This window comes from Micropterus salmoides, unplaced genomic scaffold (assembly GCF_014851395.1).
Source record: "Micropterus salmoides isolate LMB-PRFRI ecotype aquatic unplaced genomic scaffold, ASM1485139v1 Ms_hic_scaffold_23, whole genome shotgun sequence".
Classification (NCBI taxonomy): Eukaryota; Metazoa; Chordata; class Actinopteri; order Centrarchiformes; family Centrarchidae; genus Micropterus; species Micropterus salmoides.
In genome coordinates, this window is record NW_024041484.1 from 20,234,958 (window position 1) to 21,203,553 (window position 968,596).

Below are 968,596 nucleotides of genomic sequence, written 5' to 3' on the forward strand. Positions count from 1 at the left end.
ATGTAATTAACCTAACACTTTCCCTAATATGCACCTTATTACAGTTCTTTTCTGTCACTATGGTACTATTTACACATGTATATTAGGGGTAGGAATCTCTGGGCACCTCACGATTCGATTCGATTACAATTAAGAGGGCTGCGATTCGATTATAAAACGATTATCGATGCATCTTGATGCATCATTTTTTCTATACAGGATCCCTGGATAATTACTAAGCATTTAATTTGCGCATTAAAATCCAAAAGAAACATCTCGTAATTAGCTTAAAATGACTAGTTTGCATCCCTAATTTACTTTGTTAACCTCATCTACATGGTCCGTTATTTCATTAACAACCAGTTGTCAGACTACTCTGAAAACTGAAATATAATTATCAGGATGTACAGTATGTATACAGGACAGAGCTGTACACCAGTTTAGTCTAAGCTTGTACTAGATGTTCTCAACCTTTGACTAGTAGTTAGTAGTTAGTAATGACATACAGCTGATAATTAATATTACTTGGTTACTTATTTAGCTAACGTTACATAAATAAATAAATATTTTTAGCGCCTTTCACGGGACCCAAGGAAGCTTTACACATAGTTACTGTGACAGAACAACAAAAAGTCATTCAGGATTGAATGCCTTGGTAAAGAGCTGGGTTTTTAGTAGATTTTTGAAAGTGCATCTAAGAATCGATTATTTCTCCCACCCCTAATGTATATGGTAATATTTCACCACTCTTAGAACAAAAAACACAGAATGTCATCAAAAAAGGACATCTGACATTGACTGAAAAACATCTAGAAAGACATGTTTCACATTGTTGAAGTTTTTCTTCTCTGTTGTTAAAATACCTTTTACTTTCACTGTGCTAACTGATCATCGCTGAAACATTGTCTTATCTTGGACTAAGTGATTATTACAATGACTTAGCTGAAAGAATCATTATGTTTAGGTGAATTAACAAATGTACTCATTGTATTTCACCAAAAACTTAGTGGTTGAATCATAGATCTTGTGGCGAAAGATGTTTATAAACCAAATAAGAGCAAAATCATTGTATTGAATGATTTACAGCTATGATCTGTTTAGATTCTTGTACTGAAATACTGCACCATACTATTTAGAATAGTACCATAGCGACAGAAAACAAAAATGTAAGTACACAGATGACACTGCCTTGGTGAGCCTCCTACATGACAGGGGAGGAGGAGCCCGGGCGTAAATCAAACCTTACGACTAGGGATGACCCCGAATGGTTGAATATTCAATACTTCGATGGGCGGAGCCTGATTCAACTGTCAATCTCACAGTTGAAGCTTCACAGCGATGTTTTGATACAAGGATCATACCATTTTGGCAAGATGAACTTCTTGGGATTATGTTTCCAATTTGAAATGCATCTACAGAAACAGAATGATGAAGAAGGCAATCAACATCAAATGACGGGGCATGGCGGTGCCTCTGGTCACCGCCATGCCCCGTCATTTGATTGTTGACATCTGACATTCACTATATTCAGATACTGTAAAATAGATCCAAGTTTTCATTTGTTCCACAGGCTATTATGTTTTAAACAGGTAATGCACTAGCATCTTATCTCCCATGCACTTGCGCGAGGTACAGTATGTGTACATGTAGGTCTAGTGGTGACTTTTTTTGGCGGCTGAATGCTATTGTGTATTGCACTGAGGTTTTTAGATCCAGATTTCAACAGCAGGTCAAAGTTTACTGGCAGAAGTCAATACTGCACAATACCGTAGTACACAGAGAAGGGATATGCACATTTGTATGGATACAGATATTTATGGAATATTCTTGTATGACTGACATGTATGTCAGACATACAAGAATATACTGCTTCTGGTCACGGCCAATGTTGATTGCCTTCTTCATCATTCTGTTCTTGCAGATGCATTTCAAAACTGGTAACATAATCTCAAGCAGTTTTCTGGTCAATGATACAAATTTTTTTAGATAACTGAAAGGATCATTTTGCATGTGATCAAAAATGAAAGAATGTTTAGAGTAGTGAGAGTTTCCAGAATATCAATTGATCAATTTTGATCAGCAAGCCATGTGCAAGTGGTAATTGTGCAAATTGTAGGTAAGTGCACTTAGTCTTTTGCACACGTGCCAAGTCACGTACAATTTGCTTGAAGGAATACTATAAATTCAAATCTGTTGTGAACAAGAAACTATTTGTTCACAGATTGTCAATCTTTTCATTCAAGTATTGAGCCACAGCAAAAGAGAAAAACTGTAAAAACAGGTCATGAATATATAGTTTCATTTCCAAAACGGCTCAGTAAAACAGCTGAACACAGGTTTTAGCAAAAGTTGCTCAAAGTAAACAATGTTTTTGCTGGGGGCTATTTTCAGCTGCAGATTTTGTGCTCATAGTGAGTATTTACAGCAGCATGTTCATTGTTAAAAAGGAACGCATCACCCAGTGCAACAACAGTGGAGCTCTGGCTCAGAGGAATGAGATATCTCAGGCTTTGGCAACTTGTTAGTACGATCAATTCATTGTCAGTTTTGGTCTTTTCATGGGATGTGTGGAAAAGAAAAATCTAACATTTATCACCAAATCACCAGATTTATCCTTTAAAATGAAGGTGCCACTGTAGATGTAAAAGGAAAGAACTTTGTATTTAAAAGTCTGTTTAAAATGTATTTTTCAATTTAATTTTAAAATTAAATCAATAATCAACAAATTTATGAGGCTTTAACAATTGTTCAGTTTATTTTAACAGTAAAAAGGCTATAATCATTGCCATGCCACACTCCAGACTCCCAACGTATGAGGTTGGAAACAGAAAAAAAAAAAGCTTAAATCAATCAACACCGACTCAGTTTGCCACTGTTAAATGCCTTGTGGTGTTTATCTGAGTGGAAAGATGATTTTCACATTATGTGTGTCCATCACAGCAGATACTGCACTTTGCACAGCAGGTGTTACGTAACACAGCACCTATCCACTCTTATGTAACCCCCATAGTGCATCTTAGCCTTGCCTTTTTTTTATTGTAATAACCGCCAAGCCAGTGTTGTGCCTCAATGTCTCCTTTCATAGCCTTGGGGGAAAAAAACAACGAAAAAAACCCTCTACCCAATGTCAATGCTGAAGAAGAAAAGTCCCCTTAACAGAAGCTTCATTCACAGTTCAGTTATGAGCGTGGGCGAGGGTTTAAGAATAGGTCATCCAGTGTTCATTCAGTGTAGACAGACAATGAAGCATGAGTAGCTCGATCCCAGGCTCTCCAGCCCTGTGTGTTTGGGTGTCTGTGCTGCTAATTTCTGTCAAATGTACCTCAAGATTCTAATAAAGTCGAAGAGGCCTTGTGACTTTATCGGGGATTATATGTTCCTGTCTCGTCTGCTCTCCTCTCATGAGATTTGTTCCCAGCTATTCAGGAAAGGAGCACATGGTGGCATCGAACAAATTAACAAGTTATTGTCACCTCTCTCTCTCTCTCTCTCTCTCTCTCTCTCTCTCTCTCTCGGGGATTATCTGAGCAAGTTGTTAATCTTCTGAAATGTTTGTTTGCAATGTGACATAATTGAAAAAAACTTCAGTCTGACTCATGATGTTCTTGTGTCTTCTTGCTTCTTCTATCCAGAGTTATATAAATTTGCCAGCTTAAAGCAACAATGTTTCACTAATTTGATCACATTTTAATTTGCATAATGTATGAGACGTGCACGTAACAAAAACAGTCAATTTAAATTATTTAACTCCCCTTAAAAAAACAGAACAATTAATGTGGGTTGATTTGAGGTGATCACGCCATTCATCTTAGCACGCCATCGCTTTATTCTCCAGAGGGTTTGTCGAACCTGACATGTACTTTCCACATCCCTGCAATATCTACAACCTGTGCTAGCCGCCATGGAGAGAGATTAGCGCTGCGGTTAGCTCTAAATTGTGTTTAATTATAGCTCTGTGAGAAGTGGTGGGAGTCTCTCCGGTCCAGCCCGGTATCTATCGAACATCCAGGTAACCATGACAACAGCTCAATCAAAAGACCAACACCACTGAATTGTTGATATCTGCACTGGTGTAATCTCTGGACAGAGGAGTGGTGATGATCAGACCCTGTGGTAAAAGTATGTGTCGCTTTAACAAAGGAGAAACACCTGCACTATCTGCTTACTACACACTATAAACAAATAATTCATGTTACACAGTGTTCAAACGCGGCTCTTGTTTTCTCAGGAGAAATATCTGGAGAGAATCAAGGGTGATAGAGTAGCGGGAGGTGATCTGAAAATTGAATTATCACTGTTGAGAAGTAAAAAAATTAATTAAATGCCATGAATTCTATAGTAACATGTTTTATTCCCATCTCCTGGTAGGAGAGAAAGCATCCAGTTATTAATTAGTTTATCTGAAAGAGAATATATTAGAAGCAAAGCACATTATTTTGTCTGGGATGGGAGGGAAGAAATTAACACAAATTAATACCTTCTCTCTTGTCCGCCAAAGTTTTAATTTGTCCACTGTTGATTAATTTTGATGGAAAATGTTGCGATGAAACAAGCTAAGGTGCATAAAGTCTTCATGTTCCTCTCTCTTTCAAAACTCAGGAAGCTGCGGTGAACACAAGGCTCTTTGTTTTGGACAATCAGTTTAAGTGAAAAACACTGCAAAGTTCAGCTAAGCCTCGCTGATACTATCCCTGCTGCAGTGCCTTTAATCAGAGAGATATGAGTGCAGACAGCACATTGATTATCATGATTAGTGTCTCAAGGTCAGATTTGCTATTTCAAACTGAACGTACAGTGAAAGGGAAAATGAGTCCGAAGTGAAAAGCAGGAGAAGATGGTGAAAAGCAGAGCAAGGCCGCAATATTTCCTGATGCATTCAGCATGTCCTTGCAATGCAATTTGATCCCAACACACGTGAGCAGAGAACATGGAATAGAAAAGCTAGTAAGCCATTAAGACACACAACACAGATATTGCATAGAATAAACAAACAAGGGTACTCAGCATTGCATTCCTGTTTATTATATATTATATCCTCTTAATCATAAGATGTTTTATATTTTGTTCGAGGTCCCTCTAGGAAAGAAGAAGAAAGAAGGAAGCTGCCTGTTTAAACACTGAGCAGATCTATATTTTGTTTCCACCCTTTGGAGTTTGAAAGAATGCATATTTAAAGCAGCCTATTAAGTAAGTCTGCAATCTATTAAGAGTCATGCAGTGAGTGTTTGTTACTGAAAAGATACTTGTTTTGGTAGTATTCCTTTAAACAACCCATATGCATCATATCAGAGACCACCTGACGTTACTGATTTCTTAAAGGAGTGACCCTATTTAACACGAGCAGCACCTTCCTTTCGTCATATATTTAAAATGGAGGCAAGCTGCATATAATTAATATGAAGTAAACAAACAAGAATACTGATTTTTGAGTAATTGGAAAGGCGGTACTGTTAACTTAAAAAAACGGACCACCTGTTTGAATGCCACAGCTTTTCTTGGATTCAGTTTTTCACAGTTCATCTTCTAGCTGAGAGAAGTAGATAACACCAAAAGGCACAAGATGGATGAGAGAAAAAGAACCTATCAGTGCCACATCTCCAGTCCAGCTACTTAATAACTGAATGTGAGAAAATGAACGACCATATTGTCAAATAGAGTCAGTGCTTTGGATCTGAAGCGCAGGGAAAGGGAAGATATATGTTCTTGGTACAAGAGAAAATAGTCTTCTATTGGATTTACAGGCCTCATGCAGGGGATACTGAACGTTCTATGATAAGTACTGCATTGCAGTAGATTCAACTACCCAACAGCATATAATATAAAGTAGTAAATTGAGCTCAACCTTAAACATCTACAGCAGTAAAATGCAACATACACATTGATACAGCAGTAACATTAATCCATAAATATCATAATAACATAATGGATAATGATTTTGCTTTTGATACTTAAAAGTACATTAGGCTGATGAACTTGCATTTACCTGAAGTAAGGTTTTGAAATCAGGACTTGTAGTGGAGCATTTTCACAGTGTGGTGTTGCTATTTTAATTTAAGCGAAGGATTTTTATACTTCTTCCACCACCGCCGTACACAGACCATTAACTCCTTTTGTAAAACAGCCTCCCAAAAGTGCCAATTCCCAAATCCCAATTTCGAGGACCTTGCCTTGTCCAGTAATGAGTATAATTGGAGCCATGCATCCAGACGGCCCTGGTGGCCCAGGCTCCACTGTTAATGTAAATTAATTGTGACTGTAGTGAGCAGCCTCTGGTTAAGGTAATGACTTCACCTAAGGGGTCCTGAATGGCAGCGAGGCAGAGGTAATTGTTCCGAACATCCCAGTGAGGTGCTCTCAGCATGATCAGTCACCGCATACCCGAGTGTCTCTGTGGAGAGAGTGTGTGTGCACGCCAGTGTGAAACGGAGATGAAGAGAGGGAAAGATTGACGCCTTCTGCATTCATACTGGGGTTCATTATGGAATGGAGCACTCTGAAGTTTGATCAGAATTTACAGCCCTGGTATAGCTGGCACCGTGTGAGGAAGTTTGTTATGTTTGACATTATGAGTTTGAGGGACAATGCCCATTGATCAAGTAAAAAACTGTAAAGGAACCTGAGTTAACTAAGAAGCCTTATTTCTTTTCTTCATTATTATATTGCTATATGTCACCAGTGTAGTGAGACACACAACAGGATGTGTAAAGGCTATTTCTTTTTCATGAATGTCCCTATTCAGGTGTTGAAAAGATACATTTAAATAAAATGAACATACATTAACATACTGTATAGATTATGCTGTATAAAGGAGACGTCATGTAAAAGACAATATAGTACACATGCACCGCTGGCAGAACATGCAGTTTTCAGTAAATGCCACCAGCCAGATGTTAACAAGACTGAGGGCCAACAGCCATGCTTGTTGCTTTCTCAGGCTGTACTTTGGCACAGTGGCACTGGCCAAATGCTAAAATAAATATGCTAACATGCTGATATTTAGCAGGTACAATGTTTACCATGGTCACCATCTTAGTTTAGATTGTTAGCATGCTAATATTTGCTAATAAACACAGTACAGCAGAGGCTGATGGGAATATCATTAGTTTAGACATTTTTTGGTCATAAACCAAAGTATTTGTCACACTGAAATTTTGACCTGATGATGGCACTAGAGGAAAAGTGACAAATTATTTCGAGGGGGAATACACACATGAATGTGTGTATTAAATTTAAATTTTTACAATCCATCCAATTGTTGTGGAAACATTTAATTCAAACCACATTGATTGAAATTTTCAGCATGCACAGGATAGTAAAAAAAAACACGCATAACACAGAGCACTTACGCAAAAGCATGTACCAGTACAACACATGACAGTTTGATCAATATTAATAAAACATATCTCTGACAGTCATTCCTCAGTTTAACTATTGAGCTATTTCATGTTAACGTAAATGCATGCAATTGAAAAAATAGCCCCATTGTTCCCTTAATGTTTTTTTAAATTTAATTTCACTAAATTCAGTCTTATTTCAGATATGTGGTCTGTAGAAGAAAAAGATAAGAGATACATCATTATCAAAGAAACGTATAAAAACATCACATGGAGTATAACAAATTGCTTTCTCCTATGCAAAGCTACATACTTTAATGTAAAAATGTCTTGTGGTTAATGAATGATCAAATGAAAAAGAAAAAGGATGTTGACTCCAAAGATTTACTGTTTCAGTTAAAATAATTTAATTGCATTCTGTGTTAGATAAAGTGTGTCTGGCACTGGCACAAAGTGTGAGAACAAAAGAGAGAGTCTTTACAGAGACCTGCTGTGACAAACGAGTCTATAGGCATTAATGTCCAAGGCGACATAGAGTGAATGTATCCAGGCTCACTGTCATTATTTATATAAAAGTATGCAAAGCAAAAAAGGCACATGTGGAGCTGATATACGGTGCAGAGGGAGCACAGTGGTGAATGATGTCTGACCATTGTGGATGTGGGTGCAGACCTGGCAATTAACCTTTAAATGGCCTAATTAAACCACAGAGCCATTAGGAAATCCGCGATTAAATCAGACCTGCTCCATGAGGGGAATGAAAGATGTCTTTTTAACAGGCTAAGTGCAAATCAGACGTTTTTCTGTAACAGGAGACGGTTAAATGTATCCTTTTCTCTTTTGAACTATAATTGGTGAATTTGTATGTTGATTCATTTACAGGACAACCTCACTGTGTGTGAAACCATAAAGACCACTATCCATCATACATGTTTTATTACAACAAGCCATGACACACAATGTGTGCGGCTATAACTGATATTTTTGTATTAAAATTGTAATCCTTAAAGCTAGGGTAGGTAACTTGGAGAAAATTGCAAGAGACAGCTAGATTTTGCTGAGTTGATGCAAATTTGCATGTGACCGTGTGTGTGTGCACTAATAATACCAATGCAAGGGCTTTATCAGTAGGCTATAGGCTGAATCACCATCATGATACCTCATTCGGCAATAGATAATGACTTAAAAAAACATTTATTTGAATGAAAATCTTCAAGATTATTACTTTAAACGTACAGTATGTATTGTTATGCTGCTAAGGGTCTTTCACATTGAAACCACAACAAAAGACGTAGTTTGATGAAATCTTAAAGTAGCATGGGATCGTGAGAGGTGTTGTCTTTGCCACCACTGCCTTCGATGCCTTCACTGCCTTCGCTTTGGTCAGCTTCTTCCGCCTAGGATTTCTTTAGTTTTAGTCGTTCAGGAGATTTTTACTGGGAGCTGAATTATGCGCAGAGTAAACTCTTAGTCTTGTTAACATCTGGCTGGTGGCATTTGTTGAAAGTTGCATTTTCTGCCATTGGTGCATGCTGTGCAACTTATTGTTATGCAGCTTTTTAACACCTGAACAGTTTGCATTTGTTGCTGTACACCCAGCAACCTTCACACCTGGCCGACAGACACAGCTAACAAATAGCTAGTGAACATAGTGGAACTTTTAGCAGCTAAAGAGACCTATATTTCCTACAGTAGTTGGTAGAGACCAAAAACAAAGCTAAATATTATAGATTGGACCTACATTCATCAGGTGGACAAAAACATGACTTCAAATAAATACAAATGTTGCTACATAGCTGCTGGATGTGTAAATAAGCAACTGTTTGCTAACAAATTTGTCCTGGTGATATCCTGTATCTCAATATTGTGTTCACAACTTGTTTCTTAGTTAATCATTATGTAAGCCATGATGTTGTGCTTGATTACATTTACTCATTTAGCTGACGCTTTAGTCCAAAGCGACTTACATGCCAGAGGTTGCATGCTTCTGGAGGGGTTGAGTGTCTTGCTCAGGGACACAATGGTAAATGGGTCACAGTGGGATTCCAACTAATTCATTTTTTTCCCTAATGTACATACATGTCACAACATACAGAAATGAATGGAAACCACTGGTGGGAAGGATAAGAAACACACATTATACTGTACAACATGCATTCAAAAAGTATACATTAACTGGGCGTAAAAGTTAAACTTTAACACTTACTTGTGTTTTTGTGTTTTGCTGAGCTTTATGAGAATGCTGATGAAGACTGTGAGATGTGAACTCAATGCAAAAAGCTTCAGTGCTCCTTTAAGTTGTGTCAAACGTCCATGCAACATACTATAACTAAATTATACTTTATAAAATGTACTGTACTAATCTGCATAGAATGTTATCTTGGCATTTACAAAGTACTGCCACTGTATTATCATTTTATCATTTGTCTTAACAATCAAAACCTTTTTTAGAGATGTTTGTGGAGTTGTCTTACCACCATATGTTTTATTTATTTTAGCTACAAGTACATCCTCCATTTGTGAACTGCATTATGAGACAATGGTATCAGTCAAACAGAACTCAAAACTAAATTTGAGTATAATTTTATCATTTTTCCTGTGTGAAAGCAGTACATACTCTAAACTTACTGAGACTTTAGATTTAAAATATGTCTACGGGGGGAGTCCAAGCTATTTATTTTCATTTTTATATTCCACTATTGCTTGAGACTCACTCCTTGAGTTTTTGTGGAGTTAAACAGCTCAGTGTCTTCAAAAAATATATTGAGCGTGGAGACACCTCTCTCTGGAGTGTGTCAACATAAGAAAATAATCCCTGTCATGTTGTTGAGTCTTTTAAATCTGCCAAATGGCACTCACAGCCAACAAATCCCAGTTTCAGCGGCTTCAAGTGTTGTGAGAATAATTAACACAAAACAGTCTTTTTAAGCGGGTGCTATGGGGGCAGCCAGGGTGTCATTAAACTGTTTAGTAACAAATTAATCCAGCCACACACCTCCGCCTTCGTGGTTGACACAGGGAGGCAAGTCAGGAAAAACTGAAAGCTGCTACAAACCAGAGCAATCATCACACTCAACAACAACTGATGGAAATTGTAAAAACAGCCACGAGAGCCGAGTTGACAAACATACCCAGCCCTTAAGAAGTAAACATTGCACGACGTAAGTGTGGTTTGGTGATTTTCTTTTCCACAATCAGTGTGCTTGACATTCACAGAGGACTGGCTCTCTTCCCCAAGTTGTGCTGATGCATTCAGATTTCTGATCTCACTGTCTCCAAAATAATCAATTACGGCTGTAATTTCTGTATTGTGCTGGCCTTGTTTTGTTTAAGGCAGCAGCGCAGCATGCTGGAAGCCACCCATGTTCCCGCTCATGAATGTTAATGATTAAATCATTCCTCACGTACAGCCTCCCTTAATGTCAGCCAATGTAACAGACTACAATTTTAAAACATGTCTGTCTCCACAAGGCTCCTCAGCTGTCCGCCTTCAACAACATCATAATGCTGAAGATGATATATAGCTTTCTTCTGAATTTGATGTATGTTAGTTTGTTAATGCCAAAGAACCTCCTGCTGATGTCACCTATAAGCCAAACAATATTTCTTCCTATATTTGCTCTGCTTGATATAACTTGGAGACATGCCACTGTGCTTGCTGTTTACCCTCTTGTGTAAGAATATATGAAACTGAACATTTTGTACCCTACGTTGAGATATGAACACATTCACACTGCCGTCTTGGTGGCCACTCCACTGACATTTACCATGGCATTTGACATTCCCAGACAAAAACACAACCTAAGTTTAGAAGAGAGATACAAGCTTTTCTTCAACAGTTATACCCACAAACTGCACACATTTCTTTACTGGCAGCATCACTGTGTGACATATTGTAAAAATAAGATTTGGTCTCTGTTGAGTTTAGCCTTGGATTTACACAATTAAACACAATCCACAATAAATTTTCACATCGTAACAACTTTACATTAAATACAAATTCATGTGTTTGGTATTCCTGTCTTCTTACACCACCACTCTTGTTTCCTAATCTCATTGTCTAGCCAGTTGTTTGCTGATGAGCAACAACAACGTGTGGAAATGTAATTTGCCAGAACTAACTCTTAGTAAGTGCAAAATCTGAGTAGCAATTTAAATTCCATGAACTGTATTGCCCTGACATGCAAAACAATATTGCCAAAGCTTAAATAAGACAGCTTACATATTCATACACACTAGTACAAGTATTTTACAAAGAGAGCAAAGAAGTAATGTCAGAAACCAATGCTAAATAATAAGAATATAAAGTCAGTGAAAGAGTCAAGATTGATCTCTGTGAACATCTGCACAAGATAATGTGGTCTCCTTGGGACTACTGATTTAACAAATGGTCCATGTATGTATCCAATCAATCATCTACTCATGGAAGTGTTTTAATTGTACATGGAAATTGGAGACATGAAAATAAATAAAGACTATAAAACTCTACTGAAGCCATCACAAACACAAAAGAGACACTCTCATTAAAGTATATGATTACTGTGGAATCATAAACATGATTGTCTGCCACATTATCTGCAAAGAAAATGTGGTGTTTGCATCTTATGAAAAAAACAACACATCCCTAAATATGTAATTTCAAATGCTTCTCCAGAAAGACACAAAAGTTTCTGATCTGACGCACTTCTTGACAGGACAACATCATTTTTCCTTAAAAAAATGCTCTAAATTAGCGTTTCAACAGTAAGGTTTGGTTTGGGCTATCAGCAGAAACGGTAAGTGAAAAGATGCTTGTCCAACAATTTGTTGATCCATTCAATCACCCGGACCTCCGCCCTCTGTGGACTTGGTGGCTGTTTAACGTCACACCTTCTTTGCTCTTGACATTCTTTCCAAACGTTAGAATTCCTACAGCCACAGAACCCTTGAACACAAACATGTCAGTGGGCATTTGCTGAAGCAATTAAAGGTGTCAATTCACAAACTTCTTGTGCGGTGGTCTTGCTAATGTCCTGGTGGATGCAGTGCTCTGCCTGAGGCCATACTAACCCGAAAGTTAAGCCAACCTGTGCTGACCTTTATTAGCGTCGCCAATAGCTAATTACTGGTTGGACTGGGATTAAAGCGGAAGTAGGTAGCGTTGGAGAAACTAGCAAGTGACAGCTGGATTATGAGAGTATCCAACCAAAAAATTCCAGCACCCTCCCTTCAGGCCCCCCTCCAACGCCACTTGGCAGAGTGCGCAGACATACGCAGGTAGGTAGGTAAGCAATGAAATGACTGGCTGTTATGATGGTCCTGCGACAGACATAGATACTGATCCCCCCCCCCCCCCCTTTTTTTTCTCAGAGCATTTGATTTATTGATTGCTATTGGGATGTAAAAAGAATTTCAACAAAAGTAACTGCTTGTGAAATACATTTCCATTACAGCTTTAAACTGAAATTGAATTAAATGAAAGTGTGTGTTTGCATCTATACAGTGACAAATCATCATCATATTGAGACCAAACCAAAAATATTTGATCCACATTAAGTTATCTAATTTGTTACGAAGATGCTGTTTAGTGATCAAAGTACTTGTACGAGCAATAAGTACTAGCATTATTTACATTACAGCATGTGGGCCTTTGCAAAAGTAACTAATTAGAGCAGGTTGTGTATAATAAAATATAAATGTTTAATAAATAAACAACTAAGTTTCTAGGTATTTTCTATTTACGACTAAGTCAGTATCCACAGATACCCCACTCCCCCCAAGAATCATCCTTCGCTGAGCAAAGCACCACTCTGTGTTTCTCCAGCTTTACTAATGCTCACTTTGTTCTTACTCGACATCATCTGAACATGTTTGGTCTGATGGGCTTCAGCACATAAAACTTTATTGTGGTTTTGTATCCTTATGTGGAGCCTGTGTTTTGCTGTGAGCCGTGTTGTCAAGAGTGTAGTACAAGAGAGGCTGGGGAGCGCGCACAGGGCTGAATCCGACCCCACATTAAAAGCAGCATAGTGGCTGATGCAAACAACGGAGAAAACAGGCGTGTGCTTCATTTCAAGTTCAATCAAGTGAGTTTTGAGCCCATTGACAATAAGGAAATGAAAATTTGATTAATTTCATAGAAAAACTTATATATAGTCCCTTTAAATTAGATTCCATTACATCGATAATCGAAAATCATTTCAGTTATCTTTAAGCAAAAATGGCAAACATTTGCTAGTTCAAGTTATTCAAACAACTGAATATGTTTGAGTAACTGGACATGTGTCACTATTTTCTGACGTTTTTAGTTAAGACTATTAATCAATTGTTCAACAAAATAATAGTTAGTTGCAGAACTAATATGAATGGCCCTTTAATGGGGAGTGTTGGGTATGTTGGAAACTGGGGTTCGCTCCTAAGTCACACTAATACGTCCTAAAATGAGAATAAACAAAAAACATTGTCCTTAGAAGTCACACCATAATTTATATTGACCAAAGTTGTTTTGACCAAATTGCAATTCAGACATTATTATGATGTAAATCAGTCCTTACAGAATGACTGCAAATTCACATAACTAAGAGGCACACTTGGTGTTCTAAATTTTTTGCGTCTTTCTTTGTGTTTGAGAGAAAATACCAACATGAGAGCACAGACTGTGTGGGCAGTGATTACTTTTGTGTTTAGAAGTTAGCATTCACATACTCACGCTGTAATCTTTAATCATCCGGTGCTCCCCCCTTTCAGCACTCTAATTAGTAACATTTACCATTTAAAATGCATTTTAAATAGGAGTGGATTTTCTAGCAGTACTCAAACGTCCTAGCTGACTGCGCTGCAGCACAAATTGTTGTTGCTGTTAATTTCTCTCCACAATGCTACTCTGGACATAAACAAGGACATTAACTCAGACACAAAGGCAAGCTCCCAGACAGTTTACTGACAATATGCACTGTTGTCTAGGAGACAGGCCCTTTTGGATTCACTTCCTACATCAGAAGATTTGAGATTGTAAATAAAACGCCATGGGAAATAAGACACTCTGGGGACAAGAGATGCATCATTTGTGTTGAATACCAAAGCCTGGTATGGATATTGAAATGATCCATGACTGCAAAATGCCACAGGTGGCTTCCAAGCAGATGTTTTAATTGTCCTTCTGAGTTCTAAAGAGCATTGTCCAGTTGAATGATTACATTACAGTTCAACTAGCCCAGACTGCCAAACTGCTGGCTGTATGTGGTTCATTTCAATTGCATGATATTTAATTGCATCTGCTTAGCCAACTCCAGTTCAGTATAGGAGTTGATTGTTTTGCCCCTCTGTTGCTTAATTCCCAATTCTGGAGGTCTGCCAAACAGCTTTCTGGTTTTGGCTTCATGGCTTAAGAGATTGTTGGGCACAGTGCTAAAAAATATGACACATTGTTCTTATGGGAAAGTGGGAAATATTTTTAACTAAGGATGTTAATTCTAATCAGAAACAAGCTTGAGGGGGCAGCACTGATGATTTGACTGTGTATGTACACAGCTGTGTATTCTAAATAATCTGGTATCTCAAACTACTGAGAAACAATGGTCTACATCCATGCTAGCAGCTTTGAGAGGCCAGAAAACCAAACTGTTACACAGATAAAAGTCTTGATGAAAATTCCAGCCAGAACTGAAACCATCATTAGTCGATTAATCGATTAATCGACTAATGATGGTTTCAGCTCTGGCTGGAAAAACCAAAAAGACTTATCATTTTATGTCATTTTCTGAGTAAAACTGCCAAACATTCAATACTACTCGAGACCGGTGTTGGTCTCGAGACCACTTTTTGATGGTTTCGGTCTTGTCTCGGACTTGACCGCATTTTTACTCCATCTTGTCTCGGTCTCGAACATTGAGGACTCCGGATTTTATTTCCAGACCAGTTAAGACCAGTCAAGACTATAACTTTGGGAATATCAAAAAATTGCTTTTGCATTGTCTGATTTATTTGTTGACATCCTAAATTTGAATGTAAAACGTATTGCTTCAAATGCAACCAATAATCCTAATTAAAAGTGTGTTGTTACTGTAATGACCATCCTCCATGCTTACCTCCCGAGGAGGTAAGCATGGAAAAGAAGCGTTGAATAAAGATGCTTTTGTTGATTTCAGCTCTTAGTGTTTGTATGTGGGTGTTTTAATGGGAATGTGGATCTTTCAAATCAATTTGAGAAGTACCTATGATCTTGTTCCACCTTTTTTTGCATCATGTGCAATTTTTTGTAATGTGGGGAACTGGTCTTGGCTCGGTCTCGCCCTCCCTCGGTCTTGGTCTTGACTTGGTCTCGGTTTGGGTGGTCTTGACTACAACTCTACTTCTAGCTTCACCAATGTGAACATCTTTAATTTTGGACTGTCATGACAATCCATCCAACAGTTGTTGCAATATTTCACTCTACATCACAAATGTCAACATCATGGCAGCGTTAGAGGACAAGAAACACAAAAACACACAAAAAAGTTTTTTAGCCTGTTGGGAACAAAAAAGTGTATACAAAATTAGTTGAATGTAACTTGTAGAGGTAGACATATTTCAGTGGACACGCAGACATTTTGACAATCCATCCAACAGCTGTCGAGTCGAGAAATACTATTAGCTATGGACCAAAGTGGTGGGCGGACCGACAGACTGCTACTTGAACATACATATGTACTGTATATCACTTTTTATGCTTGGAAATATTATGTGTACTTGTTGAACGTGCATTTTTTCCCCCTTTCACCAGGGTAACATGTCCAATGTTTCAAGGAAACATTTTTTGGAATACTGTAACAAAGCACAAAAACTAGTCGAATTTGTCATCACTCCTGTACAGGTGATAGGTCTTAATTACCACACAGCTCTGGTTCTATTGTAAAAAAGGTTTTTCCTTCCCTGTTCTGGTTCATTTCCTTTGTTGACATATTTCCTTCAGAACATGTACTATAGTAACCATGGTTCCAAAATTCAGAGTCATACTCTGTATCAATCACTCTTTCATTGCAGCTGTTGTTGTTCTCTCTTTTGCCACCGCAATTTCCAGTTTCCCTTGGCTACGGTTTTGTGCCCCCAACTGGCATGGAGCATAAGGTAAATAAAAGAAATACCCAGTGAAAATAGCCTGGATAAGGACTATGCGCCTGCAGTGGAGGTAAAAATAATTTCTTTGTTGTCTTGAACTTGAACTTTTTGACTTTCTGGCTTCCTTACTTTTTTATTGATTTTTTTTAATGCATTGGCAGTTTATATTATTTGGTCTTCTGTGGTTGAGAATAAAGTAAATATAATAGACGTTTTCCACAGATACATCAATGTATTTAGGATTTTTCTCTGTTAGTGATAATGTTGATAATGTAATTTTACTTAATAGTTAGCTGTAAGCAACAAGCTGTGAGTGATCACATAGTGTAAGTCTCAAGTGCGCCTAAAGGTAATAATTGCCTTAAAAAAACATGAATGATTTAACGGGGATAAATTATGATTTCCATGTCTCTGACATGTAATTACAACAGCTTTGCAACCTGTTCATTCCATTTTAAAATGTGAAATACTTGGCTGCAGCTTAAGGAAGAGGTTCCTTATAAGTTTGGGGCTACATTTCTGCAAAAGGAGTTGGGGATTTGGTCAGAATTAATGGTTTCCCTCAATGCAGAGAAGTACAGGCAGATACTTATCCATCATTCAGTACCATCATCTAATTGGCCCCACATTTATTCTGCAGCATGTCAACGACCCCAAATATACAGCGAAAATCATTAAGAACTATCTTCAGTGTAAAGAAGCACAAGGAGTCCTGGAAGTGATGGTATAGCCACTACAGAACCCTGATCTCAACATCACTGAGTCTTGGGATTATATGATGAGAGAGAAGCATTTGATTCTACAGTGGATAGAAAACGTCTACACACCCCTGTTAAAATGCCAGGTTCTTATGATGTAAAATAATGAGACAAAGATAAATCATGTCAGAACTTTTTCCACCTTTAATGTGACCTATAATGTGAACATTTCAATTGAAAAACAAATTGAAATCTTTGAGGGGGAAAAATGAAAAATAAAAACCCTCAAATAACCTGGTTGCATAAGTGTGCACACCCTTAGACTAATACTTTGTTGAAGAACCTTTTGATTTCATTACAGCAGTCAGTCTTTTTGGGTAGGAGTCTATTAGCATGGCACATCTTGACGTGGCAATATTTGCCCACTCTTCTTTGCAAAAGCGCTCCAAATCTGTCAGATTGCGAGGACATCGCCTGTGCACAGCCCTCTTCAGATGTTCAGTTGGATTCAGGTCTGGGCTCTGGCTGGGCCATTCCAAAACATTAATCTTCTTCTGGTGAAGCCATGCTTATGTGGATTTGGTTGTGTGCTTTGGGTCGTTGTCGTGCTGAAAGGTGAACTTCCTCTTCATCTTCCTAACCGACGCCTGAAGGTTTTGTGCCAAAACTGCCTGGTATTTGGAACGGTTCATAATTCCCTCCACCCTGACTAAGGCCCCGGAAGAATAACAGCCCCAAAGCATGATGCTGCCACCACCATGCTTCACTGTGGGTATGCTGTTCCTTGGGCGATGTGCAGTGTTGTTTTTGCACCAAATATACCTTTTTGGAATTATGGCCAAAAAGTTCTACCTTGGTTTCATCAGACCATAACACATTTTCCCACATGCTTTTGGGGGACTTGATCGTTTTTGCAAACTTCATCCGTGCTTGGATCTTTTTCTTTGTACGAAAAGACTTCTGTCTTGCTACCCTACCCCATAGCCCATTCATATGAAGAATATGGGAGATAGTTGTCACATGTACCACACAGCCAGTACTTGCCAGAAATTCCTGCAGTTCCTTTAATGTTGCTGTAGGCCTCTTGGAAGCCTCCCTGACCAGTTTTCTTTTCGTCTTTTCATCAATTTTGGAGGGACGTCCAGCTCTTGGTAAAGTCACAGCCATATTTTCTCCACTTGATGACTGTCTTCACTGTGTTCCGTGGTATATCTAATGCTTTGGAAATTCTTTTGTACCTGTCTCCTGACTTATGTCTTTCAACAATGAGAGCTCTCTGATGCTCTGAAAGCTCTCTGCGGACCATGGCTTTTGCTCAGAGATGCAAGAAAATCTCAGTAAAATCCTACTAGAACAGCTGAACTTTATTTGTGATTAATCAGTCACTTTAAATGATGGCAGGTGTGTAATGACTTCTAGTTAACCTGAGTTTGAATGTGATTGGTTAATACTGAACACAGCCACATCCCCAGTTATAAGAGGGTGTGCAACCAGGTTATTGTAAAGTTTTTATTTTTCATTTTTCCCACTCGAAGATTTCAGTTTGTTTTTCTATTGAATAGGTCACATTAAAGGTGGAAAAAGTTCTGACATGATTTATCTTTGTCTCATTATTTTACATCATAAGAACCTGGCATTTCAACAAGGGTGTGTAGACTTTTTCTATCCACTGTATATCCACAGGAGGACTGTGGGTAGTTCTCCAAGATGCTTGGGCCAACCTACCTGCAGAGATCCTTCAAAAACTATGTGCAAGTGTACCTGGAAGAATCAATGCTGCTTTGAAGGCAAAGGGTGGTTGTGCCATATATTAATTTAAGATTTTTCTTCTGTTCATTAACTTTGCATTTTGTTAATTGATAAATATAATCAATTAACATGTCTATTTTTGAAAGCATTCATACTTTACTACAGCATTTTTCCCACACTTGGCTAAAACTTTTACACAGTATTGTTTGTATAAAAATAAATCGTGATTGAGGACTTGTTAAGAGTTGGGTAGCTATAGTGTATGTACTAGACATAATAAAAATGAAGGTAGGTTGACTATTTACAGAAAGTATGAAAAATAAATATACATACAAATCTATAATATAGTATATGCATTACACACAAAGCAGCATTCACAAGTATTATCAGCAGAATGTACTTAGAATATCAAAAGTAAGAGTACTCAGTGTGCATAATGGTCCCTTCAGAGTGTTATAATAACATATTATTGGAATGATAAAATATTATGACTGAAGAATTAACACACAAGCAGCATTTTGATGTTACAACTGGTGGAGGTTAGGTAACTATGTCTGCTGAATAGATAAATAAATAAATGCAATGGAGTAAATAGAACAATATGTCCTTTATCTATCTTCTTCTACAACGAACACAGTGGACAAAGACCTGTTGGGGATTTGGAGGACTGGAGTCAGTCACCAGCATGAGTTGGACGAAAGGCAGACACAGGTCGCCAGTCCCTCACGGGGAACTCTGTGGTCGTTGTAAGAAAAAGTAATCCCGTTACTCCCACCAACTGAAAGCACTCACTAGCAAACTGGTGCGCATTGCTATTGGACGTAGCGAGGGTTGGACTCCAGCACCCCGTCGCCTGTTATTATAACACTGCGAGCGCGTCTGGCCACTCGCTCCTCGTTGCGCGCTGGATATGGATAAGGACGCAGCTGCTGTCTCCCGCGGACAGGCTGCACTCTGCGGCGCATAAAAAGGTGCCCAAATGAACCGCCACCCTCCTGGCTCCTCCGGCGTGCAATGGCTTAACAGGAGAGACATGAGTGTCCGGACGGAGGACAGCATAACCTTGTGCCAAAGGGCTCTCCAAATCATTACGGAACTCTGTCTCACGGGACACGTAGACCGGGAGAAATGTTCGGATATATTTCCCCTGGAGAGCACCATACCAGGTAAAGGACACGCAGGTAAATGGAATAAAGTCATTATGTTCTTTTCATAATCCCCTTAATTAATCACTTGTTTGTTCCCTTGAAAGAGATTCAGTAGTTGTAGAGGAGCCTTTGGAGAAACTAAGCATCAGCTCTCACGTGTTCAAACTTTATTACACCACTTAGTTGTATACATTTTTATCGTGTTGAACTGTTGTGAAAATGTTTCTCTACCTGTTACGCATCTTGCTGCAGCGCAGTCCAGACGGATGAAATAGCAACAGGTAGAAAATAGACTGAGGTGGCCCTTTGAATTAAGAAATTATTATCCAGCCTTTCCTCTCTGTCTTTATTTTCAGTTTTCACTTTGCAAACTGGGGAATTTATTCAGTGTCAGTTAGATTAACTCATTGTGTACAGGCTGGAATAAGCTTCCTTGCATATGATACACAGTCAAACTGCAAACTTTGCATTTAAATTTCAATAAGAACAGGAGATGTCAGGAGCAGGTGGGAGACCAAATGTTTTTGTCCACTTTAGTCAGAACATGTGATTCTCCTGATGCTGTGGCTCCTTCTTTGAGAATTTATATGACTTTATATTGTCCTGCTTTATCAAACAATATCAAAAAAAAAACTGCCCCCTCTTTCTTACAGCTTGCCTTTTCTCCCTTTTTCTCTTTCTCCCTTGCATGTTTGTCTGTCATATTTTGTCCCTGGCTTGCTTCTCCTTCCCTTTTTATGTGTCTCTGTCTTCCTCTATGGGTCTCTCCATGGTTACATGTAGACATCTCTATTAGTCTCCTTGCTGTGGTCGTGGGTTTTTGTGGCCTCGCCCTGTTGGTAGTCTCTCTCTTTGTCTTTTGGAAGCTGTGCTGGCCCATTTGGAGGAGCAAGGCTCTGTCAGCCCACACCGAAAATGGCCTCCATGTGGGTTTCCCAGAGGCGCCTCCTCCCAACTCCCCGCCGGTCACAGAGAGCAAAGCGGCGGAGGTGGAGAAGAAGTACCCTCTGGAAGTGAAGGTGAACGGACGGAGCACTGTCAAGCTCCTTGAGGCGGCCATGAAGATCAGTCAGACATCTCCGGACATACCCGCTGAGGTGCAAACAGCCCTTAGGGAGAAGCTCAGTCAGCAGGCTAAGATCCAGAGGCAGACCACTGAACCAACCTCCTCCTCCAGGTACCCTACATGAACTGACTGCAGTCACAACCCCTCCCTGTCTGCCCCTGCATTGAGGACACAATCATGATGACAAGCTATTTATACACATGTAGCTGGTGCTTACAATTACAGTACAATGGTAGCATTTTGAACCCACTTTAGTTTGTTCCCACCCATGCTACAAAACTGATGCCTACACAATGCAACAACTGTCCCAGGCAGTTCGTGACAGTGCAGCCACTGTCCTTGAGGTGGTTTGGCACATGTCATGTAGAGCATCAGAGACTAGTTGGTGACCTTGAAACGCTGTTGCGCATGTTGAATTGTGTGTCTCTTGCACTCTCTGACCAGACAAAAAACAGCCAGGGCTGCAGTATACCTCAATGCCTCAGTCAGAGCCCTATAATCTCTTGTATATATGAGTCAAGCTGCTATGGTAACGGCGGGAAGCGACCCCAGTAATTAAACAACCAGCTCTTGCTTCTCTTTGTATCCCTTCACTGTGTTTAAACTACGATGTCCATAATTAGCACTGCCGTGGGGAGCTGTCATTGTGGAAGGTTGGTTTCTGGTGAGACACACCAGGCAGCTGCTCTCAGTTTCTCATAGGAAGTCTTTATTGACAATTGCTTTTGGTTGTCGTTAGGCTCGTTAATTAAATTATATGGAGACCATGATCTTCATGAATTATACACCCACCAGGGATGCAGAAAGGCCAGGTTAAAGATTACAACGCCTACTGTCTCAATCTTTCCACCTACTCTTTTGACAGTGATATTCACTGATTATTTCCTTTTTGAATGTTCAAACACCTACATGCTTATTGCATACTGTTAGCTCAAGCCCAAAATCTGTTTTAGGGCCAAGCCTATCTTAAGAGGAATGCCCTAATGCCTTATTGCTTAATGACAGGACAACAACAAAGACATGGTAAATATGGTCCTGACATTTTCAACCAAAATCTGTCTCTGCAAAGTATTTTATCTCATTTATTGGCAAGTACTGACTGGTTAAAAGAATTATGTTTTTTATGAGGTGTTGGTATTTACCAACAGGCTGTGATTGGGCTGCAATTAACAATCATTTATTTATTATCAATGATCGCTTGGTGGATAAAGTGTCAAAAAGGCACTCCAAAACCCCAAAGTATTTAGTTTACTAAAATGTAAGACAAGGAAAAACATACAACTGTCACATTTGAGAAGCTGGAATGAGCAAATATTTAGCAAAAATAATATAATTTAATCCGATTATGAAAATAGTTTAAATAATGTATTAACTCATATACCTAACCATTTCAGCTCAAAATCATAGACAGCCATGAAATGTTGGCCCTGCCTTGAAAGTGAACAATGGGAACATGATGCCATGATTGGGGATTATTATTTCGGGGCAAGAATAAGTCCCAGTATTATTTTAGCTATCTAATAATCCATAAAATGAAGGAAAAAAAACACACAAGTAGTCTTTGATGAGCTCTTAATCTTATCAATCAGTCTTTCAATATTGTGATCTGATGACATCAATTTTTTGGAAAAATTAGAAAAAACGTGTTTGTAACTTTCTGAATTCTAGGAATGAGGAGAAGATGGGAGAAGATGTCACACTCAAGTTACCTCCAACTTCTTTGCTCATGTTCATGATAACATTATCACAAACTGAAAAAGAAAGATATCCAATTAGGGTTTTATCTCTGGTGTTAGTTGTGGATTTGGTGTAATCCCCAGTGGATTGTATGATATAGTTTAAAGTAGATTTAAAGGTTTAAAGAACTCAACAACACAACCTCAAAACAGGCAAATACTGTTCTCTGTCTGGTTGGTATTCATTGTGTTCTGGTTACCTTTTCCCTTAAGGTTTGCCCTGACAATCTGCAGCCTCTTATGTTATTTACAATACTTGAGTGTAGTATTTAATTTTCAAATGTGCTTCCTGTGCCATATGATTTATGCCATCGCTGTCAGATCACTGTGATTGTCTTGCTGTCAGAAGGGAGGAGGGCCAGTTGCTAGGTAACAAGATTGGCGAGTCAATCACGGCCGTGGTTTTCTCGAAAGATGTCAGCTTCACAGAAATTTGCAGCATTCAGGTAGTTTGTATAAAAATCTGAATGCTGCAGATGAGTTTTCATTTTCCAAAACCATGGTCACTAGTGACCAAAGTGAAGAAGATCTTTCAGTTTGGCCACTTGTGATTTTATTGTCTAGCACTACTTTCAGGGTAAAACCAGCTGCATTCAGAAAGATGTTAATGTCCTTAGGTTGTCTACTAAATAGGCAAATTTATATATATATTTATAGAGAGAGAGAGTGAATATTAATGCTTCTATGCTAGATTTTTTAGGTATTCTACAAGAATAATATGTCAAAACATGTTCCATGAACACCACATGATTATGCATCATGCCTTTCAGATATAGTTTTCCCCTGACAAACCATAAGCACCCATCATAACAAAGCCACTCATGCAAAACACTGACACTTAAGACATTTACCAGATGCCCTTTACCCTTTTCAACAGGCACAATTCATTCCGTCGCCACCTGCCTCGCCAAATGAATGTCACCAGCTTTGACTTCAGCATGGACACAGTGCCTCTCCGCCAGTCTTCTACAGTAAGCATTGGAAGAATAAAACCCGAACTCTACAAGCAGAAGTCTGTGGACTCAGAGGATGAGGCCAAAGAGCCAGTGGAGACTTGCGGAAAGCTCAGCTTCTCGCTGCGTTACGACTATGAGGAGCAAGCTTTGGTGGTGAGAATCCTCAAGGCCTTGGACCTGCCTGCTAAAGACTTCACAGGCACCTCCGACCCATATGTGAAGATCTACCTGCTACCGGAGAGGAAGAAGAAGTTCCAGACGCGAGTCCATCGCAAGAATCTGAACCCCACGTTTGACGAAACCTTCTGTTTCCCCGTGGCGTATGATGAGATTTGCAACCGCAAGCTGCACTTCAGCGTCTACGACTTTGACCGCTTCACCAGCCACGATATGATTGGCGAGGTGGTGGTGGACAACCTCTTTGAACTCTCTGATCTTTCCAGGGAGGCTGTGGTGTGGAAGGATATTCATGCAGCAACTACGGTGAGTTGGCGTTCAGACTAACACACTGCCAAAGACATATGCGGACATTGTTGCCATGTAAGAAATGCTGCACCAGACTTCTGTGTAATCACTGAGGAAAAACACATAGTTAATGGGAACTGTTTTTAGAAAGAGCTTCATCAACAGTGTTCCACAAAAGTGGCAGGTGGAACACATTGCATAATTCAAATGCTTTGGGAAATGCATTTCATCAGCCAAACACCCACACACATTTTCCAGGAAACTGCTGGGTATTCTATGGATGTAAATATAGCAACAAAATAAAATTATCCGATCAGAAGAAATATAACTTGTTTGTTTATGTCAGAAGCAATCTGTTCTTATAAACAGGGTATACAGTTATAGCGTGCTGTGGATAGCATATCCTTATATGAACTCTTTCTGGTAATTTAGCCACAGTTTACTCAAGAGCCTCTGCTTTATTTATGTATGTTTTCATTGTAACACTGAGCCATTGTCTTCAGGTTCACATTAGCTACTGTAGGCTGTATGATTAGCAACAGAAAAACTATATATTTAGACTGACTAGTGATGATTCTCTATTTTGTCAGTTATGCTTAATGTTTATTGGCTTTTTTTAATTAAGCTGTTCTTAAAACCACATTAGGAAGGTTTATTTGAGTATTTGTTAATCTGTTCATTTAAAAAAGGATAAAACATTATCATAAAGATTAACACAAACTCTTCAAACTTTTGGGGTTTCATGACCATCTTTAAGTATTGGCAAGAATCAAACAAAAGTGTTGTTTTGATTTGTTTGATTGTTGCCTTTAGTTTGCTTTTTGATCCAGCACCTGTAGTATTTTTCAACCAAATAATCAGTAATGCACTATAAATTGCTAGACCTATTCCACACTTCAATTAGTGTAACAGTGGGACTAAACTCTCCTATGGAATTTCAAGCCAACAACACAGAGCCATTAACTTTTAAAATGGGTAGGTAGAGTCCTTTAGGCCTAACTGCTGTAGAGGTTTGATTATACATTTGGCCAAAGGCTACTGTTGACAGAAATGTGGGGTAGAGGTCATCACCCACCACAGTCCATATACATGCGTAGGTTAATTGGCAACTCTAAATTGTCCTTACATGTGAATGTGTGTGTGAATGGTTGCTTGTCTATGTGTTAGCCCTGTGATGAACTGGCAATTTGTCCAGGGTGTACCCCTCCTCTCGGCCAAGGTCGGCAAGGGTTGATTCAACCCAAAAGTTTGAAAAGTTGAAAGATGGATGGATAGTCATCAGCGAAGGACGAGTAATTGATGTTACTAAGGAAGATCCACACCCAGGACAAAGATTTTGTAACATTGCAATACAAGGCTTTTCTTTCAAAATGTGGCACATGCATCTGTTTATCACTATGAAGCACTAAAATCTGCATCTAGATAATGCTGATCTGAATGAAGATACAAATTAGAATACAGATTGCAGAACACAAAACATTTTCTTTTATAATTTGGATACCAAATTTGGACAGGATTATTCAGCCGTAGTGGAGGAATGGACTCTCTAGGTACTCTCTAGTTGCTTACTGAGTTCAAGAACCATATAGAAGAGCTCTTTTTAGACATAAAGTACACTCAAAATGAGCAACAACGAACTGCTGCTTTTATGTGATGTATGCTAATCTACAGTACAGAAGAGCAGGCCAAAGAGCACAACTTAAGATATAGTACATCTATACTTTAGATACAGAGTTGAGTTAACTATGTAACTTTTTACTCAACAGAGTATTATTTAAGCCGTGCCTTGCTTGTGTAGTCTAGTATGAAGATTATATTTACCTCCTCTAACTGTAGGACATATATTAACCTGAAAACCTCCTCCTGTTTATACACCGGAGGGCAGCTTTAGCTACTTTGGGGAGGTGTTGGATGTATCATTCTTAAAATGTGTATGTGTGTGTGTAAGAGAGAGCTTTTATATGGCGTATCATTTCTAAAAGATTGTGGGAAAAAGAGGATAATTCCACTGCTGATTTGACTGGACAAAACTTTTTCAGGGATACATTTGTTTTGATACGTCATGTTTCATTTGCTGTTTAAACATAATTTCTTCTTTGCCCTCATCTGTGCATACCATGCAAGCTTATAAGCCTAAATTACTAGAATATAAATGTATAGTTACATCTTTTCATGACACCCTAGCTAATCTGCCATTGTGAACTTTCTTGATCTTTCTTTATAAACGTTTCCATCTGTATCATAAAACCTATGCACAACTAATGACCGTTATTATTATGACAATACAATCTTTAACATAACATAAAGTTGTGGACCAACCGACATTGCCATGCATAGAGCTTGCTGCTAGCGTGGCTAAAAAAATTACATAAATCACAACAACTATTAAGAAACTTGTGACTAAAAGCTGGCAGGTGAAAGAATATTGACAAAATAAGACTGACTAATAGTTAAGATTAGGTGCCTACACTGCATTGAAGGGGATACATATTGCAACAGCCTGCCATGCCATGTTAATAAAATCCTCAGCACCAGCTGACAAAATACAACTTCCTTTATTTACTGACCTGTTCTCTCCTTAGCTTTGGTATGTTGATTCACAGAGTGTGGTCAAAGCATGTAAAATGGAAGAAATGCATTCTGTTGTCTTTTTGTTTTGCCCTCCAGGAGAGCGTTGACTTAGGAGAGATCATGTACTCGTTGTGCTACCTCCCAACAGCAGGGAGAATGACCCTAACAGTCATCAAATGCAGAAACCTCAAAGCCATGGACATCACAGGCTCTTCAGGTAACCCGACAGCAAATAAGATATGGCTGGCTAACATGAAAAGCACAAGCTGAGCCATAAATCAAACTTGGCTGAAATGAAACAGCAGTTAGCCACTGAGAATGGAAATGGGGAGGAGACATGCTGTAGGGAGGCCAGTCAGAACAAATTATTTAAAGTATTACCCTCTGTCAGTATATGACAATTTGTGTCTTCGCTGTACATTGTTAGCTTTTGTTGATATCATCCCATTTACTATAATTCCATACATATGTACAAATGAACAAATTGTTAAATGACAGTAAACATGTCTTCCAGACCCTTATGTGAAGGTTTACCTGATATGTGATGGGCGGAGGTTAAAGAAGCGAAAAACAACCACCAAGAAAAGCACACTTAATCCAGCGTACAACGAGGCCATCATCTTCGATATTCCCCCGGAGAACGTGGAACAAGTCAGCCTGTCCATCATGGTGATGGATTATGATCGGTGAGTCAAGCAGTCACTTGATACTGTATATAAAGTACATGCTAACGTGCTAACTAAAGGTCAACAGAGTTCACAGACAAGGAGAACATTTAAGGATTTGCTTTTAGAAGGTGTTTAGGCTAAGTGAGCTCATTTACTGTAGTTAGTGAACTTCCATCTTATTTTTGATATATTTATGCAATCTAAGACTGGTGAAATATACATTTTCTGTTCAGTTTATCATGATTTTTGTGTGTTTTACTGCTAACAGGGTTGGACACAATGAGGTGATCGGTGTGTGTCGCACCGGGCCAGATGCTGAGGGTCTCGGACGGGATCACTGGAACGAAATGTTGGCTTACCCACGGAAGCCCATCACACACTGGCACGCTCTGGGAGAGGTACAAACACTTATTTTATCCCAGAGTCAGTATTCCCCTGTCTCAAAAAACTCATATTTACAGAACTTTCTAGAAGCTCCTGAATGTGACATGTGAGATGCTGTGCAATGCAGTGCAAGGCAAGAATTTTTGATACTAGCTTTGTCTAGTTGACCTTCTTCCATTTTCTTTAAGGAGCTTACATGATTTTTTAAATTTGGTTTTGGTAAAAAACAATAAAAATACAGCAATGTACATATATTTATTTTAAATATTAGAAAACACTAGAAAATCTAATGAAAAACATCAAATAATGAACATTTAAAATAATTTGCTGTGCAAACATTCTTTCAAGTTAACATTCAGTTTTTAAATATATCTTAACATTTTCAGCAGCTGTTTATCTCTGTACTTACTATTACTCTTCAACTTTTGTTACGGGGACATCTGGGCTATAAGGAATTTAGGCCAAGCAACTCTTTTGGAAACTTCTGGGTATTTTCTATGAAAATCACAAAAAAAACCCCAAAAAACATTCAAAAAGGCTTGAAGGGATATTTTGAGATTTTGGGAAGCTTATTAGCTGTCTTTCCAGAAGTCCAATGAGCAGATCGACATTCATTTCACCTATGTGCCTTCAATAAAGAGATAGAAAATGTGTGTTTGCGGGGGAAACAGCTAGCCTAGGTTGGTCAGGTGCTTTCCAACAACTCCAATACTGTCTTACTTATATTTTTAGAAAAAAGATGTTGGTTTAATGAGCAGTACCAAGTGCATCTCAGCATCTCAGAAGTCATGTCCTCATAGAGAAGTTGCTTTACAAACTGCAAAACCCAGCTGACCCTTGGATGTTTTGGTGTCTAGTCTTCTAGCTAAAAAGATGCCACGTATAAGACAGTTTTACAGTTGCTAGGCGTTTTTCTTTTTGACAGGCTAACTGTCTCCCCCCCTGTTAATGTAACTTCATATTTTACATGTTATCAATGTTTCTTCCTCTTTTGCCACTCCTACTTCCCATCTGACGAATAGGAAAATACAGGTGATTACTCATTTTCAGTGGTAAAACTACTTTATATGCTTTACTGTGATCACAGGCAAAAATCATGTCCTCTGTAGCTCTTGTCAAAAATGTCTATAATAAACACTCATTGCATAAGGAGATGGAATACAGTCAATGTTTATTATTCATATATCTATTCTTTAAACTTTAAACTTAACAGAATACATTACACACAAGAGTAACATTATAACAGGCAGGAAGCATCATAAATAATTTTACAATGACACTCCAGGCACAGCAAGAGAGGCAGCTAGGACAGGGCAGTTGTCCAGACCAATGGAAGAGCAGCAGGCTTTAACACCTGCTCACAATCTCAGTAGGGTAGTGTGCGAGGTTTAAAATGGAAGCTATAATTTGGCAATAGTATAAGTGTTTGAAATATATAGAGAAGAGGATTTTGCTGTAGGAGTGGTTTCACAGGTGTCTAACAATATTTTGATAGTTTTGTGAAGGTGAAAATAACACTTGGAGATCAATGGAGTCTTATCCTACTTTTATCTTTTTTCCCCCCACTGTGCAAAAAACTGTAATCCATTGTAATTGCCTTGAAAAAAGTAAACTTTTTACAGCCAAAGTTCAGTCCTACAGAGTGTGTGGGATTCATACTCAAAGGTTAGATTTTGTGTGCAGTATCTTCTAGACTGCACGCAAAATTTAAGACCACATCTTGTATCATGGCTACAAATCAAATGCCGTTACAGAGTTAAACATGTCTTTTTATGCCTTGGCAGCATTGTCAGCATTCAGTAAAATACACCATGCACACTTTGTCTCAATATAAGGACATTGTCAAGCTCCTAAATCAACTTCCCCTTCAGTTTATTTATTTATTTATCCAAAGAATCTTTCAGTGCACACTTAATAGATAAAGTAAAATCATTAACATACGCGCGGACACATATGAGCGCACACACTAAAGAAGAAAATGTCATCACTGCAAGTGAGATTTCAATAAAAGTTTACAACCGATATAGATGTGCAAATTCATGCTACAGAAAAGAAAAGGAAGTATATTACAAATCACTATAATAGTTTTAATAAACACTGTAGTTTTTTTTTGCCACATCTCCTGTGTGATGACCTGGCTTTGCTGCTTATTGTGACCTGACCCAGCTAGGCCAATACAACTATTTTGCCTATGATCACAGTAGATCCTGAGTACTAGAGTAATAAACTACTTAGCTACAACAAAAGGGTGACAAAGTCTCTATCATGTGTTTTGTGTCTTGTGATATTTTACCTTGCAGTGGCCCGGAAGAGCAGCAAGCTTTGAGAGTCAAGGTTCGTGTCCTTCACCCAAACCTCCACAGACACCTTGACGATCACAGGTAGAATCATAACACCACCTCTGTGAGAAACCAGACATTAGAGTTAGAGTTGCTGAGAAGTTATGTTGCCCATGAGTGTCTTGTGAGCATGTTGTATGAAAATTGGATTAATTCTTACACATTTTGTATATGTTTCTAGAAACAAGGTTGTGTGGAAATAGTTTTTCTTATTTCATTTGAACACTAGCTCTACTGAGCGGGCTATGCACAGCACTCACTGTCATTCAGTTCAAGAGTTTGTTTGTCATATTTTTCATCTGCTTTGAAATTCTCAGAAAGGCTATAGTTGCCAAACAGTTACACAGACCACATGAATGGTAAGCCTCACTGCAAGAAGTCCTCAGTGATAGCAGCTTTATCAACATTTTCAACACCTTTTCTGGCCCATAAGCTCTTTAGGGAGTTCACATTTTACTTTGAAATGGCACAAAGTTAAAGGGCTACACTGCTCGATGTCATCAACACATTTGCTTGATAAAAAACACACCAGTGAGTCTTGATCCAGGTTTTAAGTGAAGAATGCAGGTAATTGAGCATCTTCAAGGGCTGGGTAAATCTCTCTTAAAATTCATCAGTCACAACTGTCACAGATGTGTAAAATCGTTCATTAAGTAGCTGTTATCTGCAGATATTAGCAAAGTCAACATGACTCTCAGATCTAGAGAAACTGTAGCAGATACATGTAGCAAACATTATGTACAGTGAGATAAACAACAGTCAAATCAAAGAGAATGTGAAATTAATACAATAGATTTGTTTCCAAACACATGGCAAGACTTTAAATATAACAATTTCATATTTATTTTTGCACACACCCAAACAAATTCAGAACATAACTGAAAATAGAAGTAGTAGCTTACAGAAATCAGTTAGACTAATCCTCCTATTACTTCTATAACTGTATTAAATATAATTAAACTGTTGTTTACACTGCAAATGTCCCTCATGTTGAAACTAAAAGGTGAATAATGCTAATGAACGATGGCCATTGGTTGATATTATGGCTCCACGTTGTACTTTACAAATTGGTTGTCAAAAGACAAATGGATGATCTTTAGACTTTTCTTTAGATTATATCAATATATTAATTAACATCGTTGCTCTAAATATATGGGTCCACCCATAACTAGGAACAGCAGGCCTGTCAAGCTTTGTTTTTTTCCTTTTAACCCTCTCCAAAATCAAAATACAACACCTAAATGTAAGGAATTAATTAAAAAGTGTTTATCTGCTCTAACTTAAGCTGAAAATTTTAGCATGTCTGGCTATTTACTGCTTTAAGTAGCTGCCTAGCCCAGCCTTACATCCAAGGCCGGTAGCATTTTATGCTGCATTACATTGTGGGGTTACAGAGCAGAGTTGGAAATCAGCACCAGCCAAATGCTGGTAAAATAAGAAAGAGGCTGGTAGATTTCAGAAACAACACAATTATCACAATGATTGAGTTGCTTGTGAATTTATCAGTCAGTGGCTGGTAGATGTTCACATTTTAAAAATCATCCTGTATGTGCGCATCGAATGCTTTGTTGAAGACGGGGTCCTAAATGCTACTGTATCGGAGTTTCAGCTTTGTGCTACCATATTGGATCTGGAAAAGTTTACGTTTCACCAACTCCAGCCAAACTTGTTATCTGAGACAGCATTACATTCAACAAACACAGTAGTTAGTCCTCGTTCTAAAAGCCACTTCTCTAGTAAAGTTAGAAACATAAATCTAACTCTGTCTTACTTGACCAAGTACAGGTATGTAAACTAAACAGGGTCAGGTCTGAGCAGAACTTAGAGGATGCTTAATTGGTCAAACAACACAAAAATAGAGTAGAGTAATACTGATAGTAATTGAATCTCAATTCAACCAAACACCATTTCCTCATAAATTACAAATTCAGGGAACTGCAATCCAAGAAGTTATACACATGCTCAAACATTTGCAAATGTTATTTATATATATATATCTTCTTTTTTACATCAGTGGTTCTCAAAACGTGGTCTGGGGACCTCCGGGGGGTTCTTGTGCGGGCTCCAGAAGGTCCCCAGCAAAAAAAAGAGAATCATCTTTTTTCACTGTAATTCCATATAGTTACACAATGACAGAATGTATGACTATTTTGGTCATGGGTTTCAAACAACTTCTGTAATAAAACATCTAAAAGCCAAAATCCCATCATATGGGCGACCCTGGGACAAAATCTTATCAAATTGGTGTCCGTGGTCTAATTTGTGTGAGTTTAGGGGTCCTTGACGTGAAAAGTTTGAGAATCGCTATTTTACATTAAGCCATATGAAATTAAGTTCAATACATCTAACAGAGAACGTTGACTCAGCTTCTCATTACATGTAATAAGAAACTAATAAGAAACCAACATAGCAAATAGAAAAAGGCTATGTACTGTTATCTTACTTGCACATGCATATAATGCTTTTTCTCCCCTGCACTGCCCTTAATATTAAAAAGAAATATTTTTACTTGTAGCATGCCTCTCACCACTTTAAAAACATACATATTAAGGAATAGTGTTTCAAATTTTTAACTTTGTGTTTACATTTGTATATTCTCCATGGCAGTGTTTGTATATTCAAAAGTGAAGTTTGAGAAGTTGTCGTAAACATATGGAAAAATAGAGAAATCACAATGTATTTCTATTGTTTGTGATAATATGAACAGCTCAGACTTGTGATTGAGTAAAATTTATACACGTTCTGTAATAATTGTGAACAATTAGTCAAACTGGAGAACCCAGTGAAGCCAACTCTACATTATAAAGTTATTCCATGTTTAGGAGTTTAGAGCTTTGAACTGTAATTGTTTGCATATTGGTTGAATCTATATCGAGCAAGAACAACTGCAACTACTGTCATGATGTGTACAGTTTGTGATAACTTTTGTAACAATTTAAAGTAAATATTTGGAATATGATTTATTGTATCTGTTTCATATGTATTTTAACAAAATTAATAAAAAATGAAGAGTCACAGAAGGTCTCTCTTTGTCTGGGTATGAATATTTTCTTCAAATTGTTTTTGAAACACCATTTAATAACAACATGCACCACTGCTAAATTCTTATTCTCTTAACGGAGAGAAAGTCTAATTATGTTTCCCTTCTCTAACTTTCTAAGTTTTCTCAAAGAGGGTTTATTTCTTCGTTATTTTGATAAACTTAAACTGGATGTTGCATTGGGTTTTCTGTCCAAAGTTACAGGAATATCTACTAGTGCACCAGTCATTTTGTTACATGATAAAATTTGGATTATTTGATCAGTGTCACATCACATGGGCCTTCTGTGCATTAGCATTGCGTCATGTGACACTTGACACACACTGGACGTGTCATACCGACAGAAAACATCAGGCGGGATAGTTTTATCTGACAGGAAGAGATTTTTTTCTTTAAGTGATGCTTTTCAAACAGAGTTTATAATAACTTATTTAAATTACTTATTTAGCTGAGTTTAAGAGCATAAACTCTGGGAAATAGGACAGTGATGTGTCCCAGCGTGATCGCCTTTAGGCGATATTTGTGTCATCCAGCAAAAAAGTTGAATTCTAATTCAACTTTTGCACCAATGCACTCTATGGTCATCTGATGTTGGCCAGTCACATCTGGGGGGCCAGGTAGAATATGTTCTATCATGGATAGCGTGATCCTACTGAGATGGTTTGGAAGAGGAAGTTGCTGTTAGACTTCCTGGATCATGCATTTCATCTTCTCACTACAGAAAACTTAATTAAGAATTAAGATGGAGACATGTTGATGTTTGTTTGACATTTTTTTAAGTTGAGGGGTAAATGTATACGCATTCCAAAGCTATATTGCTCCCCTTCAAGTGCAAAATACAAAAGTTCCTGGTAAGCTATAAAAATTGGCCACAACAATAGCACACTCACAGTGTGATTGTAAGTAAGTAAAGGTTATTTAATGTAGCACCATTCACAGATCAGGTCACAAAGTGCTTTAAAACACAGGCTTTAAAAGTAAAGAAACAAAAACATAAGCAACAACACCAAGAAAACAGTAAAATAATCAGTCAATAAAACATAAGAAATAACGGACCTTAAAACACACAAGACTGCACAATTAAGACAACACACGGCGAGACAAAATCCAGTTTAAATAAAAGAGCCTTCAGCTGCTTTTTAAAGGCGTCAACAGAGACTGCAGAACATACAGTATGTCTAAAGGAAGAGCAGTCCACAGAGTGGGCACCACCACAGTCACCTTTTGTTTTTAGTCCAATGCAAGGATTAAGCCCTGGTCAGAGGACCTAAGTGACCTAGTGATGATATACGTGTGAAGCAGGTCGGAGATGTGCCCAGGTGCCTGACCATGCAGGGCTCTATAAGTGAAAACGAGATGTGTGGTTAGCTAAAGCTTACATCAGTACTGTTGCTGCGCCGGTTGTTTGTATTGAATAAACACAGATTACAATAACACTCCAGTGGTCAAAATAGTACAAACATTCAGTCTGAGTGATAATGTGTCACCCTGCTGAACTCTCCACACCTGTCTCCTCAAAAGTGGACAGAAGTCACACACACACACACACACACACACACACACACACACACACACACACACACACACACACACACACACACACACACACACACACACACTTTCAATCGATGGTTTAATGACTTGCTGTCACAGATACTAGGTTTCTCTTGTGATGGCTTGTTGTTTGAAGGGGCCTGTTGTTAGTGGCTTCTCAACATGCTGTCAAGACAATAATTAGAATAACTTTTCCCTTTCACTAGAGTGCAGAGCAAGAAGTGCTGTCTGCATTTAAAATGGCATAGCTGTTGACCAAAGCAACTTTCACTTGGGTGAACATTTCTTGTTAGCATTTTCCACATAGACAGAGCAATATGTCAATTCAAAGAGTGGGATAAAATATAACCTAACCGGTTCAGTAAAGTAGCCCTTGTCTACCTCCAAATACTTGTCATTTGTCTCTGAGGTGGGTTGACACCATGCTTCAACTGCTGCTTACTCAAGCTAGAGCAAATAAATAATGTTAGATAACGGCTCCATTGAGTGATGCATGGCCCTGAGTTTGTGAGATGCTTTTAAGACCTCCAAGACAAATAAGAGCTCATCAGATGGATGGTTCCCTCTTTCTCATCCTGCGTCCGTTTGATGGTGAAACATGAAGAGAATATTTTTATCTTTCGTGCAGCGTGACATGCAGCACAACTTCCTTTTGATCCATAATATTAAACAGACAAAAGGGAGACGCTGCATTAGTTTCCCTGGCAATGAAAGCTGCCCACTCGTTGAACGCTAAACCCATATTTAGACTGGGGTTGTATCTTCAGTTAGCAAGGGCTAATAACTCCACGTGGTGACGCATGTGATTATAGCTTTTTCATTTCCTGATGACAAAGCTAAAAGTGCTGGGTATTTAACACCACTCTTCTATGAAGACTAGAGTAAGCTGGCTTCTTGGCTAGCATAAACTATGCACCTGCATGATTAGTCTTTACTTGGGGGGGAATTATCCATACCAGTTTCAAGTCGTCAGCACAGCCGATTGCATTTAAAGATGAGAGCTTCCTTCAAATTCTACTCTTTGAAGACATATCTTGTTTTGACTAATGGCTAGGGCTGGACAATAAAACAATAACAATAATTATTGCGATATAAATTTTAATTGTGTTAATTTTAAAAGTGTTCAATAAATATTCAATAAAAATGTTTGATTTTATTCACTAGAATCATACATATTGAGATGTTTATTTTGTTGAGGAAAAGGAACTGAAAAAAAGCTTTTACTTAATTTTACTCATGCATATTAGTTGACAAAGATTTTATCATAATTGTTTCGAATGTTCTACCTCAGATTTGTGATGTGATCCACTGTTTGGCATCAAGTGTTGACCATAAAGAAGAGTTTAATCCACAATTAACCATCAGGTTTCTTCAACTTTCACTAAGAAGCAAAAATCAGCCTTTAAATTTAAAAGAAATAATGATTTGATACTTATCGTGATAATTATAAATATCGAAAGATATGAAACTTTTTATCATGATAACATTTTTGACTATGTCATCCTGTCCTACTTATGGCACCTTTTAAGACCTTTAATTAGCCATTACTAACTTATCAAAGAGCCTCAGTGATGCCAATATGATAAAACCTTAATCATTAAAAGTATTCAATACTCTGCATATTAACATTTGACCTTAAATATAAATTACAACCAAGTCGTGTTATCATACGCATCTGCCATAATGGATAATTACAAAAATCTCCCACAGTGACACTTCACAGCTGAAGATATCGGTGTGAACAGACAGGCCTGATTTTACTATAGCTCAAGATTTTCTGTCAGGGAGTTGAGGGTCAAAGATCATCTCATTAATGAGCAAAGTTGCGGGGCCTGCTTCTATTCTAAGAGCTATTAGAGTTGCAGGGGTAAATGGACAGACAGTTATGTAATGTCAACACCCATTGCAGCCTAACGGACTTTTTAATGCCCTTCTGTGTCTCAGTTGAAAAAATAAATGGCTCGCGGGCACGTGTTCATGCTTAGAGTACAAAGGGTAGGGCCTGAATATGTAAAATGTATGGTGTAAGAGATTCTAGTAAAGGTGTAAATTATGTAAGAGTGTAGTATTAGATATGATTGCATTGCAGACATGGAAAGCATGAATACATAGACAGACCGGCAGAGTATCTGAGGCTTGTCTACATCTCGACACTCATATTAACAGTCCTGTCCTGTCTTAGCATGGAGGCTGAATAATGCATACGAGCTGAGAGGTTCGGTTTTGCCTGGAGGGCGTTTAGTAGAGGGATCAAAGACAAAAACTGTTATTTGATCTTATTTGATCCCATTAGGTGCTGAAGGATGTTTAACTGTGGTTTAACTTTAATCAAGCAGCTACTTGAAGAATTCGAGGCTGGATGTTTCTCTAGCTCTGGTTGCATATTTGCCTTTTCCCTTTATGTCAAATTTTGATTAAAATTACCTTTACTCTTCAGAATAAAACACACAGCAAGCATCTTGCTAACTGTAAGTATAACCTGTTAAAGCATTTAAAATATCAAGAGAACCAAACTCAAAGTGTCTGAAGCTGCATCAAGTGTCAAGAGCAGTGGAACCAGCCATCACATACACTAGAGAGGAGATGAAAGGCTGCAAAGCTTTATGAAGCATTAGACAGAGATGACACAGAGGGGAAACGTATCGATGTAGGTGGCTAAAAATAGATGTTTTACCCCATGGCTAAGAGCACAGGAATGCTCTCTCATTACTCTTTCTCCTTCAATTGATTTGTCTTGACAGAAACATCCAACTCATGAAAACCCATGACGTGGATTCATATTTAGATGAGCAGTGGAACCTTTGAACCCAAATGTGTGAGTGTTTTAATTGTGGCATTCAGCACGCCAAATTTTTCTATTTCAAATTTTTTTTTAACGGAGAATAGATATTGAGAAGAGCTGCTGTTTCCAGAACACGTGTTTTCCCCCATTCTGTATTATGTATATTCTTTTATTGATATACTCAGATATACTAACCATACAAAAAAGGAACTCTACCAGATGTTAGTTACTTGTTATAGGCTGATGTTATGGCAACCAGCTTTAATTATTATATTAATTATTACTGAATGTTTTGCTCTTTTTAATTTAACTTTACAGACTATATTTTCTTAACAGTGTAATCTTTAGCTTCGGCCCACCATTAGGTGAGCACATAACTGAATTCTAAGATCAGTGATTAGATGTTTCTCATTGAAATGCACCATGGGAGTCGTAGTTATCTCTCTTCTAGTTTTTATGTACACAGACTTGTACCTTAGATTTTGTTTTCTAAATCAAAGAAACAGATATTTTCTAATACATTTTTTTGTACAGATGGAGAGTTTCCTATCTAAAATTGTCTCCATAGGGAAAGTATCCAAGAGAGGACAGGAGATGTCTGGGAAATTGTTCTCCTTAGCTTGGGTGATGGTTGAGTGATTACTCATGGCCATTTTGAATTCAATTACTCCCAAAAATATTTTATGTGCTACCACTGCCATTATATTCTCCATGGACAGTGTGTCAGCCAATATTCAGCTTTCTATACTTTGCTGCTACTGCTACCACAGTTGGGAGGGTCAAATAATGAAATATACCCCAGAGACTTTACTATTACTTCACTCTTGAGGAGGGAACACATGTTTTTGGCTAATCTGACCTTTAAAATCCAAGACCCAGATAAGCTAGTTTTGAGATTTTGCAATATTTGTTACAACACACAATATTTGTTGGACAAATCACCTGTACGACACCAAAAGCTATGTTCAAATACACAAGACAGCATTTCTGTCATAACACAGAGATGTCACTCTTTTATAAGAAAATGAATCCCAGTGAGCATTCTCACACTGCCAGAGATAAAGCGTAAAGCTTTATCTTAAAGACTTTCTCTCCTGTGAGATCATCCCCGTCTGCTTCTGACTGCTTTTGACTCCAACTTGTATTAAGCCCCGTTTCAAAATTAGTCTGAGAATGGTAATTAAGACACTGTGAGCGCCACTGCCATGGGATACACGAGGCTTCACTGTGGCTCCAACAGGTGTGAGCAGCGGTACTATTATCAGTGCCGCCACAGTAGTGGGAAGACGTGGTAATAACAGGTTGGGAATAGAAGGCCACTCCAGCTGCTCTGCTGATTTACATGGTGCGCAGAGGTGGAGGAGTCAGCATGAATCACCCGAGAGACGGAGGGGACACGGCGGAGGATGTGAGCTTGAATCTAAATGCAGCCGTTTATCAGCTCACGCTCATTCCGTCACAGGTAAGGCTCATCCAACAGTGCGGCGATTTATAACCGGAATGTCCAAATGAAACAGGTGGGCCGGGACATACAGGGTAACATTAGCCAGCAGAACACATGGATACAGATGTCAGATCTCTTCCACTGACTACACCGGCATAAACAATTAGTGCATACAGACAAACAAACACAGAAATAAAACACTGCAGACACATTCCCTCACTCACAATGCCCCACAATCTAGAATCATAATATTGAAAACAGACATTATTACACCAAGTTTGTCTCTCTGTGAGGCTTCATTTTTCACTGTAAAGCTAAACGCAATGCAATGAATTCTGATCCATCCTGTGGGAATTAGGGCTGCAACTAACGATTATTTTCATTGCTGATCAATCCATTGATTATTTTCTTGATTAATTGATTAGTTGTTTGGCCTATAAAATGTCTATCAGTATTTCCCAAAGCTCAATATGATATCCTCAAATGTCTTGTTTTGTCCACAACCCAAAGATATTCAGTTTACTGTCATTCTCTTATCAAAGTAGTTGGCAATTAATTTAATAGTTATCGATCAATCGATTAATCATTGCAGCTCTTGTGGGAAACATAATAACACCACATTTCACTGCAAAGCATCCAGTAGTTTTCAAGACATTTTACTTTGGCCAAAGTGGCGACAACCAACCAATCAACCAACAGACATTTGTTATCAATAGAGCCATGCTGCTAGCAAAACTTAAGGGATGAGAGATGAACACACTGAATAATCACTGGAGTTGGAAATAAACATTATATTTACACAAGTCCAATCTATCAAAACACTCCAAAGTCCCAGGCTCGAGTCAAATGATCTCATCAACTGAACAGTTAACTCAGGAGACTTAAGTTGAGTTAATTCAAACATTTTCAAACATTCAGTTTTACTTTAAAACCACATCTTGCACACATTTATTAGCTGTCATGTCCCGACACTACTAACTTCTTCCTGATGTTTTAAAGTGCAAACAAATCTTGAGAAAGCCCAACGTGCCTTTGTCAAATTAAACCGTCACAAACATGTCTGCACTGGAAAAAGTGCTCAGTCAAAGCTACCATTTAGTTTTAGTTTTTTTCTTGACAAGAGTTGCTTGTCCATTCATTGGTCTGATGTTGACTATTTGACAGCTCCATATAAATTGTGGCATAGTGTTGATTTTAACACAAAATCAGCCCCAGAGCTCTTGTGAATATGTCACATCATGAACTCCACAGCATTGCCCTGTCAATGTCGGACGCCTGTGCTAACAGCGGCATGCAGATGCGTGATGTCAGTATTGTATTTGAGTTGCTGTTCCATGAATGAACAGCCTGAGCTCCTACACTCAAGTGGTTAGTCATAGTTTTGTCCTGCGTCCTTACAATGTGTTTGTGGGCACCGCCGCCAGGAAGGTGTTAGGTAACTGCATGGGTTTATATTTATAGTGTTTCCCCACGATATATGACGAAACAAGAACGGCACACACAGTGGAAATGACTCAGGCCCTGTGTATTCTACAGCAGCCTACAGTCCAGTAGATCTGCATTACAACGCAGTCTAGTCTAGCAAAACACTAAAAAGCAGGAGAGTAAATTGTGTGTGAACAATGAAACCTGCATGTCATCTTTAAGCTCCAGGTGCAAAACTAAGTGTATTATGGTCAGTCAAAAACACCCACCAAAGGAAGAGTTTTTATCTGAAGGCCTTAGCTGCATAGACTAAAACCCTGGAGCCATTACATTACAAATTTAAATACAGCTTGTTCATTTTGAATTTTTTTGGTCTGCAATGACTTATTATGGTTGCTGTTTTTCAGGTTTATGTGTTAATATATGTTATTATTTATAAACAACATGTGGTGTTCTGTTAAATTTTTTATAACTGCTGCAAGACGAGTTTCTCTTGAGGACAATAAAGTGAAGTTTTGGTGAATATTTCTAATTAAGCAGCAGCAGCAGATCACAGCACAGACAGCATCTTCACATTAAGGCACTTGATAGCTGAGCCTCCACTTAAGAGGGTCTGGTTAAGTATCACAGTAGTTAAAGATCTTCTGTTACAATTCTCATCTAGACTGTATAATAGACATTCAAGCATAGACAGACACTAAGGCTATGTACTCATGAAGTAACTCTCAAAGGGCTGCAATGAGGTGCTGATAGGATGCATGGTGACATCAAATCTTTATACGGCCAGAGGGATCGGGGCTTGAAAACTTGCAGGATGCTGAGAAGGTGCGGAGATTAATGCCCTGTCGGATAGGCTAAATCTTTTTTATACCTCTGGACGCTACCAAATCCCACCTCAATTTGGAGGAGGTTGGAGATAAGCCCAAACGGCACTGTCTCCAGGGCAGGCTAATTTATCCACAGGCTAAAGTCATCCAGAGAGCTGGAGTACAAGCATTCCTCTAAGCTGGTTTCCCCTCTGGCATTCTGTGTGTGTTTATAATAGGACAACAAATCGAAGTCTGCTTGCCATAAAGAAACCATCTACCAGAAAGGTTAAAAAAAAAAAAAAAAAAAATAAAAACAGCCTCAAGTTTTATTGTTTTTATATTCTTACTTAACCTGTGAACTCACTCCTTATTTAATGATGTGCTGCGCAGAAAAAAAATCACCTCTTGGGTTAAATCATGATTATCACTTGAGTACCCAATTCTCTACGACATTAATAACATAACATGCACTACATTAACTACTTGACTACTTGAGTGATTAATGTGCCAATTTAAGTCTAGCCAGTGGTCGAATTCACACCCTAAAGAAAAACACCAAACTATAAAAATACTTTAGTATACTTACAATACTAAACTTCCCTTGGCTTTATTGTTGTTATTATTGTTCCATTAACATGTAAGCAGCATTTCGACAATGTAGCTGATGGAAGGAGCTAATTAACTAGCTACTGTATATACTATTGGGTAATTTTAATTCAGGGCTGACGCAGATGATCCTGAAAGTAATCCATAGTTTAATCAGAAATTTGAAATATTCTCTGATTTTAGCTTAACTGTTTCATTTCATTGTATACTAAATCTTTTTGGGTTTTGCACTAACATTTGTCACCTTGAATGTGAATGTTTGCTGACATTTTATAGACTAAACAATCCATTCACAGAATAATCTAGACACTACACGGAAATGAAAATATTCATTAGTTGCTTTAAAGTCGGGGGCAATTTATTTCAGAAGCATTTGTATTGATTTTCTCTTTACATCCTGACAGCAATCAATAAATCAAATGCTCTGAATTTTTTTTTTTGTTAAAATTCAGGTATTGCACAGCCAGTCATATCATTTGGTCAGGATGGGAGTGCATTGGAAACCTGAAGGGAAAGTGTGGGATTTCTTTGGTTGGAAACTTTCAAAATCTAGTTTCTCTAATGTTGTCCAACCCAGCTTTAAAAATGGGCTGTATTTTATAATCTCATAATATATCTTTTATGTAAAATAATAATCTGCTACGTATTTACAGTAACAACAACAGTCAACAGTCAGGTAAATATAGTAGTGAAAGAGTATGATATTAAGTGTAAAGTAGCATTAAATACAAATTACCTCAGAATCATAGTCAAATAATACCTCTCTTCATTGGAAGACTTTTATGTCTTAATTTGTAGTTTAGGTCCCAGAAAAACAGACTTATCTGTTTACACTCTACTGTCTTTGTGGACCGACAAGATTGACATAGCTATTTCAAAATAACTACCCACTGCCTGTCTGAGTTTAAGACATAAAAGCTGGGATAATTTGACAAGCTATTGTTGTTACTTTTTTTTTTTTTTTACCAATTTCATCATATCATAAAGCAGATAATTGTCTTTGCTGTCATTCAATGTAAAAGGTTCTTTGCACTAAAACAAATCAGAAATGTTTAAAGCCTGATAAAAATGGAACACACTGAAGCACACAAGAGATTGCTGTATCATGAAGCAGATGGAATGAGTCTGAAAATGTGCTTACCAACAGGCATAATCTAATTTAATTCTCATTAAAGAAAATCGTAAATAATTAATAGGAACCTTGAGCGACTACATCACACAGGCTCATGACAGTCATTATACTGGATACTGTGGCGTTAAATACACACTAAGGCACGCAGACATGTGGGGAATTTAGACATTATGACAGAATCAAGAAGGCCATCACATTTTTATTGTATTGTTTTGTTCCTCAATGGCTACATTTACATGCAGGCAGTCGGCTGGACCAGCTGTTGTTTATTATCTGGGATGTATTCTTACCTGCTATGTATTCATATATTTACATGAACTGTTTTTGTAATTATGTCTCCATTGGGTGAGGATCAACTAATTAAACCACAGATTAAAAAAGAGCTAAAAGAAACCTTAAAGGAGTGTTCCTTCCTCGGTTATTTCTTCTGGAATAAAAAGAATCCACTTTTAGATTGAGAACATGAAAAGCAAAAGCAGCGAGATGTCATATTTCCATGCTTTAGCCACTTGTTGAACAGTACACTGAATAGTAGAATAAACTAGGCCTATTAACTTGCTGTCCATGAACTTTGGCAGGTTATCCGAACAAACGTATCAAACCTTTTTAAGCCTAACAATTCATAAAACACACTTTTTTTTATTGGGAATTGTTGAAGGAATTATTATAAACAATATGAAAGCCGTATAAATTGGGTGTTTTGGCCACTTGGGAGCAGAAAAACAGCCTGAAAAACACAGACTCAAACATAATATCCCTTTATAAAGTTTCTTATAAAGTAGCATTTATTTTCTACTCATCCCATTATTGCATGTTACTAACACAACTTCTCCCCTTTCTGGTAGTCTTGTGCTTTCCCGTCCCTCTCCTCTCTCCTCCTATCACTTCCTGCAGGTGTTTCTGGCTCTGGAGCTGTGGAGTCTGGATCTGTGGCTGCGGGTCACCTGCTGCCCCCGTGTTCCTGCTCGACACCCTCTGCTGCAACAACTATTGTTACTAGTCCTATTGTTATTATAATCATTAACATTACGATTGTTATCATTAACACTACTTTAAATATCTGTACCATTTTTCATTCAGTCTATAGAAACCTCACCTTTACTGTCTGTACCTCTGTGTGTGTATATTGTGTAGGCTGCCTCCCTCCCCTCTCTCTCCTTCCATCCCTCTCTTTTTCTTTCTGTTCCTCTCTCTCTCTCCCTCCCCTTCACCCCCAACCGGTCGAGGCAGATGGCCGCCCACCCTGAGCCATGGTTCTGCTCGAGGTTTCTACCTCTTAAAAGGAAGTTTTTCCTTGCCTCTGTCGCCTATAGTGCTTGCTCTTGGTGGGAACTGTTGGGCTTCTGTAAATAGCATCACAGAGTACGGTCTAGACCTGCTCTTTTATGAAAAGCGCTGTGAGATAACTGTTGTTGTGATTTGGCGCTATATAAATAAAATTGAATTGAATCGAATTGAATTTGGATTATTCTTTTTTTGGCCTCCTGAAGAATGTAAATCCAATTTGATTTCTACTTTAAGCTCTATTTTGCACCAACTGCTGAGAGAAATATCTGGCTCTTTGGCTGCTAGATTTTAACCATTAGCTATTTGCTAAAAATTATCTGTCTGTTGTTTGATGCTGGTAGGTAAAGTACAGCAGTGTTTGTTTTTAATAATTAATTTAGTCCTATGCTGCAAATGCAGTTGGTTCTGTGGAATTTGGGGGCCATAAAACCGAAAGAATGAACTCCAAGAGGCTTGGGTGACAATTCTCAGTGGCATTGTCATTATAAGCAACCCCCTTTCAAAATTATAATTTGATTGTTGGAGCATGCAGTCATGATTTCTGACATAAAAATGTACAAATTTCTAAAATCACAGTATGGGATGTTACAGAAATTGTCAAATAAATAAATGCGGAAATACTATTTTAGCTATTTTTCCATTTGTCTGTTTTTACTGCAGCAAAGAGTGTGTGCGCACTATTGCCACATGGAGGTAACAGTAATACTCATAAACTGTATATACTACAGAGTATACTGCAGCCAAAGTCATGTAAATATACAACATATATGCTGTGTGTTTCAATCCTCAAATGACTTATGGCTAAATGGGAAAACAACAGTGTTGTCTGCTCGAATTGCCAATAGTATCACATCATGACCAAATATAAGAAGTGAACCAGATAAAAAGTTCCTGGTCAGAATTGAAATTGTGACACAGGAACTGTCAGTCATTCAGTGCTTCCATAATCCTCTAGTCTCTGCTGGGTACTAATGAGCAGACAACGCCCCCCTGTTGAGCCTGCAGCTGCTGTTGGTGATGTACACACACGCACACACACACACACGCACACACCCCATTTGATAAATGTGGACATGTTTTAATTCCATGTGCCTCACCATAAAGTACACGCTCTCTATCAGACCAGGGATCCATCACAACAGAGAAATAACAGGTATGAATAATCTGAATCACCACCTAGTAACCGCTTGTTATAAAATGAACTTCGGCTGCATAGTTTTGAGAACATCTTGTTCCCTGGTGCAACATTGGTCGTCGAATGATGCACCGGTATGTGCGTCAAGTCAGGTATTTTTCACATCATCACATCATCATCAGTACAGAGCCCGACACCTTTAAACTGAAGTGACGGGATGTATGTGCGAGTGGGCGTGTTGAGGCAGGACTGGGGTATAAGAACCTGGTCGTATAGACGACCTCTCCCAGTCTCCTTGGTAACCTGGTGGCATACAGCTGTGTCTGGAAGGCTTTAATGGCTTGTCAAACCCATGAGAGAAAAACAGCGGTAAGGCATCGACAGTCCAAACCTGAGTGACAATCAAAAGCCGCAGGGGAGAGAAATGTCCCTGTACCTTGGTCTGATATATGTTTCACTGCAGTTCACAGTTTGTAAAGAGGGTGTTTTCCCTGCTGTGCACTGAAGAAGTCTGTCTGAACACATTTAACGGGATAACTGGCATGCATCGACAAGGACACGAAGTCTGTACTCACTCTATTTTGGCTAACATTTGGATTTTTGGAAAAAGAGTAATTTCAGGATATAAAGACTTTCCAGTTAGTTTCTAATTAAATATAACCACATAACTAGTGTTTAGAACTTTTCTTCCTGAGTTAATTGTTTAATTAATTTGAAATGTCATATTGCATGCATATAACATTTAGTTTATATTATATTAGTTTATTTCCAGAACTGTGTGTATTAAAAGCTGTTTGCTACAAACTGGTGATCTAACGCCACCTAGTGGAAATAATATTTCAATACTGTACACTTTGACATTCATTTGACCTAAAGTAGGATGATATATTCCTACAATGGACAAAAAACCAATTGGAGGCTGATGTAAATGATACTATGTGTAGCAATTCAGATCACTGTAGTGTGGTTTTAAACTTTTCATTTATCAAATGGGATTAAATCCAAATATAAACTGTTTTTTAAAAATATTTCTATGACATTTTTGCATTCATAAAATTTGGGTTTATAATTTATATATCAATATATAATAAGTTTAATTGCTGTTTTATAAACTCAAATGTAGAGAAAACCTAACAAAGAAATTGTGATAGAACTGCTGAGGATGTGAACACACATTTAAATCAAAAGTTCTGATTTTAATGTTTATTAGATAAACAAAATCCTTGAAAGTTGTGTTTACTGGCATTTCTTGTGACCTATCATTTGTTACAGAGTGAATAGAAACATTATCTTGCCTACCAGTGGTAAATCTGTTTCTGCAGACAAGTGTATAAATAGCCTTTCAGACTTTCTAATTTAGTTTATATGTGACTCTGGTCAACATCTGTCAAAATCAGCAAGATTTGTCTTAATCCTTTATTGCAAAAGGATGAGAATTTATCTATTTATTTATTTTTAAATCTGTACATTAAGATTTTTAAAGAACTGGCTCTTGTTGATTGCAGTCAAATACCTTTAAGACATCTAACACCCCTCCATAAAGCTTCTTCCACTCTGCAGACGCTTAGGGTCGTGGGCTTAACCTCTCAGTCAACAGTTGGGTCTTTTTGCTAAAAACACTGCAGGCCTACATTGCTAGTCCTGAACCTCTGAGACTAAAATAGCTCCTAAAAAAGTCAGCTGTGTAACACCTGTTAGATCTTAACACGACTCCACCCACCCCAAAAGTTAACCGTTCTGCTTTGGGAGTCCCTTTTAAAAAAAACAAAAAACATTGACATGTTTTAAGAGTATTTAAGATCATTTCACAATTATGAAAATAATGTCACTTGACTCTAAAAGATCAATTTACTGGAAACAAATGAAATGTTGTCACCTTATTTGAAGACTTTTAAACCCTTGATCACAAATTTCTGAATATCTTAGGGGGAAAAAAGGTTGTGGGCAAGTAAAACAAACCCTTAACAACTGTACAGGTGAAAATACTGTTGGTATGCAAAGATAAAACAACCACAAAACATACTCTAGTGTAGTAGTAAAATGAACACCACCACACATTCAATCAGGTTTAATGAAGGCTTCAACCACAGCTTGTGAACAGATGAACTAGTGAACACCAGCATCACAAAGTTAGAACAGATATTTATACATCATTCAGGATGTTATGGCTTGATTAACTTTATTTACGTCAGTCCCCCCAAATACGTTCCTACTCAAATCCACACACAATCCCTGGGATAGCTTTTATGATACAAGATGGAAGTATGAGCCAAATAGTCAAGAAACAACTTGGCTGTCCAGATGCAAGTGGCCCTTACTTCCATGAGCCAGACTTGCCCTTGGCCCCGCGGGAGGTCTTAGATGCTTTGGAGCCCCTCTGGTGGTCGCTGACTCGGTTCCGGAGCACGTAGATGTCGTACTTCTGCCTCTTGAGCTTTTCAGCCAGCTCAAACTTCTCGGCGTGCAACTGGTGAAGCCACTGCCAGAGGTCCTGCACCTTCTCTGCCAGCTTCTCCTGGTTCAGGTGGTCGATGTTGAGCGGCTTCCGGCGTTCCATCAGGGCCTTCTTCTTCTCCTCTCTTGCTGTCAGCTTCTTCCCCTTCTTCTGGTCCACCTTCTGCAGGTAGCCGCCAAAGGACTTGTTGGTGAATATCTTCTTCTTCTTTGCCTCCTCCTCAGCACGCAGTTTAGCGGCCTCTTCCTCGCGCCTCGCCCTCTCCTCAGCCAGACGGGCTTGGCGTTCACGATCCTGCTCGGTGCGGACTCTCTGTTGTTCCGCTCTGTCAGCTCGACGGCGTTCAATGCGGTTCCGCAGTGCAACCAGCTCTTCCTCCTCTTTCTGGCGAGTGGAGAAATGTGACTCGATCAAGGTCTGGAGGTCGTTGAAATCCTTTTCTAGTCTTTTACGGTGCAGGTCATCAAAATCCACCTTCTCACCATCGGGGAGCTTTGGAGGAGCAATATTTGGCACATAAGTTGTCTTAGGACGCTTCTTGGACTCCCCCTCATGCTCATTCTCTTCTGCATGCTCTTCTTTCTTCTCTGCTTCGTTATCACTCTGCTCCTCTTCCTCTTCTTCAACTTCTTCTTCTTCCTCCTGCTCGTACTCCTCCACAATTTCCTCAGTGTCTGACATGGTGGTACCTCAGAGGCTTTCTAGGGAAGAGAAACACCAAGACCAGCTGGTGTCTTGCAAACAAGTGATGACCAGAGTCTCGGGCGTGCAGCTTGCGAGTTTTTAAGGACTCGCCTTTACCATGTGACTGTTGGCTGAACAAAATCTCCTGAGTGTAGGTCAGCAGCAGGGCAGATTTTGAGACAGATGGAATAGTCTATTTTCTCCTCATCAAGTCTTGTCAGCCCCCCCCCCCACTTATCCCCAATAGACCCCCCTGCTCTCTACCCTGACCCTTCAGAGCTCCTCATTCCTTTGTAAGGACAAGATGAGAGACTATTTCAGATACACAACAGATGCACACACATACTTGTGCTTTCCAGTCCCACAAAGCAACACAAAGTGTCCTCCAGAACAAATAACATCCATACTTTTAAAAGCCTACTGAGTCTCTGGCACTGACAAGAAACAGATATGTGGAAGCAGAAATATGGAGGATAAATAGGGAAGAATGTACCACAGCTCATCCAGTCTATGGATATTTCACAGCATCAGCAATATGGGGAACTCGCTATTCCATCATGATAGTTTTAAAAGCCACAAAGCGGGTGGTGTTTAAGAACTTCCATTAACAAAGCACACTGCAATCTCTTAAGTAAGTCAGAGGCTGTGAGGATTTTAATGACGGGAAGCTGTCATATCTTATGACCTGTAGCAGTAATAAACTAATAACTGTGCTGTTTTAGAGTTAACTTGAACTTCTATCTATCTCATTATTATTATAGCAGTTGGTGTATTTTAAATATTAATATTTGCATACCAACTGTTATTTCTAAAAAGACAAGCAACCCTAAGCACCACAAGAGACCTCTAATAAGAACAACAATTCGTTAGATGAGCTTTACTGCCCCGGCCTTGTCTCTACTTTGGAATGTAATTAAAACATTCTTGCTATGGGAGGCTTTCTACTTTCAGCGCTGAGTGGATTAAAGTGCAATTGCTCCCATGCTGCAACATTTAAATGATGATGTCAAGAATTTATGTTTCCATGTTTCCATTTCCTTGAGTTATCAGTGGAAAAGGACTAACACAGTTTTTAGAAGATGAGATAACTGACAGGGAGAGACAGGTGCTCTGTTGCGTCTGAAAATCCCAATTGCATGCGCCTCTGTAGGATAAAGATGACGTTATTCTGCTGTACGTGTGTGGCAGACAACACATTATCTTAAAATTCAGTATTATGAATCTTCTAGCCCCCTGAGTAAGTGAAGAAAGGCTAAGTGAAGAAAGGCTAATAATGGCCTTAAAGGAAGGACCAAAAATCAAATCCTAATGGCTATGAGAATGCCCCGTGCCTGTGTCACCCAGGGTGGACTAAGCGCCACTAAAACATGCCTGCGCACAACATGAGGACAGCAGGTGTTTCCAATATAATGAAGGCACTTTTGGTTGCTGGTGGCAAGGGACAACTGTGTCTATCAGCAAAGAAAGGCAAGACATGAGGAGGGCTATAAATAGCCACACCCTCTGCTGTTTAACACAATTCAAAATGAAGAAATAGAGTAATACAGTAAAATCCCTGTATGTTTAAACTCAATGTAACTGTTCTGAAATCAGACTGAAAACAAAAAGAATGAAGAAGTTGATGAAGAAGGTGACATCCTCAAAGGACATTTTCATAATTTCATTTAATATAAATAATGACCCAGCATCCAGAATAAAGCAGTTATTTGTCATGTGCAAACCAGTGCTTCTCCCCATACTGAGTCAGTAAGTTAAATCTTTAAACAGGAAATGTCTGTGCAGTTCATGGAATGAAGCAGGCATCCATTGGCAGGCAACCCTGGGTGCACAGTGACCTCTCCTGGTCAAAGTGTTGCAGTACAGTTAAGTGAGTCCAGTCTTCCTCTCCCGTTGGGGTTAAAAGGATTCTTTACAGTAAATATTTACATTTACATTTACTCATTTGGCAGAAGCTTTTATCCAAGCGACTTACATTTGAGTAACATTTAAATAAGTAATAATTTAAATATTTTATCTCACCATTCCTGCCTGATTGGACATTAGTTGTCCATGCTGATTAAGGCAACAGATTTATAGACTGGCATGCCAAATTTAGTTTGCATCTGTTTTGTTATAGACACTGTCACAAAAATATTTCAAGTCTTATAACCTTACACGACTGACTTCTCATTTACAAGTGAATGGTTATATCCTGAGGGTCTTTGTTGTATATTTGGTTTGATAAAGGGCCCATCACTACTTCAAATGCTTTACTGATACAGTATATTTAAATATGCATAAACTAAAAATACAGATAAAAAGGACTATATGTTACTTACCCATCACAACGCATGCAACCTAACATTTGAGTACAGAAGCCAGGAGTGAATTTGCAGCAATGTCCTTAACATCTTTTTCCAGAGTTATCTGTGTGCTCCCAAAAGAAAACCATTAATTTAGACAGCTGGATTACTTCATTGTTATTGTTTTGACTATAACCCTTGTGTTGGCTTTCTTTGATCGATGTTTGAGGTTCCACAGACTGTTGTATGATCAACCAATATGCAGAAAAGTACGGAAGTGGTAACCCTTTCCTTTTGCACAAACTGAGCTTGCACATTTGGTGAAGGTAACAAAATACAGAAAATAAAAAAATATTTTATGTTCTATATATTACATGGGCTATAAGTTGCCTGTTAATTAGGTACATCTAGTAACAACTAATGCAGTCTAATGCAAAAGTCCTGCAATAACCCCTGCCTGCGTGAAGGTTATACTGTTGTAGAGAGGTGTTGATTCAACTTTATGGAGGCTGTGGTGCTGCTGAGCTGTATTGCAGCATACAAAGTTGCTGTTTCTTTTATTTACCCTAGCCTTATTGATATCCTGTAAATGTAGTGGACAAAATAATAGAAACAACTGTCAGTCCAATACAATTCAACAGCACCAAGAACCACAGCCCCCAAAATGACCGTAAAGTTGAATCAACACCTCTCTACAACAGTTCTAGCAAAAACTGAATATGAAGGAAGGATGTACTGCATGACTGTTGTCTTAGTTAGCATTAGTTTTGTTGAAGAGGTTGAAGAGGGCCCAGGGTAACACTATCCTGGACCCCAAACAAAACATTATGCTAGACCTAACGTTAAGCTAACACAAGTCAAGCTAACTCTTTATTAGTTGTTATCTTAGCTGCAGTGTGTTTATATGTTACTAACTTATATATTATTTAGTTATAGCTGGCCAGCTAATTATTGTAAGGTTATCATTCATGTCATCTTAGCCTCAGTGTTACCAATGTAAACCAGCATTTTACAATAAGTATTCTATAAGTAAGTTAGTCAAATTGAAAATCCTTACATGCTATCTTGTGTTAGCTTACAAGTTTAGCTTCAACACACAGCAGAAAGAGGATGGAAACGGACAGAAACACATATGTCGCGAGTAACTTCAGACATTTACCTTCAAAATTCACGAAATCGGAGGTAAATGGTCCGGTGGGCGGGACTGGATATCAAACACCGCCTTCCAGTGACAGCAGGTGGTCACATGCATCCTTGACACCGCCCAGCTAACACCTCCCATGTTATGAAAGAAGCAGAGCGGTGATAAGAGCAGACGTGTCCTCCAGCTGCAAGGCTCTGAAACTGGTAAAATAATCTGTTTAACTAACTAATGTTTTATAAAGCATGGTTTATGCTGTGTCTTAGGTTGTATGTAGCTGCGCACAGTGGTCTGATTCTTAAGTAGCCTTTGCTTTACAAAACATAGCCTACATAACATGTCATGTAACCAGACGGGGGGAGCGGTTTGTTTGAGCCTGTGGGGAAGGTGAGCTAACCCTTGTTTCTGGCAACCATAGACAAAATTGGTTATATGAATACACATTTTTGAAGAGTTAATCTTTTTACTCACCCTGTGGTGGAGAGAGGTCCATGGAATAAGTGATAAGCACATTTAAGATCAAAAAACTGTTTTTTGAGTTCAAAGTGATTTTTTTTTTTATGTCCTGATTCTTGCTTCTGAACAATTACAGAGAGGTTTGAAAAAATCTTACACATGTGTCTGTGCTTTAGGAAGTTACAATATAAGGCTATACTGTTAGCATGTCATTACCCTTAAACTGCTAGATGACACAATTTCGTTACAATGGCAGGGATGACAGCTATTTTACTGTGATTTTACATTGCATTTTTAATCATCAGCGAAATCATGTGACATTGTGCATTTTAGTCCAGAAACCATCATGTCATGCTTCTATAAATAGAAGACAGACAGGCTTCAACTCTTGTGGATTTGGACAGAGTAGTGGGAGAGGTACAAAAATGGTCCAGTCATCAGGTGGCATGGGACATGACGTTTAACAGGATGGCTTTAAAGCGATACATTGATATGAAACTAGGAGACATAGCTGCAATGTTTCACTACTAAATGCAATTAAATGTTGGGAACTGGCATTTGAGTTTGCATGATAAAATGCCATTGATGTCACCGACCCTGATGTAGCCAAGAGTCCACTTTTTTGGAAAGCCATATTTTGAAAACAGTTTATTTTAGATCTAAATTGATTATTACCAAGGATGCACCACATCCTAAAACATATGTACATATTTGAATTGGAGACATTACTGTCATGTCCTCGCTTTAAAGTCACATCAAGTAAAAACTTTCTCAACTCACCCCGCTCTCCCCTAAGCATGTAAAATCACGTGCAAGCCAGCAGTCAGTTTGTTGCAGCCTCTGAAAACTGAGGACAACCTTTATTCATACTTTTTGATTCACATGCATGCATTGGTGGTATGTAACTAAGTACATACTCAAGTACTGTACTTTAGTACAAATTTGAGGCACTTATACTTATGCTGAGTATTTCTTTTTTATGCAACTTACATCTACCTCACTACACAGGCAAATATTGTACTCTGACAGCTTTAGTTACTAGTTAATTTTCAGATTGCAATTGTATATTCTTAGTTTGTATACTCTTAGTTAGTGATAGCTAATTGGATGGCCCATTAATCGGCGATAATTGGCATCAGCCAATAACTGCACTGGAGAGGCCATTGTATCATCCTAAATGACAGCAGCGCTAATCTAAAACCATTACTGGCAAGTGTTAAATATTATACTGTATAGAATAATGCAGTTGAATTATGTGACTTCTGACAAACTGTCGTCCACTCTTCCTCAACACCAGTCATGTTCTGAAATCTACAATATAAGCCAATGTATTTTCTAATTATCTATTACATTAATTAATTCAAACTTACTGGCTAAGATGACCATGTATTATATGCGATTGTACTCAAATTGTACAAATATCGGCATTGGCCATTAAAAAAAATCATATCGCTTGAACACTACTTACTGTTAAGTGAAAACAATATACAGTTGCAGGAAAAAGTATGTGAACCCTTTGGAATTAACTAGATTTCTGCACAAATTGGTCATAAAATGTGATCTGATCTTCAGCTAAGTCACAACAATAAACAAACAAACACAGTCTGCTTAAGCTAATACCACACAAACAATGTTTTGATGTTTTTATTGAACATACCATATAAATATTCAAAGTGCAGGGTGGAAAAAATATGTTAACCTCTAGGCTAATGACTTCTCCAAAAGATGATAGGAGTCAGTCAACCTGGAATCCAATCAATGATGCGAGATTGGAGGTGTTGGTTAGAGCTGCCCTGGCCTCTAAAGAACACACTGCTGTAATGAGTCCTGATGTAATTTTTAACCCAGTTTTAAAAATGAAATATTTGGTCGCATTGTTTAACTATATATATATCTAAGATCAATCAGTGACACTTGTGCCAAGAGTGCCACCTTCCAAGTTCACTGTATTTATACATGTTGTTGGTTCTCTTTGCAAATCCACTTCAGTTGTCAACAATGCTTCGTGTCACCGCTGCCTCCCTGTGTACCTACTGCCGGAGGATGAGCCTCCACCTCCCTTCCTCTGCTGCCACAGTGACTTCTCGCAACAAAAGACCGGAGAACCAGCACACAGTGGACTCCCTCTATGAACTATCGGTGGACATCCGAAAGGTACGCAAGTTCAAAGGCTGGGTTCTGTCTGAGAGCTCTGCGTATGTGTCTGAAACTGCTGACCTGTTGAGGGACATGGGTGCAGACACATCTGTAATCACCCGCATCCTGGAAACTCACCCTGAAGCTGTCCTGTGTCGGCCGGAGGACGTGGCCGCCCAGCGGGACCTTTGGGTGTCTGTGTGCCCCAACAAGCGTGAATTGATGAGCATCATTGAGAAGTTCCCGGCTTCTTTCTTTACATTAACTCATTATAGCAATCAGCGGGCCAACATCCTGTACCTCCGGAGTCTTCGCCTCAGCAAGAGGATCATCGGGAAGCTGATGGCCAGCGCCCCGCAAAGCTTCAGCCGACCTGTGGAGAAGAACCAGGAGGTCATCCATACTCTGAGGGAGACCTATCTGGACCTGGGCGGAGATGAGGGCAACCTGCGCATCTGGCTGCAGAAGCTCCTCAGCCAGAACCCGCACATCCTGCTGCGGCCAGCTGAAGCCTGGAGGGACAGTCTGGGCTTCCTGAGGGAGCAGGGCTTCACCACAGAGGAGCTCCTCAGCCTGGTCTCAAGCCTCAAAGCCTCCATTGCAGAGCTGCAGCCAGAGGCCATGAAGCAGGCCCTGTCCTACATCGAAGGGGCTCTCGTCTGCTCCAAGGACGAACTCAAGCAAATAGTGATCCGCTGCCCGGCCATTTTGTACTACTCTTTGCCCATCCTGGCTGGGCGGTTCCAAGGATTGATGGATGTTGGCGTAAGCATGGAGCAGGTGAAGGAATCTCCAAATGTCCTGGAGCTCACCACGCAAATCGTGCTTTATCGCATCCAGAAGCTGGCCTCCTATGGGTATGATGTGCCCTCTGGCAGCCTGGAAGTTATTGTGGGAACTAAGAAGGACTTTGAAATGAGTTATGGCAAGCTGCACCTCAGGCAGCAACGTCCGCTCTTCAACCCTGTAGCTCCCCTCAGATCTGCTGAGGACTGAATGTCAGAATTTGTTGATATCAATTTCAATTCAATTTTATTTATATAGCGCCAAATCACAACAACAGTTATCTCATAGCGCTTTAGAGCAGGTCTAGACCGTTCTCTGTAATATTATTTACAGAAACCCAACAATTCCCACCAAGAGAAAGCAGTGGGCGACAGAGGCAAGGAAAAACTTCCTTTAAGAGGCAGAAACCTCAAGCAGAACCATGGCTCAGGGTGGGCGGCCAGCTGCCATGACCGGTTGGGGGGATAGGGTGAGAGAGAGAAATGCTGCTGATATGGGATGGTGTATGGGAAAAGGTTTGATGCATGTTGTTTGATGCTGATTTTGAAAGGGGGTTCACAAATTCACCTTTGTGCAAGCTGCATGAAGAAGGGATGAAGTTTCAAATACCAAACGTCCAGCGATACAGTACTGCTAAGAACAACTTTATTATGAAACTAAAATGTTTCGACCTGTGGCCTTCATCTCGGTCTTTTGACTTGAGGCCTCCTGTGAAAATAAGACACTGACTGTTTTGAAATCTTAAGTACTAAATTTAAATGACAAATATATCAAGGGATAAACTGACAAATATTGAAGTAGTGATGCATGGGAATTAACAAAATGATTATGGTAACTTAACATGTCAGATGAGGAATAAATGACTGATCTAAATTTGTACGGTATTTGATGTTTCTAAAGTGCCATAAAGCTTCTTTTCTTCACAGTGACTGTCTTGATGTGTAGTGGGATTCATACTATATGATTTTCAGAAGTTACATTTAAGTGTTTAGAGTGAAAGCAGAGCATCAATCATTGGACGATTTCTCCAAAATTTAAATATACTACAATTTGACCTTTTTCAGCACTTTAGTTTCAAAGAATAGACTGAAACAAATGGTTTATTTATCCCGGTTTTAATTAAACAAGCAAATTGAGAAGAAACAAGAATCAAGTGAAGCACTTCTCTCCAGTGGTACATTTATTGGGGATTACAGGGGGACACCATGATATGAAGACTCTGTATTCCTGCCACCTTTTCTGAATAACCATTGACAAGGGCAATAACTTGATAATTAACTTTATACCGATTTTCCCTCTACAGTGGTACAGAAAAAAAGTCTAGTACTGAGATGACAAAGGAAATGATCAATACACTTCTGCTGATAGATACATGGGATTGCTAAAAAGGGAGAACATTGGGAAGTTGAGAGAACATGAGAACAAGCTGTATTAGAACAGATAAGAGTTTTCTCACCATTTTTGGAATCGACAGTATATAAATGCTCTTGTTTTTTTACAGAAAATTTTCCAAAAAAAAAGATCCATCCACAATGGTTTTGCATATCAAAAATATATCAATGGGTCTATGGCTACACAAAGAGAGAAAACACATACAATATCCAAATATGTACAAGTTGTATGTGAGCTGCGATTAGCAAATTCATTATATACACAAGGACTTTTGTCCCAGCAATATTAACCCAAACACAAGCACAGTGTTCACAGCCTCTCCAGTGATGTCAGCACTGGCTGGGTCGTGCAGTCCACATGATAATATACAGTCCCAAACTTGTGAATGTGTTATATAATGGGTTCGTAGGCTCCTCCTGAAGGTGTGTTCATGCAACATTGTAGTGCTGTAATAAAAACAAAAGTCTTAGCGTCCATTTTGCGTTTGGCTGCGTACACGGTAGGACTGAAGTCTGCAGACACTCCTGTAAGCAGAAAGAAAGAACACATAAGACACTGACAATGACAAATATGTCTAATAAATGCAGCTTCAACAATTAACTTGTCACTCTTGATAAATAAACTTGACCGAAGAAGATATATTGACTTTTATGGCACATTTAGGAATAATTTGAAGAATTTAAAGATATACCCCAAAGAGAGACCCTTAAATGATTATGTGCAACTTAAAAGATAGGTCTGGTTTTAGTAAATGTATGTCTAGTTTCAATTAAGTTTCCAGCTAACCTTTCTAGTGGGTGCTCTGTCTTTGGACTTTAGAGCCTCTGCTGTTGCCAGAGTCCTCACTGTGGCGTTTGCCACTGGTCTGAGGAGTGCAGTGGTGTTCAGGTCCTACAAAATAAAACAAAAGCACTGTTTAGAAAGCTGCCCTGAAAAAAAGTTTTACCATCTCTGTCACAATAAACAGACATAGTTTAGGATAAATGAACTTAGACTATAAAGCATGGTTGATACATGCTGATGCCATGGAAGACTCAGAGGAATCTGATTTATTAATTAAATTATTAAAATCCACCCTTTTTGGTATAAAAGCATACCAGTCTCACCTTTCTGAATGGCAGGGCCAGGAATCTGCTGTGTGCCTTGACCGTAACACATCACACTGGCACTGGTGCCTGCATACCCTGGAATTCAAGGAATATTCAAGGATTAGCAGAGAAGTTATCAGGGACTCATGGGTGCTACAACATAAGGGTGACAAGTATAAGAAAACACGTGGTATAAAGTGAGCGCAAGGCATTGTATTCAGACGAACGAGATGGATTTATTAAACGTGTAGTAACTGAGGGTACTCACCTTGCTGGTGTGTGCTGATGCTGGTTTGTTGATCACCTTGCAAGTACATCATGACACCGCTTTGCCAGTCTCCCTGCGAGTGACCTGGCATCTGATAGCCTGTAAAAACAAAACAAGCAAAATAGATTGACTTTATGGACACAACTTCACTGCCAGAGACTAGAGAGGAAGTTATGAAGAAGCCAGAACTTCTGCAGGTATTATGCCACCTACCGGATAGAGTAGAAGCATTGTGTGCAGACTCAACAGGGAACCCCGTCTCGCCATTACCGTTACCAGTGTTGGACGGAACTGTGGCCAGAAGGCCTAAGGACACAAACAACAGAGAGTCACCAGCCGTCAATAACTTCACATCGCTGCAAATCACTGCTAGTTAAACATTTTGAATCAGTTGGTTTTTGTGTTGATTTTTTTAAACCACTTTTAAGGCTCTTGTTAGTCTGGTTGATGTTAAATAACAGATATTTAACTCCACTTTAGCTAGACTGTAGCCCAAGGTCCTCAAGCAGGTTTTTGTTAGTCATTTCTTTCTTTTTTGTTTTAAAAAAAAGATAATATTGAAAAGCTGATAGTTTAGAGGAAGACAAAATACCGGGACGAAGGTTATGTGGTATGCGTCGTAACCATTTGGGTACCAGGACGCCCCCTACTGGTCATTTTCAAGTTTAAATTAAAAATGAGAGGTGACTACTTCTTTATATTCTGAACACCAAAACCTGCCTGAGGAGTTAAAGCTGGTTAAACCTACACTTTTTGTTTAACTCACCTTCTTAAAACTCACAAAAATATGAATTTATATTTACAGGAGATCCTCGTTGATCTGACAACTCTGCTTCATATTAATATTAAAGATGTTTGTGAAAAATCTGCATCTAGTGCAGCATCCTTACCGAGGCCTCTGTAACAGGAGAGCTGCTGGTAGATCTGTTTCATTCGCTCAATGTTGAGACGGCTGGCCTCTGCATGGTGCACCATGGGCTTGGGGAAATGTACTCCAATAATACATTTGGCTGCCTTCTGCACACTCTCTGGGGCATTCCAGGGATCATAAATATATTTGGCTGGAAACCCTCTCAGAATGGGCAGGTAGCGCCTGAGTAAAGAGATGAAGAGGTTTAGTGAGCATGATTACAACAAGCAAAAAGATGTCAAGATCTAGTAATACTGATTTATCAGCATGTCTGAGTCAACCACCTCTCACAATAACCATTTTAATTGTTCAATTATATTACTTAGTTTGTTTGGAAGCTTTTCCACTCTCACAAAAAGATTCAGACTTCAGTTTAAAATATTAGTATCAATTAATATCTCTTTTCAACTGAGCCACAATTGCAGCATCACATCATATCATATAAAAAGGATCCCACCTATACTGCAGATTAAACAGGGAATAAATATAGGATTCAGCAGATGTCCGCATACCGTATGTAATCTCCATTGGGGTCTGTGCGTCGGCCGAAACCCACAGGGCAGTAGCAGTGGAAGAACTGCTGGAAGAAAGAGCTGCAGGAGAGCCACATCCAGCTGCCTGCATTCACACTCCAGTCTGCATCCAGCAGCAGCTCCTCAAACACCTGTAGACACAAACAAGCCTCATGTTAGTTGAGCATGTTCAATGCAGAGAAAAGTATTTTCTGGTTACATGAGGACTTCAAATCTGGAATAAATTTAAACAATACTTAAAAAAAAAACACATGTAAACACTTGGTCTACCTTCATGCCCTCCTCCCAGCCAATCCACAGGTCTCCTCTCGTCAGGAAACAGGCCACGGCGTGTCTAGCCAGGTGGTGGATCCATCCCTCCTGCCTCAGCTGGGTCATGATGGCATCGATCCAGGGGAAGCCGGTACGGCCCTCCGCCCATTTGGCCAGCGCCTCAGGGTTGCGGTCCCAGGGGATCTGAACGCAGATTGGGTTGCTCTCCATCTTGTCGAAGCAGGGGTTGTTGGTGGCTGCCGTGTAGAAGAACTCGCGCCACAGCAGCTGACCGTAGAGTGAGAGGGGAGGGGAGCTGTTCTTCTTCACCTGATGGGGTTGGAGAAGTGGCAGGACATGTTATTGTCTCGGGAAATCATTATTATACATTACTGTATATTATTATAGTATTCCTTGTCAAATTCAGATAAGAGGAAAAAATTAGGATGACATCTAGGAATGTAAACTAAATTAAGATTAACTCATTGGCAGATCAAAATATTTATCATTCATGTAATCACAATCTGCCAGAAACTGTGCAAAAGGTTTTACTGTGTAGGCTGACAGTGTTTTCTCAGTCAACAGTATTTGAAATGGTTCCTTTCTACACAGAAAAGCAAATTCAGTTACACAACTACTACACCTTTTCAGGCAAAACCATTAAACTTACTACTAATACTACTACTATTACTTCGCAATAAGAGAAAACAGACAGGAAGACATATTCCTCAATAATACTTTATATTTCTTGGCTGTAAACACTTGCACTGGAGTCCGAATATACAACATCACACCTCAAGAGGGAGCCAGAGCAACAAAGCAAGACAGCTGTGGGTAATTCAACTCCTTACAGAATAAATTGGGAACAATTAGGCGATAGTAATGACAACAGGTTCAATCTACACACGCTGTTAGAAGAAGTTAACCTGACTAAAATGACAGTGTGCAGAAAGACGCAAGACACTTCCAAAATAATTGTAGCATTGTCATGTTCATACATCACCTTCTGATAAGCTCATTTCAGTCACTGTATTGGCACAAATATAACAAAACCCTGATTGACCCTTTCCTTGCAGCTTTTTGAAGATAAGAAACTCTTCAATGTTTGTAGTCCAAGGAGAAGATTGGATGCCTTTTCTCTCACAAAAAGTATTAAGTGTAAAATCTCACATTTGTGTTGCACATTTTCAGTTACAGCTGATTCTTCGTCCTCTTTTTCAGTGAGTATGTGACCGAAAAACAAACGTGTGGAAGGGCTCAGAATAATCAACTGTAGCAGTTAGAGTTGATATTTACTCCCTCTATTTAAAAAGAATATCTGCTGAATATGTATTTTATCTAGCTTGATTTACAGGGGGAAAAAAGCATTATCTTATATTCGGGCCAATGCGGTATACCAGAACTGTTCTTTCTATGTTCCAAGATGTTGATGACTCACCTTCCTGTAGAGGTCGGTGAGTTTGAAGTAGAAGAGGCGACAGGAAAGGCAGCCAAAGCGCAGGTATGGACTGAGGCCTGTCGGGCTGGCGAGCAGTGAGTTGGCGTTCATTCTGGGACGCTCAAAGTTGGCCACCCACGCCTGATGGCAACACAGGATCAGACATGAAATGATAGCATGGTGTTTCACTATGTTTCTAACAAGGTTGTCAGCCTTACATGATTATGTTCAACTGCTTTTGATGGTTTTCAGTGGCTCATATAGTTCAGAAGCTCAAAAGCTTGAGAAGAAGAACTACAAACTCAGGGATTTTTACATTTTTAATTAATTCCTCATCAGGCTCTGATCTGATTTTACTGACCTTCCTCTCCAAATGCCTCTCAAGTCGTGTGAGGGCTTCTGTCTCTCCCCCCGGCCACACAGCTGACGACAGACCTTCAGTATCAAAACCTGCAGGGATCACATTAAAAGAACACATTAAAATTCAATGTTGAATTTCAGTCTGGAACATGTGCGAACACTGGTTGGTACTGATGTGGACATAAAAAAGCTTCCTGGTTCTGTCTGGCCTCACTCACCCAGCTCCTCCAGGGAGGGAACGCCAAACTTGTCATCGTGGTCCTCGGACAGTGGCGTAGAGCATTTCCCCATGACTTCCGCCGTGATGGACTCCACAGGCATCTCCACTGAATCCATACGACTGATGAGGGTCTGGAACCGTTTGTAGGTAAGAGGGGACTGACCGCCATTCAGCTCTATGATCCTGCAGGAGTGAAATGAGCACAGGAAGAGTCAAACGCCAAACAGACAAACAGAGTGCAATATTCATGCCCAAAAAATAATCTATGATTGTTTGTTTTACAGATGGCTTTAAAGCAGTTGTGGTGATATGAACTCACTTGTCCAGGTCATAGAGTGTGTGGGAGATGCGGACTGTCACCTCCACTCCAGCCTCACAGGCCAGTTTTTTAATAGCTGCATCTCGCTCTTTCCCAAAAGGCTCAGAGTCGTACTCATAAGACAAACGAGAAATATTCCACTCCTGGAGAACAGGGGATTTAAAATGAAAAAAAGTGAGCTACAGAACAGAATAAACACGGTTTGCACAACATGTTTAAAATACCCTTTAGCTTTATGGTTAAATCAGATTACCGTGTTACCTTGAAAAGTCTGGGAAAGACATCAGTGGGTTGGCCTCGTATCACAAACAGTCGAGAGTTGAGCTTGCGGAGGCTAGAGTCCAAGTCCTCAAGACTCTGCAGTAAGAACCTGGAGGACGACAGGAATAAAGAAAGAGTGGGTAAAACACGGACAGTAATAAACATATATTAAAAACATTTCACAAACTCTCGTGATGTTGAAGCTGGAAAAAGGAGAATCGTGCGAGGTTGCTCTGGGTTTGACAAGACAAGCTGAAGCAGCGTTTTCTATTCTATCTGCTCTTTCTGCTACATTGAGCAGCGAGGTATAGCTAAATCTGTTACGACCTACTGCAATCATCTTTTTTTTTTCTAAAATAAAATTTAACTGCGTTCACAACAAGGCACTGACACACAGGAAGAACTTTAGAGATTTAAAGTAAGTGACCTAATTAAACAAATTCTTTTTTTCTTCTTCAATGGAGTCGACAGAAGGGGAAATAGACAAATGCTTGTTCTGGTTACAGAACAATAGAAGTCATCAGCATAGTAAGAGAATAGTAACCAGAATAAGGATGCAGGTGATTATGCAGTCTATGTTCTTGTATTCAAATACAGTACTTTTTAAATTAAAGTTAATGACATAACATGTAGCTTTAGTTTCCTTTTATTCACGGATTCACAAGTGTGAATATAAGGAGAGAGAGATATAATTTTATGACTGATGAGTAACAACATATATCAGAGGTAGACCCCACTAAATCTACAAGCATTGTGTGCACCCCTGTTTATGACAACTCACAGTACAGTGAGACATGTTATAATAAATATCCTGTCAGCGGGATGAAAATGTGCTCTGAATCTGAACAGAGCAGTGTGTGAGTCAGCAGAAATATCTGACCAAGCTAAAGTCGGTAATCAGGAGAGGCGGCAGGACAAATGGCCACCTTAATGGCAGTGCAGGAGCCCATTCCTGGAAAATGTGTCACTGTTGGTTAGATAATAATGCCACAGGCAGAATAAAGTGGGAGCTAGACATTCTGGACAACTATAGAAAAAAAGATTAAATTAAAGCAACTGCTGAGCAACACTGTTTTGTAACACTGCATGACTGGCATTTGTTCACCAGAACAGTCCATCAATGACTCCTTATACAGCCTGCTAGGTGTAGGTTAAAACAACCTGTTTTACCTGTTTATTTAAGAATAGAGCGGGCAGTATGGATAGAGCAAGATGTTATGGTATGCACACGTAGCAAAATTATACTGGCATCACATGTAGGTGAAGAGCTACGGGAAACCAGAATTGATGAAAAGAATAATGCTTGTACACCAACGACACATATTTAATTAAATGGACAACATTTCGATCTTTGGTGGGTCAACGGTGGGTTGACTGGGATGATGCCTACTGATGTGTTATATGACAACCAGAGATATTACAGAGAAAGCTACCTCAGTTAAAAAAGTATGGCAATATTTGTACCAGCAGAAAAACATCAGGGTATATATAATTAAATTGCCCAATCATTGTCAAGCCTATTAATGGCCTTAAATTTAGATAACTACATAAATTTAGATAACTAGTGTGGACGGGGCCAACTGAGGAGTAGTCAATCCGTTTCCTGTTTACACCGGCACGCACATGCCCAGTGTAAGTGAATGGTCATGTGATCCGCGTTTTCAGTCGTTTTAATGTGGACAGAGATCAATTCTAATACGAAGCTAAAATGCTGGTGTGGATTGAGATCGTATTCGTTTTACTTCTCCGTTTCTAAACTAAAACGTAGTAGTGTGGACGGGGCCTCAGACAGTTTAGGATTTAGGATTTGGTACAGCTCAAACTCAGTGCCGAAACAATCAAAGTCGACAGAAAATCAATAGGCAACTATTTTCATGATTGATTTCTTCATTTAGTCGTTTTTTTAAGCAAATTGCTATTGTCTCAAATATGAATATTTGCTTATGTTCTTAGCCTGTTATGATACTAAACTAAACAATAAAGCTATTTAAGACGTCACTTTAGGCTCTGGAAAACTGGTTGACAGTTTTTGCTTAAACAATGTGTCAAATAATTGAGAACATGATTGGCATGGCAGGTGATTTGATGATGGAAATAATTGTTTTTCTCAGTCCTACTTAACTTTGAAATGATGCAATGGATTCAATACATGCCAATCACTTTGCGTTACTCGATTTCTGTATTAAATGTGCTTCTAATTTGCACAAAATTCTAATGTTGTTATGTTGTCTATTGTGTGGACTAATTTAAATTTAAGCTGCTGTTGTCTTTGCTTAAAGCCTGCAAATGTCCCATTATATAATTCTGAATCATATCTTTTAAATGAGTTTTCTCACTTCATATGACAATTGTTTCTAATGGCAAATAACCTGACACAAGCAGTGCAACAAAGTGAAACTAAATGATTATCCTTGAGGGCACCCATTGTCCTCCTGAAACCGCCCAATTAAACCTCTCCTTGGCATGAATAAAGAAGTATGACCAGGTTAATGTGTTAAGGCAATGGAAAAGTACACCGTATTTCTCACAAACACTCTACCTCTTCAAACAGAATTGGTATTCATTTAAAAATAAAAAAAAATAAAAAAGACAGGCCTTGAACTCAACCTTAAGGCTGAATCATGTAGACAGTAGATGAGTCAACCGACCTGCATCCACATGGGTTTAATCATCAGTGAGCACAAACCAAACATACTGACCCAACAGAAACATTTTCTTACTTTTATTATATGATCTGCACTGTGCTTCTGTTTTTATCTTTCCAAAAATAAGAAGTACTGACGGTAAACATTATTGTGCGCACACACAAACACACCCCCACAGGTCCGTCGAGTCAGAGCGGCAGTAATATGGTGTTTCCCGTGCTGTTGCTATAGGTACTAAAGTTAGTAGGTGGAAGCTTCCTGCATCATCGTATGAAAGCCAGGTGGGTGCTGTGAAAACTTTTCACTGATGGTGAAGCCAAAACGCCTAACTCTCACTCTGCTATTCATTACCAGATTGTAAACATTACAGTTAATAAATTATATGACATTTTTGTTAAGCCAGTGTTTTATGAAACAGCAATGGCCATAATTGTGCAGCTGTATATTCACTTCAGTGGAGTCTGTGACGCTTTTTAAGAGGCTGGATGGTTGTTGTTCAAAGCTTAAAACCCTCCATCATTTATTAAGAGACTCAGTCAAACAATGCTTGTTTTTACACAGCAAATGTGGAGACTGATTAATTATTATTTAAATTCAGATTATATTATTCATTTTGTAGGCCTTGGGTGTAGGTCCACATTCAAAAGCAAATCATGTGGACAAAATTATAAATAAATAGCCTGCAACTTGATTACAGACCATGTGGGTTGGGGATTTCCTTCAGACCATTAAGAATTTCATAAAATAATATCACAATATGATCATGTCAACATAATACAATTACACTGTTTATAAGTTGTGCTGCATTGTCAACCAGCCCTTTTCCAAAATACTTCAGCTGCAGCTGTTTCTCATTATTTTTCCATGCCGTCCTCTGAGATGTCACTCTTACGTCCCTCCTTAGTAAAAACATTCTTTCATGGTGTAACTCCACGCTAATTATATCCACATGAACGTTTTCACTTGAAGTAAAGGACTTCCATGATCACGGGACACCCTGCACAACCCTGTGGACTAGCTTAAACAGTTTCATGCATACAGTGTTAACACAGATATCAGATGGAAGCAGCTTGGTAGGGATTAGTGCTCAGTTTTTGCGCTGCTAATCAGAGATAGTTAGGGTCTCTTGCAGAAGCGGTACAGCAGAAGTAGGTCAAAAAGACAAGAAGGGTGGAAGACTAACTACTAACACAATGACCTACTTGCACCACGCGTGGAGATGCTGGGAGGTAAGGAAAGTTATTTGATTATGTAACCTGGCATTGACATGCCTCATTCACTGAGGATTACTCCCCTATATCTCAAGAAGTGGGCTGCTAACCTCTTCACAAGCAATTCATATGATACACACGGAAATATTTTCATGTTCCCAAGTCTAACTGGGGCACATTATTACTCAGCTCTGACTCTAATATGTCATGTTTGCAACAGTCAGTCATTCACTCAGTTCCCAGTTTACTTACTAATGCACAAAGATGCAATAAATCCGACTATCATGAAGGTTATGATACTCATATTTTGTTGAAACTGTATTGCATAATACTGACAGGAGGTGTTTCTATTATTTAGTCCACCCCATTTACATCAGTGAAGGTAGGTTAAATATCAGAAAGCTGTCTGTATTATGCAACTGAGTGTATGTTAATGCTGGGGCAGACATTTACAATCAATTAAACTCATTACCGGTATTTATAACAACTGTTACCTCGACTCTCAAAAGAGAGATTTTGATCCTGTAAATGTTTTCTTCTCTGTGCAATCCTACTATTTATAGATATGAAGGGTTTAATTTCATGCACATGTACGATATGTGCCTAAAAAACAAAATAAAGGGAATGAACCAGGTCATACTGAGCGATCTGCATGTGAGCTCTGCGTCACACCAGGCTGCTTTTACATAACCGTGGTAGCATAACATGGACGCTCCATAACAGTCACGCCTTTGCTGCTGCTGCTGCCCTACTCTTCCAGTGATGGGATGGGACCGCAATGCAAACCAGAGCGCACAGCAGGAGAGGAAACAAAAACATCCAGCGAGACACCCACTGCACTGTGAACCTCGGGGAGCCCTTTCATTCAGCAGCTGCATGTGTGGACTGTTAGCTGCCTGCAGGCTACGGCACACATTTGTGGGGTTGTAATGAATAAATGTGTAGATCACAGACCAAGCTGGGTAAATAAAAAGACGCAGACTGTTTGTTTTGACAGGGGAAAAGTTTCCACATAATACTGCACAAGACTGCCTGCTGGATACAGGTCAAGTTCAGATAATGTGTGTCATTTGAGAAAAGCCACTCCTGACGTGTTCAATGCACAGTGTCATTTCATTTTCAACATTCAAACTCTCTTTCTGGGCCTCTGTCCAAACAGTTCGGACTAAACAAACAGACAACCTTCCCTTACTTGGAAAGAACACAAAGAGATTAAAACAAAGCTTGTTGTTTCATTAATCTCAGCTCTGGCAAATGTGGAAGACTAATTAAGTCCCGAGACTACAACATTTCCCTATTTCTATCTATTTTCAAGCATATTATTCACTTAGAATATTGGAAAGATCAATCTCTGCCAAGTCTCTAACCCCTGTTGAAAAGGCAACTAATGATCTGAATGTCATTTACACTGCCACTGCAATATATTAAGTTTTGGAACTGTTGTCATCTTATTGACACTGATATCAATAATTGTGATTGTAAAATTGTGTCTGGTGTATCATCAGTCATAATAAACTGGACAGTTTAATAATATTATCTGATTTAATGTAGAACTTGCTGTCCTTTTTTCCATAGATAAAAGTTCACTTCTAACTATTTGTTACAACAAACATAGCATACAGTGTGGCGGCCAACATCTCAAGGATACACCTGCTGTAAACAAAGATGCAAGAGTAAACTTTTGGGACAATGCTGAGCCAAATCTTTCTGTTGCATGATATCTATATTTGACATGACATATTTAAGTCACTGCAGACACATCAAACCAATGCAGTCTGTTGGTACCAATGATTAGTAATACTTCTGCATTAAAGAGTCAAGTAAAATGGACATTATCACCAAGGGGTTAGGGCTGAAACCAACAATTATTTTCATTGTCAATTAATATGTTGATTGCTTTCTTGAATAGTCGACTAATCGCTTTGTCCAAAATGTCAAAGATATTCATGTTGCAATCATATGAGAATCCTCACACTTGAGAAGTTGAAAGCAGCTTGAAAAGTCACTGAAATGATGAATTGATTACCAATAGTTACACATCAGTTATCTTTCAACTGGCTAATCATGTCAGCTTTAAATCTCATGTCAGCAAAACAATAACTAAATGCAGCATTGGATGTGAAATGTTTACTTGTACAACATGTGGGTACCAGGGGCTAAGCATCCAGATGTGTCTGCACCACAGTGAGCAGCCCTGATCTCCCAGTGCCCCTACAGTAAGTAAGATGTTCGGCGGTTGCTTCACTCACCTCCACCTGTTGATCCCAACGTTGGAAGACCCCGCGAACCAGGGGTCGAGGATGTAGACGCAGCGGACAGTATCCGCTCCCTGCAGAGATTCCTTGAGCGACGGGTTGTCGTGGAGCCGCAAGCCCTTCCTGAACCAGTGGATCGTATTAATGACCATTACTCAACTGGACGAGTCCTTTTTGTCGCCTTTTAATAATAACAAGTCTTTTTGTGCTCACTCCACTCCACTGGTATCCCGATTCACTGACAGTGTTTTAAAAAAAAATGATATCCAAGAAAAATAAAAAGGCGTGTGGGAATCCAGATGTATGCAGTAAATTGCGTGTATGCTATGTTAGCATACAAATCGTTGTTTTCAGTAATGCAGTCCAACTTTGCAATTAACCTTGCTCTAAAAGAACCTTTTCCATAATGTCGAGGAATTTAGAAATCGTTGGTTGCTGAACCATTTGGGCACGAGACAGCGCGCGCGCGCTCTCCGGCAATGTGACAGCCAACAACACGTCGGGCTTTAGGACCTGCTTCTGTGACGGGCAACAGCGTGGCTCGTTGTATAACTTGTTTTTTCTGAATAGTGAATAATGCGTGTACAAATATACATGTAACCTACTAAAACACTTTGCTGGACCCGCACTCTAAAGCCATTATTTAATTATAACTGAATCTGAATAACTGGCCTGTAATTTCAGGCAATAACGACCACAAGACACGGTGGCAAGCCCGGCTGATCCCAGCCGTGAATAACGAGAAAGCTGGTTATGTAAATACAGTTTATGACTGCGATATTGTCAAATTCGTCGTCCTAGTGAAACCTAGAGAAATACTTAGCTGTTGTAAATCGGTCTCGGTTCCGTATGACTCGTCTCTCCTACTGCTGAACATTTGTTTTGAGTGAATATTCAGAAAAATGTTCTCAACGTCTGCGAATAACCGCTCAAGCTCGTCACCGCACCCACTGTCGTGACGCCGCCCACACGGTGACGAGCACAGCCTTGAGCTCTCCGATTGGTCCAAAACGCCAAGTGCGTTTCTCGGCGTGGTCACGTTTCTGCAGCGTGCTTTCTCTGACCTAAATAGGATGAGCTAACGTGTACGGCTGTGGTAATGCTACTGAATTGTGACCTCTTACGGTACCACCTCAGCATGTTTGTAGGCTAATTTACGAAGTTCTGCCAAAATATATATCTAAGCAATTCGGCGAGGTTAGACAGTGAACACAACTTTTTTTTTTTTTTGGGTTTAACAATAAGTTGATGATAAAAACACGAGCCGTTAAATCGTTGCATTTAGTACGTGCACATAGATGACACACTCGTGTAAAGCAATGAGGCTAAAAAGACAAAAAGTACATCTCCCTCCGCTTACATAGCTTGTTTACCTTAAAAGAACCCGGATAAGCACATGAAGACCGGCATGAGCGCGCGTCACTGTGCGTGCGTGTGTTTGTGTATATGTTTGTGAGAAAGAGAGAGAAAGTCATTGTAGTGCTGGTAGTATTATTAGTCAGTCTTATAAATAAGTTGTGCAGTTTATTAAATGTAAAAACGTAACAAATAGTTTTGCATGAAGCTGCAGCGTACCTTGATTTGAAGCCAACTACAGAGTATGTTCAGGGCAACTGCACTGTGATGAAAGTGAATATTATAGCCTATATTTGCAGTTTGCCACATCTCACGCTTGAATCGAGACTAACACTTTTATTTATTATTTTCGGAATTATTCATTCAAATATTGCACTACATTAACTGCACTGTAATTGAAATATTGAAGTATTAGTCTCATTTGTCTTCTTAATGCCATTTTGTATCTCATGTAAAGCACTTACTGTTAAAAGGTGCTACACAGACAAACTTTCCTTGCCTTGTAGTTAGAGCCAAGATGTTATAAAAGTAATACAACCAACCTTACTTTACCTATCTATTTGTGAGTATGTTCTCTAAGTTGCATGCATACAGTCTAAATTACAGTTTTATACATTATTACTAATGTATAATAATTATGTAATTATTACATGTTGTAGCATGTACCACACCACCTTATTTTCTCTATATTTGGTCTTCTTTAATGTCTAAATTAGAAATGCGTCACAGTTTTGTCTTACATAAAATGGTCTGTAATAATTACGCAAGACATAAAATGCAGCCTTGGACTGTGGAAGTAGTACCGTGTTTTGGCCACTGAGTGGAAGCATAACGTCATGCTACCAACTATTTGTAAGCACGATAATAACATCCATACATGATAATAAGCAGTTGTTATAGGATGGATGCTGTACCTTTTTCCTTTTTTTTGTCTTTTACATTTTAAGGGACAATATTTCCACAGAATAATGGTACTACGGTAATATTATTGAAATTATTATTATTATTGTATGGTATTATACCAAAACAGATACCAATATATAATAATACACTCAATAAAAGTCATAGTTTGAAGTACAGTAACCTAATTACAAAGTACAAAGTACAAACCATTAAAAAAAGAAAAATGCTATATATATATGGTAATTGGTAATTAAATCATATATATGATTTATATATATATATATATATATATGATTTAATTACCTAATTAAAAAACGTGACATTGTACAGGATGACTAATGAAACGTGTTTATGTGATACACTCATTCTGCTGGCAAAACACTAACAATCTATCATCTTGCTGGTAAAATCATGACCATTTTGGTGTTACCAGGCAACCAACGCTTAATACGTGAGGACAAGCTTTGGAGGACCACAGTGCATGTAGAGAAGCAGCTGACAACTGCCCACCTCCACCGCTCTCACCTTAGTTAGTCAGCAAGATGTGCTGCATTGCATCAAGAGCTCGTGGCAGACTGCTGGAGATGAACAGGGGTTAATGCTGACATCTGCTTACATAAAAAACCAAACAACTCTTTATGTATACTTTATAAAAGTTCTTTATGCAACATGCATTATCATTTAATCTAAAATGAAATGAATCATTCATTTTCTCTATGGGGTTCATGTAGATATTCTTATCACAGGTTTCCCTCTCATCAGCTATCAGAATCTCCCTTATGTTGACAAAAATCTTCCCAAACTGGTTCTTCTTATTACAAAAATTTTTGTGGTTCTATCTCTTGGCATAAATACGTAATGATATTGTTATGGCTATTATTTGTCAGCTAAACAATGATCAGTGTCAAGATACTGGCATGATTTGTTTTACACTGTTCCCAGTCAATCACTCTGTGAGAGTGGGTGTATCATCATTTCTCAAACATTCCAAAGTAATAAGTTTTTCAGTTCTGGCATTGGGCAGTGCAGTGTCATGCTAAGAAAATATGAAAGGGCCTCTGGCCTGGCAGGCAGTGTGGACAGATGGTTGGTCCAGCTCAGATGTACAAGGAGAAGCCCCAGCAGAATGGATGAATCATCATTCTACCAACTGTTCCTCTCAGCATGTCTTCAGAATTCAATTCACTCGCTTTTTGTTTTCATGGCCTGATAAAAATGTTGTGTTATGGAGAAAATCCCTCAACAACATGATGAAATGATGCAACACCTTGAAGCAGGGCTGCAGGTTTGTATTACCAGCGGATGTGGAAAGAGTCTCTGATCTCGAAAAGCTTGGAGCGATGTGCTATGACCAGTAAAATATTTATATTAAGGATCTGGCATTAAAGCTCATGGTGTTCCTCAAGAAAGCTACTTTTGCTGCAGACTCACTTTCACCTCTTACTTAAAATGATCACTGACGGTGGACAGCACGCCACAAAAACCAACAGATCTTCACAGCAGAATGCAGAACTGTGTTTTCCATCTGTTTGCCATTAAGAAAAACAAAATGTTTCGCAACATATGTTCACTCAAAAATTTTGTATTTTATCCAGATTCCAAATATAATTAGATTTAAGTCAAACAGGAGATTATTATCCTCTCACATGCATTCTCTTCGACAGTGTGCTTTTCATGTGTAAAATAAAAAAGGTTGGATATATTGTTTTTATGCTGCCCCTCTCTGTTGTCATGTCCACAAATTTTCCCACACTAAGAGAGCATTCACATTTCCAGCATGTGTTTTCTCAGTGGGAACCCAGCTACACGACACTGCAGCTACACGACTAAATAACAGATTGGTTGGCACAGAAGCCTACGTGTCTGTCTCTTGATTCTGCAGTTATGTTTCACCAGCACCAGGTAGCCTCTGCTGAAAGGTAGCAGGTAGGTTGCTCTGTGTCAGTCAAAGCTGATGGAGAGGCGGATTGGCTCGTTTCAGGCCCTCGGGGCTCCAGGCTCCACCTCTCCATCAGACTCCAGCCTGTGCTGCGCTTGTTGCAGTGAGCGCGGAGGGTTTGTGCGCTCTCAGGTTACGCGTATGAAGTTGTGGACAAGAGGATATCGAAGACATCCAGCCACTTAGATAAGGAGGAAAGTAGAGGCTCACTTCTCTCGTTTCACTCTTTAAACTGGGAAATACAATTAAGTCCTCGTGCAGGGGCTGCGGAAAAGCAAGAAAACGACTTTGTGGCATTTAACTGAGAGACCAAGCATACCCAACAGTATGCGGTGCAGTTATGGCAGGCAAGGGTAAGACAGTCGTGAGGACGCTGGAGGATTTAACGCTTGATTCTGGTTATGGTGGAGCCGCGGACTCGGTCAGGTCGTCCAGCGTGTCGCTGTGTTGCTCCGACACGCATCAGTCCGTCTCACATGGGGCCAACTGCTGGCATCTGACGGAATCCATGCACAGCAGACAAAACAGTTTGGACACAGTCAACACCGTCCTGGCGGAGGACACGGAGATACTGGAGTGCTCGGGTCAGTGCGCCAAGCTGCCCGAGCTGGAGGACGTGCCATGGAGCCTCGGCGAGGTGGAGGGCGCATTGAGGAAAGACGAGGAGCTGATGGTGGGCAACCCGCCACCGGAGGTCTTGGCGCGGCTCTCGGCTCTCATCAGCCGCGCACTGGTCAGGGTGGCACGGGAGGCGCAGCGGCTCAGCCTGCGCTACGCAAAGTGCACCAAGTACGAGCTTCAGAGCGCCATCAAAGTGGTGCTTTCATGGACCATCTCCGTCAACTGCATCACGGCGGCTCTCAGCGCCCTGTCCCTCTACAATATGAGCACCGGGGACAAGTTCAGCCGAGGCAAGTCGGAGCGCTGCGGGCTGGTCTTCTCCGTGGGGAAGTTCTTCAGGTGGATGGTGGATAGTCGGGTGGCCCTCAGGATCCACGAACACGCTGCCATATACCTCACTGCTTGCATGGAGAGTCTGTTCAGAGAGGTGTTCAGCCGCGTCCTTCGCAGCGCGCTGGTGGAGAGGGACAACGGGATCCCCAAGTTTACGCTGGAGTCACTGGAGCAAGCCATCAACAACGACTCGGAGATCTGGGGTCTGCTGCAGCCCTACCAGCACCTAATTTGTGGCAAGAATTCAAGTGGTAAGAAACGTTAAAAAGAAAAATCTTGAGATGCCAATCAGTGATTATTTGCTGAAATATGATCTGCTGATTGGGCACTCTTTTGTCACCTTGGTGATCCATGCTTTTGGGGGTGGGGGGTTTACTCACTCATCATCCACTGTAAAATCCACCATATAAGCCAAATGATATTCAGATTCCCCCTGAAACAAGTGTCACTTAATTCAAATGGATGTCCACCTGTCCCCAGAAATATCTAGAAACCAGTGGCTGTATCTTTACACAAGGCAGAATAGTGACTCAACTCTCTTGATTAAGGAAAACTGAAACAAGCCCAAATATATACCTACATTTCAAGTTTTATTCATTTCAGTTGAGGACAAGATGATTTTAAATCATATTTTTCACAGTGCACAAGGTGATAATCTGCTTAGTGTAGCCCTGTTGGAAAAGTAATATGACTATAAACGGTGTAATTATGCTGGGGAATAAACACTGCTTATCTAGCTGGTGTAATTGTACTCCCAAACAAAAGGACTCGACAGTTTCTTGAATATTTATTACCCTCAGCTTAAAACGCAAGGCCCACCTCTGAAGCAGGAACTGTCTTGGTTATCAAAGCCCTGCAGCTACTACAGTCAGAATAGGTATTTATGGTTGAAAAAGATCAAATAAGTGGCAACTTCTATTTCTTTGAAGCTTTTGTGTTCTCAGACTTTGAGACAATGATCTTAATGTTAATGATTGTTTATGATAGAGTGCATGTGTATGTGTATAGATGATATGAGAGTCGTGATTTTGCAGGAACAGGATTTGTGTTTATATTGTGTGCTGGGCTGGCCTTGTTGGTAACGCTATTACTGTCTCACTCCAGAAGGTGTAAGCTGTCAGTGTGGGCTGGCCCTCTCATCTAAAGCCCTGAATGAGTTGGCTGAAACTATAAAGCAGAAGGGACTTGAAATGTTATTCTTTAACTAAGAGCCAAACTGGGCTCATAATCATATTCTCCTCTTTTGCTAATTGTTGCAGCGTGATTGTTTTCTTTCAGCACTTACTAGACAACTTAATAGAGGTGAAAAACAAAGATGCTTGGTTTGACTGAGCGAGGAATTGTGCAACATGTCTTGTGGATAAGCCATTCTTCTATAATGGCACCAGAAAAGATTGTTCCAGTAGCTGCTTGAAGAAAAATTGATCTGAAATAGCACCTATAGGTTCCCAAGTTATGTGGCGTGACTTGAAATTCAATGTTATGAACCAGGTTTTCTCACAAAACAGGTTCTTTTCTATAATGCAGACCCTTTAGCCTCTGTCATGCAACCCAAACAGTACTAACTATCATTGATTGTTAACGCTTCTCAAATGGGAATATTATGGGAGTTTTGACTGTTGGTTGTACAAAAACAAAAAAAGATTTTAATTTGAGCTTGAAAATGTCACCTTGAATAACTGGTAGATGAATCAGTAATGAAAATCATTAGTTGCGGCCCTAAAGAAATGACAGTTAAGTAACATAGAAGACGAAGGACGGCTGCAACTAACGGTTAGATAATTTCCCCAATTCATTGAATAATCGCTTGGACAATAAAATGTAAAAAACAGTGGGGAAAAAAGAGATCCCAGTTTCCCAGAGCAGAAGACATCTTTAAATGTCTTTATTTGTCTGACCAACAGCTCAAATAAACACAAACCCAGTAAAAAGAAGCACATTCTCACACGAACCAGAAAATGTTTGTCATTTTTGCTTGAAAAATACTTGACACGTTGAATTGATTTTCAAAATCGTTATTTCATTTTCTGTCGGTTGACTAATTGATTTATTGATTCAGTGTCGCAGCTCCAAACTGGATGTGGGACATTTCTTCTCACCCTTTAATCCCCTCCATTCATCTTGTAATACCTCCTCATTTGACATTGATATTTGGCCGGGAAGATGCTGCACACGACTGCTTTGTCTTGAAATTGCATTTGAGAAGCAGGTACTTCTCTGCAGACAGGATGCAGAGCCAAGCATGCATCCCCCTCCACTCCTACCCGTGGAACGCATCATTTCCTGATGGTGCAGAGGAGGCTACAATTTGCACGCTCACAGCACAGCATGATGTCATGCCATGGTAGGCATGGCAAAATGTGAGGCAAAAATGTGAGCATATCAAACATTTTAAGAAGGTTTATGTTGTCTGTTTGGTTTTATGACAGCCCTAATCACACTTAAAGAACAATAACTCATTAAAATGTCACATTTCAAATAGAATTGTCAGACCTGCGGCTAAATAATTAACCATCCTTAATCGCATATTAATTAAACTTTCACTCATACAAATGAAATTTCTCATTTTCTCTATTAAGTTTTGAGCCTTTTGCAAACAAAGCTGATAGAAATGAGACTATGTTTAGTAGAAATGAGACTATGTTTAGTCAGGGTAGCCTTTCCGGTGAGAAACATGGTCTCTTGTTTAAAAATTTCACCTGGGGAACAAAAGCAGTGACTAAATCCATGTTGTTTTGCACTCCCACTGACCATACGTGACAGCCTGATTAATGAGCAGAGCTAAATGGAGGCTTTTCTTCACTTCTTTTTTTCCCAGTGGTACATGCTGCTGTTGAACCTTTAAAATCGGATAATTTTTAGTTGTTCAAAAAGTATATACTGTATATGAAAGCTTTTCAGAGTGTGCATATTCGAATAGGTGTGTCTTCCTTTGTCTCACAGACAGTTCGAAAGCCAAAGACATTCAATTCACTTACTGTCACATTCTATGAGCCAGGAGGTGACGCAGTTATATGAAACAGTAAAAAGAAGCAAATTGTCACATTTGAGAGGCAACAACCAGAAAATGTTTGTGTTTTTGGCTTGGAAAATACCTGAAACCGTGATTTGATTTTCAAAACAGTTGGTTTCATTTTCTGCTGGTTGACTCATTGATTTATCAACTAATTTTTGTATTTTTGAGACATTTCTTCTCACCCTTTAATCCCCTCATCCATCTTCAGTGGTACACGCCGATGTTGAACCTTTACATTTGGATTATTTTTAGTTGTTCTAACATTTAGCATTATAGAAAAAAGACTGGGTGTGTACTGTGTATGAAAGCTTTTCAGAGTGTGCTGTGTCAAAGAAGTGTTTCATGTCTGTTGATGTGCTTACTAAGAACCTTACAAACACTAAATCCGATACTAGTAACACCTATAATATGGTTAACTGTCCACAGGTGGAGGGATAGGCAGTTCAGTATGGGCAGATATGTTTCGGTCGACAAGTCCTCCTAATGAAATAACAAAATCGTTGTTTGTCATTGCCTTTATGACTCATGAGTGTTTTTTTAATGTGGTGTCTATCTGCAGGATGGCATTGTTTATCAGTGTCCTCCAATATGACCCAAATTATTATTATGGAAACGTGTTGTCTGATTTGCCTCCTCTATGGTTAAGCTTCGGTTAGGTTTAGGCGACTAACTAAGTTAAAGGTTTTGCAGCACTAGCCTAGAACAATGCCAACTTATGCAAGTCTTCTGCAATGAATTAACCTGAACTTATTTGAACTTATGTTTCTAATTTAACTTTGACTAAAACCAACCAAACTGTTGTTATCTTAGCCCCACCTTAACCTTAACTGTTAACATATGTGTGTGGGAAAAGGCACCACCATAGGGCCCAATACAACAATCACTGTAGTTAGGCATATAAATCCTATGCATAAAGTACAAGTGAAATGTAAGTGATTAGTCAGTGTATCTGACTTTATAGACAGGCTTATTGATTAAAATAGAAATGTATCTGTTCCCTCAGATGCACGTGAAACAGAAAACATGGCTAATAGGCCTTAAAAAACATGCCTGCTGTGCAACTATTGTTTTCTTTGTAAGCCCGCACACTAGTGGCATCTTTGATTTACGTCATTACAAATGGACGTGCAAGTCATCAGGACACGCCACTGTCCCTATTTCCAAAAATGACATAGGTCAACTCTTCAGAAAAGCAGCAGTTTTATCATATTTGTTTCTTGGGTCAACACAACTGGCTATCGACTATTTCTTCTGTCTCTATGGTATCCAGTGTACGCTACGTGGGGACAATTGTAGCGTGCCAAATGATAAGACGCTGATGTGTGTTGCACCTAACCATAAAAGCAACAATAACGTACAAATCAGTTTGCCTAAATTCTGGTGAAATATTGTATTTAAAATATTGAAAGTGGAAATCTCCTAACGTATAATTCTCAACAAGCATTCACCATGTATGACTCTCTCTTGTCAGTCACGTCAAACATCCTAATGACAAGTGACGTCAGAAACAAGCAGCATGGTCATCAACTTCCAAACCTGCCGGGGCGGCTTTTAAATTTGGAATCCCGCATGACTTGATTGTATCTGATTATGTCTGTCATTTGCCGTGACCTTCCCCAAGGAACTGATCCAACCTCCGCAGGACAGATGACACAACATAATGGAATTGCATAGCCTGCTATAGTCAGTCTATTAAATTAGCAGTGGGGTGTCTGCTCTCCCTCCTTCTTCACTCTCTGTCTTTCACACCATATTTTATTGTGCTTTCTGCTCGAGGGCGGGCTCGATGTTTGCATATTTATTTTCCACTGTGGTTTTTAATAAGCTCAACTCATAACCACATGATTCTGGCAAAGCCTTTTGTTGTCCATTCTGTTATTATTTTCGTCCTTCCCCTCCTTTGGGGTGGACTCGCAGATGAGATGACAGATTGCTGTCGTTCTGGTGGAGATGCGAGCACCCGGGCAGGCAAGCTGGTTGTGATAGATTTTTATGCCATGGTAATTTCATAAGACCAAAGGCTGCACCCACTCCCCTCCACCCTGCTTCATTTTCAGTGATCAGTGATTGTGAAGTTATGTGAAGTTGTTTTCAAGGCCAAGATGTATTTTATGAGCTGCATCCGTTGCTAGTTTTCCTCCATGTTAGTGACTTTTGAAAATATTGACTTTCATTTCATATGCTTCCTTGTGATTCTACTGGTAGAGATTCCAAAAACACCTATAACTCTGCTCTGGGCAAGTGGGACCAGCTCGAAATACTGTGGTTTTATTACTTAATGTCATTGAACTGTGGATCCCCTTCCATTTTCAGAAACTAGGTGAAAACACTGGGTCAGAGTGAGATAATGAGAGGAGTGTGAGGGTGGTGAATGCTTAATGTTGTGAAGGAGTAAAGTATGGGAAGAGAAACCAGGCTGGAGTGTCAGCTGGAGGAGGTGGTGGTGAGAGGGCATTGGCGCAGGTCCCTCAGAGATATAATTATGCAGCTCTCTTTAATTAACACTTGTGCTTATCTGGTAGTCATTAAGATTAGGAATTAGCAATGGGAAACACCAGGGAGCTGGAGAGAAGAAAGATGATAATTCTTCTCATTCATTTTTATTACCCGTTTTGCAGGTCCACGTCGGCATGTTTGATCTGATCGGTCTGTGTGGCTGAGATAAAATGGCTTTCTAGACATTCAGACCTGTGGACTTTCTTTGCCATGGTTCCTTACTGAACAAAGAAACTTGTTACGTCACTTGTTACTATGTTGAGGATCATGTAGACCCTCAACATAGATGCCTGCATGACTGATCCATACAGTCCATGGACTGATCTGGAAATGGCATTTGCCGTATTGGCTGACATACAGTACATTTGGCTGTTGTCAAAAAAAAAACAGAAATTATGCATTATATCCAGACTGATATTGTCTGGAAGAATGAAAATATTTTTTTGGCCAACAAATATTGACAAGAATACATTATAGACACAAAATACAAAAAGTAATTAATATACAGATATCCACTAATGACCTATGCTAATGACCAGTCGGCTAGCTAGCTTGCTAGCATGAAAGAATAACCATCAGAAAACGGTATTTGACCCAACATCTACTCAGAAGGAAGACAAGATGTTGAGGCAACTAATGAAATAGGTGCGAAACAAGAGCAACGTGTGAGGAAAACCAGCCAAGCTAACACCCGGTACCTTCAGCAAGCTATTTTAATGGAGATTAAAGTGGAAAAAACGTTTTTCTTAACCACTAACATTGTTCATGTCTGCTGTGCTGTAATGAACAGCTCCAGTTTCTGTCTCTCATGTATTGTGTTAGCAATATGTTGTATGTTTGCTGTATCAGTTTTTCTAAAAGATAAATCCCAGATTTTCCAAAATCCTCAAAGACTTGTGACCGTTTGGATCACAAATATAATTTCAGCTGCACAGTAATAAGTAATAAGAAAATGTAACCAATTCCCCCAAACTGTGATTGTTTCCTGTGTGTTTGCTAATTTTGAACTGTAGATTAAGAAGATGCCAGTAGAGACATATTGCTAATTCATTTTTTAGAGCATTAGAAAAAAAGTAGCATGTTATGGTAAATAACATTAAAATGGATTATACAACATTTTAAGTTCTGTGCTGTACAAATCTATAGAGGTGATATATCATTTCTTGCTAACATCTCTGTTGCACAGTCAAACTGGGCATTTACATTACTGTTGTATTATCAATATTGTGGCTGTTGTGTTGGATAGCTGGCATAACATTGGGTATACACAGGCTGCATTTTCTTTTTTTGTGTTGGTTCTCTGGTAGCAATGTAAGAAAGTACCAGGGTGTCACATATGTGCAGTATTTTCATCTCTCTCTTCTTTTTTTTTTTTTTACCATTTCCATTCCTTTTTATTTTTCACACTCTGATCATGGCCTTTTGAAAGACGTTCTGGCGCTGTTATCTATCAGCTCCATCTGTTGACCCTTGACTCCATGCTATTGGTGTGAAGTGAAGTCTATACAACAGGTGGCGGTTTGGTATTGGAGTTGTGCCGTGTGTGATGGGTTCAGACTACACTCACACCTCATTGAGTGAGGAAGGAAGCAGTGGAAACAATGCTACGCGCCTAATTGTACAGTCCAAGATTAGAAAATACACAACTGATGCCACAGTGAGATTAGATGACACACATCCTAAAAGTCTGGAGATTCACCCGACTCCTTTGATGTCGACACAATTTGTGCGACAGCGGCTGTCAGAACATACTGTGTTATTTGATGTTATCTGTCACCAGTACACAAACTCAATTCAACAGTTATATCCTTTAGGGACTCATGAAGCAAGACCAGTTATGATGCTATGTCTGCTTTAATTTCAATTTAAATAATTGGGGGGGGGGGGGTTGCACTAAATTTCTTTAAAAAAGAGTTTTGCATCTGTTAAGAGAGCCACACTAATGCCAGAGGATGATGTTAACAGTCTCACAAGATGCCTCAAAGGGTCAAAAAAAATATATTTTCTAACCCCAGATGGTGCTTGGCCATGCAGAAAGTTGATTTCAGATCACAGAAGGCATTTTCCCCTGCATCTGCTGCACATCAAGTGTTGTAGAAGTAAAGTAATCAGGGTTGAACTTATTACTAACTTTTAAATTATTTGGTTGTTGCTTTTCATCCCTGCTGTGTTGCAGTACCGGTCATCAGTGGACTAGGAGGCTAATCTATCTATGTTTGAATGTTCCATTGAAAACTGTTCACAGGTCTTTGGATTATCCAGAGTCACAGGACAATTTTTTTAAATGCCATTTATAAATGCCTTTAACATCACAACTTCACCCACATTCAGGTAGGGTCATCATAAACCTCGACACACAAAACCTAAACTCTGTGTCTAGATGGAAGTAGACCAAAGTCCTAAGTCAAACGGCTTCCAGTTCAGCACATGAGAAAACAAAGTGATTTTAAATCAAGTGAGATATATTCTGCTGCTTAGGTGTTGTATCACATAGTCTGCAATGCAGTTTGCATTTGCGGTGAAAACCACATTGTACCTTGTCAGCTATACTGTATGTTTTGTTGGGTGACTCTATTTTTCCGACCATCACACCATACACTCTTGGGGCCTGTGGTTGTTCTGTGAACGCTTTGATCACACCTTAAGCACAAACACTTTTTTTAAGCTCTGTAGCTCACGAGACACTTCTTTGCATTTCAGAAAACAAACCTATGATCTTTATTGCACCAGATAAAAACAGAGATTTTTAGAAATCATCATCTAATGTCAAGACCTCTGAGACAACACTACCATGACTTTGAATTTGAAACTCAGATGATATGAGTCAAATTATTTACCGGTTGTGAAATGTTTGGTTTACTGAAATACTGATTCTCATACTCCTTCTTGGACAGGGAATGAGGATGTAGGTCTAAAAAAGTCACATCCTCTGACACTCATTTATTGAGTCAGAGATTGTTTTTGTATTGTAGGGACTTTTCATGATTGCCTTTTTTCCTCTCTTGGTTTGGTTTGGCGAGTACACAGGCGGTGTCACTTCAAACTGTTAGTGTTGCTCTGTGGTTATATTTCTCAAAGAGGGTAAATTCTAGGTAAAATCAAGATACATTTAGCATTACGAACGCTTCATGTGGGCACAAGAAAAATAAAACGGACTACTGACTGATTGCCCTCTTGAGTTTAATGTTTCATTAAATAAACAGAAAACAAATATGCAATGTTGAATGCAATCATATCACTTCAACAATAAATTGAAGTGATTTGGTTTGGTTACTCATTACTATACGGCCCTTGTGCTATCAAATTATGCAGCGGGGTAGATAACTTACATTGTTCCAGCGCTGTGTGGGTTGTTTTTAAAAGCAGCATGCATCAATCAGAACTCCTCCCTATGCTTATTATTCTCCCACTGCTATTATTTCACGCATTACTACAGACTCCTGGTGTTTAAGTTGTTTATGTGACGAAAAATACATTTCAATCAGAAACAAGCTACATCCAATTTATGAATGCATATTCTTCTCACTATATATGTGGTTGTTGACACCCGCCTCTCTGCTGACTGTACTTCAAAATGAATGAAAGTGACAGATGCTTATCTCTCCACTGACTTCTTTCCTCCAGACTATTTTTCAGCTTATCCCTCCTCTCACTTCCCTTCCAAGTCAAACTGAAATTTGACAGTTCCTGTGTGTACATTTTTGTGTGAGGAAATAAACACTAGAATGAAAGTGTGGCTTTTGTGCATATTTTTCAGTTTTTCAGCTTCAGGCCTGTGTTTCCTTCTGGGGGCCCTCGTGAAGATACAAGCTGTCAAAATCTTCATAACCTTGTATAGCCTACGAACATTAATTAAAAAACATATTTTCCCCTAATCACTTGTTCCCTTGTTTTACTTAGGCTAACCAGCTGAATAGTCTAACTTGCTAACGTTTGCACTGATTCCCACTACCCGCTGTTCTATATTATCCAAAAGAGGTTCAATGAGGGTTCATCAGTTTTTTCACTTTCAACAAACCGGCATAGCGTTAGTTAGCGATTTAAGCCGCTGTTCACAAATTCAACATTTGGAATTCCCATTGGGAAAGTGGAAACTCCGAGGCAAAGTCCTTAGCCATCTTGGCAATGCCTCCGGGCACATTTCAGACTAACAAGACCAGGCTCCTATCTGAATTAATGGGGAGAGAGCCAGTTTTACTGGTCACTGCCCTAAAATAAGGTTTAAAAAGCATTTTTCCCGACCGGTTATACTTCTACTACACGTATCATTGCTACCATGCGTGCGCAGTAGCTATACCCATAGAGTTATATTGAGGATGTGATTGAGTGGCGTGTCTCCTCTTTAAAACGTCTCTGTCGGAGGCTATAGGCCTAGTGTACTGACTAGCTAACTGGTTAGCCTTGGTTGCTAATGTGAGCTCTTTTTCCTCTAGATGTTATGTTAAATTCATGTTATTTCAACACCTGCTGAGCAATCTCTGCTCTGGACATTCACACTGTTGTGTTTGCCAAGCATTATACAAAGAAGGGAGACTAGCTAACCAGGCTAATGACCAGACTGTAAAAACAGGTAGCCCTAAAACTCTGTATCTTACACAGTGATTCAAATCACAACACGGAGTAAGTAATGTATGGATGTGTTACTAATAGACGGAGTAACTATGGAGTGCTCAAATCGCAGACTAACAACAAAAAGCGGCTAACAACATTGGTCTATCAGCTGATTAACTGGCTAAAGTGATATTATGAACAATTTTACTGTTCCGACATTGGCAGTCAGAACCAAAAACTCAAGCCCCTGGAGAAAGCTAATCTAACTAATGTCACTGCATAAAATAAGTTGAATATTTGCCTTTTGGTAATTACGGTACTGGTTCTTAACAAAAATTAATTTTAATTTCAGTAGACCCTTTTCTGTATACACATTCCAGCACCTATTTTTCTTCTGAACATTAGGGGTAAGACGAAGCATAGCAGCCACACTCTCCTTGCCCTCCCTCTCCAGCCTCTATCTTCCCCTGCTGTCCTTTCATTCTGCAAACTGACACTCATTCTTCTCCCCAGCAGACCTTGTTTCCTGTAAATTTCCTGAGAACTTCCTACAGAAACAGGAAAAATTTTATGACTCTCTCTTTTACCCTGTGTTCAAAGTCTTTCATGTTTTTGCTTGTGGTGGCTCAGGGTGTCTTCGCTCGACCTCAGCTTGTTTGTGTTGACGCCTTCCTGTATGGCTGGGTCACATTTTTGTTCAATGTGAACACTGACAGTTAGCTAATGTCTGCCAGCAGCCTCAGTAAGCACAGATTACTACAAACTATAACATGATTACTTGGCTTTCACTAGCCTGTCCCTCATGTTCTAGCAGGAATGCTTAAAGGCTTTGCTAGAATCAACAAGAACAGTTCTTATTTAGACTGGATCCAGTGCAGAGAAGAACTGCACTTTTCCTTTGACATGTTTCATTTTAATTCTCACATTGACATCTGACAGAAAACCAATCCAACCAAAGGGCAATAACCCTTTTTTTAAATTCTAATTTAAGTGTTGAGGAGCTGCAATAACTTGGTTTTAAGGGATCAAAAAGAGATTAGGAGTAAAATGTTAGCATTTCTACCAGTTTGATTTCATATTTCAGGTGATTTCATAATAATAATAAAAAAACAGCTCACATATGTTGTCTTTAAGCTGGTGGCCAGTGTTGGTGGATCTCCTTCACACAGTTTCATCCTTAGGCTTACTAGGAACATTTGCCTGAACTGAATTGTGTAATGCTTGTGTAATACTTGCACTCTAAATAGAGTATACAGTGAGTCTCTTCTTCAAGCCGACAGAATGAACGCAGTGATTCCAGCTGTTTGAATAAATGGGATTGTACACCGTTCCAATTTAAGTATTATTTTTTTTACTGTTTACCGATCTCTTTGAAATCAACTTAAGTACCTGTTGGCTGAACTCAGTCAAATGGTACTTATGATATCTGGTTAACGTGGGATCCACATGTCCAGGAAATCCCTGTAGCCTGAAATGTCACATTCAAGAGCAACTGTGCGGTATTATGATGTCACTTGTGGAATCAGTAAAACAGGTCTACACAGGAACAAACAAGTCTACAGGCTGTCAAAGGGAAACTGAAATTTGGACACCAGTGTATATATATATATATATTTTTGACCTTTATTGATTCAGGGAGCTTCACTGAGAGTAACCTCATTTGCAGGAAGGAAGGCCCTGATCACATTCACACTGTTACACATTCACACCTGGAAGCTGCCCAGTACAACCGCAGCCTGGTCTGCCTTGCTCAAGGGCACCTCAGTGGTGGGAAATGAGGGAGGGCAATCACTGCTTTTTTTCCACTTCTCTAACCTTTGGGCCACCGTTGCCCATAACTGGTGTTGATCAGACTGTACTGTTTGTGTTTTAATTGTGTAATTGTTTGTTTTTAATTTATATACTCAAGACTCCCTTGAAAGCAGTGGCTTAAATTAAATTAAACTGAAACAAACAGCATTCAACTGCATCTCGCTGTCTTCATTCAAGTCCATTTGCTGAGTGAAGACTGTGAAGATTTAAAGGTCAGTGTTAGTAAGTGGAAATTTGAGCTTAGTTTATTTTGTTACATATAAATATCTGCGGTTTTGACTGTTATAAGCAACATTTTCCAAAATGTTTGACATTGTTTATAAGGCTGGGCTAAATATTATTGTCTTCCTGTGGAATTGTAATAGGACAACATGATTATATTGTGTTATTGTTCTACAAAAGTATGTTTAATTTAAAAACTACAAAGTAATTGTTATTAAAAAGTAACAATTGTTTTTATTATGGTATATTATTGATATTATTAAAATTGACATAAAAAGACGTATCTCTCTGCTCAAATTTAATTGTTTAAATGATAGAATTGATTGATAATAATAAAAACAATTGATGGATTACTTGATCGTGAAAATAATCATACAGAAAGGTTCTTTTCATGTTTTGATTGCATCTGTTGGTCATGGAATCTAACAAGAGGGGGGAGAGTAAAGGGACAATATGTTGCACAGGTCAGTAAAGTGGACACAGATAAATTGAGCCTCCTACCCTGCATGTCCGTGTCCTCATGTTCACTGGGTTTCAGCGTGGTGTGTTACACCTCGACAGGATAGACAGCTACTACTGCATGCCATTACAGCATTTAATTAATGAGGGGTGAGTGCGGGATCAGTTTCTGGCTGTTCCCAGGTGGTGATGGGAAATTAGGCTCCCTGCTCTGGGGAGGACCATCTGGTGCCACAGTGACACAAAATAGGCCAATGATAGGGATACCGAGCATTCTGGGTAATGGAGTTTAGGGGAATACCGTTTGTGATTAAGACCCACACTTCTACTAAACTTGGACTCGAACACATGCTCCCCTCCCCGTTTCTCTCCTTTGTTTGTGGACTCTGCAATTTAATCCTGACTTGACAAGTGCAAACGCCAACTCACACAGCACACAATAACAAAGGGAACACCATTTTTTTGTGTCGTTTTAAAGCACACAGTTACATAAGCTGTTTTCTCAATGACTGCTCATTGAGAAACAGCGACAGTGACATAGTCCCGCTACAGTATTCCTGACATTCGGAGTAGTTCCGAACTTGACTCATGTGAAGATGTAGCAATTTTATTCACTGCTATTGTGTAGGCAGGAGCACTTCCTCCCACTGACATAAAGCATTTCATAACGATTACAAGGCAGACCTTGAAAAGAAAGCTACAAGTAGAACTTCTGCTCTGTGCAATCAGTGCATGGTTCGTGCACTCACCAGCACCCTTTGGTGACTTTTCTTCTCAAACCTTTGCCAGTTTCTTATGCTCAGGATATTTAATTAGACATTTGCCCTCTCAGCCTGATCTCTTGTCCTCTCCACTACCTGATGTTTTCTTTCTTAATTAGGGCAGCTTTATTGTGTTTTAAAGGGAGAAAATGACATGTTGCAGCTGTAAAGCTACATAATAAGAAGAAACGTGGGAGAGTGGTTTGAACTACCATGGGTCTCTGTTTTCTTAGAATGTGAAGGTAGTGACAGCTGCATACAGCTAAAAATCAACGTGCGAAACGTGAGAAAACACTAATGCCAATGTTTGAATAGCGTTACTGACCTGCTAACACTTAACATATTGTGCTAACATGTTTGTATAGAGCTCTGGAGGGGATAAATGGATCATTTTGCTGTTTAGATTATTGAAGTCCTAATGTACTGTATTGTGTATAAAGAAAGAATGAGAACTTATGAGGGAAAGAAAGAGGATTATGCAATCAGTCGACAGCAGAAAATGCAAGAAGTGCCACTACTAATACTCAGCTCCAAGGAGTCCAACATAGCGTTTTTTAGTGGTTAAAAATGAAGCTCAACGATTGATTGAACAGAATATTAATTTGTGCGTGAAAAAAAGATTTTCCCACTTATCCTTCAGTTTGTTGCCAAGCTTGGTTCCTCTGTTTACATAGCTCCCTAATACATGTGTGTGCTTGTACGTTTACCACAATATTGCATAACAACAAATTATGATGACCCTCTGTGGTTTCTTTTATGTATTCATTTTACTCTGCTATGCCACCTGTCTGGTTGAACCTGCTTTGCATCATCCTATGGCCCTTAGGCTGACGTGACAGACAAGTAGAGGCACAACAGGGTACAGACATCAGAGCTCCTGTTACCAAACCCCGATTCACTGCCAGTATCCAGCTTACTGTGAGCATGCAGATCGACACACAAACAGGTGTCCAGACACACACAGGCGTTTGTGCGTGTTAGGATTACTGCACCTGTGGGAGTGTTTGGTGACTACAGCCTCACTGCTACATGAATATTTAAACTCTTTTCTGAGCCTTGTATCAGTCTTAATCAAACTCTAAAATGGAGTCCTAACTCAAACTAACTCCTTAAAGGAATGACGGTGGGCCAAATTCCCTCAGTGTGAAAGCCTCAAACACCATGTGGTTCCCACTAAAGCAGCAAAGCACATATGTTTTTCTATACTTGTGAGGACCCTCATTCACATAATGCATTTCCCAGCCCTTAACTCCAAAGGTTCTGTGTTAAAAGGTTATGGCTTATTCAAGGAGCCCACTCACGTAGATACAGAGATATGTGGAGACCGCAAGTACTTTCCCCCCTTCTCCCTTCTGTTTCTGATTCCAGCTGAAGACAACATGAAGCGAGTTGGAAAAGTAATCCTCTCCTTCCTTCAGCTCACTGTGATCCTTGCTGTCTACTGTATAACAGTGAATGAAACAACATAAATACAGCCACTGCATGGATTATTCATATTCTGTAATGAGATGAGGGAGACCTATCAACTTGCGAAATCTGATGCTGAGCTATAAATGTAAATCTACACCCTAGGTATCTACGCCGGGACTCCACTCTCCCCTTTGCGTCAATCCATCCATCCATTGTCAACCGCTTATCCTGCGTACAGGGTCGCGGGCTTGCGTCAATCACAAATCCAATTTAACCATAACCTAATTCTAACCATAACATTAAAACTAAGAAATAAGAGTCCTTTGAATTAGTGTGAATTAACACAAAATTCAAATGACATTCTACTCTTGAACGCTTTAAATCACTGTTAAAAACACATCTTTCTTTCAGTTAAGAAAGTTATCAACCTAGACGATTTTAATATCATTATATATAATTTATTCTATGATATACTGTGTTTTCTAATGTTTTATTGATGTACTTTCACCTTGCAGTAACTGTATTGTTGTATTATATACAAGCTGACCCGCCCTAAATTGTAAAGTTGACATTAACAATATTGATAAGTATAGGCCTACCCACGTTGCAAACCCACACAGGTATTTTCACTTCAAAGCTAAGATGGGAAATGTGTGATGTCACCACACACTCATAAGTAATAGGAAGGATAAAAGTTTAAGTTTGCCTGCCCTTACAAGTGCAACAAAACTAAGGAGATGTTTATCAAGAACAGTTTGCACATGCCTACCCATTCCTCAGAAGAGGTCTTATCAGGCAACATAACTGAAAATACCGGTGTGGGTGGACTATGTGTGTGTTAGGCTTTAATGTGTTAGGGATTTAATCAAATTTAAAAGATCATTATCAAAAATATTTCATAGTGATATAAATTTCATCAACCTCTAAAGTCCAGTATCAGGTGAAATGCTTAAACTGGTCCTCACAAAGACAGAAGTACAAGAACACACAAGTTATGAGTGCCAATGAACAATGCATTGTCACTCACCTGTTGCGCTCCTGCTACTGAACCCAACAGTAACAAAGAAAGCTTGTGTAACTTACCGGTCTATTTTTTTTTTTTTACTATTTTTCACAAAGCAGTCTCTTTACATTATCATCATTTCATAATGATGAAATAATAATGAATTTCATGTTAATGTAACCACAGAGAGAAAAACAGCCATCATTAAGTGCCGAGATAGGTATTCATACATATCCTGCAATGCCAAGTTTATTCACCCAAGAACCCAATTCACCTATGCTAATGCACACCTACACAAGGCAGCTGCATGATACCATTCCTGCTCATTCAAAGTAGATAATCCTCAGGCTTCATGGCAACGGATTTTTCCCACACTCCTAAAACATGCACTCAATTGCATCAGTACCCACAGTCCATCAGAATGTCCCAGAGGCTGCCTGGTACCATCATCAAAATACAGTTTGTTTTTCGGCTTGTTTTTGCCCATGAATGCATCATCTGGGGGGGTGGCAGCATCTCCCTCGCTGACCTGCATTTTGCTCTGTAAAAACCCGGATTAAATGTATGAGTCAGACTGAGTCAGTATGAGTATGCATAAAATGCACACTGAACTACAAAATATCTGGGACATTTTCTGTCTTTATTCATTTGTCCATTCGTTATTTCTTCAGTCTTTAGAGCAGAAACAGAAATTTGTGAAAAATCACATGATCGCCCCACAAATCTCTCATCTTGTTTCGTCTAAAACCCCCCTAAAATTATTTTTACAGTGATGTAAAACACACAATTTGAGACACTTTTGGTGTGTGATATTTAGTATTTTTCAATAAATGAATCCACTATTGGTTTCAGCAAGATAAATCCCTAATATTGAGTTGAAGCCCACTGTTGCACAATCTAGATCTTCTTCCTTCCAATCTTTAAAAACTCTTTGATTCAGTACATCAGTGTGCTTAGTACTTTGCCTGGAACCTTAATGTTATCATACCAGTTGTCTTGTAGCTAATAATGTTGCAAACCATGTTGCAGTGCTTTTTTGTGTAATATTCCAGATATCAGTTGACTTCCATTCATTTCCATCTATTTATCTATAAAAGCTCACCTAAAGCCACATTAATTGATTTTTTTGGGCACTTGGTGGCAGGGAAACAAGCTGTAAATACAACAATGACTTTTCTTCTTCTGATATTTATATTCTGATATTTATTACCATACAAACTTGACATGCTGAAGCAAACACATTTCTGTTTGCACATCCAGCCAACACTGAGGAACATTAGCTTTCATTTAGAGTCATATTTCTGTAAGTGATGAATCTATGTCCGATGCTCACTCCCCTTACAGGTCTGTTTTTTATCTCCACTAAACTGAGAGAAATATCTGCCTCTCCATTATGGAGAAGCTAACTAGTTATCACTAACTTTGTCTGTTTGCTGTTAGGCTAAAGTTAGCATACAGTGGATTTATCAGGCCCTTTCTGCTGAAAACCACTGCCTGCTGCTGGAAACTGGTGAGAGTGAACCAAAACATTAAAGTTGCAGTCCATAGCACAGAAACAATGAGCTGAAGATGCTGAATGGCCCCTACAGCTGAGGGGAACTACACAGTCAGGTGATAATCCTCTGTGTGTTCACAACACATGGCACCTGTCACATTTGACCCAATATTATCGTAAAAAATGTTGATTAGTGCTGCGTTAAAGCTATAAAATCCAAACATATAGCCTGGCCATGTTCTTGGATTCAGTTCAGTTTGATTCAGTCTTGTTCTGTTCACTGAAAACGTGCAAATTTAAAAAACAAAACCACCATGAATACGGTCAGGCAAAGATGTAACTAACTTAGGGTGTCCTTTTTCTTTCTGGGTCTCTCTCTGCCTCTCTGCTGGAATTTTGAGGGCTGTGAAATTGTCCAGGAAATATCAATCATGCCTTCATTTTCCACCCCACCCTCTACCCCTGCCTGTGGTCGGCTTGCAGGAGTTTTCACCTTGGCAGTTCTTATGCTGCTATCATTTTGAGTGCCTTCTCCACTGCATAAATCCCTGCATCCTCATGGGGGAAGAGAGTGAGGCTGATAGAGTGCACTGATATAAGTTCTCTTCAGGAAGGATTGGACTCATCCATGTTTTAGTGCAACAGGGTTGATATATTTACGTGTTTAGAAACCTCATTCCAGAGGTTAGACAGTGTTACAGGGGAGAGATATGTGGCAGATAACAGAGATCTTCCCTGCTGGGAGATGGATTGGATGCCAGAAATGTATTTTTTTTAAGCCCACAAAGGGAACTACAACATTGAAAAGTACGTCAGACTTTAAATATGGTAATAAATGAATATGTGTATTTATAAATAAATATACATTGTAAAAATAAACACACATTAAAAAAACATAACATAACATAAACAAAATATTCAAATAACAAATAATAAAAACTGAAAAATAAATGGAAAAAAAATGAATGATGAAATATTGAAATATGTCATCATAAATTTAAAAAGTAAACACTAAAAGTAAACATTTAAAATAAAACAAAAAATAAAAATAACAATGAACTAATAAAATGTTATGAAAATGTTATTATGCTATATAATAAAATAAAACAAAGAAAAAATAATGAATACTGTCAATAAACATGAAAGAAAGAAATATGGAGATAATGAAGAAAAAAGACGATAAATAATAATAAACAAAAGGTCGGATTATAAATATTCAAATAAATCAATCAATCATATAATATATATATATAATAAAACAATAAAAACATAAATCGGGAATTAAGACAGTAATGATAATATATGACACAATAAAACAGCATATAGTAAATACAAATAATAAACAAGATGAACACAATTACACTGTATTTAAAAAATGCATTCTGTAATATATAAAATAAAGTTAAAAAAAAACTATAAAAATGGATACTAAAAATATAAAATAAAATAACTATTAAAATAAATAAATAAATGGATTCATAAAACTGCCTGTTTGCTTTCCCCCACCTCACAACAGAATAAGAGCGTGCTTTCCATCTCTTACAGTGTCATTACTGCAGAGACAAGATGACCAGCCCTAAATAATTCCAGTGTTTATAGCGAGCTGTCAGAAAGGTGACACAGCAGACAGATAATTTGATCCGACAGACAAAATAATATGCAGAAGAGGGTTTGCTATGTGATGGATGGAGGAAAATGCTCCCTGTAGGCTTGCTGCTTATTTTCAAGCTTGGAAATAAATATGCTGTGTGTCCTCTCACATCACTGCAACTTATAAAACTTTTATGTTTGTCATCGTTTTGCTTGTGTGTATGTGTATGAGGGATCTTTAGCATGACAATAAGTCTACAGGACCAGATGTACTCACTCCAATTTCTGCCTTCATTGTCAGACTATCCCAAGTGCCAGCCGCTCTTTGTTGCTGTTATTGTTTGTGTTCATCTGTGCATGAGCCTTTACGCCGTACAGATACTGCTCTGTCAGACATTTTGCGGCTGACACCATTAATCACTGAAGTATACACACAGATACACAAACAGTCTGATGCGCATTCATTCAACGAGTCCGCCAGGGGAAATAAATATGTTTTCCTCCTTGGAGAAAATGACTCTCAGGCAGTCGCTCAGAAATCAGCTCTGATCACCTTTCTTATGAAAACCAAATGTGAAGAATCAAGCTATAGCGTCTGAAATGTTCTGCTGTCAGTGGAGAAATCTGTGGAGCAGGATTAATTGGATTGAAACATTCAAAGAGGAAAAGGTTTCTGTTGCAAAAATGAAGACTTTCCCCCAAAGACTTATCAGATGCATAAACACTCCTTTTGATGCTGAAAAGAGTTTTATGTGTTGGTATGAGTGTTTGAAATTGAGTGTTGGATTAATATAGGCATTTAACTTTTGTTTGAGACAGCAGAGGCTTATACTTGATGTGCTTGTTGTGTGTTTGTACTGCTTTAGTTGTATATTGACTGCAGGTTTGTGTTTGGGTGTCAGGCAACGATGTCAAACATTTGCTGTTTGTAGTTTCTGGGGATGGCAGATTTTCTCTGTTTTAAATCACCATAAATTGAATATTAATAGTGTTTTTGACCATTTGTCGGAACCATGAAGCAATTTCAAGATGTCACATGGGCCCTAGAAAGTTGTGATGACATTTTATAGACACAATTTTTAAGATTTTTTTTTTTGTCAGTGGTGGAAGAAATAACAAAAAAGTAGCAATAACACACTATAGAAATAATTCATAACAGATAATAATATATCAAAATATATATATATATATATATAATATATATTTTTTATATATATAATAATATAATATAATATAATATAATATAATACAATATATTATATATATAAAATATCAAAATAAATTAAGTACTCAATCAGTATTATAGATGCAAAACTTTAATGTAGTAGGTAGAGATGATGCTTTGAACTGTTTCATATGCTGTTTATAGCAATGCTTAATATTTTATAAAACGATTATATGTTTTGTGTGTACATTTTCAGGCTGAAAATACACATACCAAAAAATTTTACTTCCTTCGGAATTGCCAGTTGCAGACGCAGGAAAAGCAAAAGAGTTTTGGACTCACAACACAAGACGTTAGAAGGAGCTGATACAATTGGGAGTTTTTTTCAAACCGAAAACCAGGCTTACATGTTGTGGTGGTAGGCAAGAGGCCAAAAACTGGCTATACTCCACAAAGTGAGAAAGAAAAATCCAAAACGAGGACAGAGAACACACGGGTAACAAACAGAGACACTTGACATAAACGATGACGCCGCAACAACAGACAGCGGGGAATATGTACACAAGGAGGGGGGGGGACAAAAGCAGGTGGGACATATTAGGTAATCAGGACAACATGATACAGAGTACTAGACCAACACCAGAGGCAGACAATTACCAAACTAAAATAGGAAACTCACTGATAGTGGATACTGGTCTTCAGTAGTTCAGTGGGGACAAAGACATTAGGCAAAATATACTGTCGTCAACCTACAGTACAGTATGAAGGCCTATACTTTTGTCAAAGGATGAACAGGTTATCAAATCTATCTTTTGTTCTCCATGAAGTTTGTTGTCTTGGATCTCAGAAGCACCTGATTCAGCTGCTGGAAGATTTTGTCAGCTGATTTTTAAGATGCATGTGCCCTTCATTGTCTGTGTGGTTGCGGAATGACATGACAAACATACATAATCCCAGCTACCAGGATGACACAACATCTTATGATTTATTTCCACTGTGGCCCTTCACCACATGGTAGTCACTGGTATGGCCTGTCATGTGTATTGTGGGTGTGGAGAAGGATGTTTGCTGAGTGGTTTAAGGGCCAGATAGCTGCTGGGAATTTCTGAAAATCACTGAACCCTTGTAGAGAGGTCATCGAGAGTTATGTAACTTAATATACAGATCAGTAAAACTTTTCAGTGGAACTTTGCGTTACTGGGTTTATACTATCCCTGTGGCTGAATTTGATTATGCAACATATTTGTGAGACGTAAATGCAGGCATACAGCGTTATTTGCCGGGATGCACCAATTCAACTTTTTTTTGTTCCTGATGTTGATTTTAAAACCTTAACTCAGGGTATTAGTTGATACTGAGTATTGATCCAACACCAGTGCTCTTTATTTCTATGTTAAAATATTAAAAATTTATGGTGAATTGCTTTTCATAATGCATTCTGGATTTATAAATTGGTAACTTAAAGGCTAAGTGAAGAACTAGACTTTTAGTTTTTTTGTAGGGATGGGGATGACTATAATTTACAAAATTAACATCATTCTGTATTGGAGAAGACTTGAAACTAGCAATTCAGACAGAAAACTCATTAGGTAATAAATCAAGTGAGAAGTAGGGTAATTTTGTCATTGACATCAATGCAATCAGGCTTATATGTAACCAGTGGAGTTGCCCCCTGCCGCCAGTTAGAAAGAATGCAGGTTTTTATAGGTTTTTATTTTTTATTGGCTGGACACTTTTGGTTTCGAGTGAAACGTCTTTTCCTCAACTACTGAACAGATTCCAATGAAATTTGCTACAGAAATTAACATCCATCACAGGACAAATTGCAATAACTGTAGTGATCTCATAGAGGTTCTTCTAGCCTAACATCACATCAAAATTAGAATTTTTCAAATACTTGGATTTATGCCCAATTGATTAGTACTAAAGACTTTAAAAAGGTTTAATTTGTTTGTTGTTTAGTACTAATTAGCAAATATTATCGCCACTAGCATGGCTGTAGACTTTTAGCCTTGTAGATATTGTGTATAGTAATTTCTCTTGCTACAGTACATGTCTGTATCCACTTAGTATATATGATGATGTACTGTATGTATAAGTCACATGACTGCTTAACAGCACAACAATGAAGCTGAAAAATATTTATGGATCAGTCACATCTGGCCGATATCTGATGCTTTTGACAAGTCAAGATTGACACCTGTATAGATCTGCTGTAATAGATAAGAGCCCCTCAAATTATGTGAAAGTTTGTACTGTACATGTATTTTTCATGTTTTTCCTGTGTTCATGTGGATTTTATCTAGGCACTGTAGTTTCCTCCCACAGTCGAAAGACATGCTGGTGAACTAAAGGCTCAAAACTGCAAGTAGTTTTAAATGGGAATGTGTTCATATCTGTGTTTGCCCTGTAATTGACTGGCAACCGGTCAAGGATGTTTCCCTTACTTTTTATCCAGTGCATTGTGGGAATAAGCTCCTCTTGCGATCCAGTTGAGCAATAGTAGATGAATACACGGGATGTGTTCAAACTACAAATTATCCAATATACTTTTAATGGTGAAGCAGTTCTTACAAATAGCCTCCAGATTGTACTTACAGAAGATCTGCTCTGGAGGAGGGAAAGACTGCATCTCTCCACATCTCTAATTTGCTTTTCAGTCCCTCTTTAGAAATCTAAAGTCTCCAGTACAATTACGCCCAACGGTGGAAAACCTCTACCTAATGCACAAATTGACAGCATCAAAAAATAATAACCTCTCTGTCAAGTGAGCTAATTTGTTACTGTGTGTGCGATGATCTTCAAGTGTTATCCTGCGTTCAGCGTTGTAGAGAACAGTAATTGGAACCTGACTAATAAGGAAAGACTGTTCTGAGGCCTAGTTAAGCAGTATGTGGGACAGCATGAACATGGACATTTCAGTGTATTCAAGTGTCAGTTTAGGGAGCTTACAAACCAGCCATTTATGTATAATTGGAAGAACTATGACAGAATACGACAGAAAGAGAGAGATTTGTTTCACTCATTTAGATTATATATTATAATTAATTTATATTCCGTTTGGCCAACCCCACACTGGGCTGATTAATTAGTTTGTGAAGAAAGCAATACTGCATTGATTGAAGTTGTATGTGTTGCTGTATGACAAACTTGTAAGCAAACCCATCTAGTAGACACAAAACAAGACGACAAAGTCGTGTGGCAAATGAAGTCTGATATTCACTCGTTTTAGCTGTGTTTTAGGTCTCTACCAGCTCCTGAGGGAAATATGTGGCTGTTTAGCTGCTAAATTTTCCACTATATCCACCACGTAGTTGCTAATTGTGTCTTTCTACTGTCTGCTGCTGAGCAGGTAACTGCTGTGCCTGAAAACGATGCTGATAAGAGCGGTGAGAGTGAATCAAAACAATAAAGTTGCAGGCCAGATTAAAAAACAATGAACTAAAGAATTCTGTAAAGCTCAGCAGAGCTGAGAAGAACTGATAATTCTCGGTTGGTTTGACAGTCAGTTGTCAATTGTTGACATATAATATTGATTACAGCTACTTTAATGTCAACAAATTCCATGAAAAGACCAAAACCAACAACTTATCAGTTCATCTTTCAAAACTTACCCAAACCTGTCTGTGGTACTCAACCACAAGCTCATTGGTTCCTACTGAAGATGCTTCTTCATGGCAATGGCTCAAAACTAAAACAATGTGGCACTGTAGTTTTTAGCATTACTAAAAAACAGGAGTGAATAAAACATTTCTTGGGGCTTATATTCAGATATTCAATACACATTTGGTACTCTAGTGAATTTTTACAGCAGCAGGATGGTGTATGTAGGATTGACTCAAAATAAACTACAGTATGTGAGTGTCCATGTAAATGAAGGAACATGTCACCCAGTGCAACAGTATGGCTCATTGACCATTGTTAGTAATCGTTTTTTGAACAACAATGGATGAACAAGATACTTAGACTTCTGCTACATGGAGATGGAGAGTGCTTGTTAATAGTATCAATTAGTTGTTGATTTTGATCTTTTAGGGTGTGTTGACAATAGAAAAATATCACCAGAAGTATCCTTTAAGTGCACATTTGTGTGCACCTAACAGTCAATTGTACCTATTCCAGCCCCTGATTAGCAGCTTTTGTGTTATAATTCTAACACTGAACCTCTGGCTTTTATAGATTCAGGGTGATTATGCAGACCTTCAGTCAGGATAGATTATCATCATGCAGCTGTCATCTCCCGTTCCAGCACATATACCTCTTTAGCCATATTTGTTTTCTTTAGCACCATTCAAATCTTTTTAATTCCCCTTTCACCAACCAAATATTATTTAGAGACAATTTACCCTGGCAACACATGTGCAGATATAACATTTCATAAAAACAAGTATCATCTTAATATCTTCCACAGAGCAGCTGGACCCTGAAAAAAGGAACACATTTCAGTATTTTTTGATTGTGCCATGGGCCTACACAGGAGGATTTGGAAACAATAACAGTGTTGAGTAGCACTGACTTTGCTGTCATACACCCACTAAGTCAATCTCATCAAACCCACATGTCGTATCTGCAGATGAACAAGCTTGCTGCTGTTGCTATGCTCCTGCTGTTTTGTTGCATCTCCAGCATTGTGTTGTGTCTCGAGTCAGACAGCACTTGTCAAAGGTTTGTAAAAGCAACCTTGGCTTTAACCACAATTATTTTATACCTACTCATACTTGTCTGTGAGTACATAAGCACATGGTTGTATAGTGCAGTATATGATATAAGAAATAATACATCCATCCATCCATTCCTCCATAAGTTTCCTGCTTTTGATTTGGGTCCTTGTTCCGGTAGAAAACTAAGCAGAGTAGATTCCAAAACACCCATCTTCTTCACCTTCTCCTGAAGTATCTTGATGCCTGATGGGATATATAATCCCATCAGGGATCAGGAATGTTTTCGGTCTGCCCCAGTTTGTCCTGCCAGTTTGATGTGCCCAGAAAATCTCCAGCAGGGAGGCATCAAGTGGCATAGTAATTAGATGACCGATGCACCTCAGCTGGCATCTTTCGATGTGAAAGAAACAGCAGCTCTAGAAACCCTGATAAGGAAACTCCCTTTGTAAACTTTTCGTTTTGACTTTATACCCACAGTTTGTGTAGGTGAGGGTTGGAACATAAATCGATTATCTAATAAAAAGCATTGCCTGTCTGGGTGTTTGTAGTTTTTTGATACTGAAGTTTCTGTATCAATAGCAGTGCCCCTATATATCTTGTTTAATGTTGTACAAACATTAGCATCCATACAGGATACTTTGTCAAAATTGTTTAAAATAAGCAAAGGTATGTTACAAAGTAAAGAAAGACGTAGAAAATACTCATGGGTAAAACAAACTGCCATCTGACGTGTGTCAGACAAAATACCTACTTCCACTGTTTTCTATGTAAGCTAGCACACAGTGAAAAACATTAGGGATGGTTAATGGGTGTGAACGTGGTATATGCAACTGTTTTATTTCCCAGCATCGATCATTTGTTAACTTTTCCCCAAAACAGTTTTACTACATTCACTTTGTGGATTGGTACATCCCACCTACCTTACCGTGACCCTGTGTCTTATGGTTGTCAGCTGATATGTGTCAAATCATGTGGTGATACAATCACGTGACAAATCCGTCAAAGCATTTAAGGCCTGACTTCTTCATTTTGGTCAAGTCTGAAAAAGAATTGAGCTTTGATAGCCCTGAATGTGTCAATATTGCATAAACAAACTAGTTCATATGGCTTGTCGTCTGACCATGACTGGAGGAAAAGGTGTTTCTAGCTGTTCTTTACGGCCATGCTTGTAGTCGGGGTGAAAAGCCAGTCATCATAGACATAATGGCCCGTTAAAATATGTAGGAATAGTGTGCACGGACAAAAAGTGACTGAAATAACTGTGTGAAAATGAATGTTTTTTTGGAAAGTTGCTGAAAATTGCTGGATGCAGCCCCCCCCCCCCCCCCCAAATTCCGAACTGGGAAGGGTTTTGGGGGAGGGGGATTTAAATGCTGTTAGACCACCTGACAAATGCTTCTATTATAATAATAATAATAATAATAAATTTTATTTATAATGCACTTTACATTTCAGGGAAATCTCAAAGTGCTATTGAAGCATGCTGGTGCCTTTAGACGTCCAGATTAGTGTCTAAATGTCATCTAAATTCATCTACATTAACCCAGTGAGTTATTTTTACGTTTCCACATAATGTGGTTTTTCTATATTTTCTACAACTGTTGGGGTTAGACGAGGAAGGACGTGTGGTCAAGAAGGGAACATTCTGGAAAAAAGTTGTCCTCAAACATGAAGAATAAAAATACTAGACGTAAATTGCAAATAGTCTATAACTTGAGGTTTGTGCCCTTTTTTACCCTTTTGCAAATATTTTTTTTCCTGCATGATTATGAGGTTAAGTAACTGTACTGTATGTCTGTTGTACAGCTGAAAATCTGCTTGCAGACAGTAATTTAATGCACTGATGCATGATTCCCCTCAATGCCTATTTGGGCCATAGACAAGCTAGAGCCATCTAAAGTGCCCCAAATGACCACTGTCGCCTGCTGTGCCCGTGCGTGTTTGGAAGGCTTGTGATTCAGCCACAGATGGGGTCATGACATCAGCTGAGTGTAAACGGACCAGTAGACAGCGAGGACCCGCATTAGATGACGCAGCCTCAGCGGATCTTCCTAACCTCATCTGTGGGCTCAAGATATGTTGGCTAGCAGGATGGGAGGTGAAAGAAGGCCAGACTAGTTCAGCCTGTTGGTTATGCAGAGTGGGCTTCTAAGTAGGCCAGCTCATGCCTGGGAGCAGCCATGCCAAATGAACTTCCTTGGTCGCTGTGTGAGGCGGCGTTTTGGAGGAGCCTCCAGGGAGCCGGGGTTATCAAGGCAATGTGAAGCACTGGATATGCAGCAGAAAGGAAAATCGGTTGGTTTGGTCCACCAACAGTCCTGTTTGCAGTGCATAAAGCGTCATATTTTGTCTAGGCCTGCAACAGATTTTTAGAAAAAATTTTGATCAACTGTTCACCAATACCGTTTGCCAGTTCACTAAGGTCAGATCAATTGTGTTATAATATATATTGAGGTTAGCAACAAAGAAATACTTCTGCGAATAACTTCCACGTCTTGATTACACGTGGGCTAAGATATCGCAGATAGGACAGGATCCTCAGGAGTCTAGATGCTAGAGGTGGTGGAGTGAAGCCGGCAGATAATTGATAGAAACTCTCACTGGTTACGGTGGTGACGGGGAAGTGATGGTTTACACAATAGTAGGTCTGAGAGAACTGCAGTAATATTTAAAGAGCATCATCCAAGAAATGATAGGCACAAGGCACGCTGGACAGAAAGATCATTGGTCAGATAGGGTGAGGGTGGGATTGTGAATGTAGGGACTTGGACTATGTGGGAAAGCAGATGTGACAGAAGCCACTTTCATACAGAGATCCCACAAAAAAACACGAAAAGAATATCCATCAATATGCCGCAGTCTCTCATTCATACTAAACCAAAATTTGTGGCATAATCCTGCAACAATGTGTGCTTTCACATAGTGTTCTGGCTTTCCGAAATCAGTGGTGTAAAAAAATTATTGTTACGTGTAATAACATTGTTCCGTCTCTATTACCAGCATTTTGGCATAATACTCCTGGAGAATGACACAGTGTGAAAGCGGCTGGAGGAGATTCAAATTGAAAGAAATAGGAGAAAGTCACCCATAGAGGAATAAAGGCAAAACTTTAGAGAAAATATCTTCTTTATTTAACTTTCGCCACAGTTTTATAAAATAATAATAAGTGCACAAGTGCACAAAGGAAGTTCCAGTTGGTGTTTTACCTGAACAACAAAACCTAAATGAATTCTCTGATTTGAGAAGCTGGAAAGTGTCATTTTTATTTGTTAAATTATTCAAAACAATTTTTTGCCTTTTCTTTTGTGCTGGGCAGATAGTATACAGTAGCTTATTTGCTAAAAACAGCTGCTGTAGCAGATAACAATGCTATGTGAGCTGTGAGACTGAACCAAAACAGTAAAGTTGTGGGCTGGAAAATCAGAACAATGAGCTCAAAGACGTTATAAAGCGCTGAGGGAAACTTTAGAGTCAAGTACAAGTAGTCATGTGACTATTATATTATAATTTTACTTGAGTAATCCTCCTTCAGGGCACACACAAAGCAACCTTTATTTACAGTACCTAACCTTTGCAACTATTAGTACTTTAAAATGTTTTAAGAAAATATTCTTCTAAGCCAGCAAACTGAAGAGAAATTTCCATTTCAAGAGAAGCCAACACATTTATTGTTACATTTGTAAAGTAAAGCAGAATGCTTTAAACCCTCACAGGCATACAGTCCTTTAAAAAGGAGAATCTAATTTTGATATTTCCATATTCTTACAGACACTACTGAACTATTGAATTTTAAATGCAGGCGTTCTATCAGTGGATTATTCCCTTTCAGACATCTTTCACATAAATAAAGCATTGGTGTACATTTTTCACTGCCACTCACAGCAGGACCTTTCCTCCACACTTATTTAACTGTCAAAATCCACCAGGAGAGTCTTTTAACAGTTTCCATGATGAAATAGCAATTCCTGTTAAACAGTCAGGGAATTCCACGCTGCCAGATAAAGCTCTTTTAATGAACGTTTCATCATCTCTTGTGAAACTCAGGGCTTTCCTGCAGCCTGTGGGGACACTCTAAGACTCTCAGGGCATTCATGTATTCACACATAGGCAGACTGCAGACGTATACATTGTACATGCTGATCTGTAGTGGATCTGTAGGAGAATGGGAAGTGAAGAGGTAATGAGATCAGGGAGAAATGGGGGGGGGGGGGTGCAATAATTGCACTGACTGAAGGGGGAAAGAATACAGGAAGACATAGTAGAAGTGAGAAGAGGAAGAAGAAGTGGACGAGTGGAAGAGGGGGCGGTAAAACCCGAGTGGCAGGGGCCCGTTCCCGCTGAGCAGGTCGGGGTAATCAGAGCAGGGAAATGAGCCGAGTCCACGCAGTCCTCGCCAACCGCCCTGGAGCGACCGATGACAAGCCTGATGGATGGCAGCGCACAGTGAGCACACTCCTCTGGGAGCGAGGGAGGAGAAGGGAGGCGAGGGGAGAACTGTGAAGAAGGAAAGCAGGGAGCTGCAGGTGGTCGGAGAGGTAGCAAGATACCAGGACATACAGCGAAGACTAAGGATAAAAGAGGAGGTGATCAAAGTGAAAATATGTTTATTAATGACCACCTATAGCAAATGGTTACTCCAGATACACAAGTGACATATTTCAGTTCACGTTACTCAAATATTTCTTGGAGACAGAGTTGCTCTTTAGGTAGAGACAATCCATTTGGTTGAGTTGAGCCTCTATAGCCTGGTTACAGACCTCTGAATCTCCACAACCAAGCCAATCAGACGGGATTACAAATGGGGACACATATTTCATATTGGCACAGAAAAATTCATATTACTGTGCCAGAGCCAGGAAAATGTACAGAACAATGGCAACAAGTTTGGATGAGATGAGACTGACACAGCTTTGTTTGTTGTTATAGGTGGACTTACAGAAATATTGACGGTTTGATTGATGCTCCACACAACCACTACTGCTGCTGTTGAATGAAAATGGCAGTCAATATGTCAGTCACACATGTATTGACCTACATAATTATTTTAACCCAAACCATGATCTTTTCCTTAAATTAACCAAGTAGTTTTGTTGCCTAAACCTAACCAAGTATTTTTGGGCCTAAACCTCAACAAATTGCAATGCTTCACGACTTTAGTAACATGCTGTTTCAAAATTGCGATGTTTCGATACGCGGTCGTTTTATTTTGAAAGTCTAACCGGACGTTGCATATTTATTGTTGCTAACTTCACCGGACGTTGCATATTTGTTTTTACTAACTTGACCGCGGAGCCTTAAACGTCTAAAAATGATGCTAAAGGGGTACCCAAAGGGCCTTGACCAAGCGTCAATATGTGACGAGTCGGGAGTGAGAATGTTTTGCGAAGACATGTTTGCATGTCTAAAACTCAAACCTGCCTCAGTCTATCATCCTGGGACTTTCAGGGGCTCCAAAGGCTTTCCAACTAAATAAAGGATGGCCTAACTTTACCATAATCCAGTTCACTAGAAATGTTCCTACTTAAAAATGTGTTGACTGTGTCTTTGTCACTACTTCTCTCCCCCACGCACAGTTACATAATAAGCAACCATTAAGTAATCAACAGAAAACATCTTCACATATGACTATAACTATATATAACTCCTGTGCACATGTTTTCTTCTGCTTGAGCTCAGTGATGTTTAAAAAATGTCTGATGCCTTCTGCTCTTAACTTAAACCAACACTGATCTATTGTACTGCACCTCCATAAACTGAACTCTGTCCTGCTGCCAAAAAGCAGTTTGTCCAACTACCTGGAAAATAGTCACACTAAACCCACCTTGTCTTTTTTACTCTTACATATGTCCCCATATAGCACCCGGACTCACACTGTGTGAAACATAATGTAAGAGAAGACAGACTAAATCAGGGAATCTGAGCCCGCGTTTTCAATTGGCTTGACTGTGTCCCTGCCTGAAGTGCACCTTGTGGGCCCATTGCTGGGAGATCAGCAGCCAATAGAAATAAACAAGGCAGTAAACACTAACAGCCGGGGGGATGGCCAGTAGGGAGAGCTTATTTTTCACTCTTCATGAGAGGTCTGCCAAATCAAAATATGTCCAACTCCCCACCAATTCACACCAATCACTTCACTTGAGTGGGTAAAGGGATGGCTGACAGATAAGGTTATTTAAAATTATATAAATGTCTTCAACATAACTTAAAGAAAGTTTTTTTTACCAACACTGTTGCGTGGCAACAATAATAAAATATCTATCCATCTATGTAACAATATGCCAATCTTATTACCAAAATCAACAAAAGCATTGATGTTACAAGCATTTGAGAGACAATGTCAATTAACAGAAAATAAAGACACACCAGAAGGCAGACAGCAGAACATGTGTGTGTGTGTTAGCATGTGTGTGGGAAACCAGTGACATTAAATGCATACTGGGTGCAAAGTGTGTGTAGACTCATTAGAGAGTGTGATGCAGATTGCAGATGGAGAGATGGTGCAAACGGTGTCATACTGTAGTCAGGACTACAGGGCTGCAGTTGCCGGTCTCATCTGAAAATGCATGGCGGACGTGCATCGACAGGCCCCGCTCGGCGATGTCAAAGACAACATGTCAGGGCTGATGAAAAGTGACTGATGAGCATATCAGTGTCCAATTTAAACCCAGCGCATAATAGACGCTGATGAATAAAGCTATCAAAAGTTTCAGCAGGAGTCGGCCGATAGGGAGAGGTGCATTAGCTCATGTCACATATCTAATAAAGAAAATGGTATCTGACAAAGGAAACTTGACATGATGCTTTGTCTCTTGGCAGACTGACAATGTGGTGAATCTCTCTCTCTCTCTCTCTCTCCACAAAATAAGATTCTCTCCTTCAGATATTTTATTATTAATGGCACAGATTGATAGCTTTAATTGTTGATTCACCACAAAAATCTTCGTCTTGTCAAGTCACCTTTCTCAATTATTGAGCCTTAAAAGCTTTCGAGGACCTGCTTTCAAGATTCAAGAATTTTCTAGACTCAATTCAATTCAATTCAAATTAGCTTTATTGGCATGAATGTGTAACAACAATATTGTCAAAGCATCATACAAACTACATCAATCAACCCGATACATTTCATTAAACAAATAATTAAAGCGTAAAGTAATCAAAGCGTATGTGTGTTTGTGTTAAAAAGTATATTAAAAATTAAAATAAATAAATAAAACTGAGACTCATTATCACTCATTAAGAGATAGAGACACTAATTTTTTTCAGTAGAAAACTCTTGAAATACGTTGACTTCTAAAGAGGTTAGAAAACCTTACTGCAAGTTAGGATTATTTTCATTAAAATGTTTAGACTTAATAGAACAGAGGCTACAGGCTTGCTAAAAGCTGCATAGTGGTGCTTTCAGCTAAATGCTAACGTCAGCAACATAGCCACAATGACAATGCTAACAAGCAGATTTTTAGCAGGTATAATGTTTACTATTTTCACCATCTTAGATTAGCATGTTAGCATCCTAAGACTTAATAATTAGCTAAGGATGGTGGTACTACAGGAAAATAAATTCCTTTACCAAATTCATCCATTAATAATTGTTGAGATATTAACCAACAGACCAACAGACATTACTTTGCCACGCGATAGGCATGAGGGGTTAAAAATGATATAATCTTCTCAGACTGAGAGGCCAATTTATGCAGTTCATGTTACCACACTATATATAACATACAGACACATAAAGTGAAGGGAACCATGTGAGAGTTCACTCTTAGTATTTTCTTTCCACCATCACAACATCTCCATCTTCTGTGTTCCTAAGCTGGCATGACAATGAGAGAAAGTGTGTGTGTGTTTGTGTATCCCTGTGTGTCACTTTTTAAAAGTTAGGTCTTGAATTATAGAGAGACGAGGCTGCTTTCCTTCAGGGAATGCACCAGAAATAGTTTGTGGAAATGCTAAAACTCCTGGGTACCTAGTTAGAAATAAGGACTGTTTTAAGTAACCTATCAGAGAGATTCAAGTATTGCATGCAAGACTGGCCAGTTTGGTGCTTTAGGCCAGACAGCCACTTAGGGTTTAATTTTTTTATTATGGCCAAATTACTGTACTTTCTTTGTTCAACTTAATGTTTGCTAACACTCTGTCAAGTAGTTTACATGAAATTTTTTGAATACCGGTTGTCAAATCCTGATTTTGATCACATTTGGTGTATTCCAACGAAGGTTAAAATCAAGGGCAACTGGACTTGGTTGGTCTTCAACCAAGTCCAGTTGCCCTTGATTTTAACCTTCGTTGGATAACTATGACCTGGATGACTGAGAATCTTCATAGACATTTGGTGTATTATTTTTTACATGGGAAATGATTGTTTACATGGAACATAAGTATAAGTATAATCTCTTTATGATTTGTATGCAGTGTTGAAAGTGAACCATTCATGTTAGCAAGCAGTTTCCATTAATGATACATCAGCAATAGCAGCTTAGTAGATCGATCCTTGAAACTGACAAATGTTGAAAAATATAACAGCGCATCAATAAATATTGTTAGTCAGTCAGCTAACTTTGTAGTCTAAAACCATAGGCGGAAATCATGGGGGGGGGGACAGGGGGGACATGTCCCCCCTTTCTGAGGGGTGTTACCCCCTTAAAAACCATCAAATAATATAATGATATATACTTAAAACAATTGTGTAAATAGTAAAACAATACAAACGCAAACAGGGCAATAACATAACATAATGTAACATTTTGCGTCCCCCCTTCCCTCACAGCGGTTTGGTCCACAGCCTGATTTTCCTCTCACAGGAGTCCGGTGGCAGAAAACCAGTTGAATCCTTAAGTAGTTGTGGAGCTCCAGTAATTTTAAGCAGGCTGGCAGGGCTGTTTTATGCACTTTAAACATTGGATGAACTGATTATTTTGTCTTTAATACAGATGATGCTGAGTAATTAATAAATTAATCATGACAAAAAGTTATGATAACTGATTATTTTTCTATGAGCCCACTCTGTTATTAAAACATTACCTAGCTTATTTGGTAGTTGTTTAACAGGTTATTGGACTGGAACTCATCTTCTACAGTTAGAGATGCGCAGATTGATCAGCTGGGGGCTGAAATTGGCCGTTTATTTTTGCTCTGACCAGTGACCGGGGCCGAGCAGTGTCAAATATCCAAATTTCTGCCGGTCGCATTGAACGTTACAAACAGGCTGGGCTGCGCCGTGTTTCACAAGTGTGCACAGACAGTAACCTCATGTCACAGCCACACACTGGCTAAAACATGTCTTAGGTGAGTGGACGTTATTCACGAGAGTGAATATTTAACGGTGGATATTTAAAGCAGGGAGCAGGTGAACAGTGAACACAGCTGTTGGTGATGATGTCATTCATAAGGTGGTCTCTATCGGTAATTAACAAGCCTCCTCCACACGCGGCTCATCTGCTGCTGTGAAAACGGAATCTCGGGTGAAAAACCAAACGCGAGTTCTTTTAAATATAGCAATATAGCAATCAGAGAGAGACAGACAGGTGTAGGTGTGTGCTTCTGTGTCTGACAGTAAAAGCAAGGTGAGCAGATTACTGTAGTTTGTGATTAAACACAAAAATAAATTGGAGAATTAAGTAGAATTAAACTGGTGTGCAATTTATTTTCAGCTCCTTCCAGTGAAAATGTTATTTTATAATCAGTGTTTCATTATGACCATACAATTGAATGGACCCCAGTGAGAACAGCTAACATTTATACTGGTGCTGATGGGGATCCTAATAAAAATAGATTTTTCCATTAAATAGTTACACAAATGTTTGTGTATGCTGTCAGTTATAGATCTTAGAAAGAAATAAAATCTAAATTAGAATCGGCAGGTCAGACCTTTTAAAAAACAGTAACTGTAATCAGCCAGGAAAAATGTGATCTGTGCATCTCTTACTACAGCGATAAACCTGTGTGTGAACCGATATACTGTAGATCCACCGTTGTGTTGGGTTTTACACATTATGATATTAAGTGGCAGAGCAGTTGGCTTGCTTCTGTTAAATATCTAATATATATATATATATAAGTATGTAAGAGACATCCTCTATTCCAGAAGAAACCTAAATTACTATGTAGCCTAGAGGACGCAAGTTATTTAGGATAATATAACCACGTGGTGAACCTATGAACTCAAGTCACACTTAAACAAATTACTTTGTGTTGTTGGCCAGAATAATAGTAGTAAGACTTCTCTTTGTGTACACGTATCCTATACAAGTACAATTTTGGCTGTATTATTTGTGTCCCCTCAAAAATTTCTCTTGTGAAATTTTATGTTTATTGTCCCCCCCTACTGTTAGATGAAATTTACGCCCATGTCTAAAACGCTTTAGCTACTTACAGAGTGCATACAGGGATGCTACAGCAGTATGCAGTACAGAATATGGATGATTAATAATACATGCACTGGCTGATGTAGTTTCATGACAGATGTTAGCGTTAGCTAGCTAGCTGAAAAGGCTAGTGCTCAGTCTAGTTTAACTAAAAGTGCTTTCAGTTTAGCTAACTAGCCATACAGTCCTAACAGGGAAATTGGAAATGTGGTGAGGAACAGGAAACTTTTCTTGGAGAAAATGGGGAATAGATAAATTATTAAATGTTTGCCAAGACCCCAAACATTGTGACATAAAGATGTTGACAATAAGATGTTTGTTTAATAGAGAAATAGAATAAATTAGCTTTTAATTTATTTTATCAAGTAATTCAAGATTAAAAGAAAACTGTAAGCTTTACATATATCATTTTTACACTCCATTTTATTAAGTAATTATGTTATTTGTTGATGTATTTAGGACTTGCCTGGTCAGAATTGGAACTCCATAGTTGTGCAGTGTGAGCAGTGTGTTTAATTAAATGAACACATTGGAAGTTGGAGTTTGTGTGACAGACTTTTAAAGGTACATTGGAAATTAATTATGTGGCTTAAACAGCCCTGCATGCATGCCTAGAGCTACATGGTATGGATGGCAATAAATTATTAGTTTGAGACACACTACCGTGTAGTAAAAGTGAAGAGGCTGACTAGCTGGTGAGAGCAACACCAACCTTCTCAAACAGCAACCTTCCAAACCAGCAGTTAGAGTAAGATTTCCTTTCTGCAGGATAAATGTGCAAACATTTATCACAGCTATCGCCACCAGCCTCATAGTCCAGACCCATGTGCTTTAGAGAGCCTTATGAATAAATGAGCGGAGCAAAGCGACCCTGCCTGACACTTCTAATTGACCAGAACACTGACCAAGGCCAGTTCTTGAGATGATGTTGCCTCTTTGTTCTGTGATAGTCACACCTGATTAGGCATGCATGTGGTCTTTACTGTGAATGGCAAGCACAGCCCTTAGCTGACTCACTCTGAGCCGATCTTGACATTTGCGTTTGTTAAACAAAATCACCAAGTGGTTTTGGAATAACATGAATGACATATTTATTTGGGTAGGTCACAGAGAGGCGGATCTTTTTAAAAAAAAATATTGCTCCAGTTTATCTAAAACAAAATCACGCTGGCAGAATGTAAATGTAAACAGGTGAGTTAAAACTACATTGAAAGCATGAACATGGATTGCATAAATTATGAAAATAATACCAAGGCACCAGTGTCACCCATGAGGATTATTATTATGTACCTGGCATGTAACTCTAGTACAGGATGCCCCTAAAGGTGCCTGAAGTGGTACAGATGGTATTTTGTATGCGGCATGCAGAAAACTCTGCTTCCAGCTGCATCTACCCTCTATCAAACATGAGACCAACCCCATCTGGAAGACTGTGCCACTGCAAGTACAATATGACGTGTGTGTGTGTGTGTGTGTGTGTGTGTGTGTGTGTCTTTGTTAAATGTGCAGGATCTCTTTTTGCTAATGTACTTTCTGATCCTTTTTCTTACCACAAAATCCAACTTTCACTTTTACTTTCCCTGTTCCTGTTACTAACCCTCTTCATCACATGAAACCTTTTGCTTTAGCGGTTCCCAACGTTCCATCACACTGACATAAATCAGTGCCTAATGAGGCTATCTGTATGCTAGATGTGTCATCTACGAGATTTACTACAGAGAGCAATGACACCATGGCATCTTCAGCATAGCTTGGTGCAACACTTAAACACTTTAAGATATAACAAGCAAATGAAAGGTCATTTATAAGGCTGTTTTTTTTGGCTGAGAATAGTTCCTCAAGCTTGTGATTAGACCACTCAACCATGCTCCTTTAGAAGCTTCACTGACTGATTTGCAGCCTTCAGGTGGGTTAGATTTATATTAATGTTGCTCAAATCAGCCATCGCATTCACTCATCCAGGTGTAGCAGGAGCAGTGGTGTCTGTCTAGAGAAAAAAGCAGCAACTTGTTGAAGTAGGTCATTTAAGATATTTTGATCCTTAGGTGTTGGGGTTTCTTTGCATTTTTGTGTGGTGAGTTGTCTTTAAGAGAAAGAAATGGAGAGGCCATAGTGCAAAAACAAAACATAAAACCGCCCAACTATTAGAATGATTTAAGGACTGTACACAGGATCCGAAAGTACTTTGTCATCTGTACCATGCTGAATAGTGCAGACATGATTAGTGGGGGAAAAAACTGCTTGATAACGATTTTGATATGTAATTTATCAAGAACAGATGGTAAACCTTTGCTGGCTCTAGTTACTAAAATGTAAGGATTTGCTGTCATTAACACTGAACTTTTGTTGAAATGGTTAGCCTAGTTAATTAATTTGAGTAGTCATTTGGCAGAAAAACAATTGACAATCTATAAATCATTTTCAGACAGCAAGACTAAAAGTCTACAGCCCTGCTAGCTGCTCGGTGAGGCTGTAGGCTACTTAAGACACGGTGGTGCTTTTGGCTAAATGCTAATGCCAGCCATAACCAGCCATACATTGTTTACCATGATCTTTATCTTAGTTTAGTATGTTAGCAAGCTAACATTTGCTAATTAGCACCAGAGGCATTTTATAGAGGAGACATGTCACCTACAAAGGGAAGACCGTAATGCCCGTAAAGGGCAGTGGTTCCACTGATGTTTATGAAGTAGAGAAAAGAAATCTTATTTTGAGGCAAAGTAATCAAACTTTTTCAGCGATCAAATTTTACTGGTTATTGTATACATGTATTTTTGGGCCTGGTGACCAGTGAAAGTGCAGTTATGGCTCTCTCCCCATTCATTTAGATAGAGGAGTTGTCTTGTTAGTCTGAATAAACTGCCCGGAGGCTTTGCCAAGATGACTGCCGAGTGGCCAGACTTGCCTCTAAGGACTTTGTTAGCGCTAACTAAAAAGTACAGCTGAATGTCATTAGTATTGAAGGTATTGTGGACATAAACCAAAGTATTGACCTAATTAAATTTTTGAGGTGATGTTGGATAAGTTATTACAAATTATCCTGAGGGGGCATGAAGGTGTGCATAAAATTCAATGGCAGTCTTTCCAATAGTTGTCGAGACATTTTAGTCCAACCAACCAACCTACCAACTAACGAACTAAATGAAGCTCAGCATAACTTCAAACAGGAAGACTGTCCGATGTGTCACTCATTCACAACTCTCTCTCTTCCTCTCTCTCATTCTCTCCCTGCCCCTAACTGCTGACCACGGGCATTCTCACATAGTTTTCTAATCAGGCTTCACCACGATCAGCTCAGCCAACCATAAAGTCACTATCAGACTTCAAATCTGTTCTCTCCTCTGCTGACAGCTGTCATTTCAGTACAAATCGCTGCGGCCCTCCTCCACCCCATTCACCTTTTACGACCAGATCCAGGCCCAGTTCAGCTCAGCAGAAGCCTTTCCCTCTTCTCATCCAGATCCCCAGCATTTTCTCCGCCTCCAACAGTGTCTTGACTCCACTGGTGTGTGTGTCTGGTGGGAGGAGTTCTATGCCTCTGCAGCTTCACCCCCTTTAAAATACCATGTCATTACGATGGGGTCCAATTGCCAAATGACTTTCCACATTCCCACTCAACATATCACTTTTGTTAGAAACAATAAATTATTGTTGTTCACTCAGTCAAGTCTCTCCTGATTGAAATTAGAGGTAAGAGGGACTCCACTATTATGCCTGAAAATTAATCAATTAGCGTAATTATGGGGCATGAATATATTTTTCAATAAGTCTGCAGTCTTGTACACTCCTTGTCATTTCCAGATCCATAAGCCTTAAACAGAAGCCGTGGGCCAGATTATATCTTCCATCCTCCCCCTTGTGCTTTCCACTCCCCCTTGCCTTCTCCACACAAACTGTAAGCCGTACAGAGGCCTTTGTACCTTCGGGACTGACATAGTCGTGTAGGAACGCTGCCAAGCTGGTACAGTAAGATAGGCACACAACACTGTGCTTCTCCCCACAGATAAGCCCACTGAAAGAAAGCAGAAAGGAAGCACGCTAGCAGTTGAGTCTAGCATACTACAGAGGTCAGTGGCTCGATTATCTACCCTCTCTGAGGCCTTCCATTGTTGCTGAAGGCCCATCTTATCTCCCGGCACTAGATCTCTGACACAAATGAATAATCACACCCCTTATCGCCACGTGGACTCAATCCATCCCAGGGATACAGCTCTTCGTGGGAACACAGAGAGCAGTCTTTTATCTCTAGTGGTCGAGTATGAATGTGTGTATATGCGTGCATCAGTGTGTAAATGTGTGTAGAAAAGTATACTGAGGAGAAAAAGGGCTTTCAGGGGGTTAGGGAGAATGATGAGCAAGTGGTGGACATTTGTTAAGGTAATGGTAATGGACCTTGGTGCCTGAGCAGTGCCCCACTGTAATTTCCCTGCCGGTCTTTTATTGACTGTCTGTCATTGTGCTCTGCAGCCGTAAAGGACCCCATATGTCATACATCTAGTTGTACAGGACTTGGCATACTGGACCTCGGCCCAATTGAGTCATCTGCATTCACTTAAGCAGCCTTAGATGTTTGCCGGCTGTGCAGAAGCTAAATTATTTCACACATATTGCTCAAACTTTTAACTCCACTGGATTCTCTGTATTTCTGATTGTTGTAGTTGTATGTTATCACACATTGCATTGTGAAAATGCACCAGAGGCCATGATGGGACACCGCCACCTCATTATTCCAGCACAAATGTCTGCTCCAACTTCCTATTTGCTGGACTGCTTCAACAAGGCGCATAAAAAAAAGAGGAAATAATTGTGTTTACTTCCACAATTGTTCCACTTCAACGATACAAGAAACATAACATGAAAGAGAAAGGAAAATGATGAATGCTGATAGTGGAGAGTCCCAATCATTCACAACAACAAGGCAGTCGGCAATCAGTAGAGTTTCTGATTAGGTGAGTCATTTTAACAATGCAAATGATAGCTTTTACCAAATAGAAAACTTGTGGTTCAAAAGTCAACAAGAAATATTTCTCAGGTGGTTAACATGCCTCTTTTTTGTACTTGATAACAAGAAATGCCTTTATGTGGAGTTTGTTGGTCCTCCAACAGAGGACATCCTTGCTTAAGTGGCCTTTTAGGAATTCTCCTTCTAATGACCTTGACCAAAGCACTGACTTCAAAACTGCTGTTAGTCTCTGGATGCTGCGCTGAGGCTCACAAGCTATTGATCAGGACATCAGAGGGGTGTGCTACAAAGCAAGATTAATTGGTTATGTTGAGTCTAAAGCCAGAGTTTTCAATGTCCCAAAGGTGGCTCTCTTTTTAAGCTGGCTAGATCATAGTGATCACCATTATGCTGCACACCAAACCACCTCAGGAGAAGGTTATGTTCAGGATTTAAATGGGCTGTAAAAAGCGCCTGAAAATATAAAATAAATAAAATATTCTTTATGAGCAATATAGATTATGCAAATCTAGATGTTGAGCCGTAGGTCTACATTAGTAATGCCACTGAACGAGGCCGTTACAGTAGCACAAACTATATGCGTTGCGTTGCAATTGGAATTCAGTTTGTGATGCAGAAAATACAGTATATACTTATCCTTTAATGCTTGGTCCCGATTTGCTGCCGAGTCCATTTTACACTGCTGGTACCTTAGCTAATATAACACATATTAGAAAATGGATTAATCTATTAGTATTTATCACAGAGAATATTCATTCAATAAAACTTGTTTCACTTTGATTTGGCTAAAAACTCAAGTAATTACCAGGTATCCTTCATTATGGGACAGTGTCTGACCTAAATGCACTTGAGTATCACTTTTCAAATATATGAAGTTTATACCCTCCAAATGTGCAGTTGTCACATGGTCAGTTAAATCTATTAATTTACCAGTTTTCTGCCAGCATTCCTCTCTTGCCTCTTCGTATTGGAAAACCTGCCAAAGAACACATGATTCAAGATTCATAAAAAAAGCTTCACTCTCTTATCGTGTCTGTGCACCAGATTTTTGTTCTGCAACACCGTGGAACCAGCTATCCTTGAAAACATATAATCCTGCAGGCACCAATTCAAACAGATCTACATCACATTTATTCTGCAACTTACATAACTGACTCATTTGTGTCAAACTAAATGAATTATAAAATATCAGACAACACTTTAGGAACAAAACAACGCCTCCAAAGTAGATACTGCAAGATTTTAAATCCAACTTTTCTTCTACAGAATACAGAAACAAATATTATAGATCTGTTAAAAGAGCTCCTTGATGGAAAACTCTGGAGATTGTGGGTCCTTGGTTGGCTTTTAACCCTTCTGCAAAAGTCCACTATCTTAATATTGCCACTCAAAAGGAAAGAAAAAAGGCTTTTGCTCTTTGCCTAATAAAAACAAGGAGAGCACTTAAAAGATGAAAGAAAACTACAGAGGGAGGAGAAGATAGTAATTAGAAAGTAAGGCAAAGGGAGAAACAGGTGTATTGACGAATCGAGCGACATGTGAGGGGAAAGTGCCCTATTGAATGAGCCTGCTAAGGTGCAGAATGGATTCGGCCATAATGAAACTATTACCCTCACAAAGGACCAGGGATGAAGAAACAAAGCAATTACGTTGAAAGAGAAAGGTCAATTTTACCACATATCTGCAGTTAGTCTGACAACCTCTTAATGACAGTCTTTTTTTTTACTCTTTGAAGATGCTTTTTGTGAAAAAAAGCCCCATCATGTAATGAAATGTTGGTAGAATTATTGAGTTTCTTATTCAAAAGCTAAATCAACATGTTGTCAGCAGGGTGACTGTTGTAAACACAGGGTTTTGTCACTCAGCTGTCTCATCACACATTCCCTGTGTGCTTTGTGTTGGCAGCAGACAGTTTGCAACTCCTGATGGCTTTTTAATTAAGGCTAGGCTTATTAAGCCACAGTGTTTTTAAACTGATTTTAGTGTGTAGAAGTAAACTAACATTTAAAGAGACTGACACTTCTGATCTTCTCTTGGCTCTTCAGTTGACACTCTTGAATCAGTTGGCACTAAAACAGCAAGACACAAACATTTAAACACATAATATCTGTTGCATATATATTAAAGTCAACTATGACATACAGGTGTAAAAATGACCTGCTCACATATTTAATGAAACCCTATGTTGGTTGCCATTTTGAAGTCTCCGTTTTTTAAATTACTTTTACTTTGATAAAGTATATCACACATGACAAAGGTGATACATCTCGACTTGCAACCTTTGTCATCAGAAACTCAAACGTTGAGTCAGAGCTAATCTAATGGTGCTCTTTAAAGATCAATAGGCCGTGACCTTAAATGTGCAGGACGGGTACAAGCCTTCAGCCAGGAAGTCACTGCTCAACCACAAAACATACACAATCTTAGCTGACCAAGCAAACTATAGACATCGAGCCATAAACACTGAGCCCTGTGGAACAATTTCCTCTTGTACATGTGTGGCGGTTTTACATATGAGCAGCTCTCAGAATCTGTTTTGTCTCATGCTTTCAGAGCAGCGAGTGATCACATGCAGCTACAGTAACCCCTTTAACCCCCCGTGCTTTGGTTGCCAAGTTGCTGTTAATGGTGTTTAATAACAGCGTGTGTGTCTCAAATCACGCAGTGGGCAACAGTGTGACCTGAGGGGCATCTACTGCAGGGGTTTGTTGTTTGTCCACTTTACAGCAGGTTTGTTCAGAGTTGTAGGGGCGAATCAGTGGCAGCTGTGGTGGAAAAATCTAACTAATGTCGAGTAGGAATGATTGATAGCAAATGCAGTGTTTCTGAATAGATGGCGTTAGTCATGTTACAGTCATTTGTTTGTTTATGTCAACATTACAGTCACTGTTACATATAACAATATAACATCTATGCTATATATATATATATATATATATATACACACACACATTAACATGCACCAACATTTTTGCCTACACAGAACATTTCTTAGCTTATTTGTTGGTAAGTGTATTGTTTTACATAGAACATACATCTGTTGTTTGTTTCGGTCAGTAAACCAGCAAACAGACATTTTTGATCAGACATATATTTACACACAAGTAAGCACAATTAGTGCTCAACTGGAGAAAAAGAATAATAAATAAACTTAATATTGACAAAATGTACTTTTACAGTTCAGCCTACTCAGAGTTAACTCGGGGTTATCAGGCAAACTTAGGGTTGACAAACTCTGCCTGCCTACACTGGAGTTAAACGGATGTTGGTTAGTTGAGTCCGTGTTAACCCCGCTTTAACTTAATTGGAGTTGGTGCGCATCCACATAAAAGGGGCGTGTTCAATAAATAGAGTAGTAAAAATATGCGTGTATGTAAATTAATAGGGGGACGATCTAGATGAATGCAGAGGGTACAGAGTTGGGTAGCCTTTAGGCAAGTTTCCAATTTAGCTTTCTAACATCTAATAGAAGTACAACTCTTGTCTACAGTGTTTCAACTGAGTTGTGGTTTTCTAGTTACATAACACTGTAGACTTGTACAAAGACCTCTCCTAAAAGTCAAAGCAGGATAAACACATTGATGAAGGTATTCTGCCATCAGTATTGGGAAGAACCAATATACTGTACAAAAAGGTATTATGTAAATATAAATTCTGTACATTTATAAAGACATCTCTTTCTTGAAAGTCATTTGCCGTGAGTTTGTTTATTGGTCTGCAGCACATTTAATTGTGTTGCCATGGGGACCACACCAGTGCTAAGATTCAGGGCAATTATGGGAACACTACCTTCATTACTCGAAGTTTGGGAGTATAGCCATAGTTGGTTGGGATTGTGAGGATATGACATTTATTTCATTTTAAAAGGGGGACTGAGTGAAGCCTCAATCTGATGGTATCATATGTGCATTGTGAATTGCTGTTGTGTTTTAAATGGTATTATAAAAGAAGAATTTTAATCTGATTATGGTTTATGGAGAGCACAGCGGTGTCTTGGCTTCGCAAAATGCCACAGAACACACATTTATGACTCCAAGAGGATAAAACTTAGCTGCTACTCTTTGTCTCCCCGTCCCCTTTTCATACCATTCTCCGTGGATTCCCTTCAAATTTATGGTCTGTTATGGCTCCTTAATTTGAGTCACAGCCAGCCCTCCTGGCCACAGCGCAGTGCCTGTGGAGGAGGCCATTACAGCTCTGCTCTGGGTTTAGAGATGACCCGGGTCACGGATGACATCAGAAAGTCTAATTCTCCTTGCCAGAGTCTTCGACACCGCAACGAGGTGGCAGAGCTGGCAGTGTGCCTTCTGCTGCCGTCATTTTCATCTCATTTTCTGAGTTACTGCTTTCAAATAAAAAAAATGTTTGGCCTGGAACATTGCACATAAAAACTTTCCCAGTAGCAATTAGAGATACAGAACTAAATGAAAACACCACTGAGAAAAATAATTGTTCTAAACAGACTTGCTTTCAACTGTCAAGGGCTGGCTGAGTGAAGCGGCAGGAATTGAGGACCTGTGGACCCAATTGCAGACAATTGCAAGTTCAAAATAAAGTTTATTCAAATAAACTAAACAGGCTTACTTGGAAGGGAAACTAATAATAACCAGGAAGAAACAGAATAATATAAACAACTGATCCATAAGAAGACAGATCACAAATATACCAATAAACTACCACAAACAGGGAAAACAGTCTGAACTAAATTAAACAGAACACAGAGCAGACATGGCCAAAATAATACAGAAGTACACAGACCAGGAGTAACAAAAACATGAACTAAAGCACAGAACTAAGAACTAAGGCACTGGACTAAGAACTGAGGCAACTAAAATGCAGGACTAAGACCTAAGATAAGAGACAAGACATAAATAACTAAGGACAAGGAATGAGAGAAACAGAGGCAAATACAAAGACACATGAAACAATGGCAAAAACCAGAAACACACAGGGAAAATATACAACTCAAACATAATCCAAAATCTAAACTCATAACAGCAACAGCAGTTAACTGACTGCAATAAAGCATTTAACAATATGTTTGAATGCCTGGTTTCCTCATTGCTGTCCTAAATTGAATTGTAATTTATCTTCGGTCATCATCTGTCACTCAGCTTCGGGGAATAGACTGTCACAAGACACACTGGGACAGGTTTAATCCCTGTGGTCAAATTGGGGATTTAAACTCACCAGAACCTCATAACATCCCCTGTGTGTTTCACTGCACACACACACATTTCCGTACTGCTATTCTTGTGAGGACCTCGTTGAAAAAAATATTTTTAATGCTCTATCCTTGACCTTATCCATCACAACCAGATGCCTAACACCAACATTTATCCTACCCATAACCTGGGTATATTTCTAAGCTTAAGGGAAAAGTTTGGGAAATAATTTAATCGCTTACTTGCCAAGAGTTAGATGAGAAGATGGTCGACATCTGTACGGTAAATATGCTACAGCCTGCAGCAGGTTAGCATAGCTATTTCCTGGCCGGGTGCAGGGACTTCAGTGAAGTCACTCACCCCTCGTGAATTGCAAATAGGCGTTTTCACAATTCAGTTTTTGTGATGATTAAACAAACATGATATAACGTGTTAAATAGTGAGCTTTACAGGTGCTATGCGCATCTGTTTCCCCTGTTTTCAGTCTATATGCTAGGCTAAGCAACTGCTGGCTTTATCTTTATTTTTATCTTACAAATGAATGTTATGAGCATACCTGTCAACCCCCCTATTTTTACTGGGATTCCCCCGTATTTTACTGTTCTGTCCCACTGTTAACCTGTTTAAATATTTTCCTGTAAATATCCCTTATTTGCAGCCTTTCTAAAAAAAAACAAAAAAAACAACCCAACACTGTTCATATTTGAAATGTTCAATTCAATCCCCTCCGGTAAAGCAGGTGGGAGTTTGTAGAACCTTAACTGTAACAGTGATGGAAAGTCAAAGGCAGCAGCCAATAAAATAATAATAATAAGAAAAGTAGCACGAGGGGTCCAGGATGGATGATCTATGGAGCATTTCACTTGAATATGCCTATAAAAATAGATACGTGTGAATCGGTAAAATGGCTAAAAAATTGTTTTTGAATCCCAATGTTGACAGGTATGGCTATGAGAGGGGTATTGATCTTTTTATCTAACTCTCAACAATAAAGCAAATCACCATATTTCCCAAAAGGCTGAATTAACCCTTTACAAAAATGATTCTCTCTGTCTAGGTTAAACAAAACTGTTCTCACAAAGACCACACACTCACGCACTAACCCATCCCCTCCCCTACACACAGCCCTACTCATCACTCAACATTACATCATGCAATTAAACTTGAACATAGGAACTTTGGCTGGGCTTATTTCCAAACACAGTGTAACTCAAAATTGATTTCCCCTCAACACAACCTCACACTGGCATAAAAACAGCCCTGTAGATTTTGCGATTAATGTGGCAGAACGGATACTACCGGTGCCACAGCACACTTGTTACAGACAACGGTAGAGCACACGCCCTACCACACAAGATCAGTCATCATAATTAAATGAGTCACAGAAGTGATGAATTATGGGTAATTAAGAGACTACTGCAGCCTGTTCGGAGAACACTTAGTATTAAGTCTCTATTTATGAACAGTTTATGAATATTAATTGTTTTGTTCATGAATCACAGGTATCTAGGTGAAGGACTCATTAAGTGAAAGTAATTTCTTAGAGGCACAGCTGCTCTGGAGGAAAAAATTACTAATTGGTTGAGTTAAATGGGTTAAAGCTTAATGGACAGAACCAGAGAAGCACAGCTTGAAACTTTACGTTGAAATTCATATCGGCCTGAGACAATATCAGGTCTATTTGTAGTCTGAATGCCAAAACTCACTCTTTGTCTGTCTCCCATACAAACACAGTGGCACAGATACTGGCACACTGTCCAGGTAGCCCGCTCTCATTACCAGAGTGTCAAATAGCTACACTTTGTCACTTACATAAGTAGCGTTACTGAAACCAAACCACAATCTTTTCCTAAACCTAACCAAGTAGTTTTGTTGCCTAAACCTTACCAAACTGTGAAGTTTCACAACATTAACCACTATTATTAATTTTAAAGTCTAACCGGACGTTGCACATTTATTCTTATTATTCCAACTTGACCACAGAGCCTTACACATATAAAAACAAAGGTAAAGGTAAAAGTGTTAAAAAGCGACCCCAAGGGGTCTTGACAAAGTGTCCGTATGTGACACCCTGGGTTGAGAATGGGTTGGTCCAGGTCGAGTCTGTTCTGGGTCATGCTTGTAAGTGATCAGCCTCTCCATTGTGATGACGTAACTAGTGTACCCTCTGTAGATATTAAGACATAAACAGTAAAAATGGAGCTCTCATTAAGCTTAAGCCAGCCATCACATGTCAGATACAAGCTTGTTAAACCTCTGACTACTAATAAAGAACAACCTCAAACACTCTCCATCAATAATCCAGCAGGCCATCGCAGAACACAAACTTCTCATTGACAAAAAACAATACAAACAATCTAATATTTTAATGTTAGGTCCAAACCAGCACCAGGAATGCATATTGACAGGTTTTCTATTATCTTGGCCATCCCATTTATATCAGTGAGGGTGAGCTAAATAATGGAAACACCTCTCTGTAACATCGCCACAAACTACTACATAATAATCTATATTTGGATTAGAACTTTTCAAGGTATCCTGTGGAGATTTTAAACCATTTTTGATGAGTGTAAGATTTGCACAACGGTGCACATGGGTGACACAATACACATCCCTGCCAACAGTTTCACTGTATGTCACACACTGACAATTGGTTGCAGTGACACATCGACACACATGGTAATGCACTAGCAAAAGAGAGAAGAGATGACTGCCAGATCACTGTAAATGATGCAGGTTTGAAACACACAATGTGTTTTGGTTAGAAATGTGTAAAAACTGCTGTCAAGATACATCTAACTAGTTAAATTCCTATTTATATTTGATTTTGCTCCAATTTAGTGCCTTCAAATACACGTTACTTTTTCTTAACGCATTACCCCAGCGCTTTAGTTGATGCCCATTCCTTCCATATCACTATATGAATTTTTCTTGGCGAGATCCTTGCTCAGATACATACAGCTGTATTGTAATGAAGTGAGACAACACTTACTGATACAAACAGTACAAGGACAAAGGATCTCACAGCCCATATAATGCAGGAGTAGACAGTGGAAGACGCCCACCGGGGATGGCTCCCTGGCCAGTTCTCACTTATTAGGATGGCTGGCTGAGCATGCAGACACCCTGAGGGAAGAGGATGTTGAGATGGTGGGTGGTGCCGGGTGGAACGAGCCACTTCAGTATGCCTCAGGATGTTTTTTGTTGAGGTGAGATGGGTCAGGGCTGATGTATTGTTTGAACTTCCTTGCTTCAGCTTTGTACAGCCTTGTTGGAGGTCAGCTGGCAACTGACCTTTTGGAAGAAGTTAAAAGGGAAAACAATAAAGCTAAGATTGATGATGTAAGTATGCTTTTGAGTTAGACTAAGGATTAATAGGAGATTAGCGTCTTTTGTTGTTGCTTCCTTGTTAGTATTTCAGTGTAGATTTAAAATCTTTGGAGGTGGAGGTCACTAGGTATTTGAACAGCTGGATTGTCAGCATTTTGTTTCTTGCCTATTAGTGCCCTCAGTCTTCTCAACCTCTCTCGTCTTCTCAATTTTTTTTCCAGTTGCTTCTATATTAACCTATGGGTTTTATCCATGTCCAATAACCCATATTTTTATCCATGCTAGCAGCAGGGCTCTATGGATGGCAAAATCTATTTGTCAGATGATTAGTCCACCACTTACAGACTAAAATATCTCAACATCTACAAGATAGATTGCCATGAAATTTTGGACAGACATTCGTGGTACCCAGCGGATGCATCCTTAACTTTGGTGAACTTCTGACTTCTTCTGTGGCACCACAAGCCGGTCAAACTTTTCACTTATCCACTACAAGTACATCTACAAGTTGGATTGGTACAATATTTTGTACAGACATTCATGGTTTCCAGTAGATGTTTTCTAATAACTTTTATGATTCAGCAACTTTTCATCTAACTTCACTATCAGGTCAAAATTTTAATTGTTCTGTCACTAAATCGCTAATTTGGTTTATCACTAAATACCTGCCAAACTAATGACATCGGCCTCAGCTGTACTTTGTGTGCTAAATTAGCAAATGTTAGCATGCTAATATGCTAAAATGTTGACGTTAGCATTTAGCTTCACAGAGCCACTACCATGGCTGGAGAATCTTGTTCCTCTTGTAGTAGGGTTTTTGGGGGTGAACATATTTTTGTGCTCTAAATCCTCTCTCCTCTCTTAGGCTGTTGTCATTACCCCCAGGTTTTATGATTGTTTGTCTTTCTACATTATTTCTCTCCTCTCTGTCACTGTCTTACCCTTCAGCGCTGATTTAATTGTACCACCTGCAAGTGATCTGTGCATTACTTTGAATGAAGGAAGGACAATATATTTTCTCTTGATCTGCATTAAGGTGAAGGGAGGCATTGTTTACTGGGTGGTGTAATGAAACTATTGAGACAGTAGAGAAATTTATCTAACAAGTCAGTTACTATGGCACCACTGCAGTGTAAGTGTTACATTTTTGGTGTAAATGCTGCAGTGAGGCTAAATTGTAATGCAGAGTCGATAAACAGGCAATGGCATGTCCGGATTAAATAATGACATGTTGGTAATCAACCCCTCCCTGCAGACTTGTGTGTGGACTGTATTGTTGACCAAACAATAATCAATGTCCCATGTGAGTGAGTGTGACATTACTACCTTTGGGCAACTGGCAACGATTGCACGTGTCCACTGCAACAACACAGAGCCGGTGGGCTTCTGTGCTGAACACTGAGACATCAGTGCATTAGATCAGATATATGGAGATAGAAAGTGAACCTGCAGGTGGTAGTGTGAAGAGAAAATGGAAGGTGGTGTGACTTGTACAACTCACGTGCTGAGGTGAGGTACAAATCAGAAAAAAACTTTATTAATGAATAACTAGTAGTCATGAGTAGTAGTGACAAGTTATGTAAAGAGATTATTAGATTATATGTTAATGAGACACCACCTAATCCACTTTTTAAAGTTATGGGTCAATCTGTTTGTTTCCCAATTAACACAAACACAAACCCACTAACCATTCATAACATTCTTATCAGTAACTATTTTTGTGTGCCTTCAAGTAAAGTGGTCCATCAGTTGATACTTATAAATGCAAGAATCTCCCTTTCTACAGTCCTATTAAATCAAACTGCCTGTCTACTCTCTACAAAACTCATAACTCGCTGCTTAATGCTACTGTTACACTACCATTTCCATGTAATGATCAATAAACAGACAATAATAAATAAAACCTAAAAATAGATAAACTAATAAACAGATAAAGGGGATATTAAAAGCATCTCCTGAAAATGTTTGTAACGACTGGGGACCTTTTCCTCTCAAGTAAAGTAAAGCATCATCCTGCCCAAATGTCAAATAGCTGCCAAGTTTTTTGTTTTGTTTTTTACAGAAAACACAAATAATTCAAAAATTGTCACAACAAAAACTTTACCTTTATATGAGGGTGCCCAGGTGGCTTGGAGGTTATGGCACTGGTCCTGACCTCGAGCTAGTACAGCCGGCATAAGGCCCATGAACTGCAACATCCCTGGTTGAATCAGCTTGTTGTCAAATCCATGCCATGAAGAATTTAGGCTGTTCTTGGAAAGATACCATAGGTGTAATTTATACAGGGGACACTGTGGACATGTCCCCAGTGTCACACTGTGTGTTTGTTTGCTCTGATTAGTTTAGTTCTCTGCTGGTTTTGTTATTTTGTCAGTTTTGTATCTGTCATTTAGTCTCTTGTGTTTTGGTGTTCAGTCCTGTCTTGTGTACAGTCAGCCCAGCGTTAGTTTATTTGCTGTTGCCTGTCTTGTTGATCTGTGCTTGCCTTAGTTCCTGTCTCATTCTGTAATTGTCTGGTGTTCTCTTTAATCCTAGTTTCAATCCTGCATTGCCCCGTTATGTTGTGTTCTACTCCCTGCCTCTGTGTTCTAGTTCTATGTTCTCGTTTAGGTTTTGTTTGTTATGATCCCTGTGTTATAGTTGGTCGTTGTTTGTCTGTTTACATGGGTTTTTGTTATTGTCTGGGTTTAGATTCTTGTCTGGTAGTTTGTAACATGTGTTCTGTCTGTGCCCTGCGATGGACTGGACCTGTACCCTGGACAGGTCGCCCAATGTAAGCAGGGATAGGCTCCAGCCCCCCCTGTACGCAGGATAAGCGGTTGATCATGGATGGATGGATGGATGGTGTTCTGTCTCTTCCCCCAGTAATCCCTCTGCCAGCCTGTCTCGTTGGTCCTGATCCCTCTCACCTGTGTTGCTCCTGCCTGCTCGTTAGTCCCTGGTGTTAAATGTTTGCTGTTTCTGTTCAGTCTTTGTAGGGTCACTGTCATGTGTAGTGTGATGTGTGTAATGCCTGTTGTTGGAACTACCTGTTCAATCATTTTGGATTTACCGGTCTCTGCAACCTGTAAGCTTTAGTACTTGTTTTGTTTGGATTAAATCCCTGAACTTGACGTCGACTCTGTAGTGTCTTGCGTTTGGGCTCTCTCCTGTTTGCACTCATCTGAATCCTGACAAACACCACTTTTTTAAATAGCTGATTTTGTCCCCTTCACTTTTTGAAAGCATTTGTTAAAACTGTTTTGATAACCAACCTTGAGAAAGGTTTATATGCACAAAAAGAAAACATGCAATGAAAAAATAAATGTGCAATGCCAAAAAAAGTACCTTAAATGTAACTTATTGAATTATATTTCTATATTTTGAATTGCCACCTGATTTTTGTGTTTCTCTTTAAAGTCAAAGTCATAAATAGACATTTCCGCCATAAATTAGAGCAAAATTCTCCTATTGATCCTTAGTCTAACTCAAAAGCATTCTCTAGAATGCATGAAATAAAGTTTTAATACTCCTAGTATCTTTTTGTGACCCCAATATTGTGCATTGTCACATCTTTAGTTAAGTGTATCATCACACCCCTATACTGTCCCCACCGCTTTTCAACACAAAGTGACACCCTTGAAAGATACACTTTATTGGAAAGGTGCACCTGATAAAGTGGCCACTGAGTGTGTATTGTGGTGAGCTACAGGTCCATTACTCACAATTATTCATGATGACATGTCTGTTTACACGGTATCTATAGCAGTCTGTTCTCAAGTAAGTTTTCTACTGTATGTTGAGTTACTCAAGAACTACTTAGTTCCTAATTTGTAGCGTACTTGTTAGTTGATAACAGAGTATTTTCTGTATGTAATTGTTACTAAAAACAGTAAAAGTAACAGTTTCTGCCACTGAAGTTTCAATTTTCATACTTGTTTGGGTTCTGTGCAGTCTCTGTTATCTAACTTGACGGTCGACTGGGTCACACTCAGTCAGAACTCAGTGGAGTGTAAGACCAGTTCAAAAGACAGGGCTGCTCAGGATCCTGCATCCATGATGTCACAGACAGCCTCATGCTGAGGCAGCAGCCCTTTATCTCTGGTGAACTCCAGCTAACAAGCTCAATTTCAGTAGCCACAGCTACAGTTGAATGGCCTCAGGTTTGGTGTGCCTGTTGTGCTCACAGTAGTTAGCTGCAGTGGGAATGAATGTGAATGTTTTAACCTTACAGGGATTTATATTTTATCACAGTAGTAAGTAAGTGGGATGAAGGAAGGGATTCATTTAAAAAAATATATATTTTCCAGTAATAACATGTTCAGACCAGATATGTTGAGTGTTTTAAAAGGTAAATTCAAGTAAATTATAAAAACCCATTTCTCTGGCATTGCAAGTTAAATCTCAGGGGATGTAAACTGATTAACAGGATAGGACAGCAGAAAAAAATATAATTCGTCTAAATAGAAATAGTTTTAAGGCAACTAACAATTATTTTTAGTATCAATTCATCTGTTAAGTTTTTTTGATGAATCAATTGTCTATTTAGGCTATAAAACATAAGAAAATAGTGTAAAATTGCCCATCACAATTTCACAAACCTCAAGGAGAGGTATCATCATTATTTTATTCCAATCTATTTATAGTAAGGCAGTCTGAAATACAAAAATATTAATTTACTAGGAACAAAAGCAGCACATCCTCACATTTAAGAAGCTACAACCCGTACATGTTTGGCATTTGTGGAAAATGAATTACTAAAGTATGAAAATATCATTAAAATATTTGGCCAACTTTCTGTCAATCAAGTATCAAACTAATTATGTCAGCATTAAAAGGGTCAAAAGCCACAAATGTTGAGAACCGTTGCTAGCATTTACTGTAAAGCTGATGATACACGGGGCAACTTTTTGAGCAGTGTTGCTGGGCAATCTTGCTAGTGGCAAGTCCGACTATGTTTTGAACGGATAGCGGCGGTGCGGGGTGGGTGGCGGAGTGGTGGGGGAAGGGGATTACGGTAGTAATCTTTATTCTTTACCACTGACAGTAACGTTGCCCTACACGATTTCTCCGAAAGTTGCTCTGTGTATCATCAGCTTAACTGTGCAGATAGTTTTAGATTAATTTTTACGTTTGTAATATCCAGAGATTTGTGCAGCCACCCCGTTATAGTGGAGGGGAGTGAAATTTAATTTGTGGTGTTCGCAGAAATAGAAAAATCCTTAAAAGAATTTAACAGCAGCATCTCTTTCCTTTCTGAAAAATCAATAGAACATGTTGACAGCAGTTTTCATATATGGCTTTATATTTCTCTTAAGTAGGTACTTCAGATGAAAAAAACATGAAAGCAGATGGAGATGAGTTATCAAAAACGAGGGCTGTAAGTGTAACAAAGAAATCCCATTGAACCTCATTGTATTGTATATATCTCAAACAATGGACAAGTAAAACCAAAACTATCTGCAACTACAAAGCTTTTAGTAGTTTGACAACAACAAAAAAAACCTAACTCAAGGTCCTCTTACCAGATTTTTCTAGAGCTTTCAATCACATTTCATAGTGGTCCTCAGTTGTCATGGAGATAGCTTTGTTGTATGAGACTCAGGATTTTTGTAATTTTGTGAACTGACCCTTTAACAGGCATTCTTATCAGAGAGAGTGTAAAAACCTACAGTGACAGAGAGAAATGCAGAGTAAACATCTCCTCTCTCTGTCACCACTGCTGATCAGCATAAATCTAATGTATTGCGAACTCTGGACTCTCCGTGGATATGTCCTCGTCATATTAATGCCCCGACTCAAAGAGAAAGCTCCTGGCTTTGTTACCGTTCCAGAAAGTGCTCGACTGAAGAGTGGAGGTTGTCTGAAGGTATTTATACAGTTGGGGGAAAAACTGCCAAATGCACTCATCAGCAGCTAGTATAAATCATTTTGTCAGCTTGTAGGGTTTGGTAAGGTCAGGCTGTCGTTCCTTTGGTCTTGAAAAAAATAGACACAACTGCACGCAGAAAGCCCCAGGGGATACACAGACAGTACCTACAGTACAGAGGAGGTTTCTCTGGCAGTCATTCTGGTGCTTATCTCACTCGGTGGGGCAGCAGATTCACAGGAGCCCTGGTTTTTAATCAAGGGATGACATATACAGCTTTGTATTTGGTTTCACAGTTGCAGTTTATCAGAAATTACAGTCATGTTGTGATTATTTTTGGTCGCAGCATAGCGAGGAGGGAAATATTTGGAGATAGATAAAGGATCCCTGGTCAGACTCATGCTCTGGGTGTTGCAATTACAGGATAAGCATCCAAAAGAAAGAAATGGTGCGTAAATGTGACGTCAGCGGCTAGCCAGACTGTCTTCACCAGGATGATACATCAGAAATAAGCACCAAAAGTATTAATTGTTCTTCTGACAAAACCTCACCTCAAGGTCAATTTAGTAGCTCTCCTGTAAGAAAAATGGAAATTTGAAATGCTGCAAGTCAAACTGCATCTGCTCATGTGATCAAAAGCTCCAGTACTGCTTCTAAATTGACCTTGAGGTGAGATTGTTTCAACACCTGCTGTTTCCAAGGTCAAGAATAAACCGTGAGATGTTTGTATTTATTGATCTGTTCTGTGGACAGAAACAGTTTAAGTGGAGTTCGTGAGCAACATAAGAAAGCAAGTGTTTTTATTTATTGATTTATTATATTATTTTGTCACTCCACTAAAAGCTTCACCTAACACACAGTGAAACTCACGTTGTGGCAAGTGCAGACAGTAACATAACAGTGATTTATTGATAGAATAGCTTACAAGCACGTACAGGTAGGATGACAGGTAAAGAGGTTTAGGTTAGGGTGACAGAAGCAAGGCAAGACAGCAACATAGTAACTACGACAAAGGGACAAAGGAAGTGGACCGGTATGTCTAGAGAGTGGCTAATGTGGGAATGAGGTACAAGTGAGGAAAATGAGATGATTTCAGGGCAGTGGGAGTGGGAGTGGCAGGATCTGGAATGACAGGGGAAAAGTTTGAGCGCATCTGGTAGACCGGTACAGAATAGCACTAAAGGGGCCTGGGAAAGCTGAGATGTGGCTTAAGAGAGGGACAGAGAGGTGGACCGTGTGACATAAACTTGAGACCTTGATCGATCTTGGAAGATGAAGTTCACAGCATAAAGACAACAGAAGGTTTGCGTAATTTGAACGTAGAGGAGTCTACAGGCTCGCTAGCAGCTCTGTGAAACTGACATCACAGTGGTGCCTGAAGCTAAATGCTAATGTCAGGATGCTAAAATGCTCACAGTGACAATGCTAACATGCTGATGTTTAGCAGGTAGTGTATTAGCATGCAAACATTAGCTAATTAGCATTAACACATAGACTAAGTAATAGAATAATTTAAATGTTGACTTGATGAAGGCACTAGAGGAAAAGTTAAGGGATCACCCTGAAGGGAATGTGAATATCTGTAAAAACCTTTATGGCAATAGTTATCAACTTATTTAACTAAGAAATATCAACCTCATGGTGGCGGTAGACGGAAAAAATCAAGATAATACCAGGGATTAATTTAAAGGCATTTTCAAAGATTTAATTGTAGACTACAGCCTTATTACTTTCTCTATCTCTTAAACTAGTTTTGTAGCAAAAAATGAGAACACTTCTAAACAGCCACATAAGTTCTGATTATTGTATTATGATATTGCTTTTGTTCACTAGGAACAAAATAGTGAAGGCCAAATGTGGAAGCATGTCAAAATTCTAGCGGGATCATTTTTAATACATTTAATATTCAATTATTTCCTTTTACTTTCCTTTTTTATCTTATCATATGTCAATTTAAATATTTCACTCCAGTTTCACTGACTCAGCACAGAATACCTCGATGGAAAAGTCTCACATCACTCAGCAAATCGTACTTTTGAACTTATGGCACTCAAACATTACTAACCCAAGACCTGTGCAGAAATGTTCTTCTTGGGTATTCAAGGGTATTCTCTACTGCAAACCGTCTGAAAGCATCAAAGCAGCTAAAATATCTGTAATTTTTGTCATTCCTATTTCTCTTTGGTTCAGTTTCTATTATACGGGAGAAAGAGCAGACTTTTTTACACCTCATTGATTCAACTGAAATGGGGAAATCTCTCAAGCAGACGTAACCTTCTATCTCCTAACTCCACGTGTCGACAGGTTTTAACAAACTTAACACTATCCCTGGCCATGTCTTGCTTCAGCTGACCTCCTAAGCTGCACTTTCTACAAGCAAATCTTTGACCTTCGGCTGATTTATTAAGGTGCTTCCTCAGTGTTTCCATTTGTACTTAGTATTCATGTCTCCTCTCAGGCCTGTCTCCTTGGGTACTTTCTGCATCCGTGGGGAGTCGAGTAAATGTCATTTTTTTCTGGGAGATAATTGGACGCAGGAACATAGCGGGAGGGATTTTCTACGTGCTTCTCTCTGACAGTCTGACATCCAGGTTAACGTCTGTTCACATCGACACTGCTGCACCAGGAAATTCTGGGCCTGACACGGATGATCTGACACATCTGTGGAGTTTTTTTTCCCACCTAATTCCTAAGCAATGTGCTCTCCTTACCCTTTTCAGTCAAATTACTCATCAAAATTCAAGGCTGATGAATATTGCAGAGGTGAACGGATAAACATCTCTTTGGGAGTTTTGTCTGAGGTAAAAGCTCCCCTTACGGTCAAACATTTGACATCAGTGTAGCTCTTAAAATGTGACTAGATGGAACAAGTTTGATTTTTAGGTTTGATGTTGAAGCTCTATTCATTATGGATCCAAAGTAGGTTAAAATCCAGGGCAACTGGACTTGGTTGAAGATACTTGAAGTCGTTTCGCCTCTTGGATACACCTTGGATAACTGAAATGTTATGACATGTCTGATGACTAAAATTCTTCAGACTATTAATTAATGTATTTATGGTAAGTCCTAAACCCTAAAGGGAGAATATTTGCATCCTGGAAAATCCTCATACAATACACTGGTTGAAATACCATTTTCTGACATTTTATAGACCAAACAATAGAGAAAATAATCGTTATGAATCATTTTGTAAGAGAGGTAAAATGATTGTTTGGGATATTAAGCAGTCTGTTTATCTGTGTTGATGGGCTCTGATTTATGACCTCTTGCTTAACCACATGAAGTAATTGTGTAACTATGTGGCCCTTTTGAAACCGTTCAGTTCCTTAATGTAACTCTGAAAGCACTAAATTTGTTATTGTCAGACCTATTTAAAAGCTAACACATGAAAAATTGGCATACCACCTATGTAGCCATGCTGTGATGTGGTGACTTCAAAGTTTAAGTACTGTTTTATGGGCTGTTATTTTAGCCTTTACTTTTATTCCACAGAATAATGATTTTACTCCAAAGGTGTTAGTACGAAGGGTGTTAATGAACCTCGTCGGTGTGTCTTTGTCTGTAGCACTTATAGCACTTCTTCTGTACTCCCCCGCATCATCTGACCATTTGATTGACAGGCAGGTTTCCTTTTATTTCAGTGGGTGGTGAGTTATATAAGGTGGAGCATTGATGGAGGGATGATTTCTCTGTGCAACTTCTTCCCATGCAGCCCTCCATGTAGCCTGGACATCTAAAGGCTGCAAGTAATCCATTTTAGCCACAGGCCAACGCATTACATAGTGAATATCAAGCTGCTTAAATCAACTGTAATTTTCATGACAGTGATTTGCCTTATTTTGCCTTGTTTAAAAACACTGGAATTTCCTAAAACAAGTGAAACACACCAAATAAACATTATTATACTCTGGACTGACAAATAATTTCAGGATATGAACCGTAATTAATTGTTGAGGGCTATTTCTTGTTGTGCACAATGTCATCCATTCTGAGTTGTATATATTATTGCCAGAATTTTGCTTTTAGCAACAAGGTCGGAGTACATCCCAGAAATGAAGTGGTGGATATTTTATAGGCTTATTCCAGTATTATGTAGACTGTTCATTAAATTTTTAAATTAGACTACTTCTATGTCAACAAAGTAAGTGTGGCAGTGTGGAGACTAGGCTGGATTAATAAAGTAGTAAGCCACGGGGCAAAACGTGAGTTGTGGTTCCAATTTAGTTTTACTTAAATAGATTAGCTGGAATATTTTGTATTGAAACTAAATTCTGACTCTCACTACAAGACAGCAGACAGCAGTAGCCTTAATGTGAAACACTGTATGTTTTTAAAGTCACAGAATCTTCCTCTTACAAATGAGATGCTCAATTTGTAATCATTAATACACACCCTTCAGTACATGCTGAATTTGCAGCTACAGTTGTAGTTGGTCTGGTATGACAAGTAGTTTGTTATAGCTAATGTTAACTAATGTTAGCAAACTTAAGATATTGCTGTGTAGTTGACATTACAGAGTTGTTTTTCTGATTTGTGTGTCATTTGACATGCATCATTTTACAACCGTAGCACACTCGCTGCAAGATAAATATTTCAGTTGTTTTATTGCAAACTGGAGAGAAATGGAAAGAAATTAGCCCAGGATGAAGATAATTTGAGTAAACTCCATCCATATGCTTAGGAAGAAGTAAGATGTGTTTAAAATCTCCAGACAAAAGTGCACGTTGATTGAACATTACAAAAAATACAGTTTCCAAGGTCATGGACGCACAATAATGTTGTCATTAAAGCAACTGACTGCTAAGAATCTTGGGAAATGTAGTTTTGTAGCAAAAAAAAGTTCAATGTGTCCTTTTGCTGTAATTACCACTCGTGGCCTCAGTGGCCGCTGTAAAGTTACATGTTCTTTCTTTAAGGCTCTGCAGTATATATTATTAGGAGATTTAAAAAGCAAGATAATAGATTTAACAGCTAAATAAATAAAATAAATAAAAAAGTTAAAGTTTTTATTTTTGCAGTCTGGCCAAAATTTCCAAGGTGGGGATGATGAACTTGGACACATGACCTCAGTATTCAGCATCCATCCACTAAGTGTCCATAGGAACTTAAGAGAAAACCCAATTTGTGCAGCACTAAAATGGATTGTTAGAAATGTCATTACTGTCATTACAATACTCATGGAATTCTCCTCCATGCAAGCCAGTCTTTAAAAATCATTACTACTGAAATTAGAAAATTGGAATAATTCATTGACATGGTTCGGGCATTTCTTTGTTCCGATTATGCACAGTAATAGCTTCCTCAGGGGGCCTTAAATAGACAACCAAGGCATATATCAGCCCCTAATGCTTATGGTATTATTGAATAGATAATTACCTCCAGGCAGTTTATGTGCCATCCACCGGAACAATCACTGAGCAAATTTAGCTGAATGCTTTAAAGTGATAGACCCTTAAAATATAAGTTGATGCCTAAGCTAGCGTTTATGTTGATGTCAGTGATTACCAGAAAGTTGATGGCATGGTTGATTGAATTACGCAATGATCCTACCATGTGTGTTTGTATTCTGGATTTAATAGTGTAATCCTAGCTAACATAATTATCTTTCTCCTTCTCTCCATGCTACTGGACCTGACCTCCCGGGCTGTCCACTACAGGTAAGCCTCTCTGTGTTGCACTAACATTGGGTTGAGTGTTTTCTCTCACTTTACTTGCAGTGTAATGGTTCAGGCCACTTGCCAAGCATGAAAACAATTTACCGCAGACTAACAAGTTGTGAAATTGGAATCTGTACATTTACCAACTGTATTACAGCCAGTAGATGTGCTGGCTTCATTTTATAGTTGAAGTTGGCAGCATAAAAAGCATTTGTTATTTTGCTGGTATGCTGTGTAACAGATTAGAGGAAGAAGAGAGAAAATCCTTTTCTCTTGACTCCTCTAAACAGTTCAGAGTGTGTGACATCTCATTACTGGGCTGTAGCTGATTATTCCTTGTATCTTGTTTTGTTCTTTTAACAGTTTAGAAGGTGTGATATCTCATTACCAGGCTGTTTTTTTTTGTCGCTAGTTGGCCGTTGTTTTTGAACTCTCAGGTGGTTTGTTATTTCAAATTCATGCTTCAGTGAAGCGCTTGCACTTTATTTCCTGCTTTAAATTGTTGCAGCTGCATCCGTTCAAACTTACACATATCCCTCCTCTTCATTATCATCTGTATCAAAATGTGTCTCACATTTGTCAAAGTTTGTCTTTCATCATCCATCTTGATACCTTGCCTGTTGAGCTCTCCCATAGATCAGATTAATAACTGAATACCTAGTTTGCTGAATATGTCCATTTAAGTCAGCTGCATTCTGTACACGACTTGTTCTTATCAAAAACCTGGACCACCTGTGCTTTACAGCAAGTCACATAGATTCTAAACTGTCCTGCAATCTGGAGAGCACATTTCAAGAAAATTATGTAGGATGGAGTTAGTTGTGAACAGCTGGCTGTGCATTTTAGTTTGGACTTGTCAAACCATTAAGTGCCCAGGGTGCTGTGAGGTCAGCTTTGATGCAAATTAGTTATTTCTGTTTTAATATTACTGTTACTGTGATGCTCTTTGGTGTTTTTCTTAAAGTCAAGCCAAGGAGCGTTTATACTTACTGGGGTCACAGTTTATGTGAAAAACAAAGCATTATTCCCAACAATATCCAGATGCTGCCATACCAGAGTGTAAGCTTAGCTTAATGTTAGCACCTTTGTCCTGCTTTTCATTGGAGAGGTTTATGCTCCAGCCAAAGTTGTTATCTGAGATTGGCCAAAGACACTGGTTTGTCCTCATCCTAAAAGCCATTTCTCTTGCAAAGTCTAAAGTGAAAAAAAGGCTATTATGATTGAATGAAGACTTTATACATTGTTATGATATAAGGACAAACTGCAATGCTGTTTCTTTATTTCTTCTTCATTGACCATGGTGATCAGCCTCAGCCTCAGTTTTTCAGCATGACATGCTGCTATCACGTGCATATTTGAGACCCCTTTCTAGATTTCTTCTTAGTTAGAAAAATTAAAACAGTCAGCTGGAGACAGAGTTTTCAACCAACTCATGAATGGTAGCCTGGTTAAATAAATCAACTAGCAGTAGTCATCAGTTAGTGGTTAGTTATTAGAAGACTGCTTTTGTCTAGCTCCATTTCAAATCAAGGAGTCATTGTTGGAGTGATAAATCTTCTAAATCTAAACTGCTTTATGTGCTGTGTGAGTGCTTGACAGGCGTAGCAACAGTAACTGAGGGGGTGTTGCTATCGTTACCCAGAGAATCTTTTGGTCAGTGAACAGCAGGTCAAATCAAAAATGCAAAACTATGAAATTTGCCATATATATATATATATATATACACACACACAACACTGAGTAACAATGAATCAACATCAACTTTGGATTTTCACTGAGAAGTTCATCAAGGGAGATTTCTCTGGAAACACACAAACACAACACATGGTCGTCCTTATAGTTAATAACACAATACATAATTATTCACAGGAAATCACAGACGTGTAAAATAAAGCTCATATTGAACAAACCGAAGCATATACACTGCTGCGCGTTAATCATGGTGTCGTAGTATTCGTTACAAACATTTGTTTTTGGGCTTTGTCAGTTGCGTGTCCCCAGTCAGGATTCCCATTAGCTGTTTTGGATGCTGCTGTTACAGAGTGTTTCATGTACTTGCTTTAATGTGTCTTCCAGGAGGGATTTGAGGCTTTGATCCTGCAGCAACACTGTGCTCTGGCCACCATTTGAAATTATTGCCTGCAGAGCTCTAAATGCAGGCAAAAATTGGCTTTGGCAAGAAAATAAAATGGGATCACTGGCTGGTTGGGTGGTTATTTACTTTGGAATTACTGCCAGGCTGAAATCACTGTGTTTCCTGTGCTCTGACCAGCTGAGATTATGTTGGAACAATAATATGACCCTTCTATGACTCCCTTAAAGATTATGAGGATGTAAGGAAATTAAAACCAATGCAATGTCCACAACACAAAAGTCTTCAGCAGAACAAACAACATACTGAGGATTTTTTTGTTTCCATGAGATGCAAGATGCAGATTAATGGCCAGTAAAAAAATATGTTTGGATGGTAAATTTCTCAGGTTACCTGCTGCTGGCAGATGGGTCAGAAAGTAAATTTTAGTTCTGGCTCCGGCTGTCAGGCATCATGCCCTGTAGCAGGCGTCTAAGCATCAGATGGCTGAAATTAGCATGGTGAATGCAGCAGGGCTATTCATCTTAGCAAGAGGCTCTCTATCAGTGTAATTACCTCTCTGCCAATGTTTGCTTTGCTCATAGATCAAAAGGAAAAGGCGCTTCCCCTTAATATTTGCTGTCATGTTCGTGTTTCTTTAACTTAAATTTCAGTCTCACACATGTTGTGTTGCTTGTTAGAGGATGTAGAAACTATCGCATTATGCAAACTTTTGCGCTTATGGCAAAAACATATATCTGAATAGACGTCTTTTCAAATGTTTCTGACAGTAAACAGGACAGCCACCTCACCAGTCAGTCAGATACTGGAGTGGTTTGCAATGTTTGTTAATGAATAAACCTCACAGTGAATAACATTTGAGTTCAGAACGCCCGTCCACTTTTTTGATTAAGGATTAAAGATTAATGACGAAGAGTAAAAATCATTCACCACAATTTTCTCTAACTGAGTAAAGTGCAGTTTCCAGGCAAACTGCAGTTAATATCATCACACAGTATGTAAACACTGTGCATACACAGTATATTGGATGTTTATCATGTTGTTCTAGGTGCTGTGCAGCTTGGAATAGGGACTATATAAGGAGAAGCCAAAAAGTCTGTTCTCTATACATTGACATATACAGTAGCTGTAGGAGGTGATAAATCATACTTCTACTTGCTGTAGACAGTATAGCTTGTGCTACCATAAATAACCCAATAATTGCACACTGTTCGCCTCCACACACCACCTTAGGTTTCATTACGGTGGACTGATGACACCTAAAGAATTCATCTTCAGTTAAATTGGCACCTGATGAAAGCTAAATAAATGATTGCGTTTGTGAAATACCTCTGTAGTGCAACACTTTTTTTTTTTTTTAAGAAATATCTTCTTTGTAAGAAACAAAGATCCTTTGGCTTGTTCTTGCATGGTGCATAAGGTGTTCCTGCTAACACATTTATTGCAGGTGTTATTGGTATTTCTACCAGTGACCATGGCCAGCTGGAGAAATGGTTGAAATGCTGCAGCTCAGTATATTACAGTACAAGTGATTTATCATTCATCCCCAGGGGAACAGAAAAAGGGTTTCCCCTGATGTGAAACGGCATTAGAGGATTGAGTTTAGTTCCGCTCACTCTTCCCACCACAATTTTTATTTATTCTGAATTCTTCTCTAATCACGTTCAAATAGAACCTCTTGATTTCACTGGTGCAGCAGGGTGCCTTTCTTCTGCCGCTTTTTCTCACTATAGGTTGTTTACGTCTCATGGCAGAACCCTGTTAGTATTCATGCGGCGGCTGCCCTCTGATTTCTGCATTTGTCATTTAAAGGATATAATTAGCTAATGGAGCGTGTCTGACTCGGGTCAGTTAGTCTGAGGCAGACTTCTAGTCGAAAGATTCAACCAGGCCCTCAATTCCATTTACCCTGAATATGATTTAACTCGATGGATGTTGGCTGCTGTTGCTTTTGCTTTTAAAGAGCCCTTGAATAAATGAATACCAGAGCACACAGAGGAGCAACTGCTATAAATGATACAATGAAGATGTTGAGACCAAATACATTTATTCAGCTGAATGTTCTGTGCTCTTTATCAACATTTCTGCACATTTTTAAGGCAAATATGTAAACTAAATCCTCATGGACATTCAGCGTGCTGTTTTAATCACTAATTGCTGCAGAGCTTGTTGATTATTTTGACATTCCCCACCTGTTGACCTGAATTTCTCAACACCTCAGGAGTTACCTGTGTTTCCTTGTGGTGCAGCTCTACACATTATAATGCTCTGTGCTTGTAAACAAAGTTACATAACATGTCAGGCCGCAACAGAGGGAGCCAAAATTCTGCAGAGCCTTTCAGAAGCAGCTCTGAAGCTTGCTCGGTGAATAATTCAGAGCTGCTACCATGAAGATGCATAAGCCGCTGCCCTTGTGTTACGTGTTTGCTGTCATGTTTCTTTGTGAAGGACAAGGGTACGCTGGCCACCAGGGGTTCACGGAGAGATCCCCCATGTCACAGTTACACAGGCTTTTTGGCTTTGCAGCAAGCAGCCTTAATCAGTTGGATATTGTTGGATGGCTGCCTTTTTAAGGGTCAGTGGTCAAAGTCGTGGAGTTCCACTGAAAGATGCAAGAAATGGATAAAAAGTTGAGACAGATGTATATAAAGAGTCTCTTTGGCTGTTGCAGGTCTGTGAGTGAATTATGCACACATTTAAGGGAATTTAGGGTTTAAAGTTGAAATCCTTGAGAGTTCAGTCCTGGTTGATTTGGTGACACCTGTGGTTATAGTGGTAACAGCAAGCAGTCTTTGAGCAGCTACTTTGTCAGAAATGCAACAGAAGAGCAGTGTTTACAGTACACTTCATCTTTGGCTGCTGCTCATTGTTCCATTAATCCCTTGCAAACATTAAAAATGATCCGCTAATAAAAAAATAACGTTTGTCGGTTGTCTTGTTTTATAGATGCATTGTAATTCATTACAATTCATGTGAGTGCCGAAGCCTTTTCCTAGAATTTGTTTTCCATATTATAAGAAAAATCGGCATTCACTACAACACTTACAAAAAAATACACCTCCCATGAAATTTTAACCCGCGCAGTTACATCAGTGTGCTTTGGCTTTGTTCATATCCATAAAATTCACCAGCGCTTTCTTCTGTAACATCTGCTGTCTGAAAACCTCCACACTGTTTGCTCCTTTCTTTCTGTCTGTTCAATCACAAACACTATACTCGTCAATAGACTCGCCTCTTGTTTCTAGATGTCACATTTAACTTGCGATAGTCTAGTGCCCTTCGGGAGATGGTGTTTGTTAAAGGCTACCAAAAACAGAAATATTGAATAAACAATGATATTTTGAGACATAGAGTGAATTTTGAATGAGGTTTTCTTTTGGAACCAAACTCTGTTTCGGTGTCACTTTGGCTACGTATACAGCTCTGACATGGTGTTAGGAGAGCGGGCAGTAAACAGTGAACCTGTAATCAATTAGGTCAAATTACAAGCAGTAATATGCACTGCATTACGCTGTTGTCCCCTGAATCCGTGGTACATGTAAAGGCAATTTGAATCAAGCATGGGAATGGCAGATTCCACCACAATAATAACTATTTCAATGTAGTAAATACATTGAATGGCTATTACTGAAAATAAGCCTGACATATAGTATCAACTACAGGGTGAAAATCATAAGCATTATAACTTATATTCTCAGCATGTTAGTTGACTTGAAGCACTCAGGAAGAAGCCACTCTCTTCCCAGAATGCCCCTATGTCCTCACTGTTCCTCCCTGCACTGGGCCAGGCTGTCAGCCTTCCTCACATCAGCTTGGTTAGGCAGGCCGAGCTGAGAGGTCACGGCTGGACAATCTACTGTCTACATGTCTCGCTGGGACTCTTCCTCCCTCTCATAACTGCCAGGGGAAAAGATTAAAGGTGTGTTTGTGTGTGTGTGTGTGTGTTATTGCATACAGTAAGTGCTCATGTGTTGAGGAAACAGGCTGATATCTAAACATCACCTCTTTAACCTGTGAGTATTACTTCAAAATCATATTTCTTCTCAGAAATGACAAAAATATCTTCCACTGAGGTGAAGTCTGTCACTTCTTTCTAGATGTAAAGCTTACTGACATGTCTCTAGAGTTTTTCTCAGTGAAGTGTCATTTTCTCAGTAGTAGTGCAGTGATGTGTCTCTGGGCCATAACTACCAGTGAGGATGCAGAGGTCATGTCCTCTGCAATTTTTTTTTGTCACGTCCACTTCAGTTTTTTACACATAGCTAGGATTTAGCTTGCTTCTTGGAGAGGAGAATTTTACATTGAGAGCCAGTATAGTAACACTCTAACATCATCACAAACAGTTCAGTTTTGGTATGCTCTGATGTTTACAGTCTTATTGGTGTAAGACATCATTTACAATATTCATTCTACATATCAGAGTGCAATTTAAATACGCGTGTCTGTATTAGCACCCAGTAACAAAACCGGTAGTGCTGCAAGCTTAGAGACGTGTATTTTTGGGGAAAGTGCCTTGGCTACTGTTCAGTGTGGCAAGTTTAAATAGTAGCCAAATGGATACAGAGCAGAGGAGCAACCACGGTTATATAAAACTGAATGATTTCCGTTTTTCTCGGTTTCCTCAAAGGTCGGCACTGACAAGAAGATTTGCAAATCGGAGATTGCATCCATTTTTTTTTTTTCCTTGATGCAAATCTGGTAAGCTGGTGTCGTTGATGCCCCAAACCACTTGCCAACCACCAAAAATGCAAGGAGACGACTAACGTTGTTGCATCAAAACAGTTTAGCTAAGTACCTAACAACTAACCAATAACTAACCAACAACTAACTAACATTAATCAGTCCCTCCAGGATTTTGTGATGTCGCGATTGAAACTTTTCCACAAATTTGACCTATCATCGCTGTTTCCCGCAAAATCTTGTCAGCTTGTCAGTTCCTTGTTTACAAGTCGCAGCAGACATGTGATACCAATGTCTTACATTTGCTGACAAAAAAAAAAAAAACAGACTGTGAAAAACAGGAACCAGATCTTCTTGACTACAGCAGGGTAAACTGTTTTGCAAAATGTGCTGTATTGTGGTCGAACATAAAAGGAAATCCTGGAGGGACTGTTTAAAGATTCAACTATAATTCTAAAGTTAAAACAATTATCACAATAATGGCCTGCGAAATGAATGTCCATGTTGTATTATTTTGGAACAATTTGGTGTTTTCAGCCACGTCCCTCATAATGATCCATTGACTTTTAGTCTTTGTTTCAAAGTTTTTACTGTGTTCTACTCGAGTCCATTCAATGAGCTGACCTAATAATTAAATGCTATGTGGCTTTACAAGATCTCCATGACACTGTCTAGTTTTGAGTGTTTTTGCCCTAGTTTCAGGTCAAGTGAAGCCTTTAGGGAGTCAAGTCTAAAGTTAGTCAAGTGTCATAGCAGCCAAATCTGTCTGAATCAAGTCTGAAATCATCATTTTGTCACATCTCATGTTTACAGCTCCGATGGTTACTTTCCTGTCCTTATTCCTGTCCTGTCCTGTTTTTGAAAAAAAGTCAGTTTTTGAAACAAGAACGATTATCTCTTTTATTACGTCAGGAGAACAAGGAAGAACTTTTAAAGCCAGATATGAGACAGAATTACTTCTGAAAAAAAAGTTTTCAACAAATACTTCTAGCCACTTGGCAATAGATGAAGAAACAAATCTAATGTGCCGGTTAGTGCATTGATTCTTCCACTTTGATTTACGCTCATAGCTGCTCATAGTATATTATCCACTATGAGGTGTATATCAAGACTTTTTTTTTGTGCCTTAACAAGACCTCTTCCTCCGATGACATAAGCCTTCTATTTTATCTCTAACTTGTCTAATCTCTTAATTATCCTCTGTTGCTAAGGCAGCTTTTTTCTTTTTACTCTTCAGACAAGTGATCCAACAGATAAGGCAGCTGAGGGATAAAAGATCGATTGGAGTGAAGCGCTGCTGCAGGGGCTGAATTAGAATTTGTCGCAGTCCCCCCCTCACTTTCACTTCACAGCAGCTCATCTGCCACAGACACGCACACATAGCAGCGAGACAGACACTCACATTGAGAGGGAATTAAAAGAAAAAACAGAGAAACAATCAAATGCAAGAAGAAAAAGCTAATTTCTTTTACTCCCTCTCTGTGTGCGTTAGCAGTGAAGTGAGTGCTCGATATAATTGATATGTTTCTTTAGAGGGGCGAGGAATCATTCTGTATTTCTGTAGCAGTAAATTAGACAGCTGCAGCGCGTCCAGTAGAGGTATTAATCAGGAATCGCCACCCCTGTTGGCTTCACTGAGTGAGGATTGACTCTCCTGGAGGGGATCAATTGAATCAGCTGTGACTCACAAGGTCTCACATTGCAGTGATCAGGGAGTCATCGTAGCTTGACTTGTGGATTTAGAGAGGGAGCAGGAACAACTCCTTGGAGGGAAGCTGTGGGGATAACCAAGAGAATTGGGGCTTTGCAAAGAGATATGAATTTTCTCTGAAGATTTTCAGTCCCCCGGATTTGGAAAAATGCTCAGTTAAGCTCTCATATTGATCTGAAAAGGAGAGGAGAAGGACAATGGCAATGACAGTGAAGCAATCACAGAACTATTCAGTATGCTACTAGACACTTTTTACCTGACCTTCTGGATTATCTGCAGCTTTGAAGCACTTGAAACTATTTAATTAACCTCATGTACAGCACTGTATAGGTTATTGGTGGGTCTGGGTGGATTCAACACACCACATCCCAGTTACATAGTTTGTGTCTTACCAGATTTCAGCACAACGTTGCAGAGGAAGGTGTTGTTTTCGTTGCAACAGTTTTTTGGGCCTAAAATTCAACTAGATTATCCTCAAATTCACTGCGTTTTACTGAGTGCACTCTTCTAGTTGTATTATGTATTGCTAAAGCATAATGGTACAGATTACGCGTTATTATTTCAACCTATCAGAATGTTCATATTGATTGTAAACATAAACATAAATCACTGCCAGTCATTTGGTATAATTATTATTATTATTATATTAGACTTTTATGATTCAGTTCACAACCGTGACCTCTACATCCTCACTTTTTGTTGCGCTATGTGACATGATACTTCCAACATTGTCACCTAATTGAATCAGTTTTTTTGTAAATAAATTAAGTAGAAACATAATTATTCACTATCACCTTGCCTTCCAGTCGGCAATTAACCTAAGCTCGACCAAGCGGCAGTGACTGCATTTCGCCTGATAATCAGGACTGAAAAATAATCTCAACAGCCGCTGCTGTGATGAGTGAGGCAGGAGGGCTGATTATTGATCTTGTGCGGGTTGTGATGGCAAAAATCATTCAGCCCATCCAGCCAGAGTGGACACTGCCCGGAGGAAAACATGCATCGATCTCACTGTACCAACACAACTCTGTTTTCAGATGCATAATCTCTAAATCACAGCTTCTGACACAGAATACCTTTTGGTTTTCTCTGTTTTAATATATGTTGTCTACAGAATTATCTAAATGTTTTAACAGATTTATTACGTTTTATCAAGAGACAAGTAAGTGGGATAATTTCAAAGCTATGCATAGAACTGATGGACACAACACTTAAATGAGCATTAGTCTAATTCAATTACTCCATCAACGCTGTCGTTTTCACCGTGAGCCCTGGTGTAGGCTGTAATTTGAGTCTAACTGTGCAGGCCTCTAACAAAAACATCTCAGTTTTTGATCAGTGGTGCAATTACAACACAAAATAAAAAGCCAAACAGGCTCCCTGCTTTCTGTTTTAATTACTGAGAACCTTTGGAACCATTTTGGCTGGAGACCCAAAGATGCAAGAATAATTCATCATGTTTTGCTGAACGTAGCTCAAACGCATACACACAAAAGGTTTCTATATACTAACTTTAGTATGTAGAGTAGCAGAATTTCCCCTGCATTAAGTAAGTGGGTCTCCCTGTCTCTTAGAGCTGCAGAGCCACTTGAAACAATATAATTAGCATTGCTTTCAGTTGAGAGTTCTAGTGTCTTGCAGTGCTGAGAGGCTTTTCTACCATTTTTTTGTCTCTTAACACTTTAGAGAATGCAATGTGTTTCTCAAACATCTCCTTTAAGTCATTTTAGTTGGTAGTTGAGTCATTTAAGTTGTACTTTTTCATAACAAGTGAACAATCTGTCAGTGCAGTAAGAATAGTTCAGTATTTTTTTTTCATTTATCTTACTGAATTAAAAAATAGCATTTTTATTAACATGTGGCGAACATCTACTGCGAACAGCTCCTTCTTATCATGTAAGCGGTCCCTGTTTCACGGTACGGACACTCATTTCTAGAAAATCCTTAAAACACGTTGATTTTTTAAATGGAAAAAAGGTTGAGCAGATTTCCACAGTTTTTCCTTCACACTATCTAGATATACATATAAATCCATTCATATCGAGTTACTTTGGTCTGTAATTGCATCTTTGCAGCTGCATTTTCTTAAAAAAAAAAAAAGGTTTTTAAGGACTCCATTACATTTAGAAATGACTTGATAACATGAAGATTTTTTTCCAGGGAGCATCACCTCAGCCCACGTGATCACCTAACTGAGCAGCTGCCGATGTAAAAGCCTGATCTTTATAATCATGCCCTGCCCTGGCGTTAGTGGCTCCTGTGAGCCAGAGTTATGGTCCAGGTTTATGGGGGTATCCCTGCACCTTCGCCAAGCCCCCAGATCCCTCCACTCCTCTCTCCTCCTGTATGCCTTAGATCAGCCTGCATCTTTATGAGCTGTCTTTGCCCTGTCTACCTCCCTTAATCTCACAGCAGCTATTAACAGGGGCAACTCTGGCTCCAGCCTTGCATGGCAACACTGCTGTCTAATCCTGCTGCTGTTTGGAGGGATGAGGCTGACTGCTGACGCACCGCCCAGGGAGAGGGAGGGAGAGTTGCTGTGTCTTCTGAAAAGGAAGATTTTTCTTTTTTTTTTGTCCCTCCTTTTGTTCTTTAATGAAAAACAAACTCTGGACGTGCACTTAGTTACTGTGCCATCCAGACATGAACCTCAAACCCCTTCTTCTGAATATCTGTATTATGGAATATAAGCCCAAAGTAAAGCAAAACATTCCACTTATTTAAATGTTCTTCTTTGCTGTTTTAAATGCAGGACATATGATAACGGCGGTCTGTACAAACTGTATCCTCTGCATTTTTGTTGCCTTTGGCTGCAAGTCTCTGCAGAAGAAACTTAATCTATGCCTTCAAATGTCAAAACAATTACAGCCCACATAAGTGAATTTTTGGTTGAATTTGGAGCTCTCTATGCATCTGGTCAGTATGTGCATGTATTGCATAGCGAGATGTGAAAAGCTCCTCTAATCGGATTATTATACAAAAGCTCGCTGGTGGAAACAGAGCTCGGTAATTAGCAGGATTTTTGCAGAATTCAATGGTCTATTAAATATCCTTGTCAGTCTGTCTGTTGTATCTATGTGTGCCATCCAGAGATAGTAAGCAAATGGTACAAGATGGTTGGTTAGAGGGCCAAAAAGTGTATTTCATTTGTTTTAGGGCTGCAACTTTCAATGTTGATCAATCTGTCTGTTACTTTTTTTCTTCTTCGATTGTGTCAATTCAAGATTCAGAAGAGTTTTATTATCATAGTCTCTGTCAGCGAAAGTGCAATTTCTCAGAGCTCAGTGTACTTCTACTAAAGAAAACACATGCTTTGTGCACAAAACACAAACAAATGAAGAAAATATCTTTACAGCATCTGTGCAGCATAACAAAATACACTGCGAATGTAGAAAACGCAACCAAATACATAATAAAAATACAGGCAGCACAAGTAAACACAGAAACACTACAAGTAGCACATAAAAGTTTCCTGGGGACACAAAAAACTGATGAGGCACAAGTTGTTGCCATTGTTGCATGTAAATAATTTACACTTGTATAGCAGAATACAAGCTGTATAGCTAATATCTGCAATAATATCTGAATCATGCAGTCACATTGTTAAAACTGAAATAAATCTCAGTGGTTAGCTCATTTTCCAACATCACTAGTGGTTAGTTGTCTTCAGTGTGTATTTGGCTGTGCTGTTTGTGTTGTGTGCTTTGTCTTTTGTTATTCTACATGTGTGTTGCTCAACTTGCCCTAATGCTGCACTTGTATTGTTGAATTGGCGAAGACGTTTTGTTCTCTTGCTCTTTTGTTGTCCATTTGTTTTCTGAGGCTGCAGTGAGTTGACCTCTCAGGGACACCGTAGTTGAGTCATCCAAATATAAATATAGCAGTGGAGGAGAACTAAATTTAGACTTTAAAACTGAAAAAGAAAGCTATTATGAAAAAAGAAATATTATAATAATAATAAAAAAAATATATATATATATATATAATATGACAGATATTAATATGTATATTTAAAACCTTCAGCAGATAAAGAGTGAAATATAATATGGTTCTGCTTACTTTCTATAGTGCTTTCTGGTCAGCAGAATGTTCATCAAGGTGACGTGATGTCTTCAGATGACTTGTTTTGTCCGACCAGCAGTCAAAAAGTCAAAGATATTAAATTTACAAAGATATAAATAAGAGAAAAACAGCAAGAGAAGCTGGAACTGGCTAATCTTTGGTAGCTTTGCTTAAAATAAGAGCTTAAGTGATCAGACACTTATTAAAATTAAAATTATTTAATTTCCAATTGGCTTGTCAAATAATTAAGTAGTTGTTTCACCACTAATTGATTTAACAAGTTTAATTAGAGCATGTTGATCAGCAAGATTTGTTTGTGACATTTAATATATTCCTTTACTGTGTGTCTCTTGATGCCAGTACGTGGCCCCTGGGCAATACTAAAGGACCAATTTTAATCAGTGGGCTCCACAGAACAAAACACGACGTGTTAAATTACTCTCTCCTGAAAAATTTTAAATCACCATGATGTCACTGCGAGGCACCGAGGTACAGGCCTGTCTCCTTTTCTTCCCGTGAGTGTAGCACAGATACCGCACTCTTTCTTATGCGTTTGTTATCATACTTTGTTATTCTGCACCTGTCACCCCAACTGTTAATTATTCATTGTTAATAACCACCTGCATGGGCTTAATTTTGGCCTTGACATTTCATTAGCTAATATCAGACACCTTCATTAGTTTTCTGGAATCACAATTCAGGTTGGTATTAAGTTGGATGACATTACCTTTCACACTGATATTTATCTGATGAACCTTGTAAATTGTAAATCATGTCATATTTCACCCGCTGGAAGTGTAATTTCAGGTACAGGTTTTATTGCTTAGTAGATATTTAGTCTCTGTAGTGTGATTTTCTGTTTTTATAGCATGAATGATAGAGTCTGAGGTGATTTTATGCCTGTGGACTGTTCCTCATCTGGACCCCAGATGATATGGAGGTGCCTTGGGGAGGAGAGAGGGAGAAGAAAGAGACAATGACAAAATCAGAGTAAAGAGGAGAAGCTGCATCTCCCAGTTGATCTTTTGCACTCAATTTAACTCCAACTTTTCGGGTGTTTGACCCTTTGGTCGCGTTATGCAACATCTGACGAGAGGATTAGCATCTCTGTATCAGAAAACCATTGGCGTCTTGTTGCAAAACTAAAAACAAAATCTCAGTCTTCACTATTAGTGACAACAGCTATGAATCATCAGTGTTCTGGCTTAATTGATTTCCTTCTTGTGTAAGAAGAGAAATCCTTTGCCTCTGAAGAGTTCTCTTTGGCGTTTTCCCTGTCCTTTTATGACCTTTTAAGTTATGGTGAACACAACCAGCAGGCACGGAGCAACATTACTGTTTCATTCATTTGGAGATGTGTTTCTGGCCATTTGATAAATTTAAGTAAAATATTCATTCCTTCATTTTAGCTCTTTTATTTCCCCCTTAGGAGTTAATGGTAAATATCTGACTCTTTAGCTGCGAAATGCTCCTCTTTGTTCACCAGCTAGTAGCTAACTTTTCTGTAGTTTGGTGTTGGGCGGGAAGTGCAGTGTGAGTCTTTCGTGCTTTCTCTTTGTTTGCTGTATCTGGAAACAACACTTATGGGAGCTTATAATCCATTATTGCAGTTTTACCTTTTCATTTAAAAAGTCATGTTTAGTTGTATGTTTTTATTGGAACTATATCTACCTATTGAGTCCCTTGTGTTTTCTACTCAATTGACACTTCATGCATCTTTGGCAAATCACAGACCTATGAATCCAAGTGCAAATACAACCAAGAAGCATTCGAAACAGCCCAGTCCCTCCGAAGTTAGCTTGAGATAAATTATAGCCACATGTATGCCTAACCTAGCAAAACCTCTAATCTTAACTCCTCCGAAGTGTAACTACTGACCCTTTTGCCAGAGTGTCTGACATTTAATGACTTTCTTAACTCCCAATTCCAACACTTTCTACAAGATCAAGGTTTGGGAAGGCTTATGGTTTAGGTAATAGAAATGCCAACAATAACTGCAGGTCTGTGACCAAGCATGAACTGCGGTGTCCTGCATGAAAACCTGACATGCTACACACTAATAATCGTCCAATATGGAGGTAATTCCTAGGATAGGACTCGCGTTCTGTGCTCTTCCTCCTGTGATAATAGCTACTGATGACACTGTAATTAGCCTTCATTCTCCATGTCACGTTAAAGTAACAAGAATATTTTTAAACACTTGCTGCCATACAAAAACATGCTGCTGTAGTGTTTATCTTGTCTTGATCAGCGCAACTACTTAATGATCTGTGTGGGTGAGCGATCACTGGACTGGAGTAGTCCGTATCTAGATTTGCATATAGTGCGACAATTTGTGATCTGGCTAACAGAAATGCATACAGTATGTGGCTAAAAGTGTGTTACATCATAACTGGACTTCATCAGGAAACTTTTGGTGCAGTCTGCTATGCAAGCAGTTTCAACTCATATTAAACTATTCTGTGCCTCACATTTTACATCCAGTGCCAAACTTCAGTGCCAATGTAGAAAGTAGTCTGCTGTAGCAAGGTATGGTGGTGGATTGGCGTGTCATTCATGGAGGAAATTGAAGTCACAGACATGCAATTAACCTGCCATTATGGTATTACTAACCATAACCACAATCTTTCCCCAACTCTTCCCTAATCAAGTGTTTTAGTTGCCTAACCCTAACCATACCTAAACATTTCTTTGCCACAACCTCAATCTTTCCCTAAACCTAACCATACCAACATTGCTATGTCCAGATATTATAGAAAGACAGAATTGTTAAAACATTGCCGCTTCACTTAAAAACTGCTGTCATTAAATCTAATCCACGGTTTTGCAGTCCAATATCAACATCCTTGCCTGGCAGTATTGTTATGGTGTTGCAAGTTTAAACAGGGCCTTTGATAACGCCGATCACCTTAATTTACTTGACAGAACTGTGTGCCCGAGAGGATTTCCCTTTTGTCAGAGCTGGGGTTAGATTTTTTTTTGCCAAACAGGCCAAAACGTAGGCACAGTCCTTACAAGTGAGTTGAGTCTAACTGAGGTCCTTTGTAGAGGCTAGTCAGTCTCTCTTCATGTCCTCTGTGCAGTATGTAGCTGTAAATATCAACCATTCCAGCTGAGCAAACGTCGTCATTGGTGTGAGTATCAGATCAATCTGCTCCTTCACGAGTCCCACGGAGCTTCTGCTACAGCGAAGCCGATCTCTGAGTGCTTGAAACAAGGTTGTGAAGGAAGCGTGCCTCTGATTAAAGTAAGCTTCCCCTGAGTTGTGACCCAGCCTAACCGTGGCAGCACTCCAGATCTGTTGATGAAGACGCTTCAGTGAGGCTGGCAGTCTCTCTCTCTCTCTCTCTCTCTCTCTCTCTCTCTCTCTCTCTGTCTCTGTCTCTCTCTCTGTCTCTCTCTCTCTCTCTCTCTGTCTCTGTCTCTGTCTCTGTCTCTCTCTCTGTGGGCCGACATGGGGGTTTTCTGTGTGAAGCGTAGCTTCTCTATAAACATTTTCCCCATCAAGTGCTGGCCTCTAATTCACCTGGCAGCTCACTCAGCGTTATATAAGACAACCCAGTGTTTTTACTGTAAAAGTGAACGCCGTAACCCAGCGGCTCATATGAATCAGGCAGCAAAAAGGATCGGCAGAACTTGTAAGTGGCTTAAAATGACTAATATTGAAGGAGCTCAATCCATCAATTATCTGTTAAACTCAAAAATACATCTCATATATAAATATTATATATCATATATATATTATATATCAGTGTTTGCACAAGAAGCCAGACTACATTTGACTTTGCTTGAATGAGAAACAAACCCAGAAAATATTTCTTTTAATTGGCAAATGAATTAATACATGATTCCAAATGGTCCTTGTCCTGTAATGTAATAACACGCATCAGTACCTGCCAAATAATTTGCGCAGACTCATTTAGATTTGGCATTGGGGGACCATACTCAATTTTAAGATGAGAAGTTTAGAAATTCCCCAGTGCAGTTTAAAAACTTTAATCATGGTCCAAGGTTAGAATCCTGCCATGCTTTTAATTTATTTCCCCATGCTAAGAGCAGTTTATGGTCTCTGTGGCCTCTAACCTGTAACTTTAGAGGATATTTTGGAACGTATGGTATGTTACAGGATCTGGCTCTGTCGCTTAGCATTAGCTTGTTAGGCAAAAGAAGAACAATCAGAGCTGATTAGAGGAAGTCACTGTTGGAGAAAACCCAGAAACATGATGTAATGTATGATGTAGATGTTGTTAGTAAGTGATAATACATGATGTTGTGACATGTGAAAATAACAGGCAAGGTGAAGGTAAAGGATGTTGCAATGTCAAATAGTTCATCTACTGTTGCTACAGTTGCCTTAAGTAGTGCACTGATGTATATCAGTAATCAAACTATTGACTAGAGCTATGAGATGACCTGCAAGCCAATCAGAGATGACTATTTTCAGTGACTTTTTATCAAACGTGAGCTATTAAATTCTTCTTATTTTCAGGCGTGACACTAGCAGCTTTATCTTGTTTTTCCCGACTTCCAGTGATTTAATTTCTCACCTGCAGTGATGTACAAATGTGCTTCAGGGTGTGGTCACTGGTGCAACAGAGCATACTTCTGACCACACAAGGAGTCAGGTGAGAGGTTAAACAGGTTGGTGTTGATTTACTCTTTAATGTAGTAATGTAACATGCTTTAACGTTTGACAAAGACCTATACATGAGATATATAATGTACAAGTATATGTACATGTATAAGTAAAGGTGCAAAGATCAACTGATTTGTATCAGAAAACCAACACATGAAAAGATAAGCAGCTAGATAAATCCAGACATACAGAGCCAAACCAGATTCTAGGTGAATTTGTCTGTAATTGATAAGGCTGTCAGAAACCATAAATAGGTGACTGACAAAACAATCCCACCTCAAGGTCCATTTATTAGCTGTTCTGTAGATTTTGATCATATTTCGATTGGTTGTCAGGATTGTAAATGTTAAAATTTCATTTTTTCACTTAAAGCACTTAAAGTGTAATAGTGAGGTTTCTTTTTTCACATGGCTACTGCCAGTCTAAATTAATCAACTTTCATTCATGAATGAACATGTAAAAGTATTAAATTGTATTAAAGCTGAATCAATGTCAAATTGCAGCTGAATTGTATTAAATTGAATCATCCTTAAATTGTAGTCTATTATAATGTTACTCAATGTATCTATCAGTTTTCCATTATATTGTGGTTCTAAGCAAGTGCTCAAGTTACTGTGGTTTAGTAATTATGATGTACTACAATTGTATACTTTATACTTTGTACATTCTGTCTTTTTACTCCACTACATTTAATTGACAGCTAGTTACTAGTAGTTACATTGCACATTCAAGTGATTAAAATCATTATAAACAAAACATATGATCTGCTTCCAATTATGATGCACCATAAAAGATCGAACTAACCAGTATTGTATAAAGTAAACATTTTGTAGTACATTTTGCTGATATTTCTTGTGTACATTTACTAGTTCATTTCTGAATGCATGTAAAGCCTCCAAGTCTTTCTTCCACCACTGTGTATTGAATCATTTGAACGGGATAGATGAACATTCCCAGCATATTTTTTTATAGATCATCCCAGAGTATATCCTATTTCCAGGCTGTTGACCTGCATTTGACCTCACTGCTTTTCAGTATACATTCCTAGCTATCGTAATGTTCACCAGATGTATACCATGTGTTGTCCACATTTTATGTATTTACAGTGGCTCTTGGAAAACCACAGTGCATTTGCTGTATCAGCGTGCCAGCTGTGTGTGGATATGATGTTGCCATTTTCATCTGCTCTTATCTGTTTGGACAAGAGGGGTGCTCAGATCAGAGGTGAGAGATAACAAAGACCTTCTAAGGAAGAGATCCAGTCTGTGATCAGACACTGTTTTGGCAAGCTGAACACACTGTTATGGAGCAGTGGGATTGGCAACAGCTTGCTCCAGCTGCTTCATGCTTGAGTCCAGCCAGTTTTATTACGTGAACGTTTAAAGGTTTAGTACAGAGTCGTGCAGATTTAGATCAAAATCTCTGCTGGTCATTAGGAAACTCCTTTTTATATTTGGAAATAAAGTTGATCGCCTGGTTTGGCTCTGTAAAGAACTCATGTGTGTCTGTGCTGTTACACTAGAGCGAAAGCTCAGCTCTCAGTACAGCTTCTACCTGAATCTCTGTGGTTTGGAGTTTAGTTTCATTCCTGCGTTCCTGTTTGTACTTCCAGATATCACCCTTATTTTACGGTCTACTGATCAGTCATATTGGATCTGTGTTGAGTTTCTGTTGGTGCAAGCTTTGCACTGGCGAACTGGCAGGATGCTTCTTTTATGGCCTTTCCTCTAGTGGTGTGTAATGAGCATTATAGCCTCACAGCGCCACTAGCTTGGTTATAGTTGTTCACTTTGTTTAATTTCTGTTGGCATTAAAACAGTCAAATATGAAGATACTGAACAGAAACTACTCTGCACATACTCTACACAAAATTTTTGCAGCTTGGATAGATACAGCAGTCTTTATTGTCCTTGGAGGGATATGTGTTTTCAACCCCTGCCCATGGAAAATACATACAAGGTGTATCTGGACTTATGGTCATATTTACACATTATTTCCCCAGATATACGTTCATACACAAACATATATATTACACAGATCTATACATAGTGTTATTTTGGGCTGCTATAGCATAAGGAACAAAATTCTGGTTTGAGGCGTTGATGGGAACAATTTGTTTCATGGCTCTGCCAATTTTTCTGTCCTTCAGGAAAGAATCAAGTTTCATCATTAGTGAATATATTTTTTTAAGCATGTGGTGCAGGAATTCATTCTAGTTTGACATGCTCTGAAATGCTTGCTCTTTATTTGAACTTAGATATAATAACATTTCTTTCAAAAGAACCTGTCAGAGGTGCACTCCTGATGTGTTCATTATTCCTCTGGAAGGTTTCTGCCACGATGAGGCCAGAATGATTATATTTCACATCACCTGTGCTTACTGATACACTCCACAAAGCCTTTTTCACTTACATTCACTCACTTGTATTAATACAGACTATTTATAAATTGGGCCTGAGGCTTCAAAATCACAGGAGCAATGATGAAAAGTGTAGAAAATATATATCATTCTTCAGATCACGCCAGCTCAGAATGAGTATTTTTAAGTTCAGCTGGCTCCATACCTGACAGCATGAAGATTTTTTTCACTTTATGCCCGTCCTCTTCTGACTAAGGAGAGAAGCTATTTAATTACTCTGGCCAATTGAATTAAGTACATGCTAATCTGGATTGATTTTGAATTTAACCTTAATCAATCTCAGCAGGTGAATGACACCAGAGTGAAATCTTGAAGGTCTCTATTTGTTCAATTCCAATTTGTCTGACTATCGTATAACATCAATATATCAGATTTTCTAATAACTGAGGAAAGATGCATCTCACCTCTGCACTGTGGCATTTTCAATGTGAAATGTGTAAAAAAAATTTAACTTCTCAAATGCAGATGAATGATACAGCTAGCTTTTTTGGGGTTTTGTTTTCTATATTTCTGGCAATGTAGAAATGGACAGGAAATACGTACAGATATAGAAAAGCCTCAGAGACATGAGTTGAAGAAACTATTTTGATTATCAATAAATTGCTCAAGTGATTCAAACCAAAAAATGCCAAACGTTCTCTATTTTGCTGCCTCTCTTAGTACATTTTTAGACTTTTGGGCAGACAAAACAAGCAATAGTGAGGTGCATTTTTCACTATTTCCTGACATATTATCGACCAAACATGCCCCTAAACTGATTAATTCTGAGAATTAATCAAGCTGACATTTCTGCTCAGCTATGGGGGGACCGCACTCTTGTTCTTTGTTGCCCTCAGATCAGATCACTGGGCATGCAGCAATGCTGCTAAAAGATTGATAGGCAGATCTATATGATATTCAGGCCTATCAATCGACTTTGACCTACATTACTTGCCACTATGCACGCACACAGTTTTCATGAGGTACCAACAATTCAGGTGCACTCACTTTTGGTTTACCTCCAAATAAAGTGGTTTAGGTGATTTCCAGATTACAGTACTTTGGTGAGTACAGTTTTTTCAAAAGCGATAGAAATGATGGCCAAAACTAAAATCACACCCAAGTATTAGAGCAAATCATTAATCTTTCTCACTTTACTAAAATAAATTATCCCAGATGCTATTTACTTTGTTTACAAAGCTATAAGCAATCAAATCAGAAAGCTGGGTTCAGAAACAGAAGGCTTGCAAAGGCAAAATTTAGCAAGAAAATTACTGTTTGAATAAGTAAAACAGATATCAGGTAGTGTTCATGAAAGCAATGAGCCTCACACCTGTTTTATCTAATAGTACCTGCAAGATAAATACAAAGAGCCCGAGAAAATGAGAAAATGTCCTTGTAAGAGTTACAATGAAGACACAATGGGTTCTCTCTTGATTCTTAAAGAATGCACGCACACCTCAAGGGTCTTTCATTCATTAGGACTTAGACTGCCATAAACCAGCATGACAACAAATTGGATTAGCACAGAATTTAGAGAATAAAAACGCATTCTGTGGAAAACTGATCAGGATGAAATGAGATGCTTGAAAGAGCCCAAGTATCAACACGAAGCCCTGCTGCCGCTTTTCTTTCATCTTCTTAATTCACAGCCTGGAGGGATAGATCTGTATCCCCAAAAAATAATATGCTCTCCTGATTGTTTGATATCTCTACTGTGGACAGATTTACAAGACACACTGTGGTGTGCACTTGTGGATAGGTTCACAGAAAAACACCTTTGTCACTGTAAATGCTGTAGAAAATAGCTGGAACACAGCCAGGGGCTTCTTCTTCTCCTCCAGACTGATTAATGGCCGCCTCTGAAAACACCGCGCCCCCTGTTAGTTTTTTTTTACCTGTTAGTTTTTTTTTACACCAAAATACAATGACCAGGAATATTTGGGGGATTTGTTCTATTTGGGCCAGCTGTGGTACATTTCTAGCTGCTCTCTCGCTCCAGTGTGTGTTTTTGCAGAGAGAGTGGGTGTTATGTAAAGCCTCCACCCATTCAGGGTATGTAGGGGCAGATCAGTAATAGCAGTGGATTTAGGACAGGAGTGTAAGATGCAGGCTAAGATACTTCTGGAGCAAAGATGTAAAACCTTCAAAGTGAAATATTTATACTCAGTACTCCAGGAAAGATAATGGTCTCACACCATTTGTTTTAATTTCCAGCCAAGTAGCAATGTGTGTACAGCATCATTTAAAACAGCCCTGAGTGGAGATTTGAGACATCTACACTGTAGATGAAAGCAGCCTGTACTTTAACTTCCGGGAAGTTTGTGTCACATCTGAAACACGGCAGGGCCATGTCGTGCAGCAGGTAGAGGTGTAATACTTCAACACCATATGCAAATTACCATAGGTCTTATTTGGTCACATTCAAGAAAATAGAGAATTTGTTTTGTGTACAGAGATCGAGAGAATTGGAGCCTCATTAAAGGAGGTACCTTTCTGCAGCCTTCCCCGGCAATTCTGGGGAATTGACTGTGTGTTTTTGTGAATAATGAGGTGAGACACTGGCAGTAAATTCATCTCGTGAGCAGCCTACAGCTACTTTAATGGAGCTTTTTGTTTCTCACGGAGGCTCTCTGACCTCAATAAGACAAACTGCCTAAAAGTAAGAAGGGTCTGTGTTTCTTTGAGTGAGCAAGTGAGTGAGAAGGAGTTTGTTTACAAGCGTATCTAAAACATTGAACTTACATTATTTATTTATTTATGAATTTATTTATATTTAACCACACTTCCATTCAATCCATGTACATCTGCAGCTAATGATTATTGTGGATATATGTCCATTACAATTTCCAAAAGCACAAAGTGACATCCACAAATTGCTTTATTGTTCAACCCACTTTCTAAAACCCAAAGATACTGAATTTATGATGATATTGAACAGAGAAAACTCTTCCACAAATATTCCAATTCTTGAATTTACTATAACATAAGACAAAGAAAAGGCATAATCCTTAGTTAGAGCTGCACATTTACACACAGAATAATATGAAAAAATAAACATACATTATGTTCCTGCAGATTTTGTTTCCAATCCCCCCCTCCCCCCTCGACTACCTCCTTTTCCCTCTACAAAAGCCACATTGGCTTTTAGGCTGTATATTTATGGATCCTCTATGTATATCCTATGCTAACACAGTGGGTGAGGTCAGGCGCGAGACAGCAGAGCAGCCAGGGAGCCTTCCTGTCCATTGCTGAGGCTGGAGGTTTGACTGGTGCCATTCGCATTCTCCAAAGTGCTCTGGGTGGAGAAAAAAAGGGCAAAAGAATGGCCGAGCCCTGAGAGGAGAGCTGCTGTATGGACGACTGGTTCTCTAGCTGACCCAGCTCCCTAATTGTATGATGTTACATAAGCTGGACTCCCCCAGTGCACTTGAAGATAAACAGTGAGTGTGCATACAAGGATGCACTGTCCTTTAGTGTATATATGATGTACTGTAGAGTTTTAAGGCCAATATGGAGGTTTCAGTCAAAGATTGAAGAACAACTCTGGAAATGGTGTATTTTTCCACACCAATTGATGAATAAACAAAGAAACTAACAAGACAAAAGCTTCACAAGTACAAGAGTTGAGCCTGATTGCATCTCACTTTTAATTGGTAGCAGTGGTTTCCTCAGTGGACAGTGGATGTTGTCTTTGCCAGCAGCATTATGCTGCATTCTTCTTTTCAGTATTTCAGAGGATTTTGTAGATATATTTACAATAAATACTTAAGTAGCACTGCTCTATAGTTTTAATGTTATTTCTGAATTCAGTTTATTAGTTTCACTGGGATCTGCCAGCTTGCAGCTACACTAAGCTTACAGTGCTTCCCTTCCTTTCTGTTTCACGTAATAAAAAGATATCAGGAGAGTCATCACAAGGCTAATTTTAGTATATGGTAGTGTGTTGTGGGCTGGAAAGTGCCTGGTGATAGCATAAACCAGTTTGAGAAGTCTGAAAAGAAGTTTGTTCAACTTAAAAATGTGGATTCCAATTACGATTAATTAATGGTGTCTTGGCTTTTGTTTATATTCACATGTGCACATTACCCTAATATACTGCCCAGATCCATACTACATTCTAATTCTAAGCAGGTTTTGAGTCTGCAGTGTGTTGGAAAAGTGACAAAATGAAGGATACATGAACCAGACAGCATGCACACTAAATGTGGTTGATGTCTATATTCTTCCTAGGTGCAATGCCCAAAGGAAATGAAGCAGCTGGTAGAAAAATTAAGCAAAATGTACACAGTGGTGAGAGATCTCCAGAAATACTGTAGAAAACAAACAAACAAAAAAAGTATTTTTATTCTTAATCTTGCAAACACAGATTTTTTTGCCAGTTGTGGTCCCTGGCAACAATCTGTGAGCACAACAAGGTGTTAAAAACAAGGTCACCATAATACAGCTAAAGACAAGACATCATACAACACTGATCTAATGATCAACGCTGATCTGTTTCTGTAAGGCAGTGCAAGCATTATAAAGTAGATATAAATTTACATATTAGCAGCATCGTAAGTATTTAATAGTAGCAGTAGTAAGAAAAGTATGTAATAGTGAGGAAGTGTCGTAACATTCATCTCGAATGGACAGTGATAGATAAGCCTTTGTGTAGGAGGGGCTAACACATTCAGCAGATACGGCGCAACATTTGGATTTATGCAAAGTTGTGTTTCTGTGCATCTGATAAATATAAGTCTAATATTTAGTCTTATTTTAGTTCATTTACAGTAGTCATATGATCCATTGTTAATATAAAAATATGAATTATAACCACTTTAAGAAAGATATTTTGCTTTGTCTTTGTGAAGTTGAATTGGTAGCAACACATCAATCTGGACACATCTCACGCATATGGTACCATTTCCAATTATCATGAAGTGGTAAAACATAGATTGTTTTCTATACTCACTGCTAAAACAATAGAATATATTACACAAATAATGCAACGCACATCATGTGGTTTTAAAGTTTTGAATAATTGAGATACAGCAAAAAAATATACAGCTTGTCCCGTTGTCATAGTAATAATGCCATCATCTGTTTTTAAACCCCTGGCTGTAGATCTGCCTCGTCTTTTTTCCTGCAAAGAGAATTCAAACAATGACAACCATGAGCAGGAAATGACAATTTCGTATTTTCTCCAAATATCCACTGCTGTTATTTCTTTATTATTTACCCTCGAATTGGCAGTCTTTGAAAATAGAAAAGCCTTGAAAAGTTTTGGCAAAGCTGCCGCCATAGTGCAGGTGTGTGTGTGATGGGGGTAAGAGGCTTTTTCGGCTTTGTGCCTTTGTGACTAAATACTCTTTTTGAAGGGATCTGAGGGATGGTGATAGAGCCTCATAGGTGTTGAATTATTCCCTCAGCTTATTACTTGCATGGTCCAAAATTACCAAACTGAGAAAATGTACCAGCCAAAAAACTGCATCATGCAGTATTTGACTAAAATAATTACCGCTACACAGTACCACAGGGCAATATTTAACAGTAACTACACACACACATCCTGCTAGCTCCCTCCATCCCGGCATTTTTAAAAGATGAAGCAGAGGACAACCACTGTACTCGAGGAAGCTTGAGTTTACAACACCGCCCATGCAGCATCTTGCACAACTTACACAAGTAATTTTCGCTCGCTGTAAAATCAGGTAACCGATCGCTTTGATATGTGAAATTATTGTCACAGAAGGCTGGCATGTGTTTAAACAAATCCTGGCTCTGGTCCACCATATGGAGAACAGGCAGTGGGGGAACCACTTCACAGAAAGAAAATAAACTTAATTTTCCTGGTTATAAAGGAAGCAGTGAGAATCCCAAAAAAAGAGACAGTGATCAGGAAAAAGTTTCCCACTTAACCTTTCCTTTTTTTTTTTTTACCAAATGAAGTATGGATTTTAAACCTGAACAGAAACACTCAGTAAATAACAACAAAGGTGAAGTTCCTGCTCAAGCAGTAAAGTCCTTTTGGAGAAAGCAAAGCCTTGGAAATGAAGGATATTCTGGCACTCCAGTGAACAGGAGATTATCCCCAATTGTTCCTTTCAGCTCGCCTAAGCTGTCCTGATTTACTTTCAAATCAAATCATTCATTTTCCAGCCTCATCGGCACGCACCTATAGCACGAAAAGTATCAGAGCAGCAGTCTTGGTTTATCAAGTTGCAGCATTAACGGCCGATTGTACAGGCTGACTCGAGCCCTGCCTTTTAGCCTGGAGTCTTTAGTAATAGAAAGCACAAAGCTCTGCCAGGCTCATTTATTAGAGCTGTACTTCTTGTGGAATTATAGTGAATGAAATAGGTCATCAATTTTCATGCTTGGTAACTCTTTTCATCTCACGGCCACCAAAAGGGGGTGAAAAAAACAATAATGGAAAGCTGTACAGTGCTACAGAGGTGGCTGCCAAAGGGCACCTTTATTAATGACAAAGAAAAAAAATAAACTGCTACCTTGATGAGCTTGAATGATGGACAGAGGCCTCCCCCGAGCCTCGTCAAATCTCAGTGCTCGATGGGAAAAATTGTGAACAAATCTACCCACACTTCTCCTCAAACAGTCCACACCGCAGATTAAAGAGGCAACAGCAGGATTGTTTTACCCATGTCTGCTAAATGTCAGCCTTTGTCTGTGAAAAAATCCGATGGAGTGTTACCCTTTCCGACATTCATATATTTGCAACTTTATATTTACACATCCAAGGAGAATGCATTTCAATTTATATGGATTTATATGATCAATTTATTTATAATTCTACTAATTTAGGAAATGTGCCCAACTTATAAGAGAAATGCATTTGCTAAATTTAACACTCACAAGATAACTTTCATCAAACCTCCAAAATAAATGAGTAAATAAATGAACACATATCAAAATATAGTTGTGGTATACTGACATATACCACTGCTATATAATCACATTATTTTCCAAAAACCGAACACAAGAAACTATTACATGGCCAAGCAATATGACTAGGAACAGCAACAGGAAAGAGTAATCTACATAACATGCACACAACACACCATAATCATGGGCAAAGAAGAACTTTAGCCAGGAGAATTGCAACCAAAAGTAACCAACCTGGTTGTAAACCTGTGAATCACTGCCCACATATCTATAGGTCTGGTGTTGTGCTTATTGATTTAATGTAAAAACAACTATCCAATCAGAGCTTTGTCAGAGGTATTAAGAATAAGTATGTAACTTGTCTGAAGAAAATTCTCTATGTCCATGAAAATTAGCAGCCAAAGAAAATTAAGGCTAGCATGGATGACCTAGGCTCTCGGTTGTTGTAAGTCGACCTATAGAAATAACAAATCAATGCATTTGTTCAACTTTAAAAAAAGAGTTAACTGCTCCTAGCCACTAACACACAGTTTCCTTGTCAAATGAAAATAGTGTTGGATGATGTATGCATACACTACTCACTTCTGCAAACATGTCGGTGTGTTGTTTATACGCTCTGATAATCCTAATCCAACACATCTTTGAATCCATGTAGCATCCATGTTGATTCCTCATTCCGATTTAAGAGCACATGAACACACACTGAAGTCAGAAGAACGACTTCAGAACTCGGGAAATGGGATCATCCGAGCAGCATGTGAATGCACCGTGAGCCACTGGTTGCAATTCGCAACCCTCACCACTAGATGCCACTAAAACTTACACACTGAACCTTTAAGTACCTCCTGATCTACATTTAAATGAATAGTTTGAGTTTTTGGGAACTGCATAATCACTTAGTAATTAGCTTAGTACAAAGACTGGAAACAGCTAGATTGGCTCTCTCTGTCTTTTATTGCTAGAGGGGGATTTTGTAGCCTTTGGACAGGCTAGCAGTTTGCCACTGCTTATTTGCCACTGCGTCTTATTTGGTGAATATTTGTCAACTGAACAAATCTGTACAAATAGTTTTCTTTACTTTTAGTACCCTTCATCATGACTTTCATAAGAAACAAACCCCTGAGAGTAATCAGGAGAAGAACAGTGAGAGATGTTAATTGGTTGATTATGCTGTACCTGCTTCTGCAAAAAAAAAAATATATTAATAGCATTCACTACTTACAAATTTAGTGATTGAGTATGGTCATTATTTTAAAATCTTAATAATTAATGGGAATGGATTGCCAATCACACGCACACTCATACCTGAGATGAATGTATCTAATGGAGACAAGACATATTATAACAGCTACCTTTTCATGTATGTGCTAATCAAGCTGGGTAATACAGGAGGTGTTACAATCTCCCTGCTTTATTTGAAAAGAACTATGAAATCAATCTTTGGGCCCAGTGGCTGGCGGCATGTCATGTTTGAATATCATGTTCAGAGCAATTGAAACCTATTTCATTTTAAGAAAGCCTTCAGAGACAGCGGGAGATCCATTTGCCTGTGAAAATTATCACGGTGAGGGTTCTGTTTAAACATGAGTGAGCCCCTTGACAGCAGGAAAGATAATACAAGAGGACTTATAATCACAACAGAATACAATAGCAGTGTTGTGGGGTTGAAATCTCCCTCTAGAGGTATCATATTAGATCTAATAAATTGCTGCATGTATCATTTGCCAGGGTTTTTATTGAGAGCAGCTCCATTCGCCATTGTTTTGTTGGATTGGTAACTCCCCACTGAGATCCTCTGTGATTTCAGGTCATTCAGTTAACTACATGTGTCAGTTAGACAATAACAGCTAACTTTCTGCACTCAGGTGATGAAAATGCACTGTTCACTCTGACTTTTATGAGTTGCTCTACACGTTGTGCTTCCTCCCATGGCATGTGAAGTAGAGCCCTACACATATACTTTATTTTAGCTTATCAGGGATATATTGATATCACTGCATTTTTGGCCGAGGCATGCCAAAGATGCGATACGGTGTCGAACAGAAACCCATGTCTCCATTACATAATGTAGTTAGCCCACCAGCGGGCGCTAACTACTTTTTAAGTGTACGTTTCAAATGTGTATTTGTCACATACACACATACATGTAGAGAAATTCATCCTCTGCATTTAACCCATCCCTGAAGGGAGCAGTGGGCAGCCACTGTACAGTGTCCGTGGACCAAATCCAGATTGAAATGCAGTGCCAGGTCAAACAGCTCTTACTGGAGAACCTACCTAACATGTTTTTGATGGTGGGGGAAACAGGAGCACCCGGAGGAAACCCACACAGACACAGGGAGAACATGCAGGCTAGGATACATGTCAGAGGTCGCATTCCTCAGGAGCGACTCCGGGTTACGTTGGTGGATGTGTCACAGTGGAGAGTTGAACCCGGATCTCTCACACCAAAGGCATGTGTCTTGTCCACTGCTCCATCACCACCCCAAAATGTCCCTCAGTAAGTTAATTAAAACATTTTTGGTCACTTGGGGGCAGGGGAAATATGCTGTAAGTTTATACTGCAATCAAGTTAGCAAACAGTTGCTAATTTAAAGATCCAGCTGATACAGAGCAACATTGAAAGCAACATTAGTATTCATGTGGAGTTTTATTTATGGCCACCCGGCGAATTAAGTCCAATGATCACTGTCTTTTTAGCTCTGTTTTTGGTCTCCACCAAGTCCTGAGGGAAATGTCTGCTCTTTAGCTGCTAAATGCTCCACTTTGTTCACCAGCTGGGTGCTGTTTCTTTCTGTCTAGTGTTTGGTGCTTAGCTGACAGGTGTTTATATTATTTTGTCCTCCTCGTTAATATCAATGAATGTAGACTAACAGTATAAAGCAGTACAGTTCAACAGCACCACAGACTACATCCTCCAAAATGACTGAATCAGCACCTATCTAAAACAGTTTCAACAAAAATGGAACATTTTAACCTCCATGAATGGATGATCTATAGAAGGACTGTTATATTAGACTGCATTACGTTTAGCTAGGTGTACCTAAGAAACAACAAAAGTGTATATCAGAAAAATCTCAATATTAAGATTATCATATTGATTTTAACCACATAACTCAGACCTATATAACCCAGAGTTTTCCATCAGCATGGTTCCTGTTTGCGTTTCATTTATATCTCCTGTTTGAAGAAAAACAACTTGACACACTTCTTCTCTCCCTCTTGGCAACACAGTAGGTGTGGGTAGTGAAGTGGTCCCCACGTTGGGCCACGATGCTTCACTGCACTTCTGCAGAGCCAGGTAACTAGGCAACAGCCCTGCCGGTTGACGGAGGTGGGTTTGCAGAGGATGCTGCGGGGAGACTGTGACTTTTGAGATCCTCCTATTGCGTCACTCATAATATAAGATGCTTGCCGAGTGAGCCGACGAGGGACTATGGCTTGAGGGCAGGGTCAAAAAGTCAAATTTAATTATTTATTTAAGTTGCAGAAATCTACTGTGAGACTGAGGATTGTCATTTCTTGGTTGTCCCATACTCCCACCTGGACTCCCACAGAGTCGGGCTGCCTCCCATATGGTGTGGGACACGGTTGAAAAAGAACTGTGCTGAGGGAGTTTCTGCTTAGAACTGGGTCACAAAGATTGCTGGCTTGTGATCAGGGACTATAAATCCACCTAAACTCACTTTTACCTGCCTATATTCAACTTTTTTATGTTTTGATTAATGATGTAAATTCACAAGATTAAGAAGCATTAAAATAACATTATTTAAAATGCAGTTATTGTTTTTTAACGGCATAAATCAATGCTTTTTTGAATAAATAATTGATTTTCCTTTCCACTGGGGATTATTTACCATATGATGATTGCAGAGTAGGCGTAGTGTACTCACCTTTATATTTACCCTTGCTGTGTGTTGTTTTCCCTCAGTCATGCTGTCAGGGTGGGACCATCCATCTGTTTTGTTTACTTGTTTGTTTGTTTGTTAGTTTTAATGAAACTTGAGGGAATGATTCATATCGCCTCAACGTTGTAGCATTTACTGATTAGCTTAAGGGGGGCCGTCACAACTATAGGTCAGAGTTATGAATTTTAATAAGCAGCCATGTCGCCCCCACATACTTGAATAAGTGGAAAACATATCCAGCTGCCCTTACTCTGCAGATTTGCCTCCTGGATCATCAATGTACTGTACGTCATGTTGAGTTTTTCACCATTTCGCCAAAGGCAGTTGAAGCTTTTTTATTTATGTTGTGGCTGACCCACAGTGGGGCTACATCATGCGTAGGCGGGGTGACAGGTTTACTTTTTATTTTTGCTTCACAGTTGCCTCTTTGGAGCTCCGGTTGTGTGTTCCCACATCTTGTTTGTGTTTCAAAAGGTGTGTGCTCAGAGCTCCTGGAATTGTCTGCATGTTTAATTCATGCAGGAGTTTATGTATAAACCAGACTGTCTTCGTCAGGTTGACTCTTCCTCTTCCTCTGGCTGCCTGGAGCTGAAGCCATGGCAGGAAATGTGACCAGGCAGGTCAGTTTGATCTGAGACTGGCCTCCAACCAACCAGCTTGTGAGGATTATAAGTAGGCCTACCTGTCAATCACAGGTGTCAGTCATGAGGGTCGACCTGCTGTCTCCTCTGACTGAAAAATAGAGAGTTCATGACATATTTGTGCAGCTTCCAAGTATGAGTTCTGCACTAACAAACAAATGTTGCACTTTTGTGGCCTCAAGTGGTACTGAGAGAGAGGCGTTTGATTTTTCTTTTTGAAGTCTGAAAGACTTCATGTAAGGTGAAAAACAGTGTTGAGTCCAGGTTTTTCCAGGAGATTTGTGCCAGTGATTATAACAGGTGCTAGAATAAGATTTGGACAAACTGAGAATCGTTATGGAATTTGATGTAGAGCAGATTTTAATTTTGGCTGATATATTTGAAAAAGATTATTTGCAACAAAATTATTTATTTTGGAACTTTAACCCTTTCAGTTTCTTTTCTTTCTTTTTTTTTTTTAACCTAATTTGTTTTCTTTAACATGTTTAATATGTATGCTATTCCACTGGTGAATTTTAAGCCTTTGGCGCTTTAAGGTACATTTTGTTTTCTTCCGATCTTTTATGTAGCATCATAACCAACAAATAACTGAAGTACAGAAACCAACATTTACTCAATGTTACTTTTACTCAAAACTGACTCCAGTTAAACTATACCAATAACCTTTCTGACTTTATAGGGGTCAAAGGTCAACACCTTAAATGTAAATAGTTTCAAAAGGCATTATTCCCAATAAATAACAATCAATTTACAGTAGTAATAGTGGCACTTTCAAACCAGTTTAGTCTGGGGAAAAAAACTATTATTTGGTTATTAAAATAGTTGCTGGTGAACTTTCTGTCAGTTGATGAACTGATTGATTTTAACAACAACCGTAACAACAGGTTACAGCCAAGCATGACAGCTGATTTTGCTCTGAAGGATTATTGATATGTCGACTGACAATGGTTAACGTATGAGCCTAGACAGAATTTCAGTATCTCTGTAGAGGACACATTACTAAATACATGCAAATATTACACTGAAATTATATTAGCACCTGTTTTGTCCATCTGTCTTTGTTCATACAGAAATTCTCCTTCATAGAAAATGAACAGAAACAGAAACTAAACCCACAGACAGATGATGACAAATGAAGTCACAGTGCCCTTTTCTGATTGTTTTCTCTTTGTCAATTTAGAGATTCTACGGTTGACAGCCGACGCACCTGCTACTGTGCAGTCACGATCTGCCATTTCTGCACAGTAATTGTCTCATTCTGCAGTAATGCCAGTGAGCTAATCTGGGCTGATAGCAGCAGGACACTGACACAGAAGGAAGCTTCGGCAGGAGGGGAGATGAGGAATTTGTGTCCTGCGGAGATTTATGACCTCTCCTTTTATTTGTTTAACTTGTGGCATGATTTCATAAGAACATGAGTTCTTTCAAAGCAGTGAGGCTCTTTCTTACCTGACACCTCCATTAAAAGGTGACAGCGGAGGTCAAAGGTGACAAATACGCTTTTTTTTTTGGGCTGTAAAGGCGCAGCTGACAGAATGCCCTGTCACCCACAATCCCCTTGGGCGGCACAGCAGTGACAGTAAGTGGCAGAATGAGATGGTGCCCTGATGTGATGCCTGCTGGAGCTCTGACCCAGGTTTTTGGGTGGCCCCTGGCCTGTCCACAAGTCAGCACCACACGTCACCATCGGCTGTCAACAAAGAGCTTGACTGGCGAGTCCTTGAGCCGAATCTTACTGCAGAGTTATAATGCTGCCATGTGGGCTGCAGACGAGCATCTTCGTGAACGTGTTGTAGCAGTGATCTTAAACCTTTTCAGCTTGGAAACAAAACAGTATCTATTTGCAGCCCCTCTCATCACAGCCTGAACATGTCTACTTGTATTTTTGTTTTCAATTTGATTTATTTGTATTACCTTAAGAGGTGAAATATTTTTATGCATTTGGACATTTTGTCACAAACCATGATATGGTTAGCCATTTGTGTCACCACAATACAAGGCCAGTTCAAGCTACATTGATAATCTAATTGATTTTTGCCACATGGGGGCAGCAACACGAGCTGTAAAAACATTAGCAAATGGTTGCATATTTACACACCAAGCAGTCATGGAGCAATATTAACATTAATTTGGAGTTTGAAGTCCTATAGTTACTCTTCTGCTAGGTCTGTTTGGGTCTATAAGCGAAATATCTGGGTCTTCGCCTGATGAAAGCTTGACTGTGTTTATTAGCCACTTGCTAACTGTGTCTGCCTGCTGTTTGGTGCTGTGCAGATAGTGTACAGTGGGTTTATAGAACTTTTTGCTGAAAACAACTACCTCTCTGGGCTGGAAACAAGGCGAAGATTGAGGGCCCAAAAACCAAAATAAAAGCTAAAAGAAGCCAAAATGCTTCACTGAGCTGAGAAGGACAGCAAGTTTCGGTGATTTGGGCTACAAGCTATTACAAATAGCAAAGGGACTGATCATTTGATCATTTGTTAATATGAAAAAAGATGCGTGCAGCTTCAAAGTATGCAGACAGTGAGCCTTAAAGCTACACCTATTAGAATAATAATGTATTTTTAAGTAAAACAATGGTCAGTGGTGATTTTTTTTAATTTGCAAGAAACTGTTGGTTGATATCTTTAATAGCAACCTAATAGTTTCTCTAGCAACAGCTCTACTGAGAATCAGACTTCCAGGAGTCTTATTAGCCTGCAGGTGAGAGCAGACAGGCAGCGAGTCGGTGACCATGTAACTCCACTCCTCCTGTCATGTACATGAAGAGCCGATCCCCCGGCTTCAAGGCTTTGTCAGAGTCAGACACTAAGCTCCTCATCTCTCCTTTTTCTGCCACCCATCAAGGATTTATCTCCTTTATAACAGACCGCGAGCGGCATGTCTGCGCTGCAAAGTCACGCAAGGGCAGCTGTCAGCGGAGTAACAGGGAGCTAGTACTGGTATTTCAAAGTACAATATTCATGCTAAATCATCATCCTCTCTGCCTACCATGCTAATCTGACATGTGATACACACAAGAGGGGGTATTTTTTTATTTTACAAAAAAAAGACCTCCCTGATTGTCCCCCCCTTCCCCTCACCCCCTGCTAATTCACCTCCAAGGAGAGGTTGGAAGGGGATAGACCAGACACACTCCAGCCTTCCTGAGGTATAATTACACCACCAAAGCTAAACCTCTGTGGCAGCCAGTTACTCGGTGTGTCTAGTATCACTTGTTTCTCACTCTTAAAGGGTTTGGAGGACAAAGGGGTACAGGTAGTATCAGGAAGTACTACCTGAGGAGTGATAGGACTCACTTGTTGCTCTGCTTCTGTGTTTAAAATATCTACCTTTAACTTGCTGAAATTCAACCTCACATCAGTAAATTAGCATGTTGCTGCTCTCTTGCCAGTTATGCTGTGGAGTTATCGCCCTTAGCCAATTTTATATTTGCTTATGTGAACATCAGGAGTCTAAAAGATCCTTCCTTGAAAATAATGCACAAAATTAAAAAGCAAAATTGCATTCATTCTATTTCAAAATATTTAATTTATTATTCCTATATCTGCACATAGAAACTAAAGCATAATTAACATTTTATGCCTATATTAAGCAGCCCAACACACTTTCTTAAGGAGAGAGAACAGTGAAGGTGGATGATAAGGACTACAAAGCACCTTGATACAGGAGATAACTGGGTCCTTCAACCCACATGATGTTAGCTTTAAGCCAGAGTTGTAGACTTGACACATGGACAGACTTAAGAAATTTTGTTAGACTTTAGCCAAAAACTGAGCACTTGAGACTTGACTTGGTTATCTGAACATATAATTAAACTAATAAAAAATAATGAGTTGTAAGGACTTGGTCTCAGCAGTGTAAATAAACTCAGCTTTAAAGGAAAAATATGTAAGAGAATTGAAAGACTTTTGGACTTATGAGTTGATTTTGACTTGGGCTAAAAACAAGCACTTGGTTAAGGTTAGGAATTGTGGTTCTTGGTTAAATATGTATTGTTGACTTGAAGCACAAGATGTAGACTTTTCATTTATAGGGTATGACATATAGCAAAGGTCCCTGGCCAGAATCAAACTAGGGACGTTGCGGTTATGCGCTAAGCATTGCAGCCACTTGGCCACCAGGATGCTCTCTTTTTTTTATATTTAGCATGCCATAATCTGTATCTAACCTCATCCAAGTGTTCATGTTGCCTGAACATAATAACATCTGGGACAGAGGATGCAAACCCCAGTCTCCCTCAACCATCCACCACAACCTCCTTCATATGACTTCAGCACAGTATAAGAATATCAAATGTCTTGGAGTGGATAGAATGTCGCCAGTGAAGCAATTACATTTCCTCCAAAATGTTTTAGGCAAAGGCCATTAGTTGCATATAAACTGTTTTTAGAGGAGACAAACTTGAATCAAAAGCTAAATTAGTTAGATTATCATGAGCTGTGATAACCACTATGGTTGAAAAGAAAAACAAAAGAACATCATGAACGGAAACTCAAACTTCATGAACAGAAATTCTAAAAAAAAAGAAAATATCACATCATTGATCATCGCCTTGAAGACACACTACAACAATAAGCACTTAGCAACAAATGTACAGGAATATATTGACAAAGAAACATTGCACATTCTGACAAACAGTGTAATATGAAAGTCCGACAAATTGACAAGCCCTCCAAAGCAGCAATATACAACACAACTGGTGTGGGGACTCGAGGCTCCAGTTGAGAATAATTGAACATAATTGAACCAGGAAAATGGAGCACTGTGACTGTCTAAAACTTTTAGCAATATCATTGTGTTCCTCACTGAGGGAAGTAGGGCGTAATAATATGACCACACCTGAGTCCCTGAAGACACATCAGCAATAACATTGTAATGGGGTAGAGGGTGCGTCTGTGGTTTTGATGATTTGTTACTGGAGACACACTCAAAACCTAAAGACAGGGACGTTTCCCTTTTTGCAGAGAGTACATACACAGCATCATATATATCCTCAAAAATGAATTTAAATAAATTGAATTTTCAAGATGGCGCCGCAGATGGCAGCCTCTGTATTACGTGTCTTCAGAAGTGGGAACAGAGTCCTGTATAACCAGGCCAGGAACACTCTGACTAAGGAGATCAAAGCTGCAAAGAGGAGCTACACCGGGAAAGCTAAATAACACCTTGGCAGCCAACGATCCTGCGTCAGTGTGGAGAGGCCTGTGGACACTCACTAACAACAGGAGACCATCCCGCAACACTGCTGGTACTCAACAACTAGCAGACGAGCTGAATGGGATTTATTGTAGGTTTGGAAAGCCCACAGTCATACCTCTCCCCTACTTCAATACCATCTTCAAACAGTCACCCCCCCCCTCCCCGATCCCTCACCTGCACTCAAGATCTGTGAAGAGGACATGAGTCACCTCTTCCAAAGGCAGAAGATCAGGAAGGCTCCTGGCCCCGATGGTGTGTGTCTATCCTGTGCGGACCAGCTGACCCCCATCTTCACACAGATCTTCAACAGATCACTGGAGCTGTGTGAAGTTCCCTCCTGCTTCAAACGCTCCACAATCATCCCGGTCCCCAAAAAAACCTCCATCTCTGAACTAAATGACTACAGACCTGACATCTGTAGTTATGAAGTCCTTTGAAAGACTGGTGTTGGCCCACCTGAAGGACATTACAGGCCCCTTGTTGGACCCCCTGCAGTTTACCTACAGGGCTAACAGGTCAGCGGATGATGCAGTCAACTTGGGACTGCATTACATCACATATGCAAGGATACTGTTTGTGAACTTCTGCCCGGCGTTCAACACCATCATCCCGGACATCCTCAGCACCAAACTCACCCAGCTCATTGTGCCAGCCTCCACCTGTCAGTGGATCACAAACTTGATCTGACAGGAGTCTGCAGGTGAGGCTGGGGAACATCACATCCAGCACCCGGACTATTAGCACTGGTGCCCCCCAAGGGTGTGTGCTCTCCCCCTGCTCTTCTCCCTGTACACCAACGACTGCACCTCAGGAGACCCATCTGTCAAACTCCTTAAGTTCGCTGATGACACAACGGTCATCGGCCTCATCCGGGACGGTGATGAGTCAGACGGGAGGTTGATGGGAGCTGGCTCTCTGGTGCAGCCACAACAACTTGGAGCTTAACACGCTCAAAACTGTGGAGATGATCGTGGACTTCAGGAGGAGCCCCCCCATTCTGCCCCCCATCACCATACTCACCAGCCCTGTGTCTGCTGTGGAATCCTTTAGGTTTCTGGGATCCACTATTTCACATTGAAGTGGGAGCACAACACCGACACCTTTATTAAGAAGGCTCAGCAGAGGATATATTTCCTGCTCCAGCTCAGGAAGCTCAACCTACCTAAGGACCTGCTGATCCACATTTACACAGCTATCATCCAGTCTGTCCTCTGCACGTCCATCACTGTCTGGTTTGGATCAGACTACAACGGACAGTCAGGACTGCAGAAAAGATCATCGGTGCCAACCTGCCCTCCACTGAGGACAGACCAGAATCAGGAAACTGGCAGGAAACATCACTGCAGATCCCTCTCACCCCGGACACAATAATTCCAGCTTCTCCCCTCTGGTAGGCGCTTCAGAGCTCTGTACGCCAAAACAGGAACAATTCCTGTGCGATAACCCAGTAACTCTGCCTCTGATCAACCACCTGTTTACTGGCCATCACCATAATCTATTTCAGTGCTGTTCATACTGTTATATTGTCATATTGTAGATACCAAATCCACCTACCTCAAGTCATTATTCCTGCACAAAATACCTATACTTATTTATTCCAGCATCCTTTGCACTATGCTTCACTGTGTACATGTATGCATGTATATGTACCTGTATATCACATCCACCTCCGACATGTACATGTAACTGGCTGCCCCCGAGAACGTACTGCACGGTCCTGACTTGAACCGGCGACCTAGGGTACGGGAGGCGGACATGCTGACGAGGAGGCTAAAACACAAGGGCACTAGCGTCAGTTGCCAGTGCGTCTCTTAAGGTGTCGGGGAGTGAGGTTTACTCACTGCACAGCCTCGCTGGCTTCCGTCACATACATATTCCTGTATCCTTTGCACTCTACACTAAAGTCTGTGTCTGATTTTACTTTTATTATTGTGATTTTGGATTTTTGTATGAGTAAGCACATTGTGATACAATCCTGAGTCAAATTCCTCGTATGTGTACACATACCTGGCAATAAAGCTGATACTGATAATGTGGGTAAAAGATTTTAACTCTTTCTTTTTGAAATTTGAATTTCTTCAGACTTTTCTTTAATCAAATGACATTATGTTGATAATTACTGTCTGTGATCCTGATTTCACACTGGGAAACTATCTGGTGCAACTATTGGAGACAAGTGTAATTGTCTTTTTCCATTAGCAGTTTTAGTGAAAAGGTGTGATGTTGGTCGGTCAAAACTAAAATCTCATCAACTATTAAATGGATTACCATGAAATATTGAACATATATGGTCTCCAGAAAATTACTCCAATTGACTTTGGTGATCCCCTGACCTTCCTTTTAGTTCCAAAATTCAGTCAAACACCAAACCTGCAAAACTAGTGACATTCCCATCAGCGTCAGCTGCACGTTGTGTTTAGGGCTAATTAGCGAGTGTTAACATGCTAACTAAGATGGTGAACATGGTAACTATTATACCCGCTAACATCAGCATGTTAGCTTTGTCATTATGGGTATGTTAGCATGCTGACGATAGTGTTTGGCTTAAAGCACCGCTGTTCCTACGTACAGCTTCACAGAGCAGCTAGCATGGCAGGACAGAAGACAAGACATTGTGAAGGCGAGACATTGTGAAATTCAGTTTAATTCAGTAAAGATTTTGACATTTCAACAACACAAGATATAAACAGGCTCTGTTTGAGGCTTAATTTGCAACTCAAGCACTGATTTGACTGTTGTGTTTCTAGTTTCATGTAGATTTTTTTTTTAAATACTCATCACTTAAGACTTGTCTTGTGTTGCACTTGCAAAGTTTTTGGATGGAAAACCAGTAAAAGCTCGTGCATGACGGTACTACTACTGAGGTTCTGGTCATCTTTTCAAAACGTTATAACCGTTTGAAGTGATTCATTGAATTTCTCAATTTTAAAAGTCTAGTATTTTTTTTTGTGGCATTTGTCCCCCCTTTCTTGTAGTACAGCCCTGACATGAGCTTTCAAATAGACATCTGCCTCATTAGATGTCATTTAGTTCTGGTTTTGCACTCATCAGACATGGATGAGTTTGTGATATCACCCTGAATCTCATATAAATTACTTGCGTTGCCAGTTGCAAGGCACAGCTGACACAGAAAGGTAAAATATATATATCTTTCTAAGAGCAAATGTAGCTTCTTTAACAGCAGCAGTTTGTATTTTTGTATTATTTCATCTTCTACACTCATTTTCAATTTAGATGCAAAAATGAGATGTTATTGAGCATGCTTTTATTTCGTTCTCTGATTAATAAATCAGTCCACTGAAACTGATTGGTTTGCCGTGCAGACAGAGTAAAAACCTAAATATAATTAATAAAGTCTACATTTAATTATTTATCAGATGGAGCAGACTGATTGTCTTCAAGATAAGTCATGGAAAAGTTCACTTTCTTTAATACATTTAGTGTGCATTTCATTTATATAATGGATTTTTTAAAAAGCCAATCCATCCCTTGTTAAAACAAAAATGTCTTGTTGGTGTGCACCAGTGAATCCATGTATCCGTACATGTATACGTGTGTGTGTGACCGACATGATCAGACCTGCTGTCAGCCGTGACTTTTCCTCAGGCGTCGGTGTCTCTTCGTGGTATACAGCAGTTTGAATCGTTGTCACTGAGACAGTAATTGCAGTAAATGCAGCCAGCTCATATTCATGCACTGAGGCATGCTTTGTCACGTCCCTCTAACATCCCACAAAAAATGCAACACTTCCCATCTCTTTTCGGTCCAAATTTAATGAATATTTACTATTTGAACTGCTTCCTTCTTTAAATTGTTTGTTTTTCAAGGCTCACATTTGTATTTGCCGTTGCAATAAAGTTGGTTGACTGTTGTTTCTCTCTCTATATGTCATTCATAGTTCATCTCTTGTAGGTTTAGGTGTTTAGAAAAGCACAGATAAATAATACAATTAAAGACAGCTGAATTCCATTTAGCTGCTTCAGTTTCGGGGTCCTGGTATATTGTGCATGCAGGGCTCACTGTCACACTTACCAAATAGAGTATAGTTGGGGTGTTTTTAGGATCCAGCCCAGAAGTCTCTTTACATTTTCACCTGATAATTGCAGCCTTAAACAAACGTTCTGGTTTTCATTTTCTGCACCAATTTAGTGGCAGGTTACGATTCAAAATATAAAAATATAACGAAATATAATGCAGTAAGGCTCTCAGGCATTCTGTATTGCTTTCAGATATGTATTCTCCTGTAGATCAACTTTTCTCATTTAATATCATCCCTGCTGAGTCTACACACAGTCACGATTGAAAACTACCAGCTATTTTCCCCTATTTCCAGGAAAAACGCATAAATAATACCCAAAATGAATCAGGAATAACTCAACCATTTTTTTTTAACCATTCTGGTCTCTTTTGACAGGTCAGAAGCTAAGGAATATGAATCAACTGTAAATGAACCTATTTATCTTGCTATTAAAGAGTAAATGGAAATGCAGTAAAGGACAATATGATATTTTCATTTTCATCCTCCCCTGGTATAAAATGTGTATTTTAATAGCAATATCACCATCAAAAACATCATCAAACTCATTATAATGCAATAGAATATCTTCTAATACACCTGTAATACAACTGTAACTGTAAATTTGATTAAAAGAATCTAACATACAACAGTTATTGCCCAATTTTTTTATCATGCGAATGTCCATGTTTTGGCCATAGTGTTTACATGTTCACTAGTATTGGAAGTTTTCTTCAAAAGACTATTTCTGTCCATACAACCACATTCCAAATATCATAAAGCTTCCAAAACGTTGAAATATTGATAAAAACAGTGAATATTGATCAGCATTCCTATGACCGAAAGCACTCCTATGCTTTACAGGCCCATAACCAAAATCCTACAGGGCTGGTAGTGGACTCTATCTCTATGTCTTGAGCAGACAAATCGTTTTGGTATATTGGATGTTTGTGTAGCCAGTAGATGACGATAAAGACTGTCTGTTGGAAAGCAACACTTCCTCTCCTGCAGTTTTAGGCGAACCAAAACTCAGTTTTTTTATATTTCACAATATCCAAAATGGCGGCCAGAATTATTTTTGTCAAAGCAGAGAAAACAGCAAAAGTAAATCAGCGGTTTTAACTATATATGTATATTGGTGTGTTTGTTATTGTCATCCACCTAATAGGTCTGTGAGTTTAGTGATTTGAGTGATATGTGTTATACAGCTGATCAGAGCTGGGGCTGAGCTTTCTTTAGAGTTTGTCGGACTGCGGTGTAGGATGAGATGAGAGATATCTAGAAGGCAATAACTGCAGCCATGTACAGTGATTACAGAGCGATTTATGTTGTGATTTAAGCTCATTTAGATGCCTAGTGTTTGATGTGTGTTTGGTATGGATAAAAATGGTTGGTTTGAAATTATAGATGAGCATTCTAGCTTCACGAAGGTGTGTGGCATGCATAGGGTGATGGACATGAATTTCACTTGTGCATTTTTCGTGAAAATCGATCTACCTACCCTGTACAGGGCAGGTCAGGGCTTAATAGGTTTTAAGTAACATTTTTAAATGTGTTTAATAGCTCCTGTGTTTTAGCAAGTTTTCTACTCATGTTCAAAACTTTTTGCATATTCAGAATCTCTCCTACATATCTATGTTCACTGTCAAGATAAATTCTTAATATTATTAGTCGCAATCTAATGAGAATAAAGTCATAATATTTTTACAAAATCTACCTGCCCAATACTTTGCTGTGCATTAGCCTACATTATTGCTCTGCTCATATGATAGCATCTTCTTTTGACCGTCTGGAAGACACAAAACCATTTGGGACTTTACTGGATGAGACAAAGAGGTGGAAACCCAGAACTAACTGAAAACACTTCCGGTCAGGCATAAATCTCACCACAAATCCACACAAATGTTAACTTCAGCACCTCCAATAAAGCGCAGCTCACAGCTGCTTCAGTGGGAATCATCCTGGATCAGAGAGATAGTCCCAAACGGAGTAAAGGTGTCCATAGGCAGACAACAGAGACACAGAGCGCCAGGTGTGTCATGTTATTCTCTCGCTAATTTGCAACTGACTGTTAAAACATTGTGCAGCAAATACACTGAGTAGACAATGACGGACAATAGTATTAACACAAAATATTGCTAGGGACAATTCAGTAGTTGCTGACATTTCTAATGCTTTCTCTCTCTCTTCTTCACACTCAAAATGTAGGCATGCTGAGTAACGTTCATCTACTGCTTTGACAGAGGACAGAAAGGGCTTTGATGCATGATGAGATAAATAGATCCAGGGCTATCTTTTATTATTCTTATTTATTTATTTATTTATGTTTTTGAGATCGGGGCTTTTCAAAAAAGGCCTAACGATGCAACTATTATTAATGTTAGTAATAACACCTGTGCTGAAAGAGGCCTGTTGTTTAGTCTATTATATGTCAGAAAATAGTGAAAATGACCCATCACAAGCTCTCAGAATCCTAAGGTGACATCTGCAAATTGTTTGTTTTGTCCAGTAAACAAAAAAAAAATCAATTTACAAAGAAAGAAACAGAGAAAAACAGAACATTCTCATATTTGAGAATCTGGAAACAGCAAATATATATGGCTCATGATTTATTGGTGTGGTAATGGAAACTCAGTTGCCTCTCCTGTAAAGGATTGATAACCAAATGGTATTAATATCAATTATTCTGTATATCATGAAGTTGGAATTTTTCCACCTTTTCACATTTTACATTATAGAAGTTAGTCCGCACAAGTTGTAAACAACCCCCAAATTTGATCATAGGCTACTATTTGGAAGAAGAACCAAAGATATAGGCCTACCATCATTCCATCCATCCATCCATCGTCAACCGCTTATCCTGCGTACAGGGTCGCGGGGGGCTGGAGCCAATCCCAGCGTACATAGGGCGAAAGGCAGGGTACACCCCTGGCCTACCATCATTATAAATGTTTATTAGATTTTTCAGCGTGACTTCCTCTTTAATTGTGACCTAACATACTTATTGTACAGTAGTAGTTAATTAAAGAAAACTCTGTTCGAGTTGACCTTTGCAAGAGCTGAAGTGGTTTAGTTAATATGGATAAACTAGGCATTTGTGTAAAACGTGTGTGAGAATCTGACTGCTTTATTGAACACTTTGTCTAGTGATACTGCTTTCTGCCCAGAGCTCAGAAGCTAAGTTAGTGTGTGAATTAATAATGAATAGGAATCATTGCCAAAAGTCTAAAAATAAGACCCATTTTTTAAAATCAGAATTTGCTTTGATAAAAGAACATTATTTTCATCTCCTGGTAACATTAACAATGACATGGTATATGAAAAGTATTTGTTTTGTCATCCTTTCAAAGTGTTGTCCTAAATATTTCAAGGTATGACAGCACTAAGTCTATAATTTTTGTGGGTGTGATGCATTTAAGAAGAGAACAATAGATGCCTTTTTGGAGTAATGAGCTTAACACTGTTTGCTGTGCTGTTTTGGTTATTCACTGCTCATTTGCACATAATATCAGATGCTGAAGCTACACACCCACAACAAACACCAGAGGGGCATATGGGTAAACAAACTACCAAGCTCAAAAAATGCGCATTCCTCGCCCCTGTCAGCTCTCGTGTGTTCCCGGCTCGCTGTACGTGGTGTGTGGACATATGGTGACCATCTGGGCAGGCCCAGGGATGTCAGAACATTGTGACTTGGTGATATTCGGAGGGCCACAGGTCGCGTTAACCCCCTCAGCGGCGATGGAGGGAAGAGAGGACAGACGGTTGACTGTTAACACGAGCTAACGCCAGAGCAGTCGGCCTGGGAATGGCAACGTGAGAAGAGCTGCAGCCTGGCTGACACACAGAAACCCTCTTTGTCACACACACACATACAGAGATGCATCGTCATACACACACTTCCACGAACTATTACATGTTGCACTTCCACTTCCTAGAAGCATCCGGGTTTTATCAGATAGATGTCAGCAGCTTAAAATTATTGTTAAAATAAAAGTGCGGGGGTTTCACATTCCTATCATACGTTGTTTTACATCCACCTGGGAGTGATTGATTATAAGAGCAGCGTCTTTCCACTGAAACGGTACATCATTGTCTCTCAACTTGCAGAACTTGTTAGAGGTAAAGCCACTATATGTTTGCCTGTGTTTCTTCAGAAAACTGGTTGTATAAGCCATCTCAAATTAACCCTACAAGGCACAACTAACCCTTTGCTCACCTCCACCTAATTTAGTTACTGTTTCTACCCATAGTTTACAGTTTACAATGATAACGGTGGGAGATTTACATTTTTTAAAACAATGGGAATTTAACTTCACACACAAAACTAAACGAAAGCAGGTTCTCATTTCTAGCCAATGGCCATCAATTTTGTCACCTAAAATAATGAGTGTTGCTAGCTAAGTAGCTAACTAAGGCTAACCAAACCCATGAGTAAAGTGAAAACCGATTTCCCTCTGACCCGTTTTGAAACAAGAAACATGTAAAAGGGTCTTAAATAACTCTTTGATGCTAAAAGATTGAAGCTAAAGCTAGCATATCCCAGGCAATAAATTTCCTCACCAGCTAATGATTCGTTAAGAAGGCATGGAAATAATAAGCAGCAAGTATTATAAATAAAAATGTAAATTGCAATATTAGTTATCATAGAGATTAGATTTCTGTATTAGTGTTTGTATTTTTCAACCAGTATAGAGTACAATATATAAGGATGGAGATTATATGTTTGAGAAATGTGACGCTATCTCTGGTAACAGGTAGCTGGAGCGTAACCCTCCCCTAACCAAATGAAAAGTAGGATGTAACTGACAGTGGATTTGTCCGTTTATAACCAGGGTTTTTCTAATGTGTCCTGAAACTACACAAAACAATGCTACTGTAGGTAGTGAACTAGTTAGCCATATATGCTAACATTCGCAACACAAACTGCTTTTTTTGCCATCTTCCCAACCTTAACAAAATGCTAAGTGTCGGAATGTTTCAGGAACTAACCCTAATCTGAAGGTCTCAAGGAAGATTTTCCGGGAAGCAGCTAGAGATGATTGAGGGCAGTATTATCTATGATTGACAAGTCGTTACCATGACAACCTGTCAATCTGGCTAGAGTAACTCTAACCCACGGCACTGTGTAATTTAACCAGCGCCGTTGAAAAAGCTTATTAGGAGTTGGCTGTTCACTTTCTCTGGTGAGTACATTTAGTTTTAAGCCTGTTGTGCACTAGACAAAGTTGTCAGCCCTGTTAAAATGACCGTTAATACGAATTACAGATGCACCTAGCTAAGCAAGCTAGCTAGCTCCACACACGGCTGTTAGCTCCACCGTCTCGTCCAAATATGGTCACGTCCGTTGCCGCTGGTTGCAAAAAATCAACATGGTGGCGCCCTATCGGCCAAACTCGAGGCTTCAAAACGGCAGTCACAAACCAACGGGTGATGTCACGATGACTACGTCCACTTCTTATATACAGTCTCTGTACACATATAGCTTGGTAAACCTGTAGCTGGGAGCTTAGTCGGGAAACAGCACTTTATTAAGAATATGCAAAGGACTGCATTGGTGAGGGTGTAATACTTTAGGTAACCGGGAGATGAGGACATTGATCCAGGACGGCTGGTGTGAGTCATAGGATTTTAAAACTCTGGAAATTATTTTGTTCTCTGTCGACCTCTAGGAAAAAAGTAGAATCAGCCATTTTCTTTGCAAAGCATTAAAACTTCCAACACAGTGCATTGCTGAATGACATGTCTCCCAGACGATTCTTTGTGTTTTGTTTTGCCGGAGCTGGTCACTTTCCTTCAGGCCAGGAAGAGCGGATAAGTCCTCAAAAAGGCGATCACTGTGAAGCTGAAAGATAAAAACATGACTTCCTGACTTTCTGTCTCTTTCCTGTGTTCACAGCTTCCCCTTTACAATCGCCACACATCAATCACGGTTATTCTTTCCCATTTTTTTCTATTGCTGTACAAGTCTGCTTCTCTCTGCATCCTTCAGGTTCATTGTAGTTTGTCGCCATTGTTCTTTCACAGTCTTTTGATCATCTCTGTCGCGCCCTCGCTCTTTCATTGTGGGATCAGAGCTGTGGTGCACTGCTGGGACGTGTGAAATCATTGGAGGCTGGCCGCTGGGCTTCATCTAGTCACAGCTGTGTAACCTCAGCCACTTCCCAACCTTCCACGACTGGCTGCGATGCCCTGCAGCCCAGTGACCTGTGAGCACGCTGCGTGGTCACATCAGCCATGTCGGCAACCTTAACATCAAGACTAAGTCACATCGCCCCCAAATATAGAGCTGCCAGTCCAAATCTGCATGAATTATTTTGACTTGCGTCATGGCTATTGTCTCTGCTCAAAGTGGATTTTCATGTCTTGCTTTTTAAAATATCACCAAAGGAGAACTGATTGCTCTAGTTAATAGATAAAAAAGTATGTTTTTACTGCCCTGTAGCACAAAGTGACCTGTGGGTCATTTGTATTCACTGCAACCTTTATTATGCTTTTATAATTGAGCAGTTTTTCTGTTGTAATAATTTCTTTTGGGTATAAAAGCAAATTTAAATTGTTATTCTGTTATTCTGGATTCCATTTTGCAGCAGCTCTTTTCATAAAATGGGTGAAAAGATGTAAGTGGAAATTATATTTGATGTAGTTACTCTTTTTGAAAATTTTTAAATGTTAGCTGCGAGGGCTTCAAAAAGCCACAAAATAACGAGATTCTAATTATGTCACGACAACCAACCATCGGAGTGCCACACAACCAACAAAAAAACAGAAATAGCCATAAAAGTGAATATTTTAAATATTAAAATAAATATTGTATTTGTAGGGATTTCATCCTATAAATTAGCTGTTGTCAAACAAAGAATATAATAAAATTTAAATTTTGTTTAGTGTTTTATTTTAACATGTCTCTGTTCAGGTAGTGCTGATGTAATGATTTTTTACATCAACAGGGAAATGGATTAAAGGCCTGCACATCTACACAGGTGTTTTCAATCCTCTGGTTGATTAGACCTCTAGAGAAGAAGAGAAGAGCTCTAATCAGGCACAAGTGAGAACACCTGTGTGGGTGGACTGTTGCTGCTTTTCTGTATGTGAGTAATTGTACTTACAAGTTTCCGGCACGTACTGTAAATAGCATTTACATCAACATCCGAGCCGCAATTACTGGAATATTTCTGGCTTGGTGGTTGATAATGCCCAACATCAGCCAAAATCTGTGCTCAAGGTAATTGGAGTTGTCTGATGACGTAGAAACTTCTCAAGTTTTAAACTTAGAATTCTTTAGCATCACTATCCGTCCCATATGATGTGAACGTGGCATATGGGCGTGTAAGGGCTTTAGCTCTTAGATTTGGGACTACTTATACCAGCTACCTACAGACAAAAGTGCAACCAGATGTGGGTCCTATCTGAACCCAGACAAATTCAGCTCTTTTTCAGTGATTCCCAACCTTTTCATCATATCCGTTTATCAGCTTGTTGTTTGTTTGAATTCATTTCAACACATACTTTACACACAGACACAAAAAGCTGCTCCGGGGATGATTATACTTTTTTTTTCACTTCTCTGTGTCTGTTTTCCTTTCTCTACTCAGCCTTGACAAGCTAACATCACACGAGAAATTACATGTACATGACCATCACTGTGAGGGAGCGGTGGTCTTGTAAGACCTCTCACAGGCAGCAAAGGTTAAATTGTTGTGCTGTTTAAGGCTACAAAATAAGTAAGAAAACATCATTGTAATTACGTCTTTAATAAAAGTCCACTTATCAGCTTTTTCTGGAGCTTTAAATCGCACTATTGTCTTTTAAACAAACAAAGAAGTGTGATGTAGTTAAAGAGTCTTGGGGGGGAAACAAGTGGAAAATTACTTAGTAAGGTCCACTAAATCCAGTAAGTGGATTTTCCCCCCTACTGGTTCCAAGGTCAAGGTCATTACGTCAATATTTTATATGATAAATTACTTCTAATCAGCCAGGTAGCTCATTCCTGTTTACTTTATTACATATGTAATTTCCAGTCTTCTGTAGCTTAAGGGATGTGAGAGGTGGGTTGAAACACTCCCAGAGGCTTTTGTGGGAGGGTGGACAACTTTGACAGATGTTTTCCTTATTCCTACAGATTTAACAGAAGTCATTAATTGCGTAATATCCTTTGAAAGCTTCCCTCCTCTCTGTTGCGTTAAGAGTCGTGTTGTGGCACCTGGAGCCAGAAGAGGTTTAGGCTCTTAATGGAGGGTACTTTGATATGGCCACATGGGAGATTCAAGCCCAAGACCTTTGTTTGGGGGACAACCTCAGTAGTCAGAGGCTGGTCTGTGTCTTTCTGCTGCCTAACAGTGCTTTAACTCTCAATCGAATGGCATTTTGGACGAATTAACCAATCAATAATGCTCCGTTTTGAGGGGAGTTTTGTTTGAGCTACACTGAGTGATGCAGTGTGAAAACATCCTGCTGAATACAGAGAACAGATCAGGTGTTGTACGGTAGCAGCATCCTAATGCGAGGTTGTTACCCTTCCCACAAGGCAGAGGATCCAAATGTCAACGTCGCCCCTTGCCAAATTAGAGACGTGTTCTATTTGGGTACACATTGCAGCACGGGAGGGGCTGAGGGGCTGAATGATATCAATCCACCTCTTCACACCTAGTATAGTGTGGAGCAAGCTCTTTGTGAAAATACCCAAACTAGGTGAAAAACAGGGCCAAAGGTGAATTCCTGCAGGGAAAACTCAGAGGAAAGAGTCTCCCCGATGCTATTAAAAAGGTGTAAATTTGTGATCTCTTGCTACCTTGAAGCTGGCCATTAAATCAGTGTATGTGCTACATATAACTGAAATGTAATATACCTCTCTTGGGACTAGGAGTAACTGAGATGTTGATGACGTCATTACAGTACATAAAACACCCAACGCCATTAGCTTATCTTGGAATGATTTTCACAGTGTCTGATTTGATAACATACAGGATCCTTCACCCCCCATGGGAACCTTACTTATTGAGATGCTGCCTTAAAGCACCTGAACTGTCCTCTGTATTCAGCAGGATGTTTGTACACCGCATTAGTCTGTGCAATGAAAATAGAAATCCCCTCAAAACACAACATTATCAATCTGGTAATTGGTGAGAGTGGACGCACTGTGAGGAAGCCCTGATGAGAGGCAGCAAAATTAGCGTAGTTAGACATTGAGCCCCTCCTACTTGAAAAACAGTGAGAACATCACACACAAACTTCTCACATGAAATAACAAAAACTGCCCTAGCTTTGTGTATTCTTGTACAGTAGCACCCTGTACCTCTCAATAGGAGGCTAAATAAGTTTTCAGGGCCTTTAAAATGTAAATGTAGCCTGCACTATAGGCAACGGTGTAATCCAGAGTAGATTTGAAGTGAGCATCATGTTTCTTTTGTTTCATTTTCATCCTTGCAGATGTTATTTTTCTTCCTCGAGCAAACAAGCTTGAATACAAACGGTAACATCCTGTAGCTGATGGTCATATGTAGAGGGACAGGTCGCTGAGTAAACCTGCAAAGATGCACAGAAAGGTCTGTTTAAAAAACATGGCAATTAGGTCACTTGGTTTTGGCTTTATGCATATTGTTGCCAGGGATGCACCGATTCATGTTCTCTCCCAGTTCCTGTACCTCACCTCAGGGTATCTGCCAGAGCACCAATCAGATACCAGTGGTCTCTTCCTAAAAGCGGCATACCCTCACAATGTGGGAACTCATTGGAATTATGTTTATGTAAGGTAACATTAGGTAAACTGACTCAAGAGGCCAACTGTGATTGAATGAATATAGCTGAAATTTATAGAAAACACTGACAAAGAAACTATTTAATATGGACGAGTCACATCATGGTTGATTATTTGGTCAGTATTGGCATAATTAACTGGATCAGGCCACAGTTAGGGATGAGTGCATCTCAAATAGTTAATTATGGGCATATTTTGATATAAACATGTTTCACCTAAAGTCTGACATTGTGTTCATGTTAGTTGTTTTTTTGTTTGGTAGAGGTGATACTGATAGTTGCGGCATGTTTGTCATGTTGATGAGTGATTTAAGAGGTTTTATTTCTGTTGCAGGAAGACGATGGTAGAAACGTGAGTCAGAGTTGGAGAATGGAATTTGTTGTGTACAACTGCTAGTAAGACTTTATTTCCTAACAAACTCCCCTCTGATTCCAAGGAAGGACCCAGGTTTAAAAATACCCAAATTCCCTTTTAAGGAGAATTCATTGTTGGATATTAAAGTTTCATGTAACCAATATTGCTCCTAGATGATCAATAGTGTCACAGTAGTGAGTGAGAGAAAAATAATTGAAATTGGAAAGATTTTTTTGGTTTAAAAAGTCTCTTTTACTTTATTTATTTTTTGTATTTGTGAGTAATAACTACATCACTGCGTAAAGGGATTTTGTGTGTTTGCTTTATCATTTTCAGACCACTTAATGCTGACCCTCTTTGACACCACTGTTTTTCTTCTCCTCGTCCCCGCTCGTTACACATGGGCTGATATTTGTGTTGCGTCTGATTGCATTACACTGCCTCCCTGTCTTTTCGCCCCCGGTGATTGGGATGAGTCACACGGCTCCATTGAGAACACAGACTAAACATCACGCCATCTAAACCGGGGGAATGCAGACCACTCATTTTGAATATATAATATCTGAATAATACAAGCAACAGACTGACTGACAAGACAGTGGTGTCATTCAAGGCACAAAGAAGGTTGTGTGCTGATTTGATATGACCCCCTTATTCAAGATGGAGACTGTAAATATAGTAAGTCATCTGGCGTGTCACTTGCAATCCATCTGGCTTGGCATGATAAAGGTGCCCAAATGATGAAGGATTAGGCTCCTCATAATGTTAAGGCTAGATTAAACAACAAAACAACAACCTGCAAAGACTGACATACCAAGTTTCATGTTGTTGTATTTTTGCAGAATACTAAGTGTAAGTTGTGATACAGAGCATAAAGATCACATTGAATACCAAAGCGTCGGTTCACTTTACTTAAAGATGTTGCTGATGCACTGCTTGGTTGCTGTGGATTAGGCACAGGACCAGAAATTTGATTGGAAGGCCATCTGGTGCAACACCTTTCGCCCTGAAAAAAATATGTCTCTCGTGATTGGTATTTGCTGTAGCAATTTATGTACTTTACGGCTACAAGTGAGGCAAATTAATATTTGGGGTTTGAAAGTTTAGAGATCAAAGTCATCGAGGGAGCTTCAGTACTATACGCCATATGCCAGTTGGTGTTAGGGTGCACTCATTTGCAAAGTTCATCATTTTCAGAGCAGCTTACAAGTCAGGTTATACAGATTTCATGTATTCACAGCCAGTGTACAAGTACATTTGCTCAAGTACTGTACTTAAGTACAATTTTGAGTTTCTTTTTTATGTTGCACTCTACTTCTACTCCCCTACATTTCAGAGGAAAATGTTTAATATTGTATGTATTATATTTAAACAACTGTCCCAGAAAGATTGAGAAAATACCAAAAAGTAAATACAGATTTTTGTACCAGATCCTTGGTTTTCTTCCTTCCTGCACCATTGATCATCATAAAGACCTCTTTGAAGGGAGCTGAACCCTACAATGGGAAAACTAGAAGGGCTGTCCCTGACTGAGGATTTACATGCGGGGGTAACACACGGTAGCTCCGCTTTAATCCTGACAAGCTTAGTCACTGTAACATTTCGAGCTAAACTGAGTCTTATTATTGACCCTTTTCTCTCTGCTCGCCTGCCATTCACTCGTTTCGTGCAGAGTTTTGCATGCATGCCGTGCGGCTGACAGCTGAATCCACATCGCGGTTCCTCGCAGGTTTATTTCAAGTAACGTTACTATTTAAAAACAATGTAATATTCTTTGTCTGGTTCATCAGTGGCGATAAATGATCCCAACATCCCGCGATTTGCGGACTACTTTGCACAACAATGGTGAAGTTAAGGCGCCGTCTTCCACTACACACTCACACACACATACATGCGCACTGATGCCCCCTACCTTAAGGGTTAGGGTTACAATTCTGGATTTATTCACACACTTTTTTTCTTTTTGAAATGTTTTTATTTACAGCATTATACGTTGAAATGTATATTGTAATAGTCAGTATATCAACTTATTGGGAGAAAACTGATAGTTCTATGTAAAATCAGACGTTGACGACTGTGAGATTGACAGTCGAATCAGGCTTCGGCCCATCGAAGCATCAAATCAGCCCTACATAACAGTATATATTTTAGTTAAAACTATCTTGAGCAGCTACAACTGTAAAATGGTGCTCATACATCGGTATTAACAATTGGTGATAGTTTTTAGTTAGAAGTAGTGCATTTATTCAAGCACTTAAAAGTACAGTTTTGAGGTACATTTTATGCTACTTTTTAGAGGTAAATGTTGTAGGCTACTTTTTACTCCACTGCATTTATCAAACCGTTTGTTACTCTGCATATTGTCTATTAAACTTCACTATAAGTTATTATTAATTGTAACTGATCAATCTAAGGCATCTGTACATAGTTATAGCCTAATAACATGATGCTTGTTAAGCCACCACTAACAATAAAAAATAATAATGTTACATTATGAATGGGGAGAGTTCACAGCCTTTACATTTAGGATGGGATATGAAATTCACACTTTGTTCTAGTGATATTCTGATATTTGTGAGAAATATCAGAATATATTGGGAACAAAAAAACAGTTTCATATTTATTTCATTTTCAATTGTAGAATTTGATCAGAAAAGGTTTGCAAACATGCAGTCAGAATCAGAGTAGGCAGAGCAAAGTTTTTATATTAGTGAGAAGCAGTGACTGAGCAAACCCTGTAAAATCATTCCAAGTAAACTCATCTGCATGTGTTTCCATTACTTGGCCGGATACATTCATTTGTTGTGATTTATTTATGAGGATGTGAGGGGCCCATCTTGTTCATTCAAGTACTAATGAACGGATGGAGAAATGTTCTGGTCAGTGAGCAGCAACTGAAGATTAAACAGGACTACAATTATAAAGCCACGCTGGTGGCCCCATGAGGCTGAAATGTTTAATGCACAAAACAAAACAAAAAAACAAAACTGGTGAAAAATTTTAGAATGTATTTTCTTGTGTTCATGTCATATTGTACAAACTGTACAAGCGGCCAAGTTTAGAAAACCATTTACGCCAACGTCATAGTTGTATCTCTGATTCAGAGCAGGTGCGACACATCCCACTTGGCAAAAAGGAAAGTTCAGTCAGCCAAATCACATGGAATGGATTATTATGTGAATTATGTGTAAAATACGCAGAGCTTGCTGGTTGTCTAGATTCTGACCTCCCCTCAACACCAAGTTGAGCACAGCAGGGAATGGGGATTGACGGTAAAATGTCCGCCCAAGGTGAACATAGACTAAGAGTCAGCAGGTGGATGCTGGGGTGGAGGTGGGATGTTTGAAAGCAGTGTGTGTCAGCATAGCTTTCAGGTGAGCAGTGTGGCAGAAGGCATGACAGCAAAAGAGTGATCAGAGAACTGAATGTCCTGAGGTGGACACAGACTGCAAGAGGTGGAGCCATGGAGCCAGAGTGGGTTCCTGTTTTCTGGCAAAGGTTTCACTCTATTCTGCTTATCGACAGTTGGTGTCGCATGGTGGTAATGTGCAAAGGATCTCAGCTAATGGGCTAGCAAACATGGATGCAAAATTCTGAAGACTCAACGTCATCTTTGCACATCCATTCATTCCACAGGATACGCACAATGTATTTGATTTAAAAAAAACATTATGCCATGTGCGTGCAGTGATAAACTCAGATGGCTGCCTCCACTAGCTCACAGGTTTTACTTTTAAAGTCTCAACAAACGGCTGCAACGGCAGCATCGGGGTAATTACATCTGAATAAAATTCCCAAGTAACAAGTGATAGTTACATATAAAAATTGTTGGTTTTGCTTTTCTACAACTAGTTAATTTAAGCTTAATTTCTATTTATCTAGTGTGACGATAAAAGCAGTTGGGCTGAGCATTTGGAATAATATGTGAACAGGTTGAGAGTTAATGTTATCATGTCATAAACTGAGGTATTTGACCAGTGGAAGTTTTGATGTGTTAATGAAGTGTTTTAAGAATTCCAGTCTGTATGTAGTTATGTTTTGGGCGATCGGGGTAGTCTTTGTTGCATCCCTCCTCTGATGTACAGTAGACTTAAGTCAAATATCATGCTGCTTAAACGTTTTGAATGTGAGGCAGCAGATTTATGTATAGCTTTGATCTTCAATGAGCTCTGTTTTACCCTTTTAGGTGCAAGAATGCAGGGACTTCCATTAAGAGCTGCTCTCACACTGAGTGAGACAGATAATAGTATTACTCTCTCAGACCCTTTGTGTGTTGCCTGTCTGCAGAGCTAACAGGCAGACACCAAGCGCTGAAAGCCAGTGATAGAAACATTTATAAGGGCAATGTTAGAATATGGCAACCCACCAAACTTCATGCTATTATCATCATGTGTAGACTGGAGTTTTACATATGCACACATAACTTGGATACAGAGCTGGTGAAGACTGAAATAAGTAACCGTTGGTTAGAATAATTTGCTTAAATGTCCTTTATCTTGTATGTGTAATTTGTGACCAGGACATTCTCGATCATGGAAGGCTAACTATACTTTTATCTAGATAGCTACAGTATGTGCGAGTATTGGAGTATTTGAGTATTTTTGTGTTTTTTGTGGTTTATGGATTAGATTGTTTGGCCTTAATAGCTTCCTCTTTCACTTATCTTACACCCTATCATACTCTAATGCAAGACAAACAAAATATATTATTCACTTATTATTTATTTATCAAAACTAATGAAATTATTTATGGCTCCAGTTTTGTTCTGTTATAAAGCCCCTGAAGTCTTAAAACATTGTTTTTTATCTTGCGGCAATAAGATATTATCTTGTGGGTGCAAATAATGACCTTGTCCACACAAGAAAAGGCAGTTATTTTCAAGTGTGCACAAGTTTAATGTTTCTATAAAATAACCCATTAACTTTCAGGTAACCACACATCCACCCAAGTGATTTTCCATGAACTGTCTGTACAGACAAAACACACCAAAAGGTTTTTAAAGGGAGGCTATGTAAGTTCTGCTGAACTGCAATCTTTGGGGGCCACAAGTGGCAGTTAAAGGATAATGACACATTGAATTTGCCTTCATTTACCAAGATTTTTATTAGTCAGTTGCTTTGAAAACATCTTAATCAACATCATCAGGAGCACAAGCAGAGAAGAGCAAGAGTCAGCAAATTTACACATTAACTTAAATAGCATCTACCTAAGGTTTGCTGACATTAACTGCCCAGTGATGTGTCAGTTGCGACAAGTTGGCTCCTTTAAGTGAACGATGGGAGCCTGGCTGAGAGCCGAAGTCTGTGTCCTGATTTAGCTCAGCTAATTTTTCACTTTTATGTTAATTTTCTTGTTGCATTTTATTCATCTGCATTAAAACTGTATTTTGTAAACCTATGCATCTTCCATGACTATAGAGTTTAAATCTGCTAAGCTTATGTTATGTTAAAATATACAAAGCAGATGATTCCTGCTCAGTCCAATGCTGTAGCGGTTGAGAGGCATGAACTGCATTGTATGACATTGAAAATAAAACTTTATATGAATTCCCTCCATTTTGAGGTGGCTCTTGTTTGCACGAAATAAGTAACTTCTGTGTACAACAGAATATTTCCTTCACACAAGTTGAAAAAACATCACCTTTTGGGATGGATTATTCAGTGAGTGTAAAATATGTACAGCTTGTTGGGCGTCTAGACTCTGCCCTTGTCACCCCACCAGGTTCACCAACATCAAGTTCAGCACAGCAAGGAGTGGGGAGGGACGATAATAACTCCCTTGCAAAGAGAACGTAAGAGATTGCATGCAGCCACCAAATATTATTTGTTCTGTCACAGGTGAAACATTTCATTGTTCTTTATCTTCATGCTTTGAAACTTCACCAAACCTGTTTTCCTATTTTTGCTTTCTTGACAATTTCGTTAACAAATCATGCAAAACACATTTGCACTCAACTGTTTTAATCCTCCTTTAACATGTAAATAGGTTTTCACGTTAGTTTTACCATATGGCAAAGCCTGATAAAGTGTATATATGATTGTGAGCTGGTTCAGTTGCTGACGTCAATGAGCCACGTGGTTCATTATTCTTTATCAGAGAGTTTAAAGCTGCTGATCAACTTGGGAGCCACAAAGCTTAGACTATATTTAAAACATTAGTCAACTAATTAGACATTCATACCTTTGGCATAAATGCACAATATGACAAAAATGCCTCAAAGCAGTATCCCTGCTCTTTCTTTTACTGCTGTGGGCTTCTACCAACAGCTGGGTCATGGATCTACAGCTGACATTCGCAGTTAGCCAGTTGGGTCGGCCGTTTAATCATTTTGGCCATTTCACTGCTAATGTGGTCTGAGTCCCAAGTACATTCATTCATTATTGATGAGAGAATAAATGTCTCTCTGGTATACTAAATGCAGCAATTACCCAACTGAATCATTCCCCAGTGATGAGATGCTTTTTGTTATATTGCTGGTCAGCCATGTGGATGGGGCTCTAAGGCTCAAAACTCTCAGAGGCGCTGAGTTTTCTTATGTATGTGCTTTCCTTACAGTAAAAAGAAAAGCTGCTTTTTCTAGCTCAGGCAATCACTACGCTGTTAGGCAGAAGTCTCCTGTTGCCATGGCAACTACATGTTAATATTCCACCAGAGTTTTCTCACTGACAAGGGGAGAGCGCCACTTTATCGCTACAGAAAATCGATTGGACATTCCTGCAGAAAATAAGAGACCTGAGCCATGTGGTAAGGGCGAGAACGGTGCTGCAATACCGGCACATGTTGGAGCTGATGGTTCGTAGCTTTCAAAGTGACCTAATTGACCTTGACTTGTCATTTAGAGTAGCAGAGGCCTCGTACACGTGGCTTCAATTCAACAAGTCATGCCGTCATCATCGTGATACTTTAGTTCGTATTGGGCAGTCATTTTCTTAAAAGTGTTTTTTTTTTTCTTTTGTGGCGATTCCCCTCAAAGGTTGGGCATTAGGGAATTGAGCTTTCTTTGCTCTTGAGTGGTAAAGCCATTCAGAAGGGATTGGCTGTCTGTCATATAAAAGGATGGCATTGATCAGGAATACCATTATGCCCTGGGGCTTGATTTTAGACAGTCCACATAATCCGGTCTCCCATTTCTCTTCTGAAAAGACCTTTTTTAAATGGTGCTTTTCTCATGCAAGAGACAGGAAAGTCTTTATAATGGGCTGTTAATTACACACACACACAGACATGCATATACTGTCATAATTAATACCCAAGAGACATCTGTAGAGCTGAAACAATTAGTTGATTAATCGATCAATAGAAAATTCATGATGAATTAAAATTAATTGGTAACCATTTTTGCCTAAGGCTGGTTCCAGCTTCTAAATTATGAGGATTTCCTTCTTTTCTTTGTCTCACATGACAGTAAAATGGAATATCTTTGGATTGTGGATTGTTGGTTAGACAATTAAGTCATTTTAAAGACTTTGTAACTATTTTCTGACATTTTGAAAACTGGAGAAAATAATCTGCATATAAATTGATGATAAAAATTAGCAGATGAGTTGCAGCCCTACACATATGCACAAGTAATATCAGTGACCTTGATCTTTTACAAAACAAGAGAAAATGTAAAAAGATTACATAATATAAGCTAAGTGTGAGCATTTTGGCTTCAAACTTCAGTAAAGTCAGCAGCACAGGTGCAGGGAGGCATGATGCATGTCTCTGGCTCAGTGAGAAAACCTAACAAGGATAACAAGACAGTGAATTTAAGTAATGCACAAGTATAGAAATCTTTTTCACCTCATGTTTCTGGTGTAGAAATAGATCAAATTCAAAATGTCAAGGTATGCCATTAAACCGGCAGTGTTTTCCTCAAAGCGCTGTCCAAAACACATTGTGCTGTCACCCATCTGCAACACTTCTGAAGTCTCTTTGGTGCCTCTTGCACTTCAGATTAATCTCTCTCTGTGGTATGGTGAATCTGGAAAAGACTTTAGATTAAGTGCTGTCAGACTATTAGCTGATTGTCTTGTTTTCATTTCAGCTGAGGGATCACATGCTTCTCTGTCATGCTTCTTCTCTGAAGTCTTTTCAAAAACCCCTGGATAGTGTTAAAGCTTTCCCGTCTCTAAAGCTTTGAGTCTGAAAACATGCTAACTGTTTTCTTGAGTTCCTGGAAAATTGATTCTCAGAAGATACTAGGCTATCAGCTTATGTATTGATAGAAAGGACAAATCAGGCAGGTCATGCTTACATTCACCTCCATCAAGGTTCAGTAAACACTGTGTAATGATTTGTTTGAAGGTTTGCAGCCTTCAGTCCTCTGAACTCATCTGACAGACCTTCTCACAGCGGGACTGCTGGATTTGTTCTGAAATTGTAGAGCAGATTGTTTTGAGATTTCAGCTTGCCTTGTGCCTTGTGGAAAGGGCAACAATGTGTGTGTGTATGTATGTACAGGATTGGCTCCAGCCCCCCGCGACCCTGTATGCAGGATAAGCGGTTGACGATGGCTGGATGGCTGGATGGATGCTATAATTTTTATTAGCTTTTAAAAGAAGCTGCCTCGATTGTGGACTCTCCAGTTGTCTGTTCCCTCAAACTTCATACTGGTCAGTGGTGCAAACTTGTGGGTCAGAATTTACTTCCCCCTTACAAAAACCACTAATCGCCGCAATTCCATTGAAATGGATTGATTTAGCTACTGAATCTTGCCTTTTTAGACATGTTGTAAAACACTTCTTACACAAAGACTCCAACCCACTGTGAGATGCGTTAGATGCCACATAAAAGTGAATTTTTGACAAGTTTTGGGTCATTTTGATCAATCAAATTGGCTACTATTGATTGATTGGATTGGCTACTATATAGATATACATACACATATACTGTACATTTCTGGACATTTGCCATTTGCAACAAGCAACCAACTCTGACTAATTTCAAAACTTACCAGGATCTCGCATTGCTTTATTTCCCTGTGAACTGAACCCTACACTGTCTTTGTCGTTACAATTTACCCTTAATAGCTTTAGAAATAGTAAGACTTAAAAGTAAACTTAAAAGCCATATTTCTGTTGTATCTTCTCGGACCAATTTCAGCTCATCACAATCATGTAAACGTCAAAAACCTGGTTGAGAAGTTGCTTAACATTGCAGCTTTAAAGCTGGTTAATATCAAAGAGTAGCATCTTTGTACCACAGTTTCCAGCTGTGACAATTATGTTCATTTTCAGGTTCAAAATCCTATTTAGATGTTGTACCAGAACAGGTTTACATGGTTTAATTTTCAAAAAACACATATTTTTTGTCATACTGCACATTGCTGCAGCTCCTCTTTTCACCCTGTGTTGAAAGCTTTGTTTTAGCTATGGAGTGATACATCTAGTCTCTAAATGATCTTTTTTGGGAGTTGCACATGCGCAGTTCCTAGTTAAGGACTACTAAGGGTGGGTCAGCGAAAGCCGGTAATAGCCAATCAGGAGAAGGGCGGGTCAGTGAGGAGCCGGTTAACGGCTTCGGTTCAGCTGTGCATGTTGCCGACCAGCTTGGCAACATAGACTGGAGCAAGAGTTTCTGAGTGGTGAGTTATTAATCTGTAACAAAAGTTTCTTTCATCCTTAAAGTTTTAACTGAGCTCTACATCACAGTAACAACTGTATGTCCATTGACTGCCTGGAGGGTAGCTAGTGTTTGGAAGGGAGAGGAGCTGTGTGCTGCAGCTCAGTGCTTTTCCGCCGGTATTTTTGAGGGCGTGTCAGACTAGCCTTGGAGAGCGTTATATGAGGTGCGTTTAGCTTTCATCAGTGTGCCGTCACAGGGATGAAAAGGAAGCGGCTGGACTACAAACGAGCTGTTTTCATGCAGTTCAGAGCAATGCTTTCTGTGGGAGATGGGAACTCTCTTTGGGCTGGACTTTGGGCTTTTTCACTTTGTAAACCTATTACATGCACAAAAAAGGTATATAACTCAATAAAGGAGGCCAAAATTATTTTCCAAATCTTTTTCTCAAATGATATATTAGCAAACTGCACATTATTCGCAGCAGCCGTTGTGGGTATATGCCTGTACAGCTCAATATTCTCTACATTATTTATGGCAACTTTCATGATGAGTATTCCTGCAGAGATGACTCAGGGGGAGTTTGTACAGCACTTGGAGCTTTAAAGTAGTCTTGTCCCTGTGACCCAGTCTCCATCTTCATCTGCCCGACAACAATAGAGATGAAGGGAGCCCCTGAATAGAAAATACAGGTCATATCTGTTTATCTGGCATTAGACTGTTTCTCAAGTATTTCTCAAGTATACATATATATACCGCTGAGCTCATCCAATTGCCTCGGAGGTCAGACAGATGTGGTTGAAGTGACACAGAAATAGGAGGTTATAAAACACGCCCGTAACGAGTCTCATGTTGCTTGTCATTTTATAATCAGAGGTTTGTGTCAGCATCCCCTCCTCTCTCCATCCCCGACTCTTCTTTTTTCATAGTCTCCGGCTCCGCAGGGCCAGACTGAATTCTTACTCACCTCTGATGTTTATTACACAAACAGCACCTTGGATCAAATATTTTTTTTCTTTCCAGAGAAGCCAAGTGTTAGTGAGAGATAACATGTAGAGGAAGTGGGAGGTTGGGAAAGAGAGCTGCAGACTTGTTTATTTGTCTTGATCTGACGGGATGAATAATTCAGCAAAGGTCTTGCTGGCACACCAGGATTATATTAAAAGAATAGTTAGGGAAGTGGGAAAAAACGTGGAAAAATTTTGGGGATATGAATTTGGGCCAACGGTGAAGATAGGAGGTCTTGATTATGGAGAGCACTGTGAATCATTCAACCCTCCCCTAAAAGATACGAAAAATAAAAACTTTAAAAACACACGTGCTTAATCTCCAACAGGAAGCCTTAAATGCCAATGTGGTTTTGGTGATTAGAGGAGATTTCTCTGCTTCACTCTGGGACAGGAGGTGGAGAAGGACTGACAACTTCCTTTTTAAGGAATTCACGCTTTTCTATTTGCCACCAGGCATTCTGAAGTCTTCTTTCACAATTTTTACTTTACTAACTTTTCTGGGCTTTGCTTTTCCCTCGACATTTGCAGCACTGAGCAAGCATATTGCACTAGGGCAACATGGATATGTTGTTTGCTTTGCAGTTTCACAGTTTTCTTCCATCATGATCCCTGACCTTTTGTTTAGAAAAACATACATTAGACCCAATAATGTGGTTTGCTAACACTTTTTACCATCAGTATTACCTTTACACAGTAGCAATAAAATATTTCTTGTAAATCTCAACTTAAACATTAATGTAATCAAATCAAATATTAAACAAAAGCTTTTTGCCACTGCCAGGGCATTACCTTTTATCTAGCTTGTTAAAACAAGTTACCACCAGAGTCCAGAGCCACAATCATAACATCATAACAGGCACCCTCTGAGCAACAGGTTATCATATATAAATCTGTTTACTTGTTTTTTTTCTGAACAGGTATTAGCAGAAACATTTTTCTTTTGTCAGGGAGCAACTTAAACAATCTATGTTCAGAAGCAAGTGTCCCTGTTAGAGTGAGGTGAAGTGGTCGCCTCATACACATGCTGCCATAGTTAAATTGTCTGGAACTTCTTGTACGCGACACGCAGCACAAATCATTGGAAGAGAGACTGATCCTCACTGTTTGTGAGTTTCCAGAATCTATTACTGTTTACTAAATAGGACATCAACAGGAGGGAATTCACATGGCAGAGCAACTAGATGAAGGCCTATCAGGTAAAGTTATATATAATTTTAACTTAAGTTAATAGGCTACAGCTGTGTAACGCACAGCCGTTGCCATGGTTACTCTCCATAGAGCGCCTGCCATTTACTCGCGGAGCACTGTCTCCTGTCTGATCAACGGAGCGGCAGAGCAACCACGTTGTGATTTTAAGAACGTTCCTAAGACCGCCATCTTACCCAATACTAATCAGCATGCAGTGTGTAGCTATGCCACTTGATCACTCGTCTTACTTTTGTTTATCTACTTCTCCCACACGCTTGCAGGCTGATCAACATCACCACCCTGTCACCTGTGGTTTGACTGTATGTGTATTCAGAGCCAGTGAGCAACAAACTATCTAAATAATAATAATAAAAACTGCATTAACGTGCGATAAAATAATTGTTGGCATTAATTAATTAACGCGTTAAGGCCCCCCTCCCTGAAAGCCTACTTGCTTCTGATTGGCCAACTTCCCCAAGCACATAAGAGGGGTGGGGCTTAGCTGGACCACGCTAAATCAAGGCCTGTTATGCAAGACTAGCCCTCACTGATTACTGTACAGGAACGCAACTTTATTCTCAGGTTTTACTGAAACTGGATCAGATTTGGAAAATATTGAGTAGTTCTACCTTCGATGTTCTCCGGCTGCTCTGCTTCCACTTAACACATACTTAAGATCCAGTATACTTGAAACAAACTAGTTTGCACCTGTCATCCACTACCTTTAAAGCCTTCCTGTTCTCTCTCCAAATAACTCTGTCTTTTGTCTCGGTCTCTCCTGGCAGGCCTTCCTTGTGTTGCACTTGGTTATACATACAAAAAGTGATTAAAATAATGGGTAAAAAAAGAACAAAGGAGAGCTTGAGAGCCTTCTTTCTCACCTCAGTTCACCTATAGCAAATCACTGCATGAAGTGGGCGCCATTGTCTGTTCTGGAAAGTTACAAAAAAATTTTGATGGTCATCAATGTTTCCCCAAGGAAATAGATTGGTGGAAGTTAGCCAACACAGACATGCACACACACATACACAAGAGGCACAGGAGTGCAGACATTGAGAGTTATTTGGAAAGATGCGCTTAGTGCCCATATTGGTTTTTTTATTCCCATATTTCATACAGAATTTGACATGGATCTGTGTTTCTGTATCAATGTCACTGAATCTCTTAATCTTTGCACCCCCACTTTCTTTTCTCTGATTAATAATTACTGTTAAATGAATGGACGATGTTGTCAGTCAATCAATCAATCAATCAATTACATGCTGAGCTGAATCAGACAGATCCTGTAGTTATTCAATGATGATTTATACTATCCCCTCAATCATTAAATAAATGTCTCTTGCTGTGTGATGTAGCACCACAGCTCATTTTTCCTGACTCTTATTAAGCCTAATATTATGTTTCAGGCGAGGCAGAGCGCCTTTTCTATAAAACGCTGCAACTCCTGTCAACAACTTTGTTTGAAGCATACCCTTAAAGAGGTGGTATTATGGTTTCTGGCTTTTTCCCTCTCCTTTATTGAGTTATATATCTTTTTTGTGCATGTACTAGGTTTGCAAAGTGAAAAAGCCCAAGGTCCACCCCAAAGGGAGTTCCCATCTCCCACAGAAAACTCTGCTCTGAATGCCTGAAAACAGCTCGTTTGTAGTCCAGCATTTACTTCCCTTTTTTTGTGACGTCACAATGAAAATACGTGTCATTTTTTACCGGCCTTTCGCTGACCTGCCCTTCTCTGCTTCTGATTGGCTAGTAGTACTTAACTAGGAACTGCGCATGTGCAACTCCCAACAAAGATCCTTTAGAGACTAGATGTATCACTCCGTAGCTAAAACGAAGCCTTCGATACAGGGTGAAAAGAGGAGCTGCAGCAATGTGCAGTATGACAAAATATGGTGTTTTTTGAAAATTAAACCATGTAAACCTGTTCTGGTACAACATCTAAATAGGATTTTGAACCTGAAAATTAGCATAATACCACCTCTTTAACTCCACTTGACCTTTGACAACTTAACCTTAAAAATAAAGTTAAACCAAATCCTAATTTAAAACCTAATCCAAAACCTGCGTAAAACGACTAACCTAACTGCTTAAAGAGGTGACCTGCTGGCAAAAAAGCCTCAATTTAGAAAATCACAATCAAATTTGGTGATTTGCAGGTCAAAATATGTGTGGATGTCAAGGAACTGTTAACTGAGCTAAATGTGGGTGAATGTTCTTTGTTTTCTTTGTTTTCTTTTTTTAGTTTTTTTTTTTTTAGATCTCTTCGTTACGTATAACCATTTCAAGAGCATTTAATTCATATATTTCAGTGTGAAGTAGCTCCAAACTACACCTTAAACTATAGTAATTTAAAGGCTTTGAAAGGGTTTGATGTCTGTCTATAAAACTGTTGGTTTTCACCTTCCTGCAAACAATCAAATCATTGCTTAAAGGAGAATATTTCATCTCTCTGTAATATAGACATGCTACCAATAACCTACATTTTTGTTTCAATATCTCTGGAGGAATTCCCTTTTGAGACACACCCTCATACCAGCTGTTCCATCAGCAGTCAACAGTAATAGAAAAGGCTGTTCTAATCATTATTTAGAGGCTCCAAATAAAGCTAACCTCCCCAGAAAGGCTGTGGGAAGAAGAGGGAGTGGGTCTCTGACTGGGGAATACTGGAATTCTTGGGCAGGACACTGTGGGAAGAGGACATGGTGGGAGGGATCTGGAGCTGGAGAAATCACTGCCTTCCTTTCCATGGAGGGAAAACTCCTACAGAATGAGACTCCTGCGCCTTCTGCACTGAGTCCACTGCTTGGGTCTTTTGTCTTATGTGCTGGCATCACACACAGACAAATTGACTGAGTTCCTCCATGTTTGTAATTACTGTTTGCTGAGAAACGACATATTCCCCTGCGCAGTGTCATTAGGATTAGCACTCTGCAGGGTGTTGCTTTCCATTTTCCTGTAGCAAAAAACTCAGTATCCCATCTGTCACAAACCATTCTGTGCAGCTAAACAAAGCCTGGCTGCAGTAACAGCACCTAAATGGATTAATCCCCTCGAGCCAGCATTATCTGCTGCACCTATTTGCAGGGGGAACACACGTGTGTTCACAACAAGATGCAAAAGAAAAATACACATCCCAACACTGCTGAAAGTCATGCTTTGAATTTACAGCTTTGAAGTAACAAATGTGGCTCACAGCCTAATTGGCTCAATTAGAGTTCCAGCTATGAACTACAAGTCGGGTGTAAAGTCAAAAGGAGAGTAAAATCAAACAAAAGGGCTCAGAATTCACTATGGAGAATCCTGAGTCATGTATTTCAGTCATGTAACTTTAATGTTAAAAGAAACCTTTGTGTGAAAGAACTGCTACAGAAATAAATCAGCATCCCATTCATTAAAATGTTCAGTCTAGAGTGCAAGGAGGTTCGAAAGCGTGGGCAACTGGCCTTGGTTAAAGATTCTTCAACTCATCCAAGAGGCTTCTTCAGTTCTGACTAACTGGCAGGGAGTCCCAGGTATTTTACCTTTTTGGGGTTATCAAGGTGATGGATACCCCTTGGTGCGTTGTACTCCTGGCTGTTGTAATGACAGTTGTTATGGTTGTTAGGGTCACCTTGAGGTCAAGACTGAAGGACCGTCGTTGGCATTGTCACAAGAGGCCAAATGTGAACGTTCAATCTTCAGGGAAGGGATAAAAGGGCAGAATTGTAAGTGGTTTTGAAGACCTCTTCCCCAGTTGAGAGATGGTTTCTCCCTATGTCCCTATAGGACAGATAGTTGAAAGAGGATGAGATTTAAAACGTCTTCAAGAATCTTCAAGTTGTTAGAGTCCACTTGTCCTTGATTTTAACTTTCCTTGCAAATCTATGCCCGGAATGGCTGAGCATCTTGTAAGACATAGTTCAGTCTATAATATTACTATAATAATACCAGCTGTGATGCTTTCACCAAAAAAATCTGATGTGCAGTACAGTAGGCTATGCTGTTAACCTGCAACTTTGTCTCCACGTTTAATCATCTAAACAAATGTTTGCTCTCTTGCCACTGTGTGTGAAATGAATGTGGTTTTTTCTCATCCAGCGTAGCAACTCTGTTTTGAATATTTAACTGAAAGCGCTGATTTGTGTGTATGTGTTCCCCTCTTGTAGATGTTTTTTTTTTTATTGCAGTTTGCATTCCCCTGTTATTTCACATAGTTGGTGATTCATATGACATCAGCAAAAAGCGAGAAGCTTAAATGTGCTGCGGATGAAAACTTTTGGTAATTTTCACCCAAAGAAGATACATAAATCTTTCCAGGTTTTGATCTTTTGCCCCTGCTCTCTGTGCTGCCTGCAGGTGTGCTGAGCCTGCCAGAGAGTTTGAACCTGCACCGGGACCAGCAACGCTCGGGGAGAGGCAGTGAGTGTCAGGGATACACCCAGGCCGAGCTCCGCACGCTGGAACAGTCACTGCTTGCAACCCGGGTGGGCAGCATCGCAGAACTGAGTGAGTTTTACAACAGTTTACAAAACACAATATGAGTTTTAGAGAATTTTACCGAAGTTGGAAAGAAACCAAACTAACACAAAAGGTATAATTTATCACTCCTTAGGCAAACATTGAGGGGAAAAAAGGGATGTTTGCAGGTGTCCTCATTTTAGCATTTTTATTTTAGTGAATAAAGCGTGGTGTACTGGAAAGTGGAGTGTTTGCTGGCCACAAGCATCATCATACAAAACAACTATTAGATAAGATTTGTGGAGTAGAAAAACATTTAGGAATGCTAATGCTAATAATTGCTCCCTCTGACATTTAATGTATGCAAACAAAGCATATTACCATTTGGGAGTCACAAATGATGAGATTTACTTAATAGTGAGGCATATTTTTTAGCTCCACATTGAATATTAAAACTTTTTTGTATTGTAGTTTATAGTAACTGTAGTTACACTCATACTTTGCATATAAGGAGATGTGCATTTTATTTTAATTTAAACTATTCAATATCTAGCGGCACAGTAAATTGTTCCCTGGAAACAGGTTTTGACTGACATGCTTTTTTAGTAATGATCAAATATCAACCACTATCATTTAATGTAGCCTAAAACCTGAGATAAAACCTTCCTCCATCCATACAAGGAGCTGCCAACATAACAACTAGCATAGCAGAACTCTATTAAAAATTTTGTCTGTCTTCCCTGCTGAAGAATCTATAAGTGATTGTGAGTCCTATTAAACTTTCAACACCATTAAAAGTAGTAAGATTTAAAGGTATGAAATACTGACCTAAAATATTAGCAACTTCAGGCTATAGTTATTAGCTCTGAGACACTAATGTGTGATGAACACCAGTAAGTATAAAACCTCTTGGTTTAGCGTAAAGTATATTATAAATGTAGTAGTAATTGTTATGCACATTAAAACTGAGCTGCTGGAGGACTTATTTCCATAACTATTTGCCAAAAAGCCCCATTAATGTGAAGGAAATGCACACTCCCTATCCCTGTAGGCTGTCATGGTGGTCTTAGTTCAACCCACTGCTTTTCTACTGTCCCCTCACCCCTCTTCTCATCCATCTCACCTCCTCCCTCACCAATATGACACACTGCAGCCAGGAACTGTTCTATTACAGCTGTTCTAACACCTGTTTATGAGTCCCACCCGGGGACCTTTAAATCCAAGGTCACCGCCACATGGGCTTTTAACCTCAGCTTGAAAGGAAGGGCCTAACTCCACCCTCGTCCTCTCCACAGTCACATGTTAGATCATTCTGTTCCCCACAAATATCTGCTTTATCTGTGGCTGCATGTTTGTGTCTGTGCACATTTTTATGTGGATGAATGTTTGTAGCTCTTTACAAACCAGCCATTCACTATGGATGATTGATTAAAGTAAGAATTTGTAGTCTTTTCATGTAAAAATCTTTCTTTGTCACAGTAGTGATTCAGCATCCTGTCTTTACCATCTCACAGTTTCAAGGTATAAACCAGAAAAACCTTGTCTGTCTGTTCGTTGGGTTTATATCAAAGTTTGGCTGTACAGCGTGAGTCTGCAATGACTGAACTAAACAAGGCTAGGTTTTGTTTAAGTATTATTTTAATGACTTTCAGCTTTATGAGATTTAGATTGTGAAAGCATCTTGTCACATTAGCTCTACAGACTTCTGTTGTCCAAACTAATGATTCTGAGATAGCTGTAATTGACAGGTTTCTGTTTTTTTTACATATGAATTGAAAAGCGCCAGCTCAGTCATGCATCATCCACATCCACAATCAATATCTGTTTTTGTCTCACCAAACAGTACATTGTGTGGTTTTCAGTAAAAAGGCAGATAGAAAACAAAATGGAACTCATTTTCTAAATTAGTGAAACAGCAAATCCACTTTTCTTCTTCCAGAGTGACAAACCCTCCAGTTTCAGCAGTAATTTGTAAGATATGTGATTTCTGCTGGGTACATAAGAATCTTTGCTTTCCAGTCCATATATCACCAGCCAATGCTCTTAGTAACTTACTTATCCTGAACAAACAAATGTTGAGCTTTTAGCTCTACCTGCTAATTTACCAAGAACCTCAAAAGTTTTTATGAAATTCCTTCATTCGTCATTATTGATATTTATACTAATCTACATAGTTCAGCTTACTTGATTAAATTTTAAACCGGTAAACACAAGGAGTAGAATAGGAATTTCTAAAATGAATTATTTTAGTTTTTAAGTTGACAGTCATTACACATCTCCATTTTTACAGCAGATTCAGAAAGCATTTGTTTTTCTTCAGATGGTGATAGTAAAACAATGTCATCTGCAAACAAAAGAATACGTATAATTTCCCTTCCACACATTATCCCACAATTTGAAGCTTTAATTTCTTTGGTCAAATCAGTTAGAGAAATTGCAAACAATGTGAGGGACAAAGCATGACCTTGTTTAGGTTGAGAACCAGTTTGTGTAATACTCATTTAATCTTAAACACACTATGGGATCACTGCACAGGTTGACAAATAACTGTTAAAGTTAAAATAAAAAACTGATATTGTGAAACTGATTTCAACCATATTGCTCAGGCTTATTTTATTATTTATTTATTATTTATTATATGTATATGATATTTTTAATGGTGACGAAAGGTAGCATCAGCCTCTTTATATGGTAAAGGATACATATTTGGATGTGGCTGGTACTATGCGGCAAAAATAAGTAAGCATCTCTGTTTGGCAGATGCAGTGGTAACCACAGTTTATAAGCGTCATTAGCATCCAAAGCCTGACATTCTGTTCACGTACTTGGATCAGGCAGCAGAAAAACCAGCACTGGCTGTTTGATTCCTGTTCAATGTGCCGTGTGTTTGATTCCCTCAGCCGTGGTCCCTCAGCTGGGCTTCCTGCTGCCAGATGTTGACATGTGGCTTGTAATACAGTTGATGCCAACTGCTTGCAGTCATTTAGAGGATTTCAGTGGATTCTGTGGCATGATTTCCTCCTCATGTTGTGTTATGTGAACAGATTGATCTAGTGTACGAATCACTGAATAACACTAGTGTGAATCTACTTATCAAATGTATGATGATGGTATTGATGGTGCTACTTTTAGCATGTTCTGCCATCTGGTTTTGCTAGCAACTTAAAGAAACAGATTTGCTGGAACTTTTGCATTTCATTTCATACCCTTTTTTTCCCTCCTACAACTTAGTTTGTTTTATCAAAAGCAGGTGCAAAACACTGAAAGAGCAGTTTGCCTGTCATCAAAAGTCCATCTTGTGTGTAATCAGCCTCTCCAATTTATGCATGGATTTAAAGGATTAAGTCTGGTGAAAGTCTATATTTTCAAAAGACCAAAACTAACTAACTGTTCTTGACATTAAGAAAAATATTGAGTAACCCCAGCCACGTACTTTAAGAGAAGGGTCCTCAAAAACGGGAGCAGATATGTGTTATTGTGTGCATTTTCCTGGATTTGGAATAGTGTATTTTTGTAAGGTACGTTGGCTGAGCATACATGCTCTTTCACAGCAACACCCGGTTAACAGTTACAGTGAAATATTAGAAATAAAACAACAAGATCAAGTCATTTATAGAACAGAACAACAGATTTAAGTTTTGCTTCATTTTTAGGTGATTTTGTGATTATTTTTACTGCTGCTGTAACAGTAGTCTTTTTCTGAAACATCTGAAACTAGCCACTGGAGAGGGTGATGCATTCTGTTTTATGTAGAAATGTGTCCTCCCCTTAGTACAAATAGTGGAAAAACACCATGGGGGTCTGAAAAAAAATATAATGAACATGTGTTTTCAAAATAAATTTCAATGGCTCCCAACAAAGTCTGAGTATGCCACAAAAAGCACCACAGGAGAGCCATGCTGAATTATTTTAACACATTGTCCTGACCATTTTCTGGCACCAAAGTGATCTGCTAATGCACTGTGGTGATTTCACTCTTAAAAAGACATGTGCGCATTAGGCTGTAACTACCTTAGGGTTTTATGGGGACAGGTACATTCTCCACCAGTTTTCCTTGTCTGTGCAAATAATTTCTTTTCAACTTCATCACATGCTCAATTTGCACCTCTAAAAACATTTTTCCACCAAAAAGTTGCCAAAATTTGTTGCTTCATCTGTCACAAAATTTTGAAGAAGACTTGAAACTAGCAAGTGAAACCATAAAGTCAGGAAAGTGTTTACTGAGGGAATAAATCAAGTGAGACCTCAGTCATTTTGGCATGGACTCCAATGCAATCGGACTTCTTTTTGCAACCAGTGGAGTTGCCCCGGTGGTGCAGTGGTTAGCACTATTGCCTCACAGCAAGAAGGTTGTGTGTTCAATCCTCGGTTGCCCTGGCCTTTCTGTGTGGAGTTCCGTGTTCGCGTGGGTTCTCTCCGGGTGCTCTGGCTTCCTCCCACCATCCAAATGCTAGGTTAATTGGTGTCTCCAAAATTGTCCTTAGGCGTGAGTGTGAGCGGTTGTCTGTCTATGTGTGGCCCTGCGATAGACTGGTGACCTGTCCAGGGTGTACCCTGCCTTTTGCCCAATGTAAGCTGGGATTTGCTCCAGCCCTACGCGACCCTGTACACAGGATAAGTGGTTGACAGTGGATGGATGGAGTTGCCCCCTGCTGGCTAAAGAATGCATGTTTAAGGTACTTCCTCATTGAATGCCACAGGCGCTAAATGCACATACACTGATCACGTCACGGTGGCTACGTCCACTTCTTTTAGACAGTCTATGTATATAATGCAGAGAAGAGGCTGATAGTGTCATCTCAGCGGTAGCCTGGTTGATTTATGGTAATTACACTAATGTTCATAACAAGAAATAACATGATAATGATAGGTTAATATATAAATGCCACACACAACCTCTAATATCACAGCAGAGACCTGGAACTAATCGGTGACAGGAAGCAGGTGTTTCATGGTCAAACGCTGTGTCCCCACATCAAGCATTTCAAATCTGCTTGGTATCAACACATTTTAATTGTTTAAATTGAAATCAGTTTTAAGCTGTTCTCAACTCAATTTCTGAACAATAAAACAAGATCACTTGAAAGTAAAGCGGCCATACAGGCTGAGGGCAATTTCACACCCAGCTTGTTTGGTAATTAAATGATAATAGAATAGGCTGTTAAAGAGCAACATTCATCATTACATCTATAATTTCATTCCGTTGAGGTGGAAAAATAAGCCTTATTTCTGAGGTTACCATTATCTCGCGGCTCATCTAATTTGCTCATATTTCATGTCTTTGTCCGAGTGAGGAGAGCAGATCGCCAATGACAGATTTGGGCAGTTGATATTCTGGGTGTTTGCACTTTTCCTCATTTCTCATGGCAGTCTGCCATGAAGCATAACTTTCTTTCTCAGTTTTCCGTCACGTGCCACATTGTGTGTGCTGTGTAGGATCTATAGGCGCTGAACTGACATATTGTGACCAGGTGTGACAGAGAAAAGCCGTTCATCTGTCGGCACAGCGGCCGCCCCAAGGGTCAGAGAGCAGCCACTAGGCAAATAAACGGTGTAATGTAATACAGTGCAGGCCTCTAACAATGGGGCCCTCCATTCCTAAAGCTGGGTGTGCCTCTACCACAGAGGATGGCAAATATTTCAAGAATGAGCTTTGTTAATGTTATAATCCCCCAAAATCGTTTTAATTTATGTTTTTTTTACTGTTCAAAGTAGATTTCATTGTTGGATTCGGATTACCTTTACCCGCACGAGGGATTCACAGGAAATGATGCCGCATGTATCCAGTGCTGCTGTTTTCAATTTTATCTCATCAATATACGCTTCTCTATATCCCTGTATAGATCCAACATTTCCTACTGCTGCTGCTTCATATTTAACTGGCAAAAAACAGGGTGGCTTTTATTATGAAGCCGTCGCTGGAAACACAATGTATTTGTCACTGCAGTTAGTGTCAAGTAGGTTTTCATAACACATAACATAACCTAGTAAGTGAAAATAAAAAATTAAAGGTAAATGTAAATAGATGCAGGAAAATGTACAATACAAATCTGACAAAATATTAAAAAGAACAAGTACACAGTGAAAAACAATTGTCAGCGCAGTAAACAATTGGGAGCAAGCCCTATTAAATTTGTTTTTTAGTTTTTGCCACTGTCTACTTTGCTTTTGTACCTATAAACAAGACGAGGAGAATTTGACTTTTATTTTCCTGCTTCTGCTTCTCATTTACAAAACAAGAATGATCTTTCTGACAATGTAGCTGCTCAAGGAGTGTTTGCTGTTGTATTACACTGCACTTGTTGTTATCATGGTAACTACAGTTATATCACCATATCAACCAGGACCAGGAAAATCTATAGGTTTGCAACTTTAAGCTACAATCAGTTAATTTGTCTAATTTTCATTTGACACCTAAATACATAATTGTCACTTTTTAGGATAATATTTTGATGTTTATTACAGACTGTGTGCTTTAAACATTCGGGCATCACTCGCTCTGTATTTTCCTGTGTTGACAATAGCCAGCTTGAAAAATGAGTCACTGTGTATTCTACTGTGCATAGGCAGAGAAGGAAAGTGCTTATTCTTCAGGGCTGAGTGGGTTTTGCCAATTGAGGAATCCCTCTCCCCCCTGCAAAGCTGCAGGAGCTGTGCGCTGGTTTGAAAGGGTACAGAAAATTGCGCAGCGATGGGATGTTTTTTCTCTTTTTCCAGGAAATGATTGCTTATTGAATACCATTCTAACTATGATTTTGCCTGAGTGCACGTGAGTGTGCTCTTTTTTTTTTGTGGCCACATGCTTCATATTTCTAGCAGTAAAAAAGCATTATTTTACCATTCCTATTCTTTTTTTAAAAACCTACATTTCAACAAGATTTCATTAATGTCACCCATTCTTAAAGCTGTGACTCATACCACATCATCTCTGCTCCATTATCCCACACACTTTGTGTATATGGGATAATGGGATAGCATCACACACACACACACACACACACATGGACCGAGGAGATTCACAGGGAGGTGTTACATTTCATCTCAAGACCATCCGTGCTATTCTCATTTTTCATTATATTAGAGTTTAAATACTTCTCCTACTTCGCCATGCATCATCTTTCCTAATCTCATACAGTCTGACCCACTTCTCAGCACAGGTGAGGGAAAGAAAAAGGGAGAAAAATGAGTCAGTCAGACTTATTTACTCTAAGCTGATAAAATCTCATAATAAACTTCATCAAGTCAGTAAACAGGGTGATGCAATTTGAGCTATAATGTTGAATTTCTTTTCGTTTTTTTTCTCATTTGACTACTTCAGCTCCTGATGAAAATGACCCCCTCATGTCTTTTTCAGTGTCTCTCTAATGAACATGTCAAAGAAGAACAGTATCTGGATGTGCCGGGAAAGGTTCTTGCTGTCATTTTGTCCTCTTCACTTGACTTCTCTGTCCTCTCAGATGTCTGCAGTGCCATTCACTTCTTCATGTCTGTCCATCTTAGAGACACTGTAGTTTAAAAATAAATACATAAATTGATGCCTTGGCTTTGAAGATGAGGCCGGCACATTCAGTCTCTGGAACAGGGTGCGGCCATTTTCCTTATCTGTCTCCCAGCACCTTTAGGAGGACAGTGAAGGCATGCTGACACAAACAACCCTCTTCACAATCATCCACACACACACACACACCTCTTCATCTCTCACAAAACACACATGCTAGAAAATCTTGTAGGTTGTTGCTGCATGCTGCAGTATAATTACGTGAGGCTGGCTTCATTATTGTATAATGGTTTAATGTCCCTCGATACCTGCCACAGGATCCCACTCGCTCAGAGCAGCTCGGTGCTGCAAAGATTACAATATTGATTAAAGTGCTGATTGAGGAATAACTCCAGTATTTTTCAAAAGGAAGATGTAAGACCACATTTTCTAGGCTTAATCCCTCAGACACTGGAGACTTTCTCAGTTTGCGTTCTTCTGTGAGTGACATTTAAGAGCTGAAGCTTCATAATCACAGTTTTGTTTTTTTCAAGGTCAAAAGACATCTAGGTAAAGCAGGCTAAAAAAACAGCTTTAGGCTTATATGATACAAATAACAGTTTCAACTATGACTATATTTCAACTACTTACAACAAGGTGCTTCCAACTACTTTCAGTGCCATTAAAACAACACTTACATGTAGCATTACTTGAGAGTAAAATAATTGAAAGACAGAAGGCAGATTAACATTTGAAATTAAGTGTTAATAGAGAATGCTAACTTCATATGCATATAAATGCGTATGCATTGCTTTGGTCATTTGCTAGGTTAACCTATTCAGCACTAGCTATTACAAACTCATGCTGTGCAGCCAAGCTTTGTTCAAACCCTCAAAACGTTTTTTTTTATATTATAGATGAGATTCTGAAATTTCCAAGACACCCAAACGTGTACGAGTATATAGGTTTTAGAGAAATATGTAAATTATGCACATTTATTAATAGTTCATTAATGTATAAACATGTAGCTAAAGAGCTGGAACAAGCCAATACAGAATTAAATGTATATGATAATGTTGGACAGTGTACAATAAGATGATTTTACAAACCTATAGGGTAAATGGAACAGAAGTTAGTTTTTATAGATGTCATTCTGTATAACCATACAGCATTTGAATGTGTAGTTATGCCTCACACTGAAAAATAGTACAAATAAATACAGCTATGTCCACAGAAAATCTGACTTTCCAACCTAATTCAGCACATTTGTAGCTATGCTAGCTGTATGGCTGTAGGGACTGCAGTGTTGGTCTGATCTGTTGGTCAGTCCACTACATTTTGACATGAAGCTTACTATAAGAGCTAAATGGGGAAGGTGTAAAGGTGTGATCAGCAAAGCACATTTTCACCTTGCTTTACTTATGCTTTTTTTAACGAAGGAGAGACAAACCTTCGCTTAAAGAAGGATCCATCACGACCAAACAACTGACCAATTTGAAACCGTATGATGCTTTTTCTTGTCATGTTCTTGAGAGGTTTGTTCCATAAGGACACAAACATTAACTGAGGACTCTTGAGTTTAATAACCGCCAACTTGCTGTTATTAAGTAGGGATTACTTTGAGTCATTTGATCATGCCATTGCTATGTTGTCATACAGCAAGTGTTGGATTCTAATTAGAGTCTGTTGAATGTATTACATTTCCAATAAGGCGGATGCACCGGCACGCGTAAGAGTTCAAGTGTGCAGCACCTCTTCGGAGAGGTACAATACCCACAGGCAGAAGGTCTTCATTAATAATTATTACCCAGCAGCCTTGACTACTTGTGGCTTTAGTGGCTGAGGGACAGGCCAAAGTTATCCGTGTTTAACATCCACTTTACACTGAATTCCTTCTGCAGCAGGACATTACACCGTGCCTTTAAAGCAGTGCTGTAGATTCACTAATTGACTGTTTTGGATGGAGCCCATGAGGCTAATGGAAGTTTTGAGGTAATAAGGCGGTGAATTGAACAGGCTGCTCTTAGTTCCCACCTAACTGTTTCCAGAAAAAAAAAGACAGGACAGCTGTTTGGAGACAAATACAGGCAACTGTTTGCATCAGTGCTTTGATGAAAGGGGACTTCACAAAAGGGAGTAATGCTGTTGGTATTTTGACTGAACTGCCATCAAGACTATATTATTCTCTGGCTTCATACACAGCCAGTTTATCATTGACTCATCATTCATTTAGTGTGAGAAGACACCTCTGAAGACACCTCATCTTCTGTGATTATGGCTTTTTATTAAGTCCTTACAAACTGGTGCATTATTACAAGGTTACTGTAAGACTTAAATGAGATATTTTAAAGATTGATGGAGGCAGTTTGAATGAGTACGTAAACAGTATATACAGAACGAGAAAGTTCGGGTACGATTTTATTTTAGAGACAGTAATTCCTAGCATGTATAGGCTATAAAAGATGTTTTGTTCCTGAAATTTCTCCAGGATATCATTTTGATCGTGTTTTGACCGGCCATGATAATGGTGCCAATTATTTTTCAATTTAGAAAAGGATACACAATGACCAAGGACAAGAGTGGGTGAAGGAAGTGACTTCAGTTTGGTTTTTAAAAGGTCAGAATAATAAATATCGCTGGAAAATAATGTATTTAAGACGTAAATTTAGAATACTTTTCTTCCCCTGCCAGAAAACAACTTTCCCTTATCTCTCACCTGTCTTTATGCTCGATGCTGCAAATACTTTACCTTCACTATTAACTTTGTAACACATGTATGCAAAAGAATGTACAAGGGATTCTTAAAAGTGGTAAACTTGTTTTTTACCAAGCGAACAAGATGGCTCGAGGGAGGGTAATGTCTGTCTTCCTGTTGGCTGGCCACCACTTTGGTCCAGACTGATATATCTCGACAACTATTTAATGGATTGCCATGAAATTTGTTGCAGATATTCATGGTGCCTCGAGGATAAATGCTAGAGACTTTGGTGATCTACTGACTTTTCCTCTAGCACTGACAGTAGGTTGATTTTAGATAAATGTCTTGCATGCCTGTGAACCCTACTGTTCTATCCTGGTGTCATCCTGTTAAAATATTTTCTTGTAAATCTCCCGTATGGGAAGAGGAGGAAGAAGAAGAAGAAGAGGGAATCAGGTTGGATGATGCATTGCTCTACAGCGCTATGCTCTACTGAGTATTTCACTTGCATATTGCCTTAAAAATAGATACGTATGAACTGATTTCCGATATTCGAGTTGAGACTGCACCCTTATTATTTACCTTATTTTTAAATCCCAAAGTTGACAGGTATGGTCTTGATGAATCTGAGTAACTTTGGTCATCCGCTAACTTTTCTTCTAGCGCCACCATCAAATTTGTCCAAACTTGGTTTCACTAACAAAGACCACGCCTACGAACGTAGAAGGTTAACAATGGTTTATTGCTTGAAATGGAGCCGAGATAGGGAAAGAACGGATCGAATGCCCGAAGGGGGAGCTGAGTGATGTAGTGATGGGGGAGAGGGTCAAGGAATGAGGGGTAGGGGTCGAGGTGTGATGGATGAAGGGTTGAGGGGAAGACAGGTGGGAGATGAAGGGGAGGAGTCGGATCTGCCCGACGGATGCGTGAGTGAAGAGCAGACCGGTGTCTACTGGCAAGAAGGTGTGCGGGAACCGGTGGAGTCGAGACTCGGGGTGGGGGAGCCGTCTCTTAGTCTGCGGACGTGCGGAAACCCCCCGGTTCCTGTATGCAGACAAAGACAGGGAAGGGAGCAGAGGGGGAGAGAGAGAAAATAAAGGGATTTGGGTGGGAGGGATGAGAAAGCTGAGACGAAGGGAGTTGAACGGAGAAGGTGTGCTTAAGTACTAGGTGTGCAGAAATTGGATGAGTTTGCGGTGTGACCTTAGTTCCCAAATCTAGTTTATAAAACTTCACTTATGACCAGACACTTGCAAAACCAGTGACATTACCATTATCAGATGTTTGCATGCTAAGGTTGTAAACATGATAAAATCATACCTGCTAAAAATCAGTATGTTAGCATTGTTGTTGTGAACATGCTAGCATGGTGATGTCAGAATTTAGTTCCAAGCACCACTGTGCCTAAGTTTAGCCTCACAAAGTTACTAGCATGGCTCTAGACTCTTAGTCTTCTTAAATGTAAATATTCTACTGTAAAATTGTATTGTGTTTTTATCAACGCTTATTTACTTTGCATACAGACTTTTCCCAACATTATATGAGCTGTTGCTGCCATGCAGTTTACACAAGTACACAGAGTTGTCTTTTGATTTAATTTGTAGTATTTATGTAAACAACAGGGCTAGTAATTTTCCAGCCAGACTATCATTTTAAAGCATATTTAAAAAAGGGAACAAAAATAAGCCCTCAACTGAAATACGAATAGTGCAGTACTATTTAAGTACATTTGATGCAGTGGATAATCAAGACCACACATAGGAACATTATTTATTATAGACTGCTGCAGTCTGCTCTAGTGCTTCTGGAGAGCTTCACAGAAGAGCCATTAAAGTCCCTAAAAGAGCCATTAGACGAACTAAAGTGGCATCCATTTAGTCCCCTCCTGTGAGTTGCAGGAAAGATGATGACAATAGAACAGCAGAGTTAGTTTGTGCAATCTCCTGCTCCATTTTCCACAGACTAGAAATATCTGGAAAAGCTAAAGCAAGATGATGAGACAAAATGAAGCTACGGCTCAGAAACCTCTTTAGACTGAGAGAAGTCGTTATCAAGAAGGGTCTCGTATTATTTTCCCCGGTTTCATAATAGCTGTTAATGAACAGACCTATTCTAGGGATCCCTGGGACTTTTGCAAATGAGCCATTGCAGATTTCTTCGGTCGGTGCACTGAGCTTTTCTGGTGTTGTTTCATTGCTTTTGCTCACAATCATCAGTCCAGAAATGGATGGTTGGTAAGGCCAGAAGGAAGGAATCATGATGTTTTCTGCCGCACTGGTACTATTAGACATGATATAGAAACATGAGACAAGTCCTTTATTTTCCTAAACAGGGATTTCATAATATTTTGCAGTGTATCATGGGACTTTCATTCCACATATTTAGTTAGAAATTTCCTCCTGGGAGGACTGGGGGTGAAAGAACTACCCTGGACGTTTGACCCTGGCTGGTCCAGATACTGTCCAAGAAGAAGAGAGAAATCCAGCCCATAGATCTGAACTTTTTAAAATGTATTGTGTGTAAAATGTGTTATATAATATTTAAATGAATTATTCTGTACCCCACTGTTGAAGGATCCTTGGGTAAAACAGATGGCAACTGCGTTCTCATATAAGCACCTGCCTCCAGAAATAGTGTTTTGTGTTGTGGCTCATTAGAAACTGTTTTAGTTTTAATTAGTTTACCAATAAAGTTACAGTATGTTCATGACACCTAAATGTTAAAGGAACATTGAAACATTTTTGGCAGACGAACAACAAAAAATTATGAGTCTGTGGAAGTAGCGACTAAATACTTATTGACGCATGCCAACAACTGACTGCACGATCATTTATGAATTAGAAAGAATGGGTTGATGGAGCCGAACTTGCTGTCAGAAATGTGGAGGAATACAGGGCAGGGTTACCTACAAGTCTGAGACATGGTCAAAGTTGCCAAGCAGACCCTATTCTGTGCCTTGTTTTGTTTTCAGGTCCCAAAAAAACAAAATGATTAAAGAGAGGCAAAAGAAAGTTCTGTAGAGCTGCAGAGATTCATGCTAACTCTCTATCACTATGACTGACCTATTTCACATCTTGTCATTAGATTCAGTGTTAAATTTAGTGATTAATGGAGTTTGAGTTATTTGAGTGTTGACTGTCAAATGGTAACCCGGATTTAAAGGTATTTGGTGATATTTTCCACATTTTCTTCCCCACTCTGTGCCAAATAGTTCCTTTCATTATATGTCATCTTTGCTGTTTTTATACTTACAGCTTTGGTCATTCATGTGAGCATACCATGTTAAGTATTGTATAATAAATTCAGCATTCAGGCAGTACGCTGGCTGGAAACATCACTAGTGCTGCACTGATGTCTGGTGCTTCAAATCATTGTGTTGCATTTGTAGCAAGGCACTTTGTTCTCTTTAGGTTTTTTTCAGCCTCACCTTTGCAAACGGTGGTCTGCTGCTTTTCCGTGTTGCTGGGAATTATTCTGAACGCAAACAGTGTTCTATATTACTATGAGTATATAAAACGATAAAATCCAAGATGGACCAATGGTCCCCTCGTGACAAACCCTCCCTCATTTTCCCTCCATGGAGCCTGTTTGCCAATAGAAAGGACTAATAAAACACATTTGGATATATTTTACCCTTTTGTTTCATTCCTGTTTGGCTCATTGCTGGCTCTCAGGTGGACTGGCCCAGCAGGTAAACTCCCAGTACTCCAGATGGTCACTCGGCCTCTGACTGCTTCCTAGCCATGTTACTACACAAGTGTGAATTTGGATTATTAAACCACCAAACTGAAGAGCTGAATCTTAAAAGCAGCTACTGTACTGGATCCGGCAATGGATTCGCTGTCTATTCAAACACAGTTATCAATGGCATTCCTTCACATATCTGATTATTATATTAAATGTGTCGACTGGTGATTAATTTCCACTTGCGCAGCGCTGGTAAAAGTATCTGCTAGTTCTGTGTTGATGATGACATGTCCTGTAATTGACTATGATTAATAGTTGCCATGGAATTGCTAATGTGCCCCAAAGGCAGAGCTCTGAGTCGGTCGTATTACAAAGTGATGATTAAATGTCCTCAGTTCATCCCCTGGGGAGCATTAGGCTATAACAGTGTGTCAGAGGACAGAGGAGGAATCTTCCATCTCAGACATCCATTAGGGAACACAACAGTTGTCTCGCCATGATAATCTTGGGTCCCATTTGATATGAAGTTGGCTCACCTCACTTTGTCTGCTTGAATTACAGGATTGTTTTCTGACTATTATTTCAGTCAGTTATCTGGCATGGAAATTGATGTGATCTTAAACAGAAATGTTTCACACAAAGACTGGTGCAAACTTTCCACAATTATGGACAGTGTTGGACAACTTGAATCTAAATATGTTAAATTAAAAAATGAAACATTCCAGGCTCAAAGTGGAGATACATCCTTATTAATTTAAAGTGGGAAACGATGAATCAAATCACTATGTGTAATCTTAAAGGTGTCACTTGTCGTGATAAACCACCAGAGAATTATCACCTGCCTCTAAAGCCCACAACTTTACTTTTATGGTTACCGCTCTCATAGTGTCTCTTTCTGCCGCAGCAGGCAGCTGTTTTCAGCCAAAAGCTTAAAAAATTCAGTGTACACTACCTGCTCAGCAGCAAACAGCAGACAGGCACAGTTAGCGCCTAGCTGGGGAACATAGAAGAACATTTAGCAGCTAAAGAGCTATATATTGTCCTCAGCAGTTGGTGGAAACAAAAAAACACAGCTAACAGAGAGTTAATATTTTACTATATTAACCATATCTGAGTTGAGAGAATTTACCCCTCACTCCTTTGTTTCTTGTGTTCCATGTGGACAGTATAAAATTATGTAAAATTCAAAAGATTATGTCCAGATACACAAACATGATGCAACATTTAAATATTCTGTTCCCAAGTTGTATGCATTGAGTTTGTTGAAAGATAAAATTATACCAAAATGCTGCCATGCATCTCATCCATCCCATTATCCTTTAAAAAAATTGATCATATGATGGATACAGGCTTTCTCCTTCCCAGAAGGGCTTCCATGCTGAGTAGCTACAGGAGATGAATCTCCTAAATTTGCAACCCATAACTATCTGAACTCCTTTTAGTAATTTCCACTGCTTCCTCCCTAATTCTGCAGCACACTGATGAAGAGAAAGTTGTCAAAAACCAATGAATCTTGCAAAAATACAAAACATAAAGAATAAAACTGCATCAATTTGTTAGAGATAAGTTATTAATAAATGAGTGAAGGAGTAAAACTAGTAGTTGCAAATAAGGATCTTACACCACCTCCACCCCAATCAATCACTGACAGTATGATAGATATATGCTGTAGACTGAGGAAGCATAATTTACTAATGGCACACTACAGTACATGACTTCTGGGTGTTAAAGTCTTCAGAATAATTCAAACTTGTGATATCAATGTAAATAATTTCCTCACTTAGCATGCAGGGCCCATTTAACTCTGCTAATGTGCGCAACCATATTCACATTAACATGGGATATGTCGATGTATTTATTAGTAGAATCCAACAGAAACACAACAGCCCTGGCAACTATTTAAAATATGTGATGAGAAAATAAAACCATATATAACAACTAAAATACAAAGCATATTATTGGACTGATAATAAGTTGAGTTTTATGTTTATATTATATTGCAATAAAAACTTATAATTACTCTCTGTCAAAATAAACTCACAAGTACAATCAATCAAACCACATTCTTCTTGTTATGAGAACATAATTGCATTGGGCTTTATTGTACCTGTTGAAGAGAAGTACATATCAACAAGTACATGCCGAGTATAAAGTACAAACAGAGAAACCTTAACCTGGCCTCAAATACTGACATGTAGAAAAGAAACACAACCATTAAAGCTTTCTGAGGTATGTTTTTGTGGAGTCATAGGTGAAAAGATCTGATCTTCTAATGATTTGTTAGGTGTAATTCGAGTTCACTGGTTGTAATGTTGTAGAGAAATATAATTACAGATTTTGTGACAGAATTTCAAGTGTCTATCTCATTATAGCAGGGAGTTTTTGCTCTGTGCTGTTTCACCATTTTTTTTCTTCTGGGAATTTTGAACAAAGTTTTGTAATGAGTCCTTCCAAGAGGGAAGGACTTGGCTGGAAGAAAGGAAGACAGTAAGCTGTCCCCTGTGATTAATTCAAATGAGATGAAGCATGAACCCCATAGGAGTGTTGCTTAGATAATTACAGCAAAGGAGACGAGAGCAAACGTTATCCTGCTGACAAAACCAAAGTCACAAGAACAATTAATGAAGGTAAAGAAAGCCTGATGATCAGCCCCGGCACGGCCCTGAGCTCAGAGGGCGAGCGGCATTTTTCAGCATTTGCATGGTGGCTGCTTCTAATATTTGTTGTGGTAGAAAGCTGGATGTGGTGTATTATTTATGGACGTGGTGTGGTTATAAAGTTCTCTTTTTACTGCAAGTTCTGCAATCCCTGAGGGAGTGTTGTTAGTTGTTAGTGGTTCTCTGTTGTCTGTTTTATGGTTTGCTTATATTGTTTCCCACTGAGCAGGGAGGGGGTTTGTAATGTAAATGCATGTTTCAGTCCTTTTTGCTTTGTCCCCTTAATATTTATTAATGCCTAACTTCTTCTCTTAATATTCAGGCCAGTAGCACACTGAGTAGCATAGGGACTTCCTGAGTACTTGGAGTGGAAAGGTTTTCTATGCTGAATGAATCCACCAGATTAGTGTTTCAAGCTAAATGCTACTGAGTACCAAACATGCGTAGCAAACAGAGTCTGCAAGCTGCACAGTGTAGCACAGTCAAGGAGCCATTTCTCATATCACATTTGTGCCTGTAGTTTCTGTAGCGCAGCAAGTAATGATTGTTGCATTTAATGATTAATGTGTTCATTTTTATTTTTTTTTAATAGTGAAAATGATTTTCCCAGAGCTCAACATGACATCTTCAGTTGGTTATTGTGTCTGATCAGCAGTTTGTAGCCCAAAGGTATTCAATTATCAGTTATATTCAACAGAGAAAATCATTGGCATTTTTAGTTGCTAAATGACTTAGGAAATTAATCAATTTAGCACTACTGTACCTGCAGTTATGAAAAGTAATGTACTTTTCATAGTCTTCCACAACAAAACTTGTAGTTTGTAACTGCCCTCCAGAATGACACATGCACGTCGTATCTGTGCTGATGCCCCCATCTTCAGGACAGTACAGTTGGTATTTCCTGGGCGGCTGTGGCTCAGGAGGTAGAGCGGGTTGGTCGTTAATCGGAAGGTCGGCGGCTCAATCCCTGGCTCCCCCTGGTTGCGTGTCGAAGTGTCCTTGGGCTATTCTGCCAGTGTATGAGTGAGTGTGAATGTTAGTTTCCGTTTGAGCACTTAGGCTCAGTGTATGAATGCGTGTGACTGGTGAATGCAGATGTAGTGTAAAAGCGCTTTGAGTGGTCGAAAAGACTAGAAAGGCGCTATACAAATACGGAGCATTTACATCCTTTCCAAAACCATCACAAATCACCGTTTCAAAAATAATATTTAAGGTTAAGAAATATTCCTGGCTAAAGGTTTGACAAATTTACAGCCCCTAAAACATTGTCTGCAAATGTAAACTATTAAATATTTGTAACTAAAAATGCAACAATCAAAGTTTTGAAGCAAACATCCTTTCCGTATTATTTGTTAACACTCAAAAGCTCAGCTAATCTGCTTCATCAAGATTGCGTGGTTGTTGTTTAATCTCATTTGATATGATTAGTGACTTTAAATCAGTGAGAAGGGCTCATAATTTAATTATTAATAATTTTTGTAGTAAACTGATTTTGGAAATAGGTTTTTAGGATCTTAAAACTGACCAAACATCACCCCAATGTCAACCAAAGTCAGTGACAACTGCAGCTGTGGCTGTAGGTCACATCCTCCTCAGCCAGAGAGTAGGTCTCGTTGTGGTTTCTTTGCTCTGCACTTAGCACCTTCAGGAGCTGCCTTTGCTGCATCTGACTAGGTGACCATCCCTAATCACGTTTGTCTAACATGTCATACTTGGAGATTGGGAGCTTTACCCTGCCACACATCTTCAATTCAACACAGTCATGGAAATAGGTCATGATTTATCTTGTTTTCTTTAATTATTGATGTATTTAATTCTTTCTAGAAAACTGTCTATGAGCCGTAGTGCAAACTGTGCTGTGAGCAGCGCGCTCTGTTTACATCTGACTGCCTGTGTCAGGGGCCTTTAGTCTGACAGATGGAGAACCTTGGGCGCAGATTCACCGTGTCATTCTGTCTAAGGAATGAGGTTTCAAGACAGGCCAACTTTCCTCAGACGGGGTATTTTTGGAACAAACAATCAAAGAAGATCAGAGAGAGAATGTGTGTGCTGTGATGTGTTTACTGTTGCACTGCTTTCTCAGAGGTTCAGACTTTCACACATCTTGTTTTATTCACGTCACTCATTTATCCAGAGAGAGTGCATGAACTCACAAGATTCAGGCAGTGGTGATTTCTGTCTAAAGTGTCCATGTTCTTCTATAAGCATGAAAGCTCCAGCATTCTAATAAACCGAGTAAAAATTTAGATCAATGGGGATATTAATTTTCAGCCTCACACTGCAGTATTTTCACTCTCAGAGCAACATCGTTATTCTTAAATGCTTCGCTAATGACCTAATCGATAAGCTGCTGTGAAGTTGTCAAAATCCTAAATCAGAGAATTATGAGTCAGCACTGAAAATCTGCCTCTGAATAACACAGGCACTGAATTTCAGACGTTGAAATTCATTACTCTACTGGTTTTCAAAACTATTAGAATTGTAAAATTTCTTTTGACTTTCATTTGTTCTCTGCTCCTGCTACGTACAGACAGAGCTTGAAATAGGTTCATACTAAAAGCAATGCACCACATTCATCATGAAAGATACCAGAAAGTTAGATTTACTTCATCTCTGTGGCTGGTGTAATTTTTACAGAAAACTGTTGAGTTATGAGGTCGTTTGAGTCCTCGGGACCTTGGGAAACATATTACATGATTTTCTCATTCATAAATAAACTGAAGTTAGGCTTTACTCAACAACTATGTGTTAAAACTGTAGGAAAATGTTTGCGTTATGGCTTCTCAAATGCACACAATTTTTTTGGTCATTTCAGAGGACATTACATTAATTCTCTGGGGACTTACCTGTAACTAGTACTACTTGCATAATCCTTAATTCAAATCTTCATTGTAAACCAACTGTGTGTGGAAAGATGTTTGTTCTACAATATGACAGGTAATTCCACCTTATTGCAGTTTGGATTCATATTCATATGTTAACATTTTACATGAAAAAAGGCAAGTAGCATCATGCATGGATGACACTGACGCAAATGTATACTGTACGTTGTAGTAAGTCCACATAAAGAAATAACTTGTTTCCTTATTTGTTACATGAGAAGAGTGATACCATTCTCATATCTATCCATTAAATATGAAGGCAGCAGGAGATGGTTTGCTTAGCTAATCATAAAGACTGCAATGGGGGAAACAGCTAGCCTGGCTCTGTTCATAGGTAACAAAATATGTCACTAATTAACAATTTTTGTCTTGTTTGTCATAAAAACAACAGTTCACCATTTTACAAGGGATTATGTGCTGCTGTAGCGGCCAAGTTTCCAGTGTTTGTGCTAAGCTAACTGACAGATATGACAGTGGTATTGATCCTCTCATCTAACTGTCTCCCTGTAAGGTAATAAGCATATTTCCCAAAATGTTAAGCTATTCCTTTTTTTTAAATTTTATTTTAATTTTATTGCTCCTATCAAATGCAGCTGCAGCTTCCGTGTCAAATGAAAATTACTTCAGCACCATGAGCACCTCACTCACTATTGACTGGTTTATTTACAACCGGTCTGATTTTCTGACTGCTCATTTTTGGTCACGCGATATAGAAACAATGGTAAAAAAAATCTGAATTATCCTTTAATAGAATTACAATATTATGTCTGTCCTATCCAAGCCTACAATAACATTTCTAATGGCAGGAAGTTCACTAGGTTTAAAAATGCTCTCCTGATTCATTTGACATTTTGCACACACACTGACAGAGATATTGTAGTTTCCTGATGATGGTCATGTAAGAAAACTGGGAGGGGGAAAAAGAGAAAAATAAGAGCTAAAGATAAAATGAGGATAGAATAAGAGCACAGACTCCTAGGGGATTTACTGAGAGGCACGATGTGCGTAAGATTTAATTTCAAGGCAGCAATTTCCCACTCAGCAAGGACTGTGTGGGCATATGTGTATGAATAAATGTACGGTGAATCAGAGGGTGTGCAAAAGGGGGAGCTTGCTCTGCTTCACCACAGAAGTGCTGCAAGTACTCACATGTTGAAAGAGTTGTGCAGAAAATTAATGTGTGCACTGAGAGTAATGTGTAGGACTTTGTTATAATGACTAGATCTCAGTGTTGGACACAATAGTATAATTTTATCTTTAATGAGTATCTTTATGACATTATGTTGGTAAAATACATGCACTTTTCTCGTGTCGAAATATATCCTCCAGGTGATTTGGTATCCCGGGCAATGCACCACCTCCAGCCACTGCACATCAAGAACCCCAGCAATGGGACTCCAGTCCACCAGAAGACCACCACCACAGTCCACTGGGAGCCTGAGGCCCTCTATACCCTGTGTTACTTCATGCACTGCCCACAGATGGAATGGGAAAACCCCAACGTTGAGCCCTCCAAAGTCACCTTACAGACTGAGAGGTGAGGCTAACAGTAACCCTGGAAATTATTTAATCCAAATCTAGGACCAGTTTGCCTAAATATTTTATCATATTAGCTTTTTTTTTTGGACCAAGAAGCAGTATCTAAGGGTGCTTTCACACCTGTAGTTCGGTTCATTTGGTCCAGACCAAGTTAGGTTCTGGTCCAGTTCGTGTTCACACTGCAGTTTTACAAATGAACCAAGAGAAGTAACCATGGCGTTACACAGACTTACAGGTAACTTGTTGATTGGACAGTTTTGGCGATTGTAATCCTGAATCATCAGGACCCACATGGGGAAATCAATCTCCACTGACTGACAGACGTTTATGCAGCACTCTAATACTTCTGATCTGTATCGCAAAGAGCTCTCAAAGTAATAATTTATTATAAGCATGATTAGTAATTTTAGACCACAGATCGACCACATAGTCTATTAAGAATAACGTAAAAACAGGACATGTACAGTAATAATTCGGGTCTTATTAGCCTATAGTATACTGTGGTATTGCTGTCACAAAAGTTTAATGAACTTAATGAACTGACAGGGTAAAGGGAATAATACTTGCCCTTCTTCAAGCATACCGAGACCACCTCTTCAAGGAGGTCTCGGTATGCTTGTTTGGTCCGCTTTTGGTGCGCACCTGAGTATGATTTCTGCATTCACACCTGCCCAAACAAACCGCACCAAAGGGGAAAATGAATTCTAGTGCGATTCAACCACCTAAATGAGGTAGTCCCAAGTTGGTTATGGTTAAACTGTGGTGAATCTTTGTGCAGTGAATGTCATCCATACTGTCATTGGATGAAAATTATTTTCTTTGCATCGAATGCACCTTTGGTGGCATTCTTGAATTTTTAACAAAAAAACAAGCAAAACAAAAAACAGGAGGGACAATACATTTTGTCTTAGCAGAGAAGCAATACATGTAGCGCTTATTTGTACATTTTTCTGGCCAATGCAGATTATTTTGTTCCCTTCAGTTTCATTATGTCCCAAAAACAAAAAAAAACAAATGGGCAGGACATTATTTCTCAGTAATGGGGGTAAACAGCTGCACCATGAGGAACGCATCACACTTATGTAGTAAAGATCGGAAATATAACAACTGTTAGAGCAGACTAGTTGGGTTAAGGTCACGGGGGATGATAAAACTCCCAACAAACCAATCTAGTGTGGAAACAGGATAGAATTTGACCAGTTTGAGAATTTTATTGCAGGTATTTATCACAGAGCTGCTCAGAAAAACCTCAGTAGAAATAAAAACTTTGTGCCAATCCAGTTGTTGGATCTTTCAAAGAACACAACTCCCAAATGACCTGCCCACACAGAGACATAAACTCATGATGTGTTGCTTTATGTTAATTCAAAGTCCAGTCTAAATGTCCAAGTTTATCAACAGAAAGTCACTTTCAAACAGACAACAAGGTGAAAATGAGAGGTAAATTCACACGTTCTATGATACCCAACTTTAGAGTATGAAATTTCACTTCAGCACTTGACAGACAACTGGCAAATATGTAAACAAAGGCATTTACAGTATGCCTGGCTACCATTATTAACATAGCTTTTTTATTGGTCTAGTTCGAGCGATTTACATGATACGGTACCAGTAACTGTGACCACCTAAACACAAACCTGTGTTTTACCAGTTGTCAAGGATCACCTGAACTCTTTTAATCAACTTACTCGCACACAATGCATTAGGTATACCAAGGATCAGTTTAGAAATACAAAAGCATCATTTTAAATGGCATAGGCCTTGGCAGACATTCTGGAAATGCAGACAGTCTCAAAATTTAATTCAGTGTCTCAAAGAGCCAAAAAATGATCAATTTTGACAAGAACTCCTGTCCTGCAACACTATGATATGTGGTCCTGTACCTCCACTCATCAAGCTTTAAATCAAACGGTAAGATGATTTTTATCTCTGAGAAATGTTTGCGTAAGTTAAAATCCAATCTCCCAAAATGTCCATTGCCCACATTTCTGGCACACTGTGCACAGTGTAAAAGCACTGTATTCAGTGGGCACAAACTCTCTGTCTGACACATATATCCTTTCAACAACATTGCCTCTGTCAGTTAATAGCTGAGAGTTAGAATAATTTAAAAATGTAAAAGTTAATACAGTCATTCCTACTTTCTTGCACGAGTTTTTCACCCCACAAGCGATCTTGTAAGATGCTGCGTGGGCTGGTCAGTGCTGACACTTCCCTAGGCATCGAGCAGATTGATGGGAACCAGGGGGACTTCACTTGGATGGACAGATATTCCAACATTTTCCCTCCACTCTGAGGAGATGAAACTCCATCCTGACGACACTGGGGAGCAAAAGGAACGTCAGGCGGAGTGACATGTCAGCAGGCTATCGACTCCCCAGAGAGAAAATTCTCTATTTAGCATTCTACGGAAAAGGTTGAAGACAAGTGGAAAGGGCCTGAAAAACACAGCGGGATGAGAGGGAGGCAGAATATGATTAAATGAGATAAAATCAGCTTTTAGGATTGTTTTGTGAAGATAAGTCTCTGTAAGGTGAAAAACTATTGAAGGGAAGTAAATTACTGAAATTACTTTTACACCTGAGCTGACATCAAATTTGCCTTAGAAGAAGAAACCTGGGTTATTACTCCATTTTTTAGAGTTCATGAAGAATCTAAAGGAGTTTAAAATAGTAACAGAGCTGCAATACATTATGGTATATATCCAGTATTTTAGTCAAGACGTTTATTCCTAAGGAGGAAATTTTACACTTGCAACTCTGGGTGGTGGTTGTCGCTACGGGCCGCTTTTTGGATCGATGGATTACATTACACTCTGTGTTTTTAGTCCACACTGGGCCTCTCTCTTTTTAAAACCTAGAATGGTATGTATGTTTTTCGGGAAGCAGACATCGGTTAGAGTACAAGCTCTGAGAAAATGGAGGAGGTCTGAATTGTGTCATTAGTCGGCCTACTGCTAAACAGCAGTGAAGACTTCACTTTACAAAAAAAACAAACCTGCCAGAGTTCAAATTCCTGACAGGCTGTAGGTGTAAAGAGAAGGATAGCTTTGGCTGTGGAATGAGAAAATGATGCACACAAAATGTAGACTAGTCAAACACAGTGCATCAATATCTAAAAGCTGCTGCCTTGATTAAAAATGTGCTTACAGCAAATTTACAGAAGGACCAGGCAGCTGCATACATGGTAAACAACAGTCCCAAATGATTTCTCTCATCTGGGTACGTGGTTCTGTTTGAAATCATTTTTTGAGAAATTATGGTTGCCAGAGGGTCATGAGAGACAAAAGCTCTACAGAAACCTTCACTGATGGATTCATAATATGATTTAACTGACTATAACATGAAATTAGCCCAGTTAATTCAGTGTTCTAAGGTTTTATAATGTGCATCTGAGGCTGCTTCATGGTTTTAAAAGCCTTAAAACACTTTTATTAACATCCATATTTCTAACTCTCCCATAATTAATGTTTCTTGTAGAATAAGTACGTTTGTTGTTAAAAGTATTCTGAATAGTCATGAAAATGGTATAGTCATGAAGTACAATAAATGGGGAAACATCAAGCTTAATATCTGCTTAATGAGAACCTTATGAAAAGTTTGCGCTATCTACCAATGACCTGCTTTAAGGGCACTGCAAAGATGAGCTATATTCCATTGCTGTTCTGTTTGTCATTAGTTCGCTAATGTAGCGTAAAGAAAGGGACAGTTTTTAAGTGCCTTTATGAGGATAATTATTATGAATGAGTAGGATTTACTGAAGACACACTGACAGTGTATAAACTTCATGGAAATGATTTCAACCTACAAACTTTTTTGTACATACATTTACTCATTTAGCTGACACTTTTATCCAAAGCAACTTACAATTGCTATACATGTCAGAGGCCGCACGCCTCTGCAGCAACTAGGGGTTAAGTGTCTTGCTCAGGGACACATTGGTGGATGGGTCACAGTGGGGAACTGAACTCGGGTCTCTCACACCAAAGGCATGTGTCTTATCCACTGATCCATCACCACCCCATTTTTCTCATTTCTGTTTTGTGATATAGAATATCTTTTATCGTGAACTGTAGCCAAATGCAACCAGAATACAGCTGATGAGACAAATATGGTAATAAATGTTAGATGGATAATCCTTTTCACTTTTAAAAATACACAGTAGGTTAATCGTGCCCAACTTATCTGGCATCGTCCCTTATCTCACAAAAGCACTTAGGTTTGATTGTTATTTTGTAGCTGCTGTAAAACAGTCGCCTTGGACTTACAGTGGGTAGGAAAAGTCTACACACCCCTGTTAAAATGCCGGGTTGTTCAATCATGTCAGAACTTTTTCCACCTTTAATGTAACCTATAATGTGAACAATTCAATAGAAAAACAAACTGAAATCTTTGAGGAGGTTGCATATGTGTGCACACCCTCTTATAACTGGGGATGTGGCTGTGTTCAGAATTAACCAATCACATTCAAACTCAGGTTAACTAGAAGTCATTACACACCTGCCATCATTTAACGTGACTCTGATTAATCACAAATAAAGTTCAGCTGTCCTAGTAGGATTTTCCTGATATTTTCTTAGTTGCATCTCTGACCAAAAAAAAAGGTCCGCAGAGAGCAAAGCATCAGAGAGATCTCATTGTTGAAAGACATAAGTCAGGAGACAGGTACAAAAGAATTTCCAAAGCATATACCACGGAACACAGTGAAGACAGTCATCAAGTGGAGAAAATATGGCACAACTGTGACTTTACCAAGAACTGGGCGTCCATCCAAAATTGATGAAAAGACGAAAAAAAAACTGGTCAGGGAGGCTTCAAGAGGCCTACAGCAACATTAAAGGAACTGCAGGAATTTCTGGCAAGTACTGGCTGTGTGGTACATGTGACAACTATCTCCCGTATTCTTCATATGAATGGGCTATGGGGTAGGGTGGTAAGACAGAAGTCTTTTCTTAAAGAAAAACATCCAAGCACGGCTGAAGTTTGCAAAAATGATCAAGTCCCCCAAAAGCATGTGGGAAAATGTGTTATGGTCTGATGAAACCAAGGTAGAACTTTTTGGCCATAATTCCAAAAAGTATATTTGGTGCAAAAACAACACTGCACATCACCCAAGGAACAGCATACCCACAGTGAAGCATGGTGGTGGCAGCATCATGCTTTGGGGCTGTTTTCTTCAGCTGGAACCGGGGCCTTAGTCAGGGTGGAGGGAATTATGAACCGTTCCAAATACCAGGCAGTTTTGGCACAAAACCTTCAGGCGTCGGTTAGGAAGATGAAGAGGAAGTTCACCTTTCAGCACGACAACGACCCAAAGCACACAACCAAATCCACATAAGCATGGCTTCACCAGAAGAAGATTAATGTTTTGGAATGGCCCAGCCAGAGCCCAGAGCCTGAATCCAACTGAACATCCGAAGAGGGCTGTGCACAGGCGATGTCCTCGCAATCTGACAGATTTGGAGCGCTTTTGCAAAGAAGAGTGGGCAAATATTGCCACGTCAAGATGTGCCATGCTAATAGACTCCTACCCAAAAAGACTGACTGCTGTAATGAAATCAAAAGGTGCTTCAACAAAGTATTAGTCTAAGGGTGTGCACACTTATGCAACCAGGTTATTTGAGGGTTTTTATTTTTCATTTTTCCCCCCTCAAAGATTTAAACTTGTTTTTCAATTGAATTGTTCACATTCTAGGTCACATTAAAGGTGGAAAAAGTTCTGACATGATTTATCTTTGTCTCATTATTTTACATCATAAGAACCTGGCATTTTAACAGGGGTGTGTAGACGTTTTCTATCCACTGTATAAGTATACTTGACTTATATTTCCCCCAGAGTTAATTTTGGCAGTTACTCTGGGAAAATTTTCCTCAAAAGGAATAGATTCATAGGCCCTTTCTCTTATTAAAACATGAAAGCTTGTCAAAGAATACGTTTACCATTACCGTTGCTTTCAGTGTACCTCTATTTTTTACCATGGATATACCATCTAAAAAAACTGCAAGATTTTAGCTGCTAAACAGAGTGGTGATCACCTGCTCTCACTAATTAGCTATTCACTAAACCCCTTTTCCAAACAATTATTCAATCATAGCTTATCAACTAGGCAAGGCAGGTGGCTAACTTTGGATTTATCACTATCCACCACATTTTAATAGCTAGGTAGCTACTGTTACAGCAGTCAATAACATTTGTCATTTTCAAAAATGAGGTTCATGAACTGAAAAAGAAAAGGCTGTCCTTCTCTTCCTCTGTTGGAAATCAACCCATTTTTTCAAACATTACAGTGATTTTCAAGTGGCAACCTGCCACCATTATCATAAACTGCATTAGCAAATGTGTCGTTCAAGTGCTGACTCAGTACATGACAAAATAAGATAAACAGCTTGTTCCACTCGTGAACTGATGTAAAGGAGTTAAATATCTGAAATGACTGACCTGAATTTTGCTGTTGTTGCACTGTGGATAAAAGATAAACTGCAGACAGAAAAACATAAGAGTGTGTATATGAGGAGGATAGATTAAGTGATTTACAGGCTATGAGACTATCTACACACACACACAGGGTGGTCCAGGAAATAAATGATGAAATATGAACATGTCAGCCAGGCAAGACCCATTACTGATTTTGAAAAAAGAAGGTAATATCAGCATTTAAGGAGGTTGTAGCTTCTAGATCTCTTTCTGTTCCGGAGTTTTAAAGTATGAATATTGTAGCTACCTTTTCAGTAATCTATAAGGGCATCTTTAATTAGAAATTGTTTGGCTATCAGTGTTGGACCAGGGTCTTTATTAAGTGATTTTATTTGAAAAGTGAGTAGAGCACACAGAGCATTAGGAATCCCCGGCAATGTGTTTTAAAGGATAAGGTGAAGTTAGAAAAATACATTTTGATATAGAAAGGTCACATTATTCAGGAAATTATATATTTTGATATGGTCTGTAACATTCTGTGTTTTTGCTATCTACATTTTTAAATGTAACTATTCATGTGAATCATTTATTTACAATTTCTCTTTTAAATTACATGATGCAGATATAGTACACTTTTGTTCATGTTATATAATGATGCTACGTTATTTATGCCATAGCGTAAGTTTAGTAAGTTAAAGCCCCTGAACACTTGGCAAGTATTTCTCCATAAAAATAAATTAATGGTGACAATCAAAGTAAAAAACACATCTTAAGGTGATACTTCAAGAGTTTAACACACAAAGACTTCATCTAGACTGTGTGGGTGTGGTTTGATTAGATTTGATTGACAGTGACCAAACAACCCACTTACTCATCAGATTCTGATGCACATGTTGCTAAAATCTGATACATAGTAGTATATCACCTTTTTCGCAACAAAGCACCACCCACTTCAAACCAACAAGACGCACAGAGAAATTAATTTGACACCATGACAATGATTATTTTAAAATATGATACAGTATTTGTATGTAAATCTATGACTGATTTTAGTATTTAATGTAGCCTATTTTAAATTTGAATTTATATTAATTGCATGAGTTGACCTGCCGAGGGACCGCACTTTGAAATTAGCAAGTGGCTAAATTTCTAATCCTTATGTGAGATTAATGTTGTTTTTATATGGTCCCTGTGGTATACTTTTATTATCACATACACATTCACGTAGCAAAATTCATTCTCTGCATTTAACCCATCCCTCAAGGGAGCCGTGGGCAACCACTGTGCAGCGCCCTTGGACCAACTCCAGATCTGAGCCAGTGTCACTGGTCATTGGCATTGACAGGAGAATCTAACATGTTTTTGATGGTGAGGGAAACCGGAACACCCGGAAGAAACCCACGCAGACACAGGGAGAACATGCAAACTCTACACAGAAAGGCCGGGACAACTGTGGTTTGAACCCGAAACCTTCTTGCTGTGAGGCAAACTAAACTATAACAAAAAGAAACTGAAATTTCTCAGGTGAAATGAACAAAACTGTTCTAACTATAGTGGAAAACCGTGTTTCATGTAGGATTCCGCCAGTCTTGCCAAGAAACTGAGAAAGGAAATAAGTTTTCACAGCCTTGAAGTTAGTTTACTTTTCATTTTTGAAAACCCTTTGTGCATCCTATTATTTGCTCGTGGAAAATTCCATTTTACATGCCATTCCTTGAAATTTAACCTAATCTGATTTGATTTGAACATTTGATGTGAGCAAACAGACCTTTGTTTTCCCCTGCAGGCCATTTCTGGTACTACCACCGCTGATGGAGTGGATCCGGGTGGCAGTCGCCCACACTGAGCATCGACGAAGCTTTTCTGTGGACAGCGATGATGTGAGGCAGGCCGCCAGGCTGCTGCTCCCCGGTGTGGACTGTGAACCTCGACAAATAAAGTAAGGATACAATGCTCATAACAAAGTTTTACTGCAACAAGCAAGCTGCGAATAAAACATAAAAGTTAAACCTCAGTGAGCGAAGCAGACCCACTGTTAAGTATGGCAAGTCATTTTGCCTAGTGAGCATATCACCCAGCAGGAGTCCTTCTTGTTCTGAAAGTGTTAATCATCCTAAACTGCCCACAGTAGAAATCTCTGACAATACAAAAGATCCTGCTATATGCACATTATGGACCAAAGTCTCAGTAACTTTTAAATGGATTGCCATAAAATTGGCTACACAAGTGAAACTCGAAAAATTAACATATTGTGCAAAAGTTCATTTATTTCAGTAATTCAACTTAAAAGGTGAAACTAATATATTACATAGACTCATTACATGCAAAGTGAGATATTTCAAAGCCTTTATTTGATATAATTTCGATGATTATGGCTTACAGCTTATGAAAACCCCAAATTCAAAATCTCAGAAAATTAGAATATTGTGAAAAGGTTCAGTATTGTAGGCTCAAAGTGTCATACTCTAATCAGCTAATTAATCCAAAACACCTTCAAAGGGTTCCTGAGCCTTTAATTGGTCTCTCAGTCTGGTTCAGTGGAATTCACAATCATGGGGAAGACTGCTGACCTGACAGTTGTGCAGAAAACCATCATTGACACCCTCCACAAGGAGGGAAAGCCTCAAAAGGTAATTGCAAAAGAAGTTGGATGTTCTCAAAGTGCTGTATCAAGGCACATTAATAGAAAGTTAAGTGGAAGGGAAAAGTGTGGAAGAAAAAGGTGCACAAGCAGCAGGGATGACCGTAACCTGGACAGGATTATCAGGAGAAGGCCATTCAAATGTGTGTGTGGGAGCTTCGCAAGGAGTGGACTGAGGCTGGAGTTACTGCATCAAGAGCCACCACACACAGACGGGTCCTGGACATGGGCTTCAAATGTCGTATTCCTCTTGTCAAACAACAAACAACGTCAGAAGCGTCTTACCTGGGCTAAAGAAAAAAAGAACTGGTCTGTTTCTCAGTGGTCCAAAGTCCTCTTTTTTGATGAGAGCAAATTTTGCATCTCGTTTGGAAACCAAGGTCCCAGAGTCTGGAGGAAGAATGGAGAGGCACACAATCCAAGATGCTTGAAGTCCAGTGTGAAGTTTCCACAGTCTGTGTTGGTTTGAGGAGCCATGTCATCTGCTGGTGTTGGTCCACTGTGCTTTATTAAGTCCAGAGTCGGCGCAGCCGTCTACCAGGACATTTTATGCTTCCTTCAGCTGATGAGCTTTATGGAGATGCTGACTTCCTTTTCCAGCAGGACACCCACAAAACACACCTGCCCACACCAAAACCTGGTTCAATGACCATGGAATTACTGTGCTTGATTGGCCAGCAAACTGGCCTGACCTGAACCCCGTAGAGAATCTATGGGGCATTGCCAAGAGAAAGATGAAAGACATGAGACCGAACAAGAAGAGCTGAAGGCCGCTATTGAAGCATCCTGGTCTTCCATAACGCCTCAGCAGTGCCACAGGCTGATGGCATCCATGCCACGCCGCATTGAGGCAGTAATTCATGCAAAAGGGGCCCAAACCAAGTACTGAGTACATATGCATGATTATACTTTTCAGAGGGCTGACATTTCTGTATTTGAAATCCTTTTTTTTTATTGATTTCATGTAATATTCTAATTTTCTGAGATTTTGATTTTGGGGTTTTCATAAGCTGTACGCAATAATCATCGAAATTATATCAAAGGCTTGAAATATCTCACTTTGCATGTAATAAGTCTATATATTAGTTTCACCTTTTAAGTTGAATTACTGAAATAAATTAACTTTTGCACGATATGCTAATTTTTAGAGTTTCACCTGTATTTATGCCCCCCTCAGGATGAATTTTAATAACGTTAACGTGATCCCTTAACCTTTCGTCTAGTGCCATCATAAGGTCCAATACTTTGACTATTGAACAAATACCTGAATTCCCATCAGCCTGAGCTGTACTTTGTGTTTATTGTTAATTAGCTCATGTAAACACGCTAAAACAGAGCTGATAGATGATGGCTGTAGACTCAACTAACATGAAGTGTGTTGTTGTCCCTCTTTTAATGGATAGCAGTAACCAATGTCATAGTTTTGTGACTTGGGGATAAATCTTCTTGCTGTTTATTTGTCCCTCAATTACAGTCTCCCCTGTTTACCCCCGCTCCCCCTTTCTGATACACACAACAGCAGTTATGTGGCCTTGCACAACATTTGTCACATGGCAGCTCAGTCAATGATTTTGTGTTGGTGTCAGTGGGTTAAGAGTCTTATCACATTTCAAATATGCGCAGAGAAACACTGAAAGGTGTGAATGGCCAATTAACTTCTCCTTACCTACAGTATCTCAGATATAATTGTCATGTAGCATTGAGCAAACATCATGAAAAGTCGCTCTGTGACCCAGTGGAAGCATCAGCTGTGATAGCTGCTCGCAGCTTGGATTAAGAGACTTTACAGGAGACATGAATGAGTAATAATGAGTCACAGCAAAATCCTTACCTGGAGAAAAGCTACTTTAGGAAATGAAGGAAGTAGATAACCAGAAGCAAACAAAGAAAAAATATACTGAGAAATGCAAACATTAGAGAATTGACTTTGAATGCAAACAGCTCAATACTTGAAATAAACTCATAAAGTTGCATTTAATTATATAATACCAAGAGTTTAAGTTGTGAAAAGCAGAATCATTTTCTATTTCCATCAGAGGTGTTTATCCACCGATCTCAAAATCCATTTCTGATATAAGCTCCCACTTAATCACAGTAATGGATCTGATGATTCCATCTGCAGAGCGGAGGATTGTTTCTGTGCAACCAGAAAGCTGGATGCAGCCTCCACAGAGGCCAAGTTCCTGCAGGATCTGGGCTTCAGGATGCTCAACTGCGGACGGACGGACCTGGTCAAGCAGGCCGTGAACCTGCTAGGACCCGATGGCATTAACAGCATGAGCGAACAGGTCCGGCACTTAACACACACTCCTACATGTATATACTACATTAACATCACACACCCACATAGGAATAGTGGAGAGAGAAACACAATGAATTGTGAATCTCTAACAAGTATTACCTGGCAATCCATCCCAGTTCACACACACAGGCTGGGCACAGGCTGCTCCCTATGAGTCATGCTATGTGCTAAATTCTTATACATGGTACAAAATTCACATTATATACAAGAAAATGTTAATTTCTTTGTGTCTGTGTATAAGGATGTTTATACAAGTATGCACGGATATGAGCAGCATCAGAATATTTGCTGTAATATGTTGTACTGCGTACGGTTGTGCATGCGACAATATACTTGATTTGAAATCCAAACACAGATATGAATATAGATATTTTTGTGAAATAAACAGAGACTGATAGTATTATACCACTACTGTCTATCCAAAAAATGATGAAGAAATTATCTATTTGTATCTGATACTGTAACACTTTTTCTGGCCAGAGCTTTAGGTCGATATCTCAGCCTTACTGCATCCAAGCGTTAATGTCATTTGGGATTTTCTACCTTCCCCAGTCAATGGAAAAACTGGCTATTCCTTGTGCTGCTAAGTGGAAGCTAATAGTGCAATCTGATTTTCTGTGGTCAGAAAGCTGTGTCTGGTTAAGTTCAATTAAGAAACTCTTGGCAGGTTTCTACTCAGATGCTCTAGATTTGTTTGCGGTTTGATTCATACTATATTCAGTTAGATGCAGATTTTAGTATTTACAGGCTATCAGTACAACAAATTGTACTGACTGACACTTTTCCTCCTCACTCCTATAAATGACAAGCCGTGGTGACATACAGGCTTTTATTCACTTGTAAACCCAGCTAAATGCTGCAAAGGACCAGACAGCGTTACAGGAGCAATAAAGTAAAAGCTGCTGTCTGTCATCACGGCCGAGAGGCATTTGAACTCATCATGATGATCATCATGGTCCACCGTCTATCGCTCTTTAGCTGTCTGCAGATTAAGTAGATCGGTGTTCAGGAAATATTTAAGAGAGAATCACCACAAAGGGATGTCAGTCTTCAACATAAAGTGCTTTGGTGTGTTATGAGTGAGTCGTAAAAGGCCTTTGTTGAACATAATGGCCCGGATCAGAGATATGATTGAGGTTTTATGGAAGCTCGTCCAAAACTCTGATGAAAATGTCCTTTGTTTTTTAGTGTAGATTTTTAGGCTCATAAATGGGAAGAACTTGCCACTTGGTTTACAGTAAAGTTCTTTTGTCTCTTTGCAGTAACACTAAGATGCAGCCCCCCTACCACAACCACCAGTCGCTCAGAGCTAAATGTGTGTGGGTGTGTCAGGCTCAAGAGTGCTCTGTGCATATGGTGGCATGTGGAGAAATAAGATGTTATGTTAGGAGTTTCACAGCCCACCTATGCTGTCACTCTCGTCGGAAAGACAGTTATTTTGAGGCGGCTATCATTATGTCTGGAAAATCAGAACTTGCATGCAACTGCTAGAAATGTCTCTGATTGATGAGGAGGAAATTGCATCTGAGTTGTATATGTTATGTATGAATATGGAATGTATTGTAGTGCAATCTTTAGTCATGGGGCTGATTAGTAACCCCCAGTGAACTCACAACATGCACATATGGCACTTCAGATGTACCTTATTTGAAAATAGTGATTTAAAGAACATAATGGGGGAAAAAAAGACTAGATTATTAATTTTTCTGGTATCCTATAAAACTAATGAGCGCAGCTGATGGTGAGCTCCTTACAGAACTGCTAATGGTCTCTTAAGGGCTTTGCCTATAGCACTAGTAGTATTTATAAGGATAAGGAAACAGGAGCCCTTGGAGAACATGCAAACCCTAGACAGAAATGTCCCAGTTGTTAGATTTGAACCCAGGACCTACTTGCTCTCAGGCTATAGTGCTAACCACTAAATGTTTCTGTGATTCTGTGATTGGTCATAAATATCATAACATCTCGCTCATGAGACTAGGGCATATTTCATCCCTTGCTTTTTTTGGCACAGTGGGGGAAGAAGCACTCAGATCCTTAACTTAGCTTAACTAAAAAGATCAATGACACCACTTAAAAATACAGCATTACAAGCAATAGTCCCGCATTTGGATTATTTTATTTTATGTATTAACATGTAAGTAGCATTTTTATTAGCAGTGGTCAAGCTATTGCTAATGCTAGCTACTTTATTTGATGTTTTACTTAGTATTTATTTACCAAACTAAACATCTAGTACCTTTATAACAATTCTTCCTATTTTATAGGATGATCATCGGTAAGCTTACTTGTAAAAAGTGCAGTATTTGTCTCTTAAATCTAGTGGAGTAGTGTACAGTAAATTAAAATGGTAATACACAAGTACAAAAATGGGCAGAACTGAGACGTGGCACAACTGTACTGTTAAAATTGCCGAACAGCTACTGAATAAAGGTTGTTTTTTTTGGGTGCCACTTGTGACTGACTGAAAACGATCTCATAAAGGAAATATAGTCCATCACCTTTCCTTTCTACTAAATTACTTTGTAGATATGAATAATCCTGTCTGATCCCTTTAATGGTCCTCCTTTCGTCCCTCCCACAGGGAATGACCCCACTCATGTACGCCTGCGTCCGCGGTGATGAGGCCATGGTCCAGATGCTGCTCGACGCCGGAGCCGACATCAACAGCGAGGTCAGTGTTCACGGGACACCATCAGCCTGTCAAAATGTCACATTGATTCCACATTTTTGTTTTTGTCCAAAATGTTGATTTACATTTTGTTATGTGTCTCAGTGAAAACGATGAACCCACTTTGTGTTGCTCTTCCACCCCCCCCTCCCTCCTCTGTCTTCACTGTCAAACCTGCTGCTGTCGGCATGCTCTCTGTTCTCCTGGCAGCTTATTACATGAAGTGCACTGATAAGCAATAAAGGAGGATTTGCACATTTGCACTGTAATAATGATAGTTTGTCTCTACACGGATACAGAATAATAATAATCCACTGAAAGTAGGCAGTTACTTCATCACATTTCACACTGCACACATTCAGCAGCAGTTTGTGTTCTACCACATCAATAATGCATTAGTGTTGTACAGGTGTGTGCACTTAGTGTAACTCGCTACCACAGACTGCATGAAGTATGAACTTCATTGCACTTATTTACTGTGTTGAACTAAGAGCGTTAAAAGTAACCATGAAGCCCTATTGTTATAAATCCTGTTTTTGTCTCCGCAGTGTGTCCTCTGTCCTCCGTTTAGGTGCTTTAATCTCAATTGGCAATAAGAATATTCAAGAATAGAAATGCATCGTAGACTGTCCTTCACCATGTTGACCCATCATTGTTGATTGTTGTGATTGCTTCATTGGTTTAGTGCCTGTATTTAGTGTAGGTGTGTTGACTCAAAAGCAAAGCACTACCTGTATAAATGATCTAGGAGTTCCGTTTGATTGATAAATGTTATTATTTCATGTATTTCTAATGGACTCTAGCCATGCAGATTATGCACAGAGGTTTTAAACAGGTCCCAATAGGAATCTGAAGAGTCAGACAAGATGATTAAATATATATATATATATTTTCATATTTTCCTTTTGATTTTTCTTGTGACATGAACGTTACTTTTACCTCTTCAGACTTCAAAATAAACAGCCTGAGAAGCAAAAATACTTATTTTGGTGAACTCAAAACTCATTTGAAAACTCATTTGAGTTCACTGGATTAATGTGCAAAGCAAGGGGTTAACAGCAGTCCCCTCGCACATATATATGGTGTAGGTTCTAATTTATAGTTCAACATCACATTTCACTTATAGCACTACTGCAGCACTGTTGCGTAGTACATTATCTTTAATTATATTCCCCACGCTAATTGTGTTTACATTCTTGAATTTACCTTTACTGAAAAGAAGAAGATTACGGAGTCTTTTACTAAACATGCTTCATGTTGTGTTCCGTCTGAACAATCTCCAGCTGCATCAGAAACTTGTAGGAGAAAACACAAGCTGACCAATCACAGGCCTTTTGGTCTTAATGTTGTATCCCCATAGCCAGTGATGTGTAGTTACACTTTTGATGGTTCACATCAGCTACCGCTCCGTAGCTACACTGTAACCCCTTAACACTCCTGGCTGGATTCAGCCATAACCTGTGAAGAGTGGTCACGAGACATCTCTGCAGGTTGGAAATCTGCTGACCTAGATAATCCCCAGACTTTACTGTCAACAGGCTTTCTTCTTCTGGCAAATACTGTCCACAGCAAGGTCTGTGGGTTGTGACACATCACCAAAAATTAATTTCCACTCACCTCAACTGTATTGCGGTGGCGACAGAACAATCTTTTTGATTGTAACTTGGGTGAAAAGAGCCTTTAAGTAAAGTAAAAGCAGATGCTGTTGCACATCAGTGATTGAGCATATCACTACTTAAAAAGTTTTGTCAAAATATGACTCTAGAGCCATGATAGGTATTGCAGTCAGTGATGCCCTCTGTTTCTGCTGAAACTGCCTTATATTACAAAGTGATTAATAATTCATCACTGTGAACACAAAAACACTAACAGTCCCACTGTTGTTTAGCGTCAGAGCTCAAATGAAATGTGACATTACATTAAATGTCTGTTTGGAAGAGGCCTCCTCTAGGCGACATTTAGAAATAATTTCTATAATTTACTCTGTGAAAAGGCCACTTTTGAAACCACAGAACAACACTGGGCTGTATGGCTGTTTAATTTTACTCTGCTTTGTTCATGAGTCAGTGCCACCGTCTTGACTGTGTTTGTAGTCTTTGCCAATGTTGTGTTTTCTCTCTGGTTTCATTCCCCTTTGAAATGAAACACTATTTAAAGATGGAGCCAGGCGTATAGTACAAAGTGTGGTCAGAGAGCCATGCCAAGGCAGATACATACTCTTAACTTGTCTCATGTTTAGAGTGAGGCCTGAGATGACAGGTAGAAGTCAAGCTGCTCAAGATTTTTCTGTGAAACTCAAGAGGAAAATCTCCCTCTGCCATCCTGCCCTCCTTTGCTTACACTTCTCCTCCTGCATACTGCTTCTCGCTCCCCCCTTCCCCCTATCTCCCGCCCTGAGCTGTGAATGTTAATGGCTGTATATCTCTCTCCCTGAACTTCACCTATGACTTCCCAGGTGCCAAGCACAGTAAACAAGCACCCCTCAGTTTATCCTGAAACGCGCCAGGGGACGCCACTCACTTTCGCCGTGTTACACGGACACGTCCCTGTCGTGCAGGTAGTGACGTTTATGACCTGTAACCATTAACCTGTGGCCCTTGCCCTAACCTTTGCACCCAATGATGATGATTATTATTATGGTGCATCATAATAATGCCATATGTCGTTTTTATTTCTCCTTCTTGATCCTATCTGTGCAGTAATGATCTCAGTTATGTGGAGAGGACTTGGTCCATATAAACCCTCCAGATTATTTTTGTTTTTAATAATGTATGCTCTTAAAGGTGTGTAGATGACCCAGCACCCTGCTTTTCACCACAACTGAATCTAAGGATTGGACCTACAGCAGCAGGGAGAAACTTCCAGAGGCAAACTAAACAGAGCAGAGCTCAGCCAGCCTGGTACACAGCCTCGGGGATGCCAGATTTCAGTGTTTTGTTCAGTTCTGTTAATTTTTTATATATAATGCATTCTATTGCAGTAGTTATTGTATGAGCTGACACTGGCTGAAAGCCTGATGAACAGCGTCGCCCTCAGGATTTTTTTCAATTATTAATCTGCACCACCGCAATCAGAGTTTTTTTCGGGGGGGGGGGAATAGAAAAAGAAACCATCTTGATTCTTCCTTTCTCAGCTCAGGCAAGTCATCATCAACAATAAGCCCTGCAGACAGAACCTAATGAGGAAGTGTAGCAAGGAGTGTGTTCAGTGGCCAGGGCTAGGCCAACCTCTAAATGAGGTGGTTAAGGTTTCCAACAGTTGAGGCTTTTCCTCTTGCCAAGCCTGAGTGTAACACACTATTCTCCCGCCTGGTTTGTTTTCCCCTTCCCCCCTCCCTCCCTCTCTATCCACCTCCCTCCATCCCCGCCACAGTTGTTGCTGGATAATAGAGCGAATGTGGAGGGCGCCCTGCAGGATGGGACGGAGAACTACACAGAGACCCCACTTCAGCTGGCCTCCGCTGCAGGTAATCCCACACAAGCATGAAGGATTTGGATACCTCTTCATATTCAGATTCCAGACGTGCATTTTTGACCCAAGTATTCTTATTCTCGATACAGCGTATATGGGATTAGTCATTACATGCTTGAGTCTAAGCTCACCAGAAGGCATTCTCACTCTGCTATAATCATCTAATTAATTTATCACTTTCAATTACTATCTGAGATTCAAGAATGCAGTGAATTTTAAACGCTGCTTCTCACGATTGTGCTGCTGTATAGATGTGCAGCCACGTATGAGCAACCCTGCAGCAGGTTCTATTATTCAATTAAAATGGCCTTTAAAACTGACTGGAATTATCTGTCAAAGCAGAACCAAATTTGCATTTAAAGCAGTGCTTCTCAGTCTCAAGGGTGGACCACTGCAGGGGGATATGGATGACCAGGGGAAAAACAAGAGTTTGCTGATGTTATCTGAGCTGACTTGAATCATTCATCTTAAGTGAATGAATTCAACTTGGCTTCTTTTTTATTTGTTGTGCCCCCAGTAGTGTTAATAATTGATAAGAATTCAATCTGTTTAAATATGTGAGCTTTAATGATTATTTGACATTTTGGGAAGAGTGTTCGCGTCCTTGTCGAGAGTTGAATGAGAAGACTGAGACAACTCTTTATTTGTCTGTTAAATTTGAAACTACAACTAGCAGCTGGTTTGCTTAGTTTAGCGTAAAGACTGGATATATTTAGCCTGGCTTTGTTCAAAGCTAACAAAATCTGCCTACCAGCACGTGTAAAGCTCACTAATTAACAAATCTTGAACTGTTGTTTTTAATATACACACACTAAAGAAGTCTTGTCATCATCAGAGGTTGCAAGGAAGTCACTGCACCAAGACAAGAACTCCCACAAATGGTTGTTTTTACACTTTTAAAACAAACAAGATACAATGTGTCAATTTATTTGCATTTTCTCATTTAGCTGAAGCTTTTATCTAAAGCAAATTACAGTGGCACTTTATGCCAGAGGTCTCACACCTTTAAAGCAACTAGAGGTTAAGCGTCTTGCTCAGGGACACATTGTTGAATGTGTCACAGTGGGAATCGAAACCCAGGCCTCCCAGACAAAGGCTTATCACTGCGCCATCACCATCCCACATAATTAGTGAGCTTAAGAGGTGCTGGTTGGCAGATTTTGTTACCTTTGAACAAAGCCAGGCTAGCTGTTTCCCTCTGTTTCCAGTCTTTATGCTAAGCTAAGTTAACTGGCTGCTAGCTCACATAGAACTGACAGACATGAAAGTGGTATTGATCTTCTCAACTAAGTCTCAGCAAGAAAACTAATATGCATATTTCTCAAAATGTCAAACTGTTGCCTTAAACATGAATTGGAGTTAATTCAAACATAACAAGTTGACATACAATAGTGAATTTTCATGTTTCAGTGAGTGACCTTAGGAATGTGTAGGCAGCCGCGTTGCCATGGTAACGAGTGATTAAAACACACAGCCATGGATAATGAACACTATTAACATCCTACTCATTAAATAATAAATAATGTAGATGAAATAAAGACTACAATCCCAGAGCTAATTTTGGTAATTAACAGCAGAGTTGCAGACTTTCCAAGTACAGAATACTTTTATGCAGGTTCAGGCTCATTCCCTGTTTTACTTTACTGTCACATTAACTTCACTAGGATGTAAAAGCTTGAATAAGCAATGCGAGTATCCAGAAATTCTGGTTACATTCCAATCGGTTTTAAATGAGCAGTGTTTTTGACTGTATTAGCGGAGATCAGTATTGAAGTGCTTAAATCACTTTAAAACTGGTACCTGCAGAAGTTTCTGTTCTAATGTTTGAGTGCATCAGGGATTAGTTATGACTTGTTTTGCACTCAGCAGAGCAGATCTAACTGCTGTAGTCACTCGGTTTAATTTAAAGCTTCCACATGGAATTCAGTGAATGTGAAAATGTATTTTGATGGGTTATGTTTTGTTGTTGTACACCTGAACAGCCACATAAAGAACCACTTAAAGAGCATCTCATCACCTCAGAAAGTAGAAATTTTTAGTACCAACATCAGTGGTGGAAGAACAATACCACACTGTAGAAATATTCTGTTACAAGAAATGTAAAAGTCCTGAATTCAAAATTGTACTTAAGTAAATGTACATTACTGGACTGGAACATAATTTTTTTATGATGCTCAAGGTATTTAAATTCCCCTTCATCTTGATTCTTGTACCCTATGCATATTTAATTAAAGGAAGAAATGTTTTTAAATTTACATCAAATGGCAAAAAATCATTTAAAATACTTCATTGCAAGTAAAAGTTCTTTAATCAAAATGTTACTGAGTAAAAGTACAGTAGTCAACAAATCATCAAAAAGTATCAAAAGTACTCTATGCAGAATCATACTGAGCTAACTAATGGCAGCCACAGTTAGCAGTAGTTACCAGTTACTTTTGGCAACAAGTAAAGCCATCTGTTCATCAAGAAACTAACTTTCCTTCACGACCGAAAAAGCACTTTCTGCAAGAATTAATGAACAACTCTACAAAAACTTGACCAGAGTGGTCAAATAACAAAGACAGACTGAGTAGGTGGTTGGGCGCATCCCTGTACTTCGTGGGCTAGCTGCGCCTGAAGCAGATCATGAGCATATCAGGACAAAAAGTAGAGGTAGAAAAATACATTGGATACCTAGCATTCAGATGAGTCTGAAGCCTGAGCTTTCTGCTCACAGGGATTACTTTTACATTAGTTTAACTTTTTTAAACTTTGGCCACATTTCATGTGATCATCCGACAATGTAATATTATATGTCATTAAAATAAGGGAAACCATAAAAGGTGCCCTTTAAGTTAAATTCCACCACAAATCAACATAAGTGGTTGCTAAGTATTTACCACCTAGCTCTGTTTAAGTTTATTCATGTTTCATGTGTCATCCTGGTTAGGTAACTTTGAGTTGGTGAGTTTGCTATTGGAAAGAGGGGCCGACCCGATGATCGGGACCATGTGTCGAAACGGCATCTCCTCGGCCCCGCTGGGAGACATGAACTCATACACCTTGGCAGCAGCACATGGCCACAGGTAATACAGGCAATCACACACACACACACAAACACACACACAGGGACACATACACAAGTGCCGGCCAGCAGAGATCCATTACCACAGTATTGATCCATTTACACACTTTGCCCTGGTCCGTCTGCCTCTCACAAAATCCTGCATTATATGAGAAGCAGATATCTTGGTTTCGCTGTCAGACAGCATGTGACGATAAGCACTGCAGTCTATTCAGCACCACTTATGGCTTCAGTTTGACACCATTTCCCTGCAGCTGAGTAAGATAAAGCCATTTAACATTCAGGGCAGTGAGAGCTGTCAGGAAGTAGAGTGGAGTGGCAAGCCAACAACACAATGCAGCATTATTAAGATAATCAATTGTAGTATGATGATCTTGCTGCAGTGTGTCGTGAGCAGGCTCAAACTGCATTAGGATTGGTTATGAGATGGCAGGGTGTAAAAGTTCTCTATTCCTTCAACAGGCGCTGGATAACAATTATCTGTACAAAAGGACTTTCTCTTTTATTCTACACGGACAAATAACTTTTTAACCACAGGAAATTCTTCATATCAAAGGAAGATAGCTTGTTGTTGAAACATATAGTTGAAGCATTATCATGAATAAAAGGGAAAGTGGCAGCGGTGTGTATATATAAATATTATTACACATTACACATTTTTTATTTACTTTTAAACCTTTACAGAAATGTGTAAAAATGTGATGTGGATGTTATTAAAATTTTTTGCAAAATACACTTGTTTTGTAGTCTTAGCAAGATGAGAATTGATATCTGTTTTATTGTGTTGTTAGTAGGGAGATTAACTCAAGACAGGATTAGCCGAGGTTAGCATAAATCATGAAGCGGGAGTGTGTCAACAAAAAATGCTCCAGACTTCTTTTTTGTACAAAGTGTATGCTGTTAGCTTGTAAGCTAGCCACCAATATTTACAAAAATGTTTAAGAGTTAGAGAAGTGTACAAAACAAGCAGCTTTACATTGAGGAAAGGACTTCTGAAATACTAATCGCCTCCAACTTTGTGGCAAGAGTTTGGGGAAGACCCTATCCTTTTTCAACATGACAATGCCCCTGTGCACTAAGCCATGTCCATTAACGTTTTTTATTAGAATTTGGTGTAGAGGAACATGACACAACCCCATCCAGCACCTTTGGGATGAACTAAAACACAGACTGCAAGCCAGACCTTATCACCCAAAGTCACTGATGCTCTTGTGGCTGAATTGGAGCAAATCTCTGCAGCTAGGCATGAAAATCTGTTGGGAAGACTACAACCAGAAAAGGGCTGTGATAGCGGCAGATTAACGTCCTTGAAGTAGATGTTCAACAATAATATAAAGGTTTAATCTTTGTGTGTCTGCATATTTTGGGCCATGTAGTGTAGATCCATGGACACAGCTGGAGAAAATTCTGTGGTAATATGCTCAATCATTGATATACACTCAAACCCAAGGGACTGATAGTGGTGACCAAACGACAGTGAGCCTCCCACTGACTTGATCCAACAATCTCAAAAAAGGATATGATGTTATATTGGTCTAAACGAGCCCCACCTTATTGAAGCAGCTGGCGCAGTGATGCGTCCTCAGGCTGTGATCACACGGTTTACATGACGTGTTGAAGTCCATTCTTCTGAAATGAGGGGAACTGTTGTTGCTGCATCATTCTTATGCCGAAAAAGTGTGTTGCAATGTTGCGGGCAGTACTGATGAATCTGCAGACTAAAAAGCATGTTATTTTGTAACAACACATACTATCTTTTCTGTTTAGAGGAGATAATCAGTTCCAGCTGAACATATTTTGGCTCCACAGACCAGTGGTAGAGGTTCACAGTACGCTTATTTTGAGTGTCATTAGAGCTAGAGAGCTGGGTGAGCTTAATGTGAAGTTAACACAGTACGTGTATGCCTAATTTAGAATCATTGCCCAGTCTGTGATCATCAACCTCACAAGTTTCCTTCCTGCTATTTGACCCCAGGCCAGGCTAGGTGTTTTGTAGTTTTCTCATCCCCTCCCCACATCTTCATTCCTTTTTTTCCCTTTTACCCTGGCCTTAAAATATTCTGTCATTGTATCTTATCACTCTGCTTTCCTTTAATCTCTGTTTGTGTTTTATCTCCTTTCCTCTAGGAATGTATTTCGAAAGCTTCTGGCCCAGTCGGAGAAGGAGAAGGGGGATGTGTTGTCCCTGGAGGAGATCCTAGCCGAGGGTTCGGATCCCGGGGAGAAGAGGTTGGCACTGCAGGCCAACGGCGGAGGGACCCTGCGAACAGGAAAGGCCAAACTGAGGGCCCTGAGAGAGGCCATGTACCATAGCGCAGAGCACGGCCATGTGGACATCACCATAGACATCCGCAGCTTAGGTCAGATTTACTAATACATGCTTCACTGGCACACATGCCTCGCTCTCTGGTGCCTCCAGCTGTCCTGGAGATGTGCTGATGCTGTGCCTGTCCTGTCCCGTCTTGTGCTGTCCTGTACACACTCACAGCAATCACCACTTCTCATCCAACCATGAAACAGTCGCACAAGTAGGACTTTTTATAGCAGAGGTGATAATAGCTTGGGTCAAAGGTGTGAACATGATGATGAAACAGTGTCCTCAAGCAGTGCTCATTCTGTAGATGTGGCAATCAGCTTTCACCCCAACATTGTCCAGTTCATTGGACATAAGACCTAATGTGTTTGTTGATTAGGATTTGATTAGGATTAATTGACTAATTTATTTCAGTTGACAGAACAATCTCACCCCTCTCACATCTCTTAAGTGCCATTTAGTAGCTACCCTGGACCTTTTGGTCATATCACACAGTCCTCAGTTATCTTGTAATTACTTGCTAATGTAAAATTTTTGTTTGCCATTTTGAGAAATACTCTTATTCGCTTTTTTGACAAGAGTTAGATGCCAGCAGCTGGTTAGCTTACTAAGCATAAAAACTGGAAACAGGGGAATCAGCTAGCCAGGGTCTGTCCAAAGGTAACAAAATCTGTCTACCAGCACCTTTTAAAGCTCACAGATTTACATGTTATATCCTGTTTGTTTAATCTTTACAAACAACAAAGTGTTAAAACAACAGACTTTGTGCATCGGTCTTCTCATCTAACTCTCAACAAGAAAGCGAATAAGCTCATTTCCCAAAATGTTGAACTTCTTGTCCCTGTCTTTGAAGCAGTAGTTGACCCCTAACCAGTTTCACTAAGAGTAAGATTATGTGAAACAGTCAAAAGCTCTGGAACAGCTACTAAATAGACCGTATGGTAAGACTGTTTATTTCTACTGTTTCTAAGGTCAATAATGATCTTTCAGTCCCATCCACTTGCTCAAGTTCCCAAAGCCCAAGATGACATATTTAAATTGTTTGTTTTGTCTAGACAAATCAGAAAATCAGCTAACCTTTGGCATTCTGCTTGATAAACGACTTCAACGATTAATCACCTATCGAAATTGGTTAATTTCCTACTCCATAAATCAACTAATCCTTTCAGCAGTGCTGTTGATACACAAAGCATCCACTGTCATGTCATGAGATTCATATTAATTTCACATACACATCATTCAGTGCCCATCATATTGTTGCAGATCATTACAGCCATTTTTTTACGGGACATTCTTTGATTATACCCAAGTGCTTTCTTTATATTCCAGCCGAGTCCGAGTCTCTGACTTTTCACTAATCCAACACTCACCATGCAATCGCCCTTCAACTCATGCTAACACCATAAAGTGATGGAAACATGGTCGGTTCTGTCGCCCTTGAAACTGCTCTGAGTCAGATTGGCTATGCTGTGCGTAAGTGTGTATTCACTGTTCATGTGGCGTTATTCCCAGGCGTTCCCTGGACGCTGCACACCTGGTTCGAGTCCCTGCGCACCTGCTTCATCCAGCACCGCCGGCCGCTGATCCAGGGCCTGCTCAAAGACTTCAGTTGCATCCAGGAAGAGGAGTACACAGAGGAGCTCATCACACACGGCCTGCCTCTCATGTTCCAGATCCTCCGAGCCAGCAAGGTCACCGGGGCTTTCTTTCATGTGCATGTAAACGTAATGCTTGTTAAAGAAACATCAGACAAAATAAGGCTGGTTGGCTGGTAATACAAACTGTCCTGTGCTTGTATGCAAGTGTGACATTAACACTCATATTTGCATAAATTAAGTTGCACTCCAAACCATATTATCATACATTTGCATATCATTTTGTCCTGGGTAGCTCATGGAGACCAAAAACTCTAATCTGTGTAAAGTTTCTTTCCTCATTGGTGTTGGTGTCTGTTTGCAGAATGAGGTAATAAGCCAGCAGCTGTCAGTCATTTTCACGCAGTGCTATGGGCCCTTCCCCATCCCTAAGCTGACAGAGATCAAGAAGAAACAGACCTCCCGCTTAGGTAAGAGAGCGAGTTAAAAATAGTGACTGTTCCTCAATATTTTCAGCATTAAATGAATCTGCATGACGAGGCAAGTGACAGAAGGGTTAGAGTTAAAGCTGAGAGATTCTTGTTTTTTGAGGTGAATTTGTCTCCAACTTTGAGTTAACCAATCTGTGTTTAATACTATAAAATTAGCTCCTTTTTCCTTAGATTTTCAGTTCATGAAGTCTCTGTAAATGCCACTATTTCTTGTCAGACTTTTCAGAAAATATTAAAGCATTTATGGGCTGATGGTAATTTAAATTGCTTTGAAATTGAATTTTGTGTCTCAGAATGTCAAAAAGACAAATACCCTCCATCCATCCATCGTCAACCCCTTATCCTACGTACAGGGTTGCGGGGAAAGGCAAATACATACTGATCAAAATGTCACAGCTTATTGCTTTGAACTCATCATGTAACAACAAATCAAATAGTATTATGGTACTCTGTTTGCAAAATCATACAACAATTTTCTTTTTGAGAAGTCATTTGATAAGTGTTAAATGTATTTTAATGACAAAACATTGCTTGTAGGATAAACTATCAACAGGATCATTAAATCAAAATACTCAGGAAGTATATGAAAATTATTGGGGAAGGAAGGGAGTCAGTAATTATCTGCACGTCTCTACAAGTCTTAAAAAGCATTCAGTTAAATTTCTTCAACAAAAAAAAGTCTCAAATTTAATTTACAAAAGTCTTTTTTTGCCTGCTGTAGGCAGTGATGTTAGTTATGAAATGTTTTCGTATGTGATTGCAGGCTGTTGGGAGACTGAAAGTGTCACTGCTACCTACAGAAAGCCCGTCATCTCATAACAAAGATTTAAATGAAAGTCAATTTTAATTGGTAAATTATCACCAGAATCAGTAAAAATGAATGTTACATATGGTAAAAGCACTGAAAAAAATGTGATGTACAATAAAACATACTGGTTTTCATCATACTTTCAGTCGGTATGATTGTGAAACAGATATTAAACTGGCATTCTATGTGGTAATTAAAAGGACTTATAAAGTCTTATCTGGGGCTGCAGCTAACGATGATTTTAGTATTCGAAGCTTCGATAGATTATTTCAACGATTCATCGATGCGTCGTTTAAGAAATAGTTTGCTTGGCGGGGGATTAACACACGCAGATAGCAGGGATTGTCTGAGCTACAGAGAGAGCTGGAGGTGAGTTAAAAGGTGCAGCTCCCCGACACCCAGTTAACTCATGACTGTGAGGTTACAACTCACGGCCAAAAAGGAGAACAACAAATGCACGTGTAAACATTAACAGCTGAGGTCTGCGGCTTACTTTGGCTAGCCTTCAACTCAACAATCAATCGTGATTTCAGTTAAATGTTAAAGTTGCTGTTAATGTTTCCTGGTCTGTGGTCCACTGCTTTCTGATCAGGCGCCGTCGTGCTGTTGCCGGGGCGATATAAGTTTCGTTTTACAGTGGACGGACGGTAACATTACAGAGTTGTTTTCTTAGCTTGAAATAATCCCATACTTTAGACACTTTCTTCTTTCTCCCTCGCTATTTTCTCTCTTCCTCCACTTTGCGAACAGCACCATTATAATCACGTCGTGTTTACAGCGTAAGCGCGATGTGCGACAGTAATAAATGTCCGTGCGAAACACTGTGGTGTATAGTTAAATGGATTAAAGGAAGCATCAACGCAAAGAATGTGTGTCGATGCATTTTATTAATTGATTTTATTGATTTAATCGATGAATCATTTCAGCCCTAGTCTTATCTAGAGCAGAAACCCTGGTTCTGCTGAAGGCTGACTTTTTTTCATGACTGTATTGCAGTTTTTTCAAGTCAAGAGGAAGGTCCACATAAAATATTACCAATTTTGTGCTTTTAAAAGAAATGAAACATAAGTTCCAAAACCCCCTCCCCACACCAATAATTTTCAAACACTCCCTAACCAGGATTATTCCGCAAATTTTTTCCAGTCTTTTTTAAATCCTAATGCTCCATTAGGGGCCCTGGAGACCTCCGTCTCCTCTCTATTTTACAGCTCAAAAAAACACCATGACACATCATCATTTTACCTAATTTTATGGGAATGGCTTTTGAATCAGATTTTAAGATGATGACTTTCAGAAGTCTGCTAATTACTTTTGTTTTGTGGTCTCAGAGCAGTAAAAGTTGGTTAATTACAGTGGATTTTCATATGCACCATCCCTCCCAAAAGTCTATTTGGATTTCTATTGTTGCAGTTGTATAACAGTTCTGTCTGTCTTCTTGGCAAACAAAAATATATGTTCATGCATAGCCCATATAAAATAAAACATTAAATATTTACTTATTTGGTGCAGTACCTGTTACTCATATCTGTATCACCTTCATCAAAGTCCAGTTTGCTGCAAAGGGAAAGGTTACCACTTCAGAATGTAGCGACACATGTGGTTTTGAAAAGGAAGGAGGGAAAAACTAAAATTTAATGGGAAAAATATGTTTTTTCTTTTAATTTCTTATCATTTTTCACACATTAAAGCAGTGGGGTCTGTGGGACTATAATTATCTCTGACATTTTATCCTCAAGGTTAATTTTACATATTTGACTTTGAAAATTTATCACGATGATGTTTTGCAAGCGGATATTTGTATTCACATGTCTGTAATGATGTGATTTATCAGTCTGATCTGGTATTAAAAGCTCCTTTGAAGTTGGGAAAGTCACAGACATTTCCACATTTCCATTTGTTTCTTATAATTAGAGCAGGAGGAGGCACTGATGCATAAACTGACTGTGCTGCAGCACCACCTAGTGTTTTTTCAACAATATGTGTAGAATAAAATGACAAGTAGTTTTTTATTTTGTATTTGAAGAGAATTAATGCTTTAAAAACCTTTGGTTTAGTGTATCCTTAAACATTCTGATCAATTAATTACTTGTCAGATATCAAATTAAATTGCCTGCCTTTCAGAGTACTAATGAAATTGGAATTGTTGTATTTTGATAATGCTTCACTGATAGCTGAATGATGAATTGCCCTCTGGGTAATTAATGACCATATTAGTGTAATCTTTTACCATTTGCTGTTTTGCATTCATAGTACAGGAGACTTGAGTAATGAGACATCATTTGGCTGTTTTTATTGGATCTTATAATCTTCTTTTTCTCAGATCCCCACTTCCTTAACAACAAGGATATGTCCGATGTTACTTTCCTGGTGGAGGGGAAACCGTTTTATGCACATAAAGTTTTGCTGTTTACAGCTTCACCCAGGTAAAGTTTTTTATATATATATTTGTTTGTTCTTTTTTCCTATACAGCTATAGTAAACATAATAAACAAAATTTCTTCTGTTTCATCCAGGTTCAAGTCACTACTCCAGAACCGACCTGCAGCAGAGAACACCTGCATTGAGATCAGCCATGTCAAGTACAATATTTTCCATGTAAGATATTTATTGCATCATCATTTGCTCTCCAGTAATAACACAAAACCTCATTATGTTGTTGTTTTTTAAAAAAAAATGCAAAGTCAGTTAGAGCTGCAACAAATTTGGGGAGCTCAACCGATGCAATCATTTTTTGTTTTAAAAACTTGTAACGATATTAGTACTTTATAAAAATACAAATACAAATATAAAGAAAACGTTAACAAAATTGATAACAATCCTTCAAATGTGTATAGATTGAACCCTCTACTGTTCTGTGTTCCAGTTGGTCATGCAGTATCTGTACTGTGGAGGCACTGAGTCTTTGCACATACGCAACACTGAAGTTATGGAGGTAAAAGAGACTTAAGCAAAGCCTGCTGAGCGACAGCGGAAGTATTAGCATTTCTAATCCCAAGTCCTGTGCCTCATTCTGTGTGGCTGTACTGTTCCCCGCAGCTCCTGTCTGCCTCCAAATTCTTCCAACTAGAGGCCCTTCAGAGACACTGTGAGATCATCTGCTCCAAGAACATTACGACGGAAACCTGTGTGGACCTGTACAAACACGCCAAGGTGAGATGTTGGAGAACATTTATTAGTCAAGTTGTAATAAAATGTCCCTGTTTAAATGCCAAAAATGGAAAAACAAATGTTAATGTAATTAATTCTTATGAAAGATGCAAACATAACAGAAATATAATAATTATACTGCCTATTAAATGTATTTTTATTTAAAGCTGCTCTATTCTATATTTTTATATTTAGAATGGATCAAATGAATACAAGTATGTGAAAGGGCTTATCACCGACTTTTCCTTAGCTCCACAGAGCTGATTGAAGTCATTGTTTTGGATTTATGGCCCACAGTTTTATTGTTTTGGATCACCCTAAGCCCTCTCATCATAGTGTTTAGTTGCAACTGTACACTATCAGCCCATCACCAAAAGACAGACAGAAAAAAAAAAGGAAGTCCTCTTGACCTTAGTCTTATTTCCAGGTGAAACTGCAAAAAAAGTCAGAAGAAAAAAATTACATAAAAGCAGCAGGGAAGTGTGTACTGACAAAATGTGACAATGAATTCACTTAATAAGATGACAAAAATAATGTAAAAATTATCATTAGCGACACTAGCAGTATGGCTCTTGGTTGGTCTGTCCAATGCTTTGGTCCAGAAATATCTTAAAAACTACATAGATGGATGGATCATCTGGTGCAATCAACAGGTCAAAATTTCAGTTTGTCCAATAATTTGGTTTATGACTAAATCATTGCCAAACTAATGACATTCCAACCAGCCCCGGTTGTACTTTGCGTTTAGTGCTAAGTATTAGCATGCTCACACGCTAAACCAAGAGAATTATTATGGTAAACATTGTGCCTGCTAAACATCAGCATGTTAGCATTGTCTTTGTGAGCATGCTGATGTTAGCATTTAGGTGTGCCACCAGTCTCACCAAGCTGCTAGCATGGCTCTAGACTCTAGTCTCTAGTCTTGTTTTGTCTTGAAAATGGTCAAATTGTAATGTTTGGATGAAAATGTTTTTATTTTCCGAAGAGGGATTAATAAAGGATCTCTTCTAAATGTATATATCAAAAAAGACACCGTGGCACACAACAGTGCCAGTAGTCTTTTCACTAAAAGCAACACAACACTGCACCAATTTTGACCAGGAATGCATAACTTCTCAACTAACAAAAAATTATACCATCAAAATAATTCTAAAAATTCTAATGCTGATGTTGTCATCACCCTTCAGATAAGTTTAAACTCTGCCATTTTCTCTCTATCATCTTTTTTTCAATGTAGTTCCTTGGTGCCACGGAGCTTACGGCTTTCATCGAGGGCTATTTCCTGAAGAACATGGTGCTGCTAATTGAACTCGACAGCTTCAAGCAGCTGTTGTACGAACCTCCTCCCGCCGAGAGCCCCATGTCCAGCTTGTCCAGCCCCGGCATCTGCACCGACATCCTCCTCGACCTGGAGAACACTCTGGCCACACGCATCCGCTCCATCCACCTCTCCACCTCCAAGGGCTCTGTGGTGTGACATTGTCCACTCCGAAGCCCTCCGATCCAGGCACAGCATTCATGTAACACCACTTTTAACGACCAGTGCCATGCTACACAGCCCCATCCACCTGCCCTGGCCCCACTGCCGAGGATGGGCTGTCGGATGTTTTTATGTCAGGGATTCCCTTTAATTCTGCCTGTTGCAGCCCCCTCGAAAAGTTAATGTTGGCATACATGACAAAATCAGAGAGAACTTTCTCGCCTTGTCAGAAGCTTGAACTCTGGTGTCCCAATGGCTCCCACTGATCACTTCACACCCCTACATTAAGAAAAAATAAACAGAACTGACCCTGCAGTATCACTTAGACCTAATCGTGATTTTGAAACTTATTGTATTTCATATAGGATACATGCATGAAATACATTCTGTACGCCTTTTTCGCTTAAAAGGGTAGAGTAGAATTTTAACTCAATAAAAGCAGCTTTCTCATCATCTCTGATATGAGACTTTGGTTTACAAACAACATCAATTTATGGAAGTGGATGCCATTGCAGTATAAAGTTTGACACCAAACGCCAAAATATAATCCAACTTTACAACCAATAAAGTGACTAGTAGCAATGCCACGAGACAGACTATAGGTGGACTTGTTTGAACTTATTTACATTTCATTCTGTCACTTCTATGTTGGATACGTTTCACTGTGTTATATCTACTCTGTGCAGAGGCCAAACTGATCACACGAACTTCCACCGTGGCTGACACTGCAACACTGATTAAACTGAAGACGGCCCATGGGCAGTGAAATCTATGCTGACGTATGCTTGAAACATGGATGTCCAACTGGGAAATTAACTTGTGATAACTCCACGAACACTGTCGACTTTTTTGCATGACACCTACTCAACTGAGCTGCCCTGATATTGCTTTTTATGCAGAGCTTACTTCACGAACCACTTTCGCAAAAGGGGAAGTAAGGGAAAACGCTGCTTATTAACTTTCCATCCACTGCAAAACAGACTGAGTGCGATAGGATTGAAGATGGATTTCGATTGGCAGGGACTTTCTCTTTAAAGCTATTTAAAGCAAAGTGTAAATATGTCCTTAAAGTCATTGTGCTGGTCGTTTCTTTCCTTTCTTTTTTGTAAACTGCTGTACAGTATCCTCCTACACTCGCTTGGCTGATAACACCAGTCTCATTGAATGTGCTCCCTGAACAGTTTATTCCTGCTGTATGTGTCTGTTTATGCAAAAGTTGCATGTTTAATCTGTTTGAATCCTCCATTCCGCTTTAGGTGTGCTTTCTGTGTAGATCGGTAGGGCTGAGTAGGGTGTTGATTGTTCCAATCAAAGTACGTTCCCGTCATTTATTTTGCTATTTCTGATAAATTCCGAATGATCATGAGATGCATTTTAAAGTCACTTTCTGTTTTTGGCTTTACCTCAGCTGAATTTCTCAATAACGTAATTTCTGTGAAGGTGTGTCAACAGAGTTTATTAGAGACACAACAATGTGAATTGTGACTTACAAAGTCAACCACCTCTGAGTGGACATGCTAAAACAGCGGATATATCACAAAAAATGTTTTACAGTTGGTTGAGGTGAAAAAGTTGTTTGATAACAATCAATAAAAACAGACTTGGGCACATGACTTAAACGTCTACTCAAGCTTCCACCAAGCAAACAAAAAGGGCAGCAGATGAAAAAATCAGATCTGTGTGTACCATGAGGAGACTTTCCTCAAATCAATACACAAAACAAACAAATGCCATGTTTTCTAAATTTTGAGGTTGAAGCTAAAGTTTGCGGTGCTCAAAACACAATCTGCAGTTTGAATTAATCATTTTTAACTTCTGGGTCAATTTTGGATGAATTGGGCAACAATGGTAGGTGTTTGTTCACAAATTTAATCATGAATAAAGTTGAAATAGATTGAACTGGTGGCCATAACATAAATGTTTAGGATCGTGCTAGTGTCTTGAAGAGTCCTGTGTTTCTATGTTAAGTAACACTGAAGTAATACTGCTGTTTGAAGAAAATTTTGAAATGGGAATAGAGAAAGGAAAAACAGCAGCTCCTGCCTCTTTGCAGCTTCGTGGCCCTTCATCAGTCATCAAATTCACAACGTGAAACCGTATAAAAAGTATTGTTTGTGACATTCAATCAGGTATCGATGTGGTAATTGTCTCAGGTGTTTTGAGATTTGGTTCAGGGGTTTTCATTGGTTGTTTCAGTGTGTCTTTAGATATAAGATGTGTAGTTTCGTACTGTGAATTTAACACCTGACGAAGGTCCGTGACCAAAATGTTGTGTCTCTTGTAAACTCCGTGCAGAAACCTTTATCCCTTTGTTACACAAGATCACATTTTCCTACACACCTGTCCACCAGGTGTGCATTAGACAATACAATACTCTTAAAATGCTCAACCAGTCACCCATTATTCAACAGCAGCCCTGAGGTGTAAGCCCAGTTGTTGAAATGATGCACATTCACTCAAAAAGGGTAAAAACTTAAAGCAGTTCAACAATATTTGAATAAAACCCAGTTTAGTCGACCACGGCCCCTCTGACTCAGATACATCTTAATTTAGGAGGAAATCACAGAACCTACGGTATATTTTATGAATGTAACAATGCAACACAGGTTGAATATCTATAAAATGTGCAATGTTGTCCAGCAACAAACCAAAAAAAGACGCTTCCTTCTGTTTCCAATGGCTTACAATGCAAATGTCTCTAAAGTGTCCTCATACTTTGTGATGTTGTGCCGACATTAATCTGACTACCTTCAGAAAAGGAGACAAATGTTAACGACTTAAAATATTGTAGCACACTCCAAATTACTTAAATATTTGTTTTGGGCCAAACATTTTTAGAAAAGCATATAGGCATATAAAAGTTGGTTTTAAGTTCTGTAAATAGTTACAGAAAATGAAATATAGATATTATCCTACAACTTTATTTTCTTACCTACATACATAGCACTATATATTTTATTTTACATTCCACAGCTATTTTGTTTTACAAAAGTAAAAAAGATTATATAAAAAGATGCTTTAAAGTTTTGAAATTAAGCAATATTTCCATAAAACTGTAGTACAATGAATAATATGCCACAGGATATGGAGCTACAGTATAAATGTGAATTGAGAGACAAACATAACATAGACAAATGAGTGACTGAAAAGCCTGAATATACTATTTATGTTTATATTTTTGTGACATCGCATGGTGTATTTTCCTTTAAATGTATTTTACTCATTTTAAAAGAATATTTTAAACTTACAGGCTACCAGTCTGTTGACTTTATCCTGCTAGCTTTAATGAAGCGGATCATTTATTTAGACTAACTCTGGTTTAAATAAGTTATCTTAAAAACACATTTGCCTTCATACTGAATCACTATACATGCCCACATTTGAATTGAAACTTGCTATTTAAAAGGTAAAATGTCTTAAAGATGCAAACCATTGTCTCCACAGAGGTAAAAAGGTTCATAATGATGTCAAGCACTTTTTGTGCCAGTGTTACTGTAGCGTCACACACACACATACACACTCAAAAGCATTAGTATTTTAACAGTGAGCTTAAGTTTAAGTCTTATTGTTAGCCAAAGCAGCTGAATATGGCTTTAGAAGAAGAGAAAAAACAAAAGACCTCCTCTGGTTTTTTATTAGTCCAAATATTACGCCATTAGCACAAGACTAACTTCAGCTCGCCGCTGTACTGGCGCTTTTGATTCAAAACTGGGTCAAAGTCATAGAATAAATGTTGGTTCGCATGGCTCTTCTTGTTTAATGTTGTTAAGAATGTGCTTTGTACACCAGCTGTGTCTAACAAGACTCTCCCCTTAATTTGTCTGAGCATTTATTTGCCTGCGTATTTGTTCCTGGTAATAAACAACATTTCCCCTAGACGCAGTGGAAACATGCATGGGATATTCATTCGATTTCAAATCCACAGGGGGGATGAACTTTTGCTATAATTTTTTCCTTTGATGAGAACATGTACAATGTACAAAATTTATATATATATATATATATATATGAAATATAAATTATACATGGTGTGAGAAGCAGGGGTGTGGTGGAGTATAACAACAAAAAGGAATGTTACACTCGTGCTACAGTTTCTGTCGTTCCATGACATGCTTTTGTGGACAGCTAATAAACGACCAGAGTTTAAACCATAAAAAGGTAGTTTTTTGCTTTATTTCTGACATGGTTTTAGCCACGCTAGTGAAGCGTCTCTACTGATGGTAATGTCTTGTCTGTCAGTTGGTTGGCCACTTTGGTCCAGAATGAAATATAACAAATGTTAGATGATGAATTGCCATGTTGTTTTTTTTACAGATATTAATGGTGCCCTGAGGATGAAACCTACAACCTTTATCAATCAAACTTTATTTGTACAGCACCTTAGTGAGACAGTACAAATGTAAACATGTTTCAAGTTTTCTGTTTTATTGTAAAAGCAGTTAATGCTAATGCCAACAGCCGGTGGCAGCTGATGGCTCCCTAACATATAATCCTAGACATAAAAGCACGGACACTGGTGGTGTGTAAAATAAATAAAAGCACTTAAGACATTCATTCAAGAATGATTTGTCTTCTAATGGCTAACACTTCTGGAATGGGTTGAAAATGCCCAATATTTGTAGTGATGTATGAGGAATTCAAAGATTTAACCATTAGCCTACACTGTAAACCCGAATAAGTTCAGAATACTCAAAATATTTGTGGAAACTGATTACCTCAAACCTTTTAAGTAGTGGTAATAATATTTTGAGTCAAACTTAACTTAAATATAATATAGATTATATAATATAAAAAACTTTAATACTAATACTAAATTACATTGATTCACTGATGCTTATATAAATTAAATTCCACTAATTCTTTACTCAACAAATGTAATTGTGCACAACTCTGAGGGAAATCTACTCAAAAAAATGTATTGTGCTAGACTCAAATACTAATGGAAACTGATTCAACACAATTATTACTAGTAAACTTAAAATTTACAAAATGACCGTTTTCAGATACTAGTCCTCAAAATAAAATATTGTATGTATAAAAAATACAAATACAACTCAATTTTTACAGTTCAAGTTCTCTTTATTAGTATCAAAACCTTAAACATCTTCTGTCATTTCTACATTTAACAAAATAAGGTACATCTTGCATAAAGCTGAATAGACTAAGTAATTGACTGCTTGATCAGATAATTAACCAGCAACAATTTTGATAATCAATTTGTTTTCTTTCTTTTTTTGCAATAATGTTGAACATTTTCTATTTCAAGATTCTTAATGAGATTTCTTGGTGTTAAGTCATAATAACTTCTCATCTCATGAGCTTAATAAAATTTCCTTTTACTACTTTACTGTGTTTTGTGGAAAAAGCTAATATGCATAATTTTATTCCATCAGCAGCACTTTTACTTAAATATTATTAAAGGGAGCTGCAAATTTGGAGTGTTATGGAATCATAAGCAAATAAAGACAGCTAATAAAGATTGTTTAAAATAGGAAGTTCCACACTATGCAAATTTTTAAATCAGGTAGACGAGGTAATTGAACAAAATCAGGGTTTTTTGCACATTTCCATCCATCCATCCATCGTCAACCACTTATCCTGCGTACAGGGTCGCGGGGGGCTGGAGCCAATCCCAGCTGACATCAGGCGAAAGGCGGGGTACACTGCAGTCACAAAATTACTGTTTACTGTTTGTAAATAAATGTATTCAAATTAGGGTTGAGTGATGTCTACAAAATTGGCATTGGACGATGTCAACAATGAAACACTGGGATGGACGATGACATTGATAAGCTACGTAATAAACAAGCTGGCATGTGGTGCACCTGCTGACTTGAAAAATGCATCACCGGTGGGGGGGTGTTGGTGACTTTATAAAACATAACCTACTGCTGATGGATAAACTCAGTGGAGCAGACAGGGAGACTGAGAGAGGCAGGGAAAGCCGGTGTGTTTGCAGTGGGAGACCAGAGGTAAAGGTGTGTGTGAGTGAGTGCAGGGAGAAGTCGAGGCAAGCGCAAAGCAGGTACATTTACAAATAATAATAAAAATAATGTTGGGGATTAGAACATGCTTTCACAGGGCGGTATAAATTAAAAAATTAAGATTTTTGTGTGGGGGATTGTGGGTCCTCCCCCAAGAAAATTATTTTTTCCAATAAAGAAATATGCAATTTCACATAATTTTGGAACATCGTTATTACCACATCTGTGAATAATAAGTAGGAAAATCTAGAGCAGATTTGGAATAAATTACACCCCAAAAGCTAAACTTGCTAAATAAGTCTACTGGGGTTGAATTCTAACCATTAGATCTGGGAAAATTTATTTGGTTAGTTTTGATGCTCTCCACAATGATTTTACATTCAGTGCACAGCACCAAGCAGTGTTGAGCCTCTCCCCCTTATAATGGCAGGAAAACACTGTTAACATGACCTCAGAATTAAGAGTGCTCCGATCGATCGGTCACCGATCGTAATCGAAGAAGAGCCGATCAGATGATGCACTACTCTTCAGACAAATTTTCAACGGCAGCTAAAATGGTTACACAACGCCATCTGAGCAGTTTTCAAAGCTAGCTACCACCAAAGTCCTTTAAAGACAGGAAGCGACTGATGCGCCCAGTTAATCATTTACAATGAGAGTTGAGCAGCAATCAGACAAGTGGAGAAACAAGCAGGAGCGATCACAATAAACATGACAACAGAAGAGATTTGGAAGCCAGTGCTGTAGGGCTGGACCCAAATATTCGACTATTCTTTCATTAGGTTGGTATTCAGTTTTCAATTTTTGGATGTGGAGATTCGCAAAAGCACCTATAGTTCTGTCCCGCACAACACTGCACACACACCAGCTTGCACCGCCCTTTTCAGTTTCTTTCTTGCTTTATCATACAGGGACAGACACATACAGGCTGCTATCTGCTTTCGACTTTCATTGTCAGCCGTATGTTTCACTGCCCAAAAAACGCAGCTCGTGTTTTGAACTTTTTCACCCACGTTTCTGTGGTAATAACTGCAGGTGAGCTGCTTGTGGAGAAGGCCTATAGTATATCTGTCTCTGTTTGTGTCTCTGCAACTGTCAGTAGACCGTATGGCGACCAATCATGGATGGAGTTGGTCTCTTGGATGGATAGAAAAATAAAAAGTCATGCTCAGCTCATCTGAGCGAAATTGAGGATTTTCTGTCTTGTGTTATGTGTTCAGGGCAGCCCAAGAATTTCAAAAATAAGCTTGTAAATGACTTTTAAAGTGATCATGTACTGGAAAACTGATGTCTGATTAGCAAGCCAGCAATTGACGCAGAAATATGCAAATTGATAACATAGCCTACCTTGCGGTGTTTCCCCTAGGATGGAGTTGTGGCAGAGGAGGTGAAGCAAAATCTTTTCCTGAATATAAAACCCTAAGACAACATGTCTCAGCAATTGCTTTTGTGTCCATCAGTTTGTACAGGACAGAGCTGCAAGCTACGTCAGTTTAGTCTAAGTTTGTACCTGATGTTCTGAACACTGAACAAGTAGGCAGTAATAAAATACAGCTTCCAGTTACTTCCTAGTATAACAAACAATATAAAGATTTCCCATTAGCCTAGTCAACAAGAACATCATCAAATGCTGATTTTTATGATTTATCTGACTCACCAATTTCAGAGCTGCTGTCACAAGTCAGGTGATTATGGGCAAGATAAAATTCCTTCGGTAGCACTCTCTAGAGTCCATAATGGACACACAATATATGAACACCAACTTTTGATTAGTTTACAAAATAAAGGTCATGTAAACACTTCTCACAAACATGTGATATGGGCAGAGTTTCTTGTTGTGATAAACGTATTTAGTCTTTGTTACCAGTTTATTTGGTACATCTAGCTACATTTAATGCAGTCTAATCCAACAATCCTGCAATAAATCCTCCCTTCATAAAAATGATAATGTTCAGTTTTTGTTGATCGTTTTGGATCACATGATATTTTGTCTATCCCATTTATATCAGTGAGGCCATGCTAAATAAAAGAGACTCAGCTGTTTATAACGCAATACAGTTCACCCAACCACAAACTACATCTGCCAAAATGAACAAATAATAATATTAAATTTAAATAAAAACTGAACATTCCTCACCAACTTTCATCACAGTGGAAAAATATTCCTTTACAAATACATATTACAGCCACCTCAGATGAGGCAACTTGTGTCTGCAGTTGAAGGGCTGAGGGATTTATTAGGTTCATCGCTGATAAAATGAAACATTCAGCCATGCATCAACACCATTTCAGGATACATCTTACCGAAATGTCTTTGAAGCTCCAGGAAACTCAGCACTGAGGTTCACTTGAGAGGACAGCTCTATTAAAACAGATTACAACAGATATAAGTTAAATATAAACATATTAAATACTTATCATACAAACATAATAATTACACAGTTCCAACTGATCTGACTTGAAAATCTCCCAACTGCAGGGGTTTTCATATCATATTTAACCTATATTACTGAAACTATAGGCTCTATATTGTTACACATTGTGAATGTTTTTATTCTTTGAGGAATCGTACATCTCACTACAAACACTGCATTCAAAAACAGCTTGTTAACTTATATGAAGGCAGAGCTTGACTGTCTCCACAGTAACGTTATAGGACTAAAGTAACGTTAACCAGTAAGTTACAGCAGTTCAGTGCGAAGTGAACATCAACATTACCTCATTGTGTTAGCCAGCTAACTTCAAGCAACATTAGCCTTTCTGTTAACATTACTGCGCCTGAAAACAGAACTTTTTCACTTATTAGACCAAAGCGCATGTAAAAACACAGCAGCCCCAAGTGCGACTGTCTGGAAAGGTATCAGACACAGTTGCTAACGTTAGCATAACAGGAATGCGGCAAACTGACTCCACATAAGTTAGTGCCTCCGATCATCTCAGTGTAGGATTATAAAATAAAGTCACAGAACAGAAAAAAAAACACTAGTTAGTTATTAATTAACAGTTTTTCAATTAACATTGTGCAACATGGGTTTCCTGTTTGGTGGGCGTGTCAGAGGTGTTACCCAATCAGCTGCAACACATTTGTAAACACAGCTACATTTACATTTATTCATTTAGCTGACGCGTTCATCCAAAGCGACTTACAATTGCTATACATCTCAGAGGTCGCACCCCTCTGGAGCAACTAGGGGTTAAGTGTCTTGCTCAGAGACACAATAGTGGATCACAGAAGCAGTGTTGTAAAATAACTTGATATTGATGTTCACCATAAACTCCAGCTGGCTGGTTTTATCTTTAAACAGCATTCCGAATGGCTAACGTGATCGAGTTGATGGCTAGCTTAAATGTGCCATGAAATTGACAAGTAATGTTACTGAACGTTACTTGTTAATGTCAAACTAGACCATGTTGGAAAGAGGTAACGTTAATATTGTCATTGTGGAAGAGTAATTTTGTTGTATTATTTGTTATCTTCCATATATCAGTTAAAATGTCAGAGTCCACATGTGAGGAGTTGGTTAATGTTAATCAAGCTAACTTTAGTGTAACGGAGTTACATTAGCTTTATGTAATGTTAAGTTAAAGAAACATTGCTGTATGTGTTGGTCTTGACAAACTGTTGTTTCTTTTAGGGATGGTTAGTAAATGAGCCCCAGGGCTAAATTATTAAAGATTGTATTGTTGGTATTGATAAGCTGCAACGTTACTGGTTCTTTTATCTTCGCTTCTTACACCAAGCAAAGTCAGCAGACCTTAGTACTGAATGGGCGGTGGGGCCAGTGAAGTGAACCAGGTGGAGTGTATTCCACTTATATAATAAATACATTTAGTCATTTAACTCGTGCTTTTATCCAAAGCGACTTACAATTGCTATATATATATTAAAGGTGGCACGCCTCTGGAGCAACTAGGAGTTAAGTGTCTTGCTCAGGGACACATTGATGGATCTGTCACATGGAAATCGAACGTAGGTCTCTCACACCAAAGGCGTGTGTCTTATCCACTGCTACACAACCAGTAAGTCTGCTCATTACTGTATGTAGACTTATTTAGCAAGTTTAGCTTTTGGGTGTAGTTTATTCAAAATCCTACTCTGCTAGTTGTTCACAGATGTGGTAATAACAATGTTCCAAAATCATGTGGAATGGCATATTACTTTATTGGAAAATGTTTTACATTTTACACCCTTCAAAAGCATGTTTTAATCCCCACGGACATTATTTTTGTTATTTCTAAATGTGCCTGCTTTGCACCTGCCTCGAATTCTCCTTGCACTCACACACACCTTTACCTCAGGTCTCCTACTGCCACTGCACTGCTCCCCTGAGTTTCTCCATAGGCAGTAGGTTATGTTTTATAAAGTCGCAGAAAAGACACAGAACTCGTAATTTTTCTGGCTCCGTAATTTTCACCCTTGATCCTTTTTCACTGTAGCAGGTGCACCGCATGCCAGCTTGTTAATTACATGAAACATGAAGGCGTGTCAGGAGGACGACGTCCGGCTGCTCTGCTACCTCGTCCCCTCCATCTACACCGACACACACAGATCCAGATCTGAATGTTTCTATCTCGGTTCAGGTCCCAGAGGAGACACTGCGGAGCGGTGAGCGGCTCAACATGATCGTAGCTGTCATTGACTCCACACACATAACAAAAACACCTCTGCAAAACCTTTAGTCTGGTTCTGCTGGTTCTGATCCAGATTGTGTTCAGTAAGCAGGACTCTGTGTTGCAGCTGCAGGAGCTGATGTGTCACATGTTGATGGGGACCCTGGTGATGTTCAGGAAGGACTGTGCTCAACATCCTCAGTGAGAGGCTCTCAGAGGACACCTGTCCTCGTGTCGTCTTCTTCTTCATGCTTCTTGTGTCCACAGTTTAGTCTCTGAACTGGGAGACCTTGAGCAGTACAGCACCTGACAGCTGTTCCTGGCTCAAAGCATCCTCCTGGAGACTATCATCCTAATCCTGCAGCACCTTAAATATAAAGGTGAGTGGTGTCCAGGAAAGGGTCCCTGTCCTCCAGTCTGATCAGTCCTCTGACTCCTTTGTCTTTGTGTTCTCAGAACACCCGAAGGCCTTGTCCTGTCTGCTACTGTTCTCAGTCTTCGCTGTACCAGCAGTAAACTGGCTCAGCTCACCTTGGAACAGATCCTGGAGCTCATGGACAACCTGAAGCTGAGCCTGAGCAACACCAAGAACAGCTGGCAGTACACACAAGGCTTATTGATCGTTTCAGGAGGTATTGATAGCTGATTGATTGTCTGCGCCAGTCTTCACTCAGACCCCAATCCTTCAGCCTCTGCAGCACGTTCAGGCCAGCTGTGATGGGGTCCACAAGATGAGGCACGCACTCACACACGCTGATGGGTGACATCACTGCAGAGGCTAATATCACTTCCTACTCCTGTAGGAGTACGAATGCTCCCAGACCAAGCCTCCCAAGTCCTGCCATAAGGCTCCGGCCTCCTCGCCTCGCTCCCGAAAAAGCGGCTCTGCCCACCAACAAGGAGGAGAGCGCCTCCAGCAGGGCCACGGTACGAAGCCCCACCTCCACCTGCTCCTCTGTGTGTGGACAACCTGCAATCTGCGTCTCATTCTTTAATTGGTCTGTTTCAAAACCACAATGGATTTTTAACATACTTTTACTGCCAGAATATTTTCCTCCTGAGATTCACCATCACTTTCTGTCACTCAGACAATCAAACACAGATTAAAGGAGCTGCTCTGATAACAGCACCTGTCAGGTAGACGTCCTGCAGGGTTTCCGCGGGGTCTTAAAGTCAGCATTATAAAACTTTCTCAGAAGTTGAAAGAAACATGTGGAACAAAATAGGGGACAATACAGGCTACAGCAACACAGAAATAACAGACAACAACTTAGTTTAGAATAACTTTATTATTTTACAAGGACACTGCAGCATCCCTTGAATAAAAATGTGACAATCTGGCCACAGCCCAGCACCAGGGTGTTTTATTGATCCCTTTACTTCTACCAAGCAAATGGCTCAAGGTACTAAAAGTCATGACAGCTCCCTCACAAAGCCAGTGGACCGTCTGTAGTCTGCCTGATGAAGAAATACAAGGTCATAAAACGTCTGGAGGAGAGTTTGGCTGTGTTGCCTGTATGCGGGGGGGGATTCCTTTTTTCCTGTCTCCACAGGAATACACTGCACCAAAGAAACTGGCACCATTTCTTCATGAAGGGAGCCAGTGTGTGTGTGTTTGTGTGTGTGTGTGTGTGTGAATAAATAAATTAGGTTGACAGGTAGGACATTTAAAATTGTCTTGTGACTTTTTATACATAATAAATTAATATTTTTAGGCAATTTTGCTAATAGTCAGGATGTACAGATTGTAACAGGCTGTGCCAACATGACATTACCATATACCACACCACATATTGTGTTGCTAATGCATATTAAGTCTGCTCTTTCCATGGTAACTTAAGAGGCATTTCTTCCAGTAATTAATTGCATTAAGGAAACCTGTAATGCTGAGAAAAACATTTTCCCTTTTAACAAAACAGGTAATGGCAGGTCAAGAGTCCACTGATTTTATTCACAATGCATTTTTATCTCAAGTTGCATTGTCCTTGAGGCAACATTTTAAAAGTGAAAAAATGAAATATTTGAAAATGGTTACATGGCACACTAATTTATTATCTAGGTTAGTATATGACAGAACTGTAACAATGAGCTTATTCGATTAATCAAATGAAAGGAATTTAAACCGCAACAAGACCTTTTTAGGCAAAATTGACAAAAATCACTTGTTCCAGCGCCACAAATTCGGAATATTGTATTTTCTTTACTGGTCTGTGATATTAAACAAAATATCTTTGGGTTTTGGACCATCAGTCGTACAATCTGAATATGTCAGCTGGACTACGGAAACATGAGAGGCATTTTTATTATTTATTATTTAAGCTTTTAATCAAGAAAATAGCAGATTAGTAAATAGTGCGCATAATTGTTAGTTGTAGCCCTAATGTATAATATCTACATGTATTTAATTTATAGTCTATCACAACTGACAATAATCATAGATAGTTAATTTTCCCCTCCTTAAAAGGAATATCGTCATAAATCAACGCGAAAATAACTTCAACAGGCAGTCTACAATAACATAATCAATAACTTATCAATGTGATTAAAGAGTTTAAATTACTTATTTATCTTTACGTTTAACAAATGGAAATAATTTGCCACTAAAAATGCGACGTCTTAAAATTTAAATGTTTGGGCCCCATTTCCACCAAATGGCCTCTAGGGGTCAGTACTGATCATAGCAGCGCGACATTCCCGAGGCGAAGAAGAAGAACATGTTTCCCTGGCAGAGTCTCACAAAGTTGGTCAAGTTATTGCACAGTGCCGTTTTCTTGGCTTAAGATAACACATTATATATCTTAGCAGGTCGTATGAGTAGACATGGACCTGTAATAGAACGCAGCTACTGAATGAAACCAGTGAAAGGTATATAGACTACGCCTGCGCACTCACAGCAGAATATCGAGCCGCCCTTCCTCCCCGCCAACTTGCACCGCAGGGTCGGGCGGACGTCGACTCACAACAACCCCGAGTAGATTTGCTCACATAATTGAATATTTTTCGACATAAAATGGAGAGCCCACATCGCATCGACAACGGTAAGCCAAAGACAACTCAAACGTGTATGTCCCATCGAGAGTTATTAGGTTTTCTTTTGGATTGTGTGCGCCCGATTTTGAACATGGCGTACCCCGCTCTGAGATGGCGGTGGCTTTGTGCTACCGCGCTAACGTTAGCAGGCTGATGTGTGCGATAGCTATCGGAAGGAGCTTCACGTCAGCTAAGCTAGTTATTAGCTAGGTATGCTAGTTAATCCATAATTATATCTTATCGTAACAGAAATCATTTAACGTAACTAACTGTCGACCTAGCATTAACGTTAGTTAGCAACTGAAAATGAGCTCTGCAACGGATGACAGATGCTGCCTTCGTGGGCTTTAACTAAAGCTGCATAACGTTAACGTTAGCTACTAGTGGCTAAAAACAAAAATAAAACGGGAAACACAGCCAAGTCATTTTCTTAAATGAAATGCCAAAATGTATTGTCATATTAAAAAAAGTGTATCGCCCTTACCATTTCTGCAACTTGGGCATGTTAGCATAGAAAGTCACGACTACCGCAGCCATATTTATTACTCTGTTGGGGTGCTCAGCTGCGGTGAGTCGAAATTACGACACAGTTGCCAGGCCTTGAAGGCAACCAGGGACAGCTTTCAGGAGGTGGGAGGGTAAGATGGTGTGCCAGGGTAGCTGACCCGGGGCCACAGACCCACCAGGGACCCCAAAGGCCCGAGGTTCACATTCAGGAAGCTATTCTAGTATAATTGATAAAACAACTGCGAAATAATATTAAATAATTAGCAAACATTAAATTGTGGGTCGATGTTGTCACTTATTGATATATTTTGTTATTATATAGTGTACTAAACTCCTATTTGATATTATATGTTGTACTATTTTATGTCACCACATCTCACTTTATACTATATTGTATATTCCATACAATATTATTCTATGTTATGATAATATCTTGAACTGTTTTACATTATATCCTATAATACATTTCTATTTTAATACAGACAAACACCAAGTATCATATATTAGTCAGCTGTACACTATATATTCCAGACTTGTTAACTTTGCTGCAAATAGTCACATCCCTGTCACTTTTGCTTTTTAATCTTGTCTTTAATTGGTCTTGTAAACTTTCTATTTTTTTCGTTTTAGTCTTATTTTAGTTTTAGGTAGCAATTTGTATGTGTACTGTACTTGATTGACCCTGAATAAGGGCCAAAACAAAGGTTTATTTGCCGATTTGGAATTCCGTTAACTTGCTGATTCGTTTCATGAGTTCTTTGCTCAGTAAACTGTTAGTAAATACATACTTTTCCAAACCTAAGTTGATGTATTCAAATCACTTCTTCTGTTCAGTCAGAAGTCCAAAAGCAAAAGATATTTAAATTGTCATCACAAACTTTTTACTTGAATAAAATGATTAATTGATTACCAAAATAACTGATTAATATTCTGTCAATCGGCAAATTTATTCATTGAGTCCTACTGCTCATTTCCCACCAAGTGGATTAATCTGGCCATGAAAGACCTGTATCTTGTTGTATTTACAGTTATTTACTCTGCTAGACAAAGAAATGTATTTTAGCAACACCTGTGTGGTGACTTGTATGTGTTATTTGACGGCTAATATAAACATTGATTGACAATTTACATCTTGACATTGTAAAATATATTCCAGAGTTGCCTCTTCTGCTGCCGTCTCTTCGCCTCTTCATACCTCCTCTGCGCCTGGTTTCTGCAGCCATGTGGCAGGTCGTCCAGAGGGGGAATGTGCAGGACTATGGGCTGGTGGAGGAGTTCATCAGCACAGTTTCAGAAATTGTACCAGAACTTTTGAATGCAGATCAGAAAGCCCAACTCCTTTTGGGACTGAGAGCACGGGTAAGACTGCAAAGTAGTTTGATGGTTTTTATAAGGACATGCAGTGTGTAAAACTGCCATTTGGTTTTGCTTCTTGTAGACGTAAAAACATATTATTGTGTAGTCCCCTTGACTCACTTGGTAATGGTTATAAACATGCCAACATCACTTAAAAATTTACAGCATCTAAATAATAGAAGCTAAATTATTGCCTGGCAGATAGTAAAGGTGCAGTTGATGAGTTTAATATTTCTTTTACCTGCAAGGCACTGTATGTCTCATCTGTAAAGAGTTATTAATGTCATTTTACAATGCTGAGTCTTGTTAGTCTATTAGTTGAATAACATGTCCAGGTGTTGTACTGTCAGTTGCATTTACCCTGATGTGAAACCATTTGTTACAGGTGGTTCTTGAATTGTGTCGGGCCGAGCAGATAATTGACACAGAATCCATCGAGATGCACCTGGAGCGGATCAAGGCCCTTGTGTCCACTTGGGCAGCACAGGTTGGCTTCTTTTAAATGTAATTTGTTTTCCATCAAGTTATATATTTTTTTCTGCCTCATCTACATCCGTGGATATTTTTGTTCTAGCCATGTTTTGCAGAGGTTGAGTTTCCAGAATCAAACTTTGTGGATCAAGTTGAATTGCTGTTGAAAGACGCTGAAGAGAAGGAAAAGTTTTTCCAGGTTTGTTTTTTGTGTCTTTCAGTTTGTGTTATCAATCATGTCATTTATAGTCAATCTTGACTTCAACAGGATATTATGGAGATATTATGGATACTATGCAGTTTGTGTAGGGTATTTAAGCATTAATCTGTAAATGGTGATTATTTGTTTCAGGATGTTTTTCCTGTGGATTTTGGGCCTGACTATGACAGCGCTCTGCAGGTGCTAATGCTGGATTTCCTGTCCAGACTGGAGAAGTTTCTTCCAGTACCAGACATTCAGCAGGTACTGGAACCAGAGTGGAAAACTAAACCTTAGTGATCAGCAAAGTCATCTTTCTTTTAGCAGCCTGATCGACTTTAGGTATAAAAAGGAACCTGATGGTAGGCTGGAAGAATAACAGTGCACCTCACCAACATCAAAGGTTAATGAAATTAATTGAAACACTCCGCCTCAGGGTCATAATTCAGTCAAACCCAAAACTATTTTTAGATTCAGTGTGAATTACACTTCCAGAGGACGTCTATTGCAAATAAACATCTATAAATCAGCTTTTAGAAAAAAGACGCTTTATTTCTATGGAATTTGCCTGGGAATTATCAGATTTTTAAGTTTGTATATCTGTCTGTACATCCATGGATACAATGCAGACAGGAACTGCTAATGGCTTATTCAGCATACTTTTAATGCTGCAATTTTAACATTACTAAAGCTCAGAATGTCCCATCAACAAGGTTCTTATATTCCTGGAACATTAATTATCTTAACAGATATTTGTCATGTGTGTTTGTTTGTTCTTTTTGCATAAAAACAGTAAACATGTTAAGTACAACCAGATGGCAGTTCATACATCTGAAATTTACAATATGTGGAATGCCTGTCATGTAGTGATGCTGTTAAAAGCCCATAAATAAAGAGAGAAAAAAAACAAGCTAAAATGCCCAGGGTTCAGAGTTTGATGAGTGTGTGTCTTCAGCTCAATTTTCATGATCTTATTTTACTGTATATCTCTTCCCTAGACTGCGTCCATGCTCAGTGCTGTCCCATCCGCCCTGGAGGAGTGTGTGCACTCTGTTCCTGACCCACAGCACCTGAAAACTGTGCTCCTATACCACACGACACTTGGACATTTTGATTTATCTGGTGAGTCACACCTGTGCTGCATGCACACTATTATAACTTACTTTATTTTATTGAAACTCATTTAGGTTATCTCTTTTGCAGAAGAGATCTGAGTACATCAGGAAAAAAACAGAAATAAAACACACAGCAAAACACAACCATTCACAGATGATGAACAGTATTTACTGAGGCGGTTTTAGAGAAACACATAAGCCAAATAACTCTCCAAGCAGTCAATGCACATGAAGTTGTTACAGTGATGTAGAGACAAAGCTCAGTTAAAACTTTATGGATGAAAGATACTTTTGTTACAGATTAATAACTCACCACTCTGAAACTCTTGCTCCAGTCCATATTGCCAACCTGGTCGGCAACATGTAGCCTACAGCTGAATCAAAGCTGTTTACCGTCTTTTTGCTGACCCGCCCTTCTCTGCTTCTGATTGGCTAGTAGTCCTTAACTAGGAACTGCGCATGTGCAACTCCCAACAAAGTTCATTTATAGACGAGATGAATCACTCCGTAGCTAAAACGAAGCCTTCAACACACAGGCTGAAAAGAGGAGCTGCAGCAATGTGCAGTATGACAAAAAATATGGTGTTTTTGAAAAGTAAACCTGTTCTGGTGCAACCCCTAAATAAGATTTTGAACCTGAAAATTAGCATAATACCACCTCTTTAATTTTACTGAATGTAAAAATGTCACCACAAAGTAGGGTAGGCGTTCTTGCTCTGCATGAACAGAAGGCTGAAACGTGAGAGGACAGACTGTCCGTACGTGGATTCATGAAATTTTGCGGGCGAGGAAACACCTCGGCGAGTAGGAACATCGTTTCATTCAAGTGTGGTGTTTGGACTGTGATTGGACCGCTGGGTAAAAAACGTTTTTACCAGCTTTGGTGGACACGGATATACTTATAATTGTGTTCGTTGTTCGTATATGATATTAAAAGTGACACTGCTACCCAACCAGATTGAACAACCTCAACTTCAATGTCACTGTGTGCAGGGATGAAGGTTGAATTATGGATTCTTGAGAATAAAACACAAGTTTTGGGTTATGCAGAAAACGGAGTTTCTGGTTAGTGTTACAGTGTGAATATGTGCATCAACTGTTTTTAATTTAGTTTATATTTGCTTACCATAACGCTTATGGAATTCTTATTTTCCCCACAGATGATACTCAGACCATTCCTTCTTCCTTTGGGAATTGCATCCTTTCCTCGCTGTCCCTCCCTCAGCTGGAGAAGGTTGTAATTGACACAGAACAAATACAGTTACAACCTCCATCAGAGCCAATGCAAGGTTGTGTGACTGTCCAGGTGGAGGGTGAAACTGTGACACTTTTGGACTACATACAGATCGAACAGCCATCAAGTTTGGTTGAGCCTGATTATCCAGAAGAAAATGAAGTAAACGAGGAAGGAATGGCTGGAGACGAAACAAATGAGGATGCCAGTGACACCCTAAAGCCAGCAGCTTTTCAACCACTGAAACAAAGCAAAAGGCTCCAGTTAAAGAGGAAAGCTTTAAAAGAAAAGAAAGATTCGGCAGCTAAGAGGCAAAGAAAAAAATACCCCAATAATAAGACATGTCCTGTGTGTAATAAGATTTTCCTGCGAGCTGCAGCCATGAGACGACACTTGGAAACTCATTCTGCCAATCGGGATTTGAAATACAAGTGCGCCAACTGTGACAAACGATTCAGGGACCATTATGACATGAACCGACACAACATGCGCGTTCATGAAAAGGACGAGATGGTTAACAGCTCTAAAGAAGAGGACTCGGGAGATCCCAGCACTTCTGAGATGTCTGAAAACAAAAATTGCACTCTTTGTGGGAAGTATTTTGCCCGTCAAGTTGACATGGAGCGACACATGAAGTCCCACTCAGAGGACCGCCCATACAACTGTTCCTTCTGTGAGAAGAAATTTAAGAACCCTTACGTTTTAAAGAGACACCAGAAAGAGATTTGTAAGAGCAGAGAGCTGAAAGGGCCGAAGAGGAGAGAGACACAGCACTCAGATCCACAGCCACCGTCAGAGAGGTCGACAGAGGGCAAAGTCTGTCCCATCTGTAGCAGGATCCTACCGTGCACTGCGGACATCGCGAAGCATTTACGATCTCACACAGAAGAGCGTCCTTTCATTTGCATCACCTGTGAGAAAGGCTTCAAGTACAAGGACACATTGAAGAAGCACCAGATTATTCATGGTCACGAGGGGATCAGAGAGGAAGAGAGCAAGACGGTGGAACAGATTTTGGCTGAAGCTGACACTTGTAGTGATACAGGTAATAAAAGACAAACTAACCCGGATGCACCTGCAGACACGTCTGAGGAGTTGCCAACTGCACCTGTGAAAAAAGTAAATAAAAAAGGCCTTAAAGTATGCCCTGTCTGTTCTAGGGCTTTCGACAGTATCAAAACACTGAACAGGCACATACAATGTCACACAGAGGACCGGCCTTATCATTGCATCCACTGCAAGAAGCGTTTTAAACACATGCATGGGCTGAAAAGACACCAGATTTATGCCATTTGCCATAAGAAAATCGCCCGATTCTCATGGAAAAAGGAGCCAAGAGCAGGGCCCAGCCAAAGCGAAGTAGCCAGCGCTGACCCCCAACCTCTCAAAATACCTGTGTGGTGTTCAAACTGTGGAAAACACTTTGAATATCCGTCAGCTCTGAAGGAGCACCAAGAAAACGTTTGCAAAATGGAAGTGAGTGAAATCATGAAATGTGATGACTGTGGGAAAGAATTTAAGAGCATGACCATGCTCAAGGTGCACCAGAGGATTCACGATCCGCTCTACTGCAAAGAGTGCGGGAAGATACTCGCCAACGAGCCTGCTTTCGAGAGGCACAAACTCATGCACAGGCCGATGCAGTGCACGATGTGTGAAAAGAATTTTACTTTACTGAGGCGCTTGAGGGAACACTACGAGAAGCAGCACGACTTCACCGGACCGTATCCTTGCGCTCAGTGCGACAAAACCTTCATGCAGCTGTCCTACCTCGCAATTCACCAGAGAATCCACAAAGGAGAGTTTCCTTACATTTGCAACATGTGCCCAGAGAAGTTCAGGTCTTCCAACTGTCTGACGGTTCATCAGAGGAAACACACCGGGGAGAAACCCTTCCTGTGCTGGCAATGTGGAAAGTGTTACCGCTCGGCCTCGGAGCTCACGGTGCACATGGGAACCCACTCCGAGGAGAGACCCTGGGCCTGCACACAGTGCGACATGGCGTACCGCACAAAGCTGCAGCTGACGAACCACGTCGAACAAATCCACATTGGCGTCAGGTATCCCTGCAACAGCTGTGGGAAGCAGTTCATGAAGGAGACGTCCCTGAAGAGGCATGAGCTCATCCACACAGGTGAGAGGCCGCACCAGTGCACAGTGTGTGGTAAGACCTTCCTGACCGCCAACGAGCTCCGGCTCCACAACAGGTATCACACCGGGGAGCGCCCGTACAAGTGTGAAGAGTGTGGGAAAGCCTTCATTCAGTCGGGATATTTGAAGTCGCACATGCGCATCCACACAGGAGAGAAGCCATTTAAATGTGACATATGTGATAAAGGCTTCCGGTTGTCTTATCACATGAAGAAACACCGGCGGACTCACACTGGGAAGGCAAAGAGCTACATATGTGAAGAGTGTGGGTTAGCATTCCTCCATAAAAAGTCCCTTTGGGAACACTCGCTCAGTCACGATGTGAAAATCGAACAGTCATTCACCAATGAAGTTAGAATAGAATTTCAGTAGAAAGCATTGTATGTTCATGCAGGTTGTTTAAGTTCTGAGCTGGAAACACTCTTAATTTGTTCCTTATTTCTTATTTTGACCAATTTTTAATGTGGTGCTCTTTTCCCCCCATGTTGCTTTACTGTGTTGATTCACATGTACAATAAAGCATAATGATGATGTGTAAGGATGATGTATATGTTGAAAGACAATGAATCATTTATGCTTACAAAGCTTAAGAAATAAATCTATCTTGATGGTAATACATACTCCCTTTATTTTTATTTAAAGAAATAGTGCTGAAAAGGTTTGCCAGCGTATCGATTAGTGAAGTGACAGAAAATAGAAAAGAAATTGACAGCACTTTTAATGATAAATATATATTTTTTTAATTTTAAAATGTGAAGATTTGTTGCATCCCTTTTATATTTATTTAAATAGATTATCTTTAGAGTTTTGGACATGTTGGTTGGAAAAATACATTTTAGATGAGACCTTTGACTATTCTATTACTAATAGAATATTAGCTATAATAATTGATAGATAAATCCATAATAACATCATTTTAGCCGTAGTAAAACAAAACAAGTAAAATCGATATGGTCACTGAGTAAAGAAATGCTCTTTATATACATGGAAATTAAAACAAAACTGAAAATAACACTGATTCAGAGGTGAATTTGACACTTTCCTTCATTTTTACTCTTTCACTTAGAATCTTACAATGAAACATTAAAGATATGTGAATATGCAAATACTGTTCATTTCAAAAGTTTACCTATTAAACACAAGATGTCTCCTGCAGAGTACATTCTCTTCTATGTGCACCGGAGGATTTACGTTTCCACATCACACTTCTCTGTGTTGCATGAGTGGCCTCCACAGTAGTTGGGATATCATATAATCAACTTGTGCGTATTTGTGTTAAAGATTTCAGGTGAGCACAGAGAAACTTTCCCCCTTTAGCAGATGAATGTGAAAACAGCTGAGTTAAGTAACAACAAGAAAAACACATTTTTGCCCATAAATGTAATCTTTTGTTGCGACCTTACAAATTCATGTGCTGTGTTTAATTTATCCACCAGAGTGGGTCTAGTAATGCGCTCCAGTGTTTAGTTGGTAGTCTTCATCCAGAAGATGGCAGTATAGCAGTGATAATGAGCAGCAGGGCTCAGCAGCTGTACTTCAGGGTTAGGGAGAGTTGTCAGTATTGCCCCCTGCTGCCTCCGCTTGTGTTGGAGGTTCTTGACCCTGCAAGCCTCCTAAAACATAAATAACTGTGTCCATTTTTCATTTGCATTCCATATCTCGTTTCTCAGTATAGCACGCATAAAGACGTGTGTTTACAATGTAATTTGCTGGGAAGCTTGTTTTGTTTATGGAGCTTTTAACTTTATGCAGCATAAATGTCCCAATGATTGTTTATACAGGCTTACTGACTGCAAATCAATATTTATCCTTTGCTCTTCCTCACAAGCTGTGTCACCTGACTGTTTACTCAGCCTGAGTGACAGTTTAAACCACAGCAACAGCAGCTAGAGCAGCAGCTCTGCCCAATTTCAGAGAAACCGTTCTCATCTCTCAGAAAAATCAAAGGCCGACTGAGTCAGAGCCTCTCCAGAGTGTTGGGAGCAGATCACTTTTTAACCCAAAGCATATTGATTTATATGGAGCTGTAATTGCTTCAGTGTGTCCTGGATTATTCCCCCCGTAATTGAGGCCTGGCAGAGGTCTCTTTCCTAGACATAGCCTCCCCCGTGCCAGGTGGTGGGCAGAAGGGAGCACCGCACCCACTCCCCAGCCAGCCAGAGAGAGCCAGGGAGCAGTGGCCCTTACCCCCCAAAACCACTCCTCGTTGTGGGACAAGTAAACAGCACAAACAGTACACTTTCCTACATGATTTCAGATATCTCGCACAGGCCCTCATCCAGCCCTAATTGCAAAATGAAGCTGCACATTATGAGTAAAGCTGGATGGAACGGACAGTTTGCTGGGATATCGCTGACACTAAAAAGTCCTGATTTTGCATTTTTTGTGGGGATATTTGGCTCTCATCTGCAGTTTGTCTCTGTAGGATTAGTTGTGTTTACTGAAACCACATAGTAAGGCTGTAATTACCGTATATGCTATTGTTCAAGTATAGTTTCAAGTAGTATTGTGTTTATGTTTCTGACTCAGTGGAATATTCCTGGATTTTTTAATAGACAGAATGCTTGCACGCTCAAACAGGTTTTGAGATTACCGTGGTGTCACAAATACAGGGAGTAGACATGGGGTCGCCTTTAAAAACACAGCTACTAGGACATACAGTATGTCTTTGCAGTATCTGCCATGTGTTGCACCTGCAGTTGTTGGTCCCAACCTGAATCTGAGGGGTATCAAGATGCTTCTTTCTTTTGAAATACTGGAAACTTTAACCACCTTTAACCAATTAATTTCTTAGAACTCAAGGTCAAAACAGTCAAAATGTATTAATATAGCACCAAACCACCGCCGTTGACGAAAGTGCTGACATGAACAGGATTAAAATACCAGGTAAACAAAGACAAAAGTAAAACTTATAAAGGCCATGAACTTGTTAAGATGGGTCGCAAACAGACAGTGGTTTGTTTTAAGGGATCACAAGCCAAAAAGTTTGGGGATTACTGCTTTAAAGCTCCGCCAACCAATATTTTTATAATAATAATTCAAAGGACTATTCTAATGTGAAAGAGGTCGCTCATAGTAATGAACCAACAGAGAACAAACACACAATTCTGCAGCAAAGAGACAATTGTTTTGTCTCTTCTAGCTCATTTGTTTTTTTGGCACACTTACTGTAGGGTTCTTTCTATTCACTCATCACCTTCGTTTCCAGCTGCAGCAGGCAACGTTTTCTCACCAAAAAAGCTCTGATAAACCCAGGTACACTGCCTGCCCATCACTGGTGAACACAGCACAGCAAGATATTTTTCTTGGGAGTTGGTGGAGACCAAAAACAGAGCTAAGAATGAATATTGGACTTACATTCAATAGTCCAGAAGTTTTAAAACTCATCTTTCAAAGTAACTGGTTAAACTTGCAATAAGTGGTTTTGGCCTCTTACCACCGTGGAACAAATATTATCGCCTTATAAGTTGATATGGTGAACTTGTTAGCAACAGTTGCTTATTAACACATCTAGCAGTAACATTAGCATTGATTTGGAGTCGTGTTTCTGCCCACTTGGTTAGTGTAAGTCCATTATTCCCTTTTAGCTCATGCGGGCCAACTCCTGGGTGAAATTTCTGGCTCTTTACCTGCTGAATGCTCCACTTTGTTGACCAGTTAGTTGCTAACTGTGTGGTTTGGTGCAAAGCAAGTAGTATACAGCTTTTTATATACAGTCTGTGGTTTATCTGAGCCTTTTAGCTAAAAACAGTTGCTTGTCTGGAGCTAATTCTCTGTGGATTTGTCACTACGAGCAGCACCTTTTATATCACACATCACGTCATTTGATCCATTGTTTTGAAATAAAAACATTGAATAGTGCAGCATTACCTGATAATTTGAATCTGCATTCAATTAAATTAAAATTCCCTTTTTGGTCCACCTCACCATTGTATGTTCCTTATACAGAACAAGGCACAATCACATTAGCTTAATAGACTGGTAACAGAGAAACACAGTAAATAACAACCAGTGCCTCTGCAGTTTGGAGTCCACATTGGGAATGTGGCTCTATTGTTCTCAGTAATATGCATGGTTGCAGCCTCCAAGTTTAGTTTTCTAAGAAACTGATGTGAGAGCACACAATATGATGAAAATCTTGGAACTTCCAGCATGTTCAGCGTTTATAAACAGTTAAACTGTCCCGGACATATTTTTAAAAAAGTAGTTTTTGATCATCAACAGGCACCACGGAATTTCCTGTCCTTTTTTGCCAAAATACTGTGACCCCTGCGAGTTACTACGGAAACATAGCATATTAAAAACAAGCGCCCCATTTCTTGCTTTTGCTCCATGACGCACCTTTATTTCTTCCATATGAACAGTGTATGGCACAGCAGAGGGCTTAGATAACAATATCTGCTCTGAATGCATCGACAACAGTGCCACACACAAACTCGTGTGGTGTTCACCCGCACCACACCCTTTCAAACCACAAATCTTGGGAAAGTAACACACACAAAAAAATCACAAATTACCCCTACAATCACTTGCAATAGATACCCTACTTTCATTGTTTTTGCAAAGCTTTTTTTGTTTTAGTCAATTGATAAAAAAGGAAATATAACACAGAACCCACTGAGCTGGAAAAACACTCAGACTAATCAAGAGAATAGAGAAGGATTGCTCTCCTAATCAAGTGTGTGTACGTACGTGCATGAGCTTGCATGTGTGTGTGTGTGTGTGTCCTCAAGTGAACCTGTGTGTGTGCCCAGACATATCCCCAGCCTCACACATTCCCTCCCATCTTGGGTTCCAGCCCTGCAATCCCCACACACACAGCCCTCCATCCTCCCTCGGCACCGTGGTGTTCACGCAGGTTTTACAAAACCAAACGCTTTATCTCGTTTTTCATCCACTCTAATTCTTCCTCCGTCCGCTCACTTTCATCCTCTCGCATTCATTTGCATTCTGCACCGCTGTCTGTATCTGTGTATCCCTCTGACTCTGACTTTTGTTTGGCCGTATAGACCAGACGGGATGCTGTTAACGCTGCAAAAGGTGTCTGTCTTTGCATACTGCTTTTGGGCAATAAATTGTGGAAATGCATGGTAAATAAGTGAAGAAAAAGTGTGATTTTAAAATTCACTCCTGATCAAAATGCCTTGATGGACATTTTTTGCAGTGAACACATTCTCCTTCTTACACTAGAGGGGAGTGAAAATAAGCCTTTCCCTGGTCAATGAGTTCACTGGGGTGGACGTCTCCTTAGACAAGGCTGCGGGGGGGGGGGGGGGGGGGGGAAAAGAGACTCGGAGAAAGGGAGGGTGAGAGAGAAACCTGGCACCAAGACAGGTCAGAGCACTGGGCATTAGAGACGGCGAACAAGGGAAGGTCAGCCCCCCCCTTTTTTTGTCTTCCTACTACCGCATCAGCATAGTACAGCATAAGCCATCATCAATACTGCCAGACCACAGCTACAGTGAGATAACAGCACAGTATGTGATGAAGCATTTACATGCTAGATTGTGTGTGTGTGTGTGTGTGTGTGGTGGGTGGGTGTTATCTCAAGAGGCAGTGAAAGATGAGATAATTTACATCTAAGATCAGCTACTGACAGGGAGGCTTATGGGCATCATTGACCGACCACGTCCCTGATCTGATGCTAACAAGGTCATCCTCTGGTCTGAAAGCAGCTTTGTCAGAGGAGCATCATCATCATATTCCACAGTGTATCAGCAGCTTCTGACAGTGGCGCAGTCCACCGGGGGAGGCAAACGGAGACACTGCTGGGTGTACATCTTGTCTCCAAGCAGCAGCCCTGAGGGGAAGATAAATCACATTGAGGTCACAGGCCTGCATGTGGTCAGGTCTGCAATAAGGAGCTGAACTTTTGATTGCAGATATGCAATTTAATCCACCAACTGTCCATAAATTAATCATTTACTCTATCAAATGTCAAAAATAAGTTTAAAAAACACAACAGTCTGAAACAATACAATTTTTGGCATTTTTGCCTAAAAAAACTATGAATCTATTACCAGAATGGTTGCCAATTCATTTGTCAATCGACTAATTGTTTTAACTCTAATGTAAAGCTACAAGATATATAAAGACAGATCGATATCACGTCTTCCAGTATTTATGGCTTTTATCTCTTTCAAATGAAGCAAGGCCTACTATAAAGTTTCGTCATAGGTTTAATGGGACTATGACCTGTGAGAAGTTCACACAGGATATTTCTCTTTGTTCTGGAATTATTAAATCAGTGAGTCTTCATTCGAATCATTATGACACAACAATCCAGGATTTCACAACAAAAATGTTAAGTTCAACATATTCTGATAAAAAAATCAACTTCATTTCAGCAATGTTTTTTTCTTCTTTTCAAATGTGTGACCCCTCACATTTACCTTGTGACCCCTTCAGGAGCCCCAACCCACATGTTGGAAACCACTCATTTAAGTTTGGATGAGAGTTGTAGCCTCTGCGCCATGAGAGTGGTCCAGTGCTGTCTATGTAATGTGGGGAAATGTGATCGTGCATGTATTTTGACCCACTTTACCTCAACAACCATGCTGCGTGTCTTCAGCATCCGACGTTGCTTTGTGATGCGCTTGAGCACGCTGGCCAAGCATGCTGGGATATGTGCTGGTGTCCTGTTTTATGATTGGGCCACTGCACTGATCTCATGTTTAGTGACTGGATCAGTGCTGATATCCCGTCACGGCTGAAAACAACAGCCTCTTTGAAGCTGTGGTATATCGTTGCTCTGTGACACAGTGGAAACACTGGGACCCTTACTTTAAGATGAGGGGTGGATGGCTCGGGTGTCATCAGGTGTTTGTCAGTGCAGTAGCATCCAGCTCTGTAATTTTCTCCAAGGAGGCAACTGAAATCTGAAATAGGCTACGTCAAATATTAATGGTCTTCTTCATAAATTCCCGTGTGTTTTCTGTTTTTTCACATTCTTTCACATCAGTCACTCAGTTCATAAAAGAATCAGATATAATCTGCAGACAAACCTTAATGTACTGACTCAATTTCAACTCAGAAATTAGAGTAAGTTACTTATTTCTGACAAGAATTTCCAGTGACAAAGTCACATAATTTTAATTATGTATTCAAGTTAGTAGCACACTGGTGACATAGAGGAAGAAGAAACTGTTTTTAATGATTTATTTTAGCGTGAACCAAATCAGACTTTGGATAGAAGGGCTGTTGTATTATGCGGTGCCAAATTACGCACAGCAACCAACAGTCATGTCATAACCTTCAGCTTGTCTTTAACTTCTCCATCGTGAGCTTTCAGGGCATAAAATAGCGTGCTGTGTAAGTGTGAGCTGCTGCTGGTGGGGCAGCACCGCTTTTTCTAGCTTGATCTGAACTACTAACCAAGAGAGATCAAAATTCAATCCCGTTCTGAGAAAAAAAGAGAAATGACGTTATTTGAATATGTGCCCAAAATCCTTAATGAATAACTTAGGACGAGTAGGAGGCAAATGCTGCCCCAGCTGTTTCCTGTTGAAAATGTCTGTGTAATGTAGATAAATGTGAGGGATTTTCTCTCTAAATCCGTCTCCTGTTCGCTAAATCTCACTTCTCCAAAACGAGCCTGCGCAATGGAACAAAGTCGGAATATTGAGATGTGACATTGCCCGCATCTCATCCTCTTTCTCCCCGTTTTTAATGACTTCAAACAAGTTCATTTTCGCTGGGCTTTGTCTTGCGGAGACCCGTGGGGATGTCTAGCGCTCTCTCCTTTCAGTGGCATTTATGTGATGTCTTCAAGGTAACTTACCTGATTTCCTTTGACACTATAGATTATCACATTCACTTGCTCACAATTTGCACAGAGCATCCTTACCATGTGTAAATTAAGACAATACAAAATAGACAATATATTTCACTGCTTTTAAATGCATGAAAGATGTGGATTTATTCTGATTTGTATGCTTTTTATGCATTTAGTGAGCAACTGTCCTGCATTTCTTGGTGGGGTTTTTTCAACAGATAACAAGAGATTGTCCCACTTCAGTTTGAATTGACTTTTTTCTTTAGGAAATCTTGACATGAATCGTGCACGAGTTTCACTGCTCTGGTGAATGGGTTTTCATCTTCAGCGCTTCTGTGCGCCCTGTGCTCTTTTTCACCAGAAAGTCCTAATGCAGCTCTGCAACTTGTAATTACTGCTGAGTCTGCACTATTAAGTGCTAAATATCTAACCTGAGGCAGCGGGGTTGAGAAAGGAGAGCTTAACAAGGGACCGTGCGGCTGGAGTTGTGATGTAGATGGATGGTGTCCTGTGTTTATTCTTTTTATTATGTATATTTGGCCCACTCAGCTTCCTCGACCGGGTTTGGCGGGAGAGCCGTTTTCCATCTCACAGTTTGGATCGGAAAGATCCCTGGCGCTTTTTCTGTTTGTGAATTTTGAAGCACTTTTAGTTTAGTTGTGTGCGTAAAAATGCACTGACTGCTGTTGTTTGGCACAGGGGAAATGCCGAAGCTTCGGTACCGAACGGATAATAATGACATATTTTTAAATGGAATTGTATAGGCTAATATGGTTTGTTATGAACTAATGAGAACATATACGGGGGCTGAGTAGTGAGATGATAAGGAGAAACGTGTGTTCTCAATTTGGACGCGCTCTGCTCGGTTGCACACAGGCGCTCCGGAGCATCAGAACTGGTCAGCCTCCTGTTTGACTCTGGCACCAAGTGGAAGTTTGGATTTAATAAATTTTCCTCCACATCTCCAAAACCCCGTAAAGTTACCATCTGTGGCCACGGCCACTTTTATTTCTTTTTTTAAATTTCCTTTTTAGCAGAGCAAAAGCCTGTAAGTCAGGGGAACAAGCCTTCAGCTCACTGTTCAAATCTTATGTGGGAAAATGTTTAGAGGTGCCACTACTGATGCACCACTGAGCAAGGCACTGAGCCACCAACTGTCAGAGCTCTGCTGCTCAATAGCCAGCAGTGTAAGAGAGCAATGACTTTAAGTGATTTTCTTTGTTCATATTAGTGCTTAAATGAAAATCTCACTGATTATGCCCTGTCTTTAAACAGCAGTAAAATGTTAAATCTCTCTCTCTCTCACTGTGCTGCAGAGTGCGATGTGCTGTATCTCCTGTAGCCACACCCTCTCACTACTGCTGTGCGTCCTCACCCTGACTCCGACGGCAACAGGGGCGGGACCAGAGACCCTGTGCGGGGCGGAGCTGGTCGACACGCTGCAGTTTGTGTGTGGAGATAGAGGCTTTTATTTCAGTAAGTGCACCTTTTTATTTATTCATAAAGGTTGGCTGTATCTGTCCCAGAGCTCTCTACCTCCAGTGAGCTCATAAATAAAAAAGCAGCCAGTTTGACATCTTGTCTTGACTTTCTTCCTTCATTCATTCTTCTTCCACTGTTACATCTTCTCTTTAGGTTCACAATCACCCCTGCTCATATGTTTTAATGCTAAACTGTCACTGGGACAGGAGTCCTGATTCTGAACAAGCAAACCTAAGTGAAATATGGAATAATGATAAGTCACTATATTGCTGGTGGCAAATAGCAGCTTTGCCCATGGGCAAAGGTCTGTAAGTGGAATTTGGCTGACTATCTCTAAGAAAGAGGAGGGGTAGAAACTAAATGTTGCAGTGAAGTTTTTTAATTTTTCCACCAGAGAATGGGAAAGCGACCCAAAGAAAACCCTCCACCAACAATCCAGGATTTAAATCTCCAATTTTTCCATTAAGGGTACAACCCAGCCCAGAACAGCACGGGATATATGGAGCTACCGAGGTTAGGTGCAATGTTCCACCAGCAGCCAGTGTTTCTCAGGACATGTATCCTGATCTCTCTGTCAGAGATGGCTGTACGTTTGTAGTATAACGTACAGCCATTAGGTTATACACTACAGAGCTGAAGTGTATAACCTAATTATTCAAATTTCTTTGGCTGATTTCCATCAATTAAGTCAATTTGCTCTGAATGTCCTGGAAGAGCTTCGTATCGCTCCAAAAGTTGTTTTTTTTAATATAATAATTGATTGTCCCTCTGACTTCTGTGCAGATCTGACATAACAAGCCATTATTAATGGTTTGGTTTGGTCCCAAAGTTATGAAAGATTTTCCACATGTGGTAGACCTTGTCAGCTGCCAATTTCAAAATGAAAGGAAGAAGAGGATATAAGATTTCTGTGGGAAATCAGCAGCATCTATAATGCATTTGCAGTTGTTCTCTTTTCCAGTAATTGATTGCTTTTACCTTAACCTGAACCTGGAGTGGTTTGGAGATACACCTCCAGAACTTGGTGACTGAAGATTAGGGGCCAGGAGGGGGCCAGCCTTTGAATCCCAGCCTGAGTACAGCAGGCAAATAGCGTAGTAGTGGCCAGTGTATTAAGGCAACTCTAAAGCCATTAAAAGACAAAAATAGATAAGTAAATTTGATTGCTAAGATAACAACACATTAGTCTACAGCCACGTGTTTTACACAGCTGTACTTTGAGCCAAATGCTAACCCTCACAAAGCTAACATACTGATGTTCCAAAGGTAAACACCAAGTACAGCTGAGGCTGACGGGAATGTAATCAGTTTTGCATATATTTAGTCATAAACCAAAGTGCAAACTGACATGTGATACTTTGACCTGACGATGGTGCTACAGAAAAATTTAAGGGCTCATGGAAATTAGTTATCAAGCCATTTCACACAAAATCTTATAATGGCGCCAGAAAAAAGGTCAGTACAATTAATCCTCTGGAGACCATGACTGTCTGTACAAAATTTCATGGTAATTTTTGTTGAAATATTTCTGTCTGAACTAAAGTGACAGCGCTGCATATTTTGTTCAAAACTGTCGCCTCGTGGTGCTCTTGATTTTTGGCCATCTTCGTGTGATTGGCTCGTCAGTCCAATCCTTCCATGTGCTACGTCACCACCTTTCTTGGTGTATCTATCTATCTATCTGTGCTGCAAAGATTTCGGGGATATTTGAACTGCCCTCCTCACTTCACATCTACATTACAATACTTCTGAAAGTCCCAAAATCCTTTTTTTTTTGTTGCATGAACTGACAGGCTTTTTTCCTGCTTCAACAAAATCAGTGACCTATCATGCTGGGTCGAAATGTATGCTGTCAATGACGCCTATGCCTCAGGTACCTGCTACAGCCTTTAGCACCTGGTCATGGTACCAACAAAGCATCCTATACAAGAGAGCTGAAGATGTGCTCCAACATTGTACTCTTAATTAAAGCACATGTGATATGATGATGATGGCTCGGTGCATGACAAGCTTTGGCATGGTTAACGGTAGAAAAGACTGGGGCTGCGGTTAATAAAACAACAAAAATAATTGCAGGTCTGTAATGGGACACAAACCCTGATTTCCTGCATGGCAGTCGAAACATGCTACACACAGATCCACAACCCAACATCCATGCTACATGTGGCTCGCTACATAAAGCACACACTACTTCCTGTATATTGTCATTGGCTGTAAAGTAAATTGTGAGGTCTACAATTGTCTAATATGAACGTAATTCCTAGGGATACTGGGCAGGACAGACAGACTTCTTAGGTCCATTGCATCCATGCACCCATCTTGCCCATGCATGAGAATTAGGTTCAGATCACATGATTTAAGTCCAATGTCGACTGTTAGTACCAATGAAGAAAGTAGTATTTCGTACACATAGCTAGAAAGAAAGTAAGGTGACTGTGAATGTGTTACCAGAGTACATGTTCAGTCAGACTCTAATCATAGTCCAACTCTTAACCCTAGCCCCTAACCCCTTCCAAACCTTAATCAAGTGTTTCAGTTGCCAGAGATTTACCATACCACACATTATTGTTGTTGCAATGCATATACATTGTAGAAAAAAGGTGGCATACAACCTTCCAAAATGTCACAGCACGTATTCTGAAGTTTTTTGCAGAATCATCCGATAAAAACATTCTGTCTGGCAGTAGTGTCACCATGCACCTTGCTGCTGCTCCCCACCATCCCCCTGCCACATCCCTCCACCTCTGCGTGCAGCTTATCCAGGACCAGTCAACATCATTCTCTGCATTGGGCCCTGCATCAGTGTTTGCCAGAGAGTTGTTGGAGAGCCACCAAGCTGCTGCAAAGCTGCGAGTCTTGTTCGTCCAGATGCTGCTGGCAACACCGTCATGCTGTGAAGTGGTCATGACAGCCTTCTCGATTGCCAGTTTTCTGCCAGTTAAGACATTTTGGTCTTTGGATTCCCTCTGCTGCTGCATTTCACTTGTATAAATGACCGTGTTCCTTTCATTTAGGCTGAGAGACTGTGGAAGAGCATGTACTACATGGTCAAAGCCAACTTCATAGTAAATCATGCATCACATTTAGCGTTAATGTGATGCAAGGATTAAATCTTGAATATCAACAAGACTTGGACTTTGGCATTCCCTTCTTAGATGGTGATTGCTATAAAATTTTGGTTAATATTTTCCTTCAAAGTTACCTCACTTTAAATCCCATCTTAATAATTCATCTCAGTTTGAAAGTTTGTAAAATGGTCCCAAGAAGTGCCTGCATGCGGTAGCTTAAAGCTGATGAAATGTTTGAGATTTTGACAACGTTGTAGGGTGTCTAGAGATTGTATGACGTGAGAATGTGACAAAGTGTTGGCTACTGATAGCGGGGGTTTGCTACAGTTTTGTAAATGGTTCTCACAGGCTATAGAAGTATAGCCCTACTGTCCATATTCATCTCATGAGAAAGTGTTGAATGGAGGCCAATGTAACTCATGAATCCTCATGCAGGATACACTTCTTAAGCAGGAACAGACCTTTTTGTGGTACAGGGAATGTATTTGTCTTTCCCGCATAACCTTACACTGTGCAGTCACTGAACTGCACAGCGTCCATCTATCAATGCCACATTTTCCTGTGTTGAAAAAGAGGTGTATTTTACAAACACTCCATCCTTTTTCTGAAAAGACGATGAGGTTTGAGCAGCAGGGTGCTGTGCCTTGGAAAATATGCTGCTCCCTGTCTTCCCCTGTTTCTCTCGCTCTCTCATATTCTTGCTCTCATTGCTTTTTCTTCTCCTTTCTCTCGGTCGCCAAATGTACCTGTGGCTGTTTGTGTAAAATATCTGGAGAATCCATTCGGGTTCCGCAGTCTATAGGACCCGGCAGCATAACAGCTTGGCCAAAGAGGCGCGCTCCTTTCCCTGAACTCTTCCCCTCCAGTCTGGTCGTGTTGAACTTGGCAGTCGTCTGATTGATAATGTGTCCAGAAACAGTGTTGCAACGACAGTGGGCTTTCTGTGCAGAGAGTGCTTTTGCCAATCCACCTTATGCATGTCACCAGTAAAGTAGCACACTTGCATTTTAAGACTACAAATTTCCTACCCTGACAGAAATCCTAAATACTAGTTGGTGGAAAGTAATGAAACAAACTGTGGTTTATGAAACAGAAAAAAATCCACAACCGTAGTCAGTTTTTCCAATTATTAGCCTGACCTAGAAATCCTCAGTTGTCTTTGTAATGCTTTAGCAGGCAGGACCGTGGGGTGATTTCACTGCAATGTTCATTCCATGAATCAGATCTGTTATGGGAGTTTTTTGGCTAAAGTGTAAGTGCTAAGTGGCTCCCTGATCTAAGTCACTTCATATTTTATCAGTTCATGCTAAAATATTCACACTTATTCTAGAGTGAGTGTGAGATATATAATCTTACTGCTGACTCCTGTGAAATGCGCAAACTCTCCTGAATTACGACAAGATGGAATCATCCATAATTGTTGGTACACGAAGTTCTAATAAAAAAGAGCAGCCAAATAGGAAACGTGGTAATTTGTTTTAGCTGTTATGCCTTGTATTAATGGCATGTGGAATGAAGGTGGAAAGGAGTGGGAAACTTGCTTTTAGCAGCCATCGATGAGACTTCCTCTTCAGTGTTTGTCAATTTTATTCAAAGCTATTGGAGCTGGCAAGAGAGGTAGAATGTGCAAACAGCACGTCACATGCATGCACGCACACATGCACACACTCAAACACACACATTGCTTGGCCTTGTCCCTCAGCAGCAGGGGATTATGTGGATTACAGGATGATCAGGACACCCCCGCTCCCCTCCCTCCCTAGTTTTATACTGGACCTGAACACACAGCGGAAGGCACTGATATCTGAAGAAAGACCTCCTGTGTCCTCTCCATCACTGAGAAAAGGTGTCGTTTTCCCATTAAGACCTGAACTATAAATCTCTGACCCTTCTGTGAATTACAGCTCAGCGGAACAAAGAGGCATCTCATGAAAAGGACAGGCAGGCGTCATCCAGATTTAGATTTGTACATTAGCTGAAGTTGAGACATGAGGGATTTGAGGACACTCAGGGACTAAACAGTGCTTTACCTTTGAAACCCTTCATCAGTTTAATCCAATCACATAATGTAGGACCTCTATGAAGAGGATGTATCTTGTTGCATTAGTGCAGAGGTCACAAAGATTCATAGTTGATATCCTGGACCTTTCTGGCACTCTTTCTTCTTCATCTTAGGTAGTCTCATAAATTGTCTTTCATTTCTTATTCCAGTTGTAATATCAAAGAATCTCACACACTATTGAACACTTGTGTTCACTTCATTAACCAACATTTCAACTGAATTAGACAACCTTGTCTAACCCTCTTTGTTAATAAGATATCTTCTTATAGATACCTACTGGACACCAAAGAATCTCACACACTATTCATCACTTGTAATTAACCTCAGACCTTTGCACTTGTCAATCTTTGTCAAAATTGTTAGCCATTTGCATTGTAGCCTACACAAGAAAAGGATGGACTTCACTTAAAAATGTGAGCATTGTATCACCAAGAAAAATAGATCATGCAAGGGGGCAACCCTGTCTAACTCCCCTTGAGGCTAGAATTCATCATTTATAATTATACTTGAGATTTCCTTATACATAACTTAACCACATTTATTAAATGACTACTAAAATATAGAACGTCATACATTTGTTAACACTTTCCTACATCTCCAAATCAGCCTCAAGAATTAGCCCTGGCATCTTGACTTTTGTATATAATGAAATCATTTCTAAATGATGTCTCGTACAGTTGCCCAACAAATCTACCCTCAATAAATCGATTGATATATATTGATAATGCAGCTGGATAAGAGTCTAGTGTGACAGCGCAGTAATGCGAAGAACACGTAACTCATGCCATAAAGTCTTTGTGGTATCAATGATAAAGAGATAGTTTCCAGTACTTTAGCAGCTCTTATAGTCCTTGCCCAGCCGTAAACTGCCTGACACTTTGCAGGAAGAGCGGTGCACAGGCTCCAAGAATCCACTGGTTTTTATTGACCATGAACAAGCTGTAAAACTCAGATGCTTTCTGTACCACTCTGGAATTGGGGAATCTAGCCATTTATCTCCGGTGCCAATCCTCAGAGGAATTAACACTATGTGTGCTGAGGTTGTCAAACACCAAACGAACACCAAAAAGATGTTAGATGACATCAGATGAAACACTTCATCTAAACTCAATTTAACAAGTGGAAGACAGTCGGTTCTACTGCATAGTTCTCTGTTAAGAAGGATGCTGGCAGATTGACATGTAATGTAAATCATTTAAGGGAATACTCCACTCCAAAGGACTATTTAGAGCATCAAGCACTTGACAGGTGGTTCTGAAAAGTTTGTAGCCTGCTCATTCGTGGAGGGCGGTGGCTGCACTCCGCTTGGATTCACTGCAGATACAATTTATGCCAAAGGCGACTAAGAGTCACGGAAAAAAAAAAATATACCAGAACATATCAAAGCATCCATAGAAATGCCTCAAACCCCTTCTGCGGCATAAGTCTGTGTGCAGACAGCACTGTGTGAATAAAACACAGCCCTCTCATTCATTTCAATGCGACCTCTGTGAGAGCTCTGGCAAGAAAAATGCAAGGTCATCCAGCAAAAAGATTTTACTTGGCTCAACGTTTGCCACAATACAATATGACATCATCCAGCAAGGTGCTGCATTGGTTCGTGAAATACATGCACGTGCACATTCTTGGTAGATTAATTATGTAACGTGAATGGGGCAGTTCTATCTTGCAATTATTGCGACAATACAATGATTGTCGATAAAGTTGTAAAATGCCTTTTCCATAGTATTAAAAAGTTCTGTGTAGTGGTTTGGCTTCTGATAATCCTTTAAATTCATGGTCATTGTACTCTGGCATTCCTGGAGTGTATTTCATCATATCATTGGTATCCAAAGCAACACCCCCCTACAATGCAGGTCCTCAAACTAGCATTGCACTTCTATAACATTGTGTGCCTCAAGACTCAAGTGACTTCACTTCCCACCTATTAATCTATGGGTTCCGTATCTAACAATGTAAATAATCACTTCACCAGTAAATCTCTGATGATGGTACTTCTGGTGGAGCATCATAACTTTTAAGTAGTGAATTTAACTATGATGGGGAGAAACTATAAGTGTTTGAAACTAAAGTGGATTATGCTGTAGGAGAGCTTTGAAAAGTTTTTATGGATATTTTGACACGTTAATGTCCTTTGCAAAGGAGCATGCTATGAATTTTCCCGAACTACCTTTTAATCCTACAAGTGGTAGAGTATTTAATACTCAAAAGATATTTTTTCGGTGGAGTATTGCTTTAAATTAACTTTTACTGGCCCAACTAGAACCACTATGTGTGGTCCAACCCCTCCCCATCACCACCAGGTCTCTACTTCGTCATGATGGCTGAAACACGGACACACACTTTCTAATCTGACCTTCATTAACATGCATGATCCCTGCATCCTCCACCTAGAGAGCATTTCAAATAGCAGAGGGCCCGTAAGGCAAGAAGCACTGGCAGAAAAGGTTGTTTACCCATATTTGTTTAACAACAGTCACAGAAAACAACTCGTTGTTTATGAGGGATTACAGCAGTTATCCATGGAATTGAAGCATTTAAACCTTGCAAAGCTTTTAGACCTGATTATTATATGCATGTTTTTCCCCAACCTGCCCAAGCTGATTATCCTACATGTTACAACTGGTGCCAGCTGATTTTTCTCTCCCTTCCAGCTGTTTGTGCAGCAGGGATGCAAGCTATTTTCAGAATAATAGCGGATGTTAATTTGTAAGGCTTTATTGGGAGGGATTGAAAAACAAGCCAGGCAACGAGGCACAGCCCCTCTTTTGGCTTTCAGCAGCCATTACATAATCGCCAGCCAAACTCTAGTCATATTTCTCTCTTTTTAAATTTCTTGACATCAGGTGTTAATATAGCAGCCAAGGCCGGTCCCACCGCTACACACCACAGGGGAGAAATAGCAAAGGTTGTTTGTTCAGATGACTGAAAGGACTGAAAATTACACTGTGGAATACCTGGCTATGAAAGGTGTAACTGCCAAGAAATCAGCATCAGAAAAGTATAAACATGAAAATGACAAAAAGCTAAATCAATATTTTTTATCATCAACATATTTAATTTAAACAAGTCTACTTTGGCAGTTTGAGATCTGGATAAATCCAGTTCTTCTGTTCCCTAAATAATGCAGGTGCGCAGTGTATTTTTAGCATCATTCTACCTGATGTGCAACATGAAAGCCTCCCTATTGTCCCCCCTTTTCCTGCCTGTCACTCACACCTCCATTATTTTCCACTCTGCTTTGCGTCTGGGGGTCCAAGGAGAAAGATGCTTCTGTTTCTGAATGAAAGCTGCTCTCTGTCCAAAACAACATTGTCAGGACAAGGCAGACAGAGAGCAGAAGTTAATGCACTTTGTCAGCAATGGCAGGCTTCTGAGCCAAGAGCTATTAACTCTGAGAGGGAAAGGCATTTCCTCCTTGTAAATGCCATATTAAATTATTATTATTTTATTTGGTAACAGGGAAAAGCCCATCAGGGCTATATTGCTGAAGGTGAGCAGGGAATTGTAAATGGAGAGTCAGAGTTTTTTTTTTTCTAAAGTCCACCAAAAGAAGGTGGGTTTGGGGGGTAAAGGAATTGAAAATGGAAGTGAGTGTTGGCATCATATTAACTTGATTGAGTGTCACACCTTTAGATAATGTCTTCCTCATTATGTAAGTGTTAAAAATAGACTACAACACAATTTGCACCTCACCTCGACTGGCCTTGAATTTAGGGCTGTTTCTTGATATGCACCATGCCACCGTCTTCAACATCCATGTTCTACCAGAAAGACTCCAGGGTGCTCAGGCCAAATGAAAATGTGAATGAACAGTGGGGCATAGCCAACAGAGGTGCGGTCTCAAAGCCTGCCTGGCTGTTTCTACAGGTTGATCATACCCAGAGGGCTTGTGGTTTGGCCTCCCTGGATGGGACTCTGTGTAAAAGATCCCTGGACCAAAATGGCTGACATGGCTGATATTCTCAACATTTGGGTGACTGCAGCCCCCTTTTTACAGGGAAGCAGCTGCCAAAAAGGGTCCGTAGTGTGCAATGTGATACTCTGTAAATTTTACACGGAAGAGATCCATGTCATTAAGGCTGTTCATATATCTAAGGAATCAGACCTATGACCTGGCTATTATCACTGCTTTATTACAAGCGCAGTGTCTCCCCAGTTGAGCTTAATTCTACTAACAGTTCTGTCTGTTCGCTAATCTCGTTTCCCCTGAGACACTGCTCACAATCATGAGGGATTTATCAAATGAAATTATTTAGAGGATTCAGATTTCTAGCTAGCTATCGTCAATTTTGTTGGCTGAAAGGACAACTGCTGTTAGCAGATTTTATCCACTGTAGATTGTTAATATAACAGCAGTGTCCCAAGTTGATTAAAAGCGTTGTCTCTGGCTGACTTTTTTGTGTTTACATACATGATATCGTGCTAAAAGACTAAGGCTAAAGCTGCATTTTCCGAGCACAAATTCTTCATGCATACCAGTTTATGATATATGTATATGGCATGGAAATTATGAAAAAGCATTGCTCTTAGCTGCTTAGTTGAAACCAAGAGATTCAGCACCAATGATCAGCTATGCAGTTTTCTAACTCCTCCTGCTGTTCTGCTCAAACAGGTAAACCAACAGGCTATGGCCCCAATGCACGGCGATCACGTGGCATTGTGGACGAGTGCTGCTTCCAAAGCTGTGAGCTGCGGCGCCTGGAGATGTACTGTGCACCTGCCAAGACTAGCAAGCCTGCTCGCTCTGTGCGTGCACAGCGCCACACAGACATGCCGAGAGCACCTAAGGTTAGTACTGCAGGGCACAAAGTGGACAAGGGCACAGAGCGTAGGACAGCACAGCAGCCAGACAAGACAAAAAACAAGAAGGTGAGCACAGCACGAAACAGATACACTCTTAAAAAAAAATCAGGAAATATGGAAGAAAATAAGAGAATAGGGTTAGTGTTTTGGTGGTTTCTGTCAGAGCATGCACACATAATACCCTGAGAAATTATTGACATTTTGGGATATATGTTTAATTGTTTTCTCAAGTTAGAAGATAAGATTGATACCACTTCCATATCTGTTTGTTCAGTATGAAATCACAGCAAGCAGATGGTTAGCATAGCTTAGCATAAAGACTGGAAACAGCTAGCCTAGATCTGCTCACGGATCCAACCAAGAAGTAGTCATTCTAATTTTAATCATTTGGACGTTTGAACACAATAGTTAGATAGATAAAACATTATAATTAGTGAGCATTAGAGGTGCTGGCAGACAGTCAGACTAGCTAAAGCTCACTAATTAATGAAATGAAATGATTTGTGGCATTACGAGACTATTTCTTGGCCGGACATTCTCTGACCAGGGCTAGCTATTTCCCCGTTTCCAGTCTTTAAGCTAAGCTATCCAGCTACTGGCTGTAGTTACATATTTAGTGTAAAGACGAGAGTGGTCTCAAACTTCTCATCTCATTAAGCGCATTTTGCAAAATGTCGTACTGTTACTTCAAGTCAGTAGGTTCAAGTTTGCTAGCATTTAAATATAGCATGATAAATGAATCCATCCAATTTAAGTGTCTTTAATTTTCCTCCCACAGAGACCTTTATCTGGACATAGTCATTCATCCTTCAAGGTATGCACACCAGAGGATACTTTTCATCTAATTCTGTTGTTATTTTTTATGATCATTTAAATCCCTATAAATCATACAAATCCCCACTCTGACATTCTCAAGAGTTTCAAAAGCAGAACAACCTTTATTTTGAAATGAGAGAGATTCATGTAAACTTCTGAAATCTTAATCTTTTGGCCAAAGAAAGAAAGCATGAGTTGCCAACCTGCAGGAGAGTGTGATCCTTTTAAAATTTGACCGTGTGCTTTTTACCCTTCTCTCAAAAAAGAAAACCATTAGCAAGAGAAGGAACTAAGTGGTTTTTGTGGTAGACCCAGTGGCACTCCTGCTCCCCAGGCAGAATCTCCACTCTGCTACTGTACATTATGTGCTGAAATTCTGGCGTCTCACCATAACAGACTGACACATGCAAAGACTGGAGATGAAGCACACATATCACGTTTAGAGTATCTACGTGTGCAGTGGCTTCCACATCACTCATCTGTTAATTCATTTGTGGATTGTGGTGCACTGCAAATGGTGGTATTATATGTATTGTATGAATCTTCTTGTTTCTCTCTTGGAGTCAACCTGAAATATGAGTTCTCCTCACTTTTTGTGTCAGGAAATTTGAACTATTTGATATCGCAGCTGTTATTCATATGTTTCCCTTTTTCAAAAGAGGATTTTTGGGCAGCTTCAGGCCAAGCAAACCGCCCACCTGTGGGTGGGCGGTTTGCTTGGCCTACGAAAGTTAATTCAAGATGTGTTTTCAACTTTTTCAATAAGCCTACATAATGTTGATCATGAACCATGATTTAAATATCTGTCCCTTTACTACATTTAACATTTAGGTGAACCCATCATGCTGTTAAGTTTGTATTTAACTTGGACTTGGCAAGCTAGGCTAACTAGCTTCAACCTAGCTTATTAACTCTAGCAATTACAAGACATTACCCATTATATTAGATTCATTAGACTGACGAGTTTGTCCTGAAGTGACTTACAATAATTGCAGTAAGCACCATTAGTGATTTAAAACATCTGTTTCTTTACAACATTTAACATTTGGGAGTTAGGAGCTTAGCTTGCTAACGTTAGCATTGATTTGCATTAGATGTTAACTTTTCTGTCATATTATTACACCTACTGAGCACTATCTGTGCTGGAAATTAAATAAATTTCGCAGTATAGGAGTCGCTCTATCTGAGGTCCGACACTTTCATTGCTGCGCTCCATTCAAACGCTGTTCCTGGGGCACTTACAATATTTACAGTCGCTACCCAGAAAGGTTGAAAGAATTTATTCTCTACCTAAAACAAATCCAGAAAATGTAAGCTGTCTATTATTTCTAATGTAATCTAATGTAATGAATTTAATGTTATAAAGCCCTACTGTTTTTAATGATTGTAATAGTGAATAGAGACCTACCCAGCTTTACAGCAACAGTGTTGATCCTCAATATCGTTGTCCTCTTTCTCAGTAGTGAGGTGGTTCACTTTTACTTTGTGATGGTAGGCTTTAGCTTCTGTCTTTATTTTTTTCACGTCAGTGTGAGTCAGTTTGACAGCCTGAATACAACCTTTATTTGTATAATGCAACTGCTGAACTATCTGCTTCTTTCTGAGTTCGCTTTTTCCAAAAATTTGACAATATTACTCCAGGGAGTGCAGTAATAGACAGTGGCTGCGTCCGACAGGTCCGACAGTTTGTCAGACTTAGCAATAGTAAATAAGGGGGCTTGGCTTAGTGAAGGGTCAATTATGATTTTTACCAAACAATAATATAGCTATTGAAATTTCTTGGCAAACATGCATTTTTATTTCAGTTTGACTTAAAAGACAGTAATTATCTCTGTGACCAAATTTTTTTTCAACATCCAAAGAACAGCTGTTTTTCAAAGCTTGTTTACTTTATGCTGTATCTCTGCCACATGTCTAAAATGTGTTTCTCTTTTGTTGCAGGAAGTGCATCAGAAAAATTCCAGTCGAGGCAACACGGGGGGCAGAAATTACAGAATGTAGGGAAGGAGTGAATGGACAAATGCCCTGCGACTTGGGAAGAGAGAAGGGAGTGGCCTTACCTGGTACCCCTGTGGAATGGTTCACTGTAAAACAAAACAAAGAGAAAGCTAACAGTGGTCTGAAAAGCTCTTCAAAATGATTGAAACCTGAGAGCTAAGTGTTGTTTAAGGGTTTGATGAGGGATCTTGTGATTATTTTATACACTGCACCATTCCATATCAGGAGGAATTCTTTGTTAATGCAATGTAACAGACTAGTTTAGCTGCTGAGACACGAACAAGAGCTTATTATACCTCCATGTGTGAGCTGCAGCATCCCCTGGCTCCAGGAAATCTGGGCTTCAGCCAATCAGAGAGCGGCAGGCTGTGTTTGAGAATGAGTGGTCCATCCTGTCCCTTGAACTTTGGGGAAGTAAATCCTTTTACTCTAAGAGAGTGGATTCATTCGCTCCTTTAGTAAGACAGGATACTTTGACATCAGTCACATATAACAGTTACTACCCCGGTTAATTATCTTACCTTCAGAGTTTGTTTTTATGCACCATGCATTACGGAGGATTATTTTTAAAAAACGAGGTCATTATCAGACTTTAACATTGTTGTAGTTATTTTACCTTGAGCCCAAATCAAATCCCTACTTCTCATTGACTGAAGCAGTGTTCTGCTAAGTGGAGTCCCTTGAAGGTTTGAGTCCAATCCAAATCCCTCCTAAGCCTCAGGAAGTGTTGAGAATCTGAGGACTGAGTCTCCAATCCAAACACTTCTATAACAACAGATCAAGCATCATTAGAGGGGATTTTAAGGAACAGTTGGTTCTGCAAAAACAAGATTTTGTCTGTTTTCAAAAACAGAGAAACAAATTAACCAGAAGCTAAATTGAATTAAAGTTTTTTTTGGTCAGTCAGTGCATGGCGCTTGTTTGATTGTCAGAAATGGGTCATTCAGTGGATTCAAAGTGCATTTGGCTCAAGTCGGTGGCGACAATCTGGCAAAATGTTTGTTGTCTGCATCCTTTTCACATGTCACCACCATGGCCAAATCTAATTTTTGCAAGTCAACAAGCACTCTAAGACACCCACCAGAATCCACGAGATTAAAATCTTTTTCTTGTCCTCTTGAAGAACAATGTGTTCCCAAATCAGTCAACACAGAAGTTTAAAGCAAAATACGGAAAGACTTTAACAATAGGCATGTAGATGGGAAGTTTAATGATTAATCAATCTTGGCCTGTTATATTTTGTTAGTTTAGGGAGGCCGAGAACTGCTTTAACTTTAGTTGTCGCTTGGACTGCATTACCTGCTATCATGGCGAGAGTAGAACAAAACTCCACTGCATCTGTTGCAAAGTCCACTGAAGAAACATGCAGATTACATGATTTGGTAAATATTGCAAACCAAAGTGACAAGTCCTCCTGGAGATGTGAGATACGGCACACGTATAACAGTACACAAACACACATACAAAGCACCCACAGTGTAAATGAGAGTTGTGTAACTGTGAGCAAGGTTCAAGCACACACAAACACACATGTTTCATAAAAAGCCAGTTCTGAGAAGTCCTTGCATGAGGACTGACAGTCATGGCTGTTTGTCCAAGCCTCCTTGTGGATTTACAGTCATTTTTTCTCACAAACCACCCAAGACATCTCATCTCTGGCTCTGCCTCCTCTGCCTGTGTATAATCAAACAGTACTCCCATATATGTTAACCTATGCATTACTATCATTCATTGTACATGATGGTTTCATATAACAAAACTGTATTAAGAATCCTATCCACTGTATAATGGTGCTATTTTGTAGTTTGTTACTTGCAAGAGATGGCTAAGACGGACAGATGGCAGGGCTTACATTGAAGGTCTTCCCTTTTGCACAGCCTTGTGGCCACCATTTTAATAGTGTTTTTATTTGTAAGCTGTTTCAATAAGGTAGTAGTGTAAGCGAGCAAATGTATCTGTGTGAAATCTGTGAATGCATGGAGATAAAAAAAGAAAATGAAAATACCATGTTGTGGTCCCAAGAAGGCAAAATGCTATTTTTTCTACTGTTTTTGAATTATTTTCTCAATATAGATCCCTTATGCCAAATAACTTGACAAAAGTACTGTGAACTGTGATTCTTCCAATTGTATTGAGATTGTTGAAATTCATGGTGTGCTTTTGTCTGTCCTGAGATGTGTGTACATGCACTTCACTGGAAGCCAAGGTACTGATTATTGAAAACACTTAACGCGAGGCTATGTAACTTTTGCTGAACAGCGCCCACTGTGGCTACAAGTGATAATTACAGGATAATAGTATTAAATTTGCCTTCATTTTCAAATATTCTCTTGACTCAGATGCTTGAGAGGCACTGTTGTGTTTATCTGTGACATGCTAAAATGTAGTGTAACAGGAGCACAAGTAGAGAAGAGCTGGTGTCCATTTATGCTTCCTATCAAGATGTGCTACTTAGTGGTTCTGTGCATGCACATGACCCTCAAGCGTGGTCTGTTTCCACGCAAATAAATCTGTGCAACCTTCCTGTTGGGCATGTCATCAAGACTGTGGCTGATCGTGAGCAATATCTAAAAAAAACATGGAGTGTGTAGTGGTGCAATATAAAATGATTCTGTAATGGGAGCATTATTTGATAGGGGATATTAGTAGTCAAAGTACGCTACGCCTAAAATCTTAAATTATGATGTTATAATTATCATATATAATATAAGAATACTGTGAGAGTTATACCTTTATAGGATTGGAAATGGGAACACATAAGGTAGCATTTTTTGATGGGGCAGTGAGAATCGATAGAATCTGCTATGGATAGCATATATCGTCAGAACACCGTATGAGCAAATATAAGCCTACTTATTAATGTCACACAGCGTCTAGCTTAAAATAATAGTTCAGAATTTTGGGAAATTCACTTTCTTGTTGAGAATTTAATAAGATCAATTCAACTTTCGTTTCATTCTGGTAAATATTCAGCCAGCAGCTTAGCTTAGCACAAAAAGTGGAAATTACCTAGCCTGGCTCTGTCCAAAGTTAACAAAATCCACCTACCAGCACATCTACAGTACATAAATGAACAAAAGAAATGACCCCATAAAATCCCAGTGTGTCATTTTTACACTCAGTTTGTTTTACAGATTAAACAAAAGAGATTTGTGTGTTAATATATGAGCTTTAGTGGTGCTGGTAGGTTTACTTCCCCCCTTTCAGATAGAGCCCAGCTAGCTAGCTGTTTCCCCCTGTTTCCAGTCTTTATGCTAGGCTATACTCTCTGATCTGGTTGTAGCTTGTAACTATTTAGTGTCCAGATATGGGAGCATTATCAATATTCTGAATCTTGCAAGAATGCAAATAAGCATACATTCAATAAATGCCGAACTGTTGCTTGAAGTTTGCTTACGTTAGCTAACATTAGCCTGTTGCAGGTCATACCAGACCAAATAAGGTTGTAGTGGCAAACTACTTAACTTTTTATTTGTAAGAAGAAAAATGTTATATCCTTCGAAAGTTACAGAGTCTCATTTAAAGAATAAGCCAGGAGTTTAATTTATTTTGACTAAACATTTGTTAGCAGCTCTCTGAATTAAAATTTATTTTCACAGATTAATTTAAAAGTGTGTTTTTATCTGTAACGATCAAGGTTTTAAAATGGGAATTTGCACATGTACTTTGGTGTCTATAGCTTACAAATTCTCATATCAGTTGACCTGGCGGCTGAAATGAAAAAGAAGTTGGTTGAAGAACAACTCTGGTCCTCCCAGATCTTCAGATATACAGTACAAACCAAAGACTTTATAATGAGAAAAATGCTCACTCAGCACTATTATGTCATTAAATATCAGTTGATGCCATCATTATCTGAACTGCACTGCAGCTACAATACACCCTTCACACACTGTGTCTGGTACCTGAAATACAGCTTGTGTAATAGACAGCAAAGTGAGCCAGTATATAGGGTTTATTTGGAGCAGCGATGAAGAAGGCTACAGCAACCAACTTAAAATCATCTGACTACAAGTCAATTAAACATCTGTTTGTCACTTGTGTGAAATAATAGATAAAACTGAAAATGTGGGAGTTAGTGAGACATTCACGACTATGTGAAGTGTTTAATGAGAAAGCTCACTGATGAAGCTCACTGTCCCAAGAAACTGTTTGATTACAGCGCTGTTATTTATGGTGCTCGATTGCCTTCTGTAGAAAAAAAAATACTGACAAATTGTTCACCATTCCTGCTGAATAAACCACTTCTCAACATCACAGAAATGGCTGGAGAATTTCTTCATGCAGCATGCACATACACTCCTGTAAAATTACTCCCTCTATTACCCAACATCACGCTGGCAAACTCTATAGGTCTGTTATGAGTTACCCTGTGGATTCAGACACATATACAGCTGATAATTACAAAGTAGAGGTTTGTCTCTCTTAAACATGAGCAAATCTTTAATATTTCGGCTATAGATGAAGTCGTAACTGAAGCTGAGGCATTGTGGATCGTGCAGTATGAAACTGAGCATACTGTGTTTGCTGAATGACAAAATGATACTTCCTAAGAGGTGGTGGGGTCTGCCAAAGCAAACAGAGCAGGGCGTGGTGCTCCCTGAGGCCAGAGCTGCATGTTCAGCTCTTTGGAGGATGCTCGCAGTGACAGCGCCAAGCTCTCACTCACTCACTGTCAGCACTTTTTATATGGATGTATGTGGCACAACAATCAAGCTCAAATAAATTGGCTCTCTGGCCGGTGCTCGGCAGACGGCAGAGATCAAAATGTGGAGCAGCAGGGAGGTTGGCGAGGTCCCGATCATTCCAGCCATCCTGGATGTTATTTCATCCTTCTCTTTGACTAATACAGAATCAATTATCTCACCCTAATGGTCCAATTGTAGGCTGCAAGCTTGCAAGATTTAGAGTTCAAATAAATCAGAGAGAAATTGTGTGCAGGGAGGCCTGGGCAGTGACCAAGCCATAACAAATAAGCCAATTATGAAAGTGAAGACGGATGTACAGTATCCAGTTGTAATTATTATAATATATAAACGTCAGGATGTCTTCAAAATGCTCTGTTTATCCTCTTATATGTGCTAATTTTGGATTACATGGTGACTCAAGGAGTGCAACACAAACATGTTTTTATATAACCTCAAGAACCAGGATGGTTCTGGAAAGAACACTATCCGTTCTCATTGATCTGCATGCACTCAGGATCCAGTGCATCTAAGGACACAGATGTTGGACGTAGACCTGAAACACAATCTCTCCACACTCTTCAACTCCTCATCTTAAGCACACGATTGTCTTTTGAATGACCTTGTGGTCTGTTTTACTACACTCACCAATTTTACTACTTATTCTACTGGTTGTTTTACAGGAAAAGTGGTTGTAAGGCTTCATCAGTCTTTAACCATTCATTTTTCCCAATAGGACACACAGGATTTCTCTTTGCAGGGTTTTGCTCCTACTGTCGTCAACTCAGCATTTGTTGTCTCTAATCCCAAATATCCTCATATCCTGAAGCTAGCATCCATTCTTGGCTAGTGATGAGCTGATCATGACAAATTTACAAGTAGCCTTGTGTCACATTTTATTGTTACCACGAGCCAAGGCCTGATGTAAAAGGAAATAGAGACACAAGAGTCCAGCAAGTGCACTGTGAACTAGACGGGAATATGTTAGCTGTTAGATTAAAACGTGTTAAAAAAAAAAAGAGAGAAAAAAAAGTGTCTAAACCATTGGAGGAGATTCTCCCTCTTTCTCAATTTCAGTCGACAGTGGAAATTCACTGAGGCTTGATTATAGCAGGAGAGAGTGTTGGCTCAGCTGTGTGCTTTAAGAACCCATGATGTCAGAGCCTTATTTTCCTTGGAGAGACTCTCATCAGCTGCATTGTTCCAGGAAACCATGGTCTGTTCTCTGGGCAACAAAAAAAATCCTGCCCAAAATGCGGTCCCTGCTTCTTGCACCCGCATCCCTGTTGAATGCAGCGCGCCGGCCTCTGGCACAACTCAAGTCTCTGCAGCACAAACACATAGATATCAAACATCAGGCATGGAGCATCAGTGCATCACATTTCCCTGGAACCGGAGCTGCTTCCTCTCTGTTGCAACAGTGGTTGTTTTTTCTCTCCTTATATTTTCTATTAGAAGACGAGTGTCAGTGATGAAAGGCAGTGTGTTAATACAGGACAGGGAAATAATGTGTTGGTCCCTGGAGGATTATAAAACCGTGCTGCTACTGATGTCATAGGGCCGAGATTTCTGAAGTCTCTATGCACAAATCTGTAGGAGGTTTCATTGAAATACAGCACTGGCAACTGACAGGTGATGGAAGCAGACAGAGCTTATGAAAAAAACTACTCATTAAGTTTAAAATGTAAACCATACACAAGGCCAGATAAAATCTGGACATAATTATGGCTGCTTACAAACAGGACTAACTGTAAATCAGAGACAGCACAGTCAAAAGTTGAATAAAGTAGTTGAATAAACTTTACTGGCATGAAGATTTGACAAGCTGTGTTGTGGAAACAAAAAGATTTAGTAAATAATGTTCATGGATACCCACCGAATCACATCTGGTCCTCATAAGATTATTTGACTCTTGGCTCTATTGCTAATGTTCTTTGTTAGAGAATTATGGTAATGATTTCTTAGAAGTTCAGACCAGGGGGGAAAAAATCACAGTTACCAGATAAAAGACCTTCACCACAGCTAAGAGTTCATCAAATCTTCTCAGTAAGTGCCCAGAAGCCAAGTGGACTTGCATTGATTTGCAGTGTGTCTACTGTCCATATCAGTACATTAATACAGCCTATATCATCAGAAATATGGGAAAAGGGAGGGAGAGATTATCAGAAAGAGAGAAAGAGCGAGAAAGGTTACAACAACAGAGCATGAAGCTCTCAAGTTCAGTTGTGCTTCTGCTGGAACGGCCGTGCCCCTGTGGACAAGTTCAGTCCTTCAGTAGAAGTCCTCGCCCTCCAACAATAATACTTACAAAATAAAGGCTGACCGCTCCAAGTAAAATCATTTCAGCTGAGTTCAATAGCTATTATTCATGTCCTGGTACTCCATCCTCTGTGCTACGGCTCCTGTGATGTTAATAAGGTAAGCCTTTTGAGTTAAGAAGAAGCCTGCGAGTAGCTATGTCAACATGAAGGTCCTTTGGTTTTTGCTTGCCTCCGCCTTTTATCATCAGCTGATGATTGCCACCTTGGTTCAGGTGCCTGTTGATCAAATGCTCCCAAGGCTTGATCGCAGAGCTGTGGCATATCACATTCTCCTTTAAATTAGTATGGAAATGGACATTTTGGGAAATGAGGCTGTACTTCCTTTTGTGTGCTTTCAGCTAAATGCTAAGCAGGTGTAATGTTACCACGTTCACCATCTTAGTTTAGCATGCTAGTTGCTGATTATCACTAAACACAGCTGAGACAAAATTTGTTTTGTAGGTTTTTGTCATACAGGAAGCCTGACCTGATGATGACCCGAGGGGGACATGAATGTGTCAGATAGCAATCCATCCAAAAGTTGTTGAGAAATTTTACTCAAAACTACGAATGTCAACCTTGTGGTGGCACAAGAGGATAAGTCAAGGGTTCACCAAAGTAAGTAGGATTCATCCTCTGGGGACCATACATTTCTGCATAAAATTTGAAGGCAATCCATAGTTGTTGAGACATTTTACTCATGACCACCCTTCAGACCAACATTGCCATTCCAAGAACCATGCCACTAGCATGTAGTGAGACATGGCTTTACAAGGGTTAGGTGCTTCTGTTCTGAATTCCCATATTCCAGCCTCGTATGACTGTTTCTTGGCTGGGTGCAGTGACGTCCTTAAGTCTCCACTGACAAGACTCCAGGAAGTTACAAACGAGATATACAATGTTAATTAGTGAACTTAAGAGTTCCTGGTAAGCAGATTTCTTTTGTCTACAGAGTCAGGCTAGCTTTTTCCAGTCTTTATGCTGAGCTCAGCAAATCATCTCATGGCTTTGACTTCTTTTTCAGTGCACAAACGTGGAAGTGGTATTGATCGTCTCATCTAACTCTAAGCAAGAAAGTGAATGTATTTCCCAAAATGTCGAACTATTCCTTTACAATTCCTCATCATAATTTTCTGTTATGGCCTGTTGTCGTGTCAGTTTGGTCGTTTTCATTCTCGTTACAGACCCTTGTGGATGGTCCATCACAGGATTTTTCTCAGCCATGTGCAGACACTGATGCCATTCAGAGAAAATGACTCACTGTGACCACTCAGTGGTCATCTTTGATGCAGCTCATTCAGTCAAAGTATCTCTCTCTGTCCTCTCACCTGCTGGGCCCATTTCATGCATGTGGATTTTAGTAAAAGATCCACGATTAATTCCTTCCCTTTGACCTTCTGTGAGCCTTCTTGCCTCTTGGTGGAAATTACAGCCCTACATGTTTCACCTCTTTATCCATTAGAAATCATCACAGCTCTAAACACACAAAATAGAGCTATTTACTTTTTCTTTATGAAGGAACACCTATTAATGGAATTACAGCAGTGACCTTTAAACTTCCTGTAACCTTTGGCCTTTTTAGATGAATGCACATCCTCGGGAGACATCACACTTTTTACATGTAACAATTTTAAGGTGTAAGCAAAATGACCTCTCTCTGAATATATAAGGCAGCTGAGAGCCCAGGTAGAACAGTCGATACGTGATAGAAGATCAGTCAACGACTGTAGAACTAACTATTGAGATACCATGATGTCTGTCTGCTCTGTCCTGTATACTCTAGTGCTGTTCTCTGAGCTGAGCAGCCATTTGGTAACCGTAGCCATGCCTGCAACCAAAGTAGAAGATGGCATAACAGAGCAAGATGGTCTGGGTTTGTTCCTGGGGGACGAACCCATGACGGAGCCTGCTGTGGTTCCCCCCGTGTACAGACGAAACCGTGTGCTGGACAACAACGTGAATGATGAAGATGGAAGCCCTAAAATGATCATCGTCTCAGTAAGTGTCACACTGCAGTTGTTGATGACTTTTCAAAGTTTGAAGCTGTTTAAAGGGGTTCTAACAACTTTAGTAGTGTTCAACAATAACTAATGTCATTAATAAAAAAAATGTTTGGGTTGCCAGGTGGTGACAAATCCCTTCAGCTCTTCAGTTCTTCAGGTATAATTTTCACAACCTGGTATCCAAATGTTTTTTTCTTATTAATGGCTTATAACAGATTTATAAAGCATTACAAAATAATTAATTAACCATTATATTGCCATCAGTTGCAATTTCTAAAGCCTGTAGGGCACCTTATTAGAAAGTGGTACCATTCACCCAAATGACATAAAAACATATTTTCTTACAAACCTCTAGTTTAGCCATGCAGATTCTTATATAGGGGGCAACAGCAGTGTGTCTTTCCAGAACTACTGTCCTAGTCACTTTGAATAATCTACATATTTCAGTTTCCATGTGCACAAAGCCAGCTCCATAAAGAAATGGTTTTCCCAGTTTGGTGTGAAGGAACTTGACTGGTTTGCACAAAGCCCTGTCCTCAACCCTATCGAACACCTTTGGGATAAGCTGGAACAGACATTGAGAGCCAGGCCCTCTCGTCCAACATTGGTGTCTGACTGTGAACAGTTTTTATTTAAATTACTTTTTACAAAAGAAATAGTCCCTGCGGCTGTGAAAACAGTTAGCAGAATGTTCAGTATATTGCCCAGAGTACCCAGGTCACTTGTCTCTGGATGGAAAAGTTTCTGTTGAATTATTTAATGCTGTAAGCAAATTAATCCAAGATTGCCAGTTATTTGAATTATTCTTAGTTAATTCATCCCAAATAAATGTATCAGGCTAGTCTCTATTTAGAGTTACTGAACTCTGCCAATGACAGTCATGCATCATAACTATACACTGAATGAGATTTCCTTCAATAAATAACCACAGGTAACGACAGTTCAACAACAACAAAGAGCACATTATCTCCACCCTGTCTGAACATTTGACCCCTTTCAAGTGGTCACCGTCCTCGTGTCTACTGCTAAGTCAATAATGCATACACATCTATGAAAATCTTTTATGGCACTGTTGGAAAACCAGGAAATACTATTAGCTGAAAAGGTCAAATGATCACAAGCCTATAAAGATTTATTGGAATCACAGTGGGAAGAATGATGATATATCTGTGGGCCCTCAAACGTTTGGCTGAGATGTATAAAGAGTTTATCTGGCGGCTGTGTCCTGTGTGTGTCATGAACATAGTGGTTATCTCTGCGGTAATGGGGAACAGGCAGCCATGATGGAGAGAACAAAGCAATCTGGGTGAACTGGAGCAGTGGAAGAAAACAGGCCACTGTGATGTAGTAAAAACGGGGAGACATATTTCTTCCATTTGGGGTTCATGTGGCTTGGATCAGCTGGTAAAGACAGATCCAACACCTGTGCTGCAACTGAAAAGATAATCTTTGAAAGCTGTTGCACATTTGCTGCAACTTAAAAGATTCCAGAGTTTAGATACTGTGAACGTGTGTGGTCTTATGGTGTCACATCTAATCACTGATCAATACTGTGTTACAGGACATGAGGCTGAAAGGACACAGTATTCGTGGGCTGGACCCGGCCTTCACTCGGAGCCTTCCTCTGCTCACAGACAGGAGCTTGAACCGCACTCCCGCTGAGCACAGTTTCAAAATTGCTCGTAGAAACACTGACCTGGACAGTAAGTATCTGCAACCACATGTTTTTGTATTGATTTTTAAAAAAAGTTGAAGCTTTCAGTTTTGATTTTCTCAAGTATGTATCAACCAGTAATATTCATTCGGATATCATACGTGACCATGTCAAATATCCTAATGTTCATATTTTCTAATGCAAGTATTCTTTCCTTCTAGTGCTGCGGTGTATGATAGGAAGAGTGTACCGACCCTGCTGGGAAGTATAAATGTTTCCCAATGCTGCAAGCACCCCCTCCCTTGAATGTGCTGTAAAAATGGTTTCCATATATGTGTTACACTGAAATGCATTTTCTTGTAGAAGATGACTGCACAAAAAAAATAAAAACATAAGAGTTTTATTAAAAAGGAAAAGTCTGCGTCATATTTACAGAGTTGATTTCATTTTGGAATTTTACAGGTTAAATAGACAATACTATACAAATAGCGATTAAATACATTACAACCCAAAGTAGGGCATGTTGGCTGTGCACTGGCCAAATCCAGATTCACAATATTCTGCTAGCAAATTGATCAAAATGCCACATACAAATATGGATCTGTACGCTAAACATGAAGCTGTCATCTGTCAGCTAGCTTAGCTTAGCATAGAAACTGGAATTGGAGGAAACTGTTTTCCTGGCTCTGTCCAAAGTTGTAAAATCAACGTGCCAGCACCTCTAAATTGTCCTAATTAAATTGTTAAATCTTATTTAGCAGAGCCAGGCTAGCTGTTTCCCTCTGCTTTATGCTAAAATAAGCTAATCGCCTGCTAGCTCTTCATATTTCGTATTCAGACATGAGTCATGACATCAATCTTCTCATCAAACTCAGCAGAAATGAAAGTTTCTCAAAAATTATTCCTTCAATCAGTTAATTAAATTAACAGTCAACAGATGAACATAGACTGAAAAATAATTAATTGCAGTGTTAAGTGGATCATTCACATGCTACACAAGATTTGTCAGTGATAAACAACTGACCACCACCACCCAGCTGCCTTGTATGAACACAGTTTGAAAGTCTATCTACTGTACCATCACAGTAAGTATCTGGTCAAAACCAGGACGAACAATTATCAGACTCTAAAGAAGCTGGTTAGCTTTCCCTGCCCAGCTATCAGCTTCTTCTTACTCGAAGCCTTGCTGGTGTTCTTCTGCATTTTGACAGAGACACTAGTGGGCCGTTTCTTCTGTGGAGGCTCATTCTCTGATCCTCCAGGTTGGTCAGAATCCACCTGCTTTCTCTTGTTGCCTTTGCTCTGCATCTGAATGCCAGGTTTCTGTCGATTGCCTGGGCCTGCACTTCTGTTTTGGGCATTTCCACTTCTTTGCCCGAAAGCAGTCCCCCGCTGCACACCGCTCTGCTCCTTATTTCGACATTCAGAGGTGGGCTTGGCTGGAAAGATTAAAACAAAGCAAAAGCAAGTGTGACAACCTGGCAGGCGGAAAAAAAGGAAAATGTTGTGACGAAAATGCTGACGTTAGCTGCTGGTCGAAGCAGGCTGTGTGTTTATTCTAAGAAGTTGAAATTTAACATTTGTCATGTAACCTGATGGAGGCGAGCCTGAATTCCCACAGAACAAAAGACAGAGGGGGGAAATGGGCAAAACTCTGTGTGAGTGTGTGTGTGGTTTTTTGTTTTTACTACAGATGTGGGTGTGAGCAAGTTTTATAGGATGGGGATTCATTTAACGGCTGATGGTAAGTACCAGTCCCAAGGCTGGGGCTGGGAAGGGTTCAAGGCTGGAGCTGAGAAGGTGTGCCTGGGCCTCAGTCCAGCTGTGTGGCGTAAGAGGAAACGGATCTATCCCAGCAGAAGGAGAAAGCTGCACTGCTTGTGTTGACATTTTGAGCTTTTCTACACATGCAGTGGAATACATCTGTAGGATTTGATAAAATGTAGTTTAAATCTGTACCTGTGGTCGTCACCTCCACCCCAGAGCTGCACTCTTTATCCACAGCATGAATGGTTTTGGGTGCTGGGTGCACACAGGTAGGGACCTGGCTGGTGCTGGGGAACTCCAGCACACGGTTAAGTGGCAGTTCGTCATCCTTGTATGTGCAGGCAAACTGGGATCGAATTACATCTTTGGCCTGGAATAAATAGAAATAAATTACTTTTATCCAGTTGATGGTATGGAGACATGGCTGATGAACAGTATCATTGACTAGGGGCAGGTGGCCCAGGTTTCCGGCTATCAAAGTTTACTTTCTGGTTTTTACTTTGGTGTTTGGAACAAAAATAAACCCTCGCTCACACTCAAATTTCAAGAAGTGCTTTCCCACTCCTGCACATTTTCAACTGCTCAAGAAGGGAGCATGAAATGCACAGCCACGTTAGCTGCTCGGTGAGGCTGTACTTCATCACAGCAGTGCGTTGACCTAAATGCTAATCCTAGTAAGGCAACATGCTCACAATGACAATGTTAATATGGTGTTGCGTAACAGGTACAATGTTTACCATGATCACCTTATTTTAATGTTACCATGCTAACATTTAAATTAATGATAACTTTACAGCACTAGTTTTGCAGGTATTTGATCATAAACCAAAATATTGGACACACAATTTTGACCCGATAATTGTATCCGATGAAATGTAAAGGGATCGTTAACAATCCTCATCCTGAGGGGGGCAAGAATGTGTGTTCTAAATTTCATGGATATCTATCCAATTGTTGTCGAGACATTTAAATTAAAATCACAAATGTCAATCTTATGTGTGAGAGGAAAAGTCAGGGGATAACCAAAGCCATTTGGACAGGTCACCTGGGAATCACGACTGTCAGTATAAAACTATGTGCCAATCCATCCGGTAGACGTTGAGATATTTCACTGGATAAATGAAAACTGACCTGCTGGTGGCACTACATGAAAAGTCAGGGGATCACCAAATTCATGAGGATTCCTCCTCTAGGGACCATGAATATCTGTACCAAAGTGGCAATCCATCCAATAGTTGTTCAAGAATTTCAATGGCGACACGGTTGTGTATCAGTATTGATAACTAAGGGCCAGCAGCCAAGATTCCTAGCTTTCAAAATATATTTTCTGGCTTTCATCATGGTGTTTTGTAACACAAAAACCTTCACTCTTTCAAATTTCAAGAATAAGTGCTCACAAGAAGAGAGGTGGTGATTTCCTCCTCATTGAAAAAGGTTAACCAATCGTACATTAGCCCAACGTTACACCACTATAAAAACAGGAGAAACTATTCAATCCTATCACAATTACATGTCTAAGATAGTAGAGCAGCACCTTATTAAAATGCCCTTTCGAACAGCCTAGTAAGTTATAACAAAGTGAATGATACTGAAGACTGCAATCCTGGCCCTGGGGCACACATACCCACAGCTTTTTCATCCACTGTTTGATCTACGCTTGCTTGGGATTATCACAAGCCAAGGATTTCACCCTTCAGGCCAGTGGGCCACAGGAGGGAGGAGAAATCTGAGGGAAAAATACAGCGGGCAAAGCTGGGTGGGTCCGTAAAGCACAAAGGGATCAAAGTCTGTGTGCTTTTCAAAAGAACTTCTTAAAGAGCACCTAAAACAACAGTAACTAAGAATGAGGCACACTCCAATAATGGAGCTAAAAATGTATGCTGCCCTGGTTGCATGCTAATAAAACCTATTTGAAACGCCCCTGAAACAATGGGAGGGGATGGAAGAGTGAACATTGCCAAACTATGACTGACGGAAAACATCTAATCCAATTACAACAGGTGGGAGCCCAATGTGGCACCGTGTGGTCAGACGGCCCTCATTCCTCTGAAGATGGCTGTCCTGAAATAACCTGTGCACACCGCCTGACACAACGCTGGAGACACCTGACCAAGACATTCCTGATAGTACTCCAAAAAGCAGGTGCGAGCAATTTATGCAGCTTTCGACATGTATGCTCACAAAAAGTGATAAAAGTCAGAACAGGTGCACTGTGAGTATTATCACCATCAGAGACTGATACAATCATTCTCTGTCTGTGTGTGTATATATATACACACACACACACACACACACACACACAGTAGTATTATGTTGTTATCAAATGCATCTTTTCACAAACATCATTACTGAGAACTCAATTAAGAGCAACACTAAATTGGTATAATGTTTTTTTTTTTTTATGTTTGGATCATCTGGGGCACTAAGATTTGGAAACATCCCAAAAACAGAAACTAAATCTGTCCATCTCTGTGTGTGCCAGTTGACGTCAGTGCATGATGAAACTGCTGGAGAAGTCTGGGATAAAGTCATTCAGCAGACAACAGGAAACAATAACCTTTCAAGTTTCCCTTGCTAGTGGAATTACGCGACTGATATGGCATCTTCAAAGTGAAATTGATGCAGAAAGCTTCCGCTCACCGAGTTCAGGAAGCGGTGAGCTACCCAGGGACCATTACAGCACACTCAAACAGGAAAGCGGCCAGATTGTGGGGAGCTAAAACGACATCTGCTAGTGCAATCAAATAAAGGAGCCATTTCACAAAATGTGTTTAGCATACATGTTCAAAAGGAGTTCACACAGCAGAGCTACTTCATGTTAGATCAGTCCTACCCTAAAGTCTAAAGCTGGTCTTGTCAGTGTTTTTTGGGTGACTCAGCAATTGCGATGCGTAAAAGTTGCAGTACCATACTGTAAAAATACTGTTAAAGGGAAAAGTCCTGCATTCAAAGTCTGACTCCAATTAACGTACCATCAGCAAAATTTATAATGGTATCATGAATAAAAGTACTCATCAGGGTGCAGAATGGCCCCTTTCAAAATTATATTTTAAATATTATGTAGCTGGAAATACATGACCAATACTGGTGTTTGAAGCTAGTTTTAATATTTGGGAGTTAAAAAAAATAAACCCTGATAATGATATATCGGCCATTTTTTAACATAATTAAATCTTGATGTGAATCCCTTAAAAAGAGTATTCCACTGAATCATTTTTGCACTCCTATAACAATGTGGGAGTCACGATGGACAGTTTAAAAAAAGATATCTCCTTTTTAAGTCCACACATTTGTCTTCCTTGTTGAAAACTGTCGTCCACATTACCCACCACGCAACTCGACCTTTGACAGATTGGTTGGAGATTCGGGTGTGTTATGCTAGTAGCAGCTAATGTAGCCTTGAGCCTCTAGCCTGCACCAGAGATGAGGAGGGGGCTACAGAGGTCTGGTGAGCTCACTTCTTTCCGACTCCACACCCCCAGATTTTCTTAATTTTCAAACTTGTAGTTTTCAGCCCCAGCCGACTCAAGTGACATCACTTGAGGACATCTCAAGTGACTACTCAGCTCCCTCTGGAGACACAAAAGGCTTTACACAACTTGTTTCACATGTTCAGTAGAACTCCCCAAGAAATGTGTGAAAATCAGTGAGTGAGTTTCCATTTAAAATGATTTTTTACCAAGATATATACTGAGTGGGATATTTTACAGCGGAAATAATCAACTAGTCAGCACTATCTGGTGGACAAACTATGTAATGGCAACAATGTTTCTAAATCATCATAAATCATAACTGAGTGTTAAATCAAGAGTCTGATGAAATAATTGTCTTTGTTCTACAGATTCAATTGAAAAAACAAAAAGCACACAAACAGAAAAGTCTTGTTGGTAACAAAAACTATATAATCATAATGTGACTCTTTCACACTGACGCCAGAAAACATTACTGTAAAAAAATAAAACAGCTGAGCTCACATCCAGGAAAGAAGAGGTATTGATATCAGATATACAGTACGTTATATTGTGCACTGTAAGCAAATGGACCTGAGCCCTGACAATAGGATAAGTTATCAGGATTGGTTAATGGTTTGAATCTCCCACGAGTAAGTCGTTTTATGCTATGGATTTAAACAGCACCCTCAAACCAACACTAAGAGCTGAAACACAGCTGTGCAAACGGGAACGGTGAAAGTCAGTTAAGATGTGAGCTTCAGCTAAGAAAATAAATAATATAATACCAGGCAGAAATTACAGGATGTAAAGACATTATTTTCAATGTTTGTACATCTGATTCAATTTGAAGTAACTGATGGTTTGGATTTGGGGCTCTTGGATGAAGGGGCCCACGTTACCTTGGGTTTGAGCAGGTCTAGCCGGCTCTGGACTCGGTTCCTTAGAGGTTCTGGAGAACATCCAGTAGGCACTTCAGGGGATCTGAGGGGTGAGCCACAATGAGAAGCAAAGACAAGAAGTTTATAAATTAAGAGAAGCTAGAAGGTTACATCGTCACACTAACCAAGAAACTGATCCACTGTTTCTTAAACAATCTGGTCTCTCTTTATCGCAGCTTTACACAACATGTAAAAGATGTTTTCACTAAGGTCAGAATGAGGTGATGCGCTTTTGCACCAAATTGGATATCAGCCATTCAATGTCATCCACCTCAGACGTTATGTAGGTTCCCCCCTGACCACAGCCAGTGGCTATTCTTTTTTTATTATTATTTTTATTTCAGATGTTTGACCAGAGAGATTGTTCCAGTGTGGTGTGGGAGGTTTTTCCTCCATATGGTTTTACTGGAGAGTTGTAGAGTCTCATGTTGGTCTAGTTGTTGTTTCAGGGGCTTTCCCACTCTGAATCTGTGGTAATGAAAAGGGTCAAATTTAATTCAAAGCTCTGTGAGATTACTTTTTCATCGTAAAATATTAACATTTAATTAACCAATGTTGTACTTGACGCCTGAAGGATGTAATAAAGCATCTACATTTAAGAATTGACTGTTCCAGTACACTGGTGCTACAGTATGGTGCGTTACAGAAAGTGTTTTTTATTTCGTCTATAATGAAAGGCGTGGTAAAAACAAGATTACTATTGCTCTGTATGTATTTCTGGAGCTAGGTTAGCTTCATGCAGAACAAGCTTGGTTATTGTCTGTTTTACAGATTTAGATCTTCTGTCCAAGTTACGGCTGTTTGGCTACAACTAACAATTGATTAACTCTGGGTTAATCTGTTGGCTATTTTGCATGATTCAAAAATTACATTGTTTAGCCTGTACAACATAAAGGCTCGTCAATTGTAAAAAAAAAAATTTAAAAAAATGAAATGATACCAATAAAAATAAATATTGATGACTAATGAATCAAAATTAAAAAGCATTGACATATTTTCTGTTGACTGATTAATCTGATAATTTCAGCACTTCTCTACAGCCATTCAAGCGGCTCTGTGAGGCTGTACTTTGGCTCAGAGGTACTTTGAGCTAAATGCTAACGCTAGCATGGCAAAATGCTTACAATGACAATTCAAACATGCTGATATTTCACAGGTATAATGTTTACCACGTTCACCATCTTTGTTTAGCAAGTCTAACTAACATTTTCTGTCAGTAGGATATATCATCTAAAGGATCATGAATATCTGGACCAAATTTCATGGCAATCCATCCAATAGTGGACGGACCAACAGACCGGCATTGCCATCTCTAGAGTCACTGCTAGCACGGCTATAAGTCTGCACAAGATTAATATAATATAATCTTTATATAACATATGCTCTCTATTAGAAATAGAACAGTTATTTCAGTTCAATCCAAGTTTGAAGTGCATGACAATTTGTGCCAACCTGAACATCATGAGGATGCAGGTCCCCTCGGCTCCACTGAGGATGGGCTGGTCCTCACACAGCAGGTCTGCCTTGTTCTGACACAGAGGAGTAAGAGCTTCTTCATCCAGAAGAGCCATCAGCACCTTCACAGTGTCCCGACCTCCATACGCAGTGGCATGATTGACTGCGTAGGCCTTTGGCTGGAGAGGTACAGCAACACAATTACAATCAGGGCACAGTCATTCAGTGTGTGAATGTATGGATTTCAGGAGAGAAACAAAAGCCAAAACTGTAGCAGACTGGCTGGAGAGCAGAGGCTGTACATTACCCTGGCAGGGCTTATCCCCGTTGCGCTTCCATTAGCAGACTGTTTCTGGATCTGGTGTAGCTGGCAGATCCTGTCCTTCAGTTCCTTTGTTGTCTCTTCAGCTGCAGCGTAGACTGCATCTCCACTGCTGCGTCCCTTCACCAGTACTGCCCTGATGGCAGTCACCAGCCTGGCTCCACATACACTGAGAATCAAACAGTGACAGTCACAGTGGCATCTGCTGAGAGAGATGTATTGTGCACAGTTGGCGAAAACAAAAAAAACCAAAAAAACCCCAAAGATACCTGCATTTATTTTGGAAAGCAAAGTCTCTTTCTCTTTCTCTTCTGCAGAACACATACAGGTTTTCATCTGGATGGAATTAATAGTGTTCAAGAGTTCAGCCAATATTTGCCAACATGAATAACTCTCTCCTAAAACTAAAAACCCAGAAAAGCCACGGCCTTCGTCTGTATGTCTTCAAAAGATATACTGTAGCTTCACTTTCAATTAATTGGACACTGACTTTAAGGGCTCAGAGTAATTGTTTCGGTGTTAACATCCAGTTGAGCTTTATTTCACAGTAGTGCAGTTTTGCCAATGTTAACAGTTATGAAGCAGAAAATATGCTCCAAATCCCTTTAAGTCACCCTGGGCACTGTCACTGCTCTCACTGATGGACTATGAGCAGAGAAACTCTACAGAGATTTTCCTCTTTATAGTTTTGGGGGATTTTCATCCATGCTCGCACACCGTCGGTGCAGCATGTCCAAAAATCATAGCAACATATCACTTCTGTAGGTTTCTTACCGTCAAGTGTGCTAAAGCATGCTAGAAAAGATCGCAGTAAGGTGGAGAGGCGGTGGTCCAACCCTGACCCAGTGCTGATGTGAGCGAACGGGGCTCGGTAACAGAATCATTTGGGAAAACAGATGTTAAGTGAACAAGGGGCCCTGAACTCTCCATAGAAGGTGTTTGTATGAGGAAATACAGTACTCCACAGAGAGCGTAAAGGCACTGCCTGTTGAAAGACACGTGTTGGCTGAGTTCAGTGTCTCATCAGACGTGGAGTGCTCTCATCATATTGAATGAACTGAGAACCCTCAGAAGAGCAGCGTGAGTCGAATCCACTACTACACAAACATCACATAACATGTGTAATGTATTGGCTCGGCTGAGTGAAGGAAAGGTTGCTACTGGGACTGCTACAAAGGGTGCCTTCAACAGCTTCAGCTCAAAAGCTCCAACCTCACATGATTGAGCGGCTTAAATCTAAATTTCTGATAACCACTTTTGTTGTGGTGCCAAATGCTTTGACATCAAAAATAATCTGTAATGGTATGGAGAAGGATCTGTGGAGCTCGAGGTTTGATGATAATTCATCAAAGTAAGAGCTCCAAACAGGGAACAAGCTATTTAACAAAGACAGGCTTTGATGTAGCAAAGATGAACATGCTTTAGCAATCCAAATGTTATCATGAGAAGCTTAGATGGGAGTCATTACAGGGATTTGAAAGAAATAACGAGCTGCAGTGGGACAGGTGGATTTTATGATCGCAGGTGTGATTTCAGTGCACAGGTGTCTGGCAGGCCAATACACCCGGCTGGAAATATTCCTACCAGGATCCCCCCACCCCTACCCACACACAGCTGAGCTCAGTTCCGCTTTCATAATCCAATTCAGGAGAATTTAATTGGCTACACCAGAGAGGAAACAGAATTTAACCTGAACTTGAATTGCAGGAATAAGCAAAGCAATTCAAAGAAAATCCCACTCCGTCATAAATCATGAGCTTCACTGCATTTGACCTCCGTCACTGCCAGATACTGAAGTGGACTCAACTTTTCTTGGAATCTGTGTATTCCCTTAATCAGCTCAGCATGATTTCTCTGGGAATGGAATATATTTTTACGAGTATTAGACTTCAACAAAGTAAATACAGCATTTTGTAATGATGCATTATTTGAAATCAAAAGTTGTTTGTTCTGGCATGTTTAGGATAAGCTCCTACAAATAAGAGATTTATCCCTGATTAAGGAATGTAGTTACTATGGAAAACAAGTTGCTCTAACCATTTCATGGCTTGAGGTTTGTTAAAAAATTAAAAAAAAAAAAACCTACAGTGCCCAACTGTTATTAAATTATGTAGCCTTAAAAAGCAAAAAATTAAAAATAAATAAAAATAAAAGACACTACATATTCATGACCACGGAGACTCCAGGAAGTCACTGTGCCAGGCCAAGAATTAATCTGGCACATAAACTGAAAAGCAATGAATTGTCATTTTAACACTTTTTAGACAGGGATTAAATCAAACAAGATATAATGCGTTAGTTTAGTGAAGTTAGAGGTGCCGGTTGGTGGACAGAGCCAGGCTAGCCGTTTCCCCGTTTCCAGTCTTTATGCTAAGATAAGCTAACTGGCTGCTGGCTGCAGCTTTATATTTAAATGACAGACATGAGAGTGGAATCTAGTGATGGGCAAAGCGAGGCTTTGTGAAACATTGAACTGTTTGAAGCAATTGTACCTGAATTATATCGAGGCTTCGAAACACTCGAATACCCGTCTCCACGGTGATATCTACTGGTCACTTTTGATATTGACACATCTTGATAGGGGTTTTATTGAAACAATGACCAGCGTTTACAATTCTAAACGTCTATCAGTACGTGGCCAACAGGATTTCAGAGAAACCACCATACAACAAACACACAAACGCTTTCAGATTGTCAGAGACAGCAGATGGGGATTGCAATAAAAGTGTGTTTAAATAAAACACATCTGTGTGTAGTCAGTCATTTAGTTGACGCTTTTATCCAAAGCGACTTACAATTGCTATATGAAAGGCCATCAGAGGTCGCGCGCCTCTGGAGTAACTAGGGGTTAAGTGTCTTGTTCAGGGACACCAAAGGAATGCATCTTATCCACTACACCGCTGCCACACTGTAATCGTATTTTAGTATTATAGTTGAAGTTCGTAAGTAGAGAATATAATAAAGTATACAAGTGAATCTAAGAATATAATAAATTATAATACATATGGATATCTACAGTATTATACAGTAGCTTATTAACAGAGGTGTAATAATAGGAGGAAAGATATAGGCCCTAGTGTAATAATAATAAATAACCATCATTATTATTCATTCAGTTATTTATATCAAAAACCCATAACTGAGTAAAGTTGAAGATTTTTTTTACAAGAATGATAAATTAAAAGTGGAACAATGTCTCATATTTGTTATAAGTCAAGAATTTTATTTATTTATCAAGAAATATTATGCTGTTTTGGGGCAGAGTCATTAGTTTTCCTGTTCATAAATGGCATGCCAAGCATTGGAAAATATTTGTTCACATGGAACACTTGTTTCTGGCATACATGTGTATTTTTTTGCCATTATATACAGGTGCGGATACACAGCACCTGCCAATAAATCAAAGGATCATGTGTCCTTGGAACAAAAGCATCTGTCAAATATATTTTACCTCTACAGTGGCATTAGCAGTTGCACTGTGAATGATGCGTGTCCCCACGCCAGGGATCGGGGCCTCTTACGTGGATTCTCCATTCTAATTTACACTATCCATTATCTATCTTTATAGGCTACACACCTAGCCTGTCTAATGCTATTTGTCTCTATCACCATCTCTATCACTAGGCTATAGGCCTATATGCCACTAAATGTATCCAAGCTATCACTATTAACATGTTAGGCCTACTATTATCTGTCCCAAATCGCTGTGAAATCAGTGAAATCACCACTGCCAATCCCTCTAGGCCTATATGTTGCTATCTCTCAAAATATTTCTTCTCTTTTTTTGCTTGACATTTAAGCCTTCTGGGACTTAGAGGCAAGCAGATGAGTGGTGATTTGCTCCAAACACTGAAGCGTAGAAGCGGCAGGTGTGCCACTTGTCGAAAAAGGGGTGAAGTGCACCGAAGCCTCAGGTCATGTGACATTGACGTTTTGAACCACGCTTTGGAGCAGTGATTTGAAACGTCTGCGCTTCGGGATCTCGACAGTGTCGACACGTCAGTATCAAGCGTCCCATCCCTAGTGGAATCAATCTCATCTACCCTTCGCCAGAAAGCATTATTTTCCTTTTTGTGTTTGTTACTACTACCACCCTGTAATTTCCAGGAAAGGTTAAATTCAATTGCAACTGGACTTGGTTGAAGATACTTAAAGACATTTTGCCACAGTTCTGAATTGATGAAGCCCCTCGGAATGGGAAGTATCTTTAACCAAGTCCAGCGGCCCTTGATTTTAACCTTCCTTGGATAACAATGACATGGATGACTGAGAAAAACATTTGCATTGCAATTCTGTCACCACTTTCACAACTTCAATTCAAATTTGATTTATATTCAAAAGCTGAACTGGAATTCATCAAGAATTTACAGTTTCAGTCCTGAAAGCAGCACATCCCAGCCTCCCATTTACAGTCCATTCTGTCACAGGGAGGGAGGCATTAAGTCAAAAGCAACAGCAAGACAGGGAGCAAGTGGAAGCTTGGATTAAGCTGCATTGTGTACCTTGGGTCAGGAGTCTCCCCGAGTATTTCTTCCAGGTTGTCTAGAAACTGGACAAAGTCCGACAGGCCTTTGACATGTTTCCTCAGTGGGTCAGACTCAGCTGGAGCGTAGCCCTTCCCTCCGAGCTGGATGGCCCTCACAAAAGATGTCACAGCCTGCAAAAGCATGAAAGAGATTCAAATGTTGCACCAAAGAGGATTACTCCAATTTTAAATGTCATAGTTGATGATTTTCTAGTGATGTAAAGTTTGAAAACATCCTCGCGAAAGCCTAGGCACAAGACAAGTATGTGGATGTTTCTTACCAAGAACAGAGAAGTGTTGTTGTTATGTGCAGCGTGCTTTATGTCGGTAAATGCCTGTCGTCCAAGAGTGCGACTAGGGACGTCAAGGGTTAGCGCCAAGGCCATGTCATTCTTGGCGTTCACAAGCAAATTCAGATAGGAGCAGAAAACCCTTCTGACTGCCATTTTCACCTATTGATAATAAATAGATTAGCATTTTTGGTTAGAAAACATCTGGAAAAAACATCAGTTAATCAAATATAATTCTGTTGGAGAGTTAGATTTATACCACTTTCATGTCTGTCGGGTAAACATGAAGCTACAGCTGGTTAGCTTAGCTTACCACAAAGACTGGAAACTCAAACAGCTAGCATGGCTCTATCTAAGGTAAGGAAATCAAAGGCCTCCAAAGCCAACAGAAAATAAAAAATAAAACCTTGTTTAACCTGTACAAAAACCATGTTCTACACTTCCATTTTTGTATAGATTAAACAATCGAGATCAAACATGATAATTAGTGAGCTTTAGAGAAATTTGAAGGGAGGATTTTGTCCCTATATAACAGATTTTCAGTTTTGTGCTACGCTAAGCAACTGACAGACATGATACATTGCTACTACTATTAGTAGTAGTAATCCAGGTTGTGTTTATGAACTACCAAAAAGGGACAGTAGCTTTATTGCCGGAGTAAAACCACTAAAAACAGTAGCTAACAGCCCGTATTAACCTCCAATAATGACATCACTCTAGCTGGTAGTGCAGCAGCAAGCTCCTCCACTAAAAAAACACTCATAAATTCAGCAGGGACAGAGAAGAGTAGAGAAAAGAGACACAGCCGCACATTGTGTTGTTTTACACATCTGCCTAGTAACTGCATTCACATTGCGCTCTTAAAACTAAGTGATATATGACATAGTGTTCCTGTCAATAACAGCAGGATGGATTCCAGACGAGTACACTGAAGACTGGGAAAGTAAATGCATGGATTATTGCCAACGGGAGAAAAAGCATTTCATTTTCCTGAAAAACATTTTTTATGAGGGTAGAGGGCAAAGTGGAAAGAGGGGTTTCTTAAAGTCATTTATAAAATAAGTTGCACCTTTTTATTAGTGTATGAAAGCAGGACTGGGCCTACCTGTGAGCTGCAGGGCTTGCTTTTACAAGACGGCGTTGACGGGACAGAGGAGTCTGGCAACTCTGAGACCTCCGTGTTGCCTGATAAGAACTCAAACAGCTGGATCTTGGTGAAAGAATAAATAAAGTATTTAGAGAGATAAATCGATTGATCTTTAACTCAGTAGCCAATCTGATCATCCACAATCAACATCATCACTCTGATGTCAACCAGCTCCTGCTCACCGGGCTCACAGGGTCCTCTTGGTCCGAGTCCACTAGTCTCAGCTGTTTGTACATGGAGAGGATATCAACCAGGTCCACAGTGTTGGAGCGTTTCAGGAAGGATTCGTATGCCTCCAGGATGAGATCATAGTTCTCCAAGCGTGCAAAGTTGGGGGGTGGCAGGTGAAGTTTGTCTAACAGTAAGTGTTTCCAGGCCATCAGGACATCACTCAGAGCCACTTTGAACTCTCCGCCATGCTGTCACAGGAAGAGAAAAAACAGTGAAAGCACCAGCCATAATTACTGACAGCCTGGAACCAATCAGTTCAAAAGCAGAAAGACCTTCTCCTGCAGTCCAAAAGTGGGCCATGAGCGGTCTCAGCCGGAAATCTGTGGTAATGTCATCAGTTATAGACGTGATGACAGTCACCCTGATGGTTCAATAGAATTATGTCGTGATGATGATGTGAATTTGGCTCGCACAGCTTCGTTTTTGGGCCGCTGGATGACTTACAGCAAGAACACAGGGAATATTGACAATGTTACATTCCTCTTTTACTGAAAGTATATTAACCTTTTCTTTTATTTGTTGGTTTACATCCCCTTGTGGGGGGCGTGTGGAGGAGGACAAGAACAGATTGCAAGGAGTGGTTAGCTTCAGCACTAATGATCAGCAAAATAGAGATCCCTCGCACAGCTTTATACTGAATAAGTCCCCGAAAAGGTATTTAAGATTACCAATAGCCAAAGTACAAGAAGTGGTTGGTTTACCTTGCGTATAGATTTATGCACTTTTTGACACAAGGTGTTGGGTATTGTTGGCAGTTATGGGTTTGCCACTGCCATTGACCCATGTGTATTTCAGCAATTTTCCTTACATCAACATATTGGTATTTCAAGTTAGTCATCAGTATTCCATTAGTTTAATTTTATTTGGGTGAATAAGTTATTTGTGTTTGGAAGCTTTCTGCCACAAATTGCTCTTGGATGAATAAAGTATTTTGAATGGAATCGAATTAGAGAGAGACTGTTTTAATTAAAAGGAATGAACTGTTACCTGCTTATTAACTTCAGCCATGGCCAGCTGCAGCACCATCAGCATGCCATCAGCTCCATGTATGGTGGTCCTCTCAGATTGTAAAACCGTGTGGCACTCTCTCCTGAAGCGATTAACCATCACCTTTAGACGGTCTCCTAAAGCCTCCATTTTCACCTGAAACAGCAGCAAAATTAAAATACGCTCTCAAAACATATAAACATGTGGTTCGTTGGCCTCGGTGGCACAATAGTACAGAGATGGCTTAACCTTCTATTTGCAATGTGTTGATGTCAGCTCATACAAGATTCAGAAACATAACTAAGAGTATCCTATGTTTATGGTTAGAGTATATCACAATGTTAATTTAATGACGCAAACCTCTAATATTGTAGTAGCGCGTGCAGATAGCCTCCGAGAACACTGAAGCAGCTGTTTCAAATTTTAAATTGCCGATGACGTTACTGCATCCTGACCTATCAGCTTCTGGTAGACATGAATGGGAGATGTTCAACAAAAAGTATTTATCTTCTACACTCATTTTTGTTATAGTTTCGTGGCAGAATACTACAAAATGTTGTTTATCACAAACTAAACTTTGCTGCTCAACGTTATACCAATATATCGCGACGGAGTTTAGATGTTTTTCCATTTACGTTGCGCGAAATCCCCCATGACGTTTGTACTCAATGGTATATTCCAAGCCGAAACCGGAACAAGCATGAAGACTTGTCAAACGCGCGCACCATTTGATTCAAGGGATCTATTAAAAATAAAGTGGTTAAGTATTTCAGTACTGTATTCTGAATCGGAATAGACTCCCATAACCAAGAGGTAATTATTAAGTTATCAGTCGGAGCGTTAAATTGTAAAAACAGGCAATATAAACTTTTGTTTGGCTAATTTCTAGCTAGCTGTGCACTTAGATCTGAGCCAGATAGCAGTCACGTTTTAGCTCTTTGCCAGGTGACACATTACCTTTATGTGTTACGATAGATACATGAACACAGGAGCTGTGGGTGCATCATAACGTTAGCTAGCGAGTCAGTAAGTCATATGCAGAATTCGGCATTTGTAGTTTAATTACATCTTTACTGGTTCATTGTGGGAATAACGTTATTAGTCTAACCTCTAATGTAGCCCCAGCTAGGTTTAAGTTCCACATATCTCAAATAAACACTGCTTTGTGTGTTTTATGTTTGCCGAGTTGAAGGATGACCTATATAGTTTGAGAAAAATATCCACATTATGCCCTACTATGCAAGCGTCTGTGCCTTGTAGTATACATAAAATAATCACATATTTGAACAATGTTTGGTCTGACGTCCTCTCCAAGCTGCCTGACAAACCTCTCTAGTGCATACATTAAGTGTGTCTGGTTTAACGGTGCTATTCACAGGTTGAGGAACAATTATTTATTAGTAGTTAGTTATAGTCATTAAACTGAAGAAGAGCAGTCAGCATTATGCCAAATTGTCTCTTGATAATGTATCATAATTGAGTTTTTTGTTTACTAGATAAAATCACTTTGCATTCTCACGTTTTTATTTCACTATAGATTAAGTACACCTGCTTAAGCTAGGAGTGAGGGGATATACATACAATCATATATCATGGATCTGCAATTCTATGTTCTGATATTGATATATTGCAGCATAGAAAATGAGAGGAACTGTTGATGGATAAAATAGCAGGAATGGCTGTATTTGGCTAATCCCGCTAATTAATGAAGGCACTTAACCACATTAATGCAAAAACCAATGGCCTAATAGAGATATTAAAGAATGGCTCCCTTGGTATGATAGTATGCTATATTCATCAAATTTATATTATCTCATGATATTTTGGCCTACCTTAGCTCAGGTTAATGCCTTTAGCAGATGTTGCTCTTTTCATAGTTATAAACGTAAATTTTTGGATGATCACACCGAACATTAGACAAACGGTTCTCTGTCGTCTTTCATTCTACAGTGAAAGCTCTGATCTGAAACCAGCTTTACCAGGACACACAGCATGCAGGACGACTCGAGCCGCACTCCCAGTTACACTGTGGCATGTGAGGACTATGTTCATGTGGTTGAATTCAGTCCTTTCAGCTCTGGGACCCCTGCCTCACTCCTGGCCTACGGTGGAAACCAGTATGTGGTAGTGGGCACCTGCCTATTCCAGGTTAGAGATGCAGCTTCACACAACCTGGTTTACCTACATTAATGCGTGGTATATTTCTTTCTGAACACATACATGTTCCCACAGGAGGAGGATATGGAGATTGAGGGAGTTGAATTCAATGTTCTTCGAGCTTTCCATCATGAATTGCGGGTTGATGCTCTTGCCTGGAGCCCTGAGTCCCGACTGGACAGGATACCCGCTATCAGGTACTACTACTTTGTTTACGGCACCTTTCGGTCTGGTGATATTAAGACTCCATCAAGTTGCAGTATCTGTCTGTGTCTTGACTTGAGTAGATTGTGGAGTATCTTGCTGCATAAATTGTAAACTGGGGCTGTGCAGAATATTGTTTCCACTTGAAATTGTTGCATTGTAACTTATGCAAATTACACCCAATATGTTAACAATCATGTCACTGCTTGATAGAAAATAAACACTATCAAAGGTCGTTCATGACTAATCTTAAACAAAGTTTAGTTCATGGTGAATGGCCGAACACATACTGATACTCAGTGGACAGATTAATTTAGCACACAATGAGGAAAGGTAGTTAAGATGTGCACTGTGTAGGTTTTTGTATCTGACTTTAAAATGAGTAAAGAGAAATAAGCACACCACCAAAATGAAGAATGCTTGTTCGGAAAAATATTTGTTTGTTTAAATGTTGTTCAGCCTTATAAACTGATTCCCGTAGAACTGTCACAAATTCTTAATATAATGATAATGCTGGTGCTTTAGCGTGATTTCTGTGATTAATATAAATCACGTATGCTCTGGCCATATGCAGTGACACAATCTCTAAGGGATTATTTTTGAGCTCACAACAGAGTGCCTCCTCAGAAGCCAGAGTTTCCCACTAGTTAGCGCAGGAGCTGATCTGTGGTGCCATTAGTGCAAAACTGCTGTTTGAACTATTGGTTGAAAAAAGGGTATAAATATATAAGGCACTTGAGATTTGGCATCTGAACACCAGCTTTTTTAATGTCGGAGTCAGACGCTGTTTCACAAGATTAATGTGTAATTAAAATTTTCAACAACATCGACCCTCCTTTTTAACTCCCAAATCTCAGTTGTTCCCAACAACATATATGGCCAAGAGATATAAAGTTTCCTTACTGCAGTTTACTTGTTAAATGGTAGATAGATTTTTTGTACTTTGACCCTGACACTGAATACTAAATGCTAAACGCTGAATAGAATCATTGTCCCTACGCCCTGTTGTTTGTTGTTGTCCATCAGTGTTTAGGTGTTGTTGGTGTTTATGTATTATCCTGGCTGACCAGTTCCCCTCTAAGGGACAGTAAAAAAACTTTGAGCCACCTTTTTAATCTTTCAGCACTTTACCATTACCACACAAGACTTGTTGACCCTTGAATAAAACAGAGGCGATTGAATGTTCATTGTGATCGGTTACCTGTTACTTTATAATCATTTAATTTGGGAGATGCTTTTATCCAATGCCACTACCCTTTTTTTCCAGACACTTACGTCAGTTGTGGGTTCAGTGTTATGTTTGATGGACATGTCTCTCTACCAGCTAAGCTGTCCTTCATTATGTGAAGTGTGCTGACATATTTTCTAAGTCATGAATCAGTTTAAGGAATGACCTTTTTTAGCATATCTGGCTGTTTTTATTTTAAGATTTTATGGATATAGATGTTTATGGTGAGACATCTACAGTCATGTAAGAGGTTATCAGACCATTGTAATCGGATTAGGAGACCATACTTTACTCCCACATCAGAAACCTGACAAACACAACAGGATAATCATTCACAAACATCCCTCTGTGACAACAAGAGGCAGTTGTAGAGAAAGCACAGCAGCCACCCTGTGTGAAAGTAGTCATAACCGCATCTCACTGTCACACTGCAGCTGCCAGGATGTGAGCAAAGTTATTTCAGGTGGCCTTGGACAAGAAGGAAGTAGCCTAACTGTAGATTGTTAGAAAGCAAGAGTTTCCTCCTAATTGGAGTGCTGGATGGGAAGGTTCCGTGGTCCCGCCGGAGGTGTTTAAGCTTTCTGTAATTGAAAAGGAAAGGCAGCGGTAATTCTTGGCCTTCTGTGGTTTACTCCACAGGGCCCTCGAGCCAGCCCTGTGACGTGCGCACATGTTATTGCGCTGATGACTACCCACTCGGGTTCCATCCCTCCCTTCGATCTGCACATAGCCATGCCTTCCAGGAAAAGTACAACGTTCTCACGGGCTTGCCTCAAGAAGGGGCCCAGAGAGAGCGAGAGAGATGAGGGGAGGAGAGGGGGCTGCAGCACTGCCACCATCCGCCACAGCCTGTAACGGGAAGATTGGAAGATTACCAGAAGACTAGTCGCCCCCACACATAACAAGTGTTTCACCAAATACACAGGTTTTTGAGTTTTTTACAATCAGAAAGACATGTCATATCGAACAACTGAGTGAAGTTGTTTTTCAGTGTTGGTATTTCATGCCTTTTATTAGGGAGTTGACAGGAACTGGGGGGGAAACAACCATGGGGAATGAACAAAGGTCTCCAGTTGGACTCACGGTCAGTGCTTTTAAACTTCTAGCCCCCCAGGATACCTCCAGGTATGATTAGAGTTATATCACTTGACAAACCACAAATCCTGTGTGCAGGAAACGACAGGGCTCAATATCCAACAGTAAATCATATACCTTGCTAATTTTATGCTGCAATTTTCACAGAAAAGTTGAAGAAACTGATTTAAAATTCCAGTTTTGAGTACGGTAGCTGCTTGTGAAGATGCACACCCTAGAAGTGCAATCTACCGGTCTGATTCCACCAAGGCACCGTTGTTGAATGCCATACCCTTGTTTCTCTGTTTTTTTTTCCTGTCTACCCTATACTATCAGCTGTCCAATGAAAAATGCCAAAATTAAAGAGACCACACAAAAAGGCAATTGTTATAGAAAATGAAAAACCAAATGGAGTAGATTTGCTCAGCATGCAATTGAAAAATCAAGCTATCAAGGAGTGAAGAAGAGCTGAAGGTTTTTAACTTAATCTTCACTGGAAGGACACACGGAGGATCACGCTGCCCAGTGCTGTCCCACCCCCAACTGTGCAAGTGTCAAGAACCCTCACCGATGGCGCAAGTCTAACTGTTTGCCCTGTTTCCAGTCTTTATGCTAAGCTAAGCTAACTGGCTCCAGACATGAGAGTGGCAGCAATATTCTCACCTAAGGCTGATGATACACGGGGCAACTTTTTGAGCAATGTTGCTGGGCAATCTTGCTGGTGGCAAGTCTAACTATGTTTTAAACGGATAGTGGTGGTGCGGGGAGGGTAGCGGAGTGATGGGGGAAGGGGATTACGGTAGTAATCTTTACTCATTACCATTGACGGCAACATTGCCCAGCACCATTGCTCTAAAAGTTGCTCTGTGTATCATCAGCTTTACTCTACAAGACTGTGAAGAAGCCTCTTTCCCTACATATTTTCCTTTTAAATATTGCAATGTGTGTAGCATAAAAATAAAATATTGTAAAAAGTATTAAGCAGAAGGACCACACTTTAAGATCTTCACTTTACCCAAGTTCTCCTGTTTCACACAAAAACTGTATGAACTTTGTGTTTTCAGGTGTCTGCTGAAGTCTCTCATTGGTGTCTTGTGCTCAAACAATGCTCTACAACAACAGTGCTGAAATTCAGTGGTGCTTCTCTTTTAATAGTGACTTCTATTGTTTTAAGCAAGATTATTGGAGATCAGTCAAGAAAATGACTTGCCTTTGAAGGTGAACGTGTTCCATGCTTCACTCCAAAGTACAACTCTAATTTGTAGGGTTAGAAGCCCTATTCTAATATAATCTAATCTACTGTAGCAGTAATACCCCGAAGCATGTTAAGGGTGTTTGTAGTGACATCATGCCAAATCCATCTGTGCCTGCGACTGCAAATGTGTGAACTGCTGTCTGTTTATTCTGGTGATATGTGTGTGTTTTTCTTGTCATAAGTGAGTTAGTGTAATTGTGTGAATAATTGCAGGCACTGGTGTATACTACGACTGATTAGAAAGAAAGTCCTCTGCCTGGCTCTGCACAGGTTTTTGAACAGAGACATGCGTAAATGGCGTGAGGAATCTTGTTTTTCTCCGTGTTTATCTTAGCTTGCAATTAGAATCTCCCTGGCAGCGTTTCTCCTGATCACTGTCCAAGTTTCTACCACACACACTGACACTCTTCATCAAGAGGTGTCAGTCTAGGCGGCTGCAGGCGTGTATGTAGAAAGAGATGTTGTCTGTCATTGGGTCTGTACTGCCCGACTCTGTTTTGATGTTCTCTCCTTGTTTATTTTATACTCTCTCCTTCTTTTCCTCTTTCTCTCTTTGCAGATTTTGCACCGCTGCACCTGACAGAAAGCTACGCCTGCTTACTTCTGATCTGCAGGATAGGCATGAAGTCAAGGTAGTGCAACATCTGGAGCCCATTGTCCAGAATTGAGCCTGTCAGTTGGCATCAAACTTTCTTTACTTAGCACTGACGTTTGATACTCAGTGATACAGGAAATGTAACTGTACGTAGAAAGCAGAGCTGCAGCCAGTGTAGTGATCCCAAGTTTGCTACAAGACCCTCAGTTAGCAGTTTATTGATCAGATGATTGCTTGGTTTGTTTACTTACTGTTTTTCTGTATTGTTGCCTAGGTAATGGACGGCCACACTAGCTACATTAACCATTTGGTGTTCGAGCCCACGGAGGGGAAACAAATTGCTTCCGTCAGTGATGACCACACTTGCAGGTCCAAACCATTTTATTTCCATATGTGTGTGTGTGTGTGTGTGTGTGTGTGTTCCCAGCTTCTGATTTTCAGTTCTGTTCTCTGTTAATGGTGCAGAAAGTCCTGACAGTATTTCCACAGTGAAACATGATGCTAAGCACAACATGCTCCGGTGTGACTGTGCGTAAGCACAGAGCTGCTTTGTAGCTTTTCTAGCTAATTGGTTAAATATGGAAATCCAATTAGCTGTAGAAAGATTTTCCTCTCTAAGGGGGACCTATAACAAGTTCCCCAAATTTTCCTTTTCAATTAATGCTAGATGAGGGAAATAGTGTGTCAGTAGCCAAGGTCACCTCAGGGCCAAACCCCTCTACATCAGCAGGCTTGTTCTCCTGCACCATGCAAACCTGTATTCCAGTACTGGGCCCTGTTCTTATATTGTAATGTACAGTAAGTGGAAAAATTCTTTAAATTCATTTTGATACTTTTAGTTTCCTGCAGGTGAATATCAAGGCTGCTACTAATAATTATTTTCATTATTTCATTATCGATGAATTAGTCAATTCATAATTCAATAGAGGAAAATAGTGGAAAATATGCATCACAGTTTGTGGTGATGTCTTCAAATGGCTTCTTCTGTCCAACCAATGGTCCACTTTTTAAAAAAAAGCCACAAACAAAACACATAATTTAATTCAAAATCATTCTTTCTTAGCCCATGTAGCCTAATCATTAACAACGGTAACATCCACTGAAAACAGCTTCCACTTGAAGTCTTCGGCCTTCAAGTGAGAAGAGTCAACTGTACTATGAGGAATTTATAGTGTTGGTTTAATATCCAGCCTTAGAAAACGGTACATACTGTATATGTTGAGGTTAATCCGAAAGCAATGTCAATTCTGCCTCTCTTCATTGCTTATCTTAAGTCTGACAACTGGTTAATTTGTCATAATAAAACACTTCGACAGTCACAGGCTGTCCTGCCACATCTGGCCGTCTGACATTGCACCGAGTAGAAGGATCTCCCCCACCTCCATCCACTCTCCTCTTCCCCTGTCTCCACTGACCGGCCAGAGAAAACAGGAGTGCGCTCCATCTGCTGAAAGATTTAAATTCTGTCATGTTGAGAAAATATGGGACGCGAGAGGAAGACAGAGGCGGAACAAGGGATAGATCAAGTTAACAGGAGAGTACCTTCCATTCAGCCCACACAAACTGAGCCTTGATATGAGAGGAGGAAACTGGGAAATGTATGCCTGCATGTATAGGCTCATGACCTCTCCATCACTCTGTTAGGTTTGGCAGCAGTGCCTCTACTATAAGTTTGCTTAGCTTTGTCATCACTGTCCCCCTGCAGTTGTGGGAACTCTGCTGTTGCCAACATGCAACCTGATGCTGCAGCATCTCGGCAGGGAACCAGACTCCACTCCCTCAGGGGAGTTTACATTTGGTTCATGTAGTCTAAACAACTCATGGTATCAGTGTAGATGTGTGTGTGTGGGGAAATGTGCCACCTAGAGATCACAGGGGCACACTGCAGTATCCTGAAGGGGATTTGGGTCGACCGAGTTCGCAGATGAACTCAGGCTAAAGCACACCTGCTGCTGCTACATTATGTATATGGTTTAAAGCATTTGTTCTGTTCTCAGTGATAATCCGTTTGCTTTTCTCGACCCCTTATGTTGTGTAACTGCTTGGTATCTCATTCATGCTTTCAACATATCTTTTGTCCAAACCTTTTTTTTGACTGACAGCACCTCTTTTACCCCTTCATCAACACCACATCATGTTCTAAATGTGCTCTTTTGAATAGATTATAAATTGGATGCTATTCAACACTTAGTTATTTTATATTTTATATTTTTTCATACAATGTATGTGATAAATGCTTTGGTTTCTGTGGCAGAAGCTGAACGTTTCAGTCATTTATTATCCATTACTTTTATTTAGTTTTCCATTAGTTATAGCTAGAATTAACTATTTCAACCATTAGCCATTACTTTTAGCTGTCAATTATTGCTGTTAAACCATTACTGTTAGCTGTTTAGCCATGTACTTAAAGTGATCTACTTCAACCACTATCCATTACTTTTAGCTAACTATTTAAACTTCTCTGCCTGCTTGATAACTAGCTTTCACATACTCAGTCCCAACATGTGGTCCTAATGAGTTACAATGTGGTATGTACTGTGCAGTTAGCCTTCCTTAGCTAGTAGCTTACTGGTCATTGTAAATATACACAATCTTTCCTCATTCTAGAGCTGAACGATATACTAAAAAAATAATATTGTTATTATTTCAACAGATATTGAGACTGCAATATGAGTGAGTGGGAATGGACATTTTTGCATTTCATTTTCACTGGAACTATATTTTGTAGGCTGGGGCATTTCTGTACCACAACAATGCTTCATTTATAATGGTATGTTGTGACCCATTTGACCTTTTTATCAAAAAATTGCCATATTGCAACTTTGATAATATTTTGATTAATTGTGAGGCCTACCACACACCATATCCCGTGGCAACTATAGAGCCCAATTAACATGGCAAATGGTTTCAATAACTCTTTCAGCAATAAAAGTGTGATATTTTTATAAAGCAGATAATGTCAGTCTGTTCAAATCAAATCAAAGCAGTCCTGTTGTGCACTTCAACCAGGGTGACCCTTACGAGGCACTGTGATGGGATTATATTATTTGACTGTTCTAGTTCTCTCCCTCCAGAGTCATCTTCGCTTATTTACTCTGCTCTATACAATGAATCAGATCACACAACGCTAACGGCATTTCCCGTTTCCCCAACTTATGGGAAACAAGCGGTAACTTCCTGGCCACGCTGTTTTCTCACTTAGAAAACACAATACAGGACTTTAGATGTCCTTTTCAACCCTATTGTACATGGATGTGAAGTGTTATTGCTTGATGTAGTGTTATGCAATTACACTGTTTTATCAGAGGCGGTCACACGTGTTTTCGTGTCTCATGTCTTTCACCTCGTTTGGCAAAGGTTATGTTTTTTTGGGGAGCCGGTGCTCTCCATTTGAAGGGCAGAGTGGTTGACCACAGTTTGGCCGTTGGTGGTGTAGCGTGCAATTGAGCTCTGCTTGGCTAGTGGTCTGAAAGAATAGGGTTTAGTCGTTGTTTTCCTGGTGTGGTCTGGGTTGTTATTTTTTTTTTTGGGTCTTCTCAGCCTCACTCATGCTCCACGGTGGAGGCTCTGGCTGAGTCTGCACATGGGCAAAGGAAAGAAACCCAAAGTTTCGACAGGGCTCTATCCTGCTGCAGGGGAGATGAGGCAGGAAAAGTTGAGTGTTTACTGAGGTCTTCATCTGAGACGGGGCATATCCTCCCCTACACCGCACCACTGAGGACATCAATCTCTCCAACAACACACTTGACATTTAGATGGTCTTTGGAGGTACTTTTTGGGCTTTATTAGATGATGTCTTCTGCATGACCTCATCAGTCAGCGCCTTTGCATGCTTCATAAGCGTTTGTTTTATATTCCCAGAAACACTTGCAGCCGCCCACCCCAGCACCCCTATGCCCCCATCCCCACCTTTTCTTCAAGTTCAGGAATCGTTCAGATGTGGTTAACCATAGATCCAGGTCTCAGGACCCACAGTTCTCCATCCAAGTGATCCATTACATCCGTGTTAGTCAGCTGCTTTTGCTATCATAGGTCTAACTTAGCTTTAGAATCGACTGTTATTTAAATAAATGTATAATAATCCGTAATCGTTTGTTTGCAAGACCCCTCTGTTTTGATTTGCATGAAGTAGGATGCTGTTCAACTTCTATCCGCTGCTCTTCCTCTGCTGCCCTCTCTGTACTCCACAGAAAATGAATGGCAGTGGGCCGCCCACAGCGAAACATTTGCTGTAATGTGAGTGGAGCGTAACCCCGACTCAGGCGTGCGTGCGTGCGTGCGTGCGTGCGTGCGTGCGTGCGTCCTGCTATCATAGCTCAATGTAATGTGATGCTGGCGTTTTCCCTGAAAGAGGAGTCCACCATAAGTCTGTCTGTCTTCACAGCTCAGAGCCAAGATCTGAGAAAAGGGCCCTTTTTTTCCTGGAAAAGCATGAAGACAGTGTACATCACTTGCGCACAACCAGCAGGAGTTAGATAAATTAGGAGCAAACATGAACTTGGATTAAAACATGTCGTCTATCTATCCGCCATAAAAGCCTGATAGTCATGTGTCTTGGACAGAGCCACAAATGTATGGAAAAGTTCAACTTGAATTCTGTCAAAAAAGCATCAGAAGTAGAAACAACTAAATGTCTTTTTTAAGAATATTTTGGCATACGGTAATGAGGAAACTTATGCTCTTATATCCCTAAGGGCCCAAGGCTGTATGTGTTACGTTTAGGCCATCTGGAAAAAGAAAGATGTTGTTTTGTTTTAGATTAAGCACCACAAAGAAGGTGAATTATTTCAGAAATTCTGATACTGTTGTTTGGAACGGCTTTAAAACCCCATCTTTGTTGTATTTAAGAAGTGGATTTTAAGGCCAAGAGTGGTTCACATATCAAGTTGAATCAATCCGTAACATTACTGATGAGAACTGTATGAGTACTACAGTTTGTACTCTATGGGTTTTTGCAAAGAATTCTCACAATACTTTCAGATTATTTAGATTAGAGATTAGATTTAGATTATTATGATAAAATAGTTACACTTACAGACTTGTGTTTCGCAAATATTATCTCAGTACTTATCCACTAAAAGCAAACCAGGTCATACAAGGTATCGTTCTGTCTCGTCAATTTTATTTTATTGGTGTTCATTTTAATATGCATCCTAATATATCTTGCCCTTAAAAAACAGGGTGTGGGACTTGGATGGAAATGAGAGCACTACACTAAGACTTCGCTCTCCTGGCATCAGTGTGTGCTGGCACCCGGAGGAAGCCTTTAAGGTAGGTGGGGCCTGTTTCAGATGCATGCTGAGGTCAAACTCTTGAGTGAGTTGTTTAATTGCAACTACATACTGTATTACAATCACATAGTCAGGTGAACATTAAAATATTACTTGAAGTTAGGTGTCTGAGTTTGTCTAAAGCCAAGTGGCTATTAGATGACAGGACAGGTGATTTGGCTGGATTTTTGAAACTGGTCATTTCGGAGCTTGTTAACTCATCTTTTATTGGAAGGTTGGAACACTTTATTTAATTGCCCTCCCATGCTCCTGACCTCATTCAGGCATCCTTATTGCTATCCAGCAAACTTGATGATAATTGATGAGTGGTCAGATGATCCCAATTAAGATTCTACCCAACCATAAAATGGATATTAGGCTGTGAAGTATCCTGAATGAAGCATTAAATGCTTGTCCTAAAGGCAGGAGGAAACAAACTAGTCTGACCACGACTGAAGGCAAAAGTAGTCATAGCTGTTCCAAATAGCTACACTCAAAGGAGTGAAAAGCCTTTTGCCATATAGAGAAGGGCACTTTAAATCGTTTAAATGTAGATAAAGGGGTCATTTGCTTCTTGAAGGCAGTTTTTTTTTTTTTTTTTTAAGAGCTTGAGAGAGATCAAGCCCTGCACACCTGGCCAAGGACGTGATTATCTGTTTCGTAAAGTTACAGATATTGTCGGACACAGTCCCCACAATTCTGATGTTGAGAGTGTGTAGGGGGAAGGGGTTTCATATGTTGTTCAACCATCTTGAGATGAAGTATGCTGACGCCTTAAGCGTTAGCCAGTTTGATGGAGTGCAACCTGTCCAAGATGTTTCCCTTTCTCTACCACTGCATGCTGGGACAAACCTGTATGACACTGAATGAGAGTTGGTGGGTATTAAAAATAGATGGATGAACTGTAAGATAAATGTAAATAGATTGTGGCAACCTAAACTGCAAACGTCGATTTAACTGACTCATCTGTCCTCTCTAGTTAATGGTGGCAGAGAAGAAGGGAACAATTCGCTTCTATGACCTGGTGACCCAGCAGGCCATTCTGTCGCTGGACTGTGGTCAGTCACCACTCATGTCAGCTGACTGGTGCCTCACAAACACCATCAAAGTCGGTGCTGTGGCGGGCAACGACTGGCTCATCTGGGACATAACTCGCTCCAGGTGAAAGGGGGAGTGTGGGTAATAAACTATTGATGTTGCATGATATACTGATTTGAAGGCACACAATAGTGTGGGACGTGTCTAAAATTTTTCTTTATTCTTTGCAGTTACCCACAGGAAAAAAGACCAGCCCACATAGATAAAGCACGGTTATTCAAGTAAGAAAATATTTTTAACTGTTGAAAGGCTTCTTGTTTTCACACATTTTCACCAAGAAACGTATAGTTTCTAACAGATTTTCACCTGGATTATGTCCTATTGCACCCAAACAGTACAGTACATTTTTTATTTAGTTTAATTGCATGATGACATTTAAAGAGATGTAATTTTTCTCCTCAGGTGGTCTCGAGCCAATGAAAACCTCTTTGCCACCACTGGATGTCCAGGAAAGATCTGTAGTCAGTTACTCATCCACCATCTTGGCCACCCACAGGTTAGTGAGATGCTTTTCATAGTCCAGATAATTTACTTTTGAACTTTCCCTACAGCTCCAGTCTCATATCACATTCTGATTCCGTTACAGCCGGTGGTGATCGGATCGGCCACAGTGGGATCAGGCCTCAGCTGGCACCGGACACTCCCGCTCTGTGTGATTGGCGGCGACAGAAAACTTTGCTTTTGGATGACTGAAATGTAGACATCTGTGCACCCCTTTCCATGGTGGATAACAATGTGCTGTTTCTATTCTAGTAATTGTTCAATAAAATATTTTTCTGAGTATCTGTCTGAGTTTATGTGCAATTTGAAGGAAATAGTCCGCGTGCTTGAGCTTTGTTCTTTTATTTTTGACTACCCGTCAGATCAGCTACAGATAAACAGTGGGCTTGTCAGGTATTTCTGAAGAGCTCATTTTTCTTTTCTCTTAAGAGTAAGTTACATCAGCGGCCTGTTACGTCCTGCCAAGCTGTAGTTCAAAGGAATGCGAGGATTCAGTGCCAACTCTTCACTTAACCAGTCAACATGATCATCATACCACAGGTGTTCTCTCTGACTGGCTTTCAATTTTCCTACAATCAATGACAGACTCGGAGTCATGTTAATAATATATTTTTGTATGGGCTGTTCCACCTGCTGTGGTGGGCTGAAAATCCACAGGATGAGTTAAAAGCTAGGAGTTCTGGCTGTGCTCCAGCTGTTGGACAAACCCTGCAGGTGTAGCGGTTGTAAGTGTAATCATAAGAAAAGCTTTGGGAAGCATCGGAGTCTGGGGCCATTTCAGGTAGTCTCCAACTCCATGACATTTAAACCAAGCGACCCATGGGGACGCAGGGAGAGGAAGAGATGTGCATCACCTTACCATGGCAAATAATTATCATTGCTCCACAGACCAAACACGGGAGACAAGGGATCATTTGGCAGAAACTTCTAATGCCCCCCGGTAAAACAAGGAGTCATTGTACTGTCACAGGAATGCCATGTGTGAGAAAAAGCCATCTCCATTTTCAAAGCAGTCATACTCGTGCTAAGCTGCAGAGAGCACTTATTTAATTAAATTGATCATGAATCATTCTAGGTGACAGCTGATAACTTGGTTCTATAGATGTGTTTAATCTTCAAGGGGGCAGCATTGGATAAATATGCATCATATTGAAGCGTCTAACAGCCATTTATTGTGCTTTATCAATGTGTCTAGGTTGTATTGTACAGCGATGCCTCTGCACAACAGAGCGTGGAGATCTCCACTCTTTTAAACCAGTTCGTCAACCTTGTATATTTCTTGGACAGGACACGTTAACCGCCATCCACAAAGCATAACATGCTACTGCTCTCCTGGTCCACGCTTTTGTTTGAATAAGTCCAATGTGGTCTCCGCTCTCTACATTTGCTGTGCAAGTGGTGCTGGAGCAGCTGCACATAACACGAGAGATGTCAATGCCTGATGCAAGAAGCTGCCATTTTCATCTGTGCACACTGATCGTTTTCCAAAGAGTATAAAAGCTCCCCTTAGAGGGGAGCTCAGACACTTTCCTCTGAAACATGAGTCATGAATCTCAGTGGCTTTACAAATCCCAGTGACTCAAGGACACCATCTGATGGCTGATGAGTAGAATAGCATCAAGATTTAATTCCATCTTGCTGATTTCTAGAACATATGATCCATCTTGGACATCTTACAAACTCCCCTCTTTCCTGGAAGCACCTCTTCAGGCGTCACTGCCCAGGGCCCTCCGTGTTACCTTTGATGTAACCTGAATGAAGCTATTATGTCTCACAAACAGTTTCTCTTGTGGTGTGTGGACTAATAACAAACTGTGAAATGGATGAAAGAGAGATCAGACAGCCTTAAAATCCTCACCAACTTTCTCCTAATCTCCCCCTCAGATAACTCTTCTGCAGCCGTGCCAATTCTAAGCCCTGGGCTCAACAAGAAGGAGAGCAAATAAAAATAATGAGGAACATGATATGAAGGGAAACAAAGAAAGAGATTAGAGCTCTTTGAGGCCGGTGTTTGATTTAATCTCACGGCTGGTTTGTTGTGTAATGCTTTTTCCAGAATGAAGTGATTATGTTGATCTCAATGAGAAGAAAAGATTCCGTCAAAAAAGCATGAGTGGAGCTTGTTGTCATCTAAATTGTTGCTGCCACAAAGTTTGTGACAACTGCACTGTGAATTTGTAAGTTTTACTTTCTAATATGGCGGAAGTTGTAACCAATGGTTAATGAATCATTTACTAATGCTTAATAATTCAGTTAAAAGTCATTAAAAAATCATCCAACAGTGTGCCAGAACTTCTGAACCAAAATCCATTCCAACAAATTATTAACATTTAACTACAGGCTTGCTGGACTTTTGTAAGCACCTTTTATTTAATTTTTTTTGATTATTGATTTATTTATATTTATAGTTGCAGATGACTTACTTAAACATGTGGCCTGTTATTAATGACCATGATCATTGATAATCATTTATAACTGCAGACTTGATGGCTAATTAGAAAGTGAGAAACCCTTGAGCATTTATTCATAATTGTGGTTTATTGAAGGAGTGAACTGCGAGGGACTGGCGACCTGTCCAGGGTGTACCCCGCCTTTCGCCCAATGTAAGCTAGGATTGGCTCCAGCCCCCCCGCGACCCTGTAAGCAGGATAAGCGGTTGATGATGGATGGATGAAGGAGTGAAGACTGTAAGCTGGGGGAACAGCTAGCCTGCCAACACTTCTTACTTAGCTATTCTTCTATGTACCCTGTGGGACATGAGGCTACATTGAGCTCCTTCCATCATACCTTATCCACAGCCAGCTAGCTGGCTTGTCTTTCCCAGGGGCTACAGCAGGTCATTTGGGCTTTCCAGGTTTTCTTTTGCCTGGAGGAGTCCATCTCAGCACAACCTCTGGAATGTGATGTCCCAGCCATCGCAGTCACTTCTGCCTTATTTACCAGTGATGATGATCTTGCTTTTGGTTTTTCTGTACAGTTCAAACAATGTCTTGTCAGGGCAGAATATGCCACATAGCCTTCTCAGGCATCAAATGCCTCAATCCTTTTCATATTGCGTCAGTCTCCAGCCAGCATTCAGAACCGTATAATAGGGTGGACATGGCCTTAATCTTATATAGACCTTTGTTTTTGGCCTGTGTAGCTTGGACATCTAGATGCTGCGGCACTGGGAAAACTTTCCTACTTTGCCTTTCCCCAATCTTGCCATGATCATTTTGCCCTGATGTCCACCTTGTACCGCAATTGTTCAACCTGAAATGTTGCCAGCTGTTGTTTGTAAAGAAATTGTTCCACCTAACTATCTATAAGCAATCTTTTATACCTAGTGCAATAAATGTAATGAACAAACTGCATTAATTGGCAGGCCTGCTCACAGAAATGACTGGGCCCCTGAAAAGTTCCAGTAAATGGGCCCTCCGCAAATCGTTTTTACTCATCTCAACACATGCTGTGCTCTCTCTCTACCTCTTACATAAACACATACATGGCGTGTTGCATGCGGTGCACTTTTGATGTTTTGACGTTGTACAACAAACATTACTCATGAGAGATGTACGGCACCGATGTGACATGATGTTTGTATATATATGTTTATATAGTGATGTTTTTATAGGTCTGGTGAGAACAAAGACGGTTTTTCCAGCCTTGGCAGGACAATAAAGTGGTATTCTAGTCTATTCTAACTCACAAACTCTGTTTTTTTGCACAAGAGGTCGTGTTTATCAGCAGTGTTGGTAAGCAGATTTTTTCACTTGGGTTCAGGCTAGCTGTTTCTGTTCCTTATTCCAGCTCTGTACTTGTAATGCACAGACAGGAGATTGGTATGCCTCTTCTCACCCATTTCCAAGAATGTTGAACTGTAGGTTTGATGGCTTATGACTGACCTATAAGGCATTGGTAAAGTATTTGTTAACTATTAACAAAGCAGTTAGTTCTTTATCAGGCTTTGAATCACCAGATTCACTTACATCTTGTGGAGTATCTTTATTTTTGAGTTCTCAGGCCTGAGGACAAAGTGAACCTCCTGACCCTGTTTCCAGCCCGGAGGCAGCAACTAAGCCAGCGTAGGGATGAGATGGCCCTGACATCAATAAAGGAAACACTTATGGTTGGAGTCAGGATGATACAGCGTTTGGGATTTGTGGTGAGAACGCGAGACACAAGAATCTAGCTGGATCCCTTACAGGTTGCCCTGTTGCCGTGGCAACATGCTTTAGTTTGGCGCTCAGCAGATTCGGACCCTGCCGGTGGTTTCATGGAGATTTGTGGATTTGAGAGCGCTGGATGTAGAATGAGATACAAGAAATTATAAAGTGTTTGACTTGCTGGTAGAGAGTGTGTCCATGCATGTGTGTGTGTGTCCCTGCACACTTGTCATGCAGTAGATCACTCTTTCCCTCCACTTGCTTTATCCCTCCCTTTCTCCCTCTCTCTTTACGCACATTTCTTTCTACTCCACAAACTAGGGAGGCCGGAGCAGGGCTTGATTTACTGTAGAGTGGAATTATGGGAAGGAAAAGCTTCCCAACACAAGGGGGCCGATGGGACGGTTTGCCAGCCACCGTGTTGTTGGTGGTGGTGCTTTTATGAGTCCTGCAGATGGAGATGATTTGTCTTTCTCAAGGGAAAGGCTTTGACGTGCGCAGCTCTGATATGCATTGTCGCCTGCGTGGAGATCAAAACGCTGGATTTCCGTCAAAAAGCCCCGAAGGCCAAATTCTCCAGTCGCACACAGAAAGAGAAATAAAGAGAGAAGAGCATCTGTCAGCACTGCAGCCCTGCGGACCGTGCTGTGGTTGACTGTGAGGTCCCGGTGACCTGGCCCTGCTGATGTGCTGGGCCTCACTGCTTGCTGGCTCTGGCCTTGACCAGCTGAGGGAACATGATACTTAAATCATTCATAATTAGCTCCTTCCCTTTGCTTAATAACACATGAAGATAAATGGGTTTCAAGAATTTTCCAAATGGAAATAGTTGGTTTGGAATTAAAGCTAGAACATGGCCTACAAGCCCTTTATTGTAGTGGTTCATCCTCTCTCTCTTATTACTACAGCTGGCAAACACTGGACTTCTCTTCGGAGCACCTCTTCTGAGATCTTTTCTGTCTCTCTGGAATATAAAACACTGACATCATGAAAATAAACATTTATTTTGTTTTTACATAATACATAATTGACACAAACAAATGACCCTGTGGAACCTCGCAAACCTGACTACAGTAGAATTTTGTGTTGTTCACAATGTTTACACATGCCAGATGTCCATCCTTTTGCTTGCACGTTTTTCTGTCTGTGTGACTTTCTTATCTCTGCAGGAAATCTGCCCCTGGTCTTAAGATGAGCTGAGCTTCTCCAAGGCGCTGTGAAGGGTCTTCAGGTCTTCTCTCATCTGACCTAGAGCGTTTTGGATCTTGCTGGGCTGATCTAGAGCCTCTACGCTGCAAGTGAAGGGGTCGTAGCGAACTGCAAAGGGACGCTTGATAGCTGCAGAGTATCTCCTGTGGATGTGAATTAAGTATGAGGATTAATAGATGCTTATATACATACAAATAATAGGAAAAAAACAACATAAATTGCCTGAGTGAGGTGTTCCTTGGCACAGACTCTACAAGACATCATCTGCATCCATTACGAGTCATTAAAGGAACCCTGTGGAGTTTATGAGTAGTGGTTCGATGGAGCAATGTTTTGTAACAAATAGGTCCCTGAATACACCCAAGAGCAAGTCCTATCAGTGGTTTCACACTATTCCACTGACCTACAGGTGGCAGCCATGCACCAAGAAATGCAGCCATGCACCACTAAAGGCAAAGAAGAAGGAGACTACTAGCATGTAAACGTGGGTGTAAACAATGCAGGTTTCAAAATGTTTAGAAAGATGAACTTTACAAATGTTTTCACAAATTAGACATCAAGGATACAAACACTGAGAGTGAGTGTAACTTTTATAATAAAACTCCATAGGATAGTTTGTAATTAATGTTCTTCCTTTCAATTTGTTGGCTTCAATAATTCCAAGGGGATATTGCACAAAATAAATCTCTAAAACTAACCAGTTAAAGACACTCATGGAAGTTGGTGTGAGAAACATATAAAAGGCCATTAGTAAACAATAAAGTCTAAGAATAAACTAGAATATGACTACTATGTACTGAATATACACGATACACTTCTAACTTTGTCATTGTAGTATAAAAATAAAAGTATTCAGTCTGACTGATGGAGAATAACAAAAGACGTGCTCCAACACCTGATGCAGCTCGAGCTGAATGAAGACATTGAGATTTTTGCTTGTTCCTAAATGGTCAAGAATAAAGTTCCATGCTGATGAAGAATATTACATTATATAAGTATAACAGCGTTTTAGAAGATTTCAGGTCAGAACACTAAAACTATTGACTGTAATTATGTTTAGCATTAGGATGAATTAATCAGCAGTTAAGGTTATGGCCATGCTATAATATAAAAGTTATTATCTGTAGAGATGTTTTGAAATTGTATGTTGAGTGGAAAAATCCAATTAAAACACATTTTACTTTATTTTAAGGGTATAAAAGTTGTTTGCGGAACTGCTTTAATGTAACATCTTATGTTCTAACTTGATGGATTAAGTTCTATTGGTTACAAGGTTTTCACCCAACAGCAATAATGTTCTCATCATAAAGTAATAAATGAATACCTCAACTTAATCTTTGCATCCTCAAAGCTCTCAGACACAAAGTAAACAGGCTGGTAGGTTTGGTCCTGGTACGGCTGCACTGCGGTCTCCTCTGGGATAAATGGCTTGTACTCCGGCTCATTAGACAGAGCGTACTGGAAGGACAGGTTGAAAACTGTCAATGCACCAAGCAAAAATTATGCAGCCAAGTATTTGTGCTTGAACTTAGAGACACACTCACAACAAGCTCTCCGTAAGATGACAGGAGTCCTGCGCCGTAAGCTTTCACCGTTCCGTTTTGCTTACAGAGGCCAAACTCCACAGTAAACCAATATAACTTTAAAGGGAAAACACAAAGAATAAGGTACATAAAGATAGTTTCTGGAAGAGAACATGGTTAAACATTATGGGCAGACATCTACTTAAGCCACTAGATGGCACCAAAGAGCCATTAAATGCACAAAGTGCAGAGAGCAGAGAGTAACCCTCAGATATTTAAAGCTACATATTCAACTTTTTGATATGAAATTGTGTAATTTCACTGTTCTGGTGATGTTTTTACCTTAAGGACTGGCAATACAAAGGTATGTATATATTAATAAGGTACCTTTTAAAATACTTAATAAAAACCTACCGTAGACAGTTTCTCAATGTCTTCATCTGAAGCTCCGAGCGAGGAAAGTCCAATCTCCTGAAGTTGTTCAAATGAAGTATTAAAGGTAGTACAACTAGATTATGCTCAAATCAAAGAACAGTACAGTACAGTACAGTTACCTGTGAAAACTGGGCAAATTCTGTATCTGCCAGCATGGGAATATGGCCGAGTAGTTCATGACAGCAGTCTCTGTTGGAGCACATTGAACTCAGTCAAAGGCAGCTGAATGCAAACATACATAAAGAAATAAGTTAGGTCTCAAAAAACAAAACAATGACTCACGGCTCAGGGGAGTGCATGGGCGCAGAGGAGTGACGGATGTACTGTGTGCACTGAAACACCCTGAAGGCCAAACTGTTGAGAAAGTCTCTGGCTGACAGCAGGCCGGCTACTGGCCGCAACTGGAAACCAGTTTTCTCTGAAACATGCAGAGAGGAGAAAAACACTGTCAAACACACTGTGATTGAGCTCGAAGGAAGTAGAGCCAATAAGACAGCAGTGGAAAATACATTTACGCAAAAACCATACTAATTTTGAGGTACTTGTATTTACTAGAAATTTCCATTTAATGCTTTATAAATTCTACACCACTGCATTGCACAGGGATATATTGTACTTTTTACTTTACTTATTAAAATACCTGAAAGCTCTGGGATTAGATTTTGGATTTTTTGGATTAGAATTTATCAACACATAATAATTGTATAAAATACCACATTGTTAAAGATTAGCTTGTGGCCTCTTACAAACAAGCAGTAAAAGCATCATGTTTCCACTGAAGAGAGATTTCCACTTTAAGCTTCTCAGGTGGTTTCATTAAAATACCTGTTCAATTAATTAAAAGAGCTAATGTTTCACAAAAATCTATGTAAATATGTGTAACAACACTTTGTTTTTTTCTTCCATTAACCATCTCAGATTTTCTTGTGACCCTTTGGACCCCTAGGTTTGGAACCATCTCCATTTAGAAAGGCAGATGCTTCTTTTGTTTAAATTTGTTCTATTGCGGTAATTTTTCGGGATGTCAGACACCTCTAATTTATTATCTCTGTCTCCTTTTTTGATGAACTAATTTGCCTTTGACTACTATTCAATCTTCCATCTTTTGAAACCAAAAATACTTTCTGAATTCTACTTTTCTGGAAACATTCCTTGATTTGACCTTTTCACTTTTATATTTTAAAGATCAATTTCTCTTGTAATTCTACCTTTGTTTATCTCTTTTAGAGCTTATGGAACAGCAGAAACATTCCTTTATTCTACTTTTTCAATCTCACTTATTTTTTGAAGACCAAAACGTCTTAGAATTCTAATCTATAAATCTTTGTCACCTTTCAGGAAGGCAGAAACCTCTCTGAGCTGAGGGATGCGGTCCTCTCCATAGCCACATTCTTTCTCCAGCTGCTGCAGACCGTCCAGGAACTGCCTGCAGGCCAGACTCGGGTAAATAGTCCGCAGTTGCCGGTAAACCTCCCTCCTTTTAACACAACATCATCACATCATTGCACTTTAATCATCCGTCACCGTGCATCTGCCTTAATACCTGTGCAGTTCATTCTCACCATGTGGACACTTCTTCTGCTGTGTACTCCACGGTGGGCAACGGGTCCCCTCTGTGACAAAGAAAATGAATTCATGAGCAAATATTTGAATTATACTCTATGCTTAATGAAGATAGATGGACTTTTTAAAATATCTTACTCACTGTCTGTAACTGAAGGCAAGCTCAGAGATGAAAACCCGTCTTTTTCTGTATTCTGGATCGCTGTATCCCTGCAGGAGAATATGTTAAATGACCATAAATGGGCTGATAAATGTGATTCTTGTGTGACATTTTGCAGTGGATGTGTAAACACTTACTGGATGGTCCTGGTCCATGTCCGGATCATATTTGGTTATTAACATGTTGCATCTGTCGAGGTCTTTTATCTGTCGGGGAAACCAGGGAACTGTGATGGTGACGGGAATACAATGTAATTAGTGCTTTTGTGATTGCTTGCATGTTATTATCATATTGTAAAAACAAAACAAAAGGAGCATCGACTGATTTAATAAGGCCTTTAACATCACATGCGATGTCCTTATATGAGCACGCCTCCCAAGAAATGTTAACGAAGAAACAAGTATTAAGTGTAATAATAAAATCAGGTAGTTGCCTTTTTCCTCTGGTATGGAGCGAACATCGTCAGCCACTCTCTTCAGTGAGTTGATGAAAACGTCCAGGTCAGAGCTGTGAACTTCACACTTCATGAAGAACTCCAGCTCTGCTGTGCTGTTCTTTGACTTCCTCCCCGGTCGACTTTCAATGTGGAGAAGTTTTGCTTCAAATGTCTATGAGGGCAAAAGACAAAAGAGCAAAAGATGTCTAAAAATACAAACAGAAAGGCAGAAGAAAATCTTCATTCTTTCTATAATGATTAGAAGCTTTTGCTTCCTAAAATGGCCTCATTATGCTGAAGACATTTACATATTTTGTATTCATTTCTCGAACATCTTGTCACTTATCAGACAGGAGTTTGTATTTTGGGAAGTTAATGCCTCAGGTGATTAGGGACTTTTTTGCCAATTTCTTAAGACAAAATCTGTAAGTCAAAAACAAAAGATTGGAATCTTAAATTGATCCACAGATCTTTTAATACAAGGACTAACACTACACAAACCAAAAAACTAATCTAAAATACAAGATTGGAGCCACATATTCATGGAAAGGACTTAAACTCTATTTTATTAATATTATTAATGTTGTTTTTGCTGTTTTATCGGTGGTTGGTTTAGCCTATTTGCAGAGGTGAAAAGTAACAAAGTACATTTACTCTAGTACTGTGCCTAAGTAAAATCAATTTTGAAGTACTATTTAGAAAATAATAATTTTGCCTCTGAGATGTGTGTTGTGGAGTAGAAGTACAGGGAATTTGTAAAGTACAGTGGTAGAGTAAATGTACTTTTCACCACTGAATAATTGTTTGTTGCAGCCCTACATCCACCAAAGAGAACAGAAAAAGCCACTTAAACATGACAGGATCATACATTTACTTTATTTTACTAATACTTCTGGACTCTTATAACGCGTTATTTTAAAGTGTTTTATTAGTACTTTGGATCTATCACTGCGTATTTGAGGCTTACCTCGAATATTTTCCCAGTTTTGAAGAATCCCGCGTTTTTCTCATTGCTGAGAGTGAACAGGACATTCAGAGTGACCCTGCCGTCCTTCTCCTCAAACACAAAGCTGTCTCCGTACCTGGAGGGCCCCGGGGAGCTCGCGGAGCCGCTGCTGCGCTCCCTGCGAGCATCCTCGATCAGACTCTGCTTCCTCCCGCTGAACGGCGCCGTCTGCACCACCGTCTCTGTCTTCATGTCTCTGCTGGAGGCTTCACAGTGGGGCCGGAGCCAGCAGTATGTGTGCCTCCATCACCTCCGCGGTCAGGTTTAAATACCCTGTCATTTGAGGGCATTATGGAGATGAGTTGCGCAATTACGGCACGTGCCTTCGGCATTTTAGGCCTGTTTTGCGTCATGAGCTACATTATGGGACAAAAAAGTGGAAGAAAATTGCCCACTCAAAAAAAAGCACTAGGGATCATAGATGCATTCAACCAAAATAGGGCATTATGGGTTACATAAATGTTAGCTATTCTTGTTTATAGAGGAGGGGGAAAGAGTTTATTTGCACTGGTGGACGTTAAAAGCACTGATGCATATTATAGGGACTTTTTAGTTTGTTTTTATTAAAATGAATATAAAAAATCATATCATCATATCAAAATACAACACTGGTAATATTAAAGCTCTTTCAATACAATGACTGACAACGATTTAATGTTTTCTCTAACACTTTAGTTAGTCCTCCATTTATGTAAAATAAATGGTCTAAAACATGTAGTTGTTAGCAGCTGTAAGCTTTATTCATTTATTTGGCAGCCACTATAACTGGTATATAAACAGATAATGAATGAAAATATAACGCAGTTGTAAAATATGTCTTAACTGGAGAAGTCACCAAAATTGCATATTAATAAGGACTTATGTCCTCCTTATGTTACATTATAATGTGTTTATTAAATGTAATGGGAGGCTTATAAATGCTAAATAAGAGTCCTTAAATGTGAAAGTGTTATCATGTTTTCTGATGCTGTTTATTGTTTATTTGGCTTCCTTTCCAATACCAATAGGAAAAAGATTAATTAATTTTAACTTTGAATAGTAAAATATGTGAGATGTAACTACCATTCCAGGAACAAATAATTGCCATAAAGAGAAAAGAGAAATATTTATTAGTTTTTTCAGCCAAGCAAAATAAAAGCGAGTGACAAAAATTATCTCTCAACATGCTTTTGTTTCATATTACATTTAAATGCATAGGGGAAAAAATCTGATTATTTCAGCTATTTTGCATCATTTGATGTTTACATATTGGGTTTTAAAATTGATCAAAGTCACTAAAAAGATGATGATTGACAAAACCCTCTTATTTTGAAAAACATGTCTCTTAATAACATTTATACTGTAATAATATATATTTTTCTGTTACAGACACATTCCTTATAATCCTACATAAAACAGGCTACACTTTATTCACTTAACTAAAATACTAATTGGATTACAGTATTGCATATTTGTTTTAATACAATTTGCCAGCATGCCAAGCAGAATGGCAAGTTAACTGTTTCATTGAATAAATGAAGAGATTCTCAGGGTGCTTCAGCTCAGATTACGTGTGCCGTTACTTCAATTTCCGCAGGGCTTCGCACAGTTTCCCCATTTCACCTGAAAAGAGAGAACAATTTTGAGTTAATAAGACATTTTTTATGAATCAGTGTCGCCTAAAACTACTCTTGTATCAGTTAGTCTTTTCTCCTTTTTATATTTAAATTAGGAACACCTCACAAAACATTCATACGGCACAAAATTATACATATATATTTTTTAGGCATTTCTACATTTTTTTTCTTTTTTCTTAATTTGATCAATTTAAGATCTCTAAAAATTACTCAAAATAATCTTTGTATTGTTTGATTGTGGAGGCACTCTGCCTTGCCGAAATAAAGCATCACTCCGCTAATGTCTGAAGACGTTATTACACCTTGATGATGTATAATATCAGGCCTTTTCGAGGAGATTGTTTTCAGATTTGCTGCTGTGCATGCCTGTTTTGATTTCTTTCTTGTGTTACTTAGGTCTCCTTGCCATGGATACATTTGTACAAGAGATTAGGGGAAGTGCTATTTTTGTTTTTTTGTTTATGTTTTGTCTGCAGTTTATTCAGTCCTCCTGCCCTGTGAAGAAACCGTTTTAAAAAATCTATAATATACTTACAATATTCCAATAATTTTAATGTTGTTGTGTGTGCTAGCGTGCATAGCTGATGCCATTGCTTGGTTAGAACCCATAACCATATGAAACTGATGATGATGAGTCAAAAATGGACATTGCTTCATTTTAAGAGGGAACCACTGCTTTAAATAATAAATAAAACCAATTTAACTAAAGAAAGGGAGATTGCAGTCTACACTCAAAACTGACTGAAAATAAAATAATGACATACTGCTGATGCTGTCAGCCAGGTTCCTGAGCTGCTGGGTACTGTCCAGCACTTCAATACTTTGGGTGTAAGGATTGTAGCGCACTGTAAAAGGCCTGGGGATTGTGCCTGCAAATGTCCTGTATGGGCAGAGAGAGTATAATGGTAAATGGTGTGTAACCTTAACTTACAGTATATATATACTGGGAAGTTTCAGACTGGTCTTACCTCACTTTGTCTTTCGCATCCTCAAAGCTCTCAGCCACATAGTAAACAGGCTGGTACTCTGTGATTGGGTATTTCTGGAGGCTGGTCTTGTCGGGGTCGAAGGGCAGGATTTTGGGCTCGTCTGTCAAGCAGTACTGAAGGAAAACAGAGTTTAAAAGAAAGGATATTTTTAATTTAATATTTTTTCTTACTGTGTGGAATTCAGTCTCTCAATGAGTGTCTCTGTTCACGTCACGGCCATTAGAAACAGGAAGCCAGCATGATTCAGGGCTCTGCTTTTCTGTTGATGTGACCTGGCAGAGTGCACATCCTCTGCTGATAGCCGCTTATGTAACTTGTGACCTCGATAGCAAGCCGTCCATCCTTTCTCTGCTCCCACTTACCCACTTCACCAACTGTCTCCCCCAGTGACACATTAAACCTGGGTTGGAGTGGACCACTAACCCACTGTCTGCACCTCTGCTGTTGTGCAACAGGGTGAATGTGTCATAACAACAGACGGGGGGTCAGCAGGAGGTAGGCAAACGAAAAAAGCAAACTATTAAGTGGCTGTGGCGGGGGTCCATGTTTACTGAAAGCGATGTACAGACTGCGTTCTTGGAGCCTATGTCTCAAAACACATGTGTTCCCCTTACCTGCAGCTCTCCAAATGATGAAAGCAAGCCAGCTCCGAAAGCTTTGATCTCTGAGCCCTGCTTGCACAGGCCAAACTCCACAGTGAACCAGTACACCTGAAGGCACACGTAAAGTTCATTAAAATATGATCTATACATTATGCCCAGGCAGATTGATCTAGAGGAGGTCATCAGGCTTCTTTGAAATCCACAAACCCCAGAGATCTTTGACACGGCTGAAAGAGGTCAGTTTATCTAAATCACAAATGAACCAAACATATTTTCTTATTTACATTTTGTGCTATCTAGACATGCAGCTCGTTTTTCATTTCGAGTTTGCTCAGGTTTTGTAAGATTTTCGCTGCCACTCCAAAAACAATGGAGGCAAATTAATACTGTGTACAATAAATACACACATAGGCATGTGCATATATACACACTTACTGTCTGTTTTATCTTGCTTCTATCCTGAATCTGTTAGATGCATTTGTTTTTTAGTGGTTTTAACCTAAATTAAGAAGCCTAACCAGCTGGAATCCCTATATAGATTATATCTGTTGCATTGCTTAATCTTGTGTAACATTGTTACCTATATTGTCCCCTGTTAAGTAAAATACATTAAATGATAAAATAGATTTTCCCCTTGAACAAAGTTTCAAAGCGACCTCAATGGCCTAATTTGTATGTATCTGGGGGTCCTTGACATGAAAGTGTTTAAAGCACCTGTTGTGAAGCCGTCTCTTGCTGATTAGTTCATTTAATCTCATGTACACAGTACTCACAGTAGCAAGCTTCTCAATGTACTCATCAGGGGCGCCAAGGGAGGCAAGACCAATTTCCTATACAGAATAAAATCAAAGCACATAGAAAATGTACAGAAAGTTACAGAATTACAAATGTTACATGGTTTTGAACACTTCATTGATCCTCTGTGGGAAAGTAAGTATTACAGCTGTACAAAAAAAACACAGAAGGACAAGACACATATAAGTACAAATTATATGTTAATTTAAATATAAATAAATTTAAAGTTATAAAGCTGTATACTGTATATACAAAAGACAATGAATGTGCAAACCAGTAAATATATATGAGATGCATTATAAGTACTGAATGTTTAGTATGTAAACAATATATAATTATAATACTATCTATTCAGTTTTGTATTATTGTCATTTTGTTACTTCTGATCTGACGAGATACTTAATTACCTGTGAGAATTGGGCAAAGCTAGGGTCAGCAAACAGAGGAACGTGTCCCAGAAGCTCATGGCAGATATCCCTGCATTAGAAATAAAAATGAATATTCAACATCACACAAATTATGTATTTTTCCTTCTTTTATGAATTGAGCTGAGACACTCACGGCTCAGGTGTGTACGTGGGCTTGGAGCTGTGGCGAATGTACTGCGTGGAATGAAAGACTCGGAAGGCGAGTCCAGCCAGGAAGTCCCGGGATGAGAGCAGGCCGGCGACCGGGCGAAGCCGGAAGCCTGTGCATGCTGCAGGAAAGGGACGGAGAGATGAAAGAGGTGAGAGTTTTTGTTTTTGGTTGTGTTGAATAAGAGCAGTTAGTGAGGGGGAGAGAGGGAAGGATTAATAGGAAGTAGGGCATTTGAACAGGTACTGCCCTCCAGATTCACACCACAGGGTTTCTAACTTGAAATGAATGAGTTGTTTCATGCTGTATGATGCTAGAACTGGAGTCAGAAGGAAAGCTGTAATTATGAGAAAAAAGTCATAATAATTGGAGAATTTTGTTAAATTATTTTTACTCTGTTTGAATAAATGTATTAGAGCACTCTGCTTTTATACTTCATGTCCAATAAATGATGAGATTGATGAGAAATCTCACCGACTAGCTTTCACTGTATAAGCTAGCTGTCTTGCTTTATGTTAGCTGTCTACGTCTGTGGCAGAGCGTGTATGCGTGTAATGAGTAAAGGCGGTTTGTCCTGTTAGTGCCACTTTGTAGTTACTGCAAATTTTTAATTTAAATTTACTTACCTTATTTTTGTAATTAACATCTTTACATAGAAATGGTTTTAGTATCCAATATTTGTGCATTTGACTCATAACAGTTCAAAATAGCACTGTAGCAGCAGGACAGAGGGTCAGTGACCTTCTACGGGGAGAGCAGTGATTGGTGGTTATGTAGGGACTGAACCCTTCTATAGAATTTGACCTCTAACCCTTTGTATTGTTACCTCAGAATAGTACTGTACCCTTCTATGGGTTTGACCTTTTATTTTGCAGACTCAAACCTCTCTATGGTACCTAACAGATACCTAAACATATCCTATATAAGCTTTGTTTGATGTACAGAGAGACAGAGTGGCCATCGGGCTGGGTCACTCTCCAAGCTGCTGCAGAGCTTGTAATTGATGCTGAACTCCTTGATTTAATAAACTTTTATGATCAAGAACAGTGTCAAGCGGGTTTCCTCTCAACACATCATCGCAGCATTATTTTTCAGACACCACATGGTACAAGGCATTCATTTTGTATAAGGTAAAAAGGACGGCAAACAGTCAGATTCCACTCCAAATGCGCCATTACAGCATTTTGACTTTGTTGGTTGTAATAGAATCAAATAATCATCATATACAAATAAAATGAGTCTTTAATATAGCCATATGTTAGAGAGACGTGGCAGCACTCTGGTTAAAATGTCTGCATTATAGCTTTAACCTTAACCTTTAAGTGACAAAATAGATGAAGATGCATCTGTAGGACCTCAAGGTCAATAACAAGTTAGGACTTACACTGCAGGAAGCGGGAGACGTCTTCCAGCTGTGGGATGTTGTCCTGCCTGTAGCCACAGTATTTTTCCAGCAGTGGGAAGACCCGGTTGTGTTCGCGGCAGGCGTGAGTCGGGTACAGAGTCTTCAGCTCCTTGAACACCTTGCCCCATGTGGCCCTTTCCTCCTCTGTGTACTCAACTCGAGGGATGGCTTGGCCACTGGGACAACAACATGAGGTTATCTATCAGTTAGGGCTGTTTTGTATGTACAGTATTTTAGTATAAAGGCCATACGTCGGACAAGCAAACTTCAGCTAAAAATGCTGTCCTATACCATTGGTCCATGCTATATGCTTGTCCCTGTAGAAATTAACATTAAATAAACAAACATCCATTAAATTCTGTTTATATAGTAGTGCATAAACAGTACATGCATGAACAAGGACATTGTGTACATAAGCCAAACTACATTGCTTCATACACATATATACCAGTGTTTGCCTAAGATTTTTATATTTATGATGGTGTAAATGTTCCTCTAGTAGTATTATTTCATCCTGGGGCAGTAAAGTCCATTGAAAACTAGGAAGATGAAATAATTAAAGCCCCTTTGTGTATGGAACAATTCTGATGTTGGTGACTCCCAGTATCAAACAGTATATTGCACCAATGTGCACTCTGACCTTTCTTCAAACAAAAACTTTATCTTTTAAAACAATTTACAATGCACTTTAATGACTGGGGTAATGATTGGAAGTGTCTCCCTATTTTTAGTTCCAAATTCATAAGGACCTTCTAAGAATTTACAATTATAATCCTTAATAATGCTGTAAACATTATGATTTTCTAAACATACTGCTGATATCTTCCAATGAGCCTGTTTAAATTGTTGGTTGATTCTTTATTGTTAGTTTTCTCCAAATTTCCAGTATATTGCACAGCTATTTAAATGTGAGCCACCACAGTGGGCATTTCATTGGGTTTGGTGCTCTTTGTAGTGCCTTTGAATAATAGTTTTTAATTATACATGCAAAGACCAAGGCCCTTTAAATGCACCATAGACTGCCTTTAATTTGTACCTATTTGATTATGATTATTTTCAAGGCAAAGCAGAGAAATGAATAAACCACAATAACCACTCAGATATAAAAGTATGCCATTCTTAACTTCTTTCCAGACTTGAAAAACACACAAAATAAGATTTTTAAGAGTAGTTACTGTCTATAGTTGTAGGCGATATCAGCAAACTCCTTCCTGCGGGCTCTGTACACTGGATCTGTGAAGCCCTGAACACACACACACAATGGACAGCCATGTTAGATCTCATGATCGCAACCTGGCCACTCACAGCTAAATCAAAGAGTGGAAATCCTCTGCTAAGTCTAAACCCTGTGGCCTTCGTCAGCATTATGCACTCCGTCTCTAATAAGAGCAGGCAAATACATATTCAAATGAAGCCTTTGTAGAGTGTTTTTTCAGCTTATGATGAATACATTTTGCTTTAATGGCGGTGGCAAAAGGGAGCAATTATCTATAATTATAGGGGCTCAATTAAAGCAATGACATCAATTTGTGTGTCTAGATAGTTTCCATTAGAATGGACAGCAGAGTGCAGCCTGTCATCTCCACAGCCCCGTCTTTCATAAGGCATGTGGGCGCATATTCACTCAAATTCACACACACACACACACACACACACACACACGCAGCGGCACGATGTGGCACAGAGACAGTGATGGATGAGTCAGTCTTTACCGGATGATCAGAATCCAGCTCGGAGCCATAACTGAGGATCTGGTTGGCAAAGCGGTCCAAGTCCTGGATGTCATTAGGGAACCATGGCACTGGAGAATAATGACAGTTATTAAACATTCATAATTGATGTTTTTATTCAGCATGTTTTTATTTTGATCAAATCAATTAAGCATTCATTCTGCAAACACTGAGCTTTAAAAAAAAAAAAAAAAAAAGCAGTCTTGTCACTTTATGTCTGAGCCCCTTTATACTGTATTATGTAAAGCTAAAGTCAATTAGTTAAACAAAAGAAAGTTTACATTTTGATAAATACGTTAAAATTAAATTAAAAATAACTGGTATTGATGTTGGCCTATACACGTTTTTGTCAGTGCCATGCCATTTTGACACTCAGCAGAACAGTATTTGAGGGTCATCTGCTTATTCATATGGATTTATGACACTCAAAAACACTGTGGCCCAAACATTAATCTACATTTGTGCAGTGTGGTCCAGCCTGAGGCCCCGGGAAGACAAGAGGATCCTGCCAGCCTCCTCTATAAACAGGCAGTCTCCAAAACAGGCCATAAATATCCCCTCATCCAGTTGACCCTGACCAGCAGACCCCAGAGTCTACATCGAGGTCAAAGGAGGATCCATGGTGGCCCTGTCTGTCTCTGCCTGCCGTGACCTTGGCATGTTCTCCTTCCCTGTGTTAGTCTGGGACCAGGACACAGAGTTCCTCTGTTCCTGTCAAGCCTGTTGGTCCTCAGTAGCTAAACTAATGTCATTCTGGAAACGACTAATAAAGGGGTCTAGATGTGGGCGATGGGCCATCAGTCTTATCGGAGGCGCTGGTTGTCCATTACCCAGTCTGGCTGGACGGTCATGAAGCACCACCCAACATCCAACACTGTGCTCAGTTGATAAATGGACCATTTAAGCTGTACTGAGCTATATTTTAATAGATTCTTTTAGCACCGCTAGCTGTGTGGCTGTAGGGATGGCAATGTTGGTTTGGCCCAGACTGAAATATCTTAGCAACTGTTGGAGTGACTGCCATTCAATTTTGCATAGACATTCAAGTCTACTGACTTTGTGATCCTTCTGTTAGAGCCAGCATGAGGTTGACATATCTGGTATTGAAATGCCTCAACAACTATTTGATGGATTGCCATGAAACAGATGTCCATGGTTTCCCACAGGATGAACCATAAGGACTTTCCCCTGATTGTTCCTATAGCACCACCAGCAGGTCAAAGGTTTCCTCCCACCATCCAAAGACATGCAGGCTAGGTTAATTGGTGTCTTTAAAAATTGTCCTTAGGTGTGAATGTGAGTGTGAGTGGTTGTTTGTCTATGTGTGGCCCTGCGATGGACTGGTGACCTGTCCAGGGTGTACCCCGCCTTTTGCTCGATGTAAGCTGGGATTGGCTCCAGCCCCCCGCGACCCTGTACACAGGATAAGCGGTTACCAATGGATGGATGGACATTCATGAATCTCCAGAGGATGAACCCTATTGAATTTGGTGAGTCCCTAACTTTTCCTTTACAACCTCTGACTGATAGTTTTGTTTTTTTCACTAAAATATCTTGACAAATATTGTACGATTTGCCGTGAAATTTGGAAAACGCATTCATGTTCCCCTCGTGACGAACTGTAATACCTTAATAGGAATCCCCTGACTTCCCATCTAGCGTCGTCACCATCAATTCTAATGTCCAATATTTAAAAAATAATAAATGAAAAAGCAGCAAAACCAGTGACATTCCTATCAGCTTCCGCTGTACTTCTTACTTGGTGTTAAGCAAATGTTAGCATTATAAAATACTATATAAGATGGACAACAAACAATACCTGCTGAACATCAGCATGTTCCCATTGTCATTGTAATCAACTTCACATACCAACATTAGCCAACATTAGCACCACTGTGCCTAAGTACTGAGCCACACGCATGGCTGTATATTCTTTGACTTAAAATATGAATTACTAATGTTAGGGGTATCACAATTGATAAAGCTATGACCAAGTCTATGGATCTAACAGTTTTACTTGATCTTTGCTCATCATTACACTGAAACAAACTTTGAGATCCCATTTGGGATTATTTTATCCTTAGTTGTATTACAGAGAGACAAGCATTCAACAAAATGTTGTTTTTTTTTGATTTGCAAACAAACATGTTCAGAGATATTTTTATCATGTTTAGGATTTATGCTTATCTTGTTTGGTGTACATCCTCTCACTAACCTGTGTCCTTCTCTTTGCTTCGTGATAGCTCATGCACATGTCCACTGATTTGTGTACGCAGGGCGTCAATGACCTCGTCCAGGGCCTGGGAGCAGGTGGAGTCCACACTGATGAAGAACTCATAATGGTCTTTATTAATCTGCGACGGACGGGATTCGATGTGCGTCAGGTTGATTCCCTTATCCTGTGGTTCACAGAAACAAAACGAAAGAAGAGACGAGGGTGAGACCTGAGTTGATATTTGTTTGAGTTTCAAAGAGCTTGTGTGTTAAGTTTGTTAGACTCCACATACTGTATAATTTATATAATTTGTTGCAAAAGGTTCACCATAAAAACAAAGTGGAATCTCTTTGCTGCAACAAGCTGCAGCACAGCCTGCATTTCACCACCAGAGGGCGTTGTGTTACTAAATTGAGGGCCGTTTATCAGATTTTGTCTCCCCAATGACCTCAGAACAAAGCTGCCTTGAACTTTATTTCTGCAAACTGACACTGAGCCAGACAGAGTGGATTCACATAGTGAAGGGATTCAGGACATATTGTGGTGGTTTGGTGCAAATATGCCTGCATTTCTTGTTTTGCAACATAAACATCCAAAGTCATTTTTAATGTCCAATGACATGCTCTGGCTCGTGCTAGAGAGCACAACTATCTCTAAATGGTAATTACCATCAAAAATGTGTATTTGTTTACGTAACTTTGGGGAGGGAGAGGGTGTGTATTACTCTCTGTCTACTATAGGCTAAGTAAAGAGGAGGTGGTGAGCAGCAGGGCCTCTTATTTTCTCCCATCTGGATCCTATTCTACATAGCTTTAGCTAATAGCTTTAGGCTTTTTTTTTTTAACGCTTTAGGCTTTTTTTTTAAGGGCCATGTGGCCCTGCATCCCCCAGGAGCAACCAAAGAGTCCAGATCGGCATTCTAAAGAAAAGGTGGCTCGCTTTTTGTGATGTGTGGTCTGTTCACTGTCTATGCTTTCTAAGCATATCAAAGGGAAAAAATGTTTTCCAATTTAAATTCTTAATTATTCCCTTGAATGACTGTAATTATTTGTTTTTTTATGATATATAAAACCATTTGATTTCCCTTTTAAATCTATGCCAGTTACAAAGGAGGACATCTAGTCTAGATACAAATAATAAGACAAGCCAGAGATGCTTAACTATATATGGAATATACCCCGTAATATTTTGTACATTCATTACATTTAGCAACAATGAACAGAAGGGTGAAGCTTTAGCATTACAACATTTAAATTCAAATAAGTTTCTAAAGTGTGGTATGTTTAATATTAGATGATTTAACCATAAATGTGTCTGAAAAAAGCTCAAAAGGCTCAATGATATTGAATTGTTTCTGTTCGCAAAGAGAAATGCAAGCTTAACGTAGCCAACCCTAAATCCTAAACCCAGCTGGATGCAGGGGTCATTTAGTCAGATTTCTGTACCCCTCTGAGCCGTCCCTCCACTGTAAGGCGGCTGTCATTAACCCTTCTGTCTGTATCGTCACATGATAACCACACACACGTCACATGTGCTTGAGTCCCAGGCGGATAAACAGTGTGGCAGTTTTCTATGAACTATGGAGATTTTGAAGACATTCACAAGATGAAAATGAACATGTGATAGACTCTACGACTAAACATAAGCACATGGTTCTGCTAAGCAGTAATTTTTTATTTGTGAGAAAACAGAAATGAGAAAGAATTGCAGTGAGGTCTCTTCAAAGTTGTGTTTTTAGAGGAATTACCATATTTTATATCGCGGTCGCATATGTTACTGGGGAGAGAGGGGGTGTGTTCCTGGTTTAGGGATCTAGGGATGGTTTTGGCCTGTTTTATAGAAAGGCTGGAAAGAAGAGGACAAGAAGGGGTGGAGGGAGGTGGAGCAGGGGGAGGATCTGGAAAATGCAAGCTCATAGGTTCAAAAAGGATCGTAATGTTTACTGCTGCATTTGGAGAGCAGCATTTGGCACAATGTCAACCCGTCCTCATCTCCACCCCCCCACACATGGTTGAGGAGGAAAAAAATGCATTCCAAACATGTTTTTCTTTCTTCTAAAGCATCTTTTCTCTTTGGATGTTTTGCATGTTGTAACTATTTTTCGTGCAAAATGTTCTGGAAACATTCCCTATGCAAGAAGAGCAAACTCAAACCTTAAACCTTGATGACATGCATGTTGATGAATAAACAATGGAGGTGCTTTCAATCAGTGTTTACTTGCGTTCACACAGTCACGTACACACCACACAGGCCTTTTTGATCAATAAGTGAGAATAAAAAACAGCACACACATTGATACGCTGACTTTCTTTTGGTTTTTCAGATCTTTAACTCAAATTAGCAATACCGCTTTGTAAAAAAGATCCTGGATTCACTTAATTAAAGTACAAAGGTATTATCAGAAAAATGTACTGGAGTATCTGAAGTAGAAGTTCTTGTTCCTATCAGTGTGTTATTAGCAAAGCTTGTGAAAACATTTTTATAGTGTCTTCTATGGGTATGGAGGGAGCTTTTCAAATTTTACAAACAAATAACCTTTGTTATGCCATAGTGATGTCATCAGGGTAATCGTGGCTTGGACTCGAGCCTTACATCTTTTAACAGAAAGCCTGCAAGGCATGGCGTTTGAAAGACGTGGGCTTTTAGGAAGCAAGGTGGGTCTAATGAAAGACACTATTGAGTTGCAAACTGGGAAACATAGGATCCAGCATCATACTAGGGACTAACACTCAGAATCTTTGATTCTGATCATTCTTGTTTTAATCTGTTTCTTGTGAGTCTCACAACTTTATAATTTAGTGAAACACTAAACTGCTGCAGTGCCCTTTTAATATTGTAGTCAGTTATATTTGACAAAATTTTAATATACTGTTTAGTTTGATCTGTAGCTATGTATCACTTTACAAGCTGATCATATATTTTGTATGTGAAATCCACATCTGCAAAGTAACTAATAAATGTTGTGAAGTAAACAAGTAAATATTTTCAACTATTACAAATGTAGCGGAGTACAACTTTAAAGTAAAAAGTACAGTACTAAAATTAATGTACTTTCCACCTCTGTAAATAACAAGTGTAGGGTCAGTTATTCAATTTTCAAGAAGTCCAATGTTTGACTCTGTCATTATTCTATAAATCCTGGAGAAGCTGGGCTGATGGATCAAAGAGCCACCTGTCATATTTGCACACAACTGATACACAAATGTCTGAGATAAGCTCAGTTTATTTAGTTTCCTTCTTTATTTGGTCAAAAAAGGCCATGAACATGAAAACTATACCAAAAAAACTACAGATAATTATATACATAACCTACTTTCCTCTGCCCCAAAACTGTAAGACTTAAATGTTGTAATTACTTCTTGTAGAAATACTGGATCTTGTAATACTGTGATATATTGTTATGTATTAAGGATTTAAAGAAATGTCCTGTTCATGTAGCTTGTTTTCTTTAATGTTAATCAGTAACTTTAGTTTCATCATCAAGTTATCATGTCCATCTGTTTGGATCAGACATTTGCTGTTTGACATTTAGGGAGATACACTTATTTGCTTTCTTGCCAAGAGTTAGATGAGAAGATTTATACCACTCCCATATCTGTCTGTTCAAAATTATGCTGGGGCCAGCAGTTGGTTAGCTTTAAGTTAGCATAAATACTGGAAAGAGCCAACTTGGCTCTGTCCCAACAGACACGATAAAACAAACAAGATATGATGTATTGGTCAGTGAACTTTAGAGGTGCTTGAAGGTGTATATTTTTCCTTTGGACAGAGCCAGGCTAGCTGTTTCCCCCTGTTTCCAGTCTTTATGTTAAGCTAATCTACCCAGCTGCTGGCTGTAGATTTATACTGAACAGACATATATGAGAGTGGAATCCATCTTCTTAAGTAATTCTCAGCAAGTGAACTGAATAAGTGCATTTGTGTGTTCCCGTGACTCAAATGCATTTCAGAATTGTCATTTAAAACAATAGAGATCATTTTTTGAGGTTAGCTATTTAGTCAATCTTAGCCACATCAAGAACACTTCAAAAATGTGTTTTAACCACACCATGAAGTGGTTAGCACAAGTAGACTTAAACACCCCAGTGGTATGTTAACATTTCTGCATCCTCTGGCTGGTGTAACTGCAGGAGAAACTTGTAAGTTTGCTCTCTGCCTCCCGAACAAACGCAGTTAGGACCGTATCACCTGTGGCCAATTCAGACCACGTTTCCTTGTGACTTCTTTATTACCTCGCAACCTCGTACATTTGCTCCTAATCAAGAGTGAAGTGAAGTGTCAGGATGGAAATTTACCTCAAAGAGCCGCAGGCCCTTGGCTAAAGCGCCAACCTCCTCTTTCAGGGAGAAGATGCAGGAGATAACTTCTGACTTCTTGTTGGTCTCCTCCTCCAGGTACATGGATCCCCTTCTCTTCATCTAAGAAGGAGACATTTTAGGAAACAGCACGGGGCTGAAATGTGGAGTCGTGTTTTCTTCTCTGTGTATTAGCCTTTTTTATTACACATAAGCAGACTCTCAGGGGCAGCTAATACTACTGTTACCGCAGGGGTCATTAAATCTGGTAGCTGAGTGGGCATGGAAGTCTACTTATTTCTAACAAAGCTTTCAAAACACCACAGTTCCACTTTTTTAGTCAAGAGGATATGTAAATCTCAGATGTTTTAATCCTTATATTGCTGTTTGATTTGGGTTTGGGCCTCATTCTGTGTCTGTGTTTAAGGATATATGTAAGAGAGATTGCATGAAATCTAGTTGAAAGCTTTGACATTCCACATTAAAGGCATCTGATCTTAAAGCTTAGAAGCCTTCACACCTTTAACCTTTTGACTCAGGCCTTTGCAGTAGCAGTGCTGTCATGACCTCTCGCTACACACATGAGGGGATTGTTATCAAACGAGTGAAAGAACATGAACATGCTGAACATTTCCACTGCAGGTCTGTCACAGCGGTACAGAATGACAAACAGAAATTCCTGCACAGTCCAGATATGTATTAACATTTCAGCCAGTATGGAGCACCCTCAAAGAGAGATTACTTGGGAGAATCGATGAGTTTAAATTAAACATTTTGTTAAAGATTATCATGGCTGCTTTGAACCAGAAGGCTCAGTGATTCATTTCTATAATAATTCTTTAGCAGATTATTCGTCTCGACTATAAAATATCCATCGTGTAGGCTACCAATGATCATTTCCTAGAACCCAAGGTGACATCTAATCAATAACCCAAAGCACAAAGATGTTTAATTTATCTTTGACCTAAGACAAAGAAAGGCAGGAAATCCTCATATTTGAGAAGCTGGACCCTGGTAATGTTTGGCATTTTTGTTTTTATAACCATAACTTAAAAGTATTTCTTATATCCAGGCCTCCCCATTACCTTACATAGGTAGGCTCTAATTGAGTGAGAATTAAGTTTTGTTTTTGCAAGGCCTTGTCATATTTTTTAGGAGTATTATGACAGCACACATACATTTTTTTCAGTAACATCAGCTGTTTTCGTTTGCCCTCTATTCACTGAGACTACTTTGCATTCTGCTGCTTTGTCTGCTGTAGAACCTGGACTATTCCAGCTAGGACACTGCTGCTGCATTAAAAACAGACAGATTTGAATCACTTGTTTCAGCTTGCTTTTATGCTTAAAATAACAATATCATCACAATATAACACAAACAAGTTGATGAATTTACTCCTAGAAATAAAAAACTGGTGACAAAGTCAAATACAAATGACTTATTTATATCAAAACAAGCCTATTGTCAGAAATAAGATTTACCCCTGTGCCTTGGTCGTCTCTGTCTGCCTCTGGCCTGAAACTTCCGTTGACTTTCTTGTATGCTGCGTCCATCCTCTCGGTCTTCAGGTGAACAACCTGTGTGTGTTGATGCTAAACTGCGAGCTTTGGTAGAATCTGTATGAGCAGCCCCAGTCTATAAAAGCCCTCAGTTTCAACGGCGGACCACGTGACACCACACCTCCTTCTGCATCGGTATGTCACGGGACGGTTGTTGTGAAACACAATTATGCATCTGGTTCTTGTTGTCCACCGCTGGGTTGTGGTTTCCCCCCTGTGGGCTATGTAATGCGGGCTCTCAGCTGAAACTTTTTTACTGTCACCGCTGCCAAGATGTCTATTCGTGTTTCTGCAGACTCTCTGACCTGGCAACAGGTAATAGTCACCTAAAACCGTAAAACGCACTTCTCTTTCGTTTAATCATTCGTTAATGAGCGTAAATAAAGGCCTATTTATTATTTATTGTGATAAATAAACTAGCAGGAATACTAACGTGAAAAAATAGCAGAAGGAATCCGACCGATTTAAATGTCCTCATTGGAAGCGCCGACACACTGACCACATGGCAGGTGCTATAGTTTTCATGAGGTGCACTCCATGATAATTAACTAGCCTATTTATCAGAGCTAATTTACAATGAAATTGTCCTTAACTATATTTTCATGCAAACCTACAATAACTGCTGAGTAAATCACCAACCTATAACAGATCCTGTTTATTGACACACAAAACAAGAAGGTGTAGAATGACAAAAAGTTAAACTTAACACTAATAATCTATATAATGATAATATTATTTTTTTTATTATTGGCGACCTGTCCAGGGTGTACCCCGCCTTTCGCCAGATGTCAGCTGGGATTGGCTCCAGCCCCCCGCGACCCTGTACGCAGGACAAGAGGTTGACGATGGATGGATGGATTATTATTATTATATGTATTATACATTGTTATACATGGTAGGCCTATACACTATTCATATTTATACTGTGCAATTATCCTTAAAATAGCCTATCTATCAGTTATACATTTTTAATCATATATACTTTTATATAAACTGTATATCAGACTTTATTCATTATGTCTGAAGTGCCAGCTGCTTGGGCCATTACAGGTGTGTACTATGTGTTCACATTTCTGCCTGAGAAGGTTCTGGAAACTGCAGGAGTGAGCTTTAGACCTCTGGACTGTGAATTTACTAGTTGGCACCACAAGGTGTAGCCAAACTCCACTATGGTCAAGGTGGTTGCAGAGTTTTTCCTCCCGTTTCTCATCTTTTCCAGGTTCCTTGATGCATTAGCTTGGTTTTCTTGGGTTGCCTGTGTACCATACACTTTCGAATGGTGAGATCAAAATTGATATTTGCATGTTTTCTTCAATTTTATTGGTTTTGTTGTAACAGTTCATCTTGGAGGAAAAAGGTTTTAATGGATATTTGAAATAGTGGTTGTTACAAGATTCACAGTCAGTAACAATTCAGCTTTCAGTTGGGGCATCCAGAGTCAACCAATTAAAGACTGGTGGAGGTGGGGTGTTCTAATTGCATCATATTTCATAGCAAAGAACACAATTTACCCAAACAAAATTATTCAATGTATGTTAAAACATTTAGATTGAAAGCTCAGCATCATTTCATTTCCTACATTAGGAGAAGCCTGGATGACCAGCAGAGAGAAAACAGGTCCAATTGCAACCACCTACTAACCAACTAAACCACCTGTCTCTGCCCTCTTGAAGTAAAACAAGAAGGTTCCTGCCAACGATCGTGAGTCCTGACAGTTCTTTGTTTTACAGGTAACGATGCTCCTTCAGCTGGTTTATGGGACAGAAATACATTAACCATATCAACATATTACAGTGAGCGTCCAGTGTTTCCAGTGCAGTAAAATCAGTAATAAATATTCCAAATTGGCATAAATACTAACATGAAGAAACTGCAAAAAAAAGTTTCTGAGTACATTTTTAACAGACAAGTGTAACAACTTGCCGATCGTATGACAGCCATGGTAGTGGGAGATGTCCACTGCACACCTGACTCCTCCTTGTTACTCATTGTGGCATAGTGCAGGATTTCATTATCAAAATTACTGTAAAAAGCCCACTAAACCCATACATACATAACTGTATTGTGAGGAAGCCAACATATTTGTTTCGTTTTCAATACTGGCCAGCTCCGATAGTCTTTCTTGTGCCATGGTGCTTCTCAGATATGTTTTTAATTAGGTTCTGTTTTGACCATGGACACGGAAAGTAGGGGCGCAGCAGCACCCCATAAAACCAGGCATTATGAAATTCATCAATTGAAAAAAGTGTGAGAGGGAGAAGGGGGAGGAAGGGAACAAGAGGAAGGGAGGCAGAGGGAGGGAGAGAGGGAATGTGTTAATATGGACAGAAGTGCTGACATTATATAAAACCTTTGTTTGGTCATGAATCCTAATGTTACTCTGCAGATCTGTGGTTTATCAGTGAAGTGTATAAACAACACTGCAGACAGGAGTCTCTGTTGACAGTGACAGGCAAATAGATAGATCCACATTTTATACACTCGACTCCTCTATGAAACGTCTGAATCCTCACTGCACTGCATTATTATAAACTGTGATGAACTGGTCGTGGGTCACATCTGTCTCTCGCCCAGGCACTGTCTCTCCCTCTTCATCTCACTGCAGTTCTCATGCATTGGTTCCTGTTGTTGACTGTGGCTGCATTGACAGGATGGTGTTGTGAAAGGGTGCTGTCTGCTGATGTGTAAAACCTTCTCAAATTGTTGTTTATAATTATTAGATCTCAGTTATCCTGGCCTATCAAATTACTACAGAAAACTTGAATATTGCACACCTTTTAGAATGCCGTCCTTATATAGAGTGACCTGTCAGCACCCAACTGTGACTTCCAGCGTCTCTGGTTTAGAGAAGGGTGCTTGCAATAGTGACAGGTAGAATTGGAAATAGTTTAATATCTGTAGCTGCATCAGGCACATTTGTAAATATAGAATAGTGCTTTATGAATACAGGGATTGCAGGACCTGTTTGGACTGCTTGTGTTAAACAAATAAAATGTAAAAGTACACCATCACTGCATTGAAAAACAAAGGCCAAACTATAACAACCAGAAATTTGGAGACATAAAATGTTTTATTTCATCCATATTAATATTGAAGCCATGTTAAAAACTCAAGAACAAATTTCAGTGTGCTCCCACTATCATACCTCACACTGAGGAGTTCCACAGGTGCCACATGAGGGCAGCGTAGGTCTGGTAATGCTGAGAGTACGCCACCAGTCCAGCACACAGAGTAGCACATTTAAAACTGTTGTGCCATTTTAGGATGGAAAACCCCAATGGTAAATTATAAACTTAACTTTTAAAGTTTAGTATATGCCCACCTGAGATACTCAAATGATTTACATAGGGGCGGCGCAGTAGCTGAATAGTTAAAGCACATATATAACTGCAACTTGATTCCGTTACAGCTAAGGACATTTGTTGCATGGCATACCTCTCTCTCTCTCCCAGTGTTTCCTGTCTGCCTCCTCACAATCAACAAGGCGAAAATGCCATGTTGCTGCACTGTAAAACCAAAAATCACAGTAAACATGGTGACGCTGTGAGATCATTCAGTATAGAAAGTTATTTAAATAGACAAACATACAAAAGTCATGTAGGAGTCAGGAAGATGAACATGTTTTGTTTTATGTGGTTTGTTTTACTTCTGGCATCCTTTTAGATGTTGTTTGGTATTTATTATGTGCTTATGTCATGTCACATCATTTATTTCTTCTGTGTGAAAGCTGTTTAGTTCCATTATAACTTGAGTTAACAATTGAAGCTGCAGTAATTCATATTTTGGGTCAAATGACTATATGCGTCGCTTGTAGTGATAAACCCACAGAGAATTATCGCCAACTCTGCATTTCCCTTTAGCTCTACAAACCATTTTAACATCATTCAACTCACTGGGGTGGTGATGGCGCATAGATAAGATGCTTCCCCTTTGGTGTGGGAGACCCTGGTTTGATTCCCACTGCGAGACATCCACCATTGTGTTCCTGAGCAATACACTTAATCCTTAGTTGCTCCAGAGGTGTGTGACCTCTGTCATGTATAGCAATTGTAAGTCGCTTTGGATAAAAGCTAAATGTAATTATTTTGGTTTTATAGCATCAAACAGGCACTGTCTGCTACTTGCCCAGCAACAAACAACAGACAGAAAAAGTTAGCAACAAGCTAGGTGGACACAAACACAACTCCAAATGTTGCTCCATGTCTGCTGGATGTGTAAATAGGTTATTTGTTTGCTAACATGCTCACTATATTTACTTTATGAGGTAATAATATGTCGGTCTTATCTTTACAGCTCGTTTCTCTGCCCCAAGTTGCCAAAATATCAATAAAACTGCTTTATTCTGAATCATATATTTTGCACTGCCTGCTAGCCTTGGTAGCCTACTTGAAATGCACACAAACGAACTGTAGCAGCCACTTTTCTGAGGACTCATAATGGGCCACTGTATGTGTTGTCTGCTTGTCTCCACTGGTCAGTCATCTGCAGATGGGGCGTGATGTCACATAAAACTCCCAAAGTTCCTCAGTGTCCTCTTCAAATTGTACAGTGGATGGAGGGCACCCCACTGTGTCATTTGCTGTCATTAATGGTGATGGAGACAATTGGTCATTTATCACAAGAAGTGGTGCAGTGTGCGTCTACAATGGCCTTCTCCATAGGGCCTCAGTCTTATTCACACACTCAAGATCCATTCTCACACGAGTGATTAGCCAGATGCAAGTCAGTTTTACTGTCTGATGGGTCCAGACCACCAGGAATGAGCTCAATGTTTCAGCTGTCCTCTCTTTAAAAAAATCATTTTTGTTTTATCATGATTATGCAACTCTGTTTTTTTTCATAATTATTGTTGTGAAAAAGTGCAGTCGAGGAAAAACAAGAGGAGTAGCAGGGGTGCTTAGAGATGATAATCTTTTATAGAGTTGTGAGGATCCTAATTGTGCTTCCATGAGATGTCGTTGATTAATGGACTAGTTGACAGACATCCTGTGAATGTTGTCCACATGTGGACTGTCCACAGGGGAGCTGAAGAATCCACTCCAGCCTACAGCAGCATTGTGGAGGCTCTTTTCTGAGAGTTGGAGAGCAAGGGAGCGAGGGGGAGGAGGGGTGTGGGGTGGGAGAATGAAACTTTGAGGCTGTCGGCAGCGCTGTTGTAAAGGGGAGTGAATGAGAGCGGAGGCCATGCAGCCAGCCACATGGGCCGTTCTCACTCGGGATAATGGAGGCCTTTCTGTGGTTCTTAACCCCCTTGTCGCATGCTGGGAACGGGCAGCCGTCCGACCACCGCTCACAACAGACACGCTCAGACACGCTCACCCGCTGGATAATTGAATTTTACACCCAGGAAAGTCACCCCCTTCCCTTGCCGGGTCCCCTGCTACACGTGGCCCTGACAGGAACTCTCCCAGGATCAGCATCTCATCCAGGGAAAGAGTCTGAGTTAGTGTTTGTGTAAGAAAGAGGGAAATGGTGCTACAGTGTGAAGGAGGCACCTGTTTTGAGCTATATTAGCTGCCACTCCACCATTCTGGTCCAAACTAAAACCTCTCAACAACTGTTGGATGGATAGATGTACAGACATTCATGGTCCCCAGAGGATGTACCTTAATGACTATTTCTTTTGCACTACCATGAGTTTGACATTTGTGGTTTTGAGTGAAACGTGATCCCTTAGCTTTTCATCTAATATCATCACCAAAATGTTCATTATCAATTAAATGTATGACTACATACTTGCTAACGAGTGACATTCCCATAAACCTCTACTGTACTTTGTGTTTACTGTGCCTGTACCACTGAGCAGCTAGCATGTTTTTAGATTTAGTCTCGGTTGTGGACTGGAATAACAAACACACTCGGGACTTCCTGCTGATATTGACTTGCAGCTTTATTGCATTTTACTTGGCTCCCCCCTCTTCTCCTTTTCTTTTTCTTCTTCTGATTTGTGAAGGGTGTAGATTTAATGAGGGAAATCAATTAGGGATATGGGCTGGATGTGTCCCTCAGGGAAGGAGAACATGTGCATAATACTTGTGCACTGAGTGTTTGCTTCTGACCATTTAAACATATAACAATCTTGGGTTTATCAATGACTTGGATTCTCTGATTTGATATAAACATTAACTGCGAGCTATAAAGGCTTTTATTGGGCTTGACAGCTGTTTTATCACCTTCACAGAATGTGCAACAGATAACACAGAGGCATAGTGTTACCTGCAGGTGGACACTGTTTTGTAGTGGCTCTTTGGTTTATCTACACATGTGGTAAAGATGGAGATTAGACTGACTTTGTTTTAAGGCAGTGATTTGAGATATGATAGTTGTTGTGAGTTGTGATAGTCAGGGGGTGTGTTAATGATGTGAGAAGAGTGATCCATGCCCTCCCTCTTTACCCTCAGGCTGATGATCTTGTCGGCAGCGGGATGTGGGTCACCGCTCTCACCAGCTCCCTGACCAAACACAAAAGGTGTTTCCTCCCTGCAGCCGTGGTCACTTTCACCTGTCAGTCAGACTTTTTCTGTGTCACCCAGCGTCTGTGGAGGGCGGCTCCAGGTGAATTTCCCAATGTGGCTAACAGCTCCTCCTGAATGGTTTTCTTTTCCCCATGCCAGATTCTAAGGTATGAGCAAAATCCTGCATTTAACGTAGTTTACCACCAAACCTTCCAAGCCCAGTCATATTCACTGAGAGCAAACTTGAACAATGAATGTCTAATGATAGACTGGCTGTAGGTTTCCACCTTATCGCCTTAGAACAAGAACATTATTTCCACTAGGGATGGGGGACATGTACCCCTCACTTTTTAAAATCCTATTTTGTCTCACTAGCTTTTGCAGTTTCATCTTGATTGTCTTCAGTCATCTGTGATATAAGCTTTGTTAGCATTGGTGGAGGTTGTTGGGAGAAGTATGCTTCCTGAGAGGAACATCTGCAGACACTATTTAGGGCTGTAAATATATTAAAAGCAACTTCTAGGAAAACAAAATATTGGAAAATAATATCAGAAGCCCTGCTTGAATAGACATTCAATTATTAATGCTGGAATAAGGGGGAAAATGTGTTGCTCAAGGGAATTTAAGCAGCATTCATTAAAGTACTGGAGCACAACAATAAGTAACCTCCACTGCCCAGACATTATCACATCATTACTGAATTAAAACAGTTAAAATGATCAATCCTGAACTATTTAATCTAAATCATGTGTTATGTGTGAATCTGTACTGAGTGTTGTTGTTCAGTGGTGCTGCTGGTGGACTCAGTCATCAGGTGTATCTCAACTCCTACGTGTTTGCCTTTTAAGCTGTCCTCAGGTCTGTGTTTACCCAGTCGCCTGGAACTGGCAGAACACACGGTGTAACGTAGTTGGAGGAGCATTAATGAAAACTCTGTGATTGACCGACATTCATACTGCTTGTCATACAATACCTGATGGTCTGCATGACTGCCTACACCAAACACAGTCACTCAGTCACTCTGCAGCAGCTAATCACATTCAAGTCTGACATGCAATTTCCTCAGTGTAGATGTGTGCTTTTTGTGATGCAGTTCACCTTCATTGTCGGTGCCACACTTATTCTCGTGTATGAATTTCACAAAGATGTACAATATTCCTTTTTACATTACTGAAATTAGCGGTGGAAGTATTGCTATCCATTGCTAAGTATTGCTTAGTATCACCCATAATAAGTCTTGTTTTGGGTATCCATACTATTTGGAAAGCCATTCAATGGTAATGTAAATGCAGCCAGAAAAGTAGCCTATTTATGATGCATTCAGCTCATAAATCACAACACATTGCTCATCCCTACATTGAATAATGTAAATAATTCTTGCCCTGGTAAGTTCTTGGTATCGGAACAAAATCAAATTTTGTGGTATTTTGTGGTGAAATAAAAAATATTAAAACAATCCTAGCTTGTTTGCCAGGACTGCCAAAACCTCATTTAACCTGCACTTCAACCACACATAAAAAAGAGTGAAAACAAAACATAAAAATCATTTTTGAATTATAATGCATCTATGTGAAGAGAACAAACTGTTTTGCCAGTGGCAGAAAATGTGAAGTGCAATAACAAAACAGATAAGCTAAGAACAACAAAATGAAAGGAATAAAGGACAAACAATATTCTAGACACAAAGACATAAGAATAATTGATAAGATTTCTCTTAAGTATAAAGCACAATTTATGAAATACCAATCAAAGCACTGTAAAGTTAACCAATTTGTACAATGTTCTTTTCTCCAGCAGGGAATCCCCAGCAATTTATTATTGAACTTCAAAAGAGTTTGGGACTCACAACAGACAGATTTAAAAGGAATGATCTATATATCTGGGCAACTCCAAAAGACACCGTTCCTCCATATCCCATAATACAACTTGGTAGCATGTATAATTAGACCCCTCACCTAATTCTTCTACAGCCTTCTTCTTTTAAACCCCAACCCTCCATTTTGTAATGCAGACTCTGTTAAAAATCCTAACTCTTTAGCACAAGCCACCATTACCACCATTGTACTCTTTGGAAATTTGCTTCCAGAGACACAGCAGTTATAAAATAACTGTGAAATAATGTAAAATCAATCCAGGAACTTCAGGACAGTTTTCACTGGAACCACTTCCTATCAAAGAAATAGTCTCTTTAAAAAGGCCAGTGAGGTCTGTGAATTATCCAGAGTAACGGGGACGCTGTGAGAATAGACAGATTTGCAGTTGAGTGTCATTAATTGTCATTTTTCAAGTGAGCACCAAAGATGCATTTTCATTCAGAGGCAGAAATCTCAGAGACGGGTAACTTAACCAAACATCTGCATGGCTAGATACCACTAGAGATCAGTGGGAAAAGGTGTGTTTTGGGGTAAAATTACCCTTTAAATGACTTTTTCAGCTTTACTGCCAGTTTTTATTTTGGCTCCAATTGTATCATAAATTCGAAATTCCTTCGACACAAAAACCTGTTCAACAAGTGGCCTCTGCCGGAGAAAACCAAATGTGGGTGCTGTGTGTCTACAGTACATGTAGTATATGTAACTCCTGCTTTAACACTCTCCACCAGCAGAGGATGACATTCTCCCGGTAACCTCTCTCCCATCACTCCCCCCTCCCCTCCTCCAGTCAACCTCCTCTATGTCCCCAATGACGGCCCCTCCCATCAAAGCCATAACCTCTCCTAATCCCCCCCACCCCTTGTTGCCCTGGAGACGGCTCAGACGAGCAGGTGATGCATTGACAGGGAGCAGATGGTTCCCTGTGGAGGTAAGCATGGCTGAACAATGCTTCCATATTCATCGTGAAGTCTCTCTTACTCTCGCTATCTCCCTCCTTCAACTGCGTGTACACACATAACTTCAAAGTTGAATGAATCATGCTTTCACTGACACACGCACACACGCAGATATTTGTTCACGCTGCTTTCTCAGGATTGCTGATTGAAACCTCCAACATTGTGATGGGTCTGTCAACACAGCACAGAGCACAGAGTTTGTGCAGACTGAGCAAGGTGATAATGTTGTGACAGGTTATTAGACAGGACTTGTGATAAATAGAAGCACCTCCATTCAGAAGAAGTTAGTGTACAGTACCTCGGAGGGGGCACAAGAAAAGTAAAGACAAACAATAGGAGTTCCTTGCCTCAGCCTCCCTGCGCTTGTCTGCTGCAGGTGTTTTCAGGCTTTTCGCCGCAGTAACTCACTCCTCTAAAGAAGCTCCTTCTTTAGCCCCTGTCTCCCCTGGAGATAAAGTACAGACACCCCACTCTCCCTGTCTCTTTCTTTCAGCTAACTCCTGAATAATCCAGCAACAATACAGGGCTCTGAGGCGGTGTGCAGCGATTTGCCGGAGGCCTGACTTGTTTTGGGGTGCAGCAGGGGCGGTGGAATGGCATTATGGAGATCAGCCTAATGCATGTAAAACACTGCATCCATTTTTTTTTTGGAACTAGTGTAGTGGTAAAGAAAAAGTGTGCGGCACAATAGAGCGCTACGCTTAACCCACCACACCTGGAGCACACAACAGGGGGTGAGAGTGGCAGCCCACCTCCCCCTCTGCCTCACCCATCATCACCAGCGCAACAGCACCTATCAATACAAGCTGTAAGGAGTTTGGTTGGGCTTCGGGAGGAGGGGGCTGCCTGTATTCACTGCCTGACTATGATAAAGACGCACAGTGAGGAGCCATTCAAGAGCCCTGTGTCCATAATGGAGTCACTAATAGGTGCCTATTCAGCAAGAAAAGTGTTTTCTGGAGGAGGAAAAAAAGTTTGGGGGAAGCAACAATCACTTTGTCTGCTGCCTTGTGTATGTAAAATTTATGCAGCGCTCCAGCCCTCCACCCTTTTCCAACTCTTTTTTGCTGTCTTTTCCCCCTTTCTTTAAAGAGCGTCACTGTTGAATAGACGACATGCATAGTTTGGAGTCTTCCTTTCATCCTTACTTGAAAATAAATTGAATGGTCTGTTCCTCGAGTGAGTCCAGTCCAGCAGCACAGATCTCTGAACAGGAAAACCCACTCTATGCTTCTTTTTCACTTCCTTCTCTTCATAAAACTGGTATGACCATATTCACAGGTGGCCAGTTTTTACTTAAAGTATCTTTTCTGACTTCCATCAAACATGAACAAAATAATGCATACACTGGTGCTTTATGTATCTCTGTCAGTATTCGTCATTTACATTTAAGTACTGGGAGCAGTAAGCAGATGTGAGGAAACTCTGGTTAGAATTAATGAGCTGACATATATTAAGTGTCACACAGAGGTATATTACATTGTAGTTATATTTTACGTGCATACTGTACATAGAGGTAAAACGCAACTCATCCGGCTCAACTCATCAAAATGTACTTAGTGTTTAAGTTTCCATGTTAGTTTTTTAGTATAGTTCAACCACAACAATTCACTTGCCCTGGAGTGAAGCAAATTAGTCACATAAAAAGAAAATTGCTTATTGAGTTAAGTACACTAATTCATTCATGACACTTTATGATGCTACTCTTAAAGGTCAAAACAACAAAAAAAGTTTGAAAGGCTGCATGTCCCAACCTTTTTGTCACAAAGCATGGAAAATATTTAGAATGTATAGCTCCTAGATTTAAATCTTTGCAAAACACATCTAAACCTTTTGATCAATTGACACTAAAATCTTTCAGAAGAATGGAAAGGAATGTGAAGAAGATCAAACCCTTCTTCACAAATACTTCGAACCGCCATTCATTTTGCTGATGGTTAACTGTGAAGGCTGTGTGAGGATTCGTCACCTGGAAGTTAAACTGTTGTATCTTCAGACTTTCCAGTCATTATAAAATGTACTTAAAGCCCCTGAATGTGAATGTGGTTTCCAAAAGGTATTTCTCTATAACTCTAAATATTCATGACCAAATAAGCAACAGGTTGAAGTTCAGGGCTTCATCAGGACTGTGTAGGCATGGTCTGATCAGACTGACAGTGCTGGCGACATAAGCCATCTACCTGTCAAAAGATTTTAATCCAAATTGTGGAAGTATCTGACTTCGCCCTTTTCCAACACCTTTTCTGCCCACTTCAAACTAGTGAGCATAGCACAGAGAATCTCTTTTGTGATATAACCAAAATTCTCATAACTTCTGACCCAAGAAGTCACAAGAAGTGGACTAAAAGAAGTTTCAGAGCTTTTACATCTTTACATACAGTACATCTTTGATATTAAATTAATATATGTGCATAGTAAAAACAACTCATGCAGGGTACCACAGAGACCAAAATCTGATACCTCATGAGTCAGGGTGATTTAATGAATGAATGATCTTGTTTCTAGTAAATCCAAAGTAAGATAAGGTTGGACTTGTGAGCAGAGTTTTCTGAAATTACAACTTGAGGATAATTTTAGCTGCAATAAAATGTGTTTGTCATGTTTTAACTTGAATGAAAATAAGCTCTCACACCAATCTAGTCAGTGTTTGTCATATAATAACAATTTGAATGTAGAGCGATTTGGAATACATTACATCTCTTGCTGCTGTTCAGGCCTGAAGGCTGCCATTGCTTTGGTTCTAGCAACTATTTTTGCTGCTGACTCCCCCCCTTGGTCCCGAGGCACCAGGGAAGCAGACCTTGTGGGTGAGCTGACTAATCTTGAAATGCTGGAACCATATTGAAAGAGAGGGCTTGAACTGAGAAATACTGGGACCATATTGTGTTGCGTGTCAAAGGGCTTAGCTGACAGATTGATGAGATGAGGAAATAACGGAGCTAACCGGGGGGCAAGAGGAGTTAGCAAAGGGGGGATCCCAGCATGGCATGGTAACCAGGGCTTGGAGTCAGAGCAGGACTCCCCGCAGGCCTGCCGGGCAGAGCCGGCGCAGGTCAACGCTCTTTGAATCCGAGTCCTGCAGTCGACAAAGGGCAGCATGCAGTGGGCAGGGCTGCTTTCCTTAGAACTGCTTGAAAGCTCTTGTAATTGTATTTTTATGTGTTTTGTGAGAGGCTTTGTCAGCTTGTGTGTGCTGATGTATGTGTTTATTTGTGTGTGTGTGTGAGAGAGAGAGAGAGAGAGAGGGAGAGAGTGCATTTGCAAATATGTGACATCCAAGAAAATTTTATAACGGTGTTTTAGTCTTACAGAGCAAAAATGTTGAAAAATAACAACATTTTCATTTCATCTTAAAAACACACACAATTCACTGTAAATGAGCCACTGTAAGCTAAGTGTCTTAGTTTCAATGGTTTTATGTTGTATTATCAACAGTGATAGCTGAAGCGGTAAACAAAGGATTTTATTTGATGTTTTTCAGTCAGAAGTCAGAAAGGACTGAAGATTAAAGCAGCTAAAATCAATGGTTTTATATTAACAATGGATCACATGACCACTTGTATGTGAGAGGGTGGCCCGAAGTGACAATCTCAATTACAATTACAGTATCTTTCAGATCATCATTTTGGTTTTCCAGCCCAAGTTTAATTTTTTCGGATGTAGCAAGAAGCTGTTTTCTGTCAAAAATCTCTTAATCTTATCTCTACTGTATACTACCCACTCAGCACCAAATAGCAGACTAAGTTAGCGACTAGCTAGTCTAGCTAGAGCAGAGCTAAAAGAGAGTGAGTGTTGGACTGGATATTCATGAGTTGGACAGACACAACTCCAAATATATGCTAATGTTGCTCTGTATCTGCTGGGCGTGCAACTGTCTGCTTGAAATTTTTGTGTTTGCAGCTTGTTTCTTCTGTCCCAAAAACTTGTTATTGCACGTTAACATTTCAAACTGAAGAAAATGCTCATTGATCAACTGCTGTCCCTCAGCCAGATGTTAAAAGCATGCATTGAAACAAGGATGTACTGACTATCCAAACTTTCTCTTCATAAATAAAAGCATTCACATCCGTGCCACAAACCTACTGCGATTTCCAACCTTACTTCCCCTCACACAATGCATTTTCTGGCAGTGTCTTAGCAACTGGCATTGTGGCATCTGGATTACCCAAAAAGCACTGCTGAGCCCCCATAGGGTCGAACAGAGGGATACCTAAGAGTGCTTTAGGAAGGGAGATGTAAAGGAAAGGTTGATCTTGATCTCAGATGGTCCCAAGAAGCTTTAGTACATGCCACAAGTTGTGCTATTATGGTCAGAGGATTTTCAAGTTTCTTCTTTTTTATTCCTTTGTCAGTTTTAAAGAAATTAAACAAAGCATTTTTCTGTTTGCAGCTTCAACAGATTCTGCAGTGGGCAAATATCTTTAAGTTTAAAAGGTTTCTATTTTCCCAGCTGAAGTAGAACATGGGTTGTGAATGTTTGGTCTGGTCACCATGGAAAACACTGACTACTCCTCACTTGTCCACAGCCCTTGTTAATATTACACCAAGAGCTAATTTGCTAGGGTTTTGCTGCACTATAAATCTAAAGATGGAGAACCTCAAACTCAAGTCACACTCTAGATAATAAGCTCTGATTGGAGATACAGATAAAGGGCTGTTCAGAACACATACACAGCAGCACATACACACTCTACTGAGCTCTGATTTGTGGAATTGATAGGGTCCATTGTTTCCACAGAGCTTTCCACTATATGCCCTGTAATGTAATTATGGCCAGGAGATTTATGCAGCTCTATAGCAGCCCAGAACCTGATCCATGTTGTGTCTGGAGTCAGGCTGAAAAGCTGTCCAGCTGGTCCTGATTTCTGTTCTGGCCTCTGTCACTGTGTGGGGCTACAGTGCTGTTCACTTCTTAATTGATAGCTTTGGTTTGTTGTAGGCCTTGTTTTTGTGTTGCATGTGGAAGGGACACAGAGTTTAAGTTTATTATTTCCCTGCTGCAAATTTGTAGCAAACTGTGAAAGAAATATTGTCTTGAGAAAAAAAAACGAGATTTTTTGCTTGCAAAGGAAATGGATGTGCATGAGAGAGTTGCGCCAGTTGAGCAGAATGGTAATTATTAACAGCCATAAGCTATTTACACATTTTTTAGTCTCCCACAGAGAGGGACTGTGCAATTCCTCTACCCTTAAATCACGCAGCTACAGAGCGTGAAAGTATGTTATTGAACTTTTTCTTGTCACTTCAGGACTTCAGGTTTAAATGTTCACACTTACAAGAAGAGGAGTAAACTGAAGGACTAGAGCTCATTGGACATGTCTGCTGTCGAGAGAAGAGGCGCTCCAGAGCCCCACTGGGAAAACAGACCTTCCAGAAATCAGGATTTGAAGCGTCATCAGAAGCTTCTGGCTTGGCCCAGGCATCCCGTCAGCACGAGCACCTGGCTGCCTGACGGCTCCCGCTCTGCACACCACACGCACAGGGTGAGTCTATCCATGCCCACCCAGCTATTCCTAAATCCACAGCTGATCGGCCTGCTGCCGCCACCGCCTACAACGCCAATATCCCAAATGAAAGACACGTCAAACGCTGTTGAATATGCCCCATGTAGAGAACAAGAGAGAGAAGATCCATAAGACCCGGAGCATCTGTCCACCTCTCTGACACTAATGAATGTTAAGTAGGTTAGCTGCTGGTGTGCCACTGTCCCACAGGTCATTGTGACTGGTGGTGGCAGCGGGACTGTGCTTTTGTCAGGGTGCGCCAACCCCCTGTGAGACATCTAAAATGGCTGGCCTGCTTACTCCTGCACACAATTCCAGCACCAATAGTTGCCATATTGATCCCCCTTGCTTGCAGATTAAAGCATAAAAGGACCTCTGTCCTGCCAGTGGGGGTCCCCACCGACTCCCAGAGCTCATTTCAGGGTCACAGAGTCCTTGCAACCCCCTGACCTGGACCCCAACCTGAACACACACAAACACCGGTATGAGGCAGGACAGAACCCTTTCCAGGGATGAACCCCATTAAACAGGATTGGTCGGATGCTCACATTCACGGCTCATTATAGCTGACCCCGGGCTTTCTCTCTCTCAATCTGGGTGCTCTCCTATTCTGTCGCTCCCTCTAACCTGGCCAAAGCCATGCTGAGGTGGTCACCCTCTCCTTTTGTTTGCCATTGATAGCTTGGCCGTTTGCTTGATTGTTTTCTGAACTGGATCTCCTCATCAGCTGTGTTGCACTACATTGTCGAGTTCCTGTGGTGTGCTTTTAAAGTTTTGTCTGCGCTATAGAAACTGTTTAGCTCTTTTGTTTCAAAGTTTGTTGGTTTATAGACAAATCCAGCAGCTGATTTGTGTGTTGCAATCTGAAGCACCGCTCCATTACTGCTGCGGCAGACCTGAACACATTGACACTGTGAGTGAAGCAGATGTGTTTGGGTTATCATGGTTAGCAGTTGCAGAAAGATGAAGGTAGTGTGGAATTAATGGCAAAACTATGATTTATATCATAACACATAGTAAAAGTAGATATTCTTTCAAGAGTACTAAGCTAGCAAGAGAAATCCATGTTGGTCCTTTATCTGCAAGCCGTTCAAAATACAAAAGATTTAAAGCAACTATAATAAACTTAAAACATTTTTATGGTAATATGTATCAAATGACATTGTAAAAACACTGTGAAAGGGATGGTTTGTACTGATGAACCTACAGTGAATCGCCAGATTCTCTCTGCTTTATGGTGCTTTATAGCGTTTTTGTTTTTCCGGGATGTAAATGTACGGTTTTGTATCACTCTCATAGCTATTTTTCACCAGCTGCAGGCTGCTGTTTTTTTCGACAAAGCTCTGATAGACCCGATCTCTGGTTTACATAGCTGTTGAACACAGTGGAGCATTTAGCAGCTAAAGAGCCAAATATTTCCCTCAGTAGTTGATAGAGACCAAAAACAGAGCTAAAAAAAGAGTGAAAATGTACAAACATATGTCAAGTTGTCAGAAAAAAGACTTGAAAGGAATGCAAATGTTGCGACAAAATTTTATTATTGCAGGTTTTAAACACTTTCATGGGGTAGGGCTTATGGATTTTGGCTTCCATTTTCAAAGTTGTAGTTGTTAATAGCACTAAATATTAAAGACGTCTAGCCATCTCTTAAAACTGAAGATTAATCTTATTTTAATAGCATTTGATGACTATATTTTAACATTTAAGTGCTTTAAAAGTAAAATCCTACTGTGTGCATACTGTGTTATACACAGGTTTACAAGTGAGGTACCACTGCAGTAATGGCAGCTTGTTTATTCCTGCATACGACCCGAATTTGTCAATATAATACCGTATGCGTGTTAGTCTGTCCTTGATGCTGACCTCACCAGGATGCAGCTCTGATCTGTGGATCTCTGTTCAATGCCTGCTCCCTTAATTAAACGTTGATTAAATGGCTATTAATGTGCCCTGACTCACAGACAGGGTGTAATCAGGTGAAACGGAATTAATAAAACATCCAGTGCAGTGCTCAGGAGAAGGAAGGGCTCCCCTGAGAAAGACAAACAGATGGCGGCAGGAATCACTAGAGAGAGGAGAAAGCAGAGTGGGAGAGGGGATAAAGCAAAGACCAGCCACCACTTTGGTGATTAGCTCTAAATTGGTAATTTGATCTAGCCCTTTCCACCTACTCATTATTGATAAGACTGACCATATTTGAGCATATTTCCCCCTACTGGCTCAGACCGGCACCACAGCACTTCCTGTCTACTTGTGTTTTGCCAGCCCACGCCGTTTTGTGCTCAATGGATCTGACAGGAAGTACCTTGAGGTGGAGTTTGTGTGGGAAAGCTATCGACACATGCACAGTGGAAATCCCATCTGCTAGGAATCTCCCTAATCTCATCATCTGAATTGGACAAGGAAAAGAGGAGCAGCAATCACTTTAGACAAACCCTATATGGGATTATGTGTTGTATTTGTGTGTCAAATGATGACATCAAAGACAGAAAGAGGCCATTTTTGTTTGAGCTAATAGAATATTAGCTTTGTTTTTGGCATTGGTTAACAAATTAATGTCATTTGGATTCTTATAGGAAATTTTGTTCTTTATTGTCATCAAATTAATAGATTAATCATACCATAGCTATTGATATTGAGTTCCAGCTTAGCAGCTATACTGGAACTTATGATCTTCATTAGCAGGTGGAGTTTGCCCAGTTGTCATGGATCTGTAGAAATATAAGAAATTTCATTGGAAAATGCTCCCACAAGGAAAGTGTGCTTAGAAAATTGTTTAATTTAAATGTACTAAATTAAACTGCAATTGTGCAAACTCCATCTACTGATGACGATTGTGTGATACGATCAAATACTAAATGGACTTCATGGTGATACTGTTTTGTCAAATAGCTAGTTTCATAATCTATTTGCAGGCCTGCCCCATTAGTTACAGTTGCGTCTGTCAGGCTTTCCATTCTCACAGGGCGGCCACAGTTTATAATAATAACTTGAAAACCCCACCGTTTTTTAAAAACAAATTTCTAACTTGCGACTGGTACATTTTGTCAGATGTGGCTAGCTAGCTAAGTTATAGTTAGCTCCATGAGTTGGTTGAAAATGCTGTCTGCGGCTGACTTGTTGATATTTCCAATCTACTCGCTTTAAAATGAGTGCACTTAATGGCTACATACATGCTTTTGTGCTTAAGACTGAAAGCTGTCCCAGGCAAAAAAGAATCAGAATATTCACCAGTAAATGATTCCTTTAAAGGACATACAAAGAAAAAGCATTTCTTCTTGCTGGGCTAGTTATTCCTATTATAGTATATATATAATTGTATACTATTATTAGTAAACTAAGGAAAAATGGGCAAAAACCCTTACATGGGCAAAAAGTACCTTACATTGTTGAACAAGCAAGCAAGAGGTTAGATTTTTTGCTTTATTGTTCATATTTTGAATTAAATTTCAGTAACTGTTTCCATGTAGCAAGAGAAGGACAGGATGACAACTAATGCTATTGGGTTTGGTTGGGTTTGCCTGACTGTAAACTTCCCCAAATCTGATAGAGCAAAACAGAGCCACTATCGTTAACTATAGTGCCTAAACTGTGATAGCATCAAGTACCAGGTTCCACACAGTAGAGAAATACTATACAGTGGATGTACTATCATGAACAAGTTTTTATCTTTATGTACCCTGTAACACCCCAAAACATAGATAATAATATTCTCCTGGTCTTGGAAGTAATTCTGAATCATGTAGGTAGTAAGCAAATTATCCGGATATGCTAACGTTTACAACTTATGATAGCACCGCTTCAACTTATGGAGAAACCCAAAGGGGTTAGTGAACAGTCAATTGGTCATATTTTTGGTATAGAGTTGCAGTTCCTATAAGTTATAACATAATAGTTTCAAAGCGTTGGTTAAGAATTCAGAAACCTAATGTTTTTCTCTCTCTTGACCCATAGAACCGCTTCTATAGTCTTATCTATTTTCAACTGGTTTTCATAGACACATGAAATTAATTAATTAATTAATTAATTAATTTTTTCTTACACATTTCCTTATTCATTTGAATTGCCTCTTTCCGTTTGCTTATTTTCTGTTTCAGTTCACATAATTTCTCCACATTGTTCATCACAGTCCAACCCCCAGCCACTTCATCCTTGTGTCTCAAAATTTACTTGATTTCACATTCACCATATAATTAGTAACAAGAAGGTCACTGGGCCACAATTCACTGGTTCCCCTTCAGCAAATTATTTGGCTGCAATTAAGGCTTCAGTTAAGGATGGAGGGCTTGCGAGGTATTTCTGGCATAATGTACATAATCGTACGTGATGTGCTTTGTTAAATACAACAGGTATGGTCTAAATGATGCCAATAGACAAAGACGATGAGATGGCCAGACCTACGCTGCCCTCTAGCCTCCCTTAGTGGCACTGAATGGGTCTGACTTGAGAGTCTGGCTGAATCTGGCAAAGAGCTCCACACCAATGCACTCCAAAGGAAAGTGCAACACACACATGTATGAACACATCAGCCTCCATTGTCCTACCACCCTGCAAGCCCCTCTTGCCCCCTGTCACCCACTCTGACTGGGGTTACAGCCCATGAATGAAGGGTGAGTCCTGGGAGGATCTGCTCTCTTGCTCCCTGGAGTGGATCGACTCTGAAGCTGACTCTGTGCTTCTGGGAGCTGCCAGGAGCTGCAAAGAGAGATGGATGAGCTGCTCTGCTGACTGCTGGGCATTGGCTGGTGATGTGGCTGCAGTGATTGATGAGTTAACATAGTGCCCTCCTGCTCCATGGGTCACCGTTACCATAAAACCACCATACTCTTCCTGAGGACGCTACATGTTAAAGAGAAAGGGGAAAGAGATAAGGAACAGACGTTTTGTAAACTGAGCAGATGTTGGAAAGTGGCTGCGTGGGAGACCAGACTCCATCATTGAGCCTTTTGCTGTAGTAGCTCAAACCACTGGAAGTGTTTCACAGCAGCTCAATAATCAAGACAGAGGGGTTATTAATGCACTGGTGGGGGGTTAAATGTCTCTGGAGAGCCCTCTCACTGTTAGATCTATATTTGTTTTGCCAGGCTTCAGTCATTGTTCTCAGCCTGGGGTCCCACGTAGCAGGAGATTGAGCTACTGAAAGCAGTTAATCTCTCAACTCTTTTGATTGATCAATCTCAATCTGGCTCTGATAAATCTGTTTTTAAATTTGAACACGTACGTGTTCCCTCTTTTTTTTAATAGTTTTTATATTTATATGGCTTCTTTTCTCTCTCTCCTTTCTTTGCAGAGACCCATGTATGTGTCTTTTGTCAGCAAAGCCATCTTGTGGGATAGAGGACTCTGCCACTACACCGTGAGTGCTTTATAGTATGTGAAGTTCATACCGGTGTTCAAAGTTGGATTTAGCAAACCCTTGTAACTGCTCAAACTTCTCATAAATTGCTAATATATCCTGAAAAAATCATAATTTGATAAAATGATAATTGATCATTAGCATAATTGATCATTAGCATGAACACCGTCAATTCTTGCCCCCATCCTGTTCTCTTTATATATGTTGCCGTTAGGGGCTAATAGACAAGCACAACCTGTTATTTCATTGTTATGCAGATGACCTGCACATTTATCCGCCTATGAAACCTAATGACAGTGTTGCACTAAACTGCCTGCTTAATGGCATAAATGCTATTAAGTTGTGGCTCTCGGAACTTTCTTAATCTGAATGAAGATAAAACTGAGTGTATTGTCTTCAGTACTAAATGCATGTCAAACAATCCAGCTTTAAGTCTGGGAGTTTTGACTTCATGCGCCAAGCAAACTGTCAAACATTTGGGTGTGATATTCCATTGCAGCTTGAAATTTGACAAGCAGATTAGCAATGTTGTCAGAACGAGCTTCTTCCAAATTCGTCTCCTGGCTAAAGTAAAGACTTTTCTTAATAGGCACAATCTAGAGAAGGCGTATTTGTCTGAGCTTTTAACTTTGGGTGGGCAAAATCGGCTGTTGCGGTCTTTGGATCAACGGTCCCCCCTGACGTTCGCACTGTAATGGATTTTGTTCATTTTAAATCAAAACTTAAAACTTATTCTGCGATGGATTGGTAAAGTGCTATATAAATAAATGTTGATTGATTGATATTATACAGTAACTCCTGAACTGTAGGTTTTATTTTATATTATTTAGATTTTAGTGGCTTTCAGTAACATATTTAAACTCCAGGTATTTAAAATAAAATTTTCCAGTCTCTGTACATGCACATGTATGACAGGTCTGGGCCAATCGTGCCGTATAAGAACAAATCAGTGATTCTTGCTGGAGGTGCATCGATTCTCATTTTGTGGATCGATATATTCAACGTTTGAGAGCTGTTGTAGGAGGCTCTTGGGGCAGCGGCAGTGGCTCAAGGGATAGAGCGGGCAAGCGTACAACCGAAAGTTGGCAGTTTGATCCCTGGTTCCTCCAGTCTGCATGTTGAAGTGGACCCCAAAGTGTCATAAGTGTATGAATGTTATTTCTGTTCTGATGTGCAGTTGGCATCTAAGCTTTTGGCGTATGAATCTGTGTGAACGGGGGACTTTGACATAGCTTAAAAGCTCTTTGAGTGGTTGCAATAAAAATACAGATTTACTATTTGTAGGGTGGTAACCTATTCTTCTTTTCATTATTGATATGTCTGTTAGATACTTTTACAATTCACGATTAGAAATTTCAGACAATAGTTAAAAATGCCCATCACAGTTTCTAGGAGTCCAAGGTGAGGTGATGAAAGTGTAGTCGACCAACAGTCCAAAACCCAAAGACATTCAATTTATAATAAAAAACAACAGAGATAAAGCAGCAGTCCTGAAACCAACTTAAAATGACAGTTACTGATGGGATACTGAAATTTCATATATAAGTTCAAAATCAGTAAAGCTTTTAAAAAATATAACCAAATCCCACTATTTGTGCCTCGCCTCTAACAAGTACAAAGAAACACACACTCTTCTTTCTCTCCTCCAACACTCAAAAGTCTCCACCTCTCCCCTTTGCTGAAAAGAGTCTGTGAGTGGATGTGCCACAATTAACAGTGGGGTTTCCATGGGGACAGCAGAGTTGTGTGGGCTGGCTTCCTGTCTTGGCCTCTGGTTAAACAAACAAGTAAAGTCGACAGACAAAGACGCTCGCTGGTCCTTACAGCCTCATTTACATCCTCAACTGCCTTCAGCACTTCTGCATTCAGCAAGTTTATCAGGCCTGGCATCACCCTCTGCCGTTCTCTATCTCGCCACTGCTCCTGCTATATCTTATAAATCACAAGGGTATTGTGATGGTAAAAAGTGCTCCTGTCATACAGCAACACAACTTTTACAACAAGCGTATCCCTGTCTAAACAGACACACAGTTGTTGACCTAGCAGTCTGCTTTATATAGGCGTCAGAGCTCCGGTACTGTCACCCGGGACACGAGCTGCAATGAGACAGTCCAGGTCAGAATGCACAGGTGCCCAAACAAGACGACAGAGCTGCAGAGTTCAATATATGTGTGTAAGTTCAACCCAGGTTTTTATGGTTTCAGTAGCCGACTTGTAGTTTTCTTCAATAGTGAGCGAAAAGAGAAAAGCCTAATCACGGCCCACACTTTCTAGTCACACTTTTGCACAGGTTTAAGTGTGGTCTTGTTTTTAAATCATGTATTGTAGTCAGTGGTGAAAAGTAACACAGCACATTTAATGATACAAATTTAAGGTTCTTTTTTGCCTATTTATACTTCCACTATATTTTATTGACAGCTTTAGACACATGCAAATATTCTCCTTTGAATAATAATTTGTATCTGATATTGTTTTCCCACTAAGAAGTTCAATTACAAGATTATAAATTCTTAAAATTACATCTACTCCTTCTCCCTCATTAAAAAAAATCCAGAATCTATGAATGTTGACACAATATGCCTACATCACTGTAAAGTTTATTCTCAGTGTATGTGCACTGGAGGTTTAAATTTTCCACACAGTTGGAGTTATGTAAATTGCATACTGGACCATGACTGGCTTTCAAACTAGTTGTGATGTTATGTCATCATGCTCATACACCACATTTTAATGTCAGATTTAAGAGAAACTTTCCCTCTTTAGCAGATGAATGTGAAAACAGCCATCTGGTGTCAAACTATGCACATACATCATTCTGCACAACGAACCTCAGACATCCGAGTGAAGTAACAACAAGCAATACTCATGTTTTGAGTGGAGGGGAAAATATACAAACAGCTTATGAAATATAATTATTTTTTATAGATCCAAAACATACAGTGGGGAGAACAAGTATTTGATACACTGCTGATTTTGCAGGTTTTCCTACTTACAAAGCATGTCTATAATTTTTATCATAGGTACACTTCAACTGTGAGAGACGGAATCTAAAACAAAAATCCAGAAAATCACATTGTATGATTTTTAAATAATTAATTTGCATTTTATTGTATGACATAAGTATTTGATCACCTACCAACCAGTAAGAATTCCGGCTCTCACAGACCTGTTAGTTCTTCTTTAAGAAGCCCTCCTGTTCTCCACGCATTACCTGTATTAACTGCACCTGTTTGAACTCGTTACCTGTATAAAAGACACCTGTCCACACACTCAATCAAACAGACTCCAACCTCCACAATGGCCAAGACCAGAGAGCTGTGTAAGGACATCAGGGATAAAATCGTAGACCTGCACAAGGTTGGGATGGGCTACAGGACAGTAGGCAAGCAGCTTGGTGAGAAGGCAACAACTGTTGATGCAATTGGAAAAATGGAAGAAGTTCAAGATGACGGTCCATGTCCCTTTTTTCTGGGCCTCCATGCAAGATCTCACTTCGTGGGGCATCAATGATCATGACGAAGGTGAGAGATCAGCCCAGAACTACACGGCAGGACCTGGTCAATGACCTGAAGAGAACTGGGACCATAGTCTCAAAGAAAACTATTAGTAACACACTACGCCATCATGGATTAAAATCCTGCAGCTCACGCAAGGTCCCCCTGCTCAAGCCAGCGCATGTCTGAAGCCAGACCCGTCTGAAGTTTGCCAATAACCATCTGGATGATCCAGAGGAGGAATGGGAGAAGGTCATGTGGTCTGATGAGACAAAAATAGAGCTTTATGGTCTAAACTCCACTCGCCGTGTTTGGAGGAAGAAGAAGGGATGAGTACAACCCCAAGCACACCATCCCAAACGTGAAGCATGGAGGTTGAAACATCATTCTTTGGGGAAGCTGTTCTGCAATGGGGACAGGACGACTGCACCGTATTGAGGGGAGGACAGATGGGGCCATGTATCGCGAGATCTTGGCCCACAACCTCCTTCCCTCAGTAAGAGCATTGAAGATGCGTCGAGGCTGTGTCTTCCAGCATGACAACGGTCTGAAACACACAGCCAGGGCAACTAAGGAGTGGCTCCGTAAGAAGCATCTCAAGGTCCTGGACTGGTCTAGCCAGTCTCCAGACCTGAACCCAATAGAAAATCTTTGAAGGGAGCTGAAAGTCTGTATTGCCCAGCGACAGCCCCGAAACCTGAAGGATCTGGAGAAGGTCTGTATGAAGGAGTAGTCCAAAATCCCTGCTGCAGTGTGTGTGCAAACCTGGTCAAGAACTACAGCATGATCTCTGTAATTGCAAACAAAGGTTTCTCTACCAAATATTAATTTCAAATATTTATGTCATGCAATAAAATGCAAATTAAAACTGTTTCCATTCACAACAGTATGGTATGAAAATCAAGTAACAAACACTTACCTGAGTCGTGTAATCCAACACAATAAACATTTAAGGCAAAGAATGATTTGAAAATTCTGCAATGCGTTACCTCACAATAGTGTAATTATGACAAAAACAGAGGAATGGATAACACAACTCAAGCAAGTTCCTCCATAATGTATGGGAATTAATGACCAATGGCTGCCTTGGGTGATACAAAATATGTTAAAAATTTAGATTATTGTCTGTGGTGGGAAGTATAAGTGATTTGTAGTGAGCTAAAACATGCACCACCACCGGCATAGTCCTTTAAAAGAGTACTCCACCGATTTAGCATTGCGCTTCTACGTTATTGTCGGACTCAAGATGGACAGTTTTAATATATAAAAATGGATGCAAGAGAACAGGAGGTATCACCTTTTTTATTTTATGTGTTCTTCTTCCTTGTCAAAACCTGGCAAATACATTCCCCAAAGTGCAACTCGACTTCTGACATTTCAGTCAGACATTCAGGTGTGTTATGCTAGTAGCTGCTAAATGTAGCCTCTCGCCTCAAGCAGAGATAAGGGCTACAGAGGTCTCACTTCTTCTACACACACACACACAGATTTTTTTTAATTGTCAACTTGTAGTCTTCAGCCCCAACCTGACACTGACTCAAGTGACATTACCCCAACACCTGTAAACAGATTTTGATGTGTTAAATCAGCTAAATAAAGTGTTTGAATACTTCTTCCACCACTGCATGTTGCTGTATTCGTAGGCCTGTCATCCTGTGCTTTGCTGTCTTACGTTGTTTCAGGATGTTGAAGCTTTAGAGGAAAGAGTTGCCTGGCCCTCTGGTGTTGTGAGGGCCTTTAAAGGGGGGTCATTGTCTAACCATTGAAAGTAGAAAGTTGCTCTGAATGCTAAGCTGTATCTGAGCCTGGCTTCTGACACGAGCTGATAATCAGATTTACTCCCCTGAATCCGCCGGACTCCACAATGCGCCCCACTGTCGTCGTCCCCCGCTTCGCCTCTTGCCAGCCCCCTCGCCAGCATCCCGACCCTTCATCCACCCTCCCTCCTCCCCCGCAGCAAAGCTAATTACACCCCGCAGAAACACAAATCTCCATGATTTAAAAAGTCACTCTTTTTCAGGGGTTTAACCTTGTTAGGGCCTAAGCCTGGCTTTCTTGTGCATCAGCTCTGTGAAGAATTCTCTGTTCCGGCAGACACTGGGACATAGACACACTTCTGTCTTTGCTCGTAGTCGTCCGCCTGTCAGAGGGTTCACTCAGAGGCAGTGTAATTAAGTATGTGTGTGTTCATGTGTGTCTGTATCACTGCTTATGTATGCTTGTGTGTATGTGTGTGTTTAGAGGTGAGGGGGGGTGAAGGAGCACACGCAAGTCTGTCCTCTGCAGGCCATCTGGGACTCTGACTAACTTCCTACATTCATCGAGCAGCACTACTTGTACATCTCAATCAGGGAGCTGTTGACCACAAACAGGCCCGTAATGACATTAACCAGTTCTGGCTGTGTGAGGACAGCGTGTGGGTTGCCTGACGCCAGGAGGTCAGCCTGTTTCCTGGGGGCCTGCAGGGGCCCGAAGGAGCCCACACGAGTGTTATGGGTCTGCAGTATTACCTACTGTCTCTGAAGGAAATGCCTTCCTCTGTGACATGCTACATTAATGTTAATCCCTTTTCCAGTAATGATTAGAGTACCAGAGTCATTTGAATGGTAATTTTGACTAATTGTACTTTTTTGACTTAAATATTTGATTAAAGCTGAAGGATCAATAAACAGTAAACAACTCTCTACATTTTATCCATCTTTAGTATTCAGTTTTTAATGTCTGGAAAGAGGCGCAAAGATCTGAATTTGTGAATTCTAACAAAAAAGAACCTATATAGAAAGTTTATTCATTATGGCCATTATTAGCTTCCATACACAAACCTTTTCTTTTGATTCAAATATTTCCATTATTTTGAGTTTTTAAGCAGAAGATAATTATGCTTGTCAAACAAATAAGAAAAGATAAATAGACATCAGGTTTCTCTGATCATTCCAAGAAGTGCACAAGTGAGATTAAGAACTTTATTTGTAGGTAAAACCGAACATGAGAACACCTGAAATGTCAGTAATTATTCCTGATAGCAATGAAAAACTGTGCTTGCACAACTACGGTAAGTAAGAAAGTTAAAGTTGAACCTGGAAGTCTGGCATTAAATGTATATGGATTTCTGCAGTCGACAGATGGGTGATTTTGTTTGGCAAACCGAGTGGGTGTGTTTACAACTTGCGTTCCTTTCTCGCTCAAATCATCACAACATCACAAATGGGTCCACTAGACGCTGTTAGGAAGCTTTCAGTCAAATCACACAATCTTCATCAGCAGATGGAGTTTGCCATTTCACAGACTTGCTCATGTAGAACTTAAAATCTTAAGACCCCAGTTGTAATAAACTAAATTATCCTTTAATAAGAATATTTTTCTGATATCACTATATTTCACCATATGGAAAGTGACGTGTCATATAATCAAATTGATGATGAACTATGAGCTTCACACCTGGAAAATAAAAACCTGTATAACTTATTTTTTTTATTTACAAGACACATTTCTGTTGTCTCAGTATGACCACGGCATTGTGATACTGCTCAGCTGAGAGTCAATTAAATATTATTGAATTAGGGCCAACTTATTGATCTAGATGTGTGAAGATAAGCAAGACCAAGGAAGTTCATTTGTATATTATCTTTCAAACACAGAGGCAATTCAAAGTGCTTGACATAAGGCAAGAAATTTATTATAATGACAGGTACAAACACAATAAAATAGGAAAACAGATAGATTGAAACAGATTACAATTTAAAAAATAAAACTAAATGAAATACAGATGGTAAAAAATGCAGGAAAGCAATCATCAATATCTGTGGGTTATTAAAGAAAAAGCTAATAATAAGTAATATTTTGAGTATAAATTGCTCTTCACGGGGGGATTTTGCACTGAAAACTCACCAGTGTGACTATAAGTAACATCAGTGTTTGTAAAGGGCACACAGCTTTGTCCTGTACTCCATGTATGATTGTGTTTGCATGTATGCATTAAAAGAGCTTCTGTGTGACCTGTGTTAAACATTTCTTGCCCAGACCTGTTCTGCAGAAGGGCACAGGTTTGACGACACCAGCCGAGTCTATCCTCACAAAGCCCTCCTCAGCCTTTTGACGGGCCGGAGTGACAGGTAATGAGGAGGCCATAGGGGAGGAAGAGGAGCGAGCAGGAGAAAGGCCCCCATCACCGGCTCTTGTTCTGCTTTTTCTACCTCACTTCTCCCTCTTTAAATCACAAGAATGCAAATCTTTAAAGCCTCCAGATCTGAGAGAAGGGAATCAGTGGAGATGGTGCAGGGATTTAAAAGCTGATCCTCCCTGTGTGAGTCACAGACAGTGACCCCACCTTCTCCACTACTCCACTACCACACCCCACCCCCTTTCTCTGTCTGTCTGAAGGTCTCCTGGTTCATCATTGTATTCAGACAGATGTTATATCTGTGCACATTCTGTTTGTTTTTATTGTGTGTTAAAAGGGTGAGGAGCTGAACTTTGTTTTACATGAAGCTTAAATCCAAGTCAAATAAAGCCCTGCGTCTGTGTGTTATTTAGTACAGTTGTTTGCTTTCTAAAGGCCATTGAATGAGTCACTGGCACCACGGCTGTACGCTGGGCTGGTTTTCACTGGTTCGCGTGCTGCAGGCAGCCGTCGCTCCCTCCACATTTCCAATATTGACCATCCTGCCTGCTTTTATCTCTTGTGTCCCGACAGTGTACTCTAAAGAGTTTTATCACCCTTGAGATAATTGAGATTCTGCTTCCTTTCTGCCTCCCTTTTAAGAAGGAGGAAGGTTGCGGGTGTAAGAAGAGAAAGTTGGAGTTGTGCAGAGGTAGAGAGGTGTGATCCCTACCACAAGGGGGCAGCAGTGATACCGTTCATCATTTGAATTCTCCTCCACATTTCTCATTCATTCATCCTTTTGTGGAAGCATGGGACACATGTTTCCCAGACTTTTCTTTTGTATATTGATTGAAACATAGGATATATTTACTTAGAACAGAAATAAATAAAAGCAAGTTACTTTTTCTGTCTTTATTTACTTTTTTTTTAAAAAGTTCTAAAAATACAATCAATTTTATTCTTTATCAAAGTTTTCAATGTCAAAACATTTTAAATAGCTGAGTTCCCCAACTTTATTTTGCACAATATTAGTTTTTGGATTTATTGATATCTTCTTTGTTGTAATTTGTTAAAAAATATTTATTTTATATCACATTGAAATATACCTGTTATATGTGTTTTTCATTATTTATTGATTTTCTAATGATTCATGCAGCTTGGTCATTATATTTTACTTTTTTGTTTTAATTAGTTTTTATATTTATTGATTTTTTTTACTTGTTTAGTCATTTATTGTATATTTATTTCATTTTAATAAGAGAATTATTTTTGCTTATGTTTTTATAATTTTTGTTTTTCACATTGTATTTGTTTTAAGTCATTTAAAAGGATTAAGGGTATTTGATATAAAAACATAATGTAAATAATTTATTTCTCCAACTTTATTTTGCACTGAGAGTTTTGCTCTTTTTCTTCTCTTCCAGGCCCACGATCACCCAAATCATCGTCCCTTATTGTGTCCACGGTTCTTGTCTCACATGAAAGCTCGTCCTGAGGACCTCAGGCCTCCTTGTTTCTTGAGCTCCAAGTCCGGACCACAGCCTCCATCTCAGCGAAAGACACCGAACACCCACACTCTTGCAGTACCAAAGACACAAACTCTGGAGGGTGAGGTTTATCAACAAAACACCTGGTGCTTTCACACCATCACAGCCACAACGGGAGGAGGTCACGGATCCTTTGACTCCACATCTCTGCTCATTAACAATTTTTTCTCGCCTTTTATTCCTCTCCTGGAGGAGTGAAGGTAGAGGCCACCAGGCTCGTCGTTAGCTCTTAATCTCTCTCTGTGGTTGTGTTTGGTTAAGTGTAAATCTCCTCTCTGGCGAGGAAGTGCCTACAGCGCCGCCCTCCTGGAAAGGCCCGGGGCTAGGAGACCTGCCGCTCCTTTCAGAGCCCAGCCTCTGATGTGAAGGCATTTTTCCCAGCACACACCTCAGCTCCACAGCAGGGCACTGCTTTCACCATGTTCGTCTGTGTGTGTGTGTGTGTGTGTGTGTGTGTATGACTGTGTGTGTATAACAGAGGAGGGGGAATTTCTCAGCACCGGGGTCTAATACTAATTATTCTACCATATGGTGGTCGGCTCCCTCACAATCGCCCTTAACCCTGCTCCCTGAAGAAACGTGCTGCACCCTATGCTGTGGCTTTGCGCTCTGACACATGTCATTCATATGCACATCAGCACACACACACACACATATGCACCAATTCATGTACACTGTGTGTGTGTGTGTGTGTGTGTGTGTGTGTGTGTGTGTGTGTGTGTGTGTGTGTGTCTGTAACAGATGGCAATTGCAAGGCATTGTAAGAGGAGGCAGTGCAGAAATGTGCTCTCCAATGCGTTTTCTTTATCCCCTGTGCTGACTCCTCTCGGCGGCAGACCCCCAGGAAACAAGAGCAGATTGTCTGACACCGTCCACCCCACCCCCCACCCCACCTCTTTCACACGCACACACACACACACACACACACACACACACCCTCTCAGTGGTCAACAAAAAAATTGGAGGACAGAGAAAGGAAGGGGTGTGCAAAGGCAAATGGGGAAGAATGGACAAGACGAAAGGGAAATGGGCGGCGCTGGATGGAGTTGATGTTTGTGGAAGATGAAAGGAAATGTTCAGGAGAAAGAAGAGTTGAACAGGGGAGATAATTAGTGTGGTAGGAAGAGAGAAGGATGTATAAAGCAGGGCTATAAGTGCTTTAGAGTTTAGAGCTGTGAGCTACGCACTCTCTGTAGTGCCTAAATGATTAATCAAGCTCCAAATTCACTTGTTTGCATGTGAATATCTTATCTAATATATATATATATATATATATATATATATATATATCTAATATAATATGCTCTGACAAAAAAACACATTTAAATTGGTTGCTTGGGAAATGATTATGGCCAATTTTTACTATTTCTTACACTTTAGACACTAAAAAAATTAACAAATAACTAAAAAATAACAAAATTCATTCAACAATGAAAATAATAATTTGCAGCAGCGCTTTCTGAGTGACTATTAGAAATCCAATGACCAGTTTTGCCAGATTTCACCCAATTACATTGAGGTTTGTCATTCATCCAACTCAAAAATATATCTCTCATATAAAATATGTCTTCTGTTTTATTAGTATAACTAGGCAACCAGGTCTTGTAGATGTTTAAAGGCTTCACTTAGATGAACAGCTAAAAGGATGAATATGACCTAACATTTTGTTGGGGAAAACCACCCGAATGTTGCAACACGTAAACTACAAAAGCTGTTAATTTTTTACCCGCCCAGTCAAATAAAAAATAATAACCCAGCCTAGTATCATTGGCATCAATGCCAGTGACATTCCTCAAGCACTTGTGTTTTTAGGACACCTGTAACTGCATGATATTCTGCCATCTCCAGTTTATAAGAACGATGCACAGATGCAAGCTCCCCTGCCCTCAGGTCAGATTACTATTGCGAATATTGAGTTTGGAAGGCAGCTGCTCCAGCGGGGCGATTTCTCGCTGCCTTTGTTAGCAGGCCGACCCACCCAGCAGGTAAACAAATGTTTGCAAAGCGAGAAGGAGAATGTGACATGCAGACTTTGGGGAGTTTAAAAAAATTATCTACACCAAGTTGTACTTTGAAAATCTTAAAAAGTGGCTTTTATAAGGCTTAGGGGTCAAACACCAAAATCTGTTCTTGGATAATTTAGCTAAAACCAATAGTTAAAGTCAGTTTTGGAGAAGCACTTTAAATGAAATACTGTGGATCTTTAAGGAAATGTTTTGTCTTTGTCTTTCTTAAAGGTTACTTCCATCTCAATCCAGACAGAAGAAGAAACGGAGTGCAGAATGAGCGTTTAATCACAGGAAGGCGCTCTGCCATTGTTGTGCCCTGTCTTCCACTCCCTGCTACTCCACCATCATCCACCATTGATCCAACACCTCCCCACCAACACGCCCTTCACCCCAACTCTGGTGGACACCAAAGCAAACCGAACAATGTGCCAGCATCTCCCTCCAGCCTTCATCCTACTCCAGAGGAGACGGATGAAGTTCAGGAGAGGGAGCCACAGCAGTCAATCACAGAGTCCAACTGGAAGCTGCGTCACAGCCCTGCTGGACCAGAGCGCTCACCGACGCCGGCCTCCACAATCTCACACGGGTCTCTCTCAGATTTAAGTCGTCCACCTTCCAGCATGTTCAGCCGCAGCACTGACCTCGCCAGTGGCAGGAGCAGTGTCCTGTCTGGTAACACCTCTGCTAAACTTCTACTATAACAGTGGAATTAGTATTAGCTGAATCCTACTTCATGTAAGGGTTAAAACTAATGATTATTGTTTTTTTTTGATTGATTGTCCAATATAAAATGTCAATAAGCAGTGAAATAGTTACATCATTGTTTATTTAATGATATAAAATATTAATGACATGAAATCAGAGAGAGAAACCTTCACATTTGAGAAGCGAGGACCACAGAATTTTGCCATTATTGCTTGAGAAATGGTGAAGTTATTCAGCAAGTCAGATGGATGCATAGGGAGAACATTCTTCACACTTTGTAAATCAAGATGTTGATTTATTAATTGTGATTGAATTGTAGTAACATGAGCTTAATCCTCCTTTATTTTTCAGACAATAATATGTAGATATTTAGCTGTGTCCACTTAACAATGCAACTCATTACTTTAACAGCAGAGTTAACTCCTCCCATGGGCACCTGTAAGTGGAGGCTGGTGTATAAACAGATAATGAATGACATAAGTATAGTAATACACAGCTGTAATAATATAAGAGAAGATCTTTATAGGTTTTAATTAGTAAAAAACACTTAAAATGTCCTTACAGCTGAATACAACTATATTATAGTGTGTTATAAACAATCAGAGTTCAAGTTTGGGCATTATTATGTAATTATTTATTTATTAGGAGCCTCAGCTAATGTACTTCATCAGGTAGGTGTGGTTTGATCATATTTAATTGACAGTGACATCTCCCTGGCAACATAAGCAAACAAGCATCCAATAGTCATCGAAATATGTGACATCACCTTTTCGCAGCACCGCCCTGCCCAGTTCAAACCAGTGAGAACGGCATTAAGAGCATTTTTTGTGTGTTTTAACCGGTATGGTTCTAACTGTGAAAGATAAGGAGGTTTTCATTCATAATAAGAGTCTAATTTAGATAATAACATTTCAGGAACTTTAACATTAGGGTAATTTCTATCTGATTTTACATGAGTTTCATAATCGTAACTGTGGGTTTGACAATTTAAAATTACATTCTTAAAGAAGTTCCTTGGAGAAGGTGGAGGATTCTGTGTTAAATGAAGCTACTAACTTTGTCATTTTGCAGCAGATATCCTGGATTCAGACCCAGAAGGTTTCTCGCGGCTCCAGCCTTGTCCAGTGTTGCAGTCACCTTTGCCTTCTTACCCTCCTGCAGAATCCAACCCTCGCCAATCATCCACGAAAGCTATGACCACCCCGCCACTCTACAAACTATTATTTGCCCAAACCAAATCCATCTCACCTCGCCCAACGCCAAGTGTCCTTTATCAGTCCGATAAACCTCTGAGCAGGTGTGAAAGCGCAAAAACAACAGATAACCTTCACCAAGATGCATCTGTAGATCCTGGTCTCAACCCATCCTTGGACTCTGATCATGCCCTCATTACCCTGGCTTTCCCCTCTACTACTTGGTCTTCCTGCCCAAGCCCACAGTGGACCACTCCCTGCTCAGGGTCAGGACTAAAGCTGACCCCTTCTTCATCAGTGACTCGGCTGGAGTCTCATCATTGGCCTGTCCTGCCTCCTATCTCCCCTGACAGAGGTGAGAAATTAGCTCTGCCGGCCACATATGGACCGTTCACAGCCTCCTCCCTGCCCGGCGCTATGCTCCTGCCCACTTTCTTAGGAGCCTGATTGTCCTAAACATGGCTGGACATTCATCCATAGACAAAGGGACTGGGCTAGACACAGAGAATTCAAAGCCTGCTTCCATAGTGAGGCGTTATGATGCTCCTGCCCCCATCAACACATTGTGAAACCATTGCTGTCAGCCTGTTTTCCACCCACCTCCTCCCACCCCATAATAAATAACGCAGAAAGCTTTTCTTTTTCCTCTAAATCAGCAGTAGAAAGGAGAGCTTTTGATGAAAAGCTGGTACCGTTTGATTCCCTGTTCAAAGGCATGAGGCCCCAACAATGGAAGTCGGGGTGCCTACCTCGTGTGCTGTGCCTCTCAGCCTCGGGTCCCCCGTGCCTTCACTATTCTCTGGGCTCTGAGAGGGAGACGTGTAGCCGATGGTCATAAATCCACACTGACCACCGCTCGCTGACGGCAGAACACTGAGGAGGGCCGCCACAATAGAATACCTCTGCAGCTTTCCTGCGGATGCTAATTTACCGTTCCCAATGGGGATAAAGGACGGGGCCACTGACATCTGACTCCTCCAGGAACGTTATGAAAGAAAGCAAACAATGTGAAAATTGTGTAGGGATTTTCTCTTTTCTATCAGAGACATCTACTGTTCTCTGTGTGGTGCTGTACTGCAGGGGGGTGCTATGCTGTATTGGAGCACGCTGTTCTCTTCAGGGCAGACACAGAGCGAGTGTCACTGGTTCATTTATTTCACTGCAGATGGAGGCAATTCAAGCTCAATGTGGCCTCGATGTGGCAGCACGTAAAGCTTAAAGGATAAATCTTATTTATTAAATTTTGGATCTTTTTTATCTTTTCATTTGGCTATGATAATGATGATATGTTGTGAGGTCTGGGAACGTCAGCCATTGGTTTGTGAACTACCGTTTTGAAGCCTCAAGCTTGGTGTTTTGGCCGTCGCCACCTTGTTTGTTTTGGAACCAGAAGTGACCATATTTTGACTAGAGGGTGGAGCTGGGGAGGGATTCGCACTGTTACTCTTAACTGGTTTGCCAAGGTAGCCATGCCCTAAAGCATACCTTGCTTTATTGTCTAATTTACTCTAAATGGGACCGTTATTTACAAAATGAGAAGACTTGAAAGTAGTTTAAGACCATAAACTCATTAGGAGGTAATAAATCATGTGAGAAGTAGGGTCATTTTCTCATAGACTTCTACACAGTCTGATATCTTTTTGCAACCAGTGGAGTCGCCCCCTGCTGGCCATTAGAAAGAATATAGAATATAGGTTGAAGACACTTATGTGTTGGTTTCAAATTTCAGACCCGCTGGTTGAAGCGCACATTTCTGGTAGTAAACAGCTGTGCTGTGTTCTTGCTTCTAATAAGCCTTCAAATTTTTAGATCTATTACTCAAACTAACCTTTCTGGATTGTAGTTCAAGTCACACCTGTGCCTGATGTGACATGACCCGTCTATCTTATTACTTACATGCCCATATGTACATTGGAGCAGTTTTTAGTTGCTGTAACTTCTTAGAGCAATTTCAGTGAAAGTAATGGAAGACAAAATCCGCAGTCCAAAAGTCATACATGTCGTGCATAGATTCATTTAAAGCTTAAGCTTGAGTTAATGTGATTCTTTTGAGTTAGACAAATCAAGCTGGGGATTTTCCATTGTTATAGTTTTTTTAGTACCAAATTCTTGCTTTGTGTCACTATTTTGTCACTCCAGCTCAGCCACTGTCCATGAATGCAAATTGAGGTTATTTCATATGAAAAGATGCCCGATTGATTTATAGGACGCCTCATAATATAGCTTAAAAAGAATTAGAGGTAATTTTTAAACAGAAGGAGGAATGAAGATGTTATCCCCCATCACTTACACATGAAAATCACTTTAGGAAAGGATTTTTTTGGTGCAACCCTTCTAAGACAGACTTTGTTTGTTTCTTTCCCAGTTGCACTAAGCTTCAAATATCTTGCTGCGTTCCCAGACTTCAACAACTAACTTGATTAGGACAATTTTATTAATTCTGCTAAGAATGATGGCTGAAATGTAAAAATCTGTTGTTATAAACTGGAAGAGGTTTTTCACAGACAAGAAGAGTACTTAAGTAAGTAAAGTGACAAAAATTGGAGCGCAGCAAATCAGGTAATCTTAAAACCTTGTGTGGTATACAAATTGTACATGGCTGCAGAGGCCTATGGGAATCTCCTCATTCTGCTTGGCCCTTTTTGACACTCAGCATGTTTTTTCAGATCCCCTACAATCCATACTGACCTTGAGCTGACCTGTTTTGAGCAACATCTCCAGAGTGTTACTGTCCTTAACAATGAACCGGAGCACTGGCCTGGCCTGGCCTCTCCACTCGGGGCCTTTTAGCCCGGCACTGTGACCAGGAAAAGAGGCCATAGGCACACAGAGAAGGCCTTGTCTGCCTCTAACTCTGTCACATCAAACTCAGTGACCCTACACAGCCACCCTTAACCTCCCCGAAAAACTCACCCTGACTCAGTATGGCCCTCGTCTGCTGAGAATGACAGCTGATTTGACAGCAGCAATATGCTTTGAAGTGTCAAGTCAAGTCCTTCAATTGTCTCTCTGAGTTGAGCGCCGAGCTGCTCAAGTGCACAATAGTGCTTTGGTGTGTGCGTGTCGTTGTTCACATACTTGACTGTGTGAGGGTGGCTTCATGTGTACATTTATACTTGTCCATGTGGGCAGACACGAAGGAGCTGAGTTTGCCTTTTCCTTTTAGAACCTCTGTATATATATTATCCTTTTGTCCGAGCCAAGCTGTTCTGCATTTCTAATGTGAGAAAAGCCTCGACAAGCCTCTTTCAGGACAACGACACACCGGTGAAACAGTTTCTCTCACTAATCCTCTCATTTCAAAACCAGCCAGAGTGAAACAGTTTTGTTTTGATGGTTTGAGAGGAGATAAGTAATTAGTCATTATCTTGACAGTTTTTACCATTCCTTTGAGTGCGTTCTTTGATAATTAGAGCTTAAGGGCAGAGTTTTTTGCCCTGGGTTTATTGAAAGTGAGATAAGACTACTTTTGCCCCAAAGTCTGACTGTAACGCTGTGCTCAGACCATCATACCATGCCTGAGGGGCTTCAATCATGGAGGTCCTGGGTTTGTGTTGGGAGTTGTCCACTTGTCAGAGTGTAAACCTGGAAGGGCCAGGCTTTACCTAAACCCACAACAACATCCAGCTGAGATTTATAGTCTGATTGCTGCATCAGAAAATGTCCTCCTAGAGCTTTTCCTTTTGCGGTCTGTGGTATTATTTATTGATTCACTTCTAGATATCAATACAATCTACATCCCTGAGATTAACTGAAATCACAAGTGGATGTATTTGCAATTTGATGCCTCTTATATATAGTGACAAAATTATGATAATTTTTAAATGACATTTATTGTTTATATTGTGGTTTTCCAATTTTTTACTTCAAATAGAAACATTTTGAATTTCATGTGATTGATAGAAAACTGCTTGTTTCACACACAAAGCAAAAAAACAATGACTGCATAAGGTTATTGTACACATTGTTGTTTGAAATAAGCAAAGCCATCTAGTTTTCTCTTGAAGCATTGACATTTGGGAGGAAAAAGGTTTTTTTCACTATTTTGCTCAGAGTAACATGAGAAGATTGCTACTCTTATATCTGAGAGTCATAAATCTTTTCATCTAACTTTTCAGAAAGACAGCAAAGCGAATTTCTCAAAAATTTTGAACTATTTCTTTAACAGATGTTTGGGCTATTACTAAAATCTGATTTTGAGCCTTTTTTTATTGTCGACTCAAAACAAGATCACTTACCTTGAAACAAGTAAATCTAATTATCCCAGTAAGAAAATAAACAATTTAATCATCCTAAAAGATGATAATATGACTTCCCTGAATTACCCCTTGTTTAGTGTGCTCATTTAGTTCTCACTGTTATTTTATTATTCATCCACCTCTTTGCTGTTTCCTATTATTTCCTAATGAAACAACCCACTTGTATCATTAAAGTTACATCTAATCCCCATCATCATTGTGTTAATCATCAAAACATAATACACCCACTCTGCTGTTACAGGACGCTGTGGCACAGCAGCATCACACTACTCGGAGCTCAGCTGCAGTCAGTCTCATGTGTTTGATGAACTGGAGGCCATCGCCCCTCGGTCATCTTCCTGTCTGTCCATGGGCCAGCCATCAGACTCATCAGGTTGTCCTTCACCCGATACAGGTACACACTCCCAACCAAATAGTCTGCATCTAAGAAAAAGTATTCATTAATCTTTTATTTTTAGCCATGCTAGCATCGTGGCTCTAGGGATGCCAATTTTGGTTTGTCTGTCTTGGTTGGTCCATCAGTCCAGCACTTTGTTCCAGACTAAAATATCTAGGACTTTGGTGACTTTTCCAATAGCGCCAACAGCAAGTTCACTTTTATAGTTTTGAGTGAAATATCTAAAACTATTTGAAGGATTGCCATGAAGTTTGGTCCAGACGTTCATGTTCCCTTCAGGATGAGCTGTAACCGTGTCTTTGACGACCCTTTGACGACCCTCTAAAATTTCATCATCATGTCAAAATTCTGTCCAATTGGTTTGTATCCAAATACCTGAAAAAACATTAAGGCTTTGTTAGTAGTGTAGTTTAGTCTTACTTTACAGACGTTAGCATGCTAACATGCTACACTATGATGGCGAACATGGTAAACAGTGTTAAACATCAGCATGTTGTCACTGAGAGCATGTTAGCATACTAAAATTAGCATTCAGCCATTTATAGCATGGCTGTAGAATCTTTTACATTATTTTTGTTTTGTCCATAAAATGTGAGAAAATATGAATAAGTCCCACAATTTGAAAAAGCCCAAGAGAGAACCAGCAATTGTTTGGCATTTTGCCTGATGAATGACATGCATGATTAATCGATTATCAAAACTGTTGATGTTTTGTCCAGCTAATTGGGGAATTGTTTTAGCACTAAACTTGAATTTTTATAAGATTAACATCATAAATGTGTTCTTGATGTTGTTTAAATATATATCATATATTTGGCTTGAGCACATTGTTTGGAAAGTTAGCTAGTGATTTTTTTTTGTATAGCTCCTCTTTTACTATATAAAAGCAAAACAAATACACAATTATGTGATTGAATGTCATAAAAGCCAACAATGTGTTGTACTTGTTTCCATCTCTGTGTTTGTCCCAGTAATGTCTCAATTAGACATGCTCTCCTTCCTCTGTGACTCCTGTCTTGTTACAGACAGGGATGGGCTTATCTGAGCGCATACTGTGTCAGGTCTTTGTATCAGCCCATGTTGGCCAACAAAAGCAGAGTAAATGTGATGTGTGTCTGTGTCTGTGTGTCTGTGTGTGTGTGTGTGTGTGTGTTAGATAGCATGTGTAAGTGTGTGTGTGTCCTGGAGGTGGTTCAGTGAGCCGCTGAGAGAGACATTAGCCAATGAAGACTTCCTCCACCTCCCTCATAGCCTGCTAATCCCTGACAAGGTGTTTAACCTGCTCGCTTGACCCAGACCTCCATCTGACCCCGGCGACCTTTGCCCCGTGGATGTGGAAGGATCAGGGCGGCCACTGTCATGGTAACCACAGCGTGATAAAATCAACCCAAGGCTCAAACCAAATGTGAGCTAATGCTCCAGACTGATTTTTATCAGAGACTGACATGAAGCCCAATTTACATCTGTATAGAAGGTGGCTGATTTAAGGCTTCACTGAGCAGGATTTTTATTGAAAGATAAAGAAAGCTTATCGGGCTGAATCACAAAGTGGCAGAAGTGAGAAGGATATTTCATCTGCAAATACAAGTGGGGACCCAGGTCCTGTTTCTGCTTTTAAAAAGTGTAAATATTTATTCACAGAGCAAAAATGAATAACAGGGTGGCAAAAACAAAGTATGCAGGCGACACATGTTTTTTGTGCAATTAGCTTCCATTTGTCTCTCAGAACATTTCCTCCTCATTAGCTGACATAAGGCAGATTTGTTTAATTGCTCAGCTAACCAATTAAGCTGAGCAAATAAACCAAATCTGAAACAAAGAATAAACATATAAATGGCGAATCATTTACAGCCAGTCTTGGATACAAATTTCAACACAAAGACTGATTATATTACAGCATGAGAGATAAATAATTTCTCAGCCTGTAAGACCTGGTTCTTAGTAATCGGAAGGAAAGTGTTTAAAAAGAGTCCCTTAAATGTTCATTTGACTTGAAAGATATCCATTTGACTTTTGACAGTTTCATTAGAAGGACTTGTAACTTGTATTTGCTCTTAAAGACATAAGACCTGACCTGAATTTTTTTTAACAACTGATCTGGTGCACATGAGCATCCTGTGTGAAGTTTACTGATGTCGCCCTGCATGAACATTAATTTAAGATTTTTAAAACAGTTACCTATTTCTCAAACTTCATCATGCCAAAGTATAAAATGTTTGAATTCGAAGTGTCCGTGCTCCTCTGTCTGTCTGACCCCGAGTGGGTGGTAACCAGTGTGTCCAACACCATCACAAGATGAGTCATTTGTTATCTGCCACTATGTTTGCTAAGTGTCTTTCAATCTTGTGGCTACTTTTGGCTAATTATGGTCTAATACCCGGCCTAACTGAAAGTGTGTCCCGCCACATTATGTTACACCCACAATTATCCCAGGGATTTCCTCTCAACGACTCCTTAATTTATCAGCTAAGGCAACAGTTCCTTTTTCTCACCTGAGGGATCACTTTACCAAGCATCAGCACACCTACAGACATGTGTGATTTCTCAACTGAAAACACTTCAGGAGTATGTGTGTGTGTGTGTGTGTGTGTGTGTGTGTGTGTGTGTGTGTGTGTGTGTGTGTGTGGAGCGGACTGGACAGATTGCTTAATGCAATTAAGGCAAACTGAAAACTTTCTGTCTGTGGCAGCTATTTGAATGTAAAGGGGGTGTGGAAATTTCCCACAGCTTTTTGCCATGTTGTTGTGAAAGAGTGTGTGTGTGTGTGTGTGTGTGTGTAGTGGGGTACCTGCAGCAGAGCGTGTTTTGTGAAATCCCCTTGGAGAGGAATAGCAGCTCCACACCCAGCCAGCGTGGGCCGGAGATTTGCATTGGCACCGAGCCACACTGTCACTGATCCGCTTTTAATTGGGTGTGACGATGAGAACTTTGGAGCCTCAAGTGGGGCAGTGAGTTGCTCTTGGGTGGGGGGGGGTTGAAGTTGTGTGGAGAAAAGGCACTGTATTTTACAGTAATTTCATAATCTGGTTCACCAAGTCATTAAAACTAAAGCTAATGTTTCTGGATATGGGCTTTTGATTCTCTGATTATATGAAGGATATTTTACAGTATGTTCTAATCATCTATAACGTGTTATACACTGTAAAGATGTTTATTTGTTTCAATTAAAATAATTTTCTTGGGTGTGTATTTAAATTTATATTTTCTGTTCTCCTTTTTAACCATGCTGGTGGCATGTCTCTAGGTATGGCAATGTTGGTTTGTCATTCGTTCAGACGTGTTATGTGTTGTAATGATTGAGCAGGTTGAGAACCCAAACGCAGGACACCAGAGCTGAGCAGGCATAGTCCAATGATTTATTAACGAAAGGAGAGCACACTTACAAACTGTGGCTAAGTCCAAATAGAATCCAAAGTATGTGGAGAAAACAGAGGTCCAAAAAAACAAAGGTGAGGTTCTGTGGGAACACGAGGCAGGAACAAACTCAGGTAACAGATCAACACAGGATATACGCAACAATGAACCAACAAAGACTGACCAGAACACAGGCATTGAAATACTCAATGAGCAGGGTGGGAACACGAAACAGGTGAATGACATGAGCAGCTAGTTAGGCACAGCAGACACACAGTGAAACGAGACAGAGTGAAACAGCAAAGTAACCAGGCAGTAAACTAACTAAACTAACACAAGCAGACAGATCCATAAACAAAAGTACAGAAAAAAAGGCAGTGGTAACAAACTAATAATCGAGACAAAAATACACTAAACTAACAACGGGAGCAAAGCTAGACAAGAACACCAGGCACAGAAGATTACAAAATAAAAGAGGAAGTACAATACACGAGAACACACAAGGACAGATCTACCAAAGTAAAACACAAACATGGAAAGACTGCAAAATCAGAGCCAAACAGGAGACAGGACTACATGGAGACACAAGACTAAGTACACAGACCGGGGAAAACACTAAACTTGAACTAAAATACAGGACTAAGAACTAAGATAAGAGACAAGACAGATACTAAGAAAACTTAAACATGCGAATGAACAAAAAACTAAACTTAGCTACAAAACCCAAAACATGAAGCTTATAGAAACAACAGAACCCAAAACCAAACCCATGAGACCAGATACTAAGTAAACCTGAACATGTTAATGAATAAAATAATAAACAAGGCCACACAGAGAAACACAGAACCTAAAACAGGAAAGACATGAACACAGAACCACACTCCTAACAGATCGGGCCACTTCTTTTGTCCGTATTAAAATATCTCATCAATGTTTAAATGGATTGCCGTGAAATCTTCTACAGACATTCATGGTGCCCAGAGGATGAATCCTACTGACTTTGGTGATCCCATGACTTTTCCTCTTGCGCTGCCATGAGGTTGACACTTGTGGCTTTGAGTAAAATATCTCAACAACTATTGGATGGATTGACACAAACTTTGGTACACACATTCATAACATAATAACTTTGGTGATCTCTGAACTTTTTTTATCTAGTTCCATCATCAGGTCAAAATCCATCCAATAGATTCGGAGGGAGCTGAGCCAGAAGGCAAAACTTTCCATTTTTTTTTTTTTTTTTTTTTTTTTTAAACCTGTCCTGCCCAGCAGCCTGGTATAGAGTATAATGACCTGGATACCATATTGTGCCAGACAGATTTTACTTTAACAAGAGAGTATTAAAATACTCCTTTGTCTGTTTTATTATTTATTTAATTATGTATTGATTTGTCACCGGGCCGGACAGGGGGGCAGACACGGGGATGGGGGGGCACAAACAGACAGCACAGAGAAAGGACAACACCTGCAAGAGAAGGGGGAAAGGGGGATGGAGGGTGGGGACAACAGGGAAAAGCTGTGGGAAACACCAATTGCAGAAAGCAACGAAACCTGCAAGAGAACAGAGAGGGGGGCTTGGGGAGGAGAAAAACAACAACAAACAAAAAAACAATAAAAATAATAATATAATAGTAAAAGAAAACCAGCCGAACAGCAGCAATAAACAGCTGACATATTAATGACATATTAAGACAACTAAGAGAACAATGAAAACAAGAAACAGTCACACACACTAAATAAGCAACACAACACAGCCACGAGAGCTGGAATAATAATTAATTTAAATAAGTAACTGAAAGAAAGGCATCAGGAATAATTCTACCAGGGACAACCTAAGTTTGTTTGTGTCTGTGTGGGTGAATGTGTCTGTATGTGTGTGTATGTACATGTGTGTGCGCATAAGCCTGTTAAAGAATGTAGTTGTTAGAGAGAGTGGGACGCCACGACTGTAACAGGCAGGCAAGAACCCCAGTAGCCAATAGGGGTGGAAGAAAGAAAAAGAATAAATCAAATCAAAAAAAAACAAAGACTCCCAGATGCACCGCGATGCAAACGCAGAAGACCCCGACCCAAATGCCAGTTGACAACGTAATGCCGACGGAACGCAAAAGAGGAAGAGCAGCGCCCGGACCGACCGCGGCGCAGACACAACATAGACCAGTGGCCTCCCCCATCCAGCACCCCACCGCCGCGCAGCAAACAACCACAATGCCCAAATGCCACGCAGTCATCAACACCAATGCACAAGTGACGAGCCCAACGCGCACACTGCGCGAGCACGGCGACACCCATGCCCAGCAGCCCCCCGCGAATCCCGCGTGCGAGGTCGGGCAAATGAGAGAGAGCAAACGGAACAACACGACAGCGAAAGCCAGCGGAGAGAGACACCAGCAGCAAGTCCCAGCCCGGCAGCAAACGCGCCGCACAGGTCACCGTGCACCCGCCAATAAAAGTCCACCGTCCCCCCAACCGCCGGAAAAAACTAAGGCCGCCGGCGCCAGCCGACATCCCCCATGCCCAGCGCGCCCCCCGGCCGCCATGCAACACCAGCCAAACCAGCAACGAGGCAAAATCAACTAGCTCAGCTGCATGCCACCAACAACCCACCCATCCATCAAGGGCCGAGAACTCCAGGCACAAACCCAGAACAAACCGGAGCACAGCCCTGCCCCGCACCCACACTGCACATCCCGAAAACTAACTATATACCTCAGTATCCAGAGGGGTCCAACAACTGGCCGACAGAGAAATGGGCAAGCACGGATCCGAGGCCAACGAAGCAAAACAGGAACGCAAACAGGTCCCTCCAAGCCAATGAGGAGATGCCTCCCCGGACTCCAACGCACAAACTAAACGCCCAGCAGCCATCCAGAGACCCTGCCCAGGGAAAAAGTATAATACATCAAGATGCATCGATAATCGCCCCACAATCCCACCGCAGACCCCCACCCCCAGAAGCCAGGACACCCTGCGACCCCCCAAAGCGCAAAGGACCCCAGACCGCATGTCCAGGGGGAAGCTGTACCCCGCCCCAAGGAAGAACAGCAGAAAGCCGTGCCGGGAAGCTCGCTACCGCCAGGGAGCGATAACGCGGGAGAACCAGGCCAACGGTCCCCCAGCCCAGCCAGAGGCATCCCTCCCTACAGTGCAGCCAGTGACAGCAGCCCCCGAGGCCGATCTCATCCCCGGACAGGGGCCCAGCCCCCCCAGTCAAGCACCCCAAGGAGGAGCACCAAAACCTACCCCGACAGCACCGGTCATGCGCCCCAGAGACTCCCGAATGCCCCCACCGTGAGAGAGCTGGCAGGGGGAAGCAGCGGGAGCCTCACCTCTGCCGAAGAGGGCCCAGGCGAGGAGAGGAGACAACGGGCCCCCAGGCCCAGGGACACACCACCCGCCCAGAAATGAGCAAAGGCCACAAGCCCGAGTCCGCAGAACCCTAGGCCAAGGGCGGGCCCCCACGCCAGGGGAGCCCCGACCCCCCCCAGCCCACCCCAGATCAGGCAAGGCCGCCACCAACCCCACAGCACCCCCAACGCCCGGGGCTCCAGGGGTAGGACACGAGGCCAATGAGAATCTCTCCCACTCCTTCAACCCCTCTGCCTGCCTCTGTAAATGTATTGTTTTGTGTTGGATGCATGTCATGGATTGTGAAGTGTTGTATGGTGGAGTGAAGATAAGGTGTGTGGTAACTAAGGTGCAACTAAAATTGGAGTAGTTGTGACACAGGCACCCCACAACTGTCAGGTAGTGGAGCCTCCCATCGTGCCCCTCCCACCCCCCAAGCCCTCTGTGTCTAATGTGTAATTAAAATTGAGGGGCAGGCAGTGAGGGAGGAAGAAGTGCGAGGCCGCAATAAAGCAGCCCCACCCCCCAAACGCCCTGCAGGCTGCCCGTCCCCCAGGATCCTAAGGGTGTATGTTGTGAGACATGACCAAAGGGGGAAAGGTGAAGGAGGTCATAGGGAGGCTAGAAGACCAGATTCCTGACTGGCCCCATCATTTATTCAGTCCCGTCCCCCACCCCCCTAAGCAGGAGGACGCCAGGTCCCTCCAGCCCAGGGCTTATAGCAAGAGCCCCTCTAGCACCGGTAGCACCCCAGAGTCAGTGACAACCCCGCCCATCCCCAGGACGGCCCAGGGGGGCCCAGCCCCCCCAGCGCGCAGACCCGCCCCAGACCCAGAGGCTCCAAAGCCCCGTGCCCCAGACCCCCACACACTCCAGAGGCAGGTCAGTGCAGCCCCAACCCAAAGTCCAACAATCCCCCGTCCTCGCCGGGGCCCCTCCGGCAGCCCCACTGCTAACCCCTCACCTCACCGCTCCCCCACAATCAGCAGTACTCCGAGCACCACCAGCCCCCAAGGGAGCAGGTCCGGGGCAGCAAGGACCCCACCCAAGGACAGAACGCCCAACAGCCCAGATCCGAAGGTCGGCCCACACCCAGGAGGCAATGCCACTCAGGCCAGGTCAGGCCAGAAGACCCCCACCCCCGCTCCCTTCCCTCCCTAGCAGCGAAGCATCCCACACAAACCCCCACCGTCCCCAAAGAAAAGAGACAGCAATCACCCCGCGACAGCAGCAACAGCCCCTCGCCCTAGGGAGTCAGCAGATGCAAATAGCCCCTAGGACTCAACACGACCACACTCCAGAGGGCCGCGACGCGACTGCAAGCAACCATCGACACACCCCAAAGCACAATCCCTCCATACACAGGATCCCGGCACAACCACCAAGCATCCAGTCCGGGCACTAAAATCCAGAGGAGACACCCCCCAACCAGCTCAAAAAGGACCAGCCCGCACCCCCAACCCACCCCGTCAACCCCTTCTTCCCGGTCCCCCACCCCTCCAACAACCAGTCGCCAGACCCCTCAGAGAACCGAAATGCAATTATCAGGATGCACAGCATGCACACAGGACAGAGCCGCACACCAGCCCAGTCCCGGCCCGCACCCGATGCCCCCAACCCCCGACAAGCACGCAAGCCAATAATGACCTACAGATGAGCCAATCAACACTACCCCGCTACCAATCTAACTAGCGGCACACAACAGCCAAGTAATGCGCTGCGCAGGAGAGATGCCAGCCGGCGCAAACCGCCCCCATCCCCCCCGCAGCCAGAGAGACCACAGACCCCACCCACGGCTACACCGTGACCCACGCCGCACGTTCACCACCAGACCGAAACCCACCACAAGCATCCCCCCCCACCAACCTCCACCGCCATGCCCGCCGCCCGCCCCCTCCCCCCAACCCGGACCCACACACAGGACACACAGGGAGGCAGCCAAGCACCGAGTGCCACCACATCCGCACAGCGCGCGAGTCAAAATCACCACCCGCGCACCGATACCAACAACCTCGCGACACCTAAGCAGAGTGGCTACCCACCCCGCAGCAGCGGCACGCCGAATACAGGGCAAACACCGGTCCCCCCGTCAAGCCCGCGCCCTAGGCAACCCGAGCGCCGCACCACCGCCCCCCCCCCCCCCCCGCCAACACCATGCCATCAACCAACATTTAAAATTAGAAAAAGTCCCCCACGCCCGCACCGCAATGCATCTAAGAATCAACCCACCCCCAGACACACCTACCAGCCGTACGGGACCCTGACCAGCAAGGCAGTACACACCCACCCCCATTAAGTGATAAAGTTGATCAAGGGGGACCAGAGAGATTGGAATTGTGTCAATTTGTTTTTTTTTACAGCAGACATTTTCTCCATGCTAATGTGATCTATAAGGTGATTCCGATATTGGGTGATACTTATATTCTTTTTGGCCTTCCAGTTCATGAGGATAGTTTTCTTGGCGATGCATAAGGCAGTGAGAAGCATGTATGATGTGTCAACCTCTATACTAATGTCACTTAGGTCCCCCAGCACGCAGAGTGATGGGGAAACTGGGACGGGGTAACTTAGCCATATCGATAGGTCTTCACATATCTTCTGCCAGAACTTTTGAACAGGTGTACATTGCCACATAGCATGCATGTAACTATCAGATATGTTACCTGAGCAGTTCCGGCAGATGTTTGACTGCATAAGACCCATTCTGAACATCCTTTGTCCAGTATAGTGTGTTCTATGGAGAGTTTTATACTGTATAAGTTGTAGATTGGGATTTGTAGTCATTCTAAAGGTATTTAAACATATCTGCATCCAAAAGTTTTGGTCTGGACTAATGGATAGATCTGTTTCCCATTTTAAGAATGGGAGAGAGATTGAACTATCTGTTTTTAACAGTAACATGTATACTTTTGATAACAGTTTTGGAGGCGAGAGTTTAAGAAAGTCTGTTATCATTGGAGGTAAATCTAAGTCCATTATTTTATCCTTAAATCTAGCCTGAATTATGGATTTAAACTGTTGAAATTCCAGAAATCTATTATGGCTAATTCCATATTGTGCCACTAGATCCTGGAATGGAATAAAGTTACTGCCTTGCATTACATGCTCTAGATGTCTTATCCCTTTGTCATACCACAGTGGGGAATTTAGTGTTTTCTTAACTTTCCATTTTTGAGTCGAACCCTCACCTATATGAGCTGTGGGTAGTGACCAAAAGAATGAGGTCATGGATATAAGCAAACGTAAATGAGTTTCCTCCGTAGGGTATCTGGGTTCAGACATCACGAGGAAGCTTGGAGTAGAGTTGCTGCTACTTCCTGTCGAAAGGAGCCAGTCAAGGGGTTCGGGCATCTGATTGGGATGCCCCCTCAGCGCTATCCCTCTAAGGTTTTAAGGGCACGGCCAACTTGCAGGAGACTCCTGGGTAGACCCAGAACATGCTGGATATATTATATATCTCTCTGGCTTGCTGCACCTCAAGATCCGCCAGGAGTAGCTTGAAAACATGGCTAGAGAGAGGGATGTTCCGAGCCCAAATAAGTGGCAGAAAATGGATGGATTATTTTTATGTCAGTGATGTAAAAGCAAACCTGTTTCACAGTGCCACAGCGCCGCAGGTTGTTTTCCTAATATTTCAGACTTTGTTGTTTCCCCCTGCAGAGCTGACTCCCGGCCTGGCAGCACTGACAGTGGGCTGTGACTCAGGGAATCTGGGCTCCCTGTCCCGGGTCCAGCTGCTCCTCCTTGACCGACTGGAGCCCGAAACCCTGCCGAGTCCCTTCGGACAGGAAGAGGAGTTCTTATCGGAGCAGGACTGGTCCGATCTGAAGATGCGCTATGATCCAGGATTGACTTCACCAGGTATAGAGCTTCATGAGAAAGATGCATGAACATATTTAAGGGAATAGATATGAAAGAAACACACACACTCATGATAAACCCAATGCACCCAAAACACAGTGAAACAAAATAACAATTTTAAAAGTGTCTTAAAAGTCTTAAAAAAACTCAACTCAAGTTCCACTAGCTTTTTTAAAAGAGCTTCCAACCTGAAAGCCTGAAGTTGAAAGCTCTGGGAAACAAGAAATATTTGTTTGTCATACTAAACACATTTCATATGGCAAAATTCCCATTCCACATTTAACAACTGTAATGATAAAATGTCTCTATGCAGAATCTATATCCATTTCTCAGTAAGACAAGGTCAGTTTGAATATTTAAAATATCATGGGAGGAAGTAAAGTTTATGGGAGTTTGAGGGAATGCCAGGATTAAATATAATCCAACAAAAATGTCCAGATCCATTAATACAAGTAACTTCTTGTCAGGTAGAAACTGAGTCAAAAGAGGAAGTTCACACTCAAAAGACAAAGTCTGAGTCAGCAACAAGTTTCCTTTCTAACTGCTGAAATGTGTTTATTCAGTCAACAACTATCTAACTGTGATTCATTTGTGATCATGTTAAATTCCCTGGACTTGATTTGATTAAAAAAATAATTGATTTTTTTACGAGTATATTCAAAGTCCATTGTGACTGACAAGCAACCTCAGTTTACTGTAAACCTCATGCTGTGACAGTTTGAAGGATATCGTTTGATAAGCAAAAACCGTCACTTTAATAATAGGGAGCTGTCAGACAGGTGTGTCCTTGTGTGTGTGTGAGGAGAAACACACATGACCAGACGGGGAAAAACATGACACTGTAGGTGTGTTTTCTCAGACCATGGCCGGCCTTGAGAGTAAGCGATGCCTTTATGGCATCAAGCGGCTTTTCTTTAACGAGCTGTGATACCGCCTCTCATCTGCTCCCAGGCATGCCGCTGCGAGGTATTAACTGCTTTTCCCCGAAGGTGTGGCAGCTCAGAGGAAAGGTTTATAGGGATATGAGAATAATAAAGATCAAACCGCTAGAGTGGATCATTAACCGGGAAAGTCCGACTAAGATAGCCCGAGACACTTAGAACCAAGCACTGCATACATAACAATGGATAAGAAACTGTGGAGACTGTGTGCAGAAAAGCAATTTAGTCTAGCGCCTGTTATTTATGATCTGATAACACTTTGGAGAGTGAGAAAACACTAGTTAAAGGTTCAGTTCAACCAAATTACAATTGAATATCTCTCTCTTAACATGCAGATTGTTTTGGGTTTATTTGTCTCAGTGAAATGTAGACAGCCACACTTAACACTGAGTTAATGCTTGTAATGAAGCAATTCGTGGGACATTTCGTCCAGACAAAAGTGTTTATACTGTAGCTTTTCCAAACAGCCACATTCGAAGGCAGTGTGAACAGCCAACCATCCTAGGGAGGGGAGAGAGGCGATAATTGTTCAATTCCATTAGTATGAAAAGTGACAGATGTAGTTGTGTGAGGAATTAAAAAGAGAGCTTGAGAGAGAAGTTCAAATCCTGCATGCTGTCTCACTTTTGCACAGCTGGCCAATTGCTGCGAGAAATCAACATTCCGACGCACGATTGTTGGTTCAGATGGTTAGAAAATTTGTTGGTCAGGGGGGGTTTCAGATGCTGTTCCGACAAGTTGAGGCATTGAGTTCACCTTTTTTAGCTTTGACTTGCAAATATTTATGGTTGGCCAATAGAAACAGTGATGTATCTGTTGTGTTTGCAAATGGAGGTTTTCTTTTCTAGTGATCTGCCGTGAACGTTTCACATCACATTCAGTAGAGGCCAGTTTTGCGTCTGAAACACCTCCTCTCGATCGCAATCGCTTTTTTCATCTGTTACTTTTTAATGTACAAACACGGGTGACACTATGAACACCTTTGAGATAGAATTGTCTAGACGTGTTGTTTGATTGAACTACAGCTTTCTGCTCTGTGAACAGATGTAATTTTACAAGCCTTTAGACATGGGACGAAGGAACTAATGCGTTTCAAGAATACTAATGAAGAATACGATATACTGAAGCTATAGCTATAAAAGAAATAGTGTCCATGAAAACTGCTGCTGGTGCTGGTAAATAGTTAATATGTGTATGTGTATATATATATATAATATATTAGGCAACGCCATTTAATTTCCATTAAACCTCCATTGTATTGGAATGGCTGCAGATATCTCAAAACCTGGACAAATAAAACCAAATCTATCTGCATGGCTGGATGTGTCACCAGAGGTAAGTGAGAAAATGTGTTTTCTCGCAACGCAGATGAACTGGGTCTTTACCAACAAAAGAGAAATATGACAACCATGGTGGTTTTGTTTTTGGTCTTCATGAATCTGTGCCACCAATGTTTACAATAAAAGAAAATCTGTCTGAGTTTGCTGGAAGCTTGTCTTTACTCTCTCTGTGCCTCCTGAACAATGTTTGCACCTGGCACACTTCTATAGACAGGTGCTCCTCTAGGGGTTTTGTTGCTCCATTTTTTTTGCCAGTATTTGCTCAGAGATTAAGAGCCATAATTGGGACTAATACACTACATTACTCATATCTGTGCACATGCACTCAAGTATAAAAGACAAGTGCATGTAAGTGTGCGCCAGAGGATAACACTTATGTACACATGCACACGCCTGCCTGCCTACACCACAACTGCAAACACACAATTGCTTCCTCTCCTTTAACTTGACGCTGTCTCCTTTGTGGTTTTGTCAGGTGTTTTGAGGCCCCTCACAGCTGGTAGCGACTCTGAAAGGTGTGACTCTGCAGGGAAAGTCCAGGAAAACATATCGGTGAGTGCCGGTGTCCCTTGTGAAATTGCTTTTCACTCTCTACCCCCCTCCTCCATTCATCTATCAGATTTTCTCCAAAAGCAGGACTGTGCCTTGTTGTGAGCTAACACTAGACCTTCAAGCATCAACTCCTATCAGCCATTAACCCCAAACCTGGCACACAAAGTCTCCCTCCCACACAAAGACAAAGACCTTTTACAAACTTGAACTGGCATGCATTTATAACTGTTATTCCAGTAAGACAAGCCAAATTGTTGTTGATAATTGAGACACAATATAACAGAGGACACGCGGCGTGCAGCAGGTGTGTGGTTAATCAGTCACGGGCTGCAGGAGGGGGAGGCCTGACCGTACAGGAGCAGGCAGGCTTTTTACACCAGCTCATTGCCTTGTTGCAGGGGGGCCACGCTCAGCTGAACGGCCGACACGGTGGGATTCTTTCAGAGGATGCACCATTACTAGGATCAGACAGGGGTTGAGGGGTGAGGGGTCGGGGGGGTAAACAGGGCTTGTGCATGCTGGGCTGCAGTGGAATGGACGCAGGTGCTCCACGTGGTCTACGATTAATCTCTCCTTTATGACGGATGAGAGAGAGCCCCTGAAAAGCATGAATGAGACTCATAAGCCCCCTGCAATTATGCCGAACCACAATGACGAGCTGAAGTGCTCAAAGCAGGATTCATACGACCATTTGCATAATGCACCTCACTGATCCAAGTATCTACACACTGGAATATTTATGAAGAAGAGAAACCAATAAACCAGAGGTATGTTTTGAGTTGGGAAGTGGGAGAAGCTGCTGGTTCTGTGTTAGAAAATGTGTTATGAAAATAAACAGGACTTTTGCTTCTATAACTCTAAACACCCAAAATATGTTTTGACTTTGCAACTAATGGCAAACCAACTTTCTTGAACAGTTGGTAAAGGTTTATTCTGTCTTCTGTTTCCTTGAAGGATCCATCTGAAGGAGGTTCTGGGTCACCGTCTTCATGGATCATAGACCTGACTCCATCATACAACATGTTCAGATCTGCAGATTCTCCCTTCAAGTCCAGTCACGGTACTATATGCCTTAATCTACCCAGAAGATAATAATTTTTCTTGATCTATGTGTGCTGCTAAGACATATCACCTCTCTGTTAAAACTGGCACTCTCTCTTAAGAGCCTATAACAACAATACTTAATCAATACAAGAGCCTGTCTTCCCCATTAGCGTCTGATCCGGTAAAAGCCCACTCAGTCCCTGTCAGCTCTGCTTTACTAGGAGCCATTGTCTCCTCACTGTCAGCGCTGTGTTTAGCGTTCCCTTGCCTCCGGTACACTTAAGCCCGCTAATCCTTGCCAGGGCCAGCTGGCTCGAAGTATCACCTTCACCTGTGTGGTCGGCTTGTGTACATTCATGAATGATGGTTCAGAGGCAGCGCTTACTGTACGGACCACAAACACTGGAAAGCTGGCAGGGCAAGGCAGGAAAAAGGTCAGGGGTACTGTCACCACATGGAAATGGAGAGTCACCCTTGAGCTACTAGCTGGCTCTTTTTCCTCCCATCTTCTTTTGAACACATCTGTCAGACTGTGATCATGCTCTGTTGTTTTCCCCCTGGTGACTCGTCCACTATCTGTCATTTTTTACGACACTAATGGTCCATGGAGTGCTGTATTCCTAGAGGATGTTACAAATGCATCCATGATATCGGAGATTGATGTGTCTGATGGCCAAGCTGCAACTAACCGTTTAGACCAAAGGCACAGTAATAAAATGTCCTTCTCACCTACAATGACTTGACCTTTCAGAACAGCTATAAACACATTTACACTTCATATTTCCCAGTTTGTTTGAAGCACACTGAACCCTTTAGATCTTAAAAATCAAGGTCAAACCTTTGAGCTCAGACAAGGTCATTCAGATGTTGCAAATACACTTTTGAAGACACTTGAAGCCATCCTGCAGTGTCATGGCATGTCTATTTTGATGGTAAACAATAATTGCATTGCCAACTGATAAAGCCTTGTAGAATGGTACATCTTGCTATTGACTGGTATAAGGGGTGATTGCATCATTGCATCAAAGAAAAATATTTGGTGAGTTCCGCTAATTTTACATGTCAAAACTAATTTACTATGGGAATAATTACGTATCCCGGGAAAGCAGTTATACTTCTTTTTTCGGTGGTTTGGAAGGGGTTTTCTAAAGTCTGAAAAATAACCCCTTATTATGTCATTATCTATGCTTGGGTTTGTATGTTTTTATCTCTACTTTGCAAAATGTTGACTCTACTGTACAATATGTTGCTCAATTTCCTCTGTGTTTCTAACAGGGAAGAGTGACCTTTGAATGATTTAAGAACTTTTTTTTTATAGAGAATGATTAATTTATAAGCTTGTTAAATGTATACAATGTGCATCCATTGTCATAGCATACAATGACTGAAATTCCCTTCTGCTTTAAAATGCAGCTTTTTAAGTCGTTACACATTTTAAAATGAGGCTTTTAACCATCCTATAAGAATTAAACAAACTCCACTCATGAAAAAGAGATGTCACCCAGAGGATCTTGGTGATGGCTTGTGTGCTTAGAACTTTTAGAGGCCAAAGGCATGGTCGCTCTCTGGGCGAGGAGAAGGTGGAGAAGGGCCCCCCCCCTTCCTCCTGGTCATCAGCAGGGCATGGAGAGGTCACGCCTGAGGTCACACAGTCTCTAAAAGATGCCCAGTGTGTGGCATGTCTTTGTGTGGATAGGTGAGATTCGGTTACCCTGGAGGCGCGAGCAGTTCAACCTTTGAATAGGGATCCCAAGTAAAGGAGGGAATAACCCCATTATGACTCAATGTATATGAGACAGTTGAGAAAATAGGCTTGTAACACCATCTGCATAATGACCAAATGCTAATTTGCTTTTAGATTTAGGGTAGATAGATTGAGAAAATATATATTATATATTTACTTACGTCGAAATTATTTGTGAGAAATTCAATTGATCATTTAAGTTGTTAATGAAGCAAAAATGCCAAAACTTTGCTTTTCGTTATGTAATTGTAAATTTAAAGTAGGTAGCTGTGTTCACAAAAAAAGCTCTGATAGACCTGTTTTACACTTCCTTCCCAGCACCAAACTGCAGAAAAAGTTAGCAACTACTATGTGAACAAAATGTAGGATTTAGCAGCTTTAGTACTCCTGCATCCGTAAAGTAGAGGGACTCAAGAAACAGACAGGTTAACTAACTGTATCCTACATTTCCCAATGCAACTGAATGTTGTCATTAATTAAAATAATTTTCTCAAACTTTGGAAAGCTTCTCCAGAGCTGCAGAAGACAAATACAATTCACAGGCATAATAGTACACCTGTGACAAGTAACCGTCATGTGTGTAAAATCAGTGAAATAGCTCTTTTATTAATAAAGCTATTACTAATATTTTTTAATTTAATGATAAGCTATTTTACTGATGCCTGTTCTATATCACTGAATTGCCCACTTGTCTCTGGATCAACCGACAATGATTGAGAATTTCTGAGATTAAACCGAAGCCAGAAATCAGCTGCGAAAAGATGCTCCTGCTCCCCAGTGAGGCTCATGATAAGACCTTTGTCCATGTTTCCTCATCAGGAATTCATAGGTAGAATAATCCCTCCCCTTATAATTGTTTCATGACTGTTTCCCTGCTGCCCCGGTCACTCTGCGCTCGCTCCAGTGTTTAGCATTCAGCTGCTACTATAGATGTTAGCAACCAAATGAATGTAGCGATGTGCAGGGGCCACAAAGAGCACTAATCTGAAATGACCCTGGTGGATTGCCCCGGAAAGCTGAGGAAGCCATAGGGACAGATTAGGCTCCAGAAAGACAGAGATGATGCAAGCAGAGATTAGTTGTATACTAAGCAAGGATCGTTTCCCCCCCAGAGGACCACACACTGTCAGTGTAGCCATGTCACCATTGTCTCTAACCCACTGCCACTGTGGACTCATTGGCTATTGTCTCTAAAATCCTCCAGCGTTTCCCCAAAATCCTGGACTCAAGCCCTTTGATTGGCACTTGTCAGGGCTGATAGAGAGGGTGACGTGTTGGGAAAAGGCTTCGATAAAGGAGCCCTGAAAGGAAAATCCCCTCCCCATGAATAATAAATTGGCGAGGATTTTCCTTTTTACTCCACCCTGCTCCTATTCTGCCATTCTTTGAGGAGATAGAGGAGTGAAGGCTCTGGGTGGCATCAATGAATAGCCTCGGCACGCTGATTGTCCCGCTGATTGTACCGCTGATGTTCATCCCTTTCTCAAACACGCAAAGAAAGAGATACAAGTCCAACCTTCTTGCCTCTGCCTGGCGTGCTGGATGGTAAAGGGCAGGCAGTATGTGTTGGCGAGAGTCGGCTGAAGGGGTGTGTGTGTTTATTGTCTTCAGTGGCCTTTTACGAAATCAGCGAGGGGATTTGACTCGGCCGCTCGCAGCCAAATCCAGCTATCTGCTGTGTTCAGATGCTGTGGTTGGTATGGTAACCTGCTCTGTGTGTTTTAGATGGGCTCTTGTTTCCAGCTTTAACTGACCGGTAATCACTGCTATGCATTCATGGATTAGGACACGTTGGAGGTTAGGATAGGAGGGTTTCAAAAGGAGGAAACTGGTTTCATCCTGCTTTAAAGATTGCACATTACAGAAACTCTCTGGACTTTATAACCACTGTTGAAATAATTGGTCAGTTAACCAGTTAGTTGACCATTGTTAGGGTCATTGGATCAAGGGAAAAAAAGCCAAATTTTGATGCAACCACCTTCTGACCAATTCTTTTTGATCTGACAAAACAAGAAATTTGGTCTCAGGGCCACACTACTTTCTAAAGAATACTGAGCGCATTTAAACTATATTCAGATGTTTTATAGATTATACAGTTAATCAAATAAAATCATGTATGTTGCGTTTAAAGAAAAAGTTTTGGATTTTTGAAAACTATTATCTTCACATCATATTCATCATGATGTCACTGTAGATATTCCAGACATTTGGTTTATGTTGCATATGAAAAAGCATAAGAAATTAATGAATTGTGCGTCCTAAAGATAAATAAATTTCTCATCCTGTCATCTGTTTTGGTGACATTGAGACTTGAGCAGGACACAGAGGCTGATGTGAGCGTGTGATTGTGTGCAGTGTGGTGGAAGACGGCCTGTCAAATGAGACATGGCTCCATCAATCTGGACTGCTGACCTCTGCATGCTCGCTGGCGGCATAAATGAATCCACGCCACCATGTTTGGAAGGCTTGATGAATTTTCTGCCTGTCAGCTACTAGGCTGGTCAAGTTTTCTCCTCCTAATGAATAGAACCATCTCCAAACGTATCACATTTGAATTATCGTTCATGCGCTAACACAAGTACCTCTTGGGTTTGCAAAAGTAGCACGAAGAAAAGAGTCCAAAACTCTAATGGAAGCTGTTGCAAAAGACAATCAGAGCCCTCCTTAAGCTCAAGTCTGCATTGATGGCACTCTTTGTCTCTGCTCTGCAACACCAAGAAGTGTATTCTGTGGACTTTTTTCAGAGATAATGGGACTTTTAATTGGCTGGTTAGTGACAAAATGCATGGCTCTTTAAGTTTCAGGGAGAGCGTCCGTTCCTTAGTGACACTCTGAAAGGACTGACGGGAGATGTGACTGTGGCATTTAGGAGAACAATGTGATGAGAATTACTGTTTATTAATGGAACAGAACAAGGTTTTAGTGCTTTTTAACAAGTGGCTACTTCCACGTAAACGACCATGAATACAGATGTGTTTTTTCTTGTTTAGGACTGTGGTAATTACTTTAAAAAGTTAACCACTGTACTTACTTAGTGATAAATACATTTCAGACAGAGCAGAAGACTACTTGATGAAGACTCCGTTGATTTTTCTTTACATATTTTACGTTGTATCTCTATGCTCCAGATTCCAGCACAGATGAAGGGGGCCCCATCGAGGAGGAGTCCAATTATCCAGAGTGGAAAGACCAAGATGAGTCCTCAGCTGGAGGAAGGGGGACTGAAAGTCTTGATAGGAAAGCAAAGGTGCTGAACATGCTTTCCAAACTGCAGGACGACACACCTCATCATCCAAACAGCAACAAAGGTCGCTCCAACTTTGAGGAATGTGAGTTTATTATCAATGAAAGTTAGATTAGATTAGAAAAACCTCATGCCACCCGTCGACCCTATTTTGCTGTTATTTTCCATCATATACCATTACCAAAAATGTTATCATTTGCCCTGTTGTAGAGCTATAGTTTGAATGGTTTCACAGCTGGTCTCATATTGAGCTCACTCTGTAATGAGACATATACAGTATATTTACCTTTTGATGTCTTCATGTCCTGATAACTTATCCATGCCCTCTAATGCAGAGCAAGGAGAAAGGTTTTATTAAAATTCTTTATTTAGTAGAGGAAATACAACAGAAGAAGGTTCCATCACACAGTGAAATCTTCAGTATTTACCTGCTGTGGCCAGCCAACCAAGAGGAAACATGGAAACTAGTTTTAGCACTGTGGCAGCACCAAATGTCATATATAAATTAAAAGAGGAAGAGTATGGACAATGTTCATCTTCGAACTTTTTGCGTTCGAGGCAAAACGAACAATCTAAAGCAGAAAGGAAATTTAGTTTTTATAAATTTACAATCTAGAAGCTAATATGTTGTCAACATAAATAGTCAAGCAAGTTAATATGTTGACATGTATGTAATAAATTATACATACCACTGTGTAGAAACTCTTAACTTCCCAAGGTCAGAACACGTCAAGAACAGAATCTTCAAATGATTTCAGTAAAATGAATCAAGCAAAATAACTCAATACCAGTATAAAAAGTTAGACATTGAATTAACTATATTTGAGTAAGCAATCATAAATAGCAAAGGAATAACATAAAAAAATAAAATTCTAATTAGCAAAGTCTCTAAACAGTTGAAGTGTCCTCAGACTGATGGTCCTGAAAGCAACTGAACTCTGCAGGTAATTCAGCGTTATGCCTGAAAATCACAAACCTACGTGGACAGAAAATAATCTTGTTCTAGTTTATTCAACTTTTTGTTTTAATTCTCTGCATTCTGGACTCTTTGACAACAATTCATGCAAGTAGTTACAACAACAAACAAAAAACTTTTGACCTTAGTAGTGACCTCCTGTTTTGTAATTTGCATATGTCGCTTCTAGCCCAGTCTTACACCCCTATACCCAGATCTTGCTGCACTCCAGATGACAGTTAGCCCATAAAATCTAAATATATGAAACCTCTGCATTAGGCTGGTTGTACTTTCTACCCACACTGATTAATATCACTTTTCTTTCACCTCCAGTCCTGCAGCCATGGGTGTTTCACTTGCTATATAGCCCAAATTTAAATAATATTGTAATAGTGGTCATAAATTCAGCCTCAGTCCCCACATAGGTACAGAGCGATAAATTAATTAGTTGAAAAATAAATATTTTGGAGGCTTTGGCTCATTAAGACTCATTTGGAGACAGTCCACAAGTCAAACAGGATGCTCTGTAGTGAAGCAGCTGATGAGATTTTGTTATTATGAGATTTTAAATTAATCAAAATATTAAATAGATATAGGAAAACAGTGTGCTGGGTGAAAATGCTCAATGTTATACATAACTGTTAAAAATTGAGGCTCAGCAATGTTTGAAGGCTAAATCTATCTATGCCTGCCGACACTCTTCTTTGCCTCCTGCTCACACAATATACCCATGCGGGAAAACAGATGCATTTATCAACACTCCTCTTGAGTAAAACATTCTCCCCAATTACGGCACTTGATTTTTAGAGTTGGCTTTTTTTGGACAGGAGTTTAGCCAGGAGTTCTCCAGTTTCCCTCAAGTGCCTAATTTCTGGCATCCCAGCCTTTGTAAGAGTGCTGGTGCGGGCAAGTCCGACAATAAGCTTCCACACCTAGGTCAAGGCTGAGAGCCTGGCCCTCTGCAGAGGTCAATCAGGTCACAGTTCTTCCGTGAGTGCTGGTACCCATGAATGGGACTGATTGGACAGGTTTGTTCAGACGGTAATCAAGCAGGATGAAAAACCCTGCAGCTGCTTCACTATTCTGCAGCAAAGCTGTTACTGACGGAAAGCTTTTGTCCTGTTACAGGAGTGTGGGCTTTTGTTTATGTGTATGTGTTATTGTACTTTTCATGTCTCCTTTTAATTCATGTAAAAAAAAAAAGTTTTACATACATTACATATTTTTAGTCTTTTCTTCCTTAAGGCATGTTTGTCAGGCTACAGCTTTTGTTTGGAGTTGGAGGAATAATTTACATTAAGGGCAGGATCAGAGGAATTGCCATTGTTTTCCACTTTTACAAAGTTTCACCAAAAATTTGAGTGATTTTTAAAAGGAACAAATTGGTTTTAATTGATTTTATGTCCCCACAGTCGGTGGGTTTTCTGCACCAAGAAAACATACACAAGTGTACAAGAAAAAGAAAAGTACAGTAAACCAGCTGTGGTGTCATCCCAGACTGAAATATTTCACCGACTATTGGATGGATTGCTATAAATGGTTCAGATAACCCTGAGGTCTAAACTTTAATTTGTGTAATACTTACTGGTTAATGACCACATACCTGCAAAGCTAATTCCATTTCCGTCAGCTTCAGTATTACTTTGTGTTAAGTACTAATTAGCAAATGTTAACATGCCAACATGCTAATGTAACTGGACCCAAGTTGTACTGCACGGTCCTGATTCGAACCGGCACCCTCGGGTACAGGAGGCGAACGCGCTAACGAGAAAGCTAACATCCACGGGCACTAGCATCAGTTGTTAGTGCGTCTCTCGCTGGCTTCCGTTACATTAAGGCCTAGTCCACACGGACACAGGTATTTTTATGCCAGGTATTTTATCCTCCTTCGTTTTAAAAACAAAATCTCTGTCTTCATGAAAACACAAAAACACGCTGTCAAGAGCATGCCAAACCACCAGGCAGCGATATGGTAAAGCCGCGTTGGCGAACCGGACCCTAATAAAATTGTAAGCAAAGCAGGCATCTGACATCAAACACAGCAGATAACAGCACATACTCTGACGTCGCAAGGCAAAAACTACAGTTTCACTGTCTACACGACAACACTGCAACCTGCGTTTCTTAAAATCCTCACCCTGGCAGGGTCTTTCAAAAATGTTCGGTTTCAGTGACCTGATACTGCGTCTCCGTGTGGACGAACAGGCAAACCGCAAAATGAAAATACCCGTGTTCGTGTAGACAGGGCCTAAGTTAGCACAGTGAACGAGGTGAATATTACACCTGCTTAACATCAGCATGTTAGCATTGTCTTTGCGAGCATGTTAGCATGGTGACGAAAACTAGAAGCACTGCTGATTTATCAGAAGATCATTTTACCTATTGAACATACTTTAAATCATTATATGCATTTATATGGTATAAATGAACTTTTCATAGTAAGTACAGTGGCACAATTATCACAAGAACAATTGTTGAAATACTACCAAGTACTGGCTGAAATGAACAGTTCGTGTTTTGTTTCTCATTAGGCCTACTGAGATTAACATCAACTTTGACAAGTTTTGTCTTTCATACATAATCAGATACCATATATAAATATATAATATAATAACTATGAAGATACATTTTTCCATATCACACAGATCTTGTGTTTATAAATAACAAACTTTGCTATTAAGGTTAATAATTAATTACGTTGAGGTTAAAGTTAGGTTTAAAGGACATAAAGTTCCTCATGACAAAAATATGATGATTGTCACTGTGTATACTGACCGCGCTTTCTGTTCATGGGTGTTCTGGTACAATCCATCATTTTTCACGCCTGAATATTCGCCCGGGCCATTTTGGGGTTGTGCGTGTGTCCTTGCACATACACACGTGTGTTTTGTGTGCACACAAAAGGGTTTGTATCTGTGTGTGTGTGTGTGTGTGTGATAGAGAAAATGCTATCTCTTGTCCAGATACTTGTAACTGTGGCTCCTCATTAGGCTCTGAAAAGGCCTAACTGGTCATAATTGTCCCTTTTCAGTCCAACACTGACAACTTGCCAAAGGATTCTCAAAACAGACCCCCCCCCCCCCCCCACACACACACACACACATACATATAACTTCCTGTTCTCTGCCACCTTCCATCCATTCAACTCTGTGGCCCACCAGGCTGTCATCAGTCAGCGGTCGCATGCCATGTGGCTCTTTTTTGGAGTTAACAGTCGTGCTATAGAGGAGTAAGATCACAGAGAATATGTACATAAGCACAAAGAGCATATGTAATCGTGTTCCCCATACGACAAGAGTTGTGTCAAACCTGCTCCAGTTGTAGATGTATGTGTTTCCCTGTCCCGCTAATAACTTTTAGTGGCATATCGGTACTTTTTGTGAGCAAAAACTTTGAAAGTGAAATTTTAAAAACCATGAGATAAAAAAATAACTGACTTTACAGAAAAAATATTGACTACAATATCTACACTTGTCATGGCACAATTGTGAAAATCCGTCACAGCATATCTGAAATAAAAGGACTTTTTTTTTTTATTGTACAGATTTGTTCTAGGAAAACATTGATATACATTTGAAAATGGTGAACATATTTTTAACTTCACCATGAGTTTAAAGTTGCCATGATCAGTAGAAATATATATTAAAAATGTATGTTAAAGGGGTCTATTGGTGACAATTATCATCTGATTCTACAGTTTCCCTCAGCTTTACTAAACTTTTTAGCGTCTTTCAACTCCATTTTTTGCTTTTCCCCCTCATAACTTAACTGTTTTTGGTTCACTCTCACTGCTCTCATAGCCACTGTTTTCAGCAACAAACATAGTGGAGCATTTAGCAGCTAAATAATCAGATTTTGTTGTTTTGTTGTTTCCTTCAGGGGTTGGTGGTGACCAAAAACAGAGCTAAAAGAGAGAAAGTGAATATTGGACTTACATTCACCAGGTGGCCAGAAACACAACCACAAATGCAAAATGTTAACGTTGCTCCATTTTTGGTGTGTGCGTGTAAAAAAGCAACAAGTTCAAGTATTAACTTAAAAGGTGATGTTAGGTGTTGTGTTCACAACTTGTTTCTGCTGCCCCCATGAGGCCAAAAACTTAGTTATTGCAGGTTTACCAAAAAATCATTTAGACAATGCTGTAATAATTTTTGAGATTAATTAATGTTACTCAGTGGTTGCTTTTACGTGTGAGAAAAAGATACCTTCAGTACAATACCTGCAATACCCTCTGAAAAATTGGATTAAGGAATACGATATTTATTGAAGCAAGAAATCTATATATGCTTTTTTCTGGGCTTTAAAGGCCATTATTGCCCCATGAACCCATTATTTGTGTCCTTGGTGAACGGCCCAGTATGAACAGACTCTTAAGTGCATGGGTAACAGAGTGACACTGATGTCAAGTAGCTGTGGTCTCCTTTGTGTTGCCACAGAGCAGCAGCTAGCGCCTGTTAACTAGCGTCAGTGTGGTGTGAGGGACTCTTTTTGGTCAGTGTTGATATGGAACACCTGGCGGCCTTGAAGCCACCTTCGCTGTGCCTATATTTGTGTCTTCTACCTGTGGGCGGGGATCAGGCCTAATTGTTGTTTTCAAACAGTGAATGCACCAAAATAAATAAATAAAACCGACCGAATGAACAAGAAAGACTGGTCGCTTAAAGGGTTGATGAAGAGAGGTTTTGGCAATAGTGTGTGTGTGTGTGTGTGTGCGTGTGCAAGAGGATGTTCCTAGTGCATGTTCGGGTACAGTGCCTTTATGTAACCCTTGTTTGTTCAGCCTTTGGTTTGGAATACCTCTGTGTATTTACCATCAGTCCAGAATGACTGGGCAAACAAACAGCTCGCCTATTGATGAGCAGCAGCGTGAAATATGCCCGCTGTATTTACGAGAGAGAAAAAAGGAAGGGGTAGAGGGAGAGAAAGCAAAGTAAATCTGTCAAAGAGTCTATTATACGGTGTCCAAACAGAGTTCGCCCTCCACAATGGCCTTATTAATGGCACAATGTCAAGGAGTGGCAGGGCAATAATAGCAGATGATTTTGCTTTGTGAGTTATCTCTGGAGATCTGGTATTGCAATACAACAGATGATTTGGACTCTGAGGGCATATCGGTGTGGTTCTGTGGCAGGAGCTGATTGGGCGTAAGCGTGTGTGTATGTGAGTGTGTGTGTGTGTGCGGAAAGCATAAGTTGTGGTTTGTGGTGAGGCTGATGGCGTGCAGCCAGAGACAGGAGTGTGGCTGCTACGTGTGTCTTTGTTTGTTTTCCTACCAGAGCTCTAACCCCCTTCCACACACACAAACACATACACACGTCTCAGTCTTTTTTGGAGAAAGTGAGGGGGAGGAGTCGTGTGTTCATCGAACAACAACAGCCTGCAGGAGAATGCTGCCAAATACTGTCACCCTGTTTTACATTGTAGTACCCACTCCAGAGAGACCGGCACACGTTGCCAAATTCTGCTCTGAAAAGAATATTTTTAACAACGCCAAGGCACTCTGAATATTGATGTACCAGACCACAGTATTTCTAAAATTGTGGGCCTGCTGTGTAAGATTAGGGAGAGATCAAGGTTATGGTTAAAAGAAACCAACGCTGACTATTTGTAGTGGTGTGGCCTCTGGTGCTAAAGTTCAACACATTGAATTTTACGTCTTTGCTTCTGAGAGAGGACAGTCATTACTTGTATGACTACAAAAGTTTTACTTGTCTGGAAAACGTAAAAATGGATTATTGTAATTGCTTGAACAAACTTTTTATTATTATTATAGGTGTTATTTCCGCTGGCAAGGACAGTCTTGTTTTTTCATGCACTTGCATTACAACTCATCATAGAATTAACCATAATGGGTATAAAATAAAGTGACACATCAGACGACAGGTGTGCCTATGAAAATCATTTAACCCCCTTGGAATATAGAATTAATGGAGTTTTTTTGTGTCACACAATTGAACAAAGTCGAAGTATCCTGTTGTGGCATTTAAAGCTAAAACTAGTGTACATGCTATGGGTTCTACATTTAGTATAACACTAGTATAATAGTGTATAATCTTTACATTTAGAGGCTCAAATAAAATGGCCAAAAGTACATGTAGTGCACAAAGTCAGTGGTCAGCGGTTTGCAAAATGATTAATGGGACAGGTTTAAAAAAGCACATCTTTTGCAGACTTTTCTCCAATCTTTGCCATATTCTTGTGAAAAATACTTTTAAGTCAGACCTCTGAAATAAAACAAACTGAGAAGCAAAACTTTCTCTTTTGTTGAACTGCTCAGCTCATGAACATATGCAACCTGTGCTGATTTGTCACAAGAAGACATTCCTTCATTTTAACGGTTAACAGGCCAAAAAGCCAGTGTCTTCACCAGAAAAACCTTTTTTAAACACTCAACTCAACCTATCTTTACGCTTTCATGACAAGCGACCTCTTGTAGTTGCGAGAGTCGTAACTTTCTGTTTCTGATGAGCAGTTGCCATCAGTATATGAATGTGTGTGAATGGGGTGAATGTGACATGCAGTGTAAAGACTAGACAGGTGCTATACAAATACAATCCATTCATTCCTGGGAATGTGCAGTTAGTATGCAGATTTACTGTTAGAAACAGGGACTAGGGTTACATCTCCTTTAAACTATATAGGCTCTGTTAAATCTGCATGACATATACTACATACTACTATATTACCATCAAATAGCATCTTGTAGATAGTTAGATGGAAAATGAACTTCACCACTTCATAAATTAACAATCACAAGTAGTCTTTTAATTTCTATGATTTTTTACTTAAAGAGAAGTGCAAGACTACAATAGCTCAAAGCACATTTCTCCATGTATGCATGTTGGCTGTCGACTGCTTTATCAGAAAAACTTCTCAGGTCTCTTCTACTGCACCTCCTGCTGGTCTACTGCAGGTCGGTGTTTTTCCTGTAACACTTTGATCAGATAAGATTTCAGTCTTTACCTTTGGTTTGGAGCCTGTTCAAAATGTCCAACAATAGCTCATTCTATACTATTGTGAAATGATACGCTTGGCCTGGTTTACAGGTCGGCTTTGGCGCTCAGACCTCTCACCTCCTTATCTTACAGCACCACACTTGATATTTTATGGCTTTGTCTCATTGCATTGAGGCAGTAGATTTAGAGGATCATCACATATTTAAACCCAAAGCATCCCATCAACCCATTTCTCATAGACTGGCTGCAGTTAATGATCGGTTTAGACTCTGTTTATCTGTGTGTGTGTGTGTGTGTGTGTGAATTTGCTCTAAATTCGCGCTCTTAATCACATATTTTAGGGCTGTGTATGTGGGGCATGTTGCACTCTTAAATTGTCCTGCCATTAAAAAGGGGTCACCTCCTCTCCACTGCTGAATGTAATCTTTGTTAAAGGAATTATGAGACACTTTCTACAGTGAGATGATGAGCAGAAACAAAAGTCTGGGATTAAGCGGGAAAGAGAGCAACAAACAAGTGAACTCGTTAAAAGCACAATAGACCCCTGTGTGTGTGTGCGTGTGTGTGTGTGTGGGTGTGGGTGTGTGTGTGCGTGTGTGTGTGTGTGTGGGTGTGTGTGTGTGTGTATGGTGTGTGCGTGTGTGTGCACTATAAATTGCATCCTATCTTTGACACTGATTATCTTGAATTATTTTAAATTAAAGCACCAATCTGGTCAGTCGAGCTGGGCATGATTTAACCTTTTTCGATTCTACTTGCAATACAGGAATATTAACATGTTTTTCTACAAAACTCTTCAAGTGAAATGATGTTTAAACATAAACAGCCGTACAAGAATTATACCAAAATTAAATACGGCCTAAATTTGCAAAATTATTTGACTTGCAGTCAAACTGAAACTTTAACTTTTAAATAAATCTAAACTACAATGTTATTGCAGCTCCTGTGCTTCAACACAAGATAAAACCATTTTGGGATATTTCTGTGGGAACAGCATCTGAGCTGGGAGATGCAACAGCATTGCTAGGAGACATGCTGTTAACTTCTATTAGTCTTGCCCAGCTTATTGATACAAAATGTAACTCATATAGCTGCTTATGTACCATTAGTAGTTTAAGACCTCTGTCCTAGGACTCATCGTGCTGTTAAGTTTGTATCTACTTGGAAAGTAGATGCTTGCAGACAAGTCAAACCAGCTAACATTAGCATAAATTACCACTAGATGTTTTTTTACATTCATGTTATTTCAACACCTGCTGCATGGGGAACACTAAATGAACTAATATTACCACAGACAAAAAAATAATATTAAATGTATCTAAAATAGCAAAATTTGATTCAAATAAAGAACTATCAGATCAAGAAGATAGGTTACCAAGACTGAGAATCTGACTGGACATTTGATGCAAGTTTTTGATATTTCAGGCAGTAACATAAAAACATGGAGGTCACAGAGGGAAATATAAATCATACACAGATGAGTAACAATAGTTGTCAGACAAGCAGTCAGCAGTGTTTTTCATCTGTCAGCTGCAGACATTGAAAATGACGTCCAAGTGTGTGTTAAATGAATTGTGACCCACGGCTGTTTGCAGCCTGCAGACTGGTGCACGAGCAGTGACTCTGCAAGAGAAAAGGAACAAAACAGAAAAACAAACGCCAGTGAAAGAGTGAACCTCCCTGCTCATCATCATCATGGCCCCATTCTTCGTCTCTCAATTGCAACTGAATCGCCTCGGTCTCATTACAGATTATGGCCTCAGCAGAGTGACTCTCCCCTTTCTCTTGCCTTTCTCCACACAGTCCCTCTCTTGATTAACATTTTCTGCTAGGCTTCACACCAAAGGCACAACCTGTGCGCTTTAAAGGCAGGGTGAAAAAAAAGCCATCAAGCGCTGGAGTGGAATCAGATAAGGCTATCAGGCAGGAGGCTTTACTGCCTTTGCTTTGTCCCGCTCCCCCACCCGCCTTCGCTTCCTCCCTCAATCTCTCACTCCACTGCACCTTTTGTCCGGCTGATTCCCTGACAGAGTGCTCCCCTCAGCCAGGGACCCCGACCTCCTCCAGCACCACTGCTCTGCAGGGCCACAGTGTGTGTGTGTGTGTGTGTGTGTGTGTGTGTGTGTGTGTGTGTGTGTGTGTGTGTGTGTGTGTGTGTGTGTGTGTGTGTGTGTGTGTGTTTGTGTGTGTTCTTGTAGCAGTGTGAACCAGAACAGGCAAGGGTGTGGTCAGGACTGATGTTGAGGTTGAACTTTCTTAAACTCTGCTTCATTCATAGAATTGCATTATGTATTCAGCATTTTCGACAAAATTTTAGTTTTATCATATATATGTATATATGTATATATGTATATATGTATGTATGTATGTATATATATATATATATATATATATATACACATTTGTGATTTGTTTTGTGATTGTTTTCCAGTACACTGATTTGAGATCCCGCCAAACCCCCTTTACAATAAACCACAAAATAACAATTAATAAAACCAACTAAATTGAGCATAACTTTGAGAAAGCATTAGCATCAGAATCAGTTTATCTCAATGTACAGTTCTCAGAACAATTCTCAGGAAGACAGAATTAGGCATAAGCTTACATACAAGGTTCAAGTTAGTGAAAAAATATGTGGATATATAAATATACATAGAAAAGCAACAATGACCCATACATACAATGTCTATACAAGTTAAGTGTTTCTTGACTTCAAAAACAAAGAATTTAATAATCACTACAGTGGGTGACAAACAAAGAATGGGGAACGTTTCAAAACTCAGAGGTAATGGAATACCGTATGAAATGTAGTGGGGTAGAAGTACAAAATGCACCAAATGGAAACACTGTAAGTAAGTAAAATACCTCAAACTTGTACTTAAGAACTGTACTAGCAAATGCCCCGGGCCTTGTTTATGAGTTGAGCTGCGCCGGGATGAAACCGTTCTTGTGGTGTTTTGGTCTTGAATGAAATGTAGTGGATTAGATGTATAAAATGGAAGTATCTTAAAATTGAATTTAAACATAGTGTGTGAGTCCACCTGTGGGAAAAAGATGGACTTTCCACACACACACAGACCTGAATGGTTGTGGCCAGTCAGTGGAGAGTATAATAAACCACCATGGGTAATTAGAAAAAATATATATTCATATATGTGTTGCTGGACCACAGGTCAACTGCTAACTCTCCTCCAGATGGTCAGAGAACCTCAACCTCAGCCTGCCTCGTTGTGAAAAAGAGAAGGTGGATCCATTCACTCTCTCACACAAGTTGCCATTTCCCTTGAGCAGACTGACCAGTGCACTGATCCAGCCACCATGTGAACGTGTGTTGGTGTCTTTTGAAGAGAGTGGATTTTTAAATCCCCGCCTGGTCCCATGCAGGCTGAGCAGCGGCTCCATGTGTGACTCCAGACTCTCATCCTGCAGCCCCTTCTCATCACAGATATTTGCAAACAGATGCGTGAAGCCAGCCCACAGGTTTTTTGATCAATCAAGCTTTAACAAGTCAAGTTGACTAGATGCGAATGTAACATTTTGCATGTGAAAGGACGAGGCCACTGAAGGCCTGGTTTTGATTAGGCCTAAGCTGATAAATGGCAGATTCAAACAGCCCCCCTGCCATTGCGGAGAAACCCCAGAGGTCCAAGGGTTTAAGTCCAGACTGATATCAACTCGTTGCTCCTCTTTCTTCTCCAAACCAATGAATAGATCCATTATTCAGTAGACTCATTCTCATCTCCTAAATTGAAGTGGCAGCAGCTTAAAAGCCCCATTTTCTACCCCCATTTTCCAAGTCATTCTCCCTCCCAAATTTGCCTACTGAAATATTCATGGTTGTGCTTAGTCTCAGTTCGTCCCCGACATGTAATCATCGTTTTAATATTGGAGACTTTTACGTTGATCATTGGATTTGAGTAAAAGCAATAAGGTCCTGTTTTTATCAAAAGTGTTTTGAGAGGAGTCTTTGAGGATTGTGAACATAAAAAGTCGTGGGGAAAAAAACAATTTTACTTATGGATATATTTTACAGATATGTTTATGAGTTGTTTCTGTGCAAAAGTCTCAAATTTAAAAAGGCACAAACTTGAGCTAAGGTGTTATTAGATGGACAGAACTGCAACTATTTTTTTTTTTAATATATTTTTAAAAAACAATAAAAACTGCAAGTTCTCACATTTGCGAAAGAATTTGGGGCATTTATGCAAAAAAAAGGAAAGACTTAATGGTAAATCAGTTATCAAATTTTTGATTTTCTGTTGATCAACTTATTGATTAATTGTTTCAGCTCTGATTAGATGTCAGAATTGGTCTCTTTCCTTTTTATCACTTTGACCAATCCAAGTGTATTTCCAGTTTCTCACTCAGTCACTATTCATGCTGTTATTATTTTCCACAAGATATGCGCTCACAGTAAATACCTTTTTTCTAATAAAGTAGCATATCGAGGTTTATTTCAAGGTCTTGGCTGCTGTGTCTCCAGCATCTATTCAGCAGCCAAGTGCCACTCTGCCCCCCACACACAATCAAGGCCAACTGGACTCCCTGTGAACCACTCGCCCTGTATTGTCCAGCCTCCATGACCCTAGTGCGACCAGAGGAGAGAAATATTGCTCTAATCCACTCTGCACACACACATGCTCCCAGACAGAAGCCTAATGTTGTTACTCAAGCAGGAAATCACTGATATATGTGGTATAAAATGTAATACACAGAACAAATAACCATCTTTTAGAATGACATTTTTGTTCTCATGCAGTCAGGAAGTCCAGTTAATATGCATTCTACCAGCTCTAAAGGTTTGTCTTTGTCTTCTTCTTTTCTCTTTGCAGTCGACTTTTTGGCAAAGTATTGCATTTTCAGTCAGGCGAAGCTGGCTGAGTACAAAAGAGCTTTTGAAGCAGTAAGTGAAAAGGCATTTAAACCTTTTATATTTGAGATCTTCTCTTTCACTCACTGTAATATGTTGCACTCCCAATTAAGAGTAAGGTGATTTTTTTTACTCTCTTCTCTAGTCAGAAAATAGTAAAAAGAAATTTCCATCACAGTTTTGCAGAATTCATGACATTTAAATGAGTTTTTTTGTTCGACCAACAATCCAGACAAAAGGTTTCTCAATTTACTATCATAGAAGACAAAAAAATATTTACGTTTAAGAAACTGGAGAAGCAAGTGTTTTAAAATTGTTTAATTGTTGCCGAATCATTTTCTGTCAATCAACTAATTGGCTAATCGACTAATCGTTTGATCTAAATCTGTGGTACTCACCCGGGGGACAATTTAAGGGCATTATAAAAGGAAAAACATATTGCCACTAGCATTTCCTGGTGCTTTCAACTGTATCTCATGGTCTTTGGATCTTGAATTAAGATTTCTTTCCTTTTTTAAACTACTCTTTCTAAGGTCAATAATGAACTTTCACTTTCAATATTGTATTAATTTTTGTCTACGTTTATACTATGGACTCTTTTGCCTCTTAACTCTTGAAAATATTTCAAATGACGCAATGTCCATGTCTACCTGTGACACGATATTGACTTGTTTTAAAGAATCATAAGCCAAAAAGTTTGGGAACGGATGATGATGATCATGATGTTGATGATGATGATGATGAAGATAATAATGATGATGGTGGTCTTTCTTCACAGGAGGACAGTGATGGTGACGGCTACATCTCTTGCCTTCAGGTTCTACTTGCTCTTAAAAACATCATCCCTCCAGAGCTGCTGTCTGAGGAAGAGGAGATCTATGTCTACAGGGTCGGCTTTTACTGTATCTGTACACATGCAAATACAAATACACAACCATTCACGTACACACACACACACACACACACACACACACACACACTGCTCACAAAATAGTCCAATCAGAGCCTCCAATTCACCCAATCATCATTAAAAGTAATGATTACAATAATGAAAAATGGTCTCTACCAAGTATCATGGAAAACGTTTTCGAAGCTTTTACAAGTCATTTACCACAAAGATATGTCTGAATAATACTTTTTAAAGGAAGCAAGTCTCAATTTGATGTTGAGCTAAACCTACTAAACTCACTGCTCGTACAAATCAGGGGAGGGGAGGGATCAATTTACTCAGAGGAAGCTTCCTGAATGGTACAAAACGTTGCCCAAATGAATACATGTTGGCCAAAACAAAAATTTACCGGCTAGTCAATAACATGAGGCTGCATTGCAGTACCTCGAGCTAAATGCTAACATCAGCATGCTAACATCCTCACAATGGCAATGTTTAGTAGGTATAATGTTTACCATCTGAGTTTACTGTGTTAGCATGCTAACAAAAGCACTAAACACAAAGTTGGGAATGTCATTAGTTTTGCAGGTTTTCTGACATAAAATTTTCACCTGATCACCTAAAACCAAAGTGGTGGACTGACCAACAGATTGGATGTAAAACCAATCTGGCAACGCTGCTGTCACATCAACAGGGTTGATCATCTAATCTTTTGGTTTTTTGTTTTAGATCCTGGAGATGGTGGACTTCAGAGTGACAGATGGGCTCGTAGACCTGAGGCTCTTTGCAGTGATCGCTAGCCTTGCACAGAAAGTAGCCACCATGGAGTAAGTGAGCTGGGAAGAGGAGTCCCTGACCTGCCATAAATAAGACTGAGAGTGAAGAGTGTGTACGCAAGTTTGTTCCGGTGATTTTGTCGTCGTGTGTGGGGCTCTCTTTGATCCTCTTCTCTGTCTGTCGTGAAACATTTTATGTGACTTTAGAAGTCAAAGTTATGTGTTTGGACGTGATAACCGCATATTAAGTTATTTATTGAACAGAAATGCTAAACATTCTCTGCTTTCAGCATCTCACCTTGAGCTTTTATAATGGCTTTTCTTATTTTTATAGGTATCTTAAACAAGAAACATTTAAGAAAAATCTAACTTGAAGAAAATAAAGCTTTTAAGACGCAAATACAGGCAAAAATGATAAGAAAGAGATTTTTGCAGTTAAGACATCACCTTAGGCTCCGGGTACTTCTGATGGACATTTTCTGCTATCTTCTAACATTTTAAAGACTAACAATCATTCGATAATGAGAATATTCATTAGCTACAGCTCACATAAATAGTACCATATCTCCAAATATGCATACAGTTAAACAAGAGTTAAAAATGACCACCATGTAGCAGCTGATTGAAAACTCACATTCACATCTGAGAAAGTGGAATCATAATATATTTGATATTTTTGTTTAAATAAACTTAAATATTTAATCTCTTATCAAAATTGTTGCTGATTAATTTTGCATCTGCATCTCACTTTGTTTTTTGTTTTTTTAGCTACTATTTTCATGGTCAAGAATGAATTTTTACCCTCCAAATTAGATTAATTTGCTTACAGTTCATATTGTTTTATAATAGAGATAAAAACATAGATTGAACTAGGAATGCAAAAATTAGTCCATTAATCGGTTTGTCGAACAATAGAAGAATTTTTAAGCAAAAATGCCCAAAATGTGTTGGTCCGAAATTCTCAAATGTGAGGATTTATGCTCTTTTCCACCATACATGTTGGTCAAACAAAACAAGATGTTTGAGGGTGTTTACTTGGGCCGTGGGAAATTATAATAGGCATCGATGAAACGATAAAATAATCTGCACATTAATCGATAATGAAAATAATATTTAGTTACCGCCGCTTTTTAAACCCTGGGCAGACAGAAAGCGTTGCTCTGATTTGAACTCGGCCTTAGCGTCGTTGTGTCTCTACATTATGCCCCATGTGCTGCAGATTCCCACACACGTCGCTTTTTTCCTGCCCTGGGGTGTATAGCTTCCTACAGACAGGAGTGTATGGAGCCAAGCCTACTTTGGAGGTCTCCGAGGGTCAAGGCCTGCTCCCAAGGCCCTCACCCCGGTGTGAGAGCTCCTTCTCAGCGAGGACAGGGCCAGGGTCACGGGTCCTCTGATTTATGGCCAACCCTTTGTGTTGTGTATTAGAGGAGGCCTGTAGACTGACTGTCCCACTGGCACAGAGGGACCAGGGTGTCTGCTCTGTATAGAGGCAATTATAGTAATGATAATGAATGACTATATTAAACCTCTTTTCACAAAAATCCTTGTTGCAATTTAAATAATAAGAAGAAAAGATCGGTGCTCATAATGCCAGCTCCTAAACAAGGAGAAAACAATAGCATCCTTCTGTCATTTCATCCCAACTGAACTAAATTGATCCTCTTACCTGTCTCAGTTAATCCTGTTGTCTCTAATCCTATTTTAGAAATGAGCTGCAACAGTAGTTACACAATCAGCCTTTCTGATCATGTAGGCTTTGAAATCTGAGGAGGTGTGCTTTCAACACTTTTATATATATTTATTTTTCTTCTTTAAATTTAACTCGCACTAATTGCACCCTTCTCCCCTTCACTCTCCTCTTTTCTTTTCAACTTTAACTGTCCGTCCCTCTCTTCTCTCTAATCTCTCTGGCTCTCTTGTTGCCTACCTCTCACCCTCTGTGCCGTGCTGTTTTGGCCCTTGACTCAACCCATCTGTCCCTGTGTAGCATTGTGCTCCCAAACAAGTCCACCTCACACAGCGCCACATTCCCTCAGGGCAAGTCACATGATCTGCCAAGAAGAACATTGCCATACAGGATTCCCAAAAGGCATCAGTGGAGCCGTCTCAGTCATTGTTATTGTCACTCTCATCCCTTGTTGCTTGTGTTGGATTTGTGAGCATGCATGCGTACACTGAGAGTTACTGTAAGTCTCCTCCGTTCCCGGAAATTCATTGGACTAAATGAGCCACAGCAAGCAAAGGAGCGCTAATGTTGGAGATAAGATGAGACAGCAGCTCCCCACCACATAAGCTGTCAGACAATAAGAGTCCCTCCTCCTCCAGAAAGTTACCCAGTCAACACAGCGTCACCGCAGCCCGCTCAAAAACATCCCAAAACAAGTCTCAATTCTGTCAAATCAAACTAGGTCAGAATATGTTTGCATCCCTTCACCCCCCGCCTCACTGTATACCGGCTCCCCAATGAAGAGACCGCCAAAATTATTGGGCATTACGTAAGCGAGAAGTCTGCTGTGTTAGCCAGCAGGGGTGCCAGAGGAGGGCCGACAAAAGAAAATGGGTTAGGCTGCTATTATCCTCCCTGCAGTCCATCACCAGTCCCCTAGCCCCTCGTTTACGCTAGCCATTATCACGCCAGTGTCCTTAGCGCACCAGCATTTGGACTCTTTTACTGCAAACCAAGTGCAATTAATGATCATTAGCTGCCCTGTCTTGCTTCATCCCCATCAAGCCCCTGCTTGCACCATGGTTTGAGGACAAGGGCCAATCATAGAACTGGGAGCACTCAGGCATGCAGTGCACTCGTTGGCCTAGCGCTTGGCCATTCTTTGCTCTAACAGGCCATTGAGCGCATGGCGAGGAGGGGCTCATTAACACTGGGCGCTCGTTAGAGAAGGGACGACCGTCGCTGTGCCACACTCTGGACTGGACTGGCCTGTCCGAACACAATCGGCCGTGTCTCCCTCTAATTATCCGTGTGGACCTAGATTTTGTTGTTCTGCGAGTGGTCACATTGCACCAGAGTGTGCCCTGGGCACTTATTCCCCCTCCCTAAAACTCTACACAAACCCCGCTCACCCTGCTCCAGCTCTCCCACACACACCCACACACCCACTGTCCCCAAACCAGAGCAGTTTTATCCGTTACTGTGGTGGGATGTCCACGTGTGCCCATGCATTGTTTGGCAGCCAGGCCACTGTGAGCAACCACAATGGGCTCAGAACACTTTACCATCACATCTCTGCAAACACAACATCGCACGAGACAGACCCGCCAAAAATCACCCGCCACCCGCAAATAGATTGTTCTGAATTCGTCTGCGGTAGTAACCAAAGGATCTACCTACTCTCTTGTTTTTGGACAGATTTTACATTGATATGACTATTTTTATTGTGATTCACAACAACTGTGTTTGGACAAACGTAGGCCTTATTAACGGTGCACTGATTTGACACTAGAAGATCATTTTACTTCGTGTCGTGTTTAGTACTACTACTGTGAAACAGTTGTGTAATGTCCTCTGTGGCTCTGGAGAAAGCTTTGTCATCAGGGTTATCTTGCTTTTGGCTTGGAGACACCAGATCTATAACAGAAATCCTGCATTGCAAAATCAGGGTGTGTGCATTCACCAGGCAGGGGGGTGTATTGAAAGACGCTATTGAGTTGTATTATGGGAAGTGTAGGATCCAGCTTGTACTGGAGACTAAGAGTCAGTCTATCTACAGAAATAAAAATCAGAAAGAATAGACACTATTGAGTTCTTTAATGCAATATAATAGTGTCGCCCTCAGTTTGTAAAGCAGATTTTCTGTTATAAATCTGGCCTTGACCTCTGCTGCCCATTCTTGATTAAATCTCTCTCTTGCAAATCCCACAACTTGATATGAAATTGCATTATTAAATCAATGCAGTATTTATTTGAATACTAGGCTCAGTTGTACTTTTGCAAAGGTAATTTTCTCCCATTAATATGATCATTTTGCTGCTTACTTCCAGTGACTTTATGCGATCACTAATCAGTGACATGGATTTCCGCTCGTTGGAAGTGAGGCTCTTCAAAGCAAAGGTAGCGTCAAGGTTTGGCTTGACCAGATTTTATTGGCTAATATGTGCAGTAAAGAATTTTCCACCACATGTTTATACTCTGTTTTCACAAGGTGCGCTTGATTATCTCCATGCAACATCACTCTCACATTAGTCACATTCATGCCACAAACACCACCTCCGCCTCTCTTTCATGGCTCCGCCTTCATAATTATAATGAAATAAATACTGGTAAACACTTTAAAGAGCAATTCCAAAGCATGCTTTGTAAAGCTAGCTTCTTTTTTTCACGAGACACTCAGCCCTCATGCATAGAAATGAGGGAAGCAAGCTAGAGGGAGAAAGAGAGGGGTGCTTTTCCCTTTTCATAGATTAGCATGGGCCTAATCTCATTAAAGTGCCCAGCAGTGAACTTGCCGTCCACTCCGCCCAGCCCTCTAATCAGCCTGAGACACACGGCTCATCTCACATGGACCGGGACTGGCCTACCAGCTGGACGCTCACAAGCAGGCCCGGCCCTCATTCATACAAGGAAGTACTGAGAAACTGAAAGGCAAGAGGAACATGAAAGCATGTGGCCATGGGTGTGGAAACTGAGCCCCTGGCCAGGTAGGGGAGGCTTTGTAATTATAGAGCTGTTAGGGATAGGGTTGTTAACAGGAGAGGTTGGTGGGGGAATTGGCTAATTGCCAGAAGGATTAACCCCCCCCCCCCCCAACAATTATTACCTTGACTGCATTAACCGTGCAAACAGGTGCACTCAAAAAGACTAGAAACAGGTTGAGGTAATCTGAGGCAACGTTGAGGGGCACACACAATAACACACTCATTCTCACATATCAGCATGCATTCACACACTCACAACTGTGCTCAGAGTCCAACACCAGTTTTCCATGTTTTCTAATTTTATTTATTATTATGACTCATGTAGCAACTATTCCTGTTCCTCCTGGAGGAGCAGCGAGGAGAAGCTGGAGCGCAGCAGGGCTTCATCAGCGCAGAGCAGCTGCTTCTGGAGCTGAAAGCCGGGGGAATCCTTCTGGAGCAGGAGGCGGCCATCAGACTGGAGCTGCAACACATTCCCCCCCTGGACCTGCTGGACTTCCTGGCATACCTGCCCCTGTTCATGCTTATTCACAAGTCGGTCATCTCCAACCCTCTTGATGACTCCAGCAACCTCTGACCTCAGTCACCGCTCTGTCTGCCCGGTGTGGCTCAGGTTTCAGCATTACTGCCACTACAATTATCAGTCCTGTAGTCTTGTGTGAAACAGTGACAGTCGTAAAACAGGAAAGTTTAGATTAAAGGAAGTGAAGTCAGCACTGTAGTCATTTTTCACCCTTGAGAAAAGTTAGTAATCTCTCATTATCAAAATTTAGCCTTTGTTTTTTTTTTACCATTTGCAACTCATTCCAATGTGATCGCCACAATCAGCACACACTTAAAGGGGCGAAGTAATGCCGCATTCACATCATATTGTTTAAATCATAATTATGGGCAGCCAAGTGGGAAGCAGAATAGTAAAGATAACGTTATTACAACTCATAATTTGAAGTCAGAGATATTGAGAATTTCTGACAACGACGATCTCCTACTTGTGATGAAAATAACTAATATTAAGACTAATACAATTGATTCAGCTAATATAAAGGAGCTACACACTGTTTTTATCTGGCTTTGCTTGGTGATGAACCAGTACAAATACACAACAAAAGAAGCTAATTTAGGCTTTTTTATCTGGTGCAACTACAAGGTTAGCAATGGGGCTAACCATTTTGGAATAATATAATAATACTCCTAGGCCGAAATAAATATATTTTTCCTGTTCTTCTCATTCTGCTGACATTGCAGTATGAATCTGCATGACTCGCTGATCTGCACTGTTGCCATCTTGGAGGGCAAGGTGGATGTTCCAGGTACTAACATAACCTATTTCTCACAAAATAATATAGTCAGCTTGTGACATATAGCGTTACCTTTGGAAATAGTGCTATGTCATTACTGTAGTTAGTTAGCCAGGCATGCTAACATTAGCGGTGTACCTTAGAACAGACAAAAACAAAGTTCAATACTTTCCTTGCACTTTTGCTCTTGTGTTAAGCCTGATGTGGCTAGTAACCACTGCCAAGCTAGGATTTGCATTCAAATGCACCACCAAATATTGATTGTATTAAATAATATTAGCCTTGAAAGCCTTGAAAAAAATTATTATTTTATCTACAAAGATGACTTTTATGTCCAGATAAAGAGACGGCCATGGGCAGCACTATGGCCCCAAATTATTTCCCTTCATATAATCTCTTCCTTTCAAACTGAGATTTATGAAACATACAGATTACTTGTTGTGCTCTAGTTTAGGACTTCATTTCACTCTTAGTAATGACTTCTGTAGAATCCTTGATATTTTGATCATTAATAGGATAATTAAGCGATATGTAGAGAAACCCATACAAGACAAGGCAATATTAAATGGGCCTCTATGGTTTCTGTCATTTACATTTCTTAGAGCTGTAAAGTGCTGTCTATGGTCCTGAAATGTTCAGCTGCTGTAGATGGAGATCATTTATTTTACTTGTACTGCAGTTTGAAAAAGCTTTTAATTCACCACACAACTATCATATTGGTTGCATTAGATAAAAACTCTCAAACTCATTCTACACACTTTCTCCAGCACGTTGCTTCGGGGCGGGGTTCATGTAAACTTCTGATGCAGCAACTGCTTGTTGTTCTGGAGCATAAAAACAATTTTTAAGCAAAGGTAGTGGCTCAGATTGTTGTCATCTTCTATCCAACTTAATCAACACTGATTAATGATATTCAATAAGATATTCAACTAATATAGTTTGAGCCATTGTTTTGCCTCAGCTTTGCCAATTAGATATGGCCACGCTCTCCTGCGGTTCATACACGCTTGACAGACCGCCATAGAGGCAAACGTAATGAGCTCTGACAGGCAGCAAACCAGGATTGTTAGATCATGGACGTCTTGTAAGAAGCATATGTCATCATGTAAAACCTCCAAAAAGGCTAGAGACTGTCCTTCTACAACCTAATGTTTAATGCTGTTAAAAATACTCTTCAGATATAAATTTTCACTTCTGCCGTTGAAAAGAACACTTTGAATTTACTTTGATGTCAAATAAAGATTAATATAGTACTTGTCTTCAGTATCCTCCTCTTCTTCCTCAGCTTCAGTGTCTTACCTATTTTACTGGGACCTTTTAAGAACCTGAACAGACAATTTGTTTGTGTTAAAATCTGCCGCTATAAAAGTTTAAGAAGTGATTTGTCTCTGTAATTCCTTGAGGATGACTTACCTGATGTTTTTTTTACAGATTACAAATGACTGTAGCAGCTCTGAAAAGGTTTAACTCTCCAAAGTCTTGAACATTATCCAAATTGTTTTGTTTTGGGTCCTGAGAACAAACTATGTAGTCTATTTATTTGAACAATTTCTTCACTGCTACAAAATGTTGTAGCTGTAATTGGATTGCAAATTGAATTGCTGTGTTGCTGTGGGAAGCAAAGATAACAGTTACAGTTTGTACTCTGAAGTGTCTTGAACACTGATCGGGAGGAAGAATCCCCTCCATAAAGTCTCTCCTGGGCTGCCCCAAAACCAGCAGCCTCAGTTTAGACTATAATTCCTGTTCAAAGTGTGTCAGCAACATCAGGCTTTCCTGCACAATTGGAGTAAAAATGTTTCTACATGTTGTATAGGCATCTGGATGCAAACATAAATCTATCTTGATGTATTTTTAACAACAAAACAGATGAATGTTGTAGAGTATGTTTTTATCACATGTATGCATTACCTTTAGTCAAATACTAAAGTGTTTACATGTCAAACTGACTCACATGTGACGTCTTTTTTTTTTTTTTAACTTTCACTCCCATAGGTTTTGAGAACAGTTTGAACAATAGCAAACTTTGATTAATAAGACTTTTCGAACCCATCATACTAAAACATAATAATAAACTTTTGTCAAATCAGACATGACATTTGTGAACACGTCTCAGACTCAAACACCCTGTAATGATGTGTGTTGCCGTATTATTATATGACTGAGGAGATAATAACGATGAAAATAAAATAAATATTACATCTACTATTTTTTTCTTACTTCTTTCTTGTGAGTAACAGTAAAGTTGCAGCCTGGTTCATTTTTACCTCTTCACCCATCTCGTGGCCCCCTGGTGGCCCATGGACCCAACTTTGAAGCAACTGATGTGGCGCAAATTGACCTTCAACACACCACGCGGTTTTGCAGCTTGTTTCTCTTTGTGAATCAAATATTTAATTCTTTCTGTTAAATCTGAGTCAAATGTGTGCGTTTTTTCTGTGAGTTATTAGTTACTATTGCGGAAGAAAGACTTAAAAAACAAGAGCAGCCAAAGTTGCTTCGCTTCAGACGCGCACACGTTTTTTTTTTCCATCCCAGGTGGTGATTGTTGTGTGTTCAGCGGCATGCTGCTGTCAGGAGGCACACGCCATCAGCCAATTCAGCTCTGTGTCCCCACTCGACCACCCTACAAACCCCATTCACTCATTAAACCAGACACGCGCCAGGCTGCAGCCTCTGCTCTACCTGTCAAACTTAGTTTTGCAGAAACACAAGCTCTACCTCAAAATCTATTGGTGGTCGCCAAAGTGTAATCACCCACTAAAATTCCGTTCCATCTGCTCATTTAAATGACAACTGTCATAAAGTTTCACTTGATTTGGGAAATTTGGATGAAAAATACTTTTATCTGAAAAACTGGAACATTATAGATGGTGATGGTGAAACTTGCATTTTTTGTGCAAGAAACAGCTAACGCGCCGTTTAAAGCTGCATCAGTCTCTATTCAAGACTCACAGTCCAAACTATGGCAGGGAGTTTTAACTTAACAGAAAGAATAAATTAGTTTTCTTAAAATGATCAGTATGTTTGTTGTTTTCTTTAAGAATTATTTCTTAAGAGAAGTAAACATCAGTGCTTGTGTGTTCCAGCTGTTGGTTTAGTAGGACATTTTAATTGTGCTGGCTTTGAAATAAACAGAGAAGGCTTCAATTTTAAGCACTTGTGACACTAGTTTTACTTTTTGGCTTGCGCAAAATGGATTAAAATCCTGTTGCAGATGCTGTCCAATATTACAAGAGATTGGAAAGAGTTGGACATCACTGACTTGGCTGAGGGGTCTGTGACTGAAGGCGTTAATTAGCCGCTACGTTCTGAATTTTGAATGAGTATATCGTGTGTAAAATGTGCATAAAAGAGGGGTTTCTTTTTTCCTTTTTGTCCCCATGGTGCAGTAGCACTCTTATTATTTTCTATGCCCATCATTCCCTCTCGCTTTCCCCTCCAATTTGCTAAAACCACATGTTGGAAACCGAACCACAAGTTCCTTCCCTCCTCTAAATACACCCAGGAAATAAGACATGGAAAATAATTCAGTAGCAAATCATTTTATTCTTGAACTAGAGTGTAGAAAATATGGTTATAAGACTTCTCTTTTTCGACATCTGTTTATGTGAAGACAATATAGAGCTGGCAGTATAAAGAGACAATGCATGGCCATTGCGCTCTGTTTGGACAATAGCTGCATAAGTTTTGATCATTGTGAACTTCATGACAATGCAATAACATGGTTTGCTATTAAATAAGACACATTGGTGCTAGAATACAACGTCGGAGTGTCAAACTCCTTCTGGAAACCTCATGAACAGAAGAGCCAGAGAGTAATAGACTACACGTCTACATAGGCAGGAGGTATAGAAGCAACTTCGCAATATATAGACAAAATATATACAAAAGGATGTGTACAAAACATCTATAAATCTCTTACATACAAAAATATCATAATATATTTCAAAAAACGTTTGATATAGAATTTCATAGAATAATCCGCGACTTGGAAGCATGTTCGGAATTAAAACGTCTGAGACCTGTTAACCTAAGGGTTGGTGTTCTGTGATTGGATTTAGCATAGTTGAAGAGCGACGTATTAAATAATGATTTTTTTTATGTGCTGCTGAAGAGCATGAATTCACTTAAGTTTTTTTGTTTGTTTATCATGGGCAAATGCACAGAAGGTTGGATTCCCACGCTGTCAGGAGACCTGTCTTCCTTTAATCCTTTGGCGCCGATCTGTGGCCTGATTTTCCCCAAGTTTTAGGACGTTAAGGCCGTGTCTGTCTGTCGGTCTGGGAGGACCGGGCGTTAAGAACGCAGGACCTAAAGGCGATGCAGTGCGTCTTGTTCTTGTGGACACTCGGCCTCCTCAGGGACCATCCCAAGCGCACTTCCACAGTAAATTGAGTTGATCCATATTTCTGTGAAAAGAGGGGAAAGAAAGGTTAAGCCACTGTTGAGGATGTTTCTCATGAATGCTTATCTATAATCGTGTCTGAAATTAACTTGGATATCACACTAAGTGTTCTTACCTCGTATAGATGCTCAGAACCAGTTGGTGAAGTCTAGCAGTTCCTGCTCTTCTGGACTGAGGGGATCGTAGGAGCCCTCGTCGGATGAGTAGGAGGACACCGGTGAACCTGCCATGGAGTTCATGTCAGCGGAGTATCCCTGTGACATGGTGGGCGACAGGACGCCGGACTGAAACGCAGCGCTCACTGCATCGTGTTCGTCCAGTAGCTGCTGCAGGGCGCGGATGTATTCCACGGCTGAGCGCAGCGTCTCCACTTTGCTCATCTTCTTGTTGGCGGCGCCGTTGGGGACGTGCTCCCGCAGAGTGGCGAAGCCGTTGTTGACCAGTTTCACACGGTTGCGCTCCCTCTCGTTTCTCCGGGCAACTGCGTGGGGCTGCTGCTGCGGAAGACTGTAGCCGAAACCCGCGAAATTCAGCCTCCGCTTGCACCGCAGCAGCTCCGGAGAGGAGGAGCGCTGCCTCTTGGGCTGCTTGGATTCCGACTTCCCGCTGCTCTGGCTGCTGCCGCTGGGGCTCAGCTGGATGCTCTGCGCCGCCGCGGAGGAAAAGAAACAAGCGGGTTGCATCAGCTGCTGTTGGCTGATGTTAATTTCCATCTTGGCTGTGAGGTTCATTCCCAGTAAGAAACACAAATATATAGAATAACCAAGTCTTAAGGCGGTGCGTCCCGCTCGTGCCGTTCACGTGGTGTGGCCGCTTGACGCGCACTTGTTTCAGTGTGTGCAGTCCGCAGGGCTGCTGCCTGGCGCGCTCCTCAAAGCTGTTCTGAGTCCTCGAGGAAAGACGCCACTGCTTTTCAATACGTTTGGATGGGGGACTGACCACGCCCTCTGGTCGCGTGGATTCACCTTGAGCTCCTGCCCTGGTGCCGGTACGTTGCGCGCGCCGGACGCGTGCCGCTTGAAACACTAAACAAACAGTCACTGGTGAGTTTTTTTCTTTCTATCTCTCTGTGAAGGGTGTCAGTTAGGTGTATGGCAGAGATGAAAGTTTCCAACACGGAGGAGTCCCACAGGACAAGATTTCTACGCACATTATGAACCGTAAAACAGCACTTAAGGGTTTTATTCAAAACCAAACACACTGCTTATTTTTCATAGGCTAAGTGTAGAAAAACAGGTGCTTTTGCAACGTTTGTTAGGTTATTAGCTAATTTGTCGTTATTTTGGAAAGCAAATATCTAGAAAAACGCTCACATTTTGTCAATTTAGGGACCTTTTCACAAAATTTGACGAAGTGTCAGCATATTAGATGTCAGAGATGGAAGATGTCTCATTTCAACAGGTGACATAATGACAGTCACACTCACAGGGTATATTTTCAAATCGACTCTAGTTATTAAAATAAAAAAAGAGGAAAGTGTTTCCATAGTTCGTGTTTTGAAAAGCAGATAAGGAATTGTTTTGTTTAGTAGCCTATATGAATAATTCCGAATAAGAAATAAAATATTATAATTCCTTCATCTTTTGACTTTTCTTCACAGCTCTGGACCAGACTGTGGTGCTGAAAGACAGCTCACCTCGCTGCGAACCATCCAGATTTTACAACATCCATAACTCATGCTGGAGTTCATCTGAGAGCTCTGCGTCTAAATCAGTTGCTCGCTGGCGTTTCAACACAACACGGTCTAGTTTTATTGTTAACATTACAGACGCGTCTGAATGCCGCTCATTTGAGGGACCATTGTGCATCAGAGGCCGAATTTTCCACTTTGATTAGAGCAAATCATCAGCCTCGCACAGGCGGAACGGATGGCGCAAATCTGCGGAGGGGCCCTAAGAAGCTGTTTGGAGCAGGCTTTGTGTATGATTTGATACACCCGGTATGATTACAGTAGCGTGGACGCGGTGAGTTCTGTCGATTACTGTCGCTTTGAAAAGTGCAGAATAAAACACGTCTTTCAGCAAGGAACAAAACCAAGACCAAACTGTAACACTCTCTCTGATTTTGTGTGTGTGTTTGCGCGTGCATGTGCAATAAGAATGGAATCAGAATTGGGATTGTTTTCCGTTATTCGTAATTTTTAAGCTTTTTGTGCATGAAGTTCTTCAGTATCCGTGTTCGGGTATCTTTCCATGCGTGCACACAATACTCTGTGTGTGTGTGTGTGTGTGTGCGTGTGTGCAGATAACCTCTTACCACCCCCCACCCCCTTTCTCTGTTTCTTTATTTCTGTGCGCGCTCTGAAGAGGGGATTGTAATAAATTGTGCAATTTTTCTGCGTTGGCAGTGTGCATTCAAAATCAAGCTTGCTTTGAGGGACCTCCATCCAGCCCCCCTCTGAACCCCGCCCCCACCACCATTACTTTCTTTTATTTCCCTCCCCCTTATTCTCTCTCTCTCTCTCCCTTTTTTAGGCCCAGCAAGAGAGTTTAGAAAAGAAGCGTGGGTTCTATTCAGCCTCCCCCTGCACCCCTCAGCCATCGCAAGGCTTTCTGAAACCTATCCATGCCCTGTCAGTGTGCTTCCAGAGTCCAATTAGCGCTTTGTGAGGACTTTCTCTCTCTCTCTGCTGCTGCTGGTCTTCCAGAGGCTGGGAGGGCGCTCATTTTTCTTGAGGGGCTTTCCAGTCATAGCCGAGTGTAATAATTAATATGACATCTGGGCGCCCGAGTTCCCCTTTTAACCACTTTCTGTATTTTTCTCTTCTCTTTTCTTTAAGGAGTTCGCTGTGCGGAGACAATAAAACAAAAACACATTCACACATATCAGACATACAGTCTTTGTCTGTGATGTGAGGTATAATCTAATTTGTTTGTCATTAAAAACTGTTTTTCTGACAACGTTTTGTTTTCTTTGAGCAGGTGCAATGGATCTATGTTTAAAGACGAATGTTTTCTTTCTTTGAAAGCAGTTTTTCATCTTACAAACAAAGTATAGCAAAAACTTAATTTCATGAAAACTGTAGCAAATGTTAATAACACTGGGTTGTAGCATATTTTGTATTTAAAACTTTAGATTTTCTAAAAATGATGCACATACTTGTTCTTGATGTGAACATTTCAGTACACATGGACAAATTATATGGGTTCATAAATTTATAAGGGGAGACGTTCAGAGGCTTAGTGCAAAGTGCATTCTAGGTACAGGCTAGTCTCTAAACAATACAGGGACAAGAAGTAGGCCCTAATGTATTATAAAAGTTACTACTAACTTTTTATAAGTTTGTTTTTTACACTATTCATACAGAAGGGCAAACATAATGCATGTTTATAACCTACAACTGACACATAAATGCAAGTGAAGAAGAGAATAATAAAAGTGAGAAGAAATTAATGGGGGGAGGAAAAGAGAGGAGAAAACAAAATAAAACATAAAATCCACACACCCCGTTACAGTGAGCCTTATGACAGTTTTTAAAATAACTATTCCTGTAATGGACTCCAGCCCCTGTGATATTTGTGAAAACACCTCCTCCTTCTTGCCTGTGTTGTTTTCTGCCCGACAAGAAAAGTTGTAATTGAACAGCGCCCTCTAGAGGAGATAAGTGGCACTTAACACTGAAACTGCAATACCAAACATAAAAAAAATATGCAAAGAGTTAAAGGTTAAATGACACATAAGAAAGAAAGCAAAACAAATAAATAAAACAAATATATTCAGCAGTTCAGACAATGTTCTTGTACAGTTTACATATAGTATCATAAACCTAGCCTTTGAGTTTGGAGTGATTAAAGGTTTTAATGTATAGTACATTGTCAATGTGAAATTAGGATACATATAGCAGTTATAAGGGAACATAAAGTTTTAAATAATATATTTGACAGTATCTTTAAAAATGCATATTTATGCTTTAAGGACAGCTGTTGGGTTGTGTCTCCCTAAGACACAGAAATTATTATATTGTATTAATTTCTTATTTTTTGCATATAGTGTTTTGTTGGATAATTTCATGAAAACACATCTAGAGAGGTTTCAAACTTTTCCATCAATGTTATCCAACAAAACACTATATGCAAAAAATAAGAAAGATGTGTTAGTAATCAAGTTTCTTGAAGACAAGATCCTTTTTCCCACTGGATGTTTGAGAAAAACCTTCCCCAGTAATTGATGAGGTTACATATGGTGACCATGTTGAACTGAGATAATATAATAATTACTTTTAACCATACATTTAGACATGGCTTCAGGCAAAACACTAGCAATACAACTACCTATCTTCAGCACTTTACATAATGTTAATGCTTTTACTCAAGTCATTTTTGTCATGTAGGTCTAAAAATGTATTATCTTGTATTTTACTTTGCTTGCAGTACTTGTTTAGAATTAGAAGGAGCTTTATTGCCAAGTAGTGTTTTACACATAAGAGGAAAGGCACTATACTGGTGATATTTGCCACTAATTTTATTTTTATATACTTCTATAACTTTTGTAATGTACTTATTTATTATAATGTATTTTTTCTCTTGCAGTAGGCCTTGCTACTTATTGAAACGCTGTACTAACGATATTGGGCTTAATTATTTACAACCGGCTCAGGGACTACGGATGAAAATTAGCTATTTAGTTAACTCCCTTTCATTTATATAGAAGTGTAATCTAACTGTTGATTAATGTGCACCGTTTCTGGTAAATAAATAAAATAAATAAACGCAGGAATAGAAGAAGCGTGTAGGGTTTGCAACATAGACAATTTGGTCTCTACTGCGCTTCCGTACTTTCCATGGTCACGTGATTTTGTTTACTAGGAAGAAGTGCGTGTATTAACCGAGTTAGCAACTGTACAGTTATTTAGCCACAAAACATATGAATACATAGGCTTTAAAACAAACAACAAAGAGGCATTTAAAAAACAGTTACTTAGTAATGATGTGATTTTATGTCGCGATGTTGGGAGAGGATATCGTTCATTTTAAGCCATTAGCCTATGAGAGCTAATCTTAGCTAGTAATATACTTATCAACTCATGACTGATCTTAACTCTAACTAATGATAAGAGCAGCTGCCCAACCATTAAGGTAGCTCAGCTTGGAATATAGTTAGCTAACTATGCGGTCCTTGAACTACGTTCAACGTGTTAGCTTGGATTTTACAGGAACTCTGTTTCCTCACGCTATCTGTCTGGGAGATGCAGACAACGACTCGGTAATGAAGCTAAGTTCACTTTATTCATTTAAAGGTCAATCTGTGAGCACTTCCGAGGAAGATGTGAGGCCATAGATGTGCTCGATGTTTTATTCTGAGTGCATGAGGGTTTTTTTTCTTGGCATTGTTTCTGTCTTCTTGCCAACACACCTGAATACAACATTGGGATGTGCATACACCAGAGATACCATAAGATAAGTTAGTCAAATAAAGCATGTAAAAGCAAAATATCATGACCTAAACTTTACCTGGCAAACCCATGTTAATAGTCTTTGCTCCAGACTCCAGCAGAGATTATGCTTCCTGAGATGGTTGGACGGTGTGAACCAGAAACTAATGCTTATGTTCTATCAGGCAGTATTGGAAAGTCTAATAAAATACGGTATACAAGCACGGTATTGGAATCTACATGTACTGTCTAAATCTAAACTGGCTCAACTCACAAAGACTGCCATAATGGGTTGGGAAGAACACAGATTCCTCCAAAGAAAAAAGTCAGTTTTAAAAGGAGGACAGAGAGTCTTAGACGATTCATCCCATGTCACTCTGAGGACGAGCTTTTACCATCAGGCAGATGGAGAGTCCTCAAATGTAGACGATCAATCATTTTAAAAACTCATTTGTGCCGTTTTCTAACAGCCTTCTTAATAAAAGTAATTTACAAACCCAAAGTTAATCCTTAAGCAATATACTGCTACCTTCCCGTGCAATGAAAATACGGTGACATGTACAATGTTGGCAACTGGGTAAAAAGTCTTTTAGAAGTCTGTTTGTTTGTAGATTGTAAATTATTTATTGTTTGTATTGTATGCAGCATCGCTGAGGCCAAAACGATTTCCCCCACGTATCGTACACCATGATAAAAATCACAGAATCTGTGAGAGTGGTTAAATAGTGGTGGTTGGACACACACAAAAACAACCTTTCTTTCATACAAAGTAAATGTCTCTTTTCTCTGCAGCTGAACGAGCTGATTGTGGGGGACACCAATGGAAAGCTGCTTGTGTACAAGAACGATGACTCCAAACCCTGGATCACCAGAACCTGTGTGGGCATGGTCAGTGCAGAAAACTGTGGAAAACATCATGAGTGCATTTGTTCCTCTTGCTCATGTACTGTGTCTTTGTTTGCCAGCTGACCTGTGTTGCAGTTGGAGACGTCTGCAACAAAGGAAAGGTAAGTTATGAAATGACAAATGATCATCAGCAGCTTCTCGTTAATAGTTTGGTGGTGATTTCCCAATGTTGTGTGTTTGACAGAACTTTGTTGTAGCTGTTGGTGCAGAGGGATGGTTTCACCTTTTTGACCTGACAGCCGCCACTTCAAGTAAAGCAGATTCATCCAGTCAGCATGAATTCATGTCCTCTGACGACCAGAAGCCCCTCTTCACCCAACATATTCCTGCCAACACCAAAGTCATCATTATTAGTGATATTGGTAAATCCTGGCTTTATTTGTTATATACAGAATTATACAGGCACCTTGTCTATTTTACTTTTGAATTTGAGTGAGTGTGTGTGTGTGTGTGTGTGTGTGTGTGTGTGTGTGTGTGTGTGTGTGTGTGTGTGTGTCTTCACTGTAGATGGTGATGGCCGCAGCGAGCTGGTGGTGGGCTACACAGACCGAGTGGTGCGAGCGTTCCGCTGGGAGGAGCCGTCTGACAGTTCAGACCTGGGATCTGGACAGCTGGTTCTGCTGAAGAAATGGCTTCTGGAGGGGCAGGTACACTTCAAAATGTTTTTTGTTTGTTACAAACCGGATAACAGCAGTAGTCTACTTTAATTATTATCTTAACATTTGCTAACTGAAAATGTGAGGGCTTCATAGAGTTTGGTTTTATACTTGTGCACTCAGTAAATATGGTACAGTCAAAGCAATTAATGATGTTATGTTCTTATCATGCTTTTATTCTATCTTAATTTTATTTTTATTTTAGATTTATGTTGTCTAAATAAAGAATTCTGTAATTGAAATTGAAGAGTTTGATCTCATGTAATGCAGTGGAACACAGTTATTTGCTTTGATCTAGAACCAAAACAATTCGTTTATGATAAATTGATTAGTCGATCCCAAAATTTTATCAGCCGCAAATTTTTTCTATTCATTGTCAAAAATTCGATCAAGCAATTAAAACCAAACATTTGCTTTTCTGAGCTTTATATGATTGTAAATTCAATATTTTATATTGATGATCAGACAAAATATTCAATTTGAAAATGTCACCCTGGACTTTGTGAACTTGTGATGGGCATTTTTCACTATTGATGACACTTTAAAGACTAAACTATTAATCAGTTAATCTAAAATAGTCCACAAATTAATTGATATTGAAATTATTAATTGCACCCCTACTTTAAACATAATTTATTATTTTATAAATAAATACATGTACCATATAATCTTATATATCAATATAGGAACATGTACGTAATATTGTTTTCTCACATTGCACATATTCTTCATACTCTGGACACATTCTCTAGTCAATATTTTGCACATTCCTTTTTCTTAATTTTAAACACTGTACAGCACTTTTCATTTTAAAACAGATATTTTACATGCTTTTATTTATAAATTTCTATACTATATTGATGATTGTTGCCCAGCCCTACAAGAAAGTTACAAATGCTCCGTATTTGTATTGCGACCACACAAAGCGCTTTTACACTACGTCGCATTCACCTTTCACACAAATTCATACACTGGTGGAACAGCCACCAGGGGCAATTTAGGGTTGAGTATCTTGACACTTCCACATGCAGCCTGGAGGAGCTGGGGATTGAACCGCTGATCTTTCAATTAACAGTCAACCCACTCTAACTTCTAAGCCACAGCCGCCCCTGTGTTAGGAATATTTCTAGTGTAACGCAGAGATATAAAGGCTTCCCGTGCCCTGACATGTAAGCTTATTATCTGATTAATCAAAACCCCAGTGTTTAATGATGATGCCTGTGGTGCAGGTGGACAGTCTGTCAGTGAATCCGGGTCCAGAGGGTTTACCAGAGCTGATGGTGTCTCAGCCTGGCTGTGGCTACGCTATCCTCCTCTGTTCCTGGACACAGCAGGACTCCACCGGCTCTGGAGAAGAGGCCCCCGCCACCCCTGGGAGGTAGACATTGGTACAAACAAAAGTTATATTATAGACTTGTAGACATAAGAAACTGTGATTGGAAATATGCTTTGATTTCTTCGCTCACAGTGAGGGACCTTGCAGAGATGTAGTTCCTCATGTGACCACTGGGCGGATACACAACAAAAATGTTTCCACTCATCTAATTGGCAGCATAAGCAAAGGTATGACATACTAAGCCTTGTACCAATTAGTAATGTGTATTTTTCTTGAACCATTGGTTTATCCATAAGATCCAAAAGATTTTGGTTCATAAATGTTTACAGAGGATGTCTTTTTTTCAATAGGCTCAAAAGAGGAATCATCTAAATGTGGGCTGTTCGCTCTCTGTACTTTAGATGGTAAGTCATGAATTTTAAACACATTATTTTTTGGAAAAAAGATAAGTATATTTAGGGTACTTTTATACGTTCCTGTTTAAGGAATGAAATAATAGTAATATTGGTGCATTTGCCCGTTTAGTTTGGTTCGTTTGGTCTGATTTGAAAACTGTTAATTGATCTCTGGTGCAGACTAAACAATCAGGCAGCGATGGCCTGAAAAGGAGAGTCAGGCGTTCTTTGTTTGTGGTGTGAAAGCAAAACAAGCCAACAGATGTAATTTTAGCATGAATTCAAAAGCTAAACTACTTCCATCTGCTGATTGATTGTCAGCTGTTAAGAAATTGATTTCCTGATCCACATAAGTGTGATGTATGACCTATATTGATACAGCATCATTGTGTAACCCTGGTAACATGTGAGTGCTGGGATTTTCTCTGATCAATCAGAAAGTGAAACCACCCTAAATAACATAACACACAGCACTGTGCTGCATAATTTGCTGTCAGGTCTCCCAAATTTGTTGTAGTGCTGATGATGTCATCAAAACTGTCCAATTCATGTTTACTCCTCTTGTAAAAAGCCAGCAGGAACACAAAGTGGACCAGAACTAAACACAACAATGTGTAATTTGTTTTGTTCATCTGGATCAGATGTGAAAGCATCTATTCAGTCAACATGAGGTATTTGCATAGCAATGCCCACTTGCTGTATTTGGAGTAGTAGTAATACCATAAGGACCAGAAGTGGAGTGGAAAAGACTTTTGAAGGCATACTGCCAATGTAGAGGATCCTCCTGGCAGCAGCAGATAACTGGCAAACAGCTCTCAGAGCAGCTGGAGAGTCCATCAATATTTAAAGAAGAGAGGATCCAGTGGGATTATCACTGAAGGCTTCCGGCTGCCAACATTTTACTCTGCATAGATAAAAGCAACTACATTATACCCAAGAAACATTTAGAGAAACTATTACTGGCTGTATTTCACTTCTGTTCATCACTTCAGGGATTGTTTGTCTGATAGACTCCACAGTGTGGAAGCATATTTGATTTTCTCACTTTGTTGGCAAGAAGATGTTTACAGTTTATACTGAACCAGGGTTGAATTCATGCTGTGCCCTTTTGTTGGAACATTTTGCCATTTTGCTTTTTTATAATAGATTTCTACTTTTCATTGTCGCTGTTTTCCTTTTCATAAAAAGTCAGCCACACACAGACACAAAAATGTGTCAAAGGAGCCATGAAAAGCAAACCTTTCAGAATTTGTGTTTGCCAGAAAGAACTTTTTAAGAGTTTTTCTTGTGATTTATTGATGTATTCTTTACACTAGCGGTATCATAAAAAACACGTTGAACAGAATAGTATTATTTGCCTTCAAATGTTGCAGGTACCCTGAAACTGATGGACAGCTCAGAGCAGTTGTTGTGGTCCGTCCAGGTGGATCATCAGCTCTTTGCGCTGCAGAAGCTCGACGTTACTGTGAGTTTGTGTGTATTTATGTAGGGCTATATTAATGCTTATTTACATTTTTCATTAAACCTTTGTGCATTTTCTCGTTCTGTTGGGCCTTAGCAACAAAAAGCAAGTATGAACAAGGAGAAAATAGAAAAATGAAGATGATGTATTTAATAGGACTAACTATTAGTAAAAATACACTCACAAATAAACACACACGTACAAAATAGGGGGAAGAGTTAACAGATAACCAGGCAGTGAAAGAGCCCCATGTAAACAAATATTGATCAGGCTTGTTCAATAGTCACCCTCTCATTAGCAGCCAAATGATCCATTGTTGTAGTCCATTCTTCATAAATTAGTGGCTTTTGTAAAAGCCAACTTAAAGTCACACAGTTTTTTTTAGTTGCATAGTTTTCTACATTAAAGTGAAATAAAATACTTTATTTTGAAATGCACACTTTTTATGCTTTTCATAGAGAAGACCCATGACTAAAACACACACTAAAAGATACATTTTGCCTTCAAAATAAACATTTGATGGCTGATGGATGCTTGTTTTGTGTATTTTCTATAAACTTCTGCTGATTTGTATTGTAATTTAGTATTTCCTCTACTCTTCAATCTAGATACGCCCTCTGGGGAGAGGTTGCACCACATAGTGATTCCACAACTGTTACTTAAATTTAGCTTTGTTGTATCATTGTTACCAGGATCAGCACCATCACCCCCTATTTATATTAGTAGTGGCTATACTTTTGTTAAAAACTAAAAAATGTCAGAAAAATCATACTAATAAAATAATGTCACAAATATACAACAGAAAGCTTTGTATTATATCACAATATTCAGCTTTTGTTAAAGGGATAGTTCAGGTTTTTTGAAGTGGGACTTTATCAGTAAGTTATGTCACTATTTAACGCGGCTGCTGCTACAACTTTGCTTCTCGAAACTGGGGTTGTGCTGGCCGGCATCTACTGTGGGTAGGTAACCTATGCAATGCTGTCTTGACCATTAACAGACGTCTCAATCTATTGGTAGAGCATGTTTTATTTATAGAAGTCATCAGACTCTCTGACACTAGAATACATCGTAAAATATAATTTACCTTTGGTGGGGAAAAGACACCATAAACATGCCAAAAGTGATTTATTTTCCTGATTTAGTTTTTTTGAAAACCAGTGTAACATTCTTCAACCAAGTGACAGAGTTGTCTCAATCAGATTTTGTTGGGTACAACCACTTTTTCAACAAGACATCACAACACAAACATTAAAGTGTTGGTCGATTAGTCGTCTACATATCATCTATAAAATTCACAGAGACATAACATCTTCAAATTGTTGGATTTGTCCAACCATAAAGATATTTAATATTTATCTTGAATGAAACAGATAAAAGCTGCTCCATATCAATGTGTCCAGCAACAAGTACAGAGGTTCTGTTTTTGTTTTGAATGTGTGTTTGCTTCCAGGGAGATGGCAGAGAGGAGGTGGTAGCGTGCGCCTGGGATGGTCAAACCTACATCATTGACCACAATCGGACAGTAGTGCGTTTCCAGTTTGATGAGAATGTCAACGCCTTCTGTGCGGGTGAGCGACCTCATGCTTGACCCCAAATGATCTAATATATCAGGTCAGATTTTCTCCTATATGCTTGCCTCTTTTACGTTGGAGCAGAGGTTCCCAACCTTTTGTGCACCATGGATCATATTTCTATTGACAATGACAATACGAGATCGCTGTCAGTTAAGGTTCAGGTGTGAATCTGTTTATTTATTTATTTATTTATCACACAAATAAGCTTCTATAAGAGAGAAAATGATAGAGAGAGAAAGACAAAAGAAAATAGATCCCACGAGAGTGAGTGGACGAGCATAAAACCAAAACTAGAAGCATAAAGCTGGATCTATAATTGATATTTTTAATATAATGTATCAATATATATATATATATATATATGTCAAAACAATGTGACACAAGCCAGGTTTCCACCCAAATGTAGGACAGATTTTAACCGAATTTTCAAATAATTGGCAAAACAGTGTGAATTTAATGCACTTTTTCCATCAGCCACTGTTATACAAATATTAGGAGTTGGTTCATCAGTGAAAAAGCTCTAAAACCCCTCTGTACTCTACCTGTTCAGCACCAAACAGCAGACAGATACACTTAGCGACTAGCTAGTGAATATAGTGGAGCATTTAGCAGCTAAAGAGACAGATATTTCCATCAGAGGAATTGTGGGAGACCAAAAAGCTGAAAGAGAGTGAAGGTGGACAGAAACACGACTCCAAATGAATGATAATTTTGCTACGTTAGACATGTAAAGAAGTAACAAGTAACTTTGTTTGCTCTGGACAGCATTTCATAAAAGTTACTTATTAAAACACTACTGTAGTGTACTCACACAGATTTCCTGTACTGCTGCTACTATCATGTGCACTGATGACCTAATTTAATTAAAAATTAATATGTTGTCGTAATGGGAACGTTAGAGAGTGAGGAAAAATGAATTAAATGAATATGAGGCACCAAGTTCAAGGGGACTTCTGCAAAATAAAACAGCCTAGAGCAGCCTCTATTACATCAGTTATATCATTTTTATCATTGACTCATTGAGGCCTGGTACCTTTCAGTGGCTCTTGGTTGGGAACCTTTGCTTTGGATGCTGAGAGTAAATCCATGGCTAGAATTTCTCATTACACCAGTAGGTGGCAACATTGAGCTTTAGGGTCACGCAGTCTTTGCTACTCCTACTACTTTCTCTGTCCTTTCAAATCTTTCTGCAGAGAACAAGCTACAGTTTATTTGAGGGAGCTAATATGACATGTATAGTAGTAAGTAGATTAGAGAAAGAGACTTTGTCTGAGCTGCCTGATGCCATTGGGGTTTCTTTGCACCTACCGAGTGTGTGTTTGTGTCATCACCACCCAACCAGTCTACCCTTTGCTTGCTCTGTGTGATCATTTAGGCAGATTAGATTGGTTTCTCTGTTTGTGTGGACGCTAGCTGTGCTACAGAGACACATAATAGTAACCAGGCAGCAGAGGACTGCTGATGTGTTCATTGGGATTCACATAACCCAGTAAAACACAGCAGTGTCAACCACATATTGGGCAAAAACTGCCTGTAAAATATGAATGTTGATTGTTATTTCTGTTTTGTCTGTGCGGTTGCAGGTCAGTATACATGTAAGGAGGGTAAGAACAGCCCCTGTCTGGTGTATGTAAGCTTCAGTCACAAAATATATGTCTACTGGAAGGTGGAGCTGGAGCGCATGGAGTCCACTAACATGTTACGGGTCCTGGAGGAGAAACCCATGTTTAAGAGCCACCTGAAGGTGCTGGGAGTCGGTAGGTACACCAACAACACAGAGCTAGTAATTCGGAAGCTGATTAAATTCAGATTAGAGCATCCTCAGTCAAATTCAAACTGACATCTCCCCTGTTTGTTGTTGTAATTGGACAAGAAACCAACTGTGACTATTTGCAGTCAACTTGTTTGCCATCCAGCTATAACACTCAGACTCTGACCTGAATACTAAGTAGGAGGAAAGAGTGAAATGATCCCCACATGGCAGATTTTACAGCATGCAGGGAAGTTTAATGGGCCTCGTGCAAGAACAACTCTTTGGTTTATGACCAAATACCTGAAAAACAAGCCTCAGCTGCACTTTGTGTTTAGTGCTAATTATTAATGTTAGCATGCTAACACGTTAAACTAAGATAGAGAACATGTTAACCATTATACCGGCTGAACATCACCCTCTTAACAGTGTCATCGTGAGCATGTTAGCATGCTGATATTGGCATTTTGCTCAAAGCGCTGCTGTAGCACAGCCATTACAAAGCGGCTAGTATGGCTGACTGTCGTTTTAGCATCTAACCGCATGTCAAACCTTTCTGTCTTTATTTCTGTTAAAGTACAGCGCTGCTCTGTTGACACATCATTAGCATCTGATATTTTCGAATTGTTTCGGGTCCCCTAACACTACTGACTCTGCTAAATATTTTATGTTTGTGTTTTTGTCTGCTGATTTGTAACAGCCAGACTTGTAAATGAAACTTGATTCATATCAGTTGTTCTCCACCTTTTTCTGTCAGCCCCCCTTCCGAAGCCAAAAAAAGTTCACCCCCCACCCCGTTTGTAAAAGTGGATTTAATTTTAATCAGTCAATAACAATAGAGGCGACTGAAATAAACAAGATTCAGGTTAGCCTTGCTAGCATCAGGGCACTTCTGTTTGTCACCACATGGATCATATTCATGCATCTTTAGGCTCTAATCTGGGGGGGGGCGCCCAGTTTGAGATCCACTGCTTTATATAGCAATTTAGGTGCATCAATTATGCTAATGATCACATCTTAAGAACTAACACCTCATCAAGTGGAAACAATCCATTTACAACAAGTCTGTGCGGAGCTTTAAGATAAAATCCAAATTTGGAGGGCTTCAACTTAATAAACAAAGCACAGTACATATCTACACATCTGTTTCTAAATCCAAATGTATATAAATCCATAGCTTTTCTGTCAACTGGGCTAAAAAGACTTAAGTATTTTTTTAGAAAGGCTGTAATCCATAAGCACACTGACCACAGATACTGCATTCTGATTTTTGTCTCTTTAAAATTGTGTCTCCGCTGCCCAGGGTCTTACCAAACACAGTCCTCCTGACAAACACAATGTTTAACTAAGCCAATAGCTGGGTTAATCATTGTGAATGCGCAAACATGGTTATTTATTTCCTATTAATTTCCTTTTGTTCGAACATTAATCTCGCCTCTGTCCTTGTGCATTTTCAGCTCCACTGCGTGTCATATATAAAATGTTTTTACAGGAGAGGATGAATCTGATTAAATTACAAATTAGTCCGTGCTATTAAGTCTGCATGGATGAGCTAGTCAACCTCTTCATGTCAGAAAAGCTCTGTGAAATGAGTGGAAACCTATTAAAAAAGATGATAACGCACAAACACATGATTAGCAGGACTTGCTGGAGCATTGTGATTGCACATGAAAATGCAGGTTCCAGCTGATTTTTCTGGAGCCTGGTGGTGGAGTTAGCGTAGCGTCCTGCTGCCTGTGTTAATAATTCAACCTCTAGGCCTGTTGTGTTTCTTTTGAATGTGATTTTGCAGGCTTGTTACCTAACCCAGTGTGGAAAATGTCTGATGTAGCAGCCTAGGAACGAGGAAATAGAGAGAAGGAGAGCAGGTTTGCAGGGAAAAAAAGAGAGAGGGACACACTGAGGAAAAATAAGTGTGAAAATGTGTCTGATATAAAGTGTGGAGGAGGGGGTATTTGGCTTTTTAAGTCAACTGTTTTTGTCCGCATGAGAGCACACATGTCAAATATCTGTCTCTTGCAACTAAAGTGCCTTCAAAAATTGCTTTAGGTGAATTTAATTTCAGATGCAGCAATTGTGGCAAACTCTAAAAGTTAAAAAGGAAGTGGAAAAAATGAAAGCGGTAATAGCTGCCTCGCCCTGACCTCCGAGAAATGTCAGCAGCAGCTCTCAGGCTCTTCCCTGCTGTTCACTCACCTTAAAACCGCCCTTTAGCTAAAGGGTGATTACAAAAAATCTGTCAGTTCTCCATCACAACATGGGAAGGTTTCGTAATATAGATAGTTCCTCCTACGTTTTTAATTTGTGACTGAGGAGTTTGATCATAAGCTAGATTGTTCATTAGAGAAGAAGAAGTTGTAGCGTCGGACAGTGCAAGGTAAGGAGTATTTTTGTTACACCAGATGTTAAAAGAGAAGCACGTGTAGAAATTGGCAGTGGTAGCAGAAGTATTTGTATTTATTATTTAGGTCAAAGTAGTAACATCACAATGTAAAAAATACCCTGCTACAAGTAAAAGTATTGCGTTAAAAGTGTTACTTAAGTTAAAGTACTATCAGCAAAACGTACTTAAAGTCTAAAAAGTTAAAGTCTATAAAATTAGTGAAGTACAGGTTCAGAGGACACAAAAAGTCACTTGGGGTTGAAAGTAGCATCTGTCTTCCGGTTGCCCTCATATTAACAACATATATTTGGGTCATGCTAAACATTTTGTAAAAGCTGGCTTGGGAATTTATGGCTGAAAATGTGTATTGCACCAGTAGTCTGCAAAACAAAGAAAGGAACTACTTTTTGCCTTTTATATTAAGTATCTGAAATGCTTTAGGTTGCTACACACTAGAAACAAAGTGGAAATTCATGAATAAGGGAAATAGGGAGAACATTTTTCTTTACATTTAATCATTTGATATGCGTGTGTGAGCTTTAAACACCCGTTGTAAGTGGACTATTGTCAGTGTTTTAGTAACGAGACAAGGAGTCTTCAGCCATGCTAGCAGCTTTATGAAGCTGTATGTAGGCACAGCTGTGAGCTAAATGCTAACATGCTCATAGTGACAATGCTAATATGCTGATGCTAAGCATTCACTATGTTCACCATCTTCAATTAGCTTGTTAGCATGCTAACCTCAGTTAGTACAGCTGATGGGAATCTGTTAGTTTTGCAGGTGGTAAGTACTCAGGGGATCACCGGAAGTATCAGGATTTATCTTGAGTATACAAAATTTCCAGGCAGTCCATCCGGTAGTTGTTGAAATATTTCAGTCTAGATCAACATTTCTATCCCTAGAGTTGCTAGCATGACTGTAAAGAAAAATGTAAGAAGAACATTTGTAAGTGTACTTGTATTTGAATATAGTTTGACTTCCTACCAAAGAAGAAGTTTAAACTGTTAATAAAGTCCTTCTAATGTTCATCTGCTCACACACTGAGTCTCATGTTAATGATCATTGCCACATTTGTGTTTTCCCTCCACAGACACTGAAGACCCAGCAGCAGTGAGAGCACTGGTTGCAAATGTTCTCTACAAGGATTCACAGACTTAGACATCAACACATTGCTGTCTCTGTTTTTCCCCTGACTGTAAATACTTTGTTAATAAACACTGCATGTCTGTCTCATGTGCCGTCGATCTTATTTGTGTTCCCCGCAGATAGACGTGTCAGGTTTGTGCATAGCTGCCTGTAATGTAAGCACTGCCTCTATATTCTGCCCGCCCAGATTGCTTTTCACGAGACTGAGAGAGGATGAAAGCATGAGGCACAATGCAGGAGAAATGCTATACTGTTTAACCTGCTGTTTTCACCTGTGAGTGTGTGAATTTGTGAGTGAGTCAGTGCTGACAAGCTGATGACAAAGGGCTCTGTGGTCAAACATAGTGAGTGCCTTTGTCCTTTTTGTCCCCTTTAGTGTTTTATGTTATCTAGTGTATCATCTCAAAGACAAAGTGCTGCAGATATTACATAATACAACATTTGTTACTTAATGAGATATTACATGGCAGCAAGACGGCTGTGTTGTTTTTCAGATGAGCAGCGGTGCCATAGGTGTCATTTACACTGGGGACCTGGGGACATGTCCCCACCACATTTAGAAATGGCTGATTTTGTTCCCATCACTGTATGAAAACAATTGTTAAAAATCTTCTGAAAAATAGCTTGCACCAAGAAATGTTAACTAACAAATGAAAATGCTTTGAGAAAGGTTTATTTGCACAATAAGAGAACATGCAATGCAATTTAAATATAGGAGAAACAAATTCATTGTCCAAAAAGTAACTTAAGCTAAAAAAAACAAGCTGCTGTTTACTGCATTATATTCTGTTATATTTTTATATTTATGAATTGTCACATGCCAGCTTAATTTTTGTTAAAGTTTCCCTTTATATAAATAAAGACATTGCCACTGTAAAATGGAGCAGAAAATGTCTCCAGAATGCAGGAAATTAAGTGTTTAATGCAAAATTTTTCTGGGGGAGGATCTCCAGACCCCCAGTTCAAATATTTTATCATTTCCTATTACTTCAAAATAGTGTTAAAAATCTTTTTGTCTTGTTATCATGCATCATCACGCCCCTAATATGAGCCCTTATGTCTCCACCACTTTTGACTACACACTTGAGCGGAGCACCTGCAGGGCGGGACGGTTGGAAGTATTGGGGATACTCACCCACTGTTCCCAACGGGAGGATCCTATAACCACCTATGTACACTGCCTCTCGTTTTCTCATGCAGTATAAATGAGCTGTGTGTGTGTTTGTGTCTGTGTAAGCGAGGGTGTTTGTCTGCCTAAGGGTAAATGCAGGCTCAGGTGTCCTGGTAGGACACAGCCTCTCATCTCTCCTGTGTTTCTGCCCTTTAGAGACGTGCCAGGGGCAAGTTTTGCCTATAGGGCCCTGTCCCTCCTCTCAGAGGTGCACTAATCAAGTTGTTTGGTTGTGTGTTGATTGCCATCACTTGATTTTGTCAGACTTAAAGTGAAGTCCTCCTAATCACAATTGAAGTAAGAAAGTATTTTATGTGTACTTTAAGCTACTTGGAGGTGTAGTTTTGTAGCATTAAGGCCTTTTTATGGACTGTTGACCATACACCCATATATAATTGGTGTGTGTGTACTGGTGTATTTGAATGTTATTCCAAAACCATGGGCACTGATCTATTACTGTAACAGCCTCCCTTCTTCTGGTTTCAGTCTTTCCACCAGGGATTTGCTCCCACAAGCGCGTTAGCTACAATAAGCCAAATAAACCAACCTGAATCAGTTATACCTTAACACCATGTGCCACGATTAAGAGTAGATGAAAACTAGTAATAAAAAGTCCAAATGTATAAAAGTGTGGGATAAATGGTTGGAAGCTCTGGCTTCTGCAGTGGTAGGAGCATGAATGCAAATATGAACAAACCTACTGGAGGAAAAGAATACACCAAGCCTTAACATAGACAATTCCAAGATCACAAGAATATTATTATTGTTATATTATTCTAACAACATCCAGTTTAAAATAAATTTAAACAGACTACAGCAGAATTGATTAGTCGATTGACAGACAAATAACAGATTTTTCGATCATTCTGCTGTCACAGCTTCTCAGATAGGAGAATTTGCTGCTTTTCTCTGTGTTTGTATCATTGCAAACTTTGTATTTTTGAGTTTTGGACTACTGGTCGGACAAACTATGGCACTTTGAGCTTTAGGAAATTGTGATCTGCATTTTTTTCCTGACATTTTATAGACAAAACAGATGATTAATGGAGAAAATAGAGAGCAGAATAATCCATGATGAAAATAATTGTTAGTTGCAGCCCTAAAACAGACACATTGTGTTGTTGATAAAGGGGTACTTGAACTTATCTGATGCTGTGGGAATGCATTAGGCAGACAAAGAACATTGGGAAGCACTGGTCTAAAATATCATTGTATGCTGCAGTATTAGGAACTAATTGATTAAGTAGAACCAAGAGGCCCAGCATAAAGCATGAAAAGCAGTCCCTGAAAAAAAGTAAACGAAAGTGGTGCACTGGGGTGTTCACATACTTTTGGCCATATGTTATATTGATTTATTATGATAATATGTTTGAGTGTGTTTATGTCAAGTAGTCATTTACATTGCTGGATGGTTAACCTTGTTATGTTCTGTTGAATCAGAAAATCAACACATCCACTGTTCAGCTGGAGTTTGTCCTGGTGGTGGAACATTCCTGTGCAGCAACATCAGACTGATTTGTGTTTATGACCATTAATGGTCAAGCAGGACAAGACACTACATTGTGTTGTTGTTCTTATGGATCATGTTATACATGGATTTACAGTCTGTTAGTGTGGACCTGGTTGTGTATCAGTCACCCTCCTGTCTCCTAATTCTATTCTAAGAAAATGTCAGCCGGTTAGTGTGCAAAGTCCTCCCGGGTTTTCTGTGATGAATCCTGTGTGACTATGACTTTTGCAGGAAGGGTGTACATAAAACACATCTCAGACATCTGACCCTGGGACACACAGCGGTAATGGCTTTTTTGTGATCTTACTTACTGAGCTGTGTGGATTTGTATGTGTATGGACAATTTTAGCCACAACATTTCTTTTATTGACTATAACCAAAGCCCAAATTGCCCTTTTTTAGCAGCGTTAGTGCCATCTGGAAGTTGGCCAACAGGGGATATTGCCTCTAGAGATCTCGTTGTCACACAGTGTGGATACATGTAGCAGTCACTGCTCCCGCTTATACAGCTCAAGTTCTTGAGCTAATGTCAAAAGCTAAGGCCTCGACCAGTAAACAGGATCCAATGCCGACTGCCTTGGTCAAGGCATGTCTTCCAACTCTGGGTCCCACACTGGTCAACATCATCAACACCTCGCTGTTTTCTGGGGGGTCCCCACCAGCTTTAAAACTGCGGCGGTGATCCCTACACTCAAAAAACCTGGCCTGGACCCAGATGATCCAAACCACTACCGCCCAATCTCTAACCTACCTTTTACATGCAAATTATTGGAAAGACCTGTGGCTGCCCAACTCAACCATCATATGCTGCATCACAACCTCTACGAGCCATTTCAATCTGGCTTTAGGACACATCGTAGCACAGAAACTGCCCTCATCAAAATCACAAATGACCTTCTCATGGCAGCTGACTGGCCATGTCAGCATCTTAATTCTTCTCGACCTTTCTGCAGCCTTCGATACAGTCTCCCACTCCATTCTTCTCACTCGCCTCTCCGAACTCATTGGCCTCACTGGTACTGTGTATTCTTGGTTTCAATCCTATCTCACCAACAGGCAACAATACATCACCCTTAAGGGCACTTGCTCTGAATTGGCGCCAGTCTCACATGGAGTGCCTCAAGGATCGGTGCTTGGCCCGCTACTATTCAATATCTACATGCTACCCCTTGGGATGATCATCCGGAAACATGGGCTCTTCTTCCACTGCTACGCTGATGACACCCAGCTCTACATCAGCACTAAGTCATGTACTCCCCTTCCACCAGTGCCGCTTATCAACTGCCTGAAGGACATCAAGAACTGGATGGACAGTAACCTCCTCTAACTCAATAAAGACAAAACAGAACTCATGGTGTTTGCCCCACAGTCACTTCTCAAAAAGGTTGGTGACATCACATTGGATGTGGATGGCTGCTCAATCTCTGCATCCCCTCAAGTACGCAACCTGGGCGTCATCATGGACACCACCCTCTCCTTCCAACAGCACATCAAAAACACTACTAAAACTGCCTTTTACCATCTTAAGAACATCTCCAGACTCCGACAGTGGCTTACCAACTCTGTAGCTGAGACCCTCATCCACTCCTTCATTACCTCCCGACTTGACTATTGCAACGGTATCCTGTTCGGTCTGCCCAGCAAGGCTACTGACAGACTCCAGTATGTCCAGAACTCCGCGGCTAGGATGCTCACTCACATCACTCCCATCCTGAAGAAGCTGCACTGGCTGCCAATTAAGTCCCGGATCAAATATAAAATCCTCCTACTGACATACAAATTTCTCCATGGACTTGCACCTCAGTACCTCACAGATCTACTCCATCCCTACACTCCATCCCCCCCCCCCCCCCACTCTTTTTTTGTTTGTTAAGCGTCCTTGGGTTTGTGAAAGGCGCTATATAAATCAAAGTTATTATTATTTTATTATAAAGGTTATCATGGTACCCAAACTTAACTTAGGAAGAAAAATCGCACACAACTCTATTACCTTGGTTTTTATTCTTGAGTCATGGGTTTTTGGGATAATTTTAAAGATTTCCAAAACAACTGAAATCTTTGCCTTTTAAAGCTACACATGGGATGTAACTTTGAGAGGCAACAAAGGGAGGTTTTCTGGATTTAAAGTTTTAACTCATTGTCACCAGCAGGACTATATTTCACTTGAGGTTAAATAATCCTTTTTTTATATATAGGTTGTTACTCTCCGACATCACAAAAGAATTCAGATACAGAAAATATTATATTCAAAAGACTGTGAACCAGTTTACCTTCAGATTTTTATGGTCTTAACGCACCAAGTAAACAACATTTTTAATCTATTTTTTAATTGTAAATAAAACATTTCTATCTAGGCTATCCAGTAAATATCATATAAATAGGACTGAATAGGGAATATAATAAGAACTTAAAGCCAAGCTAGCAGCTCCTTGAGGCTGTACTTGCACTTGAACTAAATGCAAATGTCAGCATGCTAACATGCTCACAATGCTAATGTGGATGTTTGGCAGGTATAATCTTCACCATGTTCACCATCTCTTAGTGTGTTAGCATGTTAAAATCTGGCAATTAGCTCAAAACACAAAATACTGAGGCTGATGAGAATGTTATTAGTTTAGGTATTAATATTTGGTCATAAACCAAAGTATTGAACAAATTAAAAATTGGACCTAATGATGGCACTAGATACACTTTAAGAGATCACCAAAGTTGTTCAATTTAACCTGAGGAGGTCATGAATATGTGGACCAAATTTCATGGCAGTCTATCCGATAGTTCACTCACAACCATATATATGTCTCCTTCATGGTGGCACTAAAGGAAAAGTCAACAGATCACCAAAGTCAGTGGGATTCATCATCTTGCGATCATGAATGTCTGAACAAATTTTTATATCAATTCATTTGATTGTTGAAACATTTGTCTCATTGTGTCAGTATGACTGAAATTGCTAGCATGGCTGAAGTTACTGTCTAAGATCAGTGTCTAACATTAAAGGTACGGCTTTGTTTATGGAAGCCACAAGCCAAAAAAAAGTTGTGACTTCAACATATACCATGGCTTTGATGTTTATTAAAGACCACTGCCATGAGACATTTTGCTGAGTAATAAACCCATCACGAGGAGTCAAGTCTATAGAACCTGACAGCATGCAACCACACTCCCCTTGGGGCTTCTCTGTACATGCTCTTCAATAAGTGGATGCTGCAGTCTTGCTTGTTATCAGATAAATATTATATAAACACTTTTGCAGCTTCACATTTTCTCATCTGACACATTTAAGGAATGTGTGAATAAAAAATAAATTCAAGACATTAAGTTTAGTCTTTATGAAAAAACCTTTAATAAACTGAATAGAGACAGAATTATCATGCTTTCATCCAGCTTTAAAGGGTCTTTATAAACTTATTTTCCAAAGACTTGTAAGCTTAATCTGCAAAAAGAAATGCCCGAAATGAAGAAAATCTCCTTGGTGAAGTGAACATGAGCTGACAGCCCACCCCCGCTCTTAAAGCACACAATCTGTTCTACTACTACTAAAAGTTTATTTGTTCTAAATGCTGCAGCTAGGATATTGACAAAAAACAGCAATTTGATCATATATCTGTATAACTGTCCTGGCCACTCTTCACTGGCTACCAGTGCAAGCTAGAGCTAATTTTAAGGTCCTAATTTTAACATATAAGGTTTTGCATGGACACCATACAATCCCATATACACCAGCACTCCCTCTTCACTCTCTCAATGCTGATCTCCTGGTAATTCCTTCTGATAACAAAGAAATAAGTTGGTTTCGGAGCATTTGCCCACCGCGCTTCTTATCTTCGGTGCGACCTGTCACTCAAAGAAGCACTATCGGTAGAGATTTTTTAAGACCGAAGTCTTACCTCTATTCACTCCGTTACAGCCCACCCTAAACTCATTCAGGTCCATCACCTTTGAAAAAAAAAACATGAACGTATCATCTTCTATCTTGAATTTTTGTCCTTTATATTTCCTTTTTCTAATCCTTATTTTTCACGCTAGTCTTGCATTTTGCTACACATATTACTTGTATTTGTGACATAGACTTGAATCCTTGAATTTGTTGGTCCCGTGTGTCTAAATGAGAGGAAAATAAGCACTGAAGCCCCATTGCAAAACATTGAACAGCTGTAATCATTGCCTGCCATTTATGTAACCCTGTACCCATTTATGTAACTTAGTTATAATCCTCATCAATCAAAATACTTTTTGACCCATTGTCTCGTCCATATAGCTGAATATGCTGAATATGATTTCAGAGAAATATATGCAGCTATTATGTTTGATTGTACAACCCATGTTGAACCAGCCTACGATGGCGAGTGATTCACTCACCCACAGAAACGCTATTCATTTACATGTCTTGTACACCTTGAATACAATGTTGATGAATCACAAATTGCAGGGATGTGTCTTTTTGCTTCAATGAGGATAATTATGCCCAGGCTTTAAAAGAACATAATTCAGAGTTTCGAGCTAAAGCTCATCTTCAGACTTTAAGACGCTGCAGGAGGAGAAATGACAAGAACACATGGGAGTCTTAATGCAGTTCAATGCAACAAATCTTGCTGTAGCCTTGTAATGCACATAATGTTCAGCTTGTATTTAGGAGCCGAAAATGTGACTACCTTAATACTTCAATTAATAGGTCAGGCTTTTATTTGCTTCATTCCCTGCACTCACTCTGCCTACATTTGGGACAGGCCTTTAATTCCTTTTTCACAAAACTGCTCAGCAAAGATGTGAAATAGTCAACTATCATTGTGTTTATTCCAGCCAGAATGAATATTACTTTTAAATAATTAGGCTGTCGGATAACATATCAATTACAAATCATTGATTTGATCTAGTGTTGAGAGACAGTCCAGCTAGGCCAACCTCAAGCACAGAGAGAGAGACCAACAGTGTTATGAGTTGTAGTTTTTTCCCTGTGAGTTTGAGTTTTTGCCATTGTTTTATATGTCTATCTATTTGCCTGTTTCTCTAGTTCCTTGTCCTTAGTAGTTTATGTCTTGTCTTTTATCTTAGCTCTTGGTCCTGTGTTTTAGTTCTTTGTCTTTGTTCCCAGTCTTGTGCTTTGGTTATGTTTTTAGTATTTACTTCTTGTTCCTCGTCTGCATTATTTTAGTTTAGTCTGCTCTGTATTCTGTGTCTTAGCTCCTTTTTCTGTGTCTCGGTTCATGTCTTATGTCTTCGTGTTTTTGGTTCTGTCCTATGTCCAGTATCAGTTATTAGTCTGTTGTGTTTTGGGTTTCACTCATGTCCGTCTCTGTCGGTCACCTGTGTCTGTCTTCTTGGTGTTTTAGTTCCCTGTTCAGCGTTTTACTTAGCTTCAGTCTGTGTTAGTTTTGTGGGGATATGTCTGCTTGTGCCTTTATTAGTTTATACTTATTCCACTGATCTGTTATGTGTTCAGTAATCTGTCATGTCTGTTCCCACCAGTATCCCTCTGCCTGGCTGTCTCTGTTCTCCCCTCTGCTCTCTCTCTGCCTCGTTAGCCTCATGTCTGTCACCTGTGTTGCTCCCGCCCTGCTCGTGTATATATATATATAAAACCTGGTGTCAAGTCTTTGTCGCGTGTAGACGCTCAGTCATAGAGTCCAAAACCTGATTTTGGACTCTGTTGATCAGCCACTCTGCCTGTGCTTGCCTTTAGTTTGTATTAAACCCCTTTGAACTGTACCTCCCCTGCCTTGAGTCCTGCAGTTGGGTCCTCCAACCTGCCAACCTGCCTCTCCACACCACAACTCCTGACAAACAGACCATATAAATTTGAATGATTAATACTTTGGTGCTCACTGTTGCCATAAATTGAACTGGATGATTTCTTGTGGAGAATATATCTAATGATGTGTAGCATGTCCATATTGACAGAAGTCAATTTATTTAGAAATTTATATATGTGCGATCTAAGCAGCTTAGAATTAGCTTAAGAGGGCAACCCAATGGGTTTTCAGAAATTTTATACATCCAAAAAACTTATACAAAAACCAGACCATGGCTTCTAATTGAGACCTGTGATTATTTGTCAAAATGTGGCGCCACACCAGGGGCCTCATTTGTAAACGGTGCGTACGTCCGAAACAGGGCTGGAAACGTGCGTATGCCACAAACAAACACCCGATTGTTTGATTTTCCCTGAAGTGCGCAGAAAAAAACATAATTTAAGATAATTTACAGCGCACACAAACAGAACCAGATTTAGGATAATAAACACAAACGGACATCTGTTTCTGCAAAAGAACGCCTCAAATATGTTGAACAGTTTAATCAGGAATCATTAATAGGGTACTTGCATGCAGTGCAATTCATTCTAATAAATAGGGTGAACAGGAGGACAAATTACATTTAAATTGATGCCGTTTTCAACGCGTCAGTCGAGCAATTACGAGTGCACAGTTCCAGATAGGCCTGTTGTTGTCACTTGTTTGTTGCCTTATCGAGCCAAACGCTGTGCACCAGCGTGTGGATGTGATGAGCTGCTTGTGAAAGCACATTATGGAAAATATAACACTATTGTTAAATAATAATAAAAGTAAATCTTTCAGCTTATGTCATTTAGCCTACAACAAGTCATATTTCTTTTAACTCATCAGCAGCCCCTTCCTATTCTTCTTCTTCCTTCTTTTCCTCTTCTTCTGGTCTGTTTTTCTCGTTCCTCTTCCTCCTCCTTCTCTTCCTCATCTTCCTCTTCCTCTTCTTCCTCCTCTTCCTCTTCTGGTCTGTTTTTCTCTTCCTCTTCTTTCTCTATTTCCTCCTGTTCTTCTTCTGGTCCATTTTTCTCTTCCTCCTCTTCCTCCCCTTCTTCCTCCTCTTCTTCCTTTTCCTGTTTTTCCTCCTTTTCTTCCTCTTTCTCTTCTTCCTCCTCCTCTTCCTCTTGCTCCTCTTCTTCCTCTTCCAATAGAATCTAATATTGTTTGAAATGTGTCTATGTCTCATAAAACCTGACTGTGTCTCATCAATATTCAAATCCAGAGTCCCCTTAAGTCTCTTTGCTAATAACAAAGCCAGAATCTTATAAACATTATTAAGGAGAGAGATTGGGTGCCAATTATCAATTAACAAAGTGTCTTTCTTGGGCTTGGGAATAAGCGTTATTAAACTTTGAGTCATAGTGGGAGAGAGAGCATTTTTTTCAATACTTTCTATGAAGACCAAAAGCTAAAAAGGAGTTAGTTGTTCAGCAAATAACTTTTCTGAAGTAATGCCATCAATTTCAGGAGATTTGGTGTTTTTCAAGTGCCTAATAGACTCAGCAACTTCTTCAATGCAAATAGGTTCATCACATAGCATAGAGTCTGCCTTACTGGTCATTTTAACAGTCTTCAGCGAGTCAAAGAAAAGCTCTGTGGATTCCTGTGAAAAATGCGACCCATAAAGTGATCTATAGAAATTACTACAGTATGGAGCAATGACTTTTGGATCATCCACGACCACACCATCAATGAGTAGTTTATGAATAGTGTTGTTAACATAATTAGATTTTTCAAGCCTGAAAAAGAGATCTAATGAAGGCACCCTCTGCTTTTAATCCATACATTTCATTTGTTTTGCAATGCAGACAGTTTTAGTTGTTCCTCCTCAGAGAGACATTCGGGAAATCTTTGAGAAAGAGATGCTATACTGACTACAACATCTTCTTTATCAGCTCTTCTGGCTTTAGCAACAGTACTACAATGTTTCCTAAGATATTTGGCAACTTCAAACTTAAAAAGCTCCCAGTATTTACAATAAGATCTTTCAATACAAGATTTTCCCCAATAATGAGTTCCCTGACCTTACACTGAACTATTATGCTATTTAATAAGGAGCTGTTCAGCTTCCATTAAGAGGCTCTGCCAATATTCGAATCAGCTGACAACCTGATATTAATGCAAATTGCTATATGGTCAGTAAGTGAAGTAGGTACAATACTTGCAGTGATGCAGTCTTGATCTGCAGAGTTTGATATAAGCCAAATATCTATTCTAGACCATCTGGAACCTGTTTTGTTGCTCCATGTGTATGACCTGTTAGATGGGAACTTGAACTAAGACCGAATTTGTCCATAAACTGCAATAATTTAGCGTTTAAGTTGTTCGGCTCACCAGGGGGCCATCTATCAAGAGCATCTATTGTAATAGAGACTCCTGAAAAAAGCAACAATCTGTTCGATATTGTTTAGAAAACAAGAATAAGGCCTTTCGTTTCACATTGTTTCTCAACCCCCTAGCATTAAGAGAAATAACAGATAAAGACAAAACAACAGAGATGAAAGTCAATCAGATACCACTCAGGTGCAGTGAACGAAGCTGCAGAGAACAATGAGCTGCTAAAACTCACAGTGAAAGCCAGAACCTATAACAATAGGGTTGGTCATAGAGCTGCCAGTAAAATGCTGTACTGACGCCAGAGGATGTGTTAGGGAGTTCAGAGTATGAAAATATTATATACAAGAAAAAATATTAACAAGGTATACAGGCTTAGCCAGATCCATTTAAAGTAAAGAAAATAAACACAAAATGAAAACCTGCATAAAGGAGGAAAAGCGTCTTCAGATTGTGTCTCAAGGAGAAATCAATACCAACAAAAAGTGTTCTCCTTCTCGCCCTTTGTGTAATGTTACAAAACAAAAATGGTGAATCCCCGAGAAAGTCAGTAAAGCAAAGAATTAAAATAATGCAAAGTCACCAGTGCTCAGTCCCACAACAAAAAAAGCCTGTCCATTAAGGTAAACACAAAGTATTATGGGGGAAGAATAATTTCAGACCCACTGATGAACCCTCGTCCCCCAACGAAGTAAGCCGTTTTACCTTCCTCTCGTACCTTTTTGATCGCTGGCCATAGGTTACTTCTCAACTCTGCCACGGAGCGGAGGCCATGGCTTTGGAGGAGCGCGTTACCTTTTGCAGCTTTCCAGACAGCATCCCTGTATACTCTAGTGGAAAATGGGATGACAATTCCTCTGGGCTTCGGGTCAGTTTGTCCTGTTTTTTGTGATTCCATCGATGTGCAACATCAATGGAATCTGGTAGCACTGCCTGACAGATGCGGATAACCTCCTGCCACACATTTTCGCCATCCTTTTCGGGCACTCCATCAAGTTTCAAGTTCCATCTTCTCATGTAGCCTACTGCTCCAGCTCTGTAAGCCGTCTTCGGTCTACAGTCGGTGGGGGGGGGTGATGGCGCAATGGATAAGACACATGCCTTTGGTGTGAGAGACCCGGGTTCAGTCCCCCAATGTGACCCATCCACCATTGTGTCCCTGAGCAAGACACTTAACCCCTAGTTGCTCCAGAGGCGTGTGACCTCTGACATATATAGCAATCGTAAGTCGCTTTGGATAAAAGCGTCAGCTAAATGAATAAATGTAATGTAATGTTTTCTCTTCCAGTTTTCCCACATTATTTTCAATGGTGGCCACTTTCCCTTTGACATCTCTGATTTCAGCACATGTAAATTCCACCGTCTTTTTCAAGCCTTCTATCATTAAGGTGTTTGCACTCACCATTTTCTCAATAGCATCAGACCGGCAGTTAATGAGCGCAGAAAGTGTGGCCACGACGTCTGAGTCCATGGTTGGTTTTTGGGGGGCTGGAGGTTTGCTTGGAGTTACTGGCAACGAGGGAAATTCCTCAACATCAGACATGGAAAAAGCAACTGAATCCACAAGTCCAACACTCGCGTAGTCGTGACAGTTGTCAATAAGTACGTTAGTAACGTTGTCTCGGCTAGCTGTAGCACGGTTAATGCTGGTCTGATCTTTTCTCTTTTTATCGCAACCACCCAACAACATGTCGATATTGCAGCCACCCACTCCTTAAACTGGTCAGCAAGGTGAAAAGGAAGGACAGTGAAGTGCCTGGCTTAAAAAGGCTATTTCACAAACTCTCTTTAAAAGTTGGTGCACAGCTCAAAAAGCGCGTTAGTTCAAGCCGCCATCTTGGCTCCTCCTCTTTTCTTCCTCTTCTTCTCGTCAGATTTTCTCCTTCCTCTTCCTCCTTTCTCTTCCACTTCCTCTTCTTCCACCTCTCCACCTCTTCCTCCACTTTCTCTTCCTCCTCTTCTTCCCCTTCCTCCGCTTCCACTTCTTCCTCCTCTTCTTCCTCTTCCTCCTTCTTCCACTTCCTCCCCTTCTTCCTCTTCTTCTGGACAGAAGTTCTCTTCTTCCTCTTTCTCATCCTCTTCCTCTTTTCCTCCTCTTCTTCCTCTTCCTCTTCATTCCTCTTCCTCCCCTCTTCTTCCTCTTCTTCCTCCTCTTCCTCTTCTTCTGGTCCAATTTTGTCTTTCTCTTCCTCCGCTTCCACTTCTTCCTCCTCTTCCCCTCTTCCTTCCACTTCCTCCCCTTCTTCCTCTTCTTCCTCTATCTCCTCCTCTTCCTATTTTTCCTCCTTTTCTTCCTCTGTCTCTTCTTCCTCTTCCTCATCTTCTTCCTCTTCCTTTTTTCCCTTTTCTTCCTCTTTCTCCTTCCTTTTCCTCCTCTTCTTCCTCTTTTCCTCCTTTTCTTCCTCTTCTTCTTCCTCTATTTCTTCTACCTCCTCTTTTTCCTCCTCCTCAATTTCTTCTACCTCCTCTTCTTCCTTTTCTTCTTCTTCTGGTCCGAATTTCTCTTCTTCTTCTTCCTCTTCTCTACATTAAGTACTTTATACTTTTACTTCACTACATTTCCAAGGGAAATATTGACTATTTTACTATACATTTACATGAGAGCTATAGTTACAAGTGACATAGATTTTACATTAAAAATGTTAGAAATAGTTTAAGGTTGAACAATTGGTTTCTGACATTTTCAGCTTGTGAACTTGCAAAAAGGAGATTTCCCCTCTAGTCTTGGTCTCTTTAATTTCAACAATTACTCGAAATTAAACGGTAAAATACAAAATACATAAAATACATCATTGGTCTTAAACTTTTGGTAATCTGATGCCCATATCAACAGGACGGCATTGTCATTTTAAAAGTACAATCACTTTACACTTTTACGGTCAAGGTTTGGTTAGGTTTAGATTTTGGGGTTTGTTTAGAAAACATCTTGATTACTACTTTATAAAGGTTAGGGGACCTTTGCTGTCATGGTTACAGTAGTAAACAAGTCGTCAGGATTAGGGAACAGTTGTGGATATGGGTATATCCATGTTGACTGTGAACAGTGGTCTTGTCAAGTAAATTTTATTTATATAGCCCAATATCACAAATTGGCCTCAAGGGGCTTTACAATCTATACAGTATATGACCCCCTCTGTCCTCAGAACCTTTCTTTGAATAAGGAAAACCTCCCTCCACCAAAAACATCTTACCGAGTTAATCTAGTTAACATCATATTACTTGCTTCCAATGGACAAGAGTCATAATAACTCATTTTTGGGCATTTGCTGAAATGACTACTGCTGTTTATCTTGGGAGAAACTTTCAACCCCATTAATCATCTCACAGCCCATCAGATTTATGTTGTGGAAGGAGCTTACCCCTAGGTTGGGAAACCACTGGACTTCATGATCTAAAATAGTTCAAACTAGCTACTTTTTTTTAAAGGCATGATTTCTGCTTGCAATGTAGTATTTTTTACATTTTTGCATTGGTATATTCTTCCACCCCTGGTGTCGAGACAGATTCTTTGTGATCATATTTTAGGCCGTATTTAGCAATGTTTCTGCAGTGAAATACGTCACATTGCGCCGCTTAACTCATCTTAACTCAACTTAATTTCTCTACACCACTCCTGCCAGTTTACATGAGCATCCCTTTCTTCAGCTTTTGCCCAGTGCCCATGCTCGGACCTGGTGGCACAGTAGGATGTGGCAGCTGAACCCCCAGCCTCCAAATGGGAGGAGGGGGCTTGGCACTATTTCTGTCACGTTCCATCAACAACTACAAGCCTCTGAGGGAACTGACACCACTGATAAACAGCACCCAATTTCATCTGCGTCAGGCTTAATTCTGCTGCGTTTCATCATCCCCTCATGCTCTGTAGGGGATAGCTGCAGAATGAACAGCACAACTGGCAGTTTTAATAGCCAGTGGTTTTATCTCAGCAGATTTCAGTCTGACTGGCTGCTTGATTATAAAGAGTGTTTGGTCATTATATAATACATGTTCTGGATGCAGTTAAAAATCCTAACCAGTGATTTGATCAGTGGAACAGTACGCCTCAAATGTGACTGACTAATGCTTCTTTTTAACTCGCTTTGACATAAAGTATGAAAGGAAGTCCATGCACAGCTGAACAGAAACATAATGTTTTAATTAATCCCACATCATTTTTATACATATGGGTTTTTTTTTTTGTAAAGTCTTTTCTAAGATGCAGTACAGAATCAATTTTGACACAGGGTTTTTGATACAGCAAGAAAAATAAGAATATTTCTCCCACAGAAAGGAGTTGTTGGTTGCTAAGGATGTAGTTGAACTTACGAATAGCATTTGCTATGCTTTTGTGGAAGTTCCTGCCATCTACTGTCTGTTAAAATGTACTTAACTTTTACTTTGTACCATAGCGGCCAACAGTTCACAAACTTTACCTGTCCAACACTTCAGGATGTGACAGAATGCACTTCTAAAACTAATGTCTGAATTCCCCGTCAGCAACTGTACTTTGAAATTAATGTTAACATAGCCAGCATGTAAACTCCAACACAATATGATTGTAGCAGTCTTCTTCTGCCCATATTCCCTACAGTCTAAAATTATAGACTTGCATGTTAATTTCTATGTGAATCTTTCCAGACGAGAGCTTAAATGTTTTCATTGTCTTGTTTCAAACCCTCTATGGAGGATCTCCCACTCACTGGCACTGTGTTACATAACAGCTTCACCATAGAGGACCTGGTCTGATCAATATTCCCCTAGCACTATACCTACCTCACGCTCTGGCGTGAAGGCTTGTGGGTCGTTCCCACTGAGTTAATCAAGCCTGCAGGGCTGCACTGTGTGTGTGTGCAAGGCTTCACCAGATGGAGGAAGTGATGCAAAGAGGGAGAAGATGCTATTGATGGAGATGAAGGCCAAAGAGAGGTGACAAGCAAAGTAAATAAAAAGGCTGTGATGAGGGTCGGGCTGGAGGAGTGGGCTAAGCTTATATCAAAGGTCTGTGACAAAGGCAAAGTCCTTCTGCCCACAGTAGCCTTCCACAGGCTCTAATCATGTAAAGCAGAGCATAAATCCAAAAAGTACACTGCATTATATGCATGCTAACAGCATAGCATTACAAAGTTGGTTGGTCATTCAGTCCGCCACTTTGTTTCAGACTGATATATTTTAACAAATATTGGGTGGAAATTAATTACACACATTTATGCCCTCAGAATGGGGTGTAGACTTTGGTGATCCTGTAATTTTCAACTTGCACCAGCACCAGGTCAAATTGTTTAATTTTCACACTCTCTGTATTGTTGTTTATGAACAAATTCTTGCAAAACTAATGACATTCCCATCAGTCTCAGCTCAACTTTGTGTTGATTGTGCCAATTAAGGTGGCGAATATGATAAATATTATACATGCTTAACTTCAAAATGTTATTGTGAGCAAATGTGTATTAATCTATTAATTAAGCACTTTGTAACTTGTTTTTGAAAAGTGCTCTACAAATAAGGATTATTATTATTATTATTATTATTATCTGCTACTGAAAATAGTCCCCAAACATTCACTATTTACTCCTGTTTGCAAAAACTCTACAGTGTCCAGCTGTTTTTAGAAATTACTGAGCCTTTAAAATGAAAAAAGAAATTTTTTGAGCAGTTTTCAAAGATTTACGACAGCTTGGGGTTGTGCTACAGATGGGATAGTGAATTCATTAAACACTGAGATGTGGTCTAATGTTTTGTTGACAGAAAAATATACAACAAAACTTGAAAAGATAGCTAAGGATGCTACTGCTTTATCTGTTTATTCATGACTCTGCAATTACTGTCGGCACAGAGATGAGAATACAATAACTATAACTCATGTAAGGTTTAGTTGTTTTATTGTGAGGGCATTTCCACATTCTACTCCTACACCTGACCTTGTGCACCAATAATTATCCATAAATACAATTACATGGGTGGGTAAACACGCAGGCAATGTACTGCAAGTCTGCCTGTGTAACCTCAGAGAATTAATTCCTCATGGATACTGAAAGCCTGGGGAGATCACCATGTTGCTGTGTGTGCTTGTTAGTCCTCCGGGTGGAGATTTATATTAGTCATCCCCTTCTGCAGTAACAATGTGCCTCCTCTACTGCAATCTCTAGTCAAGATCTGCTCTATAAATGAGAATAGCCTCTTCATGCATACTGTAAGGGAGGATGAGACATGTTGCTTTATGCATCACCTCTGCTGGACACATAAAACCAACCATTTAACTACTGCCTAAAGCTCAACTTAAAGATGAAAAAGACAACACATACCCTTTTTCTTCTTCTGTTTCATAACCGGTGAAGTGTCTGTGGTTTTGAGACAACCCTTCTTGCTATGCATTTGTCTAAAGGCACCATTACAAAGAGGAATAGTACAACCACAGTGTGTTTTCTCTGAGAACACTTGACTAACGTACTTTCCAAGCAAAGGAGTTACCTGCTGTGTTAACAGGATGTGGTGTGCAAAGTGACTAAAAACAAGGGAGGGGGCGTATTGAGGGGGATCTTCTCTAACAAGGCTTGTTGTAATTTCGTGTTCCTGTAATGTTGTTTTCCCCGTGTTCCCTGGCTTACCGGTGCTGGGAGCTGTCACACAGAGCCCAACAGAAAATAGCATCGCCTGACAGCTCTGACAAGATGAATGTGGATTGCTGTTTTGTGAGGCAACAGCCGTGTCAAAACAGAAATGAAATACCCCCAAAAATAATGAGGACGTCTACTGTTGTGACCGACTTTGTTAGACATTTCCTTAGCTGTACACCTTCAGGATTTAGCATCTGGTCTCATTAGTTTTGCAGTGTAATATTGTTTTTGTGAGCTTGTCACAGATGCTACAGCACATGGGTAGACTTTTGCTTTAAATCACAAAAATGAGGACTTTTCACGTTTGGACCTGGTAAATTCCCAGAACAAGACAGCAACAGACAGATATGCCTCTCCCAATATCACAGAGGCCAAGGAGAAGTCTTCAAATTACTTGGTTTGTCCAACTAACAACTAAGAACAAAATATTCCATTTAAAATTATATGAAATGGAGAAAAACAGCAAATAATCGCATTTGAGAAGTTGGTACCATGCAAATATTTGGCATTGTTTGATAAATTGGTTAAACATTATACAATTATACAATATACTTTAATACAGAAGTAATTATAAAAATGTTAAACACAAATAAATTATATGACTATAACTATATTCAATGATCAATGGAGCAGTGCTGAGGATGAATTTGAGTTTAAGAGTGTGATAGCATTGGGGGGGGGGGCTGCTGAAACTTCTATATCTCTTCCCAGAAGGCAGCAGGGTGAACAAGCTGTGGCTGGGTGGGTGCTGTCCTTTAGTATATTTTGGGCTCTGCATAAGGACCTCTACTCACGGATATCACTGATGTTTGGGCGATGGGTAGCAATGATCTCCTGAGCAGTTTTAATCATCCGCTGCAGAGCCCTCCGGCTGAAAACTTGGATTTGCCCCACAGGGCTACCAGACTTGAGACTTACTCTGACAGACTTGGGTTGTCTTCTATCTGTGTCACAGAAGAAGGGCAATGATGCAAGATGGGAACCGTAAATGGTCAGAGGGGTCAATTGCCAAAACCCTGTGGTGCTGTGGGAACATCTACTTTTTCTGTTCTGACATGACAAGGTTCTTTATATAGCAGGATGTACCAGTGAGGGGCACATATAAGGGTGTTTTGCAAGTACAGACCATGGGAATAGATGCAAGGTCCAATAAAACTGGCTGTCTCCTAATGGATCCCTCCCACAACCTGTCTGGTGAATCACATTTTTCAGACAGATGGAGATTAGAAATTTTAAAACGGCTGCTCTTTCACTTAATGTTTCCAAATAGGCCCATCACTCCCCTGTGCTGTGTCAGTTAATATTAAAATTATGAACACAAACAGGGCTAGCCAGAATACATACTTTATTAGGCAGAGAAAATACTGTTCAGAAGAGGAGAAACACTAAAAATAAATTTCTGTCATACATCGATTACTCTCGTACAGCGTAGGAAGGTCACTAGGTACATCAAGGAAAAACAAACCAGTCCTCCACAAAGAGGTTAGATGGATACTGTAGCACAGTCAAAAGCACGGCACGGCTCAGGTGTTTATTAAAGCAGAGCATGAGCTGAGGCAGTTCTTGATTCTCCACACCCTTTAAAACACTGGGAGATGAGAGAGGCAGGTGTCACTGTAGTGGGGAGTTGTTTCCTTTTCTCTTGTGACAGGCAAGTCAGCAAAAATGAGGCGTCAAAGTGAATAACATCAGCCAAAAATGGTGGTAAATACACAAAGTTCAAAGAACCGTCCTCTGAATAAAGAGAAAGATGAGCTTTAAGAGGGGCCTTGGCACAGAACGCAGCCTCAGCCGAGTAATGAGAATCTCCTCAAAGAGGCAGAGAGGGAAGGCAGCTGGGGTCAGCTTTTGGCAGCTTGTTGTGACCGGAGCTCGGTGGACCGGTTTGGGGAAGATCCTATTCCACTTTTTTCCCATGTGAAACAAAAGCCAAAACAAGGCAGAAAAACCTTGCTCAGACTCCTAACTCACACACAGGCACGCATAAACACACACATACAGCCCCTTCAGACGTTCAGCGTGACACAATCAGACTAGTACACAAACATGCAGACTTATACAAAGGCAGAACTTTACAAAGTCATGCAGATGGAATGTTTTTATATTTCTGTATCTGAGTCTGACTCATATGTTTTGCTGGCTGGCCTGAAGTCTATTTTTATTAGAAGGGGTTTAGAGAGAACTACTGTAATTTAGTTTAGGCATTCGTGATAGACTGGAAATGTGCTCCTGGAAAACGTTTGTCTTCTGATGGGGAAATAAAGAGCTAAGGGGCTTTACAAAGCTGAATATAAGTACATCAGAAATTGGCATTTTCCTCAGATGTCTTTCAAAAATCCAGATGAGAATCCATCTTTATCTCTTAAGGAGGTAGCCTGACCCCAACCTAATTAAACAACACTTCAAAAAACTTCAAGGCTTCTCAAAATTTCCTTTTAACACACTGGAAAGGGCATCCTGAGTAGGCTACCGAAACTTTTTAGATGAGTCCTGTTCATTTTTAAAGGACTAGTTTAACATTTTGGTAAATACACTTTTTCACACAACTGTTGGATAAATGTAAGGCTACAGCCAGCAGATGTTAGTGAAACAGCTTACTTCCAGAGTTGACAAAATCCACCTAAAACCAACTCTAAAGCTTACTCATGAAAACTAGTTAGCAAGCGAGCAGATGCATCAAAACAGTTGTTGCCATAAATTTCAAATGGTTGAAATATAAAGCTAAATGCAAAACATTTGCTATATAATGCTAAATGTAATGGTGAGACACTTGAAATAGTTAGCTAAAAGTAATGTATAAATGGTTGAAATTGCTAAAATTTATGGATAAACTGTTGAAATGGTAAGCTAAAAGTAACGGCTAAATAGAAGGGAAATACTAATTTATATGTCAGATAAATTGTTAAATATTTAAAGCTAAAAGTCATGTATAAATGGTTGAAATGTGCAGTTTCTGCACTCCAAGTGGTAGCAAATGCGAACTCGACTAAACTGACCTCAACATTAGTCCAGTTGTAAAAAAACTTTAAAACTTTAAAATCACTTCAAATGGGGGGTTGTGTGCTAGACTATTTCTCAGCCAGGTGTAGACTTCACCATAACACCACAACTTGATTGTTCGTACACATTAAACAGAGGTGGAGTATGTTAATTAGTGAGCTATAGAGGTGCTCGAAGGTGGACTTTGTTACCTTTTACACAGAGCCAGGTTAGCTGTTTTCCTCTGTTTCCAGTCTTTATGCTAAGTTAAGCTAACCAGCTTGAGGTGGTATCTTCTCATATGTGTCCCACAATATAGAACTATTCCTTTAACACTGTCTAAACTGAAACACTAAGGTTTAAAGTAATTCACAGCCAAATCACAAAATATTCCACTAAAGTTCACTTTGAATGAGTATAATAGTTTTTCCCTTTTAGAGAGCATCAGTGTATCCAAGCTGCTCAACAGAGCAATTGGTTTGAATATACATTATAATCATAAAGAATTATTAGACTCAGAGATTGGATTGGCTTTTAAGTGGCTTTCATCCGCTCTGTAAACTAGACTAATTTAATATAAGAGATAATCATGGTGAATGTCATAATTCTACAAACACAATGATGTAAACTCAAGAACGACGGTGGCGAATGCTCATCCATGTTCTGGCAGTGTGTGATCGAACGGTCCAGACACAAACAGCATCGCGCCACTTTGCTGCAACCAGTCGAGATTTGAGGAAAGTGGTCGCTGAGTCGGGCTCACAGGTTCTCGTTGGTGTCGTGTTGGCACTTGCTGTCTGTCAAAGGGTTCAGGAAAGGCAGCTCCTCGCCGCAGCCCTGCAGCTTTAGGACCCGACTGCTCAGGTCCAGGCAGCACTTTGAGAGGACACACACAGTGAAGCATAATTATTAGAACCGTATCAGGGGTTCTCAACATGGGGGTCAGGACTACCGATAGGGGTCACAAGACAAATCTGAGGGTCAGTGGTTTTATTCTGCAATGCAAAAAAAACTTATTTTCTTTTTTTTCAGGCTTTTCTATAATTATTCATTTATTCTTGTGAAATACTAGATAGTTTTACCCCATTCAGGCCTGTTAAATGACTCTTAATTTAACGATCTGAGAATCACTCAGTTAATAACCTGCTTTGTTTGAAGGTTGTGAACCTCTGCACTACATGATCGGATTAGTATAGAGAGCCTAAGTCACTGACTTACACTTCTGGCTCATGGGACCTTATTTCAGAAAAAATATGTAGGGTAGTCAATGGCGAGAGACTTATCTTTTTATCCCGTAAGAATTGAGCCCTGAATTACACATATGATGTTGGTCAATTTAAAATGTAATTTTTCAAGTCAAGAAAGTCGCAGTTTGTTGTAAAACAGTAAAGTTACATGTCGTATATCTCAACAGTTTTACATCAAACTACGACCTTCTTGACTTTAAAATGTATCTTTTAAATGGACAAACATCATATGTGTAATTCAGGGCACAATTCAAACGGGATCAAAATATTTGTTGTCTCCTGCCATTGAATACCGTATAATATTTTTCCGATCTGATTCAGATTGAAGCATCATCCCCATGTCTGCATAGACATTACATCAGCATGCATCAAATTAGAACTTTCATTTTGAAGTAATTTGATGATCATTTGGTCAATAAAGTGAGAAGAAAAAAATGCCCATCACAATTTCCTAAAGCCAAAGGCGATGCCTTTAAATCGCTTGTCTTGCCTGAGTACTAGTCCAAACACCTCAATTTTTTCATTTACTAAAACATAAGGCAAAAAAGAGCAGCAAATCTTCACATGTGAGCAGCAAAACTAGGAAATGTTGGCATTTTACTTCAAAATAAACAAAAACTAATCACATACCATCAGAATCACCCAAAAATTCTTCTGGCTCCATTTAGAGGGGCTTAACATGACGATGATGATTTAGTAACTCTGATTAGTCCTTCAGTAGAAAGCAGGCATAAGTTGCTTTTGCAGTCATTTCAATAAACAAAAACAAAAACAATAAAACCTTTAATAGTTTACGGCATTGATTTTAATTAATTCCTATATTGTTAAAGGTTGGCAGAGAAGTACAGGATTGAGCTTGGAGGGAAATGTTCATCTTGCATTACAAAGTCCTTAAAGGCTAATTTACAAAATTAAAGCTTGCGTTCCTTTTATGCCCTCAAGTCCCACTCTAATTCGATTTAGAGATATTAACCAGATGCTGCACATGTAATACTTACATAAGAGAGAAATTAAAAAAGAGATTGCCAAAGAGCCTTTTTATGGAGTTTAAATTGCATTTTCAAATTCAAAATCCCTGCACACAACATGTCCTCAGTTCGTTCTTATGTGGGTTTTACCTGCACAGTGGGCATCTAACAGATAGCTGTGCCACTAAACTAACACCACCCAGCCTTTCTCCCAGATAACGCCACATCCAGGACATAACTGTTTAAGAATGTGGGCTTGTGCCTCCATCTATCCCCCTTAAATGTAAATTGTTCTTCTTCGTCATCTTCTTCTTCTCCCCGTTTGCCTGTTTAAAGCCTTGTGACTATTTCAGGCAGTTGGTTCTTTAAGAAACACACACAGAAAAAGACACATGATAAGGCACAGCAAATATTAGCAAAGCAAATAAGGGCCTTACTTTAAGTTCCAACAGAGTCTGAAGACCCAGGCACAGCTCAAACGCCTCATCCTCTGAAAGTGAATGAAGAAAGATAAGGGGAGAGGGGTAGAAAAGAAAGAAGCTGAATTTTATAACTGCTCCAGTTCCCCTTCAGCAACACCCTCGTCTGAACACCCACACATTAGCCTTAATCCAGATTAAATCATCAACACAACTAAATTATTAATTTTTGTGTTAATGAGTGCTGATAAAGCGTATGTACTTGTGAAGGTGCGTATGAGTTTTGTATCGGCAAAGTGAGTGTTTTGGAGACGGGTGAGAATTTAATATCTGTGAAAGAGTCCGGCGCTAAGCCTAGGGACTGCAGAACATAAATAATTGTGTGTAGTCTTGTTCTTTTATCTTTATGAGGACCAAATGTTCTTTGAAACAAGGAGAATATCAGGATAAATCTTCAAAGTGAGGGCTTTTTTGACCAAATGAGGACACAATAATATTTATTTTATTTTATGGTTTGCGGCTCGGATCTTATTGAGACAAGATGTGACTTTGAAGAAATAGTTTGGTGTTTTTTTGAAATACATTAATTCACTTTCTGGCCGAGAGTTAGATACCACTCTCACGTCTGTACAGTAAATATGAAGCTATAGCCAACAGTCGTTTAGTTTAGTTTAGCATCAAGACTAGAAACGGGGAAACGGCTAGCCTGGCTCTGCACAAACATGATATAATCTACCTGTCAGCACCTCTAAATCTCACTAATTAACACTTTATATCTGGTTTGTTTAATCCGTAAATAAAACAGTGTATGTGTTAATTAGTGAGCTTTAGAGGTGCTGGTAGGCTGATTTTGTTTTTTAAATTTGTTTCCCCCTGCTCCCAGTTTTTCTGCTACGCTAACGTTCTCCAGGCTGTGGATTCATGTTTCATACGTGAGAGTGATATTGATCTTCTCATCCAACACTCACCAAGAAAGCAAATAAGCATATTTTACCAGAATGTATATAATTATTTCTTTAATATACATTTTCAATGATGGAACAAATAAATATTTTTGAACAATTTATGTTCATCTTATGGATGTGCCGATATCACGTTTTGTGGCCAAAAATATCGTGGTGAACAGTATTATAACAATATTCATCAAACTGAAATACTACAGTTAGAGCTGAAATATAGTTAAATGACTTTATACCATAGTTGCCTTGGATTTTTATCAAACCTAACAAACCATGAACTGGAGCTAACTGGAACTAACATCAAATACACTAAAAACACAATAAACAAAAGCAAGGTACTACTTTTGATGTTGCATAATGTCTTTTAAGATTATTTGCATCCATTTATGTTTTTATTCTGATATATTTTGGAAGCTAATGGTTAAAATCATGTGTGAAAGACTGGAGACAGAAAAGAACATAACAGTGATGGACTGAGGATCCTTTCTCCTTCACTTAATACACAATGCCCATTTCAGCAGGACTACTAGCTAAGCAAGTCTTGGCCAGAGTAGCTGAGTAGTCCTGCTGTGGCTGCTCTTCCTCTGTTTCACCAGTACAAAGGCGCTTTCTTGTAGCTATTCAAAATAAAACTACTATTGACGGCAGGTTGTGGTCAGCGATAGTCACTGAAATGATGATGTTTCACCATGGTATATAGTAACCGGCACATCTCCTAGAGCCTATTCATGAAAGTGTTTACGCTTGCTGTTCTAAACATCCATGAAGGGCTTTCTCTGAAAATATGCTCACCTGCACAGGAAGTGATATTTCTTACAAAACCAGAAAAAAACTGAAGAACAGACTGATTGGTCAGTTGAATGCAAGTGTTGTTAAAAGGAAACAACCGTCTCTCGAATTCCCTTCCAGAGATGGATAGTGATGCAGAGGGACACAGATCATGCAGATATACTTTTGTGTATTATCTGCAGCTGATGTTGTTTATCTTTGAACCAGTGCATATTAATGACCTCTTATCGACAAAATCTGTCATAAGAATCTGATCAAACAAGATAAATCACTCTATGTCCCTCAGTAAACATTGTCTCCAATGTATCCAGTACTTGGATTTTCTGTTTATGAAGTTTGCTTCCTTATTCGTCTGCTCAGTCACTGAGATAATTACTGTTCATGATAATTATCTTCCCAGTTTTTCCCTCAAAAGAAGGTACCTGGCAATCTTATCACAGCAGATCTAAGAGTGCATTCAATATTTTTGTGTTGTATTGGCAATCTAAAGAGGAAAATAAACACAAAAAAACATTTATTTGCCTGACAATAATGTTTAATTATATATTTTACTTATTCTGTCGACCTAGATGTCCTTTTATTTAATGGTTATTTCTGCCTGGGTGCTTTAGAATGTACTGTCTGAATGTTAAGTACAGAGACAAGCACATGTCCAATTCAAAATCACTTTTAACAGAATCTCTTACATAGCAGGTGAACTTGTATTTTTCCATTAGAGTTGCAGCAGCCTTTACACATATGACCGATGTGTTTTGACAACTGGAAAATCACCAGCACCATTTATGGTTTTGAGTGAAATATAAACTGTTGGAATATGATCTACATGTTGTTATCTACCCAATATCTTTCCTTTTGTCTGTGTTTTGGTTCATTTTGTAAAGAGAAAACAGGAAGAGTTTAACTCTTAATTAAAGAGGTATTAATGAAACACCAAAGTATGGTTTACATTGTTTTATCATGTTTGTCATTTGCAAGTCTCTTCATCATTTCAAATGTTGAACTCAGGATGCAGTTTAATAACTTTGGTAATCCCTTTACTTTCCAATCTGTCAAAATTTGGATTTGTTCAATACTTAGGTTTGCAACAAAAAACCAGCCATACAAATATCAGTCCCATCAGCCTCAGATGTAGTTTATGTTTGGTGCCTATCAGCTAATGTTGGTGAACATGTTAACACCTGCTAAACTACTGCATGTTCACATTGTCATTGTGAGCATAAAGCATGCTGATATTAACACATAACACAGCCTAACAGAGCCACTAGCATGGCTGTAAACTCATTAAGCAAAGATTCAAATCATTCAATTAGATTTACTTTATTTACCTGGAATCAGCACTGTTATAACACAACTTAATATTCTTACCTTTGACATAGGCTGAACACTGGACTGTCTGTCTGCCCAGCTGCAGCTGCAAACCTGTCACTGAGCTGCTCGCACCACATGGTGAACTGTCCTGACTGGGCACGAGCCTAATAATGCACACACACACACACAAAACAATATCTTCAGTAGTTCAAATACCAAAAACCTTTTGGAACGTGTCATTTTATACAGTAGCTATCTTGCAGAAATAGAAACTTTTTTTATTAAAATGTCAATCAAAAGTAAACAGTAAACTGATTTTAGCAGCTTTTAATTTAAACAAAATGTCACATCCTCTTCACTGGCATTTTAATATATTTTCTTCAAAATGATGTCAGGCCTTTAAGGATCTGGAAAAACTTGCCTTAAGTGTATAGATTGTCAATATTAAATGTCTCCTTAAGGCAAATTGTTTTTCAGCCAATTGTTTTAATGTTGAATTATTTGTCTTCTATTCCTAACCTGCTTTCTTTAGACATTTTTTATGGTAACTTCTATCAGTGTTCGGTATTTGCTTTTGATTTGATTGCCAAAGGACTTTGTAAACTGCTTTGAAAGCTTTAACCATGGCAGGTGATATATGTGTTGTAAGTGTTTGCAGTTTAGAGTGGGGTGTTTCTTACCCCAGCCTCTGACAGCAGGAGGTGGAGATGTGGTTATGTTGGCTGCCGGTGCTGATGGATGCCTTGACTTCAGTCTCGCAGCACTGAAGGGGAAGACAGAGGGGGGATTTTGGTGTCACAGTGTGATTTTCCACTTCAGTCTAGCACCACAGCTCACGTGGAAAGAGCCAGTCACAACAGCACATGAACACAACTCTGGGGAGCCTTTGAAAATTACTGATCTCTTTTCTTTTGAACAAATCCATTTGGCTGCCACATGCTTGTGAAACTGCAAAAACTGTAAAATAAAGTAATAAAGTAAACCAACAGGGGCATTCTGTTTACCATTACAGATCACATGAGTCTGTTTTTTGAATTATTAACTGATCTGTTATGTTCATATTGCTGACTCAATGCTGATTCTTTAGTTTGTTGAGTGACCTTTGATTTTTCAGACTTAATGATCTCAAAAGCATATAGAGCATAAAATATTAACCAAGTGAATCACACTTACATTTAACTCATTAGTCAGCCAAACAACTCCATACTGAAAATCATCTATGACAAGTCACGTGATTAATTATACAAACTCAAAACTCACTGTATTGCAGGTTTAATAATTATTATTATTATCTTTAAAGTGGCTATTAGCAATATTTTGAATATGAGAATTAAGTTGCTTGTACTGAAAATATCTGCATCTTCCCCTCAGCTCTACGGAGCTTTGTAACATCTTTCAGCTCACTGTTTTGGTTTTCTGGCCGCCAACATTACTGTTTTAGTTCATCTTACCGCTCTGAGTCGTTTTAAGCAGATTGCAATAAAGCAAACAGCAGACAGAATTAGCAACTAGATAGTTAGCAGCTATATGGTGAACATGTGGAGCATTTAAGCAGTTAAAGAGCCAGATATTTCCCTCTAAAAGAGAGAGAATATTGGACTTTTATTCATCAGCTGGGCACAAACATGACTCCAAATGAATGCTATAATGTTGCATATAACATATATATAGTATATGTAAATAGGCACCTGTGTGCTAACAAGTATGTCATATGAGCTTGTTTCTGCCGCCACAAAGTAAGTTTTTTTTTGCAGGTTTAAAGTGACAGTTTTGGGAAATATATCATTCACTCTTTATTGCCAAGAGTGAGATGAGAAGATTGATACTAACTCTCATGTCTGTCTGTCAAATATAAAGCCAGGAGCCAGTTAGTTTAGCTTAGCTTAGCTTGAATGAAAATGACTGGAAGGGGGCTATCCTGGTTCTGTTCAAGTTCAAAAATACACATCTAAAGCTCACTTATTAGCCCTTTATATATTGTTTGTTTAAGCTGTACAAAAACTGAAGTCTAAAATCGGCCTTCAACCTTATTAACCCTTTGTTACAGTCTTTATGCTAAGCTAACCACCTCCTGGCTGTACCGCATAATTTAACACACTTGCGCTAAGTCACGGCCAAAAAAAGCTAATGAGTGTATTTCCTAAATGACTGGTTCTTTAATCTTTCACGTTTTCTTTTTCCATAATTCAAGCTAAAGGGTTGTACAGTAGTAATGCAAACAGACAGCTCGTCCTAATTTCCACTGACATTTCTCTTCTTCTGCATCTCACAGTCTCTCACTTGCCTTCAGGGCACTTCATGTCAAATAAACACATTTCATGGGAAGCAGAAAAGTCTATACTGTAGCAGACTGTAATGGTTAATGGGAACTGTAATCTGTCATGGCCTTTTTATATTCAGGTTCCTCATACTTGATGTCATGCAACCTGTAAACAAGTAGGAACACATTTGTGGGGGAACATTTAAGTTATGGTAATGAAGAATGTTTTCAGAACATATGGCAGCTCTGCATGCCTGTGAGATAAGCAGTATGCTGGCACCACCCCCACACTGTTTACTGTGTATCACGCCATGTATAAATTAGATGTTTTTTACATTACTCTATAGTCTTGTTTTTTTTTTCTTTCAGAAGAAATTACAGTTCAGTTCACTCCAGTTTGTAATTGTATTTATTATATGGAACAAGGTTAAAGTCCTTACAGGCAGAGCTGTCAAAATACTAGACCTTGACAAGCTACGAATACTAAGCAAGCTAATACTGCCTGAGTGGATTTTTGAAACTGCAATCATTTTAAACACTCAAAATGGAGTCATCAGTCATTTTAGAAGGAGCATACTTTCATAAATTGAATAAATTAAAGTGCAAAGCTATTGGAAATCAGTTCTGATGAAAAGTAACCCCTGATTCAAACCACAATACCAGAATAGCCAAATACATGTTATATATAACATCTACTGGGGTTTTTACTGTCCAGCACACATCCTGGTTCCCGTGAACATGTCTTTATATCTTTTGGAGACGGTCTTCTCCATCATAAACCAGTACCTTATCCACTTGACCCGAGGATATTTCCCCCTTTAGAAATAAATATGTTCAGTTTCCATGAGCCTTGTTTTGATTCCCCCCTCTCTGCACAGACTGAGCTGAGCCGCCTTTGTCCTCACAGGCACACTGACTTATCAGCAGGCCCACAAACCTGCTCTTTTGTCTCCATCCCGGCGTTGCAGAAATCCCTTTCTCTCTCTCTCTCTCTCTCTCTCTCTCTCTCCCTGAAGTATAAAAATAGCTGCAGAATGAGTAACTGAGGAATGCTTTGCATTTAATAAGTTGATGATAAAACTGAGCAAAAAAACAATGAGTAATAGGGGAAAGCGCTGAATCTACCAGAAAAGTCCCAAGTGGTCTACTAATTTTAAATACACTCACGTATGCAGAAGCTGTGCTACATACCATATACACCACAGGGAATAGCAGCTGGATCACTGTATTGATTTCTTTCAAATAATAATAATAAAAAATGTGTTCGTCCTTGGTGTGATATATGGTGGCAATTCTCTCTAGTCAGAATCCAAAATGCCAAAAAATCATCTCTTTAGCTCCTGGTCGTTTAAGTATTTAATATTTGTCCTTGATTAAATTTAATAGATCAACAGATTGCTCATTTTGTCTGATCAACAGTCCAACCTCAAAATGTATTTAATGCATTATATAAAATTGACAGTTTTAAAATCTATCTATTGTATCAGAACAAGTTAACAAAGTAGAAACGCTTTATACTATTATTATTATTATTATTAGTGGTAAGACTAAAACTCATATGTGTGAGGGAAAGAACCTGCCCTTTCAACCTGTTTTGTAAAGTCGTTATTCTGTAATGAGTTGAAACACAGATAAATCCGCACACCAAATAGCCTTCAGAAGTCTGAGGAAGAGCCTTGTGCTCAAAGCATCACTAGCTTAATTAATCCTTTCAACTTCCAACTATTTGGTGTGCTGATTTATCTGTTTCAACTCTGCTAGATATGTTTTTTATCCAACATCAGTCACAACCCAGGGGTCGTTTCAAATGCTACAAGGCTTTACCCTGAAATATAGATAGACTGTTGACTAGCTTCAGTCACAGTTTGGTTGGGTTTAGCTTTATTTATTTAAGGGACACTTCCCTGATTTTACACATGCCGATTGGTTTACTTGTCACAAAGGCTACTACTCAGTAAAGCAGTTGTATACAAGTTGCATTCTGTGGCTCTGATGACAACCCTGATGACATAATCTAGGTCATGATGTCTTCATGGTGATGTCAGATCGGGTTTGTGTCTTGAAGTTTTTATTAGAAAGTGAGTGTGTGTTACAGACTTGGGAGGTGGAGTTTGAAAGATGTGGGGTTGACCCAAACTAGGGACTAGGAGCCAGTATATCTCTGCATACATTTTGACCTTTTTTAAATCTGTTTCTTGTGTTCTCAAATAAAATGCTTGAATGTCCCTTATCTCAATGTTTATCCTAAATACAAAGTATTTTAGATTTTATTGATAGCTAGTAGAGGGCTGACAGGAAATGAGGGGCAAGTGGTGTCAGCTTGCTCATGCACCAATTCCTTTGCTCACTAGTGCACAATGTCCACAATCACTGATGTGTGCATGTTGCTGTGCTGTCATCTTTATGGGTGCCCTAATTCACACTGCAGATAAGTCTACAGCGAGCAACCGAAAGCATACATACAACAGCATACATCTTGATGCATTTTGTATTTTCTGGTGAATCCCCACAGTGACATCCATTTAGCCTACAGCAATATCAATATCTTGTTAACATATGAGTTGGAGAAAATAATATTGTACAATGTGACCACCAGCTGATAAGTACTATTCGCCACAGATTTAAGCCTCAGTAACATAATAGCTGAGGTTTGCAGACATAAATTAAAATAAAAAAAGGTTTGTGAGGCTGCCACTGCATCGATGCTCAGTCAAGTGAGCCTAAATGAGCAGTCATCCTCAAGGGGGCTGCAAGAGCCAATGTGGGATACAAGTGGGCAATACTGGGTCACCTGTTACTTAATAGGTTTCAGCACTGTACAAATTTTAATGCCAATTTATTCTTATTGTTTTTCCTGTTTTTGTCCTGCAGCACACACTGTTTGTCTATTTCAAGCCCTTGTACACTTTTTACCCCCTGTAACCTACATTTAATCCATTCTGGATCCACGTGCACCTGTTAACCAGGTTGGACTTTCAGTCACCATGACTCAGTTATCTGTTGTTCTCATTCAACCAGACAGCCACTTTGGTACTGCCAAGCTTTTGATATGTTGAAAAAGGAAAATAAATGAGGAGTGGGCTTTAAGTGATGAGTCATTCGACTAGAATGATGCTGTCTTTGTATCCTGTCTTGTTTTCAGTTTTTATACAATAGTAAAAAGTGTCAAAGCATTGAATGTAAGCTGGGAAAGACAGGCATTGTACAATTTACACAGTGCAGTGGGCTACCTTGCATTGAACAACCAGAGCTGTGAGGAGGGTGGAGCTCTCCGTGCCCTCAGTCTTCTCAGCTGTCGGTCTGGCTCCAGCTTCGCTGCTGTCGTCCTCTTCATCTGACCGTAGGCTTCTCTCGCTTTCCTCCAGAGACTCCCTCTCCTCTGTGGAGTCATCGGCTGTGCTCTCGCTTCTCTCCTCGGCGTCAGCAGGTCCATCCTTGGTGTCGGCCAGCGGGGAGCGAACCCTGGAGCTCAGATCTCGGGCCTCGCCTCGGAGCCGCGTGATGTTTCCCTCCAGCAGGCGCCGCTGGACAATGCTGTGAGGTTGCTAGAGAGGGAGACATTAGAGAAATGGATGTCAGATTGCAGGTTTTCTTAGAAACAGGTAGATGGAATGGAAGATAAGTTCAGCTCTGATGTACAATTTTACACCAAAAAACGTTTGGACTGGTGGTCGGACAAATTCAAAATTAATTTGAAGACGTCACTTTGGAGTCTGAGATACTTTCTTTATGTTTTATGGACCAGACGATTAACAGATTAATTGATAAAATTATCAACAGATTAATTGATAATGCAAATAATCATTAGTTGCAGCCCTATACATATGTTCAACTAGACAATTCTTGAATACTATTACGTAATACCAAATTTCAGTCTTTACAGAGTGAAAAATCTCACTGACACTGAATAAAAAATAAGATATGTAGGTTGTTGTGTTAAAGAACATGTCAGCAAATCTCTTGTGGCTCCAGATTTTCTGCACATTCAGGTAACATTATAATTTGCTCCCACAACAGTAATGAAGAAGCTTATTTATGCATATTGAAGTTTAGGTTTAGTTTTAGGTGATCAGTTTAGGTTAAGTTATTTAGTAGAATTAATCAAACAAGCGTCCATCAACGTTTGCTGGAGGATGAGTGAGATTGACTTGTGTAGCTGAGAGATGTTATGTTTAGCTATTGTTTGTGGTTTTGGCATTAGGTTTGCTCAAGTTGCAAGTTGTAATTGTCAGAATATTACCAAAAATTATTTTTAGAGGAGTCACACAGAAACCAATTTTTGATCCAAAAGTTAGCACACTGCAGCAAGTATTTAAGCCAGCGTAGCATTGGCTGTGGCATTTCAGCAACCCCCCTCACCCACCGCCCACATACACACACAAACACACACATACAGACATTTAAATTGCTAACTTTAGCTTCAGTGGGGAAAAAATGCTTTCCAAACTACCTGAAGTGAAGGTCACATTATCATGTCATGAAAGCCAATTTAAGGCATATGTCAACGCTTTCAGGTCATGACAGTCAGCAGACATAAAAGGATTTTTGCTATGGTTTTCTTTTTTGCTCCACAAGCCTGGTGGACATGTTTTTTGCTTCCACACATCCACATTTGGAGCCAAAAGGCAAAAGCAGTTGCACCCCCTGTAGAGTTAAATTCACAAAGCACTTATAAAATACAATGTTTTGACAAAGTGTTCACGTCACTCCGAGGGTACAACATTTATGTTACAATTTTGCTGTATATATTTAATACTTGTGTGTTGATCTTGATTAATGGCACATTTCCACAGTTTCAAAACAACACGTGGCCAGTGACTGGCTGTTCTTTATGGATCGTATAAAAAGTAAATTATATTTAAGCTGCCTGTTCCTCTGTAATCTCATTGCTCGTTCACCAGCTCAGAGTCTGGGTAGAGACTTTCAGACAGCACGCTTTGAAAAGAGCAGGTCACCCAACACCAGCAGAGTCACTGCATTAATAAAACACAATGCATTTGCCTTCCTTTCAAGGTTTTTTGAACAGTAAAATCACCAGGATCTTTACGGCAGGTATCATGAAAAAACTTTACCTATAAACATATAAGAAAAGAATTACACTTCACAATTCAAAAAAAAGGCAGATATCAACTATTTAAATATATTATACTCTTTTCTATCTCCAAGCACATTAAAGCAGGTTGAACGATGTTTGGTTTTGTTACATCTGGGTTACTGCCTTCATGATATGGTTAAATGAAGCAAAACAGCATCTGCATAAGCTTCAGATAGTCAAGAATAGAGTAGTGCTCGGTCCTGAACTGTTTATTTAGATGGTAAGAGAAAGTCTGCTAGCTGAAGGGGGAGGAGAGACTGGTTTGTAATCTTTTGGGATATTATGTGTTATACTTAAAACACCCAAATGATCTTTCCTCAGGATAATCTTTGTTAGGCACTGTTACAACTACGCAAGGAACAATGAATAAGACAGCTCTTTCGAAACCCAGATCTAATGCTTTAAGTGGCTATAATGAGTATTTTTATATTGGAACAATGGATAACTACTTGTATATAAAAGGAGTCGCTCAGGATGAACACAGAGAATTTTTACCCAACTACGCAGATCACCACAGCTCTACAGAGCTTTTTTTAACATCTTTCAGCTCAATGTTTTGGTTTTCTGACCTTCAACTGTTTTATTTCACTCTCATCACTCATTAACATAGTTTCCAGTTCTTTTCAGTAAAAAGAGAACTCCCGAAAAGCATCTGTACACTTCCTGCCCAGCATCAAATGTCATACAAAGTTAGCAACTAGCTTGTGAACATAGGAGCATTTAGCAGCTAAAGAGCCAAATATTTCTCCCACGAGTCAGTGTGGAGACCAAAATAGAGCTAAAAGACAGTGAATATTGGACTTACATTCATGAAGTGGAGACAAACACAACTTCAAATGAAAGCTAATGTTGTTTTGTATCGGCTGCATGTGTAAATAAGCATGTTTGCGATGATAAGTTATTGCAGGGTTAAAGAAAACTGATAGCATGGCCATTCAGTGGATTTACACTTCTTTATCGACTTCGAACCTCTAGTGGCCATAAAAAAGGAAGTCGGGTCAGTTAGTTTTTGTTATTTTAAGTTACATACATAAGTTAGGTTACATAAGTTAAGTTACGTCACGTGACTTCCTTTGACCTATAACTATTTTAACCCAAACCCCAATCTTTTCCTAAACCTAACCAAGTAGTTCTGGCGCTTAAACCTAACCGTCATCACTTCACAACGTTAACCGCATGTTTACATTACATTACATTTACATTTACTCACTTGGCAGACTCTTCAAAGCGACTTACATTTGAGGTACAACATACAAGCATCGACAGAGCATCAATACAGCACGAGATCTACAAGTGACAATACATACTAGTAAGAGCATCAGTAAATACTAGTACGAGCTAATGTAGTAGTGTAGCATCAATGGGGTAAAATCCTAGGGAAAGAAGTAAGAGTTAACAAAATAGTGCTATAAATGCAAGAGAATTGTCAGGAGACAGAAGAGCACAGGAAGTGCATGTTAGAGGTTAGAGGTGTTATAAGAGAAAGTGTTCTCCGAAGAGATGAGTTTTGAAGAGCTTTTTGAGAGGGACACCCCTGCTCTGAGGGCGTGTGGTAGCTTGTTCCACCATTGTGGTGTTACAAATGAGAACAGCCAGGACTGTTTATTGTTAGCATATAGACAAAGGTCCGGTACATCTGTCGCTGGTACTTTCCAATGGTCATTTATGTAGTTTTGGGAGTATATTGGCAAACAATCTATTTTGCCATTTAGGTATAAGGACATGTTGGATATGCACACATTATGGGCCATGTTGTAGGAGATTCCTCTCTTCTTAGAGCATGACACCATGGAGGCTAAAGGGAGATATTTCTGAGAGCTCTGTGAAAAAGACTGGATGTGTAATTTGTTTTTTCGATGACACATCCTGTGTGATAGCGTGGTGTGCTGTCACAAAGGCAATGGTCGATCACAAATGCCGACCCTTTTTTGTCTGTGAGGGAACTCCATCCAGCAGCTGTGTGGCTGTGGCTTTTTTCCCACATTTCTGGTCATTATTTGATGTTCTGCTCTGATTAATGTGTGCACAGTAATGCCCCATTCTGCGCTTAAAGTATCCCTGACCAGAATTTGAATGAAGACGAGGATGATTTCATGGGCTGGCGAGCATCAAGGTGAAAGAGAAATATGCAAAGAAAAAAATAAATAAGAAAGGGTATCAGGGCCCAGCAGACTTGCTTTATAACCCTGAGATGTCTGTAATAATGTCATCTCATGCCTGGCCATGTCTGTGTGTCCGTGGCCTCTCTCCACGCGATCAGTCATTATTTTTCAGTGCCACAGTGTCAGACATCCATCTGTGGATCTGCAGCTCAATCCAGCACCTCAACAGATCATCAAGGAGTCATTTTTGGCTGCCTGTCAGGTTAAAGAGCATTGATTTACCTTAGAAATCAATGATGTAAAAAAAACATTTGGTTTCTGCAGTAGATTTCTAGCTATTCCTAGGCCTCTTTCTGTCAATCCACTAGGCTTCCTGCCCAAAACAGCAACAATTCAAACGACTAATCATCACCCGTGACACTGAGTTCGATTGAGCCCATTCGATCCTCTCCGAGCTCCAGCTGTTTCTGAGCAGTGCTTAGCTGGCTTTTAACCAGGCTGAAGATGGCCTCTCCTCATTTTACATCTCTCTTCTCCTCTTTACATCCTTTCCTTTTTCCTGTTTCTCCTCCACTATTCTACCCTTCATTCTTTTCCTTTCCTTTTCTTACCTTTCCTTTCTTTCCTCTCATTCCCATTTTTCATCTTCACCTTGCTTCCTTTGATTTTCTTTCCTTTTCCTATTTTTCTTCGCCTTTTCTCTTTTACTTCTGTTACCCTCTAATTGCTTGCTTTCCTTCCTTTCCTTTGCTTTCTTTTCCTTATTTCTCATCTGTTCTCTTCCCCTCGTATCGTTTCCTCATTTATTTTATTTTCCTCCTCTATTGTTTCCTTCCATTATGTCCCATTCTCTTCCCTTTCCATTTTCTCATTTCTCCTCTCCACCTTCCACTGCCTTCCTTTTTATTTATTTTCTTTCCATACATTTCCTTCCCTCACCTGTAAATAGAGATAACTTTCCCCACATCATTTATCATCTCTTCTTTCCTCTTCTTATGTCTTTCCTTGCGGCCAGTAGAAATCAAGACCCTACTTCTGCCTTCCTTTGATTAAACCAACCCAAACCCTGAGCCTTAAATAAGAGTATTCCTAATCCTAAATGAAATCTTCTCCTCTCTGCTGGAGCTCTCCTAAAATAGGAGCTCTCACACTGAGCACCCTGACATCGTAACTAATCAAATTCAATCAGGAGCTCCAGACTGACTTTTTTTTTTATTGTTGTTCTCTTGACATCGGCTTCTTTCTCTGGCCTGCCCTTTTTTCAAACATTATTATGCAGATCAGTTGACCTCTTTCCCACCTGGGCACTCACTGGCTAAATCACACATTTAATAACAGTAATTGTCCTCTTTTGCAAATTAAGAAAACAAGCTTGTTAAGAGGGATGCAAACAGATCAAGGTATATACGCATCTGCTAGCTTGTAAATCAGCAAAAACGTGGAAAAATATTATTTTAATGAAATTGCTTGTCAAGTCTGGTGGCATGGAAGAAGAAAGGAGAGGGAAGTTAAATAGTGGGTTTTTTTTGAGAGAGATGTTTTTTCTCCTCTGCACTCTCATGCGACTGCAGGGAAGAAAAGATTGAATCTGATAGACAACGAACACAATGTAATTTCAGCCATTTTTTGTCATTGTGCCTCACCCTGTGTTCTCTGATGGTTGGCGCCTGATTTTGCTGAGCCCTGACTGCTATGGGGTCAGCTCGCAAGCAAATTGTGTTAGCAATGTCAAGCAGGCGACGTTCATTGTTGCCACATGTTCCCCGGTACTGTTTTGCAGTTCAAGTGTGAATTGGCAATCTTGCACTTTACAGGGTGCACTTGATCTATGTCAGTTTTTTAATATAGTGCAGAGGTTTTAAACTGTGAGGTGGGAGAGTTGAAGGGAGACACTTGAGCCAAACCTACTGTGTAAGGTAAATCCTCAGCAACAAAAACTCTATATATATCATTATCTCTGATTTCCATCACGAAATGTCTATAAATCTGCTTAGAAATCATAGAACTTATGATCACATTTTTAGGTTTTCCTCAGTATCAAAGTAAATCAGTGATAGTTGTCTGTCCACCTATGGTTGCATTGCAACAAACCTTTAATGATGCCACTTTGCCAAAATATTAACATATATAGGCTAAAATGGGCCCAAGCTGTAGGCCACAGCACTGAATCCATCAAAATATTAAAATTTCTGTTTACATCCCCCAAAGCATCATGTGGATGGCAGTTCCAAACTTAGGTGATGATGGCCCCCGAAAATTGAAAAATAAATCCATTAAACTTTTTCCATGTCGCACTATAAATTTTTTATTTTTTTTTACATTCCCAATTGAGAGGCACCATGGTGTCGGACTTCTAAAGTACACTTGCTGCAAACGAAACTGTGTTAAGAGTCTCTTAACACTTGTGAGACAAGTGTTTCCCTCATGACACAAATTTCTCACCTCTTCCTCGCATAACTGCTTGTCAACAGGCTCAGAATTTGTGAATTGGCATCAATCATATCACCTCCTCATGGATTTCCAGCCATGAAATCTAATGAAGACAGCAGGCAGCATTGTCCCATAAAGAGTTTATCTATTATACACAATGGAACCTGCTGTTACGTTTCATTTGACAGTGAATTGTTTTATTGTTGAGGCAGCTGAGGTGAAATTGGCATTGCTGACATGTAATCTGTTTGTTCATTTTTCACAGCTTGCAGAGTGATTTTAAATTAATCACTCCTGATTATAAGATGTGTCATAGATACTTTAAGTGGCAACTAAATAAAGTTTCTCCATCATTTATTATGCTTAACAGAGAATGAATGGCATTGATTTACTACTCAGGCCATCTGTCGTCCTTCTCCTTGCTTCTTCTTCTTTTATGTATGAAGCTCAGGATTAATCAAAGTCTGTAATGTAAAATGTAATATTTCTTTTTGCTATTGTGCAATAGTTTACTTATATCAAGTGAATAAGCACCAGGGCTCAGAAGGTTAAGGCTATATAAAACTACATTTGTGACTTGTTTTTTAAGGTTTACATCGGGTAGCCGAGTTATCACTGCCGCTAGGGAGCTAATCTTCTCCTAGCATTGCAGGATGTGGCTGTTTATATTACAGACCACACGTGCTGGGTTTTACGATACTGTTTTATGAGTTCAGTTCTTAATGTTTCTATCAATACATTTAAGGAGGAATTGATAGTATTGTTGTGTTTTTACTACAGTGGCATTGAGATATGTCCTCTTCATTCTCAGCTGTAATGCAGGGATTGTAAAGTAACTTGTGAAACAGGGATCCATAAATTCGGTTTTCAAAATCTGATTAATTGTGTTGATGAATATTTATGAAGGGTGTTCCAAGTCTAGATTTAGTTTTGCTTATTGTTTTTACATTTGAGTATTCTGCATTGACTACATTTATATCAGAGTTATGAGTTTTACAAATTTTCCAAGAACAGTTGTGTTCTGCTCTCTTTCATTGGTACATTCTTCAAGGACAAGTCATGCTTTGCAGGTCTTAGCGTCATGTCAAGCTCGCAAGATAGACAGGGTCGGAAAGTATTAAGAGACTTACTTACATTACTCCAGAAGTCACAACCAGGATACTAGTGTGCATGTAAACCAGTGGTGGAAAGTAACCAAGTACATTCACTCACAAGTACTATTCTTTGACGTACTTCAAGCTGCTTTATACTTCTACTCCACTACAGTTCAGAGGGAAATGTTCTTTTTACTCCACTACATTTATTTTACAGCTTCAGTTACTTGTTTCATCATTTGATATCAATAAATATAACAATAAATGCTAATTTTTGCTCCTGAGTGAAAGTTGAAGAAACCAGACAATTAATTTTGGTTTTAAACTTTTCTTTATGGTCAGAACAAGCAAAAACTTGATGCCAAACAGTGGATCTAATGAGGTAGAACAAAACAAGTGATACACTACAAAGTAGTAACATATGTATAAGCATGGTAATTATAATTAGATCCAAATCAACCGGCTATAGTAATAATCAGATAATAGTAAATAAAGCATATGTAACGGTAGCATTGCAATGACACTAGCCATTCTGCTGTCTAATAAGTATTTTTATTTGCTAATGCTTTAATTTTTTTACTTAAGTAAAATTTTGAATGCAAGACTTGAGTATTTTTACAGTGTGTTGTTACAATGTATACTTAGTAAAACATCTGAGTACTTCTTCCACCACTGATATAAACACATCCAATGTCTGGTTTGGCAAAGTGGGAAATATTTTTGTCTTGTGCACTCCTTTGTGTCTTTTCATACGTGGTCTGTTGCTGATTTTGCTGATGTGAGTCCTGTGGTGACCCCTGAACACTAACCAGTCTAAACCAGACCTCTGCCAGTGAGAAAGAAAGACAACTGACACCAGCACTGCTCTTCCTCCTCCTCTCTGTCTCTTATTCGCAGTTTCTTTTTTCTCTGTATTTATCCCTCTGTGAGTCACATTAGAGGCTAATTGCCACATGGACTAATTATCTGACTTGCAACAGGCTCCTATCTCTCATCCAGCCAGTCACGTGAGCTTTCTAATGCCCTCTTTCTCATTCTGATGGAGGTCTCCAGCGGCTGACTTCCTGTCGCACAGACCAGGAGGCTCCGGCAGCTTTGCATCTGCTGCCTGTCTGCCCCTGCACTTCCTCTTCATTCTTATCTTACATCTGTCTTTTTTCTCTCTCTCCCATTCTTTTCCACATCGCTTCTGTCTCTTAAATTAATCCTAAAATCCTGCATGAATTTTCATCCAAAAGTCAGACGTGGGCACCAATAGGTTATGTAAAACATAACCTTTAGCCTAACACCGAGCCTGTCTAAAAGTAGAAAATATCCAACTAGACTGCCGAGACTAACTTAGCAGGAAAGCGCATCAGTTGCAATCCTATCTACGATGTAAATTTTGAACTATTCCTTTAATGTAAGGCAGTAATGTAGCTAGTTTGACTTTCTAGATGTAGAAAATTTAGATTTTTAGAAAAATAACTTAAATCCTCCTAATGACTAGAGCTAAAACGTAGGTGGTGATGGTGCATAGATAAGATGCTTGCCTTTGGTGTGGGAGACCCGGGTTCGATTCCCACTGTTCGACATCCCCCTATTGTGTCCCTGAGCAAAACACTTAACCCCTCATTGCTCCAGGCATGCGACCTCTGACATGTATAGCAATTGTAAGTTGCTTTGGACAAAAGCGTCAGCTAAATGAATAAATGTAATGTCGATCGATTAGTCGATCAACTGAAAATGAATTAACAATTACTTTGATTATCACTGAATTGGTAATTTATCAAGCAAAAATGCCAAACATTTGCTGTTTCCAGCTGTATGTCCAGCCTAAATGATTAGTCAGTCATCAAAAATGAACAGACATGAAAAATAGTCATTAGCTGCAGACCTAATTGCCCATCTTTCCAGCTTTTGTAAATTACCATTATTGTCTGATTTTCCGTTTTTGCTTCCACTAATGCATTGCCAGGAATGTCAAACTTTTGCTTTCAGTTATAATAATTAAAAACACCCAGACTGCATTTGAAGCCACTTTGGAGGCTGAGGTGTCACTTGTCACACCAGGCCATACCCAACAAATGAACAAAGTATTCTTCTCTTGCTTCCTGTCTCTGTCTCAGTGTTGTGCCTTCATGTCCTCCTCTGTTGTTGGGGTTGTTCTGTCGTTTTTGTTTTTGTCTGGTATTTTTAGCCTCCTGTCTTCCTACACTGCACTGAGGGACCAGCTGAGGGAGAGTGTTGCCGCCCATCCACAGCTCCAGATGACACAGAGAGACAGGTTCACACTAGCCTCTCTCCACCCACCTAATTGTTTCACTAATAATAAAGCCTGCTTTTGAATCGATTTTACGCTGTTTATTTTGGATGGACCAGTCGCAGGAAGGGGCAAACTCCCGTGAGCCCGGCAATCACATTGAGTGACATTGTAGTGTTTGCTCTTCACTTTGAAGTGCTACTTTGCCTACTGTGGAAAATCACAAACAATTGAGTCTAGAGAGTAAATCAGGATGCATATGAATATAAAATCTGTTCCAGCATGAGATGTATTGTACACCATCTGCTTGTGCAAATTCTGGTCTGACGAAAGCACAACACCTCTCTACACTGGTTTATCTACATTTTTTAAATGTCTTTTAAATGGCTAACATTGCTTTTTTGGACATAATGTTTAGTGAATCAGGACATAAGTAGTATATGTTGCACACAGCAAAGGCCCTGCTCACTTTTTGTCCATCTATGCCTCAATTCTGCATTCAAGCCCAGTTCTGTTGCTTTTGATCATCCTCAGAAGTACCTGGAGACTCAAATCTCTCGATTAGACAGGCTTTCACTCACACGCACACACACAGGTTTCAGCCTCGCTTATCTGTTAGAGAGGGACATGAGCAAACGGACAGCTAAGCTGCAGGGAGAAGAAGAGGAAGGCTTTGCAGCAGCAGGTTAGGTGTGTGCAGCAAAAATACACCAATATGAGATTTTTAGGGACACAATTTTTATGTTGAAAGCTTCCCACAAGCATTTTGTGTCTGACCTTTACATTTTCACGATTTTTAAAACCATATATGGTCACAAAATTGGATAGACCACTTGTTTTACGTGAATTTTAGCTTAATTATGACAGAAAAGCCTTTTCAAAAACAGTGACACTAAAAACGTAAGTATAAAAATAGCTAATGTGACATATTTATAATGGAATAGGTCAACATTTTGGGAAAAATACTTCACTTTTTTGCGGAGACCACTGCTATACTATAGTGGAGTTTGGTATGGTGTTTAGCATAAAATATAAATACTGACTTAAAAGTACCTCAGAATTGTACTTGAGTGCAAATGTAAATGTAGGCTACTTAGTTACTCCACCACCAGCCAATAACTATCTGCATGACCAGATCCCACTAGAGGTAAGTGAAATGTTTGTGGGGTTTGTTTTGTTGTTGTATTTGGAGTTTTTTGTTATTTGGGTGAACTGACCCTTTAAAGACAGCAATAAGCTTGACATTTGTTTAAGAGACGGCTGCAAAAGTGATGACCTAAATGCTTTGCAAAAGGATTTGTAACCTGACAAGACTTACATTCTGGGAAAACAATTCATACTTTTTATATCTTATCTAAAAAATGAAAAGAATATAAAACAAATAATTGAAACGTCAATACAGAAATTATGGTATTGCCCTTTAAAATGTCTGATTGGTGTTAGTTTGCTGCATATACAAACCTTGCTGCTTTCAATTCATCTTTCCACTCCTTTATTTTGAAGTAGCGTTGGAGGTAAAATGGTTTGAGTGTGTACAGTAGAAAACGGTGAGATTAAACATTGGTTACACAATAACTTGGTCCATGCTGAGCTCAGGTGTTCATGTTAGCGGGCTCAGATGTTTTCAACCCAAACACACACATACACTCTCTCCCTCTCTCTCGCCTGTGTACTCTTCTTATATTTTACATCTATGTATCTACTCAAAGCCCTTCCTTGTGTTACATAAACCAGCCCTACTAAACCGAACATCCTCCTTGGCCCCTATCTCCAGCCGTCTTTTCTCTTCCCCTCCATCGCTCTTGCGTTTGAGCTGTGGGTTTTGCCCTTTTCATGCTCACTGCTCCCCTTCCTCCGCAGCACAACATGGCTGGAGTGATGCTGCTGCTGAGAGTGAGAGGACCTCAGGCTAAAGAGCAGCAAAACAAATTCACTCTTACATAACAAGCTCTGCTGCTGAATTACACAGTGGACAGGACAGGCCAGCTAGCAGACATTAAGAGGAAAAAAGGCGAGGTTACAGCTAAAATGTCAGTGTGTGGCATAAAAGCTTAAGAATCTAAACTGATTCACCATTTTTACTGATTTTAAGTAAGAGCAGTGTGTATCCGCAGACCTCTGATTTGTATGCTGATAGGAATAATTCGACATTTTGAGAAATCTGCTTTTTCAGGCCCCTGCAGGAGATGTTGATACCACTCTCATCACTGTGGAGGTGGAGCCAGGAGACGATTAGCTTAGCTTAGCATAGACTGGAAGCACGTGGAAATTGCTAGCTACAGAACCAACAAAACATAAGTGGAAAAGATATGTGGTGTAACTATTTATTAACAGTTTGTTAATCTGCTCAGCATTTTTGTGCAGCTTCAACCCATTGGTGACGACAGAATCAAGGAAGTTACTGCTCCCAGCTGGTGTTTTCTATGATATAATTACAGTATGCAACCACAAATTGCCATTTTTACATTTCTCTTCATGTCCATATTAAACAATCAAGATATGACATGTCAATGAGTGAGCTTTAGAGGTGGTTGGTTGGCTGATTTTGTTAGTGAGGGACAGGGCCAGGCTAGCTGTTTTCCCCTGTTTTCAGTCTTTCTGCTAAGCTATGCTAACCGACTGCTGGCTGTAGCTTGAGCCATAAATGAGAGTGGAACTCTTGGCAAGAAAGTGAGTAAGTGTATTTCACAAATTGCTGATCTATTCCTTTAATTAATGGCGGGAGCGTAGATAGGGATGCAACTCACAAACTTGATCATCCTCCATTCCAAAGTGATATTTTCAAAAAGCAGCAAATCTTCACATTTAAGAAGGCAGAACCAAATATGTGGATTTTCTGCTTGATAAAATATTAAATTGATCATCAAAATTGTTCTCAAATGATTCAATGTTAATAATTATTTTTGGGTAACTGCAATGATTCATGGAGGTAAAATATTTATGGAATTGAAGCATGAAGTCTAGATTGAATAATGAATCATAGAGATTTTCCAGAAAAGGGAAATGATCATGTATTGTCAAAGATCAGTGTTCTGACATTTAAGGTATGACATTCTGTTTAAAATGAACACAAGCCAAAAAGAAAATAGTAATTCTTCAGGAGTCTTGTAATGGAAAAACTTGTAGTCAGACAGCCTACAGACAAAAGATTTAATCTGAGAGCCATATCCATATTTTGTCTGTGAGAAACACATCATGCTTTCTTATAAAATAGTCTGTCGATGTCTATTCAGAGTCTGAATGATGTAGCTGGCTGTCTGCAGAGAAGAGATACAGGCATAGCAGAGGACTGCTGGCAATTTTCCTCCCATTCCCAAAGCTATTCTGACATCGAAAATCACTTGTTACAGATGCCATGCAAATCGTGCTCCCCATGGCCACATCTGCACCACAGATTGGGTTTTAGATAACTACTGACTTGAGCTTCATTCTGTCTTCATTCGAGGACAAGATAATTGGTATTATGATAAGAGGGTTTTCAGGCCCCTGCAGGAGATGTTGAATCACTAGCTGCCAGTGGCTGAGTTGTACATTGTGCTTCTTAAATCAAATAGAGTGAGGAATCTTATCTTGATTCATCCAATTTTCTCATTTTATCTCAATACAAATGTATAGTGTGCGGTCTCTGTTGCCTAAGAAACTCTGGCTGCCATTACAGGAATAAGAAGAACCCAGTTAGTGTCTCTGTAAAGTGGATAAAAATCTATGAATTGTCAGGAAAAAATTCCCAAGATAGTAACTTGTGTGAAATGCATAAAGTATTCTGTTGTGCGTAAATATTATCCTGTGAGAACAACATTTAAGAATTTTATCATTTAGGATGCTAAACTACAACAGCTGCGGAGTTTAGTAACGCTAATTATTGTTAAACAAAACTTTGATTGCAAAGATATTCAATTTACAGTGATATAAAAGAGAAAAATATGGCTACTCATTTGATAAACTTTAACCAGTGAATGTTTGGTATTTTTTCAAGATAACTTGCTTCACAAAAACATTGTTAATTTTCATTTGATCGACTGATAATTAAACAGCAAGCAGTTTCAACCCTATCATTGTTGTTGATGTTCCCCACACATCCTTATACAGAAACAACAAAATAAGTCAATAGTTGATGTCTCCAAAACGACCTATATGAGGGTTTTCTGTACCCCATTGCAGCACTATGAGGTTGTAGGCTTAACTGGTCGACATGCATACAACCACAGTTTAGGCACACACCCCTGTGATGGTTAGGGTAAGGGGCTTTATTTTGCACATGGGAACCGAACTTCGGTCTCCTGGTTAAAAGGTCACCTAATTAACTAACCATCTACTCTATAAGGTCATCTAATAAACTAATCATCCACCCTTTCCACAACCTCCAAAATAGGATGTTTCAGGTTATTTATATCGTATACCTGGTGCAATTCATCACAGGCCACCAGAGATTGTTTTAAGCCCTTCAATTATCAACCAATGTTGTCGTTTTCTGGGTGAGGACGGGCTGTGAGTTACGAGATAGTCAATGGGATGATCAATGTAGTAATTGACTGAGGGCTTACAGCCATGCTACCACAAAGTTTACAATGTTCATTATCTTAGTTAGCATGTTAGCATGCTAACATTTGCTAATCAGCACTAAACACAAAGTACAGCTGAGGCTTTTGGGAGTGCAAATACCTTTGCTGGTTTTGGACAAGTTGAAATTATGACCTGATATTGGTGCTATTATTATAATTCATCCTGAAGGGACGATGAATGTCCAAATCAAATATTATGGCAATCCATCCATTATTTGTTGAGACTTCCATTGAGACTCAATGTCAACCTGGAGGTCGAACTGAATGAAAAATCAGGTGATCAGCAAAGTCTTGCGGTTTTAAATTGAATTTTATCCCAGGAACAGGGTTGAGAAGAGAGAGAAAATAATCATTAGATTACAAAAAAATGTGAATCAGTCAAAAAAGAGAAGGGGGTGGATGTTTTTCTAGCAGCAAATGTTGGTATTAAAATCTGGCAGACATGAACGCATCACAGAGTGATATTTGCAGAGCACAGAGCACTGCAAGTGCTGCTTCCAAGTGCCAAAGTGATTGTGTTGAGGTTCTTGGAGAGCGCTGGGGACTCTGGTAAGCTGCCATCAAACCAGAAATGTGTCACAGGAGTAATAAATTCTTCAGATTATTACAGGGAGTTCCTCCAGAGTCTATAATAGTGTCGATTTAGGAGACTCCTGGAGGAAGACGAAGTGATGAGGTCTCGCTTTATATGTAGGACTGTCTTTCATTCTATGTCAACCTTAAAATGTGTGTGTGTTTCTGAATACATAAAGACATCTTTTGGGAGCCCTGCACACAGTGCACACTGCAACAGGCTTTGACTTGGCATTTCCTCTTCTGCATGCAGAGTGCAAGACTTTGAATCTTTCATGACCATTGCTATGATGAATTTCCTTTTCAATGCTGCACTTTATCACATACAGTACATACAGTAGTGCAATGGTGCTTTAGAGAAATCGAGGTTTTTCGCATGTATTAGTAGTCAAATAGGTCTTTATGCATGAAATTGACATTAAATTGTCAACTGACAAAAAGGTGCAGTTAAATAATTAATCGTTTAATTAATTTTTCAGCAAAAATTATTGAAAAAAAGAAAGTTGCAGTTTCTGTTTTCTATCATATTTTTGGTTTTGGACTGTTTTCAGACTAAAATATTAACCCTTAAATTAAGCAGATAATCAGCAGATTCTTAGATACTAAACAAAAATTGGGCGAATATCTACACTTCAGATCTTGGCTCACAAAGTCGCAATGAGGTGATAAAGAGGACACATCAAGGTCTGTAGTTCTTGGGGAGAACTACATGTGTTAACAAATTAAAGCTTTTAGTGGCTGATAAATGTCCTCAAGTGATGTCACTTGAGTCAGCATCGATTGGTGCTTAAGACTACAAGTTTGAAAATGAAACAAAATCGGGGGTTATGGAGTTATAAGTGAGCGTACCAGACATCTGTTGCCCGCTGCTCATCTCTGCTTGAAGCTAGCAGCTCGAGGCTACATTAGCCGCTACTAGCACAACACACTTTAATTGCCAACTAAACAGTGTGCAGGCAGGTTGCATTGTGGATAATGTAGGCGACAGGTTTTGACAAGGAAGAAGAATACGTGCAATAAAAAAGATATTTCTGATTCTGCTGCATCGATTTAATTTATCTTTTTTTAACAGTCCATCATGAGGAGTGCAAAGCTAAATCTGTGAGTTACCCTTTTAAATATGACTTTACAACCTACTATTTCTCTCAAATGTTGTGCTACTGGATACTGTACAATTTTGACACAGACTTCCACTCAAACTCAACCTTTAACAATTGCTAAGCACCTGGCAACAGACATAACAGCTTCTCCAATCACCTAAATCATGAAGTAATTGTCTCAAGCGCTCATAAAGATTATCTAAAAGTCCACTCACCAAGTCTTTGGATGTGCCCAGTCTCTTCAGCCCATCCAGGGGCAGGAGGTCAGCTGAGTCCTTGTGTGTGAACTGGGTGGCCTGCTTCAGGCGCCTCTGCTGGTGCAGGATGGCTTTATCCCTGATGGCTAGCTCACCTTTCTTCGACTCACTCATGGTCTTGGACTACAAAGCAGTCTTTTCTGGTGCTGTGCACAGAAGCAAAAGACTATAACCTCACAGCAGCAGCAGTGGGAGCTGTCTGCAGACAGCAAGAGACAGAGTGGATGTCCGTGTGCAGAGAGGAAGAGAAACCCCAAAATGCAGCTTTTTAAGGATGTTTAGGTCCACAATAAACCTGCAAATGTTGCCTCTTCCACCCTGTTCTGCCCTCTGAAATGCTTCTGTCCTTCCCTCTGCTTGCTTTGCTCTCTCTCTCTCTCTCTCTCTCTCTCTCTCTCTCTCTCTCTGTGTGTGTGTGTGTGTTTGTAGTCCTTGGCAAGTATCTGTCTCAGCAGCTTTAGGAGCTATTGTGCTGTCCTGGGTGCTCCTCGGATGAAAACATGCCTCTTCCTCACAATGTCAAGATCTGCTCTGTCTCTTACTGAGGCTGTGTGTGACTGAGAGTGTGTTTCCCCTCCCCTCGGTGTCGTTTGTCCTTGGATCTCTCTCTCTCTCTCTCTCTCTCTCTCTCTCTCTTTGAACCCTCCTCTTTCCGTCACACCTCTGACTACAGAGCACATTTTCTCACCCGAGGAAACCGAAAGAAATAATCTTCACACTGTATATCAAACACATGCACTAGTCAGCTTGGACAGATTCTGTACACCAGCCCTATTCGATTAGCGGCCCGCGGGCCACATCCGGCCCCGAAGCAACCTCCGTGTGGCCAGCCAACATATATAGGCTAATCTGAGATATACAACAAAAGTAAACTACATGTATAGTGTATGGAAGTAGCTAAAGAGTGAGCTATGTCTCCCCTCCTCTGTCTCTGCAGTGCGCCTGCACTCCACACACAGGCGCACACGGAGTGAGTTTAGTCAGCCAGCTGATCAGTGAACATTACCGACGTTGACGATAACAACGCTCCTTAAGTAGGCTATGTGGTGCAATAAAACCTTGGTGAGTAAAAAGCCAATAGCCTACTTTACCAGCACACCTGTTTAATAAGGATAAACACGCAAAACACAATGTTTTAATCTGCTCAGTCTCTCATCCATTGCAGCTGTGTTTTACAGGCACAGCGCTATTTCGCTAATAGCTTATTGTCAAAAACAAGCAAAAGTGAAAGCTGTCTTTAGTAGCCTAACTGTTTAGCTTAGTTTGCCAGTACCTTGAAATATGGCACATTATATACTCAACTGCTGGAGACAGACCAGCCCTCATCTCTACCAGCAGCAGCAGAAAGGAGGACAGGAGGGACTGAGTTGTTCATTCTTTCTAAACTCCACTCAGTATTTCATGTCAGAAATAGGCTATGATTTATGACATTTTAGATTTGTTCCTAGTGAGATATTAGTGACTTTGCTGTTGTAAATCCTGTTGCTGCTCTAGAAACAACATTTAGGTATGATAATAAAAACATATTTAAATATATTTTTCAAAGGCAGTTATTTATTTATAAATAGGACTGATCTATAAAGAACTTGACCAATAGTACCAATACAAGTGTGTCAGTAAAATCCTAATGATACCCATCCCAACTGGTAAAAAATGTCCGGCCCATCTCCATGTCCTGGTTTTAAAATCTGGCAAAATTGAATTTGTAATTGAATAGCCCTGCTGTACACCATCTAGTCTTAAAACTGACGTTGCAACAGACACACACAGGCTGTCACTCTGGATTTTATTTCTAATTCTGCAGTATTAGTCCCTTGAGCAATATTAGGCCTCAGCGGCTTCCATTGTGTTGGAGGTGTGAGATGGATCACTGCGATCTAACCACACAGAGGATCAATCTGGACCACTGATGTCAACAATTGATCTCCTCTGCCTCCCCTGTGGCAGCCGCCGTGAATTAAAGAACTCATTTTCTAGCAGGCATCCATCTCTCCACACCAACAAAAGCTAAAAATATCACATCCATCTGCGTTCATGACCTCTAGATGACACATAGTGGTGATGATTCAGCCTACAGGTGTGAAAGGTTCATGATGTGTTAATTTTCCTATCTTTCATAGCATTTATATAGTTTTTTTTTTTTTTCAGAAAATGCATGTTAGTATCAAAACAAAGCACTAAAATGGAAGTTTCTTTGAGAATATATGCTGTTTATTTAAAGGAGGGAGTCCTTGTGAATTTGAAGTAGATAACAGTGTATTGCTGCTGAGATATTTCATGTTTACAAAGCACTTGCTGCCCCCTGCTGGTCACTTTCTTTTCTGTTGGACTTTTGTTTTGGTCCAGAGATGCATCAGTATTCAAATTATCTCAAACATGTTGGATTCACATGGCATTTTATAGCCACAGAGGGACACATGCAGCGCTGGAGGTCTGAAGTCAGTCAGAGATTGTCATCATTGAATCAGAGGCGTGATTTCACAGCAGACATGGCCGTGTGTCAGCCACACCTGGAGAGATGTAGAGATGATGTAATCTTGTGGCAATATTATCAAAATACCTGAAAGAGAAATATATTGGAGCATTTCATTATTTTGGTCACATGAGGGGTGGTATTAATTGGACTCAATATATTTTAATCAGCCGTTGTGGAAGATAACTAGGTAAAGTAAGTCAAGTAAATTTACCCAAGAATTTACTGAAGCACAATTTAGAAGTACATGTACTTCACGTTTCCATTTTATGATTCTATACATATTTCTAGTCCACCACATTTCAGAGAGAAATATTTCTCTTTTCACTCGACCCGGACAGGTAAAGTTACTTGTTACTTTTTAAATTAAGATTAAGATTAAGATTTTACACTAAAAAACAAACATATACAATTAAACCAGTGGCTGGTCTAGTTTGGGCCCATTGTCACGTCTCATTATGTCTATGAGTTGCTGAGGGGATCTTTTTCCTCAAAACATTTAAATAACTGTTCAACTGAAATTATCCAATATTTTAAATTTAAAAGACTAAAGGAAAGGTCCACAATATAAGTAGGAGGATTGAAGACTTTCTGTTTTTCCTGTTTTATATTACTGTAAATGCTAAAATCTCAGGGTTTTGGACTGTTGGTCACTTAAAAGGCACAATTTTAATACGTTTTCATGGGCTCTGGGACATTGTGATGGACATTTTGTACCATTTCTTTTTGTACACATTTTGTAGTCCTTTATTATTTTTTTGTTTTTACTATTTGATTCCATTCGACAATGGACAAAATCAAAAAAGTAACTGATTATATTATATTGACAAATGTTAGTTGCACTGTGGATAATAGTGGTGACAGTAAAACCTATTATATCACCAATAAAACTGAAGTAAATTAGGTTTCATTTGTGCTGCTCACAATTAGCCATGTTAATTGTTTTTAGAAACAATGTCCCAGTTACTCTGAATAAACCATAGACCTCACTGTGAACAGTTGTAATTGGAACTACTTTCTTCTTCTGAAGGTCTCTCAAGGCAGCGACGTCAGAGATGGATATCTAAAAACCTTGGCAAATTAAATGTCTTGCACACCCACACGGGTTTCACATCTTACTCTGGCTGATTACAACTCTGCTCATGATGAAGTTGGGTGGAGCCATGCAGGAATAGGCCTTTCAGATATTGTAGATATATTTTGACAAGTCACAGTAAAGACTCAGTGAGAGATGTCAATCAAACACAGTCTGTACACACCTACACAGCAGTGACAGGAGGAATAATTAGTCAAATTAAGTAAAAACACCTGTGTGGATGAATCATGGCTGTGTAAAGGCTTTAAACCACAACTATCTGCATGGCAAGACGCCACAGGAGGTAAGGTATATAAAGATACGAAACGATATATAAAAAAACATTTTAATGTTTTCGTCTTCACACACCTTCAATACAAAGCAACACAACTGTAGGAAAATTAGGGAGTTAAAAAATATAATGAGCTAATAAAGAACTTAAGAGTTTAGCAACTGTTTGGTGGTTACAGGAAATGTATTAATGTTTTATAGTTTATATTATTTTTTACTTTCCAATTTTAATTATTTAACTAACAATGTTATTTATTTATGTACTCACTTATGTATTTGACCCGTCTGACAACCTCTTACTACATTTTTGACTGATTATTCCACAAATGGGTAAATGCTTTGGGACTTGCCCGTACACACAGAGGAAACTTTGAAACCATCGCAACCTACAGAGTTTAGCCTCCTCAACCTCTACTACAGGATCATAGGACAACTGCACAACCCAGTAAAATCAAGAGCAGAGGTTACAATCCAGAGCATTATATCAACTCCTACAGGGGGTATCCTTATTTGGAGATTCAGCATGGCTCCCCGGGGGACTGGAGATTGGTTGGGTCCTTTGTGCCAAGGTTTCCTGGGAAGGAGCAGAGTGATCTACAGAGGCAGGACTTACTCCAGGGTCATGTACTGTCACATGGGACAATTAGAAGGAAGATACTGTGGGAAGATGTCGCATCACAAATAATACATGTTGTGAACAGCCCGGTCTCTCGGTTGATTTGGAAATTTTGAATAAAATGAGAAACAAACCTCAGAGACACAAGCAGAATATGGCAAAATAACACAATATAAGCCGGTTAATTAAAAGGACAAACAGCTGAACAGACCCCTGAACTTCGTCTTTATTATCATTACATAAGTAATGCAGAGAGAATCTGAAATTCACCAAATCAAACATTGTAAGTGCTGCATTTACCCAAAACTTCACGGGTTTCATAAATACATTTTGCCCAGAGGCTCACTTTTCATGTCTGCACACCCTCAATACGTAATAAAGGAACTATCTTAAGGAAAACAAAATCTGCCTAGCAGAGAGAAAATGAAACACAGCAGTTTTGGTCAGTTGCTGGAAATGTAACAAAGTCTTGCATTTTGTGCTTTTTTTTTTCTTTTTTTTTTCTTTGTATCAAGTTCCTATTAACTGAGGTTGCAGAAGGCACATGTGCATCGTTTCATGGAATTGCGCTTTAAGCTTTGCTTAGTGTATCTCTGAAAAATAAGACCGTGCAAGTGTTCATAAACAACACATTAAGCTCCCTCTGAGCCACTTCTCATCCCACACAATAACTTTCAAGGAACCTCTATTTCCCATAAAACTGGCAGTGTAAAACCAAAGCCATCTTTCATGATTATCTGCTATGTACAGTACATAAAAACAAGAAATGTGTTTTGTTTCTGAGATACTTCAAGGTTTGTAGTGAGTTATGGATAAACATGTATGCCAATGCCATATTTGGAGTGTAAACATCAGGAATAATGTGGCCCACAGATTTAGAAGCATGCTGTTATATAGCCCCAGTTTGTGCCACTCATGTATTAACCAGTAGTAACCATCCATTTCTGTGGGGGGGGAATACCCGACGATGTTTGGGGAAAAACCCAGAAGGTTGTCAGATAACGGCTGCTCTGAAGACTTCCAGAATCCTAAGAGTCTTTTAATAATATGGATGGAAAATATTATGTCTGCTACACAATAAAATACCTTTTTAATCTGTTATCCCAAGTTATTTCTCAAAGAAACAGATTGTTACCAATGTGACTTGATTATAACGTCCATGTTAATACATGAGGCACAAACCAGGGCTAGCTGCTATGATGCTGTTGATCTACAGGCCATGGTGCTTCATCACTGTCATACATCATTGTAGCTTTTGTATTTGCATCCACAGCAGTATGTACAATGTAGTGCTTTTTTTTCTGTTGTTGAGGCACAAAGGTCACGAGGCGATCAACCTGGCAACCAGATAGTTCCCGCTAATGCCACAAAGCTCCATTCTGTGCAAGAAAAAGCAAGCCACACATTGGCCTATATTAATGCTGCATGTGTTATCTGTTAGTGTTCACTGAACTCTTTCACATCAGCCCGCTCAATCACAGCATATTGGGGAGGTAAAGCGAACAGAGCAGCATGTTCTGGCCAAGAGCCGGGAAGCGTCTGAAAGCCTCCCAGGCGTCAGAGAAGATGTTGTACTTGAGAAAGACGCGATGCTCCAGGCTGGTGGGCAGGCTGACGTCCCGGCTCATGATGTAGATGCCGTCGTTGTGCAGCGTGCACGTCAGGTTCAGGCCCGACTTAGACGTGTTCTCCTTCAGCTGGATCCACTCCCCTGTGGTGACGTTGTAGGACTGCACCGTCAGCACATCCTCTGTCTGGCTGGGACGGCGCTGCCGCCGGCCCGCCTCCAGCTCATGTGTGTATCCTCCCACCAGGTAGATGGTGTCCTCCACCGAGAGCATCTGCTGCTTGCGGATGTGCGCCGAACAGGACCGAAATACTGTCCAGGTGTCAGACGTGGGGCAGTAGCATAGGACATTTGTATTCCTGTCTGTCAGAGACAAAAACATGTTAAACTTAAAGTCTGAAATAACTAATTTCTTTCTCACTAAAATGTGGAAGCACCAAGGGTGTAAGTGTGGATTCAGAAGTGGGGGTGCACAATGAAATCACGGGTTCTTTAAACAAAAAACATTTCCTGGATGTATATACGTAATTTATACCGGAATAACCTCAGCAAAGTGCTCAGTGTCCTGGGAATGACCAGAGGTATGAAAAACCCAAAGTGCCACTGAGGCGGCAGAAAGATCCTCCAAGATGGCTGTGGATCAAACAAAGTGAGCTGTGGAGTTTAACTACACAACCCTGGTGGGGTCAACTGGGTGAGGGTAACTGATGTTGAAAGATCCGAAACACACGTTACACCCGGGTTGTATGCTTCAAGAAATATATAAAATACCAAACTTATGATGACAAAACATGTATAAATGATAAATAAGTTGCTTCATTAGTACTTTTCTAACCCTACGTAAAGGGATAATCTGGTAATGTCTAAAAATAACTAGACATATGTTTTGTTGAGTTGGTATTTACATTATCCCAAATTTTTCCATTAATCATGCAGAAATTATATACTGTGGGTTTAAAATTGCATCTGGGGCACAAAACCCTCCCACCACCCTTCACTTACTGCTATTAATATGGATTACTGTGATCACAAATAAACTGTACCACTGGGGGGTTTGATAAGATGAATAAGACTGGAACATCCTGTGCACCCGCCAATGCCACGGCCAGTATAATTGAAATTATATAACAAATAATACACAACAGAGTGTCCAGATTAAAATAACAGAGACAGAGGCAAACTCCTCAATGCACAGCAGTCATGGTGGTAATTTCTATGGTATAAACTGACACAGCTTTGATCTAACACTAAAAAATGCAGAGTTTATAGGATTATAAGAGGGAGAGTGTCCCTCCCATCAACAGATCGGCACTATCACACAGCCTCTATGTGCTACTGAAATAAATGGAAAAGACTTCTTTAAGATAGTCAAGCTATTTCCAAAATGTTTCTTTGTTCCCTGTATACTGTGTAAGCTATGTAAACTGGAGAGCAGCCCGTGCACAAGTCGTTCACAATATGGAAATAAACTGGTGGCATTTTAATTCATATGACAATAAATACCTTGAGTTATACCAACCTCTTGCAGTGTATCCACCCATGACGTAGATTTTCCCCTGGCATTCACAGGCAGAGAACTCAGCCAGCGGGTCGGGCATCGAGGACACGCAGGTCCACCAGTCCTGTTCTGGACTGTAACACTCCACGGTGCCCAGACACTGGCCTCCTACGGCGTACAGCTTCCCTTGTACCGCCAGCAGCTTGAAGTTGGACCTGATGGAGAGGACATAGTAAGTGAAACATGACAACAGTTCTTGATATTTAAGAGGAAATGTGTAGATGTGGTTTTACCTCTTCTGGTTGAGCGGAGCCACCTGGTTCCACTCGTTCCTACAGGGGTTAGCAGTGCACCGCAGAGATCTCCTGACTCGTCATCCTGTATCCGCCAACTATGAACAGGTAGTTATCGAGGACAGCCGAGCCATATCCTCTGACATTGATCATATCTGGAGGCAAGTTATTTGCGAGCGGTTTCCAGCGCTGCTCCTCCTCTCCGTACCTCAGCATGGACCAGGGTTCATCCTGATCTGGCATGTCCAGGGACAGACAAGTGAAGTCTCCGATGGCTACCAGGGTGGCGGTGCCTTTCATGCGCATCTCCTTGACCTGGTCTCTGTCAGCTGAGGGGAGGCTGCTGAACTCTGGCCTCCTCAGCATGGGGTGATAGTAGCAGCTCATGAATTTGAGGCAGGAATGACGCAGATCATGAGTCCCGTAAACTTCAGAGAGGCTGTACAGCTCCACGCAGTTTTCCAGGCGGATCTCAGAAGTGAGGAGCTTAAGGATGGAGGTAACCTGTAAGAAGGAGGCGGTCTCAATCAGGTCCTCCAGAGTCTCGTTGACAACCTGGACCTTGGAGGTGTTGATGAACTCCAGGACCAGCTCCAGGCCGGGGACACTGAGCCCCTGCAGCTGCACAGAGTCCTCCGTGGACTCCCTCATCCCAGAGCTGTACAGTGCACGGAAATAGTCGCTCTTCTCTATCAGCTTCTTTTTATTCACCTCGTAAATTTTGTCATCCATGACGATGGCAATAATCTGGTCAGATGACATGGTGAAGGTAGCGCACTGGTGTCTTTTTTCTCTCTCAGGCTGAGCTTTGTTTTTGCTTGCCCTTTAGTCAGCCTCCTCAGCGAGACAGCGTTTACATTTCACCGGCGAGGGAGCTCTGTGGCCGGTCTATATATGGTAATGTTCGGCCCATAGATCGCCATGGAGCAACTTTCGTTAGCCGTGGAAGCTAACCAGGTAGTTACATAGACAGGAGCTGCAGCATAAACAAGCCAAAAGAACATTTTCCTCGGATTAGCATTCCTCGACAGTCTGATGAAAAGTATCTAAAATCGTTCATTAAATTGTGTAGTTTATTTCTGACAGTGACAGTAACCTTTTCCATTGCATTTAAAAGCCTTTTTGCGGGACGATGCCGAGCTGTCAGATTTTAACTGTTTTGATTCTGTAACTCAACGTCATTTCCGAGTTTTATACTTCTTCTTCGTGGTGATCAAATGTTTGTAGAGCTGTTGTCTGCTTCTGCCGCCTACAGGTTAATCTTCACAACAACAAAAAAATAAGACAAAAGAAAAAGCAAAAGCAAATATGAAAACACAAAATAAAATTAAATAATCTATTAAACTACCATTTAAAAAAAGTCTAGTTAACATAAGTTATTTAAAAATATTGGCTACATTACAGACTTACTGACCATAAGTATATTAACTTATCGTGCAATGTGTAATATCTTATACAAATTGAACATACAATTAAATATATTCACACTCATCTCAGTTCTTTTTATTTTAATTAAAAAATGTTTTACAGCTGTTTTTTTGGTTCGTTTTTTACTATACTACTGACACAAGGCCAAAAAGACCCAAAAAGAAACAGGACAGAGAACACATGTAGAAAACAACAACAGAAAAAGAAAAAAATAATTAAAACATTAAATTAATCAATTTCCCCGCAGAAATGTGTCTTATAAACGCTGTTTTCTTTGCAAAGATTAACAACATAATGTTTTGTTTTGGCCAAAGCATGAGACTCTTGACAGTCAGGCAGCTGGAGAAGTCCACTGGTCCACTGGTTTTTTGATGGCTCAGAAACAGGAAATCCTCTTATCCTCTCAAATATTCACAACATTCAGATATTCAGTGGGTGGGATGTAGAAGCTTATATCGTTGTTTAAAAATATATCTGAAGGTGTAATTATACCTACTGTGATGCACAAAAATCATCCTTTTTTAACCTAACTGCATTGTCTTGCATGTGACCTCTTACTATTTTAGTGTTACTCTCAAGCTCATATCTTCAGTGCAGAGTTATAATAAGCTCTGCAGCCAGCAGGCCTGTCGTCGATCTCCAGCCGTCAATCAAGATAACGTGGGTTATCACACTCGTGGCGTCACTGTCTGAGTGAAGGTTTAGCTGAGAGAGATGTAAAACTACAAATTTTTAAACCGACTGAGACAGGCGGTAGTGCCTTCAAAATAAAAGCATACAACTGGAGATTAAATAGTGATTGCAAAAATATTGTATGTTGAAGAAGTTTTTATCATCTGAAACTTGTAATTTTATGATGCCTCTTTTAATTTAATTTCACGTTTCAATCAGAGAAATTGTGATGAAAATGTGACGTGCTAAGATTTTACTCAACAATTCCCTGGTGTCGGTGTGTAGATATATAATGAAACATAAAGGAGAAGTTGACCCACTTTTATCAATAACATATAGCTTTTATTTTCCACTTTTTTAGAGTCACTTTAGGGTCTTTTAACGCAGGTTCTGGGAGAAATACTAGGGCAAACAATATATTCTTAGTTTATGTACTATAAATGTGATTATTTATGTAGATGCAGATTAAATTGAGCTTTAAGCTACATCTGGTACAATACATCAATACAATACATCAATTAGCGATTATTTTCATTATTAATTATGATCAGGATTATTCCCTTGTTTGATCAATTAATTGATGGATCTTTAATTCATTTCCCAGAGCCCATGGTGTTATTCAAATTACTTGTATTATCTGCCCAACAGTCAGCCAAAGAAAAGCATCAAAATTAAAAAAAAAAGTTAAGCTGGGATCAGCAAATGTTTGCTTTTTTTATTTGAAACAATAAATTCATTATCAAAATAGTTGCCCATGAAGTTTTGGTCGGTCAATTATTTGATTAATCAGCTAATTCTTTCAGAAATTACCTGTAACCTGTTCAATATATTAGTTGTGAGCAACACAAAACATTAAAATTCTTAGTGTAATCATAAATTAAGAGGACTGAGAAGAGTGCAGCCTAACACCTTTACTTAAACAATAATTACACCTGCCAATGCCAGCAGAATACAAAATAAAGATGCCCACAGTCGGAAATTATCATAAAATATAAGATAATAATAGGAATAAAGTCTGTATTCTATGCCAGGGCAATATAAATTTGAAATCCGGGACCGGAAGTGTTGTCTTTACACTACCTGTCTTGACAGTGGTTGTGTGTAGAGGGTGAGTGAGAGACAGGCGGGCAGGAGACATCAATGACAGGGACACCACCACACAAACACTCACCGCTCGGCCTGTTTCATGTTTCTGACTATAGGAAGTGGTGTGTGATCCGAGCTGAGGATGCGGGAGCAGGTGTGGGCCTCCTGGTTTCTCCGCTGCCTTTTACTCATAATCACCGCTCACACATCATCCGTGTCCGCAGACAGAGACCTGCGGCCGTGCGATGAGGTGAGTACGCTTTAGGCTACTATTATTATTTTTATTAGCCTACTATCCTGAACCACGTGGATTGTAGCCTAAATGTTGCTTTTTGAAGATACCAAAATCACTGTCTTAATAGTTCGTTTTTTAAATCATTATTTTCATCTAGAAATTACATTTATCTCCTATTTTAATGCGGTAAGTTAATCAAATCAAGAAAATGGCCATGCATGCAGAATTTAACAACCAGATTAGATTTAAAAAGCGTGTAATAATGCACAATAATAATAAAAAACACTATTAGCCTACTACTAGATTATATTGGCTCAACACACGGTCCTCTGCACTCGGCTGATCGGCTTAAAATACGGTTCATGTTGACCATAAACACGCTACAAACGAGATGACGCTGTGTGCTGGCCTCCATCCCTCCTCTGAACAGCCTCCTGCCGGCCAGCCTGGCCAGGATTACCCGCGGAGGAGGAGAGGGAACCGGGCAGTGCTGTCAGGGTTTTTGTTATCCTACCAGAGCAATTTTAGCTTATCTTATCACCTATGTTAAAACAAAACAAGGTACAATGTTGTTTATTTGTCATTATTGGTAGGTAGGTACATTTATTGTCACAATATAACAGGTTATTTAATAAAATTGTGTTTTGTAACTCCCCTCTGCTAGGCTACATAGCAGATAATATACATTAATCCAGAAGCAATAATTAAAATGGTAAACCGAAATAAACAATATTCAATGATCAGTGGAGCAGTGCTGAGGATGAATTAGAGTTTAATAGTCTGACAGCTTGGGGGTAAAAGCTGCTCAGCAGTCTGGTGGTGTGGCAGCAGAAACTATTTCTCTTCCCAGAAGGCAGCAGGGTGAACAGGCTGTGGCTGTGGTGGGTGCTGTCCTTTAGTATCCTTTGGGCTCTGCGTAGGCACCTCACCGATATCACTAATGCTCGGGAGAGGGGTACCAATGATGTTCTGTGCAGTTTTAATCACCCGCTGCAGAGCCCTCCGGTCCTGCACATCCCATTTACACATCATTATACAGCACAAGGCTGCATAACGAAACTCAATTTGTTGTTCTTTCATGCTACACAAACAACATATTATTAAGTGAAGGCCTATATTAAAAGATGATAACATATAAAATAAAATAAAACAATATATAGAGTTATTTATACAGACACGTATACACCCTGAACATTCCACAGTGCAGTTTTTGAATTCGCATCTGGGTTGAATGTAAACAGCAGCAACCAGATGATAATATGAAAGTTTCATCTTCACAATAAACAGTCTAAAATTTGGGAAACAGAGTCCATCTTGACTGCATTTCAGCACCAAGCATCATCAATGTAAAACACAGAGTCCACTTCCTTTAATCTTGCCAGAGTCTTGCAATGATAGCTCGGAACATGGACCACCTGCCGAGTGCATGATCCGGGATGTTAATGGGGTAGGTCTCTGTAACGATGTGTTCAGATGTCTCTGAATTCCATTGTCTGATCAATATTTTGTCCAGACCGGCTCTTTAGGAGCAGAATTAAGTCCAAGCTGGGCCAGCATGGCTCCTCTCTCGGCTCTCTTTCCTCTCCTCTGAGCTATGACAGCAAAACACAAACAAACCTCAACTGTTTTGTCAAATTTGAAATTAACATCCACATTTTACTGCAATTTATGTAAAAAGTAGGAGGAAGAAACTATCTTGCCGAAAGTTACAGGCTATAGTTGCCTATAAATAATTAATTATATTATTATAAATAATAAGTTATAACAGGAGGTTGGCTTAGCCCTCAGGTTGGATAGATTGATTACAGATGAACACATGAGCGGACAGACAAGGTGAGACAGTCTCCACCTGTCTCGAAATGTTCCATATTTGGGAAAAATTTGCAGGCTATGTTAACTGGTGACTCTAAATTGTCCTTAGGTGAGTGTGAGTGGTTTTTTGTATAGGGGTGGTCCTGCGATGGACTGGCGACCTGTACAGGGTGTACCCCGCCTTTTGCCTGATGTCGACTGGGATTGGTTCCAGTCCCCCCGCGGCCCTGTACACATTCAGTTTAAGATTCAATTACGGGAAGTAACTACCAAACAAACAAAATACAGTTTAGCATCTAATCAGATAGCAAAAGTGCATATAGAGATATATAAAAATAAATAAATGTACATAATGAACAAAAGACCAGTGCAGTAGTGACAGTAAGACGGGTGTAACTGTGATATATAGCCTACAAAATGAATAATATAGAAAATGTAATGACTAGAGACCAATTACTAGTATGTACAGTAGAATGGTTATGTTCTACACAGTTAAACAATAAGCCGTTATGTTACATGCACAGTGTAAAAGACACTAGATAAATGTGGTCAAAGTTTTCTACCTGTACAGTGAGGGTGTAAATGCAGGTTCAGTATCTGTAAGGATTAATGTCCATCTTTCCTGTTGTGTACACAAATCCTGAAATCTCCAGTCCTACGATCTCCTGACAGGCTTCTCATGGCGCTGAATTTTATCCCCCCGCCCTTTTCTTCTCATCAGTCTCCATGACAACCACCGTGAGTCACCCGGGAGAGCAGTGAAACACATCAGCCCGTGTCCTTTTTTATCAGTCTCACCTTTTGTCAACATATTAGCGCAGCCCTCTTTTGTTTGACCGTTTAAACAGGAAGAGACAACAGGTGAATTGTAGTGCAGGCTGCCGTGCTACACGCTAACGATGTGGTCGGCCTCTCGCTCCCACGTAAAGCCACAATTTAGCGCGGAAGCAGCATGAATGGCCAGTTTTTGTTGTTGCAGAGAGGTGATTAGCCATTTAAAAGACACAATACACAAAGCTTTTAGTTGGGAATGGTTTCTTCACTCTGTGATAAACCTCTTAGTTAGGGCTATGGTACTTTTATGATTTCTTATAAATCTTATAATCATTGATTATCTTGTTGTTTTATCATTGTTTGTTTAATTCACTTTGCTGTATCTGAGTGCCATCTCATGTGTTTTTTTACTTTTTTATATCCAACTCTGCAAATTTTGTATGTGTCTCTGCATTTTGTAAAATGTTGTTTTATACTTAATCTAATCCTGACTTGACTTGACTTGACACAAATACACAGACATCACACCCTGCATCTGCAAAATCTCTCTGTCTGATTAATTTCCCTGTACACACATCACAAGTCATTTCTGCGGTTGTTCCTGTTAAATTAGCTGGTATTACTTAGATTGTTGCTTGTTAGATGTCAGTGTTTTGCTGCAGCCAGCTGCCTGTGCGCTCTGCTATCTTGTCTGCCCAGTTGAACAGCAGGTTCGGGGGAGGAGATGGACACTGTGGACTCAAAGGAAGTTACATTAAAAGCATAAAAACAAGCCCTAATTACGGGTCATTCTGCCTTAATTCAGCAATAATTTTTAAATTGCATGAAATAGAAAACAGACATTGAATATCAATATTTAATCTGCTTGTCCTAAATACCACTATTGTCTAAAATATAATAATAAATAGCAATAATAATTTCTCACTGTTTCCTGTCTTTATGCTAGGCTAAGCTAGCCGGCAGCTGGAAGTAGCATCATATTTAAAGTGCAGATATGTGATTGGTATCAATCTTCTCATCTAACTCTCAGCGAGATAGCAAATGAAATCATTTTCCGAAATGTTGATCTATTTATTATTAAATAATAAATTGTATTTAGTGAGCATTTTACTCAGAATTATAACACATCTTTGCGCATCTGAGTGTGTGACAGATGCGTCAGAGGACTGCAAAACGTGAATAAAAGTGAAAAACTGCTGCACATTTTCTTATTTACCACTGGTTTATGTGATATTTATTTAAGACAATGTTTTGGTCTAAATGATATAACTGATGAAGGTTGTATGTATGTATTTATGACCAAAATATTGTATTAAATAAATAGGAAATAAACAAGCTGTAAGCGAAACAGTGTGCTTTTCACTTTTATTCAAGTGAGGATTTTTCAAAAATGAATTGCTTTGAATAAAAATGCAATAAAACCAAAGTAAAAAAAAAAAATTAGATGATTTGATATTAAAATATAACAGACAAACAGAAATAAAAAACAAGCAAACATGTTCAAAGGCAGTTGGGGCGGGGAGGCATAAAATATGTGTAAACCAGAAAGTCTATAATCTGCCACGCATTTGCTTTATTTGTTTGTTTTTTAAACTCAGCACTGAACACACTCTTAGTTGTCGTCTCTGGATGAGGACATGAGGCTTTTAACATTAATTGTGCATGCATGGCAGGTTTCTTGAAAACACTAATAATAAGTTGTTTTGGATAAAATGGTCTTCTAAATGAAAGTTCAATCATTTCAAATGATGAGCATAATGTCACAAGCAGCAGCCCTTGGAAAGAAGCGACTGTACAGATGACCTGCTGTCATGCTCTTAATGGACCATTAGTGTTCCAGCGGTTGGTTGCCACAGTGATCAGGGTCAGCCACGACTTTTGGCCTGGAAGCCATCCCACCCCTCAAATGTTCCCTTTTGTATGACAAGCTCTTGTTTTCTTATGAAATCCGCTTCATGCTTGCAGAAAGTCACGTGTCCAGTGCTGAAAAAAAGTTGGAGTCACTATGAGGGTGTTGTTTTGTCTGCACATATGTCTGTATTTGTAGTAGGTGAAGGTTTGATAAACAGTAATAATTATGGATATAAAGACTAAAGAGTCTACAGCTTTGTTAACAGCTCTGTGAGGCTGTACTTTACTAATATAAGCATGCTAACATGCCATTGGGCTGCTGCCAACTTTTCAGTTTAATTTGAAGTGAGAGTCGGTATGAGTGAAGTGCATTTTATGAGTCGGCCTTCTGTGACATCACCCACCGCAGGGGTCAGGGTCATCACTCCTCACACCCGAGGAATTTTGTTTAAAAAGTTAAAATTCACAATTTTTAAGCATTTATAGGTGAAAGGCCAATTCCATAATAATGATCAATGATTATGGAATTTTGTTGTGGAGTTGGGGGGAAGGGGGCATTGAAAAATTGGACTCTCAGGGGATTTTTGCATTAGATTTGCAGGTCAATTTGCAGGTCAATTTACAAATCTGATCATGGCACTAGATGAAAGGTCAGGGGATTACAACAGTTATTATAATTCATCCTGAAGAAACATGAATGTTTGTGCCAAATTTCACGGCAGTCCATCCAATAGTTGATGAGACATTTCACTCAAAACTACAAATGTTGACCTCATGGTGGTACTAGAAGAAGATTACAGGCATTATAAAAAATCATTGGACTTTATCCTGTGGGGACTATGAATATCTGTACAAACTTTAATGCTAATTCATCAAATAGTTGCTGAGATATTTCTGTCTGGACCCCAGTGGTGGACCCACCAACTGATTGTGGCTAAAAACACACAAATGTGGATGGTGTATTGATCTTTGTATGTATCTGTATGTCTGTTCTGCAGACAGACTACTACTACCAGTACACAGAGTGTGACAGCACAGGGTCACGATGGAGGGTTGCCATCCCTCTCAATCCAGGCTCCTGCTCAGATCTTCCACCTCCGACCAGAGGAACAGACTGTTGTAAGTACTGCCAGTGTGTGCGTGCGTGTGTTTGTGTTTTCATAGCTGTGTGTGTATTGACATGTCAATATGACCCTCCTTGTCCTCAGCTTTCTCCTGTCCAGCTGGGATGTTTCTAGAGATGACCACACAGCAGTGCACACCCTGTGCGGCCGGCTCCTATTCGCTGGGCAGTGGCCTCCGTTTTGACCAATGGGACGCCATCCCTGCAGGTTTCACCAGTGTGGCCAGCTTCATGGACCCCGGCCCAAATGGGGAGGACATTCAGGCCTGTAACAGGTGACACAGACACTCACAAACACTACCAATCCCACAGGTTAGACACATACACATAGAGTTAAGTAAATACTGAATGTATTAAATTGAGTATACAACTAAAAATACAGTTTTTGCTGTTTTGGTTTGTTTTTGAGTATGTTGTTGTGCTTTGCTGCAGCTCAACATGGTCGCCACAGGGTGTGTATCTGGAGTCGAATCGCGATGAGTGCACAGTGTCTTTGGTTTACGCCGTCCATCTGGAGAAACAGGGCTCCGTCTCCTTCACCTACCAGTACCCTGACAACAACATTTTCTTTGAGTTTTATGTAAGCATAACTAACTAACTGCTTCCTACAATATAATATATTCTGATATATTAATTTGCCAAAATATTACATTACTATTAGCTTCATCTAGTGTTCCTTCTTAGTTCATAAATACATTTTTTTCCCCTTTTACGACACAGAAATCATCCTGGATTTTCCTTAACAGTCAATGTAATCAGCATAAATCTGCTTTATTATACTGCCCAGGCTAAGTTATTTAATTTAGTTTGGGTTTTAGGATGCATTGATTGTCTAAATGCTATTTCAGAAGCTTTTTATCTTAAAAGAAAAAATAAATTAAATAAATAATTAATAACTTTGGGAAGTATGCTGATACCACTCTTCATGTCTGTAAGCTAACTATGAAGCTACAGTCAGTTAGTATAAAGAAACAAAAGGAAACAGCCTGTGTTTTATTTTTAATGGAGGTTAAGTAAGAGTAAAGAGCAGCAGCTGTTCTTTAGAAAACAGTTTTGTGTGGATAATAGATTCCATGTCAACATATGTTCAGGTCCAGAACGAGCAGTGTCAGGAAATGGCCCAGACTGATGACCAGAAGTGGATTAAAGTCACTAAAAATGGAGAATGGGACACACACACAGTGAGTATCTGATTCAGCTTGTGTCAGCAGGGACATTATTGTGCTTTGTTTTATTCTTATTTTTTTATTTGTGCATTCTTCACCTTGTTCTTTTTTGTTTTTAGGTGAATCTGAAGTCAGGTACGAACATCCTGTATTGGAGAACAACTGGTATCCTGGTGGGAGGAGGAAAGATGGTCAAACCTGTGCTGCTCAAGAACATCCAAATAGAGGGTAAAGCAGAACTCAAGCACACAACAAAGCATTTATGAACTTACTGTTTTTACATTTGTGATGCATGTAATAATTGGAGGGCCGCGTGTTGTGCTGCATGTCAACACAGGTGTAGCCTACACATCAGAGTGTTTTCCATGCCGGCCCGGCTGGTTCAGTTCAGACCCCGGCTCCTCATCCTGTCAGCCCTGTCCCAGCAACACCTTCTCCATAAAGGACGCGTCCTCCTGTACACGCTGCCCTGAACACCACTACTCACGTATGTACACATACAACAGCATGCAACTACAGTATGTGTCATTAAACCCTCAAACTAGTTGTCACAAGAAGTGCACTCTTATGAGCTGTGATTCTGTTCTTGGCTAAATTACATCCAGTGAGAAATTATAAAGAAAATTATGGAATTACCTAGTGACTAGGTAACTTAATAAAGCTTGTGTGATTTGGTCTTTGTAAGGCCAATATCATGCTAACATTTGAAAGTAAGAAATATCACAAAAAGACTCACTTATCACATTTTATATAAGCTATCAAATTTGCTTATTAAAGGTTTGTGAGAAATATATGTATCATGGGAGGTTGTTTAATAATTGAATAATGGTGTTTACTATGAAATTATTACATTAAGTAAAGGTCAAGGTTCAGATTTATTGTCATTATACAGTACAGGATTGCACATTGAAATACAGATGTAGTTCCCCCCGATGCTACACCCACTGAAAATGTAGAGTCAAATATTGAAATATTTTAAATTAGAATATATTTAATCAATAAAATAGAACAAAGAATATAAAAGTAACCTTAAAGGAAGAATTAAAAAATAATAACTAAATTATATTTACAACTGTAACACGTAAATATAACATGATAGGAAAAGTAGTACAGTAAATTTAACTGGAAATGAACTCATTGTAAATGAGTAAAAACTAATAACGAATGAATTAAAAGATAACACCTTTACATTCTGAAATTTGTATGTGCATATCTGCCAACACATACATGATGATACCCATACATCTACATGATGTAGTGTAAAAGCGCTTTGAGTGGTCGAAAAGACTAGAAAGGCGCTATACAAGTACGGAGCATTACATCTTTGATAAGTTCATTGTTCTGCTGGTATTGCTGTATGAAATGTTAAAGTTGAGAAAAAATCAAAAAGAGTTGTGAAGCTTCATTTTCTTCTGTAGAGTAAAAGGCTAGTAAATGGGATTTACCCTGCATCACACTCTGGTTGCGCATGTTTTCTATGCATCCCTGTGAGCCGGATCATCACGTCTCCTTCTCCTCTGTTTTCGGCTCCTCTCTCAGATGAGGGATGGGCTGAATGTAAGGCGAGGCCGCCATGCTCAGAGAAGGATTACTTCCAGATCCACACAGCCTGCGACAGCGAAGGAAAGGTCAGCAGCATCCACACATTTCACATTTCACATACATCCTGACCTTTTTACTATGCAAGGACAGACACACGTACTTACAAGTTTAGGTAAACCTACAAAGACAATTTAACAGAGCGTTTTAAGTTTGTATTTCGTAAGTTGTGAAATATTAGGTGACAATTAATAGTTTTTAGTTTGAATTTCTATGTTAATATACCCAATTAATGCAAAATAATCCAAATGAAATTAGGCAATTTGGAACATTGACTACATAAATACAAGACAACCACTAACACCCATGATTGGTTTTATATTTAATACATGATCAGCATGAAAATTCCTGTTTATCTTTCATTTGGTCTAATAGTTTTAATAAAATAATATATAATAAATTATGTTGTTTTAATTTATCCTTTACCGACTTCTTATTCTTACAGCACGACAAAGCTGCCTTTTTTACTACATTACATTTAAATTTATTATAAACAGACATTTTGTCGTCTCTCTCAGGGCATTGTGTTAGAAACAAGACAAGTCACACAATATGATGAGAAAGAAAATGATGAATAGCTTAGTAAGCGGTTGGCACGCCATCTGATCCTAAATACATTTTCTTGGCACTAATCCATGACCTTGGCCTGTTTTAATTTACATCTCTGAGTGTGCTGAGTAAGAGTGATGATTGTTAAAGAACAGAAAAGAAACACATCCCTCTATTATTGATGGTGTGGTTTGCTTTTGAATCTTTGAAGCTTTATTGTCCATTTTTATGTGTCTCAATCTCTATTACTCCAGGTACTGTACATTTATTTTTTTCCCCCTCTATTAGAGTAAAACACTTACAGACCACTCTCCACCCCTGATCATAAGCTCTATGGCTTTTTCGTTACAGACGCAAGTGTTATATCGTTGGGTGGAGCCAAAAATCTGTGTGGAGAACGTCACAGGGGCCGTGGAGCTGCCTGCAACTGGGCAGAGAGAGCCATGCCCTCCGTGCAACCCCGGCTACTACAACAGCATTGACTCCACCTGTTTACCCTGCCCACCTGGAACCCACTCAGACGGCACCTACGGTAAACCTGCACGCACCTGTCCACACCTGGCATGTATTGGTACCAAGCCTTAATCTGTATTTATATAGGGAAAGTCAACCAAACAGTCTGTACCATTGCTTCATGCTCACACAGTTCTACACATTCACATATAGGAGACGGATGCCTCAATATCAGTTTTTTTAATTATTTATATATATAAATATATATATATAGCAAATACTGTATGTACTGTATCAATTGAATTAATAGTAGTAATAAAGCCTTTCCATCTGGGCACATGATCTGCGCTGTCTGAATGAAATTTGTTTAAAAGAGGCGACCCTTTTTTAATGCACTCCTGAATGGATGGTGCTTGTACAAACATAATGTTTTACCAAAGAGAAAAATGTCATTGTTGTATCTAAATTAAGCTTTTCTGGGTGTGGGTGTGTGTGTGTCTGTACCAGAGTGCACTGAGTGCCCTGCAGGTACAGAGCCAGTGTTAGGTTACCAGTATAAATGGTGGAATGTGTTGCCTTCCAATATGAAGACTTCCTGTTTCAACGTGGGCAACTCCAAATGTGACGACATGAATGGTGAGCACAACAACACCTGTATTACTGAGTAACGACGGAAATATTCTCTCCTCACAAAATAATTTACAGTCCAATTAGCATCAAATTTGTGAAATATGACAGACTTTATTGTCCCCAACGAAGAACATTGTGTCTATCCATACAGTATATCCACCTGGAGAAACACATTTAAAAACCTCCATGTATATCCATACATACTGTGTACATGCATACAATATACCTACCTGACCCTGACGTGTTTCTTGGTCAGTGGAGGGTGTAACAGTGCTGAAAGCTGGAGGTACTTATCCAGTGCCAAAATGTTCTGTATTTGAGCATTTTAGGGGACAGGATATATACTGCAGATATAAGGGATCTACAGATTAAACATGATTTACTGCACCTATGCATTTTAAAGCTATGTTTTTCATCTATTGTTTATTATGTCTATACTCAATTGTCTTGTTCTAACTAACTACCCACTATCTACTCTACGTGCTAATTAATAACAACTAATTACCTTATCTACATTATAAGTAACTAATTACTTACCTTCTATCTAAGTTCTAACTAACAAACTATTAACAACTAACTAACTCTAAACTACATATTAATTATCTATTAACTTAAACTAACTACTAAATTACTTATTTACTACTAACTACCTTATGACTGTTAACTGGTATCTTCTAACTAACTATGTAATTGACTACCTATTAATTACCTACTTATTCCTACTAACTAACAACGCCCAACTGAGTAAGTAATGTCTAATTACTAATTATCTAAAATGTACTCACCATGTGGTCAAAGTTAATTATTGCCCTTGGAAATAGGAATATTTTCTGGAGCTTTCAATCATATCACACCTTCATCAGTAAATGGATTTTACCCACTCAAGGAAACGTAGATACTCAAATGTTCTTGTTGTCTGAGACATTTAAGGACCTCTCAAACCTCTAAACCACCACACCACCAAACCTCCATCTGGTGATGAAGATGTGATATGACTGAAAGCTCCAGAACAGCAAATAAATGTACAATAGATTAGTGGTGACATTGTTTTGCTCAATACTATATAAATGATGCTGAAATCTCCACTGACAGTAAAAGCAGTAAAAGCACTTGTTGCCCGATCCATCCGCTTCCATCCAAGCCAATTCTGGATATTGTAATAAAATAACATGCACTGATCTGTAATCCAGAATTAATGAGGTGTAATGTGAGTGCATCATGTCTGTTGTTCATCAGGCTGGGAGGTTGCAGGGGACCACATTCGCAGTGGAGCAGGTAGTTCAGACAATGACTATCTCATCCTCAGCCTGCATGTGCCTGGCTTCAAGTAAGTAGCTGTGTAGGGACATGTGGTTGTTTTCTGTGTGAGATTTTGGTGTATCTATCCAAGTTTGGTCACCACAGAAGGATTAAATAAAGCGATCTTATCATCTCGTCTTGAAAGATTCAGATAATAAACATATTTTTTGTGAACGAGATGTTTGTAGGATCAAGTTAAAACTAAATCTCTGCCCATGTTTGTGTTTTTGTGGCAGGGTCCCAGCCTCACTTTCAGGGATGACCGGTAGTGAGTTTGGCCAGATAAGCTTTGTGTTTGAGACCATCTGCTCTGCTGATTGTGAGCTCTACTTCATGATGGTGTGTGCTTGTTTGTGTGTGTTAATGTAACAGAAGGTAGTAAAAATGTGACTAACTTTACCAGCAAGCCAGAACAGTTACTTGTCTCACTGTGGTGCCACTTATTACCGTATTCTGCATATTACTGGTCAGTAATCAAACACATATTTTCCCATCTAACTGTTTTACTGTGACGCCCTCTTCAGGATGTGAACAGAAAGAGCACCACAGTGGTGGAGTCCTGGGAAGGCAGTAAGGGGAAACAGTCGTACTCGCACAGCATGACCAGGAACGCCTCTGTCACGTATACATGGGCTTTCCAGAGGACTAACCATGCTCTGGACGTAAGTAACATACAAAGTACCTTATTCCCCATTATTCAATGCCTGTGCACATCATTCTCAGTATTAATATGTCCTGAGCATCACATACTTTCTCATGTGTACAAAATAGTATCTTGTGCGCACAAGATAGCTTCTTATGTCACAATCGAAAATGAGTACAGAAATTTAAAATAAAATGCACAAATGCACCAAAAATACATAAAAAATTGTAGGCATAAATAAATTAAATAAACAAACAGAAATGAATACACTTATAAAAGTTAATTCATAAATAAAATTATAAATGACAATAAATAAGGTAATTAATACAAATGTGAATAAATAAAGAATCAAATTAAAAGAGGTATACCAATTTATGTATCATTGTATAATTTAATTAAGGCATACATATTAAATGTATTTTGTGCATTTAATAGGATGTTTATTTATTTATTGAGCTTTTGAAGAATGAATGTGGCAAATCATCACTAGCATTACTACTAGTTCGAGGAAGTGAAAAATGTGTCAATAAATTCACTTTCAGTAAATATCAAGAATATTTATACCTTAACGTATGTGTCTCTGCTTGCCCTGTATGTGTTTGTAGATGCGTCGTTATGTCAGTGACATGGTGAAGCTGTACTCCATCAGCGTGACTAACGTCCTGGATGGGGTGGCATCAGCATGTCGGGCCTGCGCTCTGGTACCCCAGAACTCCCAGCGGGCCAGCTCCTCCTGTGTTCCCTGCCCTGCTGGTTTTTACATCGACAGAGACACCAACCGGTGCCAGGAGTGCCCGCCCAACACACACCTGGCAGGGCGCCACACCTACGGCCAGGACGCGTGTGTCGCCTGTGGTCCTGGAAGTGTAAGCAATAAGGTAGAGTAACCTCCTCTGGCTTAGGACAGGGTATCATTTGATTTTTTGATACTAGTACTAATATGATACACGAGGTTTGGTACCGATACCAAAACACTACCACAGTGCTATAATATAAATGTTTTTTTTACTAAATAGAGCCACACAAAAAAAATGCCTCCCAAAATAAAGTCTAAAATTAGCAACATTTTAATTTAAATCAGGAAGTATTTGATCCAAGTATAAGTAAGCAAATTACGAATCTGATGTTTTGGTTGATACCAAAAAGGATTGATGTTTGATACCCAGTCCTACTCTGGGTTTTTATCAATAAGTGGTGATCTTTAAGCTACAGTTTCTCAACCTTGAGTCCTCGAGGGGCCACAAAAGACTACTTATGTCAATATATTAGCTTTGTTTCTTTCTTTCTTTTTGTATTGAAATTTCTGTATGAACCATTTGGAGCTTTCTCCATGCCCCTTTGCTCAGGGTATAAATATTTTGGGATTAAAATGTGGTATCAGGGGCCAGATAAGGTTTATAAAAATCCGGTTTGAAGTGCTAATCCTCTGTAGTGTTTAGACAATTATTACAGAGGACATGAAAGATGTTTCTAGGAACAAAAAACGCTGTTAACTGAGAACCCCCACTGCAACACATCCACCAATGTGTCCCTGAGCAAGACACTTAACCTCTAGTTGCTCCAGAGGTGTTTATTTAATACATTCTTGCTCTAAATATGTGATATTGCAAATCAATAATTTAACAACTACATAACATTTATTATTGTATTTATCATTAATTATAATATAGTTGTACATAGTCCATCTAATATGTTACATGTTGAGAGTTCATGTATTTGCTTTTCTTTCAGGAACACTCTCGGTGCTACAGCGACTGCTTCTTCTCCCACACAGAGAACAACCGTACGCTGACCTTTGACCTCAGCCCCCTGAGTGATGTGGCCTCGATGACCATCGGGCCGAGTTTCACCTCTAAAGGCACAAAGTACCTTCACCTGTTCAACATTAGCCTGTGTGGACACGAGGTAATTCACACATACCTGAAGTCGTCATGTATTAGTTACTGTGTCAGTACAGTTTTATGGATCTGTTAGTATCCTTTTTGGTATCACTCTCATTCTTTATAAAAAAAAATATCCTTCAGATCTTGTGCTAATTTTAAACTCCTTTAACTGGTGATTTTAATTTTAGTTTGTGTACTCATTGTTAGGTGTATTGTATGAAAGCAACACTAAATTTTAAACCCCTAAACCATTAAACGTATGGTGAACGAGGGGTGATTTTTAATGTTGGATGTATTATTTATCTTGGTTATATTATATTTTGAATGGAAATGAGTTTTGAGCCTCTTGTATGTTGATTTATTTACATTTTTCTCAGCATTAACTAACTTTCCTTCAATAGCTCTTTACAAACATTGTGTATTGTTATTGTATTTCCACCAGACAATACAAGCTGTTTTAAATTTACACATCTTGTTTTGAAGATTTATCCACAATGTGAAAATTAATCACATTTTTTCACATGTAGGTATGTTAAAAAAGCTGCAGGTAAACATCAAGCGTAACCATACCAACTGAGAGATAATTATTATGCTGTTGTACGTGTCTTGCTAAAGGGGAAGAGAGCTGCTATCTGTACAGATAACGTCACCGACGTGTCCAGCGTGGACGACCAAAGCGACATGGCTCAGTTTGTCAACTCAGTCGACAGCTTCATCTGTCAATCAACCATCATCCCAGCAGATGGGCGGGGCTTCAGGATGGCCATTTCCTCACAGTCCATCAGCCTTGCAGACACTTTCATCGGTGTGACTCGGGTTAAATGGCAGTATGTAGCTCTCTGATCATTAGCTGGTAATGTTGGCTTTGATATCTTTGATGTCTCTTTTCAGGAGCAACAGTAGATACCGTCCTGGATGGCGTGAACGCTAAACCAGATCTTTTTCCTGAAAATTCAAAGGATGTACCAGACATCAACTTTTTCTACAGGTACAGTGTGACAGACAGAGGCAGAGCGTGTGTTGTAATGTTTTGGTTGTCTTAACTGTGTCCTTGTTTTCTTTCAGGTCAACGCAGGCAACGGCCTCATGTGATCAGGGTCGCAGCTCAGTCATCACTGTTCGCTGTAACCCCGAGAAGTCTGAACGAGGAGAACTCTCTGTGCCCAGGTAGGTGATAATGTGCTCTGAGTTTTAATTTCTACCAAAAATGTTGTTTTATTTTTTTACAAACATGTACTGTAAGAGTTGCTTTGTTTAGTGTGAACATGACACTAATTATATAATAAAAATGAAAATATAACTGGGTTTCGCACCTATACAGGCTTGGACCTTAACCCTAAGTACAATATAATGTGACAAAGAATGTTTGATATTAAAATGCATTGTATGAAAGAGGAAAATACTATATGCCATACCAGAAACATAAGAAAATAGATTATGTAAGAAAATGTGTTATCTGTGTGTGTTTGTGCAGCTCGTGTCCTGCAGGAACATGTGATGGATGTACGTTTCACTTCCTGTGGGAGAGCGCCAGTGCCTGTCCGCGCTGCGCCGAGGACGACTACCACCAGATAGAGGGAGCGTGCAAAAGAGGCATCCAGGTAACACACACACATCACATCTCTGATGCTGTCTGAAAATAAAAGTCTATGGAATTTCAAGTCTTTGTCAAATCTCCATGCTCATTTATATTATTAAAGCACAATGTGTAAACCATCCAGGAACTCACTTTGGCTAAATAGCAAATATATAATTACAGTATATAAATTATTTAAGGAATAGCCTGAACAGATTTGATAAGGGTTTTGATAAAGGATTATGGTTTCTGGTTCTGGTTCAATGTGCAGATAGATTCAGATTCAATAAACAGCCATCAAACCCTCAGGTTAGACTATTATTATAACTCCCTCTGATGAAATCACAACAAAAGCCCTGTGTGTGCTTCATGAAAGCACTCTAAAGATTTAATTTAATAATCAAAACTGCATGATTGAAATGAGACTAAACTGCATAAGAATTATTATTTATTTCAAGTAAATTGTTGTTTCATTGAGCAAAACTAGATGAAATTAGTAAATCACATTCATGAAGGCCCTGTGCCGAAATGTGGTTAGTCAGCTTGTGTTAATAAGTTGTATTTTCATATTTAAAACTAAATTAAGAGTGATATTTGTCAGGACTAAAACTAATCTGATGCCAAATTAACACTGAATCTTAATCCTAAACCCAAATGGTACTTTAATCTTGTAAGATCTTCCTAGTGCTTCCCCTTCAGACCTACAAACCTCAGAAATAAAACATAATACACACGCTTGATTTATGAAACCAAATCTCTGCTTGAAATTCTCCATCTGTCCCACTCGACTCTCTCCAGGAAACTCTGTATGTGTGGAACGAGCCAAAGTTGTGCACCAAAGGTGTATCGTTGCCTCCTAGAAGCTCCTCTCCGTGCGAGGCCATCGCTCTGTGGCTGAAGGTCGGGGTCGGTGGCGGAGCCTTCGTGGCCGTGCTGCTCATCTCTCTCACCTGCTATTTCTGGAAGAAAAACAAGAGGTTAGAGGCACCCGCCAATCAGACACTACCACCAATCTCAGCCAAGGCCAACATACTCATTAAGATCACCTTGAATTGTTATTTAAAGGAAGAGATGTCAGCTGCTGTTTGTCACTTACAGACTTTTTCAAGAAGCACACACTTTTTATTCACAAGTACAATATCAGGAACATTGTCCCGTTTGTACTTTATTTGTTGTTTTTTACTTTAGTCATATAATCTTGGGCTTTTGATTGTGACCTTTAAGAAGCAAAGTCTATTTATAGTTATTTCTTCTCAAAATGTTTTTTCTCCTTAGATTGTGTCACTTGAAGGCATTTCAGAGCTCTGAATAAGTGAAAGTTTTTCACAAATCATGAAACAGTGGAAAGAAGTGAGAAGTGAGATTTAAAACAATAATTTTTTCTTCATTATCCCCTTAATTTTTGTGTAACGCCTCAGATTTATCTTTATGTCTGGTAGAATCACTATGATCATAAAACATCAGCTAACAGCTTTTCCAGTTAAAACACTGTTGCCTTCAAACACCTACACGCTGGATGATGCGTATGCCAAATAATATGTTGTCTCACGATGACTGTGTGTCTGTGGTCAGGCTGGAGTACAAGTACTCTCGTCTGGTGATGTCTGCCAACAAGGAGTGTGAGCTGCCAGCAGCAGACAGCTGTGCCCTGGCTGAAGGGGAGGAACCTGACGACGATGTGGTTTACACCAAGAAACCCTCCCTGCTGGGGAAACTCCGAGCCATCGCTAACAAGGTATGTTTTTGACTGCATGCGTCTTTTCCAATAATGCTGTCCTTCACTTCACGTCTTCACTTTCACTCAAATTCACCCAGATTTTAGCCAATTCAGTTGTCATCCTCCTTTCCTTTCTTATGTTTTAACAAGTCACCAAGTCTCAGAGCTTAAAGCTGTTGGTTTTTGTAGTGATACTGATCTAGGAAGAAAAAGACATGTTGTTGCAGTGGTATCAAAAAAAATAAAACTTAATCGTAGAAAATGCATGAAACAAGTTTATTGGAAACATAAAACACATTTTTTCAAATTTCATCCATTTGGTTGGGAGGTGTGGCTTAAAGTCAGCGGATCATCACAGTTTTTACAAATTAACCTGAAGGGGACTCCATCCAGCGGTAATTGAGACATTTCACTTTACACCAGAAATGTGAACCGCATTTTGGCGCTAAACGAAAAGTCAGGAGATCACCAAAGTCATTAGGATTTATCCCCTGGGCACCATAAATGTTTATGATATTTCACGCCAATCCATTCAATAGTTGTTGCAATATTTCAGTCTGGACCAAAGTGGTGGACTCACAGACCAACTATTGGGTGGAAAACCAACCAACCTGGCAACACTTCTTTAGTGGCACAACTTTAAACATTCAAGTTTTGTAGTGTAGTAATAGATTTGTTAAATAATATCTCTAATATCTGTGTTTTTCAGCATCAGGATGGGGAGAGGAGCGAGTCTGTTCAGCTAAACTCCTCCCAGTCTGATCGATGGGTCCTGGGTTAAAGAGACACAAGAGAGAGAGAGAGAGAGAGAGAGAAGAATTAAAAAATCGGAGGAACAGTCAGTCAGTGCCATGTCACTGCCCTCCTACTTATGTGTCCTTTGACCCCCTCCCTTCATTGTGGGGAGTCAACAATAAAGACCCATGTTTTCACTGGAAGCGGTTGCCACTCGCTAGCAAAAACTGGACAATGGCTTTTCCTTCTCAACCCTAGAAAACACAGGAAACACACTCCTGCTTTAATGCCATGGAGGCTCCAGGGCAGCAGCTGAAATAGAAACATGCTTTTAATGTTTTTTTGTATGTTTTGTATATTTATTTGTTTTGGGTTTCATTTTGTTCAGAGTCATGTATTTATATCAATGTTATAATTATGAACCTTTATTAAAGTCCAATTTGACTTTGGGATTTGTGTGTTGATGTTTATATACAGTATAAGTCATGTGTGACAGGTACGGCATGTTGACATGTCACAGTAGGAAAAGGTATGAAAAATAACCTGTTAACCGGATTTCAATGCCCTCCGTCATTGCCAGTTAAGCATATTGGTGAAAATCGGCTATAACCATATACATTTGAGGGATTTGTGCTGGATTTTTTTCTTCTGCTAAATATTGTACTATTCACTCCACTATTATTATATGGCAGCATAAGTTACTAGTTACATTAAAATACATTCTTACATAAAAAACATAGGAAGAAAGTATAAAATAGTGTGCTTTGTTATAAATTAAACCACCCAACAGTTTATACAAGTAGAGCTGAAATGATCATCAATTAATTGACTGACAGAAAATTAATTGGAAACTATTTTGATTATCGTTTCTCATTTTTAATGCAAAAACATTTCATGGTTCCAGCTTCCCAAATGACAGGATTTGCTGAATATTTTTTATTTATTTTTAACAAGTTTGAGGTTTGGACTGTTAGGTGGACAAAACAACCATCGTGAAGGTGTCACTTTGGGATCTGGGTAATTGTGACCATTCTCACTATTTAGATTTTTTTACAAATCAAAGAATCAATTGATTAATAGAGAAAAAAACTGCAAGTCAATCCATAATCAAAATAATAAGTAGTTGTAGTCCAACAAATAGTTTAAAATTAGCTCCTTGAGGTGGAGCTCAATTTTAAAATGCAGGACTTTTACTTGTAATGGAGTATTTCTACAGTGTTGTATTGACTTAAGGATCTGAATATTTCCTCCACCACTGACCTTAGTTCATATTGTACTTCAGTGGCGCAAATTCACTAACAAATTTGTAATTAATTAAACAACTAAAACCAACTAAAATGCATGTGAGCCTAAGGCTATTGGGCCCCCAGAGTCTGGGGATCTGACCTTTGTAATAGGGGTCTATTGGAATTCTGTATGCTTTATTACATACTTTCTATTGATGGTTTCCAAAAAAGGGCATTTCACTAGTAGGAAAACATTACATTTTTAAAATCTATTTCTTGTATTACTACTCAAAGGGTGTACTTGTACATGAATGGCGCCCATGTCTGAATAAAAAGTATTTCGAGACTGAGGTGGGAAAATATGTTTTCTTGGAGGTTTTAACATAGTTGTTAACGTTAGGTTAAAAAAATAAGTTTGCTGTTAGTACAAATTGGAAATGGCCCATTTCGTTGGATGACACTTCTGTACCAAGGACTATTTGTGCTGCAGTACCACAGTTGGCCACTAGGTAAAAATCAGTTGTAGATTAACGTGGATGTGTCATTATAAATTCTTGTTAATCAGCCAGAATAGACAAAAATGTGGCCTATTTTTATGGGTCATATTGACACACAGCCCGGGTCGTTGCCCGGTGGTCCCCTCTCTCCAGCGCCGAGGGTCACGCCTCCTCTCCGGCTCCGTCCTCCGCTGAGCTCCGCCCTTTCTAAAGAAACCCCCTCCTGCTCCTCTTCTTCTCCAGCCATCGACGACAGTTCAAAGCCGACTTCACTGCACAATTAACACCCGACGGATTTATGTCTTCATATCAGGTGATGCTCTGAGGGAAAGCAGCAGAAAGTTGGCATGTGAAAGTTTCCGCGGCTGAAACTCGAGACGTTAGGAAGATGGACTCCAGGTCATAGCCGACGGTAGGAAACTATCCCTCTGTTTTCCTTTCCTCCTCTCGTTTCCTCGGCATGGACATGAAAACAGTCACGACCTGAGCCGCTGTGGAGTGATTTAGTTGCCTGTACGCAAACATCAACTTGTTTTGTTATTGAAAGTGTATCACTAACGCATTTATCGACGACGCTGCTTATTTTGTCCTTTTCCAACGCAAAACTTTTGTTAAAACCGCAAACTGAAGTTCAGTCCAGTGACGTCACGTCGAGACAAAGAAAGCCTGTCTGATAATAAAATAAAGTTATCTGCACTATATTTATAATCTATAGTATATAGTTTAAATTTACAAAATAATGCAACACCTAGACTAGTCTAGACTATATGCAGTGGGGGAACTAATTACTATAAAGTATTTTATAATATAAAGTATTTACTGTAAATTTGAGGTACTTTACTTGAGTATTTCCATTTTATGCAACTTTACTTCTACTTCACTAAATTCAGTGTAAACCATGGATTTCCAAATTTAGTGATTGTGATTTTTTTTCTGTAAACTGAAGGATGAAGTTACTATTTGATATTTCCTATTATTTAAATTATCCTAGTACTAAAGTTACATAAACTATGTAAAACTCCCCGGAGATCAGCTGAATAATGCATCTTCACAAAGCTGAAAACAGGGCTGTTGGAGAGATGTGGTTCTCACAGGGCACTAATAGTAAAACACTGCCAGGGACCATTTACTGCACAAGGACTACTTTTACTTTTGATACTCCAAGTACATTTAGATAATAATACTTTCATACTTAAGTAAGGTTGTGAAAGCAAGCCTTTTTATTTGAAGTGGAGTATTTTCACAATGTGGAATTAGTACTTTTACTTTGGTAAAGAATCGGAATACTTCTTCCACCATAGATCTAGGGGCATGAAAAAGGCAGCTATGCACATGACTATAATCCCACATACAACAGCTGGATTTCACAGAGTATTTTAAGAAATGTGTTGAGCATTTTGTGTTTCTTAACTTATCATCATTGAAAATATTGTTTTACTTCTGAATGTATGTATATTGTATTGTTTTTTGTATTATTGTCTCTTGGGTATTATTGTCTTTACACTTGTTAAAGCACTTTGTAACTTGTTTTTGAAAAGTGCTCTACAAATAAGGATTATTATTATTATTATATACTTTAATGATTTTTTTACTTAAATAAACAAAAAGCCTTCTGTTGTTTAGGTAAATTCTTATTTTAAATACCTCCCTGTGAATTATGGCACATTTCAATCCTGTGTTTTTATTCTTTTGTTAGTTAATTTTTTTATTTCTGTGTCATGCCAAACATCTGGCCCATCCCCCATAAGATAAAACACTGCTATTTTACAAAACACCATCTTCTGCGAATACACTGACAACAAGAAAGAACAAATGCTTTCAAATAACATGTTTATGTAGAAACATTCTAAACAGTTAATTTAGATAAAGTATCCAAAGTAAAAAAATATAAATATATATTATATAAAAAAATATATTTAAAAAAATAAACTTAGAAATAGACTAGAGGATGCAGTTACTCTGTTTTAATAATTGTAAAATAAATGTGTTTGCGTGTATGTGTTGGATAAAACAAGCTCTGGAGAATAATGACTGACATGGTTATCTATTTTTCAACTAAACAATTAATCACTAAATCAAAAAAAAAACAATCATTAGATTAATTTCTGACTAAAAAATAACCTCACTTCTGCGTTTACCAACATAACTGTCAGAATCAAGAAACTTAAAATTAGATTGTGCAGTGCGTGGCTGCTTACATTTAAAGCATGTTCTGCACATTTGTGGGTAATATCACTTCCCAGTCCTGTTTTGCATGATCATGGTGAATAAAAGTTGAGTTTTGTTTTTTAGGCCTAAAGCACCACTTTCAGAGATAGTCTGTGTACAATATACAGTACAGTTAAAATGTTTTTCACTTGTGTGTCACAGGTACACCACTAGAGCTCCTCCGTTCCCCTGCTAGTTGAAGTGGTAAGTTTGATCTCCTTCTTGCTGAGATGTGGTTTTCAGCATGACTCTCCAGGGAGAACAAAAATGTTTACTGTTAGTGTGATGTAACAGGAAACAAAAAGATTAGTGAACTGGTGTTTTGTTTGTGGTCATGGTGACACAAACAACCTGAAATAAATGAAAGATGTTGCAAAAGCAGCATTCATTTATGCCTTTTCACTTTCACAAAAAAAACTAACTTCTAGCCAGTTATTGTGACATGATTTTATATCATAACAGTTCATATTTGTAGCCTTCAATGTAGCTTTCATTAATTGTTTTATCTCTGCACAATGCTGATGTTTGACTAAAGACAAAAATAGACTCAGAATCAGCTTTATTGGCCAAGTATGTGTGCACATAAAAGGAATTTGACTTGGTTTTAATGTTGCACACAGTGTTGGGAAAAGAACAATTTATAGGAAGATAGAAAAAGGTATATAGCTAAAAACAAAGGTCACCAAAGCCAAAGGTAAAAATAAACAAACAACTTATATGTACATACAAATCCTTGTATAAATGAATATAAAAAGCAACAATGACCAACAACATCCAAAGTCAAGTGTTTCTGTAAATTGTAAACCAATAAAAATAGTGCAAATTAATAAATATTGACATGAATACAAGAAGTGGTTATGTACAGTATATGCATGTATACATGTCTGTATATACAGCGTATACAGTATATCTCATGTTGTTCATGAGTGGGAGAGGAGTTTTTTGTGTACATAGAGGAACTACTAGAAAGACTTGTCGTTACTCAGCAAACTCCTCTCTCCAACTCTTACTCACATGTTCAGCAAAAGATTTTACTTAATTTTTCTTGTGCATTTTTGTTGAAAAGAGATTTTATCATAATTGTTTTGAATGTTCTACTTCAGATTTGTGAAGTGATTCACTGTTTGGCATCCACTGTTATGGAGTGTCATATTCTGACCATAAAGAAAAGTTTAAAACCAGTATTAACCATTTTGTTTCTTCAACTTTTACTCAGGAGCAAAAATCAGCCTTTACACCTGAAAGAAATAATGATTTGACCTTTTATTGTGATAATTATTATTATCAAACAATGTGAAATTTATTATCATGACAACATTTTTGGCTGTATCACCCAGCCCCTAGATTTAAAAATACAGAAATTACCCTTTAAACATATGGCCAGTGTAAGAGACCTTTCATTAAACTTGAATGTCTTTTCATGTTTTCTCTTTAAATCGTTTTCTTGCAGTGTCTGTCGATTCAATCATGGCTCGTGGTTGCATCTGCTGCGTTAAATACATGCTCTTCCTCTTCAACCTGATCTTCTGGGTAATTATTCCACACACACTGAGTGAGAAAATGTTCTTTAGCTGTGACCGTAAATCTGCAGGAAGATCAGCAAACGCATTAAAGGGTTTCGTTATCAATTAATCAGCAGGAAGTTTCTAAGTTTCCTGTTTGTGTTTCAGCTGGGTGGGTGTGGATTGCTGGGCGTCGGCGTGTGGCTGTCGGTGTCTCAGGGCAGCTTTGCCACCCTGTCGCCCTCCTTCCCGTCGATCTCCGCCGCCAACCTCATCATCACCCTCGGCAGCGTCATCATGGTGACTGGTTTCCTGGGTTGCCTTGGAGCCATCAAAGAGAACAAGTGCCTGCTGCTGAGTGTGAGTATACTACCCATCATCCATCACTGTTTTTATTTTATCAGTTTTAGTTTGAGTATTCTTTAGTCATGTTGTGTTGGAATTTTTAATGTTTGAGCAGCGTGACTTAGGAGGAGTGTGACATTTAAACATTGCAACATTATATTGTGAAACTTTGCTACAGGTATTATTGTACTGGTAATAAGACAAAAGTCAAGATCCACTGCCAAACTTCATGTTTAATTTTCGCAATTTACTTCTAAATGCTCAGATGAAGTATAATTTTAACCAGGGAGCTCATATTTACAATGTTTTGCATCGACACAAATTTGAGTTTAGTGTATCATGCATGTTCGCTCTCATGTTGAAGCTTTATCTGACACTTTTCTTCTTTGTCCAACGATTTTCTTCAGTTTTTCATTGTTCTGTTGATCATCCTCTTGGCCGAACTTATCCTCCTCATCCTGTTCTTTGTCTACACTGACAAGGTAAGACTCGCTTATTAATGGTCCTCTCCTGCTGTGAGTGTGTGCCTATATATCCCATAATCCACCTCTTTACCCCTGTTTGCCCAGGTGAGTGAAAATGCCAGACAGGACCTGAAAGAAGGGTTGGTGCTATACAACACAGATAACAACGCCGGGCTGAGGGATGCATGGAACACCATACAGGGAGAGGTATATTACACATGAAAGGAAAGTCCCTTTAAAGGCTTGAAAAAGTACAGAGAAATATGGATGTAAAATTTAATTTAATTTAAGATAGCAAAACAAGTCCTCTGCTTGTTTTATATGTATATATTTTAAAGTTATTTCTTGCCATTTCATTTTATAATCCAACTTTAACTTTATTATCACCCTGTAATGCATTTTATAACCTCAGAGTTAAATTGTGTTTGTTATGCAGTTATATAAATTACTGTTTTCCTTCTTTCCTGCCCGTGCACTAGTGGCAATGTTGTGGAGTCAACAACCACAATGACTGGTACACTGCCCTGCATGACAACATGGTTCCTGACCGCTGCTGCCAGCAGTTTTACCAGGGCTGTGGACGCAACGCCTCCAATACGTTCTGGACGCGGGTCAGTTTGTGTGGTTATAAAGTCTTAAAATTGGTATTAAAGTTCTACTCTGTTTAGTTCTATTAACTCTAAAGGAATAGCTCAGCATTTTGGGAAATATGATTATTTGCTTTCTGTTGATACCACTATCCTGTTTGTATGCTGTATATGAAGCTACAGTCAGCAGGAGATTATCTGATTAGCTTAGCCTTGCATAAAACAAAGACTGGAAGTGGGGGGAAACAGGTAGACTCACTGACTGTCGGCCTACTAGCACCTCTAAGTGACCTTTATGGGTGCCTATAGGGGGATTTTTTCCCCCTATAGACAGACCCAGGGTAGCTCTATCCAGCCTTTATGCTGAGCTAAACAGGCTGCTGGCTGTAGATTAAAACTTACTCTATGGACACGAGTGGTATTGATTTTCTCATCCAACTCTCACCAAGAGAGCCAATAAGCTAAGATTTCCAAAATGTGAAATGGTTCCTTTTGAACAAGGAGCTTGAATTATTTGTAACTGCCCTTTAGACCAACAGAAGTCTTTGTCACTGCAAGACAAAGACTACTGATGGTTTAAAGAGTGGGAATATATCACCAGAGGTGAGGGTGCAGTTATTGTTTGTTTTTTATTGGTGAAGTTTGTGTCAGAACCAACATCTTTTCACCTGGTGTGCATTTACGACAGTCAGTGTCTGTGAAACTAAAAAGACACCACAAGATTAAAAAACAAACAAGTCATGAAACATCAGTGTGAGTCTGTGTTTTGTTATTTGGTGTTAAACAAGACCTTAAGTCTATGCGGATTTCAAATGGTTAGACTAAACATAAGCAGAAAAATGTAGTTTTGTAAACTCTATAGTGAAACAATGAAAGCAAGAGTTGAATACCTTCTGATATTCAGTACTTTTTTCTCCCTTCCTAATTACGGTGTTTTCAGGGCTGCTATGATAAGGTAGAGGAGTGGCTGGATGACAACAAACATCTTCTGGGAACCATCGCCATGTGTGTGCTGGTCATACAGGTAAGCTACTCTTTATGTAGCACTTACACAAAGTCTTAAACAGCACTAGTTCATTTGTTTTTAATATGGGTTTATTGTCGTTTTCCCAGCTCCTTGGTATGGCTTTCTCAATGACGCTTTACCAACAGATCCACCGAGCAGGGAAGAAGTATGAAGCCTGATGGGATTAACGGGGTCATACTGTCAAAATTGGTTACATAAAATATCAGTCGGCCATATGTGTTACCCCTCACCTTTTGTTTATAGTAAAAATAAGCCAGTTATTGTGTTACACTGCAGTCTTTTATCTCACATTTTCATCTATCCACCATTTATTGTTGTGAATAGCAATTGAACTAGTTTTCCTTTGTTTTGCTTTTTAAAATCACATTATAATTTGTGATGAGGATTGGCCTCTGGTAATCAGAGCAGAGAGAAAAAATTGAGAATAGTTTTGTTTGGTTGTTGAAAGCAATAATTATCAAAAATATAATGTATGGATCCATTTAGATTTTTATTAAAAGCATTGTGTACTAACATGTTCAATAAAAGCACTCTTTATAAAAGTTAGAATAATTTGTGGTAGTGTTTTGATTCAGGTGTTGTGATAATTACTGACTCGTGACTTTTGTTTTCTTCCACTCTTCATTTTTGGTATCTGCCTTCTCTCTGATTGTCAAACCCCAGCTCTTTGATTATACAGATAAAAACAGGGTGAGCATCTGGTCATTTCAAATGTCAACAAGGGTAAATCAATTAACTCTTTGATCACTTGAGGTGCAAATATTTTACCTGTGTCTTAGGTAATAATGAAATTCCTCTGCTTGCTGAAGTCATAGAATAACTGATAACTTAAAATGCTTTTTACTGACAGAACGTGTGTGTGCTCTACATTACAGAAACAGATACATGAATAGAGAGACAGGTTTTAATCAACAGTTAACATGTTTCCAATGGGTTAAATATAAACAGCCAGCTGCCATTTAGCTTAGCATAAATACTGGAATTGGTGAAACCAGCGCAGACTCCAGGACTTAGACAGCACAGCTACTGCTTTCCTGACACAGTATTCCTTTAAAATCACAGCTGAATATATGTCGTTATCTGATCAGTATTATTAATAGTACCTTTACTTATCTGAATCAGTCAGCAGATTATTTTCTGATTATAAATCCATGGTTCTGTCATTATCAAAGACGACGTTGCCTTTGATGACAACATAACGGATTAGCTCCTGATGTCCTCCCAGCTGATAGATCAGATGCTCCCATCTACACAAAAAAAACAGAGGATCAGTTTTACACACATACAAAAACAGTAAATACTTAACGTGTGCCATACTAGTTTGTAAGAATAAAACCTCTATACAAGCTGATGCTGTTGTAATGACAACAAAAAGCATACTAAGTTCTAATTAATACATTAATATAAATAGTTAAACTTCTTTTTAAACTTTATTTTAGTTAGAAGTAAAGGTTAAATCAGTTGATTTAGCGTTACTTATATAAGGTGAAATTTGCATATAGCATTTTGTGATCTTATCAAACATCTTATTCACTCTTACTATTATCACTAAGACTATGTTCTTACTCAACCTGTATGCTAAAGTAATGGATACAAAAATCCTGCAAATGCCCAATTAGTATACAAAGCTAGAGTTTTGTACAGGATGCCGGCAGCAGTGTAATAATAAATGAACTTTGGGGTTTCACAGACTGTCTTAGATACATGGCTCTTAATAGATAAGGCTCTGCTAGATCTGCTGTTCTCTTGATTTATTAGATCTAATTAATGATTAGTGATGTTCACTTTAGTCTGAGGTATTTGAGGCATAAAATTCTAGCTTGAATTCTGGCATGAGGGACAATATTTCGCTCAGAGGTATGAAAACAAAAAATAAATTTCTAAAATACCAAATAATAATGACACTGTCACCATATTAGCTATAACCTTTCATGAAAGAGGATCCTTGTTGGTTGACTTGTTTGTATCTCTGGCAGTAAAGCCAGATTTGATATACCTTCTGATTCTTTTTACCATGAACCGACAACATGCATTGCAGCAAACCTGAAAACAGCTGGGGTTTTTTTTTTTTTTTTTTAAGAGATGATGACTTAAAGAATATGATGCATTGCTATAGATTAAACTACTCAACAGTATATAGTTGCCATTTTCCTGCAGAATAAGTACTTTTACTTTTGATACTTTTAGTAAACTTAGCCAATAATACTATCATACAATATACTTTTACTTAAGGTTTTGAATGCAGCACTGGGTTGCACCAGCCATGTGTAAGTTCTGTCCTAAGTAACACTAGAGACTTATTAGTAAATACTAGTAAGTTTGAAACTATATCCGCTACTAAAATTGCTTGCAGCAAGGTTACTTGGGGCAGAACCTAACTAGTGTCAACATAAAGTTGTAACTAAGGCAAGTGGCCAATCAACGATCACTGTTCTCTTGTCATGGTTACCATGCCCATTAGTTTTCTGGCAGGCCTTTGCCACTTGGTATCGTAGCTCACTGTAGAGTGAGCTAGATCAATATTGAAATATATCAATAAATAAGGTATCTACTGGATTACTGTGGTGCAAAACGGCATGCAATTTATGAAAAATGATGATGTGGGCCAGAAAAACAGATGTTTTACTATTAGTGAGTATAATTCTGTGGCATATTATGATTTACACCTACCCTGGGGCATGAGTACGTATTTGCTTGTTACTTAGAGTTTTGTTGTAACTTATCTCTGTGGTGCAACTGCTTTTTAGTAATGCATAATTTTTATTTTAGTAATGCATAAATCACAACAAACTAATTTACATTTTAACTAGTTTGAATTTACAAAGAGATTGTGCAACAGGCTGCAGTAGTTTGACTTGTAGTGGAATATTTTCACAGTGTGGTTAGTACTTTTACTTAAGCAAAGGATCTGAATACTTCTTCCACCATTGCACATGGGACAAAAAATAAATTATTTTCTGTGGATGTCAATCGTGACTACTTTTTCTGTCCTGATTTACCGTGTGGTGTTGAGGATCAGCAGGTCTCCATGTTTGTTGACCTCCAGGGAACCATGTGTGTGGGAGCACCGAAGGGCGTAGGCTGCATTGATGGTGGCTGCAGCCAAAGCCTCCGACATGGACATCCTCATATTGACACAGGCCAGGTGCATGACTATCGGCTGAGGAAGACAGAGAGGACAGCACAAATATAAAGAGGATAGAAAGTATGAGTTGTTACCATCATGCACCACTCCTCTGCTTTTCACCCTTCCACCTCACACCTGTCCTGTTGCACTCACCATGGAGCAGCAGTAGGCATTGGGGTTGAAATCACTGCCGAGGGCAACAATAACTCCAGCTTCCAACATGTCTCTGGCCCGAGGCTGGGGCAGCCTGAACACACACAGATTATCAGACAGTGGGAAACTTGACTTGCAGTCAGGGCACAAGATAAAACATACAAGGATCAGAATAAACACCACAATTACACAAAAGATGCACACACAGAAATAAAATGTACCAAGTACATACAATACACTATAAATAGGCCTACATTAAAAACATTGTTAAACAATGGTGGAGGAAGTATTCACTTAAGTAAATTGACTTGAACAAAAGTGCTAATACCACACTGTGAAAATACTCCATTACAAATAAAAGTCCTACATTTTAAATCTTAAGAAAAGTACATAATTTTAATCAGGAAAATATACTTGGTTTTTAAAAAAAAGTATTATGTACTTTTGCAGAAAAATGTCACGTGATATTATATCATTAAATTTCTATTATGATACATAATTAATGTAAAAGCATTGTAGTTAGTTGGAACTAATTTTATACTATTTTGTATCAGACTGCAACAAATGATTATTTCATTTTTTTCAATTAACTGATTGTTTAGTTTGAAAAAAAAATAGTGAGAATCACAATTTCCCAGAGCCCAAAATTGTTTAAAAATAAATGAAGATTATTAAAATAATCAAAAGGGTAAACAGCAAATACACCCTTTTGGCAAGCTGGAACCATGAAATGTTTTTTATCAATTATCAAACTAGTTGTGTGGTGTAATCTGTAATAAGACATGGGAAACGTATCTACATTCAACACGTGGCAGGTTTACCTAACATGTGCTCTTCTTCATACACAGGATATACTTGCATTCCCAGCACAGACTGGACACTTCGGCACAACCAAGTTTCCAAAATAATAAACTCAAATGTTTAATAGCCAAAGTTGCCAAATCCTTTTGTCAATTGACTTGTTTAATTGATAGCTCCAGCTCTACTTTTGTAACTAACTAACTGTTTGGTGTTTTAATTTATAACAAAGCATCATATTTTATATGCTCTATGGGTTTTGCTAAAAATGTATTTGTAAAGTATCCTAACTAGTAACTTAAGCTTTATAATTGTAGTGGAGTAGCAGTAAAAGTACACAAGTAAAGTACATCTACCTCAGACGTTTACCTAAGTAGGTCAGTACTTGAGTAAATGTACACAATACCGTAGAATATACGCTGTGGTTGGCAGAAGGACTGCAGCAGTTCTTGCTGCTGCCATGGCAGCGATCCCCTCGTCTGTGACCTCCTCCAGGTGACTGATGGCTAAGGCTCCGAGCTCTGCACCCAGCTGACACACACATACTCACTGAGGTTAATTGTTGGTAATGTAGGCACAACATTTTGACAATGAAGAAGAATGTGTGGAATAAATAAAAATAAAAACTGGTTTTGCTTCATCAATTTAACTGTTTTAAGGTTAAAATGTAGTTTCCAGTTTTTGTCAAAACTGTTTTAAAGAGATGTTTATGCTAATATAAGGTCATTTTGGAGGCTGTAGCTGGTCTAAATAAAAAAAAAAAAATTTGTCTACCCTCACTGATATAAATAGGGTGGACAAAATATTAGAAACAGAATACATCAGAGACAGATATTTTTAAGCTCGTGTCCCCCAAGTGGCCAAAAACACAATAAATACAGCTTCAGGGGTAAGTGATACCTGAGCAGAGTTCATAGGATGAAGCTCATCTCCGTGGAAGTTGATGTTGAGGCCCATGTCTTTGCCAGCCTGCAGGATGGAGCGAGTAGAGTTGAGGTCAAACACTCCCTGCTCACAGAACACGTCTATGTTGTCGACTCTGAGAGTCCCAGCAGACATCTGTTCTTTCAGCCGTGGCAGCTGAACCTGCAGGATGTCCTCTGTGGCTTCTGCAACTGTCTTCCCCCTGAATAAAAAGGATGGTAAAGATCTATTTTTCAAGATGTGATGTGAAATTAGAGAAGTTTGAGGATGGTCCTTACTTGGGCACTGCATGGGCTCCACAGTAGGTTGAGGAGATGTTGATGGGCAAGCTCTGTCTGGCCTGCTCGATCACTTCCAGCATCTTCAGCTCAGTCTGCAGTTCCAGGCCATATCCGCTCTTACACTCCACCAGGGTAGTACCAGCCCGCTGCATCCGGACCAACCGGCTGCAGAGGGAGGCCAGCAGCTCAAAAGACCTCGCGGCTCGAGTGTGCTCCACCGTGAAGTGGATCCCTCCACCGGCCCGGTGGACGTCCATGTAGGTGGCACCTGCCAGCTGCAAGATTACCATGCATTTCATTGAAATCTTAGCTGCAGTTGTGAAGCTAAGGTTTAAAAAATGGTGAAAACACGATTTACCTTCATTGCAAATTCATGCACCCTGTCTCCAGCCCAGACTGGATGGGTGTGGGCGTCAACCAACCCTGAAACAACACGTTTCTTGAAATGCTAATCACTGGTATTTTGTGATTGTATTGACAGTCCATGTAGGCTGCTGTTGAGCAGATGTGCAAAAAACATAAACCACAGGTGATACTCACCGGGCAGGACACACATTCCTGTAGCATCAATTACTTTGTTAAATGACTCTTCTGAATACTGTGCTCTGATGAGTTCAGCAGGTCCCACAGCCTTAATCAGCCCATCGCTGTTGTCGCAAAGAAATTAGTTACTTTCATGTCAACATTCACTTGGAAGTCCAGCTTAGACTAATGAAAGCTGAGCCTGAGATGTTCTAAAATGGCCACCGTACAGACAAACCTTTGTCACAACATGGAATTTCATCTAGAACCACCATCATGCCAAACTTTACATTTGTTGCCCCACTAGTGGTAAGTAAATATGATATATATCTTATTAATAAAGAGAATAATTTTTGAAAAATACTGTAGAAATCTGAGGTAATTTACTAAAGTATTTCTATTTTATGCAACTTAAAACCTCCACTCCACTACTTCTCAGAGGCTAATATTGTACTTTTTACTTTTCTACATTTGTCTGACAGCTTCAGATTTTTAATATATTCGTTTTTTTATACCCTTCCTGTCCAGTCTAAACCATGTATCTCTCTGTATTTGGTGGTTTTAAATTTTTCCTGCTAAACTGAAAGATTAAGTGTTCCTTCATGGGATTTGAGAATTATTACTTCTTAATAATAAAAAAAATCACTGGTTGAAAAACCATTAGCTGCAAAATGCATTGCCACAAAACTTGCCATATTTAAGTTGCCTTAAATCTCTCGATCAGTAAAATGCAACAAAATCATCAGATATAATAGTGAAACACTGACAGCAAACATTTAACTGCACAATTAGTACTTTTACTTTTCATTCTTCTGCTAATACTTACTTTTACTAAAGATTTTGAATGCAGGACTTTACTTGAAGTGGAGTATTTTCACAATGTGGTAGAACTTTTAACTAAGTAAAATGATTTAAGTACTTTTTCAACCGCTGCAAATATTTAAAACAAGTATTTAAGGTAATTAATTTAATATTAAATGTAAATGCCCAACTGCTTAGGAAATTGTGCCATTAATAAAATCAATACCAATGTCAAGTTTTCATCCATCCAGTTATTTGTGTCAGGTGTGTAATGAGTCACTACAACCTGTAGGGGCCACCATTGTGCATTGTTTCACATGACTCCTGTACTGCAGTAAATACAATCCTTTAGCATGCACAATATATACATAAAACCTTCACAACCTTCAGATCAAGCTTTGCAGATATTGCTTGTGCAGCTACATAGGTGAGAACTAGTTATCTGCGCAACATTTCTTCAACAACAAAGTTATTTGGCCTGGTAACTACCAGTAACCTCACTGTTCAAATCATGCTTCTCTCATAGTATAAAGTACTCCCAGGTCTCTCTCTTAAATTGTGGTTTAGAAAACTTACCTCCCGATCACTACACTGCCATTTTCAATAACACAAAGATTTTGCATCCCATGTTTGGTCAAGTACTTCTCTCCATTGTTGCAGATCAGAACCAACTGTTTGGCATTCTTCACCAATAGGCTGTAATTACTAGACATTTTGATTCATCCAAGGCAGAGACACTTACTTCAGACTGACTGGCTTTAAGCTAGTTTGGGAACAGGCAAATATTTGTCAAGGAGAGCAGAGTTTAAAGTGCACACAGAGGGGAGGTGCTTCTGCCACAGACATCAGAGATCTCTGTAGTTGCAGTGTTAAGTAATAATTAAAGAGAAATATGTTTGTTTTGTTAGATATCACATGCATAAACCACAACAATCAGGTTTTAAGAAAGGGTATATTCATTTATTGTGTCTGTATCACAACGTCACAACATAAAATTGGCCTCACATACAGTAAAAAAAAAAAAACAATTGAAAGAAATTGGAAAAAAAAAAGAAAAACAATTGAAAAATAACCACAAACCCAATCGTTCATTTGTTTCACATGGTGAAAACACATCGACTCAACTACGAGGTACAAATCACACTCAGACAAAACAGGCGGAATCTTCTTCACCAACATCACTCCCTCATTTCTCCGTCCTCCTCTTCTTCTTCTACACCTCTGATGTACAAAACATTATTGCACCTGTGTGTATGAAATAAACCTGTTAGCACACAGTACTGTTGCAACTGGCAGCAGGGAAAAAGAACAACGGGTAGATCATGTAGTGCTCCCCTGCCACTGTCATCTTTGAAAAGTGCCATGCTAACTATTAATACAAGTTAAACTAGGCAGTTGGAATCTTAAAGCCATAAAAACAACTCTGCATTGTTGTTTAGCAAATAAAACTGCTCAGATTTTAATCAGATTCTGCTTTCCTGAGCCAGATTTCATTGCTGCTACATATCTAAACTTATTTGTGTGATGCTTTCCTGGCAAAGTCCCTTGATCTTATTTTAGATAACCTTTTTCAACTAAATGTACACCAAAGTAATTCAATAAGAAGCCTCTACTGAACTTGTTATGGAAAAAAGAGGAAATTACATTTTAGGTTTACAACATACCTGATAAGCACTTCACCAAGATGACCTGCCAATGCTCCATCCACATACTCTTCTGTGTTTGCCAGCTGTCAGGAAAAGATGTGAATATAAAAAAGGTCAAGACACTACCCATAATGATGACATCCCATTTGGCATTAATGTTGTCCCAAAACAATGATGGTGGACAGTGACCTAAGTGGCACAGCTTGGGATATTAAAATCCCAATAAATTCTAAAAAGAGAAAAACTATCTGCAAACTATAGATTGATTAAATCAGTCTGCCGATCAATCAGGCTGACACTGATCATCTCAAATGCCAGATTTGTTGACACATGAATTAGGGCTGGGCGATTTTACAATATTAGATCTTGGACGATTAAAAGGTCTCCACGACCAGCCTTTTCAGAGTTTCTATAAGTTTAGTTCTGTGGCTCATACACGCAGTTGACAGCTCCTCTGGCAACATGGCAAGTCAGCTGCCTCACTGCCTGCGTCCGCCGCTGTCTACAAAGGCAACACTGTAACTGTTGGGCATCATGAAGTTAACATTAAAGTCCCCCGGCTGCTCTGCCTCAACTCTGAGAGATTTCTGGACGTTGCTGAAGAACAGAAAGTGTTACTTGTAGCTAAAGTAACGGCTAACCGCAGCTAACTAGCTGCTGCTATCTAATTAGCTCAGTTAGCCTAGTGGTCATAACTGACTCGGCTCAGACTGGGAGCTCAGAGCCCCTGGAGAGCGTTTTGAGTTTAATGTTACAACTCTACTCAATTACTGGAGGTTTTTAGGCCAGGATAACGTCAGTGAGCGGCACCGGATTGGACAACAGAACCATAGAAGAGCAAGCGGGCAACTAAACACCACTCGCAGCAGACTCCCAGTGAACAGGGCATGAACGGGACCGAACACAGAGACCAACAAGGAATACAGTACGGAAGTGGTTTACAGAGTTTCTTGATTTAACAGATACATTTACTTTTTGATAACATTAAACCAAGAGGCAAACCCGGCAAGAAAACCACCTCGGTGCTGTATTCCCTGTTGTCAAACTGGCCTCTGCTGGGTCCGGCCGTAGTATTCACTCATTGAGAGCTGAACCACTCTGCACAGAGTCTGCATGACGGGGTGGAGGGGGTGTCAAGTCTCTCCCCGTCTTTGTGTTTTTAAACTTGCAGAAGCAAACAGCACCTTCTTTCATGGGGAAATAAATTGAAAAAATGTATATTAAAGTCTTTAAAATGTAAGAACAAAATGATTCAGTTCTTTGTTGCTATATTGTATACGATTAATAAAGCTGTGTTATTTTTCTCTTTTAAACCAATAACTTGCAAAACAGTCTTAAAAACCAACATGAAAATTAATCGTCATAAGATCGTGATCCTGTCTGAAATAAATCGTGAGATAATATTTTTGCCATATCGCCCACCCCTAATATGAATCTGATATATCATTCTAAATGACTGCTGATCTAATCTAAAACCATCGCACGCAAGCGTTAAATATTGTTACACTGTAGAGAATAATGTAGTTGAATAGCGTCACTTCCGACAAACTTTACCCCATTCTCCTTTAAATGTCACGTTTTGAAATCTACAGCATAACCCAATGTATTTTTCTACTTCATTAATTAATAAAATGTTCATCTAAAACAGGCTAAATTAAACATGTATATTAGTTTGTACTCTGCATGGAATTTGCCAGTTTCCCTGCTCTCTAAATATCAGCATCTGCGATTTAAAAACAAAAACAAACATATTGGTCTACCAGTACTATCCGCAGTACTTATACTGGCAGAACAAGAGATTCTGGCAACTGCAAGATGAACATATAGTGACGTCACCAGTACACTGACACACACCATAAAAGTATGTTATTAAACATGTATATGAAATAAACAGATATGTGCACTGCTTTTGTTTGATTTACCAGTGGATCAACAATGGCACAATTTCCATAAAAATTGTTCTCACCTGCATATTCATGTACCCATCCACAGACACCAGGTAGCCCTTATACTCCATACCCCACTTCAGTTTCACCATCACTGGCTTTCCTGTGAGGCCGTTCAGGAATGGCTTTGGGTTCAGAGGTAAACTCTATGGAGAAATTTTTTTTTATTGTTATACACACTTTAGTTTGCTTGATTCAGATAACTATACATATATATTGGGACAGCATTTGCCAAAAGCATCCAGGTTATTACATATTGTTTCACAAAACGCTGAATAACAAAACTCGTGCCAAAATCAGTTTTAAAAATCTGAGAAATAATTAGCATTTCACCAAGAGCTGGGCAATAAAACAATAATGATAATTATAGCGATATAATTTTCCTCAATAACAAATGTTCAATAAATGTTTGACTTAATTCACGAATGAATCAGAACTTAATTTTTATTTTAAAAGACCTAATTTTACTCATGCATATTTGTTAAAAAAATGGTTTTGAATGTTCTACCTCAGATTTGTTGAGTGATCCACTGTTTGGCATCAAGTGCTTGTCACGTTCTGACCATAAACTAAAGTTTAAAACCTCAACTAACCATCTGGTTTCCTAAATTTTCACTCAGGAGAACAAATCTGCTTTTAAACTTGAAAGAAAAAATGATTTGACATTTATCAATATCGAATTACATGAACTTTTTCATCAGGATAACATTTTTGTCCATATCGCGCAGCCATAATTTCACCAACATAGGTCTAATGAAAACATGTTAAGTTATCTAGAGACCTTTTCTGATGTGTTATTCTTTGGTAGAAAATGAACATATAAGCAGCTGTTTTCAGATGTATAATTGTAAACAGGATCACGTTAGGAAACTAATTTAAAGTTAACATTTACATGGTTTGCCTTTGTGTTTTGATGTAAAGTGAACAGCAGCTGCTGGTGTAGCCTGGGTCGTAACGTTTAGAAAAACTAAACAAAATATGTTATTTGAAATATACATTTATTTATGCAACATTTTCCTCAAAAAGGAAGTGCGGGTTTCCAAACAGCAAGACAATTAGGCTGCATATCCCAGGCAACCAAACAACGTCTTTATGGGTAGAAATTTAAAGCTAGTTGTTTGTTTGGAGCACGTTTAACAAAGTAGAAATCGTGCTGTTGGAAGACTTTAAAATGGAGTTTGGTGTGTCTTTCTCTTCATAGAAATTGGGCCAAACACAAACAAAAGGCTGCACAATTTTGCTATAATGAAAGACTACAATAAAGCCGCCGTCTTATACTTTGAGTAAAGTATTACTGCATATTGCACTGCCTGAGTGTGTAACCTAAATGTGAGGGATTCATTCATTCACTTGAATTCATGAATGAGAAGCTAACGGAGCTAATGCTAACTAGCGAAAAGGCAACTATCTTTGCGCGAAGATAACGACAAACAAACCCGCAAAACATCTAATGAGTTAATAGTAAACATTTGTAAGATGTACTCACCATTTCTGTTCTACTACTTAATGTCTAGGAATGAATAAATTTGAGATCTTTTCGTCACAATAACGTTTGTCCCTCGCAAACCAGAACACGCTTTACCGCCGAGCAGGAAGTGCAACGTTTTGACCTCCGAGGAGTCTTCATGTTTTTACTTACCGCCCCCTGGTGGTGTGAGGTTTACACTGCTGCGTCAAGTCATTTACTTAGCAATGTAAATGTGTTTTGCTTAAAAATACTCCATTACAAGTAAAAGTCATGCATTTAAAATATGACTTAAATAAAAGTACGTAAGTATAATCAGGAAAATATACTCAAAATATTAAAAGTATTCATGTAGAAACTACTGTATATTACTGTATATCATTAAATTATCGTTAGACCTACTCATGTATTATTGGCGCTATATATACATATATACCAAACCTTCAAATTCTTAAAACAATTACTTACAAATATTAAAATAATTTAAAGGAATAGCATCAAATCCTCACATTTGGGTAGCTGGAACCATGAAGTGTTCAGGCATTTTTGCATGAAAAATGAGTTTAACTTATTGGTGACTCAACTAATAATTTCAGTTCTACTTTTATAAACTGTAAACAGATTTTTATTTATGACAAATCCTCATATTTTATAGGCACGTCACATGTTTTTTTATGCAATTACGTATTTGTAAAGTTAAGCTGCAGTCTTGGGGCGACATTATCTCTGTCTTAGGACTTGGCTTAGAAACCGGTGGGTTGCCGGATCGAGTCTAGCGCGACCAATGCCGAAGGCGTCACCTGAGCAAGGCCCTGAATCCCGAGCTGCTCCCCGTGCGCCGTACGATGGCAGCCCAATGCTCCTACATAGGATGGGTTATATGCAGAGAACAAATATCCCCCTCCCCTTTTTTTATTTATTTATTTTTTTTTTATACAAAGTCATCATTCAGTCTTTTCTCTGCACGTCCATCACTGTCTGCTTTGGATCTGCCACCAAAAAGGACGGAATCAGACTACAACGGACAGTCAGGACTGAGTAGGAGATCATTGGTGCCAACCTGCCCTCCAATCAGGACTTACACATTTTCAGAGTCAGGAAACTGACGGGAAACATCACTGCAGATCCATCTCACCCCGGACACAACCTGTTCAGCTTCTCCCCTCTGGTGGGCGCTACAGAGCACTGTACGCCAGACAGAGGAAAAGTTTCTTCCCACAAGCCATCACTGTGATGAACAGCTGACTTCTGATTCCTGTACATTAACCCAGTAACTCTGTCTCTAGTTCGTCACCTGTTTTCTGGTTACTACTTATTATTCATCATTCTGTATTTCAGTGCTTTTTATACTGTTCATAGGCCTACTGTTGTATTGTCATTAATGATATACTGTATATATCATATCCACCTACTTCAAGTACATAACACCTGCACATAATAGTTATTTATTCCAGTATCATTTGCACTATGCTCCTGACCTGGGTTTAGTTTGCTGAGTTAATTCAACACAGACTTCGTACAATTAATGTTGCATTTATGAGCAAACCTTTATGAAACACCTGTCATCTTTAAAAGCTTGGAGTATTTGTTGCATATTTGTCTCCCTAAACCTCTTCATAACTATAATTCTCCTTCATCAGTGTCTTGATTATAGCTTTCAAGCAAAATATTCAGCCTCAAGTAATGCAAACACACAGACACACACTATTAATGCCAAAAGGAGATTTAACTCCGTGAGGTGATAAACAACAATAGTAATAGAAAGTTATTTAAGTTTTATTGTTTTTGTTCATCATGGACTTAATGTTAAACGTAAAATTATTGATGTTGATGAACTTCAAAATTAGTGATGTTTAAATAAAACTAACACCATCTTCCTCTTCTCCCTCTTCTCACCTCTGACCCTAAAACCTAAAAATATTTCGTTTCTGTCAAATAAGAAAAGCAGCAAATCCTCTCAATGAAAATGTGTTAATGATAATTTTTCTGTCCTTTTCTTAATAAATTAATTGACTAATCATTTCATTTCCAGATATAACAACTTCTCAGAAGTTAGTTTAAAGGGATCTTAAATAACTTCATGATGTGTATTATTCCTTTTTTCATCATAAATTGCTCTTTGATCGGAGATCTATTGTAGATGAAGAGACCCACCACAGTTCGTTCTTTAATAATAATAATATTCAAAGAACGTTCTTTAAACATTTGTCTTACAATTACAGTAGTGTTAGGTGCCAAGCAAATTAAATCACAACATTGTTTTTGCAACAACTGCTCTGTAAAATATTTCACTTTAACACGAACAAAGACTTATCCAGTAATTGAAAACTCTGACTTGTTTAAGAGCAGAAAGTGAAATGACTGTCATATCTAGGTCGTTCTTGGCTCTCTGTCTGGACAGCTATTTCTCTCCAGGCACAAACAGTCTAAAGATTTCACTCATTTTTCTGCACTGAAGCGTTCAGCTGTTACTAAAGCGTCTAACAAGTTCAAACCTGATACTTTGAATTAAACCAGAATCTGACTTCCTACAGTAAAGGGCTTGGTTCTGTCAGAAAATTCCTCTGAAATTGTACTGGAGCTTTCTTTGCATGTTTTAAATACTCATGTCCTTCATCATTTAGCCTTTTTAGCCCCATTTTTCTTCCCTCTCCTTTTGAGTTGCACTCCGTGTAATTAACCAATCCATCAGTCAGTCACCATGTCACTTATGACATGATAACAATGAGTGTGTGGGTGATGTTGAGAGCAGAGGAAGGGCCACGGGAGGGGGGACAGAGTTGGCAATGATGCCAAACCCAAAGAGAAGAAAAATTACCACAGAGATGCCATATTACCACAGAGAGACACAAAAAAACAATCCATAAAGAGAGTCAAAATGATGGCATAAAGATGAGAAATTACCACAAAGTGACACACAACGACCTCAAAGTGACAAAAAAATTACCACAAGGAGATGCAAAACAACATAAAGAGACTCAAAACAACTACAAAGACATAAAAAATGATAACAAAGAGATGCAAAACAACCACAAAGAGATGTAAAATGACCACAAAGAGACACAAATAACCACAAAGAGATGATAAATGACCACAAAGAGACACAAAACAACAACAAAGAGATAAAAAATGACCACAAAGAGACACAAAACAGCAACAAAGAGATGAAAATTGACCACAAAGAGACATAAAACGACTACAATGAGATGTAAAATGATCACAAAGAGACACAAAACAACAACAAAGAGATTTAAAATGACCACAAAGAGACACAAATAACCACAAAGAGATGAAAATTTACCATTAAGAGACATAACACGACTACAATGAGATGTAAAATGACCACAAAGAGACACAAAACAACAACAAAGAGATGTAAAATGATCACAAAGACGACTACAAAGAGACTCAAACACAAAGAGAGAGAAAACATTAACAGACAATCTACAAAAAGACTCAAAAGGAGAGGGTGTAGGTGTCTTCTGTACAGGGGCCCATTGCCTCATAAACTGTCCATTGCTATAGACTATTTGGAATTACAAATAGCTGCAATTTGTTGATTTTTTTGGAATAAAAAATGTAACGATTAATACGTTATAGTTTATTATTGAAGAAGCAGGGCTTTAAATTTTACAAACTTGCACACCAATTCTAAAGTTTCTCAACACACTCCTGGTTGAGAAGGGAGATAGACAGCTTGTGCAGCTCTGTATGAGCCTAAATGATCAACTCCTACGATTCGTTGGTATCATCATTTAGAGGAAGTCGGCTTTGATGAAGAGGCCAGTCGGATCATTCCGGTCTGATGCCAAACAGCCCTTTGAAGTCTGCAGACAGCTGAGAGACTAAAGTTAACACCTAATGGGCCTGTGGAGTGGACGAGCGATGTCAGCCTTACAGTTGGTCCACCACTCATCATCAGGCCACAGATTGTGAACACTGTGGTTCATGAAATACCTGCACATTCCCATTTTTCTTTAAAATAGCAATGTTAGCATACTAACATGCTGCACTAATATGGTGATGGTAAAAATTAAACCTGCTTAAAATAATAGTTTGACATTTTGAGAAACTCAGATTCTCATTCTTTGCCAAGATAAGAAGACTCAAACTCATGTACGTACACCATACGAAGCTGCAGCTAACAGGTGGATACATCAGTTAAGCATAAAGACTGGGTTTACAAGTGTTTCTGTGAGAAAGATCAGATTTTCTTCTTCATAAAAAGAGTAGGACTATTTAACCAGACAGAACAAAGTGAACAGGTGAGATAGTTTCGTTTGGCTCAGTGCTTATTGGACACGGGTCAGATGCCCAGAAAGCAGGTCATGGTCCGATTACACAGCAGACAGAGAAGCTAAAGCCATGCTGTGTTCAGTGGAGCTTAACCCAAATGGACCAGAGCGGAAAGAACAGTTTTCCAACATCGGTTTCCTGCAAATGCTTCTGTTTCTTTTTGGTGTTTGTACCCTTACTGAGCACAGGGGGGCACTCTGCAGCCTGCACAATGTGCATGCAGACTGGGACAAAAGTATCAAATAATGATAATAAGTTATGGTAGTTTAATGCGTTTTCTTAAAACATAAAATTGCTCCTCCATTTTTCATATATGAATGCCTTTCTCCTGCCCTTCTCTTCTTTTTATGGGCTATTAAGCAGCCATTGTTGGGAGCAGACAGCCATGTGGAACGCAGAACTGGAATTTAAAAAGCTAGCAATTTATTGGCTTGCATATTTCACTGGTTTTGTATGGACACCAACATTGTTGTCAACAAAGGCCGCAGCCAGGTTCAGCCAAGCAACCAATCCGTGTAATTTGAAGTACGTCAGCAGCTCATCCAACATCACCTTGTGCGAGCGCTTTCTTCATCCAAAGCCAATTAGTCAGAAATGTGGATATGAGCACTCATTTATGGCCCATATCAGCTTTTCATCAGACTCCACGTGGTCTGTACAGGGGGTCTTTGTCATGTCTTGAACCCCTGGTGTCAAGAGGGTGGAAAGTAATTAAGTACATTGACTTAAGTACAGCTTTGAGGTAACTGTACTTCACTTGAGTATTTGCCCTCTCCACTACTTTATACTACTCCACTACACCTCAAAGGGAAATACTGTACTTTTTACTCCACTACATTTATTACATGACTTCACTCACTTTGGAGATCCAGATTAATACAAAATATAATCAACCAATAAATGATGATGTAATATTATAGATTAAGATAAAATCTAACTGATGGGTGGAATAGGGGGAGTAAACATGCAAAAGTATTAGCAAAATACAGTAAAGTACCGAATGTTAAAGTACTCATTTTGCAGGATGGGCCTTATTGCATTATGATGATTGATGCATTAATGTGTACATAACTTTAATATTGCAGCTTGTAAAGTGGGGCAACATTTAATTTATTTATATACATTCTGGAAATATAATGGGTAGCTTATTAATTTCCCCCTGGGATCAATAAAGTCTATTATATAATTGATATGATCATATCATTTATTTGTTGATTACATTTTGTATTATTAATTCAAATCTGCAAAGTCACTAGTAACTAAAGTTATCAAATAAATGTGGTGGAGTAAAAAGTACAATATTTGCCTCACATACTCAAATAAAGTACTTTACAGTATTAGTTCCACCACTGGCTGTGAGCCGCATCCATTGGCAGCTCTGCGCAAACTGGAATGTTCCTTTAAGTCCGGGGGGAGCGGAGGAGAGGCGGAGCTGCTGCTGTCACTACACAAGCTCTCCGTCTCCATGCGCTCCTTAGAAATAGATCTGCGGGGCAGAGCGGGCAGCAGGCGCACACTGTGGGGAAATGAAACACGCTGCAGGTCCCGCAGCAGCAGACGAGCTGGGCAGACCCGTGCACTCCTTCTTCTCCACTCCTCTGCTCTCTCAGCGGGACATCACACACCGTCCGGGATCATGCTGTTTCTTCATGAGTTATTATCGCCTTATTGGATCGCAGCTGAGTGAAAGAGAAAGCCCACACCGGATTTGAACCTACGCACTTGTCTGCCACCGTGGATGAGATTTTTTTTGCATACTTGATGTGTGCTTAACTGCAGCGGATTTTCGGGTTCAGTTTTCTCCCCGTCTTCTCTCATATTTTGGATTATTCCTGCCAAAAAGAGATATGTTGATTTTATTTGTGATCAGTCTGGCCGTGTTGTCAGATGCAGGTTAGTGTTTTGTTGTTGTTTTGTTGTTGTTTTGTTTTTTACAGCAAACATCCTATTGTCAGAGTTATTGTCACTGGTGCAACAATGTGCTGTTACCCCTCAGGGAGAAGTGCAGCAATGCAGAACTCGCCTGAATTTTTAGGCAATTTAATCTCTGTCAGGAAGAGTTTCTACTTTGCATTTCAGTCATGTAAATCCAGATATATTAATAGTTTAGAGTTTATTCAAAATCATAAATTAAATGATTAAACTCCAGTTTCCACAGTATCTTCTAAGAGACACAGATCAATAAGGGCAATATCTGAGCCTCATTGTTGTACACTGCTACAGATTTTGATGGAAGTTTGGTATTACAAACATAAGAGTTGTGATATATCTTTGCATTCCAAATTAGGTTTATATAGTTCCTGTAAAATTAAATACAGTTTAACATAATTTACTCTTTCAGTTATTAGTTTACATCCTATTAATTAGCAAAATGGGAGAATTATAACAATGGATTATTCAGTTTAAAGGTTTTAGTCTTTCTCCCATGACCTCCCCACCTACAGACAGTTATGTAATTCAGCATGAACTCCGGTCTAACAAAAAACCTGCTTCCAGAAAAGGTTCCTCAGTGCAAAAGTTCATTAAATGAGGCTGTGAGATTTAATATAAGTCCATCCTTGAGGTTTTTGACATAGAAAAACAAAGAGAGCACCAGGTTTTAGATAATAAATCCACGTTGGAAGATGACACTGTGGCCCTCGGGGGGTTTGCAAAGCGTCTGGAAGGCGTCTGAATGCTGCTCATCCCCTCAGAGCTGCCAAACTTTATCTGTGTTAGAGTCCACGCTGGCTGCAGTCTGCGGCAGGCAGGTGCACAATGCCTCCATTATCCCTTTTGCATAACATTTCCGATCTAGGTAAATCACTTGACTTGTGTACACTCACACACACACACACACACACACACACACACACAGTGAGTCACTCTGCGCCTGTTCACTCTCACATAATGTTACTATTAGATTCAAGTGTGTCTGTTCACTGATCACCAACATCTCCACAATCTCCAAAGCTGCTTAAAAAGTAGTATCACATTTCTAACTTAAAAGTGGGGCATTGAATGCTGACTAACAAGATATTGTTGTTGTTTATTATGGTCAGTTATTAGACGTAGGTCACAAAATTATTGTGTTAGATGGAAAGAGTTTTCTTGTGTGTTTTTCTACTGTCATTTTTGATTATGTATGTCCTTTCAATAAAAATTAAATACAGTTTTTAGCTTGTCCTCTTAATGTCTGGACTACTGGGGTTAAAAGGTCAATTCTCACATGACTAGTGGTATCTAGCCAAGCAGATTTGTTTAGATTTTCAGATATCTTTCTCACTGGCTTCTTCCATTCCACCAAATAAATAGTCCCGGTGAATCTTCCCAGTGTGTTGTATGTATTGTCCATGTTGATCATTTTATTGCTATTTGATGCCACAGTGCTGTGTTAAAGTTCTTTCACCTCCATTGTTTTGAAGTGAAGGCAGAAATCACAGAATGTAGACAAATAGTATTATGGCTAAATACCACTAGTGGTTGTGGTGATTTGGGTGAACTGACCCTTTAAGCTGCAGTATAGTGAGTGCCACACCTTGCCATATCCACCGAACACCCACGCTTTCATTTTTTTTTACTTGTTTTCTCTAGAAAGCTGTTATGTCACCTCAGCCCATGTTTGCCAAGTGCGTGTAAACTCTTTTTTTTCTCCCTCCAGGTCTGCCGGTGGAGGTGTTTCGTGCTGGTGTGGCCCCTCGCTGTGAGAGCCGGGCCTGCAACCCTCGCATGGGTAACTTAGCTCTGGGTCGTCGGGTCCTGACGCAGACCGTCTGTGGCAACAACGGCACTGAGCTGTACTGCTCCTACTCCGACCCCAATGCCAACCTGGCCTGCAGCACCGCCAAGTGTGCCAAATGCAACGCTGGCCTGCCTCTCCTGTCCCACCTGGCCGGGGCCATGTCTGACTCTTCTTTCCGTCACCCCAACACCTGGTGGCAGTCTGCTGAGGGGGTGGAGTCTGAAACAGTGCAGCTGGACCTGGAGGCGGAGTTCTACTTCACACATCTCATCATAGTGTTTCGCTCGCCGAGGCCTGCTGCCATGACCCTGGAGCGGTCGCAGGACTTTGGGAGAACGTGGAAGATGCTGCAGTACTACGCCAGCAACTGCAGCACCACCTTCGGGCTGGAGGAGGGAAAGGCAGGTGTAGATGCAGGCCGGGATGGACCCATCTGCACCTCCAAATACTCCGGGGCTTATCCCTGCGACCGTGGAGAGGTGAGGAGGGAGCTGTATGTCTCTTACCTTCACATCAGACATAAAAATTTGTCTTAAGTCAACTTAAAGCTGCACTAATGAATATTTTTGTAATCACACTGGATCTGATGACTACATGTGAAAGTTGTGGCTCATAGCAACAAACATACAGATCATTATATCCTGACTCAGATCCCCTTAGCTCTTTACACTCATTGTTTTGGTTCATTCTCAGCATCATTTCCAGCAGCATGAGGCAATTGTTTTCTGCAGAAAAGCCTATTGTACACTACCTGTACAGCACCACACAGCAGACAGAATAGTTAGCAATTGGCTGTGGAACATAGTGGAGCATTTAGAGCCAGATATTTCATTCAGGAGTTGGTGGAGACCAAAATAAAGCTAAAAGGAGAGTGGATATTGAACTTACACAGTGCAGCACATTAGGAGAGCAGCTGTTCTCAGTCCTCTGTCTGTCTATGCAGGATGCGTTCAGGCACAGTATTGAGTGTAGGTCAGAGAATTTCAACAAATATAACTAAAAATGATTCTGAAGTAAATTGCCACGCCAGATTTAAGGATTGTAACTCATATATTCTGGAGTCAAAGAGTAGGAAGAAGTAGCAAATGAAAGCAATGTGTAATGTAAAATATAAACTACATATTAAGTAATAATAACTTATAATTAAGTATAAGTTTAAAGAGTTTCAGTGTCAAGTATGCACAGTCAAATCATCATCGTCGTCTTTTTCTTTAACCAAAACACAGATTACCTTGCCTTTTCTCTCCACAATTCATGGCTACCTGCCAGAAGTGCTGTGGATGATCAGATTTGTATCAAGCCTTGGTTGAATTCCCACCATTTCTCTTAATCAAAACACCCTTAGAAAGCAGATTAACGCAGGTGCAAAGGTGGATATACACCTGCAGTGAGACGCTGGAGGGAGTGACAGAGAGTTTCCTGCTCAGTATGCAGCCTTTTCTTCCTCTATGAATTAATTGTTCATGATGTCATATCATGCACACCCTATATGACAGATAAACCATGTTATAGGCAGACGCTCATGCTTTTCTAATCAAATGATCTGAAGTACACCCTTTCTATCATTACCCTCCCTACTGGAACAAATTCAGGTCTTTCTGCAGTAAGTCACACAACGTGCAAGAGTCACAGAGCAGGGCGCAGCCAGGTGGGGGAAGCTCTGTGAGTGTGTATGGGCATGAGTGAGTGTTTAATAGGCGTACTTTGACTGTAGCACGAGAGGGCTTCCTGAAGTCTATTGATGTTTAATTGAAGCAGTGTGTGTCGGCCGCTGCTCTGCAGATGTGTATGGAGGCGCATGCCAAGCGTGGTGCTGCTCTGGACTCCCTGCAGTGCTCTCTGTATGCTCTGTATGTTCACGCCCTCTTTGACGGGCTCTCCATGCTACAACTCCTTCAAATATTCCTCACATCTGTTATGTTCTTATTCTGCAGCTGTATCATAAATTCTTCTCTATGTATTACCTCTGTGTTTATTTGTATGGTTTTGTGTTTGCATGTGCATTTATGGATGAGAAAGACCCCAAGGACTTTGCCTTTGGTGCATTTATTCTATGATTTTTTCCCCACCTTTTGTGCAAGAAGGTGTGAAAACTTCTCTTTCTTTATTTCTCTCTTTTGACTCTGTGCTTCACATATTGGTGTACGCACGTCTCAGCCACCTGTGCTAGGAGCATGACCTTTGCCTTCTGACCCCTAAACTGCTCACCCAGAGGTTAAAAGAGGTCAGGTAGCACAGACCAGCAGCTGCTGCTGCTCAGCTGTTTGCATTGTAGTCAATTGCCTGTGCAGGGTGTTTATAACAGAGCCTAGTTTGCAGTATGTATGATTCTGTGTTTCGGTGCTATAGTATCTCACTTCCTGTGTTTCATGAGCAAATATGAAAAGTGTCTATAAGCATGGATGTTCACCTGCTTATGTATGAATTTCCTCCGACTAGCATTTATTCAGGACACCTGTAATTTACTTTCAAGGTATATTAATTTATTATTGACCCTGGAAATAGCAATTTGACCACTTACTGGATATGTTTCTGCCTTCATCAGCAGATGAAGTTTTCTCAGCTGTCATGGAGACTATGGAAATTAACCCGTAATTGTTAAACTATAAATTGTTAATAGAAAATCTTTCAGAAAAAGGTTTTTGGAGTCGTACTGTAGCTGGGAGCGATTACAGGGAGCAGGTATTCTCAGCTTTCTGCACGTCTTCTTTGTCCCGCAAACATGAAAGCATGTCCTCTATAATACTGAAAGCTTTTCATATTCACCTGTAGTGTGGTTAAAAAGTGGTGTGTGTGTGTGTGTGTGTGTGTGTTTTATGGTTCAGGTTACATTAGCTTAAGGTTAGGCATGTAGTTGTGATGGTTAAGGTTAGGGTAAGGGGGTAGGGAATGCATTATGTCAGTGGGATGTCCCCACAGGGATAGTGGAACAAACGTGTTTGTGTGTGTGTTTGTGGAGTATGCAGGACTCCTTGTCTTATTTATCAGGTCAGCCAGGCTGGAAGAATGTGAGTGTTTGTTGTAGAGAGTGACCTCCTTAGGGAAGAGAGTGAGGCAGGCAAGCCTACACACACACACACACACACACACACACACACACACACACACACACACACACACACACCTTCTTTATCTTTTCCACAGTTCCTCGAACACACACACACACACACACACACACACACACACACACACACACTTGTCCGTGGCCTTTCAGATAAACACACATACAGTTGGCTCTCCGTCTGTCTGCTGGAAAGGAAGTGCCGTTGCTTTGATGGATGTTGGTACTGTTGGCTAGACACCCTCCCCCTCCCCCCTCTGTTTCACTCTCTGTCTTTCTCCTTCCATCAATGCCCATTGTGCCTGTTTACCAGATTACAGTCCACAGTGCTTTGATGGAATTACGCCTGTTAAAGCCAGACTTACTTTATTTTTCAGCCTGAAGTGGACACATGCTCCTCAGTGAACCCAATGCCTGAGGACTCAGACAAAATTAAAATGTGGCTCATTTGGCCGGAAATGTGTTAAATGTTTTTGATGGCAGGTAAATCACCAACATGCTTTCGAGTTTATATCCCCATTTTGTTTTCAACCTAATGTTTTCATTCTAGTTTTCAGCCAAGACTCTAATTCCACATAAGACACACAGCAGTTGTTGAGGATATTTCTTAAGGGGCTTTGTTGATGTAACAAGGAAAGGTCTTGCCCCCCCATTACATAGACACAGAAGAGAAATTTCAATAGCAGTGACAGTGAAAGTTTAAACGAGCAGATGTGTTTCATTCTGCATTTGTGAATTCAATCACAGTTAAAGGTTCCCTGTGAAGTTTTCTTGTAAAATAAAAAGTAAGGATAAATGTTTATACTCAGTGTTGCTTACCAAAACACATGTGTGTAACCTTGAGGTCCAACAAACCCAATGAATGCATGTCCTTTCTCATTAAACATTTTCAGTGTATTTTGAAACCTGCGTGTTACTACCAACTGTACAGCAGTGACAGAGTGTGAAATTGTAGGAATGTGTGTCGCATGTTTGTTCACGTACGTGTGCTAGTAGAGTTTGAGGTACAACGAAAACATTGCTCCATAGCACCTCTAGTGGTCAAAAAGGCCACAGGGTAACTTTAAAGAGCAATTCACACAGAAAACGTTTTTGACGCCTATCACTCACTGAACAGACAGACTCTTAATTTTAAAAAATGCGACAATTCACATCGACTCAGAGACCCATGCAAAAGAATCACCTCTCCATGGTTTCTTGTTTCACTATTAACTAGGCGGGAAATAAAATCAATAAATCAACAAAGAAAGGAAATTCTGTTTTCTTCCTGTATACTCTTCCTGGAGTCCACTTGACAGTAACTTTCAGTAATCCTGGTGGAGAGAGTTTGGAGTCTGTGTGGATTGAACAGGCTGGATGCTTCAGGCACCACTCTCCTGTTGTTTTTTATGTGGATTCCCAATGTGATTTTTACAAAGGAGCAGATTTTCACAGTGATTTAATGTCCCCATGCATCCCAAAGTTATGTTTTCTGCTGCAAGAGGACACATTATATTAGATTACACTAAGTAAATAAAGTAGTCCTTTAAATATGTTTTAAAAGCAATAAACAGTTAAACAGCAGAGTGATGGAGCTAATTGCTTTTGTTATATTATTCATTCTTTAAAATTTAAAATTCATAGTTAAACTTTTTTAAATGTTTTGGTCCCCTAAAATTCATTAAGGGCTCTCGGGGTGTTCCCAGACTCAGATTAATATAGACATGAGTCTCATCGGCGTATTTGCAAACACTAATATTTTGTGTCTACATTCAAAGAAAAACTATGAAGCACAATTGTTTAATGAAAGCTCCAATATGGTCTTTTATGGATTTTTTTGTTGTGTAAAGGAATGCATGGAGCTCATGTTAGTGTGCATGCCTATGTGGATGTGTGTGTATTTTAGTGTTGCTGTGGTGTCACTGGGCTGTCGCGGGCCTTTTGTCTGACCCTGAGTTATGTGAAGCCGCATCTCCATCCCCGTCTTTGTCTGGCCCTGCTGTCCGTGCTCTCCCGTGGACCGGCGCCCCTCATCCTATTTGTCGTGTTCTCTTAATTGTGGACCACAATGCCGTGACCCCGTGACCTTTTCCAACAACGGGGAAATTAATAGTGCACCTCCCATCACACTCTCGGCTAGTCATCCAGCCAATGAGGGAGCCGCATGGGGGCTTTGCTTGTATCTCAACCAAAGCTTCAACCAAAGAAAACACTCACACACAAAAACACACACACAACTCATCCAATGATATCAATGGCAGCCAGTGACAACAACACACACTTTGTTAAGAGACACACTACAAATACACACATGGCTTTCTCACAAGAGTTGGGAAAGACACCAACTTTTTCACCCTGACATCAGCAGCTGTGTTGGTTGATTGCGGCAGCGGTCACCATGGCAGCCTATAAAGGGATCTTCATCTGGAAGGATGTCCAGGGACCAGAAAGAGAGGAGGAGGGAGAAAGGTTGGGTGCACTCATTTAAGGACACCCATCACTCTCATGGTCATGTGAGGACGTAGTCAATGACACTGAGGTGAAAGGTCAAAGTTTAGCACCCGAATGATACTACAACAAACCCCCATTAACATGACAGATGTAGTGACATTTGTAGCATCAAGGAACCTAATTGTGCCACTGAATGCACCCGTCTAATCCTACTGAATTATGAAGTGGGCTGCAAGGGACAACAGTGTCCCATTTTCTCATTTGTGCTATTAAGAGTTATATTATTCTTTTCTGTAATTAAAGGCAAAAAGCAAAAGTTTAAGCCCAACAAAACAACTCCACCATCTGAAGGGAGAACTAAGCAAGTATGAGTTTTTAGTGTACAAGATCCTCAAAAACTGCATCTAACACTCACCCCCATTATCAGAAGTATCAGAAGCTACAAAAAGTAAAAAAAAAAAAAGGATAACGAAGTTCTTGAACTGCCCCCTTCATTTACCCAACAGTCTTGTCCTTTTGGTGAATGTGAAAACAACATTTCATGATCACGTAAACCAAGATGTCATGGGCAATTAAATAGGCTATGTGAAATGTTATTTTTGGTTATCAAAATCATACAGATGGAATAAGTGAAAACATGTCGGAACTTTTTTGAAGCATTAACATTTTTTTTGTCTAGAAACATCTCCTGAGAATTGGTTGAGTTTGGCAGCTTGAATGTGGACCAGGTGACTTGCCACCTCAAATCACACAGTTAATAATTGATTTAAACTAGCGTTGTTCTGCAACTACACTGCCAATTTCTTACTTGAAAATGATCAATAAAAAAATTTGCTGGATAATTTAGTTTGAAAATGAGAAGAAAACAGTCCTGACGAAACAAGTAGCATGTTCCTCCAATCAGGTGTTGCAGTGAGGTCTTTCTTTGTTAGGCTAATTGAATTGTGATGTGATTTCTAGTCAGAGTCCAATTGAGTTCCTGTTGTGTCTTTTCCTGCCTGGAAAATATTTAGTCCATTCAACACATTAGGAACTTTTGCCCATAAAAATCAGAAGGTAAAACAACTTCCATAATTGATTAATTATAAAATGTGACAGAAGATCTCTTTCTCTGCCTAACAGGTGATCTACCGTACCCTCCCAAAGTGGGAGTCTCTGGATCCTTTCGGGGCAGAGGGCCAGCAGCAGCTGAGGGTGACCAACATCCGAATCCGACTGCTGAAGTGGCAGCCGTGTCCCTGCCAGGCAAAAGACCTCGCCTCCGCACACAAAGCTTTTCCCACCCGACACTTTGCCATCTATGACCTGATAGTGAAGGGAAGCTGCTTCTGTAACGGGCACGCTGAGCAGTGTGTCCCTGCTCCGGGGTACCAGCCCATCAGAGACCGGACCAACCATGTGGTAAGAGTGGAGCACTGAGTGAGTTATTATGTTCTTCATTATGTGTGTTAGATTGCATTTGTTCCCCTATACAAAATCTTACTATAAGATCTGGAAATTATACTTTAAAATGTCTTGAACTTACATGAAAGTTCATTCTTGACCTTGGACATATGGCTTGATAGCAACACTTTTTATTTACTAAATAGTGCACTGTATTTACAGTCTATACAGGCCACTGTATGGACTGTCTGAAGGGTGAAATGTATGCATTATGTGTACTTCAAACATTCCCACAATGGAACGAAAAAATTAGGGCTGTATTCTATGTACTGTTCACTGCTTTCTGCTAACAATCTCACAATGTGTTGTAGAGTTAAAGGATTTTCTGAACCAAGGTGCAAGACTTAACAGAGTTAGCCACAGTTTAACACAGTTTAGTGTGTTAGGCAGGCAATACAGGAGGAAATAACACAGACTGGTGTGTACACAGGCCATAGCATGAGCACCACATAGGCAAACTGAAAGATCAGGCGAGGAGCCGAGTGAAGAGCCGGGATGGATATACTGCAGAGTCATGATTGGTGGATGAGTCACAGGCGTGCAGGTGATTAGCAGCAGGAGCAGGAATGGTGTGCCACGCCCAGACACACACACAGAGACAAGAAACCAAGGGAGAGGAGAATAGTTGAAGACAGCAGGAAGGAGAGAGAGGCACAGCCGGATCATGACACAGTGCAATTTACTTTATAGATGCAGTCATAGGACACCACACCTGTTGGTGTTCATGCAAAATGATAATATAAGGGTCCAAAATCTCAATTTACTGCTAACTATTGAGTAAACTGTTTACTGTCTATAATATAGGAGTAGTGAATGACTTTACGAGAGAGTGATTGCGAACACAGTCTGAATCTTATTTGACCTTTTTGTCTTCTTTGTCTTTCATGGCTTGCATGCACAGCAAATTTACATTATCGCCCTCTGCAGCCATCAGAAATATCTGTCGTATCATCCACTTGTTTGTGCAGGTACATGAGTACGGGCACTAGTAGAGCATGAGATGCAAACAAATTGGAAACCCGCTTGTTAAAACATCGCAGCTTTCTTTTTTTTAACCTTCTTTTTAAAAGTTACATTTGTAAAAAAAAAAAAAAAAAAAAAGCTATTGAAAACTGTCATAACTTGAGGTCAGTTGAAAGCTCTGAATGAACTAAATGGATCTTAAATTAAGATTTATTATATACTACACTATATACTCTTTACCAGTAATTACATTTCCAATGCAAATATGCTTGTTCCTTGATGTTGTAATAGGAAATCAAGATTATATGCCTTGATATTTCAAACTAAATTAATTGTTCACTTTGTGTTGGCACTCGTCTTAGTAACAAATTAGGTGTCGCCTTTCTCTCTCCTGCTTCCTCTGTTCTTCTGGGTCTGTCTGGTCAGATAAAAAACTGCCTTTCCGCTGATAACAAACCCAAGAGATGTAGATATTGATTCAACTGAGGATTAATGATAGTGTGATGTGATATTGTGTTTTTCCTGGACGGCAACCATAAGTGTTTCAGAGCCGGGCTCCATCTCCACAAACAGAAAACGCTGGATGACTTTGAAGCCGAGCTGCAGCTCTACTGCAATCAGTGCAGGAAAAAGAGAGTCAACAAGGAGTGTCCTTTACTGAACTTAAAGTATATAAGCAGACAGACAGATGTAAATATACAGCAGTAAAGCCACACTAATAATGGATTTTAAGGCTGATAAGTATGAATAAATATTTAACAGCTCAGAAAAATCTGATAACAGTATCAGATTTTTCAGCCAGTACTCGTTTTTCTATATAAACACCTAACAACACTAACATTTCTGATATGGATCTCTTAAAGCAACTCAGACTAAGATATGCACTGAATTTTTTTTAACCATTTTACAGTTGAAAGATATACATATATATATATATGTGTGTGTGTGTGTGTGTGTGTGTGTGTGTGTGTGTGTATGTATGTATATATATATATATAATGTGTGTGCTCAGAACTTAAAATTGCATTCTGATAAGCTGCTGAAGAAAACTCATATTTTATCTTGATATAAAAATGAGGAAATGTTTGATATTATACAAGATAAATGAACAAGATGATTCATGTGTTTTTTCTTTGCGATATAGGCAAATTTGTAATGAAGCTGCATATTTATTGGACGCAGTCTTTAAATCTTTTAATCTGACTATTTTCATGCCAAGAAATTCCAAGTAGCTCAAAGTGTTTTCACCAGGATTTCCTTCTTTTGAGGTTAGAAAATCCTCTGAAACAGTAAAAACTCTCCTCTGCACGCCAGGATTATAATAATAGATCATGTGAATGCTTACTTGTGTGGAGTATGACACCAAGTGACTGAATTTCATTTTCCCTCACAAATATTAGTCCAACTGCAACCAAGACCAAAACCAAGAGAGTTTGAACAGTAAATCCTTCTTAACCATCCTCACAACATTACCTCAGATCATCGGACCGTCATTCTGCTGTGTGCCATGCGGGAGCGTTCTGTAAACACACAGAAGTTATATAAGTGCCTTTTTCAGCCTATCAGCAGTTTGTTTTGTGTCTCTGTTACGACCCAGCGAGCCATCGTTTCTGGCAAAACCCAAACAATCAGAGCAGCACAGATGGGAAATGAGGGTAGAGATTTTCACTCAAGGAAGGGAAGGGTGTGTGCTGCGTGGACGAAGTCTTCAGATCCTTTACTTAAGTAGAAGTACTTCTAACACACTGTGAAAATACTCCACTATAAAAGTCATGCATTCAGTTAATTAAACAATAATATGTGAGTATTATCAGCAAAGTATCAAAAGTAAAAGTACTCCTTCTGCTGTAAACTGTTCCCTGTCAATGCTTTACTCTCATATCTGGTGTTTCTGGATTAATATTACTGCTGCATTAAAGTGTATGTTGCTGTGTATGTTTACTGCTGTAGATGTTTAAGATTGAGATCATTTTAGCTACTTCATGTACTGTTGGGTAGTTTAATCTACAGCAATGCATCATATTTTATAAGATCATCAAATGTTTGTAGCGTTACTGTCCTGTGAGAACCACGTAGCACTAAAAAGTCAACTTTTCATGAGAAAAACAGCCAGTTTTCAGCTTTGTTTATTTCTATCTGCTGAATATACACAGTGCAACATTATATTATTTTCTGTTCATGTACTCTATGTACTGTATGTCTTATTTGTTTGGTGTGCTGCTCTAATGCAGCATTCAAACCAAACGCGAATCTAACGCTCTCCTCGCGGGGGTTTTATCGCTGGACAACTGCCAAGTGTTCACACACAACACTCACTTTGCTTTTGGTCTGAAAGCACGTTATGTGTGTGCAGGGCCGGCCCTGACAGTGTTGGAGCCCTGGGCAAGATTTGAAATCGGCACCCCTCCTCCCACCATGACAAAATCCTACCGGGGTTTACCACCAGGGTTGTCGTCATAATTTCTCAATCCTCGGGAAATGTTTAAAAAGTTCAGCAGCCAAACTCACAATTTTAGTATTATAGCCAAGTCAATAATCATGGTCCATAATGAAGAAGTGTGATTAACCTCCACATCATAGCCTAAATTGGGAGACTGGTTGTGATGTTACTCCCTTTAGACCGTTTGACAAACGCTGTTTGGGACTGCATGTGAAACCAAAACCAACCGAAAACACTTCTGATCAGGCAGAAATCTCACCACAAATCCACACACGTTAACATCAGCAGCTCTGATAAAGTGCAGCTCACAGTCCCAAACAGAGCAAGACTGCGTTTCAGTTTTATGATGTTTATATTGCAAAACTCCAGTTATGTTACTGTCTGGACTCACAGCGCGAGGTGCACATGATTAAAATCGCCGGTGTCGCATCATCTGGGCGGAGTTGATTTGCACTGAATCGAGGCAACCGCCTACGCCACGGGCCGGTCCTGAGTGTGTGTGCATGCAGTAATCAGCAGTGAAAGTGGTCCTGATATGTCAAGTCATTACCGCCCAGACCAGTTTGTTTGTTGTTGATGTTTTTTTTGTGCTCCTGCCCGCCTCCCCCTAGATGGGGGGTTTTGCGATGGGGGGTTTTGCGGTTCAGGGTGATTACACTGTCTGCTGGTTAGCCACAAAGCCAACACACATAAACACCCACACATTTACACACACACAAACAACCATGGACAGCTACTGGAGCATTGGCAGCAATTAGTCTAGTCTAGTGTTTCTTTCTCTGCCTCTCTTTCCGTCTTTCTGTGCCGCCCTTACTATCTTTCTTTTCATTTCTTTCACTTTCATCTTCCTCATGTATTTGCCTCATTTGTCTTGCACATTCTCAGTCTATACTAGGCGCAAAACAGATATGTAATGTGTTATGTGGCTCTGGAGGAAACTTTATAGTCTGAGAAGCATTGATCTAGACAGTTTAAAAAAATATTTGTCTCTCGTGAGTGTAGAACTAAATGACTGATTAAATCTGTACATTATTAGTCACAGGAGTGACGTAAAAGATGTGGTATTGTATATCGTTCTGGCTATAAAAACAACACAATTGTCCCTTTTTTAGTATAAAAGTAATGATATTAAAGATACCAACATGATCTGTTAGCTATCAGCAGCTTCCAGAAATATTTCTGTCAGCACACAGCATCACATACCTATGGTGGCCCTGAGAGCTCAACGCACTACAGCTTAAGAAAACACATGCAAGTAGACAAAACACAAGCAAATTAAGAAAACATCTTCACCAAGCTCTCAGGTGACCCTGAGTACATATCTGTCCAGCTCTGCTCTGTCCTCTGTGTGGCTTGTGTGAGTTTACATGATTGCATGTTTGCAGCGCTCAGTGTGTGCATGTGTTAATTGTCTCGTATCACGGTATGGTAAACATGTGCAATGGGTTGAAATACCAGCAGTCTGAGCCCAAGCCAGCTGCTGCTGCAGCTGCTACCTCTGCTGCTGGGCTTCTCCCCTTGTTCTCCTTCCTCCCTGTCCATTTCTTCTTTTTTCATGTCCATCATGTCCTCCACTCCTGGCTTTTCCATTAATTACTTCTTCCTTATTTTCATTTTGCCGAAATGTGCCATTAGGTCTCCTGCTTCCTATTTTCTAGCCTCTCATTTATGCAATTGCTCCCCCTATTAGTGTGATTTAAACTGGTGTAAAAATCAGTCATGTGTGAGTGTGTTCACCTCTACATTGCAGGGCTGATCTGGGGTCAGTTCAGAGAACATGTTGGTTCTGACTCTAGTCTATAGCATGTGAATGTGTTTAACTCTAAACTCAGTACAGTGTGTTTGTGTGTGAATCAGCGCCATCACACACCGTGGGAAACAAAGAATTGGTGTGTGTTTTTGTGCATTTGCAGATTTTTCTGTCTGTGTCAGTGTGTGTCTACCTCCGTAATCATTGTATAATCGCCGGTGTGTGTGTGTGTGTGTGTCCTAGATTACAGTTGCATGGTGTAACGCAAACAAATAAAGAGCTTCCTCAGATGCCTTGCCCCCCCCCCCCCCTCAATCATTATCCAGCATGCATGACATTCCAGCTCACAGGAATGACAAGGAGATTGTTATTGTGCTCTCAGTGCTGCATACTTGTACTCTCCTCATACATACACACACACATACAGGCCTTTCAGACCAGAGGCCCATTCTTCTTTCCAGTGATGAAGCCAAACAATCAATCTCCATTCACTATTTTCGGACGAGAGAGTATGAGAGAGATGCAGGGAGAGGAAATGTAGAAGAAGAGGAGAAAGAGGGAGAGTTATAAAAAAGGAAACAGAGAAGAAGAAATGTCCTCAGGCTTATCCTCACATGGGAAACTTTCCTCTCCATCTCCTCTTTTGTTCCTCCCATCCTTCAATCTCTACCGCTATAATTTTTGTTGTGACTAATGAGCTCTCTCTCTCTCGCTCTCTCTCTCTCTCCTACAGGTCCATGGGAAGTGTGTGTGCAGACACAACACTGCAGGTGATCACTGCGAGCTCTGTGCTCCTCTCTACAATGACCGACCGTGGCAGCCCGCTGACGGACTGACGGGCGCTCCACATGAATGTCGGAGTGAGTCGAAGAAACACTATCGCACCTTTTCCCCTACAGGAACAAAAAATTGATGTAATGTGTAGCCATCGTCTCTCATCCCACTTTCTTAGAGTACTTCCTAGAGTTTAATTTTGGTACTGCTAGAACAGGTAAACAGTAACCACTAATTACTACTGCTTATGCATGTTGAATAAAGCATGATATAGCCGTGAGGATTTGGCATAAACGACAAAATAAAACGACAGTAATGGTCCACAACTGGCTGTTGAACTTGTATTTAAGTATCAAGTTCCCAAAAAAGCAAGACATTCAAGTTATAGAAACTTACTTGTAACAGACTTTTGACATTGATGTAGAGCTGTAACACCAAGTTTCTTAGTAAAGGAATTCACAAAAAAGGCATCCTTCATGGAGGACAGCAGCTACTGTATAAGCATCTTGGATATTGGAACAGTGAATTCCAATAGAAACCCAGAGACACAGCAAAAATGTGTTGAAAAGCCTCAAAATGTCTAGCTTTTTGGAGCTATGAAGAGGCAGTTGTGTGGTGTGAAAATAATACAGTTTGTGTAATGTGAAGAAAGTGTGAGAAATGGCAAACTTACAGGCAGTGACTGTTTGTCACTGTTTGTCCATCTTTAATGGAACATTTCTTTAATGCAGAATCGGATCAAAATGCCCAATAAAGTACCTTCAGATTTAGTGCTGCCCATAGACAATTCACAGATAAATAGTAACCAATCAAAAGGCCAATACCAGCCCTATATTTTAGTCTAAAGCAACAGTGACTGACAGTTCATCCGTTTGTCCATGTTGCTGATGCTCTGATTTCCTCCCTCTCACACCAGAGTGTAAGTGTAATGGACATGCTCAGAGCTGCCATTTTGATTGGACGGCGTGGCGTGAGTCCGGCCAGCGCAGCGGAGGCGTGTGTGACTGTCTGCACAACACGGAAGGACGTCAATGTCAGAAATGCAAAGCCGGCTTTCACAGAGACCCCCAGCGACCGCAAACCGCCCCCGACTCCTGCAAACGTAAGAGATGCATAGCAATTACATTTTACTAAACCTGTTGCTCATTTCAGTGAACAACCTGGATTTTAAGTTGATAGTACAGGAGCAGTGGATATGGTTTCTTATCAGCGTAATTTGGTTTTAATGAGTCAAAAAACGCGCAGTGATGGTCAGAAATAGGTCATTGTTGTTCATTCATTGTTGTTGTTTAACCCTGTTGTTATTACCGAGTCTACATTTACATGTTGGGTAAGGTCAGAGCTGGAATCCGTGAATTCACAAGCTCCATAGCTTTGGAGTCATTCTTTTTATTGATATGAACAGTTAGGTCTCCATTCAAGATAAATCTATCATATCTAGTGATGCCAAGTGATATCAGCAATGGTTATCTGATAATTCTGCTTTGAGCTCAAGAGCAAGATATTCAAATGATGTAAACACACCCAGTCAATGTCATTACACACCAACTGTGTAGAGAGAATGGCTGCAATCCCTGCTCCTCTCCTGTTTTGTCTGACTGATAAAAATTTGAGTTTGGAGGACAAGCCTCTGTCCGTGTTGTGACACGTGCTGTTTAGCAGGGTCTCAACTCAGCGGCATGGGGTCTCTGATAGACACCTGAATGATGATGTCTGTGGTTATTGCAGCTTAACAGTTCATCGAGCTTCAGCATAGCAGCTTTAACAAACCTTGATTGGTGAGTGTGTTGCCTGTGTGTGCTGTCCTTGTCCTTGGAGCTTATCCATGCATTCTTGTTTTGGCATGGCATCCCAAGAGCATGACATAGATTGGCACAGAGTTGTCTGCAACCGGTGATGCTTGGGTGAATCCCATCAGGGTTAAGTCAGTCTTTACAATTCCAGTGCTCTCTTAAATAATTTCTTACTGGATTTGTCTTTGTGGCGGACAATGTCAGACCAAGTCCTGGCTGGAGTTGATGTTCTCGGGTCTAGCGACGGTGCTGTGCCAGTAAGAAGCATCATTAGGTAAGGCTGGTTTGAGAGCCTCCGTAGCTAATCCAGGGGCATTAGGTCACATCCAAGGAAGTGGGACAGTCACGTCTGTGACCGGATGCTCTGCATTTGATGTGATCTGGTGTATAAAAGTCAGCCCGTTAGCTGATTGTGGCTCAGCATATTGTTCAGTGACTGCTACAGAGTCAGTGTATTGCTGACATAATATAATACAAATGTAGTCTTAATTTTGAGTAATTGTAGGTACCGCTATGTCAAACATGGTATTCATGGTACTTATACAGAGGTACAACATTTAATTAATAATCCTTAGTGGTGTCAAGAAACAAAACAAAAATTAGTCAAATCTGACCAAAAGAAGGGGATCCATATCTAATATTTTTTTAAACTGACCACATCATAAATCTTCAGAGAGTTGTTGCATGATTTAGTCCTGTCAAAGGAATTTCACTCTAAATATTAGATGAAGGGATGTTTCCATACTCTATGTTTTGACATGGTAAATCCATAACCGTGTCGTGTAGAACACACTGTAAAATGTCATAAAGCGTAATTAATCATACCAGTGTTGACTAAATGTTGCTGGTGCGAATCATAGCATTAACCTCATACACACCACACTGGCACAGCGCTCTCGTTCTCTCAAGGAATGCAGAGGACTGGGATCACAAGCTGGGACGTGCTGGATATCACTTACTTCTGATGGGCACCTGGGACCTGGCTCTGTGTGTATGAGACGGCTGACGGCCCACGCACTATCGAAGGTTGACATCGTAGTTAATCATCAGATGGTGGCATTCCTACGTCTTGACTCAAAGCTCGACACACAACCTTTGTTTGTCCATCTCTGCTTGATTTGCCATTTTTCAAATGGGACTCAGAGCAGGAGGAGCTTCATGTAATCATTGGTTGTAGTTGTGCATGTGTGGGTCCTCTGTGTGCATGTGTGTGTGAGGGTGGGTGGGTTAGGCGGCGTGCTGTCCTCCTGTGATGGGAAAAGTCTTCAGTAAACAAACGATAGTCATCCATAAACACACAGCAGTGGCTACATTCTCCCTCTGATTATCTGTCAGATTTGACCCAGTGAGCTCAGACCTGCAGGTATTCTGGACTCACACATGATTACTAGAATGTGTGTGTGTTTATGTAGACACACAGTGAACTTAAAACAACTGTTAATTTGCACCAGACCATTCAAAAATTATTTGGGGGGGGGGGGGGGTTGTATATCAGCCCAGTGGTGTCACAGTTGGGATATCGCATGTTTTGCTTAATTCCGTTTTATACCAAGAGATCCATTATAACCACAATACAAAAAAATCCTTATTTTAACTCTTTAACTCCCTCAACTCACCCCACCAACCCCATACAACACTACAAACAAACAGTGGAGTAATAAACAGTAGAGAATATACAAACATCAAACCATTAGCACAGAGATGCTAGCATAACTATAGGGTGCATCAAAGGGTTAAGCTATGTTCACACTACAGGCCTCAATGCTCAATTTCAATTTATTGCCCAGATCTGTTTTTTTTTGATTAATTATTCACATTGTTTTTCAAATGTGACCCATATCAGACTTGAGTGTAAGCTGGCCACGGCCTGAAAATGACCCGCTGTCGTACGGAAGTAAACATTGAGGCTACAGACATTTATGGTTTTATATTAATGTTGATTTCCAAGGGAATTCATGAGCAAATGTGATGACAAGGAGAGAGTCCACCTCAATCGCTGCTGTCCTCCATGTTTGCATTCACCACGGAACTGTGCTGATCGCTCTAGAGTGACATCAGGGTCGTATGAATTGTGATCTGACCGTCTAGACTGAGGTCATATTTCAAAAAATCCAAGCTATATTTGATTTGGACCACATATGAAAGTGTCCCAAATCCAAACTGGGAAAGATCAGATTCCATGTGACTTGTTTACGCTGTTATAAAACAAATCTGATCTGAGTCACATATATGCAAAAAAGTGTTATTTGGGTCACTTTGGCCTGCAGTCCGAACACAGCCTAAGTCTAAGTTTTTACCCATACATCTTTAACTTGTCACAATCATACAGCATGAATGTCAACCTCTTATGACAGTGCCAGCATAAATAATTTTCTCTTAGTTTGAGCCTTGCCATTCTGCTTGGAGTCCATTAGCATCAATCTTATCAGGGCCTGATAGCTGATGAATTGCATTAGGACTTATTTTAGCAAAGGTATGCCAACATGATACAACCTTATCCCATTGTTGTTCTTCAGTAATTCCCCCTATGTCTTCTCCACATTTGCAATTTAAGACCATAAAGTTTAGGTGTGTTGTCTGATAAGGTCATAGAAATTACAAAAAGAAACCCAGACATGTTATAGTGATTGGATTTCAATGATTGATTTGGGTGTTGAATTTTTTTGCACCTGAAAGGGCTAAAGATCCTCACTGACAGCAGATTGATAGAAAAAAAAGGAGTGATGGCATGCTTGGAGAACCCCTCAGACAAAGGTAGAGGTTGTGAAATCCCGCTGCAGCCCGCTCACTGACAATGGAGGAATTTCCCTCCATCGTGAGGAACATTTTTTTCATACCAAGTTCCGAGAGGCCCTGGAAAGAAAAGAACTCCTGTCAAGCTCGTACACACCAAAACACTTTAGCGGAGGGGAAAGTTACAGTGTTTGTATATATACAATGTGTGTGTGTCTTGTGTCTTGTCATGTCTCAGCACTCGTGAAGTTTTCACTGTCAGCTCCTGCAGTTGACCGCTATCTTAGACACACACACACATACACACACACACACACACACACACACACACCTCTATTTGCACACAGGAGTCCTTGTGTAGTGACCTCTTCAAATGCTCATAAATTCTCACGCAGATATGTAAACACACACGCTCACCAAATGCATCATGTTTTGGCTTTATAGAACAGAGGTGGTGCTGTGATCTTAGTTAATTAGTAACCTGTCGGGGCTGCTCTCTAAACAACAGTGTGGACAAGGCCTGATGCGCACACACACACACACACACACACGCTCAAAGCTTCTGAGTCCGTATATTAAATCTTGTCTTGTAATGGTTGGCATTACATTTCTGGTATACGTCTATAAAGTCTATAAATGTGATATCTTTTATGATTTTATTGATATAGCACCGTTCGGACTTGATATGGTTTATCTTATCTTTGTTTTCCCGGGTGATTCATCTGATAGATCACCTGGTTTGGAGCTCAGGGAGGTTGATGTCACATCGTTTTTATGGACTGAAAGATGTGCATAATCTGTAATCCGAGAAGTCAAATGTGGGAAATGTGCCATTACTGTTTCTGCTTTTTACTGTGGAAATTCTGAGAAAAATATCATTTTCACATAACCCAGTGCAAGTACAAACCTACCTTCCAGCCACCCTTCTCTTATGATTCTTCTTTCTGGCACAGCACCCGCACTAGACCTAGAACATCAACTCCAGCCTGGACTTTGTCTGACATTGTCCGCTGCAAAGACAAGTCCTATAATTTCCGTGCTGTAAACTCTTTAAGTTTTAAAATGGCCCCAAATACTTGAATCAGCAATAATCGATATTTTTATAATAACTATGTATTAAATGACAAAGTGAGCGGGGTCGCTTGTAATGTTTATTACGTAGCTTTATAATGGGTTTCAGCTTATTCTTTAGCTGTCCGGCCCACCTTACTGTTTTTGTTCAACCTCACTGCTATAGTTTTTCGGCCGTGGCAGGCTGCAGTTTTTAGCAGAAAAACTCTAAAAACCTGCTACCTGCTTAGCACCAAACCACAGACAGACACAGTTAGACACTGGTTAGCTGGTGAACATACTGCAGCATTTAGCAGACATTTCCCCCAGGAGTTGGTTGAGACCAAAAACAGCTAAAAAAAATTTGCAAGTGACCGAAAACATAATAGTCAAAAAGTTAATTTAATGTTGCTCCAAACAATCACGTTTATATTGTATGGCAGTGACTAAAAAATACTTTTCTGTCAATCCACTAATTGACTTTTTCAACACTACTGTTACACTCTGTCTGAAGATGAAGGACCACATGATGATTACTCTATTACATTTGCAAAGTTGTATTGCATTTAATCATCAATCCGTTTGTAAAACATCAAATTAGGCTTGAAAGTATTTATGTAGAAACTTCTTTGTGGTAACACTTTAAATATAAGGAATGTTTTAATAATATAATGTTGTGTCATTCCTGACCTTTTTGCATCCGAGCTGCCATGTACATGTGAGGTAAAGACACTTTTAATTGCACATGTTTAATTGTGTGACATTACTGTGTGGGTATGTCGATAGCCTAAGAGGGCTCTCAATAGTCCACAAAGTGCCCAGAAAGATGGAAATTTGAACATCTACAATTACATGATAACTGGACACCTTGCCTAATACAATCGAAACTACTAAATGGACCGTGATTGTTTTGTCAGCTACTGTTTCCAAGGTCAAGAATTAATTTTCAGTCTCAGTCTTAGAAGTGTTTTTTAAGAGCGCGCAATCTTGTAAATTACTTTATAGTCGACTGTATGAGCAGTCATGTGAATTTAACATCATATCATGAGCTTTGAGGAAACACAAACTCCCAAACTACTACTGCAAACTCTGTAATCTGTAGTTAAACGCAGCATAAATATTTCTTAAAAATAGGTGAGCGTGCAGGCAGATAGGACTCTGGGTGTACAGTAAGTAGTTAGTCATTCACTGCCAGTCAAGCTTCAAGCATCATTAAACAGCAGAGAAATGGCTCCCAACAACGCCCCCTCTTTGTTTCTCTCTCCTCGTCTTCTGCCTCTCCTTTACTAGCCCCCCCTCCCTGTCTGCCCCTGAGATAGGGACAGATTTATGGGGGAGGCCTGACACCACTAGAAAGACAGCAGACAGTAGTTTTCTCAGACTACCAGTGGAAATGTGTGGGTGTGTGCATGTGTGTGTGTCTGTGTGTGCAAGTATATTGTTTTTGGAGGTTGTTTAAAGAACACCCTATCAGCACACAATTAAAGGGGACAAGAGGGAGGGAGAAAGCTTGAGAGTGTATGTATGTGATAAGAAAAAGAGAGAGGCCTTTATAGTTCAAGCTCCTGCAACAATACCAGACAGACAAATAGAACAACTGATAAATGATGAAATACTTGGTAATAAATAAGAATTTGCATGTCAGCAATCTGTCAGCTTAAATGACCTTTAGACTCAGTGCTCTTGATTTAAAAAAAAAACATTTTAATGTTTTCTTGGATATATTTTTAGTTTTTCTGATCTATTCAGTTTAACTTTTTTTGAAGAAAAAAAAAATATATATATATATGAATGGTGTGCAGAAGAGGAATCCTACTGACTTTGGTGATCCTCTGACTTTTCATTTAACACAAAGCACAAGTCAAAAAGTATCTTTGTTTAGGGTGTTAGCATGCCGACATTTGCTATTTTCCCCCCACTTACCAATCTTTGTTGGCAAAGGACTTGCAACATGTAACAATAACAAGAACAAAACAAAAACAAAACACAAAACACAAAAATTTCAACAAAAACGTTTGGTTTTGGTTAAAAACGTTTTGGAAATACATTCACATTTTTCAAACATTCTTGTTAATGGATTTTTTGGTAGCTTTGTTTTCAGATATTTTCATTTTGAGCCTTGTCTTGTCCATAAAGAAACAAACCAGATATTTCCAGTAGAATTCTCTCCATATCCATGAATTGGTGGATTTATGTTGTATCTTTCGACATTTGCTAAATGGCACTAAATACAAAGTACAGCTGAGTCTGATGAAAATGTCATTAGTTTGCAGGTATTTGGTCATAAACCAGGATAAAGCACTGGAAAAACCTCATGTCAACCTTATGGTAGAACTGGAGGAAAAGTCAGAGGATCACCAAAGTCTTTATTGTGAATATTGTTGAGATATTTCAGTCTGGACCAAAGTCTTGGACTGGGTTACTGACAGTGCCATCCCCACTTTCTTTCTCATGGGTGCTGTGGCTTTTAATTGAAATATTTAAGCATTCAGAGTCAAGCAACTTATCATCAACATATCAGTGAAATGAAATGTGATATAGCACTTTGGTAGAACCACAGAATAACATCACCTCTGTTTGACTCCAGTGCTGTTGTTGATGCTGTTGTATCTCAAAATTAAAACCACATTTTTGGGGGGGGTGTTGCGGTGAGACAGTGGTTTCAAACACACAATATTTAACCACACAGTCCCTGGTTTGATTCAGACCGGAAAGACCTTTATGTCACCCGTCTGTCTGTCTGTGTATTTCCTATTTAACTCTATGTTAAAATAAAAATCAGCCAGAAAGCCTTCAGACCACATCTGGGCTTCCTGTAACAAAAAGGTTGTTGCTGCTTGCCTGAACTGTATCATTCTCCCTCTTGGCCGTTTCTGTGCCTTCTTTCTTTTCTTCAGCTTTACAGAAGAGGTTTGAAAGTATCTCTGAATCACCATTTTCCCCAAAACTTATGCTAACTATATATCAATGTCAAAATGCATCATGCAAAACCTTCAATTTCTAAACTCACTCTCTTCTCTCCCAGCGTGCAGCTGTCACCCCTTGGGCTCTATGCCCTTCCACTTGGCTGGCGGCTCACTCTGCGACCCCTCCAACGGGAACTGCATCTGTAAACCTGGAGTAGGTGGAGCCCACTGTGACAGGTGCATGGTGGGATACTGGGGCTTCCATGAATATGGCTGCCGTCCATGTGATTGTGCAGGAGACTGTGATCCGTTTACTGGAGACTGTATGTTTGGGTGAGTAAAAAAAAACATCCAACAATTCCAATACCCATCCATTTAACATTTGTTTAAGATAGATTACCATTTATATTCCTATGTATTCTGCTAATGTTGTAATGTGTTTGTGCAGCTCTGATCTGGATCTGTACAACGTAGAGGTAAACTCCAGCGAGCCAGTCAGGATCTTCAGAGCAGACGAACTCTTCTCTGCTCTCCACTACTCAGGTGAGACTGTGTGTGTGTGTGTGTGTGTGTGTGTGTGTGTGTGTGTGTGTGTGTGTGTGTGTGTGTGTGTGTGTGTGTGTGGCGTATTAAGAGTTTCCAAGTGTCCTTTCTCCTAGACCCCCCACCACCACCATGTAACTGCAGCTTTCATAGGCACATTCCTCACTGGACACACACACACACACACACACACACACACGCACGTGCTTGCATTCTTAGGACGCCATTCACAGTATCTTAGACCACACACGTACACGTACACACACACATAAACACACAATGTCAATCATGTTACAAATATGAATCTGTGTCTGTCTCCTGCAGAGAAGTGTGAGTGCAAAGAGCAAGCCCTGACCAACAGTAAACTCTTCTGCACCATGAATTATGCATACGGTAAGAATTTCCTGGAAAGTAAAAAATCAAGCAAGTTTTTTGAGTTGCTAAGTGCATTCCTCATTTTCTCATTGTGTACTCTATGACAATTAAAAGATAACTTATTACATCCTGGGTCTTAGAGGTCTTTATGGGTCCAAAATTGTTGTCCTGATTTGAGACAATTCTTCTTCTCATGCTGAAAACAGTGAAATAGCTCATCTGGTAGTTTGCAGTTGCTAAAGAAGAAAGCAGTGTCCTCAGTTTGAAACTTGTGGGGGAAATGTTGTGTGTTGTAGCACCTTTCTTAAAATCAAAAGCACATAAACTCTCACACAAACATGTACACCGAAGGTCTCATTACATCTCGTCTCTCTACCTGACTCTTAGTACTGAAGGTGAAAGTTCTGTCCGCCCACGATAAGGGCTCCCACGCTGAGGTGGAGGTCAAAGTTCAAAAGGTGCTCAGTCAGGACACCAAGGTGAAGATACAGCGGGGTCGGGTTACTCTTTACCCCGAGTCCTGGACTGCACGGGGCTGCACCTGCCCCATCCTCAACCCAGGTCTGACAAACACAAACACTCTCCTATGATTGTCTCATTCCGAAAGGGAGGTTTCGAAAGATACCGAATGTTTTGGATTAAAACGGGTGATGTTTTCCTTTAATAACACATAAATATATTACAACTTCCCTCTGAAACCCAGAATAATCATAATAATTAAGGATAAGCATGCATATGTGTTAAAAATTAGATCACACAATTTAATCAGCTACATTTATGCATTAAAGATAAATGTAATGTTGGGGCAGCAGGAAATATATTGAGAAACAGACTAAAGCTCTGTTGGCTTTGGTCTTTTCAATAAAAAATATATAGAATATCAGCACCTTTACTGATAATGTACAACAAGGTCTTCTGATATAAAATGAAGTACAAGCCAGAAACAAAACATGAACATTTTTATACAATTACACAAAAATATGCTAGCTTTTGTTTAAAGGTAATAATGCAATACATCTTAAATGTTTTGAGAAGCAGTAAATACAGCTTCTGTGGAAAGTGGAAATTGTGTCCCTGACCTTTGACGTCATTCTTCAGGGGTGGAGTACGTTGTGGCCGGCCACTCGGACCGTAAGCAGGGTCGCCTCCTGGTCAACATGAAGAGCTTTGTCAAGCCCTGGAAAGCCAGCTTGGCGCGCAAAGTCCTCACGCTACTCAAGAAAGACTGCAACTGGTAGAACGACCATTTAAACACTGGAGGACAGACGACACATGGACAGACGGGACTTTTTAAAAAAATACAAAACAACACCTTGGATTTGTGTCTTCCTGTCGCTCAGATGTGGAATATTGAATCGCACAGGTCTGGGAGCAGGTTCTGTGGGGCCGAACTGATGTGACTGAAACCCCTTTTTTTTTTGAGGTGGTAGACTGCATGAGCTAAAAGCACACAGGACTTAATTTTATTAAGACATATCTGTCTCGCACATTCCTATGTAGGATTTCTTTTGCAAGAAATTGAGGAATTCAGCGCCAAGGCCAAGTGCTTTCTATTTTGAGTGATGCCCCATGGACCCATAGACGTACATTAAAACATGCACGCACTAAAGAAAACTGAATCTCTTCCTCTCTGCAGCACTTTAGCCTAAGATGGACTGAGGGAATATGGACACACAAAGAGAGGAAGATGTAACACCCACACACTAAATGATCCCCAGACATACATTGTGGATGTAGTGTATGTGTGTGTGTGTGTGTGTGTACGTGTATGTGTGTGTGTGTGTTGCTGACATAATGTGCAAAGCACCCAGAGTGACGCTGAACAAGCCATACAAGCCACTACAGGTGGTTAAATCTTAGCCAGTCCAGGTGTGCCTGTGTTGAAATCAGAGTGAATGGGTTTTACCCCGAACGTGAATGTATTTACCTGTTTTGCAAATGTGTGCGCGCATGTGAGAGAGAAAGTGGTTGAATGCAGAGGTATGTTACGAGCACAGTCCAGATTCAGTCCAGCTCTTAAGCTTTTCTGTAGGTTTGTGTACATTTTCAAAAACAACCGTTCCAATGTTTATGATACTGCGTTATGTATGTTGATTCATCTCATTTTACACTCCACTGCTAAATTCAGAAACATGTTGTTATTCCTTCCTTTGTGCTCTTGTACAGTATTATTTGTATATATCTATATAAATATTATTGTTCATCTCCGTTTAATTGTTTTTGAATATGGTAATATTAAAGGATAATTCCAGCTTATAACAACTTTGGCCTTATTTTCACAGTTTTGGCCATTATATATATCGGTGTAATAATGCTGAGATCTGGTAACAAAGAAACATTGCTTTAAGAAAGTCCAGTGTGGCAAGAAACACAGGTGGTTAGACGATCAGACAGTTTAGCACAGCCAAAATGTCTGTAATAATTGGTGGTGATGGCGCATAGATAAGATGCTTGCCTTTGGTGTGGGAGACCTGGGTTTGATTCCCACTGTGAGACATCCACCATTGTGTCCCTGAGCAAGACACTTAACCCCTAGTTGCTCCAGAGGCGTGCGACGTCTGACATGTATAGCAATTGTAAAGATAAAAGCGTCAGCTAAATGAATAAACGTAAATGTAATAATTCCTCACTGGACCGGAAAACTGTGAGTGCACAAATATGCTGAACCAGGAAGTCAGTCCATACATTGTGATAAAAAACTCTCAAAGGGCCGCTATGAGCTGAAAGTTGAGGGCCACGTGAGCAACAGAGAGTTGTGAAGTTGTTAATAGGATGTTTTTCAGTAGCTTTTCTGGCTTGTCTACCTGTTCTGTTGAAGAAGTAAAGAAGCACATAACCCAGTTATCTTAGAAAATTACTACACCTTAATCAACAGCTTCTTATCCAACCTGTCCTTTATTTATCCTTTCAGGCAAGCGGCAACCTCGCGGGCTGAAAAACTAAGCGAAGTACCAATAACTGCAGTTCATCGAATGGCCACTTGAGACTGGCTCCAAAAGCATGTCAATCACTATTGACCTCCATGTTAAAATGCCCGAACTTACAGCAGAAATAAACAGCCTGGTACAAAAAAAAATCTCTATAGCTAATTTCCCCCTTAATGACAACTGTACGAGGGTTTATTTTAATATAACTCACCATTTTGAATTAAATTAAGGCTTCAAGTTATGCATAATTAAGGTTGGGCCACTTCGAGTGGCAGGTGGGTGCTGTCACATGTGGCTAGCCACAGCAGTTCGGCCCAACGCTCCACCTCTTTACCCATTTTTGGATTAGCTGGGAGTTAGGTGAGTCAGGCACTGCCAAGATGACTCTTCCAAAACCTATAGGTGACGTCCAGGAGACTACGTTTATTTTTTATACAGTCTATGGCCTGAAGTAGTTTTGACAAATTGTGATTTGAACAAAGCAAAACATTCAAATGTAAAAATTGTTCATTTGAGAGTGACAAACTAAAGCAAGCCAACTGTCCTGCAAAATATGGCATTAAATCCATTACAAATATTCATGCAAACATACCTTCAAGTTGATTCAATTTTGAAACCCATATTTAAGAATCTCTTCGGGGCGGCTGTGGCTCAAGTGGGTCCCATCTCCTCCAGTCTACACATCGAAGTATCCTTGGGCAAGAATACTGAACCCTGGGTTGCAGCTCCAGCCACTGGGGTAATTAACAATAAGGTAGTGAGTACGACATTACAAAGCCAAAAGATGCAATGGCCAAAACTACAAGAATTAGACCCAAGTTGTAATAAACCAAACGTATCCTTCAACAGGTCGCAGCAATCTCTCTTTGTCATTGTAACCTTGTTGCCCAGCAGAACTATTCAGTTGATGTATCTGCCCAGGCCTTGAAATACTTCATATAAATTGGACAAAAATATCCTTATCACCCTGCTCTCTTTCTCACACACACACACCTCCTGTTCCTCTCTCCGTGTCCCTTCAGATTAAGTCATCCATCACTCTCATTCCCAAAACACTCTCCCCTACATTCACACAGCGCCACAGAATGTAGACCATAACAGAGAGGCCGGGGCGAGCACACACACTCTGTTTGGGTTTAGGCGCCGTGCGTGTTTTCCACCACCTCCTCGCCCAGTAGCTGTGACGTGGTTGGCTGAGAGGTGTGGACACATTCCTGGCGCGTCGAGCAGCGCTCCGCGGCAGGCCGGGTTAAAGGTCACTCACCTGTCTGCCGGCCTCGCCTCCACATCGAGAGGTGAGCGGGAGTGGATGTTTTTTTTCACAGCTGTGGCCGGATAGCCTCCTGTACCCACGTTTCCTCACTCATGGCCCATTCACAGATTTGTGGCAGGGAGGTCACAGCTCCTCCGAGCTTCTGCCAAGCTGTCCAGACTGCAGGGGAAGGGGTGAACGAGTGCATACGGGAAGAGGAATGTGCCTGGAAGGAATGCCAGTGGTGGAAAGTAACTAAGTACTCAACTACTGTACATGAGATACTTGTACTTTACTTGAGTATTTCCATTTTATGCTACTTTATACTTCTACACAGCCCCGTTTCTGAGGACAACATTTTACTGGTTACTTCACAAATAAAGATTTTACATTTATAGCTCATAAAATACAATGCATTGTTAAAATCAATCCAGTGGTTCCCAACCTTTTTGGCTTGGGGCCCCCTCACAAAAAACCCCCGTCTAGTTGGGGTCTCTTGTCACATTTCAGATGTCTATAGCCAATGCAGTAGTATTAGTTTGAGGAAGGTCACAGTCTCCTCATCGCTCCACACAGACCTGATGTTTTCGTGTCATTAGTGGACGTCAAAGTCACGTGCTTCATGTACATCTTGGTTGATTCACTGAATCTGTTTCCATTGTACTTTATGACATTTTCTTCTCAGCAATATGCCAACTTTGTCACCTCAACCAAGGTGTTTTTGCAATATTTCGATATTGGAAATTAGCATAAAAAGAGGTGGATGGAAACACACTTTATCTGAGTTTTTGAGCTTTTGAGGGCCAAAGAGGTTAAATTTTCCAATATTATATAAAAAGCAAAAATCAGAGAAAAGTTTTTAACAAAAAGAAAACTACTTTTTGTATCAGAACTTTTCTTTTCTCTCCCGTTAATCATCTCATGACATTTCAGGGAGCCTGACCCCTACATTGGGAACCACTGGATTAACTGTATGTTCAAACTAAATAGCTCCACCTCAACCAGCTACAGTAAAATGCTGCCCAGTATTAATCTAATAATGTCATATATCATAATATGTCAGAGGGGAATTTTTACTTTTGATTACATTTTTCTTATCTTAAATGTGCGACTTTTACTTGTAACTGACAAATTTTTCATCATAATATTGGTACTTTTACTCAAGTAAAGTACCTGAGTACTTGTTCCAGTACTGCTCAGACCTTCAGGTTAGTCGTGGGGAGGAGGTGTTTTATGTGGTGGGAACTGGCCTTGAAGTGTAGACGCAACAGGGAGCCACAAAATCATGAACTGCTGCGGCTGAACCATGGACCTCCACTCTCTGTCTCTTTCTCTCTCTCTCTTTCTCACTGTGTCTCTTGCTCGCTCGCTCACTCATTGTCTGCAGATTGAGTGGCCATTCTCAGCTCAGTGATGGAGATGTCCTGTGGGGGGTTGCATGGTGTGGGAAACTAGTTGATGAATGAGTGTTTGGCATGCTTGCACAGATGCATAGTTTGCTCCAGTATAGTTTATGTGTGTGTGTGTGTGTGTGTGTTATTGTAGTAATGGCGAATGCATGCATGTGTGTGTATAGGAGTGTGTGTGTGTGTGTGTGCCTGTATGAACACAATGCCCTGCTTGTGTTGGTATAGAATGGAGTTATGGCCTTTGTCCTGTCAGCATTCTTGTGTTGCTATTGGCCTCGGAGTGCATGGCAGCTCCCGCAGGCTCGGGGACAATAACCACCCCCACCTTTCCCTCCTCTCGCTGGGAGTCACAATACCCCTCTTCGGCAGCACCCATCACCCTGAGACAGACGCCCCAAAACTGGCCTGCTATGGGTGTCACACAGTTACCAGCACCCAGAGATATCCTGAGGAGGGCAGGAAGAAGGAAAATAAAGGCAGAAAATATAGAAAGAGGGGATTTCTCCTCATAAATATGGTCAGAGGAAGTGTGTTCTGGATATGTGAGTCATGTGTTCAGTATTATCTCATCAGCTGTGATTCACTTACAGAGGAAATGAGAAGATTATGGCTGTCCACAGAACCCATCCATGCTCTTTGGTTTTTACTTAATTGCACACAAAGACACACACATGCATGCACACATGCATCAGGAATGTTTGTCTACCTGAAGAGCATTGGAGCAAGCCAGAACAGGGAGGGCGATGTTGACATAGCAGAGCGATTGAGACGCTACTGCTGATTATTATACAGCCATGCAAACAAGGACCTGATGTCATCAAGTCATTATGAACAAACCCACGCATCAACTTGACAACAGACAGTTTGGGAGAACAGTCACTCATGACAAGTTGGGACACTCTTTTAAAAAACAGATTAAACATCAGAAGCTGACGAGTAGCCAACATTAACATTCAGCCTCATCTACCAGAGCAGGCAGGCTGCAAATCTCAGAGCAGAAATTACAGGAGATGTGTTTGTTTACAGGCTGTAAAGCATTTCCCCTGGTCTCACCGGGCACCTGTGTTTTCACCCGCCACAAAACCAACACCGTATCCAGCTGCGTTAACACCACCATGAAACCACCGGAATGGATTCCTTTCACTGAAATTATCAACCACCTTTCAATGAAAACAGGTTGCAAAGGTGCATGTTTCTCTCTGTGTGTTTATGAATTTCTACTCTTGTGAGGTCCAGGTGACAAACCCTTTCAATGCAGCTGCAACTCTGTTGGTCCTCACTTTTGCAGAACAGTTAGGACTTTGAGTTTGTGGTTTAGATACGGTATGTAGCCTACTGATTTATTTAGGTGTTAGAATCTATTTATTTTACTTCACCATCCAAGCAAACAGTCCTATCTTTCTAACCACCACCAACCACTGTTGATGCCTCTATTTGCCTTGTTCAGTCATGCAAGTCAGTTTTTCATTCAAAACAAAACATTATTATTGCTGCCCTAAACATAACCTTGGGTGCCAGTAGAAACAGCTACAACATCAGGTGTTTGGTCCAGCAAATTTTAAAGGAATAGTTTGGTATTTTGGGAATTGTACTTGTTTGTTTTCTTGCTGAGCAGTAGATAAGACAGTCATCACCATTCACATTAAATCTGAAGCCACAGCCTGCTGCAGTTTAGCTTAGCTTAGCACAAAGACTGGAAACAGGGGGAAACAGCTAGCCTGGCTCTGTTCAAAGATAAACATTATGTCTTTAATCCCTACAAAAGCATTATGTTGGCTATTTTCTGTCAGGGCAAAGTGACTTCCTGGAGTGTCAGCTGCCTCACAGTGACGTCAAGACTCTATAGGGTTTGTCTCTATACAATTAGACTGAACAGGAAAACAGTTTAAAGGTGCTCTGAGGAGTTTTCTAACAAATTAACAAAAGGGTTGTTTACTTTCAGTGTCTCACCGTAACATACTGTGTGTAACCTGAAGGTCTAACAAACATAATTAACACATTTACTCCCTATTACACATTTCCAATTCAGATTTTTTTCAAAGATTTTAAATTATGATTTGTTTATTTCCTTGTTTATTTGTTAGCAGTCATCTTCTTCCTTGCTTTTTCTTTGCATATTACAGCCACCAACTGTTGATCAGTAGAATAGTGTAAAAATCGTGTATCAAACCGCCCATGTCCTTGTTCGCTTGCAAGATACAAACACAACACTGTCCCACTCATAAAACCAGTGCTCCATATGGTGGTCAGAAACGATATGAGGTACCTTTAATTATATGTAAATGTCGGCCTTTAAAGCTGCAGATTTTTGACCACTAGGGGCTGAGAAAACTTTACGTTACAGCTGTCAGTAAATAATACCTACTCACACACACAGACACAGAACAACATTATCATCCCCTATGAGTAATATGTCTGACCACCTGATGAATGTAACTCCAATAATCACTGGCATCTCAGTTTCAATCGCCACCAACTCGGGGAAAATATGTGGCACTTTAGCTTCTAACAAATGTTATCTGTTTACTGTTTTTGTGCTGGGCAGCTGGGTTTTATCAGCTTGCGTGATAAAAGCAAGGCTTCATGTGAAAACTGACACTGAACCAGTAGTTACCAGCATTACAGTGGAAATGCCATAAAACCAAAACAATAAAAGAAGCACCAAAGCAAGGTTGAGCTGCAGCACTGAGGGATATAAATCACTGTTGTTGTTTTTTTATTCAGAGTTAAACTACAAAGTGTTGATTAATGCAGCTTTAAAGATAGAAGTATGTGAATCAACATAAGGTACTCAGAAGTACAGTAACAGAAAAATGTGTGTGTTTATGAGAGAGAGAGAGTGCATATGAAAAGAGGACAGGGAGGGAGAGAGGGAGGCAGAGTTAGCATGTGTGGACATGAAGGCGGTAAAGGCCCGGGGATACAGAGGGAGAAAAACATTAGAGGTGATCCACAGGCATTGCATGGCACATCAACACATACCTCTTTCTCTAAGTCACTCACAAACGCCCCTTAATCTCTCTCACACAAACCTCTGGTCCACTGACATACACACTTGCATAAAAACACACAACGATTACCACACTCCCCCCCTGTTCGGTGGGGGTTTAAGAAGGCTTGTATGGATCAGTTCCCCACTAATCAGTACATGAGAGGGATTCTTCACATGCGTGTGTTGAGATTAAAAGTCCTCCTTCAGGCACAATTTCCTGAATGAAAATCAACTCCTTCCTTTATTCTTTCATAGAGATATTTACCTACTATGAAATTACTGTAATATTTATACAGGAATTTACAATGTGTTATAGTAACATCACTTTATAAACTCTCCCATAAGCTCCGCTGTTTCTGCTCCTGTATATACTGACACAATGTTCTATATATATGTATATAGTAATTATGTGTTCCCTTTTTTTGTTCCAGGTTTGGTCTTGGGACTTTGAGACTTTACCAGTAGCCGATAAAGTGTTGTTGTCTTATAAAAACGGCTGTCTTACACTGATAGGATCTACATAGTGAGTACCACCAGCCCCCATTAACCAGCATGAGGTGCTGCACCTGCATCTCACAGCAGCACACAAGACTTTAAACTACCTCCTAAAAGTACAACTGCAGGGCCAGAGGGCAATAGACACACTTGTTATCCATGAAAAAGAAAGGCATTCTCAGGGTTAAAGGCAATGGCATTCACATATTTTGCTTAAGCAAAACTACCCACCAGTAAAAGAAATACTCCAAGTAATAGTCCTATATTGACATTGTGTAAGTATTATCCACAGAATGTGGACGCCTGTCCAAAGTTATTTGTATTATGCGGAATGGCCCCTTTCACATTGTTTGGTAATTGGATATGTTATGTTAATGGGTTCTTAATGATGCATTACTAGGTACTGCAAGGAAGATGTTAATGTTGTAAATGTTGTTTTCTGCAACTTTAAACATCTATTTGATGGTAAATATTGTACTTCTAGATTGTCCTCCAGATTTGAAAGCTGGAGTTACATTGCAGAATAAAGATTTTTCAAACAAAACATATGATCAACATATAAGATAGGAGTCATTTCTATACATGAGACTAGCAAAAAAGATATAAAATTATTATAAAATTATTATTAAGATCCACCTTGATCAAACCGACATTGTTTTTTTCAGGTTAAATGCTGGTTTGGTAGTATTTGAATGTAAATGGTTCAACACTTCCCTCTAGTGGAATAAAATTACACTACTTCTGTTTCACTATCAAAGCTGAGATTTTGTCTAGTCCCTCTTTGGCTTATTTTTATAAGAAGTGACACAGCACATAATAAACAACAAGTAACAGTACTACTTGTAAGCCCACTAAAGAACCACAAATTACAGGAATACTAAGCACACACGAAAAACCAAATTAAAATATAATAAACCTAACATTTAACATTATTTAACATTAACTAAATAAATACCAAATGACACCAAACACACTAGAATTGCAGTATAATACGACTTTGAGTACATATATATATAGTTTAAACAGAAAATAAGGGAACATTTTCACGCTCACTATCATCAACCACAACAACAACAACAACGTCACGTAACGAGGACGCGCTCGAGCCAACACCACGCGACAGGGACTGACAAGATGGCGAACACTTTAGAAACAGAGGAGTTTCTGCCGTGAAGGAGAGGCTCGGTATGTTAAATTTATTTTTCTCACAGAGTCATTCATAATAAATTTTTAACAGTGTAGCTGACGGTGCGTTTGTTCTTGTCTAAACACACGCAGAAGGTCTGTTTTAAAGCGGAGCCTGCCGCTTGGAGCTGACCCCCAAGCTAACGCATGAACTTGTTGGGATTATCGTAGTTAGCCTAATGCTAGCTAGCATGCTAGGCTAATACTAGCAGGACAGCTAGGGCTCCTTAATCTCTTGAATAAATACAAAACGGTAACGTGAGAGCTGGTACAGGTGTCGCTTGTTTGTGTATATCCTACTGGTATTTAAGGCTATTTTAGATAATGTTTCTGTAATGTTTTTGTAGAGGTTTTAATTTCCCTTGTGTGTGATTTCAGTATGTTGTAATAGCTGTATCAATTACAGGCTAGCTGTAGCTTAGCTAACCTTAGCTGTAGAGGTAACGTTATTTAAAAGTTAAGCTGTTTCGACCACCCTTATCATGCGACTCGTGTTGCCATTATGTCGCACAGTTTGTTGAAAGGGCAGACAAGCGGATAGTGTTTTTATTGTGACTTGTTCAGCCTGTTTTAACGCAAGGTTGCGGGGTGTTCAGCCTCTTTAAGAACCACGCAGTCACAAGGACAAACCAGGCAAAGCGCGCTAATTTACTGATAAAACTAAAGCGACAACTGACCCAGAGTCTAAGCACTATTTGCAATCAGACGCCACTTATTTTCTTCACATTATATCAATTGCTTTATACTAAAGCTCTGTTACTACTGTAGCTCTGTAATTTGCAATGTGGATATTCCTCATATATATATAACTTCATGTTGGTTGTCAACTCAACAGGTGACAATAAGATTTTATTTAAATCACAGTGACTGCAGACACTCATGGCAACACAATCTGATCAATAAAAACGCCCACTCCCTCAGTATAACTGGTAAACAAACGCCTACTTTGACCAAAAGGCTTAGAGCTTGTTTTGCTTTTATAATAGCGGGTAATGGAATGAAGGGATAATACAGCATCTCTCCTGCATCCAAGTCTTTCCACCACTTTCACTCGCTCTTACCTAAGCCATTTCCTGGCAGTCAGTTTTCTTTCTTTGGTTCCCACTCTTTCATTTCCCCAGCAAAAAATAGTCCTGTACCCAGACAAAGGTTGCACCCGTTTGCAATCCCACTCCCTTTTTTGTTGGATAATCTTACTTCTTTGACCTCAGCAGGAGGGGTTTGAAAGGGCTCAGCCCACTCAAGGATCCCCAGTTTCTCGGCTGAGGTACACCAGCCCCCAAAGATTTGAAAAGAAGCCAGAAGAGGTTGAGTGGAGAGTGATTGTTGGGTTTGGGTTGAGTTTAGTTGTTCTTCAGTATTGTATAAACCCATAGTTCGATCAGTGTTTTTGAACAACTCTTCAGTTAGAAGATTTAAAAAAAAACAAGACAGGATTTCATCAAGAAGCAACCCTTGAACTTCCCACTGCGTATTAGCGGGAGAGAAGTTTTGATAATGAAAATATATTAATATCCCTGTGAAGCCACTGGCTACTGTCACTGTGCTTAAGTTGCTCTCTCTGGAAAAGCTTTTTGATGGTTTCACATCCAAGTTCACTGTTAACTTAACACTTCTGTTTTTTAGTGGATGTGCCTGGCAACACTCAGTGCAGTCATGTTTATATCATCCAGTTATTTTACTGTTTGCGCATGTTAGAGCTGGGAAATGTTAAATCCTGCGTGTCACCTGGCTGTTTGCCACTGTTTACTGTGTATAGCTGTGGCCTCATAAAACAGTCATTGGAGGTTAGATGTAATTACTTTGAGATATTGTTTTTATTGATGTGTTTCCAGGAAAAGAACAGGATGTCATTATGATATATAGAAATACACCACATATTTTTTTATATTTGGCCTGTAAGGGTAGCAGGTGAATAAGAACACAACATTTTTAATTATGTATAACTTTTATTAACGCACCGTCCATTTCCACCTGCTTTCTAATTCCACCTATTCATCTCTACTAACCAGGTCTGTTGTCTTTCCCCTCTAGACACCACCATGCCCTGGCAGGGTCCCATTTCTCAGCTCACCATGGTGATATGAAGCCAGTGTGAATTGTTGACACACACACACACAGACTCGCACACAGACGGTCAGTTATTGACTGACACAGCCAGCCATCTCGGCAGGCAGGCGTGTGTAATGGACAGGTGTAAGCATGTGGGGCGGCTGCGGCTGGCCCCAGACCACTCCATCCTCAATCCCCAGAAGTGGCACTGCGTGGACTGCAACACCACAGAGTCCATGTGGGCCTGCCTGGGCTGTGCTCATGTGGCATGCGGGCGTTACATCGAGGAACATGCTCTGCAGCACTTCCAGCAGCAGCACCACCCGTTGGCTATGGAGGTTAATGAACTTTACGTTTTTTGTTACTTGTGTGACGACTATGTCCTGAATGATAACGCCACAGGAGACTTAAAGCTGCTTCGTAGTACACTCAGCGCCATTCAGAGCCAGCGCTATGAGGTTACCACCCGCAGTGGGCGCACCCTCCGCTCTGCTAGCGTTGCCCCGGACTCTGTCATGCCATCCGGTGCACGCGAGCTGCAGCTAAGGGACGAGGATAGGATGTTTACTGCACTCTGGCACCGCCGCAGGGCACTTATGGGACGTGTCTTCCGCTTCTGGTTTGGACTGACTGAATGCGGAAGGAAGAGGGAGGAAGAAGAGAGAAAGAAAGAGGAGGAGGAAGAGCAGAAAAGGGAGGCAAGGGAGAGGAGGCGGGCTCTAAAGAGGCAGCTAAAGGAGGAGCTGGAGAATGCCCCTCTCAGGAAGAGTCGCCGGTTACGTTGGAAGAGCCAAAGAGTTGCAGATGTGGCGGTCACAACACCATCGCGGAGGACACGCAACAAGACTAAAACCCCTGTGCCGCCGTCTCTTACCCGCAGGCCAAGGACTCGTAGCCCTGACGCTGCTGTCCCCAAGAAATCTGGACGGACGAAAAAGGTCCAACCAACTCCCAAACCCCAAAGCCGTTCTTCTACCACCAAATCTAAACCCAAAACGTCCTCAGCGACCCCCCGTTCTTCACAAACACCTGCTTGTCGCAAGCAGAGTAATAAACAGGGTGGCTCACCCTTCAAACGGCGTCCCACAGTCACTCCTGGGGTAACGGGCCTGAGGAATTTAGGAAACACCTGTTATATGAACTCCATCCTACAGGTGCTGAGCCACCTGCATGTCTTCAGGGAGTGCTTTCTGCGCCTGGATCTGACCCAGGCACTGGAGCTTCTGGCATCTGCCGTCCATGGCCAACTGGCTGGAAAGGCCTCGTCCCAGTTCCCCCTGACCCAAAGGAAGGTATTTCAGGCCAGCTCAGGCTCTGGGGCGGGGCTGAGCGGCGGAGCCTCACGGACTCGCAGCATGGAACTAATACAACCCAAAGAGCCCAGCTCAAAACACATATCTCTCTGCCACGAGCTGCACACCTTGTTCCAGGTTATGTGGTCTGGCAAGTGGGCGCTGGTATCGCCTTTTGCCATGCTTCACTCGGTGTGGCAGCTGATCCCGGCGTTCAGGGGATACGCTCAGCAGGATGCTCAGGAGTTCCTGTGTGAGCTGCTGGACAAAGTGCAGCACGAACTGGAGAGCACTGGCAAGCACACAACCACTGCAGGAGTCCCACAGAAACGACTCATCAAGCAGGTGCTTAGTGTGGTCAACACCATCTTTCATGGCCAGCTCCTCAGCCAGGTACGACACAAACACACCTACAACCACCTTTACTTAAATCTGTAACTAACTCAGCGGTGGTCATAAGCTTCATCTGATTCACTGATCATGATGCCTGCTCACATGCACCCACTCAGATCCGCCTACACACTGATAATTCAACAGCTAAATCGTCTCTGACCGAACTGGATCACTAATTCATAATTAATTCAGATCAAATTGGTCTGATGGATTCATGTTTCACTTTAAATGCTGAAGTGGAGGTTAAGCTTCCAGCATGACATGAGTCTAAATGTTTATTTTTCTGTTCAATTCAAAACTTATACCATGACACAGTAATGAACTTTGGTATGACCCTGATTAGTCGGTTAATCAATTAGTGGATCGCCAGAAAAATAAACACCCAATATTTTGATAAACTGTTTCAGTGACTTTTTTCAATGAAAGATTGTTCATAAAAATGCTATAAAATGTCCGGTTTCATGTTCTCTAGTGTTAGGACTCTTTGTCATACATCACATTAAACCGAAAACTTTTTGGTTTTGGATTGTTGGTTGGACAAAACAAGAAATTTTAAGAAATCACCTTGAGCTTTGGTTTAGTTGCGATGGCTATTTTTTTATTTTCAAGGACTCATAATGCAAAGAAATGTTTTGTGCAGCCCTGATCCTGATTAATACAGCTTTCTGGCTGTTATTGTAGTGTTAACATCATTAATAACTCTAATTAATTGCACCTGTGCTCACTGAGTTGCAAATTAGGTGCTGTTTTTTCATATATTCACCATAATTGCCTAACCAATAAACACAAAAAGGCACACTTTGTTTTGTCTGACGTCTCAGCTTCAGTTGGGGCATCTCACACTGAAAGTGTGACGTCTAATGAATAGTGTGAAGTAAAAGGACTAATTTCTTAATGTAAAAATACTGCTTTGTTACTTGAGTGTGAGAGCTGGTTTAGAACTGACAGAGATATGAACAACTGATAACAATATTTTTATATATTTAACCCCATCCACAAACACAAGATCATTTCAGCAACTGATGGAAGAGAGACGTAGGGAGTGTAGAGAGTTAGTATGAGGACAAGAGATTAGCGTCTACTTGTGGAGGCTGAGCACACACTGTGACACCTGCTCCTGCTGAATAGAGGACTGTGTGTCTGTAAAGGGTTTTGGGGGTATCTTGGCCCAGTGGCTATTAACTACAGCACTCAATAGGGACAGGATAAAGAAACATAAAAAAAAACACACTGTTACAAGTAGGGTTAGAAGATTATATGTATAATATACTTATACCACTACATCCATCATGTCTTTATTTTCTCTTGCTCCCGTGTACAGGTGACGTGTCTGGCCTGCGACCATCGCTCCAACACTGTGGAGCCTTTCTGGGATCTGTCTCTGGAGTTCCCTGAGCGGTATCACAGTAATAGCAGAGAGTCGGCAGCTCAGGCTTCGTGCCATTTGACAGAAATGCTGGCCAAGTTCACAGAGACTGAAGCACTGGAGGGAAACATCTACGCCTGTGACCACTGTAACTGTGAGTTAAACAACATCAACACACACACACTTAAGATTTATAATTGCGATTCGATGATAATGGCACAAATGGTACTATGAGTCTATTTGCTTAATTATCAAGGAATGTGCGAAATATTGACATTTTGAAATGTGTATTTCTCAACTTGAACTCAAGTTAAACAATAAACAATATTTATAACAATAACAAGTAAAACGGAACAAGGCGAGCGTGCTCTACGGAGGAGGCGGCTAGAAGGAGCACATATTGGCATCCCTGGCACCGGCTCAATGTACATCTGTCTGTATCCACAACCTGGAGGAGGAACCGTACATGAGTGTATTAAATAAAGAGTATAATATTTAGTTAATAGTATCCTGTTAGTGTACAATAATATATTAAATACTACATTTATTAGAATTTCAAATAATTGTATACTTTTTACCACGTGAGTATTAAAATCAGTTATAGCACGTCAGCTCTGTGAAAAGTTGAACATGCTAATGTTAAATGTCCTGGGAGCCAAACCTCCTTATCTTGTCCCTGTTTTCTTCTGTCTTACGGCTTCAACAGTTGAAGCACCGGCATTTACCCTGGTGTTCCGGTGGCAAGTCCGACTATGTTTTGAATGATTAGCGGCGGGGCGCGGAGGGGGGTTACGGTGGGTTGTTGTCTTAAAAGTTACTCGCACACTACTCATAAAACAATTTTCTCATTGCACTTAGGCTTATCTGTTTTTAGAGGCACATGCGAAAGCCCCGTGTGGGCAGAGATAATGAGCAGACTGCAACGCACACACAGAAGAGAGCATCACATACACTTTCACTGTTTGATTAAATCGCACATGACGACATCGCGATTGCAGTTAGATTAATTGTGCAGCCCTAGTTACACAGAGGACTTGTTAGACTCAGCGCAGATACAAACTGTGCAGTAATGTTGTCTAAAATGTCTGAAAACTGGTAACTATTTTAGATTGTGATATAAAATTAATTTCAAGCCCTGTTAACATGGTTTGTTTGTCATTAAACAAAATGCCCCATCCTAGCTAGAATACATACCAATGACAACAAGAAAAGTTTGTGGATAAAATTGTTGAAAAAAAGTTTGAAATTTGTCCAAAATTAGAATTTACTGCTTTGGAAGTCATAAAATGGTGAGTAAAATCAGGTGATATTTAGAGATGTCCTGAGTCATTCTGGGCACATTTTAAAGAGGTGGTATTATGTTCATTTTCAGTATCAAAATCCTATTTAGATGTTGTACCAGAACAGGTTTACATGGTTTAATTTTCAAAAAACACCATATTTTGTGTCATACTGCACATTGCTGCAGCTCCTCTTTTCACCCTGTGTTGAAGGGTTGAAGGCTTAGTTTTTAGCTATGGAGTGATACATCTTGTCTGTAAATGATCTTTGTTGGGAGTTGTACATGCGCAGTTCCTAGTTAAGGACTACTAGCCAATCAGAAGCAGAGAAGGGCGAGTCAGCGAAAAGACGGTAAACGGCTTCGATTCAGCTGTAGGCTACATGTTGCCGACCAGGTTGGCAGTTTGGACTGGAGCAAGAGTTTCAGAGTGGTGAGTTATTAATACAAAGTATTTTTCAACCATAAAGTTTTAACTGAGCTCTGTCTCTACATCACAGTAACAACTTCATGTCCACTGACTGCCTGGAGGGTAGCTAGTGTTTGGAAGGGAGAGGAGAAGTGTGCTGCAGCTCACTGTTTTTCCACCGGTGTATTTGAGGGCGTGTCGAACTAGCCGCTCAGCGAGCATTATGACACGTATTTTCATTGTGATGTCACAAGAAAGGGAAGTACATGCTGGACTACAAACGAGCTGTTTTCAGGCAGTTCAGAGCAGAGTTTTCTGTGGGAGATGGGAACTCCTTTTGGGGTGGACCTTGGGCTTTTTCACTTTGCAAACCTAATACATGCACAAAAAAGGTATATAACTCAATAAAGAAAAGGGAAAAAGCCAAAAAGCACCATACCACCTCTTTAATACCGGCTAAAATAAACCCAAACAAAGTCATATACGTCTGTTACTTTACTTACCAACATTCAGGTAAAGATAAGTATCAGATGTTGTAATATCTTCATGTAAAAGGGACTCTTTGCGGTTCTAGGCAGCTTGCAAAGCCGTTGATCACGAGAATGCAGCAAAGCTGAGGCGACACTCAATGGAGGAACGTTTTTATTGAGTGTCTCTCCTCTTGTTTGCAGCTGCTCGACGAAGGACCTCCTCCAAACCAGTCCTCCTGACCGAAGCACAAAAACAGCTGATGGTCCACAAACTGCCTCAGGTCCTGCGGCTTCACCTAAAACGCTTCAGGTATGATGATGATGATACACCAGAGTCAGTCAATCTCTGTAGCGCTTGTCAGGTATCAGAACGTCTGGTACCAAAAATAGTACCATGTTGCTTTTAGTAGCTGAAAGATGATTTTTTTTTCAGTTGAAAAAGTGCAGTGTAAGGGGAAAGACAGATTATTATTGTTACATAAATAGAAAATGTTTCTAATGAAAGACTCCTGTGAAATGGTGCCAACAGTTACTTGTTTGCTCTCTTAAAGGTAAAACACAAAACATCTCCCATTGGCTCTGAAAGTTCTCTAAGGTCACCTAAAGAATCTGCTTTTAGTCCATGAAAAATTATCAATGTGTGGAGTTGTTTTAATTTGAACACAATGATGATGCAGATGGTTTTATGATTCTTACTAGTAGCTTGATTGACTGACTAGCTTTCTGTCTTGCGATTGGTCCTCAGGTGGTCTGGGCGAAACCACCGGGAGAAGATCGGAGTCCACGTGAGCTTCGACCAGCTTCTTGACATGGAGCCCTACTGCCAAGAGCCCTCACCCAAAGTTGTGCCATGCTCCAGTCCCAGCAGCCCCAGCTCTGCAGGCTCACCGCGCCCCAAGCACTTCCTCTACGACCTCTCTGCTGTGGTGATGCATCATGGGAAGGGCTTCGGTTCTGGCCACTACACCTCCTACTGCTATAACACAGAAGGAGGTGAGTTAAGAGCACAGCGGGATTTAACTGAAAAGATAGATGGTTTGAGCCTAATTAATTAATATTCTCACAACTTGAAAATGATCTTGGTGAATTCATCCTGGAAGACATTATGTGTCTAAGATACTCAGTGTACATGTAAAAAGTAAAAAGTAACACAGCAGCATGTAAAATGTAAATGCTCCGTACTTGTATAGCGCCGTCTAGTCTTTTCGACCACTCAAAGCGCTTTTACACTACATCTGCATTCACCAGTCATACACATTCATACACTGGCGGAACAGCGGCCAGGGGCAAATCGGGGTTCAGTATCTTGCCCAAGGACACTTCGACACGCAACCAGGGGGAGCCAAGGATCAAACCGCCAACCTTCCGATTAACGGCCAACCCGCTCTACCTCCTGAGCCACAGCCGCCCCAGACACAACGTTGATCTTCTCTATTTCTCATTACAGCTTTTAGCCTTTTATACTGTCTTTTTGTTTTTGTGTTGTACTTTCCTGACAGTAGAACATATTTCAGCAGTGTTTTGCAAGTTAATTTTAGCATTCACACGCACTTTTCCGCAGGAAATACAATTTTCTAGACAAAACAAGACATTTTAGGACGTCATCTTGGGTTCTGGGACACAATGATAAACATTTTTCACAATTTTCTGACATTTTATAGACCAAACAATGAATGGATTAGTCGAAAAGAAAATAATCAACAGATTAAACGACAATAAAAATAATCCCTAGTTGCAGACCTAGTTTTTACTGGGAGCCTCTTGACTCCTAGGAGTCTCTTTCTCTCTCTCTTTATCTATCTCTATCTTTATGTCTATCTCTGTCTCTCCTCTCTATCACTAGGTCTCTCTCTCTCTGTCTCTGTCTCTGTCTCTGTGCACTCAAGAATTACAACAAAACCATATTTACTGCTTGGCTCATTGCACCAACCTTAACAATACTCCAGCTTCTTAATAATTTAAACCAGGTTCAAATTCAGAACCAGGTTTCCAGGACATCCCTGACCAGAACTTGAGTACTTTGCTTTTCACTTGTACCTGGAGTACTCTGATAGAAATCAGGATACTGTGGCATGTAAACACCATATCCATGTTTCTGAACAGTGGCTGAGATGGGGAGAAATCAAGACACAACTGCACTCAGATCATTAGAAACCTGGATACTGTCAGTCATTGATACAGGGAGACATATAACCAGATTTATAAACAGCATACTCAAAACCAGGAGACTCGTTTACATGTATCTGCATTCATTATACAACACAGTCAGTGTCTGTAAAAATAATCGCAATAAGATATTTTCTCAGACTTGTTCAGCCTAATCATTTGGTTCATTCATATTGACTTGTAGTTGCTTCTTTCTGTGCTGCCTTCATGTTAAATAGTTTCTCCTTGTTTTTTCCCCGCAGGCTTCTGGGTTCACTGTAATGACTCTAAGATGAATGTGTGTTCGGTGGAGGAGGTCTGCCGTGCTCAGGCCTACATCCTCTTCTACACACAGCGAGTAACTCAGGACAAAGACCGGCCACTATAGGACCACAATCCCCTGAACAACCTCCTCCTCAGCTGCAGCCTGACCACTCAGTAAGAAGATATCCGCACAGCCCCACCTATCACTCTTTCTCTCTCTCTTTGGGAGGATGGGTCTTTTAGTCTATTTTTCTAAATAAGAAAAAAAAAAAAAAAAAAGAGAGGAAGGACTCCTTTTTAAAACCTGGTTCTGCTTTGTGAACTTCTTGTATATGGTGTTTATATGTAGGTATTTTTTAAAAGAATGGGATTTGTGTACAGTTGTATTTTATAAAGAAAAAGAGTATCAGCCAAGATGTGTCTCCGTAGCAGCCAACAGACTTGCCCAGGCCAGGACACGACTACAACTGTCCTCTACAGGTGTATTCAAGGTGTCTGCCGACCTGCGTGTGGTGGCGTGTTGATTGTAAATGCTGTAAATCAACTGAAATGTTTCTCAGTCACTTTAGATAGTCGTCACAGAACTGGATGTAGGCTTTTACAATGTCATTCACTCACTAGAACTGGCCTCCCTGTGTTCTAGGCAGGTAAAGTGTTGATTTTAACGAAGACGGCCACTTAACTGTGAGAAATGCGCACATTTTCCTGCAGAACAGGTTGTGACCTCTGTTTTTAACTCTGTGTTGGTTCTTCGCTAAAGATCTGTACACAAAGCAGAGCAGGAAGTTTATTTTTCACTCTGAAGTCTGTCAGGAAAAATTGGCAGACCTCGAGCCAAAGCCTTGGGGGGGAGGGTATGGAAAAACCTCTCAGTATTTCCCCTTTCACTTAGTTTTTGTTGGTTTTTTGGCTAAATGCTGCCACCTCTTTACTCCAGAATGTCATTGTGTTCAGAGCGTGAACCATCCCAACCATTCGTATTAAGTGTACTATAAAAGTGCCCTTTTTAGCAACATGGACTCTGCACAGCTGCAGTTCCACCCAGACCAGCATTTAGATTACGAATGTATTTTTATATACAATCCTCTTCAGAGGTTTTAGAAAAGAGGCCATTGACTGTTTTTTAAAGTTTTTATACAACCGCTGATTGTTCAACCAACACCAGCATTTACGACAGATTTCACTGTTATCCCACCATTAAGTAGGTATGTGTACATACTGTGTTTAATTTATCATCTGTTCAATACAATATCCCGATTTAACAGGGTTTCTGCAGTGTATACAGATTGTAATATTTATCTCCATACTGGAGAAAATTGTAAAAAAAAAGGTATTCTCCACCTCAGTCGTGTTCCCACCATCAGACGGGAATTCAAAGCACACTTCATTTTGTTTGACACGTTGGCATTTTGGTTACTACTTTGTGTGTGTACATTTTTTAAAGTTATACTATGCAAATTGTTACCTCAATTTTTTCTAGAGAAAATTACCTCAATAAATGAGAATATTTTTTCATTTTTCTACAAAAGATGCCAGTGTCTTGCTTTTTTTATGTAGCTCAAAATCACTAACTTATCAAAGCAAAAACTATTAGTTTCACTTTACAGTTCAGATAAAGTAGCTACACTTTATTTCAGCAAACAATTTGACCACATTCATATTTGAGAAGCTGGAACAAGCCAATCTTTTGCCTTTATTGCTTAAAAATAATTTGACATTTTGGAAACTTTTTATTTGCTTTCTTGTCGTCACTCATTTGCCAGTTGTACCTCCATATACTGTTGATTACATTCCTTCTATTGTGATCAGAGACATCTGAAGACGACAAGCCACAAAGAGCAAATTCATTTTAATCATCTTTTTTTTTTCCTTACAAAAAAATTTTCAGGGAGTTCAAAATGAAAGCATTGTAATTGGGAACAAAGGGGCGGCAACCATTTCAAAGATATTTTACAAAATATCAAAGAAAAGACGACAGGAGGGCCAGAGTGCAGAGTTCCCTCCTGTAGCGATAGAAGCTAAACATACATCTGCATATGCACGGTGTCTGTAGCAAGATGGCGTTTTGTACTACGACACCCCGAGCTTTAAATGTTAGGAATTGTCTGTTTGCAGAGATTTCTGGCCATGCACTGGCCTAACCACTTCTTAAACCCATCAGTAGCATTTGTGCTTAATTTAACTCGAGCACTAAAGCACTGGAGGCTCAGAGTGAAGCCGTAGAAACTTTGAAAATGAAAAGGCAGGTGTAAGGGAGATTCCCACGCTCGCGGTCTCTGAATACCGAGGGTGCATTAGATTCAGAGGCAGCTTAAATAAATGTTTGACAGTTACCTTTAATGGTTTTGTAAAATTAGGTCCACATGACAGTGAAGGAAACTACAATACTTCCTCCAACAGAAACGTGTTGACTTGTTTACAATTTATTTAGCTGTGGGTGATGATAGAAAACTCAGAAAGCCAGTCCTCCTTCCTTGCAAGGTGAGAGTGGTGCATCGTGGGTAGAATACAGTAGCATTTGGCATCCTTCAAAGCTCCTCTGAGATGACCATGTCTTGTTTTAGAAGCTCTGTGTTGTTTCTCTGAAGGAGGAGTTGTTGGAGGTGCTGTGTGGTGGTGACGGGTGGGGCGGTGGTGCTGAAGGGTGGGGTTGGGGTGTCAGTAGTCGTCTCCCCGGCTCACCACCTCCTTGCAGGTGGGCCTGAGAAGGATGGTGTGCTCGAACTGAGCAGTGTAGCAGCCCTTGGTGTCGCACAGGGGAGGGTAGGGGTCCACGATGCCCAGGTCACACAGGTTCTTCAGGGCCATCAGGTACTTGCTCTCGCCGAGACGGTCCAGCCAGCGCCGGCAGAACGCCAACGTGCCGAAGTTCTCGTTCACTACGTTCAGCAGGTGCTTCGCTCTGGGCAACCTGTTGAGGAAAGAGGGAAGAAAAGATCGGTTATTTTACCAGAGCGACAGACTCCCAGACCACAATTTAAATATTCAGTGTTCAGCTACATCATGGAAGTGAATGATGAAGTGTCAACCCTTAGAACTGATGCTGCGTTCAAGACTGCTCGGAACTGGGAAATTGGGAAAAAAAGTATATCATCCGATTTCCGACCACAAAGCCTTCCAGGTGCATGAATGGTGCATGACGCCGAACATGAAGTCATTGTCAAGTCTTGTAGGCTATAATCCTAATGTTTTGGTATTTTTAACATTAACTGTAAAACTCTTGTGCAGAGAAAACAACTTTCAGAGATTCTTTACTGTAACCAGCTACCTAATAACATTGGCAACATATTTCTACAACAATTTACATGCAGAACAGGTTTTACTATATGATAGTATGTATTTCTACTTGTGAAGTCAGGGTATAATAAATATATATAAATATTTTGAGTTCACAAATATTTGGAGGTCTGAGTTGCCTGGAACGCAGCATTAGGGTGGGCCATGACATGTCAAAAACATCTTGAGACTGCAGGAGTCAGATAAACTGCAGCAGGTACACGTATAATGCAACTAATCAAGAATTAAATTACAATTTAAGGGACTGTCACGACTCATAGCAACCTTATTAATTTGGAATTGAACCACATGGTATGATTTTTACTCCCTTTATTGACCTACAATAACCACGGTAACAGGCAATTGTGCTTAAAAGTGCTTATTCCCTCCACTTCTGTAGTTTTCTTGTTTCCATTGAGGATGAATGTTTTAAGATAAGACTTTATGTGCAGCAGTTGCAGTACAAAGTAAGAAAGCGTGAAAATATAAACACATATCTGAAATACACACACCGCCAAAAAAACAAACAAGGTGAACAGTAAAGTTGCTTCTTGGTGAGTTGTATATGGATATATATTAAAAGTGGCATATAGCTATGCATACACCAGATGAAATCTCAAGAACAGGTATATTTGGTTAATTCAAAATGTTCAATGATTATGTACATGATATTGTACATGATGTCCCATTAATTCAGATAAAAATTTAGAGTTCTGAGGCAAGAGATAAAAAAGCTTTTTAAAATATGATTTATAAATTATGTCTAGTAAGGAGATAAGTCCATGAATGCAAAACAAATTGCTACAGATAATGGATAATGAAAAAGGGCCTTGATCAATCTTCAGTAGTTGTATCAAACTGGTAAATAACTGGATGAACACTATACTAACGTAAGATAATAGGTTCATGCTTTGTGAGTGGATTCAGGCTGTGAACACATCACAAAGGCAGACAAGCTCTTACCTGATGGGTACGTGGCCGACGTCAAAGTTTTTCATGTAGTGAGAACACTCCATGTCATCGTGGACCACACCTTTACCTGTGCTGCCGAATGTCTCGATGGCATAAACCTCTCCCTCCTGCAGCATGAAAACACACAATCAGTAACTTCTGATACTGGAAAAGCCTTTTAGGCCTTACACTCATAGCTTCAGAGTTCATGAATGTGTTTGAAAACACAAGAATCTGAGCCATTATAATTAAAACATATATAGTATTTTAGAAAAGCCACCATTACTCAGAATGGTCATAATTAACTCGCCTCCATTTTCGTTGCTTCTCCTCCTTTAACGATGGGCACAGTCTTGCCAGCGTGTATCCTGTACTGGCCGATTGAATGACCGTTCAGGTTTCGGATTGGCTTCACTGGAACAGAAGAAACAAGTTTCAGAAATAAACAGGCGACAAGACAAATATATTAGTACATGTGTGAATGGCATGTAAAACAACAGTACTTTTGTGATTGTACAGGTTATTATATATACACACATTTCACGCCTTTAACAGGGCAATATTTTGAGACACTACAGTCGATAATCGATTAATCTGACGATCATTTTCCCACCCAAAAACATTCAGTTTACTGTCATATAGGAGCAAATAAACCAGAAAATATTCACATTTGAGAAGCTGAAATCAGAGAACATAGGCATTTTTTCTCAGAAAAATTACTCGGAACGATTAACTGATTGTTAAAATAGTTGTTATTTAATTTAATAGTTGACAACTAATCAATTAATCGACTAATTGCAGCTATATTGTAAAATAAAGTTTTTGAAACTAAGATCAACTTAAACAAAAATTTTCAAAAGCATTTTCTTCTCATTTCCTGTCATGGCTCTGTCTCTAATAAAAAAAATGCAGAAAAAACATTGTTATTGCTGTATTTGCAGTAGGGATGTCCCAAAGACTGATATCGAGGCCAATCAAGGCATATTTGAATAGACTGGTACTGGCTAAGAATCAAATTTCGATCCTCTCTTTGCTCTGTCTCACCTCAGCCTGCTAGTGTTGCAGCGCTGCTCTCGTTAATCGACAGCAGGGATCTACAGTGCAGCATTTCACTACACAGGCGTGAAAATATAGCGAGAATGTGAAAAATGATTGACTTCACAGGTGGCTGCTCTGACACCCTGGTTGGCAAAGTACCCAGAGTCACTAAGCGCCAATAGTAACTAATATGTAATCTCTCTCTCTCTCTCATAACATTTGCATAGAACAGTGTACAAACTAATTTTTAGCCGGCACTGACTGTAACTTTCACCAGTTACAATGACAAACGTTGCCAGCGGCAGGTCATCTGAGTTGTAAATAAGTAACTTGATGGCAGGACAAAATTAAACTTGGCTGTTGTGGTTAACACTGTATTATTACGTGATTATGCACGAGGTAAAAGAAGCATCACTCTTTTACTCTCTCGCTATACAGCCGCAAGAGTTCTAAGAAATCCAACAGAATGAGCCGTCTTCTCTCTAGCAGATATCGTCAGACCACTTTCAGGAGTTGCATCTTCAAGTTAATCTATCCTTTATATGATATCAGTAATTTATAAACTTTACAGTTTTGCATTCTTCAGTATTTGGATCAAGTATTTAATCCACATTTAGGAAAATCTAAGTATCAGATCAAACTCGGCATCGGGAATATTAAAGACTCGTGTTAGAAGAACCTACCTTGGTATGTTTTGCCATCGAGCTCGACCTCGTAGGACTCCATCACTTCTTGGATCGCCTCTCCAACGTCACACAGACGCACATCGATGCCGGCATTCTGCAACAAACAAAACAGGAAAACGTGAGCTTCAGGCAGCGTGCAGATAAAACACATCAGAGTGAGGGGTGTTGGTGCCAAGTCGTACTTTTATTCCTGTATTGGTGGCGTCTCTCACAGCCTCCAGCAGCTTGTCATACTTTGGATTAAACGTGACAGTGAAGGCACAGTCAATGATTCGCCCTGCAAACAGACACCAAGCAGAACATCTGTCAGTTGATGCATGTCAAGCAGATTTTGTTTTTGAGGTTATGTTGAAACTGTTTCGCTTCTTGTCAAACCTCCAGGGACAGAATATCAGCAAAGAAGATGAACATGTTAGGTTATGGCTTAATTTTAAGCAGCATATTTTCTAAAGTTGACAAAACATCAACATTTGAGATCATTTTCATGTGGAAATAATGGATAAAATTAGAAGACTGATGACACAAAACTTAGAAAAACCATGTTCCTCACAAATAAAATAGGCTACAAAAATATTATACCACTGTGTAACCACTGTTCTGTGCATGTAAATGATGTGCGAGTTTCTGTCATACGCTCATATTGTACATCTTGTGCACAGATCTCTCTTGATTTCATCTCACTGAGAAATCTTGTTTTAACTAAAAGGACGAAATAAACGAAATAAACACAGAGTAAGCAGCCTAAAGTTTGTAACAGCAGAATTGCCCGTACCTCTGATTTTGCATGTTCCACACACTTTACTATAAACGACACGACATTACAGCTAACCATCCTGCAAATCATTATCCTGGGTATTGGATTTCTAAACATATTTTTCCTTTCAGGCAGCCATTTGTTTCCGTTTCCATTCTCAAACAGTGTGATGAATTACCTTTCTGTGACAAGTCTCAAGAGTCTCACAATTGGATTTTCATTTCATACACGTAATGAATGTAAACCATTAGCTGCCGGAAATGTAAATCCTTTCTGGCAGCTACTCCGTCTACTCATTATAGAAATGGAGCGGGCCTTGAATGCATCCTCTTTTTCAGAATCAGCACAAAACGCACTTGAAGCAGCACTTTATTTCTTCGGTACCGTTGATGTGCGTGCCGAAGTCAATCTTGCAGACGTCGTCGTACTGCAGGACGGTGGTGTCTCCGGCGTTGGGAGTGTAGTGGGCAGCACAATGGTTCAGGGAGCAGCCGGTGGGGAAGGCGAGGCCGGCGTTCAGCCTGTTCTCCTTTATCAGCTTACGAGAACAGTCCTCCAATCGCTCACTGAAGGTAGTGAAGTAGATTTAAAAAACTGCCACGTACACATAAAGGTAATTCTGATGAAGAGAATCGCAGCGATAAAGGCAGCCTCACCAGATTTCAATCATGGTCATGCCAGGTTTCAAGAAGCTGCGGACGTGCTGGCGGACCTGTCTGTGGGCCTCGGCCGCCTGCCTGAAGTCATTCCACACCTCCTCGTTGGCTTTATCCAGCACTCGCTTCTCCTCATTGGTTGTACGCCACGCTGCACTGCGACTGGGAGAAGAACACAACAACAACACACAACATTATTACGGGCCTCGAGGCAAGAGCGCTGCTTTTTGTGAGGTGCAGCCAAAGATACATTCAATGGGTCGATAATCCTGGACAGTCAGAGGTGAAAGTAAACGTAACTGGTTTTACAACATAACAACAGCAACGTCCCTCCTGACTCATCGTTGGGCCAAAATCACCTGATCTCACACTTGCCAAACCTGTGACCTCAAGAATAGGGAGGATTTAAAAACCAAAGCAGGCAAACATTTAGTTTCCTGCCTTCTGGTGGCTTTTAAGGAATGAAAATATCAAAATAATAGGAGAACAACTGTATTGATGGGAATTTCAGGAAAGAGAAAAACAACATAAAATGTTCCATGTGGGAAACTAGCTGCCCAAATAACAGTAGAGGTGACGGTGTGAGTGCTTACCCATCTTGCACGGTGGGGTATTCACACTCCTGTCCGATGGGGAATACTCCATTTGGGTATAACTCACAGATGGGCACAGACGGGGGATCAGTCTGAGATTTCGCTAGAAGGAAAAAAGGAAACACCCCATCAGACTGACTCTGAGTTTCAATTCAGGACACCAGACACGACACAGTGAAGCTTCAGGTAGAGACAGTCGTTGCTCTTTTTGACTGTGAGATTATAAAACAGGATTATTTTTCACAGCACTGCAGCATGAAGTCGAGCCTTTACTCCAAACATATTTTTTTGCAGTGCTAACAAATTAAAATGTGGTCAACTTACGTCCCTTCTTCTTCTTTTTCTTCTTCTTCTTTTTCCCTGCCGAGTTTTCTCCATCATCTCCATCTGTGCGGGTGAAGATACTGTTGTCACACCGACGACCAAGTGTGATGTTTACATGTGGTGTGTTTTAGCCCAGATAAGGGTGTGTGTTATCAGGGTGTTAAAGACGCTCACCTTCCTCGCCATCCTCTTCTTTTTCTTTGTCTTCTATCGCCTGCTTCTCCAGCTGTTTGGTCACCTCGGCCACTACATCAGCCTCCGCCTCAGTGCCTGCAGCGGGCACAAGCATCATCAGCAACAAGAACACATACACAGTCTGATAAGCAACCAACTAGCAGCAGGCACAAAGTGCTGCATCAGCACAGGCAGCAGAAAGGAGAGGGCGAAACAAAAGTGGTATAACAAGAAATACAAATTCTTATATTGGCAGAACATTCACACATGAACCAATTTCTACTCAGGAGGCAGATCCAATTTTCTCACGATTACAAAACCTAAACTTGAGATATCTACCAACACTGAGTACAATTCCTGAATTTAAGATCTTTATACGGCACTGCATAGAAAATCAGTTGCATCATTTAAAAAGACAAAAACATAAACCAGCAGCCTGTTGAGACTTAAACAAATGTTACGAAGAAACAGAATTGAAAGGATAATTTGGGTATTTGAAAACCTGGGCCCTGCTTTCACATATTTTGGTGTTGACTAGTAGGTAAAAAATGTTTTGGAATCGGTGCAGCAGATGGCTTCAGCCGGCAGCCACAAACCGTCCATAAAAAAGTGCTTCTTTGTGACACTAACCAGCTCAGACTGTGCAACTCTCACAGGATTTAAGAGGGAGAATTGTCCTTGAACGAGACCTCTGTTTCTTGTTAAAACCAAAGGGTGTCACTCGTAGGCATCCTTTCCATGATGTTGACACATGCTGAGCCTGGCGGTGGCAAAAAAGAAGCACTTTTTGTGGACGTAATTTTGACAGACACCATTGCTCCAAAGGAATAAGTCTACTGCACAGATCAGTCGATGGCTTTTGGTGTCATTTCGGCACCAAAATATGTATTCCAGGTTTAAAATACAGACATTATCTGTTACAGTGGCTCCGTCATCATCATGATCACCAGATCCACTTAATTAATTCACTGGATCCGTCCAGATATCGATCCAGAAGATTGGATCGGGACATCGCTTTTAAAAATGTGAAACTGTGTCAAAAATTCTCAGCAGTAACATAATTTATACATCATTTGTAGTTAATAAGGAAAAAAACTTAAGGAAAATTATAGGTTTATATGATTTGTTGGTTGTTTTTTTTATTGTGTCCCAAAAACAAACAACCCAAATCATGCCTGTATTCACTTCAGCAATGTTTTAATGACAGTTCACACAATTCTGCAAATAATTCAGCCCAAACACTACGTCTCTCTCAGGTTTTTCTTAAAGGACATGTAAGAACAACTAAGTAGCCAAGTAACTTTTCAATGTAATCCAAACACATTAGATGAACAGGACACAGTTAATTTAAAAGATGTGGTGTATGGGGATATAAGCGACCATATGTTCATGATGTTTATATTCTGTTGAGTTATTAAAGAAATCACCCTCAGGGTCATCTTTCCTTACATAATAACTCTCGCAAACGGGAATTACGAAACAGGAAAACTTGGCTGAGGCTCAGCGCAGTCAGCAATGAAATCAGTTACCAAAAGGAGCAGATTATTGTGATTCTTCTCTTTCACCTGTATTAACTGTCACTGGTCCTGCATGTGTCTGTTACTTAAGCCCGGCGTGTTTCATAAGGCCTGACAGGCGCCCCAGCAACACCATCCCTGCTGCCCTCAACCCGCATGGCTAATAAGGATCAGCGTCAAGTTGGACGGGTTTCAACACCCACCTTCCGGCATAACTTTCAAAATAAACATTCCATTTAGGACCAAGCGCTACCTTGACACTGACAATCTAACCTGCATTATTTACATTATTCTAAAGTGGTGCTCTAGTGTCATGCCAGACAAAATATGTCCAAATGAGTTTGCCATATAAAACATTTCTGATCAACAAAAGGTGATACGTTTCTTTCTAAATGATAAACAGATTTAATCCTGCCAACCATTTTATTCTTTTGTAATGACAATAACACATGTAGGCTGCTGTTTTTGTAAACGCCATGAGAAACACAATTTTTTGCATGTCTTTAATTAACTACTTTACTAATACTATGAAGCTCCAATTTCATATATATATATATATATATATATATTAAAACTCCTTGTGTGTTTCGTTACTGAAATCAGAGACTCCATTCTCACAATTTCCTCCTCAAACATCAAGAAGGATGATATAACAATAAATAACTTTACTTATATTTTCGTGCTAAAATTAAATCTTACTGGTCTTTGTTGTACTTTCTATTACTCAAAATTTTCATAAATAATAATAAAATAATTTATTTTAAATTTTGTACCCGACTTAACTACTTGAGTATTTTAGAATTTGTCAAATTAAATAAGATGTAAATTTATTATTGTATCGTTAATAAAAGTGGACACTTTTATTTTGAAGTCACCTTCCCGTGGCTTCCGGTTGCTAACTGGCTAACTTGCTTCAGCTTTAATAAGTAACGTTAGCTCTGCTAGCCTGTTAGCAACAAGCTGATCGGTCCAGCCTCACCTGTCGTTGCGGACTTGTTCTTCTTCTTCTTTTTCTTCTTCTTTTTCGCGGTCTCCTCCACAGGATCTGCGTCTTCTCTGTCGTCTGCCTCCCCGTTCAGCTCCCCGTCGGGAACTGGTTTCTGGTCCACTACCTGCTCCGCAACGACGTCCGCCATGATCGCAGGCGCTGCTGGAAAAGGAAGCGCGAGGGACTGTGGGAGTGCTGTGTGTGATGCTGCGTTCACGGACACTCGGTGTTTTTACAAATGTTATCAATTCGTGTTTCTGGTTTCAAGGTGTCATTTACACTGCGGACCACTTTCAGAAATGGCTGATTTTGTCCCCAGCACTTTTTGAAATCATTTGTTAAAAATGTTGTGAAATATTGAATCAAGAAATGTTAAATAGCAAATGAAGATTATTTGAGAAAAGTGTCCTTTTATATAAACATTTCCACCATAAATCAGTGCAGAAAATGTCTCCAGAACGCAGGAAATTAAGTGTTTAATCCTCAAAATCTTTTTGCCTCGTTCTCGTGAACCCAATATTGTGCATCGTCACGTCTCATGAGCTAAGTGTTTCATCACACCCCTAATCTGAGCCCTTATGACCCCACTACTTTGCAACACAAAGTGACATCCTTGATACTAGTACTTGTATTAATTACCACAAAGTAGTTGCATCCCAGTGATTGTGGAGCCTTCCCTGCATTATGTATTTACAGTATTTTGTATTTTATTTTGATACATACATTTGATATATATACATATATATATTTGATAGATACATTTTACTGTATCTTTGCCCATCTCGGGTTATATTTTACTATTTGTTTAACAATGTATTGTTAAAATAGTGTTAATTAAATGTATGCTTTATTATACAGTATGAGTATGTGCCACAGTTTGTGTTTTCTTCTTCATTCTGCGCTACACATGAACAAAGTACTGTTTATTTTAAAATAAAACAACAGCTTATGAGAGTCTATTTTTAGTACAGGTGTATTATATGTTTTAAATGCCACCAAAAGCATTCATAACTGGACTTTTAAACATGTCCATCCGAAATCGGATCTTAAAGGGAGCACCTGAAGGCAACACAAAGTAAAACATGTGGAATCAGCTTAAGCGGAGCTTGTGCACTGAGCAGTGAGCCTAGTGAGGAAATAACCTGTGGAGAGGTAGAAATAAACTGATAGACTGCAACAATATGATGATGTAAATAATAATACCAGAAGTTAGGTTAAATAAAATAAAATGATTGGATTAAATCTGTGATCTGTAAGCAAATAAATAATAGAAACACAATTTTTATATCTAAATAGACCATAACATTATATATGGTTATTTACATAAAGTCAATTTATACACAGAAATGTCACCATGACATTGCCACAACCACCTGTGGCAGTCACACATCTGACCACTAGATGGCAAAGCTACAGCAGTAAACAGCCTAAAGAAACGTCACTAATTCAGTTGTGTGCTGCTTTATATTTAGAAGCATGTATGCCACTAGATGCACATTTAATTGTCTTCACAGAAAAGACAATTTCAGTATGGGTGGCTTTAGTGAGAGTCAAATCCTATGATGCGTTTAATGCCAAACTAAAATGTCAGAGCTCAAGTTACTGAAATATGGCGTTTCCCTTCTTTAATGTATTAAAATCCCACGACAGGGGCAGTTGTATATCAAGTCGTCAGTCCACTTCATCAGGTCTTTGTGTGAGTCTCCACAAGCAGGAGTGGCTTTAAAGGGGAGCACCAGCTGTTGTGGGTGAGACAAATGGAAAATCCCACAAAACATATCAAGTAACTCACCAAACCTGTTCAACCCCCCCCTCCCCCGCCGCAACTCTGTGAGAGCCTCTGAAACTGAGCCTCAGAAAAAACTTCAGGATACAACGAACACTTCCAGAATAGTATTTTATTTCACGTTGGAAAATGCAGGAAGAGGGGGGTAGACCTCACCCCAGAGAGAGAGAGAGGGCGCAGGAGGGGTCAGGACAAGGCCGACATGGTGACAAGACTGGGAAGATGGAGGAAGGGTGGTGGGGGGGACACACATGAGGGCTGTCAGACTCATATAGCAACGTCATATGAAACATATTTATAGATTGCCCTCACATGAGAGAAAATCAACCTTTTTTTAGTACTATACCCGTACAGGTATTAGATTTTAAACCTCACAGCAACACAGTTCTTTGAATCCATAAAGTGTCTTTAACAAGTTCCACTGAGTGTGCCCCTGTAAACACAGAAAAATGGGACTATTTCATCATGAGTCGTTCTTAGATACAAATATGTCACTCCCAATAGGATTGTGCACGTGTGGTCAGCTATGTGTTCGCTTTACCGCTAGCCCTCCATTGTGTCCAGTCAGACAGCAGAGATGGATCAGACAAAAATAAAGCACTGATAGTAAAAATAGCATTTCACTTCCTCTTCTCGCAGAGCTCCCTCGCTCTGTGTGGGTTTCTTTATATCTGTCTGCTTATAAGAATGAATGTCAGCTGGGTTCAGCCTTTTGCTTCAGGGGTGTTCAGATACAGTTGTGGAAGTAAGAAGTACATCAAGTACTGTACTGTATTACACTTTTTTAGCTCCTTAAGTCCTGAAAAAAAAAGTTTGTTTGTTAAATAAACACTCTGAAATGGGCCCTTATTCATAACTTCTACTACATTTTGCTTGCAGTATTGAGGCTCAGTTGAATATTGGATGCAGAACTTTTCATTGAAACACAGTATATATATATATATATATATATATATATATATATATATATATATATATATATATATATATATATATATATATATATATATATATATATATATATATATATATATATAAATAATGTAGTAAAGCTACTACTTTACTTAAGTAAATGATCTGAATACTTCTTCCACCACTCTAACACTTCCAAACATGGGTATCAGTCAATACCGAGTACTGATCCGACATCAATGTAAAATTAATAAGGTGTATTCCTCACTGTGAGAAAGAGACTGGGAATCATTTTATTTGTAAGGCAACATCAAGCGTGAACAAGCGTCAAATGCCTCCAAACTGCTGACCCCTTGTTTTTAGCTCCCTCCATGCTGTTAGCTCAGGTTTACCGACACTGGTGGTGCATCAACGTAAGTGAACCGAATAGATCGGCTCCCTTGTCGCGGTTACCTGATCCAGATATTTGACTCCGTATCGGGCCGATATCAGATTTCAGTATCGGATCGGGAGCTGTTTGTGCAACTCCGGTTTCCCTCCAGCCTCTCTCTGTTTCATTAAGTCCTGGGATAAACTTGAATTTGTCGGCAGGGCTATCTTTGCTTTCTGTCTGAACACAAAGAAGTACCGCTGTATCTCAGAAAAATGCTCTCAACTGTTCGTCTCCTCCAGCCCAACAGTTCCTGACAGTAACTCAGATTGGAGTGCTTTGATTACAGGGTCTCAGGAGAAAACGTACATGGTTTTTATGTATTGGAGCCAATCACGTGTTTCTTTAATGACTGTGAGCAATATACACTATGTGGATGAACCAAGTAAAGTGTAGACATTCTGGCCTTCTGACCTTAACACTGTCAGGTCATGTTGTGTTTTAGTGGTTCTGGTACCTGAGTTTTAACAGCAAAAGAGCAGTAAGAATTGTGGGTAATGTAACATGGACGGACGGGTAATAAAGAGTGGCGTAAATTTGAAATACCTCAACACCAGAAACAGTTAAGATGTAACACAGACCACAGCAATAAAAGCCATCCAGACAATCAGACATAAATACAGTCTCTGCTCAATGCTTGGTTAAAGCAGCGAGGTTTAATATCAGTCCTTCTTAGGGGTTCGTCTGTCGCTTTCCTCTTCATCCTCCTCCTCCTCCTCCTCATCTCCGAACGTCTGCTCCTCCATGTTGATGAGCGATTGCGAGCGCGCCGCCACCTGAGCGGCGAGGGCGGAGCTGAAGCTCAGAGCCTCTGAGCCGTGAATCTCCGTCAGTCTGTCCATCACGGAGACAGCAGGGATTTTAGGCACCAGGAAGCAGTCCAGACCGTTCTGGTTCTCTGCCTCCTCCAGGACACCGTCGTATTGGTGCAGCTCCGACGCTCCTCCTCCTCCTCTCGTACACGCTGAAGTTCCTCCCAACTCTCCTTCCTTTGCCTCCAAGCCACAGCTGAACTCCATCACCGGTTCTGTGGAGGGTTCAGGCCTCACCCTGTCGTCTCTTCCTTCCCCTTCATTTCCTGCAGGGCACTCTGAAAGGTGGTTTCCTTCCTCTTTGCCAGCTTCTACCGATCCCAGAGAAGTCGGCTTTGTGGCAGGATCTGAACTCTCACTGTGTGCTAAAGGCGTCACAGCAGCTGCAAGAAAGAAGAAGAAATGTTTCATGTAGGGTTGAACTGATCCACTGATTTCCAACCTTGTATTACAAATCTGATATTATTTGATTAATAGTATACAGATTCATCGACAGGCTGTTTTCAGTTTGAGTTAATTCTATAATATGTCAGAAAATAGTGATGAGTAACCACAGTGACATCAACTGGACTTCACTAGTAGCGAAGTAGGTGGGTACATTTATTGTCACAGTATAACAGGTTATATAATGAAATTGAGCTTTGTAACTCCCTTCTGCTACATAGCAGACAATGTACATTAATACAGAAGCAATTTATAAAAATGGAAAACAGAAATAAACCGTATTCAATGATCAGTGGAGCAGTGCTGAGGATGAATTTGAGTTTAAGAGTCTGACGGCTTGGGGGTAAAAGCTGCTCTGCAGTCTGGTGGTGTGGCAGCAGCAGAAACCTCTATCTCTCTTCCCAGAAGGCAGCAGGGCGAACACCTCACCAATATCACTAATGCTCGGGAGATGGGTACCAATAATCTTCTGAGCATTTTTAATCACTTGCTGCAGAGCCCTTCGGTCCTGGGCCGTGCACATCCCATGCCAGGTTGTGACGTTTCCAGTCAGGATGCTTTCTATTGCTCCTCTGTAAAAGCTGACAAGAACTTGGTGTGGGAATTTGGCCTTTTTAAGTTTCCTCAAGAAATGCAGCTGTTTCTGGTCTTTCTTCACCAGCGTGGAGATGGGACCATGTCAGGTTCTCTGTGATACTGATTCCCAGGAACCTGAAACTGTTCACCTGCTCCACTGATGTAGTGTGAGCCTTTATCTCCTTTTTCCTGAAATCAACGATCAGCTTAGTTTTGCTGACGTTCAGCAGTAGGTGCTGAAACACGTAATCAATTGATTGTCAATAATTATTATTGAGTGATAATTTGTACTTTATCAAGAAAAAACAAAAACAAATATTTTCTGGTTCCAGTTTCTCAAATGTGAAGATTTACTGCTCTTTTCTTCTTATTATTATGGTAAATTGAACATTTTTGCATTTGGGACTGTTTGTCAGACGAAAACAAGTCGTGATAATGATAATTCCATTAATGAAAAAAATATGTTGACATATTAATCGTTAGATGCAGCCTACTACCCACAATTAGAGGAAAGTCAAGAGTAACCAAACACTGGATTACAGCGCTCAAAACTTTATTGGCCTAAAGCAGGAAATGCTGCTGCTTGCCATGGTCCAGTGAGAAACTCTATACTTACTTCCCTTCATTGAATTTTTCATCCTACACCTGGCCTAAATATAGAAAAGGAAATGCATGTAACTACCCTTTATTATTACCATAATCTTCATGAATGGTAAATGACGACATGGTCTAAAGTAGAGCTAAAAACAGAAAATGAATCGACAACCATTTTGTTAATCAGGTAATTTCTGTAGAGGATCTGCTGCTTCTCTGTTTTGTATCACTGAAATCTAAATATCTTTGGGTTTTAGACAGTTGGTCAGACAAAACAGGCCATTTGGAGATGTCATTTTTGGGCTCTGGGAAATTTTAATAATTGGCATCATTGAAAGGAAAAACCCAGTAGTGTTGTTGAGATGAATTTTTTTAAATTCATACTTCGTTTTGGTGAGTTTGCTTTGATGTTACGTTTGCCTCATTTCAAATATATTAACAATAGCAACACAATCCCAAAAAGTCAACCTCTAATGTCCTCATGTTTAAATTATCACAGGAGAGAGTGCAGACCTTGGTCGTTGAAGAGCAGCTGCTTCCTCTTCATCCTCTCCCCCTCTGATGCACGGAAACCCAGCACAGATTTGAGCTCTGACAGGACACGGCGGGACTCCTCCCTCTCCCGGCGCTGCCTCTCCCGTTCCTCCAGTGACAACATGTCGGACCAAGACCCTCTGCCTTCACCGTCAGAGTCTGAGTCGGACACGTAGGCCTCCCACTCCTGGATCAAGTGAAAGAGATTGACAACAGAGAAACAGATCAGGACGACACACGGGGTGGAGAATGACTGAGACAAGTTGTTTAGTTTCAGTTTTAGAGGCCATACTAATTTTGGTGTAAATATAAATAAATATACAGTAGGTGTTAATATAGGCACAATGCAAGTTATCAGGTGGAAGGTGGACACTTACCAGCTCTTCTGGCACAGGGTCTCTGTCCAGGATCAACGGGTAGGATGGAGGAGGAGCAGGAACCTCGGGTAGAGGGGGGCCACACTGCTCTAGACACTCAGCATTTCCTGCAGAGATGATGTGGACTGTCGTTATTGCAACAAAAAACAGATTACCTCAACAACTTTGTACTGAAGCTCTGTCACTGTGTGACAGCTGTTTCTGTTTACATTGTGAAGAAGCGACTTCCCCCATGACAGGCAATTGTCTTGAGTCATGGTGAAGAAAGGAGTAAGTCTGCGCTAAATGTAGGGCCTGTGTGCATATGGAAACCAATATGTACTATAATACACTAAAGGAGCTGGTAGGTGTAAATTATCTCACGACTGTTGTTTTCTCGTGATCTCGATAACCACCCAGCTGAATACAGGGGATCGACAGGTGCGTTTCTGTCATGTCAATTTACTAAATCTGCATTTAGCTCAGTTGGTAGAGCGCAGGACTTGCATCCCAAGGATTGCAGGTTTGACTCCCGCTCTCGGCGAAGTGTTTTTTTTTTTTTTTTAATTCTTCTTTTGTGTGTTTTTTAATCATTCTCAAGTTGTTATTCAGGGGAATCCAATCACACATTTCCCGACGGCTATTTCAAAGGTTCTGAAATAGCCGTCAGGAAATGTGTAGTTAAATGGATTCCCCTGAATGAGAAGCGGATGAATTTCCTCTGCCTGGGAATGATGGGGAAATGAAAAGTCCATAGGTTGCTGAATGTGGACCAATCGCCGGGATGTGCACACTCCAGCACGTGATTAATTGTGAGCATGTGAATGTCATCTTCATAACTTTGTTGAAGAGGAATTTGAATGATTTTTTTTTTTTTTTAAGTTGGTCTTCTAAGTCAGTACTTATTATAAGTACATTACTCAATGAGCGAATCAGTGACAATACAACCACCTTGAAATTACCATTAAGAAAAGTTCTTTCCAAACTACTGTTTTGTTAAGATTTTACTCTGAGAAGAACAAAAATAGCACTCAGGGTATTAAATTCTATTATTCAGTGTATATAATATCAGTAGGTTGTGTGTGTGTGCGTGTTTGTGTTAGCTCACCTGGGCAGGCGTTGGCCCGTCTCAGCATGCGCTCCACCTGGGTGATGGTGTCCTCCCAGCAGCCGGTGCTGGCCTGCATGTGAGGATGCAGCTGGTGCAGTCGGTCACTGAGGTCCTGGTAGCCTTCAAACGTCAACTCTGTCGGTTCCTTGGACACCATCAGTTTCTCCAAGTCGTCCTCTAGGATGATCATCCTAATCAGAAACAGGAGGAAGAGGAGGAATGTTGACATGTATATATTCAGGTTACTTGAAAATTTGAAATGGGAGAAATCTTCCTGATTTCCGAGTGAATAGTTTGAAAATTCCTATTTGCCCTTTCAATGATATTATGTGTTATTTGTGACTCATGCTGTTTGTATGCATGTAATTCTTTTACTTTATTTTCATATTGACAAACAAATATCTCAACACAACAAGGTCCACTAGGTAGCTTTGTCCGTATTTCCCGTATTTAATATTGCATAAATTCCATGTTTTGGGTGTAACGCAGTACTATTACTACTCTACTGGTGGAATGACCCGGTTTCCCCACACTCATCGTATGGGTGCGTTTGTCTCACTCGCTAAGCAGGGCTTTGAGGTGCAGCTGCAGGCTTCGGATGGAGGTGTGCAAGGTGTTGAGGTCTCGGCACTTCTCCCTGGCTCTCACTGTCCTGTCAGAGCCCGTCGTCCTCAGCTGTGACTCAAAGTGCCGGTGGAAGTCATAGCTGCGCTGCACTTCGCCAAGGCAGCTGCCCAGAGCGTGGTGGAGGGGCTCGGTCACTGCTGCGATGGACCGGTGCAGAGGGGGAGGGGAGGTGTCTCCTTTGGGTCCGCCCTCTTCTGGCTCTTCTATTCTTCTGGGTGACAGGAGAAGAGCCAGTCGACGGAAACATTCAGAGCTTTGTCCCACCCACAGCTGGAACAGCATCTACAGGAGCAAAAAATACCAGTACCATTCCTTTTAGCTGTCAATTGTTGCTTGTTTCAGTACCTGATAAACTCGAAGTTCAGATGCTCCTAAACAGTAGGCTATATGACAAAAGTGTCTACAAGTTACTGAGCTTACAGTTGGACAGAGGAGAAGAGGATTAAGTTTAAGCTTCTTCACTTTCTCGTCAAGTGTTAGATGAAAAGATCATTACCGTTCTCATGTCTTTATGGTAAATATGAGGCTACCGCCAGCAGCTGGAGGCAGTTAGTTTAGCTTTGCTTCAAGACTGGAAACAGGTAAAGAAAAACATTTGTAGCTCACTATATATATATATATATATATATATATATATATATATATATATATATATATATATATATATATATATATATATATATATATATATATATATATATATATATATATATATATATATATATATATATATATATATATATATATATATATATATTTTGTTTGTTTTTTTTAATTGGTACAAAAACTGAAGAGTAAAAACGATGCATTGTGGTTTTATGAGGAGTTATTTGCAGGATAATTTCTCTATCGAAGTCTCAACTAGTAGCTTGGCAACCTAACCATGATGACAAGACTTTGTAAGGATTAAATAAACGAGATAGAACACCTTAATTAGTGAGCTTTAGAGTTGGATCTTCTCATCCAATTAAGCAAATAAACAACAAATTAGCAGATTTTCCAAAATGTCAAACTATTACTTTATGATACTGTTCTTCATGAAGAAGAAAGCGATGCACTTTTTTACAGCAACATTCATGGGCGGAGTTAAAAAAGGGCATGTAGGCACTGTGACGTCACCCGTTGGTTTGTGGACTACTGTTTGAAGTCTTGAGTGTGGCATTTTGGCAGCCGCCATCTTGTTTTTTTTGGAACCAGAAGTGACCATATTGGGTAAAGAGCTGGTCAGGAATACGACTGTTCGTCATGATAGGGACTTGTTTTGCTCAAAATAGGACCGTAATTTACAAAATGAACATCATGGTTTCTCATTGACTTCTACACAATCTGACTTCTTTCTGCAACCAGTGGAGTCACCCCCTACTGGCCATTAGAAGCAACGCAGATTTAAGGCATATCAGCATTGGCTTCGCTTTTCAGGAGCTTGATGCTCATAAGATGTTTGGAGTATCACTTTTCAATCTTCTATGAAGCAATAATAAACAATTTAGACTAACTGAACATTAATAATATTGTGGATTGTACATGTCCTATATTGGTAGTGTTTATATTTTCTTCTCTTTCCACTCCTGTTGTAGTGTCCACCCATTACCAGCAGCCCCTGGTTTACCTTCTGGCCTTACCTTCAGTGCAGGCAGGCTGTAGTCATCTGTCAACTCCTGAGCCTGCTCGTCACCCAGGTGCTCAATGCCCAGGCCGAGCCCCAGCTCCTTCAGAGGCACCGCAGACACATAGTTGGTCACATTATCGATCTCAGAGTTCAGAGGAAACGTAGGGGGAGGGGGTTAAGGACACATCACACTTCTGTAACAACAATGCAATGTGCACCTTTTTTGTCTCATAAAAAGATTACGTCACATAAATCTATGTTTATGGAGGGCCATAAATAAAGCGTTTATTCCTATCGTCAACAACTGAATGACATCAGTTGGGGAAATAAGGTATCTATGCACTCTGCTTTAAACTAATATCCCTAAATCCAGGCTAGTTACAACCTGTGTCACTACAAAAGAGGTGAAACCAACATGAAGACACACTTATTTGAATTATTAAGTCTTTCTCTCCAGGGAAAGGATATGCCTTGAGCATGTGACAGGTGGCTCTGCGTGAGGCTCTGAAAGCCGTGCGGAGCGACCGGTACAGGGCCTTCCTCAGTCCGATCAGCTGCTGACCTCGTGGCATCGCCCCTGGCCCCGCCCTGCTAAAGGAGCCGGCCGCACTCACCCTGTCGAGCAAACTTGACAAGTGAAATGTGATACAACTGTGGAGACGTCCCAAAGAAGCAGGGGGGCACACACAACACTGAACATCACATGACTAAAGATCACACCAGCAAACTGAGACAAGTCAGACATGGACACTACACAGAAGTGTTAGAAACACAAGGCAGCTGTGACGAACAAGACAATGTGGCATGCTATTAAAAGGAATAGTTTGACATTTTGGGGGATATGCTCATTCCTTACTGAGAGTTACATGACAAGATTGATAGCACTCTCATATTTGTGTGGTAATCATGAAACTGTAGGTTTGCTTAGCTTAGCACAAAGACTGGAAACAGGTAGCCCATCTCTGTCCAAAGGTAACAAAGTCCACCTACCAGCACATCTACAGATCAATAATTAACACCTCTCATTTGTTTAATGTGTACAAGAACCAAAGTGCAAAAAGGAAGTGCTGGAAGGAGGAGAATTATTTTTTCCGTTGGACAGAGCCAGGCTAACTGTTCCCCTCTGCTTCCAGCTTTTATGCTGAGCAATGCGGACCAGCTGCTGCATATTTACCATACAGAGATTGGAGTGTTTATCAATCTTACATCTAACTCAGCGTATTTCCCAAAATGTTAAACTATTCCTTTAACTTACTTGGTGATTGATGTATAATGGTGCTTTTTCTATATACAATGCTAAAGATAGAGACAAACAGTGGTCTAAAGAAAACATAAATAATAAAACATATACAGACACACTACCCGAGAAGGTCAGTTAACTAACATGCTGAGCATTGAGTGAATTAACTGAGCAGGCTTGAACTAAGCAGTGACAGTTGGGGACATGACAGGAGATGTACATTAGGATTATGTGATTGGGTGAGATGTACTATGTAGTTAGACATAAGTCAAGCACACTTACAGGGTGAACCCTCTGGAGATGACCTCTGTCTCCTGCACCAGGCGCAGGGCTTTGCGAGACAGTCCGGTCAGGGTCTTGCTGTTGTGGACCAGAGTCTGGAGCTGCGTGGTCCGAGCGTGTACGGCCCTCTGCATGCGACCCTGTCTCCACAGCATGACCCCCCTCAGCCCAAACCAGCCCAGCAGCACCAGGCCCCACGGGGCTACAGCCAGCGACCACAGGCCCTCCGATGCGGAGCAAAGACTCAGTAGCACTGCAGCCAGGCCAACCAGCCCCGCCATGTCCCTGAGTGAAGGGAACAGGAGGAAGATTTGATTAGTGCAACCTTTACATTTTCATTTGACAGTTTAGATTCCTGTACGGACAGGATAAAAGGGACAATCCATCAGTTTTACATGTCAAAATTAAAGTACTGTTCAGGGAAAACAGGCATATCTAATCTTCTGTGGCTCTAGAGGAGCTCTACAGTTCGAGAAATATACTAGTGTGAAAGTAAAGCATTAAGTTACTTCAGTTTGGGGTTGGGCACTACAAAATTGTAATAGAAAGCGTGGGTTATAAATTGTTTAAGACGTTTTTAAGACGTGGGCGTTTACGGGAGTTGGTCTAAAGTAATAGTGTCTTTACACGATGTTGACAGAACAGGAAAACCTGGCGTTGTTCCAACATGGGAGCTTTCACATTCCAAAACCGGTTACCCCAACTGCTAACCTCCTTATTGCAGTTTTTTAACAAATCAAACCAGATATAATTATGTACAGCCAATACTCTAATAGTTTTAATATTGGATTTTAATTTGACGCAAGTACCAGTGATGGTGGCTTTGCAGCTGATTTGACCATTGTCTTTTCAAAGGTCTATCGAAAGGTTCAATAGTGCAATACTAATTTGCTGGAGTATTCATTTGAAATTTTATAAAGTTTTTTCTATTGTATGATCATACGGCCTCGTTGTAACATCCGTTCCAAAACATCTCCAACCCACAAAGCTGTGCACACATTTTGTTTTGTCAAACACTGATATTTTTTGTTTTCCCTTTGTCTCTTTTTGCAGGTCTTTGAATCTAAGCAGAAGTTTTTTTTAAATCAGAGCTCACATGAATAAATAAAGTCAAAAATCTTTATATAAATGGGATGGACTAGACCTCACAATATAACACAATGCAATACTTTCTCTACAATATATATTTTTTTTCTTTTAGAAACTTTTCCTTCCAGAAAAAGTATTGAGTCAAATCTGAGGCCATAGTTTCAGTTTGTGCTGCTGTTGTACTGGAATGCATTTTTTTTTGCCCATCCTGTGCATTTCTTTCCTATCGATGTACCACATAGACGGCCTGGCAATGAGGCTTGGTCTGGGCAGGGTGCTCGCTCGGCTGGATGAGCCAGACGGCGACGAACCGAGGGTGAGCACACTCGGGTCTAACAGCTCGATCAGCTCGACATCCTCCTGCAGCAGCACGTCCTGGTCCAGAATGCACCTCACCGAGTATTGGCCGAACACACAGTCCTACAAGAAAAGAGAAACGTGAAATAAAGTAGAATAGAAGAGAAGCCGTATTGTAATAAAACAGAGTGAAGTTGCTAGTTTCAGTGCCAGCATTCCTTTCTGTTTCCCCATTCTACCTACCAGCTGCTGCCCCAGCTTACGAGATGCAGCCGCCTGGTGAATCGGACTCCATCGCCACAAGGCTTTCACCAGTCTCCACAAGCGTCCTCCCTGCAAATCACACACAGGGAAAAGGTAAAAAGTCTGTCAATTAAGTAACGGCTACATTCCAGCAGGTCTTACCGTTATTTTATGCCCTGATGCAGGCCCAGTGGATCAGTAAAAGGTGAAATATATACCAGATTAAAATACTAAATGATACACCTGCAAGTCTTTCTGTCACTTTGGTGTGTCTCATCAAAGCGTGGGTGGGTTTATTTCCTGGGGATCACGCATCCAATAAATAACAACTGTGTGCGCACCCACGAACATTCACACTAGTAGTCCAAAGGCGTATCCCAGGAGACAAACTCTTTCAGGCAACAACAATAAGTGCAATGTGTGTTTGTAATAGCCTTCTCCAAGGTCTTATACACAGCTCTGCTTTGGCAAAAAACACACACACACACACACACACACACACACACACACCTGCTTTAATTTGTTGAATTCAACAAACATTTTGCATAAATGTTATAGCACGTTCAGTAGTGCATTCAGCATCGATGAAACTCAAACTTACATCCTTTTAAAATACATGGTTGCCAGAAAGGAATGATTGTTTTAGTTCCAGAAAAAGAAGCATTTTGTACATCTGTCATTGGAGATGCTACACAGAAAGACACACACACACACACACACACACACACACACACACTTCAGTTTAATGTCTGGCTTCCTATGAGTATCTGCATTCCCAGCACCTCTGTAAACAGTCTGAGGCATCCAATCACAACCAGAGTAACTTGGTGCCTCACATTATAAAGTGCGATGACATTTCGATGCATAACAAACCTCGAGCTGTTCGCGATGCTGCAAGTTTTCTCACAAAGGCTAAGAGCCGAAAACAAAATCCAAAACCGAGTACTGCCTAATCATGAATAGGATCTACTATTTACTAATCAGCTTAGAGTGTTTCGTGGCGTCAGTGAAATGCTTTGCCTAAAAATGGGACTCATTTTGATAGATGTTTGTACATTGAGGATTTTGGCTTCAGTGATGACACACACATCCAGTCGTTTTCTGTTAAAGTAAAAAAACAACTGAGAATCCTGTAGAAAACAGCTTCATAACATCCTGTGAAGTGTGTGTTTATGCTCCAGTTCGCAGCAGATACATGGGGTTATTGATTCAGACTGGGCAGTCGGCAAACTGACCCTGTTCTGGAGGGGCAAAGCACAAGGGCCTTTAGTCTAAAGGCCACAGTAGTATTGATTACTGACTGGAGACTGGACATTCCAATAACACTGCTCATCAGCCTCAAAAGTAGGCCACAATCTGTTAAGTCTCCTCTGATCATGTAAACCATGTACAGATTAACTCACATATGCACATACACTCACTACTAATATCCTGGCACAGTCAGTCCCTGCTCATCAGTATTCTCCTGCTGTCACACAGGGAATGCTCCAGCTTCCAGACGCTGGACTGATTGATACTATGCAAGAGAATGGACACACACAAGCTTTGGCTTTCTTGCTTAGAGTTAGACAAGAAGATTGATACCACCCTCATATCTGTCCATTCAGTATAAAGAATTTATCAAAATCGCAATATTGCCTAGTACTTAAAATCGGTGCAATATTTGCTAAAGGTAAAATGTGTGTAAAAATACCATTTTAAATTAACTATTGCAGCACTGCAGAGATGTCCTGGCGTACATATCATGTTCTACAGACTTAAGAAAACATCTTTGTCTGGTAAAGATCTCCGCAAAAACCATACCATATCATTTAAATGTGTTTTTCAATGAAACTGAGAATAATTATACAATAATGATCATTCCCTCCAATAAACGCAAATCATATCACAATTGCAATATCTGTCAAAATAATCGCAATAAGATATTTTTTCAAAAGCGTTCAGCTCTAGTATAAAACTAAAGCCAGGAGATAGTTTAGCTTAACACAAAGACTGGGAACAGAGGGAAACAGCTAGCCTGGTAACAAAGCTCACTAAGCTCACATGTCCAAACAAACACCTAAGTGTAAAAACAAAAAGATGTGGGTTTTACATAAGAGTTAAATGTCTGATTATTGATTAACTGTTCTTTTTAAGCAAAAAAGGGTTTGATTCCAGATTCTCAAATGTGAGAATTTGTTTATATTATCTGGTTTATGTAATTGTGAACTGAGTATCTTTGGGTTTTGGTCAGACAAAACAAGCAATAGGAACCCTTTGCAAAATTGTCACTTTTAATAGACTCCAAGTAACCGATTAATCAAGAATGAAAATAATAATTAGTTGCAGCCCTAACAGCAAGTATCCTGTGCACAGAGATTAGGAGTGAGGGGATTGGAGCAGTTGAGAAATGGTACTGTGCACCAGTTTACATGCTGGTTTAGAGCAGATTAACTGACAATGAAAATTATTGTTAGTAGCTGCTCTATACTGGTTACAAAATCAACCTAAAACAAATTTTATGTTCACACAGTATGGTTGAAGGAGCAACAGTGTAACTTATTTCACTGTCCCCAATAACATTTGTGGAAAGGGTTTGAACCAGCAGCCTTTGCGATCAACATCCCACTTGTATACATTTTGGGCTAATCCTGCCTCTTTATTTTAGTCTGGCTTTTTACTGGTAATGTAAAGAAAGACAAACTCAAGACAAACTGGTCCGTCTACGTAAACAAGGTGTTTTGCCTCGACTCCGACTTTATCTGAGCTCCAGGAAACTGGTCAACGAGAGACAACATCGGGCTTTCCTGTCTCATCCAAATCCCTTATCCTCCTTGACTCCTTAGAACAACAGAGTGCCAGAGAGGAAGCATGACACGTACGGAAAGTTCCTGAACTAAGCAAACACAACACCATTTCCCGTCGCAAAAGGAGGGGGGTGAACGTGGAGAAGCCATGTCATGTGATCCGGCGCTTCCCAGGACACATACTCGTCTGTATGAATCACAGGTCGACTCAAACTACAGTCATCAACGATCACATTAATTCTGCAATTAAAGGACCCTGTGAATTTTGAATCGCTTTTGCATTAAAGAGCGTGCAGGTCCATTAAAAAAAAGGCATACAGACGTGAATATTAGTAAAAAAAATAAAAAACACACACACAGTTTGCAAGAGGATGCTCACAGAGGCAAATATAACGTTAGAGGGAAAGCAGAGTGTGGTCAAGGTAATAGCATTTGGGCTATCTCTTCTAAAAATCAGACCAGCAGCAGGAGAGAGATGCAGAAAAACAAATCTGGTGAGTGTGGTTACAGAGTAAAGAACATGCAACGCAAAATACCTGCATCTGTGTGTAGGAAGCCCTTGTTGCCATGTCTTGCCTGACTGAAGTGAAGCACATAAACAAGCGCACGTAATGCTCTGTGGGTGATTGGGCGCCAATATGTGTCACTGTTTGGAGTCAATAGTCAAATTAATTACTTTCTGTCTGAGTGCACAAGTCAAACATTAACAAACACACGTGCGCGCACACACACACACACACAGCCTAAGGGGAGGCAGGGAGACAGGCGGTTTGAATAGAGATGGGAGTTGATGGGGGTTAGTTAAAGCTCCTCTTAGTCAGTTAGTTGACTTACTTTGACCTGATGGGGTCTTGATTAATTTAGGGCTGCAACTAACACTTATTTTCCATGATCAATTAATCTGCAGACCCTTTTCTCTGTAAATTGTTTGGTCAATACAAAGTCAGAGAATAGTAAAGAAAATGTGCATCACATTTCCCAGAGTCCCTGTTGACATCATCAAATGCCTTGTTTTGTCTGACCAATTGTTCAAAAGCAAAGGATATTCAATTTACAATAGTATAACAGAGAAAACCAGCAAATGTTCCCACTACAGAAGCTGTAACCAGAGGATTGTTGCTATAATAAATGGCTTAAATGATTAACAGATTCTTTTAGGAAATGTATTAATAAACTAATCATTGCCGTTCCAGATTAATCAATCCACAGAAAATGTTTTCAGAATTTGACTACCTGCAAAAATGCCCTTATTCACAGGTTCCACCATCATAAAACTGTACATCTGTACATCAAGTCTTCCACGAGAGTAAACTGAATTTTTGGGATTTTGGAATGTTGGTCGGACAAAAGAAGCTATTTAAAAATGTCCCATTAGGCTCTGGGAAATTGTGATGGGCCAACTTTTTCACTATTTTCTGACATTTTATTGGCCAAACAATTAGTCTTATTATTTCATTTTTTTAAACAGTCATTTTAAGATCTATTTTTATAGTGACTGCGGTATGTATCATCTGTCCAGGGACAACAGAAGTAAGAAGTAACCTTTTGGCACATTTACACTCATCTTCATGCATGTGCACTGGCCCTATTAAAACCAATACATAAATAATAACAGCTATTGGTCATTGGTCAAAATGAGAACCATGGCTCCAGAAAATAACAGGTGCATCTCTAGAATCATAACCAATTTACAAATGTCTAGTTGGTCGATCTAAAAACGTTAGTCTTTTATAAGCATGTGATTTTAAGATAAGATCCAACTGGTTATTGTTTTATTGCTGTTTTAACCATTTCATGAATGGGCAGATGACGATGCTTTGATATAGACCAGGTTTTATGTTTATGTATGCCAGTAATGAAATACACTATTTTATGTTATGTATTTTATTATGTTTTTTTTAATTATGTTCAAGTCTGTGTGTGTTCTGCGTTTCACCTGGCGGCAAGACAAATTCCCCCCTGGGGACTAAAGTTGAGATACAATGGGTAAGATTGACAAGAATAGTGATGATTCAATCAAATCAACTAGTTGATTAGTTGCAGAAAGGAAATAATTTGGAGAGGATAGTTGTAAATGAGGGGACAGACATCTGTGATATTTCTGTCAAGGATGGGAGAAACTCACTGTTTTCTGTGTATCTTCGTCAGGAGAGGTGAGGTCTCCCTCTTGACCGCCATATTCCTCCTCCTGTGATGCAGTTGGACATGCCTCAAAGTCTGTGTGCCCTAGATCGTGCAGGTACTGGAAAAGAGGGGAGTTCTGCAAATAGAAAGCGAGACAGTCAAACACATTGAGCAATAGTTGAGGATTGATGGATGAGAATGGTGGGGGGGTGGAGAGCGAGAGATAGATAAAATAGTGCCAAATGAGTGGAGAGAAGGAGAAAGGAAGAAAATGTAGTGATTAGGTCATCATTCTGATGTAGATTGAGCTGACACTCCTCCTAAATTTTGCCCAAATGTTTCCCAGTGTGAATCCAAAAGGTGTCCTCACTCTGATAAGCTTCACTGATTCATCGCGCCAATCTACTTTCCCTCAGGATTCATCAGCTGAAGTTGAGACTCCACCCTCACCCACAGGCCCCATCTCTCCTGCATGCAGCTTACTTTCTGTTCAGGGAGGAATGATGTAAAGCCTAAGTGCCTTCACATGTGAATCTGTAAATCAACATGCAGACGCCAGGACTGTCTTTCCAGCCTCTCCATGCACCCAATATTTCTGTTAAGTCTTCTCTCCTGCATGAATACTGGATTAAATGCAAGCCCAATTCATCATGTAGTAATCGTAGCTTCTCATTCAGGGATAAACACATGGCGATGTTGTTTCTTATCCTGAACAAAGAAAGCTCACCACTAAATCAGAGAAATTAAAAAAAAGCAGAGAGGAGGAAAAGCATCCCGTGTTTAAATTTGTCCAAAAAATTGGCCTGACCCAGTTCTCACCCAGCTGCTGATCCTCTGTTGCTTGGAAAACATGACTCTTACAAGCATCTCTACTGTGTTTTGGTGCCTCTGGTGCACACGAGCATCTCATCTTAATGTATTTTACTATCATAACAAACTGACAGCAGTCAAACAATTAAACACTACTCACATGCATTGTTACACGAAGTCGCAGCACATGTTGTCACCATCCAGATGAAGCTACGTGTGAGTCTGTGGAGGGTTTTTTTTTTTGCAGAACCGACGCATTGGATCTGGTCATCCACACCCCACCTCTTGACTGTACCAGTCTAGCAATGATGAAACACCAACAACAATGCGCACACTAGCCCAGCTCAGCCCTTCTCATGACCACCAAAGCTCCTTGGCAGAAACACAGTTAGCAGCCGGCCAAATATGTGGATTTGTTTTGGATTGTATACGCATTGCAACAGAGCAAGCGGCTGCTTATGTGGAGCTAGGCAGCTAACGCCACACATTAGCTACCGAAGCTAGCTGTCGTCAATGAATCGGGGACCCAACGTCTATATTTACCTCAGAGCTCGCGAGGTATGACAAAGCATCACTTACAAGTTTCGATAACAAACAGCGGCGGGAATATATACAAACCTCAAATACCACATCTTCATCAAACTCCTCAGTCATTGCTCTCCGCCATCTATACACAGCCCGTTATGCATTCTGAAGTTGTAGGCGACAGTAGTCAAGAACAGCCGCTGAGAAGTTAGTAGTTAGCCGGTTGCTAAAACTACGCATAAAACTGCAATTCCCATAATGCTCGTTTTTCAACCGCTGCTTCCTCGCGAGCAACAAACAACCGCCTGCGCCTGTTAGAGCGCCCCAAGTGGCCGCGAGAGGAAGCGTCCCAACCGTTTGGAACGCTAGGAAAGGTAAAGTTAGAGGAAAATATCCACTACATCACCGGAAATCGGCTTCAAAATAAAAACTATACGTTTTATTACAATGCGCTGTCAACATAAAACACTGCATAAACAGCAGCAATTACATCTTAATTTACTGGAAATATCCATGCCAATAAACATTTATGCTCACTTCTGTGTTTTTACTTCATATTCCAACAACAACCAGATCCTCTCCAACAGTAGTTTTATTGTTAAGTGGATAACCGGAAGTTAATTGTTTCGTTGTATTCTACATGACAATGTTGGGAAAAGCACCGTGGCTAAAAACTTCGGGAAAAATGGAAAAAGTAACAGGCGTAAAGAGTTTATCCGTGCATCCGCTGGCGAGATAAGGAACAGCGACTATGGATCTGTATTTTTTCTCCCTGATGTGGTTTTCAATCTGACTATGGTGTCGAAGGAGGAAAAAGCGCAGATTTTCTCGCAATTCCATTGAAAGTATATTTACCCATGGAGAAAGGAGCAAGTCGGGAGTCATGAGCACAGGTTTGTTTCGTGGGGGAGCTAACTTAACTTAGCAAAATCTTGCTGTGCAAGCGTTTATTGTGGTTAGGTAAAACTAAAATCTAATTTTAGTTTAGTCGCAGAAACTGAGAAACTTGGCAATTTTTATGTTATAACGGACGGTTGCATCCACTCTATTTTTACTCAGCCACAGTTAATTACAGCTTTTCTTAATAACAGCTTTCAAAAAGATATAAAAGAGGATAGGCTTCAATTTGAATGCTTTCTAAAAACGCAGTCATAACTCACAATCACACATTTTCCCTTTCTGTTTGATATTACAGCTACTGTTGCAGCTGGAGGGGGTTAAATCCTTTGTCCTAAAACATCTGTCCTGCTGTTGATGCAACAAGTCGGACTCGATAATGCGCTGCAAAGTTAACATCTCATGTAAAACAGTTAACATTTGCTTGTATGAAGAGCGGTGCCCTCGGGCAAATCGTGTCACCAAATAGGATATGTGCCAAAGAGTTTTTGTGATGTTTTTTTTCCACGACATGAGCAGTTTTAGTCGAGATAACGTTACCTGGCGTTGGCTTTTACAGCGAAAACGCAAGGCCAGATTTCCGCTGAAAAATCTGTCGGTTTAATTTTGTGTCGGTTATTCGTAGGCTCGTAAGTCCGAGGACATAGTTTATTAACTTTGATGGCATCGTTAGCATGTACTGGCAAATTCGGCTTATAGATACACCACCAACTAACAGTCGGATACAGTTTATTGATTCCACCCTGCTCATCACCGCCATCCATGGTGGATTTTGATATACATTTGGGTGAACCCATAGAACCACTTCTTAAAGTTGTACTTTTCTAATAGAAGTTGTATGCCGAATTGAAAAGTGGCTCTCAATAATTAGTAAACAAACGTTTATTACTATCCCACCACTTAGGTATTTTTCCTTTGTAGGCACAGTGTCTTTATACTTCGTGATTTTCGAGCTGAGTTTGGTTTGGAGCGAGGCTCCGTCTGCAAAGGGAGCGTGTATTAGGAGGCAGAGCGGTTTTTGGTCGTTGGCCTTTTCGGAAACATCCGATGACTCCACTTCTCGTGGTGTCGGCCAGCCAAGAGTTTCAGCCAGTAGAGCGGAAAAATGGCCTACAATTTAAATTCACAGCTTTTTATTAGCGGAGACACTGTATTTTTTAATTATTTAACCAGTTTCATCCCATTGAGAATCACATTGCCTCTTCAACTACAAAAAATAGTATTTATTTATTTATTTTAAACAGACCAAAAAGAGTAATTTAAGCTATGACTTTTAGAAATACAAGAACACAAACTGTCAGAAGCAGACAGTTTGAGCAGGAAGAAACAATTATGTCAATACATGATTTCAATAGGAGGACACAACAGAAATATACCAATTATTCTATATATATATATATAATATTGGTTTCTGCTGGTGTCATTTATACAAAACCTCTCTCAAAGAACAGAGTACAAGTTTAACTGTGAATCTGAACTGAAAAATCCTGTTTTATTTTTACTGCCACAAGTGAGTTCCCTTCAGTACTCGTTTATCAGATAATTGGTTTAAAATACATCAAAATAGCTGAGCAGATGTGACAAGAGTTTCATAAATTTGTTAAATTTTGATCCCTCCAACCCTCAGTTCTTCTCCCACTGACCCTAAGAGTGACCTCTTGACCTTAGCCTTAACCACACCTTGCAGCTGTCAGTGCTTATATTCCAGTTAGGTGTGGATGATGCAAGCTTGATGATGTGCCGTTCTGTTGTTGCATGATTCATTAAAAAAGGAAGTGTGATTGAAGGATTTTTGACTTTTCTGTAAATCTCCTCCCTCTTCTTTTACGTGCAGGTGTGAAGAAGCCTCCATTAGCTCCCAAACCTAAACTCCCTGCTACCACCAAACCCTCTCCCCCGCCCATCGCCCCCAAACCAGGTCTTCTTTCCCACTCTTCGGTCATCTCCCAACCTTCCCCTGCTACTCTAAAGAGGACAAAACCGGTTGTTGCCCCCAAACCATGCATTCCCAAATCCACAGCTTCACCTCCCCCTGTTTCACCCCCGCCACCCAGACCCAGTGAACTTATCCTATCTCCGGAACAACAGGAGGCTTTAGGTGATAGCCTCTCTCTTCTCAACTCCAAAAATGGGATTTTATCAGAAACTAACAAATGTGAATCATATTACATCATTCCCACCTGCTCCTGTGGGCTTGAGGACTGTTCACAGTGCCAGCGTCTGGAAAACGGAAGTACAACGGGGATTGAGAGCGATTTGCACAAAGAGCTGTTGCAGAATGGGATTTCTACGGCAGAAAACCGGGAGGAGGGAGTAGTTGTAAAGAAGGGTGAAGGTGGAGGGATGAGCAAAAAGCCCAGGGATAAACCTCAAAGACAGAGACACCTGGATAGGATATCCCTAAACAAAGAGCCACAGAGGACAGAGGAGCAGAAGGAAAAAGCTTCAGAGACTATAAAGCATCAGGAAAGTACTGCTGCTGAGCCTGATGTTTCAAAAGCTGATGTACAGACGGAGGCTCAAAAGATAGATGTAACAGACTCTCAGTCAGCCTGTGATGTTGCAGGCAGCATCATTGTCCCCTCAAGTATCACTCCTCATGAGTCTTCTGCAGAATCCTTTCAGGTAGAATACAGAGAGCCTATCAGAAATGCTTTTCCTACCAGGTTACTCCCTGATCTGCAGGTCCCTGCAGCCCCCAGTAAGCCTCTCCCTGTCCCTCACCCACGTAAATTTAAAAAGCCAGCCCTGGTGAGGCAGGATGGCGTGGAGGGCAGCACCCAGGATCATGGGGCAGAGGATCAAAAACAGGGGCTTGAGGGGAAACTGAGTCTAGCTGGTCTGTCTCTCAGTTCAGAGGGCGAGGAGCTCAAACAGGACACATGTGATGACACTTTAGCCCAAAAAGACTTGGAAGGTTTGGGAGAGGATGAGAGCGACGCACCTGTCCCCCCTCCTCGACAGACCTCCCTCTCACCTCGCCTTCACAGAACAGTCCACGTGCCCTCTTCTCTGAACAAAAACACCTCCCACTCTTTAGTCCTGCTCTCACATGCTGACTCATTGAGCCACAAAAATGAGGGCGAGCAGCACCGGGTGGAGGAGGACGAAGAGGACGGGTACGGCGACTTTGAGCGCTACCCGATCACTCACAGCCTCCCCAAACAGATCAAACTTGGCTGTCATCCTCCTCTAGCAAACGCAAGGAAAGCCTTTTCTGCCGAGGATCAGCAGTCACCGAGGGCGCCGCCCAGAAAACCTCAGAGACACAGCCTGCCAGCACCCCCTCCACCCTCCATCTGCCCTCCTGCACCTCCACATGCTAACACCCCCATGAGGGAGCTGCCTGCGCCGCCTCAGGAGAAAACGGCCTGGCGCTTCACCCGACCTTGTGTGACCTTCTTCAACCGGCAGATACCCACCAGGAGCAGCATGCCGCCAAAGAGCCGAGCTCCGGCTCTGGGGGGCAAGCAGAGGGCGCAGTCCTTCTCTGCAGCTGACCTGGCAACCCGAGCCGACTCTCACAAAAGGAGCCTCTCTTTCCGGAAGCTGCTGGAGCTCAGGCTGTCTGTCAAGATGCTGCCAAAGCTGCTGGCAAAGGGAGGTCAGTCCCTGGACTGTACCAGCGTGGAGTCAAATAGGGCGGAAAAAAGCCTGGAGCGGCCCAAAAGCTGCATAGGGGAGGCTGATATTTGCGGAGATGGTGGAGAGGAATCAGTAGAGTATGAAAACGTTCCTCTGTATGAGGAGATTCCCGAGTACATGAACCTGCCATTTCACAGTGCGAGGCTGGGCTGGCCACATGACCCTGATACTGCTGATTCAGACATCTATGAGGTGCAGGACCCCTATCACAAATACCAGGACCTTGAGTACGAGAGGTACGGTATTTTACATATTTACAAGTTTGTGAACATCTGGTGCAACTTAATTTGTCAATTTCTTTTTATTGTTTGGGGCGTTTTATGCATTTATTAGAAAGATTACAGTAGAGAGATGATAAGAATTTAGGTAAGAGAGAGAGACGGAGAATGACACACAACAAAGGTCTATGAAATATCATTTCTGAATGCCTTAAAACACATAAAAGTAGCAAATTGTTGAATTTAAATCTTAAACAGCAGATGTTTTGCATTTGTAAACCATTAATCTATTATCAAAATTGTTGTTTAATTTTTTAGCATCCAACTAATAGTTTCAACCCTTATTTTTGTCTCTATTCAACTTTCTATAATCATGTTTCTAAGGTGATCCAGCAGCAACACCTGAGTCAGAATAATCTCTCAGTATAACAGAAAATAAGGAAAACATGTCTGTTTAGCAGCCATTATTAACTTCAAATAAATAGACTTTTATACTGTGAACAATAGCTTCTTGTGTTTCTGAGGAAAACAAGCCTGAAAGTTGATGCAGGTCCGATACAGATCTGCTGTACACTTGCTGCTTCTCTGTGACCCTAAGATCCAGTGTGGGAACCGCTGTGTGCGACAGGTTGCACAGGTGACGTTAGTGGTTTGTATTTACACCAGTGTGAAAGTCAGCCTTTGAGCCAGGGGCACTGAATTTGAATAGAGCATTTATGTGCAGCAGGTCGGCCTCTTTTCCTGTGGGTTATTTTCAGTGGCCAGAGCAGGAAATGTCTGAGAATCGCAGAAACACCACGCAGCTCTCTAGAACAGGGAAAATAAACCTCGAGCAACCACCAGCCTCCTCCTCAGTGTGCCCGCCCTCGCACTGTGTTTAGCCTCTTCCTAACCTCATCACTCCATTTTCCTTCTCTGTGTCTCTGTGAGAAGAAAGTTTTGTTCTAATCGTTAATTTAACAAATAAATCACATTTTTACATCACATCTACGTAAAAGTAGCAGTTTGCAGAGGGCACGAGAAAACATAAAATAATACACACACACACTCAAAGGACATTGATAAGAATAAACTGCATACATAAATTACAATATCTTATTAAAGATAAAAGACACGATTTATTGTGGGAAGAGCAACGACAACCACATAAAGAAATGTATTACTACAAAACCTCCTCCAGCAATGAACTGGTTTCTGACTTGCTTTTTCATGACATTGTATATCCAGTTGTTTCTTGGCTCAAACCACTGTTCACCAAAGTTCATGGAAATGTTTTAAATTAATCTTTTAGTTATATTTTTTCCCAAAATACTCCAATGCAAGTCAAAGTATTTGGCAAAAGAATCACATTTTTAGTTAGTGAAGATAAAACATCAGGGCAACTAATAATTATTTTCATTATCAATGAATTTGTCACTTTTTTTAATTAACAGGATTAATCGTCCAAGGTAACACCTTCAAATATCTAAAATATATTCAGTTTACAATAATATAAAACAGAATAGCAGGGAATCCTCACATTTAAAACAGCATTCATTGTTGTTTTTTTTTGGCCGCAGAACAAGCTTTCAACACAACATTTGATATTTTATCACCTTTTTAAAGTTGTTATGGCGTTTGTGTCAGCAAGTAGTTGCTTATTTACGCATCCGGCAGACACGTAGCAACATTAGCATTCATTTGGAGTTGTGTTTGTGTACGCCTGATGAATATAAGTCCAATATTCATTCTCTTTCGGCTCAGTTTTTGGTCTCCACCAACAAATATCTTAAATGCTAGGTTCACCAGCTTGTTGCTAACTTTCTCTGTTCACCCTTGAGTGCTGGGCAGGTAGCGTATAGTGGGCTTAACATAGCATTTTCGCAGAAGACGGCTGCCTGCTTCTTCTGACAACAAGGAGTACTGTGAGACTGGACCAAAACAGTTAAGTAGCCATCTAAAACCAAAACAATGAGCTGAAGAGTAGAGTTAAAAGTAACTGCAGTGATAATTCTCTGTGGGTTCGTCGCTACAACTCATTTTAATTAAATAGTATTGACTAGCGCAGCTCTTAAGAAGCTAAAACTTGAGAATCTGGATTTTTGCTCGACAAATGTCTTAAACAATTGAGAAAATTTCACTCCGTCACCTTGTCACATTGATGCTATTAAGATCCCGTTGAGTCACTCTGTTCTTGATAAGAGGCCCAGACTGTTCCCATGATAGACCATGGCTCTACAAGTGATGAAGCCAAGGCCACGTTAGGTGATGAGGAGCTACACAAATGTGAAATCAGCCCTTTAAAGCAATTAAGATGTACCCAGCTTCTTAATTCTGTCTGGTATGCAGAGTGGTTAGCAGGGTGTTTGTGTGTTTGAGAGGAGAAGGAGGAACCAAGTGATTCTGTAGTGTTTCCCAGGCATCTGAGCCTGTTAAGTTTATGTAAGTAGCCTCAGGCTGTAAACAAGTGGCGCTCTGTGCCTGACCCAGTGTGTTGGAATACTCGACTATAGAGAAAGCATACGGGAGAAAGAAGCTGAGGAAGAGTGAGTGTGTGTGTGTTGCAATTTAGGTAAAAGAAACAAGGAAGTGGAGAGAGTGGGCTATTGCTGATGAGAGTGAAAGGAAATGTGAGAATTTTTGGAGTCCCCCGGGTCTTTCCTATCTAATATTTATTCTGAGCCATCACCCTTTTTGCCAGCGTGCAACATCTACAGGGCTCTGCACAGAGAAACAGCAGGACAGGGCTTTAGAGGCGAAATCAAAACACATTAATTCCTCCTCATCTGAAGTCTTTGAAATCCGACAGCTTAATTCTACAGAACAGACGATGAGAGCTGGATCAAAACATTAGTGACACTCAAACACATGTTGCTGCTTGTACTAACCTGCCAGACAACACTTTTTGTGTATAGAGCCGAGTCAGCATGTCGTCTTGCTGCCAGCCGCAGGGTTGATAAAGATGCAGCTCGTAGAAATACAGGTTTTAATATAGTGGGTATAGGCCTACCTAAAACATAATAATAATTAGGACTGGGCCACAGTAAGTGAACGCATCACCATTCAAATACACTTAAGTAGATTAAGTGAACACATCTAGGCTCAAATGCACCTCAATACATACAATAGTAACAGATTTTCTTTACCCTTTTAATCAAATTTGTAGGGCTAAGTTTATTGAAGCACTACTGTGTAGTAGGCTTGCAACTAACGATTGTTTTCATAGTCGAATAATCTGTTGATTATTTTCTCCATTAATCAATTAGTTGTTTGTGGAAAGTGTTGATCAGTGTTTTGCTCAAGAGGACATCCTGAAATGTCTTGTCTGTTTTGTCCACAACCCAAACATATTCTGTTTAATGTAATAGATGAGAAAAGAAACCAGAAAATAATCACAAATAAAAGATGTAATGAGAGAATTCTAACTTTTTGTATTAAAAATTCATTTAATAGATTTGATTAATGACTAACCATTGCAGCTCTGTGTATTACTATACTAATGCTGAGCGATCTTTTCTATCTCACGCCAGGGATTTTTAAATTCTACTCAACCAGTGTTGGTATTTTCTTCAAACCTCAAAAATGAGGACGTTGAAATTATCTTAGATAGATGTTGTCACAGTGTAATCAATATTTTCCATTGAACACAATCTCTGAATGAGTGTCCTATGAGTCTTATACTGACGTATGCTTCTTCCGAGTAAAGATATTATCAAGTCCCCCTCTTGCACAAAACCTACACTTTAATCTTTATTTATCCAGGGAGGGTGTTTCTGAACACACAATGACACACGCACACCTACCCAGCCCAAAGTTCAGTTCTTTTAATCTTTCTTTACCTCTCACACAGTTTGTTGTGTTAAATGTGTGCCGTCTGTGTTTCTGTGTTTTGGCGAGCAGTGGCTGGCTGAGCCAGGACGTCCACTCCGAGGAGGAGGAGATCCACAGTTCAGACGAAGAGGACAACAGCTCCACCTCCAGCAAGGAGCACCTAGACAAAACTGTAAGGATTCATTAAATAGATATCAAAACCAGTAAAAATGTATTTTGTTTCTATACCACCCTTGACTGTAGTTAACCACCAGTGGAGTTAATTATAACAAACATCTGGTTAGACATCCTTGTGATTTCTCCTTGTTTTTTAGAAATTAAAATTTTATGTCAACTTTATTCTTTCAAAACTGGCCTGTCAGTTAAACAAACATCTTATTATGGCTAAAATAAATGAAAAACACACTTATATTTAATAAATGAATCATATTAGGGCTGCAACTTATTGTTGTTGGTTATTGTTATTAACTACTCTGACAATTATTGTTACTATTATTGTTATGAAACATTTTAGAGCCCAAGGTGACATCTTCAAATTGTCTTTGTCTGACCAACAGATAAAATATTAAAGTTGCAATCAGAAAATTTATTATTTTGATAGTTAATTAACTGCCTGAGTGACTCAACCAAAAATGGCAAACCGTTTTCTGGCACCCACTTCTTCTTACATATTTAACTTAAAGTTAAAAGTTAAATTATTACAGTGATCAAAATGTCAGACTGTACACCCCAAAAAACGATTTCCTCTAGCCCCTTTTTAGCCATGAAAATTGTATAAAATGTCACACATAGATCTTTGTTATGGAATTTTTCCATGTTGCCTTTTCTGAATAGAGCTGCAGTTTTTGCATGTTTTGCAAGTCTGTTGTGTTTGCTTGGGAATGAATTGTTGTATAAAGCCAGTAGTAGAATGTACTTTACTGGAGTATTTCCATTTTATACCACTTTATACTATAATATATTGTACTTTTTACTCCACTACATTACATTACACAGCTCTAGTTACTTTGCAAATTAAGAATTTACAAAACAAACCTATGATAAGCATTTAAAGTACAATGCACTGTTATAGATTAAACTACCAAGTATATAACAGTATGTGAAGGTAGTTAAAAAGCTCCAACCTCAACAGTAAATGCTAATTACACACCAATGCATCCATAACAAAAGTCTAATGATGTGAAAAGTATTAGTGAGACACTGACATATTCCATTTTACTGCATTAAGTACATTAGCAGTATTTCTACATTGTAGTAATGCAACTTTTACTTACACAAAGGCTCTGAGCACTTGCTCTACCTCCGTTCATAGCAGTGTTATAAACTTGTATGTGCATTCCTTAATGCACATAGTTCCCCCTCGTTTAGGCTTGTGCAAACTTGCACTTGTCTTTGAGCTCTAAGTAACCAATGTGCGATGTTTCCCTTCTCAAATTGTTTAATTATAATGGTTTTTTTGAGTCATTAAGAAGTAAGACTCCACAGTATTTCACAAGAAAAAGCAAAGATTTTTAAAGACCTTTTTTAAGCAACAGAAATGTTTTGACCTCTCCAGTTTATTTTGCAACCACAACTCCATGTTGTCTTAATGTGGCTGTGTTTATTCACACTTTAGACATGGGGAAAACGCTACAGAAATGTTACTAGGTCCTATGTAAGAGGAATGCCAGAGCCACATTTACATAAAAATGCCACTTTGCTCTTTTCAGACATGATGGCAACACATAAAATTGCATTTACAGATTACAATGGAAGTAACGGTCACTGCAGCCTCTGGAGATTGTGTGCACGTTTGCTGCCAAGTGTGTTTGTTGCCTGTCACAGCTTTCCATAAGTGTGTGTTGAAAGGGGGGATGGTGAGCAAACACAGAAGGGTTACAGGTTCAGAAATAGCTCTCTCAATAACTGAAAGAGGTTTATTTTTTTCTTTCTTCGTCCTGTGTGACCCTCTCCATGATACTGTCAGCGCCTGTGTCCGATGCCCCTCAAAGCTCCAGGGTATCACAAACACAGGCTCCGATAGGACCAGTAGGACATTTCAGTCAAGCTGGGGGGCCAAGGCCGCCGTCCAAATTAAGTCATTGAGAGACCGCCCCATTACCATTCAACAACTCACACCATCAGAAAGACACAGGGAGAGGAGAGGGAGAGGGAGAAGGGGAAGGTCGGTGCTCCACTTTCAGGCCTGATTGAGCTGTTGTTTGTAAGGATGTAAACTCAGTCCTGATGGTTTTACAGAGTGAAACAGGATCATGGTGATTTGCAGTGAGCCTGTGAGTGAACAGTGATGTGTTTTGGTAAGTCACTCGCTGTTAGCATTTCTGTGGCGTTGCTTAACTGTTTGTGTTTCTCCTCCTTCAAGCAAGAGGACGAGATGAAGAGGAAGAAGGTGGTGCACATCGCCCAGGAGATTATGAGCTCAGAGAAAGTGTGAGTGGTTTTATAATGAACCAGGAAAATCTGTGATAAAAACCTCAAATGTGCTTATTTTTTTATGGTTGTATTTCTGCTCTTTTATCAGATTTGTTGATGTCCTGAAGCTTCTTCACATAGTAAGTGTCCTATTTATTCAAAGACTTATAATAAAAGAACACTTTTAGTGCCTAGCATAATAAATCGCACTGTATGTTTTGTTACCCACACTGACGCTGTGATCGTTTTGAATGGGGATCAAAGCTTTTCCCAGGGATGGACGTGAATTAATGAGGTCTTGGCTGGTGTTGTCTTTGCACAAGTGCAGAGTTGAACAATGCAGCTATTTCACAGCTGAGGCTTTTAAAAGTTGCTGTGTTGGAGGTTTCCTGGGGACGGCAGTGGGCAGGTAAACGCACAGCCTTGAGTAGGAAGGCGGTGCTTTGATCTGTACCGTTACAGCTGACACTGTCATGCAAGAAAAAGAGCATGAGTTGACTTAAAAAGAGATATTATTAGCTTGTCTTCAGTTGGTTTGGCTCTGAGGTGAGTTTAGATGCCAAAAAGTTTGTTTTTCTGACTTTATTTATTTAATTTCACATTGAAATGGTCAACACAATACCTGAACAGGAACAGGGTCTCTCAATAACATATGTTGTGGGTTACATCTTATAGGCACACATATTTAGGCAAGGATTTCCAGTATTTGAAATCTTTAATGAATTATTTAATCAATGCGTACAGTTTATTTCATTGACAGTTGCACTCTATTTGTCCTTTGTTTTGCTGTCATTTCTGGGTGATGGCTTCTTGCTGGCAGCCATAAATATTTTAAATAGAGATTATTCCTTTGCTATGTGTTTCTTTGGAATTTTTCCATGGTTATTGTAACAAAGAGCTATGTCACATATTTTCATTATCTCTTCATTAATCTACTGGAAGTACAAGAAAATTAAAGGACAAGCCCAGAAAATATGAAAATAGTAAGCCATGGTCAAGAAGTATTTTAAAAAAGGACTGTTACTGCACTGAAAAGATATATTTTATAGATTTAGATAAAGATTAGCACATTTTTAAACATTTGAAAGGCACACGTCTGCAATATGTGATTTGCTCAACTATTTAGTTTCAAAGAAATATGCTAAAATGCGGTATTGTCGCTCATCATGTTGCATGCTTCTCTGTTTTGAATGAAGGCGAGACTAACAGGAACCATGTGACTGGATGGCTGTTAACATGACATGAGCAAAATCAGGCGGGTCTTGTGACTTAAAATGCCCCTGCTCTGTGTCCATGTGCTCTTGTTGAAAATGTTTTTGAGCAGACACGAGGTCCAGAACATTTACTCAGCACCTAGATAGCCATGTCAACGTTTTGATGTGTTATACAAATGCCAGAAGTGTTTACACATATCAGAGGATTTTTGGCGTATTTTGTTGTTGTTGTTGTTGTTTTGGTCTGTAACAGTTGACAGGACAGCTCTGCCTTTGTTTGTTTATATGCCAAGGACAGACTCTTTAGTGGGTCTGTCCTGAGCGGAATCCCAGGTGAGAGGGTTCAGACAACCCACACCGAGGGTTAAGGGTGCACCTGTCTGCTGGCCTCAGACGTGGCTTTAGTGAAACCACCACAGGGTTAGTAGAAAACGTCGTCCTGTGGTTGACGGGGGAGGGCGCGGCGCGGCGCTCTGTCCAAGAAAAGAGGTCAGATCGCATTCTTCTCTCTCCGCGGACGGACTGGCGGCGCAGCAGCTGCTTCCTCAGGCCGCAGAGACGAGCTCCACACACTCACACACACACACACACACATACCTTAGATAATCCTCTGTGTGTGTGAGTGTAGTATGTGTGGTGTGTGTGCAGGTGGGTGCGTGGGTTGGTAACTGTGTGTGCATACTTGAGGCATATTGTCCGGCCGATGTGTTTACATTTGTTTGTCCCTTTTTGCAGTTGGTTTATTTGAAGCCAGCGTTCATGTGTGTTTTGTGAATATTAAGACGGCGGTTTGTCAGTTTACCTGAAGGACTGGATAAGACTGAACGTAGGCACTTTTTGTTTTTCCCTGTTATCATAAGTGATAGTTTTATAAGCCGTGATTATAGTGCATATATCTCCATTTTCTTTGGCATTTGTTAAGCTTTTTGTTTTAAGCTTTCTGTTTTGGGTTAGTTGTGTATCTGTTTCTGCTCTGTTCAAATGAGGCTGCAGGGATTTGCACAAGTTGTGGGAACAAGAGAATTAGCAATTACTTTGCTTTGTTAAGTTGATGATCAGAAAAGTTCAGCATGACATGACAAAACAACAGCAAAAATGTAAGAGGATGTAATTAGATATATGCTTATAGTAGAATTTATGATCTGCTTGTAAATAAAATATTACTCACTGCACCAATAGATGCCCTTTGCAGGTAGGCTGAACATCATATAAAATTAAATCAATTAAAAAGACGCTACTGATAGGTGTTATTTTGAGTGACATGTTATTGCTTAATGAACTTGTGTGTGCGTGTGTGAGAAAGCAAGAGCTCATGTTAATCAGGACATTGGGATCCTGCGTGGCCTCCCTGCTTCCTTCCAGGTGGATGTGTGTGTTGGCATGCTGGACAAGTGTCAAGAGTGCTGACACTGCGTGTCTGTGTGTGTGTGTGTGTGTGTTATAAAATATGTGCAGAGGTGTTGGGGGGTAGGGGGGCAGTTTATGAGGTGATAATCACGTGTTCCTGTTCAGCTGCAATACAATATGTTGTCATATGTCACCCCACCCTGTACAGCTGTGTGTGTGTGTAATACTACTAGCGTTAACCCTCCGTGTCTTCTTCAGGACTTTCGGGATGCTGTTGCCAAGGCAACCCGTCAGAATGGGAAGCCGGTGGTGGATGAGCGGATCCTCAGCCAGATCCTGTATTACCTGCCACAACTCTACCAGCTCAATAGAGATCTGCTGAGGGAGCTGGAGGATAGAGTGGCACACTGGTAAACACACACACACACACTTTTTATTATTGTAATAAGTACTAGGGTAACCCGGCAACCTCCACTGGTTACCCACGGCCTCCTGAATCAAATTCAAGTTATTAATGCTTGCACACACAGAGTGATCTGTGTGCACCCATCTACCTAAAGTCCATTATACAAGCATACGTTCCTTCTCGGCCACTGTGCTCCTCCAACAAACGCCGCCTGGCTCTGCCATCCCTTCCCACAAAGCAATCTCAGTCCCGGCTGTTCTCATCTGTAACTCCACGATGGTGGAACGAGCTCCCACATGCCGTCAGAGCGCGGGCGCCCCGCTCTAACTTCAAGAAGCTCCTGAAAACTCATCTCTTCAGAGAACACTTTCTCTAACTCCTAACCTTGCACTTCCTGTGCTCTTCTTCTTCTGTCTCCTTACAATTCTCTTATATTGTTTGCACTATTTTCTTAACTCTTACTTATTCCCTTAGGTATATATGTACATAATATGCACTAACTCTTACTTTACTGATGCGTGTATGTGGTTCTTCAAATGTAAGCTGCTTTGGATAAAAGTGTCTGCCAAATTAGTAAATGTAAAAAAAAAAAAAAGATATATATATATATATATATATAGTACAAGCATTAAAAAGTTCATATTATTAGATTTGTTCACTCTTATTAACTTTCTTAGTGTCACTTCTGTTTGGTAGATAATTGTGGCCTAAGTTTTGCAACTACAGTTACCATAATGCTCTGGGGGATTTTGCTATTGATTCAGTGAGTCATGACCTTCTTTATACAGTCTATGGTCATTTTTTTAGCTTATATTTGTTTACATTTTGGCATCATTACAATTATGCTGAATTAGCTTTTAGCAGTTCCTGTTTGCACTGTACCCATGGATGTACAAACTGCTATCACTGAATTACTTTAATCCAGAAGAAAAACTAAAAACATGATGAGCCAGGTTCTGCAGTTTTAAGTATCATGAGTTTTGAGTTCTGACTCCAAGAATAGTGTTGTAGTACTCGAGAACAGTCTTGGTCTTAAGACCACTTTTTGATGGTCTTAGTCTCATCTCGGTCTCGACCGCCTTTGTACTCGGTCTTGTCTCGGACATTGAGGACTCGGGATTTTATTTCAAGACCGTAACTTTGGGAATATCAATAAATTGCTTTTGCATTGTCTGATTTGTTAACATCCTAACTTTGATTGGAAGTAAAACAAATTGCTACAAATGCAACCAATAACCCTAATTAACGACTGTCACTCCTCCCTGCGATGCTTACGTTGATTTCAGCTCTTAGTGTTTGTATGTCGGTGTTTTAATGGGAATGTGGATCTTTCAGATCAATTTGAGAAGTACCTACGAGCTCGTTCCACATTTTATTGCGTGCCATGCAATGCAGGGAACTGGTCTTGGTCTTGACTCGGTTTCGCCCACCCTTGGTCTTGGTCTCGACTGCTCTCAGCCCCTAAAAGTCTTGGTCTTGGCTTGGTCTCGATAAACTCTGGTCTTGGTCTTGGCTTGGTCTCGGTTTCGGCGGTCTTGACTACAACACTATCCAAGAACGAGTACAACTTTTAATGTAAATTAGGGCAATCGGGTGCCAAGCGTTTTAAAGTACCTTAATTGCCTCCATGAGCTGTGTGTCACAGATTCTGCCGCAGCTCCAACTGCTGACCGTATTGATAAACAGCCAATAACCAACTTCCTGTTGTTTTTATAACGCCGGTCTGCACCTGTCCCTTTCAGATCACACAGTATGTTTGCCTCACTTCTCTCTCTCTCTCTCTCTCACTCTGCAACTCTCCCACACACACACCCCCGAGGAGGCACACCTCACAGTTTGAATACCCCCTTTCTAAGCTAGTTTAAACAAATGAGAATGTTAAAGTTATCATCCAAGCTGTCTGTTAGTCAGATGTTAGTAGAGCTGCTACCTGGTTCAACATTGCCTTACTGTAATTGCTGTGATTGTGCAGTTTTACAGTGCAATTAACAATTTAAATGGACAGTTTGAGTGCATCCACTGTTATTTTATCCTTCCCAAGGATTATTCTTTGTGTTTAACTGGAGGTTTGTTTACAACCTCTCAGAGCTGCAACTTTACTGGACTTAACAATATTACTGAATCCCTAGATCTTTGTTGTTGAGTATGTGTGTAAAATGTTATCATAAACACTAAGTAATAGTAATTTATTCTTCTTTGTCACTATTTTTACTTGCGCTAATCCCCAACTGGAGTTATTTCTTAGATTTATTTGTTTTCTTATATTTCTTTTAATCTACTACTGCAATACTGAATGACTTGTTTGTGTCTGTCTGGCTATAGGAGCGATCACCAGAGGCTGTCGGACATCTTTGTCCAGAAGGGTCCTTACCTAAAGATGTACTCCACCTACATCCGCCAGTTTGACAACAACGTGGCTCTGTTGGACGAACAGTGCAGGAAAAACACAGCGTTCGCCACTGTTGTCAAAGAGTTTGAGGTAGAGCTTTTGTGTTTTCTTTTACAGAGTGTGTTTTTATTGAGCATCATGTGTTTTCTGACAGTGAAAGTTGTTATAATTCTATTGTTTGTTAATTAGGGGTCCAGCTAATAATTATTTTCACAATTGAATGGTCATAAAAAACTTCTTTTTTTTTAAAGCTGTAACCAAAAAAGTTTGATTTACGGGTATATCTAAATGAATCTTTGTCTAGTTTTAACTGGAACTTTTGTCATTTTCTGCCAAAAAACTTTAAAGACTAAATCATATCCGTGTCTGTTGAACTATCTGCAGCTTCAATCTAAAATCGTTGCTATCAGTCGCAGCCATCAAGCAGTTGATTGGAAGCTTCAGTGTCTATTTGGATTTCTGAGGGTTTTCAGCAGCATATGAAAACAACTTTGTGTTTGTTTTGTCTCAGATGAGTCCAAGATGTGCCAGTCTGGCTCTAAAACACTACCTGCTGAAACCAGTGCAGAGAATCCCTCAGTACCAGCTGCTGCTCACAGGTACACACACCCTGACACACATCCACTCCCTGTGCTGGTCTGTTCTACAAACATCTGCGTACTAAAAATGATTGAATCATGGTGCTCTTTTATTGACAGTATGTGAATCAAACTTGGATTGAAGTCAGGTCTTTCTGCTCTGGCTTCCTTCTGGTTTTGGTACTATACCAGCACCTAGAGGACAGTAACAGGAACCTGTTTGACATGAGGAACACATTCTACAGATCAGATTATTATAAAAAACCATATGAAGGAAAAGGAGAAGCTGTCTGCACACTGAAAATTAGGAAACTTTTCTTATATCATCAAATCAATCAATAGGTGCGTTCGAGATGACTGCGGCTGACTTTTGCTGACTTCATAGTCTAACGTGAGCTGCAAGCGACCGCAGGGGCAGGGAATAAAAACGGCACCGTCAAGTCGGACGCATTCTACCTGCGTGAGCTTACTGTGAGCTGACCCGGCGCCTGCAGCCGCCTTGCTCCCCCGAGGTTTTAAATGGTGACATGTTGCAGTGCCGCCGAAAGTCGGAAACAATCTCTAACCAGCATGCCTTATTATAAGCCCAGCATCCATCATGTTAAGGCAGCGCAGCGCAGCGCCAAACGCACCTAATGTGTTTTCATGTGTCTCCCCCTGGTGGCTGGAACAAATATTAATTAGTTTTTTATCATGCATATTTTGCCCAATCAACACCTTTTTTTTCTGGTAGGAAATGTTTATTAGATATAGGACAGTATGTGTTTTCTCTGTAAGTTGCAAATCGATAGGCATCATGTGATGTCTTAATTGTAGGTAGAGTTGTCATTTTTTATGTATATATAACCTGTTTTTTTTTGTTCACATGGAAGTTTGCCTTATAGGTCACGTGCTCCATCTCCTTTTCCTTTGAGGCTGTTGTTTGTCCCGTAGTGCCGGTGCAAACAACTCACCTAAACTGAAACCTCTTTGCTCTTTTCTAGATTATCTGAAGAACCTCCCAGAGGACTCTGAGGATTATAAAGACACACAAGGTTAGACAAAGGACAATAATCACTATTAGTATCTACCAAGACGATCCCTTGTGATGTAGAAACACTAATGTTTATGTTTGTAATGTTTGCCATCCATGCAGCTGCCCTCAGCATAGTTAAGGAAGTGGCCAACCATGCCAATGATATTATGAAACAAGGGGTAAGACTTTATTCAATTACAAAGCTTTAAGGTTTGTGTACTTCAGCCTTGTGTTTCTCCTCACCTCTCAGATCTTGTTGTGTTTCAGGATAACTTTCAGAAGCTGATGCAGATTCAGTACAGTCTCAACGGTCACCATGAGATCGTTCAGCCGGGCAGGGTAAGTCACAAAAGCGTTGCCAAGTTTTGTAAATTCTCTCAGAGGACAGCCAGATACCAGTGTTACTGATTTTTTTCAATAACTTTCTTTTAGGGTTGTGAGAGAAGAAAGTAACATTCAAATTTTGATTTTTTTTCTCAATAGAAACATTTCACATTTAAAAGTATTTAAAAATAATACAAAGACAACCACATTTGAATATCTTATTAAAACGATACATACAAACTGAGTACAAAGATCCCATAACTGTTGATAATACTCTACAGTCATCTACCACCAAAATCCTAATCTACCTGCTATCATTGTGTCCTCTGGCCCACTAGTCAGAAGACGTTAAATTCGTTCCCTTCCGGTTGGAGCTGTGTTTTATTTTTGTTTGTTGCACGTTTACACATGTTTATGCGTCACCCAACATGACAAACTTATTCCCCTCATCACTGTCTCCTGAGCTTCTGTTTTGTGTCTTAGTTGTGACTATTTTAAACTTCCTACATGTCATAAAAGCCACTGGACTCCACATACTGTATGTTAAATGCACCCCATTTAGAGCAAACATGTCTGTATTCGCAGGTGTTTCTGAAGGAGGGCACTCTGATGAAGCTGTCCCGGAAAGTCATGCAGCCTCGGATGTTCTTTCTGGTGAGCAATAAATGGAAAATTTTCTATGACTAAATCCAGCTTACTTTATGCTTTTACATTTTTCTTTCCTCTCACAATGGAGTTAATTTAATCTACAGAAGAAGTTCTATGTTTACATTGTCCTGTGCCTCCATAAATCTTTTTTCTGACGTTGTATTGTTTCTGTGTTTCTTCAGTTCAATGATGCACTCATGTACACAACTCCGGTCCAGTCCGGCCAGTATAAACTCAACAGTGTCCTCTCTCTGGCCGGGATGAAGGTTAGACACACTGCTGCTTTTTGAATCCCAGTCTTATAAATGTACTAGTGTTCAGTCTACACTGAAATATCGGCTATAGTGAATTATTGATGCATCGAGGCTGAGTTTCAGCATTGCTCATACATTTTCAATGGTACACAATCTCTGGGGGTAATCTGTTATTTCTGGATTTCCAGGTGAGTAAACCCAGCCAGGAGGCCTATCAGAACGAGCTGAACATTGAAAGTGTCGAACGCTCTTTCATCTTGTCTGCCAGGTCAGCACTCAGTCTTAACAACTGTCATACAAATATATCATCCAAACATGATAAACATTTATATATTTAATCGTCTGAGTTCGCTGTACCTGAGAGTTCTTGTTTATTTTATGGTTGCAGCTCAGCTACAGAGAGAGACGAGTGGCTGGAGGCCATCGCCAAGGCCATAGACGACTACACTAAGAAGAAAATAACATTCATATCGAGTCGAAGTCAGGAGGAGGTAAAACTGTAAATCTGTGTGGGTGTCTGTTGAGAGTTTTTGAGAATAATTTCACCCTGAACGTGTCCATGTTAACGCTCAGTCTCTCTGGACTCAGGCGGAGTGTGTCGTTGACAGCGGGGCCCCGTTAGGTTCAAAGGCTCCCATCTGGATTCCAGACCTGAGGGCCACCATGTGCATGATCTGTACCTGCGAGTTCACCCTCACCTGGAGGAGGCATCACTGTCGCGCCTGTGGGAAGGTCTGTAACACTCTGACTGCCCCTACTCTTACAACACAACATTTAATGAAGCCCTTTCTCATCGCAGTTACATGTGTATCTGATAGGTGGTGTGTCAGGCATGCTCTGCCAATAAGTACTACCTGGAGTACTTGAAGAACCAGCCAGCACGTGTCTGTGATCACTGCTTTGCTAAGCTGCAGGAGAATAGTAAGTACACAGGGATTTCAGATAGTCTGGAAATTCAGCAGCACAAAATCAGATTCAAAGTCTGATGATATTAAATATTTAAAAACAATAAATGAATTGATTCTACTAATATGTATTGTGTGCGTGTATCCAAAGCCTGATATATCTTATTCCTCTGCCATATAGTTCCATTATAGTCCAAAAACTATTTAAAAACATCAGTGAGTCACACATGTTGCCACATTGCCATAAACACACTGTTTATTTTGTCTCACATACACCATCCTGTTGCCCCAAATATTAAACAAGAACACCAAAGAAACTTATTTCCTCTTGTTTGACTAATGTCTCATAAAAAATACAGTGTATAAACATATTTGTAGCATTTTTGAAGATAAAACTAAATATTTGGAACCCCTTTTTTAAAAAGATTTACATCTACAGTCAGAACTGATTCGTTTGGGGCCACAGAGGAAAAGTATCACATTGTTGGTTTTGGTCTTCTCATGGGATTTGTTGACAATATTGACATTAACAGAAATACAGAATATTGTCAGACTTGTCATTTAACATGCGATAGATTATTTAATTGTGGTAGAACCATGTGGTTTTGCTGTTTTTAATGATTTTTCTTTTTGTGTTTTTTAGGTGACCGCTGTGCTTCCACATCAGTTTCTCCTATCAAATCTGGAGCTTTCTCCTTCACTAGAAAACAGAAAAAGATTCCTGCTGCACTAAAAGAGGCAAGAAACATACATTCACACTCATGTACTAAATTAGCTTTTTGGTGTTCAACTTTTTTTGCTGTATCTGGCATGTAGCGAGTATGTGAAGTGACCTCTTTTTCTGCTTGCTGTTTTTCCAGGTTTCCGCCAACACTGAGAACTCCTCCATGAGCGGCTACTTAAACAGGTCAAAAGGCAACAAGAAGCAGTGGAAGAGGCTGTGGTTTGTCATTAAGAATAAAGTCCTGTACACCTACGCTGCCAGTGAGGTACCCAGACTGTGTGATTTATTTTTTTTTTTTTTTTACTAAACTCTGTGTTGTTTTTGTACCTTTTTTGGTTGAGTAATTATTTCTCCCCTCCAGGACGTTGCAGCGCTGGAGAGTCAGCCCTTGCTCGGTTTTTTCCTGAGGGAGGAGAAGAACGGGCCGGCTCAGAAGCTGCAGTTTAAGCTGTATCACAAAAATACCCTGTTTTATATCTTTAAAGCCGACGACATCCCCACTGCACAGAGGTAACTAAATTTAAATAGCCTTAAAGGTGCAGTCCTTAAGATTTCAGGCCTGGTTGATTTGGTGGTTTACTACTGCAGCAAACTTGAGCAGCTGCCTTGTCAGAAATGCAGCAGAAGAGCAGCTAGTGTATGTGTTAATAATGCAGCCAAGGTGTGAAGCCTCTAGTTTCATTACTTGCTGCAATTTAAAACTGATCCAAATGTCCCAAAAAAATAAATATATATAATTTGGGCGAATTATTCTGATAGTAAGATGGGCTGCATAGGTGGGTTCTAGTGATGTTATATCCACGCATTTACTCATGAGGTACAGCAGCAAATGTCATTGATTATTTTAATCCCCCAACACTCCGACAGGATCGGTCAGGATGAACTGACAGCAGCCTCTGTGATCAGGGAAAGTAATTTGTTAAAGCACAAACACATAGCCTATAGAAATCTATTTACACATGATCCATAAGGGGAGCTACCGTCTTGTTAAGTAGAACTGAGCTCTCCCATAGTTTGCACACTGCTTACATTCTCAACCATCAGATTCCCGCAACAGAAAATAGCGTTTCTCTTTTACTCATGTTTTGTTTTTCTGCTGCCGAAATGTTTCTTGGTGTTGGAGAATTATAGAAAAAACAAAACACCCCTTAATTTTGGGTTAAAATGCATTGTAATGCGCGTTACTGAGATTTTAACGGATCTAATATTACTGTTTTTTTTAAAGTAATTCATTATATTAGCAAAAAAGCAATACATTACTTTAATTGCGTTACTTTTGTAACGTGTTATTCCCAACACTGATGACAGTAATGCTGAATTACATGCTGCATTGTTTCCTGTGAATCGTTCGTGCACTTTAGTTTGAATCCAAAACAAGAATGGCAGACTCCGCCACTGACGATGAAAACTACTATATAAAGATAATAACTTAACATAAAAACATTAAATTACAACCATAAATTATATTAAAAAAATGGGGTCTGATTTCATGACAATCTTAAGGATTATACCTTTAAATTATTTTGAAGTATTTTAATGTGTTTGTCCAAATGAAAATGTTAATTTCCTGTTTTGTATTTTTGTCTTTAGATGGATCGAAGCCTTCCAAGAGGCAATGATTCTTGAACAGTAATTTGGTTTCACAGCAGTGAAGTCATATCACAGCCCCGGAGCCAGTTGATAGACAACTTACGACCCCTGATTGATCTCAGGTCAAGGGTCACCAGCTCAGGAAGGACTCCGGATGGACTGTTTACTCTAAACAGAAACCCACTACAGAGCGCCACATACTGTATGTTCCCCCTCAAAGAAATGGATTCTGTTTCTCTAAACATAGTTTCTACCAACAGCTACTGATGCTCAGCAGTGCTGGTTGAGGTTACCGTTAACAGTTTGTTGCAGCTGTGGGTCAAAGGTCAAGTCCAGAAGCATGTGTGTGGAAGTGAGACAGAACAGTTGTCAGTAACATTTAAAGCCCTCGGAAATCCTAGGAAGTCTGGAAATTATTTTGAACTGCAAACGGATGAAGTTATTACTTTTTGTGCGAAACAAAATATACAAACCTGTCTGTCTTCATTCAGCATGTTGATATTGGCGACACTCAGAAATTCTAAACCTACTGTGTCATTTTGTTTAAAAGAGATGTAAGCGACATTCCCTGCCCGCTAAATGTCTCACTAGTGCACCAGCATCTCAGACCAAAACAAATAGGCGCTACTGCCCACCAGACTCCATTGAGAAAAATCATCATGAAACACACTTCATTCAAACTCAACAGGAACAACATAAAATTCACCCAAGCTGTCTTTGGGAGGCTTTCCACTGTTCCACCAATCACCAACTCTGGTTTGGTCAAAGTAAACCCTTAATTCACCGAAATGTTCTGGCTCTACGCCTCAGCTGGCAGCCGGGAAACGGGCTGCAAAAGCTGCAGAGAACAAATGCGCCTGCCAAAGTACGTCCACTGAAAGTGTTTGTTTTTTCCCAGTGACAGCCTCAGATTATTATTCTAAGTGCCTGACAACATTATGTGAAGGATCCTGACAGAGATGGACTTTTGTTAACAGTAAGATCCTTTATTTTGCTCTCACTAGCCCCCAGACTCCATTGGGGGGGGTTGTTGTAACATTAAAGCTACTTCATTAAAGCTGAACAGAAACCGTAAAACTCAACAAAACCGTCTTGGTTAGTGTTTCCACTGTTCCAACCATCACCAACTCTGGTTTGATCGAAATAAACCGTTAATTCAAAGAATTAGATCAGAAAAGAAACAACCGTTGTATCGCTCTCCTGAGAGCCAACAGTTTTACCGAGAAGGACTCACGTGCGCACGTGACCGGATCAGCGACCGAAACAAAGAACAGGGAAGCTCGGATGACAACAGACATTATCCTCTGCTTAGGACCCCATTACTCCACTATATCTTTACATAGCAAATAGTAGTTTGCTGCTATATTAATGTTCAGAAATGGCAACGGCAAAATCTAAAGATAGAATTTAAAATGTCTGTTTAAGAGTTTAATGATTAACAAGGTGGGATTTTACTGTGAAAATCCGGCTTCTATAATGAAAGAGGAAGTTCTGCTCTTTAGTTTGATCTCTCTGGTTAAGAGATTGTTCTCTTTTTATTTTTAAATTCAACACACAAAACATTTAAAACGTGGGTTAAAAACATCCTGGAGAAAACTGGAAATGTCATGAAAATTGTAGATAGTTTTCATACAATTTTTTTTAAATGTATTTTTGCCTGTTTAGCCACATTAGATATGGTTAATGGATAAAACTGTGTATATGGACATGAAAGAGCAACATTGACCTTTTTTTTATATCAAAGCCAAGAGCTTATATTTATAAAATAGGAAGATTTATTGTTTGAAAAGCACAGGCTGCCAGATATGTGGGGAGTCAGGGTTTGTTAGGAAATATGGTTCCATTAAAACAATTGTTCTTTTAAATTTAAAAGAAAACTGCTTACAGAAAATGGGATTTTTTTTATGAGCAAATACTGTGGGAAGTATATTTCTAAGGAAATGCTCAAAAGGAAGAAAAGATTTTTAATTTACATGCTTGTTTTTGTAGACATTGTGCCTTATGTCTCCTGTTTTGAGATAAATTGCAATAATATAGGTGCTCTATTTGAAATTTTTCACTAAATCAGGACAAATTTAAGCATCCAGTTTGCATGACTACTCACTTTCTAGCCAGGGTACTCTGGGTTTGTAGCTTTAAAAACAGTAGTTTTTTCAGGTCTGTGTCTTCTTGATGAGTTGCCATATGTTGCACTACCCCATTAGGGCAATTGAGTTGATTTCACAGATGGAGAAACCCAAATCCTACTTTTTTTTTTAGTGAAGGATTAAAACGGTAATACTGTCATTATAGCTCTTTCGCTGCTGCCGTCATACAATTTCATGTATGCCTCGTTCAGTTTGGGGCTAGCGAGGTTTAATATAAATCTGCAGCAGCCTGGTATGAAAATGCCAGTCAGGAGCACCCAAGCATGCATTTCTTCATGATTGTACATTAACAGTGACCATTTGTAAACATTCACTCTATCAGAGTTAGAGTCTCCTATAAACAATGATTCTAAACTGTCAGGCAACAGTTTTTAATAAAATATATATAAATATACATCTTGTCCTCCTGTATTAATTTCTTGTTGTGTTGCTTCAAAGGATTAAAAACTACTACTTAATTGCACAGTGCAGACAGATGTTTGTGGGCGGCAGTAGTCCAACTGTCTGTCATGTGTATCTAACGTCTGGGTCTCTCTCTGAGCCGGCGATCAAAGGACTCGTTTGACAGATAAGGCATTTTTAATGAATTTTACTGGTTTTATGCTCTATTTCCCCTCCATCTCCCTGAGCTGTGACACTGGACCGTGTTAGATCCACCCTCTTGGACGTAGCTCGTTGACAGACTGTCCTTTAATTAAAAGGCAAGAGTTCATGTCTGTGTCAGGAAACGTCGGCTCTGCTGCTCAAGTGTCCTCCAACAACCCGCTGAATACTCCACATTGCAAGTTTACCTTTTGATTGTCCACTTTCAATACTACTTCAATGTTAATATGTTTGTGAGGATTTAAAATGTTAATAAAACTTACCAGGCTTTGTAGTTAACGAGGCTGCTGCTCGTAATTTAACAGCTTTTAATGTCCAAGTAAGAATTATGTTGGAATTGATTGTAATTTTTCACCTTTTCTGCATCTTAAATCTATGAGATGATATTCTAATGCAGACAAATACACATACAACATGCACACAATTAGATTTCCAAGTGTTTATTGACAAATTCACAGCATAGAAAGAAATAACGGTGGATCTATACCATCAAGCAGCTGTACTGGAACTCATGACTTACAGCCTGCTGTAAGTTTACGTGCTGACACCCCTGGTGGTTTATGAATTTAACAGCAAAAGGCAACAACTTATAAACATAACAATGACCATCTTTAACAAACAGGTTGCTCCGCCTATTTGTGCATGTGGTTCTAGCAAGGTGGAGTAATTCTATGAACTGTCACAGTTGTTGTCTTTGGTTAACAGTAATATTTGAGATAGAAATACTTCAGATTTAAGGGTTGTATTTGTCACTTCCAGTCTTACATGTACAATATGAAGTGAAATGCGTAGTAGCATGCCCCATCCTCAAATATGTAAATAACATAAAACGATTAAAGTTATACTATCATTACTGTATATTATCTGTTGTAGTAGAAGGGAGTTACAAACCTGTTGTAATGTGACCATTAAACCTACCTTGTACCCTGTACCTTGTAATACAAAATACAAATCAACTAAAAAATTATGAAATAGCATTACAGGTTAAACTGTAACGGCTAAAGTTATTGAAGTGAAACATAATGAGTACCTTTGGTACTTAAAATATATTTTTGAATGCAGGACTTTTTTACATGTGACACTGTAGTATTGCTACTTTTAATTAAGTGAAAGATCTGAATACTTCCACCACTGAACACCAGTAAACATTGGTGGTATTATTATAGATAGATAGATAGATAGATATGAGTGATATGAGTGATGGGATTTACAAGTACTACTGCTGTAACCGTGCACATTTGCATCTACATGTGGAACTAAAGTATCACAGCCTGGTGTGTTTTACACGGACCTATTTTTAACGCAGAACAGTCCGTCTCATTAATTCTTCCGTCTCAAGATGGCGGAGTATGCCAACATCGTCCGAAGGGCTTTGGGACAAATAGGAGGTCACGGTGGAGTCCGAGGTTTTCTTCTTCAGTTATTCAGGTCAGTTTGAGACGATAGTTTTAATAAGAAGAAAGAAAGAAGAAAGGACCTCCGTTGAAGGTTGTGAGAGCTTCATAAAGATGTTTTTAGTCACAGCTAAGTTAGCATGTTGACAGCTAACTTCAGCACAAATCTGGATTTACTACCAACAGTAAATAACGTGTAAAACAGCTTTATGACAATAGTGTGACACGTTTGATGCAGAAACAGTTATGTTGCTAGTGTATTGGGTTAATGCTGCGCCAAACTCCATTCAAAAATCTCAGAGTTTAAGTTCAGCAGCACCAGTTCTCTCGATTTAACCCTGCTGAAGATCATGACTGAAGAAACCCTAAAAACGTGAGGAACCACTGATAAATTCGGCTCAGGGTTTAGTCACCAAGCAGTGTTTATTTGAGTAATACACCAGCTTCTATAATTGGTTCACAAGGTGCATTTTCGCAAAGGCAAATGTTAGAATAAACTACGTTTTTGAGCACAGACCTGAGTGTGCAGGCTCGTCTCCTGTCCCTCAATGCTGAAGTGGAATATATGTTGTTTTGGGACAGTCAACCTGACTATCATCGTTTAATTGACAGGGTGAATGATGTGAAGACAGGATCCCTGGTTGGTGTGGATAAATATGGAAACAAATACTTTGAGGACAACAAGCACTACTTCTTTGGTGAGTTTCCCCAAATGTGTACAAGCAGGATATTTGCCCTAAAAATACTATTGTTTTCAGGAGGAGTTTGCAAAGGTTGTTAAGATTTGGGTGCAGTCTGAACCTGCTTCCGAGTGACACATCTGTGATTTGTTAAATAAACTGTGTCTCAAATGTTTTCAGGACGTCACCGCTGGGTGATCTACACCACGGAGATGAACGGAAAGAACACCCTGTGGGAGGTGGACGGCAGTATGGTTCCAGCTGAATGGTACAACCTTCAATTTGTTAGATAATTAATACTAATAAGGATAACGACCACTTGGGCTAAAACGCCATGTTTTCTTGGCAGATAATTGGCATGTCAAGTTTAGATCCTAGTAGTCCAAAAAAGGAGGAGGGCATTATGACTGGCTAATGGTCTTAGACACAGAGCATATAACTTCAGTGTAATCAAAGACAAAGATCAGCATGAATAAAAAGAAAGCATAAGCTTGAAAGCCACTGTTATTTAAGCCAGCTACCTTCTTCTTCTTCTTCTTCACTCCTTCAGGCATCGCTGGCTGCACTGTATGACAGACGACCCCCCCACCACACACCCACCAGAGCCCAAGAAGTTCCTGGCTGAGATCCACCAGTTCAACGTGAGTGGCACCTCCCAGCAGTACGTGCCCTATTCCACCACCCGCAAGAAGATCCACGAGTGGGTTCCACCCAAAGCCGGAGCTCAGTGAACTGCATCTTTGTAAATTATGGTATCCTGCCGCTGTATCCAACATGTCCTGAATAAAATCTCTATAAAGACATTTATGATGGGAGTGGCAGTCCTTACATGAAACACAGGAGAATTGATTTGTGGTGGTTTAAGCTCCAGTATCTGATATGAGTATCTGCTGCAAAGCCTCTGCAACTCCACTGAATCCCCTGCTGGATCAGTCATCAAAGTTTCATGCTATGCAGGGAAACTTTGTTTATACCTTCTTCATTTTGAATTCTAGTGGAGATCCCAAAGTTTAAAAGATACCAAATATATCTGATTGAATTTAGGGAAATGTGTCCAAAATAATTCACAAGACCTCTAGAATATTTCCATTTGATGGCAAAACTTCATAAAAGCTGGGAGCTGACTGCAATATATATATGATGCTGTCAGGAAAGCTTTCCCCAACCTTAAAGCTACTCAAAGCATGGTGCACAGTAAAGGATTTTCAAATCTTTATCTGATTTGAAAAATGTGGGATACCACATATATTTTTAATATTTTAATCTAAAGAACACACACACCAGATGCTTCAGTCCAGACGCACTTGGCCGCACACGTTTATACTAAATAGTTTCAGGGTGGTGGTTCCGAGGACTTGGGATATCAAATGTGAGAGGGAACTGAAGTGGGGGCTGGATTTTAAGAGGTTACGTGTTTTCAATGCAATTGCACCACTCCGAATTTGAAAGGCAATACGTCAATGTTAAAATTCAAAGTAAAACCTTTTTGTGGATGGACTTCCCAAATAGATTAATGTGAAATTCTGAATGTGTTGTGGGATTTTATGGGTACAGGTATTTATAGTTTGACCTGATATTTTGAAATCAAAAACTTCTATTTTTGCTCTTAAGAAGCATTCATCAATTTTTAATGTCAACAAATTTGCAATTAAGTTGTTTCTGTTTGTTGTGTTTATTATTCACCCTGAAAAAACTTGGAACACTAATTAATTTCCTGGAAGTATCTGCCTTTCACTTAACTTTTCTTTTTTACCTTCATAAAACACCCTGACGAAGCTAGTGTGTAGAAATATCAGCTACACACAGGCTGACATTTGGTCCGTTGTTACTTGAGCACCTAGTTGGCTATAGAGCCACAGTTAACGATTATTTCCATCACTGATTAACACAAAATATGTGGTTTTGTCTAAAAAATGTGACAAAATAGTGAGAAATGCCCATTATAGTTTACCAGATCCCTAAACAGCATCTTTAGATTCCTTGTTTTGTCCAAACAGCAGTCCAAAACCCAGAGATATTTAATTTAGCATTATTTATGATAAATCCTCACATTCAAGAAGCTGAAATCAGGGAATGTTTGACCTATTTGCTTGCATATGACTGAAATGATTCATCGATTATCAAAAAAGTTGGCTACTATTCAATAAGTAGACTAATCACTTAGTTGGCGAGTGACTTCAAATTGTATTCTTGTAAGCCTGGAAATTTCACACTATTTAGAGCATCACTTAAAATACATGTAATCAAGGAGACTGCGTCAATGCTACTTTATCAGTGTACAGGTCTTACTATGAAATGAAATGTTAACAAGCAGCCGCAGAGATTGAGCCCAGTGTTTCGTGTCACAGTGAGCTTACAGCACGGTGTCTCTGTTGCATGATAATCACTGTGGGATTACGCTGAGCCGAGGGAAAGTTGCAACATGCAGTATTTCACGCTGAGGTGCGCTGAGAGTTTGTGAAAGTGACTTGACATACAACACATACTGATGGTGACTCAGTACCAGAGTCCCCGTGAGACTCCAGCCAGAACAAGAGGTTTGTGTGCTTCATTTCTACTTTTTTAATATTATAGGTGGATGTTTGTGCATTTTTCACCTGTAATTCATGTTAAAGTACACTGAGCTAAAACTAATGCAGTCTAATACAATAATCCTGCAGTTTTACTGCAACAACTTTATGAAGGTTATAATTTTTAGAGTTAGAAGTGATTCAACTGTATCTTCATGTTGGATGATGGAGTTAAATAATGTTGCATCATACTGAGAGGTGTTTCTAATATTTTGTCCAACCTGTTAATGTCAGTGAGGGTGGAGTACATAATAGTTTAACATACACATCACACTAGAAACACCTCTCTGTATAACCCAATATAATTAAACTAAATCCTCCAAAAGTTGAATCAGCACCTCTCTGTTACAAAAACTGAACAATATTACCTTCATGAAGGGAGAACTTATTGCAGGAAGTCTGTGTTGGTTTTACATGTCTGAACCAAATAAATTGGTAATGGGGTGTATTTTCATATTCATAGATTTTGTTTTGTTTCAGCGAGGGAGAAGAAGTAGTTAGATGTTATTAAAAGAATGTTTTAAATGTCTTAAACATGGATAAAGATCCAGTTATTCCTGTTAATATATATAGCAGTTCTATGGTCCAGACTGAAAAAGCTAAATAACCATTGGATTTATTGCCATGAAATTTTGTACAAACATGAATGTCCTCCTCAGTATGAACTGTGATAACTTTGGTGATCCCCAGGCTTTTCATCTAGAACCATCAACAGGAAAAACTTTGAATTAAATTTATTTTATCCAGTACTTTGGATTATGACTGAGTGCCTGTAAAACAAATAACATTCCCATCAGTTGCACTTTGTGTTTACTGCTAAATATCAAATGACCATATGCCAAACTAAAGCGGTGTACATGGTGAAGATTAGTAGTGTCTTTGTATGTAGCCTATGCATGGTAATGTTAGCATTTAGCTAGCTCAAAGCACCTAGTTTAGCTACAGAGATCCATTAACATACCTGTACAGCCTATTTGTCTTACTTTTTTGTGTCTTTCTGTGCATAAAATATAAAAATTTGAATGTGTTTTTGTGTCCTATTGTTTGTGTAGGTCTATGATGAATTAAAGTGTGATTTAAAGGAATGTTTGTAGTGTTGTCATGATGTTAAAATGATATTACATGTATGTTTCGGTTGTTGAAACTTTAACTAATTGTCTTGTGGTTTCAGGAATCTGGAGCTGTTAAATGAGGAGGTTCACTGTTTCATCACTTTTTCCTCGAGTGGATAACTTGGAGGAGGAAGAGGAAAAAGAAGAAAGTCAGCTCCATGTAAGCTTCAGCACACACCATATCTGTAATAGGGTTTCATGGCCAAAAGGGGGCATTGTTCCTTTTGAAATTACCCTGTGAGTCAGTCCTGTCACCCCGACTGTATCACTGCAAGATCAGTGAAAGAGAATGAAAAGGGCTTTTGGCATCCGCCTGAGTCAGCATTTCATGGAACAACAGTCCTCTCCCGTCTTTATTTAGAAACCAGAAGAGTCTTTGCTTGGAGAATGGACACAGCATATCATCCAAAATCCTTGAAATTAATCAAGAATAATTAGCTGGTAGTGCTTTTGAACCACGAGTGGCATGTAATGTGCTCTGCAATCCAAATTTTACATGTGATTTCAATGAATGGTTCTGTTTTGTCTGCATCTCACATTAGCTCACTCTCCGATTCATCCTCTGCAAATGGAGCAGATAATCTCCCTCAGACTTTATAATTGCTGATGCAGCAGTATGCTGAAGTGGCAGCTGCTAGTGATGCCAGCAGAAAGAGACTAAAGAGGGGCGTCTTGATACACATCATGTCTGGCCCTCTCTCCTCCTCCATCGTCCCTCCTGCCAACTGTCATATCTCTTCTCCTCCTCCTCTTCTGCAGTTCTCCATCTCTTCTCTTTAACATCAATGTCTTCTGCTTCCTTTTCTACCCTCTCTGTCCTCTCCTATTGCATCATTCATGCCAGACTTCCTCCCATGCATGAATTTGACTCCTAGACCAGAGTGTGAAATCCCTAGTGAGTATTTCAAGGCTTCCCGATTTATCTCTAATTCTCCAAATGTTAGCTGTGCTTAAATGAGTCAGAGTCGTCGCCCTGGGTCTTTTATTTTTTTAGGCCTTCGCTGAGTGTTTTGCTGTAAAAATACCAGCGTCCCAGTTCTGTTCACTTCCCATGTGTGTTTCTGCGCACAAGAGGGAAAAACTCTGAACTAGATGGAGGAAAAGTGAAGATAAAGTTTAGAAGGTTTTTTTGTGCCAGGTGCTGTTGTAATTCCCAGAGTTGACCTGTCCATGTGTGACCAGTGATGCCATGTTCCTTGTATTTTCTGTAGATGCCGCACTATTAATCTCTGCTTATAAACACTATCCAGTTCGAATCTTTTTATCATAATTTTTACCTTTTCAGGGCAGACATTTTGTCACTTTGCATGTCTTTTCTTTCTTTGTGTTATTATCAACAAATCACATGAAAAGAACATCACCATATTATTGCCTTAAGCAGACATTTGTTTCTTTATTTATTGACATTTCAGAATTATCCACAGACATTCATATGATCCCCAGAGGATGAGTTTCAATAACTTTGGTTATTCTCTGTCTTTTCCTCTAGTCCAGTTCTTTGTCTTATGATCAAATACCTGCAAAAAAAAATGACAATACCATCAGTGTTTGTTGTACTTTACTGTACGTTTAGTGCTAATTAACAAATGTTAGCATGTAATGCAAGCTAGAATACTCACATCAGGCTGTGGTGAAACAGAAAACATCAGAATGCATGTATTGTTAGTTTTGGGCTCAGTGGAATTGTTGATAAAATAATGTTCGTTATCCTTTAGGCAGTGGTGGAGGAAGTATTCAGATCCTTTACTTAAGTAACAAATAATAATACAACACTGTAAAAATACTCATGTCACATGTAAGCTAAGTATAATCAGTAAATTGTAAAATAAAGTACATGGTGCTGAATTGGCACCTGTGACTCTTAAACTATTATATATTATTATATCATTAGATTATTATTACTTATGCATTAATAAAAGCAGGATTTTATTGTTGGTTGAGGTGGAGCGGATATAGGACTGCAACTATAAATGATTATTTTCTCGAGTAATTGATTGAAAATAGTGACATTTTCACATTGTTTGTTTTGTCCAACCAACAGGCCAAACCTCAAAATTATTAAAGATAAATGGAAATTATTCAAATAATTAAAAAGAAAAGGAGCAAATCCTCAAATGTGAGAAGATGGAACCATGAAACGTTTATCAAATCAGTTGCTAATAATCTTCTGTAAATCAAGTAGTCAATTTACTAGTAATTAATCCTTTGAATTAATAACAAAGCAGCATGTTTTATCAGCTCGTCATATGTTTTGTATACACATGTCGGATTATAAAAATGGCATGAAAAGAAAACAGTAAAGTAAAGTACAAGTACCTCAAATTTGTACTTGAGTAAATGTACTTAGTTACTTTCCACCTCTGCTTTTAGGTTGGCTGGATGACAAGAAACAACAGTGACCCTGCCTTTGAGAATCAGTGGGAGTGGGTGCAGAGTCCAGCCTCGGTCATATAAACACACAAACACACACACACACACCACATACATACACACACACACACACACACACACACACACACACACACACACACACACACACACACACACAGGCTGTTATCTGGCTCTGCAGATTAGAAGTGCTGTCAAAGTCTGTCCTGTAAAGTGCGTTCACCCCTGAGGGAGCAAATCTGGCTGGTGATTCCTGCACTAGCTCAATGTTCCCACACTCATTCACTGCCTTAAATCTCTCCCCTTCCTCCCTCCTCTCCCTCCCCCTCTATCAGTGTCCGTCTCCGGCTCTCCGTCCGCTGTCTGCTCCCTTCTGATGGGTAGTGGAGGTTGTTGTTGCTGTGGCAAAGCGTGTCCAGGCTGATAGGGATCAAAAAATTTCCGTCTCGGGCTGCATCATGCCTTTTAAGGTGGTCTTTTCCCAACTGGGCTGACATGTTTGAGAACAGTACAGAACACTGCAGCTTTGGAACGCACCTCAGGACCCGGGCAACGTAGTGCAGGTTTGGATCTGAGTGTGTGGAGGTGCGCAGGGAGACGTTGGTTTGAATCTGATTGCTGCCAACACAGGAAGCAAAAGATTTCACAATAAGAGGGTTGCACACACACACGACCAGCTAGACAGACACACACTCCTCCTCCCTCCGAGGGTAGTCCTTAAACTTCAAAAACGCAGACAGAGCTTTCTGATGCTGGTGCAGGGGGTCCTTTGAAGCTGCTGTGGCATGCGCTTTGACCTCAGGCTGTGAGGAAGAGGAGACATGAGGAAGAACTACAGTGCTACTCCACTCATCTATGTGACAGAGGTAGCGTTTGCATTTGTTACGACTCTAAATCTCCTTGTTTTTGAGTTGTTGGTTCATTCTTCCTCTCTTGCTGTTCACCTCTCCAGCATGAATGAAAACGGGTCAATTGAAGTCAATCACATGTATTAGCAGTGCATTATTATTAACTCGACATTTACGTGGATCACACGAGGAGCTCTGAATGTGATACAAAAAGTTAATTTATGACTGGTTTACCACTGAAATGTTTTCATAGCTTTTCATGGAACTGCCTAAGGCTTGGCATTCTAGGTTGTATATAGATGGCTCTGATTAGATAATAGGTTTCAAAGGCAGGACTATAAAGTAAGAAGTTGCTCTTACATATTTTTGTTCATTACATCTGTGTTATTTAATGAGTTATTTTGTGTTTTGCAACCAGAAATATTCAAGGAAGTTGGTTTTTAACAGTTGACAGTTGAGTCAGGCAAGTTTCACCACGTCTCTTTCTCTGTAAGCGTCTGTGTGAACATGTGATTGGCTGCTTGAGTAACATCTCAGGAATGTGTATAGCAAGCCATAGATCATGCACATATTTTAACTTCCAGAGTATGTTTTCATTTGTCTCTTTCTTTCTCGCTTGCTCTTAGAAAAACACCCCTGAAGTTTCTCCTTTCTGGCTCTTGAGTGCTCAAGCAGGAGGTCATGTTTATGTTCCTCCTGTCTTAACCTGTCCAATCACAATCTCAGCCGTGCCACCAGAATGTCTGGTTGTTGTTCTCTGTGGCTAAAAGAGAAGCATCTCTGGGCCAGTCTCTAAATGGTCGCTGTGTTTTGGGCTGCTCCTGCTGTGCTGACAGTGTGTGTTTTTGTGTGTGCATGCATTATGTGCCTCAGTCTGCCAGTTTATGCACAACAAAATGCCATAAAAACAATGTTATGTAAGCCATCCAGTATAATGGGGCTCTTCCTGTCAAGCCAAAAGCCTTCCTCAGTCCACAAACAAGAAAATAGTAGAAGAAAGAAACAGCAGGAGGTTTCTTTTTTATCACTCCCCTGTTTGCATTCACCCTCTCAACTCTGCAGAAAAGTTCTGCAACAAGTCTATAATCAGCCTTGATCAGTGTTTTCACAGCTTCTGCACCCCTGATATATTGTCACATCCTCTGTGGAAAGTAGATCTACTGTCTTAGAAATGTAGATGCCCTCAAACTGTTTACCATGGTAACCATCTCAGACACATTCAAGACCTTGGTCTAAGCTCGGCTTTTATTTCCCTGTTCTCTCTCATTAAGCTGTGTGTGTTTATCCCATAACAGAGGAAATATCTCAGAGGACATCTCTGTGTAATGTGTCAACAACACAATTCTCTGGCTAATAAAGCTCATTGTGTGTGTGTGTGTGTGTGTGTGTGTGTCTTTTATACTCTTACGTGTACTACACTTAAGTACTGTACAAACAACAAATGATGCAACATAAGAACATTTTGCAGGTTCTCGCTACCACAAAGGGTTTAGTTTAGGAAAGGACTAAAACAGGATATGATGATATATAAAGTGAGATGAAACTAATGAGTCAACTGTCACAGTCTTAACCATACTGTTTATACTGTGCTAGCAATCTCTTTAACATCTCTCTGTGTATGAAACAGTTGTGGCAATGTTGAAAACCAATTTGCTTTTTTATGGGATCATTTAGCCACGTTAGTTAGGATGGCACTGTAGGTTTGTCCACCACTTTGGTCCAGACTGAAATATTTCAACAACATTTGTGTGGATTGCCACAAAAAATTTGTACAGACATTCATGTCCTACAGAGGACAAATCCTACTGATTTTGGTAATCCTCTGACTTTTCCTCTAGCGCCATCAACAGGTCAAATTTTTAATTTGTTCAATTATTTTGTTTATGACTAAAAACCTTTTAAACTAAATGACTGAGCTGTACTTTGTTTTAGTGCTAATTAGCAAAGGTTAGCATGCCAACATGCTAAACCAAGATGATGAACATTATACTTGCTAAACAACATGTTAGCATTGTCTTTGTGTGAATGTGAGCATGCTGATGTTAGCATTTAAATCAAAATTTGTGACAAGTTGCAAGGCTGTAGACTCTTATTATAGGGCACTTTGGTTTGTCAGTTGTTTTATCCATAAACAGTTTCTGAATAGATTTTTTCTGTAACTATATATTTGTATTGCAATATACAATTACAAATACCGTGAAAGAGCGTTTTATCCATATTGCCCACGACAAAAAACTAAATTTGAATCAGGATTTACTTTGATATACTTTAAGGGTTAAAGTTATATTAGTGGTGCATATCATACTTTCCCAGTGCTTTCAATAGGCCCTCATTTTCCACAAATCTCCTTCCCCTTTAGTAAGATCTCAAATCAGCACAACTCTATATCATTAACAGCTCATTATTTATGATTAAAGCCATCATGTGTAGAATGTGATGCTTCTCAACTTTGAAAAATCCTGAAACACAAACAACTTGTGTATTTCTGCATTGTGCTATATGCAGCTTTTCTCTGCCCACCTGCAATTGTTACGATTATTATTTATTTTGTGAGGCTTAAATGCTATGCTGCTGACCCTGTGCACTGAGCATTTCACCTTGCTATACTGAAAACAAATGCCACCCACTCTCATGTCATGTAGCCAACGTATGTCAGCTGAATAATTTGAAAGATGCTCTAATTACATAAAATCCTAGCTATAGATGGGAATATTCACATTAATGGGGGAAGGTGAACATGTTGCACTGAAAATGTGTCATTGCATAACAAAACGAGCATCTCATCTGTTTAGTTAAAAAGTAGATATTTCATGGTTGGTCCTGATTCATTATTTGCCACCACTAGTTAAGTGCAGTCCCATTATTATTCATATTTTCCTACAGTAATTACTTTTCATTTTTGCTTCCAGACATTTCGCTGAGTGTATTCATTCAGCGTTCAGGGTGTCTGCAATGCTGTGAACAAAAAAGTAAACCCACGCTCTTGCTATTCTTGCTGCGGCACATAACTCGCATAATTTTCAGTGCGCCCAGATACTGGTCTCATGATATAAAGTTATGTGCTCAGTATAAGCTCAAGAAATGAATTAATTAATAAAATAAGTTGTGTAACCTCAAAGTGAAGCAAGTGAGTGTTAAATGTCTTCTATGTGTCCCTCAGTCTGGTTTTCCATCCCGGTAATACAGTAGTCTTATCAGTTAACAAATATAGAAGATTAGTTTCATTGTTATTCATGCAAGAGTGTCACTCTAGGGATCTAATTTCTGTTTGGCGCGACAAATATCTTAACAACTGTTGGATAGATTGCCATAAAATGTTGTTGTCCATTGTTCCCAGGGGATGAATCTTGACGTTGCTCTAGTGCCACTTTGTGTGTAGTACTTTGATTTTTGTACTAATTAGCAAATATTACCTTGCAAACACACTAAACTAAGTTGTGAACTTGTCATGGGTCAAGCGGGAGGGTGATAAAACAATAAAAGCCAGCTCAAATTATTAAAATGACAAAGATTAAGGGGCATTGAGTCTGAGATTAAATTAATTTAGACAGTGAACCTAAAATTATGCCCCAGCTAGCATTGTCATTTTGAGCATGTTAGCATAATGGCATTATTTGAGGTAAATGCTGACAGCATGCATGCATGATAAAGATTCAACCAACAGTCAAAAGCCAAAAGATTTTCAATTTACAGCAATATCAAACAAAGAAAATAATCACATATACTCTCATTTTAGATAATGAACGAGATAATGTTTGCTTTACAAAAGACTGTTAAAGATGTTCCAATTCACTGACTCATCTTTTCCTCAATAACAAGAAACCCTTATTTGTAGTAAACACAGCACCTCCATCACAATCCTCACTAGGAGACAGACAGCAGATGTACACGACCTCGTCAACAAAAGGCGTCCCCTCCCTGAGCTCGTCCCCCTGATTAGACCCGGCCTACGGGTGCGTGTGTCTCTGCATGTATATAATTTCCCTGACGATGATGATGACCTTCATCTGCAGACTCCAGATTCTAATTCTGCACACACTCATCCTGTAAAAGATGTCATCCTATAGTCGCCATCAGTTTGTCATCATGTTACAGATGTACCATCCAACGGGAGATGATGCTCGAAGCCCACTCTTTGTATACTGTTGGAGATCATTTGACTGCACACACATATATACACACGTCTGTACCTCTATTCCTACGAGGACCCAACAACATTCAACATTCCCTCTAACCTTAACCTGAACACAGCCCCACAGTTTGTGCCCTAATCATTACAGTGAAGTCACAGAGCTAAGATCTCTGCCAATCTTTCAAAGCCCCTTAAGGGTGTTTAATAATACTTACTAGTGTTTTGGAGGCATTTATATTATCCTCAAAGACCAACAAATATTCTACACACTTATAATAAAATCATTTTTTAAACCCCCTTCCCACGTTGTGTCTTTGCTTACTAATGAAAAATAAGATTGTTGCTAGAAGGGAACACTTAAAAAATACTTAAAAATAACACCTATTTAAGCTAAATTTGAGTCTTAAACCTAAAACCAAGTCTTAACGTTTTCCCTTGTCAATGTTAAAAAGTAAAGTATAAACTTTATGTAATGTGTGGTTTATAATGGACTGTGGTGTCCATGCTCTTTGAAAGTTTAGGGGGCAGTGGTAGGCTGGACAGATGGTTGCAATTCACAAACCTCACCACTAGATGCCACTAAATCTTACACACTGAACCTTTAACTTGGGAAATCTGTTGAAAAAGCGAGGACTGGTTCAAAATTAAAGTTTTCCTTTTTAAGATCTAAAAGTTGTCTTCCACTTGTGGAAGTAGTACTGAAATATTTTACTTAAAAGCAGCAATAACTCACTTTAAAAATACTCCATACTCTAAGATCTGCATTCAAAATTGAACTTAACAGCAACATTTACCTCAAAAGTAAAAATACAAATTAGTCAGAATGGCCCTTTTCAGGATGTTATAATTATCATAAATAAATAATATAATTGAAATGTTTTTCTGATGCATTAACTTAAATACTCAATTTTAATGTCAAGGTGGAACTGTTTTTTAAGCACAAGACCAGACACATGCATACACTGGTTCTACCTGTTGCTGTGAGGGCTGGTGCATGAATTCTGTCAAAACACATGTCAAACCCTTATTAATGACATTATGGCAGTTATTTGTGTGTGTGTGTGTGTGTGCAGTGTGTGTGAGTATGTATTACTCATATTGTGGGAACTCACCCTCTTTGTGGTCCAATTGTTGAAATTCTTGTAAATCATAAAATTTTAGGGTAAAGGCTTAAGGTTTAAGGTTAGGGGGTAAGACAATGAAATGTCCTCAAGTGTGAATAACATTATACCAGATATGATAGGATTAATTCATAATTGACTTGTCTCATTAAATCAAAGTTAAACAGAGCGGTGTGTGTGCATGTGTGTGTGCTCTGCATCATTAACATATAACCTTGTCTGTGTCAGTAGCCTCTAGCTAGCTCCTTTAAAGGGGGAAAACAGGCTTTGTACTGTAAACAGAGGTTTAGTCGTTTCTCTGTTGTCATCTGTTTTATCCCTGAAGTCAGCAGGAAAAAGAAACGTTAGCTTTTCTCTGTGTTCTTAATTTCACACTGTCTTGACTTTATATACACTCCAGGCGCCAGTTCTTTAGGTTTATAGCTTTGATAGAACAATAAATCCTACCTCATGAAGATTATAATGTATAACTGTTTTAGTGAGATGTTGATTCAACTTTATAGTCATTTTGGAGGCTGCAGTTTGTAGTGCTGTTGAATTCCAATATTTTGCAACAAATGGCTTAAAAGCTATATTTAATTATTTTGGGAGATATGTCTTTTCGCATTCTTCAAGATTGATACCACTGTCAAACTGTATCTGTACTGTAAGTATGAAGCTACAGCAAAAAATAGTTAGCATAATTTTGCCCAAAGTCAAGAAACAGCTAGCCTGGCTCTGTCTGCCTTCCAGCACATAACATGCTATATCTTGTTTGTTTAATCCGTACAAAAACTGAAGAATAAGAAGCTGTTTCCAGGCATATGCTAATTGGTGATGGCTGTAGCTTAATGCTTAACATTCATTTAATTTTACACTTCCATTTTCGTACGTATACTTGGAAACAGACTTGCCCGATAGGAGATAGGAGATAGGAGATAGGAGGCTGGTCTTGTTAGTCCGAAATAGCTGCCCGGAGGTGTTGCCAAGATGGCTGCTGACTGGCACGACTTGCCTTTAAGGTCTCTGGCTAAGCTAAGCTAAGCTAATGGCTGTTTAACGTACCGATTTGAGAGTGGTATCAGTCCTCACATCTGACTCTCTGCAAGAAAGCGAATAAATGTTTTATCCTAAAATGTAGAATCAGTTATAAACATTGTTAACAAATGGTTAATCGATTGATAGACTCAATGTTTCAGCACTAGAAGAGAGTTTTAGCCATCATCCAACAGTAGCCTGAATATAAATGTTAGTGTCTTCTCTGTTACTTGATATCTTGACAGATTAATGGTGGTGGTGTTGTCATATGTCAGTTTGTTGAGCCTTTTATCCTTCACTGACCTCTTGCTTTAATGTCACACCTCTGCATCTTTCAGATCCTTTAACTCCCTCTCTGTCTTTCTATACGCCTACATATCACAGCAGCTGTCATTTACTCTAAAGGGGGAAAGAATTATTATCCAAAGAGATCTCAAACCACTCAGAGGAAGACAAAGGGGCTGAAATGTCATAAGCTGCTGGTGCAGGGTGGGCAGAGATGTGGGAGTGTAGCGGGATGACACATGAAAGCGTGGCTGGTGCCCCACCCTTCCTCCCCCACACGCTTTGAAAGTGTGACCCCTTAGATATTTATTTCAAACGGCCTCTGGTGCTCGCTCAGAGAGGCTGTACTGTCCTTTATTTACACATTCTCAGAGGCAGAACAGCTCGCGTTACAGTGAGGCTGCAGTGTTTGGATCACTAGAATATATCTAAAGCTTAGTTAAAACATGCAACAGGCCTTTTCTCTTGTCTTAATCACTAATATTTGAAATGACTACACACGTGCAGAACTAAGCTGCAAGGCTTTTAACCAGAACCAAGAGGTGCAAACACATCACACCTGTTTTAGCCTCTTTATATTTGCTCTACGTTTTGATGTTGCTGTCCATGACCTGACTCATTATATATTTTTGGATCTTTTAATTCCTTATTAGCATTTGCATAGTTTGGGATCTTTGGGCAGGGGTTTCCACTCTTTCTCTCTGAATCCAGGCTGAAAACTAAAGGGGGCAAAGCTTTATTGTTTTTGTTCTCTTTTTTTTTATCCTGCTTATTTGAATTTTTTATTTTATTGTTATTTCTTATTTTATTTTGCCCCTCATGTATTTTACCATTCACTGTGGTATGCTATTTCCTCTTTCTTTCTGTGTGTCTGTAAAGCTCTTTGTACTCTGTTTTGATAAGTGCTCTTTTAATAAGTTTTTTATTATAACTATAATGTAAAACCAGTGGTTCACAATGGGTAAGCTGCGCCTTAAAAAACTGTCCTGTGAGAGGACTCGCACACAGAGAACAAAAACATATTCCGACTGGAGACTTGTTTTAGGTATTTCTATTGCAGTGGTTCTCAAACTTTGATGGGAACCTCTGGAACCCTCTCAAGGACCCCTGGGGGTCCCCGGACCCCTCTTTGAGAACCACTGTTCATTAGAATACATTACAGGCTGTACCCAGTATAGTAGGAAGAGGTAGTCAGACATTTTACTGTAGAAATACTCTGTTACAAGTAAAAGTCCTGCATTAAAGTTTTTACATACAAAAGTATTAGCAGCAGGATATGCTTAAAGTACTGAAAGTAAAAGTACTCATTATGCAGAAAAATAGAAAATATAAATGGATTACTATTATTGATGCATTTGTGTACGTCATTTCATTGTTGTCCCCGCGACCCGATCCCGGATAAGCGGATGAAGATGGATGGATTTCATTGTTGTTGCCGGTAAAGGTGGGGATAATTGTAATTACTTTATAAACTGCTGGGTATCATGTACTAATATAATATAATATAATGTTGATTATATTTTGTATTAATAACGTGAATCTGCAAAGAAACTCCTAACTAGAGTTGTTATATAAATGTAGTGTAGTAAAAGAAAAGCCTCAAAATGTGCTTAGTTACATTCCACGAGTACAGTCTATGGCCTGTGATTAGAAAATCGTATTTTAATATTAGTTCTAATATTTGTTGTATTTTGTTTCCATTTTGTTAATGACTTTTCAATAATATTTGGTTATCAAAGTGTTTACATATTTTTATTATTTTTCATGCTTCATAGTAGATACAATTATATAGGCAGCAACTAATGTTTATTTTCATTATCAATTCCTCTTCTGGTTATTTTTTTGACCAATTGATTAACTGTTTGGTCTGTAAAATGTAAATCAAAAAAGTGAAAATAAATGACCTTGTTGTCTTATTCTGTCTTACCAAAAGTCCTAGAGAATGTTTGAATGCTTGATAATTGACAGAGACAATTTTATGGATTATCAAATCTTTTGCATTTTGCATTTCAGTCTGATAAAGTTGAGGGACTCAAGGGACAGATTGAAAAAAATAATGGTCAGTATATATGAGGGTGAAATATCCTGACTTTTCAAACTCCAAAAACACTGGATCAGCACCAGGGCAGTATAAAGTGAAGACTATATATACTCGGTATACTGTACCTGCTGAAGGCCTCGTGTCAAAACCTCTGTGTTAATCATCTTAGAGTTGTTTTAGTCTGTCTGTGCTTACTCCAAATTGCAGCATTGCTGTTTTGGTTACAATGCCATTTTTAGTGATTGTGCTTAAACTACAAGGTCAAACAGGCAGTAGGGAGACTGAGAAGAAGAAGAAGAAGAAGAAGAAGAAGAAGAAGAAGAAGAAGAAGAAAAAGAAGAAGAAAAAGAAGAAGAAGAAGAAGAAGAAAAAGAAGAAGAAGTAGAAAAAGAAGAAGAAGAAAAAGAAGAAGAAGAAGAAGAAAAAGTAGAAGAGATTGAGATCGGTATGATCACTAGTGTTAGGTGTCTGGAAGAAAATGCAGTGCCAGGCTGCTCATGCATCAAGAACAAAGTGGCGATGAAACAGCAAGACGTTGCTTGTGGATGAAAGCAGCTTGCTGATGAAATGGCTCACAAAGAATGGCAAAAAATGATTTTACTTTACAAGACGGGCCAACAACTGTGTGAAAATAATGAGTGTCAGCATGAACTCACTTCACTGTGTGGCACCGTTAGCTACCTTGTAGGATCAATAACCCATGAAATCCTGGTTGTTTGAGACCAAAGGTGGAGATGCAACCTGGGCCATAGCCAGGGTTTTAGAAGTATGTCAGGAGCCCCCCTAGTCGTATTTTATTTATCAGTTATTTTCAGTTAACAAATCATTGTATTTTCTGTACATTTTCTTTCCAATCTTCAAGCTCTTAATGCGGTTTTAAAGCTCCAGGAGCTGCCAGGAATAACATTTACGTGGAGAAATTCTGAATCCTTTTTTGGGCTGGGTATCAAACCTTCAGTGGAAGTGTGTGCATAGCATCAAGTATCGAAGGCTGTCAAAAGTTAGTGTCAAAATTCTTGATCAGATTTAAAACATTGTTTACTCATTCTTTGATCAGATAGTTCCTTATCTGAATCAAGAAACATTTTTTACCGCGAGACTTTATTTATGCTTTTCATTTTCATTTGTTTCTTTTTAGTTTTGTTGATTTTTTTGAAGAAAGATTCGGTACATGCCACGTTCTCACATGACATGAGAGCGACAGTTGGTGGCGGTAATGCACCTCCAAGCCAACCACCTGCCAACCACCGAAAAAACGAGTGACAAGAAAACATGGAGGAAGACGTGTAAATGCACGGCAAGACGAGTCGTTTGTGATTGTGTGGAAGTTCCAAATAAAAGATATGAGATGAAGTACAGTATGCTATGATTGTTTTAAACCATTTCTCACTTGAATTTACAGAACAATTACTGTATCATGATATAAACCTTCATATACCGTGATAGACGTTTTTGGCTATATTGCCCACTCCAGTTCACCAGCCCCCAAATTCCTACAAACAATACAGAAGAAATTATGTCAGTTATGTCCTTGATGGCAGCTACAACCCTGAATCCTATCTGGTAACATGGTTTTCCTTTATTTTGCAGGTAGAGTACAGTTTTGCAGTAGCTCTTAAGGGAGGGGAAAGCATGGGGGATTGATAAACTGTAACCATTAACTGTACACAACTATATGCAATAACTGCATCATTGTTTGTGAAACTGTAGCCATGTGATTAATCTTGACACTGCTGCATCTATCTGCTGCAGAGCCTCAACTGCTGTCAGCTTAAATTTACCGCCACAGTCTCTTAAAAACTGTCAACCCTTATCCATTCCCAGCATGCCCATTCAAGTGCCCCATTGATTTAGTCCCCCTGCTAGGGTGGGATAAAAGAATACAGCTGGAAAGATGGGAACCTTCGCCCTCCCTGAAGAAATTCTATTGTAGAGGCTGAAAAGAGCCTGAGGAGGAGGGAGCAACAGAGGAGGAGTGAAGCTTCTTCTGTTCATTTGTTTGAGAGAGAATGTTGGTTTCGAGGTAGAGATAGTGAAAGAGAGTAGAGAAGGCAATAACTATAAAGTGGAAAGTGAATTAAAGGAGCTCTGGAGCCGGTTAAATCAGCTCTTCATAGGTTCAGACTTTGCCTAGTTATAACAAAAGTAGCCTCCTTTAAAAAGTGGAAATTTACATATCACTAAATTAAACAGGGTTGCACCATACAAACTAGTTCTTATGTAGATTTTAGATTTTTACAAAATGTTTACACCCAGTAACTGCTACCTATCAGAATGAAATGAAAAAAGCTTAGGTTAGCTTGCTAGCAAGGAGTACAGTAACAGACGTAATACAGTACTATGTTTGACAATGCTGTTTAATAACAATGTAAAGTGGGAGGATTGAATTTCACAAAAGCAACAAAATATTCCTCTATTTTCCAATTTGCCAATAACTCTGATAATGTTAGCTAGATCAGCATAATCAGAAATTTCCACTTCCAAACTACATAAATACTACTGGCTTTGAAACATATACAAAGAAACTCATACCTTTATGTTAACAGAGGACTGGCAGTTAAGCCCAGCACCAAACGGCAGACCAAGTTAACGACTATGTGGTGAAGAAAGTTGGGCATTTAGCTGGTAAAGACCCAGATAAAGAGAGATAATGCAGACCAAAAACAGAGCTAAAAATAGAGGGAATGTTTTACTGACATTCATCAGGTGGCCAGAAACACAACAAATCAAATGCTAGTGTTGCTCCATATCTGCTGGATTCATAAATAAGCAACTCTTTGCTAACAACTTGGCCACTGTTGTGTGCACAGATTGTAGCCACTGCCATCAAGTGACTGAAAAAAACAGTTATTGCAGGTTTAAGTTTTAATGATGCAGCCTGATTTAATAAATGAGTTTGAAACTAACTGAATGTTAGTGATGGATTTATGAAGGTCTCTGACTACATTTCCTACAGCCTTGGTGTTATGGCTAACCCTGCAGCTGGACTGTGCTTGATAATAAATGTCAGACTGACTCTTCTCTGCTGATTACTTCTGCCTGGTGATATATGTGGATGCTCAGACCGATTAATCACTGTCCCCATTGCCAAACGGTATCCACAGCAGCAGAATCCCTCATGCTCTTCACCCCCTCTCATGTTTGTGTGCAAGTTAGGATCATTACTTGCCAACTACTGAGCCTAATATAGCTTATCGGCATCAATAGCACAAGATGGAAAGAACATTAATGTTGTAGAAACTAGCATTGCTGACAAATCCATCTTTTTTTGGCAGCGAGATCCGCAGGGATTACGTACATTTTAGTTATTCAGTGTGAAACTGATTGCGAGCTCTGTTTGACTGACGCAAGACTTCAGTGTTTGAAGGGCTCGCTGCATATGAAATGCTAAGTTAGAAGTTAGTTAAAGGTGCAGCAATAAGAACAGAGACGAAGGTAAGATTGTATGAGAGATACAAGCTGTGAGGTGAAAGAGACAGGCAGGGAAATCTGAGAAGGGGGACACATCATGAAAGAAAATGTAATTGCCAGCACTAAAGCATTGACATATTAAAAAAACTGAGCATGACGTTGACAGCTCTAATAAGAAGAGAGTGTGATTTGAGGACATGCAAAGGATGAAGAGAGGGTGCGATGAAAGAAGGGATGATTTTTTTTTTTTTTTGGACGGGGCTTCTCTGCGGGTTATGTAATCCAAAAATACACCATAACTTCAGTGCTCCCATTACTAAGCCCAAAGGTTGTGCATGTGTATATGCAAGAGTCTCCCCGTTCAATTGATTCCAACTGAGCTGATGTTGATTGTGTCTTTGCCCTGAGTTATACCAACAGAAGCACACAGCAGTGGACATATTCCAAAATGGCAACAATAGTCACTGAATGTAGAATCATAAACACATTAGAGCGTCTCTGTGACAGAAATATCAGCAGGACATTAGGCGGGAGCCATAACTGTGAAATATTCAAGCTCTTAATGTAATTCTCTCCGCATAATGTCCTTTTCCCTGGAGCTCCGAAGGTTATATGTTATCATTTACTTGTCATAGCACTTCCACACATACATTCCCGGTCTATGTAATAGATATAAATGAGTGCAGGATTAATTAAACATGACCTCTTCAGGGTTTAATCTCATCTCCATACCAATTGGTTGATTTGAATGTCTGTATTGCATCTATAAAAACCCGAGTGTGTGCCTCTGTCTGCCTGTCTAACTCTGTCTGAGTAGCAGTGCTGACTTACAAGGAACAAAGGAAATGAGGAAGCAATGAGACGTTTCTTCTCACAGAGAAACGTCTGAACAATAGTCTGCTCTGGAGAGTTTCCCTTCCAGTCTGACTCAGAGACACAGCAAAAATAGGGCCAGATTAGGACAGCTGTTTGTCAATTAGCTTTCAGTTTCTTGTCTCACTTTCTCTCTCCATCTGTCACTTTATTTCTCCCACATACTAGATGATGTCAGTGAGGAATGGGAACTCATATTTGCATTTACATCATTTTCACTGGCATGGAAGTTACCGACATTAACACGGAAGGTGGTTATACTGGAATTAAATGACATACGGTAGTAGCATTGAAGTCATTTATAGTGGCACCAAAATGCACTGAATGCCATAAAGGAAAACCCGTACACAAACAGCATCAAGCAAATTTCAAAAACAAGCAAATTGAAGATCCCCTTAGGCTTCAGAAAATGTGATGTAATATTTTTTACACTTAACAGACAAACTCAAACAACAAAAGTAGAAGTTTCAACAAAAGGAGAACAGCTTAAGTAATGCAAAGTTCTAATGTTGCACTGCATTTCATCATGAGGGTATTTCTATTTTTCGTGGCACTGAAATCAGGTTTACTTGTAGAAAAGTAATTATGATATTAGTTATGTAACATGGTTTAAAAGCTGTAGTCTTTTGTTTGTTACTTGGCAGCGGAACAATCTGTAAACACAAGATTTATCATCTTTTATCAGCTATCATTAATGTTTAGCACTGTTTTGGTCTCCACCCACTTCCCAAGTGAACTATGTGGCTCTTCAGCTGCTAAATGTTCCAAAAACAATGAGCTAAAAGATGGTACAATCCTCCGTAGAGCTGGGGGGGGGGGACTACAAAGTCAGGTTTTCAAAATGTCAATTCAAAATGACATAATAATTTGATCTATTCAAGGGAGAGCCTCTGGGTCTGAAAAGTAAAGTGCCAGCAGGGGATGACCCACTGGCTGCAAAAAGAAGTCAGCTTGTATAGAAGTCCGTGACAAAATTACCCTATTTCTCACTTGATTTATTAACTCATTAAACACTTTCCTAATGATTTTGTGGTCTTAATCACTAGCATGATGTTCATTTTGTAAATTATGGTTCCATTTAGAGGAAAATAGACGATAAAGCAGGGTATGTTTTAGGGTACGGCTACCTTTTGATTGACACGTGGCCACCACAGCGAGCTGTCAATCAGGACAGAAGCGTATTGAATCCACTGCACTGTGTACATTTAACTAGCTGTGAGCTTTCTTTGTTTTTGTCAACTTCAACCCTTTGTCAGTTAATGAAAATTAATTGGAACATTTTCTTTGCCTAAAAATGTCTTCTTCAGGCTTTGGTTGTACTAAAGGACACTCTAAGGAGTCGGCTGTTCATTTGTTTTGTTGAGCACGCTTAGTCTTAACCATGTTTTCGCTAGCCAAAATTAGCATCACAGTTAACTTTTAGTTAACTTATTACAGGTGCACTATGCTAACCAAGCTACCAACCATCAAAGCATTCAGACACCCAAACATCACAAGTAAACATTCAAGATTTCCAACTAAAAAGGAAGTCTTGACCTTAGTAATCTAAACATTGCAGAATCCCACCAGAACATCCTGAACCCCTACAGAATGTTCCACTTTCCCCCTCTTAAAAATCCTCAGATCCCACAGGAACGTTCTGATTCCATCACTTAACCGTTCCTGAAAGCCTCCACAATGTTCCAAACACCCTCAAACGATCTAAAACCTCAGCAGAACGTCCTGATCCTCGTCCTCACCTAAACAATCCAGAGCCCTTCCCAGTATCGGCGCTCTGGAAGTCTCTGGTGTCACCAAGGTCACAATGATGTCACGGCTGAGACGGAGACAGGACGCAGGAAGCCCATAAAGAACACAAACATTGCTGGTGTGGACAGAGAACAATAGCAACTTGTGATTAACAGTGAATTTTATATATACAGGGGAATGCTTCAGTTCTTGACTCACATGTGGCTCATTTTATGACCATGAATTTGAACACTTGCAGATCAGAAATGCTGTGTCGCATCGCTCTTCTTGTCAGATAATTGGATTTTGAGCTCTATTGGACCTATTAAAAGTCAAACGTGGTGACATTTAGATGACAAATCACAACCGTGTGCAAGTCAGAGAGTGTGTGTGTGTGTGACTGCAATGAAAGTAGTCAGAAAGACAATAGTCTTGAAATATTTTTTTACAGCCTCGCAGGTGTCGTGCAGTGCTGCAATACCCATTAGAGATCTGCTCGTAATGGCATTTACGTAAGGCTAAATTGTTTTCTTTGAGCTCACAGACAATGCCCTCTCTGAACCAAATCAATGCAAAAGCACAAAAGAGACCACCAGTCTGGACATAATTAAATGTCACTTTTAACTCTCTGACTGCTATCTGTGTTTCACACACACGCACAAGCATGGATATCATAACTCAATACCATGGGGAAATGGACTGGAGGTGTATTAGGTTATTAAGATTGATCATAGAAGAGAGAATTATGGTGGATCAATCCCTGCGCAATGCAGTGATCTTTCTAAAAATGCACACGCACTCTTGCAGATAAATTATTAGATTAAATCAACCTCAGATTCAAATGTCAATAACAGAGCTCTTGCCCTGCAGGCAGCCTCTGTGCCAGGTGCTGTTCTCTGCCCTGCAGGCTGAATCACCTGGGCACAGAGTTCAACCTGTCAGCATGCACACTTGTCACGGTGATTAACAGGTGGCTGACTCACTCACCGTCCCCATGAAGTGGACTTCAGGTTGATGTAATCATGAGATGGCAGAAAGGGATAAAGAATGACAGGAGGGTAAGACAGAGATAAAACCCCTGTGAGAATGTCTGTTTTCTAAGATGGCAGATGGAAGAGTGGACTCACTTATTGTGAGGATGAATACTTAATGTGAGCTTGGACAGTAAATTATCAGCAGGCCCATATCATATGGCAGGGCTGCTAACAATGCTAATTAGGTTCTTTATCAGTAAGGCCAGAGTAGACCTGCTGTGCCTTTAAATCATTAATGACTCTTTGCCCAGACCTTTGTGGGGTAATTCACCTATCCTTTCACATGCGATATGACCGATGCCATGTCTGTCTGTTTCAGCTATTTAATATATTTATATAAGGGAGACTATGTGTTTAAGTCAGCTTTAAATTGGATATTTAAAGTGTAAAGAGTGACTGGAGGTGAATGTTGTTTTTTCCCCCTATTTGATGAGGACAATATGTATAAGAATAATTTCTTTCCTGAAAATTTTGTGAGATTATTGTTGTTGTTTAGAGCTTGTGTGACATAGCAAAGTTGCTGCTCGTTCACGACTCCCAGCTGAAACAACAGCGGGAGGGCTGAGCTTTACTATTAGACTATCTTCTCTTGACGTACAAGTGGTACAAAGGATGAACCGGGCCTGGCTGGTTAGCATGCTTATTTCAGATATCGCAGATATCTTTCAACACAATCCTCACACATCTTTGGCATGATGTCATGATTCTGTTCATAATTTTAAATTCTGGCCATATCTTAATATAACATAACTTGAGAGCCATATTGAGGCTAATTAATACCTAAAATGTGATAATATCAGTTTGTATAGAATGTATTTTATATTTTCAAATTACAAATTACTTGTATTTTAATTTGATGAGTAAGTATTTGCAAATTGTAAGAAGATACTTTTGATTTATTTGTCTATCTTCGTTTATACCTTTTATTCAATTCCTTTCAAGTACTACATATTATAGGAGTATACTAAGATACTTTTACTGGAGTAAGGTTTTGAATGCAGGATTTTAATTGTAGTGGAGTATTTTTACTGAGTGGCATTAGTACTTTTAGTGAAGTAAGGTTTTGAAAGCCGGACTTTACTTGTAGTGGAATATTTTCACAGTGTGGTTTGAGTACTTTTAGTGAAGTAATGTTTTGAATGCAGGACTTTACTTGTAGTGGAGTATTTCTGGTATTAGTACTTTTAGTGAAGTAATGTTTTGACTGCAGGACTTTACTTGTAGTGGAATATTTTCACAGTGTGGTTTGAGTACTTTTAGTGAAGTAATGTTTTGACTGCAGGACTTTACTTGTAGTGGAATATTTTCACAGTGTGGTTTGAGTACTTTTAGTGAAGTAATGTATTGAATGCAGGACTTTACTTGTAGTGGAGTATTTCTGGTATTAGTACTTTTAGTGAAGTAATGTTTTGACTGCAGGACTTTACTTGTAGTGGAATATTTTCACAGTGTGGTTTGAGTACTTTTAGTGAAGTAATGTTTTGAATGCAGGACTTTACTTGTAGTGGAGTATTTCTGGTATTAGTACTTTTAGTGAAGTAATGTTTTGAATGCAGGACTTTACTTGTAGTGGAGTATTTCTGGTATTAGTACTTTTAGTGAAGTAATGTTTTGACTGCAGGACTTTACTTGTAGTGGAATATTTCACAGTGTGGTTTGAGTACTTTTAGTGAAGTAATGTATGAATGCAGGACTTTACTTGTAGTGGAGTATTTCTGGTATTAGTACTTTTAGTGAAGTAATGTTTTGACTGCAGGACTTTACTCGTAGTGGAGTATTTTCACAGTGTGGTTTGAGTACTTTTAGTGAAGTAATGTTTTGAATGCAGGATTTTTTTGTAGTGGAGTATTTTCACAATATGGTATTAGTACTTTTACTTAAGTAAATTATCTCAGTACTTCTTCCACCTCTGTATATTTGAGTAAAACAGGTGCTTTAGGACCTCAGAGCTCTGCCTTCTCTGTTTATGAATTAATTCATGTGGGTGTATTTGATATCCCCCGCAGCCCCTCCCTCAGTGTAATACGGTGGGCGGGGCGTACTCACACACATTGTGCTTCTCTTGCCTCGCGGGGTTTAGAAGGATTACCGCGGCGGGCTGGCTGGGGAAAGAGTCACACCGTTGCCGCGGTCGGCTATCAGTTTCCAGCAGCGGCAGCGGTGGCAGCCGGTGGGAGCCGTGATGGCATGCGCTGCTCCGACGGTTTCAACGGTCAACTTCACACTTGAGGACAACAAAACGGGAGATCCGGTTTGAGTCCCGGGATTAACGTTATGTCCGGAGCTTCTTGTGCTGGTGTGGAGAAAAGTTTATCAGAAGTAGGGCTACACTTACACCGGCGGGGGTAATATGGTAAATATGCTTTTCTACTATTATGAAGTAAGCTAACGTCAAGCTAACGAGCGCTTGTTGCTTCTCCGTATTGAGGAAAACATACGTTATGTTTACGTTGTGTAATTTCTGGTCACGTTAATCAGATGGAAAATGTACAGTTTAACAAACATACCAAGAGGTGACAAGTTAAGTCTGCGTGCACGTCTTTAAAACGAGCTAATTAACATTAACCGTCGAGTTTCTGGCATAAAAGAATAAGTGGAGTTTTTTTCTCAAGCAGGATTTTGTGCAATCGGCTGTCACTCCGCTTTCTGCCGACTAGTCCCGACACGTTCAGTTCACTGGTGTGATGAAACCGACATGTCATGCTTCAATTAAAATAATCTTAAATTATTTTTTAATTAGTCTGAAATCTACAGCACAAGATATTTACATACTCCAAATGGGTCTGTGGAAGCCTTCCTGCATTTCGGCAACAAATCCGAGAATCCCTTTACTGCATTTTCTGTTTAATTTTCTATGTTTGTATTGGTTTTATTACTATCTTCTTATCCCCACAATGTTGTTCTACAAAAATGCACATCGTTAAGCGGGAATAGAGACGTGCCAACCCGTTCTGAAATCTCTGTATCATGTTATACTACTCTATGTATGCATTTACACCGAATGACGACTCAATGTTAAATTGACATATTTTAGAATGGAGTTTGGTGGAGATGAACTGCGCTTCCAGACAGCGAACTTGTCATAATGTTTAGTCATTTTGATACAGTGCTCTGCGACCTTTTTGGACATGTATACTTTTTATCATCTAGACATAAGGTAGACAGTTTTTCAAAGCAATATGTCACCCTAGGGTAAAAAGCCAGTGGTGTAGAAGGTCAATTCAGTCAAGTCTGTGTTCAGTTGTGGTGAATTCAGATGAAGATTCAAATCTTTTCTCTGTCATCATATCCAATAATATGGAGGGTGCTGGTAATTGACCTTACAGTGTGCACCTTCCTGTTATGTGTTGCATGAATGCAACACATAACAGGAAGGTTCTTTAGCGTTTGGTTCTTTAGCGTTTTCACATCAAGGACCCCTAAACTGACACAAATTAGAAAATGGACCCCCATTTGATAAGAGTTTATCCTAAGGTCCCCCATCTGATAGGATTTTTGCTTTTGGATCTTTTACTACCGGAAAGTGACCAGCAGATACAAATGATTCATTCTGTCACTGGATGGAAATATAGATTTAAAGAATTGTAATAAATATATTAAGTTTTTAGAGCAGTGTACAAGCAGCCCTGTCTGACAGGGACCTGAGGTCATTATATTGATCTGTGCTCTCTCCAAAGCAATCAGACTCCTTTGCCAAAAGTAATTCTACTTCGATGAACACAGGAGTCTGGTGGCTTTGAAGAGAACATTCAGTTCCCCCATCAGAAAGGGATGTCTAACGTCAGTGTAGGCTGAGAAAACATTTAAAATATAGCGTACACTTAAACTGATATTGATTTTTTTTGAGGTTGCTAAAATATGGAGGAGATATTTAATATTTTCTACTGTATACTTGGGGGGGTTACACCCATGCATGTTATGATGGAAAAACAGATTCTGCTCTGACCCAGTTACAAGAGGGGCTCGCATACAGAGAGCTTCAATGTTGTGTTGCCCTAAACAGAACATACTTCTCAGCTAATGGTTATATTAGCGCCTTGAAAAGATGAGGTGGTCTAAACGGAGACAAGTTGCACTGGCTTTTGTGTTGCCATGCAATTCACAGGCTCATAAGTGAACACCAATTTAAAGGTCCAATAAAATTTCTTTAACATCACACTTCTTCGGTTTGACTTAATTTGAAGATAATTGTTGACTATTTTGAGCCATTCAGACCGCCACAACCTTAAGAGAGATGGGAACAGCATTATTGTGTCAGCGGACACCCACATACTGTCTGTTAGGCATCAGTACACATCACCCAGGTACATCATATAACACACACAGGCATTTTTCAACTCGTGACACCTTTTATGAGGCGTTCAGGGACTAGAGGCAGATCATCTCGTCCTCTGTGGTTAACCTTTATTTGGCAACACTCAGGGGATACTTATAGGAGTGTTGACTGAGCATCTTTTGCGGCGATGCATCACATTCACACACCTGGGAGCTGCTCAGTACAGTCTGCTGTGTTTAGTGCAGGATGAAGAGCCTAAGGGCACTTCAGCGCGGTAGCTGTTGTGGAAGGATATAGCATTAGTCATTTTCCTCAAGCATATTTCCAGACAGTAGCTGGAAAGTCTAGTATCTGGGAGGGAGGTGGGGGAGGGAGTAGAAAGAGTTGGATCTGTTGACTGAAGTTGGGAGAAAAACCAAGCCCGCAGAAGCAGTTTCCACGTAACACCTCTTTCTCTTAACAGGTTGGCTAATCTCATTATACCTTGGTAAACAGTCATTTTAAGCTGGTTTCAAATTCGGATAGAACTTTTTTTTTTTTTTAGCAAGGCTGCAACTAACGATTATTTTCGTAATCGAATTATCCGCTGGTTATTTTCTTAATTCATTGTTTTGTCTCTAAAATGTCAGAAAATGGTGAAACATGCTGGTTATATCTTCTGACCCCCATGTTTTCAAATTGCTTGTTGTTTCATACATCTCTCCAAAACCCGAAGTAGGCTCCTTATATTTATATGATAGAAGAAAAGCATTAAACATACACATTTGAGAAGCTTGGACATGTTTGTTTCAATGTGAAAGACTGAAAAATTACTTTAAAAAATGAATCAATTGTTTCCTAGTTATTTATTATGATATAAAGAATTACCTGCAGAAATAAATTCATTTATAAATAACAATATTTATAGTGTGTAAGAACATTTAAAAATGCAATTCAAATGAGATAAAAGTAGTATATAAATAGTTATAAATAATCTAGGCCTAAGTCTATTGAACTCAGCCAGTATATTGATTTGTGTTTAGTCACTGAAATATTGAAAATAGAGTCTATAAATGAGCCTAAAACCACCTTAAACACCATATTAGTAACTGGGGCTGACTTATAAGGCTGTTTTCAAACCTGCGTTGTTTAGTCGTGTTGAATACTGGACTCATTTTTATCCTTCGTACAAATTGTTTGAGCAGATTGAACAAAGCAGTCGTACTTGGAACCCTTTCATAATTCCAAGAATTAAATATTGTCTAATATTTGGGCCAACACAATGTTGTTTAACGAGTAGACCTAGCTTAATGTTAACGTTAAACTTTTTACAGAAGGTAGAAAAATGTATCTCTCAACTTTGTCTCTGTCCCATTTAACATGAATGAACTCAAACATTTTCTCAGCTCATCTCTTCACTTCAGAGGGGTTTGGTCTTCTGAAGATCCCACATCAACAGCTGCAGAGACTTGTCATGTGCCTAAGCTGGCCAGTTTACCTCTTCGATGACGAAAAAGGGAGTTGACTAATATCAGTGAGGAAATTGATTTATTCAGGCAGTTAGGAACTGTAGTTGATTTTTCTTTTAATATCAATAAGGATTGTTCTTAAAAGTCAGTTCGCTCTTGTTTGTATTTACATGAGCCTAAACAGTGTGTGTGGGAGGGTGGTGGTTTTTAATTAATGCATCGAGTAGTCTTTTCTCTTGCTATCATAAGATAATTTTCAAAGAGGAAGATTTCTTACGTGTTTTTGATCTAAAAAAAAAAAAAAGAAAAAAAGTAAGGGAGTGTTTACTTTCCTGAGCTCCTGACAGTATTCCCTCCAGGCAGCAGTGTGTTTTTCTAAATTTCTTCTCTTCCTCTTCTTAGATTCATGTCAATAGCCCAAGGTCTAATCCTGTTCTTGGCGGAGAGATTTATTTATTACTGAATAGCATGTGTCATCAGTCAAGTCAAGTTAAGGTTTGTTGGTGCGTTTAGTTTGTTTTAGCTGAGAACTGCACTGTGCAAAGACCGTCCTCCGCAGGCCTCAACATTACATCAATAGATACCAGGAAAAGCAAATAATCTGACTGTGCATCATGTTTTTTTCCAATTTATGGCAAACATGAATGGAAGTAATGGTCTTTACTTTCAGGTACAGTTTTGTCTTGTCGGTTCCTTCCAATACAGGTATTTTTCTTAAATCAGATATCAGATTATAAATGTTTAACTAAATGATGTCCATCCAAGGGTCCCACAGTTGAAAGTGACAATCAAAAAAACCCAAACCCAAAGATATTCAATTTCATATAAGACAAAGAAAAGCAGGAAAACTTTTGCTTGAAAAATGACTTAAACAATTAATTGATTTTTATGCATTTATGAATAATCTAATTGCTGCATTGCCATAACAGTTAAGTCATTTATCAAGCATAAATGACAAATATTCTTTGGCTCCAGCTTTTCATATGTGAGGATTTGCTGCCTTCTCTGTTACATGTTATTGAGTTTGGACTGTTGGACAAAACAAGACATTTACAGAAGTCATCCTTGGTTTTGTATTTTCTACCAACTAATAGACTAAATGATTAAAGGATTATTCCAAAAAAAAAAAAGACTCAACAGATCAGTCAATTATACTGTAAATAGTGGTTAGTTGCATTCAGAGAATATTAGCATCTGTTAAATCGTTGGGCCATCTGCCACTTTGGCGGACAAGGAAAATGCACAACAGAAAGACACATGTAATAAAATTAGCATATTGTTGTGATCAGCGCACGCGTGGGAATATCTGTGGCCCAGTTCGTCCTGAGTGACAGCCGGTTAGCTTACCAGCAGCACTGGTAAGCTGAAAAGTCCGAAAGTCCGGACCAAATGAGGTAGGTGTGAGAGCCCCCTAAAACACTGTAGTGAACTTTCTTGTCGTCTGTAGGTACCTTATGTTTTGTGGGTTGATCTTGATTGTTCAGAAAGGCACCTATAAATAAAATGTATTATTGTTGTTATTATTATTAGTGGCAGACAAAAAAGTTAATTTCCGACCCTGGTTGCAGCTCTGTCACAACAAACACAAAACAAAGGAAGGAACAGTCTCTGTTTGTCGCCTTTGATATTTCGTCTCTTGAAATCCTTCTGGGATCCAGCTAGAAGTCCACTGAATTCACATATGAGGTGAGCACTCACAAATGTGCTTCTTACATTATTCTTTTTATTAAAACATTGGCACTCACCGAGGAAGACAGAGGAAGCACTCTTGTCCCAAGATTTAATAAAAAGAAAAATGTCAGAACATTTGTGAGTGCTTACCTCATGTGATCAAAATAGACAAAAAGCTGATGATCATTAGACTGGGATCAAAACGTTGTCCACCTCAATAAATTTGTGGTTTGTGTAGCGCTGATTGATTAGTCGATCAACAGAAAACACTTTTAAGCCATTTTTCAAAGCAAAAATACCAAACATTTGCTTGTCCCAGCTTCACTTATGAATTTGTGGTTGATACTTGACACAATTATTGGCCAAACAAGTAATTGATTAATTGAGAAACTAACCCATTAGTTGTATCCCAACCTTCCTTTTCCCCCTTATCACTCATTAGGTCAAACGATCTGGCTGATTTTAAGATTTGACAGGTAAAATTGACATTTTTTAAAAGATCACAATGCTCCTCACATGAACAAGAGACAATAGGTGGATAGAAAATAAAGCAAGTTAATTGAAAGTGTTAGTGTCTCTGGTAATTGTAACAGCACAACATTTAATTACACTCAAGAGGTCAAGGGAATACAGGAAGCCAGTTTTATCGACCGTACACACACTCAGTCCACAGTCAGCACCACAAATCACAGTGATGAGCTAAGCCGAGGCTTTTGTTCGGCCATTGAGAGAGAACAAAATGGGAGGAGTGAATGTGTTTGAATGGGAGCTGACTGATGGTCTTCGCCTTCGTCTCGATTCATTGGCGATTACGACGAGGTGCGATCCACTCAATAGCGTCTGTTGTCTGGGCAACCAGTGGAATCTGTCCCTCCATCGTTCCTGAAATAAAAACGGCGCTTAAACTTATTAAAATGAGGGAAGATGTGAGCGTGGCAGCAGGAGCGCAACAAGAAGAGCAATCTGGTGAAATGGAAATGATTGAGACGTTTCACATGTAGGTACACAGGTTCATCTCTCTCTGTGCTTTTGGATTAGGGATTGAGTGGGCTAAGCTGACAGTGCACAGACACACCAGCAGTGATGCCGGGTGTGTGAGTAACACAGTGCGGATTAACCAACGCACAAATACTCTGCCCATCAAAGAGATCCTGTGCTGGGCTAACACATGTACACATGCACATAGCTGTTTTCCCTGAGTCATATCATATAAGCTGATTCATTGCCAGTTATTACACTCTGTGGAGCAAATGTATTTAGCTAGCTTTATTTTTAAAATGCTGAAACGCAGCATGATCTGTATTCTGCATAATCATTACAACCAGAAACAATTCTTATAGTTGATAAATAGTGTCGTCATTTATCGAGCCAAAAATCAGAATATTTGCCCTTTCAAGCTTCTAAATCTTTACATTTTGCTGTGTTATATAATTGGAAATTGAACATGTTTGGGTTATAGACTGCTGGTTGGACAAAACAAGCCATTTACAGGCATCACCTTTGGGTTAAACGTTACAACCCTAATACACATACTCCAGTGGTTTAATGGTGTGCAAATTGGGGCTGCAATTAATGATTAGCAATAAATCTGCCTCATTTTATTTGATAAATCACCCTGTCTAAAAGAAAAATGTCAGATGAGAGCGAAAAATGTCCATTAAAAGTTTCCAACAGCTAAAAGTGACGCCTTTCAATGTCTTGTTTAGTCAGACCAACCCCCCCAAAAATTAAATTTACTATCATAGCAGACTAAGAAAACCACAACCTGATTGTGGGAATGTTGTAGTAGTATTATAGGTTTAAAAAAAATATTTCTTGATATTTCTGGTTTGTATTCATGCCGACATTTCAGTGTGCTCAGCTCTAGTAAGTACGTTGGTGTGTCAGAGTGTGAAGGTTTCAAGAGCAGAGCGCTGCTATCTTCTGAATCAGGCGTCCAAAAATGGAGCGTCTCTACAGAGGTGTTGAATGTAGCTGAACTCTTTCCCAGTTATCTAGAATTTCTGGAATATCAAGGAATTGAGATTAGGATTATCAGGTGTGTTGCAAATGGGTCACTTGACAGGAATGCAGCAGTACTCACTTATTTAGTGCTTTTGTTCCATTAAATGGCTTTAAAATCAAATACCATGGGAATCAGACTGTTCGTCTATTTTCTGACCAACAAATAAACTAGCAAAGAAAATATTATTATTATTATTATTATTATATTATTATTAGCATAATAGGCACTTAATATGCATTTTGCCACTGATTATCTGAGTTAAGTATGATAGGGCACAAATTGAGACGTTCTTAACTGGATTAAACAGCTCCAGTACCACATCAAAAAACACAAAATATTGACCACTTGCAGTATAATTATCAGCCGCAGTTTGATTGTCTTTTCACGGCCCACTATTGCATTATTTTCTGTTAGTATAAAACGGTTAACTATGCTGATTTCTTGTATACGAATGAAGAAACAGTATGCAATGAAGATTAGTATAAAGACAGCTTTAGTCTTGGTCACTATAGATCTGTTTCTTTCAGTTTTCACATGAGTAATGTTTAAAACAGCTCATTGTCACATACTTGGCAACAAAACTTAACAGATCTCAGTGATTTTCACAGTGACTTGTTCAGATTTGAGCACTGATCGTAGGAGCTGACAGCTCCGTCTTCACCTTCCCAGCTAGCTGTGATTCTGCTGGCTGCAAAAGAGCAGAGTTTATTTTGTTTTAGCTTTAAAAGCAGACTTGAAACTGCTCTTAACATACAGTGTTGAGACTGAACCGCAGAGTGGCATGAAAAAAGTAATTAGGCGAACTGACTGTGTGCGTCATTGACTAAATCGAGTGGAGCACTTTACATTTAAAGTGATTGTTGCTTTGCTTCTCATCAGAGTGCCATTAAACTTTAGTTTTGGTTAGGCAATCTATTTAAACACTAATGTTGTGTTCATGTGGGGGTTGACAATGGGCTAAAACTTTTCACCAACATTCCTTTCTATACTAATATTATACACCAAGTTGTCAGTTTATTAGGTACACCTAGCTAATACAGCCCCACAGTGCCGTGATTCAACTTGTAATTCAACAGCGCCACAAACTACAGCCTCCAAAACATCTGTAAAGTTGAGGGAAAGAAGAAAAAAACCTTGTTTATCTGTGACCTCTTACTCACTATGTGAGAAACGGGTGTTAGCTGCTGTGATGCCTACAGACAGAAAGGACAAAAACAAAACCTGACAAAGAATCTCAGTCATCCAGGTAATGGGATATCGAGACGTGATGTCTAAGCAGGACTGTATAGACCTGTAGATTACGGGCGGAGCTTTTAAGTGAAAACCTTTTCTTTAAATGTTGTCTGAATATACAGTGGGTACGGAAAGTATTCAGACCCCTTTAAATTTTTCACTCTTTGTTTCATTGCAGCCATTTTCCAAAAATCAAAAAAGTTCATTTTATTTCTCAGTAATGTACACTCAGCACCCCATCTTGACAGAAAAAAACAGAAATGTAGAATTTTTGCAAATTTATTAAAAAAGAAAAACTGAAATATCACATGGTCATAAGTATTCAGACCCTTTGCCGTGACACTCATATTTAACTCAGGGCTGTCTATTTCTTCTGATCATCCTTGAGATGGTTCTACACCTTCATTTGAGTCCAGCTGTGTTTGATTATACTGATTGGACTTGATTAGGAAAGCCACACCCTTTCTATATAAGACCTTACAGCTCACAGTGCATGTCAGAGCAAATGAGAATCATGAGGTCAAAGGAACTGCCTGAAGAGCTCAGAGACAGAATTGTGGCAAGGCACAGATCTGGCCAAGGTTACAAAAAAATTTCTGCTGCACTTAAGGTTCCTAAGAGCACAGTGGCCTCCATAATCCTCAAATGGAAGACGTTTGGGACGACCAGAACCCTTCCTAGAGCTGGCCGTCCGGCCAAACTGAGCTATCGGGGGAGAAGAGCCTTGGTGAGAGAGGTAAAGAAGAACCCAAAGGTCACTGTGGCTGAGCTCCAGAGATGCAGTCGGGAGATGGGAGAAAGTTGTAGTAAGTCAACCATCACTGCAGCAATCCACCAGTCGGGGCTTTATGGCAGAGTGGCCCGACGGAAGCCTCTCCTCAGTGCAAGACACATGAAAGCCCGCATGGAGTTTGCTAAAAAACACCTGAAGGACTCCAAGATGGTGATAAATAAGATCCTCTGGTCTGATGAGACCAAGATAGAACTTTTTGGCCTTAATTCTAAGCGGTATGTGTGGAGAAAACCAGGCACTGCTCATCACCTGTCCAATACAGTCTCAACAGTGAAGCATGGTGGTGGCAGCATCATGCTGTGGGGGTGTTTTCAGCTGCAGGGACAGGACGACTGGTTGCAATCGAGGGAAAGATGAATGCGGCCAAGTACAGGGATATCCTGGACGAAAACCTTTTCCAGAGTGCTCTGGACCTCAGACTGGGCCGAAGGTTTACCTTCCAACAAGACAATGACCCTAAGCGCACCGCTAAAATAACGAAGGAGTGGCTTCACAACAACTCCGTGGCTGTCTTGAATGGCCCAGCCAGAGCCCTGACTTAAACCCAATTGAGCATCTCTGGAGAGACCTGAAAATGGCTGTCCACCAACGTTTACCATCCAACCTGACAGAACTGGAGAGGATCTGCAAGGAGGAATGGCAGAGGATACCCAAATCCAGATGTGAAAAACTTGTTGCATCTTTCCCAAAACGACTCATGGCTGTATTAGATCAAAAGGGTGCTTCTACTAAATACTGAGCAAAGGGTCTGAATACTTATGACCATGTGATATTTCAGTTTTTCTTTTTAATAAATTTGCAAAAATTTCTACATTTCTGTTTTTTTCTGTCAAGATGGGGTGCTGAGTGTACATTACTGAGAAATAAAATGAACTTTTTGATTTTTGGAAAATGGCTGCAATGAAACAAAGAGTGAAAAATTTAAAGGGGTCTGAATACTTTCCGTACCCACTGTATTCCTGAAGCTTGGAATAGGAGCATAAAAATAACTTATGATAGATAAAAGCTAAGACTTTGTTATTTATCAATGAGCTGAATCGGGCATACACTGTGCTCATGGATGTGAAGTGGTAAATAAATGTAGATTTGGTTTTGTTTTGGGAGTATGTGTGTTTTAGAGTTAGTCGATTAATCAATTAGTTGATTAGTCAACTATTAAATTAATCACCAACTATTTTCATAATCGATTAATTGTTAAAAATTCTTTAATTTCATCTTCTCATGTGAATATTTTCTGGTTTCTTTACTCCCATATGACAGTAAACTGAATATGTTTAGGTTGTGGACAAAACAAGACATTTCTGTGATGTCATTGTGGGCTATAGAAAACAGTGATGGACATTTTCATAATTTTCCGACCAAACAACTTATCCATTAATAGACAAAATAATCGACAGATTAATCGACAATGAAAATAAGTTAGTTGCAGCCCAAATATAATTTCTTTTCCTTTTCTGGGCTAATTCTCGAAGGAAACACAAATACAGTGTGTTGGAATCAAATAATTTTTCTTTAAAAAAAAGTCTCTAACCAATTAATCAACTTATCCAAGTAATTAATGATTCATTTAATAGTCGACAACTAATTGATTATTCAGTTAATTGTTGCAGCTCTTGTGCTGCTTTTCATTGTCACATGTGACAGTAAACAGAATGTATTTGCCTGTTGGACTTGATTGGATTAAACAAGCAACATGAAGATGTCCCTTGGGTTTAGGGAAATTGTGATGGACATTCAAAAAGAAATAATTAGAAAATAACATTAATTGGTAATGTAGCCTAGTTTGTTTATATTTGTAAATTGTTTTTATATTAGTATTTAGGTTGTCTGTTTGTATTTATTTAAATTCCACTGTTGGATATTTCTTGGGACGTTATACAGTAGGTCAGAATATTGTGCTGTAGATGCTGGTGGAACTTTTGGTTTGTTGTTGATTTATGTTTTTGAATAATCCGATGAGGGACAGGTCATAAAATTGTCTATGTATCTATATACTTATTTGAATATATTTAATATCCAAGTAATGGTTGGGTAAACTACAGCTGGCTGTATCTACACTGAAATTTAAAAAAGAGCAAATGTTCCCTTAAAGGCCACAGTATAAACTCTTGACCTTAACTTTTTTGAATACTCTGTCTTTTAAAACTCTAATCCGATTCTGCTGGTCCACCTGATGAGTTCAAACACTGACCTCGACTTGTTCCAGGCTGGATTGTATCTCTTTCTCACTCCCTTCTTCTCTGTCATTCTGTGTCTCCATCACTTTAAATCTCTCTCACTATTTCTGTTTTGTTCCCAAGATTACAACCTCACACGTCTGTATCCTCATCCTCTTTTTTTTTTTTTTCCTCTGCCCGGGCATTTTAGGTCCCTTGCTCGAATGGTAGCGAGGGCTGCTGGGTAATCTTTGCGCTCTGGAAAGCAGAGATTAAAATCTCAGATTACAAGAGGAGAGGAGAGAGAAGAGGAGGGATTACAACTTTATTTTATTTATTTTAATGAGTCCCAAACTGCACGTGGGTGTGTAAAACAGGTCACAAAAAACATGCATGTGGATTGGATTGTGTAAATGTTGTGCTGAGTTTTAAAGCTTTGTGTATGTGTTGTTTCTGCATGTTAAGTGCAGTATTACCAAGTCATTAGCTGATGCTGTACTCACCAGATAGTAAATGGATTGGCAACAGTTAATTGATTTTTAACTCGATACACAGGCCTCTCTTTCTCAGAGTGTGATTTATTGATTTGTTATAGTCCATAGTATCTTTCTGGTGTAGCTAACAGTGCGATCACCTCACAGTGTACATCACAAATGAAGGTTGTTCTTTTCTTTTCATCTGTGTTTTGCTGAAAATGTACTCCAAAAGATCTGTAGTTTTACAAAACATTTAAGGCACTACTTATGTTAAATGATCCCTTAAATATTTGGAGACGTTCATTAACTCTATTTAAATTGAAATTGACTTTAATGTGCCTCTTGAAAATATAGCACTTTATCATCAAACATCATTAGCATCATTCATTTAGAGACATTAGTTTAATTACTACAAACAGATAAGAGCAGATTACTGAAAAGATTTGCAGCTGCAGTGCGTTTGACATTGTGCGCCATCAAAGCAAATCATGTGTACTGTTCTGCAGAGATAGTTTCATGCTTTAAAATGCATTGTTGTGTTATGAAAGGCTGTTGTTGATTCTTATCCTTCTCAGCCTGCAACAGAGGACAAACAGCAATATCCTCTTGGCATTAGGAAGCTCTGGAGTTTGTGCAAAATGTGGTTTGAAGTACAAAAGCAAAGCACATTGAAGAACCACTGTTTCTAGCCACATGAGTGGTGTGGCTCTATGGATGGCAGTCTTGGAGGTTCGTTTGCTCGGTTTGTTCATCCACTTTGGACCGAAATCAAATATCTCAACAACTGCTATATGGATTGCCATTAAATGTGGTACATACATTTATGATCGACAGAAAATGGATCTGACACACACTGTGTGATCACTCTGGGTGATCCTCTAACTTTTCCTCTAGCGCCTCCACGAGGTCAAGTATTTCAAAGCTTATCCTGGGTAACATCCATGAGATGATGATGAGAGACACATTCAAGGCACGAGGACATGAATCCTAATGTCTTGGTGATGCTCTGACTTATTGTCAGGGGCCACCATAAGGTTCACATTTTTGTTTTTTAGAGAAATATCTCAAAAGCTTTTTGATATTTGCCATGAAATTTAGCACAGACACTCAGAATGAATTCTAATAACTTTGTTGATCCCTCACATCTAGTGCCATCATCTGGTCAAGATTTTATTTTATCCAATATTTAGCTTATGACCAGACTAATAATGTTCTCATCAGCCACAGCTCTACTTTGTGTTAACTGCTAATTGGTACGTATTAGCATGCTAACTTGCTAAACTACAATGGTGAGCATGTTAAACAGTATACCTGTTGAACATCAGCATGTTAGCATTATCATTGTGAGCGTTTTAGCATGCTACCATTTAGCTCAAAGCACCGCGGGGCCTATAAGCACAGCCTCACAGAGCTGAGCATGGCTCGTAGACTCTTGGTTATGTTTATTCTAATGCACCAGCCTAGTCTATTCTTCTGTTTCAGTGACTATAGCTCTGTAGATCGTTATCCTAAACAATTAACCCTTGACTATATACATGTTAGGAAAACCTATTACTTTATAGTTTGCTGTGTTGCATGAGACTGCACCAGTAGTCCCCAGCCATATTTCCTTTAGGAACATCAATCTGCAGTGAGTGTAAAGGGGAATACATGAGGACAGGATGAGAGCAGGATATCTCAGTCAGTGTCTGACTTAATGTCATGCCCCCCTCTTTCAACCCTCCATCTGTGGTTTGTTAATGAGGCTTTCCTATGCCACTGCGACACCATGACACTGTCATACTGTATTGACATCTGAGCCTGAGAAACTACAGAGCACTGTAATGAGATAACACAAGTTTTATCTCATTGCATGCATATTGCACACAGTTTCATCTGAAGTGTTGAAAGGCACTGAGTGAAATGCAGATTTCATAAGGTTATGTGATGTTACAACTTTTGATGCTCTCTCCCGGATGTTTCTGTTAACTTATCTGTATTTAAAATTTTTTATAAATCCTGTGCCAGGTTACCTTTTTTAATCCTCTGTGCCGGTCAAGAGTCACATCCTCTTATTATCAGGTTGTGTGACACACCTCTGGATTTAGATTTGTGTTAATGGCACTGTAGATTTCTATCTTGGACGAAGGAGAAGCTGCAGAAGTTTAATTAAAAAGCCATCAAATTAAATAGTACACAAGACAGGCTAAATGTTAATGCACTTTCACTAATAGAATAATTTTTGTGTTGATTATCCTGACATTTATTCATGCACAAGTTATTCAAACAATTCAATTAGCTTTTTTCTCTTCACATTATTTTAATGTTGATTTCACAATGCTATTTAATTCCATAACAGCTTATCCAATGTGTCAGTCAATGTCCTGTCCAGCCTGTAACACATGCTTTAGATCCTGGTACATGCATTTGTAAACCAATTGCACCTCTACCAAGTATGTAGTGACAATGATGCTAAATGCATTGTCTATTGATTCTCTATTGTCTTAACTACCATCTCCCTGATTTTTAGTGCATCTGTGATTCATGCCAAATTCAAGTGCACAGATTTTCAGTACATAAGTAGGTGAGACAATTTGACACAAGTGCTGTTGAGTCCACTAAAGTGGCTTCAGATGCAGGATTAAACTTAATGAGCACTGATTTGAAAGAAGTGCTGTGGCACGGTGATTTGTAAATAATTATATTCAAATCAAAAGCAAAGTGATAAAAGATACATCAAAAGTGTGCGGCGTGGTCTGACATCACTTTATGGACAGAGATGTTGTCTGGATAATGTGAGCATGTCCCGTTCAGCCCGCCACGAGTTCATAAATTTGTGGAGAGCAGCCTGTTAGGACTTGAAATCGTTTCTTCAGTCAGTCCAGCGACATAGTAATCAGGCACACACTGTTTACTTCCCCTCAACCCCGCCTTGGGTGTGTGTGTCTGTGCATTTCTGAAGGTAGGACAAAGGTAATGTTGTCGACACAAAGTGAAGAGAGAACCATATATGGAGGTTTTTTGATCAGTTTCTTTTCTAAGTCTGAGAGTGTGTTGATCTCTCTGTTTTGCTCTGACTCTTACCCAGGGTTGAGCAATAAAACTAAAATAATAATTACTGCGATATTGTTTTCCCCAATAACAATATAACAGATGTTCAATAAATGTTTGAAACACAAACAACTTTGCAATTAATATTTCTATTAAGATATTAAGATTTAACTTAATTTTACTCTTGCACAGATGTTGAAAAAAAGATTTTATTATAATTGTTTTGAATATTCTACCTCAGATTTATTAAGTGATCCACGGTGTGGCAAGTGATTGTCAAAGAATATTTTAAAACCGCAATTAACCATCTGGTTAATGGATAACTTTCATTCAGGAGCAAAAATCAGCCTATAAACTTGAAAACATGATTGGACATTTATCCTGATAATTATCGATATTGAATGATATAAATTTTTTTATCTTGATAACATTTTGGCCATATCGGCCAGCACTACTCTTACCCACACTTACAATAGTATAATATAATACACAATAATATAATAGTAATTGGGGAGCACCAAATGTTCGGCCACCAAAATTAATCGGAATCGAAAATAGTAAAAAAAAAAAGCACTTTTGGTGTTTGGCCTAATGAGTCAAAAGACCAATTAAATTTTACCGAACAATTACGTTGACACGTCGGCAGTGTGGAAGCATTTTAAAGTGTCCGAGAAAGACGCAAAAATTGTCTCCTAGCACATCCACTCCACTGACTTCTTAGAAAAGGCAACAAATGATCTGACCCGCTTTGAGCGTTTCTGTCACTTGTTTCTGAGAAGGCAATTAAGCTAGCCGCACCTACATTTGGAGTGCACACATATTCAAGCCTTCATGGTAACTGAAACGGACCATCACATTAGTTTTGTGTTTATTTGCTACCTGAATCTGCTCCTCTTATAGGTAAAGAAAATATCCGTCTTTTACTTTTTCAGGTGTGTTGTATTGCTCAGCTCTTGTTGCAATGCGAGTATTGCCTAATCTCTCTGCGTTTGTATTCTGGCCCATTTTTTTTCGTCTGTTCAGTGACTGTTTTGCTTTCCATTTATTCTCTGGGTAATTCTCTGTAGTAGCTCCTGGAGCCCCGCGGGGAGACTGTGTGCTTGCCTGTCAGCCCCCCGCCCACAGGAGGCTCCTCGCTCTGGTCACAGAGTCACGCATGATCCTCTCCAGGCATGAGGCTCTCCAGTCCAATTCACATGAACCAAATGTCTCATTTCACCTTAAACTCTCCTTTTTTCATCATGGGTGAACTGAAATCTCTTTTCTATCGCTGTACATGACTTGAATACAGCTGAAAATTTTGGACAGAATGAACACAGCAAAACCATATTTTTTCTGTCTTTCTTAGCGCAAATGATTTCCTAACAATTTGACTGTTTGACAGTAGCAAATCAAATATTCAGTATGGTATTTGTGTGCTAATTTTACACATTAAAAAAGTATGTGGTGCAAAGAAGCTCAAATGTTTCCTTTCAATTATAGACTTGAATTTAGGGAGTTCCTCTGCTTAATTATTAAAATCAGTTTGATTGAAGTCAACTGAGGAGATAAGAGATGTTTGTTTTGGAGATGAGAGAAGTTACGAGCCCTCAAGTCACGGCAGTGGAGACAGAAGTATGATGGTGAAAGTTAAGAAAACAGAATTAAGGTAATGTTAAATTATACAGCACAGTGTTTTGTAGCACATGGAGTGCATGTTAAAGGGATACTTGGACCCTCTGTATATGACTAATTGGGACAAATTGGTCCAGGATTTAGCGACTTGTCAAGGGAGTTTGGTTGGTTTGACGAGAGCGATATAGCAACTGTTTCTGGTTAAACATAAAGGATCTTACTCTTTGATATAAGGTCTATCTCTATAGGGATCATTTCATCATTTCCATATTGTTGTCAGACACTTGTAATAATAAGACCCAGTTTGAGACACTTTCATTTATTATTCATACAGCACAAACTATTGTTTTGTACCCATTTTTATTTTTTTTGACTTGTTCCAGAAAGAGTCATCATCATCTGTTATCACCTTGCACAAAATGCTTGCTTGTTTTTTTAGCTTTTCAGAGTTGATTGGGTTTGTGTAACCTGTACCTTATTCTGTGGCAGCATGATGCATTAGGCTTCGTGTATGAGCTTTCTCTGGAGCCACGAGGAAGTGCAGACATAAATTACCAGGGATACTCATCTGTGTTATTCTCAAGTCTGTTAGAACAGAATGGCCTTGGCAACTCTAACAGAGTTTGCTGGATTTAGCCTTTTAAAATGTCAGTATCTAAATTGTGTCTCCAGTACATCTCCTTATTAGTCCAAACAGCAGCTGTGTATTCTGTACTCTGTGTTAGGTAGGGTGAAGATAGAACATTGATAGCATGGACAATCACCAAAGAAAACAAAACAGGAAAATGTATTATGATCTATTTTTAGCCGAGCTAACAATGTGGTTCTAGGGATGTCGGTCAGCTAGTCAGCTCTTTCCTAAACTAAAATATCTCTACAACAATTGGGTGGACTGTCGTTATATTTGGTACACACAATAACTCTTCATGTAGTGGCGTCATCAAGTCATATGACCAAATGCCTGCAAACCTAATCACATTCCCATCAGATCAGGCTCTTCTTTGTGTTTAGTGTTAATTAGTGAATTAGCATATTAACATGCCTAACTAAGACACGGTACACATTATACCTGTCATCTCGGTATGGTGAAGAAGCTTTCTGTGATTGGGGTATGAGGTCCGGTTTTAAACATCGCCTCCACTAAATCTCTTGATCTGTGTTCTCCCAATCCCATTACTTCCTCCCCAACACTCAAACACACACCAGTTTTATTCAGCCTGTGCTAATCTGGCATGCTGGTTCAGACAGTGTGTGGCTCCGTGCTTGGTTTGGGCGACTAATAGATAAATGTGGTATAATCTCTCTTGCTTTCAGTGTTTTGAAGCACTCACTGAGAAAAACAGTTAAGAATCATGTATATCAAGTACATTATTTGCTTTGGCCTCAGAATGGTAAACACAAATGAGAGACCAGAGCTTTCTGTGACATTTAGATCCACTGTATGGTAGCTTTAAGACTTGCTTGTTATTTGCAGTGAAAATTAACAACGATTAGTGTATAACTGCACGCCGACATTGTTCAAATAAAGTCTGGTATGTCTGGAAACACTTCAAACATGTAAGTTACGACTGCATCACCTGAATATGTCGGTTAGAGGAACAAGATAAAAACGGAGCACAGCAACTCCATAGGAGTGTTAATCGCTCTGGATATGAGACCGTACTCGGTCGTAAAGAATACAAAATTTAAGCATATGGTCAATGCTTCGCGAATGCATTTTAGTCACTTAGCTGTGCCTGCCCTGTGTGAACAAGCGCAAGCTACAGATTTTGAATTCTTTACCTGTTACAGTAAGAGTTAGGGCCAATGAGCCTTTGTTGAATATTTACATTTTTCAAAATGTATTACAAAAATTTTCTGCACGAAAACGTACTGAACTGTGATCCTAAAACCAAGATTCATTCAGAACCATGTTTTTTTTGTGTGTACCATTACACCCCTATTTGACTCCTAGCAACACAAGAAGGTTTCTTAAGGCATTTTTCTGGTCCTGTAGCGATCGAATCTGGATCTGTGTCTGAGTCACCTGCTGGCCCCATGTTCCTGCTGCTATAATAACTATTATTAATCCTACTATTATTATCATTAATATTACTATAACTTTTACTAGTACTGCTGGTTTTGCTGCACTTACTTACAGTAACGGCCATAGTTATGGTCAACTTGTGTAATCTACACTGATCCCCACTAAGTAGCTCCACGTGTGTGTGTGTGTGTGTGTGTGTGTGTGTGTGTATGCGGAGCTCTAAATATGATTTGCACCTTCCTCTGAATTCTCTTCTCCCCACACTCAGACACACAAGAGGTGTAGGCTACACCTCAGGTAAACACACTAGCTTGCCCCGCATTTCTCCCTGCCTTTCTCCACCAGCAGTACGTTTTATAAAGTTGCCTGAAAGACCCAGAACTCTTCTGTGGTGAGCAGCTTGTGGGCTTGTTATTGAGGCAGCCTATCAAACAACTGAAATTCAGTGCTGCTTTAGCTTGTCCGTGCCACCATGACTTGTAACATCATAGGCTACTTTTTAACCGAGTGAAGTCTGTGCGTGTGAACACATGCACATAAGATGACCCCTCCATCCCTATGTTCCAATGTAGACATCGTCAGATGGAAATTTTGTAGACATAGCTCAACCCTACTAAGTTCACATCTTAACTAGCATTCAGAGGGGATTTTAAATTTCCTGTGACCAGCCTTGACTGATTTGACTCGATTTGTTCATCCGTTACTGGCGAAAGCAGCTGCTGATTTGGTTTTTGACAAAATGTTGAGTCTTGCACCTGACTTTTGGCAAAATTACACACATTAGCTGAAGGGGAGGATGTTTAACGCTTCCATGTTTCTGAATTGTCTCTACCTCTGGCTCATGTTAGTGGAAAATAAATTGATGGATTAGAGGCAAGAATAACTGTACTGCTGGGAGCAACAAAAGAAAGGTTTCTCATGGCAATTTCCTGTGTGTTTGTGCTGGGCTGTCATCTCCCCATGGCAAGGTCCCTGCTCCCAGCTCCATCAATGGCTTAGTGGGAGTTGGAGTAGCACTTGCTGGCCCACTATCTCTTTTTCTCATACAGTACACACCACAAACTTCCTCTCCTGTCTCTAATCTTAGATTTTGAATATATAAAGCCAATGCAAATCACACACCAACGCACAGACACACACTATGTCTGCCTCATCTTGTATGCTGCACACGTTGTTTGTTGAATGTAGAATAATTTATGCCTTTAATTGATTATTATTGTCATTATCAGTTAATCTATATATTATTTTTAGCCTGCTAGCAGCATGGGTTTAGGAATGACGAGGTCAGTTGATCACATCTACAGTGCTAGATGGTTTGGCACAAAATTTTTAACAGACGTTCATTGTTTCCAAACTATGTTTCCTACCGACTGTAATGATCCCCTGACGTTTCGTCTAGCGCCACCGTGAGGTTGTAGTTTTGAGTGAAATGTCTCAGCAATTATTGGATGGATTGCCATGAAATTTGCTACACATATTCATGTCCACCTCAAGATGAATTAAGATAATTTCGGTGTCAACTTTTCATCTTGGTTGATGACCAAATACCTGCAAAATTAAGGAGATTCGCATCAGCCTCAGCTGTACTTTCACTGTAGTGTGTTTAGTGCTAATTAGCGACTGGTAGCATACTAACATGCTAAACTAACATTTGACAAATATGACAAACATTAGCTTAACATTTGCACAGCTGTAAACACCGCCTAAGTCAGCCGCTAGCATAGCTGCAGATTCCAAATCTTGTTTTTAGATTCATCGAATAATCATGTTTAATAAAGTTCCCAGACCCAAGTTGACGTCTTCAAGTTTGATTAATGTGACCAAAGATTCGGAAGTCAAAGATTTTTACTTTACAGTTTTATAAAACGCAGAAAAGCAGCTAAGTAGGAGGTTGTGCATGATAAATGACTTAAACAATCACCAAAGATGTCCTCGATTTAATATTTTGTTGACTAACAAATTAATGAATCGACTTATCCTTACAGAAAGAGTTTACAGTATTCATGTATTTATGTAGTTGTTATTGGAAGGGGTCATTGGGCCTGGGAGGAAACAAAAAAGCAGAATTGAAAAGCAGTAGGCCACATTGAGTGATTTTTGTGTATGTATACATGTTTTTTATATGCATCAAAGCTTCCGCAACAGATTTGAATCCAGGAAGCTGCAGGTGTTATGCAAATTAACCAAATAAACCAACAGAACTTCACATGTTTTATTAGCTTTTTCACTTGTAGGCTGTCTGCTGTGAGTCTAAAATCAAATTTAGAGCATTACTGCAGCAAGGTTAATGGCCAGTAGTTTCCTCTGAGGAAAACAATCGAAGTCCATATTTCACTTTTAAGAGAAGCGCATTCTGCATTCCAACATCCTTTCATCCATTTTTTATTTCTTGGAGACTAGATGAATTGCCTACTGAATATCTGAATAGCTCCTCTATATTTCCTTTTGGACAAATGGCTCGCTGTGTTGCTTGTGTGTTTTGGCTGCGTGTCCACCCATCTGTATAATAATCTAAATGGCCTCAGTGCAGACAAGGGTCATAGGACGAGTAGTGGCCAGATATCTGCTCTGTAAAACAAACACGTGTGTCCTGTGAGACATGTGTTGCCGCTGTGTGTTCACATGTTTCTCGCGCTCACCCTCAGACCCACTTTTCCGGTGGATGTTCAATACGTGTGTGGACTGTCGAGTGTGAAGCTCTGCCAGCCGCATGTTTACACACTTGACTCTCCTGCAACCTGCTGATTTACGACCAGGCTGTTTGTGTGTAAGCAGCAGTAAAGGAGGGAAGGAACAAATGTTGGTTTGTGTGTAATCTGGTTACACATGTTTTACATGTGTACAGTGTTTTGTGAGTCCAAAGCCAGAGGTTTAGTTTTAGCTGATTGCACTGTATTGTGTTCATTGTGAGGGCTCACAGTGCAATCATATACTAATTATTAAAGGTGTTGTAATAACCCAGGCTGCAACTGGTAATGACTGATCCATTTTAATTGTTAAATTGTTTGTGAATTATTTTTCTGATTAACCTTTTACCACTGGCTGTTCCAGCTGTTGACGCTAGCACTTTTGACGCTAGTAGTATGAAAAGTCACGTTAATATTAACATGTGGTAAATGTATGTTCCCAGAGATTATTATGGTACTATATCTGGGAATTTAGAAGTTTTATGACCCAAAGGAGTAGACACCAGTTATACAGGATGGTAAAAGAATGCTAGCTTTGCACTCCTGCAACATTGTCGGACTTATGAGGGCAGTTTTTAAATCAAAATTTATGCAGCGGAGCCCTTTTATTCCACACATTTTCTTCCTTGTCAAAACATGGTGCCCATATTACCCACAATTTAAACCCACAATTTAATTCGAACTGCGACAGTTCAGTCAGAGATTTGCTAATTATGCTAGTAGCGGCTAATGTAGCCTCTAGCTGTTAGCCTCAATCAGAGAGAAGAAGCAGGCTACAGAGCTCTGCTAAGCTCACTTTTTTCTCATTCCACATCTCCAGATTGTTTTCATTTTCAAACTCATAAACGTTATAGGCTTTTATACAACTTTTTTTCCCTCATTCAGTAGCACTCCCCAATACCTATAAACAGGCTTTGATGTGTGAAATCACTGGATTTTTAGGTTGTTATTTTTTGACACAAAATCTTTTTCTTCTTTTAGGCAAACAAAAAAAAATTACATTCAAATTACTCACCGTGGTTTCAGACTGAGAAATTGGGGAAATATGGGGACTTCTAAATTGGGCTGGGCAATAAAACAAGAGCCCGACCGATATGGGTTTTTGGGGACTGATGCTGATATTAAAGTGAAAAAGAGCTGATTTATGAGACGATATTTTGATTTTAAGAATTATTTGGATAGTAGACCCCTTTACTGTATAAACTACACTTAGAACAGGCCGATATTGAAAGCTGGTATGTATGTGGGCTATAAAACCTTTTCCTAAATGGATTATGTTCATAAAATTGATTACAGTCTCAAAAAGTGAACATGTAAACAATTGCACATCAATAAATATTTGCTACTGGAAGGTGCAACTTTTTCAGCCATCTGTAAACAGAGAGAGTGAGAGAGAATAAGCATGTGCATTTCACTTTACACATAATCTGCCATAATTTCAATGTAGCACATTCACATCCAGTTCACCCCTTTACCAGCACTCTTAAATTTTAATCAAAGCTACGTGAAACCATTTAACCACCACCGGTATAAATCATGCCGTCTAGGATACAGTGAGCTGCTGGGTAGTGTTAGCTGCTGTAACAAATGTGGACCGTTCGCTAGAACTGCCACACTGTTTGAAATAAATGTACAGTTACGTCTGTCCAGCAGCGTAGCTTTCAACACCCAACTACCGTAACATTAAATTGCTGTGAGCTGGTGGGAAGATGGGAGATGGCTGTGAAAAACGGGAGGTTTAGCAAGTCATGAATGTTTTCAGGAGAGGAGAAGTGACTCGGTCTGTTTTTATTATAATTATTAAAGTCATGGAACTAACAAAAGACCGACTCACCGCTCAAACAGCCCTCTGCCTGTTTCTAAATGCTGCATGTGAGCTCCGGTCAGCTGATTGTTTTCTTCTGTGGTTTTTGTAGTGAAGCAGTGTAGCTAACAGGGGAGCTGCAGCTGGTTGCCCTCTGGTAGGCAAACTATGCAACATCCATGATATGAGTGAAGGATCTGACTCTAGGTTTCTTTTTTAATACATATATCTGCGGTTATAAACGGCCGATGCCGATTAAATGCAATTAGCTCATATCGCCCGAAAATATCGGCCCTCCGATATATTGGTCTGGCTCTAAATAAAACACGAAAATTTCCTCAATAATAATATAAAAATGTTTAATAAATGTTCAGTAAATGTTTGATTTAATTCATTTGAATCATGAATGAATTAACAAATTTTTTTTACTTAATTTTACTCAAATTTGTGATGTGATCCACTGTTTGGCATCAAGTGTTTTTCATGTTCTGCCCATAAAGAAAAGTTTAAAACCACAATTAACCATCTGGTTTCTTCAACTTTCACTCAGGAGCAAAAATCAGCCTTTAAACTTGAAAGAAATAATGATTTGACAATTATCGTGACAATTATTGATATTGAACGATATGAATTTTTTTATTGCGATAACATTTTGGGCCAAATCGCCTAGCCCTAGTTTTAAGGGTTAATGACCTGACCGTGAGCGTAGACACAGCTTCTTTGTCTGACCACCAAATTGTTGATTTTATCACTTTATAAAAGAGAGGAAACCAAAGAAATCTAGAAAAGTTATATAGTTATATTTTATACTGGCTGAATTTCTGGCTGTATAGTTGGACCGATGTATGTGCGATGTTCTGAGGGTGTTAGCCATCTGTACTCAGGAGTAGCAAGAAGTATAGTTTTAATTCAGAACAATGGATTCACATGAATGACTCTCTGTTAATTCAATTTCTTACTAATCGTTTGATATTGTAGGAGTATTATTCACTGCTAGGCATGATTGCTGACTCTGCAGGATGTTTCACAGGCTGTACAGCCAAAAGCAACAGGACGCAAATAAAAGCGTCATGTATTCTGCTCGTCTGTGTGTAAGAAAAAGAAGAATAAAGCCAAAATCCCGCCTTCAGGGTTCGTCAGCAGTTTGTGTGTATATCTTAGAGCTTAGGCTGTCTGTGTGCGCTTTGCTGCCTTGGCAACTAGAGTTACCAGATACTAATATTTTAGGTTGCCTTACATAATCGTCTGCTTTTGTCAATCCAGAGGGTGGATTTTCAGTATAAGAGGCATTGGGTCTGTTTGTTTAGAGCCCCAGGCTCCACACTGCTCCACTATCTGACCACTGTGCAGCCTTAAAACAGAATTACTGTCTCATCAGCTGCCCTTTTCTCCCTATTTCCCCTAAAGTCTAAATACAAAAATCCTCTCAAGTCAAAGCACTCAATGCTCTTTTCATCCTATTGCTTTTCTTTTGTAGCTCTGCTCTTGTTTTCTGTTTGTCCTGCCAACAGGGTTGTGTGTATTTACTAGTTACATGGTGAGTTCAAGACACACTGTAAAGCAAGAGAGAAGAAGAAAATAGTGAACTCAGAAGATGAAAGAAGCTTATCAATGAGGCCACGTAAACACACCTGATATTTTATATTAAAGGCACGAGATTGTGCAGCAGGGCCCGTATTTATCAAGCTTCTCAAAGTGCGATTTTAGTCTTAAGTGCTGAGAATTCATGAAATTTACTCCCATTTTTAAGTATAAAAGCAAGTTATCAAATTTCTTAAAGCTAACAATCACTCTTATTCTCCCAGTTATTTAAGACAGCTGTTGATGAAGCACAGTTAATCAAACGCTATCTTTTGGACAGAGCATGCATCATTTTTGTCAGCGAGTTGGTGAGTGACGTCATCTGCGCCACTGATTTTACGCAGTAATGTGTTTTCAGCTGAATGAAAGGTGGTAATGACGCTTCGTTTCTTTGCCACAGGAAAAATGCAGCGATGCAATGCTGATGATGTAGGGCCATCACAACCATCAATAAGCCGAATTGTCATGGAAACAATTATAGCACGTACCGGTTATTGTCACGCGTTTCATTGACTATCCAACAACACCCTGCAGAAGCAAACACAGTTCATGCAAATAGCCTGCTTCCACACATATGAAGATTAATGCTCCCAGCGTAAATGAGAACTATTATCTGAACAGGAAGAGGCACCATAGCATCAACAAACAAATCTACCCAGTGATTGGTCCTAGCATATGTTGTCATCCAAAAACCTGTTTGCGGCGCAGCAAAGGGGTGTGAATCAGCTTTAAAACTGACGCTAAAGATTTAGTTGTACACTTCACTTAAATTAGGAGTGGGATGCTTGATAACTAACTTTTAAACACAGCTTTGAGCAAAGAATTTTTTTACTCTAAAGTCAATTCTTAGTAGCGATGATTAAATCTGAGAAGCTTGATAAATATGGGCCAAGGTTTTTGGCACATAATTTAGCCTGACGTCAGTGCCAAATATATATGTATTTTTTGCTGTCAGCATACTACTTACTGTACTTCAGAAGAGCTTTAATTTTCTCCCTGAGGTTGTTGAATGAGGCATATAGTTTGCACCTCTGAAGTACTACTCAACCATAGTTATTATCATAGGTATACCTAAATTTGAATGGTAATACATCTCCAAGGCTATAATAATAATGAAAGTATCCTGCTCCAATACTGTCAGCTATTTTGATAATCGATTAATCGTCATTATTGAAGCAGAAACTGTGAAAAAATGTCTTGTCTCTTTAGTTCCAGGCTCTTAAACTGCTGCTTTTCTTTGTCCCATATCACTGTAAACTGAATATTTGGGGGTTTAGAACTGTTGATAGAACCAAACAAGACATTTAAAGAAGAGAAAATGTGATGTGCATTATTTCACTCCTCTTCATTCTTCTGTGTGTGTGTCCATAGGCAGAGCGCAGCAGTAGCGATGTCAACATCCTCAGCATCCCGGTGCCCATTCGTCGTGGCGGCTCCGAGTCCAACCTGGACGTGGTGGACAGTGTCGGAGATGACGGAGTCGGCCTGGATTTTACCAAAGGAGCTCTGGGTATTGACAGCCTGCAGCAGAAGATTCTAAAGGTCAGAGGAAACATCTTTTTGTTGATTTATTGTGTTTTGACTTGCAGAGCAGTGAACCGTGGGCCCTTGAAACAAACACACAAGAGTAAAAGACTAAATTAAGAAGTTAATTAGTATTAAGTTTTATTGGTAGTTTATAATGCCGTTAAAACAGTATTACTTTATCCAAGAATTATATTATGGATCAATCCAGATCAATCTACAAATCAAAAAAGCTATTAAAGGAATTGGTTGAATTAATAAGAAATTATACTCCACCACATTTTCTGATTTATTTTATAGCCCTGTAGTCTCAGCTTTCATTAGAAATTGTAGAAAAGAGTAGATTTATTTCCACAATACAAAGAAAAGGCATCAGAGCAATTTAGTTTGATCACTCTCCGTGGATTTTGTGTTTTATCCTCATTTCTGAAAGCATTTTGGAGCTGTTACCAGAACCCTAATGAAGAGATTATTAACAATGTAATAAATTGCTGCTCCCAGGGAGCAAAACATACAAAGTAAAATAAATTTAGTTTTAGATGAAGATGATTACTGAATTTAGTTTATAATGGATGTAACGGATGCTCAGATCTATATTGTCGCCAGTACTGACCTTTATCGAAGGTGCCCTGCGTTTTCTTGTAAACAAAAAAAACTTAGGTTTATATTCAGTTTTACTCATCAGAAGTGTTTGTGTGAATCCTTGAGGTCAAACAAATGTGTTGAATGCATTTTTTAAAGCAGATTTCTTAGAACATTTTGAATTCAGCAATATTTACATCCATGTGTACTCGCTAGCAGTCTTCTTCTTCTCCTTCTTTGCATTTGTTGGCACATTACCATCATCTGCAGATCAGTGGAATACTGTGAAACTAGTGCAGTTTCACAGTATTCTAGTGCAACTTAAGCAGATCGGCCAACATCAACAAACCACATGAAATAGATTACTGTTCCGCTCTGTTAATTTATAGTGGTAAGATAACATGCATGAAGCTACAGCTGATGCTTCCCCACTTCCTGCATGCGCTTCACAATAAAAGCATTCTAATGTAAAGGCAGTGGGAGAGACTTACTATAAAACCGATGTGTCGACAAAGACTTTTAGCTAATGTTAGAAGTTCATTCTGACACTTTGCATGGACGGGATACATTTTATTACATGTTTAACAAAGCTTGACAAAGGACAACTACCACTTTAAATAACAAGAAACTTTTAGCTGCTGGAGTTAAGAAAAACACTATGGAAGAGCTACATTTAGCAGGTTGGTTTTGGGTAAAAACAGCATCCAGATGAAGTGGTTCAGTGAAGAGATAGAATTAATAATATTTAACGACTTCACAATTCAGGAAATAGGACCTCCCGAAGAGCCCATGAATGTGCCGTGAGACGTTGGTTGCAATTCCCACCACTAGATGGCACTAAAACTTACACACTGAACAGACGTTTACAGGTTTTACACTTATAAAAAAAGACCTCTGATATTGGATCATTTTCATGGTAAATCTCTTTTTTACTCTCCCCTTAGGTGACGGAGCAAATTAAGGTGGAGCAGACGGCTCGCGACCAGAATGTCGCAGAGTACCTGAAGCTGGTGAACAATGCCGACAAGCAGCAGGTAGGACGAATACGTCAGGTGTTTGAAAAGAAGAACCAGAAGTCTGCGCACACAATTGCCCGGCTGCAGCGGAAGCTGGAGCAGTACCACCGCCGCGTGAAGGACAACGAGACCAACGGGAAACACAACCACAAGGATGGTAGCAGCAAGGAGTCTGGAACTCACAGCAAGGAGGGCAGCCTGCGGGACGTCAGCGCCACCGGACGGCACCCGGCACTGGATAAAGTTAAAACAATTGGGCCTGGGGTGTCGCTCTCACCACCGTTCTTCTTCAACAAGTCGCGGGAGTTTGCCAACCTTATCAGGAACAAGTTTGGCAGCGCCGACAACATCGCCCACCTCAAGAGCTCCATGGAGACGGGATCAGGGCTGCATGTGGATGGCGGGGCAAGGGGTCTGAGCGGGAGCGCCACCACAGTTGCCAAAGCGACCAAGTACCAGAGCGACGACGAGTGCTCCACGGGGACGTCTGCATCCGGTGACTCAAACGGGAACCTGGCCGGCGGCTCGGGGGCGGGCTCCGGAGGTCCGGGGAGGTCAGACTCCAATGGGCGGCTGGGTGAGGTGCTAGACATGGTGCGGGAGATCAGGGAGGCTCAGGCACAGCTGGCAGACGACATGGAGAATCTCAACTCCCAGTTCAAACGAGATTACAGCTACTTCACACAGATGATGCAGGAGGAGAGATACAGGTAGATACAGCATCACAACAAGTGTTTAGTATTTAACCACTCATCCTACCAATATTGGGTGCCATGTTAGACCCACATATCCAGTGAAGATTGGTTAAAATACACGCCACCGTACAATACATAAATAAGTAGGTCAAACAGCAATCTGTTAGATTAAAATCAAAAGTAAACACATGGATGTTTTTGGCTTTGCCCTCCTCACTGTGTGATGACTGGCAGTCTTTTTATTGTACAGTGTATTTAATTAAATTTAAACAGAAAGCCAGCAGGACATAACCACATTTAACCCCCACTCACAGTCAGTCAGCAGATCCTCAAATCAAATCAAACCGTGGTTTGAGTAACAAGATGAAAACATATTTATATATACACAACCTAATCAATATGGGAAAAACTAATGTTACAAAAATGCAAAAATAAATATTTAATAATCAATTATGTAAATAAATCAAATTAAATAAAATATTCATTCTGAGTTCAGGGTAAACAGTCATCAGTAGCCGTATCATGTAGTTGAGGTTAGGAGAGGTGGGCTTTAATAAAAAAGACCAAACCTTTCATTAAAAAAGGGGCCATTACAATCTTTTCCAATATTATAATCAAAGTCAGTGAATCCTGTTATAGGGGGCAGGATACTAGATAAAACCTGAGCTGTCCAATAAGATTAAAGAGATAAATTAAGTATATTTTCTTCCTGCATTTCTCAGTTCTTTTTCTTGCAAAATCCTGATGCCTCTAAAAGTCCTTCAAATGAAACCAGGCCAGAAGGAAAAATGTATCTTTGGTTGAACGGCCACACTGAGGCCATAACCTGCAGAAACATGAAGGGTCACAAATAGATTTGCTGAATTTCAAGGGGTCGCAAGCCAAAAAGGGCTGTAAATCATTCACCTATATCGGTTTTATATTGCAATCCAAAGTATTTAAACATATTGTAATAAACATGGCACCAAATGTTTATGCTTCTGCTGCAGGAATCCAGTAATCCTCACTCCTGACTCCTAACTAGGCAAATTTAGTTTGATGAGCATCTGTTGTTGAACTTTAAAGAGCATTTGACAGTTTTAGAGGGGCCATTATTATAAGCTTTTTTCAACTAAAAATAGATAGTGGAGCTTACGCACAACCCCCCCCCCCCAGACTGTTGCTAAGTCAACCAAGGGCAAATGTTTTCAGTAGCTGAGTTGCAGTAAAAGATAAACTGCTGCACTGTTACTCGCCCACACACACACACTTAATTATGCATTGTTTCTCCCTCTCTTCTTGGCTCTTTGCCTCCACCTACTCTGTGTGTGTTTCTGTCTGTCCGTCAGGTATGAGCGGTTGGAGGACCAGTTAAATGACCTGACAGAGCTCCACCAGCACGAAACCAGTGATCTGAAGCAGGAACTGGCCAGCATTGAAGAGAAGGTGGCATACCAGGCCTACGAGCGTGCCAGGGACATACAGGTAATGTGTGTTTTGTACACATACATAAGAAGCAGTTATGTAATGCACCACACACTCACATTTAGCCTTTACCCATCATACAGTACTGGAACATCACTGTTTTGATGTGAGACTATACAGACACTTAACTCTTAACACTGAATACTGAAATTATTATTTTAATGGTTTAAAGGTTCAATGTGTAACTTTTAGTGGCATCTAGTGGTGAGGGAGAACCTACTGCATTTCTGTGTTAAGTAACATTGAGCATTATCATTAAAAGAAAATGTTAAAAAATACTTACTAGTCACTCTTCCCACTTGGCAACGAATGCAGCTGATATCAATTAATATCTAATCCAGTTTCACTGCCCTTCCCTTATGACTCATTGCTCTCCAGTATTTCCCTGGTCTTAACCACATTGTGTATTTGTTTGCGCACGTGTGTGTGTGTGTGTGTGCGCAGGAGGTCCTGGAGTCGTGCCAGACTCGTGTGTCCAAGCTGGAGCTCCAGCAGCAGCAGCAACAGACCGTTCAGGTGGAAAACACCGACGCCAAGGTGCTTCTGGGGAAATGCATCAACATCATGCTGGCCATCGTCACTGTGATCTTGGTGTGCGTTTCCACGGCGGCCAAGTTCACTGCCCCGCTGCTGCGTAGCCGCCTCCACTTGGTGCTCACCTGCGTGGGCGTTTCCGTGTTAGCACTGCTGTGGAAGAACTGGGAACATTTACAGTGTGCTTTGGAACGACTGGTCCTACCGCACTGATCGAGGAGTACAAACGAGTCCTGATAACTTTTGCTGTTCCTGGCCCCGGGTCTCCGTAAGGGGGACCGGGGAGGAGTTTACATGTAGCCTTACACCAGCCCTAGTTCCCCGGCGATATTAAGGCTTCGTGGTGACTTGATTTATGGCTTTGCATGTCTAAATGTGGGGTCCACACAAAGCATTTCCCAGAAATCATCTCCACAGTGGTTACTACAAACATCACTCACAGATGTAAGCTGACAATAAGTTTATCACAACTGACCAGAACTGTGACAACACTCTAATAATGTGCTGTCTACAAGGCTGAAACATATAAAGGTGGCACAAACTTGACACAACAGTGTATCACTACATCAGACCAAAAAGAGATGAATCAGCTGGAATTGATCAGATGCCCGCTCTCATCTGTCAGAACAGACACTAACATCTAAATATAAGAGGAGTGGGCCCTTTATTGAGGGCGGGGACATACAGTGGTTATTTCCTCTCCTTAAAGGGAAGTGTATCTGTTACAGCAGCACCTCACACCTCTAAACTAACATTTCCTGGCAGTACTGGGCCAGTCGATCAGTCGTAAACCCGCACAGTCCGCCTCCTTGTACACCAGCCGGCCAGCTGTGACAACACAAAGACACATCCACCTAAAAGTTGATTTGTACCGTGTGTCTGTACTTAACTGTTTCTGTATTTATGTGATGTTTTTCTCGTCATCGTCTCATTCAAAAGGACGTTTTTTTGAAGCCGTTGTTTTAAACTGTGTGGGTGTGTTTGTGTGTCTGAGTACGCCTGCTTTTGTGTGTCTCTATTGTCTTTCTTAAGACATTGTTTTACATTTTGTGAAATATTCGCTTTCTTGGTGAAAGTAAGGTGACAAGATTGACGCTAGTCATTTTCTGTACAGTAAATATGAAGCTAGAGGAAGGAGACGATTAGCTTAGCTTAGCTTATCTTAGCATAACATGTGCAAACAAGGGGAAGCAGCTAGCCTGGTTCTAAGGTATCAAAATCCACCTACTAGCACCTGTAAAGATTACTAATTAACACAATATATATATATTGTTTAATCTATTCAAAAACCATGTGCATGTATGGGGGTTATGTGTGAACAACTAATTCTTGGATAGAGGCATTGCACCCCTTTGTTTCCTATCTTTGAGCTAAGCTAAGTTAACCGCGCACTGGCTTCATATTTTCCAAATGTGAGAGTGGTACTGATCTTCTCATCTAACTCTTTGCAAGACAGCTTATAAGCATATTTCCAAAAATGTCCCAAAACTATTCTTTTTAAAGGAAAAGCTTATAAACTGCCTCCTGTCTTCTTAATTTAACGCTTTGGGGTTTTTCGTCATGTAAAATCCGTTTTATGTTTGTTGGGTAACAGTTGCTTCTCACAGCTATTTGAGAAATAAACTTGGTCCGTGAGTTGACGTGCTATACTCAGTTCCAAAGACTGCAGCTTTAGCATCGACCAACTAGCATATAAACTGTGAGGAAGGCCTGGACGATTAGAGAGAAGCTCTAAAAGCATGCCTATTTGACTGATCCTGAAAGATCCTGATTTTATTGAACTGCCTTTTTAGGAGGTGAACCGAACAAATTGACTTTTGTTTGAAGCCTTTGATGTTGCGCTGCGTTCATGTCCGGTGAGAATAACAGCAGCGATTTTCTGACAGTTCAAAGTCTTAACTTGAAACGGATTCCCACCTGTTGAAACTTGTTTTAAGCCACGGAGAGACCGTGGGCGATTACTGCTACTACATTTGAATTTATAATAATAATTCCTTTCAGTCTTTTCCACACTTGACTCTTGCACAGCTGGGAAGTGACATACCTGATGTCTGAAACTAGCACAGAAAGTCCTGCCCCGCGATATCTCTGTTTTTGAACTAAAATACTGAAATGTCAGTAACCGAGAATAATCAGGTCCCTTGCCACATTCCCAAGCAGAATTTACCATTTAAAAAGTAGTAATATCAATACCAAGGCAACAGTTTTTTTCCATTTGACATGAATGCAGCATTACAGGTTGGACAGATGAAACTGAACAATGTAGCTCCAAGCTTCTTAACCCTGTATCACTGTGATGATGAGGGGGATGAAGTGGGACTGATGCCTTTGCAATGCAGCTTATTCCTTTTACTGTGTAACTTCTGTTTGCATCCCTACAAAAGCCAAATATGGCACCTTTAGCCTTTCTGATTAACACTAAAATTAGAGTTTTGTTCTTTTTTGTTTTCTAGTCCCTAGCTCATACACTATGTCTATCTCTAGAGACATGCACCTCCTCTCCAAAGCTGTATTTGTAAGTCCATAATGTATATTTTAATATTTTGGTCTCTTCTATGTGAATTATTTTCTGGTTTATGGGTTTTCCACGACATTATTTTTTTTCAAATGAGAGAATAAATCTTTGTTTTTCTAAGATTTCTCCTGAATTTGTTTCCTATTGGTCCTTTTTTTTATTGACACCACATCCATTATACATTAACCTTCAGAGTGTGAGAGTCTGATGTGAGGACATGGATCAAACCACTCTGCATGCGTCATAAGGAATTCACACACACATGGGTGTATGGGTGTAAATTACTTTGACAAACACCCACCAGCAGCTGCAATGTGATGTGGTCGTGTAGGGAAAAACCACCAAGTGTTTTATAGTGTTTAAAAGACATTATTAGACAGTTTAGTGTTCAGTGTTCAGGACTCCAGGAGTTATTTGCTATGTGCTTTCATAATGTCCACATTCAGACCACATTTCCTAAATTGTTCTTCACACATAAGATCAATACCACTTTCATGTCTGTCTACAGCCAGGAACTTAGCTTAGCATGAACAGCTAGCCTGGCTCTTCTAAAAGGTAACAAAATCTGCCTACCATCATCTCTAAATTTCACTAATTTGATTCTGTAATCCATACAAAACCCTCAATGTGTAAAACACGACATGTTGTGGTGTTATGGTGGATTCTGTGCTGGACTATTTCTTGGTGTGGTCACTTCCTGGAGTCATGTGACACTGTGCCCGGCTATCAAATACTCCAGCCTCCAGCACTAAACCTCCTATCAAAACAACATCAGTTATACACTGTTTAATAAATGAAATATATACATTTTAATAACGATAAACTTTATTTATACAGCACAAACCAAAGTCACAAGTTGCTTTACATAGTTGAACCGCAACAAACTATTTAATGAGCTTTGGAGGTGCTGCTTCTAGACATTTGTAGATAGCTGCACCCCACTGTTTCCAGTCTTTATGCTAAGCTAACCAGCTCCTGGCTCTAGCTTAACAGACAGGTGAGTGAGTGCTATCCATCTTCTTATCTGACGATACATGTCAGCAAGAAAATGAATACACATATTTCCCAAAATGTCTATATAAACAATAATGAACACTTTTTAACCAGGCATGTTAGAGATGAGGATCGGGCAGATTGAGTTGTTGACATAGCGTGAAAAGCAAAGCACACTGTGTATTGATGGATGGTGATGGGCACAGTGTACTTTGTTGTCAGATGTGGTTAGTATGGAAATGAAGAGGATATCCAGGTACTAAAAATATCCCAAGGACATGGAATGAATTTCCTTGTCCACCTTTTGGACTTGACAAAACAACCCAGACTGTATTAATGAAAACATTTAGTGGCATCTATAATGCAGTTATTGGCTAGCTGCCATGTTCGTTTCACTTCAGTTTTTATAAGCTTTATGAGTAGGTATAGTCATTTATTGAGGTAAGTTTATGGATACATAAAATCCAGGATCTTTTTTATTGTCTATTTCCAAATGCGGTAGAAAAGATGTACTACTGAAAATGAAATCAGGTACAACTCAATCCACTTCTATTATATTTTGCCAAAAAATCTAATAAAAATTAAAAATTTTAAGACATAAGTACATAACTCAAGTAAATACTGTGCTTAAGTACCATTTTGTGGTACTTGCGCTTCCATTTTATGTTACTTGTTACGTCTACTCCACTACATTTCTGAGGAAAATGTACTTTTAACCTCCATTTACAAATTTTCACAACATAGTAGTTATAACTTACTTTACATATTCAGAATATTAATGTGAAATATCATCAACAAAGACATGATATTTAATAAAGATTAAACTACACAGTAGTAGTAGTTGCAACATTACAGTGATACATAGACCTGATATACAATAATATCATATGCATTACTCTAAAATAGGCCATTCAGCATAATGAGCACTTATGGTTTTATTACTTTAAGTATATTTTGATGCTAATCCTTTTTATACTTTTAAAAATTTTGAATCGAGGACTTTGAGTTGCAACAGAGTACCGAGATAAGAGAGGCAATGACAGATGACTGACGGGAAATTAATGTAGTCCTGAAGGATTTACAGACGCATCTTGAAATGAATGTCAAGTGGTTTTCGAATGATCTCCATTGAAAAAGACATTTTTGATTTGAGAGCCGAACATCAAAACATAACTAAGACTTTCACATCCCAGAAAATCATTCATCCAGTTTTGCCGACCTCAGTTTCATAATTCAGTCGGTGCTTAGCTCCTTTTCTTTCCTCCTGCTCTTTGCCCTGAACAGTGCTCTGTTTCTGCCAGAGTTAATATTCCTTACAAAGGCATGGCTCACCCCGCCACCGGGCCAGGTTAGGTTCAAATATCTGCAGGCTACTGAGACCTGTAAATTCATTTACTGTAGGTATGTACAGTATACTGTTCATTATATGCAGAGCACAGAAAACTGTGGTGAGAGACTGCCACCTAGGTTTGGTTTAAAAAAGTGTAAAAGATTAGTTTCACAATTTGACATGTAAATATGATTACCTTAGCAGATAAAAGGAAAATAGTAGACAAAAAAAAACAGGATATATCTTGTGTATCCTGCTTGTCTTGATGTGTTTTGTTCACCCTTTTAATGGAATAATTATCAGGTGAATTTTTATATTAGGCTACATAATTTACTTAGGTTGTTAAATATTTAACAGGTACATTTACAGGTTATTTTTAATATGTATCATCTATCTGATTCATAACCTATAGCCACTATATTACTAATGTTGATAAATCTAATTCTACCTCTGTAAACACAAGAATATGTCTGCAAATACAGTGTTGCATTCGTGATGTTTGGGTTTATAAATATACACGGTATGAACACAAATCAATATGTTACTTATTTGGTATTCCCATGTCCAATGTACTTGAAATGAAACTGAATCATAGTAATATTTTATCAAACATTTATCAAACATTTGTCTATGTGTACCCCGACTTTTGCCCGATGTAAGCTGGGATTGGCTCCAGCCCCCCGCGAACCCTGTAACATTATGCAGGATAAGCGGTTGGATGGATGGATAAATGAACTGGAGAATAGGACAGACAAGCATATGGAAAACAAAAAATTTAAATATGACATATCAACATTTTATATATTTGAGAAAGAACTTTAATACATCGAGGACGTCACTTTGTGTTGAAAAGTGGCTGGGACATAAGGGCTCAGATCAGGGGTGTGACAATACACAATTTTAGCAACACGAGAACACAATAATTTCCTGCATTCTGGAGAAATTGTCGGCACCAATTCAAGGGAAACACAAACTTCAGGTAGCATGTGAAAAATCAAAATATAAAATATAATTGAATACAATGCAGTAATCATTTTGTTTGGACAATGCACCTGTGTTTCTTCTATATTCACATTGCATTGCATGTTTTCTTCCAACCATCCATCGTTAACCGCTTATCCTGCAGCACAGGGTCATGTTTTCTTAATGAGCAAAAAAAACCAAAAACAAAACCTTTCACAAAGCATTTTTATTTGTTAGTCAACATTTTATGTTGAAAGCTATTTTTCAGAACTTTTTTTTACAAACGCTTTGAAGGCTATGAAATACATAAATAAATCAAAAGAGAGGTACTGTAGTATTATAATAATAATAATAATAATCAGAGACCATGTCCAGGATTTGACGTTTGTTTTGGATCATCCACAACACAAGATGGCGGCAGAGAGCGTCATGTTGTTTTGGCGCAAAGCGGAAGTCGTCATAACTGTTCACCGTAAAGAAATGAATGTTGCTTCCTTCGGAGAGCTGCAACTGGCGCTAAAATAGCAACGTTGTCGACCAAACGTGTTGTTACTTTTTAATTTTGACATATGTAATAATAATAATAATAACTCTACGAATTAACATCTTACTCGGCGGCTTCAAAGTAGACAAGCGCGAAGAAGAAGTCGCACAGGAATGTTGGCTATCCTGTTAGCAAGTGTAGCTAGCAAGACCGCTAACAGTATTTACATAAATTAAAATTAACGTTAGGTTTAGTTTTTTATTTAAATTGCAAGACTAGTTTCTGGATTACCTTCCACAAATGGATGAGCACAAGGAGAACCTTCACGCCGAGGACGTCAATGTGAAGATGTCTAACCTGAATATGAGAGAAGATGAAAAGGTTGGTGGGAGTTCTTTAACGTTAACATAACGTTAGATATGCTGTAACGTTAACATAACGTTAGATATGCTGTAACGTTAACATAACGTTAGATATGCTGTAACGTTAACATAACGTTAGATATGCTGTAACGTTAACCATAACGTTAGATATGCTGTAACGTTAACATAACGTTAGATATGCTGTAACATTAACATAACGTTAGATATGCTGTAACATTAACCATAACGTTAGATATGCTGTAACGTTAACCATAACGTTAGATATGCTGTAACGTTAACATAACGTTAGATATGCTGTAACATTAACCATAACGTTAGATATGCTGTAACGTTAACATAACGTTAGATATGCTGTAACGTTAACCATAACGTTAGATATGCTGTAACATTAACCATAACGTTAGATATGCTGTAACGTTAACATAACGTTAGATATGCTGTAACATTAACCATAACGTTAGATATGCTGTAACGTTAACATAACGTTAGATATGCTGTAACATTAACCATAACGTTAGATATGCTGTAACATTAACCATAACGTTAGATATGCTGTAACGTTAACCATAACGTTAGATATGCTGTAACGTTAACATAACGTTAGATATGCTGTAACATTAACCATAACGTTAGATATGCTGTAACATTAACCATAACGTTAGATATGCTGTAACGTTAACCATAACGTTAGATATGCTGTAACGTTAACCATAACGTTAGATATGCTGTAACGTTAACCATAACGTTAGATATGCTGTAACGTTAACCATAACGTTAGATATGCTGTAACGTTAACATAACGTTAGATATGCTGTAACGTTAACCATAACGTTAGATATGTTGTAACATTAACCATAACGTTAGATATGCTGTAACGTTAACATAACGTTAGATATGCTGTAACGTTAACATAACGTTAGATATGCTGTAACGTTAACCATAACGTTAGATATGCTGTAACATTAACCATAACGTTAGATATGCTGTAACGTTAACCATAACGTTAGATATGCTGTAACGTTAACCATAACGTTAGATATGCTGTAACGTTAACCATAACGTTAGATATGCTGTAACGTTAACCATAACGTTAGATATGCTGTAACGTTAACCATAACGTTAGATATGCTGTAACGTTAACCATAACGTTAGATATGCTGTAACGTTAACCATAACGTTAGATATGCTGTAACGTTAACCATAACGTTAGATATGCTGTAACGTTAACATAACGTTAGATATGCTGTAACGTTAACATAACGTTAGATATGCTGTAACATTAACCATAACGTTAGATATGCTGTAACGTTAACATAACGTTAGATATGCTGTAACGTTAACATAACGTTAGATATGCTGTAACGTTAACATAACGTTAGATATGCTGTAACGTTAACATAACGTTATAACGTTAACATAACGTGCTGTAACGTTAACCATAACGTTAGATATGCTGTAACGTTAACATTAACTGTAACGTTATAACGTTAGATATGCTGTAACATTAACCATAACGTTAGATATGCTGTAACGTTAACATAACGTTAGATATGCTGTAACGTTAACATAACGTTAGGTTTGCTGTAACGTTAACCATAACGTTAGATATGCTGTAACGTTAACATAACGTTAGATATGCTGTAACGTTAACATAACGTTAGATATGCTGTAACGTTAACATAACGTTAGATATGCTGTAACGTTATTAACTTACTGAAGTCTGGAAACGGCAAACACAAAATATTTAATACCTTAATGTTTAAAACCTAATTTACTAAACTGGAGTTAATTTTCCAAAAACGTTCCAAAGTTAAGAGGATAAAAGCTGCCATTTTCTTATTTTTATTATAATTGAATAGCCATCAGGGTTTTAGCATGTTTTAGTCCAATTTCTATAATCACCTGCGCAGTAAACTAAGTTAATCATGTTCTACTTTTTTCCTTGTCATTGAATGTTCACTGATTGATTTTTGTTGGGGGATAAAAAAAACCAGAAAAATCCACATTCCCACCATCCTTATCCTGTTTTAAATCTTGTTTTATATTTTATTTGCATTAAGATTCGTATTTTATTGTTGAGCTCTTTGTTTTGAAAGGTGCTAACTTATATAAATAAAGCTGTTATTATTCTTATTATCCCGTTGCCTGCATTGGACATGACAGGACAGGAGTTGGTAGAAAAGTTGAATTAATAAAAGATAATTTTCCGTTCGGATTGATGGATCAAAAGAGTGCTATTACTAAATAAAAGAAAACTGGTTATTTTGACATAATCTTTCATAGCAACTACTCCATCTTCTTATGACCTAAACGATAGCAGAAGTGGCTTCATTCATCCTGCACCATATAGCTCTTGAAACATAATGCCCACTAATGAGTTGTGTAAAAATAAAAGAAAGGTATTTGTATAGTTCTCTTAAGTTCTTGTCAATATACAGATGCGTAACATGATGTATCCAGATGTTTTAATACACTGAATGGTTTGATATTTATGAAAATGGTGTGAATAACATATTAGGGCCCTCAAAGTCACATGATCTTCTTAAAATTGCAGCATTTTGTTAGACTCTTTACCACCATCATCAAAACAGTTAATGTTTTTTGAAAGAACGGTGTTCATACCGCCAGAAGGGGCTTTTAAAATCTCTGCCGATGAGCACTCAAGCTGTTCTGAAAGCGCCTTAATACACGCCTTTAATAAGACACTTTAGGACACTTTTAAGACACTTTGTTTTTTCTTGAATTTGTTGCCCGTCTGTAAACCAAAGTGAGGAAGGATATTGAGAAGGGATGCATGATAATTATCGATCTAATAAAGTATCGTCAGATATTGGACATATTTTCATTATCAGAATCATATGGGAAAATTAAATGTTGGCCAATAATTTAGCCAATCAAACAATGGTTTAACGTGCGTAGCTGCTGTTGTCGCACTATGTCATATTGCTGTGCCTGGATAGAGCCAATTACTGAGGGATGTACTTTTTAGTTTTGTTTAATACTTTGAGATGTATGATTTGACATCTTATGTCAGTCCATTTGATTTATTTTGAATTCTTATGCAAAATTTGGCTTTGTAGGCTTTATGTTTTATGAAAGCCATACTTTTTATTTTTAATTTTATATTTAAAGAGTCAGAACTGTTGTTGTTATTGTGTTCACAAAATTGATGTCTGTTAGATTTGGGTATGTCAGTCATGAAAAATTAAATTATAAATCTTGCTTTACATGAAATCTTAGCCTTTCTTACCACCAGCTGTGTAAAAATGACTAATGATTAATTAACAAAAATATGAAGAAATGATCGGTTATCGGATCGGTGGGGAATCCATATCTTGCATCACTAATATTGAGTGACTTTACAAGGCTGACTCATCTCTTTCTATAAACCAACCAGATCTATAACTTCATTAATGTATGTTATGCTTCTGTGACACATTTTGTGACATAATTCCTTTCCAGGCAAAACCTTGCAGCAGGATATGTCCTGCTGGAGAATCTGATCCTCAGGTGTCCCCGTCTCAGTCAAACAGTGACTTCAGTCATCCGGTGTACAAAGAGATCGCTTTGGCTAATGGACACATCAACCGCATGTCCAAGGAGGAGCTTCGGATCAAGTTAGCAGAGCTGCGGCTTGACACAAGGTAATAATGGCCATATTACACTGAACACACACAGTTTAAAAGCATCTACAGCACCGTTTGGTACATGTTTGAAAAACGCTTACACCAAATTCCTGCTTGAAATCAAATAAAATTTATATGCAGAAATCTCAAGTTCAGTTCATAAACTATTTTACCACTAGTATCGAAAGCCACTGAACTTCACAACATAGAAAAAAATGTTTCCGAAACCCTATTCTCTTTGTTTGTAAAGAGGTGTAAAGGATGTGATGAAGAAGAGGTTGAAGAGCCACTATAAGAAGCAGAAGCTGATGCAGTCTGCCGCTGAGGGAGGACCGACTGACACCTACTACGACTACATATGTGTGGTGGACTTTGAAGCAACGTGTGAGGAGGATAATCCTGCAGACTTCCATCATGAAATCATTGAGTTCCCCATGGTTCTCATCAACACGCACACTTTAGAAATTGTGAGTTGAGTTTGTGATGAAGGACGGTTCAGTTTCTAACCTGCAGGGTGAGTTTTGTATTTATGGATTTTGTTTTTCTCGTTTATTTTTCAGGTGGACACCTTTCAGGAATATGTAAAACCAGAGCTGAACCCACAGCTTTCAGACTTTTGTGTGAAGTTAACAGGGATAACGCAGGTTGGTTGAGCTCAATTATATCAAAGTGTCTTGTTTGATATCAAAGTAATATTCCTATGATCAGGAGTTTTTGTGTGACTAAAATGTTGGTGTTTTGTTGAGCAGAAAATGGTCGATGACGCAGACCCGTTTCCTGAAGTTCTTCAGCGGGTCGTAGATTGGCTTCAGGAGAGGGAGCTCGGGACAAAGTACAAATACGCCATCCTCACTGATGGGTAAGATGTTTGAATTCAGTAATGCTGCAGAATTTTATTTAGCTTAGGAATCGTGATGATGCTTTTGTTTTCCATCTTTTGCAGGGCCTGGGACATGAGCAAGTTCCTCAACATCCAGTGCCGGATCAGCCGGATCAGATATCCTCATTTTGCAAAGAAGTGGATTAACATAAGAAAATCATACGGGAACTTCTACAAGGTTTGGGTTGTTTTTTTGTTTTTATAGATTTTTATTTATTCCCCACCAAGGAGGTATATGAACATAGTTACTCACAAAAAAACAAAACAGAAACAAAGTAAGTGGACAGCAACATGTATTTGCAGTGATAATATTTTGACAAATTTCATTTACATTTATTCATTTAGCACGGTGTCAGTATGTTAACCCACAGCTTAGCTAACGTTAGACATATTACTTGATGTATCATCGTTCTCTCTACATCATGGTATTGGATTTATCTAGAACCGCATTAACCTTTAAGTTTTACCCTAAAAATGTATCCGTACAGATTTTCTTTATATATTTAAATTATAACCAATCTAAAATTAACAGATTTGTACCAATCGTTGAGCTGTTGTTAAATGCAGATGTAACATTTAAAGGTTCCTTCAAAAAGTCCCATTAGAAACTCCACCAACCAGTCATTTTCCTCCACCAGGTCCCCCGCACACAGACGAAGCTGAGCACCATGTTGGAGAAGTTGGGTCTGAAGTATGAAGGTCGTCCTCACTCTGGGCTGGATGATTCACGCAACATTGCCAAGATAGCTCTACGCATGCTACAGGACGGGTGTCAGCTGCGCGTCAACGAACGCATGCACGCAGGCAAGCTGCTCTCGGTTCCCAGCTCAGCCCCTGTGGAAGGAGCTCCTCCACCACATACCCCCCGCACCAGGGAGTAGACCCAGAAACTGAGGGTTTGTGCACACAGGAGCCGTCTCGACCCGTTACCCCCATGAGTTCCAGAAAAAAAAACTAAAAAAAAACAAGATCCACTAAGCACTTGCACAGTCTTAAAAGTTGTACTTGTTTTGTTTTAGAGCTTAAAAGCTGTAAAGGGTATTTGAGTTTGACCAATGAAAAGGGGTCAATATTTTAGATTCATATCTGAGGTTTCCTCTCTGACCACCGCTCCGTCTATTTTTTACAAAAGATTTCTGAAAACGGAGATAACTCCAGTGTGTTGTTTGAGGATTTTTCCACAACAGCGTCAGTGTAGTCTGTTGAACCTCCCTCACCCTGCCTTAACGAGCTGCTAATATTCATCAGACGATTTGATTAAAGATGCCTTTCAGTTGTCACATTTCAGTAGTTTTGCAGGTTTTGCTCCCAAGAATACAACTAAGAAAACAATGTTAAATTACTGTCGTTCTTGACGTATTTAAAAAAAAACAACAACAATATCAGTGTCAGCATTGGCGTTTAAATCCCCATGTCTGTGTAACCATTGTGTGAGTATTGTAAACAAGAATCCACACAAACGTTGCTGCTATCGCTGTGCTGTTTGAAGTGCAACAACCATCAAACTGTTTGACACTTTTCCAGAGTTGAAAGTTTGGAATCAGTCCTGTGGACTTAAAATGTCTGTATTGAGATCCTATAGCACCACAAGTAATAACAATACATTATATATCGTATAAAAACAGGTGAAACTTATTGATGACCAGATGAAGTCCTTCTGTTGTGAGTGCTGTAGGAGTTAAGCCTGTGTTGTAGGATACTGTCATCTTTTTGTATTGATATTGGATGAATTTGTATTTCATGGAGGATGCTCTATTTTAACAGGAACAAATATTCTTCTGAATGCCAAATAATACAAATAAAAATATGTTTTTCTGTTCTTGAAAATAAGGTTGTCTTTGTTAAAGGTTAATAATATCTCGGCTTGCATTCCCCCTGTGCTTGAAGGACTTGATCGTTTTTAACACACCTGTTGCATTTTAAGGGAGTTCATGAACATTTTCTGAATAAGTGTTCAGCATCATCAACCCTTCATCGTTGTCAACACAAGACAACGCTGTCTGCAGGCCAGCCGTGTACTTAAGTACAATTTTGAGGTACTTCAGGAGGTATCAGGCAGACGGATTGTACCTTTTACTCCCAATACATGTATTTACTACAGTTACACAGCAGTATATAATGTAATATTAATTTTTAATAATTAGCTCCCCCTTTAACAGCTGCAACATTAGTGATGAACACATTAATGCATCACTAATGATATACATTATTCTGAAAAGAGACATTCTGCATAATGAGTACTTTTTGTAGTATATTTTGATGCTAACACTTTTCTACACTGTAGTATTGCTACAAAATTACACTTAAAATTATAAACGCAACACTTGTTTTTGCCCCCATTCATCATGAGCTGAACTCAAAGATCTAAGACTTTCTCTATGTACACAAAAGGCCTGTTTCTCAAATATTCACAAATTTGTAAAAAAATCTGTGTTGGTGAGCACTTCTGCAAAAGACACAAGATCCCATTTTTTCCCCCTGTGCGCTTATGTGGTTGGGATACATTTTGAGGTTTTATTTAAATACTGATTAATAATCAATGTTTTATACCTTATCATATCATTTACACAGTTTAGCCAAGAGCCTGAAAACATCAACGGCTTCTTTCTCAACTTCACCATATCTGTACTTCTTCTCTCCCTTTATAAGGAATTGTTCATTTGTGAAATTGGTTCTGAATCAAGCTGCTATTAAAGAGGCCCAAAAAGTAATATTTTTGACAACTGAGGGCGAGAAAACCAACATGCACCCTGATGTAGTGCGTAGCACGTTTAATAGAGATCTTTGGATGCATATGAGGTGTTGATGAGAGCTAAAAGATGTTAAAAAGCTCTGTAGTGTTGATTTGGTGTTAATTGTCAGATTTTGGCATTATATGAGGTAATTTGATTGCAACATAAAAATATTGATTAATGCAGGTGTAATTTCATGAAATCATAATTAAGTATTACACATACCCTGGGGAAATGTGAAAAGAATTTATGTTTTCTACCATCCACCAAGAAGAAAAGACCAACCGGATGCTTCAGTTAACTTCATTTTAAATCAAAATTTACATTCCACATAATGTTTCATAGCTTTGGGCTTATTAAGTACATCAAAGTCTTTAATATTTCTCTCATATGTTCAAATATATTTAAATACACAGATTGTAGCATCTTATATAGCTGAGCTGTACGTTCTCTACACATTCTTGGTTTCGAGCACTGAGGTCACAATGGCATTTAGTGGTTTCCTCGTTACTAATTCTTTTTATAGTCTTTGGCAGCTTTAATAAAACTTGTCTCCATTGTTACAACACTTTTTGGCGCAGCTGTGTAATATACTTAAAAAGTTGTTGTTGTGTAAAAGTGTTGGCTCAAAGACAATACACAAAACTTTTGGCACTGACGGTGTTTGGTCCTAATAGCTATAAAATCCTCGGGGAATCATCTGGGAGCAGTGTGTTCTGTAAAGCTTTAAAACATTTGGCACCATTAAAAATCCCAGCCAGTAAACTTGAGAACAGTAAAGAGTTTGAGGTGCTGGAGTGTCCAGGTGATCATCACAGACAGGTGCTGTATAGCGTCACTTTGTGGCTGATCTCCTCCAGGACCCGGCGGACGGTTTGCTCCAATTCAGCCAGCTCTGCAGCTTTGGCCTCCAGGATGCGCTGGTTGGACTGGTAGGAGCTCTCCAACTCTGAAAACACAGGAGATAAAGAGCGAGAAGAAAGCACTTATAAGACGTATCTCTGTGATGGGATTATATGACCGTTGTGTTATTTCAATTATACATATTTATTTATTTATTTTTAACTTCTTTTTAAAACACCTTGGTGTACTTTCCCTTTTTGACAGAACTACATAAGAGCTTAGATGATTACATAAGATTAATCTGCCACAATTCTCTTAATTGATTATTGTTTCTAAAATTATTTTAAGTAAAAAGCTAATATATGCTTGTTTTCTGCAGTTTTTTGCTATTTCCTTTAATTTTATTAATAAATAATTGTTAGTTGTAGCTCTAAACTACAGTATGATGATCCCTATATTTTGTCTGTGTTCTATGTGTGTCTATAGGACGTGGTTATCTGTATATATGCTTTCTTTAAACTTCTGATTTAACTTTATTTTCCTTGTTTTCTAAATTAACTTGTTGTGTATAAATAATATATAATATCAATCAAGTTGAGAAAATAGATCATTACAGCTATAGCTAGACCAATACTGACATAGATATTTTGGAAAGTCTTACGGTAAATCGGTAAATACGGTAAATCGGCCAATAGTGTTAATTAAAAACATAAACAATCTTGAAATGGATCCATTAGATTAGTTTTTTTAAGAATTGTGATTTGTGAGAAACATACAGTTAAAAAACAAACTTGTCAGCACTCTCTGGAGGACAAACTACATAATGAAGACACTGCTTTTAAATGACCTTAAATGTTATTTTATAGTTATATTCTTATTTATTGTCCAACAAATACACCAATACTGATTTATCAGCAAAAAGCTTATATCTATATGTATATTACTCTATAGCAGCCAATGGTAACATTGTAAAGTAAAGGTAGAATAGGTGTGAGTTTGAGGAAAGTTTATGTTGTTTTTTCCTGATATAAACACTGAAGCGAAGCTAATAAAAGTATTTGATCTGCATATTCAAAAAATAAAAGCTCCCAGAAGTTTAATGAGTAAAAAACAACACATTCAACATTAGGCATATCTATATATATACTGTATATATCCTTGTTCACCTGTGCAGGGCAGATCGTTCTTCTGAGATTATGTTTTTTGTGGGATCTCCCATTTGTAGGTGAATTTGGAGCAGGGCGTAGGTATAGACAGTGCAGCTGCACTAGGGCCCGCACTGAACAGGGGGCCCATGACGTGAGCGGCCCTGCCAGGTTACGAGCAGGACTTTGTGAGTTACGTGGTAAAAATGCGTCTATAGGTAGCAGTAGACACCTAGCTCACCTTCTACTGTTTATATCAAAGGAGATCAGGTGGTATATATTCACTCAAATGTGCATTTCCACAATTACCACAGACCTTTGTGGTTAAAACTAATGACTGCAGTCAGTTTTACCTTCAAAAGTCTGTAGCAAGCAGTAGGCTATAAGGTATACGGGGAGGTTTAAAAAATGGATGCCACAGAATGAATTTAGTCTTATTTGCTTTGGTATTCGTGCCACATATGCAGTTATGATTGCTGGGTAATATGTGCTTGGCTGCCCAATCTATTCAAACATAAAAGTAGTTTCAAGAAGAGACAGGAGGGAAATGAACAGGAGGAGAGAGTCGCAAAGCTCCCAAATAAGATTGTTTTGGATTACTGAGGACATTGTCAAAGATTTCGCTCAATGCAGGCTCGTCGGATGCCTTTCAAATAGATGAGTAACTTTACAAATGCTTTTTCAGTGGATTTGGTTTTAAAACGCTGTTATCATTTCGGGGACAGGTCGTCGCTGAGCACCTGTTGGATGTTGTGGATGTGCTTGTGGGTATTAAACTGTGTGCGCCTTAGCTGGCCTGTTTTGAGGACATGATCTTGTTTATGAGTAGGCCACTTTCATTTCTGATTCACCATAATCTTTTGCCTCTCTGTTGAAGAGGAATGTGGTTGCCAAGATTAGGAAGGTTATGGTACTGAAAAAGTCATTCCAGCACAGTGCACACCTCTTGTGTTCTCAGCCGTTTGTGGTGACGTTTCAGGATTTTGACAATGACAGCATTGGCCCTGCTCCTTATAACTTTCTATTTGAATTCTGTACTTTGTAAATACAAAACTCTAGGTGATACAGTTCGATTCTAAAATCCATCATACGATGGTACTTTAGACTGCTGCGTCCAGGCGCACACAACACAGCTGCAGCAACAGCGCATGTGTGTGTTGGAGAGAAGCACATAAAGAGAACTGTTGAATTTAATATGTTAACATGGAAAGAAATCAATTTAAGGAGCTTTAAAATAAGTAAGTTAGGAATTTACTGCATCTAGGTACAATTTGCAGTGTTCAAACAACAACACATACAATGTGCATGTGTGTGTGAGTGTATGACCAGACAGCATACCCTTTGAACATCACGAAGTAAATGAGGCCTAACACGCTACTACCACTTCTCCCTTTTGTCCAACCTCAGGTCGTTTCTTTCACTGCATTTAAATGTCCTCAATATGTCACACATGCATGCATGAACGCATGCATCCCTTTTAACACACGTATGCTTGCTTGTGTGCCAGCGCAAACAAGGCACACAAATTTGCCAATAGAGGATTCAAACGCAGTGTGGGTGTGTGCGTGTGCTTCGTAACTGTGGAGCTCTAACATCACCTCTAACATCTCAGAAATACATGGTTAATAATCTGGGAATGCACAAAGCATACTGAAAAATGCAAAACTCATTTAACTACCTCCGAGTCTCTGCAGCTTGCTGCTGCTCTGGGCGAGCAGCTCTTTGGCCTCCTGCTGAAGTTCGTCCGCTTTCCTCCTCGCCTTCAACACTGACTCCCCTTTATCCTCCACCAGGTACTTCACGTCCTCAAATTTATCTTTCACCTCCCCGTCAAACTCCTTCACACAAACAGAATAAGCATTGCTGGGATGGCAGCAGCAGATAGTAGCATGTTGTGAGAGTTTTATGTGTTAAATCAAAACTTAAGGATGAGTAAAAGACCTGCTGGGCCTCCTTTGCGTTCAGTTTGGCCTGGTCTGTGATCATGTTGCACGTTTCCACCAGGCGGTTGACCTCCAGGTTGTTCTGTCTCAGCAGGCCGACCTCCCTCTCCAGCTGAACCAGACGACCTGTGGTGTTGCTGAGCTTCAGCTCTGATATGGACGTCTCTGACTCCACCTGATAAACACACAATGAAGCAAAAGATAATGGTTCTGTTTCATTTATCTGCACATGAAGCTTTAATCAGCCAGAGAAAAGAGGGCTGTCACTTCAGTATAGAATTTTGAAAAAATTGATAGAGACAACTGTGGCCAGATGTTACAAAAACAGACAATGGACGTTTCTTTTTATGCCTCCAAACCAATAAAATTCAAGGCATCAAAAGTCACTACATTTTATTGGCTGAGCTACCTATTAAAGACATGAGTTCACAAGGTAGAAAACTGTTTCTTCAAGTTTTGAAGGAGAGAAAATTAATTGTGTAATATGTTGTATAGAGACCCTTCATTAGAGCAAGACATTGCTCTGTGAGTGAGATATTGGTGTTTTGTAGTTCGTCTTTGGGACACTTTTTGTAGAGTTTACAGTAAGAGGTAGTTTCCGTCCAAATTTAGCATAAGTTTAGCATAAATTTTAAGAAAATTAAAGCTTGTTTCCAACCATGACGAATATCAGGATAAAAAGTAGGAGGCATTAATTCACCAGTAAGGGCCATTAAACCATTGCAGAAAAAGAGGGTGTAATGGCGTGACGTCATTAAAAGAACATCAGTCAAACCTCAAATTAATGAAAATAATATAGAAGACATGACAGATAAATGGCATTTCTGTTTGTTTAATGTATTAATGCGAAGAAGCTTGCAGCCTCTTCATCGCTCCACAGATCTGATGTCTTCATCTCTTCAGCTGAAGGTTAAGTGACGTTTAAGTCACATGCTTCATGTGCGTCACGGTTAATTATCCAAGTCTGTTTCCATTTACTTTGTAGCATTTTGCTCCTATCGATACACCAACTTTTCCACCTCAGACAAGCAAAAATAACTTATTATGCAATATTTTAACCTTTCTTTTGTCGATTCCACTCAACGCGCTTACTGTATTTTTGTTGATAAGTTAGTTAGGGCTTCAGTTTGGATTATGTTCAAAGAAGAGTTTAGTTAGACCAAGTTTTGTTTTATTAATTTCATTTATTTTTGCACAACCACTTTGTCCTCTTTCTCACATGTGCAGAGAACCTTATTTGTCGATGCAAATATTGTTAATGGTTAAATAAATACCACACATTGTAATTCTGATTTGTTTCTGTTCTTATGTTAACTGTTTTTGTGTTACTGTTTCCAAGTTCCCGAGTTAACATCAGGGTTGTCATTAAAATCGACTTTTTGTTTTTACAAATTCCAAATTTTGCATGTTGGAGTTTCTCACATGTGAGAATATCTTCATGTTTTTTTGATTGTTATTCTGACTTAGTAACTTTAAAATTAGTTTGGGTTCTGGCAAATTGTGCTGGACATCGTAAGTTTTGACAATCAGTGGTTAAAACTATCCTTATAGTTGAATCACCGATCACATAGAGACTAAAACTGGTCTGATTTTATTTATAAAACACCAAAACTCTACAAACTGATGGTGATTCTATAAGCTAGCTAACAACTAAAAAAACTTTTGTAACCTGTATCGTAACCTTGGAGGTCAGAGGTCAAACTCACAGTGATCACCAGGTCCAGGGTGGCTTTAGTGTTGTTCTGGGCCAGTCGGATGGCGTCCATGGCGATACTCTGAGCGCGCTCAGTCTCATCCAGGGCTGCCTTCACTGTGTCTGCTGTCTCCTTCATGTTAGAGGCCTCCTCACTGATGGACAGATAGTGTATCTGTTAACACTCTTAATCTGTGTTTACACTGAGCATGTTTTATTTATAGTAACGTAACTTTATTTATAAATCGTTTAGAGACAAGCTGAGAAAAGTTGAAAGTGCTGATGTGGGGATTTCACAAAGTATCTCATTTATGTCTGTTGACATTTGTAGTATCTGTATCATCTGTAGTATTTTTGGTGATTTACAAGAAAAAAGGCACAAACAAGTTGGGAATCACCAGTAAATCACTTTACATGAAAAAAGTCTTTATTGTAGTGTTATGTCTTACAGCCAATCCAAATTTAAGTGTGCATGTTACCTGGCAGCCTTGGCCTGTTTCAGCAGCGTCTCTGCAAGCTTGATGTCCTCAGCGCTCTGACTGAGGATCGTCTCCACGCTGGTCAGAGTGCCGACTTTCTCCCGGATCTCCTTCGTCAGCTCCTGCAGCTTTTCTGTGGAGGTCGGCATCTCCAGAGCCAACACCTCGTTGGCCACCGCCTCAATCACTGAAACATCTGCCTTGTCACCTGGATTCACAAGAAACAAAACATTGTTGGTGCTTTTTTCCCATGAGTTCTCAAACAATAAGGTTATCTTTAATGGATACCTTTTATATATATTGAAAATCTAAAGAGTGATTAAGAAAAGACTGTACAATTTATTTATTTTTTACCAAACTCCCATTGGGATTATGTGTTATTTTTAAACATTTGAACACACATTTTAGGTAAACTTCAGACTTAAAGCTAACACCCAAAATTATTAACCAGTGTATTAAAAGACTGAATAGGCTTAGTTCAAATAGATTTAGGCACATCAATTTTACATGTTGATCATATCATAGACTTAAGATAAAGGTCAATTTCTCCATATGATATATTGCATTGACAATTGCAGTCCAGTTGTAATTTGTTGGAAGATTTGTCTGCATCCATTTCATTATCCATTTACTCAAAAATACAAATATGGCTTTGTTAATAAATCATTCAAGCTACAAAGGTGTTCAAAAGTAAGAGTTATGGCTCAGAATATCTAATAAATGCATGATATTTGAGCTGCCATAAAACAAGAAGTCTCAAAAGTAAAAGTATGTCCCTGTAGACCATATGGAGAGTCTGTGTTTGTGGCGTACTCACTGGTTAGCAGGTCTCGTATCTCTTTGATGAGGTTGCGCAGCTGATCGTTGCTCTGCTCCACTCTCTCTTTGCTCTGGTTGGATTTGATCAGCACCTCCATAGCGTTCACCTTGGCCTCGTTTGCACGGTTGTTGGCTTCCCACACCTGACCACAAAGAAAATCAGTGATTTGCTCACATCCATCTTGAGCTATAAGAAAAATTGACACATTTACTCACCATCCTGGAGAGCTTGTCCACTTCCTGCATCGCTGCCACAATCTCCTGGTCCAGGTCTTTGGCTGATTTGAGAGCAGTTTGAGAAGTCATGACAACGCCTCCACATTCTTTTCCGCCGCACTGAGGTGCTCCGTCCTCGCCAAGACAACCCAAACCACCGCAGGGCGAGCCAAGGCAGCCGAGACCTTCTGCTGCACCACCACATGTCTGCAGAGAGAGAATAAACACAAAGTGATTACATCAACATACAATGTAAGTGAATATTTAATCAGTTTTATGTTGGATTTTTGTCATAGGCAAGTATTTCGCCAGCAATGTTCAGCATTAAGATCAAACTTTACTGAGGAAAATACATTGTTGGCTCTTTATAGTAGAGACAATAAAGAAAATATAACCTGTGTTGTTTTCAGGAGGATCTAGTCCCTTGGCCTTTCTCACCTTCTGGCTTAGTGGTGACAGGTCAAATGTATTCAGCTCGCTGGACAGTGTGTCCAGCTTCTGTGCGTTTCTTTGGTGCTTGCGGTCAAACTCCTTCTGCCTGCTGCTCAGTTTGTCCTCCGTGGCTTTCCGTACTGTGGCTGACTGCTCTAATGTGTTTCTGGGATTACTGGTCGAGGCGTTGGCACGGAGCTCTGCCATCATAGACTTCATGTGTGCAGATGCAATGGTGTCCATCGCACCTGAAAACACACACCCACACATCAAAGGGTTTCTGTCTGTCTGGGATATCATGGAAGTCCAGTAAAGTTAGGAAATTGGATAATTTACTTATGGGAATATCAGCACCAGTATGCTAAGTGAAACTGGGTTACTTGACAGGAATATAGTAGCATGTAATTTTTATTCAATTATTGGTGGTTTTCAGGTTTAGTACGAATCAGCTGTTTTGCCCCATCTTTCCACCAAAATTAATTGAAATCTGTTCATATTTCTTTCAGATAACAAGCTAACTAACTAACAGTCATTAAAAATAGAACCAAAGTTTTATAAACACACACTGCCGTTTTACGAGACTCCAGGGTGAGAAAAAAAGGATGAATGAAGAATGGAAAGGAGGAATATGCTGATGACACACTTGTTTCCCTGTTAAAGGTTTAAAAAAAAAGTCACACACTGTTCCTCTCCTACAGTCCTGTTCCTCACCCTGGATGTTGGCATTCTTGGCGTTGTACACTTCCTGTCTCAACTCCTGGACACTCAGCTCCAGCTGGCGGGCCTCATCCATCAGTGCATCCAAGTTTGCACTGGTGGCGTTGGCGTCACTGTGGATAAGGTTCAAGGTCTCCTCTGTTGTGTTCAACTTTCCGTTTAGGTAGGACATCAAACCCCTGAAGAAAAAAGTTTGTTAAATTTAAAGAAAAAGGTGTCTCCTACATGTCTTTGCAAATCTCTGTTTATGTACATACGTAATCTGATGCATCAGATCCTGTATCTGCTCCAGCTTCACTGCTGCAGGGTTGCTCTCGACTATTTCTTGGACAGCCTTGGCGTTTCTCTCCAGACTGCTGACTAATTCTTTGTATGGTGCCGTCACCCCGCTGCTCATGAGCTCTGTTACTTGGGCCTCCAGACGTCTGGTTTGATTGGTCATCTCGCCGACCAAGGTGTCCCAGACAGCAAAGCACTGGTGGCAGGGTTCACAGGCAGGGAACTCACCCTGGTAGCCCCTGGCGCACTGGTCACACCGTGGGCCGGACACACCCTCCACACAGGTGCACTGACCTGTCGCACGATGGCACTGCTCGCTGGAGATTCCCCGAGAGTCGCAGTCACAAGCTGGAAAACACACAGAGAGGAAAGTCAGTAATTACAGGAATCCAAATAAATCCAGGAAATAGAAGAATTGCTTTGTAAGTTCCAGCCAGCCCAGATAGTTTTGAAGAAACCTAAAAATGTTCTTTTAATTTATATACAGTAATTTATATAATAAGTTTCTCTACATGGTGGTGTAATGCTTTCACAAGAGAGCCTTTTCTCTATTGGTAATAAATTCTGGTGGGAAAGTTTGTTAAATTATATTCATTCATTTATTTATCTACTTTTCTGGGCCTTAAAAGTATCAAATCTCAGTACACTACATTTAAAACACTCTTGTATCTGTCTGTTTAAACCCCACATTGTTTAACTTTAAGTTACTCACTTTCCCTCAGTTCCCTCAGTTCTACATATTACCATAAAAAAATACTGTGTTCTCAATAGTAGTTCCAGCTCCAAGTGCATCTAATAAAACCTTACAAAGATGAAAGTGAAATAAAGGGCAACTTACATATGCATATATAATGGAAACAAAAGTGAAACCATGTCATTTATCCTACTGTATTTCATTGTTGGTTTTCCAGTTCATTTGGTATGGAAGGTCAATACAAAACCTGGAAATTAAGGGAGCATTATGAACTAATTTTCCATTTAAGGTGGAAAATTATACTGATGTACAGTATTTGTCCTTGTCCCTGTACATTACTTGATGAAAAAAGAAAAATCAAATTTTATAATTATATTGTCCACCTAAAGCTTGCTTGAGGCGTAATGGATTAATAATAATCGACAATTTTACAGTTATTTAATTAACCATGGATAAGTATGACCTGAATGACTAAGAATCTTCGGTTATGTGAGATGCGTGGTGTTTATGTCTCCAAGGGAAATGAGCTATTTAGAAACAACATTTATTCAACATCCAGCTCCTCCAGTAAATAAACTTTCACATGAACAAGAACGTGAAGGTCATACTGACCCCTCGAGTGTACTACACAGCGCTGCCATTCCTCCACAGAGAAGAGGAGGAGGAGGTTTGGTGTAAATCAGAATGAAGGAATGCAGGATTTGAGAGGTGTTTACCATCAGTTTGCTGCATTTATTTGTGTGATTTATGGAGCAGAAGGTGAGGGTTGGGTTTGAAGTTTTTTTTTTTATCATGGTGAAATAAAAGAAAGATGCAGACAAGATAAACGTTTTTACCTCTGACATCTAAATCTGGACATAACAACCGCTCAGCTGTGGTGACATCTTTAAAGGCTTTAGTATCAACACTGTCTCATAGAAATACACTACATGGTGCTCCAATTTCCCATGAATTTGCACATTAGTGTTTCATCTGTGCAGACAGAAAGCGAGGTCCAGCTGGTTTAACAGCTTAAGAAGCCTTTATGAAATACAGTGGGAATAATTTAGGATTCCTGGGTCCTCTGGGTGTTGATGCATGACGAAAATGGGATGCCTGGGAGTTCTGGAAAACATCTGGTTCTCATGAGCAGGGAACGAGAGGTAATTCCGAGATCGCCTCCCTTTCCTCGCCCTTTTCTGTTTCCTACTCCCTCTCTCTTTCCTCAGAGGGTGAGCCAGCTACTGTGAGGTGCACATTTCTGCAGATAGACTCTCCAGCACTTACCAAAACTTTCAGGGATCAGAGACCGATCCTGTTGTTGTTTGACATTCATGCCAATAAAGCTGAATTGAATTGCCGACCAGCAGCTCGCTGATTCACTGCTGCTGACATGTAATCTCTGTCGAACAAAACCAACTTATTCCAAAGCCATTTCACAGTAACCACTGGTATGCTCCCTCATACACAACAGCAGAAAACCATGGAAAAACAATATAAAACCCAAGTCCTCTAACATGGTGACTCAGAGGAATACAGAAAACAAGGAAACAGTACAGTCAGGAAATACTACGAGAGTGATGTTGGCTCTGTGCTCCTGCGCGCTGGTTTGAAATGAAACAGCATGAGATTTAACACTGTTAAGAGTGATTACATCCTCATTAGGTGAACAGTGTAAGACTCATGCACTTTCTTATCCATAGTCCCCCTGTGTTAGGACAATGACCTTAAACATACAAACAAGGCAGGAAGTTCTAGGCTGGCCAAATCTTTTACCTGACTGTTGAAACGAATGTCAAAAAGCTCCTGAAAAAAAGCAGGAACTGAATGTTGCTGCAGTCTAGGCCTGACTGAGCATTACAGAAACCACAAAATACACCGCTCAAGTGTACTACACAAAATATAATAAAGAGAATTACTAACCAAATATTTAACTTCCCATTAACTGATTATTTTGGCCACTTGCGGGGAAACAAGCTGTAAACACAGCATTCATGTACAAGCTGACTATTTACACATCTGGCTGTTACAAAGGAACATCAGCATTCCTCAGGAGTTATGTTTTTTCTCTCTTTCAGCTCTGTTTTTACATTAACATTTACTCATTTGGCAGACGCTTTTATCCAAAGCGACTTGGACTTTGGTCTCTACCAACGCCTGAAGGAAATATTTGACTCTTTAACTGCTAAATGCTCCACTTTGGGTCACCCTGGTGGGCACATCATCGTTTTATCTACCATAAGGGCATGCAAGAGGGCACTGTTGTGGCGTTTCTTCTTGCAATTGAGCTAATGAGTGCAGTGAAAGTGAACCCAAATAGTAAAGTTGTGAGGCAAAAAACAAATGATGAGCTTAAAGATGTTCCGGGTAGTTAGGTGGTAATCCTCTGTGGGTTTGTTACCACAAGTGACACCTTTTAAATAAAACTAGTCATTTGACACAACTGTTAATGTAACTTTTTGATTAAAGCATTATAACTTGTATTATACTTTATGTTCAGATAAAATAAATAACATAATTAGTGAATGATGGAAGCATGTCAGAACTGACTTTGGATCCTCCCAGGTCTGTTGGGTAATGTTTTTTTGTTTGTTCACATATTGGTGAAAGGTAGTGCCTACCATTACATTTGACCTCTGGATCCCCCCAGAAGAACTCTCTGCACTCCCGACACGTCTTGCCACCAAAACCGGGTTTGCACGAGCACTGTCCTGTGACCTACAGGAACAACAAAAACCCAAAGAACGCCAGGTCAACAAAATATTGTAAAATATTATCAGACAGTAACACTTTTTGTGTCTAGAATAGCTGAACTTTTGGACTAACGCAGTGTGTTTTATGTCTTTTCTTTCACATGCAGACACAATAGACCTTTGTAGTTTGATATAACCCGGCCCTCTTAGAGAAATGTGTATTCAGTTATTCCACAGTGTATTCTGAGACTTCCTTCCTCTGATGGAGAGCAGCCAGTAAACACAAAAACCCAAATGTTTGTGTGTGTGTGTGTGTGTGTGTGTGTGTGTGTGTGTGTGTGTGTGTAGCTGCACTCTATTCTGTACAATGTATGTTTGTGTGTACACACGTAGATTTGTGTGCACGAGTAAAATGGAGCTGCAGAGAAACAGAGAGAGAAGCAATTCCCAAACAGCTGGGGTCCATATATCAAAAAAAATATACAAACACAGGCCTCTGTGATTAGATGGGTTGGTCACAGTGACTTACTGTCACCCTGCAGCTTTGCTCTGAAAGAAAATTGTTTGGAAAATGTCCTGGCCAGTACCCACATTGTGTCAGGAAAACTGTGGCAATAACAGTTCATTGAGACACAATATTTCCAGGTTCAACGCTGGGATTAAGTTCAGCTATACATCATAACGAGGGGGAGAAAATTGGAGCAGCTGCTTCAATGCATGAAATGATGCAGACAGATGTTGGGACTCGGTGAGCGGTCATGGCTCTTGGTTTTCATCACAGTGTCTGACTCACCTCATTGCAGGAGGATCCGAGGGAGTGGGCGGGGTTGCAGTCGCAGCGCTGGCAGCCCTTCCCGCTGGCGATGTTCCACGTATCGGCAGCACAGCGGTCGCAGTTCTGACCGACCACGTTCGGCTGGCAGGGACACTGGCCGCTACGCTGATCACACTGACACTCGTCAGGGGACAAACAAGCCTGAGGTACTGAGCCCTCGGGGTAACACATACACTCTGCACATAGGAGGAAAGAATACGTTTTTTCAGAGATGTTCCAAGCAAGCCAGAGACTCTTTTGAATGTCCTTCAGAACTTTTCAAAGTAAAAGCTCTCAATAAACTCGACATAAAGCATTGCTGCAAAAATTTTCTCACGCTTGTATTTTGGAGGCAGAATCACTTATGAAGAAGTTATTGTGAGAGTAACTGTGGCTGTCATGAATAAAATCTATTTCAGCACAATTTATTTTTTTCTATGCTATCAAAGCAAGCTGGCCTATTGCCGACCACTGATATACAGTTTGCCGACAAGTAACATGACAGTGAAATGTTTCAAAGACATGTTTGAGATCATTTAAAATAGTATCTACCCACCAGAGAGCACTAACAAGTGTATTTTTTTACTCTAAAATATCAGTACATATCTACCTACATATAAACATAGAATCAAACATGCTGAATCATTTGCATGTAAATATTCCCTTACATACAGTAAGTCAGTGGTGCCACATTAACAGCTGTACTCACTCCTGCAGCTCTGAGTGGCGGCGTTGCCGTAATAACCCAATTTGCAGTGCTGACACCCGTAGCCCTGAGTGTGGTACAGGCACTTGAGACAGGCTCCCGTCCGAGCGTCACAGGACTCGGGGTCGTGCATGTCGATGTTGTTGTTGCACTGGCAGGGCATGCAGCGCCCACCGGGCACCAGCGGGTTCCCAAAATAACCAGGAGCACACTGGTCACACCTGGCACCTGGATAAGGAAAGGAAACATGAAGTAAATGAATGTCAGAGAGCACTTTTTAAGTTCTGCAGGTTACTTAGAGGGGACATGAAGTTTTGTTTTGGTTTGTAACATGTGATATGTGGGGTGAAGACAAGCTGTTTACATAAAAACAAATCTGGTATTACTTTTTACTTTGAGCTGCTGTGTGTGTGCGTGTTTATATACCTTTGTATCCAGGGCTGCACACACACACCAGCTGGTTAGTGTTAGCCAGGAGGTAACAGCTATCAGAAAAGTGGCGTCCACTGCGCGGCCCATCGGGGCACATACAGGGGCGACAGTGGCCACCTGAACCCAACTCTGGGTCACCATGGTAACCATCCAGACACCTGGAAATAAAGGAAAAGGTAAAGTAGAGAGACTCCCAGATCCCTTGACTCCCTTGAATTCCTCTGATTTAGCTTTCTGGGTCTGCCTGGTGGGAAATGTTAGTCAAAAGTCAGTGTTTTCACAATGACACCCTGCAACTGAGGAATTAAGAAATGAACAACTTAAAGCCTAAACTCTAAGCTTTACAACCCATAATAAAAAAGTGTTGGATGGAACAAACTTACTAAAGATTTAGCTGTTTTCAGATCCTTATAATCTGTCAATCCAGTCTTTAAGCTGGAATATATCTGTGGCTGTAATAAGCATTGAGTCTAAATGAAATGATTGGCTGGCCTACCTACCTACCCGCACGCTCTCAGTTAGCAGGGGGCGACTCCACTGGTTGCAGAAATAAGTCTAATTGCATTGGATTCTGTGATAATTTGACCCTACTTGTCACTTGATTTATTACTTCAGTAAACACCTTCTTAATGAGTTTATGGCCTCAGTCTTCTGTAATACAGCATGATGCTCATTTTGTAAATTATGGTCCCATTTAGAGGAAAAAGTGGCAACCACAGCAAGAGAAGTGAATGTACTCACTGCTATGTGTACGTTTAACTAGCCCTGAACTTTTTTGGGTGTTGTCAGTGTTTTTTTCCTGAGTGCTTTGACCATCTCACAGTCTCTTTTTAGTTCCCGAAAGTTAACTCTAACATATTGGTTGCCTAAAAATGTCTTGTTCAGCAGTCGGTTGTATTGAAAGGAGTCGGCTGTTAATTTCTTCCAACGAAGGTTAAAGTCAAGGGCAACTGGACTTGGTTGAAGATACTGGAAAACGTTTCATCACTCATCCAAAGGACTTCTTCGGTTCTGACTGACTGGCAGGGAAACTCAGCTATTTAACCTCAGTGGGGTCGTTATCCCGGGTCATCGATACCGCTGGTTCGTTAGTGTTCCTGGTTGCTGTGACGACAGTCGTTACAGTCGTTAGGACTACCTGTGGCCAAGACTGAACGACCATCGTTGGTATCTTCACCTGAGGCCAATAGGTTAACGTTTGTTGAGTTTCCTGGGAAGTGATGAAAGGACAGCATTGTAAGTGGGGGATAAGTGGTGGCGTAGACCCCCTCCTCTGTTCAATGACGGCTTCTCGACCCGGGTGTAGATGGCTTCCTTGACACCTTTGAGGACCACCAGGTGCACATTTTAGACAGAGAAGATGGATGGTTTGAAAGAGGCGTCAAGGAAGCCATCTACACCAGGGTCGAGAAGCTGTTATTGAACCAGCGGTGTCGATGACCCGGGCCAACGACCCCACTGAGGTTAAATAGCTGAGTTTCCCTGCCAGTCAGTCAGAACTGAAGAAGTCCTTTGGATGAGGGACGAAACGTCTTCCAGTATCTTCAACCAAATCCAGTTGCGCTTGACTTTAACCTTCGTTGGATAACTATGACCTGGATGACTGAGAATCTTCATAGACATCTGTTAATTTCTTGCATAGTACATTTTGTTTTAAGTCTGATTTTCACTAGCCAAAATTTGCATCCCAATTAATATCACAGTTAACAAGAATTACGGATGCACCTTATTAACAAAGCTAGCTGGCTCCAACCTCTCATCCAAATATGGTCACTTCTTCTTCCAAAAAACAAGATGGCCAAAATACCAAACTCAAGCCTTCAAAACAGCAGTCCACAAACCAATGGGTGACAGTGGCTGCCTCCACTTCTTCTATGCCGTCCATGCTCTAACCAGAACTACAGTCGCTCACAATATAGAAGTAGTAAGTCAAAGACAACTGGAAGACCAGTTTTAGTCTTAGCAACAGTCATAGAAACATCTTCAAAACTTAAACAAGTTAATCTTGTTGCCTTTAGTACTTATTTAATATACCAGATAAGTACCTGATCCTATCACCAAAGAGCAGAAACAACTCTCAAAAACTCAGAGGACATTGCCACAAGACACCCAACATACTTCCTGTGGTTGGTCAAACTGCATCTAAATTCACGATCACCAGGCTGTACCTCTCACAGTGGTTTCCAGTAGTGAAGTCTCTGCAGCCCTGACACTCTCCAGTCTGAGGGTGGCAGTCCTCGCTGTGGCCGTTACACTGGCACGGTCTGCACTGAGGGAAGCCCCAGAAGCCGGGCAGGCAGTGGGAACACTGGCGCCCCATGGCCCCTGGGACACACTCACACTGGCCTGTCGCCTCATGGCAGAAGGCGCTGACCGCACCCCGGGGGTCACACTTGCAAGCTGAGGGTGAAATTTGAATCATTACACTTGTTGTTAAATAAGCATCAAATCTTACAGTCATGCCCAACACTTACGTCTGCAGCCGGCGGGGCCAAACAGGAACGTGGCAGGGGCACAGTGGTCACAGTTCCTGCCGACAACGTTGGGTCGACACTGACACTGACCTCCACTGGACTCACACACAGTGCTGAGTGAACCCTGAGGGTCACACTGGCATGCTGGGAGACAAGACATGATAGAGAATAGTGGAGATGTATGGGAATGTTAAGATAATTATTACTCGTACAGTAATTAAATCTTCTCTTCCTGTCTTCTGTGATTTTTCTACAAGACAAGTACGTTTATTGGGGCTCAAAAATCTAATTTAAAGTGATGTTTATATGAAGTATACAGGGAAGTGAATATATCCTCCTTTGGGCAAATCAATAAATATCTCATTTTCTTTTTACCTGTGGTTGTGTTAGTGTTAGATTGTGTTATGATATTTAGAAATATAAAAGCGTAACCACCAGCAGTACCGCTATGGAACAATGTTTATACGTACGTGGCAGCAGTTTGTTTGATCTTGCTGACGCCGAATGCACACACAATACACGGTGCTGCTAATGGTCTTACACTACTCACCTGGTCTACAGATGTAATGTGCAGCAATGAGCCACCAAATGCAGGAGAGAAGAAGACTGCTAGCATGTAAACATGGATGTAAACAATGCAGGTTTCAAGCTTTAATGAAAAATCTGCTTTGTAAATGTTTTATTACGAAGGAAATACATTTAACAGGTTTGTTGGGCCTCAAAGATTCATGATATGTTTTAGTGAGTAACAAAAAATGTAAACAGAAACTTAGAGCTTAAAAATGAGTTGATTGATTCATTTATTTATTGACAGAAAATTATAGAGATTTTAATACTTAATTAGTTCTGGTTCTAGTTCCAATGCTGCTTTTCTTTGATTTAAGTGATAGTGAACGAGCAATCTGTGGGTTTTGGACTTTTGGAGAAAACAGTGATTGTCAATTTTCACTATTTTACAATATTTTATAGGCCATAGTAATCAAAATAATAGTTAGTTGTACTTCAACCTTAAATAATAGACTGAAAAACAAATCCACAGGCTGACTCTTATATAATTTCTTCCTCATATTAAGTACTAATACACTACTTCACAGTATATACACTACTACAACTGACAGTAAACTCAATGGACACTGAATAGAAAACATTGAAATGTGTACTTTCATATCTTTCAATTAATGTTTTTTTATCAAAATAAAATAGTGATAATAAGAAAATGCCTACCTACTCACATATATATACACACACACAAAATACACACCCATGGCTCCTTTGTGCAGCAGAGCAGAGACGCTGAAGATGTAGTCGATGCAGATGTTGGTCATGGGGTTTTTTACGACGCTCTGGCTGCTCTCCAGACATCGGTAGCGCTGGAACGTATCCCACGCTTCCTCTCCATCGACCCCATGGAATATGTCCAGCTCCCTGACCCGAGGTATCAGCACCAGCTGTAAGGAGATGAGAAAGAAGGAGGGGTCAGGGGGGATGGAAACCATAATAAAAACACAGGTTTGAAGGAATAGAGTAGCAAAGGGAGTTATTTCAGACAAATTAAAAGTCCTTTAAGATAAGTTGGGAGTTAAGTAATGAATGTAGAACATTTTATCCAACGTACGGAGTCGATGAGCGTGTACGGGCTTTGGACGTCACTGACTGAAGAGTAGAGCGGCAGACTGAGACGGATCGTGTAGTTCAGTCCTTCCTCGAAACACACCGGCCTCACCAGCAGCACATGTCTGAAACACAACAGAGTGTCAGTGTCTGTAGTGAATGTGTCTCAAGAGACACAGTGAAGTATATTGTTACGCTTTACCTGGATCCAGGTGGAAGAGAGATGGTCTGCTCGTCTCCACCCTGGATGGAGTTGCTGCAGTGACCGTAATAGTTTGGAGGGTTGAAGACGGGACGCTCCACTCGGACGTTTACCTCCTCCCACTGGTCTGGCAGCTGCCAACATACACAGACACACATGTTATTTATTCTTAAAACTTTATACTTAAAACTAAAACTAATAAAGTTAAGTCAACATAACTCTGTTTAAATTAGAACCACAAATATTCTGTGTATCTTTCTTTTGTGTAGCTAGCTTCTGTTCTGTAGCTGAGACTCAATGGGATTTTCTGAAAAAAACATGGTAAAACATGTTCCTGGAGTCTAAAATTAGAGGTACTACTATACTGGAAAATACAAAATTAAAACCATAATATTTTAACCAACATAGGAGCTAACAAAATTTATGTTGTTTCTGCTCAGATTTTACCATTCAGAACTGTAGTAGATACACATTTAACATAATATGGAAAGAGTGACAACAGTGTCATGTTTCAGCTTTTCAGAAAGAATGTTAAAATATAGATTAATCACATAAATGATGTCTATTTTTATATTCTTTCAACATTCAGTTATATTTTTCTGTGAATGCGATGTGCCCCAAACATTTTTGTGGCCTTTAAACAGTCAAGTTCAAGTATATTGACTCTTAAAAAATATTCTAAGCAGCCTTGAAATCCCACCATGTGTAATTTATGTGTAATTGTCGAAGATAAACTCCTCTTCAGGTTAAAACACCCAAATTCCCAGAAACAAAACCGTGGACAAAGCCTGTGTCCTTAAAGAAAGCTTTGGTCCCTAAGTTACAAATGCTAGCGACACCAAAGAGTTTACTTCAGCCAAAAGCCTTGAACCTTTTCTCTCTTGTTTTTTTGTTTTAATAAAAGCAGTATAGAGCAAAGCAAAAAATGACCCTTTCCATATAATGTCTCGTCACAAACACAAAGAAAAAACCTTTTTTGTCTGCTCTTGTTTCTCTCATTGGGTAACTAATGGAGCTAGATGATGCCTCTTCAACATCATGGTGCTTCTAGAGTTTCAACTCACTGGGTACCTTCAATCTGTACGACCAGCTGTAAACCGCTCCCATTCTGACTCTTTATTTTATTTCATGTATTTCAAAACTACTACTCAAGAAACAGCTAGAAGTGGCCTGGTCTTTGAAGGATTTCTATGATTTTAAACTCATATTCACATTTGCTTAATGTATAAATATGAAATATGTTTACGCCTGTGTTACCTGCGGCTCATAGCGAACAAGGATGTCATAGTCCATGGACTCTGGGAGGTTGTTGATGGAAAACTCTAAGTAGGCTCCTTCTGGCACGTTAACAAAACCCATTCCGGTCCACGTAGGACTACGATCCAGAGGGTAAGGCCTCGGTACCACCGTGACACCCTGGCAACAGGGAGGAAGAGATCAACAAACCTGAACATATCTGGGTAAAAGTAACAATGGTACAATAAAAACACTCACAGGTCCATGATTGGCGTCCTCTGCCTCGTAGGTGTAGTGATCCAGAGCGATGAAGTAGAAGCCGGACTCGATCTGATCGCAGCGTCGTCCGAACATGTGGTCTCTGCACACACACTGTCCCGAGTGAGGGTCACAGCTGTGGAGAGACGGATGGAGGTTGGTAGATATTAGACAAAACTCCAATATTATCCATGTATTTTTATGTACAATACCACATCTATTCATGTTCCTCCTTTTCTTTAATAGACCCAGCATTAATTAATCAATGTTATTGATTACACCTGTGGGTTTTCTGCTCTGACATGTCAAAATGTCTGCCTTATTATTATCTTGTTATCTCAGGTTAACAAGTGGTTTCTCATGATAATGAGATCATTGTCTGTTTCCCCTGAGATAATGATATTTTTTGACAATATATGTGTTATCAGAACTAACTAATTAACTTGTGATCTTGAGATATTTATGAGTTATAACATTTGGTTTAGATATATTTATTAAATATTGCTATATTTTGTCTTTGCTGTTGTCCATTACTATTTTGCTGTGGATAAAATAGGTTTTTTTTTTACCGTAATGAGTGTAAATATGGCTTCAAGAGCACAGATTTGAAATTCCAAATGTGCAAACTTTGCCTTCTTGACTATTGCTGGATTGTCAGTGGGAGTGTCTGAGATTAAAGGTAATATATCTTACCAACAGAACAGTAAATAAACTTTGGTCTCAAGCAAGTGGTGTTAACTCTAAAGGCAGAAAGTGTCAATAATAAGCTATATAAGCTGAGTCTTCTTTCTCCCTGCCTCTGTCGCATCCTCAATCATTAGTAAACGGCGGCTCCTGTATATGTACACTTGGGATGTTACATCCTACACATAATATAAAATCACATTGCATTATTTGATTTCTAAACTTTAATCAATGAATTAATTAAATTTAAACAAACTTATTGTTGACAGCCCCGCCCTGGTCACAGTCACATGGTCTGCAGCCGTCCATGTCATTGGACAGACCCCAGTGCTGCGGCTACAGTAGAAAGAATGGAGAACAAACGTTTGTTCATATGTGCTGCACACACACAGATATACATATATATATATATAGTGGTAAAAATATCCAAATTAAAGCTGACAGTTAAGTTGGGATCCGCACCAGACACTGATCGCAGTTATGTCCGTCAACGAGGCGTTTGCAGAAGCAACTTCCTGTGTCTGAATCACAAGAGTTTCCTCCAGGCAGAGTTCCCAGCAGGTTACAAGTACAAGCTGCCAAAACATACAACAAAACAATGAAGCAACAGATGCAACTGCGTCAGTGTGTCTGACTGTTGTGTTTCTACACTGTGTATGTTTGAGGAAGTTGAAGTTCTCCAGTAAGAAACCCTTTGAATCACTATTTCTATATTACAGACAACCTTTCACCTGTCCTTAAAATCACCATGAAACCAAATTTATTTATTTTTTAAATGAAAATTCCATTAATTTACCCATTAACAATGATGAAATTTTGACGATTTTTAGTGGCCAGTTAATGAATTATAATGTGTGTGGATTGAAGAATATATATGGTATTTTAAATTGAATATATTTATGGTTCAAGGACTTTTAAGGGGCAAAAACCCATTCACTGGCAAGGACCACACCACAACAATGTGTGATTTAGAGGTACATGCAAATGTGGAATGCATGGATTATGGAGGATGGATTAATGCATATAGAGGGGAAGGGTGATGGTGGAAGAAGGATGTCGTCTGATAGCCTTGTCTGAGACGGTGTACAGAAGACAAGGCAGAGGAGACTCCGAGTTGGGGTTCCGTCTCAGAGATGTTTTCGCCCGAGCTTATTTCAAGCCCCCCAGACGGTACCTAGATAACACATGACCTCTCAAGTCACGCTGTGCCCTGATTGAATAGGAAGGGATGAGGGAAGAGAGGATGGAGGGAACGGAGGATGAGTGGAACGGAGGATGAGTGGATGTCCAACCTCAGGCCTATGATTAGTTTTCCTTATTTTTAGTCATCACCCTTTCACATTTAGAATAAATATGGCAGGAAATGTAAATAAATACCATGGTTTTCTTCAGAAAGAAGATGACAGAAATGATTAAATCTGTATCTTATGGTGAACTAAGATATTTAACAGACAATTTAGAAACTTGGGACATACTATGGGCCTCAACAGTAGTCTGTTTGTGACTTACGCAGGCAGCCGTGAGGCCCTTGTCCCAGTCCGTAGTTTCCCTGTCTACAGTTGTCGCAGCGCTCGCCCTCTACATTGGCTTTGCATCGACACAGGCCTGAGATCAGCCCGGCTGCAACATCGGTTCGTGGGTCACACATCCCTCCCTGGAGAGACCCGTCCGGGTCGCAGTTACACCCTGTGGTCACACACAAAAAAAACATATGAATGCTAATGACTCCCACATCTTATGGTCTTGAAAAGATTAACATATTTTGGTAGAATATACTGCATGTTTAACCTTACAGATATAGTAATAGCAAAACCAACCTGTATCTCTCTACATTTCTTTTATTTTTTTCTTGGTTGCCTGGAAAATGCAACTGCTGAAAATAGTGTATGAATGAATGACTATCATCCACAATGGACAGACATAGTGAGGGAAATATGTGTGATTAAACAAATTAAATATTCCCTGAGAACTAAGGAGAGACTTCCACCAGAAAATGGGAGAAATGAATAACCGTTCCCGCAAACAACAAGGGCGGTACCAGATTTAAATTTGTATAAATCTAAGGACAAAATGGACATAAAAAAAAGTAGAGTAAAAGGTAAAAAATCAACCCAAACCAACTCAATTTGGTTGTCATGCTTTGTTGATATTTGAAAAATATTTTAAAATGACTACTGCCACACTACTGTGCATACACTTACCTGTGCTATATATGTGCTCAGATACACATCCATATTTATACTATTGTATACTGTACACATTTGACCTATAGTGAAAGAAAACAAATGTTTAAAATCTTACTACTCTTGAGAAAATAGGATGTGATGTGTCTTCATAAGTTCCATCTACATTGATTTCCTAAAGCATTAGCCTATCTTGTAATAACAGAACAGGTCTATTAAGTTATTTGTGAGTGAAAATGGACGAGCTAATAAAGAGCAAAGATCTGCAAAAGCAGCATGAGTTTTGTAAAGAGGAAAAGAGACAGTGAGTCTATTTCCAGTAGGTAATTACAATCATGCTGTAACAACGGCTACTTTCTGCTTTTCACTTCAAAGGCTTTAACAAAGTCGGTGAGTGCAGCTCCAGCTGGTGCTTGTCCAAGAAAAAACATGCACTTTACTAACAGAAACTAACAGACTTGTTCATGTCATGAGTGGACCATAAAGAGGAATAGTGCACTGGGGGGGTCAGAGGCCATGTGACTTACGAGCACAGACGTTGGGGTCCCTCAGGTCTCGGTTAGGGTGCTGGTAGTAGAAGGGCGCACACTGCTCGCACTGTCGGCCCACCGTGTTGTGTTGACAGTCGTCGCACACGCCTCCACTCATGTTGCCAGTCGTCATGTACACGGCCATGTCGAAGTGGCACGACGTGGCGTGCTGGTTACACTCACACTCTGAGAAAGAAGAGGACAAATAGTACAGTGCATAGACTTTACTCTTGGAAACTATTTATTTATCATTTATTTTGAATACCCTTGTAAATATTTATGTATTATGTCATTGTTCTCATATGTCTTAAATAAGACTATGTATTATTTTCATTATCAGTTAATCTACTGATTATCTTCTCGATTAATTGTTTAGTTTACAGTTTCAGTCGAATGATATTTAATTTACTATATGACAAAGAAAAGAAACAAATTCAGACATTTGCGAAGCTGGGACAGAGGAATGTTTGGCATTTTTATTAATCGATCATCAAAGTTGCACATCAACTTATCAATTAATCAGCTAATTGTTGCAGTTCTAGTCTGCACTTTGTTCAAATGAAGGTTATTAATAGAATAGTTTTACATTTTAGGAAATTAGTTCATTCGCTTCCTTGTGAGAGTTTGAGATTTATACCACTCTCATCATTGTTTAATCTGTCCTTTTTTTAAGCAGATTAAACAAGGAGGTGCTGGTGCAGGCCATCTGTTTCCCCCTGTTTTCAGGCTTTATGCTAAGCTAAGCTAGTCACCTGCTAGCTCTAGCTCCATACTGTCTTCACTGTATAGAAATGAGAGCGGTATCGCATCACACAAAATGTCAACAGGCGCAGAGCAAAAGACAGAAAAACAGAGAGTTGAACTGGCTTGTGTTCTTACTCTTGCAAGCGTGGGTGTTTCGTCCCTCTGCAGGTCTCCAAGGCAGATCATGGTAAAAGTCTTGACAGTGCTCACAGTTTAGTCCCTTGGTGTTGTGATTACATACACAGCGGCCATGGACCTACACACACACACACGCAAATTGGATTTGATTCCAAGCTTTTGTAAAGATTTGATTAAGAAAAATCTGTTAATGAATCCTTCATGTCCTCTCAAATCTTTGGTATGAATAAGCAATATACAAAAAATTCAGGCAGTCTTGGGCATGGAAGTTCATTCTTGACCTTGGGAAGCGATTTCAGAGCGCCTGCCGCAGTTAAAGACCATTGGATGTGTCCCTGCGGTCATTTAATAGCAAGAAAGTTAATCTACCAGGGAAAATAGTTTTAGTTCAAACATATTAAATGACTGAAACTTTAGTTTCACTCATTTAGTTTAGATGAAATCTACAGACCTTGCGGTGAGATTGTTTTCTTAACTGCTGTTTCCAAAGTCAAGAAACAAATTTGAACCTCAGCTTTAAAGCCAACATAAACAAGTTCTTAAAGTGTTTGGAAAAAAATGGAAATTTAAACATCTGCAATTCTACGACTCTGAATCTGCAGATCAGGGTTATATGATATGATCAAAAGCTACAGAACAGCTACTAAACTTACTTTGTGTTGAGATTTTTTTTCAAATAAAACCTAAAGACATTTGATAAAAGATTCAGAGAAAGATTCAGATCTGACTAAATGCTGCTTATGAAAAGGTCCATTTAGCAGCTTTTCTGGACCTTTCGTTCATATCACATGGTCTTCATCAGCAGATGGAGTTACCTTACCACTAAATTGTAGATTTCCATTTTTTTTCTGAGCACTTTAAGGACTTCTTGAGTAAAAGTTTCTCTACTTTTTTAAGGGGAAAAAGTACTTAAAGTGCTCTTTTTATGAACCCATCTGCTGAGGAAGACCTGTGTGGTACGAGTGAAAGCTCCAGAACAGCTACTGAGTGGGTAAGACTGTTTTGTTCCAATGTCAAGCATGAATTCTCAAACTCAACTCAACTCTCATTTTGGTCATTCTTATGATTTTTCTTTGGATTAAATTTAATAATTAAAATAACAAATCAATATAAAATGATATCGAAATGAAATAAAAACTGAATCTTGCATGCTTTCTATTTTATATTCTGTATATCTCTGTTTCATCTCTTGACTATGAGTCTAATGTACCATGCCCTCAGCTCCAGTGGGGGCTTCATCGATGGGGGCGCACTCGGAGGCGTGGCCGTAGCAGAAGCAGTTCCCGCGGACGACCATGTCATAGAGGGCGTAGTAGTACTTCTCCGTCACCTCGTCACGGGAGTCGAGCAGGTTGTCGCCCAACGTGTGGAGCTTGATGAACTTCACCCGGATGTTAGTGATCTTCAGCATGTCTGCACACACACAGGAGATTAGAGCGTTAGAGATACACAGGAAGGTGTCAGTGTAGTTAGTGAGTTTTCAAGTTTGTCGCAGAGTTTCAGATCTCAAGGACGCCGCTGCTGTTCGTCACACACCCACAGCATTCACCACATACTTAACACAAGGCCTCTGCAAGTGTGTGTGTGTCTCCATCTGGATGTAGGTGAGTGTACAGAAGCTGAGTTGCATCCATATGTTAAATTCCATGCAGTGCTCTTCCTGTCTGATTTCTGACCCGTGCAACTCTGCTCAAAGTAACAAGAAATCATCTCAATACTGTATTAAGTTCACTGGAGGTTTGTCTTTCCTTTGCCCACACACCAGGGAGGTCAGAGATCAGGTTCAAGTAAAGTGAAACAATGTGTTTATCCTTTTTGTCTATCTGTTTTATTTTGATATTTTTTTATTTTTATTTTTTTTAACAGTTTATCTTACTAGTATTATTTTCCAAATAATTTCCTGTAAGTTTACTGTGTAAATTGGTTCTGATAATATTAGTTATTAATATTATTCCAGTTAATTGCTTAAGTAATCTAGAGTCTTTCAGTCAGTAGTCACATACAGAAATGTAAAATTTGTCTACAGGCAAGAACACAATTCATTATGAATTGAAATGAGCTTTCCTTTCAAGGATATTCATATTTTTCCTAAGATTAATACTAAATTGAGTAGTATCTTTCACAAACCTTCTTTTAAATAATAAGCAAATTACAGACATGTGCTGTACATGACAGTTGTACTTAAAATGTCCCAAATTTGGTCTTTTATTACCCCATAACCACCTCAGCCAAGTCTCATTTTCATATCAAGTGTTTGGTAAAGATGTACCATAAAATAACTCTAATTTTATGGATTAAAATGTTGGTTTAATTGAATGAAATCAATAATTAAAATAATTCTATGGGGCCATGAGATGTAGCCTCCATATCGCTGCTGATATATAAGCAATTTTTTTCAGCAATTCAAACTCAGGCTATGCAAAAGGATTTACAGGAAAGCAGAAAAGATAATTCAGAATTTGGTAAATCTTGTATTTTTTCCTGTAAATTACTGGATGATTTTACTTCATCAGACTTCAAATAAATCATTAAATTATTCATTCAAATAAATTAATCTGAGAGGGCCATCTTCATTACTTGTGAAGAGTGGCCACCTTTACACACAAGATTCACCAGCAAAATAACAATAACACAATGCCAGCAACACAGCAATAATAGTTTTAAAGCTGACAAAGCTTTATGGCATTTTAGGAGCAGCTTACTCTGTATCCTCAGGCTGTAGGGGTCCTCAATGTTGAAGGCGGGGTCCAGCACCCGAAATATAACCTAAACGAAAAAAAGAGAGAGAAAACCAGTTGAAAGTTTGAATTGGAAGTGAATTTTGAGAGCACAGAGACTTTTATCAAAAGGCTCACCTCTCCCTCGGTGGATGGTTCGATGTCTGAGTAACGGGAGTCGCAGATGATTTCGTCCACTTTGTACAATGGACCTGACGACACGCCGGGGAAGGATGTCTCGCAGTCGTAGGCAAAGTATCGATAAACCTGCCAATTCTTCCCAAAGTCCATGGATCGCTCGATCACCATGGCAGCCGGACGAAATGTCTGTCAGCAGAGACGGACAGAAAAATCTCTAAATGACTGGCAAACATTGGTCTCTAATGTCAGTAATCATTACGGTACATTATATTATTATATAATTTGTTCTGCAGCAAAATCTGCAACTTCTCTAACCAAAGCCCGCTTTTTGATTTCATTTTTCACTCAGCTTTTTTAAAATAATGACTTATTTCTGTGCATGATTGCCTATATGGAGAAACCAAATCTAAATAGTCCAATTGTGATAAAATCTAATTTGTGACATCTTTTTAATTTGTATAAAGCCAATTTTCAATTATTTTGTGAAAGGATAGCTAATCTGCATCTTCTCTTAACCTCAGATGTCAATTTCTTTTCCTGTGATTCATCCTAAAAACCAAATATCATTGAGGCTCTTTATATCAAGTTTCTGTGTTAATGATCAGGGAAACCAAACTACTACTACCAAACTCAAGTGGTATCAAATACTCATAAAATCAAACTTTTTAACTTGGATAATGTACATTTTGTTGCAATTTTTCATCTAGATGAAAGGGGGACAAACGAAAAACACGAGTTAAGGAGACACATATCAAATCCAGATGCCTCTGTGCACCAGGGCTCACTGAATAGATTGGTGAGTTTGAAAATGATTTGAATAAAATGCTCTGGCCCTATCACCAGATCTCAGCCCAGTTTCATACCTATGTGCCAACATGTAAGACAATGCTCTCCACCACCCTCTCCGTAAAACCAAATTATATAATATAAACTTTCACCGTCAAATCTATCTAATTATTTCTGTGACTACATGTCCTTTTGTTACGTCTGGCTATGTTTGTTTTTCTTTCTATCTGCTGCACTCAGTTCTCTCTTGCAAAAGAGACCTTGATCTCAGTGAGATTAAACCTGATTAAATAATGGTTGTATGTAAATGTAAAGAGCACTGAAGCTGTTTTGGAGGCTCGTGGCCTGACTCCATACTAAGACATTAGCCCATCACCATCATCCATCTGTACATATTGAATGTTCTTATCTAAACAGTTTGGATACAATAATAATAAACAGTACTTGAATATAAAGTAATGATGTTACTGAAAGGGTGGAGGCTATTCCAAAACAGGATGGGACAGGATACACATTGAAAGTGTGTGTTTTGACTGTCATGTAGAGATACAGGCACAAATCCAGCTGGACACTGTCATGGCCGACCACGTGACAGCAGTGATTTTACTTCACAGCCCTCAACTCATCCTCCTCTCCCTCCTTCTTCTCTTCCCACCGTTCTCCAGAGACCAGAACGATTTTCCACATTCCTCCACCACAGCTGTGTGATGCTGTTTATCTCCGTGCCATATTGGAGGATTTGTATAATATATGTTTCTGTATGTTTGCGTGAGTGTGAGAACAGGCACCTTGAAGGTCATGATAAGGTGTGTGAAATGAAACTCAGCCTCCAGGTCCAGCTGGATGGTCACATTCTCCACACCTGCAGATAAAAGGAAACACACCGGAAATTAACAATTAAAGCTGCATCTCCATCTTGACTTATTTCCATTCATAAAAAAACTTACTATTAAAAGTGTCAACACAGCCCAGACAGACTTTCTCACACTCTCAAAACACACTTTCTTTTAAATATTTACAGACTCTTTCAGCACATGTTCCTCAGCTGGCTTTCCTGCCACACCCACATATGAAATCAATCTAAGCTCTTGTTCTGGATTATGTTGCACCACCAAATACTAAATTCTTCACTAAGTTTATGTGTAAGGACCTAGCTACTAGCTACTATGTACCGTTAAATCTTAAGAAATATCTTGTTAATGTGTTAATTAGCTGCTACGAAACATTTGTTGCGCCGTCCAATCAACTATATACACAAAAAGTCCTTGCAGCATCTAGAGCTAGTAGCATAGCTTCCAAAAATAACAGTTTTATGAAGCCATAAAATATATTAAACTTAACTGCTAACAATTTGTGAATGCAAGTATGACACTGTGGCTTTATTAATCATGCTAGCAGCATTGCTGTGGGTCTGTTGGTTGGTCCAGACAGAAATATTTCAACAACCACTGGGTGGATAGCCGTGAACTTTGATTGCACAAACGCATGCCCTCTTCAGGATGAATTATTGTCAGAAGCCTACACCTGAAGGTCACCTGCCTGGAAAGGGAAATGTACTGCCCAGCTGCTATCACTTTACCTTAACAAGAGGCAACATGCTGCCATCCTCTTGTTCTGTCTTTGACCCCAGCCATGTTGTGTAAGATTTATATATTAGGACTTGATTTATATTATTATACCTGCTAAACATTAGCCTGTCAGCACTGTCATTGTAAAACATGAATGCTGACATTGGCATTTAGCTCAAAGTCCATCCTCACAGAACTGCTAGCATGGCTGTAGACTCGTTTCAGTTTCAAGCTATGGTATTAGTGGAAAATATCCATTTAAGCCAATCTAACCTACTCATTCTAACATAATGTTTTGTCATTGTTTTTCGAAATGTAATTTAAAGTCATATAAATAATTATTAAACAGTATTTCATCAAGTGTCGGGTCTGATATTTCGACCATATCCTATTACCTCTTTTAATGCTACTCTTCAATCTAAATGGGTTGTATTAGCTAGCTAACAGTAGTTCTGTCAGTAAGCTAGCTAGTATGTATGTGCGAGGGCCAGAATGTATTATGGCTTGTATGGCCCCTCATAGTTAGCTACATAGGTTACACCAGCACTACCTGGGTGTAAAGTTTATCAAGAACTAATCTCTACATAAGAACTAGTTTGTGTTCAGTGATATGTAAAACTCCATTCATAAAACTCTTAAAAGTGTACACTTAAGAACAGCTGGTGCAACCGGCTCAGACTCCAAGATGGAACTGGGGTTTACTTCTGCTAGGGAATTAGGAAATCCCAAGCAAAGCCATTGTGTGTCTGAAACTTCCTGCTGTTTCAAAGCCATCTGCACTGCTGGCCGCCTCTCCCTCCATGACTCATACCTCTGACAAGATTCCCACCACTCACAGGGAACATTGTGTGCATGTGGAGAATGAACGTGGGAGCAACAAGGGGAGGATTTATCTGTTAGAATGTATGGGAACTTTCTGTAATGTGATTTCTTTCAGGGCTCAAATTAAGGATGTGATGATGGTGATTGGTTTTTACCCTTCAGCTTCAAAAAAGTTGTACATTTAAACAAGGCGTAACCGAGTGTTGAAAAAGGCAAAACATGTGACCGTAGTCCCTTTAAACATCTCACATCAGGGCCATTTCAGTCCCTGCACCTATACTCCGGAACAATTTGCCTAAAATCATCAGATTAACTGAACCTGTTGAGATATATATATATATATATATATATATACATACATATAAGAGTCATACTGTTATTCCTTTGCATACAATTGTGATTGATACTGTTGAGTAATTAATCCGCCTTGTGTTTATTAAATTATATGCATTACTTATATTAAACAACAGCAAAAAAGAAGAAGAGACACAACAAAGAGAAGTTTTAGTCTTTAAAGAGTTAATGATTACATTTTTATAACATTTCTACAGATGTGGTAAACTGTTCAATGAAATCCAAATAAGTCTTTAGGGAAGTCTTACAGTATATACCCAACTTAATTTAATTTATATTTGGCATGTGAGTTTATGTACTTTTATGTATTTGGATACATACTAGGCTACATGTGTACATACGTATTACATACTTTTCAAGTATATTGGAAGAATTAATTATTTTATTGCCCTACTGGAGTTTTATGCTTATGTTTATACACCTGGCTTCAAGGTGAGTTTACCCTGTATGTTGTTTCCCATTCTCACTGCGGAGCCCTCTTAAACAGCGCTGTCTCATTACACATTTCCTTTTTCCCACTTTAAAGGCCTGTGTGTGGTCAAGTGATGACACACATCTGTTTCTTCTCAGCACACCTGTTATCCCTAGCACACCTGTAAGCCCCGCCCCCTAGACCTGCTGTGATTGGCTGCAGTGCGAGCCTCTGTGATCTCTCTGTCTAGTCATTACTGAGCTCAGTTACCGTGAGAACAGTCTCAGCGAGAGCTCACACGCTGTACTGCTCTTCATTTATTTAAAAACCAGGAGTGAACAAGAATTCTTTCATCTCTTTCGTCTCTTTCATTCAAGAACAAACACACTTTTTATGTTTTTCTCACCGTTCTCCGACTGCCACCAGGTCTTGAGGCGGTTGTGGGCAAAGGTGGTGACCACGTTCTCAATTGTGTGGCTGACATGGTTGTTGTCGTCGTTGTACATCAGTCTGGAGTCGCATACAAAACATTTCTTCTCCTCCTGATGGACAGACAGCACAAAGAGTGTATTAAACCAAATTACAGAAAAAATATTCTGTCTAACCTCTCGGTTTAAACCAGCCATGCTGATGGTTTTATTCACAGAGTTCAGAGTGACTTCTTTGGTTGACAGTAGTATGCAAATTCTTTTTGAAGAATCAGTCTTCACCATCTGGCAGTCTGACGGATAAATCTATGTTTGGCAGAGGAGAATGTAACTGGCCTGATTGCATAGTAGCAATTAAGTTCTTATATCTGCAACCAAGGCTGCAACTAATGACAATTTCTATTATAGATTAATCATCTGGTTTATAAAATAATTAAATATACCCATCAAATTTTCCAAAATAGCTTGTTTTGTCCAAAGAACTGTCCAAAACCCAAATATATATATCATAGAAAACAAAGAAAAGCAACAAATTCTCACATTTGAAAACACAAGAGGGGGAGATATTTGCTTGAAAAACAATTAACTGATTACCAAAATTGCTGCCAACTAGTAAAGTAAGTAAAAGTAATAATGGTTGGATCTGTTTTCCTGGTTTAAATTGGCCCCTTAGTTCCAATTAGGGGAATATTATTGGAACAGCATACAATGATATTTTAGAAAGTCTTCTTCCAGCTTTGTGACAGTTTGTGTTTGACCCTTTTCTGTTTTAACATGCGACATGGTGCGCACAAAGCAAGATCCATAAAGACATGGCAGTTTGGTGGCCTGCACAGAACCCAGGTACCCCATCCAACATATTTGGGAGGAGCTGGACTGTGAGCTTTATCGCCAAACATCAGCGTTGGACCTCGCTATAAAGCAAATCCTCACAGCCAGGTTCCAACAGCTTGTGGAAAGACTTCTCAGAGGAGTGGAGGCTGTTATAACAGCACAATAAAGGGCGTTGTATTAAAATGAGGTGTCCATATACTTTTGGTCACAAAGTAGTTTGTAATACAACCAGAGTGACCCTTGAAGAAAGAAAGAAATTTAAGGATGTGCAAGTATATATCATGTTGGCAGTGTGTGTGTCTGTGCTGCGTCTGTTTAACAATGTATTCACTGCGGGCCAGATGTTTTGGCATGTAAGCTTCAGTCTGGTTCACACACATATACACGCACACACTCCTAAATCTCAGAGCAATGCAGTGTGTGAATTAAAACAACAAGTTTCTCAATTTCACCGGCCCTCTGCCAACTATGTCTGTGTTGAAATGTGAACAGAGTCTGGCTAAGTGGCTCCACTTAGCAGCGTTTGGAAGGAAAATGTGTGCTACTAGAAGCTCACCCCCGCCCTCCTCTTCTGCAGCTCATACTTTAGGATTGTGCTCATCCTCAGGAAACTCAGAAAGGCCCCACAGTGTGTCTGTGATTTCATAAGGACACCATTCACACAGTGAACTTGCTGAAGGGTGGATGATAAAAAGAGACTCGCCCCCAAGCACAGAGGGAGGGATTGTGAGGCAACACAGCACTTTTATTGTGGAGAGGAATGTCTGAACACCCACTTGACAAGACAGCCAGCAGATACTGTACATTCGCATGCTCACACACACAATGTTGATCTGAAGAGTTTTGATGCAGAAATAAAACTGTTGATTGGGAGACAATTATTTTAGTTCCAGCTTCTCAAGTGTGAGGATTTGCTGCTTGTCTTTTCTCTTTATGGACAGAAAACTAAATATCTTCTGGGTTTTGGGCTGTTGATTGGACAAACAAACAATTTGAAGATGTCACTGTGGGCTCTGGGAATTTATGATGAGCAATTTAATCGCTGATTTGAGAAAATAATTAACCACTTACCCAATGATGAGGATAATGATAAATTACATAGTTGATCTCTTGTTTTAATATTAGCATATCTTCAGAAATCAAGTATGGTGCATGAGGTTAAATAAAATGAATCATATTTTTAACTAGTTTCCAATAATCATGTCAATGTATTCTTGATGGACTCTCAAATATAATGAGGGATTCACCAGCTTTCCCTTTTCCTCTGCAATAATTCATAAGCAGTAAGTCACTGTCATAAAAATGCCATGTACAAAGCCAACAGTGATGAAACACACCATATCACTTTAATTAATCTCTCTAAAGAATAGAGAACTGACCCACTTTCTGCTCATTATTCCAACAAAGTCACAAGCAATTCCTCAATAAATCAATACTTCCTACCTCACTTTTTAATCAAAGCCAATGTTTAGCATGATGAATTTGTTCAAAATAAACTTGCAGTAATGATCAGGTTAGTATAAGATACCTTTGTTACACTGTGAGCGCTCTTGGAAACAGGTATTAATTATTATGCAGTCTTATGTTTCTACTCTGACCTATATCGGTAACATAGATCAGAATTCATTTAAAACTTTATTGACCAAGTATGTTGACACATACATACAAGAAATTTGACTCCAGTCCTCAGTATCTCTCTATACTGTACTAACACACAGAGTCAAAGTTACTGAAGGATACAGATACAGACACAATTAAATATATATTATATTGTATACAGGGCACCATTGTCACTGTATCCTGTATGTTCATGGTTGTGGCATATGCAGTGCAAAAATGCTAGAATAAATATTGTTTGGATAATATGTTTTCTAAATGTGTCACAGTCACAAAAGTCACATAAAGTTACTTTTCAATGTCAACTACATAGTTAAAGTTAATACTCAGGTGAAATCACAACTTCTCATCCAATTATGAAAATCAGTTTTACATTATCTTTCTTTGGTCATTACTTTCAAATCGACTCTCATGCAACTGTTTTTAGTCCTTTTATTTGTGCCAATTGGGGTCTTTTTCTGTCTTCTTCTTCCCCCCCCCCGACATATATTTCTCTTCTACCCCAGCCCCTCCTTTTTTGTTAGTGTAAACTTCTGTTCTGAAAAGAACTACATAAATAAAGTTTGCTTGCTTGCACTCTACAGCCACAGAAAAAGCAGAAACCAAAGAACATCCCAAAGAAAGCTTTGCAATATGTGCAGTTTCAAATTAGCACTTGTATAAAACAAAAGTACAAAATTATCCTTTCAAGTTCATGAATCCTACATAGCTCATTCTGCCGATTGCAGATAAACCAATTAAACAGTCATGAAATTTCTTAAAATCACCTGTTTGCACCTCTTGAACAGAGTTCAGATCCGCATTACCTTCACCAGTAAATTATGGTCTTTGAATTGTATGCTTTATCATGACATTTAAATAAAGTTTTGGGATACATAAAACAAAAAAACAAAATACATCTGTATTTTGTTCTACACTTTGCTGGTCACACAGGATGCCCTGGGTTACTTCACTGACCTACAATCTCAGAGAGGATCTTTTATGTTTGGTGCTCCAGGATCCTGGCTGCAGCAGCAGCAGCAGCAGCAGCAGCAGCTGTTTTCTTACCTCCAGATGTCCGACGATGCAGAAGCGCTCCGGCTGCTTCGTGCCGCAGGTAGAGGAGGCGGTGAGTTTGTGCGCCCGGCCGATCAGCAGGTCACCTGTGGCCGGGTAGCAGCTGCCTTCGGTGCAGACATCCGCAAACTCTGGCAGCTGAGCACTGATGGGACACCACAGGGCTGCAGGGAAGAAAACTGCTGTCACTGACATGATGTAAGACGCACAAAGTCCTAAACAAGATTGTTTTTTTCCCACAAAACAATGGAGTATGTTTTCTTTTGTTTTAAATTATACAACCCAGAAGCAGAGCAGACTTGCGGTCAGTTCAATTAAATTAAAATCACATGGAGTCCATCCGCAGAAACAAAGCTTGAGCTTGTGCGCAACAGTTCCTTTCCAGTAGCAGCCTTATTTCTCATCTTTTAAAACACTATAATTCCTGAAAAGAAAACCCTTGGTAATTGCATAAGGGTAAGTGTTGTTGCTGGAGACGTGAGAAGAACATTTTGACAGCTACGCAGAGGATAAAATTCCACCCATCATGCTGCAGATTTCACATAAAAAAAGCTTTAAATTAAAACTTAAACTCACCCAGAGTTGTTAAAATGTGGATTATGAGCGACATTTCTAAGTGCGGAACATTGACAACGCGTCTGAGATTGTGTGGATGCGTCCTGCAGCTGAGAGTGCGCGTGTGTGAGAGTATGAAGTGTAAAATCCGCTAAAATCAGAGGTGCAGGGAGTTTTCTTGTACAAGTGCCCAGACTATGCTGTGTGAAAAGTGCCAATGTAAAGATGACCGGGTGTATGGAGTGTGGATAGTGCCACCGATAACCTACCGAAGAAGACTGTGACATTGACTGACACAATGGGCCCATTTAGCTGTTCTGTTAAGGTTTATGTATACATTATGCATATTGCAGCTTAATTGATCCTATTAGTCTATACATGAACAGCTTTATGTTCTACACAACATGTCCTGTACTTAAATGACAAAACAGATTGTTCGTCAATGCCTCCCAAAATGACACATATGAGCTTTCCATTGGTCACAGTTTGGTTAGGTTTAGGAAAACATCTTGTGTTGGGTTAAAGTAAGTAAGTTAAGTAAGTCACGTGACTTAACTCTGGTGAGGAAAGTCAGTAAGATATTTAACCTACAACGAAACATAACTCAATATTTACTTTGTTTTATACGAGACTCAAACGCCATTGACCTGTGTGTGAAAGTCAATCCACCTCATTAGGTCGAATTTTTTGCTCTTTATAATAAGTAACCCAACTTTTGTTTTGTCTTTTGTTACCATGCAGCCACTAGAGGTCACAGCCACTATAAACATAAACACAGGTGGTAATAATGTGCTTGATGTGATGGTGAATCACTTGGGGAGGTTGGATGACAACGGCCTACAGACGGGAGGTTGATCAGCTGGCTCTCTAGTGCGGTCAGAACAACCTGGAGCTTAACACGCTCAAAACTGTGGAGATGCTCGTGGACTTCAGGAGGAGCCCCACCACTCTGCCCCCCACCACCGTACTCAACAGACCTGTGTCTGCTGTGGAAACCTTCAGGTTTCTGGGTTCCACTATATCCCAGGACCTGAAGTGGGAGCCCAACACTGACACCATCATCAAGAAGGCCCAGCAGAGGATGTACTTCCTGTGCCAGCTCAGGAAGCTCAACCTGCCTCAGGAGCTGCTGATCCACTTTTACACAGCCATCATCCAGTCTGTCCTCTGCACGTCCATCACTGTCTGGTTTGGATCTGCCACCAAATAGGACAGGATCAGACTACAACGGACAGTCAGGCCTGCGGAAAAGATCATCTGTGCCAACCTGCCCTCCATTCAGGACTTATACAGTTCCAGAGTCAGGAAACGGGCTGCTCACTGCACTATTTGTCAATATGTCTATATTGTTTTTGTTCATAGTGTGTATATTTGTGTTGTCTACACTAAAGTCTGTGTCTGACTTTATTTTATTTTTATTATTGTGATTTTGTATTTTACTATGAGTACACAAGCACATTTTGAGCAATGTACAATCCAGAGTAAAATTTTTTGTATGTGTACACATACCTGGCAATAAAGCTGACTCTGATTCTTCAACAAACTTTCAAGCAGTACACCCTGGACAGGTCGCCAAGTGGTAAATAAAAATGTTAAAGAAAAAGTAGCTTTTATCCCTGCAGACCCCGCAATTGTTTTGAACAATGCGTAGTAACAAATGAATTAAATTAAATGTAACACGCCGCACATTATGGTGTTGATTGTATTTTTAGAGGCAATATTAACATGAAAAAATCATTCTAGTTTAAAATCTTTGGTGACTCATATCTTCCTCTGTTATATTAGTGGGCCAGTTATTAATAAATAACATCCTTCACCTCCCCAAACTCAGAGACACCTGCAGGTCACAGCTGTGTTTAAATAGTTATTCTATAGTACAAGTGAGAACTTTTAACAGCCTGCACAGCAGTTTACATTTCATGCATGTCTTGTTGCTTTCACACAGAATGAATGAATGTGTAATTAGGTACAGATGTCTTGTATGCATTGCATTAGCCTCAAAATGGATTATGTATAACCTCTACATAATAAACCTATGACTCTGAGACGTGTTCAACAGCATGGTCATTGTGTACATCCTCACATGCAAAATATTGGTTTCAGTACTCAGGTATTATCATAAAAATAATTAATAACAATATCTTAATTATAATAATTAATAATAATTAAATCTTTAAATTCACAGTAGTAGCATGTTGATTTGTCACAAATTTGTCTCCTCGGCTTTAATTTCTGTATTGAGACATTTGTTTTTACTGTACTTTTATTTTTGTATTTTCTATTTTACACATAGAAAGTACTTGCTATGTATAGTGGACCCAAAAGAAAGGTTAAAAGTACACTAAAGAAACTGTGAATAAACTGTTGATGGTGTTTATATGAGCTCATCAGTTTGCTGTGTTCATGATATTTGACTTTTTTTGTCGGGTTACTGTACGAGTTTTAATTAGAAGTTGCATGAAAAACCATTTGGCGTCTTGACCTAAGCGCTGATAAAGGAACGTGCTTAATGAAGTCACTATTTCTGCTCTCTTACTCTGATTATCATCTGGTTACCAGCACAGTGTGCAGAGATAAATCCGACAGCACTGCCCCCTTGTGGTATTAATGAGGAAGTACATCCACAACTCAAACTCTCTGTGACTCATGTTTTCTATCCTGTTTGTAAAAATGTTCTTTGTCTGTCTCTTCATTTCCATTTCATTCTTCACCTCCTTATTTTACAATAACATAGCCCCACTTTCTGTGTAATGGCCCTGTAATTCTGCTGACTGCTGTATTCAGATAAAATTGCAAACTGCCCAGACAGCATGTGTGAAGCTGTAAATGGATCAAACAAAGAAGACATCTCACTGCAGCTTACCAGTTTTACCTTCCTGAATACTGAACATAAATGTAAAAACTGAATCTAGAGACGTCTGTGTGTAAAAGTGAAACTCCCACACGAAACATCACAGAGGCCATTCAAATGTTTAAAGCCTATAAATCTTTATTTATTTAACATTACATTTTCATTATTAAGTGGGCAACAAGCAAAGTTAAGGTCCATAAAAATGTTGTCAGTTATTAAAATTTTATATATTATTATTATTATTATGTTGGCAACAACTATGTACTTGTCATCAGATTTTAATTCTAAATTTCTAAACTCTGATAGGTGCACAGACAAGTCTATGTCCATGATACCACTGCTAAAAGTAAGAGACTGAGGAAAATTGAAGATGAAAATTCACCTGTGTGGGAGGTTGATATTGAGACCATGTTTTTGTGTCCATAGCTGACTGCTTAAGGATGGGAGGCAAAAAATTACATTAAAGAGTTGATGAAACAGTTAGAGGGGCCCAACAGTATTAACACAGAAGGAAATCCTGAGAAGAGGCTCCTCAAGTTGCTTTTGTTAAGTCTAAAGGTATCAAACTGCTTGCAAGGACGCCAAACTCACGCAAAATAACAGAATACTCACAATTAACCAGAAATTAAAACACTTTCCAGGTATATAGCCTAACACAACCCGGGTTAATGTTTTAATGTGTCTAAAACAAAACCAACAACGACCCTTCCAGGTTTTTAATCTTTTATGCTCAAGACTTTGACTTTAAGAATAATAATAGTTACTGTATTTATACTTTACAACACAAGTCAGATTTCTTCAGAAAAGACATAAATTGAACAGATGTGCAGTGCAATGAAATTATTAAAATAAAAGAAAATGTAGCACTCCAGAATCAGATATCCAGGCATCCTTCAAACCTGTGCTTCTGCTTTGTTTTAAAGCTCCTACAAGATGTTTACATGTTCCAGCTCACAGAGAGCTAGAGATCAAAATCCTGTCTTTTAAATCTTTCTAATTAAAATCACTGAACAAACATCTGAGGTTCATTTTAAACTCAACACACTGTAGCAGTGTTTGATGAAAAACCCTCAGCATGCGTCAAAAAGTCTCTTTTCCTTCCTGCTGGAAAGGCTGAGAACAATCAATTATAATCTGAAAGTCACTTTGCTTTACCCGGTAATTGAGGTGAGTTTAGCAGAGAGGGTACTTGTAGTTAACCGTGTGTGTGTGTGTGTGTGTGTGTGTGTGGTATGAGTCATTTTAAGTTTCAGGATAAAAGGAACAGAGAGGAAAGAGGACAGATAAAAATAAAAAGTACTTATGAGACGTAACGGAGGAACACGTCATTTTGTGTTTTTCATCTTCTGCAGACAGACGGAAACACAAAGTGTTCTTATCAACCAATCACAGACGAGAATCTGCCGATGATGTGCTTCTGCTAAATTACATTCATAAAAATATAATGTTAATTACCCTGGCTGAGAGCTTTTAAATATAAACTCTCCCATCCTGTTATAACTCCTCTAAAACCCTTAATTTCCTCCTAGCTTGCTGTTGATGTTTTGAAAGTTCGCAGTGACCCAGGAGGAATTTTGGAGGAAATTTGTGGATGCTCTTTGGTGCTAAAATGAAATCTAGAAGTGTATGTTAACACATAAATTCAATTCATATTGTTACAGGAAACAGGTTTTCACCTCTATGTCATGCATATCAGTCAATCAGCGGGTCCATCACTTCTGTCCAAACTAAAATATCTAAAAAACTATTGGATGGATTAGCGTGAAATGACGTACAGACATTCAAAGTCCCCAGAGGACGAATAGCTTTGCTGATCCCTCGACTTTTCCCCTAGCACCATCATGAGGTTGACATTTGAGGTTTTGAGTAAAACATCTTAACAACAAATGGATGAACTGCCATGAAAGTCAGTGTCTTCCCATATGCAGCTGGCCTCATCAACAAGGCCCGGGGACCCCCAATGACACTGACTCTCATTTTTATTTATATTGGTTTATGTCTGGCACTTAGTTACCAAAGAAAATTCTTTGTATGTGTGAGAACTACTTGGCAATAAAGCTGTTTCTGATTCGGAAGTTTGTTCAAACATTCACATCCCCCTCAAGATGAACTGTAATAACTTTGGTTATCCTCTGACAGAGCTAAAAGAGAGTGAATATTTATCAGGTCGCCAGTAACATGACTTCAAATGAATGGCAATGTAGCTCCATAACTGTGTAAATAAACTGTTTGCTAACAAGCTCCACATCTCAGTGTTGTGTTCACATCTTGTTTCCAAGGCCACTATAGGCCAACAAAATCAGTTACTGCAGGTTTAACTTGCTTCTGTTACGCCTAAATGTCTCATTCTGGCCAAACTCACCCAAAAGAACACATCACCATCTGTGGTTTTATGTTGTTTGTCAGTAAAGCAGAAATGAAGATGCTCTCCTGTTAGGAATCATAACCACTCTGGTGTTTTTGGAGCTGATACTTTAAGACCAATTTACAGACAATCATGTGGTGTTTGAACCTAATCCTAACACTTTTGTTTAATTATAAATCATCACACCGGTACAGTATGTTTACTTTTTCAACACGCACAATTAAAAGTTGTGAGAAGCCAAACAATCACTTCACTGGAGGTGCCGGCTGTTTCGAACCGAGCTCGATAATGATGTGTTTCCCACTTTAGACTTCCCACCTCTGCTCATGTTTTGAAGAGAAATATGAAGGAGTCAACAACCAGTCTGACTCATTAAAGCCAAGTAGAACTTTATGGTGATCGTTTCTTCATCCTAAAACAATGTGTATAAAACTTTTTCCTAAATACTTAATTCAAAGCAGTTTGGTTTTCCCACATACATCTTGTGACACGTGGAAATGTGGAGACAATGGGATTTACAGCATCTGTGCTGATGTGTACTAAATTATGAAACCGGTTAGAGCTCGTCTTCGGGTCAATAACATGCTCCCATAGCATCTTTTCCAATATATGAAATCACATTTAGCAGGTATTCAATGGCTATCATAGCAGATTCATTTTATTCTCAAATATTTACATTTTACTGGTCACTCCAGTCACCTCCTTCTGCTTCTTCATCTACCATTTCACCTAGATGTTGCTTTTGCTTTTTTTCTTCAGTTTCATCACCTTTTATGTGCACACTGCAGCATAAATGTGCTAATTGTTCATTGCTGGATATCCGTCTCTGTTCTGGGGAAGTCACACATGGGAGTTTGTGTTCTCTCAGGATTTGGGGAGTTGCCTGGTGACGCAACTCTAATTGTTGTCTACCTGTAGCTGGTGTCAGGTGTCTCTGAGATGCGGTCAATTTAGGTTCCTACTGAATCTTGTCACATGGCATGAGTGAGAAAAGAAACTGAAAGAAAGTTTTACATTGTTTTTCAGCAGATTCTGGCTCAAATACAGAGGTAATTTTGCAAAATATCATAAAGGTTGGTGTTCTGGTTTGTTTTATTTGTTTTATTTCTGTCTCTTGCCTCGTGATGTGTCTTCCTGTTAACCACTTTACTTGCATTATTAATTAACCCAAAGAAAAAAAGAAGAAGAAAAGTCAAAATACATGAAGTGGAAAGAGGGACAACTACAATGTCTGTCACAGAAATGTAATCGCCTTCTCTTTGGAAAATCTGCAGAAAAGATGAAATATTTTAGAAATTTGTTCACTTTAGGTTGAAAAAATAAAGTTACAGATCAGAAAAGTAAACATTTCAACTGCCCTTGGTATAAGACACCGTACAAGATGCTCAAAAATGAAAAAATGCAATATTTTACTTCTAAAGTGAAATCAACAGTATTTATGTCTATCCAGGTGCACCTGTAAAACCCTCAACAAAGGCAGCATACACAAGTAACAGGAGAATTAAAGTAGTACAGTATTTTAAGATTTATTTTAATGTAAAAAGTCTCTATTTTGCCAGTTTTCCATTTCAGACACATTGCATTCCTATACCAAATTGCAGGAAATTGTTTACAAAGTACTTTTAAGGAACTACTGTCAGTTTAGACAAACTCCCTCCAGGCAATAAATTATTTCTTGCTTACATGTAAAACCATCACTACTGTCTTTAGCTCAATATCACTTTGGAAACACTTGACACACACTTAAAATTAAAATGTTTCTGTAAATCTCCAGTTCTAACGATATCTGGAAACTAGTTTGCAATACCAAAAGTTATGCAGCAGCTCTGCATGTTACCTTCTGTATTTACCCAGAGACATACGTTTGTGTGTGTTGGTAGAAGTTTATTTTCCTTCAGGTGTGTTTCCAGCTGTACTGCACCTTTAAAAGAAAACAACTAAAACCCCCCAAATGTGTGTCCCTGCTCTCCCCTAATCCTACCCCATTCAGCTTCAACTGTATTTTTGGACAGAAATGCACCAATTAAATAAATTCCAGCCTACTTTGATCTACTAAAACACGAGACACGCACCCCTCAACAGCAGGGGTGAACGCACTTTGCTTCTCTCTCTCCTTCTTGCAGATTCCTCCCTACCTCTCTCTCTCCCCTTCTCCCCGCTCTGCTCCTCCTCTTTCTTCTCTTGGCGTCATTATAATCCTTCCTCCATGCTGAGGTACAGTAGATAGACGCAGAGTAGAGACAGACTGAGGGGAAAAGAAAAAAGGAAAAGTTCTCAGTCTCTCCTCCTCACTCGTTTCTTCGAACCTGTCACTCCTTCGGCTTATGTTATTCTTTGATTCTTCTTTTCTCTCATTCGTTTGTTCTTTCCTTCCTCTTCCTCTGAGCTTTTATAGACTCCGATGAGAGAGATGGGATGTGGAAATTCCTCCCCTAACACCAACAACAACAGCAGCAGCAGCACTGCAGGTGAGAAACACAAAGAATGTTTGTGCATGAAACAGCAGAACATTTTGTTTATCTGAGTTACATAGCAGCAAACAGACATAATAGATAGGCGTATCTAAGTTATTTTAGTAACTTTTTCTGTCACATAATACTGTTAAAGGCCCAGTCAGTCATTTTTTGACCATATTAATTTCATGTAAACACATAAAGACGATTACATTTTGTGTGTGTGATTTTCTTTATATTCTTGTTTTAAGTCTGCACCTGTTTCATGTTTTGTATATGCCACCTTTCAGGTTTCAGTTGTCTACTGTGTTGAACATTGTAAATGGAGACAGTCCTTTCTGAAAATGACTAAAAATAAGAGTCTGTATCTCCCAATAAATATGTTACACGGCCATGTTAATGTCACTTTTCATGTCACTAGCAGACTGCTAGTCACCCTGGTGGAATGTAACAAAGTACATGTACTCAATACCAATTCGACATACTTATACTTTCCATTTTATGCAACTTTATACTTCTACTTCACTACAAATAGGCAGATATTGTAATTTTTCCTGTCCAGTGAAAACCATGTATCTCAAAATCTGGTGATTTAGAGTTTGAATGTTTGTGATAAACTGCAGGATTATGTGTTCCTTTGTGGGTTAAGGAAATTCTCCTTCTTCTTAAGCCAAATAAACTGTTACACCCCACACTCCCCTCCTCTTAGATGGAAAACTCATCATCACAAAGCTGAAAACATTGCTCATGACATGTTGACTTGTTGGAGATGATCAGCTCAACCTTTAAAATCTACAGCAGAAAAATGCAACATGCATTTTAATACAGGAGTAACATTAATCCAAAAACAGTATTTATAATATTGAAACACTAACCAGGAACAATTTATTTTACTTGATACTAGCATATTTTGATGATAATACTTACATACTTTTACTTAAGTTGTGAACGCAGGACTTTTTCTTGTAGTGGAGATTTAGTGGTACTAGTACTTTTACAAAAGGATATGAATACTTCTTCCTCCACTGTTAACCCTGCAGGTGCAGAAAAGGGCGTTCAAAAGGTTTTTGTGACTATTATTACCAACATCAGAACCCTAAAACTTTGGTGCACAGCGAGATAAAATGAGATTATCAACCTACCAGATTGAGTTTAAGACTGGTACATGCAGTATGCTGTATACATAAAAGTGAGACTATGCGACGTTTAAATACAGAAATAACACAATCTTGCTCTTACAATGTAATGTAATGTTAATAGCTAATGGTGACAGATATTGATTTATAACTTACATTACTAAAGCAGTTCACTGACTTTATGACTCTTTTCTATTTGTGCTACTGTCACACTACATGTTGATGTCGATGAGTGTTCACTGTCCTTTAATTGTGACCGCAGCGGCCACTGTTGCTTTAATGCTCCCTATGCGGTTGAATGTGAATGAGTTTTGTGACCTTTCATAATGCACAACCGTCAGGACCAAAACTTTCTCATATTACAAGATATCCTGAAAGTTAATGGTCTTAAAACATCCTCAACTGTGCTACAGGTATTCAAGCACCCCAGGATAAATCTGAAGCATTTTGGTGGCTCCTGATCTTTCATCTAGTTCCACCATCAGGAAAAACTTAACAATCTTAACACAACGAAAACATTAAAATAAAATGGGCAAAATTTCTTGCATACATTCATGTTTCCCAGAGGCTGAACCCTTATAACTTCAGTTATTTACGTAATCTTGAATGTCAAATGATGAATTAACACATGAATAATGATGGATTAACCTGGTAAGACTTGTATTATATATATTAATATAAGTTAAATTGAGAAATAATGGTGAATCAGTAGGAATTTTTTTTACCTTTGCCAGCTATTTATATCATACATCTGACTGTTTGTGACTTCAGGTCCTGCTGAGTCTTCATCAAAGGTGTAAGTTAATTTTACTTACACACACACACACACACACACACACACACACACACACACATTCTGATGTGTTAAAACATGTCAGTGTTGTTTGACCTTTCTCTGATGTTTTAGGTTTACGTAGAGCGACTTCAATGCATACAGTGCGTTTTAATGTGTGTGAATGTTTTCTGACAGTTCAGAAGAGTGTGTGCCAGAAGACGACAAATGGCAGTGAGTCCTTCAGTCCAGATTGACACTGTTCACACTTGTAATATCTGTTTATATACGGTATATGTAACACACATGCATCAAATACTGCACATATACTGTATAGAAGATATGAAACTACTACACTAAAATATATTAATTAGCATGAGTAACATTTGTGCACATGTTTGTGTATATAGGAACTATGGAGGTGTGTATGTGGGCTTTCCTGCAGACCTGAGCAACATCCCTCAAGTACAGATTGGATCCCTCAGAGGTCACACACACACACACACAAAAAGATCAATATGCAATATTGAAGTAAAGGCTTATCATTATAGGGCAGTCAGAACTGTTGGTTTGAAAGTTATTATATCTTTTTTCCACTGTGTGATTTGAAACTCGCTTTGAATGGTGACGTTGATGTTTTCTAAAGCACCACTTCTGATTAAGCATATCAATAATGGAATTATAATTGACGACTCTCTCTCATTTCAGCCTCATATTCAGCAACTGCTGAAAAAACTGAAGTTGAAATAGTTTTCTTTAATTTAGAAACAAGTCTTGCTTTTCCTTCAAAGCCAAAAGAAGACCTGTTGCTGGCACCTTTATGTCGGTGCTGGACTATATACATGCATCTTCACAATGCCTACACATGCTTCTGCTGTGTATTCATGTCTACTATGGAGCTCTGAGATTTAAAAAGCTGTCATTTACCATTTCCCCTTGAATGACAGGGTTTGATGGTCTGCCTTGTCCCACCCGTAGACATAATCACTGGTATATTCTTATTTTAAGGACTTCTTCTTGGACTGCTTCCTTCTTACTTATAGATCTATATCCTACAAAAAAAAAAAAAGCATAGAAAGTTTATGTCTAAGCTTCCAGGACTTATTTCTATTAACTTTCTCCAAAGTCCGTTCTTAAATGGGAAAAAGGGTGTTTAACGCTTCCTCAGCTTGAAATTATTTGCAAAATCACCTGAATCTTCAGGAGCTGAAGAATGGTTTGAAATCTTATAATTCTATCATTATTGTATTAGTTTTCATTTTAAATAGTTTTCTGTTTGTCTTGTGACTAAGCTGTGTTGTTAGTGCTAGTGCCTGTCTTGGTCTGGACACTCCTGAAAAAGAGATTTTTAATCTTACTGAGTCTTTTACTCCTGGTTAATTAAAAAATAACAAATTGGCACATCATGCCACATATTAAATGTTATATTTTCCCCTCTAGAAGTGCAGAGCAGAGTCAAAATACTAATGAAAATCCTTCTCTACTGTTCAGCAAGAGCAAATTTTCATCAGGCCTCATGCAGAACCACTCATAGGAAGAGATTTGTTTTTACATTTTCAACATATTTTTGTACTTACAATACAACAGACCTGTTGCACAAGTTAGTCAGCCTTTCTTCACGGGTCTTCTTATTCACTTATTTAATATCTCGTCTCCCCCTTCGACAGCCTCTAGTGTTAGTCTTGGGCCACTTTGCTTTTGCTGATTTTTTCTGCATCTAACTTCACGTCAGATTATTCCCCCTTTATTTCTGTCACAACGCAGTGCTGCTCCATCTGATCTGTGAAATGCTACAATAAAGCACACATAGCAGAATTTTTTTAAGGTGCTTATATATATATATATATATATATATATATATATATATATATATATATATATATATATATATATATATATATATATATATATATATATATATATATATATATATATATATATATATATATATATATATATATATATATATATATATAGCAGTTGTTTGCTGTAGTAAGCAGTTTCCCCCTGCTTCCAATCTCTGGGCTAAGCTTAGATGCGCTGTGCATGCAGGGCTCAGCAGCAGTTGCTAACATCGGGCCTGAGAAAGAATCCAGGTCATAGATGTGTTATACAAACTGGTAATTGAACTTAGTAGACAACACCCATTCGTTTGAATGAAAATTGTCTGTTGAGTTTATAAGCCAAAAAAGTTTTCTACTTCCGGATTGCACAAGTGTTCCCGCTAATCCTAACATTAGGATGTCCACATTTCTAGGCTCTGGGAAGGTTTTTCCTCAAAAATAAGTAATAGTGGACCTTGTTTGAAGTTTCAGGTGTCCTGTCAACTGTTTTACAGACATCTCTTTTATAATGGGTCTATGGAGAAAATGTTTTTTGATGGCAGGAGATTTTTGGCAAAGCTTAGCGATGGCTTATATGGATGAACTTATCCAGCTCTCTTGATACATCCATGATTGAGGTCTGACCTGAACTCGATATTTAGTAAGATCTGACTCCTCTGATTCAGACCGGAGCAAACAAACAAACCATATGTTTGGTTTGAAAACACCCTCAAAAAAGGCACACAGACATGGAACTAGCACAAATCAGTCCATGTAAATCTGGGTAAAACCAAGACTTTTGCGCATTTGGTGTGAACCAGCATGCTTACACGAGAGTACACTTCTACATATCAAATTCCCAATAACCCCCACACACGCACAGCCTCAATTTCCTGTTGAGTCTCCAGGGTCACAAGAGCATGGGAGAGAGAAAACACTGATGATCACTGCATGTGTTTGAGTTTGTGTATGCAAGTAAGGACTGTATATGTGTTTTATATGTTGTTAGTGTGACAATTACATTTAATTTAATATTCATTGTGTTTGTGTTAATTAATGAAACTGTCCTCCACAGAGAGTGAGAGAGACTCATCCCTCAGGAAGCCGCTGTGGGGGAACGGCCTCTAATTTTTAATGAAGAACCAGGTCTGAGCTTGTCTCTCTGTGTGTTTGTGTGCGACGACCTCCTCCAGTTTTTCTCTGCCTTTTCATTAATGAGTGCTATGATGTCAAGTTAGCAGTTAAAGGACCACACCAGTGTTTGTCAGTGGTTGACTAAGTACACAAATCCTTCATTAAAAGTACATATACCCTTGCAAAATATTACTCTAAGTCTTCAATAACAATTTCTACTTCAGTCAAAGTACAAAAGTATGAGCTTTTAAAAATACCTAAATTCAGTATCAAAAGTAAAAAGTACTCTCATATGGATATGATATCATAGTTGCAAATTAAATTTCTGTCAATCAGCTAATGGTTTTAGCTGTACTTGTATAAACTGTTGGATAGTTTGATAATAAAATGTCACTATTTTTAAAACTCTTCCATATGTTTATGTGTAAAAATCTTACTTAGTAAAGTAGCTAATAACCTAAGCTGTCTGATTAATGTAGTGAAGTAAAAAGTACAATATTTCTCTCTGAGATGTAGTGGAGTTGGAGTAGAAGTAGAAAGAGGCATGAAAAGAAAATACTCAACTAAAGTAGAAATTCCTCTAATTTGTACTTTAGTAGAGTACTTTAGTCCACCACTGGTTTTTGTTTGTTTCAGGCTTCAAAATGACTAATTTCAACAATACTTTAATAATTGTAATTATAGATTGATATGTTTTTTAAGTCAATTAGTTCATTAAGAACAATGTCTTTTTAATGTGCACATTTGTCTACCTCATGTTGTGTTATTAATTTAATCAGTTTTACCCAGTTAAATGCATAAGAATTTTTCTTCTAAGAATAAGAATTTTATTTATAAAGTACAACACTAAATGATTATTCCGCTGTCTTTTCTGCACTGAAAGGTGCTACAGAAGAATGATATGGCAGCAGGGAGTTTGTCGAGTGACGAGAAGAAGAAGAAAAAGTAGAAGAAGAAGAAACCCTTCCGGCGCTCCTCAGGTCCTCACTTTTGTCATCAGCAACCCATTAAATCTGAAATGGGAAACAGCTGCACCCAGTGGAGCCAATCTCCTCTCTCAGCGCTGCTTGTATGGAAGCAGATGTCAACCTAAAACAGGGCTGTTTACTAAGATGAAGGCGTTTTGATCCCTGCGTGAAGAACCGGGAGGCTGCAGGGTTTTAATTTGTCCCTTGACTTCAGAGGACTCCACAGGGTGCATTTCACTTGGCCTTATTGGCTGCATGTTGTGTAACTGCTTAAGGAAGTGTCAGCAGCAGGTGAATCTATATCAGCTTATTAACACAAAAAATGGCAGAGACGCTGTGCTTGTTTGTCGAGGGTGAAAAATGCTAATTTAAGGTTTGAATATCAAGCAGGAGTACATGTAAAAAGGAGGCATCTGGTGATATTGAGTCAAAAAAATCCAAAAACCAACAATGAATTGGCCATGTATTGTTTGTCTATCCTAAACTATTAAAAACACATCAATGGCTGGGTGCACTGGGTGACATATTCTTTCATGACCATGAACACACATTATTTTGACTCAATCCCACAACACCGTCCTGCTGTCCCAAATACCTTTAAGAATGAAAGTATATATTTATGAGTCCTTTTTAAAGATTTGTATCTTTAGCACGAACCAGTGGTCTTGGTGCCTAGTTAAGGAAGTAATTTCATTGTTCGTTGTGATCTTTTAACAGGATTTGTTGACATTAATAAATCTTATAAACGCTCTTAAAAAGGTTATATTTTCACATCTAACTCGAGCATACTCAAGCAAAACAACCACACGATGTATAAAGATTAAGTTTTTTGACCTATGTGAAGGACATTTGCTTTGTTGTGTTAATAAGAACTAGGGTTGAATGATTTTGGGAAATAAACTATTTTTTTTGCAATTGCAGTTGAGATTTAAGATGCAATTACTCTTTATCTTCTGTATTATTTAAAATGGACAAGCAATGAATCAGTGTATAGTATGACCAACACAATATTAGATGCACATGCACTGTTCTTTATTATGGGTCAGGCCTGTGTTACGATGAAATTTAGGTGATGCATGAATTGTTATTATGTGCAATGGTGGAGAAGAAATATCAAATTTAAATATATGAGAAAGATAATTTGAGAGTCAAGTCATTAAATAATATATCATCAGGTCGGCCTCCCTACAGACAACAAGAAAAAGTAAGTTCACCACAGTATATTATAGGCTACAGTAAGCACTCAATACAAACCCCACAGTTCAACCACCAATTAATGAGTCCTTATCTCAGTGTAAATCTCCGCGAGTCCAACTTTCATGAAGAAAAAAAAAAATAATAAACTCCTTTTCTATATCCCAGTAAGCAAACAATAAAAATACTCAGTTTGAGGTTCAATTCAAAAGTTGGCAAACAAAAATACAATCAAGTGACGCCTCTCTAATTGACAAGCTTAGTAATTCTCACTGGAGCCCCCCCCTGCTGCCTCTGTTACAGAGATAGTTACTGAGCTGACTGGTGGCTGTATGTGTACTACTGACTGTAAGTGTCTTTCTGTTGTGCATTTTTCCTGTGCGTCAAAGCGGCGAATGGCCCGAAGATTTCATTCCCCACCACCAAGTTACCCGTGGGTGGCACTAAAGTTTCTGTAGTGTCAGCTTCTGTCAAGCTTAAGGCCACTGTACAACAAGTCAAGGTACAGCGTCACATGTGAAGTTGATGCTTCCTATGCAGACTGCCTTACTCTCGCGTGTCATGTGACCAGTGTAATGTAATGTAACCACAGCCTTTGCGATTAGAAAATCTCTTTTTATCATATCCGATAATATCACAAATGCAATTAATCGTTCAGCCCTAATAAGATCCTTCATTTAAAGAACACTTTCCTTTCACAAAGTGCTTTACAGTATAAAAGTAATACAGGAAGACAGACCTCACCTGTAGTTTGGTTTGTTTGGATGATGAAAACCTGCAGACTCTTGGCCCTCCAGGACACAAATTGGCTCCTGCTGTGAGATGAGGTCAGTGAATCATGTTCCCCTGAGGACACTTACACAGTTAACAAATTACAGCTGCATGTACGTAACTGAAAAGATAGTCTGCTGTCATTTACCTTTTATGATGGTGAAACCACCAATGACGCCAGAATCTCAATTGGTTGGTTTGGAAGTTGTTAAAAACCAACTATACAATGTTGCACACAGGCTGCAGTCTCTGATATCTATATATCTATCTCATATCTCTCTCTCTATATATATATATATATACAGTGAGGAAAATAAGTATTTGAACACCTGTCTATCAGCTAGAATTCTGACTCTCAAAGACCTGTTAGTCTGCCTTCAAAATGTCCACCTCCACTCCATTTATTATCCTAAATTAGATGCACCTGTTTGAGGCTGTTACCTGTCCACCCCATACAATCAGTAAGAATCCAACTACTAACATGGCCAAGACCAAAGAGCTGTCCAAAGACACTAGAGACAAAATTGTCCACCTCCACAAGGCTGGAAAGGGCTACGGGGAAATTGCCAAGCAGCTTGGTGAAAAAAGGTCCACTGTTGGAGCAATCATTAGAAAATGGACGAAGCTAAACATGACTGTCAATCTCCCTCGGACTGGGGCTCCATGCAAGATCTCACCTCGTGGGGTCTCAATGATCCTAAGAAAGGTGAGAAATCAGCCCAGAACTACACGGGAGGAGCTGGTCAATGACCTGAAGAGAGCTGGGACCACCGTTTCCAAGGTTACTGTTGGTAATACACAAGACGTCATGGTTTGAAATCACGCATGGCACGGAAGGTTCCCCTGCTTAAACCAGCACATGTTAATGCCCGTCTTCAGTTTGCCAATGACCATTTGGATGATCCAGAGGAGTCATGGGAGAAAGTCATGTGGTCAGATGAGACCAAAATAGAACTTTTTGGTCATAATTCCACTAACCGTGTTTGGAGGAAGAAGAATGATGAGTACCATCCCAAGAACACCATCCCTACTGTGAAGCATGGGGGTGGTAGCATCATGCTTTGGGGGTGTTTTCTGCACATGGGACAGGGCGACTGCACTGTATTAAGGAGAGGATGACCGGGGCCATGTATTGTGAGATTTTGGGGAACAACCTCCTTCCCTCAGTTAGAGCATTGAAGATGGGTCGAGGCCGGGTCTTCCAACATGACAATGACCCGAAGCACACAGCCAGGATAACCAAGGAGTGGCTCTGTAAGAAGCATATCAAGGTTCTGGCGTGGCCTAGCCAGTCTCCAGACCTAAACCCAATAGAGAATCTTTGGAGGGAGCTCAAACTCCGTGTTTCTCAGCGACAGCCCAGAAACCTGACTGATCTAGAGAAGATCTGTGTGGAGGAGTGGGCCAAAATCCCTCCTGCGGTGTGTGCAAACCTGGTGAAAAACTACAGGAAACGTTTGACCTCTGTAATTGCAAACAAAGGCTACTGTACCAAATATTAACATTGATTTTCTCAGGTGTTCAAATACTTATTTGCAGCTGTATCATACAAATAAATAGTTAAAAAATCATACATTGTGATTTCTAGATATTTTTTTAGATTATGTCTCTCACAGTGGACATGCACCTACGATGACAATTTCAGACCCCTCCATGATTTCTAAGTGGGAGAACTTGCAAAATAGCAGGGTGTTCAAATACTTATTTTCCCTCACTGGATCTATATCTCTATATATCTATCTATCTCTATAATATTTGTGAAAAGATAAAGATCTGTTTTTTTTTAAAAAAGAGATCTGAATGTGTGTTTGTGGATTCTGCATGAGAACGTGATCTGGGTTTCTGAAGGCTCAGGAACATTATTCATGACCATCATTTGAAATGTACAGAATGTTATCCAAAATAAGTCTGCCAGTTTCTTCTGAGTATTCGAAGAGGTTTTCATTAGTATAGAAATAATATGCTCTTTAGTTGAAATTAAATACATTTAATTTGGTTTTACAAAACTGCATCTTCTTTACATCATTTGATCCACTTCACAAGGAAGCGTTTAGCAGAACAAACCACAAACTGTCAACAAAAAGGGAAAGTCAGCAGTGAGGTACACAGGTGCATAAATGCATGTAGGGCACAGGTGAAGGTAAAGTGTAGTGGAATGAAGTGTGTGTATTAGTTGCTTTACATACTGAGGTTTACGTGGTTTGGAGGTTTGACTGAAGCTTGAGAAGAACGCCGTCACTTGTAGGCATGTGAGGTATTATAGAAGCTCATTATGTGTTTATGACACAAACCATAAATCTTGTAGCATATAGGTGAGGTAACCATGTATTCATACTGTGAGCATACTGTCAGTCTAAGTTTAAGTCAATTTAGCTTTCCAGCCAAAGAAATTTAATTTATATACATTAAAATGCAGATTAGAGACTAGCTGGTGAAGAAAGTGGAACATTTAGCAGCTAAAAGAGCCTGACATTTTTTCTGGAGTTAATGGAGACCAAAGTAAGATCCAAAAGGAGAGTGAACATTGGACTGAAATCTACTAAGTGGCAGGAAACATGACTCCAAATAAACGGTTACAAATTTGCAGTGTACAGAAGTAGTGAACAGTTATGATAGGCCTATTGGCTGCATAAATTCAACCTAAATCTCTAAGAACAGAGACCCATCAATTATAATGCTCACAGTCTGAATGCATAGAGGGTTTATTCATACTCTTTTGCATCTTGTCCACAGCCTAGGAGCTTTACTGTGGACAAACAGGAATGTTAAAGTCAGTTTTCGTGAGCCACATTCCCTTTTTCAGTCCCGCTTTCTGATGGCCACTTCCTCTCCTGACGCCAGCTTCCTGTACAACTGCGACAGCTCATCCGGTTGTGGCATTTTTGACTCTGGTGTGCAGGGAATATCAAAGTCCGATGACACCTGAGACTCTGAGGTCTCCTCCAGCTCTGATTGGACGTTCTGTACGTTGCTCTCCTTCTTCTGAGACGCAGCATTGGTCCCCAAGTCTCCTTGTTCCCGCCCCCGCTGCTCTGGTTGCAGAATCAAGGTGTCGGGTAAATAGGAGTCCTGGTTCTGTGAGGAATGATTTGACAGAGAGGCGGACAGGGTCAGACTGAAGTCTCCATCGTTGTCGGGGGTTTCTTCTTCATCGCTGAACAGTTCTGGGGTCTGTGAACCAGTCATTTTGGAGGGGGAGGGGCTCGGACAAGAGCAGCAGGATTGTAATTGGCTGTTGAGGCTGTTCTGGCTGTCAGTCAGCGTCTCTGTGGTGAAGAAGTCCTCCCATTTCGGAGGATTAGAGGAAGCAGGTCCTTCTAGCTCAGTATTCTTTTTCTCTGTATCCTCAGTGTCCTTTATTGGCCTGATCACATCCTTCATCCGTTTTGTATCCCCCCCGCCCTCGTTCTCCTCCTCCTGCTGCTGATCCTCCTCCTCATTATCTTCCTCTTCATCATTGGATTCAGTGCAGTCCACATAGTTGCGTGCAACAGGCTGCGTGTCGGTGACCGTCACAGGAAAAGACTCCTCCGTGGACACAGGGGGCGCTGTTTTCTGAGGACTCTGAGCTTTCACTAAGAGACACAGATGAAAAAGAAAATCAATGGTTCACTAAATAATAATCAGTCCATATTAGGAACCTAAAAAAGAAGAGACATAGGAAGTTAAAATATTTCTGCACCATTTTTTATTTCTTGGTTCAGCCCCATCTTCTTCCTCACTGGTGCCAGGTCGAGCCCATCAAACAGCTCGTCATCGCTGTCTGGATCTGAGCAGAGAAAAACAAACAGTTAATACTTTACTAACACATGCTGACAAGTGATAAAGTGGTTTGTTAATTTACAAAGCTAATATTGATCATTGATCAAGAGTCAAAAAGTCAAATATCTACCCCTAAAATGTCATCTTCCATACATCTGAATTAATTATTTTAAAATATTAAATATATTCCTAATCTGAAATGATTTTTATCTGACATTTTATCATTCCAATATGTCTTTTAAGTTGGATGTATGTGGCTTAAAAAATACCAAGTTTAATACTCTACGCAAAAGACAACAATTAGAATTCAGTAAATCTAAAAAGTAGTTTATAAAATAATCAATGTATTGCATGTGCAAACCAGTTGCCAGAAATACTAATTAAAGCAACAATAAGTTGCTCTTTCTAATTAGACGTATGGCTCATACAACACGGAGTAGCAGGCAAAGTTTGTTCTACACAAAGATAAACAGAAAGACCAGAACGGACCAAAACTGCGAAGTGCAAAAACATTAGCAGCTACGTTAACTTAGCTCTTTAAAGGACTATCAGATTGTGGAGCGTCCCTAACCTCATCTCAAATGCTCTTAACTTTCTTTATGGTGCTTCTTGTAAGTGACCTTTGCTGGGGGCCTTTGAGACAATACTTAAATTAATTTATACATTTTTATTTATTAATCTATCTTTCAAATGGTGGCACTCTCAAAACTGCAGGGTACAGACCGACCCCTGCCTTTGCATATGATCTAAAACATTTGTAAAGAAGAAACTATATATGTACGGAGAGTAGAACCTTCAGCTTCACATTTTATTGACCTGTAAACAAGCATCACAGTGACAGTATTACAGATGTGTTTTAGCGCAGTGCACCTGTTATGGTTATTGTATCTATGTGTGTGTGTGTGTGTGTGTGTGTGTGTGTGTGTGTGTCTCACCATATTTAGGTCGCTCAACCATGGTGCGTTTGAGGACTCCCAAAGGTTTGTATATGGGCGCTGCATTTTCAGAATGGTTCCTGCACATCAGCTTCAACCTGCTCAAACACACAATGTTATTAAATTATTAGCAATCATCATAGTTATCAATACACCAACTTTGTGCACAAACCGATCACATTTATTAAATTTCTGTGGTATCACTCATTAAATGTTATCTCACATCAAAAGATTTTTAGGTTTTATCCCCCCCCCCCATGTGGAGAACTTTAAAAATGATCAAGTCAGTCATCACTTGACTGTAACAGAAGACAAAGAAAAGTCCCTCCCAATTAAGAACCAGGGAATTTTTGGTGTGTTTTCTTGAAGAATTATTATTCGATTAACCAAATAGTTGCAGATTAATTTTAATAATTTAAGATGGAGACTTAAATGATAAAATAAAAAACTTCACTCACATCTGTGTAACCTCTGTCAGTGTCTGACCAATAGGGATAACACTGGGGTAGATGTTGACTGGCTGAAGGTAGGAGAGAAAGTCTTTAATCTGAAATTATAGAGGAACACAGTCAACGTGTGTGTGTTAGTGGATAAACAAACAAATATATATATAACAAATCTACTTGTTCACAGATGCTTCAACAGCATTTAACTTTTTTTAGTATATAAATAAGACACACACAGACACACACACACACACACACACACACACACACACACACACACACGTACGTTTAATAATTTAAATAACAAATTGAAGTACCTCTGAGTAGGAGGAGTGGAAACTGAAGCAGGCTCTGTAAGAACTGGCTCCTGTTCTGGAAACACAACAAAAAACAAATATTTACACTCATAAACCAAACTTAATGTTATTTATAATGAATTATTCTGTCAGTGTCTTTTCAGAACAAGCATATTATACAACTGAGTTTTAAATGTAATCAGGCCTTGAGAGGAGTTAGTATTTCCATAAACTCTCAGACATTTGAACATGTTCTTACTTTATTATAACGTTGGTTTTCTTCGTCCTCTCTCCAAACCACATGGTGGACGGTTTGATGCTGATGATACGAAGTGGAGTCCCATCAGGGGCTGTACAGCCACACGGCAGCCTGCTGCCTTGGAAAAACTCCTCGTCCTACACAAATCAGTGAATCAAGTGACAAAAGAACAATGAAACAAAAGTAAACATTTACAATCAGCTTTCTGTTTTAACTTATTTGTTTGTTTTTTTACTCACTATGATTTTATTGCACTTACAGTAATGAGCACAGTTGAGAGAGCAGAAGAGAGACAGAGAGGTAAGTCTGCAAGCGCCATCACACATTAATCTCACTGCCTCGTTTCTTCATATCCGATATAAGGACGAACGGACCTTAAAAATACTTCCGTTTCTTACTCATTTATAACTTGTTCCAATTCAGAACCAGTGCTTCAGGCAGTTTCCTCGTTATAAAACCCTCGTCTACGAGGTAATACAGCTTCAGAATGACAGATGATTTTATAGATGACATCTGTAAACCACATTTCCCTGTTCCCACTTATCTGAATAACCAGAGACAAACCTTGGATTTGTATGGGTGTGTGTGTGTGTGTGTGTGTGTGTGTGACCTTAGGGTGTCGACAGGCATGGATCTGCGTCCTGCGGTCAGTCGTCACGTAGCTCAGGATCTCTGGCATCTTCTTGAACATCGCCAGATTCTTAACATGGATCTGAGTATAATCAAAAAACAGACGATGTTTACATGTACTGTATGAATTTGTGCATGAAACGACATACAGAATACGTGTATAGAAATGTGTGCGCGTTTGTGTTACCTGTGTGTTGAACTCCTCTCCCAGGTTGGTAAACAGGTATTCGTATCCATACGCAGCTTTACAGTTCAGCCATGCAACATGATATGAACTCTGGCTGATCCAGTTTCCAATGAGCTCTGAGATCCCTTTCAGACAGACCTCCTGCACACACAGAAAAATCTTCTATGATAAACACTTTTATTTTACAAAAGGTATTCATTTCACAATTGTAGTAGACTAAGCAAACCACAAAACATTCACATTTTAGAAGCTGCAACCAGAGAATTTAGGCATATTTTTTTCTTCTCGATTAACAAAAATTTCTGCCATATAATTTTCTGTCAATCGACTAATCGATTCAACCTCTAAACTACCGTTTAATTGCATAATAAAAAATAAAAGCCATAGTCATTCTGGCCAACACTTTAGACAAAAACTACAATCTGGTGAAGTGATATGTCTTCCAACTACAGTGGACTGAAAAGTGTCAGTATCTGAATTCAATCAAATTTTGTTCAGTTGACTCATAGCATGTGAAATGAAACTTTACCCACAAATGACTGAGGCTAGACTCGAACTAAACGTTGCTCAATCCAGCTAGCAGCTACATGTTATGTTCAGCTAAAAACACTACAGCTGTAAACCATCTGCTAATATATTTCAAAACATTAAAATGTTCCTTACTATTCCTGTTTGAACTTCACTGCTAAAGACTCCAATATATTCCTCCCCTGCAATTGAATCATGTTAACATCACAAAAACTTACCCGAGTAGGAATCTGGTAGAATCGTGGATCATAGAAAGTGGAGTCCAGATAAATAGTTTGAATATCCTTCACTCTGGATGTGAAAGAAAGAGAAAAAAACCCCAGCATCAACAGTGATGAAGCAAATCAAAAAACAAACAAGATGACGTACATCACATCACTCAGATTACATACAGACACAAGAAGGTGAAAGCGAAAGCTAACAGAACCGTTTGCTCTGGGGAAAGTCTGACACAACAGGTGAGTTTGACTTCATGCGGCGCTGCGCAGAGCTGACTTAACGCGATTCATGCTGGACTTAAAATAAGGCATGCTGGTTAGAAATTGTGTCAGACTTTCGTTGGCGCTGCAAAACGTCACCATGTCACATGACATTAAAACCTTGACATGACGGCGCAGGTTTTATTTCCGACCCCTGGAGCTCACGTTAGACTATCAAGTCGGCGAAAGTCGGCCACCGTCATCTCGAACGCACCTACTTTCTAACCAGCATGCCTTATTTTAAGTCCAGCATGGCCTCAGGGGGCAGTAATGAGCCCATTGCAGTTTGACACACCAGAACGAGGTGAAAAATACTTATTTGAACAAGTCACACAAATGTGAGTTGTATGTTTTCATCAGAAATGTTTGCAAGACGTAATGGATGAAGGCTAACTGGTTGTTTTGGCAAATGTATGTCTGGTTAACTTGCCCTTCTCCAATAAGGAGCTGCAACAACCTGCTTCTGAGCCCAGATTATTTAGGAAGATTTAAGTAGGATTATGTTATAACGAGTAATTTTGTATCTTATGATTGGACTGTTTACTGTTATTGCTTTTATATCTTATTTAAGTTTGATCTTAATCTTTTTCTCTGCCCTGCTGGATCAAAACTATAACTTAAACCTAATTATCTCTGATTTTTCTGAATAAATGATCAAACTCCTAAACTTTACTGTCTTTACTTATTTTCCAGAACTTCGAAAGAAGAAGACGTTCATTAGGACCAACCTGCTTCCAGAGTGCAGATGTTCCATTCTCGAGACGTCTCCAGCAGCAAACCTAAAGTCTCCTGTATACAACACGTTCCCTTGGGATCCCTCGAACAGGAACCTACAGACAGACGCACACCATTTCAGACTTTTCATGTTAGGATGTCTTAACAATTACCTTTTCAAAAAACATAAATAAATAAAGTAAAGCTTTGTCACATGACATATCATATTTGAAATTATTAGAGGTTATTTTTCTTGCATGCTGTGTTGTGGCAGCTGGCAACATACGTAAACAAAGACAGAGAAAAATCGGGAAGAGGTTAAGAATGGTTTGACTTGCATAACAGAGCCGGGACAGTGGCCTGCAGGAAGCAATGTGACCACAAGCTCTTCTTTCTGGCAACAAGATGGTTAAAACACAAGTTAGAAGGACAAAAGCCAAATCTACATGTATTAAACCCTGTGAAAATTAGGAAATGCTCAGTTTTTACCTCTCCAGTTGCCTCATTAACCAGAGAAATCTGAGTCGGACTCTCCAGCTCTAAAGCAACCTAGAACAGATCATTCACCAGGGGAGAAAGAAAAATATTTCCATGGAAAAAGAGACAGTACTTTCAATTCCACTACTCACAGCATCGCTGCCCTCACAATACCAGAAGGCAAAGTAAGTTGAAGAAAAAACAAAACAAAAAACCCCCTCCTATTTAAAAGAATTGTGCAAGTTAGCAGATATAACTTAATTGACTTTGATTATTTACAGTTACTCAGCAGTAGATAACACTCCTAATTATCCCACCCTCTACACCGCAAACAAAGACATTTGCTGTAATAGAGCAGACTTACGACATATTCCTCCCAGAAAGCGTACTTGGGATTGCTTAGCAGAAGTTCTTTGGTCACGAAGGAGCAGTAAAGCCTGATTGTACGACTGAAACCAGAAGAGAATATCAGGCCGGCAGAGACACAAACAGACAGAAGTAGCTTAGTAAACTGTACAAGTGCCATTACAGCTGGACTGAGGCACGAGTGAACTAAGTGGCTGCTTCAGGCCAAATTACAAGTGTTGCATCCTCTGTTCATATGAGTTTTAATGTGATGGTAACAGTCTGTGGTTCCTTAAAATTGTGTACAGCTGTACTGAAATCATTCAGCAATTCAGGATACATGTAGTTCAACCAGTTTCAAATCCATCTCACTGTACAGAGGGAAGGAATACGACTGCTTGAGCTGGATGGAAAAATACTGTTTAATCAAAAATCGTAGTATTTATTGCTAAATATGTTTCTCAAACTGTTTACTTCTATTTAATATTGATCAATACATTGAATTATTTTGTGAAAATTTGCCAAAAACAAAACAATGATTATATGAAAGGTGCAACTTGGGACTAAGTGTTCAAAAGGTTACTAGTGATGTTATTTTCCAGCACAAACGTCAAACCACTAGTGTCCTCCTTCAGTATCAGTGGCGTTAAAAAACAGAAGCCAGTGCCTAAAAGGTAAATTACTGTTCCCTCTTAAAAATTAAGTAAAACGTTGCTCAATAGACCAAACTGTCTTCACCTCAACTTCAGTTTTCTCTTCAGTATCGGTCCCTTCAGTCCTTTCATGTGATCTGTGATGATAAGACAGATGAGCAGCAGGGAAACTTATCGTAATCTGTTGTTACAAGGCTCTGTGAACGGTAAGTGTTTTAAACTTTACTTAATAATGCTATTTAAGGCTGACATACACAGGCTGATGAGGCGAGCTAACTAACCTTTGTGACAGTGGGAGAGGAAATATGCCCGGGCATGTAGGTTCTCCCTGTCGAACCGGTCCAGAGAAATTGTGGGATACTCCTTCATTCGACCTGCAAATGAACTCATCTTTACGCCGAACCTGTTGGCGGTGTTGTCTAAAATTGATTAAATGTCTGACCGTTGTTTGTACCGGAGAGAGATCATTTTGTTATCATCGCAGACGTTTGTTTGTCCCGCCCACCAATTTCACTTCTTGCTTCTTCTTCTTCGTCGTTTCTTTTTCGGCGGTTGAGGTGAATTTTGTGTGTATTTCCGCCATCTACTGTGAATCTATATATTTATTTTTCATTAACGAACCCCTGGTTAATACCAATATTGTGACAGTGGTTATTATCTTGTGTTCCAGGAATATGCCTCAGGAATAAAAAACAGAAAAATAAAATAAAATAAACTTTTATTCAAGGAGGTCAATCGAGGTAAAAAACAAACAAACAAACAAACAAACAAACAACTACTGTCCTATGTACAGTAAAGTATTATCAACATATTTATGTTTTAAACACTAATATTTAGAGTGAAATGTAGTTTTTATACACCAAAAACCAACTGCCCACCTATGTGGACGTCATGCAACAGTAGAGTCAGATTGTGAGCTGCTAGTTTATCTATTCTGTTTTTAAAAAAAAGATGATATATGAATTTTTTTATATTATAATGAAGCAGACATTTAACAAATATATTTACATAAATAACAATGCAAAAGTACATATTACAGCATTAAATGAGAGACAAATTTGCATTTTGCTTCCCAAACAAACATGTGTTGAAGAAAGATCTGTTACATTTTACATTGTATATTATCACGGATAAAATATATGCTACTAATTTTCCGCATACATGTGATTACAGTTATAAATACCACTATGAGTGTTTTCCTGTCTTTGTTCTTAAAATATGTGTTTTATTGTTAGTTTTCAATGATTGAGCTTTAAAAAAAAACATAATATTACATATATTCAGGTGTGGCAGGACAGTTAAATAATTAAAAAAATAAAACAGAATTTTGTTAAAAGAATGGATTTCAATTTAAGCACAATTCTGTGTTATAAAAAGAATATTTTCTAATAATTCATGTATTAAAGGGTGAATAACACCCGCAACGGTCCGCCGTGTCCTTTGGCGCCATCTTCTGGTAGCTTCTGGCTTCTGTCCTCCAACACAGAAGAAGAAAGTTCACGGTACTAGGCAACCAAAGCAAACTGTCACTTGTTAACTGGCGTCTGGAAAACAACACGTTTGAACAACAAATGTAAGTAAAATAAACTGTTGTCAGTCCCCTATTTTTGTGGGAAATGTGTGGAAATTTGAGTATATGAGACTGTAAGCTTTTCTGAATTTGCGTTATATAAAAGCAGAGGTTAGCTAACGTTACTTGTCGTCTTTGTAGCCCGACACGCACGAAACTCCATTCAAGATTATAGTATTTTAAAGTATCACTGCTTATAGATAAATATACTTACATAACATACTTTTATTTTGACTTTCTACAATTTTTAGTGTCAATCCTTTTGTTCTGCATACATTGTAATGCATCAAGCAGCGCTTAATTTTTGTAAAATGTCACTTTTAATGACTGGCAGGCCTGTTAGTGACAGTCTCTCTTATACATTATTCCAACAAGTCTTTGCTGATTCTTAAGAAAATCAAGATTGGAGCAGAATATTTACCCCTGCTACAGAGTGTTCTGGCAAAAAAGCAAATTAGTTAAGCATCTTCTGAACATATAGGCCTATTTTAAGCATTATATGAAGTTATGAATGTAACTCAAAGGTTATTTACAGCTTGTGTTTTGGAAATGTAATTGATGACCCAATGTCCTTTTTATTGACATTGTCTTGTCAGTCATCAGAGACCCCACATCGTTCAGCATTGCAAACATGTCCTGTACTACTAATAACAACTCCAAGCCAAAGTCCATTAGCAGAGCCAAAGGATGGACGGCAGAGGTGGAAAACCTATTCAGATTCCAGCAGGCGGGCTACAGAGACGAACTGGAGTACGTTCAAGTCAAACAAGGGGCTTTGGTAAATATTCTAATCTGACTGTAAAGTTGTAACATTGATTCAGAAAGAGGATCTCTGTTCACCCACTTTTCTTTATCAAGCACAGTTCTTGTAGAGAACTTTGGGTAATGGCAGACTTGCACTAGAAAACAGACAGTTTTAGAAAATCTTAAATTTTGTTGAACTCAGAATATATAATTAGAATAATTGCATTGGTACGTACAGTGTTTTAAGAAGGTAAAATTATGTCAAACATACATGTACGTCTGAGAATAAAACTGAATGCGTACAGAGGATTTGAATTTACCACTCAGCAGTATTACACATGAATTCTGTCATTTAAAGACAATGTGTTTGACAGGCTGGTACTTGCATAAGCCTCCTCTAGCGAAGTGATCTGTTTTATTGATGGATAACAGACAAGCTGTGTCTATTGTACCTAAAAATAGTCAGTTATAAATATCTTCCCTGTCTCTTTTTCTGTTTCCGTCTCAGATCGACAAATGGCCAGAGACCGGCTTTGTGAAGAAGCTGCAACGTCGAGACGACACATTTTATTACTACAACAAGAAAAGGGAATGTGAGGACCGCGATGTCCACAAAGTCAAAGTCTATGCATATTAAGGTGTTCTGGACTTTATCCATGTATCATTATGATACAACGGTAGCCCGTCAACACACAGTATGGGCACAAACACACCCATTTTGAAGAAGAAATAAAGGAAAACTGCATTTGAGAACCTGACTGAAGTTTGTTTGTCAAAAATAGCAAGGTTGCCTGTTTAATTTATCATCTCTAAACTTTCAAAAGCAATTTTTAATACACTAAAAAGCTCAGAATTTAAGGCTGTCTGCTACAGTTAGATGTGTGCATGACATGAATAAAAAATAGAAGAGAATATGAGGTAAATCTTGGACTTTTTGAGCCACAGTGAAATAATTTTACAACAGATAGAGATAACAGCAATGTAGAGAATATGTTAAAAATGGGCGAAAAATAAAATTAACTGTTGTTTTAATCTGCTTTTTTTTTGTCATTTATGCTTTTTTTTCTTTTAATTTTTTTGAGCTAGGAAAGTTAAAAGAAGACTGATATGGAACTGCGGGGCCTTTCGTTGTGTTTAACGGTCATTAAGAAGAGGATGGCAGCATTTTTGATCCATCACATTCAAATACGCCATGGAGCCATGTCAAGTGTTGTGTAGTGTTTTAGCAGCACTGAAAAACAAGTTTTACTTAGATACATTTCATGAGTTAAGTAATACTTTTTAGTTTTAATTACATCATTGCAATAACCAAATGTTTTGCTTTTTTACTATATTAAGCTGGAGATTTCATGTTCACTCACTGTAATGTGCATGTCCTGTTTCAAATGTGACCGAAGGTTTGTTTTGTTCTGATTAAACTGGGCCTCTCATACTCTCCTCATGTGATGGTAACATGAGGGGTGAGATTATGCATGGACCCCACTGCCTCTCAGATCTGAGGTTTTACCCCAGATCAAGGACATATCGCTTTACAGCTGCCTGGGGAAGGGAGATTTATGCTTTATTAACTTGTAATTAGAAAGAAAGTTGACCCTGTGGTGCTGTACAGTGAAATTCACACTGCAGTTTACAGTGACTGCACTAGGACTGCAAGGCAGGTGAGTAATGCAACATTACATTATATTTAGGCCTATTTTTATATGTATAATTACATTTGGTGCCTTTCTCTTTTAGTGTAGGCCAGCATAGGTATATATTAGAAAAAAATGCTGTTGGTTATTAAATCATAGTGTGGGTTACAGTCTACAGTTCTTTCTCAAATAATGTACAGCTAGAGATACACCATTCAGAATTGTGACGATTTCATGAACTCTTTTCGTCACACACGTAATCTGAGCCTTTATGTCCCCACCACAGTGACGCCCTTACAATCGATGGGTTACAAAGTTCACGTTAGTTTCTTTGGTGCGCTATTCTACAGCCAGAGGTCATGACGCCAAACTTCATTCAACATTTTGACGATTTAAGGTGGGTCTTTCACGTGTATCAAGACACTGCATTTACAAGATACAAGCTTGATTATTTGACATTATACAACGCAATGTTATTTGACTTTTCGCACACTGCAACTCATGAAATGTTCGAATTGTGCGAGTCCTTGATTGGGTATGGGCAAGGTGTAAAATTAACTTTTTTTGTGAATGTACAAATGTACATGTTTACCAGGCACTCAGTAGATAAATTTTTTTTTTTGGCTGGTGAAATCTACCAGCCACTTGTATATTTTACAAGAATTTTGCTGGTGCCTGTGCTAATTTTATACCCTGGGTATGGGTTTATATAAACCACCAAACTTCCTTAATCAAATGAATCGAAACGTTTAAAGACTAAACTAAACAAACAAAATGGCAGTTTAAATTTGTTTCATATAGTAATGCATGGTGACTGTTAGTTACATTCTTCTCGGGTCAAATGCAATGTAGTATTTCCTGGATAAATGTTTCATTAAAAATTGATACGCAGTACTTCTGCCTTTTCGCGTCCACTGTTAAATAACCTGATTTTTGAATGAAGTTCGGCGCGCCGCGTGTGCGTCAGTGAACCTGCTTATCAAGCCGTACCATGGTCGGCTCAACAGTAATTGACCTCGCCTTTAACAGCTGCCGGGCTTATTCCCTTTAATTCACACTCGACCCTCCTGCTCTGCTTTTGTGAAGTTGTGTTTCCAGCGGAGGCGACACGTCGGATGTAAGGCAAGTGTGCGAGTAAACCGGGGGCTTCAAATAGTAAAATCAGTGGCTTATCAGCATGTTCGTTAGATCTTGTAAATGTATTGATTCGTCTTCACAGTTCAGGAGCTGTCTGTGTGGTTAGCTTAGCTTCGTTAGCAAGACAACCTGCTGTACAGTTGGCCTTGTTAAAGCTCGGGTTAGCTAACAGTAGGAAAGGTAGCTTTAGTGTTATCGTTCATAATAGTCATTTTATTCCTGCTTGGAAGTATTGATAACAAAATATAAGGTGTGTTTTCAGCTTATTCTCCACTTAACGGTAACATATGGTTGCTCAGGTAGAGTTTAAGCCTCTGGCAATAAGTTACACGGCTAACAAGCTGTTTGGGTAAAGTTAAAGGTATTTGCTTAGCTATCGCCTAGCAAGATAGTTGTTAAGCTATTAACTAATCAAGATAATTGATAAGATTGGAGAGAGATGTCACGTCTTGTCAGGTGGTGCAAAAATGTGGTGGTCTCATTTGGCTCTTAACTAAAGTTACTCCTCTAAAACATGCTGGTAATGTTTTGATATCCTCTTTTAGAGTAAAGGATCTCTGAAGCATAATGTTCATTTACTGAGAAGTGTTTTGGGACTTTTCTCTTTTCTCTTCACTGCACACAGGTGGGATTAAACCACTTCTGTATGTTGACATTTACTGAAAAAGCGGTTGAATCACATGCTAATCCAGGTGTGAGCAGGTCCTTAAAATGTTTTAAAACTTCTAAATAAATACAATCTCTACAAATGTCCAGCCGCAAAAGTCATTAAATTATCTAAAATTTTAGTTTGATTAAACCTTATTCTCAACATAAACTTTTCATCTGATTTAGTTTATTTATTTATTTGTTAGAATTAGTTGATCGAGTTGAAACAATTAGTTGATTAATCAGTTTGGTCTGTGACAGAAAATGAATAAGCAACTACTCTGATGATTTGTTTTACATCAAAATGCCAACAAATCACTGATTTGAGCATTTACTGATAATACTTGATGTGTGCTTACTCGATGCACCAGCTTAGTTTAATATGATAGTAAATTCAATTTATTTGAGTTTTGGACTGCTGGTGAGATGTTAGTTGGTTTTGTTAGCCTTCTATAATATTTAAATGCATATCCTTGGGTTTTGGACTGTTTGACATTTTTAAATGTCAAGAAAATAATCACCACATTAATCAATAAGTGTTTGTTGCAGCCATAGTCTATATATTATAGATTTGGGTGGTGTTATAATCACATAAGACCAACATAAACTTTACCTATATGGCAAAGTTAATATACCTAACTATGTGTTGCAGTTAATACCTTTGTATTTATCTGCAACACGTAACTATAATTACTGAATTAGTAGTTTTATTTCCTTGATTTGTTCTTGTTTATATTAATTCTCATGGTTTTATCCCGGTATAATTAAACTGTGGGTTGTACTGTCGGCTCACACTTGAATATTATATTATGAATGTTTTTCTTCTTAGCTCAGTTAAGTCGTGGGGTCTCTTTTAAGAAGCCTAGAGAATCACAAGGCTGTGAAGGAATGTAGCTTTTGGCCAGTTTTATGCCAGCTCATAATAAAGCTCTTGTTTTCCACTCTGTGTTTTCTGCTGAGAAAGCTGTGCGAGGGTCTTATTTTCCTCTCCTGCTGCCTTCTGACACAGAAAGGAAGCAGCAACCGCAGCTGACGTCTTTGTGCAAACGGTTGTTGAACTTTGCGTGAAGACGTGGTGTGAAACTGCAGTGTTAGAGAAGTATATCTGAACCTTTCTGGAAGCTCCTGTGAAGTTGTCTCTACAGTTATGTACTTTGTAAGCCTCTCTGAAAATAATTAGATTAAGAGACTGTGATTTTGTTGTTTCTGTTAATGCTCAGTGTGTAAACATGGGCTGAGTCACCGGCTTTGCAAACTGAACAGCGGGCTGAGCCTAAACTTTCCCCTGCTTTTGAGCTAATAATGCTGTCTGAGGTTTGGTTGTGTGATGTCTGGAATATCATGTTTTTTTTGAGAGCTGTAATCAGACAAAGAAATTAGAAATGTCTCCAGGGGAAGTTGGGAATATGAAAAATTTCACAGCGTGTTTCACATATTTATTGCATTAGCTCAGGGCTCTCAAATTACTCGGGGTTGATCTCTCCTAGGCCTTTTTGACACTTGGAGAAAAAACATCAGTATTTAAAAAAAGAAATGAACACATAATCTCAATTATATACAATGTGAAGCCGAATCATAGTCATATTGCTCCAAATGTTTTGTAGAGAAATGAAACTTGAATTTCTATGTGTGGTCAACAGCATTAGTAGGGAAAGCCATAAAGTTTGCTGGTCACAGCTTCCTTACTTTTCGATATCCTACTTTCATTACACTTTTGTCCCTTCACTATTCCAGTTTCAGATATATTCAGCTCTGCGGGCCTTGAAAAGCACTGTTTTTGTTTGGGGTTGTGTTTGGAAATCAGAGGTTTAAACAAGGTGAAAAATGTGCGCCAGCCAAATGCTGGTAAAATCCAGTATGAAAGTGTCTGGCAGCTTTCAGACACAAAATAATGATTTACTGTTGAATGTCTCATGAATTGGAACATTTATTATCTGTCATGTTCCTAATTTTCAAAAGTATATTTCCCACCCTGCGTTCAAACCTTGGATTGACTTTTACATTGTGGCTGAATCAGTGTGAGGTTATATTTAGTTTTCATCTCTGCTTCCTCTTTTAAACAGCTGTCATCATTGTCAGTACTCTTTCTGTGAAAGATGGAGCAGACATGTGGTTGTTATCACACCTGAAAAAAGAGGAAGTGGAGCAGAATGAGCTACACTAAGTCTGATTTGATCAGTAGTGGTTGACCAACATAGAAAGAAAACAACCACCTCCCACTATTAGAGACACTGCTTATTTATTTATTTATATTTTAAAAAACACAGTAACTATGGGAGTGTCTTAATGCTTTTATATTATTTTAATCTGAATAAAAAGACATTTAGCGCTGTTGTAGTTGAACTAAAACTCCATTTTTTATTAGAATCCACATTACTCCACAAAATAATAAGTAATAACAGTTATTAGGTAATCTATTGATTATTTTTACAATTTATCTATTTATTGTTTCATCTATAAAATGTCCTAAAATAGTAAAAAGAAAATTGACCATCATAATTTGGTGCAAGATGACATCTCCAAATGTCTCAATTTGTGACCAATGGTCCAAAACACAAAGGTATTACATGTATAATGATATAAAACAGAGAAATACAACAAATCCTCACATTTTGAGAAGTAGGAACATGCAAATGTTTCGTGTTGTTGTTTGCAAAGTACTCACAGAAACATGTTGAGGATTCATTTTCAGTTGATCAACTAATAAATTAATTGACTGATTATTTCAGCTCTAATAAAAAGTAGACATATCGGCAACAAAAAATAAGATTAATAATTTTACATAAAGGTTAAGCAATGAAAACTTGCAAACAAAATAAGTAATTATCAGCATAAAGAAGGAAAAAAAAGATCCAAAATGTTCCAAACTGCAATAACTAAAACAAAAGTAGCATCTTTGTGAGATTCATGAATGTATATATGTGGAGTAAATGTGGAAATTGGATGTAAAGACATACACTTATTGCTTTGATCCTAGTAAAATTAAAAGGGAGACATAATGAAACACGGGATTTTTAAATGGTTTTAAAATCAAGGCAGGATGTTGCATGAAACCTGGTGTTGTGAGGGAGTGTGTTGTGTGATTGTGGGTTTTACGCTTCAAAGCATTTCCTGTATTACAGCTTCTTCTCTTTTGTGCTTCACAGGTAACCTACCTGGTTGGTAGAGTCACCCACCGTAATGACCTCATCAGTCTGTTGACACTGATAGCTTCCCTGACACTGTAGCCAGAAGCTAGCTAGCTAGCATGCAGCACTGGCCCGGTCTTTCCAGGAGGCAGCGCTGCTGAGAGGCGAGCAGTCAGTGCTGAGTGTGTGTCTGCCGATCCGGCTATGGATGACTTCACCACCAGGACGTACGGCACCAGCGGCCAGGACAACAGACCACTGTTCGGGGAGACCTCGGCACGGGTAGGAGTCTGGAGGAGAACAAATAACAGAAGTAGATAAAAACCCTAAACATAAGATATAAAACAAGAAAAAACGTGTTTCATATGAAGACAAAGAATAATAACAGGACACTGCTGGTGTCCCATACAACCCCGGCTGCTCTATTAAGGAGGAAAAATGTGCTTACATCCAGTGGCAAAAAAAAGGTATCGAAAAAAAATACACCAATGCATAATGGCTTGAATTCCTCAGGGTGTCTCACATGTGTGCCTTGTTTTTAAAATGTATTGGCCCCTGTCAGGGACCAAGCAGTAAAGGCAGAGACACAAGATTGAGGTTTAGAAAACTTGAGGCTTTATTTAGCCAACTAAATCAATTAAAGGTCAAAACGTGTTTAAACCACATTAGACAAAAAGGTAACAACAGAATTACTTAAAGTGGGTCAGTTAACTAAACTGATAACAGTACTACAACATAAGTCTGAACTGAACAAACCTGACCTCCTGAATGACACTCACTGTGTCTCAATTTGCGTCCTTCCATACATACAACAAGTACGACAAAATGCAGTGCACAGAGTACCCGGATGGTGCACTCATATTGGCCAAAAAGTTGAGTGTGGAGCGCTGGACACTTCTCTCCCTCAACGGCCGCCAACAACATGGGAGAAGTGGAAGTCAGTCAAAGTGTCTTGACAGAGTGCAAAGATGTCAGACATTTGATGGTGATTTGCATAAACTGATGTGTTAAACCGTCTTTCTTGCAGGATCGAATCATCAACCTGGCTGTGGGGGGCTTTACGTCTTTGGTCGTTTTAGTAAGTACACATCCTCTGCAGCATCACTGGTTCACTGCATGTAGCGTGTTTAGGAAGTTCAATATACAGATGACATCAGAATGGTAGCGTTTCTACTTAGGAATCATCGTAATCATTTTACAGCAGCTTTCTGACTCATTTTGTGAAATCAGGAACAGAAAACAGCCTGCAGAGCAGCTTTTCCCCCCAAGCTATCAGACTCTTAAACTCTAATTCATCCTCAGCACTGCTCCCGTGATGATAGTTTCTTTCTGTTTACCATTTTTCATAGTTAATTCTTTATTAATGTATGTTGTTTGCTATGTAGCAGAAGGGAGTTACAAAACTCAAATTACACTCTTTAACTTGTTATATTGTGACAAATAAACCTACCTAAAACAAAACTGTTGCAGTAACATGTTGTACTCTGTCTTTACTGTATGTCACAAAATGCGTCTTTCTTCCATTTCAGTGTTTCCCATTAATTAATGTGACCATGGCAGCCCACCATAGTCTAATTTCCTCCGCCATAGTTTCAAAATAAACCGAAAATATTTTTACACATCTCATATTAACATTTAAGACCTCTAACGTTGTGTTTTTGTGGGCACTGCTCCGTTATTATATCTGCGGGGGATCGTGGCTTTTGCCTTAATTTGGCCATTCAATGCACATTTTTATTTTAAACCTTTTTATTGAGCAGGCATGTCGAGAACAGGTACAAAGAGTTATAGGACAAATAGTAGCAGCTATGTCGAGGCATTTATGTGCTCTTTTACCATGAAAAAGGGTTCCTTTTTAAGTCTAGAGTAGTCATAATTGATTCGAGCGATTAAAAGTCTGATATACTGATATTATGAATCTTATTTTAGCACTGAGCAATGCAAGAATTCTTGATGTCGCTTCATAATTGCTTAAACACATCAAAGACCCTTTTAATTATTAATTTTTCTGATGTTTTATTTTCTTATCCAGCTCATTTATAGTTTCAGAAATTTGATTAATCAGCATTAAAAGGTTTTAAAAAGGCTTAACTGAGGCTCCATGAGATCTACACATATTTTGATGTCATCAAAGTCTAATTTTAAGCCTTTTTCATGTTGAAAATCACTCTCCCAATGTATGTAAATGTTCGAATCTGGATATGTAACTGTGGCTACTAACATAAGAGGAAAGGGAAGTTCAGTTAAAATGATGAGTCAACATAGAAAGTGTTACAACAGTCACAGCTTTTGTCCATTTCCTGACTTATTGTAGTAAATCACAACCACCCCTGCTAGCGGCAGAAGGTTTAACGCGTTTTGTCCAGCCTGCAAAGACCACCGCGGTGCATTTAATAGAACTTCTCATAAAAGGTAAAAGCCCTTTCCAGACACGCCATAACAGTGTAGTAAATTACTGATCCAGAAGAAAGTGAAGTGATGTTTGGGTAGTCTGAGTGTTCACAGAGCTTGTTTAGAGTCAGAGGCCATATGCAGGTGGTTTAAGAGAGGGCATCAGTTCTGTGTGAAATATTTAAATTGTTCTCCATCATCACATTTCCTACAGGGCAGCACCAAAGTTATGGTGATCAACAAAGGTGGAATTACAACAGTACATTTTCTTTTTCAGGGTTGATGCTTCTCAAATATGCAAATTTTCTGCTTTTTATCTTGGTTTCTACCTTTGTTGGATGTCGGCCTTCAACGTGTTCTGCGCTGCTCTGGGTTCAGTTGATTCTCAGGGCGGTTGCCCCCTCAGTCCTGGCTTAAAGTCTTCTGTCCAGAGGGGCTGCGGTGTGATGTCTCAAAACTTACTCCACCAACCCCAGACATATTCTAAAGACTTTTCTTTGTTCCACTTATGTTTGTTACAAGTTAAATGCTTTTAACACAAGCTTTAAAGCGTAACACTGTGGTATTGGCACTGTAAATAAAGTAAATGTTATAAATACTTCACCCCCCACTGGTGAGTCCGGTTTAACGGGAGGTTCAGGCTTATTGTGGTACCCAAAATACTCTGTTGTTCAGCAGATGTAGGTTAAATAGTAGGCTTAGAAGTGGAACTGTTCTAGCCTTTCATTTAAATTCTTTATCTCAGTTTACAACTGTTTTGCGTATGTTCACTTTAATTCTTGACTCTTGCTTTTGTTTCTAAGCTCAGACTAACATATTTAATGTATTTCCAAGTTAAAGAGGTTTCTCTGAAATGGGAAATAGATGATTAATTATCTCGCTCTGTGCACAGGAGCAGTTCAGTCGATTAGTGTATTTGATTTTACTCAGATGGCTCTTTAGTAGCTGTTTGCTGGTTACTAGGTGCTGCTATATATGATTAATAATGCTTAAGTGTACTGGATGTCTGTGACATATTTCAGGTGGGCTAAGAGTTACTTAGTAATTTGGTATTTGGTAAAATGCTCAAAATGAAAAGTCGAAGTTTCAGAAATGTAGAATTACTGATCCTGTATCAGCTCAACACTAATGCGTCTCACAAAGTCAATCAACACAACAATGGCTCGTCTCCATTTCTCCAGCAGTGTCACAGATAAAAACTCAACCCACCAGCTCAAACCCAAAATGTCAAGACTTTTTAGATCCTTTTTAAAGGAGTTTTGGAAATTGAGCTTATTAAGTGTTTCTAACGTTTGTCCTGTTTTGTCTTCCAGGTGACCGTTATCTGTTCATTTGTTTTCCCCTCGTTGCCTCCACGGCCGCTTAATGTCTTCTTTGCCGTGTGCATCCTGCTAACCTGTGGATCCACAATAGTGCTGGTAACATTAATGATGATAATACTTAATAATACTCATCTTTAAGGCTCATTATTTTATTCCATAAGCTGATGTTTCTGCAGCATCGTGCTTTATCAGACCTTTTTATTAAAGTTATTAGGTAATTATGTACTTTTACTGTATTCTGCTGTTGATTGGAAAGTCTTGTGCAGTAGAGCACATATCACTTAAAAAGCTACACTGTAGGGCACAATTCTTAGAGCAAAAAGTTTCTCATGTTTATCCTTGACAGTTTTTTGTCCACGATAAAGGAGGCTCAGCCCTTACAACAAGTGGCGTCACATACTATGGAAACAGCTGCACTACTTTTACTACTTTTTTTACTTTTACCAGCAAATATTTTTCATTTTTGGGCCACTTATTTGTGTGGCTCTGTTTAAAAACGTCTTAAATCAGGATTTATTTTGAATATTTTATGAAAGAAATCGAGGTAAATGCTGATTTCTAACAATACCCTTTCAGGGAAAATGTTTTGTTTAAGTTTCTTTGAAGGAGTCGGTGTTGCAACTAGGGCTGAAACAATAAGTCAATTAATCCAACATTAAGGTTATGGTTAAAATGTTTGATCAATAATTAATTGAAGGATATTGAAGGAAAGCGATTTGCTGCTTATAACTATTTTACATAACTGTAAATTAAGTATTTGAAGGTTTTGGGCTTGAACTGACAAAACAAGCAATCTGTAGACATTCTATCATTGTGTTCAGCCATTTTTAGACAAATTATTAATCCATTAATTGCAGAAATAAGCAATCTAAGTGCATTGTGTTAGGAAAGTTGTGAAGAACATTTACCAAAATTTTCAGATATTTAATTTATATAAAATATTTATATTTTAGACTAAATGAGTATTCAGTTAATAGTAAAAATAACAGATTAATTGGTAAAAAAAATGTTTTATCCATTTATTATCTTAGAGGGAGCTTATTCCTGTTTCCTGTAAAACTGTAGTGGAATAGAACTTTTGTGGTAAATAAATTTCAGGGGAAATCCATTTGAAGCCAAACTACTCCCTACAAATATATATAGACATATTTTGTATTGTCAAATTTGTGGAAAAAACTTAAATAAGAACCTTTTCATTCATGATTCTCTCCCTCAGATATTCTGGTACCGGCAGGGCGATCTGGAGCCTAAATTCAGAAAGCTGATCTACTACATGCTGGTGTCCATCGTGCTGCTGTGTCTATGTGCCAACCTCTACTTCCACAATGTCAAGTGAAGAGGAGGAGGAAGAAGGGAAGACATAGCCTTGACACGTGGAAGGACTACGTGGAGAGACAAACGGACCAACACAACAACAAAAAACTAATCACACACAAACTTTGCTCCCACCTGAGCTGCAGCAAACTGACTCAGACTTGTTGGTGCTGAAACATAATGCACTGCACACACTCATACACCCAACGTCACGGTATAGAAATCATGATGTACTGTAAGAGGTCATAAATCTGCCTGGAGAAACACTGCTGGAGGATGAAACAGGTGTGTTTACATGAGCATAAACATTGTTATTTACAGTCATATCCTCTCCGCAACAACAAATACTTAACTTTATGACAAAACAACAGGTTTCATAAGAGTGGTATATGATGATGATGATGATGATGAACAGTTAAAGGAAAAATCTGCCCTTTGATCCTGTTAGTGTAGGTCTCCATCCTGTCTTTTTTGTGTCTTTTTACATGTTTCTTTGCCCTCACGTTTCTGATTAACTATATTTATATCTTTAAAAAACAGAAAGGAGGGGGGGGGGCAAACTGTTATTTGTATAAACATTTTAATCATGCTGTCATGATCAACACCAAATTTGTGATGACTACTTCACAATTGTTCCAAACGTTCCTGCAAACTCAAACTGGTAAATCCATATCTGCTGCCTGCTCGTTTAACGGTGCATTCAGGGTCAGAAAATATCACCATGTTGGATGACGGGAAGTGGATCAATGAAGAAGCCACTGTCCCAATTCTTTACTACATACAAATATGAGTGTATGTACTACTAACTGTCAGTTTATTGTTTTTTTTTTAGTTGGTATACTGGAACTCAAACTAAATGTTTTTCCAATGATTTAAAATGTTATCATTTCAAAATCTTCCTGGAGCTTCTTCTTCATCACCATCTGCAGTTTAAAATATTGCCAGCTGTGAGCAGCGCCTCCAGTTGCTTTGTATATAAAATTTTACATAGCACACCCAAAGATCAAGCACTTTTTTTGTATATGTAATGTATGTAGTGTAGAATTGGGACAGAGTCAAACACCCAGCTTGCTCTTGTTCATATGCATTATGGCAGTTAATTGGACAGTATTTGGCTATATTATGCTGTTACATTATTTGCCAGTTTTCTGTCATGTAGCGGTGTTAAAGCTCTACATGTGATAATTTGGCACAATAGTGACAGAGGACTTAAGACAGAACAGAACTTGAGGTTAGGAAACACGTAAAGGATAATAATGTTGTTTTATATAATTTCTGTTCACCTCAAACAAACAAAACACCACTTTCTGTGAAGGCACCACAATTTTGAGACAGTGTGCTTTCTATAACACCATCCAGGTCATCGTGAGCTGATTTTGAAGGGCTTTAAATGTAGGGCTTCCACCAACAATAACTGATATTGGTGACTTTTGTGGCTTATTATTTTTAGATTAATTAAACAAGTCAATAAAATGTCAGAAAATAATAAAAGAGGCATCTTCAAATGTCTTGTTTTTCTCACCATCAGTTCAAAACTATAAGAGAAAAGCAGCAAATTATCACATTTGATTAGCTTGAATCAGAGAATGACTTGATGTGCTTGATAATTGACTTATTTAATTACCTAAAGAGTTGACTAATTGATTAATTGTTTCAGTTTTGGAGCTTCTTGGTTCAAAACCTGACATTTTTTTTGACTCTTATAAGTTGACAAACCTCCTGAACGCACCATTATATTTGCTCTCTGTGAGTGTGTGAAATCACAATGATGCTGTTTTGACCCTCTGATTTGGGGAGGAGGTGCTCTGAAGCCTTCAGTCCTCCCAAAAACCCACAACTACAGCTGTGAATTCTTGAGGCCACTATGTCTTTCTAAGTGGGTTCTCTGGTTTCATGTGTTTGTCTGACAATGATGATTGTTTTATATTTCTAAAAATATTCAAACTGAACTTGTAGCTGCTGGACGTGAGTGAGTTGCCACGTAGCTTTTAACTGTTGAGATTTTAACAGGGTGGATTTTTCCTTTAACCACGATGGAGATTATGAGCATGTAAACACACTTGAGTGAAGCAGAAGGGGAGGTCTGCCCTTCAGTACTGTAGACTAGCACAAACTAGCTTACCCAACAATAGGACAAGCAGCTTCAGGGTTCTGTGGCGAATATATGCAACTGTTTATATATATATTTCTTTTCCTTTCTATCACTGCTTCTTCTCTGCTCTTTCAGCTTATCTGTTTATCATGGTTGGATTTAATTAATTTTCCAAATCAAGTCTTGCTAAGAGGATTTTTTATTAGAAACTCATTTAAATGCTGAATTACACTTGACTTACTGCCAATTCTTGCACTAAGCATTGGTTGACTTGCACTTGTATCTAAGCCACACACACAGGCCATCTGTAGCACCAATGAAAATTAATGGGAACATTCCACGTGGCTTTACACTGAAGCTGCATAGCACAACAGATCTTAAGATGGATCTGTACTTGTTTCTATATCACATTGATGTGTCTGCCATCTAAATTTTGCACTAATAATTCTGCCATTTACAAATCTGAGCTGGGCTTTTCCAGTGTCTGTAGCATAAAGCAGTTTGAAGTTAGATTTCTCTGTAGGTTTTTACATCAAGAATGAAAATTCTTTGGTATTTTAGGTACATTCAAGCACATTCACTGTGTTAAAACCAGGCTGGGTTTGGATGTTGCAGGTGCGAAAAACACGGGCTAACAGACTGATGTCTACGTTGCAGCTTTAGTGGCCCACAGCATTCATGGAAAAAAAGAACTGAATAATGGATTTTGTTTCCAAATGTACCTTTGCACCAAAATCTATTGGACACAAATTTTAACCCGGAATTGAGCTATTTAAAAGTCAGCAAAGTAGGACGTCAAAAAAATGATTGTCTTTGTCTAATCGGACCAGTGAAAATGCTCATCACAGTTTCCCAAAGCCCAATGTGATGTTTTCAAATCATTGTTTTGTCCTACCAAAAGTGGAAACCCCAAAGATGTTCTATTTACTATTAAAAACCAGCAAATATTCACAGTTCAGAAGCTGGAACCAGAGAATTTTTGGCATTCTTGCTTTAAAAATAGCTTAATTGATGAGCGATTAATCTTCTGTCAGTTGACTAAATCGGTCGTTGCAGCCCTACAGCCAATAATGAATCACAAAGTAAGGCTGGAACGAAGAGACAGATTCCTCCTCATTCATTAATACCCTGCAGATTTGCACCCTCTGCCAAACTCTTATTGTGGTGTCAGGTTTGTTCACAGGAAGTTCAATCTTAAAGGAAGAGGCTGGCATGTTTTAATTTTTATTGTCAACAAATCCCAATGTGTTAGTCCGTCTATCAATACTTTCTGACATCCTGTCCGAGGCTCTCAGTTCCAAGGAAATAGTGTATTTTTTGGGGACTATTTTAAGCGGCGTATTAATCCACATTTGGCACTTTAGTGAGTAACTGGGCAGTGTATGTGGCATTGAATCAAAATAAGCTACAGATTGTAATGAAGGAAAATGCCATTCAGTGCAACAGTGTGGCTCACTGATGTGGTTTTAATATATATATATATTTTTTTAAATAATGGAGCTCAATACTTGTGTGTGTATCAAGTGTTGATTTCTTGTTAGTTCTGGTCTTTTTGTGGGATTTGTTGACAGTAAAATATATAATCATTTAAACTTGTCTCATCCCTTTAATATAAAACACCCAGCTTCTCTATGTGACATGATTTCTGGGGGTTGAAAAAGTAAGATTTCATACTTAACTGGCTGTAAAAATCTAAAATTGATGTAGTTTAAATTCTTATGTAGCATTTACTTCCTTGGTTTGCAGCTGTAGGTTTGTTTACATATAATCTGCAGTAAAGCTTTGAGTGACACTTCCACAGAACCTGTGGGGGAAAATGAGCCACGCTTTCCCACCAGAGAAGTCAACCTCGCCACGACTTTAGGAATGTCAAAGCCATGTGTTTATTCTTTATTTCATTTATTTTATGGAATAAATAATTGTGTACCCTGACTGCCACTTTGTTTCCCCCCCCCGCACTGGGTGAAGTTTACAGCAACAGATGTTAAATGGAACCAGAAGAAGAAAGTTTGATTCAGACTCTTTGGGATTTTTTTTTATTTTTATTTTTATTTTTTAAATCAAATGCAATGGCCCAATTTGGATTTTAGTTACCATATAAGTGACAAAGTATGAAGCCATTTAGGCAAATGAGGTTTTTAAATTTAGGTTTTCTCTCGTGAGAAACTTTCAAAATCAGAAACATGGCGTTTTGATGGTGAATAAGATGGTAAACTATTCACTCATCTCAGTTTGACTTGCTTGTGAGGGAGACCGTAAACAGGTCTTCTCTTCACAAAGCAGATTTTTGCTATTCACACAGAATAGCTAGATTGACAACTGCCATTTTTAATCTAACCTTCCCAGATGGCAAATATTTTATACACAAAAAATAAATATAAAAAAAATTGTAACTGCATTGACAGACCGTTTCCTTAGCACAAAAGACTCAGCAATATTGATTTTTTTTTTTTTTTTATTAATTTAAGCTGCATTAAATTAGTGGCTGAAATGAATGGCAATCCATTGAAGAGTTGATATATTTGGTGGTTCTACTGGCTGAGATGGCCAAAAAGAAAAACGCTATAGTTTGAGGAAAACTAGTGATTTTGGGCCATACAAATAAGACTGACTTGACCTTTTATCTTCCATTTCTACTCAGTTACCACCTACAGATGACAGACTTTCATGTTTGCCTACATTTCAAAAGCAATCAGTCAAAAAAAAAAAAAAAAAACTGTCTCTACGGTCCTCTCTGAAAAACAGTCCATTTCTACAAAAAGGCCCAGTTTAACACAAACAGTGTTTATTAGTTCATTTGTCACTTTAAAGATCTCAATATTTAAAACTCCACTCCTGCCGTCATAAAAAAAACAAAAAAAAAAAACAAAAAACAAAAAAAAACAAGAAGCTATTAATGTGTAACCACAATTAAAAATGAGTCAGTAAAATTCAGTTAGCTGCAAAAAGCCTGGTTATATTACAACCTAACACAGGCAAACTCTCAACATATCTTACATAAACTGCAGTCGGATTATTATCCAACAATGAAGAGGTGAAAACAGAGTTAATGGGTGTGATCTTCAATACCCTCCAGAGGGCAGCAGAGTCATAAATGTCTTTTTCCTGCAGATGATCGGGCTGTTCAAGATGAAAAGTAGGACGTGACTTCATTATATTGGGTACCAGAGTAAAAAAAAACACCCCTTTGTTTATTTTTCTTTGTAAAGCCAAAATGAACACTGTTCCATACTCTCACAGGTCAACACGACCATCCTGTATGGATCCAAACTAAGGGATGCCCGTTACGATTATTAAACTGATTTAAACTCTAAAGCAGGGGATTTGAAAATGAGCACACAAATTAAAGATGGACGGGGTTTTGTGTTTGTTCAGACAAAGTCTCTGGACCTCTTAATGGCGCAGCACAGCATCATGCTGAAGATCATCCCAAAGATCTGTAGAGGAGGAGGAGGAGACAGGCAACATGAGTTAAAACCACATTAGACTTCACTCTTTTTAGCTAAAATGAAACTTAAAGTCAGGTGTTATAGTATTATTTTACTGACAGCTCCTTACAGCAGCGACCCCCAACCTTTTGGGCTTGTGAGCCAATAAAATAAAGGGATGTCTACTTGCAACTAGAGATGTGATGGTATAAAAATAAAAAAAACGCATCAGACACAAAATTATTCAAAGCAGAGAATTTTTATGTCTCATGGGGATTTTTAAAACTACAAATTGGCACCCACAACCTGGTTGTGCTTCAGTAGGTCCCTTAGCTAATGTTAGCGTAGCAAGCTTTGACCACAGTAGACAGAAGGTCGGTGGTTTGATCCCCTGCTACTTTAGTCTGCTTGTCGAAGTGTTGAGCAAGATGCTGAACCCCAAATTACATGTGAATCTTATTGTGTCCTGACTTCTGATGAGCTGTGTGTGTGACCGAATGTGATATGTAGTGTAAAACGCTTTCATTAGTAGGAAGACTAGAAAGGCGCTTTGAGTACAGTCCATTCACGCCATGTAGTAACTCTGGTGTACAGGCATCCATCTACTTTTGACACAGGTTCTGGTCTTAGTGTGGACATGAGACTGTTTCATCTGAAGCCGTTTTAGAGGCCTGAAGGGGTCAAAGTATTTAATATCTGAAATTAACATCCTCACTTTCTTAAAAAGGGACAATATGCAGCTACAGGGAGAATTTCAATCTGCTTCCAACAGAAATCAAATGAAACTTGATTTTAGAAAAATAGAGAAAAGACTTACATATATTTAAATCAACATCTGTAGAGTTCTAATTTTATGTTTGTTGTGTTTAATCATCTTATTTAGGATCAATTTAAAAAAAAAAAAAAAAAAAAAAAAAAAAAGGAAGCTACAGTAGATTTTAATTTCGACATCTCAGGATTTGTGTCATCTGCAGACTCACCATGATGACACCGATACCGATCCCGACCCCGCCGATGATGTGCAATTTGTTGTTGAACATCTCGTCAATGGCAGCCGGACAGCTCTGATGGAACAGCAAAAAGGAAAGACATGCTTTTACTCCAAGTCTTACTCCGTACAGAATATTTACATCTCCTGGTGGTCATGTTTTCTAAACAGGACGAGTGCATCATTTTGAAATTTAATTCAGGTTGAAAAAATAAAATATAAAAACAACAACACAGGTATGAAGAATTCAGCATTAGTGAGGCACCCTGGTCAACATGTCGTCTCTTTGTGACCCAAGTATAAGTAAAACCCTGTCTGTTGTGTTACCGTGGTGATGAGGACCTCCAGTCCCGTCTTCTTGGGGCAGGTATCTTTAGCAGCGTCAATCACCGTCCCTGTGGGGCCACAGCAGTCCAGCTATGAACAAGAAACAGGGCCAACACAACTTTAGTTACTCTTTTTACAATAGGTGTATAATAAATAAATGCATGTTGAAGAGAGTGAGTATGTTGTTGTTGTCTTAATCTTGCTTTTTGCTGCATGGCCAAAATGTGACAACTAAACATTCAAATACTGAGAAGAGTGCAATACCGATATCTTACTAAATAAAAAGGTTCTCAAGTGTATTTGAGACTACATCTTACACTCTGCACCTAAAAACAATGCCATGCTAGCAACTCACACTGTACTTAACAGCAGTGCTTTGAGATATATGCAAATATGCTGATGAGTATAATTTTGTTGTGTATGTAATATTCAGCATCTTAGTGAAGAATGTTAGCATGCTAACATTTAAACAAGAAGTAGAGCTGAGGTTGATGGGAAATGTTTTGCAGGTATCTGGTCGTAAACCAGTACACCCAGTATATAGTTAGTCAGCCACTAGCATGGCTGAAAATCAGCCCAGAACCAAAAGAGAGCATTAAGATGTTCAGTTAATGTTTAATGTAACTTTTACATATTTCCCTGTCGCTTTTATGTTTTATGTAAAGCACTTTGAATTACCTTGTTGTTAAATTGTGCTATACAAATAAACTTGCCTTGCCTTAATGTGAGTGCACACTGATTACACAAGTGCTAAAAATACTGGTGCTTCTAGCTGTAATTACACAAACCTTCAACAGTTACAGGGTTTGTAATATGAGCAGAAGAAAATGAGAGCAAATAAATACATTGGTAATCAGGGGTGTGTGTGTGCACATGTGTGCTCTTACTCCAAAGTGAATGAGACGCAGGGTCTCTTTTAGTGCTTCCTGTTTTGTGGTTCTGTAATTTTCGTAAGTCTGCTTATAGAACTCAGTCACGTCCTCCACCACCTGAAGACAAAGAAATTGAAAACACACTCAATTTAAAAATTACTGACTGAATACAGACTCTGCCAGCCAACAACAAATCCAAAATGTGTGTGTGTGTGTGTCGTGTACCCTGTCCTTGTTGGAGAGGCCCCAGATCCCAGCAGCCACTTCCACAGCGAAGATGATGAGCAGGAAGAGGAAGAACTAAACGAGAGAGATTTAATATGTTCAGTTTGCTTGTTTGCTGCGTTGCATTACACCCATTTTAATATTTATAGTTTGCATCCATATCATACTGTACACATTTATTTTGTATTCTACTATTGTCCAGGTTTGTCAGCTCAGTCCCCACATCATGTGGAATTCAAGTGTTAATAATCTTCCCTTAGGTATTCATTTATTAAATATATTCAAAAAGGTTGAGCCAATATATAAACATTGCATTCAGCCCATCAAAATTAATGGTGTTAAGCAGATATCCCTTTAAGTGGGTGTTCAGACCGCAAAAAAAATGCTTTAGATAAAATAAAAGAAATGCAAGCGTTGGTGGGGGCCTGTTCTCAGGTACAGGTGAATCATAAAACATGATTCAAAGACTGGTTTGAAGTGACAGATCCAGGAGTTGAAGGTTTATCTGTTGTCAAAACCTGCACTAGTGTTTATAGTACTCTACTACAGGATTGTACAACTCTAGAAAGTTATAATAGTGACAATTGGTTTCTAGTGTCTTCTGATAAACTAGAAATACAGGAACTGTCATTTGGGCCATGGCTGTGAAAGCCTGCTTTGATTGCAGTTCCTCCCATATCTCAACCACATGCACGTCAAGTAAGCTGATAGTTTGAGTCAACTCCTTTTGTAAGGCAGGTTCAAACCAGAGAATAAAAAAAAACAAACAAAAAAAAACAACACAAACTGTAAAGATTACAAGTTGTACAAACATGAAGTCTCTAAACAACCCTTGTACACAATAATGACAACATTAGTTGCATCTTTTAAAAAGACAGTCTTGGAAAAAAACAAAAAAAACGTAGTAATGTAGTGGTGGTAAAACTTTCAAATTGACGTGTAACACTTCAACAGCAGAGATCTGTGACCCAACAGCATCAAGACACTCAACTTTGCAATCTGCTGACATGGCCGTCAGCAGATTGCATTAATCAAAAAAAACTATGATCAAATATGATCAGAGCTACTGTAGTGTGACATGTTTTACTTTGAGTCATCTGGTTGTGACATTTTGTGCCACCAAACCCCCCCCCCCCCCCAAAACACAAACTCCTAGTGCTGAAAAGGAAGTACTCACCAATCCCAGCATGCACGGCGACTCTTTAATGGCTCCGCAGCATCCGAGGAAGCCCACTACCATCATCAGAGCCCCCGCCGCAATTAGGATATACACACCTACAGAACAAGACAACATTATGCAAAGGCAATACGGTGGGACATCATTCTGCAGGGCATTTTTGCGATAACGATATTCACTCTACCTTAATATAACTAATCAGAATCACTGATCTACATGGACATTTGACGCTGAAATGAGTATACTTTAAACAAACTTCAAGTAGATGTAGACTGTTGGGTAAAATGTCTGTCCAACTCACTTGTGGAGTGTAACACACTCACCTGACATACTGATTTGTCATGACTTAAAAAAAACAAACAAACAAAAAAATTAAACCACGAGACAAACCTCTGACCAACCAACTGTTGTCACCTGAGCTCAAACACACGGATCATGTCACCTTTTTGGGAACAAAATCCTCCAAAGCAGGAACTTAACATTAATAAGCTGTGCTCATTGCTCTTAAGCTTATTTCTTGTTATGACAAATTTAAAAGTCACATTAGAACTGATACCTGTATTATCATGAACAACAAACCCATAACACACACACACCTTGTGATTTACCTACAGTTCATCTGCATGTTCATTTGCATCAGAAATTTGCATGGAGCATTAAAGCTAGTTTTGTTCAGGGTACGGATGTCACTCTACTCCTGTAAATATGACAGATGTTATACAAGAGTCAAGATGTGTTTTTGTAATTCCCTCAGCAAAACATCAACACCACGACAACACTGCGGAAACGCTGCTGTGTGAATTTCTAAACAACTGTAAAAACAAATTAGAAAAGTGATTTCAGAGCCATCAATAAACACCAAGCATCTTTATTGTCTTTTGATGTGGCTTTCATAATGATGAATCATATGAATGTAGGATAACAATAACCACAGCACTGATGTCACGGGTACAGCGGCCCCACAAATATTCCTCCTCCAGAGCTTCTTTCTCCCAAGCTGTTAAGATATTTGTCATTTCAAAACAATCTTCTGTCACCCAACTGCCCACTCCGCTTATCAGTTTGATGGAAGCGAAAAACAAAAGGAGAAAAAAGGGAGGGAGCGAGTCTGTCTTTCTGTGAGTTCCTCAGAGAGCACAAACGAAACAAAGACGTCCCTGTCAGCCAGTGAAGAAAGAAAGCTGTGTGCGCCAGGCAGAAGGAGCCGCCTCGCTAACTTTGGCCTCAGATGCCCTCCGTACGCCCTGCAGCCCGTTTCTCTGATCAGGTTGTTTCTGTCCCTGATAATGTAGCATCCATCGTTGCAATTTTAATCATCACTTTTTTTGATCGCTGGTAGAGCATTGGCTCCAGAATACATTGCTGACCTCCTGTGGCTCTAAATGCATGTTCTGGTAGGTCATTCGTGACCATTCCTTTGTCAAACCTTAAAACTGAAGGTGACTTTGCCTTTTCTGTTAGTCGTGGAATGACGGAGGAGCTCAGGAAAGCAAACACTGACTTCTTTTATAAACTCGCTTTTTATTGATTTTACCTTTTGTTTTATTGTATTTCTCAATGTACTTCATCATCGTGTCACGTCTGACAAACTAATCCAAGTTTAACCCAAGACTGAACAAACACGCTTTATTTTATACATGAACACCTGAGACTGTAGCCACAAAACATCCCAAAGGCTGTGTGAAGGTTTTCAGTCATCCAGGTCATAGTTATCCAAAGAAGATTAAAGTCAACTTCAACTGGACTTGGTTGAAGATGCTAGAAGATGTTTCGTCCCTCATTCAAGAGACCTCTTCACTTCTGACTGACTAGTACGGAAACTCAGCTATTTAACCCCTGTGTGGTCGTTTGCCAAGATCATCGATACCGCTGGTTCGTTGGTGCCGAACGTGGTAACAGTCCAAATGTTTCATGGCTAAGCTATCCAACTGGACACTTGTAAATTAACTAAGCTGAAGTAGCCTGTTCGTGGTACAAGTTTGACAGTTCATCAACTGTACATTAAAAGCTACAATAAATACAGCTGATTAAATGCCATTACCACTAAGACTGGGACTTCACGTAGAATTCCCCCATAAAAACGACGAAGTTTTATTTGGACAACTGGATCAACATGCAGATGGTGTCTTATGTCAGACATGTCAATATTTTATTTATTGTACTTAGGCCTACTTCAACTTAACTGCAGTTATAGTGCAAGTTCACTCATGAAACCTACTGTCATAGTACCTTTTCTTATTTGAAGCTTGGGACAAACCTGAAGACTAGCTGAAACTTCTAAAGACTGGACAAACCCAAAAGATTGTTTAAGAAGTTGCATCGTAGGTACAAATGTAAAGGTAGTAGTGTAATGTCAGAGGTCTTACCAGTGAAGAAGACTGTAGGTGAGTCCTCTCCTTCAAACAGTCCTGCTGTCCTGGAGTCAAAACGTAGCCATAGGCCCACAGCCAGGACTCCAGAACCTGCCAGCTGAATGACAAAAAAATAAACCCCACACGTATGAAAGATTCAGATGCCAAAAGATGGTGTCAGCATGGTAATAAGGGTAGAAATCTTTCAGAATGTTTAGACAACATTGAGCGTCAATGGCTGAACTAATCAGCAAGATGAATAATTCACTCGTCATCTGCATAAGACGACTAAGACTCAACAGCCACGCTAGCAGCGCTTTCGTGCTGTACTTCAGCATATTTGAGCAAAATCAGAATCAGCTTTGCCAAGTAGTTTCACACATACTTGGAATTTGGCATGTATTAAAGATATGTGACCTTCTGGAGTGCTGTGTGGCATTAAGATCATCTAAGGACAAGATAAAACACTCATCACGCCACATAGTTTAGAGCTCAATGACAACGTGCAAATGTGTCGTATAATGGCATGTATGTGTGACCCTCAGACAGGATAAAGACGCTCTGCTTAAGACAGTGAGCATTCATGCATAAGTTGCTGTGAGTCCATCTATAGATGTTGAATAAACTTAGAGAAAGACAAGTCTTTGCATAGGTAGTTTACTTAAACATAATTGGCACCACATGGCAGTTTGTGCAGTAAGTGCAAATATTTACAGGTTTCAGAATCAGTATTGACAAATTTACATTGGACTGCAAAAAAAAGGAGGGATAGGGGGGCGTGAGAGGAACGCAGCCTTGAGGACATGTTCTCTCTTGTTAGCATTATGCTGATAGCATGTTAGCATTATGCTGATAGCATGTTAGCATTATGCTGATAGCATGTTAGCATTATGCTGATAGCATGTTAGCATTATGCTGATAGCATGTTAGCATTATGCTGATAGCATGTTAGCATTATGCTGATAGCATGTTAGCATTATGCTGATAGCATGTTAGCATTATGCTGATAGCATGTTAGCATTATGCTGATAGCATGTTAGCATGTATAATAGCAGTTTCCCAAATCCATGCAACTTCTATGTACAGTGTACAGAGTATGTGGTGTTCAGACTAAGAAAGTGACAAAAGTATAAAACGGTTAATATGCATAAAGAATAAAAAATAGACTAGATTGTGCCGTTGATGTACTCCGTTCACTTCACAATTTCCGGTTAGTATAAAGCGGGGGCGGACATGAATGTCTGAATCATATTTTGTGGCCATCCAATACACACATTTCAAATCAAAACCATAAATATCAAACTGCTGATGGCACCAGAAGAAAAATTTGAATTACCAAAGTCAGTAGGGTTTTTCCCCTTTGTAAACCACTTAATAGTTGAGAGATCAGTCTGGACCAAAGTGGTGGACTCAACAACTTGGGAATCCTTAGAGGAACGCTGCTTGTGTGGCTTAAAACATTACATTGTAATTTTGTTTGTGTGCGCGCACCTCCCATTGTGTTCACCACAGTAATCATCAACTGGAGTGACTCAAAATCTCCTCAGCAACCACAAAAACACAAGTTTACGTCAACTCTTGTTACCACCCAAATAACTTCCATGATGTCTCAGAGTTAAAGCTGACGTCTGTTGCTGTTGTGCAACATGTGAGTGACAGAGGATTTACACTAATTGGCAGCATTATGCCTGAAATGTCCTTAGGGTCCTTCCTGCTACAGTCTGCTGACCATGAATCAGTGGATACACATCTGTATTGCAACAACATGCACCCACCTCAGCCTAGGACGGGAAAAATACGGCGCTGCTCTATTACAAATGAGCAACTGAGTGTTACTAAACCGCTTTTGTATCCCAATACTGATGTCTGCGCTAATACAGAGAAGAGGAGGAATAACTGAGGGATCATTCAAACATGAGCTGAATCCTACCAACCACCACCTGAACAGACATTAATGTAGCAAACTATGCTGTAATATATCACAAGTCCTTGGGATCAATTTCACAGTGCACCCTGATATTTGCCATCTGGGTTAAGCTTTCAGAAATTAGTTGTGACACGTCTAGTTGAAACATGCAACTTCAGTAGGCTATCAAAAGACAAACACAAGTCCTTGGGGAATTTATTGTAACATTATTTCTCCCACGATTGACAACAAATACACTGATTCAGCAGCTCTGGTGTCGTGTTTTGTTCCCAAATGCAACAATGGAGCGTTTAAAATTTGATAAAACTCTGATTCACGCTTCTGGCTGGCCTTTCCTTCATGGCAATGCTGGTTAAGGCTCATGGGTATTGTGTATTTAGAGCTTTCCTTCATACCAAACGACAGACACAAAATGTTTTCAGAAACTTGTTGAGCCTCTCCAACTTTGCAAATACTATACTTGACTTGCGTGCGATGAAATATGCAGATACTGCCTCTGGCAGTTACTTGCAGTCATGGGTAACTAGATTCAACAAACCCTTATTTGTCCAAAATACAACTCTGAAGAAAGGTTATTCACCACTACACCCACTCTGTCAGCACAAAACCTTATGGCATGAACTATAACTAAACTCAGGAGTGATTTGTCAGTGTTTGGTGCAGTAACGTAGTCAGAGTGAGCAGGGTTACACAAACACACCTCATCATCTGTGCCTAAAAGAAAGTATTTGCATTTGCAGAGAATTTGTCCTTGTCTTTCTGTTACCTCATGAATAAGTCAACAATCATGATTTTATCACTCCTGTTGCTAAAGGTGAGGACTATGTGTATCAAACAAATAGAAAACAACAAGTCTCTGGAAAACTTCCATCTTTACGAAAACATTCAACAACCGAAACAGTCAGTTTCTCTTGTGACCTGTCGTCAACAGCAATTCTGAAGTTAGTTATTAAGTAGGTACTTGCTCAAAAAAATATATATATATAAATAAAATTGCTGGACGAGCCCTTGCCAAGAAGGGGTTGTGGTTTGTTTACACAGCTCTTGGGTGGTGATGGGGCAGTGTATAAGACAAGCCTTTGGTGTGAGAGACCCTGGTTCAACTCCCCACTGTGACGCGTCCACCAATGTGTGCATGAGCAAGACACTTAACCCCTCGTTGCTGACGTATACAGCAATTGTAAGTCGGTTTGGATAAAAGCATCAGCTAAATGTAAAGTTTAACTGCATTGTACCTAATTTGTCTGGTAACAAGTTATAGCATTACTCTCACTTTACGCTCTGAACTTAAATTCCACATTTAGGGAATCATGCCATTTCTCAGTAAAATTTGAATCATCTCTTGCTTGCACTTTTGAAATAAGTCCAAGATGTTTTTGCCAAGCTTAGCACAAAGATCTTTCTTTACGACTGGTATTGAAAAGAGCAGTATTTTGCACAGTGATTGCTAGTGGTCGATATAATTTGGTTTTAAATTATGTGAGCTCTACATTAAACATTGAAGCTAGGCAGGAAAAACAGGAAATATGAGTGTCCTGCATGATAAATGGATGTTGGTGTTTTATGTACAGTAAATGCACTCAGGAGAGTTGCGTGGTTGTGTAGCGGTGGCGGCGATGAGCTATCTTAAGTATCCCGGAAGAAACAGCCCTTTCCCTCGAGGTTGATGTTGGCTCTCATTAACCATTAGCAGTGCAAAGGCAATTACAACAAATAAATAAATTATTGCTGAGATGCTTGGCGGCTTTTACAGGCCTCCCTGTTTTCACACTTAGCTGGTGCATTTTGGCAGGACCTTTTGCCACAACTGCCTTAAAAACACATGATAATGAAACTGCACAACGTTCCAACACAAACAAAAGCCACACTAGTTCCTCTAAGAGAGATTGCAATGTGAAAAATGTAGGAAATGTAATTTATAGAAACATGAACAGAGCAAACTGTTCACAGTAAAATTAGTCTTGGCAAGAACCCAGCTGAGTCTGCTGCTCAGTCAGTACATTTTGGAATAAACTATGTTTTTGGAGGCTTCTCCCTTTAAAAAAAAAACAAACAAACCACACAATCAGACTGGCCCGTCAGTTGTTCTCATTTGTCCACCCGTAACTGCCTGTGTCATTACACACAGTGCAGACTCAAATTGTACAAAACAGTCATTAAGCTTAGACTGTGTGTGGGTTCTTCTGACACTGTAAACAGGTAATCACAGTAATAACACAGCAGCCAGTGTGAATTTTTGTGAGTACATCTGTGTGAAGACATGAAAAGTAACTTTCAGTAAATTCACACAACACACTTATCACTATCCTGGGGATTTAAACAGACAACTATTTGAACTGAGAGAAGGTCAAATACAGAGTTATTTCATTGGGATTAATATTTAGGATTTGGAACATACAACAAGCCATGGTAGCAAATAGCTGCTGTTATTTCACATACTTTCATCAAGATTTGTCATTTTTGCAACTACCCAGTTAAGATTCAGCAGAAAAGGCTCTGCTCTTTGAGGGAGCTCTCTTACGAATCTGATCAATGAAAACTAAATCGCCCCAAAATGAGCATGCATCAACGTTGGATTAGTTAAAAATCAGCAAAACTTAGTACATGAGGATGAAGTTGGGGTGTGTTGCCATGTGTGTACCTGTATTTCACTGTGATTACTAGGCAGCTAGTAGCCAAACAGCTGATGAATGAGCCAGTGATGGTGAAGCAAGCAGCTGATGCCAATCAGTTAATGGAAGCACATGTTCAGTGCTCTGCCTGAACTAAAGCATTTCATTATCTGTTCTCTCCACAACTCTTACTGGAAATATCATCAAACAAGCAGCAAAAAGTCATCTGCCCCCAATGTTATAATATGGAAGAATTTATCTAAAAACGTGAACTGGCAAGATACAATATTTACCAAGAAGTTGTACATATGCGTCTGATGCCACTTTGTCCCCTGATTAAAGCTAAACAACAATTTCCATCAACTAATTATATGGCTTTTGGATTAAATTTCTATAAAGTGTCAAAGTGTTTTGTTCAAAACAATCCACATAGATGAGATTTCATTTAGTCAATGACATTAATAGAGGAAAAAACACAAATGTCACATTTGAGAAGCCAGAACCAAAGAATATTTGGCATTAATGCTTGATAAATGAAAAGAAAAATATTAGTTGCCTCATTTTAGCTCTTAGAGCCACGAGGTGTTATTAATCTCAATAGATTCCTGTATTAAAGTACAGCTGATTCCACCATTAATATAAATATATTGTAGGAAAGTATTTGGCAACTCCACCAGGAACTACACATTCGTAATCCCACTTCAGACAAAGTCTAATAATGTTCAAGTTTTGAGCTTGATGAAGTTGCCTTGGGCTCTGTTGTATCTTGATGTATCCTCCAAAAACAAAACAAAAGAGAAAGTAAAGCAGCAAGCAAACTTCTCACCTCAAACAATAAATAAAATCCTTAAACTAAGGTGAGGAAGCTTCCTCCTGGCTGTACTCTTTTCGGCAATCCCTAAAACCTGCTTTAACCTAACAAGGAACCAGTTATACAGCAGCTCTGTGCGACTCAGAATCTCATATCAGTTATAATCATCTCAGTTATAATCCAAAGCCAACATTGTGTGAGTGACACTACATACCCAGAAGAGAAAGTTGAACACAAACATAGCATATTTGATGCATTGCAGTGCCCCCATGGCTCCGAGTTAAAGATTAAATGGTTTTAGGAAGACAAATCCAAATGCAAGTGTTCTCTGTTTGAGAGTTGAACTGTCCTGTTTGACCCCGTGGGAAGAAGAAAAGATTTCTTTGGTGAAACACACCCCTGCATGACTGCAGTCAGGGGGCGGGACTGGGTGGAGTGAAGAGGTGCCAGGGAGGCGGAGGTGTGGACGTGGGGGTGGAGTTATATCTGTTCTAGTGGATTTCAAACAGAGGTCTCTGAGCCGCAAATCAGGGCAGGTGAGTTCAATTAAAAAGTAGGCAAATTAGAACGCCAAAATGCCAAAATGGCAGCCTGAGAACCACTTTATAATGAGGAAATCAACAAAATAGCATATGTTGGGATGAATTTTTATGATTGGACTATTTATAAATCACATTTCTTGGGATAAACTGCTTTCCCAAAACAACAAACATGATATCTTACTGACCTGTTTACCTGTGTACCTTGTACCTTGTGAAACACAAGGTTATCTCGTGATCTCGAGATAACAAAACAGTATTTCAACATAGGGGTTGGCAAGAACGTTTGTTAATGGTAATTTCAAGGTGCTGTAAGTGTATCACAGAAAACGGAGTAAAATATGAATTGATGGCCGCTTAGGACTTCCGTAGTAAACAGAAATCAAACAATTTATTTTTTATGGTGGAGTGCTGAGGATGAATTAAGAGCATTAAATAGAAGCTGCTCTTACGTCTACATTTTTATTATGGCGATCAATAAGACTGTGACCGTCTATCAATTCACCCATAATGGTGTTTTGCCCAGTAGTACTTTTTTAGTATGTTTAGCAACTATTTCATTTAAATAAATATTGTTTTTGAAGAGATTTCAGTTTTCTTGTGTCTTGTCATGGTGTCTTATTTAAATATTGATCTGGCAAACACTATCATCTTTTGGTAAGAACAGCATAACGTCCGAGCCAAAACATGCAGGATCTATAGTATTTGGTAAAAAAAAAAAAGACCGCTTCACTCAAAAATGTGTTTTGGTTATTGTTGCAAGATGAAACACCTTGTGTTATCACATTGCGAGTTTATCACAGTTTAGTTCTTCATTTTGTTTTGTTATCTAGAGCAGGGCGGTCACTAATGATTATTTTCATTACTGATTCACCTGTTCCATTAACTGTTGTGTAACAATGATTTAAATAGTGAAAAATGATCATCACAATTCTCCTGAGCCCAATGAAACATCTTCAAAACACAACAGATATTCATTTCCAAGGATAAGGAGCAGCAAATCCTCACATTTTAAGGGGCAGAAAACTGTGAATAATTAGCATTTGTCAATGATAAATGACAAAAGTTACTCAGGTATCTAAATTGATCACTTTCTGGGGAAGTCTGTGAGAAAATGATACTGGGAGTGGCAAACTGACAGAGAGCAAAAAGAAACAGCAACAGATGAAGACATACAGAGAGGGGCAAAAATAGAGGAAGTATGGATTATTGAATGGATAATCATTAACACATTAGACATCTAGACAACCTGCTTCAGTAAAAACAATATTCTGCCTGTTTTGAATATTTAAAAGCAACCAAGAAGCAGAAAATACGGTGGATGAAAAGAAATGAAGGCTTCACAGGTATATTCACACACACAAACCTCCTGGGACCAGGGTTTAGTGTTGTTTGCTGAGGTAACTCGAGCTGCTCGCTTCTCCCAGTAGGCCAAGTGAAACCAACAACACCAGCTTTGTTTCCGAGCTGCTAAAGCATCCCCCATCTCTCGCTCTCGTTCTTTGCTTCCGCCCATCTTTCTCTCTTTCTTTCCCTCTCTCTCTCTGCCATAACTGACAAACTATTTTGTTTGACAAGTGTGCTCGCTACTGTCCATGCAGCAACACGCTGGACTTGTTAGATCTCCAGACTGGATCTTTGTGTTATTTAGAAGGAGATAAAGAGAAAAGTGAAAGGAGGCTTTTGGAGCACAAAGAAGACACAAAAGGAGAGAAATAAGAGGAGGAGGGAGAGCTCTAGACAAAAGAAAATGAGGTTATAACAAAAAGGATGGACTAGAAAGTGCAAACTAACAACATGAGAAGAAACACAAGGAAAGGAAGAAAGAGTAAAAGAAGCACTGATTGCGTGTCACTGACAGATTGGCCTCAATCACGCCCCCTGTTGGAATTTATCAGCATTTTTCTAATCTGCTGCAAGTCCAAAATAAGGTTCATAAAAGCCCAAGCATGTGTCTGAGGTACTGTACATAAACAAATTCTTCATTGAGCAGTGGTGGAAGAAGCATTGAGATTGTTTGCTTAATTATAAGTGCAAATACAACAGTGTAAAAATAAGTTTTGCATTCAAATTCCTGCTCAAGTAAACATATTATAAGTAAAATTTAATTATTAAAAGTAAATGTACTCATTTGTGAGCCTCAAACTATTATTTTAATGAAAACATAAATCTGAAACGTGACAAGGAGCCACAGAGACTTGTAAGAGGTCACACACTGAATAACCACTTGTTTGATCTAATAACTCCAGCTGTCAAATAAATGTAGTGGTGTTAAAAGGAAAATCTTTAGCTCTGAAATATAGCGGCGTAGAAGTATAAAGCATAATAAAGTACCTCAAAACTTATCTTAAGTACAGCACTGTGGTGGGAATCAAAATAAAGATGTTAACCCAAGCTTGTCTGTACAGGTGATAGGTTATTTGAACTTTTGCAAAAGGATCAGCAGAGCATTCAGCACTGACTGATGAAGATGATGTTTTATATCAGGTGGTTACACACGTGGAAACACTAATGGTAGAAAAAGAAGATATATGCACCGCTGCTGAGGTCACCTCTCGGTTAGAAGAGGTCAGCCTGCCCTTCCAGTCAATACAGTCAGCTTGCACAACTGTAAGGAGTTGGAGTACAAGAATGTCAAGTACAGAGACTCCCTTAAACAAGCTGTCATCTGCAAAACCACAATAAGGATTAAAATCCTCCAATACACTTACACCAGCAATACAGTAATATTTCCCACTACAATACTTCAGTAGATGTCTTTAATTAATTTGCACTACTGTCATTTAGCCCTTTAGCCATACTAATAAATGAGCTATCACTCCAGACCCAGGACAGACTTACATTACAGGCTATGTCCCTAAAATCAGAGATTAGCAGGACGTTGGATGGAATAATAAATGTTTACCTGTCAAAAATGGTTTAGTCCACATTAGGGATTTCAGATAATTTCCCTCTCCAATCAAAGGGATTTGCTTTTTTTACTTCACTCAGATGTTTATTACATTACATTTATTCAAAGCAATACAATTGCTATTTATGTCAGAGGTCACACGCTTGGAGCAACTAGGAGTTAAGTGTATTGCTCAGGTACACATTGGTGGATGTGTCACAGTGGGGAGTTGAACCCAGGTCTCTCACACCAAAGGCATGCGTCTTATACACTGTTCCATCACCACCCGTCATGGTAATCATTTAAATTTTTCTTTTAACATTATTTTAATTTAATTAATTTTCATAACTTACTTCCCACATTTACCGTGCATCTCATTTAGTTAGTGTTTTATTGTTTTTGCTCTTGTGAAAGCACTTTGTAACATTGTTTTGAAAAGTGCTCTGTAAATAAATAAATATTATTATTATTATTATTATCATTATTATAAGGTGTGTACCTATCACAACTTTGGATTAGGAAGCCAATTGCGGTGTCATATCAGGTCAAAAACACTGAAATGAACTTCACAGTGATGCAGGTGACGTCTTCCAGCAGTTAAACTTTTAAAATAAAAACTATTTGCAAATTCATAGATTTCAACGAGGGAGATGTAATTGTAAGATATTTTAAGTTGCAGTGTGTTGAGCTCTCTTGCCATAATTCCATCGGGCTAATACTCAATCCACTCAATGAGGTCAGTTTCGGCGGTAGCATCACTTGCGAGTGCCTGATCAAGTCTATGGTCTCAACAGTGACTTTTCCCTTACTTTTCCTTTAAAAGCCATCAACAAACTAAAACTAACTAAAATAAGCACTAAAAGAGAGGTAATTTAACAACTTTCAACTACTTAGTTCATCAAAGTTACTGTACAGCTGCATGTTGTTGGTCACGCTAGCCCATGCAGCCCAGTTAGGTCATTTGTGGTATTTCCTTGTAGGAATGTCCTCTATCTAAAAAATATGTCAACAATAGATTCACAGATTAACAGAAAGACCAAAACTGTAAATTAATAAATTAAATTTGTTATAAACCGTTAGAATCAAGGTCCAAAAATTGTAGATATGTAAAATCCACCAAAATGCCCATTATATATATGCAACAAACAAAAACTAACCTAATTACGATTAAGAACTCGTTGACTGTGATGCTATGATGTATAGAGTAATAATATGTGGCAATATGTTTTGTATCTCATGATCAAATGCAATTACAAACATTATTTTTAAATAATTTGTTTGTTTGTCTGTTTAGGTCGGAAACATTAAATGTACAGATTTCTGGACCGAATTTGGTGTTTGAGATGTATCAGGATATAATTTACCTCAATTATATGTGCTGTTAAACTTTAATATGCTGACATACGTAGTAGGTGTCTTTAAGTATATCATCATCTATCAATAACAGCATGGTGCTCTGATATTTCAGCTTGTTAGTCATGGATATACAGGCACATGCGTACTCTGTAAAATGTCATAGCCATTGACAATTGGCAATTTGACGTGTGTTTGTATTACATTTTGAATGCATTTATTTCATGTTAACCAAACATTTGTTTTAGAGATAAATCCAAAAATTATTTTATGACCTTGCCAGAACCTGTGCGATCTCAATAAGTATAGGTTGATCGGTCAGCTGTCATGCTCTATCAGTCTGTCCAAGTGGATCAATGACCTAACACAGAGGATAGATTGCTTATCAGGACATCTGACTGAATCAGGTACCTTTAGGCTATGTATTGTTTATAAATAACCAACCTAACTCAAGAAGCCTGTCCCCCAGGTATTCACAGAGGGGAGGCTACTTGCAATAATATTGCTGCATTTTGTACTCATCAAGCCTGCATTTAGAGTAAGCAAGAGAGGAGAGAGAGCGCATTGCTCACAGCTTCAAGGTACAATTCACCAGTCCGCGACTGGTGAATTGTACCTTGCAAAATTGTAATCAAAACATTTAAAGTAGTAAAGTCGCCGCAAAGTAGTAAGAGAATAAGACACACCTGACCGCGACACAGACACCTGTCGGTCTGTGTCTCTGTCCTCCTCACTAAGACACTTTGCTCTGTTTGGGACGGTCTCTCTGCTCCAGCGTGCTTAATTCCCTTTCAAGCGGCTTTGAGCCGAACTTTATCAGAGGTGCTGAAATTAACATTTGTGTGGATTTGTGGTGATATTTCTGCCAGATCACAAGTGTTTTCAGTTTCGGTTTTCTACCTGTGATGAAGAGCAGCACGCTCGTCTCATCGAGTAGCCTAAAGTCGCAGGCGGGCTCTGTGTCTGTCAGACGGTCTAAAGGGGGTAGCCCGACTCGTTCTCATCTAAGTGCGTCATTACTGACGCTTTCAAACAGTGTGACAAAGCGTAATAAAGACATTTCCTCAATGCAGGAAATTAAGTGTTTCAAGCCCAAGTTTTTCAGGAACAGGTGGAAACATGATTTCTGGGCTGGGCTGAGCCCCCAATGTTTCAAGAGCCTGGAAACGCCCCTGAGTATGACAACTGTCCCCGGCGTCCTTTAGCTATTTACCACATTACCTAACATCAGAGAATATTCAGTTATCTTATATACCTCACATCAGATCTGGATTCGAATGTTTATTTATTTTACAACCTGCTACCAAACAGCTCTTCGGCATTTCCCTCTTAAAGTGAGATCCTTTACATGATGTCGTTCTGATGTGTATAAGGACAAAAAATCTAACTTAAATCACTAAAGACAGTAGAAAGCCAGTCAGGAAGAACGTTGTCACTCGTATTCCAACACATTGGTCCACATTGGGACTTTCATGTTCCCTTGATGTGGTTGTGCTGGCTGAGCATTGTAGTGAAGCTACTGTATTCCTGAGCTCTCTCCTTATGTATCACACGTCTGTCATATCCAATATAAGCCCTGATGGGTTCAAAAATATAATTTGGCTCAGCAGTGGTTTCTTGGTTAATGTCAATAGGAGAAATAACAGCAATACATAGCTACCGTAGATATGCAGCCAGATCATTTAGCCTACCAGCTACAGCCAGCTACAACCAGCAGAGCCAGGCAGAGCAGCTTCAGCTGGGCGTACAGTCAGTGGCTTTTGAAAGGAGTAAAGAACATTAAATGCATCATGTTAAGTGTCACATTATCTCTCCTTTCTGTTGTATCTGGCAGTGTGTCATGGACCAACACATTAACTGTTCCTATTGATCAGGGGGAACACAAAATGAGGTAACTCGAAAGTAGCTGAGAAAAAACTATGACAATATGACCCTTCAGGGGCTCGGCTGATGATCATCTGAAGGTTTATTAACATCTTCCATTTCAGTGGTGGTTCTAGACCAAATTATATATTTGATGGTAGGCCATCATCTGTGCATTGTGGTCAGGAATACATACTTGGGCAGACTGCATGTCCAGCCTGGTAGCACCTGCTGTTATCGCTTTTTGTGTATGAACAGTGCTGTTTAAATGCAATGCATTATGAAATTGTTATGATAATAATTTACCCTTTAAGGAGGGTTTAATTTCCAACAATATCCAAAGGAATGGAAACTTGGATTACAAGGACAAAATATTGTCTACAATGCTGCATTCAGTTTAAGTTACATTTCGAGTCAAGTAGGTGTAACGTTGAGGTGTTAAACTGATTACAGTGATCTTGATTTTACAGTAGCCTATAGATGGCGTCGAGCTTGAAGTGGGCCGGAACGCACCGGTACATTTTACTCTTTGGCGTACCGGGAAATTTTCTTGCGTACCGGGACTTCTCCCAAGCTGCCGGTCCTCTCCTCTGCCCTCTCCATATCAGGTTCTCTGGGCGCTACGTGACGCTCACCTGTTCACCTTCTCGCCTGCCTGCTAAACTCTGTCGGCGGAGAGAGAGGAGGGAGAAGAGAAGCTCGGGTGCCTCTCAAGCAGCAGTGAGATGAATGTAGTTCATCAATGTCGCTCGTCTGAACCGACCAATCACAGCCTAGATTGGGCGGGACATTTAAAAATATTGACAGAAAGGTGTCATTTACACTGGGGACGCTGGGGACATGTCAGAATCTGAATGTCTCCGTCACTTTTTGAAAGCTTTTGTTAAAAATGTTCTGAAAAACAGCAACAAGAAGTGTTGAAAAACAAATGAAACAATGCACCATAGGAAAACATTCAATGCTACTAAAATATAGAAGAAACAAATGTGCATTGTTTTATATTTATAAATTTATACTTAATTGTGTTTTCTGTCATATAAATAAAGACATTTCCTCCATAAATTGGTGCAGAAAATGTGTTCAGAATGCAGGAAATTAAGTGTTTAATGCGCAAAGTCGTTAATGTTGTAATATTCACTAGTTTCATCTTGTGGTTGAGGATAGTGCGGTGACTGTTTGCTTTACCAGGGAAACTGAAACTGCTCCTCTTGTTTAGACATTCTCAATTCAGTAAAATTAATAATATAAAGTTCAATAATAAAGTTATATCCTATAAAAGCATTCTTATAATCCATGTGCTAGCTTACTCTGCAAAAAACTCCTTGATAAAACAATACTAAAACAATAGGTAAAACAATCCACATGTAAATAAATCATTTATTTACTTTCGTGAAGTCGAAAGTCCGCCTTCGCCGTTGCATGCACGCGCGCTCCCGCGGCAGGACCAACACTGTCTATCAGGGACAACGACCACCGGACAGTGGCGATTTAACGTCCTAAAGGATTTGACTAGTTGAGACCTTTTTATATACAGTCACCTTTCGCATCAGCGCCGTATCGGTGCAAGGAAGATATATTACTGTGATTATTGTGGACTTTTCTTTCAGATTGGGGCCATAGGGGGTCCAAGGTCTGTGTTACAGGGGCACTGTAAAGCTAAAAAAGGAAACATTTTACGGTCTTTAACGCTGGTATACGTTATGTTATGACAAAAAAACCTTTTTGTTCCTCTCTTCTTAGCTAATAGTCTCAATAGCCTATTCGTCAGTTTTTTAAAAATGAACCCAATAGCCAATAGGCTATCTAGCCTACTAACCGTGAACAAAATTATTATAATGATTCAACCCTGATTAAAAAATACACACCCAATGATTCATTGTCAGTTTTGGCTCTTGCACTGAAAAATGAATTGGCTAAATTAGGTTACCGATCTTTTGAGTGGAGTTTAAACTCCAGTTTCACGAAATTCTTATAAAATATTGTGGCAGTAATAAATTATTTTGAATTTAGAACTTACCCAGAAGACGAAATTAAAGATGAAGAGGGCGTACTTGACGCACAGCTCCCAGCTGCTTAGAGCCGTCATTCCTGCTTTGTGTTTTAACGACGTTAGCTTGTAAAGAAACTGACTTTTATCTGGAAATCTCTCGCTGGTTGCTCGTTTTTAGGTGTTCTGGTCTGTCGCGGTCGTTTCGACTCCGTTCGGTCAGTTCCGTCAGTTGTCGGTTGGCTGGAGCAGGACAGACAGATGCTGCTCTGTACGTCAGCCTGCCTGATCTGTTGGGAGGAAACAGAGACGATCAACTGCTCCACACACAGAAAAACACAGAGTTTTGTCTTCCTTTCATTTTCCTGTCGTTGTTGCTCCTCTTTGTATCCTTTGTCCTTCTTACAGGCAAGCGCACACCCTTTGATTAAGAACAATGTCTAAATTGTGGGTTATTGTGACAGAAGGAGAGACAGAAACTATAAATTACAACCTAAAGCCATAACATAGCCCAACTAAAATCCATATTGGAAGTAGGTAATAGAACAAAATACCACACTATAAGCAGGAAGTCCTGTCTTTCACAAATCAACTTCTCAAATGTATTTTGTCATAATAGCAATAGCTTTATGGAATTAAATAGCTATATATACTTCAAAGTAACCAGTAAATGTACTTAATTAAAAGTAAAAAGTCCCACAAAATGCGAAACTCCAATATATGTTCAATATTTGATTAAATGTGAGTTGGGTATTGGCTCGATTGTATAATTATAATAATATTGCATTTTTCAAAACAAAGTTCTTTACATGTTTGGACCAGGCATAAAACATTTCAGGAGGCAAATTAAAACAAAATATAATAATACAAAAAGAAATACCCAACAATAATATAAGATAAAGACAATAATGGTAATAAAAACAACAAATGAGACATGTAATAAATATAACCAGTGTGCTAGCATTAATGAAAAGCTTTTTCAGAAAGCTCAAGGTCAGTTTTGGTTTTTGCAACGGATTTTTGCACACAGTCAGATAGATTTACATGTGATTGGAAGATGCATGTTATAGATTTTTTTTTTGACGCTAAGAACTAGACAAATCAAGAAATCATGCACACAGAGAAACGATTCTTTTACAAGAAAAAGTGTTTATAATAGGAAAAACACCAAATTCTTGAGTGGCAGCACAAATGTGGTTGCATTTTTAGAGTTTGAACTTTAAACCTCATTACCAGAATTGAAAATGCCACAATGTGTGTGTGTGTGTGTGTTGTGTGGTAAGGGGCTATATTCTCCCTCTCTCTGGTGGAAATGTGACTGTTTTTCTTCTTCTGCAGAACAAAGACGACAGTGTGACCAGTCAGCCCACTTACTTTTATTTGTAGCTGCACACAAACACACACTGATGATGATGAAGATGATGATGATGACGGAGTACAGTGCGGCCCAGCTGACCAGAACCACAGACATGGGAGTAAAATAACTCTAAACTCTGACAGTTAAACTAAACAAAGTAAAAACATCTGAAAGCTTCCATGTTTCCACATGTCAGATATATGAGACTTATTCCATGTCTGTTTTTCCACGTGTTTGCACACGTTAACCTCTGATTGAGATGTACTCTTTTAGTGTTGCAACACATTCACATGTCCACCATTACCATTAACTACCTGAGCAATATGCAGTCTGTCATGTGTTCTTATTACTTTGGTAAATATTTCACATCCAGCAAGTTCAACTGCAGTAAAATTCAAGTGTAGCCTACCTATTTGAATAAAACTCAGTGTGTGCTGTGCGTGTACTGTACTGGATGTCTCCACTTTATACTTCTACTTCCCTACATCTCAAATATTGTACTCCTCTACATTTAGTTGATCATTTAAGTTCCTTTGCAGATAAAGATAAATTATGATGTATTATTATTGGTTAAGATAAGACTTCATTGATTGAAATTCATAAGCTTGCATTGTATTAAGTAATTTACCCGCTGTAAATTAACGCATCACTTATTCAAATTTAATAATATAATATACATTACTCTGAAACAAGCCATTCTGCACGACAAATACATTTACTTTTGGTACTTTAAGTATATTTCGATGCTACTTTTGTATTTTTACTTGAATAATATTTTGAATGTAGGACCTTTACGTGAGGTATTGCTACTTTTACTTAAAAAAAAGATCTGAGTACTTCTTCCATTACTTGTCAAGTCAGCAACAATAGGCCCAGTTATACCTTAATTTGCAACTGACGAGGTTGTCGCTAAGAAAGCCCATGAGATGTGGTTGAAAGCTTCTGAAAACAACAAGAAATTTTGACTTTGTTTCAGCTAAACCTTTGTGTTAAATTCTACATTTTACTGACCCAGTTCTTAAAGCTTCTTTATTAGCAGGGTTATTTTTTTTACGTGTGTGTAAAATACTGAATTTGGGGGGTTTAATAAGGAAAATGTCTCAATATATTAAACAGCAGCCTCAACACACAAACCCTGATTAGTTGGAACCCAGTTTGTGTGTCTATAGTGTCTCAGTCTTCTTACAGAGCTGCATAAAAGACTGAGTGTGTTCCTCTGTAAAACAACACTGCCTTCATTTCCCTCATGGTGTGTGTGTGTGTGTGTGTTTTGGTCTCCAAAACAACTCAGCGTTCATCTCAGCATCCATTTACAAAGCTTCCCTTCAAAGCTGCAGCCACCGCCCCTGTGTGTTTGTGTGTGTGTGTGTGTGTGTGTTAGAAAGGGCCACTAAGAGGAAGATGAGGCACAGAAGGAGGATTTTCAACATTTTTCCAGGTTTACATAAACCCAAAATGTCTCTTAGTAACACGGTGTTTTATTAATTTAATTATTCAGCACTAAGAAACAGAAAAGAGTCTAAATATTTATGATAACATACACAACTAAAGCATGAAGGTGGACTGGCTGTGTCAAATATACATGAGACCGGGTATTAAAGTAACCTAGAAACTGCCGTCCTCTACTGGTAACTTCTGGAAACTGCAACAACACTGATATTACTCAGCAGACTTTATTCAAGGCACATCTCCTCCGGCGACCTTAATTTGAGGAGAAATACGAACACTAATAATATTCCAATTGCAAATACATTTTCATTATCCACATGTAGTTATGCAGCGTTATTATGACTTCACATTGAATTTTAGGACCCAGTATAAAACAAACATCATGCATTTGGAAATGGGGGGAAGCTGTTTTACTGAATGTTAATCTGAAGCTGATTTAATTCAAATTAAAACTGAGAAGTGAAAAAGTTTTCTCCGCCAACATGTTAAGTGACGACCTCCATCATCTGAATTTCCTTGTTTTCCCTTTAAGGCTGCAGATCCTGGACTTTGACCACATATTAACACACCACTTGTTTGTGCTAATATGACTAAATTGAAAATGACAGACTTATCTAGAGAACTAGGGTAATTTAGTTTATTACTTGATTGATATAGTTCTTTAAAGCACCACTGAATGGTGATTTATGTACACCATTATCTGTCCCACCCACAAGGCTGGATTACCAGCTGCCCCTGTGATGTATAGATATTTGGGAAAATGCACTCTAAAGCGTGATATCAGCAGACATAACAGCCTTACACAGCTATTGCTTTATTATGGTCTTGAGTTTCTGTCTTGAAAAGAGGGCCCTTGTCAAAACTCATTTTAAGGTGATACTGCATATATGCCTAAACTAAGTTATGTTTAATTAAACAAACAGCAAATTTAATTGGTTAATTCCAGTAGGTTATATTTAGACTCCTACTTTTCCCCCAGAATTTCTGCCTTTATGCTAATAAATCTGTACATTTATCTCTGAAATGATCATTTACGTGAAATGTTGAGTATACCTTACCCCCCCCATAAAAAAATAAATAAAAAAAAGAGACTGTTATCAACCTGTTAGTTACTCTTTAAATCTGATTGCAAAATAAAGCATACAAATAGGCTTTCCTATTTAACATCCCTAATTTTATACTTTCCACTGTCTGGATTAAAGTGGGTGGAAAAGTCTGAGCTCAAAGCTGCTTTTAAATTATGAAATAAGCCTTTATCTTCTGGCCAATCAGCAGCGTTCCTCTTCCCCGTGCGGACCAATCAGAGAGCTGTGCGCGCTCACGAAGCGAGGCAGCGGCTGATTACCTGCTCAGTGTCCTGGAGCGGGACCAGACCAACACCATCACCCGCGTAGTGGTTTTCATGTACGTTAAGGACGAACCTAACGAATGGAAAGCGACAGCGGATCACCTGCCTCGCGCGAAAGTGGAGGTTGACGTCTCATAAGGGTCACTAACTGCTCCGCCGGTACCGCCATGGCTCGGACCGGCTCCGGTTCGCTCCTCGCCCGCCGAAACATCAAGCTGGACTCCTTCCTGAAGCGGAACACGGAGCGGACGGTGTACGAGCGGATCCGAGTTTACGAACCTTGCGTGGTGATTTCGGAGACCATCAACAAGGTGTACATGCACGTGGTGCTGAGCGACGAGAGCGTGTACCTCACCGAGTATCCGCCGCGCACGCTCACCGCAGTTTTTAACTTCAAGTGCGTGCGGGACATCGAGCTGGTGAGTTTAAAAGAGAAACCAAAAAGTAAAGTCAGATTCCACTTTTTCAATTTACAGTAAAAGCTGCTTCACCACAGTGACCAGCAGAAACATCATTAATCAATTAGTCTTGTCGATTGACAGAAACATAATTGGCTATAGGGCAGCAGATTATTTCATTCAATGTCAAGAATAGTGAAACACGTCCACTGCAATCTCAAGAGCAATTTTAAGTTTGATCCACTTTCTTCATGTTTCCAGAGCTTTCAGCCGGGTCTCTTGGCCTTCCTCAGAGAGAGTCGGTCAAGCAGACAGCAAGTGGCCCTTTAGGCAAATTGCCATTTCCTTTTGGCATTGTGTTTGAAAAATATTAATTAGAAGATAAATTATCAAAATAGTTTGGTTGATCAGTCTATCAATTCATTGAATATTTATCAGCAAATATCTTAATCACTGATTAATTGAATCAAGTGATCTCCAGATTCTCAGTTTAGCAGATGCAGCCTACGTTTTTTTTCTTTGTCTTATTGATAGAAACTGAATGTTTTTAGGTTTCAGAGAGATTTTTAGGATTGGCATTTTGCACAATTTTCTGACATTTTACAACCGATTATTGGAGAAAACCATTTATGAATCAATAATTGTTTGCAGCTCTAACTGTGTGACAATTTAAACATAAAACATACATCATACTGTCATAACTAGTCTCCTGCTGTTGATTTGAACTCAGATCTTCCTGGTTTCAACTCACACGTTTTCTGCTGTTATAAAACACTCTATTTGTGAAGAAGAATGAAACAAATCTTATTATTAGCAGTTATTTAAATTTGTAAACTGTTTTCAACCATATTGATCCAGCCACAGCTGAATTAACCTGTTAATGGACCCATTCCTCACGCTGTCCGGACAGTTTCTCATTGCTGGAAGACCTGCCACATATTTTCTGTGTGGTCGATTGATTAAAGTCATTATTTGGAGAATGTTTAACATATGAGCATAAAACTGAAATAATAAAGATCTTAAAGGGACCCAAGACCAGATGGAAAAGCAGGACGAACCAGAAGGACTTTATCATGTCAGATGATTATGCTTTACTTAACTTATATTCAACAGCTTAATAAAGAATTAACCAGTTGACCCATGAACCGGCTGCATTGGCTCCAACATATTCCTTTGGGGAAATTGTGTCCGTCAAAATTACGTCCACAAAAAGTGCTTATTTTTGTCACTGACAGGCTCACACTGTTATACCAGGTGTCTGACAACATAATGCAAATGATTATTTTCATAGCTGATCAATCAGTCAATCATTATTTTCTCGATTAAACTGTCTAGTTGTTTGGTTTATAAGATTTCAGAATATTATGAAAAATGTTGATCAGTGTTTCTCAAAGCCCAAGAACACGTCTTCAAATGTCTTTTGTCCACAAACCAAAGATGTTTGGTTTACTGTCACAGAGGAGCAAAGAAACCAGAAAATTTTCAGATTTAAGAAGCTGAAATCAAAGGTCACTCAAACGAATTAATCGATTATCAAAATAGTTTGTTAATAATTTACTAGTCGACAACAAATCGATTAATTGTTGCAGCTCTAACACCCGGTTAAACCCCTTGTTTTTAACAAGAAACAGAAGTCTTGCTCAAGGATAATTCAAGATCTGTAATCTTGTGAGAGGCCAGTTGTTGCAGGAAGACAACAGTGGAAACGTGAGTCAGAGTTGGAGAGAGGAGTTCGTTGTGTTGGAGTAACATTAGGAAATAAAGTCTTGCTAGCAGTTCCTCTACGTCCACAACAAACTTCTCGTTTCTACCGGCGGCTGAAGCCATCTACTACACAGATTCTAGTAATTTCAACACCAAAATATGTGAAAATAGAGCCCAGGTTTAAAGAAACTGAATTATCCTTTAAGTGCTGCACCTGGAAAAACATTATTTTTAACAAGCGATGGAGATAAGCATGGAGGTCACCTGATGCTCTCTGTTTCTTTTGCTTTTACTTTAAATATAAAGCATGATTGCAGCACGATTTATTCATAATCGCGTGCGACTGCAACTATCATTATTGATCAAGCGCAGCTATTAATAGTATACATGGTGTCTTTTAGTCTGCAACTAATTTTTTCAACGGGTAATCTGTTAAACAAAATAGTGAAAACCAGTTCCCAGAGTCGAGTGTGACGTCTTTAAATGAGCAACAATTATAAAACAAAGCCAATCAGGAAATGTGTTCTTCACATTGGTTCTGACTATCTTTTCTTTATATTTGTTTGATTGCCACAGTGAACGGACCTTCCTTTCAATTATTTGCCTGTTAAATAGATAAAGTGACAGGAAGTCTGAATATCTGAAAGCTTGTTCAGGTGACGTGACTTTAAAATAACTATAACAGGAGTAAACGGGAGTAAATGATGCTTTGCTTTAATTTCTCAGCTAATTAAATATATTCCAGATGTCAGTGTTACATATCATGAAAGATAAGATAAAAAATTGGATGAAGAACAAATAATCTTCTTGCATATCTCTGCAACACACAGTACAAGTGAATATTCCTTTCCACTAAGGACACGAACTAATCAGGAAGCCATTATCCTTAGATTAAAATTGATTGATCCAGCAGCTTGACTAGATTAGCGAGGGGTTTAAAATAGATTCAAGCTCAATATACGAACACATAATATGTTGGTTGTTGTGTCCCTACCAATGTTGAGACCAAACCTACGGCCTTGGTAATAACCTATTAACTTGTTATGTCACGTAGTTCAGAGTTTAGAGGTTTAACTTCTACTTCTTAATCCGATCTGCATTAAACGTCAGATTATGGTCTATGTTGACCTCACTATGGTTCAAGCAGGTGTTAAGCTTTTTTATATAGAGTTGTCCACTTCGGTCGCAGATATAGAACTGTCAACCTGAGTCTAATCTTTGCCTGTAATGATTTTTTAAAAGAATTATAAAATACTAAAACGTGGTATTGAAGAAAAAAAGTCAAAATAAATAAATAAAAGAGCAAATATTGAAAGACATTTGAAAAAATAGAGATACCGAAACATACAGAAAATATAATAATTAAAAAATCTACATAAATAAATGTATAAATAAATATCCAAATAAATTAAAGCAGAAATGAACAAATATATAAATACATCAATAATATAAAAATAATATTAAAAACAAATCTGAATAAACAAATAAATATCTAATAAATAAATAAATAGAAGAAATACAGAGAATGACAATATTCTGAATTTTAATATTGCCGTTTCGTTCATTAATTAAAAATTTTTTGTGTGCAAAACGGGACCTATTCTTCTATTTAACTAACTTATTTAAGTGAAATTTATCCAAAACATTAAGTTAACATCACTAAAACACAACAGAAAATATGTGAGTATTGAGGTGATGGGATGCTGTACATGAGGCTAAACATCACAAAGACAGATCTTTTTCTCTGTTTTATCTAAACAGGTCAACGACCTCCCAGACTTCCTCCGTGGGAAGGACAGGGAGCTCTGCCAGCATATACGAATCACCTATGTCACCGAAAAGCCTGCTGCGAAGGGGCGTGATTGGCTGAGGAGAGACAGGAGGGAGGGACTTCCTCCTGCAGCCCCGCCTTCTCGCAGAAACAGCTTATACCCAACAACAGCACACACCTTAGAAGGTAAAGACGAGTGTTTATATGCTGTTTTAAAATTTGGTTGAGCTCAAAGCGGAGTTGAAGTGTAACCACTAGAAGCATTTCAATTTCAAGCTGAAGCCGTGTAGGCACTGTCTTTGGAAACCTTGCTTTGAACTAGCAGTTGAAAACAAGTGAAATATCACTAGATGCTTAATTAATAAAAGCAGCAGAAATGTCATTTGACGAGTAAAATACTTAGTAAGTGTAATTGAGGTAATTATTCGGGTGAGAAGTAGGGTCATTTTGCCATTATTTCTATTGGAGCCGGACTTCTTTTTGCAACCAGAAGAGTCGCCCCCTGCTGGCTGTTCGATAGAAAGCAGGTTTAAGGGACTTCTGCGTTGGCCTCAGTTCTCTGACCGGAAGCTTCCTGCTTGGTCAGTTGTGATGGTGTAAGTTGAGCCCCTCTCTCGTGGAGTACAATGGTAAAAGGGCAGAGCAATACAATAAACCACATAAAACACACCTGACATAAAAAGGTAAAGAACAAAATCCTCCGGTCAGATGTGATGATGTAACTTGAGCCCCTACACAAATTAAATGAGATGAGAATATATTAGCGTACTACACAAGTCTAAGCTAGCAAGTGAACTTATAAACACAGTTTAACAGGAATGCCAGAACACGTAAAGTTTTATGACCACGATGTTGCTCACATCCCCCATGGAGTAAGAGCAAAATGTAAGGGGTAAGGGTGGGAGACCCTGTTTATAGGGAGGAGTCGCATGAAAGTGAATATAGGGGTACAGAAGATAAACCTCAAACGTTCGTCATATTGGCACTTACATGTCAGGTAATGACAAATTTATTTGAGTCTAAACATATTGCTGCTGTAAATGAGATTTTCTTACATAAGCCATAAAAGTATTTTAAATTGTATTTGAAGTGTGCGTGGACTGTGAGTAGTTGTAAGGTGCAGTGACAGCGGTTCAAATGTCAGTTACATCTACTCTGTGACAAACAACAGCACAGAGCTCATGTGTTAGTTCTTGGTTCCTTTCCTCTGGTACATTCAGCTGTAACTCAAACCATCCTGTGTCTTTTTATTTCCCCCACAGGATATCCTGCACAGAGGTAAGCATTACACACACACACACACACATTCACATTCATTGTTAAATACACTACTTCTGTGTCATGCTATCACGTTCCTCGTCCAAAGCAAATCTGAAACCAAGTGAAGAGCAAGTGCTGGATTTCAGGATTCATTTGGTAAAGTTCTGTTAATGGCCTTATAAAAGATGCTTTATATTTGCTTGGTTTCTTATTGTACTGAGTATTTTTACTATGTTGACTTCTGACTTATGCTGGCCACACACTAGAGGATAACTGGGACGATTTTCGGTCTAATTTTCTCCTCCCGACAATCGCAGGGGCGTTCACGAGCCAAGGCTGGCCGGAGGGCTTTACAGACATAATCTTAAACTCGCAGACTAGATCGGAGGCACCCTGATTTTGAATCGTAAATATTCAGCCTCAGGTTCATTGGTTCATCCACAGTTTTATTCTCTTTTTTTGGGTTTTCTGTGCAAAACATAGTACACACAAATGCAACTATCTGACGACGACAGTCTACCTCTGTGCTTGTCTATACTGAAGTCACATTTGATCATGGAAGTTTCTGTAAGATCCCTTGCACCACCACTCTGAAATTGTTTATTATAAACGCCAAGTGTGTGGTCCTGCGTCTTGAATGAATCGTCTCAGGTGTGTGACCCTCGTGCATGTTTGCCTCTCTGCACCCTGGAGAAGCACAGTAATTCTAATGACTAAATTCTCGCTGGGCTGAACTCTGTAAACACTAGATTAGGGCTTTTTTTTTGATTCAGAACTAAAGGAATTATTTGACCCTTAAGACTTTCAGCTTCCAAATTTATCTGATTTTGCTTTTTCCCCCTCCTGTCAGTGTGCTGTAGAGATTCTGTCTGGGAGTCATGGAAACAGGCAAACTCTTTGAGCTATAAAACCTTTACAGCTTTTGTTGTCTGCAAGGCCACAAGAGAATGAGGGAGAAAGAAGGTGGAGGGTTAAACTTTAGGAGCTTACAAGTGTACATACCTGCATTTATATACGTGTGTGTTTGTGATCACTGACCTCCATTAAAATGTCAAAACATTTCACAACAAGTGACCAATACCTTCCACTTTCGGTTGGTAAACTACTAAATAATGCGTTAAATGAAAGCTGCCTCACTAAAACCGGGCTCTATAATGAATCCTCCTCAGTGTCTCAGGTAACTCATGACTTATTTAAGAAAAACGAGACATGTTTCACTTCAGTTCACCTGCTGCTCATTATCATTGTTCAGTGAGGATGTTTAAAGAAGTGCAACCATCAACAACCAACATTTTATAAAAGTTTAATTTTCTTTGACTGAGATCCAAATGTATTTATTTGTTTCAGAAATGGAATTAAAACGTACGCAGCATTTTTCCAGTATATAAACAACAAATAGTATATTTAACATTTAGAACTGCAACTAATGATTACTTTAATTGTTAATGAATTTGCAGACTATTATTAATAATAGCCAAAAACGCATATCGCAAGTTCTCATGGACCTAGCCTTTAAATTGATTGTTTTATCTGACCAGAGATATTTGATTTGATAAAAACAAAGAAATCTTCACATTTAAGAAGCTGAAGACATTTAAGATTTATGACATTTCGGTGTTTAAAAACAACTTGTATTACATTTGAAGGAAGAATGGTATGTCTTAACCATGTGTCCACCAGGACACCTCTACGATTAGTACAGTATATTTTAATCGAGAGCCAGTCAGTGTAAAACCTGCTTCACCACTCTTAACCAGCCTAATTTGGGGGTTATTTTTCAGAAATGGTTTCCCATACAATATGTTTATGTAAAAAAAGATGTTATCTCTGCCAACATACTGTCACCAATAATTTTATCTTTTAAATAACTTTAAATCTAAAAAAAAATGTAATATGAGTTGTCTTCAAGACAGATCTACAAAACAACTATCAAGAGAAGATTAAAATTGAAGTCAGTTACTTTAAAGTAAGAGTTAGTCCACTTTAGCACCTTAACCTTGACCTTATTTCAGTTACCAGAGTATGTATCATCATAAGAATTACAATTAAAAACATTTGTACTGTAGTTTCAGCTCTACTTCATATAAACATTTTGTGTGAAACTCTGAAGTAAAATTTCCTTCCAGGATGAATTGCATGTCCCCAAATTGCTTTTAGGAAAACAAAATAGAATATGAACTGAATATTAGGCTTTCTGTAAACACCGTCATCCTTGTTAAATTATAGAGTGAATAAATGAATTATGTGAGTTTGTAACTATTTGGATCCATGTCGTTCTTTGCATCCTGTTTTTTTAGTTTGTCGTGTCAAGTGGGGTTATATTCATCCTTTTAATTCCTCTGTGTTGTGTGTTTTAAAATCTCCCCTGAGTTTGTCGTTAAGAGACGAGAGGAAGCCCGAACAGATTTACTGTCATTGAACTCTGAATTGTTGCCTGGTTACAACAAATGCTGCTATAAAACTGACGTGTGTGATGTTAACGCTGTCTCATGTGTATCTGTCTTGTTGCTCAAGTTCAGCCCTGGGAGGTGATTAAACACACATTCAGAGAAGTAAGGGACATGAAAGCGGTGTACAGTCATTGAATCATTATTTTTTTAATTACTGGGCAGCTTTATTCGCTGTCAGCAAATACACAATACACGTCAGACAAAAAAGAAAATCTTTGCATCGTCAGACAACTCAACTGAAGACAGTTGAATCAGGACAGACTTCATCTGAGTGAACAAATAATTTGTTGTCATGCACACAATGAATACTAATAATTAAAATATGATATTATATGTTAGTCATGTGTTTACAGCTTGTTCTGCTGCTCCCGAGTGTCCAACACATCACACAAGTGCAGATTTTAGATAATGTTAAATGTGAAAACTTGAAGTGTTTAAGGTTTTATTTTACTTGTATTGCCTTTTTTATTGATGTTGTTTAAAGGTGTGTCACGGTTGACTCTGAAGTGATTTATCTGCCTTGTGGGGTTTTTGTTAGTAATTAAGGCAAAGTAAAAAAAAACAATCAGATACCAGTAATAAATCAGTGTCGTTAATAACCTTAATGACGGCTGCATTCCAGTTCAGTGTTTCTGCTCCCAGTATTTTGCATCATGTTGGGACAACAAAATGGAACAAAGCCATCAGAATGTTATTAAATTCAAAATGTCTGCAAGTCAAAGTTAATCTCATCCACCTCTCCCTGTTCACCAGGGACCACAGTGAAAGGAGGACAGAGGAGGTTCATACTTTACCGCCCACACGTTCTGCCTCCTGTCCAAACCCGGAGACTCTGGGCCTCCTGAGGGTCCCACGCCCTCCTACCCAGCCTCCATCCACAGCAACCTCCCCCACCAGCTCACCCACCTCTCCTCTGTCACCTCTGGCTCAAAGACTGAACATTGCTGAAACTCGCCAGGTACGGGAAGATGGATGGATGGTTGTAACTTACATCAAAGCTGTTTTTTAATTGTGATCTTAATTGGCAGCGAGGACCATCAGACACAAAAGGCTGTTGAGAATCACATAAACCTCTCATAGCTTTTACAGACACATGTAGCTTGAAGGAAGTCAGTTCACAAAATGTAAACAACTTCATCACACAGTGCTTTTGTGTAAATGTACATGCAAATGCTTTAATGTTCTTGTATTTCTTTCTTCTCATTCAAGAAATGCAAAAACAATTGAACAGGTGTTGGTTGCAGCCCTATGGAAGTCCTAAACGGCAATCCATTCAAATATTTTTTTTTAACTCCATTTTTCCTGTGATAAAATTATTATCAAAATAAAGTTAAAATTATCCTGTAATTTTCTCGTGATCTTCAGATAAAAAACCAGAGCTGAATGCAGGGGTTGGCCGGTGTGTTATATTTGAATCGCCGCTTAGGGCTTCTGTACAGCTCTAAAGTATTTTGTTGCATTGATTTCAGCCATATTGTCCAGTCCAGTTGCTTTCATCAGCGTAAAATATTACAGTATGGAAAGTAAGAGTAGAGGCTTGAAAATAACAGACGCATTGAACACATTGAGCTTTATGTCTCTTTTGAGATTTATAAGCAAAAATAATAAATAAGACAACAATAAATATTTGAGAGAAAACAAGCTGCTGATGCTGAAGCAGTAAAGCTTCCACTCTTCGGCCTGTGTATCAAACTTCATTACTTTCTTGTTATTTCATCTGAATTGTCTATCTTAAGACTATATTTTTTGTTTAAGCAGCTATGCTGATGCAGTGAGTACTTAATACATGTTCCCAAATTTATGTGAACTGTAAAAAAGAAAAGAGTATTGTTTTGGTATCTGGCTTGGCATGGCTTTCAGAGACTGAAAGCAAACACCTCCTGAAAGCCCTTTCTACATTTAGGGATACAAAATGGCACCAAAGACAACAACCCATTTTGTGTTGATGTGATGATCCAGGTACCGAGGAGGATCGGTTCAGTTCTGTCTCGCCTGTTGAGAAGAGACTCTGTGAACAGCAGAGAGGAGAGGGAGGCTGAGCTGCATCTGTACGCCGTTTCACATACGTCCAGACTTTACCTCCATCTACAGAGCTCATGGAACAGCTTCATTATTGTGAGTGATGATGGAGACACACATGAAGAATTAGTGTGGCATAGTTAAATTCTTTTTTCCTATTGCCAACAAATTCCACGAAAAAGACCAAAACCAACAATGTGTTAGTTAATACTTTCTGACTATTCGGTGTTGTCTGTAACTCAGAGTTTACTGGTTTCTCCTGAAGACTTAAATATGTAAAAACAGCGTACAAATACATAGTTTAATTTTTTTTTTAAACTATTGAGCTCTGTGGAACAACGAAATAGGATATAGCAGGCTTTGAATTGAAAGGATACATTCATTGTTGAGATTTATCTCTTCATGGGATTTGTTGACAATCAAAAGTTGCATGTCATTTTGTCCTTTAAAAGACCACTCCACCGATTCAGCATTGCACTTGTAGTGGCGCTCCAATAACAAAAAAAAGGCCACTTGAGGGAGTCTGAAGTTGTCTCCAATGCTTAGTCGTGTGAAACAATTTGGTCTACCATGGCATATGCATTTAACACTTTATTTTATGCATATTAAAAAGCTGGCTGCATTGGATGAATGATATAAAACAAGCTGGTACATATGCAAGAAACAAAAAAGGTACTAAGGATACATACACTGACACATAATAATATCTAATGCCATGTATTCTTCTTTCTACATTACCCACAACGCCACCCAACATTTGGGTGTTTTACGGTAATAGCTGCTAATGTAGCCTCGCTAGCCTTTAGCAGAGATGAACAGCAGGCTACAGCGGTCTGGTAAGCTCACTTCTTCTTTCAAATCCACAGCTCCCTCTGGAGCCACAAAAGGCTTACATGCAATTTTTTTTATATATGTAGTAGAACTCACTAATAACTCTAAACAGAGTTCCCCTTTAAGGTCTTACAAACATGGTGACCACATGTCCGACCATTATAAAGTATCTGAAAAAAATGTCTTTGGATGTTCAGTTGATGCCAATTAATTATTTGATAATGCACTGATCTGCTTGAGACATCCCTACAGAAAAGCAATACACCTGTTGTAGTTTGTTAATGGAGAGATGTTCAGCACTCCAGTGTCTTCATATTAGTGTGTGTGTGTGTGTGTTCAGAAGTCCACTCTGTTGTTGGACCCGCTCTACAGAAGGAGGTGCAGCGCTTCATCCGGCTCCTCTCGTGGAAAGCAACTTCCTGCAATCAGGTAACAAAACTCTGTTGTGGCAAAGTACAGGATTATAACAGAGGCCCAATCATTATTAATGACCTGCTGTTTGTGCGTGCAGCTGGGAGCGGACAGCTCACCTGTTTGGTCAGCTGAGCTCTGAGCTCCTGCAGGAGGAGATCAGTGTGGAGAGTCTCTACCTGCTGCTGCAGGAGCTGAAAACTGCTGCTCACCGCAACGTCGCACTACGCAGACTCTTCTGGAGGGTGAGACATTCAAGCACATGTTTATACTTCGGTACTAACGAGGACCCTCCTTGACATTAGTCATTCCCTAGCCCCTAACATCATAACTACATGCCTTAACCCAGTGAACCCTTTTCAAGCCAAAATTAGATTTAATTTTTAACAACAAATAAAATATTGGGGTAAAATGGTAACAAAAAAAGTAGAATTTTTAAAATTAACATCTACATCATGACCTGCTTTTTTTTCATGAGGTTTCTCATGAGGTATTGCTGAACAATGAAAAATGCAAGTTGCCCAAATTGCCGGAGTTTTTAGATAATAAATTGTGTATTGACAGTAAACTTGAGAACAAGATACACATGTTTAGAGCTGCAATGATTGGTCGATTAATCTATTAATTGATTTGTCACAATGAATCAGCAGCTAATTTGATAATCATTGTTTTGAGTTAATGACTATCTGAATATCTTCAAGTGTTTTTGAACTGTTTGTCAGAGAAAACAGGACATTTGAGACGTCATCTTGGGCTTTAGGAAACTGTGATGGACATTTTAAAGCACAAATAACTAATCCACTTATTGAGAAATGAAAATAATTAATAACTTTATTGAAATCCAGCAGCTCAACTTATCTTATTTACATTTTGATATCCAATCATAATGTGGGCTGAATTCAAATATAAGAATCCTTATTGATACCAGGTGTAAATGCAAAGAATGCAAATGAACACCATGAAAAATTGCATTCAATCCTTTATTTAACTGGCAGTGAAATGTTTTGTTTAATCCATAATAATATATTTTATAAGCTTATGATATTTTTCTATGTATAATCGTTATCAGTAATGTAACAATTAAATACTCAATACCTCAGTGCAGTACTTGAGTAAATGTGCTTTTGTTAAAATCAGGTGGAAATGGGATCCAACTTGAGACAAAATGTCCCCACTTTGGTGCTCAGAGACACTAAAATAGACTTGAGGAGGTTTATAGTTGCAGTTGGGTGAAGACTTGTCTTGTTCTGTCTGTTTCAGTCCAGTGACGTGTGTGTCTTCCTGGTTCAGTCTCTGGAGGAATCTCTCCACGACTGTGAGAGCCTCAGAGGAGTTTACACAGCAGATCAACTACTGTAAGCTTCAGAGAGAGTGTGTGTGTGTGTGTGAGAGAGAGGGTTAATGTGTGTCTGAGCTTACACCTTTAATACAATCAGGGAAGTTGCCCTTTGAGGTTGTAAGCTGCTCTGTTCTTACTCAACACACTTAACTGACCAGTTTAGTCTCACTCCTGTCCCTTTCAGAGAATAGTGTTTATTTTTATTAGAACTGCATATTTAAATATAAAAAAACAGATCTATTATTCCTGTCCACACCAGGTTGACTTATTTTCCTGTACCTTCCCAGTCCTGTGATGAATAGTGAAATTTTCTTACATCCTGCAGGAATCCCACATGAATCCAATGGCTCACAGGGTTCCCAAAAAAATGTCAGCCTATAGTAAACATTAGCATTTCCAGGTCATTTTAGTTGGGACCTCTGTCCACAGTGAAACACCTGAAAATCATCAACAACTGGATCTTCTTCTGCTTTCATGTCTCATAAACACTAGTAACAGAAAGAATGAGACCGCAGAGACAAGCGGCTGGATTGTGTTTTCTCCGTAGGGTGGCTGGACTTAACCTTAGAGACAGTTGAAAGTCCAGAGAAGTGAATCACTGCATTGTTTGTGACGGTTTACTGTGGTATATTTGGACAAAGGCTCTGAGAGTAACACGAGCTCAAATCTTCTGTTCAGACTGAGCACTCTGATCGTCCAGACACTCGCCGTCATGTTCAGAGAGACAGAGGTCGAGCCGGCCAGACTCAGCCTGCTCTCTGCCAAAAAGTAAACATCCCACCTCTGTCTTCCTCAGTCTGTCTATTTGAATAACTTATCATTTAAATGGATTAATGTAATTTTCTGCTCCCTTTTTAAAAGTAATTTTTTCTCCCTGCAGAGGCGCTCTGGCCTCCAGAATGCTTCTTGCCTTGATTTGTGATCCAGAGCTACAAACACAGAACCAACGATCTCTGATGGACTGTGAGGTGAGCTGCTTTCTACTCACATTAATAATATTATCATTTAATTTGTGTTCAATCTCACAGTCGTCCTTCTCTGGTCTCTGTTAGCTTCAGGCTTTGCTAGCAGAGTATCTGGACGCTGCCTCCTCTCTGCTGTTTGAGATGCTGCTTTTAGGCCACGAGGTGAGTAATTTGTTCAGGGTCTGCTGGTTTACATACATAGATAATGTTTAATATCTGCAAAGTCTTCTTTGCTTTTATTGTTTTAGCATTAACACTGCTGATATTATACTCTAATCCTCAACTGATGATCTTAGCATCATACATGGTGCCACTTTGAGAGAAAACCTGTTTTTTAACAACTAAATCCAAATTATTTAATTACAAAATTATTTGGCCTATGCATATTCTGTATGGGTAAAAAATCCAACCTCTACAACAATCAACCTTTACATGAAAAAGTATGGCAGTATTACAAGTATTGTGGATTAGGACAGGCTTCAGCACTTCCCGGTCAGCACACCCAGTCTTTTGAATTCAGCCTGTGACACTTTATTGAAACTTCTTTTAGGCCACCAGATGTTCTTCTACTGACAACGTCCTGTCTGTTGGCTGGATCCTCCAAGTCCTGCAGCCTCATCCTCACCTGGTAAACTCACTGTCACTCTGTTTAGCTGAGATGTCTCGAAAATTGGTATCCTAAAATAAACCTGACCAAAAAGCTATTCTTTCTTTACTGCCCTCCACTGTGTTTTGTCCACCTCAGCCTGCTAGTTTTGTAGCGTTGCTCTCCTCAATGACAGCCGGGCTCTACTGGTGCGAGCGACTCTTGAGTTCTGACACCTGGATTGGCAAAATGCATGAATACCCTCAACTCTGATACAAATACACCTGTTATCAAATCTGTTTTCCCTTTTTTTATTTACAAATATTAGAGTACAAAACACTTACGTAGTAGCTTTTCACTTTTAGCGGCCACTGACTGTCGCTTTGTTAAAACATGTCGCCACACCAGACCACTAAAAGGGACAGGCATCTAATTGAGACTGGGCTTTTTAAAAAAGTTTTAAGGTAAATTGCCAGCAGCAGGTCATACCAGCTGTTGCTAATTAAAATGAATTCTGTGAATAACTGCAAAACATGACAAAATTAAACTTTGTGTGGCCAGAGTCTGCACAGAGCTAGACCATTTGTGAGAGAAGTTTTTTATGGTTTGAGCTGCTTCTCTAGCAGGTTATGCAGCACCCATGTTGTATGTAGATAGAAGTTTAAAAAATCCATAACATAATAAACATAACGGTTCATTATGTAAGGTCTTAATACACCACTGATAACATAGTTATGGATATTATATTCAATTTTTGCCAATAGATCCTCCTGAATATTACATACTGGACCTTTAAACTAAATAAATAACAGATCTTTGTGTTGCTGAAATAGAGGACTTAAGGCTGATCTCTTCTCTCCCTGTAGCTGGCCTTCATTGGTTATCAGGCCCAGCAGGTGGTGCTGGTTTTGTCAGAACCACAGGAATCGTTTCTGAGTCCTGGTCAGTCAGTTCTACTATTCCAGCGCTGTCGCCTCCTGCTGGCCTGCCTGCAGTACAACAGCCAGCTGGCACAACACCTCCGGTCCAACTTCAGAGAGGAGTTCAGGTTTGTAGAAGTCGTCATTAATTCGCAGTGTCAACTTAATCTTAAATCACAAAGATTGGGTTTCTGTGTTAAGACGAGACCTTGATAATCTGAGTTGAGAATCTGGGTTGAAGGGTCCGTGTTTCTTCCCTTCAGGTACTTTGTGAAGCTGCCATGTGCCGAGGAGAAGCTGCCGCCTCACTACCCGATCAGCCAACCAACTCTACAACTGATCGAGCAGATCCTGACCCTTAATCAGCACAGATGATTGTACACAAACACATGTGCACTCAAACCTAAACACTGTGACAGTGTGTGACTTTGTGTGACAGTCTGAGTGAACTGCTGCTAATACAGATGAAACAAATGATTACAGCAGACGTAGCACTACTTGTTTCTACCATGTATATTTGGTTGTTAAAAAACTGCCTATAATGCTGTTAAGTCGTAAGATACAGAGACTGTGACATGAAGGAGAAAGGGACTAAATCAGAAATCTTCTCCAGCTTTAATGAGTGTTAGCTGACCAGGTATTACTAATAAAGGAGGGAATTCTGCATGTTACTGAAACCGGTTCTCATGTCTGAATGAACATTTCTCGAATAGACCTCTGCTGTTATACTTATTTAAGGTACTGGTTAGACTCCAGAGAGGACAAACCAGGTCAAACGTCTACAGACAAATGTGTATAACAAATTGCATTTTGTTATCAAATTTGTAGAGACATTTCACTAAAACAAAACACTATTTGAGGCCCTAGAGGAAAGGTCAGAGGATCACCAAAGTCAGTAGCTCTGGGAAGCATGGACGTGTGCACGAACTTTCGTGGCAATCCATCATATAGTTGCTGAGACATTTCAGATTGGATCAATTCAAGACTTGTATTGTTCGCATCACTAACAAACTAACAAATGTATAGGTTGTCCTGATGGATTAGTTCAACCTCAAGCTGATAAAAATATTAATGTAAAGTTGCAATGGGAGTTTGCTTGAGTTTCTGGTCTCTGTGTGTCGGATTATGCTCGCTCATGAGTTCGAGCGACAGACCAGGTTGTGATCTCAAAACCGCACCGTGGCCGCTGGAAACTACATATAGGCCCTTTAATAAGATTTTCAAACTGTGAGCTGACTTGGAATTTGGTCCATACAAATCAAAGTGACTTGACCTTGTTAACTTATTGTTTCTGATCTGTTACAACCTACAATTAACTTTAACCGACTTTCAACTTTGCCTGTAAGTCAAAAGCAGTTATTGGGTCAAAATAATCAGAGTTAAGACATCAGTGTCTCTACAGTCCTCTTTAAAAACCATCCAGAAAATATTTGACTATTCCATTATTACAAAATGCCCAGTTTAACACAAATCATTGTTTATAAGTAAATTTATTTCTCAATATTTGCCTTCATCAAAAATATTAACAGAAATCTCCAGTCCAGTTCATAAAAATCAAAAGCTTCTAACGTAACCAAAATTGAAAAACACGCTTTTTTTTTACTCATTTGTAATTACAACTCAAAACAGTAAACACATTTTACATAAACTGCAGTTTATATTATCAAACAATAAAAAGTGGGATAAAAAGGGAAGAACAGAGTTAATAGGAGTGATCTTCAATATCATCCAACACAATAACATTTGTATCCATACTCTCACAGGTCAACACGACCATCCTGTATGGATCCAAACTAAGAGATGCCCGTTACGATTATTAAACTGATTTAAACTTTAAAGTAGAGGATTGGAAAGTGAGCACACTTAAGCTAAAGATTGATGGACAGGATTTTGTGTTCGTTCAGAACGTGGACCTCATAATGGCGCAGCAGAGCATAATGCTGAACACCATCCCAAAGATCTGCAGCGAGGAGGAGGAGGAGACAGGAAACATGGAGTTAAAACCACATTAGACTTCACTCTTCTTTTAGCTAAAATGAAACTTAAAACATCAGGAGTTACGGTGTTATTTTACTGACAGCACCTTAAAGCAGTGACCCCCAACCTTTTGGGCTTGGGAGCCATTAAAATGAAGAGATGTCTACTTGCAACTAGAGATGTGACGGTATAAAAATTTGAAATCCATATCAGACACAAAATCATTCAAAGGAGACTATTTTGTGTCTCATGGGGATTTTTGAAGCTACAAATTGGCACCCACAACTTGGTCATGCTTCAGTAGATCCACTAGCTAATGTTAATATAGCAAGCCCAGTAGCCAGAAGGTGGGAGGTTAGATCCCTGGCTTCTCCGGTCTGCATGCTTTAGTGTCCTTGAGCAAGATACTGAACCCTAAACTGAGAGTGTGTATGAATGTTAGTCTCCTTCTGACTTCTGATGAGCAGTGTGTGTGTGAACGGATGAGTGTGACCGAATGTGATATGTAGTGTAAAACGCTTTGAGTAGTAGGAAGATGAGAAAAAGGCGCTATATAAAAGAACAGGTGTAAAGGCAAATATCAACGTGTGACACGGGTTCTGGTCTCATTCTGAACTTGGGAGATTGTTTCTTCTGAAGCTGTTTTAGAGGCCCGAAGAGGTCAAAGTGTTCAATATTATACAACATATTCATAAATGTGTGTTTGTTATTCGTATGTCTTTGATTATCACTGAAAATTCGCCATCTTAACAAGTAATTTCTGTCTATAATTAAAAGCCTTACTTTCTTAAAACAAGTGCAAATATGCAGCTACAGAGTAAATTTCAATCTGTTTCTAATAGAAATCAAATGAGTCAAGAATGGACTAGAAATGAGTGAAGAAAGAAGAATGAGGCTCACAAGACTTGCATGCAATTTAATCAACAGTCAAGCTATTAGTACATCTACTGACTTCTAAATTGGATTACTCTTATATATTTGTTGTTTTTAATCATATTTAAAATTAATTAAGGAAGCTACAGTAGATTTTAAAGTACTTTAAGTGTAGATTTTCATCCACAGACTCACCATGATGACACCGATACCGAGGCCGACCCCGCCGATGACGTGCAGTTTGTTGTAGAACGTCGCGTTGATGGCGTCCGGACAGCTCTGATAGAACAGCAAAAAGAAAAGACATGATTTTACACTAAATCTTACTCAGTACAGAATAATAACAGCTCATTGTGGTCATGTTTTCTAAACAGGAGGTGTGTTAAAAATGTGTTTTGAAATTTAATTCAGGATGATAACAGGTATGAAGAATTCATCATTAGTGAGGCTCCCTGATCAACATGATGTCTCCATGTGAGCTTAGACCCTGTGTAAGTCAGTCAAAAACCCCGTCTGTTTGTTGTCTTACCGTGGTGATGAGCTCCTGTCCTGTCTTCTTGGGGCAGGTATCTTCAGCAGCATCTTTCTTCATCCCTGTGGGGCCGCAGCAGTTGAGCTGTGAACAGGAAACAAGGCCACGTCCACAACTTTAGTTCCTCCAAGATGAAATCCTGACGTCAGACATTTAATAATCTTATATCTTCCACTCAGTATATACAGCCAATGTTAGCAACACACATCTATGAAGATTTTATTGATAAAGTATTCAGTAGTAAAGTATATACACTTGTATAGAAAGGTTTAGAAGGAGTAGAGTCCAGTGGTCCAGCAGAAGCAGAAGTGGTTGTCTCCTACAGTTGATCCTGGGGACTGCAGTGAATATTCTTACAACTCATGGGAGGCAATCATAGACTGTATATAATGCAGCTACCGCCACCTGCTGGAGTAGCCAATAAACTGCTCTCACACTTACAGATCTCTGTTTACAGATCTCTGTGGTACAAATTCCACAAATGCATAAAAAGGAAGTCACAAATGTAACGTGACCCACAAATTTGTAGAAAGCAATCTGCAAATGCGCAAAAACTGTTTTGTGTGTAGAAGTCATCTGATTTTTTGTGGATATGATTTTGTACATCACAAATGTAAAAATACATATTTGTAAAAAGTGAAATATTTGCACATCACAGTACACATTTGTGGATTGTTTTCTGTGGGTTAGTCTAATAAAATCTTCTATACACATTCAGCCTAAATTTTAATCTAAAAAGGTGTAAAAATCAAAGGCATGTTGAACTGTGTCCTCTTGTGTTTGTTTTTTGCTGCACGTGAAAAGGCCAAAATGTGACAACTAAAAACAGTGCAAAACCACTATCTTGCCAAATAAATGTTCACTCTTCAAAACACGCAACTTTGAATTTAAAAAAGAGTCTAAAGCCATGCTAGCAGCTGTCACTCTGTACTTAAGCACAGCATTGCTTTGATATAAATGCTAACATCAGCATGCTAAATGTATGATGTTTGCCATGTTTAATTAACATCTTAGTTTAGTGTGTAAGCTTTCTAACATTTGCAAATTTGCAGTAAAACCACAAGGTTGAGCTGAGGTTGATGGCAAATGTTTTAGTTTTGCAGGTATCTGGTCACAAACCAGTACACCCAGTGATAGTTAATTAGCCACTAACATGGCTAAAAATCAGTCCAGAGCCAAAAGACAGATACATTGTGATATTCTGTAAACATGAGTGCACACAAGTGCTAAAAAATACTTTTGCTTCTAGCTGTAATAACCAAGATGCTCCAATTTCAGTTATGGTTCAGAATTTCAGAATAATATAAGGAGTAGAAGCAAAAGAGAGCTAATAAATCCACAGGCGATCAGGGGTGTGTGTATGTGTATTCTCACTCCAAGGTGGATGACACGCAGGGTCTCGTTCAGTGCTCCCTGTGTGGTGGATGTGGATTTGGATTTGGAGTAAGTCTGATTATAGAACGCCGTAACTTCCTTCACCACCTGAAGAAACAGTCAAAAAAATAAATACAAACTCAATTTAAAATTACTGACTGAATGCCGACTCTGCCAACCAACAGCAAATCCAAAATGTGTGTGTGTGTATGTGTCGTGTACCCTGTCCTTGTTGGAGAGGCCCCAGATCCCAGCAGACACTTCCACAGCAAAGATGATGATCAGGAAGAGGAAGAACTAAACGAGAGAGATTTAATTAGTTAAGTCTGCTTGTTTACTGGTTAGAATCACATGCATTTTAATATTTAACACAGTGTAAATATTCCTAGCTACTAAGTGGGCGGTTGGTGGGGGCTTGTTATTTCCGGTACAGGTGAAACATGAAACATGATTCAGGAAGACTGGTTTGGAGTGACAGATCCAGGAGTTTGAAGGTTTATCTGTTACAGGACTGTTTAACTCTAGACAATTATAATGGTGACGACTAGTTTAGATAAACTGGAAATACAAGAACTGTCATTCAGGCCGTGGTTGTTAAGGTCAGCTTTGATTGAACTTCTGCCCAAATCTCAACCACACCTTGTGTGAACCTGCACGTCAAGTAGCCTAAGCTGATGATTTGATTCAACTACTGTTGCGAGGCGGGTTCAAACCAGAGAATAAAAAAATACTGTTCACATTACAAATGTTGTAGTACAGAAAGTCTCTTAAAGACCCCTGTGCACCTTCAGCAGCTGGTCACCAGGGACCTCATTTATAAACGTTGTTTCGACCTAACAGGGCTGGAAAGGTGCGGACGCCACTTTCCAAGCAAAGGTTGTAACCTATGAAAAACACACTTGACGGGAGAATGTGCAAACTCACATATACTGGAGAAATGAGAAATACCGACTCCCATGGCAGAAGAATGAAATGGTTTGAAATACATAGGCTTACTATTGTGTAAAATAAGTCGAAATATTACCTCTGAGTATTGTAGGCTTAAAGCCTTTCTGAATAAACAAACACCCGTTTGATTGACTGTCCCTGAAGTTTGTAAAAGAAAATATTTAAGATTATTTGCAGCGCACAAAAAGATCCAGATAATAAACACAAATACTTTAATACATACACTTTAAGTGAATAGTTTAATGTAGCCTATTGTTATGACATGTTCGTTGCCTTATCAAGCCAAAGGCTGTGTGCCAGCGTGTGGATGTGATTCGCTGCTTGTAAAAACACGTTATAGAAAATATAACACTATTTTATTAAGTAAATCTTTCAGCTTATGTCATTTACAACCAGTCATATTTCTTTTAACTCATCAGCAGTCTCATTAAGTGAATGGATTCTTTTTGTAGCCTAAATAAATGTTTAAACACAAGCGGAATGCATTTGGTTTAATCTCTTTTCAAATGGGGGAATCCAAATTGGCACCTGGGCCCCTTTCCTCCGGTGCACAAGCGTGCGTTAAAGTGCTTTTTTTACCCAGCAAACAACATGCTTCAGCTTCACCAAAAGGAACGTCAGTGTCACACTGGGTTAAATTTAGTTTTGTAGCTTTTCTGTCAGAATTTGTGTCCTTCATGCAGTCAGTACATATTAATATTAATGAGGGGCGTTTCACTGACCATTTATAGGCAACTATGGGCTTTAAATGGTCGGACATGGAGCTCCCTCACATGCGCCACATCTCAAGTTGATTGTGATTTATAAATGGAACTTGCTTACAGTTTTATCTGAGTCTGAATATTTTTTGGCGCACATGCACTTTTAGTGAGGATTCTACACATAGTTTTCTAAATGAGACCCTTAGTTGTGTAATTTTGTGCCATCCAAGAATGAAGAACTCACCAATCCCAGCATGCACTTCGACTCTTTAATGGCCCCGCAGCATCCGAGGAAGCCCATGATCATCATCAGAGCCCCTGCCGCTATTAGGATATTCACACCTACAGACATGTAGGAGGCGATATGGCTGTAAAATAATGATACTGCAGGGTATTTTTCACTGATCTAATCAATATGGACATATTGGGCCAATATGAGTGTAGCTGGTCAATATGCAACTTTAAAACACTTCTAGTGGATGTACACTTTGTTGGGTACCCTGAACTTTAATAAGTCATTTGCCGTGACTTTTACCAACGACCACCCCCCGTCTATATTGTTTTGTTCATAGTGTGTATGTTAGTGTTGTCTATACTGTAGTTTGTGTCTGATTTTATTTTATTATTATTTTAATATTGTATTATGGTATTTTTGTACAAGTAAGCGCATCGTGAGCAATGTATAATCCTGAGTCGAATTCCTCGTATGTGTACACATACCTGGCAATAAAGCGGATTCTGATTCTGATTCTGATTCTAGCCATAATAACCTTTGCCCAAGGCCCAAGGCAAAACAATTTCAATAATATCAACAAGTTGTAAGTGTCATTTCATTGACATGGTCGACCTGTAGCCACGATTTAGCTCTGAATTTGACAGGCTACTGTACTCTGATTTTAGCCCACCCGGCAAAATCGAGGCAAACAGTGGTGTAAATTTAAACAGTTTGGCCCAGTTTCAGACCAGCAGTGCGTATAGCCTTCATAGTGGTAAAATTAGTTAAATGTAATTTTCACAGCAACATATCATCAAATGCAAGTAAACATTTGAGAGATCCACATTCTATGATGTTAGGCTATTAGACTCTTTCATTTTAAGTTAAAACAAAAGGCCATTACGATTCTGTCGGACAGCAGCATTACAGAAAATGTTCAAAGCAATAGGACCTTTACTTTGGTCTTGTAAGTATCTGTGTTTTTTGTTTTGACATGTGTTAATTATTTATCTACATTATTTGTTATCATGTAAAGAAACTGTTCCATTTCAGCAGGTAACCATGTAGAATAAGCCATGTTGTGGTTAGCTTAAAGGTTCAGTGTATAAGTTTTAGTGGCATCTAGTGGTGAGGGTTGCGAATTGCAACCAACTAGTCAGTCACTGCTCACCACTCCCTTTCCAAGCACTTAAGAGAAGCTACGGTGGCCGACACTCTCTGTCGGCTCTTGTGCTAAATATTAAGTGTGATCCTGCATTTGTCCAAATTTCACTTCTCTTCTTACTTCTAATAAACCAGACGACAACAACTACAACTACTTCTTCTTCTACTTCGTATGTATTCACTGTAGTGACGAAATGTGCTCTGTAGCAGTTTGTCAAGCCCGTTCTCATCTCAGGGCGTCATATACCGACGATTTGAGAAAGGGTGACAAAGCGTAGTTATTTGTAAGTCTGTAGGAGACGCCTCCATGGGGCTAGCAAAGTTTGTGTTTAAGGTGTTGACAGCCCTCTGAACCAATTTACCCTAACCTTAACCATCACATGAGTTTTTGCCTAAAAGTAAGTCAGTAAACATATGCATGTCGACCGGGTAACCCTAGCCTCCTCAGGATTGCAACGCACTAGCAAACTGCTGCGTTTTGCTGAAGGGTACCTTTCACATAAAATACCTACGCTTTGTCATCTGTATGTGTCAGGCAGTTTTTGGACTACTGTAGAAACATGGTGGCGCGACATGGCAACGCCCATTTAGATATAAACGGCTCGTTCTAAGGCAATAAAAAAATAACATGCTTTAACAAGCTGCATGCTTATGTAATATTACGATAAACTTAGATACCCCAGGGTTTCCGCGCTTATAAACTCTTAATTATCTGGATTCAAAGGGGTAAACATCAAACATGTGTAAGTTCTCATAATTTGTTATGAAAGATATTTCACTCGTTAGATTATTATAATGTGAAAATATGAGTTGTTGAATTGCATTTAAAGACACTAACTTAGGTTTATTGCATATTATCCAGCATACAGTAAACAAAGCACAACAATACAGAACAGAACTTTCTTTCACAGCACATTGCTCACACAAAAGAATAAAAGCAGCTTTCCCAATTCTCGTTGTTCTAACGCAACATGGTGGCTAAAAACATGTCATGTTCTTTATATTTTTCATAAATGGGTCAGTGATAACGAAGGGCGTAAAGGTAAAAAACAAAAAATAGGTCATAAATGAAAATTAAATCTGTTTTTACCTTCACTAGAATGCTGTTTAGATATACACTGTATTTTTAAATTTCAAATCATACTATGATGGTAGTCAGACATGTCTTATGTCTAATGTTTACTTTTATTATCATATTCAAGTGTTATAGATCCGGACTGGTGACAACTAAGAGACTGAGTTGATGTTCTTGCTGCATCAAGTAGCAGCTCTTTTTCTTACAAAAATATTTTAATTTAATTTGTTTGGATGGATTGCCATTTATGAGAACCTGTTATATTTGAGTAAAAAGAATCATTTAGCCATTATTTGTTGTCTATTGGAGGTATGTAGTCGTTCAAAAGTTTCTAAACTTTTTAGCCTAGACATCATATATTTATATCTATATTTATTCTTCTATGTATCAAACTGTGACAAATAATTATCAAAAAACTATTTAAATCCATCACAGAAGATTTAGATAGATGGTCAAAGTTGAAAAATAACATTAGCTGCCTGACTTTCTATTTTTTTAATTAATTTTCCCCCAAGAGTAATTTTTATGGTAGCTAGTATGTAACTAGTGTATAGTGTGCATATGTTGTGGGAATGTCCAGGATTTTATGATTCCATGTCTCAAGTAATAAAAAACAAATTGTTAGATGGAAATTCCTAATTTTGTAATATTCTCTTGCTGGAAGTATCAATAGGAAGAGCACGAGGAATGAAGACCGAGACAATACATGGTATTTCTCTACCGAAGTAAAAGGTGAAATCACTGATCTAGTTTTCGAACAGTTACAGTTTAGCCTGTCTAAAAGGAAAATTGAACAACACAATTTTTTTCTTTTCACTTTAAAATGTGTTTACTTAATTTTTAGTTTTAGTTTGTTTATCTTTTATTTATATATTAATAATTATACCAGGGTAATGTCATGTTGATGTTGATGACTAGGCCACAGGGTAGGGTGGATGGGGGGTGAGGGTCTCTTCATTTAGGTTGATTTATAGGCCTAGTACAATTTTTGATGAGACAGGAGACTAGTATGTACTGTATGTATTTGGGACTATGTGTAGTTTAGGATTATACTTTCTAATATATTGTTACTCCCCAAATAGAAATAAAATGGAAAATGAAAAACAAATAAAAATTTGGTCACAAAAAAAGGTTGTTTCCACCAACTTGTATCGTAGGTGCAACTAGGCAGCTTTTTGTCAAAGGCCTTACCAGTGAAGAAGACTGTAGGTGAGTTCTCTGCATTAAGCAGTCCTGCTGTCCTGGAGTCAAAACGTAGCCAAATGCCCAAAACCAGCACTCCAGTACCTGCCACCTGAATGACAAAGGAAAGATTCACAAGCACAAAGAGTAATTAAACTCTTTTCCGTCACCTCTAAAACCATATCCAGTACTTTGAACATGGAGCTAATGAGGATAAACATCTTTCAGAATATTTAGACAGCAGCTGTTAAACAACATTGAGCATCAGTGGCTGAACTGATCAGAGAGATGAATATAATTCACGTATTATTATGTCTTTATAGATGTTATAACAACAAGACTTACAGCCATAGCAGCGCTTTGAGGCTGTACTTATGCACAGTGGTGCTTTGAGCAAAATCAGAATCAGCTTTACTGGGTATTGTAGGTTTACACATACAAGAGGCCTCGTGCAGCACTTTAATGCTTCTGATGTACATTTCTGTTCTTTGGAGTCACAAGGCGCTCACGAAGAAATAACTGATTATACGCTTTATTAGAAGGCTATAATTAGACTGCAAATGGACTGCAGGTTCCCAATAATAAGTAGAGACAGGGCGAAAAGGAGGCGTCTTGCAGGCCTACAGTACTTATTCGGGGCTTATTACTGTGAGATGGCTGTCTCACGCTTGACAAAATACATGGAGTACAAGTACAGTGTTTTTAACAGCTGTTGACCGGTTACAGTTGTAGCCAAATCATTTACCAAGTGTACCAGACTGAATGCATGTTCTCTGCTTTACACTCACTCTGTAATTTATAATACACTTCCTGCAAAACTGTAAATATTACTCTATTTTGCTACACTATTTTGTCTATTGGCATTCCACATTTACACATGTGAAAATACTATTACCGGTCACATAACAATCAGAGCAAAGCTGTATACTACAACAATTTACTTTAGCCTTGGACAAGCTGGGCTGGGCTTAGTACCCGCCATTAAAAGAAGAAGAAGAAGAAGAGGAAGAGGATGAGCAGCAGCAGCAGCGCAAGTAGGGAAGGATGGATGATGCAGTGCTCTACAGACTATTTCACTCGCGTATGCCCCTAAAAATAGATGCACGTGAATCTGAAAAATGATTTATAAGCATATTGTGCAAGTAAAGGCTTCAACCTAAAAAAGGCTTCAACCTACAGTAATTTTTCTGCATGAATGGTTATGATTATTGACAAGTTAGTACTCAGCATTAATTCATTAGAGACCAGTTGTTCTTGTGCGCGGATTTAATGAATGAAAACAAACCACAAAACTGAAAATGCTTCAACTGGAATTAATATTAGGCTTACACTAGTGTGAAACGAAAAGAACATAGTAACACGTAAGTAATACATTTTCAGTTGCTAACCTGCATTGTCAAAACTCTTCACACAGTCAGCGAATTTGCGAATGTGTGTATGTGGACCAAACTGTTCACAAAATAGGCATTCAAGTTGCACCAAAACTCTTTCCTCATTATTGCAAAACTCTTTGTATCTGCAGCATATTTGACAGATGCTAACACACTGTGTCCAAAACTGTGAAAAAAGACATTCAGACAGAATGATGGCAAAAGTCCTGCATTACTCAGTAACCACAATGAACTATATAGAAACTCTTAGCAGAACATGTACGTACATTCTATATTTATATCTATATGCGTGGGGAACTATGTTTAGTGTTTTGAACAAAGTGTGGTTAAGAACTGCATGCTAAGTGTAAAGCAGGAAATGTGCTTGTATTTTAGCAGACTTGGGTCAGGATGTAGGTACATGATGTACTGGGTGTGATTTTTGTGTCTACGTACCAGTGTTACTGCGTAAACAAGTGAGAAAATCTGTACTGCAGCAGTGAAATTTTAGTTTTTGTTTCAACTTTTTATTTTTCTCAAGTAAATTACTATGTGCAATGAAATAAAGGATATTGAAGGACATTTCTGCGTTATTGATTTCATTTTTGTTAGATACACTTTAGTACAGTCTACAAAATGAAAATATGTTATTCTTATTCTAAAATGAACGATTTACAGTTTTCTTCAATTGCTAACTTGCATTTGGTCAAAACTGAAGTCGCATTGTCAAAATTATTCACATAGTCTGCGAAACAGAAGTTTATGTGGACCAAACTGTAAAACGTTTTTCCTTGCTTTTACACAAAATGCATTCAATGACGACTTTCTCTAAAATCCATGAACTATTTCCTCATTACTGCAAAACACTATGTATCTGCAGCATATTTTACAGATGCTAACATACTGTGTCCAAACTGTTGAAAACACATTCAGAAAAGAATGATTGTAAATGTCCTGAATTTCTCAGTAACCACTCCGAACTATATAGAAACTCTTAGCAGAACATGTACGTACATTTTTATGTTTATATCTATATGCATGGGGAACTGTGTTTAGTGTTTTGAACAAAGTGTGGTTAAGAACTGCGTGCAAAGTGTAAAGAAGGAAATGTGCTTGTATTTTAGCAGACATGGGTCAGGATGTAGGTACATGATGTACAGGCTGTGGTTATTGTGTCTGAGTACCAGTGTTACTGCGTAAACAAGTGAGAAAAGCTATACTGCAGCAGTGAAGTGTATGTGGAAAAAGTGTATGTATATAGAAAATCTTTAAGCAGTAACACTGGTACTTGAGACACAATAACCACAACCTGAACATCATGTACCATCATGTTTCCTATTTTAAACTCAGAATGCAGACCCAAACCACACTTTGTTCTAAACATTGCACACAATTATCCACACACACAGACGTAAACATTAAATTTATGTGCGTAAATATTCTGCTATGATTTTCTATATATTTTAGTCTGGTCATTGCAAAGATGCAGGACACTTGCCATCACTCTGTTTGAATTTGTTTTTAACAGTTTTAGACACAGTGTGTTAGCATTTGAAAAATGTGCTGCAGAGACTGTGTAGTGTTTTGCAGATGGTGGGGTAAATTAGAAAAGAGTTAAGGGATTTTGGAGAAAGTGGTTATGCTTTTTGTGCGAAAGTAATGAAAAATGATTCACAGTTTGGCTGAATATTTCCCTTATTTTCAAATCCTAATGTTGACAGGTGTGCCGGTCAACCTTGACTAATTAAGGTATTCAGAACACTCAGACTCAGGCAAAGTCATAAAATAAATATTAAACCTGTCTATAAAACAAATGTTTGGTTAACATGAAATTAATGCAAATACTCTTGTCAGCATTGTAATACAAACACACGTCAAACTGCCATTGGTCAATGTCCATTACATTATCCATATGTACCAGTCTGATGTATATAACTAGCTGAAATATTAGCGCACCCTGCTATTATTTCAGTTTTTAATGTTGATTTGTAATACTTTCACGTTTACAAAGACACATGCTACGTATGTAAGATCAACTGCACATATTATTGATGTAAATTATATCCTGATATGTCTTCCATATATGTCCCTTTGGTACAATTCACACATATTTCACCACATATTTCACCACTCTTAAAAATACAACAGATCATCAAAAGGGACCGTTTTTCACAAGTACATCTGACATTGACTCGGTACAACAAAAACATGTAGAAAGACATGCTTCGCATTGAAATACATTGTTAAGATTTTCTTCTCTATTGTTGAAATACCTTTTAATGTCACAATGCTAATTGTTCCTCATTGATCATTGCTGAAACATTTGCTTAATAAACATGTATATTGTTGTTTCCTTAGCCTTAAATGTTCAGATTCAAAACTTCAGAATCACCACCCTGAGGCATGAGATTTTGAAGTTGACCTCAGTGGGATTCAAACCTACAACCTTAGTGCTATAAGCTTAGTGCACCACGTAACAATCACCCACAAAGGACCACTTCAATGACTACAGTATGTACAATACTGTAAAATACACTACATGATTTGAATTACATAGCTAATTTCTCGTGGTGGTAGGGCTGGACAATAAAGCAATAACAATAATTATCACAATATATTTCTTTCAATAACAATATAACAAATGTTATGTAACAATATAAATAAATGTTTGACTTTATTCACTTAAATCATAAACGAATTAGGACTTAATTTTTTTTTATTAAGATGTTTATTTTGTTGAGGAAAAAGGACCGAAAAAACCTTTCACGTAATTTCACTCATGCATATTTGTTGACAAAGATTTTATCATAATATCAGAATTGTTTTGAATGTTCTACCTCAGATTTGTGAAGCGATCCACTGTTGACCATGAAGAATAGTTTAAACCACAATTAACCATCAGGTTTCTTCAACTTTCACTCAGGAGCAAAAATCAGCCTTTAAACTCGAAAGAAATAACGATTATCGTGAGAATTGTCGATACTGAAGGATATGAAACTTTTTATCGTAATAACATTTTTGGCCATATTGTCCAGCCCTACGTGGTGGTAAACACAGTTGGTAACCACATACTGTAAAAAGGGTCTTGAACACTAGAAATTCAGTAATACAGTAAAGTTTCTTTCTTGCATCAGTGATTGTAGAAGATCTCTTCATTGATCACAACTTGATTACATTTAGGATAGATATTATGGAAATGATAGATTCTGTAAATGTTGGATAATGTAAGTGCATTGCCTAATATGAAAACTGTGTAATCTGTCTTTTACAGTATTCTGTAGCATACTTCAAGCACTTCTGAGAAGATTTGAATATATCTTGCATTGTTTGTTAAGATTCACAGATAGTTAAAATGACTAAACTGAAAAGATGTCATTATGTTGTGTTTTGGTGATTAAACCATTAGTTTCTCATGACATTTCATGGGAAACGTATATGTTTTAAATCAATGCTTGTGTGGTTTGAATGAAAGACGGGCTCGGTTACAAGTGTGATGAGTTTGGATTTTTGTACTAAGAGAAATGTGTACATTAAATGTTTCCAACCTAAACAGACTAACAAATAATTTTAAAATAAAAGTTCGTAATTGCATTTGATCATGAGATCCAATCCATATTGTCAAGTATGTTTATGTTCCTTCTACTCCAACGAATGCCGTCTTGCTCTGTCATCCCTGTGACACCACGATGGTAGAACAAGCATGCCATCAGAGCAGGGGCGTTCCTCTCTAACTACAAGAAGCTCTTAAAACTAATCTCTCCCGAACACACTTCCTCTTATAACACCACTAACCTCTATCATGCACTTCCTGTGCTCTTCTTCTGCTAACTCATTACAATTCTCTTGTATCAAATGCACTGTTTATTAACTCTCACTTCTTTCCTAAGGTATATACCCCATTGATGCTTTACGTGCTAATACTGTCTTTCTTACTATTATTCATTGTCACTTGTAGATCTCTTGCTGTATTGATACTTTATTGATGCTTGGATGTTGTTCCTCAAATGAAGGTCGCTTTGCCAAATGAGTAAATTGAAAAAAAAAGAAATTTTCAGCGTTTGGTCACGTTTTCATCCACATCACACATCTCTCACTATACATCCTGATAGAAACACTTACCCTGGTTCAACTACTCCTCTCTGTGGCCCCTAACTGTTCTTCTCCTTTCCGTGTTGTTCTGTATCCACACTGGATGAATGCAACTCCAGAAAGTTCCCTTTTTGCTGCATTTTCTATGTAATTGAAAGAAATTCAACACCTCTTTATGTCTCTAGTTGAGACTGGAACTTGCTGTGATGATCTTTTTTTTTTTATACCCAAGTTACAATAAATCAGCTGTTTCTCAATGTTTCAATGATATGTTCATTCAGAAATGCTTATCAGCTGTTTCAGTATAGATCTTGAGCTGCTATTGTAGCAGAAGTAGAGACTTTATATATTATTTAAGGTTTTGAAAATTAATTAATTTAATGTTGTGTTCTGCTAGCATTTGTAAATAAGACAAAAAACATCCATTGTTTTGGTGTTGGGTAGGCTTGTACGTAAAGCTAAGCATTGTAGATTAACTGATATCATTTTCTGTGGAAACAACATGAATTGTGTTAATGGTATGGTCCTGAACAGACTGATGTTGAGCTAATTGTGTTTAGAGTTTTGAAAATGTGACTACAGATTGGACAAAATTATGTTACGCTGTGTAGAAAAACACATTACAGGTTTGGTATTTTCTGTGAAAGGCGGGTGCAGCAGCACAGGCCCACCGTTGACAGGGGCCCACCTTGGACCCAATTTTTTGACTACACATGCATTTTTGTTGTTTAGTAGAATATTTTGAATGATGTGTGCTTGTGTGTCCTGATTGTGCCAAAAAAGATATTCTCTATCTGTGTTTAGCTCAATGAATAACCCGGTGCCATAGAGTTTCCGTTGCTGTTACAGCTGATGTTGTACACACTGCCACCTGCTTTACTGGAGGGGAATGTTGCAAACATGTCAAATAGTCCCTGCAGTTATGATTTCATTAGAAAGATTAGAAATAAGGGAGATTTACGGGAAAGTTTTTAAACGGGAGGACAGCAGGAAAGAATGGTAAAATACAAGAGAATCTCTGCAGAGCTGTAAACTGGCAGTGTATCATGGACCAACACACTAACTATTACTATTGACAAGCGGGAACACAAATATAAAGGTAATGTAAAAGTAGTAAGAAAACACAATCCCAGTATTTGAAGGTTAAATAACATCTTCCATATCCAGTTCATTCAGCTTTTAAAAACATAACCCACTATCCACTTGGGTTCACGACGTTGAGCCGGCATCGTGATTGTAAAACATTCCCAACCATACTGTCCACACATACAATAATATTCAATGCCCTTTGTTATAATGATTCAATGCTTTGTAAAAAAAAAAAAAATAAATGCACAAAATGAGTTTAAACTCATTTCAAAAACACATGAAGTTGTTAGATAACAGTCTCATTCAATTCTTGAATATGTGACTTACCCAGAAGATGAAATTAAAGACGATGAAGGCATACTTGATGCACACTTCCCACCAAGTCAGAGCCGTCATCCCTGCTATGTGTTTTAATGGCGTTAACTAGTTATTAATTTGTTAAATATCTGGAAATCTCTCACTGATGCTCTATGTGTCCTTGTGGGATCAACTTTGCTTTATCAAGTAGTCAGAGACAATTGTAATCAGAAGCCTCAGCTTATTACAAATGCATTGGGGTTCACCAGGCATCAAGCAAAGAAGAAGAACTCACTAAGTGTGAGTCTGACCTTTATACCTGGAGTCTTATTTGTCTCTAAGGCAGACAAGTTGACTGTGTGTGTGTGTGTGTTGTGTTTGTGTTTGTGTGTGTGTGTGTGTGTGTGTGTGTGTGTGTGTCTGTCTCCTGGACCATTCTGTGTGGTACTGTTTTTTTTCTTGCATTAGTTCCTGTTTTCTTAGAAAGAAGGCAGACACAGCTAAACCACATTCTCACACAGATATACTGTGTATTGCTTTCTTTCCACTTCCTTCCTTCCACTTCCAGGAAGAAAGAATTGCCGTCACCTGTCATTTTTCCAGGGCTTCAGCCCTGAACATTTGGACTGTCGCCCTGAATGTAGCTCAAAAACAACAACAACAAAACAATTTTTGGTATTGATATGTTACAGCCTTTCTTGCAGGTCTTGGAAAAATGGAGGCTATACTCGCAATAATACTACTACATTTTGTTTGAAGTTCATGTGACATGTAAACGGTTACGTGCATTTAGAGTGAACAGAGAAAAGCAAAAGAAGAGAGCGCGCACGTTGGTTACAACTTCAGGACTTGTCAGCGACTACTAAATTGTCCACAGCAATAATTTTGATCACAACTTTAAAATATTTTAATGTTTAAATGTTGTCGGTCACTGTCTAGTCAATGACCGCGACACAGACACCTTTGCTCTGTCTGGGACTGCCTCTCTGCTGCAGGATGCTTCCCTCTGTAGCGGCTTAACATGTAGATTTGTGATGAGATTTCTGCCTGATCGCAATGTTCTCGTTTTCCGTTTGCCACCTCCGATGAAGAGCAGCGTGCTCGTCTGATCCAGTACAGCCCCAAACGGGTTCTGTGTCTGTCAAACGGTGTAAGGGGTCCTACCATATCTGCAGAACAATAATGTAATGTACAGAAGAGTACAGGAGAGGTAGATATGTTAAAATATTATGACTTTATTCTCAAAATGTGACCCCCAGACCCCCCATTACTGTTAAAATTGTTAGTAGTAATAATCATAAAACATTTATAACTGTAGCTCATTGACTTATAGGAGGAAAAAAGAGTGAAATGGATGAGGTGATGATTCAGTTAGACAAATAGCAACAGAAAACAAGACAGTTGATAGAGTTGCTGTGAGTTTTGGTTCATAAAAGTAGAGGTAATTTACTGTTGCTTCACAGACTTTACAATGGTGGGGTGGGGTGGTATGAGGTGAAAACATGGAAGAATGGAAGAATTCTGGGCGACAACACCTCTGGTGGAAAGAGAGGAAAAATAAAAAGATACAATAAATGACATCTATGTTTGTCTTGAATTCACAATTTGTGCCGCTACATAATTAACACAAGTTATGTGAACTTGAAACATGTCACAAGAAAACCATGTACAAAAGTAAATGGTCTGTACGCCTTTCTAGGATTTTACACTACATCACATTGAGCCATTCATGTACCGATCTTGAACACTTCCTCCTCGTCTTCCTTCTACTTGGTTAATCTATATCCAGATATACTTATATGTGCCTAATATTTACTTAGCTTGGAGAGTTTTTCTCATGCTATGTTTTTTGCACTTCGCATACCTTTATTAATCATGGACGGGAAACCAGATCGATAGTAATTAGTTCAGCCTCTAGGATCTCCTATTTTTACAGGTAGAAATCTAAAAAGGAAGGTAACCATAAATAAATAAATTAACTACGAATGTGTGGTAGTTACACTTCCACCAAATGTGATTTCTTAAGCTGGCTTAGAGAAACAAACTGCATATAAACATTCATTTGAAAATGTTATTTACTTATGGCTCAATTTCAGGACTGGTGGAAAGAGCGAGTAGAAGATGCTGGAGTGTTCAGTCTGCTTCCAGCGGTGTAACTGTGTTCTGAATGGGCAAATCCAGGTGAACAGGTTTAGAGATGCACTTTGCTTTTCCATCTAGAGTTGAGTATTTTGAGCATTTTTTGCTGCATCCCTGGATCCCTGGATCCCTGTAGCCCTTTCTGCCCAGTTAAGTCTCTGCCCTTGAATCAGTTAATAGCTACAAGTTGCTCTGCTGCAAGACTTCTTGAGGCATGATCTGCTGGATTCTCTTCAGAAGTCACATACTTTTATTGTGCAGTCTTTGCTTGATGCGTTCCACACGTAGACTGTATATAAAAGGTTCCACACAGTTAGCTACAAACACATGAAATCTTCTGACTTCTTTATTAAATATAATGTTTATTTTCAGATTAATAATTTTATATAGGGGTGTGTGCCAGAATAGGTTTACATGATATAATTTTACACCATATTTTTGTCTTCCAGCCCCTTTATGCAGCACCTCTTTTCACCCTGTGTGTTGAAGGCTCTGTTGGCAGTACTATCTTCTCTTAGGGAAACCACTCTTGAAACAAGAGAAATTGTTAGCCAATTTGTTAATTCAGTCTCATTAAATATACTAAAATAGAAATTAGGAATTTCGTTTCATAATTAAATTACTAGCTATAACAAAATTACCATCAGTAGATAGTGGGTTGAAGGATTTGGAGTTCTATGCAGCGTAGGTTGGTAATATATTGATTGTTATGCAATATTAAAAGAAACCAGCATGTATATACACAAGCATTTTATTTACAAAATGAACAAAGCAAAAACACGCGAGATCAAAGAAACTACAATTCAATAAGAAAAAAAAGAAGACAAAGAGATCTGTGTTACTGATAAAGTGGTGTGTGTAGTGTAGTGGGGGGGGGCTGAATTGTATTTACGTATCTGTGTAACGGTGCCAAGTTCAAAGGTGTTATGCATGCAGCATGGAAAGACTGAGTGTCTGTGTGAAACATAGCTGAGTTGAGTTGGCGCTGTTGGTTGATCTCAAACCAATTTGGTCAGATTGGTTTGAGATCAACCAACAATTTCATGATATCTTTTTTTACATTTTTGGTTAACCTTAAGAAATGTATCATATAGAAATCATATTACAGGTATTAATTGATTTATAATTACTTGGTTTAAGTAGTTTGATGTGATTATAACCTTGCTTTAATGTTAAAGAAATGGTTTGATCCTATATGACAAAGTTTGATGATAGTATGACATTATGAAAAAGTATTTTAAGGAATTAATTTAATTTGATTTTGATATATGGTACAAATGTGTCTAATGCTTATCATGTATTTTGCCTGTTTTTTGTATTTTACTCTGTTTAGCCTGGTTCAACTGCATGATTTACCATTTGAATAATTTCATTGGCGTTTCATTTATCATTGAACTTTGACAACTTTAAGAAAAGTGAGGAGAATGCATTTGCAGAAATAGGCAGACAGATATCTTCTGTGTTCATGTGAACCGTATTTTTTGTGATGTGGAAAACAGACCAATTACGGTGAGACTGACTGGCTAGTCTGTCTGGACATTAGAGATCTACCAAACTCAGCTAACATGGATCATGAGATATACTGTCACATCCTGTCTGTTTATGTATAAAAGTTTTTTGTGTATTTTGGTGGGAAAGGGACTCCATTGAAGCTGTTTTGCTCAATTATTTTCTTTTGTAGGACCTTTTTTTTTTGCTAATTATACTTTTATAAGACACTTAGAGTAAAGAATCTCAAAGAAATTTCCTCTCTATATGCACTCTTTCAAAGTGTTCCTATTATTTTGGTAAATCTTTTTACCTATGTGTGCTGTGCATAAGTATTGAATATATTCTGAATAAATGTATTTTTTATACTTCTTACATTTAGGCTCTTTCCAAGTGGTGGAAAAAAACAAAGTATATTTACTCAAGTACTGTACTGAAATACAATTATGAGGCAATTTATACTTCTTGTACATTTCAGATGCAACTATTTTATTGACAACTTCAGTTACATTGCAAAAAATAGACAAATTAGATAAATTATAATGCATTATTAATGATTAAGAAAAGAAAGCTAGCAGTATATTAAGTCATTCAAATGAGCTCCACCTTCACCAGCTGCAACCTTAAAGTGATGTACAAATTAATGCATTGCAACTTACACTCCAAAAATATAATATACTGTTACGACCCCCTGTTGGTCTAGGGGTGTGGGGGCCATAAACATAGGCACAACTGGTAGATCTTAACAAGGTAACGTTTATTGGTAACAGAAGAGATGTAGACAGGTAACAAAAAACAAAACAAAAGGAGGGTGGACGAGGGTGCTGCGAAAATAACAAACCAAGTTAAAATAAAAAGGTCCTCAAAAGGAGGCCTGTACCTATCTATCGTTTTAAGCAGAGTTGATTCTTGCTACAAAAGAACACAAAGAGCACAGCACCCACTCCACCAGGTGAAAACTAACACAAAAGTAAACAAAACAATAAGTGAATTTCTCCACTGCACCCAATGTGGAGCTAACATACAAAGGTATGCAAATGTTTCCCTAAACACGATGTACAGCTAATAGGAAAGGAAGGTGGATAGTTCCACTAAACACAAAGTACAACTAACAGAAAGGCTATCCAGTCAATACCAGCGGCACACAAGTCAACAGGCGGTGACAAGCTGCCTGGAGCAACAGGTGGACTCTCCTTATGAGCCGGAGGTAATTAACGTGGTGACGAGCCATTGGTTGAGTGGAAAACAGAGGGAACCAATGGGTGGTACAGATGTCAGCACCCCAGAAACCAGGAAGTAGGCGGGTCTTCATTCCCCAGGGACACAGCCTACTTGGTAGAGGTGAGACAGGGAAAAGGGGAAACACAAGGGGGACAGCGACAGCCGTGACAATACGTTATTCTGAAATAAGCCATTCTGCATAATAAGTACATTCATTTTTGATAGTGAATATTTTAATGCTAATACTTGCATGATTATTGTTATAATATTTCATGTTTATCAGAAATAATTAATAATATTTTATTACCAAGTAGGTTTTCCCTATTTTCCAGTTTGGTGTATAGGCTGCAATAAACACACTAAGAGGAAATAAAAAGAAAGGCACCAGTTAAATTAAATAATGTCGGTGGTGGCAGGTTATTGTGTATGTACACTTCCATTCATATATAAATTATTTAAACTGATCATTTTAATCATTTTTAATCAGAACCTGTAGTAATTGTTTCAAGTAGCTTGTAAAAAATAAGGTGTGTCAAATTTAGTAGGCGCATCTGTTATTTTAATGTCAATTATATGCATGTATTTAATCAACACTAAACATCTATATATTGGCAGAAACCTGTAATAAAAGGTCTTGATCTTGAGATCAACCCACAATGATCACACAGCAATAAAACTTCAAATGAAAAATACATCCATGTACACAAGCTAAAGAAGTCTTGTGCTTTGCCAGGTGTCTTTGCATTTAAGCTATATGAAGCTCTGCCATGATCAGTACGTTACTAGTCCATGAAGGAAGGAAGATGCTTGATGCAGGTCCTTTATGGATGGAGCCAGGCAGTTGCAGTCTTTGCTTTGTCGTGACACAGATGAGAGGTTTCCGGCCGCTCTGTCTGTTCTCCTCAGAATTAACCAGTTGCTGGACCATAACTGCTTGTAAGCATTGCTAAATCAATCAATCTGCTGCTTAAATGTATATATACATCATCATGTATGATGACCATGATTTTTTAAATCTGAAATGATAGAAGATGGACTTTTGTTTTAATACATGATGGAAAGTATGACAAGAAAGTCTAACACAGCAGTTTGGTGCTAACCACAGGAGCGTGCATCTGAAGACTTACAGGAAATGGGCCTCCTGCCAGCAGCTACCATGGTGTGATGTTTTTTAGGTAATGACTAAATGAGCTCTAGAAAATGTGTGAAATGTAATAACAAGTGATGAATATATGTTTTAAGAATGTAATAAGAATCATTCTTGATCATTGATAAACGATTGAGGATGCTGAATTACAAACAGTTTTAATGCCATATCTTTGCTTAACCTGAAAAAATTTATCATATAGAAATTATATTACTGTTATTAATTGATTTATAATTACTTGGTTTAAGTAGCTTGATGTGATTATAACCTTGCTTTAATGTTAAAGAAATGGTTTGATCCTATATGACAGAGTTTGATGATAGTTTGACATTATGAAAAAGTATTTTAAGGAACTGATCAATTTAATTTGATTTTGATATATGGTACAAATGTGTCTAATGCTTATGATGTATTTTGCCTGTTTTTTGTATTTTACTCAGTTTAGCCTGGTTCAACTGCATGATTTACCATTTGAATAATATATATTTCATTTATCATTGAATCAGGATCTCTAGTAATTGTATCAATTTGCTCGTAAAAAATAAGGTGTGTTTAACGTGCCAGATCTATAAATATATACACATGTATTTAATCAACACTACATAAACCTATAATAAAAGGTCTCTGATCGGGATCTGGGCCCAAAAACCTGATCAGGACTGTTTGAGATTGAAGGCTCTAGAACAAGCACTTTAAAGCTGAAAAAGCTGGTCTGCATTTTGGTTATTTTAAACTCCCACCTCAGAGAGGCCATCACTACATTGCAGTGCCAACTTTGCAGATGTAGTGTAAAAGCGCTTTGAGTGGTCGAAAAGACTAGAAAGGCGCTATACAAGTACGGAGCATTTACATTACATTTAACTTAATCTTCAGTCACAAGATTAAGGGGCTGTGTTAAATTGTGACCATAATAATCTGCATTGAGTATTTGGGGTGAAGGATGCTTGTTTCTTCCCTCCAGCTACTTTGTGAAGCTGCCGCCTCACTACCCGATCAGCCAACCAGCTCTACAACTGATCGAGCAGATCCTGACCCTTAAACAGCACACAAATGATTGCACACAAACACATGTGCACTCAAACCTAAGCACTGTGACAGTGTGCGACTTTACTAAAGTCTGAGTGAATTGCTGCTAACACAGATGAAACAGATGATCCCTGCAGATGTAATAGCACCACTTGTTTCTAAAATGTACCTATAAAGCTGTTAAGTCATAAAATGTACTGATAGTGAAATAATGAAGAAAGGGAATACAGCAGAAATCTTCTCCAGGTTTCATGAGTGTTTGCTCACCAGGTAATTCTAATAAAGGAGGGAATTCTGCATGTAACTAAAACCAGTTCTCATGCCTGAATTAACAATTTCTTTAAATACCTGTGCTGTTTTATTTGTTTTTTGGTAATGGTTAGACTCCAGAGAAACAAACCAGATCAAAAGTCTACAGACGAATGTGTGTATCAAATTGCACTGTAAAATCAAATCAAACTTACATTCTTACATTCACAAAAAAGAAATCACAAATTTTAACCTCATGGTGGCGCTAGAGGAAAAGCATGGGGTTCTTGAGCATGGATGGTTGCAACAATAACAGAGAGAAATGTTTTCACCACTTGTGCTTCAAAAATGTAAAGGTAGGACTCAGTTTTTCAGCTCTATGTTGACAGACTTGTCGTCATTTATAATCTAAGCTGCACTTTGTCATTCATGTTTACTTTGGCTCATATGTGTTTTGCATGTATTTATTTAGCAAGACTGAAAACTGCTGTTTTTACAACCCTGTGCCTACAGCCTTTTTCTGTATTCATGATTTTATCAGCTGAAAACATTCTCCAATTATCATGCACTGACTGTCGAGCTGTTGCACCTTATAAGCGGTCATTGTACATATACTGATAGATTTAAACAGTTAACATTTTATTTACTATAGATGTATTCAAGTTAAAACAGTAACGCAGATGATTTCTAGCTATGTTGTGTACTGTATATTTAACAGCAACACAACACATACATACACAAATACAGTGGGTGGTAATGTTATTATTCTCCTCAGTGATTCTATTATTCATCACTTGGCATGGGAATAGCATGCTATGCATGAAAACTGTTTCTGAGTTGTCATTCTTGGAAAAAAAAATAAATATCTAGGTTTTTTTTTTATAAAGCCAGAAAGTTGAATGTTTTTTGTTTTGACACTCCTCTACAACCAAAAGTAATCGCTGTATCTCATATGTAACTGTATTTGGGAGTATGTGGTACTGATCTCCGTGATATCCTCTCAACATACAGGGAGTGGACAAAATACAGAATAGTCACAGCCAATTTATGGGCACCAAGGTAGTTGGCAAAGAAAAGTTGGTCAGCATAAGCTTTTCATTTCCATTTTATTGAAGTATGTTATTAATTTAACACATCTTTTTTACATTAAAGGGGCTATGTGTAAACCTCACATAAAAATTCCACTTGCCAGGTTTTTCTGGTACCTCTGAGCTCTCAGCAAGTCTAATCCTATGTGAAGATTTTCTGGGACATCCATTGGGTGTTGTGTGCATGCATGCTCCTGAACCTCTTGCCTTCTGATTCTGAGCCATGCACACACCGACAACACCACAGCTAAGAACGTGGAGTCCACTAACGCCATAAAACAACCATGTCCCAGCACAACATAGAATCCAACACAAACTCCACATAAGGATAAAAACCAGCAACAAAGTTTTATGTGCTAGAGTCCCAGGACAAATGAGAATCAGATGCCTTCAGGTGAAAACAGTCAAAATCAGAAAGGCTGGAATCACAAAGAGGCCTCCACTTTATTTTGGAACTGACAAAACCAACAGAGTTGGCTTTCATCCTATTGGGTAGGTAAACTAACAAAGCCTGTGAAACATATTGTGATTTTGTGCTTTAGTTGGCTGAAGTTTGATAATGTTTGCTTGCTGGCTAACGGCGACCAGTTAGTAATGTTATTTGTTGCAAAATACTGCATTTGTATGGCTTTCCACATTACTTCACCAGCTAATGTGATCCATTTGACTGTCCTTTGTACCTCCAGTATTATGTGAAAGTGTTGATTTTAGCCTGCAAAAAAACGTTAAAAAACAAATGTGCACCGATTTGTTTATACTAGGCTGTAATGATGCAAGGCAGGGGGACAACCAGCTAACATATCATAGGCACAGATCTGCAGCTGTGTGTGTGTATGTGCAAGAGGTAGAAAATGGGAGGTGGTGTGGGGGAAACTGAGTTGGGAAGTATAGAGATTAAATGCTTTGGGGAAAAAGGGTGGGGGGGTTAAGAAGAAGAAAAAGAAAAACAACAGCAAGAAAAAATAAATAACTAAATGAAGCAGAAAAAAATGTAAATAATACATTATAAAATTTAATTGAATAAAACGTCTCTCCCTGCCTCCCTTCTCCTTTTCTCCTCTGACCGCCCTCGACTAACTGTTTTCGTTATCATATATTAAGCTTTGCTCACATTGCTGAGCCTATGGTGAAAGATAGAAAATAGTTACTGAAAAGCAGACAGGCGAGCTAACGCTGATGTATCGTGTCGGCTAAATGCAGTCGGTGTAACTTTATCATGCAACGAGCATGAATAAAGTTACTCCAAACAGCTGAAACAAATATTACTGTAATGTGGCAGTGGGAGATTACCTGAGCTTCCAGCACTGTATGTGAAGCTGTCTCCTGGTGTGTCAGTCACCTGGTTGCAATCTAAAAACCACTTGTGGCCACTGAAATCTACATATAGGCCCTTTAATAAGATTTTCAGACGGAGAGCTGACTTGGAATTTGGGCCATACAAATGAAAGTGACTTGACCTTGTTATCTTCTTTTTCTGCGCTGATACAACCTACAATTAACTTTCAAATTTGCCTGTAAGTCAAAAGCAATCATTGGGTCAAAATAATCAGAGTCAAGACATCAGTGTACTTTGTCTCTACAGTCCATCCAGAAACGATTTGACTACCATTTTTTTCAAAACCCATTCTTTATTAGTCAATGTGTTTGTCACACAATATATTTCAACTGCACTCATCAAAATATTTACATGAAAGTCCAGTCCATCTTTCATAAAAATCAAAAGCTTCTAACATGTAAACAAAATTTAAAAGTCAGTGTTATCCAACAATAAGGAGGTGATAAAAAGAAAAAACTAAGTTAATAGGACTGATCAACACGACCATCCTCTATGGATCCAAACTAACTGATGCCCGTTACGATTATTAAAATGATTTAAACTCTAAAGCAGAGGATTTAAAAGTGAGCGCACTTAAGCTAAAGATGGATGGACGGGGTTTTGTGTTTGTTCAGTCCCTGGACCTCACAATGGCGCAGCAGAGCATAATGCTGAAGACCATCCCAAAGATCTGCAGTGAGGAGGAGGAGACAGGAAACATATGGAGTTAAAACCACATTAGACTTCACTCTTCTTTAAGCTAAAATGAAACTTAAAACATCAGGTGTTATGGTGTTATTTTACTGACAGCACCTTACAGCAGTGACCCCCAACCTTTTGGGCTTGTGAGCCAATAAAATAAAGAGATGTCTACTTGCGACTAGAGATGTGACGATATAAAAATAAACACCGTATCAGACACAAAAAGCAGAGTATTTGTCTTGAAACATCTCTAGGGGATTTTTAAAGCTACAAATTGGCACCCACAACTTGGTCATGCTTCAGTAGATCCACTAGCTAATGTTAATATAGCAAGCTGTGACCACAGTAGCAAGAAGATCGGTGGTTCGATCCCGGCTGCTCCAGTCTGTTGAATAAGATACTGAACCCTAAACTGAGAGTGTGTGTATAAATGTTAGTCTCCTTCTGACTTCTGATGAACAGTCTGTGAGTGAACGAGTGTGATATGTAGTGTAAAACGCTATGAGTAGTAGGAAGACTAGAAAGGAGCTATATAAAAGAACAGTCCATTTAAGTTACTCTGTATCGTACCTCTGGTGTACAGGTATACATCTACTTTTGACACAGGTTTTTGTCTTAGTGTGGACATGAGAAATTCTTTTATCTGAAGCTGTTTTAGAGGCCTGCATGGGAGTAAGTATGCTATATTAAACAGAATATTCTGAAATGGATGTTTGTTATTCGTATCTCTTTTATTATCACTGAATATTCTCCATCTTAACAAGTAATTTCTGTCTATAATTGAAAACTTTGTTAAAACAAGTGAACAAATATGCAGCTACAGTGTAAATTTCAATCTACTTTCAATAGTAAACAACTGAGTGAAGAAAGAAGGACAATCAATGACTCACAAGACCTGCATGCATTTAATTCAACAATCAAGCCTTTAATATATCTATTGAGTTTTAAATTCGATTACCCTATACATGCAGGCTAGATTAAATGGCTACTCTAAATTGTCCTTAAATCTGAGTGTACGTGGTTGGTTGTACCCCGACCCTGTACACAGGATAAGCAGTTGATGATAAGCGAGTGACTGAGGATTTGTGTCATCCACAGACTCACCATGATTACACCGATACCGAGGCTGACCCCGCAGATGACGTGCAGTTTGTTGTTGAACATCTTGGCGATGGCGTCCGGACAGCTCTGATGGAACAGCACAAAGAAAAGACATGCTTTTACACTAAATCTTACTCAGAACACAGAATATTAACAGCTCATTGTGGACATGTTTTGTAAACAGGAGGAGTGTGTCAACATTTATTTTAAAATCTAATTCAGGTTGAACTCATCATTAGTGAGGCTCCCTGATCAACATGATGTCTCCCTGTGAACTTAGACCCTGTGTAAGTCAGTCAAAAACCCTGTCACTTTGTTGTGTTTGTGTGGTGATGAGGACCTCCAGTCCCGTCTTCTTGGGGCAGATATCTTCAACAGCATCTTTCTGCATCCCTGTGTGGCCGCAGCAGTTGAGCTGTGAACAGGAAACAAGGCCACGACTGCAACTTTAGTTCCTCCAGGAAAAAATCCTGACATCAGACCAATCAAGCTTTCACTCACTATACAGCCTATGTTTGCAACACACATCTAGCCTAAATTTTAGTCTAAAAATACTTTAAAAATAGGTGTAAACCGGCTGCCCCGAGTATGTACTGCATACTGTGGACACGCTGACGAGGAGGCTAAAACCCATGGACCCCGAGGTTTGTTGCCAGTGCAAAGTTTTCAATGTGACAAACTAAAAAATACTGAAAAGAGTGCCAATATCTTGCCAAATAAAGGTTCCTTGGAGTATTTCAGAATAAATGCACATCATAGCAACACTCTTTAAACTATAGAAAAGAGTCTACAGCCATGCTGGCAGCTTCCATACTGTACCTAAGCACAGCACTGATTTGACATAAACATTAACAACAGCATGCTAATATGCCAATGTTTAACTGGTATAACGTTTACCACGTTCAACATCTTAGTTTAGCGTGTTAGCTCGCTAACATTTGAGAATTCACAGTAAAAACACAAAGCAGAGCTGAGGTTGATGACAAATGTATTAGTTTTGCAGGTATCTGGTCATAAACCAGTAAACCCAGTAGTGTAACTGTGTGATAGTTAATTAGCCACTAGCATTGCTGAAAATCAGTCCAGAGCCAAAAGACAGATACATTGAGATGTTCAGTAAACGTGAGTGCACACTGATAACACAAGTGCTAAAAATACTGGTGCTTCTAGCTATAATGGACATGATTACCCAATTTTAGTTATGGTTGAGGATTTGAGAATAATGTGAGGAGTAGAAGCAAAAGAGAACTAACAAATACATTGGTGTTCAGGGGTGTGTGTGTGTGTGTGTGTGTGTGTGTGTGTGTGTGTTGTTCTCACTCCAAAGTGGATGACAAACAGGGTTTTCTTCAGTGCTTCCTGTTTGGTGGTTTGGTAGTTATTGTAAGTCTCATTATAGAATTTCTTAACATCCTCCACCACCTAAAGACGCAATACAAACTCAATTTAAATTACTGATTGAATGCAGACTCTGCCAGCCAACAATGATACCAAAGTGTGTGTGTGTGTGTCTCTCGTGTACCCTGTCCTTGTTGGAGAAGCCCCAGATCCCAGCAGACACTTCCAAAGAAAAGATGATGAGCAGGAAGAGGAAGAACTAAAAGAGATTTAATTAGTTCAGATTGCTATATTTACTATGTTTCCTCTCATCACATGTATTTCAATATTTATAGTTTAAGTATGGTGATGGTACAGTGGATTTGGCACCAAGGTAGTAGTAGTAATGTACTGAATTGATACATTTCTTGACATGTAGAAATCCGCCAATAATTTAAATAGCTATATCTGGTGGATTCATTCAAGTGTTAACAATCTTTTATTAAATATATTCTAAAATGTTGAGCCAATCTATAAATATTACATTCAGCCCATTAAAATAAATTACAATGTGGTCTTTAATAAATACAACTGACCATGTGATGGACTAAATACACATTTTACAACACAACAGCCCTGCAGTACAGAACAATATGATGCAACCTCAACCTCGCGTTATTTGGACCTGCACATCACATAAGCAAAAATACTGTAAACATTACATAAGTTGTAGGAACATAAAGTCTCTTAACAGCCCCCATGCACCTCCACACAGCTTGATGATGACCACATTACTTGCATTTTTATAAAAAGCCAATAACCAGTCTCAAATAAATATGAAATTTGTAAGCTGAGGTAAAAGTTTCAAAATGATGTGTAACACTTGTGTAACACACAGCAGCAAAGAGATCTGTGACAGGTAGACAGGTGATCCAACACTGACTGAAAGACACAAACACAATCTGCAGACATGGCCAACAGTACTTTACATAATCCCTTGAAACCAAACTTTATGATCAAATAAAGTTTGATCAGGTTGCGCAGCCGGTCACGGACACTTCAAGTCGCGAAGCCGAACCTTATGTTGTTCAAGTCAGCTGCTGGCCAAAAGGCTAAAGGAAGAATGGAGAATGAGGGAGATGGGTGTTCTTCAACAGCTGTCAGTATTGCCTCGATTGTGTTACGGTCTGATATTAAAAGAACTTTGTTGAACTTTGTGAACTCTGTTGTAAACTTTGTGAACAAAAAGCTTTCAACCGCAAACAATTCTACATCTATTTAATGAAGCATCTGCTAAAGCAGCACAGCAATGTGAAACCTGTAGAAAGAAACTCCGGTGCTGACCAGGGGGCCGCTACTGCCAGTTATGCATGCACTCGTCGGGAGAGAGTGGCATTGTATACTGAATACTGCATGTGCAAAAAAACAGTAGTTCAAAAGTTGGGAGTGACTTGCTTTATTTTTTTTTTTTTTTCAGCCAGTAGCGTTAAGAAACGTTAAATGTTTTGAAAGTCCTTGCTGCTGCTGAATATCCTATTATTTAAGAACTCATATGCTATATTTTTCTATTACATTTGTCTCATTTAAAACATAAAACACATTTCATCATTTATATTAAATCTTTTTAAATTTTTATTAAATTTTAAGCAACCTTTTTTTAAACGAAAAAATATTACTACCAAAAAAGATTTTGCTCAATGGATGAAGATCTGAAATTAAGAAGGAGTCTGTACACGTACAAAGTGATGAACACTTTATGCATGGTACATCAGAAGGTAAGTCTTAGTCTTTGAGACACAAGAAACATGTTGCATCTGCAAATATTGCCTGCCTCACTCAGTGCTCTATTCCTTAAAAATATGGAAAATGAGTGGAAGCAAGTCCCACCATCCCCTACAAAGAGATGGACTTCAGAGTGTAAAGGCTTAAATTTAACATGCACCTCTCAAATCTTAGTAATAATGTAGTTCAGGCTTTCATACATAAAAAAACAACAGCATTATCAACAATACAAACATGATATTTGTTATTTGATCAATTGCCTCTCTTAGGGCCATAAAAACTGCTTGCTGTGATTTCCGCCATTTTGAAAAGACAGAATATTTGCCATGTGGGCCCCATTTGTTTGATATCAGTAGAAAGCCCAGGATGTACTCTACACAGTACATTAGGACTCAAACAGCTTACATGCATGGCCATGTACCCCACAGAGGCTAAAAAATTAATTGCCGGTACATAGCCTATGCTGATCTGGTCAGAGAGGCTGCAGTGTTTTCAGTTTGGCTGATTATTGACTCCTGAGGTTAATTATTGTTCCATTAAAGTGGATTCATTTCTAAAATGAGGTGTCTGAACAGGATGTCCGTAACGTTGTAGGAACCGATGGGCAGGAGTAGTAAAAGTAATGTAGTAACTCATTACTTTTAATACCCAGTAATAAGTAAAGAGTAACTTATTGCAATTTCTGAGTAACTTGCAATCAACAAGAATCTCTTTTGTGCTGAACAGAACTCACCAATCCCAGCATGCATGGCGACTCTTTAATGGCTCCGCAGCATCCGAGAAAGCCCACGACCATTATTACAGCCCCTGACACAATTAGGAAATACACACCTACAGAACAAGAAAACATTATGCAATGACCATAAAATAATATCATGATACTGCAGGGTGTTTTTGATATAACAGTATTCACTGTACAGTAAAAAACCTTTCTGATCGGAGTCAGTGATCTAATCAACACTGACATCTTGAAGTCATATTGAAATCTAGCTGGTCGCCATGCAACTTTAAACAACCTTCAACTGTATGTAGACTTTGTTGGGTAAAATGTGTGATTATTACAGAATCAATTTTAAAAATGGTAAACAGAAATAAACTATAATCAGTGGAGCAGTGCTGAGGATGAATTTGAGTTTAAGAGTCTGAAAAAGCTGCTCTGCAGTTTGGTGGTGTGGCAGCAGAAATTTCTATATCTCTTCCCAGAAGGCAGCAGGGTGAACAGACAGTGGCTGGGTGGGTACTGTCCTTTAGTATCCTTTGGGCTCTGCGTAGGCACCTCACCTCACCGATATCACTGATGCTCAGGAGATGGATACCAATGATCTTCTGAGCATTTTTAATCACCCACTGCAGAGCCCTCCGGTCCTGGGCCGTGCCGTCAGGATGCTTTCTATTGCTCCTCTGTAAAAGCTGACAACTTGGCGTGGGAATTCTTCTTCTTAAGCATCCTCAAGAAATACAGGCGATTTTGGGCTTTCTTCACCAACGTGGAGCTGTGATGTGACCATGATTAATATATATGAATGTAGGACAAATGTTCCTCCTCCAACGCTTCTTTCTCCCAAGCTGTTAAGATGTTTGTCGTTTCAAAACAATCAACGGAAGCTGTAAACAAAGAGAAAAGGGAGGGACCAAGTCTTTCTTTCTGTGAGTTCCTCAGAGAGCACAAATGGAACGAAGACGTCCCTGTCAGCCAATGAAGAAAGAAATCACTGTGTGCCAGGCAGAAGGAGCCCCCTCACTAACTCACTCAGCTGCACCTCCAGCTCTAGAATAGGCCACATAGCGTCAGTGTGCAAACTATGGCTTTCGGGGGAGCTCACTTTTTTTCCCACTCTCAATGAGGCGAGGGCGGTGGGGGTGCAGACTGATTCTTACTCTGAATCTGCTGCAAGCATGTAGGCTTGGGCTGACTGTGAAAGTATCAGGCATGTTTGTCTTATTATTATAATAAGAAAAATATTATTATTAATATTATTATCATCATCATATGTAGCCATTTTGCTACAATTAGGCTTCACACAACAGCTGTTTGCAAGCCCCCAGCTGCAGTACTGCAGGGATCATGCGTAATACCCAGCCAGACGAAACGATCACAAACCGTTGACAGCTGATCATGCATCATCATTTTAGGGGAGCTGATGTCTTATTTAGGGGACCTAAGCTCCCCCTGGCTCCTCCGTTCGCACCCTGCATAGCGGACCTTCTGGGGCCCAAAATGCAAGCTGAGATCCTCTGGTAGGTCATTCCTGACCATTTATTTGTCGATCAAACCTTAGAACTTAAGTTAACCGGGCCTTTTCTCTTAGTGGTGGAATGACCTGTTGGAGAAGATCAGGAAAGTCAACGCATTGTCTTTTATTGATATAAAATATAAATAAAAAGGTTTTATCATCATCAACATCATTATGTCATCTGACAAACACATGAAACAATAAACCCAAGATTAATCCAAGACTGGACAAACACACTTTGCAGACTTTTTTTCATTCAGAAATACCTGGGATTGTATCCACAAAACATCTGTGTTTTGGCTGTTTTGGTAGTGCTGAATTTGTGACAACAGTCCAAAAGTTTTATGGCTAAGTAAATGAATATCACTTTGTTCTTTACGTTACATAGGAAAAACTAAGCTGACAAGCCTGTTTGTGGTTCAAGTTTGACAGTTCATCAATTGAACATTAAATTATAAAAAACTGCAATAAATGAAGCAGATTTAGTTGGAACTTCATGTAGAACTCATAAAACTCCATAAAAAAACAAGATTTGTTAGGACAACTGGAAAACATTGCAGTATCAATGTGCAGATGGTGTTGGATGTCAGACTAAATATGCTTGACATTTGACTTACTGTACTTCTTAACTGTAGACGTAGAGTAAGTTCATGAAACCTACCGTCACAGTACCTTCAGAGACTAGCTGAAACTTATAATGACTGGACAAATCTTGAAAGATTGTTTCCACCAATTTGCACGGTATGATGTTGCTGATGTTTTGTAACCTGGATGCAACTGTGAAGGCAGATGTGTAATGTCAGAGGCCTTACTAGTTAAGAAGACTGTAGGGGAGTCCTCTGCTTTAAACAGCCCTGCTGTCCTGCAGTCAAGACGCAGCCAAAGGCCCACAAACAGCATTCCAGTACCTGCCACCTGAATGACAAAGAAAGTAAACACATATGAAAGATTCACAAGCCAAAAGAGTAATTAAACTCTTTGTCGTCACGTCTAAAATCACCCAGTACTTTGAACATGGAGCTACTGAGGATATAAATCTTTCAGAATGTTTAGACAGCAGGTCTTAAACAACATTGAGCATCAACCAAATGTGTGTCTGAAGAATAAGTGTGCAGTGAACCGGGGAAAGTGGCTCCAGCCCCCTCCTTGTCTCCCTCTGTTTCTCAGTCACGCACATGAGCATGTGTGTTTTTAACAACATTATGCAACATTAAAAGGTAATCTTGTAGAGCAGTTATGGTATAGAGTTATCTAGAACCGTTGTTCCAGTTGTTGATACCACAATCTGATTTTATCAGAGTTTGTTTTCGAAACTGGAACCTGGTTTATCAGCTGGAGACCAGAGTTCGTGGTTGTAACCATAATCTGTTTTAAGCAGTCAAACCACATAAGCAAATAGTCAGCAACCCCTCCCTAATTATCTTCCTCACGCAGTCAACCAGACAAAAGTCTGCAACATTTTCCATCATATGATGTTTTATTTAAATTATTGGGGCAGCTGTGGCTCAGGAGGTAGATCGGGTTGCCCGTTAATAGAAAGATTTGCTCAATCCCAGGCTTCTCCAGGCTGCATGTCAAAGTGTCCTTGGGTAGGATACTGAACCCCGAATTGCCCCTGGTGGCTGTTCCACCAGTGAATGAATGTGTGTGAATCCTAGATTGTATTTAAAAAGATGTGAATGCAATGTAGTGTAAAAGCGCTTTGAGTGGTGGCAAAGACTAGAAAGGTGCTATAAACATACAGAGCATTTCCAGTCATTGGCTTATGGTTATCCCCTTTCTAGTCTATTCTCATTGGCTCATGGCTAACTCTGTCAACAGAGTGACGACCTCACAGAGGTTAAATAGGTGTGTTTCCCTACTGGTCAAGTCTCTTGGATGAGGGACGAAACGTCTTCCAGTATCTTCAACCAAGTCCAGTTGCCCTTGACTTTAACCTTCTTTGGATGATCTGGATGAATGAGAACCTTCACAGACAAGACAGGCCTAGTGCCACCGGTAACGACAGCCTTGTAAATTGAAATATAATTGGTATTTAAATCCTTCTAACTTCAAATGAAAAGTAGTATAAATGTAGCTGAATTGTTTTCACTTGAACTGTGATTTAGAATAATGCAGAAATGTATGGCGGTTAGACCAGTTTTCTTGGTAAAGTAAAATAATTATTTGTTTTAACTCAAAGTATAAAGTTGAAAAAATAGCCCATCCGAATTTTCCTCTGCCTCACTGAATTGGTCCAATATAAAGATCATCAGGGGTACTTCAGGTGCCCTTTGTTATGAGTTGTAGTCTCTTCCTTGTGAGTTTGAGTTTTTGCCATTTGTTTCGTATGTCTATTTGCCTGTTTCTCTCGTTCCTTGTCCTTAGTAGTTTATGTCTCGTCTTTTATCTTGGCTCTTGGTCCTGTGATTCAGTTCTTTGTCTTTGTTCCCAGTCCTGTGCCTCGGTTATGTTTTAGTATTTACTTTCTGTTCCTCATCTGCATTATTTTAGTTTAGTCTTCTCTGTATTCTGTGTCTTAGCTCCTCGTTCTGTGTCTCGGTTTATGTCTTAGTGTTTTGGGTTCTGTCCTGTGTCCAGTATCAGTTATATAGTCTGTTGTGTTTTGGGGTTCACTCATGTCCGTCTCTGTCTTGTCTGTCGTCTAGTGTTCAGGAACCTTGTCATGTCTGTTACCCCAGTGATCCCTCTGCATGTCTGTCTCTGTTTTCCCCTGCTCGCTCTCTCCCTGCCTGTGCCTCGTTAGCCTCATGTCCTTCACCTGTGTTGCTCCCGCCCTGCTCGTTAGTCCGTGTGTGTGTATATATACCTGGTGTTTCTGTCTTGTCCTTGTTGGATCATTGTATGATGTTTCTCAGTGTTGCTATGTGTTGTCCGGTTGCCAGCCTTCCTCGTCATGTCTCCCTGCTCATTTTGGTTTTCTGTTGGACAACCTTTGTTTTGGACTTAGTCTTTCAGCCACTCTGTTTGTAAGTGTGCTCGCCTTCTGTTTGTTCTAATAAATCACCCCGGTTCACTGCACCTCCTCTGCCTTGCGTCCTGCATTTGGGTCCTCCCACTTGCTCAACTCAGCCACCCATCGTAACACCCTTTGATCGAGTCGCACCAACCTCACTATTTGGGGTAATTCCAGACACAGTGATTTTATCAAGACTTAAAGCAGACTTTGTGGCCTTCTTGACTTCTTCCTACTGGCCAGACAGATAATATTACTTAATTGGAAGTATGAGGTTTATATACATGTTAGTTTTCAAAATTTTCATCCTCTTTTTTTCTTTTCCTTTCTTTTTATATACGTTTTTCTTGCATGTATAGATAGGTACATATGGGTATATCTGCATGGTATGCATTTCTGTTTATATTGTATGTATACATGGCCATATCCATTTACCCTGGCTGTAACTACACCCGCAAGTTTTGCATGCTACCAGTGGTGTAGCAATATTCTGGACCCTGTATATAGGCATTCTTCACTGGCCCCTGCATGCCACCATTATTGTTGTTTGTATGTTCCAAAATGAGAGGAACTACTGCCTACCTTGCAGAAAATCACAAATAAAAAAGTAGTTTTGAAAATAAATATTGTGAAAATGATGTTATCAATCATTTTGAATTGCATAACTTACCGACAAGACGAAATTAAAGATGATAAAGGCGTACTTGATGCACAGCTCCCAGCTGGTTAGGGCTGTCATTTCTGCTCTGTGTTTTAACAGCGTTTGCTTGTAATTAAACTGTATTTATATATATATGGATCTCTCTCCGGTTGCCCGTTCTTAGGTGTTCGGATCTGTCAGTTATCGGTTGTTTGGAGTTGGACAGACAGATGCTCCTAATCTGTTGGAAGGAAACAGAGACGATCAACTAATGAACACCTACAGAAAAACAGACACAGATTTGTCTCTTTCATTTTCTTTTTTTTTTTTTTTCCTCCTTTGTCCTTGTTACAGCCAAACCCACAACCTTTGATTAAGAACGATGTCAAAATTGTGGGCTATTTTGATAGAAAGAGAGACAGAAACTATAAATGATATCTTGAAATCATATTATAATAATTCTCAATAAAATGTATTTTATCAGAATTGCAATAGCTTTAAGGTATTAAATAGCTATACTTGTCGCCATGGCCTACTTTATCCCACTACATCCCACAAAACAGCAAAACTCCAATATTTGTTAAAATTTGATTAAATATGAGTAATAACACTCACTTCTGTATACTACTACTACTATTACTACCACCATCATCACCACCACAACAATATGCTTTACTAAAGCATAAAGCACCATGTAAAGCACTTTTTTACAAAGTTGAACCAGGATTAAAACGCTTCAGGACTGCAATGAGATAAATACAATCAGATAAATGAATTATATACCAAAAATAAATACCAAACAATAATATAAAATATGGTAATTTTCTTTAATATTGTTAGCAACGTTGAAATCAAATATGCCATTCAACTACATTATCCACCATATAATTAAACTATAAGTCAATAATTTCAGCAACTGATCATATAGTTGATTTAGCCTATAACTGCTCAATCATGTATCAGGTAGAACTAAGAGGTTTTAGTTTTAGCATTTAGCTGAACACCAATTTGATAATTTAGTATTACATTATTCCTAAATTATCCACATTTTCTGAAGGATCTTACCTTTAGATGACAGGCTGTGACAGTCGACGTTCAGAACTCTCTATCGATAGAATTCAAGCTGAGCAAATCTAATTTGAGTTATCAATATCATAAATGCACAAAGTTAATAGCTGCTAAGAATACTATACTAACCGGTGACAAAAACGTCCCTCTCTACTTCTCCTCAAAAATGTCTATAAAGAAAAAGGCCAAAAGAACAAAACAGCAAACAGCAAAACGAACAGCACCAAACTTCTCTCAGGTGGAGGTCATGAAGAACTCAAACTGTCTTCTAAATAAAGTGAAACACTATTCAGACATTGGTCAAAGCTCAATTATTTTACCTCAAACTTAAAACACGCGATCAGACAGGGAAGAATGTGTAACTAGCTGTTTCTCAGTGAGCCACTGTAATTTTTAAAACATGCACAAAACTGTTTTTTTAAAGGATGCTTATCGTCAACTGAAGATGGGTGATGGAGAGACCATTTCAGCCGGATGTCTGTGATGAGATAGGTTTGCTTTGCTCTGGAGGTCAACCGTCATGTAGCAACAGATGTGCCACGTTTGTGCTATTAATAGGATTAGGCTACCTTGAAAATGGCCTTGTTATCTGGAAACAACTTCAGTTAATATTTGGCTATAGCCTACAACTTGAGTGATATTGTGCAGATCTTAAAGGAATCACCACTGAGTGGTGATTTATCTACAGTATTATCTGCCCTTGTCATGATCCTGTCCTGTGTGCTATGTTTTTGGGTTTGATTTTTTATCTGCATGTTAGTCCTGTCATCTGTTCAGTTTAGTTCTCTGTGAGTTTATTCTTTAGGTATCTGTCATTTAGTCAGTGTTTTGGGTTTCAGTCCTGTCTGTTGTCTTGTGTCTAGTTTACTCTGTGTTTTGATTTTGGTTTCTCAGGGTTTTGGTTTCTTGTCTTAGTGTTACTCCCGGTCAGTGTTCCTTGTTGGTGTTAGTTTATTTGTGATCTGTTTGCTTGTGTCTGTTCCCCCAGTAATTCCTCTGCCTGCTTGTCCACTAAATACTTTGAGTTCCAATTAATGTATGGTCTTGTGTTTTGCATCTGTGTGTTGCTCTGTTCCCCCATGCTGTCCCTCTGCCTCCCTGCCTTTCTGTTCCCCCCTGTTGTCTTTGCCTGCCTGCCTGTCTCGGTTTTCCCTGCCGTCTCTCTGCATGCCTCGTTAACCTGATCCCTGTCACCTGTGTTGCTCCCATCCCTGCTCGTTAATCACTGTGTATATAGTAGGAGGTTTCTGTCCTCCCTGAGGTCGCCTTAAATTGTCCTTATAGGACACCTGCGTTACTGGGTGACAGGTGTAGGCCTACTGCCCCAGTCAAACTCCCTACTTTCAGTCTTTGACTGTTGTGGTATAGCTTTGCCTTACTTTTTATTTCCTCTTTTATTTCCTCTTATTTTATTTCTCATTTTATTGTAGCCTATGTATCAAACACTAAGGCAAATTGGCAAACAGTGAAAACCTACTTGGTAATAAAACATATTCTGATAAATATGAATTATTATTATACCAAATAACAACAATAATACACTGAGTAGTACAATAATAATAAATACATAAACTACTATTTTAAAGGACACAATATTGAAACTTTTCTGTGTTTTAGGCCATAACCCATAAGTCCTGCAGCCTCATCCTCTCCTGGTAAACTTCCTCACTGTCAGTCTTTTTGGCTGAGATGTCTCGAGAATCGGTATTGACTAAAGTAAATTGATCAAATACCAATTATTTCTTTACTGTACTACTGTGTTTTGTCAGCCTCAGCCTGCTTGTGTTGTAGCACTGCTAACTGATAAGTGTGAAAAGCTCTGGATCGGCCTCTTAGACTCTTGAATTCTGACACCTGGATTAGTGAAATGCATAAAAACGCTTCACTCTGACACTAACACCTGCTCTCAAGTCTGTCTTCTCTCCTCTCTCTTTTTAGCAAATATTAAAGTAGGCCTACTAAAGTGGTGGGGACATAGGGGCTCTGATTATGGGTGTGATGATGCATGAGAATAAGACTTTTTAAAAGATTTTTAACAATATTTTAAAGAAATATGAAATGCTGAAATATAAGAGCGGGGGTCTGGGGCCCTCCCCATAAGACTGAAGCATTAAACACATTCCTGCATTCTGGTGAAATTTTCTGCTACAATTTACAATGGAAATGTCTTTATTTAAAGAAAGAGAAACAATAAATTCAGCTGGCTGCTGACAATTTCTAAATATAGAAATATAACTATATAATGTAGTAATCAGCAGCTTGGTATTGTGCTTTTTTTTGGACAATGCACATTTGTTTCTACTATATTTTGTGCAAATAAACCTCTCATAAAGCATTTTAATTTGTCAGTCAACATTTGTTGGTGCAAATTATTTTGTCAGTTTTAACAAATGTTTTGGGGACAAAATCAGCCATTTCAAAGTGTGGTAGGGACATGTCCTCAGAGTCCCCAGTGTAAATGACGATGGGGCAATAGCAGCTTCTCACTTTCTGGCACTGACTGTCGCTTTCACCAAAAGAAAATTAACTAATGTCGCTGGTGGCAGGTCATATCAGCTGTCACTAATTAAATTGTGTGAGTAGGCCTAACTTCCCAACATGCCAAAATTAAACTTTGCTGTTGTTGTATTTTTGCTGTGTCTGCAACCGGAGTTTGCACGCAGCCAAAGGCCATTTATGAGGACAGGTTTTGTGGTACGGGCTGCTTCTCTATAACAGCAGTCACATTCTCTCACTTACACTTTCATTCATATGAATTAGCCTACTTAAACTCATCAATTTAATTGCTTTAATAGTTAAAACCATAGACTGTACTGAAGTAGAGGACTTTAGAACTGGTCTCTTTGTCTCCCTGCAGCTGGGCTTTATAGGTTACCAGGCAATTCCAGCGCTATCGCCTCCTGCTGGTCTGCCTGGAGTACAACAACCAGCTGGCACATAAACTTAAATCTTCAGTGATCTTCAGTGAGAATGTTAAAACCTACTCCATGAAAATGTTTAGTTGAATTTATATGTTTTCTCCCTGAGTTTGAAAGTAAACTGTACATTTTTTATCTGTGTAGAGATAACTTTCATGGCAATCCAACGTATAGTTGCTGAGACGTTTCACTTCGGATTCTCTGTTGGTGGACATTTTAGGTTTTTCAGCTCTGTTGACAGACTTGGCTTAACTTTTAATCTAATCTAATATGTGTTTTGCATTTATTTATTTAGCATGGCAGAAAACTGCCTGTCTTTACTATCCTGTGCCTACAGCCTTATTCTGTATTCATGATTTTACCAGCTGAGAATATTCTTTATTATTTCTTTATTCTTTCTGTACTGACTGTCAAGTTGTTGCACTTTATAAGCTGTTATTGCTAATATGCTGCCAGTTAAACAGTTAACAAAAGTTTAAACAAGTGAAAGCCGCCTGTCTTTCCAGATATTTTGTGTTCTGTATATTCAACATACACAACACATACACCACAAATATGGTGGGTATTAATACCCAAGTTTATTATATTAATAGGTTTATCCAGTTTGATTCTCTAATGTTTATTCTCCACAGTGATTTTATTATTCAGCAAAATTATTATCAATCTTAGTACAAAAACAAATATGTAGGTTTTTCATAAAGCCAGAATGTTTAATGTTATTTTCTTTTGATAACCCCTCTACAACCAAAAGAAATTCTTGTGTCTTGTATTTAATTGTATTTGGGAGTATGTGGTACTGTTCCCTGTGATATCCTCTCAGTATACAGGGAGTGGACAAAATAACAGAGTCACAGAATATGACAGGCCTGCAGTAAACACCAATTTGGTAAAGCATACTGTTGAAGATGATGAAAGGTTTTTTTTTACATTTTCTGAAAACCAGAGGCCCAACAGGGATTTCACAAGAGCTAATAGGGTTTACAACTCTTTGGCTATGTTCTTCATGGCTTGAAATATTCCTTCCATAATGATTATATATGGATCCTTTCCTTAAGGGTAGCAAGTGTCATTTCCATTTTATTGAGCTTATTTTATAATTTAACAAAACATAGGCTAATATCTTTTGAACAGAAGAACATGAATGATTCTCATCGCTGAGATCTGCAACACTTGGTAGACATGCTAATAAATCAGAATGAATGATTTTATGGCAGAAATAACATCAGCACAAGTGGCATCAAACATCTTAATGTCAGGATATCTAAAACATGATGTCACTGTTAGAAACTATTGAATCTGATATTTTAAGTGCACATAATCTCAAAAATAAAAACTAGTTTTTTTATGAGGTGATTTTTGACACTTTTGATGATAGCTAGCTAAATTAGCTAACAAAGCTATTAGCTACCACTACAATCTACATTGCTCAAACTATTCGTCTCTGAATTGTAACAGTGAATCTTTAATTAAATGTCTTGTATGTAAGAAAACACTAGAAACATGAGAAAATAGCTGACTCAGGCTGACAGCAGGACTTATAATGGTGGCTACCTCGTTAGCTGCCATTAGTCAATTTTCTGGACTGCTTCAATTGTTTATCTTGAGAAGGACAGGGTAGGCATGTTGTTAAATGCCAAACAAGCAATCCTAGAAGCCTAAATATAATACACAGTCAAAAAATAGACAAATTTAGATTAAAATCACAAACTATCTGAGGAAAGATTATTAAAATAAAAGATCTGACCAGACATTTAATGCTAGCTTTCAATAAATTACTGTTTTTTGTAATTGGTACAGAGCCCTAGTCTTATTATATTATTTTAATTTAAAAAAAATTAAAAGTTAAACACAATCTCCCTTTTGTGTCTTTAGCAATTGTCACTGTTTTGAAGTTTCGTAATAAAGGGAACTAATTGATTCAGTGGACATCATGGAAATCTCAGACTCAGCCTCGTCTAGTATTTTCTTCAAGACACTTAGTTAACACATTATCACCTGTAAAAAACAAAAGTAGTTAGTTATCAATTACTAATACTGGTTTGGGCAACGTAAAATTCTTGTCCCTTGAAAAAACAAGATGTCAGACTGAATACACTACGGTCGGTAGGTAGGCCCTTAAAAATGATTTTGCTATGGTATTTACCTGAAAAGTGGAATGAAATCTTGACCTGTTCATTTAATCTGTGTTAAAAACCCTGATTTAACTCAACATCATGTGTTGAAAACCAAATATAAGATACTAATCTATAATAAAAATGATCTTCAGAAATCCACAACTGTTTAAAATTGCTGTCATGTGTAAATACATTACATCTCAAAGGCTTGAAGATAATTCAACTAAGCAAAGATTTGTCTTTTCTTTTTGGACATGAAATAATGACAATAATTTGAAAAATATGAATATAATAAATGTGCACTTCAATTCATCACAACAAAGGCACATGGTCCAATACAGTGAGGACCAAATATCATGTGGTATTAGTGTTAAGGTAATGAAAACGACCTCATCACACAACAGCAATTTTTTGGCTTATGTAATCATTCACATCTTGGCTTTGAGAGTTGGGCTGCAGTAGAGATTGTGCTGTAGAAAGCTTAAGATCTTCCTCCAGGCGTCTTCCTGAGCATCTGAATGGGGTTTGGTTTGTCCTCCCCACAGCATTATGACTGAAACACACAATGTTGTGTTTGAGAGAAGCTTCTAAGTAGCAAAACCTAAGATTAAATTGTCAAATTGTTAGAAAAATGACAAAAGCGCTCTCAGAAAGGAGACACAAATGCGTAGTGATCAAAAGGAGGGAGTTTGAGATATCAACCCTCAACAGACAGCTGAAGCGACCCAAAGGAGGAGGTGAAAGGTTTGCTTTCCCTAAGTACTGTTTTTGGGCAGTTCGATCGTAAAACTTACCACCTTTGGCAGCAGCCGAGATAAGACTCAGTGCCTGACTGTGAACAAAGGAATACTGTCTCCTCAAAACTCAAAGCATTATAATAATAATAATAATAATAATAATCCTTATTTGTAGAGCACTTTTCAAAAACAAGTTACAAAGTGCTTTAACAAGTGTAAAGAATAATACAAAAAAACAAGTTAAGAGCATGAAAAATTTATATAAAATTAGTAAAATACAATTAAATAAAAGGGATAAAATAAAGTCAAATAAGATCGGGAAAAGCTCTCCTATAAAAGTATGTTTTAAGAAGGGACTTAAAAGAGTTCACTGACTCAGCCGACCTGATTTCCTCAGGCAGGCTGTTCCAGAGCCTCGGGGCCCTGACAGCAAACGCTCTGTCCCCTTTAGTTTTCAGTCGAGACTCTGAAACAGACAACAGACCTCTGCCCGAGGATCTCAAGGTACGTGCTGGTGCGTATGGGACTAAAAGTTCAGAAATATAACAAGGCGAGAGGCCATGAAGAGCTTTAAAAGTAATCAATAGAATTTTAAAGTCAATTCTAAAACATACTGGGAGCCAGTGTAATGAAGCTAAAATAGGGGTAATGTGGTCATATTTCTTTGTTCTGGTTAAAAGCCTGGCAGCTGAGTTCTGGACAGTCTGGAGTCGATCAATAGATTTTTGGGTTAAACAGGTGAAAAGGCTGTTGCAATAATCCAGGCGTGATGAGATGAAGGCATGTAAAATGGTCTCGGTGTCCTTAAAAGTTAACATAGATTGAATTTTTGCTATATTTCTAAGTTGATAAAAACATGATTGAACAAGCTTTATGGTGTGCTGCTTGAAATTTAAATTACTATCAAACCAAACACCAAGTGTCTTTGACCACAGGCTTAATGTCAAAGGCAAGGAAAACAAAATGGGTCCTAAGACCGACCCCTGAGGCACACCATATTTAACTGGACAAAACAAAGAGACATAGTTGTTTACAGACACACAGAACTTCCTATTTGACAGGTAGGATGAAAACCATTCTAGGGCCGTACCAGAGATCCCCACCCAGTGCCTCAGTCTGTCTAACATGATGTTGTGATCAATGGTGTCAAAAGCAGCGCTAAGGTCCAGGAGTACCAGGACTGAGCACATACCTTCATCAGCAGACATTAAAAGGTCACTGGTGACTTTAAGCAGGGCAGTCTCAGTGCTGTGGTACTTCCTAAAACCAGACTGAAACTTTTCAAATAATTTGTTATTTTCCAGTACAGTGAGCAGCTGTTTGGACACAATTCTTTCTAAAATCTTTGCAATAAAAGGCAGTTTTGAAATTGGTCTAAAATTATGTGGGAGGGAGGGATCTAAACCAGGTTTCTTTAAAAGTGGGTTCACGCAAGCCATTTTAAAACAATCAGGGACACAACCAGTAGATAGGGAGCTGCTGAAAACAGAGATCAAATGGGGCCCAACAGAATCCATTACTTTCAGTAAAAACTTTGTAGGTATTACATCAAGTGGGCTGGAGGACACTCTCATTTGTGATACTGTTTTTAAAAGCTCAGACAAGTCGATGGGATAAAACTGGTTAAAACTCTCTTGTTGCTGGTGAGGGACCTCTGAGTAAGAGGCCACGGGGGTAATAGAGGCTCTGATTGACACCACCTTATTGGTAAAATAAGATAAAAACAATTCACAGTCATCATTACTTCCAGCTGAGGCACAAGGAGGGGTTGGGTTTACCAGCTGATCCACAGTCTTAAACACAAACCTGGGATTGTGTTTATGTGTAGTAATGAGTTCAGAAAAATAGTTACCTTGTTAATTAAATAATCTTTAAGTTACAGGTCTCTCCACTCCATTTGAGTAGTTATGTTACCATGTTGTTGTTGTTGTTGAAAAGAATAATCCATAAATAAGTTAATTTTGTAGTGCTTTAATTTTCAGCAAGGATCCCTGACATTTCTTCAATTTATGTTGTTCCCAACACTTTCTGACACTTCCTTTAGAAATTATATGATAAAGAAATGTTATCCTATGCTACTTGATTCATTTTACAGCTCGAATTTAATGTAAATAACTCATTTCCCCAGTTCCTGAGCAAATGATTGTTTAAATAAATAATCATTTGCTATCTTCAGTCTCCTCATGGAACCAGAGTTCCTTCAAGAGGACCAAATAAGAATTACATGCCATCGTTCTGAAATGTCGTTTTAATGTATAAATGCCACTCTGTATTTATCCGTTCGTAATCTGATGCCATGTTCGTGTAACTTGCTTATATTCTCCAAGTAAGAATGTGTAGCAGCCAATATTATCCAGGAAGCTAGTTAAGTTCCTTTCATCTGATGTAATTCCTATGAAATGCTAACCATTTTTAAGGTTTAACTACTGACAATTGTTTTCCTTTTTATCAAATGCTTAAAACTAAGAATGGTAACCGTTTGACAATCAAGGTTTGATTGTGGGAAGATATTTTATTACAATACGCGCAAATAGGTTTTAGAATAGACATATTAAAAGTTAAAAGACCGGAAACAAGCCCTCAGGGGAACAAAGCCAAGCCCCCTGGGAACACGGCCCAACAAACAAAAGCAGTGATAGGCGCTCGCTCGCTCTCTCTTGGCTCTCTTCTCTTGTTCGCGCAGCCCTTGGACTTGGCACGTGCTCAACGTGCTCCGTCTTCCAGCAACGCCCTAAGAAGTCCGGCCGCGAAAACTCTTTTGTTCTTTTCAAGCCACACACGCGAAGCGCAGCGTCCTCTGCTTTTCCCTCATTTCCAGCAACTTACTTGTTTTTTGTATTTTATTTTGTTTTGTTTGTTGAAAGTTATCAGACCGTTAAGTTACACAATTTTAATTCAAGAACGACCGAGTTCTTTTAAGCTTTATTCTGTCGAGCTAACTTACACTGCTCCCACCGTAGCCCGGACCTAGCCACGTGGGCCCGTCTTGCCAGCAGTAACCCAAAGGACATCCAAACCAGAACAGAGCCTAACTGCCAGGCCGAGGACGGTCGCCACTGGAGTGTTTATCTTCATTCAGACATGGAGAACCCCCGGAAAATTCCCTATCAGAAAGCCAGGAATCGGGCAGTTAGCGCGGGGACACGTGCAACAGGGCAAGGCAGGCCAACGACACCCAGTAAGGCTAAAACCCGGAATTCTGTGATCAGTGATGTCCAATACTCTGTTAATCCGTTATCTTTAATCCTTAAAACTCATAGCCAAATTTAAATGAGTTATTATTTTAGCTTATGTTTATTAGTTGCCCTTATGAATCAAATTCTCCCCACAAGAATTTATATAGAACTTCACATTCTCATTGTTTGCCCCATGTTTGTTTAGCCATTGTTAATTTCTTTGATGTATATTTAACTGCATTTATATCCACCTTTAGTTAGTTAATAAATTTCACCGTAATCACAGGAATTGTGTGTGTGTATTTCTAAGTCCCTGTCACGGAGGACTTACTCCTTCGATATGAGATTGACCAATTGATTTAAGATAATTGAGCGATTATTAACTAACTGATCACTAGTGAATAATTGTATAATTATTAAAACGTTACCCAGAGGTCCGGAGACTCTGGGTGAACTGAATCTCCGGTGGTGCCCTATTTTTGAGGTTTATGAGTTAATATTTCTGAAATATTAATTTTCATAAGTTTATTAAAAATCACACGTAGACCTGCTGCAAATGTTTGCATTGTACATTTGAAGGTTGTATTCAGGCTGTCAAACTGATGTGAAACAAATAAAGGCAGAAGCTAAAGCCTACAGATCACAGAGTAAAAGTGAACCACCGCATCACCTGATGACTGAGACAGAGGATAACGATATCAAGGATTAACATGATATCAAGGATTAACAAAAAACTATGACAATAAATTAATTTTGAGTTACTTGTACTTTACTAGAGAAATTCTATTTCGCTTTACTTTTTACTTTACATTTCAGAGGGAAATTGTGCATTTTACTCACTATATTACAATTAGTTACTTTTCATTCATACTAATAATACAAAATATTATCAACAAATAAAAATATATTGTCGTAAATTTAGTTACACAGCACATAAATCTAAAAATAACTGTAATCCAATAATAAAATATACATTATTCTAAAATGGACTATTCTGCATAATAGGTACTTTTACTTTTGGTTCTTTAAGTATATTTCTACACTAATACTTTTGAATGCAGAACTTTAACTCACCTTTCTGTTTTGTGTAATGTATTATAAAGTTAGAAGCCCTGACGTGAGGTGAGTAGGGCGGCTCAATCAGATGTCCAGTGTTGGGGTATTGTACTCTGGTCAGCAGGTGCTCCTTCCCTGCAGCCTGCATCATCTGGGCGATCTGAGAGTCAAAGGTCAAATCAAAACAGCACAAACTGACAATTTGATTTACTAGGGAACCAGCAGATGGCAGTATTTGATTTGCCATCTGCTGGGACCCAATGACCAGGATTTCTGTTTTGTCTGAGTTCAGCTGGAGGAAATTATTTGACATCCATTTTTTTACTTCACAAAGGCAGTTGTTAAGTGAACTCAACATTCCAGGGTCTGTGGATCTGACGGGCAAGTATATTTTTGTGTCATCAGCATAAATATGAAAAGAAATACCATGTTTATGGATAATACATCCAAGGGGAAGCAGATACAAGGAAAACAAAATGGGTCCTAAGACTGACCCCTGAGGCACACCATATTTAACTGGACAGAACGAAGAGACATAGTTGTTTACAGACACGCAAATTTCCAATTTGACAGGTAGGATGAAAACCATTCTAGGGCCGTACCAGAGATCCCCGACCAGTGCCTCAGTCTGTCTAACATGATGTTGTGATCAATGGTATTTAACGTTACATTCAGTAGTAAATTAGGTAGCATTAGCTAAGTTACATTACATTAGGAACAATCCACAGCCTACATTTTTTTGGATTTGTTTTGATGTTTTTGGAAAGGGAATAAATCGAATTTCTCCTTTCAACCTCTCTGGGTGGCAACTATAACTGTTACACGTGCCCCATGAACAGCGTTTGACCATATCTTGGAAAAATACAGCAAAAAAAAGCTAGAAAACGACTCCTTTTGCATTCGAGTCAATGGAGCACCGCAATAAAAGTCTGAGCAAGACCCATGTTGGGTTGTGATTGACTAACTGCCTTTTTGGGGCGTGGCTTAGCGAAGTGTCAATTGTCTGCGGGCACAACTCAGCACAAGACTGGTGAATGGCAGACGTGCAGAGCAGAGAGAAAAGGGTCAACAATATGCTGGTTAGTTATAAATGTACAGTGTAAGTTACATTAACTAATGTAATGTGTAACTAACATTCCCAATAAAATCTCAATATGTGTCAGAATAATTGGAAAATAATTTTCTTATTAAATATCATATCGTTACATCTACAGTAGCCCTTCATTGTCAGCTGTGTGTTTGTACTTACATCCTCAGCACACTCCACTGTGGCCCAGACGTGATCGTCTTCGCTGTTGACCAACAACATTGGACAGTTTATTTTCCCTACCTCAAAGAGAATTAACCACAAGGACCAACTTTAATATGTGTCCGTTAGAATAAACTGATATGAGGCATCGTATTTTTAATTGCACAAGCGCCATGACAAGCACACCCGTTTGCAAAACTATTGACATTTCCATCAGCCTCAGCTGTAATTTCTGCTTTGTGCTAATTAGCATTTGTTAGCATGCTAGTGCAGATGGTAAACATTATACTGCTAATCACTGTGAACATGTTAGCAGGCTGACTAGGGATGTGACGAGATCTTAATCTTATTAAAACTTAACAATATTTCTTGTCTAGGTGAAAAGCTCAGTGAGCATTTTGGGGACCCAGTGGAAACAGTCTTGTCTTGTTCTCATGAACCCAATATCGTGTATCTTCTCGTGAGCTAAGCATATCGTCACACCCCTAATGCTATCTTTAGCATTTAGCTCAAAACACCATTGTGTGTAAGTACAGCCTCACAGAGCTGCAAGCATGAATGTAAATTTCTTGTTTGTGTCACCTCTCAGACGAAGTCTGTTTTCTTTCTTCTAAAATACACTAAAATAAATACAGATACAAAATAGAGATGCATACAGTAATTGGAACAAGTATTAATTGGATCTTTGATTATAAAAGAGCTGAAGAGACACAGTTTTTTTGGTTTGTAAAACACAAAAACATGTTGGCACAACTCAAACAGTATGAGAAATAAACCTAGTCAAGAACAGACTGCATGAAGAGTTCCTGCTTATAGATGCAAAAACATGTAACTGAACTGAACCTATTTGTCTGATACTTATTGATGAATTCCACATATAAAACCAAAAGTGCATTATACCACTAATAACAGAAAAACAGTACTTACGTCCACTTTCTTTGATAGGTCACTGGTAAGTCCTAGACCCATATCTCGCCATATTTGATAGTTGTTCTCATCCACATGCATCATGTGAGAATTCCTGCCATCACAATGTTCACGATGTTCACATAATTGCAACTGTGAAACTCTGAGTTTTGTTTTTATGTTACTTACAGAACAGAGTACCTACTTGAGCAACAGTTCAAAGACTCCTCTGAGGGGCCCTCCACGCCGATAACCATGGCTGCCGCTGACACAAACACAACAACGAGGCTAGAACACAACACAGTGATACACCATAAGATGGAGGCTCCAAACTGTTTCAGGCGAGGCTCAGTGAGTGAAAGTGCATCCAGGAATAGAGCACAAACTAAGCCAGAAGACTTAAAACAAAAAAACATGCATCAAGGGATTTTAATTCTTTGGTTAAAAGAAAAGGAGATCTCAAACCTGCCAACTCTCTGCACTCCGTGGGACCTGCTTAACAGCCACATATTCAAGGCTAAAGAAAAAGTGACTCCAATATGTTCTGTATTTGTTACTTGCCTTGATAACGGTGCTCTCAGCTGCCAAATACATGGTCACAGTCGAGCCGAGGGAAAGACCAAGTAGTCCAATTTTCTCTGGGATCACTTGAGGATGGTCTTTGAGAATACAAAATGCTGTCTGTGCAGAAGTAAAATACAGGAAATGAAGAAAAGAGCATTCTTTTACCAGCTATTTGAAGGACAGGAGGGCGCAGCACGATCATTTGCAATTGTTCTTGCTGACATCCCCAGCTCAACCTGGCTTTAGTGATCTGTATTTAACTGCACTGTAACAAAATAATCTCAACTTGTAAAAGGTTTCCTAACAGACTTTTTTTGGAACAGAAAATTGTGTAGTTCACAGTGAGATGCAGTCAATCAAGATTTCCTGTACTGTATATTTAAAAAGAAAACAGACAGCACTGCCTCTGTTGATTTATGTACTGTATATTTTTATTTAAATGTGGTGCCCAAGCCCACAGAGACAGTCCAAAAAAGCATGACCCTCAACATTACCTTCAGACAAACTGTAATCTCTGAGACCAAAATATATCTTCCAAATATAAATAAAAATACAGCATGTATTTAATTCCCAAATAGGCATTATTTGGATAAACTGAACACATATTTTAAATCTAAACTTGACAAAACTGATCAGTGACAAATGCATTCTGGGATATATGACTTTTCCAAATGAGAGGAGCAATAATTCATCAAGCATGCCAGGCATGTTCCAATTGTGTTCATTTAAATTGATTTTAAACAGGATTTTTTTTAATTATTAATGCTCCAGAAGTAGATATTGTTACAGTATTATTTCATACATTTGAGCCTCACAGTACGACAGTTGTGGGTTCAAACCCCTTTCTGTGTGGAGTTTGCATGTTCTCCCCGTGTCTGCATGGGTTTTCTCCGGGTGCTCCGGCTTCCGTCGAAAGACATGCGGACTAGCTTGATTGGTGATTCTAGATTGTCCTTAGGTGTGAGAGTGAGGTGGTTGTTTGTCTATGTGTGGCCCTGGCGATCTGTCCAGGGTGTACCCCACCGTTTGCCTTTGGGATTGGCTCCAGCCCCCTGCGACCCTGTATGCAGGACAAGCAGTTGACGATGGATGGACATTTGAACTGACAATGTTATTTTTGTGTGCCACAGAATAGTGCGTAAGCAACTCTTTAGTGCGAGGCCTGGGCAGCCAGGGAAATACAAGTTATTCAGGTCAGCTACTCCATAATTTTTCCAAGTTATAATACCCCCTGGGGTGCAAGTATCCCTGGATTAGAGTTATCATAATTTCCAAAAGCCCAATGAGACGTCTTCAGATGTCTTGTCTTGTCTGACAAATAGCCCAAAACCCAAAGATGTTCTGTTGATTACAACATAAAATAAATAAATACTCACAACTGAGATTTCTATCTACATAATCGCGAGTCCCCCTTACATGGAGGTCGCCATGCAGGTGCGCGGGAAGACATTTTCGCTAAGGGGGGGCTGCACAGTAGAAATTCGCACATGAAATGACTTTGTGTGGGCACACACTTACACACTTTCCTTCAACAGAGAGTGGTTACAAGCATGGTCGTATGACATAACTTCATATTTATCTTGTCCACTGTGTGGACCCAAAACATTGGACAAGAACATGCTAACACACGGCTAATTAGCACCAACAAGACTACCAAGAAGCAGGAGACCTGTGTACTGGGTAATAAATCTGAAAGTGGGAGTCCTCCCTGGAAAGCTCTTGGTGCAAAGCCTAAGAGTAAATCATTTTCTGGGGAAATGGGAGGACGAGTAACAAGCAGAACCCAGCGCCCTGAGATTTGTGATGCGACTGGCTGACCTGCATTATCATCCAGGCAGAGCGCCTCTTCAACCCCTGTTCTTGGTAGGACACAGCCATGGACAGCTGCGAAAGCAACAAACCGCCCCAAAAACCAAGTGTGCAACAGCAGAACAGATTTTCACCACTATTACAGGACCCTGGATCTCCGTCTGATGACCTGGATAACATCCTATCCTCACACAGAAGGGTAAGGACTGAGAGTAAATCAGAAAGTAAAAGGCTGCAGGGAAAGCTAACGACTGGGCCTCAAACTCTGATTATGGGTGACTCTGCTGTTAACGATGTAAGAAGCATGTGCAGTAAGAACACCAAAATACTCTGCTTTCCGAAGGATACGGTGTCTGACTTGGCAGAAAAAATCCTGCATATTGTAACTGAACATCCTACTGCGAAAAACATCATACTGCACATTGGGGCCAATGATGTTGCGAAGCAGTCTGAAGTGTTGAAAGAGGACTTTAATAATCTGTTGAACACTGACTACTTTGTTTTTATAGGTAATCACACATCTGAGCTGACAAAAATTACATTAGATTACATTTATTCATTTAGCTGACGCTTTTATACAAAGCGACTTACAATTGCTATACATGTCAGAGGTCTCACGCCTCTGGAGCAACTAGGGTTAAGTGTCTTGCTCAGGGACACAATGGTGGATGTCTCACAGAGGGGAATCGAACCCAGGTCTCCCACACCAAAGGCAAGCATCTTATCTATGCCACCCCAATGTGGAGTTCCCCAAGACTCCATTCTGGGGCCTCTTTTGTTTAACATTTACATGCTTCCACTGGCTTAGATTATGAAAAACAACAAAAGATGTTACCATAATTATGCAGATGACACACAGATTTACATAACCATTTCACCAGGGGACTATGATCCCACACGGGTGCTGAGTAACTGTATTGAGCAGGTCAACGGCTGGATGTGCCAGAATTTTCTTCAATTGAACAAAGACAAAACTGAAGTTATTGGGTTTTTTTTTATTGGAACGATTGAAAGTCAGCGCTCGACTTCAATCTGTAATGTTAAGAAACACAAATCAAGCCAGAAATCTTGGTGTAGTCATGGACTCAGACCTGAATCTGAGGAGCCACATTAAGACAATTACAAAGACAGCTGCAGCTGATTCAGAACGCTGCTGCTCGAGTCCTCACTAAGATCAAAAAGGAGGATCACATCACTCCAGTTCTGAGGTCTTTACATTGGCTTCCTGTATGTCAAAGAATTGATTTAAAAATCCTGCTGTTAGTTTATAAAGCACTAAATGGTTTAGGGCCAAAATACATTTCTGATCTTCTGCTTCGTTACGAACCATCCAGACCTCTCAGGTCGTCTGGGGCAGGTTTGCTTTCTGTCCCCAGAGTCAAATCTAAACAAGGAGAAGCAGCGTTCAGTTATTATGCTCCGTATATCTGGAACAAACTCCCAGATAACTGCGGGTCTGCTGAAACTGTCAGTTCTTTTAAATTAAGACATGGTAAAAACGTTCCACCGTTTTACCACAAGCTAAAATTATGGCTATTACGACTACTTTGTGTTTCTATTGTATTTTTAAAAAAAAAATGTTTTAATTATTTTGGTAAGATATGCAGATTGCAGCGAGTGAGCATTTTGCAATTTGCAACCCTCAGTACTTGATGTCACTAAAACTTACACACTTAAAGGTTCAGTGTGTAATATTTCTGAGGATCTATTGACAGAAATGCATTATATTATCCATAACTATGTTTTCAGTGGTGTGTAAAGACCTTACAGAATAAACCATTATGTTTTTATTACCTTAGAATGAGCCATTTATCTATCCATAACCGCGGGTCCCGCCTTCCATGGACGTCGCCACGTTGCATTGTCATGTTTCTACAGTTGCTGAAAACAGACAAACAGCGCTACAGAGCTCGTTTCGTCACTACGTTCTTCTTGTTCTACTTCTGGTAGAATTCAGGCAGTGCAGACACTCATCACTATGTTGAATATATGCGTTAGAAGAAATAGAAGTAGTAATAATATACAGCATGGGTCAACAAATAAATTTTACATTAGAGCATTAGAGTTTTCAACCACTAGATGGTGGATAACACATAATATTGACTTGAATCAATATGTTGTTCAGTTAGCTTAGTTGGTAAGGTGCATGACCTGCAAACCATAGGTTGAAATTTTTTTTCCTCTCTTCAACAAATGGATTCTGCAGCGAATGTTTTTCAGATCACGGCATTTGCTGCACTGTTTTTGTTTCAGTGTTTGAGCCACATCCATCAACCTATGAACGCTTTTGCAACTCCCCAGTATCTCCAGGTAGAGGACATTTAGGGGAATCACGTTTTCTGAAGGCTCTTTCAGAGGTGTGTCAAGCAGGCTTCAGACTCTTAATGTTGTTCAGGATTTTAAGTAAAAGCTCAGTTCAACTCCAAATACAGCATTGCATTAATCAAGCTTTTCGCACTTTTATTTTGTAGGCAATACCACAAAGAGGAAGTGATTATGTGAGTAACTGTTGCTGCCATGACTGAGATCTATTTCAAAAGTATTTATTTTTTTAGATTTTTTGCCACTATCAAAGAACCATAATCTGTTACTGATATTATTGTTGGCAGACAGTTTTAATGCGTTTCTCTTGTCAGTGTTACTATAAACTTTATCAATGGACTGTGGTGCAGAAACAGTGACAGTGTTTCACACTCTTGGCTTACATTTTCCATGTTATCTGTCAGTAGCCAAGTCACAATAACATATGGTTTTACTGAAAAATTAAGTAAATATAATTTCTTAATAAATATACCTAAAGAAACCTCATTTCTTGAATGCGCACTCTCTGCTGTCTCAGAAGAGACACCTTTTGTGCTGTGAGAGCCACCGTAGCTGTCCTACGTTCTTTGTAAGGGTAGGGGGCAAGTGGTAGACTGGACAGATGGTTGCAATTCACAACCCTCACCACTAGATGCCACTAAATCTTACACACTTAACCTTTAACCATTGAAAAATAAAAATAAAATGCCTGATACAATTTACACAGAACTCAGGAGGTAATAAAATAACACAAACCTCAAAAAGGTTCAACTCTACATCTGCTGACCTCTGTTCACAGGGTGCGAAATACTCCAGCGCAAAAGAAACATAACCACGGGAAGCCAGCAAGGCCGAACGATACTCGACCAGCCCTCCACCGCCTCCCCACATATCCAACAGCCCGGGGAAGGGTCCTGGACCTGAGGCAAGAAGAAACAGATTATTAAAATGGTCTGAGGGCGGGTTCACGCCTAAAGGCCTGGTTCCTGAATTGAACCAATGAGAGGATGATACATGATTTTCCAAGTCTGGTTTTAGTTCAGAATTTCAGCTTTTATTTCCTGGTATTCACATCTAGATGTGTCAAAGAACTCAGGACATATCACTATTTGTATTAGACCACAGCATTCTTTGGGGAGCAAATGTAATGGAACAAATAATCTTAAAGTAAATAACATTATTAAGGCATAATCCTTGCTTGCAATAACTGTCTCAAGCCTGCGACCCATCGCCATCACCAAACTGTTGCATTCTTCATTTGTGAAGCTATTCCAGGCTTTTACTGCAGCTTCTTTCAGTTCTTGTTTGTTTCGGGGTGTTTCTCCCTTCACCCTCCCCTTAAGGTGAAATGCATGCTCTGTTAGGTTAAGGTCAGTTGATTGACTTGGCCAGTCTAAAACCTTCCACTTTTTCAGCCATGCACACCCGAGCCATGACATTACCTCCACCATGCTTCACAGATGAGCTTGTGTGCTTCGGATCATAAGCGGTTCCTTTCTTTCTCCACACGTTGGCCTTTTCATCACTTCTCATCATCTCTGTACTTCTTTGCAAATTTAAATCTGGCCTTCCGATTCTTCCTGCTGATGAGTGGTTTGCATCTTGCAGTGTGGCCTCTGTATTTCTGCTCTCTGAGTCTTCTTCCAACAGTGGATTGTGATACCTTCACTCCTGCACTGTGGAGGTCGTTGGTGATATAACTTACTGATGTTTTGGGGGTTTTCTTTTGTCCTGAGTTGTTTAACACATCTAGATGTGAATACGAGGAAATAAAAGCTGAAATTCTGAACTGTTGTCTCAGACTCATCTTTTGATCTGAAACCAAAATGTCTTCAGTGAACAACAAAAACAAAGAAATTTGCCTTACCGTTCCAATACTTTTGGAGGGGACTGTATCCCTACACATAAGTTAAATATATCAAAAGGTTAGCCTGTTATTACATATTGTACGTATTTGTTGTTATAGTATTTTTATTTTTATCTCTTTCATATTTTGATTGTATTTTTTTTGTTTCATTATATTTATCCTGAAAATCACTATCAAGCAATCTTTTGCCTTTATGCTCCAAGTGAGATTTCTGTCCTCCCTGAGCTCACCTTACGACACCTGCGTTTCCGTTTGACAGGTGTACCGCCCCAGTCAACCACCCCAACTTCTCTTCTTGACTGTTGCAGTACTTTCTGGTTCTTTTTATTTCTGTATTTATTGTACCAAACACCAAGGCAAATTGGCAATCAGTGAAAACCTGGCAGCTACAGTTGCCAGCATGAAACTGTTATTCTACAGTGTAACTACTGTAATCAGTAGCTTACTACTGTAAAAAAAAAAAAATGCAGTAATGTGCTGTATAGAATATAAGCATTACAGTATAATACTGTTTGTTTGGTTGCAGTTATACTTACTGCATACTTACTATACTTACTGCAGTTATTTTAGTGTTCTCCTGTGATCTCCATAAACAGGTTATTACTGTACAATGTATTAAAGTACTGTAGAATTTAATTTTACAATATAACACTACTGTAAGCTAATGATTTTAACATTTTACATTTCAAAACAAAATACCTCAAAATTGCTAGCATACAAATGGCTCAGACGAGAATTGGCCTTACAATATTTGGCATTTATTAAAGTCAATGTGAGAAATTTTAAAATAAGTACATTTCTTTAAAATACAATACAGTAACATGCAATTTCTGAAGCGGTTCTTGCTTTACTAGCCTCGTCCATGTACCCTATATTCAGTTTAATTTTTGATTGAACAAGAGGTGGCCATGTAACATTATGTATTAAAGCCACTGCTTCATACACCTTAAGCAGCTAACAAATTTCAAGTACTGTAATTCTTGTAAAATACAATCCATAACAATAATTAATCATCTCAAGCAGGTTCTTTCAACAATTTTCATACCATACTTAAAACTGTACCCTGCCTTCAGTGTCCATGAGTTATGATGATGACGTGCAATAGAAAGCGAATGAGATAGAAATAGAAACAAACCTGGAACTATCACTACTCAACTCAAACAACTGGACTCAGCTATAAGTCCTGTGTGGGGATGTGTTGTAGACTACATAAAGTCTCACTCATGGTGGCCACATGGGGATTCACAGTTGCTGCGTTTTTCTGGACCAGCTTCCTGGTCTTCTTGGGATTCACCTTCCCCTGGCTGACCTTTGTTCCCCTCTTGGGGTTGATACCACTGAAGTGCCTAAAAACGGAATAACAGAGAATTATTTCCAGTCGATATGTAATCCCCTCACATTCACCAAATAAATGTTCTAATATTTTCACATGGTTATGACATCTGTGTCTCATAATTATGAGTGAATGATCAGTCCAAACTGAAAATTGTCTGAGGATTGTCTCCCATCACCCCATCCTCACCCAGACTTCGAAAATCATGCACGTTGCCAGGTTGAGGACACTAAACCTACATGAATGAGTACATTTACCTTTGAATATTGCAAAAGATGTCTCCTACATTGTAGGTTGATCAGCTAATGTCTACATTTGCAATGTTTTTTTGCAAATCATAAACCTGGGTTGCCTAAATGGGACTGGCTAAATGTTTAATGGGTGGGATCATACAGACCAAAACACAAATAGATGTTCCTCTCCAGAATGAAAAATTCAAAAGAGGAACTACTGGCTATAGTATTCTTTTAAGAGAAACCAGTCTTTCACCTTAGCATGTTTCCTAAATCTCTGACATAGCATGGTCTGATTTCTCTACCATGGTGTCTATTGTTACAGTTTTGCTGAATGCAATATCATGGAGAAAGTAGAAGAATTGTAGCGTAAGTGCAGTTCTATTACAGTTCCAAATTGCTGGTATAGTTTATGTAGCCTAAAATAAGGTTGGTCAATAAACTGTCCATGTAGATTTCTTAATCTGGAGAGTGAGTAGGCATTATCAGTCTTTATACTAAGGTAAAGAAGAAAAATGGTTAAATGACTGACAATGGCTCCCTGCAGGAGTTATTTCATTATTATTTTATAGACCAACCTTATTCAGTATTTGAACTTGCAGCAGATGGGAGACGGACAGAACAAGAGAGAAGCGAAGGACACAAGCTGTAGCAGCTTGGCTGTTTAAAGACCAAACATAGGACGTTAATAACTGTATTTCAGAACAACATTGCAGATGGCTATATTGGAGCTCAAGTGGCAAGTTTCTCACTCCTAACGCAAATAGATAAAATCCTGTATTTACCAATATACACCATGGTAGAGAAGTCACAAACAAACTTGTATTAACAGCCTCACAATAGGTGTACATGAGGGGATGCATTCAAACAAGGCACAATAAAAAATAGAGGTTAAAGAAATACTTAAAGGGTCAAAGACAGCTACAGATATGCATGCATTACCCTGGGTTCAGACTGCACACGCAAACGCAGTGAGGCCCTCCTCTCTATCACTCTCTTTTGATATCAAATATAAATTTAATTTACCTTTATTGGGAAACATGGCAGATGTCAACAAACCTAATGACGCTCTATATATATATCTGGTGTATTAATCTATATTTTAGCATGTAACTAGTATATGTATGCAGTTTACTTTTCTGAAACTTTTTTTAGGCCATAAGTTTTGTTTGCATGCATGCTTGCACTATGGGTTAACACAAGCAGTAAGTTTCACTTTGTTATGCTAATGTGTTTTACAATTGATACAATCAACACAAAATGTCAAAACAGGGTGATGCTGACTATGATAAGATTGAAATTACCTTGTTAAGTGAGCCACAAACACAGGATGGATAACGGTGTGCAGGCTTAGTAGGCAGGAAGAAAGCAACATGTGGTGATCCGCTTCGTCCACTTCAGGGCTGCAGGGTCAGAATCCAGGTGAAAATCATCTTCAGCTCTTTATCTCTTTATCATCCTTCCTTCTATGTTATACTAATGTGATACTATGTAATACTGAACAACATTTTTATTTTATTTTATTATATTAACCATGTGCTCAATGACATGGTGGGATGAAGCAACATGGCTGTGCTCAGATGGGTTATGGCAGACTTGGGCAACAAAACAAAAAATACTGAGATACAAAGTGAGATTGTACAGTAGCTTGCTGTTATTATTTTGTTCCCCCAAGGAGTCAACATTTACAGTATTTAGCTGTATTTATGAATAACGGTACATTACTATCCAAAATCAGACGTAATTTTACAGCAACACAGTTTATTTGGAAACAAAATGTTTGTTTTTTTTTAAATAACAATATTAAATTAAATAAAGGAATTATAAATATTAAGTATTATTTTAAATGACACATGCAATGGTAGCTTCCAGTGATTAGTCTGAATGGTTTTCACACCAGAAATGAACAGCTCCAGAGTTCACTGAACAGCGGTATGAGACCACCCCTTTGAGGCGGACCAGAGTGTGGTTGTTTGGTTCGCACAAGATTTTGTTACCGGCGTTCCCCCGAACCCAAACGAACAGCACCAAGGGGGTAAACTCTCCGGGGTTCGAGAAAACAGATTTTAAAGATACCTATCATTTATCATGCCAAAATAAAATACAAATGTGTTCAGGGGATACACCCAGTCTCTCTGAAGATCAACAAAAGATATATAAGAGGAGAGAATATGTTTCTGTAGTTGAAGCAATTAAACAGTGATGTTGATTTCAGGAGATTCTTCCCGGTCATCATGTTACCTGAGGCCTTTCCGGCTGCCTGGGACTGGGCGCATACTCCACAACAAACCCATGGGTTCTTTTCCTGTGTACGTGCCTCCAAAACTCAAATCCTCTGCAACTAAAAAAAGCATTGAAATGTCAACAACAAGAAAACAAAATATCCAAGAAGCAAGTTAGCTGTAGAGTCAAGGACGAACAGCAAACACCTGTGGTCTTTTTGTGTTTAGCATTTAGCAGGCCGTTTGTCCTCACTACACGTGATAGATTTCAGACATCGATGCACTTTTAAATTTAAAAATCAGTTTTAGGAACGTGACAAAAATTAAGAGAACCCACCACACACTGTTCCCCTGTGATCACTGATGTAGTGTCCGAATGCCTCCCAGAAGTCATTTTCCTCAGAGTGGAGGAGGGAGTGAAGTGTTACTGGAGATCCTGGAGGTAGATTCTCCACCACCACCTTGAACTTCTTATCAACCAGAGCCCGACTGGGGAGAACAGAGAGAATCGGAGGGACAGTCTGGGACATCCTTACTTTACTAATCTTCTGTGGAGAAATGCAAACACATGCGCACGGGTTAGAGTTTATAAAGTCAGTAACAAGAGGATTGTCAGTCACGGACGGACTAAAAGTTATTTTGTAACTGAATTGTTTAATCTATCTACTTGGATTAAAAGGTGACCTCTGTCTGTAGCAGACTGAATTCAAAGATGACATGGTTCAAAGACTAGACTAAAATACATGACTAAGTTTAATGGATGTTCTTTAGTGAGTCTTCTGAAATACAGAGTCCAATCCAGACGTCTTTTAAGGGTTTTATTCTTTGCAAAGGCTCAGACAGACTCCAGCCCCCCCGCGACCCTGTGCGCAGGATAAGCGGTTGACCATGGATGGATGGATGTTACAACTACGTACATAAGTATAATTTTGAAGCACTTGTATATATCAAAGCTCACACCGGGGTAATGGACTCACAAGGCACGACTCAAGGTGGTTCACAAAAGACAGTTTATTGAACAAAGTTCAAGAACTTGCAGGCAGTAGTATAAAATCACAGGGCAGAAGTCGTAGTCAAAAAACTGAGGTCAAACCACACAAAAGCGCACACTGGGAAATTGCTGGAACGCTTGGGATCAAGACGAACTGGCACAGGTACAGAGGGAACAAGGGTATTTATTCACTAGGGCAAGGGAGACAATGAGGCACAGGTGGAGCACATTAGGTTCGAGACTGGCAATCACACATGGCGGGAAGGCAGATGAAGACCTGGAACGAGACACAAGATGAGTCACTAGAGCAAAACAGTAAGTGGTAACAGACAAAACACATAACCTAACTGCGGGAGCTGGGCGTGACAGTATATTGCTTGCCTTTACTCCACTACATGAATATAATATCTTTAGTTTCCTTGCAGATTTACATTATTAATACAAAATATATTTATCATCAATATTAAAATAACAAATGCTCCACTATATTTATTTCACAGCTATAGTTACAAGCTGCTTTGTAATTAACATTTTACATGCAAAACATCTGATCAGTTAATAACAGCAGGGCATTATTAGCCTACAGATTAAACTACCCCGACTGTATATAAAGCAGATAAGATTATCTCCAACATGATCAACTATAACATGAAAGAAGTTATGGTACATGTTAATACATCAACTTTAATGAAACAATAATATGTTATAAACAATATGTTATGAACAATGAGTCAGACCTCAGGTGATGACCTCACCAGACATACTGCAGTTTGCCGACCACCCTGAGCTGCGTGTCAAAGACGCCACTATCTACCTGCTCCGGCGAGCCCACTTTCACTTGGACAAGGCTGGTAACACTGTGATGATCACTTCTCCAGTGCCTTTAACACAATCCAGTCTACTATTACAGAAGAAGCTCCACAAGATACAGGTAGATACCTCCACAACCATCCTTGGGTATTGGCTACCTGATAGACCACAGTTTGCGTGACTGAAGGGACGTGTGTCTAGCAGGGGACAGTACTCTCACCTTTCCTCTTTACACTACCTCAGACTTACAGTACAACTCTGAGTCCTGTCATCTGCAGATATTCACTGATGTTGGCTGTGTCAGTGATGAAGAGGAGACACTGTCCAAGGAGCTGGTTGATTTCTATGTATGTGGATAAGACTAAGGAGATTGTTGTGGAACACAATTTAAATCCAGGGAGAAGAGGTGGAGGTGGAGGAGACCACAAATACCTGGGTGTTCACCTTGACAACAGACTAGACTGAAGATGTAACACTGAGGCTGTCTACAGGAAGGGACAGAGCAGACTCTACTGTACTTCTTGAGGGTGTTTGTCGTTTTATTTTTTTACCATTCTGTTGTTGCAAGAAGCTAAACTGCTGGATGAAAACTCACTAAAATTGTCAGGTGGGTTGCAAAATGTTCCAAACTTCAAAAAATCGAAGAAAATCACCCGTACGTCCTAGAAAGCTGAAATGTGTTCAGCACCTCCACTGATCTGTGACTAACGTTTGCCTCACTGCAGCCTATGGTCAATTCATTAGTCAGTCACTCTATATTTTTCAGAATATGCTAATTCAATTAACATCTATAACTCCACAAGTCTTTCTTCAAAAGCTAACAAAATCAACACAGACATTCTCCAGATGGCCGATATCAAGTGTTTCAAAGGGTTTTTAGATAGGTAAAACTGTGAGTCTGCAGTGATATTCAGTATTGTTATCATATGTTGTACATATTTAGTTAATTTTTCTATTCTCTATATTCATAATGAAATCAAGCTCAAGCGAGTGTTTACCCTTTTGCCCCATGGGAGGTTTCTATCCTCCCTCAGCTCGCCTTAATGTTTATTGTAGCCTATCTACCAAATACCAAGCCACACTTAAATATTATAAATAATAATACACAAAATAGTACAGTAATAATAAATATGTACTATTTTAAAGGACACATTTTGAAACTTCTGTGTTTTAGGCTGCCAAATGTTCCTCTGCTGACAACGTCCGTTCTGTTAGCTGGATCATCCAAGTCCTGCAGCTTCATCCTCACCTGGTAGTAATAATAATAATAATAATAAAGGTGAAAGATTTAAAAAAAAATTATAGAACAATAGCAAGGAAAATAAAACAGAAATAAAAATAAGTTACACAGTAAAAGCAAGTTATGAATTAAAATACCGTTAAAAGAAAAATACATATTTAAAATCAACTAAAATCAGGAAAGGCTCACCTGTAAAGATTTCACTAACTCAGCCGCCCGGATTTCCTCGGGCAGGCTGTTCCAGAGCCTCGGTGCCCTGACTGCAAACTCTCTGCTTCCTTTAGTTTTCAGTCGAGACTCTGGAACAGACAAAAGACCTCTTCCCAAGGATCTCAAAGTACATGCTGCTGCGTATGGGACTAAAGGGGACTAAAAGGTCAGGGATATAACAGGGCAAGAGGCCATGAAGTACTTATAAGTAATCAATAAAATCATCACTGAAATCATCAAAAGACATGAAGACTCTTTTTGGTGGAAATTTCAAAGGTATGCATATTTTTTGCCATATAGTTCCAGAGGAATTAACAGAATTATTTAACTTGATGCAACAAAAATAAGTCTTATATGGGTCAAATAATTTTCTAAAAACATGCTCTACCAAACGGTTGAGTTGGAACTTGGCACATGGTAAAGTTTGCCCAAGCTAATGTAAAACAAATTTACTAGCTAATGTTGTACAAATTGACTATTTGCTATGAAATTGAAAACTTATGAACATTCATTATTCTTGACATGATACATATAATCTGTTTCCATTATATATATGCTGAATTAATTTCATAAACGTGTCTTTATAATGGTGAAATCATGCTATACCAAAATAATAAATGTACAATTTTTATGGAATAAAAAACTTAAAAACAAATAAATATCTTGAAAACAAACAAATTCAATCAACATTACCAGCATTATAACAGGACACTGCTGACCCTAAATCACCCTCAGGCCCAAACAGAGGAACTCATTGAGGTACTTTGAGAATCTGGAAGTTTGAAGACACCGAGCCCTTCAATGTTCCTGATTCAAGATTGAACACTCTGATGATGTGAACATTCCCTTTCCAGTACTTCAAAACAATCTTCACTGACACAAGATGATTCAACATATTGCAGAACATACCAATCTGTACTCTGCACAGGAGTTGGGGGGATCCGATCAAAACTAGCCCCAAAGAGACTGACTATTTCCTGGCAGTACTACCTGTCATAGGTGTTTTCAACTTCCCAGCCATGTATGACTACTGGCACCACCAGTCACATCTCAAGACGTAAAGATATTCAAGCTGTTACGCCAGATTATTAACTTTACTGATAATCAGCAGGACAAAGACATTCCAGACCAGTTTCAGAAAGATGGCTCTTTCTGGTAAAACTATGCATTTCAATACCAACAACCTTTGGAAAAGATCATATAAAATGCTAAGTTGTTGCAGAAATAAATCTGTATGACAGTCAACAGCAGAGAAGGCAACTTCAGCACTTCATCCCTTATTGTGTATCTAGGGTTTATAGGAGAGTTCATACAAAACTGGATGCACACAGCAACTTCATTGATTATTGAACAACATTTTAAATATTACCAACATACACTAAATCAAGTAAATAATATATTTCTGTTCTTACCACCAGAAATAAAGTGGATCTAATGCCAAAAACATTTTTTGCTGTTGCACCACCACACTGATGAGCAATCTGCTGTAATCTAACATGACATTGATATGTTGTCTCAGTATCTAAGTCTGTCTAAAAGGTTTTATTTATTTATAAATATTCCCTTGATTTTGTGTTTGCCATGTTGGTAATATTCAAAATGTTCAGAAATCAGTGAAGTTACTGTTTTACTGAAGTGCTGTTTTGAATGAACTCCCCTATAAAACCTGTAGTTTTTAGTATTATTGTGGTTATTGCCCTAATGAAATAAAAAATGTGAAGAAAAAACTTTTCCAACACTTTTTTCTTGGTGAGGACTTTAAAGGGTTAATGTCACAAAAATCTAAATCACTCTGGTGTTTTATTCTGAATACGCCCAATCCACGGCAAAGTCTCTGTGGTGCATATTTCCTTACTGCTAAATCCGATTGTGAAGTCTAATATAATTTCCCACCGCATGCATAATAGGCGGCAGACGGTTGTGTGTGTGATGTTGCAGCCTGGCAAAGTGAAATTTCTCTTCTAAATGTGTGACTATAATATCAGATAATATTCAAGTTGTTTAAGTTGTAGATTAATCTTAGGAATTAAATTTTGTCTCAGATTTTTACCCCTCTCCGCCTGCTCCTTTTTTTCTATTACAATGGACATAATGTGCAGATGTCATTACATATTAATCATATTTCACATAAAAGAAGAGCACATAAAATACATAATAGATTTGAACAACAATAAGAACACTAAAGATCATTAGGCTACAAATTTACTCAATTCGATGCCAACAGGCCTCCCTGGCTTTGTTGGCTCCACGATATTAGATTTTGCCGTTAATATGTCTTTACATCCATCATATCCTGACAAATCAACGTGCATTCTTCTGAAGAAATACGGAGCATGCGCCGTTGTGATAAAACTCCTCCTGAATGGTAGAACACGCCCCTTTTATGCAAACGCGAACCAACTCCAATTAAGTTAACACAGGGTTAACACCGACTCAACTAACCAACATCTTATTCACCTTTGTAGTACCACTTAACTCCAGTGTTGGCGGTCAGAGTTTGTCAACCCTGAGTTTGCCTGATAACTTCGAGTTAACTCTGAGTAGGTTGAACTCCCTTCGGGCCACAGATTGAAATTTCAAATATTTCATTACTTTCTAGCACAGAGAGCAGTTGTTTGGACACAATTCTTTCTAAAATCTTTGATATAAAAGGTAATTTGGAAATTGGTTTCCAGTTTTAAAATAGTCAGGGACACAACTGGTAGATAGGGAGCTGTTAAAAACAGAAAGCAAACAGGGATACAGAATCCAATACTTTAAGTGAAAACTTTGTTGGTACTTCATCAAGTGGGTTGGAAGACACTGTCAGAAGGGGTAATAGATTATCTAATTGAAACAGCCTTATCAGTAAAATAAGATAATCACACACACAGGTGTTGGCTTTGGCTCTGAAACAATGTGCAAAACTTTGATACACTTTGTTTATGAAGGATTCAAGAACTCAAGGAGCTTGGTGAGGCAGAATGCATAAGGTAAGGTTATTCACAGTCAAAAACTATACATTTGTGGTCAGATATAGTCATATCCAGTAATTCCACAGCTCAGACCGGTGAAGAGCTGTATTATTTGTTTCCAAATGGACTGTTACTCTTTTGATGGAGGACGGGAGCTACGGCATTGAGTGCTTGAGTTTACATGTCAGCTGTGGTGGCACCTGTGAGTGGTAGCGTTACAGAAACAAATGTTCCTTATACACGATGTATCTCTTTTTGACATGGTTTAGTAGACTAGACACATTCCCCATTGTTTTTTTAGTGTTGTTTCTCCTTCCAGATGTCCAGAGATTCCTTAACTATTGTGCTCACACTGTCCTCCACTAACTATCCGTTTAAGCGAAGCAATGAGAAAAGGGTTCCTCAGCCAAATCTGTAGAGCAGCTGATGCAATGTCTCGAATACTGCATTCACGCATTGGCACCAACCCAAGACCACATAGGACGTACTTTTGAGCATCAGCGAAATTTTTGTTAAAAGTCCTCGTACCTACACAAAACATTTTAATTAGAACAACGTCACCGTCAGCCCCGTCATGGAGGTCTTTGAGGTTGTCTGCGGTGTTGTTTCTTGTTCATCTTACTTGTCCTCAGGACCAAAAAGTTTTCTATTGATCCCTACATAGCTAACATAACGTTTATACCAACTCAATTTATCAATGTGTGAGAAGACTTCAAGGGATCTATCCCATTCTCCCCACTGGACCAATCATGCTTAACCACGTCTCCCACTCTTTAGACGTGATGGGGTAGCCTTTTTGTTGCTCTGGGGTCCCCTTCCTGGCATTTTGAATGATAGGATCGTCCTTTCACGATCTAAAAAAGATGTAGGATTCTGGGTCGTAGACTTCAAGGTCTGTCTCTACACGATAGAGCTCTCCTTTGACAGACCCGCACCATTGTGTGGTATAGACTCCTTTTGAAGCACTCATATCTTTACAGAATTTGTTTCTGAAGTAATTCCAGTCTTTGGCTGAAAAACTAATATGCGGTGTGCTTTCACGAAGAAAAATTTCATCAAGCTCTCTTGTATAAAGATGAACTGATCCGTGCTCAAACAAGAATCCCGACATTCTAAAATCTTCCACCGCCCATTCAAACTGAGGCGCCCAAGCCTTTCGGTCCAGAAAATCAGCTAATGTCGTTGGGGGAGTCTTCTTTCTAGGAGTCATACTCATTGCAACAGGATCTAAAATTATGTCGTTTTGGAGTCATTACTCCTGACTGATTACCTGCGACGTCCATGATTGTGATGCTGCAAAGATGGCGATGTTGATCTGCACGAAGATAGCTCTGTCTGATACGGGTTCACCCAAAAATCGTTCAGTCACTCTGTTCCACGCTCTCGGTCAGATATTAGTCAGAAAACTAGCCCTATATATATATATATATATATATATATATATATATATATATATATATATATATATATATATATATATATATATATATATATATATATACACATATACATATACACATATACACACATATACACACACACACATACATATATACAGTGGGTACGGAAAGTATTCAGACCCCTTTAAATTTTTCACTCTTTGTTTCATTGCAGCCATTTTCCAAAAATCAAAAAAGTTCATTTTATTTCTCAGTAATGTACACTCAGCACCCCATCTTGACAGAAAAAAACCAGAAATGTAGAAATTTTTGCAAATTTATTAAAAAAGAAAAACTGAAATATCACATGGTCATAAGTATTCAGACCCTTTGCTCAGTATTTAGTAGAAGCACCCTTTTGATCTAATACAGCCATGAGTCGTTTTGGGAAAGATGCAACAAGTTTTTCACATCTGGATTTGGGTATCCTCTGCCATTCCTCCTTGCAGATCCTCTCCAGTTCTGTCAGGTTGGATGGTAAACGTTGGTGGACAGCCATTTTCAGGTCTCTCCAGAGATGCTCAATTGGGTTTAAGTCAGGGCTCTGGCTGGGCCATTCAAGAACAGCCACGGAGTTGTTGTGAAGCCACTCCTTCGTTATTTTAGCCGTGTGCTTAGGGTCATTGTCTTGTTGGAAGGTAAACCTTCGGCCCAGTCTGAGGTCCAGAGCACTCTGGAAAAGGTTTTCGTCCAGGATATCCCTGTACTTGGCCGCATTCATCTTTCCTCTCGATTGCAACCAGTCGTCCTGTCCCTGCAGCTGAAAAACACCCCCACAGCATGAAGCTGCCACCACCGTGCTTCACTGTTGAGACTGTATTGGACAGGTGATGAGCAGTGCCTGGTTTTCTCCACACATACCGCTTAGAATTAAGGCCAAAAAGTTCTATCTTGGTCTCATCAGACCAGAGGATCTATATACATATATATACACATATACATATATACATATACATATATACATATACATATATACATACACATACACATACACATACATACACACATATACATACATACATACATATACATACATACATATACATACATATACATACACACATACATACACATACATACATATACATACACATACATACACATACATACATACACATATACATACATACACATACATACATACATACATACATACACATACATACATACATACATACATACATACACACATACACATCTCCGCAGTACACATTGGAAATAATTACACAAATGTGTAAAAAGGAAGTTACAAATGTAACATGACCCACAAATTCCCACAAGTAATCTGCAAATGTGTAAAAACAGTTTTGTGTGTACACATCACCCTGTATTTTTGTGGATATGATTTTACACATCACAAATGTAAAAATACACATTTGCAGATAGTGAAATATTTCACAGTCCAATTAAATCTTCCATATCTGGTAAGGCTACACCACAGCAGGCTAATGAAAAATATGCAAAACAGATATAAGAACATGGAATAACTGACAAAAAAACACATTGTTTTCTGATCAGCGTGACCGCTGACTGAACAAATAAGGCACCAGAGTTAACTAAGCCTGGCTGTTAGCCTGGTATGGAGCAGGCTAGCTGCACAGAATAAATCACCATGGTAATTTATGTGCTACTGCTTTTGTGAAACCGACTCTAGGCTTAATTCAGACAGGATATCTGGAAAATCCCGGCTTAATCCGCTATCTAGGTTTTGTGAAACAGCCCTCTGGCTCCAAATCTACACCATCGCCACTTATTAGTGAGAAATGCATTCTAGGATACATGGCTTTTCCAAACGTGTCACGAATCTGATCTGTGCCTGTCTTTGTTCTTGTCTGATATTGTCTAGTGTGTTATTCATACTTTGTTTCTGTCTGCTAAGTGTTAGTTTGTGATCTCTACCCGTTTTATCCTTGTCTGCTCTGTCTGAGGTTTCTGTATCTGCATACTCGTCTTTGTCAGTCTGTGATGTGATTAATTGGAAGGTTGGCGGTTCAATCCCTGTCTCCTCCAGGCTACATGTTGAATCGTCCTGCATGTCAAAGTGTCGGACTGACTGACAGACACTTCTGCTAGTGTGGCTAAAAAGATAATTACACTATATGTTTTGGTCTAAGTACATAGGTATAGTTTTGAGGCACCTGTCGATTGTTTGGATGATTCCTTTTTATCCTATTTATAAAAGTCTACTCCATTTTACATTTTAGAAGGAAATATTGTACTCCACTACATGAAGATGATATCTTTAGTTTCCTTGCAGATTTACACTATTAATATAAAATGTAACTAACATCAATATACTGTACAATTGAATCAAGCTGCTTTGTAATCAACATTTTACATACAAAACAGCTGATCGGTTAATAACAACGGGGCATTCTTAGTTAGGATTAGGCTCAAGTTGACCAACTCTAACATAAAAGTAGTTAAGGTAGATGTTACTACATCAATATTAATGAAACAATAATGTGTTATAAATGTTAATTATGAACAATGAGTCAGACCTCAGGTGACCACCTCACTAGACCCACTGCAATTTGCCTACCACCCTGAGGTGCGTGTTTAAGATGCCACCAACTAACTTCTCCAGCAAGCCCACTTTCCCTTGGACAAGGCTGGTAACACTGTGATGATCAAGTCCTTGTATTTCTCCAGTGCATTTAACACAATCCAGCCTACTACAGCAGGAGAAGCTCCAAAACGCTCCCTTGATTGTTTTAGAGCGAATCGTTTGCTGTGCGGGCTGTTTCGCTCTGGCCCGTGGGCTGATTATGTGTGTGCGCTGTGGAATCGTGGGGGTATGTATGCATGTCTCTTGTATTGTGTATCCCATTTAATTGAATATATACCATGCAAAATATAATATAATGGTGCTAAATCTTCCCCTCCCTCGGCAGGGGTTTGAACGGCAGCTTGTTCCGTCTGCCTTGTGTCTCAGCTTTGGGTATATCTCCCTCTCTCTCCCCCTGTGGGATTGCCCTCTGCCTGGTCGGCCCAGTTCCGGCCCAGTTCCAGCTCTAAGCGGGCTTGCCGGTTTTAGCATTTCTTTTTTGTTTGGGTCTAGCGCCTATATTTAGTTTATACAGTTGGCATTTTGTTTTGGGTGTGTTTTCAATTTTCTGTTTTCATCTTGGTTGGTTTGAATTAATTGATTTGCACGTTTTGATTTATGTTTGTGGTGTTTTTGCCACTGTATTTTAAATAGTATATTGTATTTTAAATCATTTGGCCCATATTTCTATTTTATTCAATAAATGCCATCTTCATGCCTTCTTAATTGGTATACGTAGTTGGTATTTGTTGGGGGGTTTTTTTTGTTAAAGTACTTTTGGTTTGGTTGTCTTTAATTAGTCAATAAAAGTATTTGTTTAAATATGAAACACTCTCTGCCCTGGCCTTATTTCAAGTGAACCTGTGTGACCCATCTCTTGATATTAGTTCCTGGGGTGAAATTCCCCAGGTGGCGTTGTTGGCAACTTTTATTGCAATTATTATTTATTTAAATATAGAATCAAACCCTCGTCTTGCCACATTCTGGCGTTGTCGGCAGGATGAAGTAATTGAATTCATGGTAGAGAATTTCCACTGACCTTTTTGATTAACCTTGTTTTGTTCCATTCAATTGTTATTTTTTTAAATATAGAATCACACCCTCCTCTTGCCACATCTGCATGAAACAAGTCTCTTCAGTCTGAGACTCCTTCAGCTCTGCAGTAATAAGGACCGCTACGAGAGGTGACCTTCTGACTTGACTTCTGAATGACAATGCACATCCTTCTACACTTGTTTGCACAGATACAGTCAGAGAGACATGTCTATATCTTTAAAGCCTTTTTTACCAGACTGCCAGCAGCAGGGAGAACCTTATAGTTAACATCACAGTTCAGTCTTATTTTCAGTTCAAGTGTGATCAAGTTTCTTCTGGTTAGTTGCTGTATTTTCCAAATAGATGTGTAATCAGCCTGAGTGGATACAGCATGCAACTGTCACATAACACAATTTAACTCAAAAATTGTATGAAGTTACAGAAGTACATGTTGTAGGTTTATAAGGAAATGGGTTTCAAAGAAAAAAAAAGTAGGTTATATTGTGTAAATATCTGTTCTTTCAAATCTTATTTTGTATTCTGTTTATGGGTTTCAGAAACCAAAAGTCTCGCCATTATCAGAACTGTAGAGTAAATAAGGAAGCTCTCATTGTAACAAGGCCTGGTTACTGGAGCCACTCTCTGTAAAGGCAAATGCTATTGCTACTTTTATTTAAGCCGATTATTTTAGCTGCCGAGTTTTGTTTTTGTCAGTGACTGCAACTTACCTGAGACTGGTAGGCCTGTAACCAGATACTTGCAGATGTCGTGTATTGAAGTACATTGACCACAGCGCACCTCTCGTGAAACTTAAACACCTCATAATCTCTGCTGGCAGGCAAGTACCCTTTACGAACTCTTGTTTTGCATTTAATCCAGAAAGAGATTTTAACGCCTGGCAGTTGCTATCTTAGAGTAATAAATTTAGCCCCGTTAGCTCCACACAGCAGTTGATATTGAACTCCAGTTTGTGAGGCTAAATATAGACGCTTACCAAAATCTGAAAGAGGCGGTGCTGTGATGTCTTTTCAGATCACGTTGCGTTCAAGTCCAATACATGAAAGATGATTTTTTTTTCGCTCTCTTTATTTTCATGCACAATGTCTTCCTTTGCCATTTCCAGCCACAGCTGTTTAGTAAAGGTTGATGCTATTCTGATACTTTTGATTGGTTCTCATGTTTGAATTTGCAGCACCATTCAAGCCTGATTTGCCAGAGGAGATGACTGATGATACAGATCACTTGATGACCGATCTGTAGAATACTATTTCATTCAGCTTACTGGCACATGGCCTCACTCCAGTAACTAAATGCATAACAAATCCGTACATGTTTAAGATTAAAACTGTTTACTAAAGGTAGAAACACAAATTCAGATTTATAATGCCATGTACAGGTTGTTTTGTAAATCATAATGCTCACATGCAGGAGCCTTATTCCCACAGTTTGCTATTGCAAATTGATGCAGAGACACTTTAAATCAATTGTTTACATACAACCAGTTTTTAAATGAAAAGAATATCAGAAAAGAGTTTCACCAAAGGACTCAAAGAGTTTGTCACATATTACTGACATGTCAGTGAGGGCTATTGAGAATCCACAAATGCACATAAGCTCTCTGATGGACTTTATATCCTTTCTGCACACTACCTTAATAAGTTTGCAATACATAAAGAGCATAAAAGAGATTCTGTGTATGTCCTCATTATAATAAGGATTTGTGTTGATCTGAGCTTACAGTAAATGAGGTGTAACTTTATATTATTTTTGTGGATCACAGGTGATGTTACGCAGTAATCCAAAGTAATGTAGCCTAACCAGTGTCAGACAGAGCAAAACAATGGGTGAAACAAAGTGAGAAAAAAAGAGGAAAACCAGGACACTCACCGTCAGCTGGGCTGTCCCCACAACAACCAGTAGTGTAACTAGTTACTTTTAGCAGTGAGTAATCTAGTAAAGTAAGGCATTACTTTTAAAAAAAGTAACTAGTAATGTGTAATCCATTACCTTTTGAGTAACTACCCCAACACTGCTCAAGACATCAAATTTGTGACCACTAACTGACGCTGGTGCATTGTATGTGTATTGGTTTATTTACCATACTAGATGCAACACAACATAAACATCCCTTTAAATTACACAACCATGTCTATAGAACTGTGGTGTCTTATAATATGATACTGAAAATTGTGGTGACTTTTAAATTCTATTGAATTATCCCTATATATCTAATTTAATGTTTAACTAACAGTAAAAACACTAATAGCCTGGATATCTAACCGGGATATCAATGACGTAAATGCGTTCAGATATGTGCTTTGATAGACCGTACGAATGAGGAAATGTCAGACAGCCGCTTCAGGCTCCGCAGGAGGAGTCAGAGAAACTCAGTGTTTGTTGAAGTAACCCTCCTCCTGAGCAGGTTAAGTTCACGGCATAAGTTCCTGGGGTTATCTGCTCTCTGAAACAGAGTTTCCCTCATCTCGGGCTGAATATACTCAGAGTTTTCACTAGGCTATGTTCCGGTAAAATTGTATATGTGCGGCTGGTGTAGCCTTTTCAAATGTTACCGACCAAATGGATCACATTGTGGTAGTGAAACGAGTCATTTCGCTCGGGTTGTGACTGCCAAATATATTGATCCACCGTATAGCGGCTGTAGACAACGCAAAACAAAATTGGCAGCCGCGAGGGACACAGAGACTGAAAACACTGATGCACAAAAAAATAAGTTCTACTCAACGATCTAAGTTCAAGCATTTATTACACTTCAACACATAAAAGTACAACTGGCACTGCAGTTACCAAATCATAAAAATTGCTGTGTGGTGCGTGAGTGCGTTCAACAGAATGTGTTCACTCCCAGGCTCAGCCCCCCTCTCTGTCAAAGCCCAAAAAAACACAGGTGATGCAAACAAATAGACGAGATCGACAATATTTTTTTCTTCTTCCAGGATAAGACAGTCTGTTTGAAAGTGTCCTTTAGACCAAACAAAAGAGACAGAATCATTTGTCTTCACGATCAATTAGTCATGTAAAGGTAAAAAATGCCCATGAGATAGTGTCATGGTTAAAGTCAAAGTCTATTAAGTTCAAAGGTCAGCTGGAGATCTTCATGGCTCCTCTGCTTCCTGTAGAAGGAAAATCTTGGTAATAGGCCTGTCCAAATAACTGGTCTTTGTCCTGATTCGCACTTAACAAGTCCTTTTCTGTCAGGGATAGTTTGCACAATCCTTCCTGTAAGCCATGAGTTGCAAGGTGCTGAGTCGTCAACTATGAGCACAATATTTCCAGTAAGGAAGTTGCGCTTGACACCAAACCACAAGTATTCCCTAATCCAATGTTTCCAAAACAAGTCAGATATGTACTGAACTTGTTTCCATCTGTGACGAGCATAGATGTCCTCATTTTTTAACTGACCCGGTGGCAACGATGGCATGGTCTTGAGCAGCAAAAGATGGTTAGGGGTTAATGGTTCCAAGTCATTGGGATCAGTGGATGCCTTGTTAATAGCTTCTGCTTCACAGAGACCTGTGTGAAGACTCCTCATCAAGGGTCTGCAACTTCAGGGTGGAATTCAGGACCTTCCTCACAGACCTTATCAACCTTTCCCAATCCCCTCCTTGATGTGATCCTGTAGGGGGATTGAAAACCCACTTAATTCCTTTCTGAAGGAGTGTTGATTAGAGCAAGATTCCAACCTTCCACTCTCAATTCTCTCTGCACCGTCAAAGTTTGTCACATTGTCTGAGCGCAATTCCAATACTTCTCTATGTCTTGCTATAAAGCTTTGAAGAGCATTCATAAAGGAATCTGTGTCCAAGGACGATGCAACTTCAATGTGGATTACTCTTATGGAAAGGCAAGAGAACCCCATACCTCTTCAACGTACAGGTGCTGGTCATATAATTAAAATATCATGAAAAAGTTGATTTATTTCAGTAATTTCATTCAAAAAGTGAAACTTGTTTAATGTATACATTCATTCCACACAGACTGATATATTTCAAGTGTTCATTCCTTTTATTTTTGATGATTATAACTGACAACTAATGAAAACCCCAAAATCAGTATCTCAGAAAATTAGAATATTGTGAAAAGGTTCAATATTGAAGACACCTGGTGCCACACTCTAATCAACTAATTAACTCAAAACACCTGACAAGGCCTTTAAATGGTCTCTCAGTCTAGTTCTGTAGGCTACACAATCATGGGGAAGACTGCTGACTTGACAGCTGTCCAAAAGACGACCATTGACACCTTGCACAAGGAGGGCAAGACACAAAAAGACATTGCTAAAGAGGCTGGCTGTTCACAGAGCTCTGTGTCCAAGCACATTAATAGAGAGGCGAAGGGAAGGAAAAGATGTGGTAGAAAAAAAGTGTATAAGCAATAGGGATAACCGTACCCTGGAGAGGATTGTGAAACAAAACCCATTAAAAAATGTGGGGGAGATTCACAAAGAGCCACCACGCACAGACGTATGCAAGACATGGCTTTCAGCTGTCGCATTCCTTGTGTCTCAGCCTCTTTAGTAAAGTTATGTTCTCTGATGAAAGTAAATTTTGCATTTCCTTTGGAAATCAAGGTCCCAGAGTCAGGAGGAAGAGAGGAGAGGCACAGAATCCACGTTGCTTGAAGTCCAGTGTAAATTTTGCCAGCTGTCTACCAGGAAGTTTTAGGGCACTTCATGCTTCCTGCTGCTGACCAACTTTATGGAGATGCAGATTTCATTTTCCAACAGGACTTGGCACCTGCATACAGTGCCAAAGCTACCAGTACCTGGTTTAAGGACCGTGGTATCCCTGTTCTTAATTGGCCAGCAAACTGGTCTGACCTTAACCCTATAGAAAATCTATGGAGTATTGTGAAGAGGAAGATGCGATACGCCAGACCCAACAATGCAGAATAGCTGAAGGCCACCATCAGAGCAACCTGGGCTCTCATAACACCTGAGCAGTGCCACAGACTGATTGACTCCATGCCACGCCGCAGTGCTGCAGTAATTCAGGCAAAAGGAGCCCCAACTAAGTATTGAGAGCTGTACATGCTCATACTTTTCATGTTCATACTTTTCAGTTGGCCAACATTTCTAAAAATCTTTTTTTTGTATTGGTCTTAAGTAATATTCTAATTTTCGGAGATACTGAATTGTCAGTTTTAATCATCACAATTAAATGAAATAAACATTTGAAATATATCAGTCTGTGTGTCACGAATGAATATCCAAGTTTCACTTTTTGAATGGAATTACTGAAATAAATCAACTTTGATGATATTCTAATTATGACCAGCACCTGTAAATCCATTGTGGCATTTTAGTACATTCACAAAGCATTCGGTTAGTTTTTCCTGTACCTCTTCAGGAAGTATGGGAATCACAGACTCCTGTAACATAGTAGTTTCATCCACCATTTGACTCATTTTCTCAAGATGAGATCGCACTTGTGGGGCATTATCATGCTTTTGCATGAGATCCTTTTTCTGTATTAGACCTTTGATTTGGGGTAAAATTGTATATATCCACTTGTTGCCATTTCCCACTGTACCACAAATCATCCAAGAATCCACGCCGTTCAATCAATCCATCCATCGCTGCCTCATAAACCACATCCAAAGGCCAATAACACCACAAGCAAGCAACAACGCGTCCCTTAAGCTAAAACAGGGCTGAATTTGGGCTGTCAGTGAAAAGTTAGACGTCTAACCATAGTCCAAGAATGGACCAAATACACAACTTTTGAATGACTACATATCTACCTCTAATAGACAACGGAATAGTGGCTAAAGGATTATTTTTACTCAAACATAACAGGTTCTCATAAATGGTAATCCGTCCAAACAAACTAAATATAAAGATTTTATTAAGAAAAAGGATTACAACGTAGACAACTTAAGATAATACAACTAGATAGATACAAATAATTTTAACATGCGGTAATAAAAACCATAATAATGAAAAAATAAATGGGTTTGCAACATCCAAATCTAGATCTTCATCTAAGCTGCTACTTGATGCAGCAAGAGCATCAGAAGGGTCTCAGTTGGCACCAGTCACCAGTTGAATATGTAAAAATATGAATAGTTAACATTATAATTGACTATGTTCACTGTTTTCGTGACTACTATATCAACAAATGACTTTCAATGAAAGTATTTCATTGTAATGAAGGTAAAAAAAAAAATTATAATATCTTTTTTTTTATTTAAAAGAATTTATTACCGACCCATTTCTCTCTGTGGAAAATATATTGATACTTGAACAGGACACATGTTTTAGCCATCATGTTGCATTAGAACAACCAAATAGACAATTGGGAAAGCTGCTTTTATTCTTTTGAGAGACCTATGTGCTGTGAGTGTTCTGTTCAATATTTATTGTTGTCTTTGCTGACTGTATGCTGGAGAATTTGCACTAAATATTTAGTGTCAAAAACTCATATTTTCATATAATGATCTAGTGAGTAAAATGTGTGGCTTTCATAACAAATTATAATAGTTAAGGTTGCACATGTTTCATTTTCACCCCCTCTGAATTCAGATAACATAATGTCAGTTTGACATTGAGTTTAAGGGGAGTCATGGAGTAACGTTACGCTGATGTTAAGTTACACTTGCAAGCAGCATGTTAAGCTAAAAATAACATGTCTTATTCTACAATTTTACCCTCTGAAATGTCATGATTCCTACACGTTGACAAATAATGTAGATAAATAATGAAGACATGTCAAACAAAGACACAGATACTTACAAGACAAAAGTAAATGTCTTTTTGCTTCCAATGTTTGCAGTAAACTCTCGCAGTACACAGTACAGTAAAGGACAACCTAAGGAGCTGGTCAAGAGCTGTCAACACATGCCACCTGAAAGGGGTTTCAAAGAGCTAAGACACTTCTTCAAGAACGCTTTGGAAATGAACAAAGAATAGCCATAGCTTACATGAAGAAAGCTCTGGGATGGGCACCAGTAAAAGCAGAAGATGTCAAGGGCTGAGCAAGCCTTTGCTTTGTTTCTACGGATCTGTTGTTATGCCATGGAGGACATTAGCAACATGACAGATGAATATGCCATCCAACATGCATGCTATAGTCTTTAGGCTACCATATAAACTGAGGGAAAGGTGGAGAGAGACTGCTTATGAGTTGCAGGAGAGGCACGGTCGTCAAGCAGGTTTCAGTGACACTGTCAGTTTCATTGAGAGGCAAGTATCTCTGATCCACTCTTGGGAAACATTCAGGACACATCCATCTTACCACCAATATATAACGTTGGACATAAAATCTCACAGGTTCGCGTCAAGGGAAGAGGAACCAGTTTGGCTGCCTCTGTGGAAGTGGTTAATACTGGAAACACACATCAAGTGCAAGAAGAGAAATATGTAACGGATAAGTCAACAAAAGTTGTTGTGTCTGCTGTGTGAGGAGGGTCACAGATTGGAGTTGTGCCCCAGAATGGAGAAGAAGCTGCACAGAGAGAAAATTGACTTTCTGAAGGTGAAAGGTGATTGTTTTGAGTGTTTGTTGGACAATTGAGCAAAGATTGTCATAGACGTCTGTCTTGCAAGTTGTGTAACCTGAAACATCCTACCTGCTTCTACATCCATTCAATAGGAAATCAAATCAGAGGACGCACACCAAGAAACAAGTCACGGAGTTTCTCTTATACTTGTGGCCATATAGGGGCCGGTGCGCAAGACTGTTTTCCCCAGTTGTGCCTGTATAAATCAAGGCTATGAAAGGCAGTAAGATGCTAAAAACGTATGCATTGTTAGATCCCAGCAGTACAGACACTTTCTGCTCTGAGCGACGAGGGAACTAAAGGTGAGAGGAAGAAAACATCCTGTTGAGAACCATGAGCCAAAAAAAGTCAGTCAATAGTCATGTTATCTCAGGACTGGAGGTATCTGCACTCAAAAGTAAAACTTTGAATTGCCTGATGTATTTACACAATATGAGATGCCTGTGACTCGTGATAATCCACGACAAGAAGAATTAAGTGCCTGGCCACATTTACACTCAGTTGAAATTCCTGTCATCGATGCTGATGTGGAGCTGTTGGTTGGAACCAATGTTTCAAGAATAATGGAACCATGGGAAGTGGTAAACAACAAGGACGGAGGACCCTATGCTGTCAGAACCCTATTGGGATGGGTTATCAGTGGACCACTGAGAGGAGGCAATGAGACTGGGAGCAGCTATCCTACCATTACAGTCAACCGAATATCTATTGCTAACATAGAGGAACTGCTGGTGAAGCAATACAACCCTGTTTTTAATGAAAAATCAACAGAGGAAAAGCCAGAAATGTCCAGAGAAGATCAAGTTTATGGAAATCAAACAGTTCAGCTGAACTCAGCAACAGCCATTACTGCATGAGATTACCTTTCAGGGAGGAAAATGTTACCATGCCTAACAACTGTCATGTTGCTAAACAAAAGGGCCCTCTGTCTGAAAAGGAAATTTAAGCTGGTGAAATGGATTAGCAACAGCAGGTCAGTGTTGGAATCTATTAATGTGGAAAAAACAGCTAAGGAAGTGACAGAATTGGATCGACAGGGAGATTGTCTCTGTCAAGATCCAATTCTTTCACTTGGACTGCAATGGTGTGCAGAAACTGACACCTTCAGGTTCAAAATGGAAGTTCAGGACCACTGACAAGATGAGGTATTTTGTCTGTAATAAGCTCAGTGTACGACCCCATTGGATATTTAGCACCCTTTACCTTCCCTGCCAAGTTGAAGTTGCAAAATCTCTGTAGGATGAGCTGTGGTTGGGATGATCACATTTCCACAAACTACAGTAGGTGGGGTGGCTAGAAGACCTAAAAAAGCTCAGCACTAGTGATGTGTGGATCAACCCTAAAGTATCGATATTTCTGATACCAACGTTTCCTGCTCTAGGATCGATACTCATAAAAGGGTCGATGTCTAAACTCAGTCATTTGGAGTGAGTGTGTGTTTTATCATAAGTATCTTACTGTCACCAGGATGGTCTAATTATACTCGGTTGATAGGAACTACTTTTCCTTCCGCCTGTCAAAGTCTTGCATGCGCTACGGCTCTGTGGGGGAGCTTCTTTGAAGTGAGCCGCTGCAGCCCTTTACATTTCCCGCTAACGTCTGGCTGTGTTTTTGCTGTGAAGGTAATAATGTTGCTGTGTGATGTGTGTGCAAAGACAGTGAAATACTTTGGCAACACTGCAAACTTCGCAAAACATCTGAGATTAAGTCAAAATAATGTGATGTTATGAAGCGGCAGTTCTGAGCAGGATATTTTTATTATAATTAAAGAATATGACAGTAGTTTGAGGTCTTGTCATTATGCAGCTGTTATTTTGAATTGGTGAGGCTACAGCCTACTCCTTATTTCTCTCAAATACAGAAACGGGAGGTCACATTAAACTAGAAATAAAATATGTAAAAAGTATTGATATGGGCAATACCGGCCTGGGTATTACTTGATATTGGATCAAATAGGAATTAAGTGGTATCGCACATCACTACTCAGCACATTTAGCATACCAAGATGCATCAAGCCCAAACTTTGGACCGCTGACAAGAGCCCAACTACATAATTTCTCTGATGCCAGCGAGCTCGGTTATGGTACAGTATCGTACCTGAGGCTGCAGAATGACAAAAAGAAAATTAAATCTTGCCTCCATTCTAGGAAAAGCAAGATTTGCTCCATAAAATAAAGTGACAATCCCAAGGATGGAACTAACAGCTGCTGTGCTTGCTGTTCGAGTTCATAGGATGTTGAAACCAGAACTGCAGCTACAGTTGGAAAATTCAACCTTTTGGAGTGACAGCACAACTGTGCTAAAGTACATTAGGAATGAAACAAAGTGTTTTCACACCTTTGTGGCAGATAGGATCTCTACAATAAGAGAAGCCACTGCTGTCTCACAATGATAGTACGTCAATACAAAGCAGAATTCTGCTTATGAGGCTTCACGTGGGGTGAAAATTGAGTACCTTCTCACAAGCAGCAGATGGATCCATGGCCCATGGGAGAAAAGAAAGCAAGGAGGTTGAACTACCTGGTAAGTTCAGAAAGTGTATGTAACTTTATTCCAGCTATCGTACTTTACTGTGACCAAGTTACCCCATCCAGAAAAACATTTTAGAAGTTGTCCTGCTGACAGATCTGACAAAGCATGAATTCATGTTTAACAAATCTGCATCATTTTAGTTATTTCAGCATCAGTTTGATCCGTTTATTGCTATTTAATCACAGCAAAATGTTTGCTTTGGGTTCATACAGCTGTAGTAATGGCGAGTTGTGTTTATTCGCGTTGTGTGTGAACACTCAGCAGTTGTCCAGCAATAAAACCCCAGCGAGGAAAGCGTTGCGTGGATTAAATTTGCGTTTGGTCTGAATGCTTTCTGAAACAGGGCCCTGTAGTTACTTGTGGTGAAAGCAGTAAAAATAAACAGTAGCGATTGATTACATTTATATAGCAATTGATTTTGACACCTAAAAAGGGCTTAGGGGGAAACACCAGAGAAACTTTGAGACAAGTACGCTGGGATGATAGACAGACTATATAGCACCGTTGTTGGAGTGTGAAGCTCGACGCAGGTCCTAGATTAGTGACTGCTTCTTACTAAGTTCACCCGGTGTTGGCAGTATAAGTGCGGTTAGCTCCCCTCCGATGGCTCACTTTTACACACTGGGGGTCAGCTTAGGGACCATCAATTAATTACAATTGTTAAAACAGTGTTATAGGAAATCATTTATTTCAATAGCTTCCATGTCATGTGATCCAAGGACTCTAAACCAATGCCGAATTGTAGTAATACACTAGGCAAATGAGACACCTCTTCATATTAGATTTGAGTGCATGTTTTATATTATATTAAGATTTTATGGAAAAGGTTTCTCAATAGTTTACTTTAAAGGGAAAAATGCCCCCCCCCCCAGTAACTTCCATGTGAAATTGTTTCACAAAAATTAAATGATCAAAACAAAATCCCCTCAGTTTACCTTAACAATTACACCACAGCTGCTTCCATCTTTTAACTGGAAGCACGTAACTCTCCCTTTCAACTTGATATCCATCCAGTCTGTTTGGCTTTCTCATCATTAAGGAAATGTTAAGACACTTTAAAGAGATATGTAGGTGAAAAGATGATGTCAGCTCACAAATTAATCGTGATTAAAAAGTGTAATAGTTGCCCAGCACTAGTCTCGAAGGCTTGCAGATAATTAAACTAAGCAAAGACTTTTCTTCTTTTTGGACACAGAGGCCAAATTTGAACAAAATTTATTAGGTCATTTAAAAGAATGCATTTCGTGCAGTTCAATTCATCACAAAACAGGCACATCACAAAACTGTTTTCTAGCAGTGATTCGTGGGCTTACGTAATCATTCACATCTTGGCTTTAAGAGTAGGGCTGCAGTAGAGATTGTGCTGTAGAAAGCTTAAAATCTTCCTCCAGGCATCTTCCTGAGCATCTGAATGGGGTTTGGTTTGTCCTCCCCACAGCATTATGACTGAAACACACAATGTTGTGTTTGAGAGAAGCTTCTAGTAGCAAAACCTAAAATTAAAACACAGCTCGAGGATTTTCATTGAACGAAAGGTAAAAACGTACACCAACACCTTTTGTAACATCAAAAATTTAATTTAAGCCATAACTTGCACCTTGGACAAGCTTTGTGAAAAACTTCTTTGCTTTCACTGTCTGTGTGAATGTTCAGTTTCACTCATTTACTCAAATACAGTACTACAATTTTGAAGTACTTGTACTTTACTAGAGAAATTCTATTTTGCTTTACTTTGTACTTTTACTTTACATTTCAGAGGGAAATAAAGTGCATTTAACTCACTATATTAAAATTAGTTACTTTACAGATTCATATTAATAAAAAAATATAAAATTAAGTTACCCAGTACATAAATCTATAAGTGACTATAATCCAATAATACACATTCTAAAATGGACTATTCTGCATAATGGGTACTTTAAGTATATTTCTACATACATTTGAATGAAGAACTTTAACTCACATTTCCGTTTTGCGTTATGCATTATAAACATAGTAGCCCTGAAGTGAGGTGAGTAGGGCGGCTCAATCAGATGTCCAGTGTTGGGGTATTGTACTCTGGTCAGCAGGTGCTCCTTCCCTGCAGCCTGCATCATCCGGGCGATCTGAGGGTAAAAAAGGTCAAAACAAAAAGAGCACAAACTAAAAATATGCATAACCAGACGCCCTAGTTTTGGTACACAGATTACTACTAGGTGTGACCCCAAATAGTTGAAGCTTCAATGCTTCGATAGATAGAAGGAGCCTGATTTGACTGCCAATGTCTGATGTTACATAGTACTACTTCTCCCAAAAAGTTAATACACTTCCTATTATGAAGGAAATATCAACTTATAATGCTGTAAATAAAAATGTGAAAAAGAAGCTTTTAATAAATAATAAAGTACATGAATAAATCCAAAAAATTGTAACCCTAACAAGTGCGCGAGCGAAAGATAGAGAGCGAGAGGGCGCGACTGAGAGAGAGAGAGAGCGAGAGGGCGTGAGCGAGAAAGACGGAGCACCAGCTTCGCCGCACGTGCACCTCGTGGGACTTGCATTACTTAACAGTACTTTGAAAAGACACGCTAGGAACTGCAACATGCATGCAATTTTTGGCGGGCACAAGACCAGTAAATGGAAGGCAAGGGTAAACATTAGGCTGGTTAGTTGTGCAAGTTACAGTCACTAATGTAATGTGTAACCACCCCCCCCCAAACACATGATACAACTGTCACTCACCTGTAGGCAAGACTTGACAATTCTGATTCAACTAATTCCTTAGTCAGAGACTTATTTCCACTTCTTTTAGCCTGATGTCATGGTAACACCAAAGCAAAGCATTGTAATTCATATCCCACAATAATGGGAATATTATTTTTTCTGCATATTCTTAGATTTACAGTTGCCCTTCATTGTCAGGTGTGTGTTTGTACTCACATCCTCAGCACACTCCACTGTGGGCCAGTTCTGATCATCTTCACCATTGACCAACAACATTGGACAGTTTATTTTCCCCACCTCGAAGACAATTAACCACAAGGAACAACTTTAATATGCATTTTTAGCATTCTAACATGGATAAACTAAGATGGTAAACATTACACCTGTTAAACATCAGCATGTTTAGCATTGTCACTGTGAGCATGTTAGCATGCTGGTTAGGGGTGTGACAAGATCATATTAAAACTCAGTTCAATTTTATTTATATAGCGCCAAATCACAACACGTTATCTAAGAGCGTTTTACATAAAAGCGCAGGTCTAGACTGTACTTTGATACATTATTTACAGAAGCACAACAATTCCCTCCAAGAGCAGCACTAGGCGACAGAGGCAAGGAAAACTTCCTTGGCAAGAGCAAGGAAGAAGCATAGAAGATGCCCCCGCCACTTTTAAATCATTTGTGTGGTAGCATTTTGGGTACCCAGTGGAAACAGTCTTGTTCTCATGGACCTGATATGGTTATCGTTTTGTGAGCCAAGTGTATCGTCACACCGCTAATGCTAACGTTAGCGTGTCACCTCTCTGACAAAGTCTGTTTTCTTTCTGCCAAAATACACTAAAATAAATACAGATACCAAATAAAGAGATGCGTACAGTAATTGAAACAACGGAGTATCAATTGGATCTTTGATCATAAAGGAACTGGAGAGAGACCGTTCTTATGGTTTGTTTGTAAAACACAAAAATGTCAGTACAGCTCAAACAATTAGAAATTAACCTGGTGAAGAACAGACCGCTTGAAGAGTTCCTGCTTATACCGGCAAAAACGTGTAGTTGAATTGAACCTCTTTGCCCGATACTTATTGATGAATTCCACATAAAATAAGTAATAATCATCCTAGTGCATTATGTCCTTAAGAACAGAAAAACAATCAAAGTCTCATCCATGTGTGTTATTAGTGCAACATGTACTTACGTCCACTTTCTTTGATAGGTCACTGGTAAGTCCTAGACCCATATCTCGCCATATTTGATAGTTGTTCTCATCCACACGTATCATGTGAGAATTCCTGCCATCACAATGTTCACATCACTGCAACTGTGAAACTTTGAGTTTTGTTTTTATGTTACTTACAGAACAGAGTACCTACTTGAACATCAGTTCAAAGACTCCTTTGAGGGGCCCTCCACGCGCATAACCATGGCTGCCGCTGACACAAACACAACAACGAGGCTAGAACACAACACAGTGATACACCATAAGACGGAGGCTCCAAACTGTTTCAGGCGAGGCTCAGTGAGTGGTAGTATAATATATTACATTAGTTATCAGAAGGACAAGAGGAAGAGAGACCTCAAACTTGCCAACTCTGTCTGCCGTGGCACCTGCTTAACAGCCACATATTCAAGGCTAAAGAAAAAGCAACTCCAAGATGTTCTGCATTTGTTACTTGCCTTGATAACGGTGCTCTCAGCTGCCAAGTACATGGTCACCGTTGAGCCGAGGGAAAGACCAAAAATTCCAACTTTGTCTGGGATTACTTGAGGATGGTCTTTGAGAATACCAAATCCTGTCTGTGCAGAAGTAAATAACAGGAAATGAAGAATTTCCAAGACCATTCTTTTACCAGCTATTTGAAGGATAGGAGGGCGCAGCACGATCATTTGCAAACAGGATGGAAGTGTGGCTTTAGTTCTTCACTGTAATAAAATAATCTCAACATGAAAAAGGTTTACTAACAGACTTTTGGGAGCAGAAACTTGTGTAGTTGACAGTGAGATCAGGATTTCCAATCTGTCCTGTATTTTTGAAAGAAAATTTAGTTTAATTCAGTTTAATTTAGACAGCACTGCCTCCATTCATTTTTATTTATGTACTGTATATATATATTTTTTTTAATGTAGTGATCTGTACATGAAAGGACCCCCCAAGCCCACAGAGACAGTGCTGTCCAAAACAACATTGCCTTCAGACAAACTGTAATCTCTGCCAGGGAATTTAATCACTCCACAGTTTTTCCACACTCCTGCTGTTAACAGCAACATTTCCTAAAGCCCAATGAGATGTCTTCAGATGTCTTTTTTGTGGGTAGGTAGGTTTATTGTCACAATATAAGTTTTGTAACTCCCTTCTGTTACCTAGCAGACAATACAATGCCTATAAAAGTATTCACCCCCCTGGATGTTTCACCCTTTTGTTTCTTTTATACATGAAATCATGGTCAATATAATTTGGCTGTTTTGACAAGAATTTGCAAAAAAACTGATTTTTACAAATTAATGTCAGTTAATTAAAAATATAAAAAGGTAAAGAATATGATTACATACATATTCTGATGCAGAACAAATGTTGTCAAAGCAGTGCTGAAGTTGCCTGTTAGTCCAACTTCAGCAATGCAAACTGATAGCTTTAGCTAGAAGCTGGCCATAATCCCGAGATACGCAACGTGTTTCGTCAGTAATGTAGTTGGATTGTAATTTCATGTAGTTCATCTGCAGCGCTTTGCTACGTGGACAGAAAAGTGCCAGGTACATTAGTGATCATCAGCTGATGATTCTTGGCAATAAAACTGTACAGCATGGAAGTTCAGATCAGCCAGCTGAGCTTCACATTTTACTGTCCTGATGTGAGTGAGGAATTTGTTGCAATTCACAACCCTCACCTTTAAACAAGAACAATAAAATGCCTGATACCCTTCACACAAAATGTAAAAACTCTGGAACTAATAAAAACACAAACCTCAAAAATGTTCAACTCTACATCTGCTGACCTCTGTTCACCGGGGGCGAAATACTCCAGCACAAAAGAAACATAACCACGGGAAGCCAGCAAGGCCGAACGATACTCGACCAGCCCTCCACCGCCTCCCCACATATCCAACAGCCCGGGGAAGGGTCCTGGACCTAAGCAAGAAGAGACAGATTATAAACATGGTCTGTAGGCGGGTTCACGTCTAAAGGCCTGGTTCCTGAATTGAACCAATGAGAGGATGATACATTGTTTGAATTTTCCATCTAGTCTGGTTTGTGCTCACAGAAGCAAAAGTCAAACGGTGCAGAAAATTAAACAAACAGCCTTGTGGTGGAAATGTCATTTGATTATCGGTCATACAGTCGACAGGTAAAGAAACTCCAGATCTCTACCTGGACCCGTCAGGTTCGTGTTGGTGATGGTCCGGATACCATATCAGCAGACTTTTAGGGTCCAGCATATGAGCATCTTATAACACAGCGGGTATTAAACAATTTAATAATGCAGGCATTTCAAGAAAGAAACGCCGCGTCGGACGGTCTTATCTCACAACTTGTTTGTCATACAAACTGAACCAGTGAAGTAGGTGGGCCACAATGGCCCATGCAAATGGCTAGGAAAGGCATTATTATAAAAGCAGCTTGTGTTTACAGAATCTCTCTACAGACCTTTCATCAAGAAAAAAAAATGACGTATTGTACGCATTTGTTCTTATAGTATTTTTGTAGTATCTCTTTCATATTTTGATTGTAATTTTTCAATTCTCAATGTTCATACTGAAAATCTATATCAATCAATATATCTTTTGCCCTTCTGGCTCCACAGGAGATTTCTGTCCTCCCTGAGCTCACCTTAGGACAGGTGTAGGCCCAACACCCTAGTCAATTTCCCCACCTTCTCTTGACTGTTGCGATACTGTGCCTTTTTTTATTTCTGTGTTTATTGTACCAAACACAGACTTGGCAATAAAAAGCATTGTGTTAAAAATGGAATTTTATAAATAATATTAAATAGTAATAATAAATAAGTACTATTTTAAATGGCAACACAATGGCAGCTTCCTGCGATTAGTTTGAATGAGTTCACTAGAGTGTTGTTGTTTGGTCTGCACTAGAGTTTGAGTCCAGCGTTAACACAAATCCAAACAATCCGCACCAAGAGGGCAAATGCGCCAGGGTTCAGTTCAACTGGACTAAACAAGGCAGGTGTGAACCCACCCTTGAGAAAACAGATTTTAAAGATGCCTATCCTTAATCATACCAAACTAAAACACAAATGTGTTCAGGGGATAACCCCAGTCTCTCTGGATATCAACAAAAGATATGTAAGAGGATGCAATATGTTTCTTTAGGTGAAGCAGGTGTACCTGTGGGTATAAACAGAGTCCCCCGCACTCCTTTCTCTCTGATATCAATCCTCTGGACCCCTGGAGCCATGTACCATCTCTCTATGAGCACCGATGCCAGAGGAGCCTGCTCCGTGAAGCCCTCAGCTACATGTCCACTGTACGCAGAGACTTTGACCAACATGGGGCTGCAGACGTCCCTCTTTCTCAACCTGACAGGTAGGGAAAAGGGCAGAGTTTAACATTCAGTGTGCAAACCTCACTTAATGACATTAAGCTGTAGCGGTCAACTGTATTTTACTGATGAACAAGCGCTTAGAAATCAAAAACAAACCGAGCCATTTAATCTCAGTTCACAATTCATTTCATGAAGCTGTAGATTTGTGTAATGTGACATAACGTAACTTCATACATTCGGAAGTTTTCCTATATGTCTGCACTAGACAATTTAATAAAACCGGCCTAATTTAACTCGTTGGCATGTTTAGGAAATGCTTATTCACAAGTGAGGACCACACAAACAAGTTATTAGGCTTGTAGTTACTTAACAGACATTCAAAAGCGTTGTGGGGAAGCTGCAATAGGGAAATCCGCCGTAGGACTGAAGACTCATCCACTTACTGGCCGGCTTTAGGATTGTGGAAAGTAATAAAATAGACATTTTCACCATAAATTGGAGCAGAAACTGTCTCCAGAATGCAGGAAATTAAGTGTTTAATGCTCCAATTTTCTGGGGGAGGACACCCAGACTCACCACTTATATATTTCAGCATTTCCCATTTCTTCAAAATAGTGTTAAAAATCGTCTTGTCTTGTGATCCAAGTGTATCATCACGCCCCTAATCTGAGCCCTTATGTCACCACCACTTTAACAACAGAAAAAAAAAAAAAAAAATGATGCTGCATGTGTGGCCACACTTTGGTGTCATGACACCAAGCTAAACAAAGCTAAATGTAGGAATGAATGCTTAAACGCTTTCATATCAAAAACAGTTCTAACAAATCTAAGCATCCACTTGACAGAAAATCGATTATTAAGATATAGTCAAGATGAGAAAATTAAGATGTTTTTGCATGAGGCCCTTTGTTTAATCATTGTAGAGGCAACAAGGCAATTAAACAGTGATGTTGATTTAAGGAGATTCTGCCCGGTCATAGTCAACATGTTACCTGAGGCCTTTCCGGCTGCCTGGGACAGGGCGCATACTCCACAACAAACCCATGGGTTCTTTTCCTGTGTACGTGCCTCCAAAACTCAAATCCTCTGCAACTAAAAAAGCATTCAAATGTCAAGAAAACAAAATATCCAAGAAGCAAGTTAGCTGTAGAGTCAAGAACGAACAGCAAACACCAGTGGTCTTTTGTGTTTGCAATTTAGCAGGCTGTTTGTCCGTGATAGAATTCAGACATTGATGCACTTTGATTAAAAAAAGAAATCTGTTTTAGGAACGAGACAAAATGAGAGAAAGAACCCACCACACACTGTTCCCCTGTGATCACTGATGTAGTGTCCGAATGCCTCCCAGAAGTCATTTTCCTCAGAGTGGTGGAGGGAGTGTAGTGTTACTGGAGATCCTGAAGGTAGATTCTCCACCACCACCTTGAACTTCTCATCAACCAGAGCCCGACTGGGGTGGACAGAGAGAATCGGAGGGACAGTCTGGGACATCTTACCCATCTTCTGTGGAGAAATGCAAACACATGTGCACGGGTTACAGTTTATCAAGTGGGTAACAAGAACAATGTCCTCAGCTCTCACAGGCTGCGTCAGTGACAGACTTTGTGACCTCTGTGTTGCACTGAATTTAAAGATAACATGGTTCAAATATGTTAACAAGACTAAGAGTCTAAATTCATGCCATCTTTAAGGCTGTACTTAAGCATAGGGGTGCTTTGCCCTAAACGCTATCTTTAGCATGCTGACATGCTCAATATGACGTATAAGCGGGTATAATGTTGTAACCAAGTACATAAGTATAATTTTATTAGATCTTAGTGCTGCATTTGATACCATTGACCATCAGATTCTATTGCAGAGACTGGAACATTTCATTGACATTAAAGGAACTGCTCTAAGCTGGTTTAAGTCACATTTATCAGATCGATTTCAGTTTGTACATGTTAACGATGACTCCTCCATGCATGCCAAAGTTAGTCATGGAGTTCCTCAAGGATCTGTCCTCGGACCAATCCTGTTCACTTTATATATGCTTCCTTTAGGCAATATTATCAGGAAATATTCCATAAGCTTTCATTGTTATGCAGATGATACTCCGTTATATCTATCGATCAAGCCAGATGAAACTCATCAGTTAGCTAAACTTCAAATGTGCCTTCAGGATGTTAAAACCTGGATGACCTGTAATTTTCTAATGTTAAGATAAAACTCAAGTTATTGTTCTGGGGCCTAAGCACCTCCGTGACGCATTATCTAAAGATATAGATTCCCTTGATGGCATCGCCCTGGCCTCCAGCACCACTGTGGGGAATCTTGGAGTTATCTGTGATCAGGACATGTCGTTCAAGTCTCACATTAAGCAAATTTCAAGGACCGCCTTTTTCCACCTACCTAATATTGCGAAAATCAGGAACATCCTGTCTAAAAATGATGCAGAAGAACTAGTCCATGCATTTGTTACTTCTAGGCTGGATTACTGCAATTCCTTATTATCAGGCTGCTCGAAAAAGTCCGTTAAGACTCTTCAGCTGATCCAGAATGCTGCAGCACGTGTTCTGACAGGAACCAGGAAAAGAGATCACATTTCTCCTGTTTTAGCTTCTTTGCATTGGGTTCCAGTAAAATCCAGAATAGAATTTAAAATCATTCTTCTTACCTACAAAGCTCTTAATGGTCAGGCACCATCTTATCTTAAAGAGCTCATAGTACCTTACTACCCCACCAGAGCACTGCGCTCCCAGAATGCAGAGTTACTTGTGGTTCCTAGAGTCTCCAAAAGTAGACTAGGAGCCAGAGCGTTCAGCTATCAAGCTCCTCTCCTGTGGAACCAGGTTCCAGTTTGGGTTCAGGAGGCAGACACCATCTCCACATTTAAGAGTAGGCTTAAGACTTTCCTCTTTGATAAAGCTTATAGTTAGGGCTGGCTCAGGTGAGTCCTGAACCATCCCTTGGTTATGCTGCTATAGGCCTAGACTGCCAGGGGATTTCCTATGATGCACTGAGCTCCTCTCTCCTCTACTTTCTCTCCCTCTGTATGCAAACTCATCCCATTATTGCATGTTACTAACACAACTTCTCCCCTTTCTGGTAGTCTTGTGCTTTCTCATCCCTCTCCTCTCTCCTCCTATCACTTCCTGCAGGTGTTTCTGGCTCTGGAGCTGTGGAGTCTGGATCTGTGGTTGCGGGTCACCTGCTGCCCCGTGTTCCTGCTCGACACCCTCTGCTGCAACAACTATTGTTACTAGTCCTATTATTAATGTTATTATAATCATTAACACTACTATAAATATCTGTACCATTTTTCATTCAGTCTATAGCATCAACATCACCTTTACTGTCTGTACCTCTCTGTCTATTGTGCAAGCTGCCTCCCTCCCCTCTCTCATTCCATCCCTCTTGCCCTCTCTCACTTTTCCTCTTAACACTACACACCTCAGACTAATTTGCGTGAGTTGAATATTTTCAACTCAAGCGAGAAATTCGCATGATGCTGTCGAGGGATCAGCTCGGAGTGAACTGTTTTATTAAATTAGCTTTTTACTTTAGTTTTTAGGATTACAACGTTGACTTCTCTTCACTCGAGCTTCTCAGCAGCCAGGTTCCGTGCACATCCGGTTCCAGTGTTGTCCGTGTCGTTTGGCACCACTTCATATTTATATAAAAACCGGATATTCCTGGGAGAAAAGAAAGCGAGGAGTTTGAACTTCCTGTGAGTTCAGAAAACGTGTACGTAACTTTATTCCAGCTATCGTACTTTACTGTGACCAAGTTAGCATAGCCCTGATCGATCTGAACTCCATTCAGAAAAACAAACATTTTAGAAGTTGTTGTCCTGCTGTCTTGCTGGCAGACCTGACAAAGCATGAATTCATGTTTAACAAAACTGAATCATATTGCAGCTGTAGTAATGGTAAGTTTATTCACGTTATCTAGTTAAAAATGCCTTCGTGTTGTGTGAACACTTGCAGCGAGTGTACTCACGCGAGGAAAGCGTCGCGAGGCGAAAATTGGCGTTTTGTCTGAAAGCACAGTTATAGTATAAATCAGTCCTGTCATCTACATCAAATGTTGGGGGGTGTCACTGATGGAGAGGAGACTGAGTGTCCAAGGAGCTGGTTGATAACTTTGTGTCGCAGTGTAGGAATAACCACCTCATCCATGTGGATAAGACTAAGGAGAATGGAGGACGAGGCCTAATTTGAACACAATAAATCCAGGGTAGATGAGGGCACAAATACCTGGGTGTTCACCTTGAATACAGACTAGACTGGAGGTGTAATTCTGTTGTTGCAAGTACAGTGATCTTTGCAGCCATGTGTTGGGCTTCATCAATGTGTGTGACATTAAAAGACTAAACAAGCTGATTAGGAGGACTGTCTCTGTGCTGGGGACTGCTCTGGAGATGGATGTTGCACAGACTGCTCAAGCGATAAGGACCGCTAGAGGAAGTCATTCCTGCCCACTGCAATAAAAATAACCAATGATTCCCCTCTGGGCAGGGAGGGATGACTTAATTCTTGAGTGACAATAGGCCCTACACATCCTTCTGCACTCAATTGCACAGGCATAGTTAGAGAGACATCCCTTTAAATCTTGTTTACTTCTATCAAAGCAGTAGCATAGTTTGAATATTTGTAAATGTGATTTTTAAGCCTACCTCATGCTTGTTTTCTCACCTCATGTGTTTTGTGTAAGTAAGTTGTGCAAGTTTTGTTAGTGATTTTTTTAACTTGTGTAACAGTTAAAGTCCAATCATAGCCCAGACGTCTAGGCTAAAACAGGGCGGAATTTGGGCTGTCAGTGAAAAGTTAGACGTCCAACCATAGCCCAAGAATAGACCAAATATACAGCTTTTGAATGACTACATATCTACCTCTAATAAACATAATAGTGGCTAAAGGATTGTTTTTACTCAAACATAACAGGTCCTCATAAATGGTAATATGTACGAACAAAATATAAAGATTTTCTTAAGATTACAGTGTAGACAGCTTAAGATACAACATGAATATAAATTGATATAAATAGAAACAGTTTATATGAAAATACAGACAATTTTAACATTACATTTAGCTGACACTTTTATCCAAAGCTGCTTTTATTCTTTTGAGAGACCTATGTGCTGTGAGTGTTCTGTTCTCAATATTTATTGTTGTCTTTGCTGACTGTATGCTGGAGAATTTGCACTAAATATTTAGTGTCAAAAACTCATATTTTCATATAATGATCTAGTGAGTAAATCAATCATCTAGCGGATGAAAATACTAATTGCATTTTGTTTTAAATTAAAATGAAAGTTAATGCAGTGAACATTACAGTAAAAATAGTTAATTTAAATGTTTACTTGCATTTGATGATGTCACGGGTTTGGGTATCTCTTGATAATCCGTAATTCGTTTGTAATTATAAAACAAAAATACAGTTTCTGTTTCAAAACGAAAAACCAAATAACTGTTTAACGGCCCGTTTTTCGTTTTTGGCAATTCATTTTATTATTTCTTTTTGAACGAAGAGTCTGTGAACTTCAGTCAATTTGTTTTTTGTTATAAACCAAAAACGGAAGTCACGTGGTCTATTCCTGTTTTGGAAGGGCTAGGAACCGGTAAAACCTTCAAAATAAAAGTAGCCCATGTACCATGTAGTTAGAAAGGTGATTATAGACTAAAACTAAAAACGTTTTTAGTAGGTTATAAAACTAAACCTGATCTGGGTGTGGAAAACACACTTTAATTAACTGAAATTAAAAAATATATATAATAACTCATTTGAACATTTGTAAGGCTATTGGTGACCTGTAACTTCAGATTAAGACAAGTGAACTAATGTTATATGTAGTTTAGGATCGCAGTTAGCCTATTTAAGTTTTTATTATTTCATTCATATTTTAGTTTTCTAACATTTATCGGCCTTCTTGCTATGTGGGAGCTCAACCAGCAGAGGTCACTCTGCCCCCTTCTGTGGTGCCAACAGGCAACAAGGTTTTGACCTTTTGACTTGTGTTTATATCAAAGAAGTTTATATTAAAGAGAAGGCTGCACTGCTACCAGAGGAAGCTGATCACTGAGTCTGAAGGGTGTGCAGAACTTCACCTGCCTTCCAGCTTCTCTTTCTGTGGTGCTATAGCTGCTAAACTCTCAGCTTCCACCGTTTACTGTTGTGTCAAAACAAAACTTCCAAAACAAAATCTTGTTGTAAACTTTTTATTTTCCTTTGGATTTTTCCACACGTGAAAATACTTGTTTGTTAAGTAGATTAAATATTTTTAGAATCAAAAATGATCTCTAGCTCTGGGCTTTGGGTTTAATTCTGTTTGATTAACCACCAGGGAAAGGCAGTGCTCTGTACTTATGTAAAGTAAAATAAGTCATTGAGTTATTTAGTTTCTCCCTGGTACTCCTCTCAAGACCTCCCAGATTTCCCCCCATACCTGGAGGGTGTGAGCCTGTGCAAGGTTTAAGGACTGATTATAGTATCAAGGCTGGTCCCATCACCTACCGTCACTCTTCAAATTAATGCTGGACTGTCAGGACAAAGCAGAACACCACTCCTTCCTCCAGCACCAGAAAAGGGCCCTGTTGTCACTTTCAGATATTTACATCATGATTCATGGTAACCACACCTTGTAACTGTGGCACTGTTTGTGTATTTGGATGATGTCAACTTGTGTCTTTTAATACACATTTATATACAGTAGGCTTTTATGTACAATAGTACAGTGAAGCAGGGCTCTGCAGTGCAACTCTTTCACTCACATATGCCCAGGAATGATTTACAAGCACAGTGAGGTTATAAGGTTATATTATACCAATAGTAATTTATACTAGTTCCTCTTCCAGGCTGTGGTTGGAGCCTCTGCAGTGGACAGATGTCGATTTAGTTAAAAGTCTACAACATTTGTAGGCCCATGTCGAGCGTTCAGATCCAGTAGTCTTCACATCATAAAATGGTCATTGCACACAAGGAGAAGGAGCTCAGGCAAATTATAAATATGTATATAATACATTATAAATTCTGTGCTACTTGAACATTTTTGGACTACTGTCCTCCTTTAACAGAGCATTTCTTTACAAGAGACATGCATTTCAACTGGAAAGGTAATTCACTAATCATCAAAATTTAAAGATCAGGTTTTGGGCAGTCTTATAAACTACATAAGCGCAGACATAAATGAGATGCTAAAGGATAAAAGCAAACTGTTACCAAAGCACAACTGCCACCAGGATGCCCTGACACCACCACCCACAAGTGTGCTGCACCACCACCTAAAGACAGCAAGTCACAAACGAGAAACACCACACAATAAGGCTCAGTTAAAGGTCTGCACACACAACGACGTGCAGCAAAGGGAAGAGGGGCTCCTACAGTCCACCACCCTGTCAGAACACTCAAAGAAGAGGGAAAAGGGCTGAGGGAACTCACACAGCCCAAAAACAAGCAAATTGCCCCACCCTTAGCAGAACCTAGCAGTTGGCAAAAACATTCACAGGACCCATCCACCTGTAACAGTCTCATAAAAAGAATCCCCATTTAAAATCAGGACACAAAACAGCAGTGGCGATACAACCCTCAACTAATGCAGTAAATCATCCACCCAGGTCTGACTCCACCTCATTCAAGGAGCAGACGTTTAAGGTAACTAATTCACTGATATACAAGCTTAAATTTAAACAGCTAGACTTGTTATCAAACTCGAACCATCGGTTAATATCTAGTTTTATCAGTGTTATTAAGCAGCTAGCTATCACTACACAAACAGTAGTTTTTTTGTTCGTTTGTCTTTTTACTAAAGGTCTCTGGGGCCAAACTCCCCTAAACAGATGAGTCTGAGCACATTGTTCAGTCTTCTCCAGAGCAGCTTTTACTGCCTGTTAGCAATCTGGGGGGTCAGTCGGATGAACACCGAGCTTTATTTGGACATTAAGCCATTAATTCAGAAGAAAAACCTTCTGGATATTCCCTCTGTCACATCACAGAATACCAACAGCAACCTCTAATGACATTTTCTCACATCTGATACAAATCAGACTCAGAGCAGGACTGAGTTCTCTTCCTCTTAACATATCAAACATATCCCACAAAACAAGCAACTAGCAGAATTGAATCAATCTGTCCATACACGTCCCTCACACTGTCTTAATCCTGCAACATGTCTGCAGAGATAACCAGAACCACACTGACAGTGCTGTACATACTTTTGAAAACAAATTGCAACAAACACATAACCCACCAAATGGTCAGGAACATTAACTCGATCCAGTTATCACATATTACACTCAGCCTCCATGAAACAGATAGGATGACCAAGTAAACAGATTTCCCCCCAATGCTCAAGTTTTGTCTCCAATTCCTTTAAATAAATCATTATTTTCTTTTAACGTTGAAAGCCTCAAGTATCAGGCTACACATGTAAGTTGCTGTCTGTAAAGAGGGTGCAGGAGATTGGTACTAAAGGTGGGTGACCCAGGTAGGGTGGACATGTTGGAGCTGTGTCTAGTACAGGTCACCCATTTATTTACATTTCCTTATGCACAAAAGCAGAGCCATAATTACAAGGTGTTTTTGGTTACCATAAATCATGATGTAAATATCTGAAAGTGACAACAGGGCCCTTTTCTGGTGCTGGAGGCAGGAGTGGTGTTCTGCTTTGTCCTGACAGTCCATCATTTATTTAAACAGGGAGTGATGGTAGGTGATGGGACCAGCCTTGATACTATCATCAGTCCTCAAACCTTGCACAGGCTCATATCACCTGTCTCGGGACTCAGTTTCACTTTTATTTTACACAGGTTTGAACAGTGCATAGCGTTCCCTGGTGGCTCATTAAAAAGAATTAAACCCAAGAAAGGCAGTAAAAGACTTGAAAGCTCCAGAGCCAGAGGAGATGCTTTTTGACTCTCAGTAATGCTCACCAGGTTTCGCACATAAGTAGGCCTACACAGTAACTAATGAGAGCAACAGGCAGCATTAAAATATTTAATCTACTTAATATAATAAGTATATTACACTGGAGAAAAATGCAAAGGAAAATAAAAATTATACAACTTTATAGATTTGTTTTGGAAGAGTTTTGTTTTGACACATAACAGTAAACGGTGGAAGTTGAGTTTAGCAGCTATAGCACCACAGAAAGAGAAGCTGGAAGGCAGGTGAAGTTCTGCACACCCTTCAGACTCAGTGATCAGCTTCCTCTGGTAGCAGTGCAGCCTTCTTTGATATAAACACAAGTCAAAAGGTCAAAACCTTGTTGCCTGTTGGCACCACAGAAGGGGGCAGAGTGACCTCTGCTGGTTGAGCTCCCACATAGCAAGAAGGCCTATAAATATGTTAGGAAACTAAAATATGAATTAAATAATATAAACTTAAATAAATAGGCTAACTGCTGTCCTAAACTACAAACAACATTAGTTCACTTGTCTTAATCTGAAGTTATAGGTCACCAATGGCCTTACAAATGTTTAATTCTCCCCAACAGGTATTATTTTATTTATACATTTGTTTTTTATTTCAGTTAACTAAAGTGTTTTTTCCCCCCCACACCCAGTGCTACTTTAGTTTTAGTAAAAAACGTTATTTTAGTTTTAGTCTATAATCACCTTTCTAACTACATGGTACATGGGCTACTTTTATTTTGAAGGTTTTACCGGTTCCTAGCCCTTCCAAAACAGGAATAGACCACGTGACTTCCGTTTTTGGTTTATAACAAAAAACAAATTGACCGAAGTTCAAACTCTCTTCATTCTTTGTTCAAAAAGGAATAATAGAATCAAAAAACCAATTCAAAGCCCGTTTTTGGCAATTTATTCTGACACCAAAAACGGTTATTTAGTTTTTCATTTTGAAACAAAAAAAAAAACAACACACAAACGGTACGGATTATCCAGAGATACCCAGACTGATAAACCATCTCATGTGCTGCCAGGGCAAAAAACTAAAAATACAAACAAACTTTGTAATCACTGTAGACCTTGCTTACATGATGGAATATCCTACACCTTGCAAGTTATTTAGGCAAAAACGTCCTGTAACCACATGTAAAGTGTGGATAGAAGTGAGTTACTCATAGCCGGACTAAATCAGGTCTATAGTAAATCTAGACGGTGAAATGACGGCTATTGCTTGCTGGGTACCCGTGCAGTTTTTTGGAGCGGTGCAGAAACATGGGGGTCTCTGCAGGATTGGATAAGGAGACTTGAACAATGGGTTTGGAATGTGGTACAAACATCTGTTCTCCAAAGATGTCGCACTTCAGGAACTACGCTCGTAATCTGCCCAGCAACAGCATGGTGATTCGTGGAGTCAGATGACGTGGGCCAATCATGGACTGACCTAAACACTGGGTCAGGAAGAGACAGCCAGTCGGACTTCATGAACTGATACAGCTTGTTGTTGAAAGGAAGATCGACCCAGAGAACGTTACTTGTAATAAAACTGATTAACTTGGACCAAAAACATCTATTTCTTCATGAAAGAACACGCAGGACCAAGGACTACACATAGTTTAAAAAGGGTACTTAACTTCAACCCTATAAAAACTTTTACAATTGCTTACTAAAGCCAGAAATCCACAGCGCTGTGGTCTTCTCAGGTCACGTTGCGTTCACGTCCGATGCGTAAAAAAAAAAAGAAGGTAAATATCCTCCGTCCCTGCAGAACCAAGTCGCTTCCTAGAAGCTAGTGGTTACGTTCAGTTTGGGTCTCATGCAAAGACGAGAACAGTGAGTGCAGTTAACAAACAGCAGTGTCGGGGGCGAGTGTGCTCGTCACAAAAGTCACATGACATATCAAATGTCCAATCACATGGAGTGTGGAGCAATCAAACAGGAGGCACCTTGTGTAAAGACCTCCCAAATCAGTGAAGTTTGGACAAACTTGATATTAAGGAGTATAAATTAATTTTAAATAACACAATCCTGCTATTTTTGACCTATTGTGCTTATAAAATGTCTGTCCATCAAAGATAGTATAACTTTGTATGTTTAAACTATACATTTTAATCAAATTTCCAAGTGTCCCACTTTAGGAAATGTGGTTTTGAGAAGTGGGACAGTATGATTTACCTAATATGGGACACTACTTCAGTCACTCAAAAAAAAAAAAAAAACGTGTAGGGGGCATGGTTTGTGGGACCAATATATTGTTTTTACAGGTTTTTAGTAGTCTTATGCACCAATGCTGTACTACATGTTTAAGGTCATAGGAAATTGTTATTCTTTGGGGGATGGCGGTTTGAAGGCTTTGTGGTTTTATGTGCGTGTGTGAAGGGAGTAGCCTAGATATCTCTAAAATGAAAAATAAATAGCTCTGAATTTAAAAACCAATAAAGCCAATCCACTTAATTTTATGTGTAATGATTAATTCAGTTAAATGTATGCTAGTCAAAACAGAATAAGACAGGGAGAGATTTTCAGACGCAGAGCGAGAGGTAGTATCAGGGAAAGGATGAGAGAAAAGGCAGGATAAAAAGCATTGTTTGAGTTTGTTGTGAAGAAAAATAAAACTAGAGTCAGGAATTCTGATTTCTGTCCTGGCTGTCCACTGCTCCCTTCAGGGAATGGGTTAAATGCAAATGATGAATTTCTTGATGTTCAGTTATCAATGTTTTCATCCATAACAGAGAGTTACAAACTTAACATTTTTATATTCTATGCAAGGGCGTTATTTTGTGTTGAAAAATACAAATAGTTACATTTAAGGGCTCAGATTATGGGTGTGATGAAACAATTAGTACACAAGACGTGATAATGCTCAATATTGTAGTAACGAGAACAAGACAGTCCAATTTATAAGAAATATTCATTGAAGAAATAGGCTATTCGATGGGGAGGTCTGGGGATCCTCCCCAGAGGATTTTGAGCATTAAACTCTTAATCTCCTGCATTCTGGGGACATTTTCTGTTCCAATTTATGGTGGAAATGTCTTTATTTATATGAAGGAAACAATTCATGTGGCCGGTGACAATTCAGAATATAAAAATCTCAAAGATAAAGTAGTTAGCAGCCTGTTTTTTTTTTAATCCCAAGTTACCTTTTTGGACAAGGCACATCTGTTTCGTCTATAGTTACATTGCATTTCATGTTTTTGTTAGTAAACCTTTCAGAATTTTTATTTGCTATTAAACATTTGTTGTTGCAAGCGAATTTTCAGAAAACCTTTAGCAAGTGCTTTCAAAAAGTGGTGTGGACATGTCCCCAGCATAAATGACACCTATGATTCTATGAGAATTAAGGTGATTTTTTTAATAGACTTTCAGTGTCCCACATAAGGGACACGCCTGTCCCACTTTAGGAAGCTGTCTCAAAGAATTTGCAATAAGAGCACCAATGTGGCTGTCATTTCCATTAGGAATGTGTTGCAGTCTCTTTTGCTTTGATTAGGATACATCCTGGGGTTTTTAAGATTAAATTGTGTGTTGATTTAATACATTGAATATGCCACAAGTCCGAAAAACAAAAAAAAAAAAAGTCCCACATTAGGGCAATTCACCCTGACTTAAGCCAAAAAACAAGCTGCTGATTACTGCATTGTGTTCTGTTACATTAATGAATTGTCACCTGCCAGCTGAATTTGTTTGCATTTACATAAACAAAGACATTTCCACTGTTAATTGGTGCAGAAAATGTCTCCAGAATGCAGGAAATTAAGCGCTTAATGCTCAAATCGTCTTAAACAGGTAGCTTTGTAATGGCTGGTTGTTGTGGGGGGAGGGTTGTAACAGTTCATGAAAAAATGTTACAACCAGTTCTTTATGACTCAGAATGTGTTTTGTACTTTCACCTTTTCCAGCATGTCTAGGCAATGGAAGCACAAGACAGACGGTTAAAGCAAAGCAAATAAGCAGTAGAGTTGCTGTGCTCTTCTGGGTTCATCTCCTCTCATGTTACAAAAAATGTTCAGGATGTATGTTGTTATTGGGATATGAAATTACCTATATATCAGGACATGATATTTTAGTCATATCGCACAGCCCTAGTTGGGACAGTGATTGAACCTGTGACATATACAGTTTCAGTTAATGTAGAGTTTTTATAAAAAAAAAGTGCTTAGTCACTTTAAATTGTTTGTTCAAAACAGTGTCTTCTTTATTGTTCCATAAAGTTCTTGTGTAAATTGTGTAGTTGTAAGTGTGTGGTTGAGCAGGGTGGTGGACCCAAATACTGGCAGGTACTGTTCAAAGATTAATTTTAAAGCAAACAAAAAGTGAGCACACTTACAACTTGAGTGGTTGAGTCCAAAGAAATCCAAAATAATCACAGTCTGTCCAAACAAACAAGACAATCCAACTGAAAATCCAGAAAGCAGGGAAACAGGACGACACGACTGCGCAAGATAGGCTACACGCTGCAATAACCAGACAAAGACTGAGGGGAAACATGTATACACAGGTACTAACGAGCAACACAGGTGACAGAGATGAGACTAATGAGACACAGGCAGGCAAAGAGACAGCAGGGGAAAACAGACTGACACTAACAGGTTACAAAACACAAGACAAGACTCTAACTGGAACTCAAAACCCTGAGCAGACAAGACAAACCAAGTAACTGAGAAATACAGTCATCTGCACGAGACAGAACAGACTAACACCGAGTGATCAAAACCAAAGGAATAAATGAAGCTGGCAGGGAACATAAACCGACAACAGACAGAAACCAATCATGCCAGTAGGGAAACTAATAACAATAACCAGGTAGAAACAGAATCAAACAAGAACCAAGGCAGGCACCGATAATATCAAAATAAGGCAGAACAGATCAGAATAATATTAATGAACTAACCCAGAACACAAGCAGACAGATCACAAATAATACACATCAACTCCAACCAACATGGAAAACAGACTGAAAGGATGATTTAACAGAACACAGAGCAGACAGAGCCAAAAGAAAGCAGACACAGAACAAGGAGTAAGTATAAAGACATTAACTAAGACACAGAGCTAAAATGCAGGAATTACCCGCTTAAACAAAAGGTGTTACTTTTATCCCCGGTCAAAAAAGTGCAATATATCAAAAGGGGCCAACCTTTCATCAAGAATAAATACTACATATTATAGTTATTAGCCTATTATTGTTATTATATGTTGTACATATTTAGTTATTTTTTCTATTCTCTATATTCATAATGAAATCAAGCTCAAGTGAGTGTTTGCCCTTTTGCCCCATGGGAGGTTTCTATCCTACCTCAGCTCGCCTTATAGGACACCTGAGTTAATGTTTGACAGGTGTAGGCCCACCGCACCAGTCAAACTATCAGCAGGACTTTGACTGTCTTTTTATTTCTTCTTAATGTTTACTGTAGCTTATGCACCAAACACCAAGGCAAATTGGAAAACAGTGAAAACCTACTTGGTAATAAAATGTATTCTGATAAATATTAAATAATAATAATACATTAAGTAGTACAGTAATACTAAATACGTACTATTTTAAAGGACACCTTATTGAAACTTTTTTGTGTTTTAGGCCGCCAAATGTTCCTCTGCTGACAACGTCTTGTCTGTTGGCTGGATCCTGCAGCCTCATCCTCACCTGTGAACTTTCTCACTGTCGTAGTAGTAGGCACATAATTGTGGTGTGCCAGATACATGTATTTAATCAACACTACATATATCAACAGAAACCCCATAATTAAAGGACTCTGATCCGAATCTGGGCCCAAAAACCTGATCGGGACATCCCTACTGTTGCTTTAGATTGTACTTTAGGGCAAGCAAAGTCATAATAAAAGAGCTGTGTGTTGCTAAATTAAAACTGAAACAGAGAACTGGTCTCTTCGTCTCCCTGCAGCTGGCCTTCATTGGTTACCAGGCCCGGCAGGTGGTTCTGGTTTTGTCAGACCTTCTGAGTCCTGTTCAGTCAGTTCTACTATTCCAGCGCTGTCGCCTCCTGCTGGCCTGCCTGCAGTACAACAACCAGCTGGCAAAACACCTCTTTTCCCTTTTCAGTAAATCGCAGTGTCAATGTCAACTTAATCATCAGTCACAAATTGCAGATCAGGTGTCTGTGTTAACACCAGACCTTGATCATCTGAGTTGAGTAAAAGTAACTGAAACCAGTTCTTATGTCTGAATGAACATTTCTTTTAATGGACCTTTGCTGTCTTATTCTTTGGTACTGGTTAGACTCCAGAGAGGAAAAACCAGAAAACAAGTCTTCAGACGAATATGTGTAGGGGAGACCGGGGATTGTTTTAACACGAGTCAGTTATAACATCTACAATTTGTCCAATTACAAATCACCTGTGCACATGCTCAGTTCAGTCCTTATTCCACATGGTGAAAAGCCAATTTTAAAAGGTATATAATAATTTTCAGGTAAAAAAGGATTTTTTTCCCCTTTATTTATTTTTGTTATAGCATTTCCTGCTTTGTAGTTAAACTCATCAGACTTAATCATGTTTAGTGTGTGTATGTAGATATCTTTCATGCAAGTTATTGTGCTAAAGTTTTAGCTTTAAGCTGCAAGGTGAGCTAGTTAGTTGTATAAACAATGAAAATTATTAGTTGTATTTATATATTTTCTTTGAATTTCAGTAAGTGTCTGAAACAGTCAGTAATGTTTGTTTGTTTTATTTTTATTTTCAAATGTTAGTTTAAGACCTGTAGGCTTGTCTGTGGGCCAATAAGGCCGGCACTCCAGGAGTGTCATATGTTTATCAGCACCCTGACGGTGCACACGCGCACGCGCACACACACATTCAGTTGGTGCACATTTGCACATTTTGTTAAAATGTATTATTATGTTTGCTGCTATGTCAGTACTATGACTTACAGTAATTAAGACACATGCACACACTAATTATGTTCAAATTAATTTAAGTGTTGAATAAAAAGCTTTCAATATGTTTTTCTTATATCTCTTATTGCATAATGGTAAATTTCACCCCCAAAACTAACCTGCTTAAAAAGAAGAACAAACTCAGCAAATGATTCCAAGAATAACAAAGTTTGTATCCCTGCGTGAACATTTCTTGTTCAATAAAGATTTTTTAAGCAAAAGGGGGCAAATTCTCTTAACTGCTTCATTAAATTATCTTGTCACACTAAATGTTATGTCCCTCTTAATCCAAATTAAAATAGTATACAGGTAGACCTACAGTTACCTTTTTCCACAATGTGATCATCACCCGGGTAAGTAAAAATACAACTGGCATATAGAATATTTATTGTTATATAATATTATAATATTAACATAGATTATTTTAAGTTCAGAAACGTAAATATGACTTCTTAAGTGTGAAGTTGCAAAGCGGAACCTTAAGAACTTCCGGTAGATTGTCGGACTTGAGTTGGAGACGGACCGGAGGTTACAGAAGTCTTTTCAGGAGTCTCGCACCTGGTGAGTTTTCATCAAGCTTATTTTTCTTTCTTCTAGCTCCGTTTGACGCCGTTTTCTGCCAACACACTGCCGCCCGTCTGCTTCATCAGCAGCTGTAACCTGTGAACCAAAACATGCGGAGAAAACGTTAATTTTGAACGTTTGTTTCATGTCGACATGTAACGGCGGGAGACTCCAGAAGCCTCATTGCTGCTGCGAGACAGCAGTGCTCTGACTTTGAGTCCGTGCTCACAGGTTTGGTTCTTCAGCTTGACCTCCCTTTTTAAAAACCTTTAAGTTACTCTCACCAGCCTCTGTGCTAAAATCTGTTCATTTTAGTTGCTGCCTCGCCTGTCGGTTAACACTCAACTCTACCACAGTCTCGTGGTAACCGTGACATAAAAACGTCAGATAATTCAACCACTGGGCAAAAAGACAATAATGATGATAATTATCCCAATATAATTTACCTCAATACAATAAATGTTCAATATATCGTCAATAAATACTGAAAAAAAGATTTACTAATCATTGTTTTGAATATTCTCCCTCAGATTTGTTGTGTTTCACTGTTTGGCATCAAGTGTTTGTCCCATTCTGACCATAAAGAAAAGTTTAACCACATAATTAACCGTCTGGTTTCTTCAATTTTCAGTCAGGAGCAAAAATCAGCCTTTAAACTTGAAAGAAATTACGATTTGACATTTATCGTGATGATTATCGATATCAAATGATATGAAATGTTTTTATCGTGATAACAGATCGCAGATCATTTTTATGATGGAAGACAATTGCAGGATTAAAACCCTTCCATTAAAAAAAAATAACCTCAAGTTTGGCTTTTGAAGTACCAAAGCTTGACAATGACAGCGTCGTCGGGATCTTGGTACTCTTGTGTACAAGTAATTTTAATCAGATGATATTCCATCCATCCATCCGTTGTCAACCGCTTATACTGCGTACAGGGTTACAGCTGACATCGGGCGAAAGGCAGGGTACACCCTGGACAGGTCGCCAGTCCATCGCAGGGCCACACATAGACAAACAACCGCTCACATTCACACCTAAAGACAATTTTAGAGACACAAATTAACCTCACCTGCATGTCTTTGGAGGAAGCCAAAGCCCCCGGACACGGGGAGAACATGACAACTCTTCACAGGCTGGGCAACCAGGATTGAACCCACGACCTTCTTGTTGTGAGGTAACAGTGTTAACCACTGCACCACCACCAGATATTGCCTTTCATTAATTTTAGCTAACTTCAAACCATGGGTGTCATTTACACTGGGGACGTGTCCACAACACTTTTTGAAATGACTGATTTTGTCCCCATCACATTTTAAAGCATAATTTGTTTCAGAAAGCAAGCAATGCAATTAAAATATAAAAGAAACAAATGTGCGTTGTCCAAAAAAGTAACTTAAGCATAAAAAAACAAACTACTGATTATAAATTGACTCAAAAACGTGCAGCTCCAGTCAGTAACTTGAACAACTTCTTGATGCAGTTTCTCTTTTGGCCAGGTTTTACGTTCCCTCCATGTGAACATGAAAAAAAAGGAATGAAAAATAAATCATGCCTGCATACGTGTTGCCTCAGCAGGGACTACATGATGATGATGATGATGATGATGGGATTACATGGGAAAAGTTGATCTACAGGAGAAACGGATCTGAAAGCAACACAGAATACCTGAGAGCTGCACTGACTTAGATTCTATTATATTTATATATTTTGAAATGTCACGTGCTACCTGAGTTTGTGTGTTTTTCCTTTTACATAAATAAAAACATTTCCGCCATAAATTGGTGCAGAAACTTTCGCCAGAATTCAGGAAATCAAGTGTTTTAATGATCAAAATTCCCCCCCAGACACCCACTCATATATCTCGGCACTCAGGGTATCTTTAAAACACTGTTTAAGGATCTTTTCGTCTGGTTCTCGTAACCATAATATTGCGTATGGTGATGTGAGCCCCCATTTCTCCACCACTTTTCAACACAAAGTGACGCCCCTTGCTTTATACTATTGCTGTTACACACTCAGTTGCCAGTTTGTTAGGTACACCTAACTAAAGTTAATTTAGTCTAATAAAACAGTAAATCCTACCATTTATGAATGTCGTAGATTGTGTTGAAACTGTTTCAGAGAGGTGTTAATACAACTGTATGGTCATTCCTGAGGCTGATGAGTTGGATTACATTATGCTGAGAGGTGTTTTATTATTTATCATGTTTAAATCAATTAGGGTGAACAGGAAAAGTCTACCCTCTTTGATGTATAGTTTACCCACATTTAAGGCTCGACATTAAAATTTCGTCAATATAACAAATCTTCAATAAATGCTTGAATTTTAATAAAGTCCCATTTAGAACTTAATTTTTCTATTAAAATATTTATTTTGTTGAGGAAATGGGACTGAAAAAAAAGACTAATTTATTTTACACATGCATATTTGTTATATATTTTTCATCATATTTGTTTTGAATGTTCTACCTCAGATTTGTTGAGTGGCTCAGATCCCCAAAAAGTCCTCAGCTGCCGTCTATCTGCTGACTGCTTCCCCCTCAGAGAAGATGTTGAGAAGTGCCTCAGCACAGGTGAGCAAGAAGTGATCATTACTATACTGGATTTATCATACTGGCTGTATATTTCTTCCATCTATGTACATTTATAGAAAGACCATCCTGAGCCCCTCCTGCGAGTTTATTGATGGTTGTATTGATCAGACATTCAATTCAATTTAATTTATATAGCGCCAAATCACAACAACAGAGCGCTTTTCATAAAAGCGCAGGTCTAGACCGTCCTCTATGATGTTATTTACAGAAGCCCAACAATTCCCTCCAAGAGCAGCACTAGGCGACAGAGGCAAGGAAAAACTTTCTTTTTAAGAGGCAGAAACCTCGAGCAGAACCACGGCTCAGGGTGGGCGGCCATCTGCCTCGACCGGTTGGCAATATTTTTCATTGAGGTGAAAAGCTGTCTCACGATATCAGCATGACCGAGTGTGAGGGTGAAGTTAGCATAGAAGATGCCCCCGCCACTTTTAAATCATTTGTGTGGTAGCATTTTGGGTACCCGGTGGAAACAGTCTTGTTCTCATGAACCCGATATCGTTATCGTTTTGTGAGCCGAGTGTGTCGTCACACCCCTAATGCTCATGTTGCTGAATGTTATGTATTGCATTGCAAAGAAAAGAAAAGTAGTCAACAGGAATTGTAGAATTTGAGCTAGTGATGATGAGAAGGAGGGGAGAAAAACTTTCTAGTGTGTGCAGGAAGATGCACGCCAGCTCTGCATACGAATGGCTTTACAAAGTCAATATTTGATCTTTCTGAATTTCTCATCCCGCTGCAGATCTTCAGACAGGTGGTGCGATACAGGAGCACTGACACTAGCCTCATCCTGGAGAGATGTGAGTAAACTGTCTGTGTGCACTGTAGGAGAAGGATATCTGCTGCTCCTGTCAAGTAAATCTATGGGAATCTCTGTCTCTTTATTCCAGCGATAAACCGGGTGCAGCTGTTGGGCCGAGTGGGTCAGGACCCAGTGATGAGACAAGTGGAGGGTCGTAACCCTGTTACCATCTTCTCGTTAGCAACCAATGAAATGTGGCGCTCTGGAGACCCAGAGATGAGCACAACAGGTACGATGTCAGAAGACACTCGATAGAAATAGATAAGAAAAACGCTGCTGTAGGTAACTTTTCTAGAATAACTTATTGGCATATTTGCTGAAACTGTCACTATATCCTGACAGAAGTACATGAGACAGATAATCTGCTCCTAATGTCATTTCCAAGAACTGTTCCCGGGTCAAAACAACCAATCAGAGCCAGGAGCGATCTGTCACTGCTCGTCCACACGCTGCACATGCTCTATCTCTGTCAAGCTCACTATTTCCAGAAGTTTTGCAAACTCAATGAGAAACAACCACCAGTCGGCCCATCCCGCCATTGCAAACAACAGCCTTTAGTACAAAACACGCGTGTGATCACGTCCCGGCTCCACACGGAGCTTTGGGCTCATTATGTTCGATGCCATGGCGCTCGTAGCTACGAGTGACAAAGATGCGTTGTGACAACAGGTTAAATCGGAGGCAGTGGTGTACTAGTCTGTCGTCCCGCTGTTGGGCGTCGTCGCAGCTGCCTCTGAAGTCTTGGCCGCTGTTCCCTGGGCCGCGAAGCGTTGCAGAGAGGGGGATGCAGGCTGAGTTTTTACAGGGCATCCGGCTCCTTCTGGTGGAGATGTGGAAGGTTTTGCATCGTATGCTGAAGTGTCATCAACTGCAGCTTTAAGGAAGGCAGAGCAGTGATATTTATAAAGCACATTTCATTACAGTAAACTCAGTGTACTTTGTGATTAAATGCTAGAATGTTCCAAAACCACCATCTGATGACCTGAGGAGACACTTCAGTTTGTCATTTTGCTAGTGTTTTACAATCTTTCCAAAAAACCTCAGTGAAACCATTTTGGTTTCAAAACAAGGAAACCAATACGGGTCAGACAAGAGCTGGACAATAAAACAATAAAAATAATTATCGCAATATAAGTTTTTTCCCAATAACAATATAACAAATGTTCAATAAAGGTTTGACTTTATTCACTTGAATCATACACAAATTAGGATATATTTTTTTTATTAAGATGTTTATTTTGTTGAGGAAAAAGGACTGAAAAAGCTTTTACTTCAAATCAGCCTTTAAACTTGAAAGAAATAATGATTTGACACTTATCGTGATAATTATCGATATCAAAAGAAATGAAACATTTTATCGTGATAACGTTTTTAGCCATATCGCCCAGCTCAGACTGACCTTTTGTATTTGAAGACTGAGGCTCATATCGTGGGAGTGGGGTTGTTTGAATTTTGATTAACTAATTAAAACAGCATTAATATTATTGTTTGTTTGGATTATGTTGAAACATTTTAGGACAATAAAACTCTCCACCAAAATCCAGGCTATAGTTTAGTTAAGGCAGAGTTTAGTAACTTTACACCTCAGAGTTGTTGGGTAATAGCTGGATTCGTTTCGTGTAGAGCCTGTTTTACGTGATTTTAGAAATAAATGTAATTCAGCTGTAACGGGACAGAGAGAAAACGCACGTGGCAGCAATAGTAGATGAAATGCATAAAGAGATAAGACATTTTATTTACCCACGAGTACATATTTTTCCCACACTACATTTGTCTGGTTGGAGTTGCTGAATCTGCAAGTCAAAGCGCCTTCACATTCCTCTTCCCAGACACTTGTCATATTATGTGCTTGCCGAAGGACAAGAGCCTGAATAAAACAGTCTGTTTGCTCTTCAGGGTCGTGGGGGAAACATCCTTTGACACTGAAATGTCAGCAGGAGCTGTGTTGGTTGCTGTAGATTGAAAACCATTCCCAAATTAGCTGATTAGCCTTTTTGGGTTTAGAAAATTCTTGGGCTGAATAAACCATTGAAACACCTGGAAAAATTATTTGTCACAAACCTGGGAACAGGGCGGGTTTTCTACGATCCTGGAGATGCAGGGTTTTAGTAAATAAAAAGGCCGTAATGGTTCATTTGTAAAACTTTGTTGTAGGGTAATGTTTGTTTTTGTGGCACTTAAGTTTAGACTGACATGAAGTTACTAATTTAAGGCAGCCAATATTAACCTATATGCTGAGCTAAATAAGATTTAATTGGCTATGGTCCGGATGCTTGGACATTACTGTGACTAACTATAAATTCTTGTCGTGATCTTCTCTACCTTATTGATTTCAGATGTCATGTTTTGCCACTAGGGGTCGATGCTACACTCTAACTTGTCTTGATGAAAGTGAACACATGATAGATTATTATTATCTATCTTTCATGTGTGTGTGTGTGTGTGTGTGTGTGTGTGTTTTTTACAGCTAATCTTGCATACCACTAATATTTTATATATAGACTATATAACCTATTTTACTGACTGAGCCTTTTGTAAAGGTAAGGTTTAGTTTTTCAGCAGTATTCACCGTCACGTCATAGCAAAAGGCATTTTTGGGTATTTGGTTAAGCTAAAAAAAAAAAGGATTAATTAATCTGTTAATAATAATAATAATAAATAAATAAATAATAAAAATAATAATCAGGCCACATTTTGGCATTTTTCGTGGCTCAAAAACTGACATCCATAGAGGAGTTTGGTCTCATCTTTATCCGAAGCATCTGCAGATTAATTTTATACACGGTATGTGAGAGAAAAGATGAAAGATGAAAAAATCCCAGTTATCTTCACCGCCATCTTTACTGTGAGGGACTGTCTTCTTTGTTTGGGAGGAGGGAAAGAGGAGTTTTATTTTGCGTGGTGGTTACAACAAAATGTTGTATAAGAATGTTTAAATTCAGAAGTTTGTGTCCCCTTAATTGTTTCCTTATTAAGGTTAGGTGAACCCGGGCCGCTCTGCAACAATACCATTACAATATTATATGCATCTTAAAGAAATGTAAACCATAAACAACCACTTTATTAAAAAGGTTGCATACGTCTATAAGAAAACCTGTTCCCCCAGACGCACCTGGCAGAGATCTGCACTCTTCTAGTTGTTGGATTTCAAGGTTTTAAATTACCATATAAACAGCCACCGGAAGACTCGGTCTGTCCCTGTCCAACCGTAATGCATCATTCACCACTGAAAAGTATAAATAACTAATGGGCTGTCCTCCTCACCACAGCCATTACAGACAGCCTGTAGAATGCTTCAGTAAGCTTTAACAGGGACAGATGGTACAAATATCTACTCTACAGTTGTATTTACATGTACTTTTTTTCATTATCTGCGTTTTTACAGTGTTCTCTTTCAGAATTTCCTCAAAAGGTTGATTGATTTGTGTGCTGCTGTTTTGCAACTCCAGGTGACATCAGTCAGAAGACGACGTGGCATCGCGTGTCGGTGTTCAAACCCGGTCTGAGAGACGTGGCCTACCAGTACGTCAAGAAAGGGTACGACCCGCATGTTCCCTGTACGGGCCAAGGACCAGACAATGAATACATTTTGTTGTATTATAGTGTAAAGTCACTAAATACATTTACTCAAGTTCTGTACTTAGTATATCCAATTTATGCTGCTTTATACTTCTGAGACAAGTCTTTTATACTTTTTTACTACATTTATTATATAGTTACAAACTATTTTTTGATTTTACATACAAAATGTATGATCAGCTTATCAAAGCCTCACAGGGGTTTTCAAATACGCTTCTGATTAGACCGACTCAGGTTGGAGTTTTCTCTGCTGGGATTCACGTGACGTTGTCATGTACTAAGAAGGATAAACGTGTAAATTGCCCCGCAACAAAATAAACAGTAGGGCTCCTGGGGCCTGTACCACGAAGCAGGATCTGAGCTTAACTTCGGGGTTAACCCTGGGTTATCAGTCCCGCGGCGGCGGTTCACTTCTTACCGGGGTAGATCGCCATGGTAACTTATGCTGAACGGCTAACCTGCTACAGAGCAGGGTACATTACAGATAAGAGATCAACTCTATAAAAACGCCGCCTACTGACCAATCAACTCTCTTGGGAAATGACATCACCATTTGTAGGAGATCCCGCAGAGTCCCGTGTAAGCTACTATTGTTTACAGTAAGCCTACCTACTGCTTTGAAATGAGTTTTATATATTTTATTTGCTCCCAAGTCCACTTCACACAGCCTGATGCAGGATTTCATTTTTCTTAGTGAGGCTGAATATTATGAGCATATAGTTTGGTAGGCCTTGAAATTAATATGAATGTGTTTGTTTTAGGTTAGTAGCTATCTTATATCACAGAGATTGGTCATGTCACCTTTTGTGATGTGGTCGCAGGTAATGTGCCAGAGTTTCCAGCAGCCTAAATGTTGAGATTCAGTCTTTCAGCCACTATTTGAGCACATTTTATGGCATGAATGGATTTTTTGTTTCCTTGCTTTATGAAGTTAATTTACAACAATGTTGGGGAAACTTTGAGTCCATTTGAGTTAAATAAATTAATCTCATTTTTGAAGTGATGAGACGTTCTTAAAAGTGAGGTGGAACGACCACTTCTTCAGTGCCCGAGTCGTTTAATGTGGAAACGCCAACATGCAGCCAAGCGGAAAGAATAAGACTGATATTTTCATAGATGCCATAAAAATACATCAATCAACACATGATTGTAGACTACACCGATTCATTTAGCCTAGGCATTCATTGTCGGCGATTTTCTGTCTTCCTGCATGTGTCACACTAAGTGTCAAATATTACAGTTTTCCCTTTGTTTATGAAATATGCCGCTCTGCTGCCAGTTGACTTGTGTCTTTTATGTGAACGCGCTCACGGCTGGATTGGGGAAACCCTGGGCTGATTTACCGAGTTAATAACCAGCTTATCCCGATCCCAGTTGTTTGGGTTAGTGAAGCCAGATAACGAAAAGAAATCCTGTATGTTGAACTTGCTTTGTGGTAAAGGCCCCTGAAGTCAAAATAATAACTTGTGTGTGCAAATGATCATCTTTCAGGACCTTGAAGGTATTTAACCCTCCGAATAGCCATTGAGTACTTGTGATACTTTAAAAAATGTACTAATTTATTCAAGTAAAGTTCAAGTTTAACTTGTTTTTACATTGTGGTATTATTTAAGTAAAGGATCTGAGTACTCCTAGACAGGCGGACAGGAAGTGTGGGCGGAGACGGGGATGACGCGCAACATATTCTCCCAGAGGCGTTTTGGTCATGTGGTTGGCGTTGGAGGCTGACATTTTTTCAGGAATCCTGTGGGTCACGGTATTCCTGTGGGATTCCTGCGGGATGGAAGTCGTTTGCACTATTCATCACAGGGGCGAGACACCCTCGTGTTGGCATCTCACGTGACACGCTACGACACATATTTTCAGCTTCTTAAAGCACTACACACGTCTTGAAACGTATCTAGTTTTTCCCCTTCATCCCAAACAGTAGCAGCGGTCAGCTAGAGTTTATTTGAGTTGCAGAGGATTCCTGCGGTGATTTCATAACACAAATAAAGACATAAAAAAGTCTCTAACCACTCCTCTGCAGCATAATCCACCTCACCGCTGTGCATCTGTATGTTATGCTTCGTGTGTTTCCAGATCTCACATCTAATTTAAGAAGAAAACAGCTGCTGTTTTCTGTCAGCGAGGAATCAAGAAACACTTTGCATGACATGGCTAAGTTTGGACAATACGAACTGTTGTTGTAGTGTTAACACCGTGGTTTCCATCCCTGTAATATTTCGGGTTGTATTCAGCTGTTGTGGGCAGTGCTATTAGACTTTATCTGGTTTTAACATCAATGAGATGATGTTTCAGATTCACTGAATCAGCCAATAACAGAAAATTCCTATCTGGCTATTTTATCAATTAACCGTTTTTCCACTGATTTTCAGGAAACATGAATATATCATCACATATATTGATACGCTGACGTAGAATTATGTATGCTGTGGTACTTCTTTAATTTTGTGTCGGACAGACACTTGCGTCAAAAGTGAATCAACAACAAAATCTAGACTTCATAAAGCTTAATTTACAGATTTTTCAATCCTACAGGGAAATTTGATTTGATGCTAAAGTAGATTTACAATAGAGTGTAATTCTCTAAGTAACTCTCTATTTGAAGGTCTAAATTTTAATCTGGACAAAAAAGCTTTAGGTCAGCTGATGCATCATAACTTTATAGACACAATCTTATCATCATAATCATATTTAGGAGGTTCATACAACTTTTGCCGAAAGCTGTCCAGGTAGAAATCCCATTTAAGTTAGAGGCCCTTTATTTGGGTGGCTGTGGAAATGGGGGAATGCAGAACTGTAAAAATGTAAAATGAGCAGCCATTAAACAAAAAACTCAATCTTTTAAAGCTTTGTGTGAATCATGTGACCGATCCCGAGCCCTTCCTCTTCAGGTCCAGGATTCTAGTGGAGGGGAAACTGGACTACGGAGAGTATGTGGACAAGAACCAAGTCAGACGCCAGGCCACCACCATCATCGCAGGTCAGAGAACAAACACGTGAGCCTCTAACGGACACCGTGAATGAGCCAACTTCGTTTTATAAAAATTATTTCCCAATCTCTCCCTTTCCAGACAACATCATCTTCCTCAGCGACAACATTCGAGACAGACCCTGAAGGACTTTTCTCTTGTCTCCAAGCAAAAACAAGTCAACTTCTTTTTGTATTTTCTCATTTATACAAAAATAAGTCTGAGGACCTGAACACCACCAAGTAAAGGAACTGACTTACTGATGAGAAGGGGGACAGAATATGCTGTGACACTCTGTGGTCATGTTTGACTGTGATGCCTCCTGCAGACCTTAAGGCATGAAGAGAAGCTGACGGACTTGTGTAGTATAAATACACTTGCTCATTATGATTTTTGATAGTGCTACTTGTACATAACAGTTGCAAAGATAGTTTTGGTTTTTTTGCATATACCCAAATTTTGTGTGTGAGAGAGTAATGTTGGAAGCAAGATCTGAAATATTATAATACAGTGGAAAAAAGTTGTTGTCGAAGTTGTAGCTTTGTTAAGAGCAACTCTTACTCGTGCTGAAGATCACAGACAAACGTTATTTGGTTTTTCTTTGGTGGCCAGATGTCGCCTGTAAAACAACTTCTCAAGCTCCCTCATATGTTAAGACTTATTGTTAATTTTAGCCAGCATATTAAACTTTTCACATTATATTTCCCCCCCATGTCTTTTTTATTTTAAAGTTATCATAAATGCATCAAAGTCGGAGCAAAATTAGCTCTTTATGTCACATAATTTCTGCCCGATTATGTGAGCTGTTTTTTTTCTAGATAAACTAAAGTGTTGAAAATGTTCTTCAAATAACCACCTGTTTAAAAAAACCCAAAACATTGGATTATCTGAAAAATGTGTCATCGTAAAGCTGAAAACAGGGCTGTTTCCTATAGTTGACACTCAAAAAAAAAAGGTGTTTTGTTTTACAGGAGTGTCTATATTTAATATTCAGCACCCAACTTAAACAACCAAACTATGACCAACAGCTCTCTTATACCAACACCAAAATGTCTCCTCCTAACTCTAAAAGAAAGGCTCACCCGAAGCACAGCCAAGGGAGGTCGACAATTTATTATTATTATTTTGTGGAGTTAAATTTTAACATCTCATCTGCAAGAATAAAGCTTGTAATAACCACAAGTGATGATGCTCTACTCAACACGTGGAACTGTGCGCTTGGCTGATCTGAGAGCGCTGCTGTAAAGGAAACACACTGTTCGCATCTCAAGTGCTGCACTGATGTTGTAACATGCTACTCAGAAGTTTGTGGACACGTGTGAGATAAAGTAACATTTGGTCATGTGAAGAGGGCTTTTAAAGGATAAACGAAGAGCTTGTTAGAGGATAAAACCTGTCAATATTCAGCATTTACCTGAGTGTTCACAAATCCCATAAAGAGAAAAACCAACAGTGTTATGTAGCTGTCTGACTGACCTCTGTGACAAATGTCAGCTGTCTTTCACTTCTCTTCATGCAAATGTCATGAACTGGAGAGAAATGTGTAGATTACTCAAACACTTCAGTGTAAAAAAGACAAGAGACCAGCATGCAAAGTTGGAGGCGGCACGTTCAATTAAATTCACAATTTCTTTTCTGTTTCTGCTGCATTTTGTTGTTCTGTTCCTGAATTGTGCATAGTAATAACCGAACATTACTGTGTGTATTTGATAGATTTTAAAATTTTATCTACTCTTGTTTTCTGCTCTGTCATTCTCTTGTCAGTTGTTAGTGTTTCATTTCCTTCCTCCTCAGTGACTGGTTGGTTTCAGCTCACCACTGGTTCATTTCTCTGTACTGTTTGCTGTAATAGACCTTTTTCCAGAATATTTTTGTCTTCACATTTGTGTTCATCTCAGAGCATGTGTGATTTAAACGTACGTTTAATTTAACGGTGATAACTCTTCACTCACTAACAAAGCTTTTTATAGAGGACCGAATGGAGAAAAGTTACATCTAAGCTTCAAAAACAAACGTAGAAATGTAACATATAAATCATAAAATCAAAGAAAATAAATGCCAGATAATTTCATAAAGTTATATTAAAGTTTATTTTAAGAAAATATAAATATAAGAAAGAATTTCTTGTGGCATGTTAACTTTATTTAATGCTTTTCATTAGTGAACGTTTATTGGCCTTTTCTGCGACAACGGGGACGGGATTAAGTCAAAGGTATTCTTGGCCTAAAGTGATTGGTCGCAGGAATTCTCAAAGTGTTACCTGATTGGCTGCTTCACCTTTCCGTTAAGGGCTCATGAGGGTCAAGCTGCACAGTCGATAGGGCTTTAAACAAGAAGTGATCTGATTGGTCGGTCTGCGGAATGTGGGCGGGGCTGGGAAACCTGTGGATTCAGTTTCAAGAACCTGCGTCAAGATGACGGAAATGAGTAAAGTGGAATTCAAAATAAAAGCCAAAAAGAACAGCTGACAAAATACATGGAAATATTTTTTATTTCTTTAAAAAATACTTTTGGTAGTTTGAAATATACATCTATATAACAAAAAGACTAGAGGGTGTGTGTTTGTGTGTGTGTATGTTTAATTTTTGTAATTTACACTTATTTAAACCTTTTTAGTTTCTTTGTAATTAATGAGAAATAAAAATAAGACAATTAATCACTTTCTTATGTTGACAATAGGTGTCAAAATAATGTTTTATCTCAGTTCAATTAAAGGCTTAAACATTGAATTTTATTACCTAAAAACATCATAATATAGCAACAAAGTTTAGAAAAAGATATAAAGTTCACAGAACAACTGACCACTCATGCAGAAGTCCATTGAGTAATATTGTGTCTGTTATGTGACTTCTGATCATATCAAACGATCTTCCTCATTGACTTTGAGGC

At 39.4% G+C, this 968,596-nt stretch overlaps 41 protein-coding genes and 4 long non-coding RNA genes across 61 annotated transcripts; 23 read left to right on the plus strand and 22 right to left on the minus strand.

The window, feature by feature from the left end:
• Positions 1–19,288: 19,288 nt before the first annotated feature.
• Positions 19,289–33,182, plus strand: syt10 (synaptotagmin X). Of its 2 annotated transcripts, none has more exons than XM_038738440.1 (7): positions 19,289–20,001; positions 20,767–21,160; positions 23,663–24,224; positions 26,874–26,994; positions 27,292–27,463; positions 27,714–27,843; positions 30,130–33,182. In XM_038738440.1, the coding sequence occupies exons 1-7, from the start codon at positions 19,815–19,817 to the stop codon at positions 30,199–30,201; spliced, it is 1,638 nt and encodes a 545-aa protein (XP_038594368.1). In that variant the 5' UTR covers positions 19,289–19,814; the 3' UTR covers positions 30,202–33,182. The 2 variants fall into 2 exon arrangements, with proteins under 2 accessions (XP_038594368.1, XP_038594367.1); XM_038738439.1 differs by having other exon boundaries at positions 19,290–20,016.
• A 14,254-nt stretch (positions 33,183–47,436) lies between these two features.
• On the minus strand, positions 47,437–50,941 carry tnnt2c (troponin T2c, cardiac). Its single transcript, XM_038738441.1, has 2 exons — positions 50,840–50,941; positions 47,437–48,538 (listed from the first exon to the last, which is right to left on the minus strand). The coding sequence occupies exon 2, from the start codon at positions 48,516–48,518 to the stop codon at positions 47,697–47,699; it is 822 nt and encodes a 273-aa protein (XP_038594369.1). The 5' UTR covers positions 48,519–48,538; positions 50,840–50,941; the 3' UTR covers positions 47,437–47,696.
• Positions 50,942–52,036: 1,095 nt separating this feature from the next.
• LOC119917971 (transcription termination factor 2, mitochondrial-like) lies at positions 52,037–56,251 on the plus strand. The gene is made up of 2 exons (XM_038738443.1): positions 52,037–52,150; positions 54,390–56,251. Exon 2 carries the CDS (start codon positions 54,399–54,401, stop codon positions 55,530–55,532), a length of 1,134 nt encoding a protein of 377 aa, XP_038594371.1. The 5' UTR covers positions 52,037–52,150; positions 54,390–54,398; the 3' UTR covers positions 55,533–56,251.
• Positions 56,252–56,435: 184 nt separating this feature from the next.
• Positions 56,436–69,434, minus strand: cry1a (cryptochrome circadian regulator 1a). Its single transcript, XM_038738442.1, has 14 exons — positions 68,469–69,434; positions 62,364–62,472; positions 62,103–62,245; positions 61,782–61,966; positions 61,565–61,653; positions 61,204–61,344; positions 59,784–60,095; positions 59,493–59,644; positions 58,961–59,163; positions 58,284–58,376; positions 58,071–58,169; positions 57,821–57,898; positions 57,501–57,605; positions 56,436–57,238 (listed from the first exon to the last, which is right to left on the minus strand). The coding sequence occupies exons 1-13, from the start codon at positions 68,624–68,626 to the stop codon at positions 57,505–57,507; spliced, it is 1,863 nt and encodes a 620-aa protein (XP_038594370.1). The 5' UTR covers positions 68,627–69,434; the 3' UTR covers positions 56,436–57,238; positions 57,501–57,504.
• Positions 69,435–72,547: 3,113 nt separating this feature from the next.
• Positions 72,548–253,353, plus strand: btbd11a (BTB (POZ) domain containing 11a). 2 transcript variants are annotated; one of them, XM_038738710.1, is made up of 17 exons: positions 72,549–73,877; positions 200,015–200,164; positions 220,847–221,054; positions 229,257–229,409; positions 232,234–232,399; positions 234,998–235,087; positions 237,540–237,641; positions 238,457–238,550; positions 241,485–241,620; positions 243,747–243,979; positions 245,446–245,624; positions 245,893–245,998; positions 249,148–249,250; positions 249,341–249,422; positions 249,691–249,759; positions 249,864–249,977; positions 251,212–253,353. In XM_038738710.1, exons 1-17 carry the CDS (start codon positions 73,013–73,015, stop codon positions 251,449–251,451), a joined length of 3,090 nt encoding a protein of 1,029 aa, XP_038594638.1. In that variant the 5' UTR covers positions 72,549–73,012; the 3' UTR covers positions 251,452–253,353. The 2 variants fall into 2 exon arrangements, with proteins under 2 accessions (XP_038594639.1, XP_038594638.1); XM_038738711.1 differs by lacking the exon at positions 237,540–237,641 and having other exon boundaries at positions 72,548–73,877.
• Positions 253,354–264,756: 11,403 nt separating this feature from the next.
• Positions 264,757–272,726, plus strand: LOC119918209 (zinc finger protein 14-like). Its single transcript, XM_038738827.1, has 7 exons — positions 264,757–265,087; positions 266,743–266,945; positions 267,328–267,429; positions 267,517–267,612; positions 267,766–267,876; positions 268,611–268,734; positions 269,888–272,726. Exons 1-7 carry the CDS (start codon positions 265,060–265,062, stop codon positions 272,482–272,484), a joined length of 3,261 nt encoding a protein of 1,086 aa, XP_038594755.1. The 5' UTR covers positions 264,757–265,059; the 3' UTR covers positions 272,485–272,726.
• Positions 272,727–279,531: 6,805 nt separating this feature from the next.
• igf1 (insulin-like growth factor 1) lies at positions 279,532–298,375 on the plus strand. The gene is made up of 5 exons (XM_038738328.1): positions 279,532–279,883; positions 281,203–281,362; positions 291,114–291,370; positions 292,083–292,118; positions 294,062–298,375. Exons 1-5 carry the CDS (start codon positions 279,836–279,838, stop codon positions 294,119–294,121), a joined length of 561 nt encoding a protein of 186 aa, XP_038594256.1. The 5' UTR covers positions 279,532–279,835; the 3' UTR covers positions 294,122–298,375.
• Positions 298,376–302,812: 4,437 nt separating this feature from the next.
• pmch (pro-melanin-concentrating hormone) lies at positions 302,813–305,119 on the plus strand. The gene is made up of 3 exons (XM_038739137.1): positions 302,813–303,101; positions 304,668–304,809; positions 304,982–305,119. Exons 1-3 carry the CDS (start codon positions 302,853–302,855, stop codon positions 305,029–305,031), a joined length of 441 nt encoding a protein of 146 aa, XP_038595065.1. The 5' UTR covers positions 302,813–302,852; the 3' UTR covers positions 305,032–305,119.
• A 25-nt stretch (positions 305,120–305,144) lies between these two features.
• Positions 305,145–320,321, minus strand: LOC119918399 (PARP1 binding protein). Of its 2 annotated transcripts, none has more exons than XM_038739134.1 (11): positions 320,235–320,321; positions 319,875–320,030; positions 318,839–319,075; positions 318,615–318,719; positions 317,501–317,671; positions 317,197–317,351; positions 312,680–312,863; positions 312,370–312,551; positions 310,879–310,960; positions 306,720–306,897; positions 305,145–306,199 (listed from the first exon to the last, which is right to left on the minus strand). In XM_038739134.1, the coding sequence occupies exons 2-11, from the start codon at positions 320,022–320,024 to the stop codon at positions 305,880–305,882; spliced, it is 1,764 nt and encodes a 587-aa protein (XP_038595062.1). In that variant the 5' UTR covers positions 320,025–320,030; positions 320,235–320,321; the 3' UTR covers positions 305,145–305,879. The 2 variants fall into 2 exon arrangements, with proteins under 2 accessions (XP_038595062.1, XP_038595063.1); XM_038739135.1 differs by lacking the exon at positions 320,235–320,321 and adding an exon at positions 320,124–320,138.
• A 217-nt stretch (positions 320,322–320,538) lies between these two features.
• Positions 320,539–333,538, plus strand: nup37 (nucleoporin 37). Its single transcript, XM_038739189.1, has 10 exons — positions 320,539–320,687; positions 321,825–322,022; positions 322,107–322,228; positions 326,352–326,424; positions 326,662–326,756; positions 331,568–331,658; positions 332,637–332,818; positions 332,926–332,976; positions 333,158–333,251; positions 333,342–333,538. The coding sequence occupies exons 2-10, from the start codon at positions 321,867–321,869 to the stop codon at positions 333,453–333,455; spliced, it is 978 nt and encodes a 325-aa protein (XP_038595117.1). The 5' UTR covers positions 320,539–320,687; positions 321,825–321,866; the 3' UTR covers positions 333,456–333,538.
• Positions 333,539–338,290: 4,752 nt separating this feature from the next.
• On the minus strand, positions 338,291–344,668 carry th2 (tyrosine hydroxylase 2). Its single transcript, XM_038738430.1, has 12 exons — positions 343,695–344,668; positions 342,725–342,899; positions 342,429–342,517; positions 342,274–342,341; positions 342,131–342,181; positions 341,900–342,045; positions 340,851–340,986; positions 340,688–340,757; positions 340,548–340,604; positions 340,155–340,250; positions 339,935–340,068; positions 338,291–338,753 (listed from the first exon to the last, which is right to left on the minus strand). Exons 1-12 carry the CDS (start codon positions 343,923–343,925, stop codon positions 338,588–338,590), a joined length of 1,419 nt encoding a protein of 472 aa, XP_038594358.1. The 5' UTR covers positions 343,926–344,668; the 3' UTR covers positions 338,291–338,587.
• Positions 344,669–344,823: 155 nt separating this feature from the next.
• pah (phenylalanine hydroxylase) lies at positions 344,824–359,599 on the minus strand. The gene is made up of 13 exons (XM_038738429.1): positions 359,438–359,599; positions 357,957–358,079; positions 353,662–353,845; positions 351,429–351,517; positions 350,892–350,959; positions 349,696–349,892; positions 348,297–348,432; positions 348,143–348,212; positions 347,714–347,770; positions 346,953–347,048; positions 346,318–346,451; positions 346,114–346,229; positions 344,824–345,335 (listed from the first exon to the last, which is right to left on the minus strand). The coding sequence occupies exons 1-13, from the start codon at positions 359,507–359,509 to the stop codon at positions 345,292–345,294; spliced, it is 1,386 nt and encodes a 461-aa protein (XP_038594357.1). The 5' UTR covers positions 359,510–359,599; the 3' UTR covers positions 344,824–345,291.
• A 94-nt stretch (positions 359,600–359,693) lies between these two features.
• LOC119917960 lies at positions 359,694–436,690 on the plus strand. Of its 4 annotated transcripts, XM_038738426.1 has the most exons (19): positions 359,694–359,830; positions 360,735–360,794; positions 361,100–361,245; positions 365,917–366,070; positions 374,049–374,283; positions 379,595–379,660; positions 388,681–388,864; positions 391,041–391,484; positions 392,589–393,065; positions 397,211–397,363; positions 407,729–407,929; positions 410,686–410,762; positions 411,717–411,822; positions 416,679–416,879; positions 429,538–429,608; positions 430,354–430,464; positions 431,194–431,291; positions 435,240–435,309; positions 436,219–436,690. In XM_038738426.1, the coding sequence occupies exons 5-19, from the start codon at positions 374,116–374,118 to the stop codon at positions 436,468–436,470; spliced, it is 2,679 nt and encodes an 892-aa protein (XP_038594354.1). In that variant the 5' UTR covers positions 359,694–359,830; positions 360,735–360,794; positions 361,100–361,245; positions 365,917–366,070; positions 374,049–374,115; the 3' UTR covers positions 436,471–436,690. The 4 variants fall into 4 exon arrangements, with proteins under 4 accessions (XP_038594354.1, XP_038594353.1, XP_038594355.1 ...); XM_038738425.1 differs by having other exon boundaries at positions 365,917–374,283; XM_038738427.1 differs by having other exon boundaries at positions 361,100–361,216; positions 365,917–374,283.
• Positions 436,691–440,735: 4,045 nt separating this feature from the next.
• ascl1a (achaete-scute family bHLH transcription factor 1a) lies at positions 440,736–442,470 on the minus strand. The gene is made up of 2 exons (XM_038738373.1): positions 441,715–442,470; positions 440,736–441,603 (listed from the first exon to the last, which is right to left on the minus strand). The coding sequence occupies exon 1, from the start codon at positions 442,328–442,330 to the stop codon at positions 441,728–441,730; it is 603 nt and encodes a 200-aa protein (XP_038594301.1). The 5' UTR covers positions 442,331–442,470; the 3' UTR covers positions 440,736–441,603; positions 441,715–441,727.
• A 3,917-nt stretch (positions 442,471–446,387) lies between these two features.
• On the plus strand, positions 446,388–458,669 carry itfg2 (integrin alpha FG-GAP repeat containing 2). Of its 2 annotated transcripts, XM_038739027.1 has the most exons (12): positions 446,388–446,801; positions 447,763–447,858; positions 447,936–447,977; positions 448,061–448,238; positions 448,384–448,523; positions 449,762–449,910; positions 450,001–450,095; positions 450,219–450,272; positions 451,637–451,728; positions 453,179–453,296; positions 454,886–455,059; positions 458,527–458,669. In XM_038739027.1, exons 1-12 carry the CDS (start codon positions 446,706–446,708, stop codon positions 458,592–458,594), a joined length of 1,302 nt encoding a protein of 433 aa, XP_038594955.1. In that variant the 5' UTR covers positions 446,388–446,705; the 3' UTR covers positions 458,595–458,669. The 2 variants fall into 2 exon arrangements, with proteins under 2 accessions (XP_038594955.1, XP_038594956.1); XM_038739028.1 differs by lacking the exon at positions 458,527–458,669 and having other exon boundaries at positions 453,179–453,339; positions 454,886–455,021.
• Positions 458,670–477,295: 18,626 nt separating this feature from the next.
• On the minus strand, positions 477,296–507,143 carry nrip2 (nuclear receptor interacting protein 2). The gene is made up of 6 exons (XM_038738926.1): positions 506,310–507,143; positions 490,127–490,441; positions 485,317–485,399; positions 484,694–484,800; positions 481,599–481,651; positions 477,296–479,822 (listed from the first exon to the last, which is right to left on the minus strand). The coding sequence occupies exons 1-6, from the start codon at positions 506,463–506,465 to the stop codon at positions 479,706–479,708; spliced, it is 831 nt and encodes a 276-aa protein (XP_038594854.1). The 5' UTR covers positions 506,466–507,143; the 3' UTR covers positions 477,296–479,705.
• A 3,865-nt stretch (positions 507,144–511,008) lies between these two features.
• Positions 511,009–515,350, minus strand: klhl42 (kelch-like family, member 42). The gene is given in 4 exon segments (XM_038738484.1): positions 511,009–512,736; positions 513,893–514,086; positions 514,165–514,215; positions 514,217–515,350. Coding segments are annotated over 4 exon segments (1,410 nt in total). The 5' UTR covers positions 514,927–515,350; the 3' UTR covers positions 511,009–512,281.
• On the plus strand, positions 514,024–535,847 carry LOC119917997 (endosome/lysosome-associated apoptosis and autophagy regulator family member 2-like). Its single transcript, XM_038738483.1, has 23 exons — positions 514,024–514,103; positions 517,467–517,600; positions 523,021–523,141; positions 523,231–523,420; positions 523,578–523,725; positions 524,237–524,326; positions 524,431–524,539; positions 524,649–524,798; positions 525,851–525,939; positions 526,811–526,991; positions 527,420–527,548; positions 528,779–528,869; positions 529,078–529,180; positions 529,366–529,503; positions 530,090–530,362; positions 531,216–531,389; positions 531,983–532,172; positions 532,259–532,355; positions 532,433–532,534; positions 532,842–532,968; positions 533,742–533,920; positions 534,516–534,678; positions 535,370–535,847. Exons 2-23 carry the CDS (start codon positions 517,493–517,495, stop codon positions 535,439–535,441), a joined length of 3,024 nt encoding a protein of 1,007 aa, XP_038594411.1. The 5' UTR covers positions 514,024–514,103; positions 517,467–517,492; the 3' UTR covers positions 535,442–535,847.
• A 1,488-nt stretch (positions 535,848–537,335) lies between these two features.
• Positions 537,336–543,797, plus strand: LOC119918000 (tetraspanin-9-like). The gene is made up of 9 exons (XM_038738486.1): positions 537,336–537,530; positions 539,489–539,530; positions 540,777–540,856; positions 540,997–541,188; positions 541,581–541,655; positions 541,743–541,844; positions 542,117–542,248; positions 543,165–543,248; positions 543,338–543,797. Exons 3-9 carry the CDS (start codon positions 540,794–540,796, stop codon positions 543,407–543,409), a joined length of 720 nt encoding a protein of 239 aa, XP_038594414.1. The 5' UTR covers positions 537,336–537,530; positions 539,489–539,530; positions 540,777–540,793; the 3' UTR covers positions 543,410–543,797.
• A 278-nt stretch (positions 543,798–544,075) lies between these two features.
• LOC119917999 (probable imidazolonepropionase) lies at positions 544,076–550,645 on the minus strand. The gene is made up of 9 exons (XM_038738485.1): positions 550,434–550,645; positions 549,075–549,181; positions 548,893–548,957; positions 548,532–548,809; positions 548,230–548,455; positions 547,736–547,860; positions 546,532–546,625; positions 546,251–546,411; positions 544,076–544,498 (listed from the first exon to the last, which is right to left on the minus strand). Exons 1-9 carry the CDS (start codon positions 550,568–550,570, stop codon positions 544,393–544,395), a joined length of 1,299 nt encoding a protein of 432 aa, XP_038594413.1. The 5' UTR covers positions 550,571–550,645; the 3' UTR covers positions 544,076–544,392.
• Positions 550,646–550,795: 150 nt separating this feature from the next.
• Positions 550,796–555,087, minus strand: snrpf (small nuclear ribonucleoprotein polypeptide F). Its single transcript, XM_038738487.1, has 4 exons — positions 554,936–555,087; positions 553,470–553,595; positions 551,522–551,586; positions 550,796–551,102 (listed from the first exon to the last, which is right to left on the minus strand). Exons 1-4 carry the CDS (start codon positions 554,936–554,938, stop codon positions 551,036–551,038), a joined length of 261 nt encoding a protein of 86 aa, XP_038594415.1. The 5' UTR covers positions 554,939–555,087; the 3' UTR covers positions 550,796–551,035.
• A 5,596-nt stretch (positions 555,088–560,683) lies between these two features.
• ntn4 (netrin 4) lies at positions 560,684–587,451 on the plus strand. The gene is made up of 10 exons (XM_038738940.1): positions 560,684–561,103; positions 562,851–563,410; positions 569,545–569,823; positions 575,752–575,878; positions 576,709–576,894; positions 584,394–584,607; positions 584,723–584,817; positions 585,142–585,210; positions 585,580–585,753; positions 586,291–587,451. Exons 1-10 carry the CDS (start codon positions 561,058–561,060, stop codon positions 586,428–586,430), a joined length of 1,890 nt encoding a protein of 629 aa, XP_038594868.1. The 5' UTR covers positions 560,684–561,057; the 3' UTR covers positions 586,431–587,451.
• Positions 587,452–595,337: 7,886 nt separating this feature from the next.
• usp44 (ubiquitin specific peptidase 44) lies at positions 595,338–606,624 on the plus strand. Its single transcript, XM_038738725.1, has 6 exons — positions 595,338–595,452; positions 597,487–599,189; positions 600,511–600,709; positions 602,915–603,023; positions 603,459–603,706; positions 605,122–606,624. The coding sequence occupies exons 2-6, from the start codon at positions 597,639–597,641 to the stop codon at positions 605,244–605,246; spliced, it is 2,232 nt and encodes a 743-aa protein (XP_038594653.1). The 5' UTR covers positions 595,338–595,452; positions 597,487–597,638; the 3' UTR covers positions 605,247–606,624.
• A 178-nt stretch (positions 606,625–606,802) lies between these two features.
• On the minus strand, positions 606,803–616,257 carry metap2a (methionyl aminopeptidase 2a). The gene is made up of 11 exons (XM_038738726.1): positions 616,071–616,257; positions 613,575–613,670; positions 613,401–613,463; positions 613,077–613,179; positions 612,484–612,645; positions 612,212–612,393; positions 611,256–611,350; positions 611,071–611,167; positions 609,660–609,763; positions 609,362–609,477; positions 606,803–608,033 (listed from the first exon to the last, which is right to left on the minus strand). Exons 1-11 carry the CDS (start codon positions 616,225–616,227, stop codon positions 607,781–607,783), a joined length of 1,428 nt encoding a protein of 475 aa, XP_038594654.1. The 5' UTR covers positions 616,228–616,257; the 3' UTR covers positions 606,803–607,780.
• A 2,788-nt stretch (positions 616,258–619,045) lies between these two features.
• vezt (vezatin, adherens junctions transmembrane protein) lies at positions 619,046–635,516 on the minus strand. 3 transcript variants are annotated; one of them, XM_038738729.1, is made up of 12 exons: positions 635,360–635,516; positions 633,933–634,067; positions 629,022–629,111; positions 628,717–628,901; positions 627,393–627,677; positions 626,339–626,485; positions 625,884–626,031; positions 624,194–624,543; positions 623,632–623,825; positions 622,545–622,651; positions 622,147–622,354; positions 619,046–620,402 (listed from the first exon to the last, which is right to left on the minus strand). In XM_038738729.1, exons 1-12 carry the CDS (start codon positions 635,393–635,395, stop codon positions 619,870–619,872), a joined length of 2,418 nt encoding a protein of 805 aa, XP_038594657.1. In that variant the 5' UTR covers positions 635,396–635,516; the 3' UTR covers positions 619,046–619,869. The 3 variants fall into 3 exon arrangements, with proteins under 3 accessions (XP_038594657.1, XP_038594656.1, XP_038594658.1); XM_038738728.1 differs by having other exon boundaries at positions 626,339–626,497; XM_038738730.1 differs by lacking the exon at positions 635,360–635,516 and adding an exon at positions 634,902–635,320 and having other exon boundaries at positions 626,339–626,497.
• Positions 635,517–635,894: 378 nt separating this feature from the next.
• fgd6 (FYVE, RhoGEF and PH domain containing 6) lies at positions 635,895–660,185 on the plus strand. The gene is made up of 21 exons (XM_038738727.1): positions 635,895–636,159; positions 637,998–640,044; positions 643,906–644,008; positions 646,199–646,266; positions 646,358–646,388; positions 649,068–649,219; positions 651,538–651,694; positions 652,116–652,203; positions 653,166–653,216; positions 653,318–653,376; positions 653,465–653,536; positions 654,107–654,175; positions 654,352–654,435; positions 654,612–654,691; positions 654,812–654,914; positions 655,012–655,155; positions 655,242–655,344; positions 655,972–656,066; positions 656,189–656,317; positions 656,414–656,562; positions 657,643–660,185. The coding sequence occupies exons 1-21, from the start codon at positions 636,150–636,152 to the stop codon at positions 657,683–657,685; spliced, it is 3,837 nt and encodes a 1,278-aa protein (XP_038594655.1). The 5' UTR covers positions 635,895–636,149; the 3' UTR covers positions 657,686–660,185.
• A 1,483-nt stretch (positions 660,186–661,668) lies between these two features.
• ndufa12 (NADH:ubiquinone oxidoreductase subunit A12) lies at positions 661,669–663,273 on the plus strand. The gene is made up of 4 exons (XM_038738732.1): positions 661,669–661,820; positions 662,399–662,484; positions 662,647–662,734; positions 663,017–663,273. Exons 1-4 carry the CDS (start codon positions 661,732–661,734, stop codon positions 663,195–663,197), a joined length of 444 nt encoding a protein of 147 aa, XP_038594660.1. The 5' UTR covers positions 661,669–661,731; the 3' UTR covers positions 663,198–663,273.
• Positions 663,274–668,888: 5,615 nt separating this feature from the next.
• On the plus strand, positions 668,889–720,289 carry tmcc3 (transmembrane and coiled-coil domain family 3). Of its 2 annotated transcripts, none has more exons than XM_038739173.1 (5): positions 668,889–669,402; positions 713,198–713,368; positions 714,877–715,658; positions 716,972–717,107; positions 717,552–720,289. In XM_038739173.1, the coding sequence occupies exons 1-5, from the start codon at positions 669,358–669,360 to the stop codon at positions 717,852–717,854; spliced, it is 1,437 nt and encodes a 478-aa protein (XP_038595101.1). In that variant the 5' UTR covers positions 668,889–669,357; the 3' UTR covers positions 717,855–720,289. The 2 variants fall into 2 exon arrangements, with proteins under 2 accessions (XP_038595101.1, XP_038595102.1); XM_038739174.1 differs by lacking the exon at positions 668,889–669,402 and adding an exon at positions 687,088–687,379.
• Positions 720,290–723,897: 3,608 nt separating this feature from the next.
• On the plus strand, positions 723,898–730,397 carry eri1 (exoribonuclease 1). Its single transcript, XM_038739176.1, has 7 exons — positions 723,898–724,307; positions 727,772–727,953; positions 728,186–728,402; positions 728,496–728,579; positions 728,685–728,794; positions 728,879–728,993; positions 729,454–730,397. Exons 1-7 carry the CDS (start codon positions 724,227–724,229, stop codon positions 729,694–729,696), a joined length of 1,032 nt encoding a protein of 343 aa, XP_038595104.1. The 5' UTR covers positions 723,898–724,226; the 3' UTR covers positions 729,697–730,397.
• Positions 730,398–731,779: 1,382 nt separating this feature from the next.
• Positions 731,780–766,917, minus strand: lamb1b (laminin, beta 1b). The gene is made up of 33 exons (XM_038739175.1): positions 766,803–766,917; positions 766,218–766,390; positions 762,698–762,833; positions 759,924–759,997; positions 758,347–758,535; positions 758,194–758,257; positions 756,702–756,904; positions 755,489–755,609; positions 754,607–754,795; positions 753,406–753,582; positions 752,359–752,471; positions 752,153–752,232; positions 751,213–751,348; positions 750,976–751,134; positions 749,719–749,852; positions 749,521–749,641; positions 749,167–749,353; positions 747,906–748,049; positions 747,600–747,831; positions 745,426–745,589; positions 745,003–745,227; positions 744,273–744,490; positions 743,408–743,504; positions 740,092–740,461; positions 739,829–740,013; positions 739,124–739,365; positions 738,686–738,892; positions 738,468–738,612; positions 737,651–737,858; positions 737,185–737,326; positions 735,477–735,653; positions 735,214–735,373; positions 731,780–732,496 (listed from the first exon to the last, which is right to left on the minus strand). Exons 1-33 carry the CDS (start codon positions 766,834–766,836, stop codon positions 732,360–732,362), a joined length of 5,343 nt encoding a protein of 1,780 aa, XP_038595103.1. The 5' UTR covers positions 766,837–766,917; the 3' UTR covers positions 731,780–732,359.
• Positions 766,918–772,402: 5,485 nt separating this feature from the next.
• On the plus strand, positions 772,403–781,203 carry LOC119918068 (overexpressed in colon carcinoma 1 protein homolog). The gene is made up of 6 exons (XM_038738593.1): positions 772,403–774,465; positions 776,358–776,382; positions 776,557–776,592; positions 776,769–776,845; positions 779,257–779,327; positions 780,199–781,203. Exons 1-5 carry the CDS (start codon positions 774,399–774,401, stop codon positions 779,307–779,309), a joined length of 258 nt encoding a protein of 85 aa, XP_038594521.1. The 5' UTR covers positions 772,403–774,398; the 3' UTR covers positions 779,310–779,327; positions 780,199–781,203.
• Positions 774,375–782,547, minus strand: LOC119918069. The gene is made up of 3 exons (XR_005447388.1): positions 782,397–782,547; positions 782,222–782,292; positions 774,375–774,459 (listed from the first exon to the last, which is right to left on the minus strand). It is a non-coding gene; the product is annotated as an uncharacterized LOC119918069 (long non-coding RNA).
• Positions 782,548–784,219: 1,672 nt separating this feature from the next.
• On the minus strand, positions 784,220–792,475 carry dclre1c (DNA cross-link repair 1C, PSO2 homolog (S. cerevisiae)). The gene is made up of 15 exons (XM_038738594.1): positions 792,241–792,475; positions 792,045–792,096; positions 791,326–791,410; positions 790,974–791,033; positions 790,823–790,878; positions 790,499–790,600; positions 789,510–789,582; positions 788,764–788,904; positions 788,557–788,658; positions 787,947–788,083; positions 787,709–787,763; positions 787,404–787,492; positions 786,946–787,043; positions 785,931–786,017; positions 784,220–785,823 (listed from the first exon to the last, which is right to left on the minus strand). Exons 1-15 carry the CDS (start codon positions 792,347–792,349, stop codon positions 785,048–785,050), a joined length of 2,022 nt encoding a protein of 673 aa, XP_038594522.1. The 5' UTR covers positions 792,350–792,475; the 3' UTR covers positions 784,220–785,047.
• Positions 788,047–790,704, plus strand: LOC119918075. The gene is made up of 3 exons (XR_005447389.1): positions 788,047–788,129; positions 788,208–788,246; positions 790,464–790,704. It is a non-coding gene; the product is annotated as an uncharacterized LOC119918075 (long non-coding RNA).
• A 900-nt stretch (positions 792,476–793,375) lies between the features above and the next one.
• Positions 793,376–795,305, plus strand: meig1 (meiosis/spermiogenesis associated 1). The gene is made up of 3 exons (XM_038738598.1): positions 793,376–793,532; positions 794,126–794,307; positions 794,782–795,305. Exons 2-3 carry the CDS (start codon positions 794,161–794,163, stop codon positions 794,908–794,910), a joined length of 276 nt encoding a protein of 91 aa, XP_038594526.1. The 5' UTR covers positions 793,376–793,532; positions 794,126–794,160; the 3' UTR covers positions 794,911–795,305.
• An 891-nt stretch (positions 795,306–796,196) lies between these two features.
• Positions 796,197–809,868, plus strand: tmem243b (transmembrane protein 243, mitochondrial b). The gene is made up of 5 exons (XM_038738597.1): positions 796,197–796,301; positions 800,836–801,099; positions 801,845–801,895; positions 804,522–804,626; positions 805,747–809,868. Exons 2-5 carry the CDS (start codon positions 801,022–801,024, stop codon positions 805,864–805,866), a joined length of 354 nt encoding a protein of 117 aa, XP_038594525.1. The 5' UTR covers positions 796,197–796,301; positions 800,836–801,021; the 3' UTR covers positions 805,867–809,868.
• Positions 809,869–810,377: 509 nt separating this feature from the next.
• LOC119918071 (CD9 antigen-like) lies at positions 810,378–831,522 on the minus strand. Of its 2 annotated transcripts, none has more exons than XM_038738595.1 (8): positions 831,317–831,522; positions 817,320–817,422; positions 814,954–815,051; positions 813,777–813,851; positions 813,567–813,668; positions 812,680–812,769; positions 812,345–812,428; positions 810,378–811,373 (listed from the first exon to the last, which is right to left on the minus strand). In XM_038738595.1, exons 1-8 carry the CDS (start codon positions 831,383–831,385, stop codon positions 811,308–811,310), a joined length of 687 nt encoding a protein of 228 aa, XP_038594523.1. In that variant the 5' UTR covers positions 831,386–831,522; the 3' UTR covers positions 810,378–811,307. The 2 variants fall into 2 exon arrangements, with proteins under 2 accessions (XP_038594523.1, XP_038594524.1); XM_038738596.1 differs by lacking the exon at positions 831,317–831,522 and adding an exon at positions 822,869–823,031.
• A 3,950-nt stretch (positions 831,523–835,472) lies between these two features.
• Positions 835,473–850,771, plus strand: cunh12orf56 (chromosome unknown C12orf56 homolog). Its single transcript, XM_038738600.1, has 14 exons — positions 835,473–835,859; positions 839,304–839,499; positions 840,576–840,591; positions 843,777–843,981; positions 844,983–845,138; positions 846,214–846,302; positions 846,385–846,529; positions 847,545–847,639; positions 848,302–848,391; positions 848,504–848,591; positions 848,676–848,750; positions 849,139–849,216; positions 850,041–850,222; positions 850,358–850,771. The coding sequence occupies exons 1-14, from the start codon at positions 835,608–835,610 to the stop codon at positions 850,467–850,469; spliced, it is 1,779 nt and encodes a 592-aa protein (XP_038594528.1). The 5' UTR covers positions 835,473–835,607; the 3' UTR covers positions 850,470–850,771.
• A 797-nt stretch (positions 850,772–851,568) lies between these two features.
• Positions 851,569–867,234, minus strand: LOC119918077 (CD9 antigen-like). Its single transcript, XM_038738601.1, has 8 exons — positions 867,010–867,234; positions 860,144–860,246; positions 856,744–856,841; positions 855,073–855,147; positions 854,851–854,958; positions 853,474–853,560; positions 853,140–853,223; positions 851,569–852,054 (listed from the first exon to the last, which is right to left on the minus strand). The coding sequence occupies exons 1-8, from the start codon at positions 867,076–867,078 to the stop codon at positions 851,995–851,997; spliced, it is 684 nt and encodes a 227-aa protein (XP_038594529.1). The 5' UTR covers positions 867,079–867,234; the 3' UTR covers positions 851,569–851,994.
• A 4,108-nt stretch (positions 867,235–871,342) lies between these two features.
• On the minus strand, positions 871,343–874,323 carry LOC119918078. Its single transcript, XR_005447390.1, has 2 exons — positions 872,135–874,323; positions 871,343–871,937 (listed from the first exon to the last, which is right to left on the minus strand). It is a non-coding gene; the product is annotated as an uncharacterized LOC119918078 (long non-coding RNA).
• A 2,622-nt stretch (positions 874,324–876,945) lies between these two features.
• Positions 876,946–890,709, minus strand: LOC119918079 (CD9 antigen-like). Its single transcript, XM_038738602.1, has 9 exons — positions 888,450–890,709; positions 887,415–887,625; positions 884,601–884,703; positions 882,288–882,385; positions 879,978–880,052; positions 879,776–879,877; positions 878,796–878,870; positions 878,459–878,542; positions 876,946–877,343 (listed from the first exon to the last, which is right to left on the minus strand). The coding sequence occupies exons 2-9, from the start codon at positions 887,481–887,483 to the stop codon at positions 877,284–877,286; spliced, it is 666 nt and encodes a 221-aa protein (XP_038594530.1). The 5' UTR covers positions 887,484–887,625; positions 888,450–890,709; the 3' UTR covers positions 876,946–877,283.
• A 1,215-nt stretch (positions 890,710–891,924) lies between these two features.
• LOC119918541 (peroxisomal succinyl-coenzyme A thioesterase-like) lies at positions 891,925–911,503 on the minus strand. The gene is made up of 10 exons (XM_038739318.1): positions 911,275–911,503; positions 910,957–911,056; positions 908,371–908,495; positions 906,039–906,316; positions 901,170–901,289; positions 900,814–900,896; positions 900,630–900,723; positions 899,703–899,783; positions 898,472–898,613; positions 891,925–894,037 (listed from the first exon to the last, which is right to left on the minus strand). Exons 1-10 carry the CDS (start codon positions 911,465–911,467, stop codon positions 893,913–893,915), a joined length of 1,341 nt encoding a protein of 446 aa, XP_038595246.1. The 5' UTR covers positions 911,468–911,503; the 3' UTR covers positions 891,925–893,912.
• On the minus strand, positions 907,886–910,449 carry LOC119918178. The gene is made up of 2 exons (XR_005447400.1): positions 910,020–910,449; positions 907,886–908,495 (listed from the first exon to the last, which is right to left on the minus strand). It is a non-coding gene; the product is annotated as an uncharacterized LOC119918178 (long non-coding RNA).
• A 21,909-nt stretch (positions 911,504–933,412) lies between the features above and the next one.
• LOC119918175 (peroxisomal succinyl-coenzyme A thioesterase-like) lies at positions 933,413–952,819 on the minus strand. Of its 5 annotated transcripts, none has more exons than XM_038738759.1 (11): positions 952,626–952,804; positions 940,712–940,916; positions 940,406–940,505; positions 939,257–939,447; positions 937,879–938,042; positions 936,594–936,713; positions 936,290–936,372; positions 936,115–936,208; positions 935,134–935,214; positions 934,178–934,319; positions 933,413–933,660 (listed from the first exon to the last, which is right to left on the minus strand). In XM_038738759.1, the coding sequence occupies exons 2-11, from the start codon at positions 940,911–940,913 to the stop codon at positions 933,536–933,538; spliced, it is 1,302 nt and encodes a 433-aa protein (XP_038594687.1). In that variant the 5' UTR covers positions 940,914–940,916; positions 952,626–952,804; the 3' UTR covers positions 933,413–933,535. The 5 variants fall into 5 exon arrangements, with proteins under 5 accessions (XP_038594687.1, XP_038594690.1, XP_038594688.1 ...); XM_038738762.1 differs by lacking the exon at positions 952,626–952,804 and adding an exon at positions 949,963–950,140 and having other exon boundaries at positions 940,712–940,913; XM_038738760.1 differs by lacking the exon at positions 952,626–952,804 and adding an exon at positions 949,963–950,140.
• A 2,866-nt stretch (positions 952,820–955,685) lies between these two features.
• Positions 955,686–966,576, plus strand: ssbp1 (single-stranded DNA binding protein 1). Of its 2 annotated transcripts, none has more exons than XM_038738764.1 (7): positions 955,686–955,751; positions 958,235–958,333; positions 959,094–959,151; positions 959,242–959,382; positions 962,603–962,690; positions 965,630–965,718; positions 965,810–966,576. In XM_038738764.1, the coding sequence occupies exons 2-7, from the start codon at positions 958,310–958,312 to the stop codon at positions 965,851–965,853; spliced, it is 444 nt and encodes a 147-aa protein (XP_038594692.1). In that variant the 5' UTR covers positions 955,686–955,751; positions 958,235–958,309; the 3' UTR covers positions 965,854–966,576. The 2 variants fall into 2 exon arrangements, with proteins under 2 accessions (XP_038594692.1, XP_038594693.1); XM_038738765.1 differs by lacking the exon at positions 955,686–955,751 and adding an exon at positions 955,850–955,985.
• The last annotated feature ends 2,020 nt before the right edge of the window (positions 966,577–968,596 follow it).

Bases quoted from the DNA above. Each gene is read 5' to 3' on its own strand.
- syt10 (XM_038738439.1), top strand. From the start codon at position 19,815: ATGAACCGCCACCCTCCTGGCTCCTCCGGCGTGCAATGGCTTAACAGG. The intron at 21,161-23,662 runs GTACCCTACATG...CCTTTTCAACAG, and splicing joins GAACCAACCTCCTCCTCCAG to GCACAATTCATTCCGTCGCC. The intron at 27,464-27,713 runs GTGAGTCAAGCA...TACTGCTAACAG, and splicing joins ATGGTGATGGATTATGATCG to GGTTGGACACAATGAGGTGA.
- tnnt2c (XM_038738441.1), bottom strand. From the start codon at position 48,518: ATGTCAGACACTGAGGAAATTGTGGAGGAGTACGAGCAGGAGGAAGAA.
- LOC119917971 (XM_038738443.1), top strand. From the start codon at position 54,399: ATGCTTCGTGTCACCGCTGCCTCCCTGTGTACCTACTGCCGGAGGATG.
- cry1a (XM_038738442.1), bottom strand. From the start codon at position 68,626: ATGGTCATTAATACGATCCACTGGTTCAGGAAGGGCTTGCGGCTCCAC. The intron at 61,967-62,102 runs GTGAGTTCATAT...TCACTCCTGCAG, and splicing joins ACACTCTATGACCTGGACAA to GATCATAGAGCTGAATGGCG. The intron at 58,170-58,283 runs GTAGGTGGCATA...TTGTTTTTACAG, and splicing joins CAATGCTTCTACTCTATCCG to GCTATCAGATGCCAGGTCAC.
- btbd11a (XM_038738710.1), top strand. From the start codon at position 73,013: ATGGCAGGCAAGGGTAAGACAGTCGTGAGGACGCTGGAGGATTTAACG. The intron at 221,055-229,256 runs GTGAGGCTAACA...TTTCCCCTGCAG, and splicing joins GTCACCTTACAGACTGAGAG to GCCATTTCTGGTACTACCAC. The intron at 249,978-251,211 runs GTGAGATGTTGG...TTTTCAATGTAG, and splicing joins ACCTGTACAAACACGCCAAG to TTCCTTGGTGCCACGGAGCT.
- LOC119918209 (XM_038738827.1), top strand. From the start codon at position 265,060: ATGGAGAGCCCACATCGCATCGACAACG. The intron at 265,088-266,742 runs GTAAGCCAAAGA...AATATATTCCAG, and splicing joins CCCACATCGCATCGACAACG to AGTTGCCTCTTCTGCTGCCG. The intron at 266,946-267,327 runs GTAAGACTGCAA...CATTTGTTACAG, and splicing joins TTTTGGGACTGAGAGCACGG to GTGGTTCTTGAATTGTGTCG.
- igf1 (XM_038738328.1), top strand. From the start codon at position 279,836: ATGTCTAGCGCTCTCTCCTTTCAGTGGCATTTATGTGATGTCTTCAAG. The intron at 279,884-281,202 runs GTAACTTACCTG...ACTGTGCTGCAG, and splicing joins ATTTATGTGATGTCTTCAAG to AGTGCGATGTGCTGTATCTC. The intron at 291,371-292,082 runs GTGAGCACAGCA...TTCCTCCCACAG, and splicing joins ACAAGACAAAAAACAAGAAG to AGACCTTTATCTGGACATAG.
- pmch (XM_038739137.1), top strand. From the start codon at position 302,853: ATGATGTCTGTCTGCTCTGTCCTGTATACTCTAGTGCTGTTCTCTGAG. The intron at 303,102-304,667 runs GTAAGTGTCACA...ACTGTGTTACAG, and splicing joins CTAAAATGATCATCGTCTCA to GACATGAGGCTGAAAGGACA. The intron at 304,810-304,981 runs GTAAGTATCTGC...CTTTCCTTCTAG, and splicing joins TAGAAACACTGACCTGGACA to TGCTGCGGTGTATGATAGGA.
- LOC119918399 (XM_038739134.1), bottom strand. From the start codon at position 320,024: ATGGAGGCTTTAGGAGACCGTCTAAAGGTGATGGTTAATCGCTTCAGG. The intron at 319,076-319,874 runs GTAACAGTTCAT...TTCCTGTGACAG, and splicing joins TGGCTGAAGTTAATAAGCAG to CATGGCGGAGAGTTCAAAGT. The intron at 312,552-312,679 runs GTAATGTACAGC...GTACCTCTCCAG, and splicing joins CGGGGATAAGCCCTGCCAGG to CCAAAGGCCTACGCAGTCAA.
- nup37 (XM_038739189.1), top strand. From the start codon at position 321,867: ATGCAGGACGACTCGAGCCGCACTCCCAGTTACACTGTGGCATGTGAG. The intron at 331,659-332,636 runs GTAGGTGGGGCC...TGTCCTCTCTAG, and splicing joins ACCCGGAGGAAGCCTTTAAG to TTAATGGTGGCAGAGAAGAA. The intron at 333,252-333,341 runs GTTAGTGAGATG...ATTCCGTTACAG, and splicing joins ACCATCTTGGCCACCCACAG to CCGGTGGTGATCGGATCGGC.
- th2 (XM_038738430.1), bottom strand. From the start codon at position 343,925: ATGAAGACAGAGACGGTGGTGCAGACGGCGCCGTTCAGCGGGAGGAAG. The intron at 342,900-343,694 runs GTAAGCCTCAAA...TTGCCCTCATAG, and splicing joins AAACTGGGAAAATATTCGAG to ACATTTGAAGCAAAACTTCT. The intron at 340,758-340,850 runs GTGAGTCATTGT...GTGCTCCAACAG, and splicing joins CCCATGCACTCCCCTGAGCC to AGACTGCTGTCATGAACTAC.
- pah (XM_038738429.1), bottom strand. From the start codon at position 359,509: ATGGACGCAGCATACAAGAAAGTCAACGGAAGTTTCAGGCCAGAGGCA. The intron at 350,960-351,428 runs GTAAAGACTGAC...GTGTGTGTTCAG, and splicing joins AGCTGGATTCTGATCATCCG to GGCTTCACAGATCCAGTGTA. The intron at 345,336-346,113 runs GTATGTCATTAT...CTCTCTTTTCAG, and splicing joins CCTGGCTGACAGCATCAGCA to GTGAAATGGGGAAACTGTGC.
- LOC119917960 (XM_038738425.1), top strand. From the start codon at position 374,116: ATGTCTGCTGTCGAGAGAAGAGGCGCTCCAGAGCCCCACTGGGAAAAC. The intron at 393,066-397,210 runs GTGAGAAATTAG...CTGCTGTTACAG, and splicing joins TCCTATCTCCCCTGACAGAG to GACGCTGTGGCACAGCAGCA. The intron at 435,310-436,218 runs GTAGCGTCAAGG...TGACTCATGTAG, and splicing joins TGAGGCTCTTCAAAGCAAAG to CAACTATTCCTGTTCCTCCT.
- ascl1a (XM_038738373.1), bottom strand. From the start codon at position 442,330: ATGAACCTCACAGCCAAGATGGAAATTAACATCAGCCAACAGCAGCTG.
- itfg2 (XM_038739027.1), top strand. From the start codon at position 446,706: ATGCGGTCCTTGAACTACGTTCAACGTGTTAGCTTGGATTTTACAGGA. The intron at 448,524-449,761 runs GTACACTTCAAA...CCTGTGGTGCAG, and splicing joins AATGGCTTCTGGAGGGGCAG to GTGGACAGTCTGTCAGTGAA. The intron at 449,911-450,000 runs GTAGACATTGGT...CTTCGCTCACAG, and splicing joins GCCCCCGCCACCCCTGGGAG to TGAGGGACCTTGCAGAGATG.
- nrip2 (XM_038738926.1), bottom strand. From the start codon at position 506,465: ATGAGTGAGTCGAAGAAAGGTGAGCTAGCCATCAGGGATAAAGCCATC. The intron at 490,442-506,309 runs GTGAGTGGACTT...CTCCCTCTCTAG, and splicing joins TGGGCACATCCAAAGACTTG to CAACCTCACAGCATTGTCCA. The intron at 479,823-481,598 runs GTAAGGCCCTTA...GTCCTCTCAAAG, and splicing joins AGACTCTGTTGGAACTTAAA to TGCTGCCTGGACCTGAGCAG.
- LOC119917997 (XM_038738483.1), top strand. From the start codon at position 517,493: ATGCGGGAGCAGGTGTGGGCCTCCTGGTTTCTCCGCTGCCTTTTACTC. The intron at 517,601-523,020 runs GTGAGTACGCTT...TCTGTTCTGCAG, and splicing joins ACCTGCGGCCGTGCGATGAG to ACAGACTACTACTACCAGTA. The intron at 524,327-524,430 runs GTGAGTATCTGA...TTTTGTTTTTAG, and splicing joins GAGAATGGGACACACACACA to GTGAATCTGAAGTCAGGTAC.
- LOC119918000 (XM_038738486.1), top strand. From the start codon at position 540,794: ATGGCTCGTGGTTGCATCTGCTGCGTTAAATACATGCTCTTCCTCTTC. The intron at 540,857-540,996 runs GTAATTATTCCA...TTTGTGTTTCAG, and splicing joins TCTTCAACCTGATCTTCTGG to CTGGGTGGGTGTGGATTGCT. The intron at 543,249-543,337 runs GTAAGCTACTCT...TCGTTTTCCCAG, and splicing joins TGTGTGTGCTGGTCATACAG to CTCCTTGGTATGGCTTTCTC.
- LOC119917999 (XM_038738485.1), bottom strand. From the start codon at position 550,570: ATGTCTAGTAATTACAGCCTATTGGTGAAGAATGCCAAACAGTTGGTT. The intron at 549,182-550,433 runs GTAAGTTTTCTA...TTGCGACAACAG, and splicing joins GGCAGTGTAGTGATCGGGAG to CGATGGGCTGATTAAGGCTG. The intron at 546,412-546,531 runs GTGAGTGCAACA...TGTCTTCCTCAG, and splicing joins ATGCCTACTGCTGCTCCATG to CCGATAGTCATGCACCTGGC.
- snrpf (XM_038738487.1), bottom strand. The intron at 551,587-553,469 runs GTGAGAACAATT...TTTTCCTGACAG, and splicing joins ATGGGTACATGAATATGCAG to CTGGCAAACACAGAAGAGTA. The intron at 551,103-551,521 runs GTATGTTGTAAA...TCATACACACAG, and splicing joins CTTGGTGAAGTGCTTATCAG to GTGCAATAATGTTTTGTACA.
- ntn4 (XM_038738940.1), top strand. From the start codon at position 561,058: ATGTTGATTTTATTTGTGATCAGTCTGGCCGTGTTGTCAGATGCAG. The intron at 569,824-575,751 runs GTAAGAGTGGAG...TCTCTCCTACAG, and splicing joins GAGACCGGACCAACCATGTG to GTCCATGGGAAGTGTGTGTG. The intron at 575,879-576,708 runs GTGAGTCGAAGA...CTCTCACACCAG, and splicing joins CGCTCCACATGAATGTCGGA to AGTGTAAGTGTAATGGACAT.
- usp44 (XM_038738725.1), top strand. From the start codon at position 597,639: ATGGACAGGTGTAAGCATGTGGGGCGGCTGCGGCTGGCCCCAGACCAC. The intron at 599,190-600,510 runs GTACGACACAAA...TCCCGTGTACAG, and splicing joins ATGGCCAGCTCCTCAGCCAG to GTGACGTGTCTGGCCTGCGA. The intron at 603,024-603,458 runs GTATGATGATGA...ATTGGTCCTCAG, and splicing joins CTTCACCTAAAACGCTTCAG to GTGGTCTGGGCGAAACCACC.
- metap2a (XM_038738726.1), bottom strand. From the start codon at position 616,227: ATGGCGGACGTCGTTGCGGAGCAGGTAGTGGACCAGAAACCAGTTCCC. The intron at 611,351-612,211 runs GTACCGAAGAAA...GTCTGTTTGCAG, and splicing joins CTTCGGCACGCACATCAACG to GGCGAATCATTGACTGTGCC. The intron at 611,168-611,255 runs GTACGACTTGGC...TGTTTGTTGCAG, and splicing joins CCACCAATACAGGAATAAAA to AATGCCGGCATCGATGTGCG.
- vezt (XM_038738728.1), bottom strand. From the start codon at position 635,395: ATGACTGAGGAGTTTGATGAAGATGTGGTATTTGAG. The intron at 624,544-625,883 runs GTAAGGCCAGAA...TTGCTCCTGTAG, and splicing joins ACAGCCTGCCTGCACTGAAG to ATGCTGTTCCAGCTGTGGGT. The intron at 622,652-623,631 runs GTGAGCTAACAC...TCATCTCTGCAG, and splicing joins ACGGGCCAACGCCTGCCCAG to GAAATGCTGAGTGTCTAGAG.
- fgd6 (XM_038738727.1), top strand. The intron at 653,537-654,106 runs GTAAGTCACAAA...CTGTATTCGCAG, and splicing joins AGATCGTTCAGCCGGGCAGG to GTGTTTCTGAAGGAGGGCAC. The intron at 655,156-655,241 runs GTCTGTAACACT...TGTATCTGATAG, and splicing joins ACTGTCGCGCCTGTGGGAAG to GTGGTGTGTCAGGCATGCTC.
- ndufa12 (XM_038738732.1), top strand. From the start codon at position 661,732: ATGGCGGAGTATGCCAACATCGTCCGAAGGGCTTTGGGACAAATAGGA. The intron at 661,821-662,398 runs GTCAGTTTGAGA...TTTAATTGACAG, and splicing joins TTTCTTCTTCAGTTATTCAG to GGTGAATGATGTGAAGACAG. The intron at 662,485-662,646 runs GTGAGTTTCCCC...AAATGTTTTCAG, and splicing joins CAACAAGCACTACTTCTTTG to GACGTCACCGCTGGGTGATC.
- tmcc3 (XM_038739173.1), top strand. From the start codon at position 669,358: ATGAGGAAGAACTACAGTGCTACTCCACTCATCTATGTGACAGAG. The intron at 715,659-716,971 runs GTAGATACAGCA...TCTGTCCGTCAG, and splicing joins ATGCAGGAGGAGAGATACAG to GTATGAGCGGTTGGAGGACC. The intron at 717,108-717,551 runs GTAATGTGTGTT...GTGTGTGCGCAG, and splicing joins AGCGTGCCAGGGACATACAG to GAGGTCCTGGAGTCGTGCCA.
- eri1 (XM_038739176.1), top strand. From the start codon at position 724,227: ATGGATGAGCACAAGGAGAACCTTCACGCCGAGGACGTCAATGTGAAG. The intron at 724,308-727,771 runs GTTGGTGGGAGT...ATTCCTTTCCAG, and splicing joins ATATGAGAGAAGATGAAAAG to GCAAAACCTTGCAGCAGGAT. The intron at 728,580-728,684 runs GTTGGTTGAGCT...TTTGTTGAGCAG, and splicing joins AGTTAACAGGGATAACGCAG to AAAATGGTCGATGACGCAGA.
- lamb1b (XM_038739175.1), bottom strand. From the start codon at position 766,836: ATGTCGCTCATAATCCACATTTTAACAACTCTGG. The intron at 747,832-747,905 runs GTAAGTGTTGGG...TTTCACCCTCAG, and splicing joins TGGCCCCGCCGGCTGCAGAC to CTTGCAAGTGTGACCCCCGG. The intron at 735,654-737,184 runs GTGAGTTTGACC...TGTGTTTATCAG, and splicing joins CCCTGGACCTGGTGATCACT to GTGGAGTCAGAGACGTCCAT.
- LOC119918068 (XM_038738593.1), top strand. From the start codon at position 774,399: ATGAGAGAGATGGGATGTGGAAATTCCTCCCCTAACACCAACAACAAC. The intron at 774,466-776,357 runs GTGAGAAACACA...TTGTGACTTCAG, and splicing joins CAGCAGCAGCAGCACTGCAG to GTCCTGCTGAGTCTTCATCA. The intron at 776,383-776,556 runs GTAAGTTAATTT...GTTTTCTGACAG, and splicing joins GCTGAGTCTTCATCAAAGGT to TTCAGAAGAGTGTGTGCCAG.
- dclre1c (XM_038738594.1), bottom strand. From the start codon at position 792,349: ATGAGTTCATTTGCAGGTCGAATGAAGGAGTATCCCACAATTTCTCTG. The intron at 792,097-792,240 runs GTTAGTTAGCTC...TTATCATCACAG, and splicing joins CCTCTCCCACTGTCACAAAG to ATCACATGAAAGGACTGAAG. The intron at 787,764-787,946 runs GTAAGAACATGT...TTGTGTTTCCAG, and splicing joins AAAACCAACGTTATAATAAA to AACAGGAGCCAGTTCTTACA.
- meig1 (XM_038738598.1), top strand. From the start codon at position 794,161: ATGTCCTGTACTACTAATAACAACTCCAAGCCAAAGTCCATTAGCAGA. The intron at 794,308-794,781 runs GTAAATATTCTA...TTTCCGTCTCAG, and splicing joins AAGTCAAACAAGGGGCTTTG to ATCGACAAATGGCCAGAGAC.
- tmem243b (XM_038738597.1), top strand. From the start codon at position 801,022: ATGGATGACTTCACCACCAGGACGTACGGCACCAGCGGCCAGGACAAC. The intron at 801,896-804,521 runs GTAAGTACACAT...TTTGTCTTCCAG, and splicing joins TTACGTCTTTGGTCGTTTTA to GTGACCGTTATCTGTTCATT. The intron at 804,627-805,746 runs GTAACATTAATG...TCTCTCCCTCAG, and splicing joins GTGGATCCACAATAGTGCTG to ATATTCTGGTACCGGCAGGG.
- LOC119918071 (XM_038738595.1), bottom strand. From the start codon at position 831,385: ATGACGGCTCTAAGCAGCTGGGAGCTGTGCGTCAAGTACGCCCTCTTC. The intron at 815,052-817,319 runs GTAAGACCTCTG...CTTGTTCTGTAG, and splicing joins ACCTACAGTCTTCTTCACTG to GTGTGTATATCCTAATTGCG. The intron at 812,429-812,679 runs GTAACACAACAG...CTGTTCCATCAG, and splicing joins TGGAGGTCCTCATCACCACG to AGCTGTCCGGCTGCCATTGA.
- cunh12orf56 (XM_038738600.1), top strand. From the start codon at position 835,608: ATGGCTCGGACCGGCTCCGGTTCGCTCCTCGCCCGCCGAAACATCAAG. The intron at 848,392-848,503 runs GTAAACATCCCA...TTCTCCCTGCAG, and splicing joins AGCCTGCTCTCTGCCAAAAA to AGGCGCTCTGGCCTCCAGAA. The intron at 848,751-849,138 runs GTGAGTAATTTG...AACTTCTTTTAG, and splicing joins TGCTGCTTTTAGGCCACGAG to GCCACCAGATGTTCTTCTAC.
- LOC119918077 (XM_038738601.1), bottom strand. From the start codon at position 867,078: ATGACGGCTCTGACTTGGTGGGAAGTGTGCATCAAGTATGCCTTCATC. The intron at 860,247-867,009 runs GTAAGTCACATA...TTTGTCATTCAG, and splicing joins TCTTTAATTTCATCTTCTGG to GTGGCAGGTACTGGAGTGCT. The intron at 853,224-853,473 runs GTAAGACAACAA...CTGTTCTATCAG, and splicing joins GACAGGAGCTCATCACCACG to AGCTGTCCGGACGCCATCAA.
- LOC119918079 (XM_038738602.1), bottom strand. From the start codon at position 887,483: ATGACAGCCCTAACCAGCTGGGAGCTGTGCATCAAGTACGCCTTTATC. The intron at 882,386-884,600 runs GTAAGGCCTCTG...CTTGTTCTGTAG, and splicing joins CCCTACAGTCTTCTTAACTA to GTGTGTATTTCCTAATTGTG. The intron at 878,871-879,775 runs GTGAGAACAACA...TCCTGTTCACAG, and splicing joins TGTTTGTCATCCACTTTGGA to CTCAACTGCTGCGGCCACAC.
- LOC119918541 (XM_038739318.1), bottom strand. From the start codon at position 911,467: ATGTCCCAGACTGTCCCTCCGATTCTCTCTGTTCTCCCCAGTCGGGCT. The intron at 911,057-911,274 runs GTGGGTTCTCTT...TGCTTTTTTTAG, and splicing joins TCACAGGGGAACAGTGTGTG to TTGCAGAGGATTTGAGTTTT. The intron at 898,614-899,702 runs GTAAGTACAAAC...TTTGACTCTCAG, and splicing joins CAGTGGAGTGTGCTGAGGAT to ATCGCCCAGATGATGCAGGC.
- LOC119918175 (XM_038738759.1), bottom strand. From the start codon at position 940,913: ATGGGTAAGATGTCCCAGACTGTCCCTCCGATTCTCTCTGTCCACCCC. The intron at 940,506-940,711 runs GTGGGTTCTTTC...ATGCTTTTTTAG, and splicing joins TCACAGGGGAACAGTGTGTG to TTGCAGAGGATTTGAGTTTT. The intron at 938,043-939,256 runs GTACACCTGCTT...CTTCTTGCTTAG, and splicing joins GACTCTGTTTATACCCACAG to GTCCAGGACCCTTCCCCGGG.
- ssbp1 (XM_038738764.1), top strand. From the start codon at position 958,310: ATGTTGAGAAGTGCCTCAGCACAG. The intron at 962,691-965,629 runs GTACGACCCGCA...CTTCCTCTTCAG, and splicing joins TACCAGTACGTCAAGAAAGG to GTCCAGGATTCTAGTGGAGG. The intron at 965,719-965,809 runs GTCAGAGAACAA...CTCCCTTTCCAG, and splicing joins GGCCACCACCATCATCGCAG to ACAACATCATCTTCCTCAGC.